At 39.7% G+C, this 1,153,433-nt stretch overlaps 10 protein-coding genes across 29 annotated transcripts in view; 3 read left to right on the forward strand and 7 right to left on the reverse strand.

The window, feature by feature from the left end:
• Positions 1-52,848: 52,848 nt before the first annotated feature.
• LOC134212997 (kinesin-like protein CG14535) lies at positions 52,849-554,057 on the reverse strand. Its single transcript, XM_062691425.1, has 16 exons — positions 553,292-554,057; positions 540,675-541,459; positions 539,556-539,994; positions 408,989-409,285; positions 407,580-407,664; positions 405,980-407,184; positions 262,778-263,000; positions 119,987-120,238; positions 98,709-98,802; positions 90,297-90,503; positions 56,295-56,495; positions 55,961-56,181; positions 55,536-55,905; positions 54,266-55,466; positions 54,096-54,200; positions 52,849-54,037 (listed from the first exon to the last, which is right to left on the reverse strand). The coding sequence occupies exons 4-16, from the start codon at positions 409,198-409,200 to the stop codon at positions 53,293-53,295; spliced, it is 5,121 nt and encodes a 1,706-aa protein (XP_062547409.1). The 5' UTR covers positions 409,201-409,285; positions 539,556-539,994; positions 540,675-541,459; positions 553,292-554,057; the 3' UTR covers positions 52,849-53,292.
• LOC134212998 (uncharacterized) lies at positions 128,223-129,777 on the reverse strand. Of its 4 annotated transcripts, XM_062691428.1 has the most exons (3): positions 129,622-129,777; positions 129,324-129,454; positions 128,223-129,253 (listed from the first exon to the last, which is right to left on the reverse strand). In XM_062691428.1, exon 3 carries the CDS (start codon positions 129,247-129,249, stop codon positions 128,335-128,337), a length of 915 nt encoding a protein of 304 aa, XP_062547412.1. In that variant the 5' UTR covers positions 129,250-129,253; positions 129,324-129,454; positions 129,622-129,777; the 3' UTR covers positions 128,223-128,334. The 4 variants fall into 4 exon arrangements, with proteins under 4 accessions (XP_062547412.1, XP_062547413.1, XP_062547410.1 ...); XM_062691429.1 differs by lacking the exon at positions 129,324-129,454; XM_062691426.1 differs by having other exon boundaries at positions 128,223-129,437.
• Positions 554,058-769,747: 215,690 nt separating the features above from the next.
• On the forward strand, positions 769,748-780,944 carry LOC134210084 (uncharacterized). The gene is made up of 3 exons (XM_062686104.1): positions 769,748-769,820; positions 779,973-780,178; positions 780,651-780,944. Exons 1-3 carry the CDS (start codon positions 769,748-769,750, stop codon positions 780,942-780,944), a joined length of 573 nt encoding a protein of 190 aa, XP_062542088.1.
• A 37,995-nt stretch (positions 780,945-818,939) lies between these two features.
• LOC134212999 (protein spaetzle 3) lies at positions 818,940-964,323 on the reverse strand. Of its 5 annotated transcripts, none has more exons than XM_062691430.1 (8): positions 964,169-964,323; positions 925,493-926,477; positions 861,321-861,451; positions 861,235-861,258; positions 844,517-844,641; positions 819,850-820,236; positions 819,664-819,789; positions 818,940-819,602 (listed from the first exon to the last, which is right to left on the reverse strand). In XM_062691430.1, the coding sequence occupies exons 2-8, from the start codon at positions 926,241-926,243 to the stop codon at positions 819,446-819,448; spliced, it is 1,701 nt and encodes a 566-aa protein (XP_062547414.1). In that variant the 5' UTR covers positions 926,244-926,477; positions 964,169-964,323; the 3' UTR covers positions 818,940-819,445. The 5 variants fall into 5 exon arrangements, with proteins under 5 accessions (XP_062547414.1, XP_062547416.1, XP_062547415.1 ...); XM_062691432.1 differs by having other exon boundaries at positions 925,493-926,417; positions 964,169-964,308; XM_062691431.1 differs by having other exon boundaries at positions 925,493-926,750; positions 964,169-964,307.
• On the reverse strand, positions 953,666-954,442 carry LOC134210085 (uncharacterized). The gene has a single exon (XM_062686105.1). The coding sequence runs from the start codon at positions 954,440-954,442 to the stop codon at positions 953,666-953,668; it is 777 nt and encodes a 258-aa protein (XP_062542089.1).
• On the reverse strand, positions 954,499-958,292 carry LOC134210086 (uncharacterized). Its single transcript, XM_062686106.1, has 4 exons — positions 957,717-958,292; positions 955,463-957,559; positions 954,888-955,296; positions 954,499-954,832 (listed from the first exon to the last, which is right to left on the reverse strand). The coding sequence occupies exons 2-4, from the start codon at positions 956,646-956,648 to the stop codon at positions 954,499-954,501; spliced, it is 1,929 nt and encodes a 642-aa protein (XP_062542090.1). The 5' UTR covers positions 956,649-957,559; positions 957,717-958,292.
• Positions 964,324-1,009,180: 44,857 nt separating the features above from the next.
• On the reverse strand, positions 1,009,181-1,022,594 carry LOC134213001 (ring canal kelch homolog). 2 transcript variants are annotated; one of them, XM_062691435.1, is made up of 5 exons: positions 1,022,083-1,022,593; positions 1,020,912-1,021,067; positions 1,020,431-1,020,832; positions 1,020,267-1,020,363; positions 1,009,181-1,014,088 (listed from the first exon to the last, which is right to left on the reverse strand). In XM_062691435.1, the coding sequence occupies exons 1-5, from the start codon at positions 1,022,196-1,022,198 to the stop codon at positions 1,010,594-1,010,596; spliced, it is 4,266 nt and encodes a 1,421-aa protein (XP_062547419.1). In that variant the 5' UTR covers positions 1,022,199-1,022,593; the 3' UTR covers positions 1,009,181-1,010,593. The 2 variants fall into 2 exon arrangements, with proteins under 2 accessions (XP_062547419.1, XP_062547420.1); XM_062691436.1 differs by having other exon boundaries at positions 1,012,961-1,014,088; positions 1,022,083-1,022,594.
• Positions 1,022,595-1,052,910: 30,316 nt separating this feature from the next.
• LOC134217163 (uncharacterized) lies at positions 1,052,911-1,064,828 on the forward strand. The gene is made up of 2 exons (XM_062695941.1): positions 1,052,911-1,053,507; positions 1,064,250-1,064,828. Exons 1-2 carry the CDS (start codon positions 1,053,220-1,053,222, stop codon positions 1,064,433-1,064,435), a joined length of 474 nt encoding a protein of 157 aa, XP_062551925.1. The 5' UTR covers positions 1,052,911-1,053,219; the 3' UTR covers positions 1,064,436-1,064,828.
• A 4,396-nt stretch (positions 1,064,829-1,069,224) lies between these two features.
• Positions 1,069,225-1,133,504, reverse strand: LOC134213002 (thioester-containing protein 1 allele R1-like). 12 transcript variants are annotated; one of them, XM_062691437.1, is made up of 13 exons: positions 1,133,160-1,133,504; positions 1,111,459-1,111,645; positions 1,111,030-1,111,389; positions 1,110,243-1,110,970; positions 1,109,919-1,110,180; positions 1,109,601-1,109,852; positions 1,104,233-1,104,275; positions 1,072,848-1,073,100; positions 1,071,987-1,072,294; positions 1,071,620-1,071,919; positions 1,069,909-1,071,218; positions 1,069,691-1,069,844; positions 1,069,225-1,069,625 (listed from the first exon to the last, which is right to left on the reverse strand). In XM_062691437.1, the coding sequence occupies exons 1-13, from the start codon at positions 1,133,234-1,133,236 to the stop codon at positions 1,069,420-1,069,422; spliced, it is 4,440 nt and encodes a 1,479-aa protein (XP_062547421.1). In that variant the 5' UTR covers positions 1,133,237-1,133,504; the 3' UTR covers positions 1,069,225-1,069,419. The 12 variants fall into 12 exon arrangements, with proteins under 12 accessions (XP_062547421.1, XP_062547432.1, XP_062547430.1 ...); XM_062691448.1 differs by lacking the exon at positions 1,072,848-1,073,100 and adding an exon at positions 1,083,021-1,083,135; XM_062691446.1 differs by lacking the exon at positions 1,072,848-1,073,100 and adding an exon at positions 1,085,902-1,086,076.
• Positions 1,133,505-1,151,530: 18,026 nt separating this feature from the next.
• Positions 1,151,531-1,153,433, forward strand: part of LOC134217164 (uncharacterized) — a 4,859-nt gene continuing 2,956 nt past the window's right edge. The window contains exons 1-5 of the mRNA XM_062695942.1: positions 1,151,531-1,151,600; positions 1,151,661-1,151,828; positions 1,151,885-1,152,573; positions 1,152,634-1,152,780; positions 1,152,843-1,153,433. The exon at positions 1,152,843-1,153,433 is cut by the window's right edge and continues 2,303 nt beyond it. Of these exons, the coding sequence (XP_062551926.1) occupies positions 1,151,582-1,151,600; positions 1,151,661-1,151,828; positions 1,151,885-1,152,573; positions 1,152,634-1,152,780; positions 1,152,843-1,153,433 (1,614 nt within the window). The 5' untranslated portion in view covers positions 1,151,531-1,151,581. The remainder of the gene's footprint in view (positions 1,151,601-1,151,660; positions 1,151,829-1,151,884; positions 1,152,574-1,152,633; positions 1,152,781-1,152,842) is intronic.

Genomic DNA, 1,153,433 nt, shown 5'->3' on the forward strand with positions numbered 1-1,153,433 from the left:
CGTTTTATGTAATTAGGTGTGCGCTCTAATTTACCTAAAATTCATTCATCTTACTCAGATTTTGCCTTTCTCGTATACTAAGTATTTTATTATAAAAATCAACTATGGTGAACTATTTCAAGTTTAATTTCATGTGAGATACAATTAGTTTTTTTTATTTTTCCTCGCAAACTGACAGACGATTTATTAAAATTTTTTATATAAGCTTGAAACAAAAAAAATCCGAGCTACATAAAATTCGTCGAACTTGCTCAGATTTCAAGTGAAGTTTTTACTGAAATAATAACGACATACGAAAACGCTGTGAGTTGAAATTGTTTAGCTAGGGATCCTACACACTTAATTTTTTTACCGGGATCTCAGCAAAATGTTGAACTTTTACCGAGATTCGCACAGCCGTGCCCGGCAAACATGTTTTTTGCCGAGATTTCTGTCAAAATTGCTGAAAATCAGCAAAAATTTTGCCGAAAATCGGCTAACAAACGCCATTTTTGCCGAAATATCAGTTTTTTATTTTGCTGGCGTACGGCTGTGCGGGTTTTTGCCGAGCTGCAGAAATAAAAACTAAGTGTGTACATTCAGAGATCTTGAGCCAATCGAGCATTGAAAAATGTCATAATCTGAGCGAAATGAGCATTGTTATTTTTTTTTATTCTTTCTAGTTGTTGACTTCTACGTAGTAAAGAAAATTATTTTGAGCTTTTTTTGAGCTACGTAGTGTTGATTTTCGAGATTTTTTAGCTATGCAGTCTGGTTTATTAGAACAAATTTTTATATTTTGTACACCGTTTCGACTTAGGGTTCGATGTCTTCTTCAGGGAAAAAATGATTGCTCTTTGTTAAGTATGATGGGTGTTACGTTACAAAGAGCAAACTTTGTATGTGACGAAAATCGTAGAGGCTATTTTGAGTGTGAGTAAGAGTAAGTGACGCGCTCCACAAGAAAAAGATGAACGACAAATTTGCTCTTGTTTTGCGACGCACAAACAGGGGTGTGATGATGCTCATTGTTGTGAGTTCTGATGCTAATATTTGCTTATCAAAAGAACTCTGACTCTTGCTCTTTGCACTCGGCGAGGAGTTAATGGCAAGCCTGAGTTAATAGTTAATAGTCTGTGGCGTGTCTTCTTATTTCAACGTTTCTGCTACTAATCCAAAATATACTCTTACAAAACGCATGCCATTAATCAATATAATAAATTTTCAAAAGTTCCAAAAGAACGTTTACTAAATTACTGCTGTTTTATCAATTTTTCTTTATTTCGCGGGACATTATCTTGAAATAAGTGAAACGCGGGACACTTTTCAGCGCGGGACAAATGGCGAAAATGCGGGACGTCTGGTCACCTTACTATTGTATGAGAGTAGCATCACTTTTATCCGTTACCACAGGTATTGATTTGGGACTAATCACTAACTCTTAGATGGAAGCAATGCACTCTCCAATAGTCGAGATCTGTTTTGGCCACGTCCTTGCGAATGCTGTGGAAGGGGAAGGATGGTTAGTTGGACACCTACTTAAGAAAGATGCAGAGAACTTTACGACCTCTCATCGGTACCACGGGAGGGTTTGGGATTGTGTGGAAGGTTATAACAGTAGGAATCGTTTTGGTAGAACGTGTTATACAGAAAGAACTAAGATAGAAATACAAAGTAGGAAAGGGACGAGATTTTTTAGATCGTTCATGTTGTCGACAATAAAATAAGCATAAAGTATCTACTTAAGCTAAATTCAAAGCCGCAGTCGTGCGTGCGTGCCGTTTGCAATGGATTTTAAAAATATCTGAAACTGCTCAAAAAGGTTAAAGCCAGTAGATATTATTACGAAACGCATGCTGTAATTGATTCATATAATATTAACTTTCAATATAAACAATAACCATTAAAATCCAAATAATGATTGTAAAATAATCGAAACTTGAATTTGTAGGGGAATATATTGCACACGGAGTAAACTCATCTCTATCTTTCTTTCTTTGATTTTTGGTGGCATTACATCTCCCACTAAGCATTACCATATGTGATTGAAGATGACGGCTTTCAATGCATTAGAAGCATAACTGAGTAATAAAATAAATCCGGTTCCGGGACACTAGCTGGTAACCTTTTTCTCATCAGAGCTTTTTTAAATTTCAACGTTTTTAGACCAAAAGTCATTTAACCGAATTTCATTTAGCCGAAATGAACGTTTGGCCGAAACGGTTGTTAGACTAAAACTTGTTTTCTGAATTTCGAACGGCCAAATAAAAGGTTTGGCCAAAGAAGCCATTTACCCTAACAAGTCATGTGGCCGGAAAAAGAGTGTAGGCTGAACAAATCATTTGACCAAAAATGGAATTTAGCGGTACAAGTCATACGGCGAAAATTTCACTCGGCCGAACAGATCATTCAGCCGGGAATGTCATTTGGCTGAAAATGTTATTTGGTGGTTTATCCATGACGTCTTAAGGCTCACTTCTCAGTGCTAACTTCTGATCGCTCACTGTGAAATTAAAAAAAATATATAGGGCCACATTGATAATTCAACCGAAAATGTCACTTGACCGAGCAGACCATAAGACCGTACAAGTCATTTGGTCGAAAATGTAATGCCGAACTGGTCGAAAAGGTCATTTGGCATGAAAAAAAGTATCATTTGGCTAAAGATAGTGAAAATAGATGATTTTTTTACAATTTTGTAAAAAATAAACACGATACTGTCCAGTATGAGAATATTTTGGGGGTCCATAATAGGAAAGAAGAACATCCCGAAACGGAACATGAAAATCAAATGACTAGCGTGAAGCAGTTTCCTTTTATGGACCCCAAAAGGGTCTACTGTAGGGCAAATTCAGTCATATTAAGAAATGGTAATCTGAACGATTATCGTCGTGTATTTGAGTGCTTTATATATGTATCGTGAAGCGGAGATGCAGAATTTGTTAATAGATATCATGGTAGGCATAAGAACTAGGGTCACTAGCGGGCTCACTATTAGGCATTTAACACTAGGTTATTTTTAAATTAAGCCAAACATGTTGTTTTGCCAAAAAAAATCTATTAGCCTAATCTAAAATTGAAATCAAACAAATTGGTTAAACATGGAATGAGAGCTAACACATCATCAAAAGTTAGTTGTGCAAAAGTGGTTGGGGACGCAAATTTCAATTTTCAAAACCTATGGGACGAAAAGTACTTAAGCGAAGAAATCATAATAACTCCTCAGAATCAAAAAAAGGGAATGGCTGGTTTTACTGTTTGGTCAATAATTGGACCTTTAAAAAAAGTGCTCGAAAATTTGAGAACATATTGCAAAAGTTTTATTGGAAAAGCGTTTTTTTGGGCGATTTTTATCCAGGAAAAAAATATTTTTCATTTTTCCGCTGAGAGAGCCCACTGGTAGTTGACATTTACTAATGGAAAAAGGAAGAAGGCAGGATAAAAAACTACATAAGCAAATGGTTGACATGTTCAAAGAATATATTCGTTTCCATTCATTAACAAATACTTCTTCAGCTTGCTTTTAAATAGGCTTTAAGTTACAAGGAATAGTAATACTTATAGTTATACTTATTTGAACTCTTCGTATATGCTCTGCTTCTCAGCAAGTCATTTACATGTCTAGTATTTTGATTTTTGATTTGAAAAACAGTGTTATGGTGGAACTTTCGGGTATGTTTGCATAAATACAACTGTTTGAAAATCTCTCAGTCCTAGGATAGGAATAACTTAATGTTAAGAAAATTATTTTGAGCTTTTTAGTGGAATGTCTTCACTTGTCATAAGACGAGTTTGTACAGTTCCATTTAATTCCACCACTTAATTGTACCTTAACAGATACGTATTTCGACCTCAACAGTAAGGTCGTCTTCAGTGTCTCGTACTAGAAGTCGAGTCAAGTACGAGACACTGAAGACGACCTTACTGTTGAGGTCGAAATATGTATCTGTCAAGGTACAATTAAGTGGAGGAATTAAATGGGACTGTACAAACTCGTCTTATGACAAGTGATAACTTTATGGTTAAGATTAGTATAAAGCGAAATTATGAAAATGAAGGAGGTAATTTGAATATTACTTTTTAAAATCTATTTTGTAATATCCGGATTTCAGTTGACAGCCTCGCCTTACATGAATCGGTAGCATTTTCTCTATCCGTGAAAAATGGGTGCAAAAAGAGAGAACACTTTGGTAATTGATTTTAGTGTTTCGTCTAAACGTTTTGATAAACTATGACTTTCGACTCTAATTTAATTCTTCAGAGATGGCTTTTCAGTCTTGATAAAATCTAAAGACAACATTACATGGAACAAGTTTAAATAACAGTGTTTTGATTTTGTCAAGAAAAAAAATCATGGTAAAATTTAAATCATGCTCCATTGGGCACAAAAGAGTGAACTTTTTCCATGAGAGAACACTGTGAGGAATTTTTTTTAGATACATGTTTCATGTGCGTGTCCCATGTTAGAAAGAAATCTAAGTTCAATCTTAAGTATTTGAAGGATGAAACATTTTCAATATGCAGACTACTTATACATGAATCGGCGTGCTGCGGATTTTTTTTGTGATGAGTGTGATTCAAAGAAAGTTTGTTTCCATTAAAATAATCTAACAGTACCGTGGGCTGCAAAATGGTGGGTTGACATCAAGGAAGGAGCGCCCAACAGAGATCTGGTCCCCACAAGTCCCTATCTCACGCTTCCACGGGTCGTCCGATGGCAAAAGACCGCCAGCTAAGGGTTGTGTACTTAGCTGGTAGTGCAGCCTGGGTACTGTTGTCCTTCTGACATCAACTAGAGTGAGAAGGTACGCCTCGAGCGTCTGTTTACCAGAACGAGCGGCTCAAAAAGCGTCCGCCTGGTACCCAGCGGCTGATTAACAAATTGTTGTTTCGCGTCAGCTATACCTAAGGTGGCAGCCCCATCATCGCGATGTAGGTAACGCGACCCCGGTAAGGTAGCTTACTGAAGCCTCTCAAATACCACGAAAAATGGAGATAGAAAAAAAAGAGAACGTTATTTTTGGCAACCGACTCGGCAACGAAATAAGGACTATGAATGGAAACTCGGTACCTGGAATGTCAGGACCCTAAATGAACCTGGACGAGTGAGCCTTCTGGCTCGCGAACTGCAGAAGGTTGGAGTGAACGTGGCCGCTATTCAAGAAGTCCGATGGCCCAGATCCGGAGAACGTGAATTCCGAGCCGTAGACCCCACGACCAACACTGCATTCAAGTATAATATCTATCACAGCGGCGATGAAAAAGCAGAGCATGGAGTTGGTTTCGTAGTGATGGGCAAGCAGATGAAGCGAGTGATGCGGTGGAAACCCATTAGCGAACGAATCTGTATGTTGAGGATACGGGGAAAATTCTTCAATTACAGCCTAATCAACGTTTACGCACCGACAAACGATAAATCCGACGACGTGAAGGACACGTTTTATGAATGTCTTGATGAAGCCCATGGAGAGTGCCCAAAGCATGACGTGAAAATTGTTATCGGATACGCTAACGCTCAGGTCGGTAGGGGTCCCATAATCGGTAGGGAGAGCCTTCACTCCGCTACCAATGACAACGGCCTAAGGCTAGTAAATTTTGCTGCTGCCAGAGGGATGGCCATCAGTAGCACCTACTTTGCACGAAAGAACATCCGAAAGCACACCTGGAGACACCCAAATGGTGAAACTTGCAACCAGATAGATGTTTTGGTGGATAGGCGCCATTTCTCGAATGTTATCGATGTGCGGACATTCAGAGGTCCGAACATTGACTCTGATCACTACCTCGTTGTCAGTAGAATTCGATCACGGTTGTCAACTGTATCGAACGAAAGATGACAGCGAACGATGCGTTACAATATCCAGCGATTGTCGGCGGAAGGAGTATCGGCTTAGTACCGCCAAAAGCTCGACGAACGGATAAGTGCAATCAACGTTAGCGACAACATCAACGATCTATGGGAGTCGATCCATGGAGCGGTGAGCACAACAGCACGAGAAGTGGTAGGCACTGCACAGAGGCGACCCAGGACTGGTTGGTTCGATGTGGAGTGTCAGAGAGTGACAGACGAGAAGAATGTTGCCAGAAGCAACATAGGTGTCTGGTACCGGATCGAATAGAGATCGGTACAAGGAAGCAAGAGCAGCCGAAAACCGAACCCACCCCAGGAAGAAAAAAGAGTACGAAGAACAAGTTATTAGTGAGGCGCAGGACAAGATGGAGCAGAACGGTATGCGGCGGTTTTATGAGTCTGTCAATGGCGTGCGGAGAAAGACAGCGCCATCTCCCGTCATGTGCAACGACCAACAAGGGAATTTGCTGACAGATAAAACTGAAGTGGCTGCCAGGTGGAAGCAACACTTCGAGACTTTGTTGATTGGAAGAAGTGACGGTGCATCGGTGAACAGAATAAATATTAGCGACGATGGACAAGCTGTGGAGTAGTCACCTACACTAGATGAGGTTAAAAAAGCTGTTAAAGAGCTGAAAAACAATAAGGCTGCGGGGAAGGACCAGCTCCCGGCTGAACTTCTCAAACACGGCAGTGAGCAGCTTTATGAAGTTCTGCACCATATTATGTCGAAAATATGGGAAGACGAGGAAATGCCTGCTAGCTGGTTGGACGGCCTCATTTGCCCTCTCTTTAAAGAAGGGCACAGACTGGAGTGCGCCAATTATCGCGGAATAACCCTCCTTAATTCGGCGTACAAAATTATGTCCCGTATTCTGTTCAACAGATTGAGACCGCTTGAAGAGTCCTTCATCGGTGAATACCAAGCAGGTTTTCGTGAGGGCCGATCAACGACGGATCAAATGTTTACCCTGAGACAAATCCTCGATAAATTCTGGGAGTACAACTCGCAGACACAACATCTGTTTATTGATTTCAAGGCGGCGTAGGATTCAGTGAAACGGAATAAATTATGGCAAATTATGCTTGGACATGATTTTCCGGCCAAACTGATACGGCTGATTCGTTTAACGTTGGACGGATCGAAATCAAGTGTAAGGGTAGCGGATGAAATATCGACGTCATTTGTTACCTTAGATTAAAGCAGGGTGATGCACTCTCGAATCTACTGTTCAATATAGCGCTCGAGGGAGCGATTAGGAGAGCTGGTGTGCAAAGAAGCGGTACCATTATCACAAAATCGCATATGCTCCTGGGATTTGCGGACGATATCGATATTATCGGAATTGATCGCCGTGCCGTGGAAGAGGCTGTTGTGCCTTTTAAGAGGGAGACAGCGAGGATTGGACTCACGATCAATACCAGCAAAAACGAAGTACATGGTCGCTGGCAATCAACGTGGGTTCATTAGTGGTGGTGGTAGCGAAATGGTGCTGGATGGTGAAAAATTTGAAGTGGTAGAAGAATTTGTGTGTCTTGGAACATTAGTGACGTGCGATAATGATGTTACCCGCGAGGTGAAAAGGCGTATTGCAGCTGCAAATAGGGCTTATCACGGACTTCGTAACCAGCTTAAGTCCCGTAGTCTGCAAACGAAAACAAAACTCGCACTGTATACTACTCTGATTCTTCCGGTGGCTTTATACGGCCATGAGACATGGACGTTAAAGGAGGCTGATCGGAGAGCTCTCGGAGCGTTTGAGCGTAAGGTGCTGCGGACAATACTCGGCGGTAAACAAGAGAACGGTATCTGGCGGCGTCGCATGAATCACGACAGACTACGGTGGGCTGGTCACGTTGTTCGTATGCCGGAAGAACGTCAAGCGAAGATAATATTTAGTAGAGAACCCGGAAGAGGCCGCAGGCTTCGTGAAACATTTGGAATGATCCGCAATTGTCGGGCCTAACAAAGCATTATGTAAATCATTGCTTGTTTGTTACACCGGCAGACACACCATGTGGATCTAGGCTTGTTACTTCAACGCTTCGGAGACCAAAACCTGGCCCGACAGATCATTAATCGTTGATTATTGTGTCCGCGTTTGATCAAAGTCATCCGAGTAGCCTGGCTCCTTGGGTGCGGGTAAACAATGCGTATTCCTTCGTATCTCATCTACCTGTAGTATAAGTTTTTCGTACGTAAACGCATACGCTTTTTTTACGCATAATTAGTTACAAAACCGATGGCTGCTGACGTCTAAACATGTTGTCGGACCACTGAATCAAAAATATTTTGAAATCTCATATATGAATATGTACATTATGTGGAAGATATTGATTTGAAAAATGTATTGGAGGTTACCACATGCCCTTCGATGGGACTCGAACCCACGACCCTCAGAAGGTCGTACCTCCAATACATTTTTCAAATCAATATCTTCCACATGATGTACATATTCACATCCCAAGTAGCACACGCAACATCTTCCTGAAAGCACCTTGTTTCTATTTCGTTTCATTAAAGGCATTGGAAAAACATCAAAGCACGAAAAAGTTGCATCTAGATGACAAAAACGTTCGAATTGTGATCAATGTTTCATTAAATTTGCAATGCAGTACGCGTTTGACATTTGGAAACAAACAAACCAAGAATACTGCACTTCATGTTGCAGACACGAAACAAAATCATTAAGTTGCATATTTTTTACCATGTAACTTCAATGCGTCTTTAAAAATTTAAATGTTTGTTTAAATTAAGTTGCAGATAAGTTGAATGTGTCTTTATGTTTAATTTAGCATCGTTCAACGTTTTGACAACTCACATTTTTTCCTGTGATGGTGCAATCAAGTAACAGGAAACCTGAGTACAAAACTTCATAATCGTATTGATTTTATTGTGAGTCAGCATGCAATCGCTTCGAAGTGTTGAATGGTGTTGTGGTAGAGTGAAGGACTATCAATCGCAAGATCAGAAGAAATTTTTTTTCCGCTGTAATATTTTGCAACATTATTGCAATTTTACTGCAATCGAAGGATGTTTCCGTAGGCTCCACCTCTTGTACTTTTTAGATTGCAAGAGAGTTATATTTGATGGCACATTCGCAAAGATTGTTTCTTTCCGAATAGTTGCAACAAAGTGAAATGTTCAGTAGTGAAACAATTTGTGCTGCTTGGGATATCAGATTTCCCAACATTGTAAATTAATGTCCAAGTCCAAGGGTGGTTAATCCCCAGAATATAGACAATTAAGTTTGATTGAACCAAAAATATTTGTTAAGAACATAACGAAATTAAAAAAAAATTGTTTTGATTTAATTTAGGCTTCCCTTTCGCAAGGTTTTTTACTGGATAAAAACATTTCCTCGATAACCTTTACATATGTCCAGAAGAACAAATCAGTAATAATTGTGTCATGCTACTAAAAAGTTAACTTTACTACATTTTTCAAAGAAAAACACATATTTGAATAAAAAATTGCATGCAGGACAAAACGCGCCCATCAGATTTGCTTGACTGTGGATGTCATAGTTTGACAAGAGCGTGTGCCATACATGATTTATTTATAAATTATTATTGATTAAAAAATTAGAAAAGTAAGAATTGAAAAATGAGAAAATAAGCTTAAAAAGTAATGAGTGGTGGAAAGTGAATTCCAAGAAAAAGCACAAAATAGTTTTAAAATCATCCAAGAATTTAACACCATATTTTCAAAACGACTTATCTGAATTATAAACAATGACTTGTCGTCCAATAAATTCCAGGAATAAGGCTTTAAGATCTACTCGAGTAAATAAAGATCAGTCAAACCGTTTTAAATATGTTTTGATGTATAGAATAGAATCAACGACATAGGTTCTCGGTCATCCAAAAAATATCTGTAGCTTGGCCATAAGATCTACATGATCATCCTTAAGATTTATCTTTTTTTAAACATGGTATATGTCGAAATGTTGATGGGATACTTATAAAACTTCACTTTATTCAATTAGTCACTGGTCTGAAGTAAAAACCCAATATTATTCGCAATTCATGCCCGAAAAAATATTGGAAAATTGATCGCGGAGCAAATGTAAACACCGGCATCAGTAACAAGGAGCGAACCTATATCACCTATATGACCCTATATGACGTATGTCTATAACTCTACAGGAATCGCACATTAATTGGTCGTTTAATATTATTTGTTTTTATTCCAGGCTGCGAATCTTAGATCATGGTCACCAAGCTTCGCAAATAATTTCACTAAAAAGTACAATGCAATATAGTATCCTGAATTTGTCTGCAGGTACTACCTTTTCCACCAGCATTGTTCTGCGAAAGATAGAAATTTTCAAAACGACTTATCTGCTTTTGTAAACAAAGTTTCAAACGACGATTTGACGAATCTGATAGCTCTCCCACGCAAGCCAACACCACCAATAGGTAGGTGAAGGTTTCCGCTACCTTTTGATGGTGTTGGTTTGCGTGGGAGAGCTATCAGATTCGTCAAATCGTTGTTTGAATCTTTGTTTACAAAAGCAGATAAGTCGTTTTGAAAATTTTGTCTTGAATAAGAGTTTCTGATATTTCTCTTTCTTCAGCAGTGCTACGAATTCTAGCAAAAATAGTCGATGGAATTGGGGTTTTTACCCGAAAAATTATAAAATATGCTTATGATTCGTTATTTTCATTTTATTCCTGCATATTTGTTTTAAATAATTGTAAATAACTGATTTTTTTATTACTGCTGTAACCGCTCTAACCCTACATTACTATTATCATACTTTGTTGTCCTTCCTATAATGATGCTAGTAAAGCCATTTGAAACTCCAGGCCCGTTTAATATCCCAGGTGGTTAACCAAACGGCACCGGAAATAATGACTATGCTTTTATTGTCACTAAATCCATAAAAGTGGACAAATGTTAATTGGATGATTCCTATCTCTAGACTGTCAATCTCCTAGGAAATAGCACTCTGCCACTTTCCCGGAAATCTCCGCAAGACAAAGACTGAAATGTGTAAAAACATCTTGTTCCACCCTTCGAGGAAAATCTCTCCGTTCGCTATTTCCGTTCCACAAATCTGTTCCGGGAAAGAAACCACCTTTGTGTACACGATTGGACGCGCTCCTCTTTGATTCTGGCATTTGCCTCCGAGCAAATGGAGCACAAAATCGTTGCGACATTATCTTTGGTTCTAATCATATTAAGGTATTTAAATCTGTCTCCCCTTCGCTGCCTTTTCCGGAAAGATTTTACTTTTCCTTGGAAACTTCCTCAAATTGTCGAAGCATCAGCTCCCTTGTTTTTCCCGACCAATCTTCCCCATTCCCGAAATATCAAACTTTCAAACGGTTTCCCTCCCATCGTTCGGGGCTGGGTTGTAAAATATTTCGACCGGTTTTCTGACAAAACCCCCTCTGGTTTGGATGGCACTTGAAAAGAGGGCGTTTAGTATCATGACGCGATAAAGTCAACTTTGAAACACAAGGAAGGCATGGCAGCCAAAATCTGGTTTCCGTATTTTGTTACCTATCGGGTCGCTGGCTGGCGCTTGCAGCACTCGTCTATGGTTGTGCGGCGCGGGTGTGGTTCCCGGTAAATCGAGCTTGAGGAACGCTGAGCTACGAGCTACGAACCACGAGCAGCATCAGATAATGGCTGGGAGCATAAATTTTTCGCAAATCTCGTGCTTGATTTTAAATTCATAGCGTTTATTTATAACGACAATGAATGTTTACAGCCCGGGGAAAATTGCAACCGGTCGGTTAATAATGTAAGCCACCACACCGGCACGGCGAAGGATCGATTTTTTATGGACCAGATTACAACGGTTTTCTGGCAGGCTTGCATCTGTCCTGGTTCTTCGGAATGGTAATTTTGTGTGTGGTGCAGTGTTTGGATCCTAAGTCCAATTTTACGCTCGATTGGAGTGTATGATCCCAGATAAGAATGAAGCAATGATGTGTGCAACTGGAAAAGACTTTCTTGACTTTATGAGCTAATTTGGATTTCTGATGCGAGATTCGATTTGTGATTTACGATGCGTTCTTTAGTATTCCGTTCTCACACAAAATATGTATCGATTCGTTCCATAATGGCTAAAACAAATTTTGACTAGCAGACTACCATTTAATTCTATATATTCATGTGAAATAACAATGGAAGACATAAGATTGCAAGTTTAAACAGATTCGATTGGAAGCTGTAAAGGAAAATCGTAAATATAACCAAACAGAGAACTCATGTGTTAAAGCATATGAAGAATATTATCCGACCGAACAGGAAAATTGTAATGGTAGTGCAAAGAAAACTAGAAAATATATTTAACTTCACATTCAATAAACTTTACAAGTCCTAAAAAATGGAAACTATAGTATTAATATAATCAGACAACTGAAGTATTCTTGCTCATCATTCTCTATCAAACATGTGTACTAGAAACACACAACTATTTAATTCAATCATTCTCCACCCTGTCCAAAGCATCCCAGATTTGACACCATAGTTGACTGACCAGTCAGAGCCCCCTGACCAAGCATGGTCCCCAACCAGAAGGTACTCGAGAAAAAGCATAATCCTGCTCAAGCTTCCCATCAGACAGCTTCAGTAGTGGCGGAGCGTTACTGTTCGTTCGTCGTTGGACAGCTTGCATGAAGCGGACATAAATTCAATTTATGAACTTCTCGCTCCTGTTTTTGTTTTCCTCCCATCAGCACCGCCAGTGCGTTGGCCACCGCCACCGAACCCCATCAGGCCGAGCCCATGTCCACCGGGTATAAGTGACCATCAGCATCGTCGTTGCAAACACTTCTCACCGAGGGATCGGGCGAAAACCGCACTTTAGTGGTCCAACAGATGAATAGCTGCTTGATTGAATGAAAATATAATCATCGTTTGGGGTATGCGGTTCCATTTATGATAGTTTTATTATTATTATGATCTTGGATTTTTCTACGTTTTTTTTCGAATGTCGCGTAATTAAAGTTCAAGGATTTGTGCATATCTCGCCTGATTCTTGAAAACGTCGTATGTCCAAAAGAGAGGCACTTCTTGTTTACTTTCTCTTTAGATTATTACAAAGCCATACTAGCTTTTACATCGGATTTTTCAGCACAGATCTGAAGAAAATAGGTTTGCAACTAGCATGCTGAGGTGAAAATATTACAACAAAGTTAAAACTACCCTAGATATTAGCAAAAGAGAACGTAATGAAAGAAAGTTTGGACATACGACGTTTTCAAAAATCACGCTAGACATCCACAACATGTGAAAGATTTAGTTCGAAAATTATATTGGAGCCAACCACTTCTTTGGGTGGGACTTGAACTCACGACCGCAGTAAGCTAGACAGTTACTCCACCATACTAAGCTACAAAGGACCTCCGTTGTTATCTGTAGCTTGGCGGGAACTGACGTTAGACGTCGGGATGACGCCAGACAATAATCAATACTCATCCCACTCGGTTGCATGCGTACAAACAATATGTCTCCATGAAGAAGAGCTAGTACGAACTATGTGGCTGTATTGGGAATTTGGTCTCATCAGTACCCGCTAAGCTGCGAAGGACGACGGGATCCTTCACACTCTGGAGTCGCGGGTCCAAACCCTACCAAAGGAAGTAGTTTCCTCCAATACATTTTTCGAACTAAATATTTCACATGTTGTGTATATGTACAAATCGACTTTTTAAACTCAATTCCCGGCCGATCTCATATCATCCACACACTCGGTGAATGTATCATCGGAAAAACAAGGTACGGACGATAGAAAAAAGTAGTTAAGAATCATCCCAATCGTGCCAAACGACGACAGTTCTCCTGTGAGCTGTGGTTTCGATCGTATTAAATTTAAAAAATGTTTTGCTATAAAACACACAGATTTCCCTCACTGTTATAAAATTTACACCGGAGAACCTCTCGTGACAAATGGAAATCGAACACTGGGGAAACTCGATTGAATAATCGCTGCAAACCGCCTAAAGCTGACCGTAATTCGATGGCGTCTTGGTCTAAACATAACATTGCTACAAAGAGCTCTCGGACGGGCGTCAAAGGTTCATAAGCTCAAGAAGAACCTGTGAATCAACCCTGCCTTGTGGCTGTTCAGTATCCCAGATTTTGACAATCAGTTTGTGCAGGCAAGTGGCCAGCTTTTCCGGGATCATCTTGATGAGCTCAGCTCCGATACTATCTTTACCAGCTGTTGGATGGCATCCTTAACTTCCCTCAAGGTGGGGGCTGGTTGGCTTGAGCTGACGTAGTCATCTTCTCCGCTACCTTGACTTTCACTGCTTGTACTCTCAGCGCCATTCAAATGTTTCTCGTAATGCTACTTCTAACTTTCGATCACCACACGTTCGTCCGTCAAGATGCTCCCATCCTCATCTCTTCACATTTCGGCTTGCGGATCGAAGCCTTTAGGGGATGCGTTGAGCTTCTGATAGAACTTGCGTGTTTCTTGAGAATGGCACAGCTGTTCCATCTTCTTCCAGGCGGCGTTTCTTCTTCTGAAAAAAAACGGGTATGTTGTCTCCGCTTCCGTCTAGGTATAACATTCCACGCTCTGTCGGGTACCTTGCTGATGCGCGACCATCCCCGCTTCGCCCTTCTCCTCCAGAATCTGTCTGCACTCCTCGACGAACCAATCGTTCCGTCGACTACGTCCCACGTACCGGACGTTGTTCTCCGCTGCATCGTAAATGACTGCTTGAACTGTATTCCAGCAGTCCTCAAATAGTGCCCCATCGAACTCATCCTCTTCCGGAAACGCTGCCTCGAGATGCTGCGCGTATATAGTGGCGACGCACACTGGGGCAGACCGCTGTATTCGTTGGGCAAAACCTCTAGCACTCTCTGTATACGTTCTAGAGTTTTGGTGTCTTCAGCACACTATCGCGGATGGTGCTAAGCTTCATTTTGATGAATTTTATTTTTATCTAGATAATATAAAACTTACCTAGATAAGTATTATCTTTGATAGAACTAGATAGAGCTAAACTTTCTTCTACAAAGTTGCTTGTTTTGACATTTTGGACTTATGCTCCAAAGACACCTATGCTCTAAAACCTTTGTAGATAGCGCTGTACGTTATTTCCTTGGAAACAGAGATAAAATGGGTTTCTTCTCATTTTTTTCGCGTTAAACCTCTGGTAATTTTTTTTATGTATGCTTTCAAAGGAGAATGATAATAAAGCTGATCGTGAGGTGTTACCAAGGTTTTTAAAAGCTTCATTAGTGGTTTTATTGAAATTAAGTAAGAAAAGATTATTTAGAAAAATATGAATAACTTACGGATGGGCAGATTACGGCAGCTGAAATTTTGTCCGATCATAATTCAAACTTATATCTTTGATATCGAGAAAAAAAAGTGGAGACATGTGGAGCTTTTTGCCTGTGATTTTTCCAAATTTGGTATTAATATGCATTGAAAATCAACATATTACAGAAATAATATTCCGTCGCCGACAAACCCGGAAGTGGTCTGAACGTACATATATATATATATATTTATATATATATATATATATATATATATATATATATATATATATATATATATATATATATATATATATATATATATATATATATATATATATATATATATATATATATATATATGTGTGTTGAAGGTCAGCGATAATTTTTTTTATATAAATTACTTTATTAAAATGTGATTTTAAAAATTTCGTTAGAAAAGTAATCTAAAAAAAATCTCTCACCGACCTTCAATTCATACTTTAGAGCCGCTTCCGGGTTGCTGCTCTCTACACCAACCGAGTCTGCCTGTGCCGAGTCAGGCATCTTGCCATGTGTACGGGTCGCCCCTTTTACTTCTGTAACTTCCGTAGAATACAGGATGCCACAATAGGGCAGTTCAAATTTCAAAAATGTTAGAAAATTCCAACTCCCATGTGTCTATTAGCATCATTTTGGTAATATAGGAGTCCTGGCAAAATTTCAGGCAATTCGGTGGCCATTTAGGGGTGGCGCGAAGTCAATTTATGTTTATATGGAAATTTGTATGGGAAAAACTTAAAATTTATTCAAGTCTATTTGTGATGAATTCAAATAAACATCCCCAACCTCCATTTTTGGAATCTATTTGAGCTCAACTAGTGGATAACTCATTAATTTTAATTTATATTTCCACTGCTACGTTGAGGCTAATTACACCATTTTAGCCATTTATATCATATTCACACTGTCAATAGACCAGTTCAATCCACTCATAACTAATGGGTTATCCGGAGGGCTCATTTATATAGATTCCAAAAAGGGATGTTGGGGATGTTTATTTGAATTCATCACAAATAGACAGTTGTAGGGAGACTTGAATAAATTTTAAGTTTTTCTCATACAAATTTCAATATAAACATAAGTTGACTTCGCGCCACCCCTAAATGGCCACCGAATTGCCTGAAATTTTGCCAGGACTCCTATATTACCAAAATGATGCTAATAGACATATGGGAGTTGGAATTTTCGAACATTTTTGAAATTTGAACTGCCCTAATGCCACAACTTATCAAAGAGGATCAGGTTTTGCACCCGACGGCCAGCGTCGGCCTCCACCCAATGGCATGAATCCACTGGCATGGAACAAGGAGCGGGAACTCTTCAGAAGCCCATATTAACAGCTCCATAGCGCACAACTTCCGAAGTGGTGACAACTCGTTGGCTTCCAGAAGGTCGGTGGTCGATCTATTAACGAATGTATCTGATTCAGGCCGTAGAGTAGATTTCGGGGTCACCGGAACCAACATGACTATATATCTTTGATAGCCTCCCGAACATATGTACCATACTCTTGGCTGAAGCCGCTGCGACTTTCATCGCCGCAACCTACCCGTCCAAGAAGACCGTCCTCGTCCTATTCGATTCGGAGCGAAACGCACCCTTGGACTCAAGGCATCGCAGAAAACATGGCTTCGAATACGACCTCACAGCTCCTCAAGCCCAACTTTGTTGTCTTACCCGTTTTGTCCGTTCTCCTGTTCGTTTCCTGCAGCACCGGATGTAAAAAATACTGCCTTCGAAAACTTCAATGAAGTACTAGCTAAATTACTGCGTCCTGATTTATATTGTCTTAGATAAGTGAAAAATATATCACGAGCTCGCCCAACTGTACGGCGAATTCAGTATTCAATTGAAATCATTTTATGGTCATTCTCTTATCAATTCACTCCTCCTAATATTTTCGTAATCAACCATGTATTCCAGTCTGATGTAGGCTTCCTCCACGTGTCGTGTCCTCCAAAGTTACGTGTCATTATAACAATGTCTTCAGTGAAACCAAACAGCTGAACGGACTTCGTGAAAATCGTATTACTCGTGCTCCTGCCCTCGATATTACCCCTCCAAAACAATGTTGAATAGTAGACACTAGACTGGCCCAGCTTAGTATGGGGAGAAAAAATGTCTTCGAATTCCACAGTGCACCCCCCAGGATTGTGTCTTTAGGTGAGAAAATCAATCTCTCAAAATTTCAGCTTAATCGCTTGTTGCATAAGCTGGCGCATTTGATTTGAAGTTTGTATGGGGATTTCAGTCAAAATGTATAGGAAAATACACCTCCTTCACTCATTCGATTTAGAAATTGGTTCTGATTGCTCGATTAAGCTCAGAATTGCAAAAACGGCAGTTGGTATGTTACAGAACAATTTTTGGATTTATTGATTGTATCAGCCGGAAACTATATAAAAGTTCATTTAATCATCATACAATGTTCTGTGAAATTGTTCTGTAACATACCAACTGCCGTTTTTGCAATTTTGAGCTCAATCGAGCAATCAGAACCAATTTCCTGAACAAAATAATGACGGAGGTATATTTCTCCTATGCATTTTGACTGAAACCACCATACTAACTTGGGTCTTTCGATGACAATTGACCGCCAGCTAAGGGTTACCTGGGCACATTGATTTGAAGTTTGTATGGTGTTAAGAAAATTATTTTGAGTTTTTTAGTGGAATGTCTTTACTTCTCATAAGACGAGTTTGTACAATCCCATTTAATTCCACCACTTAATTGTACCTTGACAGATACGTATTTTCTTTTACTCGAGTCGAGTCAAGTACGAGACACTGAAGACGACCTTACTGTTGAGGTCGAAATACGTATCTGTCAAGGTACAATCAAGTGGTGGAATTAAATGGGATTGTACAAACTCGTCTTATGAGAAGTAAAGACATTCCACTAAAAAACTCAAAATAATTTTCTTAAGACCATACAAACTTCAAATCAAATGCGTCAGCTTATGCAACAAGCGATTGAGCTGAAATTTTGAGAGATTGATTTTCTCACCCAAATAGACCTGTGCGCCGAAGAATTTGTGAGCGGCGGCGGCGTGAGGCCATTTTTACACCGGCGGCGGCGGCGTCGGCGGCGTCGGCGGCGTCACGCCGTAAGCAATGTTCGGCGGCGAATTTTTAGCTAAAAAAAAAAATGTCATGCGGCAAGGCATATCATGCTTTTCATGAATTTTAGGGTTTTTTGTACAATTGCTAGCTACATGATGGGGGCAACATCCTAATAGCTATAGCTTGTGTCTCCACAGCAAAAGTTCATATTACATCCTCCACTAGGACATTTCCGCATCACAGCACATAGGTTCAGTGAAAAGTATTTCGGGTACAAATCCAGAAATTAGTTCGGAAATTACTCAAGATATTCCTCAGAAAATTCGAAAGATGAATTCTAAGAACTAATTTACAATTTCCATATTGAATTCCTTTAGAACTTCCTCGGTGTTGAACTTAATCTAGAATTAAAAAAACACCTAAATAAAGATTAAAAAAAAAAAAAATTTAGAACTTCCTCCAAGAATTCTCTGTAAAAATTTATTTGGATATTTGTTCGGAAATTCTTTCCGATATTTCTCCAAAAGTTCCTTCAGGAATTTCCTTGGAAGTTCTTCCGAAGCAATCCCGGAAATTCCTTTGCGGAGTTTTTTAGGAATTTCTTAAGATATTCATTCGAAAACTTTTTTAAGAATTCCTTAGAAAATACCCATGGAAAATTCTTCAAGAATTTCTTTAGGAATACCAACGGACACTGTTTAAGGAATACATTCGGAAATGCCTTTAGGAGAACACTATCTGAATTAGATTTAAGATTTTTTTTTAGAAATTCCTTCAGGAATTTCTTTTAAGAATTTCTAATAGAAATTCTTCCAGTAATTCCTCAAAGAACTTCTTCGGAAATCCTAGGAAGATATTTTTGGTATTCTTTCGGAATTTCCCTTTGGAATTTATTTCAAATTTTCTCCAAGATTTTTTTCTGAATTTCCTGTAGGAATTCCTGCGGACATTCCTCCGGAAATTCCTTAAGCAAATCTTCCAGAAATTCCTGTAGACCTTCGAAAATTTCTTTTAAAAACCCTTTTTGAATCTCTACAGAAATTCTTTTGGGAAATCTTAAAAAAATTCGTTTGTAAATTCCTTCATTTTTTTTCAACCTTGATTTAGTTTTTTTTAATTGAAAATAAGTTTATCACTCAAATATCTTTTGAAATTTATTCAAAAAAATTCTTTTGAAATTCCTCCAAATAATAAATCTTTCTGGAATTATTCCTGCAAGAATCTTGTATGGTTTACTGAAGGAATTTCCTAAGGACTTCATGGAGGAAGTTCCAAAGGAACGTCTGAAAAAAATTTATAAAGGCGTTTCCGGAGGGTTTACTAAAGGAATGTCTAAATTAATTTCTGGTGGCTTTTCTAAAGAGATTTTTGGAGAAATTCCTGGGGGAATTTTCGACTCAATTCTTGAAGGAATAACCCAATGACAACCTGAAAAGATATTCGAACAGAATTTTTAAATGAATTTCTGAAGAAATATCAGAAGGAATTTTGAAAGGCACTTATGAAGGAATTTTTATTAAGTATTCAGAAAAAAAGCTATTGGAATTTATATAGAAACTCCTATATTTTCCAGGAATTTCTTCGAAAATCCTAACAGTAGTGATATAAACTTAGTTTTAATTCTTGAGTCAAGACAAGAAAATCTCCCAAAATATCGAGATTGCGGATATAAAAAAATCCTTGAGAGTCCTTACTGCACAAGCTCCTTCGAAAATGTCTACAGATTTCTTTTCGTAAATACCGAATAAATTTCTGAAGTACATTCAGAAATTGATTCGGTAAGTCATCAAAAAACTCATTCTAGTATACCTTCAAAAATTTCGTCAGGAATTCGATCCGGAATTTCTTCAGGAATTCATTAAAAAACCTCCACAAATGAAACCAAATTGAATTGAAATTTTTTGGAACTTTTTTACTTCGGAACTTTTTAGGATCCTAGAATTTTTTTAAAGGAATTCTTCTGGAAATTCCTTCAAAAATTCTTCTAAAATTAATTCTGACATTTCCACCGGGAATTCATTCTGAAATACTTTTTGGAATACTTTTAAAAATTTCTACCCATGTAGAAGGGTACAATTCCCCACAGTTGTAATGGATTTGACGTGCCCTTCCTCAAAGAAACCATTCCTCGAAAAGCTCAAAAAGATCGCGAATCTATTAGTCTGTCGGATTACACTGTTGAAAGGATATTCATAGAGATGTCGTAAAATCCCGATTAATCGATTAGTAATTAATCGATTACTCTCGGTTCTTGTCGATTATTGAATCGATTAATCGTTGAATAGTAATCGAATCAAAATTAATCGATTATCACAACGATTAATCGAAGTAATCAATTAATTTGCGACATCCTTATGATGTCGTAAAATCCTGAATTATCGATTAGTAGCTAATCGATTACTCAGTATTCCTCTCGATTATTGAATCGATTGATCGTTGGGTAATAATCGATTCAAAATTAATCGATTATCACAACCAGTGTTGGCAGAATCATGCTCAAATCTCACTCACCGAAGCCTCATGCGCGAGCTGACTCGCTTGCGATTCTGCATGGAGAGCATCGCGCATGGATTTTTCACGCAGAATCGCATCGTTTCGCTCATTCGCCGAAAAATGATTTTGCTCTGAAAAGTGTCTAAACCCAATCGAAGCGTATATTTTGTTTACGTATGAATTTATTATCCATTGTTTTAAGTACAGAAAGTTATTCCGATGAATTTTATAAAGAAGAACACGCAAAAATCACGCAATGATTCAAATCGCGAGTCGAATCATGGACGATTCCCTGAGCCATGAGTCGGATATGGTTTGCCTCGTGCTTGATTTGAATCGTGGATGAGATTTGAGATTTTGAAATTTTACCAACACTGATTCACAACGATGAATCAACTAATCGAAGTAATCGATTAATTTGCGACATCTCTAGATATTCTCTGTATCCCGCGGGCTTTGCGTAAGTGTCTCTGCTTACGGGTCCGCCACTTCCATGTTTTGGCCTTCATACAGCAGTGCATTGAAATCAGAATGGTAATTAAATTTGACTGTACTATTGGGTAGCTAAAGCCGGAAGGGTACGATGGGCAGGACATGTTGCAAGAATGCTGGACAGCAAACCAGCAAAAATGGTGTTCGCTCCGATCCGGCTGGTACGAGACGGCGTGGGGCGCAGCGAGAGAGATGGGCAGACCAGGTGCAAAACGACTTGGCGAGCGTGGGGCGCATTCGAGGATGGAGAGCCGTGTATTGTGGCGTCAAATTGTTGATTCAGTGTTATCTGTTTAGATGTAGACTAAATAAATGAATGAAAACTATTGGGTGGAGCCGTATGCAGAGCATGACTCAAGCCAGGATGGTGGATAACTACATACATACATACATACTTTTAAAAATATCTACAAAATTCCCTAAGAAGTTATTTTGACAATTCCACTGGAAATTTTACATTTTTCTGTAAGACATTCTATTCCCTCGGAAATTCATTTAGTAGTTCCTTCGGAATTTTCTCTGCCATTTCCTTTTAAAATTCTAGGACGTATTTTCAAATATCTCCGTATGAATTCCTAGAGCAATTTCCAAAGGAACCAAAGGACATTCTTAAATTTCTTAAAGAATTTCTTTGGGCATTCCTCCAAGAATTCCTTTGGAATTTTCGCCAGGCGTTCCTTCAGCAAATCCTCCAGAAATTACTATAGAGATAAATCCAGAAATTCCTCACGACTCTAAGAATTTTCTACATGCATTCCTTCAGAACTACCTCTTGGACTTCCTTCTGAAATAATTTCAGGGCATCCAAGAAATTTCTTTGGGAATTGTTTATCAAAATAAATCGAAATCATTTTTTTTTCAGTACAATTCTGGCAATTGAAGTACAAGGAAGAGGGAAGGAAAGGTTCAAATTAAAGGGTCACGTGCTCCATCGTGTTCCAACTCCAAGAGCCAATATTACCATTTTTTCATTCGCATATTATGAGTTAGCCTTAATGATATGACAATGATACTCCATGTCCAGGGAAGTTTAAAAAAATCGTACCAGATTGGGAATTCAAATCAAACATTTATTATATTGTTGACTTGTAGCTGTGTACAAAAGCACTAAACCAATTAAGAAATGTTACATTTAAACCTTTGAGAAGATGATGAACCACCCAATGCGACCAGAATTTTATTGAAGTTGCATATGAGATAAGAAGTAAATCGATACGCTCGTTAACTTATAGGTGTGTAACCAAGAAGTTCTTGGATGACCTAGCATTTAACACACCGATGCAGTGACAAATATTAAAGCAAACAAATCTGCTAAAGTTATAATAGCAATTCATTTAATGTCTAATAGGTTGCCTTGGTTCGGAAGGTTGCCTTTGTGTTGGCCAATCATCGGCGTGAAATACGAAATTCGGCGGCGTGGAGTCAACCGGCGTATGGCGCGCCGCCGACACCTTGAACGGCGTCGGCGTACGTCAATAAGTGTCGGCGGCGGCGGCGTGGCGCGGCGGCGCACAGGTCTAGCATGGATATTATGTGTCTATTATTGTGCCACTGGGTATCATGTGTCCTGTCTGTTGTCTAGGTGTTAAGTGTTCAGTCTGTACGACCTCTGGTCGAAGACGGTGTTCTTGTGTTTTATTCTACCAAATATTGTGAAAATCCAAAAGATGTTATATGTGTTTCACCCTAATTTTTCGTACAAAAATAATACTATCGTCAAACAAAAGTGGACAAAGATGGACAAATGATATACCATGGATTTGATGGGCCTGCATGTATGCTTTCAGATTACGATTGAAATTTTTGCTAATATTTGCTACTAGCTGCAGTAGAATGCTGAGAAAAATATCACTTTTTCATGAAAAAACGCTTATAATATGCTGGAAAATGAAGCTATCAACCATCTTATGTAACCAAAAGATGCGACATCCAAAGACCGTGAAGACAGTTTTTGGAAATATTCTGAATTGATGAAAGTTTTTTTCGGGACCACCCTATCTAAATTTAGCAATTTTATCATAAAACATCACCTATATGAGATAAAATAAATGTTTATTAGGCAAAAATGCTTAGAATTAAATTCTCTACAACTTTGTAGAATTACCGCCAACGGGGGTGTCATTGGGCCAAAATGTGGTATGCTCCAAATAAATGTTACAAAGCTCTAGTAGTTAACATTGGAATCAAGTTTTAAATAGTTTGGTACAAGCTTGAACAATGAATTTATCACTGTGTGGGGAAAAAATAATAAATGAGGGAAATTCCTCAAAGTTATATGTTGTTTAAAATTGGCCCATTCCCTCCCCTTGCAGGGGATGACATTGGGCCAAGTACAATAAAGTTCAACGGTGAGGATGCAACGATTCAATCGTTCATTAGAAATAATTGCCTACATTACGGCTCTTACCAACTATGTATGGCAAATCAACCAAAAGCTTGGCCCAATCTCACCCCTTTTCAGCGTATATGCTCGTTGCTACGAAAAACCAGAACCGCTATATAAATATTCATAAAATTCGATAAAACAACAACAGATTATCGTAACATGATAACCAGGTATCCATCGATCTAAAAACTAGTTATGTAATAGATGTATGGGGCATTACTGACACTATTTTAATACGGGTTCATTCTATCAATAGTTTTACATTCAAATTCCAAGCATTATGGTACGAGAACAATTAGTTCTTGGAATTTGTTTTGTGATTTCCTAGACGTGAATTTTACTATAATTTCGAACCGTTTGAAGTTTTGATCAAAATTCGTAACAGTTTCTGAGATATTAGGAGTTGAAACATTTTTCGTTTTTGGCCCAATCTTACCCCCTAGGCGGTATATTAACTCCTAACTCAAAAGGGTAAAAAAAATACATTTCCAAAAAAAATTGCCCGAAGGGCCACCCTAATGACAACTTACACCAAAACTAGATCTCTTCTTGTAGATCATTTCTTCTGAAGACATCAAAACTCTAGCACTGATGGTTTTCGAGTTATCGATTTATGTCGTGAAATTTGACGAATCCGACCATTCTGCAATGGTTTGTTCAGCCTAGTGGCATTCAGCCAAATGGGTTTCGGCCAAACGATCAGTCTGGTCAAATTTGTTTAAAGTCCCATCCAACACCAGGACTAGACTAGTGCGCTTTGAGCGGCACACGGTCGCTTTGATAGGGTCTGCTTGTGGATACTTGTAGCTTGTAGAAGTTCACTGTCAAACCCCACCATATCCTAGGCAAGCCCCCAGGTCGCACCCTCTAGAGTCGAGCAGAATGAATACGTTTGCGTACGTTTTGACAGTTTTCCCATGGTAAAACTGTCAAAACGCACGCAAACGTATCCATTCTGCTCAGCTCTTCTCACTCTAGCTGATGCCAGAAGGACAACAGTTCCCAGGTAACCCTTAGCTGGCGGTCAATTGTCATCGAAAGACCCGTAGAAGCGTGAGTATTGGAGCTTGTAAGACGCTCCTTCCCAGATGTCTCCTCACCATTTCGTAGCCCTGTGAGGAAATTCCAAAAAAGCGAGGACATTGCCGGAAACTCCACACTGGACGAGTTCGGTGGTCGTAGTGCCTACCGCTTAAGCTTAAGCCTTATAAGCAGGAAGTTGTGGATTCAATTCCAGGCTCATCCCTTTTCCTAGTTTGTATGTGCATCACGTTCAACCAAAACAATTCCTACAATTATAATCTTCCACACTAACATTTCCAAAACCTATGAAAGGTCGTTGAGTTCTCTGCATCTTTCTTAAGTAAGTGACCAAATAACCATCCTTCCCCTTCCTTAGCATTCGCAAGGACGTGGCCAGGACAATCGATCTCGACTATGTTAGAGTGCATGCCAAAATGACAGCTCAGCAGTGAAAAAATGGTAGATTGAAACCAGAATTTTGCAAGTTCGTGGGAGCTGAAACATACGAGAGACAAAGTGCTACCTTGGAACTTTACGTTACAAATCATGCATCGGTATTTACAGTATTAATCTGATATATCTGATAATCTGACGAGGGCGAACGAGGCACGATATAAACCGGCGCGGAACAGACAAAACTCGATTTTACGGAGACCGTGAAGAGACGGAGCAACTGTACCGCGCTAATAACACACGAAAGTTCTTTGAGAAGCTGAAACCGTTTACGTAAGAACCACGTGCCACAGTCTGATATGTGTAAGGACATAAACGGAAACCTTCTAAGGATCGAGCGCGAGGTGATCCAAAGGTGGCGGCAGCACTACGAAAAACACCTGAATGGCCATGTGGCAGAGGAAGATGGCGATATGTTGATGGACCTGGGCGAACGCGCGCAGGACATAATTTTACCGGCTTCGGATCTCCAGGAAATCCAGGATAAGATTGGCCGGCTGAAGAACAACAAAGCCCCTGGGGTTGACCAACTACCAGGAGAGCTATTTAAACACGGTGGTAAGGCACTGTCTAGAGCGCTGCACTGGGTCATTACCAAGATTTGGGAGGAGGAAGTTTTGCCGCAGGATTTGAAGGAAGGTGTGGTGTGTCCCATCTACAAAAAGGGCAATAAGCTGGATTGTAGCAACTACCGCGCCATCGCATTGCTGAACGCCGCCTACAAGGTACTCTCCCAAATGTTATGCCGTCGACTAGCACCAATTGCAAGGAAGTTCGTGGGGCATTACCAGGCGGGTTTTATGGGCGAACGCTCCACCACGGACCAGGCGTTCTGCATGGCGGACGATACGTGGAGGAGGCGAATGAACCACAAGTTGCATGAGCTGCTGGGAGAACCAACCATCGTTCACACCGCGAAAATTGAACGACTGCGGTGGGCCGGGCACGTAGCCAGAATGTCGGACAGTAATCTGGTTAAAATGGTTCTCGACAACGATGCAACGGGCACAAGAAGGTGAGGTGCGTAGCGGGCATGGTGGATCGATACCTGATCGAAGATGACTTGCGAACCCTCCGTAAACTGCGTGGTTGATGACGTGTAGCCATGGACCGAGCCGAATGGAGAAGACTCTTATATAGCGCACAGGCCACTTCGTCCTCTGTCTAAATAAATAATAATAATGTTTTCAATATTTTATTTTTGTTGTCCTAACTTTATCGCAATTGAAGTTACATTTCGTGATGAAACCAAATATTTATGCATGTCACATTCCCTTAACCATATAGTTTGTGTACCGTTGTGAAGTTGGTTTGCTTCTGGCTCGCTGCCACATGGCTTCCTGCTCAACTTTGTTGCGGTGGGGTAAAATAAGCCATATAAATTGATATAAAAATTATGACGAGCTGTCGGCTGCGCGAGTGAAGCGAAAGTGGGAAAGTTGGCTTGTTTCATGCTTCTTCCATCACCCCGGCAGCATTCTATCTTGTTAGTGAAAAAACAGATGGAATAATTTTTCTTTGATTCAATTTACTTAAGCTCCTACAGTCATGGTTCAGTAGGTGAACCGGTGGCCCTGTGGTCTGATTAGGTTAATGCGAGGATGTGAGCGTGTTTGTATGGAACGAAGCAAGGCTGCATGGGAGCTGCATAATTCTAGCCCAAGGGATTCCGGCAACAGATAGTCGGTGTGGAAAATTATCTCACATGTATGCCCACCTGAGGCAAACGGGATGCCGCATTCAGCTAGCAAATACCTACTGATTCGAAGAAAAGTAATTTTGCATTTGGTTAATTATTCACCGGGAAGTGGGAGAGGTACTCATGCAAAAAGTTGCACCTGGGAACTACTGCGGCTGCTTGGTTTTTCCACCATGGATGAAGTGGCTTTTATGCTCAGTCAGGATTCTCATTCAATATGCAACTTTTGTTTCGTAAATTGTTGATGCAACGGGAGGTCTCCATGAAGCATGATCATCAAACTGTGTTACTCAACTGTATTATGGCAGTAACTATAGGATTCAAGAAAAAAGGGTAAAGTCGACTTCCATATCAAGAATAACTCTACAATCTACTTTTTTTCGGTTCTTGCTGGTTTTCATCTAAATAACCACCTCGAACCATATGAGGACATTCAAGCATTCAATACACTCATTTATATTTATTACTGCTCGATCTATCGAAATATCGACGGATTTATGAAAAGTAAATCACTATCTTCAAGAGTGTTTTATAACACTAATTGTTGCTTGCACGGAACCGCGAAATAACTCACTTTACGATTCCTTTCACTCAGATTCCCGCTTGCATGCAATAAACCAAAAATAAGTAAAATGTGAAAAGATCTGGTGAGTACTTTACCTTTACTCCCGTGTTAATTTTTCACCCACTATGAGGTTTCACCAACTCAAATTTATGTTACTTTTACTCACTCGAGACTATGATGAAAACAACTCAAATTTGGCTTCTTCCACGGAGCAGCACACGTTGGGTCGATGCATGCAGCTGCAGCTCTGTTTGTTTATAATATCATTCATGAGAGAGAGTGAGGAAACTACCTAATTGAGTTAAAAATTTGATCTTCGTACTCAAAGTTGAGTTCTTTAAACTTTTTTTTTAGGTTCTTTATTTTTTCTGTGTGGAAATTCAGTATTTTGACAAGCTTTTCAGATGGCTTTAGAATTACAATACACAGTTTCAAAGGTTTGAAAAATGTATGATTTCAGAGAAAAAATGAGAGCTTACACTCCTAAAAATGCTACTTCTATACACTTCTAGATTGTGTTTTGCCTGCAAACTCGCTAGGTAGATTAATCTGCCTCCCAAAACCGAACGACGTGTGCAATGTTTTACTCCGACTACAGTCTATCGTATATGGTCGATCCGTCATTTGGCGCGGAATAATCCCTTTTGTTTCTAACGATTGTCGTTCTCCTTTTGTGAAATTGGAAGAAAACGTTTTTCCAGCAAACAATACCCAAACAGCATCCCATTTTGCTCACATTCATTGTCGATTCTGCCGGGTTGTTTGTTTGCTCTAGTCATGTGGTTTACCTTTTTATCTCTGATCCTAAAACGTAGCAAATCTTGGAAAAGTGCCTGTCATCACCGAGGGCGCCAAGCCATCCAAAACGAGAGTTTTATATCTCGGAAACTAAAACACGAGAACAAAACGAGCGGAAATGTGTTTTAATGTGATTTCTGTTTCATTTTATTTCACTGGCTGATGTCTACTTATGGACGACTGTTGCTACGGAAAAACTACAGGGATGGCGCCAGTGATTGCTGAAGTCACCACAAACGACGACACACACGGTCGCAGGCCACATGAGAAAATCGCATCCTCTTATCGCTTAGGTGTATCGGAAATGGTTAAACATTGGCTCAATCTCCTGTGTTCAAACACACATACAGTGTGCGGCACGAAAATGTGTGAATTTATAAATGCCCAGGTGAACTATTTTTTTTTAGAGATATGTGATAATGTTTTGGATATAAGTTACTAGTTTGACTATAATTAATTAATTTGACCAGACTACGAGCGATATCACTTGAACCAGAGTATTTTAATATCGATGATTTAATATCAAATAGCGTATACCTATAATGCTTAAACTGTTGTTAAGTGTGAGTTAAGTGTGTAGGTGAGATCGTACTATTTTTCTTTCATTTGCAAAATGTCATGTGCAGTAAGTTTTATGATCAGTATAGTGGATTTATTGTAATTTAGTGAAAATGTATTGTGGGTGAGTGTTATTTAGCTAGTACCTTAATTAGGTTTCTGCGAATGTGTTGCAATAGATATTTAGGATTAGTGGAAATATAAAATTTTTCTTTAGTTGGAATGCACTGCAAGAAAAATGGGCGCGTATATGCCCAAATCTTATGATCGAAACTCTCCTATTCTTTGTGGCACACTCTGTTTGAAATTCCCTCCCCCAACCGACCGATTGTTCCCCTGAATCCATTTGCAATCAGCCAGTCAGTGGTACCTCTCCAGCAGAACCGACAGACAGCCTCAGTGAAGCGAATTCGAGCAAGCTGTTCACTTCGCTCCTCTATACTGGCTCTGTTGATCTGATATCCTGTCGCAGAGCTCGCGCAATAGTCTAATACCCGCAGTAGTTGTTCCGGTGGGATGGTTCAGCTGTGTCTGGCGCTGTGGTGGGTAAAAGGGGATCTGTTCCGATGTGAATCGATTCGGGTGGTGGTACCACCGCACACTGGTTCAGACGCCCCCAAAACATGCGTTTTTTAGTTTTAGACCTGAAAACTACATTTTAGAGTTATGATGTCTTCAGAAGAGTTGAAGGATATTTCTTGGGCTTTCTTTTAATAAGAAAATATCAATGATCTATCCACCTTGAAGGGCGGTATGAAATAAAAAAATTACGCAGATGTACAAAAGCAGTGGTTGTTCTCTGCAATGTTATAAAGAATGTAAATTGGAACATCTTTTCTGAAGACACAATATTGGACAAACGGTTTTGTAAGGAATTAGAGCACTTTTTGTATGAATGACCCCCAAAAATCATATTTTGAGCATAACTTTTTTGGAAATGATTTTAGCACTATGGTTTATTCTAGAAAGTTGTGCATAATGACAAAAAACATGTTTGTCTAGAAGACTACTTTGATCTATCTTGATATCTGTCAAAGTTATTAAGGAATCTTTAGAAAAAATAGTCAATTTTCACATCAACACACCATGAAAAGCGGCAAGAGGCGGCAAGCCAAACAGCCACCATCTGAAAGATTCGGTTTTAAGCTACCGAATGCACAATGTTTTGTTTTGTTCCGTCGTGTTCCACTATTGTTTTGAATCAACTTAAAATAGTCCTTAATGTACGTTTTCAGTACAACTGTTAGGTAAACAATTAAGAAGTGGCTAGCATGATTAGTTATTTATTGCCTGGTTACAATCTCGACAAATGACATCCATTCGTCTTAAATGTGGCTGTTTTGTTCTTGATGGAGATTGTTACTATGCAATAAATAACCAATCATGTTAGCCACTTTATAATTGTTTACGTAACAGTTGTACTGAAAAACGTTGATTCAAAACAACAGTGGAACACAACGGAACAAAACAAAACATTGTGCATTCGGTAGCTTAAAACCGAATCTTTCAGATGGTGGCTGTTTGGCTTGCCGCCTCTTGCCGCTTTTCATGGTATGTTGTTGTGAAAATTGACTATTTTTTCTAAAGATTCCTTAATAACTTTGACAGGTTTCAAGATAGATCAAAGTAGTCTTCTAGACAAACATGTTTTTTGTCATTATGCACAACTTTCAAGGATAAACCATAGTGCTAAAATCATTTCCAAAAAAGTTATGCTCAAAATATGATTTTTGGGGGTCATTCATACAAAAAGTGCTCTAATTCCTTACAAAACCGTTTGTCCAATATTGTGTCTTCAGAAAAGATGTTCCAATTTACATTCTTTATAACATTGCAGAGAACAACCACTGCTTTTGTACATCTGCGTAAATTTTTTATTTCATACCGCCCTTCAAGGTGGTTAGATCATTGATATTTTTTATCAAAAGAAAGCCCAAGAAATATCCTTCAACTCTTCTGAAGACATCATGACTCTAAAATGTAGTTTTCAGGTCGAAAACTAAAAAACGCACGTTTTGGGGGCTTCTGAACCAGTGTGCACCGCCGTCGTCGTCGTCGCTTGAACGGCGAGACACAAATCCGTAAGGATTAGTCCATGGCGGAAGTGTTGTCCCTAATAGATGCTGAAAGCATAAATAAACGAGCAGATAAAGCTAAGCACGGTATTTTAATGCCATTGTTTATTGGAGAGCGTACGCCAGTGTCGTTCAGCGATTGAAATGTGATGTAAGGAAGACTGGAACATAGTCGGAATAAATGAATAATGATTTCTCTGCAAGAATGATTCATGATTTTCGTGACATACACATCTTTTTTATAGCACATTACCTGTAAGGTAATAAACTTGCTCCTAGTCAGAATTTTGACTAATGAAGTGAGGTTGGTATTTCAAATTAACATTTTTGCCTTTCTCGTATACAAAATATACGTAAAGGCTATATGTTCGCACCAAAAACGAATTTTTGATAGGAGTCCCGGAGACCCATAGTGTTATATACCGATCGACTCAGCTCGACGAATTGAGGTGATGTCTGTGTGTATGTGTGTGTGTGTATGTGTGTGCGCAAAATAATCTCACTCATTTTTCAGGCACTTATCCTTAACCGATTTGCTCGCAACAAGTTTCATTCGACGTAGAATCTTGTCCCATTGTTTCGTATTGAAAATTGGCCCAATCGGACTATGGGCTTCGGAATTATGGCCAAAATATATTTATGTATAAGAAAAATTCTCACTCACTTTTTAGGCACTTACTCTCAGCTGATTTACTCGCATGGCCCAATCAGACTATGGGTTTCGAAGATATGGCCAAAATTCATTTTTTTACATAAGAACACGTACAAAATTCTCACTCATTTTTCAGGTACTAATCTTTAACGGATTTTCTCCCATTGTTTCGTATTGAAAATTGGTCCAATCGGACTATGGGCTTCGGAATTATGGTCAAAATATATTTTTTTATAAGAAAAATTCTCACTCACTTTTTAGGCACTTACTCTTAGCTGATTTACTCGCAACAAGTTTCATTCGACGTAGAATCTTGTCCAATTGTTTCGTATTGAAAATTGGCCCAATCGGACTATGGGTTTTGAAGTTATGGCCAAAATTCATTTTTTTACATAAGAAACACGTACAAAATTCTCACTCATTTTTCAGGCACTTATCTTTAACGGATTTTCTCGCAACAAGTTGCATTCGACGCGGAATCTTGTCCCATTGTTTCGTATTGAAAATTGGCCCAATCGGACTATGGGCTTCGGAATTATGGCCAAAATATATTTATGTATAAGAAAAATTCTCACTCACTTTTTAGGCACTTACTCTTAGCTGATTTACTCGCATGGCCCAATCAGACTATGGGTTTCGAAGATATGGCCAAAATTCATTTTTTTACATAAGAACACGTACAAAATTCTCACTCATTTTTCAGGTACTAATCTTTAACGGATTTTCTCCCATTGTTTCGTATTGAAAATTGGCCCAATCGGACTATGGGCTTCGGAAATATGGCCAAAATATATTTCTTTATAAGAAAAATTCTCACTCACTTTTTAGGCACTTACTCTTAGCTGATTTACTCGCAACAAATTTCATTCGACGTAGAATCTTGCCCAATTGTTTCGTATTGAAAATTGGCCCAATCGGACTATGGGTTTTGAAGTTATGGCCAAAATTCATTTTTTCATATAAGAAACACGTACAAAATTCTCACTCATTTTTCAGGCACTTATCTTTAACGGATTTTCTCGCAACAAGTTGCATTCGACGCGGAATCTTGTCCCATTGTTTCGTATTGAAAATTGGCGGAATCGGACTATGGGATTCGGAGTTATGGCCAAAATACATTTTTCAAAATCTCACTCATTTTAGACACATACAGGGGTTAGACAAAAGGTTGAGATAGGCAAAATTTTGCCGAAGTTCAAAAATGATCCGATTTTGATAAAATTGGGACCATCGGACGCGGAAACGCTTCTAGTATACTATCCTTTTGCAAAACCTGAGATTGGTCCTCGGCCTCCAAAGATGTTCCGGGGTTTTCGAGGGTATGTTCAAGATGCATTTTTTCCCCTGCTTGTCATTTTATATGGCGTTTACTTTCATAATGTTTTATGCTTTGTCCAAAAACTAGAACTAATATGTCGACCAATTGTGGCTGTAGATCGTGAATCCATCGAAACTACGCAGAAATATGGCCATTTCCGTAAAATGTTTACATTATTCCGATCTGTTATCATTTCATCATGTTCCTGATGATGAAATGATAACAGATCGGAATAATGTAAACATGAGTATCTAACTTCATGGCTTTGGGAGACGATGATGACAGAAACATTTCCAAAATGACAGTGTCCACTGCCACCCGTATAACAGGTTCCAATGGCCTTCCCGGAAGAGCCGGTTTGAGCACCATCATCACCATGGGTGTCAAAATTCATATTTTCTCAAGAAGATGAATATAGGATCTTTATTAAAGATATATTTTGAGGACTGTAAGACACTCTGGCCAATTTTTAACAGGTTCCGGATGTTCTGCGAAAGTTATATTTATTCAGGGTGAGCTATGTTCGCCGTAGATGTCGCCATGAGCTATGTTCGCCGTAGATGCTACGCCGAACAGTATTGCGGTATGATCGGATCAAACGACGAGTCATGCGAGTACTTTCTTACTGATCAACCTTCTTTATTGGTCTTGCTATCTTATATATTAGGGTTTACACTTCTTTGCTTATGCTAGGTACATGTTTGATGTTTGTTGTTTATGACTGAGTGTTCTTGGCATTGGGTGCCGTTACGCTTGGGATTTACCGTTTATGACGGTCATGACAAAAGGTGAGAAGTTTACCTGATCTTGCAGTTTTAATGTTTGGGTTTTTCTTTGATGGAAGGTTGAGGTATGCTACTTTGGGGAATTCGTTGTAAACATTTAATTGTGCTTTAATTATGGATGTGCTATATGGGAATTTACGTTCAATAACTAATTTCTAATTATGGTAATTTACGTTCAATAGTTACATGCTAATTATGGGAAGCTACCCGTTCTATTACAAGGGTGTATGGTCAATCCGGTACCGTTTTCACGAAAATGGCCATATCTCTGCGTATACCTAATGGATTTTGGATCTGCAGCCAGCTTTGGTCAGCACACTAGTTCTAGTTTCTGGGAAAGCACAAAACAAGATGTCAGTAAACGTCACATAAAATGACAAACAGAAGAAAAACGCTTTTTTAACATACTCTTAGAAAGCCCGGAACATCTCCGGTGGCCAAGGACCTATCTCAGGGTTTGAGGATAGTATACTAGAAGAGTTGCCGCGTCCGATGGTCCCAATTTCATCGAAATCGGATCATTCTACGCAAAGTTATGCTGATTTGAACTTCGACAAAATTTTGCTTATCTCAACCTTTTTGTCTAACCCCTGTATATGTACCCTCAGCCGATTTGTTCGCAAGAAGTTGCATTCGATGCAGAATCCGGTCCCATTGTTTCCTGTTGAAAATTGGCCGAATCGGACGATAGGCTCAGAAGTTATGGTCAAAATACTTTTTTTTCACCAAAAGTGCGTAGAAATTACTCACTCGAAAGAAACAAGAAAGGCACCATCACCGCTAGATGGATTAATCTGGGTTTTTCAAAATAATTTTGGATGTCGTATGTAACTTTCTGGCATGGAAAATTCTGGGTAATGCATACCATCAATTGTGTCCTAACGTTTTAGAAGATCTGGAACATAAATTTACCACCTGCAAACGAACCAGCGCATTGTGGAGACATTTTCAACCAAGGTTGGAAACAATCCTGGGTCGGAGAGTACGTTTCCATGATCTACAGCGCCCGGAACTGAAGGACGTACCAAGGAGAAGCAGATATAAGGCACTTAAATTATTTATTAGTTACGAAAATTTCATTTTAAATGCCAACGATCTCCCTGTATATGCGTTAGATTTTATTTAAATTGTTTACAAATGTAAATTGTAGAATGAGTCTTAATGTTTAAAGCCCCAATAAACGTGTTTACAAAAAAAAAAAATAGTATAACCAACCAGTGGATGACAGATTTTAATACTGTTATGTATTGAAACTTTGCAAATCTGTATACAATTTTGGTATGTACAGATTCGGAAGATTTTAATTCAGTCATTCTATTTAAATCTCAAAATGTTGTATTAATTTACATTCCTTATATTTTAACTTAAAAGCAAAAAAAAGCGTTCATGAATTCGTGAACTAACAAGTTCACGGTGTATTTTTTCGGGTACAACAGTCACGTTTTCTGGAACGTTCTGGAAAACGTGACTAGTGTTCTCGAGTCCATGAATTACATCATGGTGTATTTTTTCGTGGGCCCTCCTTAGCCGCGCGGTAAGACGCGCGGCTACAAAACAAGACCATGCTGAGGGTGGCTGGGGATTTCCGGTGCCGGTCTAGACAATTTTCGAATAGGAAATTGTCTCGACTTCCCTGGGCATAAAAGTATCATCATGTTAGTTTGGTAACTTGGCTTAGAAACCTCGCAGTTAATAACTGTGGAAGTGCTTAATGAACACTAAGCTGCGAGGCGGCTCTGTCCCAGTGTGGGGATGTAATGCCAATAAGAAGAAGAAGTATTTTTGCTGGTTCACGAATTCGGGAACGCTTTTTTTTTGCGTGTACATAATTGTATGTGCCAAGATAAAATCTACAATAAAATGGTACAAAAAAAAATCTATCATTTGGCCGAACAGACCTTTAGGCCGAAAGTCATTTGGCCGAAAGGGCCGTTTGGCCGGAAGGGTCATTTGGCGAAAGGGTTATTTGGCCGAATAGGTCATTTGAAAAATCAGAAATTAGGAGTAAGAAGAGAGACTTCTCAATTCTCATTCCTCATTTCTCATTTCTCACTGTGTAAAAATGACGAGCGCGAAGTGAGTAGTGAGATGTTTAAGTTCGGCCAAATGTAATATTCGGCTAAAAAACTTTCGGCCTAGTGGCATTCGGCTAAATGGCTTTCGGCCGAGTGGGTTTCGGCCAAATGAAGAGTGCCCAACGCATGAGGTAAAAATTGTCATCGCGCAGATCGGGAAAAAATCAGAAGAGTTGTGTACACGACACGACCGCTAGGTAGACGTTGAACAACGTAAGGACATTGTTCCGATTGATCTATCTGGCGTCGCTAAGTGATTGTGTTTTATACCTTGCAAAAAATTCTAATCGGATCCAGTGATGGGAAATGTTAAAAATGTCATGGCATTGCTATTACTATTTTGCTAAAACTTTTTTCAAAATTTAGTGGGGTTTTGGTCACCGTGAGTTTTTCTATTTTTGAATTGTTGATTTTTTCGTTGAAAAAAGACACAAACAATTTCCGTTTTTTATTAGGCTAAAATAAGTTAGTTTAGAAGTTATTAACAGTTCAGTTTTCTTTAATCTTAGAACTTTGTCAAAAAAGATCATTGTTATAAATACAAAGTGTGAGGTATGAGTGAAAACTATGTTTGAAAAATGTCACGGAGTGTCATGAAATTACTGTCATTTGACAGTAATTCCACTCTCACGCCGCCAATTTCAGATTTATAGCTACGAGACGAGCTGGTTTCGGGCTGAAAGTCTCGATAATAAAGACAAAAAAAAAGATTTATAGCAATGACCCATTATAAAAAGTTTTAGGATCCTTTAAGGGCTACCATGTTTATATAACAAATACAATTGTAAATAACTTGTGAAAAAAGATGCGCATGTTGCGACAGGATAATCCACGATGAATTACATCCCCGCAACTTCAATGTCGTAGCGCTGCAGGAAATCTGCTGGACAGGACAGAAAGTGTGGAAAAGCGGGCATCGAGCGGCTATAGCGTGTTTGGTATACCTTCTACCAAAGTTGTGGCAACACCAACGAGCTGGGAACCAGCTTCATAGTGCTGTGTAAGATGCGCCAACGCATGATCGGGTGGCAGCCAATCAACGCAAGGATGTGCAAGCTGAGGATAAAAGGCCGTTTCTTCAACTATAGCATCATCAACGTGCACTTCCCACACGAAGGAAGACCCGACGACGAGAAAGAAGCGTTCTATGCACAACTGGAGCAGACATACGATGGATGCCGACTGCGGGACATCAAATTCGTCATCGGTGACATGAACGCTCAGGTAGGAAGGGAGGAAATGTATATACCGGTCATCGGACCGGATAGTCTGCATACCGTGTCGAACGACAACGGCAAACGATGCATAAACTTGGCACCCTGCAGCGGAATAGTAGTCCGAAGCACTTCCCGACCAGTAGATAGTAACAGATTTGTATCAGACCTTGTTATTCTGTTACAGTAGTTTTTCATAACAGCAGTTGTTATAAAACATGTACCATTAGTAGTTAAAATAACAAAAATTATAACAAAATCTCTTCTAGTTTTAACAAAACATTACTAAATATGTTATTTATTGAACAAAAATATAACTCGTTGTGTTACATACAAAGTGGTGGAAATAGCTTGTACTATAACAAATTATGCTCTTGAAAAGATTATAATTATCCATAATGAAGGCAATTAACTTTGTCCAGCTGGTTCAACTTTGAATGTAGGTTCGAGTTATACTGTAGGTGGTACCTTCGTTTTTTTCCAATTCCTATCTATCAAGAATGTAGCCAATTTTTTCTTTCGGTACAAATAAACATAACACATTATGTTATAATCATGTTATGACGATCATGAAACTTTTTTTCCTCCATCTTTGGCAGAGAATTTATAACAAAATTATTGCAAGTTTTGTTATTTCTAACACATATTGATATAATTGTGATAAAATTTTGTTATGACTAACTGGTCGGGATTTCTTCCCCTGCAAGAATATCCACAAGGCCACATGGAAATCACCTAATCAAGTAACGGAACGAACACGAACATCAACATCGAACATCATCGAACATCACGAACATCACGAACGTACGCACTTACCGCAGTGCGAATATTGAATCCGAACATTACCTCGTTGTAGTATGATTGCGTTCCAGACTCTCCATGGTGTACAACACGCGTCGAAGTCGAACGCTGCTGCTAAACATTGGGCGGCTACAAGACGGTAGACTAGCCCAAGACTACGCACAGCAGCTGGAAGTGGCACTCCCAACGGAAGAGCAGCTAGGCGCAGCATCTCTTGAAGATGGCTGGAGAGATATTCGATCCGCCATTGGAAGCACCGCAACCGCTGCACTACCCGATCAGTAGTAACAGATTTACCGGAAAAATATATAAAGCTCTTTTAGTGGAATGTATTCAACCGTATAAGACGAATTTAAGTACTCTCCATTTAATTCTACTAGTTAATTTTCGTTATCTTTGCAGATACGTATTTCGACCACAACTGTGTGGTCGTCTTCAGTGTATCGGTATCGTACTTGACTCTACTTGAAGAAAACAATCGCAACTTACACAATTTATACAATGATAGGTACCTTATCTAATCTTATTTGCCTACTTTATTTACCTATACAGTAAATTACTTTATTGCTTAGGTAGAAACTTGAAGAGCCAAGAGCTGCCATTTCCCTGATATTATTCAACAGCGCTGTTTGTACCTGTCGGTGGATTTCCAAACTCTCAGCCACATCGAGTTTCCATGGGGAAGAGACATTTCTTAAGATTTTAATATTTGATGCCGTAATTGGGTGATTTTCCTTATAGACATGCTCTGCTACCTAAGATCTAAATTCGTAATGTAGTCCCTTATCGTTTTCTCTTTTCGCCTTACTTACTTCCGCCATACGTTCCTTGAACCTTACACCTTACATCTTACCTTACATTTGTTTGGCCTACATAGATTTTTTCACATTGGGAACAACATATTTTATAAACGCTAGCCTTATTTAACATTTATACTTTATCCTTCGTTGAGCCCAATAGAGACTTGAGTTGGTTGCTTCTACTGGAGAATACTAGATCGATGTCGAATTTCCTTAGTCGAGGGCGTAGCTGGTTGGTGATGTGTTTATCATATGGGACCGAAACTCTTTTCAGCGGCTCATCGATCGGTGTCAGCGTTGTATGTCCATTTCGTCGTAGGGTCCTTTCCTTCTTGTTGATGATCGCTCGTATAGTCCTCTCCTGGTATCCGTTGATCTTCGCTGTTTCCAAGATGTATTGTAGTTCCTTCGTTTTTCCTTCTTCGCTCAGGGGTATCGTCTGGATCCTTTGGATCATATGATGAAATGCTGCCATTTTATGTTGGTACGAATGGTTCGATGTATATGGGATAAATCTCATGGTGTTCGTGGGCTTCCCGTAGATTTCGAGGCTCAATGTTGTATTTGCTTCCCTGATGACTAGTAGATCCAAGAAAGGTAGTTTACCTTCTTTTTCCTCTTCGAAGGTAAATTTGATGTCCTTATGCACGTTGTTTATCGCTTCCAAAATCCTGGGTAGATCCTTTCGGTTGATGATGCTGAAAATGTCGTAGTATTCCTTGTTCTTGGTAGTATTCCTTGTTCTTGTAGGTTGTTCTCCAGATTCGCCATGAACAGTTCGCACAAAAACGGTGATAGCGGATTTCCCATCGGTGCTCCTTTCGTCTGTTTGTAGTAGTTGCCACGAAATGTGAAGTAGTTCTCCGTCATGCATAGCCTTGCCAGATTTAGGTACATCCTCACCTTTCCTCGCCATGTTGTTTCCGTCCTTTTTGTTAGCAGCCAATCCTCTAGAAGATTCAGAGCATCTTTCACTGGAACGCTAGGGAACAATGCCGCTACGTCGAATGATACCATTATGTCCTCTTCTTCGATGTGTCCTGATTCCAAAAGCTTTTGGGCGAACTCCTGGGTGTTGATGACTGACCTGCTGGGGAAAGATGTCTTAGACGGTTGAATACATTCCACTGAAAGAGCTTTATATATTTTTCTGAAAATGGCATCCAAGCGGCATGAGCGAAATATGACTAACTGGTCGGGTAGGGACGGTGGCTCCGGATCAGAGATACGACTAGTATGACGGCGAATGTGAGCAGTTAGTTGAGGAGAAGAATGCAGCATGGGCGAGATTGCTGCAACACCGCACGAGGGCGAACGAAGCACGATACAAACGGGCACGGAACAGAAAAAACTCGATTTTCCGGAGGAAAAAGCGCCAGCAGGAAGATCGAGACCGTGAAGAGACGGAGGAACTGTACCGCGCTAATACCGCACGAAAGTTCTACGAGAAGTTGAACCGTTCACGTAAAGGCAACAGCCCGATATATGTAAGGACATAAACGGGAGCCGTCTTACAAACGAGCATGAGGTGATCCAAAGGTGGCAGCAGCACTACGAAGAGGACCTGAATGGCGATGTGGCATACAACGGTGGCGGTATGGTAATGAACCTAGGAGCACGCGCGCAGGATATACGACTTCCGGCTCCGAATCTCCAGGAAATCCAGGAGGAGATCGGCCGGCTGAAAAACAACAAAGCCCCTGGAGTTGACCAACTACCAGGAGAGCTGTTTAAACACGGTGGTAAGGCACTGCACTGGGCGATTACCAAGGTTTGGGAGGATGAGGTTCTGCCGCAGGAGTGGATGGAAGGTGTCGTGTGTCCCATCTACAAAAGGGCGATAAGCTGGATTTAAGCAACTGCCGAGCAATCACTTTGCTGAAGGCCGTCTATGAGATTCCAAATTTTATGCCGCCGACTAACATTAATTGCAAGAGAGTTCGTGGGGCAGTAACAGGCGGGATTTATGGGTGAACGCTCTATCACAGACCAGGTGTTTGCCGTACGTCAGATATTGCAGAAATGCCGCGAATACAACGTGCCCACACATCATCTATTTATCGACCTCAAAGCCGCATATGATACAATCGATCGGGACCAGCTATGGCAGTTAATGCACGAAAACCGATTTCCGGATTAACTGATACGGTTGATCAAAGCGACGATGGATCAAATGGTGATGTGCGTAGTTCGAGTTTCAGGGGCATTCTCGAGTCCCTTCGAAACGCGCAGAGGGTTACGGCAAGGTGATGGTCTTTCGTGTCTGCTATTTAACATCGCTTTGGAAGGGGTAATACGAAGAGCAGGGATTAACACGAGTGGTACAATTTTCAATAAGTCCGTCCAGCTATTTGGCTTCGCCGACGACATAGATATTAGGCACGTAACTTTGAGAAGATGGATGAAGCCTACATCAGACTGAAGAGGGAAGCTAAGCGGATCGGACTAGTCATCAACACGTCGAAGACGAAGTACATGATAGGAAGAGGTTCAAGAGAAGACAATGTGAGCCACCCACCGCGAGTTTGCATCGGTGGTGACGAAATCGAGGTGGTAGAAGAATTTGTGTACTTGGGCTCACTGGTGACTGCCGAAAATGATACCAGCAGAGAAATTCGGAGACGCATAGTGGCTGGAAATCGTACGTACTTTAGACTCCGCAAGACGCTCCGATCGAATAGAGTTCGCCGCCGTACCAAACTGACTATCTACAAAACGCTCATTAGACCGGTAGTCCTCTACGGACACGAGACCTGGACGATGCTCGTGGAGGACCAACGCGCACTTGGAGTTTTCGAAAGGAAAGTGCTGCGTACCATCTATGGTGGGGTGCAGATGGCGGACGGTTCGTGGAGGTGGCGAATGAACTACGAGTTTCATCAGCTGTTGGAAGAACCATCCATCGTTCACACCGAGAAAATCGGACGACTGCGGTGGGCCGGGCACGTAGCCAGAATGTTGGACAATAACCCGGTGGAAATGGTTCTCGACAATGATCCGACGGGCACAAGAAGGCGAGGTGCGCAGCGGGCAAGGTTGATCGATCAGGTGGAAGATGACTTGCGGACCCTCCGTAGACTGCGTGGTTGGCGTTGTGTAGCCATGGACCGAGCCGAATGGAGAAGACTCTTATATACCGCACATTCCACTTCGGCCTTAGTCTGAATAAATAAATAATAAACAAACCCATACAAAATAACAACCATCAAAGAGGATAACGAGACGTCAAAATACATAAAAACCGAATAAAACATAATCTCTAAACCAATCAATTACTTAATTCTCGTTCCAGATTAACGTCTATCATGCTAATAAGCGCCACACAATTTAAAGAAATATCACATAATAACGGCATAATTGCCATAAAACTTAAACAAGTTAGGATACGGTTGGGATTTGAGAGAATTATACACAAAATCTATATTGAATCGATTGAGAACAACATTGACTTTATAGAAAAAACTACAGGAAATCTTAAAATTATAGATCATCTTAGAACGACTCTTGATTTCAAAATTCAGCATGCACGAGGAAAACTTCTTAGTTTATATCCACACAGATATAGAAGAGCTTTTTTTAACGCCCTAGGAACAGTAATTAAATTTATCCCAGGCAACCCAGATAACGACGATTTAGAAATAATAAACCATAATCTAGATACAACAGAAAAACAGGATAACTTAATCTCTCAATCTTTATCATCATCAATCTTTAATTGTAAACGAAAAAAAATCAAAATAAACTCATGTAACATTATCACTGACATTTTCAAAAAGATAAACAAAGAAATTATAGCACAGAACAATAATTCATTAATAATTAGCACAGATTCAGAAAACATTGATCTTATTATGAACCTTGATTTGCTTATTCAAATTCTCAACAATATTGAAGAACAAATCGAATTCGCTAAACTCAATATTAGCATTAGCATTGTTACGGTGTAATTCGTAGATTGGACACTAGTGATACTCATGTTTTACTTTTGAGATCCTTATCTAGAATGCTATCAGAAATCAAGAAGAGGAGCGGTACTTGATTCCAGTCTTAAATAAAAATAACAAAAGAATGAGGATTACTACTCCTGGTCACGCTCATCTTTACCGTAACTAGGGAGTAACTAGGGAAGTGTTCATGAGGGTACTTACTTAAAGAGAGGCCACCGACCTAGCGACACCCTCATAAATACCACGGAGTTGGATAATGAGGTGGGTATTCGTTGGGTCAGGATTTGCCTTTAACTGGCAATGTAACCGTGGTAGATCTTACCCCGTAACATATCACGTGAAGGTGTTTTCGCAGCGTTACAGGTCAATTCGCTAAACTCAATATTTTGAACCGAAACTTGTTTTCATACGAAGATAATTATTCATTTTTAACAGACTCAGGTACAAAAGTTTAAGGTAGATTATTTAGATCAAATATTCCAATGCAGCTCAGGGAGCGTAATTGTAAAAGGCCAAACTTCCCATCCTAGAAGACAACGAGTTCGACCTGATCAACATCCAAACAATCAACATGAACAACACACGAATCAACACCGATATTAACTTAGTAGCAAAGTACCGAGATGTCTGCGAAGCAACATTTCTCATTGAAGACGAATGTATCAATAACCTTCTAAATCGCCGTATACCAAAATGCATTTTAAAACCCGCCAGGTATCAGAATCGAAGAACTAAAAGAAGGAGTCATACTATTGGACACAAATCAAAAAGTATTGATTTCAGATTCATGTAACAGCTCGAGATTAGTCAACACCCCGACTATCATCGAAACAGATAGCTGCACGATAAAAGTGATGAACTTGACGTTCAACGGACAGAAACACCTCATTAATTGCGAAGAATATCAATACCATGGAAGGAAATTGATTCAACTAAAATTCTCAGAGGAGCAGAACGAGCTAACCCACATCAAGCTAGAACCCTTGAACAACCTTCAGCAGATAAAGTCGGATTTGCACCGATCTAAGAGGACAACACCCATTGGAGGAGGAAACCTCTTCACATTAACCATTTTTTGCTCTTTTAGCGTCTTTATTATCAACAGAAAAACAAAAGCGAAGAAGGAAGCTGTCTTCAAAATACCAAAAGCAACTGAACCTACGACAAAACGACAGAGAGAAACACAAGACAGATCCTTTGGATTTGGACCACTACCAAGTCTCGTCCTTGTTGACAAGTCGTTCGAGGACGAACGACAATCTGAGAGAGGATGCGTTAAGGTTCCCCCAAACACACGCGACGCGACAGTCGCGACGCGATTCTATCGCTTGGCGACAACGATTCTGTCGCCATTGGTATAGAAGCGTAAATAGAACATTGCCTGCAGCGACCCAACGATAGAATCGCGGCGACTAGTTGTCGCCGTCGCGGCGATGAAATCGCTTAGGTCTGGGGGAGCCTTTACACCACGGTCGACCGATCGAACCATATTCGAATCCACCACTCATTCGCAACATCAGCAGAACCCTATCGAGGCCGAAGTGAAGAAACCCAGCACACCGATAAATCGATGACGCGCAGGATATCGGAAACCACGCGGACAAAGGTTGCATCAGCATCGAACCGAAGATTGGCCATTCAGCGAAAATAGTCTATAATAATAAGTGCAGTGCAATTGTAATTAATTATCTAAAGGAAATAAATGTATTTTTTTATAACACTCTGGCCTAACAGAGCATTATTTATAGATTGAAATTTTGAGTCTCATTTTTATTAAAAGCGAGTTGAATTCGACTCAATTTTGAGTAATTCATTATAATCGAGTAGGCAGCTTTTAGTTAACGACGAATTTGCTGCCGATTGTCGTCACAGTAATGCTTCCAGAACAAAAAACTTTGTCTTCTAACGAGACTTCAATAGTTTTGCTAAGACAGACTCACACACTTAAAATAAATCACCGCATTCGGTAAAATTTTACTGAAATCTCAACAGCAGAACTGTTCGGTAAATAATTTAACTGATTTTCGGTGATTTTGACAGTTGAGCAATGGAAAAATTACAAAAATCTGTAAAATAAATTACCGAATAGTTCTGCTGTTGAGATTTCGGTAAAATTTACCGAATACGGTGAAATGAGTTGAGTGTGCAGACCATGAGAGAAAATAACTCTACCGATTAAAAGTGCATTAGGTGATGAGACATAGAAGAATATACGTCCGGCCCGTCCAGAAACACGGTAATGAATGAATGAATACATTTATATACATTTCTGAAGTTCAGTGACAACATTGTCTATAATATACGAAATACCTCTGGACGCCATAGATCTTAAGAAATCCTAGTTTTTCTCACGGTGCGCATTTTCGTTTCAGATCATTCAATCAAGATGTTTTCATGTTTTATGTCTTGTGATTAATGTTTTTGCAAATATGTATTCACCAGGAAAAAGCTCAACTTACCTGATGCTTCATCGTCAGACCTCAGACATGTTGGATGGGATTTCGGATATCGAGGCAATTAAAACGTAATCGTGGCACACGAGCTTTATATAAAATTACCATTTCTCCTCTGTTTTATTATAATAATGACAATGGCTCTTTTTTCGCAGTCCAGTCGTACGATTCTTCGCTAATAATAATATTGTATAATAATATAATAGCAATAATAATATATCATATGTATGTATATAATAATTCCTCCCCCACAGTGCAAAAACGAAAATGAAAACTGCTCGGTAGGTGACGACTATTGGCGGTGGTAGCCCACAATACACTTCCACCGATTACGATACCGATTTCTGTTCTATTGGTTTGTTGGTTGTCCGTGTTTTTAGCTGGTTACTGTTTTTTACTGGGCCAATCGATCCATTATTATTACTCTACTAGTCGATGTGGATAAAAGCGTCGTTCATTTTTTCTCTCAGCTCTTTTGTTTTATTTTTATGTGTCCACCGCGAAAAATATGAATGCAATCGAGAATGGCGGCAGAGGGGACCTGGGTCGGTGCACGAGAACCGAGCCTGGCTGGGATATTCCAGGAATAAAACATTGGTTATCGATTTCCATTCATTGCCGCGTGATGTCTGAATCCTGATGGGTGGAAAATTATACGCATTTTTTTCTCTGGCGAAATTGAACAATATTTCTCGTTAATCGCTTCAGGCAGACGGTGCGTGTGTTAACCGAAAACAATTGTTTCTGTCGTGGGCATAATCATTCTTCTCTATTAAAATAAGCTTTTCGTCCGCTGCTTACTGTTTCTTTGAAGCGCTGCTGGTCAGTATTACGAGGTCGGTTATTATTCCGTCTCTGCCATCCAGAAGCGTCGGTCAGCTACGAGAAATTGGAATCAACTTTCCATTTGAATGGGATTGTTTCCGAGTCATTCCAAGTGAAATTAAAAAAAAGTACCGATTTTACTGATAATGTGCATCGAATAATAAGCAAACTCCAGGAGTTTAGACAATTTATATTCACAACTCATAGAGCTTATCGTTCACAATTGAAATATATTTTTTGTGAATTTCTCTCTTTGATGAAATTATAAAATTATAATCGCTTTGCTGTACAAAAATGCAATGTAGGTAAACGGTTTGGTTTCACTTATCACAATCGCGTTATGGAATGACTCTGCTGCGACTAACCGATTAATTACCGCCCGTTGACTGGGGACGGAAGGAAGGAACCCAATCGGAAATGGATCGAATTGGACCGTAAATTTGTTGGATTGATTTTTCATCGCTATATTTTTTTTCTACCGTCGTACACTTTGACGTGCGATATCAATATTATGTTTGTTATGAATTAATTTGATTTAAATAATTCGAATGAACAGATTTATGTGCTTTGCATCCGCATATACCGAATTATGGAGCTGACGGTTTCCTTTTTTTGTACACATGTATCCACCTTTCATAAATATAGTATTCGAATATTTTACAAACAGGAACTGAACCGGAAGCGAGAGTTTATTCGCCCCGGATATGGATTAAACGGATGAGTCAGAAATGTGACGCAAATGGAAATGTAGGACTGGTGGTGGTCGGGGGTTACTGGCTGACGGTCTGTTTTCCTGATCTCGGGGTTGAATAATAATTCAATTTGGATTGTTGCCACCTTGCAAACCGAAATACGATCCGGGGTGTACCTAATTATGCTTACCACGTTGATTGGTTTTGATTTGGCGTAATTGAATAGTTATAAAAGCATTTTGCACAGAACAAAATTGTTGGGAGTAATAAATGCACGTGATTGAAACTTTTCATCGCTTGAAAATTATAATTTGAACGAGCTAAATTATGGATAGTAATTGTTTCGGTACCGTCTGTATTCACGGTATCGAGTTCCATGCATTTCAATGATACAGAATACGGAAGTTTTAAAATCTTATTTTATCCACCCAGTACTGGTGCTACTATCTTTTACTCTCATGACCAAGAAACCAATCTTTGTGGATTAATTGACCGTTTCCGATATAATTTTTAAATAAATCGTCAAATCTTGAACACTGGAGATCAATGATATGAAGGGCTGATTTGCATACCTTGGTTCGATGCCAATTCAATATTTACTCAAATTATAAACATTAAAAATATTTACAAGTTCCAAAGTTTTAACTATTCATGTGGACCTTTGAAAGAAGGTCCAATTTTTAACTCCTTGGGGTATTTCGATGAAAATTTTTGTTTTCATTGCAACCAATCTAAAAATAAATATCATGGAGTAGAAAAAAATATTTTAAGCTCTTTTTAGTGGAATGTATTCAACCGTCTAAGACGAGTTAAGTACTCTCCATTTAATTCCACTGCGTTTTGTTATCTTACGCAGATACGTATTACGACCTCAACTGTGAGGTCGTCTTCAGTGTCTTGTACTTGACTCGACAAGTGGAATTAAATGGAGAGTACTTAACTCGTCTTAGACAGTTGATCAAGGAGTAATTTTTCGGAGTTTTGGAAGTGTTTCTACCCTTTTCTAGGATATCCATAGAAATGTTTAGAAGTGCTTCCAGAAAATCCGAAAAATCACTATGATATTTATTTATTTTATTGGTCAATTTAGTTACATTGGCTACATTAAGGCGTTGGAAAATTAGAAGAGTTTATCAAATTGAACAAATAGGGTATAACAGATGGAAAAAATGGATTTTTTAGATAATTTCCGAAGGGTCCAAAAATTATTTTTTGTGGAGTTTTTAAAACTATTCCTTTGTAAATTTCAAAATGGAGTTTCAGGAGGAATTTCCGTAAAAAGAACATGCAGGAATTTCCTAAAAAAAAAAATAATAGAATTTGTGAAGCATTTTCTAAAAAAAATATATGAACGAATTCCTGAAATAATTATCAAGGAATTCCTAAAGGCATTTACGAACAAATGTCCGAATTGATTCCCGAACTAATTTCTAAAGTAATTTCTATGGATAATCTATGGATAAATTTACCTAGAAGCCATTTCTAAATGTATGCAAAACATTCTGGAAGAAAAAAGAATGTCGAAGAAAATTCCTAATGAAACTCCTTAATTTCCTTTAGAAATTCGTGAAATAATGTCAGAAGAAATTCCTGTAGGTATTCTGGAAAGAATTCTCAAAGGAATTCCGGTTGAACTCCAGGAAGGAATTTCAAAAAAAAAAAAATGAAAGCATTCCTAAAGAAACTTCGATGGCTATATTTCTGAAGAAAATTCCGAAAGAACTTCCAAATAAATTCGTGAAAGAATCCCTGAAAGAAGCTCAGACAAGCAAACGTAGGTAACTCTCCACTCAGATGAAAAACTACGTCATCAAGAACACTAATATTATCTGTTGGCACGATCTGCTCGAATCTGCTCGACTTCTGAAAGCAATGCCGCGTTTATTCACTTGTGCTCATAGTTCAGTTGACTATCGACGTTGAATCCCTCTCACAATCTGTACATTAAACAAAATTTAGCTCCACATCATGGAAACACCTCATAACATTGAGCACAATTTATCCACGGACCCATCCTTCCTGATTCAACGTACTTTCTTAACTTTCTTTTAAGATTGGGAGGACGATGCATCCTTATTTTAGCCTTCACATCTATGGTCATCATGGTTTGATCACCAACATCTGTTTGACACTTGTAGCGTCGAGCAAAGCAACCTAGATGTTAGTCACGCGAACAGGAACGACATTAGCAATAAATATTATACTTTTGATTATTGCGGATCTCTTAAAATTTTTACGTTTTGCAAATTCCGTGAAGTTCTTCCGTAGCTGTCAAAGTTCTACCGCAAGCCTGAAAATCTTCAATACACTGAAACAAAAATCTGATATTTGGCGTTGTCATCGTAGAATGCCATGCTAAGCAGCAGAGAAAAAGTATGAACCGGAAAGTGGAAAGTTTTCTCTGGAACAGCAATAACTGTTAAAAGAAATATCTTCAAAATATTTACAATGATATGGAAATGCTAATATCATCTTCCAAAGCTAGACGTACATGTTCATGATAGAATATTAGAGGCGAAAATATAGAATTGATAGTTCCGTTAGGATACGGCAGGCATAAAGAATGTATTTCTAGAAGTCGATTTGAAAATTTCGGCTATTCGAGCCTTGAAAGCTGACTTTCGAGCCTTTTGAAAGGAGACTTCCGAGCCTCTTAGAAGATGGCTTCCGAGCCTCTTAAAATATGATTTCCGAGCCTCTTAAAAAGAGGCTTCTGATCATCTTTTAAACAGACTTAAAATTCTCTTGAGGGGATACTTCCAAGCCACTTAGGAAGAGCCTCTTGCAAGGAGGCTTCCGAGCTTCTTTAAAGTAGACTTCCGAGCTTTTTGAAAATAGTCTTGAGAGCCTCTTGAAAGGAGACTTCCTTTTGAAAGAAGAATTTTAAACCTCTTGAAGCGAGGTTTCCGAGCATCTTGGAAGTAGGCTTGAGAGTCTTTTGAAAGTAGGTTTTCGAGCCTTTTGAAAGGAGGTTCCGTACCTCTTGAAAGGCGGCTTCCAAGCCTCTTGAAAAAAGAATTCTAAGCCTCTTAAAAAGATGTTTTTGAGCATTTTTAAAGGAGACACCCCAGTCTATTGAAAGGAGGCTCTGAAGTCTCTTAAATAGAGCATCAAGAAAGGAGGTCCCCGAGACTCTTGAAAGTAGGCTTTTGAGCCGCTTGAATAGAGTCCTCCAAGTCTTTTGAAAGAAGAATTTTGAGCCTCTTGAAAGCCTCCGAGCCTCTTGAAAGGTGGCTTCCGAGCCTCTTGAAAGGAGGCCCCAAGCTTTTTGAAAAATGGCTCCCAAGCCTCCTGAAAAAAGGCTTCCAAGTCTCTTAAAAGAAGTATTCCAAACCTCGTGCAACGAAGCTACTGAGCTTTCCAGAAAAAAGCCTTCATGTCTCTCAAATGGAGGATTTCGTCTTTAGATTCTTGATTTTAGTTTATATTCTTAACATATTATTCAACATTTTTTCTCGATCAGGTAGATTGCATTGAAGATTTTTAAAATTTGTTTATTCGACGTTTTGTGCCTTTGATCTTTTGTCCCACAGCTCTTTATACACTGTGCCGCTTGGGAAAAGCAGGATTCAAAATCTTTGATTTACTGAACGCCATGCATAATATGTACAATACAAAGTCTTAGAATAAAAAATTATCAGAACTTTATCAAAAAGTTTTTATTTTTTACACATCCGCCATTACGCATTTTGGCCCGAGGTACCCCCTAGGGCCAGCGAAGGTACCCCCAGGGGTACATGTACCCCAGGTTGAGAACCGCTGATCTAGAGGAATTTCCTAAGTTATTTCTGAAAGAAGCTCTCAAAGAATCCCTGATTGAAGGAGCTCCTAGCAATCCTTTATTGGAGAAATTTTTGAAAGAACTTAAAGAACTCCAGGAATTGAAAATTCCTATAGAAAACATTTCAAAGAATTCCTATAGGCTTTTCCAATAAATTGCTTTACAATTTCAAGACAACAAATACAATTAAAATTTTGTAATATTTGAAACAGCCTGAAAACGTTGTAACGTATAAATCGCTCAAGTGAATAATCCCTCCAATATGATGCTTACTGCTGACACCAAATTATCAATGAATCTATTACAGTCGAGTTCTATTTGGACGAATTGGATGTTTATAGGCTAACGGTTCGGTTATGAGGGTTGAAAATGGTCAATTTTGGCATAATGTAATTTAGGTCCATTTCCTTGTGGTGTCAAATTTTTGATTCACTTTAATCTGTATTGATGTAAGGGAATACATTATTACAATTAAAAAAATAATTGTAAAGAGTTTAAGTTGACTTAGAGTGCAAAAATTGCTGCCACAATGGCCGCGTTAGCCCTCAGCTCGCGTTTTCGCTTGCACAAATAGCAATTTGTAGGCGTTTAGTAAAAATTTATTTATTTTTGCTTGATCAATGACTTGTGAGGGAAGTGAGACTTTTCTTTTTTGGAAAAGATGCTCAATTTTGATACACATATTTAAGTTGGGGAAGGAACCCATTCCACCGAATGCCACTAGGCCGAAAGTTGTTTGGCCGAATATACCATTTGGCCGAAGAGACCATTAGGTCGAAAGTTATTTGGCCGAACGGGTCGTTTGGCCGAAAGGGTCATTTGGCCGAAAGGGTCATTTGTCCGAATAGGTCATTTGAAAAGCGAGAAATCAGGAATGAGAATAGAAACGTCTCACTCTTCATTTTTCCCTTCTCACTGTGAAAAAAAGAGGAGCGCGATATGAGTAGTGAGACGTCTCACTACTCACTTTGCGCTTCTCACTTTTTACAGTGATAAATAAGGAGTAAGAAGTGAGACGTCTGACTTCTCACTCTTCATTTATCGCTTCTCATTATAAAAAGTGAGAAGCGCGAAGTGAGTAGTGCGAAGAGGGTAGTGAGACGTCTCACTACTCACTTCGCACTACTCACTTTTTATAGCAAGAAGTGCGAAATGGGCAGTGAGAAGTGAAACGTTTTGCGCTACTCACTTTTTACAGTGAGAAGGGAAAAATTAAGAGTGAGAAGTGAGACGTCTCTCTTCTCATTCCTAATTTCTCACTTTTGAAATGACCCATTCGGCCAAATGTCCTATTCGGCCAAATGACCCTTTCAGCCAAACGACCCTTTCGGCCAAATGACCCTTTCGGCCAAATGACCCTTTCGGTCAAATGACCCTTTCGGAATAATGACCCTTCGGCCTAATGACCATTTCGCCCCAATGATCCTTTCGGCCTAATGAACCTTTCGGCCTAATGACCCTTTCGGCCAAATGACCTTTCGGACAAACGAACCTTTCGGCCAAAGACCCTTTCGGCCAAACGACCCTTTTGGTCAAAAGAACCCTTTCGGCTTAATGATCCTGTCGGCCAAATGACTCTGGGTCGGAAGGGTCGTTTGGAAGAAACCCATCTGGCCGAAAGTCATTTGGTGACCGGTTCATCCGGCCGAATAGGTCATTTGGTCGGATAGGTCGTCTGGCCGAATAGGTCATCTGACCGAATAGGACACTTGGAATAGGACATCAGGTCGAATAGGAAATTTGGCTTAGTAGGACATTTGGCTGAGTTATTTAGGTCATTTGGTCGAACAGGTTAGGGACCGTTCTCAAATTACGTAACGTAACGTTACAACTTTGGACAGTTTCAGATTCCTTCCCTCTCCATCGTAACACATTTTGTATAAGTTTTATTTTTTAGTTTGGACTGTAACGCTAACCCCTTCTCTCCACCTACAGCGTTACGTAATTTGTGAACGGCCCCTTATTTGGCTGAATAGGAATTGGAAAGTGAGAAGTGAGGTTTTGAAAGTCTGACGTCTCACTTCTCACTACTGATTTCCCACTTCTCACAGTGAAGTGAGTAGTGCGAAGTGAGAAGTAAGACGTCTCACTTCTCACTCCTTATTTCTCACTTCTCACTGTTAAAAGTCTGAAATTCCTGCGTTAAGTAAGAAGAGCAATCACTTCTAACCTCTTATTTCTCACGTTTCACAGCGAGAAGTGAGATGTGAGACGCCAAACCTATTCAGCCAAATGACCTATTCGGCCAAATAACCTATTCGGCCCAATAGATGGGGAAAAGATCCTGTTTTTTATATTCACGAAATGGTGATTTGAATCGTTCATGAGTTTTGAGATTTTGAGTTTTTCCCAACACTGCCCATGTCATATGATGTCGTATGATGAAATATATTAAAGCTGGTGAGTTTGTTCCTATTTTATACAACAATTTTTAATGTTGAGTGGTTATCCAGCACTTGCTATGTAGTGCACGTTTATATGCAATCTTATTCACTCAAAAAATACATAAAAATCAATATTTTAATAATGAATGATCAATGCGTTCGGATTATTAATGAATCATTACGAAATTGGCAATACTCCATTACACTTGGGTTCAGTAATTTCGGCTTGCAGGTGGCTCAGTTAACACAAATATTTAGTCATAGCGGAATATCGTTTAAGCACTTATCCGAGTTGATATCAAGGTAACATGAGAATAGCGCAGAGCAGCACACAGACGCAGTTTTAAACTTCAGGCTGTCGATAAACATTACGGAGCAACAATGGCTTCAGTAGATGCGTAGGCTTTATAGTTCTCTATCGGTTGTGTATAATTCTATCCCTATACCATAATATTAGTATAATATATAGTCTATAAAATTGTTTACTGTACAAATAGCTTCTTAGTCCCGAAATGCACCACTGATTTCCTTCCGAAACATAAACAACATCACTCGATTCAGTTTTTTCTTCTTCTCTCACACAGCAGCTTACGATTAAAAATGGGTTTTAGTCTTTTATCGATGGTTCATCAAAAACTGTTCATCCGGACAGAGGGGTGCGATCGCGAAAAAATGGAAAAAGCTGCGATTTCGTTTATTGTCTTGCAAACATTAATCCCTTTCCCGAGCGGGCCACCAAGCACAAACTTTTCTTATTTCTCAACAGACAACGCGTAAACTCAAAGATGCTACACATAACCGAATTAAGCTACTTAGCTACAATCGTTCACCTCGTCCGTCGGCAACCCCTAGAAGTCGCTTACGTCGCCCTCCGTGTCCGGGTAGGTGCAGTTGAATGGGTTCCTCAACCAGTGGCAGAGGGACTTGTCGTGGCGATTTCGTTTTTTGGATTTCTGATTGGCACGGGAGGCAGCCGACCCGAAGCTGCTTTCGTCGCTGTCGCGAACAGTTCCTACGCTGTGGTAGCCACTTTCCGCCCGCCGAGAAATGCCGGAATGTTTAGATGTGCGGGGAGTCGAGTCGTGGCCACTGTCGTACGCTTCCGGGGTAGACAAGGGTAGGAGCGGAAGTGTAGGAAGCGTTTGTTGCGGCAGGAGTGGTGTACTGCTCTTGAGAGCCTCCTGTTCGTCAAGCTCTGCGAGGGGGTTTTCTCGAATATGCTCTTCGGGGTCGGGGGGTTCTTCGATGTTTTCTCCTAATTTTGGCAGATTTGGGTCCGATGCACCATCAGGATGTCGAAGGGATGCGTACTGTTCCATTCCAGCTATCGCAACGATCCCAGTCAAACTGGGCAACGAGCATTGGCTGGGAGTTCTGGACAGAGACAGCGATTGCCGACAATCACGACAGCGCGGACTGGGTGCACGATACGCAGGCTCACTGCAAACACTGGCAGCGCCAGTGTTGAACCGGTAGGCAGGTTCACTGTAGACGCTACCGGTGTCACCTAGACGGAAGGTTGGAGTCACTTCAGCCATCGCCAGCTGAGAGGTAAAGATCTCTCGTAACCGGGCGAGTTGATCGAATTGGTTCCTGTGCATTGAATAAGGGATATAGATATATGAAAACTTCTACAACTAACCGAACTTACCGCATACTATCGCCAATGACACAATCACTGAAAGCATCTCCAGCGACATTGAAGCTCGATACAACGGAAACGTCTCCATGACTCAGTGCACTCAACGGATGCTCCCTGCGAACAAAACAACCTCATTTGAATTCACCGAACGCTTACGCTAAGCACTTCTGGATACTTACGCTCCCATGGTTCTGGCGATGTCATCTTCGGTAACCTGCAGTCCGCAGTCCATCATGCCAGCGTTCTGACTGTGCTGACTATGGACACTCATGTTGTCGCGCGATACATGCCGCGAACATAAACGATGAATGCTTTCGTGGGAAATTTCACGTGATCCCAACGGGTTCATCAATGGCAGTGCTGGAGGGACTTCCGATGGACCACTGTCCTGATCTTCTTCTTCCTGGCTGTCGCCGTGCTTACTTACGGGTTTTTCGCTGGCATGTGATGAAGGTGGATGCGATTTCTCCGATTGATTGTCGATTATGGTCGTTGCGGTGGCTGGATTGGGGCAGGGGACGGTGGTACTGGAAGCATTCGCTGTAGTGGCCTTTGTAGCCGCAGTAACAGTAGCATACACCGGTATGCTGGTGTTTTGCTGGATATCTGAATTATCTAAGCTGTAGGCTTGTTTCAGACCTGTTCGCACGTGGCATTCGGAGCTGTTGACGCCACCACTGGTTGCTGTGAACCCTCGAAAAGCGATAGGGTTCACCAGTTCTTCCTGACGTTCGAGCTCCAGGACAAATCCTTCTTCATCCGATTTGCTAGGTTTGAAACGTGGTGGATTGTAGCTGTGGTGTCTACTGTGCACTGGGGAGTTATTGGCAGAGACGGATTGTTGCAGTAGTTGCATCGATTGATTCTCGACCCATTGTCGGATCATGGATTTCTTGTGGTTGTCCATGAAACCATATCCTTGGTTGCTGTGTGCCGCTGGAGGAAGGAAGGCCTGGCTAGCGTTGGCAGTTTTCGGACCATCGATCCAGGTTTCATGGCTTTTAACGTGATTGATTTCTCGCAATAGGTGACGAGCTTCATGAACTTTGGATTTCGATACCCGAGGTCCGTCGATCCATTTCTCTTCCGCAAGTTGTAAAGAGGGACTTTCCCGAGTCGTGGAACTGGTTGCTGGAGTCACAGCAGGGTTTGGCCGCCTCATTGGCGAACCCTTGGGTGTTGGGATGTTGGAGCCCCTGTTCACGCCGGTCACGTGCTTGAATGCTCCTGCAACAATTTTTGGGGATGCATGCTGCGAGGCGATCTGGATGGCACTTGCCACCAGTTCTGGTCCAGCTGCAGTGGTTTGTTGGCTGTATGATTGATTTCTCTTAAGACTATCGGTACGAGTTGGGATCGGTGCTGGGGCAGGATTTTGAGCTGTAAGGAGGTAAGAATCGGGTTTGAACAAACTAATTCTCCCGGGATGGGGAAGGGTGTCGCTCTTACGCTTGGATGTGGAAGTAATTTTCTTTTTCTGTGGTGAGGCTGTTGGGGTTGAGGTGGGTTTTTCCGCCGCTGAACCTTTTAGGACTTTGTTCATGGCGCAGCGATTGTCCCCGGAATTAAGACTTGGGAGGTAGACCGGTGGATGTTCACCGTCGGTAGCGTCATCGCATGGACCCACGTAGATCACGGTATCTTGGGAAAAATCGGAACTGGATGGATCAGGGCCTTCTGAGGAACCACCTGATTGATGTCCCGACGAACCCGCAAGATCTGCCGCTCTACCGGCAAACAAATGATGACGAGGTTTTCGTCGACGAAGCCGATGAATACGCGAGGCCAGTTGAATCGTAGTCAAAGTGTCGGTATGTGACTGCAAACAAATTTATGTGCATATGTGCTTTCCATACAAATTGTACATTTCTTACCTGAGAATGTGCCACGTGGGCCAGAATTGCCACGTGACAAGTTAATGGCGCCAAGCAATCCCGCAGAAGTGGCGTCAACGGGTGGTCTCTGTTGGGCGGATGCTTCTGTCCACTGAGAATCGCGAGCAATACATTCCCAATTCCAGACAGTGGAAGACCCCCACTCCGGTTGGCACAGCCTCCGAGATCGATTAAGTGCAATCGACTTCGGCCACCTTCAACTACCGGAATGGAAAAAGAGTGAAACAAAAATCATCGAGAGAAGCCAAATTAAGTACGTCTGCAAGACCATAAAACTGTGCTTTATTGAACTATGGATTGGGTTCGGACTTACCTCCCCGTTTGCCAGACAAACTGTACTGGTAGACGTGCAGCGTATAAATTAGTGCCGGTTCGAAATTACTGCTGCCTTGCGCCCGACCGGACAGTGCCAGATCGAGGAAGAGGGCAGCACGTTCAGCCGTCGGGGCACGTAGTTCCGTTGGCCGCCCGAGAAAGTCATCCCGTAGATACATTCCCGGTGAGTCGTCCGATTCTGGGTGGGATTAGAAAAAAAATAGATGGAAAATTGAAGCTTTCGGTTAAAATCGATTTATGGGTTGAGTTATTATGATGCGGAAAATTGATAAAGCTGCAATTTAAAGGAGCTTCCTTTTTTAAATAATCATGGGGGTATGACTTCGGCAAGTTGCATTACATTTTCTCAATCAGGTTCAATAAATCTTTGTTTCGTTTTATTATTTCAGATCTTAACGACTTGAAAAACATCCTTGCACATGTTTGACTTATAACGTATGTCCTTCAAAATTATTATCCACGAAAATTGGCATTCGAACTTTATTTTGGAAGCAATTTTAAGCTTCTACTGACAAACACTCACGATTTTCATGTTTATGTTGTGTTTTCTTTTTATTCAAAATGCTTAGAGTTAAGATAATGTAACAAAGAATAAAATGATGGAAAAATTGGATTCCGATATAAGTTACGGTCGTCCCTTTTTCCCTAAACCAATCATTCAATCAGTGTCGTAATAAATGACCAATTTTCGATCAGAGATTCCCTTTTTTTACGCAACAACACCCGGGTTGTAAGCATGCAGGAAGATGATTGAACCAAATAGGGAAAAAAAACTTTGACCAAACGGCCTCATAATCGGCGAACGATTTAGCTCAGCAGCTGCCACCTTCGACCCTTTTCAATCTCCTTTCCCGGACTAAACGATGAAGGACCGTCGCCTTCCCCCTTCGAAACCGACCCAATCAGCAGGTAATCGCTTGAGTATAACTTACTGGAAACCGGGCAAACACACGTGTGACCGTTGCCAAATCCTCCGCTTCCTGATTTTCCGATGCGGGTGTGTTTTAAAGATCTGGTTCGGAAACAAAAAAAAAAGCTACATAAATCGATTCAAAAGAAAGGATAATGCCCAACACTTTAGAAAGTCGATGCAGGTACCGTTTTCTTCTATGCGCAATCATCCTAAGCTCTATTGTGACGAAGGAAACTCACTGGAAATGCCTTCCAGCCAGCCTTTCGTTTACGGTCCCCGGTCCATGTGTTGTTCCGCACAAAATTGATACTGTCACAGCAGCAGTGGCTCGATGTTGGCAGCAGCTGGTTCACGGGATACAGACAGAATCTGTTGTCTGATATTATGTGGAGCTTCTCGGGGCCCAAATGATGAGACCGAGATGTGTGACCGGAATTTTTATGGGGCTCATTTGGTGAGACGAAATCGAGGAAAATCCCCGGTACGTGCCGGGAGTTCCGGAAAAGAAGGCCCGACACGGTGGGTGGTTCAGTTTTACGCATATATGACATTTTCCGGGAAGTTAGGTGTCGAGAGAGACAGGAGCGAATGATTGTGAGTCTGAATGTATTGATTTTTCTTTTAAAGTGTTGTGCAAAAGTGAAGGCTTGTGAGAAAACAATGTTTTTCTGCGGTTAGCTGCTGTATGTGTACGCTTGAACAGAAATGTCAAATGCGATAACACATTTTACCAATGATTCACAATATACCCACCAACTTTTCAAAATAGGATTTTTTGTTTTCGCAAGATGCGCGTAACAAAAATTCCTGATTTTATCAATAGACAGTTCCTTTCTCATTACCCAATGCTTGGCTGTTGATATTTCTTTAAGTGGTAGTTTTTCGCTTTTTATTTATATTTAGTGAGACCGGAATTAGATTAGCTTTGGAATACGTATTGAGTATTGATGGAAACACTTGATAAGGCCGTTACAAATATTTAATTAACATTTTGTCCTACTAATCTCCGAATAGTCAAGGGGGGGGGGGGGTTAATAAAAAATAAATATTAAAATGAAAAAAAAATCAAAAAGCTTCTCGGATTTGTTAAAGAATGTTTTGAAAATCCTCAAAATTAATCTAATTTTATTTTGTTGCCCCCTCAAAATATTTTTTTTTTCAAAAAAATCCTAGGGGGAGGAGACAAAATAGTTTTTAAGTATTTGTATCGGCCTAATCTTACGGAATACAATTTTCCAGTTTTAGTAACGTATCATATTTTTTTTAAAATAAAAACCCAAGAAAAAGAAATAAAACATATTTTTCGTTGCCAAAATACAGGTCACGATTTTCATTCGAAGCAGCGCATTATAATAACCTTATAACCTTTATACGTCTCCTTCCAGTTTCACAGTAGCCGGGCAACCAGTGGAGAATGTTGAATGCTTCCAATATCTTGGTAGCTAAATGGCGTCCGACGGCGGTACCAAGATCGACATAGACGCATGGATCAAGAAAGCAAGAGCTGCCTTTGCGAGTTTAAGAAATATCTGGAAAAACAGACAGATAAGTGAACGTACCAAAATACGAATTTTCAACTCTAACGTGAAATCTGTGCTGTTATACGCTAGCGAAACATGGTGTGTATCAGTGAAGAACACTCAACGGCTGCAGGTGCTCATCAACAGATGCCTGCGGTATATAATTCGGGCCTGGTGGCCTCACAACTGGATCTCAAACAACAGGCTTCATCGTCGTTGTCACCAGAGGCCGATAGCAACAGAAATTCGTGATCGGAAGTGGGGCTGGGTTGGCCACACTCTACGTAGGGGCGGAAACGGAATCTGTAAACAAGCATTAGACTGGAACCCAGCAGGACATCGCAGCAGAGGCAGACCCAGAGGCTCATGGCGCCGAAGCCACAATAAAGAAATAAAAGAATTCGACCGAAATCTAACCTGACAACAGGTTAAAGCGACAGCTGGGCAACGCTCAGGATGGAGATCTTACAAGTCGGCCCTTAGCACCACCGGAGGTGTACAGGATCCATAAGTAAGTAAGTATTGCTCATTTCTCGCTTCTCACTTCTCACTTCCACAGCGATAAGTGAAAAATGCAACGTGAAACGTCTCACTGCTCACTACTCTCATCTGCTCACATCTCACCATTGCGCAGATAATACTAAACTGATTTAAAAAATGAATCATATCCACTATATATCCATATTGCCTTATTTCAAGAGAATGTGATCTTCTATAGAAGTGATCATGTTTTTTTTTGGCTTATTCCTAGCACATGCGTCAAAGGACGAGCTCGGTGGTATAGTGGCTACCGTTTCTGCCTTATAAGCAGGAAGTCGTGGATTCAACTCCAGACTCGTGCCTTTCATACATTGTATTTCTTTCTAAGTTCTTTCTGTGTTTCACGTTCTGCCAAAACGATTCCTACTGTTGTAACCTTTCACACTAACAATTCCAAAAAAACACCCGTGGCACCGATGAAAGGTCGTAGAGTTCTCTGCATCTTTCTTAAGTATGTGTCCAACTAACCGTCCTTCCCCTTCCACAGCATTCGCGAGGACGTGGCCAGGACACATCTCGACTATTGGAGAGTTCATTGCTTCCATCTAAGAGATAGTGCTTAGTCCCAAAACAATATCTGTGGAATCGGATGAAAGTGGTGACTTAGTAATGAACTTTGTGCAACTTAAAAATCACTTTAATAAAGAAATAAAAAAGAATGAAAGTGGTGACTCACATACAAAAGTCCAGGCTTATTATTATTTATTTATTTAGTTAACATCTAAACAGATAACACTGAATCAACAATTTGACGCCACAATGCACGGTTCGAGGCCGCATCTCTCCATCCTCGGATACGCCCCACGCTCGCCAAGTCGTTCTGCACCTGGTCTGCCATCTCGCTCGCTGCGCTCCACGCCGTCTCGTACCTGCCGGATCGGAAGCAGGAATACCATCTTTGCAGGGTTGCTGTCCGGCATTCTTGCAACATGTCCTGCCCATCGTACCCCTTCCGGCTTTAGCTACCTTCTGGATACTGGGTTCGCCGTAGAGTTGGGCGAGCTCATGGTTCATTATTCGCCGCCACACACCGTCTTCTAGCACACCCCCAACGATGTTCCTAAGCACCCGTCTCTCGAATACTCGAGTGCTTGCAAGTCCTCCTCGAGCATTGTCCATGTTTCATGTACGTAGAGGACAACCGGTCTTATTAACGTCTTGTACATGACACATTTGGTGCGGTGGCGAATCTTTTTCGACCGCAGTTTCTTCTGGAGCCCGTAGTAGGCCCGACTTCCACAGATGATGCGCCTTCGTATTTCATGACTAACGTTGTTGTCAGCCGTTAGCGAAGGATCCGAGGTAGACGAATTCCTCGACCACCTCGAAAGTATCCCCGTCTATCAGTAACACTGCTTCCCAGGCGGGCCCTGTCGCGCTCGGTTCCGCCCACAAGCATGTACTTTTGTCTTTGACGCATTCACCACCAGTCCAACTTTTGTTGCTTCACGTTTCAGGCGGGTGTACAGTTCTGCCACTCTTTGCAAATGTTCGACCAACAATGTCCATGTCATCCGGCGAAGCAAATAAATTGACTGGATCTGTCGAAAATCGTACCCCGGCTGTTACACCCGGCTCTCCGCATGACACCTTCTAGCGCAATGTTGAACAACAGGCACGCAAGTCCATCACCTTGTCTTAGTCCCCGGCGCGATTCGAACGAACTGGAGTGTTCGCCCGAAATCTTCACACAGTTTTGCATACCATCCACCGTTGTTTTGATCAGTCTGGTAGGCTTCCCAGTGAAGCTGTTCTCGTCCATAATTTTTCATAGCTCTACGCGGTCTATACTGTCGTATGCCGCCTTGAAATCAACGAACAGATGGTGCGTTGGGACCTGGTATTCACGGCATTTTTGAAGGATTTGCCGTACAGTAAAGATCTGGTCCGTTGTCGAGCGGCCGTCAACGAAGCCGGCTTGATAACTTCCCACGAACTCGTTCACTAATGGTGACAGACGACGGAAGATGATCTGGGATATCACTTTGTAGGCGGCATTAAGGATGGTGATCGCTCGAAAGTTCTCACACTCCAGTTTGTCGCCTTTCTTGTAGATGGGGCATATAACCCCTTCCTTCCACTCCTCCGGTAGCTGTTCGGTTTCCCAGATTCTGACTATCAGTTTGTGCAGGCAAGTGGCCAGCAAGTGGCCATCTTGATGAGCTCAGCTCCGATACCATCCTTACCAGCGGCTTTGTTGGTCTTTAGCTGTTGAATGGCATCCTTAACTTCCCTCAAAGGTGGGGGCTGGTTGGCTTCCATCGTCCGCTGAACTGACGTAGTCATCTCCTCCGCTGTCTTGACTTTCACTGTCTGTACTCTCAGCGCCATTCAAATGTTCCTCGTAGTGCTGCTTCCACCTTTCGATCACCACACTTTCATCCGTCAAGATGCTCCCATCCTTATCCCTTCACATTTCGGATCGCGGCATGAAGCCTTTGCGGGATGCGTTGAGCTTCTGAAAGAACTTGCGTGTTTCTTGAGAACGGCACAGCTGTTCCATCTTCTCGCTTCTTCCAGGCGGCGTTTCTTCTCCTGAAAAAGGCGGGTCTGCTGTCTCCGCTTCCGTCTATAACGTACCACGTTCTGCCTGGTACCTTGCTGCAGCGCGACCGCCCGCGCTGCGTCCTTCTCCTCCAGAATCTGTCTGCATTCTTCGTCGAACCAATCGTTCCGTCGACTTCGACCCATATACCCGACGTTGTTCTCCGCTGCGTCGTTAATGGCTGCTTTAACTGTACTCCAGCAGTCCTCAAGAGGGCCCCATCGAGCTCACCCTCTTCCGGCAACGCTGCCTCGAGATGCTGCGCGTATGCAGTGGCGACATCAGGTTGCTTCAGTCGCTCTAGGTCGTACCGCGGCGGTCGTCGGTACCGAACATTGTTGATGACGGATAGTTTTGGGCGCAGTTTAACCATCACCAGATAGTGGTCAGAGTCGATGTTAGCGCCAGTCCAGGCTTATACCACCTACGAATTTGTGCGAATGAGTGTTGGTAAAATCTCAAATTCTCAAATCTTGCGTGAGTCAAATCCCATCAGAATCATGGCCCGGAGACATGATCATGATTCGAATCGCGATTTGCATCATTGCATGATTTTTATGTGTTTTCAGTTGTTGAATGGATTGAATTTACCTTTTTCGCCTAATAGATATCATTTTCCGGCGAGTGAGCGAACCGATGCGATTTTGTCCGAGAAACTTAATCGCGTTGCTAGCCCTATATTTAGAGGCAGCAGGGACTATGTCCAAGGGCTTGACGACCCCTCCCCATGGCCACTGCGAGTTAGGTGGCCTGCCTAGGATGTGGTGGGGTTTGACACTGGGCTCTGTTAAACCTCTACAAAAAGCTGCATGTGTCCATAAGCAGGCCCTATCAAACCCAGTCAACGCATGAACGTATATGGTGTCGTGTAGGATGCTGAAGTGCAGGCGATAGAGGTACTTTTCCACAAACATGTATGTATATCGTCTCCAATTTAGCATCTTGTATTGCACCATGTGCGATTTTATGTGAACTGAGGAAGCGACCGTGTGCCGCTCAAAGCGCACAGCCCAACACAGTGCCAACCGGCACATCATCAGGATTAAAACCAGTGAGATCCTGATTACGGTATACTAGTCAAGGCAAGTGACACACGCGCGCGAAAGTAATGCAAAATAAACGACATGTAAAATGAACGTAAATTTACATTCTTACTTAACGTCAAATAGAGATAAAATAAGGGTTGCTGAATAACATTAGCTTTCCGATTACTATCAATTATTTACAATTTTAATTTCATTTCTTTTTACTTTTTTACGTTAAAGAAATGATGACGCGGGCGCTTAATTCGGAATTCAAATGAACAATCGCTCACTTTGAGCGATTGATTATTTATTCTCGCGAAGAATGAACAATTAAACAAATTAAGGAAATGCTAATACTGTTGTAGAAGTTGCATAGGTCACATAACTTTCCATGGTGAATCCCGATCTATGTTACTGATTACCCCACCCAACTAACACAACTTTCTTCCCGTGGATATTGTGGTATGCAGAGGTATTCTCGGTCTCTAGTAGCAACAATTACCACACACTCACATTCCCTCCCTTTCCCAACTGACTGTAAGGACTTGGCCGGCGCCGTTATTGATCAACATTTGCGAGCTGCTGAAACGTGCCCTTCGAGAATAGTTGGTAAATCCCAACCACTATTCACTTGGATCGTAGTGCAATTTGCACCAGTTCTGATCAATCACGGAGTAGCAACCATTGATATGTACAGTCAGTCTAAGCTAAGCTAAGCTAAGCTACGAGAAACTTGATCGCGTTGCTAGCCCTATAGAATCGCAAACGAGTTAGATAATGCACGAAGACTTCTCACTTCTCATTTCTCACTGTTTTATTTCTCACTTCTCGCTTCGCACTGTATACAGTGACGACCATCTGACGTAATCGGCCAAATAACGTTTTCGTTCACATGACCACATATAAGCAGACGTAACTCTTAGTGAAAATCAGTATAAAAACGAAACAAAATTGAAATCCTGGCGTCATCTGTTGCACAATCTACTCGAATCAGTGACTTTGCGTTTCTAAAAGTAATGCATTGATTACCCGATTCTTCCGCAAACGGTTCATTTTTTTCTAGAATTGATCAATGCTTCTGTGTGCTCTAAGTAGGAGGTGAGAAGTAAAAAGTAGGAAGTGAGAAGTGGGAGGTGAGAAGTGAGAAGCGAGGAGTGGGAAGTGCGAAGTGAGAAGTGAGAAGTTATGAGTGAGATGTGAGAATTGAGTAGGGAGTAGTAGTGAAAAGTGAGAAGAGAGTAATGAGAAATGAGAAGTGAGAAGCGAGAACTCAAGAGTGAAAAGTGAGAAATTAGAAGTAAAATGTGACAAGTAAATGGTGAGATGTGAGAATTGAAAATTGTGAAAATAATCTTTATTCCTATTTACTTTCTTCTTTTTTGTCTTTTTATCTTCCTCATTTTTCCTTTCTTCATTTTTACTTACTTTTTATTGAGACTTTTTTTTTCTTCCTTCCATCTTACTCCTCCCTGTTATCTTCCTCCTATTTCTTTCTCTTCTTTTATTTCAACATATATATTCTTTTTCTACTCTTCCTCCCTTTTTCTTTTTTTCGCTTCCTTCTTCTTTTTTCTTCCTTCTTTCTTCTTCCGTTTTCTTTCTCCTGTATTTCTCTTTCCTTTTCCCTTCTTCCTATTTTTTTTTCTATATCCTTTTCTTCTTCATTTTAATTCTTTCTGCTATCTGTCAACACCGGCAGCTGAATTCCGGTAAAAAAAGAAATTCTAGAAGAGATTTTCAAAATTTTCTTATTTTGGAATTCCGACGAAAGTGCGGAATTTTTTTTTTGAAAGATGAAAAAGAAAACCAGAATTTAAATTTGTGAGAGAAATTGGATAAGAGATTTTTCTGGGATGAAATTTGACGGTATAATTGAGTCTTCACTTCCCATAATGAGTGTAAAATAATGTGGCAAATGTTCTGAGTTCCCAAGGCATGCATCCATTGTACTCAATAGCCACTCAAGATACATACTCATGCAATGGCAAGCATAAAAAGCTTTCAATAAATAACTATGGAAATGGTAATAGAACGCTAAGGTAAAAATTAGGCCAAGTTTCAGATGGAATGTAGAGCCATTGAGAAAGAAGAAGAATCGTATTTGAAAGATTATTTGATTATGCATTTTTTTTTCAAGGTAAACATTCCAAAACATCCAAAATATTTAAAAATCAAGATACATAGGTGTATCTTGATTTTAACCTAAATAAAAACTAAGCTAAAAGCTAAGCTAAAAGCTAAAAGCTAAGCTAAAAAGCTGGACTAAGCTAAGCTAAAGCCTAAGCTAAAAATGAAAGCTAAGCTAAAAAGCTAAGCCTAAGCTAAAAGCTAAGCTAAAGCTAAGCTAAAACTAAGCTAAAGCTAAGCTAAAGCTAAGCTAAAGCTAAGCTAAAAGCCCTAAACTAAAAAGCTATTCAAAGCTAAAGCTAAGCTAAAAGAAAGCTAAGCTGCTAGCTAAAGCTAAAACTAAAGCTAAGGAGGCTGAGGTAAGGCTGAGGCTGGGCTGGTGAGTGAACAGGGGCTGGGAACAGGGTGGGAGGCTGGGAGTGGGCTGGGAGGCTGGGCTGCGACAGAACAGGAGCTGAGGTGGGGTGAGGCTGGGGGCCTGAGTGAACTGGAACAGGGTGGAGTGGGGTCAGGCAGGTGAGCAGATGGGGCTGAGGTGGGGCAGCACAGGGGTGGGAGCCTGAACAGGGTGGGGCTGGAACTGCAGGGCTGCAGAGTGGGGAACAGGTGGGGAGCTGGGAGCTGGTGGGAGCACAGACAGGGAACAGGTGAGGTTGAACAGCTGGAGACAGGTACAGGGAGTGGGAACAGTGGTGGGGAATGAACAGAGTGCAGGTGGGTGGGAACAGGTGCAATGAGACAGTGGTGGGCTGACAGGGTGAGATGGGGTGGCAGCTGGAACATGAACAGGGTGGGGTGGGGAACAGGTGGGAACAGGGAACAGTGGAACAGGGCTGGGAACAGACATTGGGTGGGGTGGGGTGGGGCTGGTCTGGGGTGAGACAGGGCACTGGAACAGGGTGGGAGCTGGAGCTGGGGCATGGTGGGCTGGTGGGGAACAGACAGAGTGGGGCTGGGGCTGGTGGGAGCTGGGAACAGAACTGGAGCTGGGAGTGGGAACAGGAATTTGAGGTGGTCAGGCTGGGGCACTGGCTGGGTGGAGGCTGGGAGCAGGCTGAGGCTGAGGCTGAACAGGTGAGGTGGGCTGGAGGTGGGAGTGGGTGCGAGCTGGGGCACAGAACTGAAGCTGGGAGGAGCTGGAACTGGGGCTGAGGAACTGGGGTAGTGAGGCTGGGAGACAGGGAGGTGGGCCTGGGGCTGGTGGGGCTGGTGGGGATGGTGCTGGGTGAACAGGAGCTGAGGCTGAGGGTGGGAACAGAGATGGGCTGGGAGTGTGGGCTGGAACAGAGCTGGGGTGGTGGAGGCTGAGACAGGTTGGAAGCTGAGAAGTGGCTGAATTTCAGGCTGGTGGAAGCTGGTGCAGGGCTGGGAACAGAGACTGAACAGGGAGACAGGCTGAGACTGAACAGGAACAGCTGGTGGGAGACTGAGAACAGAGGTGGAGCTGGGTGTGGAACAGGGGGTGGGCTGAGTGGGGCTGGGTGGGGCTGGTGGGAACTGGGTGGGAGCTGAACAGGGTGGGAACAGGTGGGGTGCAGGGCTGGGGCTGGAGACAGGTGGGTGGCTGGGGCTGAACAGGGGAACAGGTGGGCTGGGAGTGGGGTGGGGCTGGGGTGGTGAACAGGAACAGTGGGGTGGGGTGAATTTCAGGGGGCTGGGAACAGGGTGGAGTGGAGTGGCTGGGGGCTGGTGAACAGGGTGGGAACAGAGTGGAACAGAGACTGAAGCGGGCTGGGGCTGGTGGTGAACAGGGTGAGGCACAGAGGCTGGGTGGGAGGCTGGGGTGAGGGCTGGTGACGGTGGGAGTGGGGTGGAACAGACAGGGGTGGAGGCTGGGAGAACAGGTGAGGCACAGGGGGTGGGAGCACAGGTCAGGGCCTGGAGTGGGGGCTGGGGCAGGGGTGGACAGGTGGGCTAGAATGAGGTGGGAGCTGGGCTGGAACAGAACTGGAACAGGGGTGAGATGGGGAACTGGGAATTGAACAGGAATTGGGCTGGGGCTGAACAGGAACTGGAACAGGAACAGGAACAGGAAGTGCTGGAACAGAACAGACAGAATTCAGGTGAGGTGTGGGGTGGAACAGGGGGCTGGGCTGGGGTGGGAACAGGTGGGTGGGCAGGTGGAACACTGGGGTGGGGCTGGTGGGAGTGGGGTGGGGGCTGGAACAGGTGGTGGGGCTGGGGTGGGGCTGAACAGATTGCTCCAGGGAACAGACAGAACAGGTGGAGTGAGATGGGGTGGGCTGGGGCAGGGCTGAGTGGGGTGGGGTACAGAGTGACTGGGGAGTGAACAGGGCTGGGGTGAAGGTGGAACAGGTGGGGAACTGGGAGTGGTGGGGGTGGAGTGGGGCTGAGGTGGTGGGGCTGGTGGCAGGCTGGGGTGGAACAGACAGGAGTGGAGTGGTGGGTGGGAGTGGGGTGGAGTGGGGGCTGGAGTGAGTACAGGCTGGGGAGTGAGGTGGAACTGGGGAACAGTGGAGCTGTTACAGGTGCAGGAACAGAGGTGGAGGCTGGGAGCTGGCTGGGGCCCAGGCAGGGTGGGGCTGCAGGAACAGGGTGGGAACAGAACAGGGGCTGAACTGGTGGGGTGAGACAGGGGTGAGGCTGGGGAGTGGAACAGTTGCAGACAGGAACAGACTGGGGAACTGAGATGGCTGGGAGAACTGAGGTGGGAACTGAACAGGGGGTGCAGACAGGCAGGAGTGGGAGTGGGCTGGGGTGAACAGGGTGGGGGAGGTTACTCAGGTGGGGTGGGACAGGAACAGGGGAACAGGTGAGGTGGGGAGTGGGGCTGGACAGATTGGTGGGACTGGTGGGTTTGAACAGGGGAACAGAATTCAGAACACAGGGGGTGGGGCTGGGGGTGGGGTGGTGGCTGGGGAACAGTGCAGACAGGTGGGGTGGAGTGGGAGCACAGGGCTGGAGTGGGGTGGGGTGGGGCTGGGGTGGGAACAGGCTGGGTGGAGCTGGAGTGGGAACAGGGGCTGAATTGGGGCTGGGGCTGGAATTTCAGAGTCAGTGGAGTGAATTTTTGGAGGCTTCAGTGTGGAGTGGGTAACTGGCACTAGCTGGTGGAGCTTCAATAAAAACTAAGCTAAATAGCTAAGCTAAACTAAGCTAAAAAACTAAGCTAAAAACTAACTAAAGCTAAGCTAAAAGCTAAGCTAAACTAAGCAGCTAGCTTAAAACTAACTAAAGCTAAGCTAAAGCTAAGCTAAAAGCTAAAAAGCTAAGCTTCAATAAGCTAAACTAAAGCTAAGCTAAAGCTAAGCTAAGCTAAAGCTAAGCTAAAGCTAAGCTAAAGCTAAGCTAAAGCTAAGCTAAAGCTAAGTCAAATGGTTCGGTGTTTCCGAGGTAATAAAGTTAGACACTCGTTTTTTTATCAGACAGTTAGAAAACACAACAATATTGCTGTTACTGCATATCTTCATTACTAGATTGAATATTTATCATTTTTTCCCTTCATTATTTCGATAACAATAAGCGAAAGCAAGTTTTATTTTCGATATGAGGATGTTTTGAACAATCGGTATGCAAATAGTTGTCAAAAGACATCTAGTGGAAATAGTGGAATGGTCTGTCACTGCGGGTTGCGTGTGCCGTGAAAAAAAAGATCTTTTGTTTACTTTATCTTTGATTGTTGCTGCTAACTATTTTCAGTTTTCATTGCTATAAAGTGTGTGTGAACAGGCAATGGTATCAGACACATTCTTCGGACAGGTCCACCAGAGCATCAATTTTTGACATTATCTATATGTTTCCCTTATTTTCCAATTCCTAAATCATCAAAAAAATGTTTGGTATGATAATATTTTAGCGAAAAATAAGTTTTTGACTAACAATTAGTATAATTGATAATAATGAAGAGTAATGGCTGTTTAGACATATTTTCCCAAATTGACTGTAATTTGGGTTCTGATGCATCAATTTGCACTCTGTTCTCATCTATTCAAAGATGAAAAAGTATAGAATCAGTGCCCTTTGCAAAATTTGATTTAAAATTGTAAGAAACCAGAATTTTAACCAGGTAAAATCTGACACAAAAAAGCGTTGTAGCGTCACGAAAAATTGACTGTTTTAAGTTTTCTGAGAAGTACATATAAGCCTTGAATTTAAAATTTCGTATGCTCTTTGTACTCAAAAAAGCTCTATTTTGGAGGCAATAGAAATAAAATCGGTGGTAAATAGCCTGAGTTTCACCTAGGTGAAGTTTGCGTTGTAACGTCACTGAAAAATATTCCTTATAAAGCCTACGGAGCTTGTATTCGAACAAATTGGCTCAATTTGTGTACAGCTACAGGCTGAACATATCAATATAAATACAGAAAGCAAGTTTTCAATTGATGTGGCATAGGGTGAAGTAGTATTTCGGCGACATCAACCGTTTCCGTCAGTATATGCAGGACCTCGGCTAATTTGTTCTGCCGAAAGAAATACTGCTTTCAGAGGTCCAAAGGTGTCATGCCAGCTTAGTTAGGAACAGTACTATGCAACCATCAATGTGAGCACTTCATGATTTTCATGATTCACTGAGAAGCCTTCATCGTTAGCTTTTGTTTCATTATGCTATTGAGTACGGCGTACGCTTTTGACAGTCAAATAATTAATTCTAGATCCTCTTATGCGCACATCCTAACTACCTTTCTCACATAATAAACTTAAAATTCCAATAACCGTCGCCATGGACTTCCCCATTCTGAAGTATTCTGCGCTGCCCTCCCGCACGTGATGGATATTTACAGAATACCTCGAAATGCAAATTAACTGCATTGTCTATCGTCTGTTCCAATTTTGTCGAAACAATCGAATGTGGGTGCTGAATTGCTCACCGCCCCGTACTCGATGTACAACGATCTACATATGGTGTTTGTGTTCGGAAAGAATGGGACACAGTCGACCGGAAATGTACATTTTCCTGCTGATCCAACAGCCAACGCAGCACCATTCGGAGGACGGAATTCGGCTTGGACAGGCACCCATTCAACCGGTGTGGAGTTCATTTTGTTATCGAACGGTGCTGCATGTGTGACAAACATTTTAATTTTCGAGGGTGTATTCCAGTTGGTCATTTGGCTGGTGACATGGTTCAACCCCTATTTTTGACCTATTCGATCCGAACGTTGGGACACAGAAAAAGTAGGGCAAATGGTAAACAGCAGCTGACAGTGTTTTTGATACTGGAGATGATGACATGCACATGTTGCGTTGGATTGTTTGGAATAATGGTTTGTCTCACAGCAAAAATAAATGGAAATCAACAATATACGTGATAGTAACTCAGTTGTATGAAAAAAAAACTATCAGGCCTAGAATGTTTTCGGATGAAAAGCATTGTTGGCCCCATGTATCTACATTACTTGCCACATGACACATTTTTATCCAATGGCATACATGTAAAAGTTTTCAATTAATAACTGTGGAAATGTTACTCATCAAATTGCAAGCTTTGATAAATCCATTTATTTTCATGTTCAGCTTTAATTTTAATATATTATACTTTACAAAGCTGTGTTTGAATAAAAGAAAATACAAGTTTCCACCTTCATTCCAATTTGTAAAACTGATTCTGGTTCTTACTTCTTATTTGATAGTAGTACGATTGAAAACCAGTTAGTTTCTTCCGGGAGCTACTCTCGCTTATAAGGAGACAAACCGAAACAAAAACTATCAAGGACGACTTCCAGAGCGTTTGCTGTCGCGAAAACAGCAAAGTCAGGTAAAAGTCACGTGTGTGTACCCCCAAGCTGGTGGGATCAAGTCCCACGGTACGTGCCAGGATTCAGGTTGGACAACTTTCCAGCTTTCTGCGACGGTCATAGTTAGTATGTAGTGGCTTGGGAGTGCAACCAACAAATACCTATCAGAGGCTGCAGCGACTACGAGAACAGGGCACGGGAAGATTAAAAGTTTTTAAAAGTCATGTTATTCATTTGCTGGGATCAACTTTTTCCATTAAGGTTGGCTGCAAAGTTTTAGTCCCGGTGTTTCAATTAGCCACCAGGCAGCGATGCCGAGGAATTAGAGCAATCCGTTCAACGGATGTTACTTTAATGCGATTAGATTAGAGAATTAGTTTCACGTACATATGGTTTAATTGATTTCATCCATTCAGCATGTTTAATTGTCACTTCCATGCTAACTCATTGGATACAAATACAGGCAATCCGATATTACATATATGACTGAAATGAGAACGCACGTTTGGAAAACAATCAATTTAAAAATTTCCGATAAAGAAAATAAGCGAAAACAATTATTTTCTATAAAATATTAAAATTCTCCATATACGTATAATAATTTTCCACAGATCAAGAAGTCTTTAACTTCTTCTGAATTAAAAGTTAGTAATAAACAATTGTGAAAACTGAATATGTATTTTTTTTTTTGAGAAACAGTCATCAATTTGACTAATTAAATATTTTAAATTTAGAATTTCTCACACAATCTTGTTTTGATACACTTCAATTGTCATTGCTTCGTTTCGTTTTGCTTCTACAAAAGTTTTATGTTGCTAACTACAAATAATCACAATTTATAACCGCCGTTTGGCTTTAACAATGGAACGAAGAACCATTTCACAGTAGCAGCCCCAAACGAAATTTTACACAGAAATCAGCCGTAATGAAAAGGCAGTTTCCGAGGAGTGCTGTCCAATGAGAGCTTGAAGTAGCTCGAAGTTTCTCCCTGTCCTGCTCATGCCCATTTGTTGACAAAAAAGAACGAGCAGGACGGGAACAACTTCGAGCTACTTCGAGCTGCTCATTGACAACATTATTGTAAAATCTTTGTCTATAGATTGGTCATTCCATTTTTTATGTGCAAGTGGGCACGATGGTGGTCCACAATTGCCAATCCGTATCTTCCTGCCTACGCTCGTGGACAGGAAAAATTATACAGTCGACAATTTCCGTCTCCCGTCATCCATCGGGAAGTATTGGAATCGTCAGAAACAGCAGGAGCCTGTCGTCGTCGTCGTCGTCCCGTTCACAGATCGACAAACGAAACGAAATTCCCAACTCATTACCGTAATGATTCGCCATTATCATTCTCCTTAAACGTTCGCATTTATCAGGCACTCCATTGCCGTCGTCGTTGTTGAGCGTGCCGGAACCGGGAGGCGAAGAAAAAGTGCGACATAATGGAAGGTGAGGGTGGTACTTAACTGCCACCTCTTGTCGAAGCCCCGAGAGTCGAAGGTGCAGTCAGTGGTAAACCGGAGAGCAGGAACACGAGTGGTCTGGTGGTGTCTATTGACGGTATGTCGAATAAATGCCACCGCCAACGATCCGAGGAATTGGGAAGGTGCGGCCGACGACGACGGACGACGACGGGGACGGAGCAATCAGTAGTTGACTTTTTATGAGCAAGGAATTTTCGGAAAACGCAGCAGGATGATGAACGAACGAGCAACAGTTACCCCCCGTGATACATTGTTGTTGTTGTTGTGCAGTTGACGTGGGGGCGGAAAAGCTGTAAGTCATAAAAGTCCGGTTCCTGAGAAATTGGCAATAAATTGCGTTTTGCTTTGGGATTTTGTGACTTGGAAACGAGCAACAAAATGGAAGTTATGGCTCTCTGTGATTTGAGTAAGTGTATCTGGGTATTCATTCTGCGATCTTCAGATTATTAATTCGTCGGTAATTTGCTTTTGGTATTGTTATCCTATTTGTTGAAATTTTCAGCCGAAGCAACGTTTTGAAGCATTTCTTAATTATTGAGAATTTGTGTTAATCTGCTTGGGATTGACCGTTGAAAAAAAGATGGAAAAAAGGTCATACAGTGTCAGACTAATTACGTAGGGACAGGGCAGGTATTTTCGTCTGTTCGTCCCGAAAACCAATAAAAAAGACGCTTTTTTGTAAAACGTACCAAATCGTAAGCTCAGGAGAAACTTTCTGCTACAGTGGAGTTCTAGCAAATGTACGTTGCTTTCGTTGGTTTTAGCCCCTACGACGATGGACGGAAATACCTGCCATGTCCCTATTCCACCAAAACAATCAATTGAAGAATAGAAAGACACGGACTATCCTGGTATTTGCCACAATGCAGTGGTAAAAAATGATACCACTGCCTATCTATCTAGCTTCAAAAATAATCCTCTTTTGTTCATCATAGTCTGCCATTATCGAACTTGTTTCACACTTTGGTGTATCTATTATTCGCTGGAGTGTGCCTTATATTTAGTTAGCTTTGAAAATTATTATTTTCATTTTTCAAAAAATATAATTGAAACTGTTGAAACTTTACATAAAGCTGCAAAAGTTCTGTGCTTCGCGGAAACATAAAATAAGGCACTTTGATACTTCCGAGAAATTTTAATTTAGCCAATCAAATAGCAGAAATGTCCTTCGGTGTAGTAGTGCCCAAATTACGGAAGAAAACTGATATCCTCTGAAGTGCACCTTCGGTATTTTCTTCTGTAGCCAGTCCCAGCAGTTGGGCGAATGCAAAACAGTATATCCGCTCAGTTCCCACAACATGGCACGGCACTATGAGAAACTCGCAAAAATAAGATAGTTGGATGGTATTTTGTTGCAAGAATTAGGATTCCCAATATTGATTTTTCCCATTTGTCCCCTTATACTTTATACTTTATGCTAGAGATCTTTCCGCAAAATGATATGCGTAATCCATTGAAACTTGATATCATGAATTCAATTATTAATATTTAGATTTTTGGTCACTTCAAAGACCATAGTGGCACGGTATGAAGCAAAACGGGTTTCCTTAGCGGCTGCAGTAGCAGTTGGTTGGAATTGAAATGAAATGCTGATTTCTATTCATTTAATTCCTTCATCAATGTGGTTTCCCCCCATATTTCTCCGATGGGAATTGTCTTGGCGGGGTAGAATTTCCAGTGCTTTAGTGGACCAGCTGTGTAAAAGGAGAGTCTTACGGTTCTTCGTTCCGCTTGTTGGGCACTGTGCTACTTGGCTACTTGCGGGAAAGGCGACTGTGGAAAATGTTAATTCAAAGCTGAATTGCTCGAGATGGTTCATGAAAGATTGTATATTTGACTACATGTGGCAGTATTAAATATAAGCCAGTTGAGTTGAAGTATAAGCCAGTTGAGTTGAGCATTATTTAGCCCTAATGATTCCTTTAATTAAGACTTCAATTAGCATTGCTGACAAAGGTGTTAGATTACCAATCCGGAAATGGTGGGTTCGATTTCACTGCGCAACACTGGATCGCACTTGAAGTTGAAACCAAAAATTAACTGAGGTTTGAGGTATCAAGTGACCCCTGTTGAAATTTTTTTTGAAAAATTGGAACGCGGCTTCAAAATCCAAGACGCAAGTTTGTATGGAAAATAAGGGATGTTCAAGCCGAGAGAAATATCAAACATTGCTAGTTGATCAAGAATAGCCAAACTTACGGGTGTTATCAACCCGGCAATGCATTCATGTTTCTTCAGAATTTTCGTCGTTTTCAATCGATTTTGATTCTGTTTTTTTTTAAGAATTAAGCTTAAAACAATCTCAGAAATGTGAACAGGAAAGCTACGGTATATATTACTACATTTGTTCCAGGTTCTCCAAATTATCCTGGAGTTTAGATCGTTTTGTCTATCAGGCAAACTACACCTGATATGGAACTGTTCATGTCCATACAGGTTCACAAAGTCCAAAAGTATTATTTACAATTCAGTTTTGTTTTGAAGTTCATGTCGTTGGTAGTCAACAACATCTGGTTAAACCGTCAGCATCCTATTATGCCGATGTGTTCTATAGATATGATTTACGATAAAAATATGTCCGAAGAGGATGTTCTAGATCAGTTGTTCCTACCATGCATACTATCAAGGGCAATTTTAAAGCAATTTTAAACTTTTGAAGCGGGCTTAATTATCTTAATTCCATCACGTGATTGTAGGCTTGTGAGACAAGTGAATAGATGATGTGTGGGCACGTTGTATTCGCGGCACTTCTGCAGTACTTGGCGAATGGCAAACACCTGGTCCGTGGTGGAGCGTTCGCCCATAAAACCCGCCTGGTACTGCCCCACGAACTCCCATGCAGTTGATGCTAGTCGACGGCATAAAATTTGGGAGAGTACCTTGTAGGCGGCCTTTTTGTAGATGGGACACACGACACCTTCCATCCACTCCTGCGGCAAAACTTCCTCCTCCCAAATCTTGGTAATGACCCAGTGCAGCGCTCTAGCCAGTGCCTCACCACCGTGTTTAAATAGCTCTCCTGGTAGTTGGTCAACCCCAGGGGCTTTGTTGTTCTTCAGCCGGCCAATCTCCTCCTGGATTTCCTGGAGATCCGGAGCCAGTAGAATTATGTCCTGCGCGCGTTCTCCCAGGTCCATCACCATACCGCCATCTTCGTCTGCCACATCGCCATTCGGTGGTAGGTCATTTGGCATAAAGTCGTTTGGCATAAAGTCGTTTGGCATAACGCCGTTTGGCATAAGGCCGTTTGGCATAAAGGTCGTTTGGCATAATGTCGTTTGGCATAACGGCCGTTTGGCATAATGGCCGTTTGGCATAATGGTCATTTGGCATAATATTTGTGTAATCATCAAATTCGAAACTTATGCATAATATGTTCAATTATTTGTAATGATTGTCACTTTAACATTATAAAAGGGATGTACTAAATTGATTTTTTAAAGTACAGATTCTATCTATCTATTATGTGCCTATTTCACTTAAAATCTTTTTACCTCTGGGTCAGCAGCAAGATCGTCGTTGGCTAAAACAAACTACAATATACGGAAAGTCAAATGGCAAAATTGTAAGTGCAATAAACAGCAAATGAAGTTATTTCTGCATGACATATGTATATTCATCTTTTTAAAAGCATACTTTGTCGTTTGTAAGTCTAAAAAGTATATGTATATAAAGGGAAGATATAGCTCCTTATTTCAAGAGATGCATTTTATTGGCGAAGGCAAAGGGAGATTTTATTCAATTGTTCAATTAAGGCATTTGCTCGGTTTAAGGCAAAAAGGGATATGATCCCTTCTTTCAAAGGATGCATCTTCCCGACAGTTACATCAGAGAAGATATGGTTCCATTTTTCAAATGATACATTTGTCCGGCAGATGGCGAAATACGATATGCTTCCTTCTTCCAAATCAGGCATTTGCTCGGTTTAATGCGGGGGAAGATACGATCGCTTCTTTCAGCCCTTACCCCGGATGGCACAGTACCCCGAGATCCATTAGCCCAAATACATTTCGAATCTGTAGTTTTCTGCTATTACTATTTTTAACAGCCACAGATACCGATGAATCGTAAAATGACAATCTTTGAAAAGAATTTGTTTAGAATAAAAGTATATACTACTTACAGTTACTTAGATAAACGCAATAAAGCTTATGTTAAATAAACATTTTTGACTTAAATTATCATTCTACGCTATCTGGAAAAGTTCTATCCTACGAAATGGTGTGAGTGAGGAGATAACACCTTCTTTTTATTAACATAGGCGTACAGTGGAAATAATAGCTTCTTGAAATGAACGGCAACGGTTTAAGGCAAAACAGGAAGTAATGCCTTCTTAAAATGAATGCATTTGCCCAGTATAAGACAAACATAGGAGATAATGCCTTCTTTAGATGAATGCATTTGTTCAACATAAGGCAGACAGAGGAGGTAATGCCCAGAGCGTAAAATATTCATTTTCATGAAGCTACTTCAGTCCGAATTTTGACAAACATCGCATGATTATTCAAAACATAGAATGACATAGTCAGACGACTACTCCCCGAACTCATTCATTCGACTGTCACTGAGTGTGTTTACTATGCGCAGAAAAAACATTATTTGCATTGTTTATATTGATGTTTACCGTTGAAAGTGCCTCACGGATGCAAATCGGATTCAGTTCTATGTGATAAATTACTTCACTCATTTAAAACGTGTTTAGATTTCAGATAATTTATTAATTTGTAGAATGTGCTTAAATATTCAATGACTAATATTCAACCGAATATTGACAGTCCAGTGCCGACTATGAATGCGTCTGAAAGTGAGCTGACAAGTGAAGAAAGGTGGACTTCACCAAAAAATTTCGATTATTTTACACTCTGGTAATGCCTTTTTCAAATGAACGCATTTGCCCGGTTTAAGGCGAACGGAGATGATAATGCCTTCTTTTAATAAACGCATTTGTCCAATATAAGGCAAACAGAGGATAATGATTTAACGGAAACACAGGTGATAACGCCTTCTAGAGATGAACGCATTTGCCCGGTATATGGCGAACATAGAAGATAACACCTTCTTGAAATAAATTCATTGGCCCGATTTAAGGCGAGAGAGTTCATAATGCCTTCTTTTATTGAACGCAAATACGCCCAATATAAAGCAAACAGAGTTGATAACACTTTCTTCAAATAAATGCGTTTGCCCGGTTTAAGGCAGAGTTGGTAATGTCTTCTTTAGATGAACACATTCGCCGGATACAGTTGGTTATACCTTCTTTTAATAAACGCATTTGTCGGTTTAATATGTACAGGGATGATAATGCCTTGTTTAGATGAATGCATTTGCCCGATATAAGGCGAACAGAGATAACACCTTCTTTAAATGATTGCGTTTTCAAGGTATAACGAAATTATTTCTGTCATGCCATGAGAGGAAACGGATATTCGAAGAACAGAAGAGATTTTCTCATTCTAGGGTCTTGTAGTCCTGTCCTTCTTGTCACAGTAAGGTTTATCCCCGGCAAATTTCAGAAGCAACTTTTTCTACCCCTTTACTCTGTTTAAATGCATGTTCGCGAGCCGTCCCAAGCCCAGTCGACATGGGCTGAAATTTTTCTCAAAATTCTCATCTCAGCTTAAACAATCTTCAAAGGTAGCACATGATATGTAATGGGACTTTTTGGACCAAGAACTTGTAAAAGGATCGAAAAATAAGTAAGGATCCACGATAAAAATTCTCGTAAAAATTGTGTAATTTACTCAACTGGAGTCGCCCTGCTATTGAATAAGTCGTAAAACAAGTAATAATCATTCACATGAATTATAAATAAATTTCTATTGATTATTTTTTTTTCACTGAAATAAACTATAAACTTGAAATCAGGACTACTGGGGGTACTGGCTCATTCGGGGTAGTGTCCCACTCGGGGTGATGGGTGATGACATTCATTCGAGTAATGGCGTTCGTGGTAGTGGCCTTTTGGGTAACGGCATAACGTCATAGAGTCGAAATGGTTCCTTCTTCCAATTCAGGAATTTGCTTGGCTTAAGACACGGGAAGATAATTCCCTTCTTTCAAAAGGTGCATTTGTCCGGCAGACGGCAAGAGACGATATGATTTCTTCCTTCATTCAGGTATTTGCTCGGCTTAAGGAAAAGGAAACAATTATCCCTTCTTTTAAACGAGGCATTTGCCCAGCAAAAGCCAACGGGAATATGACTCCTTCTATCAATTCGAGAATTTGGTACGCTTAGCTCAATGCAGTGGGAAATATGATCCTTCCTTAGAAACCGTTTGCTCATAAAAGGGAGAAAATTTTCTTGCATGCCCTTACATGAAAGACAAAACAAGCCACCAATGTCAATTTAATTTAATACTTATCTATCTTGCTGGTAGGTGCGTCAACATTTCAAATGGTCCCGTTTTGACAGGAAGCTTCTTTATTCATAACTTGTCACGCCGAACAATTCCGTTCCCAATTATCATGTATTGGCCATATGAAGGAAACCACGTAACTGAATGGCTCAACAAATCTTACTTATCCATTACACAGCTCAAATAACAATTATGCCAAATGACCTTATGCCAAACGACCATTATGCCAAACGGCCATTATGCCAAATGACTTTATGCCAAACGACATTATGCCAAACGGCATTATGCCAAATGACTTTATGCCAAACGGGGTACAATCCGCCATTCAGGTGTTCTTCGTAGTGCTGCCGCCACCTTTGGATCACCTCACGCTCGTTCGTAAGAAGGTTCCCGTTTATGTCCTTACACATATCAGGCTGTGGCACGTGGCCCTTACGTGAACGGTTTAACTTCTCATAGAACTTTCGTGTGTTATTAGCGTGGTACAGTTGCTCCGTTTCTTCACGGTCTCGATTTTCCTGCTGGCGCTTTTTCCTCCGGAAAATCGAGTTTTGTCTGTTCCGCGCCTGTTTATATCGTGCCTCGTTCGCCCTCGTGCGGTGTTGCAGCAATCTCGCCCATGCTGCATTCTGCTCTTCAACTAACTGCTCACATTCGCCGTCATACCAGTCGTTTCTCTGATCCGGGGTACCTTGCCAAGTGCAGCGGTTGCGGTGCTACCAATGGCGGATCGAATATCGCTCCAGCCATCTTCAAGAGACGCTGCGCCTAGCTGCTCTTCCGTTGGAAGTGCCACTTCCAGCTGCTGCGCGTATTCTTGGGCTAGTCTACCGTCTTGTAGCCGCCCAATGTTAAGCCGCGGCGTCCGACTTCGACGCGTGTTGTACACCGTCGAGAGTTTTGAGCGCAGGCATACTGCAACGAGGTAGTGGTCGGATTCAATATTCGCACTGCGGTAAGTGCGGACGTTCGTGATGTCGGAGAAGAATTTACCGTCGATTAGAACGTGGTCGATTTGCTTTCCGTTCCTTGGTTAGGTGATCTCCATGTGGCCTTGTGGATATTTTTGCGGGGAAAGAAGGTGCTTCGGACTACCATTCCGCGGGAGGCTGCGAAGTTTATGCATCGTTGGCCGTTGTCATACGATACGGTGTGCAGACTATCCGGTCCGATGACCGGTCTATACATTTCGTCCCTTCCTACCTGTGCGTTCATGTCACCGATGACGATTTTAACGTCCCGCAGTGGGCATCCATCGTATGTCTGCTCCAGCTGTGCGTAGAACGCTTCTTTCTCGTCGTCGGGTCTCCCTTCGTGTGGGCAGTGCACGTTGATGATGCTATAGTTGAAGAAACGGCCTTTAATCCTCAGCTTGCACATCCTTGCGTTGATTGGCTGCCACCCAATCACGCGTTGGCGCATCTTACCCAGCACTATGAAGCCGGTTCCCAGCTCGTTGGTGGTGCCACAGCTTTGGTAGAAGGTAGCCGCTCGATGCCCGCTTTTCCACACTTTCTGTCCTATCCAGCAAATCTCCTGCAGCGCCACGACTTCGAAGTTGCGGGGATGTAATTCATCGTAGATCATCCTGTCGCAACCTGCGAAACCTAGCGACTTGCAATTCCATGTTCCAAGCTTCCAATCGTGATCCTGTATTCGTCGCTCAGGTCTTTGCCGATTTTATCGAGTCGCATTATCTCTTATATTGTTCGTAATGATTGGTTTTCTAGGCGGCTTATTGGGCCTGCGCAAACCTCCTGTCTCGTCGGAGGGCCGTCGTGTCAGGGCTGTTTAGCGTCCCACCTAACACCAGGACTTGGGCTTGTGCGCTTTGAGCGGCACACGGTCGCTTTGGTGGGGCCTACTTGCGGATACATGCAGCTTTTTATAGAGGTTTAACAGGGCCCACTGTCAAACCCCACCACATCCTAGGCAAGCCCCACAACTCGCAGATGGGCTGGGGAGGGATCGTCAAGCCCTTGGACATAGTCCCTGCTGCCCATCTTCTAGTAAATAAATACTTTAACTATGGAAAAGGAAGAATTTTTGCTTCTTCATTTTTTTTATACCAATACCAACAAGCCAAGCGAAACTAAAAGACCCTTTTTTCACTATTCTCGAATTGGTCATAGATAACATGTTGAGAAAAATAAGTGCAGAATAATTAAAAGTAACTCTCGTTTACCTTTATAATCATAAATAACAAAATTCTTGAATTATTTAATACAAGAATATGGCTCCGTTATGCTCAAAATTTTCGAGCCTTCCAAATAAAATTCTGTTGTAGATATGCATTTTCAAAACATATCTGGCGTAGAATAGTGTATGAAAATAAGGAACTGACGTCGTAGTATCATATTAACCATACAAATAATGTTCGTTGTTCGGAGACGAGCCAGCCTCGGGCTGAAAGTCTCCTTAATAAAGACACAAAAAAAAAAAAAAAAAAATGTTCGTTGTTCAAATGAGCATTAAAAACAATTTGGTTAATCGAACATAGCTTTTTAAAGGAAAAACATACACCTGAGATTTTTGGACACAATGTACAATATAAGCTAAGCTTTCCATCGATGCATTATTATTCAAAATCGGTGGTTGCGAACCTAGCGGAAAAATATTATTAAAAAAAGAATCCGAAATGGCGGCCAAGTTCAATATGGCTGCTTTTATTTTTATTATTGCAAATTGTGGACACACTCTTCCTCTTTCCAACGATATGCTGATCTCTAAGATTGGTTGAGCAATGTTGGAGTTATGACAGTTTTGGTGAGTCAAGAATTGACAAAAATCGAGGGGTCAATAAAAGTGATTTCACGTATAACTAACATGAGGTCGAATGAACATAAATTTAGGCGTTTTTAAGAACCTCGTGCAAATAGTGGCCCAGTCTCAGCGAGAATTACTCATTTGAATTCGAGGCTTGTTAGTTTGCACATCAACACAGAATAAAAACAAAACAGTAGTCAGAGACTATTTATTTTAATACAGTTAGAGTCACCAGAAGTTTAAATAAAAAACAGACTACGTTAATTTAACTAAAGCACCGATCAACCTCCATGGTTAATATCTATTTAAGGTGAAGGTGGGTTGAGTACCAAAACAAAGCTTTGAAAGTATTGGTACAATAAAAACTGTCATATACTGTAGTAGTATTGGTATCGTATTTATAAAAAACAAAGAATATTAGTAGGCTGGATCAAAAAACGACCCGACTACCACGCTCACTAGATTCCGTCCCATGTGTCCTCCAAGTGTCCTCTAAAAACCGATTTGAACAAAAACTGGTTGAGCTCAAGCCGGTTCAAGTTTGTATGGAAACTAGTATGGGAAACTAAACCTTTTATTACACTGGCTACAGTCCCTCCCTTCCAAACGCTGGCGAAAAGAGACAAATTCTGGGTATTTTGTTGAATTGCACGTTTCACTGATGCCTTCTGAGAAGCCTAATGATCATACCAAAGATTCGCAACCTCGCTTAAAATCGACTCCCAACTATTGGAACGACCATTCTATATGGATTGTCTATGGAGCTGAAGATCTTGAATATTTCATCTAGTCATATGGTCTCCCCCATCGCCATCGCCCAATGACGGAGTGCCAGAATCAGAATAATGTTAAATTCAACCTCGCCATTTCAACTGTCATACAAACCTGAAACGACCTGTACACGGTAAGCCTCTAATCAATCCAGTCCAAACCATCGGATAACACCCAAATTATAAATCATTTAATAAGTTTGCTGCTGCCGGTGCCGTTGTTTACATTCGCTCCGCGATCAGTTTTTAATCGTTTTTTTCGGGCAAAAATAGCAGTTTATATTAAGTTTTCGGTTTAAACAAGTGATTGATTTCCAAATTTGATGTTTAAATTGCATTCCATCAACATTTCGGGGTGTTCATGTGCGGAGAAATGAGTGAAAACTTGATATTTTCAGTGCCCTTTGAGAAGAAGTGAAGTGCAGTGATAAACCCACCAAATCGCGAACGGCTAATAAATTGGCACGAAACTGCTGATTTATGATATTATTCGAGCCGAAATACATAGGACTATTTGGATAAACATGTTCATTATCACGGGAAGTGAATAAATATGCTGTGAACAGGTTAGTAATTTGAATATTAAACTTTTGTTCGATGCTGTTCGAAGCATTCGAATGCTGGTGGGAGAGGGGTGCGGGAGGTGTGGGGTTGACCCGTGGAAGGTCCGGTGCCATCTTGACTGCCATCGTGGTACTCTTCCAACTATGTCCTTAAGACACTTTAACTGCCGATAAGCAGACATAACACATGGAACACCTTATCATAAAATTAATAGTTGACTAAATTTTAACGTTAACTAATGATTATTTGAATTAGCCAGTAAATCAGTATACGATGACACAATATCTAGCGTTACGTCTGTTTGTCTGTAGTGAGAAATGAGATATTTGAAGTATATAGTGAGTAAAAAGAAGTTAGAAAAGGGCCATCCACAAAGTACGTCACGCTCCTAGGGGGGAGGGGGGTTGCGAGTAGCGTGACGACTCATACAAAAATTTCATAGGTTTAATACAAAAAGTGTGACTAAGGGGGGAGGGGGGGTCTAAAATCGCCAATTTTTGCGTAACGTACTTTATGGATCTTCCCTAGCCTGGATTCTGGAGAAGATCGATGCGACACTCCGGCAGCAGCAAGCCGGATTCCGTGCCGGAAGATCTTGTGTGGCCCATATTGTCACGCTCCGCATCATTCTGGAGCAGGTCAACGAATTCCAAGAGTCCCTTTATTTGGTATTCATTGACTACGAAAAAGCTTTCGACCGTCTCAATCACGAGAATATGTGGGGCGCCCTGAGACGCAAGGGGGTTCCTGAGAAAATCATCGGCCTCATCGAAGCACAGTACGAGGCCTTTTCGTGTAGAGTGCTGCACAATGGGGTCCTGTCCGACCCTGTCCGGGTCATAGCTGGTGTGAGGCAAGGATGTATTCTATCACCGTTACTGTTCCTCATCGTAATCGACGAGATTCTGGTAGATGCGATTGACCGTGAACCAAACCGCGGGCTGTTATGGCAGCCTATAACCATGGAGCACCTAAACGACATCGAATTGGCTGATGACGTTGCACTCCTCGCGCAACGGCGCCCTGATATGCAGAGTAAGCTCAACGACCTTGCCGAGCGCTCCTCCTCGGCAGGTTTAGTTATCAACGTCAACAAAACCAAATCGTTGGATGTAAACAGGGTGACTCCTTCCAGTTTCTCAGTAGCCGGGCAACCAGTGGAGAATGTTGAAAGCTTCTAATATTTTAGTAGCCAAATGGCGTCAGACGGCGGTACCAAGATCGACATAGGCGCATGGATCAAGAAAGCAAGGGCTGCCTTTGCGAGTTTAAGAAATATCTGGAAAAACAGGCAGATAAGCGAACGCACCAAAATACGAATTTTCAACTCTAACGTGTAATCTGTGCTGTTATACGCTAGCGAAACATCGTGTGTATCAGTGGAGAACACTCAACGGCTGCAGTTGTTCATTAACAGATGCCTGCGGTATATAATTCGGGCCTGGTGGCCTCACAACTGGATCTCAAACAACGAGCTCCATCGTCGTTGTCACCAGAGGCCGATAGCAACGGAAATTCGGGATCGGAAGTGGGGCTGGGTCGGCAACACTCTACGTAGGGGCGGAAACGAAATCTGTAAACAAGCATTAGACTGGAACCCAGCGGGACATCGCAGCAGTTGCAGACCCAGAGGCTCATGGCGGCGAAGCCTCAATAAAGAAATAAAAGAAGTCGACCGAAATCTAACCTGGCAACAGGTTGAAGCGATAGCTGGGCAGCGCTCAGGATGGAGATTTTTCAAGTCGGCCCTTTGCACCACCGGAGTCGTACAGGATCCATAAGTAAATAAGTAATATGTGATAGATGTGAACCCAGAAGTAAGAGTTGAGAAGTAAAAAATGAGTAGTGAAGAAGTGAAAGATGAGAACTGAAAATGAAAATTGACAGTAAAAAGTAAGACTTGAGAATAAGTGGTGGGAATTAAGATAGAAGGTGGGAGGAAGAAGAATAACCTCTCATTTTACACTTATCTTATTTTTAAATTCTCACTTTTTATTTCTCATTTATGAAGTGGGAGGTAAGACATATCTTATCCCTCACTTCTAACTTTACTCGTTATAATTCCCAATATTAACTTCCCCTTTCTGAAAGTCCCATTACATACTTTCCACCATGTCTGAAACTCTATTTAGGCATATGCATAACATGTGATATGGATACTCGGTACAACACTGAAGCTGACAATATGACGTCCTTAATCCCGAATCCCAAGGTGTCAGGCGGCCCGTACCGAGGGGATGAATGGCCTGAAACAATTAGCCAAGGAGTTACCGGAGCCTGTAATGCTGGGTAGACACTTTTTCGTGGTGCATTACGGAGTACAATTTACCACACTGTACTCTAATTCTTACTATTCTTGTTAATACTTATGAGTGATGGTCGGAATAGTATGGAACGACTATAATTTGCTTTTAGATGACCCATCTTTTCCTCTCTTTGGATGGAGTCAATGGAGTAAATTATAAAAACGTAGCTCAATTTTAGGCTGGTTTCGAAGCCGACGACACGAATCTTCAAGCTCCAGAGCGCTGAATTATTAGGAAAGAAGCAGATGCGAATTTGGTGGATCTGCTGAACCCTCTGATTGATTAGAGCTCTGTGTAAAGGTGAGATTCAGAAATGTCAAAACGCAATGAAATCAGATCTCTGTACAAAAACGAATTCGGAACTCATAAGAAGAAGCAAACATGTTTGAACTTCAGTGCCGATGCATGGCCAAAATCAGTATTATTCCACTTATTGTTGAGCCAAAACTGTTTGAGAGTTGGTATAAGCCATTTCTCGAAGGGTATAAATAGAATTTGTGTACTTGGGCTCACTGGTGACTGCCGACAATGATACCAGCAGATAAATTCGGAGACGTATAGTGGCTGGAAATCGTACATACTTTGGACTCCGCAAGACGCTCCGATCGAATAGAGTTCGCCGCCGTACCAAACTGACAATCTACAAAACGCTCATTAGACCGGAAGTCCTCTACGGACACGAGACCTGGACGATGCTTGTGGAGGACCAACGCGCACTCGGAGTTTCCGAAAGGAAAGTGCTGCGTGCCATCTATGGTGTGGTGCAGATGGCGGACGGTACGTGGAGGAGGCGAATGAACCACGAGTTGCATCAGCTGTTGGGAGAACCATTCATCGTTCACACCGCGAAAATCGGACGACTGCGGTGGGCCGGGCACCTAGCCAGAATGTCGGACAATAACCCGGTGAAAATGGTTCTCGACAACGATCCGACGGGTACAAGAAGGCGAGGTGCGCAGCGGGCAAGGTGGATTGATCTGGTGGAAGATGACTTGCGGACCCTCCGTAGACTGCGTGGTTGGCGACGTGTAGCCATGGACCGAGCCGAATGGAGAAGACTCTTATATACCGCACAGGCCACTTCGGCCTTAGTCTGAATAAATAAATAATAAATAAATAGCGGTAACTTAATCTTAAGAGTCCTTACATTAAGCTTTAGAAAATATCTGCATAAAAAACGACTACTTCATTTCTTCTCAAAAGAAATGGAGCAGAAAGACATGCACTAAACAAATGACACGGGTATACTACAAAATTTCAATGAAATGGACGCAGTGGTTCATCCCGAACAAAGAAAAAACATGTGATAGATTTAGTTCGGAAAAAGGTATTGGAGGGTAACCACTCCCTTCGGTGGGGTTTGATCCCACGAAACCAGTACGCTAGACAGGTGCTTTCCCTACTAAGCTACAATAGACCTCCTTCGTCCTCCGCAGCTCAGCGGGTACTGATGAAACCAAATTCCCAGCACCAGGCACGTAGCCGAACTCTCGCAGTCCAATTTCAAAACTAACTGTCTCATATGTATTTTTGTACAATGCCAACCAAATAGGATGAGTATTTAGTATTGCCTGGCTATTCTGGTTTTTTGTTTTCGTTATGGACATTTTCTTACTTTTATTGCCCTTTATTGATTATTTTGTGAATTTTTATTATTTTTAATGGAAAATTAATATTTATACTGTGGAAAATTTTGTAATTGTTTATTGCTTATATTGACTTATTTCTGGAAATTTAGTATTTTTCCCAATGGAACATTTTAATTTCTTTAGGCAAAAATCTTCTTTTATAAATGCAATTTTTGCCTGATAGTGATAATGCTTTTTGTGGAAAATTCACAATTGTTTATAGAAATTTTGCATTATTTGTGGAAATTTTATATTTATTCATTGCTTATACCCTGATTTCTTCATTGGCAATTTTCTAATTTGTTATGGAAAATTTCTAATTCTTCATGGAATTTTTATTTTGCCGCCATTCTATATATTATGTAGCTGCATATTGCAATTGTTGAATTTAAACACATGTTAATGCACTTTACCCTTGTTTTTATTTAAATCTGCCAAAACAAACACACCCTTTACCCACAAGCAATCCTAAACTCAATAATATACCCCCCCATCTGCTCTGTAAAGTATGGTCAAGCGTTACAGAAACCCACCGCCGACACTGTAAGTATGAAAATGATAAACGTTGATGCCATTAGTGAATTATTAAACAATTAATTTATAACCCTTGCTCATTTTCCGTTCACGGATCCAAACAAACAACAACAACAACAACGACCTGGCTCACCCTTTCACCCCGTGACAGACGGTGACGATACGGATGAATGGCACTTCATCGAAAGAAGGGTCGAGACCGGTATGCTGCTAACTGTTACCGAATCGGTATAGGCTTGGAACAGTATCCTGTGTGCAGACAACATTCGATAGTACTAAACCACCGCGTACCTTGTTAGCTTGGCTCCGTGTGATGGTCAACCCTCCAGCAGAAACCGTCTAGACACGATTCGATACCACGTGGAAATGTTAAAATCTGTACTGTTTATTTATGGAGGTCAAAAGATAGCTTTAGGAGTTCGAGTCGTGATCCAATTCATTATAAGTATGATAATCAATATGCAACGAAGTATTCTTAGGAATAATACTTCTATTCTACTAAAAGACTCACTTTAGACTATTCCACGCTTGTTCAGGTTATTCGAATCGATTTCGCCGAAGAGCACCAATTCAACCGAGTAACGTTATATTCTCGCGTGTTCGCCCTCATCCGAAGTGAAGTTCAACTTTTGTCAAATTCGATCCCAAGCGACGTAGATTGGGCTCCGACATACCGACCGACCGGATTGGATGGTTCACTTCCGGTGCTGGTTTTTAGCGCGGTTCAGTTGATGTTTAATTAAATGGAATTAATTCGTACTCGTGTTTTCGGTGGTGGTTTTCCGACTCCGTTCCAACTACAACCGGAGCAAAGCGCCGAAATGCGTTTCGCATAGAGCGAATAAAAATCAAATATCGGTAAGTGTGGAACACTGAGTTTCCCCGTTCTTGACGGCAAATTTCAGATTAATTATCACCGCAACCCTTCGCATCATCGGTCGGTTGGACGGACGAAGGACCGATACGGCTTGTCGCAATAATTGATGTCGCGACCCCTAACAAGCTATTTCAGTGGTGCGGAACTGGCTCATCAAATCGGTCTGATTTTCTAACGGTCCTGGCCGTCGATCACTTGAGGCAATTTTTCTGCTGATAAATAACGAGATCTGACGATGGTTGGAGAGCTCGCAATTATGAACCCTATGTTTAATCAAAAGTGGTCGCTACAGTCCTCTGTATATTGGGTCATAATGAAGGTTCGTTTCAATAGGAAAATCGCACTGGAGGCTCTACATGGCGAACACAAAAGAATGTCTACCGCAGAGCAATTTAAATTGAAATTCCTCAAATAGGAATTTGTTGAAAACTGCATTGTGTCGCACAAACCACAATACGCACAATGGAGCATTGTTTCATTCCACACAAAAAACTCAAATTAAATTGCTGTTGGTATCAATTGCAGAACAAATCTCCATTATTTTTGGCACCATTAGGTAATCAGACATGTTGACACATGTTCTAGTTGCGCTATCATCATTGTATGGCGGTCCAATTTTCCAAAGGGGCCAGTTGACTTATGAAATTATTTCTTGATCGAATGCGAGAAATCGAAGAATCTCCTAATACCGTAAGAAATCATAAAGTTTCTGCTGTGAGCTTCTTCAAAGCTTTGCTCTTTATTATAAGATTTAGATTTAGGAATAGATTGGAAATTTCTTCTGGCATTTATTAACAAGTATCACTTAGTGTTGCGTTTTCTCAAAAACTTCTTTAGAAAAATTATTGTATTATATGTTTTCAACTATCGGGGGCTCATTGTAAAAAGTGTGAAGTCTTCCAAACAGCACATTTATTGGCTCAGGCATTTTATTAAATAAGTTTCAATCGTTTCCACCATAAATAACCTTTTGTAGAACAAAGTTTAAAATCCTCTAATTGTTATTATAGTCCGTTGCACATTGTACCCCCAATTATCGGTGAGACTATTAACAATATGTTCCAGTACCTATATCATCAAATTCTCCAGCAAACCCAGTCCAGTTGCCTCCCATGACCTAACCAACTAATGACATTATCTCGTCGAAAATCTTAAATCAATTAAAATTAACACCAAAAGCTGTTTCAATCAATTAATTAACAAGCTTAAGCGTTCCAGTTCTCGTTTCCGGACATTTTCTGGGTCCAACGGGATGTGCCAGCACTAAAGTGTGAGCCAACACTGGCGGTGGTGTGTGCGTAGCTATGTGAGCTTTCAATTCCCTGGGCTTCCCTTCATTGACTTGTCGCCTCTGATGCTACCCTTTCCAAGCATGCTCCCATTGCCCTGTATGAATAGTTGATCTATAAACCATCATCGCTCGCTCTTTGACTGTATCAATATATGATGAATAAATTAACTTTCATACATTTGTGATACACATGGCATGGCTTCACTGGAAGCTGCTACTGGAGTCGCTCCTGGTGCCACCAGCTAGGCATGAGGTGGTGCGTGCGTACGTGTGAAAGTGTGCTGCCGGCTGGAGAAAACCAAATCCGGACCCGATTTGAACAAACGATAATAAATGTATAACATGTTGCCGAGCAAATTGTCAGCCTCATTTCCAGCACCCACAAGCCACAGCTTTTCCGCACTTTGTACGATGGCAGTGGGTTGTAGCGGCACCATCGATGGAACGAACACAGGAAGTATGATGTCCAGAACACTCTGCCGGAGCGTTGCTGCCGCACGTGTCGACACAGGTTTTGGCATAGTATAAGCAAAAAGTTAACCGAACGCATTATTTGCTGAGATGAGTCACACGAGTGCCGTAATACAGGGTGGATCCATTTTTATTAACAAATGTATGTGAATAGAAAATTATTTAGAGCTTTTAAGCTCAAGGTCGTAGCTTGTCATCAGACGAGTAATTCCTATCCCATTTAATTCCACCATTTGACTTGATTTTAGAATTTTCCATATTTAGGACGGAATGATAAAAACGCAGTGAAATCGGACAGTAGCTGTATTACGTAGTTCCTCTACTGAATCCTTACACATGTTACTGGTAGAATCATATCCCCTGAAGAGATCGACCCCAAGCCGGCCGTGCGGTGCAAATCTGTGACATTTATAAAGTTATAATAAATGGGCTCTGAAGCGTATGACCAATCAACGGCACTGGAATGGGAAATCGACAAACTGCGAATAGGTAGCGAAACTCCAATCTGCAGCCGCGTCCATCCACCGACACAGGAAGAGGAGCTCCAAAAGATGTGATTAATTACCTGTCGCGTGGCCGGCGAGTAAATCCCTGGACGATGAGCCTGGTTTGGTCGCGTTCACGCCTAGGGCACTGACACGGACCGAGAATCTCGCGCCAGATTTCTGACGTTTCTCATTAATTCCTTTGTAGAGCCACGAGATGGCACACGGGATGGCACCAAGGTCCGACGGGGGCGAGGCGAGCGTCCCGAACATGGTGCGTGATTGCCCTGTTGGAGATAAAGAGACATTACTGTTATTTACTTCCATTTATTGTGATGTAGCGATTTATTTTTAAATTCAAGTATATACAAGTAACCTTAATTTTAACAAATTTACACTGAAAAAATATAATTTTTTTGCAATTTCACAAGAAAAATCAAAGCAGCCATTCTCTCATTATTCATACACGAACATTTTTGCTCAACTTTTCAATGAAATCGATAAGATAATACGACTCGATACAATCGGCAACGACCTAGACGACGAATAAAGGATCACGATTGGAAGCTTGGAACATGGAACTGCAAGTCGCTAGGCTTCGCAGGTTGCGACAGGATGATCTACGATGAATTACATCCCCGTAACTTCGATGTCGTAGCGCTGCAGGAAATCTGCTGGACAGGACAGAAAGTGTGGAAAAGCGGGCATCGAGCGGCTACCTTCTACCAAAGCTGTGGCACCACCAACGAGCTGGGAACCGGCTTCATAGTGCCGGGAAAGATGCGCCAACGCGTGATTGGGTGGCAGCCAATCAACGCAAGGATGAGCAAGCTGAGGATTAAAGGCCGTTTCTTCAACTATAGCATCATCAATGTGCACTGCCCACACGAAGGGAGACCCGACGACGAGAAAGAAGCGTTCTATGCACAGCTGGAGTAGACATACGATGGATGCCCACTGCGGGACGTCAAAATCGTCATCGGTGACATGAACGCACAGGTAGGAAGGGAGGAAATGTATAGACCGGTCATCGGACCGGATAGTCTACACACCGTATCGAATGACAACGGCCAACGATGCATAAACTTCGCAGCCTCCCGCGGAATGGTAGTCCGAAGCACCTTCTTTCCCCGCAAAAATATCCACAAGGCCACATGGAAATCGCCTAACCAAGAAACGGAAAACCAAATCGACCACGTTCTAATCGACGGTAAATTCTTCTCCGACATAACAAACGTCCGCACTTACCGCAGTGCGAATGTTGAATCCGACCACTACCTCGTTGCAGTATGCATGCGCTCAAAACTCTCGACGGTGTACAACACGCGTTGTAGTCGAACGCCGCGGCCGGGCGGCTACAAGACGGTAGACTAGCCCAAGAATACGCGCAGCAGCTGGAAGTGGCACTCCCAACGGAAGAGCAGCTAGGCGCAGCGTCTCTTGAAGTTGGCTGGAGAGATATTCGATCCGCCATTGGTAACACCGCAACCGCTGCACTTGGCACGGTGACCCCGGATCAGAGAATGTGAGCAGTTAGTATAAGAGAAGAATGGGCGAGATTGCTGCAACACCGCACGAGGGCGAACGAGGCACGATATAAACAGGCGCGGAACAGACAAAACTCGATTTTCCGGAGAAAAAAGCGTCAGCAGGAAGATCGAGACCGTGAAGAGACGGAGCAACTGTACCGCGCTAATAACACACGAAAGTTCTATGAGAAGAACGGGAACCTTCTTACGAACGAGCGTGAGGTGATCCAAAGGTGGCGGCAGCACTACGAAGAACACCTGAATGGCGATGTGGCAGACGAAGATGGCGGTATGGTGATGGACCTGAGGGAACGCGCGCAGGACATAATTCTACCGGCTCCGGATCTCCAGGAAATCCAAGACGAGATTGGCCGGCTGAAGAACAACAAAGCCCTGGGGTTGACCAACTACCAGGAGAGCTATTTAAACACGGTGGTGAGGCACTGGCTAGAGCGCTGCACTGGGTCATTACCAAGATTTGGGAGGAGGAAGTTTTGCCGCAGGAGTGGATGGAAGGTGTCGTGTGTCCCATCTACAAAAAGAGCGATAAGCTGGATTGTAGCAACTACCGCGCAATCACATTGCTGAACGCCGCCTACAAGGTACTCTCCCAAATGTTATGCCATCGACTAGCACCAACTGCAAGGGAGTTCGTGGGGCACTACCATGCGGGCTTCATGGGCGAACGCTCCACCACGGACCAGGTGTTCGCCATTCGCCAAGTACTGCAGAAATGCCGCGAATGCAACGTGCCCACACATCATCTATTCATCGACTTCAAAGCCGCATATGATACTATCGATCGGGACCAGCTATGGCAGCTAATGCACGAACACAGATTTCCGGATAAACTGACACGGTTGATCAAAGCGACGATGGATCGGGTGATGAGCGTAGTTCGAGTTTCAGGGGCATTCTCGAGTACCTTCGAAACGCGTAGAGGATTACGGCAAGGTGATGGTCTTTCGTGTCTGCTATTCAACATCGCTTTGGAGGGAGTAATACGAAGGGCAGGGATTGACACGAGTGGTACGATTTTCACGAAGTCCGTCCAGTTATTTGGTTCCGCCGACGACATTGATATCATGGCACGTAACTTTGAGAGGATGGAGGAAGCCTACATCAGACTGAAAATTGAAGCTAAACGGATTGGACTAATCATCAACACGTCAAAGACGAAGTACATGATAGGAAGAGGCTCAAGAGAGGTCAATGTAAGCCACCCACCACGAGTTTCTATCGGTGGTGACGAAATCGAGGTGGTTGAAGAATTCGTGTACTTGGGCTCACTGGTGACCGTTGATAACGATACCAGCAGAGAAATTCGGAGACGCATAGTGGCCGGAAATCGTACGTACCTTGGACTCCGCAAGACGCTCCGATCGTATAGAGCTCGCCTCCGTACCAAACTGACTATCTACAAAACGCTCATTGGACCGGTAGTTCTCTACGGACACGAGACCTGGACGATGCTCGTGGAGGAACAACGCGAACTGGGAGTTTTCGAAAGGAAAGTGTTGCGTACCATCTATGGTGGGGTGCAGATGGCGGACGGTACGTGGATGAGGCGAATGAACCACGAGTTGCATCAGCTGTTGCGAGAACCATCCATCGTTCACACCGCGAAAATCGGAAGACTGCGGTGGGCCGGGCACGTAGCCAGAATGTCAGAAAGTAGTCCGGTGAAAATGGTTCTCGACAACGATCCGACGGGAACAAGAAGGCGAGGTGCACAGCGGGCAAGGTGGATCGATTAGGTAGAGGACGATTTGCGGACCCTCCGCAGACTGCGTGGTTGGCAAAGTGCAGCCATGGACCGAGCTGAATGGACAAGACTTTTATGTGTAGCACAAGCCACTCCGGCCTTAGTCTGAAAATAAAATAATACCGGGCTTCCAGGCTATTTAAAACCACAACCAATTTTCCAGACCCGTTTTGCGATTTTCCAAACCACAATCGGTTTTCTAGCGGTCTTTCTGACGCACTTTGTGATTTTCCAAACTACAACCTGTTCTACAGCGTTCGACTTGACGCACTTTTTGATTTTTCAAACCACAATCCGTTTCCCAACGATCTTCCAGACGAGCTTTGTGATTTTCCAAGTCACAATCCATTTTGCTTACGGCTTCCAGACGGGGAAGGGTCATTTGGCCGAAAGCGATTTGGTCGAAAGCCACTTGTCCGAAAATTGTTTTGCCGAAACAGCTATTTGGCCGAAAGGGTCATTTGGCTGAAAGGGTCATTAGGCCGAAAGGGCCATTTGGCCGAAAAGGTCGTTTGGCCGAAAGGATCGTTTGGTCAAAAGGGCAATTTGGCCGAAAGGGTCGTTTGGCCAGAAGGGTGATTTGGCCGAAGGGTCATTTGGCCGAAAGGGTCGTGTGGACGAAATTGTCGTTGGACCGAAAGGGTCGATTGGCCGAAGGGGTCATTTGGCCGAAAGGGTCATTTGGCCGAAAGGGTCATTTGGCCGAAAGGGTCATTTGGCCGAAAGGGTAATTTGGCCGAAAGGGTCATTTGGTCGAAAAGGTCTTTTGGCCAAAAGGGTCGTTTAGCCGAAATGGTCATTTGTCCGAAAGGGTCGTTAGGACGAAAGAGATATTTGGAATAATAGGTCATTTGGCTGAATAGGTCATTTGAAAAGTGAGAAATTAAAAGTAAGAAGAGATGTTTCAATTCTCATACCTCATTTCTCACTTCTCACTTTAAAAAATGATGAGCGCGAAATAAGTAGTGAGACGTCTCACTACTCACTTTGCGCTTCTCACTTTAAACTGCGAGAAGTGATGAATGAGGAGTGAGAAGTGAGACGTCTCTCTTCACACTCCTCATTTCTTACTTTTCACTGTTTAAAAGAGGAGTGCAAAGACCTCTTACTAGCCACTTCGCACTACTCACTTTTAAAAGTTAGAAGTGAGAAATAAAGAGTAAGAAGTGAGACGTCTCATTTCTCACTTCTAATTGTAAAAAGTGAGAAGCACGAAATGAGTAGTGACACGTCTCACTTCTCACTCCTATTTTTTCACTTTTCAAATGACCTTTTCGGCTAAATGACCCTCCCGGCCTAGTGAACCTTTCTGCCAAATGACAATTTTGGCCAAATGTCCCTTTCGGACAAACGACCCTGTCGGCCAAATGACCCTTTACGCCAAACGAACTTTTCGGCCAAATGACCCTTTCGGCCAGATGGGTGTCGGCCTAACGGTTTGTTCGGCATAGTGGTATTCGACCAAATGGCTTTCGGCCGAATGGGTTTCGGCCAAACGACCCTACCTCATTTGGCCGAATACGACATTTGGTCGAATAGGACATTTGGTCGAATAGGAAATTTGGCCAAATACGACATTTGGCCGAATACGATATTTGGTCGAATAGGAAATTTGACCGATCATGTCATTTGGAGAAGTGAGAAATAAGGCGTGAGAATTGAGACGTCTCATATATCACTTCGCATTATTTATTTTTCAAAGTGAGAAGTTGGAAACAAGTAATGAGAAGTGAGACGTCTTACTTTCCACACCTAATTTCTTACTTTTCAAATGACCTATTCGGCCAAATGTCCTACTCGGCCAAATTGCATGTTCGGTCAAATGTCCTATTCGGCCAAATTAACATTTCCTACAAATGACTTTCGGCCAAACTACCCTTGCCCACATGGCGGAGACGCTTGGAATACGAACTGAATCATGCATACAGGAATGGTTAATTTCTAAGCTTATGCAACACGCCAAAATATGGTGGGCTGGAAACGTTTTCACGGATTTCCGAATATACTGCCTGATACAGTTGGTCAAGGCGACGATGGATCGAGTGATGTGCGTAGGTCGAGTTTCAGGAGCATTCTCGAGTGCCTTTGAAACGCACAAAGGGTTACCGCAAGGTGATGGTCTTTCGTGCCTGCTATTGAACATCTCTTTGGAGGGAGTAATACGAAGGGCAGGGATTGACACGAGTGGTGCGATTTTTTACGAAGTCTTCTTCTTCTTCTTATTGGCATTACATCCCCACACTGGGACAGAGCCACCTCGCAGCTTAGTGTTCATTAAGCATTTCCACAGTTATTAACTGCGAGGTTTCTAAGCCAAGTTACCATTTTTGCATTCGTATATCATGAGGCTAACACGATGATACTTTTATGCCCAGGGAAGTCGAGACAATTTCCAATCCGAAAACTGCCTAGACCGGCACCGGGAATCGAACCCAGCCACCCTCAGCATGGTCTTGCTTTGTAGCCGCGCGTCTTACCGCACGGCTAAGGAGGGCCCCCTTTTTACGAAGTTTGTTCAGTTATTTGGTTATTTGGTCATTAGTCATTAGTCGCTTGAGCACACGCGACCGCAATCGTCAACACTCATCAAATGCTTTAGCATTAGTGCATTTAGTGAATAATTCGCACTCTATACAAATCCGCTCAGCCCGTTGTTGGAGGCATAGAGTGTGAAGTTCTCTATAATAAGCAATGTGGGCTCGCTTGACTGTGGATATACAACAGTAAAGCACATGTGACGATTGGGAAAATCAAGCATCTGAAAGATATTCAATTTGCAAAAAAAAAGAACTAACCGCGGTGGAGGTTGGTACTCGAATTCTGATGGCTTTTCCGCAAACGTGACCTTAAATTGACCTTGTTGTGTAGGGGTTATCAAGCCTATCTAGAGAGTAGGATTTTGAGGGTTCGAGCCCCTCCAAAACACGAGGATTCTTTTTCGCAAATTTTATAACAATTTGTCCATTTCGAAACATGTGTTGAGCATATGTACAGCAAGATTTTTAACAAAACAAGGAAACTTTAGTTTATTATTTCAATTCTGTTATTTTTTATTCACGAAAAATTCTAGGCTATCCGGGATTCGAGGAAAAAATAATTCTGTCCGGTTATTTTACTAGAAAAGGTTACATATGATAAAAGCACCGACTACTTAAACCATCCTTATAGCCTTTTTATAAAAATTCCTCCTATATCATCATATTTTAAAGACATTCATTACATACACATATTTAATTACGCATATGATAAATTGTCATAAAAGATCAAATAAAACATAGCTCGATTGATCGAAAGATTTAGCTACAGTCAAATTCGAATAACTGAGTCTTATCTGTACATGAGTTTCTACATCAAATGATCAATAGTGATCATTGCATTTTTGTACAATTCCACTGTTAAGTTTTCAAATCCGTTTTGAATAATTGACCAGCAGTCCGTACTTTGACTAATCAATTCTGTTATTCATTTCAATCCGGTAGCAGTTGTTAAGGATCAAGGAAACACGATATTTTCCCGATTTCAAAATTCTAGTTTTATTCATCCACTTAGATAACTCTTGTTCGAAAGGACAAACCCAATTTATCAAATCTCTTTTCTGTCGGATCCGGACTTGGATACTTTGTCTCGAAGAACTTCTATTTTTGTCCGTTGTATGGTGTGATACTGAATCTGATTGTGTCGCATCCGGTTGTTGTTTCCGCACACTTTCATTCGAAACCTGCTGCTGCCCGCATCCCCCTGTTTCCCGAAAGTCCGAGACAAACTTGTCCACCGTGTGGAAACGAAAACTGAACTTTGCCATTTAGCGGGGCAGCCACAGTCTCGGTGAGCGTGCTGACTACTAGGAAGAGTAACATTCCGCCGGGATGAAGGGAATCGGGATCACGGCGAAGAGATATTATATGGGAAGGTACGATGTTTGTTGGTGGCCCTTCTTGGCCCGGAGGATATTTATGCACTTTGTTTTGAAGTGGTTAAGCTATTTTCTCCTGTCACCTTTATCGGCAACGTGCCGGACGTACGTTAAATGTGCGGGAAACTTGATTCCCACTGGGAGGGGTGTCAGCTGTGTGGGAAGTTGGTGTGACTGTTTTGCTGCAAAAAGCCGGTATTTGGGGGCGATAGTCACACAGAAGTTTGGTAGCATTGGGCAAGTTCGAGTTGGGCTTTTTAAATCGAATTTCACCATCCAGCTTGCATTATGGATTAATAATTTTGCTACTACTTATGTTTACTTGATTGAAATATTTAGTTTCAAAAGGTTTTTTGTTGAACTTTTACGAAACATTCTCCGAAATTTCCAAGAGAAGTTTTTCGGGATTCCGGAAATTTTCCAATTAACTTTTTTAGACTTCCACGGGGTATTTTCGGAATTTCTACAATTGAGTATTCAAATAAACGCTAATGAAAATTTTCCGAAATTTCACGGGAAGTTCTTTTGAATCTCTAATACCCATGAGAACTGAATTTTCTTTTGAACATCTTCTAACTTTCCACGAAAAGTGCATCTGAACTCTTCTATCCACGAGAAATATCTGATGAACGGAAATTTCTTTTAAATTTCCAAGAGATTTTTTTCTGCATTTGCATGGGAAATGCTTTTGATTTTGTATAGGAGATTCATCTAAACTTCCCAAACATCAGGGATTAAAAAACGTTCACTCCTTAAACATTTGAAAATTGTGTTCTATGTTTTTTTTTAAATTTATCATGGAAAATGGGAAAGTTCTAATAATTTTTACACTTATTTTCTATTATTGTTAGTTTTGCAGTTTATCAAAATTGTCTAATTTAGATAAAGATTAAACCTTTTCTGCTGATTTTACTCTGATTTTACTAAAGATGACGTACAGTTGTTTCCAGCATACTTCCAGCTAGTGGTTCCAAAACGTGAAATCATGCTTCCGGTCCTGGTAAAACTGATCTTTTTGTGAAATATTTCACTCATTCTCAATTGTACTTGTGCTCGACCGAAGTTATGCACAATTTTCTGCAAACCTCCCAATTCTATTCGGCATTCAAGTTTGCTCTAGGTTGCAACAGCACTTAAAGTACGACACGATTATCACATCACGGGTAACATGACATTGTGGTAAGGGAAAGACGGTCAGTTGGGATTTTCAAAATGGTTAAACTTGCGAAACTGTAATAAGAATGGACGATGTGTGGCTGGCATGGTTTAAAAGTCATTTGCTTACCTGCTCCTGGATAACCCAACGATAGTAAACAACCGTCCGACCCCTCCAGAACCGCTGGTATCACTTCCGACAGCGCACTCCCACATATGTCTTGCTGAAATGGAAAAGAGAGAGGAAACGGAAAATAATAATTTTAATACTTTCGAAATTTGAACGGTCCATTAGCGATAATTCTATCTCCCCTTCCTGCCACTGACACTCCGCTTACCCAATGTGTACAATGCACAATTACTCCACTCGGAAAATCCGGTTCCCCTTTGTTTATTTTTCCCAAAACAGGCCATCCCTTCAGCCATGAATTGGGGGTGAATAATTGATTGAAAGCAATCGCACCCATTCATTAGCATTAGACGCAGACCGAGCGGGGTTTGCTGCACACACGCATTAGGCCTGGCTGGTCAACCATACGCCCTGTAAGTCCCAAGTTAATGGAGTGTAAATTTGACGAGTGGCGGTCAAGTGAGCATCTTGATTTATAGGTAAGTCAATCTGTAATTCAAGACTCGTGGCGTTCTGACTGCGAGTCATGCTCTTTAATACAAGCAAGTGCAGAAAATGTGATGCCATGCCCAGGGCGGAAAATCGATTTCGTTCATCCCACTTTTCTTGAGCTTGAAATGCATCGCAGCACACGCTTCCGATACTATAAATATTGATAATTTAGGTACGTGACGCTGAAGCGTTATTTTTAATCACGGAGGCAAGCTGGCACTTCTGCCATCAGTTCACGACGACGACGACGACGTTGTCATTACGTGTGAAACGGGGGTGATATTCAGGATTTTCTTCATCGGCAGACCAAAGGGATAGAATGCGGAAGTTGTTATTGTCATTACATAATGTTGTTAAGGGATAAATGTACACAATAAAACTGATTGTGAAACTGCACATCACTTTTAAAATTTCAACTAAGTTTTGAGGCGACTAAACAGTATATGAAAGGTGAATTTCCAAGTTTGACCCCTGACAGAGCGACGTCTGCTCGCAGCACGCCCATGGTTGGTCGTCATTTGCTGGAAGCATTCATTCGAGAAGACATCGATGAACATGTTTGCCGTCAGCTCAACGGCAATAGCTGATTGAACTTTGCACTCACTCACTTCAGCGCCATCCAGTGGAAAGAAATCCAAGCAAGAGTAATCTAATAACGAGCTCCTTCCTTCTTCGAGCAAAAGTCGGCGAGATCCGAGAAGCTCTTCCAAGCGCAAACGAGTTAACGACGGCCGGATCAAGGTAAAAACGCTTGCGATGCAAAGTAATATCTTTCTCCTGGCTGATCCTGGAGCGGCTGATACCGGCGCTATGGAGACAGCGTCGTGCGAAATTATTAGTATTCTACGGGAGACACCTGTAGTGTCGGGTGCGTCCCTCGTCTTCGTCGCTTTCGTCAAAGGAAGGCAAGCATTAAAGCCGAGCCGCGACACGGTAGTATGATAATGATGAATAATAGTATCGTCGCCATCGTCTTTCTCATGGTCTTCTCATTTTGTCGTTATATCTTTCATCATAGAGGGTAACGAGCTTGACCACCAGGAAGTCTGCGCTGGAAACAGGTTGACAGAAAGTTGGCTAATGAAAAACGTGATCCAAATACCAAACGGCTGCTATCGGTTTCCTGTTTGGAAGGCTATATCACCCTCAATGTGAACACCGGCGATGGATACTTTCGGGTTATTTTTATCTTCGGTGGTCGTTAATACCGGTCGTGAGCAGGATGAAGTTTTCGGCCAATGTGATGCGCCACGTTCCGAGACTTTTGTTATTAGAGCATGATGGAATCAACAACTATTCGGAAACGGATATTAATTATGATTACGGTTGATGGTCGTCACGTTACGCTATTGGCTTTAGGAAGCATTAAAGGTGCTAAATGTTTCCTCTTTACCGTTTCAAGCTGTATGTTTGCTGCATGCATGGCTGTTTATGAGACAGTTAGAAGGTGTTGCAGTCAAAAAATGGTTTGACAAGAAGGTGTGTAATTTGTTCAAACTTTTTATGAAAAGCGCAAATCATGTTTCTTCATTAAGTTCAATTCTTTACAGATGAATATTATTAACCCTATTTGAAATCAGCACTGTCAAGCTCTTCTTCTTCTTCTTATTGGCATTACATCCCCACACTGGGACAGAGCCGCCTCGCAGCTTAGTGTTCATTAAGCACTTCCACAGTTATTAACTGCGAGGTTTCTAAGCCAAGTTACCATTTTTGCATTCGTATATCATGAGGCTAACACGATGATACTTTTATGCCCAGGGAAGTCGAGACAATTTCCAATCCGAAAATTGCCTAGAGGAATCGAACCCAGCCACCCTCAGCATGGTCTTGCTTTGTAGCCGCGCGTCTTACCGCACGGCTAAGGAAGCCCCCCCCCCTGTCAAGCTCTATTCATGCATAAAAATGGAAAAATATTCACACAAGCTTCCTTTACAGCGAATGCGAATTGTCGGGCCTTTAATTAATTGTCAGTGCAAAACGTAAACACACGAGCATAAATTCCATACAAAAATCCAAGATGGCTGAGTTGGGGATATTGACAAGTCAGAACACCCCCAAAAAAATGCATCCTGGACAGTTGTGTGTTACTTTCTTATTGAGTGATATTCCCTTGAAAATGCAAGAATATAAATTTTGGATTCCGAGATGCGTGTCCTTAAAATTTGCTTTGGTCAACAAGGACACTGGAGTGCAATTAGTTCGGATTTTTGCGAGCTAAGAAGCAGAAGAAGACGAAGATACAACTTGATACAATCGGCAACGCGACGAGGATCACAAGTAGAGGCTTGACGCATGAAGGTTCCCCCAGACTTAAGCGACAACTAGTCGCCGCGATTCTATCGTTGGGTCGCTGTAGGCAATGTTTCATTTAGGGTAAGACGGTATAATATGCCCCCCCTAAGGCAACTCCTTGATAACTTTTTACTTTTCAAAGCAATTTATGCAAACTTTGTGTTATTTGGTAGTCCAGGAAGTCGCAAATGCATTGCCTATGAGTAGTCATATAAAAATATTTCAGTTAACACGTAATAAAGCTTTTTTGAAAAGTAGTGAAAAAATGAATTTTAAAAAGTGCCTGGGCAATACGCCCCACCTCAACCAAAGACGTTTAATTGCCCTTCATTAGTATTTTATCAATCTCATAATAAAAAGGCTACAAATCCTTATGCGCTTGACATTAAAAAACCAACATAGGTCCATTCAAGCAGGTGTGAATTACATTTCATTATTTTCCATACAATTTGGAAGCAACTGCTGCAGGCTCGCTGCGCTTGTGTCCAGTTGGTAAGGGCATATCGTCCTGCCTATACTGGGGCGTTTTGGCCAGTGAAACATGTTTTCGAAAATCGTTACATTTTTGAAGATGGAAGCAATTTTATATCATATTAACCACTGAGAAAAGTAATGTTGTTGCCCAACTGAGTGTTCCAGTGCAAGTTTTGCGGACAGTATGCCAGAGTCGCTCCAGAATGTTGAGCAAACAAACATGAAAAGTTACATCAAAACTGTAACTTTTTGTATTTTGCTATTATTTTCATTGTGAAATACAAAAATACTTCCACATTCACATAGTATGATGGGTTTACAAATACTTATAGGTACCAACTGTTTTTGACCCTTAATTAGTTATAGTTTTCTAGAAATCAAAGGGGAGCGTTTTGGCCAGGTGGGGCGCATTATACCGTCTTACCCTACGCTTCCATACCAACAAGATAGTTTGCATCCCCGCAAAATTGACATGTTGGAGTTGCATAAATTTTGCTGGACAGGGTAACAAATGTATTTTTTTTTGTTGCATGTTATGTTTGTGTAATTTATTCGCATTTGTCTACTTTTTCGGTTGTTATTGTTTAAATAAATGTAGTCGATGTAGGGGAACGGTTCGCCACTTCATCTCATAGCTCATATTTCCATCCCATCAAAAACAAAGCAATGGTAAGATAGGGTAAATCACTACTTGGGCCTTTGGACCTGATTTCCGGCTCACCGCACCGAAAACTAAAGATTTATACTTTTGGAAGCCGTAGGCTTATGATTGATAATTTTAAAAAGTCTCCCATTTATTTCGCACAATACTCAATATTGTTTAAGCATTTATTTCACTCCTAATTGGTCCAATTATAGAAAACAAAAATGCAGATTTCGAACATTCGCTCTCCGTTGCTGCACCACTGAGCCGGAGTGAATCTTTCCACTTTGACAAAACAGTATTTTCATATAACCACCTACCTGGAAATCGTCACAGTACTCGATACAATCATTGGTTGAAGGTGTTAATCACCACACAATAATTCTAAACTCACGCACTTTCATCTTTTCTAGTTGTTCGTTTCACTAGAACTAATATAAACATATTAGAATACATTTGAAATGTATCCTCAAACCAAACAAAAATTCACCTCGGCATAAGAACTTCTAGCCGCACCGTGCTGCAAAAAGGCCAGGATTTTTTTTAGTATGCAAAAATCCTTCATCGTTCATAGGAAAACTATTTAATACGTTGACGCTATCATGTTATTTATAATTCTCTCGATTTCAAAAAGTGAAAAAATATAGTTTTTAAGCGTTTGGAAGTAATTTGTATGAGCAAATATATCTTTTCAACCAAATAGAAATTATTATAAATAATACCATCTGGCATCATGTCGGCGTTGAACGTGCATATTTTTGTTTACGTCGCATTTTCTACCGTCCCGAGAGAGAATGAGAGTAAGATGCTGAGAGATTGAGCGAAATTTTGCTTAGGCCGGGAACTAGTTTGGAAGTGGGCCGGATTTGAAATCGCTATGACTGAAATTAGTGCTGGACCTCGTTAATTTAAATCAAATAAAAGCCTTTTCAAACGATGTTTACCAAGAAAAGCTATTTTTAAGCAGAAGTGAACCCCATTGCAGTATTGCACGGCCCACGAAATTAAGGAAAAAATGCTTCCTGTCATAAATATCAATTAAGTAATGCAGTCGTATGCATGTTAGGCCGGGAATGGGGTAAGAAACCCTATTTGGTTTGTTTATTATTTTTCTGATTTTCTTCAGCAGTGAGCACGCATGTTGACAAAAAGAAGCGACGAATTTGGTGCCGTATTTCTTTGTTTAGCGATGAGATGGATATATGTACAGTGAGATGGAGATCGGAACATTTCCCCTACATATACTGAACTAATTTACGTTGTATGCATTGTGGCAGCATGGTCCAGTCAGATTATAGAACAATATTGGTAATTGAATACTACATGAAGAGGAAGAAAAAAAGAAGCGTAAAGATGATATTTGGGAAAAAATTGCTTCTAGAGTTGGGCACTTTTCAACTCATGATTGATTTGAATCGTTCATGAGTTTTGAGGTTTTGAGTTTTTCTAACACGGGTCATTTGGCCGAAAATGCCATCTGGCCGAATGGTTGCTTGGCAGAAAGGACAGTTTGGGACCAAATAGCTCTTTCTGCCGAAAGATCATTTCTACGAAACGTCATTTTCGGCCAAATGATCTATTCGTCAAACGACGTTTCAGGCCAAATGAGCTATTAGGGCAAGCCTTGGATGGATCTTGCAAAAAGGAAAAAAAGTGTAACATCATCTGCTGCCAGGTAAACGGTGTCACGAGCTGTCAGATGCATCCAGCAGCAGTATGTGTGAAAATATTGCTATCCAATATAAAGTATTTCGCATGATTTTTGTTTTACAAATACTTTTACACTTTGAAGATTATTCAAAATAGCCGCTCAGCCTAATATTAAATAGTCATAAATATGTGTTTCTATCCCGGTACATAAAAAATATTATGGGATTGAGTTTACAAATTCGCGAATTGAAAACACTTATACTGTGCTAAGAAGAGTTTACACAGGACTTACGTGAAATAGCATGATCAACTGTGATGAAAAGAAGAACAAGAGCCAAAACAAGAAAAACAAAGCAACTTTTTGCAAGTCCCGTCTCAGAAGCAAACCACTTTTACGGCATTCACACAAATGGCTTCGGAATGGTAGTCCGAAGCACTTTCTTCCCCGTAAGAATATCCACAAGGCCACATGGAAATCACCTAATCAAGTAACGGAAAACCAAATCGACCACGTTCTAATCGACGGTAAATTCTTCTCCGACATCACGAACGTACGCACTTACCGCAGTGCGAATATTGAATCCGACCACTATCTCGTCGCAGTATGTCTGCGCTCAAAACTCTCGACGGTGTACAACACGCGTCGGAGTCGTCCGCCGCGGCTTAACATTGGGCGGCTACAAGACGGTAGACTAGCCCAAGACTACGCGCAGCAGCTGGAAGTGGCACTCCCAACGGAAGAGCAGCTAGGCGCAGCATCTCTTGAAGATGGCTGGAGAGATATTCGATCCGCCATTGGAAGCACCGCAACCGCTGCACTAGGCACGGTGGCTCCGGATCAGAGAAACGACTGGTATGACGGCGAATGTGAGCAGTTAGTTGAGGAGAAGAATGCAGCATGGGCGAGATTGCTGCAACACCGCACGAGGGTGAACGAGGCACGATACAAACGGGCGCGGAACAGACAAAACTCGATTTTCCGGAGGAAAAAGCGCCAGCAGGAAGATCGAGACCGTGAAGAGACGGAGGAACTGTACCGCGCTAATAACGCACGAAAGTTCTATGAGAAGTTGAACCGTTCACGTAAGGGCCACGTGCCACAGCCCGATATGTGTAAGGACATAAACGGGAACCTTCTTACGAACGAGCGTGAGGTGATCCAAAGGTGGCGGCAGCACTACGAAGAGCACCTGAATGGCGATATGGCAGACAACGGTGGCGGTATGGTAATGAACCTAGGAGCACGCGCGCAGGACATGCGACTTCCGGCTCCGAATCTCCAGGAAATCCAGGAGGAGATCGGCCGGCTGAAAAACAACAAAGCCCCTGGAGTTGACCAACTACCAGGAGAGCTGTTTAAACACGGTGGTGAAGCACTGGCTAGAGCGTTGCACTGGGTGATTACCAAGGTTTGGGAGGATGAGGTTCTGCCGCAGGAGTGGATGGAAGGTGTCGTGTGTCCCATCTACAAAAAGGGCGATAAGCTGGATTGTAGCAACTACCGCGCAATCACATTGCTGAACGCCGCCTACAAGGTACTCTCCCAAATTTTATGCCGTCGACTAACACCAATTGCAAGAGAGTTCGTGGGGCAGTACCAGGCGGGATTTATGGGTGAACGCTCTACCACAGACCAGGTGTTCGCCATACGTCAGGTATTGCAGAAATGCCGCGAATACAACGTGCCCACACATCATCTATTTATCGACTTCAAAGCCGCATATGATACAATCGATCAGGACCAGCTATGGCAGCTAATGCACGAAAACGGATTTCCGGATAAACTGATACGGTTGATCAAGGCGACGATGGATCGGGTGATGTGCGTAGTTCGAGTTTCAGGGCATTCTCGAGTCCCTTCGAAACCCGTAGAGGGTTACGGCAAGGTGATGGTCTTTCGTGTCTGCTATTCAACATCGCTTTGGAGGGAGTAATACGAAGGGCAGGGATTGACACGAGTGGTACGATTTTCACGAAGTCCGTCCAGTTATTTGGTTTCGCCGACGACATTGATATCATGGCACGTAACTTTGAGAGGATGGAGGAAGCCTACATCAGACTGAAAAGCGAAGCTAATCGGATTGGACTAGTCATCAACACGTCGAAGACGAAGTACATGATAGGAAGAGGCTCAAGAGAGGTCAATGTGAGCCACCCACCACGAGTTTGTATCGGTGGTGACGAAATCGAGGTGGTTGAAGAATTCGTGTACTTGGGCTCACTGGTGACCGCCGATAACGATACCAGCAGAGAAATTCGGAGACGCATAGTGGCAGGAAATCGTACGTACTTTGGACTCCGCAAGACGCTCCGATCGAATAGAGTTCGCCGCCGTACCAAACTGACTATCTACAAAACGCTTATAAGACCGGTAGTTCTCTACGGACATGAGACCTGGACGATGCTCGTGGAGGACCAACGCGCACTGGGAGTTTTCGAAAGGAAAGTGTTGCGTACCATCTATGGTGGGTTGCAGATGGCGGACGGTACGTGGAGGAGGCGAATGAACCACGAGTTGCATCAGCTGTTGGGAGAACCATCCATCGTTCACACCGCGAAAATCGGAAGACTGCGGTGGGCCGGGCACATAGCCAGAATGTCGGACAGTAATCCGGTGAAAATGGTTCTCGACAACGATCCGACGGGAACAAGAAGGCGAGGTGCACAGCGGGCAAGGTGGATCGATCAGGTGGAGGACGACTTGCGGACCCTCCGCAGACTGCGTGGTTGGCGAAGTGCAGCCATGAACCGAGCTGAATGGAGAAGTCTTTTATGTGCAGCACAGGCCACTCCGGCCTTAGTCTGATGATAAATAAAAACAAATGGCTTCCCGCCGAATGACTTTTGGGCTAAGGCATCTCGTATTTTTCTTCTGATACTGTTCCGAGTACCTGTAGAAGATTCTGCGCAGGACAGAGTTGTACCTAGAAGGCATCTAGATGTTAATGATAAAGACTAAAGCAGAAGAATGCATTAAGGACAATCCTCAAGGAATACAAATTCAAAAGTACTCGCGTTTCAAGAGCACACCACTCAATACGGAAGCAACGCATAACTGTAATTTTTTTTACTTCACGCATGCTGCGACGAAAAATATATTTGTTGGCGCAATCATCAAGTTTCAATTAAAAAGCAGCAATCTAGAGTTCTCTCTCGTTGGCGCAATCATCAATTGATTGTCCCAGAGTCTATTATAGGGGAACTGCTCCGATCTCAATCTCACTGTACATATATCCATCTCATCGCCAAACAAAGAAATACGGCATCAAATTCGTCGCTTCTTTTTGTCAACATGCGTGCTCACTGCTGAAAAAAATCACAAAAATAATAAACAAACCAAATTCCTTTCCATTGCTTTGTTTTTGATGGGATGGAAATAGGAGCTATGAGATGAAGTGGCGAACCGTTCCCCTATATAGAGTTACGCAAAGAGTGAAGCCAAATCTACCTATTGAACTGTCAAACCGTCTACCTATCGAGCAAAGTAAACAAATGATTGTGGGTAAGGCGGAAGTATTGTTATCGCCTGATGATTATTATGGCGAATTAAAACTCATGAATTGAAATGTATTAGATTTGTTCTAGAAACAGCTTCAAAAAACTTCAATACACCCCCCAATAAAGTTGCAACCAGAAACTCACGTGTTTGCACTCTGTAGGTGACTTTGGTTATCGAATTAAAAGCTTTAGAAGTGATCACTCCCGTGAAGTCACTTGAAGGGTTGAACAAAAATGAAAGTTTTCAACATAATAACAAGAGCATCATTCAGAATAAGAGTAAGAAGATCCTCTTTGCGCAACTCTATATAATAGACTCTGGATTGTCCCTAATCGGAACCAGGGACAATAACTCTTCAGAGCAGAATCTGTGTCAAAAGGCCGAAAGTTAAAAGGTCGAAGGAACAGAATGTATCTACACAAATACGTATTTAGTCCACTACTTGTTGACATCTTCAGTGTGTTGTCGAGTGTGTATCGAGTCGATAAACAACACACTGAAGATGTCCACAAGTAGTGGACGAAATACGTATTTGTGTAGATACGAAGAAACAATGTAGTGGAAGTAAAAGGAAGACAATTTTTTTTAAAACCGTGTAACATTTTCCCCTAAGACGCTCGCAAATAATTATTAACAGAAGGTAGAAAAGACAAAAAGTCGAAAGGACAAAAGGTCGAAAGGACAAATGGTCGAAAGGATAAAAAATCGAGAGGACAAAAGGTCGAAAAGATAAAAGGTCAAAAGTACAAAAAGTCGAAAGGATGAAATGACGGAAGGACAACATATCGAAAGGACAAAAGGTCGAAAGTCTAAAGTTTGAAAGGACAAAAGGTCGAAAGACAAGAGGGTCGAAAAAATGACAGAAGGTTGAAGGAAAAGGTTGAAAAAATAATTGGATCAAACGGTCGAAAGGACGGAAGATCGAAGGGACAAAAGGTTGACAGAAAATAAAAGTCGAATAGACAGAAATTGAAGGTTTCATTAATCATAGACTGTTATAACGAGGTATGCCTTATGTTTTAAACAGGCGCTTTTCTTTAGAGGTTACTTAACCCTATAACATCACATTTTTGTTTTTGCACAAAATAACTATTTTGCTTTCTAAAACCGATCTGAACACATTTTAGGCCAGGCCTGCCCAACCTTTTCAAGCCATGGGCCAATTTCTAGAATTCACACTTGCTGGCGGGCCAGAAAATATTCGGACCTTTTCGATGATCAAAATTATCAGTGTTTTTTTTTTCATTTTCTAAAAAAACTAAGCACGATTTTATTGAGTTTAAATAATCTTTTTTGTTTTGTGGTTGCATTAGGAATCCATTTGTCACATATCAGGTAAAATATTCACATCGGTAAACGGTGTTGATAGAATGGAATATTTCGTTACTTTACCAACAGATTTGCATAAACTGTTTTCAACAGGATGAGAAAAATGTACCAGATTTCAGCAACCCACTGTGCCAAAGTGCTTTATGTTAAAGTCATTGAGATGTTTGGCGATATCTGCTAGAAAAGCCAAGTCACTCATCTATTCAGGATCATTCAGCTCGAGCAGTGGTTTTTCTTTATCTTGATAAAATAGTGCCGTTTTCTTTTCGAAAAAAAAAAATCTCTCAAACATGGTACCAAGGCGTAATCAATGAACTTCACAATAATACAGCAAGTCTTTGTATTCGTCATTTCCGTCAACATAATTGGTTGAGATCCCTAACTTAATAACAAGCGTCAATACTTGAGGAATATTGATCGATATGTGAATCGATTCTTTTGGTGAATATTGCAGTGAAATATCGCCATACCTTTGTAATTGCTTTTCCATGCTTTGAATTGTTACAACGCCATTGTTATTTCCTGTCATTGATTGCTGGTGCTCCATCGTGAGGGAAAGAAGGGGGAAAGGGAAAGCTGTTAATATCTCTGTCATTCAAAGATGACCATCAATAATTCCTCTTATGAAGACAGCCACCTTTCCCACGTTTTTTTGTGTGTCTTTATTAGTGGGCTTGCAGCCCTGGGCTGGCTCACCTCTATGCCATTCTTTTCACGTCAGTATTTTTTATCATTTACGGGAGAGTAAAATATGAGACAGGCGGCTTTTTCACTTAACGTAGCTTTCAAATCTCCTTCGAGAACTTTTACTCAATATTTAGTCAGATTTGAACAAGCTCAATGCTTGTTTATATTATTGATCGACATCGAACACTTTTTTAAATCTGAACAATTAAAAATTACAAAAAAAATATCAAAGGCGGTTATGGGCGTTAGAGGATTACTTGTACTTACATTTACAAATCACGTAACGCAAATTTGTGCAATTCGATGCCCCTCCCTACCCAGGTAACCATTAGCATTATATTTCGCCTTTTCGGCAATATAGGGCTATTACAGAGCCAGTATAAAGCTTGTTAGTTCTGTGCTAGCATTATAGTCGCCCGTACGGCTTATTTTAAGGCTTACGGTTACCTGGGGACTTTACAGCGTAACGTAACGGTTTCTAATGATTAAAATAAATTTATAACATTCGTCTATCTCTATGAATAAAAATGAGTTCAAATTCCTTTCATGACGATTTAACTCAAGAACGGGTTGACCGATTTGCAAAATTTCCTCCCTAATTGATTCGTCTTGGGATCCGTAAGATTTGTATATACAAGAAGCTGGTGAAGGTTAAAAATCGGCGGAATACAACTTTGGGTTGAGGAAAAAGTAACAATAGTACGGAAATTGATCTAGAGTGCGGTGCTGCAAATAGTTCAGTACATATATGACACTTGCAACACAAATACCCGGGCAAAGCTGGGTATTGTTCGCTAGTGATTACTTAAAAACAAACTTTGTAAGCAAAAATGTATCATCTTTTGAGCACATAAAAATAAAATTACTGTTGGATGGTAAGTTAAGCTAAAATCTCGCACTTAGTATCACAAGGGCGTAACTGCATTGATCGATTTATCTTAATCTATTTTTTGTTTCGTTTGTAACTGAACTGGTTAAGCAATTACAACCGTGATTGTTGTTTCTGGTGCAAGAGGCAACCATCCTTCAACAAACAATAAAGTTCACCTTAGGGGGCCGAAATTCGCTGAATTAATAAAAATAAAATATCGACGAAGAGAAAGCGATCAATGCAGTTACGGCCTTATTATACTAAGCGCGAGAAATAATATATTTTGAATGATCATTTTGATTAAAATGAGTAAAGAACTATTTTCAGGAATTACAATTGAAGTTACTAAAGCCTAGCAATAATGAATGGAAGAAGGAAAAAATCAACAATAAAAATACAGTTAAACACAAATAAATTTAAATGTGCGAAATTTGACAGAAAATTCTATGATTAAAAGAAGGAAACACTCAACAATAAAATTTATTCTAGTGAAACACAAATATATATATAAATATGCGAATACCGAATGAACAGCCTTTGGCTAATAGAAGGAGAAATTCAACAATGAAGTATTATCAGGTAAAACATATATAAACATAAATGCGCAAAAGAATTGTTGAATATAACTCGACGTTTTGCCTATTTTTTCGACATTCGACCTTTTGATCTACGAGTTTTGGATTCTCGACTTTTTGACTTTCGACCTTTTGTCCTACAACCGTTATTTCTATCTATTGTTCTTTTGACTTTTTATCCTTCGACTTTTTGTCCTTTGATATTATTACTTTCGACCTTTTGACTCAGATTTTTTGTTTCGACCTTTTGTCCCTTCGACATTTTGACCCTTCGACCTTTTATCATTTCGTCCTTTTGGCCTTTGACCTGTTATCCTTTCAACCTTTTGGCTTTCGACCTTTTGTCTTTCGACCTTAGAGCAGGATTCTCAATTTTTCAAACTGGACAAAGGATTTCGGTGAGATCATTCTAATTTGTTTATATTTTTGGTTTATAAATGTACATTCATCTTTTTCATCTAGTTTGACTATGGGAGCTATTCTGCTTGTAATCGCATAACTGTCCCATATGACTTTTCATCATTTATGAGATTAAATAAGCAATGGTCCTATATTGGTTCATATTTTTGTGCCTTTCAATTAATCCATATTATTTGTTCTGAAATTTCGAAAAAAATACCTAGTCGATTTGTCCCATCTTAAAAGTAACCGTATTTGAATCTCATATTAAAAGTAACCGTATATGAGTCTCTTTATTGAAGTAGTGATAAAAACTACTTGAAATTCTTATTTTTCGATTGTGTTTATTCTTATTATTCTTAGAACTATTATTAAAAAGAAAATAACATTTGAAAAATGTTAAAAAAATATTATTTTATATTATTTTTTATTATTTTATAAAATAACCGACAGTAAATCTGTTCTTGAATCAATTGTTAATCCCAGTTTGGGGCAAATCAACCCAATACACTTTCTTGTCTTCTTCGATTAGTGGCAAAATAACTTTCAACAAACCGGCTTTCCTGTCAGCGTCAATGCCTCGAGGTTAACTTTCTTTTCTTCAGTTGCTTTTCTAGGTCGAAATCAGCATCCGATTTTGCGTTTGTGACCACCGTTCGAAAGTCCTCGAAGGTTATTAAAGGGACTTTCCGCATTGATCCTTCTACAGCAGCATGGAAGCTGTCTGCAGCCATAAAAGTGTGGGGTTAAAAAAACTTTAGCATCAATTCTTTTATCTGAATATTAGGGTGGCTCAAAAAAGACTTTTCCAATTTTTTTGATGGGCCGCTCTCTTATTCGGTCCTATTTGATGCCCTGATGCTCTGGACAAAATTTCAGGCAAATCGGTCAACGTTTGGGCGGTGCTAAACTCGTTGGAAGTTTATATGGAAAAATGTATGCAGAAACATCAAAAAACAGTGATTTGCAGTTGGACCGCACAATTTACGATCAAGAACAATGATCCTCATTCAGTTCTTGTAGAGTTTAATATAGAATGTTATGCTGAAAACCGCGAGAAGATTAGAGTTTATTAGGCAAAGATATTAGCATTTTACTGGAGTGTTGTAGTACCGAAACCGGTAATACCGGTATTACCGTCCAATTTTGAGTACCGAAAATACCGGTATTAGAGACGGGAAATACCGGTATTTTCGGTATTTCACATTTTGCTGTCAGTATAAAAAATCTCGAATATTTTTCATCTACTTATATCAACTAAACTGCCAGTAATCGCATACCTGGCCCATAAAAATAGGAAATCCAGCAAAGATGGAACAAATATGCGGATACAAGTAGTAAAGACTTACCGTGTAACAAACACTAACAACGATTCAACGCGCGCATGAATGAACCTTTGCACAAGTAAGCATCTTTGGCGACGTTCATGCTACGGCAAAAATCTATCATAATAGTCATTCACCATCTGTCAAATTGCCAATGACTGTTTTCGATATTTTGATACTTTCATTTTTAATATCTCATTTTGGTGACCCTGTGAACGAGTTATTAGCAATCACATCAAAAAGGAGAACTGAATGTTGTATGAGAAATAACAAAATGATAATATTTATTGATATCTCTATAAGCAAAAAAAAACTTATTATCATTTCAAGCATTTTTCGTTCAATTTGCACAATGAGTTTTCATTATGATAATACAGTCGGACTCGATTATCCGGAGACTCGATTATCCGGGGACTCGATTATCCGGAGTTCGATTATCCGGAATTTTAGACTCGATTATCCGGAGTATTTTTTTTCCTCGATTTTTTTTATTTTTATTTTTAAATTTCAATATTATAATATACAATACGATTATTTTAGCAATATGGGACGTACCAAGGTTGTTCGAGGGGGTTGAAATGGTGCTATTTTTTATATTGAAATTTGACTATAGGCTTGTATGTCAAATCCATGAATTCAAATGAATATATTACTGCCATATTCATACAAAATATTATTATATGAAGAACCATGAACGTAGCTGGAATGGTAGGGACTGCAGTAGGGGTGTTTTATCTATTTAATCTTAATTCCATGTATAAACTATTTTCTCTAAAACATGTCCACAAACTTCTCGCTCCAAGTACTTTCCCGTGGAAGTCTGTTTTCTCTTTTTTCTGTCATGTAATTTCATGATCGATTGTCAATTAAGCTGTTGCATTTGAGACAACATCTTCAGATTTGCTATTTATATCAATCCAATGTGGTTCCAAAATTGATGAAGCAGTCACTCATTCGACACATGAAAGCGTAACCTCGCCGCCATAGTTTGGGTGCATAACAAGGATGGCAGAATTCGCTTTTAATATATATTAACGACGATAGACAAGAAGCCTCAAGTTTTTTCGATCATAACAAGACATGAAAAAAAAATTGCTCATCACATGATTCAACTGCGAAAAAAGAGCAGATGAATATTTCCCCCAACGACGTTGTGATAAAACGGTTTGTTCTAGTACAATTGTAATTGAGGACCATGAGTAAAACAAGTAGAAATGAACGTCTAAGACGAATTAAGTACTGTCCATTTAATTCCACCAGTTAATTTTCGTTATCTTTGCAGATACGTATTTCGACCACAACTGTGTGGTCGTCTTCAGTGTCTTGTACTTGACTCGACTCAAGTACAAGATACTGAAGACGACCACACAGTTGTGGTCGAAATACGTATCTGCAAAGATAACGAAAATTAACTGGTGGAATTAAATGGACAGTACTTAATTCGTCTTAGACGGTTTAATACATTCCACTAAACGAGCTTAATATATTTTTCTGGAAGTAGAAATGCATAATCAGAACCGATCTCCTTATAATTGGAGGTTTTGTAAAGGAATTTATCTTGCAGAATATCCCCCTATAATCCATTAATTTCGTAATGCAAAAATCAAACTTTTTATATCAATCATTTTAAAATTGTGCATGGATTGTCACACTTATGTAATTTATGGACGTTCATTTAGGTGAGCAGAGTTTAGGTTTAGTTAACAACTTCAGCAAAACCAAATTGTTAGTTGTGAACACGGCGACCCCTTCCAGCTTCCAAAGGAAATCTCCCAAATTATCTTTAAATTTTTAACATTATTTTAGATGGCTAGCAGATTCATATATGAATCACCCAACCAGGGGATGGCAGATTTTAATACAGTTCTGCATAAGAACCTTACAGAAACTGTATAATTATTTTAATACAATATTTGTATAAAAAGCTTACAGAATTGTATATGCCCAGATTTTATACAATAATTGTCAGATTTGTTTTTTGGGTGTAGTATTATATACCGACCGTCTATGGTCAGCGAATTGAGGTGATGTCTGTGTTTTTGAGTGCACAAAATCTAACCCATTTTGCGGTACTTATCCTTATTCTTATTTGCTTCCAACTGGTTGCATTTAATGGGAAATCCTGTTTCCTATTGAAGCATTGTTTAGTATTGTTAATTTAATGGATCGGACAATGGACTCAAAAGAAATAAAGGCAAACATACTATTCATTGTACAAAAACTTAATAGTCTAGCTATTTTATTGACACCTATTGCCAACCATCAAGTTGCATTCAAATGGGAATCCTGTCTTATCATTTCATATTGAAAATTGACTGAATCCGACTATGGACTCAGATGTTTTGGCAAAAATACTATTTTTCCATATTACCCCAGAAAGTCACCGATTCCGCTAGGTGGATTAATCAATGTTTTTCTCAAATAAATTTTGACTACACCACTGCAAATAAAATAAAACAATTTTCTGTTATTTAATTGCAAATTTGATTTTTTTTTTGTGGTGATTCGATTATCCGGAGGATTCGATTATCCGGAGTGAAAATAAAATCGATACTCCGGATAATCGAGTCCGACCTGTAATTATATGGAGCATAAACATTTCGAGATTATTTTGATATTTGGATCATACAGTGATATCAAAATACTTATATCTTGCTGAATAACTTATTTGATAGAACTCATATGCGATATCAAGACCTACGAGCTAGATTAGTTATTAAATAATTATTTTCTAAACTCCTTGAGAACAAATCGACAGAACGATATGTTATCATTCTGATAATAGTTTGATAGCGGTCTCTGCTCGGGATGTTACCCATGCTCAAATGGTTCTATGAGTTGGAGGGGTCCGTTTAAAAAACTATGATCGATTTGAAGTTTCAATTCAAATTCAACTTCAGTGATGATGGTTTTTTGGCGGTAGGTGAATTAATTCTAACCTGTTCAGGCTGCAGTGGAACTACACTGGATTCTGATTTTAAACGATTTACATTTTCTCAATTTTGCACTGGTCCTAAATGTTTACCGCATATTAATAACCATTTGATTTTTGTTTGAATTATTCATGATTTTTTGATACATATTGCGAAAACTTCGGTGGCAAATTGAAGGCACACGATCAAAGTTACGAGCGAAAAAAAAATCTTGTAAAAACAGAATTCTCTGTACTATATTGCCAGTTCTGCACTCTATATGAAGCCAATGTAGCGCTCCAATTAATGTTGAAGCAATTATCAAATCAAGCCACAGAACTCTCCGCCACCTTTTTCGATACTCTCAAAGAACAAAATCAAGAGAGACGATCAGAATACGCCGATCTTTTTGCTTTTTTTATAATCTGTCGTAAAGCAATCAGCAAGCGGACGAGATCTTGAAGCGTTATCGATTATAAAACAACTCGTGAAGAGCCTGCAGCAGAGCAAAGCACTTTCGTTGCCGGTGGAAACTACGTTGACGCTAGGTTCCTTACAAGTAATCCGAAAAGAATTCTTCTACGAATCTATGTTCGTATCTATGTTCTATGAATCTGAAGGGATTAGGGACAATTACTTGATACCAGTGGCGTAGCCACGGGGGTGGTTTTGGGTATAACCCCCCCCCAGAAACAAAATTTTTGGAAGAATTTTTTTTTCGAAAAAAAAAATATTCAGAACACCCCCCCCAGACCAATTTTCTAGCTACGCTACTGCTTGATACTGATTGTCAACGTTCTTGAAACCATTTGCCTGAAGTCCGTTGAACCAGAGAGAGCATTCTCAGCAACTTGAAACTTTGCTAACAAAATCCGATGCGGATTGGGAGATTAGTTGCCCAGCTCAACAAGCAATGACTTTAACATTTGAAGTTTGTCAACAAATATTGTTTTTCATTGAAAAGTCCATTTTTTTTTAATTCCAGAAATTTTCACCAATACCGGTATTTTACCGGTATTACCGGTATTGACTCCACTAAATACCGAATACCGGTATTTGTCGAAAATGGTCAATACCGACCACCCTACCAGCAATGTCGTTTGAGGATCGACCGCTAACATTGTGTGCACAGACGCACGCGACTTTGTGTGCACAGACTTTGTGTAATTGCCGACGTTAGCAAATGTTTCGTTGAAAGCAATAAGCCGTTGAGAAAAAACGACCGCTTTGAGCCCTTCTAAACGTGGTAGGTCTGCAAAATCCGTTCGCTAATATAAGGTATGTGACAAATTTCACACGCACCTTCTGTAGGTCGACCGCTAAACCACGTGGCCTGGTTTAACGGATTCTTCATAATCTCGGTATTCCGATCGGGCTGCTACATATAGCTGTCTGTGATCCATGTACTCTATGCATATGGCGCAAGACTCGATTAAAGGTTGATTGTCATCGGAATGTCCAGAGGTTTTTTGGTGCTGCGTTTCCGAAATATATGTTTTGCACATGTCACAATTTCACTACACAGAAAATAGTTTTGAAAATTCAATGACGTGTAAAATAGCAGCAAGTCCGAACAAACGAATAAACATTCGATGTTCAATTAAATTTTATTGAATTTTAGAACCGAGCACGGTTTAAATTTATTTCGATTTACAAGAACAGTAAGATCGATTGAATGTTACGTTTATTTGCATGCTCCAAATATGTGCATGAAAATAGACTTAAAATCACAACATATTTTTATCTGTGTATAGAAATATATTTTTTTTCCAAGATTCGAAAATAATACTGGTAGGTCACTTCTGTCTCGTACATTTTCCTAACAGACAAGTCATATGGCAAGTATAATCAGTTGGGTGCATGTTCACGACGATAATGCGAATCACACGGATTATAGTTGTTGTAGTGCACAGATAAAAATATGTTGTGATTTTAAATGTATTCTCATGCACATATTTGGAGCATGCAAATAAACGTAACATTCAATCGATCTCACTATTATTTTAAATCCAAATAAATTTAAACTGTGCTTGCTTGTAAAATTCAGTCAAATTTTATTGAATATCGAATGTTAATTCGTTTGATGGAATAAGATGCAATTTTAAACGTCGTTGAATTTTCAAAATTATTTGCTGTGTGGGTTTTGACAGAGGTATATTTTTCAGTGCTTCGCTCATAGTTTCCCCGAGAGATCTTGGTTTACCTTCTTCATCATCGTCAGCATCATCAACCATACGATAGATAATATTTCTCGCTTAACTTTTCAAAAGGATCTAAGTAACATTTTTTTCATGAATTAATTTGAATAGTGCAATCAACAGATCAATATGCCAGCTTTTGATTGCAGCACTCAAATTAAATCATGACAAAAAATGTTACTTAGGACCTTTTGAAAAGTTAAGCGAGATTTCTTTTCAAATTCGTATGAATATTAGTCTAGTTCCACTTTTAATATCTCAATATTTTCCCACAATGTTTCCCGTATCCGAACGTGTTGAGTAAGAACTTTCGGCAAACTTTCGGCACTTTATCACTTGCCACTGCTCGAATATGAAACTCATACGAGTGACGCTTTCGCAGATTTTCCCCGGAGAAAGCATTTCGACTGCGTCTTTTTACGGCTTCACGTATAACCCTTTCCCGCATAAAATACTTCTGAACTGCTGCATCGAAGGACCAAAAGCTATTATAGATATCGATCCTGTCAGCCTTTGAAACCAAATTGCCACATTCCTTGCTGTAGCCGAAATTCTCAAGTATTGTGGCCACAGCCGTCTCGCTTTCTTGCTTCTTTCTTCGTCCTTTTTCACTGCGATCTAGATTTCTCCGACTGGGTACCAAAAAAAACTGCCATCAGAGTTGTCTGCACTTATGGAAAACAGGTTTTCATTTAATGTTACATCACCATAGTTATTTCCATAATTTCCAGGATCATCTTGCTCATCTTCATTCGCAACTATAAGAGGCGAATCAGACGCCGTTTCTTCACAGCCATGGTCCATACTTTGCTTCGCTTGAAACGTCCTGTGGACGGATTTCGATTTAGGAGTAGTTGATATAATTTATTATTTTATCATAACCGTCTAAGACGAATTAAGTACTCTCCATTTAATTCCACCAGTTAATCATTAACTGGTGGAATTAATGGAGAGTATGGAGATTAACTGGTGGAATTAAATGGAGAGTACTTAATTCGTCTTAGACGGTTAAATACATTCCACTAAAAGAGCTAATATATTTTTCTATTTTATCATGTTTTTCGTAGTTTTTATAGTGTAAATGTGAAACACTTCAAAAGTAGAAGCTTTCACGCTCCTGTGTCAATAACAAACGTTTCATTTGCATTCGATTTCTGTTTTCTAGTGACTTTTTCATATACTAAGGTGCTTAAGTGTACGGATTTTGATGCCCCACGGTATAGATCCGGTATAATGTTCACCAAACGTATGCGCAAAACGATCCGACTCTAGCCAATATAAAACAAGTGACAGTTGTTTCCTTAGTGACACAATGAACACGCATGACACAATTCAAAAGGGTGGGACTGGTATGCGGTTTCTTTTGCTTTTAAAAGGCAAAGTAACCGCACATACTGTCCCATGATTTTTTCTCAGTGAAACACATCATTTCTCCTTAACAAATGCAGACATAGTGAAATTAACATATTTCTACATCCCCGTGTCGAAACGTCGGACAAATATACATCTTGTTTCAATCTTCAATACTGCATAGCCGTTTTTAAAATCGACTTATCATTAAATATTCCTTATTTTAATTACTTTCATTCCATGTCTCTCACCATATGCAAATTACTAATATGATATGGCTTCAAAACCACAACGGGTGGCTTATTCCAGTGCATTAAATGCGAAGAATAGATTAAATATTCTACCTTAGTAATCATGTTTCATCCCCTGTTGGGTTGAAAAACCAGAAAACCCTTCAAAACCTCTATCGAAACTCCTCTTGCAAATGCATCTTCCGTGAGCCGAGTGCGAGGTCAACCCTTCCTTTATACAAAACCGAAAATCCATATCATATTCATGCACTTGGTCGGCGGGTACCCACCAACTATGCCGCTATATATAGGACGGATATGGCTACAGGGCGAAACACGAATACGATACCTGCGAGTCCTCGGTCGTAAATAATGCATCGAATGCAAACATTTTCGGTGCCGACACCATGGGTCCTCGTTCCTGGGTGCCACCGACGCCGCAGGCTAAGTTGGTTTGCGTTTCACACAGCGTCACCTGGCGTTTCTTCTTGTCCACCGTCAGGTAGTTGTTGCTTCCGCTGGGCTGCTGCTGCTGAGGCTCTTCACCACCGGATGCCGTTTTCGATGGCGGGTCATCGGAAACACGGAGCATCACTTTGACCTGCGGGAGGAATAGACAGAGAGAGCGAGAGAGAGAGACAGAATGAGAATTGTTGTTCGAGTGGAAGTGGGATTCAAATTTCATGAAAATAGTTTCGGTATTGGCAGGCTATTACGCTTTGGCATACACCTCTAAAGCCGCATTGCATCTTTAAGTTCAATTACACGTTGCTAGTTCCAACATAAATTGTCAAGTGAGTTTTTGAGAATGTGACCCTGCAGGAAATAACCCATCCGTAACCATAGAGAATTTTTAAGTTTTATAGATAGATTGTTGAGTGACTTCTACGAATTTCCATACAAACTTCAGATGCGATGCGAAAAGCGAGGAAGCAATCAATCGGGCCCAAATTCTGCATAGTTGTTTGGGACCAGAATGGTTTCGAAAAACCAATAATTTGAAAAAATGACCATGATCGACGCTATTCAATACGCAAAAAAATAAAATGTAAAAACAGTTTTAAAAAGTATCGATTTACCTTTCTCAGCTTTAGCGGATAAGGGCCAATTAAAAAATGATATCGTCGTCCGATTTCTAAAATTAGTGATTTTCTGATAGTTAAAAGGGTCATCACTAAAATCGACGCCAGAGTTAGAAATAGAATTGCTTGTTACTGATTTGTTAGTATTCTAAAATGTTTATTTTGCTTTTACTGTTATTCCGACAGTCCGATTCAGACACCCACAAATATCCTACTTTCATCATCTATAAGCGCTTCTGCTGACCTTTCATACTCAAGTTATTAAATAGAGTGAGATTCGTTTTTATTACGCTCTTTAATTTAATGAAACACCACCAAGTGATTCAGTATAAGCTTTCTGCCGAGCCATGGTTGACTCCGAACGCAATCAACCCTAGAAGAAAATAAAAATCAATAATCTTCCGGAATGCACCGGCCCTAATTAGATGAAAGTGATTCAACACCCTCTTTTTTATATCAACTTATCGGCGCGACGGCGACGGAGCCTTCGGGCAAGTAGAAGCCATCCCCAGAAAAGAAGGGAAAGAAGTTGCATTCCCTTAGTCCGAAGTTCTTTTGAAGGAATCCCTACAAGAGGGAAGGGTGCCCAACGAAGGGGGAAATTTTCAGCTGTGAAGCAGCCCGGAAAGCCATATCTTCATCAACGTAGTTTGACCCTACGGAGTGGGACTTCCGTCGCCGGAGTCAAGTTTCCGAGTCGTGGATCGGCGAGGACGGGGAATGAGACCATGATTGAACGACCAAGCGCAAAACCACGCTCCCTAATTGAATAAAGTTAATTATGTGTGGATAGATCAATCTATCTCTATCAGACGTGAGCATGTTGCTGGGTGCATGTGCGGGTTATAACGCAACGTGTACGTACATCGCTTCGCTTCTTGGGTAGCAAGCATCGTCAAAGTCTTTATTGGGCTAATCAATATTGCAGTCAGTTGTAGTGGGTTCGGTTCTTCGGTTTATCTGTCTTGCTGTAACCCTCCCTTGAAAATGTGGCTTGTGGTTGTCCGAATGGGTCGCTTTGGGTGAACGATTGTCCTGGTAAGGGATAGGAAGTACAGTTAAATAGTGTGAAAAATGTCATCGGATCATGCAATGATTGGCCCGAATCTAATCTTCTGATGGTGACCGAGAATGTTAGTGAAAAGGCTGGACAATGGAAGTGTATTGCTTCACTTGCAATATATGGAACATGTATTTCATTTTGCAATACAGTAGTATTGTGTTTAAGCCGATGGAATCATTATAATTTACTTAAAAGCAAAGTAATGAAACGTAAATTGTTAAGCAATTAAATCTAAACCAAATTTTTGTTTTAATAACTGAGAGCGCTCTTGGTGGTATATCTAATTTAATTTTGTAAAATCATTGTTGTTATCGCGGCACAAGTTTGGAAGCTTTTACCAGTAGATCGACCGATAAGGAAACTGATGGGATAATTTTCTAACCAGTAGCGATTGTTCTGGAAGGTCCATTTGACGAACGGTGCTTTACATCAGCTAACAAGAACTCGTTCCCCCGAAATTCTCAAGTTAATCAGTGCCGAGTCAGCTTCATGGGCTTCGTGGCCGTGCGGTTAGCGATGTCAATCGTCTAGACTCATGTGCTGTGGAGTGTGGGTTCGATTCCCGCCCCGGTAAGGAGAAAATTTTTCGTAAAGCGAAAAGCTCTCCACTGGTCCACTGGGTGTAGTGTATAATGTCATTTTAGGTTTTGCGAGAAGTTATTTTTTGCATTCATAAAATCAATGCTTATTTACACACATTGTTCCTTTTTCCGGTGGATTTGATTCACAGGTGATCATTATAATACAATTGAACTAATCACATTCAATTTGTAGTGGTTTGTACCATGAAAGCAAATAATTTAAAGATTTTACACTTACCCCTGGTATGAAACACTGCGGCGGAAGTGGATAATGTTCTGATCACGCAAATATTTCCTCGCTTCCATGGTTTATTTTGATAGCTGTAAATCTTTATATGTTCCTTCTTTGTTATCATTGTGATTTCAGTGGTGATTGGACTAATATACATAAGAAATCGCCTGATTAATCCTTCTATCGGTATTGATGAAAACATTTTTTGAAAGAAGAGGAACCAGAAACATCTCGAAGCCCGCTTGAAATCTGGTGAGGGATTCTGAACTCCATAAAGTTTGTTCTTTGTTCTTTCTATGATTCACGTTCTAACAAAACGATTCCTCTGCGCCTTTTTTACGTATAGATGTCCAACTAAGCATCATTTCCCTTCCAGCATTGGCATGGTCAGGCAGATCTCGACTGTTGGCGAGTGCCTTACTTCCATGTAAGAGGAAGTAATTAATTCAATATCAATATCTATTGTTATGAATGGCAGTGATACAATACAATAGTCTATCAGCATTTCCTATTTGTCCTACCCACAACAAGTTTCTCGCGGTATGCTACATATCGTATAGGTATGTACACAGAGATGATAAGTGAGAGACTTGCACTTTCTCTTTAGGATTCAATCCCTGGAAAGTATTCAATTATTTCTCGATCTACATACATGGTTCAAACTGAGACGCTGAAAGATTTTTGCGATTATGTTTTTTTTTTATTTAATTAGGCCGATACAAATATTTTAGAACTATTTTGTCCCCCCCCCTCGGATTTTTTTGCCAAAAAATTATATTTTGAGGGGGCAACAAAATAAAATTCGGATAATTTTGAGGATTTCCAAAACATTCTTTTTTTTTCATATCTTTATTGCTTGGAGCAGGGAAAAGCTTCTGGGAGTGGTATTCATTTGAATCACTTCTCCCAAAGGCATAAAACCTCCTCTTCTTTTCAAACCTCTTTACAATTTCGGTGCACTTCCAATGAGAATTCATTCTCTTTAAAGGAAGTGCAATAAGTTCATCAATACATATTTAAATTCTTATGCTACTCTCAATGACTTATAATCTATAAATTACTACTAACTAATGTTAAATGCAACTCAACACTATACAAGTCACTTCATGGGCAACGTTAATGAATGATCCTAGGTTCGATGGGTAGCTTAGCGACAGAAGATTAAAACTGACCGAGCAGCAAGGAACAGGAGCCATCAGGTGGATCTAGAGCCGCGTCATCGTCTGGTGTTCATTGACAGTAGGTAGCGCTGGAAGAGAAACTGGCAATTCTAGCTAACTGATTCTAGAAGCAGGAGCTGTAGAGGCATCTAAAACCATGACATCGTCATGATTCATTAGATTCATTTAAACAGGGAGCAGTATCTTGACTTCGGCCAGACATATACCAATTCCTGTTACCTGGAAGAGAAACTGACGATTCCAAATGACCGAGCGACAAGGAACAGGAGCTACTAGGTGGAGCTGGATCCGTGGCATCGTCGGTGTGCATCAACGATAGGTTTCACAATTTCTGTTACGAACACGGCGACTTTCAGCATATGTAGGTTACAATCTTGCTTCTAATCAGTGACAAAACCTTTTTCTTGAAGTGATGCATGTTCCTCTAGGACCTTATATGGAATTGCAAACCATTATACTTGTGGTAACCAAAGTATGTGAAATTTTTTTTCCCAGTTTCTGTTCTTGGGCAGTTTATCGATAAAATAGCCTGACTTCTCAATGGGTACCGATTTGTTGTTCGTGGCAAAGGTTGATTATGCAGGGTGAGCAGATTCGTTAACATGCTATGCACTTGCACTAGGCATTCCTTCTCTCGTAGGGCAGAAATAGGTAAGACTGCTTCATCAGCTTCACTGTATAGTCTCAGGGTAGAATAAAGCTGAGGTCGCTTGTAGAGAAGTTTCAAACAACGATTCTGGGTAGATTGCAATCTTTTCAGGCCGGTTCTGGATGCAGCACCCCAAATGGATACCAAGTATTGAAGTTTGGATTGTACAAAAGCATAATAAACTAATAGCATGCTTTTTTTGGGCAAGTATTTAGAAACTTTCCAAAGTACTCCACACGTAGCGCTCACTTCGCGTTGTAACGGGGATATATGATCATTCCATTGCAATTTTGGATCGAAAATAAGGCCAAGGTACTTGAAAGATGCTGCCTTGTCTAAGCTCATTGAACCGATTATAAGATCGTCGTGGGGGGAACTCTTAAACGAGGTGAGTGAAAGAGAATATATTTTGTTTTTGCAAGGTTCAATGACAGCATGTTCTCAGCAAAATACTCTCGTAGAATATACAGATCCTCCTTCATCTGATGAATTATCGCATCCGGATTGATGTTTTGGTATGAAAGCGAAGTATCATCAGCAAACAAGCGAGGTTTTCCATTCAATTTTAGGTTTGCGATATCGTTTATGTATAAGAGAAATAGCAAAGGTCCCACATTGCTCCCTTGAGGAACTCCTACCGAAACGAGTTTTTCTTCACTGTATGCACCATTTATTGAAACATATTGTTTTCGCCCTGTTAAATAGCTCTTCAGTAGGTCATTCGCTGTCCCTCTTATGCCGTAACAGTGAAGCTTACGCAGTCATTGGCGTAACTACAGGGGGGCTAGGGGGGGCTATAGCCCCACCTAGGATCTGGCTAGCCCCCCCTAGAAAATTTGATACTTTGTATAAGTATTACGCATATCTAGTCCACTGATTATATACGGGGGTAAATGCAGAGAGAGGATTGTCTTCATTATCCAATTACTCTCTTCGAAACACTACAGCAATCTATTCGCTCAAGTTTTGAACTTCGAGCAATTGTTATAAGGCTTGCTCACAACAAAATTTAGACCCCTCAAAACACGTTATAACTTATGAAATACCAAAGGAAATATCTCATCAACAAGTAAATTAAAAAATATATTATTTATTAGTATTACAAGTACCTAATGGATAATGGACAATTCCTTGAGATTTTCAAGTTTTTCCAGGGTTTTGTGAGTAATTGTTATCTAAATCGAGCGTATGATCTTAACCTTTCTAACTAATACCAATCATAAAAGCTGCAGCGCATTTTAATTATTACTGTAGGCTTCTTGAGAAAGGTTCGGTAAAACTCTTAGATTTCAAGTAGAGGTAACTAAAAGTTGAATAAGAAAGAACTTTGTATTCTTTCGGATGGATTTTAGAAACTACGCATACTATTTAATTCTCTAAACTCCTATTGTCGCTACAGCAATGAAACCAGTGAAAATGTCTCAGTAGGCGTGAAATAGACCTACTGAGAGAAAATATGTGTTAAATGTTCCTATGTGTTCATTTGTTTTTTTTAACTAAATTGAAAATTAACGACCAATAAGTTGTATTGGGATGCAAAACTGATTTTTTTTAAATCATCCTAGAAGTTATTCTAACAGAAAAGAAGCGTTAGTTTGTTGTGGTCAGATCCCCGTTTGAAATCTCGTAGGAATTGTCAGGCCACTGAATTGAAAGCTGGCGAAAAGAGTTTAACTAACTAATTTATTCAATATTTAATTTATAATGTATTCTAGGTTCGAAGCAAATCAAAAAATCCTTTAAAAATCAGGATCGTGCTTCACATTCCATTTACGGTGAGCCCAACACCTATCTTTTTCTGAACCTATCAAGGATTTTAGGAATCCTACAAGATTTCTAGATTTTTGTAACAGGGCTAAGCGTCGATGAACATCATTTGAAATATTTAAGTCGTCCATTACATTGATATCTGGTAGACCAACAATATACATCAGTTGAATCGAGCGAAAATGGTAAACTTTCTGTGTTATGAGTGTTAAAATAGAAAAGTTTAAAAAAAGTTAGCCCCCCCTAGAATTTTTCATTAGTTACGCCAATGTACGCAGTAATACATTGTGATCAATTGTATCAAAGGCCTTCTTCAAATCAAGAAACAGAACTCCTTCTATTTTTCGTCCATCGAAAGCTTCATAAATTTCATCTACCAATTCGCAAGCAGCGGTCCACGTACTAGCTCCTTCTCTAAATCCATACTGACGATTGTACAGGACTTCGTGTTCTCGCAGGAAATTGATTATTCTGAAGACAAGTAAGTTCTCCAATATTTTACTTATAACCGATAAGATAGATACTGGACGGTAATTATTGATGTCCGATTTGCTTCCACCTTTATGAATGGGAATTACCCTCGCGGTTTTCAAAAAATCAGGAAAAGTGCCCAAAGAGATACAATCGTTGAATAAATCCCGCAAGAGTGTGGAGAAAGTATAATGATGATGCTTGATAAACTCGGCTGAAACTGCGTCGACACCACAACTTTTGCCATTTTTTAAATCTTTTATCAGTAATATAACTTCTTGTTCTGTTGCTGGTGACAGAAAGATCGAGTCTCTTCGAGGAGTCAGAGTATTAAATCTATTTATTTCTTGGTTACTATGGATTGATGCAGCAAGCTGGGGTCCGATCGAGCAAAAAAAGTCATTGAAGGCGTTAGCAACTGTAGGCCCATCAGTAGTACAATGCCCATTCAAGCTCAGCTTCACAGCGTCATTCATTTCTTTCCCTCTTCCAAGGATTTTATTTATATTCGTCCAGCTCTTCTTCTGGTTGTTAGTGGAAAAAAGTTTACAGTAGTATTCTTTCTTGGCATGATCCTTTGCCCTTTTCACCTTCCTATTTACATGATCCAACAACTCTTTATTACGAACGTTATTTGGATTTCTTCTAACTCTCCTTAATAAGTTATCTTTGATTTTGATCAATTTCCAAATATCAAAAGACATCCATGGACAAATCCTTGGCTTCCATACTAACCGATTTTGAATGTTTCTCTTTTAATTCTTTGTAGGTGTTCAAGACGAACTGCATTTTGCACTCCGCACTTTCGTCTGGTACACGGGCCATCGCATTTTGAAAATCAGCATTTAGTTTATTGTTGCGAACTATAGTTTTCACAAGAAGCTGTTTAAGAACAGGTTTTTGGAGAGAAAATGTTGACATCACCAAGCTGTGATCACTAAGATCAGTACGAATCGTCTCATTGATCACTGAACTGTTCAGTGTGCCAGAACATATTGTATGGTCTAGTATATTTCCACTTGAAGGTCTTGTAGAGAATGTGTTCGTTACCGAAAAGTTGTAACAGCGTAATATATTTGAGTATTCATTTACGATGCGGCACTCAGTGTGGTTCGTTGGGATGTTGACATCACCGACGATGATTGATAGTCCATTGCGCCCTGCTGTGGCGCATATCGTGTCTAACTTTGTAAAAAACGTTGACAAATCGAACGCAGGAGGCCTGTACAATGCATGTATTGGCAGCGGTGACTCTCCAACATCGATACGAATTTGTACATGATGAAATCCATTGTCATGTTCGTTTGATACCTCTTCAAACGGAATTGTTGAGCGTACATATACAGCTAAGCCGCCACCCTGAGTATTAGGTCTACACGAGAAAATACTTTGGTATCCATCGATTCTGTACAGTGACAGCCTGTCTGCTTTCACCCATGTCTCACCGATGACTATAACATCGATATTACCATGATACAGTTCTAGTATTTCTTTAAGGCCATCGAACTTGTCCATATTATTCATTCTCCTAATATTTAGTTGTAATACTTTTATTTGAAAGTTGTTAACAGCATGAATAGAGTTTTTATTTAATTGATCAATAGAATCGAAACAATAATTATACATCATAAGAAAGATCTGTTTACATTCTAATTAACTACATACTATATATTACATTCGTTTAGACTGTGGAACATTGGGAGGTGAAATTCCCGACAAATTTAATACTCTTTTGGAATTGGTGGGCTGCAATCCTGCTAGTTGAAGTTTACTGCTGATTTGCTCAATCTTCCCGCCGTCCTGTCGCCTCAATAGTATCTTTCCATCGCGGCCTGGCCACACATACTTTATTTTCAAGGTTTCCTGCAAATTTTTGGCCTGCTGCAGTAGATCTCTTCCGTAAGCCGTCATTTCATCCCGAATAGTAATCGTATGCGTAGATCCATTGAAGACATCGCGAACCTTTGAAGCGAGTACAACTCCGTAGGCACGTTTCCGACGGAAAAGCTCCTCTTTCTCCCGCTCGGAGGTAAATTGAACGACGATAGGAGGTACTCCATTCATATGTTGCTTCCCATTGATACGTCTTGCACATTGAATCACAGATGTTCCAACGAATTCGCAATTCAACAATTTACATAACATGCACACTAGTTCAACTGTATCCTCATCTTGCATGGCTGGTAAGCCCAGTATCACAGCATTCTTAGCCTTAGCCGATCTGTTGATATTATCCATGTCAACCTCCAGGCGATCGACTGAACCAACTAAATCCCCACATGTATCCTGCCACATTTTCAGTTCCTTGCGAATTTTCGAGTTTTCAGCTTTCACGGATCCAACTTCCTCTTTGAACGATTTAAAATCAGCTGTTAACTGGTCGAATTGATGAGTCAGAAAAACCTGGGACTTCTCAATTTGTTTGCTCGTAGAGACGATGTCCGCGATTTGCATTCGTGTATCCTCAAACAACAGACGAAATTTCTCCGAATCGTGTTTCACTCCCTTCACAGCATTTCCAAGCACTTGTAGCTCATGGATGATGTCGTCGTTTGTTGTTGTTTGTCTGATGTTATGCGAAGACATCTGGCTGCAATCCACAGAGCAGAAAAACGGTTTGCTTTTGGCTCTTGTTACGGCATTGCCAAACAATTTCTTACAGCGAAAATGGGCATATTTATTACACTGAACACATTCGATCAGACGCGTTACATTAGTCTCTGGCTTAGCGCAGATGTAACAGAAGTATTCATCTTCTTCATCAGACATGATCTCTGCAATTAACTCACGTCTTGTTTATTCAAGTGCAAAACAGATAGTTGTGTCAGAGATGTTTTGGTAGAAACAAACAAAGGTATGACGATATGTGTGTGTCGGAGTAAGTTGTGATGGATAATATCCGAAGTGTCGGAATGGTCTCAATTAATGATAAGTAATTGTGGGCGAAGCATTATGTACCTGATTGTAGCAAATCCATGCAAAAATCGCTCAGCATAACGATAGGGACCCCAGCTGCTTTTGCACTCAATTCACTGCCACACAATCTAGGACCATTCAATGTCTATTTTTTGTAGAAAAGTGTTTTTTAACGGAGCACTTTTTAAGCGACTATTGTTTCTATCCAGTGTTTCCAGTTTTTCCAGTTTAAGGATTTTGTTTGATTTTTTTCATTTTAGAATTTATTTTTTATTATCCCCCCCGCCCTTGACCTTCCGGAGACCAGTAGGACAAAAAGGAAATTAAATATTTGTAGCGACCTTATGGACTTCTTAAATAGTTATTCGAGTCTCAAGCGATTATGTTGACACCAACTACCAATTATTATTAAATCACTGTAAAACCAGATGGTTGAGTCTTTTCCGGAAATTGAAAGACTATTGAACATGTACCCAGCATTGAAAGAATACGATATTTTGTCTTTGGTGTTATACAAAATGAAACACTTTGCGTCCTCGAGTGATAACCTTTACGTCTTCCAAAATCTTGTTGGTCATATTATGGTCGCCAACCAACGAGCTCACCTAGCTCTGCCTAACCAAACCGACTCTTCTGCAAGAGCTGCTGGACAAATTGCCACCGCATCTCCGGTTGGACTGCGCGTATAAACACAACGTCAGTCAGTATTGTCGATTTTGGAACATTTTCCAAAAAAAATGATTTTTTTACATCGTCCGCGAGAGATGACGCAGCTCAGCTATTCCAAAGAAACTCGGTCTGGGAGAGAACAGAAAAAAACGAAAGAAAGACAAGGCTTTCGTAAATGCTCACATGTGTACTGAGCCATTTTAGCCACTTTAGCCACTGAGGCTTTAGAACAACAAGAAAACGAGGTAAACAACTTGGAGGAAACTTAGCACATACGTCCAAGGATGGTAAAAATCGCCTCACCCTACATTCAATCAGCACTCACCCATGAACATATTCCCGCTAAGAAACACACCGTTTGTGTCGCTCCATACCAAGAGTCACACGTTCACGCGAATGAAGGAGATAAAACAAACAGATGAACTTTTGCCTACGTTTAATTTTTGATTGTGTTTATCCACCGATTCTCGCATGTATGGACTGGATCGCTACGCGATGCAAAGGGAAAGATTCGCAAGTGAATGCATTCTTTCGATCACTGTGATCCTTTCCGAAGCATTCACGGGATCGTTTACCGCAATTTGTGGTAGCATATCGAAGCCTTTGCTGGTAAGTCCACAATAAGCAACGGGTGGGTGGCAGCAAATCCAACTGAATTTGTTAACTACTTCCGATGCGATGGAACTTTTTTTTAAAGCGCATCATTTCTAGGTTCAAGTTTTTCGCCTGCTTGACAAATTAATGACTAGGTATAGTAAATTCATTTGCGCAGTTTTTATTTTGAGGTTTGTTTTCAGCTTAAAAGATAATGCGTCAATTAGCATGAAGTGCAGCATTAAAATTTTCATGGAGAGGCATTTAGTTCAGGACAACTTCCTGGATACTGGATAGAGCTAGGTGATAAAATGACGTTTAGGTAAAATGCGCAACAATTTCGTATATAATAACTCAACATTTGTCCAAACAGCTTAAGCCATGGCTTCGAATATTTAGATGGTTACGTAATTGAAATCGATTGGCGATTACGCCAAAATATGCCGAGCGTCAGCTCTTTTGTGAATAATTTTGCATCAAATAGATGAATATGCGCTTGCAATCGGTTGTCAATCCATTATTGTCCGCTTTTGGACTCTGCAAGTTGCTACAGGGAGCTTGAAGGGTCTGTTAATTTTTTTTCCAAAACTGCTGTTCGGCAATTCATTTTTCATGATTTTTCATCAAATAAGGCTGGAACAAATATGATTTCCTTTTTCTGTAATGTTGGTCTTTGCATATCGAAGGGGGTGGTAAATAAAAAATAAATGGGTAAATTGATAAAATCTCATCAGTTTTCTTAAAGATTTTTTGGGAAAGCTCAATATTTTATTTATTTTTTCAAACTTGAAAAACGATTGTATCATATGATAACTTTGGGATTAGCGGCTTTTCAGTCTCACAAAAATCGAAACGACACGTTGGTTTAGTTTCCTATGTTTCGGCCCTTGGTCTTGGCCTTCCTCAGGGAATTAGACGGTGCATGTTTAAATCCATAAACCCGGAAACTATTGAACCAATCGGCGTGAAAGTTGTATGCAGGGTTTTTTGGGGCCGAGGAAGGTTCTTAAGATGGTTTGAAGCCCATCCCCGCTCTAGAAGGGGGGGGGGGGCTCCCATACAATTGAAGCATACATTTCTGCATGACTCGAGAACTAATCAGAGAATAAATCATTTTTTGGCGAAATGAAGTTCGTCGGGTCTGTTAGTCTTATATCTTCTTATTTAGAGTTCTGAAGAATCCATCAACTCGAGTTGAAATCGATCTTGAGTGCGACGCTGCAATCAAACAAACGATTGACACTTAGATAAAATAAAATCACGAGTTAGATAAGGCTAGTAATAAAATAAAACCACAAATGATGACAGAAGATGCAGAAGAAGAAAGTTATATTTGTTCCGGACTTAATTGGTTATCTATTTGAAATTGATCGCCAAGTATGTTCAACACCTCTGGAATATGTTCGTGATTTTGTGATCATTTTCCAAGGCTCTCATAGATGTGGAAAATTTATCCGCAGTACATATAGCACGTGCTATCAGAGCATTCATCGCCACAATCCCCCACGTGGCGGCCCGATTTTCAAAAATATTTTTTTAGACGACTATCTTGCGCTCATTTTTTGTTGCGATTATAAATAAGCGGAGGAGTAGATTTTTTATGAGCGGTACAATATGAGGTTCCCTCGAGCAACCCGTAGTGTAAATTTCCGTCTCAACATCAAAATATGTCATGACTTTTGATCATGGTTATGCATTCAAAATTAATGTCCGACCACATTGATCACTTCTGGAACAAGGGAACATATTTATTTTTGCATCAAAATATACTGTCCGGTATTCTTATTGATTAATCATAAAACAGATTATCCCGCATTTAAAATTAATAACCACCAGGTGCACTAGGGTAAATATGGTACAATTAAACATTTAAAGTGATTAACTGTTTTCCATTTTTTTTTCCATAAATTTACCACTTTTGAGAAGCTGGAACATTTGGATTGTACAATATATTTTATGTACACATACACTCAACCTCATATTTTCATTTGCAGTAACATAATCCCATGTAAGCCATTTGCAGTACCATAACATTCATAAATTACGTCACATTTGTATAATTAATTATATATGTTTCTACAAAAAGCGACGTTTGAAGGTAGGTGATACATCACTTCATTTTTTACGAGACGTATTTTCTGGATTTCCTCTATCGATTTTATGGAAATTAAAAACTTCATAGAGAAGGCTGATTTAAAAGGTGTAAAAAAACTTTCCTCTTTAGAATAGGTTTTCCGTTCAAATTTCTCCTGTAAAATTCAATGCAATTTAGAGCAGTTTTGCGTGGAAAGAAGTAATTTCTTTTTAAATTATTTTTTTAAATTATTTAAATTAAATAAATTATAGAAATCTAAAATTCCGATATAATCGCTTTAAATATTGTGATCAACATGTACTTTATGTGTCAAACATCTTCTTCTACTATGAAGTAGCCCGCTTTTTATGTATATACAAACCAGAACAATAAATTTGACAGTCAAGTTAGCGATCAAACTCTTTATGCGAAATCTGGGAAGCTATGGTTGAATCATGTTGGTCACAAACGTTGCATTGCTTATCAAAGCCTCTTGTGCTGTAATACCTTTGCTTGTACTGGATGAGAAATAATCTTAATTTCCCGAAGATAATTCAGTTTTTTGTGAAAAATCAAAACATTTTCTTGTGTAAATTTAAAGGAATTTCCTGACAAAATTTAAAAATAATCTGTTTGAATGAATGACAATATGTTGAAATTCAGGAGACTTTTTATTTTTTTAATTCAAATATTTTTTCGTGCAAGATGGAAGCAATTTCATGTGCAAATTCTAAGCAAACATAAACCGTTTTAAATAGAGGAAGTTTCTAGATTAATAGTTATCAGAATTTTCGGCTTTCAGTCTCATTAAAAGGTTGATAATTTCAAATCATTGCTAACGTTTCGATCCGGAGGTTTGGATCTTCATCATCCAAACCCCCGGATAGAAACGTTGACAATGAGTTGAACAGGCTTGTAAAATGTCATCTGCATGTCATTTGACTAATTTGTTCATAACTTTCTTCAGAAGCCAAATTTACTTCAAAATTTTAGATGTACGCATAACGCTTGAGTAGTGCTATATTTTTGTCCAAGGGTACATTGCTCTAAATATAACATCTGAGGCTAGAGAATGAAATCTCTCCAAAATGTCACGTGTCATTTGACATAATGTCATTTGAATGACATTTTGCCTCCCACGCCCCAGATTACATATTTACAGCAATGTCTTGTTAGACAAAGTTGTAGCCACATTTAAGCGCTATAAGTTCGTCATACTTGATAGTTGATAGCTAACTACTGTAAAAAGTTCTGGGAAAATTATGCAAACGAATGCAAATGACATTTTACAACACTGTGAAATTATCAACATTTACATTAAGCATTTTATTTTTTTCATAAAACAAAAAATTATCAATGCCTCTCGAAGATGATTAAAATTGGGTTCCATTTCACTTTTTATTTCGAAATTTTGTCTGATTCAATTTCTAGAAAAATCAAAATATGTTTACAACCTAAATTTAAGAAGAATGTGTATCTTAAGGTAATATTTTAGCAGATAAAAAATTGAAATTTATTTGTTTCAAACACCTACTATGCAAGATCTACTCATAATCTACTGACACTAGCAATACCCGAAATCGAATGTAAAACGGCAAAAATACGGCCAAAAACTTTTGCCGAGGGTGAGCCTACACTTTTGGCCGGGAGTGTACATCTCTATATCTTTCCCTATGCCGATGGTTTTCATTCTGCATACATTTCCGCTTACTACTACTCGATAGCTTCCCTATCTCGATATCTCTTTATCTCGATATATTCTGGTCATATTTCGTTCGGGATGTGTCGAGTTGTTCAAATTTTAGGGCTACTAGACCACCTTGGGACAATAATATCCACATCAAAAACAAGAAATGACATTTATTTTGTTGTCGTTTTCCATAGCAACTAGCTTTTTTCGATCTAGTGCCCATTTCAATGTTCCCGCCATTCCTCGATCTTTCCCTATCTCGATGATCCGTTCAACATCGAAATGTGGAGAAGCGACTGTATTATTCATACATGTTTAGTTAAAAGACCATCGCATAGATTTCGGCCCAAAAAAAATAAAAAAAAATATTTGTAATGTTGTATAAATTGGTATAAATTTGTTGAAAAATGCAGCCTCCCGGGACGTCTGGTCACATTAATCATTACTCAAAATGAAATAATAATAAAATGAATTTTATGAAATAATAATATACTCGGTGTTACGTAGGACTGTAAAAGGATTTCGGCACGCTGCTTAATATTGTCTATCCGGAACAAAGTTAGAACGCTTGTTATACCGACGTTGGAACAACGCATCAATTAGATAAAACTTCGGAAGAAAGTTCGGTTCGGAAGTCCCTACTTCCGAATTCTAAGTTGGTGCTACGCCGACAATAAATGTGTTGATGCTAAATTCGTTCAGCGGAATCTGAATCATATTATAAATTATTCCGTAGTACGTGAATGACTCCACGCATTAAAATTTTGTATATCACTGGGGAAACATATTTTGGTATAAGCATTATCGACATAAAATGTATGTACTCCTTTTATGGGATCCATGAGCGGATAATGTGATCGCGGTAATCAATTTTGAATGGAGAAGCATTTACGTGTTCCAGGGCCGGATTTATGGGGGGCGGGGGGCCGTGGCCCCGGGCCCCCACAAATCTTATGTACCAAAACCAACCTTTTTTGTACATTTTGTACATACCGTCGGCCCCGGGGCCCCATTTTCCATATTCTCCTTTGAGCAAGTGTTCTCACACAATATTTTATCCGGGTAGTAAGACGGGCGATAAACTCGCGAGCGGCGGCTTGCCGGATAATTTAATTTTGGGCCTCCAAATTCTCCACCTCGCCACTTCTCCAGATGAGTTTTAAAAGCATACTCACAAAAATGTAGGTCCGCGACGGGATTCGAACCCAAAACAATTTTAAAATGTGTAGAGCGCCCACTATAACCACGCCACTACACGAACCGATTGAAAGCAAATAGAAAAACTGCTGTATTGAACCTACTACTTATCGTGGCGCATCGTCGTATGCAATCAGTTTGGAGGAGCAAAGTAAGCAGCATTTGATTGACTTTTCGCACCATCGCTTGTGCCGGAGTTTATCGCACTGTAATTTATCCGGATAAAATTGACGGTGGAGCGATCTGTTGTCGCGTGAGTAAGTAAGAAATCCGAACCCTGCATATTTTAGTGTGAAAATTGAAATGTCCTCTACGCGTGCCCGGGGGCATATGGCAGCATATATCCACATAGCCACATAATTGATGAGTTTTGAAGATAAATGTCATATTATAACTGAACTTTATAATTGGATTATAAGAAGACTATATTCTATAAACATTTACATTTCTCGATTAATAAGACTCTAACATATTATTCGGTAAACAACCACACAAACGTATCGAAAAATGAGTTCATCTGAACCAATCAATCGCAATCACACGAACCAAAAAGATTCAATCGCAAGTGAGCGTTCCCGATAGAATCACCTGACCCACATGGAGCACAATCGTTTTGTTTCGCTTGTTTTGCAGTCATTCGCTTCCAGGGCTAACACAATCGGGTGATTCATCTGTAACGCCGCTCAGCTTAGGTCGTGGTGAGAAGGTTCATTCCACTATGAGTGGCAATTCAAACGCATTCTATGCAACAACACAATCGCCTTGAATCAGGCGAGTGAATGAATTAAACCATCCCTGCATACGTCAGAGCGGGAAGCATCGAATCAAGTAGGATTATGTGATGATTCATTCCGTCATATCAAATTCTAATTCACTGAATACTTTCCATTGATCATTTAAATCAACGAAATTATTACCTGGCGTGATTAAAAAAAGTGTACACAATGATCTTGAAAAATACTTCCAGCAAACTTTACGACTTAGAATATTTGCAACATTACCTACCGTGTCCATGCGACGAAGGAAAATCCAACAGCTTCCACTCCTAGCATACACACGTTACATCGATGTGTTTTAATGTCTAGAGACTGATCATACGTACCGTATTTAACGGGATTGTACTGTTTTTCAGGCCTTGTTGTACTGTCCCGTCATCTTCTTCTTCTTCTTCTTCTTCTATATACATAAAAATGAATTTCTGTCTGTCTGAACCTTATAGACTCCAAAACTACTGAACTGATCGGTGTGAAAATTTGTATACAGAGGTTTTTGGGGCCGGGGAAGGTTCTTAAGATGATTCGAGACCCCTCCCTCCTTTGGAAAGGGGTGCTCCCATACAAATGAAACTGAAATTTCTACATAACTCGAGAACTAAGCAGAGAATAAATCAATTTAGGCGAAACGAAGTTCGTCGAGTCTGCTAGTAGTTTAATAAACCCCTAATTTGTCCCGTTTTTTATTGATGCCCAAAACACTCGGAAATCTCATTTAATTGAATGTTAAATCTTTTACTCTATTCGATTTTTCTTCAATGTTGATGAAAACGACAAATTATTGAAATTCCTTCATGATTTTTTTTCTATCAATTGCATTTAAATCAAAGTTTTTTCGAAAGTGTTTATTTAGGACGCATTGAGCATTGAACAATTCCATTCGTTGTTTCAGAACCGGAAACTTGATAGATAAGCCTTTCCTTTTTTATGAATCATTCCAAGTATGTATTTTAGAATAATTTCGTATCACATTTCATTGCAATAGAATCTCATCCACAAATTTTTGAATAATTTAAAATCTCAATCAAATAACTGGACAAATCTGAGTTTAACAAGGTATCGGAAATTGAACCATTGATTTGATTTCACCCTTTTTTTCTTCACCGGCTATGTAGGTAGGGGACCTGGGGGCATTATGCACACCCAGGGCAGATTGGGCACCCCCAATATTCTACCAGAAGGCTATAATTTCATATTACAGTAGACGTTCGATAACTGCAAGTCATTCAACTGCAATTCGATAGTTGCAACAGTTTTGCAGTTATCGGACCACTAAACTTCAAACTGATGTCAAACTCAATGACAGCTGCATTGCGCTGCACATTTAGATGCACTTTTATTGCATCTGACGTCGATTGACAACTGTTTGACGTCTAGAATGCGTTGCAGTTATCGAACGGCATTCGTTAACTGAAAAGTAAACATTTTGCAGTTATCGAACGGCTACTGTATAATATAAAAAATGTAAATAAAAATAAAATGTAAATATAAATAATCGTAAGACAAGAAATTATCGAGTTTTGAATAAACGTAACCTATTTCAGTGTCTCCAAAATGGCCTTGAGTTCAAAACATGCGATCTACCCAATCAACCAAGCCCTGAACGATGTATTCGTGATCAATTTACATGACAGCTGAATCTTTCTGCTTTATGTGCTGCTTTCAGCATGTTTTAAACACGCCCAAATTGATAAAATGACGACAAATCAATTTGACATTACCTAAGTGTCCGAAATTTAACGTGGACAGGCTTGATAATGGTGTTTAACGAGAGCAACAATTTTCTGATTGAAAACTATGATGGCCATATTGAATAAGGAGACGCAATTTCAAGTCGGTGTAATTTATCACTGAAATTCATGATAAGACGGCGTTTTAATTACGCAGAACTATATTATTTTGCTGGAGCGTTGTTTTCAATCTTAATTTTGCACTAGCTTTGACCATGAAATCGGAAGCGCACCTCATTTTCATGGAAGTACTTTGGAAAATAAACCGGAAAAATTATTATTTTGAATGCATCCTCATCATGATTTTCATCATCATTTATTTTGTTATTATTTTTTTGCAAAGTTTTGTTTCTCTCTTTCAAAGCAACATTTTTGACAGCTACCGCAGCCAAATTCCCTTTTTCCGGGCGGCTTGAAACTGATTTCTATATACTCTTATAACAGGTTTATAGTGGTAATCTAGAGAGGGCCATTTGGCAATATCGTCACCTCAAAGCGTTACGTAATTTATGGATGTTCCCTTAGCTCTTATAATTCGATCTTGAAAACCATTCCTAGAGCGGAATAAAACTTGAAATGTTACTTGGGTTGAGAGGATAGGATTTCACTCAGTACCTTTACAAGCTAATTCAGGCCTTAACGGATCATGTGCTTATTACACCGGATTGAGTGAATGCCGATGATGAGGATATTGCGAAAATCTTGATTGATCTGGTAGATACTATGAACTAAACTCAATAATATTTTGGAGTACCGTATTCAAGAAAATTGGGTTTGCACGATGCGTATATACCTATTCAACAGGACTGGAGGTATACCAACGATGAGGACATTGCAAAAGGCTTGATTAATTCGGTAGATACCGCTAGCTGAGCTCCAGAACATTTAGGAGTACCATGAGCATCCCGTATTAAAAAAATGGCTCTGCATGATGCGTATATGCTTATTGAACCAGATTGGGTGTATACCGACGATGAGGACACTGCCAAAGCCTCGATTGATCTGGTAGATACCGTGAGCTGAACACCAGAACGTTTTGGAGTACCTTGAGCATCCCGTACTCAATAAAATTGAATTTGCATAATGCGTATACTGCCCCCACTCGCATAACAGTCCCATTTGACTTGAGTTAACCCAATGATTAGTGTTCATTTCTAACGTTATTCCAAAAATCATAAAAAATTGCTATTTTGTATGTCCAGGAGTGAAAAGAATACTAAGTCATGTGCGTCCCATATTGAAAGTACCCGCATAACAGTCCCGTTAAGAATTTACAAAACCACAAAATGTATCAATCAAACTGAATCGTTTTACGGTAATCTATCGAATGATGAACAACTTAGCAAAATTTCAACAAGATCCGATGATGCTTCAATTTATTAGATTTTTTTGAAGTTTTATATGGAGGATGCGATTTGGAACTTCAATGGCTATTATCTCAGTATGGAACTGTTATGCGAGTGGGGGCAGTATATGCTTATTGAACCGGATTGGGTATATACCGGCGATGAGGACATTGCAAGAACCTTGGTTGGTCCGATGGACACCGTGGGCAGAACTCCAGAACTTTTTGGAGTACCTTGGACATCTCGTATTCAAGAAAATTGGGTTTGCATAATGTGTATATGCCTATTGAACCGGATTGGGTGTATACCGACGATGAGAACATTGCTAAAGCCTTGATCGATCTGATAGATACCGTGGGCTGAACTCCAAAACGTTTTCGAGTAACTTGAGAATCTCGTATCCCTCAAAATTAATCACAAGGCATAACGTTCAGTTAGGCTCAAATTTTATGAGTATTCAGAACAATGTAAATGTGGGGCCCTCCTTAGCCGTGTGGCAAGACGCGCGGCTACAAAGCAAGACCATGGTGATGGTGGCTGGGTTCGATTTCCGGTGCCGGTCTAGGCAATTTTCGAATTGGAAATTGTCTCGACTTCCCTGGGCATAAAAGTATCATCGTGTTAGCCTCATGATATACGAATGCAAAAATGGTAACTTGGCTTAGAAACCTCGCAGTTAATAACTGTGGAAGTGCTTAATGAACTGATTAATAAAGTTGGTAGGGCCCATTGGAGGAATTTGCGTTGCAAGAAGTGTGGATAGGAGCAGCCAAAAATTACCTAACGCTTAGAAGTAGGGGGTGTTTGCGGAGAAGTCTTGCAATAAGTGTGACGATCCATACAAAAAAAGTCAAATGCTTCATACATAAAGGGCGACATACATGTGTGAGTGCGGCTGAAAATGGCAAATGTTTGCGTTACGTAATCAATCCTCGTCTATTCATAGAAACTGTCCATAAATGAGTTGCTCAAGAAGAGGGAAATAGTTTCACATTTTTAGGTGGCTCATACACAAACATGACAGGAAGATACATAATTGAGTAATGTTTTTGTTGGATGATGAATAAAATAGGTTATGATAGCATAGCCCCGTTACCTTTACAAGAGTAGTGAAAAATGGTCGTCGGTCGTCGAAATTATTACCGTCGGCCTACGGGGTAAGATAAGTGATTATCTCTTCAAAAATATTTATAGAGAAAAATATTTATAGTTTCGAAATGCAAATGAATATTGATAGATTGCCATACGATTGAACTCAGCATTAAATGACAACCAACCGGGTGAGTAGTAACGGTAGAATCATACTCAAATCGCAATCACACGCTTAAAATCAATAACACAGATATGTGTTTGCTTTACACAAAACGGACCTAATGCAGAACAGCCCCTAGATGAGCGACAGTTACACAGGCACGAAAATGCCTCGTACGGTCGTGATAACGATCCTTTTTAACATGTAAACGTTTGTACAGATTCCTTGTTTCATGAGGAACCAAATACTGTTGAAAATATTGAAATCCAAGCTTCAATAAAACCACACGAGTTATTTTTGAGGCTGTGTAAATGTTGCTCATCTAGGGGATGTTCTGCATTAGGTCCGTTTTGTGTGAAGCAAACATATCTCTGTGTTATTGATTTTAAGCGTGCATCGAGGCTCCATGCGCAAGCCAGCTCGGTTGCGATTTGGCAAAGAGAGCATGGCGCTTGAGTTTTTTGAGCAGAATCGCGTCGTTTTTTAAGAACTATTGTTACCACGGTCATGTTACTGGGGTAGCATCAACCCCATAACTGAGGATATCCTAGAACAATTCTACGCATAAATTGATATGAACAGAAAAGAAAATTTCAAAAATTCCTTTAAATTAAACGAAATACCATTTTCATTCATTGAAACGAAATCCTCTCCCTCTTGTATACCGAAACTCAATTTCAATTACAAACCAACTTCCCCAAAATGGCAAACTCATGATTGACACAATTTGTTAAGTTTCCCCGCAATCTACCGCGCGCCATCCTTATTTCCAAACAACCCGGAAACAGCAAATCCCACTCATACACCAAGATCTGAAAGTTGAAAGTTAAATTTCAAATCAAACCCAACTCAATTATGGCCATCAACCGCCAGCACCGCGCTCTCGATGGCACCTTCCGTCCTCGCCAGCAAACACACAAAAGTCAGCCACTCAGTCAGTCAGTCAGTCATCCCGACACGGCAGTCACTTATTCCACCTTTTCCGACTCACTCCCGACCGAAGACTCGATTGTCGACCGAAAGTTGCGACTCACTCATTTCAAATTAAATAAACACAAAATTAAATCACCTGAACAGCGCGCGCTCTCGCAGGATCGCACTCCAAACGGCACGTTAGCGCTTTGCTGGCGGTATCAGAAACCCAAACGAGAGCAGTTGCGGTTTCGGTTCCACCGGTGAAGTGCACGTCACCTTTTATCGCCATTGTTGACGAGACCGCTTCTGTTTTTATTCAATTTCCATTCAATCTTTTTTATTCCATTCTGTGGAAACTCGGCGGGAATAGGTCTTATGACATTAGGAATCAGGTCGAATGTTTTTTCTGTGCCGAAATGACATTAGATAGAATGAGATTTACCTTTGTAGAAATGTCTCTTCAGATGAACGTTTTGACCCTTCCTTCGGAAGTGTCTATAATTTCACTTTGTATGCGTTACGCAGATGTGTTACGTATTAATCTATCAAGAAATCTCGTGAATTATTAAATAAAATGTATGATATTTGAAACAAATTCACTTTGATATTGAAAATATAATTATAAAAAAAGATTTGATATGGAATTATGCCTATTTTTCTTATTTGTTTCAAAGAAACAAATGATTTTAATTGAGGAACATATAGAAGCATGTACAAAAAAATCTTCTCAGAAAAGCAAAAACGTAAAAATTGAAAGGGATTTCAAAAATTTCTTCAGTGGAAGCTAGATAGCAAATGTGAGCATGTTTTGAGACACTAATAGACCACTTGTATGCATGTATGTGTGCGTATGTGTGCAAATTCTGAAATTTACTACCATAAAAATCTAGCTCATTTGTAAGGTATTGAACAAGTTTAGTTTTACCAAATTAAGCATCCATAAGGCGAAATATATGTTATTATTGAACGCTATTGAGTTTCGCTCAGATCAATGACTGATTTAGTTAGTTCTGGATTAATTAATATCGAGGTCTCTGTGAATTACACGTGCAATATATGCAACCAGCGTTACGATTGTTACTAACCATGTCACAATAGTTATTCAATCCGACGAGCTCCTTATAGATAGGCAGCATGATGTACAGTACGTTATCATTCGTTGAGTTGTCACTCAATCCATGACAACCGCCTTTGGGTAGGCAATTATTTTGTCACTTTCACGGTAAACCGCCGTGGGAAGCTGAGTAGTTTTATCTCGTTTTAAATACTGGAGACTGGAAAAAAATTCCTTATAACTAAGGAAGGGTCAAAATCTCACTGTAGGTGGATTAATCTGGGTTTTTCGACACAGAATGTCATGTAAATTAATGTTATAAAACATTTATAAATGTAGAACATATTCGACCATATATAGAAAAGCGATTGATCACACAAACTGATTCAATTTGTGTCATAACTATTCTATTGAAATAACTTCGAACCACAAAATTAAGTTCCTAATAAGTGTTAGGTTGCCCTGCTTTTCGATCAAAGGACATTCGATTTTTTTTTAATTCAACCGAATGTTTCGAACTAAGTATTTCAAACTCCGAAGGATTCGTCACTGCATTTTCACTGAAAATCAAGCAAATCTTTCAAATTAAATAACGCGATAAAAAGTTCACAAAAGAAATTTTCTTCCATACACACTTTGCGGGTCGAACCGACTGGAAAGAGCGAACAAGAATGGTAGCATAAAACAAGAGCCAAACAACCATTCCTCGGGGTTTGCAATGAGCACCGGACAGGTGTGTGGGAAGCGCGGAACAAAAGCCACACGGCACAAGGCTTTAGAGCTTTTTCGTCGTGGCATCACCGGATCTTCAACCCACACCATCAGTAGCGCCAGTGCAGTGTCGGAAGATCCTCGTGGAGTTCGTTTCCTGTTTTTTTTCTCTCTCGTGACGATATCATAGCTAGTCTCCATTTGGGGCGTTGGTTTCAGAGTTGTCAAGTTCACGTTCGGTCGACGCAAAAGGAAGTGAAAAGGAAACTCTGCAATCATTGCTACCGTCCGCCCGCTGTCGTCGCACACGATGTTTGCACATTTTCAATTTTTTTGCACGTTGGTTTTTCGTATCGTTTGCTTGCTTCATTGATTAGACTAGTGGAATTACACTATTATGTTTAATATATGAAAACATGCAAACAAAAACTGTTTAGCAAACGTTATGCACGAACGGAACTCTGTCACTTTTTTGTCTTGCGAAAAAGCGTATGTTAGAAAGCTGCACTAAGACCTCACGAGGCAAAAATTTCATTTTCAATCTGTGAAATTTTCTTCCCCTAGAATCTAAAACGTACTTCGTCGACTTCGAAGTTAGGAAAGGATTGCGACAGCAGTGTCGTTATCCTTTTCCCCAGCCGCCCGCCCACCGAGCGCCCGGGTGAGAACGAACAAGTCAAATTAACGTTCTCACTGCAGGTTTTCTTTACCTTTCCACCGGGCGTTCACATACCTATGGTTTGCTCTGCTGTTTATAATTTCATGAGTCAAACTTGCAAACAGAAAGCAAGACAGCTCGTTCGTTGGCGACAGGCGCGGTTTGGGTACCCGAGGTAATGACAGAAATCAGATAGCGCAAAAAAGGCATACCAGGACACAATGCAGAGAGCGCTCATCACGGAAAGTGTGACCTTAATTAACGGCTGTCTCGGGATTTTCTTCGGAACCGTTGATTTAAGGTTTCGTTCCGCTTCTCTCATTCGGCACAGCCGGATAAAAATCGCACATCCTCTACTGTGTGATTAGGTTCATTAACCATTCGATTGCCCAGTTGGACCAACAAATTGCACCTTGTGGTCGTGTGTAAACACGTCCTAAAAATAATGCTTTATGACCCTTAATAAACATTCCTCCAATAAAACATTCCGCCTAACTTTCCACTCTACTGTAATAACCACTCAAATTTATGAAACATTGGCGCTCCCCTAACTAAGGCTGATGTTTCCGCTTCCGGTCTGTGGTGCTCGATTCGTTACATGGAGCCTTCCGATTTCTGTTTGCCAAGCCTACGACCCCGATAGTTCCCCAAAACAACCATAACTATCGCAAAACTTACACACACCTGCCGCATGCAGGAGAAAAAAAACTTTTATTTCAAGTTGACCCGTCGTCGTCGGTCAACCGGCAGTCAGCCGCCTGCCAGCAGTCAGGTGGTATTTATAAAATAATAATCATAAAGCATAAAGGTAATTGCCCAAATCACGCGATGACGGGGCGGAAAATGGGCATGTCTAACTTTCTTCGGTCAACTGCCGGGGCAAACAGCTTATGGGTTAAGGGTTTGCCGATTGGCGTTGCAAAGAAAAGCGTTCCTATGGGAGGAAAAAGGTCCGGAAAAGGTGCTCGACTTTTGACCTCGTTATTTGGTTTTGTTATTATCTTTCGAAACAAGTTCAATATTGGATCAGATTTGTGTGCTGCTCAATAAAGTTCATCATTAAAGGCATAATATGAAAAGTTTTCATCTTTCTGTGTATATTTTCAACACACAACCAGCGTTCGCCAGATTTTTTTTTAATTCTTCATTAGGACTGACCAAAATCTGAGCATTTGCGAAATTGATTAACTTTTATACAAATATTGTTTAAAACCTTACAATTTTGCAAACTTTTCTGTATAAGGGCATACATTTTTTGTATACGAAACTACATCGTTTTGATCGTCATTTTTAAGAATTTTGAAATGGTTGCAGTTCTTCACCTGTCGTAAATATCGCCAGTGTTAAGCGTTCACCTGGCGAGCGAACGGGCTGCAGCATCGACCCTCAAGACCAACCTGCATACGTTCCGCAAGCGAAATTGAAAAGCATTACAGAATAAGTGAATAAACAATACTTAGAACTAAAAACATTAAAAACTTTAAAACTTAATTGGAGATTTTAGCTGGACGAGTATACAGAACGAAAGACATCAATCACAAAAGAGGTAATCGCAAGGGTAATTGCCTTCCGCAACGGGGAATCCCAATGGAAGAACGTTGGCTTGATTGGCAAGCAAGGTTATGGACAGGATTATCCGAAAATCCAAACGAAGAAAAAACATGCACATAACACTTACGGTCTCGATCCATTGAACCGGGTAAAAAACCTTTCAGAGCGGAGGATTTCTGTAATGGTTCTAAGTAGAACGCCAGATTAAACTCAATGTAGAACCGTTAACCGAACTTCAGAACACTCATTTATGTGTCCTGAGCACCCTTAGGGGTATTGCTAACGAAAAAGATTTTCATTCTGGGCAGCTGCTCGCTTTAGTCTCGACCTACATATTTATGTCTAGGTCAGATTGCTGTGGGCTTCTTTTATTCCTTCAATGAGGCTACGTCGCCACGAGCCCCTGGCCCTGGGTCTGCCTCTGCTACGATATCCTGGCGGATTCCAATCCAGCTCTTGTTTGCCGGTTTCATCTCCTCATTTTCGTAATGAAGGACAGACTCACCTCCATTTTTACTCTCGAATTTCTGATGATATTGGTTTGTCACCATATAAGCTCGGCATTTGAGATCCAGTTGGGAGGCCTCTAGGCCCGAATTCAAAAAAACGTAAACATCGGTTGACAAATACTTCAAATTCTGCGGGACCTCTGCAAGTCTCGCTGGCGTATAACAACACAGATTTTATATTAGAGTTGAATATTCTAAACTTGGTGCGTTGCCTAATCTGATTGAATCTCTATTGCGATCTAGAATTCCCTCAGAGTGCTCAGCTCACCTACGTTGCACTCGCATGTTGCAACAAAGGCATTCTTGAGGGCTGTCCACTATTATTATCGTCTTTATATAAGAGGTTTTCAGCCCTCGGCTGGCTCACCTCTGGGAAGGCTGTCCACTAGTTTTCTACGCTGCAACCACTATTTGAGTTATAAGTTCTTCAACGCACGATCTCTTCGCAGCGGAATCTTCTAGTAGGCGTGTGTTGAATCGCCGTCCAAGTCTCTTCTCCCGCCGCTGAATCCGAGCAATGCGTAATCAGATCTCGCCAATTAGAAGGTCAGATGGTCAGACGCAATGTCAGCGCTGCGTTTATTCCGGCCATCAAGAAGGCTTCATCTCCATTTTCGGCTGATGCAGATGTGGTCGATTTAATTTTTGTCGGACTGGTCTTCGCATTGCAGTCGCCCATGTAGATCTTGATCGAAACTTTACCCCTGACGGCATTCAGGTAACTGCTGAAACTCTTCTTGTCCTGCAACTCGGCACAATCGGGCAGCACATATCATTGGATTATCGTGAGGTTTTTAACCTGTGTTCTAAATCTGCAAATCTAATTATTTACTTATTAATTGGTTTCCACCTGATGAGCACCGTCTGTGCATGGGTGCTAAGCAGGAAACCAACTCTTCGGTGCTGGCGGGCGTTGTTCCCTCCAATACCGGAATATAACAATACCTGTCTTGACGATATTTTGTGTTCTCCAAAGTTTGGCCAACTGACGTCACTCAGTTTGGGCAGCACACCTGGCAGGCGAGTTGTGCCAGCATACCTTGCTGAGCAAACGTTAAAACATTCTATGCTCCAATTTGTGTCCTTTGTTTCATGCCAAAAGTCGTTGGCGTTTAATCAGTTCTCGATCTTTTATTGTTGGTTTCTTGCATGGTCTCGTTGCTACTCTCTTGCTAACGCTCGTAACTACCAAACACGATGGACAATGCGCGGGAATCTACACTGGTGATTGATTTTAGTGTGCTTGGAAACATCCCGATGTTGGAAAGGTTAAACATTTCTAAGAGGATCGAATGAAGATTGATTATGCGGATGTTAAAAGCATTCAGCTTTATTACATCCGTAATTGTGCTTTAATATGGTTAATAAACAAAGAAGTCGTTTTGCGATATCAATCCGAGCATAATGGCAAGCGAGTAATTGTGTGTAAAAAGAATGACTACAAAATTCCGGTTTACGTTGAGAGTGAGACGGTGATCGTTAGAATCACGATCTATCTACAACGATAAGTCACAGTGTCGTACACGAGTTTATGCTCAAGTATGTTGAAGTAAATTTCTATCCAGAACGAAGCGTGGAACCATTACTTTCCAGGGATTTCGAATGGTGGGCTGCGAATAAATTTACTTCAACATATTTCGTCGTAATCAGCCAAAAATATGTCGCTGGTGTGATCCTGTGAAGAAGCAAACATCACAATGCAACAATGACGTCACCAATTTCCTCAAATGACGAAATTTTCACGCAGCAGAAGAACGACCAAAACACGATGACGAGTAGACCGACATCGAAAACAACGATTCTTATTCATCGTCCGAGTACAACGAGGTAACGAACAAACGCCAGCGGTCAAAGATGATTAGAGAGAAAGATGCAAAAAAAGACTTGTACGGATCAGACTTGGTCGCCCTCAGCCCAAAAGCGTCTGGCAAGATCGTCGATCACAGCACTAAGGTCGACGTCGCTCTCGGCCACTCAACCAACACCGCTCAGGTAACCCGACAGTGTGGAACCGCTGCAAGTACCTCAAAGTAACCATACCCACAAAAACCACTGAAACATGAAGTGTTAGGGTAAGATTAAAAAGTGTTCAGCCTCACCACCAACCTAAGCATGCAAAAGAAATAGAAATACATTTGACGTAATCACTAGAAACCGTACAGATTGCAGTCATATAGCCAGTATGGCTTGCTAAGTAACAGAGAAACGCTATGAACGAAAATATACAACTTACGCATGAAAATAGTTTTAAAAGACAATATCTAAATTCAGGTGTTTTGTCTAATTTTATAGAAGGGTTGGAATAAGTTTTAAGGATTTTAGGGAATTATCAATAAATGGTTTGCCTTATAATCGGATTGATTACGTTGTTAAATTGAATTTTTGGGAAACCCCAAAAATCGAGGAACCGAATTTCTGATTTGGTGAGCTGGAGGTGGGGTTGTTGGAAGTTGTAACGGTAGTCAATATTTCTTTTGAAGTTCTTTGTAAATTAAGTTTCTAAATTTGTAAATATAAATTTCTAAAACTGTAAATATATACTTCTTTGTTAAATGTTAATAATTATTCTTGACTTAATTCAAATTAGTAAATTTCGATACAACATAACATGGAATACCAAATAAAACGAACCGTGCAGCTGGTGCAGACTTGCATGCAATTTAAATAGAACGTTGCGTGAAGAGGTTAGTTGTTACGCCTGAAACGCATAAGCGCCTTTGAAGCGGATCACCATCTGTGACACCGATACTTAAAATCCGAGCTACAATCAGGGTCAACGTAATCCGTCGCGCTTCAATTTGCGGTTACTTTGCCAAAGAACGCTAATCTGAGGATTATTTGCAATCGACTTTGACTTTGATCCTGACCGTGGTAAAAGAAGGGCGCGATCCTTTAGTTTGTTCCGTGGTGTAATTGGCTAACCTATAGGCTATAGTTGTAGATTGTGCGGTAGAGTTTTTTTGTGAGCTGTGCGACTGTCTTGTGTGTTGAAGCCTAGACGACAAAGCCACCGCCCGCACGCCATCACCAGTAACCTTATAACCATTGCTCGTCGCCATCGCCAACCCTTGCCTCTGGACTCAAGGTTTCCCGCCTTGACGAAAGCGGAAGAGAGTAGCAACCGTCCATTTTGTACTCCAACCGGCAACCATCAGTCAAACTTCGGCCGATTGAGCTGGCCCGAACCGTAAGTGTTTCCAAACCTTTTTATCCGGACCCGTTCGCGATTCCGAGTGTGCTGTAGTCAGCAGGAATAGGCGAACCGTCGTAAACTCCAGGCCGGCCCAGAGAATGTGATTTGAAGCGAATTATAAAATGTCCTACCAGAATATACTAGGTATTCACTAAACGGCGTAGGTTGCTGCGTATCTGTTTATAGAAATGTTTCATGGGCGATTTGAAATATGTCCCTTGTGATTGTGCGTGAAACATTTCCATAAACAGATACACAGCAACCTACGCCGTTAAGTGTATACCCCTATTATGTTTTTTTGTTTCTGTTAATTGTAGTTCCTAGTTAGTCAGGTGTGATTGAGAGAGTCTGGAGGGTATTTCACGTTCCGCGTTAGTATTGTCTGTCCTCGTATATTAATCCAAATTGTTCGTCTTTCGAAGCGAGAGGGAAAGATGAGGTGGGAAGATTGTTACCAGTGATGATAACTTTATACTGTGGGCACGTGATAGGATTTGGGAGTGTACTGGGTTTCGTTGGTCAGGATTGTAAGAATTTGGTTGTCGGTATCGTGGGTTAGACAATTTGAGTGTGGGTGGTCGGTTACGCGTGTTCCTGGTGTGTTGAAAAACTCCCGGACTGGTTCATTAACCAGTTTATAGCCGGGCAAACTAACACGACGGGTGGTCCTCTTCGGAGGTGGCGCGTAAGCCATCCGTTGCAAAATCCTCCAGGAACAGCCGCGGCACTGCGACCACTATAAAGTGTTGGGAACATTAACAAGCAGGGAAAACCAGATCTGGAATTCTAGCAGTCGACTACGGTCGCCTGGCGCGTAAGCTAGAATTTAGAGGTCCTTTCAGGACCCTCATTACAATATCGCAAGGCTCCGTACAACACTAAAGCTGACAATATGACGTTCCTAGCCCCGAATCTCAAGGTGTCAGGTGAACCGTGCCGACGACATGAATCTTCAAGCTCCAGAGCGCTGATTAATTAGGAAAGAAGCGGATACGAATTTGGTGGATCTGCTGAACCCTCTGACTGATTAGAGCTCTGTGTAAAGGTAAGATTCAGAAATGCCAAAACGCAATGAAATCAGATCTCTGTACAAAAACGAATTCGGAACTCATAAGAAGAAGCAAAAATATGTTTGAACTTCAGTACCGATGCATGGCCAAAATCAGTATTATCCCACTTATTGTTGAGCCGAAACTGATTGAGGGGCACGCCTTTGAGAGTTGGTATAAGCCATTTCTCGAAGGGTATAAATAGTGGTACCTTAATCTAAAGAGGCCTTACATTAAGCTTAAGAAAATATCTGAATAAAAAACGACTACTTCATTTCTTCTGAATAGAAATGGATCAGAGAGACATGCATGACACGGCTATACTACAAAAGTTCAATGAAATGGACGCAGTGGTTCATCCCGAAAAAAAAAGATGGGGATGTACCTATATCACCTCCACGTTAACATTTTATATGGCATCATATACGATCTTGTGTTGACTGGGAAGGGATCTAGTAGTAGTAGTATTAAGTGATATCGGCTCTGTAAAGCTGGATGTGGCGAGTGAGCCTTGAACAGGGCGCGAACAAGTATGAAACGATAGAGTGTGAAAGGGAGGAAGTAAAGCCGATAAACAAATAATTCATTTTAAAAATAGTTTATTGGTAAAATCTTTGGTGGTCTTCGGAATTTCTTCTGCAAATTCTAAGCAAATCTTCCAAGAAATTCATCGGAATTTCCTTTTGAAGAAACAAAGTCTTTAATAAAATCATTGAAAATTCCTCAAAAAATCTTCTTAAATTCATGGAGATGAACCAGTCTCCGGCAGAAAGTCTACCAAATATAGATAATAATAATATTTATAATAATAAACTTTTTAAATTCGTCGGCAAGTTCTTTGCAATTCTCTCGAGCAATTTGCTCGATAAATTCTTCAAAATATTTCCGGTCTTTTTTAATTTATTCGGCAACTCCTTTGCAGTTCCTACGACATTTTCTTTTGAAAATTTTTGAAAAAAAATTGATATCTTTTAACAATTTTTTGCACATTTTTGTTAAGATAATACAATAAAAATTCTTCGGAATTTCCTCGGCAAATTCCTCAGATGTCGTCGGTAATTTTTTCGGAATTTTCTCAGGAAATTCATTGTAATCCCTACGTTAAATTATTCGCAATTCTCTAGATATGTTTTCCACAATTTTCTCGGCAAATTCTTTGAAATATCTTCTGCGACTTCTTTGAATTACCCTTGACAAGTCCTTCGAAATTTCGTCGACAAATTCTTCGAGATTTCGTCAGCAAATTTCACAATTTTTTTCGTAACTTTGTTTTGGAATTTCCTCAGCAATTTGAGAGCATGAGAGCATGAGAGCATGATGACCGTGCAATTCGTAGTTGCTACTCCGTGATCGACCAGAACAATCGCAATTGCACAGGGAACCAATGAAGCATGGGATTTGCTCTCCAACCTCAATGTGCACAGTCCGAGAGCTTCAGTATTTTGGATGGTCGATAACGGCGCTGGCCACGTCCTCACGGTCATAGGGGATGGGAAGTAATTGATGATGCAGTCACTCGCCCACTGCAAGCCGAGAACACCTCTGCACTCGCCACGAGTTCCTGAGGAATTTTATTGGAATCTGGGGTTAGGTTTTACGGCAGAGGTTCGTCTTGGTTAACGGGTTGCCAATGTGATAGTAATGAAAGGGTGGAGTATATTCTAATTGTATGCCGAAACGAGCTTTTTATGCTCATTTCGAATTCTAACAGTTACCTAGAACTAATCAATTTGTAGGTATATGGATAGAAGATGGAAACGGTATGAAAGCGATTGCTAGAAAATGAGAAATATATGAAAAGATACAAAGTGGGAGGAATTGAACGGACTTGGGATTGAACCCTCAACCTCCTGTGTATGAGGCAGAAGCGGTAGCTATATGACCACCAAGCCCGTTCATGTTTTGGAATTTCCTCAGCAATTTATAAAAAAAATTCCACGGATTTGGATTACTCTTTCGAATTTCTTCGGATTTCTTTTTTGATATTTTTTCGGATAAATAGATTGTTGAATTAAAAACATGTGAATTCCCAAGCTGTTTTTTTCTGGCGCAATTAACGTCTCTATCTACAGCCAACCCAGGATAGTGTGCGATCAGTGGGGTTTGATATTTCAAGAAAATTGGCGACGCTTCCTATAAATAACATCCTACTCTTTCACGTGATGTATTAGTTCGGAATTTTGCATTGATTTTTGATTTATTAAACATATTTTTCAAGAACGTCAAGAATCCATAATTTGCATTCATTTTTTTTTCGGAACTGTTTGATTATTTTTATAAAATAATTTGTTTTTGTGATAAGAAATAAATGTACGTAAATTCTTATTCGCTGTTCATCTTTCGGGACTCGCAAGGTTCTGGATCACTTACGCAGTCCCCTCACTATTGTCACTTTTTACAACGGTGCGAGTTCTGGAATGTTAAGTCGGCGCTGGCGTGGCGACATACATCAGTGTGACATACTCAGCTCGAGCCTTATGTCTTACTGTAATGATGAGGCACCATGGAGTTAGCAGTGAGCACTATAATTGGAGGGGTTAATCAGTTAAGCCAGCGGTTCTCAACCTGGGGTACATGTACCCCTGGGGGTACTTTTGCTGGTCCCAGGAAGTACCTCGGCCAATAATGCGTAATGGCGGCTGTATTACATTTATTTATAAAGTTTTGATAATAGTGTTTTTTTATTATTTCCAAACTATGTCTTGTACATAATATGCATGGCGATTAGTAAATCAAAGCCTATTGAATCCTGCCCTCGAAAACCACCACAGTGTATGAAGGACTGTGCGATAAAAAGATCAAAAGGACAAAACGTTGAAAGAACAAATTTCAAAAAACTTCGAAAACTTGGAAGAATCCCTTCGAGATGCACGGAAGCCTCCTTTCAAGAAGCTCGTAAGCTTCGCCTCAAGAGGAACGAAATGTTTCTGCCAAGAGGCTTAGAAGCATCCCTTCGAGAGGCTTGAAAAGATCCCTTCATAAGGCACGAAAGCCTTTTTTCATGAGGCTCGGAAGCTTCCCTTAAAGATGCACGAAATTCTTGTTCCAAAAGGCTTGGAAACGTACTTTCAGAATACTTAGAAGCCTTTCAAGTGGCTCGAAAGCCGCTGTGAAGAGGCTCGGAAGCCTCTTTTCAAGAGGATCGGAGCCTGAAGCCTCCTATCAAGAGGCTCTGAAGTCCCCTTTCAAGGGCTCGAAAGCCGCCTTCCTAGAGGCCCAGAAGACTCCCTTCAACCGGATTTGAAGCCTCCCTTCAAGAGGCTCGGAAGCCTCTATTCAAGATACTCGAAAGATGTTCTTGAAGAGGCTCGGAATTCTTCTTTCAAAAGGCTTGAAAGCATACTTTCAAAAAGCTCAGAAGCCTTCCTTCAAGATGCTCGGAAGCCTCCAATAGTCAAAAAAGTCCTGTAGGATGCTTGATGTATAAATTTACTTTGAATTTGAATTTCTCACGGAATACTGAAAATTTCAGCCAACTTCGTGGAGAGTCATATTTTCGTTAGTTTTCAGGTCAGTTTTTCATATATCTTATTTACGCTTATTTTCACTTACAGCACTCACTCACCGACATTTTTTACTTGTAAATTTCTTAAATAATAATTAAGCAAATACCTTCAAGAGTTCTTACAGAAAGCCATCTAAAAACTCCCTTTAGGCATTCCTTCGAAAATTCCTCCTATAACTCTTTCTAAAATTTATCCAGAAATTCTTTTGACCATTCCTCCAGGATTTTTTTCAAAAAATGCTCTGGTAATGAATCCAAAAATTCCCTTGAAAATTTCTTCAGGAATTTCTTTTGAACGCTTTTCAGAGATTACTTCGAAACTCACTCCACGAATTCCTTCCAAGTTTTCTCCAGGAAAACCTTAGGAACTCCTTCGGGATATCTTCCGGATATTTCTTAAGTAATTCTTCCAGAAATTCCTTATGGAATTTCTTCTAGATTTCTTCCTTAAGAGATTTCTCCAGGAATTTCCATCCAAAATTCTAGCACGAGATTTGAAAATTCCGTAAGAATATTAAAACAAATTTCAATTTAAAAATATTCTCAAATTTCTTCATGAATTGCTTTATTGGTATTTCTTCAAAAAATTCCTCAGGGATTCCCTCGCAAATTACTTTAGAACAGTGATCCCCAAAGTGCGGCCCGCGAAGGTTTTCTGAGAATACACTACGTGTGGCCCATTGATAAGCATTATATGACAGGAAAAGCTTTTTATCATTCCCAATATCTCGGTGTATTCGGGAACCTGTCAAGTTCACATCACTATGATGTTGAAGCACGATTTATATATCGTGAATAGTTTTATCATTATAATTCATGAAATTCATAACTTCATACATACAGGGTGTTCAATAAGTTCGAATACACTTTCAAAAATGTTCAAAAATCGAGAATAAATTATATCCCGATTGCATTTCATTGGAAGTATTGTTTATAAGGAACGTTTGTAACATTTCTTTTGGAATGACCTCTATTTTGTACTTCTTTACGAGCTTCAAACGTTTCTAAAACCCATCGCAAGCGGCACGCACGGTCTGCATGGGCATTTCGTTCCAGATTTTGAGAATTACGTCTTGAACTGGTCCAAGTTACTGACCTTGTATTCGTACAGCTTTAATATAATAAAGGACCAAACAAAAAAGTTAAGAGGGTTCAAATCCGGGAAGCTGGGAGGTCGCAATGTTTTGTCCAAAAAGTCGATGAAATTGTCCCCATATTAGGCTAAAATCGCAATTTCCGTGCATAAAGGGTTATCGTCCTATTGGAACACGTAGGGCTCTTCTCCGTCTTAATACCGGGCCACGGGGGGCATCAATCGTCCCCAAAACCTTAGTTTTGTAGTACGCCGCCGCCGTAATAAACAAACAACAAGTGACAGAATGTCAACACCACACACATCCGATAGCGTATATATACCGCTAACGCTAACACCAATACTAATAAAGAATATATACATTGGGCTTACAAACACAATGATCAAACATTTGTATTCGAACTTATTGAACATCTTGTAGATGATATGTAGGCCGACATATACGCTCCGTTTGTTATCGCTCCGGGATATAATAATAGCAATTTTATATTTAATCGCATATTTAAAGGAACTCAAGATTGAACTACAGGTAAAAATAATGTTGTCATGTACTGCTTCGTAATAAGCATGTTTTTATTTTTCAAAATAAGTTAGGTTTTAAAAAAATAAACTGAAATTTTGTGGATTCTTACCTCCAGAAACTATGTTGACTATCAACAATAAATTCTGTTCAGAATAACATTCAAATTCTCTTCAGAATCGAATACAGATTCAACCTTGAATCGGATTTTTTTAGAATCTCGAACAGAATTCTAAACGGACTCTATTTAAAATTTCATTCAAGTTCCGAAAGAATTCTGCCCCGAATCGCGAATGGATTCTCTTTAGAACGCCGAACGAATTCTATTTAAAATTCTGATCGGATTCTGTTCAGATTCCCGAACGAATTCTTTTCAGAATCTAAAACAGATTCTGTTTAGAATTCCAAACGGATTCTGTTCAGAATTCCAGACGGATTTTGTTTAGAATCTCAAACAAATTATGCTCGGAATCTGGAGCGGGTGCTGTTTACAATTCTAATAAAGTTTTTAAAGAACCCCTTTTGTAGTTTGTGTTTGTAGTTATAATGAACAACAAGTATTAAAAACATAAGATCAAAATTACAGCATCAGTTGCCACATGACTATTAGGGAAAACAGCATAGAATATTTTCTGCCAACTGAGCCGACAAGGCGAAAAAAAATTTCTATGTCAAGTCCGCTACTGCAAAAACGGTAGTTTAGACTAAAAGTCAGATACAGCGATTAAATCTGTAAAATGAAATGTCCTTGAAAGTACATATTTTGTTTAAAAAAATTTAAAGGAATACAATATATTGTTCAAATATTCAATATTCTATAATATGCAATATAAACAGAAAAACAAATCTTGCAAATATACTGCGGCCCGCTTCAACAGCTTAAAACGTCTAAGCGGCCCTTGATAGTAAGCATGCTGGGGACCACTTTAGAAATTATTCTAGAATTATTTTTTGGAAATTCCTACAGATATTCATTCCAAAATTCAAATAAGCAATTTTAAGATTTCCCTCAGGAATTCTTTAGAAATTCTCTTAGAAATACCGTACAAAATTCTTTGAATCATTTTTTTTAAACTTGGTTTCATTCTTTAATGTGTTCGGAAGTGTTCCTGAAACAATTTCCAACCAAGTTTCCGAATTGAAAATAAAATAGGAATTTACTAAAGGAATTTCCAAAGGATTTTATAGAGAACCTTTCGAAGAAATTTCTTTTTTACGAATGAATCCCTGGAGAAATGTCTAAACGAATTCCTTACATAAACACATAATCAATGCATACAAATGTTAATTTATAAAAATAATAGGAAATGCCACCCTAAAGTGCTCTTTAGAACTTTCTTATGAGGTTTCCGAAACCCATATAAATATCCTATATAGATAGAAAATCAAGCGTAATGCGAAAATTATAATTGTGAGGACAGTGTGTTTAGCTTTAACCATACCTCAACAACTTTTTCCGTTTGAATGTGAAATTAATCCTAAGCATGTTCAATATATTATGTACTTGTATATATCTTGATATATATTAGTATAATATTCATCTCACAAAAAGTTGATTAGTTAAATATTGTTAACATGAACCGCTTTGAATGACTGGCTTGACAGCGTGTCTCGAACTGCTTAACGCTTCCCTGAAATCAAAACTGTGCCAACTTCCCAACGTTGTCATGGGGGAACGCGGTGAAAACTGTACATCAAATCCCCTCATTAAAAATTCCCACGAACAGTGAGTGCAAATCCGCCGGGGCTCCAAGAACGGTAATCCTCTTTAAGACGGCAATTACTCCGGCTTGCCGGGACTGCTAATGCCATGAGGGGGTTCCTTTTTCTCCCGTAGTGCTGGGCTGGTTGTCCGTCGTCATCGTTTGTTCTTTTTTCTTTGCATTTTCTCCGTAATGCCGAACTCTCGTTGCGCCGCGCAGCCACTTGTACAGTGACCTACATATTGTATGCGGCCGGGCCCGGGCAGCAGGCAGCCCAAAGCCGAACGACGTCCTAGCAGAAGAAAAACTCCTTGCCACTCACTCACTACTCTTGTTGTTCTTCAGAGCCAAGGAGTACACAAACAAACATTTCCTCGCTGCAACCATCGCTGGAAATCCGCTTCCGTATGATTTATGCGACCCATCGTTTGTTCCCATGCTTACACTTCTGCTCGACTCGAACATGTGAGTTGGCGAAGGAAAGTTTGGAAAGGCTGCAGGGCAAACGTGAGGTCTGTGCTTTGTGTGCCCTCTCTCCGGAGTTCTTTTGCTGTTGACTTTTGTTCCACCCATTAGGTTCCAACCAACAAAGGAGGGTGAGCGGAAAATTAAAGCCAGTTCGGGAAAAACTTTCACTGGAGTTAATTCATGGAGCTATCAGGGAAAGCTTCTTGGTGGATTTTAAAGTTTGTTCGAACTCTCCTGGCACATGGCTCGAACAGGCTTGACTATAGAGCCCGGATGAGCTGAAGGAAGTCCGGTCCTGTTGGAGAGCAATCCTGCCGCCACATCATATAATTTACCACGTGGATAATTTGTGGTTTTGCACACCAAAGTGAACATGGCGTTCGGCATTGCAGGAAAATTCAATTGGCTCCTTCAGTGCAAAGCTAGTTGTTACGAAGTGTAGAGACAAGTGCTGGGCCACAATTGGGTAGGAGTTACCGAAGGATGACGACAAGAACGTGCCTAAGCAGCAGTTTCCAATCCAATAGGAAGCAATTGAGGCTTTCCTGCGGTTAGGATGTGATTAATTTGTCTACTGGGGGAAATTTCCAATCTGATACCGACACGATGGGGAAGTTGGTTACTTTAAAGATTAGCAAGAACCGACATTGCACACGGGCTGGAGTATCGCAAAACAAACAAGTCGCAAACTTTTGAAGTTTTCGCCATAAACTACACCGTCGTCGTCGTTATCATCGTCATGTAAGACAACTAGTTCCTGTATAAAGCTGGAAATAACCCGGCGAAAACTTTTCGCGGTGCTATTCTATGCTGAACTACTTTGGTGCGCGAATCGCACTGTTGTTTTGCTTCCTCAAACGTACCAATGATGGATTACCGAGCAGCGGTAAGTGAGAAAATAAACAAACTTGGAAATTACTACATGGCTTGAAGATGTTCGCATATCTTCACTAGTACTGCCTCTTTATCCGGACAAAACAAGCTGAGAATGTTTGCTATGGTACTTGTTGGACGTAAGGGAAGACGAACAAGTTTCTTTGCGTTTGTGTATTAATTATTGCTGAAGCGGCATCATAAATAATCATAATTAAATCATATAGCAAGAAGCAAACGTGCATGTACAATATGAATATATGATAATAAAAACTTACATACTTCTATATGTAGATTATAATAGTTAAAAAAAAACTTTAAAAAATCAATAACTCACCCTAAAAACAATCTTCAATTCTGCTTAAAATCTCAACAGAAGCAGATTCTGCATGGATTCAATACAAAAAATGTTAGATTTTTATCCAAATGCTGTAATGATATCATACAGATATGTAAGATTTTTATACAATAATTATTGTGTTAAAATCTTTCAAATTTGTATATGACAAAATTTTCTTAAAATAAATATATGTCATTCGCTGGTGGGGTGCTAGATTTTAAATTTTGTTCTGCTGTGTTGACTCTTCGATCCCTCGCCCATTTTTTTAGTCTTTATTAGCGAGACTTTTAGCCCGAGGCTCTCTCTTGCAGTATATTTTAATTTTGATTGTTTCTGTGTTTCACGCTCCACTAAACGATTCTTACTGTCATTCCTTTCACAATTATAATTCAAAATCCAGCCGAGTTCTCTGCATCTTTCTCTCCACATCACTCTTGCGCGTGTAATTGATAAGGAATTGTTTCGAACTATGATTTATGAAATTTTGCTCTACTGAAACTCGCGACGGGTGATTTGGAACTTAAAGGTTCCCCCAAACACACGCGACACGACAGTCGTGACGCGATTCTATCGCTTGGCGACAGCGATTCTGTCGCCGTTGGTATGGAAGCGTAAATAGAGTATTGCCTGCAGCGACCCAACGATAGAATCGCGGCGACTAGTTGTCGCCGTCGCGGCGATGAAATCGCTTAGGTTTGGGGGAGCCTTAATTTACATTTTGTACGCACATACAATCAAATCTTTTCTTATATTATGCAACATTCCTTTTTTAATGTATTTATTTCGTTGATTCAGGCTTGTATGTGCAATATTTATTATCTTATTACTACGTGCGCTTGTGATTATTCTACCGTCGCCAAACTCCAATGCTACCGATACCTTTGTTTCGCTCACCGTGGATTCCCGTACAAAAGAGACGCCCGAGCGAAACACGGGTCTGCTTATGCGCTTATGCGTAGTTCAAATTTAAAATGAATTCGTCAATATAACAGGGCTGTTACAAACTGACCAAATTTCAATCCGCGAAATCCGCGACTAACAAAATGAAATCCGGGACTACAAAAACAAAACCGCGACAAACAAAAATAAGCTAATTATCACGTAAAAACACATTTCAATGCACAATTTCAATACTGTTGTTTTTAATCTATCAATGCTTTGATCAGTAGAAAACGTGAAAAAAATATGTCGCATGATGTTTAGAATGGCGAATCAGAAACTATGTTATTGTTTATAAATAAATGGGTCGTTGATCCCACTTCATAGAGCTTTGATTTCAAAGTTCACAAATTTACTGAAAATAAAGTTCATGACGTTTCATATCAAGATACATTATTATCAAAAGAATAAAATCATAAAAAGTTATACGTTCAAGTAGAACTGACTTTCAAATGCAGCCAAAATAGTTGATGGCTATTTCACAGTCAATTCAAGGGTTTTTTTGTTTTTTTTTTTTTTTTTGTTTTCCGAAACAGCTTGTTTTCATTTTATTTTACCATATATGTTAAACTTTTTTAAGCAAAAATTGTTTTTTGGAGTTTTTCTGACACATGTACATTTTCACTTAAGCTGGACAATGTGTAGTAGTATATCGAGTTCTGAATGGCATCACTTTGCAGCATTTGAAGATGCAGAAGGGTTTGATTCTGATACACATAGTATACTCGGTATCCATGGATTACGCCATTTTTGCGCTCTGGTTCCTGCCAGCTGATTCGGATAGTGGTTGAAGTTATCCTCAGAATGCTCAGATTGCGAAACTTGAGAACGGAAATGTTTAGACGTTCAATTCGCGTTCAATAAGTTCAAGCAACTTGTTCAATTCATTTGCCCTGTCTAAACGCAGCATTAAGAACTCGATTTTACCAAACTGATTCTCCAGAGAGGTCCTAAAATTCTACCTAAAAAGCTCTGAAAAATATATGCAGAGCCTGTAAGGTCTGCGGATTGTTTAACAAATTGTCGAAATAAGGTGTGCTGTCCACGAAGTGCCGGATGGAGTTATAATCTCCGCATAGTTCATATTGGAGCAGAGGGGAATACAGGACTTGCGATATTCTGCTCCTCATGAACATACAAGTACCCAGTTGGGGGGATTGCATCGTCTATTGACCACTGATCTATTGCGAGCAGTGGATCGTCGGATTTACATTTCCTGGTGTCTCAGTTTCTGTAATGTACTCAAGCACAAGCAGTGTTGTAAAATGTCATTGGCATTCATTTGTCTAATTTTTCGAAACCTTTTTCAAAAACTCATATCAAATTATGAGGTGTACCGAACTTATAGCGCTTATAAGGTCATATAACTTTGTCTAACAGGACATTGTTGATAAAATAGTCTGACAGCATAATGTGTTTAAATGGGTGTTGATATTTTTTAATCCGGAAAATTCCGAATTAGCGAGATCCGGACTAACGAGTCGTCGGATTACTGAGGTCCGGATAAGCGAGGGGATACTGTATTATTAAAATTCAATTCAAGAAATCGAAAAAGAGCTGTTGACAAACTTTTTCAGTGCAAAACTTTTTCAGTTTTTGTTTAGATTTCGTGGGCTTCGTGGCCGTGCGGTTAGCGACGCCAATCGCCTAGACGCATGTGCTGTGGAGTGTGGGTTCGATTCCCGCCCTGGTAAGGAGAAAGCTTTTCGTAGAGCAAAAAGTTCTTCACTGGTCCACTGGGTGTTGTGTAAAATGTCCTGTCCGTTGTCTCATGCTAGATGTTAAGTAATCAGTCTGTGCGACCGATCCTGTCTTTTTTTATTAAAAAAAAAATATGGGTTCTTCGGGAAAGTTGACCTCAAGCGAATCAAAAAGTTGCTGAGACTATACAAAAGAGATATAATTTTTGAAGGGAAAGGTCAATTGAGCTATGACAGTGCTAAGGACTAAATGGCAAATAAATGGAATAAACAGCCTGGAGTACTGGGAGTCACTATGGAGCAGAACTGGATGAGGCATAAGGTCGGAAAGATGAAGCGTCTCTCTATCACTCAACCGAGTGGACAGAGTTGATAACAACCAGCATAATTACGTGCGATAACCAGCATCCCGGGCAGAAGCTATGAACAGAATAACAAAACATGATATGGACTTGATTGATATAAGAGATAAAAGAACAAGCCACAATATCAAAATTTTGCACCGAAATATCATTTAAATATCAAGATATGCTATGGATAAGAACAAACTAATGGCACTTGATATCGATCACTTATTACAAATAACATATCTTGATATCCTTATGATATTTTAGTGCAAAATATTGATATTGTCGCCTGATCTTTTATCTCTTATATCAATCATGTCCATATCTCATTTTGCTATCTTATCAACATTTGATATTATTGAGCTATTTTCCTCTACTCGGGATGCCTTAGCTCATTTTCAGCGGTCCCAGGTGCGAATTATAACCCGGGTAGAAGCCATGAACAGAATAATAAAACATGATATGGACTTGATTGATATAAGAGATAAAAGAACAGGCAACAATATCAAAAATTTGCACCGAAATATCATTTAAATATCAATATATGCTATGGATAAGAACAAACTAATGGCACATGATATTGATCACTTATTACAAATAGCATAACTTGATCTTCTAATGATATTTTAGTGCAAAATTTTGATATTATCGTCTGATCTTTTATCTCTTATATCAATCATGTCCATATCTCATTTTGCTATCTTATCAACATTTGATATTATTGAGCTATTTTCGTCTACTCAGGAATGCGTTTAATTCGGTCAATAACACCCTTGGAGAGCAAAATAGACAAAATGTCAAGCCCCAAATTGTATAAATATTGTATGGATATTCGCAACAACATTCATAAGAATCACTCAGGTCAACAGACGGTTTTCAAATATCGTTTGGATATCAATCAACATTCATACGATAACTAAAATATTATATATAATGTGTTATAAATATGTTAATATAATGTGTTCGGATCCCAAAGTATAGCTTACTTCTCATACACTCATATGAAAACATTAACATTTTAAATTTTCGAGAGAGTGTAATAAATCCGCGATTTTCGCGACAACATTTAACGGATCCGCGATTTTCGCGACTGGAAGAGCAAATCCACGACAATTCCGCGAAATTCGCGAAAAACGCGAAAATCGCGAAATCCGCGACTGTTGTAACAGCCCTGTAAAATGAAAAACCATTCAAAATAAAATCCGAATTTTTCGACTCAATAAATTTTAGGTGGAAAAAGATCTTTTGTATAGACAATGAAATTTTTAATGTTAGTGAAATCAATTTTGGCATATTATTCATTAGAGTCAATAAATTATATTAAAAAGTGTTTTTTTTTTTCAGATTTTGCCATATTTTCAGTTTGTAGTAGGGGGAATGACGGCTTTCCCGAGTAGCACAATTTAGACCGATTTGGTTGCAGCAACTCATATATGACCGGATTTGGTCGTACATAAGTGGCAGTAACTCAGTTATGGCAAGTGTGCTGCTTGGGTTGGCAGGTTTTGTTCTATTATTGGCAGGGGGTTTTTTATGACTGACTAGGCTCAAATTTGGCCTAAACATTCTTTGCATATCAAAGAATATTGTGGCCAAATTTCATAAAATTTGGTCGACAAAAACCCTAGACTTTTCCCAAAAAGTAGTGGCAACCTTGGATATAAGAAACATTACCCCCATTACCCTGATCGAACCGAGGCAGTGGCGTAGCGTGGTTTTGGGCATAACCTCCCCCAGAGACAACATTAAAAAAAAAATTATTTTGGGGGCCCCACACCAATTTTCTGGCTACGCTACTGAACCGAGGGATAAGACAAAACACAATAGATGTCAAACCGTTAAAATTTGAATGTTGTTAAATTGAGAGCAAAATAATCGTCAATAAATAGTAGGCGAGGAATGATGTTTCAAACAAACGAACGAAGATACGCGTGTCAGCTTGTATGGAGGACTAGACTCAATAATTTAGTGAGTATGGCATTTTGTCCCTTTGTGTTTGCGGCTATGGGTTAGAAAAATCCTTCTGATTCTGACTTTGATTGCACTGAGGCGTTTGGTGACGATTCCGAATTGCGTCATGATGACAAGACCAGAGTTTTCCGGAGTTTCTTTTAGTTTACGACGAAAGAGGCGAGTTCAGTTATTACTGTAGCGCCGAATGTAGTGTGAGTCCATATGAACCGTTTGTTTGAGAAACTGCATATGTAACAATCTTCTATTGCAACGATTAACTCCTTGTACCCTTAGTATTAATTAGGTTAAGTTTAGTTTAAGTTGAAAATATTGTAATTCCCATGCTTCAATTCAACCAGAGGAAAATTCTAACTGCCAGAGGTAATTGAAATGTATTGATAATAACTAAAACTGTATCATAGCAAATAAGGATGATAGTGTTAAGAAAACACGGAACACCTATTCTAAGAGCTGAAAGCATGTAATAGGTAATTTATTTTTAGTTATAATTAGTTAAAAAAAAAGAAATGAGATGAAAATGTGATGTGAAAAGTGAGAAACGAGAAGCGATAAGTGAGAGCCGAGAAATGAGATGCTATAAGTGAGAAGTGAGAAATTTTATACGAGAAGTGAGATGTAAGATGTGAGAAGTGAGAAACGAGAAGTGATAAGTGAAAGCCGAGAAGTGAATGGAGAGAAGTGAGTTGTGAGAAGTGAGATATGAGAAGTGAGCAGTGAGAAATAAAAAACTAAATGTGAGATGTGAGAAGTGAGAAGCAAAAAGAGAAAAGTTAGAAGAGAAAAGTGAGGTTTGTGATGTGAAAAGTGAGAAGCAAAGAATTGAAAAGTGAAAAGTGAGAATCGAGAAGTAAGAGGTGAGAAGTGAGATGTAAAAAGTGAAAAAATTAGATAAAGATGGGAGATGTGAGAAGTGAGAAGTGTACCACGCGAATTTGACGTCACACGTTTCATAGCTGGGATTGCAATCGTGACGTCATGCTCGTTTGGCTACACTAATTGAGAGTTCGTTTGGCTACACTCGTCTTCGCCTCAGCTCGACTATAGATCCTACAGTGTCTATAATCTAGACTTTTCGATTTGGGTACAATATTTAGACAACTACCCACGATGCGGGTGGTCGTCGAGCAACTCGATAACATTATCGAGTTCGCAAGTGGAAGGCAGAACATCAGTAAGGAACTGAAACACAACCTGCTGGTGCACCGCCATGCTGTTCGAGTCGTAAGACAAGAACAGTACGCTTTTATCAGCCACCCAAGAGAAGCGAGAAGGCAAACAAAGGTGCCACAACTGAGGCCTTCTTCTCGTTGGAAGATCGTATATGGCCGAAGAGGCGGTTGATTTCGCCCTGCAGGAGGAAAAGACTGCGCCTAACCAAAAACGGCTCAGGCAACAAACCGGCGAAGGTGCTCAGAGCAAAACCAAACAGTAGGCGACAGTAGGCCAAACGTTGTCTTCACGGAGCACATCGGGCTGTAGCGGAGCCCGAAGGGCATTGACCCGAGAAGGCTACTTCTCGGCCCAAAAAGCGAAAGGCACAAACCAGACGCAAGTCGCCGGGCCGCAAGAGGGTACCTGCCGGCCAGTGCCATCGGCACAAGCGACCGAAAATCGCTGGCAGCTGGTCTGTAGCTCAAAGCGGAAATCAATCGAAAAGCTTTCGGCGCTGGAACAGGACGCGCGAAGCGTCAGACGCACCAAGACTGGTAAATAATCTTTGAGCTGAAACGTAGAGCGCAAGCTAGCGGGACGACTGGCCCAACCCTAGCAGCACACATTTTTGTCTGACTTGTGCTGATCGGGAAGAGATCTTGGGTGACGGCGCCGAGGTGAGGTCGTTGGGGACGGAAGTGACCTTCTAGTGCAAGCAACTAGACGAGGTCACAAACGCGAATGACGTCGTCTCTGCCGTCAGAGAGCAGTGCGGTACAAAAGTCGTCCATTTGGCACTCAGCTAGCCTACCCTATTTCTTGGAGCGAGGGATGTCGAAATCAACTGGTCAGTAAGCCCAATAAGCATAAGGTTACGCTTGTAGATCAAAAGGCATTACTTCAGGAATTTCTTGGATGGCCGAGAAGTTATGCTTTGTACACATTCTAATCTTTGTAGCACAAGGAGCATGCTCCATATTTGAAACAGCTCGATAGACCATTGGTTACGCGTAAAAATAGCGAAAAATCTATTTTTATTAAAAAGTCGTTTTTTACGCGGTTTTCGGGATTTACACGTTTTTACGCGGATTTTTTCAAAAGTTTTTTTTACGCGGTTTTCAAAAAAGGTTAGGAAACACGTGAAAACGACAAAAAATCGATTTTTAGTGAGTTTTGGGAGTTTGGGATTTACGCGGCTTTTGGGATTCACGCGTTTTTTACGCGGTTTTGATTTACGCGGATTGTATCCACCGACTCCAGTGTATTTAAAAACGACAATCGAGGAATTTATAAAAAGGTCGTATGTGTTTTCGAATAAACTAATTTAAAAAAATGTAACTCGAAAACCGTTCATTGTACGAAAAAACTGTCTGCAAACAAATTGTAGGGGACTCTAAAGGTTTTATGGAGAAAATATTACACTGGTCAAAACAATTATTTTACACTGAAAAAAATCGTAGATTTATGTAAAAAATTGAAATATCTAAAAAACCCATCTTTATTTTTTTAACAAAATTTTTATTTCAAAAAACTTGATTCTAAAAAAACGCATTTTAACGACATCAGAATGAAGAAACTAGAAATGAAAAAAAATGTAAAAGAAGCTTTTTTTGATTCATTTTTAGAATATTGACTACTTCTTAGCAAACACATGTATTTGACGCCAAATTATAATTCCTGGGTCAATTATAAACAAAAAAAGGCGTATCATATTTTTTTTCCTTAGTACTACCGCTTTCGGGATATTTCAAATTTTATTTTTGAAAACTGAAAAATTGTTTGTATTCCGCCCTTTTCAAAACTTACTGGCGATTCTCACCAACAGAGATTTCTCGATTAATACATGAAACTTCCAAAGTTTATACATTGTCTAGCAACATATGAGATGAATATATAAATGTATATTTTTTGATTGTTAATTTTTTTGTGGTGAAAAAAATCAACAATCCAAAAACATAAATTATTCACGTTGACCAAAACCCTACTAAATATGAGATGAAAATGACAAGATTCCCATTATTTTTGTACATAATATTCTCTTATAGAAATAAAAAACCCAGATTAATCCACCTAGCGGTGATGGAGCCTTCCCGTGTGTTTTTTTATACGTATATTTATTTGGTAGGCACTCTGTGTTCTTAACCGCTACTGTGCCGTGATCTACTGTGGTATTCTGCTGTACAGAATCCACCCAGAATCTATTTTCAGATAGGGACACGGCAGGTATTTCCGTCCATCGTCGCAGGGGCTGAAACCAACGAAAGCAACGTTTATTTGCTAGAACTCCACTATAGCAGAACGTTTCTCCTGAGTTTACGATTTGGTACGTATGAGTTTTACAAAAAAGCGTCTCTTTTATTGGTTTTCGAGACTATGACGAACAGACGAAAATACCTGCCGTGTCCCTATCTATCATTCATTATTGTTGTCGTTGTCAGTCCATCTCATCGTGAGTCCACTGTGTCCGTTTGTCCAAGTCGTCTATCCGATGATCGGTCCATTGTTCGGTTGCCATTTATCCGGGTAACGTTGGAGGAATGCCTCCGAGAAGAACAAGTTGTCAGTCGTCATCAGACAGCCGTGACGGTAAGGCGCGTACCCCAAACGCCACCGTATGGGCTGCGTATCCGGCGACTGACGAGGGTTTGGTGGGGGGGCTGGGAATCGAACCCATGACCATTCGCTTATAAGGCTAACGTGTAGCCAACAACGCTACGGGACTCCCCCCTTCTCGTGTGTTATAAAAATAGTATTTTGGCCATAACTTTTGAGCCCATAGCCCGATATGGATAATTTCCATTAGGAAACAATGGGACAAAATACTGCGTTGAATGAAACTTGTTGCAAGCAAATCGGTTAAGGATAAGTGCCTAAAAAATGAGTTAGATTAATTTACGCACGCATACACACCCACACTCCAATTCGTCGAGCTGAGTCGATTGGTATATAACACTATAGGTTTCCAGGCCTCCTATAAAAAGTTCGTTTTTGGAGCGAACATATAGCCTTTACGTATACTTTGTATACGAGAAAGGCAAAAACGCTCAGGTCTCAGGTCTGGAATGGTCTTTGTTTGTAATAATTGTACGTTTCACGTCTTAGCTACGCATAATCTAACTTTACACACCAAGAATAGTTCTTATTCTTCTTCAATGACTCTACATTCCAACTGGAACTTGGCCTGCTTTTCAACATAGTATTCTATTAGCATTTCCTCAGTTATTAATTATAAGCTTTTCTATGTCCGCCATTGTATGAGTATGTATCTTGTGTAGCAAGTACAATGGATACACATGCCCAGGGAGTCGAGAATGATTCCTATCCGAAAATATCCTAGACCGGACCGTGAATCGAACTCGCCATCTCCAGATCGGTAATCCTTCGCCTTTGCTCGCAAGGCTACTGGAGACCCCAAAGAATACATCGTACGCAAAAGTGCAGCATCAGTTTTTTTAAAGATTATGCAATAATAGCAACGAAAACATCTTATCATTCTGATTTGACAATTGAAATGCCTTTATCTATAACTCTTCGATTTATCTATTATTGATTCCAACCTGCTGAATCTTTTCAAATGAAGTATGGATTATATACATATGAGCATTTGCCGAACTTGAGTCACCTGTTCCCGATCTCCCGTGGGGGATCCAAAGTCGTTACTACTGTTGCTGTGTTATCAAACACCGTTCCATCGCCTCCCGGCAGACGGAAGATTTCACGCCGAATTTGCTTCCAAGCCGCCAGGCACAGTTTTTGCAATCGATGATTCGCTTCCGCTCGGCTGCTCCATTTGCTACGGATTCAGGCAAACATACCAACTCTCACAGGGCTTTCCAGAGATATAGACAGACACGCCAGTGCACAAATGTTCCTGTTTGGGAAAAATGATGTGCCCGTGTATGCCCCCGAGCATTGGTAGCTGGTTGAAAAATTCTCCCATAGACGGAGAAATGTGTTTCGGAACCGAACTCAAAATTCAACCGGCACTACGCTGCTGTGGCGATGTCGATGCTGATGGTGCTCTTGGCCTCGGAAGCTCGTTTCGGCAGTAGGCAAGGATCGTGATATGCGAACGATGGAAAACACATTCAACTTTTCCTTAGGCTAGGCAGGGCTGCCTGCGCCTGGTAGGTTAAGTATTCATTCCTTTTCGTTCGTCTTTTTGCCAAAATAAGCCTTTCGCCGTTCGAGGGAGTCATCGACCAGGTCCTACAACACGCAGAGGATGTCGTGCAGCACAGGTGAGGGACCATACAAAACGTGTTAGATTGATGTGAGAGCTAACTGGGTTTCGATTACCTGTCCGCTGCGGTGTAGAGGATGGCAGTGAAACGAATGTAGACTTTTCCGGGAAAGTGAGTGAGAAATTTCGTGTGCTTCTCTTCTTCTGCCACGTATGGTGAAGGAATTCACATTCAAGATGAGAGTCTTACCCTTTCTACTTCTTCGTACCTGCGTCGAACGAGTAAGTATGAATGCGGAATAATAAAATATTTAGGATCGATAAGCAGTGGGGTGGATGTCTTCAAAAGGTTTCAAGTGCTCATGCCGTTTCAAAGCACACACAAGGAGTGTCAAGCAGTGCTGGAATGTTCTTGAGTGCTCGATTTCAAGTTACCGAATTGTAGACGGGTAATGATTGAAGAGTGAGAAATGCATACTTATGGAAGTGTAACTTATAACTTATGGCGTAACGAAAAATTTTCTTTTTCCCCAGTAACAAGCCGTTCCAAATTTTGGATAAATCCAAACAAAAAAAAATAATTGCAAGGAAATAAAATTATCTAAAGAATAAGCATATCGTGACATGGCTTACTCAGAAAACAATTTTATAAATTATCCAAGGTCGGAAAAATAAATCATGAAATCGCGGATTTCCATTTTCCAATCTGCGGAAAGCTACATTCTAGCGAATATAACAAATGAAATTGATGCATATCACATTAATAAATTAAATGTAAGAGTGTTAAGGTAACAGAAAATAAATAATCTGCAATGCGGTATGACATTGAATCTTTTATACTATTTGATAAATAACTACCTCGTACGACCTAAACCTTCAGTGCTATGTTTTCCCATGTGACACACAGTACTAGCTAGTGTCGTGGTCACATACTCACCAGCGGAGTCAGACCTGCAAGCAACGCGGCAGTCAAAAGTGGCAAGGGATAACTTCATCATGATTATCCCTCCGAAGGACACAGCCGGTTTCGGTATCGAGACGCTGACCACTGAACTGGTCTCACCCACCACGTGTTTCAATTCGATCTTATCGTTCTGTCTGCAAACCTATCGACAGTGAGGTCAGCCGGACGATGACGATGATGATGGTGATGATGATGTTGAAAGCGATGTCTCTCCTATAAAGGTTCCCCCAAACACACGCGACGCGACAGTCGCGACGCGATTCTATCGCTTGGCAACAGCGATTCTGTCGCCGTTGGTGTGGAAGCGTAAATAGAACATTGCCTGCAGCGACCCAACGATAGAATCGCGGCGACTAGTTGTCGCCGTCGCGGCGATGAAATCGCTTCGGTATGGGGGAGCCTTAACCAGGAAACTGTCGCAACATTATGATGCACCGAAGTGGGCTCGGGTCGTCTTGCCCCGTGCCGTTCTACATGTGTAATGCAATACAGCACTATAAACGGCTCGAAATATTGCCAGCAATTGGTTAGTGGTTTGCTTGAGGTTATCCTTTAATGGGATGCAATAAATCCAGACATCCTCTGACAAAGGTACGCTACACACCAAGTAATCTGTAGATTACGCTTCATGCATACCCAGTTGCTGCTTTTGGAAAGCGGTTTGTGACCTATTAGCTTGTGTCATTGAAAGATCTGAATAGAAATGACTCAAAAGATTGGGATGTGGTTCAAGGATTGTTTTCACTTTCATTGAGTCACTCTGATTGTGTATAATGCCTCATGTTGGTACGAATAAAATGAACGGGAATTTCGAAATGTCAGAAATCCTCCCTAAACTAAATCCCTTCCTGGAATGACCCTCATCTCAACCGGCCGTCTGCCAGTCATTCATAATTTCCACTTGTCTGACATCCTGCTTCGCGATAATTCCTCCAGAATGACAGATCACATTTTTCCTGCCTAGTCTCGTCTAAACCAACCATTGCCGTCCATGACAACAGTCGGAAATTTATTTCAACCGTTACTCTCGCAAAAATCCACCCGTCAGATGAAGTGGATTTTCCTGTCATAAAATTCAAAAACTCACGCCCACCTTCCACCAACGGCCCGGCATTGTTGGCCTCATCATCCGATGGAATTTATGATGATGACACGCGAGAAAGGCTCCAGAGCTCTACTTTAATTAACTGAAAAACCACTCATTTTTCTGGTCCGATTCCCTCATTTCAGCCGGGGTATACCTCGAGGGACATTGCGATATTTATAGTGCCCATGATGCATGACGTGAATAATCAAAAATCCGATACTGAGGAATCGTAATCGCTCTCCCCCCAGTAAATGCCCCACATTACGACACTGCCGATGCCTGCAGTCTGTTTGAATACCCTCGTTGAAGGTATGTTGCTATTCCACCATTCTGAGTGACTTTGTTGTGCACACTCAAACTCACGCAAATATGGCAATAAATTATTTCTAATTAATTTCCTCCCTCCGCTTGGTCTAGATTGGAAAGTGACTCAAACGAGGAGGGTGTGTATCTTTCTAAGTGATGGCGTTATGCTGGGAAAGTGATTGCAGAGACCAAATAAACTGTCTGATTGGATTACAACTTTGGCGTCAACAGTTTTGGAAAGTAATCATGCAAATTCCCCCTTTTTTAATGTGAGATAAATATCCATAGCTTCAAAAGTTGTCGCTTACTTAACGTAATACGGGATGCACTAGCAATTTTCAAATCATCATCATTTTCATCATCTATGTTAAAATTTTTTTTTCAAAAGATATGACATCGAAAACCGAAAATCGCTGCTCCAAAATTATGAGGTGATTAGTTAAAATGAGACAAATCAAATGTAATGAAAAATAATGAAATATATAAAAAATAGCACGTTGTGTAGTGCCTCCCCAAACCACCTTAATGTCAGCTTTTTCATAGAAACCATATTTTAGACGTCTTCTACAATTTGGCACGATACATACCATGAAGTCTGATTGTTCTTTGGCAAGAATGAACATGTGAAGTAAATTAGACTATACCAATTCGATGAATCAGATTTATCCCATCAAAGACCATTATTCGTAATTGTAAAAAAAAGCATGTGAAACTCGTTGCAAAACTCATTTTTTTGGCACTCGATGAGCGTCGTTGGATAAACGCACAACTCGTGTTGAAAAAATCATCTTCTTGGCACTACAAACAACTATTTTGAAGACATAAACCCTTTTCAAATGTTATTCTTGATTAAAAAATTATATGAAGTACAATTTGTACATTTTTAAATTCTGGGATGATCATGACCTGGTCACTTCTAACCTGGTTAAGTTTCCGATGAAAAGACACTGAAAAAAAAATCAATTCGGTCACGAAAAAGTGTTTGCTGAATAAACTTTTCATCCATAAGAGTACCCATCTTGCGATGTATGGACGGCTGATAGGGAACATAATTACCTATCTTGTAACAAAATTACGTTCAATTCGTTTGTTTAATTTAGAATTTTTATATTAATTTAGCGATAGTACTTGTAGGATTTGTTATTGAGCATGAGCTTGAGCATTATGGCCTCACAATTCGTAGTTGCTACTCCGTTATTGAGTAGAACTTGCGAAATTGTACAGAGAGCACAATAAATGGGGCTTAGGACTAGTTTTTTTTTCTTCCTAAACAATGGAGGGGAAATCTGCTCAACAGACATCCTGGGTTGACCAGGAAGTGCGGGGTTAGGGATCACCGAGGGAGGCAGGACTACATCCCCGACCCGCTAAACCGTTTCCATTGCCGCCAAGCCCATAGTCCCTTCGGTACAACCAGAAAGTAATGCTTCAAAGGGGGGCAATGCACAACGCACCCTCGAGGTTAGCTGCGTGTCCTTGCAGCACCGAACATCGTGACTCGCTTTTTCAGAAGAACACCATGGTATCGTGCCAGCGCATTGCCGGCTTTCCAGGTGGCCTTACCACGCCCTATGTCCTCGGAAGGTGGGAAGGGTCGACTTCGCGCCTGCTTCCCTCTGCACGACTGGTATCAAAAATGATGATGCCGCGTGCACCCCAAATTGACCTTTCTGCGATAGGGTCTATTCGCCAGCACACAGAGGGACTTGCCGACGCGGTGCCTACGCCTGCCCCAGCCTTGACGAGGACCCCTTTCCGTCCTCGGGCTCGGAACCCGCCCGGTTGACCGACGCCGCGAAAGCGACGATACCACGTTGTTCTTCGCGCGGCCACTTGTTCGGTAAAAGGATCGAGTTCGACCACAGAGCATGACCACCGGTATGACCCATGAAGCCGACTCCGATCTCTTGGACCACCTCTTATTTGCGCCTGAACTAGCCATCCTTGAGTCCACGCGCCACCTTCTGTGTAGCTCCGAGACGATTTGGGCGATAGCCGATAAAACGGCGTTCCAGCCAACTTCATCTATACACATCCTCCGAACTAAGTTGTCCGGGGTAGTGTCCAGACCACATGTGGCAAGCATGTGGTCACGCATTGCGCGAAAACGTGGGCACACGAATAACACGTGTTCCGCCGTTTCCTCTAAACCTGCGCACACCAAACACTCGGGCGAGGCCGAGCAAGCCAGCTGCGTTACCTGCACTGTGATTTTGCAGCACGCTTAAACGCCGGGCACATCGAACCCCCCATGGGATGCTTGCTGTTCACAGCTTTGCTGGAACAAATCAAACAATTGGAAGGGTTCGTGCAGCATTGTGCCTTATGTCCCTCCAATCCGCAGCGTCCGCAGAGATTGCTTCTGTCAGGGCCTTTGCAGTCCCATTGCTTGTGCCCCGGTTCCAGGCACTTGAAGCAAACTTCGGGTTGCTCGTATATGCGCACAGGGCATACCGACCATCCCACTTTGACGCTCCCTAACTTGACTACCTTGGAGGCGTCCGCTGCAGATAGCCGAACCAATGCTACCTGTGTCCCTGCTGGACCTTTCCGTAGCCGAACGGCTGCGGTGGACGCCTCCACTTCACACTGTCGCCGCAGTGCCGTGACGAGCTCTTCGACTTCGGTGATCTCGTCCAGGTCTTTAACCCTTAGATTCACCTCCGTCGTGAGTGCCCTCACCTTGACCGTCTCGCCTAGGACTTCCTCCGCCAACTTCTTGTAGGCGGCGCCCTTTTGCGAGACGTCCCGCTTCAGCTCGAGGATCATCTCGCCCATCCGGGTACGTCTTATTCGACGTACGTCGGCGCCGAGTTCACCGAGCTTGACGTCACTCCTCATCGCCTTCAAAACATCCGAGTACTTAGCCTCGTCCGCCGTGATGACTAGGGCATCGCCCCTGGAGCGATTGGCGCCTGCCCTAGACTTCTTGTTACCCTCATTCGCCTGGGCCTTCTTTTCGGCCCTTGACGTCTTCGTTTTCGTCTTGTTCTTGACCAGGGTCCAGGAGGCGTCATCCCCCTCTATTTCATTGGTCTGGTGCGGCTGAGTGGACGGACCATTCCAGGTCCTTCCTCCCCCGGTTATGGAGGTACCTGGCCGGGGTTCAGCTTCCCAGCCCCACTACCCTTGTCCGCGTTTTGGAGCGGCCCCCAGGGAGATCATCCCCTGGAGACTGTCTCCCCCGTTTTTGTGTCTGCTCCGTTGGAGCAGTCACCCCCGACGTACCCGCAAATACTTGAGCCTCAGTCTGGGTAGACTTTGGCACCACCGTCTTCGCTGGCACGCCTTCGGTCGATTCGACCTTGCACGAGTCCGCGAATCCTTGGGCCTCAGTCTGGGTAGACCTCGACTCCACCGATTTCACGGGTTTACACTTGGCCGTCCCGACCGCCCTCTCCAGCTTGGCGTCCAGCATCGACTTTCGAAGTTTCTGCAAGCTCCTCTTGAGGTCCTTGCTGATATTATGCTTCGATGACGCAAAGTCGTTGATGGCGTCCAGCTGTTCCGTCGCAAGATCAAAGACCGAAAGCCCATCGCGTTTGTGGTTCATCGCCTCCACAAGCCATGGGCCGTCACTAACACCTACCGGCGTTTTTCTAGCCGAGAGGAAGGTTGAGTGACCCACGCTGGCGCTGCGCACTGAGCTGCCGACTATTGCCTCTGGCCTCCTAGGCGGAGACCTGAACAACCAACCAAAAAAAAACAAAGTATGAAAAGTGACTTTTTGTGACTAAGTGGAATCCGAAGAGGGAAGAATATCATGCGCAAACTTGTTAGTCAACCGACTCTTTCCCTACTACTTATCACAATCAGAGCATGAAATATTCACTTCCATGAAGCAGATTCGTTCCGACTTTTGAAAATCGTGTTTTGATTATTCAAAACATAGAATGACTTACTCAGTTTACTTCTTCATAGATTCATTAAATTGATTACCACTGAGTATGGTACCTGCGCGCGAAAAAAAAAACATAATTAGCCTTGATTGTACTGAGAATAACCGCTAAAAATGTCCCTCAATTGAACGTTAGAATTAGATCTATACGTGTATTTATTAAAACCATCAAACATGTGTTTAGTTTTACGATAATTTGATAATTTGTGAAATTCAAATAAATACTCACTGACCCATATTCATTCCGAAAATTGACTGTGCAGAGCCGAATATGAATATGTTTAGAAGTGAAGTGACAAAGAAGGCCGATGGGCTTCATAAAAAATATTCGAATATTCAAAGCTCTGCACAATCCACGTCCAGCGACTGCTTGGACCACTGTTTATTTACTTCCGTGACTTCGAAACGATACAAAATCATGGCTCTTGTACAAATTTCATTCCAGTTTAAAATGAAGATAACAATACAGTTTATTCTTGAAAAAACGGGCGACCGCAAAAGCAGTTACAAGATAAAGATTGTCGCTGTCGTCGCTGTCCGAAACATCTTTTGTTGGCGAAGATGGGGGTGCTAAATGTCAATGAAAGAAAAATACATACGATTTGACCGCTTAGCACACACAAGTTTCGGACAGCAGAACAAAGGGAACCGAAGCGACAATCTTTATCTTTTAACTAAAATATCTTTTGTCGAACTACATAAACACAGCAATGCTTGTTACGCATTGTTGCTTCCACAACGTTTAAAAAATAAAATGCAAAATCTTAATCTGCGCGATTGAGAACTTCAATGAATTTAACTGAAACCTTACGGACTGTACGGTGTACATACTTCACAGCATCATTTCAATGCGAACCAATCTATCAAAAATTGAGCTTTTTTTAATGACAAAAATAGTAGTTTGCATCACTACTAATATGTAATTGTAAAGAAATAATAGTAAATAAATCATTAAAAATTAAAAGTATCAGTTGATAACGAGGGTGATTGTTGCCCCCTTCCCGCTCCCCTCGTATTCCTAAATATACCTTTCTAGATCCTCCCCCTTGATCAATTGGAATCCTCCCCATTGATCCCATGGATGGTTCGCCAAGTATGCGGAGGTTCCGCAAATCGTTTGTCACGTGATCGATCCATATTGCTCGCTGCGCACCTTGGCTTCTTGTTCCCGTAGGATCGTTGTCAAGAACCATTTTCACCAGACTACTACCCGTCATTCTGGTTATGTGCTCAGTCTACCGCAGTCTTTGGATATTCGCGGGGTGAACGATGGATGGTTCAACCAACAGCTGATGCAACTCGTGGTTCATTCGCTTTCTCCACCATCTGCACCCCAGCTAATGAGCGTTTTGTAGATAGTCAGTTTGGTAGGGCGACGAAGTCTATTCGAGCGCTTTGCTTCTCGGAAGGATTCACCCAGACAGCTTGAAGGCCTCCTTTCAAGATGTTCAGAAGCCTTCTTTCGAGAGGCTTGGAAGCATCCTTTCAAGATGCTTGAAAATCTCCTTTCAAGAGGCCTGCAAGCCTTCTTTCAAGAGACTCGGAAGCCTCGCTTTGAGATACCCGGAATCCTCTTTTCAATAGGCTCGGAAGGCTTTTAAGAAGGTCGGAAGCCTTCTTTCAAATAGCTCGGAAGACTCCTTTCAAGAGGCTCGAAAGGTTCTTTTCGAAAGGCTTGGATAACTACCTTCAAGATGCCGGAAGCCTTGTTTTAAGATGCCCGGAAGTCGACTTTCAAGAGGCTCGGAAGTCGCCTTTTGAAAGAGTCGGAGGACTTCTTCCAAAACGCTGGAATGGCTCCTTTCAAGAGGCTCGGGAAGCTACTTTCGAGAGGCTCGGAAGCCTCCTTTCGAGGGGCCTGGAAGCCTCGCTTTGAGAGACCCGGAATCCTCGAAAGGCTCAAAAGCGTCCTTTCAAGAATGTCGGAAGCCTTCTTACAAAAAGCTCAGATGTCTCCAAGAATCTCGGAAAGTTTTTTTCAAAAGGCTTCAAAAACTCCTTTTAAGAGGCTCGGAAGCCTCATTACAATAGGCTCACAAGCTTTTGTCCAGTAGGCTCGGAAGCCGCCTTTCAAGAAGCTGAGAAGCTTCTTTGCAACAGGCAGGGAAGCCTCTTTTCAAGAGGTCAGAAGCCTTGTTTTAAGATGCCCGGAAGTCTACTTTCAGGAGGCTCGGAAGCCACCTTTTATTAGGGTCGGAAGCCTTCTTTCAAAAAGTTCGGATGTCTCCTTTCAAGAGGCTCGGAAAGCTCCTTTCAAAAGGCCTGTAAGCCTCCTTTTAACAAGCTCGGAAGCCTCCTTTTAACAGGCTCGGAAGCCTATTTTCAATAGGATCGCAAGCCTATTTTCAAGAGGCTCGGAAGCTTATTTTCAATAGGCTCGAAAGCCTACTTTCAAGTGGCTTGAAAGCCTCCTTTCAAGAGGCTCGTCTTCCAAGAAGCCCGGAAGCCTGCTTTCAAGAGGCTGGGAAGCTTCTTTTCAACAGGCTGGGAAGCCTCTTTTAAAGAGGCCGGAAGCCTTGTTTTAAGGCGCCCGGAAGTCTACTTTCAAGAGGCTTGGAAGCCGCCTTTTAAAAGGGTAGGAATCCTTCTTTCAAAAAGCTCGGAAGCCTGTTTTCAAGAGGCTCGTAAGCCTCCTTTAACATGCTCGAAGTCTGTTTCAAGAGGCTCCCAAGCCTATTTTCAAAAGGCTCGCAAGCCAATTTCAAAGAAGCTCAAGCTTATTTTTCAAGATACTCGAAAACCTAATTTCAAGTGGCTCGGAAACATATTTTCAAGAGGCTCGAAGCCTCCTTTCAAGAGGCTCAGAAGCCTCTCTCCATTAGGCTTGAAAGCATACTTTCAAGAGGCTCAGAAGCGTCCTTTCGAGATGCAAAGGAAGCCTCCTTTTAAGTGGCTCTAAAGCCGCCATGCAAGAGGGTCGAAAACTATGCAGGAGGCTCAGAAGCCTTTACCAAGGTGCTGAAGCCTTCTTTAAGAGATTCAAGGGCTTGGAATTATCCTTTCAAGAGACCTGGAAGCCTACTTTCAGGGGGGGTACCTCAATTAATCCAATAGTTTGAAGGGATACCACTCAAGAAAAAGGTTGAGAATCGCTGTTCTAGTCAATCACTAGTCAAGCAACTACGAAATGCACGGTCTCATGCTCATGCTCATGCTCAAACTGCTTACCTGAAAAAAGTAGCCCATGGAAATCGTTCACACTACACCTCAGATCGAGTGTTTTAGTCACAAATTATTTTGAATATTCTTGCGAAATTCTCATGAATTTTTAGAGGAATTCCGTTGGACAATCAAAAAAAGATTGTTGGGACATTTGTACGATTTTCCTGACAAAATTTTGCCACTGACGATAGGACAGACGCATATCTCTGGAAATATTAGCTTAAAGACGTAGTGTAAGCTATTCTGTTGGGTTATGTTTTACCCACGTGCTTTTTAGGCCATTCCCCTCTGCACCAAAAATATTTGCATTGCATTGAAGGCCCAACAACCATGTAGATTGATATCATCAGAAAAAGTGTAGCTATGCTACTTTGCTGCTTGTGCTAGATCATCCAAATAATCATTGAGTCCAGAACTTCCGATCTACAGTTACCAGGCTGGATTTTCGTAAGCTTGGATATGTATTCATGCATAACCATGACATATTCGTGATGTTCAAGAGACATGGTCAGATGGTTTTGGATATCCTGGGTCATCCAAACCGTTCGTGAGTCCAGGGTCCACGACACTTTCTTCTATCGTCAATCAAAGCTTGATGTTCATAACATATTTGTAAAAATCAATGACATGATAAGATGGCTTTGGAATACACTGGGTCATCTAAACCGTCTTTGAGTCCAGAACTTGTGATCTACAGTCAAGACACTAGGCTTTTTCGTCATTCCAAGCTTGGATATGTATTCAACTATGTTCATAACATATTTGTGAAGATCAAGAGACATGGTAAGATGGTTTTGCGATATCCCAAATCGTGCTTGAGTCCAGAACTTGTGATTCAGAGCCACGACACTAGGTTGTTTCGTCGGTCCAATCTTGGATATGTATTCAACCATGTCCATAGCTTATTAGAGAAGACTAGGAGATATGGTAAGATGGTTTGGGATATCCTGGGTTATCCGAAACGTCCTTGAGTCTAGAACTTGCTAGCTACAGCCACGACACTACAATTGTTGCTGATGTAAAACTGTAATCATAGTAATAGTCACCCTATTACTAATGTCTTCCTCTTGTTGTTGTCTGTCGTTAATCCATTGCATACCGTTTTGGCTCAAATACCGAACATGACTCATATTCCGAACACTGGCATGTTTTCCCCATCAGGATCAAGATTACAAAACGAATTTTAGAGTCTATGAAAAGAAATACACGAATAAAGCCAAAACGGCCATATAACAGCGTGTGTATGGAGTATGAGTTATGTTCGGAATTTGAGCCAAAACGGAATGTTGTCACCCGAACAAAATTTGGTTTGTCTATTTACAGATGTGAAACATCGCAAAAAATGTCAACTTTGTGAATATCAGCATAGTAATTACTTAAGGAAAATTCTTTCCTTTCATACTGTATTATTACCGCGAGTCTTTCGATACCCCAGAACCAACACTATGTATAAAAATCAAGAAATGTATTGTTAAACTTGATTTCGGCTCCGTAACGGTTAACGGCAACTGATCCTTCCAAATAAACGAGAGATTTAAAAAAAAAATCAAGAGATTTAGTAAGATATGTTTGGGATATTCTGGGTCGTCCAAACCATCCTTGAGTTAAGAACTTGTAATCTACAGTCACGACACTAGCTTGTTTGTCATTCCACACTTGGATATGTTGAATGAATAATGCAGCTTTGAATAATAAAAATTATTTACTCGCAGCTGTAGATCTTAAGTCCAGATATTAGGGATAGTTTTGATGACCCAGAATATCCAAAACCAAAACTATCTTACGACATCTGTTGACCTACCAGGAGAGGTAATGGATACAATTGAATGCATGTTGAAGCTTTGAGTATTGAAAAAAGATTGTCTTGCAGCCGTAGATCTTAAGTCCCGAGCTGAAGAACGATTACCCAGAATATCCTAAAACTATCTTACGATTTCTATTGACCTGAGACCTCTGGTTGACCAGGAGATGTAATGGACACAATAGAGTGCATATTGAAGCTTTGAATACCAAAAATAGCTTCTAACTAACTGTTGATCTTGTGATATACTCTTATTATATTAAGAATCAAAAAAATAAAGAATAGAACTGTAGATCTCAATCCCTGAACTTGAAGACAGTTTGGATGACCCAGAATATCCCAAAACTATTTTATGATATTTGTCAGCCTCCAAGGCGGTGTAATGGATATAGTTGAATGCATATCGAAACTCCGAGTACCGAAAAGAACTTCTAAGCAGCTGTAGATATCGAGTCCCGAACTCATGGACAGTTTAAGTGACCCAGAATATCTCAAAACTATCTTACGATGTCTGTCGACTTCCCAGGAGATGTAATGGATACAATTATAAGCATACCGATGCTGGGAGTACCGAAAAAAGCTTCTAAGAAGATGTAGATCTCAAGTCATGGAACTGAAGAATAGTTTGGACAATGGACAACCTATAATATCCCCCCAGTCAACACGAAATCGTATATGATGCAACATAAGATGTTAAGGTGGAGGCGATATATGTACATATTGTATGGGGAAGTACCTATATGGCCTCCACTTTAGCATCTTAAGTGACATCATAAACGATCTTGTGTTGACTGGGCCAGAACTACCTTGCGATGTTTTTTTCACCGTTTTTATAAAATGTAATGAACACTGTTGAATACTCAAATAAACTTTAAGTAACGAATATAAGCTTTTCTGCAGATGTAGATTTCAAGTCATGAACCAAAGGATAGTTTTGAAGGTCACTCAAGGAAGATTAAAATAGTTTTTTGTATATCATGGCTCTACTGATACGTTCGAATAAAAATCATATTTTGAAATACAATCCACCCACAAATATTTTCTAATATTTACTTTTTCCGAACTTCACCGTGTTCGTAACTTTCTAGGCTGTCGTAAGGCCTACATCGCTCATGTCTCACATCGTATTGTTGACAGTGTTTGCTTTTATCCATTGTGGGATTTTATGCATAAATGTTTCTGTTGGGGTCATACATGACCCCGTGGGCCTAACAGGGTTCAATGACTAAAATAAAACCTCTCCTTAGAAAATTAAAAATATTCCATTAAACAATAGGAATTTTCCAATAAAGAAATCAGTATATGAGAAATAAATAAATATGAAATTTACCTTAATAATGCAAAATTTCCAGAAACAATTAAGAACTTTCCACGATTTTTTTCTCCAAAAAAGACTGCTTCTTAAGAAGCGTTCAACGTTCATAGAAAATTCAATCCATCTAATAGCTATTTTTTGTGGAAATTTATAAATATTGGATGATTTTTTCCATCTAATGCTTAAACTTAAAAAAACAAGTTAAATGAATATCATCACTCTTATAACACATTTCCTACAATTTGGTAAACATATGTGTCTTTCGAAATTTATTTTCAGAAACGAATTGAAATATGTTAATCATTATCCTTTATAGCCTATTCAGACAACGCCATTTATGATAATAAATATCATGATTCATGATAAAGATGCCAACCACCATTTTCTTTCTAATATTTGACACGATAGTTATCATAATAAATGGCGTAATCTGAACAGACTATTCTATGATACTTTCTCTTTTCATATGATACAAATTTATGTTCAATCAATATTTAAATAGGCAAAACAATGTTTATTGAATACCCGTTTCCATGAAAGGAAATATTTGTCGTGGCCGAGCGAATATCCTTAGGACATCCGTCGAATATCTGAATTATCATGGGCTGTGTACTCACAAGTATGTTCTGACAGAACGAGTAGCTCTAGTGATACATAGACGATGTACCTAATATTCGAATTAGTATCGTCTCTTTCTTTGTTTCGTTCTGTCAATCGAGCTCATATTCGTGTGCTAATGGGCGCCTACTATTCGAACGCCGATTGCTTCGATTTAGAAATTCAAATCTCATTCAAATAATTCATGCTTCCATTTCGTATCTTCGATTATTATTTTAACACAATCCGCTACTACCACAATATTGACGTTCAATTATAGGAATTAGTATAAAACATGAAATTCGTGCAAACAAAGTGTCATATCCTAATTCGAGGGACACAACTTGAAAGCAGTCAGCAGCACGGGTGAGAAAGTCAACCCACCCACATACAATGTGGCATGGCGTGGTAACAGATTAGGTCACGTTCCACGGAGTGAGTGTTTCTTGCTCGGGACGTGGCTGATGGATTCGACTCCACGAAATGGTGGTAATGACGTGAAAGCATTAGCAAGTGTATGACGCGCTGGATGCTGATGCTGTCTTGTGATGATCCTTCCCATTCCGAGCTGTGTATGCGGGAGGAACGTTACGAGTTGCTTATCCATCCTATACGCAAACAATACAACCAGAAGAAACGGTGACGCGACAGCCAAGTTGCTGCTCATGGCAATGTCATGCCAGAAGAAGAGATATGGCAGCAGCAATTTATTCTCATTTTCGCAATCATCGCTTCGGTAAAGGCACGATTGCTGAAAAGTGGTTCCGCTGTTGCGCTCCAGTCGAAAGCTGCTTACACTTGCTAAGCTGTGTTTGACTACAAGAGCTTTTCCTCCACTTACCAGGGTACGGCGAGTGATTGCGGGGTGTTCACAAGATCGATGTCCATCAACAGTTGCATGTCTTAATTTGCTGGAAGATCCCGAGATTTGATTGCAATCTACCTCAATTACGATGGCTGTTTTCGCTAAACCACATCTATGGCGGTTGCGGAACCCACTAAGCGAACACCCCTACTCGGGGGAAGCCTCAAGGACGAAGAAAATGTGTGGCTTTAAATTGCTGCAGCGTAGCAGTGGATGACGCGACGCGCTATTTCGTATATGGACTTCTGTTTCCCCAATGGAAATAGCCCGGTTGGTGACATTTGGAAAATTGTGGTGTAAGTTGGATGCATGGAAGATATTCGTCTGAGGTAAGTCCTCTGGTGCAGGGGAGAAGAAAAACCCTCAAGACGATGGCAGGATATCCGCGCTTCTTACAGCGTGGAGCAACGAATGAGTGCCGCAGCGTTACTTCGTTCGCGCTCTTGTTGCCTGGCGGGTTGGATGATGTGACAATTGAACTAATGTGATGTCGTCAATCAGCGTGATGGAAGCGGATGTCAAGCCAGTGGAGAAAGCTGTTGAAAGTTAAGACATTTGTCGTTCGGGTGAATTGCTATCGCCGTGTATGCTACAATTTGTTGCGGTGTTGAATGGTTCGAATTGCGGTTGTGCAGCAATATATTTATGTTTAGCTTCGAATTGAATTCTTCGGTAATGAACATTTTCTGTGTAATGTAGCTTATATGTACTGAACAAATGTTATATGGTTTAAATAAAGCTCATTAAAGTGCTCAATGGTATGCTAAGAAGTGATTGTAAAATCAAGTCAACGAATTTCTCGCAGGTTTAAAGCTTGTAACCACTTTTGTCGCACGCAGGGCATGGCTGGGTGACGTTTGGTTTGGATGAAACTTGATATTCTTCTTTACATTTTGTCAGGATGGAGATCTTCTTTCCCTTAACGGTGTACGCGTTAATGGATGCCAATTTCTTAAACTATAATGAAGATACCATCATCCTATCATGCTCATATAAAAAGTTGGCTGGAGTGTCGCCCTAGAGACAGAGTTCCGAACTATTTTTATCCCATATGAAAGCTCACTTATCATGCAACAACTTTGTGGAAAACATCAAACTTCAATGAAGCAATCCTAAGAAGTTATTATTTAAGGCCATGATTCATGATATCCCAACTCCCAACCACAGTGGGACGGCGCCGTTATTGACTGAAATTAGGTTGGCATTTAAAACGTGTAAATTTTCGTAAGCTCTATTCAACCATGGAGTGGCAACTACGCACTGTACGGTCACAATGCTCATGCTGATGCTTATGTGCAATAGTCGTTCGGCAGATTGGGCCATTTGGACGAAAATGTCGTTTGGCCGAATATTTCATTTGGCCCAAATTGTCGTTAGGCCGAAATTACCATTTGGAAGAAAGAAATGTCATTTAAAGGGCCATATGGCCGAAAATGTTATTTGTCCGAATAGATGATAAGACCGTGAATGTCGTTTGCAGCACGGGTCTAATGGCCAAAAGTGAATGTGAAAAGTGAGGAGTGATAAATGATAATTGAGACGTGAATGGAAGAAATGAGGAGCGAGGAATAACGGGTGAAAAATAAAAGTGAGTCGTTTTGTTCACTTCTTACTACGCACTTCTCATTATGTCAACACAGAAATGAGAAATTAGAAGTCCGTAATGAAAAGCGAAAATTGAGCAGTAATTAGTGAATAGTGAAATGTGTTACTTCTCATTTAAAAAAAATCGGATGAATTTGAGAATTTTCAAAAAATATTTTTTGCAATTCTTGATCATAATATCTGGTTTACAGTTCGTCTTTGAGTGATAAAACGGCCTACTTTTCCATACCAAAGAAATCATATAAAAGCCTATTTTTCAACATTGCAAAAAATAGCGTTTGCAACTCATTGTAAAACTCGATTTTTCAGCACTCGTAGTATTTATCCAACTCGTGCTGAAAAAATCATCTTTTTGCAACTAGTTGCACGAACTACTATTAACAAATTCGATGAGATTTTTTTATTTTTTTTTTTTATTTTTTTTTATTTTATTATTTATTTATTTATTATCCCCCTTTACCTTTCGGAGGCATCATTTATTTTTTTAGTACCCCCCCTTGACCTTAGGACATTATTTTAATTGAATATTGTAACGGTCTTACTAGTTCAGCCAAACAACGCTTTCTAACAAAATCTCCTGTAACTTTATATTCGTTCAAATGATGTTTTTTGTCAAATGACCATTTAGGCAAAATGGCGAATGATCAGTTCAGCTGTTTGTTATTTGGTCATATGACTTTTGGGATAATGATTTGTTGGGCCAAATGGTTTTCGGCTAAATGGCCCTCAACCATTCTTCTGGATATCATAAACATACTTTCACTAACGATCGATAAGTTTTTAGAAAATTCCAGCTTGAACATGTGGGGAGTATTCGATATTTCTTCTTGTTTGAATACAATTTCCGTTGCTGTCTTGCCTTTTCCGTATTCTACTTGAGAAATGACTCAAAATGAACTTTCACTCACACTTATATATTACTTATCATCAAACGATTGTTTGTCATAAAGCAATGAACCATTCCCAGAAACAGGTGTATGTAGTCAATGATTGCGTCGATTGATATAAAATCTAATTATAACTGAGACATTGTTTTACAATGAACTCTCCCTTACTCGATATAGAAGGGGCTATCAAGTTAGGGAGGTATCGAGATAGGGAATACAACAGTTTCCTTTTTAAGTGAAGTGAGAAGTGAGATGTTCGAAATGAGGCTCATAGAGTAATAAAAACGGAAGTGAGTATTGAGTAGTACGATGTGTGCAGTAACATGTGAGTAGTGATAAGTGAGAAATGAGAAGTGAGTTGTGAAAAGTGAGATTTGATATTTACGAAGTGAGAAGTAGGATACGAGTTGTGTGGGATGATAATTGGGAAGTGAGACGTTGAGTAGTGAGAAGTGAGTGAAGATATATAAGACAGAAAGGAGAAGGAAGACAGAAGAGAGAAGAAAAAATAAAGAAGGAAAGAGAAAGAATCTCGTTTCTTACTTCTCGTTCCTCGGTCCTCACTTCTTACTACTCTCTTTTCACAACTTATTTCGCACTCTTCATTTCCCACTTCTCACTAGAATATACTTTTTTTTCGCACATCTCGCTTCTTACCTCCTGTAGTATGAAAAAGTTACGTATACGCTAAATTGCAACCAAAAATGGAAAAACATTTTTTCTGTTAATGAGCTCGATGAGTGTACTCGTTAACACTATTTTTGGAAAATGGCGTTAACGTCCCTTTTTCAGACTACAGCAGTATAGGGAGGTACTCACTTCTCACTTCTCATCATTCATTTATCTCTTCTCATATTGCACATCTTCTTTCTCACTTCTTATTTTTCATTTTTCACTTCTCACTAATAACTTCTTATATCTACTTTCTGACTTATCACTTTTAAAATCTCACTTTTTACTGCTCACTACTTCGCACTTCGAATTTCTCAATTCTTTTACATTCGATTTTCAATTCTCAATTCCCTACTACTCACTTCTCACTTCCTACTTGCACTTCTCAATTTCTCACTATTTATTAATCACTTCGCATGTCTTACTTCTCACTTCTCATTTTTCACTTTTTACTTCTCGTTTATATCTTCTCACTTCTGACGTCTTATTTTTCACTTATCACTTTTCACTTCTTTTCACTACTTTTTGCACTTAAAATTTATAACTTCTCACTTCTCATTTCTCACATCTCACTACTCACTTCTCACTTTCTTACTTCCAATGTCTCACTTCTCAATTTTAACTTTTCACTTATCACTATTCATTTCTCACTACGCACTTCTCATTTTTCACTTTTTACTCCTCACTTCTCACTTATAATTTCGTATATCTCGCTTCTGACGTCTCATTTCTCACTTATAACTTTTCTAACTTTTCACTTCTCACTTTTTACTTTTTACTTCTTTACATTTCACTTCTATCTATTCACTTCGCACTTCGAATTTCTCACTTTCAACTTCTCTCTACTCATTTCTCACTTCCCACTACTCACATTCTCACTTCTCACTACTCATTTCTCAATTCTTACTTCGAACTTTTTACTTCTTGCCTCTTATTTCTCACTTCTAACTTCTTATTTCTCACTTCTCACTTCAAACTTCTCGCTTATCACTTTTCACATCCAACTTCTAACTATATCATGCATGTAACAGTTTCTGACAATAACGAGGTGAAAATGCATTGGAAAATTATTTCGACATAGATTCTCAATCTAGTAAGGGAGATATCGACTTACGGTGGGAACGCAGTATGCTAGATTCAAGGGACTTCGAATTTCATCGAGTAAGGGAAAATATCGAGTTACAGAATATCGAGTTAGGGAGAATTCACTGTATTTGAGAGTTCAGCAGTATTTTAATTATGTTTTATGTTCGGGGAAAGTGTTTGAACTAATAGAAAGGACTATTTTTCTTTAAAAAGTGTTATTTATAATAACAGTGAACGTACAGAATCGACAAGTGCTACACGATGCTGTAATGTAATGCAATGGTGGTAACACTCAACTCCGAGCCTATAATCCACCGAACATAATCCCATATTGCTTTAAATTAATAATCCACTTCCATATTCAGTTATGATTTCCGCAACGCTCCGCTCCACCAACCAAACTACCGCTTGCAGTAATCCTACGCACAAACTCCATTCCGAAGCTAATGTTCATTTCATTCCCACATCCGGACTAAGTAAAGTCCGACTCGTTCCTGAACCCTTCGGCAGCATATGAGAGAGGACTCCAGCCAACGACGACAGTCATCCAGGAAGGAATCATTTAACTTAATCCACTCCGGGTACCGCCTCGAGCATCCTGCTGCTGTTGCTGCCAGTTTCGCCGCATTTCTCCTGTCTACGCCCGTTGGGATTATTCCGCAGTCAGAGAACCAGGTCGGCGGTGGGCGTTGTTATTGTTTGCTGAAACTGTGCGCGCGACTGTGGAAGCGAATCATAAAGGAAAAGCATAATGGGCTATGTAAGATTTCGCGCTTCCAGCCGGTTTCGGTGCAGGACCACCAGGATACGACTACCGTGGCGGTGGCGACACTGACTGTAGAACTGGCTCGGCCCATAAGCGAACACTGTTGGGTAGGTAACACAGTCATTAGCATAAACTCGTAATGTGTCCCAATTAATCATAATGTGAAAAGTCTACTCGTTGGCGAATAAATTAACATACTTTTGGAAGGCATCGGGCTCTGGCTGTCGGCACTTTGGGACGGGATTCCAGGGAATCACCTCTTCTGTACGGCATGCTGGCGGTGAGATGCCGCCATGTAAAATTCATAAGTGCCGTATGGCTTCATTATGCGAATACGAAGGACTTAACGGTGGCTAACGGTGCGATACAATGTGTAGATGGAATTTTATATGCTGAACAGGAACGGCTTGCGACCATTATACGAGCAATTCTTTCGATAATTGCTCCCAGTATGAGCGGAATACGAGCTTTTCACCGCTAATGACACTCCCATGATGGTGATAATGGCATGATTGGCCTTGAATTATTGAGCTGGTGGCGATATGAATGAGAACGAATGTCTGCGTAGAACATTTTTCCGTCACGTAAACTACGCCTTTGAAGCTTCTGACACTGGTTATTAAAACCTGATGCTGAATAAAAATTAAAGCTAGTCTAAGGATGAGGGAATCGATTTGGCGGTAGTTATTCGTCTTCATTCGAATTTTTGGTTTTTTGAATTTCTCATACCTGGATACAGCGTTCCGGGTGTTTATTAGAACTTTCGATTATCCAATCCAAACTTTTCCGATAAATCAATTCCTTGGATCATTCAACGAAAACTGTCGATGGGATCTTTAAAGCTCATCACATCAAGCTATGAAACTAAATTCAATACTTTGTTTACAACCAATTGAATTTCAAATGAATTTGAAATAAATTTCCTCAATTGTAGCTTTACCATGTGGATCGAATAGCTGATCTGGAAAACTCTTGTTTGTTTGCAAGAATCGGCCAACATGTTTGCACTGCCATCGAGATCCTGGTCATTATCCGAACAAATAAATCTTGCTGCACAATTAGAGCTTCAGTTATGTGTGGGACCAATTTAGCAAGTACTTCTCAGGTTGTCATCCTGGTACATTATTTATATTCCCAGTTACAAGCTCGGCACACAACTCGAACAATGTGGAAATCCGTTCCCAAGGAACGATCCGGCCACAGAACCGCACGCAATCTTCAGCACAAATCGATGTTGAAAGCTTGGAATTTGTCTTTCACCCCCGGCCTCCCGAGAAGCCTTCCGGAAGAAAATACAACCTCCCACACTACAGAGAGCACCCACCATGGAAAGCTTCCGAATCAAAATGTATTTCTATCCTATCTAACCAAGTGCGTAATTTATCGTATCGCTTTGCTTGGCTTAGAAATTGTGGGAGTATGTCTGGGTATTTGTTTTACGCTCTGAACGATGGCATTTCTCGGAAAACCGCACCGCAGTCACTGGAAGTTGGTTTTCGATTTACATTCCTCCTCAACGTACAGTGCAGTGCGAGGACTCACATTTCCCTGTATATCAGAGTGCCTCTTCTATTTCTCCTTGAAAAGTGCTTTTCAATTTGGAATGCGGCTTGACGGGATCCAACGACGATGTAGACAGGCTTCTTTCCACCCACAAGCTCCGGGAAAGTCAGCAACATAGGAGAGGAGATGATTGTTTATGAGAATTACGGAAATAGTCGATCCTTATGTTGGTTGGGCATGAACATATTTGAAAATTTTAAATATCCCATCGATCGTTATGCCTATTTTGACCCAAAGTAAATTTAATTTCTTATTAGAATTGACAACAAAATCGTAATAATGACTTTTGAGGTTTTCAATTACGTACTTTTTAAAAACTAGCTATCGAGTTGAGAATATGTATCACATTGATGCTCAGCCTAACAAAAATCCACGGGACCTACTCTGGTATACTTAATTGGAACAGAAAAACGAACAAAAAACCGACATACATAATGGACTTCCGTCTTCTATTTGACAGCGAACAACTGCGGCAAGCCTCTGATGAACTCAACAAGCCCGAAAATTTGTTCCGTCTTTATCAGTGTGACATCAGCGAACGTAAGCCATTTCTATCCACATAGTCGTTGCTGTTGGTTGGTAAGAAGAACAACAATCACAATAGAATCAGTCACGGTTAAAATAGTCCGTAGAGGAAACACAAGACGGCTGTTTTCTCCTGAAAAGCTTGGAGATGCCTCTGTCTTGGGGTTTCTCTAATTTTATGTGTGTTTGCAACAGACAACTCATCGGCGTGCCAACACAATGGATACGGCTTTTCCGAGTTTTCCTTCTTGCGCAAGAAAGCGTGATGGCAGGGATTGCAGACGTTGTCTTACTGTTGAAGATATTTTAATTACAGAAGCGAAGTCAAAAGGAAAGCGATTTCCATTCCCTGTGCCGAAGCGGAGAAGAAAATGTCCGTCTCAAGGTCTTTGAGCAGCCTTTTTGCGAGCGCCCGCCTAATGCATGCCTTTGCCATGTCGAAGGCAGTGAGATGAAGAAATCCGAAGCTCATTGTGCTAATTGGATCTGGTTTAATTATCTATTAGGGAATATTTTGATGACCGGGTAGTTCCGGATGCTTGCTTGCGGAGAATGGAGTGTTTAAGAGTATCATTTATATATATTTAAATATGATATGTCGCTTTATATGATTTGCTTATTCAATAAGAGTGATAAAAGCTTGAACATTATGTTAAAAATTAATCACGATGGTAATAAAATCAAGTTTGGTTCTTTGTGTCATGTGAGTGCGCAAGAAAATCTAACCTATTTTTTGAACCTTAACCAATTTGCTCGCAACAAGTTACATTCGACAAAGAATCCTATTCCCTTTTTTCTATTGAAAATTTGCCCAATCGCACTATAGGGTCAAGAATTATGAAAAAAAATACTTTTTATACACAGAACCCGTGCAAATACTCACTCTTCGGGTATTTAACCTCAACCACCTCAAGGCAAATCGTTGCAACGATGGATTTGATCCCTTCTTTAAAAGTAGATGTTTGTCCGGCATCAAGCAACGGTAATTGTGATTTCTTTTTTAGAAGTACCCAGGCGTTTGCCTGGAATAAGTTAATGATGGATGTGATCCCTTCCTCGGTAGCTCTGCAATTTGTCTATAGTCTATATTTATCAGAATATATCATCCATCTACTATATACATAAGATACATAAAATAACCCTTTCTCTTTCCAAACTATGCTAAATGGCGTTATGCTAATGCCCCAGATCACAGACCATAAGTGGATCTTCGAATAAAATCCACCTCAAAAACCTCTTTGGTGGGCCACAACTGTTATAACGAGCGCAGGGAACATAATTATAATACTTTGTTTCGAAGCACAACATACAACAACAAGACAGACTAAGGACGTATGTAAACACTCAGTTTGAATGAAAACATATGACGTCACTACTATCTTCGAACAGTGACAGTTGTCCGCCGCCTCCGTATCGAGTGGTGTGCTCCCGAAAACGCGAGCACTTTGAAACTTGGATTCTGTCAGGAGTGACCTTAAGTGGTATTGTGGTGTAATGGTTATCACGCCTATCTAGAGAATAGGAGGTTGAGGGTTCGAGTCCTCTCCAAGACACGTGGATGCTTTTTCGCAAATTTCATATCAATTTGTCCATTTTGAAACATATGCAAAATATTTAACAAAAAAATGATTTTCGTACGACCGAGTTGTCGAATAATACGCAATTAATTGAAGTCAATGTTGTTAACTTTTTCAATTGAACAAAGGAAAATTTTACGCACCAAAAAGTATCGATTCCGCCAAACACGGAAACAAAACGTGAACGCGGTTTTGAAATCACATTTTCACGTTTAGCTGCTTTTTAATTGGGCTTCGCCCAAAAAGCGTCCCAACTAGAAAACAGAAATCAATTAGCGAAAGTTCACTGTACTCCACGTCGGTTGACAAAATAAATAAGACAAAATGTTCAAGACAAGATGCCTTGTTCGTGTTCATTCATAGCTGCACTAAAGCCCATGGGGCACCTGTTTATTAGTTTTTACATATATTGAAGTTTGCCAATCAGCGTGATCAAGTCTTCTTTGGAAAAATATAGTGAAGTCAACAGTGTTGCCATAGATTCTCTTAACATATGCGAACAAGTTCCCATAAATTGGCAATAAGATATCGAAATAGGTTAGAATTCCAGAATTACAGTAATATACGTATACCATCGAGGAAGATTTGCGTACGAAAAAAAAAAATGATGATCCAAGTCTGTTTCGCAACGCCATCGTATGTTTCTCAAGGGACTCATCTTGCCTTTTTGATTTTGAATGGGTGTAAAAATGTATGATATTTTTTCGTTTCATATAAATTGTATGGAAGTTAAAAAATTACTTATGTTCTGTGAATTTTAACATTTTTACAAATAACGTACACACTATACCAACATTTTGGACGTTTTTTCCTTAATTTGCTTCTTACATAATTAAATTGAGCTTTGACCATACAAGTTAGTACTTGCACAAAAGCTTTTAAATATATCTATCACCTGAAAGAATTAAAACGGATATCGGTGTTAGTTAAAGTTACTCAGTCTATGACATGACCAAAGCAAAAAAAATGCACTCTGTTATTTTACTTTGACCAAGTCGTACGGAGTGATTTTGACACCTATATCCGTTTTAATACCATCATCTTAATGATATATTCATAAGCTTTCATCTAAGTACTAACTTGTATGTTAATCTCATTTTTATTGTGTTAGGAGCTAACTAAAGAACAAAAAAGTCCAAAATGCTGAGCATCACAGGTGTATAGAATCATCCGCACAATGGAGAAAAGTGTAACTTTTGGGCAAGTCATTGAGGCCATTAGCAGATGGAACAATGAAGCTCAAAATCAGTTCAATCAAAGTTAATTACCTATGTTCCGGGTATGAAACCACCCGACTTGGACATTAATTTACAATGTTCTAAAAACTCAATACCTCCAATACATTTTTCGAATCAAAATCTTCCGCATAATGTGCATATTCACATCTGAGTTTTCAAAACATTGTAAATTGTAAAACTGAATATCAGATAGGTAATTGAGAATGAAGAATATTGCGTTTTTTATTGCTCGCCCAAAAACGATTTCGAAGAATTTGTTAGGACTTCAAGCTACTTCGATGGTTTTAACTTGTTAACTTACTTAATCATGAATCAGTTCAATACACGGTATATTGAGCGTCTTCTGCTGCAGTGTCATGTCTTACCTGAAAAGAAAAAAAAATTGGCTTGAATTATCATGGTTTATGTCAAGGAGGTAGAACGGCAAAATGGTGAATGCATCATAGAACATATTATGTATATGATTACAATTTATCTTGATTATCCAACAATTTAGCGGTTTTACAAAGTCTGGCACTAGATCATAGATAAAGATTGAAAGAGAAGCAAAAGTGATTGTTATGTTTACCAGGTCAATCTAATGGAATGCGAACCTAATAGAGAAGAGTTTCTCAGTCGCTGTTTCTCCAGAAGACTCCGTAGGACACCGTAGGAAGTAAGCGACTCCTGTCAGGTGAAATAAGTACCTTTGGCCGCTTCCCGGGCATCCCGGGGACACCAACCCGGGTTATAAGTCCCAACAGATCCAGCGTCCTAGGCTCCTCGGGCACTCCAACCCGAGTGATAAATCCTACCACTACCAGCATGTCCCCAAATTCAATCCAGCTCCTTACGCCAGCCCTGTGGAACGCTTCCCGCCATCAAACAAAAGATGAGTGACATCATCAATGAGACCCCGTCTCCCCTTCTTCTCTTGGGAGATATGAATGCCCACCACTCGACCTGGGGAGGTACAAGGTCGGACCCGTGGTGTTGCTCTATTCGAACCTTTCGCGGTGGCAGATCTAGTTCCCCTAAGCGATGGTTCACCCACCTTTTTTAATGGCAATTCGGCCACCGCTTACGACGTGACCACAATCAGCCGACCCCACCTTTCCATGTTAAATTGGGATGTTTTCTCCGACCTCTATGGAAGCAATCATTTTCTAATTCAGGTCACTGCAAACACCTCTCCTCCTACCACTTCTAAGAAGTCACGATAGCGTTATGATGCCGCCGACTGGGAGTCCTTTGATAGCAACATTCGACATGCATTGGAGCACACTACCACGCTTACGCTTCCCGACCTCTCCAAGATCGTTCTCGTCGCCGCTGGTCCATCCATCCCTCAGACCAGCTCTCGGCTAGGACGTAAAGCCCTTCATTGGTGGTCGGACGAAACGCATCGAGCTGTTAAAGCCAGAAGGAAAGCCCTCCTAGCGCTCAGGAGGCTTCCCCCCTGAGCACCCGAGAAAGGTAAGTGTATTGGAAGACTACAAACAAAAACACTATGAATGCCGAACGGTCAAAAGAAGCAGAGGAAAGACATCCTTGACTCCATCAATTCGGCCCAATCCACCGTCGAACTATGGGGAAAAGTCAATGTACTTAGTGGGAAGCGTAGATCTTCTCCCATCCACATCGATTCGCAAGACCAATGCACTCGGGGAGCACTGGCATCACTCGCATCAGTAAGCGGCTACCCAGCCGATTTTCAAAGGCTTATAGCCACCAGGGCTCTGGGGTTGCAGAACTTTCGAGTCCCACCGGACTTGCTAATTTCCCCAATAAACCAGCCCTTTTCGTTCGCCGAGCTTTCCTACGCTCTTGCCAGTAGCAAAGGGATATCTTGCGGTCCGGATGGAATAGGGTATCCGATACTGAAAAACCGCCCCCCTCACGGGAAAAAATCCAGAACTAAAAAGTGGCAAAATGGGTCATGATTTCGAGAAAAATGTGTGTTTTTATGTTATGAAAATACACCATGAAAAAAGGTCATGAAATCATGACTTATTTTGCTGTAACGCAAGCTTGGCGTTACGTTTTTGATATTTGAAGACGAAAAGTGGCAAACTGAGTCATGATATCATGATGTATGGACTCTCGAACCATGAACTGATGTCATGAAAATAGAATCATAATTCATGAATCTGGCATCTGTCATTTATGATTCCGATATATTTGACGAAAAGTAAAAACCCACTTTAGGTCATGATATCATGACCCATTGTCACTGGAGCCATGAACTAAGGTCATGATCGCGGACATATAATGAATGAATCTGGCGCCGTCATTTATGATCCCAGGGTGTCGGTTCAAATCTCAGAATAAAAATCATGCATAACTGACTAAAAAACCTGTCAACATATAAGCGAGAGCACAGGAGTTCGGGAATTTTCTTTCAAGCAATCTGATAAAAAAGCATTTTGTAACCAATTAATGTTTAATCTATTTTTAGCACATTCACTTCTTATAATTGTACATTTTCGATGCGTCAGTTTTTAAATTATTTCCTTTTTTATTTAGTGATTATTGAAGTTTGTGTTATTTTTGTTTTTCGAATGATTATTCGTTGAGATATTTCGAGATTTAAAGTTTTAATCACGATAATAAAGTTAAAAAAAAGATTGTGAGTTCAGTCAGTACAATACTGAAGGCTATGATCAATAAATAAATAAACATATAAATACCTTCGCGCAGCAAATCTTGTTCTCCAATGGCTATACATTCTGACTGAAACATGTCAATTTGGCATGCTTTTCAAATAAGTGTTCTAAAAGCCGTTTTAAAATTATAAAATGAAAGCTTTATCATGATTCCGTTTCCAATAGAACCACCACATAATATATGATGGTATGTATGATATCGTAGGAAAAAAGTTGAGCTCACGGTATCTTCTGACAATGCGCTAAATGTGATTATTTTAGCTATATGTGACAAACCCAACTACAACTAAACTACAACATTGGAATTGGCAACAAGTTTGAATTAGTTCGATAGAATCTTGAAAAATAAATTCACCTGTGTAGTAGAAGAAATAATTATTTAGACAAAATTATCAAAATTACATCCTAATTAAAATTAGCCCATTTCACTCTTCAAAGGGGACGACAATGGGCCAAATAAGATAAAGCTCTTTTTCTAGAACACAAATGAGAGAATAATATGCTTCGTTAGGGTTACTCAATGCTATAGCATACTTTCTGCAAGTAAATCACTTAAGGATAAATGCCAGAAAGATGAGTGAGTTTTTTTGTGCACAGTCATACATACTTACAAACATCACTTCAGATTATCGGACTGAGTCGATTGACATATAACACTATGCGTTTCTGGGCCTCCCATGAAACGTTTGTAAAACATGCCATCAAAATCCATCTAATATACCGGACCGTGTAATTCTGTGATTGGTATTTTCAACGTATCCCTCGGCTAATCTGCGATGACTTAACACTAGGGAATACATCTACCTTTGGATATTCAGGGTAGGACCTGCGCTGAAACCTATCAGCACAGCCACGAACGACCTTGGACTGGTATAGAACACGATCTTTTTGTAAAATAATATTATTTTAATCTATGCACTTCAAACCGAGGAACACTTCTCTTTTTCACTTTTCACTCTCCAGCTTTTTTTAATCCGCGTTTTAGCAGTTCTCAATAAAGGCGCAGGGAAAATTACGCGTAAACACTTGGAAATTGCCGCCACATTATCTTTGAGTCACAAAATCTGTAACGGTCGGCTAGTTTCGCCGTCCGAGTTGGTTGGAGTAACCATTTCGCTTAAGCGCCAAGCAAGCAAAAAGTTTCACCTGCATGCGAAGAGGCAAGATTTGTAATCCCGGCGAGACTCCTCAAGGCGAGTCCTTAAAAAAAAACCCAACCGGCGAATCGTACCCACCACACTCTCCAAACTCAGATATTAGACGGGATAGTCAATGGGGAATCAAAATAACGCATGCAAAAGAAATTTAAAAAACACTCGGTTATCGCTTTTCTCTCCTCGTTCAACAGTCGAGCGGGCGGCATAAAATGTATTTTAGTTTCTAAAGAATCGCTTACGCTATAGGGTTCGGTTCTTCTTTACCGACCCTTCAAACTGTAAAAGAGTTCAATTCTCGGTTGTGGCAAGTCCCTTTTTATTTATGCTACCTATGGGGAGCGACCCCAGTATTCTGATCCCCTTGGGGCGGTACCAGTGATCAAGGAAATTAATATTCTTCAGTACAAAAAAATAGAGATCTCTGACCTGTTCGTGTTGCTTCGCTGAAGGATACCTGCTGCTCGATGCGATGCTGTCAGCGGTGGGTGTCTCGGCTTACTACACGTGCACGCTAAGGTAGTTCGTTGGCGGGCCCGCTTCTTCCACTCGCGAGTACTGCTTCGAGGCCAACAATGGAGTGTGGCTGGCTATTGATGACCGACTAACACCCGGAAGTAGTGGTCACTTCCGATGGCCCGTAGATGCGCTGGGGCCTGATCACTAACTCGCCGCGAGACCAGCTACAAGCGGACGAGTTTTCGGACCTTCCCAGAGGCCACGCGGCGTGCGTAACCCCTACACCTACACGGACGAAACACCTTCGCTTGAAGGAAGTTTGATCCTTCAAGCGATAACAAACTCTATTCAAATTTCGGTCCCATACACTAGTTCAAGTAGCTTTGTTGTTGGATATTTACCTTGACCTCGAGCAGGTAAACTTACAGTTTCCCGTAGGGTCGGAAACTATACTGAGCAATTTTTTTATCTAGAGATGTTTAACATTAATAATTGTAACCACATTTAACATACAAAAATTCACTATACTAGCTCAATTCTTTGGCACACTTGGGCCTTGTTATCACATCCTCAACCACTTTTGAATATCTCGATAGCTATGAATTACATACATTTTATAACATAAGATTTGGGGAAATGACTCACAAATTAACTTTTGATTGGTTAACACTTTAAATAGACTTCTTCACAGGAACCTACGTTCACTTTGCCGATCAAAAGGAGAAAGAGCGATACTCAGGCTAAAACAAATGAACTTTATCTTGGCCGTTGCGTAACCGCAGGATTCCTAGACATACATCTATCTCAAATCTAGCAAATCGTCTTTTTTTCTCTAGAACATTGGCCATAGTAGTCCAATTCTGGAGCGGAGCGATGTGATCTGCTTCGCGATCCGTTAAAAATGGATGCTTCCAATTCTCGCCACCCATAGCGCTGCGATCGATTAAAATTCGTAAATTCAAATCTTACCCCTATTTACAAGTGTTGGACTTTCGGCCTTCTCTTAACCCGAGAAGTGGAAAGTCCAACCAAGTTTTTTTTTTTTAATTTAACTATTCAAATTCTTGTAACCTTGTTACATTTCCCCCTCCTATTCCAAAAAATATTTACGAAGGAAATATTTTTTTCCAATAATTCAAAATTGTTTCTTTATATTGTAAACAACAAGTTCTACTTACATTTCTATATTTACATTCGCAGGAGCTGCCATCACGCGATCACGTACACCGCAAGCCGTGTACTCGGGTCGCCTGTATCCATCGTATCCATATATTTTTTTAATTCTTCCTTTTTAATTTTTTGCTAATCTTCGTTTTCTTCTTTTTGCTTCTCTCTATTTGTCATGCACATGCTTAAATTTTTTTTTCATGCTAACGATTTCATGCATCATATTTTTTTTTATTTACACTTTATTTTTTTTTTTTTTATTACCACCATATATTATTTCTATTTACACGTTTCTCGCTCTAGTTGGACCACATCACTAAATTTGCACTTCTTTCCCCCTACACTTTTAAACCCCATTGTTATCGTATATGATAACTTAATATGCCAACAATGGCTTCTTCAGATCACCATCCGAAACTACACTTTCTATACGAGGTACGTAACCTCACCGTCAAGTAACAACTCGACCGACTTCTTTCGTGGTGTATTTCCCGACGAACCGAATCAAACTGAAACTGAAAGTTTCTTACATCCGAATGACAATTCGAATTATATACTCATGACGCGTCCATGAACAACTCCCTTCTTTCGTGCTTTTTCCTACATTAATCAGTGGTCCAACTTCGCGCGCCTCTACTGTAATTCATTTATTTTGTTCTACCAAAATCCTACTCCTTCTCGTTCTGTCAACTTTTTGTTATATTAAAATCCCTCTCCCACCTCTACTTTATCCTCATAATCTGTCATAATGCTATTTTTAGACGTATAGCCACAAAGCATCGAACGAAGCTAACCGTCGTCAGTTCCGTCGCGAATTTTGCAACACGAGTGCGCGTTTTCCGTACCGTCTTCAGTTTTTCCAATTTTCTCCGTGGAAATTGGGACTGAATGTAGTGAAATAGTGTAGTGCTTATTTGTGAACCTGAAACTCTTGCGGAATATTTGAATCGGTCATGCATTTTGCGGTATAACTGTGAAAATGTTGGGCATGAGATTTGTTTGTTTGTTTTCAGGGACCGGGCTATGGAGCAATTCTATCTTGCGAGGGGGTATCAGCTAGGTAATGGGATTTGTATTTCGCAACGATGATACTGGTGAGTAGAGAATAAATTCAATCGAGTGAAACTATTCTACTTTCAATCTGTGATTTGGTTCTAATCTACCGTTCCACAATTTCGCATACATTCCTTTTGTCTTTAAATCTACCTACGTATCCCACACCAAAACATTTCAAATGAATTCATATTCCATCCTAAAACTACCTACTATTATGTACAGATTTATTTACAAAAAATTGGCTTTTCAGCCTTCCAAAACCTTTGTTTTGTGTGTTGGTGCTTCTAGAGAGTTCTTGTTTGTGTATATAGCTTGAAGTTTTTTCTCGATCTAGGGCACCAAAACTGCAAGTTTGTTTACCTTTCAAGGTCATTCGCTACCAAATCAAGGCTTGATTTTTTGTTTGGCTTTTGTGTTTTTTTTTAATCAGAGCTCAACACGAACTGATGTTTTCTGGTCTCTTATGAGTTCTAGAAAAGGATACATAGCTTTACAATTTGCTGTTTATTTTAATTTATCATACGGGTTTATAGTTTCTTCTTGCATTATTTCTTTTGCAGATCCGCTGATCTGTAAACCCCTAATTTGTTTCCATACAAATCTTCTAATTCATAACAATTTGAACCTAGTTTGGCTAATATTTTGGCAGGTGAATAAGTGTCTGCCAGTTTTGCGTTGAATCCTTTGGCTTTATTAGAAAGGAAATGATTCTTCTTCAACACTGTCTCTCCAACATTAAAGTCAAGAGTTTTTGCCTTAGACCGCAAATTATAATATTTCCCATATTTTTCGTACGCCTTTTTCAGATTTATTCTAACTTTTTCAAATATTTCCTTCCTTTCATCGCTCATTTCTTTCGGGTCATATTCTACATCTTCTCCTAAATCTCTCATTTTAGCGTAATCATCTCCTGAACTAATATAATTCTTTCCATAATTTATGAAATACGGTGTAAACTCTTTTGACTCATGCACCGCTGTGCGAATGGCCATTGCAATTTTCTGTAAATTCTCATCCCATTCTTTTTGTTCCTGTTTTAGGTATGTTCGGATTGCTGCCACGATTACTCGATTCACTCGCTCCGTGGGATTATTAGCAGGATTGTAGCTGGCGTTCTTCCAATGGTTTACCCGATACTTCTTAAGAAGCGACGCAAATATGTTCGATTTGAACTGCGGCCCATTATCGGAGATTAGTATCTCTGGTACCCGAAAAGCAGAAATATCATAAACTCCATGAATACTACCAATTGCCCTGCCTTTTGCTTCTCTCATCGGTTGTATGATCACAAACTTGAGAAGTGATCGGTAACTACCAGGAGCATCGTATTACCCTTCTTCGACCGGGGAATGGACCCATATAATCGACGGACACCATCTGCCACGGCATCGATGCTAATTTTGGACGACCAATTGGAGGAACACGAGCCGAGTTTGGATGTTTCGCGGTTTTGCACGTTTGGCACCCTCTACAGAAGCGCTTTATTTCTTCACACATTCCCTGCCAGAAGTACTTCTCCCGGATTTTTCTCATCGTCTTATAATATCCAAAGTGCGCCACGCTATGCTCCGCCTCCAGGATCTGGATGCGATCACTTCTAGGAGGAATATACTTCCAATCGAATCGTGGATCTTCTGGATTGCTGCTCGATATATTTATAGGCGTTGCCTCGAATGACCTTGAAATCCTTGAACTTTTGTTCGTCTTTCAAAATGTTCGACTTCAGTTTCTCCAGATCTAAGTCAACCGTAAGTATATCCACTTCATTCACCGCTCTTGATAGTGCATCAGCAATAATGTTCAATTTTCCTTTTCTATATTCTAGTACCATGTTGTGTTGCTGCAGTTTCAAGGCCCACCGAGCAAGTCTTGCGGAACTCCCTTCGACGCTGACTTGATGAAGCCACTTCAAGGACTGCGCGTCAGTTACTACTTTGAACTGCGTGCCTTCGACGTAGTGGCGAAATTTTTCGATAGCCAAAATCACGGCTAGACACTCCCTCTCAGTAGCAGAGTATTTCTTTTGGGCCGACGAAAACTTTTCGAGAAGAATGCGATTGGACGCCTTACGCCATCCTGGTATTGCACCAGCACTGCTCCAGCTGCGACTAAGGACGCATCCGACTCAATCACGAATTGAAGGCTGAAATCAGGATTTGCCAACACTGGTGGTGATGTGAGTATGCTTTTATTTCATTGAACGCTTTGTCTGCATTATCCGTCCATATTATTTTTGTTTTACTCTTTTTAATAAGTCCGTTATTGGTGCTAATACGGTACTATAATTAGGTATGAATTGCTTATAGAATCCTACCATTCCCATTAACCTTCGGACTTCTTTCAAGGTCGTTGGTGACGGGTAACTAAGAATTGGTTCTAGCTTGACACTGTCGATTGACACGCCTTCTTCCGATAAAATATACCCTAGATAGGGAAATTCTTTTCCTACAAAATGTCGTGTTCTCAACGCTTATGGGCAACTTTGCTTTACTCTATCTCCCCGCGACTGTTTCTACCAGTGCAAGATGCTCGGCCAATGTTTTCGACGTGACGACTATGTCGTCAAGATCTACAAGTACCAGTGGCTCCAAATCATATCCCAGAACATTGTTCATTAATTTAGTTTGGGTCACTGGAGCCCTGTCAACCTGAATGGCATCACTTTGAACCGATACAAGTGCTTTCCTGCTCTAAAGGATGTGTAATCTCTGCTTTCTTTCGCCAATGGGATCTGCCAGTAAGCCTTCGATAGATCTATAATCGAAAAGTATTTCGCTTTCTCGATCCTTCCAAATGAAACTTTTGTTGCATATCTAGGGAAATTGAAAGACTTTGTCAACAAATGTCTAAACCAATGGACGATAAAGCAAAAATGGACATTCTGTTTGAAAATATGAAGGACTGGTACCGACCACACTTGGCATTTTTGGATACTTCGCAACTAACTGTGGAAACATTGTGTAGCCTTTGCTATGAACTCGACAAGTCAGTTTACAGATCGTATGCTCAGAGGAACCGTTCGTACCCTATTAACTACTTGGATGAGATAGAATCAGGAGAACGCAGTAGATTTGACGACGAATTTGCAGAAGAAATAAACGCGGTAAATCGAGTTCGGCCTCAGCAAGCCAAAGCCAAATGCCAGCAGCAAGCCAAATGTAACGGTCGCACATAGGAGTAAATAAGCCAATTCTTGGCCAAAACTATTTTTTGCGGTTATTTGGGCCTGATATTCTCAGGACGAAGTTATAATTGCCAATTATGCAGGAAAATGCAATTTTTTGGCTAAATCTATCCACCTAACAGTGTAAAACCGATAAAAATGTTAAAATACATATGTTTTCAAATAAAACCTTGCGTTTGATGTAAAATCTCTTGCTTCCGCTACGCGAACGATTCTATAAAATGGCTATATTTCACAAAGAAACCCGTAGTTAAAGCTCTATCCTTAAATGAATTTTCTAACATTGTTGCCATTTAATAAAAAAAACATCTAATCTATTTAAACCCATGCACAAGACCCGAAAAGAAAAATGGTTGTATAAATTCGCATGCACAAAAGTAAACACTGTTTTTTGCTTGAACACTCTTTTCTCCTTAACTTAAACCTTAATCTTAAAAATTCGGGTCTGAAAAGGTGAAGCTTGTAGCTTGTATAAATCACCTGTATTCTATATACCATGGCTTGGAACAACAAAAATTACCATGTCCGAGTTGAAGCACACAAAATATCATAGCTAGCCATGACGAAACAATCATAATAAGGCTCCGTTGATAAATTATGATCACTTCAATTTTTGGGTTCATCCTAAATCTATGGTGTAACAGATTTCTCTACAATGCAGAATTTATAGATAAGCGATTTCAATATAAAAAAGATATCAACGCAACTCATGGGAGACCCATTATTCTATTTGTGTTTTGACAAAATGCATGCTAAATAGCATGCTTTTTTTCCTGGATTCGTTATATGTGGTAATTTATGAACAAATGTTAAAAAATTTTTTCAAAATGATGAAAAATCGCATTTTATTCAAATAACTCAGAATCTAATTTGCGGACGTTTGCGGACTGGTTTTCACGTGAAATGCTTAGTCCATATCTTGAAGTTACACCCAAGTGTTTTATCTTTGCCGGATCTTGCCGTATAGATTAACTTTTCCTCTGAAGAAAAACATAAAAAATAGAAAAAAATTGTGATTTTCAAGAGGTCATCACCTGAAACATAGAATTCATAATTTGACTATAAACATGAACAAAATGGAGACATACAACCATAATCTACTCATTGTGTACTAATAATAGCTTGTTGATAACATTTATGTTGTGTAAAAATCAGATTTTCCAAATACTCCACAAATAATGTAGATAAAATCCAATTCAATACCTCATTTTTGAGCCCTAACTATATTTTGTAACAAAGTTTTGGGTCACTTCTGAAACAGCCATAGTATGCAGAATGTTTTTAAGTATCTAAAAAAATATAAGAATGCATAAATGTTGGAAAAAAATTTTTGGGTTTTGTCCACGAATTTGTTCTAGTTACTCCTCTGTGGGTCGGCTAGTTTCGCCGTCCGAGTTGGTTGGAGTAACCACTTCGCTTAAGCGCCAAGCAAGCAAAAAGTTTCATTTGGAAGCTGCTTCCTATCTCTTATCTGTCGTTCTAAAACCTTGTCTTTATTTGGGACCTCGAAGCGTAAACGTAAATGGTATTTGAAAACTGACCATGAAGTAAATTTGCTGCTAAACGTGTAGTACCAAATCTCTGCTGGAGATTCTGGCTTGAAAAGAAAATTTGCTTTACTTAGTAATTCTGCATCTGATATTTGATTGTTTTTTGCAAGTGTTTCAACTCTTTTTAGAAACTCTTCTACAGTCATACCCCTCTGTTCACCACTAAACCTTATTTGCCATTTGTTGATTGGAGTTCGAAAGCAATTATCTCTTTCTGTTCCTAAATAATTATTTGTCCTATTTCTAGCTTGATATTCAATTCTTGGATTTAGGTCTCCTACATTGTATCTCCTCTCTTGATTAATCGGCGTGGCCATCGCAGTATTGAACACTTGTTCGTATTGCCGTTGAATTGGTGGATTCGAAATGTTAGAAAAATTCAAACCATCAACAGCTCGTGAAAATGACCTATTTTCCTCTATCGTATCTCGTCTACCCTCGTTTCGTGCTTCTTGATTGGATAGTAAATTTTGCATACTTTGCATAAGTTTTGCCATCATTTCCTCCATTTTACCTGACATAACATTTTCAACAATTCTACTAACCTCCTCCCTAGAAACTGTCGGTTCTTCTTCGCGAATTGGTGGCAGTTCAGAATGTTCTACATTATCGAACGCAACCTGAGCGACTCTTCTTTGCCGACCTTCCGCTGCTTGGAGTCCTACATTTATCGGCGCATTGGAGTTTTGTCTTTGTTCTCTCCATTGTTGCTGCAACTGGTTTTGTCGTAACTGTTGTCGTTGTAGTTCATCCCTGTTAGTTTGGTCCTCAGATTCCCGTAGCGAATCGTTTAGTTGACGGTGCTGATTTGATTGCTGTAGCTGAGTTCTCTGGTGATCCTGTTGCTGAATCTGTTGAAATTGCTGTAGAAGATTTGGTGTTTGCGGTAGACTTATTCGCGGCAGATTTTCTTCGACTTGTTGTTGCTCTTCCTGTTCTTCTCGTTCTTGCGATGCAGCTGATGCTCGGTTAATCGATCTTCGATCTTTATCAGCGGTACTTCCGATTTCCGATGAGCGAGGTACATGCGGTGGTGGCGGGAATTCGAGAGCTGGATTTCTAGGTACAACTCCTAAGCTGGACGGCAATGATTTCCGACCTGACATTGACCTTGTAATTCCAGAAACATGGTCCTCGGGGGAGGCAAACACTTCATAAATTAACTCCAACTCCTCTAGTAATTCTTCTTTAATTTTTACTTGATGGCTGTCCACTGCATTGGAACGTAAAACGCGTAGCCTCAAGTGTCTCAATCTCGACATTAGTTGTCTTGTTGACCCGTTTAATTCAAGATCTTGACGTACTGTTGTTAATTTGATTTGTAATAGCGTTAGGTCTTCTATAATATTTCGTGTCGAATACACTATTTTATGGTTATGAATTTCATCTAATTGAGCTTTGCGTAGAGCTTTTTTCGGATCGTCTAAGCAATCCCCGAACAGATTGAGTCTTCGGATGCCTAATTAATAAGAAATTTATTCGGGTAATAAATCATTGGGGTTTAGATATGAACCTAAGCCTACTTGATTTGCATATGCCATTTTGGCTGAACTAAAAAACCTATTCAACTCCAAATTTACTTTCACGCACGGCAATTTCACTCAAAAATATTTCAAATTCAAACTTCAAATCAAATGCTTTTTAACCTAATGTACTTATTCTAGTTTAGCAAAAAAAAAAACAATATATGTGCATAATAGAAAGAGAGAAACAAAATGAAAAGAAATTCAACTATAAGTTTATTACTAATTATTAATTCTAATTACCCAAAACCAATTAAACTAATCCAATTCAATTTTATATTACAGATTTCAGTCCAACGATTTGCAAAGAACTGTAAGTAGACACTCTTTTTCTTCACCAATTGTATAGAATTTGAAACAACCTAGAATTTATTCACGCGCCCTAATTTTACGTACGCAAACCCACAAGCTGGGCGCCAAATGTAACGGTCGGCTAGTTTCGCCGTCCGAGTTGGTTGGAGTAACCACTTCGCTTAAGCGCCAAGCAAGCAAAAAGTTTCACCTGCATGCGAAGAGGCAAGATTTGTAATCCCGGCGAGACTCCTCAAGGCGAGTCCTTCAAAAAAAACAACCCAACCGGCGAATCGTACCACCTCACACTCTCCAAACTCAGATATTAGACGGGATAGTCAATGGGGAATCAAAATAACGCATGCAAAAGAAATTAAAAAACACTCGGTTATCGCTTTTCTCTCCTCGTTCAACCCTCGAGCGGGCGGCATAAAATGTATTTTTAGTTTCTAAAGCATCGCTTACGCTATAGGGTTCGGTTCTTCTTTACCGACCCTTCAAACTGTAAAAGAGTTCAATTCTCGGTTGTGGCAAGTCCCTTCTTTTATTTATGCTACCTATGGGGAGCGACCCCAGTATTCTGATCCCCCTTGGGGCGGTACCAGTGGTCAAGGAAATTAATATTCTTCAGTACAAAAAAATAGAGATCTCTGACCTGTTCGTGTTGCTTCGCTGAAGGATACCTGCTGCTCGATGCGATGCTGTCAGCGGTGGGTGTCTCGGCTTACTACACGTGCACGCTAAGGTAGTTCGTTGGCGGGCCCGCTTCTTCCACTCGCGAGTACTGCTTCGAGGCCAACAATGGAGTGTGGCCGGCTATTGATGACCGACTAACACCCCGGAAGTAGTGGTCACTTCCGATGGCCCGTAGATGCGCTGGGGCCTGATCACTAACCCGCCGCGAGACCAGCTACAAGCGGACGAGTTTTCGGACCTTCCCAGAGGCCACGCGGCGTGCGTAACCCCCTACACCTACACGGACGAAACACCTTCGCTTGAAGGAAGTTTGATCCTTCAAGCGATAACAAACTCTATTAAAATTTCGGTCCCATGGACTAGAACAAGTAGTTTTGTTGTCGGATATTTACCTTGACCTCGAGCAGGTAAACTTACAGTTTCCCGTAGGGTCGGAAACTATACTGAGCAATTTTTTTTTTATCTAGAGATGTTTAACATTAATAATTGTAACCACATTTAACATATAAAAACTCACTAAACTAGCTCGATTTTTTTGGCGCACTTGGGCCTTCTTATCACGTCCTCAACCACTTTAAGATATCTCGATAGCTATGAATACAATACATATTACATACAATTTATAAATTAAGTTTTGGACAATTGACTCACAAATTAACTTTCGATTGGCTAACACTTCAATTCGACTTCCACTTCTTCACAGTGACCTACGTCCGTTCACTTTGCCGATCGAATCGAGAAAGAGCGATACTCGGGCTAAAAGTAGATGACCTTCACCTTGGCCATTGCGTAACCGCGAGATTCCCACACATACATCTACTTCAAAATTTCGCAAATCATCTTTTATCTCTAGTACATTGGCCATACTGTCCAATTCTGGAGCGGAGCGATGTGATCTGCTTCGCGATCCGTTAAAATGGATGCTTCCAATTCTCGCCACCCATAGCGCTGCGATCGATTAAAATTCGTAAATTCAAATCTTACCTATTTATAAGTGTTGGACTTTCGGCCTTCTCTTAACCCGAGAAGTGGAAAGTCCAACCAAGTTTTTTTTTTTTTAATTTAACTATTCAAATTCTTGTAACCTTGTTACAAATCTTCATACAACCATAAAAACTTCACGACCAGCTGAATTAAATTATTTCGCTGATGACGCGCAGATGCGATATTTAAACAAACGTTTTTTGCGACCCTTCACGGTGCTTATTACGATCGAACTCGACACTATTCACCACGAAAACCAAGCACGAGAAATAAACACGCTTTTAACATATGATCTGTATACTTTGAACTATATCTTTTGACTATTAAACTATTTAATTAATCAAAAATTAACACGAAACACGGCCCGAAAACATCTGCAAGGGACGCCTTGACAGAAATGAAAAAATAATTTAACAAGTTTACGTAACGCTGAGTTCGGATATTTTTGACATATTTTCATGACTCTGGGTCATGATTCCATGACTCCGAGTCATGTTTTCACTACTCAGCGTCATTTTTCATGACTTAGCTTCATGATTTCATGACTCAAAGTCATGATATTTTATTTATGAAAATGCGAATAGCATTTTGATAACGCCACTGGCGAATTTAACCTTAATTTAAGAAAAAATTGACGTAAATGAACCAAATTTTTGTGCCTGACTCGAGAACGAATCAAGTAATTGGAAATTTTACTCTCTCTCGCTCACTCTTTCTCTCTCTCCCTCTCACTCTTTATCTCTCTCCCTCTCACTCTTTCTCTATCACTCTCTCGCTCTTCTCTCTCACTCTCTCTCGCTCTTCTCTCTCACTCTTTCTCTCTCACTCTCTCGCCCTTTCTCACTTTTTCTCTCTCACTCTCTCATTCTTTCTCTCTTACTCTCTCACTCTCTCGTTCTTTCTCTCTCACTCACTCACTATTTCTCTCTCTCTCACTCTTTCTCTTTCTCACTCTTTCACTCTTTCTGTCTCTCACTCTATCTCTCTCACTCATTCTCTCGCTGTCTCTCGTCTTCACCCATACTTTTCCCTACAACATTTGGTTGCACATTGCATAAAGGAGCAAATTCATTCATAGTCACGGATCACTCGAAACAAACTCCGTTGGTGGTGGTTTCGAAGCTTTGAAAAAGATGTCTTCTCTACATAACGATCCGTACTGCACTGTTTGGTTTTATTATGGCCATGGCGGTCATGACCGGAATATCTCAATGGCTGCTTTGAAACCAATATAACATATGACTGCAAACTAGGAACATCATATCAAATTCAATCGGTACCTCCATAACGTCAACAAAATGATTTCGTCTATTCCTCCTTGAGCATGTTTACGAAATCGGTCAATAAGAATTGGTACGCATATTAGCGAACTGGTTTTTATGTGTCTTTCGCAACTTCCGGTGTTTCACAAGGATTTTGTTTGTGGAAGGATCTTTAGAAGTGCGCAGTGGAGTATAATTTGATTATTTTCCTTTATCCGGTCGGTGTACTGGTAGGTTTTATATAATAATAATTATCAGCAGTATTTATTTAGTACTAAAATTATGAAGATTGTGATAGCATGAGATGAAGTTCAAAACATTTGAAGCTGCCATCGATCATATCACCGTTGAAAAAGTTCAACGGGAGATAGTTGATTTGCCACCAGCACCAGAACAATCCAGCGACGAAAGTTCCGCCGATGAGGAACTAGTATTGGATGGAGATATTCGTGCTCCTGAAATTTACTCATCGTGTGAAGACCTAAGTGGAGTATTATCGGATATTGATTCGAGCATAGTAGAAGGATGCAACGTTGTTTTCATAAAGCTAACTAGTCAGGGTCTTGAGATACAGATTGATGTTTTATGTAGAAGAAGTTTGGATGCTCACTAGCGCCATCTCGTACAAAATTATTTGGATCAGTTCTTGACCCGCCAAGGTACTCTGAACAACTTTGCTGTAGACTCCATGTAGCTAAATAATCAGGTTCCTGAGATACAGATTGATGTTTTATGCAGAAGAAGTTTGGATGCTCACTAGCGCCACCTCATGCGAAAATTCAGAATTATTTCTTGAACCGCCAAGTTGCTCCAAACATTTTTGAAGAAGACTCCATATAGCTTACTTATCAGGTTCTTGAGATACAGATTGATGTTTCATGTAGAAGAAGTTTGGATGCTCACTAGCGCCACCTCATGCAAAAATTCAGAATTATTTCGATCATTTCTTGAACCGCCAAGATGCTCTAAACAACTTGGCTTAAGATTCCATGTACCTAACTAATCAGGTTCTTGAGATGCATATTGATGTTTTATGCAGAAGAAGATTGGATGCTCACTAGCGCCACCTCTTGCAAAAAATCAGAATAATTTGGATCAGTTGCTGAACCGCCATGATACTCTGAACAACTTTGCTGAAGACTCCATATAGCTAACTAGTCAGGTTCTTGAGATACAGATTGATGTTTTATGCAGAAGAAGTTTGGATGCTCACTAGCGTCACCTCATGCAAAAATTAAGAATTATTTCGATCATTTCTTGAACCCCCTAGATGCTCTAAGCAACTTTGCTGAAGATTCCATATAGCTTACTTATCAGGTTCTTGAGATACAGATTGATGTTTCATGTAGAAGAAGTTTGGATGCTCACTAGCGCCACCTAATGCAAAAATTCAGAATTATTTCGATCATTTCTTGAACCCCAAGATGTTCTAAGCAACTTTGTTGAAGATTTCATATAGATCACTTATCAGGTTCTTGAGATGCATATTGATGTTTTATGTAGAAGAAGTTTGGATGCTCCCTAGCGCCACCTCATGCAAAAATTCAGAATTATTTCGATCAGTTGTTGAACCGCCTAGATACTCTGATCAACTTTGCTGAAGACTCCATATAGCTAACTAGTCAGGTTCTTGAGATACAGATTAATGTTTAATGCAGAAGAAGTTTGGATGCTCACTAGCGCCACCTCATGCAAAAATTATGAATTATTTCGATCATTTCTTGAACCCCCTAGATGCTCTAAACAACTTTGCTGAAGACTCCATATAGCTTACTTATCAGGTTCTTGAGATACAGATTGATGTTTCATGTAGAAGAAGTTTGGATGCTCACTAGCGCCACCTAATGCAAAAATTCAGAATTATTTCGATCATTTCTTGAACCGCCAAGATGTTCTAAGCAGCTTTGTTGAAGATTTCATATAGATCACTTATCAGGTTCTTGAGATGCATATTGATGTTTTATGTAGAAGAAGTTTGGATGCTCCCTAGCGCCACCTCATGCAAAAATTCAGAATTATTTCGATCAGTTGTTGAACCGCCTAGATACTCTGATCAACTTTGCTGAAGACTCCATATAGCTAACTAGTCAGGTTCTTGAGATACAGATTAATGTTTAATGCAGAAGAAGTTTGGATGCTCACTAGCGCCACCTCATGCAAAATTATGAATTATTTCGATAATTTCTTGAACCGCCTAGATGCTCTAAGCAACTTTGCTGAAGATTCCAAATAGCTTACTTATCAGGTTCTTGAGATACAGAGTGATGTTTCATGTAGAAGAAGTTTGGATGCTTACTAGCACCACCTCATGCAAAAATTTAGAATTACTTCGATCATTTCATGAACCCCCAAGATGCTCTAAGCAACTTTGCTGAAGATTTCATATAGCTCACTTATCAGGTTCTTGAGATGCATATTGATGTTTTATGCAGAAGCAGTTTGGATGCTCACTAGCGCCACCTCATGCAAACATTCAGAATTATTTCGATCATTTCTTGAACCCCCTAGATGCTATAAGCAACTTTGCTGAAGACTCCATATAGCTTACTTATCAGGTTCTTGAGATACAGATTGATGTTTTATGCAGAAGGAGTTTGGATGCTCACTAGCGCCGCCTGATGCAATCATTCAGAATTATTCGGATCAGTTGTTGACGAGGCTTCTATAAAAAGTTCGTTTTCGGAGTGAAATGATAGCCTTTCGGTACAACTTTGTTGTACGAGAAAGCCAAAATACATTGGCCACCACTTTGTATGGAGACGCTTTGGCTACCTATACGATTGTACGACAATTCCCCGAAAACTAATTCCCCGAATGCAATTTCCCCGAAGTCAATTTCCCCGAATAACAATTCCCCGAATGTAACATTTCCCCGAATGTAACAATTCCCCGAATGAAACAATTCCCCGAATGTAACATTTCCCCGAATGCTTCTCTCTTCTTTTTGAGTGCGGCACAAAGCGGTTGGAGGATTTCTGATCCAGAGGTTGCGAGTTCGATTCTCGGTTTGGCTTAGGACGCTGCCGGGTGAGAAGCATTTTCGGCTTTTTGAGCACAGTGTGTCCATTGCACTTGCCACACAAGACATTCATGCAACTGGCAGGCACGGGAGAGGTTTCAATAACTGTGGAAATGCTAGTGGAACACTAAGTTGAAAAACAGCCCAAGACGAAGTGAAGAGATATTGCTTTCTTTAAATGTATTAGTATCCTTGTTTAGATGAATTCATCTGCCCGGTTTAAAGCAAAAGGAAGTGAAAATGTCTACCTCAAACGAACACATTTGCCCGGTATAAGGCAAAGAGGATAGATAGTCCCTTCTTTAAATGAACTCGTTTGTGTGAAACAAAGTAAATCAATGAGGCAGTGCCTTCTTTAAATGATCCCGTCTACCCGATGTAATGCTAATGGAGGAGATAATTCCTTCTTTATATAAACTCGTTTATCCAGTATAAAGCGTCTCGAGAGAGAACATCTGTCCATAATAAGACAAGAAGAGGAGATAATTCGTTCACTATAGGAGCGCGCTTGCCAGATATAATAAAGGATTGATATGGAGCAATTATATGTCTAAAAAAAGCCTAATGCTATTCTGAGAAAATGGATTCGGCAAAATGTTTTTCGATAAAATATTATACATTCAATACATATATATTTTTTCCTTATTCTGGCCAAATTGGCATCAAAATAAGAGAGCACATTAATCCTTATTATCATTCTCAATTCATTCATATTTGCATTATATCGAGCTAACGCCTACTTCTGAAGAAGGGACCACATCTACCATTGCCTTACTTCGCGGAAATGTTTTCTTTTTAAGAATGGATTACATCCATATTATCTTATTTCGGGCAGATACATGTTCTTAAAGATAGAATAATAACAATAATAATCTGGGGAAACACTCCCTAAAGAAGCGACGCATTTACCATTGCATTAGTTCGAGCAAATGCATTATTTTTAAAGAAGGAATCACATTCACCATTGCCTTAGTCTAGGCAAACGCAATATTTGTGTTTAGAAGGATTCACATCAACCATTGCCTCATACTTCTTAAGAAGGTATTTACAGGACAGGAGCTTGATTTCGAAGATAGTAAAAATATTTACCAAAAACGTTTTCAATCGGAATTGCCGTTTGCGATTCTGATTTTTTTAAAACACAGCCGTTGTTCGACTATTATAGATCAAAAAGCACCTTCGAAATCATTCTACCCTGATATTTTTATGATTTAAAAACACATCTTGGAGGATCAATAATATATAATACATACTACCAAAGGATATTGAGCTGATAAGCGTAGCATAGTTACGGTGTACTTTGTAGATTGGACACTAGTGATACTCATATTTTTCTTTTGAAATCCTTATTCAAATTGCTATCAGAAATCAAGGAAGGTGTGATCCTTGATTTCAATCTAGGATAAAAATCACGAAAGCGAGGATTACTACTCCTGGCCACGCCCATCTTCACCAAAGGATATTGCGCTGGTAATGTCCAATAATACACACTTGAACGTATCTTTAAACGCTGCTTTTTTCGGACAAATACAGTCGATTGCGAAGATGTGTTTGTGAGAGGTACTATGTTTTCGGGGAATTGTTCCATTCGGGGAAATGTTACATTCGGGGAATTGTTACATTCGGGGAAATTGCATTCGGGGAATTGTTACATTCGGGGAAATTGCATTCGGGGAATTGGTTTTCGGGGAATTGTCGTACAATCTACCTATACATCGTTGATTGCCTATCGTTGATTACCTATACATCGTTTCGGTATCGTGGAGTAACATATATCGCGCCCCCATCGCAGCATTTCGGTTGCCTCATATCACATGTCGCCATCACATGTATTGGACCAAACAACACCCCTTTGGTGGGGTTCAAACAGTACTGAGAGTCGTAGGTTCAAACCCCACCGAAGAAAATTAGTTTCGTCCAATATATTTTTCGAAGCAAATCTTTCACATACTGTGCATATGCACAGTTTTGAAAAATGGAATTTATGTGAAAGTTATTATACATTGCGATTCGATACTAGAATCGATTTCGGCTGAGTTATGACGTTTCTTTTCTGAAACAGGTGGGAATGTAAACAACCATTAGCTTTAATATGACAAATCACACCGAATACTGATTTCGCACATTCCCAAACCCCAACGTATCATCAATCAAAATTAGTTCTAACGAAGATTCAATCAACCTAAGTACACCGCCATCGTATCTAATGCACTCCCATCTGTCAATAAAAATTACTTCCTGCTGTGACACCTCCCTTCTGGCTGGCATCGATCGAGCGAGATTGATTCCACTCAGCATCATCATCTTTACCACCGGCAAAAAGCACACGAATGCTCCACCACCAGAGTGTGTATATCCATTATTGAACTGCCAGTCGGGGTATTGCACCTCTGCTCTGTGGTGAAGCTACCTACCGACATATTCCGTGGAGATCCGAAAAGTAAACACAAACTGTACGGCGAGGTGTATGTACTTACGGCAAATTCCCAGTGATTGGACATATAGAGCAGACAGACTAGTGTATGTCGAACGTCTGGTTCGGTTCGGAGGTGCACTCGTTGTGCGCATCTAAAACGAGCGAGGTAAAATCGTTCCCAAGTCCTGCCGAAAGATAACACACAAAAAAGGGGCACCGCGTGATCAGGCAACATCACGGCTTAAGGTTCACAGATTTATAAATTTGATGGCCGTTAAGAGCCGGACCCCCGGTGGAAATTTGTTAAACAACAGCCATTACTCGAGTCATTTTCACAGTTGAAGGCTTGATAAGCGAAGGTTTTCTCATCGGAGCTTCTTAAATTAACCATAACAAGTATATGTTTTAATTGATATGTTCATTGCTCATGCTTTCGTAAAAACCGTGAACCGTTTACACCGTTTACAGTCCTAAATCCTCAACATATACGAGTTTCCGATCAACGTCATCATCATATTTATCATCCTTGTTCCCATCGACAGAGTACATAGTATGGACGATTCATCTCCTCCGTTGCAGTAGTTTTTTCCACCATCAGTTTCACTGGCTCGCGGGTAACCGCTCCAGACGAGCTTTTCATCAACTTGCCTTCTCGAATGATGACTATACTAACCGGCGACGAGGGGTCACCCGATGCAAGAGTAGGAAAAAAACCATGGATATCGCTTACAACCGATTGTTTTTTTTTGTGAACCATATTCCTTCCCGCCTCGTGCCGTCGCAATCAATGCCATCTTGCGGTGAACGGGTCACGACGAGGTGCTCCACAATGTCAATTTGTCGGGAAAATCAATATTTACCTACGCTCGTTCGCTGTTCTCTGTCTTGAGCTTTTCCACCAGCGCAGCTGCCGATGCGATTCCGGCGAGTGGGTGGATCGGAATGCACTTCTGGTGAAGGAGTATTTTTCTGCTTTTCAAAAGCGATGAACGATAGTCGATGGAGTCCGCTCGCATGCTACAGTCTCGATGTAAAGAGTCGATTCCTTCCGGTTCTTTTCTGCCTTTGTGCTTCATCAGGTCCAGGAGCTCAATGCGGTGCATGTGGGATTAATCTCTTCGCTTCACCGAGCAAACGAATGCAGTGCGTTCATGTATACACTTTGTCGTGTACTTACTCATGGGTGGTTTGTGTATACATGGAGGAACGTTCCTGCAGACAATGGCCTTGGTTGTGCGAACGATAACGAGTCTTTTATGATATTGAAAATCGGGTAAATGTGGGAGACGTTTGTTTTGCGTTTTTCTTTTGTACCCTTGATTCAAATTAGGTTTCTACAATTTATTCATTCGCTTCATCGTATTCAAGAAATATTCAAGCTGCTCCCTTTAATGTTCGGGAAAATACCTTCATATGATTAATCGAAAGATTTAATGTCTGTGGTTTTTGGGCAATTTAGCCACGGATGCAGATCAAGATTGCCCCCAAAAGAAAATGGTGCCAATCACTTCCAGTCGCCCTGAACGTTGAGCGCCCTCAGGTCCTCTTCAACTGCAAAAAGCCATCGTGTACGCGGCCTTCCACGAGGCCTACGGCCTCTTCCGGGTTCTGTACTAAATATTATCTGAGATGGGTATTAATAATATTTTTAGGAAATTGTGTGTCACGACCAACAATTGACCGTTCCGTTGAAAATTGGACCCGTTTGTGGAAGTAAAATTTCGACAAGCATTGGAAATCTTGCAAGAATATCGATCTGAAAAAAAACTCTTAGAGTGTTACGCCTCCTCACTAAGCAATGAGCATTAATACAAACAAGAGGGAGAATCTCTGATTTCTTCACTTCCTTCAAAGAAACAAAGATTCAAGAATTATGACGAAATTACACAATTCTTTAGAAACTAATCTCGACGAGATATTAATATCGATGATCTTCAAGGTACCTATTCAAAAATCATAAGAAATTAACGCATACTAATGGATATCGCATACTAATGGATAATCCTAATTGAACAAGAGATATAGCTATTTAAAGCTATATCACGTTAATATGATATTTATCATAATAGAGCTATATGACAATGACCGAATCACGCCATAATAACCAATCAACTCGGAAAACGGCACTGTCATTATCAGTAATAACAAAATCGCCTTAGGATCAATCGAGTCTATAAATACACGCCCGGGTGGACACGACACAACATAATCGGGTTCGCCATTGTCAACATCATAACATCCCTTTCGCTAACCGGACGGCACTGCATCTACCAAGCCGTTGCCGATAAGCACCGCCGGCGGCGGCCAACCAACAACCCCTGCAGCAAAAGAAATGGAATAAACCCTAACCTCAATCTGCTTTTGCAGTGTGCCCTAGTCCTGGTGAATCCTGGAACGGGATGTTTACTGTCGCCGGCGCACACTGACTCTGACTACAATTGCGGTGCCCTGCTGGAATAACCGGAACTTGCTTACATGAACGTCAATGGGTGAACTACAGTCATGGCTCGAGCTAAGGCTAATAACAAATAAAATCAATCAAATATTGACACAGGCGAATCCATAAATATTTAATCAAGGTAAATTGATCCTATTAACCTGACGATGATGATGATGATGGAGAAAGAACTTTGCGACAGGATAAAGTTGTTCTCCTATTATGCACTCGGTCCGATGGTGTTCCGAGCGGCCGTCCGTCTATGAAAGACGCTTTTAATAATTTATGATTTTAATGAACGGAAGTAATGCATGAAAACAATTTCAATAATGCGTTGAATTTTGCAAAGGCAAAACGCCCACCCGCACAGTAGGGACTGGCGTACCTTAATGGAAAAATAATTCACTGAAGTGCACCGCAGCAGCGCATTGCAATGGTGGATGATTATGAAGTTGGCGACACAAAAGGATAAAGATAAAAGTCTGATTTTTTCAATGATACTTGAATTACAAGCAGCATCCATTTCGATACATTCTGACTGATGTTTGCAGTTTGGGAACAGATATTCGAATTTGGACGAGAGTGAGACAACCGGAAGCTACATTAATGTTGGATCGCACCGTACGGATCTTTGATGTCGGTTCAAGGTATGCTACGGCATGCATGGTTCCACGCGAAATGAAGCAGCAAAAGTGAAGATGGTTATTACATAATTAACGCTATGCCTTGATTGCCAACGAGTGTTGTACTTTGAACAAGTAAGAAAAGGACGAAACTCACAATTTATATTCGCAATTCAAAATTATCATTTGAAGAGGTATAAACTTAATATGCACTTGAAATGTTTGAATAAAAAATAACATGATAAATTGTATCTGCACATAAATATTATTATTATTTCCAATTAGAACGTGTCTTTTTCAGTCAGCATACATACAAATGTCAATAATTAATTGAAAATTAGGTCATCATTATTGGGATGCAAAATATGTACTTAATCCAATCGCTAGAAATCGAAATTTTGATCCTCAAACATGATCGTTTTGTATGAAAATCAGCGATTATTTTCGTGCAGTAAGCTATTATGGACACTTAAGTGTTTCAAATTTTGACTGTTTTTTGTTCCCCGATTGCATTTGCCATTTTAATAGTCCTTCTACATTTTTAGCTTATTTGGATGTAACTTAAGTGAGTACGCGCAGTTGGAAGTTTGTATGAAAATAACTATGAAAACAGTAACTTGGTGGAAAATCGTTCCTCAACGCTTCCCATTAAGCTTTTAAAAATGATTGAGTACATTGGCAAGAGAATTAAGAAGACACATAAGAATTTAATTTAACATGTAAAAGAATAACATCAATATCAATATCAATGAGCACTTCTGTTTTCTATAAAACTTTGCTTCCAAAATACAAAAAACACAGCTGCCTTCCAGCTTAGGAAGTATTCTATGTAGTCAACGTGGTGATTGCATTTAAATAATTAATGTGCCACCTCCAGGAACGGTCTCTCACATAAGGGTCGATTTTCACAGTAATTTCCATATAAACTTGAAATGACGTGTGCACAATCAAATTACATATAAATTGACTAAAAATTTAGGAGGGCTACTAAAATGGCAAATGCAATCGTTCAAACATCGGGAAGCAAAAAAGTCAATATTTGAGTCACTCTAATACACATTTAATTTAATTCTTGTACACATTTAATTTCTTTTTTCAAAATTGTAAAAAAAAATCTATATTCACATTCCATGGCATTTCTAATGCATGTAATCAAATCGTTAGAATTGAATCTATGCGCCGGTCACATTATCGGCGGCAGTGGCGTGACAGTCATTTTCATGATCGTTTCCTCTATAACACACCACACTAGGGTGGTTCAAAAAATCGATTTTGCTCCACAGCGCTTATTCGATTCTGTATCACATTCTTTTTTCAAATTTGAGCTCATTTGAATTAAAACTGATTTCGCCCAAGCCGTTTCAATTTTGCATGCAAATTAGTGGGGAAATTATGGGGAGATTTATTTTTTCATTACACTGATAATGACACTTCCTCAATACGCGCAGGTTAAAAAAAACCTACATAGCAAAAAGGAATACTCAACAGCTTTCACTCAGCGAAAACCGCATCTTCATTGATCGTTCCAATAATTAGCAATCGAATTTAATCTATACCGTGGTTTTCTGGAGCTAATTGTGTAACTCATCAACAGGCAACATTGCTGCTCGTGGCGCGAAAGATAGCACACACAAATTCAGGCTACTATGTTGCACTGCACATTTCAGTGATGCTCTCAAAGAAGTTTAACGATCATGACTAAAGATTCGCATCCTGTTTTAAAATCGATTACCAATTATTGAGGCGATTAATCAACATGCGGTTTTCGTTGGGTGAAATCTAGTGAGTATTCCTTTTTGCTATGTAGGTTTCCTTTCAACCTGCGCTGAATGGGGAAGCATCATTAACAGTATAATGTAAACATGAATTCCCCCATACTAATTTGCATGCAAACTTGAAACGGCTTGTGCTAAATCAGTTTTAATCGAAATGAGCTCAAATTTTCAGAGGACACTCAGAACATGATGAAGAATCAGATGAGCAATGACCGCTATGGAGCAAAATTGATTTTTAGAACCACCCTAACATCACACCCTTGCATTTTTATGACTATCTGGCTTTCCCAGTAGCAATTTCCGCTTTCGCAGCAGGATTTTCCGCTTTCCCAGCAAGATTTTCCGTTTTCCCATATGTATAAACACTGTGGATCCCAAGACGGGTCGATTATTGAGAAAACCATACCAAATCGGTCAATACAGTCAACTCTCTACATCCCGATATCGAAAGGCTCATCGAGATAAGGGGCCATCCAAAAAGAACGTCACACAGTTGTGGTTAAGAGAGAGTGGGGTGGTTTCAAAAAGCGTGACTGCAACACAATTTTTAGAGAATTGATAGAAAAAGCGTAGCAAAAGGGGAGGAGGGGTGAGGATGTTCCATAATTCTATACATCTCCCTATGTCGATGTTTTACTCGGTCCTTTCAATTCACATACTTTTTGCGCTCTACATCTCCATAACCTCTCTATCTTGATATCTCCCTATCTCGATGTGTTCTGGTCATATATTGTTCAGAATTATCTCTCCCTATGTCGATGTACTAAAATTTCTAGGCTGCTAGGTCATCTTTGGACAATACCAAACCATCCAAAACAAGAAATAACATTTTTGTTGTTGTCGTTTTTCACATCAACGAGCTTTTCACAATCTGGTGTTCACTCCAATGCTTCTTCCGTTCCTCGATCTTTCCCTATCTCGATGGTCCCTTCAACATAAAGATGTAGAGAGTCGACTTTAGTTTCCAATGTAATTCTTCAAGAAATTTCCGAAGGAATTCCAGAAGAACTTCTCAATTTTATAAATGAATTTCGGTAAGAACTCATGAAGGCAATTCTGAAAGAAATCCTTGATGAAATTTTGAAGAAATTACTAACAGAATATCAAAAGGGTATAATAAAAAGTGGGACGGGTCGTTTGGCCAAAATTCATTCGGCTGAAAGCCATTTCAACGAATGGCACTAGGTCTATTAGCCTAGAGGGTCACTAGAGGTAATATGTCCAAATAGGTCATTTGGTCGAATAGGTAATTTGATTTGACCGAATAGGTCATTTGGTCGAACAGATCATTCGCCCCAATAAATCACTAGGCGTGAAAAGTGAGAAGTGTGAAATAAGTAATGAGCAGGGTTTCGACTTTTCATTTCAATGAGACGAAAGAAAGTGTTTTTCGGGCCAAGGGAGAATCTTTTTTCGTTGTTTATGTTGAGGATCATCTTTCACCCATCAATCTTTCTCCAGAATTAGCCTGGGAAGATAAACGAAAATCTTGCCTATTAGATGAAAATCCTTTTTCGTTTCATCACTTTTACCTCTCACTCACTTTTCGCGAGAATTATCGCAGAACAATTACAAAATTGTATGGCCGCGCCGGGATTCGGACCCAGATTAGTAACAATAATAGCTGTGGGGATGCGCTTACTGTAGCCACACCCCCACGCTATCTGTATGAAAGCGTTAAGTTATTTGGTCCACATAAGCTACTATCATTTGCATTTATGGTGCCACGAAAAGACTCTAATATGAACGAAAAAGAGCAAACCAACGTTTGGCGGCAATCGAAGTGAGCGAAAAATGGTTATCACTCTCCAGGCTGTTTTTCTTTCCCGAAAAGCGATTTCTCCCCGAAAATTTTCGTAAGGGAGCATCCTGTGCTCCTGAGATTGAGTGAGCATTAAGAACCCTGGTAGTGAGACGTCTTACTTCTCATTTCGCACTACTCACTTTTCACAGTGCAAAGTGATGAATGAGAAATGATTACTAAGAAGTGAGACGTCTCACTTTTCTCTTCTCACTTATTGTTCATCACTTCTTATTTATCATATCCCATCTCGCTCGTCTCATTTTCGCAGCGCGAATTTAGAAATAAGGACTGAGAAGTGATTCGTCTCACTTCTTACTTCTCACTCTTTATTATTCACTGCTTTTTGTGAAAAGTGAGAAATGCGAGAAGTGAGAGGCCTCACACTAGTTCCTCATTTCTCACTTCTCACGATTCACAGTGGTCCTTTTTGCCGTACGAACATTAAGGCCAAATGACACTTTCGGCCAAATAGGCCTTCTTGCTAAATGACCGTTTCATCCAAACGGAATTCTTGGCCAAATTACATATTCGGCCAAATGACCTACTCGGTCGATTGACCATTTCGCCCAGATGACCTATTCGGTTGTATGACCCTTTCGGCAAAATGACTTTTCACCTGATTGTCTTTTCGGCCAAATGGTATATTCATTCAAACAATTTTCGGGCCCTCGTTTCTTAAAAGGATTTCAAAAGAAATTTCATGAGGAAAATCTTCTTTAGAATTTTCAAATTAATTTCTAAGGAAATTCTTAAACGAATATCCAAATGAATTCCCAAATAAACTTCTTAAGTAATTTCCGATGGAATTCTCAAAAGAATTTCTGAAAAAGTTGCTGAAAGAATTCCTGAGGGAAAACTCGTACGTACTCCAGAATTTCTTCCAAGAGTTTCCAAATAACCACCGCAGAAATTCCAACAAAACACCGGGAGGAAACTTTTCTAGTAATTCCTGAAATGGTGAAACTCTGAAAGGAATTTCTGAAAGAATTGTCAAATGAATTTCCATTGTAATTCCACAAAAAAATGACCTGATAATTTCCCAAGGAGATCTCAGAGAAATTTCTGGAGAAATAAAAAAAAATATCAAAGAAAACAATTCTCGCTTAACATTTCAGAAGGATCTAAGTATCATCTTTTTTCATGAATTAATTTGAATAGCGCAATCAACAGAAAACATGAAAGCTTTTGATTGCAGTACTCAAATTAATTCATGAAAAAAATGTTATAAATCCTTTGAAATTAACAATTCTTAAGAAACAATTTACACGATTTCAAGTTACGGCGATAAATGTTACAATTTATTTGCCAGCATGTCCGAACTTTCCGGTTAATCCATTGTCATTACAGAAACAGTTTCCGAAGGATTTCCTAAAACAATTTCCGTAGCAATTTCCGAAAGATTTTCTGAAGATATTTTCCGAGGAATTCCTGATGGAATTTACAAAGGAGATCTTGAAGGAATATTCGTAGTAATTTCAAGAGGAATTTCCAAAAAAAAATCCTAGAGAAATTCGTTAAGCAATTATAGGTGTCCGCCGGTCCGATATTTAGTGGCGGCGGCGACGGTTCGAATTTTGGTCGGCGGCGTTTTCGGCGTCACGCCGAAAGTCATTTTAGCCAGCGGCGGCGTGAATCGGCGTGGCGATTTTTTTTAATACGTTTCTTTGAGATTTTTTTTTGCTTTTTTCGGGATATTTTCAAGACATTAACTCAAGAATCTTTCGAATTTCGCCTGAAGAATCTGATGCACTTCTTCCAAAAAATATTTAAGATTTTCCAAAATATTCATTTTAAAATAATTTTCGGATTGTTCACGGAAACTACTTTGAAGTTTCGAGATTTTTTTCGGAATTAACAACAGAAGCTCTTTGGTAATCCAGAAGAAAATTGTTTTGAGTTTCAGCAGGAGATTCTTTGGAATTTACATAAGAAATTGTTCCAAATTACTACAGGAAAATGTTCGGAATATTCGCGGAAAGTTCCTGTTGAGTTTCTGTTGAATATTTTTTGAAATTAACTCAGAAAATTCTTCATGATTGTAGAAGAGTGCGGCTAATAGAATGAATGTTTGAACGTTAGCTTCCTCAGTCTAGAAAAAATAAGACGTATAGTTTAGCATGGCCATCGTTAAAACAGAAAATTCTTCAGAATATCCGCGGGAGACTCTTTGGAGTTTTCATAGGAAATTGTCTGAAATTTTCACGAGGAATTCTCCGGAATTTGAATGGAAAATTCATTAGAATTTCCGCGCAAACGATTTCAACGGAAAATTACTCGGAGTTTTTAAGGAATTTCGTTGGATTTCCAAGGCAAATTCATTATACATCTGACGTTTGATAACTGCCAGTAATTTAACTTAAATTAAAAATATCTAACCAAATCCCATTAAGCCGAATTGAACGTATATCCGAAACTGCTATTAGGTCGAAAATGGTTTGTCCGGAAAAATTGTTTGGCCGAAAACGACATATAAAAAAACAACATAAACGACATAAAGGGACATTCGACCCGAACTGGAAGTTTGACCGAAACAATCGTTAGACCAAATAGTTCATTTTTTACCGAAAATGCCGTTTGATAGGAATGGCCATTTTGCAGAAAAAGCCGATTGGCCCGAAAGTGTCCTTTCTGCAAAACAACCCTTTCGACAAAACAGCATTTTCTGGCAAATGACCTATTCGGCTAAACGACTTCTTACAAAATTCAATTCTTACCAAACTGTATTTTTGGTCAAATGATCTATTCGGTCGAGCTACTTTTTCGGCCAAACGGCATTTTAAGTCGAATACTCCTTTCGGCTGTATGTTCCTTTCGGACAAACTACATTTTCGGTCAAACAATTTCCAACCTTGTATCAGTTTAGATAAACGTTCAGTTCGGCTTGGCTAAATGGAAAATGGTTAGAATACTTTTGGCTTAACGGACAGTATCAACTTAAAACGTAGAAAGGTTACAAAATTGTGTTCAATTGTCATTTGAACAATTTCGCCAAACGAGTGGCCATTTTTTACCATATCTAGGAACCTTTTTCAAATGGACCTAATTGATTCTGACCTTGATTTTTGGAATAATGATTGTGCTCTTAATTCAAATTATTTTGGTCAACTCATGCACCCAACAGAAAGAATAGATTGGACCCTATCTAGTAGTAACGTCAGTTGAACGAAATATGTTGCATAAAGATAGTATGAATCGTTTCAATTTCAAGGTCAAATACAGTTACGCTTATTTGAAAAAAGCTTTTAGATATTATTCATTCAGTAATTGTCATTATGCCAAATGCCGTATGCCGAATAACATTTTCGGCCAAATTGCCAAATGGCATTTTTGTCTAATTACTTCTGTGGCCAAACGATCATTTCGGCCAGACGACTTTTTAGGGCAAATGGCTTTTTCAGGCAAATTACCAGTTCGGCCTTCTGGTGCTTTTGGCCAATCGAATTTGCCAAGAATTTCTCATGGACAATGTAAAGATTTTTTTGTAGAAATCCAAAGAAAATCCCTAAACAAGTTCGAACAATTTTCCGTTGAGTTTCTCGAAGTTTTTGTTTTGAAAATATACATTTTGAAAAATTTCCGCGGAAGCTTTGAAGAATTTTTGAAAATTTCAGGGAGTCTCCCGCGGATATTCCGAAGAATTTTCTGTTGAACCGTTGGCTATGCCAAACCAGTCATCTTAATTAACCTAGATTGAGAAAATCAACGTTAAAGCGTCTTCCACTCACAAGATAGTACAATTATGAAGGATATTCTGTGTAAATTTTGAAGAGTACTCAACAGAAACTTTCCGCGGATATTCAGAATATTTTTCTGTAGAAATTTTGAACAACTTCTGATGACTTCAACAAAAATATTCTGATAAGTTTCTCATGTAAAATCCGAAGAATTTATTGCTGAAATTCTAAACAATGTCCATTGAGAAATCCAAATCCACTTGGTAATTCCAAAGAATTCTCGGAACTTTAAAAAAAAATTCTCGAAACTTTACGCGAGTTTTTTCTTAGTTTTTACGGAGAGTTTTTAGAAATTTCAATAAGAAATTGTATTAAACTTTCAAGATAATCATTGGTATTTTTACGAAAAATTCTCTGGTGTTTCAACGAGATGTTGTAGGGATCAATCATGAAATTTCACGGATTTCTTCAAATTTGAATCAGCGTGGAAAATTATAGATTAGTGACGTGGCAAATTTTAAACGGCGGCGCGCCGGTGCAAAAAAGTCGGCGACGGCGGCGTGCCAAAAACTGTCGTCAGCGGCGGCATGCCGTGGCGGCACACACCTCTACAAGCAATTTCCTAAGGAATCGTTAAATAAATTTCCTGAGGAATACTTGAAGGAATTTTTGAAGAAACTTTAAACGGAAATCCGAAGAAATTCTTGAAGAATTTCCTACGGTTTTTTGGAGGAATTTCTAAAAAATTCCAAAGAAGTTCTTGAAGGAATTTCCAAAGAAATTTCTAGATTAATTTCTGAAGAAACCACTGAAGGAGTTTTTGAAGGAATACTTGAAGGCATGTCCAAAACAATTCTTAGTGAAATTTAAGTATGTATTTAAGTACGTTGTGAGAGTGTTTTCAAATAACTAGAGAAATTCGTGAAAGAATTCCTAAAAGAATTTCTCGACTCAAAATCGTCTGAGGCGGCGACGCACAGCACCATTTTTATTTATCATCAGACTAAGGCCGGAGTGGCCTGTGCTGCACATAAAAGACTTCTCCATTCAGCTCGGTTCATGGCTGCACTTCGCCAACCACGCAGTCTGCGGAGGGTCCGCAAGTCGTCCTCCACCTGATCGATCCACCTTGCCCGCTGTGCACCTCGCCTTCTTGTTCCCGTCGGATCGTTGTCGAGAACCATTTTCACCGGATTACTGTCCGACATTCTGGCTACGTGCCCGGCCCACCGCAGTCTTCCGATTTTCGCGGTGTGAACGATGGATGGTTCTCCCAACAGCTGATGCAACTCGTGGTTCATTCGCCTCCTCCACGTACCGTCCGCCATCTGCAACCCACCATAGATGGTACGCAACACTTTCCTTTCGAAAACTCCCAGTGCGCGTTGGTCCTCCACGAGCATCGTCCAGGTCTCGTGTCCGTAGAGAACTACCGGTCTTATAAGCGTTTTGTAGATAGTCAGTTTGGTACGGCGGGGAACTCTATTCGATCGGAGCGTCTTGCGGAGTCCAAAGTACGTACGATTTCCAGCCACAATGCGTCTCCGAATTTCTCTGCTGGTATCGTTATCGGCGGTCACCTGTGAGCCCAAGTACACGAATTCTTCAACCACCTCGATTTCGTCACCACCCATAGAAACTCGTGGTGGGTGGCTCACATTGTTTTCTCTTGAACCTCTTCCTATCATGTACTTCGTCTTCGACGTGTTAATGACTAGTCCAATCCGTTTAGCTTCGCTTTTCAGTCTGATGTAGGCTTCCTCCATCCTCTAAAAGGTACGTGCCATGATATCAATGTCGGCGGCGAAACCAATCAACTAGATGGTCTTCGTGAAAATTGTACCACTCGTGTCAATCCCTGCCCTTCGTATTACTCTTTCCAAAACGATGTTGAATAGCAGACACGAAAGACCATCACCTTGTCGTAACCCTCTACGTGTTTCGAAGGGACTCGAGAATGAAACTCGAACTACGCACATCACCCGATCCATCGTCGCCTTGATCAATCGTATCAGTTTATCCGGAAATCCGTTTTCGTGCATTAGCTGCCATAGCTGGTCCCGATCTATTGTATCATATGCGGCTTTGAAGTCGATAAATAGATGATGTGTGGGCACGTTGTATTCGCGGCATTTCTGCAATACCTGACGTATGGCGAACACCTGGTCTGTGGTAGAGCGTTCGCCCATAAATCTCGCCTGGTACTGCCCCACGAACTCTCTTGCGATTGATGTTAGTCGGCGGCACAAAATTTGGGAGAGTACCTTGTAGGCGACGTTCAGCAATGTGATTGCTATATTCCAACTTATCGCCCTTTTTGTAGATGGAACAGACGACACCTTCCATCCACTCCTGCGGCAAAACTTCCTCCTCCCAGACCTTGGTAATAATCCAGTGCAACGCTCTAGCTAGTGCCTCACAACCGTGTTTATACAGCTCTCCTGGCAGTTGGTCAACCCTAGGGACTTTGTTGTTTTCAGCCGGCCGATCTCCTCCTGGATTTCCTGGAGATTCGGGGCCGGAAGTCGCATGTCCTGCGCGCGTGCTCCTAGGTTCATTACCATACCGCCACCGTTGTCTGCCATATCGCCATTCAGGTGCTCTTCGTAGTGCTGCCGCCACCTTTGGATCACCTCACGCTCGTTCGTAAGAAGGTTCCCGTTTACGCACAGCACCAGTTAGAGTTTAAATTAATATTTATCAATGGAATTTCATAGAAAAATTATTATATAGAGCACAAGTATTTTGACCGTACAATTTGTAGCGGCTACTGCGTGATTGACTAGAACATGCAAATTTATAAAGAAAACTTATTCATTCTAAATATACACGTTTTTGAAGCTCAAATATTTTCAGTCAATTACTGGACCGGCCACGTATGTACTCGTTGCTACTAGAGATCGAGTATACCTCTGCATTTCCACAAGTGTCTTGGGATAAGATACTGTATTAATTACAAAGAATACTTTTTTCTAGAATCAGTTCGATAAGCAATGCGTTCTGTGGGATGGAATATAATTATGCGCATTGAATATATTCTATTCACGTTTCTGTCACTATTGTTTAGGTTCACTATTCGTCATTACACCCTATGATCCCAGATAGCCATCTTTTATATAAAATACTTTAGTCTTTACCTGGGGGATGCGAATAGAATCGATTTGCTTGTCAAAATGAAGCCAAAACATTCTATAGTTCCGGAGCCAAACATTGAAGATTGTCATTATGTTCATTTCAGATCTTATATTGAGGAGAATTGATTTTGTTTGAAAGCAATATAAAGTAAGTGCACGAGGTCTCCAGTAGCCTTGCGAGCAAAGGCGTAGGATTGCCAATCCTGAGATGGCGAGTTCGATTCTCGGTCAGGTCTAGGATGTTTTCGGGTTGGAAATTTTCTCGACACCCTGTACATAGTGGCATTGTACTTGCCAAACAAGAAACATACTTATGCATTGCCAGGCATAGAAAAGCTTTCAATTGATAACTGAGGAAATCTCGCTTAACCTTTCAAAAGGACCTAAGTAACATTTTTTCATGAATTAATTTGATTACTACAATCAAAAGCCTTCATGTTGATTGCGCTATTCAAATTAATTCATGAAAAAAATGTTACATAGGACCTTTTGAAAAGTTAGGCAAGAAATGCTTATAGCAAGTTGAAAAGCAGGCGAAGTTCTAGTGGAATGTAGAGCCATTGACGAAGATATATAATGAAGGCGAATCGGTAGGGAAGCAATTAAAAGGCATTCTACGAGATCCAACACTTGCATGAAGTGGAAATGTAAGCAAACCATAGTAAATTTATGTAGAGCCTCGCTCATTTGTGCTCCCACATGCTGCATGAAAATATAAATTCGAAAAGCAGGATATGTTTGACAGCTAAGTAACGGCAAACTAATTTTACTATTGGGATTGATATTAAAATGAAAACAAACAAGCGGCTCTTTCCGCAGCACCCAGATGTTTACGTAATCGTGCATATGAGAAAGGTAAAACCTATTATGTATACTTTGAAAATTACTTTGCATTTACCATAACTTTTCGAATTTTGAACGAAACCATAACACCAAATACGGTAGGGGAAGGAGGGGCAATATGCCTTAGCGCAAAGACTTCTTTAATGTCTTAGCTGTGACGATTTCCATGAGTATTTTGACCTAAAGCAGCAGTTAAACAATGTAGCTAACTGATGCCATTGAAAAATTGTAGGAAATCTGAATCATATTGATCATATTCACATTAAAAGTAACTGGTTATATTTCATTGCCGGAAAACTCGTGAGGCAAAACGCCTTCTAGCTTGCAACTCTTCGAGAAGAACGCACCACGCGTCGGCGAATCAGCATTCTGCTATGGACAGTACGTGGAGACGCGTTGTACATCGTAGGTTAGTCCTTCAAGGGCGTTTTGCCTCCCTGAAATGTTTCATCAAAATGTGAAAAATTTCGGTTTTTCCAACCTTCCTATCTTTCAAAAGTCAGGATAAACTCAACTCGTAACAAGCGATTGTCCCAAACTGCAACAAAATATAATGTAGGACAATGATTGTTTGCCGCGCATCCATATAGAAAACTCAGGTTTTTTGGTTTGAGTCCCATCGAAGGAAAGTGATTACCTACAATACATTTTTCAAATCAAAATCTTCCACATAATGTACATATCTGCGTTTTCAGAACATGCTTTCAGTTTTTGCTTTTGAAATATATAACAAAAAATCGGAGTTTGGATAGCTCGCAACAAATATTACACCGTGTTTGTTGCAGATAAAATTGCATGCAACATTGTCCTTGTCCTATGTAATTCGCTGCTCTCTTTTGTTGTTTGCTTTTTATTTAGATTTTCTGCGTCAATTCCGCTCGCTCCGTGTTTTAAATGATAATTCTGTGTTTTTTTTTTTTTTCATTCGAATTCAAAATATGAAAAGTTATCGTCGGCGGCAACTCGCCTAATCAGGGTTGGGAAAAATCAAATTTTCGAAAAATCAAGAATGATCAAACTCACCCGCGATTTTACTTTTAAATTATCAAGTGATTAAAACTCGCCAGCGATTAAGAATCGTTTGAAAATCGAATCTTGATTTGAAGCATTTACCGTTACATTTTGAACTCTTTTTCCTTACTAGCATGAAGCTATAACGCCAAATAGAAGATAAAACGGGACTGTTGACAATTAGCTATTATTAGGGAAGAGTAATGATTGAATGAAAATTCTGTGTTTATTATCGTTTGAGTACAAAATTTGAGAAGTTGTCGCCGGCGACAACTCGCCTACTGTTTTTACGTGAGAAGTTTTTACATGAAAATTGCAATTATGATCGTCTGATAATGATTAAGCACAACACTGCGCCTAATGTTCTCTTTTGAAAAGTTCTCAGATGAAAATTGCAATCATTATTGTCTGAGAGTGGCTGCAAATATTAGGCAAAGGTTAAACTGGTGGTTTAGAATTCAATTTTGTTTATTTGGGAATTCGAAGCTATATGCACGTCAGTCGACTGAAGCTTTTTGAATAAGAGTAGTAGTAGCGTAATTGTATGTAGTTACTGCATATGACTAGAAGTCTTGCCTTCTTTCTTTCTGATTTATGTACAGTTTAGTGAAACCCACGCATATCATTGTATTCTATACTATTTCGGGACTTAGGACTATATTAGGTAGAAATCATTCTTCATTGATACTTCATTGAAAACAATTGTGTTCCAATATCAAGTCCTATTGAAATCAGATACATGCAAATAATCCCGACAACCCTGCAAACTTTATTCAAATACATTCCGCAGTGCAATAAAGCCAACTCATTCGATCAAACCTCGCCCATATGCGGCTTTCACATGCTTCTTGCCACACGGAGAGCTTCCCATACAATGTGTACACTAAAAGTTTAAATTTATGAACACGTACGTATGTGTGCTCTTAATTTATTCATTGTGCAGAGTTCAACCGGTCTGTAGATATTTTATAAGCTCCCCGTCAACGGTAGCTTTTTGGGCAGTAACCGACAGCAACGCAGTTCCCATCTACAATAAAATCCCGCATTGCACAACTTTACACATTCCTATTGTTCCTTGATTGTACAAACATCCCTTCTCCCGTTCGCAAACGTGCAACATACGTTTGGCCTTCCAGCGACCCTTCCTCCGGCGAACGTCTCGGTCCCTTTCAGGTCACTGTTCCTTTCGATGTAAACGAGCTCGGAAAGCTCTCCGGTCCCAAGCTTTACTTCGTTTTTTCCCTACGACTACATTTTTTTTTGGGACGCACATTCAGACAACCAGTGGTAGCGAGTGCGGGTGAATCCAATTACTACCCCCGGGGGTTACCCCCTGGCACGGTCGGTCGGTTGGTTGGTCGGCATTAGACTCTCGCAAACGGTTCCATATGAGTCCTAGCAACTCGTTAGAAAGACAAACACCGCGCACTATCCCGTTCCTTGCGGTACCGGTATGAACCCATTTCGAAGAACAAACGGACCCATCGGGTCCGAATGGCGACAAAAGGAACAAACAGAGTGAAAGCTTCTCCTGCAACAACGGATACAAATCATTAGTTTAACTAAAACATGAGAATTTGCTCCTGCTGGTGTCCGTCCGCCGTCAAAGCGAGCAGAGAAAGATGCCTGGGGGAAGCCGGGCGACCAAGCCAAAGCGGAAATGTTGAAACAGTGCCGGAACACTGCATGACCAAAACTCTTGTTACTGACGCAGACGGTCTCAAATGGCTGGTTAAGAACCGTAATACAATCTTGTGGGAATTCGAATAAATTTTTCTCAAACTGCTCAAATAGCTAATTAGTAATAGACAAAGCTATAATGGAATTCCTTTTCGGTATGATGAAAAAAGAAAATACAATATGCCCACGCCCATCATATTATACCAGTACCAAATAAGACACAATGATATTTAAATATGATTGGATTCAACACAACAAAAGTTGAGAACTACTGATCAACACTACGTGTAGCAAAAAACACATATAAGGCATGTTCTTTGGATCCCGAGTAGGGTAGTTGCCTTCGTACCACTTGGCCTGGTTTTCGCAACAACAACAACGAACGGGACGGCACAGAGCAACACCAAAGACGGATGCATTGAAGCGGCGTTTCCCGGGAATTCATTTGAATTTTACATGACACTCGGTGCCGGGTACTGAATTAATTTCCAATGCAGTTTCAGCTAATTAATTTTCCATATGAATAACGAACTTTCGGTGCAAATGACTTAGACTGGAACCGTCTAGCTTCCAGCAACTCCCTGGAGGAACCAGACGCCAGTTCCGGTAGCACAGTGTAAACGGATGGAGCTGAAACGACAATCATTTAAATATGAATTTTATCAGAACCATTCTCGCCATTCATAAACACCATAATAATCGTGTAGCAATGGAACATAAACAATCCATATGCATGAGAGCGGAACGCGTGAGGCCAGGTCCCATTGGGGATCCCCCCCATAGTACGATAATTTGGGCCCAATATATTAGGGGATGATGAAGTGTTACTTCGGGTTGAATCGCAAATAGTGGGAGTGGATGCGAGTTGAGCTTGAAACAAATGGCCCCATCAGACCCGACCTAAAACCCCACTTTTTGGTTTGGTTGCAAATCTTCTGTTCGCTGTATCCAAAGGGGGTGGTGGAGAAACGGGAGGGAGGGAGCTTATCGTCGCCTCTCAATCTACCCTTCGATCATAGTTCAACCGATGTTTGCAGTATAATTCCACAATAAATTAATATTTATTTCAATGGTGTTTAATCACGCGTCGCATTCGCTCGCGTTCACACTTGATGTGGTGTCGTTGAATAATAAACATTAGTTTTTGTACCCGAGTATATGTTTCGAACTCATGAATGAACGCGCAGATAAATAGTGTTTACATATTCGAGATTTGAAGGTATGTTTGCCAGTCAGACATGGCAGCTTTATATTTGATGACAGAAAATCCAAGTCTTTGGATATTACTTTGGGCACTTTTTCCTTTATTTTTCATCGTTTCTATCAAACTTACTTTTGCCTTTATAAACTCGGCTTTCTCAGTCTGTAGATTTATGGTTACATTCTTGACGTTTCGGCCGATTAGTTTTGGCCTTTCTCGAGGGTCGTAAGGCCAAAACCAATCGGCATAGAATCGTTCTTGAATCTACAGACTGAGACAGCCAAGTATATAAACTTAACTAAATCTAGTCGATAGCACCATTACTTACTTTTGCCATGAATACACATATACGCAAATACACACGCACCCGCATACGTATGTATCAGAAGGGCGTCCACGTTCTGCAACGTGTGTGAGACAAAAAAGGTATAACAAATAAGGGAAATGACAAATTTGGCACATGGTTTATGTTTTTTTTGAGATTACAAACTTTTCGTTTTCCGAAGGTAGTAGGGATTAAAAAAATGATTACTAGGGATTTGATTTTCTTAATGATTCTTAGAAATGATAATTAACTTCTAGGAATTCTTATTAATTCATTAAACATAAATTTCTATGGATCACTGCGAATAATCTGGAAATTTTATGATTGTTCAAAAATCCTCTTAGAACATCTATGACTTCAAATGAAATTAAACGGGGAGAGGGTCGTCCAACAACTTGAATACGCCGAAAAACATGATTATCCGTCAGCTCAACCGAGATATGATATCGCACACCTTACCTCTACATACAGTACGCTCCCGGGACGCACTCATGTCACAAGCTCTGAGGAAGCTCCTAATCCACCCAACTCAGTCGTGCCATTCCTGCTAGCGACCAGCAGACTTCCCGGTCCTGTGCTTGGGTCAGGAAATGGGGTCTTCCGAACTCCTTATGTCGGCAAGTACTCTCAGTCAATGAATTCTTCCATCTACTACCAGAACGTTGGAAGAATTAACGGCCTTCTGGACGAATATAGGCTAGCTGTTCTGGACCAGAACTACGACGTCATAGTGTTTACTGAAACCTGGCTTGATTCTCGAACTATTTCGAGCTACGTTTTTGGAGCCGGCTACGAAGTTTTTCGCTGTGATCGCAACACGGAGAATAGCAGGAAAACTACCGGATGTAGCGTACTTGTTGCAGTTAACTCCAGCTTGAAAGCAAAAATGCTTGAGGACGATTCTTGAACACCGTTGAGCAAGTATGGGTTGTTATTCAGCTTGGTGACAGGCAACTATTCCTCTGTGCTGTGTACATCCCTCCGGATCGGACTCGCGACTTGGATCTCATTGACACACACTGCCGATCTGTATCTTGTGCTTCAGATATGGCCGCGCCTTGTGATGAGGTTGTGATTTTGGGCGACTACAACCTTACGAGCATTACATGGACTCCTATTCACAGCGGCTTCTTCCGTCCGGATCTTGAGAACTCCACGTTCCACGCAGGTGCCGTTAAATTTCTGGATAACTACAGTATCGGTACGCTATCTCAAATCAATGGCGAGGTTAACGAGAATAATCGCTCTCTGGACCTCTGCTTCGTGAGTGGTCGTACCACGGCACCTTCCATCTGTTTGGCTCCTGCACCCTTAGTTAAGGATGTTGCTCATCACCGCCCTCTAGTGATTGCCGTCGAAGATAATGTTATGCGTGATTTCTTCAACCCCCCAGCCGTGGTGTCGTACGATTTCCATAAGGCGGACCATGGCAGTATTACTGAAGTGCTATCAAATATGGATTGGGAACATATTCTTGATCCAGTAGACATTAATTCTGCTGCAGAAACTTTTTCTCACATCATGGTGTACATCATCGACAGGCATGTCACAAAAAAGTCCGTTCAATCAGACTCTCGTATCCCGTGGATGCAAGGGTGCAAGGTGCAAGAAAAAAAAAGGTGCAAGAAAGCTGCACTCAGAAGTTACACGAAACACCGTACGTTGCCACTCAAATTCCACTATGTTAGACTCAACAACGAGTATAAGCGGATCAGTCGTTATCATTTCCTACGCTACCAAAGAGGGATACAACGACGACTAAGATCTCACCCAAAGTCCTTTTGGAGCTACGTAAATGAACAGCGCAAAGAGACTGGATTTCCATCGTCCATGGTGTTCAATAGTGAATCTGCAAGCACCCAACAAGGTATATGCAACCTGTTCTCAGCTAAATTCGCCAGTGTGTTTGAAGACGAACAACTACCTGTTAATGTCGTGACCACCGCTGCCAGCAACGTCCCATTAGCTAATCAATCGTCGAAGCCATCTCGAGAGCGATGTCATCATCAGACATCATCTAAGCCTGGTCCTGACGGTGTTCCATCGATGATTCTCAAAAAGAATATTACCTGTCTGCTGGAACCCCTTCTCCTGTTATTCCAACTATCTTTATACAACGGCACATTCCCATCTTGCTGGAAGACTGCAGATATGTTTCCGGTCTACAAAAAGGGGAGCAAGCGTGATGTGAACAATTATCGGGGTATCACATCGCTTAGTGCAATATCGAAGCTTTTTGAACTGGTTGTCATGGACCCACTGAATGCCCACTGCAAACAATATCTTTGCCCTGACCAACATGGTTTTACAGCTGGCCGTTCAACAACTACTAACTTGTTGTGCCTAACGTCGTACGTCACGGATAGCATGATTGCACGCACTCAAACGGACGTGATTTACACGGATCTTTCTGCAGAATTCGATAAGCTGAACCATAAAATTGCAATCGCCAAGCTTGACAGACTTGGAGTCGGTGGAAATCTTCTCGATTGGTTTCGATCATATCTGACCGGACGCCAGCTTGTGGTTGCTTTAGGCGATTGTCGCTCAGATAGTTTCCGCGCTTCGTCTGGTATACCGCAGGGCAGTCACTTGGGGCCTTTAATTTTCCTGCTTTATGTACTTCAACGATGTTCACCATGTAATCGATGGACCACGGCTATCCTTTGCGGACGATCTGAAGATATTTCTTCGCATCTGCTCAATAGCCGATTGCCAATCCCTCCAAAACCAGGGGTGACATTGCGCATCTTGAATCGAATCACTCGATTCGTAAGTTTTTGGATTCGTTTCGAAAAAATTGCGGCATTATCTATTTCGTTCGACTTCATTCAGTCGCAGTACAAGATTTCGAATGGTGCTGTACTAGTTCAATCGAGTATGTTCTGTCAAACGAAATGTAAACAGAGAGAATAAGAGATAGCTGTCTCCGTGTTTAGTAGAGTAGAGTGGGGCAAGAGTACGCACTTAGTTTTCAATCGATCATGTGGCCCTTATGAAGCAAACTTCTGCATATCAAATCAGTGTCGATGATTCATATACTCTTCCTTTATGTTACCCAGTGGAAAAAATATTGAAATTATTGAGATTCGTTTTAGTAGAACCCTTATTGCAAGACAAGTGAAAAACGCACTCTTACCCCACCGGTGGGGTAAAAGTGCGCATCGGGTGGGGTAAGAGTACGCATTTATCCAATCATGTGCTTTAAGTATATATTAACACAAATAAAAGTTAATAACATTTAATTGATGTTTAATGAGTATATATTACGGAATATTTAAAGATTACGTAACTCTAAAAGGGGGAGGGGGTCCTAAAAATGTGCACTTTCATTCGAACAACCATTGTTTTTTATATATACAAAAAACTACAAAGGTAAAAATATTTATCAGGTTTCGCGTGGCTTGTATATAGGCATTTTCCTTAAAGAAAGTCCACCAATCACGTAACGTAAAATTTGGCTATTTCATCACTCATCCCCCCCCCCATCTTACACTATTTGTATGAATCCTCTAAAAATTATATGGATCGTCACATATCTCGCAACCCCTCCCAGCTAAACGTTGCGTAATTTATGAATGTTTCTTTTGATTAAATGAAATTATCATTTAGATGAAATTGTGTTTTCATACTATGTTTAGGTGTACAACAAGTCCTAATACAATTTCATTATTTTGCTTCAGTGCTTTGTTCGCTAAATCCTTTCTAACACCGAATTACTTCAACGTATCCTAAAAACTTGTGATTAATTCGAATTCTGTCCCTTTTTTCTTAGTTGTGGATCTTTACACTTTGGAAGAAGTCTTATTTCGGGCGGAGATACGGGTTTGACATCATAACTTGAAGATTCATATGCGTACTCTTGCCCCACCGGTTCCTGCGTACTTTTACCCCACAGTCCCAAAAATCATTCAAGTAATGGTTTTGACTTCTTGGAAAACTAACCGGATTGGTGTTCTGTACCATAAAGTACTCTATACAATAGGTTATTGAAATGGTATAATGTTCACCTGATTGAACGTATATATGGTAATGAAATACTAGTTGCGGAAATCAAATTATTTTTAGCAAAATGACCAAAAAGTTATCTAACTCCATATCTCCCTTGTTGTTTATTCAAATCGTTTACAATTACACATGATAATAGTTGGCCAGAATACCTGTCAAACCGATGCAGTGTTGCTAGTTTATATTTTTTTATTACTTCAAAAAATCGAAAACGTACTCTTACCCCACGCGCACTCTTGCCCCACTCTACTCTTTGCCGCCGCTGGAGAGATAACCTTCAGCGCATGGCGAATGTGAGTAAACAGAGAGAATAAGAGTAATTTCATCTGCGTGTAGTATGTTGCCTGTTGGAAAGGCATCCTTCAGGGCATGAATTGGCAGTTAATTTATAAACAAGCAAATTGTGCTCAATGACTTTAAAAAGCAATATTATTTATTGAGCAGTTGCAACCGATTAAAACATTATGCCGATACGACATGTTTTGTAAATTGAGATATTGTTACGACACAAATTATAAGTTTTATTATGTTTATTCGAGTGTATGTCACAGATCCAAATTTGAGCTAAATAATTTAAAGCTAAAAAAGGATTCGATAAGAAATTACTTTGATGTTTCCATGTATTTTAGTTAAATGCACTTGGGTCTACTCATGTGCGTTTTTTTTATTTAACTCATCTATTTTTACGTAGATTTTGGAATATACACGTTTTACGCAGATTTTCCTCATAGGTTTATCACGCGATTTATCGAAATCGTCAAAAATACGTGAAAACTTCAAAAAACCGATTTTATTTGAAGTCGTTTTTACGCGGATTTCGGAATAATTAGAGATTGCATATTGTCTGGAAACTATAAAAGTAGGTATACTAATGACATTCTTCTCCTCAAGAGACAATAATAAAACATTTATTCTCTTCCCGTAGAGAAATAAAAACAAATATAATTAAAAACTTTCAGCAAGAAAAAACTCTCGAACAACATTCGAAAGCTATAAAGGTGACGAGTGTTTTTCATTCGACTTGAGTCGTTTTTCAGTGTGCTAACGAGTTTCCATAATGCCAAAACATCTCGTTATTCTTGTACCTCCTCGAGCATACTCGAACGATGAGTCGTTTTCGAGATCGAATCGAAACCCGTAATGCCAAACATGTTCGACTCGATAGAATTACGTTCGAATCGAGATGCACAATGCCACCCCAGATCACTGTGTTTGCCAACTAGTGTACTCTGAACCGACTTGTGGTCAATCCGGCGAAATGTTCGGTAATTACATTTTCACGAAAGAAGAAACCGATCTCTTCTCGACACGAGCATTAACCGAGTGCATTGCGTGAAAGATTTGGGAGTTCTTCTGGATTCGCAACTTACATTTACCCAGCACATATCCTTTGTCGTCGATAAAGCGGCCAGAACGCTTGGCTTTGTGTCCAGGGTGGCGAAAAATTTCACCGACGTACATTGCTTGAAGGCACTCTACTGCTCTCTCGTCCGGTCGACGTTGGAATACTGCTCGGCGGTCTGGTGTCCTTACTACAACAACAGATCGGAACGCATCGAATCAGTACAACGCCGCTTTGTTCGTTTTGCATTGCGCAAACTACCATGGAGAGATCCATTTCGCCTCCCTAGTTACGAGGATCGCTGCCAGCTGATCGACCTTCTTCCGTTGCGTATCCGTAGGGACCTAAGCAGAGCACTGACCGTCGCTGACATTATACAAGGAAGGATCGATTGTCCAGACATTCTGCAACAAATTAACCTTAACGTGCAACATCGGCCATTGCGGAATAGCATAATGTTGAGACTTCCCCTTCGCCGCACCAACTATAGTCTGGGCAACGCACTGAACGGGCTACAGAGAGTTTTTAATAGGGTGGCATCAGTATTTGACTACCACTTGACAAGAGATGCGCTTCGCCGTAGCTTTGTAAATGTTTTTCGTCGTAGTAGCTGACGCGCATATGCTAGATAAGTGTATTTAAGTCCCATGACAAGTTTATTTTTCGTTGTGTTTTTACTGTTTTGTTAATTAGTTATTATTGTAATGACCATACTAGTTTTAAATCATCATTAGGATTACGAACAATCTGTTGATGTACACCATAAATAAATAAATAAATAAACATATTTGTAGTTCTCAAGGTTTGCTGAAAAAATCAAACTTCTAAAAAAAACTCTCATGGTCTACCAACAACCCATCCAGACTCCAGAGTGCAAGAATTATCATAAACTACAAAAACTTCTCGTAATTTTGCAGGTCACGCTGCGCATTTGTCATAGAAAAGTGACTAAACCCATGTACGACTAATTTAAGTCATATATGAGTGCTGCACAGGAGATTTCAACGTTTTATTTTTTAAACTGATCAATTAAACTGTCGGTCTGTGAATTCTTGAAGAGCTTCAAGAATTATTTAGTTTTTTTCATGAATTATTTTGATTTACCAGGAATCATGACGCACTTTTAGATAATAATCAATAAATTTACGGAAGCCATTCAAGCTTCTAATTATGTATTAATCTTGTCAAAATAATAGGCGGAAAGGTGTACGAAACTGAGATATTCTACATTTTAATGGAAAATCTAACGTTTTGGCGAGGCAAAACGCACAGGCGGCACCAGGGTAGAAATATTTCACAGTCAATGCAGTGAAAAACATGGATCTCAGTATAATCTGCTGTCGCCTTCATCGCCGCCGTGGTGAGTGCGACTGGGTGCAGCCGAAAAATCATTTCCAACACCGACCATTCAATTTCGCATTCAGCCACTCACAAGTCGCTCTGACATGCTGCTCAGATCGCGCCTTACCGTATGACTGTGAGTGGCCCATTTAAACGCGTGGTGAATTTTTTCAATTTGCTGGGTGAATGTGTACATTTTGCTGTGGTAAATTTCATCTTCGCGGCGCTGTGGGTGATGTGAGTTCTGTTGTTTACCTTTCTGCCTCTCCGGGAATGTGAGGTTGATTTCAAAGCAGGAAGAAAATAAAAATATGATCATCCAGTGCTGCCGAATATTTACAACCCTGGGCGGCACTCATTTTCGATGTACCACGCGCCTCCACACATCACTTTTTACCCATCCCAGAAAAGATAAGCCGACGCGTGGTGGTTTGTTCCCCAAGAGCTGCCAACTAAAAGGCTTACTGCAGAAAATCACCACGCTTTTAAATGTGAATGTTATCAATATTATTTAAATTTTCTGAAATTTTGAAAAGGCATCAGATAGCTATTTTTGCAATAAGTTAGTTCTTCTGCTTGACAATGTGATATTCTATTAGCATTTCCTCAGATAATAATTGAAAGCTTTTCTATGCCCGCCGTTGTTAATTATTGCATAAGAACTGATACAATTGAAAGACTTTGTTATAAGGTTTCATCACTGCGAGGAACTTGTTAATAGTTGATTTCATTTGCATTCACCAGTGCAGGGTAGTGGGACGAACTAGCTAAGGTTAAAGTAGAATGGAACTTTTTTTTTCAAGGTAAGTTGAAGAACACAGTCGAAAGATTTCGCAATCGTTGTCGCTCGTATAAAAGTTTGAAAGTAGGCAGAGAGCCATTGAAGAACAATACGAAATTAAAATTGCTGTTAGCATACTCATTACTCTTAGATCAGCGCACATCATAACCACTTTTTACTTCAACGGGTGACCGGACAAGTACCGCGAACGATCCAAAGATTCCGGGTGCAGATAGCTTTCGGTTCTATGGTTCCCGGACGACCAGAAGCCGGTGCAGTCACACGCCACTATCTACTTAACTAGTCCCTGGCGGTGAATCTAGCCTACTCCAGCTAACCGATTTCCCATGCTTCTTGCTTAACTTTTGAGCTTTTCAGCTCCCGCCTAGGGAAGTTCCCAGGGGTGAATCAATTGTACTCCGACGGGGAGTCTCTCTATCCACCTCAACGCATGACAACGAGGGACTAGCAGTATTTATTTGTTTACTTGATTAATATTCATCTGACTCTTTTGTGGTCTTAATGATCATTTAATATTTTGACAAAGAATAACAAAGAATAATTACTTCAAACCAACGACAAACATCATTGTCTGACAAGAGTCTTTGTCTAAACAAATGAAATCAAACAGGTTAAAGATTACGTCAAACGTATTGCACATCAGGATCATGCTATCCATATTCTATATTTCGTGCTCCAAAACAAAGGAAATTCCGACGCTGAACAAACTTTTTTTTACCGGGATCTTAGCAACTTTTACCGAGATTCACGCAACCGTGCCCCAGCAAACATGTTTCTGCTGAGATTTCTGTCAAAGTTGCTTCAAATCAGCAAATAATTTGCCGAAACCAAGCTAACAAACGCCAGTTTTGACGGGTTATCAATTTTAATTTTGCTGGACACAAGGCTTTGCGGATTTTGCCGAGCTGCAGAAATAAGAACTGAGTGTGTAATCTCCTCTGTGGAGCGCAGATGTTGATGTCGGCGAGAAAAATCGGGACATCAATTTCACTTTTCAATATTTTTGCGACGAATACAGTTGTGCGATTGAGCGTCGTCGTTCGAAGTTTTGTAATCCCAGAAGTTGACAGCGTTCCCCGATATCTATCTTATCGATCTTACGTCTCACATGACTAGCCATACGCAAACGCGCCAATGCGGCATAATGAATCACATACAGTGGTCGGTTTCCTAAACTCCGCTGTCAGCACCAGGCGCTAACGTATATGTGAAAACAGCCAGCATGAGTTAACCATCCGAAGTTTGTATGGTTAAAGTCAATTAACGCGGGTTTTCTCAACAGTTGGGACTTTTCACGAAAAAATATTTGGCACCAGTTATGTAGGAAGGTGTCCGCTACTACGCCTACCAAATATGTTTTCGATTAAGGTGCTTATTTTCGTGATATTAAACATTAAATGCCTTTCGCCATCCTGATTTACAAAAGTTAACTCCTAGTGTGCCGCTGTAAGCACGCTCAAACCAGGCGATTCATTTGAATTGAGCGTCAGTAGGCCATGACTTACAACTTACAACACGTTTGCAAAGCAATCAGTTTTTCCCCTGATTGGTAACGGACGAAACGTAAGTACCGTAAGTACTATTTTGTCCCCAAGAATTACCTAACGTATTCGGCTGGTCCTTTTCCGATGACACGAGGCCACACATTAGGCGAACCTTGCCGGGCATAATTTAGACCACACGTTAACTTTTCGATTCACCAGATAACATGGCAGTTTTTCAAATTAATAAACTCCGAATTGAAAAAGGATGGACTGATCATAGTTAATAAGTAAAATGCCCCACGAAACTACATAAAAAGCGCGAGAGCTGCTCGCAAAGGTGCTCAGTGCGTGTAAAAAAATCGCTAAAACATGTTGACCGCGAGTGGTATTCAGAGAATTGCTCAGTATGACACATTCTTCGGACAGGTCCACCAGAGCATCAATTTTTCAAACTCAATTTTTGACATTATCTATGTGTTTCCCTTATTTTCCAATACCTAAATCATCAAATAAAATATTTGGTATGATAATATTTTAGCGAAAAATAAGTTTTTGACTAACAATTAGTATAATTGATAATAATGAAGAGTAATGGCTGTTTAGACATATTTTCCCAAATTAACTGTAATTTGGGTTCTGATGCATCAATTTGCACTCTGTTCTCATCTATTCAAAGATGAAAAAGTATAGAATCAGTGCCCTTGATTTCAAATTGTAAGAAACCTGAATTTTGACCTGGTAAAATCTGTCACAAAAAAAAGCGTTGTAACGTCACGAAAAAACTGACTGTTTTAAGTTTTCTTAGAAGTCCATATAAGCCTTGAGTTTAAAATTTCGTATGCTCTCGTATGCTCTTAAGGCTTAAGGCTTAATTTATTCTGCCGAAAGAAAAACTGCTATCAGAGGTCAAGTATCAAAGCGATCGTTCGGAATATGAAGTCTAATTGTACACACTTTCTTCTACTATCTTAATAAAATTTATCATTAGATTTCAATCGTATTTTTTATAGAATTTTCAATTTCAGTTGGGCCGCAATTTTAACATAAGACCAAACACTGTGTATTATGCTCGAACGATCAGCTTTTTGTTTCTACTCGGTGGAATCTTACAAAGAAGCCAAAATATGTGTTCTAGTTTGCAAATTTAGGCATTGGAATTAACGCTCCGTGCCATTGATCAAAAGTCAGGATTTCATCTAATACATTATGGAACATTATATCTTTTTCATTTTGGAACAATACCAAACTATACGGATCGAAAACTCACTTAAAAATTGATTTTTAACTCGTATACTTTTTCGTGACGTTACAACGCATTGAAAACCCTGTTTTTGAAGAACCTCGCGTTGTAATGACACGAAATGTTGACGTCGAATAAAACGACGGCATATTACCCCCTAGGGTTATCCATTATCTTCATATATTTGGAGGGTGTTCATTATTTTTGGAGTAGAATTACAACCAGAGCAGAGAATTAACCATGTTTAAGTAGAGGTACAAAATCACGACTTCACGCGCGTTGTAACGTCACGCAGCAAATTGCATCCTAGAAAGCCATTTTCCTACACAGTGGCGCCGGGAGTGGGTGGGACAAGTAGGACATGTCCTACGCATGAATTTTCCTGGGTGGGACAGTCAGAGCATTGTCCTACCCATGATTATGGTAAGAACATATTTAGTTATTCGATGGTAAGAAATTTTATGTTAGCAGAAGGTTATTTTAAAGTTTAACAGAGTCCAAACAATAATCAAAGATGTTTTTGGGATCCTAAAGAAAAAGACTGATTGTTCTTTAGGACTTCGAGCACTTTATAATCCATAAAGCGCTCAAAGATGTCAAAACTTTACTTCTTAGAATATAGGGGAACGGTTCGGCACTTCATCCCATAGCTCCGATTTCCATCCTATCAAAAACAAAGCAATGAAAAGGAATTTGGTTTGCTTCTTATTTTTGTGATTTTTTTTACCAGTGAGCACGCTTGTTAGCAAAAAGAAGCGACGAGATTGGTGCTGTATTTCTTTGTTTTGCGATGAGATGAATATATGTACAGTGAGATGGAAAACGGAACAATTCCCCTATAAATATCTATTTAGAGGTTATGATAAAGCACGATTATAAGAAGCCTACGGAAAAACTTTTTTTCAAACCTTAATAGATCTTTTTTTTGTTAAATATCTTGGCTGCGCATATGCACAGCATATGTTTCGAAATGGACAAATTGATATGAAATTTGCGAAAAAGAATCCACGTGTCTTGGAGGGACTCGAACTCGAAGACACGTGGATTCTTTTTCGCAAATTTCATATCAATTTGTCCATTTCGAAACATATGCTGTGCATATGCGCAGCCAAGATATTTAACAAAAAAATGGTTTTCGTACGGCCGAGTTGCCGAATAATATGCAATTAATCTTAATAGATCTATTGAAATTTGAGAAGCCAGAAACATACCGAAGTCCGCTCTAAATCTGATCCGTAAGGGATTCTGAGCTCCCAAAACAGATTCTTTGGCAATCATGCGATTTTTGGTGGTTTGATTTGTACCGCTAGATCCATCCAGATTTTCTATAATAGGAAATGCTAGCAGTAAGCAATAATTTATTAAAACCATTGAGTATTTTTTCAAATTTCTGTGACCCCTGACTTCTTTTTGAAGCTTGTAAGGAGATATTCGATAATCGATAATGGAAAAACAATATTTGTCCTAAAAATCGAGGAAATTTTCTCAAATTATATAAATATTCTGGACGTAAGAATTTTTCAAGCCCAGTTTATTTTTAAAATTGATTAAATGGCAAACATAACTTTCCCATAGCGAAATGGATTTCATATCAACATGGAACAGTTATGCTTTCAGTGGTAGTATTAAGTGTAGTTAGAATGTGCATTCTGCATCGATTTCTCATTACCAGAATTGTTGCCCAATTCGTAGACAAGCTCAGTGGTCTAGTGGATATCATTTCTGCCTACAAGCAGGAGGTCATGGGTTCGATCACAGCCTTTTCCTTTTCCTATTCTGTATGCCTTAGTTCTTAGTGTTTCACGTTTTACCAAAACTATTCCTACCGTTATACCACACTAACCACTAACCGTTATACCGCACGTCCTACCCACGACTCGGAACGTGGATGCGCCTCTGTTCCTACACATATACGGTGTTTGGTATCTATTCGATCCGAAATTTTATAAGGATTCAGAATCATAAATATAATAGCCCTGTTTGTCTGCCGGTGACTAGCCAATCAGACGCAGCACGCGGGGAAATTCTCACAAAAAAATAAAACATTTGACACTTCAATTCTTTTTTACTATCAGACGCAGAAAACAAAACCAGTGACAGCCTTTGACAACCAGACACAGCATTTGATGAAAAAATCACAGACAACAGACGTTGAAAATTTTGATTGAACAACAAAACACTTGCCACGGGTGCTACTGTGTCCACAAATATATTAGTACAGCGATTCCACGGGAAAAGAATAGAGTTGAAAAAAAAAAGTTGTCCAATTTTGCTCAAAATCGCTTGGTATGTTCTTCATCAACAATAATTAGACCCGTATTTTTTATTTTTTTTATTAGGGTGACCATGTTCGATATAGGGTTACCAGAAAAATCGCTATTTTTCGAAATTTTTTATTTTTAAAAAATCATAACTTTTGAACCACTGGATCGATTTGCAATATTTTTTTATGGATAGAAAGCTTATTACTTCTAGTTCTTACTAAAATTTTTGGTTTGATGTATTGGTGTACTCAAATTTGCTAAAATGGTCAAAATATTCGTTTTTTAAGATTTTTTAAATGTTGGACCACAACGACTATATATTTTTATATTTTTTTATGAAAATTCAAATACTTTTACATAACATATCAAAAAATTAGAAATGCCGTTTTTGAGTTACATTTTTTGAAAATTTCAAGTTTTCTGCCCATACACACATGGAATGAACGTTATTCTCCACTATTTCAAAAAGCTCAAATTAAATCAAAAGTATGAAAATGTTATTCAAGAGTGTTTGTTTGGTCTCGTTTATTAGAAGAATTTACGAATCGCAATAGTTGAAAATATTTCAATCGGAATAGTCTGGTGTTGTTATTGATGACTTCATTCTCCAAAATCAGCAAAGCAATATGTCGTTTTTCAAAAGGTTGGTTTTCAGCAATCCATACAATAGGTTACCTGCTTTGTTTATATGTTTCAATATTTTTGATGCAGGTATTTCATTGTTTTTTTTTTTTTGATTATGATTCATCTGTCTCCTTTTCCTTGTTCACTCTACCTAAATGATACCCAAAGGGACTATTTAAAGTGGTCTATAAGATAAAGTATATGTCAGTCAAGAAAATCAGTGAAATTGTCCAGTTGCCTTACTGAAGAAACGTTTAATACAATGAAGCACGAATGCTCAAATTGCCATGTTTGGAGTAATTGTTACAGGAAACTTACTCCTAAACTGTATGATTATGCAGCGGAAAGGAGAATAAAATTGGATAAAAGCTGTTCCTACATTTGTAATACCTGCTATTGCCGACTTTATCGCATTATCAAGAAAGGAAACGAGCCAGCAGCTCCAAGTGCAGTTAATATAGAATGTGAAAATCAAGAACTCACCGTTTCTGAACCATCGAAACTTGATGATCTCGCCGTTGCCGGACCATCAGGCACCAATAATTTCGCCGTGGCGGGACCATCTAGAGTGAACAATTTCGCCGCACCAGCAAACATCAATAATGATGGTTTCGCTGTTCTAGTGTTGGTAAGTAGAATAATCTCTTCTTTTTGTTCATTCAGACATCATGATTTGCTACGTTATACTAGTTGTACTCGATTATTCAGAAAATTGAAAAAACATCAGTTCCGTATAATCTTACCTAATCCGACCTAGTAGCTCAATTTGTAGAGCAGTTGCCTATCATGCAACAAAATAGAATAATCGAATACAATATGTATTACATTACATCACATTCTCCTAACTAATAGTTATTTTTCCATCTTGTTTTCAGAATCTTTGTTTTCTTTGGAATCAACGAGTGCTGAATCAATTGGTAGCGCTGGTGCCCAGAAACCCGGAGACGGCAAGAAATTCTTCAACAAATGAAGGCAAAATTTGATGAAATATCTGACAGAAACGATCGATATAGGATTCTAACTTCCCTTCCCAAATCCTGGACTGCATACAAAATGATGCAAGAATTCGGTGTTTCGCAACGAACTGCTCAACGTGCAAATAAATTACAGATTGAAAAAGGTTTTATGAGCACACCGGAGACCAGAGTAAATATGTTGTCTTTGAGCGATGATACTCTAACTGTAGTTAGGGACTTTTATAATAGTGACGAGATAAGCAGAGCATGTCCTGGGAAAATAGATTTCGTTATTGAAAATATGGCAGGAGAAAAAGTGCATGTACAGCACTGGTAACTTTTATGTAACCTTCGTGAAATTTATTCAATTTTCAAAGAGCAATATTTTACTTTTAAAATTGGATTTTCAATGTTTTCCAGCAGCCGCCCAAAAAATTGTATTCTAGCTGGTTCAAGTGGAACGCATACTGTCTGCGTATGCATTTATCATCAGAATGTTAAATTAATGTTTAAAACCCTTAAGGACAAGAAACTTATTCATAACCATTTAAAAACGTATCATGACTTGTTTTTTAAAATACTTTGTGAAAATCCTACAGAGAAATCCTACAGAGAAACTTGTGATCATTGCCCGGGTACGCAGACACTGGAGAATGACCTGATGAATTTTCTTGAAAATGTCGATTCCTTAGAATTTAAACAATGGAAGCAAACAGATCGTTGTCATTTAAATTCAATGCGAATGGATGCAGAAGAGTATGTGGAAACATTTTTAGAAAAAAAAGCGAATTATCTCCACATAATTTTAATGCAGAGCAACAAGGAAACTACTTAAAACAACTTAAAATTAATTTGGAAGCAACTGATTGCATTATAATTGCTGACTTCTCTGAAAATTACTCTTTTGTTATTCAGGACGCTATACAAGGTTTTCATTGGGCAAACGCTCAATGCACAATCCATCCTTTTGCCATATATTATAAGGATGAAGCACAAAATTTAAAGTATACAAGCTTCATAGCAATCGCAGAATTTACTAAACATAACCATGTTGCCGTTCGGCTGTTTATAACAAATTGTGTGAATTTCATTTTAAAAAAAGCTACCTTACCTGAAAAATATCCATTTTTTTTCTGATGGATCAGGCAGTCAATACAAAAATAAGATGACTGCTTTCAATTTGTGCCACATGTAAAAAGACTTCGGTCTTAAAGCAGAGTGGAACTTTTTTGCCACTTGCCATGGAAAAGGGCCTTGTGACGCTTTAGGAGGTGTTCTAAAGCGAAACGCTTCAAAAGCAAGTTTACAAGGCCATCATATTACAACTGCATACGAACTTTACTCTTGAGCTGTTTCTAAAATAGATTCCAAAATATATTACGAGTTTTCTCGGAAAAGATTACAATGCAATGGAAAAGAAAATAAAGAACCGTTATACTCGTGTAAAACAAATCTCTGGGACACAATCGTTTCATTACTTTAAGCCACAAAATGAAAATTACATTATCGTGAAACGGTTTTCGTTTTCAGATGAAGAAAAGTGTGTTAAATTGTAAGAATTTTGCTATGTAATATTTTTTTTTGATGAATTATGAAAAATAAAAATAATCAAATTAAATGCTGAGTTTTAATTGAACATTGAACATCGAACATGGTCACCTTAATAAAAAAAAATACAGGTCTAATTATTTTCAATGAAGAACATATACCAAGCGATTTTGTGCAAAATTGGACAACTTTTTTTTCAACTCTATTCTTTTTCCGTGGAGTCGCTGAACGTTCATTCCATGTGTGTATGGGCAGAAAACTTGAAATTTTCAAAAAAATGTAACTCAAAAACGGCTCGATGAACATTTCTAATTTTTTGATATGTTATGTAAAAGTATTTGAATTTTCATAAAAAAATATAAAAATATATAGTCGTTGTGGTCCAACATTTAAAAAATCTTAAAAAACGAATATTTTGACCATTTTAGCAAATTTGAGTACACCAATACATCAAACCAAAAATTTTAGTAAGAACTAGAAGTAATAAGCTTTCTATCCATAAAAAAATATTGCAAATCGATCCAGTGGTTCAAAAGTTATGATTTTTTAAAAATGAAAAATTTCGAAAATAGCGATTTTTCTGGTAACCTATATCGAACATGGTCACCTAATAAAAAATAAAAAATACAGGTCTAATTATTTTCGATGAAGAACATACCAAGCGATTTTGAGCAAAATTGGACAACTTTTTTTCAACTCTATTCTTTTCCCGTGGAATCGCTGAGTATGTAATAATATGCATAAGTTTATTGATGTTTTATGCAAGTTTTCTTCAAAAAACCATTTGAAAGTACGTCAAAACGTTGTAACGTCACGCCGTAATGTGTCATGTGTAAAAAAATTGCTAAATATTTTGAGCGCGTATGGTGCTCGCAAAAGTGCTCAGTGGGTGTCAAAATCATTAAAACATTTTGAGCAAGAGTGCTGCTCGCGTACTCAGTTCCTGTGAAAAATCATTTTGATCGCGAGTGGTGTTCGCAAAAGTGCTCAGTGCGCATCAAAAATCGCAAAAATCTCGGTCACTTATTCAAAAGGACGTATGTGATTTTGTAATCAAAGATTCTAACGTCGATTTGTCTAATCTGATAACACCCCCACGCAAACCATCACCACACACATGTAGAGGAAGCCTTCGGCTCTCAGGAAGTTTTTTGATAAGTTTGTAGAAAATACCATCATCACCCGGGGCTTTCATATTTTTTTATTTTTTAGTAATAGATCTCACTTCATCCACATTAGCTCCCAACGAAGGATCAAAAACATTCTCTTGATTGATAATGTCTTCGAAGCTCCGTGTAACCTGATCCTCAATTGGAGTAGCGAGAACTAGACTAAAATTATGGGTAATCTCGAACTGCTGAGCGTTTCATATACGTTTTATATAAATCCCAAGCAGCTCTATGATAATTAAAAGTAGAGCAGATTTCAAACGTCACAGGAAGGTGAACAGAGTCAAAGTCAGCATGAGTAACCAATTGGCCACACAGCTGACTTGAATTCGTTGAAACTAAATCAATTGCAGAAGGATTTCGACTGTAAGAAAAACAAGTTGAACCATTAAGATATTGAATAGTATTATATCCCGCAGAACAATTTTCAAATTAGATTTTACCATTGAAATTGCTTTGATCATTATTCCATGAACGGTGTTTGGTATTGAAGTCACCAATTATGGAAAATTTCGATTTGTTGCGAGTTAGAATTTGAAGGCACATTTAAATTTATTGGAATCATCTCTCACAGGTCAAGCGTCCTGGGCGTCAGAGGTTCCACCACAAATCATGCATTTAGTATCCATGTGGCAATGTTTAGTTACGTGACCACGCTTTTGGCACTTATGGGTGGGGTTTCGGAAATTTCCCCCAGGCCTGCGGAAATGTTCCCATGTAACACGGACATGGGACATAATACAGGCCTTTTCCAAACTTTTCATATTATTTAGTTCACTTTTGAGAAATACCACTCTGGGAGGTATCAGAGCGAGATTTCTTTTTCATCTTCAATCCAAGTAATTGAGAAATTTTAATTTTAATCTCATCCAGTGATTTATCATCACTGGGAAGACCTTTCAAGAACACTTTGAACAATCGCTCAGTATTGTCGTCGCATATGAAGAATTTGTACCGCTTCTCAGTTAAATATTGAAGAAGACGTTTGCGGTCGTCAAAGGATCCCGGCAAAACGCGGCAGTCACCCTTTCTGGCAATCTGATTCTGAATGAAACCTTGATGCCCTGAAGGTTACTCAAAATCTCATTCCTAAAACCAGAAAACTCGGCAACAGATACCACAATTGGCGGAATCCTTTGCTTTTTCGCGTGGATTGAACACCAGGGCTAGAGGTAGATTCGACTTGCACAATTTCGACATGAATCAAATCGAATTGATTGCTCAGTTCGATAGGAGAAGAACTATTTTCAATGTTAGAGGAATAATGTGAAGTCTCCAGCTTCCTTCTATTTTTTCTACGCTTTGGCAGGACAGTCTTGAATCCTTGTTTTTTAGAAGGAAATGGAGAATTCAGAGACTCACCTTTCCTCTTGTTTTTATTAATGCTCATTGCTTAGCGTGGAGACGTGACCTTCTAAGAGGTTTTTTCCCAGAACGGAATTTCACTTCCGCAAACGGGTCCTACGTAAAACGAAGGGACGGGTCCAAGCAAAGATCGTAGCGGGATCAGTAGGTACAAATAGATACTTTCGATGAACGACAGTTTCTACCAAAAGACCTGTTTGGTCACATGATATTTTCGACCGTATGTCGTGTAAAATCCATGTGACTCGTTTGGCAAACTCAACTGAAATTGTGTTTTCTTATTTTTGTTTTTCTGGTTATCTTCAGGCGGTCTAATTTTCGGTCCACGACTGAGGGGCCGTACACTTATTACGTAAGCAATTTTTTTTTTGGGTTTTTTGACCCCACCTCCCCCCATGTAAGATTTTTTCCATCCAAAAGATTTTTTATTTCTATGGCCCGTAAGATATTGACAAACTCCCCCTCCCCCCATAAGTGCTTACGTAATATGTGTACGGCCCCTGATAGGAACTCTTTACATACGGTTATCTGACAAACCTTTTAGTACACAAGTCGATCGGCCAAATTTCGCCAATTAATCAAAGTTTGAGGCACTTTTTGAGCAAAAGGGTACGTACATGATAGGGCAAAATTTTTAGGAAATTGGAATACATTTTAAAAATATAAATTATAATGTTAAATTCCATCCGAGTGCAATAATTTTCGTATTTACAATAGATTTTTTTCCAATTTAAAGGTTCAAGATTGGTCTAGCACTGGTAATCCTCTCGTGGTCATAGAGATAGGGGGATAAGATTCAGACAAAAACACAATTAAACACATTCAAAGCCGCAAAACAAAATGAAAACTATAGTTTGGTTTATGAAGATCAAAATATCATTGTTACAGTACAACGAAGGTTATAATAGAATTGACACCAAACAAAAATGTAACTACACACATTTAAAGGGAAAATGACAAATGCAATGAACTTCTCCCTTGGCTTTTTATATAATTTTTTTCCCGTCAGTCTAGAACCACAGTCACAGTCTTTTAAACGCAAACAATGTCATTCTTTGTAACTATCCTAGAAACGGTATAACAAGCATAAAAATCACAGCCCTAGTGAGAAGAACAACATTTCAGGCATGATTATGAGTGGCTAATACAAATAAATAGAAAAGAAATATCGCTCGTTTGCAATCGAGAGCATACACGCCTCGTCTGCCTTTGCATTCCATCGTCAGCGAAGTTGAGCTCCCCCTAATCGCAGACATTGTGCACCAATTCCAACACGTCTGGCTCGATCGGAATGAACCGAAACCAACTCCATAAACACAACCATGTTATTGCCATTATAGGACCATTGTTGTGAGCGTGTATTGGGCGGTAGTGGGGTGTGGGTAGTCACCGGAACTCGGTCAGGGATAAAATATGTGCGAATCTATTCCCGGCAACCATTCCGGCCTTCCGTTGTTGGTTGTTGGAAGGGCGACTAACTTATCAGCTACGCTTGCATTTGTACCCTCATCATCATCGTCACTACAAACTTCTAGGCTGCAAACGGAGAAAAGCTAGAAGAATTCTTTTCTATGCTCTCTCAGCTGGAGTTCGCATTATTCGTAAATCCAGAACCCCAACTGCGAAGAAAATTCGTTCCACACTTATGTCTCGTCCTGTTGAAGTGTTCCCCTGCAGGCACAACACACGATGGAAACGAAATTATCCTGATACTTTGGAGCGTCTTCTGTCCATAGTAGCCTCCCTTGGGGATTGGACTAGGAAAAAAACAGCAAACTATTCAATTTGGAGCACCTTCGCTGCAGGACTTCGGAAAGTAGTCTCTTCTCCAAATTTTCCGCTGGAAGAGGTGGCTAATAAATTCGATCGCTAACGACCGTTCGACATTCAAAAGGGCAATAACAATAACTTTAATTGAGTGACTATTCACTGGTTGGCGTTTTCGGCGGTTTCGACACACCGAGCTCGACCAGAGGCACGAGGTGCGGCAGCCTTCTCTTTTGTTGATGATTCTATGGGAACCTGAACGTTCATTTCGATGTGCTTCGGGAAAACTGCCACCGGCTGTCTGGCCCAGGATGAATGGCAAATGAGACCGGATTGGTGCTTTTGCGGACCAGGTAATGAATATGTAAGTGGAGCAATGGAATTCAACTTGTGGATTTATTTGTTTAATGGAGTTTCGTTCGATTAGCTGTCTCATAGCGATACGAACTAATAAAAGGTGAAGGCGTTGTCTAGGAAAATCTTTGTCAGTTCCTTCGATTTTTTATTTGTAGTAGTAATATTGAAAAATAAACGTTTTTAATTAACATCGTTAATTACTGTTTCAAATTTCAGTCATAGCATCAAAAGTTTTGGAATTTGCGAAACAAAAAAACTGAACGAATCGTGTAAAGGGACACAAAAAAATATTTATACCACCTTTACATACTTGTATTATTTTCAAATTCCCCTTAGATAGGGCATGTCTAATTCACTACCGTCAGAAGATTTTTCCCTATTCCAGTGTGCAATAGAGCACAATACGTACATATTTTCCATCTTCAATATAGAAGCCCGTGGCTCGTCTCATGCAAGGTTCATCGAGCACTACTATCAGCTTGTGAAGCTGCGGAAAAAAGGCGACAAACTGCATCAGGTTTCACTCTAAACAGCCAAGCACTCGTAGCAAAAGTAGCAATCCACTTGAGAATGGGAGGGATGCAAACATTATTCGCATTCTGTACAGCTTGCGTTTCCACTATGCTATGTTGCTATTGTCAAAGAAACGAAGTACCTACTTTTCTTGAATTTAGTACGTGCAAATCGACTCCTTTTGAGTGTTGTGGAAAATTGTGGTCTTAAACGTAACTGTTTCGGTATGTTTTCTTTATTCTTACCAAAAAATGTGTTTTAATGCTTTTCGCAGATCTTTTAGATCTTGTTCTTCAAACAACGCTCAGGCGGTTTATCCTTCCTTTGAATATTTTTTTCTATACATATATTATTTTTGGAACCACTAAGAGGGTTATGTGTTAGATCACACTCCCCCACACAAGTAGTTGTGGATGTGCTTGGAGGGAAAAGTACAGAATTTTCTCCCGGCACTTAAGAGTTTATAAATGCGAAAATGTTTGCTTATATGAGTTTTTCCTACGGCTGCTTCGGCTCCGTGTCGTACCGATCGGATTTTATTTTTCTCTACAAACTCCCCATTTGTTGCGGTCCTTTGTTGCCATTGCTGTGTGCTGCAGCGATGCTGAATCCGAGGTGCTCTATCAAACTGGAGAGTGCCACCTCTAAGTGAGGTCGTATTCAGGCACTGGCAATCAACTACTGGGGACGATGATATGTGGAATGTATCGGAGGTGGCCGGGCGGCTCACCCGGAGAGGTTCGGTAAACCAATTTGAAATTCAGATCCATTTAGACACTCGAGACACCCACTTCAGTTAAATGCTTTGGCAGCTACTTTTGCTTATTGTTGTTTGTTTGTTCGTCGGATGCTTGCTCATAAAACATGTATTCGATCACATTTGGCAAAATGAGAAGATTTTTTTTTCAACTGAATTGGACAATGTGTAGATCAATATTGGAACTTCAATGCCTTTTTATGTTGGAATTAAATCGTAGTAGTGTTTTGAGCAGTTGGGGATACGATTCTACGAAAGGAAAAAAACGAAGAACAGAGTTGTGCTGTCTAGGCTTTTAGCCTATTCAGATTAAGGGCATTTACGAGTTATTGGAAGTAATAACTGATAATAAGAAATTAATGAAAATAGGATGAGTGAACTTTGAAATCAAGATACGTTGTATCATGCCATTGCCATTGCATTGCTTGACTTGACAGCACTTACGAAACCACCATTAGTACCGTTTGCTGTGAATTAAGTGTTGGAATTAACGCTTTCATGACTATTTGATGATAACATTGTCTACCAATATGAAATGTAATTTTTATTTTCACGGTATTTTGAGAATCAAAATTTGGCATTCATCAGCTAAAGTATTATTATCTTTTTATTTTGTTTATTTTTGGCATTTAGTGCTGCTTCAATGCTACTATTTTAGAAAGACAAATTGCCATGTCATACTATTTTCAGCTAAAAAAAAGAGATTTCACGATCACGGGACCCTGCTGAGCCGTGCTGTAAGATGCGCGGCTACAAAGCAAGACCATGCTGAGAGTGGCTGGGTTCGATTCCTGGTGCCGGCCTATTTTCGGTTTGGAAATTGTCTCGACTTCCCTGGGCATAAAAGTATCATCGTGTTAGCCTCATGATATACGAATGCAGAAATGGTAACTTGGCTTGGAAACCTCGCAGCTAAAAACTGTGGAAGTGCTTAATGAACACTGCGAGGCGGCAATGTCCCAATGGGGGATGTAATGCCAATGAAGAAAAAGAAGAAGAACAATCAAGTTACTAAAAATATACTCAAAAAATTAAGTATAGAGAGTTTGAGTTTTGCTCTGATAATATTATGTTCCAATCCAATAATGTTTAAGATCATTTAGTAATCTAGGTTTGATTATTTAGTAGTTTATCAAGAACTCATTCCACAGGCAGAATTTGGTGATGTGTTGTATGATGGACTTCTAGAACCTTCTACAACTCTGTCTGTTAGTACGATATTTAAATTCCACTAATAACAGAGTTATATTGCTAGTTGTAGTAACTTTAATTAAATGATTGAAATTCGGCTGCGTGGCAGTTCATAACATGGAGTTTTCTTCATGCAATTCACGTTGATCCGGTAGCAGATGAATCCAGTTAGTCGAAAGGATCTGCGTTTTGAGCACACATGTGCCAACAAACAATAAGCCTGATGACACCAACTATGAAAGCCTTTATTAGGCCTTAGTAGGATACCAGTAGAAGCAGAAGTATTAGAACACAGAAGGCGTTTTTACCCCCAAACTCCTTTTGTTATTCAACCATAGTAAAGAGCCACGCAAACGTATCCTTTTTTTATTTCTCATAAAAAGTTAGTATAGGTGCCTTAAATGTCAATTTTATTTCTTGCGTTTGTTTTTTCTCAAGTTCAAAAGTTGGGCTATTATGATTAAAACAAGGACTGAGAACATACTACCTCGAGCAAAACATGTTGAACTAAAAATTGACAGCGCTATCAACAAGCTTAATGTACAGAACATGACAGTTGAAAGGTGTAGCTAAACAATGCCATCAGCATAGTAGCGTGCATAGGAGATATCAATGAATCTGGCATCACCAACAACTAATAGAAGACTATGCGGAGAAATCACAGTTGAAAAAATATCGCAAGAACTGAGAAGCACTGCGTCAAAGTGGGGCTGATTATTCATATAATTCAATATTCTCAGTCATCAAACCCGTTTGCGAATTCGAAGAAATGCACCACGTCTGAGTTTTGCTCTAAAAAGCGTTTGGAAATCTCTGGAAATTCGAATGAATTTCCTCTGGAAATTCGAATGAATTTCCTCTGGAAATTCGAATGAATTTCCTCTGGAAATTCGAATGAATATCCTCTGGAAATTCGAATGAATTTCCTTTGGAAATTCGAATGAATCTCCTCTGGAAAATCGAATGAATTTCCTCTGGAAATTCGAATGAACTTCCTCTGGAAATTCGAATGAATTTCCTCTGGAAATTCGAATGAATTTCCTCTGAGAATTTCCACTTGAATTATAATTCGAATTATAAATTTGAATGAATTTCCTTTGGAAATTCGAATGAATTTCCTCTGGAAATTCGAATGAATTTCCTCCGGAAATTCGAATGAATTTCCTCTGGAAATTCGAATGAATTTCCTCTGGAAATTCGAATGAATTTCCTCTGGAAATTCGAATGAATTTCCTCTGGATATTCGAATGAATTTCCTCTGGACATTCAAATGAATTTTTCCTGGTAATTCGAATGAATTTTCCCTGAGAATTCGAATGAATTTCCTCTGGAAATTCGAATGAATCTCCTCTGGAAATTCGAATGAATTTCCTCCGGGAAATTCGAATGAATTTCCTCCGGGAAATTCGAATGAATTTCCTCCGGGAAATTCGAATGAATTTCCTCCGGGAAATTCGAATGAATTTCCTCCGGGAAATTCGAATGAATTTCCTCCGGGAAATTCGAATGAATTTCCTCCGGGAAATTCGAATGAATTTCCTCCGGGAAATTCGAATGAATTTCCTCCGGAATTGAATGAATTTCCTCCGGAAATTGAATGAATTTCCTCTGGAAATTGAATGAATTTCCTCTGAATTCGAATGAATTTCCTCTGAATTCGAATGAATTTCCTCTGAAATTCGAATGAATTTCCTCTGGAAATTCGAATGAATTTCCTCTGAAATTCGAATGAATTTCCTCTGGAAATTCGAATGAATTTCCTCTGAAATTGAATGAATTTCCTCTGGAAATTGAATGAATTTCCTCTGGAAATTCGAATGAATTTCCTCTGGAATTGAATGAATTTCCTCTGGAAATTGAATGAATTTCCTCTGGAAATTCGAATGAATTTCCTCTGGAAATTCGAATGAATTTCCTCTGGAAATTGAATGAATTTCCTCTGGAAATTCAATGAATTTCCTCTGGAAATTGAATGAATTTCCTCTGGAAATTGAAATGAATTTCCTCTGGAAATTGAATGAATTTCCTCTGAAATTGAATGAATTTCCTCTGAAATTGAATGAATTTCCTCTGGAAATTGAATGAATTTCCTCTGGAAATTCGAATGAATTTCCTCTGGAAATTGAATGAATTTCCTCTGGAAATTGAATGAATTTCCTCTGAAATTGAATGAATTTCCTCTGGAAATTGAATGAATTTCCTCTGGAAATTGAATGAATTTCCTCTGGAAATTGAATGAATTTCCTCTGGAAATTGAATGAATTTCCTCTGGAAATTCAGATGAATTTCCTCTGGAAATTCGAATGAATTTCCTCTGGAAATTCGAATGAATTTCCTCTGGAAATTCGAATGAATTTCCTCTGGAAATTCGAATGAATTTCCTCTGGAAATTCGAATGAATTTCCTCTGGTAATTCGAATGAATTTCCTCTGGGAATTTCCACTTGAATTATAATTCGAATTAGAAATTTGAATGAGTTTCCTCTGGAAATTCGAATAAATTTCCTCTGGAAATTCGAATGAATTTCCTCTGGAAATTCGAATGAATTTCCTCTGGAAATTCGAATGAATTTCCTCTGGAAATTCGAATGAATTTCCTCTGGAAATTCGAATGAATTTCCTCTGGAAATTCGAATGAATTTCCTCTGGAAATTCGAATGAATTTCCTCTGGAAATTCGAATGAATTTCCTCTGGAAATTCGAATGAATTTCCTCTGGAAATTCGAATGATTTTCCTCTGGAAATTCGAATGAATTTCCTCTGGAAATTCGAATGAATTTCCTCTGGAAATCGAATGAATTTCCTCTGGAAATTTGAATGAATTTCCTCTGAAATTTGAAATTGAATGAATTTCTCTGGAAATTTGAATGAATTTTTTCTCTGGAAATTTGAATGGATTTCCTCTGGAAATTCGAATGAATTTCCTCTGGAAATTCAGATAAATTTCCTCTGGAAATTCGAATGAATTTCCTCTGGAAATTCGAATGAATTTCCTCTGGAAATTCGAATGAATTTCCTCTGGAAATTCGAATGAATTTCCTCTGGAAATTCGAATGAATTTCCTCTGGAAATTCGAATGAATTTCCTCTGGAAATTCGAATGAATTTTCTCCGAAAATTCGAATGAATTCCCTCCGGAAATTCTAATGAATTTCCTCCGGAAATTCGAATGTGTTTCCTCTGGAAATTCGAATGTATTTCCTCTGGAAATTCGAATAAATTTCCATTTGAAATTAAAATGAACTCGCCGTTGTCGTGATATATTGATTCATCGGAAACATCGCTAGATGACATCAGCATCATAAGAATCGATCGAAGGGCATTGATGAAGGCTTCATTGGAAAGGCAGGCTCAATCAGTGCTAACAAAAGGCATCGTCGCAACCTGAAACGTAGCAACAAGTGATAGCTATTGATACTCGTCGCATCGTCTGTAACTAGTACGACGCGACACTTTCCTTCGCAGTGCAACCAAATTGTCATAAAAACATCGACGCTCGAAGACATCATTTTATTATTCATTATTGTTATTCAAAAATGTGAAGAAGTGTCTATAAAAAATCTCATAATTATTGGTTGCACGATTTTATTTGTGATAGGCCTGCAACCTGGAGAAACCGAATAGGTTTGGCATAGTTCAATGTTGATGTGCTTCATTTTACCGTTTTTATATGACGTGAATGGCTACAGTCTGCTTTGGACACAACCATTATTTCTTCTAAGGAAGAGAGAACAGCGCACCGCTGCCACTTCTTCTTCTTCTTCTGTAATAGCTCTACTAGTTCCTACTAGAACTTGGTCAGCTTTTTAACTTAGTACAGTATATGGTTACGCCAGAATTTTTGAGCCCATAGTGCGATCCGGCCAATTGTCAATAGGAAACAATGGGATAGGATTCTCCGTCGAATACATTTTGTTGCGAGCACACCGGTTAAGGATAAGTATACCTAAAATATGAGTGAGTTTTTTTTGCGCTCATACATTCATAAACACACATACACACGCACAGACAGACTGCTGCAGGGCGACAGGGGACTCGATTCATCCCCTGATCTACTCGATGCTCCAACCAGTTTTTCTGTTTCTTTCTGTATATTTTTTTCATATGGAAACCCCATTCGAGCAGGTGGAGAGCAGATCGATAAAAATACATTGTGGGCTTCGTGGTCGTGCGGGTAGCGACGTCCACCGACTAAACGCATGTGCTATGGAGTGTGGATTCGAATCCCGCCCCGGTAAGTAGGAAACTTGTCGTAATCGAAAAATTCTCCACTGGTCCACTGGGTGTTATGTGTACTGTCCGTTGTCTCTCATGCTAGGTATTAAAGTGTCCAGTGTGCACGACCTCTGGTCGAAGACGGTGCTCCTATCTTTGTTTATCATCTCAGTTCGTTGAGCTGATTCGATTGGTACATAACACTATGGATCTTTGGTACTCGTTTAAAAAGTTTGCTTTTGAAGCGAACGTATAGCCTTTACGTGTACTTAGTATACGAGAGAGGCAAAAACATATCGCATTTATAAAGCAATTAAATGAAAAAAAGAAGAAAATATTCATTTGTCATGAAAAGAGATAGTACTATAGACCTATGTGCCGAGGTTTGTCAAATTTACTCACCCAATGGATTTTGACATTTGAGCGGGATGTTCGCTCGAATAAAAGTTCATTTTGTGTTCATTATATGACCCGGAAAGTCCATCTTGCGTTGGTGTATCGCATTCGTATATTCATCATATGGTTGTAACTTTATAGATACGCTTTCCAAACCATCGTATGAACCTCCGCTGGTTTCAAATGACACTTGATTCAGTGCGTGGAATCAACTTATTATTTACCATAATCACCGAAATCAAAATACGCGTTAAAAATTATTAATCGATATTGGAGTTCGAATTTATGTTTCTTAACTCTTTAATGATTTATATAGCAAAGTCAATTGATAACAGCATTAGTTTTCAGGCCCCCCTTTGGAAGTTACTTTCAATGGTAAACGTTTGACTAAACTTCCATGTGTACTCAGACTCACTGTACGAGAAAGGCTAGAAATGTAAAAACAGGAAAACAACTTCAAACAATAAAACATACAAATAGAATAAAAATGGCAAAGTATCACGTTCCTGTCAACATTAACTGAGTTTCTCGCTGCAGCACCATCCCTGCGCAAGCCACACTAAGTTGATACTTTTCTATTCCCGCAACTAACTTAACTTTCGCCATTCGTTTCAATTCAACTAATGGCGAACAATTCACGTGCTTCCGGGTTTTCTTCCGACCGGGCGGCTCCTTCATCACAGTGCCGTGCAGCAGCTGTCGTGCTTCTTCTTCTTTCCACTTCTTGCCGCCGCCAGTTGGTTCGTGTTTCCAAAAGCATGAAATTAGCTTTACAACTTTGTATGAGGACGAGAAGAGCGATGCGATGCCATGCTATTGGGTTGTTGTAACAACAACAACAGCAGTTAAGAAACGTGCCACGTCATGACATCTCTCCGGCTCCGGCTCAAGAATTGTATAAGACTGCTGCTGGGCGACAGGCGACTCGACTGACCCCCTGATCTCCTCGATCCTCCAACCAGCGTTTCTGTTTCTTTCTGTATATTTTTTTTCATATGGAACCGAAACCCCCTTTAGAGCAGGTGGAGAGTAGATCGAGAAAAAAAAGTGTACCTTTAAGTGTGCGATGGAGCAGGAAAAATCTTATGACGTGGTTTTCCTTCTCCTCTTGGTTGGTTGGTTGGCTGGTTGGTTATTTCAATTCCGGTTATGGCTTTTTCTTTGGTTGGTGACTTGGTGGACACAAGCAACAATGGTAAGTTGTACACCTGTCAGAGTTGTCAGAGTAATAAAAAGTAAATAAAGTGACGGCTGGGACCAGAGCTGATGAAGAGGTGCTTGTTTTTTATCTTTCTTTTTTTTGGCTGAGTTCATCTTCAAAGTCATCTTCAAAGGGATACAGAGCGTATGAAATATTGGAAGCATTAATCGAATATCAAAAGTATTACAAAACCATAAATTAATATTCGCGAGTATCTTTATCTTACAGTCTCTGCAAGAGGACAGGCTAAGGATATTGTTTGCACTTTTTTGACTCTGTTATACTCCGGCCAACGAATACACCGTCACCGTCTAAATCTAATCCAATGTGACGCGGCAAGTGATGTTGCTGAACCATAAAACAAGTAAAGCCTTTATTTCCAGTTGTATTTTGCCGCAGATAAGACCCCAAAGGATTAAATAAATATCTTGGGTGGCTCAATGTGAAATTGGTTACCGCACGTTGTATGTTTGCAACTATTCCAAAACTTCTTTATTCTATCAGAGCATCAGTCAAACTTATGTCCTCCACAGCTTTTATAATGGTACTTCTTGAACTAGTAATTGTTCTTTGTGAAATTGAAACTTTGTATTAGTTGACAGGATTAACAATAAGACTTTGTGTGTGAAAATATAATAAAAAAGTTTCTCTTTCTGGCGGACGCTTCTTGCCTTTCTGTCCAGGATAACTCTTCAAAGTGGTACCAGACATCAATTGGACGAGTGATACCAGAACACAATGGAACGACAATGTATGTGCTGACTAGAGCAGTGCAGTGTAAGTAAATTCAAACAAGTCAGTTATCTAACCATGATGAAGAATCGGCACAAAGCTGACAAATTTGGAACACCCTCTTCCTGAAGCATCTTAGTAATGGAAAGCTCACACGATAGAAACATGAGATATAAAGTACCGGCAGCAGTGAAACAGTTCCAACATCCACAATCGAAATAAAAATGAAGTAAAAATGCTCCACCGGAATCCCATCACAGTTTGTCGCAGGAATTGGAAAATAAATCGAAAAAAATGACCACCCCGCTCTGCCATCCCCATCCGGGCCCTTTCACCTACCTTGCCGAGTCCAACGATTTCTCGGTTGGCCATCCGTCGAGCCAATCCTGCCGGCACCGGCGGCGGTGTCCGCTGAATTGCACCGCAGAAGCCACCGATTTCACCGCCTCCGAGTGCACTCATTTTGGCCGTCTGCTGCTGAAGGCTCTGTGGCAGGGACGATGCCAACGAGGAGGCTTGATGGTGGTGGATCGCACTGCCCGAAGCTAAGCGTTGCGCAGCTCTGAAATGAGGGAAATGGGGGAAAAAACGGATGAGACTTGAAATGGAAAACGGATGAGAAAATTTCGAAATTGTTATTTAATGTTTACGTTGAAAATATTGAATTGGTTTTATATGCGCCGCTGTTTCAGTATTCGTTACGGTGGAGTTCGGTGCGAATGAGGAATGGGAAATTGCAACCGGAGGCCGGCATAAGCGGACGAATGATGAGAAATAAATCAATTAGCATTTTATTCCATTTATACGGTTCAACACTTGCCTAATGAAAATTGATACCGGACCACATGGGGAATGGAAACTGTCTGGGTCTGTGGCATTATTGATGCAGGTTAGAATTGACGGAATGGCTGAGAGTATAAATTTCGAAATCACAGCCTGGTATTCGTTTATTGTTTTGTCTTGCAAAATAATACCATTATCTTCTGATATCTCATTTCTTGTTTTTATTACACTTTTGAAATATTTTTTTTTTACAATTGACATTATTTCCCAATCCGTTGTCGTTTGTTTTTTCGTAACTTTTCCTACTAGGTGTATGATAATTGAAATAAAATATTTCCACCAATCTCACTTGTTTTGTTTCAACTTTTTTCTTTTTTCTTAATTCTATTCATTCATATAATTCACAATAATATCCTAGATCTGACAATCGATTCAAATTATTCATCTTGATCAGAGCAAAAAAACAATAGTAGAAAAAAAACTTTATTATGAATGACAACCGACAACCGCCCGATGCTTTCTTTTAGGGAACTTTTTCTTCAAGCTATTGCTGCTGTGTAAGAGTTTTTCAAGTAGCACACGTTAAGAGCTTCTTCGCAAACTTTCCTTTCATATGCGGCGGTAGCGACCGACGACATAGCTCTCGAAATAATAAAAAATGCGAGCGACAAACCTAACCAGTTCACTCTGACGAAACATTATGTTTTTGTCAGAACTTGTTTCGCTTGATGGCGAGCCACTTGAGGCGGTTCCTTCTTTGTGTTCATCCAAACCCAACCACCTTAGCTCATCCTTCCTGGCTACCCAACCCCCACTACCTCCTCCGGCCTGTCATGTTGAACAACGACCAGGCGGCTTATCGTGGTCCTGTGCTGGGGTTTGGGCGAGAAACAAGACATCAAGAATGGCGTAAAATCTGACCCACGCGTCCGACAATGAAAAAGTACAAAATTAAACAAAAAGCAGAGGGGACGACCAACGAACGACGACAATCCATCTTGTTTCTTCGGAGGGCCTTTTACCCGGGCCACCACCTCTAACCACAGAGACGGGGCCGGACCACAAAAGTTGGATTCGTGCCAAGAAACTTTCCTTTCCTTACGATCGGCGACCGAGGATTTCCTGCCGTGGTCCGGCGGTGTTTCGCGAACGTTGTCGTCGTCGTAGCCTTTGGCTCTTGTTCCGCTTCGATTGCCACCTAGGCGACCACCGACCGCTTCCCTACCATAGCAGTATAGTGACCACGGTGGAAGTTTTGTACGCCTGCTCACGGAAGTGACAATGATGGAAAATACATCTGACAGCTCGGCTGAATGAGTTTTGTATTGTAAGTTTGCTACTGGTTGTCAGTTCTTCGTTGAGAGCTTTCGGAAGCACGGTATTAGCTTGGATGATTTCTAGAAAAGTTGATTGTTTTACGAAGAAAAAAAAAAGCTTTTAGCTGTAAGATAAAGCATAAATGCAGGTCCCCATACTGTTAAGCATAAGCACTAGTATGAAACAGTTCGCACAGATTCTTGTGGTACAAGCCTAGACCATTGCAAAATGGTCCCAGAGCTGAATCTAGCAAGAAAAATATTGGCGCCCAAAATATTAGTTTTAGATATAAGGCGTCTTCGGGATAGAAAAATTACCAACTTATTAATTGTTACATATAGACCTATACTATGTTCCACAAAGTTGTAGAATGTTTAATATTGAGCAACTTTGCTGAATAAACCATATTTCCATCAATTATGGTTCACAAAATATGAGTTTTTTAAATAAATACGTTAGGGCGGTCCCTAAAAATCGGTTTATGGTGGGAAAACTGACATAGCGTTTTTTGTTTAAAGCGTTTTATTTGATTTTAAAAAAATAATAATTTTCAACAAAAAACGGCTAAAACTTTTAAATGAACGAGATAAGTCCACATGTCTTCAACAGAAAAGTGTGCCAATAAAAGTTCTAATGATAGCTCAAAAAAGTATTCTTCAAAAATCAATACATGAAAGTATATTAAAATAGAACCGAGATTTATAAGGAAAGGAAAGATCGATCAAAGTAGGCTAAGTAAAGTAAAATTGATTAAACTGTTTGGCAGATCTGACACCGTAACACAACTTCGATGTCAGCGGCACACCAGTGAAATTTTCTTGCATTTTTTTGGATCTAGTTTATTTGCAGGAACAATAAATTGGTTCTTTTCAGGACCACCATTTTATAGAAGGGATGTTTGTTGTGTAAAGAATGTTGTTCAAAGTGCAAATTAATCGCATTGCAGCAACACCCGAAAGTGGCCGTCCGTAGCAGAATCACGAACGCGCGTCGGAGGGAGATGCTACAAATATTTATTCGCATGGATGGCATCAAGGGCAACCAAGTGAAATTTCTTCAAGATTCTGGTTTAGTTACTGTTTGTGAATGGGAAGGCGAATTATTGGAAAACAATCCGTTCTTTTAAGTATCACAATTTTATAGAAGCGAAGGTTTTACCGAGACGAATTTTGTTTAAAGTGCAAATCATAATCGCTTGGTGACAACAGAAAGTTGCCGTCGGCAGCAGAATCACGAGCGCGCGATAGAAGGAGAAGCTTAAAAAATGTATTCGCATGGATGGAAATAAAAGCTGCAACTAGTAGACGGAAACTATCTGCCATCACCGCAAGCGATTAATTTGTACTTTGATCAAAATTCGTCTCAATATTGAGGAAGTGCCTTCCACTCAAGGTAACATAGGGACACGGCAGGTATTTTCGTCTGTTCGTCATAGTCTCGAAAACCAATAAAAGAGACGTTTTTTTGTAAAACTCAACGCACCAAGTCGTAAGCTCAGGAGAAACGTTCTGCTATAGTGGAGTTCTAGCAAATGTACGTTGCTTTCGTTGGTTTTAGCCCCTATGACGATGGACGGAAACACCTGCCGTGTCCCTATTTCATCTGAAGAAAAGGAATTTCTGAAGGGAAGATAAAGATCAACCTAATTGTGACGTGAATATTTCATAAACTACAACATGTTTGTTCGAAACAGATCAGATACTCATACTTTAACCATACTCATATTTTAACCAACAAAATAATAATACTTTAGTTAACACTAAAATCCCCCACGTAATACTTTTTGTATGGAATATACTATTTTTTGTATTAAGCGTAACGCTCGGCTTGACCCCCTCCCTGCTCCTCGAGTGTTAGGGGCCCCACACACGCTCCGATGTGTTGTACAACTTTGGCTCCACCCCCAGAATGGTCTGTGGGCAAGTTGTACGACTGTCGGACAGACGGTTTCAAAGTTGCAAAGTTGGTCGGATGAAATCAAAACAGTTTGATTTTGCTCCGACTTGTGATGGGCGGAGTCAAATGTTATACAACCAAGTTGCATTGTGTGTGGTGTTGTTGTACAACACTGTTGCTTTCAATTCTTGTGGTGGAATACCCAGGAGCAGAAAATGATTTTTGCGATAATACAGCAAATATAATAATATGCGATAATAATAATTATAATAATAATATAATAACAATTGGATAATATTAGACCTGTGCGCCGCTGGTGATTTTCTTGCGCCGCCGCCGTATGTAAATTGACCAGGCCGCTTGGCCACTAGGCCCCTTGTTATACAGCGTATGCTCGGTCAAACATATTTTGTTCTAAAGCCGCCTGACAATTTAATTATTAAAAGAATGTCCCACATTTTTCTTCGGGAATTTATGGAAATGCTCCTATAATACCAATAGATATTCCTTCAAGAATTTCAGAGTCAGAGATTTTATGAAAAATTCCATATGAACTTAATGCGTAAATCCCTCTACTATCAGAAACTGCCTGGAGATTTTTTTTTGGGATTTTCGGCGGGAAAATCTGTGATTGAGTAGGTAATGTTTGTTGAGTTGGAGAAGTAAAGGAACTCCAGAGAGAACTTTTATAGAACTTCTCAGAAACATTGATTGCAGAATTACTGATAGAATGTCGACGGACCATATCTTAAAAAATCCAGGGAAGTTTTCGGAAGAATTCACGCTTGAAATTTTGGAGCAACTTTTAGTGGAATTCATTGACAGATTCTCAGAAAAAATTCTAAAGAAATTTTGAAGGATTTCCTATGGAAAATCCACAGATTGAAAGTGAAAAAACTTTCGAAAAAATTTCAGAAGAAATACATTGAGGAACTCCCGGAGCAATTCATTGAGGAACTTCCGAAGGAATTCCTTGAGGAAATTTCGGAGGAATTCCTTAAGGAACATCCAGAGGAATTCCAGGAAACACTTTTATGGAGTTCCTGGAGGAACTTCCGGACAAATTCCTGGAGAAGCTTCAGGAGGAATTCCTGTAGGAACTTCCGTAGAAATTCTTTGAGGAAATTTCGAAGGAAATCCTTGGATAACTTCCGGAGGAATTCCTGGAGGAATTTTCTGTGGAATTTGTGGAGCAACTTCTGGGGGAATTCCGGAAGGAACTACGGAGAAATTTACGAGCAAATTCCTGGAAGAATTTCCGGAGAAATTCCTGATGGACTTCATGGAAGGAATTTGCGGAGGAACTCCGGGAGGAATTTCCGGAGGAATTCCTGGAGGTACTTCCGTAGGAATTCCTGGAGGAACTTCCGGATGAACTTCCGGAGGAATCCCTGGAGGAACTTCCGGAGGAATTGCTGGAGAAGCTTGCGGAGGAATTCCTGGTGGAACTTCCGGAGGAAATCCAGGAGGAACTTCCTGGAGGAATTTCTTGAGCAACTCCGGGAGGAACTTCGGAATTCTTGGAGGAATTACGGAATTCCGGGGGGAACTTCCGGAGAAACCCGTAAGGGAACTTCCAGAGGAATTCCTGAAGGAGCTTCCGGAGTATTTCATGAAGCAATTTCCAGAGGAACTTCCGGAGTAATTCTGGTAAGAATTTCTGGAGGAACTCCGGGAGGAACATCCGGGGGAATTCCGGGAGGAACATCCGAAAAAACTTCCGGTTGAATTCCGGGTTGAACTTACGGTGCAATTCCTGAGGAATTCCTGGAGGAACTTTCAGAGGATTTCCTTGAGGAATTTGCAAAAGAACTCTGGGAGGAATTTCCAGAGGAACTCCGGGAGGAACATCTGGAGGAATTCCGGGAGGAACATCCGGAGGAATTCCTGGAGGAACTTCCGCAGGAATTTCAGGAGAAACTTCCAGAGGAATTCCGGAAGGAACTTTCCGAGGAATTCCGGGAGGAACTTCCCGAGGAATTCCGGGAGGAACTTCCCGAAAAATTCCGGGGGGAACTTCCGGAAGAATTCCGGGAAGATTTTTCGGAGGAATTCTGGGAGGAACTTGAACTTGGAACTTTGGAGGAATTCCGGGAGGAACTTTTCGAGAAATTCCGGGAGGAACTTCTGCAGGAATTCCAGGAGGAACTTCCATTTGCATTCCGGGTGGAGCTTCCAGAGCAGTTCTTCCGGTGTGATTCCTGGTGGAACTTCCTGGTGGAATTCCGGCAAGAGCTCTTGGAGAAATTTCCAGAGGAATCCCGGAAGGAACTTCCGGAGGAATTACGGGAAGAACTTATGGGGAAATTCAGGGAGGGGCTTCCGGAGGAATTCCGAGAGCAACTTCCGGGAGGAACATCTGGAGGACCTTCCGCAGGAATTCCGAGAGTAACTTCCGAAGTAATTCTTGGAGGAACTTCGGGTGGAATTCCGGAAGGAACTTTCGGAGAAATTCCTGTAGAAACTTCCGGACAAATTCCAGAAGGAACTTCTAGAGGAATTGCAGAATAAACTTCTGGAGGAACTCCGGCAAAAATTTCCGGAAGAACTTCCGGAGGAATTCCAGGAGAAATTCCGAGATGAGCATCCGGTGGAATTCCTTATAAACTGTGAAAATCCGATTCCAATACAATTCAAATCCACTTCCAATCCAATCACAATCAAATACAATTGCAACTCTAAACAAATTTCAATCGCATTCCAATCCATCATCACTAAAATTCCAATTACATGCCATTCACGTTCCAATAAAATTCAATTCAATCCACAATCCACAGTATTCGTGAAACAGCACCATACACATCAGCATATACAGAAAGAAAATAACTAAATATTACGTTTGTTGGAGTTTTGGTTGTACCAACTGTTCGTCAGACGGTTGTGCAAACTGAATTAGTCGCACAAACTTGGGGGCGGAGTCAAAGTTGTACAACATGTCGGAGCGTGTGTAGGGCCCCTTACGTAATTTAACATTTAACGACATAATAAACAGTTCCTCCGGGAATTCCTGCAGAAGTTCCTTCACAGGAATTCCTCCAGCTGTTCTTCCACAGAAATTCCTACGGAAGTTCCTCGAAGAATTCTTCCGGAAGGTCCTCCAGGAATTCCTCTGGAAGCTCCTTCAGGAATTCCTCCGGAAGTTCATCCAGTAGTTCCTCCGGAAGCATCTCCAAGAATTTCTTCGGAAGCTCCTCCAGGAATTCCTCCGCAAGCTCCTCCAGGAATGCCTGCGGTATTTAATCCAAAAAAAAATCCAGAAGTTTCTCCAGCAAATCCTACAGTAGTTCATCCAAGAATTCCTCTGGTAGGTCCTCCAGGAATTTCTCCGTAAGTTCCTCAAAAAAATTCTCCGGGAGGTTCCATCCGGAGTTTTTTCCGAAAACTCCTCCATGAATTTCTCTAATATTTTCTCCAAGAATTCATCCGGAAGAAATTCCTCCAGAAATTCCTCCAGGAATTCTTCCGGAAGTTCCTCCAGGACTTCCTTCGGAAGCACCTCCAGGAATTCCTTTGGAAGCTTCTCCAGGAATTCCTCCGGAAATTCCTCCAAGAATTTCTCCGGAAGTTCCTTCAAGGATACCTACGGAAGTTTCTCCAAGAATTCCTTCGGAAATTCATCCAGGAATTCCTGCGGAATTTCTTCCAAGAATTCCTGCTTAATTTCCGCCGGGAATTCCTGCGGAATTTCTTCCAGGAACTCTTCTGGAATCTCCTCCAGCAATTCCACGGAAAATCGACCATCGACCGTGTTCAAATGTGCCCGACCGTTGAGACCCTCTAAGGACGAAGGTTCCTTTTTTCCCAATTCTGGATGGAAGACAGGTGGCTAACTTAAATTGCGCCTGTGAAGGACGCTACTAGTAACGACTTAATAAAATAATTGCCAGTTACCCAAGTACAACCGTCGGCCAGTGATGAAACAGTGTGGAGGGGGTTTATCATCGCTGGTAAAGCGACCAAATTTTCCCTCAACCCAATCGTGTCGAATTAAAGAGTTTCCCGGAGTTGATTTCGGAGCCAACCTTTCCAGTAGAAAAATACTACAAAAAAACTACAACGAAAACGTACTACATTAAATAATTTCACTTAGCTTCACTTCATCGGGACCACAAATAACGAGTAGAGTACATATATTTATTGCCGGTAGTGTTTATTGAAACGTTTCACTCTATATAAAGGTACAGCGGAGCTTTTATCCGAAAATTCGCGATACCGATGGTTGCTCTCATGCTCCCAACAATCATTTTCGCGCATGTTCGCGTCTCTTCACACGAACAGCTTAAGCTAGCCACCTTTCTGTCCATGTGAGAGGGACTTCGGAAAGGTCAATAAATCTTCAAAAGAATCCCAACAGGTCGATGCACGCCGAAGCTCATATGCAATTTTTTCAGGATCAAGAAATTTTGGGTGGCTTACACAATTCAATCCCACGGTATCTCACCACCTGGATTGGATCTCATTGATCATATGTTCCCAGGGGAAATGCGACTCATGAACGCGAATGAACTGATATCATGAATTTCTGTTCTTCAAATTAGACTGGTACAACCTTTTTCATTTCTCCAATTTTATTTACTTTTATTTTATTTAAATAACTTTTAATTTTAGTTTATCATATTTAAAGTCATGAACAAAAAGAACGTTTAAAAAGCAAGAACATTTAAGAAACAATTAAATAAGAACAATTAGGCAATGATATTAACAATAATTGTAACGACCCGAAGGTTCGTTACAAGTTCTCCAAGAATTCCTTCGGTAGTTCCTCCAATAGATCCTTCAGGAAAATTTTCCGAAACTTCCTCCAAGAATTTCTCGAAAAGTTCTTGAAAGAATTTCTCATTTTTTTCATTCGAAGTTTTCGCAAGATATTCCTCTGGTAGTTCCTCCAGGAATTCCTCCGGAAGTTCCTTCAGCAACTCCTCATGAAGTTCCTCCAGGAATTCTTCCGAAAGTTCCTCCAGGAATTCTTCCAGAAGTTCATCCAGAAATTTATCTGAAAATTCCTCCTCGAATCCCTAAGAAAGTTTTTAAGGAATTCCTCCGGAATTTATTCCAGGATTTCCTCCATAAATTTGATCAGAATTTTTTTTTCACAAAACTTTATCCCCAAATTTCTCCGCAAGTTCGTCCAGTTTGTTAAAGAATTTCCTCTGGGAAATCTTTTAGAAGCTGTACCAGGAGTTCCACTAGGAGCTACTCCAGAAATTCACATGAGAATTGCATTAGATTATTTTACAGATACTATTTTTTTCAATAAATTATTTCAAGAATTATCCTGATATTCCCTTTGAATTCCTTTCGAAATTCACATAGAATTCCCCTATACCCATCTCCCATCCAGCTCTCGAGAGTTCTACTAGAAATTCCGCTTGGTTTGTTGATTTTTCTCGGTGATAAAAGACACACACACAATTCGTTTTTTGATAACATTTTGGCTTTCTCCTTTCAGCCATCATCAGATCTGAGAAAAAAAATATTAATTAGATCAAATTAGTTTCAATTACACACAATTTTCTTTTCACCCACTTACATTCGAAAACGTACACTTCCCTCAGTCTGGTCTAATGACTAACCAACCACCCTTTGATTCTTATACTATCAGAATTCTTCTGTGTATTGTACCATGTGCGTCATCGTGTCTGCCGAGTGAATGTTTGTCTGTTTAACGCTCGGTTAGTCATTAGACCACACTGGTGAGAAGTGTACGTTTTTGAATGTAAGTGGGTGAAAAGAAAACTGTATGTAATTGAAACTAATTTAATCTACACGCCCGTTTCAAATCACTACTCAAATCTCAATCAAAATTTGAGTAGTTCCACTTTTTACGAAAAATGAGTAAGATTTTCATGAGAAGAAAAGAGACGGCAATACAATTTCAATCAGTCACTCAGTCAGTCACTGAGTGATTTGAAACGGGCGTGTAATTAATAAATTTTGTCTTAGATCTGATGGTGGCTGGAAGGAGTAAGCCAGTAAAAATTCCAGGTATTTCCCCCAAAAATTTGCCAAGAACTCTACTCGAAAATCGTTTAGAAATGCTTAAGAAGTTCCTTCAGGATTTGTTCTGCAAATTCCTAGAAGCGTTCCTTCAGAAATTCTTACGGTTATTCCTACACACAATATTACAAAAATTTCTTCCGAAAATTTCTATAAAAATATCTTTGGATATACTTCTGATAATCCATCCGAAAAATTCTCTTCAAATTATTTAATGAAATATTCCCGATAATTCCCACGGGAACTTCTCCAGAAACGATTGAAATCGTGTGGCGATAGCGGTCTTAATAAGAAGCATTGTCGCTCCTTAATCCGTCGAAATGTTGGACCAAAAAACAAATTTAATCTTCTACTTCTTCTTCTTCTCTATATATAAAAATGAGTTTGCTTTTCTTTTGAGGCATTATAACTCACGAACGGATGGCCCGATTTTCAAGATTTCTTCACTGATCGATTCTTCTTGGGATCAGCTGTGTTTGTTCACACTGAGAGCTGATCAATTTGACGAGGAAAGAAGGAAAATTGTCAAAATGCAATGGTTTTATGAGTACTGAAGAAAGCCATCAAGCTCCAACTTAAATCGATCTAGAGTGCGACGTTGCAATCAACTAAATGATTGACAGATCGAAAATAAAACCCGAGCGAGATCGGGCAGGTTCGCCTAGTACTTATTAAAACTGCTTTCGCCGACAGACTTCAATATTTACCCTCTCCCGCCCATGGTGTCTGTAGATCACCATCAAATTTTGCACCTTATAAACCCTTATAAAATTGTTTCAACAACGAATGGCAATATTTGGCACATTTTTATGGTTCCATTAGTTGCCGTCTGTATAATCAATTTTAAGTACAAATATTTAAACTATCCAGCTTTCCACGCTCGCCATAATGGCGGCTGCTATAATAAAAGTGACATTAACTGCTTCCCGACACTGAACTGAAATTCCAGTCGAAGCAATCGTTGAATTTTCTGGTAACCAATGACTTCAAATGAGTTGTTTATTCCTCTATCAACAAACAATATGCACCAGAATTGAAATCTTATAATTTATTGAGTACTTTGCACTTTATTAGACTCCTGAGCAAACATTATATGCTCAGTTACGATTCCTCAGCGCAATAAAAATACAGTCGCCTATCCACATCTCGATATTGAAGGGACCATCGAGATAGGAAGAGATCGAGGAATGGAAGGAAAATTGAGATGGGTACTAGATCCAAAAAGCTCGTTGCTACGAAAACGACAACAAAACAAATGTCGTTTCCTTTGTTGATTTGTTTGTTACTGTCCAAATATGGTCTAGTAGCCTAAAAATTTAAACATATCGACATAAAGAGAGAGAATTCTGAACAAAATATGATCAGAACACAACGAGATAGGGAGGTTATCGAGATGTAGAATACCCAAACGTATGTAGATTGAAGGGACCGAGGAAACCATCGACATAGGGAGATATATCGAGATATAGAACATCGAGATGTAGAGAGTCGACTGTACATGCATGCTTCGATTTTTCCTGGATTGTTTTGATAGTTTTCCGATTTTTAGATTGTCAAAGAAAATTGCTAAAAAATGCGAAATAGAGATTTCAACAACAGTTCAACCTACTTCGTGACGAGATCCGGGGTACATTTCGCTTAGAAATCCACAAATCCCACTAAGGAGTGCTGCAGGTTTTGGTGGATAGCTATTTCCGTCCTATAAGGATGCCTTCACAATTGATTCGTGGCTTTGGTAATAAATCTGAACTAAACTTGATGGAGGATCAATCCTGGATCAATCGTGGGATCGATAATACATGGCAGAGGAACAATTGACGTAAATTAAAATTGAAATATATCTAATCCAAAAATAGCCCTTTATCGTCGCTCAATCGCCACAATTCGAACGTGTATAGGAACTGATTAGAAGCTCTGCATCTAATGCGTAGTACCTAGATTCAATGCCAATTGTTGACGCATAAGATATCAAAATATACAAAAGTACTAGGTAATCGAGTTGTTGCTAACAAGTAGTATTAGCTTAGGAAAAACCATTCAGGACAGATCAGCCAGGATCCCACATCAGATGTCAAATTCCTTAACAAGACCATTGGTAACTTAACAGATTACTAAGATGAGGAGATATGACATGTCAATAACAATTTTCGCAGAAGTCTAAACAATCACAGTATAAGCAATATTACTTTTTCTTCTATTTTTAGCTGGCACTTCTCTATTTCGGCGATTATTGGATGAAAAACAATGTGACCACAGATTGGATCTTGGAACACTCAACGTTCATCACTGATGTTTAAATTGATATGCAATATTAGAGTACATTTAAGGCCGCCATCTAAATTTATTGGGAAAGGATTCACTTAACTCGAAAAGAGAAGCTTCATGGGCTTTTGGAACGATGAACATCCTTCTGTTCATAAGGAATCCATCCAACATGCTGACCATTCAAAAATTTCGGATACGGGGTAGACATTCTATAATACTGTTCAATTAGTCACGTCAAAACTACGGTTTCCCGGATAGCAGTATGTTTGATGCTCATACGCTACCTAGTCCAGACAACCACGGATGAAAGTTCCTAGGTTCTAGATGATAGCGTAAAATTTGATTTGTTCGGTCTTTTATCAAAACTGGCTGCAATCTATTATAGATTTGATCATCTTATAATCATCTGTTTCGATATTCAAACATTGATGTTTGTATAGTAAACACTGTGAAGTATTTCCTACAAATTTGTTACAGGTTCTGGTACCAAGTACTGTGCAAACTAATGTAGTCGCATGTCTTCTCATACGCATACTTATAATAAAACATTCTTCAATCAGATACGCTTCTCAACAGATAGATTTATCATTTTTAAGTTTGATATTTTTCTACGAATAGTTATTCAGATTCTTCTTCATCTTCTATGGCTCTACATTCTATATCCTCGACCGGACCGAGAATCAAGCTCGCCATCTCCGGCTTGGGAATCGTACGTCTTTGCATGCAAGGCTATCTGGAGCCCATGAATTCAGCTATTCACCCATATTTTTAACGTACACCGGAACTTTCTTACAAATCTGATTCAGTTAAACTAAAACTCTTATAGGTCTTAAAGTAGGACACGGGAAATTGTATAAAGCAATAAATTCATTTATAACCTTGTGAAGCCTGCATTCAATATTTCAATTGTGTAGTTAAATAGCGCTAAATATTCGAGAAATCATCGCCAACATTCGCTCAAATAAATGACTCTCATTAATTCTAAGACAACAATCGATTCATTGACTGGCCTCCTTATTCCATACTGATAAACTATAGACAAATGTCTAACCGGTAATAATGTTGATGTAATTATGTTGTAATTTGCAATTTATTAATGATGTGTCAGCCTATCGATTATTAACTATAAATCAGGATAAGTTTGGTAGGGTAGTAAAGATGCGATCCGAGTTGCCTGGGAATGGGCAATTTTTTTGAAGAATGAAAATAGATCCGAAAAGCAGGGAGAGGACCAAGTTCATACCATAGAACCAACGATGATTTAAGCTTCCTAGTACGGCATCTTGCTTAGTTGCAGCTGACGAATGTCTTCAATAAATGTCAAATTGTTCCAATAAATTATCTGAAACGTATATGATAAGTAAACTAGTTGATTGAAAAATATTGTTGCAAACAGAACGATGTTCATCGTTCCAAAAGCCCATGAAGCTGCACTTTTCGCAAGTGAATCATTTCGCAACAAGTTCAGACGGCGGCCTTCAATGTGCTTGAATATTGCATATTAATTTTAACATCAGTGATGAACGTTGAATTTCAAAATCCAATCTGTTGTCACATTGTTTCACTTTTATTCAATAACCGCTGAAATAGAGAAGTGCCAGCTAAAAATAGTAAAAAAGTTAGACTTTAAAATTTAAATTCTGGTGCATAATGTTTGTTGATAGAGGAATAAACAACTCATTTGAAGTAATTGGTTACCAGAAAATTCAACGATTGCTCAGATCTGAATTTCAGTTCAGTGTCGGGAAGCAGTCCTTGTCAAATTTTTTATGGCATCCGCCATTATGGCGAGCGTGGAAAGCTGGATTGAAAATTAATTGATTAATGGCCGATACAAATATTAAATTCAACTTTCCCAAAATATTGAGAAGGCGAAATTTTTATCGCTTTTCTGTTTCTATTTGTTTTTATTTTGAACTTTATGCATCACTGTTTTTATCTTGATACGAAATATATGATTTATAGACTATAAATGTGCCCCCAAGAGATTTTTAAATGAAAATACGAGCATATATCTCTATCGGCATAAATATGCTATATCTTGTCCTTACAGATTCCGTCTAAGCTCCCTTGCAATATATGGCCGACCCATCCACGTTTTCCAACATCTATTGTTATCAGTATTTGTTGGCTTTTATGTTGCTCGGCACTGTAAAACCGTTCGAATTATAAATTTTAGACATAATCTGCGTTATTTTTGCCTAAATACAACACGCTTCACGATAGAGTAGTACATTCGAATTTTGGTGCGTGGATCCCGGTTGGATCTCTAAATATTTCAAAAACTCGCAAAGGTAGCCCCAGCCTTTCTGACTCATGGTTCCATGTTAATCCCAATTTCGTCATATGATGAAATCAGACTGTAAAGATATTGAAGTCCTCCGATCGTCCGGCTACTAAGATTGAGGGGCTTTTCCCGTTGATACTCAACCACCTGGTCCTGTGGGCGTTGATGGTGGACCCGCCGCAAAGAAGCATACGGTCAGCTCGTCAAGCACACATAAAAGAGCATCGCAGTACTAATATAGCGTTTCGTGTTCATTAGCCAAATCAGAATCGTCTAGATGTTCCACAACAATAAACCACACCCACCAAGATCTTTTCGATTACGCTGAGAAGTAACAGTGCAGATGAAATGCATCCTTGCCTCACATCAGCGATAATCCGAATGAGGTCAGACAAAGCTGACCCTATTTGAAAATACATTGCATCCCTGGGCGCCAAACAGATTTTTGTGATTCAGACAGACAAAACAGACAGCATAGGGTCACCTCCGCCGACTGCCGATCGACCTTGGGGCCGCTTTAGATTTCCTGCTTCGGATGGCTGCTTTTTGAAGAATGCTAGCTGAGACTCGAAGATGCTGTTCGAATTGATCGAACCAACATTCCAGCTTTCCAAGTCAGTGAGTTATTGAGGCGATAATTTTCAGTTGTTGCAGCCATGTTTCTTCATTGGCCAAGATGTTCACCCACGCCAGCCTGCCCCGACTCCCACTTACAGAGATACATACCGTAGACGGGACTCGTACTTTACTTCTCTGATTCTTCCCGTTCCTCAGCCTTTGATTCTATACGCTTCTCAATCTCCAGTCGGGTTACATCTGTAATCCATTCTATTCGCTGAGTGCGCAGCTCATCCAAGTTGATCTCTCCGGGTTCAATAAAAGTAGCCGCCAAGCCGCCCACTTCTATTCTACGCTTCCACCTTCCAGAACATCCACTACCTGAGTTCCATATTCTTCAACTAACGATCTCTTCACAGCTGGATCTTCTGGTCGGTCTATGGTAAATCGACACCCGAGTGAATTCTCCCGCCGCTGAATTCTGGAAATGCGTGGTCGGATCTTATCAATTAAATGATGATAGTCAAAAGCGATATCATCGCTGCGTTTATTACGGACTCAAGAAGGCACCGTCTCCATTTTTAGGTGATCCATTTCCAGAGGAGCCAAATACTAGTCTTGACAACTAAAAGCGGCTCCAGAGAAGTTGTTGGCTGCAGACGGGAGAAGCGGGGGCGGGTGGACTCCACAGTCTACGGTGGTAGGAAAGCCACAACAATCGGCGATAATGGCCTCCTCTACGATATTTCACGATGCCAGATTGGAGAAAGACAAATCCATGGATGGCAGACAAAGACACGACGTGTCAGTCACTCACCGATCCAAAGAAAAACTTCTTTGAGTTTTGACGATTTATCCTCAGATATAGGGAAAGATGAATTAATTTCAAGAGTCCCTCCATTTGGTACTGATTGCCCACGGAAAAGCCTTCGAGGGCGTCCTTAGAAGCAAGGGAGGCCTAGACAAAATACAGAGTCCAGCACAATATAATCGCTTAAGTGTGGCAAGGCTGGATGTATTATGTCTCTGTAAGACGCGCGGCTACAAAGCAAGACCATGCTGAGGGTGGCAATTTTCGGATTGGAAATTGTCTCGACTTCCCTGGGCATAAAAGTATCATCGTGTTAGCCTCATGATATACGAATGCAAAAATGGTAACCAGGCTTAGAAACCTCGCAGTTAATAACTGTGGAAGTGCTTAAAGAACACTAAGCTGCGAGGCGGCTCTGTCCCAGTGTGGGGATGTAATGCCAATAAGAAGAAGAAGAAGAAGAAGAAGAAGAAGAAGAAGAAGAAGAAGAAGGTGTATGGAGCTGGTATTCCAACATACAACGGTATGGTCACCCTATGAGTATTTGTTTTCCTTGTTTCGATGAAGGGATCACGCTTTGTTTTTCCACACAAACATATCACAGTGCAGCAAAAACACTAACTAGTGAACATAAATCTAATTTACTGCTGCAAAAACATGACAAGTGCTACGCAACAACTCGTTCTCGGAAGAAGCAAGCGCACACGATTCGAAAAACGTCTGGCACGAGCAAAACTAAACAGAAAATAGATGCGATTAAGGGTAAGGGATTTTGCACCAAGAGTGACGTACTTTTCTCACTTTTGCTCAAATGTTAATGTTTTTGTTTTCAAGCATTAGAATTCAAATTTAAATTTAACGATTGTGTACCGTTCATCACTCTGTTCTTTAGTACATTCGGTAGATGCTGGATATCCATCTTTGTATTTTCCTTTCGAAAACAGCATAATGAAAATCGTATCACAGCTCACTTTCTTGCTTTCCGTTGTTCCTATCCGACAGAGTGCTGGTCTTGTTTCGACAAATGAGCATCCCTTACCGACAAGAACAGCAAGCAGCATGAAAAATGACTGCAAATGAGCTGCCACATCAGCAACATTGTCAGGCGCGCGCGGGCCCTCATTTGTAGTCGAGGAAAAACAGCAGCTCTGCAGAGTGTGCGCTCGGCTACAAGTGTTTCCATCATGGTTTCAAAGTATCAGACAATTCCTTGGAGATTTTTTTAGAAGTGTAGCGAAGTCGATAGAATAAAAAACGCATCAACTCTTTTCCTGTTTGAACATAATTAATTTTATGGCTGATCATAAAATTGATTAAATTTAGTCACTCTCATTTGTTCGGTGTGAAGCGCCGGGGAAAATCATCGCTCATTTTCACTTCGTTATAAGCGTGGAGATTTTTAAAAGGCCGGGTGGGAGCTACTTGTCTATGGTGAAAATGATTGCTGTCACAATCGAACTACGTTTTCCAATGGAAGCAGAGCATCTACGAAGTCGGTTGATGAATGATTTCGAAAGAAGAAGTGTTTATTGAAGCGAGAGGAGAAGCAATCATCCTATCATCATTGGTGAATAGAAGGAACGATATTAATTTTTAAGTGGTTGATTGATGAAATAACAATCGTTCGAGCGGGTTCAAGATTGTTCGATTCTTGTACAGCGGATGGTCGCAGGAGAAATAATAATTTAACTGGAACATTGGATAGCAGACGTAGACGCCTTTGAAGCTGTTTGAAAAAACTAAAAAAATCCACCATGTTTCTACATATCTCAAATGTTATTCTCAATTTTTTTAAATATAAATAACTTAAAAAATTAGGTCGTATTGTAATGCCAATGAAATCAAAAGTTTATATAATAAGAGAAACATTTCCATAGAGCTTATCGTTGTGTTGCATAATTTTACCCAAAACAATGATTCATTGATCCCATTATCCCAAAGCAAATCGACACATGTGCTGATGAAAGAAATTGCTTGTATAGCCCACCATTTATCATGCGATGATTACTTCAGCAAATATCGTACGTATCCTTGTTTACGGAAAGTGGATGCATCTTCAAAAGCGAACCCCTTTCCCGTCGCATGCGTACTTACGTATCAATAAAGCAGTTAGCGTAAAATGGTTCAAGTCAGCAGGATGAAAAAACTGCAAAAGTTGCACAAAGGATTTTCGCAACCGGAATCCCATAAAAACAGAGGATTACCAAATAGAATAACACCCGGAATCGAGCACACTCACATTATGAAACCTGAAATCCCGACTCTACTAGCTGTCTTTCCCTTTATCCTTTTGTATATTGGCGACAAACATTCGTTTTTTTCTTCTGCTGCCAGCCATACAATGTGTTCAACCATAGGAAATAATCTTTCACTTGTACTGTTATAAACTCTTTATTTTCAAACTCCCTTCACCCTTGGTATTAAGCTTTTTCCTTCTCTGAGCCCATCCCCGACATATGACAGGCCAGCCCGTGCCCTATGAAGGGCTGGAAAATCTTCCAAACTGGTTTTGTACTCACAGTTCCTTTGGCTGCTTTGGCTGGTAGTGTGTCTTTGTGACTGTGCACTGCTGCTTCCTGCTTTAGGTGACATTTTCTTCATTTTTTATCCTGATCGTATTTTCTGCTCGTAATAATATATCAACAGAACGAGCCCTCGAAGCACTGCTGCCGGGATATAACAAGGTGGGATGGGGCTCTATGTTTGAATTCAATCTTCCAGCGCACCTGCTGCTGCCGCATCTTGCACTAGGTGAGAGATATGTCCTTGGATAGGGTTAGATCCATCGATGCGGGAGGTGGGTGATACTGCAGTGCTGTTTGCTTTTGAAATTACTTTTTTATACATGGATTAAAATTTAAAAAAAATCCATTGTACATGTCAAATATATCTACAGAGAATATTAAAACTCATAGAGCATCTCTATGAGAAAACAGTGTCAAAAAACACAAAACCCAACTTGAAAGGCGCCTTCCTCGTGTATTTTAAATAGTAATGAGTAAACACATGAGGCAGGTGAAAACAGCACTTTAAGGGGACAGATTCAATCCACATTAATTTGCATTGCAGCATTATCGAAAAGTATATTTTCCTCTGATTTTTTTTCTTGAAAAAAACAACGATTTCAAAAGCTCCTAAACGCAATGGTCGATCGGACCAGTTTTCGAAAGCAAAAAACAAGACCGCATTCCGCTTCGCCCAATTTGTATGTCCAATTAAGTTTGTTCGCTAAGCAATGATCTGTCATTTTATTAAAAAAAAATCAGGCACGTACAGGGTTTGATGCATTCTTAGCACCAAAGTGTTTTTTGAAGAAAATATGGCTATTCCACATTGAAAGACCCGATAGTAACACGAAAATTGATCAAGAATAGTGGTAAAAGCCGTCCGATGTGGCCGGTATTGGTAATCGATCGCTATCGTCGGTACAATATGTGATACAAAACTTGCACAAAATCATTTGAAACTGCTCCTGGAACTGGTCTTAAGCAGAAGCTTACGTATAGTCATAAACGCATTACTCTCCACGCAATTAGGCAAAATTCAAAGGTAAGTGCCCATTAATTTGCTGAAATCTTGTCATAGTGTGCAAACGCAAAAAAGTCAGCAAACAGTTCGGAACGTTTCAGATTGTAATTCATATCTGCCAATAATATGGAGCAGCGATTGGAGTATGCTTAAAAATGTGTGGCTTAGACACAGAATGACACATTCATGGACGAGAGAAAATTTAACTTTTCCGAGGCCTACGAACTGGCGCAAACCAAATGCAGAATTGGATTCAAACAATTTGCGACTGACTGTGAAGCTAGTGGTGATTATATTATGGTTTGGGATGCAATCGGCACCAGGAACTTAACGTTAAACAAAAGTACTATGGATCGTTTCGTCGTTAAATGGGATCATAGATCAAGTTTTCGATTTGTCGTGAACTGTCGTAAACGTTAAAGAGTAACTGCTGTACAATATCAAATCAACGCTCATCTCGCAACCTCAACCCCATTGAAAATCTGTAGGATCTTTGAACAGAAAGTTCGATATGATACGATACTGAACTTAAACTTAAAGCTAAGTATTAAATTGCTAAATTCCATAAACAATTTAGAATTTTGCACAAAACAAAAATAAATTAGCACTTTAAAATCAAAAATTGTAATTATAAAAGAAAAATTTTCAATAAAGGAATCAAAATGTTTCACGAAAAAAAAATACATAGTTTCCATAAATAAATCAATATCAGCAATAAACGGGGAAGGGTCGTTTGGTCAAAACCCATTCAGCCGAAAGCCATTTGGCCGAATGCCACTAGGCCGAACAAACCATTAGGGCGGAACCCATCTGGCCGAAAGGGTCATTTGGCCGAACGGGTAATTTGCCCGAAAGGGTCATTTGGCCGAGAGGGTCATTTGACTGAAAGGTTCATTTGATCGAAAAGTTCATTTGGTCGAAAGGGTCGTTTGGCCGAAAGCGTCATTAGGCCGAAAGGGACATTTGGCCGAAATGGTTATTTGGCAGAAAGGGTCATTTAACCGAAAGGGTCATTTGGCCGAAAGGGTCGTTTGGCCGAATATGACATTTGCCCGAATAAGACATTTGGTCGAAAAGGTCATTTGGCCGAATAAGTCATTTGAAAAGTGAGAAATTAGGAATAAGAAGAGAGACGTCTCAGTTCTTACTCCGCATTTATCACTTCTCGCTATAAAAGTGAGAAAATTAAAATGAATAGTGAGAAGTGAGACGTCTCACTTTTCACTCCTCGCTGTAAAAAGTAAGAAGCGCGAAGTAAGTAGTTAGACGTCTCAGTACCCACTGCGCACTACTCACTTTTTACAACGAGAAGTGAGAAATGAAGAGTGAAGAACGTCTCAAATGACCCTTTCGGCCAAATGATCCTTTCGGCATAATGACCCTTTCAGCCAAATGACCCTTTCGGCAAAATGACCCTTCCAGCCAAACGACCCTTTCGGCCAAATGACCTTTTTTGTCTAACAACCCTTTCGGCCAAATTACCGATCGGTATTTGGCCAAACGGTCCTTCCCCGCAATAAACAATTACAATATTTGCCACAGAATAAATTTTTTTTACACAAATAAATATAAAAATGTTCACAGAACAAACAAATAAAGAGCAATAAAAAATGAGAAAAATCCCATAAAAAATACAAGAAAGCAATAAAATTTATAAAATTTTCCATGAACTTTAAACGCTTTTAAAGAAAGGGTCATCTATGGAAAAATGCTCAGTTTTATTGATTTTTATATTGCTTTATGGAAGTTTTCATATTTTTGTTTTGCTCTTTATTAATGATTTTGTGGAAAAAAAATATTTTTTTGTGGGAAAAAATATTTATGTGTTTTGTGGAAAATTTGGTAATTTTTTTGCTAATATTGATTTATTTATGGGAATTTGGTTTTCTTTTTCAAAAGACAAGAACATCGTCTTCGGCCAGAGGTCATACAGACTGAACACTTAACACCTAGCATGAGAAAATGGACAGGACACAGAACATATACAGCTTCGGCTTTACGGGTATTCCAAGGGTAATATCTGGATACTCACAATAGGTTTGTTTGTAAGTACAGTCTATGTCTGAGGTGGAACTCTATCTCTTCCAAAAATGCATAATATCCAAAAACGCTTAATATTAAATATTACGGAAATATTGAAATAATAAGACGAGAATGTTAAAGAAAGGGGTAAATACTGAACATACAAAAACATTCAACATACAGTAATAAGTTTCAAGAGGTCTTTTGACTTGCACAATCTTCATTTGAGAATTTGTACCAATCCTTAGTTATCAAACTGGTAGCTGATCTTAGGCATTCTATTCATTTGCCGTCTCACCTTCATCTCATCGAAATATTCTTCGGGCTGCCATTTCGGCATATTTTAGCAGAGATTTATCAATTTGGGTTTGATTATAGATTATTTGCACGCTTTTGATTACGGAGGACCTGGTTGCATAATATCATTTAATGCCTGAACACATACATATGTAGGTATTGGCATTTGCTTTTAATTTAATGCTTTTTGAAACGGCTTTTGAAACAGAATTAATAAGATGTGACTTAATTTGTTTTATTATTCCGTTCAAAGTTTTCTCCTTATAGGCCATAGACCGAAATCGAAATCGTTATTCTGGCTCATTTTGGAAAATCATACGTCAACATACGTTGAAAAAAAAACCTTTTAAGTCTGGTGGCCAAATAGTCTATTTTGAGAACGAACTTTTTTGAAATTCAATTTATATATGTCATGGCAATCCAAAATGAATATATTCATTTCCTGTGCACTAAATACTGATCCACTGAGGACCACTTTGCTGGTCCATTATCGGCCATCAACGGAAACAGTTGCACCTCTAGCGTCACGTCACACAAAACTCAATTTGTCTATGCAAATCAATTTCGCCACTAACTCAACGTGACCCACCACTGATCCAACAAAAGCGCAACAAACAATTTCGTATCATTTCACTACTACTGCGCTTCGATTTGAAGGGGTCAAGTGAGAAAAAAATCATTCACCAAAACAAAACTAAACACCACTTCCGGAAGCAATAAAACACTCTCCGCTCGGTTGCGCAGCACAATTTTAGAGAGGCCATTTCGGTTGCTATCCCCCACTACAACTGGACCCGACCTATGGCATCCCCTCCGTATGGGTGGACCCGGCTGCCCTCGCTCAATTTCCACTATGGATTATTCCCTTGATCCGTGCAACCAAATGGACCGACCGCGAGAAAAACACTCCACACCGATCAGACGCACCAACCGACCGGCAAACTCCCGACGAAAATCGAACGACCACGCGTGGCGTGGGGACACCCGCTAAGAGTGGGGGTGAACGGTCTAATATTCACCCCTTGAGCTGTTTCGGTGCTTCCATAATAATAAATCAATTTTCATCCCAATGGTGCATTGTACACCATTAACCCCGATTGCTCGTGGTGGTGATCAGATTTTCCGGACTTTGTTTGGTGCCATATTAACTTTTACAGTTTGATCGCCTAACGGTGCGGCGCGGAGTGCGTCGTCCACTGGCTGACCCTTCAGACTCGTAAATTGCGATGCGTGTATTGATTTAGAGGCCGTGATGGGCGATACGCATCGATTGTTTACTTGTTTGTTGTCCAGCCTGAACAACCGGAGTGTTTTCGAGGGGGAGGACGGTGATATACATTTCACTATTTTTATATGCGCGTTTGTTAGTCCACTGGAGGGCAGCGTGTTGTGGTGGTTGGGTCAGTGGCAAATGCAAAAACGTTTTCTCGCAGTCATTCAGTGAGGTGGCTATAAAAATTTATCATCTAAATAGAAATAAATGCGCTGTGAAGTGGGTGTTTTTCCGGGGTTAGTTTCAAACAAGTTTCATAGCCTATGTTTAGAATGAATATAACGTGAGTTATGTTATTATAGTTATTTTGGTAGCTGTTTCGATATTTCTATCTGAATAATATAGTAGGAGCATTCATTCTATTTTGCAAGCAATTAGGGATCAAATTTGAGTGGTTTAAATATAAATATCATGCATACTGGATAAGAGCTTCCATTCATAATGGTTTCCAACATTTAAAAGTTACGATTTCTTATTTATTGTACTTTTGGAGCATTGACTATTTGCAATAAACTGCAGAAATATATTTGCGTAGAAATGTTACGTAATTAATGCATACAAATAACTTATACTAAAACAAATATTTTTGTGAATTCCTAATGATAATATTAGGATACTCTCTTACATGGACTTAGAATCGAAATAAACTGCTTATTGTTACTCAAAGGATGATCCTTTCCTTTTCACTTTCCATCGGCATACAGTCGGAACATGTGTTACACAAATTATTATTGCTGATTTCAGACTTTACATTGCATGTTGGGGCTTTCGTATGATACCGAATCAGGTATGAGTTCGGATTAGCAAACATCATCGGCGCTCCGGGCTTACAAAACCGACAAAATGGCAGAGCAAAACATACCTAATAAAAGATGCCATTGCCCTGCGATCCCTGCGATGTTTACCTCGCACAGGCTACCTCATGATGACGGTGGGAGAATTTCTGTTACCTTGGTTCACAAGAGAAAGGTCGATTTCCCATTCCCATCAATGAACGAGCACTCCTGTATGTAGCCACCGCAATCTGCTTGACCATCTTTTATATGAACATGAATACCAAGGAACTCAATTTGATCCTGAACGACGGCAAACATATTTCCCATTCAGTGGCACAGACCAGTATATGACACAATTTGCTGGATGAAATATGATATTTTGTGGAAGTATTACAGCATTATAATATGTCGTCAACCATTTTCAAGTTTCCCCAACTGCTAATGCAATTAATAGCTCTTTTGTCTTTTATCTCTAATATTATCCAGACCCCGTGCCCGAAGTGAACTGCTATTATAATAATGAATAATTCCGTATGCAATCGAACTCCACTAAACGAATAAAATGCAGCATACACAGTAAATATTACTTTTACTAGTAGTAGTTCGATTACCTACCACGATGGCACGATGTCTTGCACAATTGTCATCTTTTCATTTCTCTATCTTATTCCTATTATTATCTTTATTTAAAGCATACTCCATTTTCTGATAATCTTATTTAATTCGTTTCTTCGCCCTTTGGATTTAAATGGCTCATAAGATAAAATGGAACATTGCTAATTGCCGTAGGATATCATAGCTGGATCAAATCTATAAAAAATACTAGTTGGGAATCTTTTATTCAACGGGGCAAAGAGCTACATTTCGATTGACCAGCATGACCAGTTCTACTCAGGTCGCTCTACTTCAACCACTCTGACTGAATTAACATTGTTCATTAAAATATGGACCGAAGTTTCCAGGTTCATACTGCTTGCAGAAAATGAGCCACATGGTTGCTGCTGACCCTTCCGTTAGAGGCCATACACTAATTACGTAAGCAATTTTTCGGGGTTTTTTAAACCCCCCTCCCCCATGTAAGATTTTAAACATAGAAATCAATTTTTATTTATATGGAACGTGAGACAATGGCCGACCCCCCCTCCCCCCAGGTCATTTGACCGAACAGGTCATTTGACCGAACAGGTCGTTTGACCGAACAGGTCATTTGACCGAACAGGTCATTTGACCGAATAAGTCATTTGCCCGAACAGGTCATTTGACCGAACAGCTGTTGTAAAATGTCATTTGCATTCGTTTGTATAATTTTCCCCGAACTTTTTCCAGAAGGTAGCTATCAAATCATGATGTATGACGAACTTATAGCGCTTAAATGTGCCTACAACTTTGTCTAACAAGACATTGCTGTGAATTTGTAATCTGGGGCGTGGGAGGCAAAATGTCATTCAAATGACATTATGTCAAATGACATGTGGCATTTTGGAGAGTTTTCACTCTAAAGCCTCAGATGTTATATTTAGAGCAATGTACCCTTGGACAAAAATATAGCCCTACTCAAGCGTTATGAGTACATCTAAAATTATGGAATAAATTTGGCTTCTAAAGAAAGTTATGAACAAATTAGTCAAATGACATGCAGATGACATTTTACAAGCCTGAACCGAACAGGTCATTTGACCGAACAGGTGCTTACGTAATTGGTGTACGACCTCTTACATGATTGGAGTCATACCTAATAAACCGCAGATTGTCTGTTAAAATGAGCGAATTGAATCGTATACTTTTTGTAACAAATCAGGTGTTCCTCAAGGGAGTAATCTAGTAATCTTTCTAATGATGTATCTCTTGTACTACCCTCACAATGCAGAATTCTCTTCGCAGATGATCTTACATTTTTTTTGTAGCAAAGTGCATAGAAGATTGCCTGAAGCTGCAAAAGCTAGCTGATAGGTTTGTGAAATGCCGATGTGATTTGTGATCAATCTGCTACAAGAAAAGTTTGGCAAAAAATTTGAAAATTTTTCATTGGCGATTTGGCAGAACCCAGACCGCATATTATTGCAAAAGCAATTTGATTTCGGAGTAAGTAGATTAGTGTCCATGTCGTCTCGAGAGACGTCTCACTTCTCACTTCTCTCGGCCAAATGACCTGTTTGGCTAAATGACCTGTTCGGTCAAATTATCTGCTCGGTCAAATGAACTATTTGGTCAAATGACCTATTCGGTCAAATGACCTGTTCGATCAAATGACCTGTTCGGTCAAATGACCTGTTCGGTCAAATGACCTGTTCGGTCAAATGACCTGTTCGGTCAAATGACCTGTTCGGTCAAATGACCTGTTCGGTCAAATGACCTGTTCGGTCAAATGACCTGTTCGGTCAAATGACCTGTTCGGTCAAATGAACTGTTCGGTCAAATGAACTGTTCGGTCAAATGACCTGTTCGGTCAAATGACCTGTTCGGTCAAATGACCTGTTCGGTCAAATGACCTGTTCGGTCAAATGACCTGTTCGGTCAAATGACCTGTTCGGTCAAATGACCTGTTCGGTCAAATGACCTGTTCAGTCAAATGACCTGTTCGGTCAAATGACCTGTTCGGTCAAATGACCTGTTCGGTCAAATGACCTGTTCGGTCAAATGACCTGTTCGGTCAAATGACCTGTTCGGTCAAATGACCTGTTCGGTCAAATGACCTGTTCGGTCAAATGACCTGTTCAGTCAAATGACCTGTTCGGTCAAATGACCTGTTCGGTCAAATGACCTGTTCGGTCAAATGACCTGTTCGGTCAATGACCTGTTCGGTCAAATGACCTATTCGGTCAAATGACCTGTTCGGTCAAATGACCTGTTCGGTCAATTGACCTGTTCGGTCAAATGACCTGTTCGGTCAAATGACCTGTTCGGTCAAATGACCTGTTCGGTCAAATGACCTGTTCGGTCAAATGACCTGTTCGGTCAAATGACCTGTTCGGTCAAATGACCTGTTCGGTCAAATGACCTGTTCGGTCAAATGACCTGTTCGGTCAAATGACCTGTTCGGTCAAATGACCTGTTCGGTCAAATGACCTGTTCGGTCAAATGACCTGTTCGGTCAAATGACCTGTTCGGTCAAATGACCTGTTCGGTCAAATGACCTGTTCGGTCAAATGACCTGTTCGGTCAAATGACCTGTTCGGTCAAATGACCTGTTCGGTCAAATGACCTGTTCGGTCAAATGACCTGTTCGGTCAAATGACCTGTTCGGTCAAATGACCTGTTCGGTCAAATGACATGTTCGGTCAAATGACCTGTTCGGTCAAATGACCTGTTCGGTCAAATGACCTGTTCGGTCAAATGACCTGTTCGGTCAAATGACCTGTTCGGTCAAATGACCTGTTCGGTCAAATGACCTGTTCGGTCAAATGACCTGTTCGGTCAAATGACCTGTTCGGTCAAATGACCTGTTCGGTCAAATGACTTGTTCGGTCAAATGACCTGTTCGGTCAAATGACCTGTTCGGTCAAATGACCTGTTCGGTCAAATGAGCTGCTCGGTCAATGAGCTGCTCGGCCAAATGACCTGTTCGGTCAAATGACCTGTTTGGTCAAATGACCTGTTCGGTCAAATGACCTGTTCGGTCAATGAGCTGCTCGGTCAATGAGCTGCTCGGCCAATGAGCTGCTCGGCCAAATGACCTGTTTGGTCAAATGACTTGTTCGGTCCAATGACCTGTTCGGTCAAATGACCTGTTCGGTGAAATGAGCTGCTCGGTCAATGAGCTGCTCGGCCAAATGACCTGTTCGGTCAAATGACCTGTTTGGTCAAATGACCTGTTCGGTCAAATGACTTGTTCGGTCCAATGACCTGTTCGGTCAAATGACCTGTTCGGTCAAATGAGCTGCTCGGTCAATGAGCTGCTCGGCCAAATGACCTGTTCGGCCAAAAATATTTTCAGATGTGCTGAGACCGCCTAACAATTGTTTTTTTTTTGTAACTGCCTCAAATTCCGCACACTTTGCTAAAAGTTTCAAACGGCACTAGCACCAAATTGCATAAATTCAATCGCCTTACAATTAAAGTTAACCTTTCCGTCCCCAACGTCTGTTTTTAAGGGCTTTCAAAAATCCAAACTGCCGTGAAAACCGCATTTCTTGACCGATTCTTTCGCAACAAGTTGCATTCCATTCGGATGGATCCCAATTTTTGATTTATACTAGTTTCGAGGCTATCCACAGCACGGTTCCAGAATTATTCCAGATTCCGTTGGGGTCAGTTGTCCTTGGAATAAGTGACCATTTACAATTTTAAGTCAAAACAGGTCGTGCGACACCTCAAACTTCATGATTTTACAAAGCAATGATGAGAATGATATTTTTGGGGTTCCTGGCCCACTCAGATCCAATCCGGCCACATCAGTCCCAATCCGGGGACCAACGGAATGGCCATTTTCTAAATTGATGCAAAATAGGTCGTGCGACAATCCGGGGACCTACGGAATGGCCATTTTCTAAATTGATTCAAAATAGATCGTGCGACACCTCAAACTTCATGATTTTTCAAAGCAATGATAAGAATGATAGTTTTGGGGTTCCTGGCCCACTCGGATCCAATCCGGCCACATCAGTCCCAATCCGGGGACCAACGGAATGGCCATTTTCTAAATTGATTCAAAATAGGTCGTGCGACACCTCAAACTTCATGATTTTACAAAGCAATGATGGGAATGATATTTTTGGGGTTCCTGGCCCACTCGGATCCAATCCGGCCACATCAGTCCCAATCCGGGGACCGACGGAATGGCCATTTTCTAAATTGATGCAAAATAGGTCGTGCGACACCTCAAACTTCATGAATTTACAAAGCAATGATGGGAATGATATTTTTGGGGTTCCTGGCCCACTCGGATTTAATCCGGCCACATCAGTCCCAATCCGGGGACCTATGGAATGGCCATTTTCTAAATTGATTCAAAATAGGTCGTGCGACACCTCAAACTTCATAATTTTACAAAGCAATGATGGGAATGATATTTTTGGGGTTCCTGGCCCGCTCGGATCCAATCCGGCCACACCAGTCCTAATCCGGGGACCAACGGAATGGCCATTTTCAAAATTGATTCAAAATAGGTCGTGCGACACCTCAAACTTCATGATTTTACAAAGCAATGATGGGAATGATATTTTTGGGGTTCCTGGCCCACTCGGATCCAATCCGGGGACCAACGGAATGGCCATTTTCTAAATAGATTCAAAATAGGTCGTGCGACACCTCAAACTTCATGAATTTACAAAGCAATGATAAGAATGATATTTTTAGGGTTCCTGGCCCACTCGGATTCAATCCGGCCACATCAGTCCCAATCCGGGGACTTATGGAATGGCCATTTTCTAAATTGATTCAAAATAGGTCGTGCGACACCTCAAACTTCATGATTTTACAAAGCAATGATGGGAATGATATTTTTGGGGTTCCTGGCCCACTCGGATCCAATCCGGCCACATCAGTCCCAATCCGGGGACCAACGAAATGGCCATTTTTTAAATTGATTCAAAATAGGTCGTGCGACACCTCAAACTTCATGTTTTTACAAAGCGATGATGGAAATGATATTTTTAGGGTTCCTGGCCCACTCGGATTCAATCCGGCCACAATCCGGAGGACCTTCGGAATGGCCATTTTCTGAATTGATTCAAAATAGGTCGTGCAACACCTCAAACTTCATAATTTCACAAAGCAATGATGAGAATGATATTTTCAGGGTTCCTGGCCAACTTGGATTCAATCCGACCACATCGGTCACAATCCGGGGACCTACAGAATGGGCATTTTCTAAATTGATTCAAAATAGGTCGTGCGACACCTATACCTTTATGATTTTACAAAGCAATGATGAGAATGATATTTTTAGGGTTCCTGGCCCACTCGGATTCAATCCGACCACATCGGTCACAATCAAAGGACCCAGGAATTCCACCGAAAATTCATACAGAAATTATATCGTAAATGAAATCAACAATGGAATTTTCGGAGGAATTCCTAGATTAATTCCCATTTCTTTGGGATAGAATTTCGGTGGAAACTTCAAGATTTCTCCAGGATGTTTTTCTGAAAATTCCTCCTGGAGTTCCTCCGGGAATTCCACCGGCAGTTCCTCAAAGAGTTCCTGTAGGATTTTCTCCAAGAATTATTCCGGTAGTTCTATCGGCAGATCTTACGGGGGTTCCTCTTCCGGGAATTTCTCCAGAATTTCCTCCGGGAATTCATTCAAGCTTTGTTTATGGAATTCATTTAGGCTTCTTCAGGAATTTATATAGAAAATCCTCCAGAAGCTCCATCGAGAATTTCTCTGGGAGCTCCTGAAAGTAATCTCCGGGAGGTCCTCAGATGATGATGATAATCCAGCTCTGCTACATACCCCTAGAAAGGTTTCAGCTAGACGAGATTTGTGTATAAGATGAATTATCCAAGAATTTTTTCGAGCATTCTTCTGGTAGTTTCACTGGCAGATCCTTCGGGGGTTCAATTGAAAATTCTCCCGGGAGTTTTTTCAGAAATTCCTCCGGAAGTTATTTCAAGAATGCCTCCGGAAGTTCTACCAGAAATCACGCAGGCTTTTTTCAGGAAATCATTTAGTCCTTCTTCAGAAATTCAGCTGGAAATTCCTCCCAAAGTTCTTCCAATAGTTTCTCTGGGAGTCCCTCTAGGAATTCTCCTAGGAGTTCCTCCTGAAATTCCTCCGGTAGCTCTTACGGGAGCTCTTTCGGCAGTTACTACGACAATTCCTCCGGAAGATCCACCGGCAGTTTCTATGAGCATTCCTCCAGAAGTTTCTACGGCAGTTCCCCCGAGTGTTCCTCTAAGAAGGAACTCCTGGAGTAATTTCCGGAGGAGCTCCTGGAGAAATTTCTTTAGGAATTTCCGGAGAAATTATCAGAGGATTTTTCGGAATAACTTCCGGTGGAACTTCTGGAGGAATTTCTTAAAGAACTACAGAAAGAATTTCTAGAGTATCTCTCGTAAGAGCTCTTGGATGAACTCCCAAATGAACTTCCGTAAGAATTCCAGGAGGAACTCCTGGAAGAGTTCTCAAAAGATCTCCCACAGAAATTCTCCTAGGAACTTCTGGAGGATTTTGTAGATAAATTATCTTCAAAAAGCCTGAATGAATTCCCGGAGGAGCTACTGCTGGAACACCGGAAGAAATTTTCAGAGGAACAGTCGTTGGAATACCCGGAGTTAAATTTCTAGAGGAACTTCCGAAATCCCATTTCCCGTGAAATTCCTGCCATATATTCTCCTGGATTTCCCTGTGAAGTTCTTGGAGGGATTCCCAGAGGAACTCACAAGCACTTCCGGAAGAATTCTCACAAGGAAGTCCTGAACTTATTCTTGGAGAAGTTCATGAAGGAATTTCTGGATAAATATCTGAAGGAATTCCCGGAAAAATACCAGGAGAAATTATTGCAGAAATTCCCAGATGAAATGCTGAAGAAATTACCGGATGAATTCCCGAAGATAGTTCTGAAGAAATACTTGGAAGAACTCTTGAAAGATATCTTGGAGGAACTTTCAAATTAATATCGAAATGAAATTGTGGAGTGAATTTCTAGTGAAGTCCGGAAAGCATTCCAGGACAATTCCAGGAAAAATTTCGGGAGAAATTTCTGGAGAAGTACCTGAAGCAATTCCCGGGATAATACCTGGAAGAATTTCCGAGGAAATATATGGACGAATTCCTGGATAAATTTCTGAAGAAATTTTTAGATGAATTCTTGAAGGATATTCTGATGTAATAGCGGAAAGAATTTCAGAATGAAATCCTAGAGGATGTCGCTATTAAATTTATAGAGGTATTACCGGAAAAACTCCTGAAAGTTATCCTGGAGGAATTAAAGGAAGAGTTCCTGAAGGAATGCCCGGAGAAGTTCCTAGAAGAATTTCCGAAGGAATTTCTTATAGATTTACAAGTGAAATTATTGAGCGAAATCGGAGAATTTCCGTCATAAATTTTTGGCTTCTAGCGGAATTTTGGAAGGAAATTCCGTTTGTATTCTTGAAGGAACTCTCGAATGTATTTCTGGAAGAATAAGAAATGTCTAGAAGGAAAAATTTAAGAACAAAAAAAACCTTCAAGGAATTTCCTCATGAATTTCCTAAAAAACAAATTTAGTGAGGTGTTTCTAGATAAGGAGAAATTACAATTACATGAGAAAGATTTTTGAACGATTTTCAGAGGAATTTGTGGATTTTCCGGAGGAATTTAGAAGTTCCCAGGGGAGCTTCCAGAACGATTTCAAGGAGAATTCTTGAGCCCGAAACTTTTCGAGTTGTTTTGCCCCAACCTGCCCACTCTGGCTACGCCGTTGTATCATTCCCATCATTGCTTTGTAAAATCATGAAGTTTGAGGTGTCACATGATCTATTTTGAATTAATTTAGAAAATGGCCATTCCGTTGGTTTCCGGATTGTGACCGATATGGCCGGATTGAATCCGAGTGGGTCAGGAACCCCAAAAATATCATTCCCATCATTGCTTTGTAAAATCATGAAGTTTGAGGTGTCGCACGACCTATTTTGAATCAATTTAGAAAATAGCCATTCCGTTGGTCCCCGGATTGGGACTGATGTGGCCGGTTTGAAACCGAGTGGGCCAGGAACCCCAAAAATATCATTCTCATTATTGCTTTGTAAAATCATGAAGTTTGAGGTGTCGCACGACCTATTTTTAATCAATTTAGAAAATGGCCATTCCGTAGGTCCTTCGGATTGTGACCGGAATGAATCCGAGTGGGCCAGGAACCCTAAAAATATCATTCTCATCATTGCTTTGTGAAATCATGAAGTTTGAGGTGTCGCACGACCTATTTTGAATCAATTTTGAAAATGACCATTGCGTTGGTGCCCGGATTGTGACCGTTGTGGCCGGATTGTATCCGAGTGGGTCAGGAACCCTAAAAATATCATTCCCATCATTGCTTTGTGAAATCATGAAGTTTGAGGTGTCGCACGACCTATTTTGAATCAATTTAGAAAATGGCCATTCCGTAGGTCCCCGGATTGTGACCGATGTGGCCAGATTGCGTCCGAGTTGGCCAGGAACCCCAAAAATATCATTCGCATCATTGCTTTTTGAAATCATGAAGTTTGAGGTGTCGCACGACCTGTTTTGACTTCAAATTGTAAATGGCCACTTATTCCGGGGACAACTGACCCCAACGGAATCTGGAATAATTCTGGAACCGTGCTGTGGATAGCCTCGAAACTAGTATAAATCAAAAATTGGGATCCATCCGGATGGAATGCAACTTGTTGCGAAAGAATCGGTCAAGAAATGCGATTTTAACAGCAGTTTAGATTTTTGAAAGCCCTTAAAAACAGACGTTGGGGACGGAAAGGTATCAGTAAGCATATTAAAACGCTATACAGGGGAACTGTTCCGTTTTCCATCTCACTGACCATATATTAATCTCATGGCAAAACAAAGAAATAAAGCACCAATCTCGTCGCTTCTTTTTGCCAAGATGTGTGCTCACTGCTGAAAAAAATCACAAAAATAAGAAACAAACCGAATCCCTTTTATTGCTTTGTTTTTATTGGGATGGAAATAAGAGCGATGGGATGAACTGCCGAACCGTTCCCCTATTCGTCATACCTACTTCATTTTTTACGAAGGCATGATCCTTTCGATTATTATAAATAAAATCGGGTCGAATGCACATTGATCCAGATAGCAGACAAAGTGGTGAAAAGTTTTTCAAGCTGAAAATGGCAGAGATAGAAAAAAAAACTTTGTTCTACGAAGATGTTCCTAACGGCAAGGGGCTTATTGGGGTTTTCATAAAAATCAGGGCGGTATAAAAATTAAAAATTAAACTTTTTTATTTGCAAAGATACGGGTATACAATGTTTCTCAAAGTTGTTGTTCAGCCAGTTTCCAAGAATTTTAATGAAAAAAGTATGTCTCTAGATCCTAAATTGACCGATTTAGAGCAACTTTCCCAAATGAGGGTGACTCTTAGAAAAGCAGGTTTTTTGCTCGGACTTTTTTGTTTCAAATATCTCAGCAATGTGATGTTCAGACCACTTTTTGAGTTTTGCAGAACGCAACTTTTCATGGGCTTAGCGTTGCCATATATCATGCGGATCAAAAGTTAATTAGGTTTTTCTTCGAAAAACAATGTTTTTTTTTTCTAACAGCTGTATCTATGAATGGTGGAAACATTTTTCAATCTGTTTTCTCGACCTTATTCTACTACTTTCATGCTCCATTTTTTAAATCCATGCTCCAGAATTTAAATCAAGGGGTTAGTTGAAAATAACCTCATATTATTGCATTGAAATTTTATGTGTTTTGCTTCTTCCATGGCATACTTCATGATATGGCAAACGCCACATCATTTTGTTATAGAGTCTGAGCAGAAGCTAATATCTTGAAAACAGTAATTCGTATGAACTTGACATGAATAAGAGGTAATATGACAAAAAATAACGCCAAAGTTAATATCCAAAACACTTTAAGCATAACATGATCAGATATTTTAATACAAAACGAAAAATAAATTTGTCATGCCTTTGATATTGTAATAACAAAATCTCGGGTACTTATTCAAAAGGACGTACAGTAGCAGTTCATGTTTACTTTTCAGTTTTTTTAAATGTGATCCACCCTATTTTTATGAAAACCCCCATAAGCTCCTTACCGTTAGGAACAACTTTGTAGGACAAAGTTTTTTTTTCTATCTCTGCTATTTACGGTTTCGTTTGCTACCTGGACCACTGTGGAATGGAAGGTTTTGCATTTTTGCCTTTCTCGTATACAAAGTATACGTAAAGGCTATATGTTCGCTCCAAAAACGAACTTTTTATAGGAGACCCGGAGACCCATAGTGTTATATACCGATCGACTCAGCTCGACGAATTGGAGTGATGTCTGTGTGTGTGTATGTGTGTGTGTGTATGTGTGTGTGTATGTGTGTGTGTATGTGTGTGTGTATGTGTGTGTGTGCGCAAAAAGTCTAGCTCATTTTTCAGGCACTTATCCTTAACCGATTTGCTCGCAACAAGTTGCATTCGACACAGAATCCTGTCCCATTGTTTCCTATTGAAAATTGACCCGATCGGACTATGGGCTAAGAAGTTATGGCCAAAATACTTTTTTTCATATTAAAGCACGTTAAAAAGTCTAGCTCATTTTTTAGGCACTTATTCTTAACCGATTTGCTCGCAACAAGTTGCATTCGACACAGAATCCTGTCCCATTGTTTCCTATTGAAAATTGACCCAATCGGACTATGGGATAAGAAGTTATGGTCAAAATACTTTTTTTCATATTAAAGCACGTTAAAAAGTCTAGCTCATTTTTTAGGCACTTATTCTTAACCGATTTGCTCGCAACAAGTTGCATTCGACACAGAATCCTGTCCCATTGTTTCCTATTGAAAATTGACCCAATCGGACTATGGGATAAGAAGTTATGGTCAAAATACTTTTTGCCTTTCTCGTATACTAAGTATACCGTAAAGGCTATATGATCGCTCCAAAAACAAACTTTTTATAGAAGGCCCGGAGACCCATAGTGTTATATACCAATCGACTCAGTTCGTGTGTGTGTGTGTATGTGTGTGTGTATGTGTGTGTGTGTGTGTGCGCGCAAAACTACTCAACAAAATGTCACTCATTTTTCGGGCACTTATCCTCAACCGATTTGCTCGCAACAAGTTGCATTCGACGCAGAATCCTGTCCCATTGTTTCCTATTTGAAATTGGCCAGATCGGACTATGGGATCGAAAGTTATGGCCAAAATACAAAATCATACGAAAAAATCGCGTAAAAATGTCACTCATTTTTCGGACACTTATCCTCAACTGATTTGCTCGCAGCAAGTTGCATTCGACGCAGAATCCTGTCCCATTATTTCCTATTTGAAATTGGCCTGATCGGACTATGGGATCAAAAGTTATGGCCAAAACACAAAATGATACGAAAAAATCGTGTAAAAAATGTCACTCATTTTTCGGGCACTTAGCCTCAACTGATTTGCTCGCAACAAGTTGCATTCGACGCAGAATCCTGTCCCATTATTTCCTATTTGAAATTGGCCAGATCGGACTATGGGATCGAGAGTTATGGCCAAAATACAAATTCATACGAAAATATTGCGTAAGAAATGTCACTCATTTCTCAGGCACTTTTTCTAAACCGATTTGCTCGCAACAAATTGCATTCGACGCAAAATCCTTTCCCATTGTTTCCTATTAAAAATTGGACAGGTCGGACTATGGGATTGGAAGTATGACCCAAAATACCTTTTTTCATAAAAATCACAAAAAATGTGACCTATTTTTCGGACACCTAACCTTAATCGATTCACACGAAACAAGTTGCATTCGACGCAGAATCCTGTCTCAATGTTTCCTATTGAAAATTGGCTAGATCGAACTATGGGATCGGAAGTTATGGCCGAAACACCATTTTAGCCTTTTTATACGAAAAGGCTGTGTGTTCGCTCCAAAACCAAACTTTTACAGAAGGCCTGGAGACCCATAGTGTTATATACCAATCGATTCAGCTCGACGAACTGAGATGTTGTCTCTGTCTCTCCCACTTCATACGGGAGTTTGGCAGAAAGACGGTCATGAGATTTATATCATAACAAATATTGCCCTCCGCTCGCGTGATGGGAATGACATTTTCGTTTTCTTTTTGTGTAGTCGGAGTTCAACTAACATCCAAAAGTGATATCCTTAAAATATATGACTGGGTGAAATAAAACAGGGTTATGTACGTCAAAAAGATTGGAAAAGGAAACAAAAATGTCGAAATTCTTATTAGCATATTGTAGATCAAGCTGAAAACCGAACCGAGGTCCCGCGAAATCGCATTTTCTCGCATTTCCGGATGTTGCAACTGCATCGCGAGTAGTGCGCAACTGTGCCATAGTCGGGCACCACTCGCGATGCAGTTGCGACATCCGGAAATGGGACAAAATATGATTTTCGGTTTTCAACTGGATCTACAATATCTTTGCTATAAATAATCTTTCATAGAACGGACAAAGAAATTTGTCTTTTTTACTCCTAGCCACTAGCTCATCTTTTTTCAAGCACACACATTTTACGAAGGTCGAGAAAGGCACCATCACCGCTAGGTGGATTAATCTGGGTTTTTTTTAGTTTTATTAAAGTGATTTTTAAGTGTAGTACAAAGTTTATCACTAAAGGTTAGGGTGGCTCAAAAAACAGTTTTTCAAATATTTTGATGGGCCGCCCTCTTTATCGGTTCTATTTGATGCCCTGATGCTCTGGACAAAATTTCATCCAAATCGGTCAACGTTTGAGCGGTGCTAAACTTGTTGGACGTTTATATGGAAAAATGTATGCAGAAACATCCAAAAACAGTGATTTGCAGTTGGACGGCACAATTTACGATCAAGAAGCATTATACTCATTCAGTTCTTGTAGAATTGAATACAGAATGTTATGCTGAAAACCGCGAGAAGAGAAGAAGAGAAGAGAAGAAGAAGAAGTACCGCGTGTCCTTAAGAAGTGACGACGACAATTTTTTCCAAGGTTTTAAATGCATATTTTTATTTCCCGAGATTTTGCATGTGCATTTTTTTACCAAAACACTTAAAAATAATCATTGGTACGCTATAAAACACTGTACGAAGAAATTTCTCTCATTCTTCTTTTTCAATCATTATAAAAATTAGAAAACAAGAAGGACAATAACTATCAATTTGTTATCGTCGACAAGTTTTAAACGGCGAAAGTTGAATTTAACAACAGCCCATGACAATATTGCATTATCCTCTCTTGTATTGCGAGAAGATAGAAAAATTCGAACGAGGGTCCGACGGTCGACCGTCGGAAAGCTGTTCCGTAAACGTCAAATCATTTGATGCACGGATAGGCTGACCATACGTACCGTATTTAACGGGACAGTCCCGTTTTTTAGACCTGATTAGGCTGTCCCGTCGTAATCTAAAAAATCCTCAATTTATCCCGTTTTTTCATTGATTCTGCTAAAGAGCTGCAAAATGGAATTTAAATTTGGCCAATTTCATTAGTAGATTGAACGAAACCGGTAACTCGGTAAATAAGTATAACCTGAAAATCAGGTTACGCTTCAATAAAACGAAGCGCACGGACAGACATTCTAATTTCCAGATTAAGTTCATTTTCGATTTTTTTTTTAAATCTTGCAACGAAGGTTAATTATATTTTTTTAAATCTGCTTCACCACATATTTTTCAATCGTTTGATTATTTCGAAACATTAAGAATCATTCAAAGTCTTTCTGAATAATTCAGAATATTTCGAATTCATCCACTATAAAAAAAGACGGTATTAAGAAATAATAATTTATAAGTCAGCTGAACAAAATCAAGTTTAGGGTAGTTTCAAACCGAGTGAAAATTTGGTCGGACTTCGGTCCTCACGTGCTTTAAGGTGATTATAGAATGAAGCCCGTGGTGAATTTGAAATTCACCACACGTTTATCTACATACATTTCCAAAAGCCCAAATCTAGCGTAATAGTTTTCGTACAGTGCCGAAACTCAAATTATGATTGTTCATCATAACTAAGCAAACGATCTACCATTACTTCAGCCCCATACGCGTTATGGTTCTTTCATCTCGTGCTCTTGAAAAAAATATTGGAAAAGCACGTGGTCTACAAAATGGCCGATTTCTGGCTTTATTGTATAATCACCTTAAGGTTAGTTAACAGTTCAGGAGCTTCCATATGTGTGGACCTTTTGGAAGCACATGTGAGAGAAGTGAGACTACTTTTATCGTCATTTAAATCAATTTCGAAAAAAGGACTGTGAATTGATTAGATTTGATATTTATTCACATGCGCCAATCATATTCATGAAAATAATTAAAATTACTTCTTATTAATGTTTTTTCCTTGTTGAGATTCTAGTTATTTTATCCGCAGATGTTCCTCGCTTATATTCATGGAAAAGGGTTTTGGCATGGGTAATCAATATTCCCACCCAATTTCTCTTTCGCATTTGTCTTCTGACATTTTTTAAATTGTTTTTTTTTTATCTCTCTAATGCCCAGGATTGGAAGGCTGGTTTACAATACGGAAAACGTATCACGGGATTTGATTCGCCATGTCTTTTTAAAGAGGCGTAATTTAGGGGATTTTAGCTAAGAAAAAGCAACCCCCCCTTGATGCATGGGGATCAACTCCATGACACGTTTTCCGAACTGTAAACCAACCTTCAGGAAGGATACTTTGACTATTTTTTTTAATTTTCAATAGTTTAAAATTGGAAAAGTTTTTTTATATTGGTCAATAATAAAATCCTTAGATCTTAATGCATGTTTAACAGTGGATTAGAATAAAATTTCAAAATTCCAGAATTTTTCATAATATTGAAAAATGCGTAATTTTTGTTCCTTAGTGTTTTTGTCCGCGCCCTTTTGAAGAGTGAAATATTTGTAGTTTAGTATTTTTCCACAACTAACTCAATACTTACTTAGAAGGTTAGTTAATGTACTTAAAATAAGGTTATGGTATTGAAAAATTCATTCTTAAATTTTTCTCTAACTTCTTACACGGAAAATGAAAATTAAGACCATAAATATTGAAAATTCTGAAGCTCTTGAATTTTGACACAAGTTTTTTGACATGTCCCTTTTTGCAAGTGCGTTTGTCCCGTTTTTCTACCAAAATGATCTGGTCAGCCTATGCACGGAAAATAATGTTGGTTGATTTTTTCGGTGTGAATGTTGGTTATTGAAATCAGCGAAAATATGTAACTTTAAACGAGTGTTACTTGCCGCTATATATTTTAAATAAATTTTATGGTACTTTCAAGGCATTTCGGAACGTATTTATGGGTTTTTGAAACATTTTAGGGCCGATGCCCACGTAGCGTTTTTTTTTCAACGCTGCGTGCACGTGGCGTTGAAAAAACGCAGGTGTGCATCGGTGGGGTGACGCTGCGTTACCGCTTTTACCCGATTCACATCTGCGTCCTTTTAACGCCGTGTGCACGCAGCGTTGAAAAAACGCTACGTGGACATCGGGCCTTAGACTTCTCGAATATTCTTGATATCAAGGAATATCAACACTTTTCGCACAGTGCATGTCATTTGAAGTTTCCGACACTGAGTCTTCTTCTTCTTCTTTGCTCCGCAAAATTAGAAGTTTTCTCTGTTCTCGCAATAAATGTCAGGATAACCATAACACGCAATAAGCGATTGTCCTGAACTGTAAAAGAGTACTGCCAAGCGTTAGTAGAAGTAGCCGGTTTTTGAACCAGATCTTTACATCTCAAAATGACTAGTCCACATTTTTCAAAAATACTCGCATGAAACGTATTGACATTAATTAAAATACTTTTCAAAAGCATAAACATTCTAACCAGTTTTGTCGAGAAAAGTCCCCACCCTGACCTAAGGAAGCACTGCACTGCAAGGCGGGAAGGTCTGATAGCATTCACCTCCCGAGTGGAAGCATATTATAGAGGAATTTAAAAGGATAATAGGATTCTATTATGTTTTTGAGGTTATTGTGTATTATCATTTGAATTTTTCCTCGCTATCAAATCCACTGGGAGGGGAATCGAGTGGGGCTTCGGGTAGCAGCAGCAGCGTCATCATATTTCTCTCCGGTTGGCTGTGGGAAGATGGAAAGTCGGCACAAAATATGCTGATGTTCCATATCTTCGCCCTGTGGTGGTTCCTTGTTCGTTATTGGGTACCCAACTGGCCGAGGAAGGGAGGCATGTGTGCTTTATGACTTTTGCGCTGTGCTTCGGGAAGATATTTTATTGGCAAATAATTTGCCTCTGTCGATTTGAAGAATGCTTGTTCCGATACGGGATGCTGCTTTCATATATTGGAAATGAAAGTTCAGTTTATCCATTTCAAACGCTGATAGGGAAACAAATAATTCGGATCTTGAGGAATGCCACACTTGTTCCGCCCGTTGATGCATGCACTCGATATCAGTTTACGCTCATGCTTTCGTAGTTTTCCTATTTTGTTTGCATATTTATTTACGAACAGCGGCCAAATGTTTCTTGTTGCTCCGCAATTCTTAGTTGATGTGCGCAAAGAGATTTTCCATTTCTTTCGTGCGGCCGGCGCCTCCTTTTAGGTGATGATTTCCTCCCTCGACGACCGACGACGTTTGTTTGTGAATGCACTGAACGATGAGCAGAATAATTTGCTCGTTTATGAGTTTTTGGAACGAATGAGGGCACGTTGAAAGCAAAAGAGCATATGTGCACAGATTGTGGAACTATTCCGAGAACAGGTTTGGGATCGTGTTTGCAACTCAGTCAGGTTTAGAGGAGCACAGATTTGTGAACATAACATATTGACCTAGCTTTCAGTTTGTGCATTTGGGTTTAGTTTTACTAACAATATGTTTATTATTATCTTTGCAAAATTTACTGAACTTGATAGTGAGTGTAGAACACAGACAATAAAATAATAAAACATATTTCTAGGACGTGAATTGAATAGGTTAGAAGCAGAGTATTTGAAGTGCACAGCTAAAAAAAAATATTAAAATTTCCGAGGCCCAATCTTTTATTAATAATAAGGGAAGATCTTATAATTTCGTAACGCGGAAATTGGCCATTTTCAACCCCCTTCCCACCATGTCACACTTTTTGTATGGAGTATCTGAAAATTTTGTAAAAGTTCTCACACTTCTGGCAACCCACCTCATGGCGCTATGTTATGTAATTTATGGATGTTTCCTAATACTTAGCGGTCGTTGGGCGAGCTCATTGGAAAGACAGCAGTTTTTTGGAAATAGTGTACTATTCCGTGTCTCTATTTCTTCGCGCTGATTCTCATTCGTAATTCTTACTTCATTTTTAACATTTTGGTTAAATTACAGTTCTTTAGTTTTATTCGACGGAACTTTTAGTCAATTTCGACTTTGAATTCAATTCAAAATCTACAAATATAAGAAAATGTTGTCAAGCATTGGGTTATCGTAAACATCAAAACAGTACAATGGAAACGAACTTTTATTCAGTTTCCCTGAATCTGATATTCTACTCTTCACATCACATATGCGGCCGGAGCCACCTCCTAACGGCAGAGTCATCCAAAAATATCATTCCGCTAAGCTTTGCCCCGACCACACTGCCACTTGTCACGGCATATGAGAGACCGTACGTGAGCGGCAGCAACACCGCCAAAAGTTCACTGGAGGGTGAAAATGTCGCAAGGCGTTTGATTAGAGCGAGTCAGGCAACACCATCCCTGCCACAATCAAACCCCACCGCACCCCGCCTACCCTTCGTTTCGACATCCTATCCTAGTTCCTAGATTCAGTGGAAAAAATCACAAACAACCATCACACGAGCAACAACCAGTGGCACACTGAAATAACATATTTTCACCATATACACATAATCGTTTTATGCCCGAAAGTAATGCGAAAAATATTCAAATTTTTCCCTAGGTTTCGAGACGCGGCAAACAGTGGGGATCGCGCGCGCGAACGGCAATCGGATTGAGGGAAGGGTGCACGGTGTGAAAAGGGTAGCACAAATCCTTTCCATGTCGATAAGCAGCGGGTCGGGTCCTCTCGATATGGGTGCCAAGCTTTTGCCCTTTTGTGCGATCGTTCTTCCGGTTATTTCCGACGACGACGATGGGTGACATATCGCTGCTCGTTCAGTCGGATCGCGCTGGAGATGTGCTTTGGAACGCCTTTTTGGAGGAAATAAGCCACCGAACAATAGGAAGTGCTCGTGATTCAGTCACGTTCCTTTCCGAAAAAAAAGGGCAGAGCTGAGTGTTGACAGTCGATACGATGCGGTGTGGGTAGGATTGAGCGGAGTACACCAATAAATTTCTGCTAATCTGGGAAATCAGCAGTTTTTGAATAGAGATGCTATAATTCTTGGTTAAATCTCAATTTCCATGATAACATTCAATAGGTTGATTACGGTCACAAAGCGTTTCATATTTCTTAGGTTTGGAAATTCTCACTCATATGAGTAAAAGCCCAAGACTGATCCAAATAGTGGAAATTGTTTAAATTGACTAACGATTTTTTTTTAGGACCTCTCATGTTTTCCAAAACAACAAAAACTGAATGATCGCTACGCAGATTCGTGCCGCCGTCACTGCCGAGCAAAATTACGACTCCTTTATCCGCACTTCAAAAATGTTTTCCAACCTTCTATTTATCCAACGAATTTTCAGAGTGATGGAGTTTTTACAAATGGTTGGAGCTTTGATGAACTAAACCATGCGCAAATAAAAACTATTCAGTTCAAATTTCTGAGTTGAACCTTTTAAATTTGATTACCAAAATTCTTTTGAATATCGACGTGAATATTTTCTTCTTTCGCTACTATTTTGGGCTACGAAATGGTGATGGTTAGTTGACATCCAGGAAGAATGCTTAACATAGCTCTGGTCCTCACAAGTTTCAATACCGATGACAACCGACCGCCAGTCAATGGTTGCGTATTTAGCTAGGTGGATAGGGGCAGACCATTCGAGAAACTAATAAAGAAATATCAAACACTGATTCAAAAACAACGACTTTTGGCATGAAGCAATTGACACGAACTGAAGCATGAAATGTTCTAACGCTAGTTCAGCAAGGTAAGCTGGCACCAGCGAGGCAGGGCACATGAATCTCAGAATCCTGAGACTGAGTGAATTCCGTTGGCTAATTTTTGAAGAACTCAAACTTCCGTCGGGATAGGTATTGTTATATTCCAGTATTAGAGGGAAACATTCTCCGAGGCGTTGATTTCCTGCTTAGCGCCAAGACACAGCGGCGTTCATCAACTGTAGGATATATTATTAGTACGACCACATTGAATACCAAATTTAAACATTTTTGAATAGATTATATAACTGTATACTTGGAACGGATACTTCTGAAGGGTCGTTGAATGCGTGTTGCGAAGTACAGGTTCGTAGCATTCAGTGTATGATTTTCGGTGGATTAACATCTGCTGGTTCGGATCGGAGTTTTAAAAACCAGAGCGAAAAAAATGGATGGTGAGGAGTACCACAAGAACCATTTAATGAGAAAGTTAAATTATTTCAAGATTCATGACACAAGGGTGAGGAATCTCACGATAATCCAATGTAATGCGCCCTACCGATGTTCCCGAGGTACAGGACAAGGATAATTTTTACAGCAAACTAAATACATTCGTAGATACATTCTCAGAGGGTGACATCAAGATTTACATGGGCGACTTCAATGCAAAGATCGGCTCCGACAACATGGACTACATCATGGTCTTGTAATTCTGTGGCAGTAACGACATGGTGATTGGATGATCGCTCTTTCCACATTGACCATATCTGCATCAGCCGAAAACTGATACGTAGCCTCCTTGATTTCCAAAATAAACGCAGCGCTGACATTTCGTCTGGCTACCAGCAACTAATCGGCGAGATCCTCATCCTGGCGGAAGATTGGGGAGCGTAGAGAAGCGAAGGCCGCGATATAGCGGGCAAGAACGAGTCCCATCAATGGTATTTGGCTCTAGATAAGGAAGTTAAATGCTGCTGTAGACGAGATAAACGAGCGTGGGTGAACTCCATGGCCAACGAAAGGGAGTAAACTGTAGCAATTTGCGATATTTTATTCCTCTACGATGAATCTGTGGATGCCTGTGAAAAACGCGACAGATTACTCACCGACCCAAAGGATCAATATTTCGATATGAGCAGCCAAAGGTGCGATGCATCACCCGTGTTAACTACGAAGCTTTATCACTGCAGTAGATTAAAGCAGCCATCCGAAGAATAAAATCCAACAATGCTCCCGGGATGATCGCATATCGATTGAGGTGCTATCTGCGAAAATGCAAAATCTGGAACACCGCGACTATTCAGGCGTCTTAACCATCACCCTTATTCTTGTTTACGTACGAACGCTCTTTCGAACGAAAGCTTATGCGCATTCTCGTTTACGCCAGCAAAATCAAATGGGGAAACGATTCGAACGAACTGCATTCGTTCGAAAGTTTCGTTCATCCGTAAACAGGAATAGGGTGCATGAAAATATGTGGGGCGCATGGAAGATTCGGGCAAAATCGTCGGCCTCATCGAAGACCAGTACGAAGCTTTTACGTTCTGCATAACCGAACTTTGTCTGAGCTTGTCCAAGTAGTACCTGGGATGAGGTAAGAATGTATTCAATCTACGCTTCAACTGTTCTTCATCGTAAACGACAAGATCATGGTGGGGGCGATTTACCGTGTACCAAACCGTGGATAGCTCTGACAGCTTACTACTATAGAACACCTAAACGATTTTAATTAGGCTTATGATATTACTCTTCTAGCGCAACAGCGCTGCAGCGCATTGATGTGCAAATTAAGCTGAACGACCTGTCCGAAAGCTCCTCTAAGGCGAAGACCACTGTCGTTGTCAACAAGACCAATTCGTTGAACATTAACACGAACATTCCCCGCAACTTTACGGTAGCCGAGCAAGCAGTGGAGAACGTCGAGAACATTCAACATCTTAGCAACCAATTGGTGTCGGGCTGTGGAGCCAAGATTAACATAGGAGCACGGAACAAGAAGGCTAGGGCTGCTTTTGGCTGCCGATGTCTGCGTTTTATCGGGCATAGTGTCCTCAGAACTGGATTTTGAATGCAGAACATCAGAACATCACAACAGAGGCAGACGCAAGAGCTTGTGGTAACGAAGCCTCAATAAAGAAATAAAGGAAATCGACAAGAATCTGCCCTAGGCCCATGTCAAGTCTAAAGCGAGCAGCCGCCCAGGATGGAAATATTTTACTTTGGCTCTAGGTACCGCTATGCGTGCTCAGGCCACATGGGTGAGAAAGTGTTTTGCAAAAAAAAAACTAGGATAAGGCGCTGAATGAAGGAGAAATCCAAACGATTTCTTCTGGAGCCCGTAGTAGACCCGACTTACGTCACGACTAATCTTCACACAGTCATCTTGGTCTATACTGTCGTGTGCCGGCTTGAAAACGATAAGCGTACAGTAAAGATCTGGTCCGTTGTTGAGCAACCGTCAACGAAGCCTGCTTGTTAGCTTCCCATGAACTATTGTTGACAGTCAGTCTTAGGTAATTTGAAAGTTTTGGACGGCGAAAACAAATATGAAGAGATATATTAATAAACTGGATGGACATAGGCAACGACGGTCAAGCTGTTAAATCACCAATGCAACACTGGATGTGGTCAAAAAAGTAGAGAAAGGAATTCTGGCAGGGTTTCTCAAACTTGGAAGTTAACAGCAGCATCAATCAATCCACCACATTGTTCAGTAAATATAGTCGAGGATGATGATCTGCCTACCAGTTGTGTTGTAACTAAGTGTTACAGATTTATAGGTTTTTAATATGTGCTATATGTATTACTTTAATGTCACCTTTCTGGGTTAGTAAATTTAATTAATTTAATAAATTGTTAATAGCGTTAGTGTTTTCGAATATAAGCATGCGCACGCAAAACAAGTAACAAAAGGGGGTGGTGATAAAAAAAATCAGAAGGGTTATATACAAGATACGACCGCCCGACGTAAACTACGTTAAACAGATCATAAGATAATTATTTTGGTTAGAGCCTAGAGTGATTGAAAATTTGACTTTTGCGCTCCCTTATGCTTGAACGATAACATTTGCTGTTTTGGTGAACCTCCTGAATTTTCAACTGAATTGGTTATAATATAACTGAGTACGAGCAGTTTGAAGTTTGTATGAAAATTACTATACAAATCGCCCCCTATGTGAGAGATCGTTTCGTGAGGCGGATCATTAACTATTTAGGGGGAGATCTCCCAACGCCGGACACCTCCCAATACCGGACACTACTTGCAGAGGTCCCTCCTTCATCTTATTAAGTACAAAAGGAAGCTATTAAAAAGGCTTCTAACGGCAAGGAATATCAGATCTTCATGTGATAAACTTTGTACAAAATTTGAAGTTGAATAAAAATTCTTCACACCTGTTTTGTTACACTTACTTCAATTCAGTTGTTTCTTCTTGCTGAGAAAGCCACAGAAATTAGCAGAAACAAAAAGTGTAGAGGACATTGAAAAAGGTGGGAATTTGGATTAGGATGTAAAAAATTTAGCTGAAGAGTCAAATAAGCTCCACTAACAATTTTTAATATTTACAACTTAAAGCACGCGAGTAATTTACTATTCTGAATGATGTCTTTACTCATGTAACAGGAACTTAGTCACATTTGAACATGATGCAATAGTGTCCGGTACTAGGAGACATTTTTCTGAATCGTAAAATTTTTCACCAAAATTCATCGTTGAAAAACGTGTTCAAATGATCAAATATAGTTTGTATGAATCATCAATGGTCAATAGTCATATTTTATGTTTCTTTCTTCTATCTACTCTTCCTTTAAAGCAATATAACTCACGAAGAGGATGACCGATTTGCGAGATTTCCTCACTAATCGATTCGTATTGGGATCAGCTGTGTTTCTATATGCAAAAGGTTAGTAAATTTTAAAGGAAAACTTGGGAAAATTGTCAAAATATAATATTAGGGCGAGAAACCTAATGCAATCGCTCGAAAAATGATCTAGAGTGCGGCGTCGGAATCAACGCAGAAAATGACATTTCGAACGTTAAACATAAAAACTCGAGCAACGCAGGGTACGTTCTGCTAGTATGGTATAAATGGAAACATAATCCGGATAGTTAATTTTTTTTTAAATGGCTTATGTGTCCGGCACTGGCGGTTCTCCCCCTAAATATAATCAACCCGAAGACTTCGTAGAATATTTCTAAATCTGTAAGACGATTGTTGTTGCGAACCGATCGGATTTTCGTAAGCAACGAATAAAGAAAATAAAAATGCTCATTATTGATATGTTATTCTTTTACGTGCTCAATTTTCAGGATTTTTCATTTTTCACACGATTTTGTATTTTCTTAATATTTTTTCTTGCAAGCAGCGAACTGTTTGGCAATAAAGACGATTTATTCACTTGCTAAGTTTCCTATGTTGCCAATGTACTCATATATTTTTAGATATTAATGACCAACGTTGCAAAACGGTTTTCCGAAAAATTTACTGTTCTCATACATTGGCGTAACTACAGGGGGCTAGGGGGGGGGCTATAGCCCCACCTAGAATCAAGTTAGCCCCCCTAGAATTTCTACGACTTTGCATGAGTACTGTACATATCTAAGGCTCTAATCATATCTGGGCGTAACTGCAAATAATGAATTCTTATCATCTCTCTCTACAGTGAGTTTGATATATTTTATCATGTTTTCTAAATCCGAAAAATTGCTATATCTTGGGTTAGGAATGCTAAACACTCTCGTTTTCAGTATGCACAACATTGTTTTTAGATGTGCTTATCACCTATAAATTGACATTTGTGCTGCCAAAATGAGAGATAAGCCAATGTGAGAGATAGGACGGGTATGGTTACAGTCATTTTGGGACTTTGTCGAGAAAAATTTTGGAGTTGGAACAGTATTTTCATGCTGATTAAATGCTGATTGAATAAATAATAGAAGTAACAGACTAACGGGAAATACAATGGCAGAGATTTTGATTGAATAAAGAATATTCAAGTAAAATAATAAACTGCCCGTAATATTTAGACATCATGAAAAAGACAATTGTTTAACTTGAGTAGGAGACACAAGATGCTTAGGTTACCGAAGAATTTCTAACAAATCTTGACTTTTATTTATCAGCAAATCATTAATTTTTCAAAATTTTCATTCTTACATTGCGTTGAATTGCCTTGCGAGTATTTTTTTTAAGTGTGCATATGACCTCTAGCTTTCCAACATAACCCTTAAAGATGCATGGCATTTCTGAAAGGATTGTCAAGAGAAACATTTCGATAATTTGATAGCCAAGTACAACGTATCATATGCCTGTAATAGCAGACATTAAATGAAATTTTCTTTCTGCAGATTTCTCTGGTAAAGTATTCAAACGACGTTTCAGCTATTTCCCGAAAACTTTGAATTTCCAATAATCCAAAAAAAGCTCGGTAAACTCTGAAATTTCTCTCCCAACTAAACTGTAAATGAGAAATAACTTTAAATTATTTCTAATCTATATACATAAACATTAATTTCTGCCTGTCTGAACCTTATAGACTCGGAAACTACTGAACCGATCGGCGTGAAAATTTATATGTAGAGTTTTTAAGGCCGGGGAAGGTTCTTAAGTTGATTCGAGACCCCTCCCCTCTTTGGAAAGAAGTGCTCCCATACAAAACAAACAACAATTTCATCATAACTCAAGAATTAATCAAGCAAATGGAACCAAATCTAGGATATGATGGTTTTCGAAGGGAAGATATGTTTCTGTTGTTGTTTGAAACCTATCCCTTCTGGAAAAGGGGGCTTTCAGACAAATGAACCAGAAAATTCTGCATAACCTAAGAACTAATAAGCGGATATTTTTTTAGGCGCAATGAAGTTGGTAGGGGATGGTTGTGGATATATAAAACTCGAAAGTCTTATGTACATATCTTAAGCTCTTATGTTTTGTACGTACCACGACATTTTTAGATTTTTATATCAGAGCTGTTCAAGTGGTCATTGGATGTATTGAAATAGCTGTTTGGTAGGCCAACTTGCGGACAGGTAAACAAATACACTAACTTTTTGTGTTTGACTGTAAGAATAGAAAAAGTTAGCCCCCCCCCCCCTAGAATGGTTCCTTAGTTACGCCACTGTTCTCATAGTAATTCTCATACAAACTTCAAACCGCGCGTGCGTGCTTAGTCAAATTACAAACCATTGGGATGTTGGATATATGGGGTCAGGAGGTAGCGAGGATTGTTTTGGTAAACGTTTTGCCGCGTGTAATGTGTAGTTTTTCCGCAAATCATATTCGATCGCAGACCAATCCATTTATGTTTCGAACAAAATTGGCGTAACTCACTATATATGAAAATGGTTGGATATGACAATTTAAAATTTTCATTTAAAAACCCCAAATTTATTATTCCACAGTGGTGATGATGCCTTTCTCCCATTGTTATTCGACTTAGAGTGATTAATGCATTTAATAGTTAATTGCCTATTAAATGGCGATTAATGCTTTTGAAGTGTTATTTTAAAGGGATGCTGCCGAAATAGTAGGATACACGCTAACTTTCACCTACTCAGTGACTGAGTAAAATTGCATTGCTCTCTCTTTCTATCCCACAGAAATTTTACTCAATTCCCGTCAAAACAGTTAGAGTGTAACCTTGTTTAAAGTTGATAATCAATTTTAATATTCACCTCTTGCTAACATGAACATATCCAGCATCTGTAGCACTTTTTCATAAACACTACTTTTTTGCTCCGACCGCGGTCATTGCTCTGGTTCTATTTTGTACTTTTTGTGTGAATCACCGCACAAAAGTAGGATTCCATAAGAAACATGAGTATCACTAGTGTCCAATCTACGAAGTATACCGTAACAACGCCAACGCTAACGCTAACGCTAACGCTAACGAATCATCGCACAAAAGTAGAGCACAAAAACCAACCGCAGACGGCGGCCGTAACGAAACTTTTTGTAATTTTATGGGTTGGTAAAGATTTGGAATTTTTAATTTTTTTAAGTTGATCATTAATAGTTCCAATAAGCTTGAAAAATTGCTGGAGAGTTGCCGATTCGATTGATAATAAAATCTCGAAAATCCTTTGAAAGATAAAGGAGCTATTAGCGTTTGAAATCTATCCTAATTTCGTGACGGTCTCGAATTTGGAAATTTCCGTTTTACACCCTGTATCAGAGTCTTCCCCTTAGACGTAGTTTACGTCAAAACTCTGATCTTGCGAAGGATTTAAGCGCAAAAGGAGGATTACGGCATCCGTCTCCGATCCGATCGAAAAACCAGATTAATCCACCTAGCGGTGATGGCGCCTTTCTCGCGCAAAAAGGTAATAAATGTAGCCTTTACGCTTACTCCTCGATGATGTACAAGAAAGGCAAAACAGTAAATAACAGTAATAAACAATAAATTTGACATTTAAGGTACAGACCAATCCATTCTATGCAAAATCCGGGTCACTATTTTTGAATCATGTCGATCACAAATGGCAGCAAAATAAAATTTCCCTGGAAAATTAGAAATTTTCCATAAAAATTTAGGATATTGCCAATAAAGAAATGAGATATGAGCAACAAATAAATATAAAATTTCCAAAAACAATTGAGAATTTTCCTCTTTTAGCTCTTTTAAAAGCAAAAAATGCATTTTTTTCTTATTTATGACTTGTAAGGGAAGACAATTTTTTTACTTTTTTTTGGAAAAGATGTTCAATTTAGATACATATAGTTGTTTTTATGATATATTACGAAAAAAGATTCGGCTGCCGGTGGGACTTGAACCCACACTATTCCATTAAGTACACGGACGTATTACCAATTATACAACAGCTGCCCTTGCGAGACGTTGTTCCATGACCAGCTAATAACGATCAGTCAATTCCCCGTATCCATCGAATCTGCTTTGGCAACATTTCACACCTCTTCTCTCTACCCAACTATGTGTATCAGAATTGATCAACAGTGCAATTATAAAAGAATAATTTTCTATAAAGAAATCAAAATGTTCCACGAAAAAAAATCAAAGCCATAAATAAATCAATATCAGCAATAAACGGGGAAGGGTCGTTTGATCGAAACCCATTCAGCCGAAAGCCATTTGGCCGGAAGCAATTTGGCCGAATGCCACTAGACCGAACAAAACATTAGGGCGAAACCTATCTGGCCGAAAGGGTCATTTTGCCGAACAAACCTTTAGGGCGAACCCCATCTGGCCGAAAGTCATTTAGCCGAAAGGGTCATTTGGCCGAAAGGGTCATTTGACCGAAAGGTTCATTTGGTCGAAAGGTCGTTTGGCCGAAAGGGTCGTTTGGTCGAAAGGGTCATTTGGTCGAAAGGGTCATTTGGCCGTAAGGGTCGTTTGGCCAAATAGAACATTTGCCCGAATAAGACATTTTTTTTTTTTTTTTTTGTTGGGATTTTAACCACGCGACCATTACGTTGATCTATTGTGGTATATCCCTTTTTAGTGCTGCATCTACTCAGAATAGCTAGTTACCATTTAGGGTTACCGCCATTGTCTGTCGATGCGAAGAACCCCAATCTGGTACAACCGTTTCTATAAACTTCACTACCACATTGGGGTTTGCTGTCCAGATATCGATAGGACTTAATATGCCCTTCTCAAAGTACTTCTTTCTTCGCACGAATAGTGCTGAACAATCACACAGCAGATGTTTAGAGGTCTCAATCTCACAATCACAGAAGCGACAGATATCAGTTTGACTTCTGTTTATCTTTTTCAAATGATATCTTGCCGGACAATGACCTGTAAGCAAACCAATAATTATTCTCAGAGAACTTTTTTTCAGGCTCAACAATTTATTCGACATTTTCTTGTTTGGAGTGATGAACTGTTTAGCCTGTCTTAAGGCTTTCGAAGCAATCCAGCTCGACTGTATAGTATTATCTTCCCAGTTTTAATCTCCATTTGTATAACACATGTAGAGATTCCGCAGAAAGGTTCGGGTCCTATGAACTGGACATTTGAACCTTTGTCTTGCGAGTAAATCCGCTTTTTCATTTCCTTCGATGCCACAATGTCCCGGCACCCAGTACAGATGCACTTGGTTTGAAATAGCTAGTTGTTTCAACAATTTTATGCATTCCCAAACCAATTTAGATTGGCATTTGAATGATTTTAATGCATTTAGAGCGGCCTGGCTATCTGAAAATATACAAATCCGGGCATGTCTGTATTTTCTTTGCAAGCATACGAATGTGCATTCTAAGATTGCATATATTTCTGCAAGGAAAACTGTAGTCCACTTTCCCATTGGTATTGATAAGTTTAATCCTGGGCCTGTGATTCCTGCTCCAGTACTGTCATTCATTTTTTTATCCATCTGTGTAGAACTTAATCGATCCTGGTGGAATATTTGGTTCCCCTAATTCCCATATTTGGCGGTCTGTTTGAACTACTTTATATGGTATATCTAGGTTCAGTCTCTTTTCCATCCAGTCTTCGTTCATTACTACGATTGGATTAATAGGAAAATCTCTCAGTATACTAAGATGTCTTAAAAGATTTCCATCTAAAAACTCGTTACATCTTCGTAATCTTAGTGCACATTTTTCAGCTTCCATTCTCACGTATTGATGCAATGGTAGCTTATAAAGAGCTGCTTCTAATGCTCTCGATGGTGTACGAATAAGACATTTGGTCGAAAAGGTCATTTGGCCAAATAGGTCTTTCAAAAGTTAGAAATTAGTAGTGAGAAGAGATACCTCTCAAATTTCACTCCACATTTCTCACTTCTCGCTGTAAAAAGTGAGATGATAAAAATGAAGAGTGAAAAGTGAGACGTCTCACTTTTCATTTCTCGCTGTAAAAAGTGAGAAGCGCGAAGTAAGTAGTGAGACGTCTTACAACCCACTTCGCACTACTCACTTTTCACAACGAGGAGTGAGAACGTCTCAAATGACCCTTTCGGCAAAATGACCCTTCCAGCCAAAAGACCCTCTCGGCCAAATGACCCTTTCGGCCAAACGACCCTTTCGGCCAAACGACCCTTTCGGCCAAATGACCTTTTCTGCCTAACGACCCTTTCGGCCAAACGACTTTTTCGGCCTAATGATCTGTTTGGCCAAATTATACATTCAGCCAAACAACTTTCTGCCTAGTGTCATTCGGCCAAATGGCATTAAGCTGATCGGTATTTATTTGCAACAAAATATTTTTTTTTACACAAAAAAATATAAAAATACTCACAGAATAACCAATGAAGAGCAATAAAACCCAACTTAATTCACCAAGAAGTGATACTGCCTTTCTCGTATTTAGTCAAGACACCAACCATATATGTCGCTTATATGGCTCGGTTCGGTGTACCAATTTCTTTATAACTTTTAAACGCAACGATCGTTATCAAATTCAATAGAGATCAACTAGGCTTTGCCCTCTGTCGAATAAAACTTGTTGCGAGAAAATCGGTTAAGGATTACTATATAAAAAGTTGTCTAATGTTTTTCTCAGCTTTTGTGCACACACATACACACACACATACACACGGACAGACATACATGTGTTAAGTTCGTTGAGCTGAGTCGATTGATATATAACACTATGGGTCTCCGGGCCATTTATAAAAAGTTCGTTCCTGGAGTGAAATGATAGTCTTTCGGTACAACTTAGTTGTACGAGAAAGGCAAAACGTTTCGCTGTTCTGGGAAATACCAACTTTGAGAATAATGTCTCGAAGTTGGATTCCAGTTCGAAACCTTTTTGGAAATTAACGAAAATTCTTGGAAAAAACCTCGAAAGCCAATTCCAGCGCTTAAAGAGGGAAATATAATTTTATTAACAAATGGCAAAAAGGCTCAAAAACTTGCTCAGCAGTTCGAGAGTGCCCATAATTTTAGTCTAGGTCTCACTAGTCCAATTGAGGATCAGGTTACACGGATCTTTGAAGACATTCTCAATCAAGAGAATGTTTTTAACCCTTCGTTGGGAACTAATTTGGATGAAGTAAGATTTATTATTAAACACATGAAAGCCCCGGATGATGATGGTATTTTCTACATACTTATCAAAAAGCTTCCTTATCCTTTTTGGTTAATTTATCTAACATATGTTTTCAATTGGCATACTTTCCAGATGAATGGAAAAACGCCAAAATTGTTCCCATTTTGAAGCCAGACAAAAATCCAGCTGAGGCTTCTAGTAAACGCCCAATCAGTTTGCTTTCTTCAATAAGCTGAAAAGACTATTTTTAATAGAATGATGGTTCATATTAATAACAATTCTATTTTTGCTGATGAGCAATTTGGTTTTCGCTATGGGCATTCAACCACCCATCAGTTATTAAGAGTTGCGAATTTAATTCGGCTCAACAAATATGAAGGATATTCGACTGGAGTTGCGCTTCTTGATATAGAGAAAGTATTTGACAGTGTTTGACATGAAGGTTTGATTGTAAAATTGATTCAATCTTCAATCTTCAATTCAATCCTCTATTGCAACGATTAGCTCCTTGTACCCTTAGTATAAATTAGGTTAAGTTTGGTTTAAGTTAAAAACATTGTAATTCCTACATGGTTCAATTCAACCTGAGGAAAAACCCTAACTGCCAGAGGGAATTAAAATATATTAATAATAACTTAAAATGTCACATAGCAAATAAGGATGATAGTGTTAAGAAAACATGGAACATCTAGTCTAAGAGATGAATGCATTCATTAGATAATTAGCAAATACAATTAGTTTCAAAGTTAATCTTCCATATATGCTGTGCATATGCGCATTGAGTTGTCAAATATTGAAACGTAGAATGAAGCTAAATTTATTTATTCTTTCTAAATTTTCGATAACGATTTCATTTTTTCCATCCCCATCGCTCGACACTTCGTCATTGTAGCGTAGCGAACGGGAATTCCTACAATGCTTCGGCAGATTTTCAACGAAACGGAAATACCGAAACCAGGACAATAGAAAGCTCCATGCCGCCAGATGCCCTTCGTTGGCCAATGACAACTTGGTCGGTTGGAAAACCAACTTTCGGTGGCGCATAATGAATGAATCGGATTATTTTTCGCCATGTTCGAGAGCCCCCGTTAGCCAGGCAGTCAGTCAGTCATTCAGTCAGTAAGAATATGCACGACAAAACCAGGATGTAATGAAACCCAACCAAGCGCGAAACCCCAAGAACAACCAACAACGTCGCGGCGGACGCAGTCAGTGTGCAGCTGAGGCGGAGGTCACAGCGTAGTGAAAATTACATTTACATAGAAAATCACGACAATTTTGGTTGGTTGTGGGGGAAAAAGTAGGAGAAGCTTCGCACCATCGCATACGATAATCGCACATCCTCAGCCCAGACCGCCGCGGGCGAACATCCACCTAGCCAAAATATTTATTTTATGCGAATCTTGAGAGTTGGAAATATGTTTTGAATATAAATGATAATTTTAACACAGTTCCATCTTGGTCGCATATCTCGAGTAAGTGTGACTAAGAAATACGACGATGTGCTTCGTTGCACTTCGGGATGCTTTTTCAATTTTTATGGTCAAAATTATGAGGACATATTGGTTTGGTGAAGAGTTTCTCTTTACCAAACTTCGTTGCAGCTAACGTCAATTTGAAATGGAACTGCCTAGTATTAAAACTAACAATATCCTTAATGTTCAGAGGTACCTATCTCAATAACCAGCAGTATATTCAAAGAATACTTCTTATATCAAATTGGGATGCAAAACATTTGTTTTAGTTATCCGAAAATAATTTTCTCTTAGTAACGCAAAATATCAAGATAATTATAAATTTTGGCCAGCAGGATTCTTGTTTGCGTCGACGATCAAGCGGAAGGCACTTGTTTACTCTAGTCATAAGCAAACTGAGGTAGGTATATATGCCTCCTCATCCGCAGACGTCAGACGACCTGGACGGCATTCATGCATATGGGCCTGGATCGCTTTGCGCCAGCTCAGCGTGTTGGATGGGGAGGTGTTTCGTGTATATTTTTTTCATTTGCTCGAAAGGGGTTGTTTGAAGTTTGAAGTACTGAAAAACATACGGAAGCACACTCGGAAACAGATATTACGGGTGGCGGGGCTGGAGTTGAAGTGAAATGAGGCGTTTGATTATTTTTATAATACAAGATACATCCGTTTCCGGATGGAAATGAAAAAGTTACCCTCGGAAGTTATGTTTTCTGTTTTTGCAAGATTGATGAACTGTTCTGATTTGGGAAAAGCTTTTATGATGTTCAGCACATTGAATATAGGACTTCTTCTTTTACGAGTACTGCATGCTTGGGTCATGATTTTTCCTACCATATTTACGAGAAACAAAATAACTTCTAACAATATCACTTCTCATGTTTTAATTATAATTAATGACTAATATGCTAATTTCTGCCCAAACTAATATTATTCAGCTACTTTTTAACACGCAAAAAAACTTCAAAACAAAACAAAAATACGTCGCACCCCCAAACAATCATCAGCCTAATTAACATCTAATTGAATGAAACTTGTGAAATGTTCTGTTTAGAACTGGATCAAATTCATCATTTGTATTGACTCATCCATTGATCTTCTATTCTCAAAACGCGTAGCTTCTTAAAAATCCCCGTTTCCCACCGAACGAGGTGCTAATTGAATGTCCTAATTATCACCCTTTGTTGATCGCCAGCCTACGATGATAAAATCACCTTCGCATGAAATGCGGTCAAGTACATCTTCGACTCAGTATCAATCGGCGAACCATCGGAACAACAACCTTGGAACTGCGCCCGGAATGAAGCTGCTTGGGGTACTCTGTCTCATCGTGCTTTCGGCCCTGCTGGTGCAGGCTGCACCCAATCCATTTTTAGTCCCGGATCCGTTCATCGGCTCCTATTATGATCCGTACTATTCCTATGGTCCTGGCTTCGGTTATGGATACGGATATGGATACGGTCGTAGGCGTTATTTTGGAGGATACCCGTACAGATCGAGGAGAAGGTTTTTCCCGGCTCCGCCAGGTATTTTGATTGGCTGAAGAAACGCTTTTGAAATAAAATGTGACTTTGAAGAGTGCTAATTGGAATAAGTGATTTATTTATCAATAGTTTTATCCTGTATGATGTACCGTGAATACTTTTCTTTAGGGAAAATGCGAATCTTTCTTAATAAAATTGATGACTAATAAGTGCCTAATGATTTTATTGTGATATGTTCTATTGCTAAACTGATATGAATAATAATAGCTCTCTGTAGGCATGTAAGTTGCGCATAAAGCATTTTATCAATGAGTTTGCTACTAAATTAAAATACTAATTGGATGATTTTTTTATTCTGGGAACTTATTTCCCTGTGAATGCATCTATCCAACACATTTTAGAAAAAAAAAACCAAGTCTTGTTCAGTGTTGGTAAAATCATTCATAAGCGATTTTTAAATAATCATCACGTCTGAGTTTCGGAAATACAGTAAGGTCGTCTTCAGTGTCTCGAAGTCGAGTCAAGTACGAGACACGGAAGACGACCTTTCTGTTGAGGTCGAAATACGTATCTGTCAAGGTACAATTAAGTGGTGGAATTAAATGGGATTGTACAAACTCGTCTTATGAAAAGGCAATTTCTAGGAACTTTTTTCAAATGGGCGTACATGATTCTAAGCTTGATTTTTGGAACGGCGATTGTGCTCATCAATTACACTATTGTGGTGAACTTATGTGCCTAACAGGAAGAATAAATTCCGATCTATCTGGTAGTACCGTTAGCTGAACGAAATATGCTGAATTGAGAGAGTATTAGCCATTTCAAATTTCAAGGTCAAACACAGTTACGCCTATTTGAAAAAGTTCCTAGATTTATTGTTTACACACGCAAGAGTATCCTTTATTCTATGTGTTGAATGTTAATTTACTGTTATTTCACGAAGCAGAACGAAAGAAAACCTACAATGATTCTAATGGATGATTCAACTCAGTCATGATTTTTTAAGTGCTGAGTTTGGTGCGTTTCAACTCACGAGTGATTTGAATCGTTCATGAGTTTTGAGATTTTGAGTTTTTCCTAACGCTGGTCTTGTTAGAAAATGAAATATGTTTAAGCCGGTAGCAACATTTTTTATATTTCCGAAATTAGAGTTTTTATCTATAGGAAAAAACTATAATTTTCATTGGTCGACTGATTATTTTAGGTAGAAACGATTTCAAACTGATTTGTTTGATAAAAACATTTTTTTTATGAAGACAAGCATTAAAATGCACTACGCTTGAAACTATCCATTGCATCAAAATTTGCAAATGCAACTAAAAAGTGATTAAGTAGTTGGGTCCAAAATGTACTCTGCGCTTTGCGCCCGACGAAATAATAAAATGCGGTTTGTAAAATTTTAATTGTAAGAGGTTTTTTGATAGCTTTTTTCCTAATATTTATTATAGAGACTTTTAGCCCGAGGCTGACTTGTCACTTGATAAATAATTAGTTTTTACAATCTTGTATCAACAAAATACGCAAGACCCAGATTATATTGGAAAACACTACATTGCCTCAGAATTCAAAAATGAAGGACAACTCGTGAGTTCTTCAACAGTTTAAACATACGAACACCCTATTCAGTATAGCAACATTTTAAACAAAATAATCATTCCCAATGAAGAAACTGGCGCTGCCCGCGTACGACGCCAATCCTGACCATAATTAGCCTTCTGGCGACAAAAATAATATCCTCATATATCACATTGCAGCTGGTGACGACGATGCGATAGAGGGTCCACCCCTTCCCACTTTCATCTCCAGTCTTCCGGCGAACGCTACGCAACAAAAATCCGGAAAACCTCTCTCATAAATTAAAATCGATATTTTGGAGAGACGCACACAGCATTACTATTACTGAAGCCGCCACTGACTGTTGTTCCCGTTGCATTCGTAGACTGCACAGGACGACGCCTCTGGCGGGAACCATGCCTAATGATGCGCTTATGACGATATCCAATTCATAGGCAGTGGCATAGGCATTTGCATTGCGGCACACTAGCCTGATCCAGAAATAGTAGAGTATGCCCTGTCCACGTTCAATTTAAACGTTCAATTAGCCTATTGCTTTTTAAGGTTGCGGCCTTACTGTTCTCCGAGTAGAACAAATATTGAACAAATCTTTTGATTTGTTGATTAATGTTTAAAAATTAATGACATTTCTCTATTGCCACTTTATACCGTCTTTCTGCCTTTCTCGTATACAAAGTATACATAAAGGCTATAGGATCACTCTAAAACCGAACTTTCGATAGAAATACTAATCGACTCAGCTCGATGAATTGAGGTGATGTCTGTATGTGTTTGTATGTCCAATGTAACAATTGTCATGCTTCTTAGATTTATTTTATTCTTATTGTGGATTTATGATTAAAACAACTATAGCTAGTTGCTTAAATTTATCAGCATTCTTGTTGCTATCAATGAATCTATATACATAAAAATGAATTTCTGTCTGTCTGTGCCTTATAGACTCGGAAACTACTGAACCGATCGACGTGAAAATTTGTATGTAGAGGTTTTTGGGGCCGGGGAAGGTTCTTAAGATGGTTCGAGACCCTTCCCCTTTGGAAAGGGGCTCCCATACAAATGAAACACCAATTTCTTCATAACTCGAGATCTAATCAGAAAATAAATCAATTTTAGGCGAAACGAAGTTCGTCGGGTCTGCTAGTCTTTCATTAATCTTCTGAAAAAGCTACAAACGGCAAATGCCTCTTCGCCTTATGAACAGATCCATGGTTGTAACAATAAGCCTAAATTACTGATTATGGATCGACTGTACGTTTTAATTTTATTTATTGAACGGCTACTCAGTCTTGCAATTATTACAACGAGTTTTTTTATTTACCCGACGTTTCTACACGGGGATTGTGTCTGTTTCAAGTTTGTCGTCGTATGTTTAGTCTATCTTGCACCATCTGTTTGTCTAGGAAGCACTGTTATCGATTTTAATTTTTTTTCTAGCTAATCAAGCATTAGACACACATCCCCGTGTCGAAACGTCGGGTAAATAAAAAAAAACTCGTTGTAATAATTGCAAGACTGAGTAGCCGTTCAATAAATAAAAATAAGCCTTATAAATCCAATTTTCAACGCTCGAATGAAGTCTCAATTTTTGATCCTAATGCGGTCAAATGGATTGACCCCATAAGAATATTTGCTTTGCAAAGAGTTTATAACGCTATTCAATATGAGCAACATATTGAAAACGGAGTTGCAATCGACGCGGGATGCGGTCTAGTTGTCTTCTATTGAAAATTGGCTCGATTGGCCATTGCGTTCTAAAGCTATTGGAAAAATAATGCTTTTTGCCAACGGTCCTCTTGATTTTTTGACGTAGGACTAAGTCTGTCTTTTCTATATTGGGGTACACTTTACGATTGCGAAAATCGGGGACCGTCACGAAAATATGATAGACTTTAAACTTTAATATCTAAGCCGTTTCTCGATGGATTTTCAATTTTTTTGGACCATTCGATCAAGGATGAGTCAACGCTTCTTCGTATTTATTTGAAAATACTGATTTTTAACTATTTATTATCGATAATTGATAAAAAGTTTAGAAATAGGTCAACCAACCAATCACGTACATGCATCACTAGCACAGACATCAAAAATCAATCACTTGCGGGTTTGGATCTAATCCTCAGTTTGAACAAGGTTTCACGCAGAGCAGACGCATCAAAGCGATCGCTGCGGAGCGGACACAGCATCACGGAGGCGCTAATAACATTTTCAAAGGAAATCCATCGCATTGGTGGTGGTGCTCGATGTGTTGCTGCAGATCATTCAACCTCAACGAACCAGCATTTTATATGAAGAAAGGGTTGACCATAAAAATAGCACTGTGGCGATCCCGCAAGACCAGTGCAGATGCTGAAAATTTATTACAAATTGTGGTGTCAGCTAGTTGGAAAGGAGTATTGGGAAAAGAAAATTGGTTCTTCTCGAGACCACCATTTTATGAAAAGTAAGAGTTAATTGGGAAAATGGACTGTTTCGGTGCCAACATCTCATAACCAAATTCAGAATCTTGCGAAAAAAATCATAGGATTTTCAGAATCTGTCATTTTCGGTACGATCCGTTGTCAGCGGAATCCCGATCAAAATGGCTCGCGCGCGTCGAAAAGCAGCTTTCTTATATCTAATGAAGTAATTCCATTAGCCCCACCCCTTCGTTAATCGTTATGAGTGCACATTATTTTTACACCCATATCAGATCACAAAGGGGTGGAACTAACGGGCTTAATTTATTGAATACAAGTGCATTCCAGCGCGCGCCAGCGGGATTTCGCAGACAATGGACCGTTCTAAAAATGACAGATTCTGAAAATCCTATGAATTTTTTCGCAAGATTCTGAATTTGGTTATGAGCAGGGTTTCGACTTTTCATTTCAATGAGACCAAAGCAAGCGTTTTTCGGGCCAAGGGAAAATCTTGTTTCGTTGTTTATGTTGAGGATCATCTTTCACCCATCTATCTTTTCTCTAGAATTAGCATTGGAAGATAAACGAAAATCTTGCCTATTAGATGAAAATCCTTTTTCGTTTCATTACTTTTACCTCTCACTCACTTTTCGCGAGAATTATCGCAGTACAATTACAAAATTGTATGGCCGCGTCGGGATTCGAACCCAGAATAGTAACAATAATAGCTGTGGGATGCGCTCACTCTAGCCACACCACCACGCTATCTGTATGAAAGCATTAAGTTATTTGTTCCACATAAGCTACTACAATTTGCATTTATGATGCCACGAAAAGACTCGAATATGAAAGAAAAAGAGCAAACCAACGTTTAGCGGCAATCGAAGTGAGCGAAAAATTGTTATCACTCTCCAGGCTGTTTTTCTTTCCCGAAAAGCGATTTCTCCCCGAAAACTTTCGTGAGGGAAAATCATGTGCTCCTGAGATTGAGTGAGCATTACGAACCCTGGTTATGAAATGTTGGTTATCTAAGATGCGTATTGTTGCGTAATATTTTACGCAGAGCGGACGCAGCGGAGCGAACACAGCAGCCACCTTAGTGAAAAATGTCGTTTAGCTGCCCTAGTTTTTCAAATGGCGCATTATTAAAAACAATAAATCTTTCCAAAATCGTCATTGTCGTTTAAACAGCCGAACAGTCTGTTTGTCTGGGTAAACAATTTTCCCGACGGTCAAAACCTTTTCTTGGATAAATAGTTTAAGTCCTGAAAAGGACTGTTTGTAATTTATTCTTGAAGTCCCGCTCACTTTGCCACCAGCGCTATAGAAAACGATGCATGTACGTTTCCATCGCGGGAGTATTTGTGTTTGGTTTCGCGCCACCTCCGATTCTGCTTATTTTTCCTTTATTCCGGACATTTTTGAGCATTATGTCTTCTAGGATTCTGATGATATCCAGTGAAAGATAGACGAGCGGCTTCGCCACTGAAGCGGCCGATGAGTCGTTCCTTTTCCACGGCTGGTTCATCCAACTGGGAGCTACTTTCAGTTTCTTGATTCGGTTGACTTCCGAGCAGTTTGCACAATGCTAATAAATTTACACAAATTATGATGAAAAATATCCTTCATTTCGTATAGCTACGTAGTCCTACGTCACCTTTGCGTACAACCCGATTGGGCTGCACCTTTGAGTTTTTTTTTAAGATAAAAAAAAACTTTCGGGGACAGATCCAATGCATTCACATAACTGCAAATAGATATAAATTGATAGAAATGGTAAAATCCATATCCCTAAAGTGTTATTTCACAACTCTCATGTGTTTTTCTCAAATTTATAATACACGAGAAAGGCACCATCAACGCTAGGTGGATTATTCTGGTTTTTGCTTTCCTAGAGATCTGTAGGTTAAAGATATATTTATTAAAAAAAAAACGCTTTGACCTGTGTGTCCAATTGATTTAATGACATCCCGACTAGGAAGGCAAAACAAGATTATAACATGATTGTAACAACATTAGTTATTTATAACAACCGTTGATATAATCGAGTAATGATAAATGATTATCACATTTTTTCAACAAAATTATAACAGAATTAGTTATGTTTCATTGTTTTGTTAGAAAATTTAGTTATTTTAACAACATCTTGAACCAAGATTATAACAGCCTTTGTTAGAAAAACTGTTAAACTCAGTAACACAATATGATACAAATGTGTTATTCTGTCCTGATTGGGACTAAGTTAATTTGAATGACATAATGGAAACATGACATACGTCACACGGAATAATGTGGAAAGTATCAACTGTCATGCTCATCGTTTAGCGGTTTGAAAGACACTGAAAGAAAAACTTCGAGATTTATCTTTTATTTTTGTTTTGTTGTTTCGTACACTCGTAAGTCACGGTGTCTCTGGGAAAACAATATTTTTCAAAAAACAGTATCTCTGAAACACCCACCACGTGGAAGTATATGCTCTCCTCTTTCATATAGTGGGTAAACTAAAATGTTCTATCGGGGGATCTAGAACAATTTTTATTTTTTCACTATTTTTGGTGCAAACCATAGAAATCTCAAATGATAGCCGATTAAACCCCCCCAAAAATGTATGGAAAAATGACAACCGATAGAACATTTTAAAAATGCACCTACGTGAAAGAGGTAAACCTATACTTTCGTGTAGTGAGTGTTTTAAAGGTACTGATTTTTTGAAAATAAGCCTCTTCGGTCAAATACACCGTGAAGTAAACAAAAAGGCCCTAGGTTCGCTCCAAAACTGACATTTTTATAAGAGACATTGGTACTATGAAACTCGGGGTTGGGGAAATAGGTGGGCCGTTAAATGAATGTTTTCTTGCATAAGTCAACATGCATAGAACACACCTGATGTCGTTAGACCGAATAGCTCATTTGGACGAACAAGTTATTTGGCCGAACAAGTCATTTGGCCGAACAAGTCATTTGGCCGAACAATTCATTCGGCCGAATAAGTCATTTGGCCGAACAAGTAATTAGGCCGGACAAGTCATTTGGCTGAACAAGTCATTTGGCCGAACAAGTCAGTTGGCCGAACAAGTCATTTGTCCGAATAAGTCGTTCGTCCGAATATGTCATTTATTCAAATAGGTAATTTGAGGTCTCACTACTCTTAAGTAATTTTACACTTATCACTGTGAAAAGTGAGAAGTGCGAAGTGAGTAATGAGACAATGAGAAGTGAGAAGTGAGAAATGAGAAGTGAGATGTCTCACTTTCACAGTGAGAAGAGAGATGTGAGAAATTATTAGTGAGAAGTGAGAAGTTAGACAGCTTACTCATTTCGCTCTTCTCATTTTCTCTGTGGGAAGTGAGAAGTGAGGAATGATGAGTGAGAATTGAGAAGTGAGACGTCTCACTTCTCACTAATCATGTCTCGCTTCTAACTGTCAAAGTACAAAGCGAGACATGAGTAGTGCGAACTGAGAGAATAGACGTATCACTTCTCACGCCTCATTTCTCACTGTGAGAAGTGCTTCTCACTCATCATTTCAAACTATTAATTGCTGATTTTCCGCAGTGAGGAGTGAGAAATGGTTATTGAGAAGTGAGTTATTGAAAGTGAGGCATCAAATGTCATATTTGGCCAAATGACATATTTGACCGAACCGCCTGTTTAGCCGAATGACTTGTTCGGCTAAATGACCTATTCGGCCAAATGTCCCGACCAGTAGATAGTAACAGATTTATATCAGAACTTGTTATTATGTTATAGCAGCGGTTGTAATAAAACATGTAGAGTAGAGTGGGGCAAAAGTGCACGTGGGGTAAGAGTACGTTTTCGATTTTTTTAAGTTATAAAAAAAGATAAACTAGCAGGACTGCATCAGTTTGACAGGTATTCTGACCAACTATTTTCATGTGCAATTGTTGACGATTTGAACAGCAAGGAAAATATGAAGTAAGATAATTTTTTGGTCATTTTGCTAAAAATAATTGTGTTTCCGCAACTATTGGAAAAGTGCGTACTTTTACCCCACCCAATGCGCACCAGTGGGGTAGGAGTGCGTTTTTTAGGCGTCTTGCAATAAGGGTTCTGGTCGAACGAATTTAATTATATCCATTATTTTTTCCACTGGGTAACATAAAGGAAGAGTATACGAATCGTCGACATTGATTTGATATGCAGAAGCTTGTTTCATAAGATCCCCATTAGACTGGCCAAGGAAACAGAGTTCCACCCACACCCCCCTCCCTCCGGGTTGTGCCTTTGGGTAAGAAAACCAATCTCTGAAAATTTCATCTCAATCGCTTGTTGCATAAGCTGGCGCATTTGGTTTTAAGTTGGTATGGTGGTTTCAGCCAAAATGCATAGGAAAACACACCTTCGTCACTCTTTTGTTCAGGAAATTGGTTCGGTATGCCCGATTGAGCTCAGAATTGCAACAAAGGTTATACGATAATTAAATGAACTTTTCTATAGTTTTTCGGCCGATCTATTAGGGATTAGATAGTGCACTTTGGAATTCATTGATTGTCATGAAAAACGTACGCATGCCATCAAAGATGCCTGCGATGTGTGATTTCGCGCGCGCCCAAACATATGCAAAGGAACGCGTGCCACAGCACATATCTAAGCCACCATTGATAACATGCGCACGTTTTTCATGGCAATCAATAAATTCCAAAGTGCACAGCCCAACTCCTAATAAATCATCTGAAACTTTATATAAAGTCATTTAATCATCGTTTAAAGTTCCGTGGAATTGATCTTTAACATATTAACTACCTTTGTTGCAATTCTGAGCTCAATCGAGCACACCGAACCAATTTCCTGAACGAAAGAGTGACGGAGGTATATTTTCCTATGCATTTTGGCTGAACCTACCATACAAACTTCAAATCAAATGCGCCAGCTTATGCAACAAGCGATTGAGTTGAAAATTTCAGAGATTGATTTTCTTACCCAAAGGCACAATCCTGGGGGGTGCCCCGTAGAATTCGACAACTTTTTTTCTCCCCATACAAGGCTGGGCCACTCTAATCCCCATGTTCGATTGAAAACTAAGTGCGTACTCTTGCTCCACTCTACTCTACCATTAGTAGTTAAGGTAACAAAAATTGTAACAATATCTACAGATAACAAAAATATTACTAAATATGTTATTAATTGAACAAAAATATAACTCAATGTGCTACATAAAAAGTGGTGAAAATAGCTTATAATATAAGAAATTATGTTATTGAAAAGAATATGATTAACCATAATTTAGGCAATTGACTTTGTGTAGCTGGTTCAACTTGGAATGTAGATTCAAGTTATACTGAAGGTGGTATCTATCTAGCAAAAATGTAGGCAATTTTTAACGGTAAAAATGGACATAACACATTATGTTATAATCATGTTATGACGATCATGAAAGTTTCTTTTCTCCATCTTTGACAGAGAATTTATAACAAATTTTTTGCAAGTATTGTTATTTGTAACACACATTGATATAATTGTGATAAAATTTTGTTATGACTTACTGGTTGGGGTCCTATTCGCTTAAATGAAAATCTTCCACAGCAAATTCACGCAACTGCAAGCTTTATGAAATTTCTACGAGAGAGTCTTCCGAATTTGGACCAGAGACCCTTATAAATGCAAAATTCTGTTCACTGGCATTTTGATTTTCGTAACTGTTTGCCTTATGAAAGCCCATGAATCCATTTAATTTTACTTCATAAGGTACGAAAGGAATTCATAAGTTTACCTTATGAAATTTGTAACATTGTTTTCTTGTGTTATCATATAATCTGACAGAAATGAATCAGCCTAATTGCCCACGCACGCATCCGATTCCGCAAGCACAAGTGCGTCAGGAAAGAGTAGAGCCCATTATTATCTGATGACGGTCATCGGGCTCAACCAACCGTCAGGCATCGGTCGGTCGGCCGGCGGAGTTCTACGGTGGTGTTAAAGTAATCCCACGGCCATAATTCCAAAGCCGAATATAATGGATATCTATTGCAAGTGCGGGTTTGCCTTCCTTCAAAGCAACCGGTACCGCCCGCCGGCCGGCTTCATAAGCATATTTCGAGCTACGTGGGTTAGGTTGAGAGGAAACATTTGATTCGTCGTTATAAAATCAACAAGCGATTCTCTCTACAGTGTGATCAATGACAAATATGTTATAAATCTTGCAAACTAAATTGAAGTTTACACGACCAAAGATGATTGATATTTACGATCGTAATAAATGTCGAGGAAGATAAAACCTTTTACTTTGTAAAGCAATACGGTATACATAGTCCTTTTCATCTTTAAGGTAATTGTAATTTAAAATCTAGAAGCAGTTTAAAGTACATTACGTATTCCATTCATTGTTCGGCGTGTAATTTATCCATAGTTCCTTCAAGCTAAAATTGACATTTGAAATCAAAAATCCTCGTGAGAGAGTTTGCCTTATTAAGGAGATTTTCAGTCGAAGACTGATTTAAAATTGTGATTTTTTACAACGTCATGCTATCGACAAAAGCAAAACTTTCACATTCTATGTTTGTTGAAATGATGAATAGATGCTTAGTATACGAGAAAGGCAAAACGATAAATAACCAGAACAGTTATCCTATATTGTGAAATAAGAAATTGATTTTCCATCCAGAAATATTCTGAGAAATGTGCAAATTCGAATTAAGTTGATTCATTATTTGAACCCGTTTTTCCCTGACTTTATCCGTTGTGTTTTGCCGAGGTTTACCATTCTATCGACTGAACAATTAATGCAATTCGACTGCCAACATCGTTCTTGGTATCGGTGCAAAACATTTCACGAATTACGATAACCGAGCGCTGCTCAATTCACAAATGGTCGGGGTTCTGTCAAATCACACCAAGCGCCAAGAAAAAATTTCCAATTTTTTGGACACAGTTTTCGTGTAACAGGTTTAATTAATCACAAATCACATCGAACATCGTTCAACGCCATAACTGAGGATATCCTACAAATGTACGCATGAATTGACATAAAATACATTCCGTTTTCCTTTTGCGATCGAAATATCACAAGTCAGTCAAAAAGCCGCTTGGTGCGGTTTAGTTGAACCCCGACCAAATTATAGTAGCTGCATCAGGCTTTGATTAATTGAGGTATATTTCGCTATTCAGATGACTATAGATTTTTCCTCATCGAAATCAAACGAGCAATAGCAAACTGAACCGAACATTCCAAATCAAATGTTGGAAATTCCCCGTTCCCATCCTTCATCGAGAATTCCAAACCACAAAATTGTTTTCGTTACAATTATTTTATAGCTTGTTTAATCCACGCTGACAACCCGTTTGGATATTGGTACCAGGAACCGTCAGACTTCCTTTTGGCAGGAAACCAACCTTTTCCCTTTGTCGCAGATTTTATTCAACCGCCCAGAAAGCACAGCATAAAAAGAGCTCGATGTGGAACGGTTCGCTCTATGGTAGGATTTTTTTACGGAAAAACACCTTCCAAATTTTTCCGAGCCCTTACCCTTGCTATTGCTGCTTGCCTGTTTGTATGAAAGCCAACCAAAAGGCGGGAAACCCTCCATCTATTTAATAAACACAATAAAGAGCGGAATAATTATTAAACATTATGAGAGGAGTTTCTCGGTTGGAACTGACTGCTGGCAGTAGCTTGTAAACAGTCATAACTAGGATTGCAGAAAGAGAGGGGCTATGTTATCAGATGTAGTTCGGTCACTAAGCTGTATTTTTTTTTATTGAAATTGCACTCAACCTTCAATTTATTATCCATTAAGACAGATATGTATTCTTCAAAAATTATGAAATGAATGTGTTAAATGAAATAGTAAATAAACGTCTTTTTCATTACAATAAATGCTTTTAATAAACGCTTGTCCGCATGTTTTTATTGCGGAGTAACGTGGAGTAATGGTACCATTCAGACAATCGTTGGCCACGCCAGATACGCCCATGAGATGGTGCAGTCAGTAGGGAGCTTTACGTCAAAAGCGTGACAGCTTTTGCCTTTTCAGAAGCAATAGCTTCCACGGCACGGCAGCAGGCACCATAAGAAAATTGTTTACCTTCAAAGAAATACTGCGAAGTAAGGATCCCGCGTTGTTGCTATATTCTCGTCAACACCACCGTCATTGTACGGCAGGTTCACAATAGGCGACTGTGTTGACATCGGAATCCACCCTCTCGCCAGATAAGCGTTCATTGCCGCCCGTGTGGTTGGAGGAAAACGTGTTCAAGATTGGGAAACTGGCTTTGTCGCAGGAAGAGGAACGGATTTTCACCGTAATTAAAATGCTAACCTTCTGTTTAAACTTGCTCCCCCGTTTTGCCCTCCATTGTCGGTGTGCGGTATCACGGCACCGAATGGGGAAAAACGGAGTCATCCCTTTCCCGGAAGACACTAATAATGCGATGTTCATTTTGATAAGCACCTTTAAGGTTTTCGTCTGCAGGGGGCCGGCCTCAAGCCTAATTCGTTATGTTTGTGAAGATGCTTGTTTTGTTGTCAGATTCAATAAAGCATAGTGAATTGCTTTCGCTGGGCAGAGCAAGGGAGAGTAGTTTGACCCGGAGGAAAGATTTGCCTATCTATTGCGATATTATGGGAGACGGGTTTAAATAGTGGAGTTTTATGACGGTTTGCTGGCCCCGTTGATAACGTCGAGGAGTAAATAGGCGATACATTCATTAGCTAAAAGGATATTTTGGAATATGAATTGACTAAACAGTTGGATTCATTATAAAGCCATTGGCAGTTGAACCGGTTTTCATTGGAAAACTTTGTGCGATATGATCGTACGACCGACATGGGAAAGTTTATTGGCTATAAAATATTTAGTTGGTTAGGTTTGCTTATATTGATTATTATCAAGTCATTACCATATCAACGATCGGTAACGTTTGCTTCTTTGTTAAAAGTAACTACATCAAAAAGCTCTCTGGTATGCAGGAAGGGTAAGTGTATTTGGATAGAAAATGGTTTTATAATATCCTCTCCAATTATATGGATTTACAACATTGATTATATGCTAGATAACACCAAATTGAGTGAAGTTGAGCTATCTTTTTCTGACATATTTCCATTCAGTTTGTGATTCCATAGACCGGTACAGGAACCAAGCTAGCAACCTTTGTCTTGATATTACCATACATTTACTGATATTACCAGACAAGTTTCGTTATCAAAATTAGGCGAATTCACAACAAATGAAGCCACAAAATCATATCGTATACGATGATGGTTTGTATGATGGACGATGATGGACTTTCGTGCCTGTTGTTCAACATAGCGCTAGAAGGTGTCATACGGAGAGCCGGGTGTAACAGCCGGGGTACGATTTTCAACAGATCCAGTAAATTTATTTGTTTCGCGGATGACATGGACATTGTCGGCCGAACATTTGCAAAGGTGACAGAAGTGTACACCCGCCTGAAACGTGAAGCAACAAAAGTTGGACTGGTGGTGAATGCATCGAAGACAAAGTACATGCTTGTGGGCGGAACCGAGCGCGACAGGGCCCGCCTGGGAAGCAGTGTTACGATAGACGGGGATACCTTCGAGGTGGTCGAGGAATTCGTCTACCTCGGATCCTTGCTAACGGCTGACAACAACGTTAGTCGTGAAATACGAAGGCGCATCATCTGTGGAAGTCGGGCCTACTACGGGCTCCAGAAGAAACTGCGGTCAAAAAAGATTCGCCACCGCACCAAATGTGTCATGTACAAGACGCCAATAAGACCGGTTGTCCTCTACGGACATGAAACATGGACAATGCTCGAGGAGGACTTGCAAGCACTTGGAGCATTCGAGAGACGGGTGCTTAGGACCATCTTTGGCGGTGTGCAAAAAGACGGTGTGTGGCGGCGAAGAATGAACCATGAGCTCGCCCAACTCTATGGCGAACCCAGTATCCAGAAGGTAGCTAAAGCCGGAAGGGTACGATGAGCAGGACATGTTGCAAGAATGCCGGACAGCAACCCTGTAAAGATGGTGATGTTCCGATCCGGCAGGTACGAGAAGGCGTGGAACGCAGCGAGCGAGATGGGCAGACCAGGTGCAAAACGGCTTGGCGAGCGTGGGGCGTATCCGAGGATGGAGAGATGCGGCCTCAAACCGTGTATTGTGGTGTCAAATTGTTGATTCAGTGTTATCTGTTTAGATGTAGACTAAATAAATGAATGAATGAATGGTCTTGAACGTGTTTATAATCTTGAACCTCCATACGGAAATCGATGAAAATATTAGTTATGAGGCGCTTAAATAACAGCGTTTATGATATAAAAAAAATAAACTGGGGCTGATTTTTTTAACAGTGAGCGCTCAAGACAGCTATAAAAAAACTACATAAAATAAGTCAAAACTGTCCGTCTTGCGAATATTGTTGATAAAGAAGTATATTACCAGTCATGAAACAAATACCCTAAGTCATGTTCGCCATTTTCGACAAAGCGGTAGTCTACATGAATTTTTAAAACACAACTATACGAAAAACTTTTCAAAACAACCACAATGTGTCATTGGATTCTGAGAGGGTATTGCCAACCCCAAAGAACAGTCAGTTCAAATACGACAGAGTCGTTTTAGGGCGAAATATCCAAATGCATATGTCCAATCAAATTTCGGACTGTCGATAAGGTTTAACTTTTATTTATTAATTTATTTAATTATTTACTGTTTGATTCAACTGACTTTTATAGTATTAGGGTTCTTTCACAAATTATGAAACGCTAAATTTGATGATTTTGGACCCCCAACCTCCCCTTTGTAATACTTTTTGTATGGAAGGTTTAATTTCATTGTATGGATTGTAACACTTGGCCTGACCCTCTCCCTGCCCCTACAGCGTTACGTAATTTGTGAAAGGCCTCTTATTGAATATCTTACTATTCTAAATACTTAAGACGTAAACATCATAATGCCGAGTATTTACAACCGAACACAACTTCCCAGGTAATCAATAAGCATTAAAGTAAGCACTATAGCGGCATTCTATTTGCATTGCATATGCTCCATGCTGTATACATATAAGTATTTCGAAAACCTGGCTGTTCTAAATAAGCATTCTCAAAGCAATCATGAGAGGCGTACTCCTATAATAGCATTTTGAATGCAAAGTGTTGTTTTTCGTGAAGTACAATGTAACAACTAGATTAGTGCCACTTTAAAGCATTTAATGTTCATACGTAGAACGATTTCCAATATGGAACCATGTAGTATTAGGTTATTCATTATCATCGACTCAATATTAGGGTTTCGGAAAGAATTCCCGGTTGGAGTCGTTTTCACAACACTCACGACTTAGAAAATAATATCTCAAGAGTTTACAATGCAGTTTGTTGAAAATTTAATAATTATGCAGTAATGTTGCAGGTTTAAAAAAAAAGGGACTACATATCCAATGAGCTTACAGTTGAGCATATAAATCTGCACATTTTTTTTTTCATTTCGACCACTGACAGGAGTACATGTCGTTACCCTGTCACTAAGTACATAGTTCGTCTACTTTTTATTAATCCATTGCACCATGTTTGATAGGTGCTTTAAAGTGGCACTACTGTAGCTGTTTCATTGCAGCTGGGAAGCGGGTAATACGTTTGTGATGATTGCATTCTGAGATAAGTTAGATTTAGTTTCAATATTCCTGAAGGGGCTTAATGTTTATATGTTGGGCAAAATTATTTCCACTTCTCTTTTGTGGGTAACAAAATAGTGTTCCATTTGAATATGAAAATATAATAACGATATAGGGGAACGGTTCGGCATTTCATCCCATAGCTCCTATTTCCATCCCATCAAAAACAAAGCAACGAAAAGGAATTTGGTTTGTTTCTTATTTTTGTGATTTTTTTCACCAGTGAGCACGCGGGTTAGCAAAAAGAAGCGATAAAATTTGTGTTGTATTTCTTTGGTTTGCGATGAGATGAATATATGTTCAGTGAAATGGAAATCGGTACAGTTTCCTAATATTAAAAAAAATACAAATAGAATTATAAAAACCCTGAATAATCCACCTAGCGGTGTTGGTGCCTTTCTCGTGCAAATAAAAAATACCAAAAAATATGTGTGAATGCTTTTGAGCGTGTTTTGGGCATAGAAAATAGTATTTTGGTCATAACTTCTGATCCCATAGTCCAATCTGGCCAATTTTCAATAGCAAACAATGGGACAGGATTCTTAGTCGAATGGAACTTGTTGTGAGTAATTCGGCCAATGCTAAGTTCCAAAAAGTGTGTCTACAAAATTTTGTACATATGCACACATACACACACACATACATACATACACACAAACAGACATCACCTCAATTCGTCGAGCTAAGTCGATTGGTATATAACACCATGGGTCTCCGAGCCTTCTATCAAAAGTTTGGTTTTGGAGTGATCATATAGCCTTTACATATACTTAGTATACGAGAAAGGCAAAACGTCATTGAAAAAAATCTTTTTTGTTTTCATAGTTGAGCATCCATCGTTCACACCGCGAAAATCGGACGACTGCGGTGGGCCGGGCACGTAGCCAGAATGTCGGACAGTAACCCGATGAAAATGGTTCTCGACAACGATCCGACGGGCACAAGAAGGCGAGGTGCGCAGCGGGCAAGGTAGATCGATCAGGTGGAAGATGACTTGCGTACCCTCCGTAGACTGCGTGGTTGGCGACGTGTAGCCATGGACCGAGCCGAATGGAGAAGACTCTTATATATCGCACAGGCCACTTCGGCCTTAGTCTGAATAAATAATAATAATAATAAGTTAAGCATTTATTCAGAATTTCGGATGCTGAATGAATGCTACTAAGCAAATGTTTGGCTTTATCCATAAAGTAGTATAAAGCACTTAAGAAGAAGGGTATTGGGCCAAAACCTGCATTAAAATAGCATTTAAGAAGACTATAGTGCTTATATGCATTTAATGGGCTGCCGTAAAGGCCTCATAAATTCTTTATTTAATGCTTACTGGTTACCTGGGTATTCACTTGCATTATTTCGTATCAAAAAACAAAACACTACTACAATTTGTCCTAAATGAAAACTAAATATTAGAGGAAGAGGTACTGTTTTAGGCACCCTTTTGTCTGTAGTCTATAACTTTGGCCCTAGTTGATTTTATGCTGACATTTGTATACCAATGGAAACCCTACTACTGACAAAGAAAGTATATTTATTTCGCCAATTTGGAAAATTTTATTAACAATATTGCAAATTTGACATATTCAACATTTCAATTTTGTGGTTCAGCTTTGAAATTTAGGAATTAATATCAATCCACCTAGCTGTGACGATGCCTTCTCGTGCATTAGGGAGGATATTAAAAACAATCACATTACAAAGGTCTAAAATTGTACTACATAAAATACTTTATTTTGTCTATTGATTTACATTTATATAAATTTATTTGATTTATAAAAAAAATAATATTTTGGCCATAAATTGGCGCAAAATAAAATTTTCAAAACAATTAGGAAATTGCCAATAAAGAAATCAAGGTATGAGCAATAAATAGATATAAAATTTCCACAAATAAAACAAAATTTCCATAAACAATAAAGAATTTTCCACAAAACAAAAATAAGCACTTTTAAAAGCAAAAAAAAAACAATTATAAAAGAAGAATTTTCCATAAAAAGTGAAAATGTTCCACGAAAAAAATACAAAATTTCCATAAATAAATCAATATTAGCAATAAAAAGTTACAAAATTTTCCACAAAATAAGTATTTTTTTTTCTTTAAAAATTAAAAATTTCCACAAAATAATCAATAAAGAGCAATAAAAAATATGAAAATTTCCATTAAAAAATACAAGAAAGCAATAAAGCTGATGAAATTTTACATGAACTTTAAAGGCTTTTAAAGAAGGGGTCATCTATGGATCTATGGAAAAAACACAGTTTGATTGCTTTTTTATATATGTTTATGGAAATTTTCTTATTTATTTATTGCTCTTTATTGATCATCTTGCGGAAAATTTTTTTTTTTTTTGGAGAAAATATATTTTGTGGAAAAATTTGAACTTTTTTATTGCTAATATTGATTTATTTATAGGATTTTTTTTCATTAACGTAACCGTAACATTAACGTAACATTTTATTTTTTTTATGGGAAATTCTTCTTTTATAATTGCAATTTTTGCTTCATAATGAGGTTCATCGAAGAGCTGTAGCCCATCAAGTATCAAGTAAGTAATCGCATATCCATACCATATGAATAGAAAACCCAGCAAAGATGATCATTTAGTAAGAGTCATTATCGCTTGTTGAGACTGTACTAAGCTTATATGCCAAGCCACAGATTAAATACCTAGCCCGTCTTATGGAAAAGAACAAAATATTTCCTTTCCTCTCATGCCTTTCATATCCTTCCATAAGCACTTGGAGTAACGATGCAAGGTATCTGCAAATTAATAATGATAGCTATCAATATATTATATGCAAAACACTCTGTATCAATGCAAAACAAAATAAAGTTTCCAGTTTTATGGATAACATATCAAAATATTTTAAATAATTACAGGATCAGAGAAAGCACTATTCGAGCACTGATTCATGGAAATTTGTTTTCTTTGAAAATAAGGTTTAAATTACATAGAAGAAATCCTACATGATCCAAATAAGTTGTTGAATTTTATTTGACACGTTCATTTGTTTTGAAAAACGGAATTTGTTTCACAAAACTATGTATTTTCATAAAAATATGGTTTCTTTTCTCTGCAAAGCTCACTTTAAACATAAAGTTTGCATTCCATAGCATGGGCATTGTAAAATGCATATGGGTTGTTGGATTCTATTTGGCACGTACATTTAAAATAATAAAATAATAAATTCACAAAAGTACGTATTGTCATTGAAAATTATTTTCTCTGCTATGCAAAGCTGAATTTTGAAACCTCACTTTGAGAATAAAGTTTGCGTTTCATATAATGGGCCTCGCATAATGCATATGGTTTGTTGGATTTTATTTGGCAAGTACAATTGTTGTGAAAATCGCAATTTAATTCACAAAAGCACGTATTTCATAGAAATTTTGTTTATTTGATTTGCTAAGCTCTATGTCAGCTTTCCAATTCGAGAATAACATTGAATATTTATAGAATAGTCCTTGCAGAATCAGATTATAATCAACCAAACCTATGATAATAAAAATCACAACACGTTGTTTAGAAACTTGAAAGCAAAAAAAACTTACCTTTCAATCACTGTCTGCTAGTGCTCCACTTCCACTGCGTCACTTACATTTCATTACAAAGCACAAGTTCACCAATTTATTGTAGTCACTACCGAGCACTAGCATCACATTCGAGATCAGGATCCTCATCATTAAAATTATTTTCTGTCGTACCTTACCATCCATTCCAATTTCAATTAACACCACTAATATCAAAATGTAAGAGATGCCTAACACGTCTCGTTCGTTATTCGGAATGCGACAGGAACCGGAGCACACATTTCAATCCAGCACAGATACGGATTTAATAATTTAAACAACCCAGTACGACAGTACAGACACCGTAATTTTCCACGACCGTTTTGCCGCACACCGTCTCGTATCTGTTCGCACAATTTACTCGCATAAAGTTTTGCACTGCTCTACCGCACTACAGTGCACACCCCCACCTGACAGCGCTCCGGGGCATGCAAAAATCCGGGCTATAATCACAGGAATTCACTGCGAGTGATACACATTCCGGAACATACACCGCCTTCACAGTCAGCAGACACTCGATTTATATCACTCGAGGGCTGAAAATCGATAGCACTATTTTCTTACGCCTTTCTGCTTTCCGCAGTCTTGATGCCGCATCGGCATTTCACTTTCGTCCCAACAAACGGTTCGGGAGTCCTTCATTCCGTTCGTTTGTCGTCCACTGAACTCGTGGTGCTGGGTCTCCTTGGAATAAATTCTCCAGACGCGGTGGTCCCTTTTTCAAACATTGAAAAGTCTGGACACGGTTGGTCCGAGACCATGGAAGAAAAGCAAATAACGACCGAAAATCACGTCTCACTTAGGGTCTTTTTCATTCTTATCCTTTTGGCATTGTCGGATTCACTTCACTGATCGTTACCCGGCGTCCGTTGGTAGTGCAGGACAGCTTCTTTGCGTGTTTTCTGTTGACAGTCCAATCGGAAATGATTTCAATTTGCTGTCTAACGAAAAAGTAACAATCAGATCATCACTACTCAATCTCTAGTTTTCACTAAAATTGCTGGAGTCCACAGTTACCGCTCCAATTGCAATGCAAATAGTTATCCATCTGCCAACCGAAAATTAGTTTCCACCGAATTCACTTTAATCCTTATAGCAGCCGTAAAAAACCGTTTCCGACTCTTCTCGGTACGAGCCTACGCACTCATTCATTCGGACGACAACGATTCCAGCCTGCCATACGGTAGAACAAAGTTTCACAAATCATCCAGTAGCTCCCCCAGTGCCCTACTCTCTGACCGCCTATCCGTCTGTCTGCCTGTCACATTAAGAAGGGAAAACAAACAAATTTCCACTGCAGCAGCAGCAGCACTTAGGAATGCTGGTGCTAGTTGGATCGATGGATGGAGTGACACGAAAAACACATCAAATTTCGACCACGTCCCGAATGCGACTGAATTTATCTTGCTGGCTGCCATCACATCACGTCATGTGTTTGGGAAATTCTGTTCGCTGCTCCACGCAACGTAAAAGGGGAGACCAGCCACGCGACAAAAATGTTGCTCCCGAATGAACAATGTTGCGTAGCAGCAGGGCCTGGATACTACACAACTGGAGCGCCAGCTGCCACCCACTTGCGGTCGGTTGGATCCACACAGAGGAAGACCGGTGTTTCGTACTCTTCAAGCTTGATGGAGAAGCATGGTATGTTATGCTCTTTTCTATGTTGTTAAAGTGAGGTACCATGCGTTTCCATGGCGGATTGCAACTACTGTAATTTATTGAGAAACTTAACATGTAAGCTTGCTGTCAGTATAAATCTGCGACAAGAATTTTCATCTGTGATCCTTATTACGATTTGGCCTCGCAAATCAACTTCATTAATTTTATTTTGCTACAACTCCAGAGTTTCATAACGTACATATCCAATCAACGTAACATCTAAACTGTTGAATGTACTCAGACCCTAAACAAAAAGTATGTATAAATAGAGGTGATTGCATATTTGTTACAAAAAGTTGAGTAAAACATTTAAAAGAATTGTTCCATTTTCCATGTCGTCGTAATATTCACCTCATCTCGAAAGAAAAACTAAGGTCAAATAGCCAAGTAGACAGTGGAAATATTTGCATTTGTCGGGATGTTTATCGAATTCTTCTGTATAGTCTATTATATTGGATTAATGTCTCAGTAATATGCTTAGACTGAGTTACCGCTACTCATTTTAAATTTATTAGGGTGTTATTTACATAGTTTAGGAGAAGTGGTCTAACGTTTAGTGGTTTTTATCATCACAAAATACACGGAGTGTTGAATAGATAATTATTTAATCGCTCAACATTAAGTGATTCACCTTAAAGGTGCTCAGTGAAAAGATTACTTAGTAAATGTGTACGATTTGATATATTAGTTTTTTTTATGGGTTTGCATGTTTGCAAGAAATAAAAATTGTCTATATGATATTGAAACAAATAACCTATCCCCAATAAACAGACGGTGTGGTGTTGTGGCTGGAGTGAGCACAACCCAATGCCATTTTGGTTGGTGTTCTGGGTTCAAATCCCGTTGCGGTCATACAATTTTTATAAATGCAGGACAAAAATTTTCACGAAAAATTAGTGAGGCGTAAGAATGATTAGAGATGTCGCAAATTAATCGATTACTTCGATTAATCGATTCATCGTTGTGATAATCGATTAATTTTGAATCGATTATTACCCAACGATTAATCGATTCAATAATCGAGAGGAATCGTGAGTAATCGATTAGTTACTAATCGATTAATCAGAATTTACGACATCATAAGGATGTCGAAAATTAATTGATTATTTCGATTAATCGATTCATCGTTGTGATAATCGATTAATTTTGAATCGATTACTATACAATGATTGATCGACTCAATAATCGACAAGAATCAAGAGTAATCGATTAGTAACTAATCGATTAATCGGGATTTTACGACATCTCTAAGAATGATGAAGCATAAAAAGAATTTCATCAAGTCGGAACGATTTTTGTTTATCTTTCACGCGTTTTCTAGAGAAAAAAGTAGCAAATGAAAGATGTTTCTCATCACAGACTTCGAAAAAAGATTCTCCCTCGACCCAAAAATCGCTTGTTTTCGTCTCACCGAAACGTAAAGTACAAAACATGATTGGTGTGCATCTTTGCTAATGTTTTTCAGTGATATACCATCTGAAAGCTTGCTGCGTTGTCGTGATGTGGTCGTTTATTGCCATCATAGTCACATCATGGTGAAGTTTTGATGGCGCTGTAAGATAGTGAATCAGTGATAGCATGAGCAAGAATTGTTATCAAACAGTACTAGCTGCAATGGTTATTGGGTATAATGGTACCCATCCCTCATTTTACATTCTCAGTGTTAATTTGCACGAACAGAGCAATTCTCTGTGAAATCATGATTTTTTTTCGAGATTTCAATTTTGTATTTTTTGATTTCCTTGAAATTTTGCATATACATTCTTTGTGGTCAATGAATATAAACAAATTAAAATTTTTTTTTCTTAAATAGAAAAAAAATGAAAAAATCAAAATTTTCGACTATTTTTGTCGAAATTATTAAATTATTAATTTAAAATTATTAAAATATATAACTTTTTTTCCATCATTTCTCCATAACGAGCCATAGTGCAAAAAAGTACATATGTTATCTGCTACAACATATAAAAAAATAGGGGTAATGACGGCTTTGGCAGGTTTTGTTCTATTATTGGCAGGAGTTTTTTTTAAGACTGATTATGCTCAAATTTGGCCCAAACATTCTTAGCATATCAAAGAATATTGTGGCCAAATTTCATAAAATTCGGTCGACAAAAACCCCCCTGCAATAGAACAAAACCTGCCAAAGCCGTCAGTTCCCCTATATAAAATATTGAAAAAATCCTTTTCGAGAAAATGGATTTAAAATTTTTATTTCCAATGATTTCACGGTGTATATTTTATTCCCCAATGATTACCTAAAACATTGCCGAAGACACCAAAACTATCGGACAAGCTATTTCCAAGCTATATATTTTTTAAAGTGCTCAAGGTTTTAGTTTTTGCTTAGGCCCTTGTCAAAAGGAATCTATGACAAAAGGTCGAAAGACAAAAGATCGAAAGACAAAAGGTCAAATGGACAAAAGGTCGACGGGACGAAAGATCGAATGGACAAAACGTCGAAAGGACAAAATGGCGAAAGGACAAAAAGTCGAAGGGATAAAAGGTCGAAATTACAGAATTGGTTCAAATTGAAAGGCCATAGTATTTAGAACAATACAACAATACCAGAGGCGCATCCACGTTCCGAGTCGTGGGTAGGACAATCCAGTTTTCCGCGAGCAGTAATGGCCGCCTGCGTGCGGGCTAGTCTCTGATTTAACGTTTGTGGAAGTCGAATCAGATACTAGCCCACAGGCAAGCTGCCGGCCATTACCGGTCGCGGAAAAATGGATTAGGAAAGGCGAATTTGGGTGCCGTCGTGCGGGGCTTCTTTTGACAAATCGGGTGCTACTTTGGACATTTTGAAACAAGAATTATAACGTTTACTACTCTCAAATTGCCATTACCATCATTCGGGTCTTATTGATAGTTGGATGGCAACTTTCTGTTTTAAATTTGGTATTTTTTAATCTTAGTTTGTTTAGAAAATCAAAAATCCAAAGTAGCCCCCGGAGTCAAAAGAAGCCCCGAACTACGGTAACAATTTTGATATTAACATTACCATTGAGCGATTCACATTAATTTGAAGGTGTTACAAGCTTAGACTGTGGTATGAGAGTAGCATCTCCGCTTGAATCCGTTACTACAGAGGCATTCTACAACAGTCGAGATCTGTTCTGGCCACGTGCTTGCGAATGAATATTTTAGAGGAAAGAATGGACACTTATTAAAGAAAGGTGGCGAGATCTCTACGACGTCTCATACCCGAGCAGCACAATTCAGACAAAAATGGTTGCGGCAACTTGATTGTGACAGAATCTGGTCACATATAAGCTGCATTATCCTATGTGGACTATGTGTGCCGCTAAGATATTTTTTGGAGCTTTATTAGAGTGATTTTTAAGTTAAATACAAAGTTCATCACTAAGAGCTGCTAGGGTAGGTGCCATAGGAGGTCTTGCAACTGGTAGTGTGGAAGGCATAACAGAAGGAATCGTTTTGGTGGAATACGAAAAACAGAATAAACTAAGACATGCGGAATAGGAAAGAGACGAGCCTGCGATCGAATCCACGACCTCCTGCTTATAGTTAGCGACCACTGAGCTTGTCTCCTATTAGACAAACCGTTCTGGTGTTGTGAAATCGATGCATATTCTACTTATACCTTCCCATGTTGATATGAAATCGATTTCAATATAGACCAGTTATGCTTACGGTGGCAATATAATCAATCTAAATATAATTTCAAATTATTTAGTCCTGAAAAGTTCTTGCGAAGAATACTCACATAATTGAAGATTTTTTTCAATTTTCAGCACAAATATTGCTTTTCCAAGATTATTAAGGCCTTTTAAGAAGTTGACATACAGAAATTCTTACGATTATTGAATATCTATCAGCAGCTCGGATCACAGAAATTCAGTCACGGATCACAGAAATTTGTATTAATCATTAATCAGTTCAAAAAAATATTGCTAACAGCTAGGATTTTAAATTAACTTTCAGAAATGGTTATGGATCTAGCGATTCAAAGCAAACTACCAGGAAATCGCATGATTGTCAACTAATCTTTTTGAGAGTTCAGAAGCCTTTACCGACCAGATTTCAAACGGGATTTAGGGTGTTTGTGGTTCCTCAAATTTAAATAAATCTTCAGAGGTTTTCAAAAAAACTTTTTTTCCATGGGCTTATTGGAAGCCATTTAAAGGTGCTTTATTTATGATAACTTCTGAAAATGTCTCTAATCACATTTGCAGATTTCAACAACTTCTATTTTATATCTGGAAAACCTTTAGACGAAGGAAGTTTTCGATCATTTAGTAAACTGGGTTCGATCATTTAGCAGTTTGTCAATAGGTCTAACGAATGACTAAGCCAAATTCTAAAATGTGTTTTATGGTGGACTTCTTGTGCGAAGGTTTTGCTACAACTTTACCTAAAAAAATCGTTGTTTGAGTGTCATTTATAACGAAGGTATAGATACCTACTTGCAGTAACTTAGACTAAATGATTGAAATGTTGTTCTCATTTAGTAGAAGATACAGCAACATGCACTTAAACTCCGTTTTAGTGGAATTTAAACAACGTTTTTTTACGTAGAATTATGTCTTTCGGTAAGATAGGGAGGTCATTCCAAAGTTTCAAATTTGGGACCGTCACGAAAAGAGGTCAGGAAGTAAGAGTCAATAACTCAGCCGTTTTTCAACGGATTCTGGAGAGATATTGAAAATCTCATTTCGACAGGTAGTGTTAAATTTCACTTTTACAGTAAATTGCCTACCTTCCGGCTAGACATTTTTGACTTCCTCCAAAACAAAGCATAATTGGAAAAATTGGTTTGTTTTTAATTTTTGACGTTCTTTGCACCAGTTGTCGCACTAGTGGCCCCAATTTGACCAATCCCATAAAAAAACAATGGGATTTGCTAAATAAGGAACCAAAAAACCTTTCGCTTGATATGTAAAACCACCCATATGCATTTTACTTATTTTAAAAAAGTTGTTCCTATGTATGGCGACAATTGGTACACCCACCCTTTATACATCCACAATGAAAACATAATTGAATTTTGCATCCACTATCGAACTATACGTAATTCTACGTTCAATTTACGGTCGTGTCTTCAATACAACCTTCTACTTTTTCTTTTTACTTGATTAAAGTGATTTTTCAAAAAGACATCGAGTCACTTCAAACAACGGTTAGTTTGGCGGAGTTGTAGAAACCCTTCACACTAGAGGTCCACCGTACAACACATTTTAAAATTTACCCGCTGGACTGAGTTATCGGCAAAATACAAATGATCGAGCACAAATTCCTAAATGAACGAAAACATTCTTGATCCCATAAATCTTTATATATAATATAAGACTATTGTTTAGACTCTAATTAACTTTGAAATCTTCATTTGCTAACACACAGACTCCTGCCAGCCAATGACTTCATCTTACTATAATCATGGGTAGGACAATGCTTTGACTGTCCTACCCAGGAAAATTCATGCGTAGGACATGTCCTACTTGTCCCACCCACTCCCGGCGCCACTGAACAATACAATACAGATTATGATGTAGGTGCCGTCATCGGGGGTAACAATTGGCCAAATAGGGGTCAGATTGAGCCAAGATTTCAACAACTTAGAATGTCTTTATAATGGAATTTATGTATCTGGACACAAGGAAATTGTGATATAAGATACCTTTTTGAGCGATTTAGATAGCTGACCTACAGACTGTTCGTGAGAACGATGACCCAATCTTGACTCGAACCCACAACTTCTTATTTCTACACAAAATTCTACTACCATTATGCAAAATGCATATGCACAATCATGATTATAAACCGTTCGGGACACGTGCGGACCTGGAACATTCATGCAGGCTCTTTCATGCTGTGTATTATGAAAGATGTATTTTCGTTAATGTTGTACAAAATACAACATCACGCGTGTTTGAATGTTAATTAAAATAATTCGTATGGTTGAATCATCAATTTAAGCTGTTATGTATAGCTTAAGGCCAGTCTTAGTGTACATGCTTCAATGTTTATTTCTTATTTAAAACCAGTAATGACGTCACGTTGAATTAAAACCAATAACATCCCCATCTCATACATGGTGATGAGTGGAAAAAATAATTTGACACAGGTTGCTACCAAAGACTGACAATCTTCTGTATCTCCATGATCGACATCGGAATGTAATGTATAGGAAGTCGCGTTGGTTAGCTGCGAAATAATTCATTATACGATACTGATTCAAAGATACCATAACTAACGTGTTTCACTCAAACATGCACTCGAAGCGACACGTGTTACAAGAGCACGATCTAGCAAGTACTAATTATTCAACTTCATCGTCCCGAGAACTAATGAAAATCATACAATTGTAAATTCGTTAAAGAAATGCTCATGAAATGAAGGAGGAGAAATCTCTGGGACATGTAATATGCTACATTTTTCTTCAGAAACATGTTTTCAAACTTGTTGTCGCATATTTTATCTTTCTCGTGTGTACAGAATTATAGATTTTTAAGTTTTGTCCCTTCGACCTTTTGTCTTGTCGATCTTTTGTCTTTTCGAACTTTTGTACTTCGACCTTTTGTCCTTTTGACCTTTTGTCCCAAAGCCCAAAGTTATGCTAGAGTCAAAATGGCAAACTAATGATGCACATTAAGTTTTTGGACCATAAAGAATGTATATGCAAATTTTCAGGGAAATCATAAAATACAAAAGAAATCGACCTTCGATTTCACAGAGAATTGCTTAGTTATGTTCTTAGTATTGTATAAAATATTCTAAAGTGTATATCAAGTGCAATATTAACAAAGCAATTTTAAATTGAAATGGTGTGGTCATCAGAAATTTTCTATCCCATACTGATCGCCGTTTTTAATAAAATGTATTTTAGAATTTTTGAGAGGAATTGCAAAATTTTCTACGAATGCCCCGGAAATAGGCAATTAACTTTGATTGAACTGAGTTATTTGTTGCCAATTTGTGTTTCCCCTTAAGTGGAATAGTTTCTGTAAAAATGGCTTCTAATCAAGTTTCAAATTCCTCAGTACCTATAGTATAGTTCCAAAGGTATGTGGATGAAACACAGGCTTTTTCCGGAGTGTCTGGGAATCTTAGTGACAAATATTCACTAAAAAAAAACTTTATAAGGCAAGCTCTTGGCGTTGCTACTTTGAAACTAAGTGGAACCACATTGGCATTTCATCAATATCGTTTTCTAATAAGTATGCATAATGGTTATTTCTCGCATAACTTTTCAAAAGTGACCTAAGTAACATTTTTCCATGAATTAATTTGAGTACTGCAATCAAAAGCTTTCATGTTGTTCTGTTGATTGCGCTATTTAAATTATTTCATGAAAAAAATGTTACTTAGGTCCTTTTGAAATGTTAAGCGAGATTTCACCAACGTTTTGAACGACAAGCATTGAATAATTTGATTAGTTCTCTATTACAGCAAACCGTCTTGATCGTTTATTTCTAGCTTCAATAGTGATGGACTTCGTTTCGGTAAACTTTGGTTCTCACCAGAGAATAATGATAGTTCTATCTGGCGGAAAAAGAAGTTAGCTGTTACAAACGAGAAAGCGGTAGATGGTAGTTTTTTTATTGAAACATATGGTCTGCACCAGAATAAGGTTTGCTTGCATATTTCTTTAATTTCAAATGAATATTTGAGCGACGCCGACATTCTGTAAAGACTTCATTTTCAAAATTCCTCTTTGGGAATTGAACATTGGAAGAATTTAAGAACAAAGGTAATGATTGTTCTTTCATCCTTCTGAAATCAATTAATTTGAGACTGAACTACCGATTTCAAAAACTATTATGCAAGTCATATATGGAGAGAACATTTTATAAAACCTGAAATTGATAAACTCATCATATTTCATCGAATAGCGAAAGATAAGAACCTTCTAGAAGCGCTAGATAATCATACTTTATTGTGCTTTATTGATTGTAATTATCAATGTATGATGTTGATGTTTTTATTCTGCTTATTCTGAAAAATTAAACGTTTTCACATCGTTAGGCAATTATGATGCCCTTGATCTGTGCGCTTGCCGAAAAAAATCGTTTTTTATGCAATAATAACAAAATGTTCAACATAGATCGCCATGTAACGAGTGTTCAGAATGTGAGTCTGTTCGGGATTTGAGTCAAAACGATGTGCAGTACACTCTGCCATGTTTTAAAATTGAGCTACTTGGAAAAAAAAAATAATTTCTACAAGGTTGGTTTCCCTTCTGGATTTTTTTTAATCTCAGAGATATTTTTCATTGTTTTCCGCTTCTTCTATCCTTATTCCGTTCCTTTTCTTCCTTTCCTCTTTTCATGGGAAAATTATGACTATTACAATAAAATGAATTGAGATTTTCTCCCTAATGCTACGTTTAGACAAGGCAAGTGAATTGAGCAAGTCGCTTGAATCTAACGCGAACTAAACGTGTGAACATCTTAATTCAATTCACTTGAACGAAAAGAAAGTTGAACATGTTTAACTTTTGGCAAGGCAATTGAATTCCACTGAGCTGTTCAATTCACTTGCCGTGTCAAAACGTAGCATAACTTCGGACACAAAAATTTGCATAGAAGATGGTTCGAAATATTTCACAGAAATGTTTCAATATTCTCGTCGTCGTTGGTCATATCGTTTTGAAGCAATAGTTTATTTTAAACAAAAACAAACAAAATAATTAAACGAGAGAATTCAACATTTGCAGTTAATGTTTTGTGTGTTCCCGTAACACGGTAGATCACTTTGACGTAGTGTGTTGCGGTGTAAGATCTACCAAACAGAGCCCTAACCTAATCCATTTTTCTAGCGAGGGCAATAAGTTGTGGTAATTAAGGATTCATCGTATTTAGTCCTCGCTACCAACAGCAGTCTCAGAAATAAAACATAATTAATGTTACCTTGCAGACAGTTGAAAGACTCGAATTCCTCTTGTTTGAGGCTAAACTGTATGCAGCGGAAACAACTTTTCAAGCAATTAGTTAAAAAACCTCGGTACCCGGTCTTAGGCTGAACTGACTGCTGGAAAAATCGAGTTAGGGGTTTAAATACGTACTAACTCTTCTTGAGCTGGTGAACAATGGTAGTGAGAGAAACACACGGAAGTTCTTATTACCGAACAAATTCTCTTGCTTGAAATGCTCTTGAAGACAGAGCTAAATCCCGGGTTTTCATTGTTTCACTGGTGATATTCTAGAAGCAAGGCAAGGATGTGGCTAGGGCTCCGATACTTACATGGTCAAAAACAGTATTACTGTTCTGTTTTCTCAAGAAAGGATTGATTTCCTATTGATAAGGGGCGCGCCTTCAATGGGATTGCTCTCTATGAAGAGTCTAAATAGCGGGACCTTGTCATGGTGGTCTTGAGAAAACAAAACAACAACTGTATCGAAACCGATACTGCATTGCTTCTCAATAGCACTGGAGTAATTCGACATGCACTTAAACACTAAGGATACGGGTAACGCTACAATAGATCTAATAATTGGTCGCAGTGGCACACCCGAACAGGAAAAAAATGTTTTGTGGAAACTAGCTGTCTGAAATTTTTTTGAAACATGTCCGAATTATGAAGTCCGAAGTTTGGTTCTAGTAGGAGTCGGAAGAATAGTGATTCTAGTGAAATTTAGACCGAGACGAAGGGATAATAACTCGAGAATCGAATGCTATGGCCTAAACTGTTTGGATTAAATTATGCTTGGATGGACATGATTAGCTTACGTACAAATCCTTCATTTGTCTAAAAAAAGTTCTTAAGTGTCCGAAATATGAATATGCACGGTACTTTACGCTATTATGCATTAGAATGGGCGATGCAAAAATCTCTTTTGTTGGGGAACATGCCTGGTCCGACCTTTCTGATTTTCTGATAAGATAAAATAGCCAATTACCAAAAAATGATTGAGCTAGGGCTCTGTTTGGTAGATCTTACAACGTAACACACTACGTCGAAAAAATCAACCAAGTGGTATGGGAAACAAGAAAAAAGACCAAATAGTTGTAAATATTACATTCAAGTACATTCTAAAAGAATATTTCCTTCAATAAACAGGCAAGCAGTGGCGGAAGTCAAAAATTCACAATATTTTGGCAGCCAGACAGAAATGGTTGCTATCCTTTAGTTAGAGTTTGCTAACTAATTTTTTGCAGAAGCTTCAATTTTTTTATATTTCTCTTTTTTTTAATGCAAACTTTAAACGAGTTGAGCACCACCCAAAGGTTAACCGTTTTGCGTATTTCGGTAATTAAAATATCATCGGGTATTTGATAAATGTATGTGATTCTAGTTACTTTTCAAGGCGTTGATGTTATTTCAAACTGTTGTTTAGAACTGCCGTTTGATGGTAATATGTTTGACGGCAGCAAAATCAAAATTTCATAAAGTGTTAGAATGTGTCCCTTAAAAATTAAGAAAATGCCAATGATGAAGTCAGGGTAGAAGCAATAAGTAAACATAAAATTCCCAAACATATCAGATATTTTTTTCAAAAATCATGAAGCAATTTCAAACGTGATAATTTGGAATGATAAAACTTTTTTTTCTTAAAAATTTAAAATTGTTAATCGTTAATTATTTCCGAATGAATTTCTAAAACAATGTCCGTAGGTGTTCCTGAAGATATTTCCTTAGGATTTTCCGAGAATATTTCCATGGAAATTTCTAAAGCAATAACCACAGAAATCCCCAAAGGAATGTTCTAAAGAACTGATAAAATAATTTTCATAGAAATTTTGGAAGGAATTTTCAAAGAAACTCTAAGAGGTTTTTCTAATGGAATTTCTGAAGGGATTCCTGTGGAAACTGAGAAACTGAAGGAATTCTTGAAACTCCTTCTGTGCATTTTAAAAGGATTATCTGGAGGAATTTCTAAATAAATTTATAGAGGAATTTTTGAAGTAATTTTCGAAACAATCCCTGAAGCATTTTTTACGGATTTCTTGAAGGAACACCCAAAGCAATTCTTGGAGAAATGAGAAAATGTCGGAAAATCCGTTTGTAATTCATTTATGGTATTTCCAATATTTCTAGAGGACTTCCCGGAGGAATTTTCGATGGAGAAATCCTGAACGAATTTCTCATGAAATATCCGGAAGAAATCCTTAAGCAATTTCCTAGGGTGTTCCTTAAAAATTCGAAGGAGTTCGTGGTGGAAGCTTTGTAATAGTCCATGACGGAAACTCTGAATGAATTAATGAAGGAACTTTCGAAGGAATGGCTGGATCCGTTTTCGGAGGATTTAAAATAAAATCGTGGAGAAGCTTTCGAAAGAATTTCTGGCGGAAGGATTTTTTGTAGAAATTTCAGAAATAATCTCTAAAGGAATTTCCAAATAAATACCTGAAGGAATTTATGATGAAATTCTGACCTTCTGAAGGAATTCCTAGAGGCTGAATACCATTTTTGACCAGAGGTTGCGAAAAACTGTATTTTTGACACCTAGCGCACCTAACGGACCAGAAATTTTACACAACACCCAGTGCGGACCAGTGGAGAGTCTCCCGCTTTTCGAAAACTTTCTTTCATACTAGGGCGGTAATTGAATCCGACTAGCGCCGCTTATCGCACGGCCGTGAACCCCACAGGTAAGGTATTTGAGGAAATTACAAAAAAATGTCTAGAGGGTATTGTGGAAGAATTTCTAGATAAATTTCTAAAATAACACCTGGATATTATATATTTCCTAGAAGTTTCCAATGAAACTCCTGAAGAAAATTTTCAAAGAATTTCTGAGAATATTCGAATAAGCATGATGATGGTTTGAAGGTAATATCGATATTTTGAGTGTTTCTTGGCAGGCATGGATTTTGTTTTACTACTGTCCGTTTTGACTACATGCCAAGGGAAATATCCAAACTAACGAAATTATTATAATTCCGATGCTCAATTCCCGATGGCATGGAGTATATCATTCTAGTCCATTTTGATAACACAAAGTAGTTGTTCGGATCCAATAAAATGCGTATTTGGTTCATATTTTGATGGCTTTACTTGGAATAGGTAACTTGGTATAGAAATACTGTAGTTGATAACCGTGGAAATGCCTTATTACTGATAGCCATATAACGAATTGGCTACTTTTGGGATATCTTAAATATTCAGATTTGCTTAGACGGAAAACTAAATTTTTCACCAAACTAGACATTGTCTGCCACCACGCCGGCGCCGATTTCGAATTTATGACTATTTATTTACATAATACGAAAATACTTCAATTCAAATTTTGGATTCTTGACTTGATTTAAAAACAATGTTTATTATACTATTAGTCGTCGGCGTGATTAAATTACAACCAGCAGGAGGCGTGAGTAAAACCGTCAGCGGTGGCGGCGCACAGCACTAACTATGGCGTCAAACGTTATTATTTTTATAATACACAAGAAAGGCACTATTACCGCTAGGTGGATAATTAAGGGGCTTCCTTATAAATTCCCGCCTACGCTACTGTAAATTTAATTATAATATATAAATTCTACGATCTAAAATTGCAGATTTTTTATTGGTGATTCAATTAACCGGAGGATTCGATTATCCGGAGTAAAAAAACGATATTCCGGGATAATCGAGTCCGACCGGTACAAAAGTAATTAAAATTTCATGAATATTAATCTGAAATAAATGTATCTTAAAAAGGTCGTTTCAGATTTATTTCTCTCATATTTTTAATTTTCAAATATAGAAACTGAGACAAATTTATATAATCAATGTTTTGAAAAACTAAGAGTATAGTATATTTTAGTATATATTTTAGTATATTAGTATATATATATATATATATATATATATATATATATATATATATATATATATATATATATATATATATATATATATATATATATATATATATATATATATATATATATATATATATATTAAATTTTTAGAGTATAGTATATTTTTAGTATATAATCTACTATAAAATCTACTACTAAAAGTTAAAACAGCACACCAAAAAATCCCTTACATTGAATGCCACGACAGTAGTAAACTGCAAGCAAATTGCATTAAATTATCTGTCGGCCCATTTCAATAACTCGCGTCTAATCATTATCATTGTAAATGTTAATAACTATAAATACGAAGTAAAATATTTAATGATTGGAGATAAACAATTTTAGGATGCGGTATATTTAAATATGAGCAGAAAATATTACTCGCATAAGCTTTCTATACAAAATCGCAATCCGCTAGAATACCTTGCAAATTTTGCTTTTTTCAATCTCGCCACTCTTCACCGCCAAAACCGAACACTCCAGATAGACATATCCTCTTCCAAAAAGCTCCCCGTAATGCTCGTTCTGAGCCGGTACCAACCAAACTTCTTTTTAGAAACTTTCACTTCATTCACGAAAATTTCTACACCCAACGAGCACACACCCTTTTACGGCAACCATTCCAGCGCCAGCGGCTGGCTACGTGCAATAGGCCTACCACCAGAATGCCCCCGCAAGTTGCAACCTTACCCAAGTCCTTACACTCGCGTGCACACACACATACCGACCCACTATCGTCGCCCGAGAGTGCACGAAACGAAAGCGACGACGACGACTTCCGGGTTCTCTTCTCCGCGCAACCCCCACCACCCAAATGTATCTTTTCGTTCGTCCCAACGAGCGACCGAGACACAACAACAACAAACCATCATTTGCTGCACAAAGGAAACGCACCGTACGCGAAACGGAAACTGGGTTCACGTTTACGTCAGATACGAGCGGTGCACAGGACGACGACTGCACCGGTCGTGAGTCGACAAAGCACTGATGGAATGAAAATCTCGTATCCTGCTGATCATCAGAATGTGCCGTCGCGTCTCGTGAAGAGGAAATTCGCCTCCTGCATCGTCGTCGTATGTCGACTGCGAGCGAGAACGAGAGTGAGAGAGTGTGGCCTGCCCACTGTTATGTTGCACAGGGAGGTTTTTCCTGTAGATGGGAAATGTTGCGTCAATTTTCCAACGCTGCTCCGCTGCTGTCACAGGGAGTGTGGTGGAATGTTCGAAATTCGAAGAGATGATGCAGGTGCAATATGATTGGAAGAGAGCATGCGACCAAAACAAACCCACGTGGTACCAGTCCGCAGTCGGAGGGAGTTGTGGAGCGAGTAGAACATGAAGCTATTTGCATTATGCAGTGTGTTTACATCCCAGTCAAATATTAGAAAGTATAATATTATAATGAATTAAACTTTAGTAAATAATTGCACTAAATGAAATACGCTATATTTATTATAACTTATGAAAATGTAATAAAGGTTTTGAGTTAGTATAATTTGCGTAGGTGCTACTGCTGCTTTAAATCATAATATGTTTATGTACCCATATCAATAATAATCTAAGACAAATAATTTAGGGGGGCCTATTATTCAAAATGACACTTTAAAATTGGGATGGAAATTTGCTCAGTTAACTGAGTAAACAGTTAAACTGCTCGAAAAGTGAATTCCAGGAACAAATTTCCAGAAGTACAATTATTATTAGGAAAAAAACTTGGGATCATTGTAGAACGTCTGATCGCCAGTTTGAAAGTTTTTCTTCTAAATTAATTCCAAATGATGAGATTGTTTTTCGGAGCAAATGTGTCTGAGCTCGAAAATAGAGTAATGGGTGGTCTTTTCGGCAGGCTTCAACTTTCGGCACAGGCCTAATCGTGTGTGTCCATTCCAGCTTGTTGAATTTGAGCTTAAAAATACGTACGTACCCTCGATAGTGCGTACCCTCGATAGTACGTACCCTCGATTGTACGTACATTTTACCTCGATAGTACGCACACAAAAAAAAATCGTTTTTTTCTGAAGGATGTTAGTTAAAATTTGAATATGTTTTGATCATGGCAATTGCGTGGGGTCCATCATATGCTACGTAATAATTTTACATCTGATTCAAACATCATTGTGAGCTTATAACGAATTTAGTAGCAAAACTTTACAGTCAGTCACGTCTTACATAACACAATTTATACTATTATTTTAAACAATTCAAGGAACATCTGACAGCTGATTACATACTCTACATAAGCGTATTATCAGCATGTATATGAATTATTTCATCTACCAAGAAAGTTAGTTCCAGTTCTAGAACACGTCCCCATGCATTAATCCAGAACTAACTCTACTCTTGATATCCTTGGTTTTTCATCATGTTCCGTCCCTATTCTAACAGTGTTCAAAAAATACCAAAACCCACATGCTTTAGATGCTCCAGCAAAGAAAAAAATCTGCCTTTAAAATTTTCACAGTTACGCGTTATATGGGGGAGGGAGGGGGTACCGAAAATGTTACTTTTTGTTACGAGGGGGAGGGAGGGGGTCAAAAACTCGGATTTTTGCGTTACATAATTTGTGAACAGATCTTTTCCAGCAATTCCTTTTGAATTTCTTCAGAAACTAATGTGGAAGCCCTCGATAGCCACCTCCTACTCATTTTCCATAATTCCTCCAAGAGCTCTCCCGGAAAATTGGTCAGGTATTTTTTCTTCGGGAATTATTCCGGAAATTCGTCATTAAATTCATCTGGCTATTTCTCCGAACTTTCTCGGAATAACGTCCAAAAAATCTCCTTGAAATTCCTCTGGAAATTACTTAGGGAATTCTCCCGAAAGATCCTGCTGGAATTCTCAAAATGTCTGCGGGTTCTTCCTCTAAAATTTCTAGAAAGGATTTTCCGAGAGTTTTTCCAGGAATTCGCATCAATATTTTAAAACAATAACCCCAGAGATTCTTTTTGAAGCTCTCCTACTTTTGCTTCCAGAAATTCCTCTAATGATTCTCTCGCAAAATTCCGTCAGGATTTTCCAGGAAGAATTCCTCCAGAAATATCTTTATAAGTTCCCCCGAAACTTTGTTCCGGGATTCCCACATAAATTTCTCAAGTTTTCCTTTTTTTTCCAAGGACTGCTTCGGAAATTCCCTTTTCAGGAAAATTTTCCCGAGGAATGTAAGTGGGAATATCCGAAGCAATTCCAGGAGAAATTCGCGTTGGGATTCCTGGTTTAATACCCAGGAGGTTTTTTTGGATAAATTATCCGAGAAATTCTCGGAGAAATCGCTAGATAAGTATCTGAAACAAATCTAGGAGAAATTCAAACAAAAAGTTTTTTTTTCAAATGAAGTTCATAAAGAATTTTCAGAGGAAAATATTTTTGAATTTCCAAACAAATTTCAAATAAAGTTATGAAATAATTTTAGATTGAAATACGAAATGATTTCAAGTAGGGATTTTAGGGGGCGTTCTAGGAGCAATTCCTTAGTATTCTGAAGAACAGTTCCCACATTTGCAGAAAAGTATCTTTATATTTGGTCGTGAATATGTTTCAAGGGATCTAGTGGCCATGCTGCCAAAGATATTTTCCCATGTCGCACTTTTTGGTAAGAGGAAATCAGCTCCACGCTAGTTGTAGTTGTGAGCAGATCGCCATCCAGTAATTTAGATTTGAAGACTTTTTCTATAGACATCACCTCAATTCGTCGAGCTATGTTGAAAGGAATATGAAAGTCAGCTCATATCAAAAATTCGTTTTTTTTTAATGGATACATAGCCTTCCCGTTACATCCTGGTGTAACTGTTGATCCGTTGTGTACTACATCGAAAAAGATATGCATAGAGTACAGAGCCGACCGTGTGCCGCTCAAAGCGCACAAGCCCAAGTCCTGGTGTTAGGTGGGACGCTAAACAGCCCTGACACGACGGCCCTCCGACGAGACAGAAGGTTTGCGCAGGCCCAATAAGCCGCCTTTAAAAACAACTATTACGAACGACATAGAAGATAATACGACTCGATACAATCGGCAACGACCTAGGCGACGAATAAAGGATCACGATTGGAAGCTTGGAACATGGAACTGCGAGTCGCTAGGCTTCGCAGGTTGCGATAGGATAATCTACGATGAATTACATCCCCGCAACTTCGATGTCGTAGCGCTGCAGGAAATCTGCTGGACAGGACAGAAAGTGTGGAAAAGCGGGCATCGAGCGGCTACCTTCTACCAAAGCTGTGGCACCACCAACGAGCTGGGAACCGGCTTCATAGTGCTGGGAAAGATGCGCCAACGCGTGATTGGGTGGCAGCCAATCAACGCAAGGATGTGCAAGCTGAGGATAAAAGGCCGTTTCTTCAACTATAGCATCATCAACGTGCACTGCCCACACGAAGGGAGATCCGACGACGAGAAAGAAGCGTTCTATTCGCAGCTGGAGCAGACATACGATGGATGCCCACTGCGGGACGTCAAAATCGTCATCGGTGACATGAACGCTCAGGTAGGAAGGGAGGAAATGTATAGACCGGTCATCGGACCGGATAGTCTGCATCCGTATCGAACGACAACGGCCAACGATGCATAAACTTTGCAGCCTCCCGCGGAATGGTAGTCCGAAGCACTTTCTTCCCCCGTAAGAATATCCACAAGGCCACATGGAAATCACCTAATCAAGTAACGGAAAACCAAATCGACCACGTTCTAATCGACGGTAAATTCTTCTCCGACATCACGAACGTACGCACTTACCGCAGTGCGAATATTGAATCCGACCACTACCTCGTCGCAGTATGTCTGCGCTCAAAACTCTCGACGGTGATCAACACGCGTCGGAGTCGTCCGCCGCGGCTTAACATTGGGCGGCTACAAGACGGTAGACTAGCCCAAGACTACGCGCAGCAGCTGGAAGTGGCACTCCCAACGGAAGAGCAGCTAGGCGCAGCATCTCTTGAAGATGGCTGGAGAGATATTCGATCCGCCATTGGAAGCACCGCAACCGCTGCACTAGGCACGGTGGCTCCGGATCAGAGAAACGACTGGTATGACGGCGAATGTGAGCAGTTAGTTGAGGAGAAGAATGCAGCATGGGCGAGATTGCTGCAACACCGCACGAGGGCGAACGAGGCACGATACAAACGGGCGCGGAACAGACAAAACTCGATTTTCCGGAGGAAAAAGCGCCAGCAGGAAGATCGAGACCGTGAAGAGACGGAGGAACTGTACCGCGCTAATAACGCACGAAAGTTCTATGAGAAGTTGAACCGTTCACGTAAGGGCCACGTGCCACAGCCCGATATGTGTAAGGACATAAACGGAAACCTTCTTACGAACGAGCGTGAGGTGATCCAAAGGTGGCGGCAGCACTACGAAGAGCACCTGAATGGCGATATGGCAGACAACGGTGGCGGTATGGTAACGAACCTAGGAGCACGCGCGCAGGACATGCGACTTCCGGCTCCGAATCTCCAAGAAATCCAGGAGGAGATCGGCCGGCTGAAAAACAACAAAGCACCTGGAGTTGACCAACTACCAGGAGAGCTGTTTAAACACGGTGGTGAAGCACTGGCTAGAGCGCTGCACTGGGTGATTACCAAGGTTTGGGAGGATGAGGTTCTGCCGCAGGAGTGGATGGAAGGTGTCGTGTGTCCCATCTACAAAAGGGCGATAAGCTGGATTGTAGCAACTACCGCGCAATCACATTGCTGAACGCCGCCTACAAGGTACTCTCCCAAATTCTATGCCGTCGACTAACACCAATTGCAAGAGAGTTCGTGGGGCAGTACCAGGCGGGATTTATGGGTGAACGCTCTACCACAGACCAGGTGTTCGCCATACGTCAGGTATTGCAGAAATGCCGCGAATACAACGTGCCCACACATCATCTATTTATCGACTTCAAAGCCGCATATGATACAATCGATCGGGACCAGCTATGGCAGCTAATGCACGAAAACGGATTTCCGGATAAACTGATACGGTTGATCAAGGCGACGATGGATCGGGTGATGTGCGTAGTTCGAGTTTCAGGGCATTCTCGAGTCCCTTCGAAACCCGTAGAGGGTTACGGCAAGGTGATGGTCTTTCGTGTCTGCTATTCAACATCGCTTTGGAGGGAGTAATACGAAGGGCAGGGATTGACACGAGTGGTACGATTTTCACGAAGTCCGTCCAGTTATTTGGTTTCGCCGACGACATTGATATCATGGCACGTAACTTTGAGAGGATGGAGGAAGCCTACGTCAGACTGAAAAGCGAAGCTAAACGGATTGGACTAGTCATCAACACGTCGAAGACGAAGTACATGATAGGAAGAGGCTCAAGAAAGGACAACGTAAGCCACCCACCACGAGTTTGTATTGGTGGCAAATCGAGGTGGTTGAAGAATTCGTACTTGGGCTCACTGGTGACCGCCGATAACGATACCAGCAGAGAAATTCAGAGACGCATAGTGGCTGGAAATCGTACGTACTTTGGACTCCGCAAGACGCTCCGATCGAATAGAGTTCGCCGCCGTACCAAACTGACTATCTACAAAACGCTTATAAGACCGGTAGTTCTCTACGGACACGAGACCTGGACGATGCTCGTGGAGGACCAACGCGCACTGGGAGTTTTCGAAAGGAAAGTGTTGCGTACCATCTATGGTGGGTTGCAGATGGCGGACGGTACGTGGAGGAGGCGAATGAACCACGAATTGCATCAGCTGTTGGGAGAACCATCCATCGTTCACACCGCGAAAATCGGAAGACTGCGGTGGGCCGGGCACGTAGCCAGAATGTCGGACAGTAATCCGGTGAAAATGGTTCTCGACAACGATCCGACGGGAAACAAGAAGGCGAGGTGCACAGCGGGCAAGGTGGATCGATCAGGTGGAGGACGACTTGCGGACCCTCCGCAGACTGCGTGGTTGGCGAAGTGCAGCCATGAACCGAGCTGAATGGAGAAGTCTTAATGTGCAGCACAGGCCACTCCGGCCTTAGTCTGATGATAAATAAATAAAAGAGTACAGAGCCTTCTATCGAAATTTTGACTTCTGGGAGGTTCTATAAACATTCTGAATGAACAAAAAAGGCAAAAACATTTTTTTCGTTCGAATTTTTTTTGCTTCGATGGTACGTACACTAAAATAACGCAGGTGTACGTACTATCGAGGTATGCCCGATTCTGTTTTTTCACGGGCGTGTAACAAAATCCCATACTCAAGTTGCTCAATTTTGCATGATTCGTCGAGAAATCATAAAACTTTTTTTACACGGATTTTCAAATTTTCAACTGAAAACTTTTTTTAACACGGAACGTATCCCCCGTGTAAAAAAAGAATCGGGTGTATTACCATCTATCGCTATGCAACATTATACGACTGAAAATGTCGTTTCGACGAACAGGTAATTTGGCCGAGTATGTCGTTAGGCTGAAAATGCTTTTTGGCGTTATCGACAGAATAAAATGTTCGGCTAATCTGTCAATCGACCTATTTGGTGGAATGTTTGTTTCAGGTCAGTGTCTTATTTCTTCTGCTAAACAAGTTTTTGGCCTATTCATCCGTTCGTAGAAACGACATTTTTGGCTATATAAATCGTTCGGTCAATTGGTATTTTCGGCCAAATAACCCTGTTGGAGTATGCTCTGTTTGGCCAAATAACATTTTCTACCGTAAGGCCATGTAATCCGTTCAGCCAAATTACCTTTTCGACCAAATGACATTTTCGGCCGAATGATCTTTCCAAATTTTTTTTCCGGCCAAACGACTTGTTCGGCAGAATGGTTTCTTTGGCCAAACGTTTATTTTGCCCAAATCGAATTGTTCGTTTAACTAGTTTTGGCCTAACAATCGTTTTGGCCAAACATTCATTGCGGCCAAGCGTTCAATTCGGTGGAATTAAACTCGGTTCAATAACTTTCTGCTCAATGAGTTATTCTTCTATGTGACATTCGGTCAAATGGTTTTCAGTCAAATGACACTTTCTCCTTATGTTTTTTCTTAAAAACGTTAAAAATGTGGCATACTTACACAATGAAATATTCGGAAAATTCAAGCTAGCGTCTAGTTTGTAAAAAAAATTCTACTATATAAATAATGTTATACTACATTTTTTTCATTGCGAAATAGTGCATAGTGTATCCATTGTACTTGCCAAACAAGATCCATACTCATGCAATGGCGGGCATAGAAAAGCTTTCAATTAATAACTGAGGCAATGCTAAAAGAATACTAAGGTGGAAAACAGGCCAAGTTCCAGTTGGAATGTAGAGCTATTGAAGAAGAAGATCAAAAATGGAATGCGTTAGAGTAAAAAATCAAATAAATTTGGTGACACAAACCATGAACAGAATAACAAAACATGATATGGACTTGATTGATACAAGACAACAATACCAAAAAGTTGTACCGAACTATCATTTAAATATCAAGCATAACTTGATCTTTTCATGATATATTAGTGCAATAAATTGATATTATCGTCTGTCTGATCTTTTATCTCTTATATCAATCATGTCAATATCTCACTTTTGCTATCTAATTCTAATCAACATTTGATATTATTGAGCTATTTTCGTCTACTCGGGAAATAGGTTGGCTTAACCTTCCTACAGTGCTAAAAAAACTCACACTTACGGTGTTCGGGTCACATTGACCCGGATTTGACTTAGCAATATCTCAGGCATTTCTCAGCCAAATTCACATGTTTATATACCCAAAATAATCGTCAGCTCATGAATGTCAGATTGTTGATCGCCCACACATCCTGTAATCGTCGGAGGAAGGATCCTCAGTTGGCCACTTTTATATGGACGAAAATGGCACACGAATATCGCGCAATATTGTTATTGTACCCGTTAATGTATCCAGTACTATTTCAGTGATAACGAATCATGATTGCAGACAATATTTTAACAGATGTTGTAGGTTCTCTAAACCATTATAGATTTCAGAGCTTTGGTCTACCAGCTCAATTATACTTGGTGCGAAACTAATAGCAACCCGTGGTGTCCATTAAGTCCCTTAGAGACCATGCGCATAATTTACGATCCAGGCATGTTTCAACCGGATGTTCTAAGTTCTCCAAATCATTCTGCAGTTCAGGCGAATTGATCTACCAAGTTAACTGGGCTCGATATCAAGCCAATAACAACTTATACAGGCCCTTAGAGGCCATGCGCATGATTTACGATCTAGATATGTCCAAACTGGATATTATAATTTGTCCAAATCATTCTGGAGCTCAGACCAATTGGTCTGCCAAGTCAAATTGGATAAATACAACGCCAATAGCAACCCATGGCGTCCATACACGCCTTTAGAGATCATGCGCATGATTTACGATTTTGATCTCAAAACCAAAATATTAGCTCAGGTACCTTATGTTATTTTAAAGAAAACTTGTGCATGGTTAACATACGCCTAATCAGTGATTTAACCTCAATATAGCAACTGTTCATTTTACCAGCTTTTCTCCTATATCAGCGGTTCTCAACCTTTTTCTTGAGCGGTACCCCTTAGACCTTTTGCATTAATTGAGGTACCCCCTCTCGAAAGTAGGCTACCAATGCTCTTGAAAAAATAATTCCGAGGCCTTTGAAGGGAAGCTACTTTCAGCTTTTGAATCACTTTAAAGCAGGTTTCTGCGCCTCTTCATTAAAGGCTTCTGAACCACTTGTAGATAGGCTACCAAGCCTCTTGAAGACGGTTTTCGAGTCACTTAAAAAGAGGCCTTCCTTTGCATCTTGAAAGGACGCTTCTGAGCCTCTTGATAGTATGTTGCAAAGCCTCTTGAAAGCAGAATTCCGAGCTTCTTGAAGTGAGGCTTTCGAGCATCTTGAAAGGAGGCTTCTGAGCCTCTTGAAAGGAGGCTTCTGAGCCTCTTGAAAGGAGGCTTCTGAGCCTCTTGAAAGGAGGGTTCTGTGCCTCTTGAACGGAGGCTTCCGAGTCTCTTGAAAGGATCTTGAAAGGAGGCTTTTGAGCCTCTAGAAAAGAAGTCTTTTGAGCTTCTTGAAAGAAGGCTTCCGAGCCTCTTGAAAGGAGGCTTCCGAGCCTCTTGGAAAGAGGCTTAGGGGCATCTTGGAAGGAGGCTTTTGAGCCCCTTGAAAGGAGGCTTTTGAGCTTCTTGAAAGGAGGCAACCTATCCATTTGAAGGAGGCTTCTGAAGTGCCCAGGAGGCTTATGAGCCTCTTGAAAGGAGGCCTTCGAGCTGCTTGGAAGAGGGCTTCCGAGAAGTGTAGAAGGATGCTTCTAATCAGGCGTGATTTAGAGGGGGGGGGGGCGTGGCCCTGGGCCTCCCCAAATCTTATGTACCAAAACCATCCTTTTTTGTACATTTTGGGGCCCCATCAAGCTGTCGGCCCCGGGGCCCCCTTCCGGCTAAATCCGGACCTGCTTCTAATCCTCTTGCAACGAAGCAAACGAGCTGTAGTGAAAAACAAATAATTTTGTTCATTTGAAGTTTTGTTCGTTTGATCTTTTGTTCCGCAGCCCTTCATACATTGTGGCAGAATTCAATTGGGATTTATTGATCGCATTGCATATTATATACAATATAAATTTTTGAAAAAAAATGCGCAATTATCCAAGCTTTATCAATAAGTCCACCATTACGCATTTTTGTCCGAGGTACCCCCTAGGGCCAGCGAAGGTACCCCCAGGGGTACATGTACCCCAGGTTGAGAACTGCTGCCCTATATGAACACCATGGATTGTCTTTAAATTTGTACTGAGCCCAATTGACTTAGTAGACCAATTGGTCTGAGTTCCAGACTGATTTGGAAAGTTTCGAAATATACGATTTGGACACATCCAAAATTTATATTAAACGTTAAATTTGGGACACCCATCTTCTAATGCGATTTTTTAAATTTTCCACAAATCACTGAGATGATCAATTTACACACAGCTGAATCTCTCCGCTTTATGTGATTCTTTCAGAATGTTTTCATTCTCGTCCAAATTGATGAAATGACTAAAAATATTTGGACATCATCACACTGTCCGAAATTTAACGTGGACAGGCTTTATGCGCATAGCCTCTAAGCGTTTATGGGGACATCATGGGTTGCTACTGGTTTTAAACCAATATCTATATGGATACCATGGGTTGCTATTTATTTTGTAGCGCGCCCAGTTGACTTGGTAGATCAATTGGTCTGAATTTCAGAGTGATTTGGATAACTTAGATCATCCGGCTTGGACATATCTAGATCATAAATCCTGGCCTGGATGGAGAATATTGCTTGCTATTGATTTTGTACCGACCCCAAGTGACTTGGTAGATCAATTTGTCTGAACTCCAAAATGATTTGGATAACATAAGCCATCCGGTTTGGACATATCTAAATTGTTGGTCATGCACCATGTCATGTAAGACCTCCAAGGCACTGTATGCAAACCACAAACAATTACAAACTTTCCACAAAAAAGCCAATAAAGCGCAATAAAAAATATGAAGTTTTGGAAAATTTAATCAATTTTATTGCTTTTCTGAATATTCATGGACATTTTTTTATTGATCTTTATTGATTATTTTGAGAAAAATTGTATAATTGCTTATTGCTAGGATATTGATTTGTTTTATGGAAATTTTGTTTTTTAAAGGAACATTTTTTTTTATAATTCTAATTTTGCCTTTAAAAGTGCTTATTTATTTTTGCTTGGTAAAAAATTCTCAATTGTTTATGGAAATCATGCATTACTTGTGGAAACTTTATATTTATGGCTTAATTTCTTCATGAACAATTACTTAATTTTTTATGGAAAATTTCTAATTCTTTATGGAAATTTTATTTTGCTGCCTTTGAATATATAAGATATGTAATACTGGAAGCAAATGATATTTCGTACAGTGTTTTTAAATCTTCACATAGACACAACCAAAAACATAAACCAAATATTCTCGAAATAAATACCAATTACGAGTTGGATATTGAGAGCATTGGCTTGGGTCATTCAAAGAAGATTGGAACAACGGGTAATGGGCCTAGAATTACCTCCAAAAATTGCCGGATTCAATGCTTTCCGATGTCAGTAATAGAGTCCAGCACAGCAATCATCAGTCGTATAATCGGAAACCGAATGTGGCATATGAAAAAAGCGTTCGTGCTATATTTCCGATGAAAGTTCATTGAGTTCTTGAGAAAGTTATTGATATCTTTCTTCTTCTTATTGGCATTACATTCCCCACTGGGACATTGCCGCCCCGCAGCTTAGGGTTCATTAAGCACTTCTACAGTTTTTAACTGCGAGGTTTCCAAGCCAAGTTACCATTTTTGCATTCAGTTATGACGAGGCTAACACGATGATACTTTTATGCCAGGGCAATCGAGAAAATTTTTGAACCGAAAATAACATAGGCCGGACCGGAAATTGAACCCAGCCACCTTCATCCACGGCGATTTAGAAAATGATTCCATAAGGCCAACGAGGGTGGCGAAGTAGCGATACGTCGACGATGAAACAACCACATTTCTTGTTATTCTGAGGAGTTCACATATGAACAGTATGAGGAGCATACGCGGCTAGATCACACGTTTTTGATAAACCTGTGTCAAATCCGAAGCCCTGAGTACCACAGACAATTTGCATAATTTCCATTTAAAAACGCAATTACCATACCAGTGCTTCGATGCATCCAGTGAGAAAATGATCTCTTTATTGAATGATGAGAACAAATATAAAAGAAAGAACTAATAAACAAATAATAATGAGGCAGAAAATAGCAACATAATTTTTTTGTTCATTATTAACGTGATTTTTAAAATTTCACAAAGTTCATCACTAGAAAATAGCAACAGGAATAAGTATAATTGTTGAGGTAAGATGAAAACTAGAAGTGATTTTTCTGACAAAATCTATACATGTACATAAAAATTATTGTAGACTTTAAAACTACTGAACCGACCGGCGTGAAATTTTGTATGCAGGGTTTTTGGAACCGAGGAACATTCTCATAATGACTCAATTGCTTAAGCCCCTTGCCCCTCTAGAATGCCGAGTTGCCATATGTATGAAACACAAATTTCTTCATAGCTCACAAACTAATCAAACAAATAGAACATATGTGGCATACAGGACAACGCTTGCCAACTATTAAAAACACTAAAAAAGGGAACGACAGGTATTTTCAGGATGATATTGTAACGTTCTGCATCAAAAAGCTGCTTGGTAAATCCTCGAATTAGCACAAAGAGGTACAGACCAGTATTAGCATCTTTATCATTGTTGTTATGCCCGTGTCGAATATATCTATCACTGCTCTACAAAAAAAATATGTTGCGTTACTCTCTTTTGGAGGGAAACATCCTAAACAAAAAAAAGAATAAAATCGAGTGTTGTCAAAATAACAAATTCCGGATATAAAACCCCAGTGGTTTCGTCTTTCATTGAACTTTCCAGCACTTTTCCAAAACATCATAACATCAATTGTAAAGATACATAAAATTTGAGAATTACAAACCCGTCAAAAGGTTTTCGATATCATTCTCCATAAATCTCAGATTTCCTATGTTCCTTGCTCCAAAAAGTAAACCGTCTTAACTGATTTACTTTATTCCACCATGTACCACAGCCATTAAAATGAAATACCGCTACCTTGCGCTATAAATTCCCACTGCCGAAAGTAATTCCTCCAGTTGCCGTGTCACATTTGAAAGTGAAATAAATTTCCCGACACGCGGATCCTCGCACCCGCTCACCTTGACGTCGCATCAAGTGAAAAACTCCCGAAAAAGTATAATTCCTGCCGGAACTTGAACAGCACAATTCCATTGGCCACACACTGTTTGTCTGACTGTCTGTCTGTCTAACGGCTGAGGAGCGTGTGCGCGCCGTAAGTGCCACTACTAGGCCACACCGTGAAGCCAATTTTTCCGACGAAAAACAATAAACCAAAGAACAAGCACCCAAAACAGGGCACCGCTGCTGGCTGGCTGTCACCAACGTCTACGTGTGGCAGATGCAGAGCATGGGAAGCGAGGGAATACAGTGTAGGATGCCATTCTTTTGGTACGTTGCGTTATATGGGAGAGTGATCTGGAGTGTACCATACTTGTGGAATCCTTTGGCGATTTGTTTTGAGAATAATTTCAAGTGCGTTTTATAAATTCATAGCAAAACAACAGCATTCCACATTTCACCGTCAGAAATTCATCTCATTTCTAAAGCAAGGGAAATGCTAGATTTGAGATTTGTCGGATTGCGTTCTCGATACTGCTGGAAAATATTATAAAAAACTACAAGCCGATCTACATTTTGTTCCTATTTTTGAATTTGTTACATTTGCAATCTTAGTTTAATAACATCGTGTCAAGATTTTTCATGATATGTACAATAGATTGCACCTTTTTTGAGGGATATGAAACATTCTTAAATGAAGTAAATCATTGCGAAGCATTTTAGTTCATCCTCTCCTAGGTGTCATCGAGCACATCCCGAACAACGTAGAGAGCAGTACATCGCTCAGAAAGGTTTTCCCCTTTCGATTTTCCGGAGAAGAATACGGATACTCAACCGTGGCAGCAACCAGCAGGCGGTAAGCCGTTGAAAAGATCAAAGGTATTAATTTAACATAATTAAAATCAAATTTATTGCCTTCTAATGTGCGCATAATGAGCGCCTTCTTAGCTCCTTTCTGGGTAAAGAGGCATATAGTACGCAAGCATGTAGGCCCTGGCATGCGGTGAAAGTCACTTACTCTTGTCAAGTGAACCATGCGAACAAAACCGATCTTGATAATGCAGTGCTTTAGTAACTGTGTTTTCCAGAGGGGAAAACGATTTATTTTTTTATTTTGTTGGTCATCTTAATAGAAGATGGGAGAAAATTTACTAATAAAATACAAAAACTTCGCATACAGCCTAAACCTATGAAAATGTTATGTTTTGTATAAGCATATGCGGTATTTCGAAAAATTTCGTTTCAGGTGGTTCGAAACGAAATTCCGCGGAATTTCGCGGAATTTGAGCATGGCGAAATCTGATTTCTTGATTTCGTTTCGTTTCGTAAAATTACAAAAATTTCGCTAGAAAAAACTAGCTTCTAACGAAATTTAACGGAATTTCGCGGAATTTCGAAACAAATTTGAACTAATCCATACTTTATATTATAAAAAATTTTGGCTGCGCCGCTGAACAAAATCGTTAAGTTGTTTTCAAAACTTCAAGTTATAAAATTTTTTCTATTAACGCTTACTAACCCCATTCTTAGTCGACAAATACGTAACTAGTTTTCTTCTATAAAACGTCTTCAGTGTTTCCATGATTAAAATTTTGTGCTATTTTTTTTTACTGTTTGCACAATATGAACGCGGAATCGATCGTGTTGCTGCTGGTCATGGTACGGCAGCTAGTCCGGGAGAACGCGAAGTGATAAAAATCTACCTCTCGTAGCAGAAATTTGTTTAACCAGTGTGCAATCGATCGTGTTGATGCTGATCACGCCAGCTAGTGTGGGAGAACGCGAAGTGATAAAACTTATGTCCAGCGTTTGTAATGCTCACTCAATCTCAGGAGCACAGGTTGCTTCCTCACGAAAACTTTCGGGGAGAAATCACTTTTTGGGAAAGAAAAACAATCTGGAGAGTGATAACCATTTTTTGCTCACTTTGATTGCCGTCGGAAATTGGTTTACTCGTTTTCTTTCATATCCGAGCATTTTCGGTGCCTTTGTGGATCAAATAACCTGGTACCTACATGCAGATAGCTTGGTGGTGTGGCTAGAGTGAGCGCATCTCTATGGCTATTATTGTTGATATGCTGGGTTCGAGTCCCACCGTGGCCATACAATTTTTATAATTGTTCTGCGATAATTCTCACGAAAAGTGAGTGAGAGGTTAAAGTGATGAAACGAAAAAGGAATTTCATCCAATTGGCACGATTTTCGTTTATCCTCCAAGGCTAGCTCCAGAGAAAAGATTGGTGGGTGAATGATGTTCCTCACTATAAACAACGAAAATAGATTCTCCCTGGGCCTGAAAAACGCAACGAAAAGAAAAGTCGGAACCCTGCTAATGTCTGCATCAGAGAGCACAAAATTATTTAGTGCGGAATCGATTGTGTTGTAGAAGATTATTGAACGAAGCACATTGATCTTGCGTTGGATTGATTTGAAACACACTTTTCATCTTCTTGTTTTCAAAATAACTTCGTTTACAATAAATATTTTGTCGCTTACCAAGGGGTTTTACATGAATTACCTTCTCAATTAACCAACGATTCCTTTTCCGCAGCGCTCACGGAGATGCAGAGCATACCTCGGTCTCTTAAAACAGTGAATGTTACACTAATTTTCCTCTCCTAATACTAAATTGACTATAAGCACCGTTATTGACCAGCATCGTTATTGTTAATAACTTTTTTGTATCCCAAGAATATTATTTAATTGGTGATCTATGCATATTTTCTGTTTCTCGGCCAATCATGATTAGCAACTACGACGTGTACAGTTAAGAAACGTTATCAAGCTCTCCTTCGACTATTTACACAATATGTGAGGAACATTGCAGATTTGTGGGCATTTCTAGATCTACGCATGGAATTTGCAAAAAAATCCAGAACTGGTTGAAATATCATTAAAATTGCTGAAAATTCTTTACTTATGATTGCTTTCACCACATACTGACCATAACAGCTGTTCTCATCTGCCAAGGACACACACACAATAGCTCAATTCTTCGAGCTGATTGTATATAAGACTATCGGTCTGTGAAATTCAGTACATATCTTTGTGCATTTTAGAAAGGTGCACATGATTCTTCTAGTGAGCAAATGTATGCTATATATGTAGACGAGGAATAAGAAGGAATAAATTTTGGCAGATCTAGTAATATCAATTCTATATGTGCTTATACGCCTGGCAGATGTGGATACATAGTTAAGTATCCCACAAAGTAAAAAAATAAATCTAAGCATTCGTTTTCAAATTTTTACTAAGTCAATACTGTAAAACCACGCTGACTAGACAATATGAAGTACGCTTCAGCATAATTACATAACTCTTATGTGAACTAAGGTTTTAAACGAAATTTGAAGCCGTATATAAAAAATCCCACAATTTCTTTATTTTTATATACCTACTTATATAAAACTGATATAAAATTGATCAGATTCAGAAGCACACGCTCCACGATGAATTCCTATGAAAGCGGCACAAATTCTGGGGTATTGCCTTATCGCCAATGGTATATGCGGCGAGAATGTGGCGATTTATCACAGATTGTCTCTTCAGTTATTATAACTCTTTTGGTCGCAAAACAGTTATTCGACTTTGAAAAAGTGAAATCAGAATTGCGTACATAATGTAAAACCAATTCAATAAAAATTCCGCGGAAAAAAAAATCAAAATTTCGTTTCGTTTCGAAAAATTTCGAATTAAATGAACCTTGATTTCGTATCGTTTCGAAGTCTCGAAAGAAATCTATATTTCGTTTCGTTTCGATCCGAATCAACATAGACATTTTAAATTTCGTTTCGTTTCGTTTCGTTAGGAAAAAGTGTGTTATCGCATACCCTTAGTTTTGTAGCAGTGTATGTAGGCCAATCGTCGCCATAGTTAAAAACAACTATTTTGGAAAAAAAATGAATAAAAGGCATGTGTATGGTTTTGATATGTCAAGCGAAAGGTTTCTCTTCCTGCTCTTTAGAACAAATGTGAAAATCGCATTAAAATTCGCGATAGTCCCTCAAATTTCTTTATCCATAATAGAAATATTTGTACCAGTTGTGGCACTATTCTTAATTATGGTTCCTATTATGTCATTATCCATTGATTTCTTATGGGATTGACCATAATGGGACCACTTTTACGATAACTGATGCAAAGAACTGGTTCAAAGAACGTTTGCTTTGGAGAAGATTAAAGGTGTTATCGTGTAATATGTTTTTCTCACTGTTCTGAACATGTTTTGTGGTGATATGATTTGCCACTTGGCGTGTAAAGCATTAGTGTGACAACTGGTGCTATAACCACGACTGGTACATATAACCTACCATACTTTTCTACAAAACGACCTTTTCGAGGTTCCAGAATGCTGAAGGTTTCTTTACAAAAACCCGTAATTTACCGTACCTCGTACAAAAATGCGTTATGGCGGATGTTGCATTACAATTCCAAAAACCTTATTGATAAAATAAAAGTACATGTACATAATATGCATGAGCATGGCGATCCGTGAATCCAAAGCTAGTGAATAGGGTATTGAACTAGTGCACAAAAGCGTATCATGGTTTGAATTATTTTGAAATCATTCGAAATTATCATCTCGGTAGAATAAGACTAAATCAGTAGTATAAAAGTAGAAACACGCTGGGTGGTTTATCATCATCTTCAAGGTTTGTAAATCACCCAAAAGCTCCTTGGAACATAGACCTTCGGATCAACCACCGTAACTATTAACGTTGCATTTGTAGCTAACTAGTCTCATTCTAGCCCGTTGGATGAATTATCATCAAGTCTTATTAGTCATCCAAGAGCTCTTTAGAGTATACGCTTGCGAATTAACCAACTGCTCAGTGCAGTAACTTCAAACAGAAAATCCCGATTCTGGTCTATGGAAACACGCTGAGGAAAGGAAGTTTTCCAAGGTTTGTAGGGTATCTACGAACTCTTTGGAGTATGTTCCGAAGAACTTCTTATGTAAGGTAGAACAATAGAACTAGAGCATTGACCGCAGTCGGCACAAATGCAGGGTTGTTACGACTACGCGGATTTCGCGATTTTCGCGGATTTCGTGGTTTTCGCGGATTTACATAACGATTTGAAGGCTTTGCGCGGATTTGGCGCGGATTGAGTTTTAGGTGAAAATTAACTAAAAAAAATCTGGATCTTTTTTGGGTTTTTTGGTATGGAGCTTCCTTTCTATAGTAAAATAATGTTGAGAATAAACTTTACGTTTCAAGTCCATACTTCCACAAATTTTCGGACATTTCCAAGTCCTTATTGAATGTCATGCATTACACTTTTGTTCAATCGTTCAACAAGTATTATAAGAGGATGCCCGTCACTTTTGGTCATTAATTATTGATTCCTAAAATCCATTTTTTTTATCTCGTCAAATCCTCCCGTCGGGATTTAGTTTCTTCTCTTATAGTATTGAAGGTTTTATATTGCTTTCATAGCATTTCTCTAGAATGAATCAGAGTATATACAGCAATTGACAAAACAAAAATGTTCTTTGATTTGATGCAGATGTCTCATTATAATAAGAATTTTAATAAGAGATTGAAGAGGAATTTTGTTCAGCAATTGAAAGGTCAATTCCCACAGATATTTTCGGAAAAAAATCCACAGGACTTGTTAAGAAATTTTTGTGTTATTTTCGGATAACTATTATATAAGTTTTTCCTTCGAAATTCCAGCTGAAAAATTACGAAGGAATTTCGTCAAGGATTGTATGAGTAATTTAATAAATAAACTTTCACAGCTTGGAGAGGATTTCTGCAGAATTTTGCTATGATAAATTGTAAACATTTTTTTGGAGAGATTCATAGAGGAATTCACGGTAATTTAAATTTAAATAAAATTTAAAAATTCCACCCTGAATAGGAAAAGAATTTGTAGTAGGAATTGATCAAAAAATGTCTTCAGGAATTCCCAAACCGCAGAAATTCCACTTTGAATTTACGGGAGAATTCCCCGAAGTTCTTGTGTTTTTACCAACGTATTTATGCAAAAAAAAATCCAAAGCGATTTCAACAGGAATTCATGGATGGTTTCTCGCATGTATTGTAGTAAAAAATCCGGCGGATTATTCTGGATAAATTCATCCAGATTGAATTTAGGAAGAGTATTCGAATGAATTTTTGCATAAATTCTCGAAGGATCTACAGCAGCAATTTCCAGACTAACTTCCACAGGAATCCCGGAGAAAATTTGTGCAGATATCCTTGGAGATTTCCAATGAAATTCAAGTAATACTAACACAGGAGTTCCTGCTACATTTTTCAGTAGAATTTCTGTAAATAACCCTTAGAGAAATTTCTGCAAAAAATCTTGTTGGACTTCCTTATGACAACTTTCTTCAGGAGAGTTTTATGTTTTAGAACATAGAACATTCAACGAAACCTGAGCAAGTATGTTAGATTTTAAATTATTTCTATTTGGATATGAATTGCAACCATCCTGCTTCTATAAAACGATGAATATAGAAATTGTTTAACTGTTTAATTTTGGTTTACTTAGTCTTGCTGCTTCTATTGGTGAATAAGACCATCTAGAAAGGTTGTAATACACCCAAAAAACAAATCTGGCAATCATTGTATAAAATCTTGGCATATACAATTCTGTAAGCTTTTTCTGTAAGGTTCTTATGTAGAATTGAATTAAAATCTGTTAACCGCTGGTTGGGTGTACTAACTGCTATATTATTTTTTCAATTTGAATTAGCTTATGAAGTAGCTTAAAATCATTTTAAAAACCCAGAATAATCCACCTAGCGGTGATGGCGCCTTTCTCGCGCAAAAGGTAATAAATGTAGCCTTTACGCTTACACCTCGATGATGTACAAGAAAGGCAAAACAGTTACACCGTCTAATGTTATGATAGAAAATTTACACTAGTAGACGACAGATGGCTCTGCCAAAAGTTTCTCGAATTTCCTATATTCGAATTTTGACTTTCGGACAATTTCATAGTACTATGAAACTGAACGAAGAGCATACTTACGCCTAAATGCGTGCAACACGAGCATCTTTATAGTACGATGAAACTCTTAATGGGAGCAAGCCATGGATAAACTTTAAAATATACATAGATGCAAGGCATTTTTCATAACACATTATTGTTCTATGTGACTATGTCTCATCACTATTTTAATATTATCTATTTTTGCAATTTTCAATTATTATGAAATTCAATAGTGATCAACAGCGTTTTAGTCTCTGGCGGATGCAACTTGTTGCAAGAAAATCGGTTAAGAGTTTCTATGTGAAAATTTGGCTAATGTTTTTATGGCATTTTGTGCACACACACACGCACACACATACACACACACATACGCACACACGGACAGACAGACATTTGTTCAGTTCATCGAGCTGAGTCGAATGGTATATAACACTATGGGTCTCCGGGACTTTTATCAAAAGTTCGAATTTGAGTGAAATGATATCCTTTCGATGCAACTTAGTTGTACGGGAAAGGCAAAATGAATAATATTGTATAATACGCACTTCAAAAGAAAACGTTCAGAAAATTGTGATAATTGTGATACATTATAAAATGCACGTATTGTGCCAGAATTTAGCTCTGAGTCGCGCGGATTTGGCGCGAATTAAATTTCATGCCGCGCGGAAATGGCGCGGATTTGATTTTGGTCGGCGCGGATTTGGCGCGGAAAATATTTCAGGATCCCCGGAACAACCCTGCAAATGTTCAGTGTTGTGAAATGTTTAAAAAAGTGCTACATAGGGGAACCGTCTGGCCGTCATGAATGGAATTACAATTTACTCGCAAGATTCAGTGTTTGAGTAGCTGCTGCTATTTTTTTAAAGGACCGAAGGACATAAGAAATTTAGGAGGATCAGAAATATCGGCTCAGGCGGCACGTTCCCCTACTAATGGGAGATTTGTGCCTCGCCATACAACAAGCCTTATCATCATTTACCTGGGCGGAGAAAGGAAAAGGATGGATGGGATAGAAAGTATTAGAAGAAGTATGGTAAAGTGTGTGTGTGAATGTGTAATTATCAGAACAGAGTTGTCCTTGAATAAACCGTCAAGCGGAAGGTTTGGCAATCACGATGGATTGAAATTAATGGAACCCGCAGTTCAATAAATGAGTTGCAGTTAGCAACATGTAAAGGCCTCAATTAGAGACATTTAATAATTACGTTTCATAGAGCTACTTTTCGTAGACAAAGCAGATTTTTTCTGCAGAAGTACATCAGCGTGTACTTTATTGAACCCATAGTTCAAGCGAAAGTTTTGCTTGCGCAGAAGATTTAAAGAAGCATCGTCAATGCTACAGAACAACAACTTGTTATTTGCTGTTGTCTTCGTCTTAAACACTTTCCAGCGATCTGCCATGATAGACGGGTTTTGGAACTTAAGTCTTTTCAAGACATTTGCGTCCCGTAGACCTTCCTTAGAGTCCCAGGGAATATTCACACAGATTTTGTTCTGATGTGCAGCAAAGGGTTCAATAGTGAACCTATATTCTCCAGCTTTTTCGTTAATGGCATTGAGCTTTTCAAGAAGCCAGTTATAGCTAGGTTCGTTTTCTGGAGAAAACCAAACCACACCAAACCTTAAGCCAGATCCCCTAAAACTAGGGGTAAACGAAGAACTTGGTAAAGAATAGAGGAACACATTCAGATCCCTCAATAGGGCGTCTTTCAACGCAGGCGTAAATTGGCCTCTCTCAATCCGCACTTGAAAACGCCATTGGTCAACACTGAGTGTTCCAACCGGAACAATAAAGCACGATTCAGAAGAAGGTTCTGTATACATCGCTCCAATATCCGTTCCATTCGCTTTTTCAACAACACTATCGCCGGAATTAATCACATTACCAGGATCCAGTGCTGGGAAGCCTGTTTCCACCACACTACAGTCACCCGTTTTTGAAAACTGGGACTCAATATCCACAACCTTACCAGACAATGTAGTTTCGGTGCACTGTAACTGAACTCCAGGAGCGTTGTTGGAAGCCATTTTGTATTGGAAGGGAAGAAAATAAAATGAAAATCACGAATTCGCAAGGTCAAGATGTTCTCTCGATGAAAGTCACCAAAGCAAAGAAAGAGCCCTGAGCTCAAGAGTTAGTTTTCCCCAAAATAGACGAACTGTGTTATTGATGTATTTGTGTAATCACTCAAGCAATAGCACAGATATCTTCAAGTGTATGAGAATTGATCCTAGAAAGTATTACAATACGCATATGATAATAGGTTAACTTGTATTAAAGAATAATGCATGATTCGAGAACATGTCAATCGGTCCAGATGTGTTGGATAGATTTTGTGAAACTACAACAAACAATCAACTTGTTACCACTTTGGTAGTAGTGCTCTTCGATACACTAAATATGCCCAAACTTTGTTGGAAAAGCCAAAAGACGACCTTGTTGGCTGAACATCATGCATGTATGGTGACCAGGAGAATAATCTTCTATGCACATAAATAAAACATTTTAAAACTACAGTCGATCACTTCGACAATGAACCGGAGGCCCACATACTTGTATTTGAAACTAATTATGACATTAGGCTTACCTGCATTTCCTTCCACTACTTCAATACACATGTTTACAATCATGCGAGTTATTCGTGAGGCAAGGGTAAAAACAATATCAATTGCCTATACATATGTACATATCGGATTAATATTGAACGCATATATAGACGTAATGAACCCGAAGGCACACAGGAAACATTCCTACAGAGTGGAACGTTCATTATACGAGTATTCTCGTTTCTCGCACAAATTCTCTCGTGAGATCTATTTCATTTTGAAGCTTAATTCTATCACTCAAGCACATGGTAAACTACGTACAAGGTTATTGCGATACTTTACACAAGCAATACACTTAGCCTTGTTTGTATTGGAAAGACCAATATAACCAACACCGAAAGCAAATTATAGAACTTCTGCCATGGTGAATCACATTTATTATAACATTATTATTACATTTTGAGCAGAAACTACTATACAATTTTATAAGTATCACTTTTTTGGAGTGCCTTAATTTACGGATTTCACGGGAAACATATCACAAATCACGATGTTTGATTACTAAAATCATCCTCTTTTCGGAGGAGAGCTGACACTACGTCCACTACCCATGGAGACTGACACTACATAGGGGAACCGTCTGGCCGTCATGAATGGAATTACAATTTACTCGCAAGATTCAGTGTTTGAGTAGCTGCTGCTATTTTTTTTTAAAGGACCGAAGGACATAAGAAATTTGATTTAGGAGGATTATTTCTATAGTACAAACGATAGTGGATAGAAGAAAACTCATTATGTCAAATGAAAGCTTCTCTCAAGATTTCGATTTTGTGTTTTTTATTTTTAGTATTTGAAAAATGAATTGATTTTTATGAGAGCCACCATTTCAAGTAAGAGCAAATTGATCCGAGACGAGCTTTCTACAAAGCACAAACATATTGCATTGCAGAAAGTTGGCATCGGTAGCCGAATCCCAAGCACGCGTAGAGATGTTGTAAAAACTCGATTAACCGATTAGTACTAATCGATTACTCTCGATTCTAGACGATTATTGAATCGATTGATTGTTGAGTAGTAATCGATTCAAAATTAATCGATTATCACAACGATGAATCGATTAATCGAAGTAATCGACATTTAAGAGTTGTTGTAAAATCCCGATTAATCGCTTACTCTCGAATCTTGTCGGTTATTGAATCGATTCAAAATTAATCGATTATCACAACGATTAATCGATTAATCGAAGTAATCGATTAATTTGTGACATCTCTAAGCACGCGTGAAGACGTGGTCACTGAAAAATATTCAACGGCGTCAATATGATGGACATTTTACCTGTTTGGGCAGAAGAAGGGAACTCCCTCATCAAGAACAAACAATACTAAGGTTCAACTTAACAGAATTTGGGCCCAGAAACGGTTCCGTTGTATATATTAGTGAGATGAATTGGCCGTCGATGTAGCGACGGACGGAATTCATCAGGAGATTGAAACAGCTAGTTAACAGGAGTCCAGGAGAACCTTTGGGCCAAAGATTCAGGAGCTGGTTAACGCAGAAGCTGTACAAGTGTTGGATTCAGACTAATGTACGGGCAACGTAGCTTGGTCCATCGGAAAGATGCGCGACTACTAGGCAACGTGTTAGTCCTATGATATGCGAATGCAAAAATGGTATTTTAGTTTTCAAACCTCGCAGTGTATAACTAATCTTGTTTGTCCTCATTGTACAATAATCTACGAAGCAAAAATATCTTAGTGGGAGATGAAATGTCATCAAAGAAAACGAAGATAAGGAAACAGATCTTACGATCAACCAGAGATATCAATGAACTTCGTATGTGTAGCCGTACTGGTCTGCGGAAATGCATTTTGGCGAAGTGACTTTTTTTTCTTTGTGGGGATACATTTTTAAATGTAGGGGAACTGTTCCATTTTCCATCTGACTGAACATATATTCATCTCATCGCGAAACAAAGAAATACGGCACCAATTTCGTCGCTTCTTTTTGCTAATATGCGTGCTCACTGCTGAAAAAAATCACAAAAATAATAAACAAATGAAATACCTTTTTATTTCTTTGTTTTTCGTGCTATGAGATGAAGTCCGGGAGCAGTAACCCTATTTTAATATATTCATATGAGTTCTAGTGATACGAATAAATAGAGTAGATAGAAGTGCGTGAGTGTAGAATTAGAACTATTGTGTGGTGATTAACATCTTCAAGCAATAATTCTATCGAGAACTGTGACGATATCCAGGTAGGTGTTGATTTGATGAGACCGTTCGTGAAAGAGAAAAGATTCCCTATGGCACAGTGTTGTTGCGACGGAAGGCGAAAGCTTGAAATCTACATTTTTATTTTTTGTAGTTAGATCAATCAGAAGTAGAATACATGTTTAAGGAAAAAATGAGTAATGTGCCAGATACATGGGAGACTTTTTTTGAAAATTATCAATCTACGGCTTCCAAATAGTATAAATCACTCGTTTTCTGAACATTGTGCCGGGAATCGGTCCGTGTGTCCAAGTAGTGATTTACCCTACATTTCATATCATATAGAAATATGCTAAGGGTCATTCTGCCGAATGCCATTTGGACGAAAGGGTGATTTAGCCGAACGCCATTTGGTCGAATGCCGTTTAAATGAATAGTTAAATTTTATTTCTTTATTAAGTGAAGTGAGAAGTGAAATGTTCGAAGTGAATAGCGAAAAGTGAGAATTGAGAAAGGAGAAATGAAATGTTAGAAGTGACTTCAGTGAGAAATGAGGGCTGGGAAATAGTAGTGAGTACTGAGTAGTGAGATTTATGCAATGAGAAGTGAGAAGTAAGTAGTGGGAAGTAAGAAGTGAGAAGTGACAAGCGAATAGTGCGAAGTGAGATGTGATAGTTGTTAAATGAGAAGTAGGAATTGAGCAATGAGGAAAACAGAAACAACATTAATGTTAAACATCTTGGCTGTGCATGTTTCGAAATGGACAAATTGATATGAAATTTCCGAAAAAGAATCCACGTGTCTTGGAGGGACTCGAACCCTCCACCTCCTACTCACTAGATAGGCGTGATAGCCCCTACACAACAAGAACACTTAAAGGTCACGTTTGCGTAAAAGCCATCAAAATCCTTGCGAAACAAGTGGTGGAAAGTGAGAGATGTTATTTAGGACGAGGAAAGCGAGATGTTAAGTAGGTAGTGAGAAGAGAATGATGAAATATACGTCAAAAAAAGAATAAGGAAGAAGGAAGAAAAAGAAAGAATAAGGAAGAAGGAATCAAAAAGCCGGAAGAAGGGAGGAAGAATAAGCAAGAAAAAAGAAGGAAAGAGAAAGAAGAAAGAAAATGGGGAAGAGTAAGAGCAATGATGAAGGCAGAAGGGAAGTGAATAAGGATGGAGGAAGTAAGAAGAAGAAAGAAGTAAAAAGAAGTTGGAAGGAATAAGGAATAATTTAACAATTTTCAATTTTCACATCCTACCTCCTACTGTTACACCTCACTTCTCATTTCTCACGTCTCACTCCTCGGTCCCCACTTCTTACTCCTCATTTTTCACTTCTCTCTTCTCACTTCTCGCTTATGATTTCTCACTTCTCACTTTTCAAATCTCACTACTCTTTACTCACTTCCTACTTCTCACTTCTCACTTTTCATTTATCACTTTTCACTATTCTATCCGCACTTCTCACTTCTCACTTTTCATTTATCACTTTTCACTATTCTATCCGCACTTCTCGCTTCTCACTTCTTATATCTCACTTCTCACAATACAGTACTCACTTCTAACTTCTCACTTTTCACTTCAAACTTCTTACCTCTCACTTCTCACTTTTCACTTACCACTTTTCACTTACCACTTTTCACTTCGTTTGTTGTTTGTTAATGTAAAAACAAACTCGTCTTATGACAAGTGAAGACATTCCACTAAAAAGCTCAAAATAATTTTCTTAACTTTTCACTTTCCACTTCTTCCTTTTCACTTCACACTTCGCACTTCTCACCTCAAATTTCTCACTCCTCACTACTCACTTCTCACTTTCTCACTTTTAATTTCTTAATTTTTACTCTTTAGTTCTCACTTTTCACATATCACTTCTCACATTTCACTTTTCACTTACTTTTTATTTCTTACTTAACATTTTCCACTAATCACTTTTCCCTTCTCACTTCTCACTTCGGTTTTCTCATTTATAACTTTTTCCTTCTCACTTTTCACTTTGCAGTTCGCTATTCGCACTTTTCACTTGTCATCAGTGTTGTAAAATGTCATTTGCATTCGTTTGTATAATTTTCCCAGAACTTTTTTCAGAAGGTAGCTATCAATTCATGTTGTATGACGAACTTATAGCGGTTAAATGGGCCTACAACTTTGTCTAACGAGACTTTGCTGTAAATATGTAATCTGGGGCGTGGGAGGCAAAATGTCATTAAAATGACATTATGTTAAATGACACGTGACATTTTGGAGAGTTATCACTCTCCAGCCATTGATGTTATACTTAGAGCAATGTACCCTTGGACAAAAATATAACCCTACTCAAGCGTTATGAGTACATTCAAAATTATGGAAGAAATTTTGCTTCTAAAGAAAGTTATGAACAAATTAGTCAAATGACATGCAGATGACATTTTACAAGCCTGCTTGTCACTTCTCATTTCTTATTTGCAATTTCTCAATTCGCTTCCTACTTCCCAATGTCTCATTCCTCACTTATTGCTGTACACTTCATATAATTCTCACTACTTACTTCTCATTACTCACTTTTCACTACTCGCAATCTAAGTTTTTTCAACTAATCGTCCAAACACCACTCGGGCAAATGACGTTCGGCCAAACAACATTCTACCAAAGGGGCTGTCCATAAACCAGGGGTTTCGAAAAAGTCTACGTTAGTCTACGAAGGGGGACGGGGGAGTATATCAAAAGTCTACGAAGACTTTTTAATTTTTTTTTAATTCAATTTATGCTTCAGCTTTGTGTTTAGTGTTTATAGTTTACTTATTTGATTTTTTAAGGATTTTTTTAGTTTTTTTTTTGCATGATTTTACCAAAATAACCTCTTGAGTTTCTCCAGAAAACTCTAAGGAACTTCGCTTTAGAAATAGTTTGAACTACGGCTTAACTTAAATTAAAAACTATTATGGATTTCACCGGGAAATTCTTCTGTGTTGAACACGAAAATTCTCCGAAGTAATCTATAAAAAAAATCAAAGTTTCCATTTGGATTTTATTGCAGATTCTATTAGAGTATCTTTTTATTTTCAGCAGGAACTTTTTTGGAAACTACAAGTGATTCTTTACAATTTTCGAGGGAAATTATGTCGAACTTTAACGGAAAATTCTTTGGAATTTACAAAGGAAGCATTTTGGAATATCCAAGAAAAATTCTTTGGAATTTTCAAAAAACATTCTTTGAAACTTAACCTTCGGGGACTCGCGCCGTTGTAAAAAGTACAACACCTTCGAAAAAACACGCTTCTCGTTCACAACAGAAGCGGGACTGCGTGAGCGGTTTAGAACTAAGCGAGTCCCGAAAGGTTAAAAGAGGAACTCTCCAAAAAAAGCGGGAGAAGTCACCGGGAACATTTTTTTTCGGAAATTCTTCGCAATTTTCGCGAGGAATTCTTTGGACATATAAGCGAAATTCTTCGAAACGACCATGGGAAAAACTTCGTAAATTTCTCGACAGTTTTTTAGGGAATTCTAATGCAAATTGTTTGAAATGATCGAAAGAAAACCTTGGGTTTTTCTAAAGAAATTGTTGAAAATTTCCACGAGAAATTATTTGAATTTCTCACCAAAAACTCTTTGAGCTCGCACAAAAAAAATGGAGATTTATTCGAAATTTTCAAAAAAAAAACAAATCAAAAAGTCAACTGAAAGTTCTCCATAATTTCCACAGAAAATTATTCGGAAAATTCTTTAGAATGTTCATGGATTTTTTTTAAATTTCCTTAGGAAAAAATCGTAGGAAACCATTCTAAAACTCCACGGGAAAAAATTCGGAATGTCCGTTCAAATTTAAAATTACCTTGTAAATAATTCTAAAAAAAATTACGGAAAATTACTGGAAATATTAACAGGAATATTTTTGGAATTTAGAAGGAAATTCTTGGGATTCAACGTGAGGCATGAAGCTTTCAAGAAAAGCATCGGAATTTTAACGAAGAGTTCTTTAGAGTATCACCAGGAAGCTTTAAAGGTTATCAATCGTGATGAACTTATTATATAATTAGAATAAAAAATCACGAAAACAAAGTTCCCCAAAAAAAAAAACAAAAAAAAAAAGGTTATCAATCGTAATTCCACGAAAAACTTATTGGAATGTAGACTTGACATTCTAGGGATTTCAACTATTTTTTATCGAAAATCTGAAAATTCTTCGGTATTCTGCCGAAATTCAAGGGAATTGCATGTGAATCAAAAAGTTAATATCTCGTGAAACTTTAAGAGAATTTCCTTTTTTAGTTTAGAATATTTCAATGGATTTTTTTAAAATTCTGAATTTTCTTTGAAAATTAAATTTAAACTTTAAAAAACTTCCGTGGAAATTCTGGAGAGAAAATTTTCTGTTGTCAAGAATCAGAATAACCTGAGGAGAAATACAGAAAAAATGTCAGTGGAGTTTCAGCAAATTTGTACGAACGGAAAATAGTGAGGTCAGTATCATGCCGAAAACTCCGCCGCTACCGGTTAAAATTACTAATAATTATTGTAAAGAGATAATACGGTAATATGGTAATAAATGAATAACTACACTGCCGTAATCTGAAAAAGTGACGTTTTAACCATTTTCCGAAAATCGTGTTAACGAGTAGTACTCATCGTGCTCTTCAACAGAAGAATGGAAAACTAGTATGTTGTAATTTGGCGCATACGTCACTTTTTCAGATTACGGCAGTACAACAAATATATTCTTAATTAATTGCATATTATTCAGCAAGTCGGCCGTACAAATTCAAAAATCATTTTTTGTTAAATATCTTGGTTGTGCATATGCACAGCATATGTTTCGAAATGGACAAATTGATATGAAATTTGCGAAAAAGAATCCACGTGTCTTGGAGGGACTCGAACCCTCAACCTCCTACTCTCTAGATAGGCGTGATAACCCCTACACAACAAGACCACTTAAAGGTCACGTTTGCGGAAAAAGCCATCAGAATCCGGTACCAACCTCCACCGCGGTTAGCTCTCTTTTTTACCAAATTGAATATCTTTCGGATGCTTGATTTGCCCAATCTCACATTTGCTTTACTGTTGTATATCCACAGCCAAGCGAGTGCACATTGTTTATTAAACGAGAGGATCGCACTCCATGCCCCCAGCAACGGACTGGGCAGGACGGTATAGAATGCGAATTCAATCGCACTCTGCTGTGCCAAAGGCTTGCTTGGCTAAAGCATTTGATGAGTTTGATTGCCTTCACGTAAACGGTCGCGTGTACTCAGACGACTAATGACGGTGAAAGACCGACACTTGATTACAATTAATTGCATATTATTCGGCAACTCGGCCGTACGAAAACCATTTTTTTTCTAGAGAGTAGGAGGTTGAGGGTTCGAGTCCCTCCAAGACACGTGGATTCTTTTTCGCAAATTTCATATCAATTTGTCCATTTCGAAACATATGCTGTGCATATGCACAGCCAAGATATTTAACAAAAAAATGGTTTTCGTCCGGCCGAGTTGCCGAATAATATGCAATTAATTGTAATCAAGTGTCGGTCTTTCACCGTCATTAGTCGTCTGAGTACACGCGACCGTTTACGTAAAGGCAATCAAACTCATCAAATGCTTTAGCCAAGCAAGCCTTTGGCACAGCAGAGTGCGATTGAATTCGCATTCTATACCGTCCCGCCCAGTCCGTTGCTGGGGGCATGGAGTGCGATCCTCTCGTTTAATAAACAATGTGCACTCGCTTGGCTGTGGATATACAACAGTAAAGCAAATGTGAGATTGGGCAAATCAAGCATCCGAAAGATATTCAATTTGCAAAAAGAGAGCTAACCGCGGTGGAGGTTGGTACTGGATTCTGATGGCTTTTCCGCAAACGTGACCTTTAAGTGGTCTTGTTGTGTAGGGGTTATCACGCCTATCTAGAGAGTAGGAGGTTGAGGGTTCGAGTCCCTCCAAGACACGTGGATTCTTTTTCGCAAATTTCATATCAATTTGTCCATTTCGAAACATATGCTGTGCATATGCACAACCAAGATATTTAACAAATATATTCTTTCATTTTTAAAATATCATATGATTTTCCGATATATCGATATTTTCATTTCAATATATCGGTGGTATCGATACTTTGATCCGATTATCGTATCGAATCAAATATCGATATTTTCAAGTATCGGAACGTCCCTAACCAGGTGAACATACATTGGGAAATAACTTTGATTTAGGGAATTTCGAGTAATGGAGGGTTCACTGAATGACTGTTTTTTTGGTTTTTGTGATGTTTTTATAACAATTGGGCAATAAGAAAGAGGGGGGTGTTGTTTCAGTGAGCGTTATGTAATAAAGGGGGGAGGGGTCTGGTCATACGTTACTGGTTGTTACATAAGGACGGAAGGGCGTTCAAAAACTCGATTTTTTGCGTTACGTAACTTGTGCACAAAGTCTTAGACTGGTAGTCCTCTAAGGAGACAAGACCCGAACAATGCTCATGGAGTACCAACGAGCACCGCAGCAAAATAAAATGTCTATGAAAAATTATAAATTCTCCACAAAAAATTGGGAAATTGCTAATAAAGAAATCAGGGTATACGCAATAAATAAATATAAAATTTCCACAAATAGTGCAAAATACATGTAAACTGTTGGGAACATGCAAGCTCTTATTCGGGATTCGTCAGAGACCTAAAAGGTCTTGTATTATATTTACAAGCGAATCTAGCAATTTCAGATCTTATACAGATTTTTTCCATACACAATTGTATTGAAAATCTGATAATCGCTGGTTGGCTGAAATAAAATTGGCTCATGGGCTTGATCATAGGAACATCAGCCCTAAAATTTCCAGTTCAGTCACCTTCTTCGTCACTTTTTTTAACACAACTTAACACATAAACGCCATAATTAAGACGAAACTCTATTCCCACAACCGTGTTGAAACTTGACGCCGCCAAATTAATTTGTTTTCCCTTTGAAGCCAAGAAGCAAACAGGACCCCTCCCTGGTGCCCCCGAAGCACACATCGACAACCGAACATCGATAATTTGATCCGATCACTGCACCCGGTTCACTTAGCTGGCAATCGGTAATCCACACCACTTTAAAGAAAGGGTGTAAAATAATTTGTTCTTACTAACCATTTACATGACCAATAAATTTGCCTCATAGCACCACCGTCGTCGTGGGCGGCTTCTTTTAATCTGACTGTAACACGTCGTTGTTCAAGCCACCTCCATGTAGGTACTTTATGGTATGCGATGAAAAGTGATACTTATACACTTTCCTCGACTCGGGTAACGCCGTGCATTTTCATCAATCCATTTGACCAAATTGACAGAGCTTTGTCACAAAACTCGAAAATAAAAAGTGCAGGAATACTTCGATTTTGTGGATCCTCGACACTATGTTGTCAGCATACGATTACAGTCAAGATGTAATTTCCATCTATCATACCAACTGCCTATAATAATACTGGTCAGATATAATATCTTATAGTAAGCGTTTATACCTTATGTATCGTACTGTTATAATTTTACACTTATACGACGGAACAAGATTTTTTCACAAAAGATTAAGGTAAAGGTCCTTTCTAATTCTTACTTATAATAAAAAAAAAACAAGTATTCATAGAAAATAATAAGAATTAATTGAAAGATACATTGAAATGCCCAACTTTTTATATTCTGTGAATATTTCGGCATACACATAGAGTAGAATCCGTTTTTTTCAAATCGTTACCTGTTTTAGGTTTATCTGGTGTTGGGTGACTATTGGAAAAAGTTTATAGGGCCTAGTTTCAGAATATTCCCGAATCTTAAAAACTAAATCGTGTTACACCTGTATACCACCCAACATATACGGAGCCAGAAATCCTCCTTCGCCCGGACATGTTTGTTTCAACTTTCTTAAGGGGTTGCCATACGGAAACAGTGAGTCAATCGGAAAAACACATAAATTTACATTAAAACTCGGACCGCTTCAAGGAGCTCGTGGCGACAATTCGTTCCGGGAGGGATCCGTGGTGAAAGTTTCCTCCGAATGTGATTCGTTCCCGAACGTTTGTGAGATTTACGATTGACAGTTGCTAGCTTGATGACACGGTTAGTGGCAGATTCGAAATTGCTTCCACTCTCTTCACTCTTGGCGGGTGACGAAATGTGGTCCGCTTCGATACTCTCTGGTGGAAAAGGAATAACAATTTCCTCCATCGTTCACAGGTATTGGTACGTGGAGAGCTCTTGCAAGTTTGAGTTTTTTTTTCTATGCAACGAAATTCACTCTAAATTTCCAGTTTGATAAGTGGAAAAACGTGTTCGAGGATTGGACTCGGTGGTTGTAGCGACTACTTTCCTCTGTAATATAGTTTCAAGTGGGATGCTGGTTGCCATGAACTATAGCGCTTGGTTGACTGCTGTTGTTGTGGTTTTCCGCTTGGTAGAGCTTAGGTCGTGACGAATCCAGCTCCCGAGCCACAGAACTAGAAGAGGAGCAAAAACGTCACGGAAAGTGGGAATTTTTGAACTGCCAGCAATAAACTCTAAATATCGTTTAATGAGCCATGCAAAAGGCAAGACGGCTGTCGAGCAGCGAAGGAGCTGCTGATTTTTATAGGGAGGATGACGAAATAATATTTCGGTGGTAAGTCACGAAGCATGTTTATGGGAACGATTTGGCACCGAGTTGACACGGTTACTCTAACGGTTTTTATGATACTGAGTTTGGCTAAGAATAGAGAATAGTTTGAAAAACGAACTGCCTTATTGGTGGTTGGAGCATATCGAGGTGAACAATTCAGCTCTAAGTTCTAAGTTAAGACTGTTTTGAACATAAGGCATTCCAAGAAAAATGCAGAACTCGGCAAGTTGCCACTGATGTAATTGCAACAGTCTACATACCTAAAAAAAGAGTAATTACTGAAATTTCAAAGGAAAGGATTCTACTACAGGAGTTAATGGAAAGCCATCTACAAAAAGGGCGACATGCTGGATTGTACCAACTACCTCCCAATCACATCGCTGAACGCCGCCTGCAAGATACTCTTCCAAAATATATGCCGTCGACTAGCACCAATTGCATGAGATGGTATCAGGTGGTATTCATTGGCGAGCAACCTACCACACGGGCAAGGTGTTGCCGCAAATACGACGTGTCCACACGTTCTGTATTCATCGACTTCAAAGCCGCATACGATATAAACGATCGAGAACAGCTATGGCAGCTAATGCACGAATATGGATTTCCGGAGAAGGGCCGTTTGGCCGAAGAAAATCGGCCGAAAGCCAATTGACCGGCCACTAGGCCAAAAGTTGTTTGTCCGAGACCCATTTGGCCAAATAGGTGATTTAATCGAAAGGGTCATATCGCCGGATAGGACATTTGACTGAATAAGTCAGTTGGCAAAAAAGGTCATTTGGCTGAAAATCTCGTTTGGCTCATCATTTATCATTCCTGATTTCTCACTTCGACCTTCTCATCTCACAGTGAGAAGAGAGAAATGAGACTGAGGAAATGCTAAGTTAAAAAGCAGGCCAAGTTGCAGTTGGCATGTAGACCATTTGACCTGTTTTTTTTTTCGTATAACATTTTCGACCAAATGGTTCTTTCGGCCAAACGACCATTTTGGTCCAAATGACCTATGACTCATTAGGTAAAATGTCTCGAGCAGGGGAAAAAAACCTAATAATAGCTAACACTGTTATTGATACCTTTTTTCCAAGTTCGTTTATTTGGTAGGCTCAGACGTATATAACACTTTACGGAGCCACGTTTCTTTGTGATATGTACAATCGACATCATCTTATAATTAGATTAGTGTTACTGATACCTTACAAAGTTATGAACTTGATGTAATCCAGAGGTAAATACCAAAGGATTAATTCCAAAAAATAATATGCAAATTCTTCAGACATGAATTTCTATCATCGAGTTAGTCGCTCCTGCTCAGGGTCCTTTTCAGCCAAATGACGTTTTCAACCAAATCACCTATTCGGCCAAATGGCCTAGGCTTTTCCGACCAAACGCTTTTTTGTACAAACCAGAAGATGGGGGAGGGATTACATCGGACTGAAGATAAAAGCTAAGCGCAGCAAAACAAAATTTCAAAAAAAAATTAGGTGTCAATAAAAACATAAATATAAAATTTCCATAAATAATTAATAATTTTGCACAAAACAAGAAAATAGCACTTTTAAAAGCAATAATTAAGAATTTTCCATAAAGCAATAAACAATTTCAAAATTTTTCACAAAAAATTTATTGCTTTTTTAAATTTCTTTATGAAAATTTTCATATTTTTTTATTGATATCTATTATTTTTTGTGGAAAGTTTTAATTTTTTTGAGGAATTAAACTTATTTTGTGAAAAGTTTTGTAATTAATATAAATCCCTTTAAAGGAACACGTTCCACTGGGATTTACAGTAGTTTTAAAGTATTCCTATCCTGTATTATTTCTTAGTTTTTTTGTTATTGTTCTAAGCATACAAGTTCATTGTTAATTCAAATTTTTTATTGTCGTGCTGTTCAGAGTATGCTTAGATTAGATGCGTCCATTACCAGGGGGCTCCATGTGAGCTTTTTGGTGTGGGGGATAGTGGAGGGCAATTTAAAAAAAAAAAAAAAATTGTTTATTAGGGTGGCTCAAATTAGTATGGAAAAACTTTTTTCAATTTTTGATGGGCCGCCTTCTTATTCGGTTCTATTTGATGCCCTGATACTCTGGACAAAATTTCAGCCAAATCGGTCAACGTTTGGGCGGTGCTAAACTCGTTGAAAGTTTATATGCAAAAATGTATGCAGAAACATCCAAAAATAGTGATTTGCAGTTGGACGGCACAACTTACGATGAAGAACTATGATACTCATTCAGATCTTGAAGAATGAATACAGAATGTTATGTAGAAAACCGCGAAAAGACTAGAGTTTGCCTGGCTAAGTTATTAGCATTTCTCTGTAGTGGGGTTTAAGCAAATTTCGTTTCTTTTACCTTTGAAAAGAAATAAATGCACCCCTACAGCACTCCAGTAAAATATTAATATCTTTGCCTAATAAACTCTAATCTTCTCGCGGTTTTCAGCGTAACATTCTTTATTTAATTCTACAAGAACTGAATCAGTATCATTGTCCTTGATCGTAAATACTGCAAATCACTGTTTTTGGATGTTTCTGTATACATTTTTCCATATAAACTTCCAAAGAGTTTAGCACCGCCCAAACGATGACCGATTTGGCTGAAATTTTGTCCAGAGCATCAGGGCATCAAATAGAACCGAATAAGAGGGCCAATCAAAAAATTTGAAAAAGTGTTTTTGAGCCACCCTATTGTTTATTTCTAATATTGATTTATTTATGGAAATTATATATTTTTTTCAATGGAAAACTTTGATTTCTTCAACAATTTCTTCACTACAATTCGCAGTACAGATACAGTTTTTAATGTTTTAAAAGTGTGTTTTCCTCTACTCTATAGAATTCACTCTACTACGAGACACAGCATTTTAGGATTTCTTTGTTATTACGATTTGAATGATCTGTGATTTACGTAAAATAAAACTGTGAAACATTGAAAAAAATAAAAGCAACATAACAACGAATTTAACAAAAGGCAGCCGTCACAGCACGAGGCCCTTGCCCATTAATGGAATGAGATGTAAAACTCAGCAGTCATTTGGAAAATGTTTCCATATAGTTGTTCAACAATTGTAGTGGATGAACTCGGCCCGGGAAAAAAAAAACTCCGGAAAAGTAGCAGCCGCAGTAACGAGTACGGAGGTGTGTGGTGTGGTTTGTTTTCAAACTTGCCGGGAATGTCGTCGTTAAAATATTCTATGAATGTCACAACAAAATGCTAGTAAATTTATGGTCTGCACTTTTGACTTCACTCCACCGGTTTCGATTTAATGCTCATTTTTTCCGCGCATTCATTTCCATATGGCGGACAGGACACACGGCTTCGCGACTGGAGAATGCATGATGATGCATACCGACGACGACGACGACGACGACTCCGACGGAATAAATGTGCGGTTTGCGTGAATGTGTCCAATATGGGACCACAATCGTCGCCGGGTATTATTTCCAATTTGGGAGAATTTTATGAAAATTTGTCAGAAATTCAATCCAAACTGTGGCACCATTTGTCTGAGTGCAAGATGTTCCTCGTTGGTGGAAAATTAATTCATTCGGCGTTAAGCCAAGTGTGAAATGGAAAACAAACAGTTCGGTTGGGCGCCTCCACCCTGTCGTACACCGACGCCAACGGTGGGAATGATAAATGTCGTTAATTGTGCCTGTTTATGAGTTGCACTTCTGGGGGAAGAAGATGAAAATGGCGAGAATATGTAATTTTTTACCCTGCTGATGTCTCATGAGGATTTTCTCCGTGGCAGCGAAGATTTGACGTACGTTTTTGCTGGTGGAAGAACGCACGATTTTAATGTGGGTACCGTTCGGATACAAATTTCAGACATTCTTCATATTTCAAGCATAATGAGTTTGGTTAATAAGTATTAAAATTCATGTTGAGTATATATTGGATAAAAAAGGCATAGAACCGTAGTCGTAGACGTACATATATAAAAAGACAAAGGACTCACCTTTAGAACAAGTAACAAGTAACCGGGCAGAAGCCATGAACAGAATCACAAAACATGATATGGACTTGATATTGATTAATACATGAGATAAAAGAACAGGCCACAACTATCAAAAATTTGCACCCAAACATCATTAAAATATCAAGATATGCAATGGATATATGAATCACTTCTTACAAATAGCATGACTTGATTTTCTATCTCTTATGTCAATCATGTCCATATCTCATTTTGCTATCTAATCAACATTTAATATTATTGAGCTATTTTCTTTATTGAGCTATATTTCGGTTACAGTGAATATGGGCGTAGCTAGTAGTATTAATCCTCATGCTTTTGTGATTTTTTATCCTAGATTGAGCTACAAAATGGTGGGTTGACGTCAAGAAAGGAGCGCCCAACAGAGCTCTGGTCCCCACAAGTTCCTATCTCACGCTTCCACTGGTCGTTCGATGACAAAAGACCGCCAGCTAAGGGTTGTGTACTTAGCTGGTAGTGCAGCCTGGGCACTGTTGTCCTTCTGACATCAGCTAGAGTGAGAAGGTACGTCTCGAGCGTCTGTTCACCAGAAGGTGCGGCTCAAACAGCGTCTACCTGGTACCCAGCGGCTGATTAACGAAATGATATATCGCGTCAGCTATGCCTAAGGTGGCAGCACCACCAGCGCGACGTAGGTAATGCGACCCCGGTAGGGTAGTATACTGAAGCCTCTCAAATACCACGGAAAATTGAAATAGAAGAAAAAAAGTACGTTATTTTTGGCAACCGACCTGGCAACGAAATAAGGACTATGAATGGAAACTCGGTACCTGGAATGTCAGGACCCCAAATGAACCTGGACGAGTGAGCCTTCTGGTTCGTGAACTGCAGAAGGTTGGAGTGAACGTGGCCGCTATTCAAGAAGTCCGATGGCCCAGATCCAGAGAACGTGAATTCCAAGCCGTGGACCCCACGACCAACACTGCATTCAAGTATAACATCTATCACAGCGGCGGCTGAAAAGCAGAGCATGGAGTTGGTTTCGTAGTGGTAGGCAAGCAGATGAAGCGAGTGATGCGGTGGAAACCCATTAGCGAACGAATCTGTGTGTTGAGAATACGGGGCAAGTTCTTCAATTGCAGCCTAATCAACGTTTACGCACCGACAAACGATAAATCCGACGATGTGAAGGACACGTTTTATGAATGTTTTGATAAAGCCTATGGAGAGTGCCCAAAGCATGACGTGGAAATTGTAATCGGAGACGCTAACGCTCAGGTCAGTAGAGAGGATATTTTTCCGTCCCATAATTGGTAGAGAGAGCCTTCACTCCGCTACCAATGACAACGGCCTACGGCTAGTAAATTTCGCTGTTGCCAGAGGGATGGCCATCAGTAGCACCTACTTCGCACGAAAAAATATCCGAAAGCACATCTGGAGACACCCAAATGGTAAAACTTGCAACCAGATAGACCATGTTCTGGTGGATGGGCGCCATTTCTCGGATGTTATCGATGTGTGGACATTCAGAGGTCCGAACATTGACTCTGATCACTACCTCGTTGTCAGTAAAATTCGATCACGGTTGTCAACTGTATCGAACGAAAGATCACAGCGAACGATGCGTTACAATATCCAGCGATTGTCGGCGGAAGGAATATCGGCTGAGTACCGCCAGAAGCTCGACGAACGGATAAGTGCAATCAACGTTAGCGACAACATCAACGATCTATGGGAGTCGATCTATGGAGCGGTGAGCACAACAGCACGAGAAGTGGTAGGCACTGCACAGAGGTGACCCAGGACGGGTTGGTTCGATGTGGAGTGTCAGAGAGTGACAGACGAGAAGAACGTTGCCAGAAGCTGGATGTTGGTGTCGAGTACCCGATCGAATAGAGATCGGTACAAGAAAGCAAGAGCAGCCGAAAAACGAACCCACCGCAGGAAGAAGAAAGAATATGAAGAACAAGTGATTGGCGAGTCGCAGGAAAAATGGAGCAGAACGATATGCGGAGGTTTCATGAGTCTGTCAATGGCATGCGGAGAAAGACAGCGCCATCTCCTGTCATGTGATAAAACTGACAGATAAAACCGAAGTGGCTGCCAGGTGGAAGCAACACTTCGAGACTTTGTTGAATAGTGGAAGTGACGGTGCATCGGTGAGCAGAAAAAATATTAGCGACAATGGACAAGCTGTATGCTAGCTGGGTGGACGGCCTCATTTGCCTTCTCTTTAAGAAAGGGCACAGACTGGAGTGCGCCAATTACCGAGGAATAACCCTCCTTCATTCGGCGAACAAAATTTTGTCCCGTATTCTGTTCAACAGATTGAGACCGCTTGAAGAGTCCTTCGTCGGCGAATACCAAGCAGGTTTTCGTGAGGGCCGATCAAAGACGGATTAAATGTTTACCCTGAGACAAATCCTTGATAAATTCCGGGAGTACAACTTGCAGACACATCATCTATTTGAATCTATGACAAAAGGTCGAAAGACAAAAGGTCGAAAGAACAAAAGGTCGAAAGACAAAAGGTCGAAAAGACAAAAGGTCGAAAGGACAAAAGGTCGAAAGGGACAGAAGGTCGAAAGGACAGAAGGTCAAATGGGACAAAAGATCGAAAAGGACAAAAGGTCGAAAGGGACAAAAGGTCGAAAAGGACAAAAGGTCGAAAGTGATAAAAGTTCAATCAAGAACAAGTTGATAACAAGTTTTGTGTATTCCAAAGGAATTTGTGAAATGCATTTAACTTCAAGCAGAAATAACACACTTATCTCATTAATCAAAGTTGAAGAATGAGCAATTTTCAAAGAAGGAGTAATTACTATGAAACAATATTATGAATATCTAGATAGTTCTGTTAGAGATAAAATAGATTGTTGAATTTGGAAATGAATAAAACTTGTATAGATCGAGACAGAGTTGTTCTATACAGTTGGCAAAAAATTGTCCTTTTATTTTTCACTATTTTTAACAACTAAATAAAATTCATTCAATGAGTGCAAATAATAGATGGATATCTAGGTTTTCTAAATGCCATTTAAATCTGTTAAAACGCTTTAGCCACGCAGACGCGTGTATTTGAAATACATCTGCGTGTAATACACGCCGGTGTATTTGATGTGCGGCATGCGCCATTTTGACAAATCAAAGTGACATTTTGAAAACTAAAACATCCATCTATTAGTAGTACTCACTAAATTAATTTTATTTAATTGTTAATCATTGTGTAAAATAAAATAGCAGAGTTTTTGCCAACTGTGTAGGCCAACTCTGGTGCGAAATTGATTCTCTCCGTTTCAGTTTCTTGTCTATTTCGACCTTTTGTCCCTTTCGTCTTCTTATTTTTTTTTGTTTCTTTCGACCTTTTGTCCCATTCGACGTTTTGTCCTTTCGACCTTTTGTCCCTTTCGACCTTTTGTCCTTTTCGACCTTTTGTCCGTTCGACCTTTTGTCTTTCGACCTTTTGTCCTTTCGACCTTTTGTCTTTCGACCTTTTGTCCCTAGCCCCATCTGTTTATTGATTTCAAGGCGGCATACGATTCAATGAAACGGAATGAATTACGGCAAATTATGCTTGAACATGGTTTTCCGGCGAAACTGATACGGCTTATAACGTTGGACGGATCGAAATCAAGTGTAAGGGTTGCGGATGAAATATCGACGTCATTTGTTACCTTAGATGGATTAAAGCAGGGTAATGCACTCTCGAATCTACTGTTCAATATAGCGCTCGAGGGAGCGATTAGGAGAGCTGGTATGCAAAGCAGCGTTACCATTATCAAAAAATCATATGCTGCATATGCTCCTGGGATTTGCGGACGATATCGATATTATCGGGATTGGCTTTTGTGCCTTTTAAGAGGGAGACAGGTAGGATTGGACTCATGATCAATACCAGCAAAACGAAGTACATGGTCGCTGGCAATCAACGTGGGTTCATTAGTGGTGGTGGTAGCGAAATGGTGCTGGATGATGAAAAATTTGAAGTGGTAGAAGAATTTGTGTATCTTGGAACATTAGTGACGTGCGATAATGATGTTACCCGCGAGGTGAAAAGGCGTATTGCTGCTGCAAATAGGGCTTATTACGGAGTTCGTAACCAGCTTAAGTCCCGTAGGTTGCAAACGAAAACAAAACTCGCGCTGTATACTTCTCTGATTTTTCCGGTGGCTTTATACGGCCATGAAACATGGACGTTAAAGGAGGCTGATCGGAGAGCTTTCGTAGTGTTTGAGCGTAAGGTTTTGCAGACAATACTCGGCGGTAAACAGGAGAACGGTATCTGGCGGCGCCGCATGAATCACGAATTGGACCAGGTGTATAAAGGGCTGGATATTATTAAGCTTATTCAACACAGCAGACTACGGTGGGCTGGTCACGTTGTTCGTATGCCGGAAGAACGTCAAGCGAAGATAATATTTAGTAGAGAACCCGGAAGAGGCCGCAGGCTTCATGGGAGGCCGCGTACATGATGGCTTTTTGCAGTTGAAGAGGACCTGAGGGTGCTCAATGTTCAGGGCGACTGGAAGCGATTGGCCCAGGATCGAGTCCAGTGGAGAAGGATACTCCATTCGGCGTAGGTTTATCGAAGAGGTTTAGCCCATCAAGTATCAAGTAAGTATCATTGATTGAAATCAAGGACCACACCCACCTTGATTTCTGATAGCAAACTGAATAAGGATTTCAAAAGAAAAACATGAGTATCACTAGTGACCAATCTACGAAGGACACCGTAACTATGCTATGCTATGCCAAAACATTTCGTTGAAACTCTAGAGAATTTTTCGTCATTCGCCCGATGAATTCGTCTTGCCGAATAGGTCATTGGGCTTGAAATGCTGTTTGGTCAAAATTGCCTTTTGGCCTAAATGGGCATTTGCCCGAATTTTTTTAGCTTATGTTATTCGGCCGATATAGACATTCGATCATTTTGCCGAAAAATTCGCCGGTCGATTGGTAGAAAAGGCTGGAAATCATGGCCACGAAAGGTCGAAAGTTGTTAGTCCGAATATGTCCCTCGGCACAACAAACCGTTAGGCCGAAACCCATCTGGCCGAAATGGTCAACTGGTAATTTGGCCGCTTGAGTCATTCGGACGAAAATGTCGTTTAGCCAACTGGATGTTCGGAAGAAAGGGCCATTTGACTGCAAATGTTATATGAAGATATGAACAAAAATGACGTTCGACCGAACACATCCTTTTGTTGAAAAAGTCATTTGTTAGAAAAGGTTTAATTACCCGTTCCGAAAATGACATTTTCAGCGGAACCAGATGGCTTTTTCAGTCATCAAAAAAAAAAAGAAAGAAGAGGAAGAAGAGAGATATGTTTGTTTTGTCACTTTCTATTTGGGACATAACCAGGTGAAATTCCTTACTGTTTCCGTATTTGATTAATGGAATGTCAAAAATATTGGATAATGCATCATGTTTTACGTATGTAGTTTATATTGTACGGTCATGTCCGTATGTGTACACAACCCTTATAATTTTCTTTGTGAAGTATCCTACGACAATGAACTTCTTTCACAAAAGTGAGAATTTCCATAGTTTTAAAAACATTACACTTTTACACTACGATAAACATATGTACAAAAGTTGATCTGGAACGGTATTCCGAATCGTGTCGCCAACCAATTAAAACTTATGATTTATGGGAGTCGTTTTTCTTTGTCATCTGTTATTAGCACTTTCTTAATAAGATCTTACTTAGGATTGAAGTGCAAAGAATAAATGCGTTATTATTTGCTGAACCGAAGATCAGCAGTGGAAGGTAATATTTTTATGAAGTTACGACCTATAATGGACTGCAAGCCGACACAGTTCCGCTATATGCAATCATACAAATATTCGCAAACATATGTTTGGAGTTATGCAGAAATTTCAAATCCAATAAATTCTCGATTGTGAAGCGTTTAAATCAGAATTATGCCTATAAATAATGAATAATCTTCTTTCACCTTTGCAGACAACTTTCAAGAAATTATTCCGCACCGCATTGGGAAATCAATCAACACAACTCCATCAAACCTAAAGTTTTCACCAACAACCATGCAACGAATTCTCAAACGCGTCCAAATTCCATTCCGATGAACCGAGTCTATGGAGAAACAAACGGCCTGGCCTGATGGAAAAGCGATTTCCATCAGGCTGTTCTACACCCACTCCGCTAGACAGCATCTCTCTGGGTTCCCATCAAATTTGAGAAACCGAATCAAAACTTTCGCCACAGGCATTCCTTGGTGGAAGATTTTGTCGGCTTCGTTGGTGGAAAGATCTCTTCAACTTAGATCTGACTTTGTTTTCATTATCTTTGCTAGGGGTATGCAACGTGTGTGCATTGTATTCAAGATTTTATTTCAGGACAAATTCATCAGATTTCTGCGTTTTCCATGATGGATTCAGGCTCTTATTGTTTATTGTCATTCCACTATTGATAATTATTATTGACAGGAAAGTGTATTTCTTACTTAAAACACTGTGAAGACCCTTGTTGAGTTACAACAAGTGTTGTCGATCAGGATTCACATCAATATCGATATCGCATACCGCTAAATATCAACGTACATGCGGTTCAGTTCAGAACTGTGTGAGATGCATTCACACTAGACGGGATGACACACAGAAGGGGAGCAGGAAGCGCCTAATTGAATCCGAAACTGAAGAGTGTGTAAATTTATTGTGGCATGTCGTTTGTGTTTAGTATGTTTTGATGCTTTGTTGGCGTAACTAATTTCACTCCGAAATTAGAACCTTTCGCTAGTTACAAGTTGATGCGGCTTGTGGCTTTTGTGTAGGGAAGTCACTTGATGCGCGGTGACACCCATTCATTGCATCTTCCCCCTCCTGAGCAGACGCAGGTTTACGTTCGGGCTTACAATATCTTACCTTGGAGATTGGTTACATGTCGGAAGATTGCTTAGACACTAAATATTTGTTACCTTGAAGCGCTGGTAAGCAAACAAAGCATCGCCAGAAGCAGTTCAGGGAGACAGGGAAAGCATGATGATGACGATGCGTTCTCTGCCTAAGAAACAAATCGAACCGAATGTGTTGGTTCATTATGGGAAACATTTATGTTATTTATTGGGTTGACTTTGGAAGTGGCGGCGGGCATCAGCTAAACAAGGCGGAAGAGCATTATTTTGAGACACTCTATGGCGAGAAAATAAACACAGTTGTTCTGAGTGGTGAACATCATTGAGCGTCTTTGGTGGATGCATGCGCTATTTGTTTTCTCGAAGATTTGTAGGATTAGAATCCAATTCATCACACAGGAAGCATTAGGTTCGGAAAATGTGGGGGTGGATCATCGTCTTGAGTGGAAATTGCTCTGAATTATGGGAAATTCATCCTTTCTATATCCCACACAATAGCACGATTGATAAATTAAAACAAAATCACCGAATGGGCTATAAAAAAGCCTTATTTATGAGAAAGTCATTTTAAATGACTATTAGCTCGGGTGAAACATCACATCACTTTAACAAGAGAAATCTTGCAAATCATTATGGTTATTCAAAAAATGACTAATTTCAATCAATAATTAAAAGCACGGCAAATGCTAGGTAAAGCGTACCATTGGTACTTCGCGTACCTGAAGGAATGAAATAGACCCCACCTCGCGGTCCTTAGCCTCTTACCCAGCAACTCCTAGCCCTACCTCCTCGTGATGCTGATCGACCTTAGGGAAGAACGAGTAGCCAATCCCGGCAGGAGATATGGTCGTATGCTCACAAGGAGAAGGGGAGAGGGGCTGCTCTTCTCCGGGGTACAAATCTGATCGAGCATTTGTTCTCTATGTTAGGAGCGGCTAATCATCGCCCGAGTGATAGCAAGGGACTCTAAGCATAATTGTACAAAACGGTTCACCGGAAATTTAGGGGATTGGTGTCAGGCCATGCAAGCCAGCGCTTAAAAAAATCAGCATCGAATAATCAGCGAAAGAATACGGACCGGTACAATCGGCGAGGACTACTGCGACGAAAAGCGATTGGAAACTCGGTTCTTGGAACTGCAAATCTCTCAAATTCATCGGGAGTATACGAATATTCGTCGATGTGCTCAAGGACCGTGGATTCGACATCGTAGCGCTGCAGGAGGTTCGTTGAAAGGGAACATTGCTACAAACTTTTGAAGGTAATCATTCCATCTACTAGAGCTGCGGCAACACACACAAGGTGGGAACAGATTTTATAGTGATGGGCGATATACAAAGGCTGCGATCAATCAGAGAATGTGCAGGTTGTTGATCAAAGGCCGGTTTTGAAACTAAAGCATAATCAGCGTCCAAAGCCCACACTCCGAAGGCACTGATGATGATAAAAACGCATTCTACGCGCAGCTGGAACGTAAGTACGACAGCTGCCCACGCCACAACGTTAAAATCATCATAGGAGAATTGAACGCTCAGGTTGTCCAAGAGGAGGAGTTTAAAGGAGGAAGATAAGGATGCAGGGCGGGCGGTCGCGGATAAGCTTTTTATGGAGTTTTCAAAATAAATCTGTTTCAACGCCATTTTTTGGGTGTCAAATAGAAGCGCATGGATCATTAAAAAGTGTCAATCACTTGAACAAAACAATTTTGTATTTGTATCTTTGATTTTTTGGCTGTTTATGTGAGGTTTGTTGATATACATACCTGTGCAGTGCATATATTTCTGCGCCTGAGATCTTCAAATATTGCTAAACTTCCTTGAGATGTTTTACAGAACTTAAGTATCCTAATTAAGTGAATGGTTTTGTCTTGACCGATGAAGTATTCGCACTTTCAGTTGTATGTTCATTGCTTTTTGTTTATTTTGATTACGCAGAAAAAAAAACTTAACCAGAGTGACATAATTATTTTTTGTCAGAGCTGAATAACCGCCGTATGTAAAATAAATGGATGCGCTCCGGCGCGATTTAAAGGAAGCTAATGGAAATGATCAAGATAGGAGTGTTTGGGATCAATAATTTATGGCTCAACTGCCATAAAGAATATGAATTATTTTAAATTATTGCTTTGAAAATCAAAATAAAGATTTATTTTTCCTGCTCTATTTTTTGAGCAAAATTCGTTTTGTATGTGAAACAATACAATTGGAAAACTTTTATGCGAATTGCAGTCTGAATTTTTGTAAAACTTACTGATACAGACAGAACAACATTCGTGGTTGTTTGATTTTTGTCGATGCTTTAAGAAATATTCTCGCTTATAGTTAATACCGAGTTCATACATGCAGCTTATAGATTTAAATTTAGAAGATTTCGAGATGACGTCCAGGGTTAAAGCTCTGGTGCTTCATATGTATTTTAAGTAGAGAAAAGTACAATATTTTTTTCATAGGATTTGACGCTCGAAGGTAGCCTTATGTAACATCAGATTTTGGTCTTCAAGAATTTAAAATTGAAAGCGATTAAAAAATGTCCTAGCGAAACTTTATGAATTCCATGGAAAACCCTCTTAGCATCATCACATGAAAACAAGTCTAGCGCACTCGAATACATGTGTGAAAACAAAGCAAAATCGGATGGGCAGCTCCTACCGAAAAGCTATGATAAAACGCTTCATTCTCTCATTTTACGTTGGGAATGATTACGATATAACAAGTTCTATCAGAAGCTCAACGCATCCCGCAAAGGCTTCGTGCCGCGAGCCGAAATGTGCAGGGATAAGGATGGGAGCATCTTGACGGACGAACGTGTGGTGAGGTGATCGAAGGTGGAAGCAGCATTACGAGGAACATTTGAATGGCGCTGAGAGTACAGGCAGTGAAAGTCAAGGCAGCGGAGGAGATGACTACGTCAGTTCAGCGGACGATGGAAGCCAACCAACCCCCACCTTGAGGGAAGTTTAGGATGCCATCCAACAGCTAAAGACCAATGATGGGCCCGGAAAAGCTAGCAAACTGATAGTCAAAATCTGGGAAACTGAACAGCTACCGGAGGAGTGGAAGGAAGGGGTTATATGCCCCATCTACAAGAAAGGCGACAAGCTGGAGTGTGAGAACTTTCGAGCGATCACCATCCTTAATGTCGCCTACAAAGTGATATCCCAGATGATCTTCCGACGTCTGTCATCCAGGGTTTCGACTTTTCGTTTCAATGAGACCAAAGCAAGCGTTTTTTCGAGCCAAGGGAAAATCTTGTTTCGTTGTTTATGTTGAGGATCATCTTTCACCCATCAATCTTTTCTCTAGAATTAGCATTGGAAGATGAACGAAAATCTTGCCTATTATATGAAAATCCTTTTTCGTTTCATTACTTTTACCTCTCACTCACTTTTCGCGAGAATTATCGCAGAACAATTACAAAATTGTATGGCCGCGCCGGGATTCGAACCCAGAATAGTAACAATAATAGCTGTGGGGATGCGCTTACTTTAGCTACACCACCACGCTATCTGTATGAAAGCGTTAAGTTATTTGTTCCACATAAGCTACTACCATTTGCATTGATGATGCCACGAAAAGATTCGAATATGAAAGAAAAAGAGCAAACCAACGTTTAGCGGCAATCGAAGTGAGCGAAAAATTGTTATCACTCTCCAGGCTATTCTTCTTTCCCGAAAAGCGATTTCTCCCCGAAAACTTTCGTGAGGGAAAATCATATGCTCCTGAGATTGAGTGAGCAATACGAACCCTGCTGTCATCATTAGTGAATGAGTTCGTGGGAAGTTATCAAGCCGGCTTCGTTGACGGCCGCCCAACAACGGACCAAATCTTTACTGTACGGCAAATCCTTCAAAAATGCCGTGAATTCCAGGTCCCAACGCACCATCTGTTCAATGATTTCAAGACGACATTCGACAGTATAGACCACGTAGAGCTATGGAAAATTATGGACGAGAACAGCTTCCCTGGGAAGCTTACCAGACTGATCAAAGCAACGGTGGATGGTGTGCAAAACTGTGTGAAGATTTTGGGCGAACACTCCAGTTCGTTCGTATCGCGACGAGGACTAAGACAAGGTGATGGACTTTCGTGCCTGTTGTTCAACATTGCGCTAGAACGCGTCATGCGGAGAGCAGGGTGTAACAGCCGGGGTACGATTTTCAACAGATCCAGTCAATTTATTTGTTTCGCGGATGACATGGACATTGTCGGCCGAGCATTTGCAAAGGTGGCAGAAATGTACACCCGCCTGAAACGTAAAGCATCAAAAGTTGAACTGGTGGTGAATGCATCGAAGACAAAGTGCATTCTAGTCAGCGAGACCGAACATTGAACATATTGCATTTGAGAAACTGATGAATTTCTTTGAAAACTGAACTCTAAAAAAACTTGTCCACGATTTTCAATCGCAGAACATTTGGTCGGGGTTCAGCCAAATCACACCAAGCGCCAATATTTTTCCCAAAGTTTTCGTGTAACTGATTCATTTAATCACAAATCGCATCGGACATCGCTAAACGCCATAGCTGAGGATCTTCTACAATAAATGTATACATGAATTGACATGAAATACTTTTCATTTTCCTTTTGCGAACGAAATATCACAAGTCAGTCAAAATGCCGCTTGGTGCGGTTTGGCTGAACCCCGACCACTTGAGAGTGAAGAACCTAAAAATTTTAAAAATTCACATGAATAAAAGAAAAAAATCATAGAACAACGATATGGAAGTTATTAGATTGTATCGTTTAAATGTTAACGAGTGTTATGATATTGATCTCTCAAGATTGACGACGGTATTTTGCGGCTCTTTCAGTCTTTATGATAAGCTAAAACGGGTTTTGCGTCAACTATCAACTATCGTCAACTATGTGTTTACATTATTACACCTTCTTCAGGGATTTAAAGGCTGCGTTTTGTTCTAGAAATCCCTGAAGAAGGTGTAATAAACACCGAAACGTCGGACCCGCAAAACCCGTTTTAGCTTATCATAAAGAGCCGAAAAATACCGTCGTCAATAATCAATCACAGTCGAAAGCAATAATCAATGATCTCTCAAGAAACATTATAAATTGTAGCAATAATCTAAACGTCTACTTCCGTCCATTTAAGGTGATTATAGAATGAATCCCGTGATAAATTTCAAATTCACCAAACGTTTATCTACATACATTTCCAAAACTCCAAATCTGGCGTAGGAGAGATACGTATGAAATGCGCCGGTTGGGTAAAATACGCCACCACGTTTTCTTGGTTATTACCCCAAATTTTGTCTCAAAAACATTTGTAAGCCGTTACGTAAAAAAACTTTGTCGAAAACTCTGTGTTTAAATTTTAAAAAATAAAAAGTTTTTCTGACTCTTTCCGATGCAATTTCGGAGCTTATGTCAACAATGCTTTTTCTTCACATACAAAAAATATTTTCTCCTCTTTTTTATTATAATCTAAAATATTGACTACCTTAAAATATAAGACTGACACTTATCTTTTGCAAAATAGTGTGACTATTTCAGTGAAAAATATTGGAATATTTTGATTATCATTTTTGGGCGGCGCATATTACCCAGCGTCGTTCATTTTCAATGAAAATGCATTATTTTGGAATAAAATCGTTTTCTTGCAATATTGTTGATTTTTCCTAAAAGTTGTTGGACCAATAATGTAATGACTGATATGCTAGATTATGGATAAACACTTCGAAATTACATTATTTCGGATAAAATCATTATTAAATTAAGAGATTTGCTTAGGGGGCGCATATTGACCGCATCTCCCCTAATAGTTTTCGTACAGTGCCGAAACTCGAATTATGATTGTTCAGCATAACTAAGCAAAAGATCTACCATTATTTCAGCCTCATACGCGTCATGGTTCTTTCATCTCGTGCCCTTGAAAAAAAAATGGAAAAGCACGTGGTTTACAAAATGGCCGATTTCTGGCTTCATTGTATAATCACTTTAATCCAATTATCAGCCTTGTGTTTATAACACCATCAAGCTGACCTTCAACATATCGATGTTGAATCGCTTAGAAAATGATATTTTTGTACAATTTCGTAGAGATATCATACTTGAATGAGGTATCATATTCAAATTTTAGACTTTTGCTAACTAGTACTATTAGTCAATAACTCCAAACTAATAGCTTTGTGAATGGTGGAAACGTTTTTTAACTTCGTGAATTTCGGATACCTGATCCGCTATAGCTACAAAGTCAGTGAATTCCAAAGTAAACTTCCAAAAAGTTTTTCATATCTCTCAGTTTTCGTTAGAAGTAGCGTATTTGGTAGTTTCATATTCACTGAAGCTTCCAAGTGTATACATTTCAAACTAAATTTATTTTAATAAAAATTAATGTTTCCACGACCTTGGGATTTTCATGATCATCAACCCTTTTCTCAGCCTTCCAGATGTGTCTTGCAATATTCTAAACTACAATCCATTTTCTAGCAGTTTTCCAGACACGCATTTTCCAATCGACAATCAATTTATCAGCTGCCTTCCAGCCGCGCTTATGATTTTCTAAACCGTAAACAATTTCCCAGCGGTCTTCCAGACGCGCTTCGTGATTTTCCACACCACAATCCATTTTTCAGTAGTCTTCTAAACGCGCTTTATGGATGCAAGCCACCTGCCTTGTATTTCTCAAACCATCGAATATTTTAACACATTAACCACTTGAATTCAACTCACCTTTTGAAATCAGCATCAGGATCCAAAGATAAAACCTGGCAGGATCGCCAAAATGTGTGGACCCAAATGGCCGGAGCGAAAAGCAATGACAGCAGCGCTCCGCCACGGAGATCTGACGAGAAGAGGCCGAGTCATGGCTTGCTGCTCATCGATTGACACGCTAAGATGTTGATTTACAACCACACGTTGATGGTTACTTACTCAAACCCCACAATGCCTTAAAAGAGTTTCATGTTGAAATTCTAAACAATGCTCATTAATAAAAAACATAATCCTGAAGAAATTCTGGAAACATTTTCGTTCTAACTTGGAAAAAGAATTTAGAGGAAATCTTAAAGAATAAAAAATCAAAAGAATATTCTTCGGAAACTACAAAGTATTTATTGTGGAAATCTGAAAGATTTTTTTTCGAAAGAATTTCCTGTGAAAATTTAGAAAATTTCTTACTCTGAAAAAAAAAATAGAAAAATTCTTTTAAAAAACACTTAAAAAACTAGAAACAAACAAAAAATCTAGAACTAAAGTAAGGATAAAAAATTATCAAGCCGATTCGCGTCGTTGCCGAGAAAAATGTTGACAAATTCGCATACTTTTTCTTCAGAGAATATCGTGGTGATATCTGATTACTTTTTAAAGCATTGGAGTTCCGTTCAACTTTTTACAGCGAACGAGGCTCCGTCAAATTGTTGCAATACTTAAAGATAATAGCACATTGTTTTCTTCAAAATGATACATTCTGTTTACCAAAAATATATTGCTTTATCATAATATTAATACTGTTCTCTACTAGTCGTAAATAGTGTAAATGGAAAAGTTTATTCTTAAAAACCGTAGCACTACTACAATTAAATGTTAATCTCGATTATTGTCATAGAAGGTTTCTGAAACAAATGGTGTTCCATTTTGAACATATATACGATAATGTAAATATCAAGCGTCAAGTTTACTGTATTCTAGATCTACCATTTTTGCACCATAACAAAATAAGCATACTATTGATCGTTTTCTATCCTTCTAAACAGTTTTTTTTTCTTTATTTGGGAGGTTTTCAGTCCTACGGCCTAGGCTGGATATTCTAAATAGTTTTGTTCAACCCAAGGTTTAACCATATTTTCTCCATTTTTTTTAGTAACTACAATCTCAAGTCATAATTCACCAAAGTGCCATTATCAAACGGAAACCGAATCTGACGTTGATCTACTCTGCCCTTTTCATATACGATTCTATGGGCCCCTCAACTGTCGCACCATCAAATTCCACAATATTCCCACCCAAAAGCAAAAAACTTACCTCTCGATGTACGCTGCCGTTGCGAGCGCTTTCGCCGTCTCCAGGGCAATGTTGATCTTGTCCGCCGTAATGACTGATTTATGTGCATTCCCGCCACCACCCGGTGCGGTGCCCGCACCGCCATAGACCGGAATGGCGGAGAACGCAGTGGCTGGTTTTTCCGAAATCGGCGAAAGACCCGCTCCGATAGGGCTCTTCATAGCCCGCAGAACATCCGGACTGGTGAGTTTGTACGGAATGTCAGAGGACGGCCTCGGCGGAACACGTTGGGTCACTTGACTAGCAGACAACAGATTGGCCGCAGCACCAGCGCTGGCTCCAACCGGAAGTGACTTTGGTCGCGGCTGCAGTGGAGGCGGAGGTCGCACATACTGCTCCACTCGGGAGCTGCGTTTTGCCGCCGTCACACTGGTTGGATCAATTTTTTCATAGATATGATAATTGCCTCGAATCGATTCGTATAAATTAACCGGACCGTGGTCTTTGGACAATTTATTGGTCTGATTGGATGGCGCCTGGTGGCCGCTGGCGGTCGGCGCTACCATCGACAGCGATGATTTCATCCGATGGATGGTGGTCTCTTTCGGCGGTTGAATAAGTACGGGGTTGTTCGATGATGGTCCGGAACCACCACCGTCGAACTGTGTTTGACTCAACAAGTGCTTCTCGTAAATGTCGTTCAACGATTTGGGTGCCATTTTGTAGTTCGGGTGCTGTTTTGGCAGTCGGGTCACAACCATTGCCGAGCCTGTCTGATGGGACACGGTTGGCAAGTGTTTTTGATTTACGCCACCATGCTTTACGCTGTTCGTTTGCTGGATTTGAAACTGCTGCTGTCGCTGTAGATAATCAGCCTTTTGTGATAGTGCCATATCGAACTGTAGTGGCGGTTGGGTTTGCAATTGACTGGGAAGCCTCTGCATGGGAGCCTGCCCATGGAGTGGAACTGAATTAGCATACGGATCGGGTATTTGAACGGGCAGCGGTAGTTGAATAGGTTGATTAAATATTCCGGCATTGTTTTCATTCATTGAATCAGGCCTTCTAGTTCCTGTCATGAGGGCCAAGGATGATTCCTGACGAAAGTGAACTTCTGTTCCGGCATATTTTTGCCGCAGTAGCACAAGATCCGCCCTGCCAGAGCCGGAACCTGTCCGTTTGATGGCTGCCATTGTGCTTATCTGTCGAGGACGGTGAACGGAAGCCTGCAAGAATTTATATTAATTAAAAGCGCTTCCTTTGAGGGAGAATGTTCGGGATGATGTACGGTATGCAACAGTTTGGGCGAAATGTGTTTTCTAACTTTTAATAAAATAATTTTATCATTGATTTATATTGTAGTTGCTATTTAGCATGAACATAAATATCTCCATGTTGTATCAGGATTTTGCAAGCGTATTGATTTGTGAGATTGTGTGTAGTTGTCTTCTGGAAAATCGTAATTATACACAAAAACAGACATTCTGCTGCTATGGTTTAAGATAAATTACTTTGAATTTTCGTACTTGGAGATCGAATTTTAACCAATGATAATACATATCAAATTTATCACAATGAATACCACCCTTACAACTTATTCCCCAGTTTTCAGAATACTCACGAATGTAGGCTGCATCGCGTTTTCCATCTTCGACGTGCCGCAGCCGTTGTTGTTGGTGCTGTTGCAGCCTTCAATGACTCTGTCCCTGCAGATGAAAGTGCATCGTTATTCGACAAAGTTGTAGCTATCTGGTAGGAATGCTGGTGCTAGCAGAACTGCTGATGATGTTGCATCAGTTGCTTTAGGCTTAGGTGAGGCAAGTTGAAAGTATAGCTAAACCAGAAGACTGGCTCGAAGCTTGTCATTGTCAAATGTGCACACCCGAAGTTCGAATTTATTTCAATTCAAATATACCCATATTGAATCTTTTCATAAAATATAATTTAAAACCATCCGTTTATTTTTATGAAAAGGGTCAAACTATAGTAATATTACTTTCCTTGACTGTTGTTTTTATGTTGTAAATGTTGACTATCAGGCTACGACGCAGATAAAATGTTGCGTTATGCTTGACATTGTTCTACCTACCACATATATTATCAATACTACAATGTATTTCAAAGCTAGCAAATTTTCAACAACACACTTCTCTTTTGGGTGCATTATATTTTTGTTAGCTACTTCTAGTAGGAAAAGCTCAAATGCAAATAAAGCATCGCTGCAGTATGAGTTTAGTAGCCGACTCCACTACGTACATAAGCCCGCTGAACACGGCAAGGCGGGCAAATGGAAGAAACTTGAACACAGCCTACGTGCTATGCAACCGGTATGGCATGACTTTGTGATGCGATGTTTTAAAGCGTTCGATGTGCACACTCTCGCTTCATCCTCAGTTTAAAAATATCGTAGAGAAATGGCCTAAAATGCACCGGAGAGAAAATGTAATATGCAATTATAACGCTTAGAATCTTCAACGGAATTTCGTCTACCAAACTTATTAAAATAACGTTTTTGGTAGCTTTATTCAGGATTTCAAAAATGCAGCAGAATAATAATACATTGATGTACATATACCTACAGTACGATATAATTTGTGTAGGGCTCGATAACCGAATCGGGCAGGTCAAAACCATATTTGCTGTAGTAGGACGGGTGGAGATAGTGTTCAAGTATAATTGCCTTATCAACAATTTACTATTGAAAATCGATTTTTTTTGATCATATCGAAGCTAAGGAAAATTTTCAATCAATTGGTGACAAAAAATGAAAATCGGGTAAAACATGTGCAACTTATTAGCTTAAAAAATCCTTCATTTTTTCATGAAGCCCTAATTTTTCCAATTCGTCAAGTGTGCCCTTGCTCTGTATCGAAATCAGTCAAAAAACTTGCTGGGTGATTAACACCATCCTCCCCTACTATATACTGGTCCTCGTCTTGTTCACTCTAATCATCCGCATCTTATTCCCCAGCTGTTTTCGTTTATGCTTATACACTTTCAAGCTCCTCACCAAGAGGCACGTGGACTTACAATCTTGCTGCTTGTGGGTGTGGCTCGCCCGAAGATGGTTGCTGTTGGCCGGAGGGGGTGTTTGTTTTGACGGCCAGTTTGCGACGCGTTGTTGTTGCTGCTGCTGCTGCTGCCGCTGATCTGGATCCTTTGGCCATCGACTGTGGTAGCGGCACTGGTTGTAGTGGTGGCGACTGTGGTTGCAGAATCTTTGTTCCATTCTTGCGGTCCATTACTGGTCAAGTTTTCCATGCGGTAGAATGGTTTTTAAACGAGTGGCTTCATTCAAGCGATGTTGCTTGTGACGCGTCATTGACTCTGAAAGCAACCAGAATTAGAGAAGCAGATTAATTAAATGATAAGCAAGTGAGTTAGAAATAAAAGGTGCAGCAAATTTATATTCTACTGAAGTCATGTTTTTTTTCAAGTAAATTGACATAACTCGACAGCGGAAGAAGATACAGACGATGTCATTATAGCAAAACAAGCGTTTTGAAAAGCCCCAAAAGTATTCAGAAGGTTACATTCGTAAAAAATTAAAAATTAAATGCGCATATCACAAATACTGTTTTTTAGGGACACCCTAATACTGCTAAGTAAAATTGCTCTAAACAAGTGAGCTTGAGAGCTACATAAAAAATTATATAGCAAAGTTGATTGGAAAAAGCTACAATTTTGTAGAACATTTTATGTCACTAAGCCGCAAAAAAAATCCACTTTTTTATAAAATGGCCCACCCTATTTTTCGATAACTCAATAATAAGGGCCCAAAAAAAATAGTTTAGTTAATAGATAAAGATTGTCGTTGTCGTCGCTGTCCGGAACATCTTTTGCTGGCGAGGGTAGGGGAGCTAAATGTCAAAGAAAAAAAATCCATACGATTTGACAGGTATGTACCACACATGTTTCGGACAGCAGAACAAAGGAAACCGAAGCGACAATCTTTATCTAGTAACTAAAATATCTTTTGGGCCCAAGTATCCATAACAACATTGTAGAACTTTTTTTTTGCTTAAAAGTATACTTTAGGCCGAAAATGCATCTTTTATTGTTAACCTTGATAATGACGGTGATAATGATAAAACTTATGAAAAGTGTTAAAGCTGTACCCGAGCAGGAGTGACTACCTCAATAACAGAAATTGGTATGATGTAGCCTTGCATAAGAGGTAAAATACCAAAATATAATACCAAAAACATAATACCAAAATATAATATATAAAACTTATACTTGAGGCATAACAAGCTTAGGTATTTCAATACCAAATGAATAATAATTGTTTATGCATTTGGTATTGAAATAGAATCTAATAACAGAGTATGTTATGGCTCAAGTATTGAGCATATTATTTTTGGTATTATCACTTTGGTATTTTACCTCTTATGCTACAGGCCTGGTAGCAGGTCACTTTTTAGTGACTTGGTCACTTTTTTCGGGCAAGTCACTAAAAAGTCTCTTTTTTCGACCTCAAGTCACTAAAGTCACTTTTTCTTGCAACAAGTCACTATTTTCAACTATTTTGAAACTATTGACTAAGATTTATGAATGAAGCTTTATGTATCCGTCGGATGATGATGTTCATGGCGGAAATGAAATTACGGATCTTGGGAAAACTCTGATTGCTCTGAAACTTCGCCAGCCATTTTACTCGCTGCTCTTATTGGCATTTCACCAGTAGCTAATTGAAGGTGTTTTACGTCAGGATTTATGAATATGGTGATGCAAGCAGGAGACCTGACCATTTGGATGTTTTTAACTATCAGACTTTCTACAGAAAGGGAAGCGGAGACTTGATTCCTTGAGAGACTTGACCCCTTGGGAGACTTAACCCCTTGGGAGACTAGCGTATTTTTCTAATAAATCCTCTTTGGCAAATGATCGTTAAGTGGCTAGTTATTTTTTGGATTGACACTTTTATTTACTCTATTATTTACTGTATTTTGTCCCTCCTGAAGATTTTTTTAGCGGCTACGAAAAATTTGAACAACTCCTCCCAACAATGACCAAATGCTATCATTTTTTCACAGTACAAAGCCATCAGTATGCTAAATTGTTTTTACCAAGGGCCTCATACGTCTGTCACTGGCGAACAAAGCTCGTGTACTCTGCATCGAAGCTTAGAACCGGTGTTAGGGCGCAATCGTTAATGCGAACATTTTTACACAGTTACACAGTTTTAGAACACAGTTACTGCAAATAAATTCTTTTTCGAGTCCCTATAATCAAGCAGGTATCTCAAGCATACCATATCGTTATATTGCTGCATGATTGAGTGTTTTGCCTAGCCATAACAAAAAGGTGGTAGAGAATAACCACTGTTGTTTACAGTTTAGAACCAAAGCCAGTGGTCCGCCTTCTCGCCCTGGTTTTAATGATAAAAATTCCTACATTCCATTACAATTTCAGGATATTTGGATTTTTAATTGTTGGCCGAGTATGAGGTGACTTGATCTCTCATTAGTCACACATAAAATTGGCGAGAAAATTTAAGAAAATATAAATTGTGCTAAAGCGGATAATTTTTTTGTAGATATAGATGTAATGAAGGGTTCGCTCGAAAAAATATTTATTGAGTAGATAGCATTTAAAGGGGATTAAGACTCCCCAATTTTGAAGATTGCATGCGCTGTCGAAAAAAGGAAGTCGAAAAATCTGCGTTTTTGGAGGAAAAATATTTAAAAGTTCAGGGAGCACTTTTCTACTTTCATGAAAGCAAGTTCTTGGAGAAGGAACAATACCCTCCGAATATTTTCAAATTCGACTTTTGACAGCAGCGCGTGATATTTTGGTGGAATAAAAATAATTATTTTTGAATCTAAATAATGATATTTGCATCTATGATTGTACTGCAATCGAATTGAGGGGAGGTACATTAAATATGTAAGGAATCCCCATAGTAGTTTTGCTGCAAGAACATGAGAAAAAGCCGGTTTTTTTCTCCCAACATCCACTTCGATCAATATTTTAGAACTTTACAAAATATATTATGGTGATAATTTATACATTTTAAATGGCATAAATGTACACTTAAAAAAATAACCTTATATGTTATGGCAAAAAACCATTCGAAAATACTTATACTCTTCATTATGCCACCTAATGAATGATCCCATATCAAAAAGCTAATAACATTTATAAGTTAATGAAAAGTATAAGTTTCCGAATGTATGTGACTAATGCGATGTATAAGTTTTTTCTTATACATGTCATTAAGCGCCTGCTTTGGCAAAAAAGTATTAGAAATATTAATAATAAACAACATTAAATTTTTTTACGTGTAAAAGATTCAAATATGAAATATTGTGATTTTTTTTTTAGATTTTGTTAGATTCGTTAGCTTTTGGTAATTTTTGAATAAGTCGAGCCCGATGATCCTGCATTATAAGCAGGAGGTCAATCGTTTAATCCCTGGCTCGTTGTTTCGTTTTCTACCAAAACGATCCGTACTGTTGTTTCTTTTGCACCAACAATTCCAAAAAATCCATGGCACATATGACAAATCTGCATCTTTCTTAAGTAGGTGTTCAGCTAATCCAATGATCGTAATTTTCACTCATTCTCAGGAGAAGAGAATATTCCTTCACGCATTTTTGCCGAGAAATTATTTTTCGGGAAAGAAACACAGGTCTTGTGATAACCTTGTTTCGTTCACTTCCAGTGGCACAAACATTTGATTTGCTAGCAGGACTACTAATAATTTTGAGTAATCCTGCTTTTGACTGACTGACTGATATTTAGTTTCCGTGGGATAAAAAAAAGAGCGACCAATACAATTTTACTTAGTAACTGAGTAGATAAAAGTTAGCTTGCACGATTTACGTTTCTCTTCTGAGTTCATTATAAGATTGTGGTTGGTGAGTGAAAGTTGTTCTCCGCCACAAATTACGAAAAAAAATCTCCTTCGACCCAAAAACGCTTGAATTCGTCTCATAAAACTTGCAACTGAAACTGAAAGTCACTATTTGTTCACTTTTTCTGCAACTGAAAGTCACTATTTGATCCCTTTTTTCGTCAGCTTTGGTCACTAAAGTCACTATTTTGAGGGGCATTGGTCGCTACCAGCCCTGTATGCAGGGCTAGTTTATAACAGAGTATGGTATCAATAACAGAATTAGGCATTATTTAGCCAATTTCTCCAGCTCGGGTTGATTTTATATTTTTCATTATTCACGAATGTCAAGAATATCGTCTGTATTTTATTCCATTGTCGAGTAATATCAATTTACTTGAAGAAACATGATTTTAATGAAATTGATAAAACTTGAGATAAAAAAATAACATATCTTCATTTTTTTGACATCTATATAATAAAACTAAAATGGTCTGTGTTCGTATCCGCATAACTGGAAAACGGCTGGATGGATTTTCTTCATTCCTTTAGCAAATATTTTCATTATCGTTTCCGACGGGTTTATATAATATTTCCTCATGCGAAAATCACGAGTTAGGTTGAGTAAATTTTGAAAAACTCAAATTAAGATCCGTATGGGAATTCCGCATGGGCAATTCACAAGGCGCAATCCGCCTACTTTGCAGAACAACGTCTGCAGGGTCGACTAGTAAAGAATATAAATTGCCTATTCAAATGCCGTGTAAACATATATTTTTAGTCTGCCCTAACCAGAGATATCAACCTTTGAAAAAGTGTTATTTTGACAGAAAACGATTATAACTTTTGATCGGAAAAAGATATTGAGCATATTTACCTATCAAAAGTTGCATTTTTTTTAACTCTAAAAGTTACCCGAAAACGACTTTTTCGAGAAATCTAAATCAAAAATACTGTTTTTTTAGGTACACCCTGATCCAATTAGGTTAAATTGCTCTAAATCAGCCAACTAGCTACAGAAAAAGTTTTTTTGGAAAAATTTATTAGAATAAGCTGCGCTACAACTTTGTAGAACATAACATGTTAGTATTCCGAGAAATAAAAAAAAATATTTTCTAATTTTTTTAAATGATGATGAAATCATTTAGGTCTGGAGAATGCACCATTTACGGATAATGAAAGCGTGGGACTAATATGTTTGTTTGCATTTTGGATACAAGTAGGGCCGGATTTAGGGAGGTCCGGGGGGCCTGGCCGCGGCCCCTACTATTAGTATGTACCAGAACCAACCTTTTTTGTATATTTTGGAGCCCCCACAAATTCAGATCGAAGTAAGTCGTGTTCCAGAATGGATCGAAAATAATTTACCTTCCAAGCTCTCGGCATTTTTTTGTTTTCTTAAACAATACAAATCGAGGAGCCTTTTTGCTGCAAAGGAAAAATGATACCAAAAAGGTTTATGGTTGTGGATGTTCTTTATTATTTATTAACAGACTAAGGCCGGAGTAGCCTGTGCTGCACATAAAAGTCTTCTCCATTCAGCTCGGTCCATGGCTGCACTTCGCCAACCACGCAGTCTGGAGGGTCCGCAAATCGTCCTCCACCTCATCGATCCACCTTGCCCGCTGTGCAACGCGCCTTCTTGTTCCCGTCGGATCGTTGTCGAGAAACATTTTCACCGGATTACTTTCCGACATTCTGGCTACGTGCCCGGCCCACCGCAGTCGTCCGATTTTTGCGGTGTGAACGATGGATGGTTCTCCCAACAGCTGATGCAACTCGTGGTTCATTCGCCTCCTCCACGTACCGTCCGCCATCTGCACCCCACCATAGGTGGTACGCAACACTTTTCTTTCAAAAACTCCCAGTGCGCGTTGGTCCTCCACGAGCATCGTCCAGGTCTCGTGCCCGTAGAGAACTACCGGTCTTATAAGCGTTTTGTAGATAGTCAGTTTGGTACGGCGGCGAGCTCTATTCGATCGGAGCGTCTTACGGAGTCCAAAGTACGTACGATTTCCAGCCACTATGCGCCTCCGAATTTCTCTGCTGGTATCGTTATCGGCGGTCACCAGTGAGCCCAAGTACACGAATTCTTCAACCACCTAGATTTCGTCACCACCGATAGAAACTCGTGGTGGGTGGCTTACATTGACCTCTCTTGAGCCTCTTCCTATCATGTACTTCGTCTTCGACGTATTGATGACTAGTCCAATCCGTTTAGCTTCGCTTTTCAGTCTGATGCAGGCTTCCTCCATCCTCTCAAAGTTACGTGCCATGATATCAATGTCGTCGGCGAAACCAAATAACTGGACGGACCTCGTGAAAATCGTAACACTCGTGTCAATCCCTGCCCTTCGTATTACTCCCTTCAAAGCGATGTTGAATAGCAGACACGAAAGGCCATCACCTTGCCGTAACCCTCTACGCGTTTCTAAGGGACTCGAGAATGCCCCTGAAACTCGAACTACGCACATCACCTGATCCAACGTCGCCTTGATCAACCGTATCAGTTTATCCGGAAATCCGTTTTCGTGCATTAGCTGCCATAGCTGGTCCCGATCGATTGTATCATATGCGGCTTTGAAGTCGATGATTATATGATGTGTGGGCACGTTGTATTCGCGGCATTTCTGCAGTACTTGGCGAATAGCGAGCACTTGATCCGTGGTGGAGCGTTCGCCCATAAAATCCGCCTGGTACTGCCCCACGAACTCCCTTGCAATTGGTGCTAGTCGACGGCATAAAATTTAGGAGAGTACCTTGTGTTGTAATTGCGCGGTAGTTGCTACAATCCAGCTTATCGCCCTTTTTGCAGATGAGACACACGACACCTTCCATCCACTCCTGCGACAGAACCTCATCCTCCCAAACCTTGGTATTCAACCAGTGCAGCGCTCTGGCCAGTGCATCACCACCGTGTTTAAACAGCTCTCCTGGTAGTTGGTCAACACCAGGGGCTATGTTGTTTTTCAGCCGGCCGATATCCTCCTGGATTTCCTGGAGATTCGGAGCCGGAAGTCGCATATCCTGCGCGTGTGTTCCTAGGTTAATTACCATACCGCCAACGTTGTCTGCCATATCGCCATTCAGGTGCTCTTCGTAGTGCTGCCGCAACCTTTGAATCACCTCACGCTCGTTCGTAAGAAGGTTCCCGTTTATGTCCTTACACATATCAGCCTGTGGTACGTGGCCCTTACGTGAACGGTTTAACTTCTCATAGAAATTTCGTGTGTTATTAGCGCGGTACATTTGCTCCGTCTCTTCACGGTCTCGATCTTCCTGCAGGCGCTTTTTCCTCCGAAAAATCGAGTTTTGTCTGTTCCACGCCCGTTTATATCGTGCCTCGTTCGCCCTCGTGCGGTGTTGCAGCAATCTCTCCCATGCTGCATTCTTCTCTTCTACTAACTGCTCACATTCGCCGTCATACCAGTCGTTTCTCTGATCCGGGGGCACCGTGCCAAGTGCAGCGGTTGCGGAGCTACCAATGGCGGATCGAATATCTCTCCAGCCATCTTCAAGAGACGCTGCGCCTAGCTGCTCTTCTGTTGGGAATGCCACTTCCAGCTGCTGCGCGTATCCTTGGGCTAGTCTACCGTCTTGCAGCCGCCCAATGTTAAGCCGCGGTTTGATAAGGGCACCAGACAGTAACAGCAAATTCCAGTATTTATAGATGATAGGTTTTCGTTTTCTGCTAAATGTTGTTGTCTGACATTTATGGATACACCCCTCTAAACGGGTTAAAAGCATTTGTAGTTGAATGTAGTCTTCAAGACTGTTGACAACAATGTAAAACAACCGTCTAAGACGAGTTTAGTATTTTCCATTTATTTTCACTAAGATTTGTTATCTTTGCCGATACGTATTTCGACCTCAACTGTGAGGTCGTCTTCAGTGTCTCGTCATGACTCGTCTTCAGTGTCTCGTACTACGACTTGAAAGTCAGTCAAGTACGAGACACTGAAGACGACCTCACAGTTGGCTATCTTTCTTATGAACTGGGAAAAGGTATGACGCTTTCCATCGCATGGGAAACTTTCTGGTTCGAAGTGAGAAATTGAAGATTTTTGATAAAGGTTTAATAAGAGCACTCGAACACCGGCGCAGCAAAGCAGCGGGTATCATGTCCGGTCCAGCACAGAACGAAAATTTCAGTTTCCGGATCGCTCGGCACACATCTTCATCCCTGATGGGAAAGATACCTAAGTCCAGTACATCACGAGGAGTGTCACAAGAAGCCTCGATGGCAAGAGATAGCGGAGCTGAAAAATCGTTGAAGGAGGGCTTAAACTGTTCAGCAAAGAGCTCGCATTTGTCAGTTGGATTGTTAGCAGAAACACCATTCGTTTGCATTGACGTAGGAATGCTATCTTCGTTATGTTTGGACCTAACAAATATCCAGAATTGCTTGGGATTTAGACGCAGATTTCGTTGAGTGCGACTGATAAATCGAGAATAAAAAAACTGATTATAACTTCTGTATACACTGCTGGCACTATTGAACTGTTGCTTATTGTACGTGGAATGATAATTGTAGTATCTACGAAGTGCAGAGGAACGGCGACGTTTAAGTATTCATAATCTGTGATTGGACCACGCGGGCTTTCGTGCAGGTCCAACAATCGGAACATGGATAGCAAATGCACGAACGATACTGTCGGCGAAAAAATCCACAGCATCGTCGACGTTATCAAATGAATTGATGCAATCCCAATCCATTACAAGTAGCATTTCATTCAATGCATAGTAATCTGCTTTTCGGAAATTATAACTGCTCGAATCATGTCCAGACTCAAAGGTTATTGGCGGATGGTTTAAATCGACAGCGGTTCAAGAGCAGGGCGTATTGCGCAACTAGGCAGCACTGCATCGTTTGCCAGAACGAGATCAAGTACACGACCATTTGAGTTAACGATAGAGTTGAACTAGGTCAATCCATGAAAGTTGAATCCGTCCAACAATGCGCAACTGGATTCTGATAGGCGAGAACGTATCAAGTCAATAGACGGGTGAGAACTATCGGCCGAACACCACCGAATCGCAGATTGATTGTAGTCACCAAGCAGCAGGGCCTTGTCGTTAGCCCTGAGTGTGGAGTTAACCGTTTCGATTGATTCTAGATGGCGTTGAATATCATCAAGATTGTTCATACGATCAGGTGGCAAGTACACAACCCCAATGCTGACAATGAATCCAGGCATATTGACACGAACCCATAACTGATGACAGCAGATTCACGAGCACAATTGCACTTGGATAAAACTGCGATTAGTACACCACCGCCACGGGTTTTTACGGCTATTCAAAGGATTGCGATCAGTTCTGAACACCGAGTAGTGGCGTCCAAAAAGCTGTGCTGATTGTATGGCGTCATCGAGCCAAGTTTCGCTTAATACAACAACATCATAATCTTCTTCGCATACCGCCAAAAAGAAATCGTCGATTTTGGTACGAAGCCCGTGAACATTCTGATAGTAGATGTGCAGACCAGCGTTTTCGTTGCTGATCGTCCGCCAGGGATTATTTTATCCAATACAGGCCCGAGTTCCAGTGATAGCGGTATTCTCAACCAAAACACCACCGTATTACGTTGTGCTTACAGGAAGTAGTTATTTATAGCTTAATTTTACGATGATATTAATGTTTCATAGTAAAGTATTGGAGCACAGTGGCCTTCCTAAATTATCTGCCAGATCATTATTGCATATATTTTCTACACATTCCTTAATTTCCCTTACAATATAACTGCTTTGACTGTAAATATATAAGATGGGGGTTGGAGGGTGCATCAGGGCATCAATGATGCTATAACTGGATAATGAAGGTGTAGCCAATAGGAGGCAAAGAATGAAAGTATTAGCCGTTCGCGTCTATTACTTTTATCTCCAACAGTTGTTAACCAGTTGACCTTCTTCAAAGAAACCATCCCGTTGAAAGCGTGAAAGTATTGCAAATTTTATTATTCTATTTATTGGATCATTCTGTTGGAAAGAGATTCTCATTTTCCCGTGGGTTTGTGTCTGCTTACAGGTCCACCACCCCCATTTTTGGCCCTTCATACAGCAAAATATTTTGAATTCAAAATGATATTGAAATTTGACTTTGCTGTCAAGTGAAACCGCATGCAGAGCAAGACTCTAGCCAGGATGGTGGCTAACTACAGAGGAACAGACGAAATTTTTCATGGCCGTCGGCAGTGATTGCTGCAGCAGATTTATTTATCGCGATACGTGTCTGTAGCCATTCAGTGATAGAAAGTGTGATTTTCTGCAAGATTAGGACAATCGTTGGGTTGCTGTAACGAACAAACGTAAACTAAAGAAAACGGCTCTTATCAGGGTCACTCTATATGATGAGAAAGAAAGTTGATACTGAGATTTCCAAAAAAATGAAATATATTCATTAAAATTCTTTGACTTAATTGGTTATAATTTGACAGTGCACACGCGCGATCTTTGAATTTTTTGATGGAGACCACAGTAACTTCTGACAAAAAAGATCATTCGCAGCCATTACCCTTTAAAAATTCAAAAACTTGTTGGCAACAAAATAAATTTAGCTAGAAGACTGATCGTCTTTGTTGCAAAAGATCTGGTTTCAGAAACCGAATTCACCAGTAAAATGAAAGTATTCACTATTCAATAAGAAAAATGCCGAAGGCTGTACATTGTCGATGAAGTGCTTTTCATTTATACGATCGAGATTGTACGTGTTTAAAATCACCAAACTAAAACTGTTTTGAAGGCTTTTTGAGGTTTGGGTCAACCTTTGCTCCGTAGCGAATAACTACGCAACTTGATTAAGGAGCGAACACTTTATTCTCGGGCTGAGTCGGATGAAATATTCTAGGCTAGGCATTAGGCTACCTTTCACTTGTTTTCTCTGCATTCCATTTGTCATTGCTCATTTTGCGAGGCTCAATCGAACTCAAACTGGCACATTTTTTATTCTAGCATCTATACATAGCTCAGTCGGTCTTTCTTTCTTCCAGCCTGCCGTAAAACTCTGAGGAGATTACTCACATATCATTTGCATTGTACGCGTCATTACTTTTGACGACCTGAGGATTTGATTACTTGCTATGTATTTTTTTAGGTTTTTGTAAGAAAAGAGTAAGAATATTTTCTTGGTCGAACGACAACCGGACTGGTGGAAGTCCTCAAAACGTACGAACGAACCGAAACTTAGCCAGATAACATAAGTGAACACGACCAGCCTTGTAGCAAGTAACTCAATTCATTTGAATGTGACTAAACGTTGGAACGGGTCGGCGAATAAAACACGTTATTTGACACAGATCGATCTTAAGGAATAGTCTTCAGTGATAGTTGGAAAATTCGGAAAATAGGGCGAACGCAATAACGTAATATAAAATTTTGAAAATTGCTGAACATATGAGTGTAAAGTAATAACATTTCGTAGAGATCCCTGATGATTCATTAGTATATCAAACAAATATTCAAACCCTTGTCGTAAGACGAGTTTGTACAATCCCATTTAATTCCACCACTTAATTGTACCTTGACAGAGACGTATTTCGACCTCAACAGTAAGGTCGTCTTCAGTGTCTCGTACTTGACTCGACTCGAAAGTCGAGACCTATACTGGCGATTAATATGACAATAGAACGAAATAGAGTTTATTCCTTGAGAAAGATACAATACTTGTGTCCGAAACGTAGGATAAAACCACAAACCCAATTGTCATAAAACCATCAACACCGAAAATAAAAGTTTGATGTAGGTTCAATGGGAAAGTACAGTTTGAAAACGTTAGCATAACTCTGCTTCAATAGCACATGATTGATGGGAGCAATTTAATTCGAACTTGAAAAAAATCATTACCACGATCGCTGTATAGAAGCATAAACCCAACTCAATTCAGTCAATGTTCCTCTGGAACATTTCATCCAACTTATTGCGTCATCCTCATTTATATCCATCTAATAATAGCACATCCATTTCGATCCAGATTGCGTTGTGTATGCTCTAATTACTCATTTCGGGTCCTCGAACTTAAAAACCCAAACAGAATGCACTACTCATATTTCGGTGGCCTCTTCCATTCATAAATTTGCCTTTCACATGCCACAAGCGACCCAAACAAGCCATCTGCGGCAAAGTCGTCGTCATCGTCGCCTCCACGCCGCACATCGTCCTATGGGTTATTTCGTTTTGACTGGGATAGGCCATTTGTCTACTCTACCGAATTCTCATACATCATTTTTCGGCTCGTTACTCACGGAGCCTCTCGATGGTTGCAAACGCAAAGACACGACCGACTAACAACCAGTGCGGTGGACGCTGCTGGCTGAAATCGGAGGCACCACTTTCAAAAGCGAAAATCACGAGCAAGACAACTGCAAGGCAGAATAAGATCCCGCAAAGCATTAAATCCTGAAACGCTAATATGACACACGATACGATATGTTTGGGCCAAACCGACAGTAGCAGCAATGCAACGGATTCCAATAGGGCGCTGAATTCAACACCAAACCACGCCGAAAGTCGACTATGGGAACCCCTCTCCTGGCGTAGAAGTACTCAAGTAAGCAGCAGTAAGTCGGTGGTTGCGGCAGTGCTAGATTGTCGGGTGATAAAGTTGACAGGCGAATAGGCTTGGGGGTTATGAGACAGGGGAGTGCAGAGTATCATGAGCCGACAAGCCGATGCGATGTCTTCTGGTAGATTACTGTTTTGTCTGCGCTTTGAGATAACGAGATCGGCGGAGATGATGCCAAGGGGAAGCGGAGTCGAAAGGGAAGAAGTGTGAATATTAGTAGTGATTTAATGGAGAAAGATAAACTATTAACTGGATTTCCTCAGTTGAAGTGAAGGAAGTGTCTTCTGTATTTCAGCTGGGCGACACACGCTTGAATGGAACAGAGAAAGCGATGGCAGTCAAAATGGAATTTGATGAATGAACGGGGAGCGAACAAATCTGTAAATCGACTGTCAACGAGATAGGATTGATATGAGAAAGATGAAGACACATATCAGTTGAGTACTGGGTTGTAAGGCCGTCGTCGAGAATAGCAATTGGTGTATTTAGGTTTGGATTTGACTTAGTGATAATTATGCACCGCCAAATTGAGCAAATTATGTATGGCCTCAGAATTCGACACAGCCATAGTTTTTTGGACCCACATGATCAGTTTTACAGATTTTCAAAATAGTTAGAGGCTTGAAAAAATATAAATCCTTCCAAAAAATATTAGGTCCTTTTTTAAATAATCCAAATAATGGACTGAGACAATAAAAGGAGATGCAATTTTTGACGGGAAAGGTCAATTGCTATAAGATCATTCTGTTTCTTCTCCGTTTTGTTCCGTTACAACGTCGATCATTCGCTTCGCAGGATTTCTGCTTGGATTTGTTGGCGGGTTGGTGGGCTCTCAAACTCTTGAGAGTTAGAAGAAGGAGTTTTAACCAACTTGTCCACCTCCCAAACGATTTGGTAAAATCAATTGGGAGGTGGCCAACTTGGGAAAAACACTTGACACAAAGCGTATTTGAGGTTTCAGCCAGCGACCGTTCTTGTGACCCATGAGGAGAGAAATCGAGAAGTAGCCGGACAAATAAAATCGACCAGTAGTTTTCCGGATTCCGGAAGTAGCGCTTAAGCCATTCGGTTGGATTGAACCATGAGTTGAATGAGTATTCTGTATTGAGTTGTTTTTCAATCGTATCTGATTTAAGCGCGTTTTAACTTATTTCTAAGATTTCTCCAGCATTCTTATGATTTGTATCTACACAAGGTTTTTGAAATCAGCTCTTTGAAAGTGAAATAAATTTCATAAAGTTTCATCATGATTAATAAAGGATTTTTACATTTTCCAAGATTTCAAGATACAGTGCACTACGGGAAATCGTTGGACATGAATAATTCAATTAGAAACTTAGCCACCACTTTTTGATAATAGATTAGAAACCGCCACAGTTTTGGGAACAAATTATATGTTTCTGAAACTATTTTTCATCTTGATTGTGTACCTCATATTTAATTCTTCACAAAGCAAAACGGAAAGCATTCAATTTGGTTTCTAAGGAACTTCATCCCAACCGTCGTCGATTGCCACAAGGCGTGAAGTTCAGTTCATGAAATTGTAAACAAATAGTCCGTTTGTTTACTTCATTGATAGGCAAATGTTGATGAATGTGTACGTGATATTTGTTACCACGTAGGAAGCACAATGTTCTTCTTCAGCATGTTGCCGCCCCGGGCCAGGCAATGCGTTTCATCTTTCAGTTATTTAGCTGTCATCATTGACTAGTCCGCCGTCGAGGTGGTGCGGCACGTGGTGCGAGTGTGTGGGCTACTCTGAAGAAACATTCATCACGAGAGTGACTTATTGAATATACTCTACGCGTCGTGAGAACATCAGTCGGCTGCCAACCGAGCGGAAGGTGTACAAACAGTTGACTTCCTGCCTTTTTAGGTTAGACGGTCAGTTTACTTGTTGCTTATTTTGGCGGTCATGTTTTCTACATAAATAGTTGTACTGAAAGGTTATGCTTTCAATCCAATTAAATTCCTGATTACTGATTTGCAAAAATATCTCTAGAAAATCAGTTTCATTAAATTTGCTAGACACTCAAAAGAACTCACAAAAAATATATTTTGCAGTTTAATGATTTTACGGGCATTTTTATATAAGTCAATATCAACTGAACATATGTTGGTACATATCGGCAGTAGTTTAAAAATTTAAATTTAAAAACAACATTTTTCACGTTACAAAAACTTTTAACTCATCAGTAAGCCGAAGCTGTAATTGTGAAATTATATTCCAATTGAAATACACAATGTATGGTTGAAATCTAAGAAATAAGTAATTTTCATTCATCACAAGAGAGTCTGATAATCACAATCACATAACGAAACAAGTTTTAATTCAAACTACGCCACTGTCTAAATACAGTCAACCTTCGGTGATAATAAGTTTTCGAATTAATAAAGAAGCCGTATTTTTTGCGTCAATTTGTAAGCACTCTCGTAATGGTTTGCAATAAAACAACGGATCAGACATCGTTTATTGCGCCTCGTAACAGCTTCTTAAATTGTCATGCTTGCAGCATTCGTGGTGTCCGTGGAACATATAAACATGTTAAATAACTTAAAGGATTTCAAGCGGTTTTAGCACGAAGTTTTGTTAATTGTTGAACTCTTTTTTAACTTATTTAGTAGAGATAATTAAGTAGATCGTTATTTGTAATAACGACAATTTTAAAGATATTAGTTGTTAAAGAAATGTTGCAAAATAAAAGGAGACAGATCATGATGCTTTTGTGGATACGTGAACATCCGTATGGCAAAGAATAAAACTGTCAAATAAATACGCCGTACCTACTGACCCGATTTTTTGCCACTTTCATGTTTGCACTGAAATGACATCCGTGACATCCGTGAAGATGAAGGTACGTATCAAATTTCTCGAACGCACAAGCGGCTGTCATCGACGAAACGAATTCCACTCCATTCCAGCTCTCACAAGCACCCCGCCAGTTACTGCATTCATGCACTTCGAATCGGAACCAAGAAGTGAGATGTTAACTCGGCGCTCAAGAGTCAACTTCGACAGCTGACAATTCGCCACGGTATGACCAATCCAATCCTGCAGTCCAGTCGCCGCCGCCGCCGTTCGGCGCCCATAAAAATGTGCGAAGGAAATCCCGCCACATCGCACCACACTCACTGCGTGCGTCCAGTGCGCAACACATGATAAACATAATTGTGCACGCCAATCGTCCTCGCCCGGGAAAGCGAATGGACGGCGCGAAGGAACGCGAGCTTGATAAATAATGCCTGCGAATTCATAAAGAACGTACACGTGATCGCATTTAATGCTCAGTCACATTCAGGGTCGACTTTGCAGCCGCAACGCACCGTACTGCTCCTTCGCGGGGCAGCCTTTTACGGGTGGTGAAAAAGATAAGTGGCGCGTTCTCTGCGATAGGGGAGTGGTAATCAATTAATAAGAGGTAATTTATACGCGGAGCATATTTCAGAGATCGGTTTTGACAGAGGTGCAGTTTTGCGTTTCGGTTGCATTGTACGTTAATTTATTTTATGCTCCGGCTTGACAGGAATCCGATTTCGATATGGCCTGCATTACTTTTCGGCTTGAGTAGAAAGTGCGGTAAATGTTTTGGCATAACTCGGAAGGTGACCCCGACCTGAACATGTTACTTATTTAATTATTTACGTACTTATTTTTAAATGATTTTTTATATATTATTTTTTTTGGGGCCATAATTTTTTCCCATAATATTTCTATTTGGACACACATTGTCTTCGAGTCCAAAGTGTCCTTATTATTAGCAATTGTTTTAAAACGGTAATAATTACTATTAGAAAAATGGGAAAATCATTTGAGGGTTGTAATGCCGATAACGGCTACACGTTGCACGATGTTTTACAGTAAAACCGCTACCGACGCCCACGTTGAGACAAAACTCTATGGTAGTAACCTAAGCACGCTACCCACGCCAACGTTAAAAAACAAATTCCAGCAGCAACCACGCCGACGATCACAACCGATGTCTATATGCACGTAACATATGCACCCATAACGATTAACAAAAGGGCGGGGCTAATGGTCTTACTTTTCTGGGTACATAAAAGCTACATCATCGCGCGTGTAAGCCAAAATGTTTCAGATTCGGGTATGGCACCCAAAATTGCCACACGGCCGCGCGCTGCAACAAGTGTGGCGAACTGCACCCGACGGATGAGTGCGACAAGATGGAGATGGTCGATCGAAAGTGCACCAACTGTGGCGAAAAACATCGGGCCACTTAGAAGGACTGTTCTAAGCGCGCCGAGATCGTGGAGATCCAGAAGAGGGATTCCACCAAAAATCAGGCTACCCACCTCCAGCGCTGAATGAGAGGAATTTTCCGGCCATTACGCCTCCCCGTCGACCGATCCCACACAAACGGCTTGCTGCTACCGCTGATTCGGTTCCATCCGCGGCACCCGATACCCAAGTACCATCGGCTCCCAGCCAGTGGCCCCTGCTTCCTCCCCCTGCATTCCGTCGTCAGGACAACGAGCCCCTTCTGGCTGATGGTAACCCACCGCTCTACACATCAGAGCAGCTAGTTCCAATTTTCACACAACTGACATCGCGACTACGCGGGTGCAAAACACGCTTCGACCAGATCCCAAAGACTTCTCGGAGGAGTTGAAGATCTCAGCTGGCGAATTGACGGCCTATAAAAAATCATCGAAGAACATGAAGGCCCCAGGCTTCGACAGCATCCTAAATCTCGAGCTCAAACACATAAGTGCTCCGTTCTTTGAGCACCTCTCATTGATCTTTAATCAGTGTCTCCGGCTTAGCTACTTCCCATCGTCCTGGAAGTCAGCAAAAGTCATCCTCATCCGGAAGCCTGGGAAGGATCCTTCCTCACCCAAAAGTTATCGTCCCATCAGCCCTCAGGATTTTCCAAGCTATTCGAAAAAGCTATTCATCACCGGTTACTTGAGTCTGCCGAAAATCTCAACATCTTGCTCGAGGAACAGTTTGGTTTCCGACGCGGTCGGTAAACTGTACACCAACTGACTCGAGTTACCAATGTCCGCAGACGGAACAAGTTTGTCTCAAAAACATCCGCCATGGCCTTACTCGATGTCGAGAAGGCATTTGACAATGTATGGCATAATGGCCTGGTGTACAAACTACAACGTTACAATCTTCCCAGCTACCTGGTGAAAATCCTCAACAATTACCTGTCGGTAAGGACATTCCGGGTCTTAATTAGTCGTACAAGCAAATCATTCTCTCTGTGGTCGAATACGGCATGCCGGTCTGGGAGAGCTGCGCTAAAACCCACCATCTCAAACTTCAACGGGTCCAAAACAAATTCCTGAGGATGATTCTCAACACCCCTCCCAGGACAAGAACATTCGAGGTCCACCGTCTGGCCGAGATAAAACCTTACATGAACGCTTCGGTGAGTGCTAAGAAAAGTTTAGTATCCGTTGCTTGCACTCGGATCAGGATGCTATTAGGGCGCTAGTTCCAATTTAGGTTTTCAAATTCATTTGTACATATTAGTATATATATAGTAGTTAGGTTATCAAATTTTCAAGTTAACTTATGCCTCCTAAAGGCAAACATGATAAATTAGACAAGCTATAAACATTTTTTTTTCACAAATAATTAATACAAAATCATACATAAAGCTGAAGGGCCAAAGGGCCAAACACTTGAACTGTTAAAAAAAATGTGACTCTACAAAATGAAATAAAATGAATTTAAGTCGCGTGTAAGCCATTGTGCTCAAGATTCCACGGAGAGTGGTTCCAGCATCGACATCGGTAGAAATCATCGGCTTGGTTGCTGAAGAAAATTTATTTCCACCGTTGACGTTAGTAGCGTGCCGAGCTTTACTCAATCAACGACGTCTACTGCTCGTTTCGACGTCAATTTCGAACTGATGGATGGCTGCTGTTGAGTAAGGGATTCGAAAGATGCATGATTTTAAAGCAAATTGTTTCTTGTTAGGGACAAAAGTTGTACATTAGAAAAGGAGAGAATAAGTGTAATTCGGACAGCAAATTTTGTAGCAAATCATTTGGCAGCAGCACTCAAGTGAAACTTCGGTGAGTGATTACTGATTAGAATGAATCGACCTTTTTCAGGACTACCATTTTACACAGAAAAAAGTTTGGCTTGTCGTATTTAAATTTGATCAAGTAAAATTTTCTCCACACTACAAAGCACAATCTTATGGTAGCTGCAGAAAATTCGATGGCGTTGGTATCGGCCCCAGTAGCGGCCGTCAGCAGGTGGCTGTTGCAGCCAATTAATGTGCAAAGATAGCGCCTGTAGCAAATCAGCGGCAAGTCATTGAAAGGTTGCCGTCGGTATCAGCAGAACTGAAATGAAGTTTCTTTGATTTTTGGTTTTTGGAAAATTATGGTAAATCATTGAGTGCTTATTGTCGGCAGAAAATGAGATATTCTGGTTTGAACTATAGACACTATAGGTTCCATAGATAAGGGCAGGAACGGTTGGGTCATTTCGATTAAGTGTGTTTTTCCACTTTTTCGCAGTGTACCACGTAAATTTGACGTCACAGCAACGGAGCCTTGGATTTAGACCTGTGCCTGTGTTGCATTTCACGCCGATGATTGGCCAAAAATTCCAGTATGCAGTGCGTTTGCATCAGGCATTAATTAAATAGCTATTATACCTTTAGCAGTTTTGTTTGCTTTTATCACTGTCACTTTTACCTGCATTAGCGTGTTAAATGTTAGGTCATCCAAGAACTTCTTGGCTACAGACATGCAATTCAACGAGCGCAGCGTAGCGATGAACTTCTAATCTCAAATGTAACTTCATGTGGAATATCCTCATTCTGGTCACATTAGGTGGTTCATAATCTTTTTAAAGGTTTGAATGCTACATATCTGATTTGGTCTGTTGCTCAAAACCTCATATTTTTCTCTGCTAAACAACTCAATTCCCAAAGAAATTTAGAAGTCTTGAAGAATTTTGGGATTTATCACCGAAGTAATTTCTGAAGAATTTTCTGAAGAAAATACCCAAGGAATTCTTGCAGGAATGTCCAAAGAAATCCTTTAAGAAATTTAAGAATGTCGGTAATTTCTTTAGGAGTTCCTTTGGAAATTGCTCTAGGAATTCGTAGGGAGATATCTTAAAATTCTAGATAAATTCTTATGGAACACCTGGAAAAAATCCCGGAATTTTGTAGAAATTTTTAAAAGTAATATGTATGTATGAAGTTATCCACCATCCTGGGATCTTGCTCTGCATATGGAAACACCCAATAATACAGTCAAATTTAATGACCATTAAAACACAAAAACGGAGGTTTCGAACCCGTAAGTCAATGTAATCCAACAGACTAATAAGTCTTTTGAGTTTTCCGAGGGATGGCTTTTTGAAAGAAGGGCGTGTCAAATCCATTACAACTGTATACTAGAATGAGTTTCTTTCTTTACCGAATAAATTCCTGAATGTATTTCCTAGGGAATTATTTGAGGTATTTACGAAAAAAAAACTAAAGAAATTTTCGAAGGAACTCCTACAGTAAATTAATAAGAAATTCTTGAGAATATCCGAATATCTGCAACCTCGATATTTTGGGAGTTTTTCTTGGCATGTAGTCTTGATTCTAAAGTCAAAACTGAATTTGTTTTATAGTGAAATATGCTGCCTATGATCGCATATCAGTTCCACCTTTGCTGGATTTTCTATTCATATGAAACAAATATACGATGGCGGTCAGTATAGGGATTTGTATGTTAAATTCAATAGCTATTTGTTTGAAAATTCAATTAAAAATTGCTTCGTCAATTTCTTTCAGAATTCCTTCAGAAATTCATTTAAAAATTCTGTTCGAAAATCTGATCAGGTTCTCTTTCGGTTATTTCTTCAAGAATTGAGTCGGAAATTCTCCAGGAAATTCTTCGGAAATCTCTTTAAAAACTCCAATAAGAATTGGCCTTTAACGTCAAAATTTTTCATTCGCTCAATCGATTCTTTATTTTAGTTAAGGTCTACATTCCCAAATGTAGTATTCAGAGTAAGCGGCTAATGATTTTAGTTTGTATAAGTGATTCTAGACTATGAATTGATTCTGCTATTGCGGATAGTACATTAAACATAAGCAATCAAATATACCAATCGTGAAATCACATATTTCGCGTGCCCCAATTTACCGTACAATGTTACAAGTTTTACATTAGACTTGATTCGAACTCTCAATTTTGCATCTGCACTAATCACGATAGAGAAAGAATCTGTGCATGATTGAGTGCATGATTGTGCAGTGTGAGATGGTGTTGGTAGCGCCATCGGGTTGAGTAGCAACGACAAAGTTGGCACCGTCAGTTTGTTGTCGAATTTTAAAACGAACAGTCGCACCGCTCTTCAACGGCGGATTCCATTCAGCCGTTTTCGGCTGGAATACGACATGTCGCAGTCGGTAGTGTTTGGTTTTATATTTGTAACTAGCGCATGAAAATGGTGCTTGCCACATCCATTAATGTGCTAGTTACTAAATGGTAAGTATGCTCTCATGTTGTGGATTTCGGAGCGAGCAGGTCTCCGAAATCATAGAAAAAAAATACCGAAGCGAGCAGGTCTTCGAGTGTTGAATAAAACATGATCCCGGAGCGAGCAGGTCTCCTGAGGATAGAATAAAAGATACCGGAGCGAGCAGGTCTCCGAGGCATTTTTTTGTTTATTCCGGAACGAGCAGGTTTCCGAGGCATTTTTTTTGTTTATTCCGGAGCGAGCAGGTCTCCGAGGCATTTTTTTGTTTATTCCGGAGCGAGCAGGTCTCCGAGGCATTTTTTTTGTTTATTCCGGAACGAGCAGGTTTCCGAGGCATTTTTTTTGTTTATTCCGGAGCGAGCAGGTCTCCGAGGCATTTTATTTTGTGAATGCGATTAGAACTCCGAGGCATTTTTTTGTGAATGTGAGTAAAACTCCGAGGCATGTTGACGTCGAACTACTTCTGTGACCACTTTGCAAATGCGAAGCTGGATTCCAAGACATTTTGTGTTCATTCCGTAGACGTAGGACTACGACTGTGTATTCTATAGAGGAGTACACTTTGCGAATGTGAAGGACTCCGAGGCATTTTTTGTTAATTCCGGAGCGAGTGGAAATCCGAGGCATTTTTTTTGTTTATTCCGGAGCGAGCAGGTCTCCGAGGCATTTTATTTTGTGAATGCGATTAGAACTCCGAGGCATGTTGACGTCGAACTACGTCTGTGACCACTTTGCAAATGCGAAGCTGGATTCCAAGACATTTTGTGTTCATTCCGTAGACGTAGGACTACGACTGTGTATTCTATAGAGGAGTACACTTTGCGAATGTGAAGGACTCCGAGGCATTTTCGTGTTTATTCCGGAGCGAGTAGAACTCCAAGGCATGTTGGAGTAGGGGTTCGTCTGTGTATTCAAAAGAAGAGTACACTTTGAAAATGCAAAGCAGGACTCCAAGGCATTTTGTGTTAATTTCTGAGCGAGTAAACATCAGAGACATTTTGACGTAGGACTACGTCTGTGTATTCTACACAAGAGTACACTTTGTGAATGTGAAGCACTCCGAGGCATTTTTGTTTATTCCGGAGCGAGCAGAACTCCGAGGCATGTTGACGTAGGCCTACGTCTGGGTATGCTATAGAGGACCTCTGCGAATACAGAGCACGACTCCGAGAAAATTTGTGTTTATTCCATTTTGTGTTCATTCCGAAGTGATTAAAAAATCCGAGACATTTTGACGTAGGAATACGTCTGTGTATTCTATGGAAGAGTACACTTTGCGAATGTGAAGGACTCCAAAGCATTTTTGGTTATTCCGGAGCGAGTAGAACTCCAAGGCATTTTGAGGTAGGACATCGTTTGTGTATCCTATAGAAGAGTATACTTTGCGAATGCAGAGCAGGACTCCGATGCAACTCCAAGACATGTTCGTCTGGGTATTCTATAGAAGACCACAAGAATGCAGAGCAGGACTCCGAGACAATTTTGTTCGTTCCGGAGCGAGTAGAACTCCGAGACATGTTGACATAGGATTCCGTCTGTGGCTTCTATGAAGGAATACATTTTGCAAATGGACTCCGAGGCGTTTTATTTATTCCAGAGTGAGTAAAACCCCAAAGAATGTTGACGTAGGACTACGTTTGCAAGTTCTATAGAGGATTGCTCTTTGCGAGTACCAAGCAGGACTCCAGGCATTTTTTGTGTATTCCGAATTGTGCAAGAGCAAGTAGAATTCCGAAAAAAAAAAATAAAATGTGACCCACAATCATTATTAGTTTTAGCAAAAATATGACGGTACTTAACATATCAAGTTTGTTCTTCTTTGCATTAGATGTTGATGGTACTACAATATTAAAAATTGTTTTAATTTATTTTGAAGCAATTTGGATATGATTTTTCTTTATAATGAAATATTTATAAAATTGAAATCATATTCTTACAAAGTTCAAAGAGTAGGGAAGGAGAAAGATGTAGTATTCAGAGTAAGCGGCTAATGATTTTAGTTTGTATAAGTGATTCTAGACTATGAATTGATTCTGCTATTGCGGATAGTACATTAAACATAAGCAATCAAATATACCAATCGTGAAATCACATATTTCGCGTGCCCCAATTTACCGTACAATGTTACAAGTTTTACATTAGACTTGATTCGAACTCTCAATTTTGCATCTGCACTAATCACGATAGAGAAAGAATCTGTGCATGATTGAGTGCATGATTGTGCAGTGTGAGATGGTGTTGGTAGCGCCATCGGGTTGAGTAGCAACGACAAAGATTGCACCGTCAGTTTGTTGTCGAATTTTAAAACGAACAGTCGCACCGCTCTTCAACGGCGGATTCCATTCAGCCGTTTTCGGCTGGAATACGACACCAAAGAACTCATACTTTTTTACGCTTTCAAGTATTTTTAAAATCGAAAAAATGCTGTTCTTCAAGATTGGCCTAACGTTTGCCTAACTTTGACACAGCACTTCTTCGGTTTTTGTTTTCGATTTTTAAAATTGTTAGAGACTTCAAAACATATGGGTTCTTTGGGAAAGTTGACCCTAAATAAGCCAAAGAATCGACTGAGACAAGAAAACGAGATACAATTTTTGACGGGAAAGGTCAATTAACTTGGGCAATCATCCAGAGATTCCTTTAGAAAACCTTTCCGGAAAGACGTTTGTATTTTTTTTTCAGAAACTTTTTTGGAGCCTCCTCCAGGAAGTCCTTAGGAAATTCCTTCAGTAAACCATAGAAAAATCCTGCAGGAATAATTTCGGAAAGAATTCTAAATTGGAGGAATTTACGAAGAAGGTATTTGAGTGTTAAGAGCCCTCCTTAGCCGTGCGGTAAGACGCGTGGCTACAAAGCAAGACCATGCTGAGGGTGGATGGGTTCGATTCCTGGTGCCGGTCTAGACAATTTTCGGATTGGAAATTGTTTCGACTTCCTTGGGCATAAAAGTATCATCGTGTTAGCCTCATGATATACGAATGCAAAAATGGTAACTTGGCTTAGCAACCTCGCAGTTAATAGCTGTGGAAGTGCTTATTGAACACTAAGCGAGGCGGCTTTGTCCCAGTGGGGGATGTAATGCCAATAATAAGAAGAAGAAGATTTGAGTGTTAAACTTATTTTCAATTAAAAAACTTATGTGTGTGTGTGTGTGTGTGTCATCCTCTATCCCTCACCCAGCTGGGGGTGTTGATCAAGTAGTACTACGAATAATTTGATCATATCTCATGCTCCGTAATGGTGCCCTTTTCGTTATGAAGACTAGTGCTGTAAAAAGGAATCACTGCTGAAGCAAGAAGGTTGTCTTCAGGGAGTGTAGGGGATGGGGATGCACTAGCTAGCCATAACAGGAACAGCAAAACATCACAAGGACGCCCTTATTCGTACTGACTACTCAGGGAGTAGAAGGTCGAGAAGAGCCACCGCTGCCAACTAAAGCGTGAACCGGATACCTGGGACTCCCACAATATCCGCGGCAATAGTAGCAAACGATGCCCTGTACGTATTTAATTTGCAATATATGAAGTAACGAAAATATAATACAAATGAGGTATCAAAAATATAATACAATTAACACTCTAATTCCCAAGATCGCCTTTAGACTTATGTTTTAGTTTTCAAATAACTTTAATCCATAATTCATTTAGTTGACATTGAAGTCAATCGATGTGTATTTAAAAGTAACTTGAAGCTTAATCAAAAAATCATAGCAATTTTTATGAAATCTTTATTTCATGAGTTGGTTTTATTTTTATATTTTAGTGTTCAAATTCGTATTACTTTGATTAGTGAAATATTTGTGGTTAGTATTCTTCTACAATTAATCCGATATCATAAAGAGCTACAAAAAAGATACATAATACTTTTGGTATGATGGAAATTATGTCCAAGTATGAAAAACTATTGCAACAAAATTCTTAAACTTCAATGAATTTGACAAAAAAAGGAAGTAAAAATATGGTTTTGAGCGAATACGGACATTTGGGTCTTAGAGGGTTAAAGGAAATAATTGGAACTTTCTCACCAGATTCAAGCGTCCGTTGTATTCTTCTCCATCAACCAGCTGCGCAAAACAGCAGGATACGTCATAAACGACGACCACAGAAACGATTTTCCGGCGATTTTCAATGGATGGTAGTTAAGTTAAGAAGTTCGTCCGGACGCGAAACACTTTTCTTATTTATCACTTAGAGCGAAAAAAACACAGGTTGACACAACTTCTCACTTAAAATACTTTTTCACTAGGGATTCGCTCTTCTGTACCTTTTGAGTATATCTTACAGTAAACCACAATTGCCGCGGGGACATTCGGCCAAATCAAATCCTATTTTAAGTGGTATTAATACCGTTCACATTCGTACAATACGCAGGAACGCATTTTTAATGTAAACTAAACTCAATTCGCGTCTTTTAAATTAAATTCATTAAAATTCGAAAAATTGAGACAGGAAAAACAAATTAAGTCAACTGCACCCGTCGATTGCTGCGATCTTTTCTCCATTTCCAATTAAAAAAAAAAAAAACTTACGCAACAAAAATTGAAGGAATTTACAAAATTTCCGAAGATTTCTAAAAAGAATTTCTGAAGAGATTTCTGATGAAAGAATTCTTAACGGAATTTTAAAACAAATCTTCGAAGGTCTACGGGAATATCTGGAAGAGTTGCTGAAGGAATTTGTAAAAAAATTCTAAATCAAATTCCTAAAGTATTCTCCTAAAGGGATTTCTGAATGTATTCCTAAAACAGTACAGTGTCCGTAGGCAGTGTTGTCCTGCACTCTGCGCATAAAAATCTGCTCTTTGATTTAACTCCTTCTAGGCGATTTTATAATCTCAATTTAGTAAGTGCAACTAATAGAAAGATATTTGAATTTTCTAAATGACGAATTTCGCGCCAACTCGACCAGCGGTTGGCAGCACCATCTCAGAATCGAATGAAACTTGGTGGGCATAGAGATATGGTATTTCTAAGCCACTCTGCATACTTAGTTTTTCAAAAATTATCAAGAGTAACATTTGACGAGGGCCTAATTTTTTTTCATGATTTTTTTAAAAATCGATGTAACTCTAAAATGACAAGACCTACAAAAAAGTGTTGTATGGCGGACTGTCTTGAAATTCCCAGAAGTTTTTTGAAAAAATAACCAAAAAATAAAAAAAAACGAAAAAAAATTCTACACTGAAAAAAAAGTTTTAAAAATTCAAATTGATATTATATAAAACCTCATCTCAGAAATCGATGATTTTTTCTGCAGATAGGTATTTTAATTATCTAACTTTTCTGGGAATAATGTTCCTGTGACATATTTAAGGAAAAAGTTTTTCTAACAAAACTTTTTCATGTCCATATTGAGTGAAAATTTATTAGCGTGTTTTATGCCTACAGCGCCAATTATAGGTTCAGCAGCCTATCATCAACCAACGACACATTTTGGAAGTATAAAAAATGTTTAGGAAGCAATTTAGCATAATCTAACATTAATGTGGACCAACATTTGGAAAGGGCTTATATTTTCTTAGATTGCTTATATCAATGTTACACACAAATGACCAGATTTACAAAATTGTGATGTTTGATGGACTATTGTAAATTTTTCTGAACTATGAAGTCTGAAACATAAAAAGAGCGTTTCGTTCACCGAGAAAATAAATTAATGAATGTAAAGATTAAAATTGGTTAAGCAAAATAAAAAATTGGAGCTCGATTTTTTTTATCAGATAAACATTTTGATTCCAAACGATGAAGCTCGGTAGGTAATTTCATTAGGGGGATTTCCGGTAAACGCACATTTAAAGAATAATAAAATTTCGCATTTTTTAAATTTTTTCTTCAATTTTATTTGTTTAATTTAATTTGTAAACTTAGTCGAACAATTCAAAGACTTTTGGGTCTTCATCTGAGTTGGAATATTTTTAGCCAGGATTTTATTATGAGCGATTGGTATAAAAGAATGAGGCTTTTCTAAGCCATGTTTTGAATTTAAATTACACAGACTTGCAAAGTTCCTTTTATTTTTATAATGTGCTGCAGCTCACCCAGACACAAAAGTAATTTTTGTAAAATCGATCGACTGTTTCAAAAAGTCAATTAATTTTGAAATGAATAAGTGAACAGCTTTTGTGTCATGGGTCATTACTTCTGATTAATAAAGCTAACGTTTTCTAATTAACCGTTTCTTTTAAAGTAAACTTCGAATGGATGTATTGTTGCCTGCGAATTATTCCAACCTTGAGCAGCATTTTGGATAATGAATGGATAATTTTCAGATAAATCTAACAGTACAAGTGTTTTGTTGTTTGCAAATAATGTCATAAGTTATAAGTTTATCAATTTTTTCAATAAAATACGATACAAAATCATCTACAGGCTTTATAACGGTTTCTAAATTACACCGTTCAGTGGTTAGCCTTTGCTGAAAAACAACATCTTCTTCTCCACTATTACAATTAAATATCACTTCAGTTTCGTTTCGGCAACATTGCCCGTTTCCAAAGTAATTATTTTTTTGTAATAGTTTTTAAGTTACTTCGATACAAAAAGTCAAATAAAACATAGACCCTTTTCAAATGTTGGTCCACAATTATGTTAGATTATGCTAAATTGCTTCCCAAACAAATGTTTATACGTCCAAAATGTGTCGTTGGTTGATGATAGGCTGCTGAACCTATAATTGGCGCTGTAGGCATAAAACACGCTGATAAATTTTCATTCAATATGGACATGAAAAAAGTTTTTGTTATTTCTCCTTAAATATGTCACAGGAACATCATTCCCAGAAAAGTTAGATATTTAAAATACCTGTCTGCAGAAAAAATTTCATAGATTTCTGAGATGAGGTTTTTTTGTAATATCGATTTTAATTTTTAAAACTATTTTTTTCAGTGTAGAAATCGGTTTTTTATTTTTTGGATATTTTTCCAAAAAACTTCTGGGAATTTCACGACAGTCCGCCATACAACACTTTTTTGTAGGTCTTGTCATTTTAGAGTTACATCGATTTATAAAAAATCCATGAAAAAAAATTAGGCCCTCATCAAATGTTACTCTTGACAATTTTTGAAAAACTAAGTATGCAGAGTGACTTAGAAATACCATATCTTTATGCCCAACAAGTTTCATTCGATTCTGAGATGGTGCTGCCAGCCCCATAGAAGGGTTGGCGCGAAATTCGTCAAATGTCTTGTCTTGTCTTAGCACATGCACAGTCAGTATATATTTGAATTTTCTAAATGCCAAACTATAAGAAAAAATGCACTCAGCCACAGGAGCACGCGCACTGAAAATACACTGGAGTGTATTTTCAACGAGCGCTCTCCTGTGGCTCTGGCGTGCATTTTTTGATAGTTTGACATTTAGAAAATTCCAAAATCCTTCTACGAGTTGCATTTATTAAATTAAGATTATAAAATCGTTTCGATGGACTAAAATCAAAGAGCAGATTTTTTTTTAGTGTAGGACAACACTTTCCGTAGGTCCTATAAAAATTCTTAATGGATTTTCCATGGGTTTTTCCAAGGAATTCTTAAGGTGCTTATAGAATGAAGCCAGAAATCGGCCATTTTGTAAACCACGTGCTTTTTCAATATTTTTTCAAGAGCACGAGATGAAAGAACCATAACGCGTGTAGAGCTGAAATAATGGCGGATCGTTTGCTTAGTTATGCTGAACAATCATAATTTGAGTTTCGGCATTGTATGAAAACTATGACGCCAGATTTGGGGTTTTGGAAATGTATGTAGATAAACGTGTGGTGAATTTGAAATTCACCACGGGCTTCATTCTATAATCACCTTAAAGGAATTTTCAAAGGAATTCCTAAAAAAGTTTTCGAATGAATTTCTGAAGAAGTTCTCAAAAGAATCCAAAGAATTTACCTAAAGTTGTTTCCAATGAAATTAATAAAGGAACTTTTGGAGATATTTCGGCAAAAAATTCCAAAGAAATACCCAAATAAATTTTCAAGGGAATTCTTGCAGGAAGTTTTGAAGGAATTCATTAGGAAACTTGCCATAAGACGAGTTTGTACAATTCCATTTAATTCCACCACTTGATTGTACCTTGAAAGATACGTATTTCGACCTCAACAGTAAGGTAGTCTTCAGTGTCTCGTACTTGACACTGGTTGACATTGACACTAGACACTGGTTGAGGTCGAAATACTTATCTGTCAAGGTGCAATCAAAAGGTGGAATTAAAGCCCTAAAATTCATAAAAAGCATGATATGCGTTGCCGCGTTAATTTAATTTTCTCAGCTTAAAATTCTTTACACCGATTAACGCCGCCGCCGTAGTTGCCGAGCATTGATTACGGCGTGACGCCGCCGCCACCGGTGTGAAAATGGTCCTACGCCGCCGCCGTTCATAAATACTTCGGCGCACAGGTCTACTTGGATTGCAATCGTGACGTCATGCTCGTTTGGCTACACTAACTGACAGTTCACTCTAACTTTCACTTACTCAGAGACTGAGTAAAATTGTATTGCCATCTCTTTTTTTCCCACAGAAATTTTACTCAGTTTCCGTCAAAAGCGGGACTACTCATAGCTATGAGTAATCCCGCTTTTGGCGGAAACTGAGTAAAATTTTCGTGAGAAGAAAAGAGAGGGCAATACAATTTTACTCAGTCACTGAGTAAGTGAAAGTTAGCGTGTTCGTTTGGCTACACTCGCCTTCGCCTCAGCTCGTCCATATATGGTACCTACACGGTTAGAAAAAAGTACTCTTTTTCTCTTGCATCTCCCTCCCTCTTCCCTTTGTTGTCATAAAATGAAGAGCAAAACCACTCAACAAGGCCATTAAAGTGTGGGAACCCAACGTTGAGTAATCTCATATTTATAAAAGTTGAGTGAAATTTACCTAACTTTTGGTTAGCTTCTATTTAAAATTAAGTATATTTTACTTAATATTAAGTGAATTTCACTTAACTTTAAGAAAAAATTACCTAATTTTGGGTTCCCACACTCACGCAGAAAAAACTACGTTCAAAACAAACATATTCTAGGTAAATCCAAACAATAATTCAGTTTGTTCTGGCATCAAAAATAAATATGTTTGGATCAAACATATTTTTGCATTTGAAGCGAACGAAAACTTTTTTTTTAATCAAATGTGCGTTTCAAGTTGTTTCAACCATCTAAATGTTTGAAGCAAACATGGATATTTTTGTTTTGGTTCGGCCATTCATAATATTTTCTTATCAATTCTACCAATTTTCATATTCTGGTAGCATTTGACTACCAGATTTCACAATTCTAATCCTTCATATTTCATTTACTTACCTTTCTGTACCTGAAAAACATCCTTATCGTCAATTTGGAAGCAAGAAAACATATTATTCCACGCTTGCTCCTGCTCCTCTGTTGACCTCCGATCGGATCCGATCCGAACTCGAGTTTTGTTTACTTTGCAAGAGCGAGCGAGGGCTGCCCACTAGTGTTCGTATAAAACAAACAGGGATTTAATTTGGTTTTAAAAATAAATATGTTTGATTCAAACATTTTACCATTTTGGAAGTAAACATGTATATTTTTGAAGCAAATGGATGAAATTTGTATCCGTGCTGAACCCCCGATTTGAGCGAAAAGTTTCTAATATTAGGTACTTTTTTCTAACCGTGCATAGTGTCTTTAGTTTGAACCTGTTAGTGGATGTAAAGGTGCATCAGGTGTAAAAAGGTCCTTTTCAACACCAACATTTTCAATGGAGGAGAGTTGATTAGAGACGAATTTTATCCACAACCAAAAAAAAGGAACGTTACAGGTGACGTATTCTAATAAAATGACATAAAAGCACATGACATGGCATATCGTGAAGCAACTGAATCGTATATTTTTCAATGCCGAGTGTTGCAACTAACACTCAACTAACTAACACTAATCGATGAATTGCTGCAGTGACATACTTATCCATTGCAAGTCGTGGAACCGGTTATACTTCTATCAGCTCTCTTTCAAGACAGTTGAGTGATAATGTGTTAGGCTTCCACTCAGCGAGATTGACGTGCTAATCCACATTTTTGTTTTTCAAAAAAAAGCTGGTGATGTGAAATTGAGCTATGATTCAATTTTATGTCACAAGTGATTTGAATTTGTCACAAAATTAAATGTTCCGCGAAAAAAAAGATTTCCATGAAAAGATCCATGTTAGTAATAAAGAATTACGAAATTTCCCACGATTTTTTTTTCCATTGAAAATTTAAAAAAAATCACAAAATAATCAATACAGAGCAACAGAGCAATAAAAAAATAAGGAAATTTCCATAAAAAAAATCCAAAATATCGATAAAATTGATAAAGACTTCCATGAACTTTAAACGCTTTTAAAGAAGGTGTCATCTATAGCAAGGATGTTAACGATCATTCAGTAATTTGCGTTCGATCATTTAGTAGTTTGTCAATAACACATTCCAGAAGCTGAATTTCAAAATATGTTGTATGGTGAACTTCTAGTTCGAAGGTTTTCTACAACTTTGCCTAATGGTTCGTTATAAGAATTCAACTAATAAAGGAGTTAGAGCGCTAGTTGCAGTAAATCAAACTAAATGATTGGAATTTTGTTATCATTTAGTCTAAGTTACTGAAACTATAGCTATAACTCCGTTACTAGTGGAATTCAAACAACGAACCATTAGGCAGAGTTGTAGAAAAACCTTCGCACTAGAAGTCCACCATACAACACATTTTGAAATTCAGCTTCTGGAATGAGTTATTGACAAACTACTAAATGATCGAACGCAAATTACTGAATGATCGTTAACATCCTTGATCTATAGAAAAGTGCACAGTTTTATTGTTATTTTTATATTCATTTATGGAAGTTATCATATTGTTTTGCTCCTTAGGGGTCGTTCAAAAATGATATCACAGGTTTTAGGGGGGGAGGGGGTCTAAGATTTTGTGACAGTACATGTACTAGGTATACAAAAAAGCGTGACAGAGGGGGGGGGTTTAGAAATCCCAAAAAGTAGTGGACGTCATATTTGAATCGCCCCTTATTGATTTTTTTCGTGGAAAGTTTTTTTTTTCAATATTTATTTTGTGAAAAATTTTGTAATTGTTTATAGCTATTATTGATTTATTTATGTGAATTTTGCATTTTTCCGTGTAACATTTTGATTTATTTATCTGGAAAACTCTTCTTTTATAATTGTTATTTTTGCTTTTAAAAGTGCTCATACCCTGACTTTTTTATTGGCAATTTCTGATTCTTCATACATTTTCTAATTTTTATAATTTAGGGGGAGTTTTTATTTTGATCGTGTCACAGCAGATAAAATGCATTATGTGCAAGGGAAAAATTATTAACAACTAGCGTAAAGTACCCAGCTTTGCCCGGGTGTTTGTGTTGCAAATGTCATTTACTAAACTATTTGCAGCACCGCACTCTAGATCAAATTTCGTGCGTTTGTTTTGTTTTCCACAACAGATGACCTAAAATTGTATTCTAATGTTTTTTTTTACATTTCCCCGTCAAATCTACCAACTTTTTGTATATACAAACCTTGCGGATCCCAAAACGAATCGATCAGGGAAAAAATCTTGCAAATCGGTCAACCCGTTCGCGAGTTAAATCGTCAGGAAGGAAATCTCAACTCATTTTTATTATATAGAAGATGATCTCGTCGGTAGAGGTCAAAATGGTTTCAGTAATGGTCGTCGTCGGTGGTTACTGCAGATAATTTATTCGCTGGTTATAATGAGTTTAGTCATTCAGCAGTGAAAAGAAAAGTTTCCTCACAACATATAGTCATTTGGTTGTTGTTAATATTTGGAAAGGCAAATGCTTGAAAATTAATCGAACATTTTCTAATGGACCTAGTTTATTGGATTTCAATGACAAATATAGGTAAGGCGCTAGAAGTGAAATTTTAATAAGTAAGAAATTATTAATTTTTAAACTTCTAGCATTTCTGAATACACAACAGCTGTTCTGGTGTTTGTTAAACTCAAATATTTATATTTTCAATTACTAGCAACAACAAAACCGAAGTCGAAATATTGCGAGAAAATTCACTTGAAATCCGCTGACGCCGACGAAAGCCGTTCGATGATTTACCACTGAATTGCTACAGGTGTAGCATTACGTATCCGAATAAAATTTCTGTAGCTGCCACTCGTCAGCGATCCCTACTGGGAGCCATACCGACGCTCTCGGATTTTCTGCGATCACCATGAAATTGTGTTTTTTAGTATGTAGAAAATTCCTCTCAATTTAACTTTCTTTTGTACATAAAGGTGGTCCTGAAAGGACTGATAAATTTCAAAAATGCACCTTAAGTCAATAACAGCACCCAAACGAATCAGAATTTTACTTGTCCTCGAATTTAGGATTCTGTTTTCACACGATTTTTTTCGCTCATATTTTTGATCGTGTGACTTCAATTTGCCACCTAAATCATCGTAACATGTTTCAAAAATTCTTAAATAATTTAATTAACATAGTGATTACAATGCGTTAAAAAATTAGGATGACTACAAAGTAGAGAAAATGTAAATCGTGTAAAAAAAGAATCCTGTTTACTCGAACCTTCTTTTGTGTAAAATGAAGGTCATATAAGGCCCAGCTTATTTTATAAAAGTGTTTCCTCGACAGCATAAGATTATCCGGTTGACTCTCACTTTCTCCTTTTCTTATGCAGAATGTTTGGCCCTAGTTAGAACCGATTAACATTTGATCGTGCGTCTTTCCAATCAGTAACTCAACAGCAGTCAACCATCATTCCTAAATTTGCGATATTATATCACTTGAGTGCTGCTACTGGTCGACCACACGATTATTTACCGCTGAACTGCTGCAGACGCTATCGTTGAGGTTTTGTTCTAATCACTATAATCACCAGAAGGCCACCACCGATGCTGATGGTATTCCGTTGCGACCGCTACCAGCGCACAATGGGATCATCCTGAAAATAGACGATCGAAAATGTTTTGACCCCCTAAACGGCATTTTTTCGCCTCGGTGTCTTCCTAGAGTAGTCTCATACTTTTCCCCTGCATCAGCAGGAATAAAAATTTCAAGGGTCAATTTACTTGAATACCCGAGCAAAAAATAAATTTTATGAGAAATTTTTTTAGAGGGTTGATGTCTTCTGCAAAGTTTTAGAGTATGTTATTTTGAAATTCTTTGCTGAATAAACCTTATACTTTAGACTAACATTTGTTAGAGAAATCGCTTCAATTTGGTAAACTAACCTTAAAATCGGGTTTTCAGGTTTTCCATGTTTTAGTTTCAATTAATCAACTCAGTATGTTCTGTGAACTTGTATATATAAGTAAAATATAGCAATTTAAGGAGACTTCTGCAATATACAATGATATGTGAAGATATAATGATTATTAGGTCAAATAGGTACTATTTTATTCAATGTTTATTTTTTGAATTGGCACTTCTTGGCACCTAATTTTTAAAAGTTTGTTAGCCCATTATGCCCAGAATGAGGTAGGGGATAAATAATTATCGGGTCTCATAAGTCACATTTCATCCAATAGGTATTTTTAAATGTCTCTAAAATTATGGAGAACAAACTGTTTCGTGAACTATCCAAGCAAGATCAAAGGAATCGTAAGATGTCATATTTTTTCTTAAAAGAAGCACTCTTAAGCTTTCATTTCATAATAATAGATTGAAAATCGGTCCAGTAGTTCAAAAGTTATGGATTTTTGACAAAAGTATTTTTTTTTGATAATGGTAATACTTTTTCAAAATTATTCACCCTAATGGCCAAACAATAAATCAACGGATCTATTAATTTTCGTAGAGGAATAATTCAACAATTCAATCATATTTTGCAAAACTCTGGAAGGTCGTAAATCGGTTACACCTGATATTGCTGTACGTATACCTGCATTACGATATACCATCTCTATAAAAACGATATTTTCGAATATTTACTTTTGTCAAGAATCCATAACGTTTGAACTACTGAACCGATTTTCAATCTATTATTATGAAATGAAAGCTTAAGAATTCTACTTTGAAGAAAAAATACGAGATCTTACAATTTATTCGATTTTGCTTGACTACTTCACGAAACAGTTTGATTTCCTTGATTTTTGAGACATTTAAAAATACCAATTGGATGAAATGTGCCTTATGAGACCCGATAATTATTTATCCCCTACCTCATTTTAGACATAATGGGCTAACAAATTATTAAAAATTTAGGTGCCAAGAAGTGCCAATTGAAAAAATAAACATTGAATAAAATAGCACCTATTTGACTTAATAATCATTATATCATCACATACTCTCATTGTATATTGCTGTAGTCTTCTTAAATTGCTATATTTTACTTAGATATACAAGTTCACCGAACATACTGTGTTAATTAATTAAAACTAAAACATGGAAAACCTAAAAACCCTGAGGTTAGTTTACTAAATTGAAGCGATTTCTCCTACAAATATAAGTCCAAAGTACAAGGTTTATTCAGCAAAGACGTTCAAAATAACATACTCTACAACCTGTCATAAGACGAGTTTAAACAATCCCATTGAATTCCACCACTTAATTGTATCCTGACAGATACGTATTTCGACCTCAACAGTAAATTCAGTGTCTTGTACTTGACTCGAGTCAAGTACAAGACACTGAAGACGGCCTTACTGTTGAGGTCGAAATACGTATCTGTCAGGATACAATTAAGTGGTGGAATTCAATGGATTGTTTAAACTCGTCTTATGACAGGTGAAACATTCCACTAAAAAGCTCAAAATAATTTTCTTATCATACTCTACTACTTTGCTGAAGACATCAACCCTCAAAAAAAATTTCTCATAAAATTTATTTTTGCTCGGGTATTTAAGTAAATTGACCCTTGAAATTTCTATTCCTGCTGATGCAGGGAAAAAATGTAAGACTACCTTAGGAAGACACCGTGGCGAAAAAATGTCGTTTAGGGGGTCAAAACTTTTTCGATCGTCTATTTTTAGGATGATCCCATTGTGCAGCGCATTCATGACAACGCTACTGTGTCCGCACTTCGAAACCTTGTTCAGATTGAGGATTGCAGCCAATCCCGGGAGTTGCTCAATTTTGATGTCTGTGCTTGTGATGCACGAACGGGATTGATTGGTTTATCATTTCTAAATATTTTATCATTATCAATTATGAATTAATTGAAAATCACTAGTTTTGTAATGTGTCTTGGGCTGTTGCTGAAATAAAAAAATGGTCGAAAGAAGGTCGCAAGTTGAGTGGTAAATTGCGTTACTTCATCAGAACAGAGCTGGAGACTGTTTGTATTTTCTCTGAAAAAATTACTTGTACTATAACATCACAACAATCCTGAGTTCAAACAGATTTCTTCCAGATATTAAGTGAATTAATTTTTCATGATATAAAATTTATCTTCTAAAAATATTTATCAATGTAATTCTTTATAGAAATTTTGGTTATTCTTCGTATTTGTCTTATTATTTCCTTCTCACATGTGAGAACTGATAATAAAACATCTGAATCAACAAAAAATTCCCAACATTAGTCCACCAAAGATCTTCACTGACCGCAAAGTGTCGAACACTAGCCGCAACCCAACTAACATTTAATGCGAATGTAAATGTTATTTCAACTCGTCTATACGGCTTCAAGCTGAATATGTGTGCTATACATATGATCAAGAACTTCTATTCAATGCTTTTACCAGCAAATCTGGCGAATCTATTCAGCTGTTTTTGACGTGCCTGCACAACTACTTTACAGCATGTTACACAATTTTTTCTCAATCTTTACTAAACCATTTAGTAATATAATTCGCTTCAATGACGCTTATTCAGATTTTTTAAATCTGTTAAATAAGTTTTATACAGCCACTGAATTCATTTTGATTAAATATTATTTGAGAGGAGAGTAAATTTCGGAGTTTATTTAATGTTTTTTTTGTGAAAACTCAAATATCAATTTTGTTGCTACCTAGATTCGAACTCCTGATCTCCTGATTCAATGGCCGCTGCTCTGTCATCACCGTCACTTTGACATATGTAAATAACAAAGAAAATTATGGACGTGCTTCTTCGCATACCCTATAGGTTGTTTTACTAACGCAATTTTCAGATTCATACTGTGTAAACGCTAGAAAGAGGCCTACATGCTGCTTTCAGCACATAAGCTTAAAAAGTATGCTTTCAGCATTATTTCAACCATTATTCAAACATCTGTCAGCATGTTCTGTGGGCTAACTTTTATGCATCATCAATCGCTGAAATTGTTTTTAGGCAACATTTTCTCGATCTGTATAGATGCTACTCTGCTGCTAATCGTTTAACAGTAGCCGTCAACAGCAATATCGCTTCTAAATGGCTTGTTTTCTTACACTATCTGCTAGCATTAATGACAGCGCTTTGTCAGTTGCTATAAGAGCAGGTGAATACCTTTGTAGCTGCATTACAGAAATCAATAGCTCATACACAGCTCCGGCAAAAAAATCAAATGTAAACATTGCGGTTTTGACGTTCCATACTGATAAGCTATTAAAAGAAGCAGTATAAGGTTTACTTAAACGTTGTGTAATCTTCAAAAATACAGAAGTTGCCTAAAAGCTTCGTTAGTTCATTTATAGCGCCATTACGCTATATTGTTAGTGCTATAACAACAGCGAAAACATTTTCATTGTGAATGCTACTCACCGTAATATAGGAAGTTGCTAACAAGCAACTTAATTACATACATGAGCTCTTAACCGATAAGCTTTGTTGCTAATTCAGACAGAGCTGTTTTATGACTATATGAAAGCTGCATAAACGATAAAAGATGAAATATATTCGGCACAAACTGACTAGCTGATAGATATTTGGGTAATAGTCGAGTTGAAATTCAAGGGATTATTTGCGGAGGCTTTTCTTTTATTCAGCATTGGCTGCTTTTATTCAAATATTATACAGCCAAAGGCTAGAAGTTGAAGCTTTTAGCACCAAAATTGTTAGTTGGGAACCACTCCACCGATGTTGACCCGAACCCATAAAACAGAGGTCCACTTGACGGAGTGCGGCTGAATTGAAGTGCAGTTGACTGAGAGGATCAGCCGGTAAATGTGGTGCCGGTCGGCATAGATTAGAAGAATCGCAACATCTTTGTCCGCTGTGCGCGCACTCCCCAACATCATGCAGGTTGATGCCCAACATTCTTCACATCCCTCGAGAGTTCTGAGATGCAAAACCGCAAAACCATGTGTTGGGAGAGCACACTTAGCGTTGGTAACAACTATGTACAATATAGTCTTTCCTTAGGGTGTTCAAAAGTCTTAATTTGAACGATTTTGGTTGAACTGCATTTATAATCCTTCAGATCCATTCTTATGAACCCTTTTTTTTTCAAGGAAAGTCGATCTGTGAACAATTTTATCAATTCCAAAAAAGTGACTAAATAACTATAAATAATTTTCCAGTCTTAGTGTGCATTTAATCATGGAGCTATGCACATACATGACAACAAATTGTTAACAACTAAAGAAGACTATTTTTGATTGAATAAGCGCTCTATTAGCTTCCAATATTTGTTAGGATGACAATTTGGTACGCCCTGCCTCGCAGTTGGTTTGTCCATTGCCCATCGGCGGTTTTTCAATTAAACCATTATAAAAACCCTCGACGATTGTGCTGCTCTCTTCCACATAAATCACACGTTTTATGGCCACACGGAGATGCTGCTGCTGCTGAAAGCGTGCACGCAAGCTCTGAGGAAGGAACGGGGTGCGAAACTATGCCCGGCGACGGTTCCCCTATCTTGATTGCCTAGTTTTGTTTTAATCCGAAGAAGTGCGAGAATGATGTCACGCTGGTTTGAGGAGGGAATTTTCCTTCTTTGGTGTTGGTTGGAGTCAGTCCGAGCTGAAGTGATTTATCGGTTGGTGCGAAAGTTTGAAATTTATGAACTGATGCAATGAGTTATGACTTCGTTCGACTATTGACAGCTGAAAGTGCTTGACAGGTGTTTAAAATGTTTTCACTTGTGGGATGAGGTGTTTTCAGTTTGTCGGCAGTCAAAAAACCCATCATCAACGACGATGGGTTCAGGTTTCGAGGATACAACAAACACACTTCTGCAGTTGAGAGCCGAGAATGATCTTCGAGTGGATAATCGACAACCGATTGGAGCGGTGTCGTAAAATTCACCAAATTGAGACTTTTAATCCACGCTGGAACTGGACAAATGTCAACGGGTTGATCTCTGCAGCGCATGGAATAATCCCGCATGATTCGCGCAAAATGTCGATTACATGCCCGAACTGCGTCAAAACGCGTGCGCTTTTGAGGGTGCTCAAAATTGCACAAGGACCGTTGAATATCCCAATAAAACATTTATGGCGTTATGATGACGGCAGCGTTGGACACCGGGAGATTTGCAACAATGCTTGTTTTTATTGGTACAAGTAAGAAAAAAGCGATTTTTTATTATCTCTCAGCTGATCATCATTCCGTTTCGACTGTCTGAGCCGTACCAATTATGTGAAACCGTGTGCAGTTCTGAAGTGTCAATCGATTAAATTGATTGGAAACGTGATTGGCAAGACAAGGTATCATGTCGGATTATATGTTTTGCCTCCGAATAATCACTGCGCTTTGCAGTAAATTTAAGTTTTTTTTAACCTTTCGCAGAATTATTTGTTTTACTCATCATAAACATAGTATCGACTATTATCCAATCCCTTGACACTTTGATTCTTTATTGTCTGATGAAAAAAACATGCTCCTCGTGTTTTATTTCAATATTTCGGAATCGAGAGCGTTGTGCTGGCATGGAAATTTTGAACGTGAGTCTGAGTAGCGTCCATCTGACTGAACCAATTTCCACGATAAACCTCTTAATCGAAAGATTATAAGTACACGCTTTATATTTATCATTTCTCGTAACACAATTCGAGCAACGCCTAACAATATACCCTTTGTCATCAACAGAATTCGTTATTGACAAACGCACCTAACGACAAACCTGTATCAGAACCCGCACACAATATGACAAGAATCATTTGTCTTGCATGCTCAGATATTTCCGAGAATACGATGCTATTTTTGTAATCGGAGTTAGATTCTTGAATATTTCCATAAAAGCAGAAACTACGATAGCACAAAACCGAAATTTTCTGTAGAGATAATGCAAAATAACGGGATCAAAAGTTAGCAACAAAATTGTCTTTTTTTTTTGTTGCTGACAAAATTTTTCGGATCTTTGTCATTATTATCTCCGACAAAAATAAAGCTTTGTCGTTGGTCCTCTTTTGTCGCTTGTTCCGCATGTGCATCCCAGAAAAATTGATTCCCTGAACACGATCGATTACTTTGACGCGGTGTGTTACGTGTTACGGTGTAAGATCTAGTAGAGCCCTAGCTTAAAGCATTTTTCTACTTGTCATAAGACGAGTTAATACAATCCCATTGAATTCCACCACTTAATTGTATCTTGACAGATACGTATTTCGACCTCAAATGTAAGGCCGTCTTCAGTGTCTCGTACTTGACTCGACGAGACACTGAAGACGGCCTTACATTTGAGGTCGAAATACGTATCTGTCAAGATACAATTAAGTGGTGGAATTCAATGGGATTGTATTAACTCGTCTTATGACAAGTGAAGACATTCCACTAAAAAGCTCAAAATAATTTTCTTACCATTTTTCTAGCTAGGGCATTAAGTTGTGGTAATTAAGGATTCATCGTATTTAGTCCTCGCTACCAACAGCAGTCTCAGAAATAAAACATTATTAACGTTACCCTACAGATACTTGAAAGACTCGAATTTAGAACTCCGTTTGATGCTAAACTTTATGCAGCGAAAGCAACTTTTCAAGCAATTAGTTAAAAATCAGAAGTGTTGTGTGCAAGGCACGATCGCCCGACGTAAACGACGAAAAGCTTTTTCGTGCAATGATCATTGTAGCGTCATGCAAATATTAGATTGTTAAACGCTACAGACACCATCCATACAAATATATTTATTGCAGCATCTCCCTCTGACGCACGCTTTAGATTCCGCTACTGACGCCAATTTTCAACCATCGCCAAGCGATTACGTTTTGTACTTTGAGAAAAAATCGTCTCGGATCAACTCTCCTGTATAACCAATTATTTTCAATACTCCCATTTATTTTCAATAAAACGCATTTCCAATCAATTAAAGCAACAAAGTTAAAGTCAATTTCTTGCGAGCAAATTTTACTTTTCGTGGACGACGCAATCATATTCAATCCTTGTCTACCACTTGCCGACGGTCGCCGCTCGGACCGATACTGACGCCATCGAATGTCAGACTCAAAGTCTTGCGAGAAAATTTCACTGTTTGCCATGAATTTGCTACAGTCACAGTAAAGCCTTTATCTTTCTTCCGAATATAATAGTGGTCCTGACAAGAACCGACTTATTTTCAATAATGTACTTCTTCAATCATTATCAGCAACCACTCAATAGTTTGAATATTGCTAAAAAATCTGACTTAAGAGCTGTTTTCATTGACGATGGTCACTCGGTTCTACCTCCTGCGGATCGAACCGCTACCGTATGCCGTCGACTGACTTCCTTGAAATTTCGAACGAAAAAAACGCGTGCGCGAAACACGGTTTTTTTCCTAACTGATTTATTTAAGGCTCATTTGTTTTGTACAAAACTCCACGGAGCCGATAAACTTATTGAATAACAAAGTTATCTTATCTATATTGCATTTCTTCGCGCTTTTTTGCGAGCCGCATACTTTTTTTGTTCTAGCAGATCCTCCTCTTTCTTCTTCCGTTGGTCCTCAGCGTATTCTCGCATCATTTTTTCTTTTTTCTCTGTATAATTCAGTATACCCTTGCGTTCATACCACAGCTGATCAGTTTTATTCTTAAATACGATTTTCGTTGGATCCTGTTCTTCTTTTGTTTTCGTAGATAGCTGCATCTCCTCGTCCAAAACTTCGATTGTCTCCTCCTCGATAACTTCCTCTTCGGCACATTCTTCATTTTCCTGGATTCCGCTTAATACTCCAGCATAAGTGTTTGACGATCTCTTGGGCTTCTCTTGATTCCGTTCACTTCGTAGAGGACATGCATCTTTGCGATGCCCTTCCTTCCTACACTCGAAACACTTGTTCTTCAAGTCCTCGTAGAAAATCCTGCCTCTATGATTCGCGATTTCCAGTGACGACGGTATTTCATGTTTCACATCTATGAAGACGCCACGTACACCCGTGTACAAATGATCGAGTCCCAAATCCACTGGAAATTTTTCGCGAACTGAACACTCTACTGTACCGTATTGTCCAAGCAACAAAGATACATCTTCATCGGGTATTTCTGGTGGAAGGTCAAACACCCGGACATATCGAATGTTGCTGCCCTGCAACAATCATCCGAACTTCCACAGCCCTTCCACTCGAATACCGAAACTTTTGCGGTTCGCGATTCTTCCTAAGTGCATCCTGCATGGCTTCCGAAGAGGTGAACTTCACGAATAAAGATCGGTCCTCAGTAGTTTTGTATACAGTTTCCATACGATTAACATCGGTGGCTAACTGTTTCACAAAACCGGCAATCTCAACCCATGTTGGACGGGGAGCGGACAGCGGAAAACGGAATTGCACCGTATTCACTAGCGTCATGAGATTGTTTTTATTTTGCACTAGCAGACCCGACGAACTTCGTTTCGCCTAAAATTGATTTATTTTCTGATTAGATCTCGAGTTATGAAGAAATTGGTGTTTCATTTGTATGGACACCCTCCTTTCCAAAGAGGGGAGGGGTCTCAAACTATCTTAAGAACTTTTCCCGGCCCCAGTAACCTCTTCATATAAATCACGCCGATCGGTTTAGTAGTTTCCGAATCTATTAGGGTCAGACAGACAGAAAATCATTTTTATGTATATAGATTAGATCTCGAGTTATATTAAGAAATTGGTGTTTCATTTGTATGGGAGCCCCCACTTCCAAAGCGGGGAGGGGTCTCGAACCATCTTAAGAACCTTCCCCGGCCCCAAAAACCTCTGCATACAAATTTTCACGCCGATCGGTTTAGTAGTTTCCGAGTCTATAAGGCACAGACAGACAGAAATTCATTTTTATATATATAGATTATCGCTCACCGCAAGGCACAACGAACGAACGACCGTATTGATCCACACACAAAAGGCAAAAAAAAACCTGTGTTCGGTACATACAGTACCTATTATCACGTGAAGACAACGTTTTTGTCCGTCCGATTGCAACGACGGCAAAATGCAATCTGAAACACGGCTCTTTTTATGCATAAGGAAAATGAAGCGTTAGTCATTATAGTCCCACCCTAACAGTGAATGTGGAAACCCCAAAGGGGAAGGACTTAAGGTACCCCAAACACACGCGACGCGACAGTCGCGACGCGATTCTATCGCTTGGCGACAGCGATTCTGTCGCCGTTGGTATGGAAGCGTAAATAGAACATTGCCTGCAGCGACCCAACGATAGAATCGCGGCGACTAGTTGTCGCCGTCGCTGCGATGAAATCGCTTCGGTCTGGGGGAGCCTTTATGGTGTTACTTTATTAGATACAAGAAAGGTGCTATTTCGCGCGCGCGCTTCATTATGTACGAAATTTCGCGGAGAGCAGTTCCATCGGTGTGTAAATCATCGAGAGGTCGACCAGTAGCAGCAGCAGGATTTGAACTATTGAGTGATTGCTGATTGCGACTGGAGATGTTTTTGAAAATAAATCGGCTCTTTTCGGGACCACCATTATATTCGGAAGAAAGTAAAAGGCTGTACAGCGACTGTGGCAAATTAATGACCAATCAATTTTTTTCGCTAGGTTCTGAGTATGGTTAGGGTTTCTTACCCCATTCCCGGCCTAACATGCATACGACTGCATTAGTTAATTGATATTTATGACAGGAAGCATGTTTTCCTCAATTTCGTGGGCCGTGCAATACTGCAATGGGGTTCACTTCTGCTTAAAAATAGCTTTTCTTGGTAAACATCGTTTGAAAAGGCTTTTATTTGATTTAAATAAACGATGTCCAGCACTAATTTCAGTCATAGCGATTTCAAATCCGGCCCACTTCCAAACTAGTTCCCGGCCTAAGCAAAATTTCGCTCAATCTCTCAACATCTTACTCTCATTCTCTCTCGGGACGGTAGAAAATGCGACGTAAACAAAAATATGCACGTTCAACGTCGACATGATGCCAGATGTTATTATTTATAATAATTTTTATTTGGTTGAAAAGAATATATTCGCTCATTCAAATTACTTCCAAACGCTTAAAACTATATTTTTTTCACTTTTTGTAATCGAGAGAATTATAAATAACACGATAGCGTCAACGTATTAGATAGTTTTACTATGAACGATGAAGGATTTTTTTCACACTAAAAAAAATCCTTGCCTTTTGGCAGCACGGTGCGGCTAGAAGTTCTTATGCCGAGGTGAATTTTTGTTTGGTTTGAGGATACATTTTCAAATGTATTCTAATATGTTTATATTAGTTCTTGTGAAACGAACAACTAGAAAAGATGAAAGTGCGTGAGTTTAGAATTATTGTGTGGTGATTAACAGCTTCAACCAATGATTGTATCGAGTACTGTGGCGATTTCCAGGTAGGTGTTTATATGAAAATACCGTTTTGTAAAAGTGGAAAGATTCACTTCAGCTCAGTGGTGCAGCAACGGAGAGCGAATGTTCGAGATCTACATTTTTGTTTTCTATAATTGGACCAATTAGGAGTGAAATAAATAATTTAAAATATTGAGTATTGTGCGAAATAAACGGGAGACTTTTAAAATTATCAATCATAAGCCTACGGCTTCCAAAAAGTATAAATCTTTAGTTTTCTGTGCAGTGAGCTGAATCGGGTCCATAGGCCCAAGTAGTGATTTACCCTGTGCTGTTGTGATTTTAAATGTTGTGATTTCAAACTTTCATGACGACAGTGTTGTTCCAAGCGGGGCCGTCGGTTTGTGATTGCCACAGAAATGTATTGGCGTCTTTATCGATGGCTGATGGCGAATCGATGGTTCACAAATGGTTGTAGGACAAAAGGTCGAAGGTCAACAGGTCGAAGGACAAAAGGTCGAATGTCAAAAGGTCGAAAGGACAAAAGGTCGAAGGGTCAAAAGGTAGAAACAAAAAAAAAATAATCAAAAGGTCGAAGGGCAAATGATCGAAGGGTCAAAAGGTCGAAACAAAAAAAAATAGTCAAAAGGTCGAAGGGACAAAAGGTTGAACCAAAACATCTGAGTCAAAAGGTCGAAGGTCGAAAGGTCGGAAGGACAAAAGGTCGATACGAAAAAAATCTTAGTCAAAAGGTCGAAGGACGAAAGGTCAAAGGGTCAAAAGGTCGAAAGAACAAAAGGTCGAAACAAAAAAGTTGAGTCGAAAGGTCGAAGGAAAAAAGGTCGAAAGGACAAAAGGTCGGAGGGACGAAAGATTGAAACAAAAAAATCTTAGTCAAAAGGTCGAAAGGACCAGAAGGTCGTAGGGACAAAAGGTTGAATAAAAAAAATCTTAATCAAAAGGTCGAAGGACAAAAGGTCGAAGGGTCAAAAGGTCGAAGGGACAAAAGGTCGAAGGACGAAAGATCGAAGGGTCAAAAGGTCGAAAGAACAAAAGGTCGAAACAAAAAAACTGAGTCAAAAGGTCGAAGGAAAAAAGGTCGAAAGGACAAAAGCTCGAATGGACGAAAGGTTGAAACAAAAAATCTGAGTCAAAAGGTCGAAGGTCGGAAGGTCAAAAGGACAAAAGGTCGAAGGGACTAAAGGTCGAAACAAAAAAAAAATAGTCAAAAGGTCGAAGGACAAAAGGTCGAAGGGTCAAAAGGTCGAAAAAACAAAAGGTCGAAACAAAAAAATTTAGTCAAAAGGTCGAAAGGACAAAAGGTTGAAACAAAAAATCTGAGTCAAAAGGTCGATGGTCGAACAGTCGAAAGGTCGAAGGGTCAAAAGGTCGAAGAGACAGAGATCGAAAAAAAATCAAAATTTCGAAGGACGAAAGGTCCAGGGTCAAAAGTTCGAAAGGACGAAAAGTAAAAGGGTCAAAAGGTCGAAACAACCAAACTGAGTCAAAAGGTTGAAAGGACAAAAGGTTGAAAGTAAAGATGTTGCAAATCAAAAGGTCAAAAGATCGAAGGGTTAAAAGGTGAGATGGAATAAAAAATAGGCAAAACGTCGAGTAATCTCTTGCATATTTATGTTTATTTGTGTTTCACCTGACAATATTTCATTGTAGAATTTTTGCTTCTTTAAATCATAGGATTTTCTTTCGAGTTTCGTACATTTATATTTATTTACATTTCTCGGGTACTTATTCAAAAGGACGTATGTGATTTTGTAAACAAAGATTCAAACGTCGATTTGTCCAATCTGATGGCACTCCCACGCAAACCAACACCATCAATGCTTCTGCTACCTGTTGGTGGTGTTGGTTTGCGTAGGAGTGCATTCAGATTCGTCAAATCGACGTTTGAATTTTTGTTTACAAAAGCTTATAAGTCGTTTTGAAAATTTGGTATTGATGTTCCACCACCGCGTTAACCTTATCAAAACTTTCTTAAAAAAACACCGCACTAACAACAGGAGCACAAGGTTAAACGTTGGACAAGCCATTATCGATAGCCGCCTGCTCTATGGCCTAGAGCTTACATGCCCTGTTTACCGAAGCCTAATTAACATCCTATCGCCTGTTTTTAACAGCTACGTCCGGACAGCCTCTGGTTTACTCCCGTCCACTCCCGCTGAAGCTTCATGTGTTGACGCTGGCATCCTCCCTTTCCGGCACCGTATCCTAATGGCCATTTGCCATAAAGCCGTCTCTTTCGCTGCCTCTACCTCAGGTGAAGTCAGGATCCCTCTCCTCGATGAGGCTGACCGGATCCTGAGAAATGTAGCCGGTACCAGTCTCCCCCCAGTGGCGCGGGTTCACTAGCACGGAGCGAAGGGCTGGCTGACGCCCTCAGTAAACATCGACCGCACCATCGCCTCGCGGTTTAAAAGGGGAGACGACACTAAGGAACTCCGACGGTCTGTTTCAGAACTGCTCGCAACACGTTTCCGGAACAGCGAAATCCAGTACACTGACGGCTCCGTATCCAGCGGAGGAGTCGGCTTCGGAGTCTACGGACCCAATCTGGCCAGGTCGGAGAGCCTGCCACGCCAGTGCAACATTTTTTCCGCTGAAGCCGCCGCCGTCTTTGTTGCGGCCACTATCCCAGCAAATAAACCAATCGTGGTCCTCACGGATTCTGCAAGCGTGGTTTCTGCTCTCCAAAGCGAGACACCCAAGCACCCCTGGATCCAGGGAATACTATCTGGAATGATACCCGGTACCACCTTTGCCTGAATCCCCGGCCATTGCGGTATTAGGGGAAATAACGAGGCTGACGCCCTGGCTAGTGTCGGACATGAGGGCCTGTTATACACCCGTTCCGTCCCGCTGGCCGACGTTAAGAAATGGACGAAGAGCGTCGTCGGCCAGGACTGGGCTCGGATATGGAGCAGCAACAGGGGGCTCTTCCTTAGGAAAATTAAGGGAACCACCGATTCCTGGAATGAGCAGCCACCCAGAAAGAGCAGCAGGTCATCTCAAACTGGCTCCGAACTGGCCACACAACCCAAGTAACATTTTAAGTTTTATAACGCTCTTCAAGACCATAATTTACTCTACAAGAGTGTGATAAAACCAGTATAAAACAAAAATGTTGCTAGGGAAGGGTTTCTCACAATTTTGGTGGGGGCCCTTTCCGGTCCACTTGTGAACTATGTGACACGGAAAACAGCGTAGAGCACTTTGTCTGTCGGTGTCCCAAATATGACTACCCCCGAAACCTCTACGGAATACCGGGTAGCATTCGGGACGCACTGGCGGATGACGAAGCTGCAATGGCCGCCATCTTTTGCTTCCTGAAGGACGGCCGTTTATTTCACGAAGTTTAGCATCCCGACAGCTCACAACATGAAGCCTCGGGAATGAGGCCTTTTACATCAGGCGAACGGGCATTTCCTAAAATATAAGTCCCACCCCCCCAGCGATCATTGTTCCGATTCGGCTGGGGGGGCTTCGACCTTCCCCATCCGCAACTGTACCTCGCCAAACCAACAGACATGCCATGCCAATTCGCATTCGAATTTTTTTTCCACTCCTTTATTGAAGGACATCGATAAAAAGCCTTCGAGCATTTTTTCAGGCTCCCTCCGAATTTTTCGGATTCTGAATATCGTCACACTTAACAAGTGGCGTTCTGATCCTTTCATCGAAGAAAGGTCGAAAAATAAAAGGACTTCTGTCAAATTGGCAAATTTTGGCGAGGAGTTAACGGATAAGGCCTCAACTGCAACTTCAACCCTTCAGGGGCAAACATTAGGAAGAGTTCATCTCTTGGAGACAGAGTCGCTAAATATGATGGTACGAGGGTCGGTAGTGTGGGTGTTGACTCTTATTAAAGCATACGCTTCAGCACTAAATACGGAACAGAGAGTGGGGAAGGCAGAACTGAAGTTGGGGACACTAATTTCATGGTCTGTTTTTAGCTCTGGATAGGACGGCTATTGGAGGAAGTAGGTTATTTGCTCTATTGACTGATGGGACTTCCTGGCGAACAGCAAGGCTGAGCCATCTGATAGCCCTCCTCACCACACCGATCGCCAGGAAGTGCTCGAAAGCAAGTTGACCACATGCAGATATAATGGCCGAGATGGGACTGGTGATGAATACGCCAGAGGCATAGCGGAAAGCTTTGTTATACAGACGAATTTTTTGGTTTTGCGTTCACCACCTCTACTAAAAAGTCCTACACCGTCTAACATTTTTGGCAACACCCAGGCATTTATCATCTGAATGATGGTTGTCTTTTGTCTGCTTGGGATTCTGGACTCAATCACTTTAATTAGTTGCAGGCGCTTTTCGATTGACTTTCTAATGGTATCGGCATGGTGAACAAAGTCCAGAGTGCGGTCCAGCTATAGGATTTCGGGCGGTCATTAATCGAAAATGTCATGTCTTCCGAATTATTTTAAAATATTTTCTCTCCATTGTCAATACTCTAATTAAGAGAAATTCTGAATTTGAAGTCTCTAGGTGCACTAGTTCCAAAGATATAAGGTGGCAAAGTCAGAAATGGGTAAAAAAGTTAGCAAATTTTCAGAAAAAATATTTTATTTTCAACTATTTATTGAAATATTTTTTAAATGTTTTTTCTTCAATGTTAATACATCATTACAAAAGTTATTGTATAAGCTTTTTAAATGGTGTGCAAAAACTAATGGTTACACTGTGAAAAAATTGAAAAAATGCGGAAGCAATATTTTTTTTCAAAACGACCTTATTTTCAACACGATAGTGAAAGAACTTTTTCCTCAAGGAATCCCAGGTTCTTTTATGATACACATCAAGGACAAAGCTTCGACTAAAATGTCCCGAAAGAATTTCTTGCCAGTATTTGCAATTAACAGAGTTAAGTCACTCTGATTTTTTTTCATTTGTTTTTTACCGTGTTTTGCCTCTCTCGTACTCCAAGGTTAATGCTCATTCCAAAAACAGATGTTTGATAGAAGGCCAGAGACCCCTAGTGGTATATATCAACTAACTCAGCGCGAAGAATTGAGGTGATGACTGTATGTGTGTGCATGCGCGTCTGTATGTATGTGCGCAAAAGAACGCAATCGCCATTTAGACACTTATTTGTGTCCGATTTTCTCGCAACAAGTTTCATTCGACGGGAAATCTAGTCCCATCGTGTCCTATTGAAAATGGGTCAGACTGAACTATGCGCTCAAAGGGTATGGTCAAAATACATCTATTGGTCCTAACTCCGACTTTATTTATAACCATTTGAGCTCATTTAATTAACTTTTCAAAGGAGTAAATGAATAAAACCCCCAATGCAATGCAGCACAACGGTAACGGAAGGATTTAACAGTTCGCTCATATATTTCCTGTCAAATTTTACCGTTTCCGTCGCCATTCCGCTGAAATGCGTTTGGGGCTTGAGTGGTTGAGTCATTCTCTAAACCTCAATTTTCTGAGCTATTCATTAGCTACTGATGGAGAACTAAATATGAGATTTCATAATATGTAAATATTTATAAATCTCCTGGAATCAATAATTCCCGACATGTTTTATTGCAAAGTAAAGACGAACAATATCTTAGTTAGAACGGAGCGTATGAAATTCCTGCTAGTGTTCATGAATGTCTGGCTAATGGTAGGAAATATTTATTCACTCATCTACACTTTGAGGTTCACTGGCTGAACAACCAGCGGAAAGTCAATATAAACAGTTGAAGAAATTTAGAACTCATAATGCAAGAAAATGATCAAGAGAGGCAAATGTTGACATTTTCCTTCGTGCCTACATGAATCAGATCCATTTAAACTCGATTTGGATAACGAGGAGACCTTAGAAAAAGATATTCACTTAGTTATTCTTATGCCATGCGTAATTTTGTAATATTTGAAGATTTTCAAAAGTTCTTTATCTTCTAATACTTTAGATGAATTTATCTCATCTTCCATCGTTGATGGAATTGAAGAAAATATCATTGAAGACTTAAACCTTGACACAGAAAAAGAATGATGCTGTATATAACTTGTAGAAATCATGAAAACAAATCAAAAAGTAATTCAAATAGTGTTGTTATTTAAATTAAAAGAATTTTGCTTTTCGGAAGAATGGAGCATTCTTACATTCCACAATGAATGTCCACATTTTTGAGAATATATTAATCTCATTTTTGAATAACTTGTACACGTAAAAATGTCATGGGATTGCGATTTCTAATTTGCTAATACCCTTTTTCAAAAGTTATTTTCAATTCTGATTATTTGATTAACATTTAATGCTTTATGATCCTTCAGATCCTAGTACTTTGTCAAACAAATTGTTCTAAATACAAATTGTGAGGCATGAGAGTGAGAACAAAAATATCACGGAATGTCATGAAATTAATGTCATTTAACATGATCGCCGCCATAATGTCCATAAATTGCTGAACTTAGTTTTTGTACAGCCCCCTTCCTTCTCCTTAAGAAAAACGCACGAAATTTCAACTTCCCAAATAGGTTTGCTTTGTCACGTTAATCGAACCTATGAAAAATAATTACGTAATTCATAGACGATCCCCAAAGGGGGTTGAAATTGTATATTCATGCTATTTCGACCATACACAGCTAAAACTAAGTGGAAAATCACTTTAAAAGTCCAATTTTATTTTTGACCGCTCGCTTGTATGGGGATCCCCCATAGTGCCAGGTGAGCACCAAGGATTTTGAGGGTTGTTTGGGATTTTATAAGACAGTTTTTCCGCTTGTTTTGCTTCTTATGCTTCATTCTTTTTTTCTACTTCTCTAGTTCTTCAATTTACGACGTGAGTTGAGCGATAGTTTCGGTCAGCTTTCTGATGGTGTCGTCCTTAGCCTTCAGTTGTCACCACCAGTCTAGAACTGTTTCACTGCTTCTTGTTGGGTGATTCCTTTCGTGGATCGAAATCGAACGAATTCCCCCTCCATTGCGTAGACTGAGCATGACCGATTGGACGGGTCATGTTCGTCTTGGCAAGGTAGGCAGAAGGGGGTGGCGTTGCATTTTTCCTCGAATTCGTGAGTCCTGGAGCAGATCCTACATTTTGCGGTACCCTTGCACCGGAGTTAGGAATATCCGTTGTAGCAGATCAAGGGGTCTGAAATGTACATACTTGTTATGACCCGCAGGGGTCCGACCTTGATGTATTTCGGCACCGACATTCCATTGAGTGTGAGAATAATGGAAGGGGTGTTTACCGGGTATAGAGATATGTATAGACCGGTCATCGGACCGGATAGTCTGCATACCGTATCGAACGACAACGGCCAACGATGCATAAACTTTGCAGCCTCCCGCGGAATGGTAGTCCGAAGCACTTTCTTCCCCCGTAAGAATATCCACAAGGCCACATAGAAATCCACCTAATCAAGTAACGGAAAACCGTCGACCACGTTCTAATCGACGGTAAATTTTTCTCCGACATCACGAACGTACGCACTTACCGCAGTGCGAATATTGAATCCGACCACTACCTCGTCGCAGTATGTCTGCGCTCAAAACTCTCGACGGTGATTAACACGCGTCGGAGTCGTCCGCAACGGCTAAACATTGGGCGGCTACAAGACGGTAGACTAGCCCAAGACTACGCGCAGCAGCTGGAAGTGGCAATCCCAACGGAAGAGCAGCTAGGCGCAGCATCTCTTGAAGATGGCTGGAGAGATATTCGATCCGCCATTGGAAGCACCGCAACCGCTGCACTAGGCACGGTGGCTCCGGATCAGAAGAAACGACTGGTATGACGGCGAATGTGAGCAGTTAGTTGAGGAAGAATGCAGCATGGGCGAGATTGCTGCAGCACCGCACGAGGGCGAACGAGGCACGATACAAACGGGCGCGGAACAGACAAAACTCGATTTTCCGGAGGAAAAAGCGCCAGCAGGAAGATCGAGACCGTGAAGAGACGGAGGAACTGTACCGCGCTAATAACGCACGAAAGTTTTATGAGAAGTTGAACCGTTCACGTAAGGGCCACGTGCCACAGCCCGATATGTGTAAGGACATAAACGGGAACCTTCTTACGAACGAGCGTGAGGTGATCCAAAGGTGGCGGCAGCACTACGAAGAGCACCTGAATGGCGATATGGCAGACAACGGTGGCGGTATGGTAATGAACCTAGGAGCACGCGCGCAGGACATGCGCAGGATGGCTCCGAATCTCCAGGAAATCCAGGAGGAGATCGGCCGGCTGAAAAACAACAAAGCCCCTGGAGTTGACCAACTACCAGGAGAGCTGTTTAAACACGGTGGTGAAGCACTGGCTAGAGCGCTGCACTGGGTGATTACCAAGGTTTGGGAGGATGAGGTTCTGCCGCAGGAGTGGATGGAAGGTGTCGTGTGTCCCAGCTGGATTGTAGCAACTACCGCGCAATCACATTGCTGAACGCCGCCTACAAGGTACTCTCCCAAATTTTATGCCGTCGACTAACACCAATTGCAAGAGAGTTCGTTGGGCAGTACCAGGCGGGATTTATGGGTGAACGCTCTACCACAGACCAGGTGTTCGCCATACGTCAGGTATTGCAGAAATGCCGCGAATACAACGTGCCCACACATCATCTATTTATCGACTTCAAAGCCGCATATGATACAATCGATCAGGACCAGCTATGGCAGCTAATGCACGAAAACGGATTTCCGGATAAACTGATACGGTTGATCAAGGCGACGATGGATCGGGTGATGTGCGTAGTTCGAGTTTCAGGGGCATTCTCGAGTCCCTTCGAAACCCGTAGAGGGTTACGGCAAGGTGATGGTCTTTCGTGTCTGCTATTCAACATCGCTTTGGAGGGAGTAATACGAAGAGCAGGGATTGACACGAGTGGTACGATCTTCACGAAGTCCGTCCAGTTATTTGGCTTCGCCGACGACATTGATATCATGGCACGTAACTTTGAGAGGATGGAGGAAGCCTACATCAGACTGAAAAGCGAAGCTAAAAGGATTGGACTAGTCATCAACACGTCGAAGACGAAGTACATGATAGGAAGAGGCTCAAGAGAGGTCAATGTGAGCCACCCACCACGAGTTTCTATCGGTGGTGACGAAATCGAGGTGGTTGAAGAATTCGTGTACTTGGGCTCACTGGTGACCGCCGATAACGATACCAGCAGAGAAATTCGGAGACGCATAGTGGCTGGAAATCGTACGTACTTTGGACTCCGCAAGACGCTCCGATCGAATAGAGTTCGCCGCCGTACCAAACTGACTATCTACAAAACGCTTATAAGACCGGTAGTTCTCTACGGACACGAGACCTGGACGATGCTCGTGGAGGACCAACGCGCACTGGGAGTTTTCGAAAGGAAAGTGTTGCGTACCATCTATGGTGGGGTGCAGATGGCGGACGGTACGTGGAGGAGGCGAATGAACCACGAGTTGCATCAGCTGTTGGAGAACCATCCAGCGTTCACACCGCAAAAATCGGAAGACTGCAGTGGGCCGGGCACATGTAGCCAGAATGTCGGACAGTAATCCGGTGAAAATGGTTCCTCGACAACGATCCGACAGGAACAAGAAGGCGAGGTGCACAGCGGGCAAAGGTGGATCGATCAGGTGGAGGACGACTTGCGGACCCTCCGCAGACTGCGTGGTTGGCGAAGTGCAGCCTTAAACCGAGCTGAATGGAGAAGTCTTTTATGTGCAGCACAGGCCACTCCGGCCTTAGTCTGATGATAAATAAAAAAAAAAAAGTGTTTACCGGGTGTACCGGCTATTGAAGTGCTACATTAGATTGAACAGATAAATTGATCGAAACAAAAATATTTTATGTCAATTTCATTTAATTACACGAGAAATCATATCACTTTTTGAAAGTTCACTGGTAAAGCTCATCTTTTTCGTCCTTGAGCTTAACCACTCGTCGCAGATGATCGAGGAACGCATCGTAAGAGGTCCGCAGGTGCTCTTGTGTTATTTTACCAGAGGTCACCAGATGTCGCTTTAGGAGTTGCACAAAAACATGATGTTTTGGAACAGCCGTGGCCTCCAACATACTCCAGACAGTGAAATTGTTTTGCTAATGATGAAGAGACAGAGCTGCTTTCCATTCCTCGACAGCATACAGCGAAAGAAACTGCAACTGGCCGATGCAAACGCAGCCCATCCATTTCGGCACCAGGGTCCCACCCCGAATTCGTCACCTTCGTCTCACTGCTTCTCTAAAACTTCGTTTTCTTATTTGTTTGCCTTAAACCGAGAAAAAAATACCACACTAGGCAACAAAATCACTCGTGATCGTCCAAAAAACACGTGCTTTCTTGAATCCATTCCACTTGGAATGGGGTGACGTGCACGGTTAGAAAAAAGTACCTAATTTCAGGTACTTCTAATCGTGTGCGCACGTAAAATAAGGGTATTTTTATACACAGGGAAAACGAAGCAGTAAGCCAAAAGATCCGTACCTTACATCAATCTGATGTCCGTGTTGGGAATGCATGAATGAGATTGATAATTTCTGAATTTTTATACCGGGTTTGGAAAGAAATGAAACTTTTAATAGTTTAACGTTGGTTATCAATAGTAACGATAGATTTGGAAAATTACTGAAGAGCTTCCAAATCGATTTATAAAAAAAATCTCGAATATTCATTAGAAGATAATGACGATAATAGCGTTTGAAATCTCATAGCCTAATTTCATTACGGTATTTTGTGATGGTCTCGATTCGTGACGTTTTCTGTGAAATTCGTGTGCAATGTATTACATGGAATCAGGTGATTCAATTCGTCCCCATTTTGTCAAATTTTGCTTTATTGGTGTTTTCCGAAAGTTCTGATACGTTCAGAATATTAGAAACCCTATAAGTGTAACGCATATAATAAACAATCCCTTTGGAGATGATTCAGTAATATGAGGGAAACAGAGATATCATCTTCAGGACTATGCGATTATTGCACGAGTAAAGGAGGATAATTAGTGTAATGATAAATGAGAGGAAATTTACTATGCAGTTCTTGGGTGATGAACGTGGTGACGAAGGTATCTTGTTCGCTCGATTCAGATTTAACCTTATAATGGAACATAGTGTCTGAAGATGCATTCGTAGGATAATATTACTTTTGAGAACGGAATGACTATATTTTAAATATTTATGCCTTTCCACCACAAACATCGGCCGACTTTTGGCTCTTAACAAAAAAATCATTGCTGGTTTTAACACTCATAGGCTCGTCCTTAATTATTATTTAAAGACGGCTTACGAGACGAGCCAGCCTTGGGCTGAAAGTCTCAGAAAAATATATTAAGCTCGTTTAGTGGAATGTATTAAACCGTCTAAGACGAATTAAGTACTGTCCATTTAATTCCACCAGTTAATTTTCGTTATCTTTGCAGATACGTATTTCGACCACAACTGTGTGGTCGAAATACGTATCTGCAAAGATAACGAAAATTAACTGGTGAAATTAAATGGACAGTACTTAATTCGTCTTAGACGGTCTGAAAGTCTCGCTAAAAAAAGATATAAAAAAACCCAGATTAATCCACCTAGCGGCGATGGTGCCTTTCTCGTGCATCGTAATATGTACTGATAAAATCACATAGGAAAGGTCAAAAAAGCACTTTAGGGGGATAGATCGCATATTTTCTATCATTTTGCATGTTTTTGCATTAATTACTATGCATTTCCACCATTCTTGAAAAAATTTTTTCGATTTTTGAAATTTTTTTTTTCCAAGGGGACCCTTGGGAAAAACAATGATTTTTCAATAATTCCGAAATGCCGAAATGTCCGATCAGGCCAATTTTCAATAGCAAACAATGGGACCGCATTCCCGTCGAATGCAACTTGTTGCAAGTAAATCGGGTAATGCTAAGTTCCAAAAGTGTGTCTACAAAATTTGTACACATACACATACACACACACACACATACATACATACACACAAACAGACATCACCTCAATTCGTCGAGCTGAGTCGATTGGTATATAACACTATGGGTCTCCGAGCCTTCTATAAAAAGTTTGGTTTTGGAGTGAAATTATAGCCTTTACGTATACTTAGTATACGAGAAAGGCAAAAATATAGACGGATATCATTTCAGAGTTAAAGGAATATCAGCACAAAGTAGGGTAAGTACCGGAGCTGGAGGTTCATCGTTCAGCTGATGTGTGCCCGTTGCGTTTGTGAGGTTGCAAATATTTCATTTCTAGTTTCCAAATGCTCGCTGTCGGTGCCAAATGAAGTTTTGCCTCGAATGGTTACAAATCTGTAATGATGCTGCAGATTCGGAATAATGAAACTTGACTCCGACTCCAATCACCATTTATTTCGATCCGTTTATCGTGGAAAGGAAATTAGTTGAATCTAATTGTTCGCTTTTTATGTGTAGCATAAGGAAGGGGTCGAGTTCCATTAGCCAGACTATTTGCGAGCAAGCGGAGGGTGGAAGCGATGGTAATCTCTCTTTAATGGATTCAATTAGGAAGCAATTTGCGATCTTTTTGCGCGATTCATGCTCGTAATATTGACACATTGATGTCGGGCGAGACCCGGTGAAAGTAAACTGGTCTCTTTAAGTTTGAAGGAAATTGATCTGACGATGATGATGATGATAGCTTCGAGTAGGAAAAATCACCGATTTGACAACATTATTTACAAGCAGGTAAATTGAAAACGATTCCATCAAGGGAACATTTTCATTTCCATCCTTCACGAGAATCCAGTCCTTCGCCTAGATTTTAATAACAAGAGCGATAACAAGCAATTACCGCTGCTGTTAGCGCACTCGTAAATTACAGGCTAACCAACTATGTACAACGTTCGGTTTGTGCCGTCCGTTGGTAGAGATCGAGTTAATCGAATCATATTTTATAGATATGTTCCCCAATGGGTACCCTCGAAGCTTAGCTGAATGTGGAAATAAGTGTAATTTACTCCGGTGGACCAACCGACAACTCGATTACGAGAGCCCCCAGGGAATCCAACACCACGAACAACCTGTTTGGCAGCTCGTTTAACAGAGTTAGTTCAAACTGCACTGCAGAAAAAAGTCAACAATGATATGAATGTAAGAGGCGCAACCACTTAACCGTTTCACAAAAGCCGTTGGCACTCAAGATCATCGATCTGAGCGATTATTCTTAATATCCTCGACGACAATGTGAGGAACTGGGTTAGTAAGTAATCGGATACTTACCTGGGCTTTGGCGAGGTAATTAAGGTTGTCATGAGTAGCACTCGGGCACGCTTACATATAAGGGTAACGGTCAAATTAATATCGCTGTCACTAAACGACGGCCAACGTATTCCAACTCACGAGGAACAGTGACCTACAGTGGATGATAAATTAGTTTTGACCAGCTTCAATGGGGATAATGGTGATCCATGGCTTTAGTAATTTTTTGTCCATAATTGACAGGTTTCGCCTTTCTCGTACACCAAGGTGTAGCGGAAAGGCAGTATATTCACTACAAAAACGAATTTTTGATAGGACCAATCGACTTAGTTGGCCGTCAGCTGTCAGCGATAAAAAAAACTTATGCTTCCGCAAGTTGATGAATATTTTCAATTGGTGCATTAAAAATTTAATGGTTTAGGATTTTTATAATATATAGGTATTGTTTATTGCTATTTGGACATTCCTCTAAGATTTATTGTCCTAATATGTTTATGAATTTTTATAAAAAATATTATTTATTAATTGTCCAACATGTCCTTGAAAAAAACCATGTCCCGTTAAAACTAGGATCTTCTCGCAAATCAACAATTTTCAGCACCGCCCCCTTTTATCTACCAATCATAACATACAGACTGTATGCAAACCACCACCGTGCCCGATCTGATGGCAGTTAGAAGTGCCAACATCCGCAGCAATTAATTGCCTCGTTGGATGCCACTCGTATGCTATGCTTACACTTCATACACACCGAGCGGTTGCGTGAAAGGAATATGCATTCAGAAGCATAAGGAAGGAGCAAAAAATCGCATTCAAACCTTCCTTTTTTTCTATGGTAACAACTTCTCTCGACACTTTGCGTTTCGATGTTATAAAGCAGACTTTTCACTCTTTCTTGCTCAACAGTCTGCATGCTGATTTTTTTCTTCCATTCGTCTATTCATCGGGGTCTATTCCTGGTGACGGTACGGCAGATCTTCCAACAATCAAACATCTTGCGCCTGGCTCGGTTGGCTGCTTATGATTGTGGACTTTCTGTTTGGCCCGAAGAGGACGACGACGATGGGAGGCAAATAAGTGCTTATGAAATCATTCATAAATTGGCCATGCTCACACTCGGCTTTGTGCCTTCTCCTTGTTAGCATATAAACACACACACGGGACACGGTACAGAGCGGATCGTGCTAGGGAGGACGGTCACATGCCCTTCCCGAGTGGGTGATTCATATGGTTTTATGAATTGGCATCTCCGCTACTCGGCAGAGGATATGCTGGCCATGCCCCTTCCGTCCGAGGACGGCTTGTGGTGGCACTGCCGAGATTAACGGTTCGTAGAATCGCACATTGCTTGCTTCTATAATTTACGATTGAGACATGGGAACATCCTCCGAAATTCCTGGAATCGATTGCAACGGGGAGGCGTCAGTCCGATGCAAATCCGATCCGATTAACATTCTGCGCGCTGGAACTGCACGCGATGACATAATTAAGGTTAACTGACTAGAAGAAATGCCTTCCCCTGGATAATCGAGTTAAAGTATGGTTTCGAATCAAATGGTAATGGGTGCAAAACAATGTCGGGGAAAAAACGACCCCAATTACAGAAACAACCGGTGTAGAACATAAATGAGCATTAAAAAGCGCTCATGGGAGGTGAGTCGTCATGCACCAAGTAGAGGCGCTATGCATAAAAATACATAATTCGTGTCTTGTCTTAATGACATCCAAAGAAGGAGAATGGAAACAAGATGACATGATATGATACTGACGTGGATGATGTTCCGACGCATTTGTTTCCCAAGTTGCGCATGAATTTAGCTAACGAAATTAAGTTGTTTGCTGATATGATTAGTCAGATGGATGGGAAAAAATATTGTCTTCACGCTTAGCTAGGAATTCAACGATTTCGAAGTGCCAGAAAGCTGGCAAATCAAAACACTTGAATGAGAACATAAAAGATGTTTATTAGTCTAGGTATTGCAACAAAGAAATATCTATTTGTTTAATGGATAAGGCTTTCTCCTTCAGCATATCTGTATTGTCTAGCTTTTATTGGAATGAGTGGTGTCCAGGCATTGTCAATAAATTTTAGTTAGTTAGTTAGTCTTTATGGCACATGAATTGAAATATTTTAATCGATCAATACTATCCATCAGCTAGCGAAAGAATTGAACTTTCATATAAGCGATTGATATTCTTATTTCATTGATTTTAACTATCAATACTGAATGATTTTATTCTGTCGAAATTAGTCTCAAATGCGCATAGTTAAAATTGTCTCAAATTTCGAACGCTTTGATTCCATTTCCGCACACTACCTTCAAAGCACTCAAAGGCAAAATTTAAACGTTATTCCGATGATGGACAATTATAATATCTTTGATCTGTATGCCTGTCGAGAAAATTCGTTTGTTCATGCAAAAGTAGTGCTTCAGATAAATCTTCATGTAAGGAGTGTTCGGAATATGAGTCTGTTTAGTATTTGAGTCAAAAGTTTTTTCTGCTTTCATTCTTAAAAAGAGATATCAACGGTTTCGTGCACATGCAGAAAGATCCGCAAAATTTAAAATAGTCACAAAAATATAAATGTTTCATTTAGTAGATTCTGAGTTGTGCCTGTACTGCACGAAACCATGAGCTTTTCGTTGTATTGGAGGTCGTTAATCTCCATTTGAAACATTTCAGGTACATTTCATTCACATCATTGAGCATTGTTGCGAAAATTGAAATTTCGTTACGATGCTCTATAAAATCAGCGAATGGGCTTGAAAATTGCTGTGAAGGGCTTGGATTTCATCAGCGTATTTAACAGATTCACTTGACGAGGGAAATGTACCAGTTTTCAGCAACCATCTGTGCCTATATGTTCCGTGACAATTTTGTTTCAAATGTTCCAATGTTATATAATGAAAGTTCTACGTGATGGTTCTTGCCTTTCAACTTTATGTTCAAGCCATTGAGATGTTTGGTAATATCCACCAGAAAATCACACGACCATTCAAGCACTCCATAGAAGTGTCACAATATCAGTGTTCTTTCCCGTAATTGTCGGCGTCGGATCCATTTTAAGTTTTTAGAGGATTGTCCAAGCTACTTAATACAGATCTTAACATTTCTCCTCAGGTCTTTTCCAGAAGGCGTTTTCCAGAAAGCTGCCAATTCCTCTGTGATTTAAAGATTATCTACAACCAGGGATTGAACTTATCATTTCATTATCATTTAGTATTCAGCCAATAACTCATTCCAGAGGCTGAATTCCGAAAAGTGTTGTATGGCAGACTTCTAGCGCTGATTCCCCTCTACAACTTTGTCAACGGGTACATTGCTCTAGGTCTAATATTCACCGCAGGAAACGCTAGTATCATTTTATATACTAAATGATAATAACACTTATTATCATTTAGTATATTGAGTGATCCCATCGTTTCACGCTGTTAATATTAGACATAGAAACAATACCCTTAGACAAAGTTGATAGATAATGAAAATGATAAGTTCAATCCCTGTCTACAACTCCCATTATGAAGACAGCCAGTTTTTAACATCAATATTGTCATTATATAAAACAGCAACACTTTCCAAACAAATTAAGCAAAAATGCTTTCCTTTGTTCAACATCAACGTTCCGTGTTCTAGGGTCACTCAATGCAGTTAATTCAAATCATGCAGATTACATAAATGTCCCGATTTTTGGGGTGATAAAATAGGAAATGTGACAGAATCGAAAAAAAAAATCATTTTTTCAATTTGCTTCATAACTTTGAATAAGTTTATGCATTGGAAAAGCAACATATGTGAACAGACAAAATCGAGTCGAAAACGTGAAAAAATCAATACGTGATAGAATCGGGTCAAAAACGTAATAAAATCGGGGGTAAACGAAATCAGGGGGTAGAAAAAATCGAAGAAGAACAAAATCGGGTTAATATTTATTAATTTTTGTTTTAAATTTAAATAAATGGTTTTGCAAAGCGAACTTTTTTTTTCAAATATTAGTTCTGCGTGGAGAATATGAAGTGCTTATATTGTTGCCTTTCAATTATAATATTTTAATACATTGAAACACAATTAAAGTAAAGGACTCGAATAACAGACTTTTTTTTAGCCAGTGATATCCTACACCACCCATGATTTAATAGTTGACGTATCAGCCATTCGAAATTTCGATTTTTCGAATATAGCTTATTACGCCTTGAGTAGGTTATTTCAACCACTGCAAAATCGATGCGTTGCTTGTTCCAAGCCTCATTTATGTGCTTACGGGTTGAAATGTTTTAAATTTTCGATATTTGTCCCTAAATTATTCGAAATACATTCAAAAGTGCAATGGTTGTTACGTCAACTATGAAATCATGGGCAGTACAGTATTTAATAACAAATTATAAAAAATAATTTTTTGAAAACTCATATATGAATATGTACATTATGTGGAAGATATTGATTTGGAAAATGTATTGGAGGTAACCACTTTCCCTTCGATGGGACTCGAACCCATGACCCTACAGTACGCTAGAGTTGATAACAAGTGTTCCAAAGGAATTTGTGAAATGCATTTAACTTCAAGCAGAAATAACACATTTATGTCATTAACCAAAGTTGAAGAATGAGCAATTTTCAAAGAAGGAGTAATTACTATGAAACAATATTATAAATATCTAGCGTCAAAATAGATTGCTGATTCAAGAAACGAATAAAACTTGTATTTCGCGAGACAGAGTTTTCCTACACAGTTGGCAAACAAATTTCTCTTTAATTTTTTACTTAAATTCATTCAGTGAGTGCAAAAAATAGATGGATATCTAGTAATACACGCCGGTGTATATGTTGCACGCGCGCTCAGGTGGCCACGGCGTGCGCCTGTTTGACAGATCTTAGTGACATTTAGAAAACTTAAACATCGACCTATTAATTGTACTCAGTGAATGAATTTTATTTAATTATTGGAAATGTGAAAAATAAAAGAACAAAGTTTTTGCTAACTGTGAAGAACAACTCTGGTGTGAAATTAATTCTCTCCGTTTCAGTTTATTGTCTATTTCAGCATTTTATCCCTTTCGACCTTTTGTTCTTTTTGATATTATTTTGCTTTCGACCTTTTGTTCCATTCGACGTTTTGTCCTTCAGACCTTTTGCCCCGTTAAACATTTTGTCCTCCCGACCTTTTGTCCCTTTCGACCTTTTGTCCTTTTCGACCATTTGTTCCTTCGACCTTTTGTCTTTCAACGTTTTGTCCTTTCGACCTTTTGTCTTTCGACCTTTTGTCCCTAACCCCCTCTAGATATTCTAACTGCCAATCAATGATACCAACATACATAGCTTCTTCAGCTAGATCACTTGAACATCGATATTTCAACCGATTCGCAAGAACATGCATAATTGGATTGCGGGATTAGCGACGTCATTCATCTAGACGCATCACGGCATACAAAAAACAAGGCAGGCTCATCACGTATGTTGAAACCGTTCGCGAATTGTTTAAAGGTGTTTTTAAAACACGGTGGCTTAAGCGCCACTCTCGAAGAGAGACCACCAGTCGTGTTCTCTATTTGCCCGACTTTTACAGACCCTTTACCTCTGGGGACTCTCGAACGGTCGCTGGCTCCAAAGTTTCTTACGCTTAGAATACTCTACTTTTCCCCACCTACCTGAACTCGTTCAACCCGCTGTATTGTGAACGAAAAGCAATCTACGAAGTGAACTCGAGAAACTGTAGCCACGGCCGGGAGTGAATTTTCCCAGCCCCGTGAAACGCAATACAAAAAACTCAAGCTAACTTCGAATTACTACACCACATTTATTTTACTATTCGGGTTGGACTATTTTTAACGGTACGGAATGTTGAAAAAGAGCTAAATCATGGCAATGAAACAACAAGCTCACATATCTGCGTAGGTTTTTGCTTCTCGATGCACTGATGCGTTGGAAGTACTCCACCAAGAAGATGGCGATGATGTCCTCCGACCAGGTTGTAGCGATGGCGGCCGATTGGCTTTGCCGCAGATGCTGCAGATTAGCGCGCAGCGATGGAGGTCTAGCTCGAGCGATATGGCCGAGACGGGAGTGGCGGCTGGACGGAAGGCTTCCGATTTCGGAATCGAGAGTGATCCGGAATAACCGTTCCCTCAAGCTAGTAGCTTCCTTTCCCTAACAACCCGGCTTCGCTTTCCGGTTCACCGAGCGAGGACCAAAAGGAAAACTACTAACCGTCGGTACGGGTTCAGTCCAGCGTACGTTTATTGACGACGTACGGAGACCGCACTCTCGGGAATGATCCACGGGAATTGGCTTGGGGATCTTACCTTCGACGGTTGATTGGCGACCGCCGAGTTTTCGCTTATTGACGAGCGACTTCACTCCTCCTCCGTTTAACTACCTTTACAGGCGGGCCTTAACGCACACTCGAGCTCTCGATGTCCGTTGGACGAAATGGCGGGCACTGTGGACGCCACACGTATTCCCGTACCCGACTCCGGTAGAATACACAAAATCCAGTCCGTATCAGAAAGGGCAGTGCGCTAGAAAACTCCAACGCGAATTCGTTTCATTAACAAAAACTTTACATTAAACATTAAAATTCGTTTAACCTTTTTGTACGTTTCACTAACTAACACGGTGTTCGTGGAATTCAAAAAAACACGTCCTAATGACGTATGCTAATTAATCTGCTGATTAAATTAGACACAGGACAATTCACTCCAATCACACTTTACCTTTTAGTCAAACTAGCCAAACTCAACTTTAAATATTGAAAATCTTCGTGGCCTACTCGCAAACACTTCTAATCACCAGCCGTTCATTTAGCGAAATGATCGAGTTCTGGTCTGAATTTTATTCGCTTTGACGCAGCCGTGCTGTTGCCATCTAGCGGCGACGGACGTGTGCGTGAAATCACTGTTTTTCAACATGGTGAAGTATAGGAAGTATATTTTAAAATGCTTTTAAAATGTTATTAACAGTGATATGTTGAAAACTTTAAAATACGTAGGGTTAGAATTAAAAAAAACTACATGTTAGGCTCCTCATCTACACATGTTTTTTAAATCAAAATAATTCAACTTACGTGTTACCTATATGGAGATAAATTAAATTTCTAACCCAAAAAAGTGAACAGTTTTAGGCTAAAATGTGTTTTAACGCTTTAATAAGCATTTTAAAATTGACGTCCCATGTACCATGCTGAGTGAAATAAAAAAGCATCAGCCGGTCCCCATTTTGTTTTCTCGCTTTCGTCAGGGCCAATAAAGAAAATTATCTTTTTGAAATGTGCGCCAAATAAATTTGAAATGGCGACAAAGAGTGCGCGCCTTCGGTGAGTCGATAAAAACGAGTACATGAGAACACTACAACAGTACATGGTCAATTTCTATTTGGATATTAATTTAGTCACGACACAAACCTCGTAATCGGCATACAAATAAAAATTCAAATTTCTTTTCGTCCGGTTTGCAAATTATTTACCTAATGTAATGTTACACTATGTAGTTAATTCCAAATAATTTTAATTTGTGATTTTAATTAAAAAGAGAAAAACGCCATAAATTTTTATTTTGACTTAATCAGAATTGATTGTAAGAACGTAAAACGCTACAATGTAAACATTCAGTTTGAATGTAAACATTTGTCGTCACTACTATCTTCGCACAAGCTGAACCGAGACGATGCTCTACGGTCTCAGCATGCTTACTTTTGCACTCTAACATGTGTCGATAAAATATGCGTCACTTTAGAAGTGTCATTTTTCTTACGAGCCTACCTTGTTGTCTGTATACCGTGTAGACGCATGTTCTATGGGGAGTGTGGGTTCGATTCTCGCCCGGTATGGAGATAACTTTTCGTGATCGAAAAATTATCCACTGGTCTACTGGGTGTTATCTGTCCGTTGTGCTAATGCTAGGTGTAAAGTGTTCAGTCTGTACGACCTCTGATTGAAGACGGTGTTACTGTCTTTTTTATAAGATCAAGTTAAAAAAGAGCTTTAAGTGAGGAGCCAATCAAGAAATGACTTGGAGAGATAACTCGCACGTCATTTAGGTCCTCTGATAGAGGTTATAACGAATTCACAGCTCTGTCGTGGCCGAGCGAATGCCTTTGACATCCGTCGATTATCTGAATTCTTATAGGTTGGGCACTCATAAGTATGTCCCGACAGAACAAGTAGCTTTAGTGAGGAATTGGCGATGCCAAACGTTCGGATTAGTATCTTTTATTAGATTAGTCTTTTTTCCTTAGTTTCATTCTGTCAATCAAGCTGATATTTGTGTGATAATTGGCGCCTACTATATGAAAATCGATTGCTTTGATTAGCAGTTCAAATTTGGTATCTTTAGTTATTATTTTAATCAGGGATTGAATCCTAAAGAGAAAGAACAAGTCTCTCACTTATCACTTATCACTTATCTGTATACATATACGATATGTAGAGAACTGATTCGGGAGGCTATACCCAATGATAAATTTCTTTTAGAAAACTCCAAATGAGGGGAGCACTGGCTCTGATGATGCATTTCAACTTGTTCTACACAGCTGTGCAGTAACCAACACGAAATGAGCAAAAACAAAGCTAAAATCATAATTTTTCTGTTTAGAGCTGCCTATCCGATTCAGTTTTTTCGCACTTGTATGTGTTTGTATACAAGTTTGATAAATTTGTTATTATGGCTTGTTATGATACGGAACAGTTTTGCCTCTCTTTTATCGTTGTTCGTTATCTATTGAGAGCGATTTCTGCAAACATGATTTTAATGCAATCTGATACTACCACAAGCACCTCAACTTGTACCAAAACCGTCAGAGGATCATCGTGCAGCAACGATGTGCTGCCCAACTGATGAAGTAGATTTTTTGGGACCTTTTGCCCCGGCTTCTCAAAGGCCGTCGAAGCTGGGAGTACACGTTGGGATCATGTGTCAGTGTGTTCCACCAACATTGCACTTCTCTCCGCTTCGAACCGGGGAAATGTGATCAGAATGTCCGTCTCGTCGAAACATCGCGGATAGGCGGGGAAGTCGCATGTCTAAACCTGTGCAACCGTGGCCTGTTAAGAACTGGATCAAACCAAAGTTTAGCTCTCTATGTGGTCTGCTAATTCAGGCCGACACACTTTGGCTCAGGCGGTCGATCCACCTGCCGTTAGTAGAGTTGTCGCAGTCCCTTTGCCATTTGCTGGCTACCGTTGCTGCTTTGATTTTACTTCGGGCATTATTGTGTCTCTGAGAGCGTAGCACTCCTCGTCTTCCTTGGTACATTCGCAGAGGAAAAATGATGTTTGTAACCATCAACGCTGGGGTGGGGTGCAGATGGAGGACGGTACGTGAAGGAGGCGAATAAACCACGAGTTGCATGAGCTGCTGGGAGAATCATCCATAGTTCACACCGCGAAAATTGGACGACTGCGGTGGGCCGGGCAAGTAGCAGAATGTCAGACAGTAATCCAGTGAAAATTGTTATCGACAACGATCCGATGGGCACAAAAAGGCGAGGTGCGCAGCGGGCAAGGTCCGATCAGGTGGAAGATGACTTGCGGACCCTCCGTAGACTGCGTGGTTGGCGACGTGTAGCCATGGACCGACCCGAATGGGGGAAACTCTTATGTACTGCACAGGCCACTTCGGCCTTAGTCTAAATAAATAGATAATAAGCTATCAACGCTGACGACTTTTTATTCGTAAACGATAGGCAGCTGTAGAAGAAACTTCATCATCTTCAACAGCGTTTCCGAATGAAAGACATTAGTAAGGGGCAACAATGTCTCGGTTCCGAGTCACAAGCAAGCGTATAGTAAACAAGCCGTGGATGGATCAACAAGTTTACGGAGAAGAAATGGTACTCATCAATTCGATGTGGCTGATACTCACCCAGTGGCAACAGCAGCAGATCCATGCAATAATCAATGAGGCCAAAGACAAAATCTGAATTGGAAAAAAAATAGCACTCGGTGCTATCGTTTGCAGCTAAAGTTACCCGGCCCGATATCACACAAATCTCGGACGTTCTCATTGGGATGCGGTGAAATAGCACTATCGCAAAGAGCTCGAATATTCGGAAAACAGCAAAAATAATTAGTTACAGCGATGCAATCTTCAGAAAAAATATTCAAGCTCTTTTAGTAGAATGTCTTCAACTGTCATAAGGCGAGTTTAGTACTTTCCATTCAATTCCACCACGTTTTGAAATATTTGCAGATACGTATTTCGACCTCAACTGTGAGGCCATCTTCAGTGTCTCGTACCTGACTCGACTCGAGTCGAGTTCACAGTTCAGTCTATACATTCATCGACCGCAATGTTCAATCAGCATCGTTAAGGATCAAGACTCAATCACAATGTTTTGAAAATAATGACTGTATCGCTTGTTTGTAATAGTGAGGCAATTGGTACGGAAAAATGCAGATAAATTTTGTTTACAACTGGGGTGGGTGGAAATGGGGTGTTAAAAATATGCCAGCTGATGCATAATGTTGCCAGACTTGATGAAATGTTTATTCTATATCATAACACATGTTCACGGTGTATCAGAAATATGGGTATTTATCGGTTTAAAATTGTTTATTCGCCACATGGAATTTAACAGAAGCTTACATAACATGTTTAAATATTTATTTCTGGTATATTTGTTCAATCCGACAAACAGCAATAATTTTTTCCAATAAACAAATCTGGCAACGGAGAAGAGATGATTATTTTCTTGTATATGCACAACTTTGTTTGCGTGTTGGCTGGCGTATACGTTGTATTGTTCGGATTGAATGAAGTTGCATCGCGTAGATTTTGAACTCACCATTTCACTTATTGCGCTAGTGAATTTGAGTCTTCCGCATTTTATTGCATTCACAATACGGTCGTCAAATTTGTCTCTCACTTCGATTTTTGGGAAGCAGTTTTCGACAGTTTTTGGACGCGAAGTGAATTAATTGGTAGTCAATATTGAAGAAAAATGTGAAACTCAGTTAGTGAATATGTTTTAGGAGTGATTAAATCAAGGAAACAGTGGGAAAAGATCAAGTGAAAAATCAAGTGCGTGTGTATGTGTTTGCTCCGAACGTTCGGAGTTAGTATGCGTTCGATAAAAATACGAATGCCGGCCCAGGAAAAAAGGCAGTTTTCAGCGTTTTTCCAGCAATTCCTCAGTAATTGTTAATTTAGATAAGTGAAAAATTAATATGAAAATGTAATGAATATGGAATGATGGAGGTAAGTCGGCAAATAGCCCCAAAATATTGAATTTAGTTCAAAATTTTATTAGTATTAGTGCGTATTCGAATAAAATCATCGTCATTATCGAATTGATTACGGTTTATAGAGCCTTAACAATGGATCACAACAAAAATAAGAAACAAATTAAATTCCTTTTCATTGCTTTGATTTTGGTGGAATAGAAATAGGAGCTATGGGATGAAATGTCGCTTTAACCTGTTGCAAGGTCAGATTTCGGTCGATTTCTTTTATTTCTTTATTGAGGCTTTGCCACAATGAGCCTCTGGATCTGCCCTTTCTGCGATGTTCCGCTGGGTTCCAGTCTAATGCTTGTTTACAGATTTCGTTTCATTCTACCCAGCCCCACAATCGATCCCGAGTTTCTGTTGCTATCGGCCTCCGGTGACAATGACGCTGGTGCGCTTCGTTTGAGATCCAGTTGTGACGCCACCAGGCCCAAATTATGTACCGCAGGCATCTGTTGATGAACACCTGCAGCCGTTGAGTGTTCTCCACTGATACACACCATGTTTTGCTAGCGAATAACATGATTTTGTTGACGTTAATGTTTAAACCTGCCGAAGAGGAGAGCTCGGCAAGGTTGTTGAGCTTACTCTGCATATCAGAGCGCCGACAAGCAAGGAGTGCAACGTTATCAACCATTTCGAAGTCGTTAAGTGCTTCATGGTTATAGGCTTCCATAGCAGCCCGAGGTTTGGCTTACGCTCAATCGCACCTACCAGACTCTCGTCGATTACGATTACACCAGCTACGACCCGGATAGAGTCAGACAAGACCCCATTGTGCAGCACTCTATACAAGAAGGCCTCCTAATGTGCCTCGATGAGGCCGATAATTCTCTCAGAAACACCTTTGCGTTTCAGGACGCAAAACATATTCTCGTGATTGAGATGGTTGAAAGCTTTTTCGTAGTCAACGAATACCAAGTAAAGGGATTCTTGGAATTTGTTGACTTGCTCCAGAATGATATGGAGCGTATACACAGGATCTTCCGGCACGGAATTCGGCCTGCTGCCGCCGAAGAGTCGCATCGATCTTCTCCTGAATCCGGGCTAACTTTGCATAGTACTTTGAGAACGGTACACAGCAACATAATGCCTCGCCAGTTATCGCATACAGTCAAGTCACCCTTTTTGGGAACCTTCCCTAAGATACCTTGCATCCCAGAGGAGCGACATCCAATTTTTTTACTATGGATTTTGACAGGTTTGCCTGTTCGTTCTTTTTTGGGTGATAAATTTATCCCCCAGTGTCAAATTACCCCAATACTGATTTATTTTGCAATAGTATGTGCGCGAATTTTAAATGTTTTCGTTTTTACAGGAGAATATGATGCAAAACGCCCATGCCACCTAATAATGCAACATGATACAATCATGATTTAATAGAGAGAAAAAAGGAACAAACTATAAATTAAAACTATTTCACACTCGATTCCTTGCTTTAAACTTAAGAATGTTCAACTTATTTGCTCATTTCTTCAGAATGCTACTTTCACAAGGTACTTTCTATGCTTTTGTTCGTTTTATATCATGTTCACCCTCGTAATTGTTTATGTTGCATTCGCAGTGCACTCGTATTGGTGACTTAGAAAAGATGTGACAAAGATGGCGTAGCTTGTCATCCCCGTGTTGCATCCAGTCGACCAGGAAAGTTGGTTTCCCGACAGGTGTCCCGCCAGGTGTCCCAGATATTACAGAATAAACGATGCAGAAGTTCAGGGGATGTCATGGGATCAGATTTGCTCATCTCGACTGATTTGCGATCAACCCCTGGGACTTTGTTCGATTTCATGCTTTGGATGGCTGTTTGAGTCGCTAGCAGTGATGGAGTTTCGGTTTTGACGCGTGTTATATGTCGGACCCTGGGCAGATAATGCCGAGGTGGTGGTGGCCTGACTGGCGCTTGAAAAAGTTGTTCGAAGTGATCGAACCAGCGTTTCAGCTGATCAGTTGTGTCGGTCAAAAACTGTCCATTCGCTTCTTTGACTGGCATTAAATAAATCATGAGATTTGTATTTTTGGTTGAAATTAATTGGCAAAATTTCACCGAATTCCTTTCAATCCAACCAATGTTTTATGCTTTGCGGCCAAATATTTTGAAATTTGACGAGTCCAACAAAACCGAAAATCAGATTTCGTCATACTCAAACACCGTGGAATTTAGTTTTGAATCATCTGAAACGATTTTTTATTTTATTTATTAATTTTTTTTCAAAATACCACGAACTTTTACTCGTTCCTTGCAAATCGCAAGTATATTTGCCAGCCAGAGTTTTATTTATATCCATTATCGAACATTATCGTCGACGACATCATAAACGATGAAGATGGCGATGGTTTTACGTACATGCGTATCAATCATAAACTTACATGAGCGTCTTCTATCAGCCACCCCTCGCCTCAAAAGCTATAATCCATTGTTCTTATCGTACAGTGGGGTGAAGTGCTCTTAAAATGTTGAACAAAAACTGTTCATGTTTGCCTCGAATTATGTTTAATTATTGTTTGCTTCCAGCTGTTTACAAATTTTAAAATTATTTATAATTATGTCAAGCTTTTTTTTAATAAACTAGATATTAATCCTTATGATTTTGTAAATTTATTCCCATATTTAGTTTTTTTAAAACAAGTTAAAGAATGCTGCTTCCTAGTCGTGTGAATCGTGTCGAAACATTCAATCGCATCGTGCTGTGAAGCGTGTGATCGTTCATATTCAGGCCGTTGCAAGGGCTCTGGTCCATTTGTCTGGTGTGGTGCTGAAGTGAGCCGTGAAGTGTCTTTTTTAAGTTTCCAAATAAAATTCATGCACGATATAGCGAACGGCCACTGTGCGCTGTTGTCGTTAGTGAAAATAGGCATATCAAACAAGACCGGGAATCTAATTTATTCATAACACTGTTTGGCCACGAAAATTATCGACTTTTGATTTGTTCGTCATTCCACGTGCTGTCGAAATTATGATTATTATTTTTTTTTGCTATGGTAAGAGAGGGCGGGATAGAGGGTCGAACCTCCGCTGTTTCCCCTTTTTGAACAATCTTTCTTTTTCGTCGTCACTTTTATTGGATTATCTTTTAGAGAATGACGGCTTTGTTAACGCCAACTGCAATGTTGTCAATAGATCGTTGCTTGTTTTATGTTGAGCAGTGAAGAGTGATGCTGGCGAATTAGGCGAAGATGAAACATAAAGTGAGGGGTAAATATATGGAGGAAATCTCGTTAAGTTTAGATTACGTTCCAATCAAGATTGACGAATTATGAATGATTATCGGATCGTGCTTCGATTTTGGTTGATTATGATGAAGTTCATTTTAAGTGTACGTAAGGCACTGGTGTGCGTGTGATTTAACAAATCCATCTATGCCATCAGAATTTCATAAATACATAAGAAATTATATGATCGAATACAATCGACAACAACCAGAACTCCGTCGCAATATTTTATGCGTACTCGAAAAATTAGGATGCATCTATATCAAACTGAGTAAAACTAAAACAATAATAGATTTTCTAGAAGAACCTTGCCTCTAAAAACTTTTTAAATAAATATTTCTGAGTTAAAGTGAATAAAACTAATATTCAAAAATGTGTAGGTATTCATTTGCTTTTCAACATAACTGCAGCAGGACAAGCTTTTCTGATTGAATCCTGCTATTGTCATTCATCAATCCACCGCTACGAGTTGTCGCCCAAAGCAATCCAATTAAATCCTCTTTAACCTACATATCAGCACACACGTGAACCGTTTTTCCTTCTTCTTGGGGCAATCCACTGGGCAAAGTGATAAATGTGCGATACTCGCCGCACACGAAACCACTCCTCCGCCGCCCCTCAGCATCCGTGCGCTCCACAATTGCACCCAATAAAGCTAAGACGTTGGTACACAAAGCATTCCTTCGTGCATTTCTGTTTACGGCTCACGTGGCCCAATTTGGGAGGAGGTCGTACCGTACCGATGCATGGCCGCAAGTTCGCCGCTCGCACTAACTGCATCCATTGGGTGATTTACATCTCTTACCTGCAGTCATTGCACATCGATCGATCGGTGATGGAGAATATTTATTTTCGTAAACCGAGCCTGTCCCCTTGGTCCCGCTGCTGAGCCCTTCGTCGAAGGCATCAGTTCCAAATCCGAATATAATCGTCTCAGGTCCCATAGCATAGCGTAGCATAGCACAGCGTACAGCACTATACCTAAATGCGGATTGCGGCGCGCTCGGGAAACAAAAAGGGCGAAACGTGTTGCGAGAGTGTTTACTTTAACGCTTTCTTCATTCCCGAAACGGCCCATGGCTGTAGTGTGCAGTAAGTCCTAGTGGCAAAGAGAGGCGCAACCAGCAGCAAGCAGTGTGAAGAAGACGTGTTCCCTTGTTCATGCAATTTGGCGTTTTAATGCATTTTCGCTTCTTTTGTTGGAAGATTTATGCACTACAGTACACACCATTTTTTCGAAATCGATATTTGTTTATCCGCTTCAACTCTCTGGTGAGGCCGTATTGATGAGTATCTACAGCAGCAGCGTTATTATTATTATTGGAATAAAGACAGTGGTGAATGCCTATCACGATGAGTCTTTATTAAACCAATATTACTTTATTTGATTTGGCAAACATATTTGTTCACTTTTACGAATAACATATTATTAGTCTATCTGTTGTTAGAGCAATACTGATGTATATCAATAAATTAAATAGGCTGCAAATGTATAAGTTTTAAAAAATTGAGAGAATTTTCCAACGGCTTGCTCACAAAAGGAGGAAGAGACTATCTGGTTACCATCTTAGTTAGGGGCACCTTTGATGTTTAAGGTATTTCAGCAAGGTCTGGGAGCCCCTTCCTATTCGTAGTAATCAGGGTTATAGAAGAATTTAAGTTAGTTAAACGGATAGGGCTATGCCAACCTTTTGAGATTCAGAGAACGACCACGGAGAGTTGATGGTGCTTTGGCTTCAGGGAACCGACGGTCAGTGAAGCAATTTCTGAACAGTGAGATCGGTTCTGTTTTCCGAAAGGTAGAGGCATAAGGTATGCCTCAAAAGTTCGGAACCACTTACTGTTTGGAAAGCTTCATCTTCTAGAGTAGCTCAATGACGGGACGCCTATTTGTCCAATTCATTCCGCACCCGGTGCACATTTATACGAAGTGTATCGTATATTGTCGGGTTGTGGTACGCTATGAGACTAGCGAGGTTCATGCAGAGGTACAAGAAATTCGTCGAGTCAAGAGGAAGGAAAACTACGTCAGAGTGAATCCATCATGATCCTTACCATCGAAGGGACCTCAAGACCGGAATACATCCAATTAGGTTTCTTGCCTGATAAAAACATCATCTCTAATTTTCAGCTTCATCTGCAACTTCATTGTCAGCAACTCAATCTCCATAGTCTCCAACGCGCCAAAAAAGCAACAACGCTACCATCTCCCCTGGGAAAACGTCAAATTCGGGTAGTCGAGACTCCTTAGGAACAGAAGCCAAGCCGGATCCTTTCGTTCGACTTTGGCACCTGATGAAGGTCGCGGATGAAGAAGCATAGTGCTGTACCCTGGGATAGTCGAGTCACCGGTAGTCCGGACGCCAAGACCCCATCGAAATAACTGAATCCAGCGGACCAAGATAACGGGAAGAGCCTGAACTGAAAAATTGGGTAGTAGTAAATAGGTTCTACTATGTCCAACAGTCTACTTTTAGTTCAGCTCGCTTACCCTAAGCCAGCGCCCAGATATCACCGTATCTCGACCGCACAATAGACTTTCGCTCTGCTTGCAATGAAACATAAACGGCTATAGGAATAACTTTTCAAACCTCGAGTTGTCAATTGACAGCCCTCTATGAATTATTGGCAGTAAACCGTAAGTCTTTCGGCTTTATGCATCGCTCCTTTGGAGCAGCACTGAATAGCAATAGTATTCGTAGTTGACGTACTCGAGTAGAAATTGCCTTCCGCCGGCTAGGGAGCCTATGGTGCCCACCAACGTAAGCGCGACGGGCAATGGACTCACGCAAATGAATAACAATTATTAACAATGAACTGTTAAATTGCACTGTCATGTCATGTCGCATGTCGCGGTCGCGTCTATTCTGGCGTCACCCTATGACTATCATCTCCAACGCACCCTAGAAAACAGCTCTTCGTCATCACTATCCAAATTTGCCCAGGTCGTCTTAGATGCTGCTGGCTCGTCTATTCCACCTATTCCTTATATAAACCAGCAGCCTTCCTGGACGCAAAGGTCTCCGTTGGTAATCGGACAAAACGCGTCGGGTGGTAAAAGTGCGAAGGAAGGCCCTTCGATTCCATAGAGACTCCTCGCCAGCTATAGATAAAAGGTGAGTGCGTTGCAAACATGCTTGCTAGTCTAATCTAGTCTAGTCTACACATACACACGAGATTCCAGCTTTATATCATGACTGGAAGTGGCCGTTCTGCCCCATTTACCCCCGACAATCGTATGACAAATGAGAAATCAGGTGTGAAAAGTGAGACCTCATTTGGCCGAACAGGTCATTTGGTCGAATAGGTCAATTGAAAAATAAAAAATGAGGTGTGAAAAGTGAGAAGTCTCACTTCTCACTACTTTTTCCCCAATTCTCGCTTGTAAAAGTTTCGTTTGTGACATTTGTGACACTTGAAAATTTAAATGTAAATTTCTTATTCGAGACAAACAGAAAATTTATTTGAATATAGATATTATTTGTACATCGCATAGAGAATATTTATTTGTGCGCGGATAAACTTAGCTGATTGCATTTATAGATTTCACGTATAATAAAGTGTGTATTATTAGTAGTGTGAACTAGACAATAACTTTCCGAAAGGTAATCCCTGATAGGGTTAACAATCATTCCCCGAGAGGGTATCCCTGATAGAGTAAACAATAATTCCCCCGAGAGGGCATCACTGAGCTTAATAAGCTCTTTCCATGACGGCATATTTGAGATCAGCAGTTGGCTTGAATTCGGAATAAGAACAAGTAAACAAAGAGATGCGTAGAGAATTTATTTTTTGATGGCAGGATAGATGTTCTAGAGCCTGGTAAGCTCTATCCATGACCGCATTCCGATATCAGTGTTTGATTTGAGTTCAGTGTTAAAAAATGTAAACAAAGAGTAAGAATAAGTGAGCAAAGAGATTGATGCTCTAGAGCTATAGCTCTGACTCTGACTTGACTGCATTCCAAGATCAGTGTTTGACCTGATTTAAGTATTAGAAAATGTAAACAAAGAGTAAGAATAAGTAGAATATTGGTAATGGTTTTTTTTTCTGATTTTGATGCAAGATTGATGTTCTAGAGTCTGGTAAGCTCTATCCATGACTGCATTCCGAGATCAGTGTTTGACATGAGTTCAGTGTTAGAAAATGTAAACAAAGTATAAGAGTAAGTAAGCAAAGAGTGGCGTAGAATGTTGTTAATGATTTTGGTGTGATTTTGATGTAAGATTGATGTTCTAGAGCATGGTAAGCTCTATCCATGACTGCATTCCGAGATCAGTGTTCTACTTTAGTTCAGTGCTAGAAAATGTAAACAAAGAGTAAGAAAAGGAAGCAGAGAGTTGCGTAGATTGTTTTTAATGATTTGGTTGGAGATTCGAATTACGTCTTTGGTTGTGGATTTTGTTTGAATTTTAAAAAGCGCAGATTTGTTTTAAGGAGCATGATGTGAACACTTTCTATGGAGATCAGTTTGAAACTATGTAAAAAAAAACAGATTGATCCACCTAGCGGTGATGGAGCCTTTCTCGTGTGTTATAAAAATAGTATTTTGGCCATAGCTTCTGATCCCATAGTGCAATCTCGCCAGTTTTTCATAGGAAACAATGGGACAGGATTCTGCATCGAATGCAATTTGTTGCAAGCAAATCGGTTCAGAATAAGTGCCTGGAAAATGAGTGACATTTTTGCCACACTTTTTTGGGTGGGTGCGCACAGACATACACACACACAGACAGAACTGACCTCAATTCGTCGAACTGAGTCGATCGGTATATAACACTATGGGTCTCCGGGCTTTTTTATAAAAAGTTTTGGAGCGATCATATAGCCTTCACGTATACTTAGTATACGAGAAAGGCAAAAACATGTGTAATTAGAAAATACTCATAGGTGAGCACAAAAAAAAACTTGATGAGCAACGTGAATTAAATAGTAGAACAAAATAATAATTAAATTGTAAGAGAGTAGAACAGGGGGAAGATATAGGGATTGAGACGGGTATGATAAAATATATTTAAACTGAATAAGAGGGAGTTAGCCTTCAGTTTTGTGATGTATTTCGTGGGAAGTAGTGGTGTTTCCGAGCTGCTGCGGATCGAGTAGCAGCACCAGCTGGAGATGGCTGATTCGCATGCAACCGTCTCCCCCTGACACGACATGTCCTATTCAGCCAAATGACCTATTCGGCCAAATGACCTATTCGACCAATGACCTATTCGGCTATACGACCCTTTGGACTAAATAACTGTCGGCCTAGTGGCCTTCGGCAAAATGGTATTCGGCCAAACGCTATTCGGCCAAACGGCTCTCTCCCGTTGCTCCTACATTCGACGTTTTGGTTGATTTATTTAACCTTTTTCTTTTTTTCTTCATTATTGCGGTTTTCAGCCATGGGTTGGTTCACCTCAAAGGGTTAGGGGCATTTAAGTTACCAAAATGAAAGCACATTTAAGCGGGAGGTAGAACAAAGAAAATTTTCTCCATTATCCAGAAAAAATGAAAATTGATAACTGGGATTCCGAAGTCATGTACGGACAATTTGACAAACAGACTAAACATACGACGACAAACAATAGAGGTGTGCGCCGGTCCGATATTCGTCGGCGGCGGCGTTTGTCAGAATTTTGGTCGGCGGCGGCGTGAATCGGCGTGGCGATTTTTTATTACGTTTCTTTTTTTTTGCATTTTTTTGGGATATTGTCAAGGCATTAAAGGAAAAATCTTTTGAATTTCGCATGAAAAATCTAATGAACTTCTCCAGAAAATTCTATAAGTTTTCCAAAATTTGGAAATTATTTTCGGATTTTCCATGGGAACTACTTTGAAATTTGAAAAATGGTTTAAGTTTCTAAATAAAATTGTTTGGAATTTCACCAGAAAATGGGAAACTTCAGAATTTTCACGAAAAATTGTTCTTAACTTCTACAGGAAAATTTTCGGAAATTCATGGAAAGTTTCTGTTGAGTATTCTTCGAAATTTACAACCGGAGGTGCATAGGATCCATAAGTAAAATTGTTCAAAATGTAGATTTCAATAAAAAAAATCTTTGGATTTCAACGGAAAATTGTTCGAAATTATTGGATTTCTATTGAAAATTATTTGTACAGTAGACGTTCGATAACCAAAAATCATTTAACTGCAATTCAATAGTTACATCGGTTGCAGTTATCGGACAGCTGAACTTCAAAACGATGTCAAAGTCTATGATCTGCATTGCGCTGCACAATCAGGTGCACTTCTATTGCCTCGGACGTCGCCTGACAATTGTTTGACGACAAGAATGCGTCGCGGTTATCGAACGGCATTCGCTAACTGAAACGAAAACATGTAGTTATTGAACGACTAGTGTATTGTCCAAAAGAAATTCTTGGGAAATTCAATTGGCTAAAAGCGACATACGGCCGAACTGGTAAATTGGCCGAAAAAGTTGTTTGCCCTAACAGGTCGTTTGGCCGAATATGTCATCAGCCCGAAAATGCCGTTTGGCCGAAATGGTCGTTTGACAGAATGGGTCATTTGGCAAAAACTATCGTTTGGGCCTACAGGTTATACGGCCAAATGTCAATAAGGGTCTGTTCAAATATAACGTAACGCGATAGAGGGTGGGGGGTTGTTCAATTTTTGTTACAATTTATTATGCAAAATATGGGGGTGGGTGTCCTTCGGAATACTGTTACGCGTAAGAAATTAATTGCATAGAGAAAAAAAAAATTAAAAATGTTGAAAAATGTTTATTTTTTTTAAAATAGTTTAGTTTAGTTATTTATTGAAACATGACGTAAGATCAAGTCTTTTTTTAGTGTCATTTACGAAATTATACATAGTTTACATTGTTTAGTTCTAGCTTACAGTCTAACATTTAAAATATGTGCTATGTGCTATTAAAATATACTAGTGCAGCCTGTGCACTTGTGCAGCCTTGTAAATTGCTTCCGTAGGAATTCGTTTAAGCTCCATAGGTTGTCTATTCCAATAAACCACACCTCTCACAAAAAATGAGTCACCGTACAAAGCTGTGCGATGCAGTGGAACTACAAAGTTGAACGATCGACGCCCTTGCAATAACCTCAGCTTCCTAACTAGATTCGTTGGCATAAAACATACTAATGCATAATAATTTATTGTAACGTGTTTGAAATCCTACCAAAAATCATTTTTGTTTTCTCAATAAACTATTTGTTACGCGTTACGCATAGGGGTGGGGGTAGTTCTGGAGATTGTTACAGATTGTTACGAGGGGGTGAGGGTTCTCAAAAACAACGTTTTTCGCGTTACGTAATATTTGAACAGACCCACTGAACGGGTAATTTGCAGTTGTTGAACACCCATCATACTTAACAAAGAGCAACGAAACGTTGGACAAAATTTAAAAATTAATTTAGTAATTTAGTCAAAAATAACTATCCGTCCTAATGACATTTACGTTGAAAAGGCCTTTTTATCAAACGACCTTTGAAAGAAATTTCGTAACCTCAACTTTTCAAGTCGATACTGGCCTTCAAGTCAAAAGTCATCTACCCAAATCCCATTAAGCCGAATTGAACGTTTATCCAAAACTGTTATCAGGTCGAAAATGGTTTGACCAAAAATGTAGTATGACCGAAAGCGACATACAGCCAAAATGGACATTCAGCCGAAATGTTAATTTGGCCGAAAAAATCGTTTGACCGAAAATGCTGTTTATGACAACCCTTCCGGCCAAATGGAATTTTCTGTTAAATGACCTATCGTCTTTCTGGGAAAATGATCAATTAAGCCGAACGACACATTTCAAAGAAGGAAGTAAGATTGCAGAAAGGGCATTCTTGGGCCAAACGGATTTTCCGGCCAAATGATCAAATGATCCATATTCGGACAAACGCCTTTTTCAGTCGAACGTCATTGTCAGCTTAGTGACCTGTTAGGGTAAATAACTTTTTACAAGTCCCTCCAAATTTTCTTTTTACTTTCAGCCAAACTACATTTTCGGTCAAACCAGTTTGGACCTGATAACAGTTTCCGTTAAACGTTTAGTTTTGCTAAATGGTACTTGGCTAGATGTATTTTGGGCTAAGGGCCAGTATCGACTCAAAAATAGAAAGGCTACGGGATTTTGTTAAATGGCCAATTGACAAAAAGTTCGTTTTAACCAAACGAGTGATCATTTTTTATCATATTATCCGTTCAGTCCGAGGTTTAGTGTCATTGATATTTGGCCGTATGACCCGTTCGACCGAATTACATTTTCAGTCAAATGGACCATTCTGTCAAAAAAAACATGTCAGCTAAACAGCATTTTTGGCCAACGATCGTTTCGGCCAGATGACCTACTAGCAAACGGCTTTTGCGGCCAAGTTACCAGTTCGGCTGTCTGTCGCTTTCGGTCAATGGGATTTCCCAAGAATTTCTTATCGAAAATAGAAAGAATTTTCTTTAAAGTTGGCTATGCCAAACTAGCCGTCTGGTGATGAACTTCTCCCTGTGAAAAAATCGCTCTTATTAAGGTTAAAAAAAACTAGCCGTCTTAAATAATCTAGATTGACAAAGTCAACGTTAAAGCGTCCCTTTTACCAGTCACAATTTTCTGTGTAAATTTCAAAGAATACTCAACAGAAACTCAATAAGAACTTTCCGTGGATATTCCGAATATTTCCCTGTAGAAATTTGGAACAACTTCCCAGGAAAACTCCATATTCCAAACAGTTTTCCTTGGTAAATCCAATAAGGGCTCCTTTTGGTAATTCTAGAGTTCTGGAAACTTGATAGTAGTTCTTGTGGAAAATCTGAAAAAAAAAACCAATTGAATATTCTGGAAAAACTTGAAAAAATTCTAAGAAAGTTCATTAATTTCTTTAAGCGAAGCACAAAAGATTCTCCCGTTAATGTTTTGAAAATATCCAAAATGACCAACTCAGCCGACGACACTTTCCACCGAATGTCCATTTCGACCAAAAAGCATATTCGGCTACTACGTTATTCGGCCAACCGATTTTTTCAGCCAAAAGAACTATTCGACCAAGTGACATTCTCGGCCAAATAATATATTTTGATTTTTACATCAAATTGATTCAAGATTTGTTTACAAATATTGCTGGAGATTATTAAATTGAATGATATGACATCAAACTGTGTACTGTGTACAATATCAAAATTAGTTATCGATTTGCTCTCATCGACAGTAGAAATAGTTTTTTAATTCATTCACAGTAAGATATCTTCTATACGTTTGCTATTTTAACCGTTAAAACGACCAAAAAGATATTAAATTAAATAAACATAACATAATACAGGGGATGGACAAAATAATTAGGATAGGCAAATTTTGGGTAAAATTAGATGTGCTGTAACTATCTTAGTTATCATCCGATTTTGACAATTCAGGCATGCCCGAACTAGAAAACTAATGCAGTTTGACGGTATGTCCATGGAACCGACTATGGCCACCGGATTCCGGAGATATTCCGGGTTTTTCGGAGGTAGGTTCAAAACCGTAAATTTGAGGTGGATATTAGGTAAAGTTGTGATTAAAAATTGATTAATATTAGTAACCACAAATGAAGTAGGGCTCTTGCTGATTGGAACCATATATTGAGATTTGGAATCGGACCAGAATCAAGTGAGACATGGCCATTTCTTTAAAAACGGTTCCGATCGATACTTATCAAAGGGGTCAGGCCACAACTTCATTTGAATCTCGCTTTTTAAATAGATCGGCCACTATGATTTTATTCTAGAAGGGCTCTAATGTGTCCAGATTAAAAAAACCAATTGAATAAACGGATCCTGAAGTCGCTGGGATGTCCCCGGGGAACCTGTGAATGGGGACATTTAAGTTTTAGCACCAAAATCAGTCATTCGACGGATCTTTTTTCATGGTTTTCGATCAGGAAGCGAAGTATGAATATAAAATGGTCAATTTACTGCTCTGACCGCTTCCAGGAGCTACGGATTGGCCCAGGGAACCTGTGGAAGGGACATTTTAGTTTTACCACCAAAACCAGTCGTTCGTCGGCTCTTTTTTCATGGTTTTCGATCAGGAAGCGAAGTATGAATATAAAATGGTCCATTGTCGGCTCTGACCGCTTTCAGGATCTACGGATTGGCCCCGGGGAACCTGTGGAAGGGGACATTTTAGTTTTACCACCAAAACCAATCGTTCGACGGCTCTTTTTTCATGGTTTTTAATCAGGAAACGAAGTATGAATATAAAATGGTCCATTGTCGGCTCTGACCGCTTCCAGGATCTACGGATTGGTCCCGAGGAACCTGTGGAAGGGGACATTTTAGTTTTTACACCAAAATCAATCATTCGACAGCTCTTCTTTAATATAAGCAAAGTATTAATATAAAATTGACCATTGATGACTCTGACCGCTCTCAGGACCTACAGATTCCCCCGGAAAACCAGTGGAAAGGAACATTTAAGTTGCAGCACCAAAACCAATATCCCAACGGCTTTTTTTTCGTGATTTTTTATCAGAAAGCGAAGTATGAGTATAAATTGGACCATTGATCTGACCGCTTCCAGGAGTAAGGATTGCCCCCCGTGAAATTGTGGAAGGGGACATTTTATTTTTTGGCACAAAAACCAATCATTGGACGGCTCTTTTTTCATGGATTTCAATCAGAATGTGAAGTATGAATAAGAAATGGACCATTGACGGCTCTGACCGTTTTCTGGACCTACGGATAGCTCACGGGGAACCTGCCTACTTCATACTTCATACTTCCTGATCCAAAGCCATGAAAGCAGAGCCGTTGTATGACTAGTTTTGGTGCCAAAACTAAAATGTCCCCTTCCACAGGTTTCCTGGGCCAATCTGTAGGTCCAGAAAACGGTCAGAGCCCTCAATGGTCCCTTTTATTTTCATTTCTCGATTCATAATCGAAACCACTAGAAAAGAGACGTCGAATGACTGGTTATGATGCTTAAAATAAAATGTCCCCTTACACAGATTCTCCAGGAGCAATCCTTGGGTCTTGGGAGCGGTCAGAGCCAACAATGGACCATTTTATATTCATACTTCGCTTCCTGATCAAAAATCGAATGACTGGTTTTAGTGCTAAAACTAAAATGTCCTCATTCACAGAATCCTCGAAGGCAATCAGTAAGTCCTGGAAGCGGACAGAGCCGTCAATGGTCATTTTTAATTCATATTTCGCTTCCTGGTCGAAATCCATGAAAAAGAGCCTTCGAATGACTGGGTTTGATGCTAAAATAAAATGTCCCTTCAACAGGTTCCCCGGGGCCAATCCGTAGGTCCTGGAAGAGGTCAGAGCCGACAATGGACCATTTTATATTCATACTTTGCTTTCTGATCGAAAACCATGAAAAAGAGTCGTCGAATGACTGGTTTTGGTGCTAAAAATTAAATGTCCTCTTCCACAGGTTCCTCGGAGGCAACCAGTAGGTCCTGGAAGCAATCAGAGCCGTCAATGGACCACTTTATATTCATACTTCGCTTCCTGATCGAAAACCATGAAAAAAGAGCCTACGAATGACTGGTTTTGGTGCTAAAACTAAAATGTCTCCTTCGACAGGTTCACCGGGGCCAATCCGTAGATCCTGGAAGCGGTCAGAGCCGACAATGGACCACTTTATATTCATACTTCGCTTCCTGATCGAAAACCATGAAAAAAGAGCCGTCGAATGACTGATTTTGGTGGTAAAACTAAAATGTCCCCTTCCACAGGTTCCCCGAGGCCAATTCGTAGATCCTGGAACCGGTCAGAGCCGTCAATGGACCATTCTCTATTCATACTTCGCTTCCTGATCGAAAACCATGAAAAAAGAGCCGTCGAATGACTGATTTTGGTGCTAAAACTTAAATGTCCCCATTCACAGGTTCCCCGGGGACATCCCGGCGACTCCAGGATCCGTTTATTCAATTGGTTTTTCATTCTGGACACATTAGAGCCCTTCTAGAATAAAATTATAGTGGACGATCTATCAAAAAGCGAGATTCAAATGAAGTTGTGGCCTGACCCCTTTGATAAGTATCGATCGGAACCGATTTTAAAGAAATGGCCATATCTCACTTGATTCTGGTCCGATTCCAAATCTCAATATATGGTTCCAATCAGCAAGAGCCCTACTTCATTTGTGGTTACTAATATTATTCAATTTTCAACTACACCTTCTTCTAATATCCACCTCAAATTTACGGTTTTGAACCTACCTCCGAAAAACCCGGAATATCTCCGGAATCCGGTGGCCATAGTCGGTTCCATGGGCATACCGTCAAACTGCATTAATTTTCTAGTTCGGGCATGCCTGAATTGTCAAAATCGAATGATAACTAAGGTAGTTACAACACATCTAATTTTACCCAAAATTTGCCTATCCTAATTATTTTGTCCATCCCCTGTAGATCATTAGATCATTCCACAACATTAAAACAAATTATTGATTTGCTCTCATGCTTTGCTCGGGTAGACTTCTACAAAATAGTCTTTTCGTTTGAACAACATATTCGGCCAAACAACTTTGAGCCTTGTGGCCTTCAGCCAAATGGATTTCTGCCGAACGACTCTTTGCCATTCAAAAATTTAATTTCAATGGTATTTTTTTTATGTTAACGGGAAATCCTTCGAAATTTTTCGAAGGTTTTTACGGAGGCTTTTCGAAATTTGAACAAGAAATTGTATGGAATTTTCATGGAAATCATTGGTATCTTCACGAAACATTCTCAGTTTCAACGTGATGTAAAGATGTAAAGATCTATCAGGAAATTATACGGAATTTCCACTGCATCTTTGGAAGTTCCACTGAAAATTTTGTGGACTTCTTCAAATTTGAATCGGCGTGAAAATTATAGATCAGCGGCGTGACAAATTTTAAACGGCGGCGCGCCAATGCAAAAATGTCGGCGGCGGCGGCGTGCCGAAAACTGTCGGTCGCGGCGGCGCATACCTCTAACAAACAACAAAAATATTTTCCCCTTGAAAAAGACACAACCCCCGTGTAAAAACGTCGGGTAAATAATAAACTTGCTGTAAAGATTGTAAGACTGAGTAGCCGTTCAATAAATATAAATCGTGATCAACATAATTCAATAGGGTTAAGGTCACTCCTGACGGAATCCAAGTTTCAAAGTGCTCGCGTTTTCGGGGGCACACCACTCGATACGGAAGCAACACACAACTGTCATTTTTATTTTTTCACGTATGCTGCGACGCAGCAAAGCTAAATCAACAAAAATGACGTTTGAAAATAACGAGATGCAGAATTTTTAGGCATGAGTTTTTTAAAGAAATTGTACGGAAGCGTTAAAAAACGTGGAGCCCTAAAACAAACTATTCAAGTCTATACCGGACTCACATTTCCCGAAATGAAACACATCCAGAGCCGTAGTATGGACTCTCAGCGCCCTTGGAAAAATCCTTTTAGGCGCCCCTTTGTTCTAAGTAAAATTGAATGTGCAATAATTTACGTTAAGAACAATTTGAATCTTTCTTAAAAGAAGTAAGATTAAAAGGTGAAGACTCTAGTTTAAGGATGCTTCAATATTCAGCGGTGGATTGCTAAATATTCATGAAATTCCTAGAAAACTTTTGTTAAATCCAACTCTGAAATATGTCCATCGATGGTCGGAATCGCTAACAGAACTATTCTGATCAATCCAATTAAAAAAAAACAATTCTAGATTGTGTCTGTCGAAGTCGGTGAACTGAAACCACCAGGGTTGTAAATTTTCGGCAGCACTGGATGAAGGTGATGTTTTTTTATATCATGTTTTTATTTTCTTCCTGCTTTGAAATCAACCTCACATTCCCGGAGAGGCAGAAAAGTAAACAACAGAACTCACATCACCCACTGCGCCGCGAAGATGAAATTTACCACAGCAAAATGTACACATTCACCCAAAAAATTCACCACGCGTTTAAATAGGCCACTCACAGTCATACGGTACGGCGCGAACTGAGCAGCCTGTCAGAGCGACTTGTGAGTGGCTGAATGCGAAATTGAACTGTCGGTGTTGGAAGTGATTTTTCGGCTGCACCCAGTCGCACTCACCACGGCGGCGATGAAGGCGACTGCAGATTATACTGAGATCCATGTTTTTCACTGCATTGACTGTGAAATATTTCTACCCTGGAAACCACTACTGGATCAAGTTGAGTCAGTAAAATCGAATTCTCGAGTGAGTCAGAAACGTCGTCGGTCAGAGACGATATTAAACTTAGTCATATTAAGTAAAGCCCTATTTGGATTGTTTGATGACCGGAATCGTCAATGCCAAGGTCAAGAAAAAAATCAAAGCTGATGTGGCTTCATTTTCCGATATCGGCGCCTCCCAAAGACTGGTACTCTTGGCGGGGGCCAACCTAGCCTACCGCACGCTACGGCGCTGAACACATCTTTTCATTTTGTTCATAAATGTAGGGCATTAGCCAAGGCAAATTTGATAAATGATATAGGATTCCTAAATTGAAACAAATCAGACTAAATCGAAGCGACACACCAGAAATCAGCTCACGACCCCCAGAGGATCGAAACCCACAATTTGAGAACCTATGCACTACATTAATCATACACTGCAAGAATCGATGATTCACAAAGCTTTTATCGAATGAAACGAAAGTCAAAACAATACATTCAATCTAACAACCAGTGTAAAACAACAGTCGATCGTAAAATCACCATTTTATCGCTTCAAAACATGATCGTACATACATGAATCTCCATAAACTCTCCAAGACCAAATCGCCAGAACATGCTGCTTGCTTTTTCCACTTCAGTAGTGCACTCTCGCACGTTATCACATGACGAGTAGTTTATGCGCTTTTATTCGATTTGGTTCTCCTCCCCAGTTCTTCGTTGTCGTTCTGCCCTTTTGGTGTGCATTCTTCTCCACCGCGGAAAAGGCTATTGCCGTGAGCCAGATGCGCTATTTTTCAACGATCGTCATAACTGTCGTCGGGCGGCAACAGCAGCAGCAAAATGAAGTGCGAGAATTTAGTGAATAGGTAATAAAAGCAAATTTAATGAGTTTCGATTGTGTGTTGAGCGCCACAATAAATAAGAAGTAAGAGCACCAACTGGAGAAAGGGATGTATAGACGGTGCATCTCCACTATGGACGCGACGCGACTAAGTGGAGAGCGAATCGAAGCAGTAAAGAAACTGAACTCGCGCTCTGGCTTGTGATAAATGGGACGTAAAGTTTTTGTATCAGAATTCTTATGCATTTGGTCAGGGTGTGCATCAAATTGCCTTGGAAAGTATGCTGACAAGCTTTTTTTGTATCGCGATTGTTCATCGATTGACTAAAATATGAATCATTGAGGAAGCCTGTACTGATGAGACTTATGAAATCGCTTCCAATCCGAATTCAACAACCACCCTAGTAGTAGTCAACTATCACCGGTCTTCGACTGATGGTTATTCTGACCGATCGTTGCCGGACGCAGAATCACGAAATGGGGCTTTGTTTGATAGTCCATAAAATGGTACCACCTCACTGCCCGCGTTCCAAAATATGCACAAGCGAGCCCAAGCGGTGTAATGTTAATTGAATCTGTATGAATAAATATAAATTTTGATACGGTCTCAACTTAGACCAGTAACTCGCGCGTAAGACTTAGAGCTGAACATTTTTCGTGGTTGCTCTATTCGAAGGCGGTGGAGGAGGACTCCTGGCGGCGGACATTAGTCTGGGCAGCATTAATTAGTTTCACGCAGAGTCTGGACGTGGAGGTGCGTTTTAATGAAGTGAAGGTATGCCTCCCCCTTGGCTGGTGCCTATTTACTCCATAAGTCTCGGATAAGTGGGGGTAAATCCGAATATTTTAGCTTAAGCATGCGCTCCCCCATTATCATCGTAATGAATTGTTCAAAAGGCAATTAAGAAATCAGCTGCAATAAATTTACTGACCATTAATGTGACACGGTGCTGTCTTTGCGCGATTGAATGTAAATATTTGGACTTGGAACCAAGTGTCGTTTCGCGGCTGGAAGGGGAAAGAGCTCTTGAAGGTGATTGTTTTGATACTCTGATGTGCGGGGGCGCACACTTCACACATTTGCATTTATAAGTTAATGGGGGCACGTCACGTCGCTTGATGGATGAGCCTTGTTGCGTTATCAATTTAGCAGGATAGTCAGTTTTGTCTGCGTCAGACATTAATTTGTGTGGATTAAGTATTTTTTTGGTGTAGATCCAATCCTGATTCGAGAAGCAAGTAATAAATTAAACGCATCCTAAAACTGCAATCACTTTAACGGAATCGATGTGTCATACTAAAATAGTGAAAAGTCGTGATAAAATGATTGACAAAAACAATAGTCGACTGTTTTATGGTAGATATGAGGCCGACAATTGAAAATAAAGCTTAGTAATACACCCGATTCGGACGGCCGTGTAAAAAATTCCATACCATTTTTTTGCAAAGCTGCTCCATTTTGTATAATTCGTCGAGAAATCATGAAACTTTTTTTACACTTTTTTTCGAATTTTGACCTGAAAACTTTTTTTACACGGAACGCATCCCCCGTGTAAAAAAAGAATCGGGTGTGATATGAAATTATTTTTCGTCTCTATCCCAAATTTTTCAAACGCATTTTTTTTAAATATCCAACGAGCTTCTGCGTGAAGAGTTTGCTTTTTCTAGTTTTTCTGCAAAGACAAAACTGCACATGTCTGCAACCAATTCCTCCATTCTCATAAGTTTATACGACTTAACTTTCCCGTGACACACATATCAGACGCCCCTTTTATATATTTTTAATTTATCAATGGGAAACTCAGCGTGATCTGCAAAACGAAATATTACTAATGAAAACCGAACACTGCTGATTGATCGAGGCTTCTTTCTATTAACCGTCCTAATCAAGCCAATCGATCTCCACGGACGGGCACGACACGATTTTTGTCATGCACATGTGAGTGATTTTTGAGTGGGCAAAAGGAATTCGCTGAGGGATCGTGCATAGAATACGAATGGAAATGCTCTCTTGTGCAAAAGCGAATATGCAAAGATCTATGCAAGGTTTGGGAGCCAACTAAGTTTATGTAGATATCAGTAGGAATGTCGCACGTTTTCCATGTGTGACCCCTATGACGAGACATTCCTCATAACAGCTTCAGCTGGCCGATCCGGTCTCTTACGTTCGTTAATTTGAATGCTATAATTTATAACTCAATTAAAATATTTTGACATAAGCGGATTAGTGGCTTAGAAGGGAGTGAAATCGCAAGCCAATAATGTTGATTGTTCGTTTGCAATTCATGAGGATTTCATTGATTCCCTCCAAACATCGACAATCGCAATAAACGACAGAATTGGAGAAGATGACAGTTAAGGCTTGGTAAAATCGTCATTCCATTATTCCTCACATCAAGCAATACAGTGCTTCTCCGTTTTTTTGGAAACTGCTGCTTTTCTCTTCCACTATTTTGTCTATTCCACTTCAGATAATTCCGTTTCTATGCAACAGACGTCATCGTAGCGAAACAAGCAACCAGTAATCCGAATGTTGCGATTGAATGGCTTGCACGCGCGGGAAAGCAGTCCTGATATTTTTGCTAGTAGGACAAGAATTGAAATTTTCAATTTTTCATACAAGAAGCTCAACGTGGTGGAGGATCGACCGTGGGATGACTGGATCGTCCAGAGATAACAAAAGATCGCTGTGCTCCCAGACCGCATCGTGCTTTCGTGCTGTGCGGTTCTTTCTCTCTTTGCGGAAGGAAGTTTTTAATACTACCCGAAACTATTTTAATTTCAACGGTGCTTCTTAGCGCTATTTGTACCCACTGATCCCGTTACGATCTTTGCAAGGACCCGTGCCTTCGTTTTACGTTGGACCCGTTTGCGGAAGTAAAATTCCGACAAGCGGTAGTAATCCTGCAGGGACACCGTTCTGGGAAAAAAAAACTCTTAGAAGGTCACGTCTCCACGTTCAGCAATGAGTATTAACAAAAACAAGAGGAAGGGGGAGTCTCTGAATTCTCCACTTCCTTCAAAGAAACAAGGTTTCAAGACCGTCCTGCCTAAGCGCGGAAAAAATAGAAGGAAGCTGGAGAATTCAGATATTCCTTCTAACTCTAATATCGGAAATAATTCTTCTCCAATCGAACTGAGCAATTTTTCAAACGCTCAAATTTCGAAACCGGTTACCGGTCGAGCAATTCATACCCACCACAATTCACAAACAAATTTTGCCGCTCGTCAACGGGTAGCAAGCACTTCAGTAAATTCCAATTTTTCCAATGTACCTACGTATGCAAATATCGCTGCTGGTAGACCAAATTTCTCTTCTCAAAATGAGGTTTGTACCCATGTCCCAACGGAAAATAACGGTCATGTTGCCGATTCAGGTAGCATGACTGCTTCCGATTTTGATTTCTTAACTGAACAATTGCATCACATGATTGATGCAATGTTCAAAGCAAATACCATTCCTGAAGCTGTTCAGGTTGGTATAAAGTACACACAAAAAATTGTTATCGGACTCCGTTTCAATGGATCCAAATAATTGTGTGAAAGTTCTAAATTGGAATGCCCGCTCTCTAAAGGGTAAGGAAGATGAATTATTCAACTTCCTTTCAGTTCATAATGTGCATATTGCCATTATAACTGAAACGTATTTAAAACCAGTACTCTCCATTAAAAGAGATCCAAACTATTTTATCTACAAAAATGATCGTCTTGACAGCGCCTGTGGTGGGGTCGCCATTGTCATTAATAGACGTATCAAACATAAATATATTTTCTTCGTTTGAAACCAAAGTTTTTGAAACCTTGGGAGTTTCTGTTGAAACAAATTTTGGACAATTTTCCTTCATTGCAGCCTACTTGCCTTTTCAATGCAATGGGCAGCAAAAGAATTTGTTGAAAGCTGATCTTCAAATTCTGACTCGCAACAAATCAAAATTCTTCGTAATTGGTGACTTCAATGCCAAACACCGTTCATGGAATAATGCTCAAAGCAATTCCAATGGTAAAATTTTATTTGAAGATTGTTCTGCGGGATATTATACTATTCAATATCCCAATGGACCAACTTGTTTTTCTTCCAGTCGAAATCCTTCTACAATTGATTTAGTTTTAACGGATTCAAGTCAGCTGTGTGGCCAATTGGTAACTCATGCTGACTTTGACTCTGATCACCTTCCTGTGAAATCTCACAAGAAGCCATTAGCTGTGTTGTTAAATTCAACAATCGCCTTTGATGAGTGAGTTTGATGAGTAGAACTGTCAATATTTTGTTTCATGTAGTTCATCCGTGACAAACATGATTCACCCAAGTGTCGCACAGTCTTGTTGCATTTATTTTTAATGCTGCTGATGATATTCGTGTTTATCAAGACCGGAAATGTCAAACATAATTTACAAATATGCAGTACGGTACCGGCACTAGGTAGTAACGAATTTGTTTTTTCTTTTATCCACCCTGTTAATCAAAGACGTTTGTTTTCAGGAAATTGGAACCATTTGGAACCTATGAAAACGGCTAAGAATATAAGGCGATACGGCATTTCCATCTTTAAGAAATTACCGTTGGAAATCCTTGAAAAACTCCTACGAAAACCCTGAAATTCTTAGGATTTTCCTCCAGAAAAACCTGAAAAAGTACCAGGAATCCCTCCAATAATTGAACCTGGAATTCCTTAGTAAATATTTCCAGGAAATTCTGAAAAAATACCCGACAAAACTCTATTAAAAACTCATCCGGAATCTTCGCCCAGCATTTTTTTTAGCGCGAGAGTGATCGGTAACCAGTAAGTGTTGCCCCAGAAATCTTAATGAGCCCTTCCGATAGTTTTTCAAGAATTCTTTTGGAAGCTACTCCAGGAATTCCTCCAGAATCAACTGTGAGGGTTTGTCTGAACAGAATTCCTCAAGGAACTCTTCCTGAGAAAATGAGGTAGAGAATATATCTAGAAATCCTCCAGATGATACAAAGGTATTTTTTTTTCATAAATTAAGGAATTCTCCGGAAATATTTTTTGGATATACCTCCAGAAATTCTTTCGAAAGTTTATCCGAAAAAACTTTCGACAGTTGTTCTTTCGTTTATTTTATCCAGAATTCCTCCAAGAATGTCTTCCGGAATTCCTCCGAAAATTTCAACCATCAGCGAATTTCTTCGCGAATTACACCAGTAATACAAAAGATATTTTAGTTACTAGATAAAGATTGTCGCTTCGGTTCCCTTTGTTCTGCTGTCCGGAATAGCTGGGTACCAAGCTGTCAAATCGTATGGATTTTCCTTCTTTGACATTTAGCTCCCCTATCCTCGCCAGCAAAAGATGTTCCGGACAGCGACGACAGCGACAATCTGTATCTGGTAACTTAAATATCTTTCAGTAATACCATCGAAAACTCATGCTGTGATTTATTCAGTAATTCTTACAAAAATACCCGCGGGAATTCCTTCGAAGAACCCTTTAAGCATTTATTCGATAATTACTTTTATCGATCCCCGAGAAATTCCTTCCGTAATTCCTCCTGGAATTCTTTCGGATATTCCTTCAATGATATCATCGGTAAAATTCCTTTAAAAAAATCATCTGGGGATTCCTCCGGGAACTCTTCCTGAAATTTGAATTGCGTGAATTGCTTTGAATGTTAATCCGCGAGAATTGCTTCAAGAGCTCCTTTAAAAATCATTTCGAGTACCCCTTCATAATATTCCGAGAATTCCTCCGGCTTGTTCTTCAGAAAATACGCTGAAAATCATGACGGAGTTTCGAAATTCTTAGGAAATTCCAGGAAAAGTTATCGAAAGAATTCAGAAGGAACTCCCGTAGGAATCATCGAAAGAACTCCCAAAGGAATTCCCGGAGGAATTTTTAAATAAATTTCCTAAGAGAATTTCCAAAGGAATTTCCGGAAGAATTCCTGGAGAAATTCTGGAGAAATCCATAAGGAAATTATTGGAGGAATTCTCGACGGAATTCTTGGAGGAACTTCCGTAGGAACATTCAGAGGAATTCCTGAATGAACTGCCGTAATAATTAATGAAGGAACTGTCGTAGGAATTACCGAAGGAACTCATGAAGGAACTGTCGCAGGAAATTTGTAGGGAATAATCAGAGGTATTCCCAGAAAAATACTTATTTAGTCCCTGAGGATTTTTATGAGCAAGAACAAGAATTCTCGTATGAGTTCCTGGAAGGAACTTCGTGTGGAATTCCACTGGAGAAATTTTCGAAATATTTCATAAAGGAAATTTCGATGGAATTCCAGAAACAACTCCAAAAGCAATTACTGAAGAAAATTCCAATCCGAGAGAAATTTAAAAATGAATTGCCAAAGGATTTTATAGAGGTATTCCCGGGTGAATACTTATAGAGGAATTCCCAAATCAATTTTCGAATAAAACTGGGGGAACTGCGAAATTTCCGGAGGAATTTCTGCAATAATTAATAAGGGAATTCAATAAATAATTCCAGGATGAATTAATGGGAAAATTTCCTTCGAAATCATCGGAGAACTTTCTAAGTAGTACAAGAATGTATTTCTGAAAAAAGATCCAGGAGATCCAGGATTCCAAGAATTCCTCCGGAAATCCCTTCACGAATTCTTCCAGAAATTCCTCCAGGAATTCTTCCCGAAATACCTCCAGGAATTAATCCGGAAATCCCTCTGGAAATTCCTCCAAGAGTTCCTCCGCAAATTCCTCCAATAAATCCTCAGGAACATCTTCCAAGAATTCCTACGGGAATTCCTCCATTAAATCTTCCAGAAATTCTTCAAGGAACTACTCCAGAAATTCCTCAAAGAATTCCTCCGGAAATTCCTCAAGGAAATCTTCCGGAAATCCCCTCAGGAATTCTTCCAGAAATTTCTCCAGGAATTCTTCCGAAAATTCCTCCGGAAATTCCTCCAATAATTCCTCCGGAACATCCTCCAGAAATTCCTACGGAAATTCCTTCATGAATTCTTCAGGAAATCCATTCAGGAATTCTTCCGGAAATTCCTCCAAGAATTGTTCCGCAAATTCCTCCAGGAATTCTTCGGGAAATTGTTCCGGAAATTCGTCCAGGAGTTCCTCCGCAAATTCCTCCAATAAATCCTCAGGAACATCCTCCAAGAATTCCTACGGAAGTTCCTTCATGAATTTGTCCGGAAAATCTTCAAGGAACTCCTCCAGAAATTCCTCCAGGCATTCTTCCGAAAATTCCTCCAGGAATTCCTCCGGAAATCCCTCCGGAAATTCTTCCAATTATTCCACCGGAACATCCTCCAGAAATTCCTACGGAAATTCCTCCATGCATGAATTCTTCAGGAAATTCCTTCAAGAATTATTCCGGACTTCGAACTCCTCCAGAAATTCCTCAAAGAATTCCTCCGGAAATTCCTCCAATTATTCCTCCGGAACATCCTCCAGGAATTCCTACGGAAATTCCTCCATGAATTCTTCAGGAAATCCCTTCAGAAATTCTTCCGGAAATTTCTCCATGAATTTCTCCGCAAATTCTTCAAGGAATCCCTCCAGAAATTCCTCAAGAAAATCTTCCGGAAATCCCTTCAGGAATTCCTACGGAAATTCCTCCGTAAATTCTTCAGGAAATCCCTTCAGGAATTCTTCCGGAAATTCGTCCAAGAATTGTTCCGCAAATTCCTTCAGGAATTCTTCGGGAAATTGTTCCGGAAATTCCTTCAGGAATTCCTCCGGATATTCCTCCAGGAGTTCTTCTGGAAATTCCTCCTGGAACTCCTCCGGAAATTCCTTCAAGAATTCCTCTGGATATTCCTCCAAGCATTCCTCCGGACATTCCTCCAGGAATTCCTCCGGGAATCCCTCCAGGAATTCCTCTCGAAATTTTGCCAGCAATTCCTCCCTAAATTTTGCCAGGAATTCCTCCGGAAATTCTGCCAGCAATTCCCCCGAAAATTCTGCCAGGAATTCATCCGGAAATTCTTCCAGGAATTCCACAGGAAATTCCTCCAGGAATTCCTCCGGAAAATCCTCCAGGAATGCCTCCAAGAATACCTCCGAAAATTCCTCCAGAAATTTCTCCAAAAACTCCTTCAGGAATTCTTCCGGTAATTCCTCCAAGAATTCTTCCGGAAATTCCTCCAGGAATTCTTCCGGAAATTCTTCCAGGAATTCCTCCGGTTATTCCTCCAATAATTATTACGGAACTTCCTCCAGAAATCCATCCCCAAATCCCTCCAATAATTCCACCGGAACTTCCTACATAAATTCTTCCAGGAACACCTCCAGAAATTCCTCCAAGAATTCCTCCGGAAATTCCTCAAGGAAATCTTCCGGAAATCCCTTCAAGAATTCTTCCAGAAATTCCTCCAGGAATTCTTCCGACGATTCCTACCGAAATTCCTCCAGGAAATCTTCTGGAAATCCCTTCAGGAATTCTTCCAGAAATTCCTCCAGGCATTCTTCCGAAAATTCCTCCAGGAATTCCTCCAGAAATCCCTCCGGAAATTCCTCCAATAATTCCTCTGGAACATCCTCCAGGAATTCCTACGGAAATTCCTCCATGAATTCTTTCGGAAATCCCTTCAGGAATTCTTCTGGAAATTCCTCCAAAATTGTTCCGGAAATTCCTCTAGGAATTCTTCGTGAAATTGTTCCGGAAATTCCTCCAGGAATTCCTCCGGATATTTCTCCAGGAGTTCTTCTGGAAATTCCTCCTGGAACTCCTCCGGAAATTCTTCCAAGAATTCCTCCGGATATTCCTCCAAGCATTCCTCCGGACATTCCTCCAGGAATTCCTCTCGAAATTCTGCCAGGAATTCTTCCGGAAATTCTGCCAGGAATTCCTCCCTAAATTTGCCAGGAATTCATCCGGAAATTCTGCCAAAAATTCCTCCGAAAATTCTGCCAGGAGTTCCACAGGAAATTCCTCCAGGAATTCCTCCGGAAAATCCTCCAGGAATGCCTCCAGGAAAACCTCCTAAAATTCCTCCAGAAATTTCTCCAAAAACTCCTCCATGAATTCTTCCTGAAATTCCTCCAGGAATTCCTCCGTTAATTCCTCCAATAATTATTACGGAACTTCCTCCAGAAATTCATCCCCAAATCCCTCCAATAATTCCACCGGAACTTCCTCCATGAATTCTTCCAGGAACAATTCAAGAATTCTTCCAGAAATTCCTCCAGTAATTCTTTCGAAGATTCCTCCAGGAATCCCTCCGTTAATTCCTCCGGAGCATCCTCCAGGAATTCCTACGAAAATTCCTCTAGGAAATCTTCTGGAAATACCATCAGGAATTCTTCCAGAAATTCCTCCAGGAGTTCTTCCGAAAATTCCTCCAGGAATTCCTCCAGAAATCCCTCCGGAAATTCCTCCAATAATTCCTCCGGAACAACTTCTAGAAATTCCTACGGAAAATCCTCCGGAAGTTCCTCCGGGAATTTCTCCGGAAGTTCCTCCGGGAATTCCTTTGGAAGTTCCTCCGGGAATTCCTCCGGAAGTTCCTCCGGGAATTCCTCCGGAAGTTCCTCCGTGAATTCCTCCGGAAGTTCCTCCGGGAATTCCTCCGGAAGTTCCTCCGGAATTCCTCCGGAAGTTCCTCTGGAATTCCTCCGGAAGTTCCTCGGGAATTCCTCCGAAGTTCCTCCGAATTCCTCCGGAAGTTCCTCCGAATTCCTCCGAAGTTCCTCCAGAATTCCTCCGGAAGTTCCTCCGGGAATTCCTCCGAAGTTCCTCCAGGAATTCCTCCGGAAGTTCCTCCGAATTCCTCCGGAAGTTCCTTCGGGAATGCCTCCGGAAGTTCCTTCCGGAAGTTCTCCCGGGAATTCCTCCGGAAGTTCCTCCGGGAATTCCTCCGGAAGTTCCTCCGGGAATTCCTCCGGAAGTTCCTCCGGGAATTCCTGCGGAAGTTCCTCCGGGAATTCCTCCGGAAGGGAATTTTTGGAGGAACTTCTTCCGGGAATTCCTGGAGGAACTTCCGGAGGAATTTTCGGAGGAATTTCCAGAGGAACTTCTGGAAGAATTTCCGGAGGAATTCCTGGAGGAATTTCCGAAGGAATTCCTGGAGGAATTTCCGAAGGAATTCCTGGAGGAATTTCCGAAGGAATTCCTGGAGGAATTTCCGAAGGAATTCCTGGAGGAATTTCCGAAGGAATTCCTGGAGGAATTTCCGAAGGAATTCCTGGAAGAATTTCCGAAGGAATTCCTGGAGGAATTTCCGAAGGAATTCCTGGAGGAATTTCCGAAGGAATTCCTGGAGGAATTTCCGAAGGAATTCCTGGAGGAATTTCCGAAGGAATTCCTGGAGGAATTTCCGAAGGAATTCCTGGAGGAATTTTCAAAGTAATTCCTGGACAAATTGCCAGAGGAATTCCTGAAGAAATTTCCAGAGGAATTTGTGGACTAATTTCCATAGGAATTTCCGGTGAATTTCTGGAGGAATTCCTGGAGGAATTATCAGAGGAATTCCTGGAGGCCTTTCCGTAGGAATTTCTGGAGGAATTTCCGGAGGAATTCCTGGAGGATTTTTTGGAGGAATTTCCGAAGGAATTCCTGGAGGAATTTACGGAGGAATTCCTGAAGAAATTTCCGGAGGAATGCTTGGAGGAATTTCCGAAGGAATTACTGGAGGAATTTCCGAAGGAATTCCTGGAGATATTTCCGAAGGAATTCCTGGAGGAATTTCCGAAGGAATTCCTGGAGGAATTTCCGAAGGAATTCCTGGAGGAATTTCCGAAGGAATTCCTGGAGGAATTTCCGAAGGAATTCCTGGAGATATTTCCGAAAGAATTCCTGGAGGAATTTCCGAAGGAATTCCTGGAGGAATTTCGTAAACAATTCCTGGAGGAATTTCCGAAGGAATTACTGGAGAATTTCGAAGGAATTCCTGCCGGAATTGCCGGAGGAATTCCCGGAGAAATTTCTGAAGGAATTCCTGGAGGAATTTCCGAAGGCATTCCTGGAGGAATTTCCGAAGGAACTCCTGGAGGAATTTCCGAAGGAATTCCTGGAGGAATTTCCGGAGGAATTTCTGGAGGAATTTCCGAAGGAATTCCTGGAGGAGTTTCCGGAGGTATTCCTGGAGGAATTTCCGGAAGAATTCCTGGAGGAATTTCCGAAGGAATTCCTGGAGGAATTTCCGAAGGAATTCCTGGAGGAATTTCCGAAGGAATTCCTGGAGGAATTTCCGAAGGAATTCCTGGAGGAATTTCCGTAGGAATTCCTGGAGGAATTTCCGTAGGAATTCCTGGAGGAATTTCCGAAACAATTCCTGGAGGAATTTCCGAAGGAATTACTGGAGGAATTTCCGAAGGAATTACTGGACGAATTTCCGAAGGAATTACCGGAGGAATTTCCGAAGGAATTCCTGGAGATATTTCCGAAAGAATTCCTACACTGCCAAAACTATCTATATAAGATATATGTGTCGCCGTTACAAATTTTTGCAATAGCTTCACCCTAATATAATCGATATAGAACCACACATAAATTAAATAATTGCTAATTCGAGACCACACATAAAGTTTATTTGGATATATATTTTATTAGTATAGTTCGCGTGGAGAATGGTTATGTGTGCGCTTATATACATCATAAGTTAAATCTATGGATTTTTGCCAATAAATATGTGCGGATTTTTAGTAGTGTAGAGGAATTTCCGAAGAAATTCCTGGAGGAATTTCCGAAGGAATTCCTGGAGGAATTTCCGAAGGAATTCCTGGAGGAATTTCCGAAGGAATTTCTGAAGGAATTCCTGGAGGAATTTCTGAAGGAATTCCTGGAGGAATTTTCGAAGGAATTCCTGGAGGAGTTTCCGAAGGAATTGCTGGAGGAATTTCCGGAGGAATCCCTGGAGGAATTTCCGAAAGAATTCCTGGAAGAATTTCCGGAGGAATTCCTGGAGAAATTTTCGGAGGAATTTGTGGAGGAATTTCCGGAGGAATTCCTGGAGGGATGTTCTGAGGGAATTCCTGGAGGAATTCCTGCAGGCTGAATTCCTGAAGAAATTTGTGGACTAATTTCCATAGGAATTTCCGGTGGATTTCTGGAGGAATTTCCGGAGGAATTCCTGGAGGAATTTCCAGAGGAATTCCTGGAGGCATTTCCGTAGGAATTCCTGGAAGAATTTCCGGAGGAATTCCTGGAGGAGTTTTTGGAGGAATTTCCGAAGGAATTCCTGGAGGAATTTACGGAGGAATTCCTGAAGAAATTTCCGGAGGATTTCTTGGAGGAATTTACGGAGGAATTCCTGAAGAAATTTCCGGAGGAATTCTTGGAGGAATTTCCGAAGGAATTCCTGGAGGAATTTCCGAAGGAATTCCTGGAGGAATTTCCGAAGGAATTACTGGAGGAATTTCCGAAGGAATTCCTGGAGATATTTCCGAAGGAATTCCTGGAGGAATTTCCGAAGAAATTCCTGGAGGAATTTCCGAAGGAATTCCTGGAGGAATTTCCGAAGGAATTCCTGGAGGAATTTCTGAAGGAATTCCTGGAGGAATTTCCGAAGGAATTCCTGGAGGAATTTCCGAAGGAATTCCTGGAGGAATTTCCGAAGGAAGTCCTGGAGGAATTTCCGAAGGAATTCCTGGAGGAATTTCCGAAGGAATTCCTGGAGGAATTTCCGAAGGAATTCCTGGAGGAATTTCCGAAGGAATTCCTGGAGGAATTTCCGAAGGAATTCCTGGAGAAATTTCCGAAGGAATTCCAGGAAGAGTTTCCGAAGGAATTCCAGGAAGAGTTTCCGAAGGAATTCCAGGAAGAGTTTCCGAAGGAATTCCAGGAGGAATTTCCGAAGGAATTCCTGGAGGAATTTCCGAAGGAATTCCTGGAGGAATTTCCGAAGGAATTCCTGGAGGAATTTCCGAAGGAATTCCCGGAGGAATTTCCGAAGGAATTCCTGGAGGAATTTCCGAAGGAATTCCTGGAGGAATTTCTGAAGGAATTCCTGGAGGAATTTTTGAAGGAATTCCTGGAGGAGTTTCCTAAGGAATTCCTGGAGGAGTTTCCTAAGGAATTCCTGGAGGAATTTCCGGAGGAATTGCTGGAGGAATTTCCGGAGGAATCCCTGGAGGAATTCCCGAAAGAATTCCTGGAGAAATTTCCGGAGGAATATGTGGAGGAATTTTCATAGGAATTTCCGGAGGAATTTTCTGAAGGAATTCCTGGAGGAATTTACGAGGGATTGCTGCAGGCAGCTCCGGAGGAATTCCTGGAGGAAGTTTCGGAGGAATTCATGGATGAATTTCCGTAGGACTTGCTGGATGAACTTCCGGAGGATTTCCTGCATGAATTTCGGGGGGAATTCCTGGTTGTTTTTTCGGAGGAACTCTCAGATGAATTTCCGGAGGAATTCCTGGATGAATTTTCGGAAGAATTTTTGGAGAAATTTCCGGAGGAATTCCTGGAGAATTTTCCGGGGGAATTCCTGAAGTAATTTCCGGAGGAATTTCCGGAGGAATTACCGGAGGAGTTTTTACAAGAATTTCCGGAAGAATTCCTGTAGGAATTTCCGGAGGAATTTCTGGAGGATTTTCCTGAGAAATTCTCTGAGGAATTCCTGGAAGAACTATTCCGAGGAATTCCTGGAGGAATTTTTTGAGGAATTTTTGGTGCAATTCGCGGAGGAATTCCTGGATGAATTTCGGGAGGAATTCCTGGATGATTTTCCGGAGGAATTCCTGTATGAATTTTCGGAAGAATTCCTGTAGAAATTTCCGCAGGAGTTTCTGGAGAAATTTCCGGAAGAATTGTTGGATGATTTTCCGGAGAAATTACTGTATGAATTTCCGGAAGAATTCCTGTAGAAACTCCCGGAGGAATTTCTGGAGGAATTACCGGAGAAATTTCCGGAGGAATTGCTGGAGAAATTACCTGAGGGATTTGTAACAGAATTTCCGGAAAGATTGCCTTAAAGATTTCCCGAAGGAATTTATAAATATAAACTTTCGAAGTAATTCCCATAGGAATTCCTGGAAGAACTTCTGAGATTCACGGAAGAACTCCCGAAGAAATTCTCGGAGGAACTCCCGAAGGAACTTCTGAAGAAACTCTTGGAGGATTTCTCGAAGGAACTCCCAGAGAATTTCCCGAAGGAATCTTCAACGCAACCATCATAGTAATTCCGTAGAATTCACGAAGGATATTTCAAAGGAACACTTGAAAGAATTTTCGAGGGAATTCATGAATAAATTCGAAGGGATTCTCGGGAGAACTCCCAAATGAATTCCCGAAGGAATTCCTGAAGGAATTTCCAGAAGATTTACCGAAGAAATTTCAGAATAATTTCCAAAATAATTCTCTAAGGAATTCATGCAGGAAGTTGCAAAGGATATCCTGTTTTTTGTACTTTATTTACGGAGAATTCACGGAGGATTTCTGGAGTACATGCCTTGAAGAATTTCCAAAGGAATTTTCGGATGAATTTGCTATGTTGTTTCTGGAGGAATTTCCGGACAATTTCTCAAGAAATTCACGTAGGGACTCTCGATTTTATTTTCGTAGTGGTTGCTAAACGAATGCCATTCATGAAGGAATTACTTACAGAATTTCTATAGGATTTGTGGCGGAATTTCTGAAGGTAATCTCAGGCCATCAATTAACCGGGGGAATAAAACCTCGAACGCAATAAAACGGTTCGGCGACGGTGACGGCAGGATTTGATAGAGAATATGTGGGCTTACTGTTCATTGCGTTAAAGACTCAAAGGCGTTGCAATGGCAATCCGGAGCTTGTGACTGACAGAATTTCTGAAGGACCTTTCGAAGAATTAATGCCCATTAATTCCCCCATCAAACCCAATGCCCCATCAAACAATTCCAGGGAGTCCTAAAGTTTTTGCTTTTTAATTTTGATACTGGAGAATATCTCTGGAAGAATTCAATTTCAATAAGTTCAATTCAAGTTATTATTACCATAAAGTATAATTTCAATTAATTATATTGATTTAGATTTAAATGCATGTAAATCAAACCACGAACGCTGATTCTAGTATAGCGATTTATCCTTCCTACTGAAGTCGGATATTTCATCAAGATTCTTGATTCTTGATATTCAAGGTTTTTGGTATGGCTCCCGGCAAAGAAGATTGCATTCTGCATGGAAGTTACGTAGTCTCGTAGTTTCGTCTCCTTAGCTGATGCAATCGACAATAATTTTCCAGTATTTGAATTTAAGCATCCTGAAATATCTTCTAGTTGTAGTTATGCATTAACAGTACTATTAGATCCTTACCTTATAGATAAAGCTTCTCGTTAGATTAGTTTTCTTGATATTTTCTAACATTCCATATCGGATATAAACTAGTTAATGGAATTAGAGCGAAAAATTGATAAAACTTGCGCGAAATCACTTTCATCACGCTTTTAGTTTTGGGAAAAACAAACGAACTGTCAAACAGTTGGTGCTTTCTTTCTTTCTCTGCTGACTTACCATCAGCCCATCATAATCCACCCTACGATGGAATGATGTGTTGCATGGTGGATGCAAATGAACTTTTTATCGTGTAGCGCGACATCGTTGTGACAACATCAGCAAACTCATCAAAAAACGATAAGTTGAGTTTAACAACACACCTATTTATAATCCAATCAGCTCTACTTTTAATTATCATAGAGCTGATTGGGATTTATATAAAACGTATATCGATAGGAATTTTGATGTTGATATTCCTCTCGATACCAAAAGTGATATTGATAATGCTCTCGTATCTTTGACAAATTTAATTGTCGAAGCCAGGGGCATTGCAATTCCGAAATGTGAAGTTAAATTCAACTCCATTATTATTGACGACGATCTTCAGCTACTGATCCGTCTTAAAAATGTGAGAAGAAGGCAATACTAAAGAACTCAAGCGATCCCGCGTTGAAAGTTATTTGGCGAGATTTGCAAATGAAATTAAAAACGTTTCGCTATTCTGAGAAATACCAACTTTGAGAATAATGTCTCGAAGTTGGATCCCAGTTCGAAACCCTTTTGGAAATTAACAAAATTCTTAAAAACCTCAAAAGCCAATTCCAGCGCTTAAAGAGGGAAATAAAATTTTATTAACAAATGGCGAAAAGGCTCAAAACGTGCTCAGCAGTTCGAGAGTGCCCATAATTTTAGTCTAGGTCTCACTAGTCCAATTGAGGATCAGGTTACACGGTGCTTCGAAGACATTCTCAATCAAGAGAATGTTTTGACCCTTTGTTGGGAAACCAATTTGGATGAAGTGAGATCTATTACTAGAAAATTTAAAAATATGAAAGCCCCGGGTGATGATGGTATTTTCTACATACTTATCAAAAACTTCCTGAGAGCTCTTTATCCTTTTTGGTTAATTTATTTAACAGATGTTTTCAATTGGCATACTTTCCAGATAAATGGAAAAACGCCAAAGTTGTTCCAATTTTGAAGCCGGACAAAAATCCAGCTGAGGCTTCTAGTTATCGCTCAATCAGTTTGCTTTCTTCAATAAGCAAACTGTTTGAAAAGATTATTTTAAATAGAATGATGGTTCATATTAATGACAATTCTATTTTTGCTGATGAGCAATTTGGTTTTCGCCATGGGCATTCAACCACTCATCAGTTATTAAGAGTTACGAACTTAATTCGGCTCAACAAATCTGAAGGATATTCGACTGGAGTTGCTCTTCTTGATATAGAGAAAGCATTTGACAGTGTTTGGCATGAAGGTTTGATTGTAAAATTGATGAATTTTAATTTTCCTGTGTACATTATTAAACTGATCCAAAATTATTTATCAAATCGCTCACTGCAGGTAAACTATCAGAATTCTAAATCTGATAGATTACCTGTAAGGGCTGGTGTCCCCCAAGGCAGCATACTGGGGCCCATATTGTATAACATTTGACTTACCTGACTTACCTGATTTACCACCAGGGTGTCAAAAATCTTTGTTTGCAGATGACACGAGCCTTTCAGCCAAAGGGCGAAGCCTTCGTGTCATTTGTAGTAGATTGCAAAAAAGTTTGGATATTTTCTCCACTTACTTGCAAAAATGGAAAATTTCCCCGAATGCTTCCAAAACTCAGCTTATAATTTTCCCACATAAGCCGAGAGCTTCTTATTTGAAACCTTCTAGCAGACATATTGTCACTATGAATGGGGTTCCAATTAATTGGTCTAGCGAAGCTAAATATTTAGGACTTCTGCTAGATCAAAAATTAACTTTTAAAAATCACATTGAAGGCCTTCAAGCCAAATGTAACAAATATATTAAGTGCCTATATCCACTTATAAACAGAAAATCAAAACTTTGTCTTAAGAACAAACTTTTGATTTACAAACAAATTTTTAGACCTGCCATGTTGTATGCTGTGCCAATATGGGCTAGTTGATCCATTACTAGAAAGAAGGCACTCCAGAGGATTCAAAATAAAATTTTGAAAATGATTCTGAAGTTGCCTCCGTGGTATAGTACCAATGAACTTCATAGAATTTCTAATATTGAGACATTGCAACAAATGTCCAACAAAATAATTTCCAATTTTAGACAAAAATCGTTGCAATCTTCTATTGCAACGATTAACTCCTTGTACCCTTAGTATAAAATAGGTTAAGTTTAGTTTAAGTAGAAAACATTGTAATTCCTACATGGTTCAATTTAACCAGAGGAAAAAATTCTAACTGCTAGAGGCAATTGAAATGTATTAATAATAACTAAAAGCGTAACATAGCAAATAAGGATGATAGTGTTAAGAAAACAAGGAAAACCGAGTCTAAGAGATGAATCCATGTATTAGATAATTAGCAAATAAAATTAGAAGAAAAAAAAACATTGAATCAACGAACGCAAATTTCTAGAGAGATCTAGAGAGCATCAGCGATTAGGCCGCAGTAGAACATCAAGTTGGCATGAATTTAGTCGATTTTTACTCATCACTCATGATCTGATTTTTTCAATTCGAAAGCGATTCGAAACACAACTGCAAGAGCTCTTGAAGCCTTATCGACGACGTATGCGATGTGCTGCTTGCAAGTCAGTTGTGAATCCAGGATTACCCCAAGACCCTTCACGTGATTCACGCGCTCGATTGTCGTTCCTCTCAGTTCATAGTTAAACATAATCGGCTCTTTCTTTCGAGAAAAAGTAATAGCGGAGCACTATGCCGGGTTGATCACCATTCGACTAAATGAACACCAATTGGAGACGGCTTCGAGTTCGCGTTGCAGGTCTACCCAATCTGCATATGAGCGGATCTTCAGATAAATTTTGAGGTCGTCTGCATAGGACAACCGTCCCAAGCAGCACAATTGATGCAAATTTGGTTGCTACGACTTTTGTGACTGAATCTGGTCATATAGATGTTGCAGTGATCTATTTGAAATTGCTGCTGCTGCTCGGGGTGGACCTTCGATAACAGAATTCACATCGTTGAAATAGAGCAGGAAAATCAATGGTCCCAGGTGACTGCCCTGCGGAATGCCAGAGGTGGCACTAAACCTGGGTGAATAACAGTCTTCTAAAGTAACTGTTAGTTTCCTATCCGTAAGATAGGAACGGAACCAGCTAGAAGATCGTCGTAGATTACAGTCCTCTCAAGCTTAGCGATTGCAATCTCATGGTTCACCTTATCGAAAGCAGCAGACAGATCGGTGTAAATAGAGATGTCGCAAATTAATCGATTACTTCGATTAATCGATTCATCGTTGTGATAATCGATTAATTTTGAATCGATTATTACCCAACGATTAATCGATTCAATAATCGAGAGGAATCGTGAGTAATCGATTAGTTACTAATCGATTAATCAGAATTTTACGACATCATAAGGATGTCGAAAATTAATTGATTATTTCGATTAATCGATTCATCGTTGTGATAATCGATTAATTTTGAATCGATTACTATACAATGATTAATCGATTCAATAATCGACAAGAATCAAGAGTAATCGATTAGTAACTAATCGATTAATCGGGATTTTACGACATCTCTAGGTGTAAATAACATCCGTTTGAGCGCGTTCTAGTAAGCTGACGGTAACATACGAAGGCACAACAGATTTGTAGTGGTGGATCGACCGACAATACACCCATGTAGATCATCGCTCAGGTACTGCTTACAATAGAATAGCATTGGTTCCATGACAACCAATTAAAATAGTTTTGAAACAGTGCTCAATGAAGTAACGCCCCGGTAGTTATTGACGTCACGCTTGCTGCCTTTTTTGTAGACTGGGAACATTTGCGCCTCTTTCCAGCATGACGGGAACATACCGGTAGACAGAAAAAGCTGGAAAGTGCATCGAGGTGGAGAAAGCTGTGAGACGATGTGTTTCTTGAGTATTGAGGACGGAATCCCATCGGGGCCGGGATGGAATGAGGATTTCAGTCTTGTTGTGGCATTAGAAATCGTCGTGTCTTAAATATCCACGCTGCTTAGCATCCGATTTGTGACCGGAACATTCTCTGTCGCAAGTGAGATGCCGATCTATAACATAAGCAAAGACGTGCGAGAAAGTTTGTGCAGCGAGATTGACGTCGTCTGGATCCAGAATATGCTCTCAATCCAAATTAGACAACACAGCTTCTATACTACGATGGTCTGCCTTCCGAAAATCGTACGCGACTGCCGATGAAGTGATGGAGAGAGAGCCATAATTCTTGACTGCGATAACTAATGCGGGATGATGTGAAACGAGCTTTACTAATGGTGCGGGTGCAGTTGAAATGAAAGGGGCAGTATCGAAGCCGTTCACGAAGCAAAGATCCAAAAAGCGATTATTGGCATTAGTCACATTGTCGATCTGGAACATATCTGCCGAACTATAGCTGTCAATAAACGTGATGGCTCCAGGATGAAAAGTGGAGAGTGCATGATCTGGATAGAGGAAACCACTATGTATCGGAATCCAAGCGACGCCCGAAAGGTTGAAGTCCCCCAATATCACAATTTCGTCACAAGGGGCCGCGTTGCTCGACACAGTACACAGTACTGACCGGCAATGTGCATCGATGAGTTGAAGATCTCGAGTACGGTCTGGAGGTATGTAGGCAGCACAAAGTAACAGGTGACGGTTTTTGAGTGCGACGGAATTCCAAGCGTCATCCACGATGGCTTTCGCCTTTATTCTCGTGCTAACAGCGACAAGCACTCCTCCTCATATAGCTTTCGCTTTGTTGCTTGAGTTTCGGTCACATCGGAATACCTCGTACCCGTCCCCGAAATCGTAACCAGAAAGCGTTCCATAATCTAGCCATGTCTCAACAAGCACGATGATGTCGTAGCATTGGTCCAGAGCGGCTAGATGGTAGTCTTCAATACGACTATTCATCCCTCCAACATTTTGATAGTATATGTTGAGATCGAAATTCGGGTACCCGGATGATGGACCACTGCACATCGGAACACTATCAGGTAGGGTAACGATTGCACGCTCATTATACTTGCCTGACGATGGAGTTCGGAAGACTTCATCTCCCAACTCAGACGCAGGACCGGGACGGCTGTTGGTCGCTGAGAGGGATAGAGGCTTCCTCAGAGCTTGCGGCAAGATTGCGTCCCGATGTTCGACTTGTAAGTTTCAAGTGAGGCTGACTATCCAGTATTTTGCGCTCGATAATGGCGGCTGAGTGAGTGCCTTTTTGACATTCGAGAGGTAGAAAATATTTACATATTTCAACCACAGTAGGCCTTGATTTATTGGAAAAAAGGCACTCATCACAGGCACTGTATCAACAAACAAACAAATGTCAAGCATTTACTTCTACGTTATTCAAGGATTTGCTAATTATTTTTCTCATGGATTGTTTGTAATGATTGAATTTTGTTTTCTAGGAATGAAGCTTAGTGGTGATACTTAGCACCAATGGTCAAAATGGATAACTCAAAACAATATGGTTTTATATATGATGCCAATATAAATAACCGTCATACCATTTGTTTTCAGGTTTGAACATGATATGTATATGAAACAGCTATGGTTTGTCAATTGTAACAGGGCTGAGGCTCAGTAAGTGTCGCACTGCTGGTCTGCTGGAGATGGAAGAATTTTGGTAATGCGATGGCTTAAGCCAGGATACTTCCGCCGCTCTACTAGAAGAGTATTGGGGTAATTGGGTCATTGGGGGAGAGGGGAGTATAAGAGGTGTCGATGGGCACATAGAGCATTGAACGCAATGCTCAAACTTCCCATTGAATCAAGCAATAGATTACGTAATCAAGCAATAGATTACGGGCCGGAGGCAATCAGATAGTGCAAACAGAGGGTAGTGATTCCAGCCCACTACCTGGATAGTGCCTTACCCAAGTGTCTGGTTCCAAATTTCCTTTTCCAAAACCCTTTCCTTTAAAGAAATCATTGATTGTAATCGTCTTGAGGTTTCATTCCTAGAAAACAAAATTCAATCATTACAAACAATACATGAGAAAATTAATTACCCAATCCTTGAATATCGTAGAAGTAAATGCTTGACATTTGTTTGTTTGTTGATACCGGGTGAGTGCCTTTTTTTAATAAATCAAGGCATACTGTGGTTGAAAAATGTAAATATTTTCTACCTCTTGAATGTCAAAAAGGTACTCACTCGGCCGCCATTATCGAGCGCAAAATACTGGATATAGAATCGTATTTTATTTAGAGTTCGCAAGACGTACTGCTGATCCGTTTTTTGGGTTGGGTTCGAATGGTCGGACAGAGATTCCTTCCGGCCAATACTATGAGTCGCTGACTTCACTAGTTGCAGATTTAGGTACGTACAGTCACTTAAAAGGATAAGATAAAAAGATCTCAGGATGGAGATCTTTCAAGTCGGCCCTTTGCACCACCGGAGGTGTACAGGATCCATAAGTAAGTAAGTAAAGTCACTTAAAAGGACACTTTTACAACGAATGAACTAGTGTTGGAGATATCAATTACGTACTTCTTCATTTTGGTCAGGCTTGAAGGGAGTAACGTAGAAGGACTCCACATAGTCAGTGGCAGCGTCACTATTCGCCACTTTCAACGTCACGTGATTCGCATCATTATTGATGGAAGATGCAGATCTTACTTGAGCAGCGGAATGCCTAGAAGATGTTCCGCCAGCACTCATGTCACTTCCGGCTAACTGAGCAGATCGACAACCAAGGTTAGAATGAGTAGTGGAAGTAGGGGTGGAGACGTTGATCCGTGGTTTCTTTAACAGTACTATTTCTGAGCTGAACGGTTGATGAGCAACGATCTGAACCCTTTTGATTCCCGGAATGTGAGCAATGGAACTGTTAATCTCATCTAGGACTTCAAAGAAGGAGGTCTTTTCACAGGATCTAGATCGGTTAATCGGGTCCAAAACGTCGTCTAAGTTGAGCTCATCGATACTCTGGAGGAATGTGGTTTGATCGGTTACATTCATTGGTTTGGAGAGCTGGGATCCGTAGATCGTCTTGTTGATTCTACGTAGATTTTCACCGTAGTTACCAAGCCGGGTGTCCATCGAATCGGTACGAATAAGTAATTCCCGCAAGGCTCTCATGATTGTCTTTTCACGATCGTAAACAGCGGAATCGAAATTTAGGCGGCTTCGTTCACAAAACCACATTTATCTATTTTTTGCTGCAAATGCTGCATAATGCGATTTGGTTATTCCCACGCTGGTATAATGAAACGCCATACCACAAAAACCACCGCATGCGATTGTTCTACCAGATTCCAGCACATTCGAACATTATTATTATTATTTATTAGGACTAAGACCGAAGTGGCCTATGCGGTATTTAAGAGTCTTCTCCATTCGGCTCGGTCCATGGCTACACGTCGCCAACCATGCAGTCTACGGAGGGTCTGCAAGTCATCTTCCACTTGATCGATCCACCTTGCCCGCTGCGCACCTCGCTTTTTTAAGCCCGTCGGATCGTTGTCGAGAACCATTTTCACCGGGTTACTACTCGACATTCTGGCTACGTGCCCGGCCCACCGCAGTCGCCCGATTTTCGCGGAGTGAACGATGGATGGTTCTCCCAGCAGCTCATGCAACTCGTGGTTCATTCGCCTCCTCCACGTACCGTCCGCCATCTGCACCCCACCATAGATGGTATGCAGCACTTTCCTTTCGAAAACTCCAAGTGCGCGTTGGTCCTCCACGAGCATCATCCAGGTCTCGTATCCGTAGAGGACTACCGGTCTAATGAGCGTTTTGTAGATTTTCAGTTTGGTGCAGCGGCGAACTCTATTCGATCGGAGCGTCTTGCGGAGTCCAAAGTACGTACGATTTCCAGCCACTATGCGTCTACAAATTTCTCTGCTGGCATTTTCGGCAGTCACTAGTGAGCCCAAGTACACAAATTCTTCTACCATCTCGATTTCGTCACCACCAATGCAAACTCGCGGTGGGTGGCTCATATTGTCTTCCCTTGAACCTCTTCCTATCATGTACTTCGTCTTCGACGTATTGATGACTAGTCCGAACCGCTTGGCTTCCCTCTTCAGTCTGATGTAGGCTTCCTCCATCTTGTCAAAGTTACGTGCCATAATATCTCTGTCATCGGCGAAGCCAAATAGCTGGACGGACTTATTGAAAATTGTACCACTCGATGCTGAATAGCAGACACGAAAACCATCACCTTGCCGTAACCCTCTGCGGGTTTCGAAGGGACTCGATAATGCCCCTGAAACTCGAACTACGCACATCACCCGATCAATCGTCGCTTTGATCAACCGTGTCAGTTTATCCGGAAATCCGTGTTCGTGCATTAGCTGCCATAGCTGGTCCCGATCGATTGTATCATATTGTGTCGATCTTCCTGCTGGCGCTTTTTCCTCCGGAAAATCGAGTTTTGTCTGTTTCGCGCCTGTTTATATCGTGCCACGTTCGCCCTCGTTCGGTGTTGCAGCAATCTCGCCCATGCTGCATTCTTCTCTTCTACTAACTGCTCACATTCGCCGTCATACCAGTCGTTTCTCTGATCCGGAGGCATCGTGCCAAGTGCAGCGGTTGTGGTGCTACCAATGCGGATCGAATATCTCTCCACCCATCTTCAAGAGACGCTGCGCCTAGCTGTTTTTCTGTTCTGAGTGCCACTTCCAGCTGCTGCGCGTATTCTTGGGCTAGTCTACCGTCTTGTAGCCGCCCAATGTTAAGCCGCGGCGTCCGACTTCGACGCGTGTTGTACACCGTCGAGAGTATTGAGCGCAGGCATACTGCAACGAGGTAGTGGTCGGATTCAATATTCGCACTGCGGTAATTGTGGACGTTCGTGATGTCGGAGAAGAATTTACCGTCGATTAGAACGTGGTCGATTCGGTTTTCCGTTTCTTGGTTAGGCGATCTCCATGTGACCTTGTGGATATTTTTGCGGAGAAAGAAAGTGCTCCGGACTACCATTCCGCGGGAAGCTGCGTAGTTTATGCGTTGGCCGTTGTCATTCGATACGGTGTGCAGACTATCCGGTCCGATGACCGGTCTATACATTTCCTCCTTTTATACCTGTGCGTTCATGTCACCGATGATGATTTTGACGTCCCGCAGTGGGCATCCATCGTATGTCTGTTCCAGCTGTGCGTAGAATACTTCTTTCTCGTCGTCGAGTCTCCCTTCGTGTGGGCAGTGCACGTTGATGATGCTATAGTTGAAGTAACGGCCTTTAATCCACAGATTGCACATCCTTGCGTTGATTGACTGCCACCCAATCACACGATGGCGCATCTTACCCAGCACTATGAAGCCGGTTCCCAGCTCGTTGGTGGTGCCTGTGCGTGCCTAAATACTAACGAAAAGGAATCACTCTGGGCCTTGTACGTCTTGCCTGCTTGACGTTTAGAAACTGATTGAGGTAAGGTAGCACATAGATTGCTTGGATGATTATGGAGAGTCTCACGGTGAGTGTTCACTCAAGTCATTCATTCATTCATTCTGAGCTAGTACCACACATCCACCTTCCTCTCGAAAAAAGGTGTATGTCACGGTTACAATCTGACATTCATGTGAAATTATTTCCTTTTTTTGTGATTCGAAAACCAATTTAGTCAAATAAGCATATATTCATAGTTGATCTTCCTTGGGTTGTTAATTAAATATTTATCAATTCGGACCCAGCTCGAAGCACCTCCAAAACTCTCATGATCAACTGTCTCAGGGTATATACACTTTCGTAAATTTACCAGTTCACGGTAACATTCTCGCTAAAAAAAGAGAAACCTAACCAACTTTGTTTTTTTTTCTTGGAGCTTGTCTCCCGCTAAAAAATGCATTGGGCAGATATCCACGTGGTTTTTAATCAGCCAATATTTAAAATAGTGTAGAGGTTAAATTACGTTTTATGTGCATAACACTTTCCAACAGAACAACACAACTCATCGTCATCTACAAACAATGGTAACATATTAAAAATCGTTTGACAGTTGCACAATCCTCTTAACACACGTGTATATAGAGTTGTAGAGGTATGTAGGTGGGATCCTCTTTAGCCGTGCGGTAAGACGCGCGGCTACAAAGCAAGACCATGCTGAGGGTGGCTGGGTTCGATTCCCAGTGCCGGTCTAGGCAATTTTCGGATTGGAAATTGTCTCGACTTCCCTGGGCATAAAAGTATCATCGTGTTAGCCTCATGATATACGTAGGTATTATCTTATTCTACTTCTATGGCTCTACATTCACTTTCTCTTCTTCTTTGAGTTCTTCCTCGTATCTGTTGAGACTTTATCCATACAGGTTCTTTGAAGAAAAGCTGATCCAACTACACTTCCTAGACTACGTAGAGCGGGTTTTATAAACACGATTAAAATAAAACTACGGAAGTCTGGAATACCATCATCCACAAAACGGCTTTTCCTAAAATCGCTGACGTTATTATCGAAGAGCGCTGCTGAAGTTCTTCCTTGTTCATAACTGCCAGGTTAGTGTCCCATGTTAGGGACTGCTCCTTATTAGCCCCAATCTTCATGATCCTCATCTCCAGTTATTGACTTTTCTCAGTTTGCCATTCAACTGCCATCCATTTGTCTCAAACGCAATTCTTTCATTTTTCTTGTGGGTCAATAAACAGTCAATTGGCACTACTAAAAACATGAACATGTTGTTTCAACTTTCGCTTATTTTCTTTATATTGAGGTTTGTGCTTCAGAGTTTCGATATTATTAAATCGATATGTTAAATCAACAGTATGAAGGAGATTTTTACATTTGGTCCGTTGATAACAGTGCATCCAAGTATTAATCTTATCATCACTACAGCAATGGATAACCGAACACTTCTTTAGCTTCTTCAATTCGTTGGTAAGGTACCAACATCGGTTAGATTGATAAATCAGTGTTTTCTTTTTTCTTTCTGCTCGGTTCTATTACGCAGTGGATTGTGCACGACAATGACGACTAGTTATACTGTATACAGTTCTACATGTACATTAGACCTCTTCATGTTTTCAAAAAGTATCAAAAATTCAACCGGTCAGCCCAGAATCACAATTCTTATGCTAAAATAAGTCTCCTGTCAAATTTTCAGCTAATTCGGATAAAATTTCGAGGTGGCTCAAGTCGATTTAGTGTTTTTGGGCTATTTTCAATTTTGGAAAAAATCTAACAAGCGATATAAACGCTGTAAATCATCGCTAAAACCTCTAAACGAAAGCCTTTGGTGAGCACTACACATCTTGTGAACATTGCGATTCGTTCCGTTCACGTTATAACCATGTTAAAGTGATTTTTAAGCTTTTAAGTGCATAAAAATACTGCTTCCCCCAAAAGTCGTTGTTCTACAAAATTCTTGAGTTTATGACAAATAGTTGTTTATTTATTATATTATTACTTCTTTTTATTCCCTGGACATTCTAGAAACATAATTGCCAATGTGTGATGTACCGTTGAGTTCTTAAAAATCAGAAGCTGAACATTTGTCATAAATTTGCACGCTGAGATTTTTTCGATCAAGTTGTTCAAAAAATTTTATCCGAATTAGCTGAAAATTTGACAGGAGACTTAATTTAGCATAAGAATTGTGGTTCTGGGCTGACCGGTTGAATTTTTGATACTTTTTGAAAACATGAAGAGGTCAAATGTACATCCACTGCTTCTGTTCACGATCCTATTAACCCACTATGAAAACGTCTCATTATCCCGCGTGGTTGTATTGATCGACTGAAAATTCACGTCTTAATCAACCGGCTCTCAGCACGGTCTTAATCGAACCGCTCTCAAGGCGGTTCTAATCGACCCACTCTCAACGCGGTCATAATCGACCCGCCATCAGCGCGGTCCTTATCGATTTGCAATGAGCGCGGCCCTAACCGACCCGCTATGAGCGCGGTTCTAATCGACCCACTTTCAGCGCGGTCCTAATCGACCCGCTATCAGCGCGGTCCTAATCGACCCGCTATCAGCGCGGTCCTAATCGACCCGCTATCAGCGCGGTCCTAATCGACCCGCTCTCAGCACGATTCTAATCGACCCACTCTCTTCGCGGTCATAACCAACCCGCTATCAGCGCGGTCCTAATCGACCCGCAGTCAGCGCGGTCCTAATTGACTCGCTATCAGCTTGGTGGTTATCGACCCGCTATCAGCGCGGTCTTAATCGACCCGCTATCAGCGCGGTCCTAATAGACCCGCTATCAGCGCGGTCCTAATCGACCCGCAATGTGCTGATACTGTCGCTCATAAACATTATTTTCAAAATTTTCTATGAATATTTATTTTAGTCAATCCATAGACACTGAATAGAAGCATCGAGGTACTGTTTCCACAACACGTGTCGCTGACCACCAGCACAACAAGATGAGGCTGGAGGGACGAGAGAAGTTTTGGTGACGAACGAACTTCTAGAGATCGAAAACATAGGTATAGACTGTACCAATGCCTGTGGTACCCGAAAGCGGCACTGCAGGCCGATGCATGCAATCGGTGCAACGATGCTCGAGAGGGTTATACTCAATCTACTAAGTCCGTACAAGGAGGCTACGGAAAGTCAGGAGAGCGTACGGTTTTTACAAATAATGGTCCAATGTAGACAAGTCCGTGATCCAATCTAAGAGGTAAGTTAACCGATACTAAGCGATGGTTACCTAAGACGACTAGCTTGTCGTCAATTGCGTATTTATAATTATAACTCTGGCTGGGAGTGCGGTATTTGTATAAAATCGTCGGAGTATACTTCCAGGATAGAGTACTCTTCTACGAGATACGTGTAGTTCCGAAAACCGTACATTTCGCTGCAGAAGTACCTCAAGGGCCCAATTCAAGTTTTGTCAAAAGTATATATGCCTTTGTATTCCTTAACACATCTGCTAGTTTTTTTCCCCCAACACTAACATCATCTCAATAAACTATTATAAAATAACAAAAAATCTGCCATTGTATGGCAGATGCACGAGTAATTACTTCCAACAAGCAATGTTTTTCATTAGAGTTTCACATGTTGCGGCCCCAAAAACAGGATGCTACTGTAGTAAAGGTTTCGATTAGCACCATTACAGCCGTGGACAAAAGGCCACCGTTTTTCTCCGAACCCTGCTGATCCAATCGGTCATCATCATCATCAATACCGAACGGCAACACCACGCAACAACGCATATCCTTAAATAGACATTTCGAACCATTAACATACTTTTGAGCGGCAAGTTTGTTGCAAACGCCCCTAAACTGGCCGGCGATGTTTCCAGTAGGTATCACCTTTTCGTTCACATTGCGTTGCAAATATTACATAGTAAGGGAGAATGGCCCAAAATGTATCTCCGGGGCCGGTTTCCTTTGAAACAATTAGATTACTAAGTCACAAAAACACAAGTTTCTCAAGTGAGTGCTCAATGTGATATGCAGTTGATGTAGTAAATTTCGTTTAAAAGAAGTAATTGATTGGTGAAGTTTGAGCGGTGCATTTTAATCCATCCAGGTTAGAGGCAGAGGCCTATCCACAACCAGCCAATTGCTGATCGCCGTGACTGGTGGACGGGAGCGTTTCCAGCTGTGCGTGAGTACCAACCGTGCAACGAATCTTTTCACAAACGGAGCTACACAGGGAATGTGTCCATTCAAAGAAGGGTCGTTAGCGGGCGAGCGACGGTACCTATGACACGAGATTGCGAATGGCTAAATAGACGGATAGATCGATGATGTTGTCCTCTTTTGTTCATTTATATGACGCGGGCGAACGAATAGCGACTGACATAATAGTCAACACATGATTCCTCCGCAAATAAATTTAACAAATGATTTGGTGTCAATTTCACTTTGTTTGCTCTGCAAGGTACCAGGCGATTGTGAATATTTTATTGAATAAGCATTGGCTAATGAATGCTCAATTGTAGGATCAGAAATGTTTATCCAACACTGAAACGTTTTGAAGCCGTTACAAATATTCATTTGAAATTTCATTAATTTTTAGGAGACCAAAGACTAATTTCCATTCCTTATGGCTTTTCAATATTAGGCAATAAATTTAGCCTTTCAACATGGGATGATTTCTAGTATTATGCAGTAAGTATTCTCAACTAATCATATTTGTTCACGACATTGGTGAAGATTCGTTTAATTTAATTTATTTAGCTTAATCTAAACAGATAACAGTGAGTCAACAATTTGACGCTATTAAAACCCTTACTCTTCAATGAAACAATGAGCTAGCCCCACGAAATGTAAACTTATTTATGAACATTTTTCACATAGCCCTAATTACCGAAATATTTCCGAATACAACACATCGATTGAGATTATCGCTTTTAAATTAAAATATTTCTTTCGACTAATTGGACGACAGTAAAGTATTCCAATGCAAACTAAATTTCATTTGACAATGCCTTAACTGAAGTTAATTGCCAAAAAAGAAACTTAATTTGTGATCCATAAAAGTTTATTTCAGCCAACAGAACTACTTTAAGCTGCAACAAACAAACGTATAAGAGTGCCTTTTTAGTCCCTTTCTGCTGACCAACTTAATAATTCCCGTTCCAACGCCAGAGCCACTGAAATTAAAATGCACCGCCGTGCGTTTCATAATTTGCTGTCTGAAGTTGACGTCTCCATCGTAAAATGCGAATAAAAAAATGCATTACCGAGCTAATAAATCTTATTCACGAGTTAAAAATGAAAAACATTCAGCAGTAGAACCGTTGCTTCTTAGGAAATAGATTCCCTTGCTGTCTGACCGGCGCACCATCACGACCGAGTGAATGGTTTCAATGAATTTCAATTAAAGTACATCTCTGCCTAATCCACTTCAACCTGGCAAAGTGACTGCCCAAGTGGATCTACGCGTCTGTTTCTACTCTTTGCACCGAATCCGCTTGTCCATGTGCAAAATGTAAAATGTAATACAAAGTTTGCTTTCAACTGGATTGAAACTATCTGGAATGGGAAATGGAATGGGAATTTCAATAATTTATATGCAAACAATTTTAATGTTATTCACATGAAAGTCTTACGAACTGTGTTATCAAATTATTAGAGTGAAGTTTTTTGAAAGCTGTTGCGGGCTTCGCCATTGATATAAATTTACAAAAAGCACAAAACTTTCCAAAAATAATCACACTTTGCAACACAATTGGTTTTAAACGAACGCTAAGGGAAACGTATAACAAAGCACACAAATATCAGTCATTTTCAAAAGACCATCATTACTGAAGATATGCATAGTCTATTGCATCGCCCTTGATTAATTTCGCATTTCAAGATAGGTTGGCCCCAATAATGTAGACGTGCAACCAATGGCATTCGGTTGCAAGCTCGCCTGCAGGCGTTTGTCGAAGCCGCGTTGTACCACATTCGCTTATCTGAAGAAGCCGCTGACCTGGCAGCGAAAGGTTTCCGCAACAAATTGGCTGCCAGTCGGATATGTAATAGAATAAATCTGCGATATGGCATACCGGTTGCTGGAACAGGGCACTTGTCAGGTTCTACATGTCATAGGCTTTGCGATAAGAGAGTTAAATATTTGACAGCCGTTGCCCGCGGCTAGTGGACTTGCGATTGCAGTTATGAAAGCCAGTCCAGTCATCCGCCCTCAAATGTCACTGATCTGAATGTCAATATGTTGCGAATAGAATCCACGGTGAAAGGTGGGTGCTTACCATAACAACATGAATACATAAAAATCTCCAACTGAGCGCATCTGGCCGTTTTGTGAAAGTCAAAAGTCATCATTTTTTGCAATGTCGGGTCTGGTACGTGAATGTTGGTTTTCTGACTCCCGTCACAGACTACCTACCCACCTAACCAGGCAAGAACCGGAACCTGGAAGGTTGAAATACGAAATGAGCTCATTTCAGAGATGTTGATCTTTTATCTGATGGAAGCCCGGGTACAATTTCTGGGCACCCGAGGCTATTTTTCATTCATTCTACTCTTTCCGACGTGAGGAGACGGGCGTCCCGTGGAAAGTACCATCTGAGCTCTGTCAGTGGCCGGGATTGAATCCGAACGACACAACTGTGATCCTCGGAGATGAGATATACCAGATGTAAATTAATCCTTTTTCTTGATGCAAAAAACGGGGGTAGCATTTTGTCTGGGACGTGCGTTGATAGAATGAGGAATAGACTCGCGTTAAATGCCTTCTCTATCGCTGGGGAAATCCTAATCTTTGTTGGTAGGCAGAGAAACACTATACAACGTTTGAAAGGTATGACGCTTATAAATCGGTAAGCTTTATAGCATTGCAAAATGCAAATTTCTATTTGCCATTCGGCAAAGGTTCCGTAATAAACTCCATCTGAAAACGCTTTAAACAAGTTAATTTATACACACATATGAGACGAAGCTTATTAAGCCAAAAGCTATTTCTTCCTTTTTGGCAGACAGCAGACTGCCGTGGAATCAATCGGTCCTATTCTACTGAAAATCTGTCTGAGGTATAAAACCAAGCAAAGGCGATTGATCATTCTACACTGATAGAAACAATATCGATTCTGGAGTAAGTTTTAAAATTATCTCATGCGTTTTCACGCAAAATTCATTCAATGGATGTTACATCGTTACAAATGTTACAAATTATTGATTGTTTGACAAACTGCTATGAATTGAATTATAAGGAACTGAATAATAGGTTTTATGGGAAGCGCTACCCAAATTTTTATGATGTTTTGACTCTAACTCAGTCAGTTTTGATCGATTTGTATGATTTTTTTAGACATAAACCAGAAATTATTCTTATCGTCGATCGATTGAACATATTGGTTGAACGGTTCCGGATTTATACGGAACTGGAAACAGGTCCCAGGCTCTAACTGGGAATATATCAATATACCTTCACATGTATCGAGCTCCGGCGTTTTTTATTAAAGATATATTTAAATTAACTTTAGTTGTTAAATGTCAATTAGTTGTCAATTTACAGTCAATTTTGATCCCTTCGGAATCGAGTCCGAAAATTCTGTGAAAGACTGGAATCCAGGTTTTGAAAAAACTTGGCATGCGACATTCAGGATTCGTCATGAAAAAAATGTAGAACTTTTTTTCCTTGGTAGTTAGACTATTTTTGGCCACTCACGGGAAAATTCGGAACTCGAAGGCAGGGACTGAATTTATCATTTCATTATCATTTAGTATTCAGCCAATAAATACTAGCGTTTCACGCTGTAAATATTAGACAAAGAGCAATGAACTCTTAGACAACATTGTAGAGGGGAAATATCGCTAGAAGTCCACCATTAAATATTTTTTGGAATTCCGCCTATGAAATGAGTTATTGGCTGAATACTAAATGATAATGAAATGATAAATTCAATCCCTGCTCAAAGGATGCGATTCTTAGGCTCGTTTTATAAAACTTTTGTTCAACATCACCAAAGTCATTAGTTATACCCACACTTCTATTTTATAAATCAGAATGAGAAAAAAAACAAACATATGTTTCTTTGAACTAGTTTTAAACCTAGTAGGATAGTTTTGGGCACCCGGAACCAGTTCCAGGTCACTAGCTGGGGTCATATATACTGAATACTTTCTGAATACTTTCAAGCCACATAAATTTGACCAAAAACCGAAAATTTTACTGGCCTAAAAAGTCATTCGGCCGAATATGTCATTTGGCCGAAATTGCTACTGGACCGAAAATGTAATTTAGCCGAACCAATAGGCCAAATAAGATCTTTTTTTAGCTTTATTCGAGTGATTTCTCTTATTGGCTAGAGTTCATCACTGGGCCAAATAAGACGTCGAAGAAGCCGAAAGAGAGGTTTGGCAGAATACTTCATTCGGCCACATTAATCGTTTAGCCGTAAATGGCCGAATGGATCAAAGGCCGAAAAAGTAGTTGTGTCGACCAGATCATTTGGCCAAAAATAGCACTTGGCGGTACAGTTCCTTTTACCGTACATTTTACTAGTCGAATAAGTCATTTGGCCGAAAATGATGTTCGGCCGAACGACCGAACATGTCATTTGGCCGACAATGTTATTTGGCCGTAAAAATAGTTAAGCCAAGACAATTGGCCAAATAAAACGTTTGGTCGAAGAAGCCATTTAGCCGAGCAAGTAGAGTTTCCATCCCGGGACAAAAAATCCCGGGACTTAAGAAAATTCGGGATTTCCCGATTCCCGGGATATTATTCTTTAAATCCCGAAAATCCCGGACAAAAATACTGTTTAATTTCCGGTTCGTAAACAGTGTAATTTTTCTTCTAACAAAAGTTAGGTGATAAACTCATATCATATTAGTATTAGATTCCCCTATACCACTCAATGGAGGGCTACTGACTGATACATGTTCCAGCAGCTACAGCTCTCTATTAATTAAACGACTAGTATCTACAGTACAAGATCAGCTGCATCTATTTGGCGCCTGCTTCCTACCCATCTCCCATCTACAGCGAGGTTGTGTACATTAGCTGATATTCGCCTTGCCAATCTCCTCGCGCAGGCCAACATTGAGTCAGTCTTCCTGAGCTTCTAGCCCTGGTGTATCGCTTCAATAAAAATCAGCTCTGATCAACAGGCTGCAATCAATTTGTCCAATTCTCGGCTTCTGTTAAAATTGTATACCAACTTGAATCGCGTAATCTATTAACTCCATTATCGGGAAATTATCGAGTTAACATACGTTAAATTATCGAACTCCGATAACACTTGAGTTGATTCATCTTTACCGCAGCTAGCGATTTCGTTAAACAATTAACTTCATCGGCGATAACGATAAATAAACGATTAACATCAAGATTAGGAAGCGATCTGTTCAAGATTAGGTCGAGCACATATGTATATGGACGCCAAAAGTATGAATTAGTAGCCTGCCATGGGTTGGAGGATACTCTAGTATTGTGTTTTCTTTGTAAGGGGGTTCCCATATATCCAATAGGTTATGGGCCCAGTACGATGCTACTGCGCATCGTCCATCTTTCGTCACTAGGGTATTGAAAGCAATCCTAGCAACTGTCTAAACCCAATGCATATTCAAAACAATACAAACAGTCAAGCCGACTTCAACCACCAGCACCACCACCCTTCTTCTCGGACTCGGTGATCATATATTCCAAAAGGGTACTCTACCTTCCGAGAAAAACGTGAATATTATTTGCTTGAATTCGTTTTTTATTCTCGAAAGAATCGATTCAAATTATAATTGAATTGAATTCCAATTTGAAATCTGTATTATCTGGCCTTTCTAAAATAGGAACTTTACCCCTGAAGATTGAATAAAATCGTTTTTAAATCAAAAAATAAGTTTTCTAAGGAAACATCGAAAAATCCTGGTATCCCAATATACGAATAAGTTCATCCCAAATCCCGGGACAACGAAAATGGCCGGGAAATGGAAACTCTACGAACAAGTCATTCGGTCGAAAGACAAGTTTGGTGGAATAGCTTATTCGGTCGCATATGTTATTTGGCTGAAAATGGCTTCTGGCCGAACGGGTCATACGATCGAAAATATTGATTTGCTGAACCAACCATTTTTTAAACACTGGAACATGACGATACAGCTCATTTGTCAAAATATTTTATTGGTCGAACAAGTCATCTGACTCGAACAGGTCGTACTGCTGAATATGACATTTGACCGAAAGTGTTATTTGATCGAAAATGTAATTTAGCCGAACCAATTGGCCACATCAGACTTTTGGCCGAAGAAACCATTTATCCGAATTTATCAAGACGCTCACGTAATTATCTATGATACTGCCATCTGTCCTGTTATTTCATCTTTTCAGAAATCAAGATGTCTGTTTTGCAATTTATCCAAGAATATTCCGAACTATTGGTTTTCCATCTCTGAAGACAGCACAAATCTAAAACTAGCTGATGTTGAAGAAAGGTCCGCCCTCATTCAGGATATACGAATTAAAACTTGGTGAGAGAATTCCATTATACATGATATATATATATATAAATATTTACCAAATTATATGACCACCGACAAAAAAAAAAAAAAAACCATCAGGGCACCCGATTGAAGCGATTTGGATAGGAAGAGTGGAATCGCCAACTTCCTATTGTTAACATCTCGTGGATAAAGGGCGGGCTCTTCGCCCCATCTATTGGGTCAATCTGGGAAACGAGGGCTAGATTATAATTTTGTGTGTACGAACTTTCTTCTGGAAGGAGATTCTCTATTCATCCCGTGGATTCGCATAAGTGTCTTTGCTTATGGAACCACCCCACCCATTTTTGGCCCTTCATACATGAGTTTGATGAAATACATACAATAGTATAATCATGATCAAATCGTTTGTCAGATATGGCCAGTGCTATCGGCAGGTGCCTTGCTACAATAGATGGTAGTATCATCATCATCATCATCATCATCATCAAGAAGCCATTTATCCGAACAAGTCATTTGGTCGAAAGAGAGGTTTGGCAGAATAGTTCGGCCACAGAATAGTCGTTTGGCCGAAAATGGCTTTTGGCCAAGCGGATAACACAGCTGAAAATGTTGTTTGATCGAACAAGTCAAAATTGTTTATGTCTGAACAAATATTTTGGCCAAAAATGTCGCTTGACGACCCGATGTGTCGGAAAGGTCTTTTGACCGGCTGTGCGAAGTGAGAAATTAGAGTGAAATATAAACAGTGAGAACTGAGATATAAGACATGAAAAGAGAGAAATGGAATGGACAAACGTCTCACATCCCACTTTTTACTTCACACTTTTCCATCCCTTCTCGCTTGTAAGCACCTCTAAGTTTTGGGCACCCGGAACCTACACAAACTGTGGGCATATATCATAGTATCATCCGACCGTTATTTGGTTGAAAGAGAGGATTGGCGCAACAGAGCAACAGACGGTCAAAAATAAAAGATCATGAAAGACATCCACCCTGGGCGGGCGCTCCTTTTAGATTGATCTGGGCTCAGTTAAAATTCCTACGACTTCCTTTTTGACGTTGAACAACGTTTTATCCGAAGGTACAGGGTGTCAAATCAGAATCCAAAATTGGGGACCGTCATGAAATTATGTAAGATTTTGAAAGTTAGTAGAGCCTTCATCTCTCAATGGATTTTGGAGATTTATATACCAATCGACTCTTCAGCAATTTGTCAATTTCATTGGAATTTTAGATTATTTACGATAAACTATTGAAAATTTCAATTCTTGTCCTGCCCAGTAAAAATATCAGAACAAATCAATCCCGCTCATGCATTCCCAACACGGACTTCAGCATGATGTAAGTTACGAGCCTTTTGATGCATGGTTTAATTTTTCCTAGGTATAAAAATACCCGTGATTCGCGCTCGCGTGTCATTTCTGTTCGACGATCCACGATGGATGGTGGAAGGTCACGCAGAGCGGGCACAGAAGGCGGATAGAACGATGGCATCGGTAGCGTTCCCAGCGCTGATTGCGGTGGTTTCTGCATCTGTGGCGGCTCAGCGACAAACTATCGAGCGGCTATCGTCGGCGTCAGCGACACTCTAGAGTAATTTTCTTTCTCTCATAGTTCTTGATCTTGTTTTGTTTGCTTAATTGGGAAGGCACATTATTGAAAATAAATTGATTCTTTTTAGAACCTAAATTATAAAGAAGAAACCCAGATTAATCCACCTAGCGGTGATGGCGCCTTTCTCGCGTAAAAAGGTAATAAATGTAGCCTTTACGCTTACACCTCGATGATGTACAAGAAAGGCAAAACAGTTACACCGTCTAATGTTATGATAGAAAATTTACACTAGTAGACGACAGATGGCGCTGCCAAAAGTTTCTCGAATTTCCTATGTTCGAATTTTGACTTTCGGACAATTTAGTACTATGTACACCCAAGTAACAATTTCCATGCTTGTTGGATTTATTTAATTCTTATAGTGGTTTTATGACAGCAACCGCCATGACTAGTTTTCAGTTTTATTGGCGCTCTTATTATTATCAACAAACCACTCATAAATCTACTGGAAAAGCTTCAAACGTCAAATTCCGATTGATCTTATGAGCAACTCTACGGTTGTGGTAAAGAGCTTAATAAGCCATATTTTCAAAGCTCGATCAAAGCCACAATTTTTAGTCGTAATGTGGTCAAATGAATAACCCCAATAAGAATATTTGCATTGCAAAGAGTTTATAACGGTGTGAAATAAGAGCAACATTTTTCCGCTCGGAATGCATGATGGCCATATTGGAAAAGGAGAAGTATTTTCAGGTCGGTGAAATTTATCGCTGAAATCCATAAATAAATGATATTTTCATCGCGTAGAACACTTTTCTTGCTAAATGATTGGAATTAGAAGAAACATCAACATATTAGGGGGATATTTACGATGTTGATGTTTTAGTTGTTTTCAGCTTAAAGCGCTAAACTACATTATTTTGCCGGCGCGTGGTAAACAATCTTATTTTTTACCTAGATTTCACCATAAAATCGAAAGCGCAGCTTATTTCAAAGAAAGTATATTGAAAAACAAACCTGATAAATTTTATTTTGTTGACATCCTCTTCATGAATTTCATCATCAGTCCATTTTGTTATTATTTCCCGTAATATTTTTTTCCCTTTTTAAAGCAACATTTTTGACAGCTGCCGCAGCCAAATTCCCTTTTTTGCAGGTGGTTCAAAAAGGGTTTTTCAAATACTCTTATAAGAGGTTTATAGTGGTTATCTAGAGAGGGCCACCTGGTCATATTTTACTCTTATAGTGGTCATCAGAAGGTTGTCGTGTAGTTATGAGTTTTATTGTTAGTTCTTATGATTTGATCTTGAAAACCATTCCAAGAGGGGAATAAAACTTAAAATGTTACTTGGGCATAGTACTATGAAACTGAACGAAGAGCATACTTACGCCTAAATGCGTGCAACACGAGCATCTTTATAGTACGATGAAACTCTTAATGGAAAGCCACGGATAAAATATTCATAGATGCAAGGCATTTTTCATAACTCATTATTGTTCTATGTGACTATGTTTCATCACTATTTTAATATTATCTATTTTTTGCAATTTGCAATTATTATGAAATTCAATAGTGATCAACAGCGTTTTAGTCTCTGTCGGATGCAACTTGTTGCAAGAAAATCGATTAAGAGTTTCTATGTGAAAATTTGGCTAATGTTTTTTATGGCATTTTGTGCACACACACGCACACACATACACACACACACACGCACACACGGACAGACAGACATTTGTTCAGCTCATCGAGCTGAGTCGAATGGTATATAACACTATGGGTCTCCGGGACTTCTATCAAAAGTTCGATTTTGGAGTGAAATGATAGCCTTTCGGTACAACTTAGTTGTACGAGAAAGGCAAAAAGGTTTTACCGAACCAAATTTAACTTCGGCAGCAGAATCACAAGCGCGCCTCGTGGATGCTGATAGTGTTTCCGAAGACGCATTATTGATAGATAATCGATTTTTCTCAGGATCAACAGTCTATACAAGGGAAATTTGATCTCAAGATTCTGATTTGGTTTTGTTGGAAAGGCGCATTATGGAAAGTTAGTAAATGGAAAGGCGCATTATGGAAAATAATTCGGTTCTATCCAGAACCATATTTTATAGAAGAGAAGGTTAATCCGGACCAAATTTTCTTCATAGTGCAATTCTTAATCGTTTGGTTAACTGCGCAATTTTTCTTGCAAATCCATTTTTTTCCCTAATCAATTCGTCTTGAGATTCGTAAGGTTTGTAATGTACAAAAAGTTGGTTATTTTGACGGGGAAAGGCAAGGGGCAAGTAACTCTAAACTTTGCGATAATATAACTCATTGTCTCGCAATAGTATTTCGTGATATTTCTAGTACAGTAGACGTTCGATAACTGCAAGTCATTTAACTTCAATTCGATAATTGCAACAGCTTTGCAGTTATCGGACCGCTAAACTTCAAACTGATGTCATACTCAATGACAGTTGCATTGCGTTGCATATTTAGATGCACTTTTATTGCATCTTACATCGATTGACAACCGTTTGACGTCTAGAATGCATTGCAGTTATCGAAGGGCATTCGTTAACTGAAAAGTAAACATATTGCAGTTATCTAACGGTTACTGTATCCACGATTTTCGTCAAACAATGAAACGGTTGCTAGTTCGGTTGTTATGGCGTTTGTCCGTTAGTTGACGAAACACAGTGCTCCCCCGTATAGGAAACACCTGATTTCTACCTTCCACAGATTCTAGAAAACTTTCAAACCGCATTTTATGTTTCTAATACCATCAAATCAAAACATGGGCCCCAAAGGCTGCTCAAAAAATAATAGTAATAGAAATAGTTGTTCAGTGATTTTTTAAGAATATGAAGGAGGCTGAAATCATGTGTTGCCTAAAACTGGGTGAACTGTATCGATTGGGTGGCATTTTGTTTTATGCTTTCCCAACCAGGGCTCTTCGATCAGTTTACCGTAGTTTTCCGCTAGTTTTTGTTAGTATTTTTGGATACTGTCGAAAGTTTAGAGTTAGTTGCCCCTTAGGGAAAGGTAAAAAATCAGTAGAATGCAACTTTGGGTCAGTGGTTGAAGGAAACAAAACAATAGCACGAAAATTGATCTAGAGTGTTGTGCTGCAAATAGTTCAGTATATGAAATTTGCAACACAAATACCTAGGCAAAGCTGGGTATTTTTTAGCTAGTTGAAAATAAATCGGATCTTTTCAAGACCAACTTTCTGTACAAAAGAAATCCCGAGAAGAAATTTGTCGAAACGCAGTCGATTTGTTACGGCAGAAACATCGCAACGATGTCCTTATGTTGTGCAACGTCTATCTGTGGTCGTGTCTTGTACACAACCCTACTGGTTTTTTTTTCTATAGATATAAAGTTCGTATAACAACAAAATTATGATATGATCTGAAAATTCGTAAAAGCAGCCATAGCATTCATGAGTCGTGCAATTAAAAGTTATCAACCTTTTCTACTGTATGTTCAGCTGCAGTATTGTGGGAAGGGTTATTGGTGATGATATCCAACGATTTGGTTGACGGATCCGTTTCGCCGAATAGTTAAAAAAAAGTTCATAACCGAGAAGTCAGAGTAAAGAAATGGGAAGTAAATAAGCAGTGAAAAGTAAGCAGAGGAAAGTCAGATGAGAGCAGTGGGAAGTGAGAAATGAGAAGGGAGAAATGTGAATTAAGAAGTGAAATGTGAGACATCTCCCTTATTTGTCTCATTTCGTAATTCTCACTGCTCATATTTCACATTTCATTTATTTTTCCGTTCTGCTTACAGTGAGAGGCCTGAAATTAGAAATTAGAACTGAGAAGTGAGACATGCCACTTCTCACTAATTAATTCTTACTGCTCACATTGTTATCGATTGTGGTAACAATGCAGTCAAGCATTTGGTTCCTACAAACAAAATCAAACCCCAATTAAAATTACAAACACACTCGTGAACATCATTGGCCTTACGAATTTTGAAGAAAGTGGCAGCGAAGAGACAGAAGAATAAGAAGAATCGAGGAGTCGGTCGTGAGGAGTCGAATCGTTTCGGAAAGAAAAAGTGTAATTCAAATCCAACCTACGCTCCGGGAAACGGAGCTACGAACCAAACAAGCTACGTGTCAGTCTTCGAGTCCAACCTCTGCCAAAATTGGGCCAACAAACCCCTCGGACACCAACCAACCCACGTGTAAGTTTTCGAGTCCAACCTCCGCTCCGAGCAACGGGCATACAAACCTGTCGAAAGCCTCCGTCGGCCAATCCGACCACGGATGTCTTCGAGAACAACTTTCGCTTCGGTAAACGGGTCTACAAACTCGTCGAACGCGAACTAACCCGCGTGTAAGTCTTCAAATCCAACTTCCACTTCGAAAAATGGGCCTAAGGACCTGTCAGACCCCTCCGACAACCCATTTATTCGGCATCAAAATAAAATTTCCATGAAAAATTAGAAATTTTCCATAAAAAATAGGAAATTGTCAATAAAGAAATCAGGGTATAAAATATAAATAAATATAAAATTTCTACAAACGACGCAAAGCATCCATAAACAATTGAGAATTTTCCATAAAGCAAAGACAAATTTGCACTTTGTTTTTAAAATTACAATTATAAAAGAAGAATTTTCCATAAGGAAATCAAAATGTCCCACGAGGAAAAATTCGAAATTTTCATTAATAAATCGATATTAGCAATAAACAATTACAAAATTTTCCACAAAATAACTTTTTTTTTTCCATAAAAAAATTAAGATTTTCCACAAAACAATCAATAAAGAGCAATGAAAAATAAGAAAATCTTCATAAAAAATACAAAAAAGCAATAGAATCGATAATATTTTCCATGAACTTTGAACGCTTCTAAAGAAGGTCTCATCTATGAAAAACCTTTTTTATGGAAATTTTCGTATTTTTTCATTGCTTATTATTGATTTTTTGAAGGAAAGTTTTTAATTTTTTGTGTTAAAAAAAATATTAATTTTGTGGAAATTTTAGCAATTGTTTATTGATAATATCGATTTATTTATGGAAATTTTGTTTTTTTTCGTGGAACATTTTAATTCCTTTGTTAAAAATTCTTCTTTGATAATTGTAATTTTAAAGGGCTTATTTATTTTTGTTTTGCGAAAAATTCTAAATTGTTGGAAATTTTGCATTAGGTATTTGTGGAAATTTTATATTTGTTTATTGCTCATATCCTGATTCCTTTATTGGAAATTTCCTATTTTTAATGAAAAATTTCTATTTTTTAGGGGGAGCTTTTATTTTAGGCAACTTATTCACGTTGGCATTGGAGATCAACCTTCACACCAAAAAACGGGCCTACGAATCCATCGGGAGCCCCGCCAACCAACCAAGCGAGGTTAGTTTTCGGATCAAACTCCGAATCCGTCGGACTCTTTTGGAGAGCACAACAGGCTACGCCTTCGCCTCCATCTGCCCATCGTTTGGGACAGCAAACCAGTCAAACCTCTTCCTCTGTTCCGCGAGTATCAACCCGTTGAACACCACCGTCAACCAAGGTATGTCCCCAGCGCATTCTATTCCTAGTTGCATAAAACACCAGGTACCCAGGTAAACGGTCGAACCTAATCTCCAAAACTTTAAATTAAACAAATAACGAACCTACAATTAACAAAAAGTGTTCCTCTATGCAGCTGTCGTGCTGGCTCTAAGGAACGAAAGAGCAAGGAAAATTTGTTAGGAGGACGTAAGGACGTCCACTCCGCAGGCGTACAGAAACCGTTAGCAGATTGTTACAACATCTGCCTTTCCTCTACTTACTTCTCACTGCTTATTTCTCGTTTACCATAGATTCGGTGAATCAGCATTCGACCAATTGGCCGGCCCTTAACCACAAAAACAAATCGAAGCTTACGCTATCGGTCATTAGCGCCAAGGCATTATTTTACCACAGACAAACAGACATAACATTTGAACATTTACGCATCAAATACATCGTCGTTCGAACACTAACGACATCTGTTGATTTCAGTTAGTTGGGCAAATCGCGAACCAGATGGCGGTAGTGAGCAAACGTCAAACTCAAGCAAAAACGATGCGCGCTTCACGAGTGATCGATTGGCCAACAAATGATTATTTGAATTGGCCAGTAAATCAGTGAACGGTGGAAATTTGACGAGTGTTATGTCTGTTTGTCTGTGATTTTACCATCATTTTCTAATTTGATTAAGAAAACACTCTAATAAAAGGTACAGAAAAAAACATAATTTTCAGTTCGAAAATATTACCCTTTCGGGGACGGCCTGTTCGACCAAATTTTTGTTATTTATTTTATTAAAGTGATTTTAAAATATTCTCAAATTCATCATTTAGCTGTTTGACCAAATGACATTTTTTATCATATGACCTTATTCGGCCAAAAGACCTTATCAACTGTGGTACTCGTTCGGCCAGCACTATGAGCAACATTTTTGGCTACATGACTTGTTCGACAACATGACCCTTTCTACAATAACAAATCCCATGCAGCATACATGTTGTATGCAGTATGCAACCAAATTTGATCACATAATGGTTTGAATGATAATAAAAATAAAAATGGTCTTACTGTTACTGTGTGTAATGATCGAGAGGCAGCATATGAAAGACGGTTCACACATCCTCCTAAAAGCTCTACATAAATAATATAATTTACGTATCACTTTGGTTTATTTTCCAAACTATCATAAAAATCCTATCAACCACTCATTTTACAAGCTAAAATGCTGCTCTGCATTAATGTAGATCAAGATCAAAATATACAATGGAAGATTTCCATCTTCGCTATTACTAGTTCGTTGATGAGACAAAAAGTTGACAGTTATTATACTACTTCATCTCGTAACTCTATTTATAAAGATCTTCATAATTCTATTCAACCCGATTTTAATATATTAGCGGCAATAAAATCTCACTCATTCAAAACGAAATGTCATCGGATTAAAACATCATATTGTCCCACTCGTGGGACATGGCATACGCCAATTCCACAGTGAATAAATTCGCACTTTGCGCGCGAATGAACATGAACAGGATCATAATTGTGTTGTAGACAAGCCACAAAAAAAGCAGTAAAAAATTGTCCCACTGTTTGCTTACCTCTAGCTCGCGCACGAATTTAGTGTCGATTTAATCCACAAATTGGGCAGTTCTCACCAAGTCAGCCTTCGCACTTTTCACACGACATCGGTCTTTTCCGCACTAGCTGCTACCGCCGCTGCTGCTGTTGCTGTTGCCGTTGCGTTGCCAGAGGCGCCAATTTTCGCACATTCACGGGTCGGTGCCAAATTTTCCGTCATTCACCAGCCAACGGCATAAAAAGCAGTTCAACAATAATTCCCTTTTCTGTGGAGCGGTTGGTTCCTTGCTCGGTGGAAATTATTAATTATGTGAAACTGCACAATTTTAATTGCACTTTTTTTCTTCTTACTTTGATGTTCTCTCACATTTCTCGGCACTTACAAAAGGGTAACTTTAATCTCAGTCCAAGTTTCTGGTTTAGAGCATTAAATTTGATGGTCTGCTTGATCACTTTTAACTTGGGAAACAAATAAAAAAAAACTATTTATTCACTACTTTCAAGTCCACTATTGGAAATATGGGTAGTAAGTAAATTAAAGGAATTAAAAGAAAGAACAATAGTCGATCTAAAACCTTAAATGCTTCTGCTTGAGAATTCATCAAAACATATGAATAACTCATTTTAGTGTGGCACCATAATGCATGATTGAAAAAAAATTCTAAGGGATTCCTTAAACTAAACCAAGCTGAAAACCAACCCAAAAAATCGGCTGCAGCACTGGATAGGGGAATTGCTCCTGGATTTCATCTCATGGCTGCGAAGTTCATCTCATCAAAAACAAAGCAATGGAAAGGAACTTGAATTGATTCTTATTTTTGTGATTTTTTCAGTAGTGGAGCACGTATGTTTACAAAAAGAAGCGACGGTATTGGTATTTCTTTGTTTCGCGATGAGATGTTCAGTGAGATGGAGATCGGAACATTTCCCCTACTTATTATAATTATTATCTTTATTAACGAGATTTTTGGAGCAGTCGAATTTGCATTGTAACAAAAGTGATTTTAACAAGCTATCAATATACTACCAAATTAGATCACGTGTGATGTCAATTCGTTATTTTATTATTACTACACCATCGTATCACGATATTTTCATTTCATAACAGTGAGAACTTATGTAATGAATTACATACCTACCAATAAAAAAAACTATTCTCGTTCATCGATATCATAAATTAGGCGCAACTATGTATGTAGAATTCAAACGGCTTTGGGCACACCACTGTTCGACGAAACCATAAAACTGCAAACTCCGATTCACGCCGAATTAAACAAGTAGAGCGTGTTGTCAACGATATATGCAGCACACAATAAAAACAATTAAACAGAACTTCCCCGATACGCACGCCCGCCCGTTCCTCCCGTCCATTGATGATAACCGCACCAACCCGATCACGCCCTGGGGGTGACTTCATTAAAATCGCATAAATCGATAAGCATAAAAAGCTTGAGCCTTGCTTCTGACGGCCCTACTGGCTGGTGGTGGCGTTCCTTAATGACACACGTGATACCAACATCCATTCAAGCGGTCCCGTCGCATCGCCGGTTGCGGATTGTCGGGGCGGATATCATTCACACACATAGGGCCATGCAAGCCGATACTAAATTTACAATCGTGGTCAACACTCGTGCTTTGTTTCTTCTTCGTGCGGTTTGTGTTATTCTGTGCAGTCACTTTTTGCATGGGATAGCCGATAAGCATTATTTCTCGCATCAGAGCGCATATGCTGCGTGCAACTGCCCCGATTGTTGTTAATTGATGTCCTCGCTGTCTTGTGGGCTTACGATGGAGGTTTTTCGCTGGTTTATTTCACACTCAAAAACCAGATCCAGTTTTTGTTCACAGTCCGATAATCGATGCTTACGAAGTGCAACCGTAATGGATTATCGCAGTGAGTTAATGCTCGTTGTGAATTTCAAATCTGCAAGATGGAGAAAATGAGAAAGTTGATTCTTGATGAACAGATGGCAGTGGAGTTATTGGTAGAATGTTTTATTGCACGCACCGGTTACCTTGGGAAATTGTATTTCTTTTCTCAAGTTCAATAGACAATCATAAAGCGAAATAATTCAATATACATACATTAGAGATGGTCGGGTTTCACATTTTGTAAACCCGAACCCGACCCGAACCCGATTTAGAAATTCCTTTTAAACCCGGACCCGACCCGAACCCGGAATGAAAAATCTTATCAAACCCGAACCCGACCCGTACCCGACAATTTTTGCAGTCTTAAACCCGAGCTGGACCCAAAAAATTTTTTGGCGGAAAACTAAAACAAAATATTTTTAATTTCGTATTACACTTAAAAGGATATAGGCCCAAAAAACGAACAAGCCTTAAAATTACCAGAAGCGAATAAAAAAATATTCAATACTTAAACTAGTACCCGACCAAGACCCAACATTTTATCATCTCTCAAACCCGTACCCGACCCTAACCCGACATTGTTCTAATTTTCCTAAATTTGAAAACCCGAAACCCGACCATCTCTAACATACATATAACCGTTTTGAAAACTTCATTTAGGATACAAAGTTACTGTGCATCATGCGGAAGGTTGTTCTATGGTAAAATGATTTGAACGTAGGGGAAAAGACGGCTATGGCAGGTTTTGTTCTATTATTGTCAGGGGGGTTTTATGACCCCTATAACAATATTTTTTGAAAAATATAAACTTCAATGAGTTGTGGCTGCATGGTTATTTCTAAATTATTTTTAGTTATGAACTTAAAATGAATCCGATGGGGTCACATATATAGATCAAACATAAAATATAACAAAACCTATCGTACACCTTATTGTCTTTTAATCTTCTTTGGGCGTTATTGGGAAATCATCTTTTAAAACTTCGAACTCTGGGAAGTCTCATCTTCTGAGATATTGACCAAAAATTAAATATGTTCCTTGACATTAACCCGAAATACAAATTGGTAAGTTGACTAGACGAACATTTTATAGATTTGGATTGCTAGCTTTGCAGCATACAGCTATGCTTTTGTCAGTGCTGGGCTCTTCAATGTCGACTGGGTTGAGTATCTTCAGGTACAATCGGTCGTCGCATCTGTTATATAATATGTTTAACAAATTATGTGCTTACTGTAATCAAAGGCTCCTCGTTCTCACGGTGTTTTTTTTATTAATTCATTAATGTGAAATTTTGTTTTCACAACCAGTTCTTACGGTGGTTCTCACGGTGGTTTTTATTAATTCATTAATGTGAAATTTTGTTTTCACAACCAGTTCTTCATCCGTCTGGAAGGTCCATTGCCAGAAGGACTCCGGCGAGAAGGAAGGGGGCCAAACTTGGCACACCGTAAGCCCAACCTACGTAGGCATTCTGAATACAATATATTTATCTTATTAAATAAAGTTTGCATTAAAAAATGGACTTTCTTCGGATGGTGATAAAAAAAAGCAAAGACAGATAATTGCTTTTGATAAATTTCCCATGGAAGGTTCGCCAGGTGCTTTTTCCAGCCAACATTGCGCGACCGTATCCCACCGATAGTACTGTATCCTAATGAGAATCAAATGTGATGTTTGTAAACAAAACACATACTATCATGAATTTTACACTGAGATGTTGGCTGCAAAAACATGGTGTCGTGCCTCCCACCTGACTTTTTCACTGTTTGGCCGGTTGACCTTCGACCTCTCGGCCATGCGCACGCAGCAATTTAGCCACTTTTCCCTCGGTTTTCCTCTTCAGATCCCTTTGGAGCTTCTTGTCGCTTAGGGTCGTCGGCCGTCCGGAACCGGACTTTCTTTCGATGCTGTGATTGTGTCTAATAGTGCCAAGATGTTGTAGATGTCGGCACAGGCGTATCCGGCGTCCACATATAGCTGCATGACGTCCTTTTCGACGCGGCTGGGTGCCGTTCTTTGAACGCGCACACTTCTGAATCGAATTGATTCACTGTTTTGCCATCACGGTCAGAGTTCGACTGATAGAGCTGTCAATTTTTGTCTGCTGACTCATGGGTTACTATGATTGATGCTGCATGGGTGGTTACTAATTATTGAAACGATTAATGAAGACGTGGTTTTCGTTGAGTGAAAGCCCTTAAGTATTCCTTTGAGCTATGCAGGTTTTCTTTTGACCTGCGCTTAATAGGGAAGCGCCAAAATCAGTATTATGAAACTAGTGATGAACTTAATTTTAAAATTAAAAATCACTTAAATAAAGAAAAAAAAGTATTATGAAAAAAATAAATTTTCCCATACTAATCTGCATGCAAACTTGAAACGACTTGTGCTAAATCAGGACACTCAGAACATGATACAGAATAGATGAGCGTTGTGGAGCAAAATCGATTTTTTGAACCACCCTAATGGGTAGTTTTGTCAGTGCGGGTGAAGGTGTGTCCATGAAAAATCGGCAATTTTTGCCATTTTTTTTAAATGCAAACGTTGTTTAGCTTAAACAATGGGGACTAACAAAATCAGTATGATAGTCATGAACCAGTTACCGTGGGGAAGTATCCTTGTATTGATGCCGTTATAATACAGGTACGTTGACCTTAGATTTAACGACTATTCTTGGGCTGTTCTCCGAAGGTTTGGGTAACGCCAATTTAGGTGGGACATGGCCTTCAACTATCCCTAAAAGCCCTTGGTTTGGTTGGTTATGCAAAAATCATTTTAAAATCAGATCCATGTGTACTGAAGTCCCGAGGCAGACAGCAGAATTAGACAGCATCTCAAATGATTGAAAGTGTTTTCTAAATACTTTGGACAAACATTCTAGTACATGTTGTGTAGTGGTGGAATCAGAATTTAAAACCTTCGAAAAACTGCAAGCTAAGCTATCTATGGAATTGGCGTTAGAGTGCGACTCATTGTTCAATCACTGAAGCGGTAGGCCTTAGATCCTCTGCAGGAGATCAGGGAAATCCCGTAAGCCTGGGTAGGACTTGCATTCGGGCTGGAGTGTCAGGGAAGGCCAAGTTCGCTGAAGAAACTGGTGGTACAGCTGTCCATTCTCCGTCCGTATTTCAAGCTATTGCTCGTCATTCTCCATTGCTAGAAACAGTCACTCATAATGTGGCGTACAATTCTAATGCTTCAGAAGTGTCAGTTTCATACAATTCCTCAAGAGCCGATAATCGAAGTATCGATGAGTTATTGTCTTCATTAGATTGGGAGACTACCTTGGAACAATAGGATGTGCAAACTGCGGTGTGAATTTTGACATTTTGGACATTTTGACTTTCGTCAAAATGTTTAAAAGACATGAGGCACCGTACAGTACCACTCAGAAACCACTACGTTAGGCTCAATCACGAGTACAAGCGACCCAATCAAACATGTTTTTTTTAATACGAGCAATAAATTTAGCGCAGCCTGCGCTCGCACCCGAAACGTTTTTGGAAATATGTCTATGAACAGCGAAAGGATTCTGTGTTTCCGCCTTCGATGCAGCTAAATGACGTGTCGTCTAAGCGCCGAGAAATTTTCCAGCGTATAGCTCAAGCAACATTTTAAGTTTTATAACGTTTTTGAACACCATTATTTACTCTTCAAGAGTGTCTTAAAACCATTGGAAGAGTAAGCACCCACGCTGCTAGCAAAGTGTCTTTGGCGGTACATATGTTTGGTGCATTTGATGTGGATGCTGATACAAGGCCGCATCTCAACTGAAATCATCAAAAAATCCCGGTCCGGACGATAACTTATCTGTTGAATTTGATAAGATATACCATGTCATCGTGATTGCAAAACTCGACAGATTCGGTAGTTGCGGAAACCTTCCTCGCTGGTTTCTATCGTACATCTCCGACCGACAATTGATGGTGATGATTGAAGACTCCCCAAGCAACATTTTCAGTTTTGTAACGCTCTTGAGGGCCATAATTTACTCTTCAAGAGTGTTATAAAACCACATAAAGCCAAAATGTTACTAGGGTCTATATCTTATTGGTTCTATGCAACATCCGGTATATTACAAGGAAGTCATCTAGGTCAGCTGATTTTTCTAATCTACGTCAACGATTCGCATCGGATCATAAAGAGCCCGTAGTTATCGTACACAGATGACCGTACAATTTTCCTCTTGATCCACTCAATTACCGACAATGATGCGGCAGTCTGCTACCCGGCATACAACAATGGCTTTGAAGGAGTAGAATCCATCCATGGCCATGAACACACTTACTGGCTGTCATCGGAAACCCAATTGAGGTGGCCCAACTGCTGATTGTGTTCTAATACGGGTGAGACCGGGGGTATCCCCTGTAAGCACTAACAGGGAATCATCGGTGTAGTCAAAGATATGGATGTCTACCGGCGGATGACGGAAGTACCCATCAAGAAAAGTGTAACCACCAGGATAGACCCTTAGGGTGCTCCAGTTTCCTTTTGGAAGGTATTCCTTGAGGTATCAAAAATGGCGATTAGAGGCGAAGTTATGACCCGCAAATCCCTATTCGGCGAGCTGATAGAGCACTAACCCGAGCAGCACAAGTCAGACGAAAATGGTTGAAGCAACTTGTTTGTGACTAAATCTGGTCGCATATAAGTTGCAATAACCTATGTGAAACATGTGTGCTGCTAGGGAAGGGCATCCAGGTGTGATTGAACGCCGTCGAGATGTCTATGCATAGATCGGTATGATAACCCTGCTTGAAAGGTTCTTGGAGGACATCTCCAAGTCTCGCTTGTTTTGTTCGGCAATAGGTTAGCCTATCCCATCCGGTCCTGAAGATTTGCCACTGATCTTGGAAAAAACGAGTATGTTCTGCGACGGAGAAGGGCTGGTTCAGTGGGGAGCCAGAGTCATCCGGAAGGATTGCAATTTTTCCAAGGTTAGGTTTCTGGTGTGGATGGATTGGAGGAAGGAGGCAAAATACTCTCCAAGTGGAAACTTCGGGAGGGTTTGCTACCTCGAAGGCCTTTAGCAGAGCGGCCGTGTCCGACTGTGGACCGCCCCAGGCTGTATGGTGCGGTTTCAAGTTCATATCCCCAAGAAGATGGAGTGGGGATGGGAACTTATTGACCAGCTCGCTCACCTTATTTTCAATTCCCGCCCGAGAAGAAGAAAATAACTCAATACAGTAAAACCTCCATGAGTCGATGTTCCATGACTCGATATCGACTCATGGAAGCAAATTATGCCATATTAAAAAATATTTTCTGGGTTACTGTGATGGTCCCTTCAATCAGCTTCCCAAGGATTTTCTATTCTACATCTCGATATATCCATGAGTCGACGGTCCCTTCAACATCGACTCATGGAGGTTTGACTGTAATACCTAATTCTATTATTGATTCCTCACACTGTTATGAACTTGCCTTGCATAAGAGGTAAAATACCAAAGGAGAAATACCAAAAATTAATATGTAAAATACTTCAAACAAAACATACTCTGTTATTACAATACCAAACGCATAACAAATTACTTTTTGTATGGTATTAGAATACCTAAGCGGGATAGCACCACATGGGAGGCTGACGTTCACCACGGTTATTAGTTGAACTGAATGGAGTCAAATGGGGATATCTTGTAGTACGCCTATAGTTACAGAGTGCCGGAAATTCCTCGCTACCTTGGTTATCCATTTGTTACTCGATGACTTCTAGCCGTGTGATTACCCTGGGTGTGTTATGGGTCAGAAGCTTCAAGTTGTTCCGAATTTATATTCAACTGGGGCAGAGCTTCGTCTCCAGCGAAAGGTTCGGGGAACAGGATAGGTGTTCTAGGCCTGTTGTTGTTACTCTCAAAGGGAGGAAAGAAACTTTAAATATGTAGGTGACGAGATCCGAGAGCTCGTTTGTGATGGGGTGAAGTGATTCCCGTGGTGGATTACATTTTGGCTACCGGACGGCGAGAGAGGGAGCTGCTGCAACAGATGGACGCTGGATAAAGCTTTTTCTTCTGCACCGTTTTGAATAACGTTCCAGTGAACACGCTAACTTTCACCTACTCAGTGACTGAGTAAAATTGTATTGCTTTCTCTTTCTATCCCACGGAAATTTTACTCAATTTCCGTCAAAAGAAGGACAACTCAAAACTATGAGTAATCCTGCTTTTGACGGAAACTGAGAAGAAAAGAGATGGCAATACAATTTTACTCAGTCACTGAGTAGGTGAAAGTTAGAGTGCATCAGCCGGACTCAGTGGCGTAGCCAGAAAGTTGGTCTGAGGAGGGTTTTCCGAACATTTTTTTTTCGAAAAAAAAAATTCTTCTAAAAATGTTGTCTTTGGGGGGGGGGTTTATGCCCAAAACCACCCCGTGGCTACGCCACTGGCCGGGCTGATCGTCATTTCAGCAGACCAATTCAATTCGATCACATCATGGAACGTACACACGGTCAAGCAGTTTGACCAACATTGACTCCACCTCTCGTTTATTCAAACATCCATCAAGTTTTACCAACACCGCCACGAACAATCAATTTATTCGACCAACAATATCACACACGAACGACCGAAGCGCCAACGTGAGCATCAACCATCAGAAAATTTATGGGGGTTTGTGCAACTTCACTACAAATGCTCAAACATGTTCGGCGAACCTTGACTCCACCCCCGACAACTCAAACCAAAATCAAACCGTTTTAATTTTTTCCAACCGAGCCCCCAACTGTCAAATGGTTGTTCGAACAGCTTCACACACGTTCCAACAAAGCAGCAACCGAAGCGTTTTCTTGAGGGTGGAGTCAATGTTCGTCAAACTGCTTGACTGGTGTGTACGTTGCATCAGAGACATGCATCAATCGAATCAATCCATCCATCCCGATAAACCATCATCAGCCGTGCCATCACATTCAATTATTGAATCGAAAGTAGGAACCAATAGAAACCAACCAAAAGCAACAGCAGCAGCAGACCGTAATAGCAAAACGTTCGTTTTGGAGCGACGGTAGGGTTTCTTACCCCATTCCCGGCCTAACTTGCATACGACTGCATTATTTAATTGATATTTATGACAGGAAGCAACTTTTCCTGAATTTTGTGGGCTGTATGATACTGCATTGAAGTTCACTTCTGGTTAAAAAATAGCTATCCGTGCTTAATATCGTTCAAAATAGCTTTTATTTGAATGTCTTTGAACGAGGTGCAGCACTCATTTCAGTCATAGCGATTTAATTTCCGGCCCATTTCTAAACCAGTTCCCGGCCTAAGCAAAATTTTGCTCAATCTCTCAACTTATTACTCTCTTTCTCTCTCGGGACGGTAGAAAATGCGACGTAAACAAAAATATGCACGTTCCACGACAACAAGATGCCAGATGGTATTATTCATAATCATTTTTATTTGGTTGAGAAGATATATTTACTCATCCAAATTTCTTTCAAATACTTAAAAACAATATTTTTTTCACCTTTTGAAATCGAGAGAATTATAAATAACATGATAGCTTCAACGTATTAGACAGTTTTCCTATTAACAATGAAGGATCATTTTCATACTCCTGCCCTTTTGGCAGCACGGTGCGGCAAGAAGTTTTTGGGCCGAGGTGATTTTTTGTTCGGTTTGAGGATACATTTTAAAATGTATTCTAATGTGTTTAAATAAGTTCTAGTGCAAAGAAAAATTAGGAAGAATTGAAGCGCGTGTGTTTAGAATTATGGTGTGGTGATTAACAGCTTCAAGCTATGGTTGTATCGAGCACTGTGACAATTTTCAGGTAGGTGTTTATTTGATTATACCGTTTTGTAAAAGTGGAAAGAATCGGGGAGCCGGAGTGGCTCAGTGGTGTGGCATCGGAGAGCGAAATTTTGAAATCTACATTTTTATTTTCTACGATTGGATCAACTAGAAGTAAAACAAGTGGTTGAAAAATATGGAGTATTGTGAAAAATAAATGGGAGACTTTTTAAAAATTATCAATCATGAACCTACGGCTTTCAAACAGTATAAATCATTAGTTTTCTGCGCAGTGAGCCGGGAACCGGGTCCATAGGCCCAAGTAGTGATTTACCCTATGTTCGCGCCGTCGTCATCGTCGCTGTGCAATGCTGCTGAGTGCGAAGAGGAACGCGCCAAACAGAGCAGCGTGCATTGCTTTATTTGTTTTCTGTTCTGTGTACAATTGTTTCATTCAGCGCGCCAACACTGATCGCAATGCGATCGTTTAGCGCGCAGATAGTCTAATTAGATTTAAATTTGAATGTTTTTGCGCACGTCCCCAAATTATAATTTGTATTGTATCCGTACTAAGAGTTCATCATCATGAAATCATGTTCTGTTCAGTGTTCATAGTAACCTCCGAGCAGGCACGCTGTCTCTCGGAGGCAATAAAATTCATAGTCCAGTCTGAACCAATATTTCCTTCATTCGTCGCTCGGAGCATCGCCATAAAGTTAAATCACAACGTAGGGTCATCCTACCCTGGACGCTCGCTACCGGCTAGCATTCTATTGTAGAAATAAAGGGAATCGGAGGTCTGTGGAGAATCGTGAATTATATCTCCGGAGAGATTGAAAAGTTTCACCGTCAAAATAAGGTCTTTATGAACGGTTGAGCTACGAAATTTTCGCAATGAACTTAAGAACGTACGCAAGTATTGCTTGGCTGATAAATCTGCAGAAAACATAAACTCCTCCTATTACACGCAAAAAAAAAAGCGTTCCCGAATTCGTGAACCAGCAAAAATACACCGTGATTTAATTCATGGATTCGGGAACACCAGTCACGTTTTCCAGAACGTTCCAGAAAACGTGAGTGTATTCCCGAATCCGTGACTGTTGTTCCCGAAAAAATACACCGTGAACTCGTTAGTTCACGAATTCATGAACGCTTTTTTTTGCGTGATATAAAAGCTCGTTTCCAAGTTCGATTACGTGGACGAAGCCGCGAATGTGTTCTCCAACATCTTTCAAAATGTGTTCCTCGTTTCCAATTTTCTTTTCATAAAATGTCAAAATTTACAACATGAACGTATATGAACAGAGAATACATCCAAGGGCTTGACGATCCCTCCCCTGGCCACTGTGAATTCTGTTGTTTGCCTAGGATGTGGTGGGGTTTGACAGTGGGTTCTGAAACTTCTATAAAAAGCTGCATGAATCCGCAAAAAGTTTTTATCAAAGCGACCATGTGCCGTTCAAGCCGAACTAACCTAAGTCCTGGTTTTAAGTAAGACTCAATAGAGCTGATGCGACAGCTCCCTTGATGAAATAGATGGTTTCCGCAAGCCTGTGGAACCAATCAGGAAACTTTCTTAATAGGTCCTATACTGAGGGCTAATGTGACAACAAAACGGAACATAGTTGAAAAAGGCATGTGTCTGAAACGTCGGATGAAAACATAAAACCCCGTTTTTGATCCCAAAAAAACTGAAAACCAATACCTCTATCGTCCCAATCAGGATAGCTTGAGAATTACGGCAAGAAATAGTCTTGAGTGATTTCCACAAGGTCGGTCGTGCTACCAGGGTACGCCAGATGATACCTCGATTACGAAGTACATAATAGGAAGATCCTCAGAAAAATACAATGCGGGCCACCCACCACAAGTTTAAATCAGTGGTTCGAGATTAGTTCGCGTATTTGGACCCACTGGTCACAGCCATAAACGATACCAGCAGAGAAATGCGGAGACGCATTGTGGCTGATAATCCACAACGAATTTTGATTGAATAGATTTCGCCGTCTGACTAATTACAAAATGCATACCTATCAGACCTTTGGTTCTTCACGGAGACAAAACTTAGACAATGCTCGTGGAGGTGCAACGTGCACTTGTAGTATTCAGAAGAAAAGTGCTGCGAACCATGTCCCGTGAATTGCAGCAGCTGTTGGGATAAACATACATCATTTACACCGCAAAAATCGGCAACTGTAGTGTCGGACAATAATCCAGTGAAAATGATTCTCGATCCTACGGACACAAAAAGGCAAGGAGCGTAACAAGCAAGTTGGATCGATTAGGTGAAGATGATTTGCGAACCCTTATAGGCCTTTTTGCAGACGACGTACAACCACGGAACGATCGGGATGGAAAACTCTTTTGATTAGAAAATCATCACGAGCTTTTAGGTGGAATGTATTCACTTGTCAAGTCAAGTCAAGTTACATTCAAGTGGTGGAATTAAATGGGATAGTACTAACTCGTCGTATGACAAATGAGAAATCTTTTGTGTACGATACAGGCCACTTAGGCCTTAGTCTGAATAAGCTGGACTTTAATCATTTATCTCGAAGAGCCGTTTTGGGAGCTGTAGTAGAACTTGTGCTGTTTTTTAACCAGTCGCTAAACTAAACAAAATCTACGACATTGTGGAAAACCTCTTATATGGTGATCACTGAACGTAGCCTCGTATTATGAACTATCGTGGAATTTGCATTTTTGCCGGCTTGGTAAACTCCTTGAAACAATGCTCCACCAGCCGCAAAACCATTGATTTCTGATTATCAACACAGATTCGTGCCACACTGCTCAGCCACTTCCAATCTGATGTGCTATTCCAAAGTTTTCAAAGGCTTCCGACACTGTACCGCAGCTTTGCGCAGTGGAGTACTTACGACCTCACATGAGATTTCTAGATTGGATTTTGTCCTACTTGAGTGGCAGAATGGTTTTTGCTTGAACTTCTCGCAATCTAGACCAGAGCTGCATTTTGCCAGAGCCAATATAAAAATAAGCAAACGTTTGCCCAAATTTTCGTATAGCAGTTGCAGTTCCAATTGATCACAAATCATATCGGATATCTCTCAAGCACGTAGCTAAGGATATAACTAGGGCCAGGTTTAGTCGCCTGAGGCTCAAAGGCGACAATTTTTAGGACCTTAAATGTAGGTTATGTTGTTACCCAAATATGTAAGCGACAAGTAAAACTGGTTGGTTTTGACACACAAGATTTTGCTGGGGACCTGGTCATGACCCAAACACCACCCCTCAGCATTAGGGGCGCTGATAATGAGCTATGAGTGGGAACAGTGGAGATATCTTCAATATATCTAAGTGAACTACTTCTGCCGAAGTTTATTTCCAAATTAATACGATGACATACCGGAAATACGTAATGTATAACGTCAGTCAGAGACCTTGAAGTGATTAAAATCGAATGTTTGCAATACACATTCATACGCTTTGTTCTTCGCCTCGTGGAGATCCAACCTTTCAGATGGTGGAAGCTGCAAAGGCAATAAATTTACGACATTCTCCAGGATGGTGTTGATTTTTTCAAATTCCTGGTGAAGGCATCATAACGATCCCAATTGACAACTACATGCCTTTTCTCTTGGATCTTGTGCATAGGGTAAATTATGGTTTATCAATGTTCAATTGTGTTTCTGGCTTGTGTCATTTAACATTTAACATTTGTTGTGTCTAAAGTATGTTTTAAAATTAATAATAAGAAAATGGAATAGAAGAGTCTATACGATGTTTTTTTAATCAACGGCAATGAAGAGGGGTAGGGGTGGAAGGGGGTCAGGCCGAGCGTTACGATCCATACAAAAAAATACCTTCCATCAAAGGGGGTCCAAAATCATCAAATTTAGCGTTACGTAACCCAGAGGAGTTTATCAAATTTCCATTATTCATTCAAGCTTTAGAAAATCTATTATTAACATACACAAAAAAGCAAATCATACAATCATTGTACATATAATATCTTGGCATATACAATTCTGTAAGATATTAATACAGAAAATTTAAGCTTTTTATACATATACTATTTTAAAGTATTACGAAATTGTAAATTTTCAATACAACGGTTGTATTAAAATATTTCAAAATTTTATATAAAAATTTGAAAAAGACCATTTCAATAAATATATTATTTATCATCTTGAGCTTACCATTATGCATCACTATATTACAGGTTATTAAATGTATCCGTAACAATCATCAATCACAACAAAAAATGTTCATCATGCATCTCCCTCGCTAAACACTGAACAAAAGTGCAAGCACTTTTACCGACAATAATTCTCGAGTCACGCACACGTCATGTTTTGCACCTAATCGATTTTCACTGATGACCGTTGAGTAGGCATGATGAATAGTGGAATGGAACCCTTGCGTTTCGCTTTCACCCTACTCTGCACATTGCATATCCTTTAGATCATCGATTGACACGATCCGAAACACTCCCCATGCTATCGTATCTTCTATACACATCTGGCATAAGCATATCAGTATGTATCTTAATTACTCCACTGGCAGTGCACCTCGACCGCGCACCATCCACACCACATATCCTTCCCACCCAAAGCCTGTTTATTCGATTCAAAGAAAATCATGAACACACGCCGTCTTTTACAACGGCGACGGCGCTGACTGTCCGGCCGGACGCGACAAAACAAAACTAAAACGAGCTCACGCGCAACACGCGGCAAATCCGTAAGCAACACGCGCGCAACGAAGACGACGTTGATAAAAACAACCGCGACGACGCACCACGCGACGAGCCACGGAGTACCAACCAAAGTTAACCCGATCCCAACTCCGGCTGAGCGAAGACTGCCGAGCGCAGATTAATTTAAAATGCAATGTTCCCTGCCGCTTAGGAGTTGACTGCTGGCTGTCTGCTTGCCTCATTCCTTCTTTACTTTACTGCGTGACGGCGCGGCGACGGCCGGCCCAACGACTAACTGTGGCCGATTCGAAAACTCTGATTTTTCCCTCTGTGCGTATTTCGCCAGCCAGCCAGCCCGGCTCGACATCTCCCTCGCAGTTAGTTTTATTTTTTATTTTCTACAATTTTCAAATGGAGGCTATAGTGAAAGCTCATTGAAAAGTGCAGGAAATCAACCTTTAATCGGTTTAGGATAAGATCTTTATCAGACTAATACTAATTGGATGCAATATAATCACAATCACTAAATAATGGTTAATACTTTCACTCATGGGGTCTCCAGTAGCCATGTGAGCAAATGCGTGGAATTGTCAATCTGGAGATGGCGAGTTAGATTCTCGGTCTATGATGTTTTCGAGTTGGACACATTCTCGACACCCTGGGCACGTGTATCAATTGTACTTGCCACACAAGATGCATACTCATGCACTGGTGGGCATGGATGAGCTTTCAATTAATAACTGAGGAAATGCTAACAGAATACTAAGTTGAAAAGCAAGCCAAGATCCGGTTAGAATGTAGAGCCTTTGAAGAAAAAGAAGCCTTTCACTCATAAAATCAAAAATGATATTTCGAAAACGTCGTCACCTATTAAATTTGATCAAATTTATTTATTCATCCCAACAATTAAAAAAATCTTGGGAAATAATCCAAGTTGATTTACGTGGTTGAATAAATGACAAAGATTAGTTACAGATTGAAAGAACCGAAGGAACAAAGCTAGAAATAGAACAATAATTGTCATAATATTGAATTTAAGATTTGTAGAAAGTTGAACATGAAAAGATAACAAATTAACATTGTAGTATGAATAAAAGAGAGGTTCAAAGATTAGGAAAAAACAAAAGAATTTAAGAAATATGAAATAATGTAGAAAATAAAAAGTACAAAAAATTCAATAAAGAAAAAGAATCTAAATTGAAGATTAGGAAAATATTTATAACAGGAAATTATTTGTAACAGATTTTTGAAAATAAACTAAGCCTAACTAAAAGTTGTCACGAAAAACGGAACTAGAGAATAATTCGAGCACCAATTACATTATTCCTGCTCTGTCAAACTTCAAATTCTTGAACTTCTTCCATTCCGTATGTTGTCGGCGGCCAGCTCAGCAGCGGCTGCTGGCTGGGACCAGACCATACCCCGCCCGGATCGGACAAAAGTAATTTGTCCAGAGCACACACTCACCATGGCCTGCCGCTGGCTCGGCTGGCTGGCTGGCTGATGATGATGGAACGGATCAGATGGTGTTGCGTGTGTTTGCGGAAGGAGGTTTTCCACTGTTCGACAGTCGGTAGATTGCGAGACGAAACGTGGTGGGGTTTGTTTATGCTTTGGGGTGTTCACTCATTCACTCACTCATACCAGCGTTCCGTTGGTTGTTGATACCGTGGCGGCCGGAATGTCGTTTGCTGGATTTATAAACTCAAAGAAGGCGGCACATGTTGATGTTTACTGTTGAGTGATGGTTTACTGGGAGCTGAGTTCTGTTTCGGACATCCATCGGTGCAAGTTAATAAAGGTAATAAGATATGAATCGGAAATGTGCGGTACCTATAGGGAAAGCGTGAAATTGTTGAGCAACAAATGTGTGGGCTTATGAAGATGTACGAAGAATTGCTAAAGGACCAATAATACTGTGTCTTCTAGCTTAGGGCAAACTTATTTTAGTTAATATTTTGCTATTGACAGCAATTAGCGTAATCACACATTGAATCAACTGATCGATTAATTGACATCTCGAAAAACATCAATATTGAAGTTATTTGATTCCAGTCATGCTCATACCGTTAGTTAATACGATATTAGCAGAACATTAGCGGGTGCGGTGATTTTAGCTGTCCGAAGAACGTGTGAACAACTGCATCTCTACAGAATACACCTCTGAAAAGGTCTACAGAAGACATCACATTACGTCTGCATGTGTACAAAACTGTGACCAATGTTTGTCACTTTGCATTATTCGATCAAAAGCAGTTGAACTCGACGTAGTTGAAAATAAGCCCGAAAAGAGCTCTCCTTTGGTGGTCGGATGAGACGCGTCGAGTTTTCATTTATTTAGTTAGTTAACATCGCTCGCCAAGTCGTTTTGCACCTGGTCTGCCCATCTCGCTCGCTGCGCTCCACGCCGTCTCGTACCTGCCGGATCGGAAGCGAACACCATCTTTGCAGGGTTGCTGTCCGGCATTCTTGCAACATGTCTTGCCCATCGTACCCTTCCGGCTTTATCTACCTTCTGGATACTGGGTTCGCCGTAGAGTTGGGCGAGCTCATCATGGTTCATTCTTCGCCGCCACACACCGTCTTCTTGCACACCGCCAAAGATGGTCCTAACAACCCGTCTCTCGGATACTCCGAGTGCTTGCAAGTCCTCCTCGAGCATTGTCCATATTTCATGTCCGTAGAGGACAACCGGTCTTATAAGCGTCTTGTACATGACACATTTGGTGCGGTGGCGAATCTTTTTCGACCGCAGTTTCTTCTGGAGCCCGTAGTAGGCCCGACTTCCACAGACGATGCGCCTTCGTATTTCACGACTAACGTTGTTGTCAGCCGTTAGCAAGGATCCGAAGTAGACGAATTCCTCGACCACCTCGAAGGTATCCCCGTCTATCGCAACACTGCTTCCCAGGCGGGCCCTGTCGCGCTCGGTTCCGCCCACAAGCATGTACTTTGTCTTTGACGCATTCACCACCAGTCCAACTTTTGTTGCTTCACGTTTCAGGCGGGTGTACAGTTCTGCCAACTTTGCAAATGTTCGGCCGACAATGTCCATGTCATCAGCGAAGCAAATAAATTGACTGGATCTGTTGAAAATCGGAGATCCGGATATAACAGCATGACACCTTCTAGCGCAATGTTGAACAACAGGCACGAAAGTCCATCACCTTGTCTTAGTCCCCGGCGCGATTCGAACGAACTGGAGTGTTCGCCCGAAATCTTCACACAGTTTTGCACACCATCCACCGTTGCTTTGATCAGTCTGGTAAGCTTCCCAGGGAGCTATGGAAAATTATGGACGAGATTCCATAGCTCTACACGGTCTATACTGTCGTATGCCGCCTTGAAATCAACGAACAGATGGTGCGTTGGGACCTGGTATTCACGGCATTTTTGAAGGATTTGCCGTACAGTAAAGATCTGGTCCATTGTCGAGCGGCCGTCAACGAAGCCGGCTTGATAACTTCCCACGAACTCGTTCACTAATGGTGACAGACGACGGAAGATGATCTGGGATATCACTTTTGTAGGCGGCATTAAGGATGGTGATCGCTCGAAAGTTCTCACACTCCAGTTTGTCGCCTTTCTTGTAGATGGGGCATATAACCCCTTCCTTCCACTCCTCCGGTAGCTGCCCGAGCAGCACAAGTCAAGCAAACATGGTTACAGCAACTTGATTGTGACTGAATCTGGTCGCACACGAAATGCAGTAACTTCTATGGAACATGTGTGCTGCTAGGGTGTTCGGTTTCCCAGATTCTGACTATCAGTTTGTGCAGGCAAGTGGCCAGCTTTTCCGGGCCCATCTTGATGAGCTCAGCTCCGATACCATCCTTACCAGCTGCTTTATTCATCTTTAGCTGTTGAATGGCATCCTCAACTTCCCTCAAGCTGGGAGCTGGTTGGCTGGTCCGCTGAACTGACGTAGTCATCTCCTCCGCTGCCTTGACTTTCACTGCCTGTACTCTCAGCGTCATTCAGATGTTCCTCGTAGTGCTGCTTCCACCTTTCGATCACCACACGTTCGTCCGTCAAGATGCTCCCATCCTTATCCCGGCACATTTCGGCTCGCGGCACGAAGCCTTTGCGGGATGTGTTGAGCTTCTGATAGAACTTGCGTGTATCTTGAGAACGGCACAGCTGTTCCATCTCCTCGCACTTCACTTCTTCCAGGCGAAGTTTATTCTCCTGTAAAAGACGGGTCTGCTGTCTCCACTTCCGTCTATAACGTTCCACGTTCTGCCGGGTACCTTGCTGCAGCGCGACCGCCCGCGCTGCGTTCTTCTCCTCCAGAATCTGTCTGCACTCTTCGTCGAACCAATCGTTCCGTCGACTTCGACCCATATACCCGACGTTGTTCTCCGCTGCGTCGTTAATGGCTGCTTTGACTGTATTCCAGCAGTCCTCAAGAGGGGCCCCATCGACCTCACCCTCTTCCGGCAACGCGTCGAGTTATCAAAGATAGTATGACGCTTGCCTTATCTCGCTGACCTTTTGTGTATCGAGGGTCGTATAGAGGTGGCGTGAAAAACTTGAGGCTGATGGAAGATTTGGTTTCCGTCAAAACGCCTTTTCTTCGGGGTCTATGGGGCCAGTTCGTACTTCGCCGAATAAGAAGACGTACACCAAAGCGCCTTAGCCCAACGGAAACCCATCGATCTAGTTTCTCTAGATATTTAGAAGGCAACCGCTCTTGGACTCCACTAATGCTAAATCAGCTGGTGGACTGAGGTTTCACTGATAACATTTTAGCTTTTGTTCACAACTTCCTCTCTTGCCGGTCCTTTCAGGTCTTTATCGTCTTCCATGGCCTCCCCAAGATCATCTGCATCTTCGTCTACGCGGACGGCACCGTGCTTGCCCGAGCAGCACAAGTCAAACAAAAATGGTTACAGCAACTTGATTGGGACTGAATCTGGTCACTTATCAGTTGCAGAAACCAATGAGGAACATGTGTGCTGCTAGGGTGTGGTCATCGGCGATACTTCGGCGCGAACGCGTATTCAAGCGGTCAAAGCCGACTGCAGGTCGAGGATTAATTATGTTAAAACCTTATCAAGACCGCATAGGACAAATAACAGGACCACTCTGTACCGTATCGCCCAAGCGTTGATTGACAGCAGATTGCTGTACAGACTGGAGCTGACATGTGTAGCACGTTGGGAGCTTGTCAGCATACTCTTGCCAGTGTTCAACCAGTATCTCTGGACTTCTTTCTTTCACACCCGCTGAGACTGCCTGCGCCGAAACAGGTGTCCTCCCACATGTGCAAACCTCTCATTCACTTCCCCGCGCTCAGCCTGTTTTCGCTCTAACTGACCAATCACAAGTTAGTCATGCTTGTCGACTGCTGCTCGGCGCGCCAGATTCTGTGCAAGCTGCAGGCAATCTGAGTGGCTGCAGTCTAAACTGCGTTCCACTTCTCCACCGCTTGGCACATCCTCTGGATAAGGGTATCCGGGGTTGTGTCCTGACCGCAAACGTCTAGCATAGTTCTTCTTTCGACGTCGAAACGAGGACATACGAACAGTATTTGCTCTGCAGTTTCATCAACACCTGGGCAGTCAGACGGATCTCTCCGCGTGCCCAAATCTGTAGAGGTACTGCCGGAAGCAGCCATGACCTGGCAGGAATTGTATCAGATGGGAGTGAACTTCCCCATGGGGTCCCCCCACCCAGCTCGATATGTTACAAGAGTTATCCCTCTCGCGCTGCCATCTGGCAACCGAAGTCACCCTGATGTGTTTGCGGGCCCTCTGGTGCCACGTAGGTCGTAACACTCCTCGTCTTCCCGGATGACCAGCCCGACTCGCAATCACGCAGGCTGCGTCGTGTGATATCGTGCGGTAGGCAGATATCACTCTGAGACACATCAAGCGGTACGTGCTCTCCAGCTTCCGCAGGTAACTGGTTATCCCCAGAGCTCTCGCCCAGGACGGGCCGCCGTACCTAAGAATAGATACGGCAACGCCTGCCAACTGGCACACACCTTGGAACTGTTGGCCATCATCCTCGATAATGCCGCAACAGCAGTCAAAGCCCTCTTGCGCGCATAGTCGACATGGCTGGCGAAGGTCAGCTTATCGTCTATTATGACCCCAATGAGCTTCAAACTCCGCATTGATGCGATCGCGACTTCACCCACATGACTTGCAGTTGTTGACGATAGCCACCTCCATCTTATGTTGAGCGAGCTCTAGGCCTCTAGCGCTCATCAAATCCGCCACCTTGCTGATCGCATGTGCTGCGGTCAGTTCTACCTCGGGAATTGACTCGGGGACGCAACGAGCCCTTCTAACTTTATGTTCTTCTCAATGGTTTTTTAAGCTGCTTTGCTATCGGTTGGGACTGAAGCAATTGCAAAATATCAGTGCTAGCTATTCGTTCTTCTAGCTGGAATTGCTTTACAACACTGTAGAAGGGAGGGTTCTAGCAGCAAACCCCATTTGTTATGCCATCCTTCAACATGATTGGAGGTCCGTGGAATGTTTTGCGCCAAACTTTCTTGAACTGACCATAATGAAGGCGGAAATAGAGGACTGTTTTTTTTGCTTTTCGTTTGGCGACCATTACAGACCATTATGACCATTACCATCACAGAGTTTAAAAAATCATCGAGAGGCTCTGGGATCGTTTTTTGTAAATCTTGCAATGCATTTGGAATGTCTTGACTTGGCAAGAATGCCAAAGCAACAACTTTCTTATACGCAAGTTGGATAGTGTAATCTTTGGAATAAATCGACTTCAGCTTAAGGTGCATTAGGTTTCTGAAGAAACTTTGGTTTAGGTGAAAAAAGCAACCGTACATAGAGATTGGTTTCAGGAAAAAATCTTTCAACAGCATAGGGAGTGAGACCATTTGGGCAGCACCCCCTATTCCCGTCCGCAACGTTAATAACTCGACTGCGTTCTAACCAAACGGCTGGATTGTTTGTACATCACTAGATATCGACAAAAACTAACCATGTACTAAAAAAATAAGTAATTCGTTTGTAATGCACTCGAGTAATGAACGTTGCTGACGGGAATAGGGGGTGCTGCCCAAATGGTTCTCTACCCTATATTTCTACTATTTCTAAATCCAATAGAATATGCTCCGGCTCAAGTTCGCATTGGTATTCCTCCGCATTTTTTTCCAGCGCACTGAAATCTGAGTCATAGGTTCCCATTTTTCCTCGGTAACATCATATAAACCAAAGAAACAAAACGGCTATGATTTTCTTCACCTATACTTCCATGCATCGTGGAAATTTGAGAAAAGTGTTGTGGTGCCGTATTAAAAGTTCCGTCCATAAACTAAATTGCCGATTTTGATAGCACTTTGATGTGTTGTGCCGAAACAAACAAGGGAGCATGCATAAATAACGCAATACTTAGAGTGGGGAAGGGGAGGTGCTGCCCGAAGTGTGACAATCCACATACATTTTTTAAAATATTCATACAAAAGTGTGACATTGTGTTCGGCTGTTCGGCCACATTGAGAGTTGACGTAAAGTCAATGTCAACTTCTCTCCACGAACAGCCTAGATAGCCGTGTGGTGTCGGCAGCTGGTTATCTGGCTAAGAATAACATTACGGATTGCCTGTTCCAGTGGTAAAAGTCCACCATACAGGTGACCCCTAATTCTCGGTGTGATGCGGCCGTGCCTACGAATGAATGGTTAGGGGGGTCTAATAAGAACCTAACCGCAAACGGAGCCTGTGAAGCACCAGGGCCCCCTTCACAGTATTTTAGCCCTCGCTGCGCTAACCGGAGCTATGGCGTAGTTGACTTTTTACTTCTCCGAGATAATCGGCTACTCTTATTCAACCTCATCGTGAGGTTAAATAAGAGTGGGGTTATGAATATGTGTTTTAATTAGTTTTCAACAAATTGTCACCTATATGGATTCGCATTATGCGTTTTTTACAATGTGCTATATGGATTCGCATTATGCGTTTTTTCACAGTGTACTCTGTGTCTCGTCCTTGACGTTTATCTTCGGCTACTCTTGTTCAATCTCAACTTGAGGTTAAATAAGAGTGGGGTTATGAATATGTGTTTTACTTAGTTTTCAACAAATTGTCACCTATATGGATTCGCATTATGCGTTTTTCACAGTGTACTCTGTGTCTCGCCTTTGACGTTCGGCTTTGGCTACTTTTGTTCAATCTCAACGTGAGTGTGGGGTTATGAATATGTGTTTTACTTAGTTTTTCAACAAACTTCCACCTATATGGATTCGCATTATGCTTTTTTTTTACAATGTACTTTGTGTTTGTCACCTATATGGATTCGCATTATGCGCTTTTCACAGTGTACTCTGTGTTTCGTCTTTGACGTTCGGCTTCAGCTACTCTTGTTTAATCTCAACTTGAGGTTGAATAAGGGTGGGGTTATGAAAATGCTTTTTTTCAACAAATTGTCACCTACATGGATTCGCATTATGCGTTTTTTTACAATGTACTTTGTGTATGTTACCTTTATGGATTCGCATTATGCGTTTTTCACGTTCGTTTTTGCGTTTTTGCTATTTTGACGTTCGGCTTCGGCTACTCTTGTTCAATCTCAACGTGGGGTTAAATAAGAGTGGGGTTATGAATATGTATTTTACTTGGTTTTCAACAAATTGTCACCTATATGGATTCGCATTATGCGTTTTTTTACAATGTACTTTGTGTTTGTCACCTATATGGATTCGCATTATGCGTTTTTCACAGTGTACTCTGTGTCTCGTCCTTGACGTTCGGCTTCGGTTACTCTTGTTCAATCTCAACGTGAGGTTAAATAAGAGTGGGGTTATGAATATGTGTTTTACTTAGTTTTCAACAAATTGTCACCTATATGGATTCGCATTATGCGTTTTTTTTACAATGTACTTTGTGTATGTTACCTATATGGATTCGCATTATGCGTTTTTCACAGTGTACTCTGTGTTTCGTTCTTGATGTTAGGTTTCGGCTACTCTTGTTCAATCTCAACGTGAGGTTCAATAAGAATGGGGTTATAAATATGTGTTTTACTTAGTTTTCAACAAATTGCCACCTATATGGATTCGCATTATGCGTTTTTTTACAGTGCACTCTGTGTTTCGTCTTTGACGTTCGTCCATTGTTACGTCCTCTGTGTTTTTGTGACACCTCTCTTTAGTCCCTAGCTGAATGCGTGTGAGTCTACATAATTGGCTTTCCTATAAATGGTTCCATTCTCCTTTCTAACTTCACTTCCTCTTCCTTTCCCCTTTTCACTTCCTTTTCCGTCAGGTAAATGATGAGAAAGGCCAGTGAAGGCGATGGCACAAATCTCCCAAATTGAGGGGAACGTGCCTGCTGAGCCGACGTTCTGATACCTAATACCTGATACCCTATATTTCTACTATTTCTAAATCCAATAAAATATGCTCCGGCGCAAGTTCGCATTGGTATTTCTCCGCAATTTCTTCCAGCGCACTGAAAGCTGAGTCATAGGTTCCCATTTTTCCTCGGTAACATCATATAAACCAAAGAAACAAAACGGCTATGATTTTCTTCACCTACACTTCCATGTGTCGTGAAAATTTGAGAAAAGTGTTGTGGTGCCGTATTAAAAGTTCCGTCCATAAACTAAATTGCCGATTTTGATAGCACTTTGATGTGTTGTGCCGAAACAAACAAGGGAGCATCCATAAATTACGCAATACTTAGAGTGGGGAAGGGGAGGTGCTGCCCGAAGTGTGACAATCCATATAAAAATTTTAAATGATTCATACAAAAAGTGTGACATTGGGGGAGGAGGGTTGAAAATGGCCAATTTTTGCGTTACTTAATTAATGGATCTTCCCCAAGATGATTTTACCATCATCGCAATCAACTACAGACTGCAAGAAGAACTCCCCATCCAGATTTACTTTAAAGCATTCGTCGATATGATCGAAATCATCACATTCCAGTGGCTCTGGTGGCATATCACGACGTCGTCGACGATGTATTATGTGGCGTTGGGCAGATTTGCTGATCAACGATTGGACCTTTAAAAAGAATAATCAATTCACATATGCTAAAAGCTTTCAATCAATATTTTCCTTCTTAATTTCACATGCTGTTCTCAAGGATGTTATCGATCATTTAATAATTTGCGTTCGATCATTTAGTAGTTTATCAATAACTCATTCCAGAAGCTGAATTTCAAAATGTGTTATATGAAGGACTTCTAGTGCGAAGGTTTATCTACAAATCTGCCAAATGGTTTGTTGTTTGAATTCCTCTAGTAACAGAGTTATAGCTATAGTTTCAGTAACTTAGACTAAATGATATCAAATTTCCAATAATTTAGTTTAATCTACTGCAACTAGCGCTATAACTCCGTTACTAGTGGAAGTCTAAAATGAACCGTTAGGCAGAGTTGTAGAAAAACTTTCGCACTAGAAGTCCACCATATAACACATTGTGGAATTCAGCTTCTGGAATAAGTTATTGATAAACTACTAAATGATCGAACGCAAATTACTAAATGATCGATAACATCCTTGGGCCTGTTCTTTCTGATTTAAATCTAGAAAAACCGCATTCGAATATAAGAAGGAAAAAATATCAATAATCGGAATAGTCACCTCAGGTTGTGTTGATTTCAATACAGATCTGATAACTTTATCACATTTGTCTCTGCACTTCACCGCTCATTAAAAGAGTTTGGTTCAGTATCGAACAGAATGGAATTCCAGCGCATTTGGTTCGTGGTTATGGGTTCCCGATACAGATATTACTTCATATCCTTTGTATTTTATTTTATGTAAAATCAGTTCATTCGGGCGAATGGCATATTCGGGCAAATGGCTTTCGGGTGAATGGCATTCGGGCGAATGGGTTTTGGGCGAATGGTTTTCGGGCGATTGGTATACAATCCCGTAAACCACAGGGCCTCTCTCTTTGATCAAGGGATCTTGCACTCGATAGCTCCACAGTCAACATAAACCGCTCCATTGCGAGGCGCTTTACCCTTTCGGGATGGACGGGTCATATATGCCTAGCGTTTTAGATTGGCTGTGTAAAATCACAAATATAGCTAGCTCCCCTCTTTCATCAGTAAAATTGTTCATCAGGATGTTGGATTTACAGGAAAAATATCGGAGGTCAAGTTTGACTACACCAAAGACATCCGAAACATTGGCAAGATTTCGCTTTTGAGAGCTTGTGAACTCAATGTATCCAAAAAATAAATGTTCAAGCGTTCCAAAGCGTTCTCGAGTTCAGCCTAAGGTATCGACCAGACCATGACTTAGAACATTGACTCATAAAAGGTCTACTGTAGCTTGTGAATGTAATGAGAAGAAAAATGGGATGTTTGGCGATACAATATTCAGGGCTTGGTTGATTGAGTAGATTGCATGCTCTGATCTCCAGGACGTTTTGTAAGACCTTGAATTAGATTACGTTTTGTTAGACCTTGAATTAGATTACGTTTATTCAAAACTTGATATTTTTAATTCTAATGATCATTAGAAGACAATTATCACCGCTTAGGACATTTTGTTTCTTAACATATTTTCTGATTCAATCGTGGATATATTCTGCCAATGATCGCATATCAGTCTCATATGAATTTTCGTCGTTTTCGACGGTCATATTCATCATATGTTATTGTATGCAACTATTAAATGTTTCTTGTTCAAGAAAAGTAAAAAAAGATATTAAACCATGTTATTTCAGATGGAAAATGACCGCATATGAGTCTTTTTTTCCTTGATAATGGGGCTCATATGCGTTCATGTTCAAGTAGGCTTGATGTTCGATCCTCCTTATCTCCATTCGATGTTTTTTTTTATATGGGAATAATATCCGATCATAGCATAGGCAGTATCCAGCTTTCCACGTTCGCCTTAAGGTCACTTCTGACAGAATCCAAGTTTCAAAGTGCTCGCGTTTTCGGGGGCACACCACTCGATACGGAAGCGGCGGACAACTGTCATTCTTGTTGATTCAGCTTTGCTGCGTCGCAGCATGCGTGAAAAAATACAAATGACAGTTGTGCGTGGCTACTATAAATAAATCTGACAGTAATTGTTTCCGACGCTGTTTTTTTTCGTCGCTGAGCTGTTTCCGATAATGGTCGTATCTTAGCGCCCGTTTTCCCATTGTTCGTTTTTTGTTACTTGGAAAAACTGGAGGGAATGCAGTTCTCGTATCAATCTGGCAATATTTTTGTATTTACATATTGATATGATAAATTACATATTCACGATTTTTGTGTTTTAGGTAGATGTAGGATATTCGGCATTCGAACGCAATTTGTATACAGTATTATATTATTACGGTATAATATATATTCCTCCCTTACTCTACCAACAATTATACGCTTCTTCCCGAGCAGGAGCGACGACCTCTATAACAGAAATTGGTATGAACTAGCCTTGCATAAAAGGTAAAATACCAAAAAAATAATACCAAAAATTTATATGCTCAATACTAGAGGCATAACACGCTTCGGCATTTCAATACCAAACCAATAATAATTGATTATGCATTTGGTATTAAAATTCAATTTAATAACTGAGTATGTTATGGCTCAAGTATTGTGCATATTAGTTTTTGGTATTATTCCTTTGGTATTTTACCTCTTATGCAGGGCTAGTTCATAACAGAGTATGGTATCAATAACAAAATTAGGTATTATTGAGCCAATTTCTCCTGCTCGGGTTAGGACGTAGGATATCCGATTTATAAAACTACAAGTTTATAGCCCTAGAGATGCTCAGTTCTTGAAAAGAACTTAATAATTCCCAACGATCTGGTCCAGCTTGGTAGATTGGCGGAGGTTTGATCCGAAGGCAGTTTTATTCAGCAACCCGGTGACAGGTACCATGGTATAGCTTTTGTTCATCGGATGACTTGCTTGATGATGGCGGAGACTTTTTCCGACTTGATGATGGCGGAGGATTGGCTCTGCGGGCTGAGGTTTGATCCGGCGGATGCTGGTTTGGTTCGATGGGCGAGGTTTGGTCCGACGGTAGCTTTGCTTGTCGATGGTACCACCGATACCTTCTTTCTCAAAAATCTAAAGGTGGAATCAAAGATGCACGGCAGGAGCTACATTGTGATCACCAGATACACATCTAATCATTTTTATTATCTAATGTATAATCAAGTGGCAATAAATATGGTTTACCCGCTGGTAACATATCCCCCTGTGGTCGAACAAGAGGAGCGGTTTAATAATATATCATAAGCTTTCGGGAATTTCTCTTCTAACTAAAAAGGATATTCATTGGAAAAACTAATTATGAACAGAATAAGGCTTGCTGACGTTTAATCATCTTTCTCTTGCACGCACACAAAAAGGATAGAATTTGTTTTCAAAGCTTCCGAAGCGTTTCCCGATGAAAAAAAAATCCTATCCCTTCCGTGCGCGTGCAAGAGAAAGATGATTAACGTCAGCAAGCCTTATGGTACACCACTGTTTATCAGAAATCAATGAAAAGTAAAAAATACGAATATGAACGAAGTAAAGCAACATTATTCAATTTTCCTCGTCACGAGCATCTAGTGATTATTTTATCAAAATCTTCAATCAATCATGGTATCAACTTGGCACATTTGAAATAAATCATGGTTCTTATGGTGGAACTTAAAAATCACTCGTATTATAATTCCTTCAACATCAAACACTTCACCGGGCCCGGGCCCGATAGTAGACAATAACAATTCTCGTCGACACATACTGGATATTCGAAAGTTTTAAACATATTGCGATAAGCAAGACTACCACTCAATCAATCCTTCCCCATTGGGCCAAGCCAGCTTTTGCAGCCTGCAGAACCAAACCTCCACCGTCACCGTCAAGCCTCCACCACCATCGTCGAGAAAGCCGCTTCTTACGGATTCAAGGCATTCCCAAGATAACGAACATATTTGCTACCTTCTGGACCACTGCCTCGACGCCAACTTCTCGTCCGGCTTTACCACTCACGGGGACCTCATGTCAGCGGATTCAGAGTTCTCCTTTTACTGTCGGCCAGTTCAATTTTGGGCTTGTGATCTAACGCGGAGGGCGTTGCCAGAGTTTGATGCACTAAACCCACCACGCAAAGCTCGTTTGCATCGATAACATGAAATATAACCTTCATAAACTACCCATTTGTAGGTTTCAACCATAAACCACAATTGAAAACCGTATAATATCCGTTATTAACCACCGTTATAACCATAGTTTAGGTACATAATTATAACTGTAGTTTGTCACGTTCTAGAAGTTTCCTCACGCCTTACGCCATGATACCTGGGACCAAAAGGCTTTCCGTGCCCACCCCAAAAGTCTACCGTTGTTAGACCAGCAGCTAGTGGTTCAGGCCAGTCCCTTCCGGTAAACTTGAAGTCCCATAAATAGCATTTTCTCAGGAGTACTAAGAGTTATGAGAAATTATGAGAAGTGAATTTTCTCCATTTCTGCCTCACGTAACAATAAATAAACAATGTGAAGATAATTGCCAAGATACACCCACCATCCGAAACAGCTCAGCGTCGAGGAGAATTCAGCGTCGGAAGCAGTTACTGTCAGATTGATTTATAGCAGCCGCCATTATGGCGAACGTGGAAAGTTGGGTACTACAGTACTATTTTGGTGATCTACGACATCCGAAAACATATTTTGAATTTTTAGGTCTAAAGAAACCCAAAATTTGTACGCTAGATCTACGATAAAAGTCGCCCTGAAATGGTTATAGAATGCGTTTATGAAGCCTACAACATCATATGGGAGAAATCCACTATTATGTTAAAACGAGATAGCCGAGCAAAACTAGTTTGACGTAAGATTCCGTCCTTCATCGGGAAGGTAGGAGAGTCATTCTGCAGATTCAAATTTGAGACCATCACGAAAAGTTGTCAGGAAGTATGGGCCAATATCTCAGCCATCTTTCAACTGATTTAGGAGATTTTAGTATCAACAGATCGACGAACACTTTAAGATTTAGCCCAACTATTAAAAACAATAGTTAAAAACCAGGCATTGCAACAGTAAGGTCGTCTTCAGTGTCTCGTACTTGACTCGACTTAATAGAGTACAAGACACTGAAGACGACCTTACTGTTGAAGTCGAAATACGTATCTGTCAAGGTACAATCAAGTGGTGGAATTAAATGGGATAGTGCAAACTCGTCTTATGACAAGTGAAAAAATTCCACTAAAAAGTTCAATTTTTTTTTCTCAACATTATTGTTGTTTCAATCTTGCATCGCATGACAGAAACAATAATACCGCGCGGGACCGAAATCCGTACAGCACCGAAGTCCGTCCACCTCATGAGATATCAGTAAATTAAAGGAGGTTAAAGGTAATTAATGTAGGAATAATTGATCTTATCCTGTTCAGATACTTGACAGCAAGCTTCTAGTGTATAGAATTGGAAAGATGGCTTTGAAATTAAAACAACAAAAATCAAAAACAAATCTCCACTCACCAAACGCGGAGTTTGTGCTGCCATTTTGTTTTCGGGTAGAGCATAATTGCACCAGAAGTAACTGTGTTCTAATTGCTAATTGCAAATCATTACATAAGATAAGCGGAATACAAATCGAAGGGATCGCTTCTCAAGGTCCGTATCAAACTATTTACAGTGGTAGTTTAGTCAATCAGACTGTTTCAATTTAAATATTTAGTGAAGAAATAGCTGTACGGATTTTGATCCTTTGGTTCGAAATACGTTCACGGTGGACGGATTTCGAGTCAGGAGTAGTTAATTTAATCCATTATTTTATCATGTTTTTCGTAGTTTCTAATGAGTAAATGTGAAACACTTCAAAAGTAGAAGCTTTCATGCGCCTGTGTCAATGACAAACGTTTTATTTACATTCGATTCCTATTTTCTAATGACTTTTTCATATACTAAGGTGCTTAAGTGTACGGATTTCGATGCCCCACGGTAATATATTTTTTGACAATCATTTCATAATTTGGAAAAACTCAATAAACTGATCAACAATAATCATCATGTTAGCATTAGCATTAGCATTGTTACGGTGTAATTCGTAGATTGGACACTAGTGATACTCATGTTTTACTTTTGAGATCCTTATCTAGAATGCTATCAGAAGGGGAGTGGTCCTTGATTCCAGTCTTAAACAAAAATAACAATATCATGAGGATTACTACTCTTGGCCACGCCCATCTTCACCGTAACTAGGAACAGGAAGGAAGTGTTGATGTGGTACTTACTTAACGAGAGGCCACCGACCTAGCGACACCCCCATAAATACCACGGAGTTGGATAATAAGGAAGGTATTCGTTGGGTCAGGATTTGACTGTAGCTGGCAATGAAACCGTGGTAGATCTTACCCCGTAACACACCACGTAAAGGTGTCTACCCAGCGTTACGGGCCGATCAACATAAATCATCATGTCTACACGAAGTAAGTACGGTACAGCGATAAGGTGGATGACTCTCACTCTCCATGTAACTAGTTCGATTCTGCCTCTGTCACTTTTTTTCACAACAGCTGTCGATAAAGAAGTTTCGCAGAATTTTCGAATGTAAAAACAGTTATGAATATTGTTGTTTTCTTATCTATTATTAGACAGTGACAGCTGGAAAGCAAGGTTGAAACAAATATATTCGAGAGTTGAATCAACAACGCGATGTATGGTTGTTTCAATCCAATTTGTGGTTGTATCAACAATAAATATTGTTATTCATAAATAAATGCAAAAATATTGTTGATTGAAGCAGAATCCGGTAGATTCTACAGCATTTTTTCTCCGTGTAATCCCGTATGTGCATCGCAAACACAGACATCAAAATCGTGCATCTTACGGGCTGAGCTTTAATCTTTATTTTAATGAGGATTTCACGGAGAGCGGACACGAAAGCCGCACAGTACTGTCTGCAACGATGACGCCAGTAGTGGCAGCAGTCCCAGCAGAAAGTGGATCATCGAGAGGTCGCGCCAAAAGTAGTAGCACTCAAGAGAAATTTCCACGCAACCAACATTTTATGAGAAGAAAGGGTAGATTGCAAAAATGACGTCGTTCACGGTCCCGGAACATCAGTGGCGGTACTCAAAATGCATTCTAAATGATGACGAATTAGCGGAAAATCATAGAATGACTGTCGAGCATCGGCATCAGTCAAGTGAAATGTTTACACAAGGTTCGGACTAACGTTTGGTTGCTATGAGTGGTTGGAAAGGCGTATTGTTGATTGAAAAACTGTTCTTTTCAGATCCACCATTTTACACGAGAGAAGGTAGAGGCGACAAATTTCTTTCAAAATACAAATCATAACCGCTCGACGACAGAAGTTGGAGTTGGTAGCACAGATAGAGCTTGTCGGAAGGAGACGCTGCAAAAATTTATTCGCATGGATTTGCAGTAGCAAATCCTCTCTTTTGTGAGCGTGGCTGGGGTTCTGAGAAGGGCTTTTTTGGGTGGAATTACCCCCTCGTTCTCGTTCACATGGAGCTGGTATACTTGGTGAAGGCTTTGGTTCCCTACGTGACGGCGTGCTTGGCTAGCTCGTCCGGCAGTAGGAGGCGGATGGCGGTATGTATCTCTCGACTGGTGATTGTTGGGCGTTTGTTGTAAAACGCCAGACGGGAGGCCTCGCCTCGATGCGTTCGAATATGTCGTTTACAAAGCTTTTTTGACGCTCATCGTTTTTAACGAGACGCCAGTATCCGGGTGGACCTGCTTCAACACCTTTTAAATGTAGATCGTAGATGGCATTGCTTTTTTTCTTCCGAGGCTTCTTCGGTAGCTTGTCGCGCTTGATGACGTATTTCTAGGCCTTGGTGCCGCTGCCCCTAGCATCCATCATCGCTGCCGCCTTTTTTGCTGCCTTTCCACCGCTGGATTTCGGTACCATGATTTTTGGTTGTTCTGTGCTTCGTTCCAGTCGCTATGCCGATTCTGTCTCGAAAACTGGACCTCGGCTTTCCAGTATCCGATTGCAATGGAAACCGAGGCCCCACCCCCTTCGGCGGCCGTTACTATCGGCATCGGCTCGCTTGCTCCGCCTTTCGTTCGTTGGATGTCATTGCTTCCGTGCAAAACCAAGGTCAAGGCATATTTTTTCAAAGTGCAAATCATAATTGCTTGGTGTTGGCAGCAGCGTAAGCGCTCGTCGGACGGTAATGCTGCGGTACATCATCGAATGGCTAACGTTGACGTCAATAACAATGTAGTGAATTTTTTTTCTAGATTCCTATTTTGGTTTTATTGCTGCTTGTGATTGGAAAAACGCATTATTGAAAACAAATGAGTTCTTTTTGAAACAAGAGAAAGTTTAGCCTTGACAAATATTTTCAAAGTGCAGATCATAATCGGTCGGTCGAGGTGGGACACACCTCTAAATGAGACCTCTCCAATGTACTTTTCTCTTTTTTTTATTACGTACTAGAATGGCACCATCCCCGCAAGATGGATGAATCTGTTTTTTTATTTAGATTGTGTTCATCTCAATACTAAAAAGTGTGCTCTATTTACATTACTCGGCAGCCCTATCTAAATGATGTTTTCGATTATTTTTAATTTGCACATTTTTTTCACCCACTTTCCCTTCCGAACATTGAAATGGTCACGTGACGAACCCACGTTGAGTGTTTGGCAAGTCACGTGCCAGCAGTGGATTTAGTTGACACGCCACTCATGCTGCTGTTGAACTTGATACAAATTGCATCCACTCGATATCCGGAAAACTGCCCGTCTCCCTACGTTTTGAAATGACTCGCTCGGCTGATTCCAGCTTTGTGGCCGATAAGAATAATATTTTGACTGCCGTTAGCCGGCTGCTCTAATCTAGAAAAGAAATCAATTCTTGAAACCGTGGCTAATGTTGAAAAATGGAAAATTCTTTAATCATTTTCGGCTGAGAAGTGAACCGATAAGTGTGATTTAAAGTGCACCCGATGATGATTCAACCATATCGAGTCATTATGCGTCATCATCGCTTAATTTGAAGATGAGATGTTAACCCCTTAGGGCAGGGCACATATGATATCCAATCACGACAAAGGTCGTCCATCATTTACTGTGGACTATTTGCAGATGCAAGATGATATTATGTTCTCCTCCCTCGGCTTGCACAACAAACTATTGAGATACTCCGAAGCATTGTTCCACCTATTCAGGGCTTGCTCTCCCCGCACACAGTCATTAAGGGAAGAAAACTTCAATCAAAGCATAATCCATCTATGTTTCTGCCATACTCGCCGTGCCGTTTCGCCTCCGTACGTCCATTATTATGACAGATATGAGACCACCGCACCACGATAACGTGCTCAACAGTCGGTTCGTCGCCGGGTCGTATCATCTTTCCATCTCGCTGATGATATTGCTGTCCGACCGTGCTAGAGTGATTAGTTTTCGATGTTTCAATCGGATGCCCGAAGGGTATTGCTTGAATATATTTGGCGATAAACATCTAGATGTTTAATCATTATACTTATAATGTATTGTCAAAACAATCTTTTTTGTCAAATATTACAATCTAGTTTTTTGATTTTTAGTCCATGGTTAGTATCAGAAGGTTTCTAGTGATGTACAAGAAATCAATCAATGATCTTAAAATTGTCCTTCTCGTTATTAGAATTTCTCTTTAGTATATCTGAATTACGTATTTTGTTTTGATGTCTTTTTTTCTTCCTTTTAACCAGTTTAGTCAAACATATGCCTATCTGTGTAGTGTTCAATAGTGATACCCAATCATCGGATGCTAGACGATGACGGCGATTGTTACGATGAGAAGGAATCAAACATCAAAGGACGCTTGTATGCTGTAAAGAGGCGGTGTGTGAAATTAGCGAACGGCCCACGGATACCTATATTTGTAGTGTGCAATGTTACAAAACACGAAGCACACTTCTTCAAGCGTACTTCAGTGCAATGTTACTTTAATTTGTATGGGAACCTATCTGAATCAAACGATAGTAATTGAATCATTCTCTAAGCACAGCCCTATAATCAACAATCAAGAAAATCACGCTCAGATTAAGTCAACAAATCCAGCCCTAGTGGGTAATTCCGAATTCGCTTCGGTTGTCGATTATGCTGCACGCTTCTTGAAGGGCAAACCATATGCGCTTGTTTGAACTTTTTCCAGCATAAATAATCGTTTTCTACTGCGCACATGGTTCGCGGTTCGCCATGTGCTCAGACAACAGAGCACGCGGTTCTCTCAGAGTATTCGTCACGGTGTATAACAGTTGGTGATGATCAGTTGAGTTCCATTCCCACAAGCACAACACAGCCTTGGAATAACTGCAACTCTGGAGACTGGGAAGCTCAGTCACTCAGCCATCAGACGCCGCACGCGATACGGTGTACGACGTTTTCGATGAGTTGTTTGTTGTTGGCCGTTGGACTTAATGGACACGAGCAAGATGATTTCGTGCGAGTGGGGTATTTGCAATACCGAAGTATACGAAATCGAAATTTGCATCAAAAATACGACCTAACTAAATTAAAAATTCAATTACTTCCAAACTGGGAAATAAAGACAACACGATAAGGTAACTGTTATTCAAAATATCTCAGCCGTTTTACAACCGATTCTCGAGATTTTGATGTTACTTGATCAGTAAGCTCTCTCCGCGACGATTCAATAATAATAATTCTATTATTGTTATTCCGAAATGCATAATTTTGCAATAGTTCTCATCCACATCCTCCGAATGAAGCATTTTACGTAAATTTAACTTTTTATTGGGCTTTTTTGTTTATCTCACTTCAACAAGAGATGTATCGACATTTGACTGGCCCATTCTAGAATGAAGAGCAGAGCCGTAGGTTGGACTTCCAGCGCCCTTGGTGAAACCTTTATTGAGCGAACTTCTCTTAGTAGGGGAAATAAAATGCGCAAATTTTACGTTTAGGGAACTATTTGAATCTTACTTAAAAGTTGTTATATAAAAAGGTTTAGTGGTTTAAAGATGCTTCAAATAACATTCAATATATGGGGGTGTACCGAAGCCTGGTATTTGAAAGTCCAGGCTTCGGTACACCCCCATATATTGAATGAGTGTTGTAGAAAATCCTCTTAAAACTTCTTGAAATTCTGTAACAATTTTTATTAGCAGTTAGCAAAGCTGGACTGGTAGGACATAACAATTTCTGAAAGTTTTTTACGGCCATCATATTACGCAGAAGGGGGGTTATGAAGCTTCCAAAATTATTTACAAAAATTTTAATCACTCCCTCGTCACGCTTTTTTGTTTAATTAATAATAAAAATAAATAATTTATCTATTTAATAACCGGAATCGTCATAAGACCTTTTCGGATAAAGAAAAAATCATCGTTGAAGTGACTCTTCCATGGTTTTGAGACACCACTGGACCTAGTTGGGTCAATGAAATCCAGCTCTGAAGTTGGTTGATCGATGTTCGGAATCGCTATGTGAACTAGTCGAATGGTTTGGGAACTAGTCGGTGCACATAGGAGTACGCAGTGTAAAAGCGTGGCCAATACTATGTTAATCATTTTGTCGTCTGTAAATCCATTCAATAAACAGCAAAGCGTACTTTTTTGTTTTTTGTGCTCTTCGTATTGATCTAGTTGTGAAACATGACCACTGACAGCGTCAGTTATTGTTATTTGATAGAGCACCACTTGGCGCAAGAACGCTGCCTTTGAGAACTACATCGTGCTTGCGATGAGTGGTGCCCGTCTATGAGTATGATTTTATGTTAGTTTTCTTTCTTTAATTATTACTTACTAAATTTTAAGAAATACGTTCTTTGTTCGTTCACTTCGACTATTTAAATTTGTCATCGGATAATGTTAAAATCCTTGGATAATGCATTTCTCGCGCCTAGTTTCATAGGGGCGTAACTGTATTGATCGATTTCTCTTAATCGATTTTATATTTTGTTAATAACTCAATTGTTTCAAAAGCTACAACCGTGATTATCGATTCTGGTGCAAGATACATTAATCCTTTAACACACCAAAGCATTAAATCATCGACAAACTAGCGCAATTCGCTACAATAATAAAAAGAAAACATCGACGAAAAGAAATCGATCAATACAGTTACGTCCCTATGAAACTAAGCGCGAGATTTATATTACAATCAATGGAGAAGATCAAATAAATACGAAGTGCACATCAACCGCTTTACTTCTTAACGACTTCTTACATCCGAAAAATGCGTATGCTTTTCATAAATTGCTGTGTTCATCAAAGTCTAACTTTTCTTTGGCGGAGAACCCTTTATGTGGGCTTTGTCGCTCACAATCATAAATATTTAATTTTTCCGTCTAGCTTTTTTAGAAAACTTCGCTATATTAAAATAAAAAGAAGTCACTATTGCGCGAGGATGCGTGAAATGTTTTTCGTGGAGCTTATTAAGGAAACTCCAATCTTTCCAACGCTGACAATTTTGTTGCTTGATCGGGTTTGGAACCTATTCAGTTTAATTTTGTAAAACATATTATTGTACAGATGTAAAAAAAGCCAGCAATTAATAGCATCGTTATGGATCACCTGAAAACAATCGAATCATGCTTGAAAACGTTTTACATACCCTCATAATTGGTACCTATATCGAATTTTATCTTAGAAATCATTAAAAATTCAGAAAAACACGATAAAACGTGTACATTTTTTCATCGACAATCGATAAAACTAGCATGTAATTTATTGGCCGAAAGGTTCATTTGGCCGAAAGGGTCGTTTGGTCGACAGAATCATTTGGCAGAAAGGGTCGTTTGGCTGAAAGGGTCATTTGGCCGAATAGGACATTAATCCGAAAGTCATTTGGCCGAAATGGTCATTTGGCTGAAAGGGTCGTTTGGCTGAAAGGGTCATTCGGCCGAAGGGTCATTTGGCCGAAGCGGTCGTTTGGCTGAGAGGGTCATTTGGCCGAAAGGGTCGTTTGGCCGAAGGGGTCATTTGGCCGAAATAGTCATTTGGCCGAAACGGTCGTTTGGCTGAGAGGGTCATTTAACTGAAAGGGTCGTTTGGCGGGAATGGTCTTTGAGCCGAAAGGGTCGTTTGGCCGAAATGGTAATTTTGCCGAAAGAGTCATTTGGCCGAAACGGTCATTTGGCTGAGAGGGTCATTTGGCCGAAAGGGTCATTTGACTGAAAAGGTCGTTTGGCCGAAATGGTCGTTTGGCCGAAGGAGTCATTTGGCCGAAAGAGTCATTTGGTCGAAGAGGTCGTATGGCCGAAAGGGTCCTTTGGCCGAATAGGACATTTGGCCGAATAGTTCATTTGGAAAGTGAGAAATTAAGAGTGAGAAGAGAGAGGTCTCAATTCTCATTCCTCATTCCTCACTTCTCACTGTAAAAAGTGAGAAGCGTGAAGGGAGTAGTGAGACGTCTCACTACCCACTCTACACTACTCACTTTTCAAAGTAAGAAGCGAGAAATGAGGAGTGAGACGTCTCACTTCTCGGCCTACTGGTTTGTTTGGCCTGGTGGCATTCGGCCAAATGGCTTTCGGCCGAATGGGCTTCGGTAAAACGACCCTTCCCAAACCCATCTGGCCGAAAGTAATTTGACCGAAAGGGTCATTTGGCCGAAAGGGTCGTTTGGCAGAAAGGGTCATTAGGCCGAAAGGGTCATTAGGCCGAAAGGATAATTTGGCCGAAAGGGTCATTTGGCCGAAAAGGTAATTTGGCCGAAAGGGTCATTTGGCCTAAAGGGTCATTTGGCCTAAAGGGTCATTTGGCCGAAAGGGTCATTAGGCCGAAATGGTCATTTGGCCGAAATGGTCATTTTTTTAAATATATTTTTTAAAACCCCTTTAAATATTATGCGAGTCTTGGTTGTTCAATTTACAGAGTTTGAGTAACCTAGGATCTAGATATATGTATATTTCATTCACTGGTCTCATCCGGTCCGCTGGCAGAACATCCATCCTATTATGATAAGATTTGGCGCCTTGGGGACTGGTGCCGCTACCTAGTTTTCGATTACGGTGGCCTGCTGATCGTCAATGTGCCTAAAGCTGTCTTCGAAAGGGTCATTTAGCCGAAAGGATCGTTTGGCCGAAAGGGTCATTTGGACGAATAGGACATTTGGCCGAATAGGTCATTTGAACGAATAGGTCATTTGAATGAATAGGTCATTTGAAAAGTGAAAAATTAGGAATGAAAAGAGAGACGTCTCACTCTCACTCTTAATATTTTCTCTTCTCAGTGTAAAAACTCAAAAGTGCAGCCCATTCAGGTTGTACACAAAGGTGACGTTGAACTACGTAGCTGTATGTAATGTACAGGTTTTCGACTTTTTCTGTGCAGTGAGACCAAAACAGGGAGGCCTTTGTCGAAGCCCAGGATGAATCGCTGCTTTCGTTGTTTTCCATAACGCTCCTGAGGTTGAGTGAGGATTACAGATTCTGGTTATGTATATATTTTTTTAAGACCATCATTTGAAAAGGAAGACAAAACAAACAAAAATTGAATTTTCAAATAATAGAGGATGGACAGCACTCTCAAGTGTTCACATATCAAATTATCAATTGATAAAAACTCGCTAGAGTAAGAATTGATCGATAATTGTATCTTGATTCAGAAATATTGGTAAATACTGCTTTTAAACCAATTTTCCTATTACACTTATAACCTATACACAATGCCAAACATTCGATTGAACATCATTGTTGACATTAAATTGGTATTAGATAGGTTCAGGTTTACATTAAAATGATAATTTCGTGTTTTATTACCAATCGATTCCAAAATTTGAAAAATTATCGCCGATGAAAACTCGCCTACTTTTCACACCTGAGAAGAATAAAAATTCCAATAATTATCGTTTGAGGGAAATTTCAGCTCAACCTTGACTGATAAAGCGTCTCCACTAGACTAGCCAGATGAGTATGGGGAGAAAGAAAGAATTGTCAAATTCCACCCCCAGGTTGTGTCTTAGGTGAGAAAATCAATCTCTCAAAAAGAATTTCAAGCTCAATCGCTTGTTGCATAAGCTGCGCGCAATTGATTTGAAGTTTGTATGGGATTTCAGTCCAAAATGTATAAGAAAATACACATCCGTCACTTATTCGATCTAGGAAATTGGTTCTGATTGCTCGATTGAGCTCAGATTTGCAAAAGGGCAGTTAGTATGCTACAGAACAATTTCACAGAACGTTGTGCGATGATTGAATGAACTTTTACTTAGCTTTCGGCTGTTATTAGGAGCTGAATTGCGTATTTTTGGATTTATTGAAAGAATCATATCGGCCGAAACTATAGCAAGTTAATTTTATCATCATATAATGTTCTGGTGAAATCGTTCTGTAACATACCAACAGCTGTTTTTGCAATTCTGAGCTCAATCGAGCAATCAGAACCAATTTCCAGATCGAATGATTGATTGGAGGTGTATTTTCCTATATATTTTGACTGAAATCCCCATACAAACTTCAAATCAATTGCGCCAGCTTTATGCAACAAGTGATTGAGCTGAACTTTTGAGAGATTGATTTTCTCATCCAAAGACACAATCCTGAGGGAGCGCCCCGTGAATTCGACAACTTTTATTAATAAATTAACGTCCAAGTCGGGTGGTTTAATCCCCGGAAATAGGCAGCATTAACTTTTGATTGAACTGAACTTTTGTTTCCTGGGCCAGTCTACTCTCTACGTTAAATCTCGGAAATCCATCCTCCAGTACGAATTTTTCAAAATTTCAAAAACCACTGACACGATTCACTGTTATAAAAGTTGAATCTCTACACTTCATGGGATGCTTTGAACATGTTTTAGCTCTCGTCCAAATTGATAAAATGGCGACAAATCAATATGAACATTAACAACGTGGAACCAGAGACTAAGCGCCTGCCACTAAGTCAGTCTAAAGCCCCGGTGGCTCATTACAGAAAAGCCCATCGTGGAAGCTGGGCTGTCAACGGCGTTTGGTGCTCATCCGGCGGAGTAAGTCAGAGCATACGCAGTAAAGAAGTTATAATTGCTTCACGTGAGTTGCGTCGGACTGTGCGTTTACTCCGGTAGACACCTGGGAATCAGCAAAAACGAGCCGAAGTTTCACAGAACGCATCCACTGCAGCAGCGAAGAAGATTCCGAGCCTCTCTACTGGCATCAACGTAAGCGAGAGGTTGCCGTCAAACGCCCCCAAGCTTTCGAGAGAAAACGCGCGTAATAAGTCAGCAGAAACGATCTGCACCAGCTAAAAGCCTGAAGTTGCATTAATTTGACGTCTATGCTGGATTGAAGTTTTCCCTTTAGCCTTGCGAACAAAGGCGCAGAATCCAGAGATTGCGAGAAAGATTCTTGATTTGATCTAGGATGTTTTCTAGTGGGAAACATTCTCAACACTCTGGGCGTAGTGTTTCCATTGACTTTGTCACATATACTCATGCAAAGCTTTCAATTTATAACTAAAGAAATGCTAATGAATAACTAAGTTGAAAAAGCAGGCCAAGTTTCAGGTTTGGAATGTGGTGCTATGGGAGAAAAGCCTGCGAATTGCGATGCACTTACGCGATTCACTGATTCAACGAAACCGAATGCTAAGCTGTTAGCAAGTTTTCAATAGTAAATATTATCATACATAAATATTGTAACACACTGAAGTCGGTTTTTACGCGGAGGATATGGAACGCGTAAATTAAAAGACAACGAAAAAACCGCGAAAATCCCAAAATATGTCTGAATGAACCACAGAAAACCCAAGATTCGAGTGAAAAATCGTATAAAAAGCGATTTCCAGTAAAAATAACCGCGTAAAAAGCGACTTCCGAGTGTACACTGGGTATGAAGCGTTGATTCTTCCTTGATCGAATAGAACAAGAAAATTGGAAATCCACCGAGAAACTGCTGAGATGCTAACATTCAAAGGCTATCATATTTTCGTGACGTTTTTCGATTTTTGCAATCGTAAAGTGTACCCCAATATAAAGAAAAGACAGACGTAGTTCTACGTAAAAAGTGAGAAGCGCGAAATTGGTAGTGAGACGTCTCACTACCTACTTTGCACTACTTATTTTTCACAGCGAGAAGTGAGAAATGAGGAGTGAGAAGTGAGACGTCTCACTACTCACTTCGCGCTTCTCACTTTTTACAGCGAGAAGTGATAAACGAAGATTTAGAATTAAGACGTCTCCCTTCTTACTCCTAATTTCCCACTTTTCAAATAACCTACTCGGCTAAATGTCCGATTCATCCAAATGACCCTTTCGGCCAAATGACCCTTCCCCTTTGCGGAAAAGCCGTTTGACTAAAACTGTAATTTACCCGAACGGGTCCTATGGCTAAAAATGCAATTTTCTGAACGGGTAATTTGATCGAAAATGTTGACAAATGACATTTTCGGAAAAATGGCCTTTCTACCAATCGACCATTTCGGCCTTCTCGGCCAAAGTATCATTTCTACCAAATGACTGTATGTTCATTTCGGCTAAACGACATGACATGTTAAATTCGGCCAAACACCTTTCGGCCTTGTGGCCTAAGCCAAAATGTTCCTTCCCGTCTCTAGGTCGAAAGTCATTTGGTGGAAGCCATTTGTTCCAATGTCATTTGGCCGAATAAGACATTAAGCCGAAAGCCGAATTTCAGTTGCTGACGTTTATCTGAAACGATTATTAAAATGTCCATTTAGAATCCGGAATAATAAAATAATCTGTATCTCGCAGGGAATCAATATTCGAGCAACGCCTAACAATATACTCTTTGTCATCAACAGAGTTTTGTTACTGACAAACGCACCTAGCGACAAACCTTTATCAGAACCCGAACACAATATGACAAGAATCCTTTTGCCTTGCATGCTCTGATATCTCCAAAAATACGCTGCTAATTTTGTAATCATTGTTCGATTCTCGAATATTTCCATAAAAGAAGAAACTATGATAGCATAAAACCGAAATTTTCACTATAAATAATGCAAAATAACGGGATGAAAAGTTAGCAACAAGATTGTCTTCTTTTTTGTTGCTGACAAAATTTTTCGGATCTTTGTCATCATTATCTCCGACAAAAACAAAGCTTTGTCGTTGGTTCTCTTTTGTCGCTTGTTTCGCAAGCGCATTCCAAAAAAATGATTCCTCGGTATCTCGGTAACGGATTGACGTACAAAGAAGGTTAATACATCAAAACAAGGGTAAATCACTGTACTTTAAGGAAAAATTATTGATACAAATAATTTCTTCTTGTTTCTAGTGAAAATTCGCAACTTCTTCTTTATTCCTCTCATCAAAAGTTGCACACGTCCGGAGTCAACTTCTTTTGGCACATTTTGGTCATTTGAGTCGTCCCGAGATGTTTTTCCACTTTTTTACTTTCTTAAGCTTCCGCTTCATTACTGCCCAAAATGTCTCGATGGGCCGGAGCTGTGGGCAGTTGCGTGGATTCATGTTTTTATCGATGGAATCTTTGTTATTATCGTGGTACCACTGGATGATTTCCCGGCTGTAGTGGCAACTCCCCAAATCTGGCCAAAACTTCACGGGACCTTTATGGGCTTTATGGAAGGTTGACCGCGGTTTTGAGACATTCCTCCTTGTACAGCTTCGAGTTCATTGTCTTATTCGTCACAAACAGTTAGGTCTTTGTCCCACAGTTGCATATCCCTTGCCAAAATCATCCGTTTTTTATGCAAGTTTGTCCAAAAAATGAAACTTAAACTTCGCAGGAACTACTTCTCGTTGCCGTCACCATGTAGAATTTTTTGGCTAGGAAGCTGTCTGAAATCCATTTTTGACGTAGGTTCTATCGTCGATGAGCAGGATTATCAACGTGGGTGTGCAGACTGTTTTCTCTCCTTTCGGCTTCCATCTGGAATAATTTTTGACACGCTGCACAAAACTTCGCTGCACAAAACTTATACCACAGCAAGTGGGAGCCTAGGTAGACAAACCGCTGTAAAATAATTCTTGCAGCGGTCACTTTCCATGCCGCTGCAATACAATAAATGATTCCGGATTCTAAATGGACATAGCTTTATGTTGAAAATGATTTGGCCAAGCAGGTTGTTTGGCAGAAATAATTGTTTGCCCTAACAGGTCATTTGGCTGAAAATACCCTTGGGCCGAAATGGTCGTTTGGTCGAAAATGTCGTTTGATCGAATAGATAATTTAGTTGAGAATGCCGTTCGTTAAAAATAGTCTTTTGGCAAGAAAAGCCAATTGGGTTAAAAATGTCGAGACAGCAAATGACCTATTCGACTCAATGACGTTTTCGGTAAAATGACTAGCCAAAGGAACTGTTCGACTGAACGTCAGTTTCGACCGTAATGACATTTACGGCTAAAAAAGCTTCCGGCTAGATGGCCTTGTGACCTTCGGGCAAATTGCTTTCTGCAAAACGACCCTTCTTCGCTTTAAATTTTTATTTCAACCAGAAATACACTGGAAGTTCGTCTAAGTTTTTACGATGGACTTTTCGAAATTTGAACAGAAAATTGCATGGAATTTTCAAGAAAATCGTTGGTGTTTTTACAAAAAAAATCTCTGGAGTTTCAACGTGATGTGGGGATATCGAGGGGGGTATACACCGGGAAACTCTTTTAAATTCCATTGAATTTTTAAAGTTTACCGGACAAATTTTAAACGGTGGCGCGCCGATGCAAAAATATCGACGGTGGCATGGTGTGATACCGCACACCTCTAATTGCATGCCAGTATTCCGCAAATAAGACCAATTTATTTTTTATTTTTTATGTGATGGGCCACCCTATTCTTTTATAGTACCATTATGATGGCCTTACTATTCCGATCAACTTTGTAGAACAAAACTTTTTTCTTAAACTTTTAGTTTTGGTGTAAAATGCATCTTCCGCGTAAAACTGTATCCTGGACCATAGTACAATGACATAATCCTGGAGAGGAAGGGGGTGCCCCGTAGAATCCGACAACTTTTTGTATCCTCATTTAATCTAGTCCAAAGACGCTTTTTGACACTGAAATGTACAACTGTCGGGCGAATTGATTAGAAAGGAAGCTTTGCCTGTCGTAATTGATTTGAACCTTTGAACAGTTCTACGGTCTTCCGGCTCTTTCAGTCTTTTTGACATGCTGATAGATAGATAGATAGATAGATGGATAGAAAGATAGATAGATAGATAGATTCCACCATGCGTAGTTTTTCTTTTGTGTCAATTATATTCAACACTAGCTTTATGTACCCGGCCTTGCTCGGAATTGCGAGTTTGGTTTGCAGTTTTCTTTTACAATCGGAAAATGATAAAACCAATTGATCAACAGGGTAATTGTGTTTACTTATTCATACTTTATCATTTGATTAAAAGAAGGCTTTTGGAAACATTGACTGATTTTGAAGAAGGGATCTTGGGTTTGAAAGGTCTTATTCCGGGTCTATTTCTAAGAAGGAGAAAAACATTCATCGATGCCATAATTCGGGCAACGCATATTTTTAAAGAAGGGATCACACCCACCATTGCCTTATTCCGGGCAAATGCCTACTTTTGAAGAAGCAATCACATCCACCATTCAGAAGGAAACACATTAATCATTGCTTTTCACTGGGCATACAATTATTCCGATGAACAACAATACCCAATCCCAATACCCCCCCCCACATCCCATTCCAAAAGTCCCTTCCAGCCTCTCTATAATAGTTTCCTTTGGGTAGGGATTACGTGCTTACGTGTTTGGTTTGAATTGACCTATGCGATAAAAAGGTATACTAAACTGTTCGTTTAATGAATATACCCTCTCTCTCATTTAGCTATGGCACTCATACCCAGTCTGGTATAGTCTTCCTTAGACAGATAATATGGGTTCCAAATTTGGTGGACATCGATAAATGGGTTCAGAAGTCATGCTGAATTGATCGATAACTAAATAATATCCCTTGTCCCACACCCTCCCTTTTTTAAATTACTTAACCACATCCACTAAAATCGCTTCCTTAGGACAGACAATATTTGATACAAATTTGGTTTCAAATCGGTCATGAGGCGGATTTACATTGAGTTTGATCGATTGCTAAACAATACCCCTCCCCCCATACCCTCCCTCTTTTTGTAAAGAACACCTCTCCTCCCACACCTCCCCCTTTTCCAAAGAGCATGCCTAACCCCCTATCGTCCCCTTCTTAAGATAAAGAATTTGTGTTCCAAATTTGGTCGAAATCAGCCAAGGGGTTCAGAGTTTACACTGCGTTGATCAATAATTAAGAAATACCCCTCCCCCCATACCCTCCCCTTTTTCAAAGAGCATACTTAACCTCCCTATCGTTCCCTCTGTAAGATAAAGGATTTGTGTTTCAAATTCGGTTGAAATCGGCCAAGGGGTTCAGAATTTACACTGAGTTGATCAATAACTAAGCAATATCCCTTCCCCCCCACCCCCCCCCCCCCTTTTTCAAAGAGCATGCTTAGCCCCCTATCGTCTCCTTCTTAAGATAAGGTAATTGTGTTCCGAATTTTGTCGAAATCGGCCAAGGGGTTCAGAATTTAAACTGCGTTGATCGATAACTTAGCAATACCCCTCCCCCCATACCCTCCTCCTTTTACAAAGAGCACGCTTAACCCCCTTATCGTTCCCTCTGGTAAGATAAAGAATTTGTGTTTTCAAATTCAGTTGAAATCAACCAAGGGGTTCAGAATTTACACTGAGTTGATCGATAACTAAGCAATACTACCCCCCCAGACCCCCTTTCCTTTTTCCAAAGAGCATGCTTAGCCCCCTATCGTCTCCTTCTTAAGATAAGGTAATTGTGTTCCGAATTTGGTCGAAATCGGCCAAGGGGTTCAGAATTTAAACTGCTTTGATCGATAACTTAGCAATACCCCTCCCCCCATACCCTCCCCCTTTTCCAAAGAGCATGCTCAACCCCCCTATCGTCCCATCCCTAAGATAAAGAATTTGTGTTCAAAATTTGGTTGAAATCGGCCAAGGGGTTCAGAATTTACACTGAGTTGATCGATAATTAAGCAATACCCCTCCCCCCATACCCTCCCCCTTTTCCAAAATGCATGCTCGACCCGTCCCCTTTTTAAGATAAAGATATTGTGTTCTAAATTTGGTTGAAATCGGCCAAGGGATTCATAATTTACACACCTCAGTTGACCGATAACTAAAGCAATACCCTCCCCACACACCTCCCCCTTTCCAAAGAGCATGTCTAACCCCCTATCGTCGTTTCCTCAAGATAAAGAATGTGTGTTCCAAATTTGGTTAAAATCGGTAAATGGGTTCAGAAGTTATGCTGGAACATACATACAAACATACATACAAACATACAAACATTGAGTTTTATATATATATATAATAATATATAATATATAATATATAATATATAATATATATAATATATAGAAGATAGATAGATAGATTACAAAAATCATGAAAAAATGGACCGAGGTTTAAATAGTTAAATATTAATTTAATAAATTATAAATCAAACCAGAGTTTAAATTTAAAATGATTTGAAAAATCGGAACCATTGTTAGTTTAAAGCGGCTCAAGCAAACAAAAGATATCATGAAGTTCCATGCCTGGCTGACTTCGTAAATATTTGTTGTCTAAATGCGTATTCTTTGTCATAAACATCATGCATACTTTCTTGCTTGGACACTAACCATTGGAAACATTCCCGCTCTAATTAAAATCATTTCCATCTGTCTCCGAAAAACATCCCAATGGTGTCAACTCGCTAAAACCATTCAAGTGCACTTTGACATTCGTTTCTCTAAGCCATAAAACAACCACTCCAGTCACGACTTTTCCATTGGTTTTTATTTTGAAAACCATACAACTCTCCACATGTGCCGAACAGAGCTAGTAATCCCTCTTCCTGCGAACAAGGAAATTGAGAAATCCAACCGTAAATAGTCACTTTCCGTAATAAATTGAAGGGTGCATTAACTTCCCACACTTCCACACGCAACACGATGCCATCATCGCCGTCGCCCCCGCCTTCACACCCGAACCGAACACTCAACGCCATTAGACGACTCTAATACTCTCAGTTGTTGCTCACATGCCACGCCACACAACGCTCCGTTATCCTTCCAAATCGCATTCGCAGCTGAAATCTTCGTCCTTCCTGCGTTCAGTTTGGAAACGGGAAACTGAAATCCTTCTCCTTAATATCCGGACCGCCGAAACTAAACAACCATAAATAATCGGCAGAACGGAGGGAGAGCCTTCGTAAAGCGGCTAAAGTAATCAACACTAATCACAGCAGCAGCAGCATCAGCAGCCAGCAATCAGTCAGAGCCTTTAGTGCAGACTTTGCGCTGGTGATCTGCCGAGATGCAGTTTGCGATACCGATGAAGCCCTAGAGGCACCGTGTATGAGGGTGGGGGAGAAACGTTGGACCGTAAGGACATTTGCAGCTCGCTCCTGTTGTTCGGAAATTAGGGGCAAGAGGTCGCACACCCTACCGAAAATTGATTCAATCCGTTTTGGCCGAAAGTGATCCGATTTTGCTTAATTGAAATCGATTTATCAAGTGCCTTTGGATTATGAACAGAACTTTGCTTTCGCTCGAATATTGGTATGTTGTTATGATGAACGTCATTAAATGGTTTGTAGTCAGTCTTTCATCCTTTAGGCGAACCCGGAAGGCAAGTTCGCATCGATCTTGATTTGATGTTCATAAATGTAGTGCACCGCTCTATGAAGGCAGCGGGACGCACTCGAGTGGACGCTGCACTAGTAGCGTGCGATGATCATTGCATAGTTCTGGTTTATTTGGATTCCGATTTTAGAATTATGAGGAAAATTTGATTGAGTAATAAACGTCTCCGCGATTCGTATGCGTTGCATCAAGTTCGTCGGAGTAGGTAGATTAACTTGCACCAGCACAGTAGTTTATTGCTCGCATGATGTGTGAAGCAGATTGTAGTTTCCAACAGTGCGTGGTGCACTGTGTGGTGTAAAACATGTGTATGGATTATGAGTTTTGAACTGTGCCGTCGATGGTGATGGAGATGTAAAGGAAATGAAACATAAACTTTACGATCGTGCTTGATCTTGAAAACGTTTTTATTACAGAGGCCATAGAATGTCTCGACGTCGCCCATGTATATCGAGTGCTACTTACAAAGTATGAAACTAATAGCTAGAGTGTTAGCACACCTCGTGGATGATAAACTGTAATTAACTCAAATCAATAAAAATGTGCATTTTGCAATTAATAAATATTGGAAAAATAAAAGATTTGCCCGCAATGCCACAAAAGAGGGGATTATGGAAAGTATCCCGGATAAAGTATAAACTGTCGCTATTGTACAAATTGTAATCGTACCTAAATAAATGCATAGACATCAGCAAACGCATAGTAACAAGCATTTTTTAAATTTCAAACAGTGCTCACTACTTTGGTATATTTCCGACCACGGTGAAAAATTTGCATCTTCTAAACATGGTAGCTAACAGAAAATCAATATTTCATCGATGTGCATGCAAAAGAAGCGACAAAGGAGAATCTAAGACAAAGCTTTGATTTTCTCAAGGATAATAATAACAAAGATTCGAAACTTTTTGTCGGCTACTTTTCATCCCGTTAGTTTGCATTATCTATAAAAAATCAGTTTCATGCTCTCGTAGTTTCTGCTTTTATGAGAATATTTGAGAATCTCACCCAACCAGAGATTGCAACATTTTATTGCAATCTCGCATTAGTTTCGCGTACAGTTTGCCATAGTTTGCGACATATGCACAGATTGTACACGCTAAAAATGAACTACTCAAAATTGAGTCGAATCCGACTCATTTTCATTAAAAACGGGACAACTCAAAATTTGAGTAAAAGATACTACTTCAATAAAATGATGATTTCGCGAAAGTTAAGCTTGGCCTTCCATCAATTTTTAATACGACAGATGCGAATTAAGTTTATCTATCTATTTAAGTGCATTTTACGACAAACAGACTCCTAGTTTAAGTGCAATCATCATTTTATTGAAGTTGTATCTTTTACTCAAATTTTGAGTTGTCCCGTTTTTAATGAAAATGAGTCGGATTCGACTCAATTTTGAGTAGTTCATTTTTAGCGTGTATTCAGTAAACGGCAGGCCCTTGCATTGGCATTAGGTTTCCGGTCACGAGAAAATAAGAACTGGTTATGTGTGTTAGTGTCTACATTGAATTTAATTTTACACTCCCCCATCGAGGAGTGACATGCTGTATACTTCGACAACTTCAGCAACCTTACAAAAAACTTCGGTCAAAGACGGGCATTGAACCCGGACCCTCCACACTTAGCACATCTAGACTGACGCGCTTATCATCTGGACTATTTATCAGATGAGGAACGACGCGACCAAAGGCAATCATAATCCACGCTTCATGCTATGCTGATATGACAAGTGGAACGGTAACAGGGGTAGCAATAAGGGAGCGTCCATTAATTACGTCACGCAAAAACGGCGTTTTTGACCCCCCCTCCCCCCTTGTCACAAATAGTCACATTTTGCCAGACCCCCCTTGAATATTATGTCACATTACCGTAGACCCCGCCCCCCCTCAATAAAAGCAATTCTTCAGGATGTATTTCGTTTGATAAGTATAAAAAAAAACAAACAAGTTTAGTAATAAAACACAATAAATTTTTAGTTTTTGTACGTGTAACTTTTTTAATAACTTCACAAATTGGTGAATCAATCCGATTTAATTCAGTTCAAGGTTTGTACGGTTTCGATTTAAACTTTTCAAATTCTTTGGGAACAACAAATTCAACTTAAGTAAACTTGAAATAGCAAAAAAAACGATAGTGAAACTTTATAAAAACATCATATGACGAAAATTCTGTGCAACATGTTTGCTTCATGTGAACGCTTACTACTCGTCAGTCCACGGAGTATGTAGATGGTCCGTGATGGACACCACGGGAAAATCGGATGAATCAGTGACACCTGTGTCCAATAGCGATGATTTCGGTAGATCGCTGAGGTCCAAGTCGTTTTCGTCCATACACTCGCAGTCCATATTTTCCCCTCGGGCCACAACCGCCATCCACTCACGCTGGCGTTTTGCAGCAACACGTGCTGGTCGAACCCTTTTAACTGCTGGTGGTGCCGGAGTGGAGTACGCTTTATGCAGTCTTCGATGCTCACGAAGCATTACCACCGAAGCGAAATACAACCCACAAGTACAGCAGATACGGTCGTTTAATATGGTTTTCACAGATGTACAATACATATCATACGGAATCATCTTATATGCACTGGCTGATTTCGGTAACATTTTATCAATCTGCAGGGGTTTCAAACGATCATCGGAGGGAAAGTGCAATATGCACGTCTTTCAAAGATCCGATCAACCCATGCGACGTTTGTGACCAAGGAAATTGGTGCTGGAAAAATCTGTTTTGCAATACAATCTGCATGCTACTACATGCGAATAACAGTTTCTGAAATAAAATAAAAATAATTATGTTTTTTTTATAATGAAATCAGATCATTTGCATAATTACCTGTCGGAACATTTCACGATCTGAAGAAGGTATTGAATGGTGTAGCATATTAACATACAACCTTTTCTCAAACATGCAATCATCTCAAATTTCATGGAGATCTGTTTTGTGCGGACCCTCCAAGTTGACATTGAATTATAGCTTGAGTAACAATATCGTTACCAAATAAACATTACATTTCACCACGCGAACCTGTATGGTTGCCTCTCCGACAAACTTATCATAGCTAGTGTCGAAGATATTATACTGGTTCTGACGTGAGTTGCAAAACAGCTTTGATCGAACTCGTGAATTAAGTCTGGATCAGCCTCCGACAAATCAGGCTCAACATACTCAGCAACCGTTGGATAGCCATCGATTGTCAACTCATTCCACGTATCTACTAGCAACTCAGCTGCGAATTTAAAATTTCGCTTCTCCAAATTGGTGGTTCTTAATTCACTATCCAAATGTGATCCGAAATGGTAGTGTGGACTCACCAAACCAGCGAGCTCCTTACTCAACGGTGCCATGCGTCGTTTAACTCTGTTGAACGCGCTGCGGCCTGGCGCATTCGTCGCAATGAATGGCGCATCGAGTTATGTTCCTTGAAGTGATGAATGGCAGCCTGGATCACTTTCCGATACCGTGGGTTTTCATCAGGACCGCCATCGATGATGAAAATCAAGACTGGCTTGATCAACCATCGAACTTCATTAAATTTTCAAATGATTCGAGGCAGAGGACGCTCTCAAAATCCAAAGCATGTGAGTAAGTCGTTGAAGATGAGTGCTTAGCGGATCGTATGGCAATATATGTCGGGCCAGAGCAGCCTACAGCCTCAGGCCGCCCAAGCCCGTTCTGCCATATTTCGATGGCTGCGTACATAGAAGGAATGAGTTTATGCTTATTCGCAACAACCCAGTCGTGGTCGGGCAGCGTGACTCCACGTGCATAAGAATGGGGGGCTGCTTATTGGCAGCTGCCAAACCAATAGCAACCTTCGCTTTGTCATCCTGGCTAATAATTCCAGCTTCGTTAGGACCGAGAAGCGACGCCAATTCTTCGAGTGATCGAATCGAAGCTGTACAGAATCGGCCATCGAGATGATCCTGATGTTTTGTATTGCTCGCTCGAAACAGTTTGAGCGGTACCGTGGAAATGTGGCGTTTTCCTTCGCTGCTGTCAGCTCGCCTTGGGATCAAACATAGATAAGTGGCTGATCGTTTGATACTAAACCCTTTTGACTGCAATGCAAGTGTCAGTTCATTGAGAGTTTTCACACTTCTTACGCTTTCATCGTGTCGTCTGTCGTGAGTAGCAGACCCATGCAGTGCCACAAATTGTCTTGAGCAGAGAAGGCTGCTCTTCTTCAAACCTTGGACGTCCAGCTGAGTTCCGAAACGAGAAGTACTTTCCTAAACATATTCTATATATTTTACTAGGTTCTTATTTTAATGAAAACGTAATTATTAACAGTAGACTGAAGTAAAACAGACAACTTATTTTTAAAATGCTAGCTGTAAATATCGACCTAAAAAATGAACTAAAAACATTTCGCGTCTATTCGCACAAACTATCGAAAAAACAAAAATCAGTGCGCACGGTTGCTTTATCTTCATTTTTGGTACGGTTTATTGTGATGGAACAATAGTTGAATCAATCGCATGAATGAATCAATATTATTCTTTTTATATTAGGTCGGAACAAATATTATTTTCTTCTTCTGTCACCACCGCCCCTCGATATTTTGTGGCTTTATTTTATTATTCGAGGGAGAATTCAAAATTTGATTGGAAAAGTAAATAAAATATTGAGCTTTTCCAGAAGTACATTGCATGCTGTTTGTGGCACCGCGGCGCTACTGAGTTGTCTCTTCAAATCGGCCAGAGTGAGCTATATTGGTAATGAGTATATTTGGATTATCTGTTACTTACGAAAAAGTGTTTTTACTGCCAGGCTGTTATGTCACAGTTGAGAGAACCCCCCTCCCCCCTCTGTCACAATTTTTTAGACCCCCTCCCCCCTAAAGGCGTGACGTAATTTGTGGACGTTCCCTAAGTGATATGAGTGGAATAAGCACCATGGATATTTGTGTCGTTTCCGTCATTAAGCTAAATGGAATCGGGAAGATTGTGTGAAAACATATAAAATACTCCAGCAGCTGCCAGGTTGCAAAAAATCCTAGCCAAAGATCATTCTAATGGACTCGGTACTTTAAAAAAAGATAACGGCTTATTCACCACATCTGTGAGTGAAACGTTAGAATTGATGATGAACACTCATTTTCCGGGGTCTATTATCAGTTCAAATGAAGACCTCAATGCGAATGCAATAGGAACTGGAATCATTGAAATCAGCCATCATATTCATGGAACAGTGAACGAAATGACTGAGCTAGAAAGATCCAGGAACGATGCACGTATTCTGGCCACACACATTTTTACTGAAAGAAAGGTCGAATGGGCCATAGATTCCTTTGAACCTTTCAAATCACCGGGTAGTGATGGAAATTTTCCTGTACTGCTGCAAAAAGGTAAGGCAATTTTAATACCTATCCTCACAAAGCTGGTTCAAGCAAGTTTATCGCTAAGCTACATTCCGTCAGTTTGGCAACAAGTACGGGTGACATTTATCCCTAAGGCAAGTAAAAAGGATAAAACCTCACCAAAATCCTTTAGGCCAATAAGCTTGTCCTCCGTTTTACTGAAAACCATGGAAAAAATAATAGATTTACATATCAAGTCATCGTATTTAAACCAACTACCATTAAGCAAACACCAATTCTCTTATCAGAAAGGTAAATCATCAGTAACCGCATTACATGCAGTTGTTACAAAATTAGAAAAATCTTCTGAAGCAAAAGAAATTTCCCTTGCTGCTTTCTTAGATATAGAGAGAGCTTTTGACAACACTTCTCATAATTCCATTAAAAAGGCAATGTCAAATCGTGGCTTCGATAAATGCATTGTAGATTGGATTTAAAAAATGTTAACAAAAAGAGAAATATCAGCTAACTTTGGAAACTCTCACATTAGTGTTAGAGCAATCAAAGGGTGCCCACAAGGAGGCGTATTATCACCTTTACTGTGGTCTTTAATCAGGGCCGGATTTAGCCGGAAGGGGGCCCCGGGGCCAACAGGTTGTGGGGGCCCCAAAATGTACAAAAAAGGTCAAAATCTGGGAAACCGAACAGCTACCGGAGCAGTGGAAGGTAGGGGTTATATGCCCCATCTACAAGAAAGGCGACAAGCTGGAGTGTGAGAACTTTCGAGCGATCACCATCCTTAATGCCGCCTACAAAGTGATATCCCAGATCATCTTCCGTCGTCTGTCACCATTAGTGAACGAGTTCGTGGGAAGTTATCAAGCCGGCTTCTTTGACTTCCTTCAAAAATGCCGTGAATACCAGGTCCCAACTCACCATCTGTTCATTGATTTCAAGGCTGCATACGACAGTATAGAGCTATGGAAAATTATGGACGAGAACAGCTTCCCTGGGAAACTTACCAGGCTGATCAAAGCAACGGTGGATGGTGTGCAAAACTGTGTGAAGATTTCGGGCGAACACTCCAGTTCGTTCGAATCGCGCCGGGGACTAAGACAAGGTGATGGACTTTCGTGCCTGTTGTTCAACATTGCGCTAGAAGGTGTCATGCGGAGAGCCGGGTGTAACAGCCGGGTTACGATTTTCAGCAAATCCAGTCAATTTATTTGCTTCGCGGATGACATGGACATTGTCGGCCGAACATTTGCAAAAGTGGCAGAACTGTACACCCGCCTGAAACGTGAAGCAACAAAAGTTGGACTGGTGGTGAATGCCTCAAAGACAAAGTACATGCTTGTGAGCGGAACAGAGCGTGACAGGGCCCGCCTGGGAAGCAGTGTTACGATAGACGGGGATACCTTCGAGGTGGTCGAGGAATTCGTCTACCTCGGATCCTTGCTAACGGCTGATAACAATGTCAGTCGTGAAATACGAAGGCATATCATCTGTGGAAGTCGGGCCTACTACGGGCTCCAGAAGAAACAGCGGTCAAAAAAGATTCGCCACCGCACCAAATGTGTCATGTACAAGACGCTGATAAGACCGGTTGTCCTCTACGGACATGAAATATGGACAATGCTCGAGGAGGACTTGCAAGCACTCGGAGCATTCGAGAGACGGGTGCTTAGGACCATCTTTGGCGGTGTGCAAGAAGACGGTGTGTGGCGGCGAAGAATGAACCATGAGCTCGCCCAGCTCTACGGCGAACCCAGTATCCAGAAGGTAGCTAAAGCTGGATGGGTACGATGGGCAGGGCAGACTGCTGGACAGCAACCCTGCAAAGATGGTTTTCGCCTCCGATTCGGCAGGGACGAGACGACGTGGAGCGCAGCGAGCGAGATGGGCAGACCAGGTGTAAAACGACTTGACGAGCGTGGGGCGTATTCGAGGATGGAGAGATGTGGCCTCGAACCGTGTACACCCAGGTTTTTTTTTACGCGGTTGGAATTCATTAATTTCTCGGTTAACCTGAACTTTTACAGCTTTTCAAATACCCCCTGAATTGTTTTGATTTTATATTTGTTGCATTTATGTAAGTAAGCGAGACTTTTTGTATTCTATATGTTATGGTTTTTATGTCCTCTTGAGTATGTCATCAGTGACATGTTCAAAAGGACTTTTCCACATCTACGCCCTCGGGGGCAGCAGGGACTTTGTCCAAGGGCTTGACGACCCCTCCCCATGGCCACTGCGAGTTAGACCGGGACCATCGTCCCTAACCCCTAATCCCAAGGCGTTAAGCGACCCGTGCCGAGGGGATGCATGGCCAGGGGGTGAAATAATGAGCTAGGCCTTTAACGGAGCCTGTATACCTGGGCACCCCTCCACAGTAATTGTCCTTACCGCGTTATGGTGGGCTCTGGCGTGGTGGACCTCTTTTCCCGAGCAACTCGTGGGACCAAAATGGAAAACCAAGTCAATTCTTCAATTAGTGGTAGGTTGTACCTTCGCAAGAGGTGGGTTGTTCAGGTCTCCGCCTAGGAGGCCAGAGGCAATAGTCGGCAGCTCAGTGCGCAGCGCCAGCGTGGGTCACTCAACCTTCCTCTCGGCTATAAAAACGCCGGAAGGGGTTATTGACGGCTCATGGCTTGTGAAGGCGATGAACCGCAAACGCGATGGGCTTTCGGCCTTCGAGGTGGCGACGGAACAGCTGGACGCCATCATCGACATTGCGTCATCGAAGCATAATATCAGCAAGGACCTCAAGAGGAGCTTGCAGAAACTTCGAAAGTCGATGCTGGACGCCAAGCTGGAGAGGGCGGTCGGAACGGTCAAGTGTAAACCCGTGAAATCGGTGGAGTCGAGGTCTACCCAGCTGAGGCCCAAGGATTCGCGGACTCGGGCAAGGTCGAGAGTCGACCGAAGGCGTGCCAGCTAATGGTGGTGCCAAAGTTCTGCAGACTGAGGCTCAGAAGTATTTGCAGGTACGTCGGGGTGACTTCTCAACGGAGCAGACACAAAAAACCAGGAGACAGTCTCCAGGGGATGAGCTCCCTGGGGTACTCCAAAACGGAGGTTACTACCCCGAACAAGGGTAGTGGGGCTGGGAAGCTGAACCCCGGTCAGGTACCTCCAAAACCGGGGGAGAAGGACCTGGAAAGGTTCGTCCACTCAGGCAAGACGGTGGTAAGGGGTCACGGCAGGCTGAAAGTTCTCAGCCGCACCAGACCAGAAATAGAGGAATGACGCCTCCCTGGACCCTGGTCAAGAACAAGAGGAAACTGAAGACGTCAAGGGGCCGAAAAGAAGGCCCAGGCGAATGAGGGTAACAAGAATCTGGGTAAACGCCAATCGCTCCAGGGGCGATGCCCTAGTCATCCTGACGGACGAGGCTAAGTACTCGGATGTTTTGAAGGCGATGAGGAGTGACGTCAAGCTCGATGAATTCGGCGCCGACGTACGTCGAATAAGACGTACCCGGATGGGCGAGATGATACTCGAGAGCTGAAGCGGGGCGTCTCTGCAAAGGGCGCCGCTTAAAGTTGGCGGAGGAGGTCCTGAGGCGAGACGGTCAAGGTGAGGGCACTCACGACGGAGGTGAATCTAAGGGTTAAAGACCTGGACGAGATCACTGAAGTCGAAGAGCTCGTCACGGCACTGCGGCGACAGTGTGAAGTGGAGACGCCCACCGCAGCCGTTCGGCTACGGAAAGGTCCGGCAGGGACGCAGGTAGTACGGTTCCGGCTATCTGCAGCGGACGCCTCAAGGTAGTCAAGTTAGGAGCGTCAAGGTGGGATGGTCGGTATGCCCTGTGCGCACATATACGAGCAACCCGAAGTTTGCTTCAAGTGCCTGGAACCGGGGGCACAAGCAATGGGACTGCAAAGGCCCTGACAGAAGCAATCTCTGCCGACGCTGCGGTTGGAGGGACGTAAGGCACAATGCTGCACGAACCCTCCCAATTGTTTGATTTGTTCAGCAAGCTGGCTGAACAGACAAGCAAGCACCCATGGGGGTTCAATGTGCCCGGCGTTTAAGCGTGCTGCAAAATCAAAGTGCAGGTAAAAGCAATGGCTTGCTCGGCTTCGCCTGAGTGTTTGGTGTGCGCAGGTTTAGAGGAAACGGCGGAACACGTGTTCGTGTGCTCAATGTTTTCGCGCAATGCGTGACCACATGCTTGCTACATGTGGTCTGGACACCACCCCGGACAACCTAGTTCGGAGGATGTAAAGACGAAGTTGGCTGGAACGTCGTTTATCGGCTATCGCCCAAATCGTCTCCGAGCTACACAGAAGGTGGCGCGTGGACTCAAGGATGGCTAGTTCAGGCGCAAATAAGAGGTGGGTCAAGGGATCGGTCGGCTTCATGGGTCATACCGGTGGTCATGCTCTGTGGTCGAACTCGATCCTTTTATCGAACAAGTGGCCGCGCGAAGAACAACATGGTATCGTCGCTTTCGCGGCGTCGGTCAACCAGGCGGGTTCCGAGCCGAGGACGGAAAGGGTCCTCGTCAAGGCTGGGGCAGGCGTGAGCCTCGCGTCGGCAAGTCCCTCTGTGTGCTGGCGAATAGGCCCTATCACCCAGAAAAGGTCAATTTGGGGTGCACGCGGCATCATCATTCTTGATACCAGTCGTGCAGAGGGAAGCAGGCGCGAAGTCGACCCTGCCCACCTTCCGAGGACATAGGGCGTGGTAAGGCCACCTGGAAAGCCGGCAATGCGCTGGCACGATACCGCATGGTGTTCTTCTAAAAAAGCGAGTCACGATGTTCGATGCTGCAAGGACACGCAGTCATGCACTGGCCCCCCTTTGAAGCATTACTTTCTGGTTGTACCGAAGGGACGATGGGCTTGGCGGCAATGGAAACGGTTTAGCTGGTCGGGGATGCAGCCCTGCCTCCCTCATTGGAGGTGGCCCCTAACCCAGCACTTCCTGGTCAACCCAGGATGTCTGTTGAGCAGATTCCCCCTCCATTGCTTAGGAAGAAAAAAAAACATCTACGCCCTCATTAAGATCACTATCAGATGAGGTTTGAACAACAAATAAACAAATAAGCAACCTGCGAAATCTCTATATATTCGAATGTTGTATGATAATGTTTGAAAATTAAAATAGTATATGCTTAGTGATGGTTACTAAGAAAGAACAGATGTCTCATCTAATCAATTCCAAACTGAAGACATACGTTCCATGTTGTTAAATAACAGTAAATTTCAACTTGAATCCATTTTCCGAATCCAATCTTACAAAATATCATCTGCTTTTCCTTTCAGAAACCTTCGTCATGATAGTTATAAAGTTAGAGCTTTCCATCCAAACCTGCAAGCAGTGCCCCTAGCCGTATGAATAATATTAACATAAATCAAATCAAAGCACTAACGCTATCCAATTGAATTATAGTTTTCCACTGTGATTTTCATTGCAAAATCGAAAGGGAACCCTTTCAATCTTTTTCCATATTTATTCATTGAAAGAAGGAACCCATCCTCGTTGATTTTTCCACTGCCGTGGGTGGTGGCAGCCCGGATCTGAGACCAGTTTTCCCGCCTGGGATATCACATATATTTGAGTTTTTTCAATCAAAGCACAAAAGGGTAAGCTACTCGCCGTGCGCTTTCCTTTCGATAGCTTGATATTGAATTCCTTCGCCGACTGTTTAAATATTAATCGATCATATTATGGATGTATGCATTGTATGAGCTTCAGCTTGTTCGATTTCATATAGGGGAACTGATCCGATCTCCATCTCACTGTACATATATCCATCTCATCGCTAAACAAAGAAATAAGGCACCAAATTCGTCGCTTCTTTTTGTCAACATGCGTGCTCACTGCTGAAAAAAGTCACAAAAATAATAAACAAGTCCAATTCCTTTCCATTGCATTGTTTTTGATGGGATGGAAATAGGAGCTATGAGATGAAGTGGCGAACCGTTCCCCTACGATTGTTGTACGAGGTTCAGGTCTGACTAGCTTTTGGCAACCTATATCTGTGTTGAATAATTAATGCTTGATTTCATTTTTCAGTCGTATAAATAATTTTACTGCTTTGAAAAATGTCTCAGTGCAGCTATGCGCATCGGTATTGAGATAAATCAATTTATCAATTCGCAAGATAATTATTGCTCCGATTCCATCTGCTGCCTCCAGCACATATATCACACATTCAACATGTAGCTCGAGTCCTAATCAACTCACTTCATCACGCATTCAATCACTACCAACTGCCGCGGCGAACCAATTAGTGTCACGTCCGCAGAAAATCATATCAGCTGCCCGATGGAGGCGAAATATCCATACTCTCCGAAACACGTCGTAAATAAGCCATAGCGTAGGCAAGTTGATAATCTCGGTCACACTTGGCCGCGATCAAGTCGATTGCAATTCCGCTCAAGAGCCACCCAGCGACCAACAAACCAAGCATCAGCGAAGCTCATCTATGCGGTCGCAAAGGCACGCAGAAAGGGACCTACTCCGCCATAATATCTTCTTTGGTCGAACAGATGTATGAATGGAACACTCATTGGTCCTGTTTTTGTCTCATGCGCTTGCTGGAGTATGGCGTGCGGTTTTGCAATTAAACTATAAATTAGATATCTGTAGCATAAATCTTTGAGCCGCAAAAGTGTACGGTGAAATGAATGATGCAAAGAGCTTCAACCCATTTTGTATCACTATTCAATCGTATAGTCATCCTCTACGATAGAAAGACTATTTGTAAATAAAAACCCAAACTAATTCACCGAGTAGTGATACTGCCTTTCTCGCATTTAGCCAAGACACCCCTCCCACCCTCTCGTAACACTATCGCTTAACTTCAAATCACAACATAGTACGAATCAGGCTTACCAACGCTGTGAACTGCTTTCAAATTATCTGAAAAAATCGTTGATTATCGTTTTAGAAAACCATTTCAAAGCACATCGATAATTAGCGATCTACAATGACACTTGTTGCAATCGAATTTGTGAACTTATTTTTTAATAGGATATATGTGGATGTTCAGCCAGCTCGAGTGTGTTATCTCTCCGATCAGATGATTTCGATAATATGATTGATATTTTTGTACATTCGATTATTCTCAACAAGTTCTGCCAGAGGTCCAAACTCATTTTCTATATCTTATGAATAGCATTATTAAACAGCTCAGTGGTTTAAGAAAATTATGTTGAGCTTTTTAGTGGAATGTCTTCACTTGTCATAAGATGTGTTTGTACAATCCCATTGAATTTTACCACTTAATTGTATTTTGACAGATATGTATTTCGAACTCAACAGTAAGGCCGTCTTCAGTGTCTCGTACTTGACTCGACTTAGTCGATTACTGTTGAGGTCGAAATACAATATCTATCAGATAAAGTGGTGGAATCAATGGGATCATACTAAACTCGTCTTAGGTCAATCAGGTTGATCCTCGTTACAGCTCGTCACCTTAATCAAAAGATCCTCTGAACATTCATCTCTTTTCATATCAGTTATACTACCGCATCTCAAACGGTGATTTGCAAAACAAATTGAAAAATTAAAATTAACAAAAAAAAATTCAAAACTCATGCATTTGTTTTGGGTTCATCCATCAAACACTTCCGCTCAGTGATCCTGTTGACTTCCTGCTTTACATCAGCGGACGAGACAGAGTAGATGTTTGCCGATGGTTTATATGAACGAATACCTTCCCACACCTTTGGCGCAATGGTGCCGGTAACAAAAACAAGCGCTGACAAATTCGAAACCAACATCCAGTTATGGTTTGCCCTGTGTCAGAGAGAATTTACACAAAGCCAGTCCAGCAGGACGTTGATTTGTATTCATGATCATCGTTCGATTGGGAATGGGTGACTTCAGCGGTTTACCAACCCAAGGATGTCTTTGTTGTGCTCGTAGCAGGTTCTTATTTATAATTGTTGTGCTCTATGTAAGTGTCAACAGAATAAATCACATTTTGAAAGGACTCTAATCGAACCCGGCACCTGATGTGAGTTGACGTACATCAGATCACAAAAGTGATACAAGAATCTGACGCCCTTTGGTCGAGTCGTGTGTCCTGGTCGCGTTCATCATCTTTATCTCCCCCTTGGCAGCACTCAACCCGGGCCACGATGATGGTCCCACCCAACCCATAGTGGGTTGAGGAAGTCTGCCGCGTAACTTACTAATAGATCCCTTCACGGCTTCTTTCTAGTCCGGGGAAGTGCAGAATCAGACGCAACCACTGCACTGTGTAGGGGCAGATTGTTCAATATGCTTCCCTCAAAACATGTTCAAAAATGTAATAGTTATATTTTTTTTAATGTGCACTGCACCAGCAATACATTCGCAAATGTAACATTGCCGTCTCAACTTGAACTATAACTAGTTGTAGTTATATTGCCAAGCTAACAAATAATTAATTCATGCAAATACGTATAAATCCACTTTATTTCGACTAATTCCACGTTTGCCCAAATGTGTATTTTGGATCACCATCCCCTTCGTGCAAACGGCGAACGGCCACCCTACAAAGGGGACGGACAGGCCCAACGGATGTTGGTGTGTTGAATGACGGATGAAATTATTTTTTAATCGAACATAACTCCTCGTGCGAGCTCTCGAAAATCCTTCGCTGCTGCACCATTTGAAGCGCAGTCTCTGACGACGACTGCTGACAGGGCAGGGGGATATGGAAATTTAGAATGATTTCCTTTTCGGTCCTGTCCCTGGTGGTGGGTGCGCTGACGTCGTCATTTGGTCGTCGCGTGGTGAACGACTCATTGCGCGCGCTAAAAGGGGTGATAACGAGACAAAGCAAATAAAAATATTGAATTCGAAGTATTAGAGCTCTAGCGAGGGTGAAAAACGATCTGATGGATGGTCTGTACAGATGATGAATGGGACCGGGGGTTTGTTTGCCAAATTTGGTGTTTACTCAAATTAGAATTTTTAATCTTGATTGAGGAAATGGGATTTTGACATTGATAGTTTTGATAGCTAGCTTACCAACGATTAACTCAATTCAAGGTATGACCCCTTATTTCACTGACGCCGTTTATTATCGTCAATTCAAATTATTGTATAAAGAAATTAACAAATTGGAATCCTTTGATTGTACAAATTAATCAACTTAAGGTTATGTTAATGCTATGTTATCAACTTAATGCGATGTTTGATATAAATTCCAACAAAAATTCTTTTTTTTTTAAGAATAACTTTCGTAAGACAAGTACATCTTCACAAGACAGGTACATTGCTTTTGAGTTAATGCGTTACTTAATCGATTAATTATGGTGATCTAAAGGAGATATACACAATTTGCTTGTGTAAATAAGCAGATGGAGGTAGCGCGCAGAGTAAGCTTGCCTTTATATCCGAAGCTAACAAATCCGATAAAAGTCACTTTTATACAACAAAGGATACACGTAGTTATTGCAATTTAAAAATGCGATTCCAGAAATGAATTTCAATTTCAAGAAGAAATTCTCAAATACTCAAAATGAGGATAACAGTTTCAAAATTATTGGACGATATTGGAAGATGTTAAATTTAATCACTTACAATTTATTTACAAGCTCTTAGACAGGAAATCTTTCCAAGGTTTCGGTTAGGTATCTGGGTCTTCGAGGTACAGTTAAACTTGACCTTCGATTTTTTTCCTATAGAGCCAACTTGACAGAAATGAATTCTGCCAGTTTCCAAGATGCTAGCACTCCTGTTCTAATAGGATGGAGGGGGTCTGGGTCATTTGGCATAACGGACATTTGGCATAATTTTGAACTGCTTCTAAGGAGTGGGTCATTTGGCATAACGGACATTTGGCGTAGTTTGGAACTAGATGGGAGAGATTAGCGCGGGGGTGAAAAATTCATTTCAGTGCAAAACGTAAACAATCTCGGTGGCTCAATCTCTCCCATACAAAAATCCAAGATGGCTGAATCATGAAATTGGAATACTGCAACACTTGGGTCTGAGATTAATCAGAACTTATAAATTTAGACTGATGGTACATTTTTTTCGGAAGGACTGACAAACAAAACGGCAGCTCTACTTCCGAGGAAGGGATCACACCCATCATCAATTGATTCTAAGCAAACGTCTACTTCCAAAAAATGAATCGCAATTATCGTTGCCTGATGCCAGACTAATACCTATTTTTAATGAAAATATCAAATCCAATGACAATGGTCTTAATCCGGGCAAACGCCTACACCCAAAGGATGAATACCGTTGTTTTAATCCGGGCAAACGCCAACTTTTAAAAAAGGAAGCATATTCACCATTACCTTATTCGCTGAAAATGCCTACTTTCAAAGTAGGGATCACATCCACCAATTTTTTAATCCGGGTAAATGCCTACTTTTAAAAAAGGGATCACATCAAGACAAAATTTTCAAAACGACTTATCTGCTTTTGTAAACAAAGATTCAAACGTTGATTTGACGAATCTGATAGCACCCCCACACAAACCAACACTATCAATAGGTAAGTGAAGGTTTCGGCTACCCGTTGATGGTGTTGGTTTGCGTCGAAGTGCTATCAGATGCGTCAAATCGACGTTTGAATCTTTGTTTACAAAAGCAGATAAGTCGTTTTGAAAATTTTGTCTTGACATCATCCTTTTTCTTATTCCGGACAAGCGCCTACTTTAAAAGAATGGCTCATATCCATCAGTGCCTAAATCGTGACAAACGCCTACTTTTAAAAAAGGGTTCCCATCCACCATTTCCTTTTTCCGGGCAAATGCCTATTTTTAAAGAAGGAATCACATATAGCATTGCCTTAGTCCGAGTAAATGTCTACTTTTAAAGAGGGTATTACATCCACCATTGCCCTAATCCGGGCAAACGCCTACTTCAAAAGAAGGGATCATATCCACTATTGCCTTATTCCGGGCAAGCGCTTACTTCCAAACAATTCCAAATCACATCCACCATTGCCTTAATCCCGGCAAACGCCTACTCTTAAAGAAGGGACCACATCCACCATTGCCTTAATCCTGGCAAATGACTATTTTTAAATAACTAATCACATCAACGCTATCTTTTAAAGAAGGGTCCAATTCTCCTGTTGTTTTATTCCGGGCAAACGCCTACTTTTAAAGAAGAGAGCACACCAACCATTTCCATAATCCGAACAAAAGCCTACCTTTAACGAAAGGATCATATCCACCACAATTACTACTTCCAAAATAGGAATTACATTTCCGTTACTTAGGGGTGTCCCGTAGCGTAGTTGGGTTTGATTCCCACCAAACCCTCATCAGTCGCCGGAAGCGCAGTCCGTACGGTGGCGTTTTGGGGAACGCGCTTCATCGACAAGGCTGTTTGATGATGACTGACAAATCTGTTCTTCTCGGAGGCATTCCTCCAACGTACCTCGATAAATGGCAACCGAACAAAGCAACGATCATTGCATTGTGATATGTGATATGGGCAAATGGATACAATGGACTCAAGATGAGATGAACTGGCAACGACAACAATAACGAATTATGGATATCTAAAAATAGATTCTGTGTGGATTCTGTATAGTAGAATACCACAGTAGATCGCGGCACAGTAACAGTACCAAATAAATATATGAAAAAAAAATCCGGTTCTTAATTCCGTAACACATTAATTATTGCTTTTTACAGGACGATCCATTAATCTAAATGAGGGATAACATTTATCATCGCTTTATACCTGGCTAATGCATGCTTTGTACGAAAGGATTATGTCTTTTCAATATTATTATGGACCGATGTTACATTCACTATTCTGGGTTTTTTCCACCACTTAGTACAACAATAAATTTAGTGAACCCAAAAAATTATGCTAGATGTCCGTTATGCCAAATGACCCTCACTTTTAAGGCTCAAGACTCCATAACAATGTTTTGAAAATTAATGACTGTACCGCTTGTTTGTAATAGTGATGCAATTGGTACGGAAAAGTAAAACAGCGATAAATACATTTTGTTTACAACTGGGGTGGGTGGAAATGGGGTGTTAAAATATGCCAGCTGATGTATAATGTTGCCACACTTGTCGAAATGTTTATTATATATCATAACACATGTTCACGGTGTATCAAAAATAAGGGTATTTATCGGTTTAATTATTTTTATACACCACTTGAAATGCAGCAGAAGTTTACATAACATGTTTAAATTTCAATTTCTGGTTTATTTGTTCAATCCGATCAACAGCAATGATTTTTTACCAAAAAATAAATCTGGCAACGATGAAGAAATGATTATTTTCTTGTGTATGCACACCTTTGTTTGCGTGTAGGCTGGCATATGCGTTGTATTGTTCGGATTGAATGAAGTTGCATCGCGTAGATTTTGTACGCATCATTTCACTTATTGCGCTAGTGAATTTGAGTATTCCGCATTTTATTGCTTTCACAATACGCTCGTCAAATTTGTCTCTCACTTCGAATTTTGGAAAGCAGTTTTCGACAGTTTTTGGACGTGAAGTGAATTAATTTGTAGTCAAGATTGAAGAAAAATGTGAAACTCAGTTAGTGAATATGTTTTAGGAGTGATAAAATCAAGGGAGCAGTGGGAAAAGATCAAGTAAAAAATCAAGTGGGTATGTATGTGTTTGATAAAAATACAAATATCGGCCAAGAAATAAATTTCTTAGTAATAAGTGAAAAATTAATATGAAAATGTAATGAATATGCAATGATGGAATTAAGTCGGCAAATAGACCCCAAAATATTGAATTTTGTTCAAAACTTTATTAGTATTAGTGCGGATTTGAATAAAATCATCACCATTATCGGATTGATTATTGATTATAGAGCCTTAACCCTGTTCAAATTCATGCCAGATGTCCGTTATGCCAAATGACCTAATGCCAAATGACCCGCTCCCAATGGAGGATAATACCATTCCTCCAGAACGCTAATCGCCTTTTAATCGTAGGGAGGTTTATATTTCCCAGCCGCTGTTCCGTCCATTTTAGGTCGATAATTACACTTTCCGAACCTCATGCGCGTAAAAATAAACTTTAATTTCTGCCGCCTGCGTGATGACAATATGATCGCAGCAGCAGCACAGGGAAGATGATGGTAGCTCATTTGGCATAACGACCGTTTGGGATAATGGTTGTGTTATCACCGATTTCGGAGCTTATGTATACAGGTATACCTCGATTATATGGACTTTTTCAATGCAAAAAAGTCCATATAATCGAAGCAAAAAAAAAATCTCTAAATGTTTTTTAAACTATGAAAAAAGTTTTAATACAATAAAAGAAAATATATAGAATGCGATTCTCTCGTTTAATAAACAATGTGCACTCGCTTGGCTGTGGATATACAACAGTAAAGCACATGTGGAGATTGGACAAATCAAGCATCCGAAAGATATTCAATTTGCAAAAAAGAGCTAACCGCGGTGGAGGTTGGAACTCGGATTCTGATGGCTTTTCCGCAAACGTGACATTTAAGTGATCTTGTTGTGTAGCGGTTATCACGCCTATCTGGAGAGTAGGAGGTTGAGGGTTCAAGTCCCTCCAAGACACGTGGATTCTTTTTCGCAAATTTCATATCAATTTGTCCATTTCGAAACATGTGCTGTGCATATGCACAGCCAAGATATTTAACAAAAAAATTGTTTTCGTACGGCCGAGTTGCCAAATAATATGCAATTAATTAGAAAATATCCATTTATTGCCTTACAGTCTAATCCGCATGTTTGGGCCCATTTTATGATGATTCAGAAAATTTAGATTTTTTTATAAGATCGTAACCGTTTTTCAGTCGCTAGTTTGCACACCGTTATAATATTACGTTAGTAATGAAGATTTTTTTTAACCAGTTCATTCATTTGGAAGGCTCAGTCGTGTGTGACACTTTGAGGAGCCAGAATTCTCATGTATGATATTTTTTTACAATGTATATCATCTTATCTTAACAGTTAGTTGGGAGGGGCATAGACCATAATACTTTTAGCGATTCAAGGGTAAAATAATTCTTGCTGCCTGCACCATTGGTGATCTTCTTAAAACAGCAATTCATTTAAGAACTGCTAACTTACGTTCCCGATAATCAATTTTCCTTTCTTCAGTATAATTCGCAAGCCTTGTGCTGTATGAACATAAATACCAGGGTATTCGATAACATTTTTTGAAAGTCTTCTTGTAGGTTTTCGCGCCACTGACAGTAGTGAGGGAAAAATAGTAATCTATCACCAGGCCTTTTTTTCTTTCCGCAAAATGATTTATCTGCGAAAATATGCATGTGAGTAAGCATCTTCTGCTCGTGAGTATAAGTGAGCATTACGATCGCTGGTAGCAGTCTTAAAAAAAACTCTTCCAGTTTCTTTGACATACTGCTAAAAAAATCAGTCTCAGTGCTGGATGGTAATGCGTCATCCACTAAATTCCACGCACCAAAAGCAGAAAAAAGTTGGAAGTAAAAGTCTACGGCAAGCTCATCTCATCACTTGCTTCCCATACTGTCAGACTGACAAGCCCGTTCACGTTTTCTTATATCAGAGATCATCTAAAATATGTGTTATCTTTCCCCACAGATTTGTAAGTACGTGGCTGTGGTTTTTATTGATGAATGAAATACACAATTACAATGAAAATTGCAATGTAAAAATGGTGAATCAATCTAAGCAGCGGACCACATGATTTAGCATGCGCTTTTATAAATAGCTTCGAAAACATGCCAAACTGGCCCTAATTTGCCCCAGTGCACCTTAATACATATAGAATCAATGTAAAATATTACGTGGAATATTCAAGAGTTTTTCAAACTCCCAAAACACGAAAAAAAATTGAGCTGAAAAAAAAATGTCAATATAATCGAGGTAAAAAGTCCATATAATCGAAGTCCATATAATCGATATGTTTTGTTTAGAATTAAAGATTGTATCAAATCACTGATCGAAGGAACATTGGTAGACTTCAAGAAATTTTTATTATCTGCCTTTTCTACTTAACATATTTTTACCTCCCGGAAAATGACAAAATTTGATATGGTTTCCATATTTAACTCAGACATTTGCTCAGTTCAAGGCAAGGGAAGATATGATCCATTCTTTCTAAGAATGCATTTTCCCTTCAGAAGGCAAAAGGCGATATGGTTCCTGCTTTCAATTCAGGCATTTTCTCGGTTAAAGGCAAGGTAGAATATGATCCCTTATTTCAAAGGATGCATCTTCTTGACGGACGGCAAAAGAAGATATAGCTCATTCTTTCAAAGGATGCATTTTTCCAGCAAATGACAAAAGACGATATGATTCCTTCTTCTAATTCAGGAATTTTCTCGTTTTAAGCCAAGGAAAAATAAGATTCCAAAGGATGGCTAAGCAGAAGATGATATAGTTCCTTCTTTTAATTTAAGCATTAGCTTGGCAAGACGAAAAAGAAGATGAGATTCCTTCATTTATATGATACATTTGGTCGGCAGAAGGTAAAAGATGATATGGTTGTTTTGTTCAATTCAGGCAGTTGCTTGGTTTAAGCCAAGGAAAGATATGATATGATTCCTTCTGGTAAAGGATGCATTTGCCCGGCAAACGGCAAGAGACGATATTGTTCCTTCTTTCAATTTGAGTATTTGTTCGGTTTAAGAAAAGGGAAGTAACGATCCCTTCTTTCGAAGGATGCATTTACCCAGCAGAAGCCACAGAAGCTATAACTCCTTTCATTTCAAATATTTGCTCGTTTCAATGCAAGGGGAGATATGATCCCTTCTTTGAAAGCATGCATTTGCTACGTTTAAGAGAAGCGAAAATATAAACCATTTTTTCAAAATAAATCCTTTTTAAAAATCAAGGATTTTTCCTCTCTTTAATTCTTTATTTTAAAGCGTGCATCAGTCTTGTCTAGAATAATGCTATTTATCTATATATTTGAAACTCAATGCTTGTATGTTGTATGTATGTTCCAGCATAACTTCTGAGCCCATTGACCGATTTCAACCAAATTTGGAACACACATTCTTTTTCTTGAGGAGACGACAATTGGGGGATTAGGAATAAACTTTAGGAAAAGGGATGGTGCAGGGGGATATGTATTGTTTATTGTGTTCCAAATTTGGTTAAAATCGGTAAAGGGGTTCAGAAGTTACACAGAGTTGATAGATGACTAAACAATACCTCTCCTATGTTTCCCTCATCACGATTTCAACCAAATATGGAACACACATTCTTTATCTTAAGTAGACGACAATAGGGGGGCTATAAATTATGTTTGGAAAAGAGGGAGGGGCATGGTTTAGACATGTATCATCTCTGTTCAACTTCTGAACCTCTTAGCCGATTTCAACCAAATTTGGAACATAATAAACAATACCGTAACTATCGTAACGAGACAATTATAGTGATGATGGAAGGGTCATTGGAAGATGGGAAGGGGTATTGTGTAGTTTTCAATCAACTCAATGGAACTCCTGTACCTCATGACAGATTTCAACCAAATTTGGATCAAATATTGTCTGTTCTGAGGAAACGATTTTAGTGGAGGTGGGTATGTCATTTGAAAAGGGGGAGGGTATGAAGGAGGGCTATTGTTTAGTTATAGATCTGTAACTTTTAGAGAGATAGAGTGTAAATTCTGAACCCAATTACCGATTTCCATCAAATTTGCAACCCATATCATTTGTCTAAGGAAGACGATATCAGACTGGGTAGGAGTGACAGGAAGAATATATTCATGAAACGAACAGTTTTGTGTAACTTTTTATCGTATTTTTTTCGCACGTTTTTTTTTCTATCCAAAGGAAACGATTATAGAGAGGTTGGGAAGGACATTTGGAATACGGGAGGTTATTAGGGTTGAGTATTATTTAGAAAATTGTTTATGAGGTTTCATCACCGCAAGAAACTTGATGATTGATTTTCATTGGCTTTTATCAATTGAGATCGAACTACCTAAGCTCAAAGTGGAAGAGCATATTTGTAAGCACGATGAAGCACAGGAATTGAAAGTTATCGCAAGCGAGCGACAAGTATGAAATTGAATAGAAGTTGAAACGTAAGCAGAGGGCCATTGAAGAACAATTCGAAATTGAAATCACTGTTATTTTACCTAACGTCACCAAGAACGAAAAGCAGCTGATAGTGTATGAACTATCTTACCAAGACAGGCAAAATAACAACGATTTCAACTTTCTCTTGCTAATATGTTGTTCGGCGTTCAGAGACAGTTCTAGCGATCAGTGGCATTTTCAGATATTCCTGCAAATTGGCGCTACTTATTGGAATTTTACATAACAATTCACACGTTCCTACTGTGGCCCAAGCGATCTAATACGAACCGTATTGTGTCATTGTTTTGCCAATTAGATTCCCTTGTTTTGAGGGTTTCATCACCGCGAGAAACTTATTGATTGATTTTCATTTGGCTTTTTATCGGTGAGATCGAACTACCTAAGCTCAAAAGTGGAGGGGCATGTGGCACATAAACGCCAATTTCTCCGCAAAAAATTTTCAATCAACTAGTATTTAGAAAAGAAAAAATTTAGTATAACTTCTGAAACCTCTAGACATAATTTAAACTTTATATTAGTTAGTTCATCCGAGGTTTTTTGAGATTATACAATTCCCCTAAAACCTATAACCCAAAAACCTCAAAAATAGCAAATCCTCTACAAATTTTTTTCCCGGAAATAACATTTCCCCGAAAATTATACTTCGTCGAAACCATTAAACCATTAAACCCGAATATGAAATTTTCCTAAAAATGACATACCCCTGAGTAAGCGGGCCATCGGCATAAAGCCATTTTGGCATCACGCCACTTGACAAAGGTGTTATAAATGCGTTGGAGCTGATCAGTTGGATTGGTGAGTAACTGACATGTCGCGACTTTCACCAGCATCATGGGATTCGTCCTTGCTCCACTCAGGCGTTTCTGGGATATCGTTAAGGAGGTAAATGTCATCAGTTATTGCAGTTTTCTCCCCTTCGTTGACCGTGGAGTCCACCCACGCTCGCTTGTCCTGTCCACAGCAGCGTTCAATTTCTTGCTCTAGAACCGAATACCGTTGACGGGACTCTACTTGGCTGCTCTGGTTCTTGTCTGCTCTGTTGCGGCCTCTGATTTCCTACGCTCCTCAATCTTCCGCCAGGTTGCATCTGTAATCAACATACGGAAATGCCTGTTTATATTCAAATAACGTTCGTAGCCCGAACTGCAATTCAGTCGTTACGACGCCGGCAAAGACAGGCGCAAATTAACTGAATAATTTTTAATTAGATTTCCATTTTCCTTCCATCGCTGTCAGGAGTGGGTCCCACGTGGCAATGCTGATTCTTCCACTTGAGCGCTTCTGCCGTGCACTACTATTTGCAAGCAAAGCAACAGACAGTACTCACTATGCCAGCATCAGCAAACTTGCAAGTTTTTGAATTAAATTTTTAATAAAAAGGTAACTGCTCCCGTGATGTTACTCCAACCAGCCAATGCCGACGAACCGTGAACCACTATACGGTTACTTTGTCATGCGACCACTATGTCTGCTGGGGGTTATACACAAGTGATGTCACACTTTCGCCAGGCGAAAGGGTTATGTAGAACCAGTCAACTCAAGCAACTATTCTGGAGCTTCGTACAATCACAGCGTGACATAGGGAAGGGTAGTTGAACTATCCTTGGTACGTGCGCATCAGATGAGAGAAATCCGTTGAACTAAGTTGAATATGAAATGAACCGGCTAACGCGTGCTGTTCGCCTCTGTACCCACTCTGAGTGCATAAGGATGCTACTTTTCACGCTGAAGGATCCGACACCAGCAGTAAGGTTGATTATAATAAAATTCATTTGAAAATCCCCTGGCTCCTTCATGGTGTAGGTTGATGATTGCCCGCAAGAAGCAACTTGGAAATTCCTCCACTTTGTTTTTGCATCTTTAAAGGTCTGTCTCATTTGGAGAATTAAACTTAAAAGTGACAGTTCGAAAATTAGCTAAAAACCCGGTCATAAGAATGGCTTGTGCTACCCAGCAATTCCAATAAGACATCGATGCAAAATGATTCGATATCTGTCAAAAGTAATCTTGCTCTGCGAGCAGGGTTATTTGATAATTATTAAAATGTCACTTTTAAGTTTAATTTCCGTTTAATTCTCCAAATGAGACAGACCCTAAGTGTGTTAAGGTGAGCGTTCGGATGGAAAAATGGTTTTTGCTGCTAGTGAAGGGTTACGTGATGTTCCAGCGGTATGAAGCAGGAAAGTGCTAAGGAACGACACGTTTCACAAATGACATTACCATTTTGGAGGTGACTTGCACTGCTTCTCGAAGGAACGGGAAAGATGTTGGCAACAGGTGGAAAATTATTAATAATGAATCAGTTTTTGCAGATTAGTTTTTGTCTGCGTAATGCTGGCAAAAAGATGTTTTCTCTAAATTTAATAAAAGAGCTTTAATTTGCAAATAGACGTGAACTGATTTTAAAGTTTGTAGATGAATCAATAAGGTAAATCAATTAGCATGTGAGCAGACTGTGTGGTACAAAATGATGAGCTTGAAGAATGAATGCCACGTGATTGCCGTTTCTTCGACAGCCCTATGTTACTTGCATTCATTGTAAGTCATGATATACCCAGTATGCCATGATTTAATGCATTCATACTTCAAGCTCATCGCAGCAACCCGGAATATAACAACTCGTCTCCTTTTTGAAAAGTCAGTCCTCAGCCAGTTTACAAGCTAAATTTTACTAATCAATGATCTTGAACAAGATGAATACGCTACTAGGTGTGTATTCGTTGGAATACGAATCATGTTTGGAATTTGAGTCAAAACGGTATGGTTATTGAATCTTTTGTCTCATAAGGGGTTTCCAGTAGCCTTGCGTAAAAATGCCAATCCGGAGATGGCGAGCCCGATTCTCGGTTCGGTCTAGGATGTTTTCGGGTTGGAAACTTTCTCGATACCCTTGGCATAATGTATCCATTGTACATATTACACAAGATACATACTCATGCAATGGCGGGCATAGAAAAGCTTTCAATTAATAACTGAGGAAATGCTAATTGAATACTAAATTGAAAAGCTGGCCAAGTTCCAGTTGGAATGTAGAGCCATTTTTTTTTGTCTTTATTTGAGAGGTTTTCAGCCCTAGGCTTGCTCACCTCTAATGTAGAGCCATTGAAAAAGAAGAAGAAGTCTCATAAGTTTAACCGGTGAAGGTATGTTATCACTAAACCAAAGGTAATGGGTTCGATTACTGCAGTAGCCATGGCTAATCTAGGAGGTATGGTTGGATTTTTAATCAATCTGGTCATACATTCATATATAGATGCTAACAATGTAAACTTTTACTCAACAACTGTGGAAATGCATCAATGCCTAAGGTTAGAGTCGACCATAACCAAATTACCATATGTCTTAAGATTGAAAATTCCAAAAAAGAAGGAAAGGAAGATTCAGTACCTCTACAATCCACAGCGATAGCTCAAATTATTCATACCCAAATCGACGCATCTCAATGACACGACGGGAGACGATCACTTCCATGCACCGTGGAGAATGCCCCCCACAGGGCGAATGTTGTTTATTACGCAAAGCCACCATCACAACGTACCGCACTTTACGATGTAAAGACAGCCGACTTCGGTATAAGAGTCCCCACCACCGCTGAGATGTTGGAAGGACTACATAGTTGTCAAATATTAACATAAACCCTCCAAGGCGCATTTCCTCTTTACCTAATACGAAACATACTCCCTGGGAGAATTTCCGAATAAACACATGCAAGTTAAACCGAAGACCACAAAGTGGCACCGACGCAGATCGTCGGAAGTTTATTCAGAAGCTACGGAACGCATCTCGCGTGATGGTGGCAGGCTTGGCTGTTTAATTAGATTCGCGATGAACCGGCACGAAAAATGATGATTGCTTCTGGCAAACTGAGGACCGAGATTGAATTTATGGTTTAATTTTCAGGAATGTCATTTCCGGGGGAAGTAAATGCTGGTAAAGGGATTCGTGCAAAAAATTTAAATATTCGTGGCTAAGCTGCCTTTGATATGGGTCTCCAGTTAGCTTTGCGAGTTACGGCGTAGGATTGCCAATCCGGAGATGGCGAGTTCGGATCTCGGTCCTGTCTAGGATGTTTTCGGCTGGGACATAGTGTATCCATTGTACTTGCCACACAGGATACATACCCATGCAATGACGGACATAGAAAAGCTATCAGTTATAATAACTGCGGGAATGCTAATTGTAATTGTTTATTTCTTTTAACGATAACCAGTTAGTATATACGTACTTTTTATCGGGTCAAGGAACCAACTGTCTTAAAATATAGAATATGTACTCAATTGAAAAGCAGGGCAAGTTTCTGTTGGAATGTAGAGCCATAGAGGAAGAAGTAATTGCCTTTGATATTGAAGAATTAAAGTGCGTTGACAATAAATGAAACTGAATAATCCAGCCGTGCGCAAACGCAACTAACAGAGAACAAATGTGGTTAGTATACTTTTTGTACAATAATAAAAATAATGAAATTCTCATGAAAAATTTGTAATTTTGTATGAAAAATTGGGATTGCAAATAAAGAAAGCGGGGTTAAATCAATTAATAAATACATACAAAACTTCGCTAAATGTTGCAATTTTTTTATAAACGTAAAAGTACTCATCATGCTGGGGATACAACAGCTGTTGTTTTGTACCGCGATATCGTTAAATTGTTTTACAAAATTATTTATCGAAACTGGGAAATATAATTACCCGGAGACAGTATCGCAATAAAAAGATTGTTATTCTGTTCAGATTGTGTCGGTTATGTAGAGCGTTACATTAACCACTGAAACAACACTGTTTTGTCCTCGTTGGTATAATTATTGTGGCATTGCATTGCTGTGAGCTGAGAGCAATATCTGACATAATTCTCCCCCAGATCTAAATGATTTTTCTGCCGCGACGGTGACAACTACTCGCTGCGATTCTATCGCTGGGTCGCTGTACCGGTAGAATCGCCTCGCGGTTTAAGGGTCCCTCAAACACACGCGGCGCTTGGCAACTGCGATTTTGTCGATGGAACATCGCCTGCAGCGACCCAAAGATAAAATCGTGGCGACTAGTTGTCACCGTTGCGGCAATGAAATCGCTTAGATCTGGGGGAGCCTTTATGCAGAGTAAAAGTTTTATTATTAAATTTAACAAAATATGACTTTGGCTTCGTATTTTCCAAAGCGTTTGAGCCTGTCTCATTAATTAAAGGAAAAGCATATAGATTTTGTATTAAGCAGAATTCTAAGATTTTATTATTCAAGGATTGTATTGAAAGCTTTAAAATTTATATACATATAAAAAATATATACAGGTTATGCAAACGGAAGAAAAAAAGTACCCAGTTCAATACGGGAAACCAATTTTGAGTTTTATTACCTGAGGTCGAAATTGAATGAAATAAACTTACATTTGGGTAAATAAATTTTCCGTTGGGTACTTTTTTAACATGGGAGTAAAGGCAAACTACTTCGACCATACTTACTCAATTTTGGCTTCCCGTACGGATGTTCGAGGTTGGGTGAATTAAACTCACTATTGGGTAGTTTATTTCTTCCGTGCAAGGTTCTTATGTAGAACTGTATTGAATCTGTCATCCGCTGGTTGGGGGTACGTAGCTGAACACGCTCTTGAAATAATTACTGGTAAGAATCCCTTGATGAAACAGTTTCTACGTCTACAAATCTATTAAAAATAGACGAAAGAAGCTAATCAAACTAAAACCAGGGATTGAACTTATCATTTTATTATCATTTAGTATTCAGTCAATAGCTTAATCCAGAGCCTGAATTCTAAAATGTGTTGCATGGTGGATTTCTAGCACTATATTCCCTCTACAACTTTGCCCAACAGTACAGTGCTCTATGTCTTCAATCTCTGACTGAAATGAAACGACTAAAAAAGTGTCGCAAAAGTTTCAGTGGGCTTGCGATGAGGAGTTGTTAAAGTTATCAAAGACTCTATTCATAAGTTTACCGTTGGGCAGCTTCACTGGGCCATGGACAAGTGTGAAAATTCCTCAGTAGGAGCAGATAAAATCAGTCACGCTATGCTGCTTAACCTTCCATATCGTATTAAGATAAGATTTCGTATTTAGAAATCACCTCACCATGGAAGGAAGGACTAGTTTTTCCACTACCTAAGCCTAACAAGGGTTCGAAAAAGATAGCTATTCAACGGCCCATAGCTTTGCTTAGCTGTTTGAGCAAGGCGATGAAATACATAGTCAATAGAAGACTTGTAAGCTTCAACGAAGCCAGCCACCTGCTGCACTAGCCCAAATCGCATTCCTAATGGACGAGAAATATCTGGTAACTTTCGAAAAAGACATGTGAGAACCTTTCATTAATGAAGAGTGGCGAGTGGCGAAAGGCATCTAAGGTTTAATATCTCGAAAATAAGCACCTCAATCGAAAAAATAGGCGTAGTAGGGGACACTTTCCTACATAACTGGTACCAAATAGTTTTTCGTGAAAAGTTCCTACACGGTGAAACTCAGAAACTCATTAATGAGTAAAACAGTACTCATTTTGAGATGTTACATGTAGCTGTCAAAAAATGAGGGAAAATTTACAACTTCAAATGTAAATAATTACAATAATAATAATAATAGAATATCAATTAGAATTTTCTGGAGGAACACCAGAGGGAACTCTTATAGAACTTCTCAGAGGCATTGATTGCGGAATTACTGATACAATTTCCGAGGGAGCATATCTTAAAAAATCCGGGGAAGTTTTCGGAAGAATTCACGTTTAAAATTTCGAAGAAACATTTAGTGGAATTCATTGACAGATTCTCAGAAAAATTTCTAAAAAAAATTTGAACGATTTCCTATGGAACATCCACAGATTGAGAACGAAAAGCTTTCGAAAAAATTTCAGGAGGAATACATTGAGGACTTTCAAAAGGAACTCAAGGAGGACCTTCCGGAAGAATTCCAAGAGGAATACATGGAGGAACTCCTAGAGGAACTTCCTGAGCAATCCATTGAAGAACTTCCGAAGGAATTCCTGGAGGAAATTTTGGAGGAATTGCTGAAGGAACATCCAGAAGAATTCTAGGAAGCACTTTTTGTGGAATCCCTGGAAGAACTTCCGAAGGAACTTCCGAAGGAATTTCTGAAGGAACTTCCGTAGAAATTCTTTGAGAAACTTCCGGAGGAAATCCTTGGATAACTTCCGGAGGAATTCCTGGAGGAATTTTCTATGGAATTTCTGGAGTAACTTCTGGGGGAATTCCGGAAGGAACTACGGAGTAATTTACGAGGGAATGCCTGGAGGAACTTCCGGAGAAATTCCTGGAGGAGGAGGAACTTCCGGAAGAATTGCTGGAGAAGTTGGCGGAGGAATTCCTGGAGGAGCTTCCTGAGGAAATCCAGGAGGAACATCCTGAGGAATTCCTAGAGGAATTTCTTGAAAAATTCCGAGAGGAACTTGGAATTTAGGAATCACGGGGGGAACTTCCGGAGAAACCCATAAGGGAACTTCCAGAGGAATTCCTGGAGGAACTTCCGGAGGATTTCTGCAGCAATTCCAGGAGGAATTTCCGGAGGAACTCCGTGAGGAAGATCCGGAGGAATTCCGGGAGGAACATCCGGAGGAACATCCGGAGGAGCTTCCAATTGAATTCCGGGTTAAACTTCCGGAGCAATTCCTGGAGAAGCTTCCTGAGCAATTCCGGGAGAAACCTTCTGGGAAATTCCTGAAGGAACTTCCAGAGAAGGAACTTCGGAATTCCTTGAAGAACTTCGTAATTCGAAGAGGAACTTCGGAATTCTGGGAGGAACTTTCGGAGAAACTCGTAAGGGAACTTCTGAAAAAATCCTGGAGTATTTTCCAGTAGATTTCCTTGAGAAATTTGCGGAAGAAATCTAAGAAGAATTCCCAGAGGAATTCCGGGAGAAACTTCCAGAGGAATTCCGGGAGGAGCTTCTCAAGGAATTCCGGAAGGAACTTTGGAGGAATTCCGGGAGGCACTTCCGGAGGAATTCCGGGAGGAACATCTTGAGGAATTCCGGGAGGAACATCCGGAGGAATTCCCGGAGGAACTTCCGGGAGAAACTTCCAGAGGAATTCTGGGAGGAACTTCCTGAAAATTCCGGGAGGAACTTCCGGGGGAATTCCGGGAGAAACTTCAAGAGGAATTCCGGGAGGAACTTTTCGAGGAATTCCGGGAGGAACTTTTGCAGGAATTCCAGGAGGAACTTCCGGTTGAATTCTGGGTGGAGCTTCCGGAGCAATGCTTGGAGGAACTTCCGGTGGAATTCCGGGAAGAACTTCTTGGAGTAATTTCAGCAAGAACTCTCGGAGAAATTCCGGAGGAATTTCCAGAAGAATTCCGGGAGGAATTCTGGAGTAATACCGGGAGGAACTTCCGGAGAAATTACGGAAAGAAATTATGGAGAACAAAAGGTCGAAGGTCAAAAGGTCGAAAGAACAAAAGGATGAAGGGTCAAAAGGTCGAAGGAACAAAAGGTAGAAGCAAAAAATCTGAGTCGAAAGGTCCTTTCGACATTTTATCTTTTTGACCTATTGTTCTTTCGACTTTTAACTCTTTCGATCTTTTATCCTTTCCGCCCTTTTGTTTCTTTGACCTTTTGTCCTTTAAACCTTTTGTCTTTTCGACCATTTGTCCTTTCGACCTTTCGTTCTTTCGGCCTTTTATCCTCTCGATATTTTGTCCTTTCAACCTTTTGTCCTTTCGACCTTTTATCCTTTCGACCTTTTGTTCTTTGAATTTTTGACACAGATTCCCGGGAGGAACTTCCGGAAAAAAATCCGGGAGGAACTTCTGAAGGAACTTCCGCAGGAATTCCGGGAGTAACTTCCGGAGTAATTCTTGGTGGAACTTCGGGTGGAATTCCGGGAAGAACTTCCGGAAGAATTTTGGCAAGAATTTACCGAAAAATTCCGGGAGAAACTTTCGGAGGTATTTCCAGAGCAATCCCGGGAGGAACTTCCGGAGGAAATCCGGGAAGAACTTTCGGAGGAATTCTGGGAGAGACTTGAATTTGGAACTCTGGAGGAATTCCAGGAAGCACTTCCGGACGAATTTCGGTAGGAACTTCCAGAGGAATTTCGGGAGGAACTTCCGGAGGAATTGCCATAGGAATCCCAGGAAGAACTGTCGGTGGAACTCTGGGATGATCTTGAACTGCAAACTTCGGAGGAATCCCGGGAGGCACTTCCGGAGGAATTGCGGGATGATCATCCGGAGGAATTCCTGTATGAACTGTGAAAATCCGATTCCAATACAATTCAAATCCACTTCCAATCCAATCACAATCAAATACAATTTAAATACTAAACAAATTTCAATCGCATTCCAATTTCACGTTCCAATAAAATTCAATTCAATCCACAACCAATCTAATTCTAATCCCATTCCAATTCAAATCCAATCTAATTGCACTCCAATCCAATTCCATTCCAATTCAATTCATCCAATTCGTCCAATTCAGTATTCGTGAAAAAGCACCAAACACATCTGCATATACAGAAAGAAAATAACTAAATATTACGTTTGTTGGAATTTTGGTTGTACCAACTGTTCGTCAGACGGTTGTACAAACTAAATTGGTCGCACAAACTTGGGGGCGGAGCCAAAGTTTTACAACATGTCGGAGAGTGTCCTTAAGGGCTGCATATAAAAGGGCTTATATAAAAAAGCAACTGTACATAACTCGTGAAAAAACTTATTAACAAATTACTCCCATGATATCGAAATGACAATTCCCGTCACTTATGATAACTACCTTACTTGATACTTGATGGGCTACAGCTGTTCGATGAACCTACGCCGAATGGAGTATCCTTCTCCACTGGACTCGATCCTAGGCCAATCGCTTCTAGTCGCCCTGAACATTGAGCGCCGTCAGGTCCTCTTCAACTGCAAAAAGCCATCTTGTACGCGGCCTTCCACGAAGTCTTCGGCCTCTTCTGGGTTCTCTACTAAATGTTATCTTCGCTTGACGTTTTTCCGGCACATGAACAGCCCACCGTAGTCTGCCGTGTTGTATAAGCTTAATAATATCCAGCCCTTCATACACCTGGTACAATTCGTGATTCATGCGATACCGCCAGATACCGTTCTCCTGTTTATCGCCGAGTATTGTCCGCAGCACTTTATGCTAAAACACTCCGAGAGCTCTCCGATCAGCCTTCTTTAACGTCCATGTTTCATGGCCGTATGAAGCCACCGGAAGAATCAGAGTAGTATACAGCGCGTGTTTTGTTTTCGTTTTCAGACTACGGGACTTAAGCTGGTTACGAAGTCATGAGTCGGATATTGAGGAATATTGAAAAAAGGTATTCGTTGGGTCAGAACTTGCATGTCTGAGTGGATCATTAATGCTTTGACAGAAATAAAACAAATGTTTTGAATCCCAGATACAATTGGAGTATCTGGAAATTGTTAGAAAAAGTTCGGTATCACTTCAATGAGACAATTTGTACGTCATTTAAGAAATGGTTGATGTGCCTAATATGATGGTCTGAAATTCAGCATAATCTCTTCTTACGCATAAGCTCGCAGAAATGTAAACTTTTTATGAAGATACAAAATCTGCTTTTCGTTCCTACTGCAGCGCCCAACCCCACCCACTGGGAGTGTTCCGGATAGAAATGACTCCATCAACAATGTAATAATAGAGGTGAAGCCATCCTTTCCACCGCTACTGGATATCAACCAACCAGCAGCCAAGAGCAAAATACTCCACTAGATACTCTGTGGTCACACACTCACTCGTTATCGTTTACCCCTATCGGGTGGCTTCTGTAACATCGCACTCACGTGGGAAGGCCCAGGACAACACACAATAATGGTAGAATGAATTGCATCGTCGTACATTTATTCTGCAATACTTCGTCTGTCCATCGCTTTTTGCCTAGCATGGGAGGAGAGCATAGGCGAAGCGAGAAATAGAACTGATAAGTCAGGAAAAATGTCGAGATCCTGGACAACCTTCGTAGCCATTTATGCCTACTTTTGCACCGATCTACTGAAAACTCCAATATGTCAATGCGTAATTGATTCATAGGGAGAGTCTTCAAATAAAAAAAATGTCACAACTGCATTTTATTCTCAAAAAAAGTTTTAGTATTATCTAAAAACTAAATGAATATTTGATTTTTTTCTGGAATGGACATTTCTTTTAAAAACTGTGCATACAAACACACATAATCACGGACAAACAGACATCTGCTCAGATCATTAACCTGAGTCGATTGGTATGTACCTCTATATTGCCGCTAACCGCAAGTCAGCCCCATCTGTAAATGGCATCCATATACAGATGGGACTGCCTTGTTGTTAGCGGCAGTATAAGTATCCTAACCTCCTTAAAAAATTCGCCTTCGAAGTAGAATGATACCGTTTCGGTAGAACTTTGTTGTACGAGAAAGGCAAAAATACAAGCTACGTCATTGCGAAAGAAGCATAAAGCGTTTCGAGTTGCCTCAACCCACATGCCCCATCTACCCAGAGAACAGTGACGATGGCTTGTTTGCATTTCATAAAGTTTATTGTCTGTGTAATGGCAGCATTTATCACATTTGCATATGTTTCGACATTTGCATATCTCTTTCTCTCTCTCTATCTGCATATGCGGGAAAATTGGTTAATAGTGATGATGATGATGATAATGGAGGCTCCCCTCGGTGACCCGTCAGACTGGCCCACATACCGAGGGGAATCGGATCATTGCATTTAATATGATAATTATCTCTGTCAATTGTTTGCAGTTAAGTTTGGCAGGTCCACAGTAATTGGTCGTTTTTCCGTTGGTTGTGCAATTGATCCGTTTCGATATTAATCAGCGGTTGAACCACTATTAATCTCGATATTTATACACTATACAGTGATAAACAGCTACGAGTGGCGTCTATTTATATCTAAATGTATGTCCATTTGTCATAACCTCGAAACCTTAATTAATAACGCTGACGGTCGTCAGTTATGTCGCTTTCGCCTACATTGCATTCAAACTATCGCCCCTTGCTAGTGTGTGTCATCCTTCATCACAGCTTAATTATTGATCTCATACTTCCTACTGCCGAAGTAATTCTTTTTTTAAATAAACAGTTAGTAGTCAACCGTGAGGCTCGCCAATGATCTTTTAATTCAGATCACTTTGTTGTGAGATCACTCATTCCATCAATCTTAATTTATTTTCATTTGAATCCATCCAAATCAACATAAGTTAAATTTGTTTAATTAGGTGAGAGAATAACTCTATGTTAAAATCAAAGCCATTATATTTCGTTACAAATGATGAATAAATATGTAACGACTCTGTGTTAAACTGCAATGAGATTCCTTATGCAACGTACACACCAGTCAAGCAGTTTGACGAACATTGACTCCGCCCCCAAGAAAACGCTTCGGTTGCTGCTTTGTTTGAGCGTGTGTGAAGTTGTTCGAACAACCATTTGACAGTTGGCGGCTCGGTTGGAAAAAATTAAAACGGTTTGATTTTGGTTTGAGTTTTCGGGGGTGGAGTCAAGGTTCGCCGAACATGTTTGAGCATTTGTAGTGAGGTTGCACAAACCCCCATATATTTTTTGATGGTTGGTGCTCAATTTGGCGCTTCGGTCGTTCGTGTGTGATATTGTTGGTCGAATAAATTGATTGTTCGTGCAGCTGATAGTAAAACTTGATGGATGTTGGAATGAACGAGAGGTGGAGTCAATGTTGGTCAAACAGCTTGACCGTGTTTACGTTCCATAAAGCAACGTACACACCAGTCAAGCAGTTTGACGAACATTGACTCCGCCCCCAAGAAAACGCATCGGTTGCTGCTTTGTTTGAACGTGTGTGAAGTTGTTCGAACAACCATTTGACAGCTGGCGGCTCAGTTGGAAAAAAAATAAAACGGTTTGCTTTTGGTTTGAGTTGTCGGGGGTGAAGTTACACAAACCCCCATATATTTTTTGACGGTTGGTGCTCAAGTTGGCGCTTCGGTCGTTCGTGTGATTGTTGGTCGAATATATTGATTGTTCGTGCCGCTGTTGTTAAAACTTGATGGATGTTTGAATAAACGAGAGGTGGAGTCAATGTTGGTCAAACTGCTTGACCGTGTGTACGTTCCATTAGGAATCCCATAAAAGAACTGGCAGTATGTGGCTGTGCCGTCTCTCAAGAAAAAGAGAAATTGTTACTCTCGCGTTCCGTGTTCATGGCACCACCCCAAGGTCTCTCTCACCATCCAGAAACCAGGAAATTAACCGACCATGAGAAATCTGAGTGTCTGCGCAGTGAGGCGGCTCGCACCCACAGCAATGAGGATTGCATACGGATTGTGGTACACACAGAGAAAGAATCTAGAAAGAAGATCCTCGGATCGCGTAATGAATGGCAGATGAGGATTAGCCTTGAAGGAAATTCCATCTGTATTTGTAGATGATCTAATCCAACAATAGCTCCGAAAATTTTGCCCTGCTATGAGGCAGATTAAATTGAAACCGCCGATCACTTTCGTGAAACCCAGCAATTGAGTCAAAAATTAAAAGGAAAGTTAGCCTAAAAACTTTGGTATTATATAAGCGAACTATTAGAATGAGGTGAGATAAGACTGAGTACATCAAAGATATATGTTAATAAAATCCAATTTATAGAACTATCGAATTGTCGGAAATTTTTCTTAAAAGTTAATCTAAAGTGCGAGGAGTGAAACACGTATAGGTAAGCCTTTTTGATGCCTACTTGATCCAATGGCAATAAAACTAATATCGTTGCGGGATAGCTTCCCTTCAACGAAGGGTTTTTTTTTTTCTTGGGTTTAGGCCCCTAGGGCTTGAGGCTCGGACTGGTATCTTGTCCGGAATCACCGATCTCACCAATATCCAGTGAGTAGATGAGAAGTCCTCCACCGGTGAGCAGTGCTGCAGTAGACTCGAGGCTCATCGTTCGAGAGATCTAGCCCATAACCTTGCCAGCATCAGTGTCTCTCGGTCATCTCTCGGTACCCGCCACCACTATCGTGAGAGACCTCACCATAGCAGTTCGCCTTACGCTCACCGGAGCAGAGTATAAACCTCAACGATTACCTCTACGCTCCCGCTCTCTAAGTGGTACTCTATCTCGACAAACCATCTACCCTTCGGTCGACGCCGACTCAACCAAGGCGCGGTGGGTATCTCTCGTCTTTTCGACCTCAATGCACGAGAACTCACTACTCTACGGACCGTTCCAACCGGCTCCCATAAGGCATCGTTAGGGAGAGTCACACATCGTTAGAGAGAGTCGCACTTGCTGAAGCCTCAGGATAGATTCTGAACCAAGAGCCTCGCCCTCTCGATTTTCCGCTAACCTGGCGCACCATCATCCAGTTATATCTCGGTGAGCCACCGGGGTACCCATCTCAAGACACAGAGAGAGGAACTCACACTAGCTGTCGCCGCTGGACAGTTCCACAGCAGGGTACACCTCCATCGCGACGCTTCGTTCACCGCTTCGTTTTGCCGTGAGAGATCGCGTCACAGAGGCCCATGACAGCGAGACCAACCAATTTGTTGCATGTGGTGCATCACATCTGCAGTTCGATCTGTCGCAACGACGTCCAACGTAAAAACAAAGCTTGCAAGTAAGTGATTAGGAACTTTGAGCTCAAAGTAGGATCCCCCAAAGATTGTAAACCTCCTTAGACCTAAAATACAATTGTTTCTTCGCGAAAGTGTGATCTGTTTTCATGATTAGTTTTTTTTTTAATCTGAGATCTTCGTTCTAATTCTTAGTTCGATTAGCTTCCGTTTGGATGGTCAAAGAATCACGAGTGTTTGAGCCACTTTAGAAAACTCGCCCAACGATAGGGTCTCAAAGCCGGATCTATAGAAAGCGTCAGCAGTCTCTCTAACCCGGGAGAGAGCCGCTAACAACCCAACAACTATTAGGTCTCAACAAAAGGGATCTCAACATCTACACCGGTCTAATAACTGGACACTGCCCCTGCAGATACCATCTACAAAAGATCGGAGCAATCCAAACCTCAAATTGCCGCTTCTGTGACGAGGAGAGAGAAACATCAGAACACATCCTCTGCTATTGCAGTGCACTCACCCAACGTAGGTTCAAAGTTCTCAGCAAGCCCTTTTTAGGGCCTGCTGACATATGGATCTTATCCCCCAAGGACGTGGTTGGCTTCATAAAGCTAGTCTCGCCAGAATGGGGGAGTCACATACTGTAACTCAGGATCTCTATTCATCAATAATAGATGGTCTTGAGTTCAGTCGATACCAAGGTATCTCAGTGACAAACATGTTACTGAGATAACTTGCGTATTTCACAGTAAAAGGGTATATCACAATAGTCCTAAAATCTGGACGCAGTGATCTTCACCCGACAAACGAGGAGAAAACCCGGGAGTGGTGCTTAAGCTGCTGTACGTTGTGTGCAGGACACGAACGTTTCAAATAAAGGAAAATATATTAGAAACATATTACCGTCGTCGGGGTAACAATGGGTCAAATGAGGGTGAGAATGGGTCACTGTTTCAACTACTTAGAATGTTTGTAGAAAAGATTGAATGTATCTTGTCGTAGACCATTGAACGATCTTCGGCCAGCGCAGATTCTCGAGGGTGAACGTAGTCTCTTCTGATCATCTTTTCACACGCGACAAAATCGGAATAACCGTTTAAGACACTTATAACCGGCAGACAATTTGAACTTTAAACAGCGACTGTCTTTTACAACATCTATTTCAAGACTGACTGGTGCAGGCTATGTTTGTGTGGTGGCTACCCGGCTGTTCTCTCACTCTCTCCTGACGCTTTGATGAGCACTTAGAAAAGGATTAGGACTGTCAGGTATAAACTTAGGAATAGAACTTTAGGTATATTTAATTTATTTTTTTAGAACTTTAGGTATATTTTATTTATTTTTTTTAGTATGTTTTTTTTTAATCAATAAAGCTTTATATAAATCAATATTTTTTTTAATTTTGTATTTTTTTGGTTTTAGTCCTGGTTTTTTTTACTTTCATTTTACTTACCGAGTTCATTGATTCTCTACAATCTCCCTCTCATCTACTCCTATTAAACATAAATACATATAAATAGGATTCAAAACACATAATTTCTAATCGCAAGGGATTTGTCAAGGAGAAAAAGGCAAAATAATAAAAAAACGCTCTCATTTCTCATAACATTTGATATTCCCTGTATTTTAGTTATTTGAAAACATAAATTTATACTAGAAGTAGTAAGTGAAAATTGAAATCGAGTTAATTGTATGTAAAATGCATTACCTGTTTTGGGTTCCCCTTCATATTGAACCAAAAAAATCGCATTACAATTGAATAAGGTAATTACTATATTTAATTACAAAGATGTCCATAGAATAATTACTCAAGATGGGAACCGTTAGAAACGTGGTAAACAAACATGTCCTTAAATTTTTCAGGTTTTCTTATTATTCGTTTAGGCCTGGTAGAAGTAACGTGAGTCTTTTGTGCGGTAGATGGTGCTTCTTGAGCATTTACGACATTCGAATAAGGGCGGTAATTTCGACTCGCACCCGCATCGTTGTTAGTTATTTCGAATTCTGTATCGGTGAACACAACAGGTCTATCTTCAACATCCTTTTCTGCTGCATCATCCACTACAGCTTCATCTTCTGTCACATCGTTGCTAACGAGATCATTTTCATTCGCGTCATAATCCTTTTCAGGAACCAGCTTGTTGTCCTGGACGTTCCTGACGTACTGTACGCCTCTGCCACTACGGATCACAACCTTTGCTCCTTCACGCATCAACACTGTGTATCGTTCTCTTGAAAATAACGGATCAGTTTTGTTAGGTCGTGGAATCGCCATTACCACTACGTCACCGGCTTTGATAGTTGATGGTTTAGCTCCTCTACATCTATCTGCATAGCTTTTGCTAATCAGCTTGGTCAAGGAATCCCGTTCTCTAACATCATTGCGATCTAATTCCTTGATGGATTTTTGATCTCCCACAGCGCAGGAAATGACCCACGGTATTTCCAGCCCACAAGGAGCTCAAAGGGCGTTATTCCGAGCCGCGAATGTGGCTTAATCGTATTATGGACATGAACATACCGGTCAAGAGCGCTTCTCCAATTAGTCGAATCTTCTTTACTGCCTGCGAGGGCCTTCAGAATGCCTTGATTCTGACGCTCCACGGCACCATTGGATTGAGCACTCAGAGGAATGGACTTTCTAACTCGCACTCCTTTTCGCTCCCCAATGTTCGATGAACTATGAACCAAAGAACGGTGGTCCATTGTCACTCTGAATAATCATTGAGGCCCCAAGTTTCGAATGCCTTAGATAGAGCGGCAATCGTGTTACTTGCGGTTATGGCACCAATTTCCACAACAGACAAAAATCTCGAATAAGTATCGACTATGATCAAAGAACTCTCCAGTGCCACATCCGCGTACTGTTAAAAATCGATTTGAAGAATCTCCCAAGGTCCGTCAGGAAAGAGTGCGGCTTGAGAGTGGTATCGGTGGGTTTTTTCTAGAAATCACTAAAGTTTGACAAGATTTGACAAATTTTCTACCGCGAAGCTGACGTCAGGCCACCAAAAATATTCGCGAACGATGCGCTTCATTGCTGCTGTACCAAGATGGCCTTTGATGAGCGGCCTCCAATGCTCGCCGACGAAGACTTGTTGGAAGTAGTACCTTATCCTCTTTAAAACGGTTGATCCAACGAAGCGTAGATCCGATCGATGAAGCTGGTACCGACGCAATGAATTTGGCCAATCGTTAGAAACAATAGCCGCGCGAACTGCCATCAGTTCTTCATCTGTTTTCGGAACCGCTTTTCGATATCGCTCCATGAAATATCCATACAACCAGCATCAAGAGCGTAAAGAACATGTTTATCGTCTGCATCATCAAAAGGAGGATCACATTGTGCTTTGCTGATAAGCCTCGAGAGCACATCTGCTACGTCTATATGTCCGGGAACTCGTTTTATCGTGAAGTCGAAAGGCTGGAGTCTTAGCGCCCATGCCTCCGCTCTAGAAAGAGCTCGCTTGTTGACTTTTCTTCCTTCACCGAAAATAAACTGGTTTGCCTCAGAGTCTGTTCGGATCGAAAAAGACTTGCCAGTTAAATAAAAGGAAAATCTTTCTACTCCCCACACAATAGCTAATGACTCTTTCTGAGTCTGTGGATATTTTCTTTCCGATTCCGCTAACGCTTTCGACGCACAAGAGATTATCCTAGGTTTACCCTCTTTGTCGTATTGGATAAGGACAGCACCGAGCCCGCTTGGCGAAGCATCCACAAAGACGTCCGTCTCGTCATCGCTGCAGAAATAACCCAGTTTCAGGACTGTAGTGAGCGCATCATCCCTGAGAAAGTTAAACTCGTTTTCTTCGTCCTCAGTCCAATAGAAGGTTTCTGATTTAGCCAACTCCCGCAACTTCTCCGTCTTATCTGCCCGCTTGATAATGAAGCGCTCAACGAAATTTATTAAACCCAGGAAACTCTTAACCTCTGACTGCGTCTCCGGTCTACGGAAGTTTTTAATGGCTTTCAACTTCTCTTCTTCTACCATAAGGCCTTCGCTGGACATTGTGAATCCTATGAACTTAACAGAAGTCTCACCGAAAACACATTTCTTCTCGTTAAGACAAACGTTGTGCTCGCGAAGACGACGAAGCACCTATTGATAACAGCAAGGGTCAGGCTAACTTCAAGATTAATTTACAGATTATTGACATACCTCTTCCAGGTTTCTATCGTGCTCCTCCTTAGTGCGGCCGAAAACTAAGAAGTCATCCAAATAACTCACGACTCCTTGACAACCAGAAAGTATTACTGTCTGGCAAACTTCCTGGAATATGTCTGGGGCATTACATAGCCCAAAGGGCAACCTTTTGAATCGATAAGTCGCATCACCAGCGAAGAAATTGGTGAGGTGTCGAGATCTTTCATCCAAAACTATGTGAAAAAATGCACTTGATAAATCAAGTGTAGAGAAGTAGGTTGCTCCGTGTAGCTCAGCCAATATCGCTTCAAGAGTTGGCATCTTGAAGGGGGATCTGATGATACTCTTGTTCGGACCTCTCAGGTCCACTACCAGCCTAGTCAATAACACGCAAATTATTAACAAAATATTACTACTACTATATGAACAAACCTTATATCGTCTCTCCCTTTCGGTACTACGAGCAAAGAAGAACAAAAGGATTTTTCCATACCGTCTGATACCGGTTCAATTATCCCTGCCGCCAACAATTCATCCAATCTACGTTTCGCTTCCTTCTTAAATGCTGGTGGAATACTAGTATAAATGCTTCTTGACGGAGGCTTGTTCTTGTCGTAAGCTAGTATAACAGGCGGAACATTAAATTTAGGAAACTCCTTTGTTCCTGAAACTGAAAGAATTTCTCCAGGCGTAGGACTGGATCTTGAACTATCATCGTTCATAACTGGCACCCTTAATCCAGCTTTGCAAAATACTATACCGAAATGCAGTACTTCTACTTAAGAGAGACCTCGCCTGATCTACAGCGTAAAACTTTTCCAGTAATACTGGACGATCCTCGGAGATAATGAGTTCAGCAACGAAATTGGCCAGGACATTGATATTGCTATTGCTATTGCTACCTTATCTGAACCTGTTTGGACGTTAAAGATGGCCGCTCGTGATTGATCGTTGCTCATTATTTCTCGAAAAATGTCTCCATTGATTGTATTAACCTCGGCTCCAGAGTCGATCAGAAAGTTAACAGACAATCCTGCCACACGTCCTTCAATACAAGCCCCATTTTCAATCCCTAACTGTGAAACAGGCACCTCATTGACCATCGCTTCCGTTGCCTGATACAACGCAAGAAACACCCAGTGTTTATTCAATTTATTTGTAAATATTTACTTTTTGTTCTATACAAAAAAGCGCTATCTGGTATTGTTTTATTTATTTCAATGTTAGTGAATTGAATTCAAGAATTTGTGTGTTTATAAAATTACAACTCGTGTGAAAAATAATCAATGGAAATGTAGTTTGTTAAACAGTAGCACAACCGTATCGAGAAGTACACAATATGACTTACGTTAGAATCCTCCGGAGACTCGTCCTTGGTAATCATGGCAATTTTCTTCGGTGCCGGTCCGACGGTACCATCATTACCATTGAGCGCCTTTCGTTTTGTGTTTCTCGTGATTGGCTGCAAGCTTTGGCCAAAGTGTCCCTTCCGTAGAACAAGTTCGACAGACTTTTGTCCGCCGCTGAGCATGAAGAAGCTAAGTGATATCTACCCAAGCAACGCCAACAAGGTTTATATTTCGGCTGCGAGGTTGTATCCCGATGAAAACCTTGTCTGCTAGGTGTGATTTGTTGATTGACGAATCTTTGTCTGACTTCCAACAGGCGACTGATACTGGTGATCGTATTCCGGGCGAGCGTAATGAGACTCAATTCGACTGGACCCTGATGAATATCCGGAAGAAACTGGCGCAACGTGGGCCTGTTGTGTGTGAGACTTGGCGAACAACTCCTCGTTTTTCTTTGCGATTTCGATAGCTCGCGCTTGTTCTAGTATTACTGCAAGACTTCCTCCTTTCCTCAAAATGTTTCTACCCATTTCGCGAATACTGAAGTTAAGTGCATGTGATTGGATCACATCCGCCACATTTTCTATAATCTGGTTGTCATCATAATTGCAAAGCTTTGCTAGGTTGATGACACGTTTGACATATTTGACATCCGATTCTCCGACAATCTGAGTCAACGATCGAAGTTTCTGTCGGTGAAGTAGAGTGTTATCGCGTGAACCAAAAAAATCCATTAGTCGGCTCATCGCGCTTGAATACGGATTATTGCCGGATGTGCTAGATGAGCCCATATTATCCAGAAGGTCCAGAAGCTTTGGTCCTGCTTTGATACGGAAAATACTCATCTTTGTAACTTCGTCTGTTACCCCAACAAGTTGCATTGAAGCTTCTAGTAATGTACGCCAGTTCTCAAAGAACGCCTATCTATATCATCTTCACCCGCCATGGGTCTACATTCCGCAATGTTCAACGTGGCGAACGAAAGGTTGTTCATGGATGTTGATAACGAATTGTTGCTTGTGTACGTATCTCGAATGGTAGACTGAACACGGGTTGACTTAGGATTTATGGAAACCGCGTTCGATGTCATTAGCTGTTTGTTCCTGGCTTGACCTTCCGCAATTTCAACGAAAGTTCCGCGTTCCGCTTACGCTCAACCTCCAAAGCATCTTCCTCTGATGACGGAATGGCATGTACCACTTCGATCGATGATCTGAAGGCAATAAAAAGAATATAATTCAATCGAGAAGCTATACAAATATTATCAGACATAAACAGTCAATCGGTTTATTATTCAGATTATAAGTTTTGGTAATAATGCCTTTTTGTTGCCAACAACCCAAGTGATTGCAAATTCGTCTTTACTCAGTTTATTCCCTGAACTGGATTCCAATTCATAAGATAAGCTCAGCAATATTTGAAACTATTATCGGTTCACTTCTATAATTGAACCTTCCAAGTTTGTCTCTCCTTAGTTCACTCCAGATCAAGATTTCAACTGACCTATCTCGGCCCAGTAGTACTTCCAAACTACTGACCCGTCCGCTTCAGAACTGGATTTCAACTGAGCTGACTCGGCCCAGTAGTATTTTCGAACTACTGACCAGTCCACTCCAGAACTGGATTTCAACTGACCTAACATGGCCCAGTAGTACTGTCAAACTACTGATCAGTTCACCCCAGAACTGGATTTTACCTGACCTAACTCGGCCCAGTAGTACTGTCAAACTACTGACCAGTCCACTCCAGAACTGGATTTCAACTGACCTAACATGGCCCAGTAGTACTTTCAAACTACTGACCAGTCCACTCCAGAACTGGATTTCAACTGACCTAACTAGGCCCAGTAGTACTTTCAAACTGCTGACCAGCCCACTCCCGAACTGGATTTCAGCTGACCTAACTCGGCCCAGTAGTACTTTCAAACTACTGACCAGTCCACTCCAGAACTGGATTTCAACTGACCTAACTAGGTCCAGTAGTACTTTCAAACTACTGACCAGTCCACTCCAGAACTGGATTTCAACTGACCAACTCGGCCCAGTAGTACTTACAAACTGCTGACCAGTCCACTACAGAACCGGATTTCAGCTGACTTAACTCGGCCCAGTAGTACTTTCAAACTACTGACCAGTCCACTCCAGAACTGGAATTCAACTGACCTAACTCGGCCCAGTAGTACTTTCAAACTACTGACCAGTCCACTCCAGAACTGGATTTCAACTGACCTAACTAGGCCCAGTAGTACTTTAACTGCTGACCAGTCCACTCCAGAACTGGATTTCAGCTGACCTAACTCGGCCCAGTAGTACTTTCAAACTACTGACCAGTCCACTCCAGAACTGGATTTCAACTGACCTAACTAGGCCCAGTAGTACTTTAACTGCTGACCAGTCCACTCCAGAACTGGATTTCAGCTGACCTAACTCGGCCCAGTAGTACTTTCAAACTACTGACCAGTCCACTCCAGAACTGGATTTCAACTGACCTAACTAGGTCCAGTAGTACTTTCAAACTACTGACCAGTCCACTCCAGAACTGGATTTCAACTGACCTAACTAGGCCCAGTAGTACTTTAACTGCTGACCAGTCCACTCCAGAACTGGATTTCAGCTGACCTAACTCGGCCCAGTAGTACTTTCAAACTACTGACCAGTCCACTTCAGAACTGGATTTCAACTGACCTAACTAGGTCCAGTAGTACTTTCAAACTACTGACCAGTCCACTCCAGAACTGGATTTCAACTGACCTAACTAGGCCCAGTAGTACTTTCAAACTGCTGACCAGCCCACTCCCGAACTGGATTTCAGCTGACCTAACTCGGCCCAGTAGTACTTTCAAACTACTGACCAGTCCACTCCAGAACTGGATTTCAACTGACCTAACTAGGTCCAGTAGTACTTTCAAACTACTGACCAGTCCACTCCAGAACTGGATTTTAACTGACCAACTCGGCCCAGTAGTACTTTCAAACTACTGACCAGTCCACTCCAGAACTGGATTTCAACTGACCAACTCGGCCCAGTAGTACTTACAAACTGCTGACCAGTCCACTCCAGAACCGGATTTCAGCTGACTTAACTCGGCCCAGTAGTACTTTCAAACTACTGACCAGTCCACTCCAGAACTGGAATTCAACTGACCTAACTCGGCCCAGTAGTACTTTCAAACTACTGACCAGTCCACCCCAGAACTGGATTTCAACTGACCTAACTAGGTCCAGTAGTACTTTCAATCTACTGACCAGTCCACTCCAGAACTGGATTTTAACTGACCAACTCGGCCCAGTAGTACTTTCAAACTACTGACCAGTCCACTCCAGAACTGGATTTCAACTGACCAACTCGGCCCAGTAGTACTTACAAACTGCTGACCAGTCCACTACAGAACCGGATTTCAGCTGACTTAACTCGGCCCAGTAGTACTTTCAAACTACTGACCAGTCCACTCCAGAACTGGAATTCAACTGACCTAACTCGGCCCAGTAGTACTTTCAAACTACTGACCAGTCCACTCCAGAACTGGATTTCAACTGACCTAACTAGGCCCAGTAGTACTTTAACTGCTGACCAGTCCACTCCAGAACTGGATTTCAGCTGACCTAACTCGGCCCAGTAGTACTTTCAAACTACTGACCAGTCCACTCCAGAACTGGATTTCAACTGACCTAACTAGGTCCAGTAGTACTTTCAAACTACTGACCAGTCCACTCCAGAACTGGATTTCAACTGACCTAACTAGGCTCAAACTGCCCATGCAAAATTTCCATGCAAATAATAGTTTGAGTTTATCACGATTTTCACAATCTTATTCGTAATTTTCACATGAAAGTATATTATATAAACCCGTAGGAGATTATAACGAATAGAAAACCCATTTAATAAACATGGACCAATTCTGCCTGAAACTCGTTCAATTTAGCCACAGCCTATTGAATAATTTAAAAATTGCGGAACTCCTTGACCATACGTATACCCTATAGTACAATACGATTTACCGAATAGTTTCGGTAATTATAATTCAAATCTTCGTAGATTAGTTAACATGAAAAAAATCGAACCTGAAATTGAACCTTGAACAGAGTTAACTAGGGTAAGACACCCCAATGTTTTCCCCTCCCCAGTTTTTGCTCACTTATTTTAAAATCTTCATTTCTCGAAAACTAGTTGTTGGAAACAGTTAAAGTTCAGGTTTTTTCGTGATTGATTGATGCTTGTATGGAAAACCCTTAACTGTAACTGTTTTCAACAACTAGTTTACGAGAAATGAAGATTTTAAAATGGGTGGGCGAAAACTGGAGGGAGGACGATTTCTGGGTGTCTTACCCTATCATATTAATTATTATATTTCCTTTTAAACAAATAACTGTGGTTTAAACCCGATCGAGTACAAGTACAAGTGTGCTTACAGCAACTTGAGTCATTGTCATATGTTGAGTATGTATCATGAAAATTATTGAATGCATAAATACTACTGCTAAATGGGAAATAAATTTAAACGATACCATATAATTTAAATATAAAACATATTTGAATCTTTATGAAAATATGTTAACTGCGTACAACATAGTAGAGTAGAGTGGTTGTCAGTTTTTTTTTTTTATGAACTATTATCGATTGAGAATTATACCACTTTCTGCTGCTATTTAATTGTCCGGTAGTAAAAATATGGAATTGTAGACACCACATAAATACTCGCAACAAAAGCATCCCGTTGTTGATTTTTTTTTTTTTTTACAGCATACTTCAAAGCACTCGACTTACCTTGCATTTTTTTTTACTTCTCTCATTATGAATGAAAAGCGCACAGTACATTATGATGCGTTCCCGCTGTTCGCTCGAAAATGAAAAGAATGCGAAACGGGAAGTAAATGTAACAACACACTAATACAAACGTCCGCATCAACGGTTCACTGAGTATGGTGAGTTTCAACTCGCACATACCATCACAACCGATAGGAAAAAACGGTGATTCAACAGAGTGGTGATCATCAACACACACACATAAACAACGCAAAACGATTTTGTGGCCGAGAAAAAAATTGATCGGCTGGTCGCCATGTTTCATTTAGCGTAGATTCTTGCAAATTTGTTAAAACAATTTTTCAAACTTACTGGTTGGGAGCGCGATGTTCTCTACCGGCCGGGCCATTGTCGTAGACCATTGAACGATCTTCGGCCAGCGCAGATTCTCGAGGGTGAACGTAGTCTCTTCTGATCATCTTTTTACACGCGACAAAATCGGAATAACCGTTTGAGACACTTATAACCGGCAGACAATTTGAAATTTAAACAGCGACTGTCTTTTACAACATCTATTTCAATACTGCCGGGTGCAGGCTATGTTTGTGTGGTGGCTACCCGGCTGTTCTCTCACTCTCTCCTGACGCTTTGCTGAGCACTTAGAAAAGGATTAGGACTGTCAGGTATAAACTTAGGAATAGAACTTTAGGTATATTTTATTTATTTTTTTTGAACTTTAGGTATATTTTATTTATTTATTTAATATGTTTTTTTTTATCAATAAAGCTTTATATAAATAAATTTTGTTTTTAATTTTGTATTTTTTGTTTTAGTCCTTGTTTTTTTGTTTTTGCCTTTCTCGTATACTAAGTATACGGTAAAGGCTATATGATCGCTCCAAAAACAAACTTTTTATAGAAGGCCCGGAGACCCATAGTGTTATATACCAATCGACTCAGTTCGACGAATCGAGGTGATGTCTGTGTGTGTGTGTGTGTGTGTGTGTGTGTGTGTGCGCAAAACTACTCAACAAAATGTCACTCATTTTTCGGGCACTTATCCTCAACCGATTTGCTCGCAACAAGTTGCATTCGACGCAGAATCCTGTCCCATTGTTTCCTATTTGAAATTGGCCAGATCGGACTATGGGATCGAAAGTTATGGCCAAAATACAAAATCATACGAAAAAATCGCGTGAAAAATGTCACTCATTTTTCGGGCATTTATCCTCAACCGATTTGCTCGCAGTAAGTTGAATTCGACGCAGAATCCTGTCCCATTGTTTCCTATTTGAAATTGACCAGATCGGACTATGGGATCAAAAGTTATGGCCAAAACACAAAATCATACGAAAAAATCGTGTAAAAAATGTCACTCATTTTTCGGGCACTTATCCTAAACCGATTTGCTCGCAATAAATTGCATTTGACGCAAAATCCTGTCCCATTATTTCCTATTTGAAATTGGCCTGATCGGACTATGGGATCAAAAGTTATGGCCAAAACACAAAATCATACGAAAAAATCGTGTAAAAAATGTCACTCATTTTTCGGGCACTTATCTTCAACCGATTTGCTCGCAACAAGTTGCATTCGACGCAGAATCCTGTCCCATTGTTTCCTATTTGAAATTGGCCAGATCGGACTATGGGATCGAAAGTTATGGCCAAAATACAAATTCATACAAAAAAATCGCGTAAAAAATGTCACTCATTTTCGGACACTTATCCTCAACCGATTTGCTCTCAACAAGTTGCATTCGACGCAGAATCCTGTCCCATTATTTCCTATTTGAAATTGTCCAGATCAGACTATGGGATCGAGAGTTATGGCCAAAATACAAATTCATACGAAAATATTGCGTAAGAAATGTCACTCATTTTTCAGGCACTTATTCTCAACCGATTTGCTCGCAACAAATTGCATTCGACGCAAAATCCTTTCCCATTGTTTCCTATTAAAAATTGGACAGGTCGGACTATGGGATTGGAAGTTATGACCAAAATACCTTCCTGTCCCATTGTTTCCTATTGAAAATTGGCTAGATCGAACTATGGGATCGGAAGTTATGGCCGAAACACCATTTTAGCCTTTTTATACGAAAAGGCTGTATGTTCGCTCCAAAAACCAAACTTTTACAGAAGGCCTGGAGACCCATAGTGTTATATACCAATCGATTCAGCTCGACGAACTGAGATGATGTCTCTGTCTCTCCACTTCATACGGGAGTTTGGCAGAAAGACGGTCATGAGATTTATATCATAACAAATATTGCCCTCCGCTCGCGTGATGGGAATGACATTTTCGTTTTCTTTTGTATAGTCGGAGCTTCAGTTAAACTAACATCCAAAAGTGATATCCTTAAAATATAAGGACTGAGTGAAATAAAACAGGGTTATGTACGTCAAAAAGATTGGAAAAGGAAACAAAATGTCGAAATTCTTATTAGCATATTGTAGATCAAGTTGAAAACTGAACTGAGGTCCCGCGAAATCGCATTTCTCGCATTTCCGGATGTTGCAACTGCATCGCGAGTAGTGCGCAACTGTGCCATAGTCGGGCACCACTCGCGATGCAGTTGCGACATCCGGAAATGGGACAAAATATGATTTTCGGTTTTCAACTGGATCTACAATATCTTTACATAAATAATCTGATTTTCATAGAACGGACAAAGAAATTTGTCTTTTTACTCCTAGCCACTAGCTCATCTTTTTCAAGCACACACATTTTACGAAGGTCGTGAAAGGCACCATCACCGCTAGGTGGATTAATCTGGGTTTTTTACTTTCATTTTACTTACCGAGTTCATTGATTCTCTACATATCTGAGGGAAGTTCTTCTGAGAAAGGGCCGAAAGGGTCATTTGGCCGGAAATCTCATTTGACTTGAAGGGTCGTTTGGGCGAAATGGTCGTTTGGCCGAAAAGCTCATTTGGCCGAAAGGGTCATTTGGCCGAAAGCGTCGTTTAGCCGAAAGGGTCGTTTGACCGAAATGGTCATTTGGCCGTATAAGACATTTGGCCGAATAAGACATTTGGCCGAATCATTTGAAAAGTGAGAAATTAGGAGTAAGAAGAGAGACGTCTCAATTCTCATTCCTCATTTCTCACTTCTCACGTCTCACTACTCACTTCGCGCTTCTCACATTTTACAGCGAGAAGTGATAAAAGAAGAGTGAGAATTAGAACGTCTCACTTATCACTCCTGATTTCTCACTTCTCACTGTAAAAAAAGAGGAGCGCGTAGTGAGTCTCACTACCCACTTTGCACTACTCACTTTTCGTGAATAGTGCGAACTGAGTGAGTAGTGAGAAATTAGGAGTGAAACTGTGAAAAGTGAGTAGTGTGAAGTGGGTAGTGAGACGTCTCACAGCTTATTTCGCGCTTCTTACTTTTTACAGTGAGAAGAGAAAAATGAAGAGTGAGAAATGAGACGTCTTTCTTCTCATTCCTAATTTCTCACTTTTTAAATGAACTATTCGGCCAAATGACCCTTTCGGCCAAACAACCCTAACGGCCAAATGACCCTTTCGGCCAAATGACCCTTTCGACCAGACGACCCTTTCGGCCTAATGACCCGTTCGGCCAGATGGGTTTTGGCCTAATGGGTTGTTCGGCCTAGTGGCATTCGGCTAAATGGCTTTCGGCCGAATGGGTTTCAGTCAAACGACCCTTCCCCCTTTATCATGGCCTTTTGTTACTCTCTTTTAGATTCAAACCCTGTCTGCGATCTTATCAAAATCAGATTATTCTACGCAAAGTTATGCTGATTTGAATTTCGGTAGTTTTTTGCCTATCTCAACCTTTTTGTCTAGCCCCTAAATATGTATAAAATACATTTTACTTTGGAAATGGCGTTGTCAAAACGTCAGTGCTGTACTGCCGTTGTTATTGATTTTGTACTGTGTGGGGTTGTTGCAATTTACATGGACTTTGTTTTTCATCGAAAAATATTCTAAAGGATAGTGTACCATAATGAGCATGAGCATGAGCATGATTGACCGCCCACGGTTGCTACTCTGTTATTGCTACGTCAGCTGTAATTACACAGAGAACCAACAGATGAAGTTTGGGACTAACATCATCTTCAATGTGTAAGAACTGGTGACCCAAAAAATAAGCAATACCAGCGCCGGCCGTGTCCGAATGCAGGTCAATTAGGGAATAGGTAGGAAATTGTGGACGTGATACTCGCTTTGATAGAAGCCGACGAGTCATCTGCACTTCCACGAGAGATCACTGGGATGTTGGATATATGGGGTAGGGAGTGTTGCAGGGTTCGTTTTGGTAAACGGTATGCCGTGTATAGCGTGTAGTTTGACCGATGATAATTTTTTTTAAAGGCCGCAGAAAGCAGAACAAATTTTGGGTGATCGGCTGATCGTTCTGCTTACCGCACAAAGCAGAATAAAACTATGATGACCGGCCGATCGTTCTGCTTACTGAAGAAAACATGTCTAGACGCGACTTAAACTTTTAATTTCTAATTTATTTACATACACGCACGAAGCAGAACAAAATTTCGGTTACCGTCCGATCGTACTGCTTATCGCACAAAGCAGAACAAAATTTCGATGACCGGCCGATCGTTCTGATTACTGAAGAAAACACGTCTGGACGAGATCTCAGATCTTTCTACGTCCAATACAAAACACGAACAAATCTGCACTGAACTGATTGTTTCACTTTCCAATTTACTCGCCCACACAGAAGAATCAGATATTTTGATAACCGCGCGACCGTACTGCTTCCAAAACAAAATACGAACACACTTGCACTCTTTACGATTTATCAACTTATATTTATTGTTTATGACGCTCTTCAACAATATCTAAAAACTATTTCGATATTTGAATCATAAGTGTTGTAAATTTGCATAAAAAGATTAGCACATAGTAGAAAACGACCAGAGTTGATAGGAAAGAATAGAAACGTAGATTTGTATATGAAGCAGAAATGATGAAAAATGGTAACCATATGAATATGTTCTCTAAAGGATAGTGTACCATAATTGTGGAAAACCGCTTGGTTATAGGAACAGTTATGGATCAGTTTTGAAATACATAATTTTCAGTAATTTATCACAAAATCTGAGTGAAACTCGACTGAATAGTAAATATCGAGCCTTGATGATGACGCCATGCCATTTTTTTCGATTTGAGGTAAAGAATTGTATAACTATTTAAATTTATGATCGTCGAAAGCACTTCTTACGCTTCTACCGAAAAAGGGCAATATTTTGATAAATGCGAAATATAAAAATTTCAGTAGTACAAAAATAGCATTTGTTTTCCGTCAAAAACTAAACTGTAACAGATGATAGAATAATGATGAAATATTGTGGTCGATCACGAACGGCATGCATCGTCGTGGCTTCTGCTGCACTATGGGGAATTCTCATACAAATGGGTGGCCAAAAATATATTTTTTAATGAAAACTGTTTCTATGCAACATATTTTATGTGCAGGAATATTTAAGAACCTTTTTTTAACCCTATCGCCATCGTTAACCCTTCAAAAAATGTCAGCTGCGAAAAAAATTTTTTTAAATGTTTTTGTTTTTTTGTTTTTTTACAATGCAACATGCATAAAATGGCAAACAACTATATTTCTAGTAATAATGTTGTTCATTTTCTAATCATAACGAGGTATAGAGAGTAAAAACCACAATTTTCAAGAAAACTTTGATTGCAGCGTTCTCGTTAACACGCAAATATGCGCAAGCAAATCACTCACTAGAAGGTGGTACTAGGATTATATTTCAATCCCCTATTTACAGATCAGGGGACATTTGGGGACATTAGGTTTGCGGGACCATTTTATAGCAAAGAATTATGATAATTAAAGTTTTTCTTCTACAACTTTTTGATATTAAACTTCGCGTGCAAAACAAACCAATCTATCGGAAAGCTAAAGTTTTAAGCTTTGATATAATATATTAATCATTATATTTGGGGAAAAAATGACTTCATAACATACAAATCAAAGTTAGTAATGATTTTTTTTATTTTAATCAGCTTTTTCACTTCGCCAGCCCATATCTTTTGACAGAATAAACATAGCGCTTCAATATTTTCCGATTCTCTTATCTAGGGTTATATACTTTCATATGATATATAAATTAGACAAATTGGAGATAGTAAATTTTCCGATTAATGGCCACCCTTTTCCCCATAGTGTGCTGGTGCAGCGTGTGTGCTTGCTATTCAATTGTGTTATTGTTGTTCACTGTTCTCGCGCCAACTACCGTTTTGGCTCAAATTCCGAACATGACGCATATTCCGAACACTCCTTCAGTGCCCTTAAACTAAAAATTCCATCGGTTTACAGTTCTGAGGATCAGGATAACAAATTAATTCAAGATCCTATGGAGTGAATTACACGAATAAATCCAAAAAGGCCATTAAATTTTAAAAGCGAGTGTTCGGAATATGAGTCATTGAGACAAAACGGTATTTGCGTTATGTAGCGTACTCACGCTCAAAAATGTAGGACCATTGATTCCGACCAAAAGATATTTTAGTTATAAGATAAATATTGTCACCATGAGCTCGCCCAACTCTACGGCGAACCCAGTATCCAGAAGGTAGCTAAAGCCGGAAGGGTACGATGGGCAAGACATGCTGCAAGAATGCCGGACAGCAACCCTGCAAAGATGGTGTTCGCTTCCGATCCGGCAGGTACGAGACGGCGTGGAGCGCAGCGAGCGAGATGGGCAGACCAGGTGCAAAACGACTTGGCGAGCGTGGGGCGTATCCGAGAATGGAGAGATGCGGCCTCGAACCGTGTATTGTGGCGTCAAATTGTTGATTCAGTGTTATCTGTTTAGATGTAAGCTTAATAAATGAATAAATGAATAAAGATTGTCGCTTCGATTCCCTTTGTTCTGCTTTCCGAAACATTTGTGGTACCAAACTGTCAAATCGTATGTATTTTTCCTTCTTTGACATTTAGATCCCCTATCCTCGCCAGCAAAAGATGCTCCGAACAGCGACAATGTTTATCCGGTAACTGAAATATCTTTTCTACGACCCCAAGAAAACGCTTTGGTTACGTCGTGCACACCCCCATATATTTTTTGATGGTTGGCGTTCAAGTTGGCGTTCGTGTGTGATATTGTTGGTTGGATAAATTCAGTGCTCGCTGCCCGGGAACCCAATAGACGTACAACACAACGTAGGGTTGTCCCACCCTGGGCGAAACATATTGTTACAAAAATGTATTTAAGTTAAGAAAATAATTTTAAGCTTTTTAGTGGAATGTCTTCACTTGTCATAAGACGAGTTTGTACAATCCCATTGAATTCCACCACTTAATTGTATCTTGACAGATACGTATTTCGACCTCAACAGTAAAGCCGTCTTCTTCGTCTATTTAAGGACAAACATTTTTTTTCGGTTAGTTATTCAGCTAGAAATCCAAAAGTGTCCCATATTTGTGTGCGTCCCATAACTGAGAGGCACCGTACTAGTAATCTAAGCAACCCTTCAAACAGCTCGAAACTTGCACAATTTTAAATCAAAGTGAAAAATCATCTATATCTGTAATATGCGCGTGAGGCTCAAACTTTTGTAGACTACACAAAAAAGATCAAATTATAAAAAAATAACGTAAACAATATAAAAATCCATCATCATCGAGGCGAACTTATAGATCATTAACCTTTCCGTCCCTGATGTCTGTTTTTAAGGGCTTTCAAAAATAAAAACTGCTGTAAAAACCACATTTCTTGACCGATTCCTTCGCAACAAGTTGCATTCGATCCGGATCCCAATTTTTGATGCATACTGGATTTGGATCAATCCTTAGTACAGTTTCAGACTTACTCCAGAACCCATTGGGGTCAGTTGTCCCGGTTGAAAGCGGCCATTTTCAAATTTAAGACAAAACAGGCCGTGTAACACCTCAAACTTCAAGATTTAACAAAACAATGATCAAAATGATATTTTCAGAGTTGCTGGGTCGATCGGGCTCAAACCGGCCAAAATCTAGGGTATCTCCGGAATAACCATTTCCTAAATTGAGTCAAAATAGGACGTGGGAAACCTCAAACTTCATGATTTCACAAAGCAATGATGAGAATGATATTTTCAGGGTTCTTGGGCCACTCGGGTTCAATCCGGACACAATACGGGGGACCTCTGGAATGGTACTTTTTTAATGGAGCCAAAATAGGTCATGTGACACCTCAAACTTCCTGCTGGCACAAACCAATAATGGGAATGATATTTTAGGGCTCCTGGGCTACTCGGGTTTAACCCGGCCACATCGACCATAATCCGGGGGACCTCCGGAATGGCCATTTCACAAATTGAGTCAAAATAAGTCGAGTGACACTTCAAACTTCAAAATTTCACAAAACAATGGCCACTTTTTTCCGAGGACAACTGACCCCAACGGATTCTGGAGTAATTCGTATTGAGGATTGACCCTAAGCAAGTATGAAAAATTGGGATCCATCAGGATCGAATGCAACTTGTTGCGAAGGAATCGGTCAAGAAATGTGGTTTTTACAGCAGTTCAATTTTTTTAAAACCCTTAAAAACAAACGACAGGAATGGAAAAGTTAATGCCCAAAGCAAAAACACCTTCGACACTTCCAAAAAAATATAATTTGAAAACGGCTTTAGTATCTTCGGTAATGTTTTACACACTTAGCTTTTTGCTTCTGCAGTTCGGCAAAAATCCGCACAGCAGTGCGCCAGCTAAACAAAAAACTGATATTCCGGCAAAAATAACGTTTGTTAGCTGATTTTCGGCAAGTTATTTTTAAATTTTTAAATGAACTAGTGTATGTATGTATTATTTTGCACTATGAGTTATACTGAAGCCATAATGTTAAATTAGTCGGTTATTCAAAAAATGGTCGAAATACTTTTTTTACGTGTCAATCAACTCAATTTCCTGAATATACATAAACTTTCCAATAGAAAATGTATATTGTAGTTTTTTTGCTACCGATGCTGAGATACAACACACCGATTTGTTTTATTTTCGATCGTATCCGTATGTTTTTCGAATCTATTTAACCTAGAATCAAATTTTACTGAAAGTGTCGATATTCTTGACTCAAATGCTAGTAATGGAGCAGTAAAGCCTAGGCTACCCTTGGCCCAATAGTACAGGACACGCTGTCTGCATTTCTAACATTCTGGCATTCGTTTCAGTATATGAACTTGTATTTACAATGTTTTGGCCTTAAACGAGTTGAGAAATACAGTCAAGAGTTGTAAAGTCCTAACAGTAAATTTCCTTGAAAACTCTTTGAGTTGCTCAGATATTTAACACTCGAGAGTGCACGCTGTTTTATTTTGTACAACACTACCCGGGTAGAGGTGAATAACAAACATAATAATAACACATTTTGCTGTGATATCAGATTTAAAATAACATCCTAACAACAAATTTTGTTATAATAGTAAACTTTGTTATTTATATGATATTGTAAGGAAGACCAGAACAACAAATGAAGAAAAGATTATGTAATCAATAATAACTGATTTTGATATTTCTTTCTCTATTGGTTTGCTCTTATAATGGCAAAATGAGTTTTTTTTTTAGCTATTCGCTCGAACGATTTCTGCTATTATTTTAGTTATTTCAGCAACTATATCAAACAAACTAACAACAGATTTTTCTATTCTGTTATTCATATATTAATGGTAAAATTAGTTGTTCTTCTACCCTATGTTGTTTTTTCTACCCGTGTAACATACCAACCGTGATACACAACACGGGCAGGCCTGCATGATCGATCCAGGACCGTACACGCGCCAAACAACCGTAGAACGTGCCGGGTTTGAAATCTTTGATCTGTTGTCTGTTGTTCAATATTATTTTTAGAATATTTTTAGGGGTAGGTACTGCGTGCCATAATTACATCAAAATCCTGTTTTGTTATCTGAAATCAATCCTCCAATTATTGGTGCAGTGTCCCAATAGTTGCGGTATTTTGTTATTCGTTTTCCTATAGTTGCGAATCCCATAGGTTTTATATGGGATTCGCAACTATTGGAACACTACCGCAACAACAAAGGAGAGAAAAAATAAAGTATTTTAAAGATATTTTACCAGTTTAAATGGAATTCCAATGTTGTTTTTGTCTCTATCGTGTTATGACAGGTCAACTAATTGACCGGTAATGTGGGTTACTGCGTTTAATTTGTTGATTCCCTGCAAACCGTACTACCGCGGCTGTAGGAACACCCACGACTATCGGAACTTTTACCCTAGTAGGTGGACAAGAAAAAAGCAAAACAAATGTTCGCGAGTATTTTGCGTTGCCTACTTCTCGTTTTGTGAGTCTGGCTATTCTAAATCTACATCAACTAATTTAGCATTCAGAAACATTTCTTAATCGTTCTTTTCTGAAAACACGTTTACTTAAACTAAGAAACAGATATCCAGCTTCATTATTACTTTCTGAGCTATCTTTAGCTCATCATTGTCACCTGCTTGCCGTTGTCACTCGAATACAATGTCATAAACGTTTCTATGATATTTGCCAACTATAATGGGAGAGCGTTGCTTAAATATTTATTTATGGTTGAAATATTACACTACATATTCATCAATCAATTAATATACGTTTGAAAAAGTATCCGCCTTTTAGTTTTTTTTTTAATTTTTTATTTTTGCCCATCTTAACGCACTGTGCAAAAATTAATATAAGTCTACCACTATACTGCCGTAATCTGAAAAAGTGACGTATACGCCATTTTCCAAAAATAGTGTTAACGAGTACTAGTCATCGAGCTCTTTAACAAAAAAATGGAAAACATGCATGTTGTAAATTGGCTCTTACGTCACTTTTCCAGATTACGGCAGTATAGGTAATCTATCTATCTATCTATCTATCTATCTATCTATCTATCTTCTATCTTCTATTCTTCTATCTTCTTCTTATAAATATATAAAACTCAATGTTTGTATGTTTGTATGTATGTTCCAGCATAACTTCTGAACCCATTGACCGATTTCAACCAAATTTGGAACACACATACTTTATCTTAAGGAGACGATGATAGGGGGGTTAGGGATGCTCTTTGAAAAAGAGGGAGGGTGTGGGGGGAGGGGTATTGCTTAGTTATCGATCAACTCAGTGTAACTTCTAAACCCCTTAGCCGATTTCAACCAAATTTGGAACACACATTCTTTATCTTAAGGAGACGACAATGGAGGGAGGCTAATCATGCTCTTTGGAAAAGGGGGAGGATGTGCGGGGAGGGGTATTGCTTAGTTATTAATTATCTCAGTGTAGCCTCTGAACCCCTTGGCCGATTTCAACCAAATTTGGAACACACATTCTTTATCTTAAGGAGGGGACGATATGGGATTAAGCATGCTCGTTGGAAAAGGGGGAGGGTGTGGGGGGAGGTGTATTGCTTAGTTATCGATCAACTCAGTGTAAATTCTGATCCCCTTGGCCGATTTCAACCGAATTTGGAACACAAATTCTTTATTTTTAGGAGACGACGATAGGAGGTTAGGGATGCTCTTTACAAAAGAGGGAGGGTATGAGGGGAGGGGTATTGTTTAGCAATCGATCAACTCAATGTAAATCTTGAGCCTCATGACCGATTTGAACCAAATTTGTATCAAATATTGTCTGTCCTAAGGAAGCGATTTTAGTTGATATGAGTAAGTCATTTTAAAAAGGGGAGGGTGTGGGAGAGGGGTATTGTTTAGTTATCGATGAATTCAGCATGACTTCTGAACCCATTTATCGATGTCCACCAAATTTGGAACTCATATTATCTGTCTAAGGAAGACTATATCAGACTGGGTAGAAGTGTCATAGCTGAATGAGAGGGATTGTATATTTATTGAACGAACAGTTTAGCATACCTTTTTATCGCATGGGTCAATTCAAACCAAACACGTAAATACGTAATCTCTACCCAAAAGAAACTATTATATAGAGACTGGAAGGAACTTTTGGAATGGGGGGGGGGGGTTATTGGGGTTGGGTATTGTTTAGAAAACGACTTAATTTAAAAACCCCTTTTATTTAGTACATCAAAGGTTCTTTGACATTGTACAATGCTCCGAAAACAAATTGCCCGAATTCCTTAAAAATAGAAAATCCTCGACAATAACATTTTCCCGGTAATTACATCTCCCCAAAAATGACTCTAACGAAAATGATATTTCTCAAAAATGATACTTCCCAATACACATATCCCAGAATATGACATTTCCCTGAAAATGACATATCCCTGAATGTAGCAGGCCATTAACATAACACTATTTGGCCTAAGGTCATTCGACATAAAGGACATTTGGGATAATTAAGAACAGCATCAGAAAAATCTTGCATAGGAAGCAAGCATTTGCTGGGTATAAAACAATCATAATTGTTACCCTTCGTCGGAATAATGGTATTCCCAGTGAAAGGCAATAATTAATGTGTTTCCTTCTGAATGGTGGATGTGGTGCTTCTTTAAAAGTAGGCATTTGCCCGGAATAAGGCAATGGTAGGTGTGATCCCTTTTTTCAAAGTATGCGTTTGCCCGGAATATGGCATCGATGGATGTTTTTTCTTTCTTTAGAAAAAGACGTTTGCCTGGAATAAGGCTTTTCAAACCCTCGATCCATTCTTCAAAATCAGTCAGTATTTCCAAAAGCCTTCTTTTAATCAAATGATAAAATATGAATAAGTAAACACAATTACCCTGTTGATCAATTGGTTTTATCATTTTCCGATTTAAAAAAAAAAAACTGCAAACCAAACTGGCAATTCCGAGCAAGGCCGGGTACATAAAGCTAGTATGTATTTAAAACCAGTATCCAGATTGATTTGTTTATCATATTTATCATATATTGTTTATCATATATTGCTTTATTACAGTCGCCATTATAATCCAAACAGAAGTAAGCGACTTGATTTTTGTCATTTATTAATTGAAACTTCTCTTGAAAGTAAATCTTCCTGACACCATTTCCAATGCTATCACACATTCCATTTTTCTTATTCCAGTGCATGTTCATTCAACCAACCAAACCGCACTGGGACAAAATCAGGATCAAAGACAACCCCGAAAGAGTGGCCTGTGAAGTTTTTATCTAAGCCTTTCCCCAACAAAAGCAACAACAGAATGCAACAACAGCACAGAGCACCGCACGGCCTGGTTTCATTCGGGTACTCCCAAGTGTGGCCGCTGCTCTCTTATGGTGATTGTGAGAACAACCATCAGCAAGATCAAAGCGACCAAAAATGTGTATGCATGCACATCTCTACACTCTAGGCTTTCGGAGGGATTTGCAGCGGCTCGGCGCGAAAATTATTTCATTTCCCGTGTGATCACGGACGGGTGGCGAAGTGGCACCACACCCACATCCATTGTTAAAAATTTCAATTACTGATGCTCTTGGAGCTTTGTGGTTTCGGTTTTCTATTCTGGCTTCTATGTGGGGTAACTTTTGTGCTCAGAGCAGTCCCACAAATGAGGTTCACATTTTGATGTGTAACACTTTTGCTTTCTAATTTCTGGCATTGGAAAGCTGTTGTGCTACTCTTAGAATTTATAAAAGTATCCAACAAAGATAAAAATAATAATATTTTCTATAATTCTAAATTACTTATAAGTTGCAACAAATGCTATGAGATACATTAAATAGAAATCGAAAATGCTAATATGACTGATAAGAATATTAACCTATAACAAGCTTGAACTATGAAACTGTGCTTATTTGAGAAACCCCAGCCCGCAGTGCTACTGATTTGTGTTGAAAACATTTTTTTTTATCATATTTTAGGAAAAGAAAAGCTTCTTCCGCTGAAAGTATTTCAATCATGCTACATGCAACAATCACTGTTGGCAGATACGGTTTTGTTAATCCAAATCTTTGATGCATGTTCTGGTTTGGTTTGACTTATGTATGCTCCACTTTCAGGTCCTGTTCAAATCAAAGTCAGCTTCATTTACTCAACTGAACTGTAAAAGAACTTCCATATTAAAAAATGATTTATTCATCCTCGATGCTTTTCCAACTTTGCTAAAGAAAATGAGCTCCTTTCCTTTGGACTATGACACGAACACGCAGCTCAGCTTGTTACTTGCATTTATTCATACCGCACTCCTGCAGTCTAGAAAGAAAAGATTGATTTCACTGTTTCCTGAGCACAAATATGCAATGGAGAAAAGTCAAGAAATGGTGACTGAATTTACATTTGATAATGGTGAAAGTTCATGTTACCGTCAGCGTAGTCGTAGTTACTGATTGCCGTTATCGGGTCGAAACACGGGAGAGCTAATATATTCCAGTCTCGGTCTGCTGAGCCCTCCTCATCCTTACCTTTACAGCACACTACGAGGAGTGGGTTGAAGTTGATACTCATAATTCATTCAAATCACCTTGCGACTCCATTAACAAGTCTCGTGATTGCTCGTTTCTACCTTTCTGCCCCTTTGCAGTGGCACAGCAGCAGAAGCAATGCAATCGCACCTTGATAGTGTCGTCGTCCTACGGCAAGGAGGGCGTCTTTCGTGAACTGGAGCGAGCTAATCTTATCAGCTGAGGGTAGTTTCTTGACCGTTTGGAAGAAGCAGAGTTTTCAACACAATTCCTCCGAAGGGATAAGGGGTTTCAATCATATTCGAGTTAGCAGCTTTGATGAGTGGTGTTGTGAATTTCAAATATTATATGTCATAAATAAGAAAATGTCACCATGTTGGTAGTCGCAGTAAATAGTAATTGTACCTTTCAAACTGGGCTTCAATCAATCTTACAATAATGACAGCCTGCGTATTTATTTATATACAGAGCTTATTTATTCCCCAGGGAACAAAAAGTGTTGTGTAGGTGGTATGATTTTCAGTCATTTGATAATTACTTTTGCACAATCTTTGGATATGATCGAGGATATGATATAACTGCAAAATATTATTAATGTGTCGAAATATTATTTCATGGGTCACGGTTGAGGTCATCCACGTGTTAACATAAAAGAAATGCAAGCGGAATATAGGCGGGCCCCAATATGTAATATATTTAATATTACTTATGACTAAGGCCGTCGGGGCCTCTGCAGTACATAAAAGTCGCCTCGAATCGACTCAGTCCATAGATGTACGTCGACAACCACAAACCATCTAGCTCGCTGCACATCTCGCCTAATTGTGCACATCCGATTGCTGTCGAGAACCTTTGCCATTCGATAACTGTTCGACATTTTGGCTGCAGTCGTCCGATTTTCGCGGTGTGAACGATGGATGGTTCTTCAACAGATGATGCAACTCGTGGTTCATTCAACGTACCTTCCGCCATATGCACTCCACAATAGATGGTACGCAGCATTTTCCTTTCGAAAACTTCAAGTGCGCATTAGTTCTTCACAAGCATCGTCCAGATCTCGAGCCCGTAGAGCACTATGGTTCTAATGAGCGTTTAGTAGATAGATCATTCAGTACGACGTTGAACTCTATTCGATCGGAGTATCTTGCGGAGTTCAATGTTCGATTTCTTGCCACGATGCAATCACCAAAGAGTGATCACCAAAGAGCTCAAGTACACGAATTTTTCAACTACCTCGATTTCGTCACCACCGATACAAACTCGTGATTGGTGGGTCTAGTGTCTTCTCTAGAGCCTTTTCCTATCATGTACTGTGTCTCCGACGTGTTGATAACTAGTCCGATCCGCATCTAGTCTGATCTGCCCATGATTTCATCTAAGCATATGCGGTATTTCGAAAAATTTCGTTTCAGGTGGTTCGAAACGAAATTCCGCGGAATTTCGCGGAATTTGAGCATGGCGAAATCTGATTTATTGATTTCGTTTCGTTTCGTAAAATTACAAAAATTTCGCTTGAAAAAACTAGCTCATAACGAAATTTAACGGAATTCCGCGGAATTTCGAAACAAATTTAGACTTAAACCATACTGTCTCGTAGGTCGTGTATTATCAAAAGTTTTGGCTGCGCCGCTGAACAAAATCATAAAGCTGTTTTCAAAACTTAATGTTATACAAATTTTTCTATTAACGCCTATTACAAAATTCCATTCTGAGTCAACAAATACGTATTCAGTTTTCTTCTATAAAACGTCTTCGGTGTTTTGTTAGAAATGTCCAACAGAAGAAAAATATCTTTTACTATTCTATCCAGAGCGTTAATGAATAAAGCTCCCAATGAATGATTAAATTTGTTATGATTAAATCATTCAACTCTATGATTAAAGATTATGATTAACGATTTAATCATTTTTGACAATGATTAATGATTATGATTAATGATTAAATTAATTTTTGAAAATGATTAAAGATTATGATTAATGAATAAAACGTTTGGAGTATGATTAACGATTACCGATCGTGATTAAATGCCGACAGAATATGTGTATGATTAATGATTAAAGATCGGTATGATTAATGATTAATGATTATGAATAATCAAATTGAATGATTTGCATATTGATCAATTATCAGGTAACATTTTTACCAAATTGGGTTATTGAAAGGTATGAAAATTAAATGATTATGATTAAAGATTAATGAATTAAAGCAATGTATGCAATGATTAAACTTGATGATTAATGAATAAACTCAAAACAATTATGAATATGATTAGTGATTAATGAATAAATGTAAAATTCTATGATTAACGATTAGTGATTAATGATTGAATCATATGTTTCGTATGATTATGATTAATGAATAATGATTAAATAACCCATTATTCATTAATCATGATTAAATCTATGATTAATCACTAATGCTCTGATTCTATCCATAGGCGCCAACTTTGGGGGGCGAGGCACTTTTTGCCCCCTCAAAAATTATCTTAGGAGGCAAAGTATCATTTCGTTTCGCACAAACCCCCCTCCCCCCCACAATATTTTTTGCCTTCATAAGTCCAGTTTTTGAAGATTATCCACAAATTTTCATATTATTGCAATGGTCTATTCAAATAGATACCAGACTATTTTATTTACATTGGACTGGCAGTTCATCCTTACATTTTGCTGTGTGCGTAAAAATCCTTGCGCAATGCACAAGACACCATCAAGACTGTTCCTGCCTTCAGCCATGGCTAAGGATAAAATCGTTTTTTTTTCAGGGATTCTCCAAAACGGGCTCTCAGGGATCAATTCTGTCTCAGATTCTGTTTCAGGCTCTCGAATAGAAGAGTAGGCTGTGCTCATGAACGGAAGCGTTTAAAACTTCCTGTCACAATTATGATAGGAGTTCGACTGATCAGGGTAATTATGCTACGTTTCAGCTATGCAGTCTCGGTAATCGAACGATAATTTTGATTTATTCCTAACGATTCAACAACTTTTCAGGTCTTCTTCAGAGGAACTGTAATTATGTTTTAGTATTAGGCTGGATATTAAAATTTTGTAATATCCAGCCTTATACTAAAACATAATTACAGTTCCCCTGAAGAAGACCCAAATGGTCGAACCGATGGGATTACATCAAAATTATCGTTTGATTACTGAGACTATAACCAAATGCTCAACATAACTCTCCTGTCACAGTTTATTTTTCCCAAATATTTTTTTTAATGTGAAAGTATCTAATGGATGTGTTACTAGACTGATTCAAATTTTGACTTTTTCGCTCCCCTGTGCTTAAACGATTACATTTGCTATTTTAACAATTATCCTAAACTAAATTAATGATTTCGTGTGTGTTACTTCTACGTGAAGTTAAACGATTTACAATGATATGCCTGCCGTATCCTAACGGAACTATCAATTCTATACTTTCGCCTCTAATTCTATCATGAACATGTACGTCCAAGTTTGGAAGATGATATTAGCATTTCCATATCATTAATTATCCTAAAGTTTTAGCTAATTTGGTTGTAATTTGAGTGAGCACGCGCAATATGAAGTTTGTATGAAAATCGATATGAAAACAGTAACTTTGGGGCAAACCGTTCCACAATGCTTCCCATTGAGCTTCAACAACGTATGAATGCATTAGCTACATATAAAATTTAGCAAGAAAGCAGCTCATCTTTGTTGCGAAACGATTTGATGCTTACGAGAAAAGTTATTAAGGAAACACTGAATCGAAATTCAATTTAACACGTAAAAGAATAACATCAATACCAATAATGAGCATTTTGTTTTCTATATAACATTGCTTACAAAAGTCAAATCGCTTCGCAACAACAACTGGCTTTCAACTTAGGAAGTGTTCTATAAAGTCGACACGTTAATTATATCAAAATAGTTCATGGGCCATCTCACGTAACGACCTTTTACATAAGTGGCGATTTACTTTGTAATTTACATACAAACTTCAAATGGCGTGTGTACAATCAAATTACATCCGAACTAATTAAAAATTTGAGAGGTTTTTTGGCAAATGCAATCGTTTAAGCACCGGGTAGCAAAACAGTCAAAATTTTAGTCACTCTAATGTGTTACGTTCTTCAAAGCGTTCAAAAAAAAAAGTGCGGTATTGTTTTAATTCAAAATAAACAATTAGGTTTCGAAAAAGTGTAGTTATAATCACGATAGTGGCAACCGTATTGAATTCGTCGATTTTTGTCATCACCGAAAGAATTCGAAGCTTCTTCCAGCTAATATAAGCACCATGTTTCCAAGTTTCTGGTCTGCGGATATGGATTACAGTGCAGTGGTGAGATTGTTTCAAAATGTTGCTTATCTTATGACAAAAACTAAATACGCGCTGGTTACCATGAATCCGGAAGTTTGCTTATGGATCCTTTATCCTATTGATAATAGTAATATAAACAGGCGGGGTTTATTGTAAGCAAAAGTGACCTCGGACTAGTCATGGATTATGTGAAACAGACAGCTTTCTTCCATAATATTACTGCCAGGGGGTTAGTTTGTACGCACGCACGCAGATTCTGTTTCAGGCTCTCGAATCAAATGATACTACCAATCTAGTACCGCTTTTCCAGTAAAATATGTGTCGACGTCGTCTGTCATGGCGAACTATTCTGGTTTAGTTGAATTTTACCCAACTTTGTCTGACAATGATGCTTAAGGTGACGTGAAGCGATTGACGGTGCAACGAAATATGTTTCTGCAGTTGTTGATAGAAGGTACCATATCTGCTGAAAGCGTCTAAGATGTCGTGGACAACCACATTGCATAGATCTTCTGCCAAAATTTGTCAAGTATGTAAAGGTATTTATCACCATTCCGATATCTGCTGCTGAGCGATCGTTTTATGGGTTCCGTACGTTGGAAACCTATAGGAGATCCAGTATGGGACAACAGCGACTAAAATCCATATCTCCACTGCACTTCCACAAGGACATGGCGAATAAATCAATACCAAATTTTCAAAACGACTTATCTGCTTTTGTAAACAAAGATTCAAACGTCAATTTGACGAATCTGACAGCACTCCCATGCAAACCAACACCATGAACAGGTACCCGAAGTCTTCACCTACGTGTTGGTGGTGCTGGTTTGAGTGGGAGTGCTATCAGATTCGTCAAATCTTTGTTTACAAAGGCAGATAAGTAGTTTTGAAAATTTGGTACTGAAATGTGGATAAAGTGGTTAATAGCCAGAGAATAAAAAAAAATTTAAGCAGGGCCACCCCCCCAATAATATTAGTTGGCGCCTCTGATTCTATCCCATTTTTTTCAAAAGTGAACCGACTCAATATTTAATACGTCAGGGTCAGAGTGTAAATGTAATCAGATATGAATCAGGTCAGTACAACTTTGTCAAAGAGACAAAGTCGTGGCGTGGATTCCCGAGGCCCTTGTGAAGTATTTTTAGAGCGCCTCTTTTTTAGTAAGGCCAACTTCTTCACCTCTTATGCCTCAAAACAGATTCAAGCGCATGACTAAGCACATTTCAATCTTATAATAATGAGTATCAAACTAATTCTCATCTCCTAATCCTGAATTGACTGTAAGGGCGTAACCGGCTCATACTGTTCGAGCAGCTGTTTCTTACTCAATTGAAGGGTTTCCGAGCCTCTTATAAAAAGGTTGAATTTGGAAGAAAAAAGACAGGAACACCGTCTTCGACCAGAGGTCGTACAGACTGAACACTTAAACACCTAGACAACGGACAGGACATATAACACCCAGTGGACCGATAGAGAATTTTTCGATCACGAAAAGTTTCCTCCTTAACGGGGCGGGAATATAACCCACACACCATAGCCCATGCGTCTAGACGATTGACGTCGCTAACCGCACGGCCACGAAGCCCACCTGGTAGCCTTTTAGTACAACTTTTTGTATAAAAAAAGAAAAAAACATTTCTTCATACCTGGCAACTGCTGCCGTAAAAACTTTGCGATCACATTTCTGAAATGCAATCTGAAAGACATATTTTTGTGCATTTTTAAAATGAGCAGAGGATTCGTCTATCGAGCAAATGTATGCTATTAACAATTCTCTATCTGCGCAGACCATATTCTTATATTCTGGTTTTGATTTAGCTCAATACCAAAAAACCACGCTGATAAATAAATATGAAGTATGCTTCAGCATAATCACATAAGTCTTAAATGAAATAAGGTTAAATAAGGTTAAATAGAATTTGAATTAGAAAAAAACCCACAATTCCCATATTTTTATATACACACTTACTGATATAAAGCTGAACTGATATAAAATTGATCAGATTCGGGAGAACCCACTCCACGATAAATTCCTTTGAAAGCGTTACAAATGCTGAGGTATCACTTTATCGCCAATGGTAAACTGGAACACAGCGATTTATCACAGTCTGCTTCTTCTGTTACTATAATTCAATTGGTCGCAAAGCAAAGTTATTTGACTTTGAGAAAATGAAATCAGAATTGCGTACATAATGTAAAATCAGTTCAATAAAAATTCCGCGGAAAAAAAATTAAAATTTCGTTTCGTTTCGAAAAATTTCGAATTAAATGGACGTTGATTTCGTATCGTTTCGAAGTCTCGAAAGTAAATATATATTTCGTTTCGTTTCGTTTCGAATCAACACAAACATTTTAAATTTCGTTTCGTTTCGTTTCGTTAGGAAAAAGTGTCTTATCGCATACCCTTAATTTCATCTATATAATAAAAATGAAATGGTCTGTGTTCGTATCCGCATAACTCGAAAACGGCTGGATGGATTTTCTTCATTCTTTCAGCAGATATGTTCATTATTGTTTCCGACGGGTTTATATGATATTTCTTCCTACGAAGATCACGACTAAAGTTTAGTAAATCGTGAAAAACTAAAATAAAGATTCGTATTGAAATTTTGCTTGGGCAGTTCAGAACGCGCATTTTCGCCTACTATGCAGGACAACGTCTGCCGGGTCGACTAGTAGTTGATAAACAACCATTGAACTTACACCTATTTTTCTAATAATTTGGGGACAAACATCGCAAATTCAAAACATTTCAACATGTAAGCACTAAATGAGGTTTGGATCAAGCAACGTATCGATATTTCAACGGTTAAATTAGCCTAGTAAAAGCGCAATTAGTCAAATTCTTTAAAATTTCGAATGGTTGACACGTCAACTATAAAATCATGGGCAGTGATGTATATTATAGTCTTCCTCCATTTTCTCAAAGTTACGTGCCATAATCAGCGAAATTGGCTTTGTGAAAATCGTGCCACTCGTGTCCATACCAGAACTTCGTATTACACCCTCCACACGAACATGGTGTCTCTGTGTGAAAATATTATCCATAAAAATCAGAATCGCCGAAGTATATACTACGATGTAGTGAGTGAATTAAAATGTTCTAACCCCCACCTAGAACAATTTTTCTTCAGTATTTTTAGAGCAAATTCGATGCAAATCGTGAATAACAGCCGATTCCCCGGAAGTCCCACCAGAAATTTCTGTGGAAGTTCCTCCACGAATTCCAACGCAATTTTCACAACGAATTCCTCTGGAAGTTATTCCAGGATTTTCTCCCCGGAAGTTCGTTCAGATTTTTTCCGAAAGTTCATCCCAAAATTCCCCCGGAAGTTCATCCAGAAATTGCACCGGGATTTCCTCCGGGAACTGTTTCAGGAGCTCTGCCAGGAATTCCATTAGAAGCTGCTCCAGAAAGTCACATGAAAATTCCATTAGATTATTTTACAGAAACAAGAACTTTTCATAAATTACTTCGGAAACTCTTCTGAAATTCCCGTTGAATTCCTTTCGTAACTACTATGAAATCCCTCTCTATTCATCTTCCATCGAGCTCCCGAGAATTATACCGGAAATTCCTTCAAGAATTCAGTTCGAAAATCGATTGGCATTTCTTTAGAAGTTTCCTCAAATTCTTCCGCTTATTTCTACATAAATTACTACAAATTCTTCGGAAAATTTCTAGAAAAACATCTCCGGAAATTCCTTTGAGAATCCACCTTGAAATTTCTATAAAAATCATTTATTGAAATATTCCCGATAACTCCCACGGACAGGATCCGACTAATTGAAATGTCGGAGCAAAAAACGTATTTGATACTTATTAAATCGCCGAAAGACTTCAATCTAAGAAGAACAAATCAGTCATCATCCCCCATATAACTACTCCAATTATGAAATAATTTCAGACCGAAATACCGAAGCAATTCTTGAAAACATTCATGAAGGTGTTCTAGAAGCAATTCCTAAAATTTCTGAAGAACAATTTTAAAATTTTCTGAAACATTGAGTGTTAGGTGGATTTCCAATAAAAAAATTGTTTATGTTGTTGAAATTTAACTAGAAATCAGCTCCATGCTAGATACTGTTGCCATCCAATGATTTCTAAAAAGACAGCCAATGGACGGGACATTCACATCCAGTGGATGAGTGAAGAATTTTCCGCTTTCTGAAAAGTTGAAAAGTTGAAGAATTTTCCGCTTTCTCCTTACCAGGACTGGGATCGAACCCATACTCTATAGCACGCCAATGCGCTTAGACAACTGACCCCCCCCCAACCGCACGTTTAGGAATCCCGCAAATCTAACATCAATTATCATGATAGCCTTCTGTCTAAATTAATTTATTGGCTTTTTTCGGTGATATGTTGTTTGAGCAAGACTAGTTCAACTATAAAACTTTTGTACGAAACTTGACTGGTTCAATAGTCCACAAACACAGTGTTACCTACCCATTAACAAATGTTCCTTCCTGTGATTTTTTGTGGAGACGCTCTAAATAGCAAAATCACCTACCGATGTTCTTTCCTTTTCCTAACAAACTGTAAGGCCGCTGGGGTCTCCAGTAGCCTTGCGAACAAATTTGAATGGCGCTGAAAGTACAGGCAGTGACAGTCAAGGCAGCGGAGGAGATGACTACGTCAGTTCAGTGGACGATGGAAGCCAACCAGCCCGCACCTTGAGGGAAGTTAAGGATGCCATCCAACAGCTAAAGACCAATAAAGCAGCTGATAAGAATAGTATCGGAGCTGAGCTCATCAAGATGGGCCCGGAAAAGCTAGCCTGTACAAACTTATAGTCAGAATCTGGGAAACTGAACAGCTACCGGAAGAGTGGAAGGAAGGGGTTATATGCCCCATCTACAAGAAAGGCGACAAGCTGGAGTGTAATGCCGCCTACAAAGTGGTCTACAAGGTGGCGACGGTGGCGACAAGGTGGCGACGGAACAGCTGGACGCCATCATCGACTTTGCGTCATCGAAGCATAATATCAGCAAGGACCTCAAGAGGAGCTTGCAGAAACTTCGAAAGTCGATGCTGGACGCCAAGCTGGAGAGGGCGGTCGGGACGGCCAAGTGTAAACCAGTGAAATCGGTGGAGTCGAGGTCTACTCAGACTGAGGCCCAAGGATTCGCGGACTCGGGCAAGGTCGAATCGACCGAAGGCGTGCCAGCGAAGACGGTGGTGCCAAAGTCTACCCAGACTGAGGCACAAGTATTTGCAGGTACGTCAGGGGTGACTGCTCCAACAGAGCAGACACAAAAACAGGAGACAGTCTCCAGGGGATGAGCTCCTGGGGCCACTCAAAACGCGGAGGGTTACTACCCCGAACAAGGGTAGTGGGGCTGGGAAGCTGAACCCCGGCCAGATACCTCCAAAACCGGGGGAGGAAGGACTTGGAAAGGTCCGTCCACTCAGGAAAGACGGTGGCAAGGGGTTACGGCAGGCTGAAAGTTCTCAGCCGCACCAGACCAGGGAAATAGAGGGGGATGACGCCTCCTGTACCCTGGTCAAGAACAAGAGGAAACCGAAAACGTCAAGGTCCGAAAAGAAGGCACAGGCGAATGAGGGTAGCAAGAAGTCTAGGGTAGGCGCCAATCGCTCCAGGGGCGATGCCCTAGTTATCACGGCGGGCGAGGCTAAGTACTCGGATGTTTTGAAGGCGATGAGGAGTGACGTCAAGCTCGGTGAACTCGGCGCCGACGTATGTCGAATAAGACGTACCCGGATGGGCGAGATGATCCTCGAGCTGAAGGGGCCCTAGCAGCACACATGTTCCACATAGGTTACTGTAACTTATATATGACTGGATTCAGTCACAATCAAGTTGCTGCAACAATTTTTGTCTGACTTGTGCTGCTCGGGGGGCGTCTCGCAAAAGGGCGCCGCCTACAAGAAGTTGGTGGAGGAAGTCCTAGGCGAGACGGTCAAGGTGAGGGCACTCACGACGGAGGTGAATCTAAGGGTTAAAGACCTGGACGAGATCACCGAAGTCGAAGAGCTCGTCACGGCACTGCAGCGACAGTGTGAAGTGGAGACGCCCACCGCAGCCGTTCGGCTACGGAAAGGTCCGGCAGGGACGCAGGTAGCATTGGTTCGGCTATCTGCAGCGGACGCATCCAAGGTAGTCAAGTTAGGGAGCGTCAAAGTGGGATGGTCGGTATGCCCTGTGCGCATATACGAGCAACCCGAAGTTTGCTTCGAGTGCCTGGAACCGGGGCACAAGCAATGGGACTGCAAAGGCCCTGACAGAAGCAATCTCTGCCGACGCTGCGGATTGGAGGGACATAAGGCACAATGCTGCACGAACCCTCCCAATTGTTTGATTTGTTCCAGCAAAGCTGTGAACAGCAAGCACCCCATGGGGGGTTCGATGTGCCCGGCGTTTAAGGGTGCTGCAAAATCACAGTGCAGGTAACGCAGCTGGCTTGCTCGGCCTCGCCCGAGTGTTTGGTGTGCGCAGGTTTAGAGGAAACGGCGGAACACGTGTTGTTCGTGTGCTCACGTTTTCGCGCAATGCGTGACCACATGCTTGCCACATGTGGTCTGGACACTACCCCGGACAACCTAGTTCGGAGGATGTGTAAAGATGAAGTTGGCTGGAACGCCCAAATCGTCTCGGAGCTACACAGAAGGTGGCGCGTGGACTCAAGGATGGCTAGTTCAGGCGCAAATAAGAGGTGGTCCAAGGGATCGGAGTCGGCTTCATGGGTCATACCGGTGGTCATGCTCTGTGGTCGAACTCGATCCTTTTACCGAACAAGTGGCCGCGCGAAGAACAACATGGTATCGTCGCTTTCGCGGCGTCGGTCAACCGGGCGGGTTCCGAGCCCGAGGACGGAAAGGGGTCCTCGTCAAGGCTTGGGCAGGCGTAGGCACCGCGTCGGCAAGTGGTGGGATGGTGAAGATGGTGGGGTGGTCAACGAGGGAAGAGTAACTGTGGCGGAACTTGCGGGGATTGCACAATCCCTTACTGTAGGTAAGGCGCCACGACCGGATGGTATTCCGAACCCGGCCATCAAAGCGGCCATCGCTGAGGCTCCCGAGATGTTCAGATCTGTCATGCAAAGATGCCTGGACGAGGGAGTCTTCCCTGAAGCATGGAAAAGGCAGAGCTTGGTCCTATTGCCAAAGACGGGAAAACCACCGGGGGATCCGTCGGCATAAGTATAGACCAATATGCCTGCTTGATACGGCGGGGAAGGTACTCGAGAAGATCATCCTCAACAGGTTGTTGATACGCACGGAGGGTGCGGATGGTCTATCGAGTAACCAGTTTGGCTTCCGATAGGGTAAGTCGACCGTAGACGCTATCTTGTCGATTACCAAATCCACGGAGATAGCTATCCAGCGTAAGAGGAGGGGAGTTCGCTATTGTGCAGTAGTGACTCTCGACAAGAAGAATGCTTTCAATAGTGCCAGTTGGGCAGCTATTGCAGATGCGCTCCTGCGTCTTGGAATTCCCGAGTACCTGTACAAGATACTCGGAAGCTACTTCCAGAATCGAGTACTGGTATACGACACGGAGGCGGGTCGGAAGTGCGTTGACATAACCTCAGGGGTTCCGCAAGGTTCCATACTGGGTCCGGTGTTATGGAACGTCATGTACGACGGTGTCTTGAGGTTGAAGTTCCCGGTGGGCGTGGCAATCGTCGGCTTCGCTGACGATATTACGCTGGAGGTATACGGCGAATCGATCGAAGAGGTGGAGTTGACTGCAGCCCACTCGATCGCAATTGTGGAGGAGTGGATGAGTTCCAGGAAGTTAGAACTGGCTCACCACAAGACTGAGGTGATTGTTGTTAACAACCGAAAGTCGGAGCAACAAGCGGTGATAAGGACAGGCAACTGCACGGTCACCTCTGAACGCTCCATCAAACTCTTGGGGGTAATGATCGACGATAAGCTCACCTTTGGTAGTCACGTCAATTACGCCTGCAAGCGTACCTCCACAGCTATAGTGGCTTTGATGATGTCCAATAGCTCTGCGGTTTATGCCAGCAAGCGCTAGCTTCTGGCTAGCGTTGCTCTGTCCATACTGAGGTATGGGGGCCCAGCTTGGGGCAAGGCCCTGCGTATTAACTGCTACAGAACGAAGTTAGAAAGTACGTATAGGCTCATGTGCCTAATAGTTGCGAGCGCGTACCGTACCGTGTCGCACGATGCACTTTGCGTCATCACCGGTATGATGCCTATTGACATCGTTATCGGTGAAGACATAGAGTGCTTTGAAATGCGCGGCACGAGAGGCATCCGTAGGACTGTCAGGTTGGCCTCAATGGTCAAATGGCAGCGTGCGTGGGACAGTTCCACTAAGGGTAGATGGACACATAGGTTGATACCGGAGATAGATACGTGGGTCAAGAGGCGCCATGGGGGAAATCACTTTCCACCTGACCCAGGTCCTAACAGGCCATGGTTGCTTCAGACCAGTACCTACACTGGTTCGGACACTCGGCCTCGCCGAGTGTCCGGTGTGCTGAGGTTTAGAGGAAACGGCGGAACACGTGTTGTTCGTGTGCCCGCGTTTTCGTACATTGCGTGACCACATGCTTGCCACATGTGGTCTGGACTCTACTCCGGACAACCTAGTCCAGAGGATGTGTAAAGATGAAGTTGGCTGGAACGCCGTTTTATCGGCTATCGTCCAAATCGTCTCGGAGCTACACAGAAGGTGGCGCGTGGACTCGAGGAATGGCTAGGTCAGGCGCAGATAAGAGGTGGTCCAAGGGTTCAGAGTCGGCTTCATGGATCATACCCGGGCCCTGTGGTCGAACTTCGATCCTTTTATCGACCAAGCGGCAGCGTGAAGAACGACATGGTATCGTCACTTTCGCGGCGTCGGTCAACCGGGCGGGTTCCGAGCCCGAGGACGGAAAGGGGTTCTCGTCAAGGCTGGGGCAGGCGTATGCACCGCGTCGGCAAGTCCCTTTGTGTGCTGGCGAATAGGCCCTATCGCAGAGAGGTCAATTTGGGGTGCACGCGGCATCATCATTCTTTATACCAGTCATGCAGAGGGAAGCATGCACGAAGTCGACCCATCCCACCTTCCGAGGACATAGGGCGTGGTAAGGCCACCTGGAAAGCCGGCAATGCGCTGGCACGATACCATGGTGTTCTTCTAAAAAAACGAGTCACGATGTTCGATGCTGCAAGGACACGTACCGAAGGGACGATGGGCTTGGCGGCAATGGAAACGGTTTAGCGGGTCGGGGATGCAGTCCTGCCTCCCTCGTTTGCTGTTAGAGGTGGCCCCTAACCCCGCACTTCCTGGACAACCGAGGATGTCTGTTGAGCAGATTCCCCCTCCATTGCTTAGGAAGAAAAAAAATACACAACACACACACACACACACACTCACCCGCACACCGCATACATACACAGACGCACCAGAATATCGTTCGTTTCCCTACCTGGTGTATTATTTTTAAATGGGGTTTTTCTCGGATTATCTTGAAGAAAACATGAAATTTTAAACAGCAAAGCGTGTCGGGTAACAGCGAACCCTTTTCGTTCCATTGTCTGCAGCCAAGAGACAATGTCGCGCTCTTCTTCTGCTGTGAATACCGTATACGGTCCAGTTGTACCCTTGTTCTTGCATTTCGAGCTCAGCCGATATTGGATCGTGGAACGCGGTACGCCATATAGCTTTGCGGCGGCGTTTGTAGACATGGCTCCATTTTGTACAATTGACATTGAACGGTCAAGTTCTCCTTCTTCGTATGATTTAGTTTTGCGCTTTACACGATCCTTTGTTGACTTTGGTACAACCGCTGGAACGTGACTGGCAACATTAACATCTGTTAAAAAAGCAAAAACAAACATTGGAAAATATTCAACTTAAAAATTTATTCTAACCTTATCAATCATCACTTGAGTTTTGATCTGTTGCAGATAATTCTAATGTAACAATTGAAAACATTCTGCATTGATTGCAAAAGGGTAAAACTCTCAGTTGTTATCAGGAATTTCATTACTGTCGTAGCTTTAACTTTAAACCCAATGAAAGCTTCATTTCGAGTAAATCCAACCGTTTCGTTCTCCTTCTGGTTTTTCACCGTTATTCCCCCCGTCATGAATTGGACTCTGGGAAAATTCTTGCCATCACCCCATGGAACTCAGGTGACGATGGAAAAACATGCAGTTGGTTTGCTATTTTTCTACTTACATTTTTGATCCCCCGGTTTTCGTGTTGATAAATCCATCGGACAAGAGTAGTCCACAAGCCCGTTATCGCCGAACATGGCATCAGCTGACCAGATTAACACTTACTAAATGCGTTTTTCCTGGAGGTGATCGCGAAGGTGATATTGACGTTTAGCTCAGTTTGTTTTGTTTCCAAAGTTTCCAATATTTAATTCTTTAGAGGTACTACAATTACAGTATGGACTAGTAGTACAGAGCAATGAGATGTATAAACAAACACGATGACGTAATATTTTGCATAGACACACGAAGATATCTTTTGTGTGTGTGTTGTATATATTTGGCACGATAAAATATAAATTGCTGACCTTTAGTGTTGATGCTCATGAACACTGGGGTGTGTAACACGCTAAGCTAAAGCTACATAGCGCGATCACTATTGTCATCAGTCGCCTTGTGTAACATGTTTTCAGTTTTTTATCCTCGAAAATTTTAATAAGTTCCATTTGAATTCAAATAATAAGAGGCCTGAATAAGCAAACACGGATAGAAAATGTTTCTTTGCCAACATTGTAATCAATCCTCTTTATACAAGAACAACACATGCAACAACAACAACATCGAGAAAAAAATCTCATATACTGTTATTTAAAGTGTTCACATCACATTCACAATCAAATACAACAAACAAAGCAATTTCAAAATATCATTGATTTGCATATTCAAATTTATATTTTTGCAAATGGCATTAAATCGAATTTAGCCGCTTCCAGTATTTGAACTACAATTTGGTTGCTTATCAGGTCTCTTGCTCGATTGGCTGCTGTTTTTTGATTGGCGGCACACACCTATCCGCGTTTCTCTTATTTAGGCCTCAAGTTAGTACTGGAGATTTATTTTGACGTTAACTTATTAGATAACGTTTGAGCGGTGAACTGTTTTCTAAGAATGAAACCATTTTCATACATGGAGTTCAAATGAATTTCGGCACCGCTCAAACGTTTCATATTATGAACTTAAGCTAATAGACATATTTATTCACTATCTATATATTATGAACCTATGCACTGGATCATAACAGACAAAAATAAATGAAATCGGTAGATTTGAGTTTCCGTGTAAGGTATTTTTTTAGCGTGTGCTGTCAACTAAATATATACACATGTTACATGATCAGGCCCTTTATACAAAACAAACAACAGAATGATGTCGCACAAACACGTTTACACGATTCATTTTACGTGTAATATACAAGCAGCATTGCCATTTTAATTGAAAATACAACATCTTCGAACTGCCAATATGTTTCATTGATCCTGAAAATTATGCAATATGAGGCGCATAAAAGCATTTACATAACTATCAATTATTATGCTATAATGTTTTTATTGGTGGATCTGTACAGTAGACCTTCTTTATTGGTGTCAGGCCATTTGGCCGAATGCCGTTTGGCCGAATGTCATTTGGCCGAATGCCGTTTGGCCGAACGGGTCGTTAGGCCGAACGGGTCGTTTGGCCGAATGCCGTTTTACTAGTGGTCCTTCTTTACTTCCTTTTTCTTTCTTCTTCTTTCTTCCTTCCTCCTTCTTCCTTTTTTCTTCTTCCTGCCTTTTTCTTTCTTCTTTTTTCCATTCTCTATTTTCTTCCTTCTTCTTTCTTCCTTATTCCTTCCTTCTTCCTTCTTCCTTCTTCCTTCTTCCTTCTTCCTTCTTCATTATTCCTTCATTCTTCTTTCTTCTTTCTTCTTCGTTCTTCCTTCTTTCTTCTTCCTTTTTTCTTCCTTCTTCATTATTCCTTCATTCTTCTTCCTCTTCCTTCTTCCTTCCTCCTTCTTCCTTCTTCCTTCTTGCTTATTCTTTATTCCTTCTTCCTTCTTCCTCTTCCTCTTAATCTTCCTTCTTCTTTCTTTCTTCTTCCTTCTTCCTTTTCCTCTTAATATTTCTTCTTCCTTCTTTCTTCTTCCTTCTTCCTTCTTTCTTCATTCTTCATTCTTCCTTCTTCCTTCTTTCTTCATTCTTCCTTCTTCCTTCTTCCTTCTTCCTCTTCCTCTTAATCTTCCTTCTCTTTCTTTCTTCTTCCTTCTTCCTCTTCCTCTTAATCTTCCTTCTTCCATCTATCTTCTTCCTTCTTTCTTTATTCTTCTTCCTTCTTCCTTATTTCTTCATTCTTCTTTCTTCTTCCTATTTCTTTCTTCTTCCTTAATCTTTCTTCTTTCTTCCTTCTTGCTTTTTCCTTCTTCTTTCTTCCTTCTTCTTCCTTCCTTCTTTTTTCCTTCTTCCTTCTTCCTTCTTCATTCTTCCTTCTTCCTTCTTCCTTCTTCCTTCTTCCGTCTTCCTTCTACCTTCTTCCTTCTTCCTTCTTCCTTCTTCCTTCTTCCTTCTTCCTTCTTCCTTCTTCCTTCTTCCTTCTTCCTTCTTCCTGCTTCCTTCTTCCTTCTTCCTTCTTATTTTTTCCTTCTTCCTTCTTCCTTCTTTGTTCTTCCTTTACCTTTTCTTCCTTCTTCCTTCTTTCTTCTTCCTTCTTTCTGCTTCCTTTTTCCTTCTTCCCTTCTTATTTCTTCTTCCTTCTACCTTTTTCCTTCTTCCTCCTTCCTTCTTCCTTCTTCCTTCTTATTTCTTCCTTCTTCTTCCTTCTTCCTTCTTCCTTCTTCCTGCTTCCTTCTTCCTTCTTCCTTCTTATTTTTTCCTTCTTCCTTCTTCCTTCTTCGTTCTTCCTTTACCTTTTCTTCCTTCTTCCTTCTTTCTTCTTCCTTCTTTCTGCTTCCTTCTTCCTTCTTCCCTCCTTATTTCTTCTTCCTTCTACCTTTTTCCTTCTTCCTCCTTCCTTCTTCCTTCTTCCTTCTTATTTCTTCCTTCTTCCTTCTTCCTTCTTCCTTCTTCTTTCTTCCTTCTTCCTTATTTCTTCTTCCTTCTTCCTTTTTCCTTTTTCCTTTTTCCTTCTTCCTTTTTCCTTTTTCCTTCTTCCTTCTTCCTTCTTCCTTCTTCCCTCTTCTCTCTTCTTGCACCATTCTTCATTCTTTCTTCTTCTTTCTTCCTTCTCCCTTCATAAGGAAACATATTTCAATTATTCGGCCAAACGGCATTCGGCCAAATGGCGTTCGGCCAAATGACCCTTTCGGCCAAATGGCATTCGGCCAAACGACATTCGGCCAAACGGCATTCGGCCAAATGACCCTAAACCTCTTTATTGAAGAAAACTTCACAATAATAAGTTGGGAAAAATATCTATCATGGACAAGTTCGCACAACTGGCAACCATGAACCTGTAGAAAAACAGGTTGCTAAAGAAATACATGCTGCTAAAAAAATCATATTATGTTTTGTGATTATTTAGCTTACAATAGTAGAAAAATATTGTTTGGAAGTGATTATAAAGTAGGTTTTATTTGTGTTACATAGAGATGTCGTAAAATCCCGATTAATCGATTAGTAATTAATCGATTACTCTCGATTCTTGTCGATTATTGAATCGATTAATCATTGTATAGTAATCGATGCAAAATTAATCGATTATCACAACGATGAATCGATTAATCGAAATAATCAATTAATTTTCGACATCCTTATGATGTCGTAAAATCCTGATTAATCGATTAGTAACTAATCGATTACTCACGATTCCTCTCGATTATTGAATCGATTAATCGTTGGGTAATAATCGATTCAAAATTAATCGATTATCACAACGATGAATCGATTAATCGAAGTAATCGATTAATTTGCGACATCTCTATTTGTGTATTCGATAATTGTGCAGTTACGTTTGACAAAAGGCATTACAAGAGGAAAAAAGTACCCATGAAAATTGTGAGTAGATCTTTGCTGTTACCGTACTGTTTAATTTGGCAATGCGAAAAGGACCCGTGTTTTGTAGATTTGAATTTTATTCAGTGAATAATTCATTACAAAATATTATTTTCAAATAGTAGATGTTTTTAAATGAAAACCAATATGCATTATTATAATTCAAAATCATAAAAACTGACACTGAATGTGTAGATTTCTTGTATTTTGCCTATTTTATTGGAGCTGCCAACAATAGTCACATACTGCCAAAGCCGTATTTTACCCTATTTAAAAAAAACATGGTTTTCGTACGACCGAGTTGCGTAATAATATGCAATTAATTGCAATAATTTATACTTTACGTAATCCCACGTCCATCTGGCGGTCGTGTCTCGAGTATAATCTTCTACTTTTTCAAATGTTATATTTCCATTCTGGATGGTGTTCCAGAATTCTAGTGAATTTGCCAGGGAAATTACGGAGAATTTTTCACGGAAATTCAGAAGAGCTTTGTGTGGATATTCCGGAGTGTTTCTCGTAAGAATTTTGGATATATAACTATGCATAAAACATAAAAATTCCCACGGAAATCCAGAGAAAACCCAATTCCAGTTTTCTCCAGAATGTATCATGTTTAGTTCCTTTTAAATATGAAATTTACTGTATCTCGTGTGGCAAGTACAATGGATACCCAGGGTATCGAGAAAGTTTCCAATCCGAAAACATCCTAGACCGGACCGAGAATCGATCTTGCCATGTCCTAACTAACGTGACTAAATCAACCTAATAAGAAGCATTTTTTCCATGAAACTGTTTCATTGAAATGTTATTGTAATTATCCTAACAGTTTTAGCAAAAGTGCGTAGCTTTTGTAGTTCACAATGTGCTGTAGCTTTTGAGTTCACAATGAACAGACCCAATTATTGTCGGTTCAACCGTTGACTAGGAGTGAAACACTCAGTAGATTATTGAGCTTTGTTTCTTTTTGATATGTATAGGGGAAGGGGGGGGCAATATGCCCTAGCTAAGCAAACACTGCTCTATTGTCTTATTTGTAACGCTATTCATGGGTATTTTTACATTATGCATCAGTTAAACAAGATAGCTAGTTGATGCCATTCAAAAATTGTCAAAAATCTCAATCATATTGATAACATTCACATTTCAAAAAAGTGGTGATATTCTGTTGCCGGAAAACTCATGAGGCAAAACGCCTTTTAGCTAGCAGCTCCTAGGGAACAAAGTACCATGCGTCGGCGAATCAGCATTCTAGTATGGATAGTCCGTGGAGACGCAAGTATTTTGTAGGTTATTGCCACTAGGGCGTTTTGCCTCGCCAAAATGTTAGATGATTCTTCAAAATGTGGAAATTTTCGGTTTTTCCGACCTTCCCATGCACTATTTTGAAACTTTCTTCGCCTATCCTACATAATTTTAGATCTAGTTTTGTTACGGACATCTTAATGACGGTAAATATGAGGGAAACCACAAAAGGCGTTTTGCATCGGGGGGGCGTTTTGGGGCCTCTTCCCCTAAAGCTTTTCGAACCTATTCTGTCAAACTATCGAGATGCTTACAAGGCTTTCAAATCACAGACCTTACCGCACGAGGAAGCACACGTGCTCCCTGCGCTGGGTTTTCTCCGAAGCTTGTAGCATTGACTGTGCGTTGGATACACAGCGACATCATTTATCAGTTATAATACTCGCCGTCTTCAGTGCACGATACGGAAGCAAGAGCAAGCGCAGTGATCATCGTGAACATGAATAGAGCCGATAAATAATGTATTGTAATAAAAGTGAGCAATCCAGTCCCCGAGATACTTTCCAGCTTGAAGCCGACTAGCAACCATGGATAGAGCTGAATAGAGAGCGGTTTGTTATTAAACAATGGAACAGGTGCTCTTTTGGAGAAGTACAAAAGAGCATCACAATATCACCGGCAGCAGGTAGGTACAAAGAATCACGTTCCGTTGGGGTAGATTGTGTCCTCTTTGTGGACGGTATTGTGCAATAGGAAGCGAAGTAAATTTTACTAACAGTAAAGGAGGCAAAACCTTAATCAAGCCTTAGCTTCTGTATAATATGCGATGCACTGCAGTCTTAAATTGATGACTGGCAAATGTGATTATACATTTTTCAAATCAAAAGAACAAGGAATCTTTATCATTTGATAAGATTGTTAGCTCAAATATAATAAGTTTTTTAAGCGGTATAGCGACCTTATATTCCGAACACTGGCGCTTCAATACCTTAAAACTGAAATCTTCATTAATCTTTCTTTAGTACCGAAGATCAAGTTTACGAGCGAATTTTAGATACTTTACATTTAGCGAGTGTTAGGAATATCAGACATATTGAAATATGAATTAAAACGGTACTCCAACGACAAACACAAACAGAGAAATCATAAATAATAATTAAAACTAACACACTGCGCCACCCCCACATCTGATACATATGAGCAAAATGTTCCACTTCCCCCGAAACCACCCCCCATCAGCAACTGACTTGATGCTTCTAGTCTGGTTGATATATGGCTCTTCATTAGAGACACGAAGTTTCAATCTCACTCCAATCCAACTCCCTGGCAAGCAACGCGGGAAGTGCTCTGCCCTGCTGCGGTTGATGATTATGAGGTACACCTACTGAGGGATGGAGGTCTTCTAAATAGTTGCTCCCGCTGGGCACAATATTAACAGCAAACTAATGAAATGGATATGATTCGCTTGGATTTAAGCACTAAGAAGCACCGAAAAGTGCGAAGTCACAGCCCAGAGCAAGTTGAGAACGAAAGCTTTAATTCGATCAAATTCAGGTTTGCAAAAGTTCGTCTACGCTGGAAAGCAGGAAGAACAGCAGTGCCAACATACATATTTATATAAATTGTCCTCTGGCGATGTTATCGAACTTTTTGTACCATATTCTTCTCTGCCTTTTGTGTGGTTGCTGGTTACCGGTGTTTAAACACCCAACCGGAGGGATCCTTATGTGTCGTCCTTACTGGGGAAGACAGTGTCGCTGAATGTGTTTCATTCTAAATTTAAATATATAAATTCTAGGCTTATCTAGCTGCTTCTGACTTTCGCTTTCATGTGCCTCCAGGTGATTCCAGTGACAGAGAAAAATGAGTACAAGTTCGTGGCGGGTTCCCTGTGGGATATGTTGTAGTAGATGACGACGACGAAGTAAACGACATTGACAACGTTGTTACTAACGAAGTTTGAGTTGGTCCGTGTACAACATATTCCCGAATAGAGATGGGGTAATGGTATTTTAGGAACAAGGAATCATGGTAAGGAAAAATGTATTTATTCTACTTCGTAAGACCTGTAGAATATACCAAATTATGCAAGGCACTTGTAATGACCAAACTCTATCTAAATAACTTGAAGATCATATCAACATCAGTTTAGATTGTCTGAAATCAACAATAATGTTCCTTATTCTAGCACTTTGGTGACAGTTTTTACCTATCAGAATATCAAATGGCTCTGACGGCGGCTTTGTAACTCTTTATGACTTCTATCTATTCCATCTCATCTATTCTATTCCCATACAAACTTAGAATGTAACTGTAAGTGATACAATTTAACTGTGGACAGTAGAGTGATTCAAATTTTGACTTTTTTGCCCCCCGATGCTTAAACGATTGCATTTGCCATTTTAATAATCCTCTTAAATTTTTAGCAATTTTGGATGCAATTTGACTGTGCACACGTCATTTGAAGTTTTATGGAAATTACTGTGAAAACTGACCCTTATGTGGAAGACCGTTCCGTGAGGTGATCCATGAACTATTTAAATATAATCAACACATTGCCTACACAGAATACTTCTCAAGCTGAAAGGCAGTTGTTGTTGCGAAGCGATTTCTCGTTTGAAAGCAAAGTTATAAAGAAAACAAAAATGCTCATTATTGATATTGATGTTATTCTTTTACGTGTTAAATTGAATTTCCCACGATTCAGTATTTCCCTAATAACTTTTCTTGTGATCATCAAATCGTTTCGCAACAACAACGGCCTGTTTCCTTGTAAAATTTATTATGTTGTCGATGTACTCATATGTTTTTAGAGCTTAAAGGGAAGCGTTGAGGAACGGTTTTTCATGAAAGTTACGGTTTTCATAGCAATTTTCATACAAACTTCAAACCGCGCGTGCTCACTCAATTTACTTCCAAATTAGCTAAAAATTTAGGTGGGTTAATAAAAAGGCAAATGCAATCGTTTAAGCATGGGGAAGCAAAAAAGTTAGAATTTGAATCACTCTAGTGGCTCAGAAAACTCTTTTTGTTTAAGAAAATTATTAAGCTCTTTTAGTTGAATGTGTTTACCTGTCATAAGATGAGCTGAAAGGAATGAATGAATTAAATGAATTAATGAAATCAAATGGAATAGTACTAAACATTTCTTATGACAGGTGACTTTTTGTTTCTTAAGTCACACTATGGATGATGTGTCGGCCAGTTGAACTCCCGGAATTTATCAAGGATTTGTCGCTGGATAATCATTTGGGGTCTCCATTTAGCCTTGCAAGCAAAGGCGTAGGATTGCCAATTCGGGATAGCGAGTTCTATTCTCGGTCCGGCCTAGAATGTTTTCGGATGAATTGAGCATCCATGCTACATTCTCAAACAATCCATTGCAATGGAGGGCTTAAAAAAGCTTTCAATCATTAACTGAGGAAATGCTTACAGAATACAAAGTTGAAAAGCAATCCATGCTCCAGTTGGATTGTTGAGCCATAGACGAAGAAAAAGACTTTTATTGTGGCTTTTATTTTACTATTTTAAAAAACCATTCTGGCACCACTGTGGAGGACCCTCTGCAGACTGCGTGGTTGGCGACGTGCATGGACCGAGCTGAATTGAGAAGACTTTTGTGCACTGCATAGGCCACTCCGACTTTAGTCTGGTAGAAAAAAATAGTTCTTGACGTTCCTCTCACTTTGCCACCGGCACCATAGAAAACGATACACGTACGCTTCCATCGCGGGCGGAAACCAAACGTTGCAAATGGGGGAGAACGGTCCAAAATGCACCCCTTAAGCTTTTTCGATGTTTTCGCCCATATAAACAAAAATACCCGACCATTTCAACGTATATGTGCAAAATTTACAAACCCAGCTACATTTCACAATGATCTCCTATTCAAAACAATAAGGTTTTCCTGACTTTCTAACGCATTTGAAAAAGGTTTTAAAAATAGGCCTGGGGCAAGACGCCCGAATGGTGGTCTAAAATGACTCAATTGCATGTAAAATGATGGTGAACGCATGGTTGTTTGTTTTTTCTTAATGGATTGAACTACAATCTTACGGATGTGGTGGAAGAATAGCAAATCGTTAAATTTGAGTGAATATGAAGGTATTTTGCTATTTTTTTTCCAATGGAGCTCAATGATGGATAACTAATTATGAATTGTAATGGTAATATTCGTTCATAAATGTACTACAACAGATTATATGAGTGAGGCCATTTTGCCCCAGGGGTGCATTTTGGACCGTTCTCCCCTAAATATATTTGAGTTTGGTTTCGCGCCTTTTCTGCCTCTGCCTATTTCTTCTTTATTTCGGAAATTTTCGAGGATTGTGTCTTCTAGGATTATGATGTCCTTCACTGAAAGCAAGTCGAGTGGCTTCAGCAGCGATGCGGTGAGTCGTGTTTCCATCGCCTGTTACCAATAGCTAATGAGTTCGCGGAAAGATAACAAGCAGGCTTCATTGACTGCCACTCGGCGATGGCAAATACTTCAAAAATGTCGTGAATATGAGGTCCCTGTTTATCGATTTCAAGCTGACATACGGTAGCATACAGCTTTCTCGGAAAGCTTATTATTATTTATTTATTTATTCAGACTAAGGCCGAAGTGGCCTGTGCGGTATAAAAGAGTCTTCTCCATTCGGCTCGGTCCATGGCTACACGTCGCCAACCACGCAGTCTACGGAGGGTCCGCAAGTCATCTTCCACCTGATCGATCCACCTTGCCCGCTGCGCACCTCGTTTTCTTTTCCCGTCGGATCGTTGTCGAGAATGTCATTTTCACCGGATTACTGTCCAACATTCTGGCTACGTGCCCGACCCACCGCAGTCTTCCGATTTTCGCTGTGTGATCGTGGTTCATTAGCCTCCTCCACGTACTGTCCGCCATCTGCACCCCACCATAGGCATAGATGGTACGCAGCACTTTCCTTTCGAAAACTCCCAGTGCGCGTTGGTCCTCCACGAGCATCGTTCAGGTCTCGTGTCCGTAGAGGACTACCGGTCTAATAAGCGTTTTGTAGATAGTACGGCGGTACGGCGGCGAACTCTCTTCGATCGGAGCGTTTTGCGGAGTCCAAAGTACGTACGATTTCCAGCCATGATGCGTCTCCGAATTTCTTTGCTGGTATCGTTATTGGAAGTCATCAGTGAGCCCAAGTACACGAACTCTTCAACCACCTCGATTTCGTCACCTCCAATACAAACTTGTGGTGGGTGGCTTACGCTGTCCTTTCTTGAGCCTCTTCCTCTCATGTACTTCGTCTTCGATGTGTTTATGAATAGTTCAATCCGTATAGCTTCGATTTTCAGTCTGATGTAGGCTTCCTTCATCTTCTCAAGCCACGTGCCATGATATCAATTTCGTCAACGAAACCAAATAGCTGGACAGAACTCGTGAAAATCATACCACTCGTGTCAATCTCTTCCCTTCGTATTACCCCTTCGAAATTGATGTTGAATAGCAGACACGAAAGACCTTGCCGTAACCCTCTGCGCGTTTCGAAGGGACACGAGGATACCCCTGAAACTCGAACTACGCACATCACCCGATCCATCGTCGCTTTGATCAACCGTGTCAGTTTATCCGGAAATCCGTTTTCGTGCATTAGCTGCCATAGCTGGTCCCGATCGATTGTATCATATGCGGCTTTGAAGTCGATGAATAGATAATGTGTGGGCACGTTGTATTAGCGGCATTTCTGGAGTCCTTGGCGAATGGCGAACACCTGGTCCGTGGTGGAGCGTTCGCCTATGAAACCCGCCTGGTTCTGACCCACGAACTCCATTGCAGTTGGTGCTAGTCAACGGCATAAAATTTGGGATAGTACCTTGTAGGCGGCGTTCAGCAATGTAATTGCGCGGTAGTTGCCACAATCTAGCTTATTGTCCTTTTTGTAGATGGGACGCATGACACCTTCCATCCACTCCTGCGGAAAAACTTCCTCCTCCCAAATGCCAATGCCTCATCACCGTGTTTAAACAGCTCTTCTGGTAGTTGCTCAACTGCAGGGGCTTTGTTGTTTTTCAGCCGGCCGATCTTCTCCTGGATATCCTGGAGATTCGGTAGTCGCATGTCCTGCGCGTGCTCCTAGGTTCATTACCATACCGCCACCGTTGTCTGCCATATCGTCATTCAGGTGCTCTTCGTAGTGCTGCCGACACCTTTGGATCACCTCACACTCGTTCGTAAGATGGTTCCCGTTTATGTCCTTACACATATCAGGTTGCGGCACGTGGTCCTTACGTGAACGAATCAACTTCTCATAGAATTTTCGTGTGTTATTAGCGCGATACAGTTGCTCCGTCTTTTCACGGTCTCGTTCTTCCAGCTGGCGCGAGCGGTGAGCTGGCGAGTTTTTGTCTGTTCCGCGCCCGTTTATATCATGCCTCGTTCGCCCTCATGCGTTGTTGCAGCAATCTTGCCCATGCTGCATTCTTCTCTTCCACTAACTGCTCACATTCGCCGTCATACCAGTTGTTTCACTGATTTGGGAGCACCGTGCCTAGTGCTTTCAATGGCGGATCGAATATCTCTCCAGCCATCTTCAAGAAACGCTGCGCCTAGCTGCTATTCCGTTGGAAGTGCCACTTCTAGCTGCTGCGCGAAGTCTTGGTCTACCATCTTGTAGCCGCGCAATGTTCAGCCGCGGCGGACCACTCTGGCGCGTGTTGTACACCGTCGAGAGTTTTGAGCGCAGACTGTAACGCAACGAGGTAGTGGTCGTGGTTGTTGTTTTTAACGGTGGCTTATTGGACCTGCGCAAACCACCTGTCTTACACCTAGAACAATGTACCCTTAGACAAAGTTGTAGAGGGGAATTAGCGCTAAAAGTCCGCCATGCAACACTTTTTGGAATTCCTCCTCTGGAATAAGTTATTGGCTGAATACTAAATGATAATGAAATGATAAGTTCAATCCCTGGGCAGCAGCAGCAGCAGCAGTGAAGTAAAATTTTTACGCAAGGCTCGAACCAACGTTTGGTTGCTATGAGTGATTGGAAAGGCGCGTTGTGGATTGAAAAACAGTTCATAACAGGTCAACCATTTTACACAAGAGAAGGTAGAGCCGGAGTCGGAGGGAGATATGCTGCAAAAATGTATTCTTATCGAGTAGCTTGTCAGCTACTGGCGTCAGTTGCAGTGAATTTCAGAATTATGATTTTCTGCGTGCGTACGAAAACCCGTTTCTTTTTGGAGCGCGGCTGGGGCTCTAAAAAGGGCCTTTTTTATTTTCACTACGATGTTAAATATCTTATGAGTGTTTTCGATTTTAATCCGTCATGTTTCCGATTCTCATTAAAAACTAATTGAAAAACTCCTAAAAATTGATGGATGGAATACTAATTGTAGTGATCCTTTGTAAAATTTAGTGATTATTATTGTGCTAATGAAGTTTGTGTGAAGTGAGGAGGGGAATCTTCATCAAGAATTCTTGGCTCAACTCAATAAATCACTGGCTTCGACTCTCGCTGTTTTATTTATCGAGGAGATAGTGAAGGACGCTTTCTCAAGCCAACAAATGTGATGTCGTGATAGAAATTTCAATTCATGACTGACTATCCAAAGAACCTGAAGTATTAAACGGACCCAAGAATTTGGTGAGCAAGTTCCAGTTGTTTCCATCAACTCTCTAAGACCCAAATGTTCGTATTTACTCGAAACCACTTTTTTCTTTTAATAGTTTTTTATTCTCGGACATATTTTTTTGAATCTGTTTATCATTTCCGAATTTTCGTCGTTTTGAAAGTCGTATGTAATTTTTAAATTTTCTTGTAATGAATTCGATACCTAAGAAGGTATCATGTATCACCATATAGATCTCCATTACATTTAGCTGTGGATGAATTCTAAGCTAATAATTAGGTATTTACTTTCCAAAACGATTGGAATTTAAACACCAAACTAATTTACAACATTTTTTTATTACATACTGAGATTCTCCAATTTAGCTTTAAATTACTTTGCATCACACATTATAGTCTAATGTCGGTCTTGGGAATAAGAGGGTTAATTATATTTTAAATTTGATGATACCTCTTGTATATTGAAAACTAAAAACGTCACGGTGCCCCGGTAGACCGTTATTATAAAATAAAAATGTCCATCAAAACCAAGTACAGGGCTCGATTCCTGTGGTAATTCTGCACCTCTGGACCAATTTTAAAAAAAAATCCCTAGGAGGAATCTCGAGAAATCTTGATTTGAAGTTTTTAATTGAGAAATTTCAAAAGAATCTATATTTTAATTCAATAATATCCCCAAAATACCTTCAAAGGCGTCCAAAAAGTGGTCCAAGTTGTTTTCAACCAGTTTGCATTTGTTGCCTTTCTTTCTCTTCATTGGAATTACATACCCCACTGGGACATTGCCGCCTCGCAGCACTTCCAGAGTTATTAACTGCGAGGTTTCTAAGCCAAGTTACTATTTCTGCATTCGTACATCATGAGGCTAACACGAATCTTTTATGCTCAGGGAAGTGGACCGGGAATCGAACCCAGCCACTCTCAGCATGGTCTTGCTTTGTAGGCGCGCATCTTACCGCACGGCTAAGGAGGGCCCCATTGTTGCCTTCATTACAATTATTAATAACAACTGATTAGGTTCACCAAACTGACTTTGGTATGTTTTTTGCATGGCTTGAAGCCGTCTATCTTCAAGAATGCTACCTCTTGTTCAGAACCATTCTAGAATTCACGTGCAGGCTGCAGATTATTTGTTGAATGCCATTCAGTTTTTCAGTATTCACAAATGTATTCGAGCATCAGAAGTAAAGATTGGAGTACGGAAGAAATTGATGTAAAAACCAACAGCTTAAAGAATTGTTTAAAGTAGTGTAGTTCTTTAGCATTATATAACAGGATAGATCTTCATCAGATGCTGTAACAATTGAATTGACGGAGCTTTATCAAATTCTGAGATTTCCCCGCAAAAGGATCATCGGACTGGTAATGACTCCAAAGATGGCGGTAAGGAAAAGCTACAATTTTTAAGAGTGAGCTCGGCATATAGAACATCAGGATCAGGAAAACATCAGGAAAAATGCACAAGAGAAAGAAAGAATTTTACAAGCCTTGTGCATATTCTTTTGGGTTTTCGGGTACGACGAAGATAAAATATTCAATTTTTGAATTTTTAAAAACACTTTAACAAAGAAACAAAATGAACCTTTTGCTTATCTCCGCCACTACACACCTAGTTCGGAATTGTTAATACGATTTAAAAGTTGCTCGAGAAGCGCCATGTTGAGTAAATTTATGGGTGAACCAAGTACAGATGAGGCATCAACAAATTGCATAGAGTTCACTAGAATCCCGATCTTTCGGATTACGTCACGGTAAGTTACTCTGCTTAAACATTAACAATTTTCTAATTAATATTTCAATCAGCAGGTTCTGAATGATTTCAAAAAAGTGTACGCAAGATACAACTCTTTGAAATTCGAGCATGGTTTTGAGGAAGCAATTGATGGCTTTGCTAGCAGCTGGAAAAAGCCGCAGTTCCATATCTTGAATTATCATGTTTCAGAGTTCTGTAGAGGTACCGGAATATGTCTTCACACTTAATTTTTTTTACCGGGATCTCAGCAAAATGGTCAACTTTTACCGAGATTCGCACAGCCGTGCCCCAGCAAACATGTTTTTGCCGAGATTTCTGTCAAAATTGCTGGAAATCAGCAAATAATTTGCCGAAAATCAGCTAACAAACATCATTTTTGCCGGAATATCAGTTATTTATTTTGCTGGCGCACGGCTGTGCGGATTTTTGCCGAGCTGCAGAAATAAAAACTAAGTGTGTTGGCTTACATATCAAACATGCTTTATATAGTCCGTTGATTAGAACTTTGACGAGATTTGGCAACAAAGATCGGTTAATAAGTGCTGTGATCGATTATAACTGCTTCTAACTACTATTATTCTACACGAACTCTGGTCTTACTTCTCCCCATTATGAACATAAACGCTAAATTAAAATTAATTTTTACCTTTCATTCTATTAAACATGGAAAGCAACACTTATACTAAACTCGAGCAAGTTAGCCATACAAAAACATACTTAAGTCAGTTTTTTTAAGATAAGTCAGTTGTAAATATTTATGGTTTTAATAACGGCAACGCGTGCTTAGGGCCGTGGCGTTGTGCAAGAGAATGGTGTGTGGCAGCGAATGATGAAACAAGAGCTCGCCTAGCTCTACGGCGAACCAAGTACTCAGGAGGTAGCTAAAGCTGGAAGGGTACGATGGGCAGGGCATATTTCAAGAATGCCGGACAGCAACCCTGCAAAGCTGGTGGTTACTTCTGACCCGGCAGGTACAAGAAGGACACCTATTTAGGTGGATTAATCAGGGTTTTTGGTGGTATTTTTAAATTTTTATATGGATTATTTTGAAATTTCTTAACTAAAAACTTCAAATCAAGATTTCTCGAGATTCCTCCTAGGGATTTTTTAAAAAATTGGTCCAGAGGTGTAGAATTACCACAGGAATCGAGCCCTGTACTTGGTTTTGATGGACATTTTTATTTTATAATAACGGTCTACCGGGGCACCGTGACAGGGCATCGTTTTCTACTATTGCCGCGGATATTGTGGGATCCCCAGGTATCCGGTTCACGCTCTAGTTGGCAACGGTGGCTCTTCTCGACCTTCTACTCCCTGAGTAGTCAGTACGAATAAGGGCGTCCTTGTGATGTTTTGCTGTACCTGTTATGGGAAGCTGGGTCATTAGGCCGAATGGTCATTAGGCCGAATGGGGAGAACTGGGGAGTGGGGAGTGAGAAGTGAATGAGGAAGAAATAGAATGGAAGAATGAATAAGTAAGAAGGAAGAAAGAAGAAAAAGAAAGGAAGATGGAAGAAATAATAAGGAAGAAAGAAGAAGGAAAAAGGAAGAACAAAGAAAACGCAAGAAAGACGAAAGAAGAAGAAAGAAGGAGAAGGGAAGAAGGAAGGGGGAAAGCGGAAGAAGGAAGATGGAAGAAGGAAAGATGGAGGAAGGAAGAAGGAAAAAAGGTAGAAGGAAGAAGGAAGAAGAAAGAAGAAAGAAGAAGGAAGAAGGAAGAAAAAAGAAGGAAGAAGGAAGAAGGAAATGGAAGAAGAGAGAAGGGAGGAGGAAGGGGGAAAACGAAAGATGGGAGAAAGAAAGAAGAAGGAAAAAGGAAGGAGGAAAAAGGAAGAATGAAGAAGTAGGAAGAAGGATGAGAGAAGGTGGAAGAAGGAAGAAGGAAGAAGGAAGAAAGATGATAGAAGAAGGAAGACGGGTGAAGTAAGAAGGAAGGAGGATTAAAGGAAGAAAGGAAGGTAGAAGGAGAAATGAAGAAGGAAAAAGGAAGAAGGAAGAAGTAAAGATGGAGGAAGGAAGAAGTAAGAACGAAGAAGGAAGATGGAAGAAGGGAGAAGGGAGAAAGAAAAGGAAGACAGAAGACTGGAGAAAGAAGGAAGAAGAAAGAAGGAAGAAGGATGAAGGAAAAAGGAAGAAGGAAAAAAGAAAAAAGAAGAAGGAAGAATGAAGAAGGAAGTAGGAAGAAAGACGAGGCAAGGAGGAAGAAGCAAGAAGAAAGAAGGAAGAAAGAAGATGGAAGAAGGAAGAAGGAAGAAGGAAGAAAGAAGAAAGAAAAATACGGATAGAAGAAGGAAGAAGGGAGAAGGGGTAAGGTGAAGAAAGAACTTCTCATTTTTCACGTTTTGCTTCTTTTTGCTAATTCAGCCTAATGACCATTCGGCCTAATGACCTTCGGCCAAATGGTCTTCGGCCTAATGACCTTCGGCCAAATGGTCTTCGGCCTAATGGCCTGACACCCTGTTATGGATAGCTAGTGCATCTCCATCCGCTACACTCTCTGAAGACACCCTTCTTGCTTCAGCAAGGATTCCTTTATACAGCACTAGTGTTCATAACAAAAAGAGCACCATTACGGAGCATGAGATATGATCAAATTATTCGTAGTACTACTTGATCAACACCCCCGGCTGGGTGAGGGATAGAGGATGACCCACATCACAGCACCACGATGTTAAATGTCTTTTTAGGCATTTTCAATTAATGTGGCGCACCACTAACTTTAACCTCTATCTACTCAGCGACTGAGTAAAATTGTTTTCTTTTTCAGAGAACTTAAAAAATGTTGATAAATTGATAACATAAATTTCAAGATGTCCCACTTTTAACGAAAATTAATTAAATTTCCTTAGAAAAAAATAGACGGCAGTACAATTTTACTCAGTTGCTGAGTAGATGATAGTTAGAATGTGCCTTAACGCCATTGAGCAACTATTTAAATCCTAAATAGCGCTTGAGTTTCCTCTGCCAACCTCTCTGTAGCCAATAATGACACCCAATTATAAATTGTTTTGATGCACTTCGTAATGTGCACATGCAATTGACTGAATTGCAAACATATTGAGTATCTGAATGTATTTTTGAAAATATTTCAAAATTGTCATCCTGTAGGGGGTCCGGGGATCATTTTTTTCCACCGCCGGATATGAGAAATGTCTTACTTTCCAGTCACGATTCACGCCTCAGTTATCGCCGTGACTAAGACGAATTTTCCCATTTATTGGCAACTAGCATAGCTCTGCCTACCTCACCTCTCCCACAAGAAGAAGCACATCCCAACGAACTGCACCCGGCCGGCTTCGTATACTACTTGAAATTCAAACGTACAGCTCATAATCAACATCATTTATTTTTCAAAATGAAACGTACAATTCCTGATGGATGGATGTTCGTTGTCGTTCGGGGGGATGATGCGTGCCTGTCCCTTCCTATTTTGCTATACGGATCACGACCGAAACAGACCGAAAGCCGTCCTACAGACAGACCCACCACGTGCCTCAACGATGAAGGAAAAGCTCTCCATCATCCGTCACGTTCGCTGTCAGACTTGGGAGTCGCAGTTTTCTTCTGCTCTACTGTCGAAGAATCCTAAATTTGGTCACGAAGTTGTAGGATGTTGGGTTGGCGTGGTTTGATGGAATTCAATAACAAAGCTGCTTTCGATTTCGTTTGCTGGTTCTCGCTTCGTTTTTTCCCCAAATGCAATTTTTCCGTGACAAATGATCTTTCTGTGTAAATTTTTGGGATGTTTTGCTTCGTACAAGGCGACGTGACGATTCAGCCTAGACTATTGGGTGGTTGTTGAATTCTTGAGTAGTTTTTTTATCATTGCAGATGAACATTCAAACATTCAACAGATCTTATATTAATTTTACTTCCATACTTAATCCAAGATGTCCAACAAATGGCTTTCAACAATATATCCCCTGTCTGTAAGATGACAGAACCTTGCTGCGCGTCGCAAGACGCAAGTTTATTTTCGCGTGATAATCTTCTGAAAAGCATCCGCCACCGTGCGTCCTTTGCAGAACACACGCAATACCGGAAAAATAAATTTCTCAACCAACCCGTCCTGTGTTCCATAAATGCAGGTACATGGCACACATCGTACGGCAACTACTGAAGGCATGCGAGTTGTTTTGCTTTTCAAAATGCTACAGCTCACAGAAACATGTCTTCAAAAGAATGCCGGACAAAACACGAAAAGTTTGTTTTAGGGTAGAACATCTAATCTACTCACATAAGAAGGTTATTGTATGAATTTCAAAATTTATTCCGCTATTTTCTTGTTAATTTTAGGAAATGTAATATGAAATGTAGAATAAATCATGAAAAATGAGAAAAACTCGGTCGTCCTCCAGCCACTGCAGCTCAAGAGGAGAATCAAAATATCATTATCGCACAGCGGAAAGTAATCCGAAAACGTAGACACCCTACTGGGTACTCGTTCCTTCCTTTCGACGATGATGGTGGTTTCAGACGGAGCTGACAAGAAGCACGGCCAAAAATGAAGTTGAAAAAAATATGCGCCCCATTTCCGCGGATTCCACCAACAGTACTTCGTTTCTTTTTTACCCACATGTTGTCAACGCCGATCGGTGCTTCTTTCGTGGTTCATGGATGAGCGCTTAAGCCGAACGAACATCAAGGATGCCGTCATGCGAGTCACACCGGAAGATGCTCCTTGAGAATCACTACCAAAAGTGGAAAGGTTAGGGTTTGACTGTTTTTGGAAGAAGTCGCTCTGCTACTGTTGCTGGTTGGCTTGATTGCGTAAGGATTTAGCAGACGTTCAGCCCAAATTGACTTGTAATTCGCGGTGGTTACGCTAATGCTTGTGTACGATTACTGACTTCGAGAAAGCTTCCGTGTTGAAAAAAAATGGGTTTTTCAATATTTCTGAATGTAAGGTATTGAACAGATTGAGAATTCAACTATTTTTTGCAGATAATAGTTTTGGATAAGGTTTAGAGGGAGCTCGGGTTGAGGTCTGAACCATTCGCACTTTCACACAAGCACACATCAACGCAATTTGTCGAACTGAAATGATTAGAACACTAAGAGTACCAGCCCTCATATTAAAAATTCACTTGATCTCTAATCCTTCACGTACATTCTTGTAAATGAGAAAGGTAATAATCAATACAAAGCTTATACAGTAATGAAAATGAAAAACAGAGTAATCGGATAACTGCAAACGAGTCCTCACGAACACAACAACCGCAAATCACATTCTTTTGATTAATAACCCACGATATTTCAGTCTGCCCTTAAACACAGTCGTCATTAGTCTACGATGGCTGCAGCACGGATTGTGATGGATTTTTTACGACTCGTTGCAGTCAGCTTTCTTTTCTTTATTGGTCCTTCGCCATCGCGCTTCTTTCCATAAACCATCCACCAAGCACATGCTACTATAAGAACCGAACCAAGCTGCAGTTATTACAAACTTTCCCTCGCACCAAGAAATTGAATCATTCCCATTAGCCGAAAATCTGCAACCCATCGGTAATTAAGTTTTATGAAGCTTATAAACTTATTACGAAAGTTATACATTTTACGACGTATCCTTTTTCCTGACTGTCATTGCGAGCACCCCCCAGGATCGAACAGAAGGAAGAACCAATTAAAATTGTTTAATTAAAACTGCGGGGATTTTTCGGCCTTCAGTTTAACGTGTGGCGATCGAGATTTGTCTTTGCTGGAAGATGATGACGACGGCACTTTCTTCACTGGTTTGTGTGTTGGTGAGTTTTATGGAGAGGAAATTTTAATTCGCACCAAAATGAAGCAACAGTTTTTGGAGATAGCTTTACCATGAAAATGTTACTAATATCAGTTTAAACTTTTTACGGTACCATTATAAGGGTACACAGTTTTGTTGAATCCATGAATGGGTAATGCGAATCAACCGAGATATTTGCCTACCCTAATTCATTTGATCCTATTTATTGAGTTAACACCCATGCAGAATCGGCTTATTCAAATAGTATCGAGGACAAAGTCATCACGTTCACACCATCGGAACCCAGACGAAAGCCAAATTAAGTATCGGATCAATAATGCATCATAAATGAAACAACAGGAGGTAAAATAAAACAACCACGATTATGCAAGTGCAAACACTGATGATGATCGCCAGGATTTGCGGAACAACCCCGACTGGAGTTTTGTGGTCTGTTTCAACATTAATTAACATCGCAAACAGGCCTGGGGCGACAACGGAAGCATAATTACCTTTGCCCTTTCACTTTGCTTTTGAGGGGCGTTTGAAACCATACATGACTGGACTGAACCCAAATCGATACAAAATGTCCCCATCAAAGCAAAAAATCAACCCCGTTAGTCAATGGGAGAGTGCTTTTTCGCTCCAATTCATACGTTGGCATATGTTGACACTACTAAATAGGGACGGTTGTTTATTGATTGTGAAATCAATTATTCAAATCAAATGAATGGAATTACGTTCGTAGATTAATTGTGTACAATAATTGTCTACACTAATTTATATCAATACTCGTTCGCAAACAAAGCTTAATTTTAGTTTTCCGCGTTTTTCTCGATTTTACTCGTGAATTTTACAAATGAAAATAACATATCAATCCGTCATTTGTTGAAGGAATGAAAGAAATCCATCCAGCCGTTTTCAAGTTATGTGGAGACCACTTCAATCAATTATAATAAAAATGAGTTGAGATTTTCTTCCTGACGATTTACCTCGCGAACGGGTTGACTGATTTGCGAGATATCTTCCCTAATCGATTCGTTTTGGGATCCGCAAGGTTTGTGTATTTAGAAGGTTGGTGGAAATTAAGGAAAGGTAAAAAGTCATTACTATACAACTTTTAGTCAGCAGTTGAGGAAAGTGAAACAATCGCACGGAAATTGATCTAGAGTGTGGTGCTGCAAATATTTCAGTAGGTGACATTTGCAACACCCGGGCGAAGCTGAGTATTTTCCGCTAGTTTTATATATAAATATTTTTTAGTCTGTACAACCTCAGGTCGAAGACGATGTTCCTGTCTTAAAAAAAAACTAGCTGACCCGTCGAACTTCGTCTAGCCATCCAGATGCATAAGTATCGGGTTGCTAGTGGCGCTTCAAATCTTATGATCAACATGTTTTGCTCAAGACGGCATTATGCCTTGCACAAAAATGAAAACTTTCGTGATCATTTTCCTAGGCTCTAATAGATGGGAAAAAATTATCCGCAGTGCAAATAGCACGTGTTATCAAAGCATTCATCGCCACAATCCTCCACGTGGCGGCTGAATTTTTCAAAAATATCAAAGTAGCTTTCCCTGGCGGTATGTTTTTGTTAGGCGATCTAGCACTCATTTTTTGTTGCGTTTAAAAATAAGCAGAGGAGTAGATTTTTTTATGAGCGGTACAGTACAGTAATTACACGGTTAGAAAAAAGTACCTAATATTAGGTACTTTTCACTCAAATCGGGGGTTCAGTGTGGGAACCCAAAATAAAGTTATTTTTTCTTGAAATTAAGTGAAATTCACATAATATTAAGTAAAATATACTTAATTTTAAATAGAAACTAACCAAAAGTTAGGTAAATTTCACTCAACTTTTGTAAACATGAGATTACTTAACGTTGGGTTCCCACACTTTAATGCCCTTGTTGAGTGGTTTTGCTCTTCATTTTATGACAACAAAGGAAAGAGGGAGGGAGATGCAAGAGAAAAAAAGTACCTAAAATTAGGTACTTTTTTCTAACCGTGTATGTGTCAGATGTTCATGTTTTCAGCAAAGTAGCCAAATTTTCATACTTGAGAACAAGCAAACCAAAACAATAAATTTATATTCAAAATACCGACGAAGATAAATGTAAGAACCTAATTTTTAATTCTTCATGTTATATATTTATTACCTATTGATTTTGAATCAAATTAATCTGCCAGGCGAAAACTTTGGCAGAAAAATGGGTATTTTTTGGTTGGCGCATGGTGCGATTTGGAAGGACCCCGGCCATATGTGAGTCTCCCCTTGCATGGGTAGAAAGGGGTCCCGAACCATCATAGAAATATTTCTTGTCTTCATGCCAAATTTGGTTCCATTTGTTTGATTTATTTTCATGTTATGCATAAGTTTCTAGTTCATTTGAATGGAAGTAAGGCTTTCCTTTACAGAGGGGGGCAGGGTCTCAAAGAAGAAGATAGGCATGTATGAGGATTACAATCGAGGTTGAAATTTTACCTTCCTGAAAAATTTAGTTGTTTATATTTAAACTTATCTATCAATTTATCGGTGGACCAAATGACTGCGTGCAATACTGGCACGACACAAAATTTAACAATGTTCAGCATAATAGTTTGAGCCGTCACGTTTACGATATTTTTTTGTTTTTTTTTTTGTAACAAACCAATATGACCATTTTACTATTTCATCGAAAAAGTGAGCAAAAAAATGGATGTAGGGTAAATCCGGGAGTGATGCCACAGCTTTTCAAAAATCGATATTTCTCCAAAATATCGTCGTTGAAGCTCTTCCTTTTGTTTTTGATAGTTTAAGGTCACTCCTGACGGAATCCAAGTTTCAAAGTGCTCGCGTTTTCAGGGGCACACCACTCGATACGGAAGCAACGCATAACTGTCATTTTTATGATTTCATGCATGCTGCGACGCAGCAAAGCTAAATCAACAAAAATGCCAGTTGTGCGCCGCCTCCGTATCGAGTGGTGTGCCCCTAAAAGCGCGAGCACTTTGAAACTTGGATTCCGTCAGGAGTGTCCTTAAGGCACTGATGTGAAAAGTCATCTGCATGTTATTTGCCTAATTTTCCATAGCATTTTTCAGAAGCCAACTTCATTTCAGAATTTTTGATGAACTCATGAAACGTGAGTAGCGCTATGTTATTGTCGAAAAATACATTGCTCTAAATATAACATCTGGGGCTCAAGAGTAAAATCTCTCCAAAATCTAACGTGTCATTTGGCATAATGTCATTTAAATCACAACATGGTTTGTTGTGATTCCAGAAAACACACATTCTATGGAGTTTAGGACGCAGCTCATTCAAATTCGTTTTGTATTCGACAAAGGTGATATTTTTAAGAAATGTCCCCACTACAGTTGTGATTCAACGGAAACTCTAGTCATGATTCATGAACATCTAGAGAACTCCTTAGAGCAAAACAGCGCATGTACATTTGAAGTGAACGGCCTAATCCCAGTATGAAAGATGATTAAAATAAATTTTATTCCATCGTTCTGTGACAATAAAAGTGGGAAAAACAGAATACAAATTTTATTTGCTGCCTTTCCTTGAATTTTGTATCTCAGCTATGTCTCGTTGACGAGAACCAGCGATGTCCCCATACTAGAAAAAACGACTTTACTTTAAATATTGTGGCGACATCTCTTAAAGACAACATTTTTGCCTACGTGCTATTGCGGGTCCAAAATGATCAAGCTCAAAACCTTCCGGTACTTGGGTAGGTAAAGTAGGTCGGCCATGTGGCAACCCAACTCCCTGAGTGATAATTTCAGGTGTTTGTCTGCAGATTTCCCTTCATCCCTCTATAAAAAAAATGTCAGTCCATTGTTGATTATCCTGGGATTGGGCACAGCTTTTAAACTTGGCCAATAGACCTAGGATTTACCCTTCGTAACGAAAAAAAAAATTAAAGCCCCCCCTGTTTCCTTGCTTATTTAAAAGTTTAATCAATTTTTGATCATCATATTCTTCATATTGATTTTATTTACATAATAAGGCCGATACAAATATTTAAAATCTATTTTGTCCCCTCCCCCCCTCGGATTTTTTTTTGACAAAAAAATAATATTTTGACCTTTCGGAGACCAGTAGGAAAAAAAGTCAATTAAATATTTGTAACGGCCTAATTTTACATAAACTGCAATGCAGGAATTCCAGACGGATATGTTAGGTGTTTATATTTATCCACCTAAAAACAGAAAATCAAATCTTTTTATTTGGAATACTCTCTTCATTTACATACAAATTCTTTGTCGTAAGTTGTGATCCAGTGTTTGCATTACAAGAGAATTCAGAGAATTAAAAGTAAAATTTTAAAGCCACCTCTCTGGTAATGTAGGGTTACTGCTTCTGAGCTCCATCTCATAGCTCCTACGTTCTCACTTTTCAAATGACCCATTCGGCCAAATGTCCTGTTTGGCCAAATGTCCTATTTGGCCAAATGTCCTATTCAGTCAAATTTGACCTGTGCGTCGATTGAAAATTTACCGGCGGCGGCGTGAAAGATCATTTGCAGCCAGCGGCGGCGTGACAGCGTCTCGCTGTTGATCGCTGTTGTTGTTGGCGGCGGCGTGGGTCGGCGTAAACTGATTTCAAGCGTCAAAAATTTTTCGGAAGTTCCTCAACAAGTTCGTTGGGAAGTTGATCATGAAAGTCCTCTGGATATTCCTTTCTCCAGGAATTCCTTCGGAAGTTCCGCCAGGAATTCCTAAAAGAGTTCCTCTAGGAATTCTATCGGAAGTTTCGCCAGGAATTCGTCCGGAAGTTCCACCAAGAATTCTTATGGAAGATCCGCCGGAAATTTCTTCAGAAGCTCCGCCAGGAATTTCTCCGGAAGTTTCGCCAAGAATTCTTCCGGAAGTTCTGCCAGCATTTCCTCCAGAAGTTCCGCCAGCAATTCCTCTTGAAGCTCTGCCAGGCATTCTTCTGGAAGTTTCGCCAGAAGTCCCTCCGGAAGTTCCGCTAAGAATTCCTCCGGAAGATCCACCAGGAGTGCCTCCGGAAGTTTCGTTCCAGCAGGAATTCATCAGGAAGATCCACCATGAATTCACTCAGAAATTCCTTCAGGAGACCCGCCGGAAGTTGGAGAAGGTACATATTAGTTCAGAAGTTCCTGCAGGCATCGTTTGCGAAGCTTCTCGAGGAATTCCTACAAAAGTTATATAAAAATTCCTCCAGGAATTCCCAAGGAAGTTTCTTCAAGAATTTCTTCGGAAGTTCATTCGGGAATTCCTCGGAAGGTCCTACAGTAATTTCTCCAGAAGTTGCTTTACAAACCTTCAACAGTTCCTTCACAATTCCTCAAAAAAAAAGTTTTGCCAGGAAGTGCTCCGAAAGTTTCTCCAAGAATTCATCCCGAAGTTACTTCTGGAATTCTTCCGGAAGTTTCTAAAGGGATTATTCCTGAAGTTCTTTCGGATGTCGCTACATAGATACCTCCGCAAGTTCCTCCATGATTTCCTTTAGGAGTTGCTCCAGGAATTCATCCGGAAGTTCTTCCAGAAATTCTTGAGAAGGTTCCACAAGATATTAGTTGGCAAGTTCATCCAAGAATTCTTCATAAAGTTTCTTTTTGGAATTTCTCGGAAAGTTCCTCTTAGAATTCTTTTCGGATTTAGTACAAAAGTTCAATCAAAATTCCTCCAGGAATTTCTCAGGAAGTTTCTTCAAGAATTTCTTCGGAATTCTTCACAAGGAATTCCTTCGGAAGATCTTCAGAGAGTTCGTCCAGAAGTCTCTACGGAGACTCCTGCATAGTTTTTTTTTCAGAAGTTTTGAAGCAATTCCTCAGAATTTCCTCCAAAAATTTCTGTGGAGTCCAGGAATTCCATAAGAATTCTAACGAATTCCTTCAGTAAGCTAATTTAATTTTCAAGTGAATGGAGATTATTTTGATTTTTTTTTTCAGATAGTCCCGGTTTTTGTCTAGTCTAATTTCTCCTGAAATTCTTTCTTCAGAAATTCCTTCAAGAACTCTTCATGAATTGCTTCGAGAACTCTCCAGAAATTTACAATGAACTCCTTTTGAGTCTCACCTACAATTTCTAACCCAACTCCATTACGCCTATAATTTCTAACCCAACTCCATTACGGGGGCTCACATGAGTGTGAGGGTAGTTGGTGGGCCATTAAAAAAAACTCCCACCCACCCCCAAGAATTCTTCCGGAATTTTTCTTATGGATGCTCAATTGCGAATTGCTCCAAAAATATCTAAATAATTCCTCCTAAAATTATTATTATCATTTCTCTAGGAATTTTATTAGCTTGAAGCCAAGTAAATAAATAAACTAATAAATCAACTAAGAAATCTCTCTAGATATTTACTAAAACATTCCTCCAATAAGCACCCAATAAAATCTTTTTCAGAATTCTTCAGTAATTCCTTCATAAATTCCTTTGGATATTTCTGAATAAATTCCTCTAGAAATGAAATACACACAAAAATTCATCTGGAAATTATGTATATTTGAAATTCTTCCAGCAATTCTCACAGAAACTTTTACAGAAATTCCTTCCGAAAGTTCCCCATTTTTCCTGGTACACCCAAATATCGCCCATGGAAATTCTTCCACAAATTCTCCTGGCTTCTCTTCTTCGAGTTCTTCCAGAAGTTTCCATGGAAATTACTTCAAGAACCCTTCCATAAATCCCTCAAAAGATTCCCCAAAAAATTCCTCAGAAAATTGCTTTGTAAATTTATCCAAAAAAATCCTCCAGGATCTGCTCCGGTATAGATGGTACGCTCTGCGTTCCTAACAGCCCTGTGGCTCGACACAGTGGCTTGGTGACTTCTTCTTCCTCGTCAACAGCGAAGTGACACTCCACTTGTGGTTCAACAAGGATTTTAGGCTATATTCACCTTTCGGCGAATGAACATACATAATTTAAGCAAAAAACTCTAATGCTTCAAAATTAGGAAGGTAAAACTCGTGACAGCGAATTGATAAATCAACCAATCAAAGTAAACCCTATTCCTCCTCTCATTTCATGCATTGTCCAAAAAGTCATTTTTAACACGTGACGTGCGATAATGATGTGTCCTGCGAGATGAAAATGCGTATTGCAGCTGCGAATATGGCTTATTACGGATTTCGTCAAATTCTTCCAGTAGCTTTATACGGCCATGAAACATGGACGTCGAAGGAGGCAGATCGGAGAGCTTTTGGAATATTCGAGCTTTAAGTGCTGCGGACAATACTCGGCGGTAAAAAGAAAAATGGCATCTGGCGGCGTCGCATGAATCACGAGTTATATACCAGTTTCATAAAGGGCTGGATATTGTTAAGTTTATACAACACGGCAGACTACTGTGGACTGGACACATTGTTCGTATGGCGAAAGAGCGTCAAGCGAAGATAATGTTCAGAAGAGAACCAGGAAGAGGTCGTAAACTTCGTGGAAGGCCGCGTACACGATGGCTTTTTGCAGTAGAAGAGGACGCTAAGCCTTCATGGCGACTGGAAGCTTTTGGTCCAGTGGAAGAGGATACTCCCTTCGGTGTAGGTTCACCCATCTAGTATCTAAACAGTATACACTTAGTGTCCACAAAAAATAGCGATGTGGAAAACTACGCTATTCCTTGCGGATATTGTTCTTTCCCAAGAGTTCGCCTGATACTTGAGGCGACATAGCAATAAATCGTTCAAATTTCCGTAACTTATGGCATTCCATTTATGTGTTGTATGAACAGAACAAACATGCTTTTTTTCTCCAAAAAGCAATGGATTATCTACTTTTCACTTACCCCTCATTAAATTGTGTTTCAGTTCTGCATATGGATGTACAACGGAGCATAAATCTCTTAAAATTGCAACCAAAATAATAATGCACTTTTTAGGCTGCAATTTATCATTCTGAATTATAGGCACTGAGAACAAAAACCAAACAGTTTAATTAAAGGGGGCTATCACTGGAACTCGAAGCACAACACAATACGCCTAGGTACATGCTTTGCGAATTGTTTCCCCCATAAGAGCTAAGCCATCTGCCTACAAACAAAACAACATCTCTTTTCAGATTGGGATTGGAAATCATTTTTCCAATGCCAATCCCGACATCAAATCGTTGAACCGCATAATGTTTCCACAAAGCATTGACGTCACAGGGCAATTGTATTCCATCGCAGTCACTGGAAAGCCTTGAAGCTTCGAGCGTTCAACAAAACGAAAAACAACCACTGGCTCCAAACATTTGTGAACCAATTTTAAATTCAATTAAACTTCTCTGAGTCTCGTTTTTCGTGATGGGGAACGTAACCAAAATAACGCAAAAACCTGTACCCATCTACTTGGTAAGGGAGAACTTTTTGCACGATTTCCCCACAATCGTCATTCCGCGGGAACATGGGCAGCTTTCAAACGCTGGGAGGCGTTCCCATGAAAAATCAGGAATACAGAAAAATGATACTAAGCGAAAGCATAAGCAATCCTTTGTTGCACAATGTTATCTCCAACTTATTTATATTGTTGCTCTAAGCAACATTCATTGCAATGAGAACTTGTTTTTTTTTGTAGTTCACTTATATTCTGAAAATCTGCACTGATTCTAGAACTAAGTTGTTGGTAAATATTACTGTTCAGTGTCGCTTAGAATTATACGCACGTTAAATCAGGAGCTTAAATTTATAGAAGTTAGGAAGATTGGCATAGGGTTGCCAATCCGGAGATGGCGGGTTCGATTCTCGGTCCGGTCTAGGATGTTTTCGGGTGGGAAACATTCTGGACTCCCTGGGTATAGTGTATCCATTGTACTTGTCACACAAGACACATACTCATTCAATGGCGAGCATAGAAAAGCTTTCAATTAATAACTGAGAAAATGGTAATAGAATACTAAGTTGAAAAGCAGGGCAAGTTCCAGTTTAATTGTAGTGCCATAGTAAAAGTAGAAGAAGTAGTAAAACTCCAAACAAAAAATCCACTTTCTTTCAAAATAATAAGCTAAACAACCGCGCAGTTGTATTTTGTATAACACTGTCGAAAAATATTAAATTGCTGTAAGTACTTTGGGCTTATTGAGATGGACAAGACAAAAATTCTAGTAAACACCAACAACACCAACCAATTCCGTGGTACCTGGAGGAAGCTTGTTTAGAGTCTATATATGGCGTTCCGTTTTCTCCATAATCTTTCATGTCAGCGTACAATCAAAGTTCGCACTTCGCTGGTGCCACGGGGATGTAGGGGCAAAGATGCCAGATTTGAAGACATGTCTTCAATTTGAAGACATTTGAATCTCTGTGAAGACATTTATTTCGTGAAGACATTTTGAAGACTTTTCAAAATATTTGAAGACTTATCTACTTATTTGAAGACACATGAAGATAATCAATAAGCCAGCGAATAGAAAATACAAATTCATTACTTACTTATAAGCTTATAAGTTCTGCGACCTCTATGTAAACTAGGTATATAAATATTACAAAAGTTTTAATAGTCTTTGTCTCGAGCTTAGAATCTCAAACATAAAATACATTCACACTAGCCGGTTGATAACTGCAACGCATTTAAGACCTCATACACACTTAACTTTGAGCTGTGCGCTGGTGAAAAAATCCCGATGGCAGCATTCGTTTGTAATTTTCTTGGCGGCGTCTTTAAAAAGGTATTTCGATCATTTCGGATCGCAATGACCTATCTAATTTGCTGCAAACATAGACTAAATTCTTCTATGACTAGATTTAATCTATTCAACCTTTGAGCTAGAACCCGTTTTTTTCTAAATTCATTCTGAATGGCATATGCATACCATCATTCCACATTCCTCTTAATATCCGCCGGGAAACTCTTTGAATTTCTCGTGGATTTTTGAAAGACTTTTCAGTGAAAATTTAAAAGAATTTTTCGTGAATTTTATAAGAAGAATTTCCGATGAGGAATTTCTTTTCTAAATTTAAGAGAATTGAAATTGAAAATTCAGTTAAAATTATCGTGGAAATTTATAATAATTTCCGTTAAAAATAAATAAAGGAAATACTCCAAATAATCAATGGGAAATTTTTCTTAATTTTCACAAGTTTTGCTGAGCTCCCACAAAAATATACCTTTTGATTTCCACAAGAAATTTGCCTCAATTAATTCTTATAGAAAATTCTTACGAATGTCGACAAGAAATTGAAATTGTTTTGGTGTTAAATAGATATTTCTCAGATTTTCCATGGTAAATTACTACAGGAAAATGTTCTTAAAATAAATCCGGAGGAAACTTATTACACACCTTCGCTAAATTCTTCCTTGAATTCCTTTGGTAATTCTTCAAGAAATATCTTTGGACATTCTTCCAGTATTTTATCTGAGAATTCCTTTATGAATTTCTCCTTCGTTCTAGTGTTGTTTCTGAAATTCTTCCCGAATTTCCTACACGAATTTGTCCGGAAGTTTCAAGAATTTCTCCGAAAAATCCTTCAGGAATACCTTTGGAATTTCTTCTAGGAGCTCCTCCGTAAGGTCGTCCGAGAATTCTAGCGAAAGAACATTCAAGAATTACTTCGGAAGATCCTCCTTAACTACTCCGGTAGTTCCTCCACGAAATCCTCCAGCAGTTCTTTCAGGAATTCCTCCGGAAATTCTTCCAGAAATTCTTCCGAAAGTTCCCCCAGAATTTTCAAAAATTCCCGCTTAAGCTGCTCCACTGATCCCTCCGGAAGTTTCCCCAGAAATTACTTTGGAAGTTTCTCCAGGAATTCGTCTAGAAGATTCTCCAAGAGTGTTGCCGAAAGATTCTGCCTCCAGAAGTATACTACGGAATTTCTCTGGTATTTCCTCCAGGGTTTCTTTCGGAAGTTTCTGCAGCTATATCTCAAGAAGCTCCTCCAAGAATTCTCGCTTAACTTTTCAAAAGGACCTAAGTAACATTTTTTTCATGAATTAATTTGAGTAGTGCAATCAAAAGCTTTCATATTGATCCGTTGATTGCGCTATTCAATTTAATTCATGAAAAAAATGTTACTTAGGACCTTTTGAAAAATTAAGCGAGAATTCATCCAGAACTACTTCCAAGAATTTCTCCGGAAGTTTCTCTAGAAATTTCTTCAGGAATTCCATCGGATATTCCTTCAGTAATTCCTCAGGAATATCGTTCAGAAATTTCTCCAAAAAATCCCTCCGGAATTCTCGCTTAACTTTTCAAAAGGTCCTAAGTAACATTTTTTCATGAATTAAATTGAATAGCGCAATCAACAGATCAATATGAAAGCTTTTGATTGCACTACTCAAATTAATTCATGAAAAAAAAATGTTACTTAGGTCCTTTTGAAAAGTTAAGCGAGAATTCATCCCGAAGTTCCTATAGGAATTCCGTCTTAAGTTTCTCCAAGAATTCCTTCTGAAAATCCTCCAGCAATTCCTCCGGAAGTTCCTTCAGAAATTTCTCCAGAAGTTTCTTCAGTAAATCCCCTAGGTGTTCCAACAGGAATTCTTCGGGAAATTTCATCTGGATGTTTTTCAAGTATTTCACGGTAAATTTTGAAACCTTACAGGGTATTCTTTAAAAATAAATTTGGGAGAATTCCACATGGAAATTCAGTTAAAATATCCGGTGGAATTTTAACCAGACTCAGTATAAACACTGACGAACCGACGTGTCACTGGCGCTCTCTGATTGTCCCACACTTTTTAACGGTCATTCGCTTTTGCGGGCGATCGCACCTGTCAAATGAGTTAAGACACAACTCCGCTGCAATGTTAATACACGTAGGTTGGTGGCTGAGCTACGAAAACTTCGCGAGCCATTATGGGGGTGGCGGTAGTGTTCGATGATATTTCATCATGGCGTCGTGGGCAACAAATTTGAATTATTTTCCATGGGGTGACACGTCGGTTCGTCGGTGGTATAAAATCCTTGAATTCTATCAATTTGAATGTTTAAAAAAATAAACATTATTCCACATCTATAAAATAAGGACATGATTGAATTTACAAACCTATTGGATTTTGAGTTGTTTCGCTAATAATCATAATTTTTATATTGAAGACATTTGAAGACATATTTAAATTACTGTGAAGACATTTGAAAATATTCTCTGGCATCCCTGTGTAGGGGTATGGATCGATGTGCTTTACTACAGGTGTGGCCCAAACCCTCAAGTAGTATTTGTTCAACGAAAATTCGCTCTTTTGAGAGAGAAACTCTCAGCTGGGTTGCCGAAGATGGCCGAAGGCGACCGAATGTGACGTCACGTCTGGCATACTCAGTACAATTTTTATAACAGACGTGACGTTTCACTCCGCCCGCCCACTGTGGGTGACATTGTTTACATTATTTTTCCGACTACTACAGACTTAGATGACTTTGGCCCACACCTTTACTGAAGCACATCGGGTATGGATGTTTGGACAGAAGCAGACTGAGAATCTATTAATTAGGTCTATTTTATTCTTTTGGGCAAATGAAATATTAATGATCCCATACCATGCGTTTACCGTCCCAATAAGATGGCATTCATATGAATATAATATATGTATTCTTCTACTATTGTAAAATCTCTATTTGAATAATCTCTGCAAAACAGTTGATGTAACCACAAATATGAATACAAATATTTTCCGTAATATAATCGCTCAATTTTGTTTTCCCATCAAATTTTGTTCAACAAAGCTATGGCAGGTATGGAGGCAAGGAACGCTGTATCGCAGAGCTGACACGAGCTAATAATTTGTACATCACTTCTAGATACATACTGTCCGATAACGCTAATGAAATACAATAAAGCTCATTTGGGGGCCACAAAGGAATCTTCCCTCCACACCGCTGACATTTGAGTGTATTCTTTTACGCTAGGCCTGCAACTAGTGCCCGGAGTAGCTCTGCCAAAATAGCGGCATCGTGTATCATTTATCTTGGCAGCGATTCTCCCTCCGACGCGACGTACGTGCAGGGAGAAGTTGGGCTGGTGCCAGCCAACAGAAGCAGCCCGGAATGGACCAAGAGGGTGAATCATAATGGATGAATGTGCCACGTCCGGTTGCCGGAAAATGGTCGTTAAAAGAGCACAAAAACGCAGAAATTAGCTTCGGAAATAAGTTGCGGCTGGACGGGCTGCGTGTGTATGTGAGCGTTATCTTTTGGTTTTTCCTAGAGCTTCGGTATTTCATCTTTGAGTTGAAATGGCTAATGCTCGAAAGGAAAATTTATCTTGTTTTCTGCTTAAACTAAGTGAATACTTAATGTTTCTCCTCATTGAGGTTTAGGTAAAACAGCAACTTAAAGAGATATTAACGTTTTTAAACATCAGGTGAAATTAATGGCAGAGGCTCTCACGCAAATGAACCACATTTTTGTGCCTGACTCGAGAACGAATCAAGTAATTAGAAATTTTACTTTATACTTTTCCCTACAACTTTTGGTTGCAAATTGCATAAAGAAGCAAATTCAAATTCATTCATCGTCACATTCTTTTTTTTGTGCGACGCACATTGTTGAAAAAGGTTCTAACAGCTCAACACACGCACATTCACGGATCACTCGAAACAATTTTCATTGGTGGTGGTTTCGAAGCTTTGAAAAAGATGTCTTCTCTACATAACGATCCGTACTGCACTGTTTGGTTTTATTACGGCCATGGCGTTCATGACTTGCTCAATATGGCTGCTTTGAAACCAATATAACATATGACTGCAAACTAGGAACATCATATCAAATTCAATCGGTACCTCCATAACGTCAACAAAATGATTTCGTCTATTCCTCCTTGAGCATGTTTACGAAATCGGTCAATAAGAATTGGTACGCATATTAGCGAACTGGTTTTTATGTGTCTTTCGCAACTTCCATTGTTTCACAACGAGGTTTGTTTGTGGAAGGATCTTTAGAAGTGCGCAGTGGAGTATAATTTGATTATTTTCCTTTATCCGGTCGGTGTACTGGTAGGTTTTATATAATAATAATTATCAGCAATATATATTTATTACTAAAATTATGAAGATTCTGATTGCTTGAGATGAAATTCAAAACATTTGAAGCTGCCATCGATCATATCACCGTTGAAAAGGTTCAACGAGAGATAGTTGCTTTGCCACCAGCACCAGAACAATCCAGCGACGAAAGTTCCGCCGATGATGAACTAGTACTGGATGGAGATATTCGTGCTCCTGGCCCAGTTGAAATTTACTCATCGTGTGAAGACCTAAGTGGAGTATTATCGGATATTGATACGAGCATAGTAGAAGGATGCAACGCTGTTTTCATATAGCTAACTAGTCAGGGTTTTGAGATACAAATTGATGTTTTATGCAAAAGAAGTTTAAATGCTCACTAGCGCCACCTCGTACATAAATTCAGAATTATTTGGATCAGTTCTTGACCCGCCAAGGTACTCTAAACAACTTTGCTGAATACTTCATGTAGCTAACTAATCAGGCTCTTGAGATACAGATTGATGTTTTATGCAGAAGAAATTTGGATGCTCACTAGCGCCACCTAATGCAAATATTCAGAATAATTTCGATCATTTCTTGAACCCCCTAGATGCTCTAGCAACTTTGCTGAAGATTCCATATAGCTTACTCATCAGGTTCTTAAAATACAGATTGATATTTCATGTAGAAGAAGTTTGGATGCTCACTAGCGCCACCTCATGCAAAAATTCAGAATTATTTGGATCAGTTGTTGAACCGCCAAAATACTCTGAACAACTTTGCTGAAAACTCCATATAGCTAACTAGTCAGGTTCTTGAGATACAGATTGATGTTTTATGTAGAAGAAGTTTTGATGCTCACTAGCGCCACCTCATGCAAAAATTCAGAATTATTTGGATCAGTTGTTGAACCGCCAAAATACTCTGAACAACTTTGCTGAAGACTCCATATAGCTAACTAGTCAGGTTCTTGAGATACAGATTGATGTTTTATGTAGAAGAAGTTTTGATGCTCACTAGCGCCACCTCATGCAAAAATTCAGAATTATTTGGATCAGTTGTTGAACCGCCAAAATACTCTGAACAACTTTGCTAAAGACTCCATATAGCTAACTAGTCAGGTTCTTGAGATACAGATTGATGTTTTATGTAGAAGAAGTTTTGATGCTCACTAGCGCCACCTCGTACAAAAATTCAGAATTATTTGGATCAGTTCTTGACCCGCCAAGGTACTCTGAACAACTTTGCTGAAGACTCCATGTAGCTATCTAGTCAGGTTTTGAGGTATAGAGTGACGCTGTTTGGACGTTCACTATTCATTACTATTCATTTCTTTCATACAAAAGAAAAAGTTCAGTTTTCTATGGACGCCTACGCCACCTAGTGAGTTAGTTCCGATTTAAATTGTTCACCATATGAAAGATATTAGTTCATAGAACAATATTGACAAAGACATGTATAGCTTTTGAGCTAAAACTTGCCAACAGATATAAAAAATGTAACTGATCTATAAATAGATCACTGGGCGTTAACGGGTTAATAAGCCAAAGAATTGACTGCGACAATAGAACGAGATACAGTTCTTGACGACGCCAGCAAAGCTGAAATAAAAAGATGACTGTTATTCTTAGCTCTTTTGTTGAAAATGGTGTTTCTGAAAATTATTTGGATTCTAGACGGTTTCAAGCAGGTTTGAAATACATTTCGATAGTTTCCATATTCTTTGGAAGCAACTACTGCTGAGTACGCCACGCTTGTGTAAGTAGGTAAGGGCATATCGTCCTGCATATATTGGGGCGATTTGACCAGCGAAAAAAAAAATTCCAATAAACGCAATATTTTTGGAGATGAAAGTAATACTAGCAACCCCGTCAAACTTTGACTCGTCTAAAATTGATTATTTTCAAAATTTGTGTTTCATTTGCTTGATTAGCTTTCAAGCTATTCAGAAATTTATTTTTCATCTGTATTGGAGCCCACCTCCCCCCCCCCCCTACAGATGGGGAGAGGTCTCGAACCATTTCAAGAACCTTTCCCGGCCCGAAAAGACCCGCATCTCACTCTTTACGTCTCCCTCCTCATTTATCATTATTCACTTCAAAATTCTCACTATCAAAAGTGGGAAAAAAAAGAAAAGTGAGAAGCTAGAAATAAAAGGTATAATTATCACTCCTCATTCAACACTTTTTATTAACCACTTTACACTTTTCACAGCGGAACTTTTTTTTATTTAGTTGTTTTCTAATGCAATATGCTTTAAACCTTCTCACTCCTCATTTCTCACTTCTCATCAGTCATGGAAAATGTGATTCAAAAATGCATAGTTCGGGAAATCACAGTACATTGTAGAGGCATATTGATTACGCGGCCAGAATTGTTTTGAAACATGATTTTCGTCTTCGTCTCTATGACATAACTTAGAACAAAATAATTATTACGTTGCAAAACAAGGCGTCTTCCTATAGTTTATCTTCTCAACTTACCAAATTTTTCTTTCCCGTGGCTCTCACGGATATGCAGGGGAGCAAGGAGTGTCGAACCAACTCCAAAGTATGTAGAGTGAGAATGGTTTTCCAATCCCAAGAAGGCTGTTCAATATGTATTGTCGGCGTAGCACCAACTTAGAATTCGGAAGTCCGGACTTCCGAACCGAACTTTCTTCCGAAGTTTTATCTGTCAAACTAATGGATGCGTTGTTTAGCGCATCTTTAGGGGAATCCAGCGCACTACTTCCGAAGTTGAGAAAGTTGCCTGTATCTGGAGAAAAATCCAACTTCGGTATAAAAAGCGGTATAAATTTATTCCGGATACACAATATTGTGTCTCGGCCAATCACAACTAACAGTTACGAAGTGGGGGACTGAAATCCGTTCACCTCAGGAGAAATCAATAAATTAAAGGGGGTTGAATGTAATTAATTTATAAATAACTAGTCGAACCTGCCCGAACTCGCCGGGGTTGTTTTTTATTGACCAAATTGACAAACCTGTAATGGGCCAAACACAATGGATACGTTTGCGTGCGTTTTGACAGTTTTCCCATGGAAAAAATGTCAAAACGTACGCAAACGTACCCATTCTGCGTGGCTCTTAACGCTGTAATCGAATGCGTTGCACTCTAGATCAATTTCAGTTGGAGTTTGATGGCTTTCTTCAGAAATATTGCCTCAAAGGAAATGAGAACTCTTTTTTATATATAGATATTTATCTTGTCCGGTTCATATACTTGAATTAAGCTTTTTGGCCATTAAAATGAAGAGTAGGCTTTGAAATTAAAAGAACAAAAATCGAAAGAAAATCGCCTCCCAAAAAATCGTAGCTTTTGATGCCACTCAAGATGAATACACCACTAGGTGTTCCAATCTGCCAAATTCACGATTCAGCCATCTTGGATTTAAGTATGGCAGAGCCACCCGGTTTGTTTATGTTTTGCACAGCAAATGAATTTTTCACCCCCACCTTCTTCTCGTCCACAAATTGGGCAGGTTAAAACACCTAGCTGTGTATTCATCTTGGTGCCACTTGTACGCGTACTGACCAGCACAACTCCTCCAAAAGTGACTGTATTCAAAATGTAAATAACAGTAAATAAAGGAAAATCAGATATAAATAATAATTATAGGGATCGCTTCAGAAGGTGCGTATTGAACTATTTATAGTGGTAGTAAAGTCAATCGTTTGGCTGAACTATAATATTTAGTCAACAATAAGGAGGTGTTGATTTTGTTCATTATTTTAACATGTTTTTCGCAACTTTCAATACGTGAAAGTGGAACACCCTAAAATAGAGGCCCTCTGCACTTGATACTTCTGGTAATTCCTCAGTTGTTGTCGGTACATCTGGCAATTCCTCAGTTGTCGTTTTCGAACTTCCTGCGCACTGCTCTACCGATGATATACAGATTGCTCGTTTGTCAACGTTTAGACGGCAGGACGTGCAAATGCGTAAATTTGTATTCAATGTGGATATTGTAGCATAACCAGTCGTTTTCAGTTTATCTATGGTTCTTTCGGTGAGATTTCGTAACTCCTTTGGGAGGAGTCGTAGCAAGCGCCGCGAAAGGATGTGTTTTTTTTCGTGACGTTTCTCGTTTTTTTTCTTGTGCAATTAGCAACTTAAGTGAAGAAGACAAATTTAGATGTATCAAGTTGTTTAGTGCTTATTCCAAAGTTTAGAAACTGAAATCCCAGTGTGTTGAGTTGTACGATGATTTACTACATCGAAGATAGAAAAGCGGCTTCAGATTAACCTATAATCCTGCGCCACCGTCCCGGAGGAGACATAGAGTGGTTCCAGTTGAATAAGTTCGGAGCTCTGTCGGAAATCAGCTGCTCAAAACAAACAATTCATAGTTTGGGGCATTTGGATCCTTATATTCCAGGAGTGCATTGAGTATAATTTTATTTTTTATACCTTTTCGTTCTTTCTATTCTATTTATTTGTCATTTCTCTAATTATTTCTCATATAATGATGTAGATTCTAATTCGATGGATGATCCTTTTTGAAAACACAAGTACCTACATCACTAGTTGAATTTCGAAATATTTAGTGTCGATTCGTGGTCAAAAGACAAGTTTAAACTTTCCCGTCTCACCACTTGAATTGTGACTTTACAGATACGTGTTTTGACCTCAACAGTGGGGTCGTCTTCAGTGTCTGAGTTTTTACTGAGTACAATATTCATACTTCATCATCGTTTTGAGAGTGTGCCGCGAGTGATTGGAGGTGTCAATTTTTTTCAAAGAATTTTTCTTAGCAACGATCCGCGATTTAGAATACGTTTGGATGACTGAAAATTGTTCTTCACTAGTCATTTTCATAGGATATTGGGCTTTTTATTAACTGTTTTGTTTTTCGAACTGTTTTAAAAACCTTTTTGCCTTAAAATCGCTTATTTCTGCTGTGATGTGCTGTGGAAAATCATGGCGAAGCATTGAAAGATAGAAGCAATATGATTGCAGCGCAAGAAGATGATTTGTTGGAACTCCAAACCAACGAACTGGATGGGAACAGGATTGTACTGGGAAACACTCAGTACCTGGTGAGATCCAACTATTTTATAAGTTTACAACACGGTAGAGTAGAGTGGGGCAAGAGTACGCACTTAGTTTTCAATCGATCATGTGGCCCTTATGAAGCAAGCTTCTGCATATCAAATCAGTGTCGATGATTCATATACTCTTCCTTTATGTTACCCAGTGGAAAAAATATTGAAATTATTGAGATTCGTTTTAGTAGAACCCTTATTGCAAGACAAGTTAAAAACGCACTCTTACCCCACCGGTGGGGTAAAAGTGCGCATCGGGTGGGGTAAGAGTACGCATTTATCCAATCATGTGCTTTAAGTATATATTAACACAAATAAGAGTTAATAACATTTAATTGATGTTTAATGAGCATATATTAGGGAATGTTTAAATATTACGTAACTCTTAAAGGGGGAGGGGGTCCTAAAAATGTGCACTTTCATACGAAAAACCATTGTTTTTTTATATATACAAAAAACTACACGGGTAAAAATATATATCAGGTTTCGCGTGGCGTATTCAAAGGCATTTTCCTTAAAGAAAGTCCACCAATCACGTAACGTAAAATTTGGCTATTTCATCACCCCTCCCCCCCTATCTTACACTATTTGTATGAATCCTCTAAACATTATATGGATCGTCACACATCTTACAACCCCTCCCAGCTAAACGTTGCGTAATTTATGAATGTTTCTTTTGATTAAATGAAATTATCATTTAGATGAAATTGTGTTTTCGTACTATGTTTAGGTGTACAACAAGTCCTAATACAATTTCATTATTTCGCTTCAGTGCTTTGTTCGCTAAGTCCTTTCTAACACCGAATTACTTCAACTTATCCTAGAAACTTGTGATAATTTCAAATTCTGTCCCTTTTTTCTTAGTTGTGGATCTTTACGCTTTGGAAGAAGTCTTATTTCACCCGGAGATACGGGTTTGACACCATAACTTGAAGATTCGTATGCGTACTCTTGCCCCACCGGTTCCTGCGTACTTTTACCCCACAGTCCCAAAAATGATTCAAGCAATGGTTTTGACTTCTTGGAAAACCAACCGGATTGGTGTTCTGTACCATAAAGTACTCTATACAATAGGTTATCGAAATGGTATAATGTTCACCTGATTGAACGTATATATGGTAATGAAATACTAGTTGCGGAAATCCAATTATTTTTAGCAAAATGACTAAAAAGTTATCTAACTCCATATCTCCCTTGTTGTTTATTCAAATCGTTTACAATTACACATGATAATAGTTGGCCAGAATACCTGTCAAACTGATGCAGTGCTGCTAGTTTATCTTTTTTTATTACTTCAAAAAATCGAAAACGTACTCTTACCCCACGCGCACTCTTGCCCCACTCTACTCTATACGTTCCGATTCTGTTTGCCAACTGGGCTTTTCATTGTACCTACCGCTCTTTCATATTTATACAGTTCGAAATTATATTCTGTCTTCTATACACTTATGCTTCACGGCCATAACTCATCGAAGAATCTGGGGTGACTGGGGGAAATACAAGTCAAACCGATACTATGTAAAAATCCGTCACTTCACACTTCATCCAACACTTCTGTATCAATAAAATATATTTAGAGTTGCGTTTATCCCTAATCCCTAAAACGCAATGAGAAAACTATGAACACAATGAAGCGGCTTATGTTGGATAACATAAAAAAAATCTTAAATTTAGTAGAATCAGGAATCAGACGTTCTGTTACTCAAAAGCCGATTGTCAAATATTTATCAAATTTCTTAATGAATTAAATGATTATCCGTCCGTTTTAAGATTTTGGCTGCCACAGTCAGAAATGCATAATTGTAGTTTAAGTAGTTTCCGCGAGTTATTGTGTTGAAAGTTGCCGTTTGTCATATGAATTTATTATAATTTACTGGATTTACTATTTTAAAGGATTTATTCGATGAGTTGGTACCTTTCAGATTGGTATATATTAAGGTGGTCGGGGGCAGCACAAGCCTTGTACAGTTTGAGTCGTTCTTATTTTCCCTCTGCCATCAGAAATACAAACTTACATTTTGGTGCCTTCCACGACTAGAGATACCTGATGCCAACAGTTTTCTTAGCTCAACTTTAAGCAACGCCTTTAAACGGTTATTGCTCATGCTAAATCCCTTAAAGAGCTACACTGTGGACATTATAGCAGTGATTAATCCATTGCTATCTTTGTCGCAAATATCTAATGCTTTGCATCGCCTGTACCTTTTGAGCAATTGGCTGTTTTATCTCAGCAGACGATATAATTCCTATCGAATATATAAATTAAAACTGTTTACGGTCCAAATCCGCAATGCAACTATATTATATATATATATATATATATATATATATATATATATATATATATATATATATATATATATATATATATATATATATATATATATATATATATATATATATATATTTTTTTTCCATATTATATCTAATTTTGTCATAATAACATCATGTGGGATTGGCCTCTTTTATTTCGTTTTTGTTTATAACATATGCGCTTTACCGAAAATTAAAGTTACCCACTTTGAGCGGTTGATTATTTATACAAGCGATTGATTGACAATTAAACACCGATTCTAAAATATCATATAAGAAAATGCTAAAACTATTGTTCAGTCAACTCTCCACTTATCGAAGTTCTGTATCTAGATATCTCTCCATATATCGATGGTTTTCACGGTCCCTTCAATCAACATAAACTTTTCTCGCTTAACTTTTCAAGGGGACCTAGGTAACATTTTTTACATGATTTGGTTTGAACAGCGCAATCAACAAAAAAACATGACAGCTTTTGATTGCAGTACTCAAATTAATTCATGAAAGGGGTGTTACTTGGGACCTTTTGAAAAGTTAAGCGAGTTTTGTTTTCTACATCTCTGTAGCTCGATGTGTTCTATTCAATGCAAATATAAAGGCTCCCCCAGACTTAAGCGATTTGATCGCCGCGACGGCGACAACTAGTCGCCGCGATTCTGTCGTTGGGTCGCTGCAGACAGTGCTCTATTTACGCTTCCATACCAATGGCGATAGAATCGCTGTCGCCAAGCAATAGAAACGCGTCGCGACTGTCGCGTCGCGTGTGTTTGGAGGAACCTTAATGGTGAGTTACTGGTAGGAGAGCTATTTGTGCTCTGGAAATCCAGGTAAGTAATCACGCGATTGTCTAAATGTCCGGTTCTGTTGTGCGGGTGGGTAAATTAATAAGAAAGTGAAACAATCAGTGCAGGTTTGTTCGTGTTTTGTAGGACGTAGAACGATCGTAGATCGCGTCCATGTCTTTTTCATTAAGCAGAACGATCAGCCGGCATCAAAATTGTGTTTTGCTTTGTGCGGTAAGCAGAACGATCGGCCGGTCACCGAAATTTTGTTCTGCGTAGTGCGGGTGTGTAAATTAATTAGAAAGTTAAAGTTTAGATCGCGTCCAGACATGTTTTCTTCGGGAAGCAGAACGATCGGCTGGTCATCGAAACTTTTTTCTGCTTTGTGCGGTAAGCAGAACGATCAGCCGGTCACCGAAATTTAGTTCTGCTTTGTGCGGCCTTAAATTAAAATTATTAGTTTTGTTTTCATCGATCAAACTACACGCTATACACGGCATACCGTTTACCAAAACGAACCCTGCCACACTCCCTACCCCATATATCCAACATCCCAGTGATTTCTCGTGGAAGTGCAGATGACTCGTCGGCTTCTATCAAAGCGAGAATCATGTCAACATTCTCCTACCCATTCCTCAATTGACCTGCATTCGGACACGGCCGGCGCTGGTATTGCTTATTTTTGGGTCACCAGTTCTTATACATTGAGGATGATGTTAGTCCCAAACTTCATCTGTTGGTTCTCTGTGTAATTACAGCTGACCTGGCAATAACGGAGTAGCAACCGTGGGCGGTCAATCATGCTCATGCTCATGCTCATGCTCTTTCGGTGAGATTTCGTAACTCCTTTGAACACTTTTTTCCTGCAAATGGCCTACAACAGTTGAGCTTTCTGCAACAACTGAGGAATTTCCAGATGTACCGACAACTGTTGTAGGCCGTTGTTTGTTGTTGTTTGTTATATTTCAATAAACAAAATCACTTTTAAGTATTTACTGGTTTGGTGTCGTTTGCTTGGCTGAATAAAAAAATGACTATAAGATCTTTTACAACCAAAGTGGTAGTAATTTTTTTTTTTGAAATTACCCGCTTCCTCCAGATCATAGTCTATTCTCTAAGAGGTAATTTTTTTGCGGGTGAACTATAGACGTATTCGTGTATATAAATCTTTTATTTTGCAGCTTTTGTCTTAAAAACAAGATTTCTTATATGTTTCTGATTATCAACAGGTTTCAACACTATTAAGAGAATTAATCGCCAGTCCCGTACAATAAAAAATATGACACTATCAATATTTTTGATCACAACACTGGATCGCCTCTAAGTTTGTAATAGATGTTATGAATAATTAAATCAAAATATCATAAAAACAACTTGTTTAAATCACGCAAAGCCTTGAACAATAAAATCAGCATCAAACTGCAATTCTCGAAATAATTTACACGGATTTCTTTTTTTTACTGAATGTGAAAATTGTGAAATGTTTGAAATGTCATAACTTTTTTGTTTATTAGTTTACCATCACCAAATTTTTATGGACCGTTTTCCCTAAAAAAAGTTACGTTCGTAAAAAGATAGGGTTTTGAGTTTTTGTGACAAAAATGATATTTTTAAAGCAAAAAAAAATTTGTTTTGCTGTGTACATTTTCTTTAGGATCACCATTTAGTTCAATGAGATACACTATACTAAGGTGGCGCAGATCAGCGCTGCGTGCCACTAGTCGTCTCTTTTATTCTCCCGCTGTTCTTATGTAACGCAAATAGTGACGGGACTACTTGCGTTGCATAAGATCAGCGGGAGAGTGAAAGAGACGACTAATAGCACGCAGCGCTGATCTGCGCCACCTTAGTAAAGTCTAGCTCCTTGCATTTAGTTGTCTAACTTTTGTGAATAAATCATAACAATCGAACATTCCGTTTTTGCTGTGCAGCGTTTTGAATATTTTTAAACCATTTTCACATATACCCTTTTGAAAAGTTAGTCGTGACTCAATATGAAGATTTGATATCGAAAAATCACGATTTAGATGAAATTGAAAAACTTTGAAAAGTTTCAGATATTTTCGAAATGGTTGCTCAGGGATCGACTGGCATGCCTATGTGGAGTGCCTCTAAGGCTGATGCCATACTAGGAGAGAAGAGGCGCGACTAGAAGAGTTTAGAGAGAAGCGAAGCGTCCGCGTGCAAGCTCCTTCAATGAGCGATGTATGGAAGCCGCTTATACCTGGCATAGTGGAAGCGATGAGAAGAGGCTAGCAGCGACCGCCAAAGAGGTGAAGCAGTACGTAGACCCGAGTAAAAATATTATAGAAAAACAATACAATGTGTTGTAACATCACTATAAAACACAATAAATTTACAATAAATTTGAATGTAGATGAAATAATAGAAATACATTAGAATGTATTGTTATGAACCATTCATTAAATTGTAAATGAAGTTTTCGCATTAGAACGTACGGGTTGTTAAGTATCGTAACTATACAAAATTTGATATTTTTTCATACACTTTTTTTTGTCAAACAATAGAGTGTATCGTAAATATATTGTTGAAATATCGGAAGAAAACCGTTCAAATTACATTAGGTTGAATTGTATTTTTATAGTAAAACAATACGATATTGGATTTCTTAATTATGACAGCTTTACCGGTCAAAAATGAAGTTTTAAGAAAAATAATGCATATTTGCGGCAATAGGATAAATATTGTTATATTGCTAATATGCAATTTGAACAACATTTTCAGAAGTTATCAATGATTAAAATTTATGCACTAACATGTTCTAAAAACAATTGGAAGTATTGTTACATTAGAGAACAATGTTAATATATTATATCCACGGTGTTGATACAATATGGACAACTATCGAGAAACAATATATCCTATTGTATACCGTAGAGCATATGGTAATTCAATTGTTTACACTGTTGAGCCTATGGTACACTTTTATCCGGGGAGTGCTTTGCCGCGCGAGAAAGCAAGAGAACACTTGACTGCATGTTTGTTGTTTTGAGTTTAACTGCGTTCCATTTTGTGTAAAATAAATGTGAATAAAAACAATTGGGAAAGGCAATCAGCAATGTTTGACAATATGAACAATGATTATTTTTAATTAAAACATTTAAATATGTATGGTTTTAGTTACATTTTCGGAGCAAATCTGATACATTCCATTGGTAGCGGTACTCATTGAAATTGGAAATATTCTAAGACACTTTGAAGTAAAAAAAAAACATATCCTTATGTAACCACAGATAAACAGACGTAACACTTATTATTAAAAATTCGTTCTTGTGTATATTGATCAGTTTTAAATGATTGAATTTTTACTCATTTGTAATGAGGCTCTTGTGTTTAATCTGAATGACATTTGAACCGTTTTTTTGAGAAACTGCATATGTAACATTTTTGGCCAAAATGAGATTTTTATATATTCTGAATCCTCATCCAAAAATACGTATTCTGGCAAAAAAATACGAAAAAAAACTTTGTTCAGGAATGTATGAATTTTTTTTTCGTTTGTTTGAGAAACTACATATATCCACGCACTTTGAAGAGCAATTGTGGAGTACTGCTTACAGTTTTTGCACCAGAAGTGCCCCAGGGTGTTGAGTTTTGCCAAAAACTATTGATCTGTATCGAAGAAATCGAAAGATTCATTTCCAATTTGTTCAAAAACAGTTTTTTGTTGTTTTCTCGAATTAGTGTAAAATGGACTTATGCAGTTTCTGAAACAAATGATTCATTTGATTTTACACTGAAAGTAGTTTTACGCGAGGGGATACGTACCGTGTAAATATTGAAATGCCCTTGAAAACTGCGTAAATATCAATAACCGCGGAAAAAACAACTTCAACGAAAATCGGGGTTGCGCAATTTCTGCTTATCTCCCGTTTATTTTTGAAAAAAAAAACGCGTTTTGGAACCTCGGGGAACAATCCGATAGATAAGGAAATTGGTGTCCCATTTTTCTGCGGGGCATTATTGGTGGGCAGCGGCTTCCTTTCTTTTCTGCGGTTTTTGGGATTTGCGTTTTCTACGCCGTTTTAAAATGGTTGGGATCCTTAAGAATCGGGATAAATTAATATTCGTGGAAGCTTTTATATGCGGTACGTTTTTCCCGAGTACAAATCGGCTTCATTGTATAGAAATGTTAGTTGGAGCGAAGTTAAAATAGGAATAAAACATGGCCCAACAAGTGTTAGCATAGCTACATCCTACTTCTGTTTGTATGTGGTATCGCTCACAGCATAGAATCAGAAATATTCTATAAATCTCCTCCGCACTCTTCTGGTTTTGTGCTAAATATGCTTGCAGAAGCAAAATATTTTCCATCCGACGAATCTATGTTTTTACATTTGTATTTGTTGCGAGATCAACTCAAAAAAACGCTTTCAGTATGTCATGGCTCGCTTTGATCGCCGCTTCACTTCGCTTTGCTTATCTCCAACCTCATCGCTTCGCTTCTCTTCGTTCCCAGTATGTCATCAGCCTAAGCTAAGGATGTGGCTTTTCCAAGGATATGCAAAATGACATTTTCAACCAAATATCTCGTTCTGCCAACGACCATTTCGACCATCCGGCATTTTCGGCCAAATGAACTGTTAGGCAATAGTGTCCGTCAAATAATTATTTCAGTCAAACAACATTTTCGCTTGGCTTTACGACATTTTCACTCGGATTTTTGGCCATATTCCTTGTTGCGTTAAACTGCTTCGTCGGCCATACGTTTTATTTGGTTGATCAAAATATTTCGCCCACAAGTTTTCGGCCCAATAATCGTTTTGCCAAACGACCAATTCGACCAGTAGGAATTTCGGACAGATGACTGTTTTCCAAATGGGTTTCGGTCCACTAGCATTAGCATTAGCATTTAGCACTGAGCAATTCACACAAATTCGTTGTTGGTTCAAGCCTGGACTATTGTATGACAGTAGCATCACTTTCATCCGTTACCACAGATATTAATTCGGGACTAATCACTATCTCTTAGATAGAAGCAATGCACTCTCCAATAGTCGAGATCGGTCCTGGACACGTCCTTGTGAATGCTGAGGAAGGGGAATGATGGTTAGTTGGACACCTACTTAAGAAAGATGCAGAGAACTCTACGACCTCTCATAGGTACCACGGGAGGTTTTGGAAGGTTATAACAGTAAGAATCGTTTTGGTAGAACGTGAAACACAGAAAGAACTAAGATAGAAATACAAAGTAGAAGAGGGACTAGCCTGGATGTGAACCCACAACCTGCTTATAAGGCAGAAGCGGTAGCCACTAGACCACCAAGCTCGTCTTTCCAAATGGTTTTCGGTCCACTTTACAAAAAGTACCATTCTCCGGTTCCTCGCCATCGAGCCTTCTGAAATGCTATAATCTCAACCTTGTAGTTTTTATTTTCAAACCTTACACCAAATCGTACAGGAAGCTTCAGGGCTCGACCTTCCAAGTACTAATATCAGTTCAAGTTTTCCTTAAATATTACCTTGATTTTGGCATATTCAATCCTGTATTCACGCTCAGAGGCGCGGTCACCTTCCGAGACGTGGGTAGGACAAATAAAAAGATTTATCAAACAGGAGAAAAACGAATTTGAAAGGAATAACTTGGGTATAAATTTTGATTCTATTAAAAAAGCTATATTCTCCTTCATAGTCGAATCATGATTGGCCGAGAATCAACTATTCTCACTGTACATGCTTTAGAGTTTCATAAATTCAAAACCACCAACGATGCCGGTTACGTTCTTACAGTTCGTTTAGGATTAGAATAAGAAAATAAGTTCAACACTCATAGTTTCAAGAGACCAATGAATCCTCTGCATCTCCGTATGCGCCACGAGAAAGGAATAATTGGTTAGTTTGGAAGATAATCTTGGTAAGCGTTCAAAAATCATTATTTCGGACTTAATTGTTGTGTTTCGGTTCATGAGCGATAGCACGATCCGAAATCTACTCAGCGCAATGCACGGCCGACGGCCTATGCGTCATGAGAAGAATCGTTCTTCTTTCGATCAAATCATGCGCACTACAGAATAATGATCTATCAAACATTAAATTCTCTATCTTCTTTTGTTTCTCGACGAGAAAATAACCACGCACGCCCATTGCCTTCTGGATTCTGAGGGGGATCGCGCTTTTTTCGATCGAAACGACGGGTACCACAGAAGCACGGTCCATCAAGCTTCTGCATTCTCATAATGGTAGGCGATAGCATAGCTGAGAAAACTTCATAAATGTTTTCACTGTAACACTCTGTAATCCAAGCTACTTTCAAGAAATATCTTAAGGTTTAAAGAAATCCCTTTGCACTTTAAGAGATATGTCCTGGTATAATACTCAAATTATTCAAGACATTCTATGCAGATTTTTAATGGTGTCAAGCGGATATCACTATCTTTCTAATTATTCAGGAAACCATTGGAATTTCGGAAGGCTAGAGACCACACTAGTAACTTCAAATCGACCAAAAACCTTAAAGGATTATCATATCTCGTAAAGGATTTTCAGAAATCTTCATGAATCTCAAAGAGTATTTATGCCATTATTTGTGGCACTCAGGATTTTGGACTTTTGCGTAGTGAATGCAGAGAGAACAAATGTACATTTTATATTGTGTGGTTTCCCAAGAAACTTTAAGGAATTCAAAAAATGTACTTTCAAGAATATTTCTGACTCATCAAGGACCATTACAGTTTTCAACGGTGAAAACCTTCAGGCCTCCTTGAATCAATTTTGGATGTCCTGGAATCATAATAAAATCTCGAGAAACTGTTTAGGAAAAAATCTTTTCAAAACCCAGAAATATTTTGGATATTAGGTAAATCCTCTAAATAACTGTGAAAGGAAAGATTCCTTAACTAATTTACAGATTCTTGTTATCTAATAACTGTATCAATATTTAACTTGATATTTAGTATTAAAGTTCTTGTCATAATCATGGGTAGGACAATGCTTCGAGTGTCCCACCCAAGTATTTTCATGCGTAGGACATGTCCTACGTGTCCCACCCACTCCCGGCGCCACTGTATTCACGCTAATGGTTTTCGTGGCAGATTGCTCATTTTTTGGTATTTTATAACACCAGGACTAGGCTGGACCAGATCACTATGAACGGCACATGGTTGATTTTATAAGGCATGCTTGCGGGTGCATAACAGAGGGCCCTGTGAAGTTCAATCACATCTTAGACAGGCCTCGCAGGATGCAACCCTTCACTCTAGCTGATGGATGAAGGTCAACATCGCCCAGACAACGTACCTGCTAAGTATGCAGGTATCCCCAAATTAGACCATTTGAATGTTATCCTTTTTCTTTGGGTGACAATAAGAAGGGTTGACTTTCCATCACTTCAAATCGTAGTCTTTCTCGTCTGAAGCAATGGCTTGTTGTCCCAAAACTTTACGGTAGTTACCTAAACAAACAAAACGCAATAATCATTTTTTGTGAAGCCCATTATGAATGCGATTTATTAATTTGAATATGCTTCGCAGGGCGTGTTGAAACCAGATATTAAACCCAACATTAGCAATGGTTGGTATCAATTGTTGGCCTAAACTATCAAAAACATATTAATTGCACACATCCATAATTCAATATGAAAAAGCGAAAAATGTCACTCCGCACCAAGCACGATTGATGTTACTCCCGCATAATCCAGCCCCCGAATGGGCTGGGCGAATCCTTGGAAGCAATTCTCGAATTGCAACCGCATTGAGCCCTGTCGGTAATCCTACATTTCAAATTTATTGACACTCGTAAATACAACACCTTGCGCGCCACATCGCAGCCATCACTCGTCAATTGGCGTAAGTGCTTAATCCTACTTTATGCCCCTTTATGTGGAAGCTGCATCCGAACTGCTAAATAATTGTCGTCTGCCTACAGAGAAAGAATTGAGCCGGCTTTTCTACCGAACGCTATCTCTGCTGCTCGAAGCATCGTCATCGTTTTGTGTTTTTTTTTTTCGGGCGAGGTTAAATATAATCTTTAGTTAGTTTTTCTCGTATTTTGAGGTTGGCACAAAGCTAAATCATTCACAACAGTTTTGAAGTGCAAGTCCTCTCACTATTCATGCTCCCTCTTTTGATTTCCTATTGTTGTTTCTGTTGCGCCATGGCACAGTGACCGGAAGCAAGTCTGAGCCACTTCTTTCATTAGCTGCATATTTTTGTAGTAAAAGTTATATATAAGTTGCGGTTTAAAATCTGTACGGGAAAAATGATACATGCATATTTTTTAACCTTCAACGTTAAATACAATCAATATAAAATAAAATTCTCTTTCGCATACATTACATTGACTTAAAATCTCCTACATTAATTTTCAATTAATTGTAAAGATGATAATACAGATATGAAGATGAGATTGTCGAACTATTTCAAGATTTGAGCTATTTACCATTTTACAGAGCCCAAACTGATAGTAAGATCAAAATTTTTAATAAATATGGGATGTTTACCGCTTGTGATTCTACGATCGGTCACTGTATCGCATCACAAAAGGTAGCAGGTAATTCATTCAGGAAAAGCGTTTTTCACTTTGCATTGTGCATTCGGAAAGAGTGCTGCTCCTTGCTGCCGGTGACTGAAAAGTGCTCTTCTTCCTCTCTACCCTTTAAACTATACACAATCCCTCCGTTCTTTGGTTGTTTAATCCTATTTTGGCCTCTTTTCAGCTCAAAACTCAAGTTTCACCGGCAAGTAGTTGCACTCGCTCCGTTTACTATCTTTTGAAGGATTTGGATATGGAGCAGTAGCTGGGGTTGGCATTCGGCAGTATGGGAGTAAATTTCAAAAGTATTTTCACAGAACCACCACAGAAGCATCTCAGACTGCAGGAGCAGTCTCAAGGTAAGCAAGTTCATCACTGAGCGATGCACACTTTTTAAAGTTTAACTAGGAAAATCTTCGTTAAGACTTCAGAGTAAGTATGGGGAAAAGGGACGACCCTTGTGTGAGTTGATGGGTCTGGCGGCATGCAGCGCAACTTTCTTCCCAGCATTCTTCATGAGCCGGTATTTCTATACCGAGATTAACCAGTTCCTGTTACTGAACCTGTGTTCTGTTGGATTGTATGGAAGATAAAAGCAGTGCTCCGAAATGATGCTTGATGAAAGCATACCACCGAAAGAAAGGCTTAGGTGCTCCGGCAGTGTGCTATGCTTTCAACTTTAAGTTTAACTCAAACTTGCCTGGAAAAGAAGCATGCCCGGTCCGGAACGAAAAATATTTCATTTCTCACGTCTGAATGGTTGATAATCCTAGGATGCGAAGCAGGAGAGTGAGGTAATAAAGTTTCACCAAGGTATTACAGAAAATGAACGTACCATCCGCTACTTGTTTGCTTGTTTTAAACCGAGTTATGTTGCTTGTGCCAAAGTTCTGATGTTTGATGTAAATTTTCATAATATTTGCAAACAAGCAGGAGATAATCATCTCTAAGGGTAACTTTTTTCTTTTATGACTACATGAATCGCTGTTGTGATATTGTGTTACCTGGTCTCTTGTGACGAAGTAATCACATTGCAATTCATCATACCTTCTTTTACAGTTCATATTTAACGGGTGAAATATCAGTACACTATTTGTCATGATGGCAAATATTTGTCTAGCCAGCCTTAAATCCATGTCGAAGTCATATCAATCTGCCAGATGTTTAAATTTAGTAAACTTAGCAATTGGCAGTCGAATAGTGCTTTTGGAGTGCAGAGATTATTTTCGAAAACATTTTTAGATTTTTTTGGGTGCTGTAACTCGTAGATATGAAGTCATCTTTTGACAAGCTTAAGTCAAATAAATCTGCCACATGGTTGAATGCTCGTAGAAATTTGTTTTTTTTTCGAGACTTGACAACCCGTTCGCAAAACCAACTAAGAGAGATCGAGAACTGACATAACGGCGACGACTTTTGCAATGAAACAAAGGACACGGAACAATTGGAACATGGAATGTGTTAACGCTATCTCAGCAAGGTAAGTTAGAACAACTTGCCAGCGAGGCACGGAGCATGAAGCTCGGATCGAGGGACCGAGTGAAGTCTGTTGGCCAAACTTTGGAGAACACAAACTACCGTCAGGATAGGTATTGTTATATTCCGGTATTCGAGGGACTTCAACGCGAAGATCGAATCCGACAACATGGACTATAATCGTGTCATGGGACGTCATGTTCTTGGTTACATCGGTCAAAACCAGGGCCGGATTTATGGGGGGCGTGGCCCGGGCCCCCCACAAATCTTATGTACCAAAACCAACCTTTCTTGTACATTTAGGGGCCCCCACAAACTGTCGGCCGCTGGACCCCCTTGCGGCTAAATCCGGTGAGCTGATTGCAGAGTTCTGTGGCAATAACGACATGGTGATTGAAGGATCGCTTTTTCTCCATCGACCAGTGCACAAAGTCAAGTGTGTCGTGGCTCTCTCGTGATGGACAAACTGAAAAATCGACCACATCTGCATCAGCCGAAAATGGAGACAAAGCCTCCTTGATGTACGCAGTTGGCAACCGCTTCTCGTGCGCGATAGTCGTGTTTTCGGGTAGCTCGCTATGTTCTTACGGGTAATAGTACTTTTTGTGGAGCCTGTCGCGACATAATTTTCCATTCGTCGCAAAATGTCTTCGAGTAGGCGAAACACACTAGGAATATCCAATTGCGCAAATTGAGAAACTGTGTACTCATTTAGTTGAATGATGCAGGCTTGGCATTACGGCTGCAAAAAGAACATCATCTCCGTCACACATTCAGATACCAGGGTGTGAAGTATTACATTCCTATACATGTAGATGGACCCGCTACCACCGTAAGGCTGCATGATCTGCCACCATGTATATCTAACACAACCATTACCGAACACATGGAGCAATATGGAAAAGTGATCTCCATACAAAACGAAGTGTGGAAGAACTTCATCCCCGGGGTACCAAACGGTGTCAGAGTGATACAAATGAGGATGGAGGTACAAATACCTACGCGTATGGCTTCAAACACAGCCGAACGACAGAGCAAAGACGTGGACGTGCATCGATACAGCTGAAGCTACTGAAGCTACTAAAGCTCAATTCAGGCGACAACGAATCTAACAATGAGAACGATGACGACGCGCACATCGACCCACAGTCCTGAACCACGGCAAAGAGACGGTTGTCGACTGGGACAAGTGAATCAAATGAGGCTAGATCCGAACAAAATCGGAAGTGATCGAGTGGCGACGAGAGCTGCCTGGAAGAACTGCAGTATAGCGAAATAAATCTTTCCGATCCAGAATGGAAAGTGTACAACACTAGGTCGAAGCAAAATTGAAATGTATCGGGTGGGAGGGATATTTTTTGATTCGGCATGAATGCATTTCCGCGGTGTGAAATGCCGCAAACAAACAAACAAACAAATCCTTGATGTACGGAATAAACGCAGCGCTTACATCGCCTCGGTTACCTTCTAATTGACGAGATCCGATTACGAATTACACGGATTCAGCGGCGGGAGGAGAAACTCGGACGGCAATTCAATACACGCCGACTAGAAGCTGTGAAGAGAAACTCGAACAGCGAATGTTCCGGAAGATGGCAGCGTAGACGAGCAGTGGACGGCTATCAAAAATACCTTTATCGAAACAAACGAGAACAACCTGGGTGAGCTGCGCACTTAGCGGAGGGAGTGGATTACAGATGCAACAGGACGGAAAATTCATGAGCCTAGAGAAGCAAAGGCCGCAATAGAGTGGGAAAGAACCAGAGCAGCCAAGTACGAGTCCCGTCAACGATATTGGGCTCTAGAGAAGCAAGTTAAACGCTGTTGCAGACGGGACAGCGAGCTTGGGTGGACTCCCTGGCCAACGGAGAGGAGAAAACTGTAAAAACTGGCGACATTTGCCTGCTCTACGATATCTCACGACGCATGAGTGGAGCAAGGATGAATCCGAGGATGCTGGTGAAAAAAGAGGAAGGAAACTTCTTCAATTTTCGTCGCCCATCCAACCATCAACATCTCGGAATGAACTCCGAAGCTCCATCATTGCATGATATTGAAGCAACCATCCGAAGCATGAGATCCAACAAGACTCCCGGGGTCGATCGCATTTCAACAGAGAAGCTCAAAACTGACCTCATGCTAGCCGGGTAAATGTTGCATCAACTATTCTGCAATGTCTGGGAAACCAAGACTTTTCCGACGAAAGACGATCATTGCTGACTATGTGCGACAACTGACGTGGCGTCATATTACTGTGCATTGTTCTCAAAGTTCTGTGCAAAAGTATACAGGATACAGGAGAAAATAGACTTAACTCTTCGACGACAACAGGCAGGATTCCGCTCCGTAAGATCATGTGTGGACCATATTGTCAAGCTCCGTATCTTCCTGGAGCAAGTCAATGGATTTCAAGAGACCCTCTACCTGGTATTCAATGACTATGAAAAAGCTTTCGATCGTCTGAACCAAGAAAATCTGAGCTCTTAGACGTAAGGGACTTCTGGACAAAATCTTCTACCTAATCGAAGCGCAGTACGAAACTTTTACGTACAGAGTCCTGCAGAACGGAGCTTTGTCTGACCACATCCAGGTAGTTGTTGGAGTGTGGCTAAAATGTATTCTATATCAGCTACTGTTCCTCATCGTAATCGACAAGATCATAATGGGTGCGATTGACCATGTACTAGGGTGGTCTAGCCGGTAGTACCGAAACCGGTATTACCGGCCAATTTTGGGTACCGAAAATACCGGTATTAGAAACGGAAAATACCGGTATATTCGTTATTTTAAATTTTGTTCAAAATCTCGAATATTTTTTTCCATCTTATATCAGCTCAACTGCCTGTAATCGCATATCTGTGTAAACAGGAAATCCATGCGCGCTTGAGTAACTTTGCCCAAGTAAGCATCATTGACAACGTTTACGCTACAACAAAAATCGATCAACATCGTCATTAACCATACCTGTTGCTTAATTCTTTTAGCCATCTGTCAAACTGCGAATGACTTTTTCTTCAATGAACATTCTTATTAACGCATTTGCTTAAAAGTACACGCGGCGCTCCCCAGAGGAAACGACGCGTCGTCGTTGCGACGCACCGTTAAGGGGAGATAACATTGCGGTGTTTCCTAGAGTGTGGTTGTTCCTTTCGAATGGGAAACGCCGCGTGGAATCGCTTTGCGCAAATGCGCTTTTGGAAACATTACAACAGCTGCGCGGTGTATCGTATTGACAGCACTCTACAATAATATCGAATTTTCCCGCAATGTATGAAATTGTGAAAATTTTCGATTTTCTGAAACGATTTTCGGTGAAAAACGTTTTTCTGCAAAAATATGTCCGTTCTGAATTCGGAAAAGAATTTGAATTAGTGGCTGACGCCAAAGCACGCTAACGTAATTCAAGCCCTCGAACCTTCTCAAGCTGTTGTGGAACTACTGTTCTGTGAGTTCTGCACTCTATATGAAGCCGACGTGGCGTTCCAATTAACGTTGGCAACATTGCTAACAAAATCCAATGCGGATTGGTAGATGAGTCGCTCATAGGGTTCGTAATGCTCACTCAATTTCAGGAGTACATGATGCTCCCTTACGAAAATTTTTGGGGAGAAATCGCTTTTCGGGAAAGAAAAACAATCTGAAGAGTGATAACCATTTTTCGCTCACTTCGATTACCGCCAATCATTGGTTTGCTTCTTTTCTTTCATAATCGAGTCTTTTCGTGGCATCATAAATGCAAATAGTAGCTTATATGGAACAAATAACTATACATTTTCATACAGACACCGTGGTGGTGTGGCTAGAGTAAGCGGATCCCCACAGCTAGTATTGTTACTATCCTGGGTTTGAATCCCGGCACAATTTTGTAATACATACAATTTTGTAATTGTTCTGCTATAATTCTCGCGAAAAGTGAGTGAGTGGTAAAAGTGATGAAACGAAAAAGGATTTTCATTTAATAGGCAAGATTTTCTTTTATCTTCCAAGGCTAATTCTAGATAAAAGATTGATGGGTGAAAGATGATCCTCTACATAATAGAAAGACAGAATCACCGTCTTCGACCAGAGGTCGCACAGACTGAACACTTAACATCTAGCATGAGACAACGGACAGGACATTTACACAACACCCAGTGGACCAGTGGAGAGCTTTTCGCTTTTACGAAAAGTTTTCTCCTTACCGGGGTGGGAATCGAACCCACACTTCACAGCACATGCGTCTAGACGAACGTCGCTAACCGCTCGGCCACGAAGCCCACAAATAATAAAACAAATAATAATAAACAACAAAAAAAGATTTTCCTTTGGCTCGAAAAACGCTTGCTTTGGTCTCATTGAAACGAAAAGTCGAAATCCTGGACCAGTATGCAATGTCTACTTAAGTTTCGCTCTGCCCAGCTCAACAAGCAATGATTTGAACATTTGAAGTTTGTCAGAAAATATTGTTTTTCATCCAAAAATCCAATACAAAGGGTTTTCTTTTACTACTTGAAATTTTCACAAAAACCGGTATTCTACCGGTATTACCGGTATTGACTTCATCAAATACCGAATACCGGTATTTGACAAAAATGACCAACACCGACTACCCTACCATGTACCAAACCGTTGGCTGCTCTGGCAGCCTATTACTATGGAGCATCTAAACGACTTCGATTTGGCTGATGCTATTGCTCTACTAGCGCAACGGCGCTCTAATATGTAGAGTAAGCTGAACTACCTGGCCGAACGCTGGCGGGTTTCACCTTTGATGTTAACAAGAGAGCAATTCTCTGTGAAATCGAAGGTCTATTTATATCTGTATTTTTTTTATTTCTCTGAAATTTTGAATATTCATCCTTTATGGCCAAAAAACATTATCTGCATCATTGGTTTGCCATTTTAACTCTGGTGTAACTTTTGACAAGGGCCTAAGCAAAAACACCTTGAACACTTTCAAAAAAATATAACTTAAAAACGGCTTGTCGGATCATTCTGGTGTCTTTGGCAAACTTTTAGGTAATCAATGGGGCTATGTTAAAAAAATATACACTGTGAAAAAACATTGAAAATAAAACTTTAAAATCGATTTTCTCAAAAACGAATTTTTAAATATTTTTTATTTTTGATATGTTGTAGCAGATAATATATGTATTTTTTTGCACTATAGGTCATGATGGAGAAATGATGGACAAAAAAGTTATATATTTTTTAAATAAGGCCGTTACAAATATTTAATTGACTTTTTGTCCTACTAGTCTCCGAAAGGTCAAGGGGGGGATAATAAAAATTAAATATTAAAATGAAAAAAATCAAAAAACTCCTCGGATTTGTTAAAGAATGTTTTGAAAATCCTCAAAATTATCCGAATTTAATTTTGTTGCCCCCTCAAAATATCATTTTTTGGCAAAAAAATCCGAGGGGGGGGAGACAAAATGGATTTTAAATATTTGTATCGGCCTAACTTGGGTTTTCAAAAATGGTTAAAATATTATTTTCTCATTTTTATCAATTCGATTTTATGAAAGTACGTTAAATTTCCAATGGGAAAGATATACGTCAATTTTTTTCTAAGTGCAGCCGTTTCTGAGATACAACGGTTTGAAGATAAAAACCCCATTTTTTTTTATTTCTAGTCTTTTTCGAATGTTTTTCGAATATATTTAACATAGAATCAAAATTTACTGATATTGTCGAAATTTATTGATTAAAATGTAAGTATTGTAGTACTGGTTGGTCATTTTCATGGTGGCATTATATGTGATAAAAATTACTTTAAATTTTTTTTTTTGAAACACCTACTTAGAGTCATATATTTATGAAAAAATGAGTCAACCATACTTTAATCTATGTCATGGCGGAAGATTAATATGAATCTCTGTACAGTGAATCAGGATTTCCGGAACGTAAATAAATTGATTTCAGATAATGCTATGTAATAATCTAACCAAAAATGATTTTTCTTGCAACGATCGCGTGTTATAGTTAGCTAGTAGCATAGAAGAGGAAGAGAATGATTAATCATAGTCTTGAGACAATAAAATTTAAATCAGCACCAATTATAAATTAAACTGTTCCAAAAAACTCCAGTACTCCTGAAAATGTTGTAAGCTAAGAGATGATTCAAGTATGACGTCTACTACTTTTCAAAGTTTTCCAACCCCCTTTTTCCTCTGTCCCTATTTTTGGTATACCTAAAGTACACACTGTCACATAATGTTAGACCCCCTGCCCCTTAAACTTTAGACGTCATTGTTGAATGACCCCTAGTGTTGAAATCAAAAGATAGATTTGAAAAATACAAAATCGGCTGAAGTTTTCAAGAAAATTCACTGTTAGGACTTGTTTCTATTGGTTTGGTACAAGGATGTTTGAATTTATTTCCAATATTTGTCCATCCTGATGTGCAATATTGAATAAAAGCCTTCCGCTGTAACATATGTCAAACATTAGTATGGTTGAAATAGTTGACCCTGAGGTTGAATTTCGGAGAATAATTTATTTGATATTGTCTTCCACAACCCTTCTTTTTCTTCTTCTTCTTCTTCTTCTTCTTTTCATTGGCATTACATCCCCACACTAGGACGCGTCTTAGACGGAATTTAAGAATTGGACCATTTTCCTCATAAATGATGTTAGTTACGAATTTCACCAGAAAATGTCGGAAAACGTACACTTTAGTTCATACGCGACTTAGACGATTAGCTGTGGGTTTATCTTCTTAAAACTTAAATATTCACATACTATAAGACTACATAAATTAAGACTCGTCCGTCTGAGGAAGATTGACCAACGTGAACGTGCAAAAGGTTCGTTCGAGATTATCAGATAGCTGCAATTTTTCTAGCTTGGACCTAACTGACTGCGTATGATGCTTTATAGCTGTTGCTCGGCCGTACAAATCGCCAATCCTCAGGCGATCGGTGTTATATGAAATTTAATGATCGGGCACTAATAACTCAATATCTGGATCTGGTGGTATTAGATAAAATATGATTGGCCACTTGGTTCCGGAAATATTCCTGGGTGTACTGGGGCAGATTTTTGGGCACCCATGGGAACACTTATTTAGCACTTCTATAAGTCAACGTGCGACATGTCAAACTTCATGATTTTGCAAGATAAGATCAATTGAGACCATCCTGATAGCTTATAGACAAGTTGAACGAGTCCGGGAGTGCTCCAGAAACATGATCCACCGGTTTTAAATGGTCATTTTCTATCAGTTATAAACCCTAGCTTGCGACATCTCAAACTTAAAGATTTTGAAAGTTTCTGGACAAGTTGGACATGTTTCGGAATCTTCAGGAATGGTGCCCCCTGGGGAAAATGTCTATTTTTGATCAGTTATAAAATCTTGCTTTCGACATCTCAAACTTCATGATTCTGCAAAACAAGATTTAATCGTACCTATACTATGTTTTGGACATCTAAGTTGGACATGTAATGAAACCTTCCGGGGAAAATGGTCTTTTTTGATCATTTATAGAACCTTGCTTGATATATCTCAAACTTCATGATTTTGCAAAACTGAATTGATTAAGCTTATTTTGGGGGATTTTGAACAAGATGGACATGTCTTTGAATCTTAGAAAATATGCCATATCTATTAGATGAATAATTTCGCTAGTGACTTCTTATACTTCATGATTTTACAAAGATCGATGTAGCTCCTTTTGGTGATTGCACAATTTGGACATACTCCGAAATATTGGAGATTGTAGGTTTCAGAACAAAATGGATTTTTTATCATTTCCAAATTCTCGCTTGCGACATGTCAGTCTGTATAATTTTTTGGTCTTTGGGCAAGTTGGTGAAGTCCGGGTCTTCAACACAATAACCTATGGCATATTAAAAATAAGCAAAATCTCGATGTTTTACTTGTTGTAAAATTAGTGTTATTAGGTACTGATGGAACAATTGCTCTTTTCTACAAAAGACATTTTTCATACTCACAATTTGAAAATTTTGAATTTTACTGATCTTGAATTTTGAATACACAACATGCAGTTTAACATACCCTGCCGTAATCTGGAAAAGTGACGTCACCGCCATTTTACAACATGCTTGTTTTACATTTTTCTGTTAAAAAGCTCTATGGGTAGTACTCGTTAACACTGTTTTTGGAAAATGGCATATACGTCACTTTTTCAGATAACGGTAGTACCGTAAACAGAGGTTTATGAATTACGACCAGATCTTTTCTCCGGAGGAACAGTAATCCGGAATATTTGGAAACATGTCGAATAACTAACAATGTCGTAAGCAAGGTTCTATAACTGAACAAAAATGGCTATTTTTCGCGTGGGCATCAGTCTGGAAGATTTCGGAACATGTTCAACTTGTCTAGAAACCCTCAAAATGAGCTCCATTGATCTTGTTTTGCAAAATCGTGAAGATTGAAATGTCGCAAGCGAGGCTTCATAGGTCCGCCGCCAAAAATTTTAATTTTCCCCAGGAACACTATGCCGGAATATTCCGGAACGTGGCCAGCTTTTCCAGAAATCCTCAAAATTAACTTCATTTATTTTTTTTTTGCGAAATCATGAATCGCACGTTCAGGCTTTGAGGATTAAGGTAAAGGCATAACAGAAGCTGTAGCATTAAAGGAATTTAAATAAAAGCTCTAAAACTACAAAATGTAAAGTTGCACAGCTTTTTTGTCCTGTTTAAAGACATTTTTGTGATTTTTTTTTTAACAGGGAGCAGGCATTATTTCATTCAAAAACCCAGAATCATTCACCTAGCGGTGAAGGTGCCTTCCTCATATATTATAAAACAAAAAAAAAACACATAAGAGTAACAATAAAAGCACATAAGAGTGGTCAAAATTGCAATTTAGGGAGATAGATTCAGTTATTTCCATCAATTCACATTTATTTGCGTTCATTTGAATGCATTGCAGCAGTTTGAAGAAAAAAAACCCAGATTAATCCACCTAGCAGTGATGATGCCTTTCTCGTGCATTATTAAACATATTGAAAGAATCACATTAGAAAGGTCAAAAAAGCTCTTTAGGAGAATAGATCACATTTTTTCGATCATTTTGCATGTTTTTGCATTAGTTAAAATGTATTGCCACCATTTCGGTAAAAAAAAATTTTGCTCTGAATTTTTTTTTTTCCGAGGGAGGACCCTTGGGAAAAAACAATGATTTTTCAATAATTCCGAAATGCAATGTCCGATCGAGCCAATTTTCAATAGCAAACAATGGGACCGCATTCCCCGTCGAATGGAACTTGTTGCGAGTAAATCGGATAATGCTAAGTTCCAAAAAGTGTGTCTACAAAATTTGTACACATACACACATACACACATACAGACATCACCTCAATTCGTCGAGCTGAGTCGATCGGTATATAAAAATCGTCCTATCAAAATTTTGTTTTTGAAGCAATATTATAGCCTTTACGTACACTTAGTGTACGAGAAAGGCAAAAATCGATTTTGAAATTACTGGTGCGGTCGAAATACATATCTGTCAAGGTATAATCAAGTGGTGGAATTAAATGGGATAGTACAAACTCGTCTTATGACAAGTGAAGACATTCCATTTTTTTTCTTAACATTAAAGAGTGTTTTAAGCGTGTTTTGCGTATAAAAAATAGTGTGGATAGTGTGGCCATAACTTCTGATTACATTGTCCGATTCGGCCAATTCTCAATAGTAAACAATGGGATAGGATTCCCCGTCGACTGCAACTTGCTGCAAGCAAATTGGTTTATTGTAAGTAACTTAAAAATTGGCAATACTTTTTTTACAAGACTTTTTTTACATAAAAAATGGCCATAACTTTTGATCCCATAGTCCGAGCAGCCCAATTTTCAATAGGAAACACAAGAACAGCATTGCCCATCGAACGCTACTTGTTTGGGGTAAGTGAATTAAAAATTGGCGAGACTTTTTTACATTTTTTTTGCGAAAAAAAAATTGTACAAACTTCTGATCCCATAGTCCGATCAGCACGATTTTCAATGTGAAACAATGGGGAAAATTCCCCGTCGAATGCAACTTGCGAGCAAATCGGCCATAACTTCTGATTACATCGTCCGATTCGGCCAATTCTCAATAGTAAACAATGGGATAGGATTCCCCGTCGACTGCAACTTACTGCAAGCAAATTGGTTTAAGGTAAGTAACTTAAAAATTGACAAGACTTTTTTTTTACATAAAAAATGGCCATAACTTTTGATCCCATAGTCTGATCAGCCCAATTTTCAATAGGAAACACAAGAACAGCATTGCCCATCGAACGCAACTTGTTTTGGGTAAGTGACTTAAAAATTGGCGAGACTTTTTTACAATTTTTTGCGAAAAAAAAATATTTTTAAATATTTGTTGCCCAAATAATTTTTTTCGCAAAAAATTGTAAAAAAGTCTGATCCCATAGTCCAATCAGCACGATTTTCAATAGGAAACAATGGGAAAAAATCCCCGTCGAATGCAACTTGCGAGCCAATCGGTTAACGGTAAGTACCAAAAAAATTGTCGAGAATTTTCGTGCACATACACACACACACATACATACACACATACAGCACCTCATTTCGTCGAGCTGAGTCAAATGGTATATAACACTATCGGTCTCCGGGTCTTCTATAAAAAGTTTGTTTTTGGAGCGAATATATAGCCTTTACTCGTACTTAGCGTACGAGAGAGGCAAAAAGTGACACATTGTGCATAAGCGGGTCAAAAATGACCCCAACTTCAATTTGCTCCCAAGAGTTCATTTTCGAATCAATTTTCAATCTTTTGGAACCAAATTGAAGGTATGGATTCCTCGGTTCTCGTTATGGGATATTTTTTGCAGATTAGGTATTCTAATTCCTAGGAATCGATTAAGAAGAAAAATAGATGATTACGTCAATTTTTAGCGTGATTGGAATTATGGAAATTCTCATGTATTTCCATGGATCATCACAGTTTCCTAGATTTTCGACGGTCTTTCTAAGCTTTTGATTATCGTTCTCTGAGCAACAAAGGTTGGGGTGACCCATTTTGATGGACCTCAGTGGTATCTATCTATTGATCTATTTTTCTGTCAATACATCTGCTCATCTGCCTTTGATACTGCTATTAGACATTTCAATAGTTTATATTTGTTTCAAATGTAACAAAATGTTTATTCCATCGATATTTATTGTTGTTGTCAGTACAGATTGAACATATTTTCGAATTTTCTTGAAAAACAGTTTGTCTCGCCAGTACATGTTTAGTGTGTGTTATTTTAAAGAACAAGCTGTAAATGGGAAGTAACATTTTTATACGTTTCACGAAAATTGGTATATGTAGAGAAAGTTGTGTTTGTGGGCTTGCCGTGAACTGGCCAGCTCATATTCCATAATAAACCATGTGAACGCCCAAATTACAGGTTGCCGGTGTTCCTAATGCTCACATTTAAAATAAAATTGGGTCAGATCTATTAAAATGCATTGAGTTTTCATTGACATGCAGCCTGCCAGTGGGCAGAAGATGATTCTCAAGATATCGCATTTTTAAAAAGTGTGTAACTTACACCATGTTGTATAACGTTTAACCGACGTTACAAGCTAAAAAAACTGAATTGTGTCGATCCTTGAACTTCTATCTTTCGACAAATCCTACATAACATCGTCCTCTGTTTGATATTTGTGAAGAACTTACGTGCATTGCCAAAATCCGAATACTATAACTAAATATCCATATCAGAAGAATCATCATCATCTCGCAGACAAGACCTTCAAAGTTTCAGACATAGATTCATTCCCATAACAAAGCTGTCTCTCTCAAGAGTGTGCAATCGTTTGATGTCGTCTTTGGGAAGCCGATTTTCGTTTGTGTTTGCCCTTCTGCTCAAATTGAACGGAAAGCAACACGGTTTTCCGCTCCGTCTCTGATGGTCACTAGCAGAGTCCATATCGTCTTGAATGATAAAACTGGATTATGACATACATAACTATAGTGATGGAAGTTGGCTATTTGTGCAGCAGATTCGAGACGAACGGAAATATCCGTTTGCTCTGGCCTCGCTGTTTGCCCGGAAGAAGTTTCAAGAGATTGTTTGAATTAAATTCAGCTGCAGTCGCTTCAATGCGAATGTGACTTGTCATAGCCAAACTGGGCTAGAAGTAGATAATAATCAATTTCTCGTTTCATCCTAATCTTTCCCAGAGGATCAGTTGGTCTTCCACTCAAACACCCCCATCTGGCTAACTACCCTTAAACTTCAACGTTTTGCTCGTCTACTATTTCCTATCAATTGATGACCATTTCTAAACGCTTCAACACTTTCTGATTCCGCCTTCCCTAACCCCAGATCAATCGGAAGGAAAATTTAGTACCGCGCTGACACAAGCCACCAGAGAAATCCTACTGGATCGTAAAATTCCCACTTTCCTCGGTCACCCCTTGCAGTCGCTTTTTTATATTTCGATTTACGCTTGGGTACGAACTGAGCATTTGAGAGACGAAGGAAGTAGTGATTTCATTCGTAAAGGAAAATCTTGGAGACTGTCCAAATTTGTATTCCGCTGACGTAGCTGAAGGGGTGGGGGAATGCGGGAATAAAACGAAAGTAGAATCTCGATATATGTTGCAACTTTTGGGGAACGATTGGCTGAGATTTTCTTTTAGAAAAGGTGTTTTCTATTCATATAGGGGAACGGTTCGCCACTTCATCTCATAGCTCCTATTTCCATCCCATCAAAAACAAAGAAATGGAAAGGAATTTGATTTGTTTATTATTTTTGTGATTTTTTTCAGCAGTGAGCACGCGTGTTGACAAAAAGAAACGACGAATTTGGTGCCGTATTTCTTTGTTTAGCGGTGAGATTGATATATGTACAGTGAGATTGAGATCGGAACAGTTCCCCTATAAATAAACTGGAAGTGATGCGTAAAACATGATAGATTATCATTGTATGTTCTACGTGGAATGATAACGTTAAAAGAAATTTTGCCAATCTTGTTGATACCTTTAACAATTCAACTCAAATCAAGTTTTCCATAATTTGGTAATTGAAGACTTTTTTTTACATTCCATTACTTTTCCACGTGGACGTAGATGTAGGCGAACATTCTTTCATCTTGATAAACATCGTCATATTCAAATAAGTATAATGAAGAAAAGGTTTTGCAAAATGGAGATATTTGCATCCATAAAGTTTTCTTTGGTGAACTGCAGCCACTATTTATCAGCATAAGCGAACTCTTCCAAACCTCAGTTGCAATCCTTCCGGTCTGTTGGCGCCCGACACCTTTAAATCAATTTAGATTAAACGAACGGAAATCGATATATTGGCTAAATTAAATTTCTCCTCGTTATCTTCTCCTGCTTGTTCAGTTCTAGTAGCAACAGCGCACTTTTGCAATTCCTGCTGAGCACCATATTGCCAAGCAAGCATAGAGGACATAATATTCTATGGAGAACACAAGCAAAGCACCAGATGGAATGTCACAACTTGCTGCAGCAGTAGACATAAAGGAGAAGCTCTATTCGGTGGATAGTAGAACATTTTTATCTTTATACCTACCTACGTTCACGTTTGCTGATTCGGTTCCATAAGATTCGTTTCGATATGAAATGCTATGTGGTAAATGTCGCAGACGTACCCTCAAGCATCGTTAGAGAAATTCCCAGACTCAACCTTCACGACGGATTCGAAGATGACAGACCGTCTTCGTTCTCGTCATTAAATTACGAACTACTGCTATCAGTTTATGAGGAAAAGTAACCAGAACGCTCTTGACCTGTTAGGAACGGACGAAATGGATGAAGTTAAGTTCAAAACGAACATATATCTTGCTCTGTGAACATGCTGCTGCATAGCATTCGGACATGCCGGGAAAGAAGCCGCACAAGAGAAAGTTCCTGACCAAGCACCCCAGGTTACAAAGTCTGCTAGAAGCGCCTAATGAGTTTCATATGCAAAACGCTGTTGGCTTGTGCAACGATAATGGTCAGTCTGTCAGTCAGCTGAAGTTGCACAACTGTGTCCATCCACTCGGCAGTGCTCTTAGGTCAGTTTACGAAGATGACTCCCGAACGTGCTGCATTAGCTTTGAGTTTTGGTCTTATTTGTGGAGAACTTTTCCCTTTGCCCTTCTTGTTTAATATTATCCATTGAACTTGTTTTTCGTCAGACAAGTCAACATGTTTGTTAGCAAATTAAATTGCTGTCCATGACTTCACTGGATTAAAGTATTGGAAAGTTTGTCGATAAAACCACATCTTTTGTTATGATACAAAGAGTAAACAACAGAGAAGACCAACATGGAGAAGCTGCACATTTTCTAAGACAAACTCGGATTAATGGGCAATGTCTTATGGTGTACGGAATATTATTTGATTTGTTCGCTGGGTTCAATATACATTAGATTTTAGGCTTCGTTGTACAATTTACTATTACCCAATATTAGGATAGGTACCGATCGTTGGTTCTGCGTTTCAAAGTTCCCCTGAAATACATTTTTTGCTTAAACTGAAAACACCATTCATCCCCAAGCGAACATATCAATTTTCATTACAGTAGTGCTGAAGCGTGTTTTTACGGACATACCACCTACAAACGACGTTGTTGCATGCTGAGCGGTCAGAAAACACCCAGATGAAAAATTGCAAATTGATTTATATCCTGTTTGTTTTGACCTTTCTGTGTGTCAAGGCGTACTGAATGGTAGAAGCATCATCATTTTTGAATAAAATAATTATATTGATTATAATCAATGCATTTATTCAATACTAGCTGTCCCGTTGAACTTCGTCTTGCCAAAGATTGATTATTTATTGTACAATAAATTTGTGTTTCATTTGTATGGGAGCCCCTAGAAGAGTAGAGAGTGTTCTCAAACCATCTTAAGCACCTTCCCCGGCCCCAAAAACCCTGCATACAAATTTTTACGCCGATCGGTTCTGTAGTTTTCGATTCTAAAGCCTGTCCACGTTAAATTTCGGACAATTAGATAATGTACAATTGATTTGTCGCCATTTTATCAATTTGAACGAGAGCTAAGACATGCTGAAAGCAGCAGTAAAGCGAATAGATGAATTACTAAGATTACGGTACCCAATAAATTCGCGAAATCGACTTTTCCCCTGTAATGTTACCATTACATTGCTTATTTGATCTTCTAACGAGCCCCTCGATCTAATTGTTGCTTAGTAACACCATGCAAGACCATGCTGAGGGTGGCTGGGTTCGATTCCCGGTGCCGGTCTAGATAATTTTCGGTTCCCTGGACATAAAAGGTATCATCGTGTTAGCCTCATGATATACAAATACATAAATGGTAACTTGGCTAAGAAACCTCATCTCAGCAATGACGCACACCTCCTCATAAGATATGGTGCGGTATGCGCTTGCAACCTGCAGACACATCAGCCGGTGTACCCTGGTTAATTTCTTAACATTGCACCCAGCCTCTAGTGCTTTGGACCATGCTGGTACGTCGTTCGGATAATAGACAATGCTACATCCGCTATAAGCCTCATTGCACCACCGATCCGTTGGACATCATTCGCGATAAAGATTTTATTGCCAATGAAGTCCTTTGGCATACATAATCGACGTGGCTCGTAAAATTGAGCTTATCGTCGATCATCACGCCCAGGTGCTTTAATGACCTCACGGAGTTAACTGTGCAGGTTCCTACATTTATCCTCGCTTGCTGCAGCCCTTGGTGGTTATGCAACCTCAGTCTTGTGATGTGCTAACGCCAACCTTCTTGTGTTGAACCATTCTTCGATTCTGCTAATCGCGTACGAAGCTTTCAATTCCACTTCGTCGAGAGTGTCGCCTGTGACCTCTAGCATTACATCATCCACAAAGCCTTCTATTTTTTACACCAGCCAGGAGATTTAAGCGTAATACTCCGTTATACATGATATTCCACAGAACCGGTCAGAGGATCGATCCCTGTAGAACACCTGCTGACACTTCAATCGACTGCTGACCAGCATCGGTATCGACTAACAATATCTTGTTCTGAAAATAGCTTTTCAGAATCCTGCACAGATAATCCGGGACTCTCAAGCGATGCAAAGAATCAGCTATAGCTGCCCGGCTAGCGTTAATAAATGCATTCTTTACATCTAGTGTATTCAATGCACAGGTCCTAATACCTCTCCTATTCGAACCACGCGCTACCTTAGCCGTTTCCGTTACCGACCAAATTGCTTCGATGGTAGAACGGCTATTACGGAACCCATACTGGTTGCTTTATAAGCCATCAACACACTCCGTATACTTGTCATAAGACGAGTTTGTACAATCCCATTTAATTCCACCACTTAATTGTACCTTGACAGATACGTATTTTGACCTCAACAGTAAGGCCGTCTGCAGTGTCTCGTACTTGACTCGACTTAGACTTACGAGACACTGAAGACGGCCTTACTTCTTCTTCTTCTTCTTCTTCTTCTTCTTCTTCTTCTTCTTCTTCTTCTTCTTCTTCTTCTTCTTCTTCTTCTTCTTATTGGCATTACATCCCCACACTGGGACAGAGCCGCCTCGCAACTTAGTGTTCATTAAGCACTTCCACAGTTATTAACTACGAGGTTTCTAAGCCAGGTTACCATTTTTGCATTCGTATATCCATGAGGCTGGCATGATGATACTTTTATGCCCAGGAAGTCGAGACAATTTCCAATCCGAAAATTACCTAGACCGGCACCGGGAATCGAACCCAGCCACCCTCAGCATGGTCTTGCTTTGTAGCCGCGCGTCTTACCGCACGGCTAAGGAGGGGCTTAGACGGCCTTACTGTTGAGGTCGAAATACGTATCTGTCAAGGTACAATTAAGGGGTGGAATTAAATGGGATTGTACAAACTCGTCTTATGACAAGTGAAGACATTCCACTAAAAATCTCAAAATAATTTTCTTAACACACTCCGTATAGTCCGTGAATCTATTCAGGATCACCCTCTCTAACAACTTACCAGTTGTGCCGAGTAGGCAAATTGGTCTGTATGCCAAAGGCTCTCCCGGGGATGTCTCAGGATTAGGCAACAACACCAACTTCTGCCGTTTCCAACGATCTGGGAAGTTTCCTTCGTCCTGGCAACGTTGGAGGCTGCTCCTGAACATATCTGGAGTGGCAAGAATCACGTGCTTAAGGACCAGGTTAGGTGCCATTTTTAGCTTAAGTTTTCTTGCAACGGCGATAAGCTCATCGTTAGTCACTAGCGGTTCCACGTTTACTGACTGGTACGGTGTGGCGGGCCACATGCTTCGGGAACAAGCCTTCAACGATCATGGCTAACATCTCCGGGGATTTCTCAGGAGGTGTGCTGTTGGTCCTAGCCATCACTATCCTGTATGCATCCCCCCATGGAGTATTATTGGCCATCCTACACAGCTCTTCAAAGCAGGCCCTCTTACTACATTTGATTTCGTAGTTCAGAGCTCTGCTCGCTGTTTGGAACACCCGTCGTCGATCTAGCCTATCCACTTCGGTTCTTGCACGTCGCAATCTTCTTTTAGCTCTGAAACAGGTTCTGCGAAGATCGTGCTCGTCCACCAGTGCACCACCAGGTTTGCGGTTGCCGGTTCGCATAGTCCTCCTGGGCATTGTCACGTCACATGCACGTGTTAGGACATCGGATAACTCATCACCACGAAGGCCTAGAGTCCGATTTTCCCACTGTAGTGATTCTTCCAGCAGTTCTGGGTCGAACTGCAAGGTACACCATCCTAGATCAGCTTTACTGACCCTCCTTGTGGTTCTGTTGAGGTTCTGTTGCCAATCAAAAGTGTTTCCTGATGGTCATTGGCAGTATACCCTTCGTGAACCCTCCATTTAGGCTCCTCCGTCCATCCCGTGCTGCAGAAGGCCACATCGATGCATGATTCGCCATTCCTTCTTCTGAACGTTGACGCTTGGCCCTCGGTCAGCAGGGCTACGTTCAGTACCGCTAGAGACTCTAGCAGGATGTGACCTCTAGCGTTAGTGAACCGAGAGGCCCAATCCACTGTCCACGCGTTGAAGTCACGTGGTACAACTAACGGTTCAAGACCAGTTAGTCTCGCTACAAGATTATCTAACACCCTAGTGTACTGCTCTATGCACCATCTTGGAGGACAGTAGCAGCTGCAAAAGTAAACTCCGTTTACCGTTGCTATAACAAAACCCTCATGACACTGGATGGGGTACCTCTCGCAAGTCCAGATAGTCACTATTCCGGACTTATCCGCAACTCAACTGCTATGTTTAGCAGGGATTCGGTACGGATCGGATAGCAAGGCAACATCAGTCTTATTCTCGTTTACCGACTGTTGTAGCAGCGCTTGCGCTGCCTCGCAATGGTTGAGATTTAGCTGAGCTACTTGCATGACCGAGCCCGTCTGGAGGCCGGACAGGCCTGTCCACCGGATGGGTGTTTGTTGTCTGTGCCTGGACTTGTGAGCTTTGTGACCTTCAGCTCCACATCTCCGACAAGGCCGACTTCGATCAGGACCTTTAATATCATATGATTTATGTCCGTAATCAAAGCATTTGAAGCAGGCCTGAGGTTCTTGGCTTGCGCTCACCGAGCATACCGACCAACCCACCTTCAGCTTGGCCTTATCCAGTACCTTCTTGACGTCCAACCGAAGTACGGTATCCTGGATTTTAACCACACTGATCTCTCAGTGCAGCTACCAGCTCTCCGGCTTCGGTAATTTCGTCCAGGCCTCGGCATTGGATTACCTCTACTGGGCATAGGGCTCTCACTTGAACCGCATCACCCAGCACCTCTTCTGCCAACTTTTTATACTCGGAACTCTTCCGCACAGCATCCTCTAGGCTAGTGAGCTTTTTATCGCCCCGCAAAGCCTTCAGAACGTCAGCATAGCTCTTACCATCAGCCTTGACGATAATTGCTTCGCCTCGTTCCTTCCTGCCATGACCATTGGAAGGTGTGCCCATTCCTCTACGGGCACTCCCCTTCTTGGCCAATGGGGCCTTCGCCTCCTCTGCCACTTTTTGCTCCTTCTTCGCCTTTTTGCGATTCACAACTTCCCTCCAGGGCAGGCCTTCCTCCCGGCGAACTTCGATAGTCCTCGTAGAAGGAGGAACTGGTTTCCGTCATTCCTTAGGGTCGGCTACCTGCTCAACCTCAACCGACGGATCTTAGTACCCTTCTTCTCGTGCAAAAACTTCGACTCGGCTTCCTTCCTGGCCTCCACCGCTTGGCTCACTGCCAACTCTTTCTCCTCGGTAAGTTGGCGGATGTTTAGTTCCGCCTTCTTACTTGCCTCCAGCAAGGACTTCCACCCTTGCTTTGCCTCTACAACCATATTGCAAAGGGTCAGCACTAAAGGTCTTAAGGTCCTTGCTGTACTTCCCGCCGTTGTCCAGAAAGGACATGATTACGTCCGTTACGTCTGTAATCACCTCCATTTTCTGGCCTCCACTCTCCTTGTGACTGGTCATTACTTCCGTGATGACCCTGGTCGGGGTAGTTCCGTCCATCTTGAACACGATGGGTGGGTCCTCCGACCTGCCACGCTCTTCTGTCTCGCCTGCCACTGGCGATCGGTGGGGCGACCTGTTAAGGCCACTTCGTCTGGCGAAGGGATCCACCTTTCTTCCTCTCCACTCAAATTTTTTTGTTTTTTTTTTGTCGACATTTTGGTCCCACGAGTCGTGCGAGAAAATAGGTCCGCCACGCCAGAGCTCCGCAATAACGTGGTAAGGGAACACTATACTGTGGGGGGTGCCCAGGTACCCCACATGCTCCGTTAGCGGCCTGCTATTTATTTTACCCCTCAGACCATGCTTGATACCGTAGGATTAGGGGTTTGGGGACGTCATATTATTAGCTGCACTGAAGTGCTCCTGATAATATGACCGCTACGCACTGCTCAAAAGTATCTATATCCCCAGTGTAGCGGAAACAAAACTGTTTGTCTGAGATTGACAATTTGTAAAGTCACATTGTACTAAGAGTGGAGAGTACAGTTTGCTTTGAATTAAAAACAGTTATTGTACTAAAACGTTCATAAACTACGTACTGTTTATCGAATACTGATTACTGGGGTGACATTGCGCATCTCGAATCGAATCACTCGATTCGTAAGTTTTTCGATTCGTTTCGAAAAAATTGCGGCATTATGTATTTCGTTCGACTTCATTCAGTCGCAGTACAAGATTTCGAATGGAGTTGTACTAGTTCAATCGAGTATGTTCTGTCAAACGGAATGTAAACAGAGATAATAAGAGATAGCTGTCTCCGTGTTTAGTATGCCGCCTGCAGGAGAGACAACCTTCAGCGCATGGCGAATGTGAGTAAACAGAGAGAATAAGAGTAATTTCATCTGCGTGTAGTATGTTGCCTGTTGGATAGGCATCCTTCATGGCATGAATTGACAGTTAATTTATAAACAAGCAAATTGTGCTCGATGACTTTAAAAAGCAAGATTATTTATTGAGCAGTTGCAACCGATTAAAACATTATGCCGATACGACATGTTTTGTAAATTGAGATATTGTTACGACACAAATTATAAGTTTTATGTTTATTCGAATTTATGCCATAGATCCAATTTTGAGCTAAATAATTTAAAGCTAAAGAAGGATTCGATAATAAATTACTTTGATGATTCTATGTGTTTTAGTTAAATGCACTTGAGTCATCTCACGCGCGTTTTTTTTTATTTAACTCATTTATTTTTACACAGATTTTCCTCATGGATTTTTCACGCGGTTTATCGAAATCGTCAAGAAATACGTGAAAAATTCGAAAAACCGATTTTAGTTGAAGTCGTTTTTACGCGGATTTCGGGATAGTTAGAAATTGCATATTGTCAGGGAACTGTAAAAGTAGGTATACTTATGACATTGTTTTCCTCAAGAAACAATAATAAAACATTTATTCTCTTCTCGTAGAGAAATAATAACAAATTATAATTAAAAACTTTCAGCAAGAAATGACTCTCGAACAACATTCGAAAGCTAAAAAGGTGACGAGTGTTTTTCATTCGACTTGAGTCGTTTTTCAGTGTGCTATCGAACATCCATAATGCCAAAACATCTCGTTATTCTTGTACCTCCTCGAGCATACTCGAACGATGAGTCGTTTTCGAGATCGAATCGAAACCCGTAATGCCAAACATGTTCGACTCGATAGAATTACGTTCGAATCGAGATGCACAATGCCACCCCTGGTAGTCCTCTTCTTCTTCTTCTTCTTATTGGCATTACATCCCCACACTGGGACAGAGCCGCCTCGCAGCTTAGTGTTCATTAAGCACTTCCACAGTTATTAACTGCGAGGTTTCTAAGCCAGGTTACCATTTTTGCATTTGTATATCATGAGGCTAACACGATGATACTTTTATGCTCAGGGAAGTCGAGACAATTTCCAATCCGAAAATTGCCTAAACCGGCACCGGGAATCGAACCCAGCCACCCTCAGCATGGTCTTGCTTTGTAGCCGCGCTTCTTACCGCACGGCTAAGGTAGTCCTCTACGGACATGAAACATGGGCAATGCTCGAGGAGGACTCGTCAGGACAGCGTCTTACCGCACGACTAAGGAGTACATTATGGTGGCTCAAATTAGTATGGGAAAAACTTTCTTAAATTTTTTTGATGGGCCGCCCTCTTATTCGGTTATATTTGATGCCCTGATGCTCTGGACAAAATTTCAGCCAAATCGGTCAATGTTTGGGCGGTGCTAAACTCGTTGGAAGTTTATATGCAAAAATGTATGCAGAAACATTCAAAAACAGTGAATTGCAGTTGGACGGCACAACTTAGGATGAAGAACTATGATTCTCATTCAGATCTTGAAGAATTTAATACAGAATGTTATGCAGAAAACCGCGAGAAGATTAGAGTTTGCCCGGCTAAGTTATTAGCATATTTCTGAAGTGGGGTTTGAGCAAATTTCGTTTCTTTTACCTTTGAAAGGAAATAAATTCGCCTCTACAACACTCCAGTAAAATGCTAATATCTTTGCCTAATTAACTCTAATCTTCTCGCGGTTTTCAGCATAACATTCTGTATTTAATTCTTCAAGAGCTGAATGAGTATCATGGTTCTTGATCGTAAATTGTGCCGTCCAATTCCAAATCACTGTTTTTGGATGTTTCTGCATACATTTTTCCATATAAACTTCCGACGAGTTTAGCACCGCCCAAACGTTGACCGATTTGGCTGAAATTTTGTCCAGAGCATCAGGGCATCATATAAAACCGAATAAGAGGGCGGCCCATCAAAAATTTGAAAAAGTGTTTTTTGAGCCACTTTAGAGTACATGGTATGAATTCAAGGAGCAGTTCCCCTAAATGGTATATATTCGTATTAGAAAAAAATACCTATCCACAAGGATGCCTTGTTGTATAAGATTTAAGTAATGAATTGTTAAACTTGATTTCGGCTCCGTAACGCTTCACGGCAATTGAGCCTCCAAAATAAACGAAAGATTAAAAAAAAAAAGAATGCCTTGTTGGCTACAGCGTCGATATACCTATGCCCGCGGAAAATGGTCTAAATTATTGATTTTTGAATTTAGCACACATAAAATATTTACAAGTGTAAGAGTAAGGGCATCGTAATTAGTTGAATGCATCATATTTTTTCAACCAACTGAAAATTCACTTTTTGTTGCTTACGAAACTTTTCCATCGCTGACTGACATGTATGCTCTATAAAAAATAATGTTTCTATGACAAATATTTGAGCGCGCAACATTCGGTTGGCAACCGTGTGGAATGTGCTATAATAGTCAGTAGCTCTTGAGGGACCTGGAGCTTATAGTACCGTAAAACAACAAAGACTTGAAACTTGTCCGTGGTATTGTAAAATGTATTGGCTAGAACCGAAATTCGTTGCCAGCATTGTTGTGCAACAGAAACCGAGCACTTATTCAAATCGTTACATACATTAATATCCTTTCGTGCAATCATAAATATTTGTGTTCATCTAATGCGAGCGGAACAATCAAGTGCATTGTGCCAGCATCGTCGTCCTCGATAAATGTCAACTCGACGCAGGCAAACAGCATCGGAAATTGGCACACATCAACTTCTCATGGTATAGCGATCTCAAGATAAGTGCAAAATCGTGTACCGGTAACCGCCACCAATCGAAATCGATCTGACCTAACCTGGAGGTGGTAAAATGAATATATTCCACTTCATCATATTGTACGGTTCCTGTTGTAGAGACATATCATAAAATTAGATTATTTCATTCGAATGGATTACTCAATATGTTAAAAAAAAACATTTGTTCAAATGTCAGAGAAAAAATGAATTCTTGGAAAATGATTTATGAATAATAGGATCAACCAATAGTTTAAATGTCCAATCTCACTGAAACTGCGATTTATGCAGCAATACGCAAAAACAACGCAATGATAGAATCGAACCTTTAAAAGATATTATTCCATATAGTACATATCAGTGGCGTAGCCACAGGGTGATTTAAGGGTACAATCCCCCAGAGAAAATTTTTGGAAGAAATTTTTTTTTTCGAAAAAAATAATGTTCAGAAAACCCCCCCCCAGACCAATTTTCTGGCTACGCCACTGGTACATATATATCTAATATGAAGGATTTGTTTATAAAACTTCAACATTTCATATCTGTTGGAGTTGTGTCACTATTGGTAGCGTCCCATGCCGCTCGTGATACCGTGATACATATACGGTCATGATGACACAGGAGTCTTTATGCGAAACTGTGACGAGAGTCAATGAATTATTGGCAGTGGCTGATTTGCTACTCGCCGCTTCCACTTCCAGGCGCTATAGTATATGCACAAAATAGCCAGCAAGAGTTAACCGCCAGAAATGTGTATGGCGAAAGACATCTAACGCAGGTTTCTCAAAATTAGGAAAGTTTATGAAAACTATTTGGTACCGGTTATGTAGGAAGGTGTCCGCTACTACGCCTACCAAATATTTTTTCGATGAAGGTGCCTTATTTTGAGAAATCGAACCTTAGATGCCTTTCGCCATACTGATTTCAGAAAGTTAACTCCTAGTGTGCCGCTGTAATTACGCCCAAAGCAGGCGATTCATTGTAACGGGTTATAAATTATTCACGATGCATTCCGAAGCATCAACTTTGGAACTATTCGGGAAGCATTCCTGTGTTCCGACACATGGCTGCGAGACTCAGCAATGTACGTGAAGGTGGGTAGCATCGATGCCAGATGAGCTTGCAAACAGATATCGGTGAAAAATTCATACCCGAAAATGGGTGGAGAAGCTTTGAACCGCCCGACCAACGCTGCAGTCAGTGTCTAGAAGCTTGGAAGCGGTTGTAAAATGGATCGATGAATATTTGAATCGGAAAACTTTGGGCATTCAGACGTTAGGGTTATGGTTGTCCCAGATTAGAAGCAGCATAAAATCAGTTTTGCTGTCGGGAAGTAGATATTCGTTCGGGTACACACCGTCTAGTGCTTAATGACCCATTTGGGTAAAGTCGTAATTGAAGTTGTATAATTTATGGGATGTGACCTCAGGACAAAAAGAAATGAATGAGCTTTTGGTATAGCGTTTTATGCGATTTCTCAGCATGCGATTATTAGTGTACAATACCTCATTGTGAATTATTGGTACCTTGGGATAAATAATATGCATTAGGCCCTAGGTCTCTAGTAAGTCCTGCGAGCCTATGCGATGAGTTGAAAATTTGGAGACAATAAGCTAAATTATCAGTCCTATCTCTTCACATAAAAAGATCCTAAATCATGGGGTGGCAGTCATTAAAATGCAGACCAAGCTTAAATAGTAACGAGAGTCCATAAAAATGAGATTGAATCGAATTGGATTACACACAGCCGAATAGATAAAGGTGGATGAAGAAGTTGAAAAATCTTAGACTCCTATCGATAACTTGTCAATTGATACAACAAAGAAGCGTCACAGAACACAAAGTAATCCTGTTAGAAAAATAATAACTTGAAAGGATATTTCGTCTTGCGTTCCTAGCTTTACTGGTTGCATCCGATTCGATTGTTGCTATCTTCAAAACTAACTAAACCAAATCAACAAACAACTATTTATTATTATTATTGTCTTTATTTAAGAGGCTTTCAGCCGAAGAATCACTAATGCTGTGATGTATGACGGAAGTAATACCGTGAACCTGTTCCATTGGAAATTTTACGTACTTTTATGCAATCGAGTTGATAAAAACGTAAAAAAAAATTACCATTTTTATAAAACTAACTTATTTAAAAAAAATTATAACTTTTTTGTCCATCATTTCTCCATTATGACATTTCATTTCATTTGTTTAGTCTACATCTAAACAGATAACACTGAATCAACCATTTGACGCCACAATACACGGTTCGAGGCCGCATCTCTCCATCCTCGAATACGCCCCACGTTCGCCAAGTCGTTTTACACCTGGTCTGCCCATCTCGCTCGCTGCGCTCCACGCCGTCTCGTACCTGTCGGATCGGAAGCGAACACCATCTTTGCAGGGTTGCATTCCGGCATTCTTGCAACATGTCCTGCCCATCGTACTCTTCTGGCTTTAGCTACCTTCTGGATACTGGGTTCGCCGTAGAGCTGGGCGAGCTCGTGGTTCATTCTTCGCCGCCACACACCATCTTCTTGCACACCGCCAAATATGGTCCTAAGCACCCGTCTCTCGAATACTCCGAGTGCTTACAAATCCTCCTCGAGGATTTTCCATGTTTCATGTCCGTAGAGGACTACCGGTCTTATCAGCGTCCTGTACATGACACATTTGGTGCGGTGGCGAATCCTTTTTGACCGCAGTTTCTTCTGGAGCCCGTAGAAGGCTCGACTTCCACAGATGCGCCTTCGTATTTCACGACTAACATTGTTATCAGCCGTTAGCAAGGATCTAAGGTAGACGAATTCCTCGACCACCTCGAAGGTATCCCCGTCTATCGTAACACTGCTTCCCATGTGGGCCCTGTCGCGCTCGGTTCCACCCACAAGCATGTACTTTATCTTTGACGCATTCACCACCAGTCCAGCTTTTGTTGCTTCACGTTTCAGGCGGGTGTACAGTTCTGCCACCTTTGCAGATGTTCGGCCGCCACTGTCCATGTCATTCGCGAAACAAATAAATTGACTGGATTTGTTGAAAATCGTATCCCGGTTGTGGCTCTTCGCATGACACCTTCTAGCGCAATGTTGAACAGCAGGCACGAAAGTCCATCACTTTGTCTTAGTCGCCGGCGCGATTCGAATGAACTGGAGTGTTCGCCCGAAATCTTCACACAGTTTTGCACACCATCCACCGTTGCTTCAGTCTGGTAAGCTTCCCAGGGAAGCTGTTCTCGTCCATAATTTTCCATAGCTCTACGCGGTCTACACTGTCGTATGCCGCCTTAAAATCAATGAACAGATGGTGCGTTGAGTCCTGGTATTCACGGCATTTTTGAAGGATTTGCCGTACAGTAAAGATCTGTTCCGTTGTCGACCGGCCGTCAACGAAACCGGCTTGACAACTTCCCACGAACTCCTTCACTAATGGTGACAGACGACGGAAGATGATCTGGGATATCACTTCACTTTGTAGGCGGCATTAAGGATGGTGATCGCTCGAAAGTTCTCACACTCCAGCTTGTCCCCTTACTTGTAGATGAGGAATATAACTCCTTCCTTCCACGCCTTCGGTAGCTGTTCAGTTTCCCAGATTCTGACTATCAGTTTGTGCAGGCAAGTGGCCAGCTTTCCGGGCCTATCTTGATGAGATCAGCTCCGATACCATCCTTACCAGGTGCTTTATTGGTCTATAGCTGTTGGATGGCATCCTTAACTTCCCTGGTTGGGGGCTGGGGCTGGTTGGCGTCCATCGTCCACTGAACTGACGTAGTTATCTCCTCCGCTGCCTTGACTTTCACTGCCTGTACACTCAGCGCCATTTAAATGTTCTTCGTAGTGCTGCTTCCACCTTTCGATCACCACACGTTCGTCCGTCAAGATGCTCCCAACCTTATCCCTGTACATTTCGGCTCGCGGCACGAAGCCTTTGCGGGATGCGTTGAGCTTCTGATAGAACTTGCGTGTTTCTTGAGAAGAACGGCACAGCTGTTCCATCTCCTCGTACTCCGCTTCTTCCAGGCGGCGTTTTTTCTCCTGAAAAAGGCGGGTCTGCTGTCTCCGCTTCCATCTAGGGACACGGCAGGTATTTCCGTCCATCGTCGTAGGGGCTAAAACCAACAAAAGCAACGTACATTTGCTAGAACTCCACTATAGCAGAACGTTTCTCCTGAGCTTACGATTCGGTACGTATGAGTTTTACAAAAAAGCGTCTCTTTTATTGGTTTTCGAGACTATGACGAACAGACGAAAATACCTGCCGTGTCCCTATAACGTTCCACGTTCTGCCGGGAACTTTGCTGAAGCGCGACCACCCACGCTGCGTCCTTCTCCTCTGCACACTTCGTCGAACCAATCGTTCCGTCGACTTCGTCCCACATACCCGACGTTGTTCTCCACTGCGTCGTTATTGGCTGCTTTAACTGTATTCCAGCAGTCCTCAATGATACTGCACGTTCACTCGTTGATCGGCCACCACCCATGCCATTCTCAGCATGGTCTTGCTTTATAGCCACGCGTCTCACCGTTAATGAGCGATTCCAAGCAACAGCATCAAAATTTAAGAAAATTTTTAATTCATGATTTTCTATTGAGTTGAAACTTTGCACAGTTTTTCAATTTCATCTAAATCGTCATTTTTCGATATCAAATCTTCATATTGAGTCACGACTTTTCAAAAGGGTGTATGTGAAAATGGTTCAAAATATTTAAAAAAGCTGCACAGCAAAAACGGAATGTTCGATTGTTATGATTTTTTCAGCAAAGTTAGACAACTAAATGGTGATTCTTAAGAAAATGTGCACAGTAAAAAAAATTTGTTTTGCCTTTAAAATATCATTTTGTCACAAAACTCAAATATCTCAAAACCCTATCTTTTTTCGAACGTAATTTTTTTAGGAAAACGGTCCATTATATTAGCTATCTACCATAAAAATTTGGTGATGGTAAACTAATAAACAAAAAGTTATGACATTTCAAACATTTCACAATTTTCACATATAGTAAACAAAAAAAAAAATTTCCGTGTATTTTTTTTCAAGAATCATGATTTGATGCTGATTTTTATTGTTAAGGGCCTTGCGTGGAGTTAAACAAGTTGTTTGTATGATATTCCATATTTATGTATTCATCGATATTATGTATATTATATGTATAAATATTATATGTATAAATAAATAAAAATGAATTAATATTATCCTAAGTATTAAATTAAATGTAGCAGTTACACAATGTTGTTATAGAAACTCTAAGAGTTTTGGGTTTGAATTTTGGTATGGGTTATGATATCATGAAAACAGTTTATTAATACTTATTTTTTATTTATTTTATTCAAATTTTTTAAAATATCGAACACTTTTGAATTATTATCAGCACAGTTTGAGTATAGTTTTGCTTTAATTTTATTTTCCGACAATGGAGATGAAACAGTGAAATTTTTGGGTTCCTTGGAGCGTTTTTCGCGTTATTAAATTGCTCGCTGAGCTCTGAAGCCTTTATTTCGTACTCTTCAGTAGTAGTAAAACAAAATGATAATTTGGTTAAATCTTTTTCTTTTCTACGATTTGCCCAATCAAAAAGTTCTTTCGCAGTTTTAATTGGATGCTCACGTTCTTTGGCTAAACTTGCTCTTGTGGCCATGCGCTTTATTGTTCCTCCAATAGCACCACAAGGACCTTTGCCATGTGATGTAGCAAAAAAATGCCATTCTGCATCAATTCCGTACATTGATTTAAATTGACATAGGCTCGAAAAATTCTTACGATTTTTGTACTGCGACGCTGCTCCATCAGACATGAAATATATCTTTTTGACTTCTTTATGCTTATCAACGCGAAAAAAGTTAATCATTTTTTCAATAAACAAGTTTACGGATACTGAATCGTGTCTTACATTTTCGGAAATTATAATAAAACTTAAGTGTTCAATTTGCGTACTTCCATTAAAATAAATAACGAATGGATGAATTGTAGCTTGTTGTACGTTCCAGTGATGGGACTGCACTTCATCTTGCAATACAAAGCTGTAATTTTCAGAAAAATCACAAATGACTAAAATTCACCATTTTGTAATGTATTTTTCGTATTTTTTAAAAAAGCTGGATTGTTCTGTTTTAATGAAATCGTGAGGGATTAAACTTTCTTATTTCAAGCAAAAATATGACACAAACTCATCTACAGGTTTAACAATAGTTTCTATGTCACACCTATCCGTGGTCACCCATTGCTCAAATGATAACTGATCAATATATTTTTCTTCAAACTCAGCGAATAAAGTATTTTTCCAATGATGAAGAATCTGGACAATCCGAACAAGATCGTAGATAGCAATTTGATGTTGTATTTTCACACAAAAGACTACCAGTTAACATTTTAATATCCTTTGTTAAATTGATTCTTTTCAAACTATGTAAAATAAGATTAATATTCTCATGGGTTGTGCACACACACACATTATGTGTTCCTGAATTGGAAAGAAGCTTACATTGCCTTGGCCGAAGGCTTGCAAATGAGGAAAAACCTATTTTAATATTATCGTGAATTTCCTTGAAGCGTGTGTACGCTTCTTTAATCGTCATCTTTAATCGTTTTTGGATTGCTTGACGCTTTCCATCTTTTTTACTGATACATAATCTTTTTGACCAGGCATAGCTCGACTTACTTCATCATCTTCAAAATATTGAACTACTATTTCTTTTGTCTCATCTGTTAATGCAGTACTAGACCTAGTATTTTATTTTGGTTGAAAGACAGTTATTCTTCAATTGTTTTGCCTCTTTTACTGTATTTCCTATTGGTTTTGAACTCATCAATGGCATCCTGAATAGACCACGAACTTGGCAGCATCGACAAAATCAATAATTTTTCTTTCCTTGTCGTGGCTGCATTCGAGAACCTTTCCTTCATATTTATAATTACCTCATCGTAGTCTGTATTTTCCACATCATCAGGTCCCTAATTTGAAGAGGGTTTCTTCGTACAGCTTCGTTTATTTCACGGTATTTTTCTCCGGGCAATACACGTAGGCCATCGTACTCCATTTAGGGGGAGTCACTGTTATCCCAGCGATGCCCTCGTTAACACGTTCGGTGTGGACCTCTTGGATACACTCATCTTCCGATTGATTTGGTGAAACAGATTTCGCTGATGGTACGGTGGCAAGGCTCTCAGCATACTTCTGGTAATTCCTCAGTTGTTGTCGATACATCTGGCAATTCCTCAGTTGCTGTCGTTTTCGAACTTCCTGCGCTCTGCTCAACCGATGATATACAGATTGCTCTTTTGTCAACGTTTAGACGGCAGGACGTGCAAATGCGTAAATTTGTATTCAATGTGGACATTGGAGCATAACCAGTCGCTTTCAGTTTATCTATGGTGCTTTCGGTGAGATTTCGTAACTCTTTTGAACACTTTTTTCCATCAAACGGCCTACAACAGTTGAGAAAGCGGCTACTCATGTTGTTCGTAATATTTCAATAAACAAAATCACTTTTAAGTTTTACTGACTAGTTTGGTGTCATTTGCTTGACTGAAGAAAAAATTACTATAAGATCTTTAACAACCTTAGTAGTAGTAATTTTTGCTTTTCTTGAAACATTGTCATGGTATGTACCTATCATGCATTTGTTGTTGTTGAAGATACCCGTTTCCTCCCGATCATAAAGTCTATTCTCTAAGAGGTATATTTTGCAGGTAAACTATAGACGTACACGTGTATATAAATCTTTGATTTTGCAGCTTTTGTCTTAAAAATAACATTTCTGATATGTTTCTATCAACGTTATTATCAACAGATTTCAACACTATTAAAAGAATTTTTCGCCAGTCACGTGCAATGAAAATTATGACACTATCAATACTTTTGATCACAACACTGGATCGTGTCTAAGTTTCTTATAGATGCTATGAATAATTAAATCAAAATATTATGAAAACAACTTGTTTAAATCACGTCCCTTAACAATAAAATCTGCATCAAACTGCAAATCTCAAAATAACTTACACAGAAAAAATTTTTTTTTACTAAATGTGAAAAGTGTGAAATGTTTGAAATGTCATAACTTTTTTGTTTATTAGTTTACCATCACCAAATTTTATGGTAGATAGCTAATATAATGGACCGTTTTCCTAAAAATTACGTTCGAAAAAGATAGGGTTTTGAGATATTTGAGTTTTTGTGACAAAAATGATATTTTTAAAGGCAAAAATTTTTTTACTGTGCACATTTTCTTAAGAATCACCATTTAGTTGTCTAACTTTGCTGAAAAAATCATAACAATCGAACATTCCGTTTTTGCTGTGCAGCTTTTTAAATATTTTTGAACCATTTTCACATACACCTTTTGAAAAGTTAGTCGTGACTCAATATGAAGATTTGATATCGAAAAATGACGATTTAGATGAAATTGAAAAACTGTGCAGAGTTTCAAATATTTTCGAAATGGTCGCTCAGGATCGACTGACATGCCCCCGTGGAATGCCTCTAATGCGGTTTGCCCCAGGATGCCAAATCCGCGGTCTTTCAACACATCGGCAAGTGTGCGTGTTACCCCGATGAAGTTGAGAGATTCAAAGTTCAACAATCCGAGCTTCCAATCACTAGTCCCTCTTCGTCGATGTGGACTGATTGTTCTGGTCCATATTCTCTTGTTGATTTTTCGTTGCTTGTTTTTTTTTACCGCTGGCTTGCAGGGCCTGACACGCATAGTCCCTGCGTAGCTACTCATCTATTAACTATCATAAAATAAAATTGCCCGTGTTTAATGCCCTAGATACGACCCTTAGAAGTTATTTTATACATTTTGTGCTAAACATACGTAAGTATTGAACAATTAGAACAAATTTCGGATACTTTATATTGATAAAATTAACAAGGCGATGCGATGTAGATAAAGCCCAATTCTATACACAATTCAACAATAATCATCGTCTATTCCATAATATCTTCAAATCTTCCACAAACGAATTCACTGATTATTACCTTCAGCTTGTCATCGGCACGTATTTGGGTTACGATGATCTCAATTTATTTCCCACATCATACTCATCTACAGCCTCCACCGAATAGAACGAATATTCTTCCATAACCATCTATCCATCCACCTATCCATGCACCGAATCATATTCAAGGAACCATTCATTACAGAATCGCTCATTGGAACGACCACAGCACGCTATCTTCTTTCACAGTTCCAAACCCACCCAAAACTCCACGCTATGATGGGTCCCCGCAGCCGAAATGTTCGATTTCCATGCAGAACGGATGAGTCGTTGCACAGTTCGTTTGGGTTGGCAACAACGAACCGGAGAAAGTTTTTCCACCGGCACAACAACAGACGATGTATGCCGCAGGAATACAAAACAACCGACATCGGAAAAATGTACAATTCCCTTTTTTTCGATTTGCAGCCATGTCACGTCCGTACATCGTTTCTGAGGCTGCCACCAAATGCCTCCCAAATCTGGGGAAGACTATACCGCATCGATGATCTCGTTTCGTTTCGCGTTGTTGCTGTTGTTGTTGTTATTGGGCGATAATCATAATTCGGTCGTAAGTTTTTCCCGACTCGGTCGTGTGGATCGTTCCTGCGCTGAGGAAGGTGCTGACGGAAAAATAGACAGGGCGTGATGCAATAAAAATGAACATCGTGGCGATTTTTCTTGAGCAGCAGTCGTCCGGACGGTTTGCAGTAAATGACAGGTGTTTCCATGAATTACAACGTGCCCATATTGACGGAATATCGTAAGGTGTTTCGTTTTCCAATTTACGGTGATCTGAAAGAACACAGAGTAGAGGTTTTTGGAATAACACAATTTCGTCAGATGCTTCATTCGAACAAAAAACAGAACAATAATTGTAATTCTTCAAAAAATACAATAACTAAAATTCTTAATATCAATTAATGGTACGTATGAAGAAATAAAATGTAGAGATTTTTTTTTCATTGCATTTTTTTAAATTTAAATACACATATTTGAGTTTTTAAATTTAGATTGCTTTTTTGCATCATCGTAAAATGCCGTGCATACCTATATCTTGCAGGTAAACTTATTAGAAAGAGAGAAATGGGGAGAGATTGGCTTGAAGCATTGCTTCATAAATCACCACGCAGCTCCATTAACATATCATGATGAGGGATGAAAGCGAGTAGTGTTGCTTCTGTTTATGACATTCCAAGAGTTATGGCCTGACACGTCGATTTCCCACACCTCACAATACGTTCGTACGGGTGCCGTTTGGCTCCGGTAGCACCCCGTGGCCATCAAGGCATTCGCGTGTGTAGCCTAATCTTATCATCTCCATAATATATTTAACTTTAAGGCTAATGAGTCCTTTGTGTTGAAATAAATTCGACATAATGCCATGTTTCGTGCGCTATTTTGTGTCGCCAACATAAATCAGCAGTCCCCGTTGGTGCTACTTTTGCAAGTCCCTTCCATTTCAGACTTCAGTAGTGGGTCGTACAAACCGATTGCGCTCAATCGAAAAATTGTTGGGTAATGCATCAATTGTGATTCGCATAGATTTATGTCCTTCGTTGGAATGTCTGGCTCATCCGTCCTATGAATTTTCATTTGAATATGTGTGGAAAAGCTGCCAAGGAAAAATCACCATCAATATAAATAGACACTCTTCGCGTATTAGGAGCAGCCCTGCCAGGCAACGTCTGAACGAACAAACTATAATTTCATTAAAAATTCATTTAACAAATTGTCTATTCTAATCAAAAGGCTTTCCTTTACTGTTTCTTAGAATAGTGATGGTGAGCAGATTTATGAGATGAGACTAAATTATACGAATATAGATTTTGTAATAGGAATCAGCTAAGTATTTTCGTAGTTGAAATTGAAATAAATGCACAGAAAACATGAAAAAAAATTCATAAAACTTTAACAAAATGTGTATATACAAACAAACGATTTTTTTACGAACTTTGGATAAAAAATCCTAAGAAAATAGAATGACAAATTTAGAGACTAAAGGTATGGTTGAAAAATATTATCTTAAACAAGGAGTAATTCATTATGTTATTTACTTAAAAGGAAAACTGATGAAATCTAAACACTTCCTCCGACTTGTGTTCAGAGAAATGATTAACCGTGTCACCTCTTTTTCTAATTTCCAAATAAACAAACCCTTTCATCTCTTCCATCGTTCCGGAGAAAGTTTGCCAGCAACGCATCCGACAACGCCGCAACTTTTCTTCCCACCGCGGTCCCAAGCAAACGGTGTCAAGTGAGCAGATAATTAGGAATTCTCTTTACGTAGGTTCCAGGAAAGGATGATAGTGCGAGGCGTCGACTGTATACACAACAACCTACTAGCGAACCATTCCACCATTACGGAAATATTTTACGTGATTCGATTTAGTACCGGTCCAAGGTAATTTTGCATGCTATCGTTGTATGTAGCAGAACCATCTGGTTCGTTATTTGAATAAGTTTTCTTCCAACTAGGCTGTGTGCTCAGCACAAAATAGCTTCCCAGTGGAAGCAGCAGCATACCATAATCTATTTCTAAGGTAACTCAACGGGTTCCATATCATGGGCTCAGTTGAATTAATCTGGTTGCTGAAGGATACCTTCCAGGCTCAACTGCTAACTGAACTCTGCTGGAACGTTGTGTCATCCATATGGATGTTCCATACCGCTCTCTTGGGCGAGCTTTTCTTTTGAAGGCTTTGCTTCATGAACTGCAAAGCAATGTAAGCAGAATGGTGTCGCTAGAGACTTTTGTTGAGGCTTAGTTTTCAGACACTGACTGGCGGCTAATATTCAGTCACTGCGTACGGAGTAATGTATAAAGGTTCCCCCAAACACACGCGACGCGATAATTGCGACGCTTTTCTATCGCATGGCAACTGCGATTCTGTCACCGTTGGTATGGACGCGTAAATAGAACATTGTCTGCAGCGACTTAACGGAAAAATTGCATTGAGATCTCCTTTCAAGTCTTGAAGTCAACTCACGAACGCATTGATCAATGCAAAACTTTATCACTAATCAATTAGTCTTGTCACAGACAAACAGACGTACCTCTTCATTTTAATTCATCGTAAAGTACACCGGGGCAAGTTGAAACGGTATTTTCAAAGTTAAAAATCGAAGTGCAGTAAAAAATCACTCTTTGATATATTTTAAATCCATTTGCGACGTTTGCTAGTTCGGGTCAAAGATTATACATAATAAAAAATAAGCAACCTTAACAAACTTTTTTATAAATATTTTGTATACCTATTTAAATTATTATTTTACATTCAGCGTTTCAACTTGCCCAGCGTATCGGGGCAAGTTGAAACACTGCGTTATATACAGTGATAAACTAATTTTGCCGTAATAATAATAAAACGTATGCCTTCTTCTTTTTCATATTGGCATTACATCCCCACACTGGAACAGAGCCGCGCAGCTTAGCATTCATTGAGCACTTCCACAGGTTTGCGAGTTTTCTAAGCCAGGTTACCATTTTTGCATTTGTATATCATGAGGCTAGCACGATGATACTGTTATGCCCAGGGAAGTCGAGACAATTTCCAATCCTAAAATTGCCTAGACCAGCACCGGGAATCGAACCCAGCCACCCTCAGCATGGTCTTGCTTTGTAGCCGCGCGTCTTACCACACGGCTAAGGAGGGCCCCTATAAAACGTATGTACTCAGTGATATTCAAGAACCACGAGGTTGTAAAGGTGACTATAATACTGCCAGGATTCGCATAAGAGTCCTATGTAAGCTTTTGACGATTTTGGTTTTCTTTAAGAAATTAGCTAAAAATTGTCTCCTGTTTAAGAAAAACTGATAAAATAGTAGGCTTTGTTCTAGAAATTTGAAAACAAATCCCACTTTTGTTGTCTCATCTTGATATTAACTCGCATAAAAGTCACATTCCAGATTTTGATACTCTTTTACACAAAAAATAAACTTTATTTAGGTCCATTTAATTGTTCCACAGCAATTTTTTCGATTTTTTTTTTCGATTGGAGAAATAGGCAGCTGAGGAAGTGAAAGGTGGAGTTAACGAAATGTTTAGGGGTTCTTTCTAAAATTACGTAACGCTTAATTTGGTGGTTTTGGACCCCCACCCTACCCTTCATAACACTTTTTGTATGGAAGGTTTAATTTTTTTGTATGGATCGTAACACTTGGCCTGACCCCCTCCCTCTCACTTCAGCGTACTATTTTTTTTACTTTTTTATGGCCAAAGTACTATTTTTTAAGCCTAAAAAATAGTCATTTTTATTTTTTTTTTAGTTTTTACACAAGAAAGGCACCAACACCGGTGGCTTAATCAGGGTTTATTTTTCTGAGAGTCAGTGCTCAGTAGACTAAGAATCTCAGAACTGCAGTTTAAACATGACCTCTTTTCATTCTAGTGGGTTGCATTCATGGCGGGCTGGGCGGAAATTTATTTTCAGAAATTTGCATGTTTTCATAAATTTATGTTTTCCGAATGTATGTATTTACGGACCATGTTGAATTCTGGAAAAAATATTACTTTTAATTGCAAGGGTGACGTTTTGAATCATTGTTTCAACTTTCCCCGCACCATGCATTCCTATTTGCCCCGATGAGTTGTACATGCGGAGCAATATCGAACACGGGGCCCTGGCCCCGTGCCCCCCAAATCTTGTGTACTAAAACCAACCTTTTGTGTACATTTTGGGCCCCCCTTCCGGCTAAATCCGGCCCTGAGGGGAGTAGTTAATTGAAAAAAATAATCGAAGCATTCGATCATTTCCTATCTAGCAGAGGCACTAGCTGTCAACTACTTTGCCATTTAACGCTTGAGATACCACACAGATAGAAAAATCCACTGAAATTTACGCTAAAGATCATGCACATAAATGGAACGCCATTATTAGCTTAATTCCACACGTGATATAGCGTAAATGTATACAATATTTGACGTAAATTGAGGTTCGATCGTAGTAAGCGCCACGAGAGGTTGCAAAAAAAAATCGTGTCAAAATTTTGCATCTGCGTATCATCGGCGAAATAATATTATTCGGCTGGTCGTAACGTTTTGATGCATCTGTGCAGAATTTGTGATGTTAAGGATAGTTTTCTAGGTGTTTTTATGTGATCTGTTGACATAGTGTTGAGTGAACAGAAAGATTATGCATTGTAGCGAAAAAAACTTGCCGTCAAAATGCGGAAAATTCTGAAGATTCTGGAAATTCCTGGTGAGATCTATCCATGTACCTTTATTATCTTTTGAAAGTATTATTGTAAAACAGTAAGTAAAACATCTGCAATTATTATAAACTACTTAAATGTTGGCGATATCAAGGGCATTCAATTGAAAGTATGTGGGTTGGGAGAGAGGAATTGCCAACTCCCTAGATCATGGTTTCCCAAACTGTGGGTCCCGACCCCCAGGGGGGTCGCGAGCAGATTGTTGGTGGGTCGCGCAGAACAAATTTTAATTGCTGTTCGAATGCCGAACCTTTTGATCATTTTTTCAGGAAGATTATTTCAAGTTCAAACCGCATTTTATTTTAAATATCCACCACCACGCTATTTTATTTTAACATTTATGCCTAAAAGCTGTCCCCTTAATGAAGTAAAATAAAAACGCTAACATTTGGACAAACAATACCATGTTCGTCATTTTTTTTGCATTTGTACATAGAGGTGTGCGCCGCCGCGCCACGCCGCCGCCGCCGCCGACATTTTTGCATCGGCGCGCCGCCTTTTAAAAATTGTCACGCCGCTTATCTATAATTTTCCACGCCGATACAAATTTGAAGATGTCCGCAGAATTTTGGAAGTGGAAGTGGAAATTCTGAACATTCAATGGATTTCCTGTATAATTTCCTGATCCATCACGTTGAAACACCAGAGATTTTTCCGTGAAGATACCAATGATTTCCATGTAAATCCCATACAATTTCTACTTGAATTTTGAAAATCACTCCGTAAAACTAAGAAAAACTTTGTGTGTAAATTGCGAAGGATTTCTCTTTGAAATCCAAAGAATTTACCATTGAAATTAATTTTTGAATGGAAAAAGAGGCGTTCAGCAGAAAGCCATATGGAAGGAGATCACAAGGCTGAAAGTTGTTTCGCCGAATATGTCGTTTAACCGAAAAGACTATTTGGTAGAAGCCTATCCGAGCAAAGATTGAGAGCAAATCGATAACTTGTTTCAATGTTGTGAAATAATGGATTATTATTACTTAACTTGATATCTTTTTGGTCGTTTTAACGGTTGAGTAACAAAACGTATAGCAGAAAAGTCTTACTGTGACATCAAATCGAAAGCTATTCCTGCTGTCATTGAGAGCAAATAGAAAACTAATTTTTGATATTGGTTTCCGATAACAAAACAAGTACACAGTTTGATGTCATATCATGCAGTTTAGTAATCTACAGCAAAATTAGATCAAAATATGTAATCAATCATGATTATTCATATTTGAAAACAAATTATGAATCAATTTTAAGTCAAAATCAAAATATGTTTTATATATGCACTCATTACATTTTCAGACTTTGCTAGGGTATCTAGCATAGAATGTCATTTGGTCGGATAGTTTCTTTGGCTGAAAGAAATGGTTAGATGAATAGCTTAATAGGCCGAAATAGTCATTTTTGGTCGAAAGGGCCATTTGACCGAAATGAACATTCGATCGAAAGTTCGGCTGAATCGGTCATTTTGGATATTTTCAACACATTAACGGGAGAATCTTTTGAATTTCGTCAGAAAATTCTTCAAGTTTTTCAAGAATATTCATTTGGAAATTATTTTCAGAGTTTTCACGGGAAGTTGTTCAAAATTTCCTTAGGAAAATATTCAGAATATGCACGGAAAGTTCTGTTGAGAATTTTTCGAAATTTACACTTCCTCAATCTAGATCATTTAAGATGGTTAGTTTTGGGTATTCTTTATTAGATTGCTTTTTTTGCAGGGAGAAGTTCATCACTAGACGGCTAGATTGGCAAAGCCAACTTTAAAACAGATTTTTTGCAATATCCGCATGAGACTGTAGAATTTTCACGAGAAAAACTCCGGCATTTCCAATTCTTCAAAGTTTCTGCAGAAGATGGTTCAAAATGTAGATTTCAACGAAAAATTCTTTGGAAAATTGCTCGGAATTTTCAAGAAATGTTTTTGGATTACTTCAAAACATTCTTTCTATTTTCGATAAGAAATTCTTGGGAAGTTCCATTGACGGAAGGCGACAGACGGGTAATTTGGCACAGAAAGCCGTTTGTCCTAACAGGTCGTCTGACCGAAAGCATCGTTGGCCGAAAATGCTGTTTGGCCGAAAAGGTTTTTGACAGAATGGGCCATTCAGCCGAAAATGTCATTTTACCATTGAACAAAATTTCGTAGCCTCTCTACTTTTAAGTCGATACTGGCTTTTAGGCCAAAAGTAATCTAGCCGAGTACCATTAGCAGAACTGAGCGTTTAACGGTAGCTGTTGTCTGGTCGAAACAGGTTTGACAGAAAATGTAGTTGGGTCGTAAGCGACGTACAGGAACATTTGGCCGGATTTTGACCGTAACAGTTTGTCCTAACAGGCTGAAAAAGTCGTTTGACTGAATACCCAACAAACAATTAGGGCTGAATAAGCTAGTTTTTTATTGTAGAAGACCATTTTTGGTTGAATAAGTGCTCTATCAGCTCACAATGTTTATTACAAAAATGCCGGTTGATTGTCATTTGGGAAAAAGAGCCATTTGGCCCAAAAATGTCCTGTCTGCAAGACAACCTTCTTCAAAAAGTGTCGTTTGACGGAATTGAATAAAAAACCAAGTTCGGCCGAATAGGTCATTTGACAGAAATTGCCGTTTTGGCCGGAAGGGTATTTTGCAGAAAGGATATTTTCGTGTCAAATGACCATTCCTACCACACGGCATTTTCGGTCTAATGATTTATTTGGTTAAATGATTTTTTCGGCCTAATTACCAGTTCGGCCGAATGTTCCTTTTGGCTGTATGTCGCTTTCGACCGGACTACATTTTTTGTCAAACCATTTTCGACCTGATAATAGTTGCGGATAAACGTTAAGTTCAGCTTAATGGGATTTGATTAGATGACCTATTCGGCCAAACGACCTGTTAGGGTAAACGATTTTTTCGGCCAAATTATCAGTTCGGCCGCTTGACGCTTTCGGCCAACTGAATTTCCCAAGAATGTCTTATGGACAATACACTAGTCATTCGATAACTGCAACATGTTTTCGTTTTAGTTAGCGAATGCAGTTCTAAACGTTCTAAACGTCCAACTATTGTCACGTCCGACAACTTCAGATGCAATATAAGTACAATTGATTGTTCAGCGCAATGCAGCTATCATCGAATTTAAAATCGTTTCGAAGTTTAGCGGTCCGATAACTACAAAACTGATGTAACTATTAAATTGCAGTTAGAAAGCATTGCAGTTGAATAAGTTTCAGTTGTCAAACATTTATTGAACAAAGAATTTCCTAAAATTCCTTAAAAATTCCGAACAATTTGCCGTTGAAATGCAAACATTTTTTATATTGAAATCTACATTTTGAACAATCATTCGCGGAAATTCTATTAAAGTTCCCGTCAAATTCCGGAGACTAATTATTTTAGTCTGAGCAAGCCAACGTTAAAACACCCATTCTATCAGTCGTACTTTCCTACAATTATGAAGTAAATTTCGAAGAATACTCAACAGAAACTCGACAAGAACTTTCCGTGTATATTCCGAGGATTTTCCTGTAGAAATTTAGAACAATTTCTCGTGAAAATTCTGACGAGTTTCTCATGACGAATTTTTGCTGAAAGCTTCTCTTGGTAATTCCATAGATTTGTCTAAACTTCAGAGTAGTTCCCGAGGAAAATTACAATTAATTGCATATTATTCGGCAACTCGACCGTACGAAACCATTTTTTTGTTAAATATCTTGGCTGTACATATGCACAGCACATGTTTCAAAATAGGGAAATATATATGAAATTTGCGAAAAAAAAATCCACGTGTCTTGGAGGGACTCAAATTCTCAACCTCCTACTCTCTAGATAGGCGTGATAACCCCTACACAACAAGACCACTTAAAGGTCACATTTGCGGAAAAAGCCATCAGAGTACAAACCTCCATCGCGGTTAGTTTTTTTTGCAAATTGAATATCTTTCGGATGCTTGATTTGTCCTAAATAATTTCCAAATAAATATTTAGGAAAAAGGCAAAAACATTAAGGGACGTGATAAAAAATCGCCACGCCGATGCACGCCGCCGTCGCCGGCTAAAATGGCTATCGGCGTGACGCCGAAAACGCCGCCGCCGCCGACCAAAATTCTGACAAACGCCGCCGCCGATGAATATTGGACCGGCGCACACCTCTATTTGTACATGTAAGGTAACGTGAATATTTTGTATGTGGAAGAAGCCGAAACAGATGACATTCTGATTCAATTAATGCTTATTACTACTTGGTAAAATGCATTTTTTCATAGGTGGGTCGCGAGACATATAGAATTTTGCTAGGTGGGTCGCATACTCAAAGGTTTGGGAAGCTCTGCCCTAGATAAATGTACTGCTTATAAAGGAATTGCTCATCCCCCTCATTATGACAGCCTCCAAATTTGTATATGATACAGTGTGAAGGGTTTCGATAATATTAACATTGATCTTTGCTGTAACCGCTGACAGTGCTGCTGCAGCCGTACATAATGCTGACTCTCTGGTCAGTTGGAGAAATGGCCAGCGCTATCGGCAACGGAGGTGAAGATCATCCGCAGCCAAATTGGAAGCACTGCCATTTTTTTCAATTCTAGCTTGGTAGGGTAGGATAACTAAAATAAGGTTTGTCTCTTCCTATTGCGTTCTTAATACGAAGGCAAAGACCATCAAATAAAGAACGAAAATTATGGACATTATGGAATCCAGATACTTGCTGAAAAGATGTTGTTTAAATATTAAAAAAGGCTGCGAAACAGATCAATTTCCTAACCCCAGCGGTTTTCAATAGTGTGATTGTTTGTGGTATAATGTTGTACACGGGATTCTGTTTTTACACGATTTTTTTTGCTCGTATTTTTAATCGTTTGACTTAGATTTGCCACCAAAATCTTTGCAACGTGATCGTGAAATATCACGTGATAATGAATATGCGTTAAACATTTAGGATGAGTGCAAAATTAAGAAAATGTAAATTTTATATTCCGAAAATTCGCTTTTAAATCGCTATTTTGGCCTAAATCTTGGCCTAATTCGTTTAATTTTCTCCACAGGAAGTCTAGTTCATTTGTAATCTGTAATGTAAACCAATAAAAGTTTTAGTTTTAGGGCGCTAAAACGCCAGTGTTCGGAGTGTAAGTCATGTTCGGGATTTGAGTCAAAACGGTATTTCATTATTTTCTTATTTTTGTATTTTCATATTCTCGTAATTCTGTCTTTTCATACCTCCACATTTTCGTACATATTTATTATTTTTTTGTATTTTTATGTCTTTATTTAGTTTTCTATATTCTTTATACCTAATAAGAGAGTTTGGAAATGCAGGTATTGAAATGAAAAATATTCCCTTAATTAATATCTTTTAGACACATTATATGCTGGATCTGGCACAATATTATACAACAAAGTCAACTGTAAATCTAGACTAACATTTGGAGGGGGCGTAGCAGCCGGGGTTTGTTCCTGCTGATTCTTCGTACACGTATTGTCAGTTCGGTAGGGGGCCGAAGTGGGCGATTGGCGGGGTTGGGTTTTTCTCACAGTCCGTACGCTGGACCTGGCTTCGGAAGTGGTGCGCTGTTTTCATTTGGTGATGCGCTATACAGCGCTCCACTTCCGAAGTTGGGTTTGGCGTGTGGATTGTGGGAGGAATCCGGCTTCGCTGGCGGCTAGTTCGGTTTTCTGCTGAACTGATAATATATAGCTGTATATTCATGCGAGGAATCGGAGGGAGTTTTGGCTGTTGCGCCCTTTTCGAATGTTGGTCTAGAAATAAAACAATTATCATTAATCCTATTTCAGAAATATGCTGACGAATGCGAGAAAGTAAAAATTTGTATCGAGTGCGGTCGTGTTTTTTCAGTAAGCAGAACGATCGGCTGGGCATCAAAGGTTTGTTCTACTTTGTGCGAGGGAGTAAATTAATCACAAGGTAAACATTTGTATTGTGTCCGGTCGTGTTTTCTTTAATAAGCAGAACGATCAGCCGGTCATCGAAATTTTGTTCTGCTTTGTGCGGGTGAGCAAGTTAATCAGAAATTAAAAGTTTGTATCGAGTGCGGTCGTGTTGTTTTTAGTAAGCAGAACGATCGGCTGGTCATCGAAAATTTGTTTTGCTTTGTGCGGGTGAGTAAATTAATCAGAAATTAAAAATTTGTTTCGAGTACGGTCGTGTTTCTATTTCCTATTTCAGAAATATGCTGACGAATGCGAGAAAGTAAAAATGTGTATCGAGTGCGATCGTGTTTTTTCAGTACGCAGAACGATCGGCCGGTCATCGAAATTTTGTTCTGCTTTGTGTAACCTAATCAGGAAGTATAGATTTGTATCGATTCCGGTCGTGTTTTCTTCAATAAGCAGAACGATCGGCCGGTCATAAAAAAAATGGTTCTGCTTAGTGCGGTAGATATTTAACATAATTAGTGTTCGTTCGAATGTATTAAAATCAATCAAACTACACGCATACACGGCATACCGTTTACCAAAACGAACCCTGCCACAATTCCTACCCCATATATCCAACATCCCAGTGATTTCTCGTGGAAGTGCAGATGACTCGTCGGCTTCTATCAAAGCGAGAATCATGTCAACATTATCCTACCCATTCCTCAATTGACCTGCATTCGGACACGGCCGGCGCTGGTATTGCTTATTTTTGGGTCACCAGTTCTTACACATTGAAGATGATGTTAGTCCCAAACTTCATCTGTTGGTTCTCTGTGTAATTACAGCTGACCTGGCAATAACGGAGTAGCAACCGTGGGCGGTCAATCATGCTCATGCTCATGCATGCTCACAATATTTGACGTAAATCGTCAATATTGCTTGCAAGTTGTAAGCAAACTTGTTAGGAAGAGATCCATTTCCACGAAGAATATTGTAATTTTCCGCATCTCAAGTTTTACGCGCTGTTTACCCTTCATTATTCTTTTCTGATTGCAATCATCGAGGCGACGCTTTATTCTGCATCATAGTAAGCGCCTCTCAGCGAGAAACAAACAATAAACAGCCAAACGTCAATGGGAAAGCTAAAATTTTGCGTTGGAGCAGCTCTGACTATTAATAGAACTGAGTCGATTGGTATAAAACACTATGGGTCTCCGGGTCTTCTATAAAAAGTTTGTTTTTGTAGCGATCATATAGCCTTTTGGTATATGAGAAAGGCAAAAAGGCTACTACATATTAGATCGAATAAAATCGAAATTCACCTCAAAATCTATTCAACTCCAACGTGATTTAGTTAGCCATATGTACAGGGTCTGGCTATTAAAGTGCTTCATTCGAATAAACAGATAAATTGATCAATACAAAAATATTACATTTGAATTTCATTCGATTTCACAAGAAAGCATATCACTCTTTGAAAGCTCATGGGTAAAGTTCATTTTTTTTGTCCTTGAGCTGAACCACTCGTCGCAGACGATTGAGGAACGCATCGTACGAGTCCCCCGGCTGCTCTTGTACTATTTTACCAGAGGTCATTAGATGTCGCTGCAGGACTTGCACAAAAAAACATGATGTTTTAGAGCAGCCGCGGCCTCCAACATACTACTCACAGTAAAATTCATAGAGTTTATGTCCGGAGAATTCGCTGGCCGCTCTTAGCTCGAAATGACCCCTGAAAACCCCTTAGTTGGGTTTTCTTCACTTTTTAAGCCGGCATCAGTTCAATTGCCGGTAGCAGTTCAATTTCCGGTTGCCGATCAATTTGCTATCTCTCTGTATTAGTTTCTCGAATAGTTTGTTATATTTTGGAAGCATTTTGCACTTTGTATTGAGACTTTGAATACCAGTATTATAAACTTTCTCAGTGAGCAGCGGTCGATTAGGTTTACACTGCATGAAAAGAGCAAATTACTCGCTTCCCAATGGACAAATCCACCGTGTTAGCAGCTCTAACTACTGAGAAAAATCGGTTAGGATCGAGATCCTTTTCAAACTCAATTCAACTTTCTTTATGACCCGGAATGGTCAATTAGCGTAATTCAATTATTTTCATCTATGCATCTATACTAAATGTGACGAGCTACATAATTTCATCCGATAAAGCATTATATAGTGCATTACTTCTATAGTTTTACTTAGCATGAATGAGGGGGGAAATTCGAATTCTTTAATCACCTTCCCGATACCACAATGCAGCTGAAATGAAAACATTAGCAAAGTCAGATGGGTTTAAACTGAAATTGAAATCGTTTAATAAACGGACTTCAACAATAACAATAGCAGCGCTAAAAGATCAAGCATAAAACATTACTTGAACGCGTAGACGTAAAAGTTGAGAATCAAGTTGACTTCAGAAGTTACTGCAACAAAATCGATCTGCATTTTGCTACTAGGGATATGGCGCTAGTGTTCTTGATGACGATACATTAATAACTGGCCGGGGTTCTGCCAAATCGCACCAAGCGCCAACAAAAAATTACTTATTTTTCTGTCCAAGCTTTCGCTTAGCAGATTTAATTGATAAAAATCGTATTGAATTTCCCACTACCCCGTAACTAAGGATATCTATCCTACAGCAAATATGTGGATGAATTGATGTGAAATGATTTCTTTGGAATGTGGAAAGTAGGCTTTGCAATTAAAACAAAATCAATCAAGAACAAACCACCACGTCTACCTAGTAGACGGAGTAATTTATATTAAAAGTGACTGTGTATTTATTTGGTCTGCTTCAATTTGATTGTTCAGTCAATAATAACGGGGGAATATAACTTTACGTATTTTGATCCTTTGTTTCGTAATCCCTTCAAATTCGCCAATTTTCAATACAGGAAGCGTTGATTTTGTTCATTATTGGAATAGTTTTTTTTTTCACAATCGGAAAATGAATAAACCAATTGGTCAACAGGATAATTGTTTTTTCTTATCGACACTTCATCATTTGATTAAAAGAAGGCAGATTTCATTTGAAAACATTGACTGATTTTGAAAAGGGATCAACCCAAAATCGCCTTATTCCGGGCAAACGTCTAGTTTTAAAGAAGGAAAAACATCCACCGATGCCTTATTCCGGGCAAACGTCTCTTTTTTAAGAAAGGATCCCATTCACCATCCAGAAGGAAACACATTAATCATTGCTTTTCACTGGGCAAACCATGATTTCTATGAAAGGTTTAGTTGATCGATAACTAAACAATACAATAATGGGTTCAGAAGTCATGCTGGATTATACGCACAAACATACTAACATTGAGTTTTGAGTCATATATATAGATAGCTATTATCTATATGTATCCAGCTTTGCTAGGGACTGAAAAGTAAATTATACAATTAAAATGTCCAATGCTGTAGCACGAAAGTTGGGAGTTACACTGAATTGCTGATTTTTTAAAGACATCTGTAAATTCATGAATATTCAACGTTTGGTAATACAGAGCCTCAAATACCGAATAGTCGTTGGCCGACAAGCATTGTACCGAAAGCGAAAAAATGGCTCCGTTTTGTGTTTTTTCTCTCTTGATTTTGTTACATCTTCGTTTTCGGAGATTTCTGATTCTATACGGCAAATACAGTGTTTTGGTCTTGTTTGAGCTAATTACCGTGGATTTCATTAATTGAAATTGATTGGCTTTTTCGGTGACGATGAAATCAAAAAGGCATTTTTCACGTTACGCGTTTCGGCCTACTATTCTTCAGCCATCATTAGACGCCTAAAAATAAAAATTTATTACAAAAAAAACTACAAACATTTTACACAAAATTTACATTCACCATTGAACACTCACAATTCGCTAATGCGACCATTTCTTTTTCTCGGTCAAACAAAACTAATTTAATTTCTCACAACCCTTACTCTATCACAGATTTCTCAACGTGCGCCTGTTTTGTTCTCCACATTATTGGTATCCTTTGTTGTTTGTTTGTGTTCGCCTTCACGTAGCCTAGCCAATGGCACATTGTACGTGCTGTTGATATTCCCACATTCACGTTGCAGGTTTACCGATTGCTTTTCGCCTTGTTTTTTAATGTGGAATACCTCCGCAATCATCCTGGTCTCCTGGTCTGTGATTCTCTCCAGTACGGTGTTTTTTTCGAAATTGAACACGTGTCCTTCCTCCATTGTGTGTACAGCCAGGCCAGATCGCGGGTTTCGCTTTTTGCTGTCGTTCTTGTGTTCCATGATTAATCAATTAATTAAATACAGTGTTTCACAATGCTCACAAGAGAGCATTTATTTAATCATTTTGACTCAAATTAACCTTTTCAGAAACTGAGTTGAACGAGAGCTCAATTGGAAGCCAAACTAATGGTGAATCAATTTGATAATGTTTATCAACGATTGCTCAGAATATTCTCTAAGGTACGGCATTGGGGAAATAGCAGAAGTTCTGACGTTCTTTGATGGCCGGAAGCTGATCCGATACAACGAAGGGTGCGAAATTGTCCGATACCAAATCCGATACCAATAGAATCGCGACTTCATTGATATTGTGCATGGAGTACCTCACACTGGGAATGTGGTTATTATGGTAGCTCGATCGACCTCTCTCATGGACGGAATCTGGACGGAATTGGCCTAGACGACCATTCAATGACATACTTCACTTAGCGCTGGAATAATGCTTTTAGAACATTCAATCGCCATTTCGCTTCTCGGGTCATTTCATTGAAAATTTTCTCGTTATTCAAATACTATTCTGTAACGCCAAGTCTTTGTTTGAAAGGCCTCTAAGAACTTTCGGAAGGTTAAAGGCTACTTTCGCAATAAAAATCCACCACTGCTTATCACTGCGACGAATTTCAGTCTCAACTCGATCAAAGGTTTGACGTCTTCCACTCGTCCACATTTTGGCCCTCTTCTGTCACGACTTTTATTCCTGTTTCGCTCTACTGATTGCAGCCTCCTTAGTTCAATGTCCTTCGATTCTGCCCAACATTGCAGTTTTCTTTGGGAGAAACATTGTGTATCCGTTTATCGCTTCACTGTGCTTCCGTTCAGCTCTTCAGGGTGACTTTCTTCCCATGGATAATTGTTGGAGGCTTCTTTTTTTCGACGGACTTAAACCGTGTTATGTTGCATGAGTAGGTAACTGATCGCTTGACTCACCGCTGTGCACAGATAAATTCTTGCCCAACGGATTCTCAAGCTAAATGACCGGGCTTAAGGCAACTGCGGCAGAAGAATGCCACATGCAAGAAAGACTCCCGAATGGACAGCGACATCCTTAGATACCATAAACACGGGTAAAGTCCATGGTTGACCGCACATGAGATGCCTTTTGCTTTGTACGTTCGAGGAGCGGCGTTGTTGCTAAACTTTGATAAAAACTGCTTCCTTCTACGTTGTGACGATTGCATGACGACTTTCGACACCACATTCGCCGGTGAAGCTTTGAGAATTTGAATTCTTCGCTGCAGGAACTCCATCAAATGATTTATGGTGTCCTGCTTGTCGACAAGTTTTCCTCTCATCCTCATCGTGTACTCAGATCATGGCGTGAGCCTAAATGTTTGACCAGCAACAAATATTTGTAGCATAGGAAACAAGCCAGGCGTGAACTAAAAAAATCTTTGTAGAGCCTGCATTTGCTTTTTCCTTAAAAGCTTGCTATTGCTATGTATGTCGTTTTAGCAACGACTGCCAAGTAAACAGGTAGCTATAGGGGAAGAGGCCCCAAAACACAACAGAATATCACCACTTTTTTGAAATGTGAATATTATCAATATGATGGAGATTTTTGACAATTTTTGAATGGCATCAACTAGCTATCTTGTTTAACTGATGCATAATGTAAAAATACCCATGAATAGCGTTACAAATAAGACAATAGAGCAGTGTTTGCTTAGCTAGGGCATATTGCCCCCCCTTCCCCTACCTCAAGATCTTCAAAGGTTCGGCTAGTGTCTTAGCTTTGCTTGCTATCAACCTCTTCAGATTGATCTTAGATTTAGGGAATTAGCAGCGTCATGTGTCAGTAGGTTGTATATATAGAACGAAATAGAACACGTTTACTTAGCCCTACTAAGTTATCAAGGGCTAATATCATCATCACGCTCATGTGGCAGATCAATAATCATCAGTACCGTTAATTCGTACATAACTGCACGTTAAATGCCTGTATATAGTTGCATCTCAATTCACTCATATATATGTTTGCGTAATAAAACAGTAAACTGAAAAGGCACTATAAAGGAGTTAATATCTTGCATTCATAAAACTAAAAAGTAATTCCAACCAAGCGATGATTACTTATCACTCCATATGTTCGTTCCACAGAGGACAGTATCGCAAAATTTGCCGCAATTGTCGAGGATTATTTTTCCATTTTCGAAACGCTTCCCCCTCTCAGTAGGGTTATGAGAGTCACACTAAATCTTTTTCCGCTTCTGCACCGTCGTCTTCCTTCACGAGCGCACTATCTCGGCGGAGCCAAATCCTGCATTGTGCAAGATACTTTCTCGCGTGGAATAGAATATTCCCGTTCTATTTACCGTATCGTATGCATATTTTAAATGCAACACGCTCCGACAAACGGAAGCATTCTGCTCGGTTGGACTGGGCAGGGTACAGAAGTTGAGGCTCCTCCAGTTCACGAGCCATATTGGGTTCCCGTCCAGACAGACGCGAGGTTATAAAACATTCTACGCAACCAAGCTAGCAAATTTTGTATCCAACAATGAAGCTTGTGAGGTGGGAAGTAAAAAAACAAACCCGATGGCACTTCAAGATTCCTTGAGGTCAAAAATTTACAGTCCCAGAAACATAATCCAATATAATATCCATTCCTAGTTATTTTTTGTCATTGCTGTTATTTCATTGATCAATTTAACGATATTAAAAGATAGTCAATAAATACTAAAAACAAAATGGCTGAAAAATCAACTGCTATTGTTTTTTATTCATTCAAATTAACGGTTTAAAAATCTGTTGTCTTCCTTTTACTTCCACTAATTCGTTTTTTGGTGTCAACACAGATACGTATTTCGTCCACCACTTGTGGACATCTTCAGTGTGTTGTTTATCGTCGATAATATACAAAAATTAAAACGGATCTTCCATCGATTTTTCATGATCATTATGCTTATACAACATTGAATGATTACCTACCGTGAAAATTTAATGGAAGAACTCTTTCAAACATCATTTTGAGACTTGTTTCATTGGCAATCATTGTTTTGGATTTTGCAAAGGGCGAAAAATAAACAATGACAGGGATTGCTTTTAGTAGCGGCAATTTTCCGGGAACGATAGACAGAAGGTTCGTTTAGGGAAGTATCTTGTTGATAAAAATAATCAGGTTAAATAATCACTACGACAAACTAATATAAGACGTATACAGTCATATTTTAGAAAAAAATGAAGTTGAAAGACAAAAGGGTGAATGGACAGAAGGCTGAAAGAAAAATGTTGGAAGACAAAAAGTCGAAAGGGATAAAAGGTCGTAAGGATAAACGATCGAAAGGACAAAACGTCGAAAGAAACAAAAGGTCGAAAGGGACAAAAGGACACAACGTCGAAAGCTTAGCTTAGCTTAGCTTAGCTTAGACTGACTGTACATATCAATGGTTGCTACTTCGTGATTGATCAGAACTGGTGCAAATTGCACTACGATCCAAGTCAATAGTGGTTGGGATTTACCAACTATTCTCGATGTGCACGTTTCAGCAGCTCGAAAATGTTGATCAATAACGGCGCCGACCAAGTCCTTACAGTCAGTTGGGAAAGGGAGGGAATATGAGTGTGTAATTAATTGCTTGTTGCTACTAGAGACCGAGAATACCTCTGCATCTCCACAATTACCACGGGAAGGAAGTAATGTAAGTTGGTTGGGGTAATCAGTAACATAGATCGGGATTCACCATGGAAAGTTATGTGACCTATGCAACCTACACAGCAGTATTAGCATTTCCTTAACTTGTTCAATTGTTCATTCTTCGCGAGAATAAACAATCAATCGCTCAAAGTGAGCGATTGTTCATTTGAATTTCGGATTAGGCGCCCGCGTCATCATTTTTAACGTAAGAAAAATAAAAAAGAAACGGGATTAAGATTGAAAAGAATTGATAGTAATCAGAAAGCAAATGTCATTCAGCAACCCTTATTGTATCTCTATTTGAGGTTAAATAAGAATGTAAATTTACGTTCATTTTACATGCCGTTTATTTTGCATTACTTTCGCGCGCGTGTGTTGTTTGCCGTGCCCAGTATACCGTAATCAGGATCTCACTGGTATTAATCCTGATGTGCCGGTTGGGAATCGTGTTGGGCTTGTGCGCTTTGAGTGGCACACGTTCGCTTCCCAGTCTACATAAAATCGCACATGGTGCAATACAGGATGCTAAATTGAGACGATATATAAATGTGGAGAAGTACTCCTATTGCCTGCACTTCAGCATCCTACACGACACCATATACGTTCATGTGTTGACTGGGTTTGATAGGGCCTGCTTATAGACACATGCAGCTTTTTGTAGAGGTTTAACAGAGCCCACTGTCAAACCCCACCACATCCTAGGCAGGCCCCCTAACTCGCAGTGGCCATGGGGAGGGGTCGTCAAGCCCTTGGACATAGTCCCTGCTGCCCCTCAAAAGGACACAACGTCGAAAGAGACTAAAAGTCTTCCGTTTTTCATACTTCTTCTTTCTTCCTTTTTCCTTCTTCTTTCTTCTTTCTTTCCCAGATTCCCATGGAGTCTTCCAGAGAATAAGCGACATCATACCTTACCTTTGCTATATTGCTTGCAGGGAGATTTTTAAGCAAATAATTTTCATATTTATATTGCTGTTCCAGAGAAAACTTTCCTCTTTACGGTTCAATTTTTAAACTACCGCAGCTGTCACTTCATACTTTTTCTCTGCTGTTTGGCATGGCATTCTACGATGACAACGCCAAATATCAGATTTTTATTTCAGTGTATTGAAGATTTTTAGGCTTGCGGTAGAACTTTGACAGCTGCGGAAGAACTTTACGGAATCCGCAAAATGGAAAATTTTGAAAAGATCCGCAATATCTGATTCTTTTCATGGTACACAAGCTTTGATGCGTAGCATGTAGCTTACAAAACAATGAAATTAAAAAAAATGAAATTTTTGACAGTTATTCGCAAGGAAATACCCAATAGTGACTATGGCAAGTAAGCAATAGCGTTATCATTTTATTCGTTATTTTCAACATGTCCTTTCCGAAGGGATTTTATACCTGGAACCAGCTTCGTGGCATCCAAATCCGAAAACTGTTCGCCGCATGAATGTGTCTGCGGCCAGTTTTCACTGACATGTGAAGAGCTACTGTGCGCTTCAAGAAGCTTTCCGCTTTGAACACAATTGGACAGCATCGTGAGAAAACGCGCTGACAATACTTTTGACCTTAGCCGTCATGCAATAGTGGATGGAATATTAGTGGTGATGGGGCATGGCAACTGTAGCAGCAGATGCAAAACCAACACTTGAGAAGAGTTGGATGTCAAGAACGACGATGGATGATGCGGGAACATCCATATATTTCAGCTGGAAAAATCATAAATTCTAGCCGAGAACAGAGCAGATGTTCGTTCCAGTAGTGGCTGTCTGGAAAAAGCTCGCGTGGTTGGTGAACTTAGACATTTTATGAGCGGAATAACATGGCAAATTTGCATGGGTTGGTTCCTTCCAACAATGCAGAATTTCTTCAATGGTAGTGAATAACATGCTTGGGAAATATTCAAAACTACATGAGAGAACAAACTTTGTATATCAGATATGTATAAGTAAGCGAATATTATCCAAGGCTTTTTTATATCCAGATGCTTTATAGGTTTAGTATTCTTTGTAAATGGCATTTCGTTTCAAGCTTAGTAAAACATTATTATATTTTAGTATATATAGAAATATATTTCATAAATCAATCTATAAAATGTGACATTAGCATTAGCATTAGCATTAGCATTGTTACGGTGTAATTCGTAGATTGGACACTAGTGATACTCATGTTTTACTTTTGAGATCCTTATCTAGAATGCTATCAGAAATCAAGTAGGGGAGTGGTCCTTGATTCCAGTCTTAAACAAAAATAACAAAAGCATGAGGATTACTACTCCTGGCCACGCCCATCTTCACCGTAACTAGGGAGAGGAAGGAAGTGTTGATGTAGTACTTACTTAACGAGAGGCCACCGACTTAGCGACACCCTCATAAGTACCACGGAGTTGGATAATGAGGAAGGTAATCGTTGGGTCAGGATTTGCCTGTAGCTGGCAATGTAACCGTGGTAGATCTTACCCCGTAACACACCACGTAAAGGTGTCTACCCAGCATTACGGGTCGAATCTATAAAATGTGACATTTCGCAAAAAAATGACAAATAATATTTTCCCCCTTTAAATATAATATCGTTAGGACTTTTATTATTCATGATTGAATGAATTGTCTTTTGCATAGCGAAAAGATACACAGCTTCAAAATAAGACCATGTTAAATGTGGCTCGGTCGGGATTTAAAAAAAAATACTTTTCTGGGCAATACATATAATCATGTAAGCCTAAAAAAATACGAATACAAGAACGGCAGCTTGGCTCAGATACTTCACAGTTAATAACTGTGTAAGTGCTTTGGGAACGTCCACAAATTACGTCACGCTTGGGGGGGGGGGGGGGGGTCCAATGAAGTGTGACAACCCATTCAAAAATTTCAGACGCTGCATACAAAAAGTGTGACATAGGGGGGAGGGGTGGTTGAAAAGTCCCCATTTTTGCGTTACGTAATTAATGGATCTCCCCTTTATGAACACTGATGCAGTGTCGGATGCAATGTCAATGTAAAGAATAAAGATGTTGAAATGAATTATGCCTGGAAAATAGAGCGAAACTCTGTAAATACCTCCACGAAAAACTTGGGTCAAAACAAACTCAGATAACCCTCATTTAAGAAACGAAGCACAAAACAGCAAATAATGATCACGATGTTCACAAAGCCTATTATTTCTACTTCGGAAACGTGTCAGGATTCGTAATTCAATTGTTCCGTATTCCGAACGGATGCGTAAAAGTTTTCCACCGACTATTGCTCCAATCTATTGAACACGCACAGAACCAAACGTTCCACTCGTTAACCCGCAACCGAGAACCGGCGAACAAGATAATGAAGAAATTTCAAGGAATAGCGTGTGGGAGGTTCCATTTAGGTACCTCAAACCCAGATTCATCACTGCATCGAGAACTGAAACCGGAAAACCTGCCCATCGAGACGAAATGGAAGCCGACCCGGGGGAGGGAAAATCGAAAATTCTCAAATTGTTGGATCCGGCGAGGGGAGTAAGCACCTTATCAGACCCATCGCCAACATAAGGTGTCGGATTACACGCGGTGATGATGGTCGCAGATTTTCCAGTGTCTGTGCCAAGTGGTTGAATTTAAATTCTTTCCTTCGTCTCGGGCTCGGATGATCGGCACTCTCCTGCCACTGCCGAATCGTTTAATTTTATGGAACAGTTGATGGTGTCACATAAATTTTACAGCTGCAATATTTTACCAGATTTGCGCTAGCTTGTCGTTGTAACGAGGGTTGGCTGCTGGTATGCCGTCTGCGAATGAGTGCGTTAGGTGCTTCTGCTCGAGCAGATGGGGGGAATTTCGAGGAAACATAGAATTTGCATTAAATCACTGCAGCAGGTGAGTACTTTCCGCGGAAAAGGTGAGTAAAAATAACAAAGCAAGGCTTAGTCAGCTACTGATATGATTGATTTGATTTGATATTTTTTAGTTTTGAACAAGTAAAGGCGAAAAGGTAAATTTTGCGCGAATCCAATGCTAAATATTACTTTTTCTCATATTGCAGCCTGTGTAGTTTGAGTGGAATTTAACAGTCCCAAATGAGAGCTGCCATCCGCTTTTGAAAGAACACAGAGCTTATGCTGGATTTGAAACCAGCGATATTCCTCAGGGCTAGCGGCTGTAGCGCTCATACAGAAACTAAGCAATATAGGTAGGTACCGTCATCTGGGGGGAAGATGATCATTTTTAAGACAAAACATGTAATAACAATGTGTGTTTACATTTTAAATCGATACAAACATTTTCAAAACATGTACTGCTATACGTTGCAATAATCAACAACATAAGTTTTCTGAAACGCATTCGCATTTATTAAAATAAATTAAATTATCACACATTTTTTGAGTAATCTGGTTTGGGGTGAAGTTGATCAAGACAGCTCTACTAAAATCATTATGACCTAGTAGTCAAAATACACTAGGTTATTTGTAAGAATGTTGAATACTACGTGAAGAAGTCTACGAAGTCAATATTTAAAACGAAAATAGCGTCATTTATGACTATCTCTCTCTTTCTTCCACAAAATACTTTTTCATGATTATAATCGAATAACTCGGATTTTCTACCTAGCGCTAATATTACTTGAACGGACAATATTGTTGACTACCGTTTCATAAAAAATAGGCACTTTTGACTGACACATCATATGATCATCTTCGCCTCAATGATCATCTTCCCCCCATTTGACGGTACTTATGGAAAGTACTCGCTAAGAAGAATAATAAAATAATATGTAAGCTTTTAGTGGAATCTGGAAGCTGCGGATAGAGTCGAAACGAATGTCAAAGAATCTCCAAAGTAAGCTGTCAAAAAGTATCCATCGCATCGAGAGAGGTTTTGTGCATATTGAGCGTAGACGAGAGAGTACACTTGAAATCAACTCATACTAAATATAGCTCATTTTCAACAAATTTCATTTTACTGGCGTCGTTTTAAATATATCGACGTATTCAATTTGACATTCGACACGTTAATATATGCGATGCGGTAAATTGACGGAATCTTTGTAATTAATTTTATAAAGATAAACATATTGATAATTCAATGTGAGAAAATGTGAGTTTCAAGCAAAATATCTTGAAAATTTGATTCGATCGAGTCCGCAGCTCCCAGAGTGGAATGTATTCACTTGACATAAGACGAGTTTGTACTATTCCATTTAACTCCACTACTTTATTGTAACTTTGACAGATACGTATTTCGACCTCAACAGTAAGGCCATCTTCAGTGTCTCGTGCTTAACTTGACCAAAAAAAACCGCACTATAGCCATAAACAACGACCAACCTACACAACGACAGGTCCCATCAATCGATCCAGGAATAGCTCCCCAGCCATTCAGGAGACAAAGCGTGGAAGAGCTTCGAAATACATTACTCAAAATCCGGCAACATCACCAGACCCCCCTGGTAGCATTTTGGTTTTATGCTGGTTTTAAAACACTCTTAAAATGTAATTTATGGTCTACAAGAGTGTTATAAAACTAAATATGTTACTTTGGAAGCCCGCCGCCAAAAAAAAACGTCACCCACGACTTCACGGCAATGGACTTCTCCAGCGATGAATCGGAGCTACCTTGAGCTTGAGCTTGAGCTTGATGACCGCACAATTCGTAGTTGCTACTCCGTGATTGATCAGAACAATCGAAATTGCACAGGGAACCAATAGTTGGGGCTTGGGATTAGCTCTCCAACCTCAATGTACACAGGTCGAGAGTTCAGTAATTAATGGATCGATAACAGCGCTGGCCAAGTCCTTACGGTCATCTGGGATGGGAAGGAATAGTTGGTGTGACATCTGTTGTTACTAGAGACCCAGATCACCTCTGCATCTCCACAGTTGTCACAGGAGGGATTTATGCTAGTTGGATGGGATAAGTAGTTGCACAGATCAGGATTCACCTTGGTAAGTGATGCGACCCATGCAACATCAAAAAGATAAAAAAAAACAATGCTTTGTATTATTTTGATCAGGATTTTAATGCTAACTTAAGTCGTCAGTTACAATAACGAACCATTCAAAGATTTTTTTTTAAATACGAAAAAGAGACAAATGCTTGAAACCAGACAATCCTTTTAGTTTTACTCTAGTTACTTAAAAAAATATGCAATGTATATTATACGAATATAGAAAGTTTACAGATGTTGTGGAAAGCCGTAAAAAAGATGAAGCTTGACTTTAACAAACAAAGCGTCTTATTTCCCATGGAGAGGCTTCGGAGAGGCTTCGGTGCTTTAATTCTGTTAAGTTCTGTTAAGGTGCTTGGAACTCACTAGGAACATATTTAAGTACAATCTGAACTTCTGGTTGCTTGGGAAGTCTTAATGAAAAAGTTTTTTTTTAATTCATACTCTCTAGAAATCCAGATTGAATTTGTACGTGTTTTATTATGTATTATTCCGTATATAATATATTTGACATATATGAATCGTGTTGAATTTATGAAACATGTGTTCTATATCTACAGCCATTGAAAAGAAGAACATAAATATATAAAAATACACCAAGCTTGTATTTCTAAATTACGAAATATTCCTCTTTGTTGATAGAAAACCAGAAAACAAAATTTGTTAAATATATAGAACATACATGAAAAACCCAGATTAATCCACCTACAGTGAGATTTTGACCCTTCCTTAGTTATAAGGAATTTTTTTCCAGACTCCAGTATTTAAACCGAGATAAAACTACTCTGCTTCCCACGGTGATTTACCGTGAAAGTGACAAAATAATTGCCTGCCCAAAGGCGGATGTCATGGGTTGAGTGACAACTCAACGAATGATAACGTACTGTACTTCATGCTGCCTATCTATAAGGCGCTCGTCGGATTGAATAACTATTGTGACATGGTAACGCTGGTTGCATATATTGTACTCGTAATTTCCAGAGACCTCGATATTAATTAATCCAGAACTAACTAAATCAGTCATTGATCTGAGCGAAACTCAATAGCGTTCATTAATAACATATATTTCGCCTTATGGATGCCTAATTTGGTAAAACTAAACTTGTTCAATACCTTAAAAATGAGCGAGATTTTTAAGGTAGTAAATTTCGGAATTTGCACACATACGCACACATACATGCATACACGTGATCTATTAGTATCTCAAAACATGCTCACATTTGCTATCTAGCATCCACTGAAGAAATTTTTGAAATCCATTCAAATTTTTACGTTTTTTGCTTTTCTGAGAAGATTTTCTTGTACATGCTTCTATATGTTCTTAAATTAAAATCATTTGTTTCTTTGAAACAAATCAGAAAAATAGGCATAATTCCATGTCATATCGTTTGTTATAATTATATTTTCAATGTCAAAGTGCATTTGTATAAAATACCATACATTTTATTTAATAATTCGCGAGATTTCTTGATAGATCAATACGTAACACACCTGCGTAACGCATACAAAGTGAAATTATAGACACTTCCGAAGGAAGGGTCAAAAAGGAAATCAAAATATTGACAATATATGAAAAGAGCGACCGATTTTGTTTGTTTGAACTTTTGTTTTTAGCGACAGATATTGCCAACAGGCCTATAGGCTCCGGCACATCCATACAAACTGTACTGTACTTAGATTACATCTCATAAATTAGCTTATTTCAAACATGCAAGATCGTTCATTCCAGAACATATTTTCAATGACCGACGTTTTTCGTAAGGTTAACATTATTTCAAAGAAAACCTGACCAACGTTTCCTGTAAGGTCTTGTACCCAATAAATTCATTCGATGTCACAATGAAATGACAATTATTGTTTCCAAATGTATCTCAAACATTCAAACTTATGTTTTTACTGAAAGTCATCCAAACAGAACGATCTGTTTATCGTTCTGTGTTCTAGATCAGATTGCAAACAATTCTCCAAACCCTTGATGTTTAACAACATTTGCGACATGATATTCAACACCGCTGTGTATGGTAAAGCAACAAGGAAAAGGTTACTAGCTTTGTACGCATACCCGCTCGGAAAGATCTTCTAGATGTCTCCCGTGATATCTCTGAGACAAAAAAACGAGTCTCCTAGATATTTTTCTTCGATGTCTAGAACCTGTCAGACCTCAAATCCGCCTCAAATGCAACAACCGTTTCTACCTCAAATTTTAGACGAGTAACCGGTTTGAACCGAAAGGGATTTGACATATCGGTTCTCTTAGATGGCGCCGAGATATCTCCTAGACATGAGTACCACAGTTCTGCTAGATTTTTGCTAGATATGATGGAGATATGGGTACCTAGATTCTTCTTCTTTTTGATCTTTATTATGTTTCGGTTTGTTTACAGTGAAAATCATGGAACCATTTTAAATATTTTATTAGCATATGTTTCACATAATTATACAAACATTATATTATATTCGAAAATTAGAACGCCTTTAAATTGGTTACGAAAGGCGGGGTGCTGGCGTGAATTGGGCATAATCAAATGTAATTTCGACATTACACTCGCAAACTTTACGGCATTTCTTTCGGATTACAGGAATTGGAATTTGATGGAATTTTAAAAGTATTCCAAATGAAATCTTGCGGATTTCGAATGGAAACCCGAAGGATTCTCAATGGAATTTTCAGGGGATTTCGTTTTTTTTCGACGGGAAAACACAAACAGGCATTCCAAAGATGTTTTCCGTTGCTTTCCGCAATCCGCTTAAACCGTCAGCAATCGGAACATAACACAATCGGCCACATTTCCACTTTCTTTTTTTTCTGCCTTTTTTCTTTTCAATTCCGCCGCCGTGAAATCATCATCATTTTTTCCTCCCGTAGGCTGTGTCCGAGGTAAACAGAATGACCACTAAATTAATCACCAGCGGAATTTACGATAAATAACGGGAAATTACAATGAACAAATCGGAAAACTCCCGAATGTTATAAAAAACTTTCGAAGCTATGTATGTCCGTGCGTGAAAAATGTGTAGAAAAGATGGCGCGTGACAATTCGACAGGTTTTGAACCGCTTCGATGGCGCACCGGTAGATACACACACAATTTTACTTAGCCGAAGGCATCTTTATACGGGCAAAAGATAAAAATGAATCTTGACTAAGACGGTTTGCGTCTTAATAAGGTAGACTTCTGTTCTCTTCTAGATTCCTTTCCATGCGGGTAGCACATAGCCTATGTATGTACACTCAAAATAATTGTCACTTTAATTCCACTATAAAAAGTCATGTAGACTTTAAAATTCGAAACTTCCATCGGCTTTACTGGAATCAAATAAAACTTACTCAAATCATAAGTACATCTTAATAAGAAATGTAGTGGAATTCATTAGAAAACATAGAAAATAATATTTATATACTCTTCTAGTGAATTCTACTCAAAATGAATGGATGAAAAATATATGAGTGGGGTTCTCAGAGCGAAAAGTATGTTTATTAACAATCGCTAATGAAACATTTTGCAGAAGCATTATGAGAACGACTTGCAAAGAATTCGGTTTGGGTGTGAATTAACTTTATACTCCTTTTTTGCCTTCGTCCGCTTCTAGTGGACGGGATACCATCTACAGGGAAACTAGAAACAAAATTATCGAAGTTTCACTTCAAATTTAAGTACATGGCCAAACGAAAATTCACTTAAATTTTATTTAATTTTCTAGTGAATTAAGAATAATGAGTGCCATCACTAATGAATAATTTAACTTTTACAACCGAAACTACATGGAAAATATCTGCATATGTTTTCAAGTAGATTCTAAGTGAAAATTATTTTGAGTGTATATAATTATCGTTCGTTACTTTTGATGGCGTTGCCTTAAGGTGAAGGTGGGTTGAGTACCAAAACAAAGCTTTGAAAGTATTGGTACAATAAAAACTGTCATATACTGTAGTAGTATTGGTATCGTATTTATAAAAAACAAAAAATATTAGTAGGGTGGTTCAAAAAACGACCCAGCACCACCACGCTCACTCGATTCCGTCCCATGCTCCGAGTGTCCTCCAAAAACCGATTTGAACAAAAACTGGTTGAGCGCAAGCCGGTTCAAGTTTGTATGAAAACTAGTATGGGAAACTAAACCTTTTTTTACACTGGCTACAGTGCCTCCCCTCCAAACGCTGGCGAAAAGAGAACCCACATAGCTGAAAGCAACATTCCTGAGACTTCACTAAACGAAAACCGCACCGCAGGAAAGATCCATTGATTACGTAACGCAAAAATAGCATTTTATACCCCACTCACCCCCACGTCACACTTTTTGTATGAAGCATTTGCCCCCTGCGCGATTGTGTAGACTAGACTAGACTAGAAGTATCTGCCCCTGGTGCGATAGATATTACAGACAAATTCTGGGTATTTTGTTGAATTGCACGTTTCACTGATGCCTTCTGGGAAGCCAAATGGTCATGCTAAAGATTCGCAACCTCGCTTAAAATCGACTCCCAACTATTGGAACGACCATTCTATATGGATTGTTTATGGAGTTGAAGCTCTTGAATATTTCATCCAGTCATATGGTCTCCCCCTCGCCATCGCCCAATGACGGAGTGCCACAATCAAAATAATATAAAATTCAACCTCGCCATATCAACTGTCATACAAACCTGAAACGACCTGTACACGGTAAGCCTATAATCAAACCAGCCCAAACCATCGGATAACACCCAAATTATAAATCATAATCGACTGAGCGTGGTGGAGGAAATTTATTTTTTGAACTACCCTGTTTACTAGTTTGCTGCTGCCGGAGCCGTTGTTTACATTCGCTCCACGATCAGTTTTTAATCGTTTTTTTCGGGCAAAAATAGCAGTTTATATTAAGTTTTCGGTTTAAACAAGTGATTGATTTCGAAAATTGATGTTTAATTTGCATTCTATCAACATTTCGGTGTATTCATGTGCGGAGAAGTGAGTGAAAGCTTGATATTTTCAGTGCCCTTTGAGAAGAAGCGAAGTGCAGTGATAAACCCACCAAATCGCGAACGGGTAATAAATTGGCACGAAACTGCTAATTTTTTATATTATTCGAGCCGAAATACATAGGACTCTTTGGATAAACATGTTCCTTATCACGGGAAGTGAATAAATATGCTGTGAACAGGTTAGTAATTTGAATATTAAACTTTTGTTCGATGCTGTTCGAAGCATTCGAATGCTGGTGGGAGAGGGGTGCGGGAAGTAAGGGGTTGACCCGTGGGAGGCCCGGTGCCATCTTGACTGCCATCGTGGTACTCTTCCAACTATGTCCTTAAGCATGTGACCCTTACTCATTTCTCTATGTGATAGTCTTTTTCATATAGGAAATGCATGTCCAGTAGAGTGGGGCGCAGTTGTATGGAAAAACGCAAAATTCGTCCGATCAAGTGAGATCAAGGTTTTTCTGAATCGTTTTGGGACCCCAATCAACTGTGCAAAATATGGGCTCGATTGGTTGCAACCTCGCATGCCGCATCGCGTTTTAAATTTACATGGAGATTAGTATGGGAAAACGTACTTTTTTACATTTTTGCTCTTAGCGGCTTCAATTTATCATCAATTACGTGACTCAAAATGTTAGCATATAGTCTGGAAGATGCCGAAAAACTTTGCCGAAGAAGGTACGTAGCTGGAAGGTCTACAAAAAATGTTATTACGTTTCGAAAATTGAAAATTCAAACCATGTGCAAGAAATCAATGTTTCTGCCAGCACTACCGGACAACCTATGGTTATCGAATGGCAAAACCCATCTTCCTTCTTGTCGGATTTTTTTCTTTGTGAAATAAATCCGGATAGCTCCCATTAGCTATAAAGCCCTATAAGATTAATTATTTTGAAATAACACTCAAGTAAGTTATTGGTCTACGTAGTTCGGCAGTGCTGGCAGAATAAACGATTTTTTGCATATGGTTTGAACACTCAATCTTCGAAGCGTTATAACTTTTTTCGTGGACGTTCCAGCAACGTGCCTTCTTCAGCAAAGTTTTTCGGCATCCTTTGGGTTATACTTTAACGCAATGAGCCACTTGGTTTACGATGAACTGAAACCTCTAGTAGTAGAAATGCAAAAATATACGTTCTCCCATACTAATTTCCATACAAACTTCAAACGCGATGCGGAAAGCGAGGAAGCAACCAATCGGTCCCAAATTCTGCACAGTTGTTCAGGACCCAGAATGGCTTCGAAAAACCATTGATTTGAAAAAATGACCATGACGCCCCACTCTAATGTCCAGGCTCCACCCATCCAAACCTATCCAAGCATGTAATATCTATTTGTAAGTTTCCTAAGAATAATTTCAAGTCAATAAAGAGAGTTCGTTTTCAACCATCAAGTAGTGAAGTGTTGTATCATCCGAAAGTTCCTACGTTTTGCCTTTCTCGTACAACTAAGTTGTACTTTTTATAGAAGCCTTTAAGACCCATAGTATTATATACCAATCGACTCAGCTCGACGAGCTGAGCACATGTCTGTCTGTCCGTTTGTATGTATGTGTGTATGTGTGTGCACAAAAGCTATAAAAAATATTAGACAACTTTTCGTATAGTAATCCTTAAACGATTTTCTCACAACAGGTTTCATTCGGCCTTGTTGAACACTATTGAATTATATAACGATGGGTCATTGCGTTTAAAAGTTATGAAGAAAATGGTACATCGGACCATATAAACCCCATATAAGGTTGGTGTCTTAACTAAATGCGAGAAAGGCACCACCAACGCTAGGTGGATTAATTTGGGTTTTTTCCTGTTCGGGTGTGCCACTGCGACCTGTTATTAGATCTATTGTAGCGTTACCCGTATCCTTAGTGTTAAAGTGCATGTCGAATTACTTCATTACTATTGATAAGCAATGCAGTATCGGTACAGTTGTTGTTTTGTTTCCTCAAGAGCACCATGACAAGGTCCCGCTATTTAGACCCTTCACAGAGAGCAATCCCATTGAAGGCGAGCCCCTTATCAATAGGAAATCAATCCTTTCCTGAGAAAACAGAACAGTGATACTGTTTTTGGCCATGCATCGGAGCCCTAGCCACATCCTTGTCTTGCTTCTAGAATATCACCAGTAAACAATGAAAACCCGGGATTTAGCTCTGTCTACAAGACCATTTCAAGCAAGAGAATTTGTTCAGTAATAAGAACTTCCGTGTGTTCCTCTCACTACCATTTTCACCAGTTCATGAAGAGTTAGTACGTATTTAAACCCCTAACTCGATTTTTCCAGCAGTCAGTTCAGCCTAGGACCGGGTACCGAGGTTTTTTAACTAATTGCTTGAAAAGTTGTTTCCGCTGCATACAGTCTAGCCTCAAACAAGAGGAATTCGAGTCTTTCAACTGTCTGCAAGGTAACATTAATTATGTTTTATTTCTGAGACTGCTGTTGGTAGCGGGGACTAAATACGATGAATCCTTAATTACCACAACTTATTGCCCTAGCTAGAAAAATGGATTAAGCTAGGGCTCTGTTTGGTAGATCTTACACCGCAACACACTACGTCAAAGTGATCTACCGTGTTACGGGAAAAGTTCCTACGTTAGGACCAACATAAAACTGTAACTACAATGCACGTAGCTGCACATACAGAGGTCGTTCCGGAAATTCTAGAATAAATGAACCTTTTATAATGAAATTAACAAAACTTATTTTGTGTAGTTATGGAAATTTAATGTTCATGGTGCCGATATAAGCTGTGGTTACCCTACATGAGTAAACTATCAGTTGTATGTATCAGTTGTACGTAATGTATAGTTGCGTATTATATAAAAAATACGAATTGTAGGACATGACATTTGGATTGGCCAGTATGTCATAATCAAAAACTGCCGCTACCCCAAACAACCAGACTCAGCGACCCTCCTAACGAGCGGCTTTCCTAATGCCAAAAAAAACACTTGATCCACTAACGCGTACTTCACTTTTATTAATTCTTTTTTCAATCATTTGTATTACAAAAACCAAAAAAAACATTCAACATCCGAAAAAAGTGACGGGAGCAAATTCTCTCCAGCGAGGAATCGGAGCTACCGAAGACAAACCCTAATCAAGGTCTTCGATAGTTCTACTCCCCAACATCGCATGGAATAACAGTGAATACTCTGCGTGGTAATCGGCAACAGCGCCCGGTAGTCCTCAAGCGAGTGGACGGATTCACGGATGATCCCAAAGAAGTGGCAGAAGAACTGGCGAAAGTGTATTGCAAGAGATCGGCAACTTCCAGCTACCCTCCATCGTTCCAGATAGCGAAAGCGGCAGCTGAACGACGGCCCATAGATTTTTCGTATCACAATAATAATGTATCTTCTTCTTCTTCTTCTTCTTCTTGGCATTACATCCCCACACTGGGACAGAGCCACATCGCAGCTTAGTGTTCATTAAGCACTTCCACAGTTATTAACTGCGAGGTTTCTAAGCCAGGTTACCATTTTTGCATTCGTATATCATGAGGCTAACACGATGATACTTTTATGCCCAGGGTAGTCGAGACAATTTCCAAACCGAAAAATGTCTAGACCGGCGTCGAGAATCGAACCCAGCCACCCTCAGCATGGTCTTGCTTTGTAGCCTCGCGTCTTAGCAGGGGATGTATACAACATCGATATTACCCTGAGCGAACTTATCTGGGCCCTCGACAAAGGGCGAAGTGCCTCAACAGGTCCAGACTCGATCGGGTACCCTGTGCTGCAACGTCTTCCGCTATCCGTAAAATCGACACTTTTCGAGGTGTTACACGATATCTGGCGCAGTGGTGCGTTTCCCGCCAACTAGCGGAATGCCGTCGTCATTCCTATCCCGAAACCTAACTGCCGCGATTCCGGACCGAATGCCTCCCGGCCAATCTCGCTCACCAGCTGCATGGCGAAGCTTCTCGAGCGGATTAATCATCGGCGACTGATTACCGAATTCGAATCCAGTGGACATGGTACCGATACGTACTTTGCCGAGCTTGAAAGATCGTTGCCTACTACCGGCGAGCACTGTCTGATAGCATCCCTGGATTTATCGAAGGCATACGATACCACCTGGCGACACGGCATCTTGCGAACTCTAAAGTCTTGGTGAATACGTAGTCGGATGCTGAATTTACTACAGAGTTTCCTCTCAGAACGCACCTTCCAGGTATCCATAGAAGGACATATATGTCCAGAGTACCTCTTGTAGAACGGAGTACCTAAGGGTTCCGTCCTGTCCGTGACGCTATTTCTCATCGCGATGCAGCCAATCTTCCGCGTGCTACCCGCTGGAGTTGAAATCCTTTTGTACGCTGATGACATCCTGCTTGTGGTGCGTAGAGCAAAAGAGGAAGGTTTACACCGCAGATTTCAAACCGCCGTTAAAGCTGTGAACAAGTGGGCGAAGAGCGTGGGATACTCTATATCTGCGACCAAATCGCAGACGTTTTACTTCAGCCCCAACGCGCGCCGAGAGACGGCGAAAGAGATCATCATCGAACAAACCCCTCTTCCGAAAACCAATCTGTTAGTCCTGGGTCACTCTGGGCCGAACGCTCACGTTTAAACCGCACTGTAAAGCGGTGAAAAAATCGTGCGACTCATGACTGCGAATCCTCCAGATGATTGGAGCGAAACTTCCACGTGGTAACCGAGCGACCCTACTGCAGGTGGGTTCGGTGCTACTAACTGCGAAGTTAATGTATGGAGTTGGACTAGTGAGCCGAGGAGGACCGGAGACCCTGCAGACCCTCGCCCCAGCGTACAACAAAATGGTGAGCTATGCTTCCGGAGCATTTGTGACATGCCCGATTGATTCCATCATGGCCGAAGCTGGCACTCTTCCGTTTGGATTACTTGCTACACAGTCGGTAGCGCGGACGGCCATTCGAATTATGACTAAAAGTCCCAACAACAGCACCCTTCCGTTGATCCGTCGGGCATAAGATCGTCTTTACGAAATTACGGGTACAACACTCCCCGCTGTCGAACAGCTTGCAAGGCAGAGCGATCGTGTCTGGCACGCACGAAGACCATCAATAGTGTGGGATGTAAAGAACTGCGTTCGAGCCGGCGCACTGAGGAGTATTTCAGCTCAAATCCTGGCTAAAGAGCATGAGCATGAGCATGAGCATGATGACCGTGCATTTCGTAGTTGCTACTCCGTGATCGACCAGAACAATCGCAATTGCACAAGGAACCAATGGATGGAAGCATGGGATTTGCTCTCCAACCTCAATGTGCACAGTCCGAGAGCTCTAGTATTTTGGATAGTCGATAACGGCGCTGGCCACGTCCTCACGATCATCGGGGATGGGAAGGAATTGATGATGCAGTCACTCGCCCACTGCAAGCCGAGAACACCTCTGCACTCGCCACGAGTTCCTGCGGAATTTTATTGGAATCTTGGGGGTTAAGGTTTTATGGCAGAGGTTCGTCTTGGTTAACGGGTTGCCAATGTGATAGTTATGAAAAGGGTTGTATTCTAATTGGATGCCGAAACAAACTTTTTCGCTCATTTCGAATTCTAACAGTAACGTGCTAGAACTAATCAAGTTGTAGGTATAGGGATAGAAGATGGAAACGGTATGAAAGCCCATTTCTAGTTTGATTGCTGGAATATGAGAAATATATGAAAAGATACAAAGTAGGAGGAATGGAACGGGCCTGGGATTGAACCCACGACCTTCTGCGTATGAAGCAGAAGCGGTAGCCATATGACCACCAAGCCCATTCCATATTACTTTTCGTTTTTGAACTCTCAAATAGTAATACTAATTTGCCAAGGGATTTTTGAAACAAGATTGTTTGCTTGTAAGCAATGCTGACTGTCAAAAGTTTACCACAATTTCAATGCTAATTTAATCGCAATTGTGCATGAAAAAATGTTCACGTTTTTTGGTGTTTTTCTTGGTTTTTAGTGTTTTTGAAGATGAAAATCAATATAGGTATCAATGATGTGGATATGTAAAACGTTTTCAAGCATGATTCGATCTGAAACCGTTTTCAGGTGATCCATGATCATGATATTATTTGCTAGCTTTTTTCTACCTTTTTTACAATAATATGGTTTACAAAATAAAACTTTTGATTAGGTTCCAAACCATTCCAAGCAACATAATTGTCAGCGTTGCACATAGGAGTACGCAGTATAAAAGCGTGGCCAAAACTATGCCAATCATTTTGTGGGCTGTAAATTCATTCAACTAACAGTAAAGCGTATTTTATTGTTTTTGTGCTCTTTGTATTACACTAGTAGTGAAGTATGACCACCGGCGGCGTCAGTTGTTATTATTAGGTAGAGCACCACTTGGCGTAAGAACGCTGCCTTTGGGAACTACAGCGTGCTTGCGACGAGTGGTGTCCTCCTCTGACTCTATCAATCAGTATGGTTTTTATGTTAATTTTCATTCTTTAATTATTACTTACTAAGATTGCTGAAAATGTGCTTTGTTTGTTCACTTCAACTATATCAATTTGTCATCGGATAATGTTAAAGTCCCTGGATAATGTATTGATATTACAATCAATGGAGCAGATCAGATAAATTCGTTGCACTTCAATCGCTTTATTTCTTAACAGCCTTTTACATCCGAAAAATTCGTATGCTTTTCGTCAAAGTCCAGCTCTTCTGAAATTAGCGAAAGCGAACCATTTTATGAGCTTTGCCGCTTAAAATCATAAATATTTATTTTTTTTGCCTAGCTTTTCTTAGAAAACTTCACTATATTCAATTAAAAACAACTCACGATTGCGTGAGGATGCGTGAAATGTTTTTCGTGGAGCCTATTGAGGAAACTTCAATCTTTTCAACGCTGACAATTTTGTTGCTTGATCGGGATTGGAACCTAATCAAAAGTTAAATTTTGTAAAGCATATTATTGTAAAAAAGGTAAAAAAAGCTAGCAACTAATATCATCATTATGGATCTTCTAAAAACAATTTCAGATCGAATCATGCTTGGAAACGATTTTACATACCCTCATTATTGATACCTATTTTGATTTTCATCTTGGAAATCATCAAAAACCCAGAAAAACACGATAAAACATGAACATTTTTTCATGGACAATTGCGATAAAACTAGCATGTAAATTATGGTGAAGTTTTGGCAGCCAGCATTGCTCACAAGTAATCAATATTGATCCGAAAATCCCAGGGCAAGTTAGTATTACTATTTGAGAGTACAAAAACGAAAAATAATATGGAGATATCTAAAAATATTGTTTTTGACTTTTGGCCAGGATTTGGGGTGAAATACTCCTTAGTGCGTTGGAAAGATTGGAGTTTCCTCAATAAGCTCCACATAAAACATTTCCCGCATCCTCACGCAATCGTGACTTATTTGTTTTTCAACAAAGTGAAGTTTGCTAAAAAAAGCTAGTCAAAAGAATAAATAATCTTGGTTTTGAGCGACAATGCTCACATAAATTATGTTTCACTTGCAAACAAGAGTGAGGACCAAAATTTAGTAAGTAATAATAATCAAAGAATGAAGAATAACGTAAGAAAGATCATACTCAATGACGGATCCAGAGGTGGGCACCACTCGTCGCAAGCACGCTGTAGTTCTCAAAGACAGCGTTCTTGCACCAAGTGGTGCACTATCAAATAACAATAACTGACGCCGCCAGTGGCCATACTTCACTGTTATGAATGCAAATAGCATAAAAACAAAAAAATACACTTTGCTGTTTATATTGCATGCATTTACAGAAGAACAAATGATTGACATTGTTTTGGCCACGCTTTTACACTGCGTACTCCTATGTGCGGCGCCCCACCAAATAGAGCTATACCAGTCATCCACAAATTGCTCTCGACAAGATTCCATAGTTCAACGGTGATCTACACCGATGGCTCAAAATCTGTCTATGCGGTAGAAGCCGCGTTTCACAGGACCGGCCTAGCAGGATCGTTCAGTCTTCCGCAAGCGTGCAGTGTCTTCTCTGCTGAGGCGTATGCATCAAAGAGAGCAGTTTTGACCCCGAATACCAGTGATGAGATGATAATTCTTACGGATTCGGCTAGTTTCCTGTTGGCATTAGAGTCCGGGACATCAAAACACCAGTGGATACAGGAAATCGAAAACTTGGAGCACAATAAACTCATCCGATTTTGCTGGATCCCGGGACACGTCGGCATTAGCAAACGAGGCTAGGAGACAGCCTACAATTGATATGCCCATTCCGGGCGAAGACGCTTTGAGAGCGATGAAACAGGCAATACGATGGCTGTGGAACCGCCAGTGGCACGATTCTCGAAACGAGAAACTGAGAGAGATCAAGAACGATACGCTCAGTTGGACGGATCAGAGCAGTCCAGCGGACAAGCGTGCGCTGACCCGACTAAGAATAGGTCACACGAGACTGACCCATACATTCCTACTGAAGAAGGACCCTCGGCCAACTTGCGAGTGCTGTGGAACCATCGCCGACGTGCGACATATTATCCTCCATGGCCAGAAGTATGAGCAGCAACGACAGGACAACGACACCAATACACCAATAGTTTATTCAACGGCTGGCACTGTGGGGCACTGGCGTCCCACAGGTCAGTACTTGATCTATTCATCTGTACTCAGATACTGCCTTGTCAAAATTACAGGTCACCATCAAACCAGAACCGTATTCTCGCCTGGAGCCTTCTCCGCAATCGAAACAACATTACACCAAGCGCATCCCCAGTGCTGGCTGTTGTCGGTATTGGCGAACTAGTAGAATGGTTTTGACAGCAGCTAGTACTGTGGGGCAAAGCTCCCCACAGGCAAGTTCAAGTGTATTCATACATTTTCAGAGTTTAACGTTGCACCTTTTCCCCCAACAGTCGATCCACGTAGACCAAAGCGCTGCTATTTCACAGCTCTTTTTCAACCAGGAGCCTAATCCCTCCCCCTCGAGACGTGGCGTACTTTGTGGATGGCCCCTTATTTGTGGTACACGCTCTTACCAAACTATGGCTCCCAGAGTCAAGCACATCTTTTGGCGCGATTTTGATTGTTACTTAATACTGAAATATGTTAACATGCAATACAGATCATCCTCAATATTTATGGCCTTGTGCTGTGAAAAAATACTGTATTTGATCAAAGTTAGGAAAAGTTATTCAAATGTTTGAAGGCCACTGAAAAGATTTCTAATTATTCCAATTACACAAATCGGTTGCCATTCCAAAACATGAGTCACTACATAAGGACCATTTGTCTAACTGACGGATCTTTACTTAAAATAGGCTTGAGCAAAACTGTATTGGTTTTCGGTAAAACAGTGGATGCAATCTTCCTCAAATCTGCCTAGGGATCAAGTATATCAATATTGTAAATCCAGCTGAAAACCGAATTGAGCTCTCGCAACAATCGCATTTTCTCCCATTTCCGAATGTCGCAACTGCATCGCGAGTGATGCGCATGATGGCGCACGGCTATGGAATAGATGCGCACTACTCGCAGTTCGGTTTTCAACTGGATATACAATATAAATAGGCGATCATGAGCAGCGCAGTTTTTATTTTATTTGCATTTTATGAACTAAGCCCACTTTTTCACTCAATGCAGAAATATCCGAACAAGTTGCAAAGTTGTACATTTCGGTTTTTGGGCGAAATTCGGCAATTAAAAAGAGTAAAACAAATTGTCTTTTAGTAGAGCTTTCGAAGACCACCACTGACAATAATAACCACGTTCCCCTTTTTAAAAACATTAAATGCCCAGAAAAATGGTGTTAAATATATTGCACAATATTTCCCCTCAACCATTTTCCGCTGCAAATCGAACAAAAACTTCTGCTTCACGTCAATTTTCATTCTTTTCCTGTCCGATTATCCACTTCCACTTGACTTACACTGATTTTGCAGATTCTATTGCTCGAATCCCATTTGCCAGTTTACCCGGTTTGCAGTTAGTTTCAATTCCACGGATGCCACTCGACCATTCGTGACATTGCACTTTCGGTTATTTCCGCCCTTCAACCTCAGGTTCATGCCCGACCACACACATACACACGGCACATCTTGGGCCAATCCGCTCCGAAAACAACGGCTCCATAAAAATTCGTGATTTATTCAGCAGTTCCAATCCCGGTACTTCCTTGCTTACCGTATCCTTGCCCGGAAGCGTGAGACCATTACTGCTATTCCCGTTTGACGGCTTCCAGCACTTTTTTGTCGCTCACTCTCATGTTGTGTTGCACATATTTGTGTAGTTTGCTATTTCCGGAATGACGAAATTCTATAGGTCAATAGTAGAGACAAACAAATTTCATAAAAAATCAAACTAGGTAATTATATAAAACAAAACGAATTGGAAAAGCGAACCAAAAGTTCATTAATTTCATCAGTTTACACGCGTGATTAGAAAAACAAAATCATTTTTTCCGTATTTTCTTGCTCATTATTATATTTATAATTTTAAATGCTGACTTTTCGAGAATGCATGCATTACAGTAAGAACTTATTTTTGCTGCCTTTCGTAAATGGATGGCGTGCCACAAAACTCAACTTCGAAGCCATCGAATTATAGTTCGAGCAGATGTCGTGCAAAATTAGAGCCATTTCGGTGTCAAATTAAATTTTCATCACCAAAGTTTCACTGTTGTTTAATTATTTTGCAACCTCACTCCTGTTGGGCACGGGTCGAGGCATATTCGAAGTTTCGTGATATTTTTTCGTTACTGCCAGTTTTCCACTTCGTATTCGAGCGGTAATAGTTCATTGCTCACAGCTCTGCGATGGCATTGTTTTTTGACACCACCGCAAGAATTCCGCTTTCGAGAGCTCCACCACACAGCACACAATGGCATAATTAAACAGTGGAAAAGCGCAGAAAAGAGTAGTTAAATTTTACTCAACCGATTTATTTGTTCCAGGGAGCGGAAAATTGCCTCTAATTTTAAGCACTGCTGGGCTGGGCTGCCGTTTTTCCTGCTTCATACGACAAACATTTTCTTGAGGACGATTCCATCTCAGATTGGCGGGAAAGTTGGCGTCTTGCCCAGTCGGAACGGGTACCCATCTCATTACATCGACCGTATAAAGCCCCAAATACGATGTACACGGCAATCCGAAAATACGAAATGCATTGCGGGAGCTCTGATTCAGTTGGCATTTTTTGCTTCGATTCGTTCTGATTGAAAGATTATTGCAGTTGATCATGCTGCAATGGTTTCCATGACGCCGGTTACATTGTGTTTGGTGCTTAACTAAGAAAGAATCCTTCAAGTTTCATTGGCGTAGCTAGGCTGTCCATATAAAACAATTGCTAAATGTTACATTCAACCCTCTTTTTACGTCACTTATTGTGAAGACGTGAAAAGATTATGACTTGAAAATACTGTTACTTGACTCGACTTGAAGAAAACAATCGCAGTATACACTATTTATACTACGCCAGGTACCTAATCTAATCTTATTCGACTACTTTATTTACATTTGACTAGTTTATCAAATTATGCTCAAATATTTGTTAGTGGGCTTATTATTGTACTGTGTAAATCAATCTTAGCGTGCGCGTGTTTTTAGAGCTTTTCCATTATACGATAAAGCTGTAGAAACGTTTTACAATATATGAGCCAGCCAAAAGCTGTAAGTCTAGCTATAAAAAAAGACATTTAAAGCCAATTTTTTCAACACGTGGTGTCAAATTATGTCTATAATCTCGCGTACACACGGTCAAGCATATTTGACAAACATTGGCTCCGGATCGGAATACCCAATTATCAACTATGATCGTCAAACAGCCCTGCACACGATCAAATGTTATACCAACTTTCCTATTTTCCTGGAGGCGGAGTTAATGTTTATGGGGCCCTCCGTAGCCTAGCGGTAATGGAACGTACACACGGTCAAGCAGTTTGACTCCACCTCTCGTTTATTCAAACATCCATCAAGTTTTACCAACAGCGGCACGAACAATCAATTTATTCGACCAACAATATCACACACGAACGACCGAAGCGCCAACTTGAGCACCAACCATCAAAAAATATATGGTGGTTTGTGCAACTTCACTACAAATGCTCAAACATGTTCGGCGAACCTTGACTCCACCCCCGACAACTCAAACCAAAATCAAACCGTTTTAATTTTTTCCAACCGAGCCGCCAACTATCAAATGGTTGTTTGAACAACTTCACACACGTTCAAACAAAGCAGTAACCGAAGCGTTTTCTTGGGGGTGGAGTCAATGTCCGTCAAACTGCTTGACTGGTGTGTACGTCGTCTAAGACGCGCGGCTACAAAGCAAGACCATCCTAAGGGTGACTGGGTTCGATTCCGGTGCCGGTCTAGGCAATTTTCGGATTGGAAGTTGTCTCGATTTCCCTGGGCATGAATGTATCATTGCGCTAGCCTCATGATATACGAATGATTTCAAATTGATTTCAAATTCTACCCAAATGGCGAGACCCGTCCTCGAAACGCCTTTGTCCTTTGAACCACTCAGCATGTCCGTGGAAAAATTTATGAGACAAAATTGGCTTTTTAATGCCTATTGTTTTACTGTTTTATTCCAGCAGCGCCATTTCCAGTCCAACTCCTATATAACACCACGGAGACGTCCGAGAAAGAAAGCCACAGTTTTCTGATAAATTTTAATGCCCCCAGAAGGAAAATAATGCTAATGAGCTTCACCAAGGAAATGCTGGCTGCTCCCCAGCAATGCCGACAAACTTGTGCTAGGGTAGTGTGTGGTTCTCTCCTGGAGTCAGTCCCACTGCACAGTGAAGACTGAACCCATAGTTCAACAATTTAAATTTTACGCTCAACCTGTGGTGGTAGCGGTGAATTTGCCATTTCATTCGGATGTGTCCTCGTTTCAACCGACAGACGGCGGTCGATGGCACATTTTCTATGACTTCTCGGTATGAGGGGAGAGGAGGATCGTAGAATTTATAGCGTTTTTGAGTTTGCCTGAAAGGTGACGAACTTCGTGGTTTAATGGAAAAGAATTCCTTTGCATGTTACACGAATTTATGTCGCAAATATTCCTACCGAAATAATGTATTAGATTTCAAACCCTGGAATGCTCAACTTTTCAAATTTGAACGCCTTCATCGTTGGAATAAAATCAATACGTTGGGAATCATTTTCAGCTTGAACAAAATGTTAAACTCATCTTTCGTTTAACCTGTCGATCAACTTGAAACGCCGAGATATCGCCTTTCATTGCCAGGGCTATCCGTTGCTGGTAGGTCTCAGCATGACTCAGCTGAAGCCTCAGGATCAGCTCCGTAATTGGCCGCGCTTGGCAAAAGATGGAAGCTGGAAAATAAGATAATTTAATTTCTGCTTCTCTCCCTCCAATTACCGAACTCATTTTCTCCTTGGCCAGTTCGTACCGCGGCAAGACGATAAAAAAAATGCTGCTGCCCACATCTTAGGGATTCGTTTGCAATCCTTTTCTTCAGCAATGCTGGAGTGGGTTGCAAATTCAGGGATGCGAGATAATGTGCTTCCTCGGCATTTCTGCTTCTAAGCACAACTGCACTTTGCAGAACGATGGGTTTATGGCGGGTGAAGTAATTGTGGGCAGCTTATGAACTCCAGCGCTCAGACGAACCAAGTAAACACAAATTTATGTTCTATCTCTGGCTGCATAAGAGAAAACAGTGTGCTCAATTTGAATAAACTCGATATAATAGATGAAGCTCACATGCTTTTGGGAGTTTGAATAAAATTGAATCGGTTCTTGCTACAAACATTCTCTTTTTTTGCTGGAATCACACTTCACAACTGAGTATTAACCCATATCCAATAAACTTAGAGCCAGTACTCGTCAAAACCCTTCCGCGAAGATATATGAACAAATCAAGTCACCTTCCTTTTGCTAGTGGAGTGATATCAGCTTCCACACTGATTCTCTTCTCTTCCTCACCATACGTAAGCTTGACAGAAGGAAGGTTGTGCGATTTATACCATCACAAAACTGCGCTTCGCGTTAAATCCACTTCTATGCAAGAAAAAAGTCTTCATGTCTGCCGGATCCTAGCTGAACTATAAAATCTTTATCTAGATACGCCTCTAGTTCTATTACTAAAATATTTGTACTCTTCCGTTACCAACCCCCATTTTGAAAACGAAAATAAAAAGCTTTTTGGCTGTAACTGGCCACTTGATACCGGAGTTATTCCGGATTTAAATGGGTGTTAGCTTTTGACCATATGCCAGAACGCATACTTCTGAAATGATTAGTTTAGATATTTTGAAGAGAAACGATGCATAAACTATACTCAAATTTGATCAGGAATTTAATCGGTCCGAAATATGGCCTGTATTCCGGAAGGTGGACGTTCCGCCGGAGCCTGTAACGAGGTCATTTTACGGAGATAGGCGAATACCATCATGCGACCCATAAAACTTCATGATTTCAAATATTATTGTATTCTATTGTAGTTTTAAACTTCCTGTACCGTATTTGAACCGATTGGAACCGGTAAACTGATTTACCGAGTACCGGTTCAATTTTGGGAAATAAGCAAACCCCATCATGCGACATATCAAACTTCATGATTTCAAAAGTTATGGCATTCCTTGGTAGTTTTAAACTTCCTGGACCGTATTTTCAATTTTGGGAAATAAGCAAACCCAAACCCAGTAAGCAAACTTCATGATTTCAAAAGTTTTGGCATCTTATGGTATTTTCTGCTTCCTTGACTAGGAAGTGAGTGCTAGTAATGGACCCCGAAGGACTAGGAAGTGAGTGCTAGTAATGGACCCCGAGCGTATAATGGACCCCCTGGACAAAAACCAAAAGTTAACGCTGGAACTAACGATTTCCTGCAATTTTCCATTGGATAAAGTTGCTTCACATATCAGGGTAGTTGTTCCATGCAATTGTTTTGGCTTGGGATACTAAAATTAAGTTATATTAACTAATTTGTAAAAGGTAAATACGTTAAAGGGTTCATTACAAGCACACAAGGGGGGTCCATAATAGGCAATAGGAACATGTGGAAATGGAACATGTAAATCAAATTGAGGGACCATAATACGTATGTAAACAGACTCTATGTTGCGTATCATGGTCCCGGGGTGGCCATAATAGGCAATCTGGCTACAATATTTCAAAATTCCTATTTTAGTAGAAAATAATGAATGTTTTAACACGTTTTATGTACGAAACGCATTGCTAATAACTGTTACTTGTCATCTGGTGCTACAGAATGGCAGTATGTCATGAGTCTAATTCTAGCGAAGCGATTGAAGTAAATTTCCGTCCTTAAGGGGTCCAATACTAACACTCATTTCCTATATTTGAACCGATTGGAATCGATAATAATTCAAGGATAAATTTTGGAAAATACGCTAATTTCATCATGCGGTATATCAAACTTCATGATTGGCATTTTTACGCTAGTTTTGTATTTCCTGGTCCATATTTGAACCGATTGGAACTAGTTGACAGGTGAACTTGGGCACTTGTTCAAAAGTCAATTTAGGGAAATAGGAAATAAACACTGCATCCAGTTAGCCTTGCGAACAATACCGTCGCATTGCCAATCCGAAGATGGCGAGTTTGCTTCTCGGACCGGTCCAGGATGTTTTCTGGTGGAAAGTATTCTCGGTACCCTTGGCATAATTTATGCAGTATAATTGTCGCAAAAAATGCATACTCATGCAGTTATAAAGCAGAATCACCATCTTCGACCAGAGGTCGTACAGACTGAACACTTAACACCTTGTATAAGACAACGGACAAGACATTTATACAACGCACATTTATACGAAAGTTTCCTCTTGACCAGGGCGGGAATCGAACCCACACTCCACAGCACATACGTCTAGACGATTGACGCCACCAAACGCACGGCCATGAATCTCACAAGTAATGGGTATAGAAAAGTATTCAATGAATAACTGCAGTAATGGTCATAGAATACTAAGTTGAAAAGCGAGCCAAGATCCAGCCAGAATGTATGGAGTTATTGAAAATGACGAAGAAAATCATGTGTAATACCAAACATCATGTTTTGAAAAGTTATTGCATTATATGATACCTTTGTATTATCTGGGTAACATTTTTCTCCATTAAACCAGTACAAAATTTTTAATAGGTTCAAATATTGTCCATGAAGTGAAAAACTACCCATTTACCAGTTTAAATACGATCCAGGAAGTACGAAACTACCATGAAAGACTACCATGCCATAACTTCTGAAATCATGAAAATTTATATGCCGCATGATGGGATAAGCTCATTGTCAAACCGGTACTCGATAAATCCGTTTACCGGTTCCAATCGGTTCAAATACGGTTCAGGAAGTACAAAACTACCATGCAACGCCATAACTTTTAAAATCGTGAAGTTTGGAGGGTCACATGGTGGTATTCGCCTGTTTCCATAAAGTGACCCCGTAACGTCCGGATTCCGGAATACAAGCCATATTCCGGACCGATCAAATTCCTGATCAAATTGCACCTTTTCTCTTCAAAATATCTAAAAAAATCAATTCCAAAGTATTCTGGCATATGGCCAAAAGCTAACACCCATTTTAGATCCGAAATATCTCCGGTATCATGTGGCCAGTCATAAAAATCCATAGAGCCCCTGAAACTTGAATAAATCCGCTTCTTTTGGCGAAAGTTGCGAAAGAAATGTTGATAGACAAAAAATTACAACTCAAAAGATTTTTACTTTCGATTTAAAAAGGGGGTTTAGTAACGGAAGGGTTAATAACTCCGGAACGCAAAGGCCGAAAAATGAGGCAGGATTTCGTGTCGAATGCAACCTGTTGCAACCAAATCGGATAAGGATAAGTACAAAAAAGTGTGTTTCACATTTTTTGTACACACACATACATACATACATACACACATACACTGCCCATGATCGCATATTTGTAACATTTGCATTTTGGTTGATTTTGTAAATCGTTTGTCAATTCTCCCCACAAACTCAATCATTTCCAGCTTACCACAGGTAAGTTAGATAGTAAAGCCTATTTTAGTATTGTGGGATTAGATGCAGTAAATTGAGCTTTCTGAACGATTCACAGGCTTTTTACAAAACGAACAAAAATGCGAGTGTTACAAATATGCGATCATGGGCAGTACAGTCATCACCTCAATTCGTCGATCTTTGTCGATTAGTATATTACGCTATGGGTCTCCAAGCATTCTATCAAATTTTCGGTTTTGGAGTGGCCTAGCATTAGCATTAGTATTGTTACGGTGTAATTCCGTAGATTGGACACTAGTGATACTCATGTTTTACTTTTGACATCTCTATCTATAATGATATCAGAAATAAAGAAGGGGACTGGTCCTCGATTCCAGTCTTCGACGAAAATAACAAATGTATGAGGATTACTACTCCTGGCCTCGCCCATTTTCACCGTAACCAGGGAGAGGGAGGAAGTGTTGATGTGGTACTTAACGAAAGGCCACCGACCGACGACACCCTCATAAGTACCACGGAGCTGGATAATGAGCAAGGTAATCGTTGTGTCAGGATTTGCCTGTAGTTGGCAATGTAACCGTGGCAGATCTTACCCCGTAACACACTACGAAAAAGTGTCTACCCAGCGTTACGGGTCAAAGTTCGGTTTTGGAGTGATCCTATAGCCTTTACGTATACTTCCCGAGCAGCACAAATTGTTGCAGCAACTTGATTGTGACCAAATCTGGTCACAAATGATTTGCAGTAACCTATGTGGAACTTGGGGGACCGTGGGGCCCTCCTTAGCCGTGCGGTAAGACGCGCGGCTACAAAGCAAGACCATGCTGAGGGTGGCTGGGTTCGATTCCCGGTGCCGGTCTAGACAATTTTCGGATTGGAAGTTGTCTCGACTTCCCTGGGCATAAAAGTATCATCGTGCTAGCCTCATGATATACGAATGCAAAAATGGTAACCTGGCTTAGAAACCTCGCAGTTAATAACTGTGGAAGTGCTTAATGAACACTAAGCTGCGAGGCGGCTCTGTCCCAGTGTGGGGATGTAATGCCAATAAGAAGAAGAAGAAGAAGATGTGGAACTTGTGTGCTGTTAGGGTTTGTATACGAGAAAGGCAAAAAAAGAAGCGTTGTTTTGCCGAAAATCATTTGCCGGAAAGCCATTTTTCCGAATAATACGTTAAGTCGAAAATTATCAAGTTGAATTGCATTTGGCCTAAATAAGCGTTTGAGTGAAACGGTTTTACATCGGAAACAGTTTGACCAAAAATTTCATTTGGCCAAAGCGACATACAACCGAGTTGGCAATTTAGCCGAAAAAGAACTCTTCCCTAACAAGTCGTTTGGCTGAAATGGTTGTCTGGCCGAATAGGTTATAAGGCAGAAAATGACAAAATCTTTTTGGTCCCAAATGTCCTGTAGATGCATGAAACTTCGTTATTTGATGTCGTTTTGGAATAATTGGTTGTTTTACAGAAAGGGCCATTCGATCAAAATTGTCATTTGGTCCAACGGTCAATGGTTGATTACTGAAGGGTTATATGGTCAAAAACATCCATCTGTTTGGCCAAACTACATTTTCGGCCAGATGGCCTTTCTCTTAGATTGAAGCAATGCATTATCCAATAGTCGAGATCTGTCCTGGCGAATGCTGAGGAAGGAGCTAGGATAGGATGTGACAATTGAATTGCGACTGCCATGTTGTTTCCTCAGTCGATTGCTTCGACGACGTGGTGGGCAGTGCTTCCGAATATTTTTTTGGTGAAATCCGCCAAACAATATATGCAAAAAAATAATGTTTTCTCGTTCATTTCTTCCATTATTCGTAATTCGTTACGTAATATCAGAAAAAAGTTTTTACATGGAATTAGATGAGTTTTACTGTGAAATGGGTAAAAAGTTGGTTAATAATGCTTCTAATCGAGTGTATTAAATAATAATAACCCTTGAGAATCATGCATACATGTCAAGCATGAATTCATTTCATCCAAAAAACAAACTTTTGAATTTTGTCATAAATTTGAATTTAATTACCCAGCAACACGGCCAAGCTAACAACAAACTGCCCTTTTGAAAATGTGATACCGCCGATCGAAGTAATCGATTGTCATTTTCACCCAATCAGCAACCGGTACGATTTTGACAGAAAATCGGTACGATTTTTAATGACTAATTGGCACATCCTAAGTGTTGGACAAATCATATCAGCAGTGAAAATCCTACGTATTTTGTGGTAAGGCCTCTTCAGTCTCCTAATCAAGAACAGGCCTCCGAATCAGTAACTGGCAGACAATTAATGCAGCTGATGGATTTTCTGAGACCATTAACATCTGGTAGGTGGTCGTCATCTGGAGTAAGCTGGAGTTTGTACTTGCCCAACTTCATTTTCGATTACCAACGGATCGCATCCAAAAGATTGTACATACGGCTGGCAATTATTTACAGAAGTTTCAACAAGTTAAGTTCACACTTACTAAAAAACCTTCAATTATTATCTTCAATTTGTTTTGTTTTTAATGCGTAATCACTGTTTTTAAATGTCACGTTTTGTAGATTCATACTGTGATAAAATTATACTTTTTCAATTTTAGAAGTTTTATAACACATTGCACTAGACATGTCAAGTAACAGAGTTTAAGCTGGATAATCGTTTCATGGAAGAATCGGTTGATTATAGTGTTTGGAAGTTTAAGACAAGTGGCTTACAAGATAATACACTAATTACGACAAGATTTTCCCGGTTCTACCTGAACTAACCTTATAGATTCAGACCTGAAACTAACATTTCGTGTAAAAGTTTAATATGTTGAGTGAACATTTAATATACATAACATGAATGCATGTTCAGGACTCAGGACTAATACTCATCGTGTTATCAGTTGTGATTCATATATTTCCATCAACATATTTTTCATTTATTCAACAGCATGCAACAATCAATGAAATAATACGAATATATGATATAAATCATTTATAGATATGATTATTACATAAATTCGAGATGATAGGTCAGAAACGGTTACTTCTACGACTGCTATGTTTAGTGTTAGTCATGTAAGAGTGAAATCTTATGGAATGAGCACAGAATGTCAGTTTACAAAGAAGACTTATTCCGACATGTAGTAGTTATTAGTGTAACTACCCAAGCAACACCTCTTGTTTCTCAGTGAGTAACAACAACTGTGGTGTGACTTACTAAAGGTCTGACTTATGCACAACGCATCGTATTTGGAACTCCTTTGTGACACAAAAAGCGCAAAAGGTGGAGCCTATTTGCAACATCTTGCGGCTACAATGAAAATAAAAACACAAAAACCAACCGGGAATCGAACCATGGACCTTGAGATTCGCAACCTTCTACTATAACCATCACACCATCAATTCTGTTTGGAGATTCTGCTACAAGTGCACTACATAAACAACAAAGTCATTTGTAACTTCATTGTACCTTATACGGAACATGCAGGGGACTGTCAAAAATTAAATACTGCTCAGCTGAGCTCAAAGTGTTTTGCAACATATTAGAAACATTGTCGTAACAGCAATAAACCGAAGTGTTATTAATTCTGCAACTTATCTGTTTTGTTTCTGATATGAAACACATCGAATTTTAAACCACCCAAGAAGTCAGATGGGTAGAATATTGCAACGCCACTTAAACGGAAATGAAACATTGTGATTTTTCTGAAACTGGGAAGTGGCTTTAATGTGACTCGATGTATTGCCAGTGTCTTCAATGCAATTTATTAGGAACAAACACCTATTTGAAAATGGTTTCTTGGTTTGGTTTCTTTATTACATAGTCGCCCCTTCACAGTAAGCTTTTCATATCCTCACGTTGAAGCAATAACGATGGCGTTGACGTTTTAATCCACATTCAAATGAACAATCCCTCCCTTTGAGTGATTGTTTGTTTATCCTCACGATGGATGAACAATTCAGCACGGAGTGCTTGAAAGATCGTGTTAAAGTGCGCGTCGGTTCGGTTCAAGTTACGCGTTTCTCGGTATCCAAACTTTACCAAGCTTACATTGTGCGAGATTTTCTCTCAATTGCGGGACAATCCAAATAACAAATGAAAGTTGATACAGTTGAGTATGCGTCGGTTCGGTTGTAGAAGCGCGATCCTCAGTATGTAGAAGCCACCGGGCCGGCATTGTATTAGTTTTTCTTTGTCGCGATACCATGAAGGCGAAAGAGTTTTTAAAATAGTGTTCACTTAAAAAAGTAGAACGGTCTCGAGGCCACAGATTTTTGTTGTGCTTTGTGCGGTAAGTTATTCAAATAATTAAGTGCGCGATCGAACGTGTTTGTTTAAAACAGAACGGTCTCGAGATCACGGAATTTTTGTTCTACTTAGTGCGGTCAATAATTGAACTAATTAGTGCGCGATAGTCAAACTACATACGTTATACACAGCATGCCGTTTACCAAGACGAACCCCGCTACATGCCCTACCCCATATTTTCCAACATCCCAGTGATTTCTCGTGGAAGTGCAGATGACTCGTCGGCTTCCATCAATGCGAGTATCACGTCAACATTTTCCTGCCCATTCTTTAATTGACCTGCATTCGGACACGACCGGCGCTGGTATTGCTTTATATTGGGTCACCAGTTTTTACACATTGAGGATGATGTTAGTCCCAAACATCATCTGTTGCTTCTCTGTGTAATTACAGCTGGCCTGACAATAACGGAGTAGCAACCGTGGGCGGTCAATCATGCTCATGCTCATGCTCATGACCAGTCGGACGAACGACATTTTCAGCCGTATGTCCATTTCGGCTAAATAAAATTTTCGGCTAGATGAGTTTTTGCCTAAAGGTTTGTTCGGCCAAATGACATATTTGACTAAACACCTTTCGGACAAATGGTCCTATCTGTCGACTGGCCGAAAGTCATTCGGCGAAAACCCATTTTTTCGAATGCCACTTGGTTGAAAGTCATCTAGCCAAATTCCATAAGGCCGAAATAAACGTTTGTCGGAAACGGTATTAGGTCGAAAATGGCTTAGCCAAAAATGACATTTGGCCGAAATCGACAAGTAGCCGAAAGGCTCATTCGGCCGAACTGATAATTTGACCGAGAAGTTGGCTGAAAATGTAATTTGGCTGAAATGGTCGTTTGGCCGAAAAAGTCATTTGGCCGATAATGTCGTTTGGGAGAAATCGTCGTTTGGCAGAAAGAGTAATTTGATCTGAAAATGTCCTTTCTGTAGAACAACCATTTCGGAGAAATTCGGTGAAAAATATTGGTGAAATCACTGACTCTTCGGAATTTCCACGGTGTGGACTTCCGAGTTCCATTCTGTGGACTTCTTCAAATTTTAATCAGCGTTGAGAATTATAGACCACCGGTGTGACAAATTTTAAACACTGATGCGAAAACGTCGGCGGCGGTGTGCTAAAAACGTCGGCGGCGTCGTACACCTCTATATGTGGTACGAAGTCGACGAAACGAATGATTTGACAAATAGAGTGACAGATTCTGAAGGAGAAAGATGCAGTGCGGGCGGTTGTGCGAGTTGCTTCTTTCAGGAGAAGAAACGCCGCCTGGTAGAAGCGGAGTGTCATCAGATGCACAGCTATGCCGTTAATAAGAAACACACAAGCTCAAGCAAAAGCTCAACGCATTCCGCAAATGCTACGTACCGCGAGCCAAGATATGTAAAGATGGGAACATCTGGCTGCTGACTGACGAACGTGTGCTGATCGAAAGGTGGGAGAAACACCTGAAAGGCGCCGAGAGTACAGGCAGTGAAGGTCAAGGCAGCGGAGGAGAAGACAACGTGAGTTCAGCGAACGACGACCAACCAGCTCCCACCTTAAGAGAAGTAAATGAGAAGTAAACAACCTGGTAGTCAGAACCTGGGGAACAGGACAGGTCATATGCCCCATTCACAAGAAAAACGACAAGCTGAAGTTTGAAAACTTTCGAGCGATTACCATTCTGAAATTCATCTACCAATTGATATCCCAGAATACCATTGGAGTAACTACAGGGGGGCTAGGGAGGTCCTTTAGCCCCACCTAGGATCAAAGTATTCCCTCCTAGACAATTTGCTACTTTACATCAGTATTCCACATATCTAGCCCTCCGATTATATATTGGGGTGAATACAGGGGCCCTCCTTAGCCTAGTGGCAAGATGCGCGGCTTTAAAGCAAGACCATGCTGAGGGTGGCTGGGTTGGATTCCCGGTCCGGTCTAGGCAATTTTCGGTTTGGAAATTGTCTCGTCTTCCCTGAGCATAAAAGTATCATCTTGTTAGCCCCATGATATACGAATGCAAAAATGATAACTTGGCTTATAAATCTCGCGGTTAATAACTGTGGAAGTGCTGAATGAACACTAAGCTGCGAGGCGGCAATGTTCCAGTGGGGGATGTAATGCCAATAAGAGAGCGAAGAAGAAATGCAAAGAATGGATTTTCCATAGAAATTTTAGAAAATCCCGTGAAAACTACAATAAATTTCCTATGAAAATTTCAAACAATTTACCGTTGAAATCCAGTTTTTTTGTTGATGTCCACATTTTGAACTCCCGCGAAAAATCTGAAGAATTCTCTGTGTAAATTTTGAAGAATACTCAACAAAAACTTTCCGTGGATTTTCTGAACATTTTCCTGTAGAAACTTGTCACAATTTTTCGTGAAAATAATGAAAAAATTTCATGTAAACTCCAAAGAGCTTCCCACGGAAGTACCAAACAATTTTCCTTGGAAATTCCAAAGTGTTTCCTTGGTAATCCCTAAGAATTCTCAAAACTTTAAAGTAGTGAGACCTTCCTTTGCTGTGCGGAAGATGCGCAGCTACGAAGCAAGACCATACTGGGAAGGTGACCGGACCGGGAATCCGGTCTAGGAAATTTTCGGGTTGGAAATTTTCTCGATTTCTTTGGGTGTTATCCTCATGATATACAAATGCAAAATGGTAATCTGGCTTAGAAACCTCGGAGTAAATAACTCTTGAAGTGGTTAAAGAACACTAAGCTACGAGGTGGCAATGTCCCAGTGGGGTATTTAATGACAATAAGAAAAATAAGAAGATCTTTACTCCAGCAATCCCCAAGAGGGGCCCATCGAGCTTACTCTTCCGGTAACGCAGCCTCGAGATGCTGTGGGTATGCAGCGACGACATATCCGACAATGTCCCAATTTTTTTTAATGTATTTTTATATCAATACCCAAAACCATCGACTTTGACATATATCAATTATTCATAAACGCACAATAACTGCAGTGTGACCGCATTTGCTACCCAAGACACACATCGATTTTATTCCACTTCTGAGTCGAACCAAAAGTGTCATAAACTCAAACTTGAACAAATCTGGCAGTTCGCACTCACTGATTTCACGTGTTGGGAAAACCCAAATGGTTGTTTTTCCCAATGTTTCACCTTCCTACACTAGTAGCAGTTCCGTGTGCTTGGCTCGGATAAGAATATGTGACTCTCAATCCTTCGTGGGAACCAAGCATAGTGATCTCGTTCGTACAGTGCCAATCAACAGCATGGCTTTAGTCTGTGCTACGAATGAAAGTCGACCCAAGAGGGCAATACTTTCCTATTATCTACTTCCTATACCAAGCAAGCAGGACCATACACCTATAGTAAATTTGAATTTGGCAAAAACCCTGTTCAATAGGGATATGTACGCTAAATCGTCACCAGAACATCCTGAATTCATCACGTGTGGTGAATGAAACCAACAACTCTCACATTTGTCAATACTAATAGATGAACTGCAATCTTGAAAATCGATTTGTTGTGGTATTTGTTTAATAAACTCTCCAAACAAACTTTTTTGATTCAGAATTATTTAACAATATTCTTCCGTTGCGAATAAGGATTCGGCATATATTTCTAGCGAGGTCTCATTCCTATCATTGCCGAGAGTGAAATCTTAGACAAAAATGTCAACTGTACCCCTATTACATCAACATCATGAACGAAAATCACATTCCTTTGTGGGGAATGAAGCGATAAAACCAAAGCAAAGACGATTGAATCAATTGCAGTCATTTAAATGCTTTTTTTCTTTCTCAGACAAAAATGAATCCTGCTTCCATCTGTGTGGCACAGGCTCACTAAATCGTTGGAAGTAGCGCCGCTTTTTCCCTATATTTCCATCCTCCCTACTTTCCTACCACGGAAATCCTTGCTTTGTCAACCGTTGTTGGCTGTTGATGGTCCCGACGATAGAGGGTGGAAAAGTAACTCGCAGCACTCTCAAGGGTGGTAAATGCGGGGAAATCTCCTCTAAATGTGTGTCAAATCCCTGTTGCAAAAGTAAATCTCCAACATCTCCGGAAAATGTGCCGGAATGGCAGTAAAAATTCCGGACGTTGATAGTCTTTCGGCACATCGCTAGGCCAACGTTTCATCACTTCATTACCTTCATTTAATGCTAATGCTTTCGAAGATCTCTCGGATGGATCACGGGCCGGATTTGGGAGAAAATTTATTCCGAAAGCGTTCGGGGCACAAATTTATCGAAGTGCATCTTGGAACACTAACCATGTTAAATTCCGTCATGGAAATATATGAGAAACGCTCTTTTCTTTCAATTTATTTTGGTTTAGTAGAAACGCTGCAGTCATAACCTTTGTCCTGATGGCTCTACTAAGAGTCGTAAAAGAGTCATTGTCTCAAATCATGCTACGGCAGCCATAGACGGTAATGATTTCGAAGCAGCGTTTCCTATTGTTATTATTGCTCCATTCCTTGTCATAATGAGCAAAGAAAGCCATAGCATAATGGCCACTTCCGGAAATGCTGTGTACGTAGCTAACCGTGGAGGAGATATATCCCTTTTCTCCTTCTCTCGACACTGCGAAGAAATCTATTTTTATTTAATAACAATATAAACTACCCGCCCAAGCCGTATTACACATCTTATTTATGCGGTCGGGTGAGTTTTGCCCTTTGTGTCTGGCTGTGTGATAGAACATTTTGCCCTCTCTGTAATTCCGCCCGCTCGCAGTCGATGGGTGCCTGCAATCTCATTGTTTTTCAGCACCCACCAGGATAGTGTTCGGAACAAGACACAGGATGCAGCGTTGACAATAAATAATACACGATATTAACCTTTTATCATTATAAGTAACGCTTGGTGGCTTCTTGGTCTTTTCGCGTGCAATGCAGTCACTACCAATGGAATACATTGCGCTGGTAACTTGACTGGTACTGGTTTTGCTTCACTCTTACCTTTGCGCCTCGGAGCATTAGGATCTTCGGCTCTGGAAAAGTTACACGCTTTAATAAAGTAAACTCGGGTGACTTGGCGTGAAGCAGGATTGGATTTATGTTTGCAGTGTGTATCGTCCATGCATGTGCGACAGAGTCATGTGGAATTTTTTTCTAGATTCTTGGAATAAATGGGTATATGATTCTTTTTATAATCAAAATGTTTATGTAAGATATGAACATTGTTGTTCCAGAAAAGGAAATATCGGGTATTTGAAACTGGCATCGTCTCGCATTCGAGATCCATTTGTGAGCTATCGGTTTACAACTTCTGCGTGATCTCTTCTGGTCTCACAGGCGAATAACGACACGGAGTTCCTACTAGAGTTGAATATTCGAATTTTAATGCGTTGATTAATCTTATAGGATCTCCATATCTGGCTAGCCTTCTTAATCTGTTTACTGGGACTACCTTTCAGTACTACTCCTGGGGGATAGGCAGTACTTAGCGTACTCCTCCGAGAACGACGCGCTTTACGGTGTCTCTTTTCGACGGTCTGATTAACTACTGATACCCTCAAGCCATTCGGATTCCTGCTTAACCTTTAATCCTTTCAGCTCCCCCCTTTCAGGATCAATCCTACTCTGACGGAGATTTCCCCGTCGTTAGAAGCTGTGGGCGATCCAAAGTTTCCCAGTGGAAATAGGTTCCGTCTACTCGGGAATCTATTCAACTAGTCATAATAAAGTCTACAAATGATCTTCCGGCGTAGGATTCCGCCTACTACCGTCGAAAATTCGTCTTTATCTTATGTTGTATCAGACTAAGAATAGCTAACTGTGCAGATAACTTCAAAAACAAAAACTATAACTCATTAGTTGCCGCATTCAGTCAGATCTGCTTTGTGGAACCTCTACTAGAACGCCTTGCATCCAGTTGGCCGAAAAGCCGCGTTGTCCCAGATATTGTGAAATAGTTGATGCAACATTTACGCGGGCAGCATGGGGTCAGCTTTGAGCAACTCTGCTCATATGCGATCGACCCCTAGAGCCTTGATGAGTTTCATACTTTTGAAGGCTGATCAGTGATCAACCTCTTGCAGTTATCGGGCCTCGGAATTGACGCGGGGAATGCATCCCTTGGAGGCTCATGCGTCTCGAACCTACGTTTTTCTAACCAGTCGGGTCGGTGAGTAACTTTCGTAGCTTTGACCTCTGTTACCCCTTATATGAGTGACGAGGTACCCGGGTACTTAACCATTCAGATATTGAAACTTAAATAAATTTTTGTAGGTAAGTTCAAATACTATGAAACTTTCTGACATCTCGTAGAATGTTGAGACGAAGCGACGGGCAAAGTTTGAGGTCTAGATTGCGATTAGAGCGCTTATTAGGGGTCAAAAACTATTTATACCTCTTAAACGGATGACGGGGTACCCGGGTACCCAACCATATAACAGTGGGCCTGTATATTTATATGAGTGTTTTATTATATGAATCTTTGCGTATGTCACTGGGACAAAGGGTGCTCAAGTGCATGTCTGTATTTTTGGATGTGTGTGTGTGTGTGTTTGCTTTGACCCACAAATGGACCATTGTGCCCTTCGGAAGGTCCCCTGGAAAATCCGGAATTCCCGTAAAAATGGTCAATTTGCATACTGAAGTTACGTCACTTTTATAAAACCAATTCTTGCTGAACCATGGGTCAAAGCATCAATTCCATACTTAGGGTTCGGCAGAAAATGATTCTAAAAAAATCCCACCGCTTCAGAAGGGAATAATCGAAATGACCATTTTAACGGATGTTCCGGATCTTCCAGGGAACCACCCAGTGGACACAATGGTCCGTATGTGGGTCAAAACTTCAATTCAAAGCATCGATTCCATGCTCAGGGTTTGGGAGGAAATGGTTCTAAAAAATCCCGTCTCTTTACAATGGAATTTATGAATTGAACATTTTTACGGATGTTCCGGATCTTCCAGGAAACCACCTAGTGGACAGAATGGTCCGTATGTGGGTCAAAGCATCGATTCTATGCTCAGGGTTTGGGAGGAAATAATTTTAAAAAAAATCCCGTCTCTTTACGATGGAATTTACGAATTGACCATTTTTGCGGATGTTTAGGATCTTCCATGGGACCACCCAGTGGAAACAATGGTCCGTATGTGGGTCAAAACGTCAATTCTATACTCAGGATTCGGCAAAAATGGTTCTTAGAAAATCCCGTCTCTTTACGATGGAATTTACGAATTGACCATTTTTACGGATGTTCCGTATCTTCCAGGGGACCTCTGAATACACACACTTCTCTGAAACATACCAACATACATACATACAAACACCCACAGACACATAAATGCCCATTGTAAGGCGGTTGGGTACCCGGGTACCCCGTCACCCATCTACGGTGGTAAAAATCGCAACTCACATAAGGGTTACAGGTATCCTGGGATTCCATCCCAACATCGCCAATTGCTGCGGTTTTATCCCTTTCATTAGCCAAGAAGTCCACTCACGCTCGCTCGTTCCACCTGTTACAACGTTTAACTTCCTTTTACCAAATTGTTTCTGCAGATTTCGATACAGGCATTCTTCACGGCTATCCAGTATTAACTACTCTTCTGGGCTGCCATCGCCTGTAATATCCATTGTCGAGTTCTTCAACGAATGATCTGTTTCATTCAGAATCTTCTACTCATACAGTCTGCAAAAGGGTCTGACAATCATCTTCCACCTGATCGATACACCTTATCGCTGTGCATCTCGCCCACTCGAATCACTATCGCGAACTGTTTGCACCGGGTTGTTGTCCGACATTCTTTCAACAGAGATCCCAATTACACATACGTCTTCCATGAACAATGAACAGGACTTGTATATGCATACGACTATTGCTCTAATTGGTACGACGCAATTCCCGTGTTGTATAAGCTTAATAATATCCAGCCCTTTATACTGCCGCTAACCGCAAGTCGAGCACATCTGTATATGGGCCTCCATATACAGATGTGCTCGACATGCGGTTAGCGGCAGTATACACCTGGTACAACTCGTGATTCATGCGACGCCGCCAGATACCGTTCTCCTGTTTACCGCCGAGTATTGTCCGCAGCACACGCTGAAACACTCCGAAAGCTCTGCTCTCCGATCAGCCTCCTTCAACGTCAATGATTCATGGCCGTATAAAGCCACCGGAAGAATCAGAGTAGTATACAGAGCGAATTTTGTTTTCGTTTGCAGACTACGGGACTTAAGCTGATTACGAAGTCCGTAATAAAGAACCCCTATTTGCAGCTGCAATACGCCTTTTCACCTCGCGGGTATCATCATTATCGCACGTCACTAATGTTCCAAAATACACTAATTCTTTAACCACTTAAATTTTTTCACCACCCAGCACAATTTCGCTACCACAACCACTAATGAACCCACGTTGATTGCCAACGACCATGTACTTTGTTTACTGGTATTGATCGGACTCACGATCTTCGGTGTCATCATTTTTTTTTGTCTTTATTAAGGAGACTTTCAGCCCTAGGCTGGCTCGTCTCCGAGTGTCATCATCTTAAAAGGCACAAAAGCCTCTCCCATGGCATGGTGATCAATCCCGATAAATCCGCAAATCCCAGGAGGATATGCGATCTTGTGATAATGTTACCGCTTCTTTGCACACCAGCTAATAGTTAAGTTGTTAGTTAAGTTAATAAATAAGTGCTTAGAACCTGGCTTCTTTTTTGAGTGGAAGGAGCAACCTCCGATTATTGGAGGCAACCAGGCGTTTCTTTGCAACACATTTACAAATGTCCACTATCCGTCCATGTATCAGATAAGAAATAAAGCACTCAAATATTTATTCGAATTTTTTTCTATTTCAATTTTGAAGCTCAACATGTTAAAAGCAATTGAGGGGGTCAAACGTAAAGGGGTGCAAGTGACAAAAAGTTAGTTTTGAGAAAAAAAGGTGCAAAGCTCATCAAAATTTTTCGCTTCAAACAAATTGTATGAAAGTTCAAAAAATTGATAATTTTCTGTAAACATCGTACAAACCATATCAACATATTGCCACACAGCATTTTTCACAGTAGTAAATTCAATTTTGACAAAAATGTCACTTACACCCCTCTGCTTCTAACCCCCTCAATTGCGAACTCGTACAATTGACTCGTACGTTTCTCCAACGTATGGGGTCTCAATTTCCGATTCCTCCGCGTGCAGCCAACGCGTTCGTGGCCAATCTTTCTTGGTGGTTCTTTGTTGGATACTGTTTTCGTTATTCTTTCTTCTAACATTCGCACTAAGTGACCAGCCCACTAAAGGCTGCCGTATATTATACGATTTACAATATTTTCTTCTTTGTACACGTGATACAACTTGTGATTTATGCGTCTGTGTCACACACTATTTTCCAGTTTCCCACCGAGTAGCACTTTTCGTCCGGCCGTAAAGGGTCACTGGTAGCAGCAGAGTTTTATACAGAGCGAAATTGGTTATGTAAGCCGTAAAAAGCCCAATTTACAGCAGCAATGCATCTTTTCCCTTCACCGGAAACGTCATTGTCACATGTCACATGCACTCCAAGGTGAACAAAATCTTCAACAACTTCAAACACATCCCCATCAAGCACTCCCTTAGCACCCACACTACAACCATGTACTTTGACTTGGTAGAGTTAATGATTAACCTCTCCTCGTCGTCTTCCTCTTCAGTGAGACAAATATCACTTAATAGGCTCTCAAATGTTTGAATCTTACTAATACATTTTTTTTGGCTTTCAGTCTTTACTGGGTATTAAAACGACATATTTCTTCTACGCCCGACGTTTCAATGGTTTATTCCATCTTTTTCAAGGGTTCTGTTAAAAAAATGGCAGATTACAAACAATTATGAGATGGCATACAAATAGCACAAAAACTTACAGAAAATATCGCTTTTTGTCCGGTGGTTTGTTGAGCTCACTGATTGTCATAAAACATTAACAAATATCGTCAATTTCCTAAAACAATTAACAGTTAAACATTCATCAGTATACAATGCAACATAATAATGACAATAACTAACATTGAACGTAAACAAAAAATGCATAAAACATATAGGAAAAATCGAACCTCTGATAATCTGAAACAATATATTGAAATATGCAGGGAGCTTGACGATCAAATATCAGAAGCATACGAAAATTATAATAGGATTTTAGAAAATAATATAAAAAAGGATCCTAAAACCTTCTTTGACTTTGTCAAAGAGAAAAGAAATCGGATACTTTTCCATCATGCATGAAATTTAAAGAATTGGTTAGCCATGATAGCCAGAAATTTTGCAATTATTTCGCGAATTTTTTCCAAAGCACTTACAAACCTCTTGGTGCTGTTTATGATCGTGATTATTTTCATTATTTACCTGATCAGACAAATGATATTTCAATATCCGGAATTACTGTACATGAAATTGTAACAGCATTAGAAGCATTGGATGCGTCCAAGGGTCCTGGACCCGATGGAATTCCCCCTTTATTACTAAAACAATTAGCTACTTCATTTGTAAAACCATTATTTTGGCTTTTTAATAAATCATTCGCTCATGGAGTATTCCCACATTTATGGAAAAATCTTATCTTCTTCCAATTTTCAAATCAGGCAAACGCTCATACGGACAAAATTATCTGTGCATTGCAATTATATCATGTATACCGAAATTGTTTGAATCTATTGTGAACATGAAACTCTTTGAACAGGTTAAGCACTTGATCACAAATCGCCAACATGGTTTCTTTAAAGGCAGATCCACTGCCACTAATCTCTTAGACTTCGTGACATTTTCACTTGCTGCAATGGATAGAGGTAACTCTGTTGAAACTTTGTACACGGATTTCAGTAAGGCTTTCGATAGAGTTGACATCTCTTTATTACTCTTTAAGCTTCAGCGATTAGGTTTTTTCGGAATATTTGGTTAGATGGATTGAATCATATCTTAGAGATAGAACACAGTTAGTGCGCTTCCATAATAAATTGTCTTCGCCAATTAAAGTTACTTCTGGTGTACCACAAGGATCACACTTTGGTCCATTATTGTTCATTCTTTTGTTAATGATATAACACTCATATTAAAACGCCTTAAGGTCCTTATTTATGCCGATGACATGAAATTGTACATGGAAATTTGTGATGATGCTGACTTAGCCGTATTTCAACAAGAAATTGACGATTTTTATAACTGGTGCTCAAAAAACCTTCTCGATATAAACGTGAAAAAATGTAGCATAATTTCATTTACTAGAAAGCAGATATTACAAAACATTACCTGTAAGCTAGGCCAGGAACGAATTATACGATGCACAAAAGTGAGAGACTTAGGGTTATTATTAGACTCCAAGTTGACCTTTAACGTCATTATTCATAAAGCACATAACATGCTTGGATTCATTAAACGTTTCAGTTATCATTTCAATGACCCTTACACGATAAAAACACTCTATGTGTCCTACGTCAGATCAATAGTAGAATACTGTAGCATTGTCTGGTCACCCTATCAAGAAGTCCACTCAAATCGAATCGAATCAGTACAAAAACAGTTTTTGCTTTTTGCTCTTAGAAAGTTAGGTTGGTCAACCCTACCGCTTCCGCCATATGAATCTCGGTGCCAACTAATTAATATCGAAACACTTAAGAAAAGAAGAGAAGTTGGTTGTGTAACATTCGTTAATGGTTTAATCTCACATCAGATAAAAGCAGAAAGCCTTCTGTCAGGCTTGAACTTTTATGCACCTACGCGTACCTTGAGAAATCGTGACTTATTTCAACTAAATCTGCAACGCACATCCTATGCTAAAAATGGACCGCTCAACTCTATGATGAACATATATATAATAAATATTGTGAGGTCATCGACATATCAATGTCTAACACGCTAGTGAGGAAAACAATGAATAGTATAGCATAATAGTATAGTCTAGTGATTAAAACAGATAGTGTTTAAGTGAAACAATGTGTTTGTAGTCTACAATGCTTGACGAAATAAATAAATAAATAAATAGAATATTGGAATTTAAATTTATGAAAAACCTGGGCGCTTATTCACTACTCTGCTGATAGTAATATTCGTTTTCAACTGTCATTTTGTAATTACCAATTTAAAAAAAAAGTCATTAGTGTCTAGATGATGTGTGTAATTTGATTTCTCTATCTATTGAGTGTCATTATCATTATTGTTGGTGTTTGTCTGGTTTTGTGTTCTACGGTTATCTGTTCAATTTCTTGTTTTAAGTGTGTGTAAAATTCCTGCATACGTTGTACTTAAACTGTCGCAATCGCTTCGTTTGTTTACCGTTTTGTAAGTGTTTATAATATGACACATTTCCAGAACGGGAAGAGCGGAGAATCTTCGATGGTGGTCCTTTATCTCCGCTTTATCGAAATCGAAACGATGGTTGTTATCGACCGAATGCAGTAAAAGAGCAGTTTTCTCTTTTAGTCGGCCGAGTTCATAGCTGTTGTAATTGTCGACGTTGTTGTGTGATTCGTTGTTGTCAATGAGTTTGTCTAGTTTTCTTGTATCGCTCTTGTGATGACTCAACCTTGTTTTTAGGCTATTGGTTGTTAGCCCAACATAACTCGCATCACAGTCTCCACAAGGAATCCTGTAGATCACATTACTACGAGACTGTTCCGGTATGCGATCTTTGGTATGCGTAAACAAACTTCTGATGGTGGACTCGTTCCTCATTGCCTACTACCTCAGTGTTGGGAAAATCATTTTTAAAAGTTTTTGCTATACGATCCGTCAAGTTGTTCACGTAGATCATAGGCTTGTACATGACTTCCCCGTTGTTTGCACAATCGTTCCTGTTCGTTTGAGCCTGTTGGTTTATTAAACAGTGTCGTAGCAATCTGGGATAATGATTCGTTTTTAATTGTTGTTCGATTATAGAGTTTATTGTAGATTAAGAATTATTAGTGCTCAAATTTCTGACACGTCTGATGAAGTTGATCACCATATTCATTTTCATGTGGAGAGGATGATATGAAAGAAAACCCAGGAAACGACTAGATGCCATTGGTTTGTAATACCATTCAGTTCGGATGGATTGATCTGAGAGGCGGACTTGGATATGGTCTTAGTCAACCACCGGACAAAAAGCGATAAGTTTTTGTGCTATTTGTATGTCATCTCATAATTGTTTGTAATCTGCCAATTTTTTAATAGAACCCTTGAATAAGATGGAATAAACCATTGAAACGTCGGGCGTAGAAGAAATATGTCGTTTTAATAGCCAGTAAAGACTGAAAGCCAAAAAAAATGTATTAGTGAGACAAATATCTCTACTGCTGCCCTGCGATCGATTCTAATGAGGTCGATGTCGTCCGTAAATAGTGTCCATCTAAGGGCTCAAGCGATGTTGACACTTTGTCTGCAATTCGAATACTTAAGTTCGAGCCATCAAGCCCGTACGTATTAGCCTAATCAGTTTCGCTAAAACACCATCTGCATCATCTGCCACAATTCATTTCTTTTAATTGAGTCATATGCTGCTTTGAAATCTATGAACAGATTGTGACTCTACAAATTGTTCTCCCGAAATTTATTATGGATCATCCGCAGGCCAAACATCTGATCGTTGATTGGTGCTTACGAAAACCTGCCTGGTATTCGCCTAGAAAGGACTTCTCAAACGGTCTGAGTCTATTAAACAGAATACGTGACAGTGTGTAGTACGCCGAGATCAGAAAGGTAATCTTTTTTTATAGGGTGGCCATATGAGGACAGCTCTTCATCCTTCCATATTTTCTAAACAATGGAGTAGATCGATTGATGCAGCTGCTCACTTTAAAGTTTGAGAAGCTCGAGTGAGATCTGAAAAGCCTCCTTAATCATTTTGTGATCTACGCAGAGAATCCTTGTAATTCAGTTCGTCGATAATGATATCATGCGAAACAGTGTCGGATGCTTTTGCCAAATCAATACTAATGGAATCCACTTGCCGCCTGGCTTTCTGATCTCGAGATAGGCTTGACACGTAATACGTCCCAAGTAACATTCAAACAGCTCTTTGGCATTCGATGTTATTTATTGTGGTTTTATTGCGGCAATAGTCATGCTCTTCAGCTTAGGAAAAGCATTTATCACACTCAATTATGATCCATCTTCTGGCTGTTGTCAAAACCTTTTGAAGAAGGTGATAGTTCCAAATACTACAAATTTTTAAATATAAATTTATTATGGCAGTTCATGCCTTGATTAAACCCATATGTAAGATAATATTGAAGCTCTTCGATGCTTGTTTTATTTGACATGATAAAATACTTGTTAAAATCGTTTTGTACCTATAAAAGTTACTTCGGCTTCACATGAGATCAATTGGCATTTGTGATTGCTACATAAAGAATCTTATAAAACACAAACTCTGCATTTGTGTTTCTGCATTGAATGAAAAAAAAACAACAAATATTTGGAAAGTGTACACGAGTAGTAAGAGCTAAACACTTTGTTTCACCAAAATACATAGCTTTGAAATATTGTCATGCTGCTTGCTTACTCACAATATGCATGCTTACACATTTTCAGCTACATCAATCATCTTGAAGACGAAATATACCTTTCCGAAATCGCGAGGTGATAAAAGCGATAGAGAAAAGATAGAAGAAATAACACGGGGCGTAGTCCCAATCACTTTAAACTTTTCACTTTTCCATTGACGGTGGCATGGAAATATGCATTTTCGTTAATTTGTCTTAGTACCGTCACAATCAATCACTAATGGAGTACTTTATTTTTTACTTACGTGTTTTAAATGATAAACTCAGAGTATTAATTATTACTTCCATCCATGTTTTTTTTTTTTTTTTTTTGATAAACTAGAACTGTCAAATATTCTCTTATTATAGTTATCATATATGTTGAAAAATGGTCAAACGGCATTTGTAACAGCCAGTCGATCTAGTAAAGAGATAATTCAGCATAATAATAGTTTTATAGTGGATTTCAATGAAGCAAAACAATTGGAGCAAAAGAATTTCGTAAAATCATCTCGGATGCCATCGCCATATTATTTTCACTTCACATTTTCAGAGGTTTTATCACCGACGAAGTTTTATATCGAAATATGTATTTATACTGCATAACATTTATGGTTATATACGATATATAATAATCAAAAATGAATAATTAAAAAAAAATTATGATAATAATTTAGTAAAATATAATGGAAATCTAAAAAAAAATTGAAATATATTTTTTAAAAGTGGATTTCTGAGAGCGCATGAGTTATATCGGAGTTTTGCACCATATGACACAATAAATCTCATTCGGCAACATAAAATGATGCACCATATATCAACTATGCTTAAATTATTTAATTCGATGATTAAAAATATTTCATTTGAATATTTGTTTATGGCATTTCAAGTTTCCGTATGCAATAAAATTTAATTTATTTTGTTGAGACTGTACGTATTTTATTAATTCATGTGATTGCTTGAATAAAGTTAGATCTAGAGAACCCCGCAGGCATCGAGATCAAGTGGATTAGAAGAGGTTTTAATTGATGCCAACTTTCTTTTATAGTGGTTTGCAAATGTGTTTCGATAGGTTTTAGGTGCCGAGTTAATGTTCATGGTTTGTTATATTTCGATCTTGGAGTCCGTCTTACATTTGCCCTTCAAAACCATTGCAAGAGTGGGCCAACTAGGCAGATACTACACTTCAAAAGGTTTTGATGTAAGCGATGAAGAAGAAAAAGCCTTGGCTATGGTTTTATTGTTGTAGGATTCAAATACTCTTATAGTAAATCATAAAATTAAGAATGTTACTTGGGACATTATATTTGCTGTAGTGGAGCGATTTTTCAGTAACCCTCCTGACTGCCAGAGATAATCAATTCAGCGGTTCTGTGCAGATTAGCTTCTCAAAATCCTTACCACGATAGTTGCTAATGCAATTTCGATTTCCATTTATATGGATGGGTATTATGGATGCGGTTTTATAAGCAAGAGTAACACTCTTTTTTAGAGCGAGCAGTTGTTCACTGCCGCAATAATGGGGGTCGCTAACGTAGCAGCACATTTATGTTACAACTATCAGACCCGACGAGCTTCGTTTCTCCTAAAATTGATTTATTATCTGATTAGTTCTCGAGTTATGTCGAAATTTCTGTTTCATTTGTATGGGAGCCCCTCTTTCCAAATGGGGGATGGGTCTCGAACCATTTTGAAAACATTCCCCGGCCCCAAAAACCACTGCATACCAATTTGCACACCGATCGGTTCAGTAGCTTCCGAGTCTATAAGAGTCAGTCAGACAGGAATTCATTTTTTATGTATATAGAAGAAGAAAAAGAAGAAGAAGACTAGCAGCCCCGTTTAACTTCCTCTAGTCGAAAATAGATCGTTTTTCTAAATTTGTTTTTCACAGGGATTGAATCCTAAAGAGAAAGAACAAGCCTCTCACTTATCATCTCTGTATACATATACGAGATGTAATGCTACGTACACACCAGTCAAGCAGTTTGACGAACATTGACTCCGCCCCCAGGAAAACGCTTCGGTTGCTGCTTTGTTTGAACGTGTGTGAAGTTGCTCGAACAACCATTTGACAGTTGGCGGCTTGGTTGGAAAAAATTAAAACGGTTTGATTTTGGTTTGAGTTGTCGGGGGTGGAGTCAAGGTTCGCCGAACATGTATGAGCATTTGTAGTGAAGTTGCACAAACCCCCATATATTTTTCGATGGTTGGTGGTCAATTTGGCGCTTCGGTCTTTCGTGTGTGATATTGTTGGTCGAATAAATTGATTGTTCGTGCCGCTGTTGTTAAACTTGATGGATGTTTGAATAAACGAGAGGTGGAGTCATTGTTGGTCAAACTGCTTGACCGTGTGTACGTTCCATAACATACCGCGAGAGACTTTTTTCGCAAGCTGTCATGATAGAGAACTGATTCGGGATGTTATACCCCATGATAAATTTCTTTTAGAAAGCTCCAAATGCGGGGAGCACTGGCTCCGATGATGCATTTCAACTTGTTCTACACAGCTGTGCAGTAACCAACACGAAAGAAGCGAAAACAAAACGAGAATCACCAGTTTTTCTGTGGGGGCTGTGTCTATCCGATTCTGTTTTTTCGCACTTGTATACAAGTTTGATAAATTTGTTATCATGGCTTGTTATGATTCGAAACAGTTATTGCCTCTATTTTATCGTTGTTCGTTATCAATTGAGAGCGTTTTCTGCAAACCCTGGTTTTTCATTTGTATGGGAACCCTCTCCTTTAGAGCAGGGAGTGGTCTCAAACGATTATAGATACATTTTTGTCCTTCAAAAACCTGCTTATGCCAAATTTTGTTCCATTTGCTTGATAAGTTCTCGAGCTATGCAGAAATTTGTGTTCCATTTGTATAGTGGAAGGGTCTCAAGCCATTTAAGGAACCTTTTCCGGTCTCAAAAACCCCTGCATACGCCGATCGATTAAGTAGTTTCCGAGTCTATAAGGGTCAGACAAACAAAAATTTATTTTCATGTATATAAGAAAGGGATGCATGATGGAGATCATTTATTTCGGTATTTTTATATGTGCCAAGCCAAGATCTTTAAGAACTGTTCAAATCCCATCTGGAGTAAACTGAAGGCATAGAAAGCTGATGTTGTAAAATGGTATTCGTCCGAAACAGTTCAGACGCCTGACAGGAGATGCCCTGCTGATTTTTCTTTTCAAAGTACGTTGCGAAAAGATCTGCTGCTTGATTTCTTGTTTGTGAAGGAACCCCATTATACTTCACCAAACAGTCGTTGTCATTCTTTCTCATTTTGAAGAAACGTTCCAGAAACGGTAATGATTCCACTTGATAGAAGCTCGATGCTAATGCACGAACACGGATTTCCGGATAAACTGACACGGCTGATCAAAGCGACGATGGATCGGGTGATGCGCGTAGTTCGAGTTTCAGGGGCATTCTCGAGTCCCTTCGAAACCCGCAGAGGGTTACGGCAAGGTGATGGTCTTTCGTGTCTGCCATTCAACATCGCTTTGGAAGGGGTAATACGAAGAGCAGGGATTAACACGAGTGGTACAATTTTCAATAAGTCCGTCCAGCTATTTGGCTTCGCCGATGACATAGATATTATGTCACGTAACTTTGAGAAGATGGAGGAAGCCTACATTAGACTGAAGAGGGAAGCCAAGCGGATCGGACTAGTCATCAACACATCGAAGACGAAGTACATGATAGGAAGAGGTTCAGGAGAAGACAATGTGAGCCACCCACCGCGAGTTTGCATCGGTGGTGACGAAATCGAGGTGATAGAAGAATTTGTGTACTTGAGCTCACTGGTGACTGCCGAAAATGATACCAGCAGAGAAATTCGGAGACGCATAGTGGCTGGAAATCGTACATACTTTGGACTCCGCAAGACGCTCCGATCGAATAGAGTTCACTGCCGTACCAAACTGACAATCTACAAAACGCTCATTAGACCGGTAGTCCTCTACGAACACGAGACCTGGACGATGCTCGTGGAGGACCAACGCGCACTTGGAGTTTTCGAAAGGAAAGTGCTGCGTACCATCTATGGTGGGGTGCAGATGGCGGACGGTACGTGGAGGAGGTGAATGAACCACGAGTTGCATCAGCTGTTGGGAGAACCATCCATCGTTCACACCGCGAAAATCGGACGACTGCGGTGGGCCGGGCACGTAGCCAGAATGTCGCAGGTGCGCAGCGGGCAAGGTGGATCGATCAGGTGAAAGATGACTTGCGGACCCTCCGTAGACTGCGTGGTTGGCGACGTGTAGCCATGGACCAAGCCGAATGGAGAAGACAGGCCACTTCGGCCTTAGTCTGAATAAATGAAATAAATGATAGAAGCTCGAACGCGATGTATATAGAAAGGAACGCTTCATAATCCATCTTGAAATCAGGAAGTCTGTCGAGCCGAACCTACCCAGGTTAATTAAAATTAGACTTTGGAGCTCGCTATTTCCGATAACAATAACAATATAAGTGTTTCAACAGTGGTAAAACTTAAAATCCAAATTACATATTTTTTAAAGTTTTGATGGCAAATTTCGGACGAAAAGCCATTGTTTTAGAGGTAGGGGCAACATGAACTAAAACTTGTCAAAAAAGTTTTCCTTCTATAAACTTTTGGATGATTTTCATAATACCAATTTATGTTCATCAAAAATACTTTTCGATGCCAGAATTTGATTCTACATCAAATTTCTAATCGAAATTATTTATTTATTTAGCTAACATATAAACAGATAACACTGAATCAACTATTTGACGCCACAATACACGGTTCCATCCTCGAATGCGTCCCACTCTCGCCAAGTCGTTCTGTACCTGTTTAGCCTTCATCGCTCGCTGCGCTCCACGCCGTCTTGTACCTTCCGGATCGGAAGCGGACACCATCTTTGCAGGGTTGCTGTCCGGCATTCTTGCAACATGCCCTGAAGTGAAGAAAGAAGCAATCAAAAAGATCGTCGACTGAGGCATGAGGTACCCACTCCGTGTTCGGGACAGACATTCTGTGTGTAAGGCAAAAACTACCATCTAGTTGCTTTTATTCACCCTTATTTTATACAGAACCGCTGTTTTCTTCCCATGTGTTTCCACATTCCATTTCTGTGTTTTCAACTATTTCAATACTTTCAATGACAATTGCCAAGTCGAGTCAAATACGAGACATTGAAGACGGCCTTATTGATGAAGTTGAAATACGTATGTTTAAGGATTACAACATGGTGAAATTAATTGGAATAGCTCTAGCTTCTCTTATGACAGGTAATTATCTGCATGTCACTCAACTAATTGGTCCAAAACTTTTCTTAGGAACCGAATTCTGATCATAATTTTTAATGAACCCGTAACGCTTGAGTGGATTTATGTTTTTGTTCAAAGGTACAATGCTCCAAATATAAAATCTAAGTTTCGGACTATACTCTTTTCCATATGTCATGTGTCATTGTCACGTCTCATTGTTCATCATACCTTATGCAACTAAATGCCAATGACATTTTATAACACTTCACATAATACACAAATTCATGCATTTGTTTGGCAGTGAAACTGTCAATTAATAACTGTGGAAGTGCATTAAGTAAAAGAATAAGTTGAAGGTTGATGGGTAGTGAGTTAAAAGTAGAAACAAAATACCGTTCAACTCATCACACTGAACCCATAGATGTCTGTAAAAAAATTGGCACTAGACACTAGCTAGGGTAATCTTCTTCTTCTTATTGGCATTACATTCCCACATTGGGACAGAGCCGCCTCGCAGCTTAGTGTCCATTAAGCACTTCCACAGTTATAAACTTCGAGGTTTCTAAGCCAGGTTACCATTTTTGCATTCGTATATCATGAGGCTAGCACGATGATACTTTATACCCAGGGAAGTCGAGACAATTTCCAATCCGAAAATTGCCTAGACCGGCACCGGGAATCGAACCCAGCCACCCTCAGCATGGTCTTGCTTTGTAGCCACGCGTCTTACCGCACGGCTAAGGAGGGCTAAGGTAATCAGTCGAATGCTTTTATGGATCAGTGAAATAAAATTAGTTCCAGTGAGCACTCCACCCGTAGCGCTTAACTTTTTGATAACGCCTAATCACCCCTTCGATTCAAGCTAAATGCCAATCATAGAAATTAAATAGCACTCAAATCATTAAAAAAGTTCATCTGAGCACGAAAACTTCTTGCGCTTAATGTTTGAGCCTCTCATACGTTGCATAAAGCAAGCCATCTTTCGTAGCTTTCAAATTGAATCAAGCTTTTATAGCAACCTATATCCAAAAGCTTTGCCGTTGCCGACAGTGCTTTAACTTCAATTGGTTGTTCACCTTTTTGCCGCCAGATGCTTTCATCCACTAGTTGAATCGTCGCCTATCGTAGCATCGAACTCTTCTTGAAGTTCGTATTCTTTGATCAGACTTCGTCATACCAGAGCAAATATATGATTACAAAAATCAACTATATGCCATTTTGTGTAAATAACACCATTCAACGGGATTGTGTGATAAACCGTACGAAAAAACCAGCACCCGAAACTTGTTCGTAGAAATAATTTAATCTACAGTATTTACAGAAGAGAAATAACTTAACTTTTCAAGTCGAATCTGACAACGTTTGGTTTTAAAACAGTTTCCAGTTGGGTAACGAGTACGGCGTTACTAACTAGCACGTGAGTTTAAATTGGTTTAGATTTTTTATCGCGGTCCTCCTCGAATGGTGAAATAATGTTTGTTTCGTTCAGTGCGCTTCTTAAGTTACCGACTATCGCGTTAGCAGCTAAAACAATTCTAGATTAAACATTGAATCTCTTTCGTATAGTTTCCGCGGATTGTTCCTACAAGTCTATCACTAGAACATTACAGTATTATCTATCTTAAACGTATTGGCGTCCTTACACATCCCGCATTCTTTCACTCCACACGCGTTTGACTCTTATTGGCGAAACCGATCGCATCAAACTAGTCTCTGGTCAGTTGAAGTATCTATTTGTTATTTTGGATTTGGAAGATGATCGATTCTCACTACGCACGACTAAATGGTCTTCACGGAGCACACCGACAGACGCAACAGGAAGGAAACAGGAACCAATCCATGAAGATACCCTTGCAATCGTTGTCCGGATCGTAGGCCAGTAATCGATGCCATTTGTACTTCTGCTCGCAGCCGCAATCTCCAGAGCAGCGAGAAGTTTGCGTTTTCCTACAAGGGTTTGAAATATTAATTAAGTATCGATTTGATAACTAACTTATGCGGTACTTACGAACAAACCTCCTGGTGGATAGCCTGCTCAAAATGCTGCGTATTTACGATGGCACGTACTTTTCCTGCCGAGTTGGATGCCCAATAAGGGGTGACGATTTCGATTTTAGATTCGCATGCGTCCACCCTGAAATTTAAATGTATTCGATCATAAACGTTTTTTCTCAAAATGCATAAAATATCCTACCTTCCCGTACTCTCCCCACTACTGTCAGTCGACGAACCCTGCCTTGCATTAGGTCTATTACCGTTTCCATTGCCATTGCCGTTGTTGTTCCCGTTCGATCCAGCATTACCATTACCTCGATTGTTGGAACTCTGCCTTTTATCCCGTAACCGGCCAAAGTAGGAATCCCCGTTGCCTCCAGAAAACGCCGGAGCGTCTAGTGAGCCTGGTACTCCATACAGATCCATCAGCTCTGGCAGTATCGTAAACTCATCGTCCATTCCCTGAACGTGCCGTTTCCTTTTTCGGTTGTTCTGCCCCGGCGGAAACCTCGAAGTCATTTCGAAGTCTCCGTACATTCGTTTCATTAGCGCCTTATTTTCATCGATAAACGTCTCGATTTTGTCTCTGAAAGGAGAATAAGAACACATTGATGAAACGTTAGCATCAACGAGTAAATATTGATGAAATAGAAACAATAAATGCTTAATGTGACTGCATAATACACAATCCTGTATGATCCTACTAGAGGTGTTGGTGTCTTTCTCATGCGTTGAAAATGTAAAATGTTCATAATAAAAGTCTAAAATAGCGCTTATAGGTGAATATGTCCCATTATTCGCATTCAGGCATACCTATTACAAGAATTATCGGCAAACGCAATTTGTAGTGAGAAAATAGAACAGGTATTGTGTGTCGGATTTTTTGTATACACAACGTTTCTAGTGACAGTCTTGGACGTACGCGAGTAAGAGCCCAAAACCATTATTATTAATATCTTTATTCAAGAGGTTTTCAGCCCTAGGCTGGCTCGCCTTTGGAAAAGCCCAAACCACAATCAAGTTGTCTATACCGAACAGGAGTATCGTCAGGCCATAACGTTCTGCCCCTTTTGATTCGTATAGATTAACTGCCGGACAAAACTGACATCATTCAGACCCTTTCCCAGACCTACAGGGCCAACAACAGTGCGCATCAGCGTGCTGGTTGATAAATTTGATCGATGTTTTGATATCAAATTTATTAGTTCTATGCGCGTCGCCTCTAATTTCCTTCCTTCCACACCAGTTGACTCCCCTTTTGTTGAAGCGCCACGTGTACGCATCGGTAAGACGACGCTACGTTATCGCCTTTTCCCGGTGCATACCTGCGTTCTTTCCACGCCGCATGCAAGTTGCGTTGAAAAGACGCTACTTGGGCATCGAGTCTTACTGAGATGCCTCCACGTTTGCTGCTATCACTCTCAACAGTAGGTAGTGACCGCAATCCGAACAAAATGGAGCGAGAAGCTGGTATCTGGAAGAGTTTGAGAAGCCTTGATCACAAGGCCTGTCTGCCCTATGTTGGTTCCGGTGGTGATTAATGAGTTTTGAACTTATCTCAATGCAAATTGTAACTTTCATTTGTACCTGTTTTATCAATAACAATGCCCTTATTTTACAAAAAGACTCATGCGCTAAAATGCAGCATATCAGTTTTTCATGTTTCCTTCCAATAGTTTGATTAAAACTATTATTTAATATTATTGCTGGTGAAATTGCGTATACGGCAGATCAGCTTTCTTTGAAGCTCAAATTAATTTACTTGTTTGTCCCCTTCCGAGAACATCTACCTGACCCGGTTTTATAGAAAATATGTTTATGAAGTCTCGAACTTCTACAATTCAGCTCTAAAGACCACCCAGCCCGTTTCGATTATTACTACAGATAGAGGAATCCACAGCTTTAGCCGAAACATAACACAAAACCCCAGCTCCATGCAAATCAAAGAACAATACAAACAGATTGATTTAGAAACCGGGTTGGTGAGCGGAGTGAAAGATTTCAATGGCCTTGTCATTCTAATCGGCGGCAGTAAACTATAGGTTTGCCGCTAACCTTTCAAGATAGGTGATGACTGTATTGATGTCAAACCGCCGAGCATAAGCATTGATGACAGTGGTGACTGACAAATAATGCCACCATAAATGAAGTTGGAAAAAATGATCTCTTAACTAATTTATTAACTCGAAACATTGATTGGTTAGCACTGGTAATGCTGAAAAAATAACTGACTTTTCAATCCGGTTCACTAAATGTGTGAGAAAAACAAAACAATATTATAACCCCAGATTATAACTAAAAGTGTGCGCCGGTCCTGCGGCGTTTTCGACGTCATGCCGACAGTAATTCTAGCTGGTATCGGCAGCGGCGGCGTGGATTATTTTCCATTCGATTCCCAAGTTTTTTTTGGACTTTTGAATGAAAATTTTATTAAGTTCTCCGTACAAATATCAGGTACTTTTTTCGGGGAATTCTTTCCCAGTAGTTTTTGCTAAATATAACTTTTGTTTTACCTATTGGAGATCGTAGTGTGCTGTGCGCGAAGACAAACGTTTTTTTCATATTCCAATTTTTTCTCATTGAACTATATAAGACGTTTGCATAGTTTTGGCTGATATAATATAGTTTACTTTTAGTTTGTTTTTCTCTTTATTAGTGTTGAATATAATGTTTTGAAGAAAAGGTGAATGGTATTTAACCACCAATTTCTAATCTGTACTTTCGTGGCGTAATTGAGCGTATTCTCTCAATTGCTTGCTATACATTTTGAGTGCCTCTCACGTGAACATACCTATACTAAAAACGCTTTTTGTTCTCGACCCGTCCCAAGAAACTGAGCAGGTCTGATTGCACACTTAATAAGAGGAGATCCGTTTGGTCTGCGCTCGTATTATTGGTCCCGAGGTTAAGAACTCGACAGTTTTTGGGATATGTATCACTACACTAGTAAAAACCTAGTGTATGAAAATATTTTTAGTTAGAAAGCGGGGATGGGAATAGAGTTGGCTACCCATGCCAGGTAGATACGTTCAATTGAAACATCAGACAACTTTTCATCAACGACAAGTTGCATTACGTGAAACAGTAATCGGCTGACCACGATTGAACTTTATTACTTTTGACTTTTTCATTAGCGGGTTATAGAGGGAATGCTTTAAGGTCACTCCTGACAGAATCCAAGTTTCAAAGTGCTCGCGTTTTCGGGGGCACACCACTCGATACAGAGGCAACGGACAACTGTCATTTTTGTTGATTCAGCTTTGCTGAAAAAATAAAAATGACAGTTGTGCGTTGCTTCCGTATCGAGTGGTGTGCCCCCGAAAACGCGAGCACTTTGAATCTTGGATTCTGTCAGGAGTGACCTTAAAGGACAGCAAAGGTTGATGTCATGTACAATCTAAAACAAATATTTGAATTCTGATTATGATAAACCACATACGATGATGTTTATTTCACGAAAATCCTTGTTGTTAGCGGTACTATTCACAAGAATAGAAGAAACGACTGAAATTTTACGGTTGTCACCCCGCTTGTCAATCGGGTCAAAAATGTAATAAAATCAGGTCGAAACGTGATAAGATCGGGGAGTGAGACAATCGGGTCAACATGTATTCGCAAATCGTGTTGATTTTTCTAAAGCCCACCAGGAGACTGTTTAATTAATATACTTCCTGAAATTAATCCCCTAATTTCTGAGTCCGTGATACTTACGAAAGTGTCTTTGAGTCGAACTACTGCATCGACAATTCCTTCTCACATTATGGTTACGGTGAGAATGGACATACCCGGGAGTATATGTGTGGTGGGAGTTAAGTCTCAATTTTTTAGTCTTGAATTGCAATCAAACATTACATGAACCTTAAGTGGCACTAGTATCCAATCCGCGAGGCATATTGTGATTGCGCTAAGTACAAGGACAAACAGACGTAACTCTGACGAAATTATTATCGACTAGAATTTTAATGGCATTTTTTTATTAATTAAATGAGTTTCACATTTGGAGACATCTCACACTAGTGTTTTCTGTTAACATATTCGTGCTAAACTTTTTTATGCGCAGCATGAACAGTAATGAGCAAGGGGCAACTAACTCTAAACATTCGACAGTATCCAAAAATACTAACAAATACTAGCGAAAAACTACGTCATATCAACGGTAAATTGATCGAAGAGCCCTGGTTGGGAAAGCATGAAAACGACGCCACCCAGTGAATACAGTACATCCCGTTTTATGCAACACATAAATTCAGTCTCTTTTGAATTTCTAAAAAAAATCCCTGAACAACTGTTTCTATTACCAATACTTTTGGAACAATCTCTTGGGCTCCTGTTTTGGTTTCATGACATTAAAAATATAAAATGTGGTTATAGTATTTTCTAGAATCTGTAAGAGGTAGAAAACAGATGTTTTCAAAACGGAAGAACACTGTGTTTCATTAACTAACCAGCAAACGCCATAACAACCGAACTAGCAACCGTATCGTTGTTTGACTAAAATCATGGATACTAGAAATACCACGAAATACTATTGCGGGACAATGAATAATATTTTCGCAAAGTTTAGAGTTGGATGCCCCTTGGTAATGAGTAATATATCGTGGAATGAATAGAAAAACCCAGATTAATCCACCTAGCGGTGATGGTGCCTTTCTCGTTCGTTCAAAAGGTTTGGAAAAATTTGGAAGAAATATGTGGATTGGTCTTATTTTTCATATTTGTTTATGTATGTATGTATGTATGTATGTAGTTAGCCACCATCCTGGCTGGAGTCTTGCTCTGCATGCGGTTCCACTTAACAGTAAGGTCAAATTTCAATATAATTTTGAATTCAACATATTGCTGTATGAAAGGCCAAATATGGGGGTGGTGGACCTGTAAGCAGAGACACTTACACTAAACCCACGGGAAAATAAGAATCTCCTTCCAGCAAAATGATCCAACAAAAATAATAATGAAATTTGCAATTCTTGTTAAGCTTTCCACGGGATGGTTTGTTTGAAGAAGGGCGCGTCAACTGGTTAACAACTGTTGGAGATAAAAGTAATAGACGCGAACGACTGATACTTTCCTTCCTTGACTCCGATTGGCTACCACTTCATTGTCCAATTGTAACTTCATTGATGCCCTGATGCACCCTCCCAGTCCCATTTCATATATTTACAGTCAAATCAGTAATATTGTAGAGGAAATAAAGTGGTGTTTCGGCTGATGAATACCGTTATCCCTGGACCTTGGGCCTGATCTGAAAAAAATATCCCTGATGGCATAAAATAATATAGCATATGTATTATAACTAAAATGAAATATAATGTTCTCAATAGATTTGCGAGCAAAATATCATATAGCCATTCGAATGAGTTTGATTGTTGGCCATATATTTGATTTAACAATAAAATATATGTCATGAAAAAAAATATGAATGTTACAAATCATTTGATGAAGCAAAATAAATATGTATATGATGAAACATTATTACATTATTTGTTTTTATTTGTTTGTTTTCTTCCTGTCTTTTTTATGTCAGAAATGTATTTGAAAGTTAGAAATGATCAATTGAATCGAGGTAATATGGTCGGAGTTTTGCTAAGTTTTATTAAGCACTGATGAAATGCAACGAAAGTTTTCATGTAGTGATTCTTATTGATCACAAATGTTTTTCAACTCAATAATGGCATATTCATATTACAAGCATTTACGAGGCATTTAGAGTGATAAATTTCATATGAAATGAAAATACGACGAGCAATCCTTGATATCAAGCTACTCTTCATCATGTGAGTAAAATCGTGCTCTGAATAGGCTATAACAGAAGACATTTAATCTGTAATAGATTAATACATTAAAAATATCAATAAATTACGAGCTAAAATCACAGGTGAATCATACTACGTTTACTACATACTACAAACCCTTTGCTACAGTGTCAAAGAACCCATACCATATATTATTTACTTTACATGTTTTGTACGGCAGGGTTTGCTTTGTTAAGCATTAGTCGACCTTGAGAGAAATGGTTCAGAAATACCAATCCGAAGAAGATGAATTTGATTTTGGTTCGATCCAGGTTGTTTAGATTAATGAAATTAACATCATGATATATAATATAACATGATATAATATTATATGATGAAATATAAACATTTATTGAGTATAATTGCAAGAAATTTGATGAACGTAGTAAATTATTGAAACCAATGAATGAAGCAAAACCGATTGATACCGAAGCTTGCTGTCATCTGATCGAACATTTTGTTCACCTGGTTCTGAAAAAGGTAATTCTACTATGGGATCACTAGAAAAAAAGTAGGTTCTGAAAAATGGTGGCTCTGGTATCGTAATCATTGAATATTTTTATTGGTGTCAACCGGCCCGACAAAGTAGTCGAACCTCCATTAGTCAAAACGGAAACCCGAAAACAAGTTATTTTGTATGGTAGCAAGGTGAATACAAACAGGTGTAGCAGTATGCCAATTACATGATTCAGCCATCTTGGATTTTTATATGGGGCAGCCACCGAGTTTGTTTATGTTTTGCACTGAAAATGAATTTTTCACCCCCGCGCTAGTCTCTCCCATCTACTGTCAAAGTGAGTGAACCCTGATATAAGAACCCTGTATGGTAGAATTCGATTTCATAAATGTAATTTAATAATCACAAATTAAATGTATTCCTATAACAACAGAATATTTATTCATAGGGAGTCTCGTAATAAGTATTACGAATATTATAAACATGTTTAGAAGGAGTAAAACGATTATAAAAAGTAAAATAATTGAATAAAACGTTACGATGTATGTAATATATGATAACCAATACGGAGACAATGAGTTTGGATATTTCTGTTGGTAAAAAATAACCCTTTAGCTGTTGTACACAATATACAGTTTATTTTATGAAAATACTGTTGAATACACTGCCATATGATGAAAATATTCCATATAATTTACTATTTGAGCTCAAAGAGTTTAATTCATATACACTTGAAAAAAATTTAATAAAATTGAAATGACTATATTAGAGGTGATGGACATTATGTGTTAAAAAAATAGGAATGAAACTAATGTAAAGAATATGATAAGAATAATAAAATCAATAAACATTCTGAAAATATTAATTATAATAAGGTAATGAATTAACAATAAAAACTTCACTTGTCATAAGACGAGTCTGCACAATTCCACTCAATTCCACCACTCAACTGTACCCCGACAGATACGTACCTCGACCATAACAGTAAAGGCGTCTTCAGTATCTCGTACTTGACTCGACTTCGAGACGCCGAAGACGACCCCACCGCTGAGGTCGAAACACGCATCTGTCAAGGCACAATCAAGTGTTGGAACCAAATGGGACCGTACAAAATCGTCTTATGACAAGTGAAAATATTCCACTAAAAAGCTCAAAATAATTTTCTCATGCTGACTACTTTACCCACAATTTAAAGACTTGGCAGCTCTTCGCTTCCGAGAGGTGGTAATCCTGAAAGATCTCCAGCAATGCCGGCGGCACTGGTTACCAGTTTCCCACCGACCAGTGAGCTGCTACCATTTTCACTTGAGCACTATTGTCAGCTATTACGATCTATCTCATTGATCCGAAGAAAACACGATCGGCTAACGGACGCCTTCAGGGCCGTATGGTCTCCCTCGGGGGTGTAGGTTAAGTTGGGTTAAGTCGACCATTCTTACCCGCCGAAGTTAATATTTGTACACCAACAATTTTCAAAATTTGAACAAGACAAAATGTCACACGCGAGAAAAAATGCTTCCGTTTTAAACGATGCCGAGTGTTTTTTTTTCATATTTGTTTATATGCATAAAAAAAATTCTCGCCAAATGCAATTTGTTGCAAACAAATCGGATGAGCATAAGAGCAAAAACCCAGATTAATCCACCTAGCGGTGATGGTGCCTTTCTCGTTCGTTCAATAGGTTTGGAAAAATCTCAAATAACACCAATATGTGGATTGGTCTTATTTTTCATATTTGTTTATAGGCATAAAAAAAATCTCGCCAAACGCAATTTGTTGCAAACAAATCGGATGAGCATAAGAGCAAAAAATGGCATTTTATTTTGTAGTTTTAAAATTAGTATTTTCGCCATAGCTTTTGACCCAATTGTACGATCCGGCCAAGTTTCTATAGGAAACAATGGGACAAGATTCTGCGTCGAATGCAATCTGTTGCGAGCGACCTGAGAAGCACACATATTGCACATCAATCACAGTAACATATATATGACCGGATTCAGTCACTAGATGGTTACTGCAACCAGATTTGTTGAACTTGTGTTGATGGTGTTGTGGGGAATAGATGAAGTCTAAGTGCTAAAAAGTGAGCTAGACTTTTATGAACTCTTTCACAATAAATAGTAATTTGACCATAACTTCTAAGCCCATAGTCCGATCTGGCCAATTTTCAATAAGAAAATATGAGACATTCTGCGTCGAATGCAATTTAATGCGAGCAAATCGGTTGAGGAAAAGTGCCTGAAAAATGAGTGAGTTTTTTTTAGCGATTTTTCCATACAAAAAATGGTTTAATTTTCGATCCCATAGTCCGATATGGCCAATTTTCAATAGGAAACAACGGGACAGGATTCTACGTCGGATGTAACTTGTTGTGAGCAAATCGGTTGAGGATAAGTGCCCGAAAAATGAGTGACATTTTTTACGCGATTTTTTCGTATGAATTTGTATTTTGGCTATAACTCTCGATCCCATGGTCAGATCTGGCCAATTTCAAATAGGAAACAACGGGACAGGATTCTACGTCGAATGTAACTTGTTGCGAGCAAATCGGTTGAAGATAAGTGCCCGAAAAATGAGTGACATTTTTCACGCGATTTTTTCGTATGAATTTGTATTTTGGCCATAACTTCTGATCCCATAGTCCGATCCGACCAATTTCAAATAGGAAACAATGGGACAGGATTCTGCGTCGAATGCAACTTGTTGCGAGCAAATCGGTTGAGGATAAGTGCCCGAAAAATGAGTGACATTTTTTAAGCGATTTTTTCGTATGAATTTGTATTTTGGCCATAACTTCTGATCCCATAGTTCGATCTGGCCAATTTCAAATAGGAAACAATGGGACAGTATTCTGCGTTGAATGCAACTTGTTGCGAGCAAATCGGTTGAGGATAAGTGCCCGAAAAATGAGTGACATTTTTGAGTAGTTTTGCACACACACACACACACATACACATACACACACACACAGACATCACCTCGATTCGTCGAACTGAGTCGATTGGTATATAACACTATGGGTCTCCGGGCCTTCTATAAAAAGTTTGTTTTTGGAGCGATCATATAGCCTTTACGTATACTTAGTATACGAGAAAGGCAAAAATGGCATTTTATTTTGTAGTTTTAAAATTAGTATTTTCGCCATAACTTTTGACCCAATTGTACGATCCGGCCAAGTTTCTATAGGAAACAATGGGACAAGATTCTGCGTCGAATGCAATCTGTTGCGAGCGACCTGAGAAGCACACATATTGCACATCAATCACAGTAACTTATATATGACCGGATTCAATCACAATATGGTTACTGCAACCAGATTTGTTAAACTTGTGTTGCTTGGGGAATATATGAAGTCTAAGTGCTAAAAAAGTGAGCTAGACTTTTTTGAACTCTTTTTCGCAATAAATAGTAATTTGACTATAACATCTAAGCCCATAGTCCGATCTGGCCAATTTTTAATAAGAAAATATGAGACACTCCGCGTCGATTGTAATTTAATGCGAGTAAATCGGTTGAGGAAAAGTGCCTGAAAAATGAGTGAGTTTTTTTAGCGATTTTTCCATAAAAAATGGTATAATTTTCGATCCCATAGTCCGATATGGCCAATTTTCAATAGGAAACAATGGGACAGGATTCTGCGTCGAATGCAACTTGTTGCGAGCAAATCGGTTGAGGATAAGTGCCCGAAAAATGAGTGACATTTTTTACGCGATTTTTTTGTGTGAATTTGTATTTTGGCCATAACTCCTGATCCCATAGTCCGATCTAGCCAATTTCAAATAGGAAACAATGGGACAGGATTCTGCGTCGAATGCAACTTGTTGCGAGCAAATCGGTTGAGGATAAGTGCCCGAAAAATGAGTGACATTTTTTACGCGATTTTTTTGTGTGAATTTGTATTTTGGCCATAACTCCTGATCCCATAGTCCGATCTAGCCAATTTCAAATAGGAAACAATGGGACAGGATTCTGCGTCGAATGCAACTTGTTGCGAGCAAATCGGTTAAGGATAAGTGCCCGAAAAATGAGTGACATTTTTTACGCGATTTTTTTGTATAAATTTGTATTTTGACCATAACTCCTGATCCCATAGTCCGATCTGGCCGATTTAAAATAGGAAATAATGGGACAGGATTCTGCGTCGAATGCAACTTGTTGCGAGGAAATCGGTTAAGGATAAGTGCCCGAAAAATGAGTGACATTTTTTACGCGATTTTTTTATATGAATTTGTATTTTGACCATAACTCCTGATCCCATAGTCCGATCTGACCGATTTCAAACAGGAAACAATGGGACAGGATTCTGCGTCGAATGCAACTTGTTGCGAGCAAATCGGTTAAGGATAAGTGCTCGAAAAATGAGTGACATTTTTTACGCGATTTTTTTGTATGAATTTGTATTTTGGCCATAACTTCTGATCCCATAGTCCGATCTAGCCAATTTCAAATAGGAAACAATGGGACAGGATTCTGCGTTGAATGCAACTTGTTGCGAGCAAATCGGTTGAGGATAAGTGCCCGAAAAATGAGTGACATTTTTTGAGTAGTTTTGCGCACACACACACACACACACACACACACACACACACACACACACACACACACACACACACACACACACACACACACACACACACACACACACACACACACACACACACACACACACACACACACAGACATCACCTCAATTCGTCGAACTGAGTCGATTGGTATATAACACTATGGGTCTCCGGGCCTTCTATAAAAAGTTTGTTTTTGAAGCGATCATATAGCCTTTACCGTATACTTAGTATACGAGAAAGGCAAAAATGTTCTAGTTGTTGCTTCTGTTTGTTTGTGCTAATAATTTATGTATATCCGTTGTGTGGCCGGCAAAAAACACCCTCAACAGGCCGGCAGGGTACCCGGGTACCCACGAAACTAAAATGCTTATATCTCTAGAAATTTTCAACCGATTTCAACAATTTTGGGCTTTTTCGATTCAGAATTTTCTCTTCTATAAAGATGTTATCAAGATGAACTGACCCGGTTAATTCGATTCCTGGAAAATCTGGAAGTCCACGAACATGTCCCTGCATAAATAATACTGATCGTGGATTTCAGTAGCTAATCAGCTATATTGGTATCAAACTTCTTGAAATTTCATCACCAGATTGATTTTTATCGATTTGGGTCCATCAGAAGTGCAGACTTTCGATTGGCCATCCCAGAACAGGTTCTTCGAGGGGTCATAGATGACCATGAACATTGTTCAATGGAACATCAACAATATGGGTATCAAACTTCATGAAATAAACTCTTGCGTATATCCTTAATGATCCTAGGCTCATCAGACAAGTTGACTCCGGAGTGGCCATTCTGGAACAGGTTCCCCGGGAGCCCGGGGTTGGCCAAAAACATTTCTTATTGGAACCCCAACAATATGAGTGTCAAACTTCTTGAAATTGTCTCAAGCGTTTATTTCTGATCTATTTGGGTTCATCAAACAAGTTCACCCCGGGTTGCCAATTACGGGATAGGTTCCCTGAGGAGTCAAGAGTGTTCATAAACATTTTCAGAGCCGCATTTTGTTTTAAATCAATTTATCTAGCAATGTGAGTGCAAAATCAATGCAAGGACTACTCATTGACGCCGGGTGACCAGCAGGAGACCCACCATAAGATTCTGGACATTCGGAGATATGATAGATTCCAGAAATTCTTCTAGACAGATGTGACTTTTCATAAACCGTTTATTTTAACATTGTCACATCAAAACCAATACATGCACTATTCTTCGATCCTAGGTGGCCTCTATCTGATACTACGAATGTTTGTTCTAGAAATTTGCGGCTTTTTTAGAAACAATCCGGTGTAAAGTAATGTCCAGGGCCATCAATTGAATCCAAGTGGACACTAAGTTATCCTTGGGAAGCTCCGAATCATCCGGAGGAGTGGTTAAATCTTGAAATTCGTCATTTGTGATTTGAGCAAAACTAATGCAAGGGCACTAATGGTGGTCCCCAAATGGTGCTCCATAAGTGCAGGGACATCCTGAGCAGTGGTCAATTATTGGAGTTCGTTCTAGAAACTTTCGAAAATCGTTTGTAATACAGTAATATCCCGATTTTGTCACCCCCCTGGTGAATTTTGGGGTGATAAAACAGGGTATGTGACAAAATTGGAAAAAAAATATTTTAATTTTTTTTAATTCATTCCACAAATATGAATCATTTTATGCCTTGGAAAGGCAAAATGCGTGAACGGTACCCGTTATTTCTTGTCGAAATTGCTTACAGAATATTTCCCAGGTACTCAGAAGTCGTTCGTAATAAACTACAGGCGGTGAAAGTTATTTCATGAAAATCAATGTTGTTTTTGGTATTATTTACGAAAATAAAAAAAATGACAAATTTTTTTGGGGTGACAAAATCGGGTCGAAAACGTGACAAAATCGGGACGTGATAAAATCGGGTCGAAAACGTGATAAAATCGGGGGTAGACAAAATCGGGGGTAGACAAAATCGGGGAGTGACAAAATCGGGTCAGTACTGTAGCAGTATAGAAGCAGAGTCTTTGCTCGCGCTTAGAATCATAGGGGCGTAACTGTATTGATCGATTTCTCTTAATCGAATTTATATTTACTTCAGGTAGAAGATGCAATCATCCTTCATTACAACCATGAATTCGTCGAAGATAAATCGATCAAAACAGTTACGCCCTTATGATTCTAAGCGCGTAATTGCGAATATCATTCATTGATCCCGAGTGGCCACCAAGAAGTCCTCCTGAAATACCGGAATTCCCGAAGCAATCGTCATTTCTTACATTTTGTTTTCATCAGTTGCGTAATCGTGAACTTTTTTTTTGTAACAAAGTGAAAAGAGAAGGAGAAGAGAGCGGGCTTGGTATTCATAAGGCTACTGCTTCTGCCTCATACGCGGAAGGTCGTGGGTTTAATCCTATATCTATAACATTGGCAGTTCGTTAACCAAGACGGACCTCTGCCTCTCGAACCTTAACCCTAAAATTCCAATAAATTCCATATGAACTCGTGGCAAGTGCAGAGGTATATTCGGCTTGCAGTGGGCGAGTGATTGCATCATCATTTCCTCCCCCTTCCCTACATTGACTTGCATTCTGAATCCACTGATAATCTGTGTGAAAAAAAATCTGTAACTAGATGCGCTCTCTCAGTAGACGAAGAAATTGGCTAGTCTTATCAGTTTCGTCGTTCCAGTTTCAAAATCTAGCTGTCTGGCCTTGAAGGCCGATCAACGACGGATGAAATGTTTAGCCTGAAGATGATCCTTTATGAATTTCGGGAGTACAACTTGCAGACTCACCATCTGTCCATTAATTTCAAAGCAGCGTACGATTCAGTGAAAAGAAATTAGCTGTGGCAGATAATGTCTAAACATGGTTCTCCGGCGAAGCTGATTACGATGATACGTGCAACGCTTGATGACTCGAAATAAAGTATTCGGGTTGCAGACGACGTATCAACCGCGTTTGTGACCGTGGAGAGATTGAAGCAGAGTGATGCGCTTTCAAATTTTATTGTAAATATTGCACTCGAGGGGGTGATTAGGAGATCTGGTGTGCAGAAGAATGACACTATCATGGAGGAGGCTTTTACCCTATTGAAGAGGGAGCCGGCTCTACCAAGACGGAGTACATGGTTTAGTGCTGAGGTAGTGATGGGGAAGTTGTTGAAGAATTTGTTTATCTTTGAACACATGGCATGTGAAAATGACGTTTCCTGTGAAGTGAAAAGACGTATTGCTGCTGCGAACAGGGGCTTCCTCGAATATTGGAAACGAAATTCTGATTCGTAAGAATGTAAAAAGAGGCGGACAGGAAAGCTTTTGACGTTTTCGAGCGAAACGTGCTACGTACAATTCTCGATGGGAAACTAGAAAAAGATGTGTGGCGCAGACGCATGAATCACGAGCTGTATCAAGTGTATAAAGAAGAAAATATTGTGAATCGTATAGAATACGGCAAACTCCAGTGGGCCGGTCACTTAGTGCGAATGTCGGAAGAAATAATAGTAAAACAAAATTCACCAAAGATCCAGATAGAGGCCAGTGACGTCGTGGAAGGCCACGAACACGCTAGCTGCTGCACGCGGTGGAATCGGACCTGGGAACCCTAAACGTTTATGAAAACTGGAGGAACATCACCCAAGATTGACAATTGTGGACCTCTACAATACGTCAGTTAAAGGTTGTTTAGAGCTTCTAGTGGAGTGTCTTCACTTGTCATAAGACGATTTCGTACTATCCTATTTTATTCCACCATTTGAAGTGACGAACGATTTATTGAAAGTCGCAGCATTATTGGATGTATTGTGGCTATCCGTTTGGATTGCATCAATTATGCTCTCACATTTCTCAACAAGCGATTTTTAAAAACTCACAAATTGACACATCTTCGAAAGTTCCGAAGCTTCCAGATGCTCACCTAACGGCCACACGGTGTCAATGAATGATTCTCGAATTGATTTTGATCGCACACAGCTACAAAAAAAGTCGCAGCTTTCTAGGGCGAGTTTCTAAAATAGATTACCTTTTCGGCTATTCCGGAGCTTCTGGAGCACCACTTAGTGGCCTCCCGGGGTCAACGTTCGGTTCTTGAAATGATATTGGTCTCATTTTGATGCATAAATCGTTTTGTGAAACAGTACGGTTTACGAGGATGAATTTAAAAATTGGCCCTTTTCTCAGAATGTTCCGGAGTTCCCGGAAGACAATTTAGCGGAGTTTTGCTCTCACATTCATAACAAACCACTGTATTCTAGGACGATTTTCAAGAATTTGTCTTTACTATGGGTGTTCCAGACCTTCAGTGCCAGATGACCAATGGTGGTCAATGCGTTGTTCATGCAATGATTTTACTCTCACAATGTTACAGCAAGTAATAGTTTCTAAGACGGATTTCCAGAATTGGCATTACGCCAACAATAGATTTAAAAAAAAATCGTAAATTCAAAATATAATCTCCTACACCTGGTCATATCTCCTGATGTTCCAGCACTTTCTAAAAACCAACTTTCAGAATCAGCAACTTCTCCGGTTGTTTTGGAGCTTTCGGTGGTCCACTTAGTTGCCTTCTGGTGTCAAAGGGTGGGCCTTGCAATGATTTTGCTCTCAACACACGGATTGCAAAAAACTGCAGCTTTCTATTTTTTTTATTTATATTTATTTATATTGACAAGTATTCATGGCCACTTAAGACCCTACGGGGAACCTGTGCTAGAATGGAAACTATAAAGTCTGGTGGCTCTAAAACAATCAGAAACAAACTGCTGAGGCAATTTCAAGAAATATGATGCCCATATTGTTGAGGTTCCATTGGAAATTGTTTATGACCATTCTTGGCCCCACTGGGAACCTGTTCCGAAATGGCCACTTAAATTTTCACACATCTGTTGGAACCAAGATAATAAACAACTGTCTGCGGTGGAAGTTTCAAGAATTTTGACATCCATATTGTTGGGGATCCAATGAGAAATGTGTTTGGCGAACCTTGACCAAACACCCCCCCCCCCTTCCCCACCCGAGAAACTTGCTCCAAAATGGCCACTCCGGAGTCAACTCGTCAAGAACACACGCTGGAAATAATTTCAAGAAGTTTGATACCCATATTGTTGATTACCTATCGAAATCCACGATCAGTATAATCTATGCAGGACATGTCCCTGTAGATCCGGATTTCCCGGTGATCCGAGAACCAGATCGGTCCAATCCTAAAACAGCATGATAAAGGACAAAATTCTGAATCGGTTGAAAACTGTTAAAAATTGCAAAAGATATAAGCATTTTAGCCGGCCATTTAAAAGGTAAAAAAATGTCGGAACCCCTCCCTCCATCCTTCCTTAATCAAAATTTCAGTTAACCCGTACAATCGATTTTGGCCGTCATTATTGTGGATATGACAGAGTTTCAACCTCCTACTATGAAAATTTATTTAGATATCGCGAATTGAATTCCAAAAAGGTACCCGGGTACCCAGCCGGCCACACAAGGGATATAATAAAAACCCAGATTAATCCACCTAGCGGTGATGGTGCCTTTCTCGACCTTCGTAAAATGTGTGTGCTTGAAAAAAGATGAGCTAGTGGCTAGGAGTAAAAAAGACAAATTTCTTTGTCCGTTCTATGAAAATCAGATTATTTATGGCAAAGATATTGTAGATCCAGTTGAAAACCGAAAATCATATTTTGTCCCATTTCCGGATGTCGCAACTGCATCGCGAGTGGTGCCCGACTATGGCACAGTTGCGCACTACTCGCGATGCAGTTGCAACATCCGGAAATGCGAGAAAATGCGATTTCGCGGGACCTCGGTTCGGTTTTCAGCTTGATCTACAATATGCTAATAAGAATTTCGACATTTTTGTTTCCTTTTCCAATCTTTTTGACGTACATAACCCTGTTTTATTTCACCCAGTCATATATTTTAAGGATATCACTTTTGGATGTTAGTTGAACTGAAGCTCCGACTACACAAAAAGAAAACGAAAATGTCATTCCCATCACGCGAGCGGAGGGCAATATTTGTTATGATATAAATCTCATGACCGTCTTTCTGCCAAACTCCCGTATGAAGTGAAGAGACAGAGACAGAGACATCATCTCAGTTCGTCGAGCTGAATCGATTGGTATATAACACTATGGGTCTCCAGGCCTTCTGTAAAAGTTTGGTTTTTGGAGCGAACATACAGCCTTTTAGTATAAAAAGGCTAAAATGGTGTTTCGGCCATAACTTCCGATCCCATAGTCCAGTGGTGTTCAGCATTTTGTGTGTTTTTGCCTAAATTTGCTTATCACACAATAAAATGAGCTTTCATCTTAAAGTTAGTACTTGGAAGAAAGCTTTCAAATATATCTATCAGCAGAGGATATTAAAACGAATATTGGTGGTAAAATCATTCCGTACGACTTGATCAAAGTAAAATTACCCTGCGGCCCGCGGGCCGCACTTTTGTTTTGCTTTGATCGTTTCGTACGGAGTGAATTTAACACCAACATCCGTTTTATTACCCTCAGCAGATAGATATATTTGAAAGCTTTCGACCAAGTGCTAATTTGTATTAGTTAAGCTCATTTTTATGGTGTGAGAAGTAAATTAAGGGAAAAAACGCCCAAAGTGCTGAGCACCACTGCCATAGTCCGATCTAGCCAATTTTCAATAGGAAACAATGGGACAGGATTCTGCGTCGAATGCAACTTGTTGCGTGTGAATCGATTAAGGTTAGGTGGCCGAAAAATAGGTGACATTTTTTATGATTTTCATGAAAAAAGGTATTTTGGTCATAACTTCAGATCCCATAGTCCGACCTGTCCAATTTTCAATAGGAAACAATGGGAAAGGATTTTGCGTCGAATGCAATTTGTTGCGAGCAAATCGGTTGAGAATAAGTGCCTGAAAAATGAGTGACATTTCTTACGCAATATTTTCGTATGAATTTGTATTTTGGCCATAACTCTCGATCCCATAGTCTGATCTGGCCAATTTCAAATAGGAAATAATGGGACAGGATTCTGCGTCGAATGCAACTTGTTGCGAGCAAATCAGTTGAGGATAAGTGTCCGAAAATGAGTGACATTTTTTACGCGATTTTTTCGTATGATTTTGTATTTTGGCCATAACTTTCGATCCCATAGTCCGATCTGGCCAATTTCAAATAGGAAACAATGGGACAGGATTCTGCGTCGAATGCAACTTGTTGCGATCAAATCGGTTGAGGATAAGTGCCCGAAAAATGAGTGACATTTTTTACGCGATTTTTTCGTATGATTTTGTATTTTGGCCATAACTTTCGACTCCATAGTCCGATCTGGCCAATTTCAGATAGGAAACAATGGGACAGGATTCTGCGTCGAATGCAACTTGTTGCGAGCAAATCGGTTGAGGATAAGTGCCCGAAAAATGAGTGACATTTTTTACGTGATTTTTTCGTAGGATTTTGTATTTTGGCCATAACTTTTGACCCCATAGTCCGATCTGGCCAATTTCAAATAGGAAACAATGGGACAGGATTCTGCGTCGAATGCAACTTGTTGCGAGCAAATCGGTTGAGGATAAGTGCCCGAAAAATGAGTGACATTTTTTGCGCGATTTTTTCGTATGATTTTGTATTTTGACCACAACTTTCGATCCCATAGTCCGATCTGGCCAATTTGAAATAGGAATCAATGGGACAGGATTCTGCGTCGAATGCAACTTGTTGCGAGCAAATCGGTGGAGGATAAGTGTCCGAAAAATGAGTGACATTTTGTTGAGTAGTTTTGCGCACACACACACACACACACACATACACACACACATACACACACACACACACACACAGACATCACCTCGATTCGTCGAACTGAGTCGATTGGTATATAACACTATGGGTCTCCGGGCCTTCTATAAAAAGTTTGTTTTTGGAGCGATCATATAGCCTTTACCGTATACTTAGTATACGAGAAAGGCAAAAATGGTAGAATTTTCGATCCCATAGTCCGATATGGCCAATTTTCAATAGGAAACAACGGGACAGGATTCTACGTCGAATGCAACTTGTTGTAAGCAAATCGGTTAAGGATAAGTGCCCAAAAAATGAGTGACATTTCTTACGCGATTTTTTCGTATGAATTTGTATTTTGGCCATAACTTTCGATCCCATAGTCCGATCTGGCCAATTTCAAATAGGAAACAATGGGACAGGATTCTGCGTCGAATGCAACTTGTTGTAAGCAAATCGGTTGAGGATAAGTGCCCAAAAAATGAGTGACATTTCTTACGCGAGGGTTTTGTATGAATTTGTATTTCGGCCGTAACTTTCGATCCCATAGTCCGATCTGGCCAATTTCAAATAGGAAACAATGGGACAGGATTCTGCGTCGAATGCAACTTGTTGCGAGCAAATCGGTTAAGGATAAGTGCCCGAAAAATGAGTGACATTTCTTGCGCGATTTTTTCGTATGAATTTGTATTTTGGCCATAACTTTCGATCCCATAGTCCGATCTGGCCAATTTCAATGGCAAACTATAAAAAGATGTGTGGCGCAGACGCATGAATCACGAGCTGTATCAAGTGTATAAAGAAGAAAATATTGTGAATCGTATAAAATACGGCAAACTCCAGTGGGCCGGTCACTTAGTGCGAATGTCGGAAGAAAGAATGGCAAAAACAAAATTCACCAAAGATCCGGATAGAGGCCAGTGACTTCGTGGAAGGCCACGAACACGCTAGCTGCTGCACGCGGTGGAATCGGACCTGGGAACCCTAAACGTTTATGAAAACTGGAGGAACATCACCCAAGATTGACAATTGTAGACCTCTACAATACGTCAGTTAAAGGTTGTTTAGAGCTTCTAGTGGAGTGTCTTCGCTTGTCATAAGACGATTTCGTACTATCCTATTTTATTCCACCATTTGAAGTGACGAACGATTTATTGAAAGTCGCAGCATTATTGGATGTATTGTGGCTATCCGTTTGGATTGCATCAATTATGCTCTCACATTTCTCAACAAGCGATTTTTAAAAACTCACAACTTTCTAGGACGACCTGAAAATTGACACATCTTCGAAAGTTCCGAAGCTTCCAGATGCTCACCTAACGGCCACACGGTGTCAATGAATGATTCTCGAATTGAATTTGTATTTTGGCCATAACTTTCGATCCCATAGTCCGATTTGGCAAATTTCAAATTGGAAATAATGGGACAGAATTCTGCGTCGAATGCAACTTGTTGCGAGCAAATCGGTTAAGGATAAGTGCCCGAAAAATGAGTGACATTTCTCACGCGATTTTTTCGTATGAATTTGTATTTTGGCCATAACTTTCGATCCTATAGTCCGATCTGGCCAATTTTAAATAGGAAACAATGGGACAGGATTTTGCGTCGAATGCAACTTGTTGCAAGTAAATCGGTTGAGGATAAGTGCCCGAAAAATGAGTGACATTTTTTACGCGATTTTTTCGTATGAATTTGTATTTTGGCCATAACTTTCGATCCCATAGTCCGATCTGGCCAATTTCAAATAGGAAACAATGGGACAGGATTCTGCGTCGAATGCAACTTGTTGCGAGCAAATCGGTTAAGGATAAGTGCCCGAAAAATGAGTGACATTTTTTACGTGATTTTTTCGTAGGATTTTGTATTTTGGCCATAACTTTTGACCCCATAGTCCGATCTGGCCAATTTCAAATAGGAAACAATGGAACAGGATTCTGCGTCGAATGCAACTTGTTGCGAGCAAATCGGTTGAGGATAAGTGCCCGAAAAATGAGTGACATTTTTTGCGCGATTTTTTCGTATGATTTTGTATTTTGACCATAACTTTCGATCCCATAGTCCGATCTGGCCAATTTGAAACAGGAATCAATAGGACAGGATTTTGCGTCGAATGCAACTTGTTGCGAGCAAATCGGTTGAGGATAAGTGTCCGAAAAATGAGTGACATTTTGTTGAGTAGTTTTGCGCACACACACACACACACACACACACATACACACACACACACACACACACACACACACACACACACACACACAGACATCACCTCGATTCGTCGAACTGAGTCGATTGGTATATAACACTATGGGTCTCCGGGCCTTCTATAAAAAGTTTGTTTTTGGAGCGATCATATAGCCTTTACCGTATACTTAGTATACGAGAAAGGCAAAAATGATAGCTCGTCACAAATTGTATCAACGTATATTTTTAAAATATTTTTTAATCAAAAACATGTCAAAGTAAGTATCAAAACCATCATAATAGATACCAAAACACAATAAATAAAATCATATCCATTTTTGATACATTCCGCACTTAGAAACCATTGAACAGTTCGACATTTATGGCGACAGTGTATATTTTGTATCCTTATATCGGTTTTGTTTCTGTTTTTAGTTCATCAAAGTTGTATTACCAAGGTGAATCCAGAGCCATGCAATGACTTACCCCGTCCCAATTATGAGAATCCCTCCTGTGACAACTGTGGTGATGCAGAGGTGTTCTCGATCTCTAGAAATAACAGATGTCACATTTCTTCCTTTCCCAGACGACCGTAAGGACGTGGCCGGCACGGTTATTGATCCCAAGCCCCAACTATTAGTTCCCTGTACAATTTTGATTGCTCTGATCAATCACGGAATAGCAACTACGAATTGTACAGTCATCACGATCAAGCTCAATATAACTTTTATTATACCTATTTTTTTCAATTTCCTCTAGATTCTTTTAAAATAGACGAATTCAAGTAAAAAAATAAGAAGGCACACAACGGTGTTTGTTAACTTTGACAGTACAGCATAGGGAAATGCTTATAATATGTTCTAGACAAAATGTAATTTATATCTGATTGACGTTCGATACGGAAAAAGTTCTGAAGTACATATTTGGAAGCTTATCTAATTTTTTCTGCATATTCTCCAAAAAATGTATCTATCAGAATTTCTCCTATCATATATCAATCAGATTTTATTCAAATTTTGTCTAGAATTTATTTGAGATCTTTTTTTTTAATTCTAATAATACATTTCAAACTTTCACACAAAACAAATTCGGAGTGCTCATGAATTTTTTTTAGATTTTCCTCAGGTAATTTTCTGAAGCTTCCTTGCATAATTTTCTCGCAAAAACACTTTGCTATTTCCTCGGAAAACACTTCAGACACTGTCTGGAATTTCCCAGGGAAATACTTCGGAATATCCTCAAGAATCGCTTCAAATTTTTCTCAGACAACGTTTCGTTTCTCAGAAATTTCTTCATAATTTCCTCGGGAAACTCTTCCGAATTCTACGGGAAATTTTCCAAAAATCCTTGAGAAACTCTTCGAATTTTTCTCGGACGACTCTTGGAAATATTCTCGGGAAAATCTTCGTTATTTCTTTCGAAAATTTTGCGACTTTTCATCGGGACACGTTTCGAAGAACGCTTCAAAATTTCCACGGTAAACTTTTCGCAATTTATTCATAGGAAAACGCTACTAAATTTCCTCGGGAAACTCTTTGGAAAACGCTTCGATTTTTTTTTTCGGGGAACGCTATGAAGTTTCCTCAAGAAACACTTCGAAATTTTCTTGGAAAACTCTTCAGAATTTCTTCGTGATACGCCAAGAAATTTTCTCGGAAAGCGCTACAAAATATCTTTGAGAAACGCTTGGGAATTTCCTCGAAAAATGCTTCGGAATGTCCTCAGGAAACGCTTTGTAATGTCTTCGTGAAACGCTTCGAAATTTCCTCATGAAACACTTTGGAACTTCATTGGGAAACTTTTCTCAGGAAGTTCTTCAGAAGTTCTCCAGGGAACGCTCCCAAATTCATCGTGATATCGTCTTGGAACTATTCGAAATTTCCTTGGAAAATGCTTCGGATATGCCGCGAGAAACGCTTCGGGAAATGCTTTGGAATTTTTTTCGGGAAACGCTTCAAAAGCTCTTCGAGTAACACTTTGAAATTTCCTTGGAAAACTATTCGGAATTTCTTCATGAAACACTACGAAATTTTCTCGGAATTTCTTTTAAATTTCTAGGGTAGTGTTTTGAAATTTTATTAGAAAACGCATCGTAATTTGCTCGGGAAACGCTTAGGAATTTCCACGATAAACGCTTTGAAACTTCTTCGGAAAACGCTTCCCAGGGAAGCTCTTCGTAGCTTCTTCGGGAAATGCTTCGAAATTTCCTCAGGAATTGCTTGGACTTCCTTGGGACATGCTGCGGAAGTTCCTCGAACAACGCTTCCAAATTTCCTCTAAAAACGCTTTGGGATTTCCTCGAGAAACGCTTTGAAATTTCCTCGAGAAATGCTACAAACTTTCCTCGGGACACTCTTTGGACTTTCCTCAGGAAACGCTTCAATTTCAATTTCTTCAAGAAACGATTCAAAATTCTTCGGGAAATGCTTGGAAATATCCTCAGGAAAAAATAATCCAGGACTTCCATTGGGCACGCTGCGGAATTTTCTCTTGAAATGCTTTGAAATTTCCTTCGGGAACTGTTCCGAATTTCATTGGGAAACGCTTCGATATTTTCCCAGGAAACACTTCGGAATTGCTTAGGAAACGCTTCCAAATTTCATCAGGAAAATCTTCGGAATTTCATTGAAGCTTCAAAATTTTTCGAGAAACTTTTCAAAATTTCCACAAGTAACGCTACGGAAATTTTTCGATAGGCTTTTCGAAATTTCCTAAGAAAACTCTACTGATTTTTTTGGGTTACGCTTCTAAAGTTACCCGGGAAACAAATTGATTTGTCATAAGACGAGTTAATACAATCCCATTGAATTCCACCACTTAATTGTATCTTGACAGAAGTCGAGTCAAGTACGAGACACTGAAGACGGCCTTACATTTGAGGTCGAAATACGTATCTGTCAAGATACAATTAAGTGGTGGAATTCAATGGGATTGTATTAACTCGTCTTATGACAAGTGAAGACATTCCACTAAAAAGCTCAAAATAATTTTCTTATCAACAAATTGATATTTCATCAGGAAACGCTTAGAAATGTCTTCGGAAATTCCCCAGGAAACGCTTCGAAGCTTCCCTCGAAAACTTTTCGGCATTACTTTGAGAAACGCTGTGTAATTTCCTATGGAACTCTTCGAAATTTCTTCGGGAAACGCTTAAGAATTCTTCGGAGAAATGCAACCATTTTTTTTTTTTAGGAACGCTTCGAAATTTCTTCAAGTAACGATACGAAAATTCTTCGCGATATTTTATGAAATTGCGGAAAATAATTCCAAATTTCCTTGGAAAACTCTTCAAAAATTGCGCGGGAAATGTTACGAAATTTTCTAAGAAAACGCCAAAGAATTTCCTTGGGAGCTTGGGAGCCTTCTTGGGAAACTCTTCAGAGTCCCCTCGAGATATCGTTCGAAATTTCCTTGGGAAACTCTTAAAAATTTCTTTGGAAAAAGCTTTGATACTTCCTCGAGAAACTCTACGAACTCTTCTCTGGAAACTATATGGAATTTCTCCGAGAAACACGTGGGTCTTTCGTCAGGAAACGCTTCGGAATTTTTTAAAGAAATGCTTCGAAATTTCCTCGAGAAACACTTCGAAGATCCCTCGGTAAATAATATGAAATTTTCTCGTTAGCTCTTCGAGAAACGCTTCGGAATTTCCTCAGAAAACTCTGAGGATTTTTTTTAAAGAAAATTTCCATGGAAAACGCTTTGATATGCCCTCGGGAAATGCTTTGGAATTTCCTCCCGGAACCTTTCAGAATTTTCCGGGAAGCGCTTCGAAATTTCCTCAGGAAATTGTTAGGAATTTCTTCTGGAATGGTAAAACCCGTCGACAACGGAAGTGTGGCGCGTCGGCGCCATCCCCAATTATAACTGTTGTTGATGCTTTAGATGAACATTAAATTTAAAACTCATAACATTCTAAGTGAGATTTTACGGAAGGAGCTCGATTTAATTGTCTTTGCAGATAATATCTTTAGTGAACCTACAATATAATTTAGTTTTTTTTATAATTTGTTTAGGATTTGTTTTCTATGTTTTTAAACAAATTACCTTTAAATTGAATTATATAAATTATGATATTTTTGGACAAAGTTCATTCTTACTCAAGTTTTTTTTCTATAATGTTCTCCAAGAAAAAAATATTAAAAATAATATACTTACATTGGATAACTATTTCCAGCCGTAGGACAAAACAGCTGATGATTCTTCTTAACACAAGGAACACCTTTGATCACATCTCCCCGCACGTTGAGACCGAGCGCTACTGATAGGGCCGTCCACCAGATCTGTAAAGGAATATGGAAGCGAAACTTAGACGATACTATAGTTCTGTATTCAGAATCGTAATAATTCGATCACGATCAGTAATAAATTTCAAATCGAATAAAAAATCAATTGTTTGCAATAGTGTGATGCAGAAAATGACTGTGTATCAGAAAATCAAAGTTCGTTAGGAAATTTTAAATTCAGTTATAAAAAGTTACAGTCCCATTTACTTGGTATTATTTTTGATGTAACACATGTGGCCTGAAGATGGTAGGTTCGATTCTCGATGTTTTCGGGTTAGGAACATTCACGGTTCCCTGGGCATAGTTTATCCATTGTACTTGCCACAACAAGATACATACTCATGCAATGGCGGTCTAAACTAATCTAAACTGTACTTGCCACAACAGATGCAATGGCGGGCATAGAAATGCTTTCAATTGATAACTCAGAATAATAAGTTAAAAGGCAGATCGAGTTCCAGATGAAATGTAGAGTCATAGAAGAAGATGTAAAAAATGTGGCCTGGTGTCTAACGAAACCGATTCGATAATTTTCAAATAAATTCCTATTCATAGCGTATAGAAATAAATGTTAGTCCACCCTAATGCCCAGACTTGGGATTAATACCGGGCTACCGTTTCGAATATGTAACACCGACTCAAGGCGGCATGATTGATCCAACTCCTTGGAAGTGCAAATATGGACCTATTGTGTGAGAAAGTCATATCACGTTTTATCGCATGGCGTGACAGTTTACGAGAATATAAATAACAGTCCAAACAGACAGACGTCGTGGTCATTGTCGTGTCGGGATTTTACTTTTGTCAGCAGCATGAGCGACAAATTCAAGTCACGTCAGGTGATCTTCACGATCCCTAATGGGTGCCTTATTGCCGCTGGAGAAGTCTGAGCACAAATTTGCAGTCCAGAAGATTGGAATCATGCGTTGAAAATCGATTTTTATTCGCTGGATCTCACATATTTCATGGCAGCGAAAAAAAATCATCCAGATGTGACTGGATCAGGTGCCAAATGAGGTAGGCTCGACCACTCCCTTATTGAAATTCACGCCCAGTTCTACACATTTGCGGCAGCACCGAGAATGGTTGACAAAATGATTTATACTACAATGATTGCCATTCAGTGAACAACAGATAGTGGGTTGAAATGGGAAAACCCCGCTAACGATAACCGTGATTGAAGCATTCAGTTTATGTCTTCCAGAAGGAAGTGTGTGAAGAAACTACTGGAACTTGCATGATCTTTGGGCACCGCTGAATCTCAATAAATTTCAAAACGTTTTTTTATTTAGCTCGCATGTAACAATGAATCAATATTTTGATGCCACAAAACATACATAGAATGTTAGCATAATATATACCGTCTTATAACAATGCCCATTAACATTTCAACCAACAAATATGGAGTAGAGATTTAGCTAATATGCCCACCTGGAGATAATTAACGAAAAATGTTGAGATCTTTCTTTAAAGTATACACAGATAAACATATGTTGTGATTGTAAATGTATTTTCATGCACATATTTAGAGCATGCAAATAAGCGTAACTTACTGTTCCTTTAAATCATAATAAATTTTAACCGTACTTGCTGGTAACAATCAATCAAATTTAATTGAATATCGAGTCTTCATTCGTTTGTTTGCAATTTTACACATCACTGAATTTTCAAAATTATTTGCTGTGTAGACTGTGAAGATCTTAAATCTCACTGGTCTAAAAATCGGCATACATTTTTCTTAAACTATGTATACTAAAGACTACAGATATGTGTTTTGATAAGATAAATATTTATAAAAAAAATATGAAAAATCCTCTGCCTACCAGTGGTGGAGATCTGTGAACCTTGCTCACAAAACGTGAAATAGGCAGTGCAAAATACTCGCAAACATTTGTTTTGTCTTTCTTTGCCTCCTGGTAGGAATTCGTCGCATATTTATTTATTGAACACCATACTTAATTCATAAGTTGTGCCGATTGATTGTTTAACTTAATCCTATTTATAAAAACTAATTTTCTAACATTGAAGTCAAAAAAACGACATACCTACTTCATTCAATAGCCTGCAGCATATGTAAACCTAATGGATCATTTTGGCCGTAATGTGTGCGGTGGCCACGGATCCATAGCAGTTGGCGATTTTTAAGTTGACGAGACGGTGCATGAAATCGAACATTCTCCAGTACTATAGTCGATATTGTACGTAATAATGACGTCAGAAATAAACATCCTTTGAAGCATTGCTTGACGGTCTGCTAATATCTGCAAGTCATTCAAAGCACAACGATTTTGGTATGAAGTAGGCTGGATCGTTCCATGATAAGCGCAATGCAGTCAATGTGAACGGTGTTTGTCGTTCCGAAAATCGAGGGCGCGGCGTTTGTCGTACCTTGAACCAGCGGTGTCAATGTTTTTTGCGTCACCCTGAGGGCAATTTTCGCGGCTGTAATCGGCGTGGCTCAGATTTTTTTCAATCATTTGTTGAAAACATTATCATATATTCATTATCATATCCTGTCAATTTATCGGTTCTATTTTTTAGAATTTCCTTCTAAAAAAACTTTTTGAAATTCTTCAATTTTTTTTTCCAAAACCGGGTATTTTTCAAATTAATGTGCACCCATCTTAAGAATTTCACTGGAAAATTCATCTGTATTTTCCAAGATAATTTCCTTAAAATTTCACGATACAATATTTTTAGGCCCTTCTTAGCCGTGCGGTAAGATGCGCGGCTACAAAGCACGATCATGCTGAGGGTGGCTGGGTTCTATTCCCGGTGCCAGTCTAGGCCATTTTCGGTTTGGAAATTGTCTCGACTTCTTTGAGCATAAAATCATGTTAGCCTCATGATATACGAATGCAGAAATGGTAACTTGGCTTAGAAACTTCGCAGTTAATAACTGTGGAAGTGCTTAATGAACACTAAGCTGGGAGGTGGCAATGTCCTAGTGGGGAGTGTAATGCCAACGAAGAAGAATATTTTAAATTTATAAGGCGAGTTATGTTACCGAATACGATAACCATAAGTCAACTGACTTACTGTAGCTTTTAAAAGGACTTATAATGTAAGAATGGATGGAATGGAATGGAATAACAATCTACAGGGCGGACAATAGTCATCGTTGCAGCACGAAATGCCACAGTAGCGACGAGTTGTTGAGTTTTCATTGCTAATCCACGCATCGTCAATGACGCGCACGACTTTAGCTTTCGTCGTGCAACCAAATCGTCATGACGAAATCGAAGAACAAAGACTTCATACTGTACGATCGAAACAAACGTAAAACATTTTTTTTTTTATTATTCAGATTTCTAATACGTTTTTGCCAAAGCAGGCGCTAAATGATATGTATAAGAAAAAACTTATACATTGCATTAGGCACATACATTCTAAAACTGATACTTTTTATTAGCTTATGAATTTTATTAGCTTTTTGGTATGGGATCATTCATTAGGTGGCATAATGAATTGATATTTTCGAATAGGTTTTTGCCATAACTTATAAGGTTTTTTCTTTACGTGCATACTGACGGTCATAATAGGCATGAAATAAACGGGAGCTTGTGTAATTGACGTTTGTATCGATGACACGTGATTTACTTTCGCATCCGATACTACACATACCATTAATTTCCAAGCGGCAGCTGCCATGTGAGGATTTTGTAATAATGAGTTTGAAGTAACGTATGAAGCCGTTATAAATATTATCGATATATTTATGTTACCAAATTAACTAGGCATGCGGCGAAAAGAATTATATTGCGGATCTTTTGAAATTTTTCAATTTTGCGGATTCCGCAAAGTTCTTCCGTAGCTGTCAAAGTTCTTCCGCAGGTTTGAAAATCTTTGACACACTGAAACAAAAACCACATGTTTGGTGCTGTCATCGTAGTATGCCATGCGAAACGACATAGGAAATGTATGAAGTGACAGCTGCGGTAGTTTATAAATTGAACCGGAAAAGGGAAAGCTTTCTCTGGAACAGCAATAATAGGTGTTGCGTCGTGCAATGTTATGACGGAGACTTTATTTTTTTCGTATTCCTCATACTACGAGAATGACTATTGTCAGCTCTGACAAGCTCATTAAGCATTTATTCCACCTTAAGTGTGTTTGAATCCATTAACAATCTTCGATTCACCCCCGGACCTGGTGAAACAAGGAAAAAGCCGACCGAACGAGGAGTTGAAAGCAGACCTCGAAAGCAATCGGACGTATGACAAATAAAACGAGAAAGGAAGGAAAAAAATATGGTGCCTTCGAGTGCCTCGGAGTGTAATTAGGATCGGAATCCGAAAAAGGGGGAACGGTCGTTTGGCCGAAACCCATTCGGCCGAAAGCCATTTGGCCGAATACCACTAGGCCGAAAGTCATTTGGCCGAAAGGGTAGATTGGCCGAAAGGGTCGTTTGGCCGAAAGGGCAGAGCTTAAAATATTCATCTACCATTGAAAGTGCCTCGCGGCGAAAATCGGATTCAGTTCTATGTGATACATTACTTTACTCATTTAAAACGGGTTCAGGTTTCAGATAATGTATCAATTTGTAGAACGTGCCTAAATATTCAATGACTAATAATCAACTGAATATTGACAGTACAGGGCCGACTATGAATGTGTCTGGAAGTGAGTTGATAAGTAAAGAAAGGTGGCTTCACCAAAAACTTTCGATTATTTTACACTCCGCGAAAGGGTCATTTGGCCGAATAGATCATTTGAAAAGTGAGAATCAGAAGATAGACGTATCACGTATCACAAATTTCCTACGAGTTTCTCCCGAATTTCTTCGGAAAATTAACACGATTTTCCTGGAAATTTTTTTCCGAATTTCCTCTGTAAATTCTCCCAAATATACTTGGGAAAGTCTTCTGAATTTCCTCAAAAAATTGTTCTGCATTTTCGGGAAATTCTTAGGCATTTCCTCAGCAACTTCCTCCGTAATTTCTCTAAAAATTCTTGCTTTAAATATTCTTCGGCATTTCCTCTGGAAATTCTTCTGAATTTCTTCGAGAAATTCCTCTAAATTTCCTTGGGAAATTCTTCTGAACATCCTCGAGAAATTCTTCTGAATCACCTCGGAAACTTCTTCTGAATTTCCTCAGGAAATTCTTCTGAATTTCCTCAGGAAATTCTTCTGAATTTCCTCGGGAAATTCTTCTGAATTTCCTCGGGAAATTCTTCTGAATTTCCTCGGGAAAATCTTTTGAATTTCTTCGGGAAATTCTTCTGAATTTCTTCGGAAAATTCTTCTGGATTCTTCTGAATTTCCTGGGGGAATTTCTTCTGAATTTCCTCGGGAAATTCTTCTAAATTTCCTCGGAAATTCTTCTAAATTTCCTCGGGAAATTCTTCTAAGTTTCCTCGGGAAATTCTTCTAAATTTCCTCGGGAAATTCTTCTTAGTTTCCTTGGGAAATTCTTCGGAATTTCCTCTGGAAATTCTTTGGAATTTCTTCGAGAAATTCTTCTGAATTTCCTCGGGAAATTCTTCGGAATTTCCTCGAAAAATTCTTTTGAATTTCCTCGGGAAATTCTACTGAATTTCCTCGGGAAATGCTTTTGAATTTCCTCGGGAAATTCTTCGGAATTTCCTCGGGAATTTCTTCGGAATTTTCTCGAGAAATTCTTCGGAATTTCCTCGGAAAATTCTTCGGAATTTCCTCGGAAAATTCTTCGGAATTTCCTTGGAAAATTCTTCGGAATATCCTCGGAAAATTCTTCGGAATTTCCTCGGAAAATTCTTCGGAATTTCCTTGGGAAATTCTTCGGAATTTCCTCGGGAAATTCTTCGGAATTTCCTCGGGAAATTCTTCGGAATTTCCTCGGGAAATTCTTCGGAATTTCCTCGGGAAATTCTTCGAAATTTCCTCGGAAAATTCTTCGGAATTTCCTCAGGAAATTCTTCGAAATTTCCTCGGGAAAATTCTTCGGAATTTCCTCGAAATTCTTCCGAATTTCCTCGAGGAAATTCTTCGGAATTTCCTCGAAATTCTTCGGAATTTCCTCAGGAAATTCTTCGGAATTTCCTCAGGAAATTCTTCGAATTTCCTCAGGAAATTCTTCGAATTTCCTCAGGAAATTCTTCGAATTTCCTCGAAATTCTTCGGAATTTCCTCGGGAAATTCTTCGGAATTTCCTCAGGAAATTCTTCGGAATTATTTGGAATTTCCTCAGGGAAATTCTTTGGAATTCCTCGAAATTCTTTGGAATTTCCTCGAAATTCTTTGGAATTTCCTCGAAATTCTTTGGAATTTCCTCGGGAAATTCTTTGGAATTTCCTCGGGAAATTCTTTGGAATTCCTCGAAATTCTTTGCGAATTTCCTCGGGAAATTCTTTGGAATTTCCTCAGGAAATTCTTTTGGAATTCCTCGGGAAATTCTTTGGAATTTCCTCGGGAAATTCTTTGGAATTTCCTCTCGAAATTCTTTGGAATTTCCTCGGGAAATTCTTTGGAATTTCCTCGGGAAGTTCTTCGAATTTCCTCGGGAAAATCTTCGGAATTTCCTCGGGAAATTCTTCGAATTTCCTCGAAATTCTTCGAATTTCCTCGGGAAATTCTTCGGAATTTCCTCGGGAAATTCTTCGGAATTTCCTCGGGAAATTCTTCGAATTTCCTCGAAATTCTTCGAATTTCTCGAAATTCTTCGAATTTCCTCGAAATTCTTCGGAATTTCCTCAGGAAATTCTTCGGAATTTCCTCAGGAAATTCTTCGGAATTTCCTCGAAATTCTTCGGAATTTCCTCGAAATTCTTCGGAATTTCCTCAGGAAATTCTTCGGAATTTCCTCAGGAAATTCTTCGAATTTCCTCAAATTCTTCGAATTTCCTCGAAATTCTTCGAATTTCCTCGGGAAATTCTTCGGAATTTCCTCGAAATTCTTCGGAATTTCCTCAGGAAATTCTTCGGAATTTCCTCGAAATTTTCGGAATTTCCTCAGGAAATTTTCGAAATTTCCTCGGGAAATTCTTCGGAATTTCTTCGGGAAATTCTTCGGAATTTATTCGGGAAATTCTTCGGAATTTCCTCGGGAAATTCTTCGGAATTTCCTCGAGAAATTCTTCGGAATTTCCTCGGGAAATTCTTTTGCATTTCCTCTGGAAATTCTTCTGAATTTCCTCGGGAAATTGTTCTGAATTTCCTCAAAATTCTTTGAATTTCCTCAGGAAAATTCTTTGGAATTTCTTCAGGAAATTCTTTGGAATTTCCTTGGAAAATTGTTTGGAATTTCCTCGGGAAAATGTATGGAATTTACTTTGAAAAATATTTGGAATTTCCTCGGAAAATTCTTGGGAACTTCCTCGGAAAATTCTTTTGGAATTTCCTCGAAATTCTTTGAATTTCCTCAGGAAATTCTTTTGAATTTCTCGAAATTCTTTGGAATTTCTCGAAATTCTTTGGAATTTCTCGAAATTCTTTGGAATTTCCTCAGGAAATTCTTTTGGAATTTCCTCAGGAAATTCTTTGAATTTCCTCGAAATTCTTTTGAATTTCCTTGGGAAATTCTTTCGAATTTCCTTGGGAATTTCTTTTGAATTTCCTTGGGAAATTCTTATGAATTTCCTTGAGAAATTCTTTTGAATTTCCTTGGGAAATTCTTTTGAATTTCCTCGGGAAATTCTTTTGAATTTCCTCGGGAAATTATTTGAAATTCCTCGGGAAATTTTTTTGGATTTCCTCGGGAAATTATTTTGAATTTCCTCGAAATTCTTTGAATTTCCTCGAAATTCTTTGGAATTTCCTCGAGGAAATTCTTTGGAATTTCCTCGAAATTCTTTGGAATTTCCTCAGGAAATTCTTTGGAATTTCCTCGAAATTCTTTGAATTTCCTCAGGAAATTCTTTGGAATTTCCTCGAGGAAATTCTTTGGAATTTCCTCAAAATATTCTTTGGAATTTCCTCAAAATTCTTTGGAATTTCCTCGGGAAATTCTTTGGAATTTCCTCTGGAAATTCTTTGGAATTTCCTCGGGAAATTCTTTGGAATTTCCTCGGGAAGTTCTTCGGAATTTCCTCGGGAAAATCTTCGGAATTTCCTCGGGAAATTCTTCGGAATTTCCTCGGGAAATTCTTCTGAATTTCCTCGGGAAATTCTTCTGAATTTCCTCGGAAAATTCTTCTGGATTCTTTTGAATTTCCTGGGGGAATTTCTTCTGAATTTCCTCGGGAAATTCTTCTGAATTTCCTCGGAAATTCTTCTAAATTTCCTCGGGAAATTCTTCTAAGTTTCCTCGGGAAATTCTTCTAAATTTCCTCGGGAAATTCTTCTTAGTTTCCTTGGGAAATTCTTCGGAATTTCCTCTGGAAATTCTTTGGAATTTCTTCGATAAATTCTTCTGAATTTCCTCGGGAAATTCTTCGGAATTTCCTCGAAAAATTCTTTTGAATTTCCTCGGGAAATTCTACTGAATTTCCTCGGGAAATTCTTCGGAATTTCCTCGGGAAATTCTTCGAAATTTCCTCGGGAAATTCTTCGGAATTTCCTCGGGAAATTCTTTGGAATTTCCTCGGGAAATTTTCGGGAAATTCTTCTGAATTTCCTCGGGAAATTCTTCGGAATTTCCTCGCGAAATTCTTCGGAATTTCCTCGGGAAATTCTTCGGAATTTCCTCGGGAAATTCTTTTAAATTTCCTCGAGAAATTCTTCTTAGTTTCCTTGGGAAATTCTTCGGAATTTCCTCTGGAAATTCTTTGGAATTTCTTCGAGAAATTCTTCTGAATTTCCTCGGGAAATTCTTCGGAATTTCCTCGAGAAATTCTTTTGAATTTCCTCGGGAAATTCTTTTGAATTTCCTCGGGAAATGCTTTTGAATTTCCTCGGGAATTTCTTCGGAATTTTCTCGAGAAATTCTTCGGAATTTCCTCGGAAAATTCTTCGGAATTTCCTCGGAAAATTCTTCGGAATTTCCTTGGAAAATTCTTCGGAATATCCTCGGAAAATTCTTCGGATTTTCCTCGGAAAATTCTTCGGAATTTCCTCGGAAAATTCTTCGGAATTTCCTTGGGAAATTCTTCGGAATTTCCTTGGGAAATTCTTCGGAATTTCCTCGGGAAATTCTTCGGAATTTCCTCAGGAAATTCTTCGGAATTTCCTCGGGAAATTCTTCGGAATTTCCTCGGGAAATTCTTCGGAATTTCCTCGAGAAATTCTTCGGAATTTCCTCGAAAAATTCTTCGGAATTTCCTCGGAAAAGTCTTCGGAATTTCCTCGGAAAATTCTTAGGAATTTCCTCGTAAAATTCTTCGAAATTTCTTCGGGAAATTCTTCGGAATTTCCTCGGGAAATTCTTCCGCATCTCCTCGGGCAATTCTTCGGAATTTCCACGGGACCTTCTTCGGACTTTCCTCGGGAAATTCTTCGGAATTCCTCGAAATTCTTCGGAATTCCTCGAAATTCTTCGGAATTTCCTCAGGAAATTCTTCGAATTTCCTCAGGAAATTCTTCGAATTTCCTCGAAATTCTTCGGAATTTCCTCAGGAAATTCTTCGGAATTTCCTCAGGAAATTCTTCGGAATTTCCTCGGAAATTCTTCGGAATTTCACTGAAATTCTTCCGGAATTTCCTCAGGAAATCTTTCGAATTTCCTCGGAAATTCTTCGGAATTCTCATGGAAATTCTTGAAATTTCCTCGGGAAATTCTTGAATTTCCTCAGGGGAAATTCTTGGAATTCCTCAGGAAATTCTTCGGAATTTCCTCGGGAAATTCTTCGGAATTTCCTCGGGAAATTCTTCGGAATTTCCTCGGGAAATTCTTCGGAATTTCCTCGGGAAATTCTTCGGAATTTCCTCGGGAAATTCTTTGGAATTTCCTCGGGAAATTCTTCGGAATTTCCTCGGGAAATTCTTCGGAATTTCCTCGGGAAATTCTTCGGAATTTCCTCGGGAAATTCTTCGGAATTTCCTCGGGAAATTCTTCGGAATTTTCTCGGGAAATTTCCTCGGGAAATTCTTCGGAATTTCCTCGGGAAATTCTTCGGAATTTCCTCGGGAAATTCTTCGGAATTTCCTCGGGAAATTCTTCGGAATTTCCTCGAGAAATTCTTCGGAATTTCCTCGAGAAATTCTTCGGAATTTCCTCGAGAAATTCTTCGGAATTTCCTCGGGAAATTCTTCGGAATTTCCTCGGGAAATTCTTTGGAATTTCCTCGGGAAATTCTTCGGAATTTCCTCGGGAAATTCTTCGGAATTTCCTCGGAAAATTCTTCGTAATTTCCTCGGGAAATTCTTCGGAATTTCCTCGGGAAATTCTTGGAATTTCCTCGGGAAATTCTTGAGATTCCTCGAGGAAATTCTTGGAATTTCCTCGGGAAATTCTTCGAATTTCCTCAGGAAATTCTTCGAATTTCCTCGGGAAATTCTTCGGAATTTCCTCGAAATTCTTCCGGAATTTCCTCGGAAATTCTTCGAATTTCCTCAGGAAATTCTTCCGGAATTTCCTCAGAAAATTCTTCGGAATTTCCTCGAAATTCTTCGAATTTCCTCAGGAAATTCTTCGAATTTCCTCAGGAAATTCTTCGGAATTTCCTCGAAATTCTTCGGAATTTCCTCAGGAAATTCTTCGGAATTCCTCGAAATTCTTCGGAATTTCCTCGGGAAATTCTTCGGAATTTCCTCAGGAAATTCTTCGAATTTCCTCAGGAAATTCTTCGAATTTCCACGGGAAATTCTTCGGATTTTCCTCGGAATTTCTTCGAGAAATTCTTCGGAATTTCCTCGGGAAATTCTTCGGAATTTCCTCGGGAAATTCTTCGGAATTTCCTCGGGAAATTCTTCAGAATTTCCTCGGGAAATTCTTCGGAATTTCCTCGGGAAATTCTTCGGAATTTCCTCGGGAAATTCTTCGGAATTTCCTCTTGAAATTCTTCGGAATTTCCTCGGGAAGTTCTTCGGAATTTCCTCGGGATGTTCTTCGGAATTTCCTCGAGAAATTCTTCGGAATTTCCTCGGGAAATTCTTCGGAATTTCCTCGGGAAATTCTTCGGAATTTCCTCGGGAAATTCTTCGGAATTTCCTCGGGAAATTCTTCGGAATTTCCTCGAGAAATTTTTCGGAATTTCCTCGGGAAATTTTTCGAAATTTCCTCGGGAAATTCTTCGGAATTTCTTCGGGAAATTCTTCGGAATTTATTCGGGAAATTCTTCGGAATTTCCTCGAGAAATTCTTCGGAATTTCCTCTGGAAATTCTTTTGCATTTCCTCGGGAAATTCTTCTGAATTTCCTCGGGAAATTGTTCTGAATTTCCTCGGGAAATTCTTTGGGATTTTCATCGGGAAATTCTTTGGAATTTCCTCGGGAAATTCTTTGGAATTTCCTCGGGAAATTCTTCGAAATTTCCTCGGGAAATTCTTTGGAATTTCCTCTTGAAATTCTTTGGAATTTCCTCTTGAAATTCTTTGGAATTTCCTCGGGAAATTCTTTGGAATTTCCTCGGGAAATTCTTTGGAATTTCCTCGGGAAATTCTTCGGAATTTCCTCGGGAAATTCTTTGGAATTCCTCGGGAAATTCTTTGGAATTTCCTCGCGAAAATCTTTAGAATTTCCTCGGGAAATTCTTTGGAATTTCCTCAGGAAATTCTTTGGAATTTCCTCAGGAAATTCTTTGGAATTTCCTCAAATTCTTTGGAATTTCCTCGAAATTCTTTGGAATTTCCTCGAAATTCTTTGGAATTTCCTCGAAATTCTTTGGAATTCCTCTCGAAATTCTTTGGAATTTCCTCAGGAAATTCTTGGAATTTCCTCAGGAAAATCTTTCAACGGAATTTCCTCGGGAAATTCTTCGGAATTCCTCGAGAAGTTCTTCGGAATTTCCTCGAAATTAATTCTTCGAAATTCCTCGAAATTCTTCGGAATTTCCTCGAAATTCTTCAAATTTCCTGGAAATTCTTAATTTCCTGGGGAAATTCTTGAATTTCCTCGAGAAATTCTTCGAATTTCCTCGAAATTCTTCGGAATTTCCTCGTTCTTCGGGAAATTCTTCGGAATTCCTCGAAATTCTTCGGAATTTCCTCGGAAATTCTTCGAATTTCCTCAGGAAATTCTTCGAATTTCCTCAGGAAATTCTTCGGAATTTCCTCGAAATTCTTTCGAGAATTTCCTCGAAATTCTTCGGAATTCCTCGGAAATTCATCGGAATTTCCTGGCGGAATTCTTCGGAATTTTCTCGGGAAATTCTTCGAAATTTCTTCAGGAAACGCTTCGGAATTTCCTCGGCAAATGCTTCGAATTTCCTCAGGAAATTCTTCGAATTTCCTCGGAAATTCTTTTCGAATTTCGTCGGGAAATTCTTCGGAATTTCCTCGGGAAATTCTTCGGAATTTCGTCGGGAAATTCTTCGGAATTTCGTCGGGAAATTCTTCGGAATTTCGTCGGGAAATTCTTCGGAATTTCCTCGGGAAATTCTTCGGAATTTCCTCGAGAAATTCTTCGGAACTTCCTAGGGAAATTTTTCGGAATTTCCTCGGGAAATTCTTCGGAACTTCCTCGGGAAATTCTTCGGAATTTCCTCAGGAAATTCTTCGGAATTTCCTCGGGAAATTCATCGGAATTTCCTAGGAAAATTCTTCGGAATTTCCTCGGGAAATCTTTCGGAATTTCCTCGGGAAATTCTTCGGAATTTCCTCGGGAAATTCTTCGGAATTTCGTCGGGAAATTCTTCGGAATATCCTCGGGAAATACTTCGGAATTTCCTCGGGAAATTCTTCGGAATTTCGTCGGGAAATTCTTCGGAATTTCCTCGGGAAATTCTTCGGAATTTCCCCGGGAAATACTTCGGAATTTCCTCGGGAAATACTTCGGAATTTCCTAGGGGAATTCTTGGGAATTTCCTCGGGAGATTCTTCTGAATTTCCGCGGAATTTTTTTCTGAATTTCCTCGGAAATTTTTTCCTAATTTCCTCGGGAAATTCTTCTAAAATTTTAGTTAATAAAATTCCCAAATTTCCGGTAGATAATATCTTGAATTATCATAATTAAAAAAAATTACATTAAATACGTTTTACTTACAGGCCAGCCTAGGGCTGAATGTCTCCTTAATAAAGATACAATAAAACGTTTTACTATTCGCGCAATAATAATAGGCATCTTCTGTCTATGCCTATGACCCTTGCAATGGAAATCCGAGTAAGGAAACTCAGTCTGAGTAGCACCTGTTTAATTGGCACGCGACTTCACGCTCTTCTCCCCGTGCAAACATTAGCAACTACGGTAACGGGCGGAATTTGTCGATTGTTGTCGTCAGCATTCTTCGTAGGAGGCATCATTCCACTCCTTGTTCACGATCGCGCGCCCCTTTCTCAGCGTCGTCAGGTCGTTTCGTCATGTTGAGCATTATGTACTTCCTTTTTCTGCTTTGCGGTGACGGCAAAAAGAACCGAAAAGAACCGTAACACGGACCTTTTTATCCCGTGACAAACATCAGCACCCAGTTTTAAACGCTAGATGATCCTATACCGTGGCGATGATAGTGCGGATTCCTTTTGACGAATCCGGATTCCAAAAACGATGAGTGTTTTCGGACGAGTTAAGAACCTCTTGGAATTCCTCGCAGGTGATTTCATCATTTTCGTGATCATCTTCCGATGACAGTCGTCATCATTTTTCATTCATGAGCGTTTGCTCTTATAACTTCAGATGTGTGTTTTTTTACGAAGTATAAGTAGCTTTTTGTTCAATAGCTGTCAAACAGAATTGTGCGCCAGGAATAAGCTGTAAGGGAATACGATATTCCTATGCATGATTTGTTTTGAAGAGAATGAATGTTTTGGTACTTATCAGTGCACGTCAATCAAAATCATTTAATTGAGATAATTTGCTTCAAATAAAATATTTCTAGAATTCATGAATTATTAGAGTATTATAGCTACGGAGATGGTGAGTTCGATTCTCTGTCCGGTTTAGGATGTTTTCGAGTGGAAAACATTCTCGACACCCTAAAACATCCTAAACCGGATATAGTGTATCCATTATTGTGCTTGCCAGACAAGATACATACTCATGCAATGGCGGACATAGAAAAGCTTTCAATTAAGAACTGAGGAAAAGCCAAGTTCCAATTGAAATGTTGTAGAGACATTGAAGAAGAAGAAGAAAAAGATGAAAGTACTAAACCGCCTATGTTATTAAAGTTATCTTTTTATCTAAACGGCTAATAAAATAATAGACAAAATTACGATTCGATATTTTAATCTAAATTCTATGCATTATCTTTGCTTCTCTTTTTCATAATTGTTTACTTACTCGTGACTTTCGAACTAAATTCACGTAAAAAAATATGTCTTTTTTATGTAGGTATAAACACTATTCGATCAATCGTGATAAAGAAGATTTATTTAATTTTAATTTTTAAGGATTCACTAATAACTATTTCTCTACTACAAAATAGCACAAAAATTTACAAAACTATTTAAATCTAACTCAATTCGTATACCCCTAAGTTAGAATCGAATCCGCACTCATGCAACCGGTTTTTTCGACACACACAAACGAATCTGATCGCAGCTCCGCGACGTGCGGGTGAAATTCCAGCTGATTAATTTCAACGTCAGTTTAAGTTCAGCTGGAATCGCGATAATCATTCTTGACGCGCCGCTAGCGATTTGCATAAAAAATAGGCATATTCAAATCTGTCACAATGGCGGGTAAACTTGACCACATTCGAATGCGCTGTGATTCGCGGAGTGATTAATATTTTCCTCGCTTAGTATTCACGCCGAAAGTTCTCTTATGCAAGGGTGGGGATGTTCCAGTTCGAGCCCAACCGGCCACAGCACGGTTGATTGATTATAATTGATATTTTGCTTGCATCATTCCAGCGCTATGGATTTCTCATGGCTTCGCAGCCGCCAGCTAACCTTTTCAAATAGAATGAGACCCCAGGTGAAGCACTACGAAATATGCTAATCGATTCCTCGTGTTGTGGGTCTCAACTCCCAACTACATTTCCATATCAAAAGCTCATTAATCAAACTTTTGGCACAGCAAGACACTTCCCTACCACGCCAGGCACCAAAGATCAGACGCCGTTCATTGACATTTTAATCGCAACCACTGCTACGTGATATTTGCGCTTCCGACGAGTTAACAACTCCCCCACCTCTGGACAAAAAAACAAATGGATCTTTAATCACAGCAACAAGCAGATATTGGTGGCACAGCTCTTTTAGTTGTCAGACCCGAAGGTTTCAAGACAGAAAAAAATAAAAACATTTCTCGGTGTCGCATTTCTTATTTGTAGGTTGAACCGGGTAGTTTTAAGAACTAAACAGGTTTGTCCGGTGCCCGAATGGTTGATTCTGAATTTGGAAAATGTCTTTTGAATTCGGGATAGAAGCTTAAGAATCAATAGTTCGATGAACCAGTGAACAACACCGCCCCCAGAAGAGGTGATGTACTCGCACGTCAACCCTTGACGTATTTCTGACGTATTTGGAAGGAAGAAAGAAGTTAGGCTTTCGGTATCACTCGCTAATGCTTTATTTTGATTTATCGCCATTTCATTAAACTGATATGACTCGCCCATCGGTGATACGCTGAATATTTCGGAAAATCGAAATGGCTACAGCGAGAAAACGATGTTCAAAAATTCAAGGCCAAAACTTGAAATAAATTCATTAAACTACTGTGCACAACACACGCAATTCGGAGAGCTTAACAATTTCTTGAATCTATTAATCTTTTTTTGATTTTTTCAACATCTCTTACAAAAATAACCCTAAAATTTAAGGATTTCAAATAATTCAGGATTGAAAATTATTCTAAATCCTTAAATTCTAGGGTTATTTTTGTATTTCCCGGGTGAGAAGCTAAAGAAATATTTTAGCGTGTATGATTTGTGGTTAGGTTAACCCTCCGGAACTCGCACCGTTGTAAAAAGTACAACACTTTCGAAAAAAGCTCGCTTTCTATAACTTATAGGGACACGGCAGGGACCGGGACCGTCCATCGTCATAGGGGCTAAAATCAATGAAAGCAACGTCATTTTGCTAGAGCTCCACTATACCAGAACGTTTCGCCTAAGCTTACGATTGGGTACGGATGAATTTGGCAAAAAAGCTTCTATTTGATTGATATTTGAGACTATGACGATAAGACGAAAATGCCTGCCTTAACCCTAAGTCAAGTTATACACAGACCAATTTATTATTTATGTATAAGAAGAAGAAGAAGAAGTAAAAAGAAGAAGTAGAAAAAAGAAGTAGAAAAGAGATAATATTGAAGCTAAAATTGGATTGATCTAATTTTTGCATTATTTTTATTGTTTATTTATCAGGCAAACCAATAAAATTGAATTTGTCTACGGTTTGATATATTTTTGTTGTTTACTTATACGCTGAAACTCTCTTCTTTGTTGGCATTGCATATCTCTGAAACATTTTCGCATCACAGCTTAGTGTTCATTGAGTACTTCCACAGTTATTTACTGCGAGTTTCCTAAGCCAGGTGACTTATTTTGCCGTCCTATATCATAAGATGAATACGATGACACTCTATGCCCAGGGAAGTAGAGGAAATCTACAGTTAGAAAATTTCCTAGACCGGACCGGGAATCGAACCCAGTCACCTTCAGCATGGTCTTGCTTCGTTGCTGCGCATCTTACCGCTTGGCCAAGGAAGGCTCCACGCTGAAACCTTATACCAATTTATATGAATATGCATTATTATTATATCAATCTGCATCACTTACCGGTATCTGGACGAACGTTCCATTGCTAACTTGAGGATACGCAAATAATGGCACGACAGGAACTGTTCCATTCTTGAGAAAAATTGGACCCTGGATGGGTGTTACCGTTGGCATGCGAGAGTTTTTCCGATCTGTAAGAAAACACGCAAAGAAAAACATGAAAAATGGGCGGTAACACACTACTCTATTAACTAAAAGTTTTGTCGTAATTGATAGTCCGATGTCTATGCGACAGCGATTCGTCATTGATCACAGCTGGTATAATACTACTATATAGCTACTGTTCAAGTGGAGGCAAGTGTTTTTAATCTCGCTCAAAGGTAATTCCCCATGAGAGATGCATCCTCTCGATCGCGTACGCTTGTCCACACCCGGCATTTCTAATTACGGTAATCAATGCATCCATTTGATGCGATTAATTTCCCATGATACGGGTCGAAAAAGGTATTCACGTTGTTGGTGTCATCTCTGCTGCCCCGGTAGAGGAAACTTACGCGAATGGATAAGATGATCACCTGAATAAGTTTTCTTCCAACGATTCCAAGAAGTTGCTTACATGCATTTTGCGTATACACTGCAATGTGGATTCAATGGAGTGATCGGAGTAAGCGGCGCGTGGTAGACGTGTTTTTTCGATGCTGAAAAAAATGTTAAGCTGCTCCTTTTGCAAATTCGGATGATATTCCGATGATCCAGTCCTTTTCGGAAGTCTTGGAATCTGGCTTAGAGAATTAAAATTGAATGAAATTGTGAATTGAAATGAATTGTGGTGCAGAAAAACATAAACTTAAGTGGACAGATCAATATCCAGAACGAAGAAAGAAGAAGATATCTTTGGTGAACGAAGAAAACCTACGGTGCCTAATTCATCCAGATTTAGTCTGGTCTGGAATCATCGGAATCATTAAGTATAATTTAAATTTGATTTAGTTAATGCTCTGCTATTCTATTCAATTCTAGTATTATTTTGTAGAATTTTTACTTATCCTAATTCATGGTAGTGACTGATAGTAGCTTCCAATTTTGGAATCTTATATTCCAAAAATTATTTCGGCACATTTAAATTTCAAACATGTCCCTCTGTAAACTAAGGTATCTCATTCAATAACTTGTTTCAAACTACTCCCGAAATGACCAGAATTGTATCTAGTTTAGGAAAACAAGACAGTATCTCCTTGAATCTGACTTACAAACCCATAATTTAATTTTAGGGAGCGCTTGATTATTTCGTATGCAGATTTTTATCCTAACAACCCCTTCCCCATTTCCACAATGTGGCTCTGTCAGGGTCCAGAGAAGGATGGATCCCTGTGGATTATAGTATTGTGAATGGATTTTGGACCATTTAGAGACAAAAAACGACAATTTTGTGGATTACGGCATGTCAAGCTGACGACTGTTGTTTTAGTCTACACCACCGTCAAATTGAGTCAGCTATCATCCATGGATTTTGGTCGGATGGAGAGGTCGAATCCGCAGAGTAGCGTTCAACCCATTCCCTATGATTCTCCACTTGTATCGATGCATTGACGAGAGTGCTCTGGATGTGTCGGTAAGTTGTAGGAGTTTCTACTTCTAAGGCTCGAGATATTGTCTCACAAGGTAGGTGGTTTCATCTTCCAATTATATTTATTATTATTATTGATGTTGTCAATAGTGCGATACCAACATGTTGATGATAGGGTATAGCATAATGTGAAAAATAACTCGGGCCTCAGGGGACTGCCACAATAAACGCATCATGCAAGTAGACACGAAAGAGCTACGCAAAGGTATCGATGGCATACATTATTGCTACCGCATTATTGCAAGTTATTGCGGTTTGTATTGTAGCGAGATATATGTTATAGCAGCAGCAGGTTTGTTCATTCCTCATTACACGTCTGGTGATTTATGACTGTATGACGAATTGGCGATCACCCGATTAATCTGATATTTTATATACATTGGAGCTATGAGATAAGGGCCAAGAGCTGTAACTTTATGCGTTCTCAGAGCGTTTTTGTTTTTAATAAATTTATCGTTACGTCTTTATTTTGCAGAAATTTCTTTCTCCAACTAGATGTTTTTGAATAAGAGCTTTTCCTGAAACTTCTTTGCTCATTTATCGCATATTTTCGATAAATAGTTAATACAGTCAACGGGGTGATTATTACCCTGGGGTGATAGTAGACTATAGCTCTCATAAACAATATAAAGTTCAGATAACTGAGTCGTTAAAAAGGTCTTTAGTTTTCCTGTCCTTTGAAATATTATTCCTGCTCTACAGACATTTTATGTTATTGAAACAGTGACGCACTTTCCATTCCTTATTCACACCATTGCCACAAACGGTACTTCTTCAATTATATCTTGGAATTTTTTTTTGTGAAATTTTATTGAAAATGTCTAATTTTTTGGCTCCTATTCTATAAATAAAAGTTAAGAATTTGAACCATCATTAGTTTTCTATTTACTTTATAAAGACTTCAATAACAATAATTTAAATGTTCTACCCTTTTTTCTACCGCCATTGCATTTTTCCAAAAATGATTAGATTTAAAGTTTAGATGAAATAATCATGATCATTCTTCTTCTTCTTCTTATTGGCATTACATCCCCACACTGGGATAGAGCCGCCTCGCAGATTCGTGTTCATTGAGCACTTCCACAGTTATTCACCGCGAGGTTTGTAAGCCAGGTTACCATTTTTGCATTCGTATATCATGAGGCTAGCACGATGATACTTTTATGCCCAGGGAAGTCGAGACAATTTCCAATCCGAAATTTGCCTAGGCCGGCACTGGGAATCGAAACCAGCCACCATCATCATGGTCTTGCTTTGTAGCCGCGTGTCTTACCGCACGGCTAAGAAGGGCCCATAGAATAAGTATATTGATATTCAAACAAAAGCTCTAATATTGTAATGTTTGATACTGCCGTCTTCTTTTCGTTCAATCGTTTCAGAATTCAAGAATTCTAATTTTCAATTTTTGAACGCTTCCTATTTTCAAATGTTCGACTCAATCGTGCAAACGCACTAGAAGCACTATTAATGCAGCAGAAGCCATGACAGTAACAGCAACCGGAACTTCCACGGGTCACAACCGCCCAATCAGCCACAGTTGGGACAAAGACTGTTGGGCTTTGCGACCTCGTTTTAAATGATAGGAGGATCATAAATGCAAGACAACTCTGGACGAACTAAATTGGTGAGCACGTTCCAGTTATCTACTTTCCTTCTCTAATTGCTTCACCAATATATAAATTCATAAAACTGAACACTAAATACGTACAGGGCATCGTTTGCTGCTATTGCCGCGGATATTGTGGGAGTCCCAGGTATCCGGTTCACGCTTTAGTTAGCAACGGTGGCTCTTCTCGACCTTCTATTCCCTGAGTAGTTAGTGCGAATAAGGGCGTCCTTGTGAAGTTTTGCTGTTCCTGTTATGAACAACTAGTACATCCTATTCCCTACACTTTCTGAAGAAACCTTTCTTGCTTCAGAAATGAATCCTTTTTGTAGTACTAGCCTTCGTAACAAAAAGGGCACCATAACGGAGCATGAGATCTGATCAAATTATTCGTAGTACTACTTGACCAACACCCCCAGCTGGGTGAGGGGTAGAGGATGACGCACACACACGCACACACACTGCAATGTGGATTCAATGGATGAGAATGCATTTTATAGACATGCTATTGAAATAAGAATTAATCCACATACATAATGTATGAACCGCGCTTGTATTTGGAACTGCTGCTTATGAATATTGTATGGATAGATTCCGGGGAATTGATGCCGAGATCGATTCCTGGTATGGTTCACTACGGGACTACGGGTTAAATCCACAGAAAAATTAAAACTTGCCATGGATACCTATAATACTTAAGTAGCATAACATGAAAACCTTTTATAACAAACTGATTTAACCCGCTGTGAAAATACATGCGCCCTTATGAAAAATGAACGAAAACGAGATGAGGTGTATGTAATCAAATACCTCGTCCGTAGGGTGCGGCTTATTTTTCGAATGTTTTCAAAACCTGGAATTCGTGTGCTTAAACGCTTTTTTATGGCACAAAAAAGAGTAGCCTCAGAATTTGAGGCCAAAATATTGAAGTTTAGAGGTCGCGCACAGGCCTTCAAGGTGATTTTTTAACCATCAAGCTTAGACTTTCATAAAAATAATCATAACTTGGCCATTTTCATCCGTTTTACAATCTATTGTAATTAATATCTTCAGTATTAAATTTATGAAAACTTTGTGAAACATCATATTTCTTGAAATCGACTCCAAATGATGGTAATATGCAGATTTTGATAAAAATGTCTAATTTTTTAAGGAAAACCTGTTTTACAAACGCTCTAACTTTGTCAAAAATCAGCCGAATCCGGATATTTTTATATGAAATCAAAGAGAAATTTGTATTCTAATTTTTCTTTGAACAAACTGAGTTTCTAAATCCATTATGCGGCAATGTTTTAAACCAAATACCGAAAAACATTTTTTCTATTGAACTCCAAAGATAGTAGGCCATAGTTTTATTATTTTTATAGTACATTTTGAATATAATATTTCCTTTTCATATGGAATTATATCGTAGTCGTATAAAACTGTTTTAGCATAGTAGATTTACTAGAAAACTGCATTCTAGTATTCAACTGCATTTAAGTATTCCAGATTCAAAATGTCACCCCCCCCCTCCCCCATATCAATGGGCAGCTTGAAAGAAATCTCCCGGACAATTTTTAGCCAATTCCATGAAGATTTAGAGATGCATTAATTAAGATTTGTGATTTTTTAAACTTTTACTTAGACATGTCGTCTGAATGCATGAATTGCAACACCTACATGTTTCAGCTATTACATTATTAAATGAGGATAACTCATTATTACCGGACTACGTACCATAATCAATCTTATATTGATAGAATTCTTCCGATAAAAATATATGTCAACATTACCTTTTTAAACGTAGAACATTCTTAACAAACCTTGCTCATACAGTCCGGTCTATTAAAACCGTAGTCACTATGTTCAAAACATTACCGAACTACAGTGTAGCACAGTAACCATCTATGGATTAAGGTACAACTATTATGAATCTTCTGTCCCGGGTTTACCTTGAGTGAATCGAGCCTTTCCGCATAATTATTTACCGTTCTTCGTACAGCTACATATAGAACGTGGATATGATTGATATCGTTACCTATTAACACTAAGTTCTTCGAACAATACAAAATTATAGTAAAACTTGCATTAATCTAATCCAATGAGGTTTATGGTCTTCGCAACATAACCAATATAATATTAATAAAATTCCTCCTCCAAAAATGTATAAAGAAAATCCCTTTTTCATACAATAAACATTCTTAACAACCCGTTGCTTGTACAGTCCGGTCTACGGAAACCGTAGTTAAAAAACGTTATGAGACTAAAGCGTGATTATAATTCAATACCATTATGATTATGGTACAATGTGGAATGTAAACCGTTACTATCAAAGTCCGGCTTGCGAGTTTACGACCTTTATGAAATAAAGACTTCCAATAAAGGCTATTTGTTGATTTGAATTCAAATGATGTTATAGATTTACTTCAAAAGATTTGTCAGAAAAATAGTTCGTCGCCAATTTAATAAGATTATTTATAACTAAAATCAACTGATTTCAAAATTTTACTCGTGGTATAATTAGTATGTCATATAACATTGTTAAAACTTCAAAACAGTGAAGCATAATGACATTATTACAGATAATTCATTTTTTTTGCTAATTTACTGTGCTATTCCTATATGAATAGGAACTATTATATTCAAAATGTATTATAAAAATAATAACTTTATGGCCTACTATGTGGCGTCCTTGTTCAATTGAGAAATAATTTTGCAGTATTTGGTCTAAAACATTGTCGCATAATGGATTTAGAAACTCAGTTTGTTCTAAGAAAAATAAGAATAAAAATATCTGGATTCGGCTGATATTTGACAAAGTTAGAGCGTTTGTAAAACAGATTTTCCTTAAAAAAGATGAAATTTTTATCAAAATTTGCATATTACCATCATTTGGAGCTGATTTCGAGTAATATGTTGTTCCATAAAATTTTCATAAATTTAATACTGTAGAGATAAATTACAAAAGATTGTAAATCGGATGAAAATTGCCAATGTTATGATTATTTTTATGAAAGTCTAAACTTGATGGTCAAAAAATCACCTTGAAGGCCTTTGCGCGACCTCTAAACTTCAATATTTTGGCCTCAAATTCTGAGGCTACTCTTTTTTTGCCATAAAAAAGCGTTTATGCACGACGAATTCCAGGTTTCCTGGCTAAGAATAACGCTACGGATTGCCTGTTTCAGTGGTAGAAGTCCACCATACAGGTGACTCCCAATTCTTGGTGTATTGCGGCTTTATTCTTACCGTGTCTACTGAATTAATGGTGAAGGGGGTCTAATAAAAACCCAACCGCTAGCGGAGCCTGTGAAGTACCAGGGCACCATTCAAAGTATTGAGTCCTTAATGCGCTAACCGGAGCTATGGCGTAGTTGACTTTTTGCTTCTCCGAAATAATTGGCTACGCTTATTGAATCTCAACTTGAGGTTAAATAAGAGTTGGATTATGAGTATGTTTTTATTTAGTTTTTCATCAAATTGTCACCTATATAGACTCACTTTATGCGTTTGCGTACTCTGTGTTTCGTCTTCGACGTTTTTGATACGATACCATTTGGTTTCATCGTTGCTGTTCACATAAATGTTGAAGTTGTGGAGTGCATTATCTTAATTCGCAATGGGTAAAGTAAATAGATAAAGATAGCTCAAATCAATCTTCAGCATAAAAGAACAGCAACGATTAATCTTTGAAGACTTTTGCAAAATGGCAAATCACAAGTAGCTTTGGTGCAGGAACCCTATTTTCGTATTGGTAGCTTCTACCAAGGCAATCTAGTGAATCCGGTGTTTGCTGCTTCCAGTAATGAAATGGCAAACTCTCGATTAATGTCGCATACATGTAATCAATTGTTAACAACGCTATCGCTGTTACACTTATCTCTGACCTAACAACCAGAGGTGTGTGTGCTATCACAATCGATGTAACTGGTCGAACCCCCGTCATAAAGTACGTCTATTGTCTATTACGATTCAATGGGCTCTTAAAAAAGAAGATGGGATCTATCCCGTTCTTCTTCAGAGGGGTTTTGAACATACCAAACATGTTTTGAAAAAACTTTTAGTATGTAGTTGTCAAGGGCTACCTAATATAATAACATGATGGATTCACCAGATGCTTAAAAACCGAAATATCTACTCGACGTTACGTCAAGCAGCGATTAGGAAATTAAGTGTCGGCAGATACTTTCAAGGGGAAGTATTATCTCCACGTTTGTGGAACCTCGTTGCAGATACGCTATTGAGATTACTAAATAATGGCGGTTTTGCTATCTATAGATTTGCTAACGACAATCTAATATTGATAGTCGGTATTTGTATTACTACCTTATTCGCCTTGATGCAAAACGCTCTTCAGGCAGTTGAAAGTTGGTTTCACCAATATGGCGTTTCGGTTAATCCGAATAAAACATCTATTGTTCTTTTCACGGAAAAACGTAACCGTAATGGTATTCGCCCATTACATCTTTTTACTGAAATCAATGTAACGGATCAGGTAAACTATGTGGGTCTAATTTTTGAATCCAAGCTTTTCTGGACACCTAACATTGAGTTCACAGTCAAAAATGGCGTGTATGGCTTTCGGCCAATGCCGACGAACCTTTGGTAAAACTTGAAGTCTTAAATATATCAAATGGATATACATAACAGTTGTACCACCAATTCTGGCTTGTGTGATGGCAAAAGGGTGAAGTGAGGACAATTTAGTCTAAATTAGGCCATCTTCAAAGGATGTGCCTAATGACAATGACTGGTGCGTTCTCTTCGACTCCCACGACTGCTTTCGAGGTTCTCTTCGACGTGGCCCCACTACACATACATCCTAAACAAAACTTACCGATTATTGGTTCACTGTTTCATGGAAGAGAATCCTGTGAACTTCAGTTCTACACACACTTCGTTGTTACTCGCTCCAAGTGACCTCACACTCGCTAGTAGTTTCCCTTATAGGACATTTTCAACATAATTCCCCTCGCGGGATAAATGGACATCTGGCTATTTGGAGAGAGGTATGTCGGACAGCATTGTTTGTTACACTGACGGCTCTCTCTTCGAAGGTAGAGCGGGTGCAGGTATCTACTGGCGTGAGCTGAGATTTGAACAGTCTCACTCACTGGGTAGACACTGCAATGTCTTTCAAGCGGAAATATTTGCCATTATATGTGGAGTGCAATCCGCACTGCAGGAACACATTATGGGCAAAGCTATATACTTCTGTTCAGATAGCCAAGCAGCTATTAAAGTTTGGCTAAAACTTCGGCCAACTCAAGGTCGAAGTTAGTAATCCCATATCGAACTCAAATTGAGGAACTGAATTCAGTTAATACGTTACACCTTATATGGGTACCTGACCATTCTTCCATAACTGGAAACGGATTGGCTGATGAGTTAGCTCGCAATGGAGCATCACAAGACTTTATTGGTCCTGAGCCATTTTTATGTTGTTTTCTCGAAATTGTGTAAAATGAATATATGCAGTTTTTCAAACAAATGATTCATTTGTCGATGTTACTAGTTGCGAATTCATACTTTTTAAATATTCATAGAAATATTAATACGTGAGAGTAGAAAAGAACTGCTGCCATCAAAATTTCCTGCCAATGTGTCCTATTAAGATCTCTATTTGATCGTGATCGAAAAATTAGTGAGTATTTAAAATGCAGTTTGAGTTTGAAAAATAATATTTTAGCTACAGTCAAACCTCCATGAGTCGATATTAAAGGGACCATCAGTCATGAAAATATCGAGATGTGGAATATCAAATCATTGGAAAGCTGTTTGAAGGGACCCCCACATTAACCCAGGAAATATATTTTCAATATGGCATAATTTGCTTCTTACACTCACAAAAAACTCCGCATTATATTCATGAGTTTACACATGGATTTTTGCAATGGAGGTAGCGAAATAGATTTCATATTTTCGACACATATATTCCATGCGCCCGAATGCATTACATGAGTGTTCACACATAATATCCATGTGGGTCATAGTATCTATGTGTGAATGTGTATGCAATTAAGTATGTGCCGACGCATGATATGCATGTTTGAAAATAATTGGATTTTTGCCATAAAGTATGTGTCGATTTTCCTGAGTGTACGAGACAAGCCAGCCTTGGGCTGAAAGTCTCGTTAGTAAAGATATAAAAAACTGCTTCCATGAGTCGATACCGAGTCATAGAACATCGACTCATGGAGATTTGACTGTATAATTTTGAGAATGTGGTTCGCTCTAGATCATTGTATATGCGAAACAAAAGAACAGTACCATCGAATGCAACTTGTTGCAATAAATCAGCTAAGGATAAATGACCACAAAATAAGTAAGTTTTTAAAGTGTATTCACATACAAAAATTGTATTTTCCCCATTAATTTCTGAGCCTATAATCCGATCAGTCTAATTTTTGACAGAAAACGAGCAAACTGGTAAAGGTAGTAGTAGTAGTAGTAGTAGTAGTAGTAGTAGTAGTAGTAGTAGTAGTAGTAGTAGTAGTAGTAGTAGTAGTAGTAGTAGTAGTAGTAGTAGTAGTAGTAGTAGTAGTAGTAGTAGTAGTAGTAGTAGTAGTAGTAGTAGTAGTAGTAGTAGTAGTAGTAGTAGTAGTAGTAGTAGTAGTAGTAGTAGTAGTAGTGGTAGTAGTGGTGGTGGTAGTGGTGATAGTAGTGATATGGTAGTATTAGTAGTAGTAGTAGTGGTGGTGGTAGTAGGAGTAGTAGTAGTGGTGGTGGTAGTAGTAGTAGTGGTGGTAGTGGTGGTAGTGGTGGTGGTGGTGGTGGTGGTGGTGGAGGTGGTGAGTGGTGGTGGTGGTGGTGATGGTGGTGATGGTGGTGGTGGTGGTGGTGGTGGTGGTGGTGGTGGTGGTGAGGTGGTGGTGGTGGTGGTGGTGGTGGTGGTGGTGGTGGTGGTGGTGGTGGTGGTGGTGGTGGTGGTGGTGGTGGTGGTGGTGGTGGTGGTGGTGGTGGTGGTGGTGGTGGTGGTGGTGGTGGTGGTGGTGGTGGTGGTGGTGGTGGTGGTGGTGGTGGTGGTGGTGGGATGGTGGTGGTGGTGGTGGTGGTGGTGGTGGTGGTGGTGGTAGTAGTGGTGGTAGTAGTGGTGGTGGTGGTGGTGGTGGTGGTGGTGGTGGTGGTGGTGGTGGTAGTAGTAGTAGTAGTAGTAGTAGTAGTAGTAGTAGTAGTAGTATTGATACTTTAATATTCCTAATTCGCTCGTAGCTCGTAATATTGACCGTTTGACTTCGTTTTGCCACCAAAATGTCTACAATATGTTTAAAAAATTCCTAAATAATTCAAAGAAAAATCACATGGTAATTAATATGCGAAAATGTAAATCGTGTAAAAACAGAATCCAGTGTATTTCACATTTTAAAACATAATACAGCTCATATGTCAGCCATTCAGAAGGAAAAGCACTCGCACTTGAAATAAAAGTAACTACTTTTGTTAAGGTTATTAAAGTGAGCTGAATGTTCCGGCGCCCTTTGTCACAACAACCCACATAAACCAAGATATTGTTGCTATATTGAATCTGATTCATCCATACTTTCCACGAATTGAAATGCCACACCATCAGTCCAGCAGTCGTCATGTGGGAACAAGCAAATGTGCAGCCGCAGAATTTGAATACAATAGCCATTTTCGTGCCCAGCCGGGTGAATTTGGCACGTAGCACGGGCATTTATGATCGCATACCAAATGACCATTAACGTCCAATAAATTATCACACCGGGACCGTAGCGAATACTGAAAACCAAAAGTGTACTCCTTTTTTTAATCGACTGTCCGTACAAAACATTCCTCATTGAAAACCAGTCAATGGGTTACCATCTGACTGACGTCCTGTCTGCGCAACGAAAATAAAAGTAGTCATGATCCCCACAAAGCAATAGCAGCAACGCGCCGCGTTACGAGATCCGTTCAGTTACAGTGTGATAATGAATTCCAACGACGTCTTATCGAACAGTTGTATCAGTAAATAGCGCTATCGATCAAAAAATGCCCTGTCTTGTGCCTCCCTTAGGGAAGGAAAATAAGTGTGGAATTGCACACAAATTTAAGCAATTAATGGCGCCAACGAACTGCTAAACAAACAAATCTGGAACGGGCTTCTAGGGAAATGTATGTTTATTTGGTGAAATTCATTTGTATTAACTTCTTTTGATTTTATTCTAAGTGCAGTTTCAAAATTTGTATCTGAAATAATCACGTGAATTATCAACGAGAATGTTCACGTGAAAATCCGTATAGCTGTTTTATGTCCAAATATGTTTAGTCAATAAGTTAGTACATGTAAAATGTTTTTGAACGAACCTTGAGTATTTGTCCTGGGGATGCAATTCTGTTCTATTTAGAATATTGATAATTAATAATATTTAAAAGTTGAACTGGAACGGATTTGGAACGTCTTCTTCAAAAGTCACAGGTTGTCTTTAATTTAATTTTTACCGTTGGAAGTTCTTTGAGCATTATTCTATGAACGGTGTTTGTCATTGAAGTCACCAATTGTAAAAAATTAAGATCTTGTACGAGATTAAACTTAAAGATAACCTTTCATAAAACTTTTTTGTTGTCCAGTCTGCCAGCAAGTAGGCAACTTTTTCCAATATTTCAACAGATACACCCAAGGAATCAAAAGCTTTGGATTCAAAAGTTTTTTTTGTTTAATTTGCCTGTTTATGACAATAATTACCCCACCACAAACCACCACAATTTCATTGAAAATAGTTATCAGGATCTCCTTTGATGACAAGTTCAAGCTTTATGTTTTGAAATGGGCACATTATAAACTGATAAAAAAGGTTAATATATGATCTTCATAGCCCTTAGAAGAATTGGCATTCCAATAAAAACCAATGCATCCAATGATTCTGCAGTTAGCCTTATGATCTAAGGTGTAGGACTGGCAATCCGGAGATGGCGAGTTTGATTATCGTTACGGTCTAGGATGTTTTCGGGTGGGAAACAATCTCGACGCCCTGGGCATAGTGTCCATTATACTTGCCACACAACAAAGCTTTCAATCAATAGCTGAAGAAATGCTAATAGAATACTAAGTTGAAAAGAAGACCAAGTTCCTTCCACTTGTAATGTAGAGCCATAGAAGAAAGAAGAAGAAAAAGGATCCAATGAAACGAACTCCAATAACATTTTTTGCGTAAATTTTATTACAACCTAAACATCATCAGTACAGTTTCTTTTTATTGTGTACCGATCGCTAGTAAAGTGTAGTGTCATTTGGATTCAAATTTGACACATGTAGAGGAAGAAGCTCAAAACAACTAAATGAATTATTCTCTTTTTATATTTCACATTTATTCTATTATTTATAAACTCTACCTATGAGTGAAATCAGCGTCATCCGATTTCACACTGTAATGTAATATTCATTATTTTCCTACCCTACAAATTATATACTACGTCGCAACAAAGTAGCTGAGAGAAATCGTTGAATAATAGTACAAACACTTCCTTACGCGACTCTACCCCATTCGGATGCCATCTCCCAATAAACAACCCCATCGAGTGCATGGACGGAGGCATGCAGGTACGTGTACCGTTCATCGTCGTACGACATGCATTTCAAATACCAGTTCCATTGAGACGCATCGCCTCGTTGTTATCGATCAACGCCGACGCGATTGCGATACTCCCATTACCGGTTTAGACAAGTGCGCCCCACCGGTGGTGCCGATCCGACGTCGAATCGACACCGGTATGGCACACGCCTCTTGCACTGAACTACGGCAAGATGCCGCTTTTATTCATCTTCCAGTCAACTTGATTCCACCGGCGCGGCGCACAGTGCGCAGCGGTAACCGTGATCTGGTGAATGGCGATGATAGGCTGTAATTCACCGGTCGCTACCGTAGATGTGTGCAGCATCAGTCGTTCCAAAACTGACAGAAATAGGCGTGGAATGTTGTGTGATTGATGATATTATGAGTTTGATGCTATATTGCGTCAATTAGCTACCTGGGCTCAAAATGCCGTGGATTCAATATCGAACGTCAAGGTCGACCATTAGGATTCTAATCTGGTTTTCAAGGCACCCACCGCACCCTCGAGTGATTCATGGTGGTGCACTGACTGGCAACGACAATGCACTAGCAATAGGCGATCGGTGCACCCTTCGGTAAAAACTGAAACTAGAAAATTTTATTTTGTTCGCATCATTATTGAGGGGTTTGAATAAAATACCTTCATAGATTCACACCTCAACGTGTCAACCGGCGAGCAGCCATGACTCGGTCTTATCTTGTCAAATCTCCGTGGCGTGCACACGAATCCACGGAGAGCCGCTGCTATATTATTTTGTTCCGGCCATTTAGGGCCACTCATTTTGGCGGTCCTGCGATCCTATTATTTGGTCCCTGTCGCTGATTTCAAAAAAGGTTTATGGTTTGTGGTAGAATTGCCAATTTGAAGATGACGAGTTCGATTCTCGGTCCGAACTAGGATGTTCTCGACTCCCTGGGCATAGTGTATCCAATGTACTTGCCACATAAGATACACACTCATGCAATAGCGGGCATAAAAGAGCTTTTAATTAATAACTGAGGAAATACTAAAAAAATACCAAGTAGAAAAGCAGGCCAGTTGGAATGTAGAGCCACAGACGAAGCAAACTACAAAGTGCGAAGAAGCTAGCTCCAAAAACTAGAAAATTGAATACCAGGAAATGTGTAACATTTGGAGCATCGTTAATTCTGCGAAGATCTCAGAAAAAGCAGGAAAACGGTTTAAATAAACGGGCAGTACCCAGTAGACCAGTGAAGAATATTTCGCTTGCCGCTTATTTCACGACTGGAGTGGGCATTGTATCCTTTCCTCATATTACACATTATACTATACACTGAGAGAAATGGCTGATATGATTTTCATAGGGCATATCAAATGAGAGGAAAGGGTAGTTTGGCCGAAAGTCAAAACAAAAGCCATTTGTCCAAATGCCACTTGGTTGAAAATCGCGTTTGGCTGAAAATCATCTATCCGAATTACATTTGGCCAGAACGAAGATTAGGCCAAAACGGTTTGGCCGAAAATGTTCTTTGGCCAAAGAGAATATATGAAATGACTTTTCGGCCAAATATCATGTTTTATCAACTGCAAATTTCCTTCAAATGGCTCTTTTTTCAAACGGCATTTTCGACCAATTGATCTGTGCGGTGAAAATGGAAAGAAAACTCTTCCCGGGCTATCCAACAAGATGATTTTTTGCAACGTCGATGGGTGTGTAGATTATCCACGTGCCTTATAATCTTGATGTCCATGGTTCGAGTCCAAATTACATTTTGTTTTAAGTATAATACTCTAAGCATTTTATAAGTTTGTCTTATTGAATGCATTTTCAAAAAATGACTTATGAAAATCAATACGTTTTCTAATGTCGAAATTCCAAAAGAAAATCTTATGATGCCCACATGACCAGTTTGCCTAGTGTACAATGTACACATACATTTATATTTCATGTTTTTGGAATATCCAAATGTTTCTATGAAATCGAGTAATTAGCTTCACACTGGATGTTTTGGTTGAGAGGAGAGTAATCCGTTCTGAAACGATTTGTTACGCGGAAACGTTCTGAAACTTTTTTACGCACTTATAGTGCGTATAGTTAAGGTGTCCCGGATTGGCCCTAGAAAGTTCTGCTCACTTTATAATCTATTTCTTTGTTCTGGGATTTAAACAAGATATTTAAAGACTGTTTCAGTGTTCAATTTTTAAAAGAGTTAATCGGTTTCTCAAATGCATATAACATATGCTCACCTTTGTCTCGTTCAAATAACCCAAGCATTGCATCCTATGTCAAAAGATTTTTTTGTTTGCTTCTTTAAGAGAGAAGAGAGAAGAAAATGTGGCGGAAATGTGAGGTCTGAGTAAAATGGCTGGAACGAAATAATATGGCAGCGGCTTTCCGCGGATGCGATGAAAGTCATTTGGTCGAAAGGGTTATTTAGCCGAAAGGGTCATTTGGCCGAATAGGACAATTGGTCCTAAATTTGATGTTTAGAATTTTTAAAAGTTTGAAGCAAAGGCTTCGTGCCACAAGGATGGGAACATCTTGACAGACGAACGTGGAAGCAGCACTACGAGGAACATTCAAGGGTGCGGAGAGTACAGGCAGTGAAAGCCAAGTCAGCGAAGGAGTTCATATGCTGAAGGTATATGTTCAAAAATTCACAACTCAACGTGTCAACCAGCGAGCAGCAAGCCATGATGGTTTCATCGCATCCGCGGAAAGCCGCTGCCATATTATATCGTTCCAGCCATTTAGGGCCACACGATAACCAGCCACTTTAAGATTTTCTAACAATTCTGTAAAAAAGCCTACCAACACCTGCAGAAGAACTAGACATATGCGATATTGTTAGATAATTATACCAAAAATGTAAGATCACAAACAAATATTGTTAAAAAAAAAGCTTGTAAAATGGTGAGCTCCTATAAAATATTTGCATAAGCGTTCCATACGCTCGCCAAGTCGTTCTGTACCTGGTCAGTCCACCTCGCTCACTGCGCTCCACGTCTTCTTGCACCTGCAGGATCGGAAGCGAACACCAATGGGGTTTCTGGGTTCTTGCCCGACATTCTTCTGGCTTTAGCTACCTTCTGAATACTGGGTTTCCCGTAGAGATGGGCAAGCTCGTTCACTCGGATTATCCTTCGCCGCCACACACCGTCTTCTTGCACACCGCCAAAGATGGTCCTAAGCACCCGTCTCTCGAATACTCCGAGTGCTTGCAAGTCCTCCTTGAGCATGATCCAAGTTTCATATTCGTAGAGGACTACCGGTCTTATCAGCGCCTTGAACATGACCCATTTGGTGTGGGGCGAATCTTTTCTGGAGCCCGTAGTAGGCCCGACTTCCACAGATGTTGCTCCTTCGTATTTCACGACTAACACTTTTATCAGCCGTTAGCAAGGATCCAAGGTAGACGAATTCATCGACCATAACACTTCTCCGCATAACCCTTCTGCGCAATATTGAACAACAGGCACGATAGTCCATCACCTTGTCTTAGTTCCCGGCGCGATTCGAACGAACTGGAGTTTTCTCCGGAATCTTCACACAGTTTTGCACACCATCCACCGGCGTTGCTTTGATCAGTCTGGTAAGCTTTCCAGGGAAGCTGTTCTCGTCCATAATTTTCCATAGCCCTACGCGGTCCGTACTATCGTATACAGCCTAGAAATCAATGAACATATAATGCGGAGCCACCTGGTATTCACGGAATTTTTGGAGGATTTGCCGTACAATAAAGATCTAGTCCGTTGTCAAGCGGCTGTCAACGAAGCCGGCTTGATAACTTCCGACGAACTCATTCACTATTGGCGACAGACGACGGAAAGCGATCTAGGATATCACTTTGTAGGCGGCATTAAGGATGGTGAACGCTCGAAAAATCTCACACTCTAGATTGTCGCCTTTCTTATAGATGGGACATATGACCCCTTCTTTCCACTCCAACGGTAGCTGTTCAGTTTCCCAGATTTTGACAATCAGTTTGTGCAGGCAAGTGGCCAGCTTTTTCGGGCCCATCCTAATGAGCTCAGCTCCGATACCATCCATACCAGCTGCTTCAATGGTCTTTAGCTGTTGGATGGCATTCTTAACTTCCCTCAAGGTGGGGGCTAGTTGGCTACCATCGTACGCTGAACTGACGTAGTCATCTCCTCTGCTGCCTTGACTTTCACTACCTGTACCCTCAGCACCCTTTGAATGTTCCTCGTAGTGCTGCTTCCACGGTTCGATCACCACACGTTCGTCCGTCAAGATGCTCCCATCCTTGCGGCACGAAGCCTTTGCAGGATGTGTTGAGTTTCAAAGTGTATGAAAAAAAACAGATCGAGAGACGAGCCAGCCACGGGATGAAAGTCTTTTTAATAAAGACAAAAAAAAATTTAAATCTTTTGTTTATTTGGAAGGCTCATTTGCCGTGAAGCGTTACGGAGCCGAAATCAAGTTTAACAATGCATTTCTTGATTCTTATACATAGTTTTAGTTTTGGGGAACCGAAAAAAGACAAAAAGACAAAATCAAAACAATCAAATTGGGCTTTTTAGGGATATTGAGATTATTACATATCTTGAATCTATTATAAAAACTGAGCCTAAATCCAAAATTTCATGAATTTTGGTGCACGGGAATCATTTTAAATCAATTTCTAAAAACCTAATAATTTCGCGTATAGAACATCTCTAACTTTATTTTACTGTGGACCGAGCTGTCAATCTGCCTTTCAGTCAAATTTTCAAAAACATTCAAAATGAATTCTTAACATCAAATTTAGGACCAAATGTCCTATTCAGCCAAATGACCCTTTCGGCTAAATTACCCTTTCGGCCATATTTCCATTTCGGCCAAATGACCCTTTCGGCCAAATGACTTTCGGTCTAGTGGCTGTCGTAGCCAAACGATTCACCTTCTCCGCCTTAAGAAACGAAAACTGAATAATTTTCATTTATATTCCATGTCACCCTTCGAACAATCTGTTAGCCTACTGAGATTGAATTTCGAATTCATTCTCATTAGCTCTTAGTATGCTAGCATTTTAAATACCTACTGCGATAGATTTTCAAATTTTTTATTGTCATTTGAAAATATCAAAATGATGAAATAAGATATACCTTCTACTTTTTCTATCAACAAACCAATGTGGTGATTCACCACTCTCACCCTGAAACTAATGGTATCAACGAAAGGGACCAAAGCGGTTGCGCCGCCTGACTAATAAAATGCACTGGAAATAATGCTGTCTGCCTGTCGCGGCGAACCGAAACAGGCAGAAGCATACCCGAAGGGAGGTAAACAAAAAAAAACGTTTATCTTTAAGTATGCTTATGTATCGTGGGAGGTAGATGTAAGATTTCTTTATAAAACAAAATGTAAAATAAAGACAGTCTTGAATCGAGAGCTAAAGCGTACAGACGGATTATTCATATATCACCGACCACGTTACCGCCGGCTGGCATCCTTCAGGATGTTAGGCCGGCCTAAATTATTACATTGGTGGCAGCGGAAAAGTACCCTAGTGGTACAGGCAATTTTTTTTTGCATGTGAAAAAAAAAGTGCTTGAAACAATGTTTGCACGTAAAAGTCAGTAAAACAGTGAAATCTTAGAAAAGACTAATCGACGATCCACGTATTTTGCCTATGGTGTGTAGTGTGTAATTCTAAAATGATTGAACGTCCCAGTGATAACCGAGGACGTAATAAACCGATCTTGGAAAAAAACGTCGCCGAGATCTGAATTTACACAAGTTTCAATGAGGTGAAAACCCCTGATGTTGGTCGCAATGAAGGAAGACGCAGCTCATCATTCAATTTGGAGAAGGCTAATATCTTGGAAATGACAGTGAAGCACCTTGAAAATCTGCAGCAACAAGTCCTGTGACAATGTTGGTGTTGAAACCCAGACGAGCAGCTTTCGCCAGTATTACACCAGTTCAGCAGCACTCAGGAATTTGTCAACATCTGAATCCAAAAACACATCAACATCAATCACCACGTGGAGGTCTCTCAACATCGCGGCAGGTCAACGACGATAACATCCTCGTGCATGTAAGTTAATGACACGAACCGATATTTTCATTTTATTTACTTTGTTTTTAATGCGTATAAATATCATTTTATACAGTAAACGTGAAAATCACTTCCAAAAAAAAAAATTAACGTTTTGAGTTCGAAATATATCTGATATGCTATGTTCATTCACATTCGATTAAAATGGGTTGACAGGGCTCGGTGATTTTTCAATGAGTTGAAAGTTATTGGTGACCCTACTTCTTTCCTGCAGCGCCCTGCGGTGCCTCCGTAGACGGAAATGAAGTACCTTACAAAGGTGTCAATTTTATCCATTATTTTTTTGGCCAGACGTCTGAACCCAGAGCTACGAACCAGAGGTCAGAATACTGAGCCATTTTTAAAGATCCATTTATTATGCCAGTGGTCGGAATCCAGAGCCAATGAGCCAGAGGTCCGAGCCCAAAGCGAAAATTCAAGTGATTAGAGCCCACAGCACGTTCGTATACGAGGATCATTTTTTTATGCAAATATACACAATGAATATGACATATCAGATCGCGTATTAAAATTATTTTATTTTCTCATGTTTTTTTTTGGAAAGAGAGGATCACGTTTATTTATCAAAAAGTATTCATTATCCAAAAAATTGTAAAATGAAAACTTTTGCTTTGATTTTTTTTTTCAATTTGTTAATATTTAATGAGATTGGAGTTATACGAGATACTAAAACAAAATACACAATCCGTCTGATAACCTTTACGAAACAACAGAAGAACAAGTGATTAAATAAGGATCAACATATTCGGAAAGGGAAGTGCATCAAAAAATTAATAGAACATAATATTTTTAGTATTCGAAACAGGTGCACAACCAAATTATTTTTGAAAACGAATACATCACGAATACATTTCACATATTTGCTACCTAATAACAATGCAGTTAGAAAGAGACAAATTTTAGGCATCTATATCGTCGTATTTTTCTCTTCCTTGAGTGCATAGAAATATCATTTAAATGAGCATGTGAACGTGAAACTCATTTCCTCTGAATAAAAGGAAACACTATTAATTTTGTCTCCCATTTTATATGATCTGATATGGTATTTTAATTTCAAGAAGGAATATTATATTGAGCAAAAGTGCCAGTGGTTAGATCCCATAGCAGATTCATTCATGCTCCATCATTTAAAGCCAGAGGTCGGAATCCAGAGCCAGAGAGCCAGAGGTCCGAGCCCAAAGCAAAAGTGCCAGTGGTTAGATCCCATAGCACATTTTTTTTATGATTCATTATTTTAAGCCAGAGGTCGGAATCCAGAGCCACAGTGCCAGAGGTCGGAGCCCAGAGCAAAAGTGCCAGTGGTTAGAGCCCATAGCACATTCATAGGATTATTTTATTATTCCAATATAAGGAAAAGTATCATATCAGAAAACATATCAGATTTCGTATTAAATCATATTTTTGGGGAGATAGGATCACGTTTATACATAAAACATATTTGGTTTTCCGCATTTATTGCTTCATGCCTCAAACCAAAATGTTGGGGGAGAGGGACCTGCACTACGAGGCCCATAATTATACGACAATATAATATTAAACAAGAATTGTGAACAAAAAAAATAGAAAAAGAAGAAGACATTAAATTGAATCATTTCAAAAGGCGATCAAAACGGTTAACAATAAATAATATAATAGTAAAAGTATAAGGAAGTTCAAAATATATTACAAGGAGTATTCATGAAACGTTAATAAAACACAAATTGTAAATCAAAATTTTATATTCAACATAAAAATTTAGTTTTTTGTATTATGATCAGTGTAAACCTAAGATTATACACTTAAAGAAAAACGTTTTTTTCGTTAATGGGGGAGTAATGTGGTGATTCACCACTCTCACCCTGAAACTAATGGTATCAACGAAAGGGACCAAAGCGGTTGCGCCGCCTGACTAATAAAATGCACTGGAAAAATGCTGTCTGCCTGTCGCGGCGAACCGAAACAGGCAGAAGCATACCCGAAAGTAGGTAAACAAGAATAACGTTTATCTTTAAGTATGCTTATGTATCGTGGGAGGTAGATGTAAGATTTCTTTATAAAACAAAATGTAAAATAAAGACAGTCTTGAATCGAGAGCTAAAGCGTACAGACGGATTATTCATATATCACCGACCACGTTACCGCCGGCTGGCATCCTTCAGGATGTTAGGCCGGCCTAAATTATTACACCAAAAAATGCCAATGCTTTATTCAGGCTTGCTTTATTCCCCACAGGTATTCTGCCAAACGGCCCTTCCCCTCGTTACGTATATACATGAGTAATAGTGTGCGTATTTTATGTTCGAAATAGTATTATTGAAATAGGTACAGGCATACGATTAAATGTCTTTGAATGTTATTGAATGGGTATGATGTTTGTGACTGTGTATCAAAATGTGACATTAATTCAATTTTTAAAGTTACCAATTTGTTTTCAATTAAAAATTATGTTAGCTGAGCATAATTACGCTCATGGTTCATGATTATCGGGAGATAAATCAATGTATTTCATGTGCACATGTCTTATTATTATTGATATAGGAGCAGATACCCAGATACCCAGATACCCAAGCAGCACAACTTGTTTCACTACCGCACATTCCACTGTTCCACAACCTACTCAGCAAATAGTTTTGAAAACTCAACGACGTGCAATTTTACAGCCAATCCCATCAAACGAATTAACATTCGATATTCAATTATTTTGACTGATTTTTTCAAGCAAGCGTAGTTTAAATTTATTTCGATTTGCATGTTCCAAATATATGCATGAAAATACATTTAAAATCACAACATATTTTTATCTGCGTATGGAAACATCCTTCGATTGCAATAAAATTGCAAAAATGTTGCAAAATACTACAGAGGAAAAAAATAAAACAAAAAAATAAATTTGGATTCGATTAATGGATCTAGTGATCGATAGCCCTTCACTCTACCACCATTCAACACTTCGAAGGTGCTGCATGTTTACTCACCATAAGATTCATACGATTATGAAGTTTTTTACTCGTGTTTCCTGTTACTTGATTGCACCATCACAGAAAAAAAATTGTAAAATGTGAAAACGTTGAACGATGCTGAATCAAACATGTCGATTCTCTCATCTGTAACTTAATTTAAACAAACAATCGGAAGACGCATTGATATTACATGGTAAATAATATGGAACCTTACGATTTTGTTCTATGAAAGCAACATGCAAGGCAGCATTTATTGGTTGTTTGTTTCCAAATGCCAAACACGTGCTGCATTGCAATGGTTATGAAATAATTTGAACATTTTTGACATCTTGATGCCACTTTCTCGTGATTTATGTTTTGTCAATGCATTTAATGAAACTAAATAAAAACAAGGTGCTTTTGAAAGATGTTGCGCGTGCTGCTTGGGAACATTTCTCAAGACGCCAATTAAATTATTATACCTATCTGACGATCTCAATATTAGAAGAGCTCGGAGGTTTAGTTGCTGCCGCCTTGTAAGCAGGAATTCTTGGATTAACTCCAGGCTCATCCCTTTCCTACTTTGAATTTCTATCTTAGTTCTGTGTTTCACGTTCTACCAAAACGATTTCTACTGTTAAAACTTTCCACACTAACAATTCCAAAAATCTCCTAGGTGCCAATGAGAGGTCGTAGAGTTCTCTGCTTCTTAAGTAGGTGTCCAACTACCCATCCTTCTTCTTCCTCAGCATTCGCATGGACGTGGCCAGGACAGATCTCGACTCTCGAGAGCGCATTGCTTCTTTCTAAGAGATAGTGATTAGTCCCAAATAAATATCTGTGGTAACGGACAGAAGTGATGCTACTCTCATACAATATTTAGTCCAGGATTGTACCACCTACGAATTTGTGCTAATTGCTCAATGCTAATGTTAATGCTATCTGACGATCTCAGCTCAATATTTGTAAGGCGTAATTGATTTCCATTGGATACTGCATACATTAGGACGTACATTTGAATTTGTCAGATAAGATGTAACCGGCAGTTAGCTGTTACTCTATCAACCTTGTCCGTAATCCATGAAGCAATCGTCGAACTCTCGTGTGAAAAGCGTTGTTATTGTCATCGTTGTTTCCTAACCGAGCTGGGTACGTTGATTATGCTAACATTGAAGAAACGGTCCTTGATCGTCAATTCGCACATATTGTTTTTGATTGGCCAATCACGCGCTTTTGCATTTCGCTCGTCACGATTAAACATGTGTTATGCTGGCGTAAATGGTGTCAACTCTGGTAGTTCGTAGGTAGAAACCCTTTTTTGACAGTTCTCTTATTTCTGTTCCCATCATTTATTACTAAGTAGAATCCAACCAAATTAAATTGATTTTGGACTTCTAATGCTAACGCTGATTTCTAGTTATGAACAAAAAATCTCGTTATTTGGTGTAAATGCAACAAAGTAGTAACAATCTATTTGCTGTAGATCGATCATTCTCAGCAAACTCCCACATAATTGTGATTTTCAAAGCCCACCTGAATATATGTTTTGCTGTGGGTGTTAGACCATCGTTTCATATGAGCTCTTGTTATAATTTCACACTAGCATGGATAGGATTTGATGATCCAATGAAAAAAGTACAGTTCCATTTACCAGGGACTCAATGGCAGATTATAGCTATTGAGATTGAATTTCAACTTATTTTAAATATCTCAAACAAATCCGAAGTATTAAACCAAACGCCCATTACTACATCTTAGGAACTGTTTCGATTTTCGCACAACGCAACTCGATGCCTTTCGCAGATAGACGCAACAAACGCCTTCACCGAAACCAGTCTTGTTGAACTTGGCCAGAACCACCACGACCACAGGCAACACCCCCAGTTTGTTTTCTTCCATCGACACCGTCTCAACTCTTGATGTATAATATGCAAATAAATGCGCACATAGTTAACAAAACGAATAGAAATTCAAATGCATTTATAACTTCCGACAGCGGTAAATTGTGGTTGACATTTGGGCGACGTGAGCACTGCGATAGTAAATCAAATGGTTGCAGTCGTTTTTTACATGCTCCCTAACGGCGACTGCTTCAAATCATAGCACAGTAGCTCCAACCAGACACTTTTATCTACTTACCAGGTCCGAAAGAGGAAAAAAAACCTAAACTGAGTTTCAAATTCACCACTGCACACGTATCTACACCTTTCCGAATAGCAGATTGAATCGAACTGAAGCTTATCGCGGGATGTTACTGTTCTCTCCCCAGTTTTCCGTACGAAGCTAATCTCAGTCCTCTATACTGAACGTGCTAATGTATGGTGTTTGATAATTGCAGCATCCAGCTAATTAGTAGCCTCGAATAAACTCCGCTCGAGAGTGCAATATAAACAACACTCCGTGGCCGGTGAGGATGATGATCATGAGAGAGCTCTTCTAGGAAGAGCATTCTTTCTCACGTTACACATAGGAGCATTTGATTAAACAAGTTGGAACATAATGAATAGTATAAACATGAAAAGATAGTGTTTCAATTTTTATATTTATGTGCCCAAAAAAGTGTCGGGAAATGCTACGAAAATGTCATGGGATTGCTATTACCGATATACTAAAAAATAATTTCAAAGGTTTTATACAATTCGGACTATTTGTTTAACATGTAATGCTTAAATGATACTAGAACTTTGCCAAACAGATCATTATCTTGTCTTGTCTTGTCTTGTCTTAGCACATGCACAGCCAGTATTGAAAAGCATCCTGGAAATGTCGGTTGTATTCCCGAGCATTTTCTTGTCTGCATTAATATTTGCAGCATATTGTAAATATGACACAGATATTTAAACGGCCAGGCCCACCGTGCAGGCTTGAATTTGGAAGATAATCCATAACTCCCCGGCAATCAGATTATTTAGTAATAAATAACATGATCAACGAAGAGTTTTGAATCTACGAAAGGAAGAAACGGGGACAGCCGTACCAACCGTTTCACATTCAGGGGGAAAGATGATTGACGAATCGTTGGGAGTGACTTTGCTAAGAAGATTAATGTACACTCCTTGGGACCTCGACGTCTTGGGATGGGACACAGTTTTTAGTCTAGTGCCCTGGCTTATACACTGATGGATAAAAGTATTCGTAAAATTCAGATAGATTACTATGAAAACATGAGGAATACTTATGTACATCAATGTAAATATAGGCCTAGGTTAAAGCGCCATTACTCGCTCTCTGGAACGAGAAAAAGAAAAAGAAACAAAAGCGATGACAACAAGCGAAAACTCATAAAACGATAAAATTATGTCATTTTTTACTTACAATCTCCATATTTTCCGTACTTGGAATCGTTCCTTTTTAATTACTCCCGTCAAAACACAATTTATTGAAATTGCTTACCACAAATTTTCGCGAAACGTGAGTGAGCAGCAAAAATGAAGAGACGAAAAAAAATCATCCTCAAGACACCTTTACCATCTGAAGTGACATCTTAATAAACATGTATATAAAAGAACAAGCTTGGTCTCCGTTTAAAGGCTTCCCCAGACCTAAGCGATTTCATCGCCGCGACGGCGACAACTAGTCGCCGCGGTTCTATCGTTGAGTCGCTGCAAGCAATGTTCTTTGCCAAACAGATCATTAGTCTAAATACAAAGTTTGAGCAATTAGAGCGAAATTTGAAAAGAAATGCCATGACATTAATGTCATTTGACACTAATTAGGCTCTCACATCGCTAATAAAATATTTAGAGAAATGACCTATTAGAAAAAGTTTTAGGATCCTTCAAGGGCTACATGTTTATATGAAAAACACAATTCTAAAAAACTTGTGAAAAAAGTTAAAAGCAAATTAATCCCTTTTTCTTCTTCATTGGCATTACATCCCCCCCTGGGACATTGCCGCCTTGCAGCTCAGTGTTTATTAAGCAGTTCCACAGTTATTGACCGCGAGGTTTCTAAGCCAAGTTACCATTTCTGCATTCGTATATCACAGTCGTAACAATTTCCAATCCGAAAATTGTCTAGAGCGGTACTGGGAATCGAACCCAGTCACGCTCAGCATGGTCTTGCTTTGTAGCCGCGCATCTTACCGCACGGCTAAGATGAGCAAATTGAATCAACATTTATACTTTAACTGCAGTCCAAAACGAGGTCCAAAATACATCATTTACTTACCCTACTGCTTTCACGCTAATCAACTGATCTCAGCTGGGTCAGTTCAATTTTTCCAGCAAATTTAACAAAATACCCCAACGTGCAATGTTGATCTGCGGAATCTGTTAGTATTAGTTTTAGTTTGAATCATCGCGAATCTGTTGTGGCAATGGAAAGTGTGATGAGACTATATTTTGTCAATACTAGTTCCTTTCACATGGTGCGTATTTTCCAGCAGTCATATTGATATGGGGCCATCCATAAACCACGCGATTTGATTTGGTGTGACCAAGTTTTCAATTTTTCGTATAAATAGGATCTCTTATGATACAGAGATGTTGTATAATAAATTAAGCATCCACAGAATATAGCTACGTTTTGTATAGATCACCCCCAAGAGTAATTTTGATGCTGAATTTATTATTTGTAGAATTTTTCTCTGGGTTTTTAGCTATTAAAGTGATGATGTAAATATAGTGATGTACGACAGCTGTTCTTAACCTGGGCTACATGTATCCTTAGGGGTACATGTGCTATACTTGTGGGCCGTACACTTATTACGTAAGGACACATGGAGGGAAGGGAAAATAATTTTTGTTTTAGAAAAAATCCTACTTGGAGTAGGGAGGTTGAATGCTTACGTAAAAACCCAGATTAATCCACCTAGCGGTGATAGTGCCTTTTTCGACCTTCGTAAAATGTGTGCGCTCGAAAATAGATGAGCTAGAAGCTAGGAGTAAAATAGAAAAATGTCGAGCAAGGATATGCTAATATGAATTTCGAAATATTTTCTTTTTCCAATCTTTTTGACGTACCCCTGTTTTATTTTTGTTCGGTCATATATTATAAAGACAGGAACACCGTCTTCGACCAGAAGTCGTACAGACTGAACACTTAACACCTAGCATGAGGCAATGGACAGGACACATAACACCCAGTCACCCATAACACGATCACGAAAAGTTTCCTCCTTACCGGGCGGGAATCGAACCCACACTCCATAGCACATGCATCTAGACGATTGACGTCGCTAACCGCACGGACATGAATCCCATCAAGCCCATTTAAGGATATCATTCTTGGATGTTTGTTAAACTGAAGTTTCGACTACACAAAAAGAAAAAGAGAATGTCATTCCCATCGTTCGGTACAATAAAATAACGCAACTGGAAATTTCAGTACATGCTTCCCGAATTTCTTTCGTTTTCTGTGGTTCACGGTTGGATCAAACAATACAAAATTTGATTTAGTTTTGATCTGGCATATATTTCATTCCAGCCGTTGTTATCAAACACGAAGAAAGAAAACTACATAACGATAAATAGCAGTTCGATGCGGGGGAAGCTAACATTAGGTTTAAGAGGTTGAACTCAAATTTGGGTTCTTCGAACCTATTAGAAATGTATGATGTTATGAAAATGCTAATATCATCTTCCCAACTAAGACGTACATGTCCATGATATAATTAGAGGCAAAAGTATAGATATGATAGGGGACCTGCTCCTGGATTTCATCTCATGGCTCCGATGTTCATCTCATCAGAAGCAAAGCAATGGAACGGAACTTGATTTATTTCTCATTTTTGTGATTTTTACAGCAGTGAGCACGCATGTTTACAAAACGAGGCGACGATTTTGGAGCCGAATTTCTTTGTTTCGCGATGAGATGAATATATGTTCAGTGAGATGGAGATCGGAACATTTTCCCTAGTTCCGTTAGGATCTTCTTCTTCTTCTTCTTCTTATTGGCATTACATCCCCACACTGGGACAGAGCCGCCTCGCAGCTTAGTGTTCATTAAGCACTTCCACAGTTATTAATTGCGAGGTTTCTAAGCCAAGTTACCATTTTTGCATTCGTATATCATGAGGCTAACACGATGATACTTTTATGCCCAGAGAAGTCGAGACAATTTCCAATCCGAAAATTGTTTAGACCGGCACCGGGAATCGAACCCAGCCACCCTCAGCATGGTCTTGCTTTGTAGCCGTGCGTCTTACCACACGGCTAAGGAGGGCCCCAGTTCCGTTAGGATACGCCTGGCATGAAAATTTTTATATAGAAGTCAATTTGACAGTGTGGAAGCACCCGATAGTTCGTTTTCGGAGTGAAATGATAGCCTTTCGGTACAACTTTGTTAAACAAGAAAGGCAAAAAAATAATGTTGGCCATAATTTCTAAGGTAATAGTCCAATCTGGCCAATTTTCAATAGAAAAAAATGGAACAGGATTCTACGTCCAATGCAATTTGTTGTGAGTAAATCGATTGAGGGTAAGGTTAAAGGTGAGCTAGACCTTTTTACGCTCTTTTTTATAGCATAAAGTATTTTGACCATAATCTCTGAGCCCATAATCCGATCTAATAAATTTTCAATAGGAATAAATGGGACAGAGTTCCCCGTCGAATGCAACGATTGTGTTCTGCGTTGCGCGGCCGGTAATAAAATTAATCAGTTCTGTGCGTGATCTCTCATGTTTCGGACAGCAGAACGATCGCGCGGTCGGCCGAATTATTGTGTTCTGCGTTGCGCGGCCGGCAATAAAATTAATCAGTTCAGTGTGTGATCTCTCTTGTTTCGAAGCTACTATGGCTACTGCTTCTGCCTCATACGCAGGAGGTCATGGGCTCAATCCCAGGTCCGTTCCATTCTCCTACTTTTTATCTTTCTCTTTATTTCTTATGTTCTAGCAATCGCTAGAACTGGAAATGGACTTCCATACCGTTTCCATAACTATTCCTATACCTTCAACTTGAGTATGCTAACAGTAATCTGCTAGAATTGGAAATGAACTATAGAGCTCGTTTCCTACATCCAATTAGAAATTCCATCAGTTACCTTCTCCTATCTATCACATTGGCAGCTCGTTAACCAAGACGGACCCCTGCCTCTCCAACCTAACCCAGAAATTCCAACAAATTCCGCATGAACTCGTGGCAAATGCAGAGGTATATTCGGCTTGCAGTGGGCGAGTGATTGCATCATCATTTCCTCCCCCTTCCCTACATTGACTTGCATTCTGACGTGGCAGGCGCCAGTATGACCTAACAAATGAGATCACCGGTACTTGTACATTGAAGATGTGTGCTAGTCCCAAGCAAACATCTGTTGGTTCCCTGTGCAAGAACAGCTGATCTGGTCATAATGGAGTAGCAACTACGAGCAGTCAATCAAGCTCAAGCTCAAGCTCAAGCAGACTCCCCGTCGAATGCAACTTGTTGCGAGTAAATCGGTTGAGAATAAATAACACAAAATTGAGCTTTTTACAAGCTTTTTCTTAAAAAAAAATATGTTGATCATAACTTCCGAGCCCATAGTCCAATTTGCCAATTTTTAAATTGAAAACAATGAGACTAGACTTCACGTCGAATGCAATTTATTGCGAGTAAATCGGTTGACGATAAGTGCATTAAAAGTGAGCTAGACTTTTTTACGCGCTTTTTTATAACACAAAGTTTTCTGGCCATAATTTCTGAGTCCGTAGTCCAATCTGCCAAATTTTCAATGGGAAGCAAAAGAAAAGGATTCTGCGTTCAGGGAAGCTTGTTGCAAGCTAATCGGTTGAGCATAAGTACCAACAAAGTGAGCTAAACTTTTTGCACTTCTTGTGCACACACGCGTACGGACCAATCTGTCTAATAAACACGGTAGGGAAGCTACTGGAGAAGTTGATCCTAAACAGACTGTCGCCGTACGTGGAGGAGGTGAGAGGATTATCGAGCTAACAATTCGGCTTTCGGAGAGGAAGGTCTACTCTGGGTGGCATTAAATCGGTGGTTGATACTGCAAAGGTCGCCATCGAATACCAGCGGCGTGGTATACGTTACTGCGTAGTAATAACACTTGATGTGCGGAGTGCATTCAACAGTGCGTGCTGGATGGAGATCGCGAACTCGTTGTACAAGATTCTGGGAAGCTACTTTCAGTGTCGAGTATTGATCTACGAGACAGACGAAGGCTTGGCTAGCTCCCTCATCACGGCAGGTATCCCACAGGGATCAATTTTGGGTCCATTGCTGTGGAACGTGATGTACGATGGCGTGCTGAGGTTAAAGCTCCTACTACGCCTGCAAGCGCACGTTGACGGCGATAGCGGCACTATCGATGATGATGGCGAACAGCTCTAGGGTGTGCTCCAGCAAGCGCAGGCTGCTGGCAAGCGTAGCGGTTTCAATACTACGATACAGTTTCAATACAGCCTGGGAATCGGAGTTGAGCGTAAACTGCAACCTGCGAAAACTGGAGAGTACTCATAGGCTTCTGTGCCTGAGAGCCATCAGCGCATCTTCCTTATTTCTAACTTATGGTGGCCAAAAACAAAAAAAGGCTACTGCACAGAAGAAGCTGACAAAACTTCAAAGGTTAGTGTCCATTGCTATAACGGGAGCGATGCGTAGCACTCCTTCAAAATCGTTAGATGCAATTCTAAATCTACTACCATTGAATGAATTCGTGCAGTTAGAAGCGGAAAAGAATATGCAAAAACTTAAATGATTGAAGTTATTCAAATCAGGCGATTTAGTGGGCCACTTGAGTATCTCACAAAATTTTCAATATGGGCCAGTGATGAATAAGAGTGGAGACTGGATAAAACCTGTGGAGAACTATGACATTCCTTATAACATACGTGATCCATCACGTATGGACTGAGAAGTCGGAGGTCCCACTGTTCGGGACGGTTCCATAAAATTCCATAAACGAGGTTCAAACACACAGCTTATTGGCCCAGAACCTTTCTGCGGAATATCATACTGTACTATAAAAATGGAATTGAAATCCTGGGAAGCACAAAGGTTGATGACTGGTTGGTTGCGAAAAGCGTGCTCAATCAAAGAGATTTATAATTCCCAATGTTGAAGTAACCGAAAAGCTCTTGGAGCTCAGCAAGAGAGCTCTTTGCACCTTTACTGGCTTAATAACCGGACACTGCTCGAGCAGTGACAAATATTGGCCAGATTCAGAATAATATCTGTCGTTTCTGTAGCATAGAACGTGAAACCTCGGAACATCTGCTTTGCAGTTGTGATGCATTGCAAATCCTCGAAAGGTAGTGGGTTTTATTAACTCAATTATACCGGACTGGGAAAAGACGCGTCTTAGGTTGTTTACTTGACAAATGCTTATCAACCTACAAGATGCGAGTACATAATTGAGAGTAACCAGGGGTATACCACAAAAGTTCAACTCAATGGACGCAGTGGTTCTACGCCCCAACAAAAAAAAATCTTTCTTCTCTCTTTCTTCCTTCTTCCTCCCTTCTTTCTTTCTTTTTTCAGTTTTGCGGGAAACAGTTTTCTTCCTTATTTCTTCTTTCTTTCTTCACTCGTATTGCCTTCTTTCCTTCTTCCGTCTTTCTTCCTTCTTTCTTCTTTCTTCCTTCTTTTTTCTTTTTTTCTCTCTTCTTTCTCCCTTCTTTGTTCTTTATTCCTTCTTTCTTTTTTATTTCTTCTTTCTTTTTTCCTTCTTTCTTCTTTTTTATTTCCCCCATCTTTCTTTCGTCCTTCCCTGTTATTTGCTTCTTCTGTCTACCTTATTTTTTTGTTTCCTAGTGTCTTCCTTCCTTCTTCTACTTTCCTTCTAACTTCTTTCTTCCTTCTTTTTTCTTCTTCTTTCTTTCTTCTGTCTTTTTTTATTTTTGTTTCTTTTTTCTTTCTATCTTCTTTTTTTACTTATTTCTTTCTTTCTTCTTTCCTCATTCTTTCTTCCTCCGTTTTTCCTTCTTACTTCTTTTTTCCTTATTTTTTCCTATCTTCTTCCTTCTTTCTACTTTCTTTCTTCTCTCTTTCTTCATTCTTTCTCTCTTCTTTCTTTCTTTTTTCTTGTTTCCTTTCTTTCTGCTTGTTTTTTGATATCGCCCATTTTTTTCCCTTCTTCATTCATTCATTCTTTTTTGCTTTTCTTTTCCTTTTATCTTTTTCCATCATTCTTCATCCCTTCTTTTTTCCTTCTTCTTTTCTTCCTTCTTTCTTCCTTTCTTCTTTTTTTTTCCTTTATTCTTCCTTCTTTCTTACCTATTTCTTTCTTCTTTGTTCCTTATTTCTTTTCTATTTTTTCTATTCCCTGTTACTTTCTTCTTTCTTTTTTTTTGCATCCTTGTGTCTTCTCTCCTTCTTCTTTCTTCCTTCGTCCTTCTTTTTTCTTTCTTCCTTCTTCTTTCTTTCTATTTTGTTCTTTTTTCTTCCTCTGTTCTTTTTCATTCTTCTTTTTTCTTTCTTACCGTATATTTTTCCTCCCTCCTTCTTTCTACCTTTTCACTTCTCATTTTTATCACTCCTTATATCACATTTCTCACTTGTTACTTTCTACTTCTCATTTCTTCTTTTTTACTTTTCACTTCTCACTTCTCACTACTCACTATTCACCATTCACTTTCCACTTCTCACTACTCACTTCTCACTTCTCACTTCTCACTTATCAATTCTCACTTCTCACTTTTCTTTCTCATTTACCTATGCTCATTACTCTTTTCTTACGTCTCTCTTTTCACTACTCATTCCTTGCCTTTTTGTCCTTTCGACCTTTCGTCCTTCGACCTTTTGACCTTCGACATTATGATACAAATTCGACCTTTTATCCATTCGACCTTTTGACCTTTCGACCTTTTGTCCTTTTCACCTTTTGTCATTCGACCTTTTGACCTTCGACCTTTTGACACAGATTCATATGTCGATAATGAATGGGAACGCCAGTGCCAGCTACCGCGCGTAGCCACAGAACGTGACGAAACGACCGGTTTCGGAGGAGCTCCCTTCTCGTCGGAGTAGGTTAGATCCGCAGTCGGGGACTATCCGAGGCGGGAGCTGAATGAACAAAGTGAGGGCTGAATGTCTCAAGGCAATCGGAACCCGGTTATCGGAGTAGGCAAAGCACACCGCCGATTTCTGGGTTGTGCTGCTAGGGTGAGTAGATCGTGGCGTACGAATGCACCGGCTCTGGGTAGTCGGGGCACCATTGAACCAGAAGTTAACTCCACCCGGAATCCTTGGATTGACCTTGGAACTCGCCCGGTCACCCGTTGAGACGGGTCGTCGGTTACGGGGGTGCTTCCGACGTCGGGGAACTCCCCATCGGAGTAGGATTGATCTACCACCGGGGACTATCCGAGTAGTTCGCGACCAAGGCGTGAGCTATATAACTCAACGATTAAGCAAGAAGCTGAAAGGCGCAGTGCATGGGATATCGGTTAATCGGAGTAGGCTAAGTCTACCGCCGGGGACCAGTTGAGTAGATAGCTAGGATAGGATGTGCCAAGTAGTCATTAAAAATCGTACCGATTTTCTGTCACAATCGTACCGGTTGCTGATTAGTTGAAAATGACAATCGATTACTTCGATTGGTGGCGGCGCGATTTTCGTAGGGCAGCATATTGTTAGTTTGGCCGTGTTGCTGGTTTGTAAAGTTGATATTATCAATTTCCCACCTTATCGGCCGCGACGATTTGAAATCGTCGCAAAACAAATTGACGCCAAAATCGTCGCCAGCAGAAATGGCCATAAGATCTGTTAAATCAACTGTGAACAAAATTTTATATACTCAATAATCACATTATTTCCCAAAATTGAGCCCTATTTTTAATGCAGATTGACATTATTTGCTAATAAAACTAACATAATTTTAGAATAAAGATGTTGGCGACGATTTTGATAGTGTCTAAAAAATGGTCGGCGCGTTTTGTTACCAAGGAAACAGACAATATTAGGCAAAACACGTGTTTGAGTTTCAGTTTTTTGGGACTAAATTAATTTCTATTGAACTGGAAACGTCATATAAATGTATCTAAAGGGCTGTAAAGGTTTTAAAACTGTTGATTTGAAGCATTATAATTCACCTTTCTGTCATTTTCGATTTCAAAGATTTCAATATTTTCATTAGCGAAAACTTCTCTCTGTTAGTCTTTCGCTTCCCTTACATAAATAATGGATGGAACGGAAAGAAAAACATCACGTTTTGATACATGATATTTGGAAGATTCTGTACCAAATTAATTTGGATGCACTGGCGACCACCTCGTCAGAGCAACCGACTAAAAAACAACAAGGCAGTCTCAATTGAGTTGTCACATCCTATCCTAGGTAGATAGTGACGCGAGAATGCACCGGCTTCAGGTCGTCGGGGCACCACTGAACCGGAAGTTATCTCCACCCGGAATATTTGATCTGACCTCGGCACTCGTCTGATCACCCGTTGAAGTGAGAATGTGCGTAGCACTTGAGCGGATCTATGAACATGCTGACCAGGTGAAAGAGTTGTGTTGGTAATGTAACAGCTTTCCACGGATGCGGGTCGTCGGTATCGGGGGAGCTTCCGCCGCCGGGGGACTCCTCGTCGGAGTAGGATAGATCCGCCGGATCTGAGTAGCTTGCAAGTACGTTGAGAGCTGAATGGCTCTAAAAATTAAAAGAAAAATAGATGTGGTTCTGAATGGCACAAGGAAAAAATAAAGGGCTCAAGGGCTCAACGCTTTTGTGACCTTGCTGGCACCAACAAGGGAGCCAAAGAGCTCAGACGTAGAACAAAACATCAAAGAGAGGCACTGTGAAAGGTGTCGTTTTGGGAGGAGTACTCAGTACTGCTTTCCCCCACAGAATTGATACTGTAAGGTAGTCCGGGGGAAACAAGGCATAGGGAAGAAGAGAGGGTAACTCAAGTAACCTTCTGTCCGGCGGTCTGACATTCTGCCTACCGCGACAACCCTACTCCCTGAGTAATAATTTCAGGTGTCTGCATGCAGATTTGCCAGTTTTTCTTTTCATTGAAATCGATAAAGTTAGGATCATGCACACACCAATGTGGCTGAAAGAATTAAGAAACATGTAGCATCGCTTTCTATATAAAAACCTCATGCTTTTAAATATAAATATTCTCCACCTTAATGGAAGCTTCATCCCTTTGGAGATATATGCAGATCTGTTTTCGATACCTGACAACAATTAAGACACGTTAAAAAAAAATCCGTGATTTAATGGTTATGTCACATCCTGAATTCAACTAACAATTCTGTTCGTTAAAATTAGAGTGCTTGTCAGTGGCCGTCACTCCAACAGCCGAAGGTAAACTGAAAAGAATCTTATGTATTAAGATCCTAATTAGAGAATCAAATAATATGTATTAATGCCCCCAGGAGTACTTATACCCCAGTTTGAGAACCGCTGTTTAAAAGAACGTCAAAATCTTTTAATTAAATAATCGTAGAGTACATTATTGCGAGAAATATCGTAATGAAGTTAACGATGTGAGCTCGTGCCGAATTCCACGCTAATTGATCCTCAGAGACAATTGGCTGTGAAGGTGTTGTTTGAGGTTATGACTTTAAGCACATCATCAATATAACCGTACGTGCTAATACTAGGTTTATGTATAATACACTACGGAAGCGTAGTAGTTGGGTATTTTTTAACGATTTAGCACATATTGTGCAAATTGTATTTTCCAGATTAAAAAAACTAAAACTTTTTCGGAGCACTCGAATTTTATGATAGCATAACATTTTGTAATACACGAGGAAGACAAATGAGGGTTTCAATGTACATACTTCAAGTCTGAAAATAAACGCAATGTTCAATCAATTTTGCAATTATATTTAAAACCATGTGGCGTCATGGTCATTTTTCAAAACAATGCTTTTTGGAAACCATGCTGGGTCTTCAGTAACTGTCCAGAATTTTCATTGCATCGTAAACTAAGTGGCGCATTGCGTCAAAGTATAACCCAAAAGTACTAAAAAACTTTGCTGAAGAAGGCACGTTGCCGGAACGTCCACGAAAAAAGTTATAACGCTTCGAAGGTTGATTGTTCAAACCATTTGCAAAAAATCGTTTATTCTGTTAGCACTGCCGAACTACGTGGACCAATAATTTAACTGAGTATTATTTGAAAACTATTGATCTTATAGAGCTTATAGAGATGATGGGATTCGGAATCATTTCTCAAAGTAAAAATTCGGACAAGACGGAAGATGGCTTTTGCCTTTGACAACCATAGGTTGTCCGGTAGTGCTGGCAGAAACTTTGATTTCTTACATATCAATCTTCGAACCATAATAACATTTTTTATAGACCTTCTAGCTATGTACCTTTTACAGCAAAGTCTTTCAGCATCTTTCAGACTAGGTATATGGTAAAGTGTTGAGTCGCGTAATTGACGATAAATTGAAGCCGCTAAGGGTCTGTCTGCATCGATGTCCTATTGGAATTGGACGCAACCAATCGAGCCCATATTTTTCACAACTGATTGGGGTCCCAAAACGATTAAAAAAAACCTTGATCTTACTTGGATTGGAAATTTTCTCGTCATCCCTATACTATAATATACGAATGCAAAAAAATGGTAACTTGGCTTAGAAACCTCGCAGTTGATAATTGTTATTATTATTTTTTATTTATTCAGACTAAGGCCGAAGTGGCCTGTGCGGTATATAAGAGTCTTCTCCATTCGGCTCGGTCCATGGCTACACGTCGCCAACCACGCAGTCTACGGAGGGTCCGCAAGTCATCTTCCACCTGATCGATCCACCTTGCCCGCTGCGCACCTCGCCTTCTTGTGCCCGTCGGATCGTTGTCGAGAACCATTTTCACCGGGTTACTGTCCGACATTCTGGCTACGTGCCCGGCCCATCGCAGTCGTCCGATTTTCGCGGTGTGAACGATGGATGGTTCTCCCAACAGCTGATGCAATTCGTGGTTCATTCGCCTCCTCCACGTACCGTCCGCCATCTGCACCCCACCATAGATGGTACGCAGCACTTTCCTTTCGAAAACTCCAAGTGCGCGTTGGTCCTCCACGAGCATCGTCCAGGTCTCGTGTCCGTAAAGGACTACCGGTCTAATTAGCGTTTTGTAGATTGTCAGTTTGGTACGGCGGCGAACTCTATTCGATCGGAGCGTCTTGCGGAGTCCAAAGTACGTACGATTTCCAGCCACTATGCGTCTCCGAATTTCTCTGCTGGTGTCATTTTCGGCAGTCACCAGTGAGCCCAAGTACACAAATTCTTCTACCACCTCGATTTCGTCACCACCGATGCAAACTCGCGGTGGGTGGCTCACATTGTCTTCTCTTGAACCTCTGCCTATCATGTACTTCGTCTTCGACGTGTTGATGACTAGTCCGATCCGCTTAGCTTCCCTCTTCAGTCTGATGTAGGCTTCCTCCATCTTCTCAAAGTTACGTGCCATAATATCTATGTCGTCGGCGAAACCAAATAGCTGGACGGACTTATTGAAAATTGTACCACTCGTGTTAATCCCTGCTCTTCGTATTACCCCTTCCAAAGCGATGTTGAATAGCAAACACGAAAGACCATCACCTTGCCGTAACCCTCTGCGGGTTTCGAAGGGACTCGAGAATGCCCCTGAAACTCGAACTACGCACATCACCCGATCCATCGTCGCTTTGATCAACCGTGTTAGTTTATCCGGAAAACCGTGTTCGTGCATTAGCTGCCATAGCTGGTCCTGATCGATTGTATCATATGCGGCTTTGAAGTCGATGAATAGATGATGTGTGGGCACGTTGTATTCGCGGCATTTCTGCAGTACTTGGCGAATGGCGAACACCTGGTCCGTGGTGGAGCGTTCGCCCATAAAACCCGCCTGGTACTGCCCCACGAACTCCCTTGCAGTTGGTGCTAGTCGACGGCATAAAATTTGGGAGAGTACCTTGTAGGCGGCGTTCAGCAATGTGATTGCGCGGTAGTTGCTACAATCCAGCTTATCGCCCTTTTTGTAGATGGGACACACGACACCTTCCATCCACTCCTGCGGCAAAACTTCCTCCTCCCAAATCTTGGTAATGACCCAGTGCAGCGCTCTAGCCAGTGCCTCACCACCGTGTTTAAATAGCTCTCCTGGTAGTTGGTCAACCCCAGGGGCTTTGTTGTTCTTCAGCCGGTCAATCTCCTCCTGGATTTCCTGGAGATCCGGAGCCGGTAGAATTATGTCCTGCGCGCGTTCTCCCAGGTCCATCACCATACCGCCATCTTCGTCTGCCACATCGCCATTCAGGTGTTCTTCGTAGTGCTGCCGCCACCTTTGGATCACCTCACGCTCGTTCGTAAGAAGGTTCCCGTTTATGTCCTTACACATATCAGGCTGTGGCACGTGGCCCTTACGTGAACGGTTTAACTTCTCATAGAACTTTCGTGTGTTATTAGCGCGGTACAGTTGCTCCGTTTCTTCACGGTCTCGATCTTCCTGCTGGCGCTTTTTCCTCCGGAAAATCGAGTTTTGTTCCGCGCCTGTTTATATCGTGCCTCGTTCGCCCTCGTGCGGTGTTGCAGCAATCTCGCCCATGCTGCATTCTTCTCTTCCACTAACTGCTCACATTCGCCGTCATACCAGTCGTTTCTCTGATCCGGGGGCACCGTGCCTAGTGCAGCGGTTGCGGTGCTACCAATGGCGGATCGAATATCTCTCCAGCCATCTTCAAGAGACGCTGCGCCTAGCTGCTCTTCCGTTGGGAGTGCCACTTCCAGCTGCTGCGCGTATTCTTGGGCTAGTCTACCGTCTTGTAGCCGCCCAATGTTAAGCCGCGGCGTCCGACTTCGACGCGTGTTGTACACCGTCGAGAGTTTTGAGCGCAGGCATACTGCAACGAGGTAGTGGTCGGATTCAATATTCGCACTGCGGTAAGTGCGGACATTCGTGATGTCGGAGAAGAATTTACCGTCGATTAGAACGTGATCGATTTGGTTTTCCGTTTCTTGGTTAGGTGATCTCCATGTGGCCTTGTGGATATTTTTGCGGGGAAAGAAGGTGCTTCGGACTACCATTCCGCGGGAGGCTGCGAAGTTTATGCATTGTTGGCCGTTGTCATTCGATACGGTGTGCAGACTATCCGGTCCGATGACCGGTCTATACATTTCCTCCCTTCCTACCTGTGCGTTCATGTCACCGATGACGATTTTAACGTCCCGCAGTGGGCATCCATCGTATGTCTGCTCCAGCTGTGCGTAGAACGCTGTTCCTTCTCGTCTTCGGGTCTCCCTTCGTGTGGGCAGTGCACGTTGATGATGCTATAGTTGAAGAAACGGCCTTTTATCCTCAGCTTGCACATCCTTGCGTTGATTGGCTGCCACCCAATCACGCGTTGGCGCATCTTACCCAGCACTATGAAGCCGGTTCCCAGCTCGTTGGTGGTGCCACAGCTTTGGTAGAAGGTAGCCGCTCGATGCCCGCTTTTCCACACTTTCTGTCCTGTCCAGCAAATCTCCTGCAGCGCCACGACGTCGAAGTTGCGGGGATGTAATTCATCGTAGATCATCCTGTCGCAACCTGCGAAACCTAGCGACTTGCAATTCCATGTTCCAAGCTTCCAATCGTGATCCTGTATTCGTCGCCTAGGTCTTTGCCGATTATATCGAGTCGCATTATCTCTTATATTGTTCGTAATGATTGGTTTTCTAGGCGGCTTATTGGGCCTGCGCAAACCTCCTGTCTCGTCGGAGGGCCGTCGTGTCAGGGCTGTTTAGCGTCCCACCTAACACCAGGACTTGGGCTTGATAATTGTGGAAGTGCTGAATGAACACTAAGCTCAAATTCGGTATTATTCCAGTCAGTGGGGACGTATTGCAAAGAAAAAATAGAAGAAAAGAAGGCTATTCTAAACTGTGCTAATCTGATTTTATTTTTCGGTTATGGCTCAACTGTTTCAAAAATTATAACCGTGTTCGTTGCTTCTGATGCAAGTTGCAAACCCAGCATTAATTTTAATTTTTCGGAAAACTACCACAATTCGCTGAACTAATGGAAAGAAAACATCGACGAAAAGAAGTCTATCAATGCAGTTACACCCTATAATACTTAGCGCGAGAAATAAACTGGGGTTAGACAAAAAGGTTGAGTAGGCTAAATTTTGTCAAAATTCAAGCTAGCATAACTTTACTTAAAATGATCCAAATTTGATAAAATCGGGACCATCCGACGCAGAAACTCTTCTAAAGGGGGAAGGGTCTCGAACCATCTTAAGAATCTTCCCCGGCCCCAAAAACCTCTGCATACAAATTTTCAGGCCGATCGATTCAGTAGTTTCAGTAGTTATAGTAGAGTCTGTAAGGTTCAGACAGACAGAAATTTATTTTTATGTATATAGATAAGATAGGTATAAGGCTTGTTCGCGACAAAATCTGGACACAACATTGAGAATTAAAAAAAAAACGATGTAGTCAGTTTATTCGGCACAATTTTTACTTCAAATTACTTCATTCTCTGTCTATGCTTTGATATATGCACTAAAATTGGTGACATTTTAATTTCCCAAGAAACAGTTCGTGTCGACAGATTTGTTCTCCTCTGTAGTATTTGTTTCACCTTCCCATCCTACTGGTGGTTCCCTAAATCCGTTCTTGTTCAACTCCTTGTCATCCTCATTGGTGTCAAAGAAGCATCAAACTATTTCAAGACTCTATGAACAGCGCTTACATGAAAACAATAGCTTATTAGCAAGATTTCGAATCGAAAGACCTAGATTTTAATGGCGGCTGCACACAATTGATTTTCGAACCTGCTCCTTCTTCGACACCACGATCCATTAGTTACTTGTAATACTAATCAATAATTTTTTTTCTGATAGTACAGACATACGTTCTTTACTCTACGAGATATTTCACTCGTTGATGAGGTATTTCAAAAGTTATACATGTTTTGGGGTGTCCAGATTTTGTCGCCAGCAAGCCTTATGTACCTCCTTCAGCTATGTTTTCAACTGACCTTAAACTATAGAGCTATTACATCCTGACATAATGGAAAAAGCATTCAGCACTGTTTATGAATTGCTTTTTATCGAAGCCACTTAACGAGCCCTTCGCGATTGCAAATTGGAAAAAACGACCCGCAACGGTTAAGCACGATTGATGAGCTTTCAGTTGATTTTTTTCCTAGTGAGCTGCTTCTCGACGCACACCAAGCTATAGAACATATCGGAGTGCAAAAGGTTTCTTTGTTTTGAATGAATTTACTAAACACGACTCGCTCTGATCTGGAAGATAGCATGGCTTCCGTTGAGATGCTATTTGAAGTGCTTCTTGTGTCAATTGATCCAACGAGCTAATTGGTCGCGGAGTGGAGAACTCGCGCACGTTAAGGTCAGGTGCAAGCTGTACAGCAATGAGCGACGATGGCCTTCCAGTGGGCTGACGATTGTTTATGTTTGGATTTGAGTTTTTGTTTGCGATTCTCAGGATCATACGGTTGAGGATAAGATCGATGGCCCCTCCTTGAGGGGGTTATGGCTGTTATTAATTTTATTGGTTTTGTTTGAGTGTTGGGCTCATGCACCATGTCAACTAGGATGGGTCATAATGAATTCAAGTTTATGAGCTTTTTCCTAAAACGGTAATTGTCATAAAGGGCTTAGCGTTGTTCAGCGCTCATGTGGTGTTGATGGATCTTGCATTTAATGACGCACTTTAATGAAACACGGAAACATGAATTTCCGGGAAAGAGAGAGATGCGCGTCACGTATTAATTATGCGTATGCACGTGTGACGCAAATGTCTGCTAAAATAGTAATCAGTTTTTCTCACTTAATTTGCATTTACTTCCGACCGGATATTCTCACCGCTCACAATAAAGTCGTGAGAATGTGTCGGCGGAGAAGATTGTGTAGCTTATTACATTAGATGGTGTCGGATAAGTTGTTGTTCTAAGCGTAGGATGTTGTTGATTTTATTTCTCGATTATGGTCATCTGATGCAAAGTATTTTTTCAACTATGAAAAAGGCGATGTTTTCCTCGGCTATTTTGTGAGGTTACATTAACTATAGTACAAAAACATAATTAATATTCTGTACAAAGTATTTTAACATTAATCTGAAGTAAGAAAAATAATAGATATCATTGATGGAAAATAAGTGTCATTATTGGCTGGATTCAAGAATAATCAAAACAATGGCCACAATGGTCGTCTTAGCGATCACCTTGCATTTTTGATGGCGAAAATGCTAAGTAGGGTTATGGTAAAGGTAAGGGCTCAAAAACCAAAGATAGAAACATTATTTTGCTAAAACTCCTTCGCGTTCGTGTATCCTCAAGAACTTAGGGGTCGTACACTAATTACGTAAGTACTTATGGGGGAGGGGGGTCTGTTATTTTCCTACGCTCCATATAAATAAAAACTGATTTATATGGGAAAAATCTTACATGGGGGGAGGGGGGTTGAAAAATTGCTTACGTAATTAGTGTACAGCCCCTTATGTTCCGGATAGTTGAAAGTGAGTTAATTGCGGTTTTAGTGGGGTGCGCCGAGGCGCAATAGCCTGCCGATAATACCCGCTGGTGGCCTGTGATCAGCACAACTGAAAATATATGTCTCGTGCATGCTGCATAAGAGCATAGATGAAAACTGTTTTCCAGTGATGACAGATACTCTTATGCCACTCCCTCCATAATCCTTCATGATTCGGAAATCCATTTCCTAAGTCGAAATCGACTCTGCTTTTTCAAAGGGTGCATTTTTAATGGTCTTCCTTAGCCATGCGCTGATATGCGCGGCAACAAAGCAATACCATGCTAAAGGTGGTTGCATTTGATTTCCGGTCAGTCTAGGTGATATAATGCCAAGAAGAAAAAGGGGAGGAAGAAGACTTATGCACTGTCGGAATGTTGTTAACATCGACACAACGGATTTGGAAGAAAGAGGCAGGGGAGAACAGTGCATAACGCACCCATAGGGCAAAATGGCCCAAAGCATAAAATCGCTCATATAATCTTTTGTAAGAAATTTTTTGAGTATTTAGTAACATTACAACTCAATATTGGATATTCATTATCGTGATGCAGCGCAAAAATCGTTAATTTTCTCTGAAAATAGAACTCGTAATATTTTCGTTCAATCAAATAAGATTTGCAACCATGCGTTTTACCATTTTTATTATTTTTTTTTTTAATCTTTATTTAAGTGATTTTTCTTAATATCTATAGAGTTCATCACTATTCGCCATTTATTTCGCCTTCAAGTGTATCATTCTTCTGAAAATTCCCAAAAAAAAGTCCATATACAGATGTGCTCGACTTGCGGTTAGCGGCAGTACACGTGTTTATCAATAGTTGAATCTATTATACCATTTCTTCGAAAGACAATTTATCGAATGACATTCAGTCGAATAGAATTTGGTCAAATACATTGACATTTGGTTGAATGGACATTGAGTCGAAAATGAAGTTTCAGTCCACTAGATACGTAGGACATTCTTTCAAATGACGTTTGATCGAAAAGACACTACGTCGAATGGACATTTAGTCGAAAGCAGATTTTAGAACGAAAATTTTTGGTACATTTCGTCGAATGGGTGTTCGAAAGAAAAAAAACTCCCTAACTATTATGATGTTTCAAAAAATCTCATAATTAATACTGCAATATTGACCAAAGAATGATGGGTTTATAACAAGAATAAATAACAGGAAAACGGTTAATATTCCCGACAGGATATTGACTAACTTACCTGGTCAAAAAAGATTTAGTCGAATGATGTTTCGTAGAATGACTCTTGGTCGAAGAGACATAACACCGTAATTAAGTTTTCTGCCAACCAACTAATTATTGTATGAATATTAGATGGAAGAAAGAGTATTAATGAAAATAATAAGAAAACTATTGCTGCACTTGACTTTCGAATGAATGTCGACCAAATGTTCTTTCGGCGAAAAGTCATTTGATCAAACGTCATTCGAATAATGTCAATCAATGAAATATCCCAAAGCGGACTACGATGAAGTATTGGCAAAATAACATTGATATTTGATAAGAAAATTATTTTGAGCTTTTTAGTGGAATATCTTCACTTGTCATAAGACTATACCATCCATTGAATTCACTTAATTGTATCTTGACAGATACGTATTTCGACCTCAACAAGTGTCTCGTACTTGACTGGACTTGAAGAAAATGATCGCAACTTACACTATTTATACTATGCGTAGGTATAATAATTTATCTAGGTACTTATCTAGTTACATTTCGTTACAAATGTAACTAGATAAGTACCTAGATAAATTATTATACCTACGTGTATAATAATCCTATAGTGTAAGTTGCGATCATTTTCTTCAAGTCGAGTCAAGTACGAGACACTGAAGACGGCCTTACTGTTGAGGTCGAAATACGTATCTGTCAAGATACAATTAAGTGGTGGAATTCAATGGGATGGTATAAACTCGTCTTATGACAAGTGATTGATATTTGAGCTTATGCCAAAGCAAATAATAGAATAGAGGGTATTTCCCATCGGTACCTAATATTTTTCAATTTATTTTTCCACAGTCCACTCCAAGTTTCCATTTGCTCAATTGCTATAGCTTCTGTATTCATTTCTTCCACTGCTGGTTGAAATTCCTCACGTCCACTGAATTCCTCAAATTACTTGTCATAAGATTTTCAAAATGTGTTGTACAGTAGACGTCTAGTGCGAAGATTTTTGTACAACCCTGCCAAATGGTTCGTTGTTTGAATTCCACTAATAACGGAGTTAAAGCGCTGGTTACAGTAACTTTAACTAAATGATTGAAATTTTATAATCTTTCAGTATAAGTAACTGCATCAGGGGCTTTAACCCTTTTGTTACCGACAGGGTACCCGGGTACCTTTTTCGTTTTCAAGTGAAATTTTTTTAGGGTTCTAAACATCGCAGGAAATTGAAACTCCGTGACATTTTCAAACTCGGCAAAATTAAGGTTTGGGTGGTACGAAAATGAAAATCTAGTAAGGGGAGGCTTGGGGAGGGCCTTCTGAATATTTTTACCCCGTAACGTACCGACAGGGTACCCGGGTACCCACGTTTTGGTATGACCATAACTTTGGCAGTTTTCAACCGATTTGGACGATTCCGTTTGCTATGGATTAAGAAATTCATCCTCTATCCGATCCATGTCACATTGGACCGATCCGGATTACCTGGTTACCGGAGTTCCGGATTTGCTAGAAGTTGATCTTATAGAATCCAAATGATGATTTCTTGTATCCTGAGTTACCAGTTTCGCAGAAAATTCGAGGATTATGACTTCCCAACGTATTAGGATCACGTGATCATATGGACTCGGAACGAACATCCCGGAATAGGTTCCCGTGGGCCCTATAGTGGCTGCAAATTCATTCCTGGCAATATAGGTATCAAAATTCTTGAAATTGTTTCGGGAACATGTTATTCATATAGTTGAAACCATAGGATGGATATGAACCGGAACGGTCATTCTGGAACAGGTTCCCGGGGGCCGTAGTGGCCAAAAATTCATTTAGAATAAACCCTAGCAATATGGGTATCAAAATTCATTGGAATTGTTCCGGTAACATGTTTTCCATGTAGCTGAGACCATAGGATGGATATAAACCGGAACGGTCACTTTGGAACAGGTTCCCGGAGGGTCTATAGGGGCCAAAAACTCATTTAGAATAAACCCTAGCAATATGGGTATCAAAATTCTTGGAATTGTTCCGGTAACATGTTTTCCATGTAGTGAAGACCATAGGATGGATATGAACCGGAATGGTCATTCTGGAACAGGTTCCCGGAGGGCCCGAGGGGCCCGTAGTGGCCAAAAACTCATTTAGAATAAAACCAAGCTATATGGGCATCAAAATTCTTGGAATTGTTCCGAAAACATATTTTCCATGTAGTTGAGACCATAGGATGGATATGAACCGGAACGGTCATTCTGGAATAGGTTCCTCGAGGGTCCGTAGGGGCCGACCATTCATTTGGAATAAACCCTGGCAATATGGGTATCAAAATTTTTGGAATTGTCCCGGAAACATATTTTCCATGTACTTGAGACCATAGGATGGATATCAACCGGAACGGTCATTCTGGAACAATTTCCCGGAAGGCCAGTAGGGGCCAAAAACTCATTTAGAATAAACCCTGGCAATATGGGTATCAAAATTCTTGGAATTGTTCCGGAAACATGTTATTCATGTAGTTGAGACCCTAGGATGGATATGAACCGGAACGGTCATTATGGAACAGGTTCCCGGAGGGCTCGTAGGGGCCAAAAACTCATTTAAAATAAACCCTGGCAATATGGGTATCAAAACTCTTGGCATTGTTTCGGAAATATGTTATCCATAAAGTTGAAACCATAGGATGGATATCAACCAGAACAGACATCCTAGAACAAGTTCCCGAAAGGCCTTTAGTGGCCACGAACTCATTTAGAAGACACCCTGGCATCAAAATTCTTGGAATATTTTCGGAAACATATTTTTGCAAGAAGATGGGACTGATGTTGGGTCATCAGGCTGAATGGCTGTTAGGCCGAATGGTTATTGGGTCGAATGAGAAGTGAGGAGTGAAAAGTGAGAAGTGAGCAGTGAGAAGTGGAAAGTAAAAAGTGAAAAGTGAAATGAGAGAAATGAGAAGAGAGAAGTGAAAAGTTACACAGTGTTGACCCGATTTTGTCACTCCCCGATTTTATCTACCTCCGACTTTATCACATTTTCGACCCGATTTTATCACGTCCCGCTTTTGTCACTTTTTTTACCCATTTTGTCACTACAAAAAATTTTGAAAATTTTAGTCGTTCTATTTATTTTTGTAAATTATTCAGCAAACACCAATGATACTTACAGCGCCTGTGGTTCATTATAAATCATTTCTGAGTACCTGTCAAGAATTTTTAAGTCTTTTTGACAAGAAATAACGGAAAAAGAAGATAGCAAGTGTTTCTTCTAAATGAGGGTCCCCTCGGAAACCTGTTTGAGAATGACCGGTCCATTGTCAAACCATCTTATGGCCTACCCGAGCAGCACAAGTTAGGCAGAATCGGTTGCAGCAACTTATTTGTGACTAAATCTGGTCACATACGAGTTGCAGTAATCTAAGTGTAACATGAGTGCTGCTAGGGTAATAACCCAAAAGATCATGCTTCCGAGACAATTTCATGAATTTTGATACCCATCCATTGTTAAACCATCCTATGGTCCAATTACTTATCGGATCATGCTTCCGATACAATTTCATGAATTTTGATACCCATATTGCCAGGGTTTCATCAGAATGAGTTTGTGGCCACTTTAGGCCCCACGGGAACCTGTTCCAGGATGACCGGTCCGTTAGCAAACCATCCTATGGTCCAATTACGAATCATGCTTCCGATACAATTTCATGAATTTTGATACCCATATTGCCAGGGTTTCTTCAAAATGAGTTTGTGGCCACTTTAGGCCCGACGGGAACCTGTTTCCGGAATAACCGTTCCGGGATTAATTCATGAGATGGTCCTGTTAGTCAAGTTATATTCTTTAAATTTCAAACGAATTTTATTAGTCATGATGCAAGAAATCTTCATTTGGTTGAATATATATCTTCAATTTATACATACTTTGGGACTTGGCCCAATTAATCCGGAATTCCGGTTACCAGGTAATCCGAATCGGTTCTCTGTAACATGTGTCGAATAGCGGATAAGTTCCTGCATCCGTAGCAACCAAAGTCGTCAAAATCGGTGAAAAACTGACAATGTTATGATCATTTTAAGTCCGTCCGCACCCATCCACCTAGGTGCCTACCCATCTATCTATATAAGGCTTGTTCGCGACAAAATCTGGACACATAACTTTAAGAATAAAAATAAACTGCTGTTGGTTTATTTCGGTACGTTTTTCACTTCAAATGGCTTCATTCCTTATCGATGCTTCGATGTATAGCCCTCTGTACACCTCCCGTGAACATGAACATGAACAAGAGGTGAGAAAGAGCGATAATTTCACAGTGAACATCGTCGTGGACAATCGAGTCTAGTTGGAAGTGTTGAATTATTGCCCACGAATGCAGGCAGCAAGTAAGTGTGCAGTAGTAAACGAAGAAAATAAAAATGAAACATATTGTCGCATATATGTATATGAATTATTTGAGTGGGTGATCTACGGAACGATGTTGATCAAGTTGTTTAATTTTAAACATCTTTTCGTTTAAATGTTCGGGAATTTTGTTATGAAAAGCCAGTAGGTACATACTTATGATTAACTTATTATACTTACTTATGATACTTAATGATTTCTGAATGGCAAATTTTCAACTGTGCTACCAAATGTATACATTTTGCAACGTTCAAAGCTGAATTAACAAGTTCCGGTGATCAATTGACCTGAATCCAAATATTATCTTTCGACTGGTTCGCATCAAAGGAGTTCTGGCAAAACTACCCACGAAGCATGTAATTCACATGATTTATTCTGTTCCACACATTAATACAATAATGTTCAATTATGCAATTATAGTTAAGAAAATACGAATTTACGAAAAGAGAAGTAATTTCTTCTAATTTTCTATCTAGTGACCTCTATCCCATTTGAACGATTGATTTTGACATGTAGTAACAAGTTTAATTTGATGAGGAGTTTTTTTTTTTTTTTACTTTTGCTAGATATAATTTTTGACTTTTTTTTTTGGCTTACATTTGTTTAATACTTTTCTTCATCTCATTTTTTTTTTTAATTTATTATTCATTTGTTCGAATAGTGGTAATTAATGTTTGAATATTTGACCAGTTCGCCAATAAAAAATTCCAATTTTTGCTCAAGTTTTCGTGTATAAAATTCAATTGATCACGTATCGTATATCGTACTATTGAAAGTCTTAATATGTATTCAATAATTTTTGCTGTGCTAAGATTTTGTTGGTAGTCATTATTCAAATTATGTAAATTACTCATCAATTATAACCAGGCGATTTGATTTCTTTCGTCGTGCAGCGCATCGGACTCTTTATGGACAAAATAATCCGCTAGATGTGTGTTGTCAACGTTTTAATGATGTGTACCACTTGTTTGATTTTACTATGTCGAAAAATGTGTTTAGATCTAAGATTAATATTTAAGTTACCAGTCTGTACGATTTTTTTTTATATTTTCGAAGACTCAAACAAATAAATAAATATAAATATAAACTGTTTCAAATAAACAACTTTATTGAATAAACTCATATAGGTATACCTAATCACAAACATTCTGAATGATAATTATTATTAATATCTGTACCTCGTGGATGGTCATAACGCAAAGAGCATACGAGCATGTGTACCAAAAAACAAGGGCAGACAGACAGGCAGGATGAAAACGACAGAGAGGCAATCTACACATCTTGTTAGATTCTTCATTCTCCCTGTATTGCTGTGGTGGATATATGGCGAATATGGTGTATATATCAGAGAGGAGAGAAGCTTTCTCTGGTAAATCAGGTAAAAAATTTCCACGGAGCTCGTTCACGTTCGAATGGCAAAAGCATTCTGAAAATCTGTTCACCGTGAACGACAGAGACGATGCACAAGCATATCGGAAGCATATCAAATGATTCAGTAGTAGCAAAGCAGAAAAAGTATGCCAAGCATTTATAACTAATATAGCTAAGACTTTGAATAAACAAAAGAATTAATAAATAAATAAATGAATGACTTAAAATTAATGGGTTGATAAATTAAAAAAAAGAAAAATCGATTAAATTACAAAATTATTGATTTGAAAAACTAATAAATGGATAATTTTTTAGATTAAAAAATTCAGAAATGAATGAATTTATAAATTATTGAATAAAAAAAAATAAATATAATAAAATAATCAAAAATAAAATAGTAAAATAAAAAAAATATTTCATAATAAGTTTATAGAGGTATGGTAATAAATTATTAAATTACCAAATTGATAAATAAACAAATTTATAAATTTATAAATCAATGAAATAATAAATTAATAAATTGATGAATAAAAAAAATGATAAATTAATCAATTAATAATTAATAAATTACTAAACTGCCGCTGCAAGCATAACTGTCTAATATTTTAATGATTTGCTATCTATATGGAAAAGTTATGCTTTTATTAACAGTAAACTAATAAATTAAAAAGAAATTAACAAACTAATCCCTCAAAAATCTAATATATCAACAAAAAAAAAAAGATAAATCAATAAATTTATTTTGAAACCTAGTAAATCAGTGACTCAATAAATAAACGAATGAACAAATTATAATTAATGAACAATAATGATGTGGGCGGAACCGAGCGCGACAGGGCTCGCCTGGGAAGCAGTGTTACGATAGACGGGGATACCTTCGAGGTGGTCGAGGAATTCATCTACCTCGGATCCTTGCTAACGGCTGACAACAACGTTAGTCGTGAAATACGAAGGCGCATCATCTGTGGAAGTCGGGCCTACTACGGGCTCCAGAAGAAACTGCGGTCGAAAAAGATTCGCCACCGCACCAAATGTGTCATGTACAAGACGCTAATAAGACCGGTTGTCCTCTACGGACATGAAACATGGACAATGCTCGAGGAGGACTTGCAAGCACTCGGAGTATTCGAGAGACGGGTGCTTAGGACCATCTTTGGCGGTGTGCAAGAACACGGTGTGTGGCGGCGAAGAATGAACCATGAGCTCGCCCAACTCTACGGCGAACCCAGTATCCAGAAGGTAGATAAAGCCGGAAGGGTACGATGGGCAGGACATGTTGCAAGAATGCCGGACAGCAACCCTGCAAAGATGGTGTTCGCTTCCGATCCGGCAGGTACGAGACGGCGTGGAGCGCAGTGAGCGAGATGGGCAGACCAGGTGCAGAACGACTTGGCGAGCGTATCCGAGGATGGAGAGATGCGGCCTCGAACCGTGCATTGTGGCGTCAAATTGTTGATTCAGTGTTATCTGTTTAGATGTTAACTAAATAAATGAAAAATAATGATGGTGTTGTATAAAAAAAAATATATATATATATATTTTTTCCTTCATTGCACACTAGGTAATCCGCTTTCAAAAGAGGAAAAAATAATAACTTTCTTTACGGACAACTTACAGAAGAGATTAAAGGCTTATCCAAAAAGGAATTTTCCAAAGAATTTAAGAATCAAGGACGTGGAACACTTCTGTATGTAGTTATGAGGCTCGTTTTGCCCCAATGTCCCATATATCACGAGTTTACATATTTTTTGTCATTTTATCTTTAGGAAATTGCTCTAAAATTGTGTTTATCTCTTCACTGTGGATCGACAGAAGGGCACTACTGATATTTTGATGGAAAAAGTTGAAAATTTCAGGGATTTTGGTGTTTAATAAGCGTCAAAATGCATTTTATTTGAATTTTCCGGCCGCGTCAATTTGAAATCGTCGCAAAGCAAATTGTCGCCAGCAAACATGGCCATAAGATCTGTCAGATCAACTACGAACAAAATTGTTTGATTTCAATAATCAGATTATTTCCAGAAGTTGAGTACTTTTTTTTGCATGTTTTAATGATTTGGCTTTGCATTAACACAGATTTAAATTAAAGATATTGGCGACGATTTTAAAGGTGCATAAAAAGTGATCGACGCGATTTGTTACCAGCGAAACTGAAAATACTATTGATTTAAATGATATTTGCCAATAATATAATGAAAATAACAAATAATCATATATTTCATTGAATGTATTGAATTATAGGGGACTTTGGGGTCATACAAGTCTAAAAGCTCATTAAATATATGTATATATATATATATATATATTTTTACAAAATAGGATAACTTTTTTCACGGACGACAGAGGAGAATGAGAGCTTATTCAAAAGAAAATTTTCAAAAAAATTCAGTGAGTGATTTTTTATAGACGCGGGATACTACTGTATGTAGTTATTGAGCTCGTTTTACTCCAATGTCCCATACATCAATTTTTTCATATTTCTCGTCCTTTTATCTTTAAAATATTGTTCTAAAATTGTGTTTTCCTTTTCATTGTGGATCCTCAAAAAGCACTATACATATTTTGTTGGCAATAATTGAAAATTAAAGTGTTTTTGGGGTAAAATAATCATCAAAGCGCATTTTTGTGGATTTATTTTTAATATAAAAACGTGATGAACTTATTGTACACATAAAAAATCACGATAACAAAGATTAAAAAAAAAAAAAAAATTTAATATAAAATAATCTTCTAAGCTTGTTGACCTCAAAAACCCCTCGAATCAATTTTTTCAATACAATATACGAGTATTTGTTATTTTCATAGTATAACTGACAAATTATCATTAAATTAATATTACACCATCATCTATTAACTCACAATTATTGAGCTATATAATTGCATAGAGGAATTTGGGCGAAAAGGCACGAGAAAAGAATATTTCCGATCTCATCCTATCTATTGTCACATCGACTCTCAAATAATATGATAACTATTGTCTAGTTGTGCGATCGGGTATGGTTTGGAAATGTTTGGCATCGGCTCTATCGAGAAGTATTTAAAAATCGTGTTTTATCCAATAAATCACAAGACAAAACATTTGCGAAATGATTTACTTCATTAGTTATTGTTTCACAAACATTTATCAATGTCTGTACAACATTTTTGGACAATAATATCGACAATTATCTGTAAATATTTTTTATTTTTACAGAATACATGAAAAATTCACATAAAATGCACTTTGATGCCTATTTGACCCCTAAATCCCTTAAATTTCCAACTATTACCATATTTAGTGCACCTAAATGGATCCACAGTGAAGAGATAAACACAATTTTAGAGAAATTTCCTAAAGATAAAATATAGAAAAAAATATGAAAACTCGTGATATATGGAACATTGGGGCAAAACATGCTCAATATCTACATACAGAAGTGTTCCACGTCCAATGAAACAGCACTCACTGAATTTTCTTGGAAAATTCTCTTTCGAATAAGCCCTTGATTTCTTCTGTAAATCGCTCGTAAAGAAAGTTAAAAAAATTTCCTCCTTCGAAATCGGATTTTCCCATTGTGCATTGGCTCTACATTCCACTGAAACTTGGCTTACCTTCTAGAGTAATAATTTGAAAGCTATCAATCGCATAAGTATGTATGTGGGGCAAGTAAAATGGATACACTATACACTGGAAGGGAGCCGATAATGTTTCCAACCCGCAAACATTCTAGGCCGGACCGAGAATCGAACTCGCCATTTGTGTTGGGAATCCTACGCCTTTGCTCGCAAGGCTAACTGGAGACACGTATAAATTAATATAATTTTATAAAAATAAAACACCAAAAAAACCCAAATCATCCAGTCGTATTTCTTTTGTATATAAATTAACTATTACATCAAATATAAATCATAAAATAAAAAAAAATTATGAATTAATACAACAATGGTTTCTAGTTGGCCTTGTCAGCAAAGGCGGAGTATTCTCGATTTTCGTTGTGGTCTAAAAGTTTTTTTTTCGGGTTTTCAGCAATCTCAACTCACTGGCCATAGCGTATCTTTGTACTTGCAACATAAGACACATATCCATGCAATGGACGGGTACAGAATAGAAACATCAAATAATAACTGTGGAAATGTTAATGAAATATTGAGTAAAGAAGCAGGCCAAGATTCAGTGGTAATATAGAGCCATTGAAGAGGTAGAAGAAGAAGAAAAGGAATGAATTATTTTTTTTATGAATGAAGTAATTTATCTATGAAAATATAAATATTAGGAACGACCAGGGTAGATAACGAAAAATCCCTCTGTTTTGGCTTTTCTGGTCATAGAATTTATAAAGCGGAGTGATTCTACAACATCCGGATGTTGTAGAATCACTCCGCTTTATACATTCTATGACCAGAAAAGCCAAAACAGAGGGATTTTTTGAAAATATAAATTTTTCGATTGAATATACGAATGATTGAAGTATTAAAATAAAACATATTTAAAGAGAAAAAATAATATTACCAAATAATAAAAAAGAAACACAATTCATTTATGAGAAACTACTGAGTTAGTTTCCTTCCGACCAAACCGATACGAGTGTTAAAATGAGCGACAGCGACACTCAAAGCAGGAACCCACCGAAACCGATTCAACGAGAACAGTAAACACTCTCGGTCGGTGTGAACTCCCAATCCAAATCAATCTATTCTCCTTGTATTTATGAATTCACCACAGCTCCACGTTCATGTTCACCGTCGCGTTTACACTTGCGATGAGTTCACCGCAGATACGATTTCACGATGATTTCACAGGCATGACCGTGGAATGCTCATAAATCTGATATTATTGATGTTTTTCATGTTTTTATGTATCTCACTACTAAATGCAGCATCTGCCTTTTATTTGAACATTATTCCCTCACGATTTGAGTATGTATCAAGAAGTTATTATCGAAAAACAGTTTGTCCACGTTCACGTTCACGGGAGGTGTAAAATGCGCTTATGCACGAAACTTGGTGACATTTAAATTTTCTGAGAAATAATACGTGCCGAATGATTTGACATCCTCAGTAGAATCTGTTTCGAGCTCGTATCCTTCTGGTGGCTTATAAAATCCGTTTTTGATCCACTCTCTGATGTTTTAGATATTGTCAAACAAGCATCGACATATTTTAAAACGCTTTGAGCAGTGTTCGCATGAAAACAAAATGTTTTTAGTCAGTTTCTGGATCGAGAGACCCGAATTTCAATGGCGACTGCACACAATTATTTTCGAACCTACAATTTCTTCGACGCCATTATTCACTACGAACTTGTAACACTTATAAGAAATATATTTTCAGAAAGTACACACATACATTCATCAATCTACGAAATATTTCACTCGTTGATGGTCTATTTCAAAAGTTATACGTGTTTAAAGGTGTCCAGATTTTGTCGCGTACAAGCCTTAAGTAAAAATGAATTCCTGTCTGTCTGAACCTCATGGACTCCGAAACTACTTAACCGATCGGCGTGAAAAATTGTATGCAGAGGTTTTTGAGGCCGGAAAAGGTTCTTAAGATGGTTCGAGACCCCTCCCCTCCCCCCCATACAAATGAAACACCAATTTCTTCATAACTCGAGAATTATTTAGCTAATCAATCAATTTTAGGGGAAACAAAGTTCGTCGGGTCTGCTAGTATTCAAATAAAAATGAGTTTCCTTCCTCCTTCCTAACCTCACGAACGATTTGCAAGATTGCTTCCCTAATCGATTCGGTTCGGGTTCGCAATGTTTGTATACAAAAAGTGGAGTTTAACGGGGAAAGGTGAAAAGTTATTAAAATACGATTATGGGTCAGCTGTTGAGGAAAGCAAAACAATCGCACGGAAATTGTTCTAGAGTGGGTTGCTGCAAATATTACTATGTGTGGCATGTGACATTTTCAACCTAAACACCCGGGCAAAGCTGGGTATTTTTCGCTAGTACTCACTATTATTCACTATTTCTTAGATGCTTTCAGTTTTTCCTGAGAATTCCTGGGAGAAATTTCGGAAGAATTTCGGAAAATATGCGGAGGAGTTCTCGGTGGAATTCCAGGAATAATTCCAGAGGAAATTTCCGAAGGGATTTCATGGAGAATTTTCTAAGGAATTCCTGTTGGAATTTCCGAAGGAATTTGTGTACGAATCTCCGACATCACCAACGAACTGGGAACCAGCTTCCTACACTGAGGATACTGGTCGAAAGATTTTCATAGGACCAAACTTATGAGATTGTTTCATGAGAATTGAACTATGTCAATTTTAAGATCATATTTCGGTCAAATTCATCTTTTTATTGGATATCCAGCAGAACAATTCTTTAAAGCAGGGGTGCCCAACGTACGGCCCGCGCGCCAGATGCGGCCCTTGACTCCATTTTTTGTGTGAGAAAAATACTTCATCTGGGTTTCTATCTGGCATGAGAAGCTCCTTCTCATTATTTATTAATAAATACTGCAAGTTATTACTGATTAAAAAATAAAATCTGGGCAAGCACGGAGTCAAACAATGTAGCACGAGCCAGTTTTGCTGGTAATAAAATTTTGACATAACGGATGAAACCTTATAACGATCATTATAGTATGCTTAATTTTGAAAGGAAATTGTGAATCCATTTGTAGCCATCAGGCATGCAAACGCGTCGAAATTGAGCTTCGGTACAAAAATACTGTGACCCGCATGATGAACTTAAGCTCACTCAAGATCCCAATCAAAGTATGCGCCACCTACTTGTGAAACCATGCATTTTATAGAAAGATTTCAAAAAATAAAAAAAAAAATTGAGCACATTTAGAAATTGCGTCGTAGAGAATTAAACGAATCATAGCCATTATTTAGAATAGAACAAAGGTAATGATTTATACCTAGTCGCTCTCTCTAATCCACCAATAGGAAGAAACTGCGCAGAAATTTCTAGGCTGTATTCAATTTATCGGGCGTCCATCATTTTATTAAAGTGGAGTGCTTTGTACGGATTAGTCCAAATATCCAATCTTTGATTAAAAATCACGATTATAATAAATAACAAAAGTGGTAATCTGTCGAATCGGTTAGATTTAATTTGGAAGTAAGTTTTCGCGCGTTATTAACTATCTTTAGTATAATTTTTCATCTTTTTGTAGTTTTTATTAAAAAAGAATTAAATTACCAAATTTATCTGAGGAATAAGGCTTCTAAAAGAACTAAAAGCTCAGCGAGCTATTTTCAGTGCGAATTCAGGTAAGCCTTTTAAGCATAAACCGTGAGCTTAGTGAGCAAAATGATAAATGATAAGTTCCGCGTTAAATAGGTCAACTGTGCCCAAGCAACGTGGGCGGTTGGTCCCGAGTGGACTCTGGGTGGCCTGTGCTTCGAGTTAGCCTAGACTCGACCGAACGGATCGGAAGAAATCACCTGTGTCCCTCATTCCCAATGGACGGCGGATTTCCCGGTGGCTAATTAACCGTTGGCTGTCAGTTGTTTGAAAGGTCGTTTGAAAACTCGTACGCAACAAACCGTGTCATCGCAAGCTCTTAAGTCGCACGGCATCAGCCGAGCTACATTTATCGACTGAGTAAGTACTCCACGCAACAAGGGGACAAATTTACCCCGAATAATACGCCGGCGCGCGAGATACGTGAGTACGAGAGAGTACGGTTAGAGGCCGAAGCCAATGCAGGGTGAAAGGAGATACTGAAGCGTTTGAAAGTTGATATCCTATTGGACCCCCATCGACAATCTTCGAGGGATATTTGCCGCGGGAATCGATAAAAGTCCAAATTTAGATCTGATCAGAATTTAGCTCACTTTTAAGTAAATTAAAATTCTCTTTGAGAAAGTAGAAGACGTGACGTCACATTAGGGCTTAGGCTGGCTTGAATTTGAATAAATTTTCCTAGTTCCTAGTTCATTTTCCTAGTTCCTAAAGATAAACTTAGTTATTTTTTTAGCTCGCGATCGAGGAATGAAATAAAAGCAAATTACTTCTAGTTTAGTTTAGTACTTCATAATTGTTCCGCGAGACGAAATATATCTTTTTGCTGGCATTTAGATTGAATTAAGTCTATTGATTGCTAATTGGTTCCCTTCTGGTTGATTACCGAGTTTTTGATTGCTTCTTAAGCTTAATTTGATATGAGAATTACATACATAATTGGTTTAATTGCCGTTCGACGCTTGGAGTTAGAGTGAACCATCGATTCTAAAGAAAATCTGACCTGTCCTGAGAAGACAGTCTCGTTCCGGGCAATTCTACATGAGAAACGGTCCTTCTTAAGAAGGTGGCGCATAAGCCGTTTCTTCGATTAAAAGAAAAGATCGTTTCAACCTTTCCAGGACGGAGAGTGAATCGTATGAAAATCAGCGAAATTCCAAAAGAGAATCGTATGACGGTCTTACGACCAGTATCTTCATTGTAGTGGTGGGTAAGATGCGCTAACGCGTGATTGGGAGGCAGCCAATCAACGCAAGGACTTCGCCGCTTCTCACTGAACGGTAGTCCGAAGCACTTTCTTTCCCCGCAAGGATATCCACAAGGCCATATGGAAGTCCCCTAACCAAAAACGGAAAACCAAATCGACCACATTCTATCCAGAAGGCGAGGTGCGCAGCGAGCAAGGTGGAAGACGATTTGCGGACCCCCCACAGACTGCGTGGCTGGTGACGTGCAGTATACTACATAGGCCACTCCGGCCTTAGTCTGAGCAAATCATAATAATTCTGGAGAAATTTCCTGAGAAATTTTTATTTGAAGAGAGAATTCTTACAGAAACTTTTGGGAGACCCCTTGAAGAATCTTCTTCTTCAATGTTCTACATTCCAACTGGAACTTGGCCTGCTTTTCAACTTAGTATTCTATTAGCTATTAGGGCTGCAAAATGGTGGGTTGACATCAAGGAAGGAGCGTCCAACAGAGCTCTGGTCCCCACAAGTCCCTATATCACGCTTCCACGGGGCGTCCGATGACAAAAGACCGCCAGCTAAGGGTTGTGTACTTAGCTGGTAGTGCAGCCTGGGCACTGTTGTCCTTCTGACATCAGCTAGAGTGAGAAGGTACGCCTCCAGCGTCTGTTCACCAGCAGGTGCGGCTCAAACAGCGTTTGCCTGGTACCCAGCGGCTGATTAACGAAATGCTGTATCGCGTCAGCTACACCTAAGGTGGCAGCCCCATCATCGCGATGTAGGTAACGCGACCCCGGTAAGGTAGCTTACTGAAGCCTCTCAAATACCTCGAAAAATGGAGATAGAAGAAAAAGAGAACGTTATTTTTGGCAACCGACCCGGCAACGAAATAAGGACTATGATTGGAAACTCGGTACCTGGAATGTCAGGACCCTAAATGAACCTGGACGAGTGAGCCTTCTGGCTCGTGAACTGCAGAAGGTTGGAGTGAACGTGGCTGCTATTCAAGAAGTCCGATGGCCTAGATCCGGAGAACGTGAATTCTGAGCCGTGGACCCCACGACCAATACTGCATTCAAGTATACCATCTATCACAGCGGCGGTGAAAAAGCAGAGCATGGAGTTGGTTTCGTAGTGATAGGCAAGCAGATGAAGCGAGTAATGCGGTGGAAACCTATTAGCGAACGAATCTGTGTGTTGAGGATACGGGGCAAATTCTTCAATTACAGCCTAATCAACGTTTACGCACCGACAAACGATAAATCTGACGACGTGAAGGACACGTTTTATGAATGCCTATGGAGAGTGCCCAAAGCATGACGTGAAAATTGTTATCGGAGACGCTAACGCTCAGGTCGGTAGAGACGACTTTTTCCGTCCCATAATCGGTAGGGAGAGTCTTCACTCCGCTACCAATGACAACGGCCTGCGGCTAGTAAATTTTGCTGCTGCCAGAGGGATGGCCATCAGTAGCACCTACTTTGCACGAAAGAACATCCGAAAGCACACCTGGAGACACCCAAATGGTGAAACTTGCTACCAGATAGACCATGTTCTGGTGGATGGGCGCCATTTCTCGGATGTTATCGATGTGCGGACATTCAGAGGTCCGAACATTGACTCTGATCACTACCTCGTTGCCAATAAAATTCGATCACGGTTGTCAACTGTATCGAACGAAAGATCACAGCGAACGATGCGTTACAATATCCAGCGATTGTCGGCGGAAGGAGTATCGGCTGAGTACCGCCAGAAGCTCGACGAACGGATAAAGTGCAATCAACGTTAACGACAACATCAACGATCTATGGGAGTCGATCCATGGAGCGGTGAGCACAACAGCACGGGAAGTGGTAGGCACTGCACAGAGGCGACCCAGGACGGGCTGGTTCGATGTAGAGTGTCCGAGAGTGACAGACGAGAAGAACGTTGCCAGAAGCCGGATGTTGGTGTCAGGTACCCGATCGAATAGAGATCGGTACAAGGAAGCAAGAGCAGCCGAAAAACGAACCCACCGCAGGAAGAAAAAAGAGTACGAAGAACAAGTGATTAGTGAGGCGCAGGAAAAAATGGAGCAGAACGATATGCGGAGGTTTTATGAGTCTGTCAATGGCGTGCGGAGAAAGACAGCGCCATCTCCCATCATGTGCAACGACCAACAAGGGAATTTGCTGACCAGTACTGGAAAAGTTCGTGATCGTCATAAGACAGAGAGCAAAGCACCTTTTTCTATTTCAGGCGACCAAATGAAAGAATCGTGGGTACTTTGATCAATTTCGCATGAAAGGCAGTCATGAAAGAATGTTGTGCTTTATTTTAAAATTTAAATTTCTAAGTTATTTTAATAGATACATGCGAAAAATAGTGACTAGTCGATAAATTAATCATACTTCTTTAATTCACCGAGTTGAAAGTAAAAATAAACACAAAAATAAAGCAGATATTGCACACTTTCATGACCCTTCACGTAACAAATATTTTTTGAGATGTTTGTAGCATGCCATTCATCCTTCGCGTTTAAATAGAATTTGAAAGGGGCAGATATGTAAACATCGCGTGACATCTCTTATTGAAAATGAGAAATTCCGGTACTGAGATAAAACTGAAGTGGCTGCTAGGTGGAAGCAACACTTCGAGACTTTGTTGAATGGAGGAAGTGACGATGCATCGGTGAACAGAATAGATATTAGCGACGATGGACAAGCTGTGGAGTCACCTACACTAGATGAGGTTAAAAAAGCTGTCAAAGAGCTGAACAACAATAAGGCTGCGGGGAAGGACCAGCTCCCGGCTGAACTTCTCAAACATGGCAGTGAGCAGCTTTATGAAGTTCTGCACCATATCATGTCGAAATGGGAAGACGAGGAAATGCCTGCTAGCTGGTTGGACGGCTCTATTTGCCCTCTCTTTAGAAAAGGCACAGTCTGGAGTGCGCCAATTACCGAGGAATAACCCTCCTTAATTCGGCGTGCAAAATTATGTCCCGTATTCTGTTCAACAGATTGAGACTTGAAGAGTCTCGTCGGCGAATACCAAGCAAGTTTTCGTGAGGGCCGATCAACGACGGATCAAATGTTTACCCTGAGACAAATCATTGATAAATTCCGGGAGTACAACTTGCAGACACATCATCTATTTATTGATTTCAAGGCGGCGTACGATTCAGTGAAACGGAATGAATTATGGCAAATTATGCTTGAACATGGTTTTCCGGCGAAACTGATACGGCTGATTCGTATAACGTTGGACGGATCGAAATCAAGTGTAAGGGTTGCGGATGAAATATCGACGTCATTTGTTATCTTAGATGGATTAAAGCAGGGTGATTCACTCTCGAACCTACTGATCAATATAGTGCTCGAGTGAGCGATTAGGAGAGCTGGTGTGCAAAGAAGCGGTACCATTATCACAAAATCGCATATGCTCCTGGGATTTGCGGACGATATCGGAATTGATCGCCGTGCCGTGGAAGAGGCTTTTGCGCCTTTTAAGAGGGAGACAGCGAGGATTGGACTCACGATCAATACCAGCAAAACGAAGTACATGGTCGCTGGCAATCAACGTGGGTTCATTAGTGGTGGTGGTAGCGAAATAGTGCTGGATGGTGAAAAATTTTAAGTGGTAGAAGAATTTGTGTATCTTGGAACATTAGTGACGTGCGATAATGATGTTACCCGCGAGGTAAAAAGGCGTATTGCAGCTGCAAATAGGGCTTATTACGGACTTCGTAACCAGCTTAAGTCCCGTAGTCTGCAAACGAAAACAAAACTCGCGCTGTATACTACTCTGATTCTTCCGGTGGCTTTATACGGCCATGAGACATGGACGTTAAAGGAGGCTGATCGGAGAGCTCTCGGAGTGTTTGAGCGTAAGGTGCTGCGGACAATACTCGGCGGTAAACAGGAGAACGGTATCTGGCGGCGTCGCATGAATCACGAATTGTACCAGGTGTATAAATGGCTGGATATTATTAAGCTTATACAACACGGCAGACTACGGTGGGCTGGTCACGTTGTTCGTATGCCGGAAGAACGTCAAGCGAAGATAATATTTAGTAGAGAACCCGGAAGAGGCCGCAGGCTTCGTGGAAGGCCGCGTACACGATGGCTTTTTGCAGTTGAAGAGGACCTGAGGGCGCTCAATGTTCAGGGCGACTGGAAGCGATTGGCCCAGGATCGAGTCCAGTGGAGAAGGATACTCCATTCGGCGTAGGTTCATCGAAGAGCTGTAGCCCATCAAGTATCAAGTATCAAGTAAGTATTCTATTAGCATTTCCTCAGTTATTAATTGAAAGCTTTTCTGTGCCTATCATTGCATGAGTATGTATCTTGTGTGGCAAGTAGGGGAGAACGGCCCAAAATGCACCCCTGGGGCAAAATGGCCTCACTCATAAAATCACTCATATAATCTGTTGTAGTACATTTATGAACGAATATTACCATTACAATTCATAATTAGTTATCCATCATTGAGCTCCATTGGAAAAATTTAGCAAAATCCCTTCATATTCACTCAAATTTAACGATTTGCTATTCTTCCACTACATCCGTAAGATTGAAGGTTAATCCATTAAGAAAAACAAACAACCATGCGTTCACCATCATTTAACATGCAATTGAGTCATTTTAGATCACCATTCGGGCGTTTTGCCCCAGGCCTATTTTCAAAACATTTTTAAGTGCGTTAGAAAGTCATGAAAACCTTATTGTTTTGAATAGGAGATCATTGTGAAATGTAGCTGGGATTGTAAATTTTGCAACTATACGTTGAAATGGTTGGGTATTTTTGTTTATACGGGCGAAAACATCGAAAAAGCTTAAGGGGTGCATTCTGAACTGTTCTCCCCTACGATGGATACACTATGCTCAGGGTGTTACTCATCCGAAAACATCCTAGACCGAACCGAGAATCGAACTTGCCACCTCCGGATTGGAAATCCTACGCCTTTGCTCACAAGGCTACTGGAGACCCCTTTGAAGGCTTTTGCTTTTACTACACACAGTAGATCAATATAGATTTTTCTTTTTTTTTTCTAATAAATCCACACCGATCAATATTGTTGCGCCACCAATAACTGAAAATGATCTATCACGCTTCCGCTGACCTTTTTTCAATCACTGGTGTTAGCGCCCTAAGACTAAAATATTCATCGATTTTCCTACGGAAAAAATTACACGAATAAAGCCAAAATGACCATTTAAAAGCAGGTGTTCCGAATATGAGTCACGTTCGGAATTTGAGTCAAAACGGTACTACACATACAATCGTAAATCATCTACACATCAATTTTTATCACCGAAAATCTGTTGAGCGCCAGAGCATGAAAGTAACAACAGCAGCCAAAATTGTTAAATTAGTCCATGTTTTTTCTACTTCTTTTATGTCTTATTAGAGAGGTTTGCACCCCTGGGCTGGTTCGCCTCTATTAGTACAGGTAATTTTGAAATAATTTACATTAAATTAATGATTTCGTGTGTGTTACTTCTACGTGAAGTTAAACGATTTACAATGATATGGAAATGCTAATATCATCTTCCAAACTTGGACGTACATGTTCATGATAGCATTAGAGGCGAAAGTATAGAATTGATAGTTCCGTTAGGATACGGCAGGCATGAAGAATGTTTTTATAGAAGTCGATTTGAAAGCGAGCGGAGGGCAATATTTGTGATGGCACATATCGCACGACCTTCCTTCTGCCAAGCTCCCGTATGAAGGGGGAGGGAAGAATATCAGTGTGGAAGCTGATATATCTCCACTGGCAAAAGGAAGGTGGTTTGACTTGCTCATATGCCATCGCGTGCGGAAGGATTTGCTATCGACGAGTACTGTCTCCAAATTTCTAATATGACACACACGAAATCATTAATTTAGTGTACTACCCTTGGTGGGGGCATCCATCAATTCAGCTGTTATTGGTCGACGGTACAGCAGCAGTGCCTTTCTCTGCTTTGTTCTCTCCGAGGCAGCCAAGTTGGTTGCGACGAGACGGACGCAATGAGAAAACAGAACTGTGCAATAAAAATCCTATTCGACTAAATGCTGATGTCATATTAGAAATTTGGAGACAGTACTCGTCGATAGCAAATCCTTCCGCACGCGATGGCATATGAGCAAGTCAAACCACACTTCCTTTTGCCAGTGGAGATATATCAGCTTCAACACTGATATTCTTCCCTCCCCCTTCATACGGGAGCTTGGCAGAAGGAAAGTCGTGCGATATGTGCCATCACAAATATTGCCCTCCGCTCGCTTTCAAATCGACTTCTATAAAAACATTCTTCATGCCTGCCGTATCCTAACGGAACTATCAATTCTATACTTTCGCCTCTAATGCTATCATGAACATGTACGTCCAAGTTTGGAAGATGATATTAGCATTTCCATATCATAATTTACATTGTTTAAACCTTTGTTATTTATTTGAATTTCACTGTTAGCCATAAAAACATTATATAAATAAAATATGCGGAAACAATATTTGTATATTCTTTTAATAAAATATGAGGAACAAAGTAAATAAAAATTCCCAATGTTATTTAATTTCGCCATAGTTCATTAATCAACCAATTCTGAACTCATTATTGGCTACCAATCCTACGCTGAAGCCGTTCATTCTCACTAGAGACCTCCGGGCCAATAATTGCTTCCATCAATCAATAAGTAAATCCACTTCACTCGTCCCTTTCCAAAATCTCAAGCAGCCATTATTGTTATTGAAACAACAAACAGAGCCAACAAAAGATCAAAGTGCTCTCAAAATGCCAAATATTCGTCAAGTATGGTAGCCACACGCTGTGCAAAGGAAACAACATCAAGTGTGGTGGCTGATTGGCGTACTTACCGGGAGTTCGCGGACCGCCAGCCGTCGCACCGTCCCCGCCGTCGTCGTAGTACTCCTCTTCGCCATCATCGTCGTAGTCCAGCACGGCGTGCACTTGTGTTCGCGAGCCCTGGCCGGCATTCACTTTGACGAACCCGGGTGGCCGTTCCGGAATGGAGCTGCCGACTGAGGTGCTGCTGATGCCACGGCCACTACTCACCGGCGGCGGCGGGACTCGGTTAGGCGGGGGTGTCGGCTGGGGGGAGTTCTGCGGCAGTTGTACTTGTGGAGATCCGCCGGAGCTACGATACACGTTCGAAGGTTGATTGTAGCTCGTTGGCTGCTGCGGCTGGTTGTTGTAACCACTTGGGTTGTAGTAGTTAGGATTTTGCGGTGGAGCGGCAGTTCGAGAAGGAACTTGCGAGTAAGTACCCTCACCGTATGTTCTGGAGGGCTGCTGAGGTTGAGCTTGTGGTTGCTGATAAACTTGCTGCTGTGGCTGCTGGTAGGGCGGCGAAGGGGGAAGGTAATTGTTTCTGGGGGTTTGCCGGTACTGGGAACTTTGCTGAGGAGCATTTCGCTGCTGCTGTGGAACTGAGTATGGACTGTTTTGGTAGAAGCCGTGATCGTTAGGATCTGCCTCTTGATGACCGGCGGGTCCATACAGCAAATTGTTAACCGCCGAAGCATGCTGACTATGAATTGGGCTAACCGTGGCCCAACCAGGGGATTGTATACTACCGAATGGCAGTGTGTAATTCACTAATGCCATTTTTCCTAATATTCACTTATGAGTCAATCTGCTATGTGTTCTCCCGTTATTAGGCTACCACTCATCCTTTTACACCATCAAATGATTCACATTATTATTCTTCTTTCATTCGAAGCTTGCGAAAAATCACCTACATGACACATTTCTTCTTTTTTGTCACTACATGAAATTCTGCTGGGAGAGAAACTTTGATTTTAACACCACTCAGATTTCTTCATTCGATTCATCCGGAATCTGTAATCAAAACAAAACCTTGAATATGAGCCAAAAATATTTTTTCGCCATAACTAGGCACGCTTCGTTCACTATCTTGGCACAATTTCACTCCGACTGTAGCTTCAAATCAATGTCACTGAATATCGCTGCTCCGCATCGAATCAAATACACACGCTGGTGGCCTTAGTTATGCAACAATCCTCCCCGTTGAAGACATCTATCTACACCTTAGTCGAACGTACTGCCGAGGCTCGAAGTGTATTTTAATACCATGTGGGGGACCTGCTCGACCTGGGGACGAAAAGAAGCATTCAAACTTATCCAAAGATCACCATCGACGTCGTCGTCGTCGTCGTCGCCTTTGGTCGGATACCAACAATAATACGAGGAGGCCTGCGACAAGATCTGAAAGAAAGATCCACCGGTGATGGCAGGTGCAGATTCGAGTGTATGGTTTCAAAAGTCTCGCGATGCTTCGGGAAAAGCCAGAAGTAAGCGTGAAGCAGGGGTGTAGTTGGAAGAACTACGTAATTATACAAATTCGTTGACTGATTGGTGAAGTTTATAATCAAGCTACTATTGTGCATCCATATTTCATGTGGTTGACACAATGATACTGTAATAGAATCAATTGAATTGATTTTTTTTTGTAAAAAAGTGTATGTTTTCACTTCATTTATCTGTAACCCCTTGATGACTCACACCTCCTTTTATATGCACTGTCTGATCACAACCTGTCGCCAATCATCATCTTCTTTTTTCGCTTCAATCATAGCACACATCTCTCCATCGGCTCCCATCCCCAGCAGACTGTTTGTTATGCTTTAAGCTCAATGTTGACTCAATCCTATCGTCGTCAACCAGCAGCGTAAGAAACACCGACAGCTCAGAAACAGATTATGCTAAGAACCGGTACATGGCGATGAACTCGTGACGTATCTATCGGTAATAATTGCTTGAGTCGAGTTGTGATGATGATCAAAACAAACTGAAATGGAAACGCCTCATGGAAAACTAAACAGTTTTTATGATAACCTTATTCCGCTATGCGAGAATGTTTAAGCTTTTGTGAAAATTATGGATTAATTGTAAATTTTGAATTTAGTTAGGAAAACTTGTAGTTTCACTCGATGCGTTTTAGTCATCAAATAAAATATTAACATAATTATTATAACAATTCAAAATTATTGAGAAAAACATCAAAAATATATTAGAATTAATATAAAATTGATATAAATGAATACAAGGTATGGCAATTTTCACATCAAGGTATTTTTAACACATTCAGATAAAGGAAGTAGTGTGAATTGTTTATAATTTAATTACATTGATCACTGTTTCATATTAAGTAATGATTTCAATATATTTCCTTTATTGATATGTTTCAAATTTTCAAGAGAAAACTATCGCAGTAAATCTAATTTATAACGGAGAGTTACTGTTGCTGCCTATCAGAATACAAACGATACCTATGGATTGTACAAAAGCAACTGGTGCGATGTGATCCACTGTGATCGCGCAATAGTCACGTGTCTTATCATGGTAAATCTCCAGAAATCGACTAGTTAGTTCACGCCATTTCAACTTTTTGCGATGCTCGTGAGGTTTTTACTCTCATTTGGGGGGCAATAACGAAACCGACAAAGAGACATCAACCCCATTCGGAAGATCGCAATCCATGGAGAAGGTTACCACAGTCACCAGGCACGAAACTGTTTGCGTTATGGTTGTAAATGATCATTTGTTTTAGTTCGGCAATGATTTCTGGGTTGAGTAATCCTTAGCAAGGCAGGTAAGTAGTTCTCAACATGACTAACAAGCAAGATCACGCCCCGACAACACTACCCCCGTCACCAATGGCAGCTTGTTAGAGCGTAGGAAGTTGCTCAAGATTTAGTTTTACGGCTTCTGGGAAAGATAGCTTTCGGGAACACGCGCACGCTCGCCGGGTATTGTTGATTTTGAAACGCCCCGGCACATCCGCTGCGTTTAGCCTGGTGCGATGTCGTTGGCGGCGTTCGATGCGGTTGATGTGGTTTAACTTTGTGGGCAAATATGGCGATCTTGATTGGCAGTCGTAATAAAATTCTGACCAATTGGTGTTCGCGTTGGATGAATGGTTACTTGCGGTGGTACTAAGAATAAAAATTCTTTTGTTATTGTTGATGCAATTTTTTCTATTCTAATATTGCTACCAATAAAGCAATTGATGTACATTATCGGATGATTATTTCCAACTTTGATTTCCGTCAAATGGGGTAATTAGCAATACTTTGACTAGATCTTATTTAGATACATACTTATCTGCTTCGGAATATGTAGTACGATTACTTTGAAAATGAAAACCGTTGCAAGTAGCTCCATTTGACGAAACTTTATTACATCTTAGAAGAATTTAGTAGTTTTATTAGTTATGAGATAGTTACGACGCATCTTCTTCTCTTTCTTGATATGCTGTATATTCCATTTCAGTTGTAACTAGGTCTACTTTTTTGCTTAGTGTTCCTCCAGCAAGAAATTCTTAATAATTTCTCGGGGTTCAAAAGTGTGTATGTGAGTTAGAAAAATTATGAAGAAAATGGTTTACCTAACCTAAAAGTGTCACGACTAAATGCGAGAGAGACAGTATCCCTACTAGGTGAATTAAATTGGATTTTTATAATCGCAACGGTTTCACCCTAACACGATAAATGCGATTGCACTCAAAAGTAGATACAAAAATAATCTTCATTTAATCCCTTTACATAAAACCTGAACGATCACTGAGCTTTAAAGGTTGTGCCGCACTGAAATATTTCTTGGTATTACCCCAGTTTTCGCTCCGCTGAAACAACAATCCATTAATTCATTCATAAGGCCATCGCCGATACGACAACTTTTCGGTGCCCCATAGATTCGCTCTGCAGATTCACTCTGGAGGCCGAGAAAAATTTGAACTCTTTCGCAAAGGACCCATTTTCGGTATATCACCTTCTTTTGCTTATGTTACTCTGCCTTGCTACCAAATTAAGCACTCGTGAATTGAAGCCATGTTTGACACATCGTCCAACACTGAATCTAGCGAATGGAAATTTACAGTCGCATCCGCTTGGCACTACGAGGCGCACAAATGCGTTTATGTAACCTAAGGCTACCGTGTCGTCATTGACGTTGCAGTATCATAGCCCAAATCGCTCGTCTACATGTCCCGGGGTTACTGACTGACTGGTTGTCAATCGATGATGGGCAGCTGCTTAGTAAATCAAAGAGTGCAGTTTTATCACATTTATTAATCCCATACAACTGACACTGCATAAGCATCGTCCGATGCACACAGTGCCTGGATATCTGACCCGACGACATGTTCGACGTGTTTATATGTTGGTGTTGTGGTGTTTATTCGGAATGCGAATTCAATCAAATCGAAACATAATCGTTACCTTATGATACATTTAATAATTTTAAAAAAATCCCTAATTGAGAAAAATAATAATTTTCTCTAATGAAAAAGACAGATTAACCCACCAAGCGAAAACGATGCCTTTCTCGATTCAATCGTTTTGTTGCGATAAAAATTGTAAATAATTGTCCTTATTACGGCTATTGCAAATGCTGTATAGTAAGGATATGCGGTATTTCAAACAAATTCGTTTCAGGTGAATCAAACAAACTCTCGAAATCTGATTTTTGATGTTGTTTCGTTTCGTAATATTCCAAAAATTTCGAAATAACTAGGTTTTAACGAAATGAAACGGAATTCCGCGGAATTTCGAAACCAATTTAAGTCGAAAACTGTAACCCGTATCGGCCTGAGTGAAGGAAAAAAAAAATCAAATCACTGCCATTTCGTCATTTTTGTCGTATTGGCCTGGTTTTATCACTGTTCTGCTCGTACTGACAAACTTCAGCATTTTGGAAGACGAGTACGATTATAACACCCAAATATAATATTGGCCACCTTGGGGCCAGTTCCGGGGCACAAAAATTGGCCAATTTCAAAATATCATAAACTATGGCAATATTGGTATCAAATTTCATTTTGAAAGACGAATGGAATTATGACATCCAGATAAGATATTGATCACCCTGAAGCCAGTTTCGAGGCCCTTGGAAGCCTTCAGCATTTTGGAAGACTGAATTATGAAATCCAGATATAATATTGACCACCCTGAGGTCAGTTCCGAGGCCCTTGGAGAAGCCTCCGGGGATACCAAAATCGGCCAATTTCAAAACATCACAAACTATAGCGAAATGGGTATTAAACTTCAGCATTTTGCACTAGTGGGATTAGGACATACAAATTCTTCTTTTTACCTGTATTACGCAATCCCATTCAGAACCAATAAATACTATGATGATATGGAAATGCTAATATCATCTTCCAAACTTGGACGTACATGTTCATGATAGCATTAGAGGCGTAAGTATAGAATTGATAGTTCCGTTAGGATACGGCAGGCATGAAGAATGTTTTTATAGAAGTCGATTTGAAAGCGAGCGGAGGGCAATATTTGTGATGGCACATATCGCACGACCTTCCTTCTGCCAAGCTCCCGTATGAAGGGGAAAGGAAGAATATCAGTGTGGAAGCTGATATATCTCCCTGGCCACTTGTGAGTAATTTCTTCGCATTTTTGGTATGAAAAAAAATATTTTGGCCATAACTTCTGAGCCCATAGTCCTATCCGACCAATTTTTAATAGAAAACAATGGGACATGATTCGACGTCGAATGTTGCGAACAAATCGGCCGAGAGTAAGTGCCTAAATAGAGAGTGAGAGAGTGAGATAGTTCGATTGGGCCGATTCGATACGAAACAATGGGACAAGATTCCGCGTCGAATGCAACTTGTTGCGAGCGAATCGGTTGAGGATAAGTGCCTAAAAATGAGCTAGACTTTTTAGTGTGCTTTTATTTGATAAAAAGTATTTTGGCCATAACTTCTAAGCCCATAGTCCGATCGGGTCAATTTTCAATAGGAAACAACGGGACAAGATTCTGCGTCGAATACATCGGTTAAGGATAAGTGTCTGAAAAATGAGCTAAACTTTTTACGCACACACACATACACACACATATACACACACATACACACACATACACACACACACAGACATCACTCCAATTCGTTGAGCTGAGTCGATCGATGGGTCTCCGGGAATCCTATAAAAACTTTGTTTTTGAAGCGAACATATAGCCTTTACGTATACTTTGTATACGAAAAAGGCAAAAAGTATTTTGGCCATAACTTCTAAGCCCATAGTCCGATCGGGTAAATTTTCAATAGGAAACAATGGGACAGGAATGCGTCGAATGAAACTTGTTGAGAGCAAATCGGTTGAGGATAAGTGCCTAAAAATTGAGCTAAACTTTTTGCGCACACACACATACACACACAGACATCACTCCAATTCGTCGAGCTGAATCGATTGGTATATAACACTATGGGTCTACGGTCCTCGAATCAAAAATTTGTTTTTGGAGCGAACATATAGTCTTTACATATACTTTGTATACGAAAAAGGCAAAAAGATTAACCTCCTCTCCCTACCCATTAACAATTGTTTTGTTTTTCTTGTGAACATCAGTTAATTTTGATAAGTGTTCCTACATGATCTATCAATTTATGTATATTTATCAGATTGCCATTGAAAATGTGGCGTTTATATCTTTTCTTGAGATTTTGTGTGACAAATTATGAAAAATGGTAAAAATTACGCAAAAAAGTATATCCGCCGCCAAATGGACATTACCATTTAAGTGTGTTTTACAGTGTTTAGTGTGTATTCTGTATAGGCCGAAACCCATCATTTGGCCGAAAGTCATTTGACCGAAAGGTGCATTTAGCCGAAAGTGTCATTTGGCCAAAAGGGCCATTTGGCCGAAAGGGCCATTTGGCCGGAAGGGTCATTTGGCCGAAAAGGTAATTTTGCTGAAAGAGTAATTTGGCCGAAGGGCCATTTGGCCGAAAGGGTCATTTGGCCGAAAGGGTCGTTTGGCGAATAGGACATTCGTCCAGATAGGATATTTAGCCGAATATGACATTTGGCCGAATAGTTCATTCGGCCGAAAAGGAAATTTGACCGAATAGGTCATTTGAGACGTCTCATTTCTCACTCCTCATTTCTCACTTCTCACTGTAAAAAATTAGAAGCGCGAAGTGAGTAGTGAGAGTCTAACTAACTTCTCATTTCTCACTGCTCACTGTAAAAAGTGAGAAACGCGAAGTGAGACGACTCACTACTCACTTCGCGCTTCTCTGACCTTTCGGCCAAACGACCCTTTCTGCCAAATGACCCTTCCGGCCAAATGACCCTTTCGGCCAAATGACCCTTTCGGCAAAATGACCCTTTTGCCCAAATGACCCTATCAGCCAAATGACCCTTTCGGCCAAATAACCATATCGGCCAAATGACTCTTTCGGCCTATTGACCCTTTTGGCCAAATGACCCTTTCGGCCAAATGACCCTTTCGGCTAAATGATCCTTTCGGTCATATGACCCTATCGGTCAAATTACCCTTTCGACCTAATGACCGTTTCGGCCAAACGACCCTCTCGACCTAATGACCCTTTCGGCCTAATGACCCTTTCGGAAAAATGACTACTTCGGCCAAATGATCCTTCCGGCCAAACGACCTTTTTGTCAAACGACCCTTTCGGCCAAATCTAGAAACTTTTTTTCAATAGGCGTGCATATTTTATTCAACTGACGTTACTATCAGATAGATAGGAATCCATTCTTTCTGTAAGGCACATTAGTTAGCAAAAATAGTTTGAAGGAAGCGCACATTCGTCGTTCCAAAGACCAAGGTCAAAATCAATTACGCCCATTTGAATAAAATTCCTACAAATGACTCTTTCGGCCAAATGACTTTCGGCCTAATGGTCTGTTCTTCCCGGAACACGGTAGATCACTTTGACGTTGTGCGTTACGGTGTAAGATCTACCAAACAGAACCATAGCTTAATCAATTTTTCTAACTAGGGCAATAAGTTGTGGTAATTAAGGATTCATCGTATTTAGTCCCCGCTACCAACAGCAGTCTCAGAAATAAAACATAATTAATGTTACCTTCCAGACAGTTGAAGGACTCGAATTCCTCTTGTTTGAGGCTAGACTTTATGCAGTGGAAACAACTTTTCAAGCAATTAGTTAAAAAAAAACTCGGTACCCGGTCCTAGGCTTAACTGACTGCTGGAAAAATCGAATTAGGGGTTTAAATACGTACTAACTCTTCATGAACTGGTGAACAATGGTAGTGAGAGCAACACACGGAAGTTCTTATTACTGAACAAATTTTCTTGCTTGAAATGGTCTTGTAGACAGAGCTAAATCCCGGGATTGTAGCTTTACTGGTGATATTCTAGAAGCAAGACAAAGATGTGGCTAGGGCTCCGATGCATGGCAAAAAACAGTATTACTGTTCTGTTTTCTCAAGAAAGGATTGATTTCCTATTTATAAGAGGCGTGCCGTCAATGTGATTGCTCTCTGTGAAGGGTCTAAATAGCGGGACCTTGTCATGGTGCTCATGAGAAACAAAACAACAACTGTATCGAAACCAATACTGCATTGCCATACTGTTTGGATTCAAATCTCGAACAGACTCATATTCCGAATACACGTTTTAAAACAGAGATTAATCGGACAATTGATTAATGTTCAACTCTTGATACGACATCGTAGAGGTAAGCAGATTTTTGGATAAGCCTGCCTAACAATGGAAGGTCTCTCATTGTTGATGATAGAAATTGCTATGCCGATAAAAGAAAGGTTGACCTGTTACTTTAATATTAAATTTACTGAGTGTTGTATGCGCAAGTCGAGTCAAGTACGAGACACTGAAGACGACCTCACAGTGAGGTCGAAATACATATCTGCAAAGATAACAAAACGTAGTGGAAATAAATGGAAAGTACCAAACTCGTCTTAGACTGTTGTTTAGTTATTTTTTGCAATATTTCTACTGGATTCTGTAGAGCTGACAAATCTTATTATTGCGTAACGATTCCTACTTATTTCTCTTTAATATGACCACTAGTCAAGCAGGTCCCACAATGATTTGTATTCATCACAATAAAAACCCAGATTAATCCACCTAGCGGTGATAGTGCCTTTCTCGTTTCTTTCGGGTGAGTAATTTCTACGCACTTTTGGTGAAAAAAAAGTATTTTGACCATAACTTCTGATAGGGACTTTCCGATACTTCAAAACATCGATATTTGATTCGATACGATAATCGAATTAAAGTATCGATATCACCGATACATTGGAATGAAAATATCGATATATCGGGAAATCAAATGATATTTTAAAAATGAAAATATTTAAAATATATTTTATGTATTTATTCATTTACTATCGTATTACCGTATTACCAATTTACAATAATTATTAGAAATGACTATTTTTAATCCAATCCGCTTCTAGAGTGTGCCAGTCCAACAATCATCGGCGGCGCCGTACGTCGTAGTTTTACCCGGTAGAGACAGCGTTTACGGCACCTCACTGACCTCACTATTTTCCGTTCGCTAGAAAAAATCAACTGAAGTTTCGAGAAATTTGCTGATTTTTTTTCTGTATTTCTCCTCGGGTTATTCTGTTTTTTGACAATATTAAATTCTCTCTTCAGAATTTCCAAGGAAGTTTTTAAAGTTTGAATTTAATTCTTAAATAAAATTCAGAATTTTTACAAGAAAATCCATTAAAATATTCTCAACAGAAAAGGAACTTTTCTTAAACTTTCACGAGAAATTATCCTCTTTGTTTACATGGAATTCTCTTGGATTTCTTCAGGAAATTCTCCTTGATTTTCACAGGCATTCTTCAAAATTATCGCAAAAAGTTCCATCAGAAAAAAAAATCAAAATTATCATCAGGAAACCCTAGAAATGTTTTCAGGAAATTCTGTTTAATTCCTTCAGGGCATTATTTTGAAGAAAATTTTCATATGTTTTCCAATACTTTTAACTCTTATTTCCACAAATCTCTTCCTAATTTCTAAGTTGATTTATCTAATTTATCATGGGAAAACGCCAAATAGATAATTGTATTCGCAAAAGGATTTAAGGACTAGCGGCCTGACAGATGTTGCACAATGGTGCATCAATGCAAAGTGTCGAGTTGTCAAAACTATTTGTGATGACAGCGCACACCTTACTCCATCCGCTCTACCGAGAAAAATCCTCTAAATCAGTAAAAATACCGCATTCTGGATCCATTTTGAAAGAGGTATTTTTTCTTCACAAAATACAATACAATTGTTATTTTTGTGTTACTATGTTCTGATACAATATATCGATATCGAAAGCAAAAATATCGATATGACCGATATATTGAAAGCTAAATATCGATACAAAAATATCGAATATCGAAACCAAAATATCGATATTCCGATATATCGGAAGTATCGGAACGTCCCTAACTTCTGAGCCTATAGTCCGATCCGGCCAATTTTCAACAGGAAACAATGGGACCGGATTCTGCATCGAATGCAACTTCTTGCGAGCAAATCGGCTGAGGGTACATATGTGACTAAAATGAGTGAGATTTTGAAAAATGTATTTTGGCCATAACTCCGAATCCCATAGTCCGAATCCGTCAATTTTCAATACGAAACAATGGGACAAGATTCCGCGTCGAATGCAACTCGTTAAAGATAAGTGCCTGAAAAATGAGTGAGAATTTTGTACGCGTTTCTTATGTAAACAAAAGAATTTTGGCCATAACTTCGAAACCCATAGTCCGATTGGGCCAATTTTCAATACGAAACAATTGGGCAAGATTCTTCGTCAAATGAAATTTGTTGCGAGTAAATCAGCTAAGAGTAAGTGCCTAAAAAGTTAGTGAGAATTTTTCTTATACAAAAATATATTTTGGCCATAATTCCGAAGCCCATAGTCCGATTGGGCCAATTTTCAATACGAAACAATGGGACAATATTCCGCGTCGAATGCAACTTATTGCGAGAAAATTCGTTAAAGATAAGTGCCTGAAAAATGAGTGAGATTATTTTGCGCACACACATACACACACACACACACACATACACACACACGCACACACAGACATCACTTCAATTCGTCGAGCTGAGTCGATCGGTATATAACACTATGGGTCTCCGGGACTCCTATCAAAAGTTCGTTTTTGGAGCGAACATATAGCCTTTACGTATACTTTGTATACGAGAAAGGCAAAAAAACTTATGAGCGTAGACATATCAATCAATCCTACAAAAATCTAAATGTCTTCTAAATCTTTCGCATCTACATCCAGTTACCATTTTCTCGGGGAACCCCCATGAGATTACCGCGGATACTATAGGACCTCTTTATGAAACTTAGTACGTATGTGCGCTATGAACGGGTAGCGTGACCAATCAACTATACCTCATGGTTACACTAGCGGGTAAGGACTTGGCCACTGTATTGACAGCACGGTTCTATTCTCGGCTACAGGTTACTCCAGCCCAGTGTATGAGATAGCTATTATGCTAAATCGCACCAAGCGCCATTGAAAAGTTATTGTTTATTTCCGTTTGCTTTTACGGACTCTCTCTATCTTATTGGCATTACATCCCCACACTAGGACAGAGCCGCCCCGCGGCTTAGTGTTCATTAAGCACTTCCACAGTTATTTACTGCGAGGTTTCTAAGCCAGGTTACCATTTTTGCATTCGTATATCATGAGGCTAGCACCATGATACTTTTATGCCCAGGGAAGTCGAGACAATTTCCAATCCGAAAATTGCTTAGATCGGCACCGGAAATCGAAACCAGTCACCCTCAGCATGGTCTGGCTTTGTAGCAGCGCATCTTACCGCAAGGCTAAGGAGGGCTTTTACGGACTAAGTATAGCAAATTCATCAAAAAGGTGTTTCACCGAACCATGACCATCGGCCATTTGAAGCAGCGAGAGATCTCGGATTGCCTGGTTTGACGTTGTGCCATTTCTACGAGCGACAGCGCTTACAAAGAGTGATTACTCTGCAGAAAAGGACTGGGAAATTGGGGGTTACTTGAATGGATTTATTGACTCGGTAATACTAACGATGGACGCATAGTTGCCCTTAAGTTGAAACGATATCAACATGTTATTAGTCTGTTTCGGAAGCTTGGAGTGATGGGTCAGCAAAGGTACAATGGAGTATCTTTGTTGCATTATTGTACTTCTGGCTAGATTCTTCTTCTTCTGATTGGCATTACATCCCCACACTGGGACATAGCCGCCTCTGGTTAGATTAATTGCCATAAATACCTGCTTTTGGATTACGTTGATAATTATTATTATTAATATCTTTATTAATGAGGTTTTCGGCCCTGGACCGGTTCGCCTCGTAAACGTTGATAATCTTCTATATAGACTAACGCAAAATGAACTCCCCCAAGAAATTATGACGTTTGAGCGGGTCGCATAATGAACTTTTGTTCGAGAAGACGAGCCGCTCAAATGTAAAAATCAGGCTACTGTCATGCTATTGTTTAGCCTATCGCCAAATCGTAGCCAGGATGTCCCGGGCTATAATTTTTTTTCATACTACTTTTCAATGATGACAGCGGTCTATGTCTATTGATGATGATGATGAAACCGCGCTTGTTACAGGCTCGGTAAAAATCCATCGGGTGAGTGAATTCGAAAACAGCTGTACAGGTCTATACATAAAAATGAATTTCTGTCTGTCTGACCCTTATAGACTCCGAAACTACTAAGCCGATCAGCGTGAAAATTTGTATGCAGAGTTTTTTTGGGACGGGGAAGGTTCTTAAGATGATTAGAGACCCATCCCCCCTTAGGAAAGGGGGGCTTCCATACAAATGAAACATAAATTTCTGCATAACTCGAAAACTAATCAGAGAATAAATCAATTTTAGATGAAACGAAGTTCGTCGGGTCTAAATAACTGGAATAAATAACTGGTCTTTAATGATTCTGCGAGCGTTACGGCCCATAAAAATTTTAGAACCCTTCCATACAAAACACATTACTAGGGGGTGGGCTTTTCGGTAAATGACAGCCGGTGTCACTGAGTACATCGAGAGTATTTCTCATGGCAAGTGGATACGGTGGGTAAGATTTTCATTGACTCTGTTTTGATTAGTGATTGTTGCGATTACCGGAGGGCCAGAGGAAGCCGCAATATTCTGTATCAAGATTTTCAACGACTTTTCTGCTTTTTAAACAAAGATTCAAACGACGAATTGGCGAATCTGAGAGCTCTCCCACGCAAACCAACACGACCAATAGGAAGGTGAAGGTTTCCTCTACCTGTTGATGGTATTGGTTGGCGGGGGGGAAGTATCAAATTCGTCAAGTCGTCGGTTGAATCTGTGTTGACAAAAGCAGATAAGTCGTTTTGAAAATTTTGTCTTGATATTTTCTCAAGACACTCAAAAGGAAACCGAGAAGGAAACAATGGAACAGGATTCCGCGTCGAATGAAACTTGTTGCAAGCAAATCGGTTAAGAGTAAGTAAAAAATATGTTTTGGCCATAACTCCAAAGCCCATAGTCTGATTAAACCAATATTCGATAAGAAACAATGAGACAAGATTCTGCATCGGGCAAATCGGCTAAGAGTAAGTGCCTAAAAAATGAAAAAAATGTATTTTGGCCATTACTTCAAATCCCATAGTTCGAATCGACCAATTTTCAATACGAAACAATGGAACAAGATTCTGCGTCGAATGCAACTTGTTGCAGGCAAATCGGCTAAAAGTAAGTGCCTAAAAAATGAGTGAGAATTTTTCTTGTCAACAAATGTATTTTGGCCATTACTTCGAATCCCATAGTTCGATTCGACCAATTTTCAATACGAAACAATGGGACAGCATTTCGCGTCGAACGAAACTTGTTGCGAGCAAATCGGTTAAGGATAAGTGCCTGAAAAATGAGTGAGAATTTTGTACGTGTTCATCATGTGAAAAAGTGGATATTGGCCATAACTTCGAAACCCATAGTCCGATCTGTCCAATTTTCAATACGAAGCAATGGGACATGATTCTGCGTTGAATGAAACTTGTTGCGAGTAAATCAGCTAAGAGTAAATGTCTAAAAAGTGAGTGAGAATTTTTGTTGTAAAAAAATATATTTTGGCCATAACTCCGAAGCCCATAGTCCGATTCGGCCAAATTTCAATACGAAACAATGGGACAAGACTCCGCGTCGAATGCAACTTGTTGCGAGCAAATCGGTTAATGATAAGTGCCTGAAAAATGAGTGAGATTATTTTGCGCACACACATACACACACACATACACACACACATACACACACACATACACACACACATACACACAGACATCACTTCAATTCGTCGAGCTGAGTCGATCGGTATATAACACTATGGGTCTCCGAGACTCCTATAAAAAGTTCGTTTTTGGAGCGAACATATAGCCTTTACGTATACTTTGTATACGAGAAAGGCAAAAATGCGATTTTTAGTTTTATCGAGCACGTTGTCACCAGCACGTACCTATGTGGTAATATTATGCGCTTTCTATACCTCGCTACTAAACTACTGTTCGCTACATTGTACTCGACTTTTTTTTTTGCATCATCCTCAATTTTACGAATAAATCCATTATTGAAAACGGTGAGCTATCTTCTTTATTTTTTGTTTAGCCTAATGATATGTCAATGATCCAATCATGACTAACTCAACTCCACGTTTTCGTCACGTTCTTAAGCGGCAGCCAACCATAAGGATGATTACAACTCGAATGTGCCTTATGTTTGCATCTTTAAAATTAGAATTCAAAGTATTTATTCCCAGGCGCTTATTTCATCAATCAATTAGCCAATCGCCTCGAAACCGGAATGACGAGGTGTTAATGGACTTGAATCATTTGAATGAATTGTATTTTTTTGGGTCAGTGGGCATCATTGAGCTGACCTGCGTTTATTATATCAATAGACTATGAATGAGTCTTTAATTTAATATTAGATTAGCGTGAGAATTCGTTCTTTGGTTTCTATGAATAAGAGTCTTCACGTTCAAATCAAATTTAATCAGTGTAATTAAAGTCAGAAAGGATGGTCCTCTTGATTTTTTTTTATCATGTTATAAAGTTTATTCTAATCAGAGATTGTTATGCTATTTCAAGTACAGGTAGAATCATTTAAAGTTAATTATTGACACTAAGGCAAATAACGTATTTCTGATAAGGGAACTGTTTGGCACTTCATCTCATAGCTCCCATGTTCATCTCATCAAAATCAAAACAATGAAAAGGAATTGGATTTGTTTCTTATTTTTGTGATTTTTCAGCAGTGAGCACACATGTTAGAAAAAAGAAGCGACGAGATTGGTGCTGTATTTCTTTGTTTCGCTCTGAGATGAATATATGTTCAGCGAGGTGATGAACGGAACAGTTCCCTTGCAACATTTTTACAAACTCAAATCATATTAAATTTTCCTAATGCACATAACGAGGGCAAAATCGATTCATTGCTCAACTCAAATGCTTTCCAATCTGACCTTGCAATGCATATAAACTAAAACCTTCATGCACCCAACTGGATAGCTTGATAAACCTGTCAAACACGAACGCTGATTTATCTTCATAATTACCATCTACAGTAGTGCATTCCTTATCTGAAAGGGTTTCTGTTTGTTTGCCCTGAGTCTGTTCTCTGCCGATATTGGCAGGCGCACATTCTCGCAGCCATAGGTCGTAGGGTAAAATGCACCAAAGTTTCTTTCGATGGTTCCCCATTAAAAAACAATAGTATTGAATTATTTGAACACGTAGATGCAGATTTACATCAATATGAAGATTTAATTATTTTCATACGGTTATTTTTTTTCTATTTCTGGAAGATCTATTTACATAATGCATGGAAATGGTCCTCTATCCCCTCTCCCTTTTTTCACACTGTTTGTTTGAAGTATGAAGTGTTTGAAGTGTGTCGTTACACCTCTAAGTATTAGATAATTTGTATACGTTCCCCTCTGAATTATATTTTAAACTGAAAATGCGAGTCGTAAACATGTTTACACTACAAAATGACATTTAAAATATTCGTGGTCTTATCAAAATAGCTTGCGTGTTTCTCTAATTGAATCGGCCGTAAAGACTAATAAGCCTAAATAACGTAATTTAACTGCATTTCAGTTTAATTTAAACGCTGGTTAATCTGATATTACAATCCCATAAAATTTAATAAAATTTAATAAAATTGAACCATTTTCCTCATGGGCGCACCTTACACCGTTGCCTCTACTCGGTACCATGCAATTATAAGCAAGCTGCAATCAATATCGAATCAACGGCAGTGACCCACACTACCGACCGAAAAAGATTTATCACCATTCCATAGTGCTCACATACATTGTTGTTTTGCGACAGGGTCCCCTTTCAACGATCGCGGGTCTTAGCCGCGACCGATCGTCGTCAATGGGATGCACTAAATAGGTGCACCAACACTCTGCACTGCGCTTTGTTCTCAGTAAAACCCAGATGCGGGTTTGCACAATTGGGGGAGCACAATTATGACCTGCGCGCGCTGCAGTTGCTCGGTGTGAGACTTAATTGGAGCTGTTAAAGTCAGGGCCGGCCACAACCCTGGGCTAGTCGAAAGCTCTACATTTTAACACTCATTTATTTTGTTAAGTATAAGTTGCCTTCAATCATGATGTTCTTTGAAGGCTTTTACTACACCATAATTGCTCAATTTCGCAATAAGGCTTTTTATTTTTGTTGTCATCTTTTCAGTATGTTTTGTTTATTCCTCATACTCCACAGACGAAGAACTATAGTAAAAAATCGTTGGTCATTAATATTGATTAAAGAAATTCCATTTTCATAGTTCGCTCGTTCAGTGGATCGCAGGGGCTCATTGTAGCGAGTGAATTTATCAATGACTAATCGCGCCAAGTTTTAGTCATACTCAAAAGTTATGTTGCAAAATAAGTTATTCCCTTGCTTATTCCTATTATTATTATTATTACGTCACGCTGTGTGTGATGAAGTGCATACCGAATAATACTTCCTCGTTGAATCGACTTCCCTAACCTTGAACCGGACCTGGCTAGTAGATCGTTATTTCAGCACAACCTCTTGTTTTATTAGGTGTGCTAAAACGTGATCCAGAACTAGATTCATTCAGTGCGCCATATGGCAAAAGGTTAACCTACTAACTGGTTCGCGATGAGGAACGGTAGAAATCTTTTGTATCGAGGTAGGACACACTTCTCGGATCTAGAGCGGTTGTCGTCGGACAAATGAGACCCAGTGAAGTGCTGCCGGAGCCACCGCAGCATGTGCTTGAAAAGAATTATGTATGCGAAAAGCGAGATATTGTCTGTCGATCCTTAAAATAAACAAACTCAAGGCTAATATTTTGACGGGGAGAACGCATGCACGACCCGCTGTTTGTTGCTTCAGAATAGATAGGAAATCTTTGTTGGATTTGTGGTCGACAGATGGACGTGCGAAAACGAAAGGCGATCTCGTTTTCATGCAATGCAACAATGTTGCTCAAAGAGTTTAGTCATTATTTGACCTTTATTACTGAACAACTATGGCAATAGACATAAACCAAGTTCCTTTCAAGTATTAGCTTTAAGCAGCCATAGCCCATAACCAGAATGGAATAAAATACATGGATAAATAATCAACATGCAGATATGCGATGTCCCCTCATTTGTAATGAATTGGATCAGCTACTAGAGGGACATACCATACTACCATTTTAAACATTTTAAAATATTATCAGAATATCTACGACAATTAAAACTGTCCTTAAGTTCAGATATTGATATTCTTAATATTTAACAAGAAAATATGCATTATCTCTACCATATTTATGACTTGGATCAGCTCTCGGGACATCGTTACATCACTATAGACTATACACTAGACCTCTTCATGTTTTCAAAAAGTATAAAAAAAACAAACGGTCAGCCAAGAATCACAATTCTTATGCTAAAATAAGTCTCCTGTCAAATTTTCAGCTAATTCGGATAAAATTTCGAGGTGGCTCAAGTCGATTTAGTGTTTTTGGGCTATTTTCAATTTTGGAAAAAATCTAACAAGAGATATAAACGTCGAAAACTATCGCAACAACCTCTATACGGAAACTTTTGGTGTGCTCTACAAGTCTTGGGAACATTGCGATTCGTTCCGTTCATGTTTTGTCCATGTTAAAGTGATTTTCAAGCATTTAAGTGCAAAAAATACTGTTTCCCCCAAAAGTAGTTGTTCTACAAAATTGTTGAGTTTATGACAAATGATTGTTAATTTATTATATTATAGATCCTCTTTTTTCTCTGGAAATTTGAGTAAAATAATTGCCCATGTGCGATTTGCCGTTAAATTCTTAAAAATCAGAAGCTGAACATTTGTCATAAATTTGCACGCTGAGATTTTTTCAAACAAGTTGTTCAAACAAAGAAGCTTCGATTTCACTTGTTACTACAATGCACTCAATATTAAAAGCATGCAGACATATAATGAATTTAACAAAATTTGGAAGTCGTTTGTTGTAAGCATCAAATATCATATGATTTAATTTATGTTTTGTTCGAACAACTTGCTTGAAGAAATCCTAACGTGCAAATTTATTACAAATGTTCAGCTTCTGATTTTTAAGAATTTAACGGTGAATCACACATAGGCAATTATATTACTCAAGTTTCCAGGGAAAAAAGAAGAATAATAATATAATAAATTAACAATCATTTGTCATAAACTCAAGAATTTTGTAGAACAACGACTTTTGGGGGAAACAGTATTTTTATGCACTTAAAAGCTTGAAAATCACTTTAACATGGATAAAACGTGATCGGAACGAATCGCAATGTTTACAAGACTTGTAGAGCACACCAAAAGCTTCCGTATAGAGGTTGTTGCGATAGTTTTCGACGTTTATATCTCTTGTTAGATTTTTTCCAAAATTGAAAATAGCCCAAAAACACTAAATCGACTTGAGCCACCTCGAAATTTTATCTGAATTAGCTGAAAATTTGATAGGAGACTTATTTTAGCATAAGAATTGTGATGCTGGGCTGACCGATTGAATTTTTGATACTGTTTGAAAACATGAAGAGGTCTACTATACACTATTCTCAAAACTAATTGAAGATGGATTCTGGGGATATTGTGATCTGTATATGATAGATAAATGACGTCCAATAGATTTCTTCAACTCAAAATTATGACCACGGGTGAACCATTTTTCCAACAATACAGATAGAGATCTGAGCTCAACAATAATTCCGAGCACAGCTGAGTTTGAGAACACTATGATATGTTTATAATAGCGAAATATTTAATAAGAAAATGCTTAGTTGAAAAGCAGGCCATGTTCTAGTTGGAATGTAGAGCCGTAGAAGAAGAAGAAGAAGAAAAAGAAAAAGAAGAAGAAGAAGAAGAAGAAGAAGAAGAAGAACATTCTATGAAGAAATTTTCATCTTAAAGTGGGAACAAGCCAACGAAGAACGCTTTGGTGGCCATACAGACCTGCAATATCTCAACTCAAGAATACTTTGCAGTACGAAAGGTGCTCGTATTTATAATAACACAGAGATGCCTCATGGAGCTATTTCAACTCAAAAGAAAGACCGATACCCCATAGATCGCTTTACTGACAAAAATACCTTAAAGATACGAACGCGAAAAAGGTTTGACGTACAATTGGTATTTGAGGAAATCTTAAACATGTTCAGAATAGCGTATTGGCGTTTTGTGGATCTATTTCTACTCAAAATTCCTTTCAAAGTGTTCAAAACTAAACCGTTGATATCCTGAGAAAACGGTGACATGTTTACAATAGTGGATTGATGTTATCTGAAGCAGTTCCAATGAATTGGTGAGTTGACATCCGGGAAGAGGCACCTAACATAGCTCTGGTCCTCACAAGTTCCAATACTCACGCTTCCACGGCACTGTTGTCCTTCTGACATCAGCTAGAGTTAGAGGGTGCGTCATGTGGGGTCTGCCTAGGATGTGGTGGGGTTCGACAGTGGGCTCCGTTGAACTTCTATAAAAATCTGCATGTGTCCCCAAGCAGGCCCTATCAAAGCGACCGTGTGCCGCTCAAAGCGCACTAGCCTAGTCCTGGTGTTGGGTGGGACTTTAAACAAATTTGACCCGACTGATCGAGCGTCTGTTCACCAAGGAGGTGCGGCTCCAACAGCGTCTGTTCTGGCATCCAGGCTGAGTATGAAATGCTATTCCCCGGAAGCTATACCTAAGATGGCAGCCCCATCCCGGTGGATAGGGAACCTTGGGCCAACAACCTACTGTTCCCGAAACATCAATTTGTTCGAGAATCCGATAATGGAAGAATACGGACTGATTTTACGGCGACGACTCTTAGCGCGAAACAACGGACGATTTAACGTTTTAACCCTAGCCCAGTAGAGCAAATTGGCACAACTTGCCAATGAGACACGCCGCATGAAGCTTGAGATCCTGGGACTGAGTGAAGTTCATTGGCCAAACTTTGGAGAACACAGAACGCCGTCGGGACAAGTTCTGCTATACTCTGGTTTACGAGGTGAACACGCTCCCCGGCATCGCGGAGTTGGCTTCCTACTAAGCGCTTAGGCACACTCTGCGCTTATGAAGTGTTGCCAGATTTAGAACACGGGTCCGAAACCTTACAATAATCCAATGTTATGCGCCAACCGATGCTGCCGATCTGCAAGACAAAGAGAACTTCTACAATCAACTCAATGCCGTCGTAGATAGAATTCCAAAGGGTGATATCAAGATCTGTTTGGGCGACTTCAATGCGAAGATCGGATCTGACAACTCGAACCATGAGCGCATTATGGGACGCCATGGTCTCGGAGAAATGAGCGAAAACGGAGAGCTGTTCGCAGAATTTTGTGGTAATAACGACATGGTGATCTTCCCTCATTGACCGGTTCACAAGGTAACGTGGGTCTCCCGTGACGGCTTTACAGAAAATCAAATCGACCACATCTGCATCAACCAAAAATAAAAAGAGCCTTCTTGATGTACGGAATAAACGTAGTGCCGATATCGCGTCTGATCATCACCTCCTCATCGGCGAAATACGCCTGCGCATTGCGCGAATTCGTCGGCAGGAGGAAAGAGTTGGACGACGATTCAACACACGCCGACTGGAAGATGCCACGGTTAAACGGTCCTTCGTTGAAGAACTGGAGACGCGTGCTGCTGATATTCCGGAAGGTGGCAGCGTGGAAGACCAATGGACTGCCATCAAGAATGCCTTCATCGCCACCAGCGAGAATAATCTGGGCGAACTACGCACCCAGAGAAAACAATGGATCACCGATGAGACCTGGAGGAAGATAGAGGAGCGAAGAGAAGCTAAAGCCGCGATAGAGCGATCAAAAACCAGAGGAGCCAAAGTCTTAGCCCGTCAATGATACTCGGCTCTTGAGAAGGAAGTAAAACGCTCATGTTGACGGGACAAGGAGCGTGGGCAGACTCTTTGGCCGACGAAGGAGAGAGCCGCTGCAACCGGGGACATTCGCCTGCTCTACGATACCTCGACGTATAACACGCGTCAATACCGAAGCTCCATCACTGCTAGAGATTCAAACAGCCATCCAAAGCATGAAATCGAATAAAGCCCCAGAGGTCGATCGCATATCAGCCGAGATGCTCAAAGCTGACCCCATGACATCCGCTCAACTACTGCATCGTTTATGTCGTAATATCTGGGACATTGCATTTTTCCCGGTCGACTGGATGCAAGGTATCTTAGTGAAGGTGCCCAAAAAGGGTGACCTGACTGTATGCGATAACTGGCGAGGCATTATGTTCCTTTGTACCGTTCTCAAAGTTCTATGCAAAATTACCCTAGCCCGGATTCTGTAGAAGATCGATGCGACTCTCCGGCGGCAGCAGGCCGGGTTCCGTGCCGGAAGATCCTGTCGTGGACCATATTGTTACGCTCCGTATCATTCTGGAGCAGGTCAATGAATTCCAAGAATTCCTTTACTTGGTATTCATTGACTACGAAAAAGCTTTCGACCGTCTCAGTCACGAGAATATGTGGGGCGCCCTGAGACGCAAGGAGGTTCCTGAGAAAATCATCGGCCTCATCGAGGCACAGTACGAGGCCTTCTCGTGTGCATAATGGGGTCTTGTCCGACCTTATCCGGGTCGTAGCTAGTGTGAGGCAAGGATGTATTCTATCACCGTTACTGTTCCTCATCGTAATCGACGAGATTCTGGTAGATGCGATTGACCGTGAACCAAACCGCGGGCTGTTATGGCAGCCTATAACCATGGAGCATCTAAACGACTTCGAATTGGCTGATGACGTTGCACTCCTCACGCAACGGCGCTCTGATATGCAGAGTAAGCTCAACGACCTTGCCGAGCGCTCCTCTTCGGCAGGCTTAGTCATCAACGTCAACAAAACCAAATCGTTGGATGTAAACACGGTGACTCCTTCCAGTTTCACAGTAGCCGGGCAACCAGTGGAGAATGTTGAAAGCTTCCAATATCTTGGTAGCCAAATGGCGTCAGACGGCGGTACCAAGATCGACATAGGCGCACGGATCAAGAAAGCAAGGGCTGCCTTTGCGAGTTTAAGAAATATCTGAAAAAACAGGCAGATAAGTGAACGCACCAAAATACGAATTTTCAACTCTAACGTGAAATCTGTGCTGTTATACGCTAGCGAAACATGGTGTGTATCAGTGGAGAACACTCAACGACTGCAGGTGTTCATTAACAGATGCCTTCGGTATATAATTCGGGCCTGGTGGCCTCATAACTGGATCTCAAACAACGAGCTCCATCGTCGTTGGCACCAGAGGCCGATAGCAACAGAAATTCGGGATCGGAAGTGGGACTGGGTCGGCCACACTCTACGTAGGGGCGGAAACGAAGCCTCAATAAAGAAATAAAAGAAGTCGACTGAAATCTAACCTGGCAACAGGTAAAAGCGATAGCCGGGCAACGCTCAGGATGGAGATCTTTCAAATCGGCCCTTTGCACCACCGGAGGTGTACATTAGGGCAGTTCAAATTTCAAAAATGTTCGAAAGTTCCAACTCCATATGTCTATTAGCATCATTTTGATAATATAGGAGTCCTGGCAAAATTTCAGGCAATTCGGTGGACATTTAGAGGTGGCGCGAAGTCAATTTATGTTTATATGGAAATTTGTATGGGAAAAACTTAAAATTTATTCAAGTCTCCCTACAATTGTCAAATTGTGATGAATTCAAAGAAACATCCCCAACCTCCCTTTTTGGAATCTATATAAAAGGGACCTTCGGATCACACATTAGTTATGAGTCGATTGAACGGTTCTATTAACAGTGTGAATATGAGATAAATGGCTAAAATGGTGTAATTAGCCTCAACGTAGCAGTGAAAATATAAATCAAAATTAATGAGTTGGTTGAGCTCAAATAGACTCCAAAAATGGAGGTTGGGGATGTTTATTTGAATTCATCACGATTTAAGAGTTGTAGGGGGATTTGAATAAATTTAAAGTTTTTTCCATACAAATTTCCATGTAAACATAAATTGATTCTCAAGCGCCACCCTAAATGGCCACCGAATTGCCTGAAATTTTGCCAGGACCTATATATTATCAAAATGATGCTAATAAACATATGGGAGTTGGAATTTTCAAACATTTTTGAAATTTGAACTGCCCTAGTGTACATGATCCATAAGGTAAAATATCAATATTTTGAACTAAAATATCATGAGGAGATCAAGTTATGCTATTCGTAAGAAGTGATCAATACCAAGTACCATTAGTTTGTTCTTATGCATGGCATATCTTTACATTTAAATGATATTTCATTGCACTGCCCGGGATACAATGGTTGGTTTCCTACCCGCCGCTGCCTTTTTCAGGCGCTAACGTATATGTAAAAATAGCCAGCATGAGTTAACCACCTGAAGTTTGTATGGCGAAAGACATCTGACGCAGGTTTTCTCAACAGCAGGATCTTTTTACGAAAATCTATTAGGTACCAGTTGTGTAGGAAGGTGTCCACTACTACGCCTACCAAATATTTTTTTGGTTAAGGTGATTATTTTAGAGATATTACCTTAGATTACTAGAACCTTAGATGCTTTTCGCCATACTGATTTCAGAAAGATAACTCCTAGTGTGCCGCGTAAGCACGCTCAATGTAGGCGATTCATTCAAAACGATGGCAAAGGCTCCGTAGAGCGCTTTGGTGACTATACAGCAGGCCTTGGAAAATTCGTTTAATAACAAACGAATGCTTCGTTTTAGCCCACAGTGAGGTATTAATTTCGGTGCACCGATTGGTGTTCGTTTGATGACGTGCTGCTTGCTGCACGAACAAGAGAGAGCCTGCATGAGGAGAACGGTCCAAAATGCACCCCTGGGGCTAAATGGCCTCACTCATAAAATTACTCATATAATCTGTTGTAGTACATTTATGAACGAATATTACCATTACAATTCATAATTGTTTGTCCATCATTGAGCTCAATTGGAAAAAAATCCCTTCATATGCACTCAAATTTAACGATTTGCTATTCTTCCACCACATCCGTAAGATTGTAGTTCAATCCATTAAGGAAAAACAAACAACCATGCGTTCATCATCATTTTACATGCAATTGAGTCATTTTAGACCACCATTCGGGCATTTTTTCCCAGGAAAACATTTTTTAAATGCGTTAGAAAGTCATAAAAACCTTATTGTTTTGAATAGGAGATCATTGTGAAATGTAGCTGGGTTTGTAAATTTTGCACCTATACGTTGAAATTGTTGGGTATTTTTGTTTACATGGGCAAAAGCACCGAAAAAGCTTAAGGGGTGCATTTTGGATCGTTCTTCCCTAAGTCTCCTTTACACATTCATTCTAATAGAAATGCGCAGCTCAGTATAAGTGAGGCAAGAGAGTTAAATATTCTCTGAATCCGCGGGTGCTTGATTTCACCCTTCAACTGTTCCGTACAACAGTGCCATATGGAGCGAGGAAGCATTCTTCACTAAGCACCTTGAAACTGTTCTCTCATGATGCTACCTTCCTCGGGAGTTTTTATGGTGCATCGTTCCTCAACTTCATTGCTTCATTCGTCCAAGCTCTGCTATACAGACCTTCAATATCTGCACTCAAGAATAATTCGGAGCGACACATATGTCGAGGAAATAATGTGACATGATCATAATAGGGAATGATGTCCTATGGAGGTACCTCAAAAGCAAGGCCGTAGATCACTTTGTTGGCCATACCGACCTTCAAGATCTGAACTCAGGAATAGTTTAAAGTACAGTTGATGTTTTGCGAATATTCTAATATATTTACAACTAGTCGACCCGGGAGACGTTGTCCTGCATAGTTGGCAAAAAAGCCTGTAGGATACCTGGACCAACGATGATAGCTCAGTAGATTTGGTGGGGATGCTCGATGGGCAGTTCTTCTACGGACAACAATAGTAGCACACACGACACTTAGCAAAAAACACGATTTATTCAACGCGGACTTCTAACACACTACATATATTTTCGACTTAAATCTAACATTAAGCTTATAATCTATAACGCACAATCGGTCTCGCAGGACCGTTTTCGACTGTGGATCAATATCAACTAAAAACTAATCTCCTGAGTTTATTCTAGAAAACCGAACCCGAAAAGTGTGTGGTGAATTTGCTTGCTACCTAAAACTACGATAGCCCATTCTCTCCGCTCTTATCTATCAAACCGATCCTTATCTTCTGCTATCACATATCGATGTCGTCACCGGAGACACGATCTAAAAGGAAAGTGATCGTTGGCCTAGGTCACGCACATTCGGCCGGCCGTCGAGCGACCAGTAGAACAAAGACTATCTTCAACAGAATATCACCGGTCCGGCGACGATCTGCTCTACTGCTGTTGGTTGCTGAAGTTAGATGCGTAACTAGGGTGGCTCTCACAGACATCCTCACCCATCCAGAAATGATGATTTCTGTACCTACAAATAAACAAATCCTCTTCGATTTGGACGGTTTGCATTTAAGTTTCGCTGGTAGCTGTTTCAGAGGTTGGCAGTAGGCAAAGTGTTTCCACTGCCCGTCGCAATTCTCCTGACGATGTCTTAAGGGTTACGACTCTCACGGGTGAACTTGCATAATACGTCCCATGCATGGTTGGCTGATTTTTGTCCTGGATAACAACGAGCTGATTAACTTCAAAGTGTATCAGCGGTGACCAACGTTTGGCCCTGCTATGAAGCTGACAGAGGTACTCTCTCTTCCATCTATCCCAAAAATGTTGAAGTTGCTGCTGCATCAGTTGGTATTGCCTGAGGCTATTCGTGGGTAGCGGCCGTGAGTCTGGTTCAGGAATCGAGTGAAGGGAACTGCCAACTAAGAAATGCACCGGGGTCAGAGACTCAAAATCGTGGGTCGAATCGAACTGTCAGTGGCCTGGAATTCAAACAGGCGTCCAATTAATCAAGGAGTATTAACATCTACTCGTGGGAGACTGGATTGGAGTCAAATACCCGCAAAATGTGGTATTTTGCTGATCGTACAGCCGCTTCCCAAAATCCTCCAAAGTGTGAAGAAATGAAATGCAAGCTAATCCCTTCACTGGTACAAAACGTGGTCACAAATTTTCGATGTTCGGGATGTTTCCAAAGTCGAAAGAGTTTCTTCAGCTGGTTGCGGGCTCCAACGAAATTCGTACCGTTGTCCGAATATAAATCAGTAGCCTTTCCTCTCCGTGCGGTGAAACGTCGAAGTGCTTGCAAGAATCTCTCCGTGGACAAGTCGGAAACCAGTTCCATGTGTACTGCCTTTGTGCACATGCATACAAAAATGGCTACGTACGCCTTCACAGCAGCCCTACGTGGTACTGGTCGCAAATATACCGGACCAAAGTAGTCCACTCCAGCCTTAGAAAACGGACGCGAAACCGTGACTCTCGATGACGGCAACTCTCCCATGAACTGCTGCACTTGTCTTGGTTTTGACCTGAAACACGTTACGCATTTATGGACCACCTGCCTTGCAACGTTCCTTCCACCAAGAGGCCAGTAACGTTGCCGAACCGTTGCCAGAAGAAGTTGCGGACCGGCGTGGAGCAATCGGAGATGATAATGCTCGAAAATCAACCTGGTCAAACGGTGTCTTGCCGGAAGTACCATGGGATGTTTGGTATCGAAATGTTCGTCCGAGTGACATAAACGCCCACCGACCCTGAGAATACCATTTTCGCATACATGTGGGTGATACCATCGTAGTGGCGACCTTCTTCCTACTGATTCCTTTTTCCGAACCGCCAGTAGTTCGTCCGGAAATACCTCTTCTTGAACCTTCCGTATCAGAGTACATTCTGCTTGCCGTAGCTCATCTGCTCGCAAGAACCCATTTGGACGATCCTCCGGTGTTTGAAGCGATCGTATCAACCGCTGCCAAATAGCTACGCGGCGAATTAACGTAGTGTAGGAATTCGTTGTGGAAATGAAACCTTCGTTGAAATCTGCCACTGCTGATGCTGTAACGACAACTGCAGTACGTCTTCTTTCTTCCTCGCCTTCTTCTTTTAGATCAGGATTTGAATTTGGCCAATTGCTTCGCTCTTTAGCTAACCAGCTCGGTCCGTGCCACCAGAAACCGTTGTTAACGATGTCCTTTGGTCCTATACCTCTCGAAACTAAATCTGCTGGGTTTTCAACACCAGCTACGTGCCTCCAAACGCAGCCTTCCGTGAGTGCCTGGATTTTCGCAACCCTATTTGCGACAAATGTGGATCACGTAGAAGGTGAAGCCTGAATCCACCGTAGAGCACACGAAGAATCTACCCAAAATGTTCGAAGTTGGAGGTTAGTTGTTTGCCGTACTTTTTCGAAGAGCTGTGCAGCGATCAACACTCCACTGAGTTCTGAACGAGGGATTGTTTGAGGTTCAAGAGGGGAAACCTCTTCGGGAGTTCGAGGATAACATCTTAATCTTCACGTTTCCGTCCACAGCTTGACTGCAGATATGAAGACATGCACCATAAGCCTTATGCGATGCATCAGAGAAATCGTTGAACTGCACATTCACCACGTTGGGAATGATTACGCATCGCTCTATCCGGATTTCGTTGAGTATTGGCAGTTGAACGTGTAATTTCCTCCAGGACTCACCCACCATCGGAGGTAATGGCTAGTCTCAGTCCAACTTCTGACCTTATTCATCTAGGGTCGTCCAGAGTAGCTGCATAAACACCTTTGCAGCGGTCGTAGTAGCGCCTATGAACCCTAACGGGTCAAACAAAGTAGCGATGATCGATAAAATCTTCCGTTTTGTCAATGTTTCAACTGACTCGACCGGTGGAACGTCGAATTGAAAGCGGAATACGTCCTTTCCGGTAACCAAGTCAGACCCAATGCCTTCACCGATGGATCTGGATCGAGATTTATGCCTTCCGCCAGACGAATTGCACGATTGTCGTCCGGGATACTCTTCAGGACCTCAGCACAATTTGACGCCCATTTCCTAAGCTGAAAACCACCGGATCTTGTCATCTCGTCTAGTTGTTGCTGTATCTTCTTGGCATCCTCCAAGTTATCGCAGCCGGTGATGACGTCGTCCATGTACGTGTCCTCTGTAATTGCCTGCGCCGCCAGCGGGTACCGTTCTCCTTCATCCATGGCCAGTTGAGTCAGTGTACGAGTTGCCAAGAACGGGGCCGGTTTCGTTCCGTAGGTTACGGTGTTCAGCTCGTACACACATACCTCCTCCAAAGGAGACGGACGCCAGAGAATAGATTGGAATGGCCTATCCTCAGGGTGCACAAGTATCTGCCGGAACATCTTCTCAACGTCCGCCACCAAGAGAATCTGTTTCATGCAACTACGAAGGATGATTGATCGGAGAGACTGTTGAATAACTGGCCCTACCAGCAATACCTCATTCAACGCCAATCCCGAAGCAGTCTTACAGGAGGCGTCGAACACCACGCGGACCTTAGTGGTGGTGCTGGCCTCTTTGACCACCGGATGATGAGGGAGAAAACATCGTTTAGTCGCTTCTGGATCCTCTTCAACCTTTCGCATATGACCTAACTGCAGGTACTCCTCCATAAACCTTATGTACTGCTTCTGAAGATTAGTATCCTTGATAAGCCTTCGTTCGGTGCTCAGAAACCGCCGAAATGCGATCTCCTAGATTCTCCCAACCTGGAAATGGCATTTTCGTTCTTGGGAAGTGCTACGGAATAGCGGTCATCGGATCTGCGTTGAACTGTTTTCGAGAAGATGGCTTCACAGCGAGATTCTTCGGGGGAATAGCTATTCGTGGAGTCTGCTTCCTCCATGGCCCAGAATCGAGTAAGTAGATGTTCTAATCGATCTGTAGTTGCGATGTTACAGCTGCTTTGCGAACCTTGAATATCTTCGGAGAATCCTCCACTGACAATCGAACCAAATACGGAGTCATGCAATGCTGGATTTTTAGCTCCAAGCTCGATTTTCCTGCCAGAGTCGAAATAGTCAAAAAAAATCCTTCAATTCCAAGAACGAAATCCACCCTGATGACACACAAAAGGATGGATCGGCGAGCTCGACTCCTTTAGGTATTGTCCAACCAGCGATGTTGACGTTAGCAGTAGGAAGATTGCTTGTTACCTTCGGAAGTACCAGAAAGCCCATCTGGCGAGAGAACTCCGAAAGACGAGAGCGAATCGTAGCCACAATCCGTTGGTTCACTTTGATTGCTGACAGACCAATGCCGTGAGCCGAAATATTAACCTTACTCAGCCGCTGGCTGAGATGCTCGGTAATGAAATTACTCTCTGATCCCGAATCGAGGAGAGCACGAGCAGGAATCTTTTTGCAGCCGTCATCCTGAACAACGACAATTGCTGTTGCCAACAAAACCTTCGACGAGCATTGGTGAACTGTGTCTGCCACCAAGCTGTCCGTAGCCGCCAGGTTAGCTACCAAGTAGAGCCAGATGTCGATGGAGTAGGTTCTGGGGTTCCTTTTGCCACGTTGTTACCACGTTGCTTGGATGATGGCCTTAGGTTAAAATCCTTTCCGACTTAAAACAGACCTGTGTGTGATGTCTACCCTTACAATGTCTGCAGGAATACTTGGACTGACATTCCTTGGCTTGATGTCCTTGCCTGAAACAGTTCCTGCACAACGAATGCGACCGTAGTAACGAATCCTTATCCGCCACTGACATTCGTTGGAAAGTGCCGCACTGGAACAGAGGATGAGTCCCAGTGCAAGCTGGACAGCGTCCCCCGGACACTTGCACGGTACTGAAGCTATTCTTTACAGCAGATACCTTCTGCCTGGATGCGGGTTGATGGATTGATTTCGTGCAATCTGCAGCCTTGAAAGGCAAGGATTCTAGGACGCGGACGCGTCGTTGAAGGAATTCGGTAAGCTCCTTCAGTGTATCCTGTTCTTTAGTTGAAGAGAACTCTTCCCAACTACGACGAGTACATGGATCTAGACGCGACGACAGCAGATTCACCAACAACAAGTCTTTGTAGTCGCCCGGTTGTACGATTTGGTCCAAAGTTTGCACGATTTTTTCAAAACCTTCAACTAAAAGGTGTAGCTCCGAGGCAGATTCCTTGGCGAGAACGGGTAGCTTCAAAAGAGACTGAATTTGCCGCTTCTTCAACAATTTGCTGTTGTTATAGCGTTTGGTCAGCATTCCCCATGCGACCTGATAGTTGGCCGCAGTGATCTGAAGAGAATCGATCAAGGTTTTAGGTTCTCCTTGCAGACAGCCCTTTAAATAGTGCAACTTTTCTACGTCAGGTAAATCTGTCTTCCAATGGATCAAGGAAGTGAACAGATCCCTAAAACTTAACCATTCGTCTATCTCCCCATTAAAGGCTGGCAATTGAATCTGCGGAAGGCGTACACGTTCGAGTGCAGCTGGTGCTGGAGGATCACCTAGTACAGATTGGTTTAATGTAGCTGGTTCTTGTCTTTCCCTAACCTGGTCTGTTAACACTGCCTTAACCTCATAGTAGCGATCACTAAATTCCTGCCTATTTTTATTAAGAGCATCACTTTCACCCTCGTCGTCCACATCCTCCTCATCGAAATCTTCGTGGGATTGAATTTCCACCAAAGTAGCTCCGTACCTTTCCCAAAGATCGTCAATTTTCTCCAGTCGAAGAAGAATCTGTGTGAGGGATGTAGTCTCTTGAATCCCCCTACTGAAACGGTAGACATCGTTGAAAGCAGCCTCAATCTGCTTTAATTTGACCATCAACAGCTTAAGGGATGACATCTTCTTCACGGGCTTCTTCGAGGGTGCCATCGTTCCTCAATAGGGCGGTAGTGAATGTGGGGTAGAAAGAGAGGTGATGTAATATACCGTAGGGTCCCTTCGCTTCGGCGGACACACACTATTCCAGCTTAACTGACCTTAACAGGAAAACAATTCGCTACTAGGATGATCAGCAGCGCCAATCAGTCAGCTTCAGCAATGCCCACGCAGCCACTATGTACGATAATTCTCGGTTGTACGTGAGGGATAAAGAGGAGGAAAACCAGTATGTAGTATACAAATCACCAGCCTCGACTGGACATATACCGTGGCAGCCTACCTGGAGGAACCAACAGCTCTGCAATTGTCCAATCGGTTGAGTGAATGCACTACTTTTTGATGATGCACAATCTCAAATTTTGACGTCAGTAGTAACCAATCAATCAATTAAGAACCGTACCAAATCTCCAAAATTCAGCAAACCGATCGAAATATGCAGTTGGAAAATCAGGGACACGCCCACGCAATCGAAGAGGATGTAAAATCAATTAACAGGTGTATTTCTGCTGCCCAAGCTTCGGCAGGCATATACCTAGCTCTAATTAACTAACCTGGACGATTAATCGATGTCGCTGCCTCTTCTGGTGGAATCCCTTGGCGTGTGTTGGATGCGGTATGCAAGCAGGGTTGATAACTGTAGTTCTCCAGTAGACCGCAACCAGAGTCGATGAATATTCGTAGCTGCGACGATTCAATCCGGGACTATTACTTTCGCGCCACCGCAATGTCCTAGCCGGGATCGATGTAACGATGAAAGCCACCAACAGAGCAGGTGATTGCACTAATCACTCAGGATGAGAATGATGACGATGATGACAAAACGTGCACGTAAATGCGACGCATTCGATCTTTACTTCCTGTCCGAATTCCAAGGATTGTCGTTGGCCGATGCAAGTGTAGCACTGGGGCATGGAATCGTCCTCATCAGGACCGGTTGGTCATCAATGGTCCAAATGCCGTGGTCGAAGAGTTTTTAGTCCAGATAAAAGTCGAAAAATGGTGTTAGAATCACGGTAGCCTATGCTTCGGTAGGACATACACTATTCTTTGATTAATTACCTGGAAAACAGGAATCCGAACCGGGTAGTGTCCAGTCCAAACCGAAAGCCGTTCCAGATCATCCAAAAAGGAGCCAATAATCCAAAGTGTACCGAGTTCAATGGCGCTTACCCAAGCGACGCGCAAACTCGATGACAAAGAATCCTTTGATGTCCCTTGACATCAGATGCGATGGCGATAATCCTTTTATGCCTCGCTAATTATCCCGCGAAATGATGGCGACACTCCTTTTCTTCCGTAGAACACAAAACTGAATTGAATTGTGTGTGAATTGTGTGCTTTGTATGCTGTCCTGTGGCGGTAATCGAGCGTTGGATCCTTGCTGGTACGGTCCTCAGGCATCCGGTTCGAAGGACCAATTATGTAGGATACCTGGACCAACGATGATAGCTCAGTAGATTTGGTGGGGATGCTCGATGGGCAGTTCTTCTACGGACAACAATAGTAGCACACACGACACTTAGCAAAAAACACGATTTATTCAACGCGGACTTCTAACACACTACATATATTTTCGACTTAAATCTAACATTAAGCTTATAATCTATAACGCACAATCGGTCTCGCAGGACCGTTTTTGACTGTGGATCAATATCAACTAAAACTAATCTCCTGAGTTTATTCTAGAAAACCGAACCCGAAAAGTGTGTGGTGAATTTGCTTGCTACCTAAAACTACGATAGCCCATTCTCTCCCGCTCTTATCTATCAAACCGATCCTTATCTTTCTCCTATCACATATCGATGACGTCACCGGAGGCACGATCGAAAGGGAAAGTGATCGTTGGCCTAGGTCATGCACATTTGGCCGGCCGTCGAGCGACCGGTAGAACAAAGACTATCTTCAACAGAATATCACCGGTCCGGCGACGATCTGCTCTACTGCTGTTGGTTGCTGAAGTTAGATGCGTAACTAGGGTGGCTCTCACAGACAAAGCCCATGCGAAATTTTCATACGAATCTTAATTTTAGTATTTCAAGATTTACTCAACCTTACTCGTAATTTTCACATGATAAAATATCATATAAACCCGTCGGAAACGATAACGAACATATCTGTTGAAGTAAAGAACAAAATCCATCCAGCCGTTTTCGAGTTATGCGTATACGAACACAGGCCATTTCATTTTTATTATATAGAAGATAGCCAAGTAGTGTTTCATAGTCCTATAGCCTATAGTATAGCGTTTTGTTGATCGTACTGACGACGACCAAGATCAGAACTGAAGGATAGTTTGGTGTATTGATTGAATGTTTAAGTCCTGGGAATACTGAAATTTGTAAATAACCATGATATTTTGTCCCAAGAAGCTGTTTCAACTTCAAATTACAATCGAGACCCCACGAAACGCTTTGTTGGTCATGTAGAATATTAAGATCTAAATTTAAGAAAGGTTTGGAAGCTCCAAGACATACTAAACAAGTATTTTTCACGTACATCTACTAGTTTGCCCAACGGCAATTATAGTTTGTATCACTTTTAGAACTGGTATAACCAAAATATGTTGTTCAATTCAATATAATAAACAAAGCCAGGCATTTCCACTTTGGCTCTCAAAAAACAATACAAGCAACATTCTTTACCGAAGTGACATTTTAAGTTATATAACGCTCTTGAAGACCATAATTTACTCTTCAAGAGTGTTCTAAACCAGCATAAAACCAAAATGTTACTAAAGTAGCTATAACCCTCGTAACAAATGATGCGTCCGCATTTTTTGCAGGCTGTTAGAGGATCAATTTATGATAGTTTTTTTTTAATTTCCAAGCAAGTCGAACATGACTAAACAATTCCAATAAAAAAAATAAAATAAGAGTGAACAACAAACAGCATTCATTCCATGACACCGTTGAATATATTCCGAGTTCAATAATTTGCAAATGTCACACTCGTTGTGGTTCAAGCACCTTCACCGCACTGAAGAGCTAACAAAACTGTACCACTTCACTTTCAAGCGTGCACCGAAAAATGCGGGGACACACACGAAGTACTTTAAATCATCCGAAATTTACTTCAGTTTCAGGTTTCCCTCCCGACATCGGCATACGGCAATCTCCAGTGTTCACTTCTGTTCAATGTCATTTAGCAGCCAAAAATCATCGAAGCACTAAACTAGGAGGGAAAAAAGCGGATTAATCCATCTAGCAGTGATTGTGTCTTTCCTGTTCGTCATGAAATGTGTAGATAAAATGCACATTCAAGGGCTCTTGAATGATAACTTAATAAGATAAGTTTCATAATTGTCAATGATTTACACAATTTGGATTCATTCATATACATGACAACTTTTTCTAGAACACATTTTTTCTTCATTTTTTTTAGGAGGGACTTTTGGAAAAAAAACAATTCCTCTATCATAACATCCGAATAATACCACTTATTGCGGAACACTATGAATCTTCAGGCCTGCTTCCAAAAGTACGTTTGTGGAGTGATCCAATAGCGTTTCTTACTTACTTCTTACACTTAGTTCACAAGAAAGGCAGAGCATGCGGAACATGTCACACACGGGTGGTTGTACTGTTTCGCGCGGAGGAAAACTTGTACATTCACGGTGGGTCTGATGCGAAATAGTTGTTTGTGCAACGAGTTACCAAAAATTTATCTTTTTCACAAAAAATACGAAATACGCATGGCGAAGAATTGAATAAAATTGTTTTAACTTGCCATGTGATAAACATTAGGGTTTTGCAACGAATTGCAAACACTCATCAATTACCTAACTCTTAGAGGGGAAGGGGGTTGCCTGAACTATGACAATCCTACAAACATTTCAGATGCTTCATACGAAAAATATGACATAGGGGGAGGGAGATTGAAAAAAGTCAATTTTTCTATTACGTAAATAATGGATGGATTTTTTTTGCGATGGCGATAATGGGATTTGGTTTAAGTTATTATTTATTCAGACTAAGGCCGAAGTGGCCTGTGCGGTATATAAGAGTCTTCTCCATTAGGCTCGGTCCATGGCTACACGTCGCCAACTACGCAGTCTACGGAGGGTCCGCAAGTTATCTTCCACCTGATCGATCCACCTTGCCCGCTGCGCCTTATTGTGCCCGTCGGTTCGTTATCGAGAACCATTTTCACCGGGTTATTGTCCGACATTCTGGCTACGTGCCCGGCCCATCGTAGTCGTCCGATTTTCGCGGTGTGAACGATGGATGGTTCTCCTAACAACTGATGCTACTCATGGTTCATTCGCCTCCTCCACGTACCATCCGCCGTTTGCACTCCACCATAGATGGTACACAGCACTTTCCTTTCGAAAACTCCAAGTGCGCGTTGGTCCTCCACGAGCATCGTCCAGGTCTCGTGTCCGTGGAGGACTACCGGTCTAATTAGCGTTTTGTAGATTGTCAGTTTGGTACGGCGGCGAACTCTATTCGATCGGAGCGTCTTGTGGAGTCCAAAGTACGTACGATTTCCAGCCACTATGCGCCTCCGAATTTCTATGCTGGTGTCATTTTCGGCAGTCACCAGTGAGCCCAAGTACACAAATTCTTCTACCACCTCGATTTCGTTACCACCGATGCAAACTCGCGGTGGGTGGCTCACATTGTCTTCTCTTGAACCCCTTCTTATCATGTACTTCGTCTTCGACTTGTTGATGACTAGTCCGATCCGCTTAGCTTCCCTCTTCAGTCTGATGTAGGTTTCCTCCATCTTCTCAAAGTTACGTGCCATAATATCTATGTCGTCGGCGAAGCCAAATAGCTGGACGGGCTTATTGAAAATTGTACCACTCGTGTTAATCCCTGCTCTTCGTATTACTCCTTCAAAAGCGAAGACAGGAAAGACCATCACCTTGCCGTAACCCTCTGCGGGTTTCGAAGGGACTCGAGAATGCCCCTGAAACTCGAACTACGCACATCACCCGATCCATCGTCGCTTTGATCAACCGTGTCAGTTTGTCCGGAAATCCGTGTTCGTGCATTAGCTGCCATAGCTGGTCCCGATCGATTGTATCATATGCGGCTTTGAAGTCGATGAATAGATGATGTGTGGGCACGTTGTATTCGCGGCATTTCTGCAGTACTTGGCGAATGGCGAACACCTGGTCCGTGGTGGAGCGTTCGTCCATAAAACCCGCCTGGTACTGCCCCACGAACTCCCTTGCAGTTGGTGCTAGTCGACGGCATACAATTTGGGAGAGTACCTTGTAGGCGGCGTTCAGCAATGTGATTGCGCGGTAGTTGCTACAATCCAACTTATCGCCCTTTTTGTAGATGGGACACACGACACCTTCCATCCACTTCTGCGGCAAAACTTCTTCCTCCCAAATCTTGGTCATGACCCAGTGCAGCGCTCTAGCCAGTGCCTCACCACCGTGTTTAAATAGCTCTCCTGGTAGTTGGTCAACCCCAGGGGCTTTGTTGTTCTTCAGTCGGCCAATCTTCTCCTGGATTCCCTGGAGATCCGGAGCCGGTAGAATTATGTCCTGCGCGCGTTCTCCCAGGTCCATCACCATACCGCCATCTTCGTCTGCCACATCGCCATTCAGGTGTTCTTCGTAGTGCTGCCGCCACCTTTGGATCACCTCACGCTCGTTCGTAAGAAGGTTCCCGTTTATGTCCTTACACATATCAGGCTGTGGCACGTGGCCCTTACGTCTTCTTCTTCTTCTTCTTCTTATTGGCATTACATCCCCACACTGGGACAGAGCCGCCTCGCAGCTTAGTGTTCATTAAGCACTTCCACAGTTATTAACTGCGAGGTTTCTAAGTCAAGTTACCATTTTTGCATTCGTATATCATGAGGCTAAAACGACAATACTTTTATGCCCAGGGAAGTCGAGACAATTTCCAATCCGAAAATTGCCTAGACCGGCACCGGGAATCGAACCCAGCCACCCTCAGCATGGTCTTGCTGTATAGCCGCGCGTCTTACCGCACGGCTAAGGCCCTTACGTGAACGGTTTAACTTCTCATAGAACTTAGAAAACCATTACAGCCCAAACAACGTTTCTTAGGGCCGATTTCTTCACCTCCGCTTAACTATTAAGCGGTGCTTAACCATACGTTTAAACCTGGTTTAAGGCCTAAGCGGAGGTGAAGAAATCGACTCTTAGTTTGAATTTCATCAAAATAACTTGACCTAATTTTCAAGTCGTTTGTTTGTAAATGTTTGGTACGCCTATCTTTTGCTAACACATTTTTTATCTCATAAGTACATCCCAGCAAACAATTTAAGCTGAATAAGCTAGTTTTTAAGCTGAAGAAGACTATTTCAGACTGTATAAGCGCTTTACCCGTCTCATATGTTTGCTGGGATGTATTGAAAACAAGGTCTTTAGCAGGTTTGAACTTATTATTGTCAGGGTATTTTTTGAAGTTAAAGTTTCTAAAGTTTTACAACAATGAAAAAAAACATTTGAGCGCACAAATTTCAGGAGCCAGAAAAATTCTTAAAATAAACCGCACTCTAGGAGCACCGGAATCGCACCTTGTATCACCATTATTGATATCGAAACATGTTATTTCAATAGAACAAATACCATCTTATGTTCTATAAAACTACAAAACTAATTCTTTTGATGGAGTGCAGATTTTGTCTACCACAAAAAGTGTTATTTACGAAAATCTACCAGCAGTAGAACAAAACCTGTCAGACCAGTCATTTGTTTTATTTGACTGAATTACCGGCACAAACTCGAATACAAAAAAAATGAGTAATATTATTTTGCCAAAATTCACTCGCAACTGGATGTGCTTACTCGAAAATCAGCGAAGCAAATAATTAAAATTGGAAATTATGGTAAAATATGTGTCTTAGCGTAGTGTTGAATCTTACTGAAAAAATGATCCTTATCTCTGTTTAGTATCAAATGGTAGACTCATGTGCCTCATGCATGTATGTGCTTTCATCGGACTAGTTCTGCACGACGACGACGACGACGACGACTACAACGACGCTCGAGACGCTCATTGTGCTATCTTCACCAGTATCGAATCGAGATCCCCCCACGATATTGCATCACTTCGAGATGCCTAATTGCACCAAATTGCGCGCTGCTCTGTCTCGCGGCAGTTAACCTCAACGGGCTGCTATTTGCATTTCTATCTCAATGGTAGCACTAAAACACCATCACTACTAATCCTGTTGTTGCTGTTGTTATTGCCACACCACACCGGTCCGGTTCGAGAGACTGCTTCTATTCTCCACCAAAAAAACAAACAGGTAGGTATAGCTGCTCATCGACCTGACCGCGAAATCGCAGTCGATAATAGACAACACCTCGAAGCATCACATTCACACGAGCACATCATCAGCAGCAGGCGAGCAACGACGACGACAACGGCGCAGCTGATAACGACATTGAACTTCAAGTACGAGTTAGCCGAAAGATTCGTCGACTTGGAGTTGCGAAATTAACACTCTTGTCCAGACACCGCACTACGATGCTCCTCTCGCATCCAAATTGAACATCAAGTTCCAAACCACTAACTAACCAGTGTCACTTTAGTGAAGGGGGAGCTCTGCAGGAAACAAGATCACGCATCAGCGTCCGTCTTCGGCCAGATGTCGTGCGTTGATTGGGGGAGGAACGGCGCGCGAACCGCGTGCTGACACTGCCAGCGTACGAAACGAACTGAGCGCGGACCGCGAAATAGCGGCGAGATATGAGTTCAAGTTTCGCGCGATGTCTTTGATTTGGTAGATGCATGGACTGTTCTGTCTAAGAGAGAAAGAGAGACTATTTCGGAGACAGCTAAGTGATGGCGTTTACTAAGCTCTTGTTGAGAACGTTCATTCCTAGTGGCGGTACTGTGGGAAATATAACGAACGATTTGTGGTCAAAAAATTAAGCGACGAACCCTTGAATAAACTTTTATCGAAGCTAAAAGAAAGTCTTCTCAGACAGAATGGAATACTATTTCATCCTGAATCTCTTGCGTTTATTCACAACTGTTGCAGTTTCCTTTAGATCAATGTATTTTGTTCTAAATTGTGAAAATCTCGCAATTTTCAGAAAATCGCATTTGATATGAAAAATTATAATTCTCTATCAATATAAATTAAACAAAGCATCTTGTAAATCGGCTCGTCCGTTCGTGAGTAAAATCGTTAAACCTCCAAAGTATATTTATTTATGAAGATTTTTTCGATTTTGTCGTGTATAAGTCTTCAATTTTGACTTAAATGTTGATCATGATTCATACTCCGAATACTCGTTTTCAACAGACAATTTTTACTATATTCGCGTATTTTTTTCCCTTTGATTTTGATAATCTTGATCCTTCTAATGATAGATCCAACCACTGGTAAAGGTCAAATCAAACATTTAAAACCCTAGCGAACATGTTTTCTCCAAATCATATCAAGGCGTCAACCTAAAATAGTCGAACCGTTATTTCCAACATTTTTTGATCGCTACTCATCAAAATTACAACATTTCGGAGTTGATAGATTTTCGTGAGCTCATGGAACTCAATTACCTAAACCTAAATCAAAATGACAAAAACAGAACATATCTCGCGCTTAGTTTCATAGGGGCGTAACTGTATTGATCGATTTCTCTTGGTCGATGTTTTCTTCTTATTATTGTAACGAATTCCGCTAGTTTGTCGATGATTTAATGGTTTGGTGTGTATCTTGCACCAGAATCAATAATCACGGTTGTAGCTTTTGAAACAATTGAGTTATTAACAAAATATAAAATCGATTAAGAGAAATCGATCAATACACATACGCCCCTATGAAACTAAGCGCGAGATATGTTAAAGCAATTACAACCAGAAAATTAAAAAAAAAATCCCAAGATTTTGATCGATAAAGAGATCTGGCTCCGAAAATCAATCGTTGGCTGGTGATCAATGAAACACGAGCTGCCAAACGACCCCGAGCTAATGATTCTGCTATGCAATTGTCTTCCAAATACCGATCTGGATCACATGGTCGGGGTTCAGCTAAAGCACACCAAGCGCCAACGGAAAATTACCGATTTTCTGCTCAAACTTTCGTTTATCAGATTTAATTGATCGCAAATCGTATTGGATATCCCTCAACCCCCTAACTGAGGATAATATAACAAAATATCACAAGTCAGTCGAAAGCCGCTTGGTGAGGTTTGGCTGAGCCCCGACCACATAGTAACTGCTGCTGTTTGCAAAAAAATAGTAGGCTCTGGCTTTATTCGTCTAGCATAAGACCTGATGTTTCAAACGAGGCCTTATGCGCAATGGTTCAAGCGAAAACTGATCCTGAGGTTGAGGAGGTTGTGAAACTGGTCACATAAGGAGCTGATACTAGCAACATGACCTTCATTTCGTTTATCTATCGTTATCGTTGGTCTCGATCCAACACTGATAAACATTACCCTCGATCGTGGCATGTTCTGGCAGATTGGTGACCACGGTTCTCAAAAATTCCGGAAATCAACAACTATGACTCAACGTACCCTATCCAGGCTGCCACCTCGCTTGCTTAGTTCCTTCCTTCTAAGTAGGTATGCATAGAGTTGTGGTACCGGTAGTACCGGTACCGAAAATACCGGGAATACCGGCAATTTTCGGTACCAAACACCAACGAGAACCGGTATTTACGGTACCGAGGTATCAGTATTTTGAATAAAATATAAATATGGAGAAACGCTTAAAAGTAACGAAATATTTCTAGAACATTACGATTTTGATGTATGTTCTCACTTTTTCATAAACATGCATAAAAGCTCTAAATTACCGCAATTCAGTGGGAAACTGAGCAGTTGTGTTTCAATTTGCCCAAATAGGATCGCAATCCAACTTTGTGCTACAAATACATTGGCGCTACAGCAGTTGATCAAGAATAAAGTTTTAGATGAGATACGTTTACGGGATTTGATTGATAGACGTTTCTCGTAGAGGACAAAGAGCAAACCTTGTTAGTTTTTTTTACTTATTTATGTGTTTAGCCCATGAATAGTAATTGTGCCTCAGCATTTGTTGTGCATTTGTCAGCAAAGTTTTAGAATATCTCTAAGTATTATATTGGTCAAGCATGTCACATAAGCGGTTTCTCACACAAACGGTCTTTTGCAATTGATTGATTTTGAGTTATGCTATTTACTATAAAATAATACATCCCCTCAAAATGCAGATGTGTTGAAAAATAATGTTGAAAAATTCTGAAAATGTCCAATCTTTTTTTCCGCGAGCTGTAAATGACACCAACTTGCCTGTGGGATCATTTCTGATATGGCGTTTGTAGAGTTCTATGCACATGATGTGCCAAGTATTCTCAGCAATGTAGTAAATAGGAAGGTGTGGACAAACGATAGTTTAGTTACGAGATAATGATTGTCGCTAGATTTAACAGTTCTGCACCCAATATTTTTTTAACATTATGCAGGCTGAACAAAGGGAACCGAAACGACAATATTTCATGTGACTAAAATATCTTTCGTGTGTAGATCTACTTCATGAACATCTTCTTATTTACTACTTTGGACAGAATGCCAATTTTGAAACTAATCCCAAGGTAAATTAACGGCCGTTACTGCTCGCGGAAAACAATATGCCATACATGTCTAAACGTGCATCAGAGTCATTCTAAATTTAAGGTAAAAGTAGCAAATTATTCAGATAAAAATCCAACATCAATAAAAATACTCTAGTACCGGTATTTTCCCGGTACTACCAGTACTGGACTTTCTCAGTACCGTAGTACCGGTACCACAAAAAAGGGGGCGGTACTAGGAACCCTATATGCAACGATATGCTTGCGTTGCAATATGCAACGATTTCGTGCCCCGAAAAAGACAATAAATTGGCTCAAACTCCAACAAGCATTGATGGACACCGGTGCTGCGACATCTTGGTAATGTGCTTCGAAAATCTCGACATTGTTTCTTTTTATCAAAAACTGCAGGAAACATAGAAACCCTAAGTGAAATGGTGACAAAGTACAAGTCGATTCTCTTTTCTACACATACAAAGGCTACATAACCGGAATTCGGGTTAAACTAAATCCATCACGTTTCTGGGATTTTGAAAGGAAAAAAAATCATCAGTTTGCAATCCTCATAATTTTAGATATGACGAGATTCAAGCTAGTTCAAACGTGGAAGCTGCTAACTTTGTTTGCTTCAGGATTCAATGACGTATTCGCCTTGAAGACATTGTACTGCTCAATAGTGCGCAGTATTCTGGCGTACGGTTCAACTATAAGGTCATCATATTACATAACATTTTGGGCTACGAAATGGTGAGTAGTAAGAGCGCCTAACATAGCTCTGGTCGTGACAAGTTCCAATACTCACGCTTCCACGAGTCTTCCAATGACAATTGACCGCAAGGTAAGGGTTGCGTACTTTGCTGGTAGTGTAGCCTGGGCACTGTTGTCCTTTTGACATCAGTTAGAATGAGAGAATGCGTCCTGTGGGGTCTACCTAGGATGTGGTAGGGTTTGACAGTGGGCTCTGTTGAACTTCCATAAAAAAAGCTGCATGTATCCGCAACCAGGCCCTATCAAAGCGTCCGCTCAAAGCGCAGTAGCCGAGTCCTGGTATTGGGTCGAAACAGCGTCCGTTATGACATCTAGCGGCTGAATATGATATGCTATTCCTCGGAAGCTATAAATATTTAAGATAGCAGCATTATCCCAGTGGATAGGGAACCTTGGGCCAACAACCTACTGTTCCCGAAACATCAATTCGTTCGAGAATCCGATAATGAAAGAATACGGACTGATTTTACGGCGACGACTCTTAGCGCGAAACAACGGACACGAATAGGAACATGGAACGTTTTAACTCTAGCCTAGCACAGAAGGGTAAATTGGCACAACTTTCCAATGAGGCACGCTGCATGAAATACTGGGACTGAGTGAGGTCCGTTTGCCAAACTTTGGAGAAAACAGAATCGGAATTAATTCTGCCATACTCTGGTTTGCGAACGCGATGCTGTTCCAGTAGATTCGCAAGCGAGTTACCTCGTGCATGATGCCTCGATGATTAATATTTGAGCATGATTCTACCAACAATCGACAACCATGAGCGCATTATGGGACAACATGGTCTCGCAGAAATAGACGAAAACGGAGAGCTGAACACAAAATTCTGTGGTAACAGCGACATGGTGATCTCAAAGCTTTCTCCATGACATCCGCTCAACTAATGCATCGTTTATTTCATAATAAATGGGACATCGCTACTTTCCGGGTCGATTGGATGCAAGGTATCTTCAGATCGCCGGCTTCAGGGGCACGTTCATCTTGCGATAACTGTCGAGGCATCATGTTGCTGTGTACCATTCTCAAAGTTCTATGCAAACTTATCCTAGCCCGGATTCAGAAGAAGATCTACTATCCGGTGTCACACTCCGTTTCATTCTGGAGCAGGTCAACGAATTCCAAGAGTCCCTTTACTTGGTATTCATTGACTACGAAGAAGCTTTCGACCGTTTCAATCACGAGAACATGTGGGGCGCTCTGAGACGCAATGGAATCCCTGAGAAAATCACCGGCCTCGTCTAGGCACAGCACAAGGCCTTCTTGTGTAGATTGCTGTATAATGGGGTCTTGTCCGACCCCATCCCGATCGTAGCTGGTATAAGGCAAGGGTGCAGAACCAAACCGCGGGCTGTTATGGCAGCCTATAACCATGGAGCACCTAAACGACTTCAAGTTGGCTGATGGCATCATGTCACTCCGTATGACTGTATCAAAGTAAAATTAGAGTGCGACCTGCGGGCCGTCCTTTTTTTTGCTTTGATCCTTTCGTACGGAGTGATGTTAATGCCAATATCCGTTTTAATACCCTCAACTGATAGATTTATTTAAAAGCCTTCGTCTAAGTAGGGAGTGGGACCATTTGGACAGCACAGGGGGAATGGTACACAGCAACATGATGCCTCGACAGTTATCGCAAGATGAACGTGCCCCTGAAGCCGGCGATCTGAAGATACCTTGCATGCAATCGACCCGGAAAGTAGCGATGTCCCATTTATTATGAAATAAACGATGCATTAGTTGAGCGGATGTCATGGAGAAAGCTTTGAGATCACCATGTCGCTGTTACCACAGAATTCTGTGATCAGCTCTCCGTTTTCGTCTATTTCTGCGAGACCATGTTGTCCCATAATGCGCTCATGGTTGTCGATTGTTGGTAGAGTCATGCTCAAATATTAATCATCGAGGCATCATGCACGAGGTAACTCGCTTGCGAATTTACTGGAACAGCATCGCGTTCGTAAACCAGAGTATGGCAGAATTAATTCCGATTCTGTTTTCTCCAAAGTTTGGCAAACGGACCTCACTCAGTCCCAGTATTTCAAGCTTCATGCAGCGTGCCTCATTGGAAATAGGGGATTCCCGTTCGCAACGTTATTAACTCGACCGCATTCCAACCAAATGTAGTAGTTCGGTTGAAATGAGCTCGAGTAATGAACACTGCTGACGGGAATAGGGGGTGCTGCCCAAATGGTTCTCTACCCTACTATTTTTTTTTATTTTTCGGGTTAGAAATTTGAATTACGTTTAGATTAGAAACATGAAAGTTGTGTTCAATCAAAGTTAATTGCCTTTGTTCCGGGTATTAAACCACCCGACTTGGACATTAATTTACAATGTTCTGAAAACTCAGATGTGAATATGTACATTATGTGGAAGATTTTGATTTGAAAACTGTATTGGAGGTAACCACTTTCTCTACGATGGGACTCGAACCCACGACCCTCAGTACTGCTCCTCAGTACTACTCCTTTGACGTCCTCACGTCTATGGAGTGGACGTCCTGGCGTCCCTAACTAGCTTACTTTGCAGTTCTCTCAGGGTAGTTCATTTCTGCTTGAGGGGCACACGCAACTTCCCAGGTCGACGAAACAACGAAGAATAGCTTCAAAAATAACACAGGGACAGCTTCCGTAGTTGAAAAGACGGACAGGTACATTCTATTTCATTTTGGTTTTATTTAAAGTTAAATCGTGGATTAGAGTTAAATGTTCGTGATGTTGCGACCGATCGGTGTAGGTGGGGCCCATGGGTGGCATGCCACAGGTAGGCTAAATGGGCGTTCAGACATACCTTTTCCGAGGTGAGGGAAGGGGGTGGTCACTACCGGAGTCCTAGCGAGACAATGCTGAATCGTTCGTTCGGTATCGTTGGAGATCTTGAACCATTGAGGTGCTGGATCGAGCGGGGTGATCATGGAGGATCGGAGGGACCGCTCCGTTCAGCAGAAGGTCATGGAGCGAAAAAAGGCGATCTAAGTAACCCGGATGGCGACACTGGGTTGGTACTAGGGCCTTCGGGTGGCCTTCACTTGAGAGAGTCTTTTCTTCTACTAGTCGGCGGGAGCTAGCCTAGCCACAGGACAAGATCGATGCTTCGCTGGTGACTGATGTTCCGGCTTGGGCGTGCCGAGCCTGCTCAAACACCCTTCGGTTGGTTGACCGTGACGATGACAGGTAGCAGCGATCCTTGGCGCATGGAGCGGTACCTGGTGACCTCTCGGGTCTTCACTTTTTACGATTATACGTCGGCGGCAAGATCGTGATTTTGGATCCCGAGAAATATCACGAGGAAAGACAATAGTTTTCGACCTTTTCTGCTTACTGGTCCAGCGTCGACTACTATGCTGGTTCATTATTCGATTTCCTTTCAACCTTTCTACCCCATTTCCATTTCTTCACGTTTTTGTTTTCGATTGTCAATTTGCTACGGATGTATTTCTTTTTTTTTCGCCGTCACCACATTGGAGATGTGAACCGGTAGCAGTAATCGGGTACATGTTCTTGCCGGAAAAGCCACATAACTATTTTCTTTATTTGTCTATTCGCTATCTTAGATGCTTCATGCAAAGCCTCACAATATTTTGGTTTTAGATTAGTGTTCGGTTAGCATGAAGTACCGTTTAGTGCATTCTGGCTAATAATCGTTGAAAATGGTTATCGTCGGTAACAATCAAGATAGGTTTAATACTGAGATTTTGTCAAACACCAATGTACTAAAGTCAAACAAAGTAACATTACAAATCTAGATCAACAGTTGAAAAGGACATTGGAGAAAATTTATTCTTTCCGGTTCCTTGTCTACATACGTAGCTATATAGATAAACAAAGAACTGGAAAGAATAAGTTTTGGCTGTCACGTCCTTTTCAAATTTTGATCTATAAATAATATACATTGCATACAACTACGTAGTTCAACGTCACCATATATAAGTATACAGTATATAGGTATAAGTATATAGGGGTAACGGCTCAAACCTTGGCCCATTATGCTACGGTTGAGCACATTTATCGTTATAAATCTTTATATATTGCATTTCCAACCAGAATTATTTCACCAGCCGGGCTTGCTTACATTTGGTTTTGACGCCAAATAGCAAAAAACGACGATGAATGTCCGCAACATCTCATTAAAACCAGCGAAAGTCTCGAGAGAAATGGACAAAATGTCGGCATCCTTGCCCCTATCAGGTGGACAATTTTTCAGCCCACTTGGGACGAGTGATTGTTGATTTCGAACATACGAGAGATAAAGATGGGCTGCTGTTTATAGTACCAGTCATTTCGATTGCGTTGAATAAAGGCAGCATGCAAACAAATAGAGAAAATCAAATCATCTTATTGAGCGTGAATTCTAATTGCATGTAAAATACTACCACACTGATTGCGAGAGTGCGTTTCAGATTCCCCCAATAGCACGCTTACCAAGGACATGCTAACGAAAATACTATTATATGAATAATTTATTTCCCAAATATTTACCATATTTGCAAGTGAAGAAGTTTAGAAAAATGAAAACTGTATTGAAAACTGCAATTGCAAAAAGGCTACATGTTCTAGCCCTCATGTTGTGCCTTCAAACAAATTGCATACGTTAATTATTGGCTGCCGCATAATTTTGAGATTTACTGCTAGTTGAAATCATGGCAGTTGTGTTGCTCTCGCTCTCGCGATACTCTCAAAGAAACTTTTTTCCAAAACGTAAACAATGCTTTAGGTGGGGATGGTGCATAACGCACTATTGAAGAAAGCCAATTGTAAAACTTATTCTAGGCAATTCCTTGCTTTGTACTGTGCATAAACAGTTATAACTGTGCCAACTACCTGATATTATTACACAATTATTCATAAATACAATTATTGGATGCTTGTTTTTAACTCTGCCTGCATTGAAATTTCATAATTGGTACGTGCGTTTGATTCCTCCTCTCTATATCGATCAGCTGTTGTGAATCCTCTCAAAACTCTCACGTGTTTCAACTTCCCTGAGTTGAAAGAATACTTTTTCGGTATCATTTACAGATCAAAATACTTTTGCAAGCAATAATAAATCTAAATTATGATGAAGGTATTTGTCAAGTAATTTTACTTGAAATTATTCCCATGAAATGACGTTGAAAGTTTATCTAATGAAACATACGATCCATTGTATCTTTCCATTATTCAATGAGAAAATGTTTGTAGGATTCGTGCGAAAGATGATAATAAATAAATATTCTTACACTAATTGAATCATTTATTTGCGAAATTATGAAGAAAATGGTGTATCGAACCACGAAAGGTTGATGCTTGAATCGCTCTTGCTTGAATCGTGTTTGGAAGCCGTAAGGTAGGCAATTATTTTTGGTACGTTCTGCGAATGAAAGCGATTATATCGTGATTCGAGAAAAGCATCATGAGGGCCCATTTACTACATGACGTTTTAGGTTGTGGGAAGGTTCTTGTCTGAGCGTTAAGGACTTTATAAATTTTAGAACCCTACCATACATGAAGCATTACTAGAGGCTTGGTGTGGGTTGAGTTTAGCGTTATGTAATTTGCGAATGAAACTTAACCTGTTTTACCAAGCATCGGATGTTCTATCTTCAGCTTTCGGTTATTTTCTCCAGTATGGGTTATTGGTGAGAATGTTGTGATTTCAGAGTTTCACCTATACTAACGTAGTGCTACAAATCGAAAGCGCATGCCACCATTTGGCTACGGGTGCCCCCAGTATTGTCCAGTTTTGGTTAATTATGTCGCTATACTAATGGAAAATGTGAAATGAAATGATAGCTGACATAGTGTGGTTGTTATCCATTCATCTGATGTGCGAAAGCAGGTATGTTCATTCAGAAAACTCTTTTATGGAGCAAAAGAAAAACTCTAACACAGCCAGCCTGCATAAGTCAACGAAACATGGCTGCTAAAAAACCGAGTCAAAGTGATTTTTAACGCAAGATAATTGCTTTTAATAGTTTGAGAAGTGTATAAATCTAGAGTTAAGAAGCAGATATATGTTTGATACACTTTTCTAAAGAAGCAGTGGTTAATATCTCTCTACAAATCGACGTATTATCGCTGAAATATTGATTAATTTGCGTGATTAGCCAATGTTACATCTAGGGCCAACATTACCGCCGGTTACCCTACTCTTTCGACAGCCGGCTGGAAAGAGTTCAAATTAGAAACATATAAACAACATATCCTATGGGCCAAATTGTCAGCTTGAGACATGGGACATAGGGGCAAATCAAGCTCAATAACTACATACAGAAGAGTCCCACGTCTATAAAACATCACTCACTGAATTTCTTGGATCCCTTGGATCGAATAAGCCCTAAATATCCACTGTGAGTCGTTCGTGAAAAAGTGATCCTATTTTGAAAAAATAAATAAATTGGGCTTATATGACCCCAAAATCCTCTGTAATTCAATATTTTTAATGAAATATATGATTATTCGTCATTTTTCAATATCATTGGCAAATATCAATGAAATGTATGGTTTGAGCATGAGCATGATTGACCGCCCACAATTGCTACTCCGTTATTGCCAGGCCAGCTGTAATTACACAGAGAACCAACAGGTGAAGTTTGGGACTAACATCATCTTCAATGTGTAAGAACTGGTGATTAAAATTTAAGCAATACCAGCGCCGGCCGTGTCCGAATGCAGGTCAATTGGGGAATAGGTAGGAAAATGATGACGTGATACTCGCTTTGATGGAAGCCGACGAGTCATCTGCACTTCCACAAGAAATCACTGGGATGTTGGATATATGGGATCTGGAGTGTGTGACAGGGTTCGTTTTGGTAAACGGTATGCCGGGTGTATCGTGTAATTTGATCGATGTTAAACAAAAACACAATCGAACGTGTACTATGAATTGACCAAACGACCGAACAACGCAGAACAAAATATATCGATGATAACGCAATCTTTGATTTTACTCACGCAATCGATGATCACGCAATCACGCAATCACGTTCTATCAATCAATGATAGAACGTGCATTAAACTTATATTTGCTAAAGAATTTACTCACCGCACAATACAGAACAGAACATGTGCTTGAGGAAACACGATCGGACGCGCACTACACAGGAAAAAAAGTACATGTAATTGAGTTTATTATACTCCACATTGGGTATCAAGTTCAAATTTGTAACACACTAGATAGTAGATAGTTTTCTAACACTCCTCTCATAAATGATATTAAAAATAAAGAGAACTGGGTTGAAATTTATCATGGCATTATAGTAGAGTAGGGCGAGAGTACGCACTTAGTTTTCAATCGATCATGTGGCTCTTATGAAGCAAGCTTCTGTATATCATATCAGTGTCGATGATTCATATACTCTTCCTTTATGTTACCCAGCGAAAAAAATATTGAAATTATTGAGATTCGTTTAAGTAGAACCCAAATTGCAAGACAAGTGAAAAACGCACTCTTACCCCACCGGTGGGGTAAAAGTGCGCATCGGGTGAGGTAAGAGTACGCATTTATTCAATTATGTACTTTAAGTATATATTAACACAAATAAGGGTTAATAACATTTAATTGATGTTTAATGAGCATATATTAGGGAATGTTTAAAGATTACGTAACTCTTACAGGGGGAGAGGGTCCTAAAAATGTGCACTTTCATACGAAAAAGCATTGTTTTTTATATATACAAAAAACTACAGAGGTAAAAATATATATCAGGTTTCGTGTGCCGTATACAAAGGCATTTTACTTGAATAAAGTCCACCAATCACGTAACGTAAAATTTGGCTATTTCATCACCCCATCATTTATGTTTAGGTGTACAACAAGTCCTTATACCATTTCATTATTTCGCTTCAGTGCTTTGTTCGCAAAGTCCTTTCTAACACCGAATTACTTCAAATTATCCTAAAAACTTGTGATATTTTCAAATTCTGTTCCTTTTTTCTTAGTTGTGGATCTTTACGCTTTGGAAGAAGTCTTATTTCAGCCGGAGATACGGGTTTGACATCATAACTTGAAGATTCATATGCGTACTCTTGCCCCACCGGTTTCTGCGTACTTTTACCCCACAGTCCCAAAAAATATTCAAGTAATGGTTTTGACTTCTTGGAAAACCAACTGGATTGGTGATCTGTACCATAAAATACTCTATACAATAGGTTATCGAAATGGTATAATGTTCACCTGATTGAACGTATATATGGTAATGAAATACTAGCTGCGGAAATCCAATTATTTTTAGCAAAATTACCAAAAAGTTATCTAACTCCATATCTCCCTTGTTGTTTATTCAAATCGTTTACAATTACACATGATAATAGTTGGCCAGAATACCTGTCAAACTGATGCAGTGCTGATAGTTTATCTTTTTTTATTACTTCAAAAAATCGAAAACGTACTCTTACCCCACGCGCACTCTTGCCCCACTCTACTCTAATGCAAAATATTCATTGTTTTTTATGTTTTCTTTCGGGTGTATTTTTTTCCACACGAGGGTGGATGAAAGGATTCCAAAAGTTAGTTAATTTGCGATTCCGTGTAAACTTTTACTCGCTAACTCAATAACTCGCTCGCACAACCACAACACATATTTAGATGATCGCGTAGTCATTCTGGGTGGTAAAGAATACACGATCGGACGAACACTTGTTCATCTACTATTCAAATGCTTGATGCTCATAACATTATACACTTTTTGACACATATCACCAACAACTACATGAATTTAAACTATATTAGACTCATTCAACTTTCATTTCATTTAAAATACAGCAACACATTTGCTCTAAAGTTCATTGTCGTTGTTTCTATACATTCAAATGTTCCGTTTTTATTTTAATTGATTTTAATTGCATTTTTACACGTTATAAAAATTAAAGTTATAAATCATTTATAGGAAAGCCTCATACCGCAGAAACAGGCAACGAAATATAAATGTGTAATTGCCATTTTGGTGAAAAACGAGTAAATCATACTGCCACTAGAAATTAATAAATATCATGTTCTGCAATTATTTGTAACCCAAAATGTCATAAACATTTCGGATGAATATCCTGTGGAAATTCGGGAGAAAAAATCCCGTTAAAATTCTTTTTCGAAAGATTTTTCCTTTGTGAATTGGAAGAATTTTTCATGGAAATGATGAATTGATGAGATAAAATTTGTTGTTTTATTAAGTATATGCAATTATTTACACCATTACCTCACACAACTCTGTCAAAAAAGACTACCATCTGGAAATTGTTTCTTCTTAATTTGAAGGTTTTTTTATATTTATTTGTTTTTTAATTCTAGATTAAGTTGAAGAGATCCCTTTGCAGGCCAACCGTGGGTCCCGCCGATTGAAAGATTAGAATCATCACTGGCAAAACATCTTAGTCAGTAAAATTTAAAAAAATATTCTTAAAATTGAAACCAACTGCAACTTATAGAACACATGTTAGAAGCAATATTAAAAGTTTTGTATAATTATTGTAATTCATGCAATGATTACAATTGATCAAAATTAAACACAGTCATGAGAGCGAAGAGCAACCAATAGTATTAATATTTATACCGAAAATAATAAAAATGCTGAATATAAACAATAGGTGGTGTCGCTTAACACCCCTACGTTTCATAATTATTCTTCTGTCATATTCTATTATTTAAAATGAAAAGTAAAACGGCAAATCTAAACCTAAAATTAAATTTTGCGAAAGTAAATTAAAGTAAATTCCACTCACCTTATGGACTTATGGACTTACTGGTGTTTTCCATATATTCGCAACTCCGAGCTGACGTTGGTTTGCTGAGCAATGAGGAGAGAAGATTGTTCTTTTGGGACAGCATTTCATTGTACCAATAAGTCCTCCGTCTTCACAATCATCGCCACGGTTGTTTCCCGTTTTCATCGTCGTCGTCGTCGATGTCACCGCTGTAGTCGTCAACCTTCTACCGAAACTGCTGCATCCTTCGAAATCTTTATTTGTTTATCGAGGCCATGGTGTGTGCATCTTCTATTAGCAAAGTCTCCGATAGGTACTTGAAGCCGAGGTGAAATATTCGTGAAAAACGATTGTAATTTTTAATCGAAAAAGTCAAGAAACCGAAAAAAAATGACGCTTGAGGATTTTTTTTCCGTCCGATTTCTTCCACGTCCTACTTCGATCCAGGCTTGTAAAATGTCATCTGCAAGTCATTTGACTAATTTGTTAATAACTTTCTTCAGAAGTAAAATTCACATCATAATTTTAGATGTACTCATAACGCTTGAGTAGGGCTAAATTTTTATTCAAGGATACATTGCTCTGAATATAACATCTAAGGTTGGAGAGTAAAAACTCTCCAAAATGTCACGTGTCATTTGACATAATGTCATTTGAATGACATTTTGCCTCCCACGCCCCAGATTACATATTTGCAGCAATGCCTTGTTGGACAAAGTTGTAGGCACATTTAAAAGCTATAAGTTCGTCATACATCAAGAATCAATAGCTAACTTCTGAAAAAAGTTCTGGGAAAATTATACAAACGAATGCAAATGACATTTTACAACACATTAACATTCGATCATTAACATTAAACTATCTTTCATCGTTTTCCAATGAAATGTATGGGTTGAAAACAGAAATTCAGCAGTTTTGAAAAATCGCGTTCCACGCGATAAACAACCAAATAAAACAGAAAAATATATTAAGCTCGTTTAGTGGAATGTATTAAACCGTCTAAGACGAATTAAGTACTGTCCATTTAATTCCACCAGTTAATTTTCGTTATCTTTGCAGATACATATTTCGACCACAACTGTGTGGTCGTCTTCAGTGTCTTGTATTTGACTCGACTCAAGTCGAGTCAAGTACAAGACACTGAAGACGACCACAGTTGTGGTCGAAATACGTATCTGCAAAGATAACGAAAATTAACTGGTGGAATTAAATGGACAGTACTTAATTCGTCTTAGACGGTCAAATAAAACATTTGTTCGTCAAACATTCATCAACATCTTTTCAACACATTGGGACAATAATATCAACAATTATCTATATTATTAATTTTAACAGAATATATGAAAATTAGACATTCAATGCACTTTGATGCTTATTTGACCCCAAAATGTCTCAAATTTCCAGATTTCACTAGCAAAATATATTTAAATCCTTTCTGTGTATGCACAGGGAAGAGATAAACACAATTTTAGAACAATGTTTTCAAGATAAAATGACAAAACATATGAAAACTCTAGATATATGAAACATTGGGGCAAAACGAGCTCAATAATTACATACAGAAGTGTTCCACGTCCATAAAATTTGCTTCACTCTTTGCTTGGTGAAAATTTGAAAAATAAAAGAGAAAACGATAAAACATTATCAACCTAAAAGCGATATATAATGTTTTGCAGTGACCGATTGTATATTTATAATAGAAACAAAAAATATTTGATAATTTTATTGATTATTGATTATTTTTATTTGATTTGTTATCAATATCCATGCATCTATCACGCATGTTCCAGTGATTCATACGCTCTCTCGATTCGTACGTAAACCTATAACTTCTCCGCTAGAATAGTCCAGCTCTCCATCCGTCAGCGCTTTGGACAAACATTGGCATTCATCCGGCTCACACACCTCATTAGACGATCGTCCGCCGTAATGCCGCTAAAAAAATGCGGATTCAAACACCTCCTCCGCTGATAAAACAACCGATCACCATCGCAAGTAGTAAGCTTAGAACCGAGACACACGGATATCGAACCGCACGGCGGAATTCCACAAACTCGCCATCGATCTCGTTGCTGCTGCTGCTGCTGGCTGTTTTCGCGTACCAAATCAATCGAAACGTCCAAACGATGACGGAGAACAATCGATCGAGCCGTTTCTATTATTGGATACTGTTACGCCAAGCGAGACACAAGCGCTTGTTACGCCAAACAGCAGCAGCAGCGGGAGATTCTACGGCGGCGGCAACGACAACGACGACTACGTCCGTATCCGTTTCAAATTAAGCGGAAAATAGCGCTCCCGTGTCGTCGTCGTTGAGGCATCATCATCGTGAGGTGAATAGGGGATCAGTGTGTACTTAATGACGTGTTCCTGGGAAAAAGTACAATTTGAATCTGGGTAGTTTTATGGAATTATCAAACTTGCGAGCAGGATGCGATTGGGGGTTTGGGAATTTTGGGATTTTTTCGAAATCCTGTTGTGATTTGTGCGCACTCCGGTCAATGTTAATCAGATCAATTATGGTTTCAATTTCCTGCAAATAGGATGTTTGTTGTTTTGCTCTTTTCATCATACAGTCAGGTTGACAGCCAGAATAAATGTAATTCGTCGGTTGATTTTCGAGAAAACACTTTTCGTTAAAGTTTCACGAGGCTGCAATTCAGTGCCAGAACTTTTTTTTATTGATTTATGTGTTATGATGGGATTAGAGTCAAAATTTTAAATGTAAATACTCAAAAATATTAGCATTAGTTTCGCACAATTGCAAAGATATTGCAAAGCTTCCCAATCTTTTTGGGTAAGCATGTACAATAAGGAGTCTCTGCCTAGTCAATATTATGCAGTTATATCGTTTTGATTCATATTACGAACACTTGAGCACATTTTTCTCTTCGGAGGCATTTATGACACAAGAATTAAAATATTTAAGGGGATCAGTAGTTTCGGGTAGCACAAATACAGAACTTTCATATGACCGCTTGATAATCATATTATATTTATTGTAACTTTCAAAACTTACTTACTTACTTGATGGGCTACAGCTCCTCGATGAACACACGCCGAATGGAGTATCTTCCTTCACTGGACTCGATCCTGGCCCAATCGCTTTCAGTCGCCCTCAGGTCCTCTTCTACTGCAAAAAGACATCGTGTGCGCGGCTTTCCAAGCCCACAGCCTCCTTCGGGTTATCTACTGAATATTATCTTCGCTTGGCGCTCTTCCGACATACGAACAAAGTGTCCAGCTCACCATAGTCTGCCGTGTTGTATAAGCTTAACAATATCCAGCCCTGCATAAACCTGGCAGGGGTTTCCACTAGCCTTTAGATTAAAGGTGTAGGATTGTCAATTCAGAGATGCCGAGTTCGATTCTCGGTCTGGTCTAGGATGTTTTCGGGTGGGAAACATTCTTGATTCCCTGAGCATAATGTATCTATTGTATGTACAAGCTATAAATAAATAACTGAATTTCACTACCACCACCACTAATGAACCCAGAGGTTGATTGCCAGTGACCATGTACGGCAAGGCGATCAATCCCGATAATATCGATATCGTTCGCAGAGCCCAGGAGCATATGCAATCTTGAGATAGTGGTATCGCATCTCTGCACACCAGCTCTCCTAATCGCTCCCTCCGAGAGTGCAACACCCTGCTTCAATCCATCTAAGGTTACAAATGATTTCGAAATTTTATCTGCAATCCTTACACTTGATTTCGATCCGTTCAACATAACACGAATCAACCGTATCAGATTCACCGGAAAACCATGTTCTAGCATAATTTTCCATAATTCATTTCGTTTAACGGACGCTGCATTTAAATCAATAAACAGATGATGTGTCTTCAAGTTGTACTCCCGGAGTTTATCAAGGATTTTTCTCAGGGTAAACATTCGACCTTGAACGGTCCTCACAAAAATCTGCCTAGCATTCGCCGACGAAGGACTCTTCAAGTGGTCTCAATTTGTTGAATAGATTACGGGACATATTTTATTACGCCGAATTAAGGTTATTCCTCGGTAATTGGCGCACTCCGGGCTTTGCCCTTTCTTAAACAGCGAGCAATAGAGGCCGTCCAACCAGCTAGCGGGAATTCCACGTCTTCCCATATTTTCGAAATAACATGGTACAGGATTTCAGAAAGTTGCTAACTGCCATGTTTGAGAAGTTCAGTCGGGAGCAGCTTTCCAACTTTCCAACTTTATTGTTTTTCAGCTCTTTAGTTGCTTTTCTAACCTCATCTAGTGTAGGCGGCTCAACAACTTGTCCATCGTCGCTAATGTTTATTCTGTTCACTGATGCACCGTAGCTTCCACCATTTTACATAGTCTCGAAGTGTAGCTTCCACCTGGCAGTCACTTCGGTCAAATTCCCTTCTTGATCATTGCACATGGCGGATGAAGATGGCGCTGTCTTTCTCTGCACGCCATTGATAGTCTCATAAAACCTCCGCATATCGTTCTGCTCCATTCTTTCTAGTGCCTCATTAATCATTTGTTCTTTATACTGTTTTCTCTATATGCGGTTGGTTAATTTTTCGGCTGCTCTTGCTTCCTTGTCCGGACAGAAACAGAATAACAAAAGATGATATGGACTTGATATTAGAAGTAAAAGAATAGGCAACAATAATAAAAATTTGCAACGATTATAAAGATATGCTATGGATAAGAGCAAACTAATGGCACATGATATTGATCACTCCTTACAAATAGCATAACTTGATATTTTCATGATATTTTAGTGCAAAATATTGATATTATCGTCTGATCTTTTATCTCTTATATCAATCATCTCCATATCTTACTTTGCTATCTTATAAGCATAAGCATTAGCATTTAGTAGTTCGCACAAATTCGTAGGTGGTTGTTGTTGTTGTTGATTTTTATTTAGGACCTTTTAACCATTTTGGTTATTCAGGTCGCATTATAAGATTACAGAGTTTGAATTTAATTTGTATAATGTATAGTGTGTATGTGTGGTTGTTGACATCGGGCTAGGTCGTCCTGGTTAGTGGTAACGTGCTCTTCCTTCCTGGATCATACTGGGAGGATGGTAACGGCCCTGGCGGCCTTGATGGCCTGTTGTTTAAGTTGTTTTTTGATGATCGTCGCTATCATGATGAGGAGTTGAATCCCGACCATGATGATCAGGAGAGTCAGCTTCGTGTCGTGGTCTGCTAGTACGCTGGTGTGTACTTCCTGGGATTGGATGATCGTTACGTCGTGATCTCCGTTTTGTGTGGTATCCTTGGAGTCGTTGTTTCCCATGTTGAGTTCAGCAAAGGTTGACGAGCTGGCGACTGATTGATGTACACTGACGATGATTGATTAAGGTTGATGTCTGTATATATATATGCTGGATATGCTGATTTAAGTTTTGTTTGCCGGGTGTTGAGTTCATCAGTTTCGTGGTTGGTTTGCTTTGTTGTTAAATCAGCGTTTGCAGTTTTGTTTCTTTTAAAAAGTTGACAGCAAACTGCTGGTGTCATCACCTAGTATCTCTCGTAGCGATGTGCCCAGTAGGTACTTTTGCCTTTCTTTGTCGTATATTCTGCAGTCAATAAGAATGTGTTCTACTGTGATTCTTATTCCACAGGATGGGCACATAGGTGGATCTTCCTTCTTTGCGAGGAAGCCATGTGTGAGCTTGGTATGCCCGATTCTTAGTCTGGTGATTGTACGGTTAACATATCTATCGTTGGCATAAGATGAGGCCCACTCGAAAGGGGTGTTTTTTATCCTTCTTAGTTTGGTGGTGCTGCAGTTCCATGTGGCACACCAGCTGGATAATATCTTTGAGTTGACCAATCGTTTGAAATCTTCATACGGGGTTTTTATCTCGGTGGGGTTTCCTAAGAGTGCTCCCTCTTTTGCTAGTTGGTCTGCTTTTTCGTTGCCGGTTATATTAACGTGGGCTGGGACCCAGCACAGTGTTGTGGTGCCATTTTTTGTTTGTAGAATTTTCCTGATTTTGATTATCCATGGATGACTAGAGTTATTGTTGGCGACGGCTTCTAAGACGCTTTTGGAATCGCTGAATATGACGTTTAATCCGGTGGGGCAATGTTCCAGGGCTTTGATGATGGCGAATGCTTCTGCACTGAAAATTGATAGGTGTGTGGGTAGGCAAGTGACGATATTTATGTTGTTAGAATGTACGCTGCAGCCTACACCATCCATTCTTGTGAAACTGCATTGAATTTGGTATTGGCGAAGTGGAAAGAAAGCATGGAGCGTAAAGATACGATTGTTGCTGTGTTTTTGGATCTAAAACGCGCTTTCGAAACAATTTCTAGGCCCTTGTTGTTGAGAACAATCAAGCGCTTTGGAATTTCGGGTTCTGCATATAAATGGTTTGAAAGCTATTTGTCTGATAGAACCCAAAGGACTGTTTTTAATGATTTTGTGTCGAGCCCCGTGGAGAACACACTCGGAGTGCCACAGGGGAGTGTATTAGGGCCCATTCTATTTATTATGTACATAAATGATATGCGACGAGTTTTACGATTTTGTGATGTTAACCTTTTTGCTGATGATACCGTAATATTCATTGCAGCTAAGAACCTTGATGAAGCCGTTTCGCGCTTAAATGAAGATTTGCGTTCTTTAAGTAGATGGTTAAAGTACAAACAATTAAAATTGAATATAAGTAAAACTAAATTTATGTTGATTTCGCGAAACCGTATAGATGTAGATGTCTCTGTAAAAATCAATGATGAGACAATTGATCGCGTACGCGAGATTAAATATCTTGGCGTGATTATTGATGACAAGCTCAAATTTGACACACATATTGACAATGTTATCAAAAAAATTGCCAAGAAGTATGGAATTCTCTGCCGATTGAAAAACGACTTAACTATTGCTAGCAAAATACAATTGTATAAATCGATCATCTCTCCTCATTTGGACTTTTGCTCTTCTATATTGTTCCTAGCTAATGAAACGCAAATATCGAGATTACAGCGTTTACAAAATAAAGTAATGCGTTTGATTTTAAGATGTAATAGATTCACTTCTTCTACTTTTCTATTAAGTGCCCTGCAGTGGCTGTCTGTGAAGCAGAGAATAGTATATTTGACAATGGTGTTCATTTTTAAAGTAGTTAACAGTTTGCTGCCTCGATATTTGTGTGATCGAATTGAAAGAGGAAGTGATATTCATAGCTATAACACTAGAAACGCGGAAGAATTAAGAACACCCTATTTTTTGAACGGAGCTTCACAAAACTCTTTGTTTTTCAAAGGAATAAATGTTTTCAATTCGATGCCTACACATATAAAACGTGCAACAACACTTACGCAATTTAAGAGACAATGTATTTCACACGTCAAAGCTGCTTTTTGAACAGCTATCTGATCATTTTTTTTTAGTTTATATACACGTATATTTTGTCGAAGTTTTTACGACGGATGATTTAGTATGACCAAATGTTTATTTTCTATTTATTGGGGCACATATAAACTACAACTTTCGCCTCGATGATGATGATGGATTTTATTTTTTGACGTAATGTTAGTTTGAACCTTTTTTTGTGTAGTCTACAAAAGTTTGAGTCTCGCGCGCGGAATACAGGTATAAATGATTTCAAATTTATAATCAATATTGCTTGCTTCAAGCCGATTGAATGATTCCTTGGATAAGTAGTAAGCATCCTGGTAGATTGTTTTGTATTCGCGTCTATTTCCGAAACTGATATCGACGGAGCGGTAACACAAGATTTGGCTTCTGTGTTGTCGTACATTAAATTTAACTCTGAAAGATACTTACGAGTTATTATCTGCTGCTTGTATTATGACTTTATGAAGCGCGTGTCATGGTGAAACTTTTGAAATCTGTGCGAGAGGTATCACAAGTTTTACATTCTTGTTAAACTGTAAGTATCTCTACTGATGTTTACGAAAGTTCGAAGTTGAAATCAACTGCTCATTTTTTCAATTATGTTTTTGCTGTATAGTAATGGAAATTTTTTAGGAATTTATATCTGTAAAATAATCGGATCGTTTTTTTTTTTAAATCTGATTAAATTGATCTTAATTAAATATCTTAACGATAACTCGTCCAGCTCAAACCTTTGTAGGGGAATGTGGCGGGACCATCATCATCATCATCATCATCATCCTGTATTTTTGATCCGTCCGTATATATGTGACGATGATATGGGTAATCGGTGTTGCAAAGTTCTTTGAATTGAATTTGTTTTGCTTTTGGGGGAAGTTTGTCAGGAATTCCGGTGTTAATTTGGAATACACGTTTTTCCCATGCTAGTGATTCTGCAGGGTTTTCGCTTTCAATGGTCATATGCGGGATGGAAAGTTCGTTCATTAGGTTTTAGTGTCATTTATGATTCGTAAATCCGATTCAAGTATTCCCCTGGCTTGTTGCTTTATGCAGTAATCAATGGTTTTCTTGATTGATGCGAGGTGTAGTGGAGGGAGTCCGCTTTCTGAGAGTATGCTTTCTATAGGGCTGGAGTGAAAGGCTCCTGTGGCAAAGCGTATACCTTGGTGATACAATGGTGCTAGCCGGTGAATATTTTGTCTGTTTGCACAGGTTATTATGGGAGCTCCGTATAGTAGTTTTGGTAGAATAGTCATCTGTAGGATATGAAGTAGGGTTTTCCTGTCGGCTCCGAAATTAGTTTTGCTGAGGCAGTTCATGATATTTAACCGTTTTTTGACTTCGTCTCTAGTCGTTTTTGTGTGGTAGTTGTAGTTGAGGTTACGATCAAGCCACACTCCTAAAAGTTTTTGGTTGTTTGTGACTGCTATCTCTTCGTTATCCAGTTTTGGCGATGGTTGGTTTTGGAGTTTTTTCCTTTTCCAATGTGCATGATTCCTGATTTTGTGCGGAGATTTGGAATCCAGTTGCGTCGCTCCATTTCTGTATGCAATCTAGAGTTTTTGTATTTTTGTCCGCGTCCATTTAGCGGATTTAGAGATGACAGCGATGGTGATGTCGTCTGCGTACATTTTTAAAAGGTGTCCTTTGGGAGGTAGTCTCTGATGCTGTCGACGGCTAGTAGGAAAGGTGACTGCGAGAACGGATCCTTGTGGGACGCCATTCTCTTGGGTTTTGTGTCGGATAGTTGATCTTCGTAACGCACTTGAAATTCTCTTCGTTCTAAGAAAAGCTTGCAGAATTGGGCCATGTTTCCGGAGATCTTCGCTTTTGCTAGTTTTTGTAATATTAGTCTGCGCCAGGTGCGGTCATATGCCTTCGTTAGGTCCAGGAATATTATTTCTGCTTGTTTTGGTTTTTATGGCATCTCTGCCAAAGCTGTCGATTTGGGAGATGACGTCAATTGTTTGGTGTCCTTTGCGAAAACCGTATTGGGATTTCCCAAGAACCCCGTTGGTTTCTAAGTGGCTCATCAGGCGTTTATTTACCATGCGTTCAAATAGTTTGAGCACACAGCTAGATAGACAGATTGGTCTTAGGTTGTTAGCTGTGTTTGGAAATTTTCCTGGTTTGGGTATCGGTACTAGTATTGATTCTCTCCATGGTTCTGGAAAGGTTCCATTGAGCCAGATTTCGTTGTAGGCTTCTAGCAGTTTCTTTTTGACGTAAAACGGTAGGTGTTTGAGCATTGCGTTGTGAATTTCATCGGGGCCTGGTGAGGTTCCAGTAAGTCTGTCCGGCTGGAGTAGCAGCTCATTCATTGAATATGGTTGGCATAATTTTGAGTTACGGCTGCTTCTGAAATTGAGAGGCTGGCTTTCCTCTTTTTGCATTTTGGTTTTGAATTTGTGGGAGTATGCTTCATTTGAAGATTCTTTTTGGAAGTGGTCAGCTAAGTGGTTGGCAATTTCCAGGGGTTTTGATATGATTTTGTTTTCAGTGGCAATTGCCCATGTTCTTGATGCTGGTTGTCCTGTTTTAGATATTGCACGGATGCGGTTCCATATTTCTTTAGTTGGGGTGTTTTCGTTGATGGAGGAAGCAAACTTTTCCCATGATTTTTGTTTCTTCTTTGATGATTTTCCGGCATGTATTTCTGGGGCTTATAAATTCGTCGTGAATTGCTTGGTAGAGGGGATCGCCTGGGTTTGATTTTTGCTTTTTTCTTAGAGCTTTCCTTCTTTGCTTGATGGCTTCTGCCACTATTGGGTTCCACCATGGAGCCGCTTTCGAGAGTACTTTGGTTGAGGTTTTTGGTATTGATCTTAAGGCTGCGGATTTGATGGCTTCCGTTAGTTCTTCTATCGAGTGATTGGAGTTTGGAGGAATAAGCTTTTCAATTTCCTCTTCGAAAGAGTTTTGCAGTTTGCGGCGTCTATTTTCCATCTAGCGGCTTGGTTTCTTTGTTCAAATTGTTCGAATCCTATCAGGATTGGAAAATGATCGCTGCCGTGTTGGTCGTCTACAACAGTCTAGTTTAGCTTATTCGCCAGGTCAGCAGAGCACAAAGTTAGGTCGATGCATGATGGTGTGTTGGTGTTTTTATTAGTATTTGCTGAGTGTATGAAAGTGGAGATCCATCGTTTAGAATAATTAGATTATTCTCGTTTATTATTGAGTCGATCATTTTTCCTCTTTGGTCTTCTTTTTGGAGCCCCAACTGTTGTGGTGTGCGTTGAAGTCACCAGATAGTATAAGGGTTTTGGTAGAGTCTATAATGGTTTCCAATTCGTTTTTGTTGATTTGTTGGTTTGGTGATAGGTAGATGCTGCAGACTGTCATTTTCCGTGGTATGTTAATTTCTACAGCGATCGCTTCGAGGGTAGAGTTCGTTTGTAATTGTTTGGCTTTGATGCCTGTTTTGACTGCTATTGCTGTTCCACCTTGGCCAGATGGTCGGTGGATAGAATAGGTTTCGTATCCATATAGGCGAAAGTTTTGTGAGGAGTTGGTTCTTGTTTCCTGTAGCGTAATGATTTTTGGTTTGAATTTGCTGACTAAAAGTTGAAGATCCTCATATTGACTTCTTACTCCATTACAATTCCATTGCAGTATTTCTGTCATTATTTTTGTTGTTGTTTGTTGTTGTGTAGATAATCCGGATTCGAGTTTGGTGGTGTTTGGTGTTCTGGTTTGTTTGTATCAGGGTTTCTGGTCCATGTGTTCGTCGGGTTGATCGTCGGTGTTTTCAGATTCTGAGTCGACGTAATCCACTTCCTTGGCTGGTGCCATCTTGTGGTTGGCTTTCTTTTTCCTGGGCGGTGACGGCGCGGGGTTATCTTGATTTCTATGTTTGGGGGCGGATTTATATCCGTGTTGTTTTAGTATGTTTTCTAGCTTAGCGTAATTTTCTTGGAGTTTTTCGAGGTCTTTCTCTGCCTTTTTTCTTCTTTGTTTTTCTTCTTGGTATACTGATGCAAGTTTTTCAAATTTGTTGTGGATGGCTTCGTAGTTTTCTTCCATTTTTCCGAACTTTTTTTCGTTTTCGTCCTGGTATTGCTTCAGCAGATTTTCGTAATGAGTGTCGTAGTCTAGTTTGATGGATTCTGCTAGTGATTTCTCTCTTCTTCTAACTGTTGGATTTGGTTACGATACAGATTGTTTTATTCGGTTAGTTGTGCGATTTTTTCATCAGTCTGCCTCTTCAGTGATGATTTAAGGGTATCCGAATATGTTGATTTACCCTCGTTTTCCACAATTTTCCTTGCTTCCCAGAAAGAGATGTTTTTATCCACTTTCACTTTTGTAATGGCTTTTTCTTGCTTCAGGGTAGGGCATTCCTTAGAGAATGCGCCATGTTTGTTTCCACAGTTGATACATTTTTCGCTGTTGGTACATTCTTCGTGGTATAGTTCACCGCACTTGCTGCATTTTTTTTTCACTGGAACAGTTCTTACTTGTATGTCCGAATTTGAGGCACTTGAAGCACCTCAGCAAATTTGGGTACCATGGACGAGTTTCAAGCACAATGTAACCTAGTTTAAGCCTTTGACAGTGAGGACAAAGATTCCCGTAGAGGTTTTATTTTCTTCTCTTCCTCTCATAATTTGCTTCACTTCAGTTATTCCCTGTTCCGAGAGCATCGCTAGTATATCCGTATCACTATCTTCCCTAACATCACGACAGAAAATGACCACTTTGCACGAATTTAGGGTTTTGTGTTCGAAAACGTTGACCGTTATTCCGTCGGTCATCTTTTCCATTTTAGCCAGATTTCTTGCCTGGCTCTCGTTCTTCACTGTCACAAAAAATTTTCCATCGCGGGTTTTTTTTGCACTGTGGACTTCACCGCAGAAACTTTGGATGAATTTCTCCACTAGCACTGGAGATACACCCTCCTCCCTCCTCCTTCCTCTCCAGTAGTATCACTTTTCCAGCGAGACATCCGCCGGAGGGTTCCCCCCAGCGGGGGAACTGGTGCTCATTCATCACGTAGTTTTGCTACGTGTGAATTGGCAGTTTTACTTGCGTTTTTTTTTTATCAGACGCTCACTTTGGTTGCACGCGGTTAATTACACAGCGGCGACTGCTGATATTGCAGTTTTGCTGGATCGTTCGGGTTGTAACACGACACTTCACTTCGATTGAATTTATTGTTAACGTTATTGAACGGTCGATCGCGAAATACACCTGTTCTCAACCGTGGTCAGGCAACGAATGCGTAGGTGGTACAAGTCAAGATTATTGTATGAGAGTAGCATCACTTTCATCCGTTACCACAGATATTGATTCGGGACTAATCACTAACTCTTAGATGGAAGCAATGTACTCTTCAATAGTCGAGATCTGTCCTGGCCACGTCCTTGCGAATGCTGATGAAGGGGAAGGATGGTTTGTTGGACACCTACTTAAGAAAGATGCAGAGAACTCTACGACCTCTCATAGGTGCCACGGGAGATTTTGGGATTGTGTGGAAGGTTATAACAGTAGGAATCGTTTTGGTATAACGTGAAACACAAAAAGAACCCTTCGCCAACCACGCAGTCTGCGGAAGATCCGCAAATCGTCCTCCGCCTGAACAATCCACCTTGCCCGCTATGTACCTCGCCTTCTTGTTCTCGTCGGATCTTTGTCGAGTACCATTTTCACCGGATTACTGTCCAACATTCTGGCTACGTGCCCGGCCCACCGCAGTCTTCCAATTTTCGCGGTATGAATGAAGGATGGTTCTCCCAAAAGCTGATGCAACTCGTGATTCATTCGCATCTGCCATCCGTAGTGCTGCCGCCACCTTTGGATCACCATACACTCGTTTGTAAGAAGGTTCCCGTTTATGTCCTTACACATATCGAGCTGTGGCACGTAGCCCTTACGTGAAAGGTTTAACTTCTCATATAACTTTCGTGCGTTATTAGCGCGGTACAGTTGATCCGTCTCTTCTTCCTGCTGGCGCTTTTTCCTCCGAAAAATCAAGTTTTGTCTGTTCCGCGCTCGTTTGTATCGTGCCTCGGTCGGCCTCGTGCGGTGTTGCATCAAACTCGCATTCTTCTCCTCAACTAACTGCTCACATTCGCCGTCATACCCGTCGTTTCTCTGATCCGGGCCACCGTGCCTAGTGCAGCGGTTGCGGTGCTTCCAATGGCGGATCGAATATCTCTCCAGCCATCTTCAAGAGACGCTGCGTCTAGCTGCTCTTCCGTAGGGAGTGCAGTGTGTTTGAGTGTTTAGCAGCGGTGGACGACTCCGACGCGTGTTGTACACCGTCGAGAGTTTTGAGCGCAGACGTACTGCAACGAGGTAGTGGTCGGATTCAATATACGCACTGCGGTAAGTGCGTACGTTCGTGATGTCAGAGAAGAACTTGCCGTCGATCAGAACGTGGTCGATTTGGTTTTCCGTTACTTGATTTGGTGATTTCCATGTGGCCTTATGGATATTCTTGCGGGGGAAGAAAGTGCTTCGGACTACCATTCCGCGGGAGATTGCAAAGTTTATGCATCGTTGGCCGTTGTCGTTCGATACGGTATGCAGACTATCCGGTCCAATGACCGGTCTATGCATTTCATCCCTTCCTACCTGAGCGTTCATGTCACCGATGACGATTTTGACGTCCCGCAGTGGGCATCCATCGTATGTCTGCTCCAGCTGTGCATAGAACGCTTCTTTCTTGTCGTCGGGTCTACCTCGGCCTTTTATCCTCAGCTTGCACATCCTTGCGTTGATTGGCTGCGTTGGCGCTTCTTTCCAAGCACTATGAAGCCGGTTCTCAGTTCGCCTACTTGCAGATACATGCAGCTTTTTATAAAAGTTTAACAGGGCCTACTATCAAACCCCACCACATCCTAGGCAGGCGCCACAACTCGCAGATAGCCTGGGGAGGGATCGTCAAGCCCTTGGACATAATTCTTGATGCCCCCGAATTCGCGGCGTATTCGTATTTATAACATTTAAATTTACCAGAAGTAAAATGACACGTTCCTTTGGTTTATTGTATTTTAATTATCTGTTCCATATTCAGGAGTGGAATTAGACCGATGGATTTTATTGTTAAGCAACTATATTTAAAATATGCGAATGATCAATTGGGAATATTGTGTTCAATGTTTTCTTTGTTTAAGTTATTTGGTGAACATGTAACAGAAACAATGTGATAGAAACATTTATTTTTAGCCATTCGAATGACCGTAGGAAACTTTATGTTCTTGTACAATGCTATTGAAAACCAATTGAAAACTACCAAGTTTTATTAAGGTTATGCGTAAGACAAGTCTATGACCAGTATATCCCTCCTTCTGGCAGTTTTTAAAATTGGTCTTCCTTAAGATAATCATTAGATCACTAATAAGCTTATGAAGCGATTAGCATATCCCGCAGCATTGAACAAAGTAGCGATAAACCCGTTCAAAAACTTCAATAAATCCATAAAGCCTTGAAATTGTTACTTGGGGTTATCATTTTTTTTACTTCCCTGCCAAATACTTTTTATTAACTTCCTGATAACTGAACGACGTTGTCAACGTGACGTGAGCATTGAGGATTTGAAGATAACCCCAGCTATTAACAATCAATTGTCCAAATCGCTTGATTTTTATTAATTACAAGCTGATTCGACCTCGAACGTGACATTTTTTGTGTCCATTGTCCACAAAATTACATAATCCAAAATTGCGATAAGTTGTAGTTGACAATTACTTTGCGAACATATTCACATACATGAATTTGCGCTTATAAAAGATATATTGCAAAAATAGACCATAAATTTTGGAAAAACCAGTATGTTAACCCTAACGATTATTTACACAAAAGTATAACTTAATTCGATTCCAACGAAGATGCGAAGACGAGAGCTCCTTATTAATTATATTCTAAAGTTGATTGACAACCTATCGTGAAGTGATTTTGCTCTGAAGCCAATTCCAAAACTAGAAAGGCAGACTCGTAAAAACTGTAGTTTTAACCAAGTGCTGCAAGGGGTCAACAGACATGTTATGATTTATTATTTCTGTTGAAATAGCAGAATGAGCTCCTTGCAAATGCTCATTACTCGTGTAGTACCCTTCAACGATGCCAATGTGTAAACCCGTGTTAATAACTCAACTAGAGGTACATACAACACTCGGGACCAGCTTTTCGGAAATGGGGGCATGCGCGTGCTTTGCAGATAAATTTGCCCAACTACTCGACGCAAGTTCATTGTGTGAATCGGATGGTAACCTCTCCTAGCAGAACTGCATCCACCATCAACCATGGGTTTATGACGAATTGCACGAACCTAAAACCTCTTATATTCGTTTACTCAACTCTTCACGCAAAGAAGTACAAATGCGATTAAGTATGCCCAACAGCTTGGAGGCCTTCCCTTTCTAGCGATGGAAAAGGTTAATTTGCTTGTCGTTAAATACATTCTATTCTTGGAATGGCTCCAGTCGGTAGTTAGTTTGCAAAAGAGGCGCCTCCTACGCAGGAAGTGTTGTTCGGCAACATTTAGCTATCATTCGATATCTGATTGCACAGTGGGTTCAAAGGGCTGCACATTCAATGCAATTTATCCAATTTATAATTTCAACCATATACCCTCATTGAGGTTTAATGTCAATGCTTCGAGCAAAATTCTGTGAATCCTAGTTTTATTGCTGTGTGTTTAATAAAGTTACGATTCTATTACAATATTTTAATGCTTTTTCCAATTATCCTCGATGAAATTACTTTTGGAGCAGCTGTGCAATACTGGTCCTATGTTCAGAACATTTAACATTCGTTACCCGCGACATAGAATAATATATTCTAACACGTGCAGAACATAATGATTTATCGCACGAACATTAATCTTTTCGTTGAGGTAAACATGCGGAAAAAAAAGATACCATCATGGGTTTCTATGAAGCACCTTTCTCATTGAGAAAATCGCAGGGATCTTGTTTATTGAATTGTCACTACAAAAAAAAACAATTCGTCCATTAATTAGCGGGCTATTTTTTCGCATTTAGTTTCAATTAAGTTCCGGATTTATTGAAAGAACATTGTTTTATCCCTAGGGATGATTTTTTAAACATTATGAATGTATCTGAAAGCCAAAAAGCAAAAAAGTTTTTTTTTCTTTCAAAATTCCATCGTGTTGATAAATTAGAACTAATTTGTTCCAGAAAAGTGAATGTGATATAGAATAAAATGAAATTAGTTAATAGAGGGTAAAACCCATAATCCCCATTTGAATCACTCATTAGGCCTTCGATACGGCCTGAATTCGATATCTAATTACAATGATTCGAACCAATTCTGTCACCTTGTTCATAATGGTTTTCGATTAGTGTGACGACGTCTGATCTGAGCGGGATCCTGTCTGCCTTTCAAATAATAATCCAACTTATACACACCACACCCTGGAAGTCAAGTGATTGCTTTTGGCGAATATGTATAATCAAGTTCCAGATGCCGATCTCGATCAGTCAGCGGGAGGCCACATTTTGCGCTATTCAATCTGCGCTGAATGTGGACCCTGTTGTCTGTGGGCAATAGACTTCGAATCCACCACAGTCAACTATTTAAGTAATCTGTATCAACAACAACCGTCTGTCGGGGTGGCATTCTAGATTGATGATTGTGTATTATTACCCGCAGTACTGGGCACCACCCGAATGCCGTACCATCGAGTGACCGATAGTTCGAATAATGCAGCTAAAAATATTTATGACACTTTTGCAGCCCTGTAGCTTTGTTGGCTTGGCCCGCGATAATGGTTACACGCAATTTTGCTGAACAAATTCATTCTAACTTAAAAGTTCTTGGGTAACAATGAAGAATTGAATAGACAATTTTCTTTTAGCAAACATCCACAGTTTTATATAGTTTCTTCTTGAAGGCTGACCACTGTGCGTATGGAGTCGGTTCAGAAGCCGACTGCCCGGGAACTCATAAGAAGCATAACAAATCCTTCTTTATGAGGAAATCAGGTGGAACCTTGACGAATGAATATTTCTGTTCGTTTTGAACATCATGTTCCTACAAAAATGACCACACCACGTAGTCTCGTAGGGCATCGAGAACTTGTCCGCGTGCTTTATGTCGCATTTGGATCAGTAATGCTTATGATCAAGTCTGGTACATGTGACTAAATCTGCAAGTAACTTTTTTGTTTGCCGCTCTCGCATTGCTGTCAGCTTTGTCAAACCGTATTGGCAGCGGACGCTAATCGCTACCGGGGCCAATGAACGTTTCATTCTTTGTCTTCATTACGCTACAAATGGAATTGTAGGAGTTTCAGTTTCGTAGATCTAATCATTCTGGTATTTGGATTCCAGGGCATTTCGGTGATTGATAGGTGCATAGTGATCGAATAAATTAACGCCACAGGACCGACTACGCGGATTGCGGATGCTGTGAATGATTTCCTGGAACGAGCCATAAACGCATGCAACCACTGGAATATCGCATTGGCGCGTGGCTGTCCGTTCTGGTTTTAACCCTTGAATGGAGCCCTTGGTGTATCAGAAAACAGGAATCGCAAAAATGAATTAACCGTCAACATGTTATGTTTTTGAAGAAAAAAACATAATTAAGCTCTTGGATATTAAAGTGAAAACGTTGGCATGTAATTTCATATACCACGGCCCAAGTTATAATTTCCGCGATTTAATAGCCTAAACATGTCTGTTTCTCAAAAGTATAACACTTATCAGTATTTCAAAAATTTAGGAGTTTTCGTTTTTCGTGATCCAAAATGCTTTCCACAGATTTTTTTTTTTTTTTCATTTGTTTACGAATGCAAACTAACTTGAACTTTCAATAAGATAGACGCTACTAATTATCAACAAATTATTGACGTCCAGAATAGTAAAATGAAATCTCTTGCACCGAAAATATTCTAACAAAACTTTCAATTCCTAAAAATAGCCTGACTGAATTGCAGGTATCCAAAATGGGGTTAAAGATGTGTTTGGTATGATGACTAAATAGTTTACTTTTTACTTCAACGTATAGCAGAGCAGCAGACATTGAAAAGGAGATATACAGTTCAAATTGGACCATATCGATCGCCCCTCATTAGCATATGCCGAGAAATATGTGTCTCCCGTTTAGGTATCTACTTTTGCTTATTGTTGGTCGAAGCAATGCGGTGGCGTTTTTTTCTTGAACGGTCATATTGATAGCTTTGTAAAAATCTCATACGTTAATATAACAGTTTTACGACGCGCACTTACCTGGCAATATGTTCAGGGTTAAGTTTATAGCTTGATTATAGGTCGTGTGTGTCATTTGTAATGTAAAGTTCTCTGGAGAATTATTGCTTTCACTCCGGGTGCTGCACATTAGAGTGATTCAAATTTATATTTTAAAGTTGCCTACCTGTTACACTAAGCATAAGCATGAGCATTATGACCGTACAGTTCGTATTTGTTACTCCACGATTGATTAGAACTTGTAAAACTTGTGGTTTGCTATCCCATGGATTTACTTCGGTAAGCGATGCGATCTGTATGATAGGATATAATTATACGCATTGAAAATTATTTCATGTTCCTCCAGCAGAACAAGTTATTTCTGATATTCGAGTGATCTTTATGCATACTCTCGAAAACACGAACAAACACGTTAAATAAAATAAAATCGTTGCAATCTTTAATAGTCAAGTTTCAAACATTGAACGTGGAACAATTCAGTGGACATTCCTTAATGCCATAGGAAATTTAAATGTAATTATTAGAATAGAAAAAAAAATATTAGAATAGAAAAAGAAAATATCCAATCTATTAGGACGATAGTGTAAATCAAACACAGGACATCTAGAAACCAAAGGTAGTATTATAAAATATTGAAATTAAATTTAGTTGAAAAAATATCTTTCCGCCTTTCTGGGCATAAGCGTTTCCCTGTTAAATATGACCCGGTGTATTTGCAAAGTAATTTCCAACATTACTTGTATGGTTGAAACTATCTCAACGTTTAGAAGTATCTTTCAAATTGCTAATTTTATCGTTTAGCATAGAGCGAAAAACAATAAATTTGGATCACCCTATTGAACAAAGAGTAATAAAACTTAACAAATACGTTATCGATTGAACATTCAGATCGGAACGATATTAGTCGAATAAGCCTTTCCATATGTCTATATGCAGATTTATTTACTTAACTACATCATGTTAGCTATGTTAATTTGCAATAATATACGTCATAACAAGGCAGTTCTGGAATGAATAATGATGATATCGAACAACATCCAGTGTGGAATGCTTTTCAGAACTGCGGTATCAATTACCTCAGATCAGGAAGAAAGCTAGCTATTGATTGAATCCGGATCAGTTTACGGCGTCAGCTAAATGCACATACAGTCAAACCTCCATGAGTAGATGTTCTATGACTCGATATCGACTCATGGAAGCAAATTATGCCATATTGAAAAATATTTTCTGGGTTACTGTGATGGTCCCTTCAAACGGCTTTCCAAAGATTTGCTATTCCTCATCTCGATATTTCCATGAGTCGATGGGCCCTTCAATATCGACTCATGGAGGTTTGACTGTATATGCCGTTTCTTCTTAATGCGTTTTGACGTAGGACTTACGTCTCTCTTTACTATACCGGGTGTCATTTCCAATTTCTTTTATTTCCAAATTCCAAATATTCAAATCGACCGCGTTACGCTGTGTTGAAAGATTTTGAACGTTAATAGCGTTCGTCTCAGTGGACGAATTTCTGCGGTAAGCCCCTCAATCGACAGATTTCAAGTATGCCTTCCATGTCCATGCTTGATAAGACCCGAAAAACTTGTTTCAATAGGCATGAAACTGTTTTCAATGAAAAACATTGAGATCAAGGGAACCTATAAATATGGGTACCGCATAATTCTTGCATCATTCCATTACCACGTTCTGATTGGTGCAGACACCAGCGAATGAGCAGCCGCTAGGTCTGCCGAGAAGCAATAAAATAGCGCAACGCGATTTTTTCCTTTCATTCTGACCGGGACAAGCGAAGCAATCGCATCATCGATTGAACAGCACTCACACCTTTTAGCAGGGAATGAAGTCTGCACCGACCCCTTTTTGGCTCGACACCATCGAAGCGACCATCATCAGCCGAAACCTAGCCAGTACATCAGCAGTCCACCCTACAGACCCGACAAAGCAGCAATGCTGAGCAGATACCGGCAGCAGCAGCTGAGTCGAGCCGAGACCGGCCGGCATCGGTGCTGAGCCGAGACAGGCTGAAGAAAAGCCACATGATGCAGCATGTATGTCCAAAAACAAACGGTTCTTCAGAGAGCCAATAATAGAGATCAATATCAAAGCTTTCAATACCCTTCGGGATAGAAATTACTTGGGTGCCAAATCCAATATTCTAGAGATAACATTTTATGCGTGATTTTCATAAATAGCGTCAAAACTAACAGTGTATAATTTTTCTGATTTAACCGCGAAGTGGACGAAGGACTTCGCTTGACCATGCCTTTAAAGATTCATAAGATGTCCAAATATCTCACATAATCTTATTTGGATAAAAAAGCACCGATAACAGCTCAAACATTAATAAACTATCAATCGATTTTCATCAAATGTTGGATTTTTTGGCATTGATAAAAAATATGTAGATAAACATTGTTTGATACTGACCGCACACAAAGCGAACGTGACTGAATGATCGTCCCATGTTACCAATTCTAAATCTTATCACCCGAAATCCCATGTCCGGGTGTTTCCTTCCTTCTACTACTAACAATGTTGTCTCAGAAAAGAACACGTACTTCCCACCTGAACTGCAATTCTAAGCTCGCTTGCCCGGCTTATTGGCCTGTATCAAGCGAAAAGTCCCGTTAGGAAATAGACGCCAGCAGCGAGCAACAAGCGTAAAAAAGAAGAAGCCCTTCTCGAACGCGTTGATGATGATGACGCTTTGGCTGACAAAGAAGCGGGATACAAGACACTAGCTGATTGGCCCACCAAGAAGAAGAAGAGAAGATTCAAAATAAGGTATAAAAGAAAAGTGCATTCGCTCGCAGAGCATTCAGTCTTTTTTATACCATCACTAGAAATTCGCGGTTATTTGAAAAGATCGTTTTCTTACTTTTTGCACTTAGCCGAAGCAAACAGCCTTTTTCAAGGCTCTAATGGCCCGTTTACATATTCGCTAGTTCTAGCAGACAATGCACTATCCGACAATACTAGCGCGAAATTAGCATAATGTAAACACAATTAGCCAATGACAATTCCTGTTTACATTGTGCTAATATCGCGCTAGTATTGTCGGCTAGTGCATTGTCCGCTAGTGCATTGTATATGTAAACGGGCCCTAAGAGTAAAAAATAATGTTCTCCTTCAGTCGCTATCGCACGGATTAGAAGGCTCTTCAGTGTAAGGGCTGAGATACAGTCTACATCCCCTGCTGAGCCAACTTGTGGTTTATTTCAGGCTAATATTTCGTGACCGGACAGATACTTTCTGAATTTTTTTTTGATGATTCTTGTTCGAGGTAGATTTGATTTCTGTGTCGGTTTGATGAGAAAATTTTGCCAAGGAATGGTATGCAACGCCGATTATTTATCCAAAATAATTGATGTGAGAAATTTGGATATATTATGTATCTTAAAGACATGGTCAAGTCAAATCCTACGTCCACTTAGCGGTTATGTCACAGACATTACCCACTGTTCGTTTTTTTACTTCCAAACCTCTTCAGTGTTTTCTTAGAACTGTTCAAGTAGAAAACGAAAAACATGTCTATTTCAAAATAAATGCAGCAACGAGACTTTGACGAATGAGAATTATCGCAATCCACCGAATGAAGTCAAGTTTAACAGGTAGTACTGGATCAAATGTTTGCTAATTAGGCTCATAGCTAGGCTGAAGGTCTCGGTAATAAATATATAAAAATCCTGATTAATCCACCTAGCGGTGTTCGTGCATTTCTCATGCAAAAAAAAATTAAAAAATATGAGTGAGTGTTTTGCGCATAGAAAATAGTATTTTGGCCATCACTTCTGATCCCATAGTTCAACTTGGCCAATTTTCAATAGCAAACAATGGGACAGGATTCTCAGTCGAATGGAACTTGTTGCGAGTAATTCGGTCAATGCTAAGTTTCAAAAAGTGTGTCTACAAAATTTTGTACACATACACACAAACAGACATTACCTCAATTCGTCGAGCTGAGTCGATTGGTATATAACACTATGGGCCTCCTATGATGAAGACTACCGATATGATGGCTAAATCCGCGTGCATGTCTATAAAGGCCAAAAGTGAAATGATCACAGTTTGGTGGAGTTTACAAAAAACTAATATAAATTTTACTGCCATTTTTGAATAAAGTTAATAAATATTGAAATACATATTAGGGTGGTTTAACAAAAATCAATTTTGCTCTACAACGCTCATCTGATTCCGCCTCATGTTTTGAGTGTCCTCCGAAAATTTGAGCTGATTTGGATTAAAACTGATTAAGCACAAGCCGTTTCAGGAAAAGTGAAAGTTTGTTTCTCGTCCAGTCGTGTTTCTCCAGTAAGCGGATCGGCCGGTCACCGTAATTTTTTTCTGCTTTGTGGGGAAAGCAAAACGATCGGCCGGTCACCGAAATTTTACGCTGCTTTGTGCGGGTAAGTGAATTAATAAGAAAGTGAACATTCGTTTCATGTCCAGTCGTGTTTCCAGTAAGCGGAAAGCAAAACGATGGGCTGAGTAGCCATCGAGCAAGCGTTGTGCAGTGCGTGTTTTAGTCGTCGTGGAGTGGTCAATAGATCGAATCAGTCTTCGGGAAAATACGTTAGACACGCGTTGCTTTTCCGTCTTTGTATCGTCATGAATATGGCGTCGTTCGAAAGAAATAATTTGTCGCTTACTAAGGCGATTTCCTTTCCAATTAACATATTATTCCTTTCCAGTGCGCTCATGGAGATGCAGAGGATTCCTTGGTCTCTTGTAACTAGCAATGAGAGTCGAACTGTTTTCCTTCCCTTATCCTAATTGACTGTGAGAACAGTTTTCTAGTCCCGAGAAAGCTATTCAATTGGTGAGCTGTGCATTATTTGTTGTTTCTCTGCCAATCACGACTAGCAACTAGGGTACAGTCAATCAAGCTAAGCTAAGCTAAGTGATCACTATTTGATTATTACCAAAACGTTCAAATATATTGAATGTTTGCTCACAATTTAAGCCGTTCCCACACCAGATCTCATAATCACGCCTTGGAGTGCAATGTTGAACAATGAATTCGAAAGCGCATTATCCTGCTGCAATCCATCTAAGGTCACAAACAAGGTTGACACCTCGTCGCCAGACCGAATACTTGATTTCGAGCCATCAAGCGTTACTAGTATCAATCAAATCACTTTCGCCGGAAAACCATGTACAGACATTATCTGATACACACTTAAAATAAATCGCCGAATTCGGTAAAATTTTACCGAAATCTCAACAGCAGAACTGTTCGGTAAATAATTTAACTGATATTCGGTGATTTTGACAGTTGAGCAATGGAAAAAATTACAAAAAATCTGTAAAGTGTGTAAGGCTTATTCCTTTTCATTGAAATCAACGAACAGATAATGAGTCTGCAGGCTGAATTTCCGAAATTTATTAAAGATCATCCAAAAGCTGAACATCTGATCCGTTGTTGATCGGCCCTCGCGAAAAGACTCGCGAAGGACTCCTCAAGCGGCCTCAGTTTGTTGAAAATTATAAGCGACAGAATTGTTTACGCTTAGTTCAGAAAAGTAATCCATCTGTAATCATCACATTGTAGTCATTGCGCTTTATAATAGTTCAGGTATATGAGGCCATCCATCCAGCCACTAGGTAGTTCTTCATCCTCGTACATTTTATTTCAATATTGTAGTAGATCAATTGATTCATCTGCTCACTCCGAAGTTTGAAAAGATCGACCGGGATCTCATCCTTCCTAGCAACTGTTTTAGATCCTTCGAGGGCTGCCTCCAAATTTTGTCTGTCAGCAAATGTCCCTCTCGATCATTGCACTAGCGAAGTCTTGTGCCGCCCGTCATTTACAGTCGGGCCTGGAGCGGGGTCGACAAACCCTTGAGCGATCAGTAACAACGAACAGTATATGTGCAAAACCGAGAATATGGGAACGCAGTCGGCAAAACAGTAACACAAATCGTGTTGCCGGGGAGCCTATAGTCGGAGTAGACTAAAACAACCGTCGGGTACTAGACTGAGTAAATCGTGACGGGTAATAGTACTAGTTAGACCGACTTTGGCACATCGGCACTAATGTGAGAACAGGCTTCACATCTGCGATTGGCTATAAATGAGAAAGTGCTTTGGACTTCCATTGATCTTCTTCTTCTTATTGGCATTACGTCCCTATACTAGGACAGAGCCGCCTCGCAGCTTAGTGTTCATTAAGCACTTTCACAGTTATTAACTGCAAGGTTTTCTAAGCCAAGTTAACATTTTTGCATTATTATATCATGAGGCTAACACGATGATACTTTCATGCCCAAGGAAGTCGAGACAATTTCCAATTCGAAAATTGCCTAGACTGCACCGGGAATCGAACCCAGCCACCCTCAGCATGTTCTTGCTTTGTAGCCGTGCGTCTTACCGCACGGCTGAGGAGCGCCCCATTGATCTATAAATATGAAATATGCGTACCAAGTTAAAGAGTAATGATGTTAAGAAAATTATTTTGAGCTTTTTAGTGGAATGTCTTCACTTGTCATAAGACGAGTTTGTACAATCCCATTTAATTCCACCACTTAATTGTACCTTGACAAATACGTATTTCGACCTCAACAGTAAGGTCGTCTTCAGTGTCTCGTACTTGACAACTATGTGTCTCGTAATTCCAATTAAGTGGTGGAATTAAATGGGATTGTACAAACTCGTCTTATGACAAGTGAGTAATGTTGGTTAAGCAATAGCCTCCCAGGGACGCGGGTCATTGATTTCGTCAGAGCTTCCACCACCGGGAGACTCCGCCGCTATGTACAGCCTTTCCCCCCGGAGCAACACTGCGTCCATTCCAAGGAGAACTTAGGTTGAAGTCCAAGAAGTTTTCAGTGGGTGGTCTAGTCACGACTGAAGGAGTGCCACAATCTGGTTCACTGCCGTGTGATAGTTTGACAACTACCAAAACATGTGGGCTGAATAAAAGCACGTGCACACAGAAATTTAATCCTTTAAGGACGATTTTTTTTAACGGAGATCCTGTCAAAACTAGTATAGATATTCGTCCTATAATCCTACGCCGTCCAAACTGTTCAGGAGTACATATCCTCGAAAGTATCAGAAAATATGTTCTAGAAACAAAATGTTCTAAACTGAAATACATGTCCAAAAATATCTATGTAATCATAACACATATATTGATCGAGTTTTGAATACACGTAAACTATTTCAGGGTCTCCGAAACGTCATGGACATGCGATTCAACCGATCAACCAAGTCCTGAACGATATCTTCGTGCATCGTTGAACATCCCAGCAGGTCCATTGAGCTGATAGGATTTCACTCATTACTCTTACAAGCTACTACAAGTCTTTTTGGTTCTCCAAAACGTCCTTAAGTTCAAAACATTTGATCTCGATTAACCAAGTACTGAACGATGTAGGGGAAGGTGGGTAGACTTGATCCCCGGGGAGACTTGATCTCCCCCTGTTTTATCGAGAACTAAAGTAGTTTTGTTCCAGCGTATTTTTTAGTACAGATCCTCTAGACAAATGACCTTTGTGTGGTGAGTTATCTTTTGGATAGACAAACTTATTTATTCTGCAAGGCGGTTTGTATGTTTTGACCTCCCTAAAGATTTATTTATTGGTCATCCAAAATTTGAACAACTTTTCAAAACAATGACCAAATGCTTTCGTTTTTTTCACAGCAACAAGCCATAAATATGCTTATTGATCTGTACTGATTAAAATGTTAACATTCCATCAAAGTCTTAGGATATTTAGATTTGATGTTATTGCCTCAATATGGGGACACTTGATCCCCCGTTAGTCATATACGTCATATACCCATACGCAGAGGTGAATGAACAACTAGATTTAAAACCTCTTAAATAAAAAAAAAAAAAAAAAATATACCCATACAAAAATTTGGCGAAAAAAATCAAAAAAATTAAAAACCGTTCTTAGGCTTCTAATTTTTTGTAGATTTGACGGATTTGATGAAGGTTTGGCAGGAAAAAATATTTATTGCGTAGATCTAATAGAAAGGGGATCAAGTCTCCCCAAATTTTTAAATTGCATGTGCTGTCGAATTCAATAAAAACAATTGTTCATGTATACGCACAGCAATTCGATAATTCTGCGTATTTTAAAGGGAAAATATTTAAAAAATCTGAGAGCACTTTTCTAATTTTATCAAAGCAAGTTCTTGGAGAGGGATCAATTTCCCCCAAATATTTTCAAAGTCGATTTTTGACAGCACTCCAAAAAATTGATTGTGTATCAATAACAACAATAATTTAAGGACTGTCATACGTCAGTAAAGTTAAATACTATATTTCTTAGAGAGTCTGTGTGGAAATCGCGTATGTTTATTTATTTTTGATTGTGATACATCGGAAATCATAAAAGGGGATCAAGTCTACCCAGTCTCCCCTATACATTCAGCGCTAAACACCCCAGCAGGTCCATTGAGTTGATAGAATGTCAATTATTACTTCTACAAGCTAGAACAAACCTTTTTGGTTCTCCAAAACATCCTGGAGTTCAGAATATTCGATCTACCCGATCAACATGTCCTAAGTGATGTCGTGATGCAGTGATCCGTGCATCACTATAGGCTAGATGTACCAGTTGTGGCTATAGCACCAGTTGTCGCACTAGTGCTTTATATGCCAAATGGCCAATAAAATCACCACAAACCAAGTTCATATCGATAAAGCATATTCATATTATACGATAACACCTTTGATTTCCTCCAAAACAAGCAAAGCATAATTATAAAAATTGATTTTGCTTAATTTTTGACGTCCTTTGCACCAGTTGTCGCACTAGTGGTCCCTATTTGGCCAGTCCCATAAGAAAACAATGGGATTTGCCAAATAAGGAACCAAAATTAAGAATATTGCCACAACTGGTGCATGTGTTCCTATTATGGATTAATCAATTTTGAGGATAATAACGAATTTTATTGTGGTTTTCACAGCTGTTCTAAGGAGCAGGAAGTAAAACCTTTCGCTTGATATATAAAGTCCACCCACATGCCTTTTACTCATTTTTTAAAAAATAGTTGTTCTTATGTATGGCGACAATTGGTACACCCACCCTAAACATCCCAGGGTTTAACTCATTTTTTTTGCCTTTCTCGTATACTAAGTATACGTAAAGGCTATATGTTCGCTCCAAAAATGAACTTTTTATAGGAGGCCCGGAGACCAATAGTGTTATATACCAATCAACTCAGCTCGACGAATTGAGGTGATGTCTGTGTGTGTGTGCGTGTATGTGTATGTGTGTGTGCGCACCAAAAAAGCAAAAAGTTTAGCTCACTTTTCTTGCACTTATTCTCAACCAATTTACTCGCAACAGGTTGCATTCGACGCAGTATACTGCCCCATTGTTTCCTATTGAAAATTGGACGGATCGGACAATGGGCTTGGTAGTTATGGGCAAAATACTTTTTCTCATGAAAAAGCGCGTAAAAAAATCTAGCTCACTTTTAATGCACTTACACTAAACCGATTTCCTCACAACATGCTGCATTCGACGCAGTATCCTGCCCAATTGTTTCCTATTGAAAATTGGACGGATCGGACAATGGGCTTGATAGTTATGGCCAAAATACTTTTTCTCATAAAAAAGTGCGTGAAAAAGTCTAGCTCACTTTTAATGCACTTACCCTAAACGGATTCCCTCACAACATGCTGCATTCAACGCAGTATCCTGCCCAATTGTTTCTTATTGAAAATTGGACGGATCGGACAATGGGCTTGGTAGTTATAGCCAAAATACTTTTTCTCATGAAAAAGCGCGTAAAAAATCTAGCTCACTTTTAATGCACTTACACTAAACCGATTTCCTCACAACAGGTTGCATTCGATGCAGAATCTTGTCTCATTATTTCCTATTGAAAATTGGCCCGATCGGACGATGGGCTCAGAAGTAATGCCCAAAATACTATTTTTTACCGCACGAGAAAGGCATCATCACCGCTAGGTGGATTAATCTGGGTTTTTCAAATGGACCTTCTATGAGCCTATGATCTAAGACTCAATATCGACTCGTAGAAACAAATGATACCATACTAACATATTCTTTCGGTTACTCTGATAGTCGTTTCTGACAATTTTTCAACAAACTTCTATTCCACATCTCGATGTCGACTATATTACAGACCTTTTTTTGATCTTCCAAACCTCCTGTAGCTCAGATCATTTGACTTATTCAATGATCCAACTTATGAATGATGTTAGATATGAATTCCCAGTAGGTCTATTGAGCTTATATGACTTACTTACACTTACTTACATTAATACTACCAATTGCAGGCCTTCATGATTCGCTAAAATATCCCGGAAATCGTATCGTTTAATGCAGTGGTGCTCACCATTTAGTGCGTTTTTTCCCTTGATTTGCTTGTCATACAACAAAAATGAGCTTTCACATTACAAGTTAGTACTTGGACGAAAGCTTTCAAATGTATCTATCAGCTGAGGGTATTAAAACGAATATTGGTGTCAATAACACTTCGTACGACTTGATCAAAGTAAAATTACCTTGCGGCTCGCGGGCCGCACTTTTGTTTTGCTTTGATCTTTTCGTAAAAAGTGAATTTAACACCAATATCCGTTTTATTACCCTCAGCAGATAGATATAGCTTTCGACCAAGTGCTAATTTGTATGGTCAAAGCTCATTTTTATTGTGTGAGAAGTAAATTAAGTGCTGAGCACCAAAGCCCAAAGTGCTGAACACCACTGATTTAATGTATCAAAATCTGCGGTTCTCGCTCCAATAAAAAAAAAGTCCGCATCCACATTCGAATAAACATTGCTCACACAAACACCTCCTTAGTTATTGTGAATCTGATATTTTAATCTTAACTCAAAATCATTTTGGAGGACCTTGGGCATCCTATGTTCATGGAAATTAGGGTCAAATGCTTTTTGGACTAGATTGGGTATGTACTGACGATGAGGACGTTGTAAAAGCATTGGTAGATATGGTAGATAACTTGGGTTGAACTCGAGAACGCTTTGGAGTACGTTGAACAATTCATATTCAAGAAAATTGTGTTTACATGAGGCGCATACTGCCGCTAACCGCAAGTCGAGCACATCTGTGTATTGGCCTCCATATACAGATGTGCTCGACTTGCGGTTAGCGGCAACATATGCCTATTGGACCAGATCGGGAATATACCGACGATGAGGACATCCCGGGCAGGAGAAGTTGGCTCAATAATACCTAATTCTGTTATTGATACCATACTCTGTTATCAAGTAGCCCTGCATAAGAGGTAAAATATCAAAGGAATAATACCAAAAACTAATATGCACAATAGGGTGGCCCAAAAAACACTTTTTCAAATTTTTTGATGGGTCGCCCTCTTATTCGGTTCTATTTGATGCCCTGATGCTCTGGACAAAATTTCAGCCAAATCGGTCAACGTTTGGGCGGTGCCAAACTCGTTGGAAGTTTATATGGAAAAATGTATGCAAAAACATTCAAAAACAGTGATTTGCAGTTGGACGGCACAATTTAGGATCAAGAAGCATGATACTCATTCAGTTCTTGTAGAATTAAATACAGAATGTTATGCTGAAAACCGCGAGAAGATTAGAGTTTACTAGACAAAGATATTAGTATTTTACTGGAGTGTTGTAGGGGTGAATTTATTTCTTTTCAAAGGTAAAAGAAACGAAATTTGCTCAAACCCCACTTCAGAGAAATGCTAATAACTTAGCCGGGCAAACTCTAATCTTCTCGCGGATTTCTGCATAACATTCTGTATTAAATTTTACAAGATCTGAATGAGTATCATGCTTCTTGATCGTAAATTGTGCCGTCCAATTGCAAATCACTGTTTTTGGATGTTTCTGCATACATTTTTCCATATAAACTTCCAACGAGTTTAGCACCACCCAAACGTTGACCGATTTGGCTGAAATTTTGTCCAGACCATCAGGGCATCAAATAAAGCCGAATAAGAGGGCGGCCCATCAGAAAAATTGAAAAAAGTTTTTCCCATACTAATTTAAGCCACCCTAATGCACAATACTTGAGCCATAACATACTCAGTTATTACATTGAATTTTAATACCAAATGCATAACCAATTATTATTCGTTTGGTATTGCAATAACTAAGCATGTTATGCCTCAAGTATTGTGCATATAAGTTTTTGGTATTTTACCACTTATGCAAGGCTGGTTCATACCAATTTCTGTTATCGAGGTAGTCGCTCCTGATCGGGATTGCATAAGCCTTGGTAGAATTAGTAGATGCCGTGGGCTTAACTCGTTTTGGAGAACCTTGTGGATCCTTCGTATTCCTAAAAATAGATCACTGTCAACGGTCAGGATGACTAAACTTGTTTGAGCGTTTAGAATTGACCTTTCCTGTCAAAAAAAATTATTTGCTTATTTTTTTCGGTTTTTGTTTTCGATTTTTAAAATAGTTAGAGGCTTCAAAAATATGGGTTCCTCGGGAAAGTTGACCCTAAATGAGCCAAAGAATCGAATGAGATAATGAAACGAGATACAATTTTTAACGGGAAAGGTCAATTATCAAATAGTGTGGTATAGGACCCAAACATTTCAGATTCAACTGCATGCTCTCAGAGGTAAAAACATCCCAGGGTTTCAGATACCTTGGCCTTCAGTGTATAATGAAACTTGACCTCCGATATTTTTCCTTTGAAGCCGACGTCCTGATGAACTTTTTTGCTAAATGGATGGGAACTTAGCTCTCTTCTGTAATTTTTCACAGCCAATCTTAATCGCTGGGTAAAATCAAAGGAAAAAATCAATTTATTTTAGGAGTCGTACATATATTACGTAAGCACTTATGGAGGAGGGGGGTCTGTCGTTTTCCTACGCACCATATAAATAAATAATCATTTGTATGAGAAAAATCTTACATGGGGAGACGGAGGGTCAAAACCCAGAAATATTGCTTACGTAATAAGTCTACGGCTCCTTATCTTTACATTATTGTGAAAAGGCTCCCAAAACCGCGAATGGTTTTGTCATTGACCCATCCATCCCGAAAGGGTTAAATAGCTAAATGATTTACAATAGCCATGGGGTCCATGTCAAGAAAAAGAAATAACTGAATACTTTTCAACTGTTGAATCCATTTATTGAACGCCTTTTTCGAATGTATTTATGTATGTAATTAAATCCACTATCATTCAGTTCGGGTTCTTGTGCTGTGTATATGACTATTATATGAATATGACTCACAATTATCAGAACTACACGTCAATTGCCATTACGTTGTTAAGTGGTTTCCTTGTCTATGTAAGTAAGAGTAATTATAATTACTACCATCAGTAAATATTAAACTAAAATCTATCACCGACTGACTGACTGATTGCTAAAAAGAGTTCTACATTTTCAATACCTCTATTCCCGGCTGAAATGGTTAATCTGTATGTGAGTATATCCTTTCTCGATTACTATCATAATTACGTGAGGGAATCGAAATATTTGCTCGGAGATTCGACAAATTTGGTAAAAATAATTGTAGATTTCTGATCTGTAGGTCTCACCATTGCTGGGTTTTGTACTGATAACTTATACTTCATTGTTTATTTGCGGTATTCGTGTTCATCGTAATGTTTCAATTTCAATGTTGGTTAGTAAGTGTCGGTATTTGAATGCTGTGGTTTCGTCTCACACGGGACAATTGACTAACTCCCCTAATAATTATGTTTTGTTTCGATTAACTTGTGAATGTATAAGAAAATTGTAGATATCTACTGTTAACGGAAGTATCATATACCAAAGAAAATGCCTTATTATTGTGTATCAGTAAGTGCATAATGGTAGGCCTCTGCTAAATGGTAAACATGTTTGAGTTTATCTGTTTTTTTGTGATTATTGTTACGCATTTCAACGCTGGATAGAATACACTGATATTGTTCGATTTGCTTCGATATTACCATTAAAATTTCACGTCTGTCTTTGTTAATGTTTTTTTTTCCCTTAATCCTAAGTCTTGACAGTACATCATCTAAATGCGCCTTCTAACATACAATTTAATCATGGTTGGAAATTTAGTTCCTGCGCCAATAAATGCTCTAGCCTCGTCTAGATTTGATCATCATAGAAGAATAAACAGTGGAGTATAAAAAAAGAAACAGAATATATTAAGAATAAATAGAATCTATCAATAAATATTGAGCGAGTGGGAATCGAATATACTGCCGGATATAAAATTGCCACAAATTTGAAAAAAAAATCTTGCTATAGTAAAAGTGAAAGCGCAGAGGAATTCATTTTCACAAACATTCTCCGTTTACCATTCTAAAAATTATTCCTTGTGACTATCTCGAATGTTTCATTATTTTGCTATTTATTTCATAGCATATTCGACATAATATCAAAAAATCATTCAGCGGAGAATGCTTTGAAGAACTCCAATTACCATAAATGTTCCTCAAATCACAATAGTAAACTAGTAACAATAGCCGTTTCACGCTAATATGGTAAAAACAACATTCGAAAATAATTGAGCGCATGAGCTTAAGTAGTACCAACATTCTTATCATCAACGATGTCATCATCGGATCCAGAAGTTTCCGCAGCATTATCTTCAAAGTTGGACGATTCGGACGTCTCCTGTGACGAGACATCCTGTTTGTTTTGTGTAGCAGCAGCTTCTTCCATTTCCGCAACGTTCTCCATGCACTGCATGCTACTGCAAGCACCACCACCGCCACATCCGCTACTATCCTCTGCTGGCCCGCCAGCATCGGTTGCAATGGAATCCATGACGAACATTTCCGAATCGGATGAAGAAGACGCTGGAGTACCACCCCGCTCCTCCGGTTGAACTAGAGACACGGACGATTCCTTACTTTTCGGTGGCGAAGCAGAATTGGAACGTGAACTGGAAGGAGTAGCTAACTCATTGACGACTATAGTTGGTGGCGTGTTAGACAACTCTCGAGAGCTGTCACGGCTGGGTCCTGGCTTTTCGTTGTCCTGCGGAAAGTCGGTGGCACGGAAAGTTCCATCGGTTATGCGGCGTATTTCACGAGGACGTGGAGCTGAACCGGCCGGCCGGAAGCTATTGTCCTCGAAATTAAATGCCCAGTTACGGAATGGGTCCCCACCGCTGCGTTCCTCGCGTCTGGTTGTGCTGGACCGCGCGGGACTTTCCGATCTGGCTCGATTGACATAGCTGAAAGCGGACCGAGACCCAGCAAAATCTAAACGAGCTGGAGGTGAATCAACGGGGACATTCTCGTATTCGTGTTCTCGTAGGCGCGACAATTGAGGTGTATTACGAAGGACCCTTGGATAACTACCGTTCATAGTCGGGTATTCCCTTGCTGGTGGAATGTAATCTCCGTATTCGTGAGACCGCATTTCTGCTTGACCATCCAACTGCATTACCTCTTGGTGATTCGTGGCATTTCCACATCCATCGCAGTTCCGAGAGAACATGAAATTAAAATCAATGAACTTATAGTCCGGAGGAGTTTGACCGACCCACATGGGAAGCCACTTGTTAACCAACAGCCATTGCAGAGATGGTTTTGATATGCGATTCACCTGGTTTTCTCCTTCGCTTTGATCGGCGGAGTTGGGTTGATTTTCCTTTTTGGATTTACTTTTGACTTTTGGGATTGTACCTGTTACTTTGGCAGTTGTGGACGAAGAAGTTGATGGCGCAGCTGATGACGGTCCAGCATTACTAGCTGTTTCACCATTTGGCGTACATCCGAACGCTCCCGCCTGACCCGAACCTCCATTTTTACTAATGTTATTCATCGATTGGGAGTTCTCTCCTCCCAAACAGCTGAAGAAGCTTTTCACATTAACCGATGAAGAATCCTTCCCAGCAGCATTCGTTTGATTGTTTGTAGTCTGATTCAGACGAATGTGCCCAACCGTTCCAAGATGGCTGTGTCCCAAAACAGCATAATGTCCTCCGAGACTGTAGTGATCGATATTTCCACAAGATGAACTCAAATGACGCTCGATGCGGCCAACACCATGTCCAATGACATCCAATCTTCCGAATATGCCGCGGTTTGACGGCCCAGCCGATCCAATTCCGAAAGACCCTGTATTTTGATAGGCTGGCTCCTCGCGAACTCTCTCGTAAACGTTATCATATTTAGCAAAGTTCTGATTCTGATATCTATAGTACTGATAGGACTCGGTATCATCAAAGCTTCGTTGGCGAGGTGCTCTCATGCTGTTGTGGGAATGTTTAGGTCGATTAAAATCCAGATGAAGGTTTTGGTAGCGTGGTCCAGTCGCCATCGGTTGTTGATTTTGATAATAGCTGTTGCGCGGAACTCCTCCTCCTCCGCGTGGCACATCGTATCCGGCAGTTCTGTCGTACAGCTCGTTGCGATATGCTAACGAAAGGTATTGCTGTTGCATGTGGAGCATACTTGGCGGCGGTGGTGGACCTGGGACAATGCCCGGTTGAGCATTATTACTGCGAAGTCCCATACCGACAGATGAAGGTCCAGGTCCTGGTTGCGGTGATGGGTTTGCTTGCATACCGAGAAGGGGAGCTCCTTGTGGAATGATTCCTGGGGGATTTTGAGCAACGGCAGGGGCAACCGCAGCCACACCAGCATTCGCGGCAGCAGCGTATTGTTCAATTGACTCGTAAATATTTTCGTAGTGTACATTGTTGTTATTATTGGCGTTATTGGCATTGTTGTTATTGTTTAAAGCTTGATTGTAACCTACAGCACCAGCTTCCGAGTTCAGCCCTTCTGCTTGACTACTCTCGTCATCGTTGTTTTGGTTATTATTCTGACTTATGTTGTTATAACCGTTGTTTGCTGCACTACCAATGATCGAACAATTCGCATACCTTGAGCTGCTTGCTGTTGTGGCGGCGATAGCGCCCTGCTGTTCGCTTCACATGGGCTTATCTATCATTGCTACTCCAGCGTAGCTGCGCCCAATGCTCATCGATGCCGGCAGCAATCGCCAAGTATTGGTCTCCGGAGTATAAACTTCTACCGAAGCTAAATTTGACGTTCCATCATCTCCACCCACCACGAACAGCATGCCCTTGTGAGCAACTACTCCGGCGTTTCTACGACAAAATGCCATATCGGCTACCTTGTGCCAAGTATTCGTTTCGGCATTATAAGCTTCAACTGATTTCCTCACTAATGGCCCATCATGACCTCCAACCGCATACAAAATATTATCTAGAACTCCAACACCTGCCCCACTGCGACGATCCGTCATCTCCGAAACTTGAATCCACGTGTCCATTGCAGGATTGTATCTCTCCACCGAAGCCAAGCACTGTCTCGAAGCACCATCGTAACCACCAACCGCATACAACAAACCATTGACCACCCCAACTCCAACCGAACTCCTCCTTGTCGACATTGAAGCAATCAATCGCCATTCCTGCGTTCTCGGATCGAACATCTCTGCTGAACTCAAGCCCGATGAACCATCAAAACCTCCAACCGCATAGATACAACTGTTCAGAACGGCCACTCCTAATGTCGATCGCCTCGCTTCCATGCTGTTGCAAGTGGTCCATTGATCTTGCACGGGATCATAAACATCAACAGTACGTACCCTCAAGGATCCATTGAATCCACCAATCGCATAAACTCTATCCCCCAGAACGGCCAACCCAGCACGACATCGCCGCGTAGGCATTTCCGCCACTTGGTACCAGCGTTCTTCGCGTAGATCATAACATTCCACGGAACGAATGGCCTTTGGCGCCTGACCTCCTATAACAAGCAACACCTTCGGCAACCCAACTGGCTGTCTCGGAATGGTACGTGGTGTCTTGAAGGTCGATTTGACCTCCCCCTTCAGCAGATGGTACTTCAGTGCTTCGATGATGAAGTCCTTGCACTGGAGGTCTCCCTTGAGAAGCTGCTCCTTCTCGACGCGCTGCACCAGATATTCCTGGGAAAGGAGGGGAAGCCGGACATGCTCCATCAGGTCGGCGAGATAGGACTGCCGTGTGCAGATGTCGTACTGGATCCATGTGATCACGCACTCGTAAACCTGGAATGGAATATTATTGAATGTGTTGAAGCTTGAATAACAGATAAATAAATGAAATAAAACAAACAAATAAAATGAATGACATTGTAGAACAAAAGATACAGCGGCAAATATATTATACTTCTTGTTTCTCCACTTCATTAACTCCATCCCATGTTAACAGAACTGGTCTCTTTTTTACACATCCCTGAGTACAACCATTCCACAAAAACTTCTCCACACCTATCACACCATTCGGTAAATTTTGGACTACCAAACTGTTCGATAAGTTAAATTTAAAAATCAGCCGAAAATTGAAATAATAAAACATTTATTCCGAAATTACGCACAACTGTCATTTTTATTATTTCACGCATGCTGCAGCGCAGTGAAATTAATTTTAAATTTCGGAAGGCTTGTCCTTAGCCCTCGAGGACTCGCGCCGTTGAAAAAAGTACAACACTACCTAAAAAGCTCACCTGTCGTACACAACGGAGGCGATACTGCATAAGTGATTCAAGACTAAGCGAGTCCCGGAAGGTTAACTGTGTTGGAATATAACTAGCTCTTATTATATCTGTCGCAAAGAAACTTCCCAGCAAACGGGCCCTCTTAGCGTGCCCATTTGATTTATTTATCTAGCTAACATATAAACAGATAACACTGAATCAATAATTCGACGCCATAACATGCCGTTCGAAGCCTCATCTCTCCGTCCTTGGTTGCGTCCTACGCTCGCCAAATCGATTCGTATTTGGTCCGTCCATCTAGCTCGCTGTGCTCCACGACTTCTTGTACCATCCGGGTGGGAAGCAAACACCATCTTTGCAAGGTTGCTCTCCGGCATTCTTGCAACATGTCCTGCCCATCGTACCCATTAAGGTAAAACCTTCTTTCTGGATAACGAGCCCTCCGTAGAGTTGGACGAGCTCATAATTCATCTTTCGATGCCATACACCGCCAAAAATGGTCCCAAGCACGCACTTTCGAATACCCTGTCCTCCTTGAACATGATCCAAGTCACTTGTCTGTAAAGAACCACCGGTCTTGTGATGTGGGATGGGATGTGAATTTTTTTTTGACCGCAGTTTCTTCTGGAGCCCGCAGTAGGCCCGACTTCCACAGATACCTTCGTATTTCACAACTAGCATTATTATCAGCCGTTAGCAAGGATCCAAGGTAGACGAATTCATCGACCACCTCGAAGGTATCTTCGTCTACTTCGTCTTCGTAACACTCCTTCTCAGGCGGGCCCTGTCGCGCTCGGTTTTTCACCTCCAGTTCAACTTTTCTTGCTTCACGTTTCCGGCTGGTATACAGCTCTGTCACCTTTGCAAATGTTTGACCGACAATGCCCATTGCCCATGTCATCCACGAGACAAACACATTGCACAATGGTCGGAAAATGACAAATTTTGGCCAAAACTAATTTCAACATTTTTTGCTTTTGCTTTTTCCTTGCTTTACAAAAAGAATTATTTCGATTTTTTTTGGGATATTTTTAAAATACAGCAGATTTGCTAAAACTGAAGATTTTATTGAATTGATCTAACGAAGAAATGTGGGACACTTTTCGATTCAAATTGTGGTATTTTGGAAAGACATCGAGAGGCTCAGGCAAAACTGAATTTTTGATAGAAGGCCTGGAAATCCGACTGCTGAATATAAACCGGTAAATTGAGATAATGTATGTCTGTATGTATGTATTTATGTATGTATGTATGCACTGTACACTGTGCATTGATGTGCTTAGTTTTGTTCGCATGTGCGTGTGTGTGCATGCATAAAAATTGCCTCTATCTATTCGCTCACAAAGGAAGATGTATTCAACGAAGGATCTTGTTCCAGTGTTTCTCCTAAAAAATGAGCCTAATAGGTCAACGCGTTCAAGAATTATGTTCAAAATACTATAATTTCTTAAAGTGTATTGGAAAAACGGGAGCGGGCCATTTGGCATAAAGTCATTTGGCATAACGCCATTTGACATAAGGTCATTTGGCATAAAGGCCAATTGGCATAACGGACATGTGGCATAATTGTAACCAACGTCAAAAGTGAGGGTCTTTTGGCATAACGAACATTTGGCATAATTTTTTTTTGCGTTCGCTAAATGGTGACTAAGAGGTGCGGGAAATACCCCGGAATAGTAAATATAACACCCGTCGATAACAATATTAAAAAGACATTACCCTCTCGTGGAAAGAATGCATTTGCAATGCAAAAGTAGGCACATGCCCGGATTAGAGCAGTGGTGGATGTAATTCCCCCTTTAAAAGTAGGCGTGTGGCCGGATTATGGCAGTGAAGGATATGATACCTTCTTTAAAACTAGGCGTATGGTCGTAGTAGGGCAATGAAGGATATGATCCCTTCTTTAAAAGAAGGTGTTTGCCCGGATTATGGCAATGGAGAATATGATCTCTTCTTTAAAAGTAGGCGTTTTCCCGGATTAAGGTCATGGTGGATGCGATCCCTGCTTTACAGGTAGGCGCTTGCATGGATTATGGCAATGGATGATGTGATTCCTTCTTTAAAACAAGGCGCTTGCCCGGATTGAGGCAATGGTGGAAGTGATCCCTTCTTTAAAAGTAGGTGCATGCCCAGATAAGGGCCATGGTGGATGCGATACCTTCTTTAAAAGTAGGCGCTTGCCCGGATTATGATAATGGTGGATGTGATTCCTTCTTTAAAAGTAGGCGCTTCTCGGGAATAAGTCAATGGTAGATGTGATCTTTTCCCCGAAAAGCACAATTCAGATTGATTTGGTTGCAATAATTCATATGTGGCTTGATTGGTTTTAGTAAGTCGTCTACGACAAGTGTGTTGCTTGAGTTTTTAAAGTTAGGCGCTTGCCCGAATTAAGGCAATGGTGGATTCGATCCGGTCTTAAGGCGCATGCCCGGATTGAAGCAATGGTGGATGTAATCCCTATTTTAAAAGTAGGCATGTGGCCGAAATAAGTCAATGATGGATGTAATCCCTCTCTCGGAAGTAATTCAGCCGTTTTGTTATTTCGTTCTTCCGAAAAATGTCTTCCATCAGTCTAAATTTATCAGAAAACAGCCTCGACCTACATTATCTACGCTAAACATTACATGAAATATCCCTTTCGCTTTCACAGTCCGAAATTATGCCAAATGTCCGTTATGCCAAATGACCAACTCTCTTCTTGCAGTTCTAAATTATGCCAAATGTCCGTTATGCCAAATGACCATTATGCCAAATGACCTTATGCCAAATGACCCAGACCCTGGAAAACACATTTTTGGCTCTTATACTCATCCGATTTGCTCGCAATAAGCTTTATACGATGGGGATTTTAGCATTGAATGCAAATAAACGTGAATGGTGTGACATATCCACCTATTAGGGCTCTTTTTGACTTTTCTTATAAGAAATTATTTCGAACTAGACATTTTTTTAAATAGCTCTAACTTGGAAATGTGCAAATATTACTCTGAAACGTGGTACATGTAGAGTAGCGGCAACATTGTCAAAAACGTCGAATTTTCAGAAATTTTTAATCAAGAAGATAAAAACTACAAACACATTTTATATGAATGTAAAATATGCTATAGGAAGGTTTTAGTATGACTATGATTGTAGCTAATAAAATAGAACATATCATACGGTGTAGATATGTTTTCTTTACGCCTTTTTGGAATTCAACTTTTGCACATTTTCCACTAGGGCCACTTTGACGCCTCTAACAACAATGAAAACCATTACAAACTACTTTTGAATCAGTGCGCATAAAAATGTGCTTCTTAATGAGATCATAAAAGGATACAATCTGCGAAATCATGTTTTGGTAGTTTTGGCCGTCCCTTTGTATGGAGCCCGACCATTGTGCATTGACTGAATCTGTTGAAAATGATACCCCGGCTCTCCGCTTAATATCATTTAGGACAATATTGAGTAACAGGCATGAAAATCCATCACCTTTTCGTAGTACCCGGTGGGTTTCGAATGAATTGGGTTGTTCGCCCGAAATTTTCACACAATGTTGCACATCATCCACCTTTGCTGTTATCATTCTCGTGAGCTTCCCAAGAAAGCTGTTCTTGTTCATGATTTTCCTTAGCTCTACGCGGTCTCTACAATCGTATGCTTACTTACTTACTTATCGATCCGGTACACTCCTAATGGTGCAGAGGGCCGACTTGAAAGATCTCCATCCTGAGCGATGTCCAGCTATCGCTTAGACCTGTTGCCTGGAGAGATTTCAGTTGATTTGAATAGTTGCACCCCCATGAGCCTATCTATCGTATGCCGCCTTGAAATCGATAAACAGATAGTGCGTTGGGTAAAGATCTGGTTCGTTGTCGAGCGGCCATCAACTCTAATTTTCCACGCACTCATTCACTATTGGTTCCAGACGGCAGAAGATAATCTGGAATATTATTTGCTAGGCGGCATTTAGGGTGGTAAGTTCTCACACTCCAGTTTGTCGCCTATCCTGTAGCTGGTACACATCACCTTTCTTTTCACTCCACCGGTAGCTGTTATGTTTCCCATATTCGAACTATCAGTCTGTGCTGACAAGTGATAAGCTTTTCCGAGCCCATCTTGACGAGTTCAGCTCCGACACCGTCATTACTAGCTGCTTTATTGTCCTTGAGCTGTTGGATGACTTCTTCAACTTCTCTCAAGATGGGGACTGGTTGTTTTCCATCGTCCGCTGACCTTACGAAGTCATCTCCTCCGCTGCCTTGACCTTCACTCTGCCTGTAGTCTCAGCGTCATTGAGGTGTTCCTCGTAGTGCAGTTTACACCTTTCGACCACTACACAATCGACAGTCAAGGCTCGTGGCACGAAGTATTTGCGGGATCAACGCATCCGCATCAACGTTTCTGATAGAACTTGCGTGTTTCTTGATAATGGCAAAGCTGTTCCATCTCCTCGCACTCCGTTTATTCCAGACGGCATTTCTTCACCTGAAAGAATCGGGTCTGCTGTCTCCATTTCCGTCAATAGCGTTCCACGTTCTGCACGGTCCCTTGCTGCAGCGGTATCGTCTACGCTGCGCTCTTCTCCTCCAGAATTTGTCTGCACTCTTCGTCGAACCAATCGTTCCGTCGACTTCGTCCCACATACTAGACGTTGCTCTACGCTTTGTTGCTCTACGTCGTCTACTACGCTCTATCTACTGTACTCTAGCAGTTCTCAAGAGAGGCCCCACTGAGCTCACCTTTTTCCGGCAACGCTGCCTCTAGATGTTGCGCGTATGCAGTGGCGACATCAGGTTGCTTCAGTTGCTCTATAGGTCGCCACGATGTGCCCTGATGTCGATAATGTCGGAAAAATACCATCCATCAATGCCTGCAGTGAATGGCCATATTCTTGGAGGCGGCGAAATCAATTAGTCCTAGGACGTATCCTCCGGGCCCTCCTTAGTCGGTCTCGACTTCCCTGGGCATAAAAGTATCATCGTGTTAGCCTCATGATATACGAATGCAAAAATGGTAACTTGGCTTAGAAACCTCGCAGTTAATAACTGTGGAAGTGCTTAATGAACACTAAGCTGCGAGGCGGCTCTGTCCCCAGTGTGGGGATGTAATTCCAATAAGAAGAAGAAGAAGAAGAGCGTATCCAATAGTCGGTTTGAACTCCTCCTCCTGGCCAATATGGGCTCGGGCAGCTGTCGTCATCACGTTCGAGATGTGCGTAGAATACGTTCCTATCATCATCAGTGCTTCCGGAGTGTGGGCTATGAACGTTGATTATGCTAAAGTTAAAGAACCGGCCATTTATCCTTAGCCTGCATATATTCTCTCATCGATCGACCACCACCCGATCATGCGCCTTTGCATATCGACCATCACTATGAATACTGTTCCCAGCTCGTGTGTGTTTTGCCGCAGCTCTGGTAGATGATATGATTGCCTCTAAATGTTCGCATCATCGATCCCTTCCAACCCGCCTGCACCCGTACGATGCGGGATCCACGGTCCATGAGCACATCTATTAGTATGCGTGTGTTCCCGATAAAAGAGATTTGCAGTTCCACGAACCGAGCTTCAAATCGCTAATATTTTTTCGTTGCTGTAGTCATCGCCGAGTATTTCGGTCCGTATTCTCTTAATGACTGGTACCCATTTTCTACGTGAAGACGTGACCTTATTTCTACCTTTATCTAATTCATGTATCTAAGCGTCAAAAAATACTCAAACAGTGTATTGAAATCGTGGATACATACCTTTTCCTCGGAGGGCACTGAGAGTCGATCACTTTTAATCAAATTAACTACTTGTTCGCTGGTGAGATTCAAAAATTCTTCGAACTGAACAACTTCCCTGTAATCAATAATACGAAATTAATCCACAGCATCACCAAACAATCAAAGCAATTTGTAACACTCACGAGAAGTGCTGTTCAATGTACGTCTCGGCATAGTTCAACAGGTCGATGCACCCATGAATGTCAGCGAAGTCTCGGATTCCCAGGCAGTTGCTTGGATCCAGCTGAGTCTGAAGATAATCACAGCACGCATCACGAACGTCCGTCAGCTGCAGAAGGTTGGCCGCCGTTAGTAGGACCTGTACGTTGTCCTCGGTGACCTCGACCACCGAAGTGTAAACGTACTCGATCAGAAGCTGCAGGGCACGATGGTCTACACCCTGCAGTGTGATTCGATCCTGACGGCTTTCCTCAAATCCAGTAAACATGGCATAGAAATATGGACTGCATGAGGCCAGCACCATCTTGTGCGCCGGTATCTCGATTCCATCGGCGACCAGTATCACATCGCATAGAAGATTTTGTCTGAAAAGAAAGTACAGTGAATGCGCCGTGCCAAGACTATAAAGTCCACATCGTGGGATTTATGGTAATTGCTAATTACTCTCGCATATTATTCATGGCCTCGAACGATCGCTGCGTGTGCACATTGTTGTGGTATGCTCCTCCGGTTGTTTTGTCTTTTCCATTTGACCGCGGTAGTTGTTTCTGGGAGCTCTCATCAAGGGAATTTTGGCTAGCGTATCGCACTAAAATACAACTAAAAATATAACAATGAGAATGTTAAACCCATGATATACAGCAAAGTTGATGACATCTGCAGGCTTGTAAGTTCATCATTATTTCTAAGTTTTGCATTCAATTCCGAATGAAAAGATTAAATTATATTAAATTAAGGAATCACAAGAGTTTTTTCAGTTGTTTTTATTTGTTCGATGTAAAAAAAGATAAACAAATTTATCTCACTTCTCATAGTGATAAACATCACAAGTGAAAAGGTGAGAATGGATATGGCTTTGCTTTCACTGCTCACCAAGAATGTTTACAATTCTATGGTCATGCCATAAGATCCATGTAGAGGTTGTGAAGATGATATTGTATAGAGTCCAAAGTTTACACATGAAGATAGTCAAGAATAGTTTTTATTTTTACAAGAGTAACAGTAAAATACAATCTACTCGAAATAGAAGTAACTAGTTATAACAAAATGTAGCTAATCTGATTTTCTTTTTTTCTCGGAAATACCAGAAAACATAGTCACTTCGGTTATATGCATCTAAAACAGCAGTAGAATGCCTTATAATTTATTACGCTTCTATCTATTTTGTCATCCGCTAATACCTTTCAAAGAAATACCCTTCTTCAGTTGAGTATTTGCTCTCACTGGTAGAAAAGCGCTTGACACAGTCACGGATGCCAGTTTTGAAGCCATGTCATAAATCAAACCAAGTCATAAAGGCAAATATGCTATATTTTCTCTATTAATCAGGAGCAGTATTGCTAGAAAGTACGACAGCACTTGACCAATAATAATAATTATAACTGTCGTCTAGGGCATGTTTGATACATTCACGAGGAAGTGGATATCAGAAAAAGGAATTAAAGCTTTTGAATTCGAAGGACAGTAATGCTGTCTGAACGATGAAAACAATTCATCTGATCAAAAAGCTTCACACAATTCAACTCATTTGAGCGAATAGGTCTTAATAATTTATTAGGACATTGGTCAACATCACCTGGCATCCCTGGAAGTAAGCCCAAAAAGAAATACTCACCTTCCTCGTTCCATTGTGCCCTCGGCAGCAGAATTTTGACTGCTTCCAGTGTTACTGTTGTGGCTATTGCTTAGATTGCTCATCATATTCAGCGTGTACTGAATAAATGATATCATACACCACCCGCAGGCCAAAGACTTCCACCTGACGGCTCGTTACAAACGCATTCAATCCACTTCCGTTCTCCACAAGCACTTGACAATAACCGAATGGTGCTCAGCCCCGAACCTGATTTTGTTGTTATTGTTGCTGCTGCTGTTGTCGCATCTGTGTCTATCCAACAGAAATGGCGACCAATATCAACACGAAGTGAAAAAAGCTTTTCTATCAACAACGAGCACTGCCCCGCGAAACCCACTAGCGCTTATCAATTTCACACACAGGAAACTACTAATGGAGCACACTTTTACGGGAGGAGACATCCATTTTTGATGGAAATATGCACGATTTTCACCAGGCAGCAAATCCTGCTGCCATTACAAATATGGTCGCGACAACAAAAAACAACACAACCCTCCGATGAGGGATGGCAATAGCTAGCGCACTTACACCAACTGGAAATGAGAAGGCAATGAGCAGTGAGACGAAATCGATGTTGGTGAGAATTCACAAGATTCCTATTGGAAACGGGTAACACACCAGTAGAAGCGGATCAAAATATGAAAATTGGTAATAGAGACTAGGGATGTGCAAAGAAAGTAAAAACCTATTTTATTAGGAGTTGCCTCTCTTGGTATAGAGTATATGCTTGAACCGGAGACGAGCCAGCCTAGCGCATCCGTTTCACACTTTAAGTACCGGTACTTTGGTACGGTGTCCAAGAATATTAAAATTGGGTCACGCGACATAAGCAATACTATTCTTTTGCCTCAACTTTTATAATAGCTGATGAAAAATCAGTATTTATCAAGGTTTTAAAACTATCATAAAATTTTACCACACTTAGAAAAAGTTACCGACTCCAGTAATTCGATTACCGAAATCTCAACAACTGAACTGTCGGTAATGTTTTCGGTAAAATTTAAAATCACCGATAGCCCAAGTAGCACACGCAACATCTTCCAAAAAGCACCTTGTTTCTATGTAGTTTCATTGAAGGCATTGGAAAAACATCAAAGCACGAAAATGTTGCATCAAGGTGTCAAAAACGTCAAAAACGAGAGATATGCAAATACTTCTCCAGACGATTTAGCAACGCTGTTACTTTTGTAAGCAAACGCTTCCAGCACTTCCCGCAGCGCAAAATGTTGAAACTTGTATATGACTTTGCATTTGATAACAAATTGGAATATGTTTGTCTGTCCACTAACAGTGTTTAAATAAGCATAAGCATGTTTAAACAAGCAAATAGGCGAAACACGATACATAAACTAGGTTACTTCTATGAGCATGATCATGATTGACCGCCCACGGTTGCTACTCCGTTATTGCCAGGTCAGCTATAACTACACAGAGAACCAACAGATGAAGTTTGGGACTAACATCATCTTCAATGTGTAAGAACTGGTGCACGGTGTAAAAAAATGGATTATTATCGAAGTTTCATGTACCTCTAATTTTTTTCACAGAAAGTTAGGCAAGGTCATTAGAAATGAGGTACGGGGTGTTTTAAAATATTTCATCGGCGATTTTTTGAAAAAAGTGATTTTTATTGTTTTTTCCTCTAATACACCGTACAAAAAGTCAATTGATAACCCAACAAAGGATCAATCATTCAAAATTGAAAATGTACACATTTGCAGACTTTTTCAGTAGAAAACCTATCTTGAAATAGATCAAAATATTTGAAAAATATCAATTTCTGTAATTCAAGCCTTCCTAAACTATGTTTTTATTATTTATTTTTAATATTTTTAATATTTTTTCCAGCCCAAATATGGATCTCTATTGAATGTTATACTCACATTTCTTTCATTGGACATTCGCACTATGAGACCAGCCCATTGTCAGTCTGCCATATTTTAAGGGGTTCATATTTTCCTCTAGACACAGTGTCTTATCATTTGTGGGGTACAAACCATGCAAAATACCCTAATATTGTTCGCAGCACATTTTGCTTGAAAACCCCAAAACCTTACTGGCCTGCTTCTTATAATTATCACGCTTCATGTCCGAAATAGACTATTGAATGGAGTTATACAGAGCAAACTCCTATCCGGTTGCATGTTACGGAAGTTATATTGTTGCTACAAGCACAACTGCACAACAACAGGCCCCGGGCCCCCACAAATATTGTGTACCAAAACAAACATTTTTTGTACATTTTGGGGCCCCCTTCCGGCTAAATCCGGCCCTGCCTCCAATCATCTCCTGTACATCCTCTTATTTTTATTTCTATCCGTAACAATGTACTTCTTACTGGTAGTGTGAATGGATATGTCCTTTCTTGGTTACATGCAGAGACAGAGATAAGCTTAGTGTTGTTTGTGCTAAGAAAGTAGAGGGGATATGAAAAAGCTGTATAAACAAAATTAACCTTTGAAATGCTGACCAACACTAACAATGCTGTAAACACTGGCAATGACGTTTCCTATGAAGAATGTCTGCTTTAAATAGGGTTAGCTCTCGCGTACATAACCAGTTTTAAGTCTAAGTTTGGTCTCGTACAATACAGGTGAAGAAAAAGAATTCAGATGGAAACGAAATTCGCTTTTTATAATTCCTCAATTCTTCGGGTGGGCAGCCTAGGATACTTTCAGATTTTTCTAGCGGAAGATGCTGCGTACAATACTCGGCGAGAGGCCACAAAACATGTGGCTCATACGCATGAATTACAAGCAAAATTCATCATCAAAGGAGAAAACATTCTGAATCTCATAAAATACGGCGCATTCCAGTGGACAGGTCATCTAATAAAAATGTCAGAAGATAGAATTGCAAAAACAATATTCATCAGAGAACAATATAGATGCCAGAGATAGATTATTGTTTCAGCAAAGATTTCAAAACATAAAAAATAACACTAAAAATACTTTAGGAACGCTTGAACTTTAAAAATGTTTTTTAAAATTTTATACCCGTGTCAAGATAGGTTAACTATATAGATACGAGAAAGGAAAAAATGCTTCAAATGTGTATATAATCAATTTTGAGGGGTAAATTAAAATGATTGATCCATTGTTGGGTTATCAATTGACTTTTTGTACGGTATATTAGAGAAGAAAACAATAAAAATAACTTTTTTTTTTTAAATCGCCGATGAAATATTTTAAAACACCCCGTACCTCATTTCTAATGACCTTGCCTAACTTTCTGAGCCAAAAAATCAGAGGTACATGAAACTTCGATAATAATCCATTTTTTTACACCGTGTGGTGACCCAAAAATAAGCAATACCAGCGCCGGCCGTGTCCGAATGCAGGTCAATTAAGGAATGGGTAGGAAAATGTTGACATGATACTCGCTTTGATAGAAGCCGACGAGTCATCTGCACTTCCACGAGAAATCACTGGGATGTTGGATATATGGGGTAGGTATTGTGGCAGGGTTCGTTTTGGTAAACGGTATGCCGTGTATAGCGTGTAGTTTAATCAATTCAAAACATAATCGAACGAACACTAATTATTTTAATTACCGACCGCACTAAGCAGAATAAAATTGTCGATGACCAGCCGATCTCTCTGCTAACCGCACAAAGCAGAAGATTTTTTTCGGTGACCGGCCGATCGTTCTGCTTTACTGACGCGAACTGAATCTTCACTTTCTAATTAATTCACTCATACGCACAAAGCAGAACAACATTTCGATAATCGGGCGATCGTTCTGCTAACCGGTCAAAGCAGAACAAATTATGTGATGACCGGCCGACCGTTCTGCCTACTAAATAAATCACGACTGTATGTGACCTATGAATGCTGTACATTTGTCTTACAAGCAACAAAAAAACATGATCTACTTTTTTTTACCCAATTCCGACAGTCGACAGTCCAAAGTTGGAGTTGATGTATGTGCCCCCAATAACTTTTGAGTCTGGACATGATTCGAGCAGTTATGATTTTCGAAAAGCAGATTATTCCGCGCTGAATGAAATGCTACTTGCAGTTGATTGGGGTCGCATCAGTTCATGTAATTGCGTTGACGATGCCGTGAATTTTTTCACCGATATTATTCATCGTGCATTTGCTATTCATGTTCCGATTGTTGGACCAGTACGAAAGCCCGCATGGTCCAACAACAGATTACGAGCACTTAAACGCTATCGTTCCTCTGCACTTCGTAGATACTGCAATTATCGTTCCACGTACAACAAGCAGCAGTTCAATATTGCTAGCAGTGCTTACAGAAGTTATAATCAGCTTTTGTATTCCCGATACATATGTCGCACACAACGAAATCTACGACGGAATCCCAAGCAATTCTGGTCGTTTGTTAGGTCCAAACGGAACGAAAATGGTCTTCCTACGTCGATGCAGTTGGATGGTATTTCAGCTAATACACCAGCTGACAAATGCAAATTATTTGCTACACAGTTCAAGACATCCTTCAACGACTTCACAGCTCCACTCCATCGTGCCATTGAAGCTTCTCGTGACACCCCTTGTGATGTTCTAGATTTAGACATTTTTCCCATCAGTGATGAGGATGTGTGCCGAGCGATTCTGAAACTAAAGTTTTCATTTTGTGCTGGACCGGTCGGTATACCCGCTGCTTTGCTGCGCCGGTGTTCAACTGCTCTAATTGAACCGTTAGCAAAAATCTTCAATCTCTCTTTTCGAACCAGAACGTTTCCTCTATGCTGGAAATCGTCATACCTTTTCCCGGTACATAAGAAAGGGAACAAATGCGACGTGAACAACTATCGTGGAATAACCACTCTCTCTGCTTGTTCGAAAGTTTTCGAAATCATAGTGAATGAAAGGCTCTTTGCCTGCTGTAGGCAGTACATCTCTACGGACCAGCATGGATTCTTTCCCAAGAGATCGGTCGCAACAAACTTGGCTGAGTTCACATCGACTTGTATTGAAGCTCTTGACGCTGGGAGGCAAGTGGATGCTGTATACTTAGATCTCAAGGCTGCTTTCGACCGAGTGGATCATCGAATTCTACTTACTAAACTTGAGAAGCTGGGCGTTTCCACCGCATGCGTTGATTGGTTCAGATCATACCTGACGGATAGAACATTGCGTGTGAAGGTCGGATCATCTCTTTCGGATCCTTTCGTTACTTCATCTGGAGTACCACAAGGCAGTAATCTTGGACCACTATTGTTCTCGATATTCGTCAACGACGTGACACAGGTGTTACCGCCTGGAGTAAGGCTTTTGTATGCTGATGATGCAAAGATCTACGTTGTTGTTAACAGCCTTGATGACTGCATTAAACTACAAATGCTTCTAACCCGTTTTGAGGAGTGGTGTATGCGAAACTGCCTGTCACTCAGTATCCACAAATGCCAAACAATAACGTTCAGCAGAAAACGAAAACCTTCAATTACACGCTGTCTGGAATAGTTCTTGAGCGTGTGCAGCGTATCAGAGATTTGGGAGTTATACTTGATGACACACTTACTTTCCGGTTCCATTACGATAACGTAATTTCAAAGGCAAACCGACAACTGGGCTTTATGATGAAAATTGCCAATGGATTTCGTGACCCACACTGCCTGCGATCACTGTACTGTGCCCTTGTACGGTCAATACTGGAGTTTGCTGTCATTGTGTGGTGCCCTTATCAGACCACTTGGATCTCGAGGATTGAATCTGTGCAGAAGAAGTTCGTGCGCTTTGCCTTGCGCAATCTTCCTTGGCTTGATGGTCAACATCTCACTCCTTATGAAAACCGCTGTCGGCTACTTGGGCTGGATACTTTAGATGTTAGACGTCGTGGCACAGGCCATGTTCGTAGCGAAAATCCTCAATGGTGCTGTCGACTCTCCAGCAATGCTCAACAAGATAAATGTTTATGCTCCTATGCGCCCGCTGAGGAGGAGAAATTTCATACAGCTCGGTGCTCGAAACAGTCGTTATGGTCAGCATGATCCGGTTCGATATATGTCGTCCAACTTCAACATAGTGTTCCATCTTTTTGATTTTCATCTATCGCCAGCTGCTCTTCAACGAGCTTTCGCAGCGCACTTCCGTGATACCACTTGACATAAAAACCGTAGATTGTAAAATGCTATTTTACTGTTTTGTTGTATTTCTTGTACATTTTATCCATGTTTGCCTTATTCTTAGCGTCATTGAGACACCAGGTGTCAGATGACGAATACAATTAAATAAATAAATAAATAAATAAATTCCGCGTCGGCTAAAACGTCTCTGAGGCATGTTTTCAAGTACAGCATTGCGATTAATTAAATCTATCGACCGCACAAGCAGATCAAAAGCTTCTGATTCTCTTCTGAATATTCTGAATATTAGCCCGATTTTGAACGAACATCGGATGAATTTTTCAAGTTTTTTTAGGTTTTTGTTTTAGATTTTAAAAATAGTTAGAGGCTTTAAAAAATATTGGTTCTTTGGGAAAGTTGACTTCAAATAAGCCAAATAATCAACTGAGACAATAATACGAGATACAATGTTTGACGGGAAAGGTCAATTTGACAATACATCTTCAAGATATCCGCAACAGCGACGAGAACATGCATCCGGAATCGGAATAGGATGTTGACAAGTGTTTCTCAAACTGTCGATCCATTTAGAAGAGCGTCATTGAGGGAAAGACCAGACTTACACTAGCAGAAGGCATCGAACACAGTTCATTACTTTGTCGTTGCACTCTCCGGCTTGAGTACGACTTGATATGAGGTAGTTTGTTGATGAAACTTTTGACCACAAGGGTTTATCCGGGTTCAATTCGGCTCGAAATACCAAAACGTCAGTGTTTCACTACCAGGTCCAGGTTATTCCCTACTTCCGTAATCGTAATCGCGAGAAAACAAATTATTAAATATCCATTTTTGCACCATTGAATCGCCACAACGACAGCTCCTGTGCCTTGTAATAATAATCGTATTATTGTTTGCGCTTGGCTGTATCTATAGATATACTTCATATAGTATTCTTCATATGGCTCATCCAGTCTTCATTATGGTAATTCATAATTCAACTCATTACTAAATCATTTTGATTCACAGTTCCTTTTTTTATTAGCTATTATTTCTGGTATTTTTCGCACCACTTTTTCATTTTTGAACAAATTATCCAACCTCTCATGAAGTTTGTTAGCTTTGGAAAATCATCAAATTTTTTAAAGTTAACGAGAATAATAATAATAAGAAGTGATCATAGAATTTGACGGAGGAAGGGAGAGTTAAAAATTGAAAATATTTGAAAAAATCAAAGTAGTAGCAATAAATAAATAAAAACTTCCCTATATAATATATTTCAAAAACTGCAATTTTTTGACAATTTTAAACGTAAAATTTGCAATTATAAAACACGAGTTTCCCGTTTCCATAATTATTTAAAATTAACCTTTTCTAAATTTTTGGTGGATAATTTCAATATTTTAGGCAAAGTTTATTTTAGTAATAAATTATTGAGCCCAAGGCAATTCTTCATTTTTTATATTTTCATGAAAAACAGCGATAAGAAAAAGAGTTTGAAACAATTAGGGATCAGTTGGTATTATATATACTATCAGCAAATTGACTGTGAAAAATTAGAACGATAAAAATGCAAGAGGTTTTTGACACTTTTGGTACTTCCTTAAGGTGAAACTGTCCAGAATCCAAATAAAAATTACCTCGCATTTTCAGAGGCACCAATCTGAACAAAGGAACAACGAATATGTGTCATCTTTTTATTTTGGCTCGAGCAAGCATAGAATAAAAAGATAACAGCTGCTCGTTGCTTCAGTACTGATAGTGGTACCCTTGAAAACGCGAAGTGAAAAAATATTGGATTCTTAAAAATTATTATGGTAATTATGGCAAAGCTATGGAAAATTATATTTTTGATCAATGGCCACCGTTCTCCCTATAGTGCACGAATTGAAACTCTTGCAGCCTTTGCCCAACCAGCCCATACGGTTGAATCCAACAGTCCTAGGTTTTCCAAACGCACCAACAGCTGGTGCTCAAGAATGATGTAGGTGTAGGTACAACTATAAAGTGCTTGGTGCTTTTGTTTTGGAGGTCGGATCAAATTTCGATTCCAACTACTTTCGTCTTCGCATTCGATTGTGTATATTAACAAATCTAATTTAATACTTCTTCAACAGAAACGAAACGCAGGGGTAAAAAGCCTCGTCCAAAAAAAAAATATATTTCTGTACTCCAGTTCCAGTTTCAATTCTGTGCTTTAAAAACAATATGATGGCTTATAACAAAAAGCCTTTTAAGACTACAAGTTGAAAATTTTTATCTGAATGTAGAAGCTCACGGATCAAATTTTAACTGACACTCAAGACACGCCATAAGGATGTTTCCCGAGGTTATCCAGGTTATCGAAAGGTTAAAGGAGTCTAAAACTGCCAAATTTTTTGTTACGTACTTGATAGTCTTGTTCATAGTTGGATGGCAACTTTATGTTTCAAATTTAATTTTTTTTTTTCGCTTTTTTAGAAAACGGAAATGAAAAAATGGCACTTTTGGTCGTATTGGCGCATATTTCCCTATTCGTCCCTGACAGAATCGTCGACTAACAATTTCCCATTGCACTGTTTGTTTCTTTGTATGGATTCCGGAGTCAAAGTCATCTGATACCTGCCGCCCAACCGATACTCAGCGATACAACGAATTATATTATGTACTGAGGACGCGCCACATGGTAAACTGCACGGTTGTACTGGGTTTCTTTGTCTGGAAATTGTATATTCAAATAAATAGTCAGTCCGAAGGCTCGTCTGTCCAGCGATCTTTCTCTTCTTCTTCGCATGGCTTCACATTCCTCGAGGAGCTTTAAATGTCTCCAACATAAGTATGCTTACTGCATACTTACTCTGATGAATTGGATTCTATGTGTGGCAGCGAACTCAGAATCAGAGCCTAAAATATTCATCTTCATGAAGCAACTTCGGTCCGAATTTTAACAAACATCACATGAATATTCAAAACATAGAATGACATAGTCAAACGACTACTCCACCAATTCATTCATTCGATTGTCACTGAGTGTGCTTACTATGTGCAGAAAAAAAACATAATTAGCATTGTTTGTGTTGATGTTTACCGTTGAAAGTGACTCGCGGATGAAAGTCAGATTCAGTTTTATGTGACAAATTACTTTACTCATTTGAAACGTGTTCAGATTTCAGATAATTTATCAATTTCTAAAATGTGCATAAATATTCAATGACTAATATTCAACCGAATATTGACAGTCCAGAGTCGACTATGAATGTGTCTGGAAGTGAGCTGACAAGTGAAGAAAGGTGGATTTCACCAAAAATTTTCGATTATTTTACACTTTGCTCAGAATAGATCTTGCCACCTCTTGGTTTGCAGTCGTATTCCTTTGCTCGCAAAGCTAACTGGAGCTTATAGTGACATTGTTGTTTTCCTTGCGGAAAGATTGGCAAATCATCAGTGTGAAAATTGGACCGATAAAATGATTAGACAGTGAAGATAAGAAACAATAGGAACAGAAAATTAGCAAAATTCTTGTTTCATTATCGAGAGATTTATAAACTAATTTAATTAAAGTATTTATTTGCAGATAGTATATTCTTCTTCTTTATCTAGGATTTTTGTAAGCATATTTCTTATGGCAATTATCTAATAGCCGATTCTCAACTTTGTGTTATATGTAGATTGAAGATACTTTTCAACAATTATTTATTGAGAGCTTATCAAAAATAATCAAAATGATACTCAGTTGTCCCAGAGGTGATCTTTAATCTCGAATTTGAGATTCAACAGAAACAGTAGAGGAAATCGAAGGCAATTTGTATACCCTTCGAAGACTAAGTCTTCTTTGTTTGCGACATGCTGTAAAGGACCGAGGACTTCGCAATGGTAAATCGCAGGGATGGAAAATCCGACGAATAGGCACCCGAACGTCAGCCGTTCAATCAACTTGCAATTTTCAACTCAATCAAGATGCACCTTGTTCGCCATGGGGGGTGGGGTGCTAATCCGTCGAGTGCATTTCTTGCAGTTTCTAATTCCCAAAACTTAGCATCACAGTACTTGAACTTCTCACAATCACTAATTGATTCGCCGTAGCACCAGCCGAATTGATTATTTTGACGGTGATTGGCAAACACAAAATTTTGACGCAGCGATTTTTTTTGCCTTTCTCGTATACAAAGTATACGTAAAGGCTATATGTTCACTCCAAAAACAAACTTTTATAGAAGGCTCGGAGACCCATAGTGTTATATACCGAATTCATTGGTCACAAGGATATTAAGATGCTAAAGTGGAGGCGATATACTTAAATGTTGTATAGGAAAGTACCTATATCGCCTCCACTTTGGCATATTATATGGCATCCTATACGATCTTGTTGGAAAAGATGTTTAATTTTGATACACATAATTATGTTTGCCATTTGAGGTGTTTTTTTATGAGATATTTTGAGAAAAGATTCGACTGCCGGTGGGATTTCAACCCACACTTGTCTTGTCTTGTCTTAGCACATACACAGCCACACTTTGAACCCACACTTTTCCATTAAAACACAATCTGCCCTTGCGAGAAGTTATTCCATTACCAGATAATAACGATGGGATATCAGTCAATTCCGCGTATCCATCGAATCTGCTTCAACATTGCACATCTTTTCTCTCTACCCAGCAGAAGGTATCTAAGTTTTTTATAGATAGGCTGAGCAGTTTATGAGTAACAGTTTTGTTGGGTGATATGAGCATTTTAGATTGTCTTGCTATTTTTTTCAGATTTCATTAATCACATTTTTTGGGTGGGTTGTTGTTGCGGTAATATACTTTTTAAAGAATATGCGGAATAATCGTAGCAACCCAAATTGTCAGTCAACTAGAGTACAGTGTGGTAGATTTTTCTCCGTAATGCACCACGAAAAAAGGTGTCTACCCAGCATTACAGGCTCCGTTAACTGCCTGGCTAATTGTTTCACCCCCCAGGCCATTCATCCCCTCGGCACCGGTCGCCTGACACCTTGGGATTCGGGGTTAGAGACGTCATATTGTCAGTTTCAGTGTTTAACCGAGCCTGGCGATATGACCGGATTTACACCGTTACGCACTACTTCAGAGTATCCATATCCCAACGTAACGGGAAAAACCCAGATTAATCCACCTAGCGGTGATGGTGCCTTTCTCGACCTTCGTAAAATGTGTGTGCTTGAAAATAGATGAGCTAGTAGCTAGGAGTAAAAAAGACAAATTTCTTTGTCCGTTCTATGAAAATTAGATTACGGCAAAGATATTGTAGATCCAGTTGAAAACCGAAAATCATATTTTGTCCCATTCCCGGATGTCGCAACTGCATCGCGAGTGGTGCCCGACTATGGCACAGTTGCGCACTACTCGCGATGCGCTACTCCTACTACTACTCCTACTACTGCACTATACTACTCGCACTACTCCGGAAATGCGAGAAAATGCGATTGTCGCGAGACCTCGGTTCGGTTTTCAGCTTGATCTACAATATGCTAATATTAATAAGAATTTCGACATTTTTATTTCCTTTTCCAATGTTTTTGACGTTCATACCCCTGTTTTATTTTACCCAGTCATATATTTTAAGGATATCACTTTTGGATGTTAGTTGAACTGAAGCTCCGACTGCACAAAAAGAAAACGAAAATGTCATTCCCATCAAGCGAGCGGAGGGATATTTGATATTTGATATTTGTTATGATATAAATCTCATGACCGTCTTTCTGCCAAACTCCCGTATGAAGAGGGAGGGAAGTGCATCAGTGTGGAAGCATCCGATAGTTCGTTTTCGGAAAGAAATTATAGCCTTTCGGTACAACTTTGTTGCACAAGAAAGGCAAAAAGAATTTTGGCCATAATTTCTAAGGTAATAGTCCAATCTGGCCAACTTTCAATAGAAAATAATAGAATAGGATTCCGCGTCTAATGCAATTTGTTGAGAGTAAATCGGTTGAGGGTAAGTCCATTAAAAGTCAGCTAGACTTTTTTACTCGCTTTTTTATAACACATAGTATATTTTGGCCATAATTTCTGTGCCCATGGTCCGATCTTCCAAATTTTCAATAGAAAACAAAACGATAGGATTCCGCGTCGAATGAAACTTGTTGGAATTAAATCGGTTGAGTTCCAAAAAAGTGAGCTAAACTTTTCGCACTTTTGGTGCGCGCACACACACACAGAAACATCATCTCAGTTCGTCGAGCTGAGTCGATTTGTATACAACACTATGGGTCTCCAGGCCTTCTGTAAAAGTTTGGTTTTGGAGCGAACATACAACCTTATCGTATAAAAAGGCAAAAATGATGTTTCGGCCATAACTTCCGATCTAGCCATAGTCCATAGTCCATAGTCCGATCTAGCCAATTTTCAATAGGAAACAATGGGACGGGATTCTGCGTCGAATGAAATTTGTTGCAAGCAAATCGGTTGAGGATAAAAGCCTGAAAAATAAGTGACATTTTTTACGCGATTTTTACGTATAAATTTGTATTTTGGCCATAACTTCCGATCCCATAGTCCGACCTGGCCAATTTTCAATAGGAAACAATGAGAAAAGATTCTGCGGCGAATGCAATGTGTTGCGAGCAAATCGGTTGAGGATAAGTGCCCGAAAAATGAGTGACATTTTTTACGCGATTTTTTCGTATGAATTTGTATTTTGGCCATAACTTTCGATCCCATAGTTCGATCTGGCCAATTTCAAATAGGAAATAATGGGACAGGATTCTGCATCGAATGCAATTTGTTGCGAGCAAATCGGTTGAGGCTAAGTGCCCGAAAAATGAGTGACATTTTTAAGCGTTTTTTTCGTATGAATTTGTATTTTGGCCATAACTTTCGATCCCATAGTTCGATCTGGCCAATTTCAAATAGGAAATAATGGACCAGGATTCTGCGTCGAATGCAATTTGTTGCGAGCAAATCGGTTGAGGCTAAGTGCCCGAAAAATGAGTGACATTTTTAAGCGTTTTTTTCGTATGAATTTGTATTTTGGCCATAACTTCTGATCCCATAGTTCGATCTGGACAATTTCAAATAGGAAGCAATAAGACAGGATTCTGCATCGAATGCAACTTGTTGCGAGCAAATCGGTTGAGAATAAGTTCCCGGAAAATGAGTGACATTTTTTACGCGATTTTTTTGTAGGATTTTGTATTTTGGCCATAACTTCTGATCCCATAGTCCGATCTGACCAATTCCAAATAGGAAATAATGGGACAGGATTTTGCGTCGAATGCAACTTGTTGCGAGCAAATCGGTTGAGGATAAGTGCCCGAAAAATGAGTGACATTTTTTACGCGATTTTTTCGTATGAATTTGTATTTTGGCCATAACTTCTGATCCCATAGTCCGATACGACCAATTGCAAATAGGAAACAATGGGACAGGACTCTGCGTCGAATGCAACTTGTTGCGAGCAAATCGGTTGAGGATAAGTGCCCGAAAATGAGTGACATTTTTACGCTATTTTTCGTATGAATTTGTATTTTTGCCATAACTTCTGATCCCATAGTTCGATCTAGCCAATTTCAAATAGAAAACAATGGGACAGGATTCTGCTTCGAATGCAACTTGTTGCGAGCAAATCGGTTGAGAATAAGTTCCCGAAAAATGAGTGACATTTTTCACGCGATTTTTCGTATGAATTTGTATTTTGGCCATAACTTCTGATCCCATAGTCCGATCTGACCAATTGCAAATAGGAAACAATGGGACAGGATTCTGCGACGAATGCAATGTGTTGCGAGCAAATCGGTTGAGGATAAGTGCCCGAAAAATGAGTGACATTTTTTACGCGATTTTTTCGTATGAATTTGTATTTTGGCCATAACTTTCGATCCCATAGTCCGATCTGGCCAATTTCAAATAGGAAATAATGGGACAGGATTCTGCGTCGAATGCAACTTGTTGCGAGCAAATCGGTTGAGGATAAGTGCCCGAAAAATGAGTGACATTTTTTGAGTAGTTTTGCGCACACACACACACACACACATACACACATACATACACACACACACAGACATCACCTCGATTCGTCGAACTGAGTCGATTGGTATATAACACTATGGGTCTCCGGGCCTTCTATAAAAAGTTTGTTTTTGGAGCGATCATATAGCCTTTACCGTATACTTAGTATACGAGAAAGGCAAAAACATTGAAAATTACATCAAAACTGTAACTTTTTGTATTTTGCTATGATTTTCATTATGTGATACAAAAATACTTCCATATTCACATAGTATGATGGTTTTACAAATATTACCCTTAGTTAGTTATACTTTTCTAGAAATGAAACAGGGGCGTTTTGGCCAGGTGGGTCGCAATATAACGCCTAACCCTAATAAGGTTGGACTCTGTGACGTCTTCAACATTTGTAATGCAAAAAAAGCTAAAGAGCTCTCGAACTCACTCCAAGATAAGCAAAATGAAGTATAGATTTAGTGCAAGGGATCAAATAGCGTTGGAAGGTGCTTAGTTTCTCCACTGTTGGTTCTTTTACTATTTTTACCAGTTATTATTTGAGCATTTGATGATGACCATGATAGCCAGCGCAGTTCGGGATTATTCATGTTGCGGAGGTGTTGATACAACAGAAGCTGTGAAAAATATTTCTCTATGACAAACTTTGCACTTTGTTTACAGAGCGGATAAATAACTGAGTTCACTATCCCATCATTTCATTAGTATCTTTGCACAGAAGATCAAATGATGGGATGGTTTACAATGACTGCTTCAGATATCAAAATATCAATTCAGAGTAGCACTGCTATGGCAACTGCTTAAAAATTGGATTTTATATATGTATCTTTAATAATCCTTTACATTTTTCTTTATCCGTTTGTATTTGAATACATTAAATATTAATTCTTTTCAACTTGATCAGAAATTCAAAAGAATGCACTTGATAATTTATAAATAGTATTTTTCCTCTGATCATGTGATGTGGTGTTTCTACTACGTAACAAAACGGCATTTTGTTGTTTAAGAAAAATTACGCCTCGGAGAAATGTCTGCTTCAAAACAAATTTCTTCGCTGATAAAAATCTGCTGGAAAGCTTTAATCCTTGGAACACAGACCTCCATTCAGTATGACAATCAAACAAATCCTTCATATTTGGTCTAGTATGTATAACGAGCATAACTTGCAACCGGAGATGATTATTTATAGACATGTTTTTCAATTGTGTAATGGGCCCATTTGGTTTTTATGCACAAACCACACAAAATATCACATATTTCTTATTGCGATTTAAAATCCAGCTTAGAACAGTTGACTAAAACTTTAGTTTTGTATCAACCTTATGAACATTTTCTTCAAAACATTTTACACCCTTTTGAGAAGAACAACCGGAATTGTTATCAGTAGCGTTTCAATTTTGCAATGTTTCCTGTGATCTCGTTTGACCTAATCACATCAGCCTAACGAGCACACGAAATGCTTGGCAACGGATCAGCGAATTAGAATCCCGTGTGTGGTCGAAATTAGTTCAGCATCGAAATTTGCCCTTCTTATGGATTTATGATTGAAGTAAAACTGTCAAATATTAAAAATTCTTCTACGTTTATATTGCTTATGAAATGTTCTTCGATCATTGAATTGGGAAACTGGCACTAAACTGTGTACATTTGTTTACATTTTCACTTTACCTTACTATTTATAGGTAACTGTTTCGAATTTCTCATTTGTCGCATGCTCCTTATAGGTACAGTGTAGTGGAACAATTATCTCAATGTAACTATCAATCCAAATCTCAAGAATAATAGACTGGGAATTTTACATGCATTATATTATTTAAGGTTGGCTTTAAAGTACATGTAGCTATGATTAAAATATTTGCATCTATCAACGGTCTAATTCAAACAAAACTATTCAATAAGAGAAATTTATTTATTAGATTCCGTTGCAAAATCGTAATACCTAAGTAATCAATAAGTACTACAATTCACCAATAACCATTATAGTAGCACTATATGGCCGATTTGGCAAATTGTAGTGCTTATTGATTACTTGGGAGCCTTGATTATTGATTATGACTATGACGGGTATTTTCTATAGATGAAAATTCTTGCTGTAATCCTGGAACAATAACAATATATAACTAAAAAGGATGACTTGACGAATCGCAAAATTTTATTTTTGTGCATTCGCTAAGTGTGTCCCACCCGCGCCACGTACAGCATACTGATTCAGTATTACTGAATATTTAAACCAAGGTAAGCCTTTCGCCTATCTAACTATTAAGATTATTTTGCTCCACGACTTGTTTTTGTTTGTTACCCCACAGGGTTTGTTCAGCTAGTCGTTTAGTTCAAACAAGTTAATTCACGACTGACGAATGCTTGTCAGAACATCTCATTGTAAATCCATATATGTGAAGTAACTTGTTCACATACCAATGTTACAAGTCACTCCACAAATAAGAATAAAACAAAAGCTTTTTGCTATGTTTATATGATTAAAATTATTCTCTCGTGAACTGAACAGATCTAGAAGTTTACCAGACTTTGATTTAGACGTTGCTCTATCTGAACACAAACATTGAGTATTTATAAAAAAAAATGTTGAAAAAGAACTGAATGAGTGATGCCTAATCAATTTGTTTTTTTTTACTCATTCGAACATTGACATCACACAAATTAATGAGAAATGCCGACAGCCAAACATTATGGAACTAATTACGTTTCAAATTCTTATCAGCCCATAAACAATGATGCAAATTATTAGTTTTTTTCGCTACTGCTACTGTATGTACCGTATGGAGTGAGATGTTAGCAACAAATTTATTTCATGATACAAAATCGGTTATAAAAGTAGTTAATTGATAAGCATTTTCTTCCCAGTAAGCTTAGAATCAATCCCAGCTGGTGTCGTTGACAATTTCTACAATGAGTCATGTCTGGTCATTGACCCGCTGATGACAAAATAAGCAATGGCGCTACCATTATAGCACGTTTTTCACGCTTCGCCAGGATCTACTAATTTGCCAATGCTTATTCCTGAGCATAACAATGGAAGAGTACAAAAGACAACGGAGGCAAATTGATTAGCATTAACGTAGCATTAGCATTGAGTAAATCGCACACATTCGTAGGTGATACAAACCTGGATTATTGTATAAGAGTAGTCACTTTCATCCGTGACCACTGACATTGATTTAGAACTTCACTATCTCTTAGATGAAAGCAATTAAATCTCCAATAGTCAAGATATGCCTGGCCACGTTATTACGAATGCTGAGAAAGAGGAAGAATGGATAGTTGGACATCCACTTAACATTATGCAGAGAACACTACGACCTCTACGGAAGGTTTTGGAATTGTTAGCGTGGAAGGTTATTACCAGGGTTTCGACTTTTCGTTTCAATGAGACCAAAGCAAGCGTTTTTCGGGCCAAGGGAAAATCTTGTTTCGTTGTTTATGTTGAGGATCATCTTTCACCCATCAATCTTTTCTCTAGAATCAGCCTTGGAAGATAAACGAAAATCTTGCTTATTAGATGAAAATCCTTTTTCGTTTCATCACTTTTACCGCTCATTCACTTTTCGCGAGAATTATCGCAGAACAATTACAAAATTGTATGGCCGCGCCGGGATTCGAACCCAGAATAGTAACAATAATGGCTGTGGGGATGCGCTTACTTTTGCCACACCACCACGCTATCTGTATGAAAGCGTTAAGTTATTTGTTCCACATAAGCTACTACCATTTGCATTGGTGATGCCACGAAAAGACTCGAATATGAAAGAAAAAGAGCAAACCAACGTTTAGCGGCAATCGAAGTGAGCGAAAAATTGTTATCACTCTCCAGGTTGTTTTTCTTTCCCGAAAAGCGATTTCTCCCCGAAAACTTTCGTGAGGGAAAATCATGTGCTCCTGAGATTGAGTGAGCATTACGAACCCTGGTTATTACAGTAGGAATTGTTTTGGTCGACCCGTTCATGAGTACGGCTAACTGCGATCTCCAACCCCTATATAGATTTTTTTTAACTTTATTATTATGTTTTTAACAGAATATTAAGTTCAACACAGGACCCCTGGGCTGCAAAATGGTGGCTCGTGAACTGCAGAAGGTTGGAGTGAACGTGGCTGCTATTCAAGAAATCCGATGGCCTAGATCCGGAGAACGTGAATTCTGAGCCGTGGGCCCCACGACCAACACTGCATTCAAATATAACATCTATCACAGCGGCGGTGGAAATGCAGAGCATGTAGTTGGTTTCGTAGTGATGGGCAAGCAGATGAAGCGAGTGGTGCGGTGGAAACCCATTATCGAACGCATCTGTGTGTTGAGGATACGGGGCAAATTTTTCAATTACAGCCTAATCAACGTTTACGCATCGACAAACGATAAATCCGACGACGTGAAGGACACGTGTTATGAATATCTTGATAAAGCCTATGGAGAGTACCCAAAGCATGACGTGAAAATTGTTATCGGAGACGCTAACGCTCAGGTCGGTAAACGAACGAGACGAGCCAGCCATGGGCTCCCTAATAAAGATATATAAAAAAAAACACATCAACGATCTTTGGGAGTCGATCCATGGAGCGGTGAGCATAACAGCACGAGAAGTGGTGAGCACTGCACAGAGTGGACCCAGGATGGGTTAGTTCGATGTGAAATGTCAGAGAGTGACAGACGAGAAGAACGTTGCCAGAAGTCGGATGTTGGTTTCAGGTAGGGATCCTACATTCAGAGATATGCGAAAGCGGCCATCTTGAGCCAATCGAGCATTGAGAGCTGTCAGAATCTGAGCCAAATGAACGTTGTTATTGTTGCGGATTGAAAGGTATTGCGATTGCAATGAAAAAGATTTTGTCAAATAAACAATTTGTTTTACATTGGTAAGTTGAAGTAGTCTAGTTTATGCATGGTACTTTGTTCATTTGTATTGCACTTCTATTTTAGTGATAATGCACTGTTGGACGTTAGATAACGAAATCTGAAAATGCCATTATGCGCAAAGTCATGTTCGAGCTCCAACAATTTGCGCCACGGCAAGTGCTGGCAGCGTTTGTTTACGAAAGTAACAGCGTTGCTAAATCGTCTGGAAAAGTATTCGCACATCTCTTAATATAGGATCCCTAGTTTCAGGTACCCGATCGAAGAGAGAGCGGTACAAGGAAGCAAGAGCAGCCGAAAAACGAACACACACAGCGGGAAGAAAAAAGAGTACGAAGAACAAGTTATTAGTGAGTCGCAGGAAAGAATGGAGCAGAATGAAATGCGGAGGTATAATGAAAAGATAGTTTAGTTACAAGATAAAGATTGTCGCTTCGGTTCCCTTTGATCTGCTGTCCGAAACATGTGTGGTATGGTACCTAACTGTCAAATCGTATATATTTTTCCTTCCTTGACATTTAGATCCCCTATCCTCGCCAGCAAAAGATGTTCCCGACAGCGACGACAGCGACAATCTTTATCTAGTAACTAAAACATCTTTTGTATAATGGGACTGTCAATTATAGACACTATAGGTTCCATAGACGAGCTGAGGCGAAGGCGAGTGTAGCCAAACGAACTGTCAGTTAGTGTAGCCAAACGAGCATGATGTCACTATTGCAACCCAAGCAATGAGCGTGTGACGTCAAATTCTCGTGGTGTGAAAAAGTGGAAAAACACACTTAATCGAAATAACCCAACCGTGCCTGCGCTCGTCTATGGAACCTATAGTATCTATACTCATTGGCGTAACTAAAGAAAAATTCTAGGAGGGGCTAAACTTTTTTTTCTACTTTACAGTCAAAACACAGAAAAGCTACTATTTTCACTTTGTTTGCCTACAAGACTGCTCTTTCAACACATTCATAAGCGACCTGAATATTACAAATGATGTTCATCGACGCTTAGCCCTCATGATATGCAAAATCTAGAAATGTCGTAGGACTCAAAAAAAGAAAGAACCAAAAAAGTCTGTTGTGTTTTAAAAATCCTTCCGAAAGAACTCCAAGTTCTTTTTCATTTAATGGATAGTTATCTCTCCTAGATATCTGAGTGATTTCTGATTTTTTCTCGAATATCAAAAAGCCCAGCCTCAATTGCTTATGGATTCCCATTTGAGACTTAGTGAGAGGCCAGCAACTCACCGACGCCCTCATAGATGTCAAGGAGTTTGATGGTTGGTGGGGGATATAGTTTAGGAGAATCATCATAAGCAAATGATGAAACAAGTTTGATTAGACGTTGGAAGTGACTAAAAAATGTATGTCACTCCATTGTTGATTTTCCTGGGAAGCTATTAAACTTGCCCTGCCTTGTTTAAGCGCCATTGTTCGCTCTGTGAAACGAGAAAGAAAATGAACAATATTAAATTCCCCTTCCCCCCATATGAAGACATCCCCTTCCCCTCACATTGAAATCTAGGAACTTTTTTCAAATGGGCGTACATGATTCTAAGCTTGATTTTTGGAACGGCGACTGTGCTCATTAATTAAACTGTTTTGGTGAACTTCTGTGCCTAACAGATGGAATAGATTCCGATCTATCTGGTAGTACTGTTAGCTGAACGAAATATGCTGAATTGAGAGAGTATTAGCCATTTCAAATTTCAAGGTCAAACACAGTTACGCCTATTTGAAAAAAGTTCCTAGAAATTATGAAAGAATATATTATCTTTATTTTTTTTTAATTTTTCGGCTTTGCAGTCTGATTTATTAGAACGAATTTTTAATTTTTGTCCAACGTTTCGACATTGGGTTCGATGTCTTCTTCAAGGAAAAAATGATGGGTGTCCTATAACGGTCTATTTGATTTTTGGTCGGTATGCATCTTTGGCTAAAACACTTTCCCAGACAAATCTGCAGAAAGAAATGCCTTCAATATGTATAGATTTATTCGTCCTTAAAGATTAATCACTTGCGGAGACAATCCATTGAAAACTTAGAATTTGTTAGAAATTTTTCGGTAACCTTAACATTCTGTGTCTCTGTGAATATCAAATTAAGATAATTTTTTTAGCAGTTTATTATTTCACTTTAATTTTCTTTTCCCTCTTAAATCTCAGTTGTGTTTGCTCTTTTAATTTGTTACTACTATTATTTATTCAATTAGCATGCATTGATGCATATGACAATTGTTCGAAATCAGAAAACTAGATGAAATAGGTTCAAAATCATATATGTGCAATACTTACGCAAAGTAGTAAACAATTCTAGGGGGGCTAATTTAATCCTAGTTGGGGCTATAGATCCCCCCTCTAGCCCCCTGTAGTTACGCCAATGTCTATACTGTCAATGGCGTGAGGAGAAAGACAGCGCCATCTCCCGTCAAGTGTAACGACCAAGAAAGGAATTTGCTGACAAATAAATCCGAAATGGCTGCCAGGTGAAAATATCACTTCGAGACGTTGTTGAATAGTGGAAGTGACGATGCATCGGTGAACAGAATACATATTAGCGACGATGGACAAGCTGTGGAGTCGCCTCCACTAGATGAGGTTAAAAAAGCAAACATGGCAGTGAGCAGCTTTATGAAGTTCTGCACCATGTTTTATTGTGTTGCTTTCTCAGTCTAGTTTAGTCAAAACGATTAGTTTTGTTTTGCCCGACGTTTCGACCTGTATTGTTTTGGCGTCGGGCAAAACAAAACTAATTCTGTTTGACTAAATTAGACTGAGAAAGCCACACAATAAAACACCTAACCTTCAGTCGTAATTCTTTTGTGTCCTGTAAAGTCCTGTGTGTATGTAAAGACAAAAAATTGTCTGCTAGCTGGCTGGACGGCACAGATTGGAGTGCGACCGAAGAATAACCCTCCTTAAATCGGCGTACAAAATTGTGTCCCGTATTCTGTTCAACAGATTGAGACCTCTTGAAGAGTCCTTCGTCGGTAAATACCAGGCAGGTTTTCGTGAGGGTCGATCAACGACGGATCAAATGTTTACCTTAAGACAAATCCTTGATATATTCCGGGAGTAGAACTTGCAAACACATCATCTGTTTATTCATTTCAAGGCGGCGTAACGAAACGTGAAACGAAATGAATTATTGCAAATTATGGTTGAACATGGTTTTCCGGCGAAACTGATACTGCTGATTCGTATAGCGTTGGACGGATCGAAATCAAGTGTATGGGTTGCGGATGAAATATCGACATCATTCGTTACCTTAGATGGATTCAAGCAGGGTGATTCACTCTCGAATCTACTGTTCAATATAGCACTCGAGGGAGTGATTGGGCGATTAGGTGTGCAAAGAAGCGGTACCATTATCACACGATCGCATATGCTCCTGGGATTTGCAGACGATATCGATATTATCGAGATTGATCGCCGTGCCGTGGAAGAGGCTTTTGCGCCTTTTAAGAGGGAGACAGCGAGGATTGGACTCACGATCAATACCAGCAAAACAAAGTACATGGTCGCTGGCAATCAACGTGGGTTCATTAGTGGTGGTGGTAGCGAAATAGTGCTGGATGGTGATAAATTTGAAGTGGTAGAAGAATTTGTGTATCTTGGAACATAAGTAACGTGCGATAATGATGTTACCCGTGAGGTGAAAAGGAGTATTGCAGCTGCAACTAAGGCTTACTACGGACTTCGTAACCAGCTTAAGTCTCGTAGATCGAGTCCAGTGGAGAAGGGTACTCCATTCGGCGTAGGTTCATCGAAGAGCTGTAGTCCATCAAGTATCAAGTAAGTACAGCACCCCTATATAGCTAGGCTGGTTCATCTCTATGAATTATTTTCTTTTTTTTCTGAATGTCTATATACTATATTGATTAATTGACTTTAATTATTTTCCTAATGAATAATATTGTTAAATTTTCCATCAGACCCATTTTGCGCCAAATCGTATTCGGAGATAGCGATACCCTCTTAGGTTTCAATGAAATTTTCTGGACATGTAGACTTCATCGCGAAAAGCCACTTTGCATACTTAGTTCAAATTTGACTTTTTTTTCGGATTTTTCTATAACCTGATTATTCTACGCTAAGCTATGCTGATTTAAATTTCAACAAAATTTTGCCTATTTCAACCTTGTTAGTTGCATCATTAAGTATCAGCCTTCATTTGTGTTTTTTATTATCTTTTGTAGAAAATATAGTCATCTTTTGAGGTATTGCTCACACTGTATCGTTAATTACATCGAATTATCCAAAATTATAAATTATTGTGTTCTACAATTAGGCCGATAAAATATTAAATTTATTTTATCTCCAACAACACGAGGGGGGGGAATAAAAAAAAATAACAAGGAAACAAAAAAAGTCCAAAATGGAAATAATCGCACAAAAAAAATTAGAATTTTAATGGAAAATAGCAAAGAATGTTTAGAGAAAGCAAAGAATTTGAATCATTGTAATGTATTTATGCAGTAATGAACTTAGCAGAAACTTTAAAGAATTAAAAAAATACTGGAACTTATTTCCGCAGAAATTTTAGCTTTTCTTTTTGAAAAAGTTTTTGCTGATGGACTCTAAACTGTTGAATCCATAACACCAACATTTTTAAAGTACGGCTAAAATTATAAGCTTTTGTTTAAGTTAAGTATGAGGCTCAAATTGGTTGTACTGGGGCAATGGTCGGCTGTACTTCCAATTAGAGATGTGTTGTCTGAACATGGATGTTTTATGAACAGATAGGTGAAGTTTGAAGTAGAATCGGTGAAGCACGTCATATCAGCTCGTCATATCATGCTAACGTTCCTAAAATTATTGAAATGCCATGCTACTTGTTAGAGGCATAGATACGGCCTCGAATAAACCCGTATATAGAATGCAATGGACGTTGAACTTACTCATGCAAGAAATATGCGTGGATCAGCTGCAGGGGTTTCTGTATAGTCGTAAAGAGGCAATTTCGGCTCATGCACGGCGATTGCTGCCTGGGCGCTTCCCAATCCTTACACGATCTGAGATGTCTTATCAGGTGTCTGGTTTCAGATTTTGGTTTATCTTACTCCAAGGTACGATACACTGAAAACAACCTTGCTTTTTAAGAGATACAGCTCCACTTGTTTTATGAAAAATAAAAAAAATCCAAACAAGTTCTAAAATAAATCTCTATTACTTAGCTAATCAAAGTTACACAATTCATAGGCTAAACGAGACTAGGATTGGTTTCTTAATCAGCACCCATGTACATATGGCATTCATTAAGTGGAATCCAATTCACACACCCACTCTTGTGTTCTGAGCACCTATTAAAGTACATGGGGACAACGTTAAGGATCTCCATCCTTGGCTTGACCCTAAGTCTGAATCCCATCGACTTTGTTTATTTCTCTGTTAGGGTTTTACCGCCAGGTGATTCTGGGTCTGCCTCTGCTGCGATGTCCTGCCGGATTCCAGCGCTTGCTTGCAGATTTCGTCTCTGCTCTAACGTTGTCTGTAGCCAGCCTACGCCCATTCACACTGTGGAGTTGCCGTTGATATTGGATCGTCGATTTCGGGATCCAGTTGCGAACCCACCAGGCCCGAGCTGTAAAACATAGATATCGGGTGATGATTACTTGCAAATCTATGTGATCTCTGCCAATACGCACCAAGTCTCACTGGTGTATAACATCACAGATTTCATGTTAGAGTTGAGTATTCGAGGTTTGGTGCATTGCCTAGACAGATTGGAACTCCATGTTCTATGTTGATCTTGGTCCGCCGTTGGCTGGCTTTGGTTTCGACCTTCTCCACTGTTTGCCCGGCTACCGTGGAGTTGGAGTTTGTTGAGTGGCCATACGACCAGGTCATTCAGTTTACTCTACTTGGTAGAGCGCTGTGGCGTTAGTAGATCTATGCAGGTAGACTGCTAGAAAGGTCCATGATTTGGTCGACTACGATGTGAAATAGCACAAGAGGTATAATACATGCACCCTTGTCTTGCTCTTGTACTCACTCACGATTCCGTGGTCAATCAGTACCAAATGGAAGGACTCTTGAAATTAAGGGAGGGACTCTACTCCAGCATGATGCAAAGCGTGACAGAATAGTTCTCACATGGTCGTCCGAAGCGAAATCCTGCCTACTGCCGTCGGAGAATTTCAACCTTTCCCTATATCTGAATTAGGGAAGGTTGTCAAAACTTGAAGAAGTTGTTGTAAGTTGTCGAGCCAACGTTTCAGCTGATCAGCTGGATCGATGAGTGACTGACAAGTCGCGTCTTTATCTATCATCCACGGATTTGTCCTTGCTCCATTCAGGCGTCGTGAAATATCGAAGAGGAAATGAATATCGCTGGTTGTTGCGGGTTTCCTACCATCGTCGGCCGGGAAGTCCTCCTGCGCCCGCGTCTCATGTCTGCAGGCAGCAGCATTTGACTTACTTCCCAGACCCACTTTTTGTTGGCAGTACTAGTAGTATCTAGCTCATCTGGAAATGGATCAGCTGAAAACGGAGACGATGCCTTCTTAAGTCCGTAATAAACGCAACGCTGACATCGCTTTTGACTATAATCTTCTAATTGGCGACAACGCATTGCTTGGATTCAGCGGTGTCAGGGGAAGCTCGGGCGACGAATCGAAATAGACCGTCCAGAAGATCCAGCTGTGAATCGTTCGTTGAAGATCTTAGAACTCGGGTAGTGGATGCTCTGGAAGGTGGCAGCGTAGAAGATAAGTGGGCAGTGAAGAATGCTTTTATCGAAATCGGCGAGAAAAACTTGGGTGAGCTGCTCACTCAGCGAAAAGAATGGATTACAGATGTAAACGGTGAGGAAAGTGAAGAATCAGAGAAGTAAAGTAGAGTCCGTCAACGGTATGTATTCCTGTAAGTGGAAGTCGGGCGCTACTGCAGACAGGACAGGCGGGATTGGGCGGACTTCCTGACCGTGACCGATGAAGAAAGGATGTGTGCAGCAAGCGGAGGTTATTGCCTCAATTGCTCTTTGACTTGGACAGCTTCAAATAGCGAGAACTTCAAATAGCGTCTTCAAGTCTCATTCAGTGTTCTACAAAAACCACCCATCCGAGGCATACAATTTGAAGTATTGGCTAATGATCACAAAACGCTATATTAAAGCTTGTCCACGTTAAATTTCGGACACTTAGGTACTGTCCAATTGATTTGTCGCCATTTTTATCAATTTGGGCGTGTTCAAAACATCTGAAAGCACCACAAAAAGCAGACAGATTCAGCTGTCATATAAATTGATCGTCTCAGTAGCTCGTGAATATTTTCAAAAATTGCCTGATGAGATGGGTGTTTTAAATTTAACGTGGACAGGTTTTACAAATGCGACGCTTATTTATGCTGAGTGGGTTCAAAGGGCTGACCGTTTGCTTTTTTACGGCGTCTAACCATCAAAGTCAGCAGGACCAGGTGGTTGAGTGTCAACGGGAACAGCCCCCCAAACTTTGCAGTAGCCGGACGATCGGAGGATTTAAATATCTTGACAGTCTGATATCAGCAGATAGCGAAATTGGGGTCGACATCGAACCACGAGCTGGGGATAACTGTGCGAGTTATCGAAATATTTGGAAACCCAACCGGATTGATCTACGCACCAAACTTCGAGTGTACCACTCGATCTTGATACGTGTTGAGTATATAGGCAAAGATAACGCAGATGATGTTTAAAATTTACAATTCGGACGACCATTCAGCTGGATAGCGTGTGCCAAGCAACATAAAAGCCATCAAATACCTATAACAATATGTAGATGCATTGGTGGAAAAGGGTAGGCCACATATTGCAAGGGAGGTTAGATGGATTTTGTAAGCAAGAGTCCCCTTAATATGCGTAACCTAATAGGATATATAATATTTATGCCGATAGATATATATGCTGTTATTTTCATTTGAAATACTCTTGGTGACAAATGTATGGTCCATAAATGACATATTTCGTACCAAGATAAAAACAGTTATGTACAATGTTCAAAACAAAAAATAAATAAAATAGTCGAAAAAAAATTTTTTTTCGCCCCCTCAATATTTTTGGAAAGTTGGAGGGGGGGGGGTCATATAAAATAAATTTAATATTTGTATCGGCCTTATTGAATTAAAAAAACATTGAGATCCAGAAGGTGTCATCGGTTTTGCAACATACTTAAATATTTATCCAATTGACTCTAATTCAGGGTTGTAAATTTTCGGCAGCACTGGATGAAGGTGATGTTTTTTTATATCATGTTTTTATTTTCTTCCTGCTTTGAAATCAACCTCACATTCCCGGAGAGGCAGAAAAGTAAACAACAGAACTCACATCACCCACTGCGCCGCGAAGATGAAATCTACCACAGCAAAATGTACACATTCACCCAGCAAATTGAAAAAATTCACCACGCGTTTAAATGGGCCACTCACAGTCATATGGTAAGGAGCGAACTGAGCAGCATGTCAGAGTGACTTGTGAGTGGCTGAATGCGAAATTGAAAGGTCGGTGTTGGAAATGATTTTTCGGCTGCACCCAGTCGCACTCACCACGGCGGCGAAGAAGGCGACTGCAGATTATACTGAGATCCATGTTTTTCATTGCATTGACTGTGAAATATTTCTACCCTGCTCTAATTCATAATCTCTCTCATTGGTCGGATTTAGGAGCATATAAGATTAGGCCAAATTTTATGCCACCGAGTAACACCAATTGCAAGACAGTTCGTGGGGCAGTACCAGGCGGGATTTATGGGTGAACGCTCTACCACAGACCAGGTGTTCGCCATACGTTAGGTATTGCAGAAATGCCGCGAATACAACGTGCCCACACATCATCTATTCATCGACTTCAAAGCCGCATATGATACAATCGATCGGGACCAGCTATGGTAGCTAATGCACGTACACGGATTTCCGGATAAACTGGCACGGTTAATCAAAGCGACGATGAATCGGGTGATGTGAGTAGTTCGAGTTTCAGGGGTATTCTCGAGTCCCTTCGAAACGCGCAGAGGGTTACGGCAAGGTGATGGTCTTTCGTGTCTGCTATTCAACATCGCTTTGGAAGGGATAATACGAAGAGCAGGGATTAACACGAGTGGTACAATTTTTAATAAGTCCGTCCAGCCATTTGGATTCGCCGACGACATAGATATTATGGCACGTAACTTTGAGAAGATGAAGGAAGCCTTCATCAGACTGAAGAGGGAAGCTAAGCGGATCGGACTAGTCATCAACACGTCGAGGACGAAGTACATGATAGGAAGAGGTTCAAGAGAAGACAATGTGAGCCACCCACCGCGAGTTTGCATCGGTGGTGACGAAATCGAGGTGGTACAAGAATTTGTGTACTTGGGCTCACTGGTGACTGCCGAAAATGATACCAGCAGAGAAATTCGAAGACGCATAGTGGCTGGAAATCGTACGTACTTTGGACTCCGCAAGACGCTCCAATCGAATAAAGTTCGCCGCCGTACCAAACTGGCAATCTACAAAACGCTCATTCGACCGGTAGTCCTCTACGGACACGAGACCTAGAGGATGCTCGTGGAGGACCAACGTGCACGTGTGGAGTTTTCTAAAGGAAAGTGCTGCGTACCATCTATGGTGGGATGCAGATGGCGGACGGTACGTGGAGGAGGCGAATGAACCACGGGTTGCATGAGCTGCTGGGAGAACCATCCATCGTTCACACCGCGAAAATTGGACGACTGCGGTGGGCCGGGCACGTAGCCAGAATGTCAGGCAGTAACCCGGTTAAAATGATTCTCGACAACGATCCGGCGGGCACGGTAAGGCGAGGTGCGCAGCGGGCAAGGTGGATCGATCAGGACTTGCGGACCCTCCGTAGACTGTGTGGTTGGCGATGTGTAGTCATGGACCGAGCCGAATGGAGAAGACTCTTATATATGTACCGCACAGGCCACTCCGGCCTTAGTCTGAATAAACAACAACATTTACATTAGAGAGACCATTGTGTCCTGTTATTATCATTTCCCAAGCATTACTGTTAAAAAAAGTCCAAATGATTTCAATCCAATGAGCATATGAGCCATTCTCGTAAATATTCGTTGCCCATTCTTCCACAAATGCAACCAATAAACTTAAATTCTTAAATTAAGCTTCGATGCTATTTGTATTGCGGACGCAGCGTGAGTTGGAACTCTTTTGAATCTGTACTTATCATAAATTCAGATTCAACCATCTTACAAACGGAAAAAAATATCTGAAGCTTTGCAAGACTATTGGAAGTTTTGTTAATATTTAATATTTTTCTTCGGAATATGAGTTTCGGTCTTCATGTTTTTCAAAGAGTCATGGTTTAGTACAATACTGTAGTTTATTCTTTCTGGCTTGAAATGAGATTTGTTTCTAAAACGCTTGTTGCTTATTGCATAATTCCTTATCAAGTGCAATAAGTGCTTCTAGATTGCTCCTGTATTTTTTTGCTTCTATTACAGACTGTTTATTGGTTTGAACTTTTAAATTCTAAGAACTTTGTAATCTGTCTAAATAACACGCACATCAAATGCGGATTCGATGCTGGTCGAATAATCCGTTTATAATTTAAATCGCAGGCTGATTTATATCTGTACAACTAAAATTCATAAAAGTTCATAAAACTGCATTTTACAATTAGAATAACGATTTGATTTGCGATTGCATATAGCATCGACAGGTAGGTATTTTCGTTAAAGATTTGAAAAACAATGATTTTCTTCTTATTGGCATTACATCCCCCATTGGGACATTGCCACCTCGCATTAAGCACTTCCACAGTTATTTCGCAGTTAAGGTTTCTAAGACAAGTTACCATTTTTGCAGTCGTATATCATGAGGCTAACACGATGGTACTTTTATGCCCAGGGAAGTCGAGAAAATGTACATCCCGAAATTTCCCAGACCGGACCTCGAATCGAACCCTGAAGGTGGCTAGTATGGTCTTGCTTTGTAGCCACGCATCCTACCGCACGGCTAAGGAAGGCCCCGATAAATGAAGGTAGCGATATTACCGATATTATTTTCCCTGTGATGTTGAGGGAAAATAATATCGCTATTTGTGCTTAACCCGTACGAAAAACTCCTAAAGTATTTTTAGCCAAATTCAATAATTGCGCAATTATTGAACTTGACTACGTTGGATTTAGTATTCAACGGTTTCCGTTTATGACAACAAGTTAATATTTCCCGTTTCTCTATCTTGATAGACGATAAATTAATCCCCAAGTGACAAAAAAATTGATAAGTTGAAGAAGCATGAAGCTATAAACTATAAACTTGAAGTGGTAATATGTGACAACGACTATTTCAAGTGCTTCAATGGGTATTTGACAGAGATTGAAAAAACAATTGACAATTTGTTGTAGTAAAATATAAGTATATATATACATATACCTAACCTTTAGTATAAGAAAGCATGCAGACATGACTATAAAACACTTGGTTTTACACAATTTCGTTGTTATAATTCATCAATTTTGTAAATGTTGAAATTTAATTAAAAAAAAAACTCTAAATTACATAGCATGAGTAGGAATAGAACAAATATTCCATTAATCACATTCAATTTTATTCATTGCATTATTTCATTGCAATTATTGCTTGTTCTATGTATTTTTTACTGATGAATCCGTTATTTTACTTATGATTCCGATAATTTCCAGACTAGAACATTTATTCAGCCGGTCTTCCATGCTTCTTCCAAATAAATTCAATATATCCACTCTATTCCTGAAGGGCACATCTGGTTGATGATAATATGTACAACGTATTATATGTAATATGCTACATTTAAACAGAAGCATATATTATTTCTACAACCTTACGGTAGCACTATGTAGCCAACCACCTTTCAGACGGTAATTCGAAGCCATTATGTCAACTGATAGGCCCAGTTCGACTCCTCAATCGGTTTAACCAGTAACACACATATTGCGGCTATCCACGACGGTTTGCACCATGCGCGTTGCTCCGGTGATGTGATTATCGCGCTTCCAGCCGCTGACGGATGGACAAGAGGAAAATCGAAAAGAACTACACGGCCAAATGTGTCGTGGATTGCCTGTCCGAATCCATATCAAATAACGAAAAACAACATATTATAAAGCATTCGGAAGCCGCAGAAAACCTGCTAGTGTTATTCGGTCGTTTGAAGTGCAAACAACATACCGCGCTCGTTGCTTACCAAGTACCTGTGCTCAAAGCTAGACTTCAGTGAGACTAATCGGATTGCAGAAACAAACAGTTAGACGCTGCCATCGGTGAAAAGTACAGAAGGATAAACCTACTGATAGGAGGAATGTCCTCGGCAGATACTCAAGTGCTGAACAACGCAGTAGTGGACGTCCACGGTACCGACGATGTCGAGGTGGCGGCGTCGCAAAGTGCAAGCTTTCTGAAACTGGCGATGACTGCATTGCGTCTCTCAGCGACCACCGCGACAACCCCCAGCAACGATCTCAATAACAATACTCTCCGGCTGAGGAAACAAATTTCGCTGGACGAGGTGTCTTATCATGACACCATGCAGGACTGCTGGATAGTCCTTTACGATCGCGTGTACGACATTACCAATTTTTTGGAAACGGTTAGTCCGGGAGCGCGTGCCTCTGGTTTATTTTGAAAAGGCGATGATAATGCTTATTTTGGGATGATAGCTGATGTGATGAACTATGTGAACGGAGAGAAGATTGCGGTTTAGTGACGTAGGGCTAGAGTTTCTGGCGTGACTGCTGCAGATAGACGAGCAGTTTGCGAAAATATATTCAATTCGAAGCAGTAAGTTGTCGGTTGAGCAGTTTTCTAGTGCCAGAGAATTCAAAATATTTGTAGAAAGTGTTTAGAAGATGACAAACAAAGCATCCGTCTGTAGTGAAAATAAAATTGACCGTGAATTAGAATTATATTTCAACATGATCACGTTTATTTCTTCACTATTATCAAAGTAGTATTTTTCTTAGCATTACAGGTTGGTTGTGCATCAATATCAGTTTGGAAAATAGCAAGAATCACTATGTTTAAGATATTTCATTTAATGTAAAATTAATAACTTCACTTAAAAAAGCTGGTTTGACTGATCTGGTAGATTTTCGGCCAGCTCTTTTTTATCGGTTAGCTCAGAAATGTCATGTGTGTTTCAATAAGCAACAGTAATGTGATCTACAAAATCATTGGCGCATAAAAATATTGGTTTTTCAAAATTGTGATATCGTTAAAAAAAATCTGGAAGTATTATGCATCTAATGACAAAAACAAATCGTTTGTAAGTCGGTTGGTCAAAATTCGTGAACCTAATTTTTAATTGAGTCATCGAGTGTGCTCAAGGTTTTCACGTCTGATTCATCCAAAAACAAATTCCCAGCTCTTCAGATTCATCCATTTTTTTTCAAGTGGGTAAGAAAATGTAATCTATACGAGATTTGAGTGGACACAAAATATTTGCTACTCCACATTTATGTGATATTTATTATATACGTATTCGTTCAATGATTTTTCAGTAACGTTATTTGTTGAATGTTTGAAGCAGATACATTCGTTTCCCATGTTTTGGCATCGCATGATTTATGTCTGCTCTAATTCTCAGGGTAAAATCTAACATTGCTTAATTCAGCAGACCCGACGAATTTCGTTTCGCCTAAAATTGAATAAATGAATGATTTTTTTACATTCATAATTTATTTAGAAGATGGTTAGCCATTCGATTCTCCAGGGTCTCGAACCACCATAGCAACATTTCTTGTCTTCAAAAACCTTCATATACCAAGTTTTGTTCCGTTTGTTGATTAGAACTCGAGTTATGCTTAAAGTTCTGTTTCATTTATGTGGTTGCCCCCTCAGAGGGAGATCTCGAGCCATCTCAGAAACATTTCTTGCCTTCCAAAATCTCTACACGCCAAATTTTGTTACATTTGCTTGGTTAGCTCTCGAGTTATGTAGAAATTTACTGAAATACTGAAATGAATTCCCTCAAACATGTGCGCTTTACGATCCAATCATATACAGAAATAGGTGGTTGAAATTCAAAACATTCCCAAAACTTATTAGGGCATCCAGGATCCGAAATATATGAAAGTTCAAAACAACTCGAAACATTTCGGGCTCAAAAATTCTCCTTGAAATCCTTCTAGAAGCTCCCCTGGGAACTTCTGAATTCCTCCGGAAAGTTATCCACAAATTCCTCTGAAAATCGTTCCTCCTTATCTAGAAACCCCCCACTAAATTTTTTTTAGGAAATTCACGAGGAAATTCCTTGAAGATTTCTTTTCTTCTCTCCAAGATTTACTTCTAGATATTTCTTTTCTCGCTATTCTCTCTTCAGGAAGAATCCGGCATTTCCTTCAGGCATGCATTCGAGAGCTCCGTCAAGAATACATACGGAATTTCTTCCCAAAATTCTACCAGAAGTTTCTTCAAAAATTTATGACGGAAATCCTCCGATTTAGCTCCATAACTTCACTTTTAAATTTATAAGAAATTCCTTCGGAAATTCTTCTAGGAACTTCTCCGGGCATTCCTTTACGAACTCTTCCTTTAATTCCTCCGGGATAACTTCCAGGAAATTTTCCGGGAATACCTCCAAACATTTTATAGCGAAATCATCTAGCATTCCAATCTGAAAATCTTTTCGCAATTACTTCAGAATATCCTTCAAGAAATCCTCTAGAAATATCTTCATGAATTTCTCCTGGAATTCGTCCAAGTATTTCCCCAGAAATTCGTACAGATATTTTTTCGGGAGTTTCTTCAGGTACTGCTCCAGGAATTCATTCAGGGATTTCTCCGGGAGATTTTCCGCGGAAGTGTTCTAGAGTTCCTTCCGGACTTCACTCGGAATTTACTCGGATATCTGCCAAGAGTTCTTCCAGAAATTTCTTCGGAACAATCCGCAGGGATTTTCTTCAGCAATTCATCTGGGAATACTTTCAGGATTTCATCTGGGAATTTCTGCATTAATTCCTCCTGATATTTTTCTGGGAATTCCTTCAGATAGTTTTTCGGAAATTCCTTTAGGAACTTCTCTAAGAATTATTTCAGGACTTCCATGTGGGAATTCCTCCGGAAGTGCTTGTGGGAGTTCCTCCGGGAGTTCTTCCAGGAGTCTTTCCAAGAAATTCTCCGGTAATACCTCCAGGAACTTCACAGGGAATTCCTGGACGATATTTGGCAGGAATTTCACGGGAAATGGGATTTCGGAAGTTCCTTCAGATTTTTTTTTCTTTTCCTCTAGGGTATTCCACCGGATGTTCCTCTGAAGTTCCACCAGTAGTTCCTTCGGGAATTCAATCAGGCTTTCTTCCAGGAATTCATTTAACATTTCTTTAGGCATTTATCTACAAATTCCTCCAGAAGTTCCTCGGAGAATTTCTCTGGGAGTTCTTACAGGAATTCTTCCGGGAGGTTCTTTTAAGAATTCTTCCAGGAGTTCCTCCTGGAATTCTTACGGAAGTTCCTTTGGGAGTTCATCCTAGAATTCTTACGAGAGTTCCTCCAGGATTTCCTCCGGAAATTCTTCCTGTAGTTCTTCAATAAATTCCTCCAGAAGTTCCACCGGCAGTTCCTCCGAGAATTCCTCTGATAATTTCTCCGGAAATTCCTAAAGAAAATCCCCCGGGAGTTCCCCCGGAAATTACTCTGGGAGTTCCTCCGGGAGTTCCTTTTCAGAGAAACACCCGGAGAAACTGCCGGTGAAACTCCCGGAGGGATTCTCGTAGAAACTGCTGGTGGATCTCCCGGAGGAATTCCCGAAGAAACTGCCGGAGGAGCTCCCGTAAGATCTCCCGTAAGACCTCCCGGAGGAATTTCAGGAGGAACTCCTAGAATAATTCCTAGAAGACCTCCCCAATGAGCTCCCAGAGAAACTATCGGAAGAACTTCGGGAGGAATTTCCAGCTTAATTTCTGAAGAAAGCCTAAATGATTTCCTGAAAAAAACCTGAATAATTTCCTGGAATAGCTTCTGGTGGATCTCCCGGAGGAATTTCCGGAGAAACTCCAGGTGAATTACTGGTGGAATTTCCGGAGGAACTCTCGAAGGAATTTTCTGGAAGAATTTCTGAAGAAACTCCCGGGAGAATTTTCAAAGAAACCCCGGGGAAACTACCAGAAACATTCCCGGAAACAAGAAAATTCGTCTTATAGACAAATCTCGTCTAGCTGAAACCTTTGTTGGGGTTTGTAGCTGGACCATCATCATTATCAGAGGACCTCCCGGAGAATTCCCTGAGGAGCTCGCAGAGAAATTCTCGGAGGAACTTCTGGTGGAAAATCTGAATAAATTCCTGAAGAAGCCTAAATAAAATAGAATTCTGCCGAAATTCCCGGAAGAATTTTCAGAGGGACTGCCGATAGAACTACCGGAATAATTCTCGAAGGAAATCCTAGAGAAATTCTTGGTTGAAATGCCGGTGGAACTCCTGGAAGAATTCCAGGAAGATTTTTTGGAGAAACTCCTGGAGGATCTCCCAGTGGAAATCTTGAAGTTTCCACCGGAATTCTTTCAGAATTTCATTGCGAATTAATCTAGGAATTCCTCCGAAAATTCCATTGTTGATTTCATTTTCGGTATAATTTCTGTATAAATTTCCGGTGGAATTCCTGGAGAAATTCTTTGAAATTTTCACAAGAAATTATTCGAAACAATTCACGGAAAATTTTATGGAATTTACACAAGAAATTCGAAGATTTTTCGTGAAATTCTCAGGAATGTTTACTGGCAATTCTGCGGAATTTCCGCGGATATTCTTATTCTTAAAAATTATGGGAAACAGCACGAAATTATTTGAATTATTGCAGGGAATTCTGCAGAACTTATAAAGAAGTTCGTGAAGATTTTCTTGGAGTAAATAATGGTGGAATTTTCGGATCAATTCCCGGCAAAATTTATGGTGGAATTACTGAAGACACTACCGGAGAAGTTGCTGGAGGCATTACTAAAGAATTACTGATAGAATGCCAGGAGCAATTGTCGAAGGAATTCCTGGAGAAAGCTTGCATATTGATTTTTCTGCCTATTTTATAATAAATATTATTTCAGAGAGGATTAGTTTAGAAATTCAGATGTATGGTTTTAGTTTTCTTAAACTTATGGAAGAATGCAGGATTTTTATAATAATTGTTATAGCCGATTTTATATTCTTTCTGGATACTAAGTTCGTTAATATTTTCCTCACTTTATTTAAAAATATCTGATGAGCAATAAATCACGCATTTTTAAATCCATTATTGTTTTAATTATTATTGTTTCGATTTGATTTGGATTTGGTTTCATGTGTTAATATTCATGTGTTTTTATAAAACTACTATAAAACTACGATGGTGAAGACCAAAAAAGTTGGTCCCTCCCTTCTCGAAATCCTGGCTACGCCCATGCTTCCGCCATCATCTGAAAGTTACGTGCCAAAATGTCAATGTCGTCGGCGAAACCAAATAGTTGAACGGACTTCGTAGGAATCGTACCACTCGTGTCAATCCCTGACCTTCGTATTACTCCCTCCAAAGAGATGTTAAATAGCAGGTACGAAAGACCCTTTTCTTTGCCGTAACCGTCTGAGCATTTCGCAGGGGCTCGAAAGTGCCCCACAAATTTGAACTGTTCGATCCATCTTTGCCTTGACTAACCTATCACTTTATCCGGAAATATGTGTTCGAACATTTTCTAACATAGCTGGTCTCGATCGATTGCATCATATGCGGCTTTGATGTCGATGAATAGATGACGTGTAAGCACGTTGTATTCGTAGCTTTCTTGGGGGAAAGGGCCATTTGGCCGAAACCCAGTGGGACGAAAGTTGTTTGGCCAAATATAGCATTTGGCGAACAGATCATTAAGCAGAAAGTCATTCGGCCGAAAAGGTCATACAGCTGAATAGGCCATTTGTCCGAATAGTCGTTTGGCCGAATTAGTCGTTATGTTGGATAGGTCATTCGACCGAAAATTCTATTTAGCCGAAACGGTCGTTTAGTCGAAAGTCGTTCGGCAGAAGGGACCACTGTGAGAAGAGAGAAGTTACAAATGAGGAGCGAAAGTGAGACCTCTCACTTCTAATTTTGCATTTCTCACTTTTCACAGTGAGAAGATCAAAATGAGAAGTGAAAATAGATGTGTGAGAATTGAGAAGTGAGATGTCTAGATGTTCTCATTGCTCACTTTTCATTTCTCACCTCCCTCTGCAACAGGTGAGTAGTGCGATGTGAGGCCTCTCACTTTTTACTATTCCTAGTAATCTCCCAAATTGAGGTGAACGTGCCCCTGGAGCGGAAGTTCTGATTCCTAGTAAAACCTATTCGGCCAAATGACCTATTCGGCCGTATGACCCGTTCGACCAAATGTCTTTCGACCAGATGGGCTTCGGCCTGATGGTTTATTCGGCCTAGTGGTATTTGGCCAAACGGCTCTTCCCCCATTCCTACAATGCGTATGACATACACATGGTCCATGGTAGAGCGTTCGCCCATAAGTTCCACCTGGTACTGGCCCACGAACTCTCTAGCCAATTCCTCACCACCCTGTGTAAGTAGCTCTTCTGGTAGTTCAATCTCCTCCTGGATTTCATGGAGATCATTCATAAGAAGGTTCCCGTTTTCCCGTTCCCGTTTCCCGTTCTCATGGAAGTTTCGCGTGTTATTAGTGCGGAACATTTGTTCCGTCTTTTACCCTTCCGGGACTTGCATGATCCAAGATCACTCACACAGTGATCCTGTCGCTCTTGTGAACGACAAGCGTGCTTTTCCGGAAGGCTAACGGTCTTGATCTTCCTTCTGGCGCTTTTACCTCTGGAAGATCAAATTTAGTCTGTTCCGCGCCCGTTAATATCGCGTCTGTTCGCCATCTTGCGGTGTTGCAGCAATCTCGCCCATGCTACATTCCTCTCCTCCACTAACTGCTTGATCCGTGTCCACCGCGTCTAGCACCCTAAGATTCTTGTAGCCGCCCCATGTTTATCTGTGGCGTTCGACTTCGACCGGTGTCGTACACGGTCGAGATAAAAAAAATGAACCTTTAGAGAGAATCTTACCTTTCCGGTGATTTATTTGGCGTTTCAGTCTGACGCCCGAATGACAAAGAACCGAATTCCATTCACCCGAATGTAACACATGCCCGAATTCCATTCGCCCCGAAAAGACCAAACGCACGAAAAGATCAATTGCCCGAATGGACCATTCGCCTGAATTGGTAATACATCCGAACAGATTTTTTCTAGAAGAATAATTTCCCATTGTTGTTCAATGATCCATATACACTGGCCGGCATAATAAAGTGCCCACTTGCCGTTTTTCATACAAAATGGTCAACTTTGGAGCTCTAGATCTCGGGTTCCCGTGAACCGATTTGGCTGAAAATTTTACCAGAGCTCAGATATAACTTGAATTTTAACATATCTAAGTTTCGACCATATTGATTCACAGGTTAAAAAATATTGCGGTATTACTAAAGTGAATTTTTTGGCAAAAATTTATTTTTAAATATCTTGAATTCTATAGGTTGTAGACTGATGACATATTCAGCAAAAACGCGTATTTTGCCAATACAAAAAGTTTGCTATATATACCTGTACACTTAGAGATGTAGTTTTCGAGGTATTTGAAAAACAATTTTTGCCAAAAATTCACGTTGGTATTACTGCAATAATTTTTAACCCTGTGAGTCAATATGCTCGAAACATAGATATGTTAAAATTCGTTTATATCTGAGCTCTGATGGAAAATTTTCAGCCAAATCGGTTCACGGGAACCCAAGATCTAGAGCTCCAAAGTTGACCATTTTGTATGAAAAACGGCAAGTGGGCACTTTATTATGCCGGCCAGTGTAGTTGCCTTGCATAATCAAACAGTATGTGATCGCCCTTTTCTCTCCATACTTTGCATTTGCTTGGATTCAGGAACAGAAGTATATGGATCCTTCTCTCAAATCACAAAAAAAAACAATTTAGCATAATGATTAATAAGGAAGGAATCATATTCTCTTAGCGAAATCTGGGAAAATGCATGCTATAAAAAAAGATATCGAACCTGTGTCAAAATGTCGACAGGACAAAAGGCCGAGAGTACAAAAGGGAAAAAGGTCGAAGGGAAATTACAAAACTACAAAAAAAAAATACAAAAAATACAAAAAAAATGTCTGGGGCACAAGGTCAAAAATACGAAAAAATAATATATAATTTATGTTCAGCTTGGTGAAAATGTTGGTTTGACCAAATAACTCTAAAGAACAGCCTATGTTAGTAAGAAGGCTAAATTGCAGAATGCAATTGAAACACTGAAATGCCAATAATGATAAAAATATGCAACTTGCGAAGAACACCGTATGTTTAAAAGAGGGAAATATTCTTGAATTAATTATTATCAAGTGAAACACAATGGACGAGAACAGCTTCCCTGGGAAGCTTACCAGACTGATCAAAGCAACGGTGGATGATGTGCAAAACTGTGTGTTCGTGGGAATCGCGCCGGGGCCTAAGATAAGACGAAAGTCCATCGTGCCTGTTGTTCAACATTGCGCTAGAAGGTGTCATGCTTAGAGCCGGGTGTAACAGCCGGGGTACGATTTTCAACAGATCCAGTCAATTTATTTGTCTCGCGGATGATATGGACATTGTCGGCCGAACATTTGCAAAGGTAGCAGAATTGTACACCCGCCTGAAACGTGAAGCAACAAAAGTTGGACTGGTGGTGAATGCGTCAAAGACAAAGTACATGCTTGTGGGCGGAACCGAGCGCGACAGGGCCCACCTGGGAAGCAGTGTTACGATAGACGGGGATACCTTCGAGGTGGTCAAGGAATTCGTCTACCTCGGATCCTTGCTAACGGCTGACAACAACGTTAGTCGTGAAATACGAAGGCGCATCATCTGTGGAAGTCGGGCCTACTACGGGCTCCAGAAGAAACTGCGGTCGAAAAAGATTCGCCACCGCACCAAATGTGTCATGTACAAGACGCTTATAAGACCGGTTGTCCTCTACGGACATGAAACATGGACAATGCTCGAGGAGGACTTGCAAGCACTCGAGTATTCGAGAGACGGGTGCTTAGGACCATCTTTGGCGGTGCAAGAAGACGGTGTGGCGGCGAAGAATGAACCATGAGCTCGCCCAACTCTACGGCGAACCCAGTATCCAGAAGGTAGCTAAAGCCGGAAGGGTACGATGGGCAGGACATGTTGCAAGAATGCCGGACAGCAACCCTGCAAAGATGGTGTTCGCTTCCGATCCGGCAGGTACGAGACGGCGTGGAGCGCAGCGAGCGAGATGGGCAGACCAGGTGCAGAACGACTTGGCGAGCGTGGGGCGTATCCGAGGATGGAGAGATGCGGCCTCGAACCGTGCATTGTGGCGTCAAATTGTTGATTCAGTGTTATCTGTTTAGATGTTAACTAAATAAATGAAATGAAGTGAAACACAAGCCTTCCAATATTAAATTACACAACTCGAAATAACAGCCCATAATTAAAATCTAGAATGAAATCTCCAACTTTGAAGCATTGGAACTTTCGTCCCAACTATCTTTTTTGTAACTTCTACCTATTGACCTACAATGTTTAGAATAAGTATCCAAAGTAGTAGAAACTACAATTAGGGCAAGGCCATTTGATCAAGGTAGATCTTTATCTGCATAATGCCTATTGACATGAGAGCATTATTCTGCCTCCTTTATAGCTTAGTATGTTCTTTAAACCCTAAGATTAAGGACGTCTATTATGCCTAACAATGTATACCATTAATTATCTTCCTAAAAAACGAGTCCAGAAATGCGAAGAATAATGCTATATGATTCTATGCTAAGCGGAAAACTATTACGATAAGAATAATTGAAAAAAGGCATTACATTCTTTTTGCATTATCTAGGTATGTGCGTACCTTTGAAGAAGAAATCAAATTCCTATGTGCTTTGTTCCGGACAAAAGCGAAATAAATTGGAGCTTGTATGGGAACGGTTCAGCACTTCATCCCCCAATGCTCCCATTTTCATCCCATAAAAAAAGCAATGAAAAGGAATTTGATTTGTTTTTTATTTTTGTGATTTATTTCAGCATGTTAGCAAAAAGAAGCAACGAGATTGGTGCTGTATTTCTTTGTTTTGCGATGAGATGAATATATGTTCAGTGAGATGGAAAACGGAACAGTTCCCCTAATTAGTCACGCTTTGCATGATGTCAATCGAAGAACAACTCAACTTGACTAAACGATCGGTTCAGGCCATTCGGGTAAATGATCCACTCGGGCAAACGATCTTTTCGGGTGTTACAGTCGATTGGAACGTGCTCAATTTGGTTTTCCGTTTCTTGTTTTCTTGTGTTGACTTTTAGGGCTTTTAAAGATGCCAGAATGGGAACAAATGTTAAAACATAATAGCCTCTATCCATCCTCAGACCATAATTTTTATCAAAAATGATAGTCCTGTTACTTTAATATAAAAATTACTAAGTTTGCGGTAATAGCTGTTATATTTAGTAAACACCATTCATCTAGGAAGATCATGCAAGTGCATACCAGTTGAGCTATACCTGTGTTTTAGGAACTTAGTCTCGACTAAAATTGATTGTTTTCAAAAATTGTGTTTCAATTGTATGGGAACCCCCTCCTTTAGAGCGGGAAGGGATCTCGAACCGTCATAAATACATTTCTTGCCTTCAAAAACCTCCACGTACCAATTTTGATTCCATTTGCTTGATTAGTTGATCAGTGAGGGGAGGGGTCTCGAACCATCTTAAGAACCTTCCTCGGCCACAAAAACCCGTGCATACAAATTTGCACGCTGATCGGTTCAATAATTTCCGAGTCTATAAGGGTCAGACAGACAGATTTTTTTTAATCTTCCAATTTGGCAAAAAGCTCAGCTTGTCAACAATTGGTATATCCTCCTAAATGCTAAATTGTAATATAAATACTGGGCAGTCAACGCGTTTCCCGTATTCAACTGAGAGATTTCTTGGACCTTCACGAAGATGTGTGCGTTCAGCTTGTCTAGTACTTCTTTCTCATCACGACTTAGGGGTCGTACACTAATTACGTAAGCACTTATGGGGGGAGGGGGGTTTGGCCATTCTCTTACGCTCCATATAAATAAAAATTGATTTGTAAGTGAAAAATCTTACATGGAGGGAGGGGGGTTGAAAAACCCAAAAAAAAATGCTTGCGTAATTAGTGTACGGCCCCTTAGTGTGCGATAACAGCGAAGAATTATCTGAAATATGAATAAGAATAGCCGCAAGATTAATAACCGATAAAACACATCCAACCAAACCCACATAAAAAGCTTCTAAAGCATTCTATAACCATGATTAAACTTACAATTTTGACGAAAAATAAATGTGATTCAATTTCTCTTCAACAGCACCCCGGAGGACATGACGTGCTGCTGGAGCACGCCGGCCGGGACGCCACGATCGCCTTCACAGGAACGGGCCACTCCAAAGCCGCCTTTGCATCGCTCAAAATGTACGAAATTGGAGAACTGCCCCTGTGCGAGCGAATCTACCGTTGCCAGGGAATGCTCAACGCCGCTGTGTTACCGGATTAAAATTTCGCAACGGAACGCAGCATCGATCGATAATGATTGAAGAGACCTAAGACTTGTGTGTTTTGTTCATTACGTACTTTGATTATTTTTTATGCATAGAATAATCGTTTCTATTCAGTTCTAAGAACATTCCAATTCAGGAAACGGTTTTCGTTTGGTAGCAAAGCTTTAATTTAAACCTACGGAATTGTGCCGTATTGATGAGACTTCGCGTCCGCTGGGCGATCCGTGCAACAGTATTTGTAGAAAGATCCATTTTTAATATATTTCATACTTCATACATGTTGCATCGAAAACATAACAATTGAATAAATCTAGTTATCATTTGTTACTTCAAAATCTTATAGGGCTCATAATAAGATATCTATTAGAAATAAAGATACATAAAAATTATCCCTGAATAATGTAATTTCCACAATGATGACTATCTCCCCCTTCCTACTTTATTTGAACAATGGATATTATTTTTCTGCAGGAGAAAGCATATTGGATTTAATTACATCAGTCACGCCATTTTTCTACTTTGAACCAGGGTTTTTATCAGGGTTCACTCACTTCGTCAGTAGATGGGAGAGACAAGCGCGGGGGTGAAAAATTCATTTTCAGTGCAAAACATAAACAAACTCGGTGGCTGCCCCATATAAAAATCCAAGATGGCTGAATCATGAAATTGGCATACTGCTACACCTGTTTGTATTCACCTTGCTTTGAACATCATTCACGCAAAAAAAAAGCGTTCATGAATTCGTGAACTAACAAGTTCACGGTGTATTTTTTCGTGAACAACAGCCATGGATTCGGGAACATAGTCACGTTTTCTGGAACGTTCTGGGAAACAAAACTGGTGTGCCCGAATCCATGAATCAAATCACGGTGTATTTTTGCTGGTTCACGAATTCAGGAACGCTTTTTTTTGCGTGTTGTTGTCTCAAGTAGTAATTACCTGGGAGCTGCGGACTCAATCGATTCTAATTTTCAAGATATTTTGCTTGAAACCCGCGAATTTCCTCTCAGTGTTCTATGTACACGTTACGGTTTTCTCACGGCAGCCCTTACTTTGCACCGTTCAATGTGGAAAAACGATCCATAAAAGAATGAAAAACGATCCATAAATAACATCTGAATGTTCCATAAAACGCTACCATAAATCCATAAAATAGTTCGAGAGATTCCATAAAGAATATTTTTATGATCCGTAAAACTTTGAAAAATGATCCATAAAAACTATATATTGATCCATAAAATTTCAAATTTGCGCAATTTATATCCTGATGATGATCCATAATTTCAGCCATATGATCCATAATTTTGGTCATATGATCCATAATTTTGATAATGTGATCCATAATGCTTGGAAAGAAGGCCAATGAAACTATATTAATTGATCCACATCCACACATTTTATAAAATCGAAGGATTATTTATCAAAATTTATGGATCATATCACCAAAACTATGGATCATTTGAACAAAGTTATGGATCAAATGGCCAGAATTATGGATCATATGACTAAAATTATGGATCATATTACTGAAATTATGGATCATCATCACGATAAAAAAATGCGCAAATCTGAAGTTTTATGGATCAAAATATAGTTTTTTTATGGATCATTTTCCAAAGATTTATGGATCATTTGTCATACGGGAAAATAGCAGGAATTGTATTGTTTTTCTTGACCATGTTAATGGAACATATTTCCCAATTAATTGCTAAATTTTAACTTAGTTATAGATCGAAAAATTATTCTTTATGGAATCTCATTAACTATTTTATGGATTTATGGTAGTATTTTAAGGAACATTCAGATGTTATTTATGGATCGTTTTCCAGTTTTTTATGGATCCGTCTTTATCGTTTATATGCAAAAGTATGTTTTGCCTTTTCTCACATTGAATTATTATTATGTTTATCTTTTTTTGAATGAATTGCAAAGAATTCGTCGATTTACCGCATTGCATAAATTATTGTGACGATTGTAAAATTATTCCATGCTGTTTACTTTTATAGAATTCCTCGATAGATTTAAAATGATACCAGAAAAATGAGTTTTGTTTGAAATGAACTATAATTAGTATAAGCGGATTTACAAGTGTACTCTCCCAGCGTTGCTCAAAATGCTCACAAACTCTCTCGATGCGATGGATACTTTTTGACAATAGAGGTAATAAACTATAGAGGACGATTGTCGCTGCGGTTGCCTCTGTTATCGTTTTCAAACATGTTGGGTACCTATCTGTCAAAACGTACTGATTTTTCCTTCGTTGACATTTAGTGCCCTATCTTCGCCAGCAACAGATGTTTCGCCAGTGACGACAGCGACAATCTTCCTCTATAGTTTATTACCTCTATTTTTTTGACAGCTTGCGGTGGAGATTTTTTGACAATCATTTTGACTCTATCCGCAGCTCCCAGGTAATTACTACTCTCTTATTTTTTAGCTTTAGTAGAAACATGGCCGGTTATAGAATAGTTGTTGGATTTGTTATCTCTTGACCATTTTTTCCATCAAAATATTTTCGAACACCCTTAAAAATTCAGTGAATCTGAATGAAAAGAAGCAATTAGGTTGAATTGATGAAAAAAAGCAGCAAACCTCAATAGATCAAAAAAGATTTTATTTCAAGTTGCAGCTTAGTGTTTATTAAGCTCTTCCACAGTTATTAACTGCTACGTTTTTAAGCCAAGTTACCATTTTTTCATTTGTATATCATGAGGCTACACGATGATGCTTTTATGCCCAAGAAAGTCGAAAAAATTTCTAATCCGATAATGACCTAGACCGGAACGGAAATCGAACCCAGCCTAAATCTAAATAAAATGCAATGCGATAAAAGCTAATCCAAATCTAACCGAAACCAAATCCCAATTAAATTCGAATCTAATCCAAACTCAATCAGCATTCAATAAAAATCTTTAATAATCCAATCCAATTCTAATCCAAATCCAATCCAATCCAAATCCAATGCAAGTCCAATCCAAATGCAGTTCAAATCCAATTCCAATCCAAAACAAAACCAAATCCAATCAAATCCTTTACATATCCAATCCAAATTCAATTTAAATCCAACCAAAATCCAATCCAAGTCCAATCCAAATCTAATCCTAATCCAATCCAAATCCAATCCAATTCAAATCTAACCCAAATCCAATCCAAATCCAATCTAAATCCAATCCAAATCCAATACATACCCAATCCAAATAATATCCAAATCCAATCCAAATCCAATACAAATCCAATCCAAATCCAATCCAAATCCAATCCAAATCCAATCCAACCCAAATCCAATCCAAATCCAATCCGAATCCAATCGACATCCAGTCCCAATCCAATTCAGATCCAAATCCAATCTAAATCCATTCCAAATCCAAATACAATCCAAATTCATTCCAAATCCAATGCAATTCAAATCCCAATCCAATATAAATTCAATCTAAATCCAATCCAAATCCAATCCAAATTCAATTAAAATCCAATCCAAATCCAAATTTAATCCATATCAAATCCGAATCTAATTCAAATACTATCTAAATTGAATCCTAATCCAAGTCCATTTCAAACCAAATCCAATCAAAATCCATTCCAAAACAAATCCAAATACATTAAAAATACATTCCAAATCTAATTCAAACCCAATCCAAATTCAATCCAAATCCAACTCAAATCCAAATCAAGTTCAATCCAAATCCAACACAAATCTAAATCCAAATTTAATCCAAATAGAATCCTAATCCTATTCAAATACTATCTAAACTGAATCCTTATCCAATCCAAGTACATTTCAAACCAAATTTAAATCCAATCAAAACCCATTCCAAACCAAATCCAAATTCAAATCCAATTAAAACCCAATCCAGATTGAATCCATAACCAACCAAAATTCAATTCAATTCCTATCCAAATTCAACCTAAATCTAATCCAAATCAAATACACATCCAATACAAATCTAATCCAAATCCTATCCTTATCTAATTCAATTCTAATCCAAATCCAATCCAAATTCATTCCATATTCAATCCAAATTCTTTCCAAATTAAATCCCAATCCAATCTAAGTTTATTTCAAACCAAATCCAAATCCGACCCAAATCCAATCAAAATACATTCCAAATCCAATCCAAGCCCAATCCAAATTCAATCCATGACCAACATGAATGCAACCAAAATTCAATCCAAATCCAATCCAAATCCTACCAGATCCCAATCCAAATCCTATCAAAATCCAATCCATATCCAAATCAAATCCAGATCCAATCCGAATCCAATATAAATCTAATCCAAATCCTACCCGAATCCAATCAAAATCCAAACCATATCCAATCCAAATCCAATCCAAATTCCATCAAAATCTATTCAAATGGCAATCGATTCAAATTAAAATCCTATGCAAATACAATCAAGTTTATTTAATTAACTTCTTGACCCGGAACTGAATTATTTTTGCAAAATTGATATACGAATCTCTATTCTAGTTTTCAGGATTTTCTCAATTTTCTCGTATTTTTTTTTTCAATGAGAAAATGTCCTATGAACCCGTCGGAGATTATAACGAACAAATTTGCTGAAGGAATGAAGGAAATTTATCCAGCAGCTTCCAAGTTATACGAATATGAACACAGAATAATGATTTATTCAAGTTAATAAATAAGAAGAATAAAAAAAAGATTGCATAGATATTGAGATTGCAATTCTTAAGTGCAATGCAAATAAAGTAAAATACCTTAGAAAGTCGCATCTGCAAATAAAAGCTTGAATTCGGATATTTAATAATTAAGATTTACAAAAATCTTCTTTTAATTACTTTATGTGAATGTTATGTAATAAAAATCGAAGTTAAAGTTATTAAATCCTTTCGTTCAAATCACAATAATCTTCCACTAGGTACGTAAAGCTATCACTGCAGTTCTCTCCTTCCATTCTAGCAAGATTATTGCAAGTTATTTGTCTTTTTTTAAACTGCACTTTGTCGACCATGGAAAGCCTTTAGTTGAACAACTTGAACAACAAAGCACCAACAATCAACTGCAAACCCAATGTGACACTAGCGGCCCCACTTCGACCTGGTGCCTCATCCGTCGCTGCTCGTTGTTTCTGCGATTTTATCGAGCAGGAGTTGCCGCAATCCTCGTTTTCACAAATGTCGCACAATCCAGCTGTTGGTCCACTGTAAAACTGACGAGCGATCCGAGCTAGATTTACAAAATAAACGAAATTGAATCAAACATTCTGAAGACACATCCGATTGATTACTTACAGTTATCGTAATAGTCATAGATAACAACTGGAGCAGGTTTCTGCTTAGCAACTTTATGCGTTCGGAAGGCGGATACCGTGGGGCACAGCTCGTTACGGTCAAGACTGTCGAAGTACATGACTACGACCGTGTCTCCGTCCTTAAGCTCAACTTTCTGCAAGATGATTAAATTTTGCATTATAAAAAACAATCTGGTTAGACGCGTTCATTTAACCTACCTTAATGTACTCAGTGTTCTCCAGCGAAGGTAAGGTATCCGAATCGGCGGTGAAACCACTTGGGAATCCTACCTCCATGACGGCCATGTTCGACTTGTTCTGGCCAGCTGACGGAACGAAGTTGGTACACACAGTTAGATGTAAGTAGTCCTGATTAGAATTTTTATTGACCTGCGGATCCAGGACGAAGCGGGGCCATTCCCCAGTGACGTTCATATTGTATTTGTATCCCAGAGAAACGACGGCAAATCCTCGTCCAGTAGCCTTGATATCAATGTCCTTCGCCGACGGAGGAAGTTCGAACTTCTGCAAGATTATGTTATTTTCCGCGTTGACCTTCATTTCCTTTTGTTGGTTTTCGTTGTAAGTGACTATGATGGTAACGTCATTGTTCTTGGAAGAAATCTTGGCGGCTAGCTTGGCCAATGCTTGCAAGCCGACGACAGTGTCCTGAGTGGACTGGAATCCACCTTTGTCGTTACGTTGTGAGATAAGCCACTTCATAATTGGCAGAGCATCACTGTCCAATCCAGCTTCCATGAAGGCGAGCATTCCGTATGCAGACATTTCCACGTTGACTGAGTTGGGTTTACCGTACCAGGGATTCTTTTTGTCGTCTTCTGGAATGGGTTTATTCCACCATTTCTGATCTTCATCGGTAGATGCCTTCGTGTCCAAAGTGGAGAGAGTGTAATCTTTGGCACTATGATCGGCCAGCTGTAGAGCATATGCTGCAATGGCCAGAGCATAGGTGTCGTCTAGTCCTTGTGTATTCCTGACGATGTAGTCCAAGGCTTTGTTGATGACGTTGGTGTACTTAGGGATCAAGTTCTTATTCTCCAAGAAAGCAATCAAAGTGTAAGCAGTCAAAGCGATACCCTGACCAGAACCACCCTGCATATCCGTATGCGACACTTTGCCAACCTCCGGGAAGCTACCGTTGGCAGCTTGCTGATCGCTCAACCACTCCAAAGACTTGTCGATGATTTTCTCGTCAACGCTGATATGATCGGCAGCTTGCTTGAATGAGCGAGCCACAAAGGCAGTCAACCAGGTGCTTCCCTTGGGATCAGACTTGCCGAAAGCACTGAACGATCCATCGTCATGCTTGTAGGTCAACTCCCGCTGATAGCCAGATTCCATGAACTTTTTGGCCTTGCCCTCAATGCTCGCCGTCAGTTGATTTGTATTCTTCAAATAATCCAGAACGACAATGTTCGGCACGAAGTTCAGCATGTTCTGTTCTCCACAGCCGTAGGGCATGCGAATGAGCGAGTCCAGGTTCTGGATCGTTGAGCCCAAAACGTCACCTAAAATAAGTCGCATGTGAATCACCAGAGATACGAGGAGTGAACTTTCAATTAGGGGAAACCGCCAAATTTTGAACAGCTCATTTTGTCGCCTATTGTTGAACTCCCATAAGAAAAGCACGTGCATTCAACAGTAGACGAAGTAATTAGTCGCTCAAAATTTGGCGAATTACCCTACTTATAAATGCGAAAGCCTTGTTCCCTGCCTTCATTTATCAAAAATACTCCGACTTTTGAAAGTTTTGTGGATCAATAAACAGTTTTGATAGAAAGCAACAAAAACGTTTTTTTATAAACAGACATCATTTTAAAATATAATTTATATCCTGACTTGAGGAAATAGCCACATATCCCAGTTTTCCCAATCAAAAAACAACCAAATCTATTTTATAGATTCTTACCAATGACAGCAATCTCTACACGGGTCGAGTCTGGGACGGCATTCTTTGGGATCTCCACGGTGAAGTTGCTATTTGCCTCCGGAGTGGCACGCAGATCAACGAACGCTGCCTTGTTAACGTACTGTGGCAGACCTTCTGGTTCAACTAACAGTTGGCGCTCTACACCATCGCCGGCCAGCGGCGTGGTTGCAGTAACTTTTATGGTAATATGACCCAGCTTGGACGGCTTTATCATGAATGGAATCGTTTTGCCGGTGTTTGATGGGACGTGAACGCTCTTTTTGCGGAATAGTTCAAGATCTGCAACAAACCATATTGAATGTTAACTTTCTGGAAGCGATTAATGTTGTAGAATTTTGATACTTACTAGCATTTTCATGCACTTCATTTTCCACGTCGGCAAATTCAAACTCTTGTTCAGTGTTGTGGAAGGTTACTTCGGCCGTTTGATCAGAGTCCATGTAGTTGAAAATCACGATAGGAATCGATACGATCTCTCCTCGTTTGACGGAGTAGGGCAGGTTGGTTGATACAAAGAACGGCAGGAATACGTTCAACTTTCTCGGCTGACGAGTCAGTCCCAGTCCGTAAACAGGGCTCACCGAGAAGCCAGTGATTATCCAGGAGGTGATAGTATCGGGAACTTTTTTCGTTATAGTCTTTTCACCAGAGAAGCTGTTGAAAAATGGTCAATTAAAATCCGCTTCTAATCGGTTTTCAAAATAATTTCTAGATTAAATTTCGAACATGCAGGTTATTGAAAACTATAAACTAAAGAACACCAAACATGCTTAAATTGATTAGTGGTGGAAGATCTATGCTACATAATAATATTTAGTAACAAAACCAGCAAAGCATGAACCTAAAACCATCTGTAAATTACCCAGACCACCCATGTCAAACATAATTGAAATTGTTGAAAACCTTCTGTGTTCGTCAGCAGCTTTTTGTTATGCAATTGTGATTGATTTAATTTCAGCGGTTGGTTATTGAACCATCATCCTAAAACTCTTCGTGGGAATTGGAGAAGGATCGAACGTTTATATTGCGCCTTATCCAATATTAGCAGAAACAGCAGCAAACAGCGCAATCAGCGGAAGCTTTTCTTCCTTATTAATGTTTTGGTTATGAAAAAAAAAAATACAACAAATTCGGGATTAACACGCCAATTAGTTTTTGCGAATGCTGTTTGCTTGTGGTCAGTGCACCAGTTCGGTCCGATATTTACCCCGAGTAGGCATTGTCAAACAACCAGGTGTCGGCAATTTCGCGCGAAAGGAACACCCGGGGAATGTCCCGGTGGGGTCGCGGGAAGCGACTGAACGCGAACGGTCCGGCCAGCGGAGGCCGCGTGTTGGTTTTGAACTCGTGCACCGGCAGGAAGCGCGGATTCTTCTCGATCACGGTGTACAGGGGAGTTCCGTCGGGAGCTCGCTGCACCTTGTATGTGATCGGAGGCAGCCGGCTGGCGGAGTCATTTACTGAAATAGAATTGGTTGCGGGAATGGTGGTGATTATAGTTCTAGCGGGACGGGGTTTTGGGAGAAGTTTTAAATCAGATTGGAAGTTTGGAATACGAGGAATGAGTATTGGGATGTTCTTATATAATATTTTCTCCTTACGGTCATGAAATTTAGATGGTTATCTGTTACTTTTATTGTAAGATCAATTGAAAGTTGACCATTGCAATATTTTACACTGTATACCCTCTGCAATACCTGCAATACTGTTGATGTTTTAGAGCTAAAAAAATATACCTCCTCAATTAAAAATCTTTCTTAGAAATTGAAAAAAAAATCAAATGAGAATTATCATGTCTGAAACTCGATTTGTTCAATTGCACAACATGTGCGAGATTTAGTTTGGAAAATGTAATGGAGGGTAACCACTTTCTTCGGTGTGGGTTTGATCCCACGACCCCAGTACGCTAGAAAAGTCTTTTACCTACTAACCTTAGAGGGACCTCCGTCGTCCTCCGCAGCTCGGCGGGTACTTATGAAATCAAATTCCTAACATCGAACTCTCGAAATCTAACTCTCTCACACGTCACATGTTGTGTTTGTGTTTGTCCCTTTGTCCTTTTATTGGTTCCAAAGTGTATCTAATATATGTCATGCAACTTCACGCATGTAGGATTTGTTTTCCTGCGCATGTAGGATTTGTTTTTTTCTATACGCATCTAGACTCCAGTCCCCAGAAAAATCGCAAAATAGAAAAAGAGTACGAAATCCCTCTTCACTGATGAAAAATTTCACAACATCCATCACCAAGGTTCCTTTATTGGTGCAGCAAGTGAAAACTGGTGCTTCCCATGTCATACTTTTCGTAATAGAGTGTCATTGTACTTGTATTCGTAGTCGAAGAACCAAACAGGAACGAAGTTTTTTCTAACAGCTGGAGCATCTAGGGATTTGCGCCGTTTGACATTATTTCGGCGTATTTGGTTTCTTTTCACCTGAACATCACCCCCGGCAGAGTATCGCATCATCAGCATTTCGCCTAAGTTGTACCAATGAACAAAAGCGTTTCTTAATTAGTTTTGATGATATTAAAACCGGAAATGATGAACTCTGTATAAAAATAGAAGTTAAACTCTCATTTTCATCCCAAAAATCATCATTTTGCTTGAAATTTTTATTATTTTAAAGGTTTACTGCGACTGAAATAAATTAAAAAAAAGACGATACACCATACAAATGTTTTTTGAAAAGAACATCAAGGATGTTCAATCAAGTGTATTTAGGCTAAAAAAATGCTAACCAGCGACAATATGATCCAGCTTCATCGAATTCTTCTTGAAACAACTGGAGCTGGTCCAACAAATTATAAAATAAGTTTCGTAGATGAAGGGAATAAATTTTGTTTGCAAAACTTTGAATAAAAATAAATCACGAAGTACATAGACGAAAGTTGGCAACAATAGGAAACTTATTTTGTTTTAGATTTATTACATATATCAGCTTAACTCGTCATAAAGAAAAAATCAGAGATTTCCATACATAAAACCAGATTAATGATGCCTTTAGCCTTTCTCGTGTTTAGTGGTATAAAATGAGAAAAATAAAATACAGTCGCTCACAAAAATGAGTCACACACAACCAATGGCTTTGGGACATTTTGACGAATGATGCATGTTTGAATAACATTTCGTCGAAACGATGTTTAGCCGAAGTGACATTTGGCCGAATGGATTTAAATTGCAGTAAAAGCATACATTTTCTTATTCTTTTCAAGGGTACTCTTACTTTTATTAAATATTCACACAATGAGTATAAAATCAATTTTTTACCATGCTTTGATGATCAACCGAAAACCTAATTTCGTCTAAATGGCCATTCGACCTAATGTCTGTTGGACCGAGTGTTATTCAACGAAACCTCATTCGACTAAACGTCTTTCGGCCAAATGATATAGTTTCACAATAAATAGTCACTTCGATAAAGAAAAAGCGCAAACTACCAAATTATTCCTTTTTTCCGGAGCCATGTGTTCATGTATTTTAATACCACTTTCAATTCGCGATACATCGGGAGCAACAAATTAGAAAAAAAAAAGTCCAAAAGTGTACATAGAGGTGTGCATCATATTGTATGTTTGTTCATAGCTTAAAAATTTAAATATCTAATTAGATTTTTTCTATAAGTGTACAAAGTAACTACAAAAAAAGAAGTTTGAAATCCAACCTTATCAATGTAAGCTAAATAAAATTCAACAACCCATATGCATTCTGCAAGGCCCATTCTACGATATTCTAACTTTATTCTCAAAGTGAGGAGCCAAAATTAAGCTTTGCAGAGGAGTGAAATCAAATGTCTATCAAAATACGTTCTTTTTGTGAATTAAATTACGTTTTTGACAACAAATGTACGTGCCAAATGACATCTAACAACCCATATGCCTACTACAAGGCCCATTCTACGAAATGCAAACTTCATTTTCAAAGTGAGAAGCCGAAATTCAGCTTTGCAGAGGACAGAAATCAAATTTCTATGAAAATACGTTCTTTTATGAATTAAATTTCGTTTTTCACAAAAAATGTACGTGCCAAATAAATCCAACAGCCCACATGCATTCTACACTGCCCGTAACACGGTAGATCACTTTGGCGTAGTATTTAGTCCCCGTTACCAACAGCAGTCTCAGAAATAAAACATAATTAATGTTACCTTGCAGACAGTTGAAAGACTCGAATTCCTCTTGTTTGAGGCTAACTGTATGCAGCGGAAACAACTTTTCAAGCAATTGGGTAAAAAACCTCGGTACCCGGTCCTAGGCTGAACTGACTGCTGGAAAAATCGAGTTAGGGGTTCAAATACGTACTAACTCTTCATGAACTGGTGAACAATGGTAGTGAGAAGAACACACGGAAGTTCTTATTACTGAACAAATTCTCTTGCTTGAAATGGTCTTGTAGACAGAGCTTAATCCCGGGTTTTAAGAGTTTTACTGGTGATATTCTAGAAGCAAGACAAGGATGTGGCTAGGGCTCCGATGCATGGCCAAAAACAGTATTACTGTTCTGTTTTCTCAAGAAAGGATTGATTTCCTATCGATAAGGGGTGCGCCTTCAATGGTATTGCTCTCTGTGAAGGGTGATAGGACTCTAGAGACTGCAAATCCGATAAACTTATGGCCGGACAATCGTAATTTCTCTCGTTAATCCGACAGTCAAATCCATTTGAATGAACCAAAACAATTTAACAGCACAAATTGAAACTAACAGAAAACTGTCTGTTTAAATGAGTGTTGATAATTTTTAATACGAGTTTAGCGAGATCCGGTCTAGCGAGTCGTCGTATTAGCGAGAGCCGAAGGGGCGCCACACTGTTCCCTTTCAAGAAAAAAAAACATGATTGAAATTATTTTGGCGTATAAGAAAACATTTTAGACCTATAGAGGGACTCGGAGTAATATGGACACCATAAGGAATCGCGTCATTTTCACGAAGAAAACTTCGGAATATTGGAGACCCAAACTACTTACGTGATTCTTAAGCAATTGAGTCGAATTTTGTGATTTTTATGACAATGAAAATCAGGATGAAAAAATCCTGATTTCAAAGTACCCGGATGAAATGGACATTACCTCTATGTCATGTTAAGAAATTATGTTTAAAACAATGAATTTATTTGATGAATTCTATGCATAGGCTAAGCATCTACAAAATGTGCCTCTTGAAATAGAATTGTTGGATAATAATTGATATATTGGTAACTCACAATGATTTTACCACAGAGTAACAGGCGTCTCATTCAAAATGTTCCATCGTTCACCATTTTTGCGGTGAATTAAATTGTGTGTAGGTGGTCGATCGGCCATCTAGGGCGCTTCAATCGATTTTGCTATGGTTTGATGTCTACACACTTCCGCCATCTGCTTACCGCTTGACCACACACAGGGCATTTAGCATTGGGCGATAGTGTTTTCATGAAGATGATTTTTACTGCATTTTGTCTAAGTGAGACGTCTGTTTCTCTGAGATTTTACTAAAAAAAAGCATGTTACACCGTAAAGGCCATTGGTCTGACAAAACTCGAAAATTCGAATTTCCTAAAGAAAGCTTAGCGTTTTCGGAGGTAAACAAAACAAACTTTTCAAAATAAAAATTCGATGAAAAAAATGTATGTACCGTCAACTGGGGGGAAGATGATCATTGAGGTGAAGATGATCATTTGATGTGTCAGTCAAAAGTGCCAAATTTTTTTATGAAACGGTAGTCAACAATATTCTCCGTTCAAGTAATGTTACCGCTAGGTAGAAATCCGAGTTTTTCGATTATAATCATGAAAATGTATTTTGTGGAAGAAAGAGAGAGATGATTATCTGACGAGAGAGAGATGACTAAATGACGCTATTTTCGTTTCAAATATTGACTTCGTAGACTTCTTTACGTAGTAAATTCAACATTCATACAAATAACCTAGTGCATTTTTTCTACTAGGTCATAATGATTTTAGTAGAGCTGTCTTGATCAACTTCACCCGAAACCAGATTACTCAAAAAATGTGTAATAATTTAATTTATTTTAATAAATGCGAATGCATTTCAGAAAACTAAAGTTGTTGATTATTGCAACGTATAGCAGTACATGTTTTGAAAATATTTGTTTCGATTTAAAATGTAAACACACATTGTTATTGCATGTTTTGTCTTAAAAATGATCATCTTCCCCCCAGTTGACGGTACTTCATATGGTACATATTACTCACACCAGAACTTGTCCGTTTTATGATCCAATTTCTTAAAAAAAAAAGCTCAAAATATCGAATTTTGAGATAAATTATCAATTCAATGCCAATTTCTGTTTTGAAAGCTTTGATACTGCACTTCAAAAATTACATAACCATGGCATTTCGACCATAGCTTACATTAAAACATTAATAAACAGAATAGTTTTCATTATTTGAATGCAGTAAAACATGTTGTACTCATAATTTAAAACAAGCAATAAAATCCACTTGATAGAATGCTAAATTTGTAACAATTTAGTTCAAACGGATTACTAGAGATGAGCCACTGAGCCAGCCTAGGACTGAAAATCTCTTTAAGAGATACAAAAAAGTTCAAACGGTGTTTGAAAAAAATATTCAAATCTAAATTTAACAAAATATTGAGCATGAGCATGAGCATGAGCATGATTGACTGCCCACGGTTGCTACTCCGTTACTGCCAGGTCAGCTGTCAAATCTAAATTTAACAAAATATTGTCGTTGTACTCAATGTATCATAGTAGAAATATTCTTTCAAAACAATTTCATAGACTTAAAAACTGGCACCTCTGTGCTGCTAGGAGAAGAATAAAATGAGATGTAGTGGAACGGTTCGCCACTTCATCTCATAGCTCCTATTACCATCCCATCAAACACAAATCAATGGAAAGGAATTTGGTTTGTTTATTATGTTTGTGATTTTTTCAGCAGTGAGCACGCATGTTGACAAAAAAAGCGACGAATTTGGTGCCGTATTTTTTTGTTTAGCGATGAGATGGATATATGTACAGTGAGATGGAGATCGGAACAGTTCCCCTATATACGATTAAAGTAGTTTTGTTGGATGAACAAAATTCATCCCATAGTTTTTGTTAAATGCTGAGGCAGTTTTTTAACTTTAAATTAGTGAAACAGTGAATTCAAACTCTAAATTAGGTTGTGCGCGGTCATTTGCTGTGGAAAATGTAGTGATTATATTGTAAAAAGGTGAAAAAGTTCGGTGCTAAAAAGTGCTATTCAGCTAGTACGAATGTGCTGGTAAGACGAACAACTTTGTATGAAGGTAAGATTTTAATTCGTCTTAGACGGTTGAATACATTCCACTAAAAGAGCGTTATATATTTTCCTAAGATTTTCATCCTACATGGAAAATGCTAGACGTTTTATTGGAAATCAAGCTTTAAAAAAGTTGTTTCCCGTATATATAAGTTGGAAAAGATATAATTTAAACCCGTGAGAATGTGTTTCATTAGTTTTTTAATTCGATCAGTGATAATTTAGAGTGGTATGCTGAGTTGAAATTTGATGAGTATCGAATGAGATGGACATAGGGGCTGAGATAGACATGGGAACAGACACCCTATCTATTTTATGATTAATCCATCTAGAAGTGAGAAACAAAATTGATTTTTTCAATATCGATTTTAATAGTTCACTTTATTCGGCAATATTGTATAGAAAGTCATAAGAAAAAACTTTGCTGGAGACACTATAGTTCTACCTCTAAATTTTAATCATCAAAGTTGATGTTTCAATAGAAACGCACTTGCTTTTATTAATCACTTTTTCTATCGATTGGTTATTTACTGCAGTTACTATATGACCATTCATGGAGACGCACATTAGCAAACGACCTCGAACTCAGAGACGAAAAAATTCAGGAATTTCGATGAACCTGAGACATTTGAATGATCTTATAACAATGACCGATCATTCAAGCGTTATAGCTTTTTAACCTTTTGTCTGTGCTCTGAGGTCAATATGACCAGACCACTTTAAAAGGCTGCCATATTTTTGGTTTTCAACCGATTCTCCTAATTTTTGGTAGCTTGGTAAAACTTGTCGAGATCTGTCGATTTGCTTGAAAAATCTGGAAGATAAGCGCGGTAGTGTACTTTCATCAAAAAACTTACGTTGTCTGTGCTCTGGGGTCTTATTGACCCCAAATTGAAATCGTTATAACGTTATTATTGTTTAGCCAATTTCGGCTGTAGAAAATTTCATATATCGTAATATCTTGAGTTGGTCTAAAATAAGGTTTTTCATATATACCACCACCTAGCGGCCAAGTTCTAAACTAATCGATGTCTCATGTCAAAGCACACGCCTTTCTACATAAACTTTTTGAAAAGGTGCAGTTCAAAATGGGTAGGATTTTCAGATATAAGTAAAATTAACATAAAAATCAATGTTTCTGTACCCTTATTCACGAAAACCACTCCCCGCGAATTATCCGGCTCCGGATCTCCAGGAAATCATGAAAGTACATGATAGGAAGAGGTTCAAGAGAAGATAATGTGAGCCACCCACCGCGAGTTGGCATCGGTGGTGACGAAATCGAGGTGATAGAAGAATTTGTGTACTTTGGCTCACTGGTGACTGCCGAAAATGATACCAGCAGAGAAATACGGAGACACATAGTGGCTGGAAATCGTACGTACTTTGGACTCCGCAAGACGCTCCGATCGAATAGAGTTCGCCGCCGTACCAAACTGACAATCTACAAAACGCTCATTAGACCGGTAGTCCTCTACGGACACGAGACCTGGACGATGCTCGTGGAGGACCAACGCGCAATCAGAGTTTTCGAAAGGAAAGTGTTGCGTACCATCTATGGTGGGGTGCAGATGGCGGACGGTACGTGGAGGAGGCGAATGAACCACGAGTTGCATCAGCTGTTGGTAGAACCATCCATCGTTCACACCGCGAAAATCGGACGACTGCGGTGGGCCGGGCACGTAGCCAGAATGTCGGACAATAACCCGGTGAAAATGGTTCTCGTAGACTGCGATCTGGCGACGTGTAGCCATGGACCGACCCGAATGGAGAAGACTCTTATATACCGCACAGGCCACTTCGGCGTTAGTCTGAATAAATGAAATGAAAGAATTTTCAGCCATTTTAATGATCTTTCAACCCGTTCTTTTTTTTTGAGCAAATTCCATGCGAAGATCTTGAAATTCCCACAAATCTTCAATGTTCCTTACATATTGTGCGAATAGTCAAAGAAGAGCTTATCTTGATTAACTGTACACATCGTAGTTGATAATCTTGATTGGCCGAAAAACACCAATTATACACAGCTCACCAATTACATAATATTCTTGGGCTACAAAAAAGTTATTCTTATTGTATACTTGCTTCAGCTTCAGAGTTTTTAATTCATGGCCAATAACGATGCTGGTCACGTCCTTACAGTCAATTTCGGATTGGGCGAGGAAAATTATTTTAACACCTATTGTTATAAAAGGAATGCTCTGCATCTCCGTGAGCGCTGCGGGAAAGGAATCGTTGTTAGTAGAGAAGGTAATTCATGTAAAGTAGACTGGCTCAAGAAACTGAGCTCAATCGAGCAATCAGAACTAATTTCTTGATCGAATGAGTGACGGAGGTTGGTTTTCCTATATATTTTGGATGAAATCCCCATACAAACTTCAAATCAAATGCACCGGCTTATGCAATAAGCGATTAAGCGATTTCTCAAGAAAATTATTTTGAGCTTTTTAGTGGAATGTCTTCACTTGTCGTGAGACGAGTTTGTACAATCCATTCCACCACTTAATTGTACCTTGACAGATACGTATTTCGACCTCAACAGTAAGGTCGTTTTCTGTGTCTCGTACTTGACTCGACACGACTCGACCGTGTTTCAAATCAATCCAACGCAAGATCAATGTGCTTCGTTTATTAAGCTTCTACAATATGATCGATTCCGCACTAAATAAATTTGTGCTCATTGATGCAGACATTATTTTTATCCTTTCGCGTTCCACACAAGCTGGCGTGATCAACATCAACTAGGTCTCCCGGACTAGCTGCCGTCCCATGACCAGCAGCAACACGATTCATAAAAATAGTAAAAAATATCACAAAATATAAATTTGAATCTTGGAAACACTGAAGACGTTTTATAGAAGAAAACTACATACGTATTTGTCGACTAAGATTGGGATTATGTAGTAAGCGTTAATAGAAAAAAATGTATAACCTAAAGTTTTGAAAACAACTTAACGATATAGTTCAGCGGCGCAGCCAAAATTTTTGATAATGTAAGGTATGGTTTAAGTTTAAATTTGTTTATAAATTCCGCGGAATTCCGTTAAATTTCGTTAGAAGCTAGTTTTTTCTAGCGAAATTTTTGTAATTTTACGAAACGAAACGAAATCAAGAAATCAGATTTCGCCATGCTCAAATTCCGCGAAATTTCGCGGAATTTCGTTTCGAACCACCTGAAACGAAATTTTTCGAAATACCGCATATGCTTAGTTTATTCTCATGAACATGTATGATCACTGGAGATCATCCGGAAAAAATGAAACAACCGTAAAAGTGGTCAACTTATGTAAATTTGGAAATCCCTTGGAAATCCCGAAAAATATCCCGTGGAATCAGAATCAAAATATTTCCCAAGGAAATATCGAAGTTTTTTTCAAAGGAAATTCTCAAGAGTTTCCCGAAGAAATTCTAAAAGGATTTTCCGATGCAATACCTACCTATGGATTCCCGAGAAAATTTCGAAAAATTACCAAATAAAATTTCAAAAAATCCACTGAGAAAACTCGAAAGAATTTCCCGAGGAAATTTAAAAAAGTTTTGTGAGTAAAATCCGAATAGCAACTGAAGGAAATTCCCTTAAAAAATCCATTCGGAGAAATTGTTTTCGGGCAACGGTTTCACTTGTTTTGCTGAACATTCGACCACATCATTTACAGCATTTTTTTATCAGGAGTATTGGGCATATGTTGGCTGATTTTTATTAGGTCACTTACTAATGGCGAGATTCCCAACTAAAAAAAAAACACCTCAATGAAAAAACTGTAGTTATTTTTGGTGGAAACATAAATATGACATTGAAGGAATAATATATGTCTAAGAAGTGCATAGCGATAGAACCCTGCTAGTTATATATATCATCGTTTGAAAACCAAGTACGTCATCTTGCCCAACCTTACTCTATTGCTATTCAATTAGTACTAATGTGCGGTAAAAGCTTCGCTAAATTTTTGACCTTGATTAAGAGTTTAAATTATTATCTCATAAGATGAAGTATATGCCAATTTGTCACAGCAAAGATCACGGTATTGAACTTAGTCTGTAGATTAAAAAAAAAAACACCTTAATAAAGACTAAAAAAAAAAAACAGCAAAGATCAGAATCCGTTCATTAATCGCATGTTTCAAAATGGCACCAACCCATCAGCTTCAGCTTGGAAACTTTCCCAAATCCATGTTTCGGGAAAATCTATGCGCACTCGTACCTCATCGTAGAATCCACCTGCTCCACCGGCTCCATATGGATACTTTGGACCTGTTATCATTTAGTGCGATGGTAGATTGCATAAATATTAATTGCACTCAATAATACTCATTCGTTCAATGATTTGAAAAAAAAAAACATCATGTCTATGGCCCTTGGTCCGTTGTTGATGTTGATCAATCCCCAATTTCTCAATTTCGTGCATGTAGGGGAGAACAGTGCATAACGTATCCACGGGGCAAAATGGCTTAACTCATAAAATCACTCATATAATCTTTTGTAGGACATTTGTGAACAAATATTATCATTACAATTCAAAATTAGTTATTCATTATTGAGCTGTAATAGAAAAAAAATAGCAAAATCCTTTCATTTTCACTTAAAGTCATCGATTTGCGAATCTTTCATTGTCGTTTAATCTATCAAGACAAAACAAACAACCATGCGTTCACCATTATTTTACATGTAATTGAGTCATTCTACAACACCATTCGGTCGTTTTACCCCAAGCCCATTTTGGAAACTTATTTGAAATTAGAAAGTCATAAAAACCTTGTTCTTCTGAAGAGAAGATCACACGTTGAAATGGTTCGATAATCTTGTTTATATTGGTGAAAATATCGAAAAAGCTTGAGGGGTGCATTTTGAACTGTTCTCCCCTACCATATACCTACTGTGCAACAAACAACACATGGTGCTTTGCCATATTATACTAATTTCATTTTAATCTATAGGTACTTGTTTTCGTGGTCGAAGAACCAAACATGAGCGAAAGCTTTTCTAACAACAGGTGTTTGTTGAAGCTGATGCATAGTCGGAACATTTTCGAGTTGGGGATTTGCAGCCGGAGTAAAGAGAGATATGCCTTGTTTCCTGGGAGCAGCAATGCTGACAACTGATACCGGATAAGCTATCGCCATTGACCCTAGTCAAAAAAATTATAATTGGGCAATAAATTACATATAGTTTTATTGAATAGAACATATTGATGCACTATTTCGAAGAACAGTTTGATATCGCAATTTTTCAATTATAGCTGGAAATAAAAGGGAACAGAACTTCAACATCAATGCAAAATAACAGTAACCTCAACCTTGATAAAGTACATACAAATCATTTAGGGAGAAATACCGATATCAGAAGAGACAAACTACAGCTATGCACCTGCTAACTAGTACAAAATACAATATATCATCCACTCAAGCACGCGCGTTGGTATATCTATCGCGTGCGTACTGAAATATCAAGACGTGTTAGATTAAGAGAAGTTGATACCGTTTTTTCTTTTTCAAAATAGGGTTTCTATTCCATTTCATATCCTCAACGTTCCTTTATTCACACGGTAAATATTGTGGATTTACTCGACCAATGGATTCGAAGGTCGGTTCACTTGTCTATTTCAAACATTCCCTTTTCCAGCAAGGTTTGCCAAACTCAATAAATGTTTGGTAGATTACCTTGGTTTTTGCTCCTTGTCTATCAAAACAGATGTCAAAACATCGGTAAAAGATAGATAAGTCCGAGGGAAACAGCAAAAAGCACGTGGCAGACTTGTCAATTTTGACAGATTTTACTATGAAAAAGGGTGTGAAGGTGAAACGGCGATTTCAACGACCGTTCATGGAGCGACTATTCCGAACGGTCGGGTCCAATAGGGAAATCCACGTACAATAAAAGAAAATACAGAAAAAAGTATACGTTTATAATGTTTGTTATTTTTTAGTATTAAGTAAAGCACGCGGCTATCTTCTTCTTCATTGGCATTACATCCCCCACTGGGACATTACCGCCTCGCAGCTTAGTGTTCACTAAGCACTTCCACAGTTATTAACTGCGAGGTTTCTAAGCCAAGTTACAATTTTTGCATTCGTATATCATGAGGCTAACACGATGATACTTTTATGCCCAGGGAAGTCGAGACAATTTCCAATCCGAAAATTGCCTAGACCGGCACCGGGAATCGAACCCAGCCACCCTCAGCATGGTCTTGCTTTGTAGCCGCGCGTCTTACCGCACGGCTAAGGAGGGCCCCTTAAAGCACGCAGCTATCACAAATATGAAAAGGGGCGCTTTATTATTTATCTTCGAAATAAGATGAATATCAATTGCCAAATAAGGGCTTTTTTTCTCATAATTATTGTAATTTTTAGGCATTCGTATTCACAGAATATTTGAAAATAATCTTCAACTGGTTTTTGAAATGTGGGAAATAAATTGGATACAAAACAGGAGTCCTCGTAAGCCTGAACACTCGTAGACGTTCGGCTAATTATTTTCAGAGTCGGTGTAAATCATCATCGCCTATAAATATAATTACTCGCTTCTCGATTAGCTTTATTGGGAGCGAGTCCACATTATTAAAGATTTTGGTGTCTATATGCTTATCTCTGCAAGCGTTCAGGATCAAGCTATTTTGTATGGGCAATATGGGCTCACAGCAATTTTGAACACATTTTATAAATTGTTCATTTATTAATTAGTTGATATTTCAAATTATACCTATTTTCACTCTTGTCATTCATGCAATAATAAGCAACTTTGTTTCATGCGCTATTGACGAAAAGTTTGCATTCTAAGAACATTTTCATAAGTATGTTTCTGACACTACATTATCCCCATTCAAAACATACCAATAAATTTGCATACATACATATGAAGTGATGAGTTTGAAAATAATAATAAGAGCTTATATTTAGTACAGTATAATTAACATTAAACAAAATTCTACTTAAACTCTAGGTGATCGAATTAGTAACGAATGAATACAGAAAGAGATAGGGAGCAAAAGAACAAGTAACGAAATCCAACAACACGAACCCATCGAACTGATCCCAGATCCAACTCTCGGGAAACGTTTTACGAACGGTGGGTTCCAACGACGGGCCCGAATCAGCTTTGTTACCAACAGTAGGGCTATCTAAAACATCAACGCGGCTAACCGAATCTAAAAAGAACACCGGTTGGGTATTCTTTTTGTATACCACCTGCAAATCTATAATTGTGATGCTTGGTTAGTCACCATGGTACGGAAAAGAATGGAATGGAAAATATTTTGTGACGAACATTCAGTTGAGCAACATATAACGTGATCACCAATTTTTTTTTTTTTTTTTTGATCTCTCACAGATTATGTTGGAATTCACATATTTTTAGTTTTAACTTCATCTTCACTTCCAAATTTACCACCTAGTGCCTTCTTTGAGAAAAAATGGAACCTCAGATTTAAAATTAAAAAAAAAAATGATGAATTTGGGTAGATTAACATAAACCAGACAGTTGGAAAATTTGCGTTGAATAGTGCCCGGTATAATTTAAAAATGGAACATATTATAAAATGTACAAATTTTAGTTGCGCGAAAACAATTATTCTTGGTAGAACACTTATTCTTGGTAGTACTTTGAAGCGAGCAACGCATCGCAGCTAGATAGATTCATCAGGTCTTTTATGTACACAATAGTTTAGTTGACCACATAACAAGATTTTTATTTTTCAAATGGATTGGAAGTTGATCATTGAAACTTTTGTGTATAAGAAAAACTTTCACGATCATGTTGCTGTTCATAAAACAAAAACAATTGGCCGGAACAAAATATTAGTTCCTTCTTCTGTCTCCACCCCCTCGATTTTTTGTGGTAAACCATCAATATCTGCAATTAGCAATTCTCTTTTTTCTTCACAGTTCAGTTATCTAAGTTTCAACCATTGGTATTATTCCCAGATAGATTAAACCATAGATGATTATGGGATACAGTTTAGTTCTTTAGTTCATGCGTATAGTTTTCGTTCCTTCAAGGCCGATACATGTGAACTTCTAACGGTAATGGGACAGAATAAATAACAAATGCTAAAAACGGCAAAACATACTTTTGCATATGAATAAAGAATAAGAAATAAAAAAAGAAAAACGATCCGTAAATAAATTGTATTGTAAAACGTGACCATAAATCCATAAAATAATTCGGGAACACCCGTAAAGAATAATTTTAAGATCCATAACTAAGCTAAAATTTAGCAATTAATTGGAAAATATGTTCCGTTAGACATGATCAAGAAAAACCATAACATTCCTGCTATTTTCCTATGAACGTATGCTAAATGATCCATAGATGATCCATAAAAAAATAAATATATTTTGATCCATTAAACCTCAAATTTGCGCAATTTTTATGGTGCAGATGATCCATAACTGCGGTAATATGATCCATAATGTTGGTCATTTGATATTACTAAAATTATGGATCATATGAACAGAATTATGGAACAAACGACCAAAGTTATGGATCATATAACCATAATTATGGATTAAAATATAATTTTTTTATGGAGCATTTTCCAAAGATTTATGGATCATTTGTCATACGTATAGAAGGAATATTATTGTTTTTCTTGACCATGTCTAGAAGAGAATAATTTGCTATTAATTGTTAAATTTTAGCTTAGTTATGGATCGTAAAATTATTATTTATGCACAGAAAATAATAATGAAAAATAAACAGCGCGTAAAACTTGACATGCAAAAATTTACGCAATTGTACGCTGAAATCATCCACTTCCTAACAAGATTGCTTACAACTTGTATGCAATATAGACGATTCATGTCATTGTATACATTTAGGCTACAGTGACTATAATAACAGTGTCGTCAAGTGTCAGAATTGGAACAGAATCGCCTGTCAGTTTCATACAAATGCGCATTCCAAACGAGTAGGAGACCTGTCAAACATTACACTTGACGTTACTCTTCTTATAGGGCTCTAATTTAGGCTATATCCCGTCTGGAATTACGCTAATAATGGTGTTCCATTTATGTGCATGATTTTTAGCGTAAATTTCAGTGGATTTTTCTATCTGTGTGGGTACTCCTGAACTATTTTATGGATTTATGGTAGCGTTTTATGGAACATTCAGATGTTATTTACGGATCGTTTTTTATTTTTTATGGATCGTTTTTGCACATTTGACGGTACAAAGTAAGGACAGCCGTTAAAAACAATCAGAAATAAAACTGAATTTCCATGGAATGTTATTATTGTCCCTCAAATTGACATTTTGACCAAGAAAAAACGTAGCATATATAAAATTCAAATACCAGTATCAGCCTTAATAGTACCCTATATAACTATATAAACATAATTTTCTTGATAACGGAATCCGACTTAATGTGAAACCAACCTGATATCCTTCTCCCAGAGCCACGATTCTGGAAACGACTTCCTGACTACCGGTTCCGGTGCTGGTTTCATAAAAGAGCCAACAGAAGCCATCGGCCTGATTTGTGTACGTGCAACAACCATATCCTGCTCTACCATCATCGAGTCCCTCCAAGCGGGTCCTCTTCTAAACGAATAAAATACTGGATAGCCTCCTAAACGTGGGTAATTAATTAAATATTTGTGAGAATTTGTGTCTGACAAAAGGATAGTATAGATGCTCCTCCAGAGCATTTTTCAAAATAAAACGGCCACATGCTATGCCTGCCTATGCACATACGGTTATCAAACTGAACATTCGCCGTAAAGAAGGCCAGATAAAAACTTTGATTGATCTCCAGGGGTGAGCTCATACCACAGAATGTTGTTGTGTTTAGGTATAGAGGCAGGGCTTGATTTTAGGGGATCCTGGGGGATCAGCCAGCAATGCGGAAAAATCTACGCCAGTCTGGGTACACTTTACACTGCGACTTCTACTGCCCCGTAAATGTTAGACTAAAAGTGTTTCCACACATTTCCTATTTGGCAAGTTTCTGCATGTAAATCCCAGCGCGTACTCCATGGAGCGATTGAGAGTTGCACTGAACAGTTGTGAGTTGCGTACGTTTTGTCTACGGGCTTTATCCTTATGCCAGATTGAGTCATCTTCAATCAAACCTGATAAGACGTCCACTACAAAATTTATATGGCTACCATTCATGTGTCTTTTTGTGAATAGCTAGCAAAGACGAAATATCCACCAGCGCTTTTCCAGAAGTTAATTCCATTTCAAAGCCGTCGTTCACATCTTCATCATTCCTCCAAACTACATGGCAGGATACTCCAGTACTATATTCGTCAGAGGTGTGGTGTACTGGAATTTATTACGTTCCGAGATCAAACGTTCGCCGTTCGCCGCCTTCCGAGCCTCTTGAAAGGAGGCTTCCGAGCCTCTTGAAAGGAGGCTTCCGAGCCTCTCTTGAAAGGAGGCTTTGAGCCCTCTTGAAAGAGGCTTCCGAGCCTCTTGAAAAGAGGCTTTCGAGCCTCTTGAAAGGAGGCTTCCGAGCTTCTTGAAAGAAGGCTTCCGAGCTCTCTTGAAAGGAGGCTTCTGAGCCTCTTGAAAGGAGGCTTCTGAGCCTCTTGAAAGGAGGCTTCTGAGCCTCTTGAAAGGAGGCTTCCAGGCCTCTTGAAAGGAGGCTTCTGAGCCTCTTGAAAGGCAGGCTTGAGCCTCTTGAAAGGAGGCTTGAGCCTCTTGAAAGGAGACTTCCAGGCCTCTTGAAAGGAGGCTTCAGGCCTCTTGAAGGAGGCTTCCAGGCCTCTTGAAAGGAGGCTTCCGAGCCTCTTGAAAGGAGGCTTCCTGAGCCTCTTGAAAGGAGGCTTGAGCCTCTTGAAGGAGGCTTCTGAGCCTCTTGAAAGGAGGCTGAGCCTCTTGAAGGAGGCTCTGAGCCTCTTGAAAGGAGGCTTCCAGGCCTCTTGAAAGGAGGCTTTGAGGCCTCTTGAAAGGAGGCTTCCGAGCCTCTTGAAAGGAGGCTTCCGGGCCTCTTGAAAGGAGGCTTCTGAGCCTCTTGAAAGGAGGCTTCCAGGCCTCTTGAAAGGAGGCTTCCTGAGTCTCTTGAAAGGAGGCTTCGAGCCTCTTGAAGGAGGCTTCCAGGCCTCTTGAAAGGAGGCTTGAGCCTCTTGAAAGGAGGCTTCCTGAGCCTCTTGAAAGGAGGCTTCTGAGCCTCTTGAAAGGAGGCTTGAGCCTCTTGAAAGGAGGCTTCTGAGGCCTCTTGAAAGGAGGCTTGAGCCTCTTGAAAGGAGGCTCTGAGCTCTTGAAAGGAGGCTTCCAGGCCTCTTGAAAGGAGGCTTCTGAGCCTCTTGAAAGGAGGCTTCCAGGCCTCTTGAAAGGAGGCTTCTGAGCCTCTTGAAAGGAGGCTTCTGAGCCTCTTGAAAGGGAGGCTTCTGGGCCTCTTGAAAGGAGGCTTCTGAGGCCTCTTGAAAGGAGGCTTCTGAGCCCTCTTGAAAGGAGGCTTCTGGGCCTCTTGAAGGGAGGCTGAGCCTCTTGAAGGAGGCTTGAGCCTCTTGAAAGGAGGCTCTGAGCCTCTTGAAAGGAGGCTTCTGAGCCTCTTGAAAGGAGGCTCTGAGCCTCTTGAAAGAGGCTTCCAGAGCCTCTTGAAGAGGCTCTGAGCCTCTTGAAAGGAGGCTTCTGAGCCTCTTGAAAGGAGGCTTGAGCCTCTTGGAAGGAGGCTTCCAGAGCCTCTTGGAAGGAGGCTTCTGAGCCTCTTGGAAGGAGGCTTCCAGGCCTCTTGAAAGGAGGCTTCTGAGCCTCTTGAAAGGAGGCTTCCTGAGCCTCTTGAAAGGAGGCTTCTGAGCCTCTTGAAAGGAGGCCTGAGCCTCTTGAAAGGAGGCTTGAGCCTCTTGAAAGGAGGCTTGAGCCTCTTGAAAGGAGGCTTCCGAGCCTCTTGAAAGGAGGCTTCTGAGCCTCTTGAAAGGAGGCCTCTGAGGCTTCCGATCCTCTTGAAAGGAGGCTTCTGAGCCTCTTGAAAGGAGGCTTCCAGCCTGCCTCTTGAAAGGAGGCTTCTGAGCCTCTTGAAAGGAGGCTTCCTGAGCCTCTTGAAAGGAGGCTTCTGAGCCTCTTGAAAGGAGGCTTCCAGAGCCTCTTGAAAGGAGGCTTCTGAGCCTCTTGAAAGGAGGCTTCTGAGCCCTCTTGAAAGGAGGCTCTGAGCCTCTTGAAAGGAGGCTTGAGCCTCTTGAAATGAGGCTTCCTGAGCCTCTTGAAAGGAGGCTTCAGGCCTCTTGAAAGGAGGCTTGAGCCTCTTGAAAGGAGGCTTCCGAGCCTCTTGAAAGGAGGCTTCTGAGCCTCTTGAAAGGAGGCTTCCTGAGCCTCTTGAAAGGAGGCTTCTGAGCTCTCTTGAAAGGAGGCTTCTGAGCCTCTTGAAAGGAGGCTTCTGAGCCTCTTGAAAGGAGGCTTCCGGAACTCTTGAAAGGAGGCTTGAGCCTCTTGAAAGAGGCTTCCTGAGCCTTTTGAAAAGAGGCTTTGAAAGGAGGCTTACGAGCCTCTTGAAAGGAAGCTTCCGAGCCTCTTGAAAGGAGGCTTCCGAGCCTCTTGAAAGGAGGCTTCCGAGCCTCTTGAAAGGAGGCTTCCGAGTAAAAAGTGCATGCATAAGGTTAAAATATTAACACCAGAAAAATAGGTCTCATTTTTGGCTGAATTCCATTTCACATTCCAATTCTTTTATTCACTTTTTTAACTGGAAAATAATTTGAAAATTTTTACAAAATAATGACCGATGCGGCGATTTAGTTGACCAATTTGACTTCTATTAAAAATGGGTCTAATGCATTCAAAAATTAATTCTGATGACTAACTATAACTAAAAAAGTGGCTCAATCAACATTTTAGTTACATTGCAATTAAGTGAATGACTTGTGTAAAAAGGCAAATTTACGTGGTCGTGCAATCCAAATCTATCAATATATGCAGTCAGACTTCAAAAAGCCAGACTTAAAATCTGTTGTAATTTCTTCCACTATGTTACCGAACAGTTTCATGCGAATGATTTCCGTTTCCTTTAAATGTTAATCTAGACATAACTTCGATAAAGGTATCCAATCATACGGAACGAACCTTATATCGTTCTCCCAGAGCCAAGATTCTGGAAAAGTTTTCCTGATAACTGGTTCCACCGCAGCATGTGATGTAGCAGATCTCATAGCGATGGGCATAATCTCTGTACGATGAAACGCCATCTGCGGTCTTGCTATCTTGATGCGCGCCTTTATGGGTTTTCTTCTGGCTGAATAAAAAACTCGATGTCTTCCTAAATGTAGATGAGCAATTCAATATTTATGAGAAGCATACAAATCATTGGTACCTACACATAAAAAAGGATCAAATATACTCTATTACCAATATAGTCCACTCTGGCTGATTTGAAGAGACAACGCAGTAGCGCCGCGGTGTCACAAAAGGCAAGCAATGTAGTGAAGAAGAGATATTCCGAGGGGTCCCTAACGTATGATTCATTATGTAGCATAACCAGTCAAAATAATATGCTAGAAATCATCCCAGGATCCCATTTTGATATCTGAGTTTAAAAATAAAATTTTGAAAAATGTAATTAAAATTTTCAAAAATTGTAAAATAAGTGTAATTTTTGCAATTATCTTACCCCTCGGCTATCGTTTTCAGGCGTTAGTTTCCTTTTTTGACGCAAGATGGTGTGAATGCGCTGTCTCTTGCCTAACATATTCGCGAAGTCGAAGCAAAATTCTTCACACAAACAATGACAGTTCTTTATGGGTTTTTACAGTAGAGCAACAGAGAAGAGGAGATGGCGGACATGTTTCACTCTAACTCTGACAGATACCAATGGGATTTCCCATAGGAGGGAAGAGCAGAATTTCCTTCGACTTCGCGAATGGGGATTCATGAAGTGGACTATATTGTAAATATATTCCGTGTATGGTAGAAAATCGGAAATTTGTTTTCAATAAAATTAAAATATCTGCAGTTATAAGACGTCGCAACTTATTTAGATTAGTGCGCATGATAGTACATCCACGCGTGCATGATGCGCACTACAAATGACATAATTCGAATTGTCGCGACTCGCGTCGCATCGCGAGTGACCAATCGCGCGGTCCGGTTTGGTGGCAGCGCGACTATACTATTTTTGAAAGGATGCAATTTTAGGAGCCGTCCGTTTGGAGGTAGAATTAAGTCATATCCCAATTTTACATCAATTTTTTTTTTAATAAAAATTATGGGTTAGCACGAAAATTGAATATCGGTTCGCTGAGTAGAAGGCTTGCGTTTATCAGTTGAAGAAGTGGATGAATCTAGCGTAATATGACTAAAATATGCTTGATACACTTTTTAAAGAAGCAGTTATAAATATATTTCTACAAAACGATGTATTTTCGTTACTTTGCGTGATGAGCCAACGTCGTATCCTAAGCTAATATTACCTCCCGTGACACTGTGGCTAAATAAATACTGGTATGATTGTTTTAAAACGAAAAGAATGTTTCAAATCGAATATGCCGAACTAGCGGAACCGCTCTGTAGGCTAGAATTTGTGTAACAAAGAAGCACAAAGTCCTATAGAATGAATGACATGAAAAGGCTATTAAACTAAAAAATGGTAAATACAAACATAGATCAATTACATTCAAACGAGCTTAATATGCCTTCCAAATTTCACAAACCAACCTTTCATTATAAAACGTCTGCCAAATCCACGATTCGGGGAACTCTTTCCTTATTGACAATTCCGGAAGCAATCCACTTGGAACAACTCCCAATCTACTTGGTGGAGCCGCATCAACCTCAAGGTTTTCGGATAACAGGTAGTAAATTTCTTCATTTTCTTTCTCCAGATGTTTGAATCCCCAACCAACAACTGTAGGAACTGTCGGAAATAAGAATTTAGCAAATTTGAATCACAGTATGCTAATATGAGTGGAACTGCAATTTGGACTTACGAATAAACTACTTATATTTCAAGGTACATATGTGAGCAAAGGCTTATCTAGAAACGTCGAGTTTGATTCTCAATCCGGTCCAAGATCAAGTGTCTTGGAGACTGTTCACAAATTGCGTGACGGTAAATTGCGAAAACTTCAGTGAAGACGTTTTCGAGTAGAAAACGAAATGCGTATCTGATTGATACATAAAAAAAATAATTAGTGGAAGTAAATGGAAGAATAATAGTCTTTTAACCATGTAAATTAGTGAACAATTGAGCCAATATATTTTTTTGAGGGTGAAGGATAATTCTAGATTTTTAGAATGATCGTGATTTTAAACGAAACTACCCTAAATGATCTTTTAATTACAATTACTTTTATCGCATTTTGAATAAGTACCATCATACTATTCAAAGTTACCTTTTGAAACATCTAAAATCTAAAATCTTTTGTACTGACGAACGTCGACGTGGGTAGATACACAGATAGACAGATGGGTCCATCAAACAAAATCATGCAAAATATTTGAGAAGCCGAAACCTATATTGAAGTTGTCAGTCACGATTAAGCACCAAGTTATTCGGTGTTGATAAACAAACCTTTCATTTGAAAATGTCTGCCAAATCCATGATTCGAGAAAATTGATCCTTACTGTGAAGGGGTGAGAGTCATCAGGTCTTCCACCAAGTGGACCACCTGAATCACCAAATGCTACATCGGGTGACGCATCTTCTAATAGTTCATCGACCGGTGGCATGTCTAAGATGTCTACAGGAATGGAATAATATGAGCTGCACAATTATATATTGCAAAAAAAATCTGAAAAAACATACATATTTCTTTATTTTTTAAGAAATGGCTTTTGTTATAAGAAAATGGCTTCAAAAAAGAATAGTTACAATAATAAAAGTAATTTTCATCAGTAGTCTCATCAAGTACAGTATTTGCCAATGCATGATTGGATGGCAGGCGCTTAACGCAAGTGTATGCGGAGTGGAGTAGTTTAACATTAAACACATAATGTTCGTAAATTCCAAATCCCATACCAACTTCCGACAATTTAGGAATGCTATCGTGCAAGAAATGCAGTTTCTAAATATTTTTTAACGATTTAGATGTACATAACAGCGATTTTTATTCAAATGGATACTACGCCAAATGCTGTAAAATTCAGTCGATGAAATTTCTCCGCTAAAAGGAAAGCAAAATAGATAAGTGTTTGTATTACAAAGTCCTTACAATCTAATGTTATAACTTTTTAACTTAGACGTCCTACTCACCCAGGTGTTTTTAACCCGTGTACTACTAATGCGATTACAACAATATAATGTTCGAAATTCTACCTGTGGTCGAAGTACCCTTAGAGATTCGCGAAACCCATATGAAATGGAGTAAATGCATGATGATTTCAATGTTGACATTATTTTAAAGAAAAACAACATTCACACATTCTACTTCTTAACATAAAAAATGTACTTTTAACCCACAGATTTAAATTGCCCCTCCCTATTTAAATAACTATGAATCAAATCTACAGAACACTTACAACATATTGTATTTGAAAACGATTCCAACTGTTTTCACAGAAGCGTGGTGTTAATAATAAAACCGATTTTCATTACTATTATCAAACCTTTGATTTTTAAACATCTCCCAAATCCAAGTCTCCGGAAATGTTTTTCTTAGGGATACGCCAGATTCTGCGATATGCTGTGTAGCTGCTCCCATAGCAGATAAACCAAAGGGGACACTATCCATCTCTCCCCCTGTTCTTATATCGACAAGGCCGCTCTCAAAAGTATCATAGCCAGACCAATAGATATATCCTTCGAAAATACAATAAAATGTTACGCATTTCATTAAAAATGTTCCACCTCATTTTGTTCTAGGAAATTAAAATTTGCTTTTTTGTTCATTATTTTTCCATTTTGATTAATAGTAGGGGAAGCTGCCCGGTTGTGGGCACCCCTGATTAAAATACAATATTGATCATTAATAGCGCATTTGACGATTGTCATTTGTGCGAAATATTAGCATGATGTCTTATAGCTGACAGTGGGGTGAACAGATAGCACAAGAAGATGGATTGTTTGGCTGGAAGACGATTTGCGGACCCTTCATAGACTGCATGGTTGCTCGAATAGAAAATACAATAGAATTACATTAAAATAGCATAAAATTACAATAAATTTCATTGAACATTCAATGCTATTGTTCTTCTATTGTACCAATTAAATTACCTTATTGTTGTTTCAAAATCAATTGACAGAAAAATGTTGACAATAGAATTACAATAAATTCTAATGTAATGGCAAAAATTTGTTCGGGAAAAATGGATTTTTTTATTGCTACGATAACAACTCCTATTTTCTATTGTAATACTGCCTTTTACAATAGGATTTATGTTGGAAAACATGATTCTTAATTGTTATTCTATTGTGAGCAACAGTAGAGTTTATTGGAATTATAATTAAATTTATCGTATTGTTACAATAATTTCTATTGTAATTCTATTGGACTTTTTTATTAGGCAGCCATGAACTGAGACGACTTTCATTACTGCAAAGGTCATTCCGGTATTATTTTATTATTATTTAAAATAATAAGCATAATTTTCATCAACTTATGATTTAAGAACAACCAACTCAAATGTACGCATATGCAGTTCCACAATTTGTTTCTATGTTTTAATTTCATATTAATTTGATATGCTATGCTGTCAAATTCAGTTGGTGAATGGTCGCTGCTGGAAGAAAAGCAATACAGTTTTCTGTTACAAAATACTTGTCCATAACATACTACACTAGACGTCCTGCTCACCCCAGGTGCTTTTTAACTACTACTAATATGATTATAGCAATATAACGTTCGAGATCTTCTACGTCGACGTACCTACAGAGAAGCGCAGAACTTATATGTAAAAGAGTAAATGCATAATGATTTCAATGTTAACGGTAATAGAAAAATGATACTATTTTAAAGAAAAACAAACGAATAAAATAGGGTAACGGTACCAATGGTGGAGGTATTAGTAGGTCCACAAAAGAAAATATTTTTTAAAAATTGATAATTATGGGGAATTTACAGCTTTAATATCTTAGTCAATAGATAAACTAATAAATTTGCTAATAAAAATGAGATAGATGTCATTTAACATAAACAATTATCAAATCTTGCTTGCACCATTATGGGTACACTGTTCCTTTAGTGGTAAAAATTAATTTTGGTTCCCATAGTGGTGCTATCCATTGGTTTCTTATGATACTCGCCACTATTGGTACAGTTGCGCCACTATAGGTGCAAAGGAGTCAATTTGGTTAAGGAAAATCATTGTTTTCAATAGTTTTTCAAGCGAAATCTTAAGATAAGTTGCATTTAACAGGATAGCACGACGCTTTAACTGAAACTAAATAAATCTCATTAAAACCCCACTACCTCCACTATTGATGCTACCGCCACTAAGGGTATGGTTACCCTATAATATTGTGATATCCGTGCAACAGCTTTCTCAAATCAACCACATTAACACATGAAAAAAGTGATGTGTAAACGTTTTTCTACTTCGTAAAATAAAAAAACGTACTTTTGCCCAACCAAAACTACTGCCCTTCCTTACTTTAGTAATTATGAATCAACTGTACAGAACGTTAATAGAAAATATTGTATAGAGCGGAATGCAGTTCCTATTGCCTTTACAGAAGCGTGGTGTTAATAATAAAACCGATTTTCATTATCTTTATCGAACCTTTGATTTTCAAACATCTCCCAAATCCATGTCTCCGGAAATGTTTTTCTTATGGATACGCCAGAATCTGTGACATGCTGTGGAGGCGCTCCCATAGCAGATAAACCAAGGGGAACACTTTCCGTTTCCAGCTCTTCTGTTCTTATATCGACAAGACCGCTCTCAAGAAGTGTCTCATAGTCAGGCCAATTGTTATATGCTTGGAGAATACAAAAAATGATACGTTTTTAACATTACTAACATGTCAGTGTTCTAACCGATATTGATGACGAAATAAAGTTCCATTTTGACACATGGAATAGAAATTCTGAATTTCCCAGGTGAATATACTACACCATATCACATCAAATTCTATATCGTTGAATGTTCTGACGGCATGTACTAAACAAATTTAATTGGGCTAACCATTGATTTGAGGCATGATACTTAAAAAAGAAAATAGTTTACTTGAACTGTATTTTAAACACAATATTTAAAAAACTGATCAGTTTGAAACTTTCTAGCATTGAAATATTTAATTTTGACTAGGGTAGCGGTACCAATAGTGGAGGTATTAGTAGATCCACAAAAGAAATTTTTTTTTTAAATTGATAATAATGGGAAATCTACAGCTTTAATATCTTAGTCATTAGATAAACTAATAAATTTGTTAACAAAAATGAGATAGATGTCATTTAACATCAACAATTACCAAATATAGCTTGAACCACTATGGGTACACTGTTCCTTTAGTGGCGATAAAAATTAATTTTGGTTCCCATAGTGGTGCTATCCATTGGTTTCTTATGAGCCTCGCCACTATTGGTACAGTTACACCACTATAGGTGCAATGGAGTCAATTTTGTTAAGGAAAATCATTGTTTTCAATAGTTTTTCAATTGAAATCTTAAGATAACTTGCATTTAACAGGATATTTAAAGCACGACGCATCAACTGAAACCATCGTAAAATGTATGAATATGACAAATCTCATTAAAACCCCACTACCTCCACTATTGGTGCTACCTCCACTAAGGGTACGGTTACCCTAAACTTTTTAAGAATAATATGGAATAAAATATGTTTATGTTTTTGTTCCAGACCCAAAATGGCGGGCGGTTTTCTACGCTATTTGCAGAATTTCAATTGACCTTTCCGATAAAAAATATTTATTAACTTAAAATCGATTTTTCAACTTGGTTTTTGGGCGGAGGAGGAGTGGGTATGGTTTTGTACCGCTGTAAGAACGGTTTAACTTTTCGATCCTTGCCTCAATATTTTTTAATTTATTTAAGGTCAACTTCAACAAAAAACGAACAAAATATTACAAGTCATTCAAAAAGCCGCTTGGTGCGGTTTGGCAGAAGCCTGACCAACTGTTTAATTTTTTTTAATTTTAAGAACCGATAAAGTGGTGTTTTGTATCTTTAGCTTAAAATTCGCACGATTTTGGAGACACATTCGGCCAATTCTTCAGGCTGGTTCACACATGAATACTTATTCATGGTTTACTTCCATTTTTAGAGGCTTCATAAAACATGGGTTCTTTGGTAAAGTCGACCTAAAATAAATTACCGAATCGATTGAGACAATAAGTCATAGAATTTATAACGGGAGAGGTCAATTACTTAATAAAATTTATTGGGCCAAAATAAGAACGAATATGCCTTTTTGTCCTCTACAGAGCTCATATAGGGAGGTTTCGGTAATTTAGACCCGATGTTTGGATATTTTTACGATAAGAGTTTGAGATCTGATTTTCCGTCAAAATTTCTATTTCATTTAAAAGCCAGTTCACGAGAAGCGCGACCCCTTCTTGTATCGATGTTCTCCGATTTGGATGAAATTTTCAGGATTTGTTCATATATGTAAAAGAAGACATTTTCAGATTTTTTTCATAGAGGGGACGTAGGGTAAAACGGTCCTTCAAAAATTAATGTTAAAAATCGCTAAAATCAAAAACATGTAATAACTTTGGCGCTGACTGACCGATTTTGTTTAAATTTTGCACACTTTTTCTACTTAATTAGTACTTTATATCAAGTTGCTGGTATGATTAAAAAAATGTCTACTTTAGGAGAAAATGAATTTTTTCTATAAAAAAAAAGTGTTTTTCAGAAGGGAATATTTTTCACCAACAGTTCTAGGTTAAAAAAATTAAGCCCGCAAGGCAGTTACGGAACTAAAGAGCTTTTATCTCATATATAATTAAGGAGCGCCAACTCAAGAACATCTAAGAAAATCACCATTTTCTGCAGCAATGTTTATTAAAAAAGAAAGTTCGTATAAACTTCGACCCTACTTATGTTGATGTTTTCCGATTTAGTTAAAACTATCAAACAATTTTTTTTTGTCTATGTAGAGTACGGTAAAATAGCCCTTTTAAAATAAATGTCAAAAATTCATCAATTCATCATCAATCAGAAAAAAAATAAGTTCTAAAACAAAATTTCTTCTTCTTCTTCTTTTTATTTCAAATATATTTTTTGTTTCAATAGATACGTATATACTTCTCCGCTTGAAAACTTATGAGACTGATGCCATATTAAAACTAGCAAAAATCTCAATCATATTGATAATATTCACATTTCAAAAAAGTGGTGATATTTCGTTGCCGGAAAACTCAAGAGGCAAAACGCCTTTTATCAGGCAGCTCTTAGGGAACAACATACCATGCGTCGGCACATCAGCATTCTGGTATGGACAGTGCATGGAGACGCGAGTACATTGTAGGATAGTTCCACTAGGGCGTTTTGCCTCGCTGAAATGTTAGATGTTTCATCAAAATGTGGAAAATTTCAGTTTTTCCTACATTACTATCTATTATTTTGACACTTTTTTCGCACAACCTACATAATTTCACGTCTAGTTTTATTAGGGCTATCTCAAAATATAAGTGAATACCCGAAAGTCGTTTTGCCACGGGGGGCGTTTTGGGGCCTCTTCCCCTATTATCAAAATGAAAGACGTATTTGTTGATTCATAAATTGACCGGTGATGACCATATTTTTCACGCTCGTATTTTTTACTCTTGATATTGTCTACCTCTAATTTTAGCAGGTGTTGATCAATATTTATCAAGCAAAAATTGTTAGAGTTGTGTTAAACCCGTTTACATTGTAATATCCCAAGTAACATTTTATGTTTTATAACGCTCTTGAAGACCATATTTTCCCTTGTCATAAGACGAGTTTGTACAATCCCATTGAATTCCACCACCTAATTGTATCTTGACAGATACGAATTTCGACCTCAATAGTAAGGCCGTCTTCAGTGTCTCGTACTTGACTCGACTCGAGTTTATTTCATACATTTTGAATTACTAACCGTTGAACTATTAGTCAATATTACAGAGATACAATTCGAAAAAAAAAGTTTACTGGATGGACTATACCAGTTCTAATCGGGTGTATATATTTTCAAGGGTTGGCCAACTTTATTTCTTAGGTATAGGGGTACACCCGATTCTATAAACATGAGTGGATGGCTAGTTCACATTATTTGTTCATTGTTCTATTTGGATTGTTCGATCCTGAGCCGACGTTCTGATATCGAAATAATTAAATCGAAGAAGTCCGGTTACGTTCATCTGGTTATATTTATATTTGGAAGTCTATTTTACCCCTCTCTTCCGATCCTAATTCCTAATTCCTAATTCCGGAATAAACCTTATAAGTTTCAGCCAGATCCTGAAACATCAATACAAATGGGCCCGCGATTCTCACGAACTGGAATTCAAACAAACAGTGTGCAGTAGCGATTGTTCTTAAGCTGCCTTAAATAGCTATCAAATGAAAGCTCTGTAGTTCCTCTATTGCCATACGGGTTTATTCATTCATCTTAGACCGGTTGGTGAAAGATATTCTCTTTGAAAATTGGACCATTTTTACTCTCAAATGGAAATTTTCTGTAAATGTCGGCACTCTGTGATCTACCTCATAAATAGAAAGAAAAACTAAAATGTATGCTGTATTACATTACAATGCAATTGGATTAAAAACGTCCAACAATTTTTGCGTAATAAAATTGGATTGAAACTTAAATTAAAGGTAGACAAAATAAAGGGTAAAAACTATGGGTGTGAAGAATAAGTCCATCACGATTCAATTTTTGAATCAAAAGATATGGAAGAAGAAGAAGGGAAAGTTAACCTTAAATAAATTGAAAGGAAAATTGAAGGAACAGGTCAATTAGTTCGGGCTCCATAATCTCAGTTTAAGTGTAAAGAAAACGATCGCCGTTCGGAAACACTTTGCAGACGCTGCATCAGTTCTATTGGTTTATCCATTTGACCAAATCGTTATTATTGTTATTATGTTCTAACTGGAAGTAAATTTAAACTTTTCGAGGAATTAACCTTTGACATGATAAGAATTTTCAAGAATTTTGAAGCGTCTCAAAATAGGAACAGACCAAAAAGCCTCTTGTGGTCAATCAGCCCATTGGCATTTAATTTTTTTTCGATTTTTTTATTTATTCTATTTTGTAGGCTTCATGTTTCGTATTTCATCGTGAACAAAGTGCTACTTGCTACACGCAGTTTTGCAAAGGTGTTCCTGGACGGAGGCCATAATGGCCGCCATTTCGGTTTTACACTTTTATATAAATAAAATTGAGGCTATAGAGAACGACTAAATTGAAATTTGGAAAAAAATCGTAAAAAATCCGAAACATGGGTCAAAATAATCAAAAACTTTCCATTAACCTGAGTAAGTGTGTGCGATTGTGTGCACTTTTGAAAATTAAAAAAATGTAAAGTTCTTTCCATCCATTTCAAACTTAATTCGATAGAATTCACAGATTTTTATATCGTTACCGGGCTGTTCATTTTAGATTTTGTACCATTCATTATCAATATTCCTTCAAAATTTCGGCTGCATAACCCAATGTAGTTTCTTTTGTAGTTACTGAAGGGTTATCCACAAACAGCACAATTGAATTTCTAGAAATATTTTCCATTGTAGTATAGTTTTTAGACATTTTTTTTATAGAACATGATCAATGATTATAGATAACCCTCAGTATGTTGCCTAACGATGCAATAATTAAACATTTCAATGTGTTTTGAATTATTCTTAGAATGAACATGCATGATTACAATTTAGTACATAGATCCCCGTTCAGCGTCAAATAACAGAAAGAGAAACCATTACTGTCACATCTTACAAGAACATTTAATCTCGAATTATACTCAATTTATACAGACAAATATGCCTTTTTGTGTAAAAAAAAAGAATATTTTCACAAATTTCCATCGACTGAGCCATAAAAAGCGTTGAGCAATTCATAACATTTTACATTTCCAGAAATTACTTCAAACTCCAAAATTACATGAAATCGAGAGAGTGTATACTTTAACAGCACCCTCTATTTCCGTCCTCGGCCATTATTACTTAGTCGCATTTCAACCAATAGTGGTTTGGAAAATAATTACAACCGATGAGGACGGAAATGGGGGTCCTGCCTAATGTCACATATATTTAGCATTCGCTGTTATTTGAGCGTTCGTTTCTCCTTCAGTTATGTCAAACATCGCCACCACTACGTATTTTATTAAAATCACCTGATAGTTGCACGAGAAGCAGACCAAGCCCATTTAGAACATATACAAAGAAATGCAGAGAAAAGTTCGCGGGAAGCGAAAACTAACCTATCGTTCGAATAATCCTCCCAAATCCACGATTCGGGAAAAGATTTCCTAACGAGTACAGGAGCACTGACAGGGCTTGCTCCACCGATAATGCGGTCGTCCAGTGCGGTTTCAGCCATAGCTGCGACGGGGAAGGCCATAGGACTCGCCAAGGCATAGACAGGGCCATCATAATTTGAAAATGCATAAAAGGGCACTTGCGAGGATAAATACAATTAATCCGATTGTGTTGAAACATTCTACTACATGTACATATGTGCTTTTAACTAAATACATTTACTGTCGTGTAGCCACACTACTTTGGAACGAAGGAACCAAATTTTAAGGAGTTGGGGAACATGTTCTACTCTGTACCTATTGCAACCTGGTCCAGTACATCAACCGGAACCCACAAGTCAAACGACTCTCACCTTACATTCTTCAACGAATCCCAGACCCATGCCTCTGGGAAAGTTTCCCTAATTTTCACCGGTTGGAAGTATTCCATAACATCCCCAACAGCCAAAGGCGAAGCTTTTGCGTAAGGAAGACTGAACCTTTGAAACGTGGTCGTGCTCGTACTAGCAGAGGCAATACGGACAATTATTCGAGCTGAAAGATAGATAGTTGAAGTGGAAGAGTATTATGATAGTAAGGGTTTAGATCCCTTCTAACTAGAGTGTTGCAAACATTGTTAGCGCTACGTGTTATGCAAAAGAAAAGGTTTATTGACATTGCGAGGGAAAGGTAAAATGTTTACTGCATAATCCTACGTACTCGGAAAGACTATGCCAAATCCAGGACTCTGGGAATTGAGTCCTGATAGGAGAAACCACGTTAACGGCCGAAGGTGTTTGTGGTGATGGAACACGTGTAGTGGTGAACATGGCAGAAGGAGTACTTATGGGAAACTGAGTGGAATCGAACGCACTAGCGAAGAAAGCAACCGGCACTGGTGTAAAATACGGATATTCTGGAAATCAACATTGGTTTCAATAAGTAGAGGATTCATGGTGCAATTCGGTACATGGAAGGCTCCTCGAATCCAATAGAACCATTTGGTGCATACGAATAATAAACATGCTTACACGGGTAAGCGGAATCACTCAACATTAAAGGTGTTTGTAATTAAAAAAATAAAAATTGGAACTTACGTGGTTGTTCATTGGCATTGGTCATAATAACAGCACCAGCATCCTGAAAATGTAATTATAAAAACCTTAGTTAGAATACAGCGGAATAGTAAACTATTTATAAATAAATAAGAGATTGAAAATTTTGATTGATAGAGAGTTTTTATCAATTTTGCCAACGAAATCGGTCTACACGCAAAAAACCGATGTCGAATTATTGAAAGCCTTTGAGCCGCAAACAGTTTTGATTGTAAAATTGTATTACATTAATAGCAGAAATAAGACGGTTAGAAACCAGACAAATAGACAAATAAATTCATTGATAATTGTAAGTCGGTAATCCAGATTTAGTTTTATATCTTTATTGTATAAAATTCGTTTCAGTTCAAGCCGATCAATAAATAAAGATTCAGATCTGCTTTACGAACCAGTGAGTATTTATGGTTGAACCATCACAATATCTATATCTCTTCATCTCGATATATAAAAATGAGTTTTCATTTTCTTTGAGGCAATATAACTGATACTAGATCGGCATGTTCGCTCTCGTTGTAAGCGTCTGCCAAGTTTGCAAAGTATGTGCCCGTACCGTATCCTGGGCGGAACGCGTGCTGCTGAAATCCGAGTCTCTCTTCTGCTACTAATTTGTGACGCAGCCTCCGGTTCACCAACATCTCTACGACCTTGGATTCACAAAAAGTCAGCGAGTGCTGGGAGGCGTCTCGGGAGGAAATGCTGTTCTTTGGAATGGGGATGACCAAGCTTGTCCGTCACTCATCCGGTAAGTGGAGTGGTTGTTATCATATAAGTCAGTAGACACTTATGGTCTGAAAGTATTAACCGTCTGGTGGCGGCAACCCTAGCAGCACAATCAAGATCAATTTGGTTGCAGCAACTCAAATGGGTCTAAATTTGGTTGCATATGGGTCACAGACACTTCTTTGTAACATGTGTGCTGCTCGGGCATGGCAGTAGCCGAATGGCTATGAAAGAAAGTGAGCAAAGCGTTGTTGAGCGGCACACGGTTCTCCGTTTTGAACGATTCCAGCAGAGTGGTACTTTGGCAATTAGACCTGGGTATTTAGGTCTATTTAGGCCGGGTGGTGCTCTATAATGTCCCCAAAAGGGGGACAGGGTTAGATTGTCGCAAGTATGTAGACGTTCACCACGCTAACTGAGAAACTACCTCAGAGACGGACTCCGAAAACTGGAAGGTCTTCGTTGAACTGAAATACGTCGAAAGACACATCCCGAATGTCTCCTACCACCATGGAATGCCGGATGTTGAAACCTACCTTGATGGTCCACTTACACATACTCTTCTCCAATGGAGCGATCCATGAAGTCAAGGGCAACCCGATTGATCTCCTGCAGGCCAATAATCCACGGCTGACTGTGCTTAGTCAATAGCTCCAGAGAATTTGGGGATCAGGAAATAAGCAAGCAAGCACAAAGTAGCTCTGGTGCAAGATTGGGGCGATGCAGATCTCGGAATGCACAGCTTCCAAGGCAAGAAGAAACCAGATTGTGTGTTGGGATAATGTCCTTGCATTTATCCAAAGGAGTGCTGTGATCGACGAGAGATTCTTGCGTTCAGATATGGGTGATTCCTGAACCCAGAGGCCGAAAGAAGGAGCCGGGTGAAGTTGCCAGATGTTTCAGAAGTGGGACTAACTTTCCGAAAAGAGACTTTCCAATGGAATCAAGAAGGCTGACAATACTCACAGCGTCAAGTGGTCTAATAGAAGAGCAGTTGAATTGCATGATAGACACATTGCTCCTTGATGTCTTGATTCCAACGTCATCCGTGGAAAAAAATACGCGTCCCGAATACGCCTAACACGAAACGCACAACTCCCTTGGTGCGGATTGATACCTTGCGCTTGGCAATTTGCTTGCAGGGGTCAACCCCGGGTGCCGTGGGGTGTTCTCCAGTTCTAGTGTTGGAAAAATATCCACTACAGGCTGGACAGTCTCTTCTTTGTCTGAATGCAGGTGTTTCCCCGGTCGTTCCGGTGGGGTCATGACGTCTGGCGTCCCGACTATCCAGAGTACCGTGGCTGTTTTCTTCGTCCGATACCATACTCAGATGCCCTGATCGGTCAAAAGGTTCAGGATGGGGTATAGCTTTCAGACGCCATGACTAACCGGATCGGGCAGCGGCTCAGATGTTGCAGTGGTGTGGGTTGTTTTTGGCACGTTAGAAGTTGTTAGGTCTTGACGGGACACCCTTTTTGTTGGTTACACGCTAGGATTTTGGGCCTTTCCGGAGTCTTTGAGATCGGCGGATGTGTTCGCAAAGCTTTATTTAGAGTGATTGGAAATCGTAAAGCCAACGTTGGAGGGAGTTATTTCAGTCGCAATTACTAGGTCCCTGTTCAAGGGTTGTGGCGAAAGTAAGACGTCGGTCCGGACTTGAGGAAATCATGGACATCCGACATGGCGATGTCGTTTGGCAAAGTCTGGGAACACGAAAAAAAAAGTGTTCATGAATTCGTGAACTAACAAGTTCACGGTGTATTTTTTCGTGAACAACAGCCACGGATTCGGGAACACAGTCACGTTTTCTGGAATGTTCTGGAAAACGTGACTGATGTTCCCGAATTCATGAATTAAATCACGGTGAATTTTTGCTGGTTCACGAATTCGGGAACGTCTTTTTTTTGCGTGAAGCGGGGTCTTCCTTAGCTGTGATGTAATATACACAGCTACAAAGGAAGGCCATATTAAAGGTGGCTGGGTTCTATTCCCGGTTAGGTCTAGGAAATTTTCTTGACTTTCCTGAGCATAAATGACGATGGTACAGCCTTATGATATACGAATGCTAAAATGGTGACTCAGTTTAGTAATCTCGCAGGTAACAACTGCAGAAGTGCTTAACGAACACTTAGCTGCGAGGCAACCATGTCCCAGTGAGGGATGTAATGTTAAGAAGAAGAAGAAGAAGAAAAGCGGGGATGATAGTTGAGGCCACATCAAATGGAAGGATGCTATATGATTGCTTGGACGTTTGATTTGGAGTAGGTAGTAGCAGGTTGGAGCGAAACGATGCTGGGTCATTGAGCCGAAGGTCATTAGGCCGAATGGTCATTAGGTCGAATGGGCATTAGGCCGAATGAGAACTGAGGAGTGGGAAGTGAGTAGTGCGAAGTGAGGGTTAAGTAGAACGGAAGAAGAAAAAATGAAAAAGGCGGAAGAAACAAGAAGGAAGAAGGAACAAGGAAGAAGACAGATAGAAGAAGGAAGATGCAAGAAGAGAGAAGGAAGAAGAAAGAATGAAGAAGGAAGAAGGAAGAAGGAAGAGGAAGAAGGAAGAAGGAAGATGGAAGAAGGAAGAAAGAAGAAGGGAGAAGGAAAAAGGAAGAAATTAGAAATAAGAAGGAATAAGGAAGACGGAAAACGAAAGAAAGTAGAAGGAAGAAGGAAGAAGGAAGAAAGAAGAAGAAGGGACAAGGAAGAAGGCAGAAGGAAGAAATAAGAAGGAAATAGGAAGAAGGAATCAGAAAGAAGGAAGTAGACAGATAGAAGAAAGAAGATGCAAGAAGAGAGAAGGAAGAAGGGGTAAGGTGAAGAAGGATCCTCCCATTTTTCATTTTAGGCTTCTTTTTGCTAATTCGGTCTTATGGCCATTCGGCCTAATAACCTTCGGCCAAATGACCTTCGGCCTAATAACCTGACACCGAGCGGAACATGGCTCCGGGGAAAAGAGCTCTGCTGTCCCTTTGCCTGTTTGTTCCCAATTCTGAATGTCTGTACCTCGAGTCGGAGAAACTCCAGTTCCTACCGTATTGCACGCATCTCGACTAATAGGGCGGAAACATCATCAGCCACTGTCGATGTCGATGCCTTAGTCGGCATATTTGCGGGGATATGATTTCTTTGGGCGGCGTCGGGGTAAGACCCTTCGTTCCTCTTCTTCTGTTGGGGGATTCTTCTTTCATCCGAGATGGTGCAACCGTAGTCGACTTTGATCATCTGAACATCGTTCACAGCTTTGAAGCAGGAACATGATTGACTCGAGGTGCCATTTTAATGACTATTGCATCTATCGCAGAATTTCGGGTGATTACATCTCTTTTCCTCGCTGATCCGGTGGGACTCGAACAATTCACTCTCGGCCTTGCAGCGAGCTTTGATGTGGTCCAATTACCAACATTCAAAACACTGCATCGGAGAAGAGTAGGAGACTCATACCCTCATCAGCTACCCGTGTTCGTCCCAAGGGTCCATAAATACTGGAAGGGTACTTCCAGTATGATTCAGGAGATTTTCCAAAGAGGATAATGGTTTCGAGAAGGTCTTCCCCTAGCTGGGGCAGACTTCATAGACATTCCAGAACTCTAGCAAATACCGCAAACGTATGGATGAATTGGTTATCAAGACTTTTACCTTGGTTTTCGTGGATGCGCTGATCCAGAATCGGTTGAATCCGGAAACGCCCTAACTTCTAAGTATCGTAACCAATCAACTTCTGTAATTAGGAGTCCTTATGACCTTCGGACTTTGAAGAGTAATGGTGGTACAAGTTGATGTGGAGAATCTCAGTCAAATTCTGTGGAGGGAGGTGAGGAGTGTGGTATCCCAACAAAGGGTGAGGGGTTAAACATGTCACACAAAAAAGGGGGGAGGGGAAGTGTCCCATTAAAATGGAATGGGTAGTCAGGGAAATAGAAAATATTTGGGCGAAGGAGAGGGAAAGGTAGAGTTGTTGAGAGGGGGAGATATAGCTGATGTTTGCATAGAATAAGGCAAATGAGTAGATGATTGCTTCTTTTAAAGCACGCAAACTTATCATTTGATCTGTCGGCCCTCATAAAAACCTCCCTGGTATTCACACCGAGAAAGAATACCTCAAACGGTCTTATCTTTTCAAATAAGGTTTACGACAAAAGTTTACATACCGAACAGTATTGGAATATTCAGAATGCGTAATGTCACCGGAGACTGTATGGGATATTCCGAATTACCAGTCTAAGGCTCGTGATGTGCTAAAGGGCCGTATACATATTACGTAAGCACTTATTGGGGAAGGTGTTCAGTCGTTTTCTTACTTAATTATTTGTTTGAAAAGAATCTCACATAGGGATAATCTTACGTAATATCTTTAAGTGTACGGCTCCAAAACATGTTTAGCACAGATGCCTATAATGAACGTCTAGTAGACGTATTGCACAGTGCTAAGACATAGCAGGTAGGCCGAGGCCGGCGATACGTTGATGATGACAGAGTTTTAGATATTTTACCATAAATATCCACTATTCAGTTGATGTTCATTAACTGATAAGCCAATATGACATAAAAAATTGTAAAAAAAAATCTCACATTGTGAAACAAATTATTCATCAAATATATGCAGCATTTGCAGACTATAAATTGCAACAATACTTACATTAAAATCATCGTAAAAGCTCATTCGATTCCATGGAGCAAAGCGTTTCTTCCTGTACTCTCGGTATGATGCCTCTTCGTAGGTTTTCAAATCATCGAACACCTTTCCTGTGGTTAGATCATTTCCACTCTTCAGCAACAATACGCTCTGATCGACACCGAGCAGACCAACGTACGAGTCTGGGTTGGTACTGATCGTGATGTCAACGTCCTGTCCAGGTTTCGTTTCCGTCTTTGACATTTGCAGCTTCAGCTAAATATTAAAAAAAAAACTGTGTTAATATGACATGTACAACTTAATAAAATCAAAAGGACTTACGAAATTCTGCAGCTCACTGGCAAATTCTACCTCGACGAAATCGCTAATCATTTGACCATCGGAATGGATGAAGTAGACTACCAACCGGGCTCTAGGCACCATTGCAAAGCTTGCCGGGAAACGGAATGTGTGAGTTTTACGATCCGGAACCGGAATTGTACCTCCGATGATGACATCTCCGCGGCCAAGAACCTGATAGTTGAAATATTTCATCGGGACAGTGGACGAAATATCTACCGTAACGTCTTTGTTTACTGTGGGGCTGAGAGAACGAAAGAAACTTTATCAATTCAGAAGTTTTCACAAACACTTACCAATACTCACATCTCCGTTAGTACCTTTGCTCGTATGTAAGCATCATATTTGGCCCAGGGCTGGGAAATCGATCCCAGATAAAACGTTGCACCCAGATATTCCGCTTTGAACGAGATCGAGTCCGATGTGGTTTCCGTATCAATCACCAGTTTCGCCATGCCGTTTTTGTCCAGCTTGTAGGTGTTTTCAGAGGAGTTATCATTTCGCCAACCGTATTCTTGTGTCACCTTAATCGAGTTGGTTTCATCCAGAAGTGGCGTTCCATCCTGGTACGTTGCCTTCAGCCAAGCAGTGTACGGCAGTCCAGGCTTGAACTTTTCGGAACTCTTGATCAATTCCATGTTATAGGCACGGTCGTAAATTTTGACCTTGGTTGATGAATTTTGTTTGCGACCAGTTAACTCTTCTTCCACGACCGCTTCTATAACAATGTTTCTAGTGTAGTCACCTTGCAGTTTAAGCTCATCTTGAATATTAAATTCCACTGATCCCTTGCCATCAATAGGCACCGTTTTTCTTGTGATCACATCTCGTTCAAATGGTTGTACGTAATGGAAACGGAACTCTGGGTATGCCGAAACTGTGGCCTCACCCTTCACAGGCTTTCCATAGGTGTATTTTGCTCGCACGATCGCCTTGACCTTACCGTCCTTCAGGGTAGTGATGCCAGGAGATTCGACGGTCACTTCATATTTAGGTAGTACGTACTCATCGACTTCGAACACCTGGTCCTTTTTCTACAAGCATATGTGGATTATTAGTCTAAGAAACTACATGATACAATGATGATAGCTACCGTTCCCAATGTCTCAACGTTGATCTTCCAATTGCCTAAAACAGGAGCTGAGGACAACTGCAACTCTGATTCGAAAACGCCCTTTACCAAATTTGCGTCTTTCCATTGTTTGATACGATTGTTCTTTCCGTCAGTAATGTGCACTTTGATGGTGTTAATTTTCTGCAACGGCTTCGTGTTGGCATCTAGCACCAGGACTCGGAACCGAACCGTATCACCAGGTTTGTAGACCGCTTTATCAGTCTGAATAAACACCGAAAAACTCTTCGATTGGAAGGTTAGTGAAGTAACATTTTTGAAAACATATCCCGATAACCCCTCGGCTGTTAAAGTGTAATCGCCGTCAGTTATGTCACCGATCTGAAAAATCCGAACAAAACAGAATAATGCAATCAATTCCACCTTTTCAAGCAGATTAAATGGACTTACGCTGAAAGGGATCAGCCGAGACTCGCCTTGGCCCAGAGACAGATCCTCACTAGCCAGAGGTTGCCCCGATTGGGTGTTGTTCAACGTGATTCGGAAGCGAACCGGCTCACGAACATTGAGATTGCTGACGGACACGTGATATTCTGAATTCGGTCGCAACAGCTTGGACCCGACAACGGTGTAGTACCTGTAAAAGATGATAGATATAAATATTTATTAACCCAATCGAATGAATCAACTAAGCACCACTCCACGTTCAACAAATCACAAATGTTGACACTGTGCAAATAAGCAATGATCAAATACCAATTTTAATTGTACAGTTGGGTGCATCTCTGTTCTGTACAATTAGCTAGCAGTAAAGCGTGTTTTTCGAGATTGATAATACGGAATATGTATATACAGACGCTGTGATTCCCACGGGATGCTGCTACTTCTGCACATCGATTGAAAAAAATAAATATTTTCCTTACTATTAATAATGAATCAAATTTGTGTTTGATTATTTGTACTGATTTTAAATTTATGCTCACGGATGTGAGAAAAGACATTTTCTAATTGATCAACCGTTATGCCATTAGCGGCAACGATGCGTAAACTACATTATTTGTTTGAATTACTACGATCCCACAATTATCGAATGTAGGGTAAATCACTACTTGGGCCTATGGACCCCATTCCCGGCTCACTGCACAGAAAGCTAATGATTTATACTGTTTAGTAGCCGTAGGTTTATGATTGATCATTTTAAAAAATCTCCTATTTATCTCGAAGGATACTCAATATTTTCAACCATTTATTTCACTCCTAATCGATCCAATTATAGAAAATAAAATTTAGATTTCAAACTTTTGCTCTTCGTTGCAACACCACTGAGCCGAAGTGATTCTTTCCACTTTTACAAAACGGTATCAGCAAATAAACACCTACCTGAAAATCGTCACAGTGCTCGATACAACCATTGCATCAGGCTGTTTATCACCACACAATAATGCTAAACTCACGCACTTTAATCTTTTGTAATTGTTCGTATCACTAGATTTTATATAAACATGTTGGAATACATTTAAAAATGTATCCTCAAACCGAACAAAAAATCACCTCGGCGCAAGAACTTCTAGCTGTACAGTGCTGCCAAAAGGCCATAAGTCTTATTTTAGTATGAAGATAATCCTTCATCGTTAATAGGAAAACTGTCCAATACATTGATGCTATCATGTTATTTATAAATCTCTCGATTTTAAAAGGTGGAAAAGATATTGTTTTTAAGTGTTTGGAAGAAATTTGGATGAATAAATATATCTTCTCAACCAAATAAAAATGATTATGAATAATACCATCTGGCATCTTGTTGTCGTGGACCGTGCATATTTTTGTTTACGTCGCATTTCTACCGTCCTGAGAGAGAGAATGAGAGTAAGATGTTGAGAGATTGAGTAAAATATTGCGTATGCCGAGGAGATTTGGTGTATGCCGGATAAGCAATCGCCTATGACTGAAATGTTAATTTAAATCAAATAAAGCTTTTTCAAGCGGTGTTTAGCAAGAATAACTATTTTTGAAGCAGAGGTGAACCCCATCGCAATATTACACGGCCCACAAAATTCAGAAAAGTTGCCCCTAGTCATAAATATCAATTAAATAATGCAGTCGTGCGCATGTTAGGCCGGGAATGGGGTGAGAAACCCTATTGTCTAAATACACAAACAGCACGCTACATGAAATGCTATTCTAAGGCGATTCGGAGTTCGGAGTAGGGGAGAACAGTGCATAATACACTTCCGGGGCAAAATAGCCTCACTCATAAAATAACTCATATAATCTGTTGTAGAACATTTATGATCGAATATCACCATTAAAAATCATAATTAGTTATCCATTATTGAGTTCCATTGGGGAAAAAATGAGCAAAATCCCTTCACATTCACTCAAATTTAACGATTTGCGGTTCTTCCACCTCACCCGTAAGATTGTCGTTAAATCCATTAAGACAAAACAAACAACTAGGGGAAGTGGGGGTAGCACGCCCATAGGGGTTAAAACGCGGCACCCCTGAATAAGGTTAAATATCCCCATTTTGATTATTTTCAATAGTCTATACGATAAAGCAATGAAAAATATTGCCATTGGATACATATATTTCATGATTTTTCTCTAGTTATACATGAAAACTCTGAAAAACGATTTTTGCGTGTTTTGATGCAATTCTAGCTCGGTGGAATTTAGTCTTTCAGTCGCTGTTATACATTTATAAATTAATAATTGAGCCATGAGCCATGCTGCTTACTCGTGTTCTTTATGTTCCACACGAAATCGTCGTCAAAATGGTTTTAAAGCGATTTTATGGGCCTTCAAACTTGAGGTCGGTGTGGGGCATTACGCCCATGCTCATTTCGTATGACCGAAACAGCTGAAACATTCGGTTAATTGCCTTAATGTAGGCAATTAAAATGAAAATCAGTACGATAAGCACATGCGCGTTTTAACCCATCCACTGGCGCATCTCACCCGCATGGTTTCAAAATCATTTTTTTTTCGGGTGCTTTTTAAAAATCAAATTTCTGTGCAATAAAATGGACAATTAGATATCTGTTATCGGTAGTCAGTCGCAGATATGCTGTTCTTCAGTATGCGCTGATGAAAACTGGCTGAAATGGTGGTTTTCATTGATAAAAATGGCATTTTCCTTAACGTGGGCGTCCTACCCCCAGTTCCCCTATGCGTTCACCATTATTTTACATTCGATTGAATCATTTTATACCACCATTCGGGCGTTTCGCCCCAGGCCTATTTTGAAATGCGTAATAAAGTCATGAAAACCTTGTTGTTTTTAAGAAGAGATCATTGTGAAATGTAGCTGATTTTGTAAATTTTGGGTCTACACGTTAAAATGGTTCGGTATTTTCGTTTATATTGGTGAAAACATCGAAAAAGCTTAAGAGGTGCATTTTGGACCGTTCTCCTCTACTTAGAAGAAAGCTATAAAAAGAGGCAACTGAAACTAACCGTAGATTAGATAACGATGCAGTTGGTGTGATTATTTTACATGTCACAACAGTTTCGGTCACTCTAGATTAAGTTCATCAAGTCGAGAGGAAGATTTGAATATTTTATTATTTTGAGTTTCTTCCCACATCAAATAAATGTTGTACAATACTCATGACATCACAAGTTGATTCTCTGATGAACCGAAAACCTGCAACAGAAAATATTCGCCGTGTTATTCCAAAACAATCTATACGCAGGTTTTATTTTGTGTGTCTGGCCGTCGGTGCGTGTTGGTGTGGTGTGCATACACTTTTTACCTTTCTCGGACGCTAAGTGTACGTAAAAACCATAGGATCACTACAAATCTAAACTATTGATAGAAGGTTATCACCGAAAATGCACCAAAGTGGATTGACGATATTAAGGTGTTGTTTGTCAGTAGGTGGTATGTAAGTGCCCTTAAAAATTCCACAACCGAACAGCCCGCAATTTGGCATTCAACGTGGAATACTGTCCTAAGTATTGATAATCGGCCGTGACGTAGTCGAGTTAGAATCAGGGAATTAATATTCATGCGTAACGCATAACACCAAGCTTTTCGATTATTTAACCAATATAAACTACGCTAAAGTGTGTCAATTACAGAAGGATCACCCTTCTGAGCTAGGCGTACAAAATTATGTCATTTATTCTTTACAGCAAACTGAGATCGGTTGAGGAGTCCTTCGTCGACAAATATTAGGCAGGTTTTCGTGAAGGACGATCATCGACTGATCAAATGTTTAGCCTGCCATGTGAAATTCTGGGAATACAATTTACAGACTCACCATCTGCTCATTGATTTTAAAGCAGCGAATGATTCAGTGAAAATAAAAGATCTGCTGCAGATAATATCTGAACATGGTGATCCACTTACGAATTTATTGTTCAATATTGCACTCGAGGGGGCAATTAAAAGATCTGGTGTGCAGAAAAATAGCGGTCGCATATGCTTCTGGACTTACGGACGACATCGACCTCATTGGGATCGATCGGAGCGATTCCAAGCAACAGCATCCAAATTTAAGAAAAATTTTAATTCATGATTTTCTATTGAGTTGAAACTTTGCACAGTTTTTCAATTTCATCTAAATCGTCATTTTTCGGTATCAAATCTTCATATTGAGTCACGACTAACTTTTCAAAAGGGTGTATGTGAAAATGGTTCAAAAATATTTAAAAGCTGCACAGCAAAACGGAATGTTCGATTGTTATGATTTTTTCAGCAAAGTTAGACAACTAAATGGTGATTCTTAAGAAAATGTGCACAGTAAAAAAAAATTTTTTTGCCTTTAAAATATCATTTTGTCACAAAAACTCAAATATCTCAAAACCCTATCTTTTTTCGAACGTAATTTTTTTAGGGAAAACGGTCCATTATATTAGCTATCTACCATAAAAATTTGGTGATGGTAAACTAATAAACAAAAAAGTTATGACATTTCAAACATTTCACAATTTTCACATATAGTAAACAAAAAAAAATTTCCGTGTATTTTTTTTTCAAGAATCGCAGTTTGATGCTGATTTTATTGTTAAGGGCCTTGCGTGAGTTAAACAAGTTGTTTGTATGATATTCCATATTTATGTATTCATCGATGTTATGTATATTATATGTATAAATATTATATGTATAAATAAATAAAATGAATTAATATTATCCTAAGTATTAAATTAAATGTGGCAGTTACACAATGTTGTTATAGAAACTCTAAGAGTTTTGGGTTTGAATTTTGGTATGGGTTATGATATCATGAAAACAGTTTATTAATACTTATTTTTTATTTTTTTTATTCAAATTTTTAAAATATCGAACACTTTAGAATTATTATCAGCACAGTTTGAGTATAGTTTTGCTTTAATTTTTCTTTTCCGACAATGGAATGAAACAGTGAAATTTTTGGGTTCCTTGGATCGTTTTCGCGTTATTAAATTGCTCGCTGAGCTCTGAAGCCTTTATTTCGTACTCTTCAGTAGTAGTAAAACAAAATGATAATTTGGTTAAATCTTTTTCTTTTCTACGATTTGCCCAATCAAAAAGTTCTTTCGCAGTTTTAATTGGATGCTCACGTTCTTTGGCTAAACTTGCTCTTTGTGGCCATGCGCTTTATTGTTCCTCCAATAGCATCACAAGGACCTTTGCCATGTGATGTAGCAAAAAATGCCATTCTGCATCAATTCCGTACATTGATTTAAATGGACAGAGGCTCGACAACTGCTTACGACTTTTGTCCTGCGACGCTGCTCCATCAGACATGCAATATATCGTTTTGACTTCTTTAGGCTTATCAACGCGGAAAAAGTTAATCATTTTTTCAATGAACAAGTTTACGGATACTGAATCGTGTCTTAAATCTTCGGAAATTATAATAAAACTTAAGTGTTCAATTTGCGTACTACCATTGAAATAAATAACGAATGGATGAATTGTAGCTTGTTGTACGTTCCAGTGATGGGAGTGCACTTCATCTTGCAATACAAAGCTGTAATTTTCAGAAAATCACAAATGACTAAAAATTCACCATTTTGTAATGTATTTTTCGTATTTTTTAAAAGCTGGATTGTTCTGTTTTAATGAAATCGTGAGGGATTAAACTTTCTAATTTCAAGCAAAAATATGACACAAACTCATCTACAGGTTTTACAATAGTTTCTATGTCACACCTATCCGTGGTCACCCATTGCTCAAATGATAACTGATCAATATATTTTTCTTCAAACTCAGCGAATAAAAGTATTTTCCAATGATGAAGAATCTGGACAATCCGAACAAGATCGTAGATAGCAATTTGATGTTGTATTTTCACACAAAAGACTACCAGTTAACATTTTAATATCCTTTGTTAAATTGATTCTTTTCAAACTATGTAAAATAAGATTAATATTCTCATGGGTTGTGCACACACACACATTATGTGTTCCTGAATTGGAAAGAAGCTTACATTGCCTTGGCCGAAGGCTTGCAAATGAGGAAAAACCTATTTTAATATTATCGTGAATTTCCTTGAAGCGTGTGTACGCTTCTTTCAAAGTCGTCATCATTAATCGTTTTTGGATTGCTTGACGCTTTCCATCTTTTTTACTGATACATAATCTTTTTGACCAGGCATAGCTCGACTTACTTCATCATCTTCAAAATATTGAACTACTATTTCTTTTGTCTCATCTGTTAATGCAGTACTAGACCTAGTATTTTTGGTTGAAAGACAGTTATTCTTCAATTGTTTTGCCTCTTTTACTGTATTTCTATTGGTTTTGAACTCATCAATGGCATCCTGAATAGACCACGAACTTGGCAGCATCGACAAAATCAATAATTTTTCTTTCCTTGTCGTGGCTGCATTCGAGAACCTTTCCTTCATATTTATAATTACCTCATCGTAGTCTGTATTTTCCACATCATCAGGTCCTAATTTGAAGAGGGGTTTCTCCGGGTAATAAACGTAGTCCATCTTACTCCATTTAATCGGAGTCACTTTTATCCCAGCTATGCCCTCGTTAAAGCGTTCGATGTTGACCTTTTGGATACACTCATCTTCCGATTGATTTGTTGAAACAGATTTCGCTGATGGTACGGTGGCAAGGCTCTCAGCACTTAATACTTCTTAATACTTAATACTCAGCACTTAATATTCCTCAGTTGTTGTCGATACATCTGGCAATTCCTCAGTTGCTGTCGTTTTCGAACTTCCTGCGCTCTGCTCAACCGATGATATACAGATTGCTCTTTTGTCAACGTTTAGACGGCAGGACGTGCAAATGCGTAAATTTGTATTCAATGTGGACATTGGAGCATAACCAGTCGCTTTCAGTTTATCTATGGTGCTTTCGGTGAGATTTCGTAACTCTTTTGAACACTTTTTTCCATCAAACGGCCTACAACAGTTGAGAAAGCGGCTACTCATGTTGTTCGTAATATTTCAATAAACAAAATCACTTTAAGTTTTACTGACTAGTTTGGTGTCATTTGCTTGACTGAAGAAAAAATTACTATAAGATCTTTAACAACCTTAGTAGTAGTAATTTTTTGCTTTTTCGTGAGCATTGTCATGGTATGTACCTATCATGCATTTGTTGTTGTTGAAGATACCCGTTTCCTCCCGATCATAAAGTCTATTCTCTAAGAGGTATATTTTTTGCAGGTAAACTATAGACGTACACGTGTATATAAATCTTTGATTTTGCAGCTTTTGTCTTAAAAATAACATTTCTGATATGTTTCTATCAACGTTATTATCAACAGGTTTCAACACTATTAAAAGAATTTTTCGCCAGTCACGTGCAATGAAAATTATGACGTTCCGCCAAATGTTGAAATATTATAGATGCTATGAATAATTAAATCAAAATATCATGAAAACAACTTGTTTAAATCACGTCCCTTAACAATAAAATCTGCATCAAACTGCAATTCTCGAAATAACTTACACAGAAAAACTAAATGTGAAAATTGTGAAATGTTTGAAATGTCATAACTTTTTTGTTTATTAGTTTACCATCACCAAATTTTTATGGTAGATAGCTAATATAATGGACCGTTTTCCCTAAAAAATTACGTTCGAAAAAGATAGGGTTTTGAGATATTTGAGTTTTTGTGACAAAATGATATTTTTAAAGGCAAAAAAATTTTTTTACTGTGCACATTTTCTTAAGAATCACCATTTAGTTGTCTAACTTTGCTGAAAAAATCATAACAATCGAACATTCCGTTTTTGCTGTGCAGCTTTTTAAATATTTTTGAACCATTTTCACATACACCCTTTTGAAAAGTTAGTCGTGACTCAATATGAAGATTTGATATCGAAAAATGACGATTTAGATGAAATTGAAAAACTGTGCAGAGTTTCAAATATTTTCGAAATGGTCGCTCAGGATCGACTGACATGCCCCCGTGGAATGCCTCATCGTAAGACAGTAGTGCATGCTTTTGTCCCACTGAAGAGGGACACGACCAGGATAGGCTTAACCATCAACTCTACTAAGACAAAGTGCATGGTTACGAGTAGATATACAGGATGATATAGTGGATGATGGGGATGTTTTTGAAACTGTCGAAGAATTTGTTTACCTTTGAATGCTTGTGACATATGAGCGTTAGAAGCGGACCAAAAAGATAAACGGCAGACTTCAGTGGGCTGGTCACTTTGTGCGAATATCGTAAGAAAAAATATTGAAAACAATTTTTAGCAGAAAATCGGTTAGAGACTTCGTGAAAGGCAGCGAACACGCTGGGGACCCTAAACGTTCGGAGAAACTGAAGGAACATCCCCCAAGACCGACTTCACAATCCACGATACGTGTATCGACGCTGAAGCCAATCAGGAAAAGCTGGTAACACGCTCGATTCGTTACATCTGCTGACATTTCAAAAGCTAACAACGAATTTGACTTCGAATTCGTCGAAAACAAATAGGAAAACTACGATACAACCCAACAAACATTCACTAGTTGAACTAACATCAGTGTGATGATTTAATTCAGCGCTGTGTTGAATTATGTCTGTACTATTTCTTATCACAACTTCTGTTCAAGCATTGTTCACACAATTTTGGCGAAGTTATACAACTACATCATCTCATTTTGAAAACAACTTTATTAACTGATTCGTTTAACCCTAAATAAGCATTTTACTAAGCCTCAATTCAGCTACATGTGAATTCTTCGAAAATAATAACGTCTAGATGGTAACATCAGTAAGATCTCCAATGAACGTATTTTGAAGCAATTGCTATTTTCATATAATCATTTTAAAATTTTCCTAAATCGGGTCTTGAACTGCTGCCATCCTTGATTTGTTAGGTATGGCTCACTCAATGCATAACATAAATAATCTTATTCCTGAATATGAATCATAATTGGACTCTTATTCAATAAGTCGATCTGTCAAACTACAGTTTGTTAATAACTGTACAATTTTTTATTTCAACCATTGTTCAACCAGTCATAACCATCGCACACTAGGAAAAATACGTAAAAATAATGTCGATAAACGATAAAATAAAATCCGTCCCCAATGCTATTTATGAATTTATGAAAATAAAATCAATGTATATTCGGCCTTCCTCAGAATCTCTTGATAATCGGTTGCGATATAATTGTCAAATGCTATGATAATTTCAATTATTTCGCCGCAATAAAGATCAACATCCATGCGATAATATTGGGATTCCACACATCAAAGATTCAATAATTTTCCGATGTTATTCAACGGCGTTATGTCCGGCTTTTAGTAAATTTAGTTCCGCATGAATGCATGATTTTTTTTTATTGCTCCAGCAGTTTTGTTCGTTATAATCTCCTACAGTTTAATAAATCACGAAAATAAAAAGCATGTCTTGAAAATAAATCATTATTTTTCTATAAATCAAATTTCCCAGATCTAGAACCCAGATTTTCGAAAAAGCATGTTTTTTCCCACTGTGCGATAGATCAGATAAATTTGAAATCCAATGGTTAAGAAGGACAAAGGTTAAGAAGGATGTCTAATGCCTGCTTATTAACTTACTATTCAAACTCAATTCGACCACCCTTTCAGAGCATCACATCATAGTCGAACAGAGAACTTTAAAAATCATTAGTTCAGTACATTGTTAAACTTCCCCAATGTGCTGAAATGTGATAAAACGAAAACGTAAGTTCGACTTCAAATAAAGGTAATAAACAAATAAATAGGCCATGTCGAATATTAGTTAGATTAAATGCTGAAATGAAATCTGTCTAGCAAATTATTCAGCATCCATTTTATTCAGCTACAAAGATCACAAATAAACAATAATTCAACCTAGATGCTTATTTGTAGCTTGTCGTTGTTTGTTGGGAACCGATTCTTCTTTCACACGGGGAATGCGTTCCGCATAAAAAAAGCTTTCTATTCCAAATTCGAAAATCCGTGTGAAAAAGTTTTATGATTTCTTGCCGAATGATGCAATTTGCAAAACAATTGTATAAGATTTTTACACGGATTTTTTTACACTGCCCTGTTTTTTTGTAAGCCATGCGCCCACTGTATGCACAAAAGTGCCCAAATTATTTATCACGTTGACCAACCAGCTCTATCACCGCTACGCAAAAAAATGGTTTAGGGGAGAACGTGTATAAAGCACCCACAGGGCAAGATGGCCTCACTCATAAAATAATTCATATAATCTTTTTAAGAGCATTTATGAACAAATATTACCATTACAAATCAATATTTGTTATTTTTTATAGCGCTGCATTGGGAAAAATAGCAAAAATCATTCATTATCACTTAAATTAAACGATTTGTGGAACTTTCACCTCCTCACCCGTAAGTTTGTCGTCCTATCCAAACAAACAAACAGACAAAACAAACAACCATGCGTTCACCATTATTTTACATGTAATTAAGTTATTTTACATCACTATTCGGGCGATTTGCGCGAGGCCCATTTTTGAAACTTATTTTAAATGTGTTAGAAAGTCATAAAAACCTTGTTGTTTAAATAGTTTTGAAAATTTTGCATCTACAAGTTGAAATGGCTCGATATTCTTGTTTATATTGGTGAACACATCGACAAAGCTAAGGGGTGCATTTTGGACTGTTCTCCCCTACTCAAAACGGAAGGATACTGAATTACCTTCGGTTATGCATTTGGATCAACGAACTGCAAGGACATGTACTGAAAAATGCTCGTAGTTGGCTGAATTCTTCGCATCGGTGTTCGACAGTGCATCAGCAGCTTTGAGATTCGTCCCGTGTAGTATTATTGACGGTGCACAATAAAAAACAACATTATAGAGGAATTGAATCCTTCCGCACGTGCTCGAACGAAAAATAGAAATAATTGTTTCGAACTACACGTTCTTCCGTGTAAGCCACTACATTAGCACAAAACATCATGAATTTTCCCCGGGTCAAAGCATTATGACCTGAGAGCTGCGAACTCGATTGAATCCAATTTCGAAGATATTTTGCTTGAAACCTGCAAATTTCCTCTCAGTGTTCAATGTACACGTTACGATTTTTTCACATTTATTTCTTGAGTTCAAATCAAGCTTTTGATCTTAATCCTCAACACTTTCCCCCAGGACTAGAACATATGAATAACACTGTCTGGTCGGGATTTAAACACTACAGGGCCGCTTTGTTGAGTGTGAAGATCGTTAAAATATTAACTGTGAAAACTGGCTGCAGACCCGCCAGTGATCCGGGAGTTAATCCTCAACCCCATTTGTTTACATGGATACATTTTCTTTGCTTTCTTTTTCTCTGTCGAACGTTTTGCCAATTTTAGAAGAACTGAAACGGAAATCTGTTTTCCGTGGTATTCAGTGTGAATCCCAAAATACTTCTTAAAACCGTGTAAATCCCAAAATATGCGTAAAAACTATTCCTCGTAGAATGCGACCCCAATTCACATTGCAACATAGAGAGCATGCTTTTATGGCAACATAATTTATTAAGTGTTATAATGTAAGTTAATGTTGAATTTCGTAATATTGTCAACAAATTACGCTATTCTTCTCGGTTTGTCAAATGATTCAGACCCTATCTTGCGTGATTGGAAACTGGCTATCTAAATGGTAAAATAGGCTTCCTTGCTTCGGATTGGTTCACAAACGGGTCTAGTGCTCCAAAGCGAAGCTATCGTGGACTGTTGCTATTCTTCCTCTGCCAGGGCTTTGATGAATGAAGCAATGAAGATGGGGCCCGATGCTTCAGCACCAGATATACTCTCGGGGAAGGTAGCTCCATGAGCGAGCAGTTTCAAGGATTTCTGTTGGAATGAAAATGTAAAAGAGAGGTATACAACGCAGGCTAGCTCTTTCTCGCTAATATGGTTTTGTATTTTCACAACACTCACTCGCATCTGAAACACTGCCGATGAACGAAGAAAGCATCCTCTACTTTGAGATCATCACTCCCGACCCACTTAAGCCAACTCATTACTCTCCAGTGATTCCCCCGGCCCTCAATTAAGCAATTCTTCGGGGGATAACTATTAGCGGGGGTCCCGTAGCGTAGTTGGCAACACGTTCGCCTTACAAGCAAATGGTCATGGGTTCGATTCCCAGCCCCTCCACCAAACCCTCAACAGTCGCCGGATGCGCAGCCTATGCGGTGGCGTATTGGAGAGCGTCCTTACCGTTAAGACTGCCTAATGACGACTGACAACACGGACAAATTGACACAATGGACTCACAGTGAGATGAACAAGCATCGACAACAACAATGAATAATGGATAAATCTAAAAATAGATTCTGTGTGGATTCTGGCTGCGGTTAAGTAACACAAGAGTGCCTACCGAATAAAGAAAGGAATAAAAAAACTATTAGGCATAGCGCCTCCTACTAGACGTACACAAGTGTACGTATGCGCCTCAACTCTCCTGGTACTCCCCATGCACCATGTGCACAAAGACATACTTGCACCACATGTGCCCCAACACTCACCCTCCTTAGCCGCGAGACCACCAACAAGTAGAGGACCAGGTGCCTTGCAGGGGGTACTCCGAGTTGGTATCTAACGACCCAGTTGGTCCTCAATCAGTGTGGTAATCATCCGTCATCTGTTGCCACTTGTCTACCAAGTCGGAGGCGACCCTAAGCTGGTGACTCCTATGCTGCTCCTACTTCAGCTACGAGGAAGACCCTTTCATGTCTCCTATTTTTGAGATGCCGCAGAAGCATCAACCTTCGACACTCCTACCAGGCATAGCAAGACTTAATGTCCACTGATTATGAGGAGCCGCAGAGGTATCTCACACCTCCTGTGCATCATTTCGGGCGTGGAACATTAGGCACGTCACACGTGCCTAACACTCACCTACCCGAGCCTTGAACTGCCAATAGCTACGTACAGGTACCTTGCAGGAGATAGCCCAGTTGACAGTTCGTCGTCGTCGTCATAGCGCAGGTAGTCCGCGATCAGTGTGATGGTCACTCCGTCCTGCAACAGAATGGCACCACTTGCCTTAACTTGCATCAACCCCCGACAATTCTGCTAGTCATAGTGAGACTTTCGTGTCCCCTAATTCTGAAGTGCCGCAGAGGTATCAGCACGTCCTCGAGCAAACATCAATCGGTGCACCGATATTAAAACTTCACTATGGGCTAAAACGAAGCATTCGTTTGTTTTTGAACGCATTTTCCAAGGTCTGCAAACAGTTGATCAAAGGGTACAGTAGCTTCAACTAAGCGTTAATTTAACGTAACACTTCGTCGCCGTCTTGTTAACCTGTTCGCGAAAAATAAGCTTGCTATTGAGGGTCAAGCCAAGGTAGTCGGCCTAATTGGCCCATTCCACAGTCGTGCCATTGAGGATGATTTTACAGTCTTCATGCGGAACATAGCCACTTCGCCGCATTAATACAGATCTTCCAGCTGGTGACGACGTACTCTACCAGGCCATCTTGGCCTCCTTGGAGTTTTACCCCAAGCGCTCTGATCACTCTACCTTGGTAGACGATGAAGGAGAACAGAGATAGAATGCCGCCTTCTGGAGGTTTGGCCTGACGGAGGTGAAAGGGTTGAAAAGCAGATGCCCGAGGATACTGCCCTGGGGGACTCCTGCGACGATGTTGTGCACATTGTCATTCGCTGATGGAGACCCGGAATGTCCTTGGCGACAGGTAATTGTTGATGATTTTCACCAGGTATTTTTTGGGTATTTCGACTGGATTAGTTGCTAACAGTCAAATAAATATGTTTCAAATCATTACCAACTTTTCGATCCGGGGGTTTGGATCTTCATCAGCGCTCGAGATTAATGATCCTGTCTATTGAAGTGTTGGTCGTGTGATTATTATTGTAGCGTTGTAGTTTGTACACCAAGCCATCGTGCCATACATTGTTGAACGCCTCCTGGACAACGAGTAAGGACATGGCGGAGGTTTTTGAGAGAAACTTGTTCCGTCGGAGGACGATGGTAACTCGGGTCAGTTGGTGAACGGTTGATCGACCACATCGGAAACCAAACTGTTCCTCGAGCAAGATGTTGAGATTGTCGGCAGATTCAGATATCAAGAATCGGTTTTCCGTATAGCTTGGATAGTCCTGAGAAAAGACTGAAGGGACGATAACTTTTAGGAGGGGATGCATCCTTCCCAAGCTTTCGGATGGGGATGGGGACTTTGGCTGACTTCCAGGACGATGGGAAGTAGCTGAGACGTAGGCACTGATTAAAGATCCGCGGAGGTGTGTTTGGGTTCAAGATTGAGAATGCCGTTGAAGCCTGGGGCCTTCAAGTTTTTCGATGATTTGATAATATAGGCCGTCAATTCGCCAACTGAGATCTCCAGCTCGTCCGACAAGTCGTTTGGAGTATGCTCGTTAACAATTGCTTCATGTGGACTGACGATGTTCTGCTCAACGCTGTGTAAGCAAACAAAGTGACGGCCTTCTCAGCAGGAGTTATCAAGCGATTTTAAGAGCTATTGTTGTCTAATGGGATCAATTATGGAATGGGCCGAATTTAGAATTTTGGTCAATTTCCTGAACGGCTTAGCACAGTCTAGGAGGGCACGGATCGTTTTTGAAAAAAAAAACCATTCTGGCGTGGATGATTTTTGTAAAGCGATTGCAACGAGTCTTCAACACAGTCAGCCAAGTACGTTGGTAGTACGAGTGCGGCCAGTGTTGTAAATAGCATCTACATGCCATTCGTTTAATCGGTGAAAAACTTTTTATAGAAGCCTAATTCACTTCTTTTTGACATATTTTTTGACGAACTGCTCTATTTTTGTTCAAAAGTAGATGTATAGCTCTAAGCAAAAAATCCGAGGCTAGAAAGAAAATTCTCGACAAAATTTACGTGTCATTTTACAAAATATCATTTAAATGATATTTTGCCTCTCACGCCACAGACTACGCATTTAAAGCAATATCCTGATGAACAATTTTATAGACACATTTTGGCGCTATACATTCGACATACCTCTTAAATTGATATCTGATGTTTTATGCGTCCTCTAGCGACGCTTGTTTCTTTCTCGTGCATTAGACTTACTAAACAAATGAGTTAGATTTTGGTGTTCTGACCATAGCTTTTGATCACATAGCCCGATCTGGCAAATTTTCAATAGGAAACAATGGGAAAAGATTCTCAGTCAAATGCAACTTGTTGCAAGCTAATCGTGCCGTACAATCCATTGTAGAGAAATTTAAATGTTGATATCGAAAGCTCTCTTGATTTGTTATTTATAACTGCATGGGCTTCTCGGAATAAAGAAAAACTTCAAATACAATATTTTTTAAAGAATCCGTTCCAGATCGTCAAAAAAATGATAAGACCGTTACTGAACTTTCGAGGCCACACGCTGTTCCACAATGTCTCCATGTGCATCTTTTCTGTGATGCGTATCTTTTGATCAAAGGCACAAGACTAGGGAAAATCTTCCTAAAATATCTGGAACTCTATTCAGCATTATCCTTGAAGTTCATGTTCAAGTTCGTTGGTTGACGGTGTAAATATATACATGATGTTCAACATACTTTTCCATGCTGCTGATCATATTTTTGGTTGCAAGAAGTTATTGTGTAAGTTTCACGGTTTCATATTCGGGCGGTAGTGGGTAGTTGGGGCTAGGGAGTAGTATGCGTATCTTCACATTTAACATAATGTTGTTAATAGTAGCATTGAACAGATACATAATTGCTTTATCTATTCATTTTTATTTTTAACGAAGTGGGCTGTGCAGCACATGAAGCTGCACGGTTCCAACTCACGCAGTACACTAATGGAACTAATTTATAAAGCCAGGCGTAGATTGTCATACAAAACGGCTTTTACAACCCAAATCTTAATTCATAGCGATTATATTGATTTATTATTTTGCCTTCAAACTTAAAATAATTTGAATTTTTAATCCATATAAGTAGAGTTGAACTTAATATTAATTAAAAAACCCAGATTAATCCACCTAGCGGTGATGGTGCCTTTCTCGTTCGTTCAAAAGGTTTGGAAAAATCTTAAATAACACCAATATGTGGATTGGTCTTATTTTTCATATTTGTTTATAAGCATAACATAATTTCTCACCGAACGCAGCTTGTTGCAAACAAACCGGATGAGCATAAGTGCAAAAAATGGAATTTTGTTTTGTAGTTTTAAAATTAATGTTTTAGCCATAACTTCTGATCCAATTGTACGATCCGGCCAAGTTTCTATAGGAAACAATGGGACAAGATTCTGCGACGAATGCAATCCGTTGCGAGCGAATAAATGAAATCCAAGTGCTAAAAAAGTGAGCTAGATTTTTTGCACTCCTTTTCACAATAAATAGTATTTTGACCATAACTTCTAAACCCATGGTCCGATCTGACCAATTTTCAATAGGAAACAATAAGGCATTCTGCGTCGAATGCAATTTAATGTGAGCAAATCAGGTGAGCAGAAGTGTCCGAAAAATGAGTGACATTTTTTACGTGATGTTTTTGTATAAATTTGTATTTTGGCCATAACTTTCGATCCCATAGTCCAATCTGACCAATTTTAAATAGGAAACAATGGGACAGGATTTTGCGTCGAATGCTACCTGCGAAGAACTACAAAAAAAGTGAGCTAGACTTTTTGCTCGATTGGTGCGCACACACACACACACGCACACACACACACGCACACACACAGACATCACCTCAATTCGTCGAGCTGAGTTGATTGGTATACAACACTATGGGTCTCCAAGCCTTCTATAAAAAGTTTGGTTTTGGAGCTAACATATAGCCTTTACGTATATGACACGGAAGGATCGAAGCAATCTGTGGCCGCGAGCACACCTGTAAAATTTTCCGGTCGTGTTTTGTCATTTTTATGAAAACTGAAATAAGTGATTTTATTTTAATAAGTATCATCTCAAGAATAAATGCAATTCCTCAATCGAAGATCCGGACGTATAGGAACATACACAAGCTATATAATATAGTGCAAAAAGTTTTCCAAAGGCCAATATGGTGGTACGTAAATGTGCTCCAAACGATGCGGTCCTCGCATTTATGTGAATAAGGTGCACTTGAAGAATCCGAATAAACGAGCTTCAGTGTTGTGGATAAAAAATCACTGGATTATTCGTTATTGCGTAAAGTTTGTTGTCTGATAATTGTCTTGTCTGACTTAAAACCACAAAATGGAGAACGACGCGCAATAATTTGTTGACTAGTGCTACCCAAGAAAGTGTTCACCCAGCAACCGAATTATCCACGCTAACCTCCATCGAGATCAACATCGTCGTCGCTCAGACCGGCCATATGCTGGAAACCTCCAAAGCGTATACCCTATGAGACAACATTCGCTGTATGAGGGAACCGGATGGTTGTACGTTTGCCTCGACAAGAAGGACGGACTGTTGACCAAGAACTATTAAACGGTGCGGAAGATCCTATACGGTACTGGTAGTATGTGTAACTAACTACTTTGGTAAGTTCGTTCCTTTTTCCATTCATACTTATAAACTAACCAAAAAAAATATGTACGAACGAATACTGTTTGTTCCATGGAAATAATGTACGAAACAAACGAGGGATATTTATGGATATTTTATTTATATGGATAAACTTCAAAGCACAGTGTTTCGGGAACTGAAAAAGCATCTAGTTAATATTTGAAAGGTTCATTTAATTGGTCAAGCCAAAATTCTGGATTTAGGTGACGCTAGTTGTATTATATTGCACAACGCTTATAGGTATATTGCATTGAATAGGAGCCATAGTGCGTAACTAAATGAAACTAAATGACAGCCACCATGGAATAAAAACTGTATTAGTTAACCTCATAAGGGAACCATGGATTATAAAAGCAGCATATTTTCTGTAGCGATGCAAACCTGTGTCAATGATAGAGGCTTGTTTGCAGCCGTTTGATCATTTATTCATCCACTTAGAATTCATTTGTTGATCAAAATCATTATCATATCAGGGGGGAAGGGGAATTTAATTTCTTTTTGCTCTTTTTTCGTTTCAGAGAGCGAGCAAAAGCGCTTACACCTAGGCTATTAGCCAGGACAAGGCTAATACTTTCGCCCCATCCGAGGAGTGACATAAATTTCTTAGCAAAGTCACTCCCAACGTATTTCCACAAATGTTCTATCATTTGCTTATAATGATACTCCTAAACCACATACCCTACCCATCATCCAATTCCTTGACATCTATGAGGGCGTCGGTGAGTCGCTGGCCGCTCGTTAAGTAGATGTCATATCATCATTTCCCTCCCTTTCCTAGTAACGGAGAAGATGGGCGTGGCCGGCAATGATAACTTTCATGTTTTATCATTTTGGACCCCCAAATGGATTTTCATTGAATCCCAAATGGAAATCCATAAGCAATTGGGGCAAGAAAGGTAAAGAATATACATGACAACTATCAGTATGCAACCTACGAAATACTCCGTTACAACGCAACGCAACATATAGCCTTTACGTATACTTTGTATACGAGAAAGGCAAAACTTAAATATTAAGAAAAAAATCAACATTGTACTGCTTATCCACATTTCAGTTAGAATAATTATATAGTAACGCCATGTGTACGAAGATCCATATAAAAGCTCGAGAGCGTCCCCCAAACTCGATCTCTGCAAATGATCCATATTTGTCGTAGATACTGAGAAATATTGAGGTCGGAATATGTATCTGTAACGCTGTGGATTGAGGATTTGATGAATTGGATGCAAGAACACAGCCAGTATGTAATTTTGCCAAGCCAAATCTCTAGTTACTCAACCAATAATCATCACTTTGTTAAATTTTAGTTTTGTTTAATGTTGAAGTGAATAAGACGAGATAGTACCAATCCATTCAATCCAAAATCCACATACACTTTGTATTTGTTCTTCTTCTTCTTCTTATTGGCATTACATCCTCACACTGGGACAGAGCCGCTTCGCAGCTTAGTGTTCATTAAGCACTTCCACAGTTATTAACTGCGAGGTTTCTAAGCCAGGTTACCATTTTTGCATACGTATATCAAGAGGCTAGCACGATGATACTTTTATGCCCAGGGAAGTCGAGATAATTTCCAATCCAAAAATTGCCTTGACCGGCACCGGGAATCGAACCCAGCCACCCTCAGCATGGTCTTGCTTTGTAGCCGCGCGTCTTACCGCACGGCTAAGGTATTTGTTACATATAGGTACATATTTCGATCTCAACAGTCCTCAGTTTTGCGTAGTTGACCCGACTTTTCGACAACAATAACTGTTGATGTCGAAAAACGATTCTGTAAAGATTACAAAGTGGTGGATTTGATTTGAATGGAATATTATAAACTCGTCTTATGACAGGTGAAAACATTCCACTAAACAATTCTCTTTCACAATCGCAAATCAATTACTTTTGCTTCCAGCTCAAACATTCCAGACACTTGAAATTGCATCTAGATCTACAGGCACAATGTAACAAAACCTATTTTGCAGTCCATTCAAATTTATTTAGCAATGATCTCACTTCTCACTTCGTTTCTTCGAATTAATTCACACCTTGCCACCTTGCTGAGGAGTTCATATGCGTCATAGTTAAAGCTACACCAAACAAACAGTTCTAATAAAATGTGACTTAAACGCTTTCTTTCCTTAGCACCCACCTTCAGATTAAAATCAACCCGTTCGGTTGCATAACATTATCACAAGCAGCAATTTCAAGCCTATGTTTATAGCCTTCTCCAATGCCATGTCACACGACAAAGAAGATGCGCCACTGCCGCATATCTATCTGCTGCACTCTGCAATAACAGTCACGACAAACGAACTTCAATTTCCTCGTCAAGGTCAATGAGCATTCCCATAAAAGGTGTGTCTCAACGAGCGGAAGATTCTTCGTTTCATACACTATTGATATTGTTCTACAATTAATCGGAAATCCATGACTAACGCCGTTCAGTCACCGTTGCTCTTGAAAGAATAATATATGCGTGGGTGCACCGAAAGCTTTTGAGTAATTTAAGTTGTCCGTTGCGATCAAATACATTAGCTGGTTGCAATATGTATAGGCGTTCGCAATCGCTTCACTAGTTTGTTTTTGAGATCCACCGTCGCACATTTCTCACTCGAAGCTGGTTTACGTTTTCTTGGATCTAACCCTTTGCGGACGAAGCCCTGTGGCATTCCAAAAGATCAAAAATTAATCACAAGAAAAATGCAAAACTAGCCTAGATAAGAGTTTCAATGCAAAAATGGATATGCAGCAAAGGGGTTTTAGTTGTATATTACAAATATAAATAATCAAGTTTAAGTCACTGTGTCGCGAATCGGGTACCACTAGAATCATGATCAGTAAAGTTGAAGCAACATGTGCTTTAAAATTACAAAGAATTAGGAAACAACCTTCAATTACTATATTGGATTAAGTTAAAATCGATTCTGTTTGACCACTTGATTGCAAATCTGGAGCCTACCACTTTGACCTCATGATTATGAAATGGTAGGAAATTATTAAAGATACAGATTCCATTTGATACCGGCAAAACGTACGAAACATTTGGTTATCGATTATCGAATGGAATCTCATGGTACTTCACATTTCATCACTTATTGTGAAACTGTTTTTTCTGGAATTTTTAAGCGATTTTTACGATTTTTTTACTTTGGTTTCGGGGTCTAACCCGTTTTTTTCTGCGGATAATGAGATTCACGATTTATAAACAATTTAAAAAAAAGGAATTTTTAAAATTTGTTTTGCCAAAATTTAATGGTTTTGTTGCCAAATTCGAATGGCTTAATTGCCAACATCAAATGTTGCCAAAATCGAATGGGGTCTGTAAATGAACCGTTTGTTTGAGAAACTGCATATGTCCAAAAATACGTATTCTGGCAAAAAATACTAACAAAAAATTTGTGTTCAGGAATGTATGAAAAAAAATTTCGTTTGTTTGAAAAACTAAATATGGGCCCGCACTTCGAAGAGCAATTATGGAGTACTGCTTACAGTTTTCGCACTGGAAGTGCCCCAGGGTGTTGAGTTTTACTAAAAACTGTACCGAAGAAATCGAAATATTCAGTGCCAATTTGTTCAAAAACAGTTTTTTTTGTTTTCCCGGAATCGTGTAAAACGGATATAGGCAGTTTCGCAAACAAATGATTCAAATGTTTTATCAGTATCTAGTAGCAAAACCAACTGCGCATTTCTCTCTCTCCAAAGCTGGTTGTAAGGGATTGGATGATACTAATATAATAAATATGGGTTTTGGAAGGGGGTCGTTTGGAAATGACGTAAACTGAAAACTGTACTCACTATGCTCATACCAAAACTCAAAAGTTATATCGGAAGGGTTAAAAGACAAAATAAGTATGACTGGTCGCTGTTTGTCGTAGGCATCCGTCAATGCCCGAGCCCAATGTGTGTGACTCTGTCTTCTGCACTGTTTTGTTTGTAGATATTTGCTTCCCCCAGTTCGACCTGGTACGAAGCGAAGGATGTGGATCGCACACGGAAACATGCTTTGCCCATAACAGGCAGATCAACTTTGTCAAGTATGAACGCACCGTCGCTGGTCGTCGCACGTCGAGATTTCGTCATCGCTATCCAACGGTTGATCCTACGTGTCCAACGCCATCGCACAGGTCACCGATTTTTTTCCAATTGATATCCAAAAGATCAATTTTCACTAGCACTACGTGGGAACCCCATACGTGATTTTTGCTCTGTTAACCGGACACGATACGCTCGAGTTCAGCTCGGGGGTTTAAATTTTCAGCTCATTATTTTCTCGGTAGAATACTAACCCATTATCATTACAGCTGCAGCTCGCTATGAGCACCGAAAACAACACCGATAGTGATATCGCCCACGGTTGGGACATCGCAATGTGTCTCGTTCTAACGTTTCTCGCTAGAACTGTTACTAAATTACGATTATACTGGCTTAATTTTCCCAGAAACTAGGAAATTCCAATAATAATGATCACTTGGTACGACTTCTAACCGGTCACCTATCACTGTTTATTTTTATTAGCTCACCACTTGTTATTCACATCACAAATTAGCTTAAGCTGAACGGACAGCCAATTCAAACGCGCTTCTATCGTTGATACTCGACTAATCCACCGGTCGCGGCTCTACAATAGGAACTGATCGCTGCACGACACGACACTGTTATTTTATTACACCTTGATGCTGGATCCCGAGACTCGACAACTTCGGCTCAATGCATCGTGCTTTTCTCACTTGTGTTGGTTTAATTGGTATACAGATAAGCTTAATCCAGATCCGGAGTTGGAAAGTTTATAAGCTGATTTAGTATTGACAGTAATAACTATAGGTTCTAGATAAAGTCGGTTCAAATTGATTAGATAGTTATATCTATTCGCCTTTTGTAGTTGAGCATGAAATCACTCCTCTGCAAATTGATCAGATATAGGCTGATCAAGAGTTAACATATTTCGGTATTTTACAGACAACAGCATGGAATGACCACTCTACAGAGGTGTGAGACTTTCGGTCAATAATACTGCGCCGAGTCTGACTAAACTAATACTTGGAGACCCGGCTTTTTTTCCTTTTCAATCTCTCTTTCGTCGGAAGCAAACAATATTCTCAAAACATAAACAGTCTTTTCGAAGAAGAACCGGTAATTTAACAGATAATAAAACGACATTCTCATGTGAGCCTGTCTTATAACAAAAAAAATTAGAAGCCTTAAAATCATTTTGACCTTTATTAGGTTTCTTTTTTACAAAGCCCCCACCATTGATTTCAAAAATCAATGGCTTTAGCTTATCTTCCCGACAAATCAATTCGACTGTGCCATCCTTGTGGCAAAGTGCTTAAAGCTTGAACATGCTCAAACTGAACAGATCTTAGGATATGATCAAGCATGTTTCATGTGATAAACTAAAACATCTTAATGAACAAAACTTAATTCTATGGTCTCAATAATCAATCATCAGATACCACCAACTGACGTTGTTCGTCTGAAGTTCGGGTTTTTACGTTATGGTTATCCCCCATATATTGACTTCTTGGCGCTTCCTGTTGTTCACTGGAAAAGTTGCGTACATACCGTAAACGGGGGCAATTTGTATTCGGAGAACCTACATTTGTCTGTGAAGCTCGCGACTAACTGATTTTTTGTTTTATACATTAGGCGTTAATGCATCTTTATGTTGTTTATTGGATCTTCTTCAATTGTATGTAAAATGCTCCACTCGTGTTCACTGGCAGAAGACGTTTTCCCAATTTTCCGTGTGATTTTTGAGTCTTGTTTCGAAATTTGAAAAAAAAATTACCTCACCAAACATTAGATTAATTATGCAGATTAGTAAATATGTGGCAGTGTATTTTTTGTTTAAAATTGATCCATTTGCCCCTCGGATGACGGTATAAAAAATCCCCGAGCAATCCATCTCTTGGATGCGAATGATCGCTTTACTATAGTGGGGCGGATAGAACATCAAAACGATAGATTTTCAGCAAAGCACCATACGCCTCATACGTCTTATAATTTGAAATGTTTGTAACAAAGGCAATTTAAATCAAAACAGCAAATACTTATTTATTACACACAAAAAACTACAATTCTATACAAAATTTTAGCATACACAAAATCTGCAATATATAAGCTTTTTATACATGTGCTGTAATAAACTGAAACAGAATTTTAAGATTTAAGTAAATCCTTGTACCTAAAACTGGAAATGCCAAAATCTCATACAAAGTTTGCAAGTATTCAATACATTAGTCTATTAATATCTGTCATCGACCCAACTATTTCGATTGAACTTCAATGATCCTCAGCATTCCTAATCACTATTTAAGGTTATGTATTATTTAAGTGATGACCTTGTAGCACTGAAAAAATCACTCTAATAAAGAATTTGAAAAAAAAACTAAGGTTATGTTCATGATAATCCAAAAAATAAAAGATCCATTGGATCCCATCATTCCATTCGCCAAACTATAGTCTTGTGGCGTTTCGATCTCTCCCGTTGTTCGTCATTATACGGTGGCTGAAATTATTATTTTTGCACGATAGTCGATAAATCATAAATATTTGTATGGAGTTTGTCGCAAAAAAGTTACCAACCAATTTTTGTAGCTAAATTGATCGTTATGCTACATAGCTAATAAAAAGTTTTTAAAAATCCACTATTATATCACTATTATGCAAAACTTCTCTTGGTAAACGCACAAAAATGATAGTGTTAGCCACTGTGCATTAACTGTTACAAGGAGAAGAAGTAGCAGTAGAAGACTTGCGGTATCTAAGATGATAGATTGTGATGGTAGACTAACCAAAACAATCGTGAAATTTGAATAAAGTCTCAGACAAAAACGATAACAAACTGGTTTGAATACATCAATCTTTGGCGCAAAACGAAGGGCAATATTTTTTAAATGGAATATATTATCCCCATCATACAACTCATCAAAAACATACATCCAATGTATCTTTGAGGGACCGTTATATGGCTGACTGATTATCTGAGTACCGTTTGCAACTTTAATGAGTTATACAATTTAATGTTTTTCCAATCGCGACTTCCCGGTAAAGTTATATGATCATAGCTTTACCAAATTTTGATTATTTATTCGCAATTAATCATCGGACCCAAGGTCTTAATGAATGATAACATATTAAATTAAAACTACTAGGTCCTTATATCCTCTACCCAGAAATTTCTATCCGGCTGGGGACGAGAGTGCCAATAATAATAATCCATATTTTCGCCTAATTTGCATGCATGTGACGGTGCTCAACAATCGCCAATTGTATCGAAAAATATTGAGATAGACAACTGTAGCAGTCTTGCAGAGTAAATCGTTATAAAACCAAAAATGCTGCTTGGGATGTCGTTTGTGTTTGTTATGTCTTCGACAATATTTAAACAGAAAATTAAACTTTCTATGCTCCCAAATAATGTTCAAACAGTTTAAAGGATTTTGTAATCGAGACTTCTGTCAGATGGATTATGCATAAAACAAATAAAATAGAAAAATAAGGCCAATGCAAATATTTAAAAAGCATTATGTTCCCTTCCTCGGATTTTTTTTGCCCCAAAATAATATATTGAGGGGCAACAAAAAAAATCAGAAAGTTATAAGGATTTTCATTCTTCAACAAATCTGAGAAGTTTTTTTTTTTCATTTTAATATTTATTTTCCGGAATCAGTAGGACATAATTTTTATGAAATGTTTGTAACGGCCTAAATAAAATGAAAAAATAAAAATAATAAATAATACCAATTGTCGCCATACATAAGAACAAATCTTTTTTTAAATAAGTAAGGGAACGTCCACAAATTACGTAACGCTTAGAGGGGGGAGGGGGTTGAGTGAAATGTGACGATTCATACAAAATTTTCAGAAGCTTCATACAAAAAGTGTGACATAGGGGGGAGGGGGGGTTGAAAAAGTCCAATTTTTGCGTTACGTAATTAATGGATCTTCCCTAAAAGGCATGCAGGTCGACTTTATACATCGACTTTATATATATATTATACTTCCTGCTCCTCAGAACAGCTGTGAAAACCACAATAAAATTTGTTATCATCCTCAAAATTAATTAATCCATAATAGGAACGCATGCACCAGTTGTGGCACTTTTCTTAATTTTAGTTCCTTATTTGGCAAATCCCATTGTTTTCTTATTGGCCAAATAGGGACAACTAGTGCGACAACTGGTGCAAACGACGTCAAAAATTAGGCAAAATGTAAACAATGTTTACAATTATGCTTTGCTTGTTTTGGAGGAGATCAAAGGTGTTATCGTATCATATGAATAAAGTTTCTTGATCTGAACTTGTTTTGTGTGGATTTGATTGGCCATTTCGCATATAAAGCACTAGTGCGACAACTGGTGCTATAGCCACAACTGGTACATCTAGCCTATAAATAAAATAAATAAAACAAAGAAAATAAAGAAAATAAATAAGCTAAATAAAGCAAATAAAATAAATGAAATAAATAAAATAAGGCCGATACAAATAGTTAAATACTATTTTGTCACCCCCTCCCCCCATCCCCTTTGGATTTTTTTGCCAAAAACCAATATTTTGAGGAGGCAAAAAAATAAAATTCGGATAATTTTGAGGATTTTAAAAATTTTCTTTAACAAATCCGAGAAGTTTTTTGATTTTATTCATTTTATTATTTATTTTTTATTATCCCCCCCCCCTTTGAGCTTTAATTAAATATTTGTAACGGCCTAAATAAAATATATAAAATAAACAAAATGAATAAAATAAATAAAACAAATAAAATAAAAAAAATAAATGAAATAAATAAAATAAATAAAATATATAAAATGGCCAATACAAATATTTAAAAACAATTATGCCTCCCCCCCCTAGGATTTTTTTGCCCAAAAATAATATTTTGAGGGGGCAACAACAAAAAAATTGGATGATTTTAAGGATTTTCAAAACATTCTTTAACAAATCCCTCCCCCTTGATATTTTAGAGACCAGAATGACATAATTTAGATTAAATATTTGTAACGGCCAAATAAAATAAATAAAATAAATGAAATAAATAAAATAAATAAAATAAATAAAATAAATAAAATAAATAAAATAAATAAAATAAATAAAATAAATAAAATAAATAAAACAAATAAAGTAAATAAAATAATTAAAATATATGAAATGAATTAAATGAATTAAATAAGTTAAATAAATAAAACGAATAAAATTAATAAAATAAATAAAAGAAATAAAATAAATAAAACAAATAAAATAAATAATATAAATAAAATAAAGAAAATAAAAAAGTTAAATAAAATAGATGAAATAAATAAAATAAATAAAATAAATAAACCAGATAAAATATTTTAAGCTCTTTTTAGTGGAATGCATTCAACCGTCTTGTACTTGAGTCGAGTCAAGTGTCTGCCTCTGCTGCTATGTCCCGCTGGGTTCCAGTCTAATGCTTGTTTACAGATTTCGTTTCTGCCCCTACGCACAATGGTCGGATTCGTCAAATTTCACGACATAAATCGATAACTCGAAAACCATCAGTGCTAGAGTTTTGACGTCTTCAGAAGAAATGATCTACAAGAAGAGATATATTTTCGGTGTATGTTGTCATTAGGGTGACCCTTCGGTGAAATTTTTTTGTAAATGTATTTTTTTACCCTTTTGAGTTAGAACTTTATATAATTCTACAAAGTTGTAGAGAATTTAATTCTGAGCATTTTTGCTTAATAAACATTTATTTTATCTCATATAGGTGATGTTTTATGACAAAATTACTAAATTTAGATAGGGTGGTCCCGAAAAAACAGTTTTTAGCTTCCACTTTCATCAATTCAGAATATTTTCAAAAACTGTCTTAGCATCGCTTCACGGTCTTTGGATGGCGCATCTTTTGGTTACATAAGATGGTTGATAGCTTCTTTTTCAAGCATATTATAAGCATTTTTTTATGAAAGAGTGTTATTTTTTTGAGCATTCTACTGCAGCTAGTAGCAAATATTGGCAAAAATTTCAACCGTAATCTGAAAGTATACATGCAGGCCCAACAAATCCATGGTACTTCATTTGTCCATGTTTGTCCACTTTTGATTGATGATAGTAATTTTGTCATAAAACATCACCTATATGAGATAAAATAAATGTGTATTAAGCAAAAATGCTTAGAATTAAATTTTCTATAACTTTGAAGAATTATATGAACTCCTAACTCAAAAGGGTAAAAAAATACATTTACAAAAAAATTTCACCGGAGGGCCACCCTAATGACAACTTACACCAAAAAGCGATATCTTCTTGTAGATCGTTTCTTCTGAAGACGTCAAAACTCTAGCACTGATGGTTTTTGAGTTATTGATTTATGTCTTGAAATTTGACGAATCCGACCATTGTGCTACGTAGAGTGTGGCCGACCCAGCCCCACTTTCGATCTAAAATTTATGTTGCTATCGGCCTCTGATGACAACGACGATGAAGCTCGTTGTTTGAGATCCAGTTGTGAGCCCACCAGGCCCGAATTATATACCGCAGGCATCTGTTGATGAACACCTGCAGCCGTTGAATGTACTCTACTAGAATCTCGTCGATTACGATGAGGAACAGTAACGGTGATAGAATACATCCTTGCCTCACACCAGCTACGACCCGGATAGGGTCGGACAAGGCCCCATTGTGTAGCACTCTACACGAAAAGGCCTCGTACTGTGCTTCGTTGAGGCCGATGATTTTCTCAGGAACCCCCTTGCGTCTCAGGGCGCCCCACATATTCTCGTGATTAAGACAGTCGAAAGCTTTTACGTAGTCAATGAATACCAAGTAAAGGGACTCTTGGAATTCGTTGACCTGCTCTGGAATGATACGGAGCGTGACAATATGGTCCACACAGGATCTTCCGGCACGGAACCCAGCCTGCTGCCGCCGGAGAGTCGCATCGATCTTCTCCTGAATCCGGGCTAGGATAATTTTGCATAGAACTTTGAGAACGGTACACAGCAACATAATGCCTCGCCAGTTATCGTATACAGTCAGGTCACTCTTTTTGGGCACCTTCACTTAGATACCTTGCATCCAGTCGACCGGGAAAGTTGCGGTGTCTCAGATATTACAAAATAAACGATGCAGTAGTTGAGCGGATGTCATGGGGTCAGCTTTGAGCATCTCGGCTGATATGCGATCGACCCCTGGGGCTTTATTCGATTTCATGCTTTGGATGGCTGTTTGAATCTCTAGCAGTGATGGAGCTTCGGTATTGACGGATCCTAGGCAGATCATGGCGAGGTGGTGATGGCCTGGCTGGCACTTGAAAAAGTTGTTCGAAGTGCTCGAACTAGATTTTCAGCTGTTCGGTTGGGTCGGTCAATAACACAACCCATCGTGAGATATCGTAGAGGAGGCGAGTGTCCCCGGTTGCTGCGGCTCTCCTTCGTCGGCCAGAGAGTCTACCCACGCTCGCTTGTTCCGTCGACATGAGCGTTTTACTTCCTTCTCAGCCGAGCCGAGTATCGTTGACGGGCTAAGACTTTGGCTCCTCTGGTTTTCGATCGCTCTATCGCGGCTTTAGCTTCTCTTGGCTCCTCTATCTTCCTCCAGGACTCATCGGTGATCTGTTGTTTTCTCTGGGTACGTAGTTCACCCAGATTATTCTCGCTGGTGGCGATGAAGGCATTTTTGATGGCGGTCCATTGGTCTTCCATGCCGCCACCTTCCGGAATATCTGCAGCACGCGTCTCCAGTTCTTCAACGAAGGACCGTTTCACCGTGGCATCTTTCAGTCCGCGTGTGTTGAACCGTCGTCCAACTCTCTCCTCCTGCCAACGAATTCGCGCAATGCGCAGGCGTATTTCGCCGTTGAGGAGGTGATGATCAGACGCGATATCGGCACTACTTTTATTCCGTACATCAAGAGGGTTCCTGTGAACCGGTCGATGAGGGAAGAGCGATCCCCGTCGTTATTACCACAAAATTCTGCAAACAGCTCTCCGTTTTCGCTCATTTCTCCGAGACCATGGCGTCCCATAATGCACTCATGCTTCGAGTTGTCGGATCCGATCTTCGCATTGAAGTCGCCTAAACAGATCTTGATATCACCCTTCGGAATTCTATCTACGACGGCATTGAGTTGAGTGTAGAAGTTCTCTTCGTCTTACAGATCGGCAGCATCGGTTGGCGCATAACATTGGATTATTGTAAGGTTTCGGACCCGTGTTCTAAATCTGGCAACGATTATCCTTTCACTTAAAGGTTCCCACTTCATAAGCGCAGAGTGTGCCTGAGCGCTTAGTAGGAAGCCAACTCCGCGATGCCGGGGAGCGTGTTCACCTCGTAAATCAGAGTATAGCAGAACTTGTCCCGATGGCGTTCTGTGTTCTCCAAATCTAACGGAATTACGAACTTGGTGTCTTCGACAAAGTTTTTCAGGAGAACTTTTGCTACAACTGTCATGAAAAATCAAACCTTATATGTTGTGAAGTGGGAGTGAGCTGAATACCTTGAAAAAAGCGCATTAAGTTACTGATAAAATGTCTCGTAATGGTGTCTTTACGCTAAATTGCATAATAAAGGAACTAATCAATAAACGCACTAAACACAAGATTTAACCGTTACCCAAGACGTTGCGTAGCCATTCATCAGTATTTTATCTATCGCATAATAAAAAGGTTACAAGCCCCTTTGTACTTGACATTAAAAAACCAACATAAGTTCATTAGGTAGGTTTGAATTACGTTTCAATACTTTCCATATCATTTGAAAACAACTGCTGCAGGCTCGCTGCGCTTGTGTCCACTTGGTAAGGGCATATCGTTCTGCCTACACTAGGGCGTTTTGACCACTGAAACATATTTCCGAATAACGTTACATTTTTGAAGAAATTTGCCTTTTTATATCATTTTAACCACTGAGAAAAGTTATTTTGTTGTCCAACTGAGTGTTCCAGTGCAAGTTTTGCGGACAGTATGCTAGCGTCGCTTCAGAATGTTGAGCAAACAAACATTGAAAGTTACATCAAAACTGTAACTTTTTGTATTTTGCTATTATTTTCATTATGTAATAACGGATGGTCACTAAAAACGGGAATTTCAATACTTCAATACGTTTCTATGAGAATATTAATGCTTTCAGAGAAATATTTCTTTATGTAAATGAATCCCTAGAATATTCAGAAAATTGTCGCCCACACACTTTTACTCAAACATGTTCAGTTGTTTCAAACATGTCGTCAAAACAGGAAGGATGCGCGCCGCATTGTACATTTTTTTCATACGAGCAAAGATCGTGGGAAAAATACACGGTGAAAAATTTTCGCGGTGAAAATGTTTCGAAGACTGTTGAAGGATTTTAAGTAGACCGAGCTCCATTGTATGCAAAGGTCTCAGACACGAAGCAACTCATCAATAGGATCAGAAGCATCATCCGGAGATAGCCGCCGTCCAACGGTCATGTGATACCTGCAAAATTAAACTACGCCGCACGGCGGACCACGGACCATAGCATATTGTTCATTAATCTAAGTTTAAAGACTAAGGCCAACTCTTTATATAACGTATATCAGATTGATCTGTACTTCTTTGTACTTTTCTCCCCGAGCTATTCTTTTCATTCCCGACATTTAGTGGTTACAAAAATACTTCCACATTCACATAGTATGATGGTTTTACAAATATTTAAAGGTACCAACTGATGTATACAGTATACTGATGTAGTTAGGTATAGTTTTCTAGAAATCAAAGAGGGTCGTTTTGGCCAGGTCTTACCCTATATGAAAACATAATCAAAGTAATATCGATTTTGCGAGGCAAATTGTGTCATCGATCCTGATCTACTATGTACTAAGCGCTTCCTCACACCCTAACATGCGTCCACCCGCAGTTAATATCACGATGAGTTATATTTTGAGATGGTTTATCGAACTTTGAAGTCGTGTGAAAGAATAGAGGTAATAAACTATAGAGGACGCTTGTCGCTGTCGTCACTGGCGAAACATCTTTTGCTGGCGAGGATAGGGCACTAAATGTCAACAAAGGAAAAATCAGAACGTTTTGACAGTTAGGTACCCAACATGTTTTGGGGACGATAACAAAGCGAACTGCAGCGACAATCGTCCTCTATAGTTTATTACCTCTATTTGTGAAAGTTACCAAGGAAGAAGGAAGAGGGCTCTAAGTTTCGTTACATAAATAGGGAGAAGAGGAGTGTCGTCATGTGCTACGTCTCATTAAAATGTAAATAAATAGTACATACAAAAGGTCGAAAAGGACGAAAGGTCGAAAGGGACAAAAGGTCTATCAAGAACAAGTTAATAACAAGTTGGGTGTATTCCAAATGAATTTATGGAATGCATTTAACTTTAAGCAGAAATAACGCACTCATCTAATCAATCAAAGTTGAAGAATGAGCAATTTTCTAAGAAGGAGTAATTACTATAAGACAATATTATGAATATCTAGATAGTTCTAATATAGATAAAAAAGATTGTAAATAAGAAATGAATAAAGCTTGTATTTCGCGAGACAGAGTTGTCCTATACTACGCAGGCCCACGCATTGAAAATACACCGGCGTATAATACACGCCGGTGTATTTGATCGAAGTGACATTTAGAAAACTCAAACATCCATCTATTAGTGGTACTTATTGAATAAATTTTATTCAATTGTTAAAAATTGTAAAAACTAAAAAGCAGAGTTTTTGGTAACTGTGTAGAGCAACTCTGGTGCGAGATTGATTCTCTCCGTTTCAGTTTCTTGTCAATTTCAAACTTATGTCCCTTTCGACCTTTTGTCCCGTTCGACGTTTTGTCCTCTCGACCTTTTGTCCTGTTCGACGTTTTGTCCTTTCGACCTTTTGTCCCGTTCGACGTTTTGTCCTTTCGACTTTTTGTCCCTTCCCAAGTAACAATTTCAAGGCAACACAAACAATTTCCCAAGTAACAATTTTTTATTTAAGTTTTGTGACGGTTTTATCGCTGCTTTGTTCAATGCTGCAAGATTAGCTTTGTTTGAAGACCTATAGCTATCTCCAAAACCATAATAAAACGTCTAATAAAACCACAAATGTCAAAAGCTTCATAAACTTATTAGTGGGCTAATGATTATCTTGAGGACTCCAATAAAACAAATTTTGAAAACTGTAATAAAACCGGATATTTTGGTCATAGACTTGTCTTACGTATAACCTCCATAGAACTTAGTGGTTTTTTAAAGGTTTATAATGGGATTATACAAGAACATTATGTTTATGTTGAACTTCATGCACTATGGCCAACCGAATGGCCAAAAACAAATGTTTCTATCGTAATGTTTCTGCTACAAGTTTCTCGAACACTCAAACAAAGAAAACAATAAATAGGGGTAATGTCCCGATCTCCATCTTACTGAACATATTTTAATCTCATCGCGAAGCAAAGAAATACGGCACCAATTTCGTCGCTTCTTTTTGTAAACATGCGTGCTCACTGCTGAAAAAAATCACAAAAATAAGAAGCAAATCAAATACCTTTCCATTGCTTTGTTTTTGATGAGATAAACATCGGAGCCATGAGATGAAATCTAGGCGCTGTTCCCCCACAATGAATACGTAAACTTTGAAAATTGGGCATTCACATATTTGAAATTTTGTTGTTTATTGACAATAAAATCCATAGGTCAAATTCCACTCCTGAAAATGGAATAGATAATGAAAATCGAGTAAACTAACCGAATATGACATTTTATTTCCGTTGAATTAAGATAGTATAAATACGAACACCCAACAAATGGTGCGATAACCAATATTTGAGATGGTCTACTGCCGCTGTTGGAAGCATAACTTCAATTGCAATTATTGTGGACCCCGGTAACTTGATCGCTTATAACCTGAACACTTTTGAATTTGTAGCTTGATGGCTTAAACATCGTTCACATTAAAAATAGTTCAGACGCCATTCAGCACGAGGAATGGCGACAATGAAAATTGAACATTGTGAAAGAGATCGCATAATCAAAACAAACAGCAAAAAGGTCAGACAGAAACTGTTTTATCTGATGCTTATTACACTGGATTCTGTTTTTACACGATTTACATTTTCTCAATTTTCAACTCATCCTTAATGTTAACCGTATATTAATTATCATGTGATTTTTCTTTGATTTATTCAGGATTTTTTGAAACATGTTGCGAAGAGTTTGGTGGCAAATTGAAGTCACACGATCAAAAATACGAGCGAAAAGAAATCGTGTAAAAACAAAATCCTGTGAACGGCGTTAATTTGATTGAAGTACCATTTAAGTTACTTGGAGTCCATGTTTCGAACTTAATTCCTCTCTCCATCTTCTCACAGTTTACTTTGATTGCATTAATTTTTCTTGTACAATGAATTAATTAGTAATTTCTAGGAAGTACTTATTATATTTGAAAGATACGCAAAACTGTATTTTGACCATCACAACTACCCACGGTGTAGTAGCAGCCATGATGGTAGTATAGAATTGATTTCATATCGTCAAAAATCTTTTGCCATATTCACTACCATATGTAGCAACCGCTGCATTTCAGAATCATTTACAAATCTCGGAGCACGAGAAATTTTTCGGTGCGAATCGAAATGCCACAAGTAAAAAAAAAACAGTATATTGATTAATGATTTGTTCAAATTTAATTTTCGTAAATCACGATATTGCGACGGCGCATTTAAATAAACTGCTTTTCTTACCTGGTTTCACCAGAAATTCGAAGGCGCACCAAAATTGTATGCACGCGAGCGAGTTCTGGGGCATTCCGATGATTCAATATTATTTTATATTCATATCCATGAATGTTGTTTTTTATCCTTCCATTGAATGTTGTTTTCATTCTTCCATTCCTACGATTTTCCTTTTTTTACAGTTTAATAACAAAAGAGAATTTCCCTTTTTTGACAGCGGTTTTATGGCAGCTTTATTAACAACCTCGAGCTTGCTTTGAAGACGTCCTCAAGAGTGGTCCACTTGGTCATAACATAATCTTGTAGTGGTTTTCAAGAGGTTGTCATGTAGATCTTAGTTTTATTGCTAGTCTTCAATATTTGCTCTCCAAAACTGCTAATGGAGTATGATAAAACCCAAAATGTTACTTGGGTTTCGACCTTTTGTTCTTTTCGACCATTTGTCCCTTCGACCTTTTGTCTTTCGACGTTTTGTCTTTCGACCTTTTATCCTTTCGACGTTTTGTCTTTCGACCTTTTGTCCCTAACCCCGTAAGTAGTGCGCTCGATGGTGCACGGCCATGACAGATAGGCGCTCTACTCACGATGCAGTTGCAATATCTGAAAATGGGAGAAAATTTTAAAAAAATGTGTAAAAGAAATGTGTATGAAAAATCTAATTTGCTAACAAAGCAGTACACTCTTATATGTTATTGTAAAAATTGTGTCCGAAAAATAAAAACCATGACACAAATGACACATTTAAGTGCAGGTAAAGGGAGGTCAATGATTTGTGATAGCAGAGGAGATTTAAAAATTCGGAGAAAAAAAACGTTGGTCGTATTTTTTTTAACGATTCTTATGTTTGTTGACTGTTGCATGTGCTGGAAACCGGTAAAATTTAAAAGTTTAAGCAGTATTTGATTAGTTTGATTATCAGATTCCCCCTTTCCCCTATACTGATAGAAAACAGAAGAAACTTTTTTTTATTGTCCTTATTAAGGAGACTTTCAGCCCTAGGCTGGCTTGACTCCGGATTAGAAACTTCTGTTTGCATAAATGTGCACAAACTAACTCATTCATTGTTTGGGAACTTACGGTTGAATGATCGCAAAATTGTGTTTGATGAAGAATCCTGTTCCATTGTTCTTAATTAAAAATTGGCTGGACCGGGCTTTGGGCTCAAAAGTTATGACCATAAAACTATTTTAAAATGTACGAGAAATGCACCATCCTGCCTTATGAACATAGTATTATGTAGGTGTCCTACAACACATACATCGTCTCTTCAGCATTCGCAAGGATGTGGCCAGGATGCTAATGTTAACGCTAATACACTATTTATTTATTACCAGACTAAGGCCGGAGTGGCCTGTGCAATACATAAAAGTCTTCTCCATTCAGCTCGGTCCATGGCTGCACCTTGCCCGCTGTGCACCCCGCCTTATTGTTCCCGTCGGATCGTTGTCGAGAACCATTTTCGCCGGATTACTGTCCGACATTCTGGTTACGTGCAAGGCCCACCGCAGTCTTCCGGTTTTCGCGGTGTGAACGATGAATGGTTCTCCCAACAGCTGATGCAACTCGTGGTTCATTCGCCTCCTCCACGTACCGTCTGCCATCTGCACCCCACCATAGATAGTACGCAGCACTTTCCTTTCGGAAACTCCCAGTGCGCGTTGATCCTCCACGAGCATCGTCCAGGTCTCGTGTCCGTAGAAAACTACCGGTCTGATAAGCGTTTTGTAGATTGTCAGTTTGGGACGGCGGCGAACTCTATTCGATCGGAGCGTTTTGCGTACGTACGATTTTCTGCGTTATCGGCGGTCACCAGTAGGGTGGTCTAACCGGTAGTACCGAAACCGGTAATACCGGTATTACCGGCCAAATCTGGATACCGAAAATACCGGTGTTAGAGACGGAAAATACCGGTATTTCGGTATTTCAAATGTTGCTGTCAGTATGAAAATCTCGAATAGTTTTCACCAACATATATGAGCTGAACTGCCTGTAATTGTTTATTTGTCCCATATAAACAGGAAATCCAGGATATATGGGACAAATGTTCGGTTACAAGCAATACGCATCGAGCCAAAAATTGAATGCGCGTATGAGTAACTTTGCACAAAAATCGATCATCATCGTCATTAATCAAACGTGTTGCTTCATTCTCTTAGCCATCTAATTTTCCCCGCAATATATGACATTGTGAAAAAGGTGCCGTAGTAGTAGTTCTTCTCTGGTGATCACCTGTGAAAAATGATTTGCTGCAAAAATATGTCTTTTCTGAATTAGTGTCTGCTGGCTGATACCAAGGCACACTGGAATAGCATGTTATCTATGCACAAGCGAATCTATGAGTTGAACCTTTAATCCTAATGCAACTTCAGTGATGATTGTTGGTGAAATAATTCAAGCCTTCTAACTTATTCAAGCTGCTGTGGAACTACTTTGCCGTGAATTCTGCACTCTATATGTAGCCGAAGTGGCGCACTAATCTATGTCGGAACAATTATCAAATCAATCAACAGAGATTTCCGCCAACTTATTCGATGCTTTTAAGGAAAAAAATCAATCCAACAGACTATTTTTTGAATAATTCTGTCGTGAAGCAATTCTCACGCTTAGTTTCATAGGGGCTGTATTGCTCGATTTCTCTTAATTGATTTTAAATTTTGTTAATAACTTAAATGTTTCAAAAGCTACAATCGTGATATTGATTCTGGTGGAAGATACAATCATCCTTTATCACACCAAATCATTTAATCATCGATAAAATAGCGCAATTCGATACAATAATAAAAAGAAATTATCGACGAACAGAAATCGATCTATACAGTCACGCCCCTATGAAACTAAGCGCGAGAATTGATCAGAAACGGTTTTCCCATTTTCTTCAAGTTATCCAGAGCTACTTTGATTAAAAAACGGTCGTGTTTTCTGATGCGATCGTTGAAACAGAGACAACAACCATACCTGACGATCGGTACGAAGAAGATGCTTCTATGAATTATTTTTCTGGTTTATAAGTAAAAGACCAACTTGTGAAGAGAATGTTGCAGAATAAAACACTTGGAATTCTCCTACTTTAAATCTGAAGGGATTAAGGGCAAGATCATGACACTGATTTTCGACTGTCTTGAATCCATTCGTCCAACCAAAGAAGGCATACTCAGTAGCTAGCAGCATTGCCAACAAAATCCAATGTGGATTGGGGGATGAGTCGCTCAGTATGTTATGCCTACTTAAGTTTCGCTTTGTCCAGCTCAACAAGCAATGATTTTAAAATTTGAAGTTTGCCAACAAATATTGTTTTTCATCCAAAAGTCCAAATCAAAAGTTTTTCTTTTCATACCTAAAATTTTCACAAAACCGGTATTCTACCGGAATTACCGGTATTAACTCTCCCAAATACCGAATACCGGTATTACTCAAAAATGGCCAATACCGACCACCCTAGTCACCAGTGAGCCCAAGTACACGAATTCTTCAACCACCTCGATTTCGTCACCACCGATAGAAACTCGTGGTGGGTGGCTTACATTAACCTCTCTTGAGCCTCTCCCTATCATGTACTTCGTCCTCGACGTGTTGATGACTAGTCCAATCCGTTTAGCTTCGCTTTTCTGTCTGATGTAGGCTTCCTCCATCAAAGTTCCTTCCTCCTCTCAAAGTTACGTGCCATGATATCTATGTCGTCGGCGAAACCAAATAACTGGACGGACTTCGTGAAAATCGTACCACTCGTGTCAATCCCTGCCCTTTGTATTACTACCTCCAAAGCGATGTTGAATAGCAAACACGAAAGACCATCGCCTTGCCGTAACCCTCTGCGCGTTTCGAAGGGACTCGAGAATGCCCCTGAAACTCGAACTACGCACATCACCCGATCCATCGTCGCTTTGATCAACCGTATCAGTTGGTTGGTGATCACCCAGCGCAGTGCTCTAGCCAGTGCCTCACCACCGTGTTTAAACAGCTCTCCTGGTAGTTGGCCGACTCCAGGGGCTTTGTTGTTTTTCAGCCGGCTGATCTCCTCCTGGATTTCCTGGAGATTCGGAGCCGGAAGTCGCATGCCCTGCGCGCGTGCTCCTTGGTTCATTACTATACCGCCACCGTTGTCTGCCATATCGCCATTCAGGTGCTCTTCGTAGTGCTGCCGCCACGGTTTAAGGTGAAGGTGGGTTGAGTACCAAAGCAAAGCTTTGAAAGTATTGCTACAATAAAAACTATCATATACTGTAGTAGTATTTGTGTCGTTTTTATAAAATAACAAATAATATTAGTAGGGTGGTTCAAAAAACGACCCAGCTCCACTACGCTCACTCGATTCCGTCCCATGCTCCGAGTGTCCTCAAAAAACCGATTTGAACAAAAACTGGCGCAAGCCGGTTCAAGTTTGTATGAAAACTAGTATGGGAAACTAAACCTTTTATTACACTGGCTACGGTGCCTCCCCTCCAAACGCTGGCGAAATAAAAACCCACATAGCTGAAAGCAACATTCCAGAGACTTCACTGAACGAAAACCGCACCGCAGGAAAGATCCATTGATTACGTAACGCAAATATAGCATTTTACACCCCACTCACCCTTATGTCACACTTTTTGTATGAAGCATCTGCCCTGGTGCGATAGTGTAGACTAGACTAGACTAGAAGTATCTGCCCCTGGTGCGATAGATATCACAAACAAATTTAAGGTATTTTGTTGAATTGCACGTTTCACTGATGCCTTCTGAGAAGCCTAATTATCATGCGAAAGATTCGCAATCTCGATTAAAATCGACTCCTAACTATTGGAACGACCATTCAATATGGATTGTCTATGGAGTTGAAGGGGCCCTCCTTAGCCGTGCGGTAAGACGCGCGGCTACAAAGCAAGACCATGCTGAGGGTGGCTGGGTTCGATTCCCGGTGCCGGTCTAGGCAATTTTCAGATTGGAAATTGTCTCGACTTCCCTGGGCATAAAGGTATCATCGTGTTAGCCTCATGATATACGAATGCAGAAATGGTAACTTGGCTTAGAAACCTCGCAGTTTATAACTGTGGAAGTGCTTAATGAACACTAAGCTGCGAGGCGGCAATGTCCCAGTGGGGGATGTAATGCCAACGAAGAAGAAGAAGAAGATGGAGTTGAAGCTCTTGAATATTTCATCCCGTCATATGGTCTCCCCCCTCACTAGTGTCCAATGAAGGAGTGCCAGAATCAGAATAATGTTAAATTCAACCTCGCCATATCAACTGGCCGTGGAAGGTCCGGTGCCATATTTACTGCCATCGTGGTACTCTTCCAACTATGTCCTTAACTTCTCATAGAACTTTCGTGCGTTAATAGCGCGGTACAGTTCCTCCGTCTCTTCACGGTCTCGATCTTCCTGCTGGCGCTTTTTCCTCCGAAAAATCGAGTTTTATCGCTAATACACTAGCAAGACACTATTATCGCTAGGTGGATTAATCAGAGTTTTCCAATTTTGACCAATCAATGATTTGTATAAAATTCGGTGGAATAACCATTTCATATGCATATGTTTGCCAGGTACGGTCCTATGCGATAACAGCAAACAAGTATTTACTGATAATTATAATTATAATTAAGGTGAAATTCATGTACATGTACAAAGTTAAAAATATATATTATTATCAATATGCTTTATATAAGATTGGCATGAATAAAAAATAGACATAATTATGAACCAATAAAACTTTTGGAATATCTTCTTGCACTTGTATGAAAGGGTGCGTTACTTCGCAAGTTATTTCTAGAATAACACATTTGTGGCTAACGAACAACATAACAAAATTCGAAATCGCGAATGCATCGCAAAGGTCAACAAATTTTCAAACTTTGTATGATTGCATTGTTTTGTCGCATTTCGCACATGGCTCATAATGAGAGTTTTGCAATCAAGCCTCTTGCAGCGATGACCTATGCGCGAACATAAAATTTCGTTGCAGTACCTTCCCGATAAGGAGCTCCTTTAAAAGAAGGATCTCCGCTGAACTCGGTCAGTAGACGTTGGTGAACAGGTGATCAGTTCAAATCGAAGAACAAGTGTAGTGCAATTTTGGGGTGAAGTGATGAAACTTTGGATAGCTCGTAAGTGGTGGATTGGAATGGTGATTGTAATGGTTATTCAAATTGGATTTTATCTTTTAGTTCTTGCCCTCGTGGCAGTAGTGCATTCTATGCCCGTGAAGAACTTCTTCTATGGAACTAGTACCGATGAGTACGTCTATCGCTATATCCTAAATGTGAGGACCGGTGTTGTGGAATCTGAGAAGGGTTCCCAATATGAAGTAATGGCTGATTTACATGTTCGACCAGGTGATCCTATTGGCAATGCGAAGTGAATTAGCAAGGTAACAGACGATTTTTTTTAGATCCCGCAGGAAATGGCACATTTGTGTATCTGGTTGACCCTGAGGTCTACGTTTATACTGGACCACTCGTCATGAAGGGCCTAGTGCATGATGTTAAATCTGCAGAAAGAACATACGCTCCAATCACCGAGGAGGCTAAAGTTATCGAACTACCTTTCTATGTGACCTATGATAAATACGGAATGGTCAACGAAGTGTTTACCGTCACTGATGACTCACAGTGGAGCATTAACATTAAAAAGGGTATTGCATCTGCACTTCAGCTTCCGGTGGACAAGGTTCCAGTAAAAAAGTATACCAAACCCGTTGTATTTTCTTCCGTGGAGCAAAGTGTCTACGGAAAAGTGAATGTGACTTACGATGTGGAGTCAGTTCAAAATTACATTGTGGTGACCAAAACTCCGGATTACACTAGCTTTGATCACATGCCATATGAAGTCTACGGCAATCTTGAAGTAGAAAAAGTTTACAAAAACTACGCAGTCTGGAATGCAACCTATCCTGAAACGAAATATGTGGTAGTGAGCGACACAGATGGCGTAAAAGTGAAGGAAGTACACACTGATAGCGTCAAGACAGTACAACCCTCCATTTCCGAAGGACAAATACAGTATGTTGCAACTAAGCAATCTTTTGTATTAACTAAGACTGTAGTTCCTTCAAATCGAATGAAGTTTTCTAAATTTGTGGTATGATCTGGCGTCCGACTGTTTTTTTATTATGTACTTATTTTCTATTTGTCACTTTAGATCTACAATTCACTATATTACGGTTCATCCAAGAAAACATTCGAAACATACTTCCCAACCTTATCCGTTGTACCGCACGTGGTCGACATATCCATTTTAGGTCCGAAAGTTCAAGGCATGCTCTTGGAAGCAGTTGAATACCTTAACGTAAGTTTTTATCTAATCCCACTTAGGTGCAGTTCATTTGCAAGGACATTTTAATATTTTAGGAAAACCCAATCACAAACGTTGAAACTGACACTAAACACGGTCTAACGGTTACCAGGATCGTTGAAGTCTTCAAACCATTCACCGTAGAAAACTACGAGCAATTCTACACTTTGATCACCAAATCCACTACTCCTAAAGACGTTATTTTGGTTGATCTATTCTACAAGATCTTACCCCTGGTTGGAACCAAATATTCAGTGGTCTTTATCAAGAACCTCGTCAAGAGCCACAAAGTAAAGGACTTTGTCTCGAGCACTATGCTATTCTCGCTAGGACTGAACGTGCGAGTTCCCACAGTAGAGCTGTTAAAGGAAATCGAAGAGTTCTACCAATTTGAAGACGATGTCAAACCAGAAGTCTATCATGCTGCGGTGTTAACGTTCGGATCTCTCGTCTATAAAACATTTAAACAGGATACTCAATCGCCCGTGTTGCAGCAGTACATCAAAGTTTTCTACAAAAAGCTTCGTGAAGCTGAAACTTTCGAAGATCAATTGGTTTGGTTACATGGTTTGAAAAACATTGAAGTAGGGTCCGTCTACGAGCTGATTGGTCCTATTGTGAAAGGCGAACAGGTTCTCGAACTCGCA

Source organism: Armigeres subalbatus, chromosome 2 (genome assembly GCF_024139115.2).
Source record: "Armigeres subalbatus isolate Guangzhou_Male chromosome 2, GZ_Asu_2, whole genome shotgun sequence".
Classification (NCBI taxonomy): domain Eukaryota; kingdom Metazoa; phylum Arthropoda; class Insecta; order Diptera; family Culicidae; genus Armigeres; species Armigeres subalbatus.

Excerpts from the sequence above, each read along its gene's own strand:
- LOC134212998 (XM_062691426.1), bottom strand. The coding sequence starts at position 129,658 with ATGCTGAGCGATTTTTGCATGGATTTGCTACAATCAG. Across the intron at positions 129,438-129,621 it reads CATGGATTTGCTACAATCAG|AGATCATGTCTGATGAAGAA; the intron begins GTACATAATGCT and ends AGTTAATTGCAG.
- LOC134212997 (XM_062691425.1), bottom strand. The coding sequence starts at position 409,200 with ATGGACCGCAAGAATGGAACAAAGATTCTGCAACCACAGTCGCCACCA. Across the intron at positions 407,185-407,579 it reads ACGCGATGCAGCCTACATTC|GCTTCCGTTCACCGTCCTCG; the intron begins GTGAGTATTCTG and ends AAATTCTTGCAG. Across the intron at positions 56,182-56,294 it reads TTTGTCTGGCAAACGGGGAG|TTGAAGGTGGCCGAAGTCGA; the intron begins GTAAGTCCGAAC and ends CCATTCCGGTAG.
- LOC134210084 (XM_062686104.1), top strand. The coding sequence starts at position 769,748 with ATGGGGGGAATTTCGAGGAAACATAGAATTTGCATTAAATCACTGCAG. Across the intron at positions 769,821-779,972 it reads GAGTACTTTCCGCGGAAAAG|TGAATACTCTGCGTGGTAAT; the intron begins GTGAGTAAAAAT and ends ATGGAATAACAG. Across the intron at positions 780,179-780,650 it reads TTTCGTATCACAATAATAAT|CGGAATGCCGTCGTCATTCC; the intron begins GTATCTTCTTCT and ends CCCGCCAACTAG.
- LOC134212999 (XM_062691430.1), bottom strand. The coding sequence starts at position 926,243 with ATGGCATTAGTGAATTACACACTGCCATTCGGTAGTATACAATCCCCT. Across the intron at positions 861,452-925,492 it reads TGGCGGTCCGCGAACTCCCG|ATCGGAAAAACTCTCGCATG; the intron begins GTAAGTACGCCA and ends GTTTTCTTACAG. Across the intron at positions 819,603-819,663 it reads ATCCACCAGGAGGTTTGTTC|GAAAACGCAAACTTCTCGCT; the intron begins GTAAGTACCGCA and ends AAACCCTTGTAG.
- LOC134210085 (XM_062686105.1), bottom strand. The coding sequence starts at position 954,442 with ATGGAGGAGTACCTGCAGTTAGGTCATATGCGAAAGGTTGAAGAGGAT.
- LOC134210086 (XM_062686106.1), bottom strand. The coding sequence starts at position 956,648 with ATGGCACCCTCGAAGAAGCCCGTGAAGAAGATGTCATCCCTTAAGCTG. Across the intron at positions 955,297-955,462 it reads AGGACATCAAGCCAAGGAAT|CTAACCTGGCGGCTACGGAC; the intron begins GTCAGTCCAAGT and ends TCTACTTGGTAG. Across the intron at positions 954,833-954,887 it reads TCCTTTTGTGTGTCATCAGG|GAAAATCGAGCTTGGAGCTA; the intron begins GTGGATTTCGTT and ends CGACTCTGGCAG.
- LOC134213001 (XM_062691436.1), bottom strand. The coding sequence starts at position 1,022,198 with ATGATATCATTTATTCAGTACACGCTGAATATGATGAGCAATCTAAGC. Across the intron at positions 1,021,068-1,022,082 it reads GGCACAATGGAACGAGGAAG|TTGTATTTTAGTGCGATACG; the intron begins GTGAGTATTTCT and ends TTATATTTTTAG. Across the intron at positions 1,020,364-1,020,430 it reads TACATTGAACAGCACTTCTC|GGAAGTTGTTCAGTTCGAAG; the intron begins GTGAGTGTTACA and ends TATTGATTACAG.
- LOC134217163 (XM_062695941.1), top strand. The coding sequence starts at position 1,053,220 with ATGTCCTCGGCAGATACTCAAGTGCTGAACAACGCAGTAGTGGACGTC. Across the intron at positions 1,053,508-1,064,249 it reads TTACCAATTTTTTGGAAACG|CACCCCGGAGGACATGACGT; the intron begins GTTAGTCCGGGA and ends TCTCTTCAACAG.
- LOC134213002 (XM_062691437.1), bottom strand. The coding sequence starts at position 1,133,236 with ATGTCCCAACCGTGGGCGATATCACTATCGGTGTTGTTTTCGGTGCTC. Across the intron at positions 1,111,390-1,111,458 it reads CTCGGCTGATCCCTTTCAGC|ATCGGTGACATAACTGACGG; the intron begins GTAAGTCCATTT and ends CGGATTTTTCAG. Across the intron at positions 1,109,853-1,109,918 it reads CCAGTGAGCTGCAGAATTTC|CTGAAGCTGCAAATGTCAAA; the intron begins GTAAGTCCTTTT and ends TTTAATATTTAG.